This window comes from Harpegnathos saltator, unplaced genomic scaffold (assembly GCF_003227715.2).
Source record: "Harpegnathos saltator strain DR-91 unplaced genomic scaffold, Hsal_v8.6 scaffold240, whole genome shotgun sequence".
In the NCBI taxonomy this organism is placed as follows: Eukaryota; Metazoa; Arthropoda; class Insecta; order Hymenoptera; family Formicidae; genus Harpegnathos; species Harpegnathos saltator.
The window spans coordinates 1-1,037,500 of NW_020230029.1; the positions used below are offsets into that span (position 1 = coordinate 1).

The 1,037,500-nt window shown below is 41.7% G+C and overlaps 105 protein-coding genes, 7 long non-coding RNA genes and 1 other non-coding gene across 214 annotated transcripts in view; 58 read left to right on the plus strand and 55 right to left on the minus strand.

Moving 5' to 3' along the window:
• The first annotated feature begins 17,451 nt into the window (after positions 1-17,451).
• On the plus strand, positions 17,452-72,011 carry tgo (Aryl hydrocarbon receptor nuclear translocator homolog tgo). 5 transcript variants are annotated; one of them, XM_011152439.3, is made up of 13 exons: positions 17,452-17,687; positions 19,058-19,106; positions 45,341-45,421; positions 58,190-58,350; positions 64,364-64,717; positions 65,122-65,325; positions 68,475-68,657; positions 68,818-68,976; positions 69,050-69,200; positions 69,290-69,453; positions 69,534-69,718; positions 69,795-69,939; positions 70,021-72,011. In XM_011152439.3, exons 1-13 carry the CDS (start codon positions 17,651-17,653, stop codon positions 70,233-70,235), a joined length of 2,088 nt encoding a protein of 695 aa, XP_011150741.1. In that variant the 5' UTR covers positions 17,452-17,650; the 3' UTR covers positions 70,236-72,011. The 5 variants fall into 5 exon arrangements, with proteins under 5 accessions (XP_011150741.1, XP_011150738.1, XP_011150739.1 ...); XM_011152436.2 differs by lacking the exons at positions 17,452-17,687; positions 19,058-19,106 and adding an exon at positions 21,917-23,251; XM_011152437.2 differs by lacking the exons at positions 17,452-17,687; positions 19,058-19,106 and adding an exon at positions 21,918-23,251 and having other exon boundaries at positions 68,502-68,657.
• Positions 72,012-77,494: 5,483 nt separating this feature from the next.
• On the minus strand, positions 77,495-80,463 carry LOC105189979 (U3 small nucleolar ribonucleoprotein protein MPP10). Its single transcript, XM_011152434.3, has 4 exons — positions 80,161-80,463; positions 78,599-79,910; positions 78,398-78,506; positions 77,495-78,306 (listed from the first exon to the last, which is right to left on the minus strand). The coding sequence occupies exons 1-4, from the start codon at positions 80,232-80,234 to the stop codon at positions 77,933-77,935; spliced, it is 1,869 nt and encodes a 622-aa protein (XP_011150736.1). The 5' UTR covers positions 80,235-80,463; the 3' UTR covers positions 77,495-77,932.
• An 8,345-nt stretch (positions 80,464-88,808) lies between these two features.
• Positions 88,809-171,302, plus strand: kst (spectrin beta chain, non-erythrocytic 5 kst). 4 transcript variants are annotated; one of them, XM_025298843.1, is made up of 25 exons: positions 88,809-89,269; positions 126,640-126,893; positions 128,691-128,858; positions 152,857-153,082; positions 153,972-154,249; positions 154,342-156,945; positions 157,019-157,335; positions 157,592-157,969; positions 158,104-158,769; positions 158,850-159,135; positions 160,089-160,307; positions 160,437-160,879; positions 161,290-161,343; positions 161,642-162,047; positions 162,134-162,334; positions 162,407-166,822; positions 166,900-167,126; positions 167,282-167,385; positions 167,491-167,721; positions 167,793-168,070; positions 168,329-168,806; positions 169,028-169,171; positions 169,290-169,364; positions 169,850-169,881; positions 169,996-170,235. In XM_025298843.1, the coding sequence occupies exons 2-25, from the start codon at positions 126,774-126,776 to the stop codon at positions 170,233-170,235; spliced, it is 12,591 nt and encodes a 4,196-aa protein (XP_025154628.1). In that variant the 5' UTR covers positions 88,809-89,269; positions 126,640-126,773. The 4 variants fall into 4 exon arrangements, with proteins under 4 accessions (XP_025154628.1, XP_011150753.1, XP_011150752.1 ...); XM_011152450.3 differs by lacking the exon at positions 88,809-89,269 and adding an exon at positions 116,737-116,926 and having other exon boundaries at positions 169,996-171,302; XM_011152451.3 differs by lacking the exons at positions 88,809-89,269; positions 161,290-161,343 and adding an exon at positions 116,736-116,926.
• Positions 171,303-172,734: 1,432 nt separating this feature from the next.
• On the plus strand, positions 172,735-174,453 carry thoc7 (THO complex subunit 7). The gene is made up of 4 exons (XM_011152444.3): positions 172,735-172,888; positions 173,099-173,523; positions 173,644-173,827; positions 174,271-174,453. Exons 1-3 carry the CDS (start codon positions 172,879-172,881, stop codon positions 173,824-173,826), a joined length of 618 nt encoding a protein of 205 aa, XP_011150746.1. The 5' UTR covers positions 172,735-172,878; the 3' UTR covers position 173,827; positions 174,271-174,453.
• Positions 173,834-175,117, minus strand: LOC109504492 (alpha-ketoglutarate-dependent dioxygenase alkB homolog 6). Its single transcript, XM_019844574.2, has 5 exons — positions 175,009-175,117; positions 174,752-174,928; positions 174,517-174,624; positions 174,278-174,376; positions 173,834-174,208 (listed from the first exon to the last, which is right to left on the minus strand). The coding sequence occupies exons 1-5, from the start codon at positions 175,054-175,056 to the stop codon at positions 173,951-173,953; spliced, it is 690 nt and encodes a 229-aa protein (XP_019700133.1). The 5' UTR covers positions 175,057-175,117; the 3' UTR covers positions 173,834-173,950.
• A 283-nt stretch (positions 175,118-175,400) lies between these two features.
• LOC105189985 (lisH domain-containing protein ARMC9) lies at positions 175,401-183,543 on the plus strand. 3 transcript variants are annotated; one of them, XM_025298810.1, is made up of 17 exons: positions 175,401-175,572; positions 175,671-175,743; positions 175,809-175,970; positions 176,052-176,181; positions 176,260-176,330; positions 176,543-176,773; positions 176,869-177,083; positions 177,153-177,522; positions 178,455-178,634; positions 178,905-179,153; positions 179,231-179,542; positions 179,625-179,755; positions 179,837-179,915; positions 179,978-180,219; positions 181,041-181,108; positions 182,791-182,821; positions 183,098-183,543. In XM_025298810.1, the coding sequence occupies exons 2-17, from the start codon at positions 175,711-175,713 to the stop codon at positions 183,216-183,218; spliced, it is 2,625 nt and encodes an 874-aa protein (XP_025154595.1). In that variant the 5' UTR covers positions 175,401-175,572; positions 175,671-175,710; the 3' UTR covers positions 183,219-183,543. The 3 variants fall into 3 exon arrangements, with proteins under 3 accessions (XP_025154595.1, XP_025154594.1, XP_025154596.1); XM_025298809.1 differs by having other exon boundaries at positions 175,401-175,563; XM_025298811.1 differs by lacking the exons at positions 175,401-175,572; positions 175,671-175,743; positions 175,809-175,970 and having other exon boundaries at positions 176,068-176,181; positions 176,581-176,773; positions 183,098-183,539.
• Positions 183,544-183,584: 41 nt separating this feature from the next.
• Positions 183,585-185,537, minus strand: LOC105189987 (prisilkin-39). Its single transcript, XM_019844573.2, has 3 exons — positions 185,176-185,537; positions 184,943-184,997; positions 183,585-184,817 (listed from the first exon to the last, which is right to left on the minus strand). Exons 1-3 carry the CDS (start codon positions 185,182-185,184, stop codon positions 183,628-183,630), a joined length of 1,254 nt encoding a protein of 417 aa, XP_019700132.1. The 5' UTR covers positions 185,185-185,537; the 3' UTR covers positions 183,585-183,627.
• An 8,393-nt stretch (positions 185,538-193,930) lies between these two features.
• LOC112588538 (uncharacterized) lies at positions 193,931-195,361 on the plus strand. Its single transcript, XM_025298847.1, has 2 exons — positions 193,931-194,147; positions 194,393-195,361. Exon 2 carries the CDS (start codon positions 194,405-194,407, stop codon positions 194,786-194,788), a length of 384 nt encoding a protein of 127 aa, XP_025154632.1. The 5' UTR covers positions 193,931-194,147; positions 194,393-194,404; the 3' UTR covers positions 194,789-195,361.
• A 1,199-nt stretch (positions 195,362-196,560) lies between these two features.
• Positions 196,561-296,730, plus strand: LOC105189982 (uncharacterized). The gene is made up of 15 exons (XM_011152441.3): positions 196,561-196,933; positions 200,426-200,523; positions 200,612-202,207; positions 266,462-266,693; positions 282,647-282,801; positions 292,622-292,816; positions 292,951-293,057; positions 294,326-294,492; positions 294,725-294,880; positions 295,052-295,119; positions 295,272-295,352; positions 295,470-295,631; positions 296,013-296,210; positions 296,319-296,423; positions 296,540-296,730. The coding sequence occupies exons 3-15, from the start codon at positions 202,150-202,152 to the stop codon at positions 296,668-296,670; spliced, it is 1,815 nt and encodes a 604-aa protein (XP_011150743.1). The 5' UTR covers positions 196,561-196,933; positions 200,426-200,523; positions 200,612-202,149; the 3' UTR covers positions 296,671-296,730.
• Positions 296,731-297,583: 853 nt separating this feature from the next.
• Positions 297,584-300,610, minus strand: agt (O-6-alkylguanine-DNA alkyltransferase). Its single transcript, XM_011152442.3, has 2 exons — positions 300,514-300,610; positions 297,584-300,428 (listed from the first exon to the last, which is right to left on the minus strand). The coding sequence occupies exon 2, from the start codon at positions 300,334-300,336 to the stop codon at positions 299,776-299,778; it is 561 nt and encodes a 186-aa protein (XP_011150744.1). The 5' UTR covers positions 300,337-300,428; positions 300,514-300,610; the 3' UTR covers positions 297,584-299,775.
• A 1,329-nt stretch (positions 300,611-301,939) lies between these two features.
• Positions 301,940-310,909, minus strand: Setx (probable helicase senataxin). Its single transcript, XM_011152440.3, has 7 exons — positions 310,744-310,909; positions 309,621-309,734; positions 309,378-309,524; positions 309,093-309,291; positions 303,952-308,131; positions 303,648-303,858; positions 301,940-303,567 (listed from the first exon to the last, which is right to left on the minus strand). The coding sequence occupies exons 1-7, from the start codon at positions 310,807-310,809 to the stop codon at positions 303,457-303,459; spliced, it is 5,028 nt and encodes a 1,675-aa protein (XP_011150742.1). The 5' UTR covers positions 310,810-310,909; the 3' UTR covers positions 301,940-303,456.
• A 6,556-nt stretch (positions 310,910-317,465) lies between these two features.
• LOC112588541 (uncharacterized) lies at positions 317,466-318,534 on the minus strand. Its single transcript, XR_003112912.1, has 3 exons — positions 318,293-318,534; positions 317,704-317,815; positions 317,466-317,625 (listed from the first exon to the last, which is right to left on the minus strand). It is a non-coding gene; the product is annotated as an uncharacterized LOC112588541 (long non-coding RNA).
• A 13,438-nt stretch (positions 318,535-331,972) lies between these two features.
• On the minus strand, positions 331,973-332,746 carry LOC112588536 (uncharacterized). The gene is made up of 2 exons (XR_003112907.1): positions 332,488-332,746; positions 331,973-332,403 (listed from the first exon to the last, which is right to left on the minus strand). It is a non-coding gene; the product is annotated as an uncharacterized LOC112588536 (long non-coding RNA).
• Positions 332,747-333,438: 692 nt separating this feature from the next.
• tefu (Serine/threonine-protein kinase tefu) lies at positions 333,439-344,471 on the plus strand. Its single transcript, XM_011155873.3, has 16 exons — positions 333,439-333,510; positions 333,758-333,895; positions 333,995-334,400; positions 334,479-334,832; positions 334,945-335,350; positions 335,521-337,281; positions 337,381-337,673; positions 337,742-338,918; positions 339,252-339,462; positions 339,528-339,970; positions 340,119-341,538; positions 341,847-342,614; positions 342,714-343,196; positions 343,402-343,685; positions 343,891-344,114; positions 344,232-344,471. The coding sequence occupies exons 1-16, from the start codon at positions 333,439-333,441 to the stop codon at positions 344,408-344,410; spliced, it is 8,619 nt and encodes a 2,872-aa protein (XP_011154175.2). The 3' UTR covers positions 344,411-344,471.
• Positions 344,472-344,882: 411 nt separating this feature from the next.
• lili (LMBR1-like protein lilipod) lies at positions 344,883-353,991 on the plus strand. The gene is made up of 9 exons (XM_011155874.2): positions 344,883-345,200; positions 350,626-350,890; positions 351,034-351,137; positions 351,225-351,351; positions 351,607-351,675; positions 351,778-351,907; positions 351,992-352,343; positions 352,738-352,969; positions 353,048-353,991. The coding sequence occupies exons 1-9, from the start codon at positions 345,141-345,143 to the stop codon at positions 353,284-353,286; spliced, it is 1,578 nt and encodes a 525-aa protein (XP_011154176.1). The 5' UTR covers positions 344,883-345,140; the 3' UTR covers positions 353,287-353,991.
• On the minus strand, positions 349,352-352,816 carry LOC105192022 (uncharacterized). Of its 2 annotated transcripts, none has more exons than XR_850499.2 (5): positions 352,627-352,816; positions 351,879-352,277; positions 351,099-351,311; positions 349,642-349,837; positions 349,352-349,388 (listed from the first exon to the last, which is right to left on the minus strand). It is a non-coding gene; the product is annotated as an uncharacterized LOC105192022 (long non-coding RNA). The 2 variants fall into 2 exon arrangements; XR_003112906.1 differs by having other exon boundaries at positions 351,099-351,385.
• An 881-nt stretch (positions 353,992-354,872) lies between the features above and the next one.
• On the minus strand, positions 354,873-356,759 carry Tcs1 (Threonyl-carbamoyl synthesis 1). Its single transcript, XM_011155876.3, has 2 exons — positions 356,575-356,759; positions 354,873-355,917 (listed from the first exon to the last, which is right to left on the minus strand). Exons 1-2 carry the CDS (start codon positions 356,623-356,625, stop codon positions 355,144-355,146), a joined length of 825 nt encoding a protein of 274 aa, XP_011154178.1. The 5' UTR covers positions 356,626-356,759; the 3' UTR covers positions 354,873-355,143.
• On the minus strand, positions 355,750-357,169 carry Polr3K (RNA polymerase III subunit K). Its single transcript, XM_025298841.1, has 2 exons — positions 356,575-357,169; positions 355,750-355,904 (listed from the first exon to the last, which is right to left on the minus strand). The coding sequence occupies exon 1, from the start codon at positions 356,913-356,915 to the stop codon at positions 356,583-356,585; it is 333 nt and encodes a 110-aa protein (XP_025154626.1). The 5' UTR covers positions 356,916-357,169; the 3' UTR covers positions 355,750-355,904; positions 356,575-356,582.
• A 4,352-nt stretch (positions 357,170-361,521) lies between these two features.
• Positions 361,522-373,778, plus strand: arr (low-density lipoprotein receptor-related protein 6). 3 transcript variants are annotated; one of them, XM_025298840.1, is made up of 8 exons: positions 361,522-361,766; positions 361,876-362,682; positions 362,777-363,974; positions 364,552-364,836; positions 364,977-366,610; positions 366,838-367,347; positions 367,557-367,959; positions 368,876-373,778. In XM_025298840.1, exons 1-7 carry the CDS (start codon positions 361,655-361,657, stop codon positions 367,928-367,930), a joined length of 4,920 nt encoding a protein of 1,639 aa, XP_025154625.1. In that variant the 5' UTR covers positions 361,522-361,654; the 3' UTR covers positions 367,931-367,959; positions 368,876-373,778. The 3 variants fall into 3 exon arrangements, with proteins under 3 accessions (XP_025154625.1, XP_011154180.1, XP_011154181.1); XM_011155878.3 differs by lacking the exon at positions 368,876-373,778 and adding an exon at positions 368,282-368,688; XM_011155879.3 differs by lacking the exon at positions 368,876-373,778 and having other exon boundaries at positions 361,876-362,637; positions 367,557-368,264.
• An 847-nt stretch (positions 373,779-374,625) lies between these two features.
• On the minus strand, positions 374,626-377,885 carry TTLL1B (Tubulin tyrosine ligase-like 1B). The gene is made up of 9 exons (XM_011155881.3): positions 377,618-377,885; positions 377,310-377,467; positions 376,927-376,992; positions 376,611-376,789; positions 376,233-376,419; positions 375,679-375,880; positions 375,258-375,488; positions 374,845-374,954; positions 374,626-374,775 (listed from the first exon to the last, which is right to left on the minus strand). The coding sequence occupies exons 2-9, from the start codon at positions 377,423-377,425 to the stop codon at positions 374,640-374,642; spliced, it is 1,227 nt and encodes a 408-aa protein (XP_011154183.1). The 5' UTR covers positions 377,426-377,467; positions 377,618-377,885; the 3' UTR covers positions 374,626-374,639.
• Positions 377,886-378,094: 209 nt separating this feature from the next.
• On the minus strand, positions 378,095-379,069 carry mRpL23 (mitochondrial ribosomal protein L23). Its single transcript, XM_011155883.3, has 3 exons — positions 378,916-379,069; positions 378,378-378,660; positions 378,095-378,304 (listed from the first exon to the last, which is right to left on the minus strand). Exons 1-3 carry the CDS (start codon positions 378,927-378,929, stop codon positions 378,155-378,157), a joined length of 447 nt encoding a protein of 148 aa, XP_011154185.1. The 5' UTR covers positions 378,930-379,069; the 3' UTR covers positions 378,095-378,154.
• Positions 379,070-380,871: 1,802 nt separating this feature from the next.
• LOC112588534 (THAP domain-containing protein 4-like) lies at positions 380,872-381,414 on the plus strand. Its single transcript, XM_025298838.1, has 2 exons — positions 380,872-381,193; positions 381,256-381,414. Exons 1-2 carry the CDS (start codon positions 381,041-381,043, stop codon positions 381,292-381,294), a joined length of 192 nt encoding a protein of 63 aa, XP_025154623.1. The 5' UTR covers positions 380,872-381,040; the 3' UTR covers positions 381,295-381,414.
• A 686-nt stretch (positions 381,415-382,100) lies between these two features.
• Positions 382,101-385,699, plus strand: Rrp6 (exosome component Rrp6). The gene is made up of 6 exons (XM_011155884.3): positions 382,101-382,445; positions 382,654-382,899; positions 382,988-384,487; positions 384,573-385,147; positions 385,231-385,396; positions 385,470-385,699. Exons 1-6 carry the CDS (start codon positions 382,299-382,301, stop codon positions 385,521-385,523), a joined length of 2,688 nt encoding a protein of 895 aa, XP_011154186.1. The 5' UTR covers positions 382,101-382,298; the 3' UTR covers positions 385,524-385,699.
• Positions 385,700-386,769: 1,070 nt separating this feature from the next.
• Positions 386,770-390,508, plus strand: Uba2 (Ubiquitin-like activating enzyme 2). 2 transcript variants are annotated; one of them, XM_025298825.1, is made up of 9 exons: positions 386,771-387,069; positions 387,437-387,591; positions 387,668-387,955; positions 388,183-388,250; positions 388,399-388,617; positions 388,742-388,959; positions 389,035-389,074; positions 389,178-389,776; positions 389,984-390,506. In XM_025298825.1, the coding sequence occupies exons 1-9, from the start codon at positions 386,926-386,928 to the stop codon at positions 390,212-390,214; spliced, it is 1,962 nt and encodes a 653-aa protein (XP_025154610.1). In that variant the 5' UTR covers positions 386,771-386,925; the 3' UTR covers positions 390,215-390,506. The 2 variants fall into 2 exon arrangements, with proteins under 2 accessions (XP_025154611.1, XP_025154610.1); XM_025298826.1 differs by lacking the exon at positions 389,035-389,074 and having other exon boundaries at positions 386,770-387,069; positions 388,742-388,999; positions 389,984-390,508.
• A 206-nt stretch (positions 390,509-390,714) lies between these two features.
• LOC105192033 (carbohydrate sulfotransferase 11) lies at positions 390,715-393,258 on the minus strand. The gene is made up of 5 exons (XM_011155888.3): positions 392,337-393,258; positions 391,982-392,181; positions 391,738-391,857; positions 391,409-391,552; positions 390,715-391,275 (listed from the first exon to the last, which is right to left on the minus strand). The coding sequence occupies exons 1-5, from the start codon at positions 392,580-392,582 to the stop codon at positions 390,891-390,893; spliced, it is 1,095 nt and encodes a 364-aa protein (XP_011154190.1). The 5' UTR covers positions 392,583-393,258; the 3' UTR covers positions 390,715-390,890.
• Positions 393,259-393,880: 622 nt separating this feature from the next.
• On the minus strand, positions 393,881-398,249 carry Ythdc1 (YTH domain containing 1). 3 transcript variants are annotated; one of them, XM_011155890.3, is made up of 7 exons: positions 397,195-398,249; positions 396,686-397,089; positions 395,972-396,188; positions 395,450-395,654; positions 394,979-395,246; positions 394,721-394,870; positions 393,881-394,398 (listed from the first exon to the last, which is right to left on the minus strand). In XM_011155890.3, the coding sequence occupies exons 2-7, from the start codon at positions 397,033-397,035 to the stop codon at positions 394,227-394,229; spliced, it is 1,362 nt and encodes a 453-aa protein (XP_011154192.1). In that variant the 5' UTR covers positions 397,036-397,089; positions 397,195-398,249; the 3' UTR covers positions 393,881-394,226. The 3 variants fall into 3 exon arrangements, with proteins under 3 accessions (XP_011154192.1, XP_011154191.1, XP_025154613.1); XM_011155889.3 differs by having other exon boundaries at positions 397,890-398,248; XM_025298828.1 differs by having other exon boundaries at positions 396,686-398,249.
• A 1,990-nt stretch (positions 398,250-400,239) lies between these two features.
• Positions 400,240-403,563, plus strand: PIG-Z (phosphatidylinositol glycan anchor biosynthesis class Z). The gene is made up of 5 exons (XM_011155891.3): positions 400,240-400,695; positions 400,952-401,123; positions 401,190-401,590; positions 401,648-402,186; positions 402,401-403,563. The coding sequence occupies exons 1-5, from the start codon at positions 400,684-400,686 to the stop codon at positions 403,356-403,358; spliced, it is 2,082 nt and encodes a 693-aa protein (XP_011154193.1). The 5' UTR covers positions 400,240-400,683; the 3' UTR covers positions 403,359-403,563.
• A 689-nt stretch (positions 403,564-404,252) lies between these two features.
• HDAC6 (histone deacetylase 6) lies at positions 404,253-412,601 on the minus strand. The gene is made up of 20 exons (XM_011155893.3): positions 412,501-412,601; positions 412,340-412,443; positions 411,717-411,881; positions 411,005-411,427; positions 410,808-410,905; positions 410,397-410,570; positions 410,086-410,278; positions 409,870-409,929; positions 408,900-408,989; positions 408,686-408,792; positions 408,475-408,618; positions 408,286-408,395; positions 407,912-408,081; positions 407,468-407,808; positions 407,165-407,360; positions 406,934-407,063; positions 406,085-406,690; positions 405,845-406,008; positions 405,432-405,719; positions 404,253-405,330 (listed from the first exon to the last, which is right to left on the minus strand). The coding sequence occupies exons 2-20, from the start codon at positions 412,340-412,342 to the stop codon at positions 405,238-405,240; spliced, it is 3,555 nt and encodes a 1,184-aa protein (XP_011154195.2). The 5' UTR covers positions 412,343-412,443; positions 412,501-412,601; the 3' UTR covers positions 404,253-405,237.
• Positions 412,602-412,828: 227 nt separating this feature from the next.
• Spn (protein phosphatase 1 regulatory subunit spinophilin) lies at positions 412,829-430,088 on the plus strand. 10 transcript variants are annotated; one of them, XM_011155897.3, is made up of 19 exons: positions 412,829-413,559; positions 415,833-415,937; positions 416,023-416,297; positions 416,546-418,347; positions 420,249-421,368; positions 421,788-421,808; positions 422,358-422,579; positions 422,987-423,170; positions 423,447-423,710; positions 423,899-424,254; positions 424,479-424,734; positions 425,230-425,283; positions 425,935-426,240; positions 426,399-426,785; positions 426,988-427,249; positions 427,604-427,810; positions 427,982-428,152; positions 428,614-428,720; positions 429,655-430,087. In XM_011155897.3, exons 3-19 carry the CDS (start codon positions 416,035-416,037, stop codon positions 429,904-429,906), a joined length of 6,234 nt encoding a protein of 2,077 aa, XP_011154199.1. In that variant the 5' UTR covers positions 412,829-413,559; positions 415,833-415,937; positions 416,023-416,034; the 3' UTR covers positions 429,907-430,087. The 10 variants fall into 10 exon arrangements, with proteins under 10 accessions (XP_011154199.1, XP_011154200.1, XP_011154197.1 ...); XM_011155898.3 differs by having other exon boundaries at positions 412,829-413,367; XM_011155895.3 differs by having other exon boundaries at positions 412,829-413,171.
• A 1,838-nt stretch (positions 430,089-431,926) lies between these two features.
• Positions 431,927-437,562, plus strand: LOC105192038 (dynein assembly factor 4, axonemal). Its single transcript, XM_011155906.3, has 8 exons — positions 431,927-434,694; positions 434,861-435,098; positions 435,342-435,540; positions 435,621-435,828; positions 435,886-436,281; positions 436,541-436,641; positions 437,047-437,200; positions 437,275-437,562. Exons 1-8 carry the CDS (start codon positions 434,572-434,574, stop codon positions 437,479-437,481), a joined length of 1,626 nt encoding a protein of 541 aa, XP_011154208.2. The 5' UTR covers positions 431,927-434,571; the 3' UTR covers positions 437,482-437,562.
• A 110-nt stretch (positions 437,563-437,672) lies between these two features.
• LOC105192041 (vascular endothelial growth factor A) lies at positions 437,673-439,275 on the minus strand. The gene is made up of 2 exons (XM_011155907.3): positions 438,437-439,275; positions 437,673-438,192 (listed from the first exon to the last, which is right to left on the minus strand). The coding sequence occupies exons 1-2, from the start codon at positions 438,499-438,501 to the stop codon at positions 437,847-437,849; spliced, it is 411 nt and encodes a 136-aa protein (XP_011154209.1). The 5' UTR covers positions 438,502-439,275; the 3' UTR covers positions 437,673-437,846.
• Positions 438,055-440,203, plus strand: LOC105192040 (uncharacterized). Its single transcript, XR_850502.2, has 3 exons — positions 438,055-438,208; positions 439,580-439,743; positions 439,918-440,203. It is a non-coding gene; the product is annotated as an uncharacterized LOC105192040 (long non-coding RNA).
• Positions 440,204-443,076: 2,873 nt separating this feature from the next.
• On the plus strand, positions 443,077-446,907 carry LOC105192042 (uncharacterized). Its single transcript, XM_019845506.2, has one exon. It carries the CDS (start codon positions 444,429-444,431, stop codon positions 444,897-444,899), a length of 471 nt encoding a protein of 156 aa, XP_019701065.1. The 5' UTR covers positions 443,077-444,428; the 3' UTR covers positions 444,900-446,907.
• Positions 446,908-447,796: 889 nt separating this feature from the next.
• Mgtor (nuclear basket protein megator) lies at positions 447,797-456,578 on the minus strand. 3 transcript variants are annotated; one of them, XM_011155912.3, is made up of 9 exons: positions 456,136-456,578; positions 455,734-455,896; positions 450,717-455,589; positions 450,088-450,630; positions 449,508-449,912; positions 449,016-449,381; positions 448,667-448,841; positions 448,226-448,501; positions 447,797-448,039 (listed from the first exon to the last, which is right to left on the minus strand). In XM_011155912.3, exons 1-9 carry the CDS (start codon positions 456,305-456,307, stop codon positions 447,918-447,920), a joined length of 7,095 nt encoding a protein of 2,364 aa, XP_011154214.1. In that variant the 5' UTR covers positions 456,308-456,578; the 3' UTR covers positions 447,797-447,917. The 3 variants fall into 3 exon arrangements, with proteins under 3 accessions (XP_011154214.1, XP_011154213.1, XP_011154212.1); XM_011155911.3 differs by having other exon boundaries at positions 448,178-448,501; positions 450,088-450,627; positions 456,136-456,576; XM_011155910.3 differs by having other exon boundaries at positions 448,178-448,501; positions 456,136-456,576.
• A 276-nt stretch (positions 456,579-456,854) lies between these two features.
• LOC105192044 (40S ribosomal protein S13) lies at positions 456,855-458,397 on the plus strand. Its single transcript, XM_011155913.3, has 3 exons — positions 456,855-457,019; positions 457,584-457,711; positions 458,045-458,397. Exons 1-3 carry the CDS (start codon positions 456,997-456,999, stop codon positions 458,347-458,349), a joined length of 456 nt encoding a protein of 151 aa, XP_011154215.1. The 5' UTR covers positions 456,855-456,996; the 3' UTR covers positions 458,350-458,397.
• Positions 458,398-458,573: 176 nt separating this feature from the next.
• Positions 458,574-464,785, plus strand: LOC105192045 (chymotrypsinogen A). Its single transcript, XM_025298807.1, has 8 exons — positions 458,574-458,861; positions 459,146-459,484; positions 460,540-460,968; positions 461,382-461,646; positions 461,841-461,986; positions 462,208-462,479; positions 463,327-463,517; positions 464,631-464,785. Exons 3-7 carry the CDS (start codon positions 460,869-460,871, stop codon positions 463,504-463,506), a joined length of 963 nt encoding a protein of 320 aa, XP_025154592.1. The 5' UTR covers positions 458,574-458,861; positions 459,146-459,484; positions 460,540-460,868; the 3' UTR covers positions 463,507-463,517; positions 464,631-464,785.
• Positions 464,786-466,454: 1,669 nt separating this feature from the next.
• LOC105192046 (zinc finger protein 271) lies at positions 466,455-470,494 on the plus strand. Of its 2 annotated transcripts, none has more exons than XM_011155916.3 (4): positions 466,455-466,904; positions 468,159-468,383; positions 468,794-469,088; positions 469,289-470,494. In XM_011155916.3, the coding sequence occupies exons 2-4, from the start codon at positions 468,169-468,171 to the stop codon at positions 469,829-469,831; spliced, it is 1,053 nt and encodes a 350-aa protein (XP_011154218.1). In that variant the 5' UTR covers positions 466,455-466,904; positions 468,159-468,168; the 3' UTR covers positions 469,832-470,494. The 2 variants fall into 2 exon arrangements, with proteins under 2 accessions (XP_011154218.1, XP_019701059.1); XM_019845500.2 differs by having other exon boundaries at positions 468,162-468,383.
• On the minus strand, positions 466,904-467,587 carry LOC112588533 (uncharacterized). The gene is made up of 3 exons (XR_003112905.1): positions 467,526-467,587; positions 467,271-467,433; positions 466,904-467,194 (listed from the first exon to the last, which is right to left on the minus strand). It is a non-coding gene; the product is annotated as an uncharacterized LOC112588533 (long non-coding RNA).
• Positions 470,495-470,576: 82 nt separating the features above from the next.
• On the plus strand, positions 470,577-473,652 carry LOC105192066 (uncharacterized). The gene is made up of 7 exons (XM_019845505.2): positions 470,577-471,218; positions 471,640-471,855; positions 472,025-472,216; positions 472,378-472,483; positions 472,670-472,864; positions 473,029-473,249; positions 473,385-473,652. Exons 1-7 carry the CDS (start codon positions 471,055-471,057, stop codon positions 473,581-473,583), a joined length of 1,293 nt encoding a protein of 430 aa, XP_019701064.1. The 5' UTR covers positions 470,577-471,054; the 3' UTR covers positions 473,584-473,652.
• Positions 473,653-473,849: 197 nt separating this feature from the next.
• mRpL39 (mitochondrial ribosomal protein L39) lies at positions 473,850-475,573 on the minus strand. The gene is made up of 3 exons (XM_011155917.3): positions 475,470-475,573; positions 474,650-475,292; positions 473,850-474,389 (listed from the first exon to the last, which is right to left on the minus strand). The coding sequence occupies exons 1-3, from the start codon at positions 475,478-475,480 to the stop codon at positions 474,042-474,044; spliced, it is 1,002 nt and encodes a 333-aa protein (XP_011154219.1). The 5' UTR covers positions 475,481-475,573; the 3' UTR covers positions 473,850-474,041.
• Positions 475,574-476,689: 1,116 nt separating this feature from the next.
• l(3)72Ab (U5 small nuclear ribonucleoprotein l(3)72Ab) lies at positions 476,690-484,121 on the minus strand. The gene is made up of 6 exons (XM_011155919.3): positions 484,045-484,121; positions 483,709-483,872; positions 483,048-483,567; positions 482,717-482,963; positions 482,242-482,569; positions 476,690-482,077 (listed from the first exon to the last, which is right to left on the minus strand). Exons 1-6 carry the CDS (start codon positions 484,087-484,089, stop codon positions 476,977-476,979), a joined length of 6,405 nt encoding a protein of 2,134 aa, XP_011154221.1. The 5' UTR covers positions 484,090-484,121; the 3' UTR covers positions 476,690-476,976.
• A 763-nt stretch (positions 484,122-484,884) lies between these two features.
• Rsod (superoxide dismutase family protein Rsod) lies at positions 484,885-491,310 on the plus strand. The gene is made up of 19 exons (XM_011155920.3): positions 484,885-485,092; positions 485,610-485,832; positions 485,967-486,132; positions 486,215-486,437; positions 486,536-486,815; positions 486,904-487,169; positions 487,344-487,527; positions 487,664-487,903; positions 487,993-488,083; positions 488,294-488,538; positions 488,612-488,786; positions 488,929-489,200; positions 489,347-489,458; positions 489,538-489,624; positions 489,704-489,838; positions 489,949-490,223; positions 490,334-490,458; positions 490,561-490,716; positions 490,795-491,310. The coding sequence occupies exons 1-19, from the start codon at positions 485,062-485,064 to the stop codon at positions 490,872-490,874; spliced, it is 3,366 nt and encodes a 1,121-aa protein (XP_011154222.2). The 5' UTR covers positions 484,885-485,061; the 3' UTR covers positions 490,875-491,310.
• A 1,087-nt stretch (positions 491,311-492,397) lies between these two features.
• Mlc2 (myosin regulatory light chain 2) lies at positions 492,398-495,206 on the plus strand. Its single transcript, XM_011155921.2, has 5 exons — positions 492,398-492,543; positions 494,048-494,260; positions 494,529-494,712; positions 494,789-494,861; positions 494,958-495,206. Exons 1-5 carry the CDS (start codon positions 492,541-492,543, stop codon positions 495,109-495,111), a joined length of 627 nt encoding a protein of 208 aa, XP_011154223.1. The 5' UTR covers positions 492,398-492,540; the 3' UTR covers positions 495,112-495,206.
• On the minus strand, positions 494,047-498,216 carry LOC105192052 (sodium/potassium-transporting ATPase subunit beta-1). 2 transcript variants are annotated; one of them, XM_019845504.2, is made up of 7 exons: positions 497,928-498,216; positions 497,603-497,791; positions 497,325-497,444; positions 497,057-497,232; positions 496,631-496,892; positions 496,430-496,537; positions 494,047-494,305 (listed from the first exon to the last, which is right to left on the minus strand). In XM_019845504.2, the coding sequence occupies exons 1-6, from the start codon at positions 498,061-498,063 to the stop codon at positions 496,437-496,439; spliced, it is 984 nt and encodes a 327-aa protein (XP_019701063.1). In that variant the 5' UTR covers positions 498,064-498,216; the 3' UTR covers positions 494,047-494,305; positions 496,430-496,436. The 2 variants fall into 2 exon arrangements, with proteins under 2 accessions (XP_019701063.1, XP_025154637.1); XM_025298852.1 differs by lacking the exon at positions 494,047-494,305 and having other exon boundaries at positions 496,354-496,537; positions 497,881-498,109.
• A 191-nt stretch (positions 498,217-498,407) lies between these two features.
• On the minus strand, positions 498,408-499,165 carry Vti1b (Vesicle transport through interaction with t-SNAREs 1b). Its single transcript, XM_011155923.3, has 2 exons — positions 498,989-499,165; positions 498,408-498,896 (listed from the first exon to the last, which is right to left on the minus strand). Exon 2 carries the CDS (start codon positions 498,795-498,797, stop codon positions 498,456-498,458), a length of 342 nt encoding a protein of 113 aa, XP_011154225.1. The 5' UTR covers positions 498,798-498,896; positions 498,989-499,165; the 3' UTR covers positions 498,408-498,455.
• Positions 499,166-499,310: 145 nt separating this feature from the next.
• On the plus strand, positions 499,311-501,381 carry Alg2 (alpha-1,3/1,6-mannosyltransferase Alg2). Its single transcript, XM_011155925.3, has 3 exons — positions 499,311-499,376; positions 499,469-499,730; positions 500,035-501,381. Exons 2-3 carry the CDS (start codon positions 499,485-499,487, stop codon positions 501,010-501,012), a joined length of 1,224 nt encoding a protein of 407 aa, XP_011154227.1. The 5' UTR covers positions 499,311-499,376; positions 499,469-499,484; the 3' UTR covers positions 501,013-501,381.
• Positions 501,382-501,702: 321 nt separating this feature from the next.
• Spf45 (splicing factor 45) lies at positions 501,703-504,073 on the minus strand. Its single transcript, XM_011155926.3, has 4 exons — positions 503,611-504,073; positions 503,188-503,499; positions 502,386-502,820; positions 501,703-502,182 (listed from the first exon to the last, which is right to left on the minus strand). Exons 1-4 carry the CDS (start codon positions 503,725-503,727, stop codon positions 501,895-501,897), a joined length of 1,152 nt encoding a protein of 383 aa, XP_011154228.1. The 5' UTR covers positions 503,728-504,073; the 3' UTR covers positions 501,703-501,894.
• A 76-nt stretch (positions 504,074-504,149) lies between these two features.
• Positions 504,150-507,750, plus strand: LOC105192057 (uncharacterized). 2 transcript variants are annotated; one of them, XM_011155927.3, is made up of 9 exons: positions 504,150-504,238; positions 504,399-504,748; positions 504,858-505,030; positions 505,127-505,236; positions 505,407-505,883; positions 506,170-506,230; positions 506,312-506,492; positions 506,573-506,747; positions 506,890-507,146. In XM_011155927.3, exons 2-9 carry the CDS (start codon positions 504,461-504,463, stop codon positions 507,144-507,146), a joined length of 1,722 nt encoding a protein of 573 aa, XP_011154229.1. In that variant the 5' UTR covers positions 504,150-504,238; positions 504,399-504,460. The 2 variants fall into 2 exon arrangements, with proteins under 2 accessions (XP_011154229.1, XP_025154639.1); XM_025298854.1 differs by lacking the exon at positions 504,150-504,238 and having other exon boundaries at positions 504,461-504,748; positions 506,890-507,750.
• Positions 507,751-507,951: 201 nt separating this feature from the next.
• LOC105192058 (probable basic-leucine zipper transcription factor I) lies at positions 507,952-509,832 on the minus strand. The gene is made up of 6 exons (XM_011155930.3): positions 509,694-509,832; positions 509,433-509,551; positions 509,236-509,280; positions 508,865-509,094; positions 508,522-508,670; positions 507,952-508,446 (listed from the first exon to the last, which is right to left on the minus strand). Exons 2-6 carry the CDS (start codon positions 509,538-509,540, stop codon positions 508,271-508,273), a joined length of 708 nt encoding a protein of 235 aa, XP_011154232.1. The 5' UTR covers positions 509,541-509,551; positions 509,694-509,832; the 3' UTR covers positions 507,952-508,270.
• Positions 509,833-510,391: 559 nt separating this feature from the next.
• Positions 510,392-518,845, minus strand: LOC105192067 (uncharacterized). Of its 3 annotated transcripts, none has more exons than XM_019845507.2 (9): positions 518,731-518,845; positions 518,343-518,374; positions 517,647-518,113; positions 514,153-514,438; positions 513,660-513,877; positions 512,505-512,890; positions 512,060-512,346; positions 511,263-511,903; positions 510,392-511,164 (listed from the first exon to the last, which is right to left on the minus strand). In XM_019845507.2, exons 3-9 carry the CDS (start codon positions 517,679-517,681, stop codon positions 510,738-510,740), a joined length of 2,280 nt encoding a protein of 759 aa, XP_019701066.1. In that variant the 5' UTR covers positions 517,682-518,113; positions 518,343-518,374; positions 518,731-518,845; the 3' UTR covers positions 510,392-510,737. The 3 variants fall into 3 exon arrangements, with proteins under 3 accessions (XP_019701066.1, XP_019701067.1, XP_019701068.1); XM_019845508.2 differs by having other exon boundaries at positions 518,775-518,802; XM_019845509.2 differs by lacking the exon at positions 518,343-518,374.
• TRNAL-AAG (transfer RNA leucine (anticodon AAG)) lies at positions 515,795-515,876 on the plus strand. The gene has a single exon. It is a non-coding gene; the product is annotated as a tRNA-Leu (tRNA).
• Positions 518,846-518,899: 54 nt separating the features above from the next.
• fab1 (1-phosphatidylinositol 3-phosphate 5-kinase fab1) lies at positions 518,900-528,735 on the plus strand. Its single transcript, XM_011155931.3, has 14 exons — positions 518,900-519,540; positions 519,828-520,039; positions 520,127-520,316; positions 520,426-520,663; positions 520,810-521,016; positions 521,175-521,389; positions 521,456-521,831; positions 522,086-522,446; positions 522,612-522,882; positions 522,998-525,764; positions 525,997-526,559; positions 526,640-526,972; positions 527,050-527,211; positions 527,329-528,735. Exons 1-14 carry the CDS (start codon positions 519,426-519,428, stop codon positions 527,529-527,531), a joined length of 6,213 nt encoding a protein of 2,070 aa, XP_011154233.1. The 5' UTR covers positions 518,900-519,425; the 3' UTR covers positions 527,532-528,735.
• A 663-nt stretch (positions 528,736-529,398) lies between these two features.
• On the minus strand, positions 529,399-539,523 carry LOC105192064 (UBA-like domain-containing protein 2). Its single transcript, XM_011155939.3, has 4 exons — positions 538,887-539,523; positions 535,327-535,401; positions 531,364-531,457; positions 529,399-531,250 (listed from the first exon to the last, which is right to left on the minus strand). Exons 1-4 carry the CDS (start codon positions 538,992-538,994, stop codon positions 531,087-531,089), a joined length of 441 nt encoding a protein of 146 aa, XP_011154241.1. The 5' UTR covers positions 538,995-539,523; the 3' UTR covers positions 529,399-531,086.
• Positions 539,524-540,135: 612 nt separating this feature from the next.
• On the minus strand, positions 540,136-541,593 carry LOC105192063 (DTW domain-containing protein 1). 2 transcript variants are annotated; one of them, XM_011155938.3, is made up of 5 exons: positions 541,464-541,593; positions 541,113-541,363; positions 540,883-541,023; positions 540,605-540,800; positions 540,136-540,522 (listed from the first exon to the last, which is right to left on the minus strand). In XM_011155938.3, exons 2-5 carry the CDS (start codon positions 541,326-541,328, stop codon positions 540,170-540,172), a joined length of 906 nt encoding a protein of 301 aa, XP_011154240.1. In that variant the 5' UTR covers positions 541,329-541,363; positions 541,464-541,593; the 3' UTR covers positions 540,136-540,169. The 2 variants fall into 2 exon arrangements, with proteins under 2 accessions (XP_011154240.1, XP_025154617.1); XM_025298832.1 differs by lacking the exon at positions 541,464-541,593 and having other exon boundaries at positions 541,113-541,457.
• Positions 541,594-548,019: 6,426 nt separating this feature from the next.
• Positions 548,020-572,717, plus strand: Dh44 (corticotropin-releasing diuretic hormone 44). The gene is made up of 5 exons (XM_011155937.3): positions 548,020-548,184; positions 548,890-548,947; positions 565,603-565,779; positions 570,083-570,454; positions 570,957-572,717. The coding sequence occupies exons 1-5, from the start codon at positions 548,045-548,047 to the stop codon at positions 570,978-570,980; spliced, it is 771 nt and encodes a 256-aa protein (XP_011154239.2). The 5' UTR covers positions 548,020-548,044; the 3' UTR covers positions 570,981-572,717.
• A 9,271-nt stretch (positions 572,718-581,988) lies between these two features.
• Positions 581,989-587,597, minus strand: LOC105186096 (F-box-like/WD repeat-containing protein TBL1XR1). The gene is made up of 6 exons (XM_011146066.3): positions 587,135-587,597; positions 586,182-586,466; positions 584,699-585,045; positions 584,221-584,565; positions 583,756-584,124; positions 581,989-583,657 (listed from the first exon to the last, which is right to left on the minus strand). Exons 1-6 carry the CDS (start codon positions 587,190-587,192, stop codon positions 583,526-583,528), a joined length of 1,536 nt encoding a protein of 511 aa, XP_011144368.1. The 5' UTR covers positions 587,193-587,597; the 3' UTR covers positions 581,989-583,525.
• A 150-nt stretch (positions 587,598-587,747) lies between these two features.
• Psn (presenilin) lies at positions 587,748-591,100 on the plus strand. Of its 2 annotated transcripts, none has more exons than XM_011146068.3 (7): positions 587,748-588,415; positions 588,578-588,837; positions 588,910-589,131; positions 589,219-589,439; positions 589,513-589,818; positions 589,903-590,159; positions 590,335-591,100. In XM_011146068.3, the coding sequence occupies exons 1-7, from the start codon at positions 588,281-588,283 to the stop codon at positions 590,488-590,490; spliced, it is 1,557 nt and encodes a 518-aa protein (XP_011144370.1). In that variant the 5' UTR covers positions 587,748-588,280; the 3' UTR covers positions 590,491-591,100. The 2 variants fall into 2 exon arrangements, with proteins under 2 accessions (XP_011144370.1, XP_011144371.1); XM_011146069.3 differs by having other exon boundaries at positions 587,756-588,415; positions 588,922-589,131.
• A 555-nt stretch (positions 591,101-591,655) lies between these two features.
• Klp98A (kinesin-like protein 98A) lies at positions 591,656-608,171 on the minus strand. Of its 5 annotated transcripts, none has more exons than XM_011146072.3 (16): positions 607,801-608,171; positions 605,725-605,794; positions 602,405-602,515; positions 601,480-601,596; positions 600,776-601,021; positions 600,492-600,664; positions 599,918-600,323; positions 599,545-599,829; positions 598,965-599,378; positions 598,499-598,696; positions 596,665-596,787; positions 596,231-596,335; positions 596,013-596,150; positions 594,543-595,637; positions 594,034-594,303; positions 591,656-593,815 (listed from the first exon to the last, which is right to left on the minus strand). In XM_011146072.3, the coding sequence occupies exons 1-16, from the start codon at positions 607,845-607,847 to the stop codon at positions 593,570-593,572; spliced, it is 4,044 nt and encodes a 1,347-aa protein (XP_011144374.2). In that variant the 5' UTR covers positions 607,848-608,171; the 3' UTR covers positions 591,656-593,569. The 5 variants fall into 5 exon arrangements, with proteins under 5 accessions (XP_011144374.2, XP_011144373.2, XP_011144372.2 ...); XM_011146071.3 differs by having other exon boundaries at positions 594,543-595,682; XM_011146070.3 differs by having other exon boundaries at positions 594,543-595,703.
• Positions 608,172-611,313: 3,142 nt separating this feature from the next.
• Positions 611,314-647,101, plus strand: Myo81F (unconventional myosin 81F). 2 transcript variants are annotated; one of them, XM_019842788.2, is made up of 16 exons: positions 611,314-611,849; positions 619,618-619,724; positions 625,038-625,100; positions 634,712-634,964; positions 636,161-636,495; positions 636,662-637,144; positions 637,305-638,211; positions 638,308-638,560; positions 638,729-638,764; positions 639,274-640,333; positions 640,638-641,227; positions 641,594-641,783; positions 641,925-643,368; positions 643,496-643,770; positions 644,020-644,472; positions 644,634-647,101. In XM_019842788.2, exons 1-16 carry the CDS (start codon positions 611,822-611,824, stop codon positions 644,880-644,882), a joined length of 6,726 nt encoding a protein of 2,241 aa, XP_019698347.1. In that variant the 5' UTR covers positions 611,314-611,821; the 3' UTR covers positions 644,883-647,101. The 2 variants fall into 2 exon arrangements, with proteins under 2 accessions (XP_019698347.1, XP_011144375.1); XM_011146073.2 differs by lacking the exon at positions 638,729-638,764.
• Positions 647,102-662,613: 15,512 nt separating this feature from the next.
• Positions 662,614-668,596, minus strand: Pkc98E (Protein kinase C). Of its 4 annotated transcripts, none has more exons than XM_011146075.2 (10): positions 668,247-668,596; positions 667,761-667,821; positions 667,421-667,649; positions 665,989-666,020; positions 665,126-665,196; positions 664,631-664,793; positions 663,964-664,518; positions 663,182-663,777; positions 662,852-663,000; positions 662,614-662,764 (listed from the first exon to the last, which is right to left on the minus strand). In XM_011146075.2, the coding sequence occupies exons 1-10, from the start codon at positions 668,574-668,576 to the stop codon at positions 662,749-662,751; spliced, it is 2,202 nt and encodes a 733-aa protein (XP_011144377.1). In that variant the 5' UTR covers positions 668,577-668,596; the 3' UTR covers positions 662,614-662,748. The 4 variants fall into 4 exon arrangements, with proteins under 4 accessions (XP_011144377.1, XP_025154605.1, XP_025154607.1 ...); XM_025298820.1 differs by having other exon boundaries at positions 664,631-664,772; positions 668,247-668,576; XM_025298822.1 differs by lacking the exons at positions 665,989-666,020; positions 667,761-667,821; positions 668,247-668,596 and having other exon boundaries at positions 664,631-664,772; positions 667,421-667,605.
• A 3,251-nt stretch (positions 668,597-671,847) lies between these two features.
• On the minus strand, positions 671,848-694,968 carry LOC105186102 (cysteine-rich motor neuron 1 protein). Its single transcript, XM_011146078.3, has 9 exons — positions 694,636-694,968; positions 683,773-683,917; positions 678,484-678,920; positions 677,645-678,197; positions 677,114-677,357; positions 676,463-676,731; positions 674,507-676,300; positions 673,839-674,296; positions 671,848-673,601 (listed from the first exon to the last, which is right to left on the minus strand). Exons 2-9 carry the CDS (start codon positions 683,876-683,878, stop codon positions 673,428-673,430), a joined length of 4,035 nt encoding a protein of 1,344 aa, XP_011144380.2. The 5' UTR covers positions 683,879-683,917; positions 694,636-694,968; the 3' UTR covers positions 671,848-673,427.
• Positions 694,969-701,830: 6,862 nt separating this feature from the next.
• On the plus strand, positions 701,831-703,713 carry Sec13 (nuclear pore and COPII coat complex component secretory 13). Its single transcript, XM_011146084.2, has 3 exons — positions 701,831-702,241; positions 702,581-702,968; positions 703,323-703,713. Exons 1-3 carry the CDS (start codon positions 702,000-702,002, stop codon positions 703,632-703,634), a joined length of 942 nt encoding a protein of 313 aa, XP_011144386.1. The 5' UTR covers positions 701,831-701,999; the 3' UTR covers positions 703,635-703,713.
• A 51-nt stretch (positions 703,714-703,764) lies between these two features.
• tst (superkiller complex helicase subunit twister) lies at positions 703,765-709,044 on the minus strand. Of its 2 annotated transcripts, none has more exons than XM_011146085.3 (12): positions 708,928-709,044; positions 708,705-708,804; positions 708,317-708,620; positions 707,485-708,145; positions 707,153-707,384; positions 706,819-707,072; positions 706,611-706,731; positions 706,257-706,535; positions 705,280-706,172; positions 704,839-705,197; positions 704,569-704,747; positions 703,765-704,359 (listed from the first exon to the last, which is right to left on the minus strand). In XM_011146085.3, exons 2-12 carry the CDS (start codon positions 708,720-708,722, stop codon positions 704,030-704,032), a joined length of 3,630 nt encoding a protein of 1,209 aa, XP_011144387.1. In that variant the 5' UTR covers positions 708,723-708,804; positions 708,928-709,044; the 3' UTR covers positions 703,765-704,029. The 2 variants fall into 2 exon arrangements, with proteins under 2 accessions (XP_011144387.1, XP_011144388.1); XM_011146086.3 differs by having other exon boundaries at positions 708,912-709,044.
• Positions 709,045-709,080: 36 nt separating this feature from the next.
• LOC105186105 (ribosomal RNA processing protein 36 homolog) lies at positions 709,081-710,161 on the minus strand. The gene is made up of 3 exons (XM_011146087.3): positions 710,000-710,161; positions 709,403-709,913; positions 709,081-709,328 (listed from the first exon to the last, which is right to left on the minus strand). The coding sequence occupies exons 1-3, from the start codon at positions 710,039-710,041 to the stop codon at positions 709,189-709,191; spliced, it is 693 nt and encodes a 230-aa protein (XP_011144389.1). The 5' UTR covers positions 710,042-710,161; the 3' UTR covers positions 709,081-709,188.
• A 3,603-nt stretch (positions 710,162-713,764) lies between these two features.
• vir (VIR_N domain-containing protein) lies at positions 713,765-719,006 on the plus strand. The gene is made up of 5 exons (XM_025298808.1): positions 713,765-713,856; positions 713,929-714,041; positions 714,207-714,573; positions 714,848-718,481; positions 718,569-719,006. The coding sequence occupies exons 1-5, from the start codon at positions 713,803-713,805 to the stop codon at positions 718,859-718,861; spliced, it is 4,461 nt and encodes a 1,486-aa protein (XP_025154593.1). The 5' UTR covers positions 713,765-713,802; the 3' UTR covers positions 718,862-719,006.
• LOC105186107 (pentatricopeptide repeat-containing protein 1, mitochondrial) lies at positions 718,995-721,546 on the minus strand. The gene is made up of 4 exons (XM_011146089.3): positions 721,297-721,546; positions 719,894-721,167; positions 719,520-719,825; positions 718,995-719,155 (listed from the first exon to the last, which is right to left on the minus strand). The coding sequence occupies exons 1-4, from the start codon at positions 721,382-721,384 to the stop codon at positions 719,051-719,053; spliced, it is 1,773 nt and encodes a 590-aa protein (XP_011144391.1). The 5' UTR covers positions 721,385-721,546; the 3' UTR covers positions 718,995-719,050.
• A 1,596-nt stretch (positions 721,547-723,142) lies between these two features.
• LOC105186110 (probable ATP-dependent RNA helicase DDX23) lies at positions 723,143-727,762 on the plus strand. Of its 2 annotated transcripts, none has more exons than XM_025298797.1 (10): positions 723,143-723,455; positions 723,963-724,628; positions 724,739-725,074; positions 725,366-725,788; positions 725,864-725,990; positions 726,109-726,232; positions 726,312-726,427; positions 726,570-726,830; positions 726,945-727,119; positions 727,375-727,762. In XM_025298797.1, the coding sequence occupies exons 1-10, from the start codon at positions 723,397-723,399 to the stop codon at positions 727,596-727,598; spliced, it is 2,511 nt and encodes an 836-aa protein (XP_025154582.1). In that variant the 5' UTR covers positions 723,143-723,396; the 3' UTR covers positions 727,599-727,762. The 2 variants fall into 2 exon arrangements, with proteins under 2 accessions (XP_025154582.1, XP_025154583.1); XM_025298798.1 differs by lacking the exon at positions 723,143-723,455 and adding an exon at positions 723,789-723,805 and having other exon boundaries at positions 727,375-727,598.
• A 204-nt stretch (positions 727,763-727,966) lies between these two features.
• On the minus strand, positions 727,967-735,710 carry LOC105186109 (venom acid phosphatase Acph-1). Of its 4 annotated transcripts, none has more exons than XM_025298799.1 (9): positions 735,540-735,710; positions 734,397-734,743; positions 732,051-732,253; positions 731,661-731,746; positions 729,925-730,023; positions 729,609-729,848; positions 729,219-729,404; positions 728,540-728,875; positions 727,967-728,237 (listed from the first exon to the last, which is right to left on the minus strand). In XM_025298799.1, the coding sequence occupies exons 3-9, from the start codon at positions 732,097-732,099 to the stop codon at positions 728,061-728,063; spliced, it is 1,173 nt and encodes a 390-aa protein (XP_025154584.1). In that variant the 5' UTR covers positions 732,100-732,253; positions 734,397-734,743; positions 735,540-735,710; the 3' UTR covers positions 727,967-728,060. The 4 variants fall into 4 exon arrangements, with proteins under 4 accessions (XP_025154584.1, XP_011144395.1, XP_019698349.1 ...); XM_011146093.3 differs by having other exon boundaries at positions 735,525-735,658; XM_019842790.2 differs by lacking the exons at positions 734,397-734,743; positions 735,540-735,710 and having other exon boundaries at positions 731,617-731,746; positions 732,051-732,155.
• On the plus strand, positions 732,266-736,187 carry fest (wurstfest). The gene is made up of 7 exons (XM_011146194.3): positions 732,266-733,562; positions 733,772-733,969; positions 734,424-734,735; positions 735,008-735,132; positions 735,200-735,317; positions 735,542-735,708; positions 735,940-736,187. Exons 1-7 carry the CDS (start codon positions 733,401-733,403, stop codon positions 736,166-736,168), a joined length of 1,311 nt encoding a protein of 436 aa, XP_011144496.2. The 5' UTR covers positions 732,266-733,400; the 3' UTR covers positions 736,169-736,187.
• A 61-nt stretch (positions 736,188-736,248) lies between these two features.
• Pbp45 (proximal sequence element A Pbp45) lies at positions 736,249-740,288 on the minus strand. 3 transcript variants are annotated; one of them, XR_849994.3, is made up of 6 exons: positions 740,111-740,288; positions 739,767-739,896; positions 739,332-739,626; positions 738,645-739,057; positions 737,089-737,281; positions 736,249-736,367 (listed from the first exon to the last, which is right to left on the minus strand). XR_849994.3 is itself a non-coding variant. In XM_011146096.2 (5 exons), the coding sequence occupies exons 1-5, from the start codon at positions 740,136-740,138 to the stop codon at positions 737,143-737,145; spliced, it is 1,005 nt and encodes a 334-aa protein (XP_011144398.1). In that variant the 5' UTR covers positions 740,139-740,288; the 3' UTR covers positions 736,890-737,142. The 3 variants fall into 3 exon arrangements, 1 of the variants encoding a protein (XP_011144398.1); XR_849993.3 differs by having other exon boundaries at positions 736,266-736,413; XM_011146096.2 differs by lacking the exon at positions 736,249-736,367 and having other exon boundaries at positions 736,890-737,281.
• Positions 740,289-740,551: 263 nt separating this feature from the next.
• Positions 740,552-743,594, plus strand: LOC105186114 (myotrophin). 2 transcript variants are annotated; one of them, XM_011146103.3, is made up of 4 exons: positions 740,552-740,624; positions 741,218-741,461; positions 742,283-742,393; positions 742,602-743,594. In XM_011146103.3, the coding sequence occupies exons 2-4, from the start codon at positions 741,393-741,395 to the stop codon at positions 742,776-742,778; spliced, it is 357 nt and encodes a 118-aa protein (XP_011144405.1). In that variant the 5' UTR covers positions 740,552-740,624; positions 741,218-741,392; the 3' UTR covers positions 742,779-743,594. The 2 variants fall into 2 exon arrangements, with proteins under 2 accessions (XP_011144405.1, XP_011144406.1); XM_011146104.3 differs by lacking the exons at positions 740,552-740,624; positions 741,218-741,461 and adding an exon at positions 741,739-741,771.
• Positions 743,498-749,922, minus strand: egg (SET domain bifurcated histone lysine methyltransferase eggless). 2 transcript variants are annotated; one of them, XM_011146101.3, is made up of 14 exons: positions 749,739-749,922; positions 749,346-749,622; positions 748,572-748,701; positions 748,279-748,422; positions 747,829-748,190; positions 747,510-747,739; positions 747,007-747,430; positions 746,623-746,895; positions 746,150-746,494; positions 745,710-745,877; positions 745,324-745,632; positions 744,959-745,230; positions 744,489-744,813; positions 743,498-744,225 (listed from the first exon to the last, which is right to left on the minus strand). In XM_011146101.3, exons 2-14 carry the CDS (start codon positions 749,592-749,594, stop codon positions 744,019-744,021), a joined length of 3,438 nt encoding a protein of 1,145 aa, XP_011144403.1. In that variant the 5' UTR covers positions 749,595-749,622; positions 749,739-749,922; the 3' UTR covers positions 743,498-744,018. The 2 variants fall into 2 exon arrangements, with proteins under 2 accessions (XP_011144403.1, XP_011144404.1); XM_011146102.2 differs by lacking the exons at positions 743,498-744,225; positions 749,739-749,922 and having other exon boundaries at positions 744,631-744,827; positions 749,346-749,725.
• Positions 749,923-749,939: 17 nt separating this feature from the next.
• Positions 749,940-752,908, plus strand: beta3GalTII (beta-1,3-galactosyltransferase 6). 3 transcript variants are annotated; one of them, XR_003112904.1, is made up of 3 exons: positions 749,940-751,004; positions 751,455-751,815; positions 752,865-752,908. XR_003112904.1 is itself a non-coding variant. In XM_011146099.3 (3 exons), exons 2-3 carry the CDS (start codon positions 750,286-750,288, stop codon positions 751,738-751,740), a joined length of 1,005 nt encoding a protein of 334 aa, XP_011144401.2. In that variant the 5' UTR covers positions 749,941-750,144; positions 750,229-750,285; the 3' UTR covers positions 751,741-752,334. The 3 variants fall into 3 exon arrangements, 1 of the variants encoding a protein (XP_011144401.2); XR_849995.3 differs by lacking the exon at positions 752,865-752,908 and adding an exon at positions 752,037-752,334 and having other exon boundaries at positions 749,941-751,004; XM_011146099.3 differs by lacking the exon at positions 752,865-752,908 and having other exon boundaries at positions 749,941-750,144; positions 750,229-751,004; positions 751,455-752,334.
• Positions 752,909-753,079: 171 nt separating this feature from the next.
• On the minus strand, positions 753,080-756,136 carry Ing5 (inhibitor of growth protein 5). Of its 6 annotated transcripts, none has more exons than XM_011146105.3 (5): positions 755,646-755,898; positions 755,350-755,441; positions 753,690-754,139; positions 753,389-753,567; positions 753,080-753,271 (listed from the first exon to the last, which is right to left on the minus strand). In XM_011146105.3, the coding sequence occupies exons 1-5, from the start codon at positions 755,792-755,794 to the stop codon at positions 753,170-753,172; spliced, it is 972 nt and encodes a 323-aa protein (XP_011144407.1). In that variant the 5' UTR covers positions 755,795-755,898; the 3' UTR covers positions 753,080-753,169. The 6 variants fall into 6 exon arrangements, with proteins under 6 accessions (XP_011144407.1, XP_011144409.1, XP_011144410.1 ...); XM_011146107.3 differs by having other exon boundaries at positions 753,081-753,271; positions 755,784-755,880; XM_025298806.1 differs by lacking the exons at positions 755,350-755,441; positions 755,646-755,898 and adding exons at positions 755,477-755,555; positions 756,096-756,136 and having other exon boundaries at positions 753,082-753,271.
• Positions 756,137-775,977: 19,841 nt separating this feature from the next.
• LOC105186117 (protein KTI12 homolog) lies at positions 775,978-778,412 on the plus strand. 2 transcript variants are annotated; one of them, XM_025298830.1, is made up of 6 exons: positions 775,978-776,074; positions 776,271-776,503; positions 776,589-776,850; positions 776,916-777,054; positions 777,125-777,187; positions 778,272-778,412. In XM_025298830.1, the coding sequence occupies exons 2-6, from the start codon at positions 776,332-776,334 to the stop codon at positions 778,314-778,316; spliced, it is 681 nt and encodes a 226-aa protein (XP_025154615.1). In that variant the 5' UTR covers positions 775,978-776,074; positions 776,271-776,331; the 3' UTR covers positions 778,317-778,412. The 2 variants fall into 2 exon arrangements, with proteins under 2 accessions (XP_025154615.1, XP_011144416.1); XM_011146114.2 differs by lacking the exon at positions 778,272-778,412 and adding an exon at positions 777,506-777,719.
• LOC105186116 (carnosine N-methyltransferase) lies at positions 777,916-780,666 on the minus strand. Of its 2 annotated transcripts, none has more exons than XM_025298829.1 (7): positions 780,379-780,666; positions 779,746-779,866; positions 779,504-779,661; positions 779,074-779,214; positions 778,833-778,995; positions 778,526-778,759; positions 777,916-778,441 (listed from the first exon to the last, which is right to left on the minus strand). In XM_025298829.1, the coding sequence occupies exons 1-7, from the start codon at positions 780,489-780,491 to the stop codon at positions 778,268-778,270; spliced, it is 1,104 nt and encodes a 367-aa protein (XP_025154614.1). In that variant the 5' UTR covers positions 780,492-780,666; the 3' UTR covers positions 777,916-778,267. The 2 variants fall into 2 exon arrangements, with proteins under 2 accessions (XP_025154614.1, XP_011144415.1); XM_011146113.3 differs by having other exon boundaries at positions 779,746-779,953; positions 780,379-780,665.
• A 487-nt stretch (positions 780,667-781,153) lies between these two features.
• On the plus strand, positions 781,154-788,502 carry PIP4K (phosphatidylinositol 5-phosphate 4-kinase). Of its 7 annotated transcripts, none has more exons than XM_011146122.3 (10): positions 781,154-781,898; positions 782,140-782,479; positions 783,051-783,148; positions 783,586-783,696; positions 783,931-784,122; positions 784,969-785,107; positions 785,182-785,481; positions 785,600-785,775; positions 785,869-786,020; positions 786,330-788,502. In XM_011146122.3, the coding sequence occupies exons 2-10, from the start codon at positions 782,339-782,341 to the stop codon at positions 786,515-786,517; spliced, it is 1,497 nt and encodes a 498-aa protein (XP_011144424.1). In that variant the 5' UTR covers positions 781,154-781,898; positions 782,140-782,338; the 3' UTR covers positions 786,518-788,502. The 7 variants fall into 7 exon arrangements, 6 of the variants coding, with proteins under 6 accessions (XP_011144424.1, XP_011144426.1, XP_011144423.1 ...); XM_011146124.3 differs by having other exon boundaries at positions 781,154-781,892; XM_011146121.3 differs by having other exon boundaries at positions 781,154-781,817.
• An 898-nt stretch (positions 788,503-789,400) lies between these two features.
• LOC105186118 (kinesin 6B) lies at positions 789,401-791,469 on the minus strand. The gene is made up of 8 exons (XM_011146117.3): positions 791,337-791,469; positions 791,107-791,240; positions 790,925-791,028; positions 790,747-790,851; positions 790,472-790,618; positions 790,052-790,351; positions 789,743-789,979; positions 789,401-789,538 (listed from the first exon to the last, which is right to left on the minus strand). Exons 1-8 carry the CDS (start codon positions 791,342-791,344, stop codon positions 789,401-789,403), a joined length of 1,173 nt encoding a protein of 390 aa, XP_011144419.2. The 5' UTR covers positions 791,345-791,469.
• A 171-nt stretch (positions 791,470-791,640) lies between these two features.
• Positions 791,641-798,774, plus strand: LOC105186120 (sodium-dependent nutrient amino acid transporter 1). 2 transcript variants are annotated; one of them, XM_011146128.3, is made up of 11 exons: positions 791,641-791,752; positions 793,068-793,130; positions 793,761-793,874; positions 794,110-794,356; positions 794,957-795,182; positions 796,147-796,521; positions 796,971-797,337; positions 797,453-797,552; positions 797,785-797,961; positions 798,037-798,131; positions 798,232-798,774. In XM_011146128.3, exons 1-11 carry the CDS (start codon positions 791,699-791,701, stop codon positions 798,400-798,402), a joined length of 1,989 nt encoding a protein of 662 aa, XP_011144430.2. In that variant the 5' UTR covers positions 791,641-791,698; the 3' UTR covers positions 798,403-798,774. The 2 variants fall into 2 exon arrangements, with proteins under 2 accessions (XP_011144430.2, XP_011144431.2); XM_011146129.3 differs by lacking the exon at positions 791,641-791,752 and adding an exon at positions 792,017-792,097.
• Positions 798,775-799,813: 1,039 nt separating this feature from the next.
• Positions 799,814-805,128, plus strand: LOC105186122 (sodium-dependent nutrient amino acid transporter 1). Of its 2 annotated transcripts, none has more exons than XM_011146135.3 (9): positions 799,814-800,248; positions 801,324-801,696; positions 802,085-802,355; positions 802,637-803,011; positions 803,102-803,291; positions 803,391-803,567; positions 803,731-803,830; positions 803,909-804,180; positions 804,327-805,128. In XM_011146135.3, exons 1-9 carry the CDS (start codon positions 800,237-800,239, stop codon positions 804,492-804,494), a joined length of 1,938 nt encoding a protein of 645 aa, XP_011144437.2. In that variant the 5' UTR covers positions 799,814-800,236; the 3' UTR covers positions 804,495-805,128. The 2 variants fall into 2 exon arrangements, with proteins under 2 accessions (XP_011144437.2, XP_025154640.1); XM_025298855.1 differs by lacking the exon at positions 799,814-800,248 and adding an exon at positions 801,082-801,148.
• LOC105186121 (sodium-dependent nutrient amino acid transporter 1) lies at positions 804,880-812,804 on the minus strand. Of its 3 annotated transcripts, none has more exons than XM_011146133.2 (11): positions 812,420-812,804; positions 811,562-811,653; positions 808,530-808,607; positions 807,764-808,049; positions 807,416-807,629; positions 806,425-806,796; positions 805,872-806,238; positions 805,558-805,657; positions 805,303-805,479; positions 805,128-805,222; positions 804,880-805,042 (listed from the first exon to the last, which is right to left on the minus strand). In XM_011146133.2, exons 2-11 carry the CDS (start codon positions 811,607-811,609, stop codon positions 804,902-804,904), a joined length of 1,878 nt encoding a protein of 625 aa, XP_011144435.1. In that variant the 5' UTR covers positions 811,610-811,653; positions 812,420-812,804; the 3' UTR covers positions 804,880-804,901. The 3 variants fall into 3 exon arrangements, with proteins under 3 accessions (XP_011144435.1, XP_011144433.1, XP_011144436.1); XM_011146131.3 differs by having other exon boundaries at positions 812,401-812,804; XM_011146134.3 differs by lacking the exons at positions 811,562-811,653; positions 812,420-812,804 and adding an exon at positions 810,463-810,612.
• An 11-nt stretch (positions 812,805-812,815) lies between these two features.
• On the minus strand, positions 812,816-817,460 carry LOC105186130 (sodium-dependent nutrient amino acid transporter 1-like). Its single transcript, XM_011146145.3, has 8 exons — positions 815,876-817,460; positions 815,558-815,662; positions 815,228-815,480; positions 814,304-814,895; positions 813,839-814,205; positions 813,474-813,750; positions 813,137-813,231; positions 812,816-813,051 (listed from the first exon to the last, which is right to left on the minus strand). The coding sequence occupies exons 1-8, from the start codon at positions 815,900-815,902 to the stop codon at positions 812,893-812,895; spliced, it is 1,875 nt and encodes a 624-aa protein (XP_011144447.1). The 5' UTR covers positions 815,903-817,460; the 3' UTR covers positions 812,816-812,892.
• Positions 817,461-819,192: 1,732 nt separating this feature from the next.
• On the plus strand, positions 819,193-821,182 carry LOC105186129 (uncharacterized). The gene is made up of 4 exons (XM_019842780.2): positions 819,193-819,802; positions 820,126-820,346; positions 820,449-820,630; positions 820,773-821,182. Exons 1-4 carry the CDS (start codon positions 819,710-819,712, stop codon positions 820,931-820,933), a joined length of 657 nt encoding a protein of 218 aa, XP_019698339.1. The 5' UTR covers positions 819,193-819,709; the 3' UTR covers positions 820,934-821,182.
• Positions 821,183-822,133: 951 nt separating this feature from the next.
• IFT46 (intraflagellar transport 46) lies at positions 822,134-823,961 on the plus strand. Its single transcript, XM_011146138.3, has 3 exons — positions 822,134-822,671; positions 822,853-823,017; positions 823,305-823,961. The coding sequence occupies exons 1-3, from the start codon at positions 822,280-822,282 to the stop codon at positions 823,879-823,881; spliced, it is 1,134 nt and encodes a 377-aa protein (XP_011144440.1). The 5' UTR covers positions 822,134-822,279; the 3' UTR covers positions 823,882-823,961.
• Positions 823,962-824,027: 66 nt separating this feature from the next.
• Positions 824,028-828,710, plus strand: ClC-b (chloride channel protein 7). Its single transcript, XM_011146137.3, has 12 exons — positions 824,028-825,032; positions 825,186-825,311; positions 825,529-825,727; positions 825,806-826,059; positions 826,122-826,299; positions 826,374-826,898; positions 827,062-827,231; positions 827,310-827,489; positions 827,595-827,804; positions 827,886-828,131; positions 828,201-828,281; positions 828,360-828,710. Exons 1-12 carry the CDS (start codon positions 824,886-824,888, stop codon positions 828,459-828,461), a joined length of 2,418 nt encoding a protein of 805 aa, XP_011144439.1. The 5' UTR covers positions 824,028-824,885; the 3' UTR covers positions 828,462-828,710.
• Positions 828,711-828,759: 49 nt separating this feature from the next.
• LOC109504099 (phosphatidylinositol N-acetylglucosaminyltransferase subunit Y) lies at positions 828,760-829,697 on the minus strand. The gene is made up of 2 exons (XM_019842781.2): positions 829,330-829,697; positions 828,760-829,043 (listed from the first exon to the last, which is right to left on the minus strand). The coding sequence occupies exon 2, from the start codon at positions 828,924-828,926 to the stop codon at positions 828,813-828,815; it is 114 nt and encodes a 37-aa protein (XP_019698340.1). The 5' UTR covers positions 828,927-829,043; positions 829,330-829,697; the 3' UTR covers positions 828,760-828,812.
• A 34-nt stretch (positions 829,698-829,731) lies between these two features.
• Positions 829,732-833,942, plus strand: LOC105186126 (CDK2-associated protein 1). Of its 2 annotated transcripts, XM_011146136.3 has the most exons (3): positions 829,732-830,339; positions 830,622-830,727; positions 831,008-833,942. In XM_011146136.3, exon 3 carries the CDS (start codon positions 831,284-831,286, stop codon positions 832,508-832,510), a length of 1,227 nt encoding a protein of 408 aa, XP_011144438.1. In that variant the 5' UTR covers positions 829,732-830,339; positions 830,622-830,727; positions 831,008-831,283; the 3' UTR covers positions 832,511-833,942. The 2 variants fall into 2 exon arrangements, with proteins under 2 accessions (XP_011144438.1, XP_025154641.1); XM_025298856.1 differs by lacking the exon at positions 829,732-830,339 and having other exon boundaries at positions 830,394-830,727.
• An 11,505-nt stretch (positions 833,943-845,447) lies between these two features.
• Positions 845,448-849,299, minus strand: LOC105186131 (acetyl-coenzyme A transporter 1). Its single transcript, XM_025298834.1, has 8 exons — positions 848,499-849,299; positions 847,728-848,017; positions 847,408-847,562; positions 847,108-847,301; positions 846,842-847,026; positions 846,533-846,650; positions 846,176-846,391; positions 845,448-846,041 (listed from the first exon to the last, which is right to left on the minus strand). The coding sequence occupies exons 1-8, from the start codon at positions 848,700-848,702 to the stop codon at positions 845,862-845,864; spliced, it is 1,542 nt and encodes a 513-aa protein (XP_025154619.1). The 5' UTR covers positions 848,703-849,299; the 3' UTR covers positions 845,448-845,861.
• A 541-nt stretch (positions 849,300-849,840) lies between these two features.
• Positions 849,841-855,690, minus strand: LOC105186133 (keratin, type II cytoskeletal 3). Of its 4 annotated transcripts, XM_025298845.1 has the most exons (9): positions 855,278-855,690; positions 852,668-852,831; positions 852,186-852,578; positions 851,731-851,857; positions 851,509-851,637; positions 850,931-851,183; positions 850,618-850,809; positions 850,393-850,541; positions 849,841-850,308 (listed from the first exon to the last, which is right to left on the minus strand). In XM_025298845.1, exons 3-9 carry the CDS (start codon positions 852,430-852,432, stop codon positions 850,176-850,178), a joined length of 1,230 nt encoding a protein of 409 aa, XP_025154630.1. In that variant the 5' UTR covers positions 852,433-852,578; positions 852,668-852,831; positions 855,278-855,690; the 3' UTR covers positions 849,841-850,175. The 4 variants fall into 4 exon arrangements, with proteins under 4 accessions (XP_025154630.1, XP_025154631.1, XP_025154629.1 ...); XM_025298846.1 differs by lacking the exon at positions 852,668-852,831; XM_025298844.1 differs by having other exon boundaries at positions 852,186-852,831.
• Positions 855,691-857,264: 1,574 nt separating this feature from the next.
• LOC105186134 (uncharacterized) lies at positions 857,265-862,768 on the plus strand. 6 transcript variants are annotated; one of them, XM_011146153.3, is made up of 5 exons: positions 857,265-857,436; positions 857,965-858,082; positions 858,644-859,027; positions 859,124-859,305; positions 859,380-862,768. In XM_011146153.3, exons 1-5 carry the CDS (start codon positions 857,382-857,384, stop codon positions 862,148-862,150), a joined length of 3,510 nt encoding a protein of 1,169 aa, XP_011144455.1. In that variant the 5' UTR covers positions 857,265-857,381; the 3' UTR covers positions 862,151-862,768. The 6 variants fall into 6 exon arrangements, with proteins under 6 accessions (XP_011144455.1, XP_025154598.1, XP_025154599.1 ...); XM_011146154.3 differs by lacking the exon at positions 857,265-857,436 and adding an exon at positions 857,640-857,721 and having other exon boundaries at positions 859,380-862,767; XM_025298813.1 differs by lacking the exon at positions 857,965-858,082 and having other exon boundaries at positions 857,385-857,436; positions 859,380-862,763.
• Positions 862,769-862,821: 53 nt separating this feature from the next.
• LOC105186162 (sodium-independent sulfate anion transporter) lies at positions 862,822-868,294 on the minus strand. 6 transcript variants are annotated; one of them, XM_025298816.1, is made up of 11 exons: positions 867,852-867,955; positions 867,249-867,370; positions 866,720-867,128; positions 866,478-866,632; positions 865,350-865,647; positions 864,683-864,995; positions 864,436-864,597; positions 864,187-864,327; positions 863,661-863,806; positions 863,401-863,592; positions 862,822-863,272 (listed from the first exon to the last, which is right to left on the minus strand). In XM_025298816.1, exons 3-11 carry the CDS (start codon positions 866,855-866,857, stop codon positions 863,003-863,005), a joined length of 1,815 nt encoding a protein of 604 aa, XP_025154601.1. In that variant the 5' UTR covers positions 866,858-867,128; positions 867,249-867,370; positions 867,852-867,955; the 3' UTR covers positions 862,822-863,002. The 6 variants fall into 6 exon arrangements, with proteins under 6 accessions (XP_025154601.1, XP_019698356.1, XP_019698359.1 ...); XM_019842797.2 differs by lacking the exons at positions 867,249-867,370; positions 867,852-867,955 and adding an exon at positions 867,962-868,294; XM_019842800.1 differs by lacking the exon at positions 867,249-867,370 and having other exon boundaries at positions 867,865-867,955.
• A 4,150-nt stretch (positions 868,295-872,444) lies between these two features.
• LOC112588539 (uncharacterized) lies at positions 872,445-874,166 on the plus strand. The gene is made up of 3 exons (XR_003112909.1): positions 872,445-872,803; positions 873,491-873,836; positions 873,918-874,166. It is a non-coding gene; the product is annotated as an uncharacterized LOC112588539 (long non-coding RNA).
• LOC112588540 (uncharacterized) lies at positions 874,100-900,916 on the minus strand. The gene is made up of 3 exons (XR_003112910.1): positions 900,777-900,916; positions 892,678-892,796; positions 874,100-874,124 (listed from the first exon to the last, which is right to left on the minus strand). It is a non-coding gene; the product is annotated as an uncharacterized LOC112588540 (long non-coding RNA).
• Positions 882,338-900,670, plus strand: LOC105186163 (mucin-19). The gene is made up of 5 exons (XM_025298848.1): positions 882,338-882,485; positions 893,105-893,190; positions 893,872-896,454; positions 896,525-898,833; positions 899,136-900,670. The coding sequence occupies exons 2-5, from the start codon at positions 893,115-893,117 to the stop codon at positions 899,427-899,429; spliced, it is 5,262 nt and encodes a 1,753-aa protein (XP_025154633.1). The 5' UTR covers positions 882,338-882,485; positions 893,105-893,114; the 3' UTR covers positions 899,430-900,670.
• Positions 900,917-901,363: 447 nt separating the features above from the next.
• Positions 901,364-906,011, plus strand: Hrs (Hepatocyte growth factor regulated tyrosine kinase substrate). The gene is made up of 11 exons (XM_011146157.3): positions 901,364-901,397; positions 901,470-901,554; positions 901,704-901,779; positions 901,861-902,049; positions 902,162-902,436; positions 902,504-902,579; positions 903,074-903,250; positions 903,448-903,803; positions 903,900-904,213; positions 904,295-904,590; positions 904,690-906,011. The coding sequence occupies exons 1-11, from the start codon at positions 901,364-901,366 to the stop codon at positions 905,311-905,313; spliced, it is 2,502 nt and encodes an 833-aa protein (XP_011144459.1). The 3' UTR covers positions 905,314-906,011.
• Positions 906,012-906,140: 129 nt separating this feature from the next.
• Positions 906,141-911,883, minus strand: ema (C-type lectin domain containing ema). 4 transcript variants are annotated; one of them, XM_011146160.3, is made up of 15 exons: positions 911,359-911,883; positions 911,121-911,249; positions 910,691-910,824; positions 910,459-910,616; positions 910,053-910,282; positions 909,783-909,975; positions 909,145-909,718; positions 908,849-909,036; positions 908,644-908,767; positions 908,412-908,566; positions 908,139-908,300; positions 907,923-908,061; positions 907,450-907,753; positions 907,242-907,372; positions 906,748-907,178 (listed from the first exon to the last, which is right to left on the minus strand). In XM_011146160.3, the coding sequence occupies exons 1-15, from the start codon at positions 911,430-911,432 to the stop codon at positions 906,748-906,750; spliced, it is 3,126 nt and encodes a 1,041-aa protein (XP_011144462.2). In that variant the 5' UTR covers positions 911,433-911,883. The 4 variants fall into 4 exon arrangements, with proteins under 4 accessions (XP_011144460.2, XP_011144462.2, XP_011144461.2 ...); XM_011146161.3 differs by having other exon boundaries at positions 906,777-906,997; positions 907,126-907,178; positions 908,849-909,718; XM_011146158.3 differs by having other exon boundaries at positions 906,141-907,178; positions 908,849-909,718; positions 911,359-911,882.
• A 273-nt stretch (positions 911,884-912,156) lies between these two features.
• Nup154 (nuclear pore complex protein Nup154) lies at positions 912,157-919,097 on the plus strand. Of its 2 annotated transcripts, none has more exons than XM_011146162.2 (27): positions 912,157-912,231; positions 912,553-912,724; positions 912,824-912,961; positions 913,086-913,182; positions 913,276-913,439; positions 913,527-913,660; positions 913,771-914,036; positions 914,111-914,361; positions 914,492-914,745; positions 914,833-915,006; positions 915,082-915,187; positions 915,258-915,469; positions 915,554-915,651; positions 915,798-915,990; positions 916,080-916,174; positions 916,240-916,336; positions 916,425-916,502; positions 916,570-916,766; positions 916,882-917,029; positions 917,087-917,322; positions 917,398-917,545; positions 917,641-917,757; positions 917,828-917,948; positions 918,035-918,145; positions 918,228-918,348; positions 918,439-918,561; positions 918,719-919,097. In XM_011146162.2, exons 2-27 carry the CDS (start codon positions 912,580-912,582, stop codon positions 918,852-918,854), a joined length of 3,960 nt encoding a protein of 1,319 aa, XP_011144464.1. In that variant the 5' UTR covers positions 912,157-912,231; positions 912,553-912,579; the 3' UTR covers positions 918,855-919,097. The 2 variants fall into 2 exon arrangements, with proteins under 2 accessions (XP_011144464.1, XP_019698362.1); XM_019842803.1 differs by having other exon boundaries at positions 915,261-915,469.
• Positions 919,098-922,079: 2,982 nt separating this feature from the next.
• Positions 922,080-922,529, plus strand: LOC105186139 (histone H4). The gene has a single exon (XM_011146163.3). It carries the CDS (start codon positions 922,124-922,126, stop codon positions 922,433-922,435), a length of 312 nt encoding a protein of 103 aa, XP_011144465.1. The 5' UTR covers positions 922,080-922,123; the 3' UTR covers positions 922,436-922,529.
• Positions 922,530-926,148: 3,619 nt separating this feature from the next.
• LOC105186140 (histone H2A) lies at positions 926,149-926,808 on the minus strand. The gene has a single exon (XM_011146164.3). The coding sequence runs from the start codon at positions 926,764-926,766 to the stop codon at positions 926,392-926,394; it is 375 nt and encodes a 124-aa protein (XP_011144466.1). The 5' UTR covers positions 926,767-926,808; the 3' UTR covers positions 926,149-926,391.
• Positions 926,809-926,982: 174 nt separating this feature from the next.
• LOC105186141 (histone H2B) lies at positions 926,983-927,469 on the plus strand. Its single transcript, XM_011146166.3, has one exon. The coding sequence runs from the start codon at positions 927,036-927,038 to the stop codon at positions 927,405-927,407; it is 372 nt and encodes a 123-aa protein (XP_011144468.1). The 5' UTR covers positions 926,983-927,035; the 3' UTR covers positions 927,408-927,469.
• A 301-nt stretch (positions 927,470-927,770) lies between these two features.
• LOC105186142 (glycerate kinase) lies at positions 927,771-930,345 on the plus strand. The gene is made up of 2 exons (XM_011146167.2): positions 927,771-927,912; positions 927,992-930,345. Exons 1-2 carry the CDS (start codon positions 927,857-927,859, stop codon positions 930,051-930,053), a joined length of 2,118 nt encoding a protein of 705 aa, XP_011144469.1. The 5' UTR covers positions 927,771-927,856; the 3' UTR covers positions 930,054-930,345.
• An 864-nt stretch (positions 930,346-931,209) lies between these two features.
• On the minus strand, positions 931,210-935,335 carry LOC105186143 (small G protein signaling modulator 3 homolog). 2 transcript variants are annotated; one of them, XM_011146168.3, is made up of 16 exons: positions 935,264-935,335; positions 934,859-935,024; positions 934,561-934,742; positions 934,392-934,490; positions 934,153-934,316; positions 933,862-934,072; positions 933,624-933,754; positions 933,309-933,542; positions 933,146-933,240; positions 932,919-933,064; positions 932,742-932,839; positions 932,485-932,664; positions 932,307-932,417; positions 931,939-932,249; positions 931,694-931,854; positions 931,438-931,630 (listed from the first exon to the last, which is right to left on the minus strand). In XM_011146168.3, exons 2-16 carry the CDS (start codon positions 934,925-934,927, stop codon positions 931,438-931,440), a joined length of 2,385 nt encoding a protein of 794 aa, XP_011144470.1. In that variant the 5' UTR covers positions 934,928-935,024; positions 935,264-935,335. The 2 variants fall into 2 exon arrangements, with proteins under 2 accessions (XP_025154588.1, XP_011144470.1); XM_025298803.1 differs by lacking the exon at positions 935,264-935,335 and having other exon boundaries at positions 931,210-931,630; positions 934,859-934,927.
• Positions 935,336-935,411: 76 nt separating this feature from the next.
• Usp47 (ubiquitin specific protease 47) lies at positions 935,412-943,473 on the plus strand. Of its 7 annotated transcripts, none has more exons than XM_011146172.3 (18): positions 935,412-935,492; positions 936,717-936,794; positions 937,787-937,996; positions 938,097-938,331; positions 938,437-938,615; positions 938,697-938,871; positions 938,944-939,065; positions 939,145-939,338; positions 939,420-939,634; positions 939,845-940,068; positions 940,177-940,344; positions 940,411-940,789; positions 940,889-941,254; positions 941,370-941,795; positions 941,883-942,139; positions 942,240-942,602; positions 942,703-942,869; positions 942,956-943,473. In XM_011146172.3, the coding sequence occupies exons 3-18, from the start codon at positions 937,790-937,792 to the stop codon at positions 943,104-943,106; spliced, it is 3,828 nt and encodes a 1,275-aa protein (XP_011144474.1). In that variant the 5' UTR covers positions 935,412-935,492; positions 936,717-936,794; positions 937,787-937,789; the 3' UTR covers positions 943,107-943,473. The 7 variants fall into 7 exon arrangements, with proteins under 7 accessions (XP_011144474.1, XP_011144472.1, XP_011144473.1 ...); XM_011146170.3 differs by having other exon boundaries at positions 935,439-935,646; XM_011146171.3 differs by having other exon boundaries at positions 935,439-935,642.
• A 2,910-nt stretch (positions 943,474-946,383) lies between these two features.
• LOC105186144 (dual specificity protein phosphatase 3) lies at positions 946,384-947,880 on the minus strand. The gene is made up of 4 exons (XM_011146169.3): positions 947,597-947,880; positions 947,110-947,297; positions 946,807-947,030; positions 946,384-946,727 (listed from the first exon to the last, which is right to left on the minus strand). The coding sequence occupies exons 1-4, from the start codon at positions 947,624-947,626 to the stop codon at positions 946,519-946,521; spliced, it is 651 nt and encodes a 216-aa protein (XP_011144471.1). The 5' UTR covers positions 947,627-947,880; the 3' UTR covers positions 946,384-946,518.
• A 1,058-nt stretch (positions 947,881-948,938) lies between these two features.
• LOC105186148 (GDP-D-glucose phosphorylase 1) lies at positions 948,939-950,446 on the plus strand. Its single transcript, XM_019842784.2, has 5 exons — positions 948,939-949,275; positions 949,355-949,635; positions 949,704-949,806; positions 949,886-950,195; positions 950,265-950,446. Exons 1-5 carry the CDS (start codon positions 949,069-949,071, stop codon positions 950,417-950,419), a joined length of 1,056 nt encoding a protein of 351 aa, XP_019698343.2. The 5' UTR covers positions 948,939-949,068; the 3' UTR covers positions 950,420-950,446.
• Positions 950,447-950,655: 209 nt separating this feature from the next.
• LOC105186147 (uncharacterized) lies at positions 950,656-958,512 on the plus strand. Of its 2 annotated transcripts, none has more exons than XM_011146175.3 (14): positions 950,656-950,841; positions 951,533-951,603; positions 952,173-952,311; positions 952,555-952,732; positions 952,842-952,922; positions 953,006-953,272; positions 953,469-956,477; positions 956,567-956,681; positions 956,842-957,046; positions 957,134-957,317; positions 957,660-957,818; positions 957,883-958,035; positions 958,112-958,204; positions 958,283-958,512. In XM_011146175.3, exons 1-14 carry the CDS (start codon positions 950,800-950,802, stop codon positions 958,495-958,497), a joined length of 4,911 nt encoding a protein of 1,636 aa, XP_011144477.2. In that variant the 5' UTR covers positions 950,656-950,799; the 3' UTR covers positions 958,498-958,512. The 2 variants fall into 2 exon arrangements, with proteins under 2 accessions (XP_011144477.2, XP_025154635.1); XM_025298850.1 differs by having other exon boundaries at positions 953,541-956,477.
• A 796-nt stretch (positions 958,513-959,308) lies between these two features.
• On the minus strand, positions 959,309-989,721 carry LOC105186150 (uncharacterized). Of its 2 annotated transcripts, none has more exons than XM_011146180.3 (7): positions 987,602-989,721; positions 972,016-972,819; positions 969,161-969,332; positions 965,608-965,669; positions 965,349-965,481; positions 964,969-965,077; positions 959,309-964,770 (listed from the first exon to the last, which is right to left on the minus strand). In XM_011146180.3, exons 1-7 carry the CDS (start codon positions 987,750-987,752, stop codon positions 964,672-964,674), a joined length of 1,530 nt encoding a protein of 509 aa, XP_011144482.2. In that variant the 5' UTR covers positions 987,753-989,721; the 3' UTR covers positions 959,309-964,671. The 2 variants fall into 2 exon arrangements, with proteins under 2 accessions (XP_011144482.2, XP_011144481.2); XM_011146179.3 differs by having other exon boundaries at positions 964,969-965,080; positions 987,602-989,718.
• Positions 989,722-994,618: 4,897 nt separating this feature from the next.
• Positions 994,619-1,001,167, plus strand: Ir8a (Ionotropic receptor 8a). Its single transcript, XM_011146181.2, has 17 exons — positions 994,619-994,803; positions 994,980-995,087; positions 995,412-995,564; positions 995,781-995,984; positions 996,218-996,384; positions 996,792-996,977; positions 997,187-997,354; positions 997,513-997,710; positions 998,052-998,270; positions 998,392-998,491; positions 998,772-998,949; positions 999,102-999,285; positions 999,452-999,573; positions 999,640-999,787; positions 999,876-1,000,045; positions 1,000,327-1,000,448; positions 1,000,611-1,001,167. The coding sequence occupies exons 2-17, from the start codon at positions 994,988-994,990 to the stop codon at positions 1,000,889-1,000,891; spliced, it is 2,700 nt and encodes an 899-aa protein (XP_011144483.2). The 5' UTR covers positions 994,619-994,803; positions 994,980-994,987; the 3' UTR covers positions 1,000,892-1,001,167.
• Positions 1,001,168-1,002,365: 1,198 nt separating this feature from the next.
• LOC105186166 (uncharacterized) lies at positions 1,002,366-1,006,217 on the plus strand. 2 transcript variants are annotated; one of them, XM_025298837.1, is made up of 5 exons: positions 1,002,366-1,002,506; positions 1,002,711-1,003,270; positions 1,003,555-1,004,267; positions 1,004,489-1,005,452; positions 1,005,808-1,006,217. In XM_025298837.1, exons 1-5 carry the CDS (start codon positions 1,002,492-1,002,494, stop codon positions 1,005,812-1,005,814), a joined length of 2,259 nt encoding a protein of 752 aa, XP_025154622.1. In that variant the 5' UTR covers positions 1,002,366-1,002,491; the 3' UTR covers positions 1,005,815-1,006,217. The 2 variants fall into 2 exon arrangements, with proteins under 2 accessions (XP_025154622.1, XP_025154621.1); XM_025298836.1 differs by having other exon boundaries at positions 1,005,867-1,006,217.
• A 464-nt stretch (positions 1,006,218-1,006,681) lies between these two features.
• On the plus strand, positions 1,006,682-1,020,020 carry LOC105186153 (uncharacterized). Of its 2 annotated transcripts, none has more exons than XM_011146183.2 (12): positions 1,006,682-1,007,019; positions 1,010,193-1,010,215; positions 1,010,317-1,010,390; positions 1,010,603-1,010,975; positions 1,011,172-1,011,665; positions 1,011,742-1,012,043; positions 1,012,212-1,012,396; positions 1,012,503-1,012,628; positions 1,012,717-1,012,776; positions 1,012,848-1,012,973; positions 1,015,026-1,018,058; positions 1,018,928-1,020,020. In XM_011146183.2, exons 1-11 carry the CDS (start codon positions 1,006,997-1,006,999, stop codon positions 1,017,899-1,017,901), a joined length of 4,662 nt encoding a protein of 1,553 aa, XP_011144485.2. In that variant the 5' UTR covers positions 1,006,682-1,006,996; the 3' UTR covers positions 1,017,902-1,018,058; positions 1,018,928-1,020,020. The 2 variants fall into 2 exon arrangements, with proteins under 2 accessions (XP_011144485.2, XP_025154572.1); XM_025298787.1 differs by lacking the exon at positions 1,006,682-1,007,019 and adding an exon at positions 1,008,780-1,009,678.
• LOC105186152 (heparan-alpha-glucosaminide N-acetyltransferase) lies at positions 1,019,866-1,025,763 on the minus strand. 2 transcript variants are annotated; one of them, XM_011146182.3, is made up of 11 exons: positions 1,025,219-1,025,763; positions 1,024,364-1,024,497; positions 1,024,062-1,024,177; positions 1,023,554-1,023,719; positions 1,023,148-1,023,352; positions 1,022,302-1,022,469; positions 1,022,097-1,022,230; positions 1,021,554-1,021,723; positions 1,021,301-1,021,475; positions 1,021,023-1,021,135; positions 1,019,866-1,020,060 (listed from the first exon to the last, which is right to left on the minus strand). In XM_011146182.3, the coding sequence occupies exons 1-11, from the start codon at positions 1,025,348-1,025,350 to the stop codon at positions 1,019,879-1,019,881; spliced, it is 1,695 nt and encodes a 564-aa protein (XP_011144484.1). In that variant the 5' UTR covers positions 1,025,351-1,025,763; the 3' UTR covers positions 1,019,866-1,019,878. The 2 variants fall into 2 exon arrangements, with proteins under 2 accessions (XP_011144484.1, XP_025154573.1); XM_025298788.1 differs by having other exon boundaries at positions 1,021,301-1,021,723.
• Positions 1,025,764-1,025,898: 135 nt separating this feature from the next.
• On the minus strand, positions 1,025,899-1,032,600 carry Sec24CD (COPII coat complex component secretory 24CD). 2 transcript variants are annotated; one of them, XM_019842785.2, is made up of 15 exons: positions 1,032,535-1,032,600; positions 1,031,167-1,031,865; positions 1,030,959-1,031,078; positions 1,030,690-1,030,869; positions 1,030,418-1,030,613; positions 1,030,231-1,030,346; positions 1,029,603-1,030,013; positions 1,029,355-1,029,481; positions 1,029,113-1,029,273; positions 1,028,810-1,028,989; positions 1,028,466-1,028,667; positions 1,028,180-1,028,374; positions 1,027,887-1,028,078; positions 1,027,505-1,027,698; positions 1,025,899-1,027,417 (listed from the first exon to the last, which is right to left on the minus strand). In XM_019842785.2, the coding sequence occupies exons 1-15, from the start codon at positions 1,032,583-1,032,585 to the stop codon at positions 1,027,274-1,027,276; spliced, it is 3,168 nt and encodes a 1,055-aa protein (XP_019698344.2). In that variant the 5' UTR covers positions 1,032,586-1,032,600; the 3' UTR covers positions 1,025,899-1,027,273. The 2 variants fall into 2 exon arrangements, with proteins under 2 accessions (XP_019698344.2, XP_011144488.1); XM_011146186.3 differs by having other exon boundaries at positions 1,027,226-1,027,417; positions 1,032,455-1,032,592.
• A 948-nt stretch (positions 1,032,601-1,033,548) lies between these two features.
• Positions 1,033,549-1,037,500, minus strand: part of LOC105186156 (paired box protein Pax-9) — a 16,049-nt gene continuing 12,097 nt past the window's right edge. Inside the window, exons 2-3 of one of the 2 annotated variants that reach the window (XM_025298849.1) lie at positions 1,036,293-1,036,964; positions 1,033,549-1,034,750 (exon numbers count right to left, since the gene is read on the minus strand). In XM_025298849.1, the coding sequence (XP_025154634.1) occupies positions 1,034,206-1,034,750; positions 1,036,293-1,036,964 (1,217 nt within the window). In that variant the 3' untranslated portion in view covers positions 1,033,549-1,034,205. Of the gene's footprint in view, positions 1,034,751-1,035,303; positions 1,035,412-1,035,499; positions 1,035,879-1,036,292; positions 1,036,965-1,037,500 lie in introns of those variants that run through there. The other variant, XR_003112911.1, reaches the window with a different exon arrangement.

Sequence of the window (1,037,500 nt, forward strand, 5' to 3'; positions counted from 1 at the left end):
GAGATAAATTTTCCAACCTTCTCGTCGATATCTCCGCTTCTATGGGAGAGAGAGTCGTCATGGTCTGCAAATTAGGGTTTGAGAAGGGCTTAATTTGATACCAAGTTCCGAAAGACCCTGTATCCTAACCGTTTAGGAGATATCTCGAGGTTCAGTTTTCAACCTTCTCCGCTCGATATCTCCGCTTCGACTACTGGGAGTAAGAGTCGTCCATGTAGTGCAAGAATGTAGGGTTTGAAAAGGGCTTTAATTGGTACCTGTCTCGAAGCATGATAATCTCTTAACTTTGGGGAGTATCGAAAGGTGTCTAAAGTTTCCAACCTTTGTCTGTCGAATACGTTCAGTCTCATTGCGTCGATATCTCACGTGTGCTACGGGGAGTAGTAGAGTCGTCCATCGTAGTGGGCCCAAAAATGTAGGGTTTTGAAAAGGGCTTTTAATTGGTACCATGTCCTCGAAGCTCTGATCTCGTAACCGGTATTAGGAGACTACAGGATAAGGTTAAGTTTTCCAAACTTTCTCCGGTCTGGATATCCATCCTTTATCCGGTCGATATCAATCCGCTTCTACTGGAGAAGAGAGTGTCGCATCGTTTAGTTAGCTAAACAATAAGGGGTTGTGGAAGGTCTTTTATTGGTACGTGTCCGAAGCCTGTATCTCTTACTCGTTTAGTGCGATATAGAAGGTTATAAGTTTTCTCACAATTCGTCTCTCGCTCGATATCCGCGTCTTCATCCGTCGTATCTATCGCGGTCTACTGGGAGTAGAGAGTCGTACTGTAGTCAAATGTAGGGTTTTGGAAACGGGCTTTAAATTTGGTACGGCTGTCCCGAAGCTGTAGAGTCTCTAAACGTTTAGGAGATATCCGAAGGTAACAAGTTGTTCCACATACGAACATTTCTCCGTCGAATCCAGTCATCATCCGTTCGATCTCTCGATCTACACTAGGCGGAAGTGAGAGTGTCCATTCGTGTTCGCAAAATGTAAGGGTTATTGAAAGGGCTTTTAATTGCGGTCCTGTCCGAAGCCCCTGTATCTTAACCGTTTTAGGCAGATAGTCGAGAGGTTAAAGTTTTCCAACCTTTCTCCGCCGATATCTCACGCCTTTCTACCTGGGATAGAGTACGTCCATGTATCCAAATGTAGGGGTTTTGAAAGGAGCTTTAATTTGGAATACCATGTCCGAAGCATGTATCCTAACGTTTTAGGAGATATCGAAGGGTTAAAGTTTTCAACTTTTCTCCGCCGGATATCTCGCGCTCTACTGTGGAGAGAGGTGTCCAGTAGTCCAAAATTGTAGGGATTTTGAAAGGGCTGGTTAATTTGATACCTTCCGAGAGCCTGTTCTCTCAACCAGGGTTTAGGAGATATTCGAAGGTTAAAGTTTTTCCAAACATTTCTCCGTGATTGTCGCGCTTCTACTGGAGTAGAGGTAGTCGTCCTATTGTAGTTGCAAACAAAATGTAGGTTTTGAACGGGCTTTAATTTTGGTAACCTTGTCCGAGCCTGTATCTCTAACGTTCTAGGGATATCCGAAGGTTACAAGTTTTCCAACCTTTCTGCCGGTCGAATATCGCCCATTCTTTATCCGTCGAATATCTTCCGCTCTACTGGAGTAGAGAGTCGTGCCATGTATCCACAAATGTCAGGGTTTGAAAGGGCTTTAATTTGGTAACTTCCGAAGCCTGTATCTTCTAAGCCTGTTTAGGAGATATCGAAGGTTAAAAGTTTTCCAACTTTTCTCAGTCGCATATCTCCGCTTCTACTGGAAGTTAGAGAGTCGTGCCATGTATTGGCAAATGTAGGTGTTTTGAAAGCTTCTAAAATTTTGGTCACCTGTCCGAGCGTTGTATCTCTACACCGTGTTAGGAGATATCGAAGGTTAAAGTTTTCCAAACTCTTCTCTGTCGATATCCATCCGTTCATGCCGTGATATCTCCGCCTTCTACAATGGAGTAAGACGAGTGTTCCAATGTGTTCCAAATTAGGTTTGTTTGAAAGGGCTTTAATTTGGTACCTGTGTCCGAAGCCTGTATCTCTAACCGTTTAGGAGATATCGAAGTTAACAGGTTTTTCCAAACCTTTCTCCGTCGATTATCTCCGCTCTACGGGAGAGGAGTCGTCCATGTAGTAGCAAAATTGTGCAGGGGTTTTGCAAAGGGCTTTAATTTTTGTACCCTGTACCGAAGCCTGTATCTCTAACCGTATTAGGAGACTATCGAAGGTTAAGAGATTTCCAACACCTTTACTCCGTCGATAGTCGCAGTCTTCTCAATCCGGATCGAATTCTCCGTTCTATCTGGGAGTAGAGAGCTCGTCCATGGTAGTTCCAAATGTAGGGTTTTTGAAAGGCTTTAATTGTGTTACCTGTCCAACCTGTATCGTCTCCCACGATTAGGAGATAGTAGAAGGGTTACAAGTTTTCTCCAAATTTCTCCGTCGATAGTCAACCTTCATCGTCGATATCGCCGCTTCATACTGGTAGTAGAGGGTCGTCATTGTGTCCAAAATGTAGGGTTTTGGAAAGGCTCTAATTTGGTCCATGTTCCGAACCTGTAACTCTAACCGTTTAGAGGAGATATCGAAAGTTACTAATTTCCAACCTTATCTCCGCGATATCCAGTTTCATCCGTCGATATCGTCCGCTTCCTACTGGGAGTAAGAGTCGTCGCATGGTAGTCCAAAATGTAGGCGTTTTGAAAGGGCTTTAATCTTGGTACCTGGTCCGACAGCGCTGCTATCTCTAACCGTTTAGTGAGATATCGATAGGTTAAAGTGTTCCGAACCTTTCCTCCGTCGATGCTCGCTCCGCTTCGATACTGGGAGTAGATGAGTCGTTCGCATGTACAGTGTCAAAATGTAGGTTTTGAAGAGGGGCTTTAATTTGGCGTAAACTGTCCGAACCTGTATCTTAACGTTTTAGGAAGATATCGGAAGGTTAACAGTTTGTCCACACATTTCTCCGTCGATATCCAGTCTTTATCCGTCGAATATCTTCCGCTTCTACGGAGTAGAGACGTCCGTCCATGTAGTCCCAAATGTAGGGTTTTCTGAAAGTGCGCTTAAATTTGTACTGTCCGAAGCCTGTATCTCTAACCGTTTTGGAGATATCGAGGTTAAGTTTCAACCTTCTCCGTCGATATCCTCCGCTTCTACTGGGAGTAGAGAGTCGTCCATGGTAGTGCAAGAATGTAGGGTTTTGAAAGGGAGCTTAAATCTTGGTAGCCCTGTCTCGAAGTCCTGTATCTCTAACCGTTTAGGTAGATATCGAAGGTTAATGTTTCTCAACCTTTCTCCGTCGATATCCATCCTTCATCCGTCGATATCTCGCTTCTATTGGGATGAGGGTACGTCCATGTAGTCAAAATGTAGGTTTGAAAGGGCTGTAATTTGGTACCTGTCCGAAGCCTGTAACCTAAACCGTTGTTAGCGAGATATCGAAGGCTTAAAGTTTGCCAACACTTTCTCCCGTCATATCTCCGCTTCTAACTGGGAGTAGAGAGTCAGTCCATCGTATCAAAATGTAGCGGTTTGAAGGCTGTTAATTTGGTACCTTGTCGCGAGCCTGTATCTCCTAAACGTTTAGGAGAGTATCGAGGTTAAAGTTTTCCAACCTTTGTCCGTTTCGTCGATATCCAGTCTCTCATCCGTCGATATCTCCGCTTCCTAACTGGGATTAGAGAGTCGTCCATGGTGTCCAAAATGTTAAGGGTTTTTTGAAAGGCTTTAAATTTGGTATCTTGTCCGACCTGTTCTCATCCGTTCTAGGAGGATATTCGAACGGTGTAAAGTTGATTCCAACCCTTTTCCCGTCCGATATCTCCGCTTCTAATGGGAGTGAGAGTCGATCCCCCATGTAGTGCAATACTGTAGCGGGTTTTTGAAGGGTCTTAATATTGTACCTGTCCGAGCCCTGTAACCTATATACGTTCTTAGAGAATATGAGTTAAAGTTTTCCAACTTTTCTCCGTCGATATCTCCGCTTCTAACTACTCGGGAGTAGAGAGTCGTCCCCGTGTGTGCAAAATGTAGGGTTTGAAAGGCGCTTTAATTTGGCGTACCTGTTCCGAAGCTTGTATCTCTAACCGTTAGGAGATTATCGAACGGTTAAAGTTTCCAACCTTCTCGTAGAATATCCAGTCTTCATCCGTCGATATCCTCCGCTTCTACTGGGAGTAGGAGTCGCCCATGAGTCGCATCATGTAGGGCTTTTGAAAGGGCGGTAATTTGACTACCCCTGTCCCGAAGCCTGTATCTCTTTACCGTTTAGGAGATAATCGAAGTGTTAATATGTTTCCAAACTTTCCTCCGTCGATTATCTCCGCTTCTAACTGGGAGTAGAGGTCTGTCCATGTTTAAAGGTTTCGCCAAAATGTCAAGGGTTTTGGAATAAGGAGCTTTAATATTGTACCTGTCGAAAGCCTGGTATTCTCTAACCGTTTAGGTGATAATGCGAGGGTTAAGTTTCCAACCTTTCCCGTCGATAATCCCAGTCTTCGATCCGATCGATTCTCCGCTTCTCTGGGAGCTATAGAGAGTCGTCCATTGTAGTCAAAAATGTAGGGTTTTGAAAGGGGCTTTACATTGGTTACTGTGCCGAAGCCTCGTATCTCTAACGTTTACTGGAGATATCTGAGAAGTTTAGAAGTTTTCCACCTTTCTCCCGTCGATATCTCCGATTCTAGTCGGGAGTTAAGAACGAGTCTCCATGCTGTAGTGCAAAATGTAGGTTTCTGAAAGGGCTAATTTGGTACCTGTCCGATAGCTGTAATCTCTAAACCGTTTAGGAGATATCGAAGGTTTAAAGTATTTACCAAACTTTTCTCCCGTTCGATACTCCATTCCCTTCAACCGCGATATCTCCCGCTTCTACGGGGAGTAGAGGGGTTCGTCATGTTGTCCAAATGAGTGGGTTTTTGAAAGGGGCTTTATTGGTCCTGTCCGAAGCGCTGCATATATCTAACCGTTTAAGGAGATATCGAAGGTTTAAAGTGTTTCGCAACACTTTCTCCGTCGATAATATTACTCCGTCTTCTATGGGAGAGAGGCCTACCATGTAGTTGCAAAATGTAGGTTTTTGAAGGGCTTTAATTTGGTATCCTGTCCGAAGGCCTGTATCTCTAACCGTTTTTAGGAGATAATGAAGGTTAAAAGGTTATTCCCAAACTTCTCCGTGATATCCATTCCTTCATGTCCGTCGATATCTCCTTCTACTGGAGTAGAGGTCATCTCATGTAGTCAAAATGTAGGGTTTTGAACAGGCTTTTAATTTGGTACCTGTCCGAACGCCGTATCTCTAACCGTTTAGGAATATCAGAAGGGTTTAAGTTTTCCAAACCTTTCCCGCGTCGATATCCATCGCTTCATCCCGTCGATGATCATCGCTCTACTGGAGTAAGAGGGTCGTCCATGTAAGTCCAAAATTGTAGGGCTTTTGCCCCAAGGGCTTTAATTATGGTACCGCTGGTGCGGAAGCCTGTATCTCTAAACGTTTTAGGAGATTCGAAGGTTAAAAGTTTGTCCAAACCTTTCTCCGTCCGATTCTCGCCTTCTACTGGGAGTAGGAGGTCCGTCCAATGTAGTGCAAAAATGTAGGGTTTGAAAGGGCTCTTAATTTTGGTACCTTGTCCGGAAGCACTGATATCTGCTATACCGGTTTTAGGAGCTATCGAGAGTTAAAGTTTCCCAAACTTTCTCCGTCGATACCAGCCTTCATCGCCGCGAATATCGTCCGCCTTCTACTGGGATAGTAGAGGGTCGTCAATGGTTGTCCAACGATGTAGGGTTCTTGAAAGGGCTTTATATTTGTACTGTCCGAAGCCTGTATCTCTAAGCAGGATAGAGATATGCGAAGGTTAAAGGTATGTCCAAACTTCTCCGTCGATATCCAGGTCTCATCCGTGCCGGTAATCTCCGCTTTCTATGGGAGTAAGAGAGTCGTCCATGTAGTCCAAAATATAGGAGTTTTGAAAGGCTTTTAATTTGGTACCTTCGCGAAGCCTGTAATCTCTAACACGTTTAGGAGATAATCGAATGTTAAAAGTTTTCCTCCAAACCTTTCTCGCGATACTCTCCCGCTTCTACTGGGAGTCAGAGAGGTCGTCCATGTAGCTGCAAAATGTAGGGTTTGTGAAAGGGCTTTAATTTGGTAACCAGTCCGAAGCCTGTATCGTCTACTCGTTTAGGAGATAACGAAGGTTAAGTATTTCTCTACGCTTCTCCTGTCGATATCTCGCGCTTCTACTGCGTGAGTAGAGAGTCCGTCCAGTGTAGTGCATAAATGTAGGGGTTTTGAAAGGGTTTATTCTTGGGTCCTGTTCAGGCCCTGTATGCTCTAACCGTTGTTAGGAGATAATCGAAGGTTAAAATGTTTTTTCTAACCTTTCTCCGCTCGACATATACGATCTTCATCCGTCGATATCTCCGCTTCTACTGGAGAGAGAGTCGTCCATTGGTAGTCCAAAATTAGGGTTTTGTTAAGGGCTTTAATTTGGTACCTGTCGATAGGCCTGTATTGTAACCGTTTTAGGAGATATCGAAGGTAATAGTTTCAAACCCTTTCTCCGTCGAATATCCTCCTTCGACCGTCGATTTTCGTCCGCTTCTATCGTGGGAGTAGAGAAGTCGTCATTTGTAGTTCGCAGCAAATATAAGGGCTTTTGAAAGGTCTTTAGAATTTGGTACTGTCCCCGAAGCCTGTACCTACTAACCGCTTAGAGACTATCGAGGTTTAAGAGTTTTTCCCAACAATTCTCCGTCGATATCCAGTTTCCATCCGTCACGATATCTCCGCTTCTACTGGGAGGTAGAGAGGTCGTACATGTAGTGCAAAATGTAGTTTTGAAAGGGCTTTTACATTTGGTACCTGTCCGAAGCCTGTATCTCTAACCGTTTAGGAGATTATCGAAGGTTCAACGTTTTCCAAACCTTTCTCGTCGAGTACCAGTCTTCAATGTCGTCGAATATCTCGCTTCTACTGGGAGTAAGAGAGCGTCCATGTAAGTTGCAAAATTGTACGGGGTGTTTGACAAGGGGTTGTAATTGGCTACTTTTTCCGAAGCCTTGTATCTCTAACCGTCTTAAGGAGATATGCGAAGGTTAAAGTTTCCAACATTTCTCCGCGATATCTTCACGCTTCTATTGGGAGTAGAGGGTCGTCCATGTAGTCGCAAAATGTAGGTTATGAAGGGCTTTATCATTTGATAACTGTGCCGGAAGCCTGTATCTCTTATACCGTTTAGGAAATTGAAGGTTAAAGTGTTTTCAAACATTTTTCCGTCGATATCTCCGCTTCTAACTGGGAGTAAGAGAGTCGTCCATGTAGTGCAGAAACTGTAGGGTTTTGAACAGGGCTTTAATTTGTACCGCCGTGTCCGAAAGAAATGTACTCTAACCGTGTGTAGAGAGATATCGAAGGTTATAAGTTTTCCAACCTTTCTCCGTGATATCCAGATCTTTTATCGCGTCGATTCTCCGCTTCTAGCCTGGAGTAGAGAGTCCGTCCCATGTTTCCAAAATGTAGGGTTTTGAAAGGGCTTTTAATTTTGTACCTGTCGCGAAGCCTGTACTCTCTAACCTGTTTAAGGAAGATAGTCGAAGGTTATAAGTTTTCCAACCTTTCTCCGTCGATAATCTCCGCTTCTACTGGTGAGTAGAAGAGTCGTCCAATGTAAAGTGCACAAAATGTGGGTTTTGAAGTAGGTGTTTTAATTTGGTACTGTCCGAGAGCCTGATCTATAACCGGTTTAGGAGATATCCGGAAGTTATAACGTTTTCCAACTTTCTCTTGTCGATATCCTTCCTTCAATCGGTCGATATCTCCGCTGTCTACCTGGGAGTAGAGGTGTCCATGTAGTCCAAAATGAAGGGTTTTAAAAGGGCTTATAATTTGGTACATACTGTCCGAAGCCTTGTATCCTAACCGTTTAGGAGATCTTCGAAGGTTAAAGTTTTCCAACCTCCTCGTCGATACCAGTCTTCATCCCGGTCGCATATCTCCGCATTCTACTGGAGTAGAGAGTCGTTCATGTAGTCCAAAATGCAAGGGTTTGAAAGGTGTTTAATTTGTTACCTGGTGTTCCGAAGCCGTTCTCTACACTCGATAAGAGATATCGAAGGTTACAAGTTTTTTCCAACTTTTCTCCGTCGATATCCACTTTCATCCGTCGATATCTCCGCTTCTAAACTGGAGTAGAGGGTCGTCCCTGTAGTCCAAATGGTAGGGTTGAAAGGGCTTTAACTCTTGCGTACCTGATCCGTAAGCCTGTATTGCTACCGTTTATGGGAGATATCGACAGGTTAATAATTTTTCTCAACCTTACTCCGTCGATATCCAGTTTCATCCGTCGATACTCTCCGCTTTCTACTGGGAGTAGAGAGTCGTCCATGTAGTTCCAAATGTAGGGTTTGAAAGGGCTTTAAATTTGGTACGCATCCGAAGCCCTGTATACTCTAACCGTCTTAGGAAGATACTCGAAGGTTAAAGTGTCCAACCTGTTCTCCGTTGATATTCTCAGCTTCTCACTGAAGTAAAGAGAGTCGTCAATTTACGCAATAATGTAGGGTTTTGAGAGGACTATTTTGCGTGCCAGAAGCAGGCCTGTATCTCTAGACGTTTAGGAAAATATCGAAGGTTAAATATGTTCTCCAACTTTTCCGTCCAACAAATTAACTTGAATAAACGAATGATTAGTATCAATTTTTCTTCTCTTATATAGAAATGAAAGAATAAATCAGTACCGAAAATTGAAGACCGATCAATATTTAATTGTATGTATACTTTATTGATTCCCCTGGCGGGGGACAAATTCCAATACAATTTCTCCTTACTTCCTATTACGCTCGCCCCTATCCTCTTGCACACACACACACACACACACACACACTCCCATCCCCCCCCTCCTTAAAACTACTTTACAAATATCTTACATCTACTCGCTCGCTTATCTCTTATAATTAATTGTTCGCTTATCATCTATTCTTATACATATGTATATATCTATATTTCTATGCCGCTGTTACTCCTATAATTCTTATATCCTAACGCCGATTTTCGCTTTCCTCCATTCATTACATTCCTTCACAGTTTCTCCCTCGCTCTCTCTCTCTCTCTCTCTCTCATCATTTTAATCCTCCTCTTCCTCCCTCTCGCCCCCTCCTTTCCTTCACCTCTCTCATCCCCCTCTCCCTTCCCCCTCCTAGCAGCCTTTCTACCACTTATCCCCATCCATCTCCCTCTCCCCCCCATCCCATAAACGAACGGTCCGTCCACGATCAATATTTAATTTATTCATCAAATTAACGCGGATAAATGAACGATTCGTATCAATTGTTTCTTTTCTTATACCGAAATGAAAGAGTAAAACAGTATCGAAAGTTGAATATTGATTAATACCATAAATCAGTGTCAGAAAACTGTTTAAGTGCAATGACAATTTGTTCTTATTTTTCACGTACTTACCCCTCTAATTTAATCAACAAATTAACTCTGTTAAACGAACGGCTCGTATCAACTTTTCTTTTCTTATAAAGAAATGAGAGAATAAATCAGTACCGAAAACCGAACACCGATCAATACCTAATTTTTTCATCAAATTATCGCGGATTAATGAACGATTCGTATTAATTTTCTGTTTTCATATAGAGAAATGAAAGAGTAAATCAGTACCGAAAATCGAATATCGATTAATTCTGTAAATCAGTGTCAGAGAATTGTCCAAGTGCAATGACAATTTGTTCTTATTTTTCAGGTACTTACCCCTCTAAACTTATTGAACAAATTAACTCGGTTAAACGAACGATCCGTATCAATTTTTCTTCTCTTATAAAGAAATGGAGAGAATAAATCAGTACCGAAAACCGAAGACCGATCAATACGTAATTTTGCCATCAAACAAACGCGGATAAATGAACGATTCGTATTAATTTTCTGTTTTCTTATAGAGAAATGAAAGAGTAAATCAGTACCGAAAATCGAATATTGATTAATACCGTAAATCAGTGTCAGAAAATTGTCCAAGTGCAATGACAATTTGCTCTCATTTTTCAGGTACTTACCCGTCTAAACTTATTCAACAAATTAACTCGGATAAACGAACGATTGGTATCAATTTTTTTGTCTTATAAAAAATGAGAAAATAAATCAGTACCGAAAACCGAAGACTGAATAATATCATAAATCAATGTCAAGAAAATTGTCCAAGTGCAATGACAAGTTGTTTTCATCTTGCAGGTACTAACCCCACTAATTTATTCAACAATTTAAGTCGGATAAAAGAACGATTCGTATCAATTTTTATTCTCTTATAAGGAAATTAGAGAATCAGTCAGTACCGAAAGTGGAAGACCGATCAATATTTAATTTATTCATCAAATTAACGCGGATAACTGAACGCTCAGTATGAATTTTTTTTTCTTATAGAGAAATGAAAGAGTAAATTAGTACCGAAAATCGCATATCGATTAATACCGTAAATCAGTGTCAAAAAATTGTCCAAGTGCAATGACAATTTATTCTCATTTTTCAGGTACTTACCCCTCTAAACTTATTCAACAAATTAACTTGGATAAACGAACGATTCGTATCAATTTTTTTTGTCTTATAAAAAAATGAGAAAATAAATCAGTACCGAAAACCGAAGACTGATCAATACCATAAATCAATGTCGAGAGAATTGTCCAAGTGCAATGACAATTTGTTCTCATTTTTCAGGTACTTACCCCTCTAATTTACTCAACAAATTAACTCGGTTAAACGAACGGTCCGTATCAATTTTTCTTTTCTTATAAAGAAATGAGAGAAATGAGAGAATATATCAGTACCGAAAACCGAAGACTGATCAATACGTAATTTTTCCATCGAATTAACGCGGATAAATGAACGATTCGTATTAATTTTCTGTTTTCTTATAGAGCAATGAAAGAGTAAATCAGTACCGAAAATCGAATATCGATTAATACCGTAAATCAGTGTCAGAGAATTGTCCAAGTGCAATGACAATTTGTTCTTATTTTTCAGGTACTTACCCCTTTAATTTACTTAACTAATAAACTCTTTTAAACGAACGATCCGTATAAATTTTTCTTTTCTTATAAAGAAATGAGAGAATAAATCAGTACCGAAAACCGAAGACCGATCAATACGTAATTTTTCCATCAAATTAACGCGGATAAATGAACGATTCGTATTAATTTTCTGTTTTCTTATAGAGAAATGAAAGAGTAAATCAGTACCGAAAATCGAATATCGATTAATACCGTAAATCAGTGTCATAGAATTGTCCAAGTGCAATGACAATTTGTTCTTATTTTTCAGGTACTTACCCCTTTAATTTACTTAACAAATTAACTCTTTTAAACGAACGATCCGTATCAATTTTTCTTTTCTTATAAAGAAATGAGAGAATAAATCAGTACCGAAAACCGAAGACCGATCAATACGTAATTTTTCCATCAAATTAACGCGGATAAATGAACGATTCGTATTAATTTTCTGTTTTCTTATAGAGAAATGAAAGAGTAAATCAGTACCGAAAATCGAATATCGATTAATACCGTAAATCAGTATCAGAGAATTGTCCAAGTGCAATGACAATTTGTTCTTATTTTTCAGGTATTTACTCCTTTAATTTACTTAACAAATTAACTCTGTTTAACGAACGATCCGTACCAATTTTTCTTTTCTTATAAAGAAATGAGAGAATAAATCAGTACCGAAAACCGAAGACTGATCAATACGTAATTTTTCCATCAAATTAACGCGGATGAATGAACGATTCGTATTAATTTTCTGTTTTCTTATAGAGAAATGAAAGAGTAAATCAGTACCGAAAATCGAATATCGATTAATACCGTAAATCAGTGTCAGAGAATTGTCCAAGTGCAATGACAATTTGTTCTTATTTTTCAGGTACTTACCCCTCTAATTTACTTAACAAATTAACTCTGTTAAACGGACGATCCGTATCAATTTTTCTTTTCTTATAAAGAAATGAGAGAATAAATCAGTACCGAAAACCGAAAACTGATCAATACCTAATTTTTCCATCAAACAAACGCGGATAAATGAACGATTCGTATTAATTTTCTGTTTTTTTTATAGAGAAATGAAAGAGTAAATTAGTACCGAAAATCGAATATCGATTAATATCGTAAATCAGTGTCAGAAAATTGTCCATGTGCAATGACAATTTGTTCTCATGTTTCGGGTATTTATCTTTCTAGTTTACTCAATAAATTAACTCGAATAAACGATTGATTCGTATCAATTTTTCTTGTCTTATAGAGAAATGAGAGAATAAATCAGTACCGAAAATTGAAGACCGATCAATATTTAATTTATTCATCAAATTAACGCGGATAAATGAACGAGTCGTATCAATTTTGTTTTCTTGTAGAGGAATGAAAGAGTAAATCAGTACCGAAAATCGAATATCGATCAATACCATAAATCAGTGTCAGAAGATTGTCCAAGTGCAATGACAATTCGTTCTCATTCCCGAGTCTTTCCCGAGTCGAAATATTAATTCTACATTGATCCTGCAAATTGCATCCAATTTGAAAAATCATTGCAGAATATCTAGATGCGCAATAGTGAACAAGCTTTGTCTTACCTGAACGTTACACCTGGCTACTCTCGCAGTCTCGCCCATGATGAGTCTTCAACAGCGACGTATTCCGCAGTTATTTAATACTCGTTTATCTCGATAATGTATATGTACTTAATCCTTATATTCTTAATTTAAATGAGCAATTTTTGTTGATATTGATTATATATTTGCTTAACAGCGCAAGAAAGAGAACAAAGATAAACACGTAAATAGAACTGTCTTTGTTAGAACTGCGCGTGAGATAAAGGATTTACAAGTATTGTGAACTTTATAAGGATTAAATAATCATATAAGAATTAGAGGAAATGGGAGATGAAAAACACTTTTTATTCTCATCATTCTTAAAGTTCTTTTTTCCTTTTTTCTTCTCTTTTTTTTCTTTTCTTTTTTCTAATGAGAATGATGAGAATTGTAGCTCTTAAAAGAGCTGAAGCTGCAAAAAGACAACGGTTATGTCTAATAATGCTGTTTCACTAATAGAGATTTTAATTCAGATTCGGTACAATAAGAAAGATAAACAAGAATGAGAAACGGACATTCTAGCAGATTCTAAAGGGAAACAGCAATCTGAGCATTATTAGACGAATAAAAATCAACACTTGTAAAATTTATATCAGATTCTAAGATCATTATTCATAGTTTTTTAAATTATGTGCAATTTTTCATTGAGAATATAATTACAAATTTGTATTCATAAACCTTAGCTTGCCTTAGCAACCTTGCTTGAATAGACATTCATATTTTATGAGAAAAGTAAAGTAGAACTCATGTTACGTGAAATTAGGTTAACGAATAATCAAATCTCAAGCTATTTTATTATTTTTCAGATTATAAACTATGAATGCTGATCTAATTTCGACTCGGGTATGTCCTTACTTCGAGTAAGGTCCGTTAAAATCAGAAAAATCCTGCGTAATAATAATGACTCGAGGTACCTCGAATACCATACATGATGTATCGCTGTCCACGTCTCTCGGCGCGCTCCAAGTCTTCTCTGCATCCTGACTTCTCGATCCGACGTCCTCCTTCTGGTTACTCCGTCGCAGCACCCCCGGATACTCCATCGTAGCACTGGCGACGACACTGACTCTAGCTCTAACACTCGCGCAAGTAAGATTCGGGGACAAAGAAACGCGTATTAACCGATTACTCTGCGTCGCGGTATGCGCGTCGTTCGTCGGCCCGAGGCGCAATGTCCTTTCCGCAATCACGGAGTCATATATAAGCGTACGAAAACAAACAATCGGGAAGGCACGGTTACCCCCCACCAGTCGCTGACCTTGCCGATCAGTGTTGATGCCTGCGTCGTCCGTTAGCTGAAAATGAAAACAACTCGTGTTTTCAAAGAATGCCTGTGAGAGACTCGCTTCAAACTTCACAATACTTGTTTACGTCTGTTCCAAGAATCATATTACGCCGAATTCAAACTGTCTCTATTGACATGACATAGACGAGATCTGCGATCGCATCATTGATCTTTCTTTGGACAAGAAAATCCTGAGAAGAACGCTGTTCGAGAATATTACATTTTATGTTTCAGGTGCCTTGCAGATTATCGAATCCGATGTAACAGATCAGCGGCGCGATTCTTTAACTCGTTATTGGAGTTAACGACACCTTCGTTATCGTTGCGCAGCTTTTCTATACCGTAGAAAAGCTGCGCAACGATAACGAAACTGTCGTTAACTCCAATAACGAGTTAAAGAATCGCACCACAGGGAAAGTATGAATACGTCGCTATGAATAACACGCGTGGACACGGAGTACTCCAAGTCAATCACGTTATACGTGAAACGTACGTATATTTAATATTATATAAAACTTACCTTTTTAAACAAAAAGGTAAAAAAAAGGCGCCAAGTACAAGCGTAACACGTATTGTGTTATTTTTAGAAGTATCAAACTCAAATTATTTTTTTATTGTATATATGTGTACATAAGTTTTTTTACAAGTAAAACTTATAACTAACCTAACATAACATAACTAAAACTCATTTAATACATATATGGCAGCATTTTTATTATAATAAAATGTTCTTGTAAATTCTCTTTATACATATACGGTATAATGTTTCATTTCAGTTTATATAGTATTATAATAAATAAATTATAAACCTTCATTATAGAATATATTATAATAAAAATGCTGTCATATATGTATTAAACAAGTTTTAGTTCGATATAGTTTTTGGTGCAGCCGCGCCAAGATTTTATGAACAATTAAACCTACGCGTAAGTTAAAAGTGCGTAAGCTGCACGCACTGTTATTAAAACTTACGCGTAATTGGGCACGCACAGCGCGCGATACAAAACGCATTTGCAACTTACGTGTGGGTTTTAATAACCGTGTGTGCAGCTTACGAGCTTTTAATTTACACGTGGGTTTTAATTACAAAAATATGAATAATTTATCAAATTAACCAAAACTATTGGTTATTATGCATAATAACCGGTTGTTATGCATAGTAACTGGATTTATCACTTTAACCGTAACATGTACAACAACACAATAAATAGATAGACAGACAGAGATTGACGAGAGTAATTGCAGATTCATAAAGTGTCTATGATTACTAGTCGGATGATGACGGATCGTGAATGCTGAGCGCGAAATTCCGACTTCTTATTCCCGGAAAATTCGTCAAACGTCAAACGAAGGGCAAAAAGTGTCGTCGCTCGCGAGCCGATCAACACAATCGGCGCGATGTAAACATTGCGGGCATCGGCGGCGGTGAATTCTTCAAAGGGGTTAGTAAATCCCTTTTTATTCGTGTACCTTAAAATAAAGTATAAACCTATTACAATAATAGATATTTTGTAATATTGTCACATATAATCACATAATCTAATGATGCCTGTAGGTTTATTACATAGAGGATTACAACAAGATCCAAGACGCCCAAATAATAAAGAAGGCGGTGACTCCACGCTGGAATTAGGAGAATTAGAACAATTATGTGTTAACAATGATGCAGAAATATCGTACGATGTAAGTTCCAAGAATTTTCCCCTGTATTTCAGTCGAGTCGCTTTTTCAGCTATGTAAGAGTTACAGTTTGAATGAATACAGTTTGATCTCTTCGAACGTTTCGATAATTTCTGCGAGCATCATGGATGTGAGAAGATATCTACATTGGTACTACTATTGCGACTGCTACTATTGCGTAAGCGGATGTCCTGAGCCGTGGTCCGATCGCACAAAGTGCTGCATAGAAATGGGTCTAGATGAGTGGAATGTTATTGACACGTGGTTGGCAGATATCATTGCTTCTTCTATAGAAGATGGCTGTTGCTGGAACAATAAATCATATATAAATATATAACAGAATCGTAATTATCGTAATGCAGCTTAATTCTCTTAATTAAGTTCGTATTTTACCTTTTTCGGATGTCCTCCGGAGTATAAGACTTACATCGGATGATTCTTGTCTGTTCTGTGTTCCCTCATTTCCATTTAATACTGGAGTATTCATTTCATCTGAGTCTGTATTATTATAATATGTCTCACCGCGTATATTTCATTTCTCGCCTTTCGTCGTGAGTCACTGCGCAGGCGTGCTCCACAGGCGGAGCAGTGACTCTCATTCTTCTCGAGTCAGGATGCGTTCCGAAAGTTGCAAAAAAACGGTCACAAACCTTTATGCTCGCGAGTGTACGCTATTATGGTTGTAGCACGGATATAAACCGCCTAAAAGTGGATATAGCATGGACTGCCACCATATGCAGGTTTTACCGCCGAAACCTGAAAGTGAATATAATCGTAGTTCTCCTCTCAAAATGGATGTAGATGGCACCTTTTCCCAGTGCGGAAAGTCGGTGCCGTCGAAAACGCCGTGTTGGCCGCTCTCACGTTCCTCTCTGGGTGCTTCCGAAATGTCCAGGGTTGTATCGAGTTAAGTAAATCCAGCGGCACACGGTGCTTATTTTCGTGCTGGATTGCTTGCTGGATAAAAATACTGCGTTCTGATTGGTGCATTTCCATCCATCTTCGGAAATGTACCAATCAGATCGCAGTATTTTCATCCAGCAAGCAATCCAGCACGAAAACAAGCACCGTGTGTCGCTGGCTTTAGTTCCACTATAGTATATGTGACGAATACTATAGTGAAACTAACTCAACTCGACCCAACTCCAGACATTTCGGAAGCACCTTTCGATATTACCTTGTCGGTGCTACGAGTAAAACTCTGCTCTAAAAAAGTTCCCATGATTCTATACTGGAGAAAACAAATTCCTGCTCACGCACCCCTCGTCTACAATAGAAGTCGTAGAGTCGGAAGTCGTAGAAATTGACCAATCATAGTCCGGTAAGAGAAAAATAATCGATCGCGATTGGTCAATTTGTATGACTTACGACTCTATGACTTCTATTGTGGACGAGGTAAAACTCTGTCAGAGATTGTAACGAAACTATTGGCCTGTTCGTTTTGTCTGCACTGCTGAACTGGTGCAACAGGTTGAAGTGAGAAAACCTATGTTTGTCTCATTTTAACTTAATGCACTAGTTCAGCAGTGCAGACAAAACGAACAGGCCTAAAGGCTCGTCTACAATAGCTGTAAGAGTAAGGCTGTAAGGCTGTAACGTAAGTTGTCAGCGAATGAAAATATTTCATTTCGTGTCTTGCAACCTTACAGCCTTATTCTTACAGCTAATGTAGACGAGCCTTAATAATGAAATTAATTTCAAGCTTAATTCTCACTTTCCTCTGATTGGCCAAATTTCCGTCTCCAATTCGCAGTGAGAGCGAAAATAGAAACGAACAAATCGAGGAGTCAGTTAACGGTGCGTCGCCGATAGGTGGCGCCTGGAGTGACTCTGACTGCGCGGCGACTCACGGCGCTCCTGCAGGCCCAGTGCGAAAATAAAAGCCCGGAGGCCGAGTGGAAACTCCAAAATGGCGCGACTGCGAAGTGTAAACACCCAGTTTTGATGTCGATGCAGAGTGTAGAAGCCGTCGTACATTCGCGTCAATACCTAGCCGCGCCCGGCGCACCCCGTTTGTTTTTCGTCGCAACGAGTGGCAAGAGGAAATCCCGGCTGAATGTTCACCGTATCCACGATCGCCCATTCGATTCCAGGTAAATCCACGGCGGGTTTGTTTCCGTGACTCGTTTTGATGTCATCTAGTGCTTCTGCCCGCGCGGCCGCATGCTCCCGTGAATTCACAGTACCCACCGTGTGTCCTGTCGAGGAAATGTGTTCGTCGTTTCCTCTCGAGGCGCAACATTTCCCTAAGGCCCCTCCACGCACTCTCGTGTACACACGCAACCCACACTAGACCACTAGTGGCCCGAATAAATTGCTCCAGTTTTATCATGTAAGATGCCAGAATGAAGAAAAGGGAAGGATATAGCTGTGCTCTACATCTCGTCTGATGTGTTTGCTATAGTAATCTTTTAGTGCCTGTTGAGTCATGATTAGAGTAGATTGAGTGAGAATTTACTTACCATGATTAGCTATATACTGATGTGGGTTAGAAGCGAGTGTTTGTTGCAGCAGTAGTTAATAGGTTGTTGTAAGTGAAAGGAGATCAATTTTCAGCAGCCGGCAACTGAGATATTAATACTGATAAAGAAGAGAGACAGGATTGGTTATATTTTGGTCGATACATTGATCGATGCTGCTATAATTGATTGTTAGGTTCAATTTTATCAGTATCCTGATTATCTTTTAGAAATATACATGTGGACTTTAATATAGTAGTTAATGTTAATTAGATATGATTGGTTGTTGGAAAACATGAAAAATTATTAGCGAGGTATAGATGTAGAGTACGGTTTGTTTGATGTTTGATAGATATTGAATGTCTCGTACAGTATATTAGTAATCTTAGTATGGTTAGAGGTTCCAATCCACTCAAGCTCATAGTTGTGAATCAGATCCTGAAATTCTTGCATAGAGAAGATCAGATTAGCTAGTTTGACATTTTAACACTCAGAAAAGATGATGTAAAATTTTCCATGTTGGCTCAATGATAGAGAAGGGTATGTTGTTCGCATGCTCTTAAAAGTAGTCTCTTTTTGAATTGATTATCTTGAATTTTTTATTACAATTATATATTTATATTATAGTACATTGATCAATGCTAATATAATAATTGATTGTTAGGTCCAATCTTATCAGTATTCTGATTATTTATTAGAAATATATATGTGGACTTTACTGCGGTAGTTCATGTTAATACATTAAGTATCATTGATTATTGGAAAATATGAAAAATTATTAATTAGCGAGATGTAGATATAGAGTACAGGTTGTTTGATGCTTGATAGATATCAAATGTCTCGTAAGTGTATTATTAATTTTTTTTTTAATATAAGTTGCTTAATTACATGGCAGAGACGAAACTGAGTATACGCATTGTGTATTTTAATAATAATTACAAATCGATTATTCAGTCAGATCTGTCGCACGAAGATACTCATGTGCAATATCTCGTGTTTTTCAGGGAGCGACCCAAGCAAAATGGCACAGAAGCGCAGTGCTGTCCACATAGGGTGAGTTGTAAAAGTAACATGCATATTTAGGTTTAATCGAGACACTCGGTTCTCCCCCAAACCGAAGTCCTAAAATCGCATCGCAGAGAAAAACGAGTACCCTTACGCATAGAGTAACACGTTGAAGTCGACTAATGTGAAGAAAGCCGAAGGGGGGGATAATCCATATAACTCGATGAGAAAAAGGCAGTATTTTCTGAATTTATTACAAGAAAAGTATTAAGCAGATACTTTTGAAACTTTCAGAAGACTCTTAATTGGTACTCTAAACAAGTAAAAAATATTTGCATAAAAGAATAGTATGAATATAGTGGATTTTAAAGGCAATTGTTGCCACTAGTTGCTACCAGATCCCGCTGCATCCTGTAGAGGCGCAAAAGTATTAACACGAGACCATCCTGCGTCTTCCGGCGAGGAATGTCGGGATAAAATACAAAGTCCCTCTCTCCCTCTCTTTCGGAAAGTATTCACGCGACGGAAAGTATCCATCATCCCATGGTACGTCGAAGGATGGGGAGGCCTGAGTCGAAAAGAGGCGCGACGTGTTGAACTCGATGAGAATAGCTTGCGATCGAGAGGCGAATTTCGCGGCGCGGCGATTATTACACGCGGTGTGTCGCGCTTGATTGACGCGGTTCTGAGAAATGATGCAGCGGGATCAGTTACGGCGTTTGCCGCGCATAATACGGTGAGCAATTCTCCGCCACCCCGACAATGGCCGCTGCTCGGCTAACGTCCCGCCTTCGCCGCACGGCGCGGCGGGAGAGGCTCTTTGCGAAAGCGCGCGCAAGAAACATTTCGTTATCGTACTTAAACACCGCTCGTACTTTTATCCGCACGAGCCTTTTTCGAAAACACTTCGCTGCCGGGGGAGTTTCGGCACGCGAGAGCCGCCGGCGCGCAAATGTCAACCGCCGACGCCGTTGACGCGCCGCGCGAATCCTCGCTACTTCCGCGCCTCTATCAAGCCTCATTAAGCGCCCGAGTGTCATTAACGCCGCAACTACCGGCGATTGGCGCGACCTGTTTCTTCGGCCGCTGTGGCCTCGCAGGACCGTCTATTTACTTCCCTTCGCAATCGTACGCCCGACGCTCGCCGTTAGACAAATTCCAGTAATTTTCACCCCGATGGCCGCTTCGAGTTGGAGCCGCCAGATACGCGGAATAGACGTGACCGCTCACGCTTCTAACGAAAACCAAGCCGGGCTTCGGCTCGAAGCGAAACGAAACCCCTTCGAGGGGTTCTCGTCCCCCGCCGTTCGGTTCGCTCGGCCGCTCGCTCGCTCGCTCGCTCGCTCGCTAGCAGCGCGATGCATCCCGCGGTTAAAAGTCGTGCTTCGCAACGGTGGCTGTCCCGGGCTCTCTGGTGGGAGAAGTGATAGTCCTCACCGGGGTATACCGCAGCAGCACATTATGCGGCTATGGTGGAATCAGTCACTGGCGAGTTGTGGGTGGTGGCTAGTCGGCGACCCGTCCGTCCGTCCGTACATACGTACGTGCTTCCGCGTCGGGCCGCGTCGCTTCGCCAGCATCGATCGCGATCGAGAGAGCGCCACGCCGCGCCGCGCCGCGGAAAATTCCGAACGCCTCGCGCTGTGACGCGACGCGCGGACGTGACGAACGCGCGATCGCCCTCGGGTCTCGGCTTTGGATTCGACTTCGATGACGCCCGAGGAAGAGAGCGAGCCGCCGCGCCGGCGAACGAGTGTTCCTCTTTGACGGGCCGAATCAAGTCGGTGTCGTCCCGCGAGGGCTGCCGGCAGCTCAACATGTGGAGCACGTCGCGGTAGATGCAAAGGACCCGCTGCGACCTCTCTCGCCGGGAGGATCCCGAATTCTGCGGAATCCAGCGGAGCGCGTCTCTCGCCGCCGCCGCCGCCGCCGCCGCCGCCGTCGTCGACGACGACGACGTCCTCCTGCAAGCCGATGATCTCAGCGTCTGGAGAAAACCGCGGCGAGCGAGTCATCCCGCGCGGCTAACCGCCGCGACGCGGCCGCGGCGCGGGGGGAGCGCACGGTGCGGTTTCGCGCGGGAACTCTCCCGAGACAGAGAGAGAAAGAATTTGCGTGCGCGTGTCTCGTTACGCGAGCTCAGCCGAACTAATTTAGAACGAGTCACGAGAGCCCGTTTCACGGCTTTCTCGCCGGCTCTCCGGCGCCGCACGTCTTCCAGGAGAAGAGGACCTTGCGCGCCTCGTCCAGTCCAGGAGAATTCGGGAGGAAGCCGCGAGGACTCGGGAGATGCGTCTCCGCGAGCGAGGCTAAATCGGCGCCGATTTGCCTCGCCAGGTCACCGGCGCGGCGCGGCGCAACCTCACTTCTTTTTCTTCTTCTTCTTCTTCTTCTTCAGCGATGGCCGCTGCCGCGGTTTTCCCGCCGACGACTAGCAGCAGTGCGACGATTCGACGGCGCGAGTGCGACGACGACGGGCCGCCGAGCCGGCGAGCCCGCGGCTCTCGTGACGCCCCGGCCGATCGGCCGAGACAATAGTCGCGTTAACGGAGCGCGTGGGCAGGACGCTCTGGAAAGCGAGCGGAACGGAGAGCCCGCCGCACGCGGCGTGAAAGTGGCCGGGCCCGCGCGCGCTTTCGAAAATCGAAATCGCGCCAACGTGGCCGAGGAGGCGCGCGCGCTTCGCCCTCTCCGTGCTTTCCTTCGTGCTCGATTAATCGCGCGCGCCGACTAACGGCATCGCGATCGTGCCGCCGCTCCGCCGCCGGAGAAACGCGGATTTTGCTCGGACCCTGCGGAATATATCCGGCAGGAGGGAGGGAGGGAGGGAGGGAAGGGGCGCCCGTCAAAGCCGCGGCGGTGTGAAGCCGCGCGTTTCCCGAGTCTCCCGCCGGGATACGAATTTCCCGCGGCGCGCTGCCCGCGGGAGAGCGGAAGGTGGACTTTGTCACGTGCACGAGAGGACGAGGATTCGTATCGGCCGGCCGCGAGATAAACGCGGGATTCCGAGAAGTGCGCGAGGCGATAAAAAATACCCGCGCCGGGTAGTCGCCGGTGGATTTTCGGCGCGCCAGGCGCGCCTCTTCGACTCTTCGCACCGAGGGATCCGAGGAGATGAGCGGATCGGCAGCATAACTTGTCGCAACGCAACAGCAGCTTGGATCTCCCCGAGAACGACACTCGCCGGAAATATCCTCCGCCGAAGACGACTGATCGGCCGCTGGATCGATGCTGGATCCACGCGCTTTGTCGCAGGTACCCGAGGTGACAGGATAATACGGCAAGGAGGGTCCCTCGAAATCCGCCGCGCTATTGAGCCCTCAAGGTGTCCTCCCGCCCGGAGACCTCGTCTTCGCGCGAAAGCGCACCGCGAGCGTCGAATCGCAAAAACACGACGGCCGACGAGCAGACCGCCTGTCGGCGGCCGCTCGTCACGCCTTGACGTACTCGCTCGACCCGGAGGTGGCGGCTTCTTCACGTTGAGGGAGGACAACGAGGCGATCACAAAGCGACGCCCCGGAGCGTCGATGTTACTAATCGAGAGTGCGTGTGTAATGGCTACGAGCGAGGATGCGAGAGCGCGCGAATAAAAGGAGCCGCTGTGACCGCGGAGGAGCGGCCGATTAACTCGGCGACGGAGCCGATCCGGAGCCGTTTTCCCCGAGAGAGAGAGAGAGAGAGAGAGAGAGGTGTGCAACATCGCGACGACCAGTCAGCTCGCCGGCGGTTCAACAACGACTCGTCCCCCGATAACGAGGACCTTGGCGAGGCGCGACACGAGGCGGCATGCGATCTCGCGCCGACGAGGCGGCCGATTGACTCAACTCAGGGTGACTGCAGCTCTCTCGGCTGCGCGTGAGGCCCCCCGCGGGCGACTTCCAGCACGAGCAGCTCGGCCGGACGGGTCGAGCCGGAAACGCCGGCAAAATTGAGTACCTCGGCAACAGCAGCATGTACGGCGGCGGTGGCGCGGGCTACGGGCCCGACCCGGGCCCGGAACCGGGCCCTTCGCACTACGCGTCCCCCTCCGCCACGGTGGGCTACCAGTTGGCCCTACCGCCGCCGCCGCCGCCGCCGCCACCCCCGCCTGTCTGCCCCGCCAGCGGAAGTCAACTCCTGTCTTACGGCCCCGACTTATCGCCTCATCATATCCAGCAGGCCCACGCGGAGACCCAACAGCCCAAGAGGCGAAGGTAGAGAGAACAAGCAAACTGCGTTACCTCTTTCGCACGACGCGCCTCGCGTCGCTCGCCCTCAACTCGCCCCTGACTCACCCCTCCGAATCGAGTAAAGAGAATGAACCGCGCGGGACTTGAATATTTTTATTGACCGCGCGCCGCCGGCTCTCGTGACGTCGATTTCCGTCCTCAAGCCAGTCGAGACCCCTGATCGCGCGCGCGCGCGCGCGTGCAACTTTTCGTCTAATCGCCGCTGCAGATTCTAAAGCGTACGCGCCGGCTTAATCACGCGTCCTCAATTAGCGCCCGCCACATCGCGATTCGTCAGCCACGCGTCGGCCGCTCTGACGTGGCGCCGACGATTCGCAGAATCTAGCCTCGCGAGCGCGACAGAAAGGAAAGAGGAGGGATCAAGACGAAGGAGGAGGAGGAAGAGGAGGATGACGAGGAAGGACAGATAGCAGCCGTGTTTGAATCGAGAGATTGCCCGATTATCGACGGGCGTAAAAATGCGACGTAGATGCGATCTAACGCGCCGAGCGCCAAACGGCGCTTCTCTAAAACTCCTGGAACGGCCTTCCAGGACGAGACACATTGGAAATCCAAGGAAAATGGGTTGTTCGGCGATTTTCCGCTCTCCCGCGGCACTTTCGTTTAATCGACTACGGAATATACGAGGTTTGATGACAAAGTAACGAGAATTTTTAATTTTCTCGGAAAGTATTTATTTAATCTTCAATGTTTATCCCATCTCCTTCAAGTCCCCCTGTGATATTATACACTTGCACCAACGTAGTTTCCAGTTTGAGAAACATTGGTGGAACGCCTCTTTAGGTATCGTCTTGAGCTGGATCTGCGATTTCGCCTTTATCTCATCTATTGTTGAAAAACGTTGTCCTTTGAGTGTCCTTTTGAGTTTGGGAAATAGGAAAAAGTCACAGGGGGCCATGTCTGGAGAATAAGGTGGTTGTGGCATCACAACGGTGTTGTGTTTCACCAAGAACTGTTGGATAAGCGAAGCGGTGTATGCTCTCTGATCCGACATTTCGCCACACAAAAAGTCGCCAAACACACTGAAGTACGTCTTGCTCATTCACTCGCCAAACACAAACTAAGCGTCGCAGCTGCCTGAAAATTGACACGTACTGGTCACTGGTAGTGCTACCAACACACAAGAAAGAATCAACCGAATAGACAGGATACAGCGCGCGCAATTTCAAAATTCTCGTTACTTTTTGATCAAACCTGGTACGAGCATAAAGTTCGGAAATCTCGAACGTCGCTGCGATTCATTTTATTCATCCTTTTTCGTCGGTAACATTAAACGTAAACACTGCACGGGTAGGTTCGCGAGTCCCTCCTCGCAGTATGCAACTGCATGAAGAAAGAGCGGGTCTGAAACGTCCCGCGCTAACGAGAGTGAGAAACGTTACAAAACATACGTATAGTCTTACGCCGGGTAATTTCCATTCGCGCTGCGACCGTCGCGTATTATTGTTGGTCGTTATGTACGAGTGTTATTGCAGAATCAGCAGGTTTTTGTCCGCATCAGCATGTCGGCCGGCGGCTCGCATAACGATTGATGTAGCGATTTTGCTTTCCGCCGTATTAAAACCGGCCGACGGGTGTGAACGATTCGTCTTCTCTTTGTATAATTTTATATTTATTATCAGGAGTGTGGTTTAAGTCTTTTTTTAGGCTTTCGCAAGAGATGGTACTAACATCAATTTTGTAAAAGATTCCATTCCAGTCACAGCTATTGTTTCCCTTGGTGCTTTGGTATTAATCCATGATATTTAGTCATTTACTAACAGCAGATGCGATAAAAATCGCGTTGATATTATCTTAAAAATGCTTCCTAAGGAGCATCCTCGACATGCTTTTGTTTTTTAATCAGAAGAAATCGGCGGCTGAAGGTCATAGAATTCTGATAGAAACTTGTGTGGTGATGTTGCTCCATCAATTAAGACATGTGAATATCGACTTAGACAATTCGAAAGTATTGTCGTAAATCTTACCGCACTCCGCGTACTCTCCAGACATTGCTCCATCCGATTATCACTTGTTCCGGCCGATGCAACATGCTCTGGAGGAGATGCACACCTTTATAACTTGGAGCAAGTGCGAAAATTTGTTGAAAATCGGATCAACTCCAAAGAAGAATCTCTTTATCGTCGCGGAATCCATCTCTCGCCGGAAAGATGAGAGAAGCTTGTCGAAGACGAAGGAAAATATTTGTTTGTTTTTGTTTTTGAGAAAGAAACCCTCAAAAAGAAATCACACTCCTAATATATTTGTCGAATCCTCCGGCAGCTCCGACGCTCTCCTGAGCGTCGCGACTCGGGAATATTTCAAGCAAACAGCCGCGTGCCGGTACTCGTCGGGGCAAAAAGTCGATTCATCGGAAATAGCTCCGGCTCCGGCCGGGGGATGCGAGCGCGCCAAGGGGCGTCCTTCCCTTTTCTTTCATTCGGCCATTATATATCCTCGCCTCTCTCCTCAGCGTGGCCTTACTTTCATCGAACCCAACGCGGTCACGCGCCATTGATTCCCCGGCTTCGTCTCTTAGCGGTCGCTCGTACGCGTGTCACGACATTCCTGCCGTTCCGTTGGCAGCTTTGGGGCGCGTTGCCGTCCGATTAGTTCGATCGTAACGGCGATTTGCGCCGACTGAAGGATCCGTTGCGTGGATGTTTGCTCACTTGTTGCTCTCCCCCCGGAGACACGCGGCCGAGTGAGAATTTCCAGCGGGCTCCTCATGCCTGCCGAGCACGGGAGCACCCCTTTTTCTCTCTCTTTCTCTCTCTCTCTCTCTCTCTCTCTCTCCTTCTCTCTCTCTCTCTCTCTCTCTCTCTCTCTTCGTCGAAATTATTTCATCAAACGTCTCGAGATCGCGTGTCGCGCGAGAGGAGATCCTCGTCGAAGAGCGACTGCGAAGTTGAAGCAGCCGTTCTCCGACTCGCGATCGTGTTGTTCAATAACTCGCGGGCAGTTTCCGGCGTTCGAAGAGCGCGCGCGCCGAAAAGGAAAAAGAAGCAACGCGGATACGAGCGACGGTGTTTCGAGCGTATTTCGAAACGAGTTCGTGCCGCTCATTTCCTGCATCGTACCTCGCGCATAAAGATTGACACGCGTATCTTGTATAAAAAAAACTTTTCGCGCGCGCGGCCTTGGGCGAGGCGATACTCGGGCGCAGTCATCGAAACAACGATAACGATAATCTCGCGGAACCATAACGAAACTCGTGCAAGACGATATTATGAGAAGGATACACATAATTATAGTCCTAGGCACGTGCGGCGCGATAAGCCGCGATATCTAAAAATGTATATTAACAAAAATGCAGCGGCGCGCGATAGGTGGTGCGACTTTTTATCGCGCGCAATGGAAGAAGCCTCTCTCTCTCTCTCTCTCGCGCTCGCTCGCTCGCTCGCTCGTCGTGATCGCCGATAAATCTATCGAGATTAGAAGGGGAGGGAGGGGGGAATTTTCAGCTATCTGCGCTACGTGCCGAGAGAATCGTCGCGGGAATCTCGATCTTTTTTTCTTTTCCTTTTCACTGATCATCACGCGCTCGCGTTTTACGCGCGCGCGACAGCTTGAGTAATGTCGGCAGGCAGGCCGATGCTGAATAAGTGCGTCCCCGTCGGCTGCTTTTACGGTGCAAATGCAATCCAAACAGCATTCGCATAATTGGAATGTGTGTTAAAATGATTACCGCGCGCGCGCGCAATTAGCATCGAGCGGCGGAGAAAGGCGCGCATGCTCTCCGCGCACGCACGACATGTAAAGAACGAACTACGCTGATCGCACACGGTCGACTTTGAATCCCAAAGCGTGAAGGATAAAAACACGCTCGGTATAAAAGGAAACAAGAAAAACGCGCATCGACGCACCTCCGCGCTAAAAAGCGGAGGAGAATCAGCGGAAGCGAGCCGGCGCGGCGCCTGCCGAGTCGCTCGAGCAGTCTCTCTTATAGGAATATAGGGACAGAGCATAGAGTTGTGAGGGGGGATAACCATTGCGGGACGGTGCGACGAGGTAAACTGTGCCTAAATCTAATTGGTGGTTGTGCTGTGTGTAAGTATTTGATACATACATAGACGTGTATGAAGTTGCGTGTGAGTGAAATTATGAAAAAAAAAAAAAGACATGCATATAACCTCTGCAAAATACTGTCAGTGTAAATGATTCTCATCATTTTATTACATTTACTATTTGCCAGTGACGGCCAAGTCGTTGCATCACATGCTTTGAATATGCGCACTATTGTAACCTATTGGTCTGTTCTTTTTAGCTGCACTACTGAACTGGTGCAATAAGTTAAAGTGAGAAAAAATATAGTTGTCTCATTCTAACTTATTGCATTCTAACTAGTTCCGTAGTGCAGCTGAAAAGAACAGACCAAATGAAACTTAGGCATAGTCGCCCTCCGCATTTCAGCACAACTCCCCTCGCCTATCTTACGGGTTTATGCTCTGTCCCTATATTCCTATGTCAATGGTCTCTCCTCTCGTGTCTCTTTCATAATCGCGCCGACTGTCATCATTTGCGAGTTCGCGTCCGCTCTCTTTCGCAAAGCTCCACGGAAATTAATTCAACGACAATTAACTCGGCTCGAGTCCCGGCGATCGGCAAAGTTTCCGCGGAAAGTCCCCGCGGGATAAAATCTCCTTTCTTCGCTCTCAGTTTCTCCGGCTCTCTTTCCTTCTTCTTTCGCAGCCGCGGAGACTTTTCTTCGGAATCCCCTCTATCGCGTGCGTCGCCGCGCAAGGAGACGGACAAAAAAAGAAGCGGTCGCGCGATAAACGCGGCGCGGCCGTGTTTCCTCGTACGCTAATGAGGTATTACGCAGCGCGCCGATCGCGTTCGATTCGCTCGTCCTCGCGCAGGCACGCCACGAGGCGAGCAAACTACGTCGATCGCTGGCGCCGTCTAATGCGACGAGCTTAGCGCTGAACGCCCGGCACGCTGCAGGCAGCGCGGGCAAAACCCACTCGGCGCGGAATTCGTCACGTAGCGGAGATTTGCGGCCGCCCGGTCCGGCGCGAATCCACGTGACCGATTACCAGATCATTACGCTACGCAGTGATGTCTCTCTCTCTCTCTCTCTCTCTCTTTGCTCTCCTCTCCTCTCCTCTCCTCTCCTCTCCTCTCCTCTCGCTCCCCCGGCTTCGGCAGGTGAGCGGATCTGCCGCCACGTGTCGTGCGTGCGGCAGCGCGCGCCGGATCCGCGAAACGTCGGCGAGACGCGGAGAGCTCGTGATGGACGAAAAAAATTGCAAAGATGGAGCGGCATGGCTGTGAATTGAGATTTAGACACTCGAGCGAGTCTGATCGATATTTCACTCGAGGCTCTTGTCTCCTCGCCGTGGCCATCTTCATTCATTCAGAGGCGAGAAGATACACTCTGAAAGGTGTCGCGAGATGTGTCGAGGCGGGAAGATACGTCCACAAAATGACGCTTGGAGAAACGAGGTGAAAAAGTGATATGCGTTGATCTTGATTTCTTTTTTTTTTTTTTCGGGGCGGAAAGAAGATCCGCTCGATCGATCGCGAGCGTCGTTCTGCGAATGTGTCCTTCTGTCGATGTAACTCGCGAGAATTTTTCGCCCGTACTTGTCCGCCTGCGACGTCATGAGTCTCGGAAGGATCCGTACGTGAGATAACGAGCGGCGAGGAAAATTGAGACACCTCGGCAGCGCGTGAGACGACCCTGATCCGTCCGACCAAGCCTGTCAAGTTCGAGTCGCCTGGACGTCGTATGACGTCGTGTCGAATGAAAGTGTCGCGGAGCTGGACATCGCGATCGAAATTGAAATTCGCGTCGGATCGCGGACGGCCGTCGTTCGTGCTTCGCCGAAGGAGGAATAAGCGAGTACAAATCGGCCGGCCACGCTCGTATCGTCATTATCGACATCATATTCGTTCTCATGCGCGCACACATGATACTTTTCCGAGGCACGGCACGCTCCCGCCACCGGTAGGAGTCGTTGAACCGGATGGCTTGACGCCGAGGAAAGTGTGTTTCGAGATTGAAGCGCGTATTATTTTCATTCATAATTAAGGCCCTGTTAGTAACGCTCCGTACGCGCGGCCTGCGATGCATATTTATGTCATACATACGATCGACATGCATCTAGACGCATGCCGCTCACCACGCATACATAAGGCAATGGCGAGCTGAATGGCAAGCTTCTGCCGGAGGAGGAAAAAAAAATACGGCTCAGTTGCGGCTCGAGCTTCCGTCGCTCCGATGTCGGTCTGAAAAACTCCTCGCTGCGACACGCTCGTTGATTCATGTCAGTCTCTCTCCTTTTCCGCAATTTCGCAAGATTAACCCTTGAGAGCTACCATCAAATATCGTCCCGAGGTAGAGATGTACAAACATCGATCGATTTAAGAATCGATTCTCCGTTTTCCAATCATCGATTTTTTTCCGATGTTCTTGAAGATTGATTAGTCGATAGCTTTTCTGCCCAGATGTTGCTGAATTTTATTACTGGATGATTGAGATCGTCTGCGTTGGAATCATTACCCTAAAGGTAGAGTAGTATTTGATTAACCAATCATGATTAAGAGATCGTGGTTCTTCTTGTCCTGATTGGTCGATTAAATGCTACCTAATCCTTAGCGTGTTGTTTCCAAACGCAGCCCTGGGGACCAATCATGGGCTTTTCCCATTGAATTCGTGAAAAGGGAACATTTCATTGATGAATATTAAGGTGAATATAGGTGAGTGAAATTTCTCACTTCTAACGAGTTACCGCTATAGAAAGGATTCATGATTGACCCCTCCTGAAGTCTCAGGGCGCCACGATTCTAAAGACCTAAGGACTGCTAAGCACCAAATTTAAAAATAATCTTTGAAACATGGAAAATAGATTTTGGCAATATCTAGAAACCGAATGGAGAAAAGTCCTATAATGCCTTCCACTTCCGGTAAAGATGGATCTTGGATTGGACGCATCCGTGTAGAAATAGGCATAAGAACTCTCGTAGGCAGCGCGATGCCCGACACAAACCGCGACCAGCGCAAAAACAAATATCTGCATCCCGCTGGCTTAAAAGATGCTATATTGTTACATACTTTATCGAATAATTAGTTAAATTATTATTAAACCTTAGCTAGATATCAATTTTGGAAGACAACATGAAATAATCGATATTTGATTTTTGAGAAAAAATCGATGTATTTGACAATTGATAATTTCGGGGACTATGCGAACTTTTCAAGCTTAACTTTGATTGGTTAAATTATTATTAACTCTTAGCTAGATATCAATTTTGAAAGAAAACATGAAATCGACTTTCGATGTTTTGAGAAAAAATCGATGTATTTGACAATCGATAATTTCGGAAACTACGCGAACTTTTCGAGCTTGACCTTTGTTGCATGTATTTTTTATTGAAGGTATTTTGCTTGTTTTGAGAACGGTATCAAATGTATCGCGCAAAGTAGTCATGAAATAAAAACCAGGGAAATGGCGAGAAGTACACTGATAGAAAAATATAGTTGAATTAACTATAATCTCACTATATTTTATAGTTCATTTTGGCGTCAACCATATTTTTATAGTTCGCGGAACCTGCAAAATATAGTAGAATAAACACAAATATATAGTCAATGATTGTCTTAAATAATTGTTTAGTTACTTTTACCACATATATGGTAATTTCTCATTCACAAATATAGTGAGATTTAATATTCATATTCAATAGTTACATCTGTCATCATTTAGCAAATATTCTGGTAATATTAACTACATAAAAGAGTTACTTTACCTACCATTTTATATTTATATCCATACAATAATTTTAGTATAACTTACTATAATTCTTAGTAAAAATATGATATGGTTGGTTACACTATGCCTATATCGTAATTATTACCGATATTATGGTAGTACTTACTATAAATATGATATTTCGGACTATAATTTAGTTACTATATCATTATAGTTCCAAATATCATATACTTTTCTCTCAGTGTATGCAACAAGGGATTAAGGATTACGACTTTAGGCAGCAGCCGCGGCGAGACCGAGCGCTTTGCTCGGTCTTTCAACCGAGAGCAAAGTGACAGTTTGGCGCTTCGAGCAAAAGGCCAAAGGCCGACTACACGCTATCGTATGACTGAAGGCTGAAGGTTCTTGGGAGTAGCGGGGGATCCTTAGCCCGACTTCATCGTAGATTCCCGATACCGTGTAGCTCTTAGCCGCGCGCACGCGATGGATCTTTGTTTTTCCATAAGCCGGCCGACTTGCTCTACGCAGATTCATGACATCGTAGATCCACAGGCACCGGCCGATCAGAGATCGATCGTCGATGTCATTAATTCTGGCGATTCCCGCGCGGGATCGGCGCGGATCCCGCCGATAGGCCGTCGCTATCGCGACGGTGGATCGGCAGGTACACTCGCGGAACAGCGGCGATACAAGTCGCGAATCCCTCGTGGATTCGTCGCGATCGAATTCGCTGTAAAATTGCGATCCGCGAACACGGCGGCTTTTTGTCACGCCGCGAGGCATCGAGCGACTCGGCCGTCGCGGAACGGCAGAACGGAACGGATCAGAAACTCGGAGCGTTTTCACGCCTGAGAAAATCCTTATTGTCTAGGGCGGGTTGGCTTCGCTTGGAGCGGAAAGTCACGCGAATCGACGCACAAGGAAGAGGAAACGAGAAATCGACTTAATTGCGAGCGCCGTTTGGTACTTCTGTGCGTACAACAGACCGCGCTCTCGGCCGGCCGCTTTCATTCGCCTGTCTTCCGTCTTCACGGATCCCCCGGCGATTCGCGTTTTTCGACCCGCCAGCTTCACGTTTCCATAGTTTGCCTCGCAACGGCAGTCTCGACACATCGGCAATCGGACACAGATCAATGAATATCGCCGCGACGGATTGCAGCGTCCAATTAGCGCTACGAAACTAACGGAAGCCTCCGCAGCTTTCTTCTCGACAATTCTCCGACGAAATTTCGTATTTCGTTTCATTGTTGCCTGTCGAAGATACCCCGAAACCTCTATCTCCGTCCGTTAAAGATACCTATCTCAATTCTCAAAGGACAGCATAGGTAAAATTACATAGGTAAAACACCCCATACGAATTTTTGATCTCATTAAAAACGCAACTATGTTGACAATACTAATTTTATAGATATTTATTTACACTATCGGTAGTAACAACATTACGATAAAACAAAACGTTGCTATAAATAATAGCAAAAGAAGGTAACTTGGGACAGGGATGGGTAACGTAAAAAAGCATGGCCCTCAAAATTATCGATTATCAAATACATCAATTTTTTCTCAAAACATCGATTATTTCATGTTTTCTTTCAAAATTGATGTCCAAATAAAGGTTAATAATAATTTAACCAATAACTCGATAAAGTATATAACAATACGGCATCTTTTAAGTTAACAGGGCGCAGGTATTTGGTTTTGCACTAGATCTAGTAAAATTCAATTTATTAGAAATATATCAATCAAAACGAAGCATATCTAGCAGTTAATAATCGCGTCTAATATGCAACGGCTTTTATAGCTTTCCTAGATTCGTGTGTCGCGAGTCATGTCGGGCATCGCGCTGCCTGCGGGAGTCCTTATACCTATTTTTATACAGATGCATCCAATCCAAGATCCATCTTTACCATTTATCTATGAAGCGGAAAGCACTGGACTTTTCTCCATTCGGTTACTAGATATTGCCGAAATTTATTTTCCAAGTTTCAAAGATGGTTTTCAAATTTGACGCTTGGCAGCACATTAAGCCTTAAAAATTGACGACGTAAATCTTCAAAATTAGCGTATGGAGGTACTTTAGGTCTTTTGAACCGTGGAGCCCTAGAGACTTCAGGAGGGGTCAATCATGAATCTTTTTCTGTAGCGGTAATTCGTTAAAAATGAAAAATTTCACTCACTTATATTTAATATTCATCAATGAAATGTTCCCTTTTCACGAATTCAATGGGAAAAGCCCATGATTGATCCCCAGAGCTGCGTTTGGAAACAACACGCTAAGGATTAGGTAGCATTTAATCGACCAATCAGGACAAGAAGAACCACGATCTCTTAATCATGATTGGTTAATCAAATACTACTCTACCTTTAGGGTAATGATTCTAACGCAGACGATCTCAATCATCCAGTAATAAAATTCAGCAACATCTGGGCAGAAAAGCTATCGACTAATCAATCTTCAAGAACATCGGAAAAAAATCGATGATTGGAAAACGGAGAATCGATTCTTATAGATCACCAAGAAAAACCAATATAAAATTCTGATATTATTTTTGGTTATCACTACTTATAGTCTCAGTTCAAAGAAACTCAAATTTTATTCTTAAAACACTTATAAAAAAGTCGGGCGTTAAAGGGTTAAATCATCGATCGATGTTTATGCATCCCTAGCCAGATTCCAACTACCAAGCGGCGTGGAAAAGTCTCCAGGAGTTGTAGGACTTTGAGAGCAAACGGCCACCGTAGACGCGGCCCAGCCACGGAATTAGCCGCGAATTCGGCCGCGTCGTCGTGGAAAATCGACCGGGCGAGACGGCAGCGACAAGCGGCGAGTCACCTTGCGCGCGTTAATAATTCACCGCGGCTATTTTCATGAATATATACGCGAATTCCCGAGAGGTCCGGCGCGAGATACATTCCTGCAAGATCGGATCGATCACGTCGCGCCTTAGGCATTCAGGTCGCCTCGGCCGGTGTGCCGGCCGGCTCTCGGCCGTCCGCGACGATGGGTGTCTCGCAGCGGCCGACGATCGGCTATCTAACGCCTAAGCAGGGTGACGTAATTTTTTTCATTACACGAGCGGTAATGCCGGCGGCCGGGCGTCGCATATTAAGGGGAAAGAGCCTGGCCATTGGCGGCCTCGCGCACGGCTGTCGCAACGAGGAGGCGGTCCATCGCTCTTCGGCGACTGTTATCCGTTCTCCAGCGACCTTATTGGTCACCACCTCCTCGATCGCTCCTGCCGACCCTCGACTAACCGCTTGATTTTCCATCGCCGAGGATTTTCCAGCAGCGATCGCTCGCGAATCTCGCGCTGCTCTCTTTCTCTCTGCCGAGATTTTCGTTTTCCTCGCTCCCTCCTGCCCCCCGCGGCTCCCGCTTCTTCGGTCGCTGGAAATATCCGAAGGTCTCTCCCCCTTCCATCCCGGAACTCCCTTAGGACCCGGTTAGCTGCGGCTTCGTGGGCCGAACGTCTGACGTGCGCGTTTGCTTCTGTCGGTGCTCGACTGCGAGGCGATTCTCGGAGCGAATTGTTTCCTCCTCCGCTGCCAAGCACTCGACACCGCGCATGTACGTCGGCGACTGTGTATGTTGTTTTATATTTCGGGCTTATATTTCGCACGTCGTTCATCAAATGGATTATCTTGAAGAGGTGCTTGGCCGCGAGTCCGGCGCTACGAAGGCTAAGTAGTAGCTGGACGTAACACGTGGACTTTGAAGAACGGCGGGCATAAATGTAAAAGGACGATCATGGGCGACAGGAGGGCGAACGGGAGGGAGGGAAAAGGGTTCGGGTTCATGACTTTAACGCAAAAGGGTGCCATGTCACACGTTTCTCTCCTCGCCCTTTAAATTTACCCTCAAAGCAAGGTGCGAGGCTGATGACAGAACTAGAAACACGCGCGTCGTCTACCACTGTTGGAGACCACCTTTGATGATCAGCGCGAGTACGCTGATTGCGATTATTCCGTCGTAATCTCGTATTCCATATCATGTCTAACGATCGATCAAGACACCGGCGAGATACTGTTAAAGTTGACCGCCAGCCTTGGGCAAATTGTCGCGACCGCAAGAAGCGGTCGGAGGGGCTTAGGGATGATTGAAGGTTTCAGTAATTTGTTTACTTATTTTATTTGTATCATCATCTAGCGTGCTGGAATTTGCTGTGATTTTTGTCTGTCCATCTGCGACATTACTGTATTATTTTCTTTTAGTTATGTATACTAAAGAATTTTCCCGTAAATAGGATAAGTCCGGGATATGGGCATAGTTTTTTAAATTGGAAGTAACATATTTGTATTAAATGATCAACAATTCAGTTAACACACTCAGTAGAGGATAATGTTTGAGATATAGAAGAATTTTTGTAAAAAAAAAAAAATTCATGGGACGCCAATAATAACGAAATATTAAAAATATCCTATGAGGGATAGATGGTTACACGTGAAAGGATAGTTGGGCATGCCTATAATAATGTAGAAATTTGTTTATCTTTATTTATATTTTTAGTATTTTACATCCGTTTATTAATTATTAATAAAATAAAATATTTCCGCAAGTTTCTTGTAGAAACCAAGGATAACATTAGAGAGAAGATTGAAAAGTGGCAACACAAAAAAAGGCCTTATGGCAAACAATGTTTATTAAAGACAGAAGAGAGAAAGAAACTATTCGGCATCTTTAAACGAAACAAGAAGCTGTTTAACTCTTTAACGCCCGACTTTTTTATAAGTGTTTTAAGAATAAAATTTGAATTTTTTTGAACTGAGACTATAAGTAGTAATAACCAAAAAAGATATCAGAATTTTATATCTACGAAAAACTACCTTTCCAAGCAGAAACTACTTCCAGAAACGAAAAATACGCCTAATCGGTTAAATTTTTTTTTAGTTTTAATAATATTTTATAAATCACTATTTAGATAGTCAATCGTTCCTTCATTTTTCGCTGCATAAAAAACTGTTGGTCACCAGGTTTCACGAAAATAGGTTGATTTCTTGATTTTCGTGTTCACCATATTGGATCCGCCATTTTGAATTTCTGTAATCTTTTAATTTCACATTTTGCGGACCAATATGGCAGATCTAATATGGCGGACCCTAATATATGATATAATATGATAAACTGCAAATGTAAAGACAAATTTCATAAAATTTGATATGTGGGGGTTTTAATTATTAAACGCAATAATTATAATAGGAAAATAATAAAAACTACAAAATTCAAAATTTTAATAAGAATATCTTCCAAATATTTGCATTTAACGTTACATTGAATTAAGGACACAGTGAGTATATAGCTTCATTTTTGTTTCTTTTTGTTCTTTTTTTGATTTTATTTTTGTATTTTTTATTTTTTATATTTTGTTTTTTGTATTTCTTCTGTTTTACACGAAAAAATGTTTAAGACAAACTTTTAATAGCTTGAAGAAGGGCAGAAGAGAACCATATCAATTTAAATATATATATGGCGCTTTATTTGAGAGCATGCGTTTCTGCATAACTCGCGGCACTATTCGCTGAAGGTATATATGACTACGACTTGTCTCGCTCGAAATCATCGTCCAAACACTTTCGATGTGTCAAACACCAAATACTGTATCAAACTTTGAACGTGTTTTTCCTTAAAAAGTTGCATATAATTTTGTAACTCTTAATATCCCTTGATATCCTTGATAACTCTTGATCGGTAATACTTGCACTCGCATATTAGTATCATTTAAAAATTAAAATGAGTTATATGTAAGTAATTAGAAACCATGAATTACAAATTTACTAAACGAGAAATTGTTCAACAATTATCAAATAAATCTGGCGAAAAAGACATAGTTGCGGCTGTGAATTATATTCTGGAAAAGTTGAATATAAATATAGGTGATGTCGAAGTTGAATCGCTAAATAAATTGAAAAAAAATGTAAGCGCTTTCAAAAGTAGACGGAATAAGAAATGGGAATTAGCGAAAAGGAAGAAGAATAGATTTGAGGTCTTATATGGATGCTGGCTAGATTCAGAGTTTAAGTTGCTAGAGTTGGATTTGAATACTGCTAAAGTTCAAAAATGTTTGCATTTGAATGCACGACCAGGCCGGGTCGCCCATGTCTCCCATTCAATAAAAACCTGAACGATCTCGGAGACGAGAAGCTGCTTTTATCAGCACTCAACATCAAAATGATCCAGATAAAATACTGAGGGCTTGCCGTCATGCAGCGAGAGTTTCAGGCGAAATTGATTTAACTGCAGTTCTGAAGAATATCTCGGAAGGCACAGAACAAACAGCTAAAGTTTGAAAACTCATCGGAAAGGCGAAGAATCAAATTATAAAAATAAGCCCACAGGAAAGTTTGGCATATTTGATCGATCATAATCTATCGAAAGAATATTATAAAAGTAAAATGTTAATATCAAGAAACGCTAATGTTTTTCCTTCATACAATAAAGTCGCAGCTGCTAAAACAATATGCAAACCTCCAGCAGAATCTTTATCTATCAGTGATACTTATACTGATGTTTCTTTGCAAGCATTACTCAACTATACTGTTCAAAGAATCATAAATATGCAAGCCGATGTTGTATTTCATTATACAAGAACTATGAATTCCACGGAAGTTGAAACTGCGCTGATTTGCTCTTGGGGCTTTGATGGGAGTTCTGGACATTCTGCCTATAAACAAAAGTTCGATACAAAAAATGCTGACGTAAGTGATGAAAATTTAATCGCCACTACCTTAATTCCCCTGCGCCTATCAACTGCAAATAACTCTGTGTTATGGAATAATAAAGCTTCACAGTCACCCCGATTTTGTCGTCCAATTAAACTGCAATATGTAAAAGAATCTGCCGAAGTCATCATATCACAGAAGTACCTCATTGACGAACAAATACACCACTTGCAAAGTATAGAAACATTGCTAAATGAGTGTATTGTTCGCGTGCATTTCTCGCTCTTTATGATATTTATCAATGGTAAGGTTTTAAATACCATAACAGGGACCAAATCTACGCAGTCTTGCCCTATTTGTCAATCGACATCTTCATAGTTTAACGACCTCTCAAATGCATTTACACCTAAGCCGTTGTCACTTGAATATAGCATCAGCCTATTACATGCATGGATTAGATTTTTGGAATGTGTTCTTCACATTTCTTATAGACTCGATATTAAAGTGTAGCAAATAAGAAATGAGTCTCACAAAATCGTATTTGCAAATTGTAAAGAAATAATCCAAGCATCTTTGGGAAAAGATGGGACTAAGAGTAGACAAGCCTAAGTCGGGTGGTTTTGGATCTACTAATGACGGCAATACGGCGCGCCGAGTCTTTAAAGATCCTAATCTACTTGCACAATGCCTTGGGCTTGACGTGAAATTTTTAACAAACTTGAAAATGATTCTGGTAACAATATCGTGTCAACTTCCCATCAACTCATCACGCTTTGACGCACTTTGCCGTTCTACTGCTGAGATATATGTCCGACACCACTCCTGGTATTGCATGCCATCTGCATTACATAAAATCCTAATACATGGTACTGCGATAATAAGAAATAGTATATTGCCGGTTGGAATGCTTGGAGAGAAGGCTTCTGAAGCTCGGAATAAAAACTATAAAAAATATAGGATACAGCACAGCCAAAAGTAAAGTCGTACTAAGAACCTGGAAGATCTGTTTTACAGAGCAATTGATTCATCAGATCCTCAGATATCCTCTATAAATTTAGATTCTCGACTAAACAGTGCACGCAATAAAGCTAAACGACAGTCATTCCCTCCAGAAGTAAAATATCTTCTTTCCATGTCCGAAATAGAAATGTCTAATATAAATGAATCGGGCAACAGCTCAGACAGCGACGATAAAAATGAAGACGACATAATTAGGTTTTCAAAAACAATGGAGTGTCTCGACGAATTAGAGTTTTCGGACGAAGAAGCAAAGTCGGTCGCGTAATGTCTCTCGAATATTAATTTTCATTAGAACTTCAATTTTTTCATTCCAATAATGGATTGCCTGCTACATTTTGAATAGTTTTATTATTATTGTTATTATTGAATAGCTAATAAAATGAGAGGCAAGGGGACTCACTTTAATAAAGCACCCCGAATACAGTGAGAGGCGAGGAAACTCACTTTAATAACCCAACCCCGAATACAGTGAGAGGCGAAGGAACTCACTTTAATAAAGCACTCCGAAGAGTGAGAAGCAAGAGGACTCACTTTAATAAAGCATCCCGAATTACCGATACGATAATTAAGGAGTCTGAAATTGCATTGTAATCTCGTCGTAGTAGGCCCCGCAAACTATAGATTCTGTAGGCAAACCGCAGGCGTTTCAATCACATGATCACATCTTTTTATTTTACAGTCACCATATTGGATCCGCCATTTTGAATTTCTGAATTTTGAGTACGGATTCGAAATCAGCAACCTCGAGAACCTCAGACTACCACATTACATACAATTGGGACACTTTTAATATTTTAGCCACTTTTTCAGTTTCCTGGCTCACAGTGTAGTGGTGCAAAGAAAACGAAAATATCTCCTTTTTTGACGAAGTTATGGATTCTTATATGCATTTCTGGTAACTATAGTTACCAGTAGGCGTTAAAGGGTTAAAATGTATTGAAGTTTTTAATGCTAGATATCCAGGGAAAAATGATAGTCGAATAGATATCGGACCGACGTCTTTTATACTGCTGAAACATCTAGAAAACGTCGATCCCATGTCCATTGCTTGCTATTTCTCGCTGAGTATGTTGTCTATCTAACCCTGATAAAAATGAACCATCTATCCCGCTTGAAGAGGTCGTGTACCGCATGAAACGTAGTTTCGGTGATTTTAAGGCCAAGTATGCAAATACGATGTTTTTTTTTAGTCGTTTAAGCCCAGGTCTAATGTTGCAACTCAAAATAAACCATATTCGCAAGGTATTTTCCCGACGTGTGAAACACATTTTGGAGGTTAATAGAAACATAAAACATTTATTTACTCGCAATAACAGTGTTTCTGTGCATCAGGAAGAGACACACCTACTCGTGATATATCCAACTCACAACTGACTGATCAGCGCTGACGCCTAGCATATATTAACAAAATTATAGCAATTGACCATCTATCATCTATGCCCTAAGCAATTGACTATCTATCCCGGACTTACCTTAAGGATATTTCAATTTTTATGAAACTGCACTTTCGCAGTTCCCATCTACGCTTATCTCGTTTATCAAACTCGCGCGGTGGCTCGCCGGCGACCAGGAGCTTCCGCTGAAATAGCGATGAGTCAAGATAGCATTTCGTCTAGGGGAGCAGCCCGAAAGTCCGAATTTTTATCCCGCTCTACCTAAATGAAAACACGCGAGCGCGCGCGTGTTCTCCGGAGCGACGACGGAGCGGTTCGTTATTTAGCGCAACGTGGTTACGTTACAGACACGACAGTTTACGATACGGTATCGCCATGCAGATAACGATCGCTCCGCGTACGTATCAGCGGCGCTTTTGTTCCCACGGTTTCCGCGACGTATACAAATTATCGGGGGAAATCGAGCGGCGGAGGGGAGCCTCCCTCGCCAAGCCCCCCGATCGCGTTACAGAGTCTACTTACGGCGCAGGAGCGCAGGACGAAGAAGAAGGAGAGCGGCGCAACCCTTTCACCGCGCCTGTCCGGTCCTTCAATCGGCGCCGCCGAAATTCCGGCCTCGCCTGCCCAAATCGCCGCGTGTCAAGGGTCAAACTACCGTAATGGCAGAGCGGCCTCGGGATCGGGTATCTCGTCTCTCGCGGCTTCGTCCGATCTTAGCGACGACTCTCTCGATCCACCGAGAGGCTTGGCCGCTCCTCTCGCGGCTTCTTCAATTTTCCGCAAAACATTTCCCATAAAGAGGCCCCGCTCTAACGGAGGCCAGGCGAGGCACGATGCACGTTGCACGACGCCGGTGATCTCGACCAACGTCGCTGTCAACAGCAACACGCGATCTCGCGTCCTGCGGCTGTCGGGGATATTAATCTCAATGTTCGATCTTGGGATTTTCAGATTGATGTAAAATTGCCGTCGGGACGCAGTCGTGCGGTACAATCTTGGGGTAGGCCCTGAGCGTGACATTTCATTAGAATTTCACACTTGTATTATCCCGCGCGTGCGCGCAGAAATACGCGTCAAGTATATTATAAACCATACATTACAGACTTAATGTCCGACAATTTAATAACCAGGACACCGCGATGCCATTGCTGAAAGGTTAAACGAGAGACCGACGCAATCCCGATTGTGACTCGAGTAAATTGCGCTGCAAAGAATCGTACGAAAGTTTTATTAGGAGTGTGATTTAGTTTCGAAGTTCTTTTTTTTCTCAAAACTTGATTCACTCAAACACGATAATGAACGAATATCGATCAAAATATTTTCCTTCGGTCTCCACAACTTTTTTCCATCTTTCTGGATCACTTTGCGTCGTTTACTCGCAATTGGTGATCACTTTTGGTCCAATGCTCGCTTCAATTTGTATAATTGTTGTCGATAACGATCAGCGGTGACAGTTTCATTCGGATCTGACAGTTCATAGTACATAACACCTTCTTGATCCCACCAAATACACAGTAATACTTTTGAACCGTGAATATTGCGCCTCGAAGTGGATGTTGCTGATCGGCCTGGATCGACCCATGATTTTTTTCGTTTGGGATTATCGAAATAGATCCACTTTTCACTCCCAGTATAACAATTCGATATTCGATAAAACTTTTCATTTTTTGTCTGCCGACCATCACGAAATGCAAATGTTCAACTGGCTTGCAATGGCATTTTCCGATAATTGATGTGGAATCCATTTTCCTTCCTTGAGAATCTTTCCCATATCATGTTTAGTAACTGTTGTACGATCAACATTTAATACTCTGGCTAGTTTTGAAGTGGATTGTGCTGGATTTTCGTCCAATTGCTTGCGAATCTGCATTTTCAAGCTTTCCTGGTCGTCTTGAGCGATTTTTGTCGTTAACATTGAAATCACCACTTTTGAATCGTCCAGATCAATATTCACATGTCTTAATTGATGGACCAACATCACCCAAGTTTCCATCAGAATTCTATGACCTTCAGCCGCGCGCCGTTTTCTTCTGATTAAAAAACAAAAGCAACGCGTGTCGAGGATGCTCCTTAGGGAACTCCATTTTTAAGATGCTATTAACACGATTTTTACTGCGTCTATCGTTAATAAATGACTAAATATCACGGATTAATATTAAAGCACTAAGAGAGAAACAATAGCTGCGATTGGAACATCTTCGACAAAACTGACATTAACGCCATCTCATGCGAAAACCTTCAAAACTAAATCGCACTCCCAATACTTTCCGTCGGAGCAAACTTTCGCGACTCTTCCTTCTCTGCCATGTCGCGGAGTACGTGCGCTTCGCTCAGCTATCGAAAGGCTGCGCCGCGAATTCGCCGTAAATAAATCCCGCGGAGCGAATAGAGCCGCTAAGCTCGCCCTGCGCGCGAGGTTTCTATTTGCGAAACGCCTATTAAGCCGACGTAATACCGCGCTGTGCATCATTATGCGCTTCATACATCTCCCTGTCACAATCTATCTTTCTCCATCGTTCTTTCTCTCTCTCTCTCTCTCTCTCTCTCTTTCTCTCGCCCTCAGCTGCCTTTTTCCCCGTAATTTTCACTTTATCGTTCGCCCAACGCGTCGACAACGCGTCGCGGACACCTCCTGCGCTCCGAAAAGGCAAAAGTCGGATTCGCGTCTTCATCCTCGCAACGAGGACGATGCGGTACGCGCCGAAACAGATCAGATTAACGCGTGAGGTACTCCTTTGCCTAAAACACCAATTACTCGACTGATTCAGTCCAACTGAATAACATCTCGTTACCAGTTGAACGTAGGGATGCTGATTTTAAATCGATTTAATCGAAGATCGATTAATCGGAGCCCAAAAGATCGGTTTCAAATCGATTTTCTGGAACTGAATCGATTCAAGGATCGATCTGTAAATTCTGAAAATCGCCAACATGATTTTTTCAGTTTCTACTAGTAATATAGTTTTCTTTTTACTTCTTTTGGTTGTAATATTTGAACTCACTCGATGGTTGCACAATGCATATTATGTTGCCTTTAGACCGATGTCCCATGGGCGAGAATTTTCAGCGAAACGAAACGCGCGAACCAATCACAGCCACTCCATATAATAATATACATTGTATACATATGTATATGCATATAATAGTAAACGTGATTTCTTATTTAATAACGTTTAAAACCCTTGATTGACGTTTAATCAAACTAATTAAATCCTTAGCACAAAGATTTAAAGATCTTTTTCTATTTTGTTCTCGCCACACACACACACACAAAACACAACCAAAAGAATACCATATGTTTAATTTCTTTAATTCATATTAAAATTTAATTTCTTTAATTCATATTAAACTATGTGAATTACACGAGATCTACTTTGGAGTGTAGAAATTTGACAGATAATATACTTTAATGAGTGGTTCACTCTACATGCATTCCGATTCAGATCGATTTTCTGAAATCGATTCTTTATAAACCGATTTTTTAAAGATCAATTTCTTTCTTCGTGATTCGAATCGATCTTTAAATCGATCTGTTTGAAAAAAAAATCAGCATCCCTAGTTAAACGCGTCAACTTGTACTTTTCCATCCCTCCCGCGCGTCTCACATGGGGAAAGTCCGAGATCGTGCCGCACATTTCGTCGGGTCTCCATCGGCAATCAAGTCCTCTCGCTTTTTACGGCTCTCCGTCGTGTAAAATTAACATCGCGCCCGGGCGATGTTAATTATTCAAGTACCTCCTCGGCTTCTCCCCGGGACGCAGCTTACGCGCGCGCGCGTTTCGTTTCCTCTGTCGAAACTTTAGTCGCACAGCCCGAGCGAGCCTTTTCCCGCCCGCCACGAAGACTCCTTCTCGACGTCGTCGACTTCATCGCTTGCGAAGCACGCATACGCGTCCGTTAAGTCGACGTAATACCGCGGGGCGCATCATTATGTACTCCATAAGTCTCCGCGGTCACCCCCCTCCTCCCTCCCTCCCTCCCTCTAGCTCTCTCTCTCTCTCGTCTCTCTTGTCCCCTTCTCTTCTCCTCTGCGCTCTCCACGGGCCCCTCTCGCTCTCGCGAGGAGGAAGAGGAGCAAGAAAAAAGGAACGAGGAGAACGTGGGGACGAAGGGAGTCGAGAAGGTTCCCGCGCAGGAAAACGACGAGGAGAAGGGCGAGAGGAGAGGGGGTACCTCGCTCGCTCCCCTCGCGAAACCCGGATACACTCGCTGCCGGGCCCTACACCACCCCCACCTCGGTCCGTCGGGTCCTATGGACCTCGCATAGGGGCACGGAGAGAGAGGTGGGGAGGGGGGAGAGGCTGTACACCGTCTCTCGAACGCGCGACGTTCACTGCGAGCGAGCGAACGAACTCCACGGAGGGACGAGGGGGGCGGGAGGGATAAGACGAAGCGGCGAAAGGGGGGGGGAGGCAGCGGTAAGTAAGGGGGTCTTGCTTTTTCGCTCAGGGTCAGAATCGTACATCACCCGCGCGCCGTGCAATACAGACTGACGATCGGCCGGATTTCTGCGTGCAGTGTGTTTGCGCTCCCCAATGAGAGCATAATTTTCTATCGCGCTTAATGCCGCGCGCTGCGGATGATACACGCGCTCTCTTGCGCCACTAATGAGACGATAACCGACGGATTTACCGTTGCCGGCCACCCCCGAGCGCCCTCCGGCTGACCGCGAGCTTCCGTCACGGATTTAGCGGGCCCGATCGACGGCGACGCGACGACGATCGCGTCGGGGCTCAAATATAAATAGAACCTCGGCGATTAATTGCGCCGGTAATGAGCGTTTATTGTCACGCGAGTGGCTTGAATGGAAAAGCTCGCCGGCGTCGAAATAAATGAGCGACTGTGAGCGTGAACATTGCGTATGACAGAGTTTCTCTCTCTCTCTCTCTCTCTCTCTCTCTCTCTCTCTCTCTCTCTCTCTCTCTCTCTCTCTCTCTCGCTGCCTTACTGTTGCGGCGCTCCAGTTTGAGAGGCAGAAGGGGGGAGCCGACGACGACCCTGCGGTGACCAATTTTGGACCGCGCGGTCACGTTTGGTAGTCCGGAAACGATTACACTTTACGTATCGGTGACGCGACGCCCGCGGAATTTCTATTTGCTCCTTTCGGCTCGGCCGAACTCGGCCGACTTGAAAGATCGATATCGAAGAAAAATTCCTTCTCTCTCTCTCTCTATCTCTTTTTCTTTTTCTTTTCTTTTTACAAATTTAACCATTCGCTCTGACGAGCGTTTCGGAGGCACCGAGACCGCTGTGATTCGGCTGATCGTTCTCTCCGCTTTGTTTTGCAGATCCGACGAGGACGATCCGAGTGGTTGTAAATACAGGAGACTGGATGACGACAACGTGCAGGACAAGGAGAGGTTTGCCAGGTGAGTCTCAGGCCTGATCCGACAGCGCCATTGTTTCCGGAGCTTCGCGAAAGTTACCTCCGCGTTACACTTTTCTCCCCCTCCCCCTCCCTTTCTCCCTCCGCCTCCTCCTCGCCCGCCCATCCGATCGTCTTCCTCCGACGTTGTTAATTCGCATCACGAAGCCGCGGCCCAATATGTTTCACCGGTACACCCTGTACATGCCCCTTCTCGAGAGTACGAAGGTACATACATACCTACATGATACCGGGCAATGTGAGGAGCCGATAGCGGAATGGGAAGCCCTCGAGGCTGCTCCAGCGTGGGAACATAAGGTACTTATACGCGCGCGAGCGCCATGGCGTCCTTCAAGTCGGCGTACGAACGAAAGACACGGCGCTTTGATTCCCTTCCGAGATATTTCGGCCGCCATGGCATTAAATTCGCCGGACAAAAGCCGGAAAATAATGTACAACGTGAGATGCATAACATATACGCGAAAGATGGCGGCTGGCTCCCACGACGTCGAAGTCCTCGGAGGAAGGAATCTGCGGCTCTCGTGCATGTTTCCGAAAAACCTCGCGCGAGCTCCTCCGTTCATTTTCTTTCGTTTTTTTCTCCCCAGCGCTCTCTCCCCCCCCTTCCCCCAAGTGAGTTACGCAACCGCGGCGGACGAGGAATTAATAATTTCGGCTCAGCGGCTGCTCTCTCTTAGCGAAGCCGCTAAGACGCGACGCGAGCAGTCTGCATTCCACTAATTAGAAACCGCGACGAGTCTCGTCGGCCTGTCCGCGGCCGAAGATCACCGTCGATTGATTGACTTCTCAATAGACAGGGGGGGATCGGAAAAAATCCCTCGCGCTTCGGAGAGAGGCCGAGGCTGCCTGCCTATACGTGTAACATTGATCGCTCGTGACTCAGCCCCGTGCTTTGTGTAACGTGACTGTGTACGGCGTTACGTCTCTATTAAGCCGGGCCCACGGTGCTTTCCTCTACCTGATGTAATCACGCCGCGGAGCCGGTCATAGGTAACGTACGAAAGACGACCTCGTCTCGGCGCAATTATGCCCGTCTCTCGTCAAACGAACGTCGTCGTCGTCGACGGCGACGCGATCGCCATTGATAACGCGTTGTCCAAACGCGATCACTCGTATGATTCGAGCACAGGAACCCCTCCCCTCCCCTCCAGAGAGAGAGAGAGAGAGAGAGAGAGAGAGAGAGAGAGAGAGAAAAAGAGAGAGAGAGAGAGAGAGAGAGAGAGAGAGAGAGAGAGAGAGAGCACCCTGTTACTTTTTAACGCCGGCCAATCCGACGAGCGACTGTGTTGATCCGCCGTAATAGCAATAACGACATCTTATCCGCGGTCTCTCATCGCGTGCCGCCGGGTGGATCCCCGGTGGTTCACCTGCAATTCCGCGTCCGCGCTGTCGTTTCGCAGGTATATACACGGTGCCGCGGAAAAATGCGCGGCGAACACCGGCCGGCAACGTTCTGATGTCGCGCGCTGTCTCTCTCTCTCTCTCTCTCTCTTTCTTTCTCTTTTGGTCTCTTCCCGTCTCCTGCTCTCTCTCGCCTCTTCTCTCTCTCTCTCTCTCTCTCTCCCTTTCTCGCCCCCGGTTCTCTCTCGAGAGAACCTCACTTTTAAGTTAATAACGCAATTACTGCCTCCTGCCGCAAGACGCGCAGCTCGCGGCCGTCCGTTCCTTCTCTCGTTTTCCTCTCCTCCTGCCCGCCCCTCGCTGCCGCGCCGTTATGCCAACCCCTATGCCGCGCATTTCCTCGGCATTAATACAGGCACCGGCGCGACGATAACCGCGAAATAACGTTGTCGCCGCTCTCTCGCTCGTCCTCTCGTCGCACGGCCTCCAGAGGGGAGCGCGCCATCTCCGCCCCCGCCGTCGCCGCCTCGTGTTTCGTCGCTCTCTTCAGCGCCCTTCCTGTAACGCTAGTCGACCCTTCGTTCCGAAGGACTTTGTAGCCCCGGTGCTTCCTCGCAACGCGGATCCTTTCCGTCGAATCTGTCGTTGATTGAAAAAAGAAAGAAGAACAGTCTCGTTTTGCTCCGCGCTGCTCCGCTCGCGACGAGCGTCGCTTAAATCATCCCTGAACGAAGACGTTATAATCGCGCGTGAGACGGCAGCGCGCCAGCTCATAAATTTCCGCGCTACGTATTTACTGCTGCGAACGAGTAATCGCGAAAGCGCTCTCTCTCTCTCTCTCTCTCTCTATCTCTCTCTATCTCTCTCTCTCTTTCTCACCGGACACGCGTTACAAACGACGACCGTGGCCGGATTTACAGCGGCACCGTGTTGTCACCCCCTCCCCTCTCCTTGCGACGGCCTCGCCGCAATTTCTTTTTGCTCCACGCTGCACGTGCATTTACAATCGAGGGGCTCCGACACTCCAGTTCACGCCATTTTATTGGGTTGTTTAAAAGTCATTGCGTTTATTTCCGATAGATGGCTTTAGTTATATATTTAATGTATTGAACGCATCTATAAATTCATGAGCGCCCACGTTTGATGACAGCTGACACTTATAGCTTCCATCAAGGAAAAAATGCGCGAATCGATCAACAATTATTCTTTCTACAACATTTTGAAAATGGAGAGTCAACACGAGCATTTTCACCAAGTTTTACTTTCTTACTTCCGAGAAAGAAAGAACGCTGTGCAGGTTTATGAAAAGTTATCTAAAGTTTATGGTGACCAAGTCCTAAAAGAACGCCAGTGTCAATTGGTTTGCTAGTTTCCGTTCTGGTGACTACAGCGTGAAAGATGCACCTCGCTCAGATCGGCCATCGGAGGTTGATGATGATAAAATAAAGGCATTAGTTGAAGCTAATCGACGTTCTACCATTCGTGAGCTCGCTGAGACACTAAAAATATCGATTGGAAGCGTTTACCTTTATTTGGAACAACTTGGTTACGTCAGTAAGCTCGATGTTTGGGTCCCGCATGAACCGAAAGAAGTTCACCTCATAAAACGCATAGACATCTGCGATCAACTTCTGAAACGTGAACAGTCCGACCTATTTCTGAAATGCATGATTACTGGTGATGAAAAATGGGTTGTCTACAACAATGTGAAGCGAAAGCTATCATGGAGCAAGCGCAATGAACCGGCTCAAAACACATCAAAAGCAGACATCCACCAGAGAAAGGTGATGGTCTCAATCTGGTGGGATTAGAAGGGTGTAATGTTTTTCGAGTTTTCTTACCAAAGAATGCTACGATCAGTTCGGACATGTACTGTCAACAGCTCAACAAATTGAACGAAGCAATGGTAGAAAAGCGGCCAGAATTGATAAATCGCAAAGGCGCAGTCTTCCATCATGACAACGCTCGACCACACACAAGTTTGATGACTCGCGAAAAATTATCGAATCTTGGTTGGGATGTGTTGCCTCATCCACCGCATTCGCCAGACCTTGCGCCATCAGACTATCATTTGTTCCGGTCCTTGTAAAGCTCCTTGAGTGGGAAAACGTTCGCTTCAGATGACGTTATCGAAAGGCACTTGGTTCAATTCTTCGCTAATACAGATGGGAAGTTTTCCGAGAATGGGATTACGAAGCTTACTGAAAGATGGCAAAAAGTCTTAGAACAAAAAGGGGAATCATATCATTGATTAATGTTCATTCTTTGTATAAAATAAACGACCTTGAAAATCACCGGAGAAAACGCAATGATTCTTTGAACAATCCAATACTTCGATCGCGTTCGACGGCCAAGTGTGAAAAAATGGCAAGGAAGTCCGAAGCGAAATCCGTTGGGGTGCATTATCCTCATTTTGGTCCTCGATTTTGGAATCGAATTTTATGCGAAAAGATAGTTCATGATGAGACATTAATTACAGAAAAGTTTTACGTTGAGCATACGATTGGTTTCAAAGATGTAGAGGATCAAAGTGGTCACTACCTACTAAGAAAGTATGATACCAATAACGCTTTAACGCACGAATTTTTGCAAAATTTGGTATTTATGGGTTCTTTGAGTTACTGATTATGAATCTGATGTCAGATTTTAAAAATTCAAGATGGCAGGCGGACACACATAGTGAAACAATCATTTACTTTTATTGGAACTGTTATGTTGTGGTTTTTTTGGCTGATTGCGAATTTTCTATTAGGGTTTTTGAAAGCAATTTTTTCAACGACAATTTTTGAGTGGAAAAGATATTTTTTTATCGTTTCTTCATAAAAAAAATATCAAATTCAAATTGATACATTACGTGACGCATAAAGGATAATGTGATAGTTTTATTTGTTATATTTAGAAGCTTATCTTGCCTTCATTGGCTGGATAACTTTTTCATCTTGCCTACACTAAAGGTAATATAAGGTAAATATAAATCTGACAGAAAATTTGCAATCAGCTAGCCGAAAAAACCACAACATAACAGTTCTAATAAAAGTAAATAATTGCTTCACTATTTGTGTCTGCTATATTACATCCGCCATCTTGAATTTTTTAAATTCGAATTCGTAATAAGCAACTCAAAGAACCCATAGATACTGAATTTCGTACAAAAATTCGTGCGATAAAACGTTATTAGTGTCAAACTTCCTTAGTAGGTAGTGACCATTTTGACCCTCTATATCTCTGAAACCAATCGTATGCTCAATGTGAAACTTTTTTGTGATTAATGTCTTATCATGAGATATCATTTCGCATAAAATTTAATTTAAAAATCGGGGACTGAAGAACGGGCACTTTTTGTGGAGGTTCTTTGCCAAATGGCTGAACAACCGCGCGCCCCCGGGCCTCCGTCTCGAAATCGACTCTTCTCGACTCGCGAGAGGACGCCCCTACGTCTCGGTGTTAATTCCGCGGGAACAACTCGCGCGTAACCCCCCTTCGGGAGTAATCTCCGTCGAAATCTTCAAATACACTCGGAAGAGAGCCCGAGTGCTCCGCGGAAGCGCTAATCGGACGCGGCGAACGATCATACCGCGGCTGAGCCGCGGCAGAAGTTTGCGACGGGATGTTCCTCGCGCGAGTCTCGGAGAGTCGCCGCGAGGCCGTTTAAGCGGAGGCGAGAGATTATCTCGCGCCGAAGTGAAAAGCACGTGCCTTAAACGTCGCGCGAGGAAAGCCTCGGCGGCGAGCGCATGACGCAGATCGTCGCACAGATTGCCCTCGTAGGCCCTCGTAGGCCAATTAATTAAAGGACTTCCTCCCCGGCGTGCTAATAAGTCGCGGTAACGCGAGCGCGTACGGCAGAATCCTCAGGAGGTCCTTGGCGATTCTCCTCGCGAGAAGAATCCTTCCGGGCCGGGACGCAGCCCGCAAACAGACTCGTCCTCACTGCTTGACTTTTTTTTTCTCTTTCGCGGGAGCTCCAGTCCCGGCCTCTGAGTTTCGACCTCTCGGACTCCCCCCCCTCTCCCAAGAACGCGCCGCCGATATCGAATTCCGGGGGTGGAAGGCGCGATCCGAACAAGATGCAAACTGGTGAAGTAGCGGAAGTTACCTCTCGTTCGAGTTTATCCTCGATCTCGCGAGCGATACAAGCTCGTAGTCGAGTTACATTTACCTCGCGCAACCTCAGTACTCTCTCTCTCTCTCTCTCTCTCTCTCTCTCTCTCTCTCTCTCTCTCTCTCTCTCTCTCTCTCTCTCTCTCTCTCTCTCTCTCTCTCTCTCTCTCTCCCCCTCCCTCTCCCTCTCTATCTCAGTGCTTGAGACAATAGAGACGCGCGCGTAATTCACGTCCGTTTATTACTCTTTACCCCGCCGTTAGTCTGACGCGGCCACGCGCACCGCGGCGTTATTTAGCCGTCGCTCTTTAATTTCATGCACATCGATGCGGCGTACGCTTGCTCGCGAATCGTAACGTTCAATTGTGCGATTGAGTAACGGTGATCTGTGTGTGTACAACTCCGTCGGTCTATAAATCCGCGCGTGCGGCCCTCGGGGAATGTCGGATGTGTGCCGCAGGGGAGTGTCGTTAGAGAGCCGCGCGCCCTGCGATGGAGGAGGGAGGGGGAGAGCGAACGTTATAAATCGTTCTGTAAATCGCGTTATAAATCCCATTATGAGACGTTACGTAAGGCGCAGCCTCCAGCCGCCGATAACCGGCGTAATGTCGAGGCTTTAGGCGTGTCGAAATCGCCGACGACGTCGGCGGGAAGAGCAGCGAGAACGCAAACTCCGGCGCGGTGAAGTGTCTCTAAACGCGAAGCGACCCGATGATGATAACTTTCTTTTCGCGATTGCCCTTCTCCCCCCTCTACCGGAGACTCTTTTTCCCCTTCGCGGGCCTCCGTGTGTGCAGCTCTTGTATTTCTCCCACGCACCGTGCGCGGAATATGCCGACCGGCGATCCCGATCGGCGGATTTTTTTCGCCAACCTGTTCTACTAGGAGCGTGATTTAGTTTTTAGATTTTTTTTGTGATGACTGATTTACTTAAACAAGATAATGAACGAATGCCTTAATCAAAATAGTTTCCCTCGTTTTCTCATCTTTCTGCGAGAGATGGATTCCGCGACGATAAGAAGATTCTTCTTCGGAGTTGGTCCAATTTTCAAGAAATTTTCGCACTTGTTCCAAGTTATGAAAGTGTGTGTAAGATAATGAACGAATACCTAATAATCAAAATATTTTCCTTCGTTTTCTACAACTTTTTCCCATCTTTCTGGCAAGAGGTAGATTCCGTGACGATAAAAAGATTCTTCTTTGGAGTTGATCCAATCTTCAACATATTTTCGCACTTGTTCCAAGTTATGACGGTGTGTATCCTCTAGAGCATCGGCCGGAACAAGGGATAATCGGATGAAGCAATGTCTGGAGAATACACGCGGGGTGTTGTAAGACTTCCAGCTCTAACCATTCATTCCATGCCAGCTCTAACAGCGTTTGCTTCACTGATAATGCAACATAAGATCGAGCATTGTCGCGAAGAAGGATCACTTTGCGTCGTTTACTCGCAATTGGTGATCGTTTTTGGTCCAATGCTTGCTTCAATTTGTACAATTGTTGTTAGTAACGATCAGCAGTGACAGTTTCATTCGGATTTGACAGTTCATAATACACAACACCTTCTTGATCCTATCAAATACACAAATGACTAAATATCATGGATTAATATTAAAGCATTAAGAAACAATAGCTGTGATTGGAATGTCTCCGACAAAACTGACATTAGTGACATTAGTACAGGATCTTCAAAATATGTCGGAAGGTTACTTTCGTACTTCCGGTCCCTTTGAGGTACAAGCGATTTGAAGGGAGGTATAAACGGATACAAAAGGTTCTCTTTCGAATGGCGTTGGCCATTTTTGCGATATCTCAAAAATTGGCGAAAGTACCTTTTGGACGTTTTTTAAAGATCCTGTACTTTCGGTTCTTTTAAAATACATATGATTTGAAGAGAAGTACAAACGGGTACAAACGATTCTCTTTCGAATGCCGTTGACCGTTTTGCGATATCTCAAAAATTGGCGAAAGGATCTCTTGGACATTTTTTGAAGATTCTGTACTTCCGGTTCCTTTGAGGTACAAACGATTTGAAGGGAGGTACAAACTAGTACAAACGATTCTCTTTTGGATGGCGTTGGTCGTTTTCGGATACCTTACTCTCTAAAAGTGAATCAGTGAAACTCACTGTCAACCAGCGATTATGTACTGATTGTCAGTGCTAAATATACTACTGAATTTTTCAGTGGTATACTTAGCACTGACAATCAGTGCATAATCGCTGATTGATAGTGAGTTTCACTGCTTCACTTTTACAGAGTATAGTTGCTTGCTGGCTATTTTTCCTCCTATCTTTTTATTCTTTGAGGTAGACCTCTTTGAGGTCTTGCAAACGAAACAAAATGTGGTACAAACAGGTACAAACGAAGTACAATCGGACCGTATTGAGAACTTTTTTTTTTATTAAGTTGTTTGTCAGGTTCACATCCGTAGTCTCCAGGTTGAAGTTCCCCGAAAATGTTCAACGTCGAAGCAACTAGACGTCGAGCACGGCGTCGATGTAACGAGAGGATATTTTCGGCGAATAAACATTTACTCTCTCGACGACGCTTTCAATCGCCTTCTTTCTCTCTCTCTCTCTCTCTCTCTCTCTCTCTCTTCGTATCAATTACCGGGCATTTCGCGCGAACGTCTGTATTCGCCATTACGTTGGTCGCGCTGTAAATTATCGGCGCGCGTTTCGGTGACTCAGCCATCGCCATCGCCTTTCACCGCTGATTAATTAACGCGAACGGCAAATAAATCGCGTGTTCACGACGTCGGATGTTCCGTCTCATTCTGCTTTATCTCTCTCTCTCTCTCTCTCTCTCCCTCTCGCGCGCGCGCGCTTTGCATTCGCGTCCTGCGCCTCGCAACGAAGTCACGGCGGATGAGAGATCTATTGCCTCAACCTTCAACTAGTATCCTCTTTTTCAAGCAACGCGACTGGTGTCACGGGGTTAACGTTGACCCCCGGCCTCCGGGGGTCAGGCATTTTTACCGTGTCGTTCGCCGCGGCGCGGCGTCCGACGAGCACTAGCGGTGTATCAAATAGCGTGGTAAACGCGCGGCGTCTCGCGCCTCATTGTGTGCTTCTCGCCGGTCGCTTTAAATAATCATTCTTGCCGATTGCAAAAAACGCCGCGGCTTTTTACCGCGCGAGTTCCGTTACGGCGGACTGCTCGAGTATCGTCGCGGCCGTCGAGAGAGAGAGAGAGAGAGAGAGAGAGAGAGAGAGAGAGAGAGAGAGAGAGAGAGACCGACGAGGAGGACGATTACCCGCGCGTCCGATCGGGGCAGAATTAAAAACGGGAGGAGGCAGGGGTAGGAGGAGGGGAAAAAGGATCGAACTAGTCGAAAGCGCGCAGAACCGCGAGGAACACGCGCGGCGCGGCCGAGATTATTACACAGTAAGAGTGTTAATTTATCGTATCGCGACCCCGGGTCAGATCGGGTCAGACGAGAGCCCGCTCCTCCACGGACATCCGTGTGCGGGAGTATCGGGACACCCGGTATGCTGCGCTACACGGAGCTGGACCCACGGAGCGAGCGGGCAACTTCGGAGCGTCTGACCTCTGACCCAGGAGTTCTCTCTCCGTCCTCCTCTCCACGGATCGCGTTCCTCCATCCCCCCGCCCCCTCGCCTCCCCTCGCTCCCCCTCGTTCGCCTCTCTTGCCCGGCGCAGTGCCGCGCGCAGTGGATACTCCGCTTTATACTTGCGCTTTAAGCGCCGTGGCCTCTTTTAAATAGCGGGCCTCTCCGCGCCGGGCCGTCCACGACGTCGTCGAGCGTTACGGATCCCCTTGGTCCCCGGGACGAGATAATAATAATGATAACGACCGCCCGCGCGCGCGCGCGGCCCGGCAGAAAAATTGCACCGAATCGTATAATGAAAGAGAGGAGGAGAAGGAGGAGGAGGGAGAGACGCGCGCGAAGGACGATTGGCATTGACTCGGCGATTTCACCTCTCCGTCCCGGACCTCGGTTGTTTTATCGCTGAAAAATTCTGCGGATTGTTATATCGCGAGTAACATTTCACGGTGGGATATTCTCCTCTCTCTCTCTCTCTCTCTCTCTCTCTCTCTCCCTCTCTCCCTTTCTCTCGCGTTCTCTCCCGGTGTGACACGGTCAATTGAATTTGATCGCGCCGACTGGAACCGCGTGCGCGCGCGCGCGCGACCATAATTCAGCGCGGGTGGCCCGGATTGATTTACCGACGTTAAATTACGGACTTTCGGGATACTTGCGATTGATATTTATTAGATCGGGAATCAATTTCCGAAATATCGAACGTAATACGGAGCGCGAGCCGTCGCGCAGCGCCGCGCGGCCGCGCGCGCGGACGGATCAATTTTATTTTTCCATATTTCATATCGCGGTCAGCCCTCCTCTCGCCTGTCGCCGCGACAGCAAGAGACAGCAAAAAATAAAAAAAAGAAAACTTAGCGGCAAACCAATCAGCGCGTCGATATCAAATTTTAATCTCGCACCGCCGGCTGCGGGATATCGACGAGCTGATCGTGGAACTAGCCATTTCGCGAGGCGAACAAATTTTTTTGTCATTTCGCGGACTGCCCCCCTCCCCCGCTCTCCCTCCCTAACCGGTTCGCGACGGCCCGTAAAATGGACGACAATGGAATTGTCCGCTCCAATAAAGAACCCGCCGATTGATACGGCGGCGATATTCCAACGGCGGAGCGGGATGATAATTTTGGCGGTAAGCTGCCACCCCCCGCGCTCGCGGCTGAAACTGTGCAACCCCCGCATATCGCTTTTACGAGGGTCGATGGTAATCGGTGGAGAAGAGCGCTGCTGCGACGAAATCCGCGACGAGCTCGCGCAGCGCGGACGATCGAAACGGATCCGGCTTACGTGTTGCGTGCGATGCCACCTTCCCCTCCTCCCTCCATCTTGGCAAAGTTTCCTTAGAAAATTGTCGCGAATTAAATGCCATTAAATTTACGATTTGCGCGCCGGCGATTACGCAGCTCGCCATCCGAGCAAAGGGACGTGCCTGGCCGTTATCCGCGACGGTTACCCTCTGGTAGCGTAATAACAGGGGAGGCCTCAAATTGTGGTCTCGCCCGATATCCTGCCCCGGCTAGATGGAGACTACTCGAGAATTAATCGGCCGAATCGATCATGGACTACGCCGGCGACGACCGTGGCCGAGTCAATTCCACTTTGCCTATTCCGCGCGAAATCTTCATCGCTGCGCGGTAGTAAATTGTGACGCTTTTAACGAGCGGCCGAGGAAATGCTGACGCTCGTTTATTCGCTTCTCTCCCCTCCTCTCTCTCTCTCTCTCTCGCTCTCTCTCTCTCTCTCTCTCTCTCGGTCGAAAGGGAGCTCCCAGATCCTCGTCGAAGTCGACGGTTTCCCGAGCTCGAGTAGCGACGTCGTTTTTCAACGAGCGGAACATTCGCCGTTCCGTCCGCCACCGGTGCGTCACAGTCGAGGCTCGAAATCGCGCGTAAATGTGCAGCATTACGCTGCGACACTCTCTCAGCTGGTCGAAGTTGTGACTTCCCAGCGTCGACCAGAAATTGGCTCAATCGAAAGCGAGGTGTATTATTTTTACGGATTTTGTCGGAACAGATCGCACAAATGTGTCGTCGCTCGTGTGACATTGTCCAAATTGTGCGACGCGACGTCGAGACGGGCCGAGTTAACCCTTCAACCCTTTTTGTATCCTGAATTAATTTACACTCAAGTCAGCCAGTTAAACTTTCGTGTAATTAAAATAGCTTCTGACGTATTATAAACATAAGAAATAGGAGAATGAATTTTATAACAATTTAATGATTAAATCTTAAGTACAGCCAGAAGAAAGTAATTTCAGAAGCAACGGAATCATCTAAATTTTAGAGGATTTTATTCTTATATATATATTCTTGTATAATCCTCTTAAGAGGATTTCTCTAAGATTAAGAGGAAAATATTATAAACACATTATTTTTAAAGTTAGAGGGATTATATGTTATATGTATAATGCAAATCATTGATTTTAATATAAATTTCCTCTTATACACAGATGATTTAGTCTTTTTTGAAGAGGATTATTATTTATTCTTACTGTACTTTATTCTTACTGGTTATACTAGTTAATTTGAAAAAAGTATTGTAATATATAGCGAAAAGTAATATATATATATATATAGATGTACTTCTGGCTCCAGTTCTATAATAAGTAGGCACGAATGAAATAAGATCATCATAACAAATAAATTTCCAATTAGTTTTGTTGTGAACTTTATAGCTACAAAGATGTTCATCGTAACCAATTGTATGATACATGGTTAAAAGAAAGAATATATTATTCAATTTCTTGCAATAGATTATAAACTACATTTGACCAAATATCGGTCAATTATCTTCATTATATGTTGCAGCAACACACATCTTTTTTCAAAAGCGTCTCAAATATTCTGTCTCACGAGCATATGATTATTTTTTCGTTCATGTTTGGAGGTAGAGCATGACTGAACAGAAGAAGCCAACATTCAAATCAACATATTCCTCTTCATATAAGAGGAAAATTAATTGATATAAGAGGAAATCCTCTTGAAATAAGAGGAAAACAGTTAGAATAACTGTTAGAATAATATCTAATAAATCTTTAGATGAACGGTTTGCTTTAATCGCTTTATCGAAAGAGGAATCCTCTTTCTGTAAAAGGCTTCGCTTAGGATATGAGACTATGGCAAAAATCATTTTACAAATAGAGTACTTTTTTGGGTGTAAGAAAAAAAAGTTTAGAAACATAAGAGCGTTCATGTTTATTTTTTGCCGATATGAAGAGAGTTTCTTGATAAAACCAATAAACGTTGGTTGACCCTCAAGCACGGGGTCAGCGAGCGATTTTTAAATGGTTTCTCAGCGCGTATAGGAAAAATGTTTATTTTTTTTTTGTTAATTAAAAGAGAATGTTTTGTTAAAATAATAAACTTTAAGTATCAAACCGCGTTGCTCTTGTTTCCGAATGCCTCTCGGTTTACCTGGCGCGCGCCTACTCGAGGGTCAACACCGGACGTTCCGCCGGGCGACGAGGAGCCGTTCGCGATTATGTAAATCCGCGCGTCACAGCATTAAATGCCCGAGCACCGTGTCGCGAACGTCATTTCACGCTATTTCCCGCCGCCTGCCGTCGCGCGCGGCGAGCGCGCAAGAAACATCCCGTCCGCGCGAGAAGCGTTCCGCCGTCGGGAGAGTTCCGCGCGAGACGCGCGCGAGTTGTTCGCGCCGTTTTTTTTTCCGGCGCATCGCGGCAGAAACCGCATGGATTCCTCGAACTATGCAATTACCTCGGTTTTGTCTTGCGACTTACTGCAGGGAGAATCATTGCGAGATCGAGCGGCGGCGGCGGAACAAGATGACCGCCTACATCACCGAGCTCTCCGACATGGTGCCGACCTGCTCAGCATTGGCCCGGAAACCCGACAAGCTCACCATCCTGCGGATGGCGGTGGCGCACATGAAGGCACTCAGAGGTGAGTACCAGGACTCGAACGCTCCTTCGGACCTCACACTCGTTACACACCTGATTCTTCGCTCCAGGATACTTCGAGCTTGTTTCGGTTGGTCGAAGCCAAGCTTGCATTTGACAGTCTCAATTTCTTCGCTGCGATTTCGCGTCTGATGATAATTGTTTCTGATTTAATTACGAAACTTTCCAAATTAATTAATTATTTTCATTATCTCTAATTATGCCTCATCTAATTCTGCCTTTCCCGTCAGGTTCATCTTTTTTTTTCACTTGTCTGTGCTCCTTTCTGTGTCATTCAATTTCGAATTAGCCTCCGGATTTGGATCTTTCATCACGGCCTGGACTCTGGATTTTCCGAATCCTCCTACAATCGCCTGCGACTTTGCGTTCCGGCGTTCGGGATATCATTTCCGCTCGCCGACGAGTCCCGACGACCGGCGGAAAAATCGTCGTCTCGAACCTCCGGCGGAACGTTGCGTCCGCGCTCGGGGGAAGAACTAGACAAAGGAGCTCTCTCAGGAAAGTCCTGGAACGTCGATAACTTTTGCCGCAGCGCTCTTGTTCGGCAAGAGTCGTGAGCCACTTGAATTTAACTTGAGCCTCACATGCGTCACAAAGTTGCCGGCTGCCGGCGGGAAGCTCCTCTCGCCTTTCCCTTTTTCTTCTCGGTCTTTTCGTCCTCACTTCCAGTGGGTGTTACGTTTGCTCCATATTTCCCGAAGCAGATATTAGCGCATTGCACTCCGCGAGGCGATTCTTCCCCGCTCCGAAGTTCCTTGTGTCGTTGCAAATTTTCATACTTTCGGTTTCTGTCACATTTATTCTTATCTGTTTGGACGTTCATCGCGCGCTGTTGTTCGTCCCACAGAATTTTTCTCTGTCCACAATAAATTTTCTCTCTCTCTCTCTCTCCTCCTCCTCCTCGACTCCCGCTTGTCCCCGCGGACGTCGTCGATAAAAACCGGCGCAGTTTTCGACGCGAGACGTGACGATTAAGTTGCAGCGATGTTTGAGTTATCCGGCACGAGCGGTGCAATAACTTGGGCGCAACGCGATCTCGAGCGCCTTAACACGAAGGCGATTAAATTACCCGCCGGAGTCACCCCGCGGTTACGTAGCCGCGACTATCGATTATGCGGAAAACACTTGAGCCGAGTCTCCCTTGGCCGACGAGCGGTTGGATTTCCGTCGGCAGAGACGAAAATTTACGAGCGCTTTTGGGGTGCTCGCCCGCGGACTTCCTCGTTACGTCGAAGACGAAACAAGGTCGATACTCCTTCGCGAGGAGGATTCCTCCGCAAGGTTCGCGTTGAGTTTTTCTCCCTTATGATATGTGCATATCAGAAATTTTACTCAAGTTGCAATTGCTTTTTCCACGATCGGAAGTTCCGGCAGATGCAGCTTCGTATTTCAAATTAACAATATTTTTGCGATATCTACAGCGTGCGGCCAAACCTTTTTTTCATATAATTATATTCATTAAAATTCATATATGTATCTCATTAAGTCTAGCAGTTAATTCTTTCCGACGAAATTTACATAGCTCAGAGTAAAATTTTAAATTGAAATGTCCTCGCGCTCTTTTGCAGTTCTAAAGTGTTGACATTTGATTTTTCGAAAGGACGTTTGTTGCACATAACCTCAATCAATAATGTTCACGATGGCTATCAATAAAGAGCATATTCGATACGCGATGCATTTTGCATTTCATTTAAACAAAAACGCTTTTCAAGCAACTTAAATGATTTTTACTGCTAAAGTGAAAATGTTGTGACCGATCGCACGTGCCGAAACTGGTTTGAACGTTATCGAAGTGATGATTTTGATCTTCACGACCAAACACGCTCTGGTCAGTAAAAAAAATTTGAAGACGACGAGTTGCAAAATCTGCTGAATGAAAATACGGCACAAACACAATGATAATTTGCGGAAAAGCTGGGAGTAAGCCAGAAAGCTATTTGCGATCGTTTACATCGTATAGGAAAGACACAAAAAGAAGGGAAGTGGGTTTCACACGAGCTAACCATTGACAACAAAAATCGCCGATTGACCACCCGCGTTAGCTCGCCAGACAAGATTTGTTGCACAAAATTGTGAGTAGTAACAAAAAATGGATTATTTATGAAAATTCTAAACGCAAAAAATCATGGGTAGATCCTGGTCAATCGACAATATCGACAGCAAAACCCAAACGTTTCGGAATAAAAGTTCTTCTCTGTATACCAGGTATAGTGGGACCAGAAGGGTGTGTTGTATTATGAAGTCTTGGGACCGGGTAAAACCATTAAAGCAGAGATTTGCCAAGAGCAATTGATATGTTTGAGCGATGTAGTTGAGAAAAAAGGCCATTTGCTGGACGAGGCAGCCGTAAAGTCATCCTGCTGCAATGCGAAACCGCATACAGCAGAAGCCACAAAGGAAAGCATCTTACACTTGGGTTTGAAAGTTCTTCCACACGCGGTGTATTCTCCAGACTTGGCTCCGTCGGATTTTCACTTGTTTCGGATGATGTAACGCGCACTGTCTGATACACATTTTTTGACAGTTGACGACGTACGAATTTTCTTCGATGACTTTATAACCTCAAAGCCATTCAGTGTCTATCGTGATGGGATTCGGCAACTGCTCAATAAAGTTCATCGATAATAACGGAAAATATGATTAATCTTGTTCTATAGATTCTCAAGTAAAGATAGAAAATTGTCGAGAATCAGAAAGAATTAAATTGTCACAAAAATTGTGTCAATCATCTCCGAACGAGAAGAACCCACTCGTAACCCTGAGATGCGTTGCGACCGTTTTCTCTACCAAAGAGCGCCCCTGAAGGGTCAATCTTGATATGTCGACATTTTAGACGAATTTCTGCCGAAGCGGCCAAAATAACAAATTTCCCAAAAAACTACCTTTCACAGGGGCAAAAATGCCGATTCCAATCCGCCCGCTAAAAGCGAAAACACGAAACGCTCCGTTGCATAAATTCGAGCGATTTCCAGCAGAAACTGCAGCCATCGCTCGCTTCTGAACACCAAAAGCGAAAAATCCTCACGTCCGCCTAGAGCATGAAGGACCGGGAGACGCAGATTCCAACGAGACCCAGAAACGAAGTAAAGTATCCGCGCGTACATCGGTCTCAGCGCGAGGGCGCGCAACCCCAGGAGGGTGCGCGCCTCCGACCGGTCGGCGGCTGCACTCAAACGGCTGACAAGAGGGATGCGTCGTGAACAGGCGTAAGGCTGCTTTCCAGAAGAGTCATATCGAATGCAGTAGGCGCGATATATGCTTCCGGTGGACGGACGCGAGGATGGGCGGAGTTGCGTGTCCGACCCTGTCCCTTCGGCTCCGTTGGGCACCTCCGCTACATCTCCACTACCTGAGCCCGTCCGATCAGCGCACGCTGCGCACTCGCTGCGTGTGTGCGTGCGTGCGTGCGTGCGTGCGTGCGTGTGCTTGCCAGCTTCTGCCGTGATTCCATCTAGGTATTGGTGGTGCGTCGCGTTGTTTATAGCCGCTTCTCCTCTTTCCCGACGAGGTGGGCCGCCGCATACAAATCGCTCTCGGAGGAGCAGCAACGGCAGGGGGAGAGGACTTCTCTCCTCTCTCACCTGCTCGGTGAGAGAGACCGGGAGAGAGGGGCAGGAGGGAGAGCGGACGCGCTCGTTTACGCGCGCGAATGGCCCGTGCGTGCGCTATGTGGAAGAGCATTATGCGGTCGCGACAAGCGCGCTACGTATGTCACCGAGCGCCGACGCATTTTTACGGCCCCGGATGCCGGTGATAAAAATTGCCAGGAGGCTGAAGAACCGTTCGACGAGCGCCGATAGGAGACACGCCGCCGCGAGGCCGCACCGCCGCGCTGTCGCGTCGGTTCGCGCTCGCGCTGTTTCAGCCGGCCGGTGCCAAGTACGCTAGCTGAAACTGTCGGTTCCGGTGTTTATCGGCGCTCGCCTGGCGTCGAGGATGTCCATCGGCGGGCGTCGTCGATGTGGAATTGCCGATGAAAGCGTCGGCCGCGCCGTTAGACCGCGCCGCGCGTTAGAGCGCATAGGAATGGCGATTAAACGGCCGCGCGTGGGGTTGCATACGAGAATTGCGCGGAAAATACGTCCACGATCGCGTGTGTGGATGCGTCGATCCGCGAGCGGTTTTTTTTCTTCTTTTCTCATTATTAATTACCGGCCCCCTCTCCCCGCTCGGTCGCGTCAGGGCGCGTTGATGATCGCCGGCGATGCTCGCTACGACGATCGCTGGCGCGATCGATGCCGCTTCGCGCTCTCGGAAGACGACGTCCCGAGGTAACCGCGACGGTAACGACCGGCCGCGAGACGTACACCACGCGGAAAGTAATGGTAACGAAGGTCACCGGGGGTCTTCCATAGATCTTGTTTGGAAGTCGTTAAAGTACCTCTTCCCGGAATTTCTCCGTATATCGGGGTAAAGATCGCATCGCGCGAGAGCCGTTCTTTCTCTCCCTCTCTGCCCCTTCCTCTCTCTCTCTCTCTCTCTCTCTCTCTCTCTCTCTCTCTCTCTCTCTCTCTCTCTCTCTCTCTCTCTCTCTCTCTCTCTGTCGGCCGTCTCTCTTTCTGCGGGATCCACCGTCCGCTTTGCAATTCCGATCTTGCACCTCGATAGTTACCTCCGCTGGCGAGGTGCCCCGTCCTCATTTTTGGTGCCACGAGGAGCGTAGCGCTCCTCGCGCGTCTCCGGAGGTCAACTTCGGAAAACGACTCGGAGTCGGCCTGGCTGTTTAGGGGGAGAGGACGTTATTCGATTTCGCTCTCGGACGCGACTTGGGAATCCGCGGGAGTATCTGTCTGTTCGTGGGCGTCTTCAAGGCACTGTAGTAGCTAACGATAGGTGATGGCTATTTGTATTGGACGTATGCAGAAGTTTTAGTCTTCTTTTGGCCCTCTGATGTAATTATCTTAAATAGAAATATTTTCTTTTGTTTTCGCGAGATTGGTATTGAGCTTTCTAAAACGCCAATTCATTATGATTTCTTGGCGTACACCTTAAAAATAACGGTACCTTAAAAATAACGGTTGATGCAATGAGCGACGAAAAATTTTATATTCGTCTTCAAAGCGCTCTGGTAGTTGATGGTTATTTGTATTGGGTGTATGCAAAAGTTTTAGTCTTTTTCAGCCCTCTGATGTAATTATCTTAAATAGAAGTATTTTTTTTTGTTTTCGCGAGATTGGTGTTGAACTTTCTAAAACACCAATCATTATGATTCATTGGTGCGCATATCCTTAAAAATAATGCTTCATGCAATGAGCGACGAAAAACTCTATATTCGCTGCATTCAATATAAATTCCAACAAGAACAAAATATTGCTGAAACTTGTGAATTTGTTTGTTCAGTTCTTGAGGAAAATATTAGATGACATAATATATGAAAATATTGGTTTCGCTTTAAAGATAGTGATTTTGACGCGAGCGGTCGTCCGCGCTCTGGAACGTCATGAAAATTTCAAGCCGACAATTTGGAAGCATTGTTGAATGAAAACCCGTTCCAAACGCAAGTAGAACTTGCAGCAGGGTTGACCAAGTAACAGTTTCAAGGTGACTGCATGAGATCGAAAAAATTCGTGGGTGGACTCCGAACAGCCTTCTACATCGGTGGCAATATTCACAGCAAAAAGGTCCTTTTGTGTATTTGGTGGGATGCGAAATGAATCATAATGAATGGCGTTTTAGAAACTTCAATACCCACCTTGGAAAAACACAAAATGTGGGAAAATATTTCGATTGAAAATAATTACATCAGAGGGCTGGAGGAAAAGACTAAAACTTTTGCATACACTTAACATTTAGCGATTTACTTAGCGCGTATAGTTTCTGTCGAGAGAAATCAATTTGTCGGGCAAGCATCTGTCGGTCAGTGGATGTTGTAGCGATGAATCCGCACACTTTTACACGCTCATAACGAAGTTAAATCGGACATGTCCGGATTATTCCCCGTCATTTCGCCATCTTGCGCGACGGACATTGTCGTAATGGAGCGGGACCTGTCGCAGGTACCGGAAATACCGCAACAGACAACGCCTACAAGCCGTCTTTCCTCACGGATCAGGAGCTGAAACATTTGATCCTTGAGGCAGCCGACGGCTTCCTATTCGTCGTAAGTTGCGACACCGGCAGGATCATCTACGTGTCGGACTCGGTCGCGCCAGTGTTGAACTACACTCAGAGCGACTGGTACGGCACTAGCCTCTACTCCCAAGTTCACCCGGACGACACCGAGAAGGTGCGCGAGCAGTTGAGCGCTGCCGAGCCCCAACACGGTGGCCGGGTGTTGGACCTCAAGACGGGGACAGTGAAGAAAGAAGGCCAATGTAAGTTTAAAATGGTGAAGGCGACGAGATTTGAACGTAAGTATTAATGAAACAATTCTAATTGGAAGCAGCACACTCCGCGAAACGACTTGAACGTATCCTTTTCCTTCTGCTGAAGCTTGAAGCGTATCGAGCAATCACGACTACGAATCCGCTGATAGTGGAAGGAAGCTTTTACAGCAGAACTTACGAAATCTTATCAAAGTAATTTAATCTAAATCATGCAAACGTTTAAAATGCTTCCGACTTGAGCGAAGAAACGTTCAAGCCGTTTTAGAAACGAACTGGACGACTCGGTTCAGTTTCGGAGCGTCTGAGCATTCACACCCTCATCTATTCCGACTCGCCCGAGTCCCGCGAGGGACAGTCACGGTGAAGTTGCGAAGGAGAGATCCCAACGTAGCCTTCTCACCTCCTTCTTCTGCTCTCCTCGCGCATAGCTTCGATGCGACTGTGCATGGGCTCGAGACGGGGCTTCATCTGTCGCATGAAAGTCGGCAACCTTCAGACCACGGGAGACATGGCGGCCGCGCATGGCCTCCATCGTATGAAGCAGAGGAACTCGTTGGGCCCGCCAGCACGGGACGGTCAAAATTACGCGGTAGTGCACTGCACCGGCTACATCAAGAACTGGCCACCCACCGGTGAGTTTGCTACATTATGCATCGCGATTGGTATTGCGCTACTTTTCCAGATTGACGACAAATGAATATTTCTTAACGCTAGCTAGTTCGCCCAATGCAGCCGGTAAAAATAGCGATATCTTTTCATTTTCACACTGACGAATGTATTGACCGCAGCACGTAGACTCTCATCTGGGAAAAAGCAGCGCGATATTATCAGCAATATGTAACGTTAACTTCCTTGCCGCTGAGGACCCGGCACTTTCGCCGGGTCCTCGAAATTTCGCGTTGACGTGGTGTTGGTGGTTTTCGGAAATCCAGGAAACTTCGGTTTTGGTTAGTCGAGGTTGGTAGGCCTTGAACTAAGAGCCAGTCCAGAATAAGTTGCAAACACCCAGTTGTAAGTTGCAAAGGATGGCAACTACTAGTTGCAAAGTGCTATTTTCGGTTGCAGGAGACAATCACGGTTGCTAAGAGAGAATTCCTCAACTTTTAACTTCTTGGCAACAGCAACCGGCAATCGCAATATCTCAGCCAATTGAGTTCAGAAAGAGCGCGAGAAATGAAACACGAAACCACAGATGAAGGTTGTGTGATATAAATGATGTAGTTTTTGATGGTTTTGTAGATACTTATACGCATTCCGTTATTTGTAAAAAAAAATGGATGCCGACGAGCAGGATAAATTGGATGTGCTTGAAGTAATTGGAGAAGAGTCCGAAATACGATCACTAATCCTACACATAAAAACGAATCAATTCCTAATTAATAAAATTGAACCAGATTTTAGGAATAGAGAGAAAAAATGATAATTGGAAAATTATTACAATGTTACTCAATAAAACAGGTATCTCTATTTTATATACCATCTTTGTGTAAAATTTGAGATTATTTTTAATTCATAACCTCAATACAGCCTCGAGGCTGTCAGACATCAAGTAATTTTATTTATCTCTTGTTGTATTAATGCTATTATTAAAGTGACTTTCATTAAATTTCGATTAATTAACAAAAACGGCCAATATTATCTAGCTGTTCTGTTAGCTAATTATTGATTAAAATTAATGGGCAACGAAGAAGCGGACGTTATATTTTCTGATTGGCTATTTCTTCACAACTTGCAACTCTCGACATCTGTATATAGGTTACGTTGCAATGATTGACAACTTGCCATTCCGCAACTCGCAACTCATCGTGACAACCTATCGTGGACTGGTCCTGATTTTAATACGTTCCGTAGTTAATCAGCTGATCACGCTTAAACGTTCATAGCCGTATACTATTCCTGCTCACAAGCTTGTTTTCAACTACTAATTTTGCAATATTAGAGAAATGGATAGATTTCTCATTACTTATTATTTTGATGGTCGATCAACTGATCAATTACGGAATGTGTCCAAGATAGTTTCCAAGGCCTGCCAACCTTGCAAATGAAACCAGAGTTTCCGAAACCGACTTAGGAACAGGCCAGTAGTAAAGCTTACGTACGCCGACGACGCTCACCACTACCACTGCTAACGGTCTGTCGGGCTCGCGATGCACAGCGCCGGCTTTCTATTTTAAAGCGGGGGAGACGCCGCGCCCGAAGAATACGAACGAACTGCCGTGTGTTCCTGGAACACACGGCGGAACGCGTATGCTACGTGTGTACTGTAAATTAAGAACCGCCACGGGGCCGACAGCCGGCGATATTCCCGAGGATGAATGGGGCTGCCCCGCCGCGGCTGAACCTCTCGACCGAGGCTGCGTTTTTAATTAAATACACTAATCTCTCTAATAGAGAGAGTGTCTCCGCTTCGGCGGAGGGCGGGGGCAGTCCGGAAAAGTTATGAGCGTCGAGAATTAAGGGAATTAAAAAAAAGAAGAAAATAAAAAGTACAGGAGACGTCGCGGAGTGATCGTCGTCCCTCTCGATTACGGCCGCTGAAGATGCTTTATTGCTATATCGCTCTCCGTTGGCTTCCGCTGGCGCTGCTACCATCAGCAGGATCAAGAGAATTCGTCTCCGCCGAGATGCTTCTTCTCCCTCCTCAGCTCTAGCTTCATTCATTTGCATGTTCCGATCATGAGAGATCGACGGGTCCAAGGAGAAATATGTGATCGCGCGCTTTTCTCCACCCTGTGTTCACATTCGGATTGAAGTGGTGCTCAAGGAGCTCGTTTTCGCTGCTGAATGGAGAGTCGCCGTCATCAAGACTCGCAACGTAGCGGCCATCGGCTGTTAACATATTCGTTCAATATTCATGACCACGTGCGCAGTCCTCTTTTTGTTCCGTCGATAGCTTTGTGACAGCCGCTGGTTAATTCAATCTTATCGGTTGCGTTAGAAAGATACGGCTGTCTGCGCGCAGCCGACGCCGGTAGACGCCGTAGACGATACAATCGGCTTCACCTTGCCGCTCTTGGAGGCTTTCTCATAAAAACGTACATCTATCCGCGCTTAAGTCGGGAGTTGCTGAGGAGTCTAGAGGAGTCGGAAATTTGAGTTGCGCAGCACTGCTGCGCCAAGAGGAAGCACTCGGTATATAATTAACCGGCTCTCCACTTCCGCGCTCGTAACGTCGGGCTAGTTGGGAATCCCCTTAGAAATTCGTCTTCGACGAATCCCTTCGCAGGATATCGGAGCACATCTCCTCCAGCTGTTTTTCAGAGAGCAAGATCCTTCTTGGAATTTCATAGAAAAAGCTCCTCTTTGTCGCCAAGCCACGATCGATGCTCAGAACCTTCCAGGACTCAAAGCATTAAAAACTTCTGGTCTCTTCTGACCAACTCCAAATCCTATTGATTCTACTTTTTAGTCCTTCCGGTTCCTACCGACGATTGAGGCGATTAAGGAATACGTTTGCTTCCGGAACGTCGACGATAAGAGGCGCGATGGTTCATATTAGGGATTTTTACGTAGATATTCGTTGGATTGTTGGTAAATTCTTGAAAAATAAATCGTTTTCGGCCGCGGACAATTGCCTGAAAGATTGCGGTTGAAAGAGGTGGACGAGGACGACAGCTACTTCGACTGTTGACTTGTTACTCAAGAAAAGCACAGTTAAAAACCCGACCCATTCGCGCGAGTCCCTGACAATTAGGTTCTATGAAAAGCGCTAGTTCTTTAAGATATTCATCTATGCCGATCAACGAGAAATCATGGACTGACTCATGATTTTACGCTGTAGGTGATTTTGTTCCCCCATGTGTACCAGGTGTGGGTCTAGGTGACAGAGGGGGCGTTCAAGCTGGACCAGACAGCGTCACGGATGAGAATGCCTCCACGCATTGCTGCCTTGTCGCCATTGGGCGATTACAGGTCACTAGCACACCAAATAATAGCGACTTAACAGGTTCCAATAGCAATAGCGGTAAGTGCATAACGCTTCTCAACGATATGCTTTGTCAACAACTTGGTCGACAAGCTCTGCAAGTTCTCGTGCAGTCTCGATGTGAGACCTGTCTGTTTAGCGCACAGTAAGCGGCGCCGATAAGTTCCCGTGGTAAATTAGACGTTCATGTTCGTTACAGAATTTATATCACGTCACTCTGCGGAAGGCAAGTTTACTTTCGTGGACCAAAGAGTCGGTGGGATTTTGGGTTACACTCCATCGGAGCTCTTGGGTCACCCATGCTACGATTTCTTTCATCCGGAGGATCTGGCGCATATGCGGGAGAGCTTCGAGCAAGGTAACAAGGCCGCGTCATCACTCGTCACTTCCGGCCAACGAGCGATGTGGTTAACAGGCGCCTCGTTTTTTAGTGTTGAAACTGAAGGGACAAGTCGTATCTGCAATGTACAGATTTCGAGCCAAGAACCGCGACTGGGTATGGCTGAGGACGTCGGCATTCGCGTTTCTAAATCCGTTCAACGAGGACATCGAATATATCGTTTGCACCAACACGCACACGAAGTAAGAACGAAGGCTGCATTGCGCGCATTTTGCACGAGTTGTCGCGTCTCACTGATTTACTCTCGGAATATGTTCGCATGTCCTTCCAGGCCAGGGTATCACCCCAGCAGCGACGGACAGCAAACAGAGAACGAAGCAGTACCTGCATACCCACAACCTGGTCTGGATTACTCTCTTCAGAGACACCCCGCCAGGGATCCATTGTACTCTGCGCATCACATGATGCAGCACCCGGCGACCGTAGCTACAGCCAGTAAGACAATCGGCCGGGATTTCGCGGGAAAACCGTCCCTTTGCTGCGCGCACTGCCACTAAATCTCTATACTTCCGCAGGTCCACAACAACCGAGGCCGTCCAGTACACAGAATGTATACCAGAGCTATGAGACGACGCACTCGCCGATAGCTTATGGCTCACCCGGACAGCAGAGCGCGTCCTCGTCGGTCCTAAGTAGGATTCAAAAGCCGGCTAATACATCCCCGACCCCGGTGCAGCAAGCGTGGGCGATCGGTAGACAGGTATGTGTCCGGTTGTTTCGAGCAGCTGTTCCATGACTGAATAATACACGAGAGAAATTTCGCCTCGCTTCGACAGCAACCCGTGACAGAGGGTTACCAGTATAGTCAATTAAGTCCATCGAGGTCACCGAGCGGGCCGACATACACGCAGCTCAGTAGCGGCGCTAGGACACCAGCTACTCAACAATATCACGCAGTCACAACAGTGCCTAATAACCCTGGTAAATCTACCCGATGTCGTACTCCCTCGGCGCTTTGTTCGGCGCGTGGCTAACCATCGAATCTTGCGCTGCGTTTTGCAGGTATGTGGGGCTGGCAGAGCCAACAGCATCAGACACCGCAGCCCGACGGGCAGGCCGGCGCTCAGGTGGCCGCGCAAGCGCAACCGCCGCACCCGGGACAGGCTGGGCCCGGCACGCAGCCGCAGGAATTGTCCGATATGTTGCAGATGCTGCAAGATCAAGGTGGTTCGTCTGGGTTCGAGGAACTCAATATGTTTACGAGTACTTTCGAGTAGCAATGGAACAAGCACTGCGTCGGAAAGCAATTTCCATTCTAAAGGAACTCGCCGCTTTCCCCGACCGTTTGTTACTTGTTCGTTACCACTTGAAGTTGGCCCCGCACTTCCGCAGTGTTGTACCTTTAACTATTAACGCACGAACCCCAGTTCAGTAGATCCAAGTGCACTCCGCGGTATCATGTTAGAGATTATTTGATGCTTTGGAGTGCGGGCGACGATTTTTCTTTTTTTCATATTTTTTTAAATGCGCTGTGATGTTATTCAACTGACCACCCGCTTTCTCACTTTCAAGACTTAATGACACAGAAACATTATTGACGCAAGAATATGTAGATTCATCTTTTGAAGGTATTGATCTACAATACAAGCGGGATAAGTGGCAAATCGCCGCTCGTGATGAGATTGTAACATAACCGTGACGAATACAATATTGAAGAAAGTCGTTCGCGATAATTGGGTATCTGCTCACTAATGACTCCCGCATTTGTTCCAACGATAGCAATAAAGAATCCGTTTACCCAGCATCTTTCTAAAATTGCGAACATCTAATCGGGATTCAGAGTCGTTCGACAGCCAAAATCCTACAATGGCAAATTTTCGGACATACGCGGCCTCGCGGCGGTCATCTCGAAGTTAGTATGAGCCGGCGGAATCCAAAATAATAACATGTAAAAACCAATTGGCGCGATAGGTATGTGACGCACATCAGCGGAGCAGTGGAGCCATGATTACTGTTGGATCTTTAATCCAACATTTATGATGGTTGGTACATATACAGTACTGGATGAAATATAAAACACGCACCTCGAACCTTTTCACGTCTACGTGGATAATTCGGTAGTCTTGAAAGATAGAATAATTATGTACTCGGGGACAAAAGGGTTTCTTAGTCTGCTTTTAAGTTTTAAGTGAAAAACTTCAGAAACATTAAAAACTCAAGATAAACATAATAATTAATGTAATAGACTCGACCATCAAAGAGTTTTTAATGTTTTCCGAATTTCTCCACTTGAAATTTAAAAGTTGACTAAGAAACCTGCCGGATTATTCACTCAAACGTGAAAATGTTCGAGATGCGTACTTTATGTTGTCCAGTACTGCAGTACATGTAATTTTTGAAAAGAATGACATACCAAGAAGTGTTTCTTTTTCATTAAACAACATGGTTTATGTATTATCCGACGAGACAACATTTCTATCAAATCCCACACATAAGTGTGCATTGATTAGCATAAATTGCATTGATATAAATTTTAGGGGTGCTATTCAGAGACAACGTGTGAAACCGTAATAATCTTCGTGAATATGGTCTAGCCTGTTCATGGATTAACGATAAGGTTATGTTATTCAGAAACATTTTCAGAAATTCAGAAATGGTTTAAATTCGGACTGTGAAAATTAAACCCTTCGGGCGGTATTTATAGCCTTAAATTCATCTTCAGACACTTCGTAGCCAGTGAAATGTAATCATCAGGGAATTGTCAAAGCGTGACTTTTGAGGTTCGTGTCTACATTTTGAGACTCCTTTTTTTTAATTTGTGACAATGAAATTATCAATGAATACATCAAATAAAATGAAGCGAAGTAGGAAGGCTAATTGAAGCACAGAGGAGAAAAGTTCCCTGGCGGATTCGATATTAAAAAGAAAGATTGTTAACATTGAATAAGATATACAGATGCGAATAGAACCAAACAAGAATATTAGCAGGAGATTCACCTGTAGCAGTTGAAGGTTAAACCAACCTTTTAGACTGACTCTACAGGCAGTTTAAACTTAATCAGAATTTAATGCAAGACTAAATTATAAAATAATGTCGTCTCTTCTTGTACCACTCTTAGACCCCGACTAAACCAAGCTCGTTTCGTCTCTGAATAGCACTCTCATATGTATATTATGATATCTTTCGTTGCTTGCAAGCAAATTAACATTCGACTAATAAAGTTAATCACTCAAACATCAATTTCTTTATCGTTCTCAAATTGTCGAAACGTACAATCTCCGTGTGACGGCAACAGACTTTGATAATTCCGAGACGATTTTGGAGACTTCTGAAGTACATTTTAACTCTTTAACGCCTACTGATAACTGTAGTTACCAGAAACGCATTTAAGAATCCATAATTTAGTCAAGAAAGGAGATATTTTCGTTTTCTTTGCACCACTGTAAAGGTGAATTCTTCTTCTAAAAAATGATATATAGATTGTACGTAGATTCGGTTTAGCTCAGTTTTAATGATAACATGTTTTGTCAAATTCCAAGTAGGCATAGTTAGCATTGTTAATGACATCTAGAAGTGCGCTATAAATGAATAGATTAGTATCTTTATTTTTTATTTTTAGTTAGATTAGTTGTAATTTTATACATTTGGAAGCTTTCTCAGATGCAAAATGTGAAATTAAAAGAATACAGAAATTCAAAATGGCGGATCCAATACGGTGGACACGAAAATCAAGAAATCCACCTATTTTCTTAAAACCTGGTGACCTACAGTTTTTTATGCGGCGAAAAATGAAGGGACGATTGACTATCTAAATGATGATCTATAAGATATTCTTCTGAAATAGTAAGCTTGACGCTCTGAATGATAAATTTCACTCACAAATATAGTAAAGTTTCAGCTCAAAAATGTCAAGCTGACTATCAGAGTTATGTCGTATAGATTACTCTTCATTTTTCTCTGTATAAGTTGCTCATTTTATATATGCTTTTAGGATCCAAGTCATATTTACCAATAAACAAAAAACGAACGATAAAAAAACCAATATAAAATTCTGATATTTTTTTTTGTTATCACTATTTATAGTCTCAGTTCAAAGAAACTCAAATTTTATTCTTAAAACACTTATAAAAAAGTGGGCGTTAAAGAGTTAACGCGCCATTTTTGTTTGTAAACACAAATGTTCGTCGCTTAGGAGCATGCCCGAGTGAATGATTGATGAAGTTGTATGAAATTAGCTAAAAAGTTTCATGAAGTCTAGTTCGCTTTTATTTACAGTTTGGAAATTTCTCGTACTCTGATTTCGTCTCAGAAGTGTTCAAAGAGTCGGCCAGCCCTTGCGAGATTTTCCGCGATGAATGACGGGACACTTTGTACAAGTATGTTGATAGATGACGCGATACAACGCGTCTGTTACTGAGCTGGGGCACAAAATGTAACACAACGCGATGAAAGCGCGAGATTCAGAAAGGGTGCGGGGCAAATTTCATACAGGTCTGTTTGTTCGGTATCACTTTGGGGATTAAATCTTGGGCATCTGCACCTTCATCACAGCATTCGAGTCGATTTCGGAAAGGGAGAAACAGAGAGGAAAGAAGAGAGCGAGAGAGAACGAGAACGAGAGAAAAACGGGAGTCTTTCACTTTGGTGGTTCGGAAGAGAACGCTGCACATTTGACAATAGCCGTGACACCACTAAATCTTTCATCATTAGTTTCCGCAATCGGTTGCCAATCGTCCTGCATCGTAGCTTTGGTGAAATTTTCCGCAAAATTCAGGAGGGTAAGAACGCCGTAAATCCGGAAAGTGTGAAGCAAAAGACTCGTGAAGCAGCGACTCGTTCGGACCCGCCAAAGTGGGAGGCCTCTTGAGCGACTTAGCACCGCTAACATATAGACTCTACGCAAAAACGATCGCACTGGGATTAGGAGAGCCTAGTCTGCCGGGTTATTTACATATTACGCATATATATGTACGAAGGAGGAGTTTGGTTCACTGTCGTGGATATCAGGCCGCCGGTACGATCTCGTCGTCTCGGGTCGTACGAAATCCGTTCGCATGACGTAGTTGTCCAAATTGGCGGAGTATGGTTTCACTGTAGAAGTGCCATTAAGACATCAAAGTGCGACTGTACCCTCATGACAAGGGCGTTCATCGTGCGAATTAGAGCTCGAAATAATTATAATACGCACAGATGGGTTATCCTCCCTTTATCATACCCACCCGCCCCCGCCTCCCCCTTCCCTCCCCGATGGCGTTCGGCGCAAGGCGTTCAAGCGAGCGTTTCACATTTATACTCTGTGAGAGTGCGTAAACTACACATTTGTACTCCGTGACACTTGTAGGCCGCTCGACAGATTGTCACTGCGCTGCGTTCCCGTCAGTCTGTCGAGCGTTTCAACAACTATGCGGCTTCGATGAGTTCGGAGTTCCGATTTTTAGCGGAAATGCGCGCCTCGGCCAGGTTCACTCCCGACTCGTCAGGCTTGTCCAAGGCGAAGATTTGAAATGATGAGATGTATACATACGTGTACGGTGCTTCGAAGTACTGCGTTATTCATTAATCGTTTGACTGCCCTTGAGAGAAAGAGAGCGAGAGAGAGAGAGAGAGAGAGAGAGAGAGAGAGAGAGAGAGAGAGAGAGAGAGAGGCTTAGCAACAATTGCACGACAACATCCAATCTGTAGACTCTGGGCGACTCTTGCCAAGTTCCGGCTGAATTAAAGGACGGTTATCAGTAGGAACCCCGTAGAATTTCTCATTTCTCGTTTCTATCACTTGAATTAGACATATGTACAGGATGACTCATTTTAAATGAGCCAGGCAAAAATGTCGAAAAATATAAAAGATACTAAGAACGTTTGAGGCAAAAGTTGTATGGTTTCAAAAGCTCGTATCAGACTATGGATTGGGATTGAGATTGGATTGAAATTTGGAACAATTGGAAACAAGAAAATAATCTCAAATATAGTAAACTTAGCCCTGATTGATTAAAGAGCACATAAAACAACTGTATCATTTTGTTTGCAGGTAACGCCACTTTCGAGATATTCACTGATCATTATTTTTCTTAAATGGAAATCCTAATTTTTTATTATATCATTTCTTTTTACCAATCAATTTTTAACAACTTTGTCCGAAATATTTTTTTATTTGTCTAATATTTTTTTGAGATATTTAAAAAAAACTTAACTTTTCAATATTTAACTTACAATATCTCGCTGACCATTCATTAGAAAAAAAATAATATTGGACTTTTTAGTTACTGGACTCTATTTAGTCTCTAGAATATATTGTTACAATAGTGCCCTTTTGTTAACTTATCGACCTTTAAAAATTTAAAAATCATCAAATTAACACGAATATCTCGAAAGTGGCGTCATCTGTAAATAAAATGAAATAGTTGTTTCATGTTCCCCTTGAAACCATACAACCTTTGTATGAAACTTTTTCTCTGAAATGTCTTGTTTTCGAGATATTTTATCGGTCCGGGATTTTTCAGACATCCTATATATCACAAGTGAATGAATTAAAATTATTGAGCGAATGTAAAGAGATTCCTCATCTCCCCATAGCGATGAGAACGTTTCATCTTTCCATGTCGGCGATTTTTCTGAGGTAATCGTCCGTTAGTTAAGCCGAAATTTTGAGAGTCTCTTCGTATATATAGACTGCGCTTTCCCATAAGAGAGATTGGAAGACTGGGGGTCTATTACGATTCTCGGATTAGATGAAGAAGCGGGTAATTACAATTAATTCCACCTCGTGAAAGTACGAAATTACTCGCGTGGACAGACTCGATACGAAATTTCACGCAGGAAGTTGAAGCGACGCAGCGAAGTGTATGACTCTGACTTGTTGCACCGGTGCAGCATTTCAGCTAAAAAGAACAGGCCGGAGAACAGTAACGAAAAGAAACTGTTTTCATACAGTAGACAATTTAATAATAATTAATAATTAATATTAATATTAACGTCAATATTGATATTGATTTAATAGTATTCTTTTGTGCTTCTCCGTAATGTTCATTTCATTAATTTCATTCTATTTTTCCAATAACCAATGATGAACCAGCCTTCATGAAAGTGTGAGATCAACCGTAATAGGCCCTCAGGACACAAAGGACATTTGCGTATCCCGCTTCCATCGTCCATAGCGTGCTATCTTCGTCAGTCTTCTCCGATAAGAGCGAAGCTAGACGAAGGTCGAATGCCTTGAGGCTCGTCCTTTCCAGACTTCTTCTAGTGTTTGTAGCTTCTTATGGGCTCGGTTTATGCGTACAAAACCGATGTTGGTTTGCTTTAATCGCTAAACTAGCGTGCGCTTTCAGAGTCGAAAACAAAACAAGTGTACGGTTGAGACTCGTTGGAAAGGGGAGAAGAGAAGCAGCGATAGAAAACAATGAAAAGTGAGTCTATGACGAAATAAAAAAAGACGCGGTTGTGCGATAGCGCCCGTTACAAATCTTCTCATCTGCGGGACGAAAGGACCGCGATGGCGCTCGTTGGCATTTTTCCTTTTTTTTTTTTGAATGTAAAAATCGCAAGAGCGCGATCGCGCTCCTCGGCGCTCGAGCGATTAAGCCGAGTAATTAGCACGAGTAACATGTAAACGCCTGAAGACATGGATATTTCACGGCCTTGCTGCGGATGTTCTGAAAATATGTAGCATCCGATCTGTGCTTATTATACAAGTCGAACGACGTAACTTTAATTTACATGACAACTTCACACGGTGGTGTTATGCGATTCAGTGAATATTCGTCGACAGGGCGGAAGGCTAACAAGAAAAACAAAGAAATTACGGAGGCATACTTTAAACGAATATAAGAAAAAGTATTTTTAAAAGAAGGGTTCTCAATCAAATCTACATAAATCACGGTAATTTTAATACCAGCTTATCGTTAGATCCGTAAGATTAGCTTAATTATTTTAATTTAGATCTTTGTAATTATAAACAGTGCAATCATAAAAAACGACACGCGACAAGAAATCGTTCGAGACATTGACAATGTACAAAAAAAAGACTACTTGTGTAATCCACCTTTGCTTCTCTGTGCAAGACACCGTTTTTAGATATTCTTAAAGAAAAAAAAAATATATATATATATATAGATAATGTTACACATACGAATAATTGCATTTATAAGTAACCACGTGTGACTTAGCGCGTTTGTACGTGTTTTAGCAAATTTCGACGAGGCACATTGAAACGAAATTGCAGCATATCATGATGAATTGGGAACATTTTTCACTAATATATGAACTATACATATATATATACGCACGATTCATTTTTTTTTTGTTCAATCATCCTACATCGTGACGGAAGTAGCACCATCACTTTGACAATAACTAGTATATTGGGCCTGTACGCGGGCATCAATATCTGTACATGGATGTTAAGTACGGATTTGTCTCTGGCACAGAGGGAGAGAGAGAGAGAAAGAGAGAGAGAAAGAGAGAAAGAGAGAGAGAGAGAGAGAGCGAGAGCGAAAGAGAGAGAGAGAGAGAGAGAGAGAGAGAGAGAGAGAGAGAGAGAGAGAGAGAGAGAGAGAGCGAGAGAGAGATTACTTCATAAATCCCTCATCCATTGTTATATATTCCTTTGCACAATATCCAGCCCGTATTATAAATCCGCAAGAACAAGGAATTACAAGATGGTAATATGATTTAAAGAACGCAGGGTGCCACCCTGTAAATGCATACATATATCTCTCACGCAATAAAGCTGTAAGAAAACATCTTTTAGTGTATGTATATATGTATATCTTACACACTGCGCGTTGAGTTTACGTTGTGGCTTTGTTCCGTGGCTTCCGCTTCTTGCGTGTTCCTCCGCGACGAGAGCAAAACAATTCGTGACGAGAACAGAAAACAAAAGACACGGGACACTCGAAGATGACGCAAATGTAATGGAATGAATCTCGGCGGTGTGTAATGCGACAACACTTTATGTACAAAAGTTACACCTGAAAACTACAACTTGAGTTTCACAGCCGACACTGCGTTCTTAGCCTTCTTCTTCTTCGACGCGCCTGCGCCACCGGCCTGCACTTTCACTTGGCTCTTCACCTGGTCTTGCAACCGCGTGAAGAACGCAGTGGAAGACTTGGTGACTTTGTGGCTCGTCTCGTCCGCCTTCGTGATGTTTCTGTCTTTAGTCAGCTTCTTCACCAACTCCTTATCCTTCTTCAGCTTCTTGGCGACTCCTGGTTTCAGTGCTCTTAGCTTCTCCTTCTCTTTTATCGCCTTCTGTTTGCTTCGTTGCCTCAATTTCTTTCGCCTCCTCTCGCGCTTCTTATCCGTCTGCGTCCTCTCCGATTTGCCGATGACTTCGCCACGCGGTTTAGCTGGAAATGAAGATTACGTTCAACGATATCATGCCGCAAGTCCCCCAACGGTACATACGCGATTGCGACAAGTAGATAATCCAAGGTATACCTTTGATTTCTTCCGGTGCTAACATAGCAGCATCGCTAGTCGCGACCGGCGCCACTTCCTCCATATTCACAGCTGATACGTTGCTAATGATCTTCACTTCGGGTTTAACCTGAAACAGGAATCACGGGTATTTAGTGGAAGTTGGAGATCATCAAGAATCGATGTATAAAATATCCACTTCGTGGATATCGCATCACTCACCCGCTTGGGAGTATAATGATAATTCGACAACGCATCCAACTTTGCCATCAGACTACGCATATCTCTTCGAATTTCGTGGTGCAACTCCGGTACCGGTTCCTCTTTCTCGTCATCGTCTGAATACAATGCTTGTTTCTGCTTCAAGTACTCGTTCTCGTAGATTTGCGACAGGCTCTCCTTGCTCTTCTCCTGATTCAGAACCAGCTTCTTCTTGTATTCCAGTGGGGTCTCGACTGGCTTGAACTTCTTCTCAACGTCATCCCAGGCCTTGTCCTTGATCCGCTGCATGATTACGTCTTCCAGCTTCATCGTGGTCTCCTCGGTGATCACGGGAGCAGGCCTCGTGGATACATCAAATTCCACAAACTCCTCCAGCAAGGAATTTTGCGGACGATTAGGACCGCTCACTTCACCCTTCAATTGCCACGGCTTCTCGCTGATAGCTTCTTCCTCCAACTCCTGAATCCTTGTCCGCAGCCTCTCCTGACGAGTCTCCAGAGAAGATTTTGGTTCCATTTCTTCTTTGTCCTTTTTCTTCTGTTCCATTTTGTTCTCCAAGCTGTCTGTCTCGTCTGAGTCGTTGATGAGATTGAATTTCACCCTTTTGCTCGAGGATACATGTTCATCTTCCTCCTCTTCATCATCGCCCGTCCCTTCATCCTCACTGTTTGATCTTTGGCCTTCATTGTCATCATCTGACTTTTCCTCCCCAGATTCCTCACTTGAAGCAGGACTGTCAAAAAAATCTACATATTTCAAATACTTCCCTTGGATATTCTTGTTGCCTTCATCTTCGGAAAAGTCATTAAATAAATCTACTGATTCATCATCAGATTCAGCATCCTTCTTTCCTTGCTTTTCTATTTTCTCTTCTTTAGTTAGATACTCGTTCAATTCTTGCAACCTAAAAAATTTGTCATCCACAATAGAGGATTTCTTCTTCTTCTTTGTTTCACGTTTCCTTTTCTTTAAAATGCTTTTTGTTTTTATATTTTCATCTTCTGATTCTTTATCATCAGATAGGCTTTCGCCCTCTTCATTTAAATTATCCTCAGGTTGTATTGAGGTTGGCTCAGGTTTTGTAGAAGACACTGGAACTATAAGCTTGTTACTAGTCAAAATTTTTGAAATACTCTCTGAAAAATGTGTTAATTCGCATTCGTTTTGCAACTCCAGTTGTTGCCAAATTTGCTCTTCATCAAAACCTTCTGTAATTAATTCAGGCAATGCATCAGATTTCCTGGAAGACTGCTTCTTAGTGAAATCATAAAGATGTTTTGTAGTATTCTTCAGGTCCAGTACATTTTGTTCACTGAAATTGTAGAATAAATACATTAGCAAAGATATGTAAAGTTCAGCAGCTTGTAACAGGTTACATAAAAGATTATCTTTCCTATACAATTTTGAACAAGATTCATCATGTTAACAAAACTATAAAATCTATCTTTTTAAATTGTATATTTGATTAATTTTTATCATTTTACAGTAACCATAGAACTTATTCCATCACTTTATTATTAAATAATTATATAAAATAATGGAATTATACATGTATTACTTACGTTTGTAAATGTTTCAAAGTTCCAACATTATCGAGTGTAGAAATTACACTATCGAGAACATTTACGCTAGCCATTTTTCATTATAAACATTTACGGTAAACTTATTAACATTTCGCATACAACAGGTTATGTATACTCGAACCGCACGTGCATCAAACCTCCAAATCAGTGATGGAAAAGTCGAAAGATAATCGACCAATCGAATGTCGCTCTGGACTGGACGCGAACATAACTGTCGCTTCTCAGTGAAGTATCTATGCACCTAAGAACCCAGTGGTACGATTCTGTAACACGTTATTGGAGTTAACGACATTTTCGTTATCGTTGCGCAGCTTTTGTATACCATAGAAAAGCTGCGCAACGATAAAGAAACTGTCGTTAACTCCAATAACGAGTTAAAGAATCGTACCACTGGTCCGTTTTAAAAGAACTTCCGAACTACATGTAACAAGTCAAAATAAAACAAACATACTTTTTTCCCTATATCTGTTCTTTTTAAACTGAACTTATGCAATAATCACCTGTGGCTAAATGTCTATCATATACGACATCTAAAACTGATATTCATAGTAGAATCTTAAGCCCCTTGCACAATGCTAGGCAACAGGCAATAAGAATAAAAATAGACCAATCACAATAGATTATTTTCGTAATAGTTGATTGTGATTGGTCTATTTTTATTCTTATTGCTTCTTGCCTGGCATTGTGGAAGGCCTTACATTTATCTTTAGATATTTCGTGGCCAATGAAACGATCCGTACAATATCTGAAGATAAACTTAAGACGGTTTTAAATATAATGGCCATTCTACAATGAGCTATTAGTCATAACCAGAGAGAAACCTGAGAGCGGCCAACACGACATTTTCTGCGACATCGACTTTTCGCACTGGGAAAGGACGCCATCTGCATCCATTTTGAGAGGGGAACTACGATGCTACATCCACTTTCAGATCTCGGTGGTAAAATCTGCATGTGGTGGAAGTCCGTGCTACATCCATTTTCAGACGGTTTATGTCCGTGCTGCAAACACAGTTGCCATCTCTATACCAGACTATGCCCAGAGGTCTAAAATGAGCGGGGAGGCGGGAGGGGGGAGGAGTAGAAAAAATAAAAGTACGTATTAAATGTTAAATCTTCGAATACATGTTGCTGTATCAAAGTCTCCTCTAAATAAACGATTTGACATGTCTGGAGACGCATGATGTATCGCATGATGCTCGCGTCCCATTCCCTTCATCCTGCTTCTCAATTCAGCATCCCGTCCGCTCCGGATATTCGCTCGTGGCACTGACAATGGCCGTCGGTGAGCGTTCGATCCGCTCGGAGGAGCACGTGTTAATTAACGCAACGAGACTCCGATTATAAATATCCCGCGAGTCGACGAAATATTTGAACTTTTAAAAATAACATCAAAGAAAATCACGTTGATGTTGTCATGGGTGAAATCTCACCCTGGGATATATTTTTTTATTTTCGAAATAAAAACAGCCAAACGAATGCAACTAAATGTTATTTATCATCACTGAATATTAGATGAAAAGTAGAAGAGTTATTGTCCGCAGCGAATAATCTCCCTGTATAAAATGTCGAACTGAAACATATTAAAAAGTATTGACATTTTGAATATTGACATCTGAATTCTGCTTTCTGATCCGAAGAAAAGGACTAAAAAGTATTAGTTCTCATTAAATTTCACCGCGCTAAATGCGAGATGGCAGTGGTGAATGCTTCGCATTAAAAAGGATTTAATTCATTTCAAATATGCCTTGTATTCAATCGCAATCGATAATTTTCAAATGCGAACTTTCGTATTGAAAAGTATTCACTTCTTCTCCTAATTGTTTTCGGATTCAGAGGCATACAAGATTTTCACGTTCTATTCCCCGTCGCATTGAAATGTATTGGCCCGCGATCCAATCTGAGATTTCCGCAAAGCAGAATTCTCGACAAAATTTCGTGAATGCGAAACAATACTTTTAAATAAAATATTTTATACAGGACTAACATTTAATAAGAACGAGACAAAATTCGCATGTGATGAAATTCCTCTCTTTAACGCTACCATGATCTTTAATTATTCTCTGAAAACGGCGTCACACAACTTTGACACTCTGTACAATTAGTTGCTAACACATTTTCTAATCGTACACATTCCTCTTTAATTAACATAAAGCTAACAAATGTCCGATGCTTCGACAGAGTAATTTTCTTTATTTTCAGCAATCAATAAATAGAGTGCATCAATGTCGCATACAGTTGAAAAGCCTCCTAGCATTCCCTTCGTCGTTTCGGAACCTTCGAGAAAAGAAGAGACGTCCAAGGGCAAGTCTCTCTTGCTTCAACCGCCGCCGAGGCCTGCAATATTTACATCGCGCCGATTGTGTTGATCGGCTCGCGAGCGACGACATTTTTTGCCCTTCGTATTATAATACTCCCGCACCTCGTGTATTCGACCTCATTCCATCAACAGCAGCCGTGCGCGACGCGCTCGTCACTTCCGTCTCGTGTCTATTGAAAGAAATGTATCTCGTCGCTCCTCGAGATACTCAATCGGCATATCGCGTTGATTAACCGCACGGTCGAATCGCGAGTATCGGCATTAGAAGTGTGAACGAGTGAAATCCGAAGGACTCCAGCAGCCGGCAGCGATACGTCACGTTTCCAGGTATGTGGAATCATTTATTATGCGGGAGGTCTCCGATAACGAGAGCGGACATTTTACAAATTTTCCGGGAATATGAATTTCGGAATTTCGCGCTCGGCATTCACAATCCGTCATCATCCGACTAGTAATCATGACTTTATGAATCTGCAATTACTCTCGGTCTGTTTATCTATTTATTGCGTTGTTGTATACAAGAGGTATTGATCCAGACAGAGGCGGATAACGGTCCATGAACGCGGATCTCTAATTCATCATGTTCTCAATCAAACATTCTGAATAATTCTCAACTGTGTGAGTATACCGGTCTTGCATAGAATATTCAACGTCATACCGCTTCATAGACTGCAACCTTTTTTGTTTTCGGTCAGCGCTTCTTTCAAGTCTGTTTACTCTCGTTACGGGATCTAAATTTAAATGTCCATTCGTAAAAGAGTATTTTCGAGAGCACACAACTGTTGTCTCCGCTTCTTGTTGTCATTTTTTTTCGTCAGCTCTTTCAAGAGCTCCAAGTCCTATCTAGACTAGATTCAATGTCAATAAAGAAAAAAAATCGTAGCGAATATTCTCCACTTATCCCGACCAAACATTCTTTCTCTACCGCAGCTTGCCAACCAAGAACGTTAAATTTTTGTTCCAGACGTTGCGGGAAGCAAGTCCGGCGGATGCGAATGCCGCACCGGAGGATCCGGTTCGGGCAGAGCAGGATCGGCCGGAAGGTAAAGTTTACAAGTTTCCTACACATCTGTGTTCAACTCGTTACGATCTTTGCCTTTGTAACTGGTTCCTCATCAGCTCTCTTGAAAGCTTCAAGTCCCATTTAAATTTTCAATGTTGGAACAAAAATATAAAGATGAAAATTCCGTATCAAAATATATCCGTATTTTTTATTCGTCCCGATCAAAGATATTCTCTCTCTACCGCAGGTTATCAACCAGGAAAATTATTTTTCTGTTTCAGTTGTTGCGGAAAGCAATAGCAATCCGGTGGACGCGGATGCCGCACCGGAGGATCCGGTTCGGGCCAAGCAGAGTCGGCTTGAAGGTAAGTTTACAAGTTTACTATAGTCCTCTGTTTGACCCTTAGCGATCTAGAGCTGGGATATAATTTCCGGCTTGACTTGAATTACGATCGCAGAGGGTAAATGACTCTTTTACTCGCCCGCACTCGTTGGTCAAATCTGATGAGCAAATGTGAATTTTTTGTTACAGAGTTGAAGCGGAACGTGGCCGGCTCTGACTGCAAGTCGTTTCGGTGAGTCAAAATGAAAAGAGAAACAAAATTCTGCATGACGGATGTGGGACTAAAAAATATCGTTCGAGTCAATGCGAATTGCAAATAGATTCTTATGTGTGTATTTGTGACGTTGAATAAAATACATTGCTCGAAACAATCACAGGGGATTACTTAATCGATAGCCTGCGTTACATACGAGATTTAAATTACTGAAATTATTAAAATACTGAATAATTCTCTTTTGGTGTTCAGTCATCTGAATAAGAGATATTCATATGTACAAACGCGATGCCGTCATCAGTCGCTTTATTTTTATTTTTCAAGCGGGCCGCAGAATTATTTAACGATTTAATTATTTGACAATATTCAATTGTCCATGTAAAATATATTCATACGCATAAATGCCGATACCGTTGGCTCATCTTCTTTTATTTGCAAAACAGGCTGTAGAATTATTTGGCAATATTGTCCATTCATCACGATCCCTATTGTCTCGAGTAGCGTATAATGCGCGCAGAAATTGCGCCAGCGCACGCCGAGCTTGAGTTATCCTCGCTCGCGTGCCTTTGAATATCACGACCGCGGTTATCAATATACGCGTTTTTATCCGCGCTGCTAACAAAGAAAACTTAAATTCTCATTTCGCCAAAGTATCGCGAACGTAAGCTTCGTCGTGACGGAACTATCATGCGTGAAAACTTTGCCTCGCTCTCTCTCTCTCTCTCTCTCTCTCTCTTTGCGCTCCCTCGGAGTGATCGGTTTCTGATTGTCTAATCTTTCCTCATGCATTCGCGAATATTTCACTCGTAGATATCGATATTCCTGCATTTTCGCGACTTTTCAGACGCGATCGCGAAAAGCGCCGTAAAAATCCGTTGGACGAGTCGATAAATTTTCACACGGTTTTTGCTCCTCGCCGATCGAGTTTATAGAGTCCGTTTCGCAGCGCGTAAAATGTTTCCACCGATGTCGACGTAAAACGTTCGTTAACTGAGGCAAATATCGCCGCTCTAATACAAGTATCGACCGCGTCGCGGAAGTATGGTGAAAGTGTAGCAACCAACATGGGACGCGCTGCAAGATGGATGCTGCGCGACATGCAGAGCAGCAGCGGACATGGGCGGACATTGGTGGATCTGGTGGTCCTGTTGAATGCAACAGGACATCATCAATATCATCATCGGTGAGCGTTTGACTCAATGCTCACAGAGAGCTCTTTTATTATTACATTGTGCATGCCGCAAATTTGCATTGACTTTTGTAACGAAAAATATATTCCATGAATTATTGCCATATATTGTTGCCATATATTATTGCCATATATTGTTGCCATATATTGTTGCCATATATTGTTGCCATATATTATTGTCGTATATTGTTGCTATATATTATTGCCACATATTGCCATGTATTATCGCCATATATTATGGCCACTTGAAATCGCGCGAATAATCGAGAATACTGAATTTGCCGATAATCGCAAAGGCGTACGACAGACGTCACGGACGAATGATAGTAGCCCGTCTCAGGGCTGCCCGATAACAATGCTGTTGCTGCAATTTAACTTTAAACCACAGCGGCCTCCGGTCGCAGGAAACTTTCTATCGCGGACTAATCCCTCGAGCGAAATGTTCCCGAGAAGCGCTCGTGACATAAACACTGGTTATAAGCGAACTTGCCTCGTTACGGCCTCGTCGCGGTATCGTTGTCGCGGAAAATAAGGAAGAAAGGAGTTAAACATCCGCACTGTTATAAAAAGAGGGGGGGGCGATGGCATCCCTTTGCGAGTAGAATGTTTGGCCCTTGCGAACGCAAGCGTTAATTCCACCGCGGCTGCGTGCACTCTGTACATATATTTCCGATTGCAATTTTTTTCAACTTCGTATTATTTCAACTTCGAATTATTAACTTAAGGAATGCCAACGTATGTATATATTAATAAAATAAAAATTATTCTAAATTTGCTCACGTCTCACAATCCTAAGAGACATACACACATACATATTCGGCCTGTTTTCTGTATTAATAGTCTTTAATATCTTCCGATACGTACATACATATTTTGAAATATTTTCTTTGAATATTATATCAAACGGATTTTGCGTGTCAAATAATATTCTTCGGGCTACACGGACATTATTATTTTGATCATTTTGATTTCTTTGGTATTCATTAAGAATTATCCAGAACGCAACTGCCATGTTGAACGTCTCAATTGTCGTGTGAAATGTTTCGATTTTCATAAATTTATATAAAATTTTTCATTTTTCATTAATTCACAGAAGTCTTTCACTTTTCACTAGTTCACGCTAGGGAAAAGATTCATGACCGCTGCCCTGAGCAGCTGCGACACTTCTCCAATCATTTATGTCGGCGCGTTCCTACTCCTCAGATTTCTGTCATTAATAACTCGATAATTATTGCGAATCTTGCAAAAAGTTATTGGGCCTTTTACGTTTGTCTCAACCCAATTTACCCTAACACTTGGCAGCTTCGGTTTGGCAGCTAATTACCGGACACTTCATATGACCTTCATGATATTAATCATACACAATGTCAATTCTTTTTTTTGCACATATTAACATGTTAATTCATGTTATAAACGCGTAACAATGTGTTTGTCGGCGAGACCGTGTCTGTCAAGTACGCTATTATGATTGTAGCACGGACATAAACCACCTGAAAATGGATGTAGCACGGACTGCCACTACATGAAGGTTTTACCGCCGAAACCTGAAAGTGGATGTAGCATCGTAGTTCCCCTCTCAAAATGGATGCAGATGGCGCCCTTTCCCAGTGCGGAAAGTCGGTGTCACCGAAAACGCCGTGTTGGCCGCTTTCACGTTTCTCTCTACTTGGAGACAGGTTTTACCCAAGACTCAAACCTCAATTCCCTAATCTCAATAAAATGTAGCCAAGACTCGAACCACAGAAAATAAGCACGCCTAATGAGGGTATAAAAAATAATGTCTTGTTATTTTAGCAGCCAAAGGATATACGGTAGGTTCATTGGACCTGTTGAGAGCCAATAAGGCGTTTATGGATATATTAAACTCGTTATTTCACCTAAATTATAAGGTTTTTAAGCGGTGCGGATTCAGATCGCTTCAAGTTTGATTCAATTCAGTTCGTTACGAACTTACGTTCAAAATGTGAAATAATTTCGAATCTTAGTTAAGTTCTTGTTATATGTCAGAAATGAGGAACAAATTTAAAGGAATAAATATTATATCAATTTCATCTAAAAAAAAATATATATATATATATAAAAGTATAAAAATAAACTTTTGCTTGGTGCCATTAAATGGTGTCTGATTTGTTGGCCCGGAAAATTACTGGACCTAATGATTCGACGTAACGAGCTTCCGATTCGTTAATTTTGTGAGTTCCAAAGTTTCCGCTGTGAGCCGCCACCGTCCTTAATAAAGAATTGAGATCGCAGTACGACTCAGCAATCGATCAAGCGGATATTTTATTATATCTTGAAAAACAGACAAATTTCAACTTGCAGTATCTTTGGCAAAAATAATGTTATCAAGACGGTTCGGAGTCTTTTGCAATTTAGTTTTGTCTAATTTCCGATTATTTTCATGACATGATTTCCTCGTTATTTTTTGCCAAGTTCTTACGAGTTAAACGAAAGTAGCAACCAATCGATTAAAAATTTTTACGTTGAAAAATGATTTGTATTAAAAATGAAAGATGTACAATTTAAAAAGAAACCTTTAAGCTTTCTTTTTTATTATTATTCTTTTTTATTATTACTATTCTTCTTAATTATTATTTTTGTCAAAATTACTGTTTTTTAAACCTCGCTCATTCGTTGTGATCGAATACAGAAGTACTTTAATTCTGGTTCATAGTACATATGATAAAATGTGATCGATAATAAGCCATGTTTGATTCATGACGCACGAACATTGGAAATGTCATGTTGATTATCACATTACTCGCGCTCGTAAAAGTATGTGTCACCGTCTATTCAACCACCGTGTGACAACTACCTGTTCATTATCGAGAAATGAAAGTCCTCGTAACTCGACGTTGAAAATCAACTATTAAGAATACTCGCGGGAAACAAGCTTCGAGACAATTCAAACGAACGCATCGCTTCCACACGCTTAGCGTATCGTTTTTACTCATTCTCTCTTTATCCCGAATATAACATCGCCTGTCTGAAATATAATTAAAAGCAGGTCGAAAAACTACATCTCTGTAACGCAGATTGCAAGCAAAGTCGCATTCCCATCGTGCGTACACGCAACGCAGGAAAACACAAGGGAAAACAGGCCCAAACTGCGGCAAAAGCCGCGGATTCGTGGGTCCTCGGGCCGGTGGAGGGAAGAGGGCCACATCTCATATCAGCGAAACACGAAAAACGCCGTTTGTGCCACGTGGAGTGCGGGAGGGGGGCCCGCTGAGCGCGCGAACGTGGTGGGGGAAACTCGTTCGCCGGTCGAAGGAGTGGGAAACTCGTTTGGCGCTCGGGAGCGGAGGAGTGGGGGCTATGCGTTCGACGCGCGAGGCACGGCGGTGGGGAGAATCGGAGGGGCGAGTGAGAGCCGGTGAAGGGGAAGAGGAACGGAATCGTGCGCGCGGTGCGGTGTCGTGGCTGACGAGCGAGTGAGTCCATCGCCGCTGAGGCATTGGCGCAGATCTCGGTTAGGTTCACGCCGGCTCACGCGAGAGAGAGAACGTCTCTCTCTCTCTCTCTCTCTCTCTCTTTTTCCCTTTCTTTCTCTCTTTCTCTCTTTCTCTCTCTCTCTCTCTCTCTCTCTCTCTCCTTTCTCTCTTTCTTCGTCTCGCACCGCACATAACGTACGGTCGCAAGCAGCCGTGGCGTGCACACGCGCGCGCGCGCGCCGTTGATGTGCGTCGCTTTCGAATACAATTCGAGTATATGTAAGGAAACGAGAAAAAGAAAGAGGAAGAGCGGGAACAACAACTTTGCAGTAGTGCGCGAGTGTGTAACCGCGATCGGGACGGAGCTCGAGAGGGAAGTGGATAAGACACAGGAACACAGGCGAAAGAGGGAGAGAAAGGAATTTCGGGAACGGGCCGCGTTCGCGCAGTGGATGTGCTTCGTTTTTTCTGGTGGATTTCTCTGGTGATACTGGTGCCGCGATATCCAGCTACGGCGAGTCGTAGTCGCCCTGATTTTCGGATACTCACGGACTTCCGCAGCTATTAAACCGACACAAGTGGCAAGGTACGTATGCTTGCTCTTGCGCGCGCGCGCGCGCGCACGCATCCACCGTGGTCGATGACGACGATGACGGAGGCGGCGATCGGTCGTGCCGCCCCCGCGTGCGATCGATCGGTCATTCTCCGGGTCAAGCCGCCGCCGCCGGGGGCGCAGCGCGGAATCCGAAATTGCGAAATCGCCGGACGAGCGCGACCGGGACGAGTTCCAGCCGGCGCGGCGGCGCATCGCGGCGGCCACCTGGCGAGAAAAATCGCGACGGATCTCTGCGCGCGGCGCGCGACCGTGTCCGAACGAAGTCCAATTAATTAGGAACCGGTTTGACGAAATGTCACATGATTATTCCGCCCGTTGCGCCGCCGAGCAGGAAAAGCGAGCGCGTCGCGCGGCCGGAGGAGCGCGTTTTTCACGCCGCAACAGGGTCCTGCAGGCCAGGTAGAAGACGCGATACAGGAGTTATTCCATCATCGTGGACGCGCGCGCGAGCGCGATCACGTGAATTCGTCGTCGCGTCGTGAATCGAACGACGTTACCGCCGCCAATCGCCGCGGCGTTGCGTCGAGTTCCCCGCTGGCGATTTAACGTTACAGCTGCCAAAGCGGTCACGAGCGACCGGTTTGCAGTGTTGTGCTTGGGTGATTTGAGAATTCGCTGGCTAGAGATGAGATGAAACGCGCAAATTGGCACTTTGGCACTTTGGCTTGATCACAGACGAGCCCCGATGCAACCTCCGGCTCGCAAATATCAATATAAAGACCCATACAGCGCAGAAGTTGCGGCATATTGCTGCAATATTGCAATATTGTTGCAGCAACATTTTATTCAACTTTGTGTGCTGTATGGGAATTCATGTTTTAGTACTTTGCACGTTTGCGCGATCATCTTTGATGATTCCGCAAGAGGAAATTTCGATTTAATTTCAAGTTAAAAAGATTTTATCAATTTGAAATGAAGGTTATCTAGATGAGAGTAAACGCTACCGGATTTTGCAATCTCTTTAAGAAATTACCGAGATTCGGGGCTCTAGTCGGTAGACAATATTTTTTTAACGTTCTTTAAATATTTATTTCACACTTTTTTCACACCTTTTTCATTCATTGTACAAAAAATATTTATTTAACGTTTATTTTACATTAATTCTTCATTTAAAATAATGATTAAGAAGAAATATTTATCTAGCGTTTATTTAATGTTCATTTAATATTTATTTTACATTAATAACTTTATTTAAAATTATGTTTAACACTTTAAAAATGTTTTTTAAATATTTTGTTAATATTTTTAAAAGCATTCCTCAAATATCTTTTTTTTTATTGGGCGGGTACATTTTATGTATTTAATCGAAGTTTCTATATCGTCGATTGACGAAACATGAGATCAGGAAAAATAGGTGACGACTTTTTTCCTCATATTACTTGATTTTCAAACAGCCTGAACTGTCACTCTGACAGAAATTCCCGAGAGGTCGCAGTCGTTTATCGATAATTCGCGGGATTTCGAGCGATCGATTAAGCAGCAATCGACGTGACGATTCCGCGACGAGAAGTCAACCGGTCGTCGTGTAAAACTGCACGCTCATCGCATAAACGTCGAAGAAATGAAATTGTTGGCACACAAACGTGTCCGGCTCGATGAAAGAGACAGTCGCGGCTCGAGTCGCTGGCAATTTTCGCGAAGGGCTTGCGGTACAATTTCCTGCGATTCCTAACCAAGCGATCGATTTGACAAATGTCGACGCGACACAACGCGCGGGGCAACGCGCTTGGTCCTTCTCTTTTTTCCCTTTTCGATATTCCGCGGTGCGCGTCTCGACGTAACTCGATGATCTGCAACAAGTACAAACTATCGGTGGTTCTGTCGATAATCATTAGAGTTCAGCTGCTCCTACGCATTTATCTTTCCAATTAACGCGACGTTGAAAGGTGACACTGATAGCGCTGGTGAGGACAAGGGGGGAAAATACACGGGGAAAATATACGGTATTCCTGAAAAAGGAAGGATACGCGTCTGCCGTCTCGCGGCCAGACGGTACCCGGCTCGTTCAGAAGGACGGCGCGCGCCGCGATGAACCGGACGGTGGAATCTGGAAAAAATATACCGGTCCGCGAGTTTTCCCCCCTTTTCCTTGCCTCGAACGAGTTCTCGCGGCGGCGATTATAACGGGCGCGGATCTCGGCTTGGTGTACGTGAAATTGGAGCGGACTTCGATCCTTCCACGAACGGTACCCGCGTCGGTGTCAGCCTCCGGTGAGCGTTCCGCAAGGAACAATGAATGATGTAATCGAGAATTACTGATCCCCCGGAAGAGAAAGAGACGGGGAACAAGAGAGAGAGAGAGAGAGAGAGAGAGAGAGAGAGAGAGAGAGAGAGAGAGAGAGAGAGAGAGAGAGAGAGAGAGAGAGAGAGAGAGGGTAGAGAAGGAGAGGGGGGAAGGGGACGGGATAGAGAGGGAACGAACGCCGCACACCTGCGCAACTATAAACGATTTACACGTCGAGTTAACGAACTATTGATCTGTCGAATGAAGGACGTGAAGTTTGCGGCAATCTTTTGCGAGAGAGAATCATCGGATGAGTGAGTAATGACGTTGAAAAACTGAGCCGGCTAGAATGAGATTAACAGAGCTCTCGCCGGTTGAAAAAATTCTCAGTTTGAGAGGAGGTTGTCGATTTCGCCGGCGTAAGGTTGAAGAATGAGGGACCGAGAGGGGAGTTGGGGGGTCTAAGGACGCGCGAGGCTCAAGGCTCCTGCGCGCTTGAAACTTGAGGCTGCAGGCTCTCGACGGCTCAAAGTTGGGAGTTGAGGGGCCAGGAACTGCGAAAGCTGACAGAATCAAGAGAGAGAGAGAGAGAGAGAGAGAATCAGAGAGGCCGGAAAGTCGAGTGTTGAGAATCGCGAATGAGAGGACAGAAACGGGAGTTGAAAGCTGAGAGCCGAGAGAGCGGAGAATCGAGAGTTTACGGTGGAATTTACACTTGGGGCTCGTTGCGCGCTGCACGACGTTAGACGCTTCTAATGGCTCCCCCGGTGCGCTTCTGCATATCCCGCGGAATAATACCGTAACTCTCAATGGACCTTTTTTCGCGGTGGACGCGCGCGTCTCCGGGCCGATGTGGTAACTCGTCAAGCCGGAAGCTGGTGTGCGTGCGGTAGCGTGCGTACTACCAAGTGCGAGAGGAGTACACACGCGCTGCGTGTGCGTGCGTTTCTACGAACACACACACACACACGCACGCACACGCACACGCACACTCGCGCGCGCGCGTCTGTGTTTTCTGTGGAGTTGCCAGACCGCTCTAGGAGCCTGAACTCTCGCGCTCCCCCTTCTCGTCCCTCCCTCCTCCCCCTAACCAGTCGACTCCCAGAGAGAGAGAGAGAGAGAGAGAGAGAGAGAGAGAGAGAGAGAGAGAGAGAGAGAGAGATCCTTGGCGAGGTCTATAGAGGCCCCGAGACGGCGGTCGACTCGGGTTACGCGGTCTTCAAGGCCCACAACCGACCCCCGCCTTCCGTCAATCGACAATTGGCAAAGTCGCTTGAGAAAAAATATCGTGAATCGCAGGTGCCGCTTCGCGAGGTTCCTCGGCCAGAGGTCTCGAGACATGTGGGCGGATGAATCTCGTGTCGTCTCATCTTGCAATGACAGAGGGAAATGCCGATAATATATATACAGGGTGTCCGGGATCTGTTAGAAGCGAAAAATTGCAAAGATTAATCAGATCAAAGTGAGAAGAAAAGTTAAGTAGCATTTTGCAAAAATGGCGAGTTATTAAGTTATAAACGATTTTTAAATAATTAAAAATTATTTTAAGTAATTAAATATCATTGAATATTAAGTAATTAAAAGTTACCACATCTAGAGACTCTTTTCATTGTTAACTTGAAAATTTGCCCACTTATTTGCAAAATGGTAAAGGACTTTTTCGTTCGGAATGACCTAACCTACTATTATATGACGGTTATTGTGTCTAGCGATAAATACGAGTACATTGAACTTTGAACGCTGAATCTTGAACCTGTCGCTAGGCACAATAGCTGTCATATAATTGTAGGTTAGGTCATTCTGAAGTAAAAAAATATTTTACTATTTTGCAAATGTGTACGTAGATTTTCGAGTTATCACTATTGCGATTTTTGCAAAATGGTACTTGAATTTTCTCCTCAGTTTAATCTGATTAATCCTCACAATTTTTCGTTTCCAAAAAATCCAAGACATCCTGTGTATACAGGGTGCCCGACATACAAATATCTTGTGTGCGTGTGGATTAGGTGAAACTAAAGAAAACAATTTTCTACCATTTCGCGGGCCGTTTGGAGTCAGTGATTATGGAAAATTGGCGAATGATCACCGATGTCCTTTAATTGGCAAAGGAAAATCTGATCTGATTATTTGCTAAATAACGCGCAGGGACTTTCCGTTCAATCTGACCTAACCTGCAAGCCCGCGACGGCAAGAATCGCAATCACGTTTGAAAAGTCGTCCGTATTTAATAAAACGACTCAAAATTTTGCGTCGCGAAATTGGTTTATGTGTATCCTTTCCGCAGAAAGTCGGTTCACCAAATTAGACGCCAGATTTTACGACTCGCGCGGGTCCTAGGCGCGCGCATTACCAAACGGTACCTGCGACCGCGCGAATTTCAACGACCCCGACTTCGCCTTCAACGAGGAGGAGGAAAAAGGACTTTTTCCCCAGCTAAATCGCTCTCTTCTCGCATTCACTTTCAAATTCCGCGCATATCGAGTGTAGCGACTGCGGCAGCGGCGGCGACGACGGTAGTACGACTCGACGTCCTGCGAGTTTGCACGTCCGCGGGTGGGAGGCGGCAAATTGTTGATAAACATAGCTGGAGACAGGTATTAGTTCTCTCGCGTCGGATTCCAGACGCCAGAAAGGTCAGGCAAGCTATCGGGACTACTTTCAACTACGCACGCTCCGCTCTCGCGTTGAGTCGAGTTATCATTACGGGTCCGTCCCCGTCCGGGTAAGCCGCGCTCTTTCCGTCTCGTTCGAATCGCCGTTATGCAACAGCAGCGCCGGTGTCCGGCCAGGAGGAAAAATCTCGCCTTGGAATTTCGAGGAAATCTCAGCAGCGCGCCCTCCCGCGGCCCTCCCCCCTCCTGGCTACCGCCTTATGAAATATGATAATACGCGCTCTCTCACGCGCGTATGTTTCGTAAAATGTAAATTTCACCGCCGCCATCAGAGAGAGAAAGAGAAAGAGAGAGAGAGAGAGAGAGAGAGAGAGTGACCGGGAGGACGAGGGGGGGGGGGGCCGAATTCGACGAGAGTGATCCAATTAAGCGGCGGCGCGATAGCGACGATCCCATTAATCAACGTCGGCCGGTAAGTTCATCGGGCGCGTTATTATATCGCCGGCGCGATTACATAATGGAGTAATCCCCGAATGCTCGTTACCGTTCGCCGTGACTTACGGCACGGGAACGCGCGGCGACACGGAATTCCGCAAGGATTCGAAAGCGACCGTACTTCCATTAGAGAGAGAGACGCGCGCGGCGCGCGCATTCCTGCCGGCGCGATAAACCCGCGACCTCGCGAAACGGCCGTCTCGATCTCTCGCGGAATCCCTCCGCGAGCGAGGAATCGCCGCTCTCGCGCCCATTCTCTCGCAATCGCCCTCTCCCCTTCTTCCAACCCCTCCTCCCTCCCCGCTCGAGGTGGTGTTAGGTGCGCGTGTTTCGTGTAGACTTGACGATCGAAAAGTGTGAGTAGTTTCGTCCGAAGCGATTGATTCATTCGACGGAGTGGTCGCCATTGTTTTGTATTTTGTGTGTATGTGTGTGTGTGTGTGTTCATATTTGCAAGCGCTGCTGTAAAATTGGACCAGTCACCGGGCGTCTTCGAGAGAAACTTGAATGAAAACTTTTCTACTCACCCGGTATTTGTGACAGCGAGTATCGCTGCAGTGTTAGTGATAATAACTACACGTGTGTGTCGCAATTGTTAGTTTCTTTTTGTTGCTACAACAGGGAGATGGATGGTTGAGGCCGGAAATAAGTATAATTTTAGTGGCATTAACTGTTCTTTCTCTCTCTCTCTCTCTCTCTCTCTCGCTGCGAGCGTCGCCGGAGACTCCACACGAGGCACAAGAAAGCGTCAGAGTCCTCTCTGGACACCCGGTATATTGATGTACATCGACGACATTTTCGATTTTCTTTCGTCGAGTCGCCCTGCAACGTGCGATCGGATTTTTGCCGCCGTCGATTTAAAGTCACTGAAAATCTCGCAAGACTTGCAAGCACAAAAGTCGCATACGACTTTAAATGACTTTTTAATGACGTACGACCATGAATTTCCGAGTCAGCGACTCAAAGTCGCATTTGCGATGTGAGGTCGCGCGCGATTTAAAATCGCGTTTGCGATGCAAATTGCGGTGCCATGTGTCGCATTCGTTGCGGTTCTTAAGATCGCATCGCGACGCGCAGATTCATAAGTCGCGCGTCGTGCGTGTTGCTTGTTCACTGAGAGAAAGAATAGTTGACGTTATAGTAAAATTATAGTTGTCATCGGCCTCAACTGTATCAACTATATTCTTGTCGGCAGATTACAGCCAGATTGTAATTACGATATTTTGGGAACGAAAAATCGTGAAGATCAATCCGATCAAACTGAGGAGAAAAGTCAAGAACCATTTTGTAAAAATCGTAATAGTTATTAATCATTGAAAATTACCGCTCCTTTAATTGATAACTTGAAAATGAATTTGCGCACTCATTTGCAAAATGCCGTCATGTAATTGCAGGTTAGGTTATTTTGAACGAAAAAGTCCTTTACCATTTTGCAAATAAGCGGGCAAATTTTCAAGTTAACAAGTTGAAAAGAGCCCGTAGATGTGGTTCACTTTTAATTACTTAATAATCAATAATATTTAATTACTTAAAATAATTTTTCATTATTTAAAAATCGTTAATAACTTAATAACTCGCGATTTTTGCAAAATGATACTTGACTTTTCTTCTCAGCTTGATCTGTTGTAATCTTTACAATTTTTCGTTTCCAAAAAATCCCGGGCGCTCTGTATATGATTATTGTCGCCATTAATTATTATTTTTATTATTATGAGCACTCGCTGTAAAATTAGATTGCCAGCTGCAGCTCTTTCACCGCGCGATTGTAGTCGCGAGTACCAAACGCTGCCTCTTCGGTTTACGCGGTGAACAGTTTGAATGAATTAACGCGCCGGCGAGATTCGCGGTCGGCGGAAACGGAATGTCCGCTCCTTGGAAGCAAATGTGCTTCGTATTAGCAGATGCTTGTCGCACGAACCAAATTCGGCCCGTGAGAGGCGGAGGTGCTGCTTGCTCCTCGAGCGAAATGACTTTTCTCTGTGCGCAAACGGCTCTTCGCGAGATTCTATCATAATTAGCGCGATTTGCCAGCGCGGACAAGGATGCGTGAGTCGACGACGTCGACGTGGGATTTCGCGAGTGTTTATTCGCGACAAGGTATTCAACGATATCAAGCGACACGCTCTCGAACGCTCTCACCTTGCCGAGTCGCGCCGAGTAGCAACAGTTTGAGGGACGCGTGACGGCGCGCAGCGAGGATTCGTGTGTCTCGCCTGAGCCTCTCTCGTATTTACCTCGCGATACGTTATCTCTCGCGGATCCGGTGAATTTATGGCGAATTATCGGCGACGCGTGCGTCGCAATTGCGCCGCGAAGAGAGAAGGTCGCCGTCGGTGTCGCGTTCGGCTTCGCCGGGCCCGTCGCGAATTTTCGCGTTTGACGACGCGGCTCGACGATGGCGGAACCTTCGCAGTCGTTCCTCACGACGCCCTCTCGATAACACCTTGCCGGGTTAATTAGCGACGGGCCCTTTTGACGTGACGACACGGAGGAGCGCGACGCGACGCGACGCTTCATTTGGCTCGCGCGAGCAGGCTAAAGCGGTTCGCCGACGACACCACAGCGGTGAATGCAAAACTGCCTGCCAAGACACATGCAGGAATGTGGATTTTTCTCGCCGGCTTTCTACCTGACGCTCGTGACGTCGGCGGACTGGGTAATCATTGTTCGACGCCGCGCCGTGAGCCGCCGGCTTGGCGCGCGAGCGCGACGGAGAAGCGGCGGGAGGATCGAGCGAGACGGACGGAGAGCAGCTTATTATGTATACTTTACAACAATGCCATTAACCGCGGCAATACCGGCCGCTGCAGGGTGCGACCTGCGATTATCGCGTTACTTTGGACAACGGACGCCTCGCGTGAACGGAGATACGTGAATTTCAGCGAACGCCGCTCCGTGTTCGTTCGTCCGACGTAGAGATGTGCGAATCAAGAACTTTTATGTCGAATCGAATCTGATTTTTTAAATTCGAATCGAATCGAATCTATGAAATTTCACTCGAATTCGAATCGAATCGAATTAAAAAATGCAACATGACTATTAAACATGCAAATAATGATGGAAGATTTTAATATGAAAGGGAATATTAATATTGTAATATTATCTTAAAGTAAAATATATATTTAGATATTTAAAGTAATTTATAATTAAGTTATTAATTATAAGTTAATTACAAGTTAAGGGTTTAAACGTACAGGCCCAGATGGTCCGTTTTGTAGCTGATGCACGCAAACGATAATGTATTTGATTCCTAGTCAAATTATTCGGATTCGAATCATAGGGATTCGGATTCGAATCGAATCGAGTTACATTAAATTCGATTCGATTCGAATTCGAATAGTTCGCACATCTCTAGTTTAACGAGATACTCGCGCAGGGATTTTCGCGACGAGTTCGAAGACGCCTTCGGAGTTTCCGCTGTTTTACTCAATAATGCCAACTTCATTGAACGTTATATTGATCGTATTTTTCTTTGACGGAGAAAGCAGGGTTGGGAAAGTTACTTTGTAAAAATATCTAGTTACAGTCTTTTTCACTGAAAAAGTGACTAGTTACAGTTACAAGTTACTGACATTAAAAAATAACAAGTTACAGTTGTAGTTACTTAGAAAGTAACGAGTCGTTACTTTTCAGTTACTTTTTTATAATAATTGCGTTATTATTTTGAATTTCGTAATTGTGTACATTCCTTCAATTTTATATAAAAGTAGTTTGTTGATTATTATATTCCTCGTATTGTATATAATTTTAACAAATTAGATTCATTAATTTAAATAAGCAACTCATATTTATTCTTTAAGACTATTAATAATAATTATAAGAAAATGAATGAATTTGATGAGGATAATAAATACTAAAAATACTAAAAATAATTTTAACGTGACAAATTAGATTTTTTCACTAAAAAATATATTGATATTTTATAAAGAAAGACTTAAATTCATACGTTTTCTTAAATTTGCTATTTGCATGAATAATATTTTTGCCAGCGCAAATTTTGCAGAGAAATGCCAAGTTGTTCTCCTTTCCAAATTTTTGCTACAACTCGAATATTTCTGCATATGCTGGCCATGGCATTTTCCAATCCTTCTGCGAAAATTCAGATGTTTCATCCATTCTTTGAATTTTTTATATATAACTGAAACCACGCAGCGCATTTCATGCTGAACGCAAGTTGGAAAAACGAAACGAAGTTAAGTTATAGTTTAAAAATAAATAACTGTAACTGTAACTTCGTTACAAGTAACGAGTTACTTCCCAACTCTGGGAGAGAGGACGAAGGTAAAAAACAAAAAAACGTAGGTAAAAGGATTATGTATGACTGTGAAGTTTTCGTAAGATGACTCCTGCAAACTTGTCGAACAAGTCGATAGATCGCGGATTGATAGTCCCTGCGTTGTCTGAGCGCAAAACCTCGCTGCTTCTTTGGTGAGAGGGGAAGAGAAAGAGGGAGAGAGACTTTTTCTCGTACTGCACCGCGCGTCTCGCGTGTCGCGCTGCTGGAAGCACATGTGGTTCTCGTCCTGATGTCTCGCCATCGTAATTGGTATCATGTGAAATCAGTCGCGCGGCTACAATAAAATAAAATGCCAATATTTAGAACGCTGTCGAGTCCTAGTCGAGTCGACATCCTGTCTCTACGTTGATCCTTGATATACCAAGAGGGACTCCACAGAGTAATTAAGCATAATTTGTGGAGGACGTTGTTTTAATTATGACATCAAAATTTACAATGATATTACAATATCAAACAATTGGATAATTGATCAAATTCACAACATCAAGATATATAATGACATTACAATATCAAACAATTGAATAAATCGGACGAAAGGTTTGAAAGATAAAAACGATGGTTCTATGAGAAAGTCCTGTGAGAGGACTTTGTTATATATTATAAATGTAATATAAATATAATATAAATTTTATTACAATTAATATAATTATATTTAATAATCAATGTAACATGAAACTCTAACTCTATTTTTATATTTTTTAATTTATTATTTATTATAACATTCTGTATCTTGATGTCTCCCTCTGTCTCATCTTTCTTTTGCATCGTATCAATTTTTACATTATATCATTTTACATTAATTATATTAAAAGCTTTTCCTGTGAAAAAATAAAGGTTATTGTAATTTTTGATAATTTGATATTTTAATTATATATATATATATATATTATTATATTGTCAACTTCGGATTTTATTCTGCTAACTATGCAGATTTTATTACGTAAATATCGATAATTCGATAAGCTCTTTGGAAGATTTCGAAAGCGTAAGTCTCTCGACGATTGATGTGCTAATCATTGTTTAGCCCGGACGAAAGAACAATTGGCGATTAGCGAGAGCTGACTCTGCCCCTTTCGAAGGCGAGTTATTTTCATATTTCCAGCACGTCGTGACTCGAGCGAGCCGACGAGCGACGCAAAGTGCGTGTTCCGGTGCACTGTTTGCAATTCCTGTTTGACGATTCGAGTATTTCGCCGGCTCCTGCGGCGACGGTTCAATCGAATCCTTTCGCGCGTTTCTCTTTTACGGCTCGAACCTGACGGAAATTTCGCACGACTTGCCGTCTATTCGATGCACGACCTTAAAAAATATAGAGCAGCGGGGAGGAAGGAGATGAATTCGTAGCGCAGCGGGAGAGCGGCGGATAGAGAGACAGAGAGAGAGGGGGGGGAGGGAGGGAGAGGTGAGAATAACCCACATTCTCGCCGCATACTCGCGCGAATAGGGTCGCATATGAATGAAAAAACGCATTGAATGCAAACGCGGGAGTCGAACGACAGGTCGCAGGCGCCGATGAGAATAAGCGAGAGAACAGGTGGTCGATTCTTCGTAATCGCGCCGGGCGCCGTGTAATTAACGAGGCCGCGTCGTCGGCCGACAAGCGCTGACAAACGCGCGGTATTCCGCGAGCCGACAAAGCGAGCGGATAAACGCGGCGACACGGCCGAGCGGCTGTGTCGCGCGGGGAGATGCATAATTCAGGCGATTTATAGGTGCGCAATAAGTTAACGGTAACGCTCGCTGCCGGCCGCGATAAACGCGAACTGCCGATACCAAACAAGCAATGCCGAGGATAACTTCTCGCGAGCGGAGAAAATTCCCGCGCTTATTTATAGCTTCTCTCCTCCGCGCAGGAAGGCGTCGGAATTATACCGGGTGTGTCGCCGCTACCGGCTCGTCCCCTCCGCAACGCTTGATCGACGCCTCGCGGTCGAGTTTTCGCGCTTTCCCGAGGACGAGCGCGCGAAAGCTATACCGGGTGTCTGGGAAGTTAATGTGCGAAGCTCTCTCGTATGCGTGTAGGTTAGGTGAAATCGAAGAAAAAATTCCTCTGCCATTTTGGGATCTTCTCCGCGTAGGTAAATTCTATCTCGACGAAACTTCAAATATGGAAGAGAGAAAACGGTTACGTGGGTGGAAAAAATGGCGACAACGGCCATTTCAGCAACATAGTGCAAGCTGTAAGACGCAATCAAGCGAAATATTTAAATATCTTAAAAGATATCAGGCGAATAAAAAAATGTTTCAGACAAAAGTTGTCCAAATTAATTGATAGAAAAAGATGACATGATAAAAAATTGGGGTTTCCGCTTAAGAAAAGCAATGATCAATGGATATCTCGAAAGCGGCGCCATCTGTAAACAAAATAATACAGGCGTTTTATGCCCCCCTTGAAACCACACAACTCTTGTGCGAGACATTTTTTTCCAAAATGTTTAGTTTTCGAGCTATTTCGCCGTCCCGGTACTTTTCATACTTAATATTCTTGTACAATATAATTTTTTAATACAATTAATATAGTTATGTTTAATAATTGACGTAACACAAGACTCAAACATTTTTACATTTCTCTCTTTATTATTTATTACGACGTTCCCTAGCTTGATGCTTGCCTGATTTTTCCTTCACACGTTTACATCAGAGAGCTTTTCTTTTACTGTTGTTATCATGACTAAGCTTTTGTCTCCGAATAGCATCTCTCAACACCCTCTCGAAGCTCCGCGAGTGCGCGCGAGTTCTTCGAGGAAGAACCGGCCCGGCGTATCGAACGCCAAGAATCGTTTCTGCAGCGGCGGCGATACGGGAAAGCGCATACTCGTAACTGTATCATCCTGCGGAATTGTTCGCATGCACGTAAAGCTAACGGTCCCCATCCGGACGCATCTCTCATTCTCTCTCTCTCTCTCTCTCTCTCTCTCTCTCTCTCGTCCATTCCGGCGCGGAATGCGCATCGGCGCGTGCAGCCTTGCGCGAATCGCGGCGTCCGGCGATTTTCCGCGGAAATTATTAAGTCGGCGGAGCGGAAATTTAGATCGATTCGGCCGGATCGATCGCTCGGATTCCTCGAGGAGGAACGCTCCCTCGCGAGCGGTGAGTCGTGTAATCATCGATCGCGGGAGTTATGGTGCGTGGACTCGAATGAGCCCGCGCGCTGGATAGACGCCGTAATGATTGTTTAACGGATTCGCGATTGCTTCTGTTTCGGTGTTCGCGGCGAATGTTCGCGTCCCACGCGAGAGCTCGCCTCCGTGAGAACTCATCGTTTGCGTCGTGACAAACATCTTTCTTAAGTAGCCCGACACGGAGAAATCGCTTGGCTCGACGTGGCGATGAGCGAAGCAAACGCCTTTAAGTCGAGAATGTTTGGTCGAACGAAAGAATTTTCCATTGAAGCGTGTACGAACGATTCGGGAATTCTGCCCGAGATTTTCAGAATTCGATCGAGTTTTCTGGATAATATTATCAGTCTCCGGAATTTTCAATCTCGACAAAAAGTCGGCTCGCTCGAGCAAGTAAAATAAAAAAAAATAATAAAAATAAAAAGATAATTATAAAAATAAAGTTTTCCCCGGTGGAAGAAACTCGAATTTCCGAACCTAATTCTTTTCCAAAAGAATAAAGTAAATAGCAGGAAAGCAATGATAAACAAATATAAGCAGATTCGGAGATTACCGTTCCCCTCCTTTGTTAGATCAACAAGGACACGTATAGCTGGAAGGCAAAAATAATTGCAATTTTAGCAGCATCGACTATTCCCTTCCTCTCGGGAGAGAAGATTACGGGCCAAATTCCGTCTTGGGAACCAGAACCAGAAATTCCACCTCCGTCGACCAAAACGCCCTTGGCACCCCGATTCGCCCCCGATCCCCTTCGTCCGCGCGACGCAAAGTCTAATCGGCGCGATCGCCTTTGGAGCTACGATAACCCGTAATTTGAGCGGGGAAATAAAGTGATACTCGATCGTTTGGACGATAACTCCGTCAAAGAGGCTTGCCGCCGGCAACAGGACGGCGTCCGCGAGCGATCGGTAAATAAATCGGAATCACATCCGTACACGCGCCCTCATTTGCGCGCACTTCTCGAGGGGCAGGAGGGGGGAAGCCTGATAGATATACCTTATCGGGGTCAGCCGCCCATGTGTGGGTCTCTTAATTAATTAAGAAAGCCGCGCGTGTAACGGAGCCGCGGGTTGCCGACCTCTGTCTGGAAGACGTTCCAGGCGTGCACACACACACACACACACACACACACACACACACACACACACACACACACACACACACAACACATATGTCCGCGCGCGTTACGTACGGCCTCCTCATCCGGCAGAATCGTTTTTATGCGGCTTGATACGATCTGCAGAGTGTGCTCGTCACTTTCACTCTGGCCTAAGCACCTACATGACCGTTTGCAATAACGACGTTATTAGCTGTTTTTCTGCGTTTTCATGCGTGCATCGATACCCCCGTCGGAATTAATCGATCATCGCTGCGCGCGCGCGCGGGCACGCGCGACAGAGAAAGAGAAAGAGAGGGGCAGAGAGGGAGAGAAAATAATTATTCAGGACGTCCATGACCAACCGCACTCCCCTTTAACGACGCACACGGGCCGGCATAATAGCTTCGACATGAAGTGGGCGCAACAGTAACTAGGATTTTTTCAGCGTCACTCGCGCGCTCGTGCATCTCGTGAGCTGCTGCATCTGCTCTCTCTCTTTCTCTCTCGGATTCGAAAAAAAAAATATTTTATTCATTACAACGTGTTTTACAAATGAGCAACACGCTGTTGTAGAAATCGCCGTTCCGCGAGAGTGCAGGCGTCCGTGATGTCAAGGGGAAGTAACACGTTTCTTGATTTCACTCGCGACCAACGGCGGCGGTATGAATGACTCCTCGGTTAATATCCAGGAACGATCAAAATTGATAGGTGTTATCTGAGAAAACTGATACAATAGCGTTGTATCGGCATTCTTCGGCCGCTTATCGCGGTTTTGTCCTGCTGTTAATTTCTTCCGGAGGCTTTCTTCCGAAAACGCGCGCATTCGCGGGTTTATAATAGACTAGTCTTCAATTTTTTTTTCCATAATTTGGAAATGTTTAATAAAAATGGGGAAAAGATCAATTGGAAGTCATTCCTAATCTGTTTGTGACGTTTTATAATTTTTTGAGATTTTTTACACATCTTCCGCGGATACGTTTTTTTTTAAACCTCTGCAAGTGGTACTTCAAATCGTTTGTACCTCAAAGGAACCGGAAGTACAGAATCTTCAAATTATGTCGGAAGGTTACTTTCGTACTTCCAGTCCCTTTGAGATACAAACGATTTGAAGAGAGGTACAAACAGATACAAATGATTCTTTTTCGAATGTCGTTGGCTGTTTTCGGATATCTTATACTTGTTTGCTGGCTATTTTTCCTCCTTCCCTTGTCTTTTTATTCTTTGAGGTACAAACGAAATAAAAAGTGGTACAAACAGGTACAAATGAAGTATAATCAAACGATATTGAGAATTGTCTTTTTTTATTAAGTTGTTCGCCAGATTCATATCGGTATGTAAAAGTGAGTGAAAACATATTTCTGAAATTAAAAAACCTGCCTTTTTTAGCAAGACATTTTCGCACAAACATTCACTTTTCTTTATTAACTGTATGACGATAGATGATCCTCGCGTAATATGTGGATAGCGCTAAGCCTTCGGATTCTATGAAATATAATGATGATACAGTTTAGAAGCCTCCGTAACTTCCTCCTATTCTCCTTCAATTCTCTAACGTGGATTCCATGAAATATAATGAAGGTACTATTTAGAAGCCTCTGTAACTTCCTCCTATTCTTCTTCAATTCTCTAACGTGGAATCCGCCCTGCGAGCTCACCGCCAGACTTTAGCTACACCCTGTATATCGATCTGCCCTCGAGACATTGGTCGGATTTGAAAACGCGAAGTGGCTCGAAGCACAGGCTATATTCGGCCGGCTATATTCCGAATTCGGAACCGGCCGGGAACGGCGGCGTCGTTAACCTAACCTAACCTAACCTAACGAACCTAACGAACCTGGACGAACACGTTGGGGCGATTAGACGCTCGTGCTCATAGGTAGAGCCAGGCGCGTGTTACATAACGGCCGAACTTCATTAGTCTAGATTTCTGTCAGGAAAGCGCTTCGTTAAATCCGCGCGTGTGCGCGACCCGCTTCCATCGGCGCCTCCGAGCTAATTGCAATTAGTCGAAGCGAGGGGACGACGCTGATGGCATCAGATTGCGGTGAATTGCTGCCGATTCCCGGCGAGTGATCAATGTGCTCGGTCGGCTGCTTCCGTTCGACATTCTCCGCTCGTCTCCGGAGGTTCTAAATTGTCGGCTCGCCATTGTATTTATATCGGCCGGCGGGATTTCGTGCTCCGAACTCTGCGCTAACCACGCGTTATCCTTTCAGGATCTCGCGGTCGGTTCAAAGCGACGCGATATTCCCGAAGCTGATTCACCGAAAATTGATGCGATCAGGAGAGGAGAAGGGGGAGGGGGGTGAAAGTTTGTTATTCGAGCTTTATCTCGAGTATCGCTTATCGTCAGGTACGAGACGGCTTTCTGCAAGCCGCTTTCGCGATCTTCGGGATAATTTATCAAAACCGCTCATTAACAGGCGTTGTCGGGCGTTATGATCTTAATGTGCGTGGCATAAATCGTCGAGGCGATCCGCGACAATTACGATTGCGAAGTCACGCGCAGAATCCATTCGCGGAAATCCGAGTGAATTTCACTCCGGCAAATTCGCCATGCTCTCCGCAGTTTTGGAATTTCGCCGAACAAGCGGGGTTCGTTTCGCGTGATGGGCCATCAAACGCAGGGCCGGGGGACCTCGGGCGGTACACACGGCCCTGCCGAGCAGGTATTAGGGCGGTGCTCGCGTAATGCAGAAAGAGAGAAGACGAATGTGGCACGTGGGAGTGTAAAGGCCATTATATATATAAGGCGAAATTTACAAAGGACCCTTCTCTCTCCTCTCCGGCGACGTGCGTGCGCGCGTGTGTGCGCAATGCGTGCGCAATGCGTTAAGATACCGGGTGCCCGTAATGTGTTCCGGCGTTTTCGTCTAACTAGCGTCCTCCATTCACGTTCAGCCGGCGATATCACGGCAACCTGTTTCCGTACTATCGTGCGTAATCGACGTGTCAATGAAGCGTCTTTCAGCCGTCAACCTCTACGCTTCACACCTCCAGCTTTTTTCCCCTCGGTCTCGCCTGTGCCGAGGACAGTTACGCGGAAACATGTGGATGAAGATCTCGTTAAGGCGGAGAGAGATACGTCGAGCACGACGATCGATCGATCGACCGATCGATCGATCGATCGTATCGCGAGCTTTAATTTCCGTTACTCTCGTCGCCGTCGCATTGCTTCACGCTCCTCTCTCTCTCTCTCTCTCTCTCTCTCTCTCTCTCCCCCTCTCTCTCTCTCCCTCTCTCTCTCCTCTTTCTCCGATTCGAGAATAATTTACGATAAGATTTACGATGCACCGTTTTGATGAAAAACAGCCGACGAAAATACGCTGCAATTAAGGAAACGGTGCGCGCATAAATTACGCAATTTGATACAGACCGCGTCGGGTGCATACGAGGTGCAGGCCCAGTGAGAGAAAGAGAGAGAGACAGCGAGGAGAAATATGTTAATTAATTCCGCGCTCGTTAAGCACCGCGGAAAGGTAATTGGCCGGCTTAAGCGTGCGTACAACACGGGAACCCCAAGTCCCGCGATACTTCGTTACTTAATACGCTTCGTGAAAGCCGCGACTCTCTCTCTCTCTCTCTCTCTCTCTCTCTCTCTCTCTCTCTCTCTCTCTCTTTCTTTCTCTCTCGACGACCGCAGGAGAGAAACGTAGCGGTGATTCATTCACACGCCGCGATAAGTCGCCTAGAGAGCAGTCGTTGGCCGCGGCAGTTAAAGTTAATCACCGTCGTGGGTCGGATGGACCTCACTGCGTCCCTCCGAGATTTCGCATCGCGATCATCTGGAAAAAGTTCGGAGCGAAAGAGACGAAGAAAGGAGGGAAGGAAAGGTCACTCGCAGTCGCGAGGGAAAGAGAGAGAAAGAGAGTTAGTTGCTTTTAAAATTTCGAGCGAAGGTATAATGCAATCTACTCGGCGATTAAACCAGAAGCGGAAAATACATGGAGTCGGCGCCCTTCACATCGCACTCGCATTCCTCATTCCACTTTCGTGCGTTTCCTCGCGAGAGAGAGAGAGAGAGAAAGAAAAAGAGCGAGAAACAACGAGTGAGGACCGGCGGATGGCGCGAGGGAAAAAATGCACGATTCTCGTTCCATTCAGAACTCGCTCCGCGCGTGATCCGCGCGACGGAATTGTTTGCATTAACTTAGGTCGCGCGAAAACACGAAAAATTAACAAGTCATCGACTCACGATTGGGACCCGATTGGGGAATTATTTCTCCGAGATCGGAGTCGGCGTAAAACAATTATTCCTTCTCTCTCTCTCTCTCTCTCTCTCTCTCTCTCTCTCTCTCTCTCTCTCTCTCTCTCTCTCTCTCTCTCGCCGATTAGCGTAATAAGTGCCAGCCGCGTATCCAACAGCGAATTCGTTGTCTCGTCGCGGCGAAGAATGCGGAGATTACGGGGCCGGCAATAAACGAGTCGTTGTGCATACGTTACGCGAGGATTGCCGCGATACTCGACGTGCGATAACCGATAATAGACGTCGCTAAATGGGACGCAGCTTCTTGCGGAATAATAAAGCCGGCTGCCGTGTTATCGCCGAGGCGCGAGAGAGTTTTGTGCTCCTCTGCTGTTGCGCCTCTAGCCGATAAATATTTTCATTTATTCAGTTGCATTAAAATTGAAAAATGCACTTTTTTAAATTTATTATGTGCAATTGTATATGTTATAATTTTCATTTCTTCGTTACTAATTAATATATATTTTTTTATATTATATATATCTTACATATTATATATTTTTATAATATATATATATATATATATATTTAACTTACTTGACTATGTATTTGTATTATATAAAAAATGCTTCTCCATGATTTACTTCAAGTCCTTCAGACAAGAAAAAATCGATAAAAGATCGATATTAAATTTTTGCGCACCGGTTAACCGGCCTTGTTAATTTTAACACAGCGTTTAATCTTTTTCTTCAACTTTGAAGCAAGATTTTAATTACGACATAACCTGCATGTATATATGCATATATATCAACTTATAATTATTTATAATTATTGATGCATAAACGCAAAACATATAGTCCAGTAAAAAGATTGAAAAAAATGCATTTTATTTAATTTATTATATGCAATTATATATGTTATAATTTTCATTTCTTCGTTACTAACTATACAATACAAAATATATTTTTTAATTTATTTGATTGTATATTTATATTGTTTAAAAAATGCTTCTCCGCGATTTATTTCAAATCCTTGAGACAAAAAAAATCGATAAAAGATCGACATTGAATTTTTGCACATTCGGCCTTATTTACGCAGCGTTTGATTTTTTCTTCAATTTTGATTTTATTTGCGGCATAATCTGTGCATATATACAGGGTGTCCAGGATCTTTTGGAAAGGAAAAATTGTAAAAATTAATCAGAGCAACCTGAGAAGAAAAGTTTATCATTTTGCAAATGAGTACGCAAATTTTCAAGTTATCAATTAAAAAAGCTTCATTCTCAATCGTTAATAACTTGATAGCTATTGCGATTTTTGCAAAATAATAAATAGCTTTTTCTCTCAGTTCGATCCGATGGATCTTCACAATTTTTCATTTCCAAAAGATCCCGGACACCCTGTACATATAAGAAGCGCAACGAGATCCGAGGTTCCGGCAACTGCTGGAAAAGAAACACCGCGGCGACCTTTCGCGGGACTCTCTCGCGGCGGCAAATAGGCCATCCTCGGCGCGTGCTTGTTTACCGGATATTCAAACCGTCTGTTAATTAGGGGGGATAAAGTAGACTTATTGGGGTCAATTCCAGCCGCGAATTTCACCGACGCCGCCGGTCAGATTGACAAGTGGAAGATCGTTTCGACCTTGTACGGCGGCGTTCCTCCCGCGCCTTAATTAACGTCCGAGTGCAATTAGAAGGGGCTTGAGAAGGCGAGGCAAAAATCACCAGGCGGCGGGATCGATCGTATCGACGCGTAATTATGCGCCCAGCATCCGATAGGCAATAAAGCCCCCCGTCGCTCCGTATTGACATCGAGATTAATTAGAGATATTATTATCGAGGACAATGGCGCTGGAACGTCATTTTATCGCCCGCGATGTATTCCGTCGGGATAAAAAGGCCACTCGCGTCTAACACATTTAATCATGCTCCATTGTGCATGATCGCAGATGCACAATTGTAACGCAGCGCCGTCGGATATACAGGGTGGACCGCGTTTTAAATAGCCGCCTAAAGCATCCCGCGGGAAACGTTTGTCCGAGAAAACGTTTCATAGCAGAGTCGTTTGGGGCAAAGTGAGACGATGACCTTGGTCTGACCTTGTTGAACAATGACAATTCCGAGGTACTTTAGCCGAGGGCTGAAGATGGATCACTCTGTATGTGTACCACGCGCCGGTTCACATTTCTCGTCGCGGCGCAAGGTAGTAAACGTAGCGAAAATGTTCCCAGTCGCCGTGCTCGCGCGCAAGCACGCAAGATAAATATTTAGGGACGCGAGGACACGTCGTCAAACATTTGGCCGCGGCAGAGCAAAGTGCCAGCAACGTTATCAGCGACGCTAAATCATCGTACAAAGACGGAGCGTGTCTCCGCGAAGTCTTGCGTAATATCCCTTCGCGAGATAAATCCAAGCGTCTCTCCTTCGCCTCTCTCTCCCTCTCTCTCTCTCTCTCTCTCTCTCTCTCTCTCTGCTTTATCTTCGTTGAATCGACCTCGAGGGATGACGGAACGCGCGGCGAGGTTCTGTGCTTTCGCGAAGAGAGAAGACGGGTAGCCACGTCAAATCGCGGCGAAGTAGACGCGTCGCGCAAGATATCGGGCGACTTCGCGAAGAATCGGCGCGAAACGGCAAAATAGTTTTCCATCTCGCCGCCTTCAGCATCGCAGCCACCGCGGGCGTTATCTAACTCGCGCGGCGCTTTTTATCTCGCGATATCTCGCATACCGATTCGACGGCCTGCGCGATAAATTCCTCGGCCGCGGCGCGGCGGCCGAGAAGATACACGAGATGTACATTTTCGGCCCGTACACACACACACACACACACGCGCGTGTAATTACGGGGTAATTTGCTCGTGAATCATCGCGACACTCGACGGCTCCTGCGGAGATTACAATCGCCATTAAAAGGAGATTTCGTCTAGGCCGGTGTGACGTCTTAATAGCGGCGGATCGCGCCGATGCCCGGCAAGAATCCATTGCACAATCTGGATTCGGATGAGTATGCAAGTCCGGCCGGCAACGTCCCGGCGATCTAACGGCTGAGTCACCCGAAGCGTTTTCGAACTCTTAGAAGAGCTGCGTTAAGGTCGTTATGCGGCCGGGACGTGAGCTCGCGTACGGCTTCGCCTTCCGCGGCACTGCGCTCGTCACGATCCGTTGGAGCGGCATGAAACGGCAGCGTGAAATAAATGACAAAATGTGCCGATATACGCGTATAAACGCGTAAATATATAATAAAATATAAAATAAAAATAATATAAAATAGATACGATAAAAGTAATGCGGAAAAAAATGCGACGCCCGAGAGAGAGAGAGAGAGAGAGAGAGAGAGAGAGAGAGAGAGAGAGAAAAAACACACACATACACACACACATATATAGAGTGTCCTGTCTCGAAAAATATGGAAGATATGGAAAAATGTTTCAGATAAAAGTTGTTGAAATTAATTGATAGAAAAAGATGGTATAATAAAAAATTAGAGTTACGATTTAAGAAAAGTAACGATCAGTGAATATCTCGAAAGAGGCGCCATCTGTAAACAAAATGATATAGTTGTTATATGTCCTCCTTGAAACCATACAACTTTTGTCTGAAATATTTTTTTCTAAAATGTCTCGTTTACAAAGAACCCAGGTGATACTGGTAGGGTGGTCTGTGACACCCTGTATATACAGTGTCCCATGTTAAATGCCCCAGGCAAATATCTCGAAAAATATGGAAGATACGAAAAAATGTTTCAGATAAAAGTTGTCAAAATTAATCGATAAAAAAAGATAATATAATAAAAAGTCGGGGTTTCCGTTTAAGAAAAGTAACGATCAGTGAATATCTTGAAAATGGCGCCATCTGTAAACAAACTGATATAGTTGTTTTATGTCTCCCTCGAAACTATACAACTTTTGTCTGAAACATTTTTCCATATCCTTCATATTTTTCGAGATATTTGCCTGGGGCATTTAAAATAGGACACCCTGTATATAGATATAGGTATATATATATATATATTTCGCTCTCGAACGGCGTACTTTCTTCCGCGTTAATTAATCATCAGCGGGAAATACGCGAGGCGGCGTTAATTAATTCTCGATTTATACGGGAGAAAATGAACAAACGAGATCCGTCGAGTCCGAAGTTGCACGGGACGGCGGCCGATGTCGTTTTCTAACAAGCACACGCGTGTGCTTTCGCCTAATTACTTAGGCGAGCGATCGGCGCAAATTAGCGGCGGTCTCGCCGGAATCCGCCAACCGTGAAACGTCAAGACGGATTATAGTCGCCGCGCGCTCCCGGGAATATCAGGTCGCGACGGGTTATTTTCGAGGGCGTTCTCTCGCGCGTTTTCGCCCGTGTTCTTGCACTGCAAAGTCGCTCGCGTCTCGTTGAACGGGCGGGCTTTTTGCCGGCCGCAAATAATTAATTTACTCTTGCACTCGCGCTGGCATCATGAATCAATCGCCGCGCGCTCCCTCGCGTTATGGTTTTTGCAACGACCGCCGATAAGCGTGATTACACTTAATAGCACGCTTTGCCTCTCTGGACTTTTCAGCAAGCCGTAAACGTTCATCGACAGATCCCAGCTTGCCTCGGGGTATACACATCCGCACCCACACACACACACACACACACACGCGCGCGCGCGGGCGCACACGCATACGGAAGAGCCGCGCGGCAATTCCAAATGTGACATTTCAAAACACGTAATGCGTCTTCATCATGCGTATGCTCACGGGGAGAATAAGCGTATAGTCATCGCGGAATGCTCGGCAAAGAGGCGCGATTGCGTCACAGCGCAACTCACATTGCGCGCTTCGCATCGCGGATTTTCACGCGGCAGAAGTCCACGCGCGAGGAAATCTCGCGCTTCGATTCCGCCGCGTCGCTTCGCCGCACGGGATGTTACACTAATCGAGCTGACTCAACGGGGCTTCGTCATGCGATTTGCGAAGGAGGATCGACGCGTAATAAAGAGAATACCATATATATCTCTCCTCGCGCGATCTGTTTTGCGAGCAGATACGAACATGAGCGACGGCGCGCCGGTTTCTTGTTAATTTCGCGACGTAATAAGCGGGAAGGAGAGAAAGATAGATAAGCGCGTTTATCATCGCTCGACGGTTGACTCTCCAAGAGCGAGAGCGGTGGGGGGAGAAATTACAGATCACCGAGTAGAAAAATATTTCCGAAGAAAAGGGGAAAGTTGAGGGGGGTTGCCGATATTGAACCGGCTCTTAAAATTCTTCTACCATCTTTATATTTCATAGGATCCGAAGTCCTAGCGCCATCTGCATGTTACGCGAAAGTCATCTATCACCAGTTAATAGAGGAAAGTGAGTGCTTATAGACGAAAGCGTCTTGCTAAAAAAAGCAAATAAAGGTTTTTTAGTTTTAGAAGTAAGTTTCATCCACTTTTACATGAGGCGTTTCGAAAACTTGAAAGGATAAATTTAGCTGCTTGTCGTTTTTATGCTAATTATGCATTAAAATTGACATATCTGCATGATTTGGGCATAATCTTGATCTGTATGCATATTTTGCCGCCATAATTTGAAAAATATGACTAGACTAGACATTTGTGACTGTTATTCCTAACATCTATAGAAAGCAGTTTATTTTTCTTTTTTGCGTTGCAAATATTTATATTTCGTTTTAATTGAAAGACAAACATTTGTTTAATGGTTGTTTATTTCTTAACGAGAATTTTAAAAACGGAAATACTTCATTTCTGTAATTTTAATTTCGAGGATGTGATAGATAAATTCTGCAATTTTTAGTTACGTAATCAAGAATGATTTTATGAATATAAAAAATCAACTTTCATGTAAAATAAATTTTATATAAAAATAGATATAACGTTAATAATTATTTTAAGTAACTTTAATGTTTATTTTTATTATTAATTAAACTTTTTTTTTTCATGCAAGCTGTGACTTTAATTAATTTCTTAATTAGATTTCCAGAAACAAAAATATTATATTTTTATAACTTTCATGTTTATTTTTTTAATTAAAAATATTTTTCTTATTTTTCATACAAACTGTAATTTCAATTTATTTAAATGGTTTATATTTCATAATTATCCCCTTATAGCTTTTCAACTAATCAAATCTATACGATAAAGAAAAGACAACTTTAGAAAAACCAGTTGTCAAAATTGCACCACTTGTACCACTTGCAGAAGTTTTAAAAGAGACGTATCCGCAAGAAATGTTGTTATGTAAAAAGTCTCAAAAAGTTATAAAATCTTACAAACAAATAAAAAATAACTTTCAATTCTTCCAAGTCTTTATCTCATTTTTATCAAATATTTAAATATAAGTGCAAATTATGAAAAAAAAAATTGGAAGCTGATCCAATATAAGCAATTTTTCTCTATATGACAATTCAAACGACGAGAATAAAAATACGGAACTTTGTTCCCGGTTAAGCAAAATTCTGGTATCTTCAATTGAAATTTCTCAACCGCTCATATTTTGTGCCAGAAATGATTCATCCAACCAAACATTTTTTTTCGTTTATAATGTTATTAATTTATCTTACACTTGAAAGCTTATTCATAGAGTTTCATAAATTTATGAGAGAGAGGAAGAGAGAGAGAGAGAGAGAGAGAGAGAGACAGACACTCAACGTTTAACTCGACAGGAGTGTTTCCGCGTGACCACGGCAAGGTTGCTCGTCAAAATGAATAGCTGCAAACAAGTGGTCGAAAAAAGAATGGAATGTCACCAACGCGTCTATTCCCACAATGTCACGGCCCAAATATAGGCATGCCATCATATTGCTCGACCTTTGGAGCTGTTATTACTCATATCATTGTGAATCGGCCGGGCTATCAATGTCGATACAGAGCGAAGACAACAGTTTGGTTTCGCGACAAAAGCGAGTGATTATTAGGTATCAGCTCCCCCCGGCCCCCTCTCTCTCTCTCTCTCTCTCTCTCTCTCCAATTCTCGTCGAATGTCGTACTTGCGTTTCTCGCAAAGCCCTCATCGTGCGTTCGCTCGCGCGGCGCTTTCGGCGGAAAGGTCTCTCCGTTCGACGACGTGTCGATGATGCATCGATCGCGTCTTCGGTTTCCTTGCGAAATCGCAAGCCTCGGAGAGCCGACGAGCGAGCGGCGAGCGGCGAGGCGACTGCGAGCCGAGCGGCCGCTGTAGAGATTGTTCGCGGAGAATTCCGCTCGCGCGGTTACTCGACTCCCGCCTTTCATACACGTTCATGTGCGCGCATACGACGACGGCGGATGAATGTTTGCCTCGGCTATCAGTGTCAACAGAACCGGCTGGCACTTTCCAGCCGCGCTCGCAGGGGAGACGAGCGAGCGAGTCGATAATAATACGGCTCCGATTTCACCTGGTCCGCTAGTCTCTCCCGCAGATCCTCGCGGGGCTCTTTCGGTGCGCTCACCGTATTTCCGGTGCAATTCCGCGCTTCCTGCCGCCAACGACAATGCCCCTTCGAACAGTATCGGCAGCTTCCCCGCGCTCCACCTGCGCTTCCCAAGCTGGCCTAAGCGTTGCTTTCCGCGGCGCTGCGAGCCGATCATCGCTGGAATTCCGCCGCTCGCAGCCGATCGCCGATCGCCGATCGCTGGTCGACGCTGCTGAAGACGAAGGCTGAATATGGCTGAATCCGCTCTTCATCCTCGCTCTTCATCCTCGTGTCTCACGTAGAGCGCGCTTCCGCATCGTACATTTTCTCGCAGTCGCCTCGGAGTTTATTCGTCCTCAGCTCGGAATTTTAGCGGCGTCGGGACGAGACCCGTCCGCCGCGCTGGATTTTACTCGCTCGCTTCATTGACGCGCAGCCTTGAATCGGCAGTGTCCTATATTGCCCGAAGATGCTTCCTGGTCAAAAACCCGGCCCCACTTTGGCGCAATCGCCGTATTTCCGGTGCGATCGCGCGCTTCCTGCGCCGCATTGACGGCTCCACGGGCGGCCGCTCTTTAATTACCGCAATATATCGCCGCCGCGTCGACATTTTCTTTTTTCAGCCGATGATTCTCGGCTCGTGACGTCATCATTCACGATAATCTAAATTCATCACCAGCCTTCCGCAAAATACTCAAGGCTGTCGTTCCGCGTCGCTATCTCCGCTCGTCACGAGCCCGAAATCTCGCGTCTGCTCATTATTATTCTCCGCTAATTCGCCAAACGAACACAACGCGAAAGATTCGGAAACGGCGACACCGAGAGAGAAGGAGAGAAAGAGAGCGAGAGAGAGAGAGAGAGCGAGAGAGCGAGAGAGAGAGAGAGAGAGAGAGAGAGAGAGAGAGAGAGAGAAATCACTAGCAAGAATTGCAAATCTCCCGGAGCAGCACGAAATGGCATTAAATTCGAGGCGCTGCTTATCGTCGCGTACGTGTCACTTAAAAACATTCCGCGAGAAGTATCTCCTCAACGACACTGGGTGCACTCTGGGTTAAAAGGCTCGGGTTAAGTTCCACGTATCCTGCCAGTTTTATGCGCGCGATTGCATCCTTCGCGCGCCAAGAGCGCGATAATCCGGCCGTTTAGACCGGCGTTTCGTTTCTCCCTCTCCTACTTTTACGCGCGACGCGTGCGAAATCAATCTCTTTAGCATTGCTGCCGGCCGGACACTTTCAAGGTTCGGCTACAAAATTCTAAGAAAATTACAACTGATGTCCAATTGTAATCGAAGAGACGCCCACAAATTGTACAGGACGAGTAAATTAATGTATCATAATTTATTACGCGTATATCATAAATTACGAAATAAAATAAAAATACACGTAGATCAATAAGTTCCAGAAATTAAAGTAAAAATATAAAAGACATGAAATTATACACATATATAAAATAAATAAATTATAAATTAATATATGTATAAATGAATTATATATTATAGCAAATATTCCACGCAGCACACGAAACATACATCACAAATTACAGAATAAAATAAAAGTACATGTAGATCAATAAGTTCCAAAAATTAAAATTAAAATATAAAAGATATGAAATTATGCATATGCATAAGAAAAATAAATTATAAATTAATATATATATAGAAATTGATTTAATATTTGAAAATATTTAAAGGTTATATTTATTATTTACATTCAATATTATATTAATACTTAAAATTAATGTTATATATTTAGTATTTAAAAATTTATTTATATATTGATATATATATATATATATAAATCAATTATAAATCACACAGCAAATATTCTCTGGCGCAGACGGAATTGACGATCGAGTCGCAGCGAGTCGATGACTCTTCGCTTCCTGCGCTCGCGCGCGCGAATGCGACAAATTCTACTCCTACGCCCATGCGTGGCCGCACACGTACACGTGTACTTAGCTCCTGCTACATAAACGTGCCGGCCGACATAATACATATGCGATACGTGATAAGAGTTCTGTCAGTGGTCTTCGACTGGCAGCTGAATCAGTTGGGTGTCACCGTTCGCTCGCGATCCACCGTTCGTCGCGTAACCGGGCGCGCTGATTGCAGAGATCGAGAGAGAATGAGAATCTCGACCACACGGTCGACAGGACGAGACAACAGGATAATACCCCGCGCAGGAAGCACCGTCGATGGAGCGCAATTATCATCGGTACCTCGGTAAATACGCGAGACGAGAAAGGGGGGGCCGCGTGTCGTCGGAAGAAGCGCCGCTCCGAAACGCGAATTTTTTCGTCACGCTGCTAGTTCGCGCAATGGGATGCCCCGAGTCCTTGGAGGAGCAATTCCATGGGGGGCTGCCTAATCGCAATTTAATTCGCACGGTGTGTCTCGGGTATAATAACCACACCTGCCGTCGTCTTATCTGCGCAGATAAGACAAGCCGAGTCGAGACTTTGATCCACCGAGTAACTTCCGCTACGATCGACTAATAATTCACCTTTAGAAAACTGCCCGAGGTTACGTTGCGTTACGCGCAGGCTTGGAGCGTCGCAATCGTTTATTGCGACTTACTTCGACTTAATAACACTCGATAATTATATAATATTATTTTCAATTTAAACATTTCAACTTGAGACGCAGCGCCGCGGTGCGCCGCGTTCTATCGAGCCCGCATCTGCCTGGCGGCAAAAATTTAACAGAAAAAAAAAGAAGCATATCGAGGCACGTCATCGCACCGCGCATTCAGCGTGAATATCGACGAAACTACCGGAGTTCTCGTCGCTCGCAGAGATCGCTCGCGGGACGGAGCGACGGAGGAGCGGCGAAATCTAATCTCTCGCCACTGGGCGAGAGATTGATCGCGGGCCGGTTGGCAGATACGCATCCGATTCCCACGGGGTTAAGCAGTGTCATCCACGTACGCAGGGCGGTCGGCAGCGATGCGCTTACAACACGCCGCCGCATCTCGCCATTGTGAGCCGCGGCTCGTGCGAAAGGCGCTTATAATGCGGACGGACCGCGCGCGAGCGTGTATGCCGACGCGCTTTCGCGAGCTCGCTCGTGCGTCACGCTCGAGGAATTCGCGCTAAGTACGTGTGTTACAGCCGCGTTACACGCTGTACGCCACACCACCCGCCTCGGAAAACACTCGGCACCGGCACACCGGGGCCGGCTAAATACCCTAATCAAATCCGCCGCGCGCGCGCGGCGGCGGCTTCTTCCTTGGAGCGGCTCTCCGCGTTGCCGTCCGCTCGGCAACGTCCTCAGCTACGCATACCCGCGGTATCACGAGCGTATCTGTCAGCCTCGTAAACTTCGCGCGTCGTAAATCACCGCTTGGCGTATCGCTTCGGAGCCCGCCGACCTCCCTCCGCCGGGCATGATGAAGGTCCGTAAATAGAGAAACGGAAGAAAGTCGGGTCCTCTCATCCAGTTCACACGGTTTGACTAAAAAATGGCGGCGATCGTGGCTCAACTGATTAACCATATACCGTCAGGTCAAAAATTATTTTCGTTTTTTTGCAATTTTTTGTACTACAGTCGGCACTGTAATTGTTTTCCTTCTGAAAATTCTCACTGGTATTTTGGAATGTGTTTAATCCTTTAACGTCTTAAATGCGTTTCTGGTAACTATAGTTACCAGAAACGCATTTAAGAATCCATAACTTATTGTTAGTCAGAAAAGAGGATATTTTCGTTTTCTTTGCACCACTGTAAGAGTGAATTCTTCTTCTAAAAATGGTATATAGATTGTATGTAGATTCGGTTTAGTCTGTTTTTAGCTCAGTTTAATGATAACATGTTCTGTCAAATTCCAAGTAGGCATAGTTAGCATTGTTACTGACATCTAGAAGTGCGCTATAAATGAATGAAGATTGGTATCTGTTATAATTTTATACATTTGGAAGCTTTCTCAGGTGCCAAATGTGAAATTAAAAGAATACAAATATTCAAAATGGCGAATCAAATATGGTGGACACGAAAATCAAGAAATCAACCAATTTTCGTGAAACCTGGTGACCTACAGTTTTTTATGCGGCGAGAAATGAAGGGACGATTGACTATCTAAATGGTGATCTATAAGATATTCTTCTGAAATAGTAAGCTTGACGCTCTGAATGATAAACTTCACTCACAAATATATAGTAAAGTTTCAGCCCAAAAATGTCAAGCTGACTATCAGAGTCGTATAGATTACCCTTCATTTTCTCTGTATAGGTTGCTCATTTCGTACATGCTTTTAGGATCCAAGTCATATTTACCAATGAACAAAAAACGAACGATAAAAAAAACCAATCTAAAATTCTGATATTTTTTTGGTTATCACTATTTATAGTCTCAGTTAAAAAAAAACTCAAATTTTATTCTTATTAAAACACATGTAAAAAAGTCGGGCGTTAAAGGTTATACTATGTTTTGATTACTTCTGATTACATCTTAAACTATGTTTTGATTACTCTGTTCACTCTCACACAACTAAACCATAATACTACACGTACATAGTATCATGTACAACAGAGATTCTCTGGCTTCAAAATGGCGGCCGTGAGAGGACCTGACTGACTTCGTTCCGTTCCTCTATTTACGGACCTTCGGCACAATGAGAGACTAGTTGGCGCTTGTAAAATTATCAGGTCTAATGATTAATTCTTCCCGATGAAATTTACTTAGCTCGGAGGAAAATTTGAAATTGAAACATTCTCCCGCTCTTTTGCGGTTTTAAACTGTTGACATTTAACTTTTCGAAATGACATTTAGTTTGGCGTTTAATGCACATAACCTCAAATAGTCAATAGTATTCGCGATGGCTGTCAGTAAAGATTCGATGCACGATGCATTTTGCATTTCGCTTAAACAAAAACGCTTTTAAAACAGCCGAAATGATTTTAGCTGCTCATGGTGAAAATGTTTCCGAAGTAGTGATTTTGATTTTCACGACCCGGTCCGCCCCGGTCAGCCAAAAAATTTGAAGACGAGGAATTGTAAAATCTACTGAATGACAGTACGGCACAAACACAACAAGAGCTTGCAGAAAAGCTGGAAGTAAACCAGAAAGCTATTTGCGATCGTTTACATCGCGTGGGACAGATACAGAAAGAAGGGAAGTGGATTCCACTCGAGCTAACCATTGACAATAAAAATCACCGATTGACTACATGCGTTAGCTCGCCAGACAAGATTTGTTGCACAAAATCGTGACTAGTAACAAAAAATGGATTATTTATGAAAATTCTGCCCGCCAGACAACAACAAAAAAATGTTTTGTACAGAATCGTAACTGATGGCGAAAAATGGACCATGTATGAAAATCCTAAACGCAAAAGACCATGGGACCATGTAGACCCTGATCAACCGACAATATCGACAACAGAACCCAAACATTTCGAAAGAAAGTTCTTCTCTGTATATGGTGGGACTAGAAGGGTGTGCTGTACTATGAGCTCTTGAGACCAGGTAAAACCATTAGAGCAGATATTTATTAAGGACAATTGATACGTTTGAGCGATGCATTGAGAGAAAAGGCCATTTACTGAACAAGGCAGCCGTAAAGTGATCCTGCTGCAAAACAATGCGAAACCGCACACAGCAGGAGCCACAAAAGAAAGCACTTATACATGGGCTGGAAAGTTCTCCCACACGCGGCGTATTCTCCAGACTTGGCTTCATCAGATTTTCACTTCTTTCGGTCGATGCAACACGCATTGTCTGATACACATTTTCCGACAGTTGACGACGCACGAAATTTCATGGGTGACTTTATAGCCTCAAAACCACCAAGTCTCTATTGTGATGGGATTCAGCAGCTGCCCAATAAATGGCGAAAGGTCATTGATGACAACGGAGAATATTTCATTGATTAATCTTGTTCTATTGATTTTTAAATAAAAATCGAAAAAAATTAACTACTGGACCTTATATATAGCTATCTCTGTCGCCCCCCTAAGGAGAGGAAAATGAATGGCGGTGGGTGAATGCGGAAATTTTCCCGGCTTTCTCCAAGATACTGAGACTAATCGACTTGAGCGCAGCGCTCGTAAATGTGCGAATGTTGGAAGCATCGTACTTTTAACGACGGACTTGCTGCGATGAATGTATACATCGTTAACACTGTGATAATACTCGCTGTTGATATGGTCCTCCCGTCTATGATTCTCTCACTACGCGATTACGCTTACAAGTGTCGAGTACTTTTCTCTCTCTCTCTCTCTCTCTCAGTAGGACTCTCGTGAAGCGGCCACCGAGGACGCCTGACAGCGCAAATCTTGCGCGTCATTGAGCCGAGGTATCGCAAATTGCTGATACCGTAGGCCGATTACGCGCTACCATGGATCAGAAATTGACCGACGAGCTTAGCGCGGAATCTCGACTGTAATTGCGGATGACGTCTGGCTTCCACGGCGGCGGGAAATTCAGGAAGCCGCGGACATCCCGCGAGGTCCTTCGTGCCCCCCTCTCCCCACACGGGAGGGACTCTCGCGAACCTTCGTGGCGAAGACGTCGCGCGTACTCCACTTTCGAAAGAAGTCGCAGGCGGCGAGCCAGACGTGACATTTAAAATCCCGCGTATGCAAACGAATTCCGTCGGCTCGTGAAAGCGTGTCCTTTGATACGCGCGTCCTTGTTCCTCCAAGCGCGCGCGCGCGAATGAACGCGTCGCCTCGCACACCGGCGCGTGATTATTCAATGGGCGAGGACTCTCCTCCACTTGTTGACGATTTGCATCGCCGACGAGTACGCAGATCGACGCAGAGCGGCAATCGAATCGCACTCTGAATATTATTCGAATTTTATTCGAACGAACGGGAAAGATCACTCCCGAGCGTCGTTTTTCGCGCAAACATCCACATCCACATCATCCACATCCACATTATCCACATCTGTATCCACATCCACATAATCCACATTCATATCCACATCATCCACTTTCACATCCACATCCACATTCACATCATCCACACCCACTTTCGCATCCACATCATCCATATCCACACTCACTTTCGCATCCACATCATCCACATCCACATCCACACCCACATTCACATCCACATCCACAAACTCGAGTCTCGATTTTCGCGCATCGATTCCTCCGACCTTGGACTTTCCTGGCGAAACCTCCGCGTCAGCACGCTTCAGGGTTGCTCAAGATTCCAAAAAGATTTCTGCAAGAGTCGAATGCGAGCGGGAAAGAGGTAGAAACTCGCTCGACGCAGATATATTGCGCCGCAAATTGTGGCAGCTCTAACGTTCAGTCGGCTGGAAACGGAACTGCACGGAACGTCGCGCACGTGCAGGCGCGCATTAACCATCGTCCTGCACGTGCAGTCGCTTGCACGCAGCTGCCATAATTGACACTTCAAAGTTGCGTGTGCTTTTTTTCATCCCCTTTCCTTCTCCCGCGCCAGGCCCGGCGAATCGCATTCGCATTCGCGTACGCGTCGCGCGTCCTTCTAGAGGCTGGAAAAAATTTACGACGGCGACTATATGGCGCTGGCCGGTGACAATAACCGAGGACAATAATCCCGCCGAGTCACCAGCGGACCCGCAAGAAACAAGTTGCCACCTCGAGCCACAGTCGTCGCCGTCGCCGTTTGTGCACTTGCTCTTATTATCGCGCGTGAGATGCGCTTCGCTTCGCTCGTCTCTGCATTCGTCAACGAAATTCGGAGGAAATCAGAAAGTGGATTCGCAACGTCCCGAAAAAAAATGAAAACTCGAAGCCGCGACATGCGCAAACTGCAGGTTGTCGGAAATATCCTTCTTCAGAGGAGGAAAGTGAAACGAGTAATTTTCTTAGCAGCAGAATAACATTCCCCCTCCTGCGAATTTTTTCCCTACAGCAAAAAGTAGTTGAACGGATAGTGTATTGTTTCCGAGAAAGTCCTTCCTCCATTTCGGAATATTGTTATAACTTTTCGGGGAATTGTCCTATTTTTAATTTCGTGATTTTCTAACTAATCAATTGAATGTTTAATTTTCTAAATAATCAATTGAATGTTTAATTTTCTAAATCTCTCGGTTAAATCAATCCCCAATTAGTGCTTAATAATTCCTTAAGTTCTTCAATTTTTTAATTGAATAATCCTTTCTCGGAGCAACGCGAGTCCATCAGAAAATTCGATATGTAAAGATATGGACAAAGAGTATCGAGCTAAAAGAAGACTATGCTGAAAAATAAAACCCATTTTGCCCAAGGATATAAGTGCTTCATCGTCAGACTCGAAATTCATCCGCTCAAATGGCCGTCGTATAATTTATACGATGCAGAAAGGACGAGGAAAAATCGACGCCAGGACCTTACTCGGGCGATCGTCTAAAAAATTTTATCCAGATAACCGTTTCTTCGCGGAAACGATGGAGCGGCGCATGCATCGCTCGCTGAAAGTGATTCCTCAGATATATTCGTCTCATCGGCGCGTGAGACGCGCGTTCCGAAAACACGCAATTTATGAACAGCGTCATCGAGCGAGAGAAATTAATTCGCGATACGCGACGATCCATCCGCGTCCAGGATTTATCGCCTCGTCTTCCGAGAAGTCGTAACTCTTCAGCTCCGTTCTTCCTTTCCCGTCGTGCAATCGATATCCGCCCACGCGTCTTCGATCAACTTTAATCCCCCGGTAATCCCGTAAATTCGGATCAGAGCCGTCTACTTTGGCGTCTCCGGCGCCGCGCCTGCGGATGTTGACTTTGGTGTGTGGCGACTGTCGGCTCCTCCGCTCATCTTCCCTTTGCGCAAATACTGCTACTCGTAAAAGTTATCGCGGCTCGTTCATCCTTCCGAGAAGGACGCTCGAACTTTCTCTCTAGGAGAGCCGGAGAGCCTCGCTCCTGTCGTCCTAATCGTCCTGCAATATCCACTCCTGCGGCGATCCTATACGCGTGATACGCCTTATCGCTGTCCCGCGCCAGAAGGATGCCAGAAGAAAAGGACGATGAAAGGACTCTTTTTCTCTCTGGTTATCTAAAGCGACGAGACGCTCGAGGAGTTCTAGGATGAAGGAAGCGCACTAATTAATCAAGCCGCTTTTGCACTCAGAAATTTCAGAAAGGGACACATACGTGCAGGCACACTGCAACGTTCTTTCACCCAAAAAAAAGTATTCTATTTGTAAAGTGATTTTTCCCAGAGTCTCATATTTCAAGCGAAGTCTTTTACAAAAAAAAAGGATTCTTCTTCCGATAAAGCGATTAAAGTGAATCATTCATCTAAAATTTATTAGATATTGTTCTATTTTCCTTTTATTTCAAGAGGATTTCCTCTTACATCAATTAATTCTTCTCTTATATGAAGAGGAATATGTTGATTTGAATGTCGACTTTTTTTGTTTAGTCATGCTCTACTTCCAGACATGAACGAAAAAATAATCATATGCTCATGAATATTCGGAAAGCTTTTTGGAAAAGATATGTGTTGCTATAACATATAACGAAGATAACTTACCCATATTTGGTTGAATACAGTTTATAATCTATTGCAAGAAGTTGAATAATATATTCTTTCTTTTAACTATGTTTAACTTGTAATTAACTTAATTTATAATTAATAACTTAATTATAAATTACTTTAAATATTTAAATATATATTTTACTTTAATATTACAATATCAATATTCCCTTTCATATTAAAATCTTCCCTCATTACTTCCATGTTTAATAGTCATGTTAAATCTTTTAATGATTCGATTCGATTCGAATTCGAATTTAAAAAATGAGATTCGATTCGATTCGATATAAAAATTCTTGATTCGCACATCTCTAATATATATATATATATATATATATTACTTTTGCTATACATTATTATAATTTCTTTTCAAATTATCTCGAATAATCAGTAAGAATAAATAGTAATCTTAAACAAGATTAAATAATCTGTGTATAAGAGGAAACTTATATTAAAATCAATAAGATTTGTATCATATATACATCATATTTGTAACATAATCTCTCTAACTTTAAGAATAATGTATTTATAATATTTTCTTCTTCAATCTCAAAGGAATCCTCTTGAGGCCGTACACACGAATAAAATCCTCTAAAATTTAGATGATTCCGCTTGTTCTGAAATTACTTCTCTTTGGCTGTTAATTGTATTCGCGACTAGTTTGCATCACACCTTCGGTGTTTTAAGCGTCGCTCGTCTACCGTTGTTATTATTATTTTGCGGGAGGCGCGCTTTAATCAAGCGAGGTCAAATTTCATCGCGCGAGAGATAGCCGGCCGATTCCTTATCGGTCCGCTCGATAAGTCACGACAGGCTGACGGCGCAATATCGCGCCGCAGCGTGGAACGTCGCCGCGCCGTGCGTTCCGAGATAATGAAAGGTCATCAGCTACACGGGAGCCGCTCTCGCGAGTCTTTGTCCCTCGCTTTCAATTAAACCGCCATCCGGCCGATGAATCAATGGCCGACGGTCGTTCTACAATGAAACGCCTGCGCGCGGGCGGGAATATGGAATCGATTGGGCTGCCGACGTAACTCGACGGAAAGGTCGCTTGCAGCGCGGCCCGATCAAATTCGCGCCCGTTCCGTTCCGCGAGCGGCCGCAAACGGGTTTCCAGGCTGCCGGCGATTATTTGCAATTAAAAATACACGTCGCCCCTAAATCAGCGCCGTGCCGCGCCGGCGATCCGTCCCCTTTGATTCCTCATTTGCATCCTCGCGCCGAGAGCCGCCCGGCGGAAAGTCCGTGCTTTTAGGCGTGTTTGTTGACTTGTCCGCTTCTGAAGCAAGACGCGATACATAAGCTCGCCTCGCCTCGGGTTTGTTCTCTTCACGCTTTATCGACCTTCTTCAGCGGCCCGCTCCGACGCGACGTTCGCGTGACAGTCTCGACGCCCGCTAATAGCATTACCGGGATCTTCCGCGGAGCAGTTCGGTTCAACGAACGAATTTTCCGCCGTGAAGTAAAAATAAACAGATGAAATGAAGACGAGTAAAAAATAAATGAATAAGTAAGAAATGAGTCATCAGGATTTCCGCTAAATCGCTTCTCAATTAATGCTCAATAATTCTTGAAGTAGTGTTCTGTGGTTTTTCAATTGAATAATTGATCTTTAATTTGAACGGAATTCCGTTCTAGTCAGTTGAAATTTCCGAATCGTTGATACTTCACTCCCGAAAAATTCGACTCACTCAACCGAACATTTTTCTCCGTCGTTATCATTTCCCCGAACACGAATGGCTGAAGGTTCATTGCCAGATGGCGATCTCGATATCTGGTGCCAAGAAAAATTCCGGACTAATTCGGGAAATTCTGAGCGGAGCCGCCGCGAGCGAGCGACCGTCCGGGAAGTATCCTTCGCGCCTTGGATTTGTTATTCGTCGTCGATGAACCTCCACGTCTATCTGTTATTCGCTGTTTCTTCTCGGTATTTTAATGCCCGGCCTATCAGACAAGTGTTAACGAGGGGAAAATTAATGCATCTGTGAGATATATTAAGAGAGGATTAGCCATCGTCATCGAATGTTCATTTCAAGACCGATGTTAGGTCAATCTGATCACCACAGGTAAATCGAGGCGTTAATTAAAGCTTCATTAAAGCTTTAATTAACTTAATTAAAGCTGTAAAAATTTAAACGAAGTGACGACTTGCAGCTTGATGAAGCCAGGAGCCGAAAGACGAAATTAATTAATCGGATTGCGGCCGTACAGAAAGTTTCACTCAAACGAATTTCGAAAAGGGTCAGATTGACACTAATAACACACGTCCGATGAGGGTTAACGAGAAAAAGGGCAAATTCCCAAGCACGTGCGCGGCAGAACGAAGACGCAGTGCGCGTCAGTCGCGCGCCTGCGCGCGCGGTCGGGGCTTCATCTGGCGAACATTTACGGCGTTGCGTTTCCGCCTGGCGCGCATCCTGTATTTACGTTGCGACACGTATGCGCCAGCAGGACTTCCCAAAAGCGAACGCACTTTCGGTTGCAGGGGCGCAGTATGTGCCCGGCGCCGGGCCAAGCGCCGCAGCCCAAGGAAGGATCCGTAGTAGCTTCGAGTACGACAGCGCGTATCCACCAACGAGAGCCGACAGATACCGGGGAGGCCCGCAGATACAAAAGAGAATGACTCAGAGGGAGGACGTCCTCAAGTTCGAGCAGGGCCGCATCAAGGCCCTGCAGGAGGAACGCCTGCACATCCAGAAGAAGACGTTCACCAAATGGATCAACTCGTTCCTCTTGAAGGTAATGATGCCTGCCAGTTATAAAGTTCAGTGTATACTCTTGCTCGTCGTTTTGTATCTCAGGACGAGTCTGTTCGAATAGCGCAATGACATTCTCCGGAAATCCTAAGAACACCCAGAACGAACATTGCGGATATCCTGTGGATATCCCGGGATGTACTTTGGATGTCTTGAGGAAGAGAATATGATGGCTGAACGTATGATGGCCTTTAAGACATGCAGAGAATATCCTGTCCTGAGGACTTTTACGGGATATTTTTAGGTGTCTAAAGGGAAAGGAAAAAATATAGTGTATTGAATTGTGTCGAGTTGTATCTTTTCTGTTTGAATTATAAGGAGAAAAAGCACTTGATTCTAAATCGGAATTGGCAAGTTGAATACGCGAACAGTTTTAATTTCATTTTCAGGAACGAAAAATTGTTAAATCTTTTTAAATTTTAATCTCTTAGAATTCTAAAATCTGTTGACTCTAAAAGAAATCAAGCTATTAATGTATTCGATTTACTAAACCCAATTCAGGATCGAATCCAATGTTTTCTTCTCCTTATACAGGATGCCCAGGATTTTTTGGAAACGAAAAATTATGAAAATTAATCAGATCAAACTGAGAAGAAAAGTCAAGTACCATTTTGCAAAAATCGTAATAGTTATTAATGATTGAGAATGACCACATCTAGAGGCTTTTTTAATTGATAACTTGAAAATTTACGTACTTATTTGCAAAATGGTAAAGGACTTTTTTATTCACAATGACCTAACCTATAATTATATGACGGCTATTGTGTATAATAGCTGTCATATAATTATAGGTTAGGTCACTCTGAACGAAAAAGTCCTCTACCATTTTGCAGATAAATAAGCAAATTTTCAATCATAAATAACTTATTAACTATTGCGAATTTTGCAAAATGGTACATGACTTTCCTTCTCAGTTTTATCTGACTTCACAATTTTTCGCTTCCGAAAGATCCCAGACACTTTGTATTTACAATTTAAACGGGCAAGATAGAAAGTATAAATATCTCGAACGCAACTCGGAATCAGCAAATTCAATAGGCTATATTTTTACAATTTATCCTTGAAACATCTTTCGGAAGATTTTGTTACCTCATGCTATTTGAGACTAGCAGACATGCAGCGGCCATTATGAGAGATTTATATTTTATTACAGTAACATTCCGAAATTACTTTTCAAATATACACATGAAATTCTCATTCGAAATATTTAGAACAACACAACTAAATATCCTGAAAATATCCTGAAAATATCCCGAGATCGTCCTGGATATCGATCCAGGATGTCTTGGATACATTCAGGATCATCCTGAGATGGGCGAAGTTTTAATGGCGTCGAAAACGGACGTACGTCGCACATATTTTCAGGACGATTACTCAATTAGTTGGTAACTGGCAATTAGCTTTCGTCGTGTCAGAAGGAGGGGGGATAACGGCAGAGTTGAGGTTCTTTTCGAAATATTCCCACTGGCCTCCGACTTCAGTAAACATCACTCGAGTGACCCTGTAACAAGTACGACTCACTCCACTGCTATTATGATAATCAAAGGCCTGGGATAGAGTGAGCGGGCACTTGGACTTGCCTGGAGAGCCAGTCTTACGTCTCATAAATGATGCAAATTTTTATCGAAAGTTCCTTCCGCGACCAAAACGCGGTGTCCTGGGATAATGATATCCTCGCAACGCCGTCATCAAGCCACAAGTTGAGCACTCGGTGCGGTGTGCCGAAGCTCATCGCCGGATGAATTGCCCCTCACGCCGAAACTCGACCTGCTTTTTTCAGGCGCGCATGGAGGTGGACGATTTGTTCACCGACCTGGCGGACGGGAAGAAGCTGCTCAAGCTGCTGGAGATCATCTCCGGCGAGCGACTGGCCAAGCCCAACAACGGACGCATGCGAGTTCACAAAATCGAGAACGTGAACAAGTCCCTGGCGTTCCTCCACACCAAGGTAAGAGGTGTTCTCGTCTCTTTCTGTGCTTCTTCTTCTTCGTCTTCTTCTTCTTCTTTGCGTTTTTTCTCTCTCCCTCTTCCTTCTTCTTCCTTCCTTCCTTCTGCCTTTCCATGTCGCTCTTTCGAGGTCTCTCGAGTGTGTTTCCTCGGACATTGCTCACTCTCGAAAACCTCTCGAGAACGCAGGATCAGGCGACGCGCCGTCGTCGGTTGTGTGCGCTCGAAGCGCGAACAACTTTGTTCCTTCGGAGAGGGATAAATAAAGGAGCCCGAAAAAGCTGGCCGAGAGCGATGTCGAGTGCTCGATAAATTAGCGGGGCAACAAGCGAGCCCCGTTAAGCCCCGCTCGTAACTTTTCCGCCGGATTATAGGTCGCCGCCGCGACATCGCGCAGGTCTCTCCTCTCCTCTCGTTGCGACGGTCCTCGCGGTCTAACAAGGAAATATATAGTGGTGTCCTTTACACCGATTTCCATGGCTCTTAAATACGATAGAGCAACCGAAAATAAGAGGCGCGTATATTTCATACGCGCTCTTTTCTTCGGTGAAGAGGAAACTCGGCGGAATTGATGGTGAGCGAATGTCCTTCGTCAGTCATGTGAGAAGATATTTCAAAGAAGAGTTTTACAGCATCGATGCTCCTCATATGCCCCTGTATTTTTCGGTAACGTTTTTAATTCGTTTCAACGAATTGTGTGCGAGACACTTTTTTTATATTTTTTTGTAGCTTCACTTTTCAAAGCATAAATATTTTTTAAACCGAATTTTCTTAAAAATTAATTTCTTGTTATTTTTTTCTTTTTTGGTGCGTTGATCCTGAATTTGAGGTCAAAAATTAAAAATATTCAGGATTCAAGATGGCGGATTCGAAACAGCGAACCAAATTTGGCCGATGTTTGCGATTCAGATTCGAATGAAAATTAGTAGAAAATATTTTCTTTTTTTCTAAAAAATATGCCACTTTTTAAAATGTTGATTTCTAATAATTAAGCAGCAGTTTGAAGTCGTACGCGTTTCCCAACAATTGTCGAGCATCTAAGAACAACAAACTGGGCGTGATAAAATTAATGAGGACGATGAAGATACGAAGGGAAATAAACGGGACATTCATGTCCCATCAAAGGATTAGTCAACGATTAAGAAAAACAACTGACATTAGCATCAAATTAATCACGACGACAATCCGGATGAGACCCGTCGTTGATCTTTGCGCGTGCCGTAACGGGGGATATCCTTCGGCCGGTTAAATCCCACATCACCATTCTCTCACGATGGATCACGATCCATCAACGTGAGACCGAGTCTACAGGCAGATTGCCGGATTGGGGGCGCAGCGGGGGCGGTGATTGCGCGGGGATGGGTAAGCTGACGTGTGCGACGCGTGCGTCGCTTCCGGTAACACGGGAATCGGGGCCGTGTGTGGCTTCTGTCGATCTCTTCAGGTCGAACAGACCCGAACTGTGATGTCACGGATCCCCCCCCCGCAGGCACACGAGGGTAGATTGAAAAGTTCCTGACCTGCCTAAGAAGAAAACACTTCTTTGAGCTGAATGAAATTGATTTCGCAACAAAGTCTCCTTTCAACTCGATACACCTTCAGCGTGTCCACTGAAGGAGCAGCATCTCCACATACTGAATCTAATTCAGCTCCAGCTTCCGCAGGAGTCTTCCCTTTTAAACGAAGGAATTTTATCACGGCGCGATACTTCAATTTCTCCATCGTCGACAAACTGTAATTTTGAAAGGCTGTCGGAAATAAATGAAGCGCTGGAATGACATCAAACTTAGTTCTTCCACGCTCGTCTATTGAACAAGTATTGAAATTTCACTGAAATCCTGCTCTTTCTCGATTAGGTCGGAAACTTTTCAATCCACCCTCGTCCTCGCGGGAGCGACGACGTGTTTTCCGAGTAAGCAGAGCGTGCACCTGCGCCGCATTCGCGCGGAGTGACTCGCGGGTCAGCCGAGAGCTTATCCGTGGATTTCCGTGCGAGATAGGACGAAGTCGGACGCGCGATAACGGTTCTCGCGGCCTTGCCGCGTAGTTTTCAGCGCGGTTGTCGTCGTGAAGACGAAGCTGAAGCGAGGCGGTAGCGAGCGAGCGAGCGAAACGGTCCGCGCAGCGTCGCGTGCGCGGAATGTTACAGGCGTCGTTAATCACGCTAATTTCGCAGAAGGATCCGGCCGGCTGGCGATGCGAAGGAAAGGAGAAATTTCTCCAGCCGGAACGGCAGAGTCCCGAGATGCTGATCGCCGCGGAGCGGCGCGGCGCGTCGTGCGGATCGAGGGCGTTCCCGCGCGCGGAAACGTATTTCACGCAGCAGATAATTGTGACGCATATTGCCGTGCGAGCGAACGGTTAATGCCGTTTTCTTCCCTTTTCTTTTCTCTCTTTGCTTGCGGTGTCTCGCGGCGCGCTCGCGATACGACGGACGTCGTCAGGAAGTCGTGCGTTAAATCGCCGCGCGCGCGCGCGCGCGCACCGAAAAATCGGATTCATCGTAGCCGGCGCGTATTCGAGCGCGTGTGACCTCGAAAGGGATCATCCTCGAAGACGCTCGGAAACGCGCAGGTCCCGCGGATAATTGGACAGTGAAAGGATCGTAGTAAAGATCGTAGGGAAGTCGTTTTTCTAGTCGACAATGACGCGTCGCTGCCATTCGTCGTGGCTCGGAAGAGCGGGAGGATGCGGATACGATCGTTGGCAAAAGAAGCTCGAGAGAGAAAATTCCCTTGGCATGTGGAAAAAAAGGTTTGCTTGGGAGAGAAGGAATTTTGGAACGGTGGAGTATGAACGACACAGCTGAGCGGGAATCTTGACTGACTCGGAATCTCTGTGTCGTTTATACTACTACCGCGATCAAAAAGTATCCGAACTTTATTTTCTAAAAATCGCGAGTAAACTGTAAATCAAATCCGTTTACTTTTTTAAGTTGGTGCACATGTCCTTCACATTTAGTGAAAAAATCATGGCGTTCCTTCAAGCCGTTTGAAAGTGGCAGTTGTTTATGTCAGTGAAGATTGTGCACGGCGATTTTTACGATGTCGAAAAATATGGAGCAAAGATTTTGTTTGAAATTTTGTGTTGCGAACGAAATTTCGTTCACAAACGCATTCAAAATGTTGCAAAAAACTTATGATGATGATTGTCTGATGAAAACAAGTACGTTTGAGTGGTTTAAGAAGTTTCAAGAAGAACGAGAATCCGTTGAAGACGACCACGCTCTGGGAGACCATCAGTGTCAACGGATGACGCTCACATCGAGAAAGTGAAAAAAAAATTGCTGCTCCAAAATCGTCGGTTGACCGTGCGAGAGATAGCAGATGAAGTTGGAATATCATTTGGATCGCGCCAGCACACAATCCGTAAGAAACGACCGGAATTGTGGGAAAACAACTGGTGGATTTTGCATTACGACAACGCACCCGCCATCGCATGCCTCGACACTTGTGCGTGAATTTCTGACAAAAAGCTCAACGAATGTCGCTCCGCAAGTACCGTATTCACCAGACATGGCCCCCTGCGATTTTTTCCTGTTCCACCTACTGAAAAAACCACTTCGCGGACAGCGTTTTGAATCGATCGAGGATACCAAAGAAAAATCGCTGCGTGAATTGAAGGCCGTATCGTCTGCCGCGTATGAGCGATGTTTCCAGAACTGGATCAAACGCCTGACATATGTCGCCGTTGCAAGCAACGGCGACTGCTTTGAAGGAGACTATAAGAATTTTGATGATTGAATTGTAATTTTGACTTTTAAAAATAAAGTTCGGGTTCTTTTTGATCACAGTAGTAGGAGTGTGATTCAGTTTTGTAGATTTTGCCGTCGCGGGCGGGCGGAGGTTCGGTTTGCGCGAGCCGAGGAGGCCACCTCCTCGAATTATTTGCATGAGCTGGCCGCATAATTTCGGTGGGCGGAATGCGACTGCATCTGCGAGCAGCGATCCATGGCGTTTGGTAAATAATGCATGACGGCTTACCCCGGCGTGTCCTAACGTCTCGAAGACCATCCTGGTCGAGGACTGCCTTACGAGAGACGGCGCCGTTTTTGCGAAGCGTGAGAGTCGATCGCCGGCAACGGTACACCGCTTGCGAAACATTTTCACCGCTTCTCGTTTTCCCCCGTTTGGACAAGGGAAAAGTCGCGTTTGGCTGTGGAAGTGAGCGAGCGCGGTCGTCACTCTCGCCTTAACCGTCTCCCAGCGGCGGCAGCGCTCTTCAGTTGCTTGGAAGGACCAAAATTGGCGCTCCAGTAATTAATCGCAGGTCTCCAGTCGGTTTCGCAATGAGTTTCTCCCACGCTGTGTCCTCGCCTGCCTCGACTGCCGTCGTATTTTCCACGCGTTTTCCGACGCAGTCTCGTCGGTCAGATGTCTACGACGTGGAGGCTAATGTTTCGACATTAGCTCCGACAACCTTATCGAGACGAAAGCAAACACCGGAGATATCGCTCCTCGTGTCGTCGAGTTTTTGCCCGCTTCCTCCTCGGCCGCGGCGCTTAAAGGCTAATTTACACGGTGCTGCTTTCATTCGCTTCTTAATTCGCTGATAAAAACTTGGCCTGAACGCTCGATTTCTAATCGCCAGCGTCTGAAATTCGGTCGCTGCGACAAACTTGGACGTGTTGAACTTTGACCGCTGGACGCTAGCGAATAAAAATCCATCGTCTAGAAGAAGCTTTCGCCGGCAAATTAACTCTTTATATCCTGAATTAATTCCCCCCCGAGACCTTGCTCTCGGCTAAATAACTTTCGGCATATTATAAACATAAGGAATAGGAAAATACGTACCATTTACGATTTAATAATTTCAAGATGCTGCTTATAAGCACTAAAATAAAACAGATAAAAGTAAAATAAAATAAAAAAAAATTTGAAAACACATATGAGCGTTTATACAGAGCGGTGCTTTCAATACCGTCGGGATACAAAAGACATCACGAAGCTTGCTCAAGCGAATAAAAGCAGTACCGTGCGAATCACCCTTCGATCCTAGACGCTCCCACTGTCCTGGCCGGCAAATATGAAAATTCCGCAACCGAAGGAACAAAAATGGCCGAACTTCGACGTACTTCGTCGTCTTCAGCCGCCTTGCCTTCTCTCGTGCGGCAAAATTGAAAGCAATCGGCTTGCGAGAACACAGAGTGACTATCGGTGAGTGACTCGGCTCCGGCCTCCGGCGTGTGTTCTTTGTAGAGATGTGCGAACTATTCGAATTCGAATCGAATCGAATCTAATGTAATTCGATTCGATTCGAATCTGAATCCCTATGATTCGAATCCGAGTAATTCGAAAATTTCGAATCGAAGATTCAATTACGAATCAAATATATTAGCGTGCATTATATTTGCATGCATCAAGTACAAAACGAGACACCTGGGCCTGTATGTTTGAACCCTTAACTTGTAATTAACTTAACTTATAATTAATAACTTAATTATTATATAAATTACTTTAAATATTTAAATATATATTTTACTTTAAGATGATATTACAATATCAATATCCCCTTTCATATTAAAACCTTCCATCATTGTGTGCATGTTTAATAGTCATGTTAAATTTTTTAATGATTCGATTCGAATTCGAATGAAATTTCATAGATTCGATTCGATTCGAATTCGAATTAAAAAAATGAGATTCGATTCGATTCGATTCGACATAAAAATTCTTGATTCGCACATCTCTAGTCCTTTGGCAGGAAAGGAGAGGCCATTTCATAAGCCATTAGAGGCGAGAGGATTTAAAGGCCACGCCCGTGCGTACGTGAAATTCGGCTCGCGTTCGGGCAAAGCGCGCGCGAATCGATCACGGTCTTATCGCGCGGCTGTCTTCGTGGTGACGATCTCCACCTCCCACCGTGCCTCGCCTCTCGAAAAAAGACACGGGTTATTTCTGGAGGATGATACGACATCGGCCGTTACGAGCAAACATTCCGCGAGCGGGCGAGCGTGTGTATGCGTGCGTGTGCACGAATCCTTCCTCGCTGTCGCGCCTAGGGATGCTTCGATCCTATCGGCGAGTTACCTTGGGCGTTTCGGCGACCTCGAAGGACGCCGGATCGGTGCGCCTTTGGGTTCTCGGACGTTCGTCGCGACTCGCACGTAGAAAACCGAGGAGGTCTCCGCGAGGAAAAGTCGAGCTGCGCGCGATTTCGCAAGAATGAACCGGCTTCCGGATTTCCGATTATCCTTACGGCAGAATTGTGCGTAGCGCGCCGTACTGCGACTCCTGGCCGCGCAAATTCCTCGAGTGAATCCTCGTGCTTCTTAATGAGAGACACCGAGGAGCCGCGCGCAAAGCGCCGAAGGAGCCTCGTGGAAACGAGCGCTGGCGCATCGTGAGACGCTCGGCGACGTTCCGGAGGCTGCCGCCAGAAGAGGCATCCTTTCGGAGGACACGCGATCGACACCTGCGATTTCTTGCCGCGGCGCTCGGCGGCACCGAGCGTGCTGTGGAGAATCGTGCTGAAGAGGAAGCCGGCGGACGAGCGAGAAAATGCGGAACTTTGGAATTCGAGTCGAAGCTCTCCAAGCGCGACGAAGCGGCTGCTCCCGAGGTACCCGCAGGAATTCAGCCCCGAAGTCATTAGGGAGCCAGCCGACCCTCTCTCCCCTCCCCTCCCCCCCCTCTAACGTGCACGTGAGCATGTGCAGTCGCAGAAAAAAATCCACGACGAAGAAGAAGAGGAAGAAAATTGAGGGGAGACGAAGCGGACAGCGAAGAGGAACACGAAGACACCAGACCGGCTCCGGACTTTCGACTTTCCCCGCCGCTTTCCAGCTGATTTTCGCCGAGCGGACGCGACGGGCGCGACGAAGAAGGCAGTCTCGGCGTTAAGCCGATAAGGGACCCAGAGCGTGGCGAGGAAGAGAAGAGCAAGAGCTGAAGGCGACGGGGAAGAGGAGAGCGCGCAGGGTGGTCACATGTGGACGAGGGAGGAAGGAGGGCGAAAGGCGGAGGTCAGCGACCGCCAAGCGAAACTTGCTAGACCGTCGCTAGGCTGTGCAGATGTGAAATGGAAGCAGACGACACGCCATAGGCAGCGGAACGCGACAGGACGCGGTGCAAGGTACCTATCTGGACGAAGGATGTGGAAGAGGAAGGAAACAGCGAGACGATCAGCCTCTCCGCGACTTTCGGCTAAGCGGTGCTTCGCGCCACGCTGTATAGCTGTGTGTGTGTGTGTGTGTGTGTGTGTGCTTGTCATGTGCTCGTGCATGTGTGTGTGTGTGTGTGTGTGTTCCACTTCCTGTTACGCGTCCTGCCCCTCCAATACTGAAGCGATCGACTGCGACTTCGGCGTCTTCTTTCCCGCGCCGTTCGTCATATTTTGTCGTCGGTTTTGTGTACTTTGTGTTTTCTCTCTCCTTCCCCCTCTTCCTCTCCTACGGTCTCTCCGACCGCGTCTCGCTCGCTCAGACTCCGAATCGCGATTAGCGTCCGTCGGCAGATTTCAGCTTCAAACACGTTACCATAGACAGCAATTTCCTGCCGGCCCTCGAGCCTCTTCTCGCCGTCCCCTTCCCCCCTCCTCAAGTCATTCAGTCATTCCGTCGGGTTCTTGTACCTGTGCGCCGATCTGCGTTGATCTTCGCGTGTTAGACAATGGCGTTTAGAGCTGTTTAGAAGCCGACCTCGTCTGAACCGCCACGTCCGTTACATGTCTTCGCCTTGGCGGGACGTCTTCATCGCGAAGGTGGCCGCTGATGGCGAACGGGGCGAAGCGACGCACAGTGGGAAATTTTGCTCACTTTTTGGACAAAAATCTTGTTAGAGCTCAATTCTTCATGAAATTGAATGATTTTTTTTTTTAAATATTCGTAAAGACTTATACTTTAAGCTGGTACTGCGGAAATTTAGTTATCGTTAAACCTACATTAAAGAAAGATGATCAAATGCGAGTAAACCTAAAACTCGTGTATCAACCATATACTCTTAAATATTTAAAACGTAGAACCTTTAGCCTTAAACTCTGAGAAGTCTTCTACAATAAGCAATTAGTCAAAAACCGTAAGCAAATTGACCAACCACAGTCGATAATTTAAAAAATAATCGAATATGATTCGTCATATTTACTTACGGCTTTTGACTAATTGCTTATTGTATAAGGTCTCTTAAACCCTCAAAACGCTTTAACCCTAAGCCCTTAAACTTAAATTTTTCAACCCTAAAGGCTAAAGGTTCTACATTTTAAATATTTAAGAGTATATGGTTGATATACGAGTTTTAGGTTTACTCGCATTTGATCATCTTTCTTTAATGTAGGTTTAACGATAACTAAATTTCCGCAGTACCAGCTTAAAGTATAAGTCTTTACGAATATTTAAAAAAAAAATCATTCAATTTCATGAAGAATTGAGCTCTAACAAGATTTTTGTCCAAAAAGTGAGCGAAATTTCCCACTGTGCGACGGCGCGAGAGGAAGAAACGAGTTTGTCGAACGAAGCGCACGTTTGGCCGTCGTTATATAATAGTTACCCAATCGACGTTAATTTCAGCGCTGCTCGCTGATGTCTCTCGCGGTGCAAATTGAGAGGAAAGAACATCATCGATGATGATGCGCGTGGTCGATCGTATATAAAAGAGAGAGAGAGAGAGAGAGAGAGAGAGAGAGAGAGAGAGAGAGAGAGAGACACAGAACGTCGAAAACGATAGGCGAAACTGGGTCGTCGCGGTGAAAAAGGCGGGAAGAAAGACGCGCGTTATCGGTGCGTATAGCCCCGTTTTTTATCTCGCGGCGACAACAAGAGCAGAACGCATTGTTGTCCGGCGCGATTTCTCGAATTACTGAACGGTGACGCGTGAACGTATTTTAATGACTTGTAGATAACGTTATCTCGCCTAACGTTGGCATTCGACGACGGCCGAAGCAACGAGGAGAGGCGTAAACAGCGAGCCATAACACGTTTCTCGATCTTCCGAGAACAAATGGATTATCAGGACGAGAGATGAATAGAATAACATTTGCATGCAACTTTTCTCCCGAATTATGCTGACGAGGGTGCCGCTGTCGTCTTCTTCAGGGTTGAGCCGAGATTGACAAATTTCCTTGCCTAATTTTCTATCGAGAAAACGCTTTCCCTTTAATCAACACACTTTCTCTTTAAAATGCGACTGAAGACGATACATATTTATGTATATGTTCAATTTGCTTAATTCTCCATAAAGATAACTTTCCCCAGTAAGAAAATGCTTCCCCTTTAAAGCTGAAGGTAATGCATATATTTATGTGTATCTATTATACACGAGAATAAGTTGCTGCCGGAAGCTTAAATAGGCCGTCATCTGCATAACTTTATTACTATCAAGCGTGTGCGAAAGTTTTAGTCTTGTTTCCAGCCCTCTAGTATAATTATTTTAAATTGAGATAATTTCTCGCCGTTTTTTGTGTTTTCGTAAGGTTGGCATTGAGCTTTCTTAGCACATATAACCTTAAAAATAAACAAAGTATATAAAAGGACCTTTTTTCTATGAATATTTGCTTTCGTCACTGATGTAATCCCACTGTCGTGGGATCCACCTACGAATGTCTATGTTTAGGATTATCATACATAATTCACTTTTCGTCATCAATACCAATTTTCGATAAAAAGATCTTTTTCACGCTGTCTGAAGTTTCCGAGCTTCTGAATTTTTCCCGCTTCGTGCAGTCGCCTTAAAACCGTCGCTTGGTCAACTCTGATCTGTTCTGCAAATTCTACTTGCGTTTGGGACGGGTTTTAATTCAATAACGCTTCCAAATTGTCGGCCTGAAGCTTTCGTGGCGTTTCAGAGCGCGGACGATTGCTCACGTCAAAATCATTGTCTTTAAAGCGACGAAAGCAGTATTTGCACATATTACAATATTTTCCCCGAGAACAAAGCGAATGAATTCACATGCTTTAGCAGCATTTTTTCCTTGCTGGAACTCATATTGAATGCAGCGTCGAATATAAAGTTTTTCGTCGTTCATTGCATCAACTGTTATTTTTAAGATCATATGCATCAATGAATCATAAAGAATGACGTTTCAGAAAATTAGCACCATCAGTACCAACCTCTTACAGAAACATGAAAAAGTAGGAAAATATTTCGATTTAAAGTAATTATTAGGTTGGTGAAAAAATGCATATTTGTACGTACCGAGTAGAAAGACGCATGTATCGGTTAAAAATTATATTTATTAATCAAAATAAAAACCATTGGCTTGCACACATTTCTCCCAACGGGAAACAAGTTTGTTTATTCCTACAAGATAGAATTCTGGAAAAGATAACGATAACTCAATCAGAAAAAAAAGATATTTAAAAAATAATATAAAAATAATATTTAAAAAGTAAATATTAAAGATTTAACGATATTAAACATAATTAACGATAATTAAATTTAAAGATATTAACAAAACACTTAAAAGACATTTTTGAAACGTTAAAAATAATTTTTAACGAGTTATTGATGTAAAATAAATATGAAATAAACGTTAAATAAATATTTCTTCTTAATCACTATTTTAAATGAAGAATTAATTTAAAATATACATTAAATAAACGTTAAATATGTTTTGCACATTGAATGGAAGAAATGTAAAAAAAAATGTAAAATAAATATTTGAAAAACGTTAAAATAATATCTGCTAATTGGGAACTGGAAGAATTAACTTATAAAATGATAAAAGCCGCAATTATTTCTGCACCAATCTAAAATATATTAGAATATATTAAAAATGACCAAAACTTTTGCATACGCCTAACTAGATAACAGCAAACACTCGCGAGCGGCCCAAAGCCACCCCTTTTGACCCCCGCGGCGTGACAAGGCAAGACAAGGAGGACGAATCGGAACTTGGCGCTCGCACGCCGTGTCGGAGAGCGGCGCGAACGGCGATCGATTATCGCCGATACGTAATCATCGCGAGGAGAATTCGATAGCTCGCTGGCCTTTTATCCGGCAAATTGCGCCTTCGGCTGTCCTAAGCGTAACCTACGCGCCACGTCGTTCCCACAGGATGCAATCACGCGAATTAGGAGGAACACACCGGTACGAGATGCCGCGGCCGAAAGTCGTGATTATATCGATCTCCCGCCGTGGTGGCTCGCAGGAGTCGTGCACGACGGAAATTTCATGCAGCCTGCGCGCCACGTGCTCGGCGGCGCAGCAACTGTCGGACGCAAGTGAGGAAATCGGAATCGGAAAGTTCCCTAGGGACTTTTTGCGGTAGCGTTCTTCAGATCAGGACGAAACTGCGTCTTTCGACCCAATGACGTAACTTTAGCGTTTATCTGGAAAACGTGATTGCAAAATCTCCCTGCTTGTGGGCACTTCCTGCGCGCTCAACGACGCTCTTTTTCCCAGCAACGCGCTCTTCTCCTCGAGAAGTGTCGAGGCGTCGGCTGAGATTTATAGGTGAGGCACGCGAAAAATCGACTTCGCCTTGAGGAAACAACGCGTCTCATTGAATCGCGTCACGCTACGCTAAGGACGAGATACGTCGGCAATCATTCCGGGAGATGATCCAGAATTCGACGGCGACCGCGGTGGATGACGCCAGCGCCGGGAAAGAACCTCCGCGCGGGCAGAGCACATGACCTCGCGAGGCTTACGTGGGACGTAACGAATCGCGCCGTGAATTGTCGTGAATCACTGGTCGCTCCTGCGAGGCAGCCGCGGTCCTCTCGAGCGTGACACACGGCGACGGACGCGGTTGTTCCGCGGAAAATCAAATCACCGGTCGAAGAAGAGCTTAGAAAACTGCAGCGTTGTCGCGATCGGCGAATTGGCCGCCGCAAGCGATCACAAAGGACACACGCGAGGCTCGAAGACGCTCGCACGTCGCTGATCTCGCCATTATCGATCACTCGGAAGAGCTGCGAAGAGGCAGGCTTCGGTCTTGAGTTTTCCTCCCTTTTGTTAACTTACTGACTTTTGGAAATTTCAAAATCATCAAATTAACAAAAATCAGGGCACTATTGTAACAACATATTCTTGAGACTAAATAAACCGAGAAAGTCTAGTACGACTTTTTCTTCCGACAAATAGCGAGATATCGTAAGTTAAATATTGAAAAAGTTATCAAGTTTTCCTCAAATATCTCAAAAAATATTAGGCAAGTAAAAAAATGTTTTAGACAAAAGTTGTTCAAATTAATTGGTAGAAAAAAAAACAGTATAATAAAAAATAGGGATTCCCATTTTAAAAACGCAAGTTGACCTTCAAATGACCTTCAAAGTCGAGGTCAAATTTGATGTCACGAAAAAACAGAACTTTATGAACCTTAAAACTTTTGTTCGGGTTATTTTTCCCTGTAATGCATAGATTCTGAGATGGGGGGGGGAGGGTCCGTTACTTTTGGAAAACTTGGTATGTTATGTGTATGTTATGTATAATGCAAATCTTATTGATTTTAATATAAATTTCCTCTTATACACATATTATTTAATCTCTTTTTAACAGGATTATTATTTATTCCTACTAGTTATACTAGTTAATTTGAAAAAAATTATTGTAATATATACACGCCGACATTCATGTCAACATATTCCTCTTCATGTATCATTAATTGACATAAGAGGAAATCCTCTTGAAACAAGAGGAAAACAGTTAGAACATCTGGTAATCTGATAAATTTTAGATGAATGGATTCACTTTAGTCGCTTTATCGAAAGAGGAATCTTTTTTCTGTAAAAGAATCTTCGCTTAGAATATGAGACTATGGGAAAAATCACTTTACAAACTCGACTACACACTTCTGCTTCTTCCGCAACCTCGAGTCCTCCGCTCGCGCGTCTCACGCAAAGGACGACCTTCGTCTCGAGAACAAACCTGCGGCGCGAGATCGCAGCTTCCGCGAGGAACCGCCGAGAGGTCCTGAGGACGACGCCGGTATCGTATACGTCCGCGTATATTTCCACTTTGGCCGTGTTCTAAAATTCACTGCCAGCGCTGAAAATTTATAGCTTGCGTGACACAAACTATATATTTTCAGTACTGGCAGTGAATTTTGGAACACGGCCTATGTCTCCTTCTCATGCGTGCGCACACGCACGCGTTATTCCCACGTTTCTCTCTCCAACGTCGCAGAGAAAGCACAGTGTCCTCGTTCGCCGGCGCTGCTCGCGCCCGCAGCGTTTCCCCGATTTGACGAGCGCGTTCGTCAGGGGCTTTCTCTCTTTCCTCCGTCTTCGCCTTCCCAGAGCCTGCGTCATCCAGCGGGCCCTTAGGACGCGAGCAGGAGCCGCGAGGATGAGGGACGGCCGTAAAAGCCGCGGGGACGTCTTCCTAACGGACTCCCGTCTCGCTCTTGCCCGCGGCATCCCCGCGGCTCCTTCGTCCTTCGGCCGGGCGCGTCGCTCAACCTTGTACTCCATAACCATTCACGGAAAGCGCAAAAGCCGACGGCGCGCACGTGCGCGCCTCGAGACTCGGATGACGTCCCGGCCGCGATAAGCGCAAACCCGAGGCGTCCGTCATCAGGGATGCACCTCGTTAAGAGAGAAAGAGAGAGAGAGAGAGAGAGAGAGAGAGAGAGAGAGAGAGAGAGAGAGAGAGAGAGAGAGAGAGAGAGAGAGAGAGAAGGTGCATTTTTCATCCAGGAGAGAAGAAGGCCAGCAGCCGCTGGCGGGTAACCAGCACGAGGTTGCGCAAGCATAAAAACACGGCGCGAAGATAACGAATAGACGTTAGTAGCGATGGCGTAGCGGCGGAGTTGTTGCCATTGCGCCCGGCGCAGGAGCAGCTCGAGGAAGAGGAATCCCTAATTTATTCCGGCAATAGGCGCTCGTTAAATCCGGAGTTATGTCACTTCTCCCCGGTCGGGCGCGCCGGGCGAGACGAAGGATCCAGCGGAGTAGCCTTTTTATTACCGAGCGCTTTATTGTGGCATAAATCTAACGCGAGGCGAGCGCATAGCGCAGGCGAGGAGGAGGAGGAGGAGGAGGGGCTTGCTTCGAAGAGCTTCGTTAACCCACTTCCCGGCGAGGAGCCGGCGCGAGGAGTCGCTCGTTCCGCGCATCGTTTTCTCGAAAGACGATGACGACAGGCCCAGGGAATCTGTCACGTCCCTCCGGCTCGCCAGCTCCTCCAGATGCTGTCATCGCCGCGTACCTGCGATCGACATTCCGCAGCCCTGCCAAGAATGCACCGGCTACACCGTAGGAAAACCGCTACGCGGCCCCGAGCGCAGGTTGCACCGGCTTGCAGTGTCTACTGTTCCTCGACTCCCCCGGTTTTTCCAGCTCCAGCTCTCCTCAGGTACGCAGGAGATCGAGTTCAGTCGAGAGCGCCGATCATTTTCGACGGGTTCTCCCAAGCGTTGGTCTCATGTCAACGCCTATAGGATCAAGCTATCTCTCTCTTTCTCTCTCTCTCTCTCTCTCTCTCATTCTCTCTCTCGCCACATTTGGGTCTACTCTCCGCCAACCGCGCGTCGGGAAAACTGACAGAAGTCGCCGCGTGAGGCTGTCGTTGAGAACGGAGCGGCCGAGGAGAAGGATAACGACCGGCACGAGTACAAGTAACAAGGACTAGAGTATATCGCGGGAAATAAGGCAGAGCGACCAGAGATGTTCTCTCTTTCTCTCTCCTCTCGCGGGAAGACCGGCAGAGACTAGAGAGCCGAGTCCCAACCGCATTGTCCCCCACGAGCCCGCGGTGCATTCGCCATCTCTTCGGGAAATAAGCGCGGTCGAGTGAATGTCCGTACGTAGGAGTCGCATTCCACGCTAAATGCATTAGGAATGCTATTTCCATTCCGGCTAGCTGGCCGGCCAGCCGGCCGCGTTACCGCAACCCCGCAACGCGCGAAATTAATTCCCGCGAATGTTTCCATTAACCCGCATCGGGACACGCGCCGCGGGTGCATTCCACGCGCGTTCGCGCTGACGCGCCGATAAATGCGCGACAATTTTCCCCGCCGAGTAACTGTGAATCAAAACGCCCCGCTCTCGGCGGCGGCGAGTTCCACGTCCGAGTCCGCGTAATGAGCCCCATCGTCATGAAACATCGCCATGTCTCGAGTCCCCGTGGAGTGCCAGCCGATGTGAAGCTTCATGAAAACCCTGTGAAATTTTATCGTGTGCAATCCGAAAGAAAGGCCGGCGTGTGGAATCTCTGTGGTGATCACCTCAGGACTCGCCGAGAAAAGGACACACGGTGTACTGGATTGTTGGTACCTTTCTAAGGATTTTGGGTTGATCATTGGTGGGTCCCCCCCGAATTGAACGGCATCGCGTTCACTTGGCTCTGCTAATTCTCTCACATTCCCTCAAGGTCTGTTCGCTCTTGAAAAACTAGTGCAATAAGCTAGTATCTTTTCTCTCATGCAAACTTATCGCACTAGTCGAGATCTTCGAAAACGGACAAACCCATAAGCTCTCGAGGTCTGTTCTGTCTGGCTGACCCAGGCTGCGCTTTTCGCCGTTAGAGCGAGAGAAGCATGGAAACCTGCATTGAAGAGGAAAGGAACGAAGTTTCAGCTTGAGGCGCACTAGTTGAGCCGAAAAGGACAAACCTCAAGACTCCGAACGTGGACCACCCTGGGGGCTCGCTGCACCGAATGGCAGCGGCCGCGAAATCGGGCCCCCGCGCAAATGCGGTTATCAATCGAGCCGATCGTATTTCACCGCGACGCGACGCGACGCGACGGGACGGGACGGGACGGGACGGGACAGGTCGAGACACGAAAATTTAATCGGCTCGATCAGCCACGCTTCGGCAATTAGGGGCCGGCGCTTAAGGCGCTTTAAAACCGCGCGCAAATTGCGGCCGGTTGGGATGCGAGGCCCGCAAAAAGCGATCGCTGCCGCCGCGCCGCCGCCGAGCAGAACGGCCGGTTAAGTTATTTAACACCGTTGCCTCTTATCGGCACCGTGTCTCCTTGCACGAGTTTCAAGCGTATCCCGCTTTCAGCCGGCGCGTAACAGTACCGCGTTCCCCGGCGCTTTACTATGCAGCCGCGGCGCTCATTCATTATTCATACGTCTCTGAAACTCGACTTGCAACGTGAGTGCACGCGCCTCCTCGGCGTGGCGAAAACTCGAAGCTTTCGGTGCCTCCCCCCGTCAGCCCGTCGTCCCCTTTGACGCGCTTCCTCTGTCATTGGCTAACGGATTTTACGTACCTCCGCTGTGACGCGGTATGAATACATGCTGAGTCTCTCTCTCTCTCTCTCTCTCTCTCTCTTAGCAGATTTCAGATAATATAGTGATTTTCACGCGCGGAAAACCGGTTATCTTTCCGAAATTGATATTCCGCGGCGCGAACATGCTCGCCGCGCGACCCCCTACGGCGCGGTAAAAGGGCAAGAAGTTATGGCCACTTTGGTGCCGCGCAAAGTTGCGTACGAGTTGTATTCGATTTGATTTCCGGGTTGCTGCCGGATCCATGTTGGATTTGTTCCCGACGTTGCGTGAACATTGCAGTTCGCTTTGTCAGAGGGAGAAACTACCTGGGACTGTTGATCTTCCGAGGGATTTCCCTTTTTATATGTGCATTTCGAGGGGGGGGGGGACCAAATGCTCGTTGAATGATTAATTAGGAGGAAATAAAACGGCGGAAGTAAGGTGTATACTGTATTTTTCTAAAACTAGAAGTCGTTCTAGTTCTCTAGTAACTAGAAGAAGTTTTTCTAAAACGAGTCGCCATGTTGGATTGACCATGCCGTTTCGTCTCGTTTAGACTATTGGGTTGTTTAGATTATTGGATTGTACATTTCTCGAAGGACACCAGGCGTTGGTTTTGTCTAAAATTGAGGATTAGTTAAGTAAAATCGTGTTTCCTGGTGTATTTGGGACGGGGTGGGGGTATCTTGTCCTTTAGATTATTGGGGAACTGTCCTACTTTTCTTGAGCTCTCTTTACTTCCTACTTTCTTTGTTTATGGTTTTCACGTTATGTTTTGTAAAACCTTGCCGATTTTATCCGCGACTCCTTGTATGCATAGCAAAGAAAGTTGTTGATATTTTCGGCTTTTTTGTCTGGAGGATCCTATGGGGTAGTTTATTTCTCAGGCGTTATTCTGGTTTGGTGTTTTTTGATCTGTCCTTTTATATCCGTTTTATTGGAGTGTGTACTTTAATTCTTCAAGTTTGCTTTGGGTCCTGATCGCAGATAGTGAAGGCTCTATTAGAGAACAAGGACTGACCATGTGGTGATGGTTTAGGGAACTGTATGGTTCTCTTGTAATTAGAACATCTAGAAGAGGAATTACATTCCATCAAGATAACAGAGTTGCCACCAGCCCCCTGTCCAATCGCTGATGAACTGGCCCTTTTCTACACAAAGTTCGCGACAACACTCTGATCACAATTCGCGCATTCCGACATAACCCATGATAACACTGAAGATCAGACCCGCCCAAAATAATCGTTTTAACGCGGTGGATGAAGGAACATATACAGGCAGGTAGCAAGGTAGAAGTCGCAACGCTTCTCACAGAGTCTCGACACGAGATCAGGGCTCGAGGACTCGCATAGCATCGGAAATAATCAGGACGCGTCCATTCGGCCGTCGTTTAAAAATCGCTTCTCGATTCGCGATGCGCATCGTTGACATCGCATTAAAATTCCCTGGCTAATGGCCAGTTCGCGGGGGGCCCTCGATCAGCTGGTCGAACTTCGTTGTTGCAGCGGCGCGGCGCGTATGTCGCGCATCGTTATGCGCGAGCGGGGCCGCGGCTCTGTCATTATCGACTGGCCTCGCTCGTAGATACATCGGCCGCTCGGTATTATTACGCGAGGTGCATAATGCGCGCACGGTAGTCGCGGCAAATTGCGCCTGGCGACACACGACGCGGGGAACGCGCCCGGCCGCGCGGTTTAACCTAAGTAGATCATTAGTCGCGTGTCGTCCTGTTATCGCACGCGATGAATCACGTCGGAAGGGCTAGCTCTCTCTCTCTCTCTCTCTCTCTCGCTCTCGTTCTCTGCTGTTCCTTTTTCGTGTACACGCGGCGACGTTCAGCGCGCGTGATCTCGGCGGCATAACGCGCTCCGTCTCGCCATTTGTCTCGCTAAGAGGCCCGCCCCGCGTCCTCTTCCTTATGAAACGCGAATGCTTCCGAAAGAGAAAGAAAGAGAGAGAGAGAGATTTATTAAACCCTTGCGCGGAGACCAATGTCTGGTTGAACGAACCAATTCTCCGGAACTGAACATGGACAATCCAGAAGTTCCAGTTGGGGTTGTCAGAATCCTGTCCAAATTGTCAAGATTTCTAGTCAACTCGAACAGAATTCTGGTATCCTCGATTGGAGTTTCTGAATCGTTCGTATTTCGCCGGGAAACAATTACTCTTTTCCGTATAAGGTGAACCCCTCCAGTATACGTGATGAGGAAAATGACGAAAGTTGAGGAAAGAGCTTTCAGAGAGAGCATCAAATTTAGAAGCGAGAGCTGCAGATGAAAAGAAGGGAAGGGAGGGCACAGAGCGTATTCATCATGGTGCTTATTCCGCGCGATAAGGTAACTTAGGGCTAGGCTCTTCCCTCCCTAGCCCGATGCGTATGTCGCGCGATAGCTGATGAAAGGCTCAGGAGGGTGCAGCGTGCAAGCGAGCGAAGCAGCCGACGCGATCGATGGCGACCGGCAGAATGGAGATGCTCATCAATGATTCCCGTGTCAACATGGCGGCTAATTAAGACGACAAAGACTCGAGACGTTGCTAAGACGACGCCGGGGCGAGGCGAATTTTCAGCCTGTCTCCGGCTGCGTTGACATCCCTTGGGACTCTTCTGCCACCTTCGCCGCGGTCGTAGACAGAAGTCACGAAGAAAAATAGAGCCGAGTTGCACGTCGACCGGGTGCGGAAAAGTGACCGTCTCGGTCGCTATGGGACATCTGGCGGTCGGCTGTCCGGCGAGTGGGCTCTCGGCTCGAGCACGTGGTTGAAAGCCTGCGGGACACGAGGAAGTCCGGTATGGTCGGCCGAGATGACGCGCTGATCCAGCTCGGCCGGCCAGACTCGGTAGCTCGTTAAGCTCACAGCCACGGCGACGTCGGCCTGCACTCGGCCGCTTAACGGTCACGCTAAGCGTCCTCTTTGTTTTGGATTCCGCGGGACTGTCAACCGCCCCGGCAAACGCCGTCATTTCCATTTCCCAGCGGCCTTGATAGACCGGCACAAGTGATCGGACGGCATTCCAGCAGCGCGGCAGCGCCGCGATTAACTATAATAACGCGGCGAGAAGCGCGAGCAGAATCCCGCCGATCCCGTCGATACTCGCCGGCTAATATCGTCAAACGTGAGCGAATTGACGGCTGGCCGGCTCGGAATCAAGCAGGGCCGGCCTGCTTTGCCCCCTCGGGGAGCGTCCTTGCCGATTCTGCGCGCATGCGGGACTCTTCGAAAGTGTCACACGAGGGTTCAGGGTATTTTTTTTTATAAGTGTCGTTTTTCTGAGGAATGTAGATATTCAAAGATTCGCTCACGGCGAAATTTCTCCGAAATTCATTCCTACTTCGCGATGAAGTTCATTGGATTTTTATTCCTTAAAGTATCCCTAAGTGATAAAGCACACAGAAGAAATGTATCTTCAAGTCTGTTGGAGTTGATGAGAGACGCTTTTAATATGCTTCCCTGTTAGCGGCCGAACGACTAGCGGTTGGTTACACAAGGTGCGTTTGTTGTTCAACGATAGCTTCATCAACGCAAGAGTTTGCTTCAGAATTCATTAAGTCTCGATTTAGAAACTCCCCGGTGAGCGGAAACCCGCTTTTCATATCGAAGGCTTCATCAACGCGAAGCTCACTCGAGCTCGGCCGAAGAGAACGCAGACATTTCCGAGCTATCCTGAGCACCCTGAGACCTGATCACGCGTTCCCCACTTCCCGGTGACTTCTGACACCGAGGTCTAGCCGTAGAAAAAAAGAGCAGACCTTTTCGAGGAGCAGGAAGCGCTCGATGGAGCGCTTCACTTCCACGCACGTTTCCCACGCACAACCCCCGCAATTATATCGTCAGAGCTCACGTTCCCGGTCGTTAAGACGCGCGTTAAAAACGCATCGGCCATCGGCGAGGAAGTGTGCGTACGCAGCTCGACGAAACGGTAACACCTCGGACGGCCGATGATCTAACACGGTACTTTCACCATCGACAAGTGATTATTAATAGCGACTGGCAGCAGTGGCGGCGGCGGCGGCCGATCGCCAGTAACAAATGTTGCGTTATCAATAAGACCCTGTTACGACCGAATAAACTGTAATGCAGTGACACGCAGCGGCTTGTTGCCGTCGGCGGTTCCGCGCGCGCGCGGGCTGTAATTTTGCTGGACACCAGGAGATTCACGATCGCCTCTCCCGACCCTGTAGACGAGTAGTCCAGTTAACTCCTCGACTGGCAGGCTGACTTTCGCAAGCGTTTCAGCTGGCAAAACATGGTTCTTCAAAAGTCAAGCACCCTGCCATTAAGGTGTTGTATCTCGGGCCTTCCTGAGGTCACTCTTTACGAATATAAAGCCCAAAGTTTTCAGTTACAAAATAGTGGACCCGATACGGCGCGAACGCGATATAAGAATTTTATTTCAGCAGGACAAGATCGGGTATCTGATATCCGGCGTATTTTGGAGTTGTCAGTTGCGAATTAGCGGTCGAGATTGCCAATTTAAAGTTGGCGGTACAATGTGGTGTCGATGAAAGTTATTGCGATAAAATTCTGCGGATTTAAAGAACGTACTCTTCCATTAGTTGTTAGAGTTGTTAGTTGCGAATTGACGGTCGAGACTGCAATAATTTAAAGATGGCGGGTCCAATATGATGCCCGTGAAGGTTATTAGGATAAAATTCTGCCGATTTAAAGAGTTTGTCTCTCTGTACGCCAGCTGGTTATTGTTCCAAAGTAAAACTTCTGCATTCTTTTCAACTTTTGGTCGGCCATGTTACAGCCGCCATTTTGGATCTTGAAGCTCTCTCCGTTGAATAGGGCGAGCTCGAGAGCCTCTGAATGCCCAACCGCAGAAATAAAAACGCAGCTTCGCGTTTCCGCCAATTTTTTTCAATCTTTGGTCGGCTGTGTTACAGCCGCCATCTTGGATTTTGAAGCTTTCTCTCCAGGGGCTGGCCACAATTTCGTATCTCGGCAGCTGCGATACTCGCAACTCGCTTCCTGATTCCTCCACAATACGGCGTCGGCTCGCGAGTACACGGTCAATCAGCTTTGCGCTCTCATCCTCGAGAACTCCTCTTCGCTTCCGCGCCCACGAGAATTGGATTTCACTCCGGCGCGACATCCGTCGCTTCGCAGGTTACGACGAATATATTACGTTACGTCGGGGACACCGCGCGGTCGCTTTATGACTCGCGAATAATCGCGATACGCGCATGTAAAACTCCTCCGGCAAGCGGGAGGAGAGGAGGAGAGGGACCGAAAAAATTCTCTTCTCTCCGCCCGCCACGCCCGCACCCTCCTCGTCCTCCCCTGCGATCTCGCGGAATAAAATGCGATTATTAAATACATCGGCGGCCGTAATTCATTACCCGCCGGGGTGCGGTCGCATAATTACTTCCGCCACATCGATGGCCCTTTTGCGGGCCGGGCCACGGGAGAATTAATGGACCGAGATAAATTTCGTGCGTGTCGCGCTCTGTGACTTAAGTCAAATTAACAGGATTCCCCGCGCGCTCGCTCGCGGTATTCGGTTGTTTGTACTCGTCCCCGCGCGGGCCGAGCGCAATAACACCCAATTACCGAATACACCGCGGCTCGAATTTACACACCGCGCTCTCTCGTGCAACGGTCTCTCCTGCGCACGGACCGGTCATTCGCGGTTCACCGAGATGCACGCCGCGCGCGATCGTAATGACCGGTGCCGCGGCAAAAGCGAGGAAATCTGCCGCTCTCGATCGGGCTGGGGCTGGTTGATCGATCGAAATATTTCCGGTCGGCCGGCCGGAATGATCCGAATGGACGACGAGCAAGTCGTAAAATTACACGCGACAATAATAACGACAATCACGTGTAATAATAACGACAGCGTATTATCGGACGCTTAGATTACAGTTGCCGATCGAAGATATAATTATATAAAAACATATATACGTGATTATGTACAAATTATATATTATTATGTACGATCCATGTGTGTGTGATGAATTTTGTCTCTCTGTATAATTATGTGTCGGGTGAGTGCAAAAGTTTTGGTGGTAAAAAGGTGGGGGTGATTTCAAAGACGGCTTGTTGCCTTTCTCACCTGGCGAAAGCTGGCGAGGGAGAATAGAAAACTAGTAACTTTAATAGTTACTTTATATATTTCAGACTTAAGTTCCTGGCGGACCAGCACGATAACGCGACATGCGATGCTTGATATCCAATAAGCATACCGTTATTCTGGCTGCATTTGGGAAACGCGCTATTGCGTCATCTATATTTATCGTTCATTAGATGTAAAACAAGGATAAAATGACGTAATAGGGCTGATACAGTCTCCTCTCCGAACGCAACCTGCTATTTCTTTCAAAAAAATTGTACGCCTATTGGACTTTTCCGTCGCGCGTCGTCAGTTCTTATTTGTTAACATAACCTGTATTCAGCGTGAAGTGCACTGTGTGGTTTCAGTTATATAGAAAATTCAAACAATAGATAAAATATCTTAATCTTCGGAGAAGGATTGTAAAATGCCATGGCCAGCATATGTAGAAATATTCGAGTTGCAGTAAAAATTTGGAAACGAGAACAACTTGGCATTTCTCTGCAAAACTTGCGCTGACAAAAATATTATTCGTGCAAGTAGAACTTCAGCTGCAAATTTAAGAAAACATATGAGTGTAAGTCTTTATTTATAAAATATCAATATATTTTTTAGTGAAAGAATCTAATTTCTGATGTTAAGATTATTTTTAATATTTTTAGTATTTATTGATCCCATCAAATTCATTCACTTTCTTATAATTGTTATTAATAGTCTTAAAGAATAAATATGAATTGCTTGTTTAAATTAATGAATCTAATTTGTAAAAATTATATACAATATGAAAAATATAATAATCAAGAGACCACTTTTATATAAAATTGAAGGAATTTGCACAATTACGAAATTTAAAATAATAGCACAATTATTGTGAAAAAGTAACTGAAAAGTGACGACTCGTTACTTTCTAAATAACTATAATTGTAACATGTTATTTTTGAAAGTCAATAACTTGCAACTGTAACCGGTTACTTTTTCAGTGAAGAAAACTGTAACTGGATGTTTTTACAAAGTAACTTTCCCAACCCTGGTGAAATCGTCCCGCGCGCTGGAAAGATGCTTAAATGAAAAAAATAAAAAGTTTCTTTCCCGTGTGAGAGAAAGATTTTTTTTCCTCGGTAAACATATTTAATTACAAAATAAAAACAACGGAATAATGATATGCCGTCTACGGTCGGTCGATTTTGATCGCCGACTCGCCGATTATTCAGTCGAGCGAGATTTTTCAATCGCTCAAGCACTGCTCGACATCCGCTGCGCTTGGCGTTCGGCAAGCCACGCGCTGCGCACTTTTCCTATTATTACAAAATTACTCGCGCGTTCTTAAGACCTGTTATTTACGTAACCTGCATTCACCGCATCGCGCGCTCGCGCTTGGACGTGCAGCAGGTCGGAATGCGAATAATCATGCGAATGGCGCGTACCGATACCTGTCGCATAAATTACACAGGCGCATTATTCACTCACCGACCGATGAGTCCTGCGAAGCAACTTGCGAGATCGTACACACCGCGCGGCACACTGGAATGACAAGGTCCCAAGGTGGCGAAACCTGGAAATGTTAGAGGTGTTTCAGAGAGGAGAGAAGGAGCAACACATGAGCGAAGTGAAAAGCGTGAACGGACTGTAGACACACCAACTTGGCTATCGACTATAATAAAATTACATGTTTCTAAGGACTATATCGCATATACGAGAACTATAAATATTAACTCAACTATATTAAGGAGAGACTCGTGGGCGTGCGAAGTGTGGTGACGCTAAAATGTTTCCGCAGGAAACCGAACGTGATTAATTCCCCCCGCGCATCTCCCAGCACTCTGACCTCGAAATTCTCGCTTTCAGGTTCGTTTGGAGAGTATCGGCGCGGAGGATATCGTGGACGGCAATCCTAGACTGATCCTCGGCCTCATCTGGACCATCATCCTGCGATTCCAAATCCAGGAGATCGAGATCGACGTGGACGAGGAGAACGACAGCAGCGAGAAGAAGTCTGCTAAGGATGCCCTGCTGCTATGGTGTCAGAGGAAGACGAACGGCTATCCCGGCGTTAATATCCAGGACTTCACCGGTAAGTCGAGTTCCCGCGACGGTCGTTCGAAAAATGCACGCAGCAAGCCCCGAAGAAAACTTTTGACATTATACACAGAGTGTTTACGACCGCTCCGATTTTTTTCGAAAAAACGCGACGCATTTTAGAGAAAAATGTTTCGGACAAAAGTTGTTTGGTTTGAAGGGGGACACAAAACAGCGATATTTGTTTAGACAAAAGGCGCCACTTTCGAGATATTCACTGATCAGCAATTTTCTTAAATGGAAATCTCAATTATATAATTTATTATATCATCTTTTTTTTACCGATTAATTTGAACAACTTTTGTCCGAAGCAGTTTTTTGTCTGCCCAATATTAGATAGTAGATATAGCGACGTGGAAAATACGGTAGATGAATAAAAACGGATAAACGCATAAAATACTCAACGTGCGTGATGGGTCTTGCATTCACGGTATTCCTGCGTCGAGAAATTCGCACGTCTCCACCAGGCAGTAGTCTACGAATTAAGAGAGAGCTATATACAGGATGTCCGATAATAACGCACAAAATTTTCGCGCACGGATAGATCACCGAAGAAAAAACTCTTCCACCGTCTTGTGAACAACCACTTGAAATTTTGAGTTATTAATCAAAAAAAGATTTCTAGCTAAACTTGCGCTTGTAGGTTAAGTGAAACGAAATGAACATTAAAAAAAAAAAACACGTAAAATTCCGAGTTATTAGTCAAAACCAATTGATACATCGCACAAATATTGTTTAATTAACGACCGAAAATTTCTTGCTTAACCTAATCTATCCTATCAGGCATCCAGTACATCCTTTAGAGAAAGTCATAAAGCACACGCGGCGAGACGCAAGAAGAGTTTAAAATATCCGTTCTTTTCTTTCTTTCTCTTCGCCAATAGGGTCTTGGAGAAGCGGCCTCGGCTTCAACGCTCTCATACACGCCCACAGGCCGGACTTGGTCAATTGGTCGGAATTGCAGCAGAACAGGAACATCGATAACCTCAATTATGCCTTCGACGTCGCTAATTCGGAACTCGGCATACCGCGGCTGCTGGACGCCGAAGACGTGGATACCGCCAGGCCGGACGAGAAGTCGATCATCACTTATGTCGCGTCCTACTATCACACGTTCGCCAGAATGAAGAACGAGATAAAGAGCGGCAAGAGAATAGCGAATGTACGTACGGTCGCTCGACCGATTATCATCCATCGTCTGTACGATACATTCAGACTAGCTTGACTTAAACGCGCGTTAATTCGTATTCACAGATCGTCGGCCAGATGATGGATGCTGACAAGATGAAGATCCACTACGAGAAGCTGACGACCGACCTGCTGGAATGGATCAAGATGAAGATCGAGGTGCTCGAGAGCCGTAGCTTCCCGAACTCGCTGGAGGGTATCCAACGGGAGCTGCTGGCCTTCAAGCAGTACCGGACGGTGGAGAAACCGCCAAAGTACAAGGAGCGATCAGAGATAGAGGCGCTGTACTTTCACATAAACACTCAGCTCAAGTCCCTGAACCAGCCGGCGTTCACTCCACAGGAGGGACAGCTGATCCACGACATAGAGAGGAACTGGGTGGAGCTGGAGAGGGCTGAGCACCGTCGCGAGGTCGCCCTGAGGACCGAGCTGCTGCGGCAAGAGAGGCTCGAACAGCTCAACTACAAGTTCGAGCGGAAGAGCGTGCTCAGGGAGGGCTACCTGAAGGAAATGATCCAGGTGCTGACCGACCCGAGGTACGGCAGCAACTTGGCGCAGGTGGACGCCACAGTGAAGAAGCACGAGGCCATCAGCGCCGACATCTTGGCACGTGAGGAGCGTTTCCACGACCTGACGAACATGTCCGAAGAGTTGGTCCGTGAAAATTACCACGGCTTAGAGAGAGTCCGCAGTAGGGAGCAGGAGGTGTTGCAGAGATGGAAGGAGCTGCTGGCCCTGTTGGATCATCACAAGTCCAACCTGGTCGCCCTGTGCTCGCTGATGAGCCTGATGCGAGAGATCGAGACGACATTGGCCTCGATTCAAGAGCTGCAACTGAACTTCCAGAGCACCGATGTGGGCCCGCACCTGCTGGGAGTGGAGGACCTGCTGCAGAAGCACAGCCTGCAGGAGTTGCAGGTGACAGCCCTGGGCGAGAGTCAGAGAAGACTCGGCAGACAGGCCACTCAACACCTCGCGCAACCGCAGAGTAAAGAGGCACCGATGTTGCAGCAAAAGCTGGAGCTGCTAAACAGCGCCTATGACGAGTTGCTGGAGAACAGCAAAGAACGCAAGGCTCGCCTGGAAGACGCCCGAAACTTCTTCCACTTCCTTCAAGACCACGAGGATGAAGAGTCGTGGTTGGTGGAGAAGCAACGGATCTGCAAGGCCGGCATATCAGCGAAGGACCTGCGAGCGGTGATTTCGCTGCAGCAGAAGCACAAGGCTCTTCAGGACGAGATGAAAGTACGCAGGCCCAAATCTGAGCAGCTCTGCGACGCCGGCAGGAAGCTGATCGCCGACAATCATCCGTCGGCGCTGGAGATACAGAACCGAATAGATTCACTGCAGGAGCACTGGAGGGTGTTGGAGGAGCTGGCGGCGTTGAGGAAGAAGCAGCTGGACGACGCAGCCGAAACGTTTCAATTTTATGCCGACGCAAACGAGGCCGATTCGTGGATGAACGAGAAGATGACGCTAGTGGCCTCGGAGGACTACGGGGTGGACGAGCCGAGCGCTCAAGCCTTGTTGCAGAGGCACAAGGACTTGGAGGGTGAGCTGAATGCCTACAAAGGCGACGTGCAGTCGCTGAACGCGCAGGCGGAGAAGCTCATCAAATCCGGAATTTCCACTCTGGAGCTATCAGCCGATCCGGAACCGGTCGCCGAGCTCGAGCAGGAAGAGTGGAGCAAGGAAATCAGGTTGGTGCCGCAAGACGAGTGGGTGGACGAGGTGGTCGAGCGACTGGAACCGAGGACCGTTCACGAGGACAGGTTGGTGCCACAGGTGAAGAGTCTATATCCATTCAACGGCCAAGGTATGCACATGGCAAAGGGTGAGGTAATGTTCCTGATGAGCAAAACTAACCCCGATTGGTGGAGCGTGAGAAAGGCCGATGGTACGGACGGATTCGTGCCGGCCAACTATGTCCGCGAGATCGAGCCGAAGGTCGTGCAGGTGCAGGTGCGAAGGCCCGAGAAGGTGAAGGTGACTCAGCGCGTGAAGAAAACGAAGATGGTGAAACAGGTAGTGCCGGTTCGGCGGCTCAAGTCCATCAAGTCCACCGTGAAGCCGATCAAGCGGAAGACTGTGAGCGACGGCGATAGCGTTGAGAAGCGACAGAAGAAGATCAACGACACCTACGGCGAGCTGCAGGAACTCGCCGTGAAGCGTCACGCGCTACTGGAGGACGCTATCAGGCTTTACGGCTTCTACCGGGAGTGCGACGATTTCGAGAAGTGGATCAAGGATAAAGAGAAGATGCTGAGAGTCGACGATCCTCGCGACAATGTCGAAACGGCGAGAAGAAAGTACGAGAAGTTCCTCACAGATCTGTCGGCGTCTGGCAAACGAGTGGAAGCTATCGACACTGCGGTGGACGAATTCGTTCGTCAAGGTCACAGCCAGCTGGACAAAGTCAAGGCCAGGCAGAAGCACATTCACCAGCTGTGGGACCACCTGAACTGGCTGAAGACGCAGAAGGAGAAAAGCTTGGAGGGTGCGTCCAGCGTTGAGCTGTTCAATAGGACTTGCGACGAGGCTCACGACTGGATGCTAGAGAAGATCACCCAGTTGGACACGGCCGAGTTAGGACCTGACTTGAAGACTGTCCAGGCTTTGCAGAGGAGGCATCAGCATCTAGAGCGAGAACTGGCGCCAGTCGAGGAGAAAGTAAGTAATCACCACTCGTCTTCATGGCGCAAGTAAATGAAAACCAGATAACACCCTAACTCCATTTTTATAGGTGCGAAAAGTGGACTTGTTGGCGAACAGCGTGAAGAATTCGTACCCACACGAACTGAATAACGTCAACGCGAGGCAAAATGAGATCAAGGAGCTTTGGAACAAAGTCCAGACGAAGGCCAAAGAGCGAAGATCCCGTTTGGAGGATGCGGTCGGTCAACAGATATTCATGAACAGTTCCAAGAATCTGATCAACTGGGCCACGGACATACAGGAGACGATGAAGGCCGAGGAGCCAGTGAGAGACGTTGCTACAGCCGAGCAGCTCAAGAAGCAGCACATGGAACTCGGAGAAGAAATACGTACCAAAGAAGACGAGTGCGTATTTACATCATCACCTCGCGATATTGTTCTTGAAAAATTGAGATTACTCTCGACAGATTCTAGAAAACTTTCGTACAACGGATGAAAAACACCTTCCTCGGATATCGATAACCTACCGACAGTAGTAATAGAATTAACCAATTTAATCACTAAGTTGATCAGTTTAGGTCGATCGAAAGCTCATGCGAAGATATTTGAGAACCTCAATATGAAACTATTCATCAGTTTGTAATTGTTGCTGCACTTGCAGGTTCCGCGAAGTCGAGGACCTCGGCAACCAATTGTTGCGTCGCAACCCGAGCTTGGCGGACGTACGCGAACGCCTGGAAAAACTAAACGGATTGTACCCAGCTGTGACGTCCGACTGGATGGCCAAGGAAGAGTGGCTGCGACAGTGTTTGGAGCTGCAGCAATTTAACCGGGAGGCAGATCAGATCGAAGCCACTACCAGCTCTCACGAGGCTTTCCTCGAGTTCACCGACTTGGGGGAGTCTCTGGACGACGTAGAGGCGTTATTAAAGCAGCATGGCAAGTTTGAGAACACTCTGCACGCGCAAGATGATCGACTGAAGGCGTTCAGCGACACTGCCGACAAACTGATCGGCCAAGATCACTATGACAAAGATTAGTAAGTACGAGGGGAGATTAAATTCGCGTTTGTTTAGAATTTCCGCTCACCGTAACTGTAGTGCTTTACTTTGACATGTTGAAAAGATTCGATTTCGCATGAGCTATAGCTATACGAATATAATTTGTATCCAGCATCAACGAGAGAAGGAACCAAGTACTAGCGCGTCGCATGGCGGTGAAAGACGCCGCTCAGCAGCGAAGAGCAGCCTTGAAGGCGTCCGAGCATTACCAGCAGTTCTCAGCCGAAGTGGATGACCTGCGCGACTGGTTGGGTGACAAGATGAAGACCGCGGCCGACGAAAGTTACCGCGATTTGAACAACCTCGAGCGCAAGCTGCAGAAGCACGAGGCTTTTGAACGGGAACTGCGTGCTAACGAAGGACAACTGCGAGCGGTCAACAAGGCCGGCAAGGCGCTAATATCCGAGGAGAATTACAGATCGGACGACGTCGGGGAGACGCTGAAGGACCTGAATAACCAGTGGGACCAACTAGTGGCATTGTCGCTGGAGAAAGGTCGCAGACTACGGCAAGCCGCCTCACAACACGGCTACAATCGCACCATGGAAGACGCCAGGTTGAAGCTGGAAGAAATCGAGAACTGTCTGCAGAGCAAGCAGGTCGGCGCGGATCTGCGCAGCTGCAAGGAGTTGCTGAAGAAACACCAGACCCTTGAGAGTGACATGTGCCAATGGGAGCAGAAGGTGGACGACCTCGTGGCCATGGGTCAAGAGATGGCGCATGAGGGTCACTTTGACGCAGCGAACATCCTGAAGAGTAGCCAAGCTACGCAAAGGAAGTACGTTGAAACCGACGATCCGTTGGCGTTTGAGCTAAAAATGGCCGACTTAATCGTAAAATTTTCCATGCACTTCGCAGATTCCGTAGTCTGAAGGAGCCGGCCAAAAGACGACGGGAAGCGCTGGAGGAGAGCCTGCGATTCCACAAGTTCGGATTCGAGCTGGATGCGGAGCTGCAGTGGATCAAGGACCACTTGCCGCAAGTATCCTCGACGACTCTTGGGCAGAACCTGCACCAGGCGCAGACCTTGCACAAGAAGCACAAGAAGCTGGAGGCGGAGATCGCCGGCCACCAACCCATGATAGATAAGACTCTGGCTTCTGGCCAGATGCTCATCGATCAGGCTCATCCAGAGAGAAAGAAGGTAAATCGCGAGAGAGAGAGAGCCCTTTCACCGAAAATGATCGGTCTCTTTTTTTATCGTCAACTCACACAACGACGATCAGCTCTCACGCGAGACTGGAGTAAGAAATTATGATTTTTGCACAGCTGGAGCGTTCCGAAGAGCAATGGGTCTACGGAGGTAAGGTGGACACAGACGTGCATGGAAAATGTTGCCAAAAGTGCCTATTGCTTTTCTCTCTCTTGATTATATACGTTAGCGACCTCACGTAATTAACAAGGAATTATTTTTATAGGGTTAACGGAGAGGCTGTAGCGTTCTTTTGTTTTTCTTTTTTTCACAGAGACTACCCATGTGTGTACTTTGTTGGCTCTTGAGACGCAGAAACCCCCCGATATTTCATGTAAATGCTTACGTTGCCAAACAACGCAGCCTTACGCGATAAAATTTCAACAGAATTCCCTTTCAGCCTTGAAGTTTAACGAAGGTCCGACGAGAGACGTTTCTGCGTATTCGAGATTCGTTTCATATCAAAGTGTTCTCATTGTTTCACACAGGCATACCAACTGAGCGAGTACCTTAAATATAATCCATTTATTAAAGATTCACCCACACACGTTTTGTAGCTCGTGTCTTTCAAGTTGTAAGAGTGTAAGATCACTAATACATGAGTCGTACAATTTTAGTTGCGCAACAAGCTTTTTAATTTCCGTTCAAGTATCTCGATCGATAAGCGTCAGGAGTCGCGCGAGGTGTGTAGAAGGTGTGTAGCCTAAATGTTGTTGCATGCAAGACGTAAGCTGATACCTTTGTCACAGCAACGGTACTCTGGGCAGTGTCAGCATCACTGCCGACATCGAACGACTGAGCTTTCGAAGGCAGCGTCAGCGTCAGTGTCGTTGAGATTAATCATTAATGTAAGACATTGTGCTACGAGAAGGCAGTAAGTAATTGGTCGCGTATGATTTGACCAGATCCAAGAACTCTGCGATGTTCTGGATGAGGCGTGGACGGACCTACAAGATAGGGCAGCAGACCGTAGCAAAGCGTTGGACTTGTCCTTGAAGGCGCAAGAATTCTTCTTCGAGGCTGGCGAGGTCGAGAGCTGGCTCAACGAGAAGAACGACGTGCTGAGCTCCACCGACTATGGTAGAGACCGTGACGCCGCGACGAAACTCTTGACGAAGCACAAGGTACTTCTACGTGTACTCTGACGAAACGAAGGAAAATACTCTTGCTAATCGACAGGGGAAGGAAAACGAAAGACGGAATCTCGTCGGTCCAGAGGAGGAATTTAGTTCTTCCTTTCTTATCATTCACAGGCTGTGGAACTCGAATTGGATACGTACAACGGCATCGTGACGGAGATGGGACACACCGCTGCCACGATGATAAACTCGAAGCACCCCGACAGCAAGGCGATAGCGAACAAGCAGCAAGCGATCGTCCAACAGATGCGCGCCCTACAACGGTTGGCCACCGTGAGGCAACAGCGTCTAATGGAGAGCATGTATCGCCACGAGTACTTCCTGGAGAGCAGGGAACTGGAGCAATGGATCAAGGAGCAAGAGCTGGCGGCCGCATCGGAGGACTACGGGCAGGATTATGAGCACCTGCTGATATTGCAAGCGAAGTTCAACGACTTCAAGCATCGCATAGAGGCTGGCTCCGAGAGATTCAACCAGTGCGAGGAGCTGGCTAGGAAGCTCATCGCGAATGAGAGTCCTTACATTCAGGACATCGAGAAACGCCAAGAGCAATTGGGGTAAATGGCCACGGCTGACGAATGGTCGGCGAGAGATTCTCTTCCTCTATCATTATCTTCGCTATTCATAGTCGAATATCCCTGCGGTCTTTGCAGGACACTAGTACCCCGCTCACTTGCACGTAGTGCACGTAGATTAATGGGATGGTGTAGTGGGTGAAAATTAATACAATGATGCAGGAAGTTACCACACACCGGTGGACCGGTGGAAAGAAGTTCGGTTTGATCTGACTTTGTCGCACTCGTCAATGGGAGCACTGAACAGTTGTTATTCGTTAGCAAAGTGATCGCTGTAGTCGAGGGATGGGAAAGATCAAACCGGATTTTTTTGTACTTTCCGTATATACAAATCTCCACTTTTCTTCTCTCGGTGTTGGGACACTAACATTCTTTCTGCATATTCGACACAGACACGATGAAGACGATCCGGTGCTTCAAGTACGAAAGCGACACGCGATAACGCAGTGAGTATACGTTTGATTACTCGATACTAATTCATACGCACACGCTGCTAAGTTGTACGCAGATTTAGTTGCGTCACCATTTCAAGCTTATTTACCGCACTTTTACGCACGGCTCTTTCACTTTTTAAAACTTGCTACTTTTGGATTCTGAATTCTTCTTTACTTTTACTTTAAGTTTGCCGAAGCTTCATAATGTTGATGAGACGCTTAGAATCGAAGTCTTCCCGTGAGACTTGGATTCCCGGGATAATTATTAGTTAAACTAATAAGACTATCACCTACTACTTTCTTTCATCAGGGAATCATGGCAACATCTACTGGGTCTCATCCGAAACCGCGAGCAGCGGCTACAAGCGGCGGGCGAGATTCACCGGTTCCATCGCGACGTGGCGGATGCGCTATCACGGATACAAGAGAAGGAGGCTGCATTGCCGGAAGACCTGGGTCGCGACTTGAATTCTGTCCTGGCGTTGATCAGACGACACGAGGGATTCGAGAATGATCTCGTCGCTCTGGAGGCTCAACTGCAGGTCTTAGTGGAGGACGCGTCCAGATTACAAGCTCATTACCCCGGCAACAACGCGGTGCACATCCAACAACAACAACATATCGTCGTGGATCACTGGGAGGAGCTGAAGGAAAGGTCTGCTCATCGGAGAGATCAGTTGCAGGCTAGCTGCGATCTGCAACGATTCCTCACTCAGGTATCGGATCTTATTTCTCGCTCTCAACGTTGATGCGTCTGTAACTTTGTCTTTGAATTCCTCGTGCGTCTTAAACTAACACTCAGGTCAGAGACTTGATGAATTGGGCCGCGGGACTGCGCGCTACGATGTCGACGGAGGAAAAGGTCCGAGATGCGGCCAGCGCGCAGATCTTGAAGGCGGAGCATGAGGCTTTGAAGGGGGAAATCGAGGCGAGAGAAGACAGTTTCAGCTCGGTGCTCGATCTCGGGGAAGCGATGGTGCAGACCGGTCACTACGCCGCTGCGGTAAGTTGATTTGTCTACGCAGTGTTTCGGTGTCCCACGCATGCAACACTGCCAATGATCCGTTTCACACAGGAGGTCGAAGAAAAGTGCAATCAATTGTTGGACGAGCGACAAAAGCTGCACACAGCTTGGCAGCAGAAGAAAGTGCACTTGGACCAGCTGATCGACCTGCACTTCTTCCTGCGAGACGCCAAGCAGCTGGACAATCTGTCCAGCACTCAGGAGGCTGCGCTGAGCGGCGACAACTTTGGGGTTTCGGTCGAGGAGGTGGACGCGCAGGTGAAAAAGCACAACGAATTCGAGAAGCTGCTGGTCACGCACGAGGAGAAGCTGACGGCTCTGCAAGAGCACGGGGACAAGCTGCTGGCGCAGAATCACTTTGACTCGCCGACGATCGCCAGGCGACTGAACGAAGTGGTGCAAAGACGCGTGAGAATTCGGGACTTGTGCGACGCGCGAAGGAAGCGGCTGGAAGCCAGCCTGCTGCATGCGCAGTTCGTGAGGGATGTAGGCGAGGCTGAGTCTTGGATAGGCGAGAAGCAAAAGAAGCTGGAAGCGGAGGCATCCAAAGGCGAAGTGTCCAGCCTGGAGGACAAGATCAAGAAGCTACAGAAGCACCAAGCGTTCCAAGCGGAACTGGCGGCGAACCAGGGCAGAATCGAGGAAATCAAAGCGAAAGGAGAGACCTTACTGGCGCAGAAACATCCAGCGAGCGCGGAAATCCGTCAGCAGCTGGAACACCTGCACGCATCCTGGAGAAAGTTACTGCTGGAGTCTGGGAATCGAGGTAGGGGCTTGGAAGAGGCCCAAGATATCTTGGAATTCAACAATCAGGTGGAGAAGATCGAGGCCTGGATCAGGGACAAGGAAATGATGGTCCAAGCTGGTGACACCGGGAAAGATTACGAGCACTGTCTGAGCCTCCAGAGAAAGCTTGACGACGTGGACAGCGACATGCGAGTGGACGACTCCAGGATAAAGACGATCAATGCTCTGGCAGATAAGCTCATTAAACAGGGTCGCGACAACGAGTCGAAGACCATTCAACAACGTCGCGACAACTTTAACAACAAGTGGAAAGGACTGCAGGGCGCGTTGAGCACGTATCGCGAGACCTTGGCGGGTGCATTAGAGATCCACCTGTTCAATCGGGATATCGACGACACGAGCCAAAGGGTTATCGAAAAGTCAGTGGCTATGAACACGAGCGACACGGGGAAAGACTTGCCCGCCGTCGAGCAATTGCAGAGGAAGCAAGAGGCCATGGAGCGAGACATGACCGCTATAGAAGGCAAGCTGAAGGAGCACCGAGCGGAGGCGCAAAATCTGTCGCACAAGTACCCGGACAAGGCGCCGGAAATAAACGGGATACTCTCCGAGCTGCAGTCCAATTGGGACGACCTACAACGTCTGACCCGACATCGCCGTGACGCTCTCAATCGCGCTTACACGTTACACAAGTTCCAAGCCGACCTGCACGAATTAGACATCTGGGTGGCTGACACTATCAAGCGTATGGACGAGTCCGAGCCGCCGACCACCATATCTGAGGCCGAGGCTGTGCTAGAACTGCACCAAGAGAGGAAAGCCGAGATCGACGGTCGGCAGGACATATTCAAGGGCCTGAAGGAACATGGCCAGAAGCTCCTGTCGATCGACGAGGACGTGAAGGATAACCTCGAGCATCTAGAGGGCCTAAGGCAAACCTTAGTCCACGCGTGGGATGATCGTAGGCAAAAATTGACACAGGCGCATCAGCTACAGCTGTTCAAGGAGCAAGCCGATCAGGCTGACAGCTGGCTGGCGACAAAGGAAGCCTTCCTCAACAACGACGACCTCGGCGACTCGCTGTCGGGCGTGGAGACGTTGCTGCGCAAGCACGAGGAATTCGAAAAGATGTTAGCCTCCCAAATGGGACGCATCGAGGAGTTGGAGAAGTTCGCTAACGACATCCTGTCGCAGCAGCACGCGGACGCGGGTATAATAAAGCAACGGCTCACCTCGGTCTGCGGCAGGAGGGACAAGCTGAAGAACAGCGCGACAGCCAGGAGAAGAAAGCTGCTGGAGAGCCACCACCTGCATCAGTTTCTCAGGAACATTTATGAGGTGGAAGGCTGGCTGCACCAGAAGCAGCAGGTGGCGAGCGATGAGAACTACAGGGACTCGTCGAATCTGCAGAGCAAGATTCAGAAGCACGCCGCGTTCGAGAGTGAGTTGATGGCGAACAAGGGTAGAATCAGCGCAGTGGTCAACGAAGGCGAGGCACTGATCGAAGAGAACCACTACGCCTCGAAGGAGATACAAGAACGTTTGGATGATTTGGAGGCGGAGTGGCGTCTCTTGCAGGAGACTAGCGAGCTGAAGAAGAACCGGCTGAACGACGCGTATCAGGCCTTGCTATTCGGCCGTAGCTTGGACGAGTTCGAGACGTGGATGGACGAGGTGGAGACTCAGTTGCAATCAGAGGATCATGGCAAGGACCTCTCGAGCGTGGCGAACCTGCTGAAGAGACACACCAACTTGGAGAACGACGTGCTCGGCCACAACGAAGCGTGCGAGTACATTAAGGACACCGCTGCTAGCTTCCAAAAGTCGAACCACTTCATGTGCGACGAGATCCAGGAGAGAGCATTAGTTACGATCAACCGGTACCACAGTCTTCAAGAACCGATACAGATACGCAGGGATAACTTGGAAGACGCAAAGTTACTGCATCAGTTTGCGAGGGACGTCGAGGATGAGCTGCATTGGCTGTCGGAAAAGGAACCGTTGGCCGCGAGCAACGACTTAGGAAGCTCGCTAACTACGGTGCAACGATTGCAGAAGAAACACCAAGCCTTAGAGGCGGAACTATTATCCAGGGAGCCCGTAGTAGCTTCCTTGGTCAGTAGAGCGACCGTGATGATCAGAAGCGGGCATTTTGCGGCGGACAAGATTGAAAAGCTATCGCAGGAGTTGCAAGAGAAACTGTCGCACCTGCGAGACCTGGCGAGCGTCAGGAAGCTGAGACTACTCGACGCTGTGGAGTCGCAAATGTTTTACGCGGAAGCCGCAGAAGCTGAACAGTGGATCAGGGAGAAACACCCGCAGCTGACGTCGACCGACCACGGCAAGGACGAAGACTCCGTCCAGTCTTTGTTGAAGAAGCTGGAGGGCATCGAGCGCGACTTGTCCGGCTTCGAGAGCACGATTGACAATCTGAAGAAGCTGTCGCGTGGTCTGGTGGAGAGGCACCACTTCGACAGTAAGAATATCGCGCAAAAACAAGAAGAGATCGAGATGAAATTCAAAGAGCTGCAGAACCTGAAGGAACATCGACTGCAGAGACTATCAGAGAGCGAGAAATTCTATAAATTTATCAGGCAGGCGGACGAGGTGATCGAATGGATCGGAGATCAAACTACTGTTGCAGCATCGGAAGACTACGGTCGTGACGTGGAACACGTGGAGCTGCTGATCCAGATATTCGACAATTTTTTGGCCGGCCTGACGACCAGCGAAGGTCGCGTCTCGGCCGTACTGGACGCGGGTCAGAGGCTGATAGAGCAGAACAATCCCGAGAAGAGCAAGATACTGCTGAAGATCGACGAGACGAAGCAACAGTGGGAGGACTTGAAGGAATTAGCGAACGCTCGGCAAGAGGCGCTGGCGGGTGCCAAGCAGGTTCACATGTTCGACAGGACGGCCGACGAGACGATCTCTTGGATCCAGGAGAAGGAAGCCACTCTCAGTTCGGACGGCTACGGCCACGACCTGGAGACGATTCAGGCGCTGGTGAGAAAGCATCAAGGATTCGAGACCGACTTGGCGGCCGTGAAGGAGCAAGTGGAGTGCCTGATGGAGGAGGCGTCAAGGCTGATCGAGCTGTTCCCGGACGCACGTATACACATCGACGTGAAGCACCAGGAGGCAGAAACAGCCTGGGGCGAGTTGCTGGAGAAGGCGGCGCAGAGAGGAAGCAAACTGGCCCAGGCGGAGCAACTGCAGGCGTACTTGGGCGAGTACAGGGAACTGATATCTTGGATCAACGAGATGGTAGCGAAAGTCACGGCACCAGAACTGGCACGGGACGTCCCTGGCGCCGAGGCGCTAATCTCCAGGCACAACGAGTACAAGTCGGAAATTGACACGCGCCAGGAGGCTTTCGAGAAGTTCTACAGGACCGGGCAGGAGCTGATTGAGCAGGGCCACTTCTTGGCGAAGGAGATCGAGGACAAGATCTCGGTGTTGCAGCAACGCCAGCAGATCCTCAAGGACACGTGGCGACAGAGAAGGCTGATTTACGAGCAAAACTTGGACACGCAGTTGTTCAAGAGGGATGCTGAGACCCTGGAGAACTGGATAGTCAGCAGGGAGCCGATGCTGCAGGACGGAAAGTTCGGGGAGAGCATACCGCAGGTGGAAGAGTTGATAAGGAAGCACGACGACTTCGAGAAGACCATAGAGGCGCAGGAGGACAGATTCAGCGCGCTTAAACGAATAACGATGGTAACGCTCGATTATTTTCGTCATCTGGTCTATTTAACGTGGGTGTATCATGTCTAAAACTTTAAATATCCATACAGCTTGAAAAAGCCTTCCAAAAGCAGCAAGAGGCAGAAATCGCGGCCCGCCAAGCGGAGAAAGAGCGCGTGGAACGCGCCAGGATCGAGGAGCGGAAACGCAAAGAGGTGCAGAGGATAACGGAAGAGCGAAAACGCGAAGAGGAACGTAGACGATTATTGGACAGTTCTCATCGCACGCAACACGACGAAGTCAACGGCACCGTTGACGAACACGAATCTGTGAATATGTGAGTGAGGATTGAGATGGAGATGAGCGTGAGGTTAAACGTTGAGCTGCTTCAAGTCGCCAACTTTAGTATTTTCAAAACTTCAATAATTTAACTTTAATTCCTCTAATTAATTGCACAGAATTATCGATAACACTGACTCGTGTGTTTGTCAGATTATCACCACTGAAGGGTGCTGCTGCTTCTGAAACGGCAGAACCTGCGATACCCCAGAAACCGCACGGCATATCGCACATGTTTGGCGAGAAGTTAAGACGAGGTGGATATTTCTTGACTAATGATGACTCACTTTACTCGGGCTTTATAATGTAAAAGAAGAAAAGATTAGGGTCAATTGTGTAACGACGAGTTCGATTGCTTTCAGCGACCTCGGACATCAAGAGAGCCGAGAGCATGAAGGTTGATACGAAGAAACCGAAACGGACCCCGAGCTTCACGACCAGACGGAGAACGCAGAGCTTCAGGAAGCTCCAGCGAATGGAGAATATGGACGCCCTACGGCCAGTTGAGATCCAAGGCCTGCTCGAGCGAAAGCACGAGCTTCAGAGCGCCGGCAAGAAAGCAGCCGTGCGATCGTGGAAGCAATATTACACCGGTGTGTGATCATTCGCACGAGAAGTTAAAGTCCCACTTGCGAACCTCGTTGCATCTGCTCGCTTGTTTCAGTGCTATGCGGACAACTGCTGTGCTTCTTCAAGGACATTGAAGATTTCTCGTTGAGCAAAGCGGCTACTGCCCCGATAACCATCTTCAATGCCATATGCGAGAAAGCGGACGACTACACGAAAAAGAAGAATGTGTTCCGGCTCAAGTGCACGGACGGCTCGGAGTTCCTGTTCCTGGCACCGAGTCAGCAGGAGATGGAGGACTGGGTCAACAAAATCTCCTTCCACGCGAAGCTGCCGCCGAGCCTGCAGCTCTTAAGCTACGACGAGTCGCAGAAGGTTCGCGCGACGAACAAATTCAATACCCTGACACCCTTGTTTCCTCGTCGCGGCCATCTTGAATGGTGAAGATATCAGAAGCGAGGAGTTTCTAAAATGCTCCAGAAACTTCTCCCTTATCGAAACCTTTTCTCGCTTCTGACGCTTCATCATTCAAGATGATGCCTTAATCTCTCCTGCGATTGTTATTCATTGTTTACGCGTCATCTCGATCATCCTCAAGACCCACATTGATTCACTCCTGAAATTGGTTTACAGCAAGAAGGCATGGAGAGGCTGCAGAACGCTCCGCTAGAGCAGGCGGACGATAACGCGTCGACTGGGAGCAGCCACGCTTCCACGCCCGAGATGGAGCGTAAGAACTCGGTGATCAGGCGCGAGCCCGCGGCGAACCAGCATCACTCGCCGAGCTCGGTGCAGATAGAGTTCCTGCAGCAGCACCGACAGAACCAGCAGCGACGCAACGACGTGCAGAACACCGAGTTCCTGGCGTCGCAGAGGTCCGCCGAGCCGCAGACTCAGACGGAGTTCTTGCAGATGCACAGGCAGCAGCAGCTGCTCGCGCAGCAGCAACAGCTGATACAGCAGGAGCAGCTGGCGGCGCAGAGGGACCAGTACCAGCCGAACTCGGCGATGCTGGCAACCGACAAGCCACCGATCCCGCCGCGAGGCGCACCCCCGCCTGTCCCCATGCGGTCGCCCAGCTCGGAAAACATGGTGCAATATCGGCGTAATGGTGCGTGCTGACGCGGATTTTATGCTTCAACAGCCTATTCCTTTACCGGGGAATCCCTAAGTGCCTCTTTATAGGAATTGCTGCGAGAGGCTAGAAACCGGTCATTTTGGCCGCTTTCAGTAGTTTCAACATTAACTGATGACGCTAATGCGATTCAAAGACATGCTGTAATTTCGGAAACCCGATGACGACAGTTAATTTCTCTGAAACGTTCTGTGCAGACGTGGAACACCACTTGCCACAAGGAAGGCCCAACGTCTACCAACAACAACGCAGCGCGACACTGAACCACAATGGATCTGGGCAGTATCCGGCGAACGAGGGATGGCACCGGCAGAGTGTGGAGCTCACTACGCAACATCAAGGTACGACAACGCTCTTACGCGACACAAGTCTCAAGCGATAGAAAGTCTCAGAAGGTTCTAGGATTACTCTCGACTCGATCGACCCGTGTACACGTGAACATTCATCATCATTTTATAGAATTAGCACCCCCTCTGCCATCGAGCGCCCCTCCGTCGACCAGAATGTCTCAGTGGAACGCTCCTCACGATCCTGGTCAGTCATTTAAAGAGCATTCGCGCATTCCGTGTTCGATAATGCGCTGGTTGCATGCACAACCATCCACCCTCCCGCTTTCATTGTCCGCCTACATCGGCGTTTCGGCGAAACAGTCGCAAAGATGGTTTAACGAGGAATGCAACGCCAAAGCAATTGGAAATTATAGTGTCACATGTACACACACCTAACCAGGACACGTTTCTCACAAAATACTAACGCCGCCACTCCGCCACTTGTAAAATTACAGTTTAACATCACGTTCTGCTGATATTCCATATTTCCATATTTTGATCCCTTAACAGGTAACTAACTCTGCAATTCGTGTGGTCGGCAGTAACCACTTGTACATAGCTACTTAGCGTGCGATAACAACGGCACAGTTGCGTCTGAATTTATAACCCAATATCTCGCATCCGAACTTTGTTGTTACCCGTAAGATCTGTAAACTGAAAATATCCTCATCGTATTTCTTTCTGTTGCAGCATACGGAAATGTACCGGTAAATTCCCGACAGGTGAGTCTGACTCTCCTCACTGCTACATCGCACACCTGTTGTTTATACTATGTTTCTGTTTAACGCCGAACAATGGACTCGTTACTACATTTTCTTTTCTTTTCTCTTGTACAGGGCATGCAGCAGCAGAACAATACGTTCACCGGCAGACCGACATCGTTGCCGCCTTACGTCGCACCCCCAGCGGCCCCTCAAACGTCTCCCAACATCACAGTGATGGACGGCAGAAGAGCGTCAGAGAGCGGATCAGAGAGCGAGCACAGCACTGGCAGTAACCGGAAAGATCGCGACTACAAGCGCAGCTCCGTGCTGAGCAACTTGTTCGGAAGACGCAAGAAACCCTCTCAGTCGTAACAGTAACCCGGGAGCTTTCGCGAAACGCGCTTGCAAGCCACGATCTTAATGGCCAGTTGACACGGGCTGTACTTAAGAAGTGGCAAGAAGAACGATCTTCCTCGAGAACATCGACGGTAATCTCAAAGTCGCGTCAGTTTTGTTGAACGGTACAGCACGCCGATGGCAACTTACTTAACGTTTGCAAAAAATTATAAATTGGCTGGTTAACCCACACAGTCCACAGCGGATTCATTGACGAATCCTGCCGTGAAAGGTGCTGACAAACTGTGAGCACTGACTATCGTTGACGTTAGTTAAAACGACTTTGAAGTTTGTTTACACGTTAAAAATAACGCAATGAGAACATACATTTGTAGGAATACAAATACAGAATATGTACGTGCGAAGTGCATCTTTGGGGACTGTAACAATCAAGGCAGGTTAATTATCGAAGAGGGACCAATAATATATGCGGTTCGATGAAACCTCATGCCAGATATATCGCCTTCGTGACTATCTCCTAATACTCACTAGTAGCCTTTGGTCTAATGATACCACTAGCTCGACGAACTCTGTTATGAATCCTGTTCTAATGGTCTATAATAATACCGCAACGAACAAAGATGTTTTGTAATATAAAAAAAATTTTTACAGTGTCCCGCAAAAGAGATGACTATTACCAAGTTTATTTGAGATGTACCTGACTTTAAGGACGAAGTTCGCAAGTGTAGGACTCCTTTTTTCTGTCTTCGAAGATTGTTTTTTTTCCTTTTCCTTTTTTTTTTTCTTTAAGTTAAAAAGTACCAGCAGGAAAACGTTGAAATACAAGAAGAGTGTAATAAGTTTAAGTTGTAGATGTCATAATATATGTTGCAAATATTATATATTTGAGGAGAAAGAGAGAAAGGGAAGACCCCGACATGTGGGACCAATGATCTTAATGTATTAGATACCACAGATATGTAGACATGTCGTATTTTTTCATGAAGAAGATGAAATATTATATATATATATTCTTGAGCGTTATAAACCATTTCTACGATAATGGCGATGTTATGAAGTGTAAATTGTATTTAATACAGTAATAAGAATTATTGTGTACTATGTAGGCGTACCATCATGCAGTCCCGCATGTAGTTATAGAGAGAGGTCAAAATATTGTATGAAGAGATATAAAAATATATATATACGGATTCATTTCCAAAAGCCCAATTGAAGATATGAAATAAAGAGTTTCCCCTGCCTTACAGAAATGAACGGTTATTATATTCAGCTACAATGTCACTTCACATTGTACTTCTACAATAAAATATTCTCAGGTTTAAACTTCAAAATAACTCTAGATTCTTAAGTTTTGCGAGTTTGACAGTTCCTCAAGAGGATTCCCTTTATTTTCAGAGACTATTAGATGCGGTTTCCGGTTAAAAGTTAACCCTATGGAAAAGCTTCTTAGCGCAAAATTTCAAGATAAATAACTTTTGCCTGAACATTTTTTCATTTGCATCAGTTTTTAAGAAATTCAGCAAACACTTTTCCTGGCGATAGTTTTATCCTTTTAAAAAAATTAAACAATAGGGACAACTACAGTTTATGAACCATCGACGACGACTACGACGACGAAGACGATGAAGATGACGATGAAGACGACGAAGATAATGACGGAGACGACCAAGACAACGACGAAGACTACGAAGACGATAAAAACATGAGCAGCGGCGAGATAAAATACAAGTAGTAGCACATTGTCCTTCTCCTCGCCGCGCGCTGGCAACAATCGCTATATCAAGTGGGCCGCGCTTTGGGCCGAACGGTTTCGATGCTTTTTTGATATCATCTCGGCGCGTGTTCATTCGTTGCATTCCTATAATTAATAACTCGAGAGTTATTGCGAATATCGCAAAATGGTGAATTTTATCTTCATCTTAATCCGCTCTATGTCTCCATGAATTCCTCGGAGCGAGGAATTCGTGAAACACTCTACTACATATGTCTTCGACCGCAATTTTAGTATTATTTCAACTTCGAATTATTAACTCAAGGAATGCCAACGTGTGTATATATTTAAAATAAAACTTATTCCAAATTTTCTCACACCTCGCAATCCTAGGAGACATACACACACACATATTCGACCTGTTTTCCATATTGATAGTTTTTTCATACTTTCCGATATCTTTTTTCCATTATTCCATATCTGTTACCATCCATGCTTATTTCAAGCTATGTTTCATATTCCCGCCACAGTATTCCTAAGGAGGCGCTAATGCACAACGAGATTTCTCTGGCTGCGTTCCGATATCCACTGCCACTACTGAAAATACATAGTTTGTGTCACGTATACTATAGATTTTCAGTGCTGACAATGAATGGGTGCATTCAGTACTACTACAACCGCTCACTGAGCGCTAAGTGAGCTCTTGCATCTGATTGGTATATACCTTTAGATTTAAAAATATGCACCAATCAGATGCAAGAGCTCATTTAGCGCTCAGTGAGCGGTTGTAGTACTGAATGCTCCCAATATCGGAACGCAGCCTCTGGTACGCTAGGTTCCGTAAGACCAATAGTTTTTATAGATCTTGTTAGTGTCTCTGATCAATGAAATCGTGTAGGTGTACATTGCGTCAGATGTTACTTGGTAGATTATAAATAAATCACAAGATGATTGATGGTGCGTAAAGTTTGTTGATCAATATCTTATGATTATATATAACTTACTATTACAAAAAATGAAGAATATTTGAGGATAATTAATCCAGTTAAACAATTATCAAGATTCTCGCGCATCTTAACAGAAGAAACATACATATTGCATGAATACAATGTATATTTTATACGAATAATATATAATTTGCTTAATAATATAAATCCAAATTTGTAGAAGAAGTGATACGTCGACGACTGCTCATAGACGGTGATGGCACGGGAGACGATCGTAGGATTAATATGTTGTTAAAGTCGTTCATAAAATGGATCAACAATTCTGATGTGGACAACACGCTGCACGAAAGAATGCTGTCGCAGTTGGCGCAGTGCGAGTTTGCACAGAAAAAATCCAGATTAGTCTCCAACATGAGTCGAGAGGAGCTACAGAGTTATGAAAAATTGTCTGAAGAGATCGAGGTGCAGATTGAAGAGGCCAAAAAAGAGATAGAGACAACAAAGGCAGAATTGCAAGATGCCAAACGTGTTAGGAAAAATAGGATAGAGTATGATGTGTTGGCCAAAGTTATCAATGAGCAACCAGACCGATTGGAAACTGACATCAAACTTGCTACACTGAGAGAGGAATTGGGCAGTTTAAAGGTTTGATAATATATCTAAATATTGATTTGTCATGCACAAGTATTTGAGATAGTTATAAAAACAGATGTGATAACATCTGTGATAACATATGTGATAACAGATAAATTTTTGAACATGTAGGAAAAATCGGAACATTTGGAGCACAAGTTGGAAATGCGTCGTAAACAATTCCATGTTTTAATATCATCTATACATTCTTTGCAAGGAATGTTGGACGAATGTGATGAAGAAGTAATGGACGTGAGTCTTGAAAATTATGAGAATATGGATGTGCAAATTCTTTCTGCTAAAAAAGATTCATGAAGTAAGTTTATCCTGGATGGATTGAAACTGATGATGACAAAAAAGCAACAGATTGACAAAATTTTATACCACTATCAGATACAAGTGTATTCTTTAAAAATTTCAATAATGTACATAAAACATATCAAAAAATTTTTAACTTCATCTTGCTAGTCTTTGGCACATGTCTGATAGTCAAGGATAATCTAGTACTGCGTTTTAATACTTCTCCCTCTGTAAACTTTTGCGCACACATGTGCAAATTTTTTATCGAAGACTTTGCTATACTATCGGAATCTCTCTCCGCTATAGAGTGCAGGTAATTATGGTACAAATCCTTCTGTAGAACTAACAGACTCCTGCGCTCAAGTAGCAAGCTAAATTCTAATTTTGGTTGCTGTTGCTGCAAGAGTAATGTACATTATATATATACGTGTCATATAATTGTGTTTTTGTATATTGCAGTATCTACCTCTATTGTATCGAGCCGTTTATAAAAGTCCAGAAAGATATGGGAACCGCAACTGATGGTAGTTACAACAGGGTAAAAGAGTGGGCCATCCGAGTGTGCCTGGCCAAAACATTGCGTTATTGTTCCCAGTGTAACTTAATGTACAAATTTATACATTTTCTACTGACTGACGCAGATAAATATAATTTATACATAATGGAAGAACAACGTGTGTGTGGTGCTTTTTGTCCCTGACATACCATAATTCCTTGGCTGGGTAAATATTCGTTAATCAAAACATGATTCGGCGACACTCCATTTTCAAAGGTGTTTAAAGCAGTCACTTTGTTCATGTACTTTTGAAGCCACTAAAAAATTGGCAAGTTTTGTTAGGATTGTTCTGAACAATTTGTATCTACAAGAGAGATCTATAAAGATTGTAGATTTCTGTTTTTAAATTGATCCCAAGGTACCTCACGACCTGCGTCTACCTACACTAGGAATCTCTTCTGCTATCATCCCTTTGGGATGCGGTACGCCACCCCAATTCTGTAGCCTACGGTGGCTCAATTGCGTCCACTTCGGCAACGGAACGCTATTTACGCACTTTACGATCTGTTTCTCTTCCTCCTCGGTGATAAAATTCGGTATGTAACACGCAGTGTCCGGTATCTATGGTTCATAAGCAAGTGTTTCTTCAATGCAAAACATAACCTACGAGTAGCGTGTGACTCAGCCAACAAGAAGCAAACCTGTGAGACAACCGCGTCATGCAGCGAGGGACACTGCTCCTCCGTCATTTTTACAGTCTCCCGAAAGTATAACAAGCGTTAATTACGCCTCGATCCTCCAAAAGGATAATTCTACGGATCAATGGACGCCAGTGTAAACAACTTGACAGCTGCAGCACCGTGTTTATGTGTGTATGTGTGTGCACGTACGTGAGAAAAGTGAGCTGTCAGAAGTCACGGTCGTATACGCAAACGTCAAACAATTGTTTTCTTCCGCGGGTCACATGGCGATGGGAAATTACCGATTCTACCGTATCTACGAAAGCCGGAACATCATAACAAAAATCGCCTATGGCAACACACCTCCACCTCTGTATTAATGTTTAATTTTATTCGCGCGAGTTTTATTCGTATCAGAAGCTCGCCGCGCCGCTGTTTGGTGGATGATCGATGTTATATTTGCATAAAATCAATTAACGGCCTAGACTGACGCGTTTTCTGGGATGAACTCTTGCGAGAGAAGGACTGGCTGAATCTTCGCCAAAGTAAACCGGACGACAATCAGATGTCAGCGGAGTAAGCAAAGTAAACGCGAATATTAGTCGTTGTGAAATGCACGGAAATGATTTGCGATTTAGTTTTATAGCTTCGCGGAGTTCCTATAGCGATAATAATATTTTCAGGCAGAACGGAGCATGTCTCGAGCTATCCACAGAGAACCAAATGGCTGACGAGAACATCGAACAAATTCATCAGGTACGAAATGATTTTGATTTCTATTCATTGTACCGTGAAATAAATTTCTCTTCCTTTTTTTCCAGTTCCTTCTGGATCATAAATTTGAAAGCACAGCTGAAACTTTGATCCAAGAGGCGTCAAAAATGGGTTTTCAGAATTTGGAGTACAAATCAAGAGATTTTACTGACCCGTATGCCCAATTAACAAAGTGTTACAACACTGGAAATTATTCGACATTTTTTCAGGTAAGAAATTTGAAATCCACGCATTTTTCTAGATGGAATACATACTGTACAATAATCAGCTGTAATATCTTATATTTTTAGTTATGGGACGACTTATTCTCTGACAGCACTAAACAGTCTGAAGAATATAAGAAATTAACATTCTATTTACACGTGTACTTTGCCATACTACCTGTTTGTAAATTGTACGCATGTGAATATAAAGAACATGGTAAGAAAAACAGTATCATGTTATCATACAATATATTTCCTGTGCTTTATGTAATATTTCAAATTTGTTACAAATTAGAGCCAAAAGGAGCAGGGGTGAGCGTGCTGAGACTATCTTCAGCAGATCTCGATTCGGAAAACCATAAAAAGGTCACATATATTTTCCTGCGATTAAATTATGTCAAGGGAATTTACGTCTATATACGTTTTGCAACTTTTCAAATTCTCTGCTGTTTTACGTAAAACCCCTCAAGTGTTTGTATAGGTTTATATGAATGTAATCTATATTGATATATTGCATGAATCGCGTGGATTATTGTCTTAAGAGCAATTAGCCTAAGAATCTTATTAATAACAAACAGAACAATGGAAATGAAATCGAAAAAAATATAAATAACAGCATGAAACAGCTGCAAGATTACTTGAGCGGAGACGGCAAGGAGTTCGAACATGACATGGAATTGCAACAGTTTTATGCGCTACCGCTCACACAGAACCTTCATGCAAATGCTCTTTTCTCAAAAGTATTAGAGCCGCGTTGGGTGAACGAGCTATCCAGAAATGTCGATTCATTTATCGCCGACCACAGACAAGTAAGTAGACTCAGTGTGCTAATTCGAGTTTCTATCCGCGGGAAGAAGGAGAAGGAGACTTTTACTCAGGATTATAAATTTTATGAAATTTACAGGACTCGGCTGATTTAAACACCGTGAGCTATGATAATGACCTGCAATCAAAGAATCCGCCACAAGTTCACACGAAGGTGAAGGGCGAAGAGTCTGTGCAAAATAAAACTACAAAGAAAAACACCCCGATTGTGGCAAACGACAGAGACATGCCTGTATTTTTAGACGACAACGAGAACGGCTTTGGCCGCGAAATCGATCGTAGCTTAAAATCGCGGTAAGAGTCGCGTGTATGCGTCGTGACGGTTTAAGCAATAAAAATCGCTTGCGTATTACTTATCCACAGAGGCACCCAAACGCATATCACCGGGGACCAAATTACGTTGAGTAATTCGCGAGAATATAAATCCGATTTGGGAGAAAGCGCCGACAGTGTGCCACGAGCGTATAAACAAGACGGAGGATTGACCCGACACAATCAGGAATTAGCGACGCCCAAGAACTATTTATACGACATTTACGCGAACTACGAAAAGCTAAAGCTAAAATTTCACAAGCTGCATGGGGACTATAACAAGCTGATCAACATCGCCGGGCAATTGACGATCGCGCTGGAGAATTCGGTGAAGGGCCAAGCTGTCGACCTACAGCAAACGCTCGACATCTGCACGAACATATATCCGGATTTATTTAATCAGAATATGCGAGACGTTTCCGTAAGTAAGATCGCTTCCCAGATAATGATATCTTTCGGAAATTCTAAGAACACCCAAGACAGACATTGCGAATATCCTGTAGACATCCAAATTTCATCGTGATATGTACTTTGAATATCCTGGAGGAAGAGAATATTAGTCTTTAAGACATTCAAAGGATATCCTGTCCTAAGGATTTTTACGGGATATGTTATGGATATTTTTTAGGTGTCTAAAGGAAAAGGAAAAAATATAATTTATTGAATTTGCCAACTTCGAATTGTATCGAGTTGTGTCTTTTCTGTTTAATTATAAATATAAAGAAAAAACGCTTGACTCGATTCTAAATGGGAATTGGCAAGTTGAATACACGAATAGTTTAATTTCATTTTTATTTTAGAAACAAAAAATTATTAAATCTTTTTAAACTTTAATCTCTTAGAATTTAAAATCTTTTGATTCTAAAAAAGATCGAGCTATTAATACGTCCAATTCGCCAAGTAGGATTTAGGATCGAGTGTCAAACGCTTTTTTCTCCTTACATTTATAATTTAAACGAGAAAGATAGAAAGCACACGCAATGCAGAATCAGCGAATTCAATAGGTTATATTTTTACTATTTATCCTTGAGACATCATTCAGAAGATTGTGCTGCCTGAATTCTTGGGCTCTTTGAGACTAGCGGATATGCAGCGGATATTTATGAGAGATTTATATTTTATTATAGTACTTAACATTCCGAAGTTACTTCTAATGTTGTGCTATAATTGATGCAGTCAAATGTACACATGAAATTCTCATTTGAAATGTTTACAACAACATAACTAAATATCTTGAAAATATCCCAAGACATCCTGGACATATTCAGGATTATTCTGAGACCATCTTGTACTGTCTGGATTTTCTATCATGATCCTTTATGTTCCTTTTGTAATATTCAAACTTTCCCACAGACATCCCTGCTACAACACGGACTCAGCGATCACCCATGCAACACCGACAAGGCGACGTCTAAATTTGACATCATAGCCGTAACGGCGCCTACCAGAATATTGGACTTCAAGAAAATCAAGTTGCACCTACTCAACGGTGATGTGAAGACGAGGTTGTTGCTGTTACAAGCGTTGCGTTGGGTATGAAGAAAGTCGACACTTGCATGGGGTAAGTGCAGAGGTTTTGATGGGTTTCTCAAAAATATCGCGGCTAGTCCAGTTTTGATCCGGCAACACTTATAGATTGTAGACCTAGAACATGCCATTGAAGTGTATGTACACTTGCCGGTAGAATGAATAGATCGTTCCCAATAAAGTCCACTTTGCTATCAGGGAATCCATCGAAACTTTTGCACCCGCTCAACACAAAGCGACGAGTTAGTCACCCTGAAGCGACGCTTGTGCTTTTAGAAAATAACACTCGCACAGCCGGCAGACCGGAACAAAGTTCTGCACGAGTACATGAGCCACGACCTGCTGGAGTTTCATGGGCAGATCGCTAGCGACAACAACAAGCCGCTTCTATCGTGTTTGCTGACTGCGGGAGAAGCTTATGCCAGACATCTGTTGCAACAATTCATCGCGCGATTACTGAACACTCTGGCGTCCTTTAGATACGGGAGGGATTACCTGTCGGTCGGCTCGACGGTCGTGAACGCGGTATACTGTCACCGGAAATACATAATCCCACGAGATCAGTCGCGTTGATGGAAGTTACAACCGCCGACGTTTTTCAGACTTTCGCCTGTCTCGACAGTAATCACGCCGACGGAGTGGATTCTTTCGCGTGCGACATGTTGGTGGCGATGTTACAGAAGCTGTCTCTGCGCAGGCAGCAACGGATATACATGATAGAAAGCGGACTGCTGGAATGGCTGATCAGCCATCTGCACGACGACTGTCGCGTCATGAGCTTGTACAGGCTCGAGTACGCCGCCGCGCTCTTGATGAACCTGTCGTTGCATCGCTTGGCTCACGCTAGAGCAGCGAAGATTTCGTCCTTGCTCATGTCCACTCTGCTCATGCTGCTCTCGATAGATCACGCGCCTGTGAGTAGACTGTGGCAGAGGCAAATTGTACCTTAACGAGACAATTTTCTATGCGAATTAATGCTGCTTTTTTCTACTACAGTCGCTACAGTATGTTAACGGAACGTTGAGCAATTTCCTGAGCAATCCTGTGATCAGTGAGGAGGTGCGGAAAACGAGGCGCTCGAACATGCCGGACTTTATCAGCGGCAATTTGAAGAGCGCAGAGATAAGGTAAATATTGCTCCCGTGTACTTGAAAACGTGGCTTGAAACGCAGGAATTTACCTAAATGGCGATCTTCTTCACACGACAGGAAGCGCCTAGACAACATACTGAAGATGCAGAGATGCGAGAATGTTAACACACCACGAAACGAGGAGGCCGACGACAACGTAAGTACAATGTGCGTTCGCGAGGCGAGTGCCGTTTGAGCGACGAAGGACAATGTCCGCAGGAAGATCGGGACATACTGGAAAGCGAGTTGGACGAGAATGATCCGCTGAAGAATTACATCGGCGAGTTGAACGGAGAGACGTTGCTTGAGATGTGTTACACCGTTTCCTCGAAGTCTCCCGAGGATGTTGTGACCATCGATTCGACGCTGCAAAAAATATCTACGTTGAATTCTGTTGATTTTTACTATGACCAACAGAACGATCGTTTACATCCTGGCCGCCCGTCATACCCTATGTTGAGGTATCTATACGCGTAATAAAACATTTCAAAATTCTAACGAAATAAACTGTCTCGTGCAAATATACGCATTGATGTGGTATGAAGTTAGTATATGATGATAAATTGATGTACACGGTAGGCGAAGCGTGAAGATGGAAAAGAACATATCACCGAAAGAAAGTTGTATCGAACGAACAATTTTGACGATTAAACAGGGTTCAGGCCTGTCGAATTCCTCTCCGAAGGTATAACGTTCGTAATATAGTTCGTAATCCATCGTTACGTGTCGTTGTTGCGGATGAATCTCGCGCAGTACATTGATCATCTCTTCAAGGGGCAGAAAATTATCGCAGATGACACGAACAAGACATCGCTCCCCGCGGATGAGCTTCAAAGTTTTGCGAAAAATTTCGTCGGCGGCGTATCTTTTTCCACTACAAAATACAAGAGTCGAGAACATGAGAGACAGAATGAAAACTTGGCTTTACTTACAAATACAGTCCGGCCGTCAAACGCGATTGATCAGAGTCACGATCGGCTTGAGAGTCAATCAGAATTACGCCATTCGACAATTGACACGGGAAAATCGCGCGCGTGGAAAGAAATCAGGGAAATGAGTTCAAAAAAAGTGTCGTCAAAAGCGGTACAGGCTGTCGGACGAAATATCTCTAGAAGAATAATACCCAACGACACAATTTCTTTACACAAGAATGAATCTTCCAAGTGCGTTATTTATCCACCAGAAGTTATCGCGAGCCAGAAATAATTTAATGAAATTTCGTACGTCGTAATTGGTTGTCGGGCTCGTATACGCTTTCTGACTAACAGATATCCTTTTGCAGGAACAGCGAAACTCTAGTGATATCTTCCGTGGCCGTTGCATCCGGTCGCGAAAATGGCCAAATAACAGGTACGTATCGTGTAAGAATGTGTACCACATTCGACAATGTTTGAATAATAGTACGCGAGTTTTTGATAAATTTCGAGCCTGAACATGGAGACGACATTACTGGTCGGAAACTGTTGCAAGGTGTGAAAGCTACATCTCTTTAATAAGCGCTCCCAAATGTTCAGCCATATGCGACGCTTAATTTTGTCTTGACAGTCAGTTGTAGTACGCGCGTTGATATATTTTTTAACGATGGAAAAGATCGAATATCGTTCTGTAATTAAATACTTGAATCTAAAAGATCCCATGATGGAGATAAAAACCGAGTTGGATTCTCTTTACGACGACTCCTTCGTTTTCAACGGTGAAAGTCCGAGTTGCCGAGTTTAAATGTGGTCGTATAAGTGTGCTTGATAACGAGCGCCAGGGTCGCCTAAAAACTACAACGATTGAGGAAATAGTCGACAAAGTACATCAAATCGTACAGGATGATCGAAGACTGAAGGTCAGAGAGGTAGCAGATGCCGCAGGCATATTTTCTGAACGTGTTCAAAATATTACATGAAGATTTGGACATGAGAAAGCTGATTGCGCGATGGGTGCCGCGTTTGATGACTATTGAACCAAAAACGCATTCGATGCAACATTTCAAAGGAGTGTTTGGACCGGACCAAGTGGGATACAAAGGATGTTTTGCGTCGATTCGCGACTGTTGACGAAACATGGATTCATCATTATATGCCTGAAAGCAAGGAACAGCCAAAACTGCGGACTTTATCAGGCGAACCTGCTCCGAGGAAGGCGAAGATGTTCCACTCGCCCGGAAAAGTTATGGCGACTCTTTTGGGATAATCATGGCATACTGCTCATCAACAGGAAGAAAAATCTCTCACTGGTGCATATTATGCATCGTTATTAGAACGTTTGAAGGAAGAAATTGTGTAAAAAAAGAAACCACCGTACTTGAAGAAAAAAAGGTGCTTTTTCGCCAGAACACCAGCTCACACATCTGCAATCGTCATGGCCAAACTACACGAATTACATTACGAATTGTCCCCCCCCCCCATTTGTCTAATCTAGCTCCCTGCGATTTATTCCCGAACATGAAGAAATGGTTGGGAGGAAAAAATTAGCGACCAATAAGGATGTGATTACCACCGAGTATTTTGTAGGACTTGACCCAACCTACTTTGTTGACGGAATGAGACGACTAGAAAAAAGAGGGACAAAGAGTATCGAGCTAAAAGGAGACTGTATCGAAAGATAAAACCCATTTTGCCCAAGAATATTAGCGCTTCATTATTAGGCTTGAAACTTATCAAACAGCCCTGCTATACGTGGAATAAGTGTCTCATCGCGTCGTTTCGTAACACTGACGTATAAATGACGAACTTGACGCATTAAAAGAAATAATTCGCGAATAAGCGTTCAGTGAAAGTCCCTCGGCTTTCCCTACGCGCGCGCAGGGCCTTGGAGGAAATTGGAGCACGTAACCGAAAGTGATGAAAACTTAGATAAATATTAAGCAGCTGGACGGTAAGGTCATAGGAGTCGCTTAGGAAACGTGTTGCGTTCGATGAGGTGGCAGTTTAAGAGATATCGACTCCGTTAATAGATGCGAAAAATGTTAGCATAAAGAATAAAGATAATTAGGGATAATCACGAATCGGTGAATTTCCCATTGTAAAATTGAATCTTTGCAGAAATGGAGGAATTCAGCAGCATAGCGTCACTGTGAGTAACACTTCACGCGTTCACGTTGGAGTTTGCTTCCCGCACGGCTATCGAAATATCTGTTTGTGCCGATAAAAGCGGCTTACATTTTATATCATTTAATTTTTACACACACACACGCACGCACGTTCTTTGTATGACGATCAACCGTGTATTTTTATATCGAATTATAACGTTGTAAAATAAATTATTTATTATCTGTTGCTTGTTTCAATAATGCTTCTGCTTGTTTATTGATTTCTGTAAATTTATATCTAGCAGTAACATTGTTTGTAGGAATACCAACAAGTACGATAGTAACGTAATTAACGATTCTTTGTGGAAAAATGACTTGGAACTCGCCGAGGAAGAAGAGGCATTCGTGGCCAAGCCCAAGATATCAAGGACACCTCCGTGAGCGTCGGAGATTCTAAATAGCGCTAACGAAACGTTAGTTTCTCTAGACAAAAATCGCAGGACCATAGCAAGCATGATATTTATTATACGCGGGCGAAGAACGCGCAAGTGCAGGTCAAAAGTGCTCTTACGAGTGACAGCATATCACACGATATTCCCACAACTGTAAATAATAAAAATATTCTAAACTAAACGCCACCGCGAGTGAAAACCACTCAAACATTCTAAAGGAGAGAGCCGATGAAAAACGCCAACTTCGACAGGTCACAAGGGATCGAGCGGCACTTTTATTCTAAGCAACACGAGCCCTCCACTTACAAAATAAATATATACATACACAAATATCTCAGCGCACATTAAACCTACTATAAATACGATCTCAAGGTCAAGGGTGTGTGTGTGTGTGTGTGTCAAGGATAAATAGTCTTTTGCATGAGCAGAGGCCTGTATCGCCTGGGGACAACGGGACCGTCGTCGTAACTGCCGCCGCCCGCGCCGTAGCCGTCGAAGTTCGCCGAGTAGCCAGCCGCGTTTATGAAAGTACCGCTCTTGCTCCTGTAACCGCCCATGTAGAGCGGCTCGTCGGCGTAAACGCTCGCGTAACTCGGCCTGCTGTCCTTAATTACAATGACTTTCCCGCTACCCTTGCCGTACGGAGCGTAATGACTATCGCGCTCCCGCGACAGGTAAGACACGCCGCTATTCGGAGCGTAGCGAGACGAGTACTTGTAGCCGTACTTATACGGCTTCCCCGCGGAGTAGTAGACACCGGAGCCGTGCGTCTTGGATAAGTGGCCGCTCGGCCCGGAACCGGACAGGTACGGCGATGAGACACCGTGATTATGGCTCGAGTGTCCCGCATTTCCACGCGTGTAGCGCGTTTCGCCCGGCACCGAGTGGATATCGTTGTACTTGTTGCCGCCTTTCAAGCTGCCGTACAGGCTGTCCTTCTGCTTTCCAAACGGGTACTCGCTAGCCGGACCGGCTGGCGAATAAGGAGGGTAGACGTGATCACTCTCGGAGTAGCTCGGAGCGCCGGAGGAGCCGTGGTATCCTTGCGCGCGTACGTCGCTCTCGGCGGTGCCGTCGGGATAATTGTCCAGCACGATCGGCCTGTATCCAGGATACGAGGGTAGTCTTTGGCTGCTGCTGCCGCTAGCGGCGGCGTACTGGCCGAAATCGGGCTCCTTGTGGACGGAGCCGCCAGAGTACGCGTTGAAGCTCGGCTCTGCGTTGTTGTGGGAGCCGGAGTGTCCTCTGAACGCGGTGGGCGCCGCGTGATTCGATAAAGAGTAAGAGTCACCGTCGGTGCTGTCGTAAGTCTTGGAGTAGCCCGAGTAATCGGCTCCGTGGTCGCTCGCGGAGTACTTGCTGTAACTACTGCCCAAGTCACTCCCCGTATTAGCCTGACTGTCGCCGTTGATCGGCGAGTGGCCGCCGATATGATTGGATAATTTGTGGCCGGTGTCTCTGTCATGGTAAAAGCTCGCAGCGTTCAAGTAGCTATCTTTGGAGCCGAAGTATCCATTATTAGCGGCGGCGTTGCTATAATCGACGGTACTGTAGTCGTAGCCATTGTTGTCGCCGCTGAGAGAGTAGCCTGTAAGAAAAGCGAGATCTTTCAGCAATTACAAGGTACCTCGTCCCGATTGATAAGTACATGCGAGACTAGGTTTCGCAATAGTAGATGTGCGTGCAGCGAGATTCTCTCATCGAGATACGTACCGTTGAGGGGTGACTCTGCGCTCACGACGACGATGCAACAAAGTACCACTGCATTCTGAAAGAAGATAAGTATTTTGTTAGGAAGCAACCAGCGTATCTCCCTCGACATAAAGTCGAGAACGCAAAGAGTCTTTCTTCATAAGAGCGAAGAGCAACATGAACGATCTTGACCCCGAAATGAAAAGAGGGCAAACAATAGGCGAATAAAATAGACGATGCTGAAGTCTACTTACCAGCAGCATGATGACTGTCGCCGCGTCTCGACAATGTCGGCCGGGGGCAAGAAGCAGTGGACGTCAGTCGCTGACCGAAATGAAACCACACACATATTGGCTCGCAAAAGCGCCGTTTTCTGTTTTATACCCCCAGCTGCCCACTCCACGCTTTGGCGAGGAGGTAAAAGCGAACTTGGTGCGCACATACTGATGTGACATTGGCCGGGACCCGACCATACAGAGCGGAGAGAAAGAGCCAACCTGATTTAGCTCTTCACTTTTACAGGGAAAGCAATGGGTCGCCTCTCCTCAGTGGCTGCGCGATATACCGCCGAGAGAGTACACAGTATCGTGACCTACCTACCGTCGCACGAAGGTTCCGCCACATAAATCTAGGAAGACCGTCCGTCTCGATCACAATAATCAGACGTGCATTATAGTGCTTTACATCACAATGATCGCGCGACACATTAATCGCGGCCTCGCCTGCGCGCGGCATCGTGACAAGAGCCGTCTCCTCCTCGGCTACCTACGTGACATCGCGGCGAGACGCGTCATTTGTGCAAAGATTATACCTGTCGCCGATTCGCATTCACGTCGGTTGCTGACGAAGCTCTTCGAACTCTCTCGCGGAGGCTTGATATCGAGATGCGAAATTGCTGTCGATAGCTTCGCGGACGGCGCTGGAATCGCGTCAATGGCTGAATTTCGCAATCGCAAAGCCTCGATGAGCAGCTCGTGTTGGCGGCTAATATCGACATGCGATTAATGACGTTTACTTTGACATTATAATCGCGATAATTGCAAACACCCCGCTCAGGGCAAACATGGCGTGTAAAATGACAATGACCAATCGGCCGATCGAAATCAGCGGAGATGATCAATCACGCTACCCTGGATCCTGGTTCGACTTTTCAGGAATTTTTATTTCGGGAATTTCGAGCTGAACCCTGAATTGAGATTCGTGGCCGACGATAGGACATTTTAGTCGTATTTTGTATACGACGTAAACCTCCTGTGCTTCGCTTGGAATAACAATGGCGCTACGCAGAAAAGAAAGTTTTTTGTCGTTCCCTTAAGTACAGCAAATCTAACGTGAGAATTTTTGCTTCCACGCTGCGCTCGCGGCTTTTACCGCGCAGGGAGAGTGACGCGACTCGTCATCTCCCTGCAGTCCAATTTCCACGAGCTAACGGCGTTCTAATTAATCATCCGCACGTAGGAGCGGTTCTCCTCGATATTACTTCGACCGCGATCGAACTTCGACAGAGGCCAGATAGCACAATAATGTCCTCCGGAAATCCAAAGAACTTCCAGGACAGACATTGCGGATATCTTGTGGATGTCCAAATTTTATCCTGGAATATACAGGACTTTGAATGTCCTGAGAAAGAGAATATTAGCTTTTTTTAAGACATCCAGAAGATATCCTGTCCTGAGGACTTTTTTAGACGCCCAAATGAAAAGGAAAAAAACATAATGCATTGAATTTGCCAACTCCGAATTGTACACCCAAAAAAGAATATTATATCTGTAAAGTGATCTTTTTCCCATAGTCTCATATTCTAAGCGAAGCCTTTTACAAAAAGAAGATTTCTCTTTTGACAAAGCGATGAAAATAAACCCATTCATCTAAAATTTATTAGATGTTATTCTGTTTTCCTCTTATTTCAAGAGGATTTCCTCTTATATCAATTAATTCTCCTCTTATATGAAGAGGAAGATGTTGATTTGAATGTCGGCTTCTTTCGTTCAGTCATGCTTTATCTCCAGACATGAATGAAAAAATAATCATATATTCATGGGTCAGAATATCTCGAACGCTTTTTAAGAAAAGTATGTATATTGCTGTAATATAACGAAGATAATTGACCGATATTTGGTCAAATACAGTTTATAATTTATTGCAAGAAGTTGAATAATGTATTCTTTCTTTTAACTATGTGTCATACAATTGGTTATGATGAACATCGTTGTAGCTATGAAGTCCATAACAAAACTGATTGGAAGTTTATTTGTTATGATAATCTTATTTCATTCGTGCCTACTTATTGTAGAATTGGAACCAGAAGTATATCTATATATAAATTACTTTTCGCTATACATTATAATAATTTTTTCAAATCAACCAATATAACCAGTAATAAAAAGAATAAATAATAATCCTCTTAAATAAGTTAAATAATGTATATAAGAGGAAATTTATATTAAAATCAATAAGATTTGCATCATATATATAACATATAATTTCTCTAACTTTAAGAATAATGTGTTTATAATATTTTTCCATTAATTTTAGAGGAATTCTCTTGAGGCCATATATAAAAGTAAAATCCTTTAAAATTTAAATGATTCTGAAATTACTTTTCTTTAGGTATATCGAGTTGTATCTTTTCTGTTTGAATTATAAATATAAGGAAAAAAGCACTTAACTCGATTCTAAATCGGAATTGGCAAGTTGAATACGCGAATAGTTTAATCTCATTTTCGGAAACAAAAAATTGCTAAATCTTTTTAAATTTTAATCTCTCAGAATCCTAAAATCCTTTTGATTCTAAAAGAGATCGAGCTAATTAATGTATCGAATTTGCCAAGTTCGATTTAGGATCGAATCGAGTGCTTTATTCTCCTTCCATTTATAATTTAAATGAGAAAGATAGAAAGCACACGTATCTCAACACGTATCTCGGAATCGGCATATTCAATAGGCTATATTTTTACTATTTATCCTTGAGATATCTTTCAGAAGATTGTGCTGTCTGGGTTCTTGTACTATTTGAGCCTAGCGGACACTTACGAGACATTTATATTTTATCACAGTAGTTAACATTCCAAAATTACTTCTAATATTGTATTATAATTAATGAAGTCAAATGTACACACAAAATTCTCCTTTGAAACGTTTACAACAAGACAAGTAAATATCCTGAAAACATCCCAGGACATCTCGAACGGGGTCATTCAGGGTCATCCTGAGGACGTCTAGGAGACTCGATTTTTCTGCCGGTGGATTCACCCGCCATAATCGCGGACACCGTTTCCGACGTTTCTCTGCAATTCGCAGGATGATACTCTTTTTCCGCCGGCCTGCGGAGCAAGAAGTGCGGGTCGCACGCGGGAATAACATCGATCGGGATCCGGCGTGCACGCAATTGCCGGGCGCATCCCCGCGGTGCTTCGGGCACGCGCATCCTGCTCGAAAGTTCGTAAACGATGCATAAAAAATTACAATTCCCCGCGGCCCGCTCGCGGAAGTCGGCATGGTCCGGCCAGCCGAGCAGCGTTCATAGGTTTTGCCCGAGTTAGGTCCGTTTTGATGCTTTCTACTTTCCGCGCACGCACGTGCGCGCTCGCATGTATTCATTCAGGCGTGTAAGTTAATCAGATGTATTTCAATGGGCACTCGGACGGCAATGACCCAGGCGCTTGAATGCAAATGTCAATGTCTCTCTAACGGCCGCGTGTGCGTATCGTGTGTATTCGACGTTAGCACGCGAGTAACGTTCGTCTCTTCGCGTCGCGACGGAACCGTTTCTGATCCCAATCTCGGGGATCCCATCTGCGTGAACGGCGCTTTTCCGTGAGGCGTGGAGAAAACTGCTCTGCAAGCGCTGTGAAAGAATCTCCGCAAAAAGTGCCCGTTTTTCAGTCCCCGATTTTTAAATTAAATTTCATGCGAAATGATAGCTCATGATAAGACATTAATCACAAAAAAAGTTTTACATTGAGCATACGATTGATTTCAGAGATATATAGAGGGTCAAAGTGGTCACTACCTACTAAGGAAGTTTGACACTAGTAACGTTTTATCGCATGAATTTTTGCGAAATTCAGTATCTACGGGTTCTTCGAGTTGCTTATTACGAATTCGATGTCAGATTTAAGAAATTCAAGATAGCGGATGTAATATAGCGGACACAAATAGTGAAACAATTATTTATTTTTATTAGAACTGTTATGTTGTGGTTTTTATTCGGCTAGCTGATTGCGAATTTTCTATCAGATTTATATTTACCTTCAGTGTAGGCAAGATGAAAAAGTTATCCAGCCAATGAAGGCAAGATAAGCTTCTAAATATAACAAATAAAACTATCACATTATCCTTTATGCGTCATGTAACGTATCAATTTGAGTTTGATATTTTTTTATGAAAAAACAATAAAAAAATATACTTTTTCCACTCAAAAAGTATCGTTGAAAAAATTACTTTCGAAAACCTAATAGAAAATTCGCAATCAGCTAGCCAAAATACCACAACATAACAGTTCCAATAAAAGTAAATGATTGTTTCACTATGTGTGTCCGCCATGTTGCACCTGACATCTTGAATTTTTAAAATCTGACATCAGATTCATAATCAGCAACTCTCAAAGAACCCATAGATACCGAATTTTGCAAAAATTCGTGCGATAAAGCGTTATTAGTGTCATACTTTCTTAGTAGATAGTGACCACTTTGACCCTCTACATCTTTGAAACCAATCGTACGCTTAACGTAAAACTTTTCTGTAATTAATGTCTCATCATGAGCTATCTTCTGGCATAAAATTCGATTCCATAATCGAGGGCCGAAAAACGGGCAAAAAATCGACCCTTTTTGCGGAAGTTCTTTGTGAACCTGATCGGCGCGTGCTTTTGGGTTCAGCCAAATTTAAGAGCGCACGTCAATTAGATTCAGGAATTTTATACGGCACAGCTGTGAAGTAGAAGTTTCTCCTGCTGAATGCAATCATTACTTTCATACTCGTCGAGGTTGTATGTCGTGTTCGGATTTTTCAGTCTGGAGTTGGATCGGAATTTTTGGACTGAGATTGGAGATACGATATCGCGTGCGGTACAAGCGGGACATTCAAATTCGAATATCCCGCGCGGGTCTAATCGCTTATCGATCATTTTGCAGCGAGCTTGCTGCGTTTGCACGCTCGTCTCGGCGCCAGTTGCTTGAGAGTAAAATCAGAATGGAAAGTTGAATACAATTAATTCCAGGTATGCAACTCTGATGCCAACGCGAGTGAAACCTTGACCCTCGGGAAAGGCAATCGATGCAATCGTGAGATCGCAATCGTCTCTGAATGAACACGGCGAGCATTTGAAGCGGCGCGATCGTGAGATTCGCGAAAGGAGGAGAGACGCGGTCAAGAGAGCGGCCGGGGAGGAATTTCGATCAGTTTCTTTCGACGTGCTCGCCGTCGCTTACCGACACCTCCTCTGCTTCTAGTCGTTAACAAAAAGTCACATCCTAATTAATTACTAATAATTATTAATATTAATAATATTAATAATTATTATGATGTAATTTGAATATTTTATACCATAACCTTGTCAGAGTAATCAATATTTTAAAGTGAGAACTGAATGATCGCATTTGTTGTTTGATCGATTATAAACTCAAATTTACGTAATGTTTATTATTTAGGATGTTATTTATAAAAATGTGGCAACATAGTATAACAGGTCGGCGAAAAAATGTGGCCTCTCATTAAAACTGATGCAAAAAATTGATTTTGTTTAAAATAATGTAAAGTATTTAGTTACGAAATTATACATTTATTCAAATTAAACTCTTAAAAGGGAAATAATAATGAATATAACTGCGAATTTTTAATGTGGATATTGACTTACTTGTTAGGAAATACAATCTGCCAGAAAGACAGCGGTGTAATACAAACATGAATGCAACAGTGAACATCAGATTAAAATCGACTTGTCGCATAATTATTTTGGTAAAAAAACCTCGAGAAAGGGACAATATTTATCAGCGTTCTTATGGGGCCACATTAGCAAAATGTCACGTTATTTCATTTAACTTTGCACAACTTGAAAGATGCACAGCTGAATAAAATGTCAAGTAATAAACAAAATACTCAAGTGTACATATATTCGTGTGATAATACGCTCAAGTTTAAAGATAATAAAGAGGCAACATGTCTAATTAAATAAAGAGGCAACATGTCTAATTAAATGTTAAAATTACCGTGAAAAACACTTCGAAATGCTCGAAAGTAAAAATGCGTTATAAAAAGTGCTAGCTATTGTGTATCGACATATTAGCGTGACTGCGCTAACGGCGAACTATTAAACAAATGATTCCATACATAATAACCAGAATTCGCTGCTTAATAACGGAGATATTGAGAGTGGCCATAATACCTACAAAAGCCATGTAATATCATCTTCTCTTCTACATTGTTAATACTTTTAATGATTAATAATAATTACTAATATTTGTTGTTAATATTAATACTAATTACTAATATTTATTATTAATATTAATAATGCTAATAATATTGATAATTATTATAATGCAGTTTAAATATTACATTTTTAACACTTTTAATAATTAATAATAATTATTCATATTTATTATTAATATTAATAATGTTAATAATATTGATAAGTATTATAATGTAATTTGAATATTACATTTTTATTACTATTGTAATGTAATTTAAAAATTACATTTCTAACACTTTTAATGATTAATAATATTTATTATTAATATTAATAATGTTAATAATATTGATAATTATTATAATGTAATTTGAATATTACATTTTTACTATTATTATTATTATAATGTAATTAAAAAATTACATTATCCAATTACATTCACATTGCGTCATTGACGGTTTACTCGGTGACGCTATTTGGCATAATATTCGCGTGTTGCACGATGCATTGTGTCTGGTCAAAATGTCTGTGCGACAAAAGTGTCATATCGCTAAATAGATATTCGTTGTGTCCGAAATGCAGCATGCTTACGTGAGCATTTGCCGGCTAAGAAGAAATCAGTAATGTCTCATTCATCGATCACATGAGTTCACTACCTGATCGTCAACCGTATCGATAATACACATTCGACGAACCTGAAGAGAACCGCGTATCGACGAACGGTAAGGAAGCGTTCATGAAGCACGAAGCAGTAAAGCACTCAATCTTACGACAGATCGCTTGTCAGACGTATCCCGATTGAGCAGGTTGCACGACAAATGAGTGGCAAAGAGAGGTTAGTAATAATCGTGAAAGCATACTTGAATCGACAGCGCGAACGTCATGAACTAAGATCATCCCGAATATGTTCCTACGTTTCCCAGGACACCTGGACACACGGATGACTTGTAGTCTATTCTCTTTAGCTGCACTGTTGAACTAATGTAATAAGTTAGAGTGAGAAAAAAATACAGTTGTCTCATTCTAACTTATTGCACCGGTTCAGCAGTGCAGCTAAAAAGAATACATTGGTACGTTAGATCGATCGTCAAACGTTTGCAGAAGTGCATCGACAGAATCTACGTTTGGACGATACTTTGTTTCCTTCTATATGCCAGCCTTGACATGCGCTTTTGTACCGTTACACTCGTTAATGTAAAACGTTGCCGAAGATTCGATATGTGTGTGTGTGAGTCAACGGGAAGACGATCGCGAGACGGCTCGAGAGACGAAAATCGCCGGACCGGTCGGGCGACTCTCGTCTATATTGACGTTCATGCGACTGCGAGGAGTCGCAACCTTCGTCCTGCCGAAAGGACGAGCCTTGACGATAAGCATCTCTGTCGCATGGGCCACGTACCTTTGCATTACTTTCGGGGGAGAGAAGCGTTCCTCTGTTGTCCGCATACCAGATATTCTCCTCCTCCCGCTGGGCAGTGGCTGCTTCACGGGGAAAAGCGGCGCTCTCACTTTGATATCTGCGACTAATCACACCACACGCTTCGCGATCGCGATTTTCTCTATCACTCGCTCCTCCGCACGCCGATTTTTCCGGGATGATTCGAGGTGCCGAGCGGGACGCGCGCGCTTTCCGTCATTTTGGCGACCATTTCTCAACTGCCACGGCGCTTTGAAATGCGCGTCGCTGATTGGTCGGTGCTCGTCGAAAGTTCGTTTGCACTTGCATGCATAATTCGGCAAATTTCAGAATTGCGAGATCAGGGTAGAGTGCCTCTCCCTTTTGCGCTTTTTCTTTCCATCTTGAACCGAGGTAATAAAATAATGTTATTTGTTGAATCATGTGTTGAATCTCGAGACACGATTATTAAGAAAAACATATATATATATATATATATATATATATCGTAGTTGCAGCACGAAGAATGCGCACTTCGTCTTCGAGGTGCAGGAGAAAAGTTTGGATAAAGGAACGGACATGCAAATTGCGCCACTTTGAAACAAGCGAACGCGTCGAGGGAACGGCGGAATTGCTTGCGAGCTGCAAAAGTAGATTGGGGTCGGCCATTATTTTCGATGTCAGGTAAGCAGCTTTTCTAACGAATTTCTCGAAGGAAAATCCCGGGACAATCGTCCGCCCGGTCGTGCGTATTCTTCGTGTTCGTTCGCACGAGACGAACGCGCGTCGTTCTCAGGGTCGGCGCATGCGAGAAATCGATCACAATCGAGTGAATTTTAGATTGTTCGCAGTCGGGGAATAAAGAGGTTAATTATTGCGCGCGGAACTTTTTCATGCGTGCGGCATGGAACGGAGAAACCGGCAAGATGAATGATTCAAAGATACTCGCGTCGATGCAGCTAGCCACCAAGTACGAAATGTCTTTTCTGTTCCTTTAATCACTTTAACGTCAAAATATGTCCGATTACACCTCGATTGCGCGGGCGGAAGATGAGATATTAGAGATTTATAAGGATCATGCGGAAACGGATACTCGAGCCTGCGCGGCCGTTTCGTTCGCTTCGCGGTTCGGCCCTGATGACTCCACGAACGTGACGCGTCCTTCGCTTCCGAGGTTTTCTGACTTTTTTTCCTTTCCCATAGATAACTATCGGCGACGGGACTTTGAAACGTTGACATGTGAAATCGGGCACGAGTGGAGATGAAGCACGCCTCGCGCTTGTCGCGGCGATGACGGACGTGTTACAGGCGTTGCGCGATTTACAGCCCTCTTCTTCTCCGGGTAGGGGCGTGTTCCCTCGGCGCGTATAAGACACGCTAAACGAAGACCTGTCGTCGTTAGACCGCAGACTGTCGAGCCGCGAGTAAGTATAAGTCCTGGAAAGTATATATAGGTCCTTAGATTCGAGATTCCTATAATTGCACCGGGCGCAAGCCGATCGCGTCTATCGCTCATTCAAGCGAAACATTCAAGCGTTGATTCGTCATGACGTCAAGTATTAGCAATATCGTTGAATCGAATATCGTTGACTGGTCTCAAGTAGAGTGTCGTTTGGTGTCGGAAAGTAGCCTGCGTTGAAAAATCATATCAATCGTGCGCCATTTCCAGGTGCGCCTCATTATGCGCGGGAGCTCACTGTGTCTTCTGCTGCTGTCCATCTTCCTGGTGAAGGCTTACGTAAAGTCCTGCAAGTACTGGTGCAAGGCGGGCCATCGATATTACTGTTGTCCGAGCGGCAAGAGTGAATCCTGGTCGGAGCACGGCTGGCACTCGCTGCTGTACCCTTGGTTCTGGCTCGGCGTCGACGACTCGCACGAGCTACCTTGGCATGAGATCGTAAAGAAGCCGAAGAAGAATTGTCCGCCCTTGCGGGCCCACTGTCCCAGGACCTACGACTGGTACAAGCCGCCCGATCTCTGCGACAGCGATGACCACTGCAACGACTGGGAAAAATGCTGCTACGACGTTTGCTTGGAGCATAAGACCTGCAAAGACGCGGAGTAGAGTTCCCACGTGACTCGTCGGCGGCTGCGACCAAGTTGTTGATCCCTCCAAGGCAGCCTCCGGTAATGAAGCCGTTATAAAAATCCCGTCTTTCTTCGATACCATCGATATCGTTAGACGTTAATGTAATGATACCGCGTCACGTAATTGTACCATTGTCTCGGAATCCTTGCGCATCTTAACTTGCATTTTATCTTTGGGAATATAAATATGTAAACTGTGGGATCTCTTTACCATTGAGCGGCTCCGAGTGCCATTAATTCATGGGCGCAAGCAGCTTCATACGACCGCAGTTGAAGCAACTTCAGTTTGATTCAGTTGGAATTAATAATGAAATTTCTAACACCGCAGCGTCAAACTTTTTATCATCTGAGGCTGTTGTGTTGTACTTTTTCTTGCGCCTCCGCCGTTGATTCCTCCTTCTCGCACAGCGCATCGAAATAAATTGAAACTAGTAGTCCGCCAATTCACTCGATACTCCATCTGCTTCCGCTCGACATTACTTGCCTGTTTCATTTTTCTTTCAACTGCTCCAATGGATTGTGTCGGCGAGTGTGACTCATAAATTCACAAAAACGCGACGTGGGCCGAAAGCGATATATGTATGAGCATGTATGAGAAAAGTACAACGTGCCAAACTTAAGTGTCAATGACACGCACGGATGAGAAGCAGATTGTTTCCTTGTTCGATTGTAACTCTTATCTTTCGACACTCGACAGAGGCGGGGGAGACGTGAGGCAACGAAGAGACACGAACAGAGGCTTCTCTTCTCTCTGCTCTCGATGTCAAAATTGTATTAAAATTAGACACTTGAAAAATAAAGCCGAGTTGCCGGCAGAGGTGGACGGCAAAGACGCGTTCGGCCGTTTGTTGATATCCGTGGGACTCTCAGCAATTGAAGCTGCTTGCGCCGCGAATTAATACGCTTCGTGCCTGCTCGTAACTTTTCAATTACGGACCGGACACGATGAGTTCCTTAATTAGTGGATAAGTCAGCGGCGCATACTTGGCGACGATATGGCCGCGGTGAAGTATAATTGGCGTATCGGGTTGCGCCTGGCGGCTGCCCGAAAAAAACTCACGGAGGGAGAGGGCCCCTCGACACGTCCTTTCCCATCCGCGAATTGGATGATCCGCGTTTTTAATTCGTACCCGGCCCGCAGACGCAAGGACGTCGCGTCGTATCGTCGCAAAAAAGGCCTCGGGTTCCGCGCGCCGTCCATGAGTCACTGTGGGGTTTTATTTCGAGACAATTCGGCAAGCGTGGAACCCCTGATCTACATTAGAAAGGGACGCGTAGTCTAAACAGCTATTTTTTTCTTTTTTTTTTCAAAGACGGGCAATAACATAATGACTACGCGATTCTCTCTTCAGACGCGGCAGGAAAGTTTTCAGCTTCTTTAGACGTTAAATCTCGGTTCTTCGTATCGTCCTTCGTGTCATCCTTCTCAAAGAGCATCGTTAAGAACAATTATTATATAAGCTTGGGTGGAGGAGAGCAAGTTTCTCAGACACAATCTCGAGTTTTCTGAAGGCGCGTTTTGACGAGAGGCTGTTACATATGCCTGCAAAACAATATCCGCGCAAACATGTAGAAAATTAGGGTGCGCAAGAAAGCGCTCGCGCGTCCGTCCCCTCCTTCTTTTGTATACAAGTCCCGAGCGAAAATTCCGAGCGCAACCTCATCCGGATAATGTTTCTTTTATGGGTTACAGGCACAAACACGCAGCGGCAACGGGCGCATGGGTCTGCTTCGGCAATAATGAGAAAACGTGGCCAGGTGGGAGCCGCAGGCCTCTGAATTAGGCCCCGTCCCGCCCACGTCCACTTTTAACCCTCGTGAGCGCCGAGGGAGACCCACGGCTGCGGCGCGGCACGCGTATAATTGGGCACAAACTCGTCCGATCTGATTATTTCAATCTTGCGGGCTTAATAGAGCCCGAAGGGCGCCAAAACAATTTAGATAAGAGCCGTGGAGTGCGCGTAACAGATGCCATGCGCCGCGACTCGCGCGACCTTCGAGGAGACCGCGAGACTGTTTACACTGCTCTGGCCTTTGTAATTAAGCGACTGTTCGATGACACACGCCGAAAAGCACAAGAGGCGACTCAACAACAGTAATCTCTCAACATCCTCGTTCTCAGGTAAGGATAAATTCGTTTTATAAATTGGAGGGTTTCGCGTAATATTTCGGCTTTTGTGAATCCCCCTCTCCTTATCGCACTGTTAGAATTGCACGAGTATTTTATTTTATTTTATAAGCGCGAGCGTCGCATTGTGTGTTCCGGTGATTTAGCGTAAACGTTGCGTGAAATATGATACAACAAGTTAGGCGCTTGGGCGAAAATGTCAAAAAGCTTCGTAGCTCGGGCAGCTAATTGGGTTCATCGAGCGAAACGATTATCGCGGTTCGCGAACTCTCAAGTCCTCGTCCAAGAGGCACCGAGAGGCGACAATTACCACGCCGATAAGATTTAGATTTCCGAGTTGCTAGCGTAGGAAGCGGGGGGGGGAGGGGCTTCCTCGGCAAACACTTGCTCTTTCATCCCGGTCGGTAGCCGGTCGACCGGAGACGAAGGACGTTTAATGCGCGACGGGAAAGTGAGTGAGCGGGGGAATGAGAGAAGGGAGAAGAGGAGGATGATGAAGAAGAAAAAGAAGAAGAAGAAGAAGAAGAGAGCGAGAGAGGAAGAACGGAAGAAAAAGGGAAGAACGAAATGAGAAGAAATAAGTAGCAGGTGCTCGCGGTAGGTACGGCATGCCACCGCCGTATCTCCATCGACTAATACTCGCCGCGTGTTCTCGTTCCTCACGAAACATCCCTTTTTCAGAGCCCCTCGCCACAACGATGACGTTTGAGCAATTTCTCCGTTGCCGTGGGCTGTTTGTGCTTGCAGCGCCAAAAAACGAGACAGAAGACGTACCACCGCGAACTCGCCACGTAAGACCTTGGATAACCATTGAAGTCTAATTTAGGGACTATTTAGGCACACATCGTCGCAATTAACCGAAGACGTTTGACGCTTCCCATTACCCGTGCTATTGAGAGACAACGGAGGACAGTGTTTCCTATTCGGTTTAGTCACGGCGACGGCGACGCATCGGGACAAGGATCGCAATTAGCGGATGCCGCTTAAAGCCAGCCGTGTAATTAAGCCGACGAGAGCTGCGACGCAATGAAATGTGACACCGTGGCGGATTATTTCAATCTTTTTCCCAGCATCAGAACTCGTACTACATTCTTTGATATATTCTCATTATTTCTTTTTCGTTAATTTCAAGACACTCGCATTTATCTTTTACATCGCCTCGATCGGCTAAAATTTACGAAATGTACAAGAATGCGCAAACTTGCAAGTGACACCGATTTCGCGGGCATCATTGCGGTCTTTGAACAGAAATAAGTCACTATTGATGTAAAATTTTCTAGAGGGATACGTATAAACTATAAATTGTACAAGTCTGAACCCGAACGCGAGACTCAATACGAGGACTTCCTCCCTCACAATGAGGGCGAAGGGCCTGATCGGGGACTGACGAATTGTGTTGTGTTGATCAACCACGAAGAATAACATTCCATGGGGACTGTGCGTTCAACATTCAACAGTGTAGTCGCCCTTTTAGTAGTCGACAAGCCGAGACAAGAACCAACGTCTCTTTAACAAACCTGTAACCTGCTGACGCGGCCATTATACGAGTTTCCAGTCTCCTGCCCTTTTTTTTTAACGAATTCGATGTCTCGCACAAAACGTAACCCCTGGTATCGTCGTGTTTCATTGGCCGACTACTCAGACACAGAGAAAATCTTGCTCCACCTTGAAGAGAGCTGTTGCGACGCAGCTGCGGTTGTTGCCAAGTGCAACACAGTGAGAAACACGGACTTTCGTTTCACGAAAGGGAGCATCGATCTTCGTAATTGCGCTCCGAGCCGCTGGACTATCTCTCGTATGCGTTTTCTACTTATCATAAATACCTGAAGAACCTGCTCTCCCCGTCTCTTTCTCTCTCTCTCTCTCTCTCTCTCTCTCTCTCTCTCTCTGCGACGATTATCGGATTTGAATTTCAATCCCGGTAAGCGCGGCACACGCGATTCCCCGTCGAATACTAACAAGCTACGCATGCTTCTCCTCCAAAGCTCCTCCGTGAGATATTCGAGAGGTCTATTTCGGCAAGAGACGCTGATTTACGGCCGATAGACTGTTCAGCGCCGAGATAGCATCTCGCTGCGCCTAAGATGAACTTGTTACCGACACGAAGGAAATATAATGCCCGGCCGTGGAGCTACCTCGGAGCCGGCGATGAGTATCCCTATCGATGCTGATCGTAATGCATGATTTTCTACGGAGCTATAAAATAGCAGCCGCATTATTTATGCGTCAAGCGTTAAGATCTGCCGGAGGCAAGACGGCGACATTTGTTTCCCGTCGCTACGCGCGCAGGATCGCTAAGGGTTCGACAGTATTCAGTGGGTCGTGGGAGGATCCTTTTTACGGATTCCGGATCCCGTTGTTCATTCACGGCGCATTGAAGGGGTTGAGGGGACGAGAATGGAAGCGCACGCAGGATCGGAATGGGAATGGAATCTGAATCCCCCCCTGTACGCGCGCGTCCGGTCCGTTCATTCACCGATCCGTTCATTCATTCTTCGCGTTGTGCGTCCAACTTTGTTACGTCTGAACGCGAACTCGGCAGATTCAGTCTGCCGTTCGAGATACTACGGAAACCCCCGAGAATCTCTTTCAAGAACGTTAACGCTAGAATTACCAAACAGACAAGAGATGAACGGTTTCTATTAGGAGTGTGATTTGTTTTGTGCGTTTTGCAAGATGGATGGTGCTAATGTCAGTTTTGTCGAAGACATTCCAATCACAGCTATTGTTTCTTAATGTTCTAATATTAATCCATGATATTTAGTCATTTACTAATAATAGACGCAATAAAAATCGTGTTAGTAGCATCTTAAAAATGGAGCCTCCTAAATGTGCAGAAATTTGTTGAAAATCAGATCCGAAGAATCTTTTTATCGTCGTGAAATCCATCTTCTGTCAGAAACCTGGGAAAAAGTTGTAAAAAACGAAAGCAAATATTTTGATTGAAATATTCGTTCATTATCTTGTTAAATCAATTCTCATCTCAGAAAAAGACTCTCAAACTAAATTACACTCCTAATAATTTCTTACAAAAGTCACTCGCGCGTGTTTTTTTTTGGCGGACGTTGAATGAAATTGGAAAAAGGAAAACTTCTTTTCTCTTTTTTTTTTTTTTTCTCAAGAACCTGTCCTTCCAACCTCTCGTCGGTGGAAATGAGTTGCATCAGTCGCCGGTAATTCTAGCGCCGAAGAATCCGCTTTTTGTCGACAGTTGCGCGTATGAAAACATGAATATACATAAAACACTAAAGCATTCCATTTCCATTGATTAACGACGAGTTACGCAAAACGTACCGTTCATGTAACGAACTCTACCTTAAGCTATATCGACGGAGCGGGTTAATTGCAACGTGACGTTGGAATTAATTCGCAATTATGGTATCTGCCGCGTGCGTCACGCGCAAAACGAAACGAAACGTCTGCCAAACGAGCGAGCGAAACGCACGCGAAATTCGGAGCGACGCTGATTATTGGTTGCGGTTGCAGGTTGCGGAGTGCATTGTTAATCATCTCGTGATCATCCCGCAGACCTCTCCAACACGCCCGGCTCTTCACTCCTGGCAGACCTTGTGCGACCATAATAGGTATGCGCGATCGCTTTTAGAGAATATACTCCGACTTGCTTTTTTAATCGAGACAAAAAAACTAAATCTCAAATTGTCGTCCACGCAGGTCGATGGAGGATGCTTTACTTCGGCGTTAACCGACGTGCACTTCGCACAAGTATACGGTCGCTGTTCTATCGAGAGCCACGACGTGCATCGTCAGCTTGTATGCCTTCGCCCTGTAATCGCTCCGGGAGATCGACTCCGGCGTAATCGATGCGCCGACCTCACACGTGCTCGGAAGTCGCGGTTGAGGCGGGAGGGAGAAGCAGAGTGCAAAAAACGGAAGGAATATCGAGGAGCGCTCGGAAAGAGCGCCATTAGCATCCGAGAACGGCAAGGCAGCCGGAAGGCGCTTGGGTTCTCATAAGACGCGAGTCGTTTAATTTTCAATCGAGTAAAAAGCAGTATTGCTCAAGAGATGAGGGAAGAAGCTCAACCCGAAGTTCGCCCGAGACAAGCGCCAACTGTGGTAATCCAGTCAGCCTTTCGCTCCGAGTGTCATAATTTCTGGCAAGAGGCCTTCGTGACTTTACGCCGCCCCGACAACTGGAATATTAATCAGCTCGTTGGAAGCTCCACCAGTTCCACCAGTGGTGCTGGAAGCACCACGACTTGAGAGGAACCTCGAAAGCCTCGAAAAGTTGCCTTTGAACTTGAAGCAAGAATTTCCCGCCGCGAGCGAGTCGGCCTTCGTCGAGCGGCGAAGCAAAGGACCAAAGAGCCAAGTTCCAGGCCCGCTCTCTGGTCCAGCCGAGGAGAACAGGCGTCGAGCGACGCGCCGGCTCCGATTGAAACATAATTGACGCGCCGACCGCACACGCGCTTGTTCGGCGCCGCGGACGCGCGACTGAACGAGCGAGCGGGCGAATGAAGAACGGCGGCGACGGCGCGCGCGCGCGCGGACGGAAGAACAGCAACGGGAGGGGGATTAGCGGACGCGCACCTATGCCGACACGGAACTCGGAAGAGCGAGCGACGCTCTCTCGGTGGCATTCGCCTGCGAGCCGCAGCGCCGCGTGGTCGTACTCTCGCCACGACCGACAGACAGCACGTGCTAACCGGCATCCCGCGACTTCGGCGTTTTCATCCCCGTGCGAGGCACTGGCGGCGATTCGCACGCATTAGCTGAGGCCGTTGAGCCTCTTCTGTCTCGCGCGAGCTGACGACGAGGAGGAAGAGAAGTCAGCCAGGGGTGCTCCCGCTCGAGGGAGGCGATCCGTTACCGGGGAAGAGCGGTGTGACGCCGCGCGTCGTCGTCATCGTCGGCGGCTTGCGCGCCGAACGGTATCCTCGCTCGCGGCGTTCCTGCGTGAAGTTGGCGTGGAAAGTGCCCGGGCACGCTCCGTTTCGCCGCGCGAACAGGACGACCGGCGGAGAGGAAGGAGCGAGCAGGAAACGGAGCTGGCGCAAGCTCGCTCGCTCGCGCGCGCTGGCTTCCTCTGCGCGTTCCTCGCAGATTCGGATCTCCGCGGATTTGTATTGGCGCCCTCGTCGTCTGATCGCTGAGCGGTGCTGGCGGTGGCGCTTCTGGCAGGACTTACGGAGGGACAGTGAGAGTAGATAAGTGTGCTGTGACAGCTGAGACATCGCGCGCCGTGGAAGATGGAGTCGACGAGAATCCTGCTGCTCATCGCGCTTCTGGGGGCCGCCAGCTGTCAGAGTGAGTAAAACTCTTCTGTAATCTGCCACCCGTTGGCGTTTTAATCGGCCGTCACGTGCCGCTTCCGACTTTGTAATTCGCGTGTAAGCTCGCGCGCCGGCAAATCGGGGCCGATCGATGCCTCCAAGCCGGGGGGGCTTCCCCTCGCCGGCGAATTAGTCGATCTGAGGGTGATAAAGTGAGCGTGTTGCGCTCGCTCCGAGTCGTGAATGAAATGAATGAACCTTTATAAAGCGGCGCACGAGGTGCTGTTGTAACCAGGGTAACCGTGTATATTGCGCGAACTTTCCGTCGAGATAGACAGCTCGAGTCGCGGGGAGGTCTTTTTGCCTCTCGACTTTGCTCCCCAAACTGAAGGCTGAACTTGTCTCGACGTCTGATCGACTTGCGAATTGACACCACCATGCGAAATCGCTATCCTGAGTCGATAGTCGTCGGGAAAGCGTCAAGGTTATCTCGACTCGTCTCGTTGCGATGTTTTTCGTCCTTCTTTTCTGACATGCAGTCTCGCTCGTGTTTTGTCCTCGCCGCATACAATCGTGTCCATTAACAAGGACGATCGCGTCGAAAGGAAAGCAATTCTGCCTTGCGGCGAGCGAACGTCGACGCAGCCAGCATTTCGCCGAGCCTCCTGGCTGGAGGATTCCTGCGTACTTTCACGCTCCGAAAAATGTAGCGTAACGAGATTGGTATTCGACTAGCGGCGCGCCGCCGACATCTCCCGGCCGGCTGTCGCCCATCGATCGTTGCTAATTCACGGCAATTATCCCCGGGGAGCGCTGGATGCGCGCGGAAGCGCCGGATCATAATTTGCGCGGTAATGACACATTTTCGATCGTGTCGCACTTGAGCGAGCCTTTTGTGCACAGCGCGGGGGCCGATTCGCGCTCCGTCCGTCGCCCTCGCCTTTCGTCTCGCTTTCGAAATATCGCCCCCGTTCCTGCGTCATCGATCAAACATATTTTATTCGTCGGAACGAAATGCCCGCGGCGTGGCGTTTTCTCCGCGAGAGAGAGAGAGAGAGAGAGAGAGAGAGAGAGAGAAAATTCCCTCCGATTTCGTGTCCTTGCGCAAACGCGCGACACGATCGGCACGATCGCTCGGACACAAGCGTGCTGCACCGAGAGAAAAAAAATTCAAACAACAGATAGAGGACCACACTCAGGCGTATTGATAATGAAGAACGTATATGTTTACGTCAACGTGCCGACACATTTTTTCGCGAGTGAGGAAATACGTTTCTTCCCCAGTCCGCAAGCTTTCACTAAAAAAAAAGTAATTTCGGAATAAGCGGAATCATATCTAAATTTTAGAGGATTTTACTCTTCTATATGGTCTCAAAAGGATTCCTCTAAAAGGAAAATATTATAAACACATTAAAGTTAGAGGAATTATATATGTTATATGTATAATGCAAATCTTATTGATTTTAATATAAATTTCCTCTTACAAATTATTTAATCTTTTTTTTAAGAGAATTATTATTTATTCTTACTATATTTTATTCTTACTGGTTGTACATTCCTTTATAAGGAAAGAAGAGAAAATTATTATGAAACTGTTCGGAAAAAATTCCAGTTAAATTCTTTTACTTTCTGTTGAGAAAATAGAAAAAAACATAAATTTGCAATTTTAAGTACTCTAAGTGACATTTAATGTAGTATGATACGATAGTGGTATGAACGCGATATGATAAATGGATATACGTGTGTACTTACTCTGAAATATGGATCAGTATGTCTTTAAGTAAATTTCCTCCAAAAATTCTTGAACTTTATTCATGATGAAACAACTGAGAAAAACAATATAAACTGAATAACGATCTCTCTCCTTTTTTCTTTGCTCTAGACGTTCTCTATAAAATGTGGCGACGATCGTCATATGCACAGAGAGAGTGTCTTTGTAGATGGAAGAGTAAAAACGCCAAGCGTTCTTCTTGGTATAAGAGAAAAATTAATTGCTATGAGAGGAAAACCTCCTGAAATAAGAGGAAAACAGTTGGAATAATATCTAATAAATTTTAGATGAATAGTTCATTTTAATCGCTTTATCGAAAGAGAAATCCTTTTCCTGTAAAAGGCTTCACTTAGAATATGAGATTATCGAAAAAATCACTTTACAAATAGAATACCTTTTTTTGGGCGTTTATTTTGCTAAAGGGGGAGACTCAAAAAAACATATTAACACCTGGGAATAAATATTTTTTATTCTATTATTTCAAGATACTTTTTTATCTTTTAGATATTTTTCCTCTTTTGGTGTTAAAAGAATTGTGACGCGCGTCTCATCGGTCGAATATCTCGGTCAGTCGGATGCGACAGATTACGTTGCACAAGTTGAGTAAAATATAATTTTCGATTCGAAAATCGCGAACTCGCGACAATTTGTTTGTTTCGCTTGCTTCGACCGGCGTGAGGAGTTGACACTTGGAAGTCCTCGTGCTTCCTTTCTCTCTCTCTCTCTCTCTCTCTCTCTCTCTCTCTCTCTCTCTCTCTCTCTCTCTCTCTCTCTCTCTCTCTCTCTCTCTCTCTCTCTCTCTCTCTCTCTCTCTCTCTCTCTCTCTCTCTCTCTCTCTCTCTCTCTCTCTCTCTCTCTCTTTCTCTTTGCCTATCGAGCAAGGTGACACGAGATATAACAAATGCACTCGTGTGCCCCGAGACGGAAAAAGTTTCCGTACTTACGCAAACATGAGCTAACGGTACGGTAATTATCGCGTTTTCGAGCGAGCGCCTTTGCTCAGCAAGTTCTCCATTCGTCACACGTGCGCCGTTAAAAGCGGACTAAGCGCGAAGGATCAGACATCTCCGGAGTGGCTACGAAGTTACAAATGCAGATTGCAAGTCACGATTGGAATGTCACGGTGTGCACGTGCGTTGCACCTTACGCCGCACTGCATCGGCCGCGCATCTCGCGAGAATCCGCCGAGACCGTGTTTTCAGTGCGGACGCTGCGAGCGTGTGCCATTCAACAAGAACGAGCGCATCTCTCTCTTATCGGAGCGAGATCCTCACCCAAAAAAAAGTAATTTCAAAACAAGCATCTAAATTTTAGAGGATTTTATAACTTGGCCTCAAAAGGATTCTTCTAAGATTAAGAGGACAATATTTTAAGCACATTATTCTTAAAGTTAAAGATTTAGAAAAGTTAAAGTTAAGCGATTATATGTTATATGCATAATGCAAAGCTTATTGATTTTAATATAAATTTCCTCTTATACACAGATTATTTCATCTTTTCTTAAGAGGATTATTATTTACTCTTACTGTATTTTACTCTTGCTGGTTATACTAGTTAATTCGAAAGAATTATTATAATGTACAGCGAAAAGTAATTTGTATATAGATATACTTCTGGTTCCAATTCTACAATAAATAGCCACGAATGAAATTAGATTATCATAATAAACAAATTTCCAATCAGTTTTGTTATGGACTTTATAGCTGCAAAGATGTTCATTATAATCAATTGTATGAAACATAGTTAAAAGAAAGAATATACTATTCAACTTCTCGCAATAGATTATAAACTGTATTTGACCAAATGTGGGTAAATTATCTTCGTTATATGTCACAGCAAGATACTTTTTTTAAAATGCGTTCCAAATATGCTGTCCCATGAGCATATGATTATTTTTTCGTTCATGTCTGGAGGTAGAGCATGACTGAACAAAAGAAACCGACATTCAAATCAACATGTTCCTCTTCATATAAGAGGAAAATTAATTGATGAGTAAGAAGAAATCCTCTTGAAATAAGAGAAAAATAGTTGGAATAATATCTAATAAATTTTAGATGAATGGTTCACTTTAATCGTTTCATCGAAAGAGGAATCCTTTTTCCGTAAAAGGCTTCGCTCAGAATACAAGACTATGAGAAAAATCACTTTGCCAATAGAATACTTTTTTCGGGTGCGATTGTCGTCTCCGGGGAATCTCGCGCTTTCTTTCCGCCTCGTCTCAAATTGTATTTATTCGCACACGCCGATCTTGCTGGTCGCTCCGCGTTTTACCGCGGAAAACTGCGTCACATTCGCTGCCCGGTCCCATTCTTCCCGTATATTTGCACGATCACTTGAGACTTTTGTGTGACAAATTTTCTCGCTCTCGCGGGACGCCGAGACGGAGAAATGCATCGGGGACAATAGGCACGAGACACGTGCCATTGTTCCCAGCACAAAGTCTGAAGACAAACTCCGAGGCGACACGACCCCTGAGGCGTGAAAACGGCTGCGAGAAGATACGCGCAGGTTTTCTCTCTTTTTTCTTCTCCCGGAGTAACCCGTGAAGGAAGGAAGACACTAGATACAACTAGCGTCTCGACGGTGATTATGCGGATTCACCGGCGAGAATTCGGGTTGTGTCGAGAGCTCGCCCCATTATGACGCGACAATGGCGCTCGGCGAAGTAGCAGGATATTTTTCTCAAACCATCCGGTAAACCAGTCGAGAGGATCCTGAAAACGAACCTCGTAGGCTCCTATCTCGCCGGGCGGATCTGAATCCTCAAAGGGATCCCGCACGACCTTGCGCCTTCGAGAGCGCCTCTCGGCAGCGAGACGGCTCGCTACAAAGTAAACAGAAATTTGGAAAAGATTCGCAGTCGGGCAGGTCAACGGGGTTTCCCCTCGTCGACTCGAGACGCTCTTTAACGTCAAGTGCGACAACAATGTGTCGCTCAGGACGGGGATTGTTGTTGCCGCGTCAGTCGTAAGCGAGCACGAAGAAGCCGAATGATCGGGACGAGCTTTTTTGCACGCGTCACGTGACTTTCGATGAAAGTCCTCTCGTCTGCGCAGCACATATACCGCGATCTTTTTATATCGCTGCTCGGTAACATCGTGCCGATTGGTCCGAAGAGCGAACGTGAAACGCTCCGATCCATACTGGACGAGCAGCGGGAGATATCGCGCGAAAATAAATCAGCCCCGCTCGGCTTGTCGACTTCGCGCGTATCCGACTTCGGTCACAGCTTTATTCGGCCGCGTAATCAAGGATATAGTTCGCGGCGGGAATATAGCGCCGCCTCGTCGATTCTTCATCGGATTAAGTTAACGAGGCGCGATCGCGCGAGGCGCTTATTCTCACGCTCGGTAGATAATCTTGATTCATAGAAGAGCCCGAGCACACCTTCGTCATCGGCACAATCCCCGAAAGAGTCGGCCGATATTCGAGAACAGAATCGCACAAGAGCAGGCAGGCGGCCTCGGTGAAAAAGATTGATCGGTTATTGTTGCATTGTTCGAATTATTAGGATTTATTAGGAGCGTGATTTAGTTTTGAAGGTTCTTTTGCTCCAAAACTGATTTACTTAAACAAGATAATGAAAACGAATACCTCAGTCAAGATAGTTTCCTTCGTTTCTTGTAAATTTTCCCATTTTTCTGGCAAGAGGTGGATTCCGCGACGATAAAAAGATTCTTCTTCCGAGTTGAGTTGATCCAATTTTCAACAAATTTTCTCACTTGTTCGAGGTTATGAAAGTGCGTGCGAGATAACGAACGAATACCTCAATCAAAATATTTTTCTTCGTTTTCTACAACCTTTTCCCATCTTTCTGGCAAGAGGTGGATTCCGCGACGATAAAAAGATTCTTCGGAGTTGATCCAATTTTCAACAAATTTCCGCATTTGTTTGAAGTTGTGAAAGTGTATCCTCTAGAACATGTTGCATCGGCCGAAACAAGTGATAATCAGATCAGGAGCAATGTCTGAAAAATACGCGGGGGGTGCGATAAGACTTCTCATTCCAGCTCTGACAGCGTTCGCTTCACTGATTATGCAACATACGTAAGATCGAGCTGTCGTGAAGAAGAACCACTTTGCATCGTTTACTCGCAATTGGTGATCATTTTTGGTTTAATGCTCGCTTTAATTTGTATAATTATTGTCGATAACGATCAGCGGTGACAGTTTCATTCGGATTTGACAGTTCATAATACACAACACCTTCTTGATCCCACCAAACACACCTTTGCAATACCTTTGAATCGTGAATATTGCACCTCGAAGTGGATGTTGCTGATCAGCCTGGATCAACTCATGATTTTCTTTTTGCTTGAGATTATCGAAATAGATTCATTTTTCATCCCCACTAACAATTCGATATTCGGTAAAACTTCCCGTATCGTGTAAACGTTTAGTAACTGTTGTACGATCGACATTTAATGCTCTGGCGAGTTCTGAAGTGGATTGTGCTGGATTTTCGTCCAATAATGCTTGCAAATCTGCACTTTCAATCTGCACTTCTTCGGTTGTCCCGAGCGATCTTCGTCGTTAACATTGAAATCGCCACTTTTGAATCGTCTAAACCAATATTCACACGTCTTAATTGATGACAGTAACACTACCATATTTCATCAGAATTCCATGACTTTCTACCGTTTTCTTCTAATTAAAAAAAAAAACAAAGGCAACACATATCGAAGATGCTCTTTAGGAAGTTCTATTTTTACGATGATATTAACACAATTTTCACTGCGTCTGTTGTTAGTAAATGACTAAATATTACAAATTAATATTAAAGCGTTAAGAAACAATGGCTGTGATTGGAATTACTTCGGCAAAACTGACATTCGTGCCAAAACCCCAAAATATTAGTTTCCAAACCCTCAAAGCTAAATCACGAATAACAAAGATAATTAATTGGCCGTTGTCGCGTCATCGCATTTATTCGAATTGCCTGAAATGTAGTCGAATAACTGACAGTCGTCAAGACAGACGGCAAGATCAATTGGATAACGCGAATTTGGTTCACGCGGAGCAGAAATTCCTTGCAAACGCAGACTACGGCGAGTCGCGTGGTAGTAAATTCCGCTCTGCCGAGTGTTATCGAAGTTTCCTCGAAGTTTGGTGCTCACGCAGCTTGAATCGGAGCGCCAGATCCGCAACATCGTCGTGTCGGTGGAATTCGAAAAGTTGCATCGGATCGCGCAATGGACGCGACCCGTCGCCTGCGAATATTAATAATTCCGTTGCTCCCGAGGATTAGTCATGCCTCAGGCTCGTGTTCGTGGAAGCCGCAGGTGACTGCGCGCGCGCGCGACGTCTTTATACCGGCATTTCGCCGGCCAGTGTTTTCTAATTCAAGCCGCCTGATCTCATGCCTGTAGGGTGCTAAATTTACACCTGAGTCGTCGATCAGCATCGGCGAGCCGGCGTTGCGTTCGACAGCGGCGATTCAGCGTTCGGGACGGCTTTAAGTTCGCGAGTGTTGGGCCGCGACGATGCGCGCGTTCCTCTCGAGAGTGCTCGCTGAATATTTCAAGATTACCGGCCCGCTCTCGTTTCCACTTGTGCGGTTCGCGTCGATAAGTAATTGAACAGAAATATCGAACGAAGGAAGAAAAATCGATGACGTCGCCGAAGCGCGCGCTCGCTCATTACGGGAAATCAGACTCGCATCTCTTTTTCCTTCTTCCCTCTTTCTTCATACTTTGCATTGCTGCGTCCCCGCTTGGGTGGAGGCAGAGGGAGACTGCAGGGGATTCACATAATTTCGTGCGGTCTCATTTCTCTCGAATCGGAACGACGCGCAGCGGTCGCTCGATTCGCTGCTTCTTTCCCCGCGCGACAACTTGGCGTCGCGCGCGATTATCATCGACACGACTGCGCGCGGCCGACTGTTCTTTTTACGATGCGCCGAAACGAGGTGAGATTCTCGCTCGCTGCCGTCCAATTTACACCTTCGCGCGTCCGAAATCGGCAAAAAAGGGCTCTCGAGGGGCCATTAGGACGGACCCGAAAATGTTGCTCTTCGCGCGAGGACCTGTCCGCGACGCGGTTATTTCGGCCCCCTTCCTACCCCTCTCCTCCCGTCCCCCGACCCAAAGATGTATCAAGGGCGACCGCGGCGCGTCCAGGAGGTAACGATTGTCCTGCTGCCTCGGCGATGGTCGACGGCAAGGTAGAAAATTGAGGCTGCGTAATGCGCGTCTCCCTTTGCACTCGAAATGCCAGCACAGCTGGCATGAACTTTTATTCCGGCAACTCGGAATGACAGCTGTACTGACGTGGAAAAGATTTAAAAACAGAGAGCGATGAAGCAACAAAATGCGGCAACGACATTAAAGAAAGTAAAAATCCTTCTTCGTAGTTGTTCCAAAGATCTAGAAATTTTATTTATAATTATCGAGTTGGTGGGAGGAAATACGGAAATATCCCTCGACTGCAAAGAGTTAAGAATGCACAGCAAGTCGAGAGGCAAATGAGGCAACGAGAAAGTGATGTGATGAAAATTTGCGTTCTCGTAATAATTTCACGTGCGGTATGTCTCGTGCATAGCAAGAAATTTCACAGTTTACTCCGAGATATCGGTCGCAAGCTCGGCACGCGATCAAAATGGCAACAAACAGCCCGCGTTCATTCGTCAACTGCGTGGCGCCGGAGAGCGAAAGCATGTCCGGAAGATGATAATTATCCAATTATCCAAAGGGGCCTTTCTCGACTTCCGAGGGAAAGAACGGAACGATATCGCCGGAAGGGATCTCGTAATCCTAACCAAATACCTGCTGAGCGGTGTAATTATTGCGCAAAGTGGCCGCACGGCGCGGCAAAGAAACTCCGCCGACCACCCGGCTGTCGTCGGGCGCGTCTTGGGACGCGCCTAATCTGTTTTTTTCAATTGGATAAATTAAGTAAGCTCTGTCAGAGAGAGAGAGAGAGAGAGAGAGAGAGAGAGCTGTTCGCCTTTAATTGACCGAGTGTGTCAAAAAGCGATAGCATCTTTGGCGGGCGGGCTTACTTAACGAGAAGTACGGCGGGTGACGTGGCGTGTAGTCTTAACGATTTACCTGTCGGAGCTCTTCCCTCGGAGCTGATTCCTCTATCGGCCAGAGGGATCTTCTCAGGGGACGCGCGAGGAAAAATACGCTATTAATTATCTTAACCCTTAGACCGGAATAACGCCATATAACGTCATAATTAATATGTATAATATAATTGTTTAAATAATGAATTTACATAGACATGATCTATATGTGTAATAAAGGTGTGTATATACACACACACACACATACACACAGACGTGCACGCACGCATGTACGTGGAATCAGACGTCCGCCGCGTCCACGTCGTTGATTCCGGGTAACGCTAAGAGCGGACATCCGCATAGCCATCCCACACTCTCACCTTCACCTTTGCCTACACAAACACGAATACACACTTGTACACAGTCAAAGACGTCTTTATAGTTGCAAAAGACCACAAAAATATACAAATGCACGGTAAAGAGAAATTATTTGTGCAAAACGTAAATGACCAACAAAAAAAACACATAAAAAGCTAAAAATATAAAAAATGGAAATTTTTCTATTGTTATTATTTTATATCTTATAAAACTCAATAAATGCAATAAATAATTTCAAAGACCCAGAAAAAACTGTTTTAAAATATTTAAAATATTTAAAATATTATTTTAAAATATTGAAATTTTTATAATGCTCCGTATCTTTCCCCGCCGTATGACGCAATATGGCGTCATCCGCTAACTGGGACATATCAGTCCATATTTGGGCAAGATGTGGAGGTACTTTAGAGCTAGTTTCTACGGGTATAAGGACATTTATTTATTTTTTAAATCCCGGCAGTCTAAAGGGTTAATCGCGTATCGCGGTCCGTGTCGAATTCTGCGCGTCATTTCTTCTCCGCGACGCTTCAGATCCAGAAGCTGCGCTCGCGACGGAAATTCCCCGCGCGGCCATTAGCGGCTGATTAATCAGCCGATCAGCGACGGAACGTAACCAAGTTTGCTTAAGGCCTACTAACCTTCCCGAAACCGATTTCGGGACGGGCTATCACGCTGCTCAACGAGCAGCAGTCGCAGCAGAGGCAACGACCGTGAGACGCGGAGTCTCTCCGCGAGGGAGAGGATCGCACAAGGCGGCTTTGCCGGCGCGAGACGCGGGAGCAGACACGGCGGACGGGCCGGGTCAAAAGCCGGCGGCTTAATTCGCGCCGCCGCCTCAATGGCACCTGTCGTCTCCCCGGCGGAGCGCCGCGCGCCCCGGCCATAATGTTGCCGCCATTAATCACGATCGTCGGATGCATCGCGCGCCCGTTCCGTCGCCGCCCGGCGTGTTGCTTTCGCCCGTTGACGAGGCAGCCTCGGCCGTTCTTGCCGCGCGCACCGTCATCCATCATCGCGCCGGCGACAGGCGTGGTATCAAAAGCGCGCGCGCGAAGTCTCGGCGGGTTGGAGCTTTCGGGCTCGTGGGTCCCGAAGACAAAACGCGCGAGAGAGCCGCGCCGGTTATTGCAAGGCGCGACGGTTCTCAAGCGGCGCCTTAAAGGCCACTGCACATGAAATTCCGTAAGGACGTAAGACGCTACGTCGAAAAATATCGCAATGATATATTACGGCATCTTCTGGACAGCCAAGCACATATCATCGCAGGATATGCGCTTTAGTTTAAGATTCGGAGCCGAACTAGTGAGGTTAGGTTAGATCAGAGGTGCATCTGTCTCAATGAAATAGTTGACCACAATTAATATTGTAACATATTTAATATCAAAAATAATGAGTTCCGTGAGGATGAGGATATACGTGGCTCACATTTCTTCCTAAGGCTGACAATTTTTCCTTCCAATTGCCATCGAAAGAAATATAAATCCTTAAGAAACAACACCTTAGTCAAACATAACCCATGTCAAACACTCCACGTCATCAAGGTATCGATGATTCCAATATTCGTATATCTAAACAAATTTGTTATTAGTGTGAAATCCGCAATTGCAATGGCGGCACCCTGCATCGACATATGGTGTCTGGTGATCCGTTCTTTGCAGCTTCTTCTTTTTGTTCTTCAATGTTTCGGCTAGAAGCGATCGAGCTTTGCTTCAACCGTTGAACTAGTGCAGCTCCAGAAAACAGACCATAGCTTAGACTTTTATAGATAAGAGGGGAATCTTTCCGCGTTTACGACTGGCTAAACATTTTGCGCCAACTATGTGTCATGGACTGTACATTTTACGTCTTAAATTTGCGTCTTACGTCCTTGCGGAATTTTGTGTGTGATAGCCTTTATCGGCTTTTTTGCGTGACCATGGGTCTTTGGGGTTATGTGGGGTCTGTGTTAAGTCTGTTGTGACGTATCATCTGGGTAGTCGCACTTTTCGTGAGGGGTTTTGGTCTACTTCTCTAAAGGCCTCAGATTAGTATTAAAACCAATTTCACCAGAGAGAACACGAGTCTAATTGGGAACGTCGGAGGTGCTGAGGACGAAAATTAATGCGTGTCTTTCTCGCGTCTTAGCGTCAAATACTCGGCGGTTGCGCGGAGGGAAACGTCTCCTCGACGGTGATATTGCTCGCGAAGACTTCACTCGTGGAGTCCCCGGGCTAAAGTTGCTCGTAGAAGTGTACGAACCACTGCGTTAGGACGTATGCCAACGGGATGGCCATTAAGAAAATAGACCAAGTTCTCGGCCAACTTCCAAGCCCGAATTGAGTTCCTCTCCGAGCGGACTAAACTACGAGGTGACTAAACTACAAGTACTACGTACTTGGCGAGGAGCGGTGCGGCGGGAACGCTTTGATCAGACGATGAGAGTCGGCTTCTCTCCGTTGGACATTTTTCGCGAAGGTGCTGCTCGAGACCGTTTCGCACTGAGCAAGCCGAGTTTCTTTTTCACGAGAAAAGGACCTTCGCTTTGATCCCGATGTCTCCCGTGCATGTTTTCCCTCTCTCTCCCCCCCCTCTCTCTCTCTCTCTCTCTCTCTCTCTCGATCGCGAGTAACGGCTGAAAATACGAAGCCATAGAGAAGTCAGCTAGAACTCGCCATCGACGATTGCCGAATCGCGTGCCATCACGTGGCGCACGTGCGCCTAGTTGGTCGTCCACAAGTCGGCCGACGAAGGGCGCGAAAATCGTGTCCCTTTCGATTACGACGGCGGATTATGGCACGTCAACGTGGGACGGCTCAGAGTGGCCTGATATCCCTCCTCGCGGCATACGGCCAGGAAATTAGAACCATCTCCAGAGCAATTTCCTGCCCTTCAATACGCGCGACGCCCTTCCATTCGCGCCGCGACGAAAGGGCCATCGTGATAGCGATCTAGCCGCCCTTGGGGGTGGCATGCGCAGCAAGAGCAGATGCGGCATGCAGCTCTTTCCTCGACTCGCACGGGCGCAGCTCGTCGAACATGAAAGCGATACGCCGATTCTCGTTGTGGTCCAAATCTCGCTGTCGATCCCGTCGACGGCGCTGAATTGCCCGATCATGTTTGCTTCGCGATAATGATTTCGACAAGCATCTTCATCCGAGCGCACATCTTTTCCTAGCTGTCATCTTCGCACTTGATATCAGCACTTGGTCAGAAAGTCTTGGCGCGCAAACCACGAGAGGGAGGGGAAAGGGCGATTGTTTTTACCCGAAAAAAAGCAATTTCAGAATAAGCGAAGTCATTTAAATTTTAGAGGATTTTATTCTTATACGGCCTCGAGAGGATTCCTCTAAGATTAAGAGAAAATGTTATAAACATATTATTCTTAAAATTAGAAAGATTATATGTTATATGTATGATGCAAATCTTATTGATTTTAATATAAATTTCCTCTTATATACAGATTATTTAACTTTTTTAAGAGGTTTATTATTTATTCTTACTGGTTATACGTTATAGGGAAAGGAAAGAAAATTATTATCAAACTGTTAAATTATTATGAAACTGAAAATTATTATGAAAAATTCTAGTTAAATTTTTTTTTTACTTTCTGCTGAAAAAGTAGGAAAAAACATAAATTTGTAATTTATGTACTTACGCTGAAATATGGGCCAGTTTGTCTTTAAGTCGATTTTCTCCAAAAATTCTTGAACTGCGTTTATGACGAAACAACCGGCCAAAACAATACAAACTGGATAACGATATTTCTTCTTTTTTTCCTTTGTTCTAAACGTTGTCCATAAAATAAATGTGGCGACTATCGTCATATGCACAGAGAGAGAGAGTGTCTCTGTGTGAGTAGTTGGAAGAGGAAAAACGTCGATAAGCGTTCCTTTTAATATAAGAGGAAAATTAATTGATATAAGAGAAAATTCTCTTGAAATAAGAGGAAAACAATTAGAGTAATATCCAATAAATTTTAAATGAATGGTTCACTTTAATCGCTTTATCGAAAGAGAAATCCTTTTTTTTTTAAAGGCTTCGCTTAGAATATGAGAAAAATCGCTTTACAAATAGAATACTTTCTTTTTTGAGTGGATCCTACCAAGAAATCAAATGATCAATGCGGACTCTCTCTACTGTCAGCAGTTGGATAGAGTTCAGACAAAACTCAAGGAGCTCCGGCTGCAACTTGTCAGCCGTAAAGGTATATCCTCTTCCATCAGGACAACGCTCGCTGCCATGTGAGCGCACCTACGTTGAGAAAAATCGGAGAACTTAATTGGGAACTTTTCGAGCACCCACTCTCCTGACCTCGCGCCATCCGATTATCATCCTTTCAGACCCACGCAAAAGTTTTCTTAACGAAACAAACTCCATTTGACGGATAAAGTTCAAAGAGAGTTGGGTCTTTTCTTTATTTCCAGGGCTAGTGCCTTTTTCAAGAATGGAATTTTCGGGCTCATAAATCGGAGCTATATGATTAATATAAGAGAGCTTTTCGCGGAAAACAATTTTCTCCTTTTTCGAGGTACGAAAGGACTTTCTGACCAACCTGATACTTTCGTGTCGCATTGTCGATTATTCCGCGTCCCAGCGGAAAGTAAACATCTAACGGGGTCGTTAGATAGTAGTCGAGCGAGTTCCCATTTCGCTTGTAGAAGCGAGGAGCATCGTGGGCGGCCGAATTCTGATCCGCGTATTATAGACACCCCTCCCTCGGAGAGGAGCTCGGATGGTATCAGGACTCTTCCCCGGAGAGTCAGCCCTTGAAAGTTGTAAGGAATATCTCGCACGGGAGGTCCGCCGCTCGCGCGTCGACTCTCTAAAGAGAGAGAGAGAGAGAGAGTATCCTGTTCGAAAAGCGCGCGATATTTTTGAAGCGTCTGGAGAGTCCGAAAGGAAGAAAGCAAGAAGGAGCGACTTTTCCTCTTTAATGAGTCACGCGAGTCAACCGACGGGAATTTTAGTGACGCGCGGCCGAGCTGCGCTTATCTTTTCAGCGAGAGTTTCGAGGAGAAGAAAACACGTCGGAGACATTTTCGTGCTATTGATTGAGTTCAGTAAACGAGCGCCCCCCCTCTCTCTCCCCAAAGCCGACTCATTCGTTAGCGAGACATGAAAGAGGAATGCGGGAATGTTGCACTCGATTAGAAACGCTGCACGTGTGTGTGTGTGTGTTTGGAATCGCTTGCGAGACGCGTACGAGAATAGCTGCCGAGATTAAGCTTCTGTGAGCCGCGGAAGCGTTTACGACGTGAGCCATAACCGATGAATCACGTTCGGGCGAAGGAGAGTTGAGTGACGTGTGCTTGCTTTAGCCCACCACACAGCCCATTGACGAGCGCTCTCGGCCGCTCGCGGCGCAGCGCGCCGTTGCGTTCGGTCGGAAATCGTGGGTGGAAAAAGTGTTCGGCGCGCGCGCGTGCGCAATTTTCTAGCGAAGATCGGCCGCGCTGCGCTATTGCATCGCGAGTGGGCCGCGAGGGATTGATATGCAAATGCATATTTTACGCTTCGCAGGCTCCACCGCGCCGCGCCGCGCCGCCCGGCGACGGCGAGCCGATCGGCTAGGCGAAGCAAAAATTCGACCCTTTGAATGCAGATTTTACTTTATCGGGGGGGAACGATTTATATACATTCCATATGTGTGTAGAAATCGACTTTTTCCTCGAGCGCTGAATTTATCTTATCGGGGGGGGGGGATAACTTACAGGCTGGCCGATGATGCTTTACGGAGCTCTGCTGCGCGCGTGGATTGGGTCAAGCTGAACGAAAAGGTCCTCTAAAAATATTCTCGGGCGAGAATTAGAAATTTTCTGTCGCAGTGGCGAAAAATTCTGTTTCGCAAAACCATTTGCGTCGACAGCTGCTTATTTGCCGTCTCGTCTGTTTCGACCGAATCTAAGCGACGTCGCCATCACAGCTAATTTAACAGGTCGCGCAAATTCATTTTAATGAACAACTAAAAATTTTGGCTGTTTGCAAAATAATAGAGGAATTTTTTTTTTGTAAATTACACATGTGTGTGTAACAATTTATATATGTAATTTTTATCGTTCTCCTCGTCTAATTTGATTAAGCTATTTCGAGTCTTAAGGAAGGTGTTACATTACGCGGAAAGCCGTTTTCAAGGCTATTTTTACGAATTTTTATAACAGAAACGGTAAGATCAATAGGCTTGAAATTTTTACGTGTTCATTAATGTTCAAAGTATAAAATAAATTTTATTGAATCACAAGAACCGATCTAATTTGTAATTATAGATAAAAATGCAGTCATCCGTTTGCGAGTTCTATGTTTATTGTCGACATAATTCCGGGCCTCTCACTACTCTGAAACCAAAAAATGAGAAAGATTTTTCAAATATATGGTTGCCATTAGAACCCGTACCCAAATGAAGGCAGTGAAGCCAAGTTTGGAAAAATAATGTGCAATGACTGTATAAAACAAAGTATCGAAAATGAAACTTTTTTCAACTTGTAATCATGTTTAAAAAAATGAATAAAATAAAATATAACTGTGTTCGGGGTAGGGGCGAAAACTACATGTCTACCGTATATTGTGTAAAAATTTAAAATTATTCGGTCCGGTAATTTTTGCGTAATCGTGTCGACAGTTTAAGAAAATGATGTTTCCAGGTAAACGCGTTTAAAGTTTTAAAATTTTATGTGTACTTTCCGTACAAATAGTAACAAATTTATTTTATTATATTTTGAATATTAATGAAAATGCATTGTGAAAATTTCAAGTCCACTGATCCTATCGTTTCAGTTAAAAAAATAGCCTGCTCTACATGTAATTCTCCCCTTAAACGAAACGTCACAGTCGCGCAAAGCTCTTTGACGCTCATATTTTTCTCAAAAGAACAGACTTCGGTGTCGATTCACTCTCTCTTTCTCTCTCACCTACATATCGTAAGTCTTTTATCCTTTCTCGAGCGCGATGAGAACAGAGACAGGAGAGTAATCACAGCGTTTCATTTGACTCAACGTCTGCCGGAGCGCACGTGGAAAACTAGTCGTCCGCGCGGCATTGACAGTCCGGATCGCCCGGCAATCACGTTCATTTACACTTAAACGAGCTGCCGCGATCTCACTTAATTCGCCGCTTCGCAGAAGAGCGCTCTTCTTCATGGCCGGCGGGGGATTTAATTCCGAGCGCAGCGTTTTGATAGACGCGGCCTCTCATTGTCGAATATTTCGCGATGCAAACGATGTTGCTTGCGTGCGTGCGTGTGTCGCCGCTTTTTGTCGCCAACAAGCGCTGATCGCGGACTGTTGCGATTTACGAGCACCGATACTCTCGTTAATTTCTCCACCGGCTCGCAAACACGACCGGGACTCTGGGATCACGCGTGTATCGGTCCTTCTTCCTCGCCCGCCCTCGTGCGCCCTCCTCATATTTCTCGTATGAATCACGCACAGCCGTGAGACGGGGATTGATTTTCGTTGCGTGCGAAGGCGCGTGTCCTCCGCGACGACAACTACTCGCGGCGCAGATTGCGAGGTGGATTCTGATAAATTTACTAGCCGAGCGAACTGACGATCGCGTTACGTTGAACGCGCATTGGTCAGTCATCACGCCGAGTCAGCCATTGTTGTGAAAAAAAAAAAAACTTCTCATCGTTATCGAAGTGTGTATGAAATTGGATAGAAGCTTAATGAGAAAACTTACAAGCAACTCGAAACGCGAGGAGGAACGAAAGGTTGCCTATATTGGGTTAGTTTTCAATTTGTTTTTTCATAATTTGCAAATACTTGATAAAAATAGAACAAAGACTAATTAGAAGTTATCATTAATCTGTTTGTGACATTTTATAATTTTTTGAGATTTTTTGCACATTTTCTGCAAATATATATTTTTTTTAAATCTCTGCAAGTAGTACAATTTTGTAATAAAATAATAAAAATAAAATACAAACAATTTAAATGTGTTTAATTGAAATTACGGTTTGTATAAAAAACTAAAAGAATATTTTTAATTAAAAAAAATAAACAGAATTTCAAAAATAAAAATATTTTTTCTTTTTAGAAATTTGACTAAGAAATTAATCAAAATCACAACTTGTATGAAAAACTAAAAATATATTTTTTTAATTTTAAAAATATAAACGTTAAAGTTACTTCTTAAAATAATGGTTAAAATTATATTCATTCTTATATGAAGTTTATTTTGTATGAGACTTATATTCATGAAATCAATCTTTGGCCGCATAATTAAAAATTGCAGAATTCATCTACCGCATTCTCGAAATTAAAACTACAGAAATAAAATATGTTTATTTTTAATATCTTAATTAAGAAATAAACGACTGTTAAATAAAAACGTGTTTTTCAATTAAAACTAAAATAAATATAGATAACACAAAAGATAACACAAAAGAGAAAAATAAACTGCTTTGTATAGATTTTAAGAAGAATGTGTAGTTTTCCCTGGAAATTTCTAAATTGCATTGGTACAACATAGGCAGTCAACAGGTGGTACGATTTAAGAAACTAGTCGTATTTTTCAGATTATGGCAGTAAAGAATACAAAGAATAAGATTATGTCCAAACTATCTCCTTCGCGTACAATGACGAGTCTAATCCGTAATCACAATTTCCGGCTAAACATGAAAAATATGAGTCAGACTTGTGGTATCATTTCCGAGTCAAACTTGAATATCATGAATATTAGATTCGTGCTATCAGTTCCGGGCCAAAGGTCAGGAATCAGACTCATGGTTCCGATTGCCACGGGCCATGTATTAGTCAATTCCTGGTGGAGATAACGGTTATAAAACTTAAACAAAGTCAGCAGTAGGGGAGTCAAAGAAAGAGACTATTTATAATATTGTTAAAATATTGTCGATGGTTTTGTATGAGAGTAGGTTGAAAAGTTTCCGACCCAACCGAGAAAGAGCAAGATTTTAGTCAAATTTCAATATTTGTCCAATGGATGACAGTGCAAGAAACACAGAGAGCTAAGTTCGATGTCATTCTAGCGATTCATTTGTTTCCGACAACCTTTCAAAGTTACACTTTTGAAACTAAAGAAAACATCTTGCTTCTTTTAACAAGACTGCGCTTTCGCGCATAAACATTCATTTTCTTCTCTAACATGCAGATGGCGCTAGGCCTTCGGGTTCAATGAAATGTAAAGATGGTACGTTTTTTAGGAGCCGACAACTTTCCCCTTTTGAAAGAAGCAAGTCGAAAGCACATTAGATCAGACTGCACGCAGTCAATAAATGGCGCCGCGCTGAAAGAACCTCCGCAAAATGTGTCCGTTTTTCAGTCCTCGATTTTTAAATTAAATTTCATGCGGAATGGTAGCTCATGATAAGATATTAATCACAAAAAAATTTTACATTGAGCATACGATTGGTTTCAGAGATATAGAGGATCAAAGTGGTCACTACCTACTAAGGAAGTTTGACATTAATAAAGTTTTATCGCACGAATATTTGCGAAATTCAGTATGTACGGGTTCTTTGAGTTGCTTATTACGAATTCGATGTCAGATTAAAAAAATTCAAGATAGCGGATGTAATATAGCGGACACAAATAGTGAAATAATTATTTACTTTTATTAGAACTGTTATGTTGTAGTTTTTATTCGGCTAGCTGATTGCGAATTTTCTATCAGATTTACATTTACCTTCAGTGTAGGCAAGATGAAAAAGTTATCCAGCCAATGAAGGCAAGATCAAAATGTTCTCCAGCCAGTGAAGACAAGATGAAAAGGTTCTAGCCAATGAAGGCAAGATAAAAATGTTATCCATCCACTGAAGGCAAGATGAAAAAGTTATCCAGCCAATGAAGGCAAGATAAAAATGTTATCTAGCCAGTGAAGGCAAGATGAAACTTATCCAGCCAATGAAGGCAAGATAAGCTTTTAAATATAACAAAACTAAATATAATAAAACTATTACATTATCTTTTATGCATCATGTAACGTATCAATTTGAGTTTGATATTTTTTTGTATAAAAAAACAATAAAAAAAGATACTTTTTCCACTCAAAAATTGTCGTTGAAAAAATTACTTTCGAAATAGAAAATTCGCAATCAGCTAGCCAAAAAAATCACAACATAACAGTTCCAATCAAAGTAAATGATTGTTTCACTATGTGTGTCCGCCATGTTGCACCTGCCATCTTGAATTTTTAAAATCTGACATCAGATTCATAATCAGCAACTCTCAAAGAACCCATAGATACCGAATTTTACAAAAATTCGTGCGATAAAGCGTTATTAGTATCATAGTTTCTTAGTAGATAGTGACCACTTTGATCCTCTACATCTTTGAAACCAATCGTATGCTCAACGTAAAACTTTTCTGTAATTAATGTCTCATCATGAACTATCTTTTGGCATAAAATTCGATTCCAAAATCGAGGGTCGAAAAACCGGCAAAAAATCGACCCTTTTTTGCGAAGGTTCTTTGCATGCGAGGCCGGCGAGCGCGGGTTCGAAATGTGAATTTAATTGAATTAGCGGAGTTCGCGCAGGACTCGAGGCGATTGCGGCTCGATCGCGAAGCAAATCCCCACGTCGCGTCCCGCCCTGCCGCTCCCTTTGTCTCGGGGAATTCAATAGCTTCGCCATTTCGCATCCCGAGCAGCTGATAGCGAAGCCAACGACGTCGCTTTCCCACAGTTGCCGCGCTCCCCTCCCCCCCGGCCCGTTCCATGCGACGAGCAAATGTTCGATCGCTCGGAAAATAACGGATATACACTTCAGCTCGTTGTTTCAGCTCCTTGCCGAACGGAACTCCCCCCTTCCTCCCTCTCCGCGAAGGCAGGAAGGAGCGTCCGCGGGCGAAGAACCGCGAGAGTACGCGACCGCGAGACTCGCGAGAGAGTCGCGTAATGCCGATTGCGTTCGAGACCGCAAAGAGGAAATTCTATTTCGAAGATTCAAGTTTCACAGCTTCCGCACGCAACCACCTGAGCCTCCGCGCGAACGGAACGTCGATTTTCCCCGGCTCGTCGCTCGACGTCGACCCGACACTCGCCGGCCATCTTCCGCTCGATCCGAAGCGACTTCGGCCAGGCTTCGAAAAGGCACAAAATGGATTGATTCCCAGCCGACTTGCAAACAAAACACGTTTCAGTATCATAATAGATTTAACGCGCCCTCGAGAGCAGGGGGGAGAGTTTGGGCGAGACGAGACGGAGCTCTCTCTCTCTCTCTCTCTCTCTTTCTTTCTCTCTCTCTTTCTCTCCTTCACCTTATCATAACACCGCATCTCTCAAGAGGCTTCGAGAGGGGAAGAGAGAGACACGAGCGAGAGCGTCCTCAAGACTGAGACAGGATTGAATAATTCAGCAAACACTCGGGAGGGCTTCGAGAGGTGTGCGCGCGTGCGTGTGTGTGTGCGTGCGAGCCTCAGACGCATTCATCTCGGCGGGCTCGGGCCGGTTAGCGCACGCAGCAGCCTCCGAGCTGCACGAAAGAGCATCAGACTTTAATACCCCGGACGGACGGACTCGCACTTTGGGGAGCCTAAATCACCCCCCGGAGTCCTCGCGCGGCAATCGATAGAAACCTGCTTGCTCAGGTTGCAGGGTGGGGTGGGAGCCGGGGGACGGGGGCTGCGACGTGACACGTTTCGAGGGTTGTGGTGGAAGTGTATCGCCTCGTGCTCGGCCGACGCTTTTTGCCCTCCTCGGCGCCGTTGTCGAGGCACCCCTCCCCTCCCCCCCCGGCCGTTATTTATTTTCTCATGCCGCCATGAGGAATCTGCTTTCCGTTCGCCTGCTCTCTTAAGTGTTCGCCGAGAGACGGGGGGTGTAAATTTAGGTTAGCCGAGCTGGCGCTCTTAACTCGAAGGATCTCTCCGGAGGAGCCGCGAGCGTCCGCTGCGACTCTCTTTCTCCGCGCGCGCGCGCGTGCGCGCGCATTCCGCAAGCGGAAACTCTCGTAATCGCCGGCGCACTTTTCGAAATTGGCCTGCGCGCACGCGCGCGCGCGCGCGCGCGGTCGATCCCTTTAAAGGGGCTTACGCAACGATGCGTCGTCGCGGCGCGCGTTTCGCAAGTGGGCCACGCACGCGTCTTTATGCTCGAGCGAGCTCATGGCCACGTGGAGAGTCACTCCCATTATGGTAGTCCCCGATCGCGCGCGTGTGCAGCCGCGCCGCTTCGCACGCTCGCTCCTCGCCGATGCGTGAAGGCCCTTCGTCTTCGCGACCGCGATCTCGCGGTCGATCGATCCGATCCGCGATTTGTTCCCCGCGTGCATTTTTGTCTCCGCTCTAATCCGGAGCAGGCTGGACGCCGCACAAGTGAGATTGCCGCCGTGATTAGCGCGGAGACGCGAGTAATTTGCAGCTGCGAATCTCGCGAGGGGCACGCTCTTGCGCGGGTCTCATCGAATGCGCTGAAACGTCCTGGCTAATTGCTGTTGACACGCATATTTTCGTCTTCTTAGATTATCTGGAGAACTCGGGTCTCTCAATAGAAGTCTCAGTGTTTCACACTTGAGATGAAAAATGTTGATATGGGTCTGGAAACCTAAGTGAGCCTAAGCTCATCGGCAACAGCTGCTTGCGCCTCTTTCACAGCTGGATTCAGTGCATAGCGGTTGATTATTCATTTTAATTATATATTTATTTACTGTTTTTTATTTATCCATATCAGAGGGATATTCTAACTCTTATTAGAATATCTCATTCGAATATTTTCTTATACTTATATTAGAGGGAAATCCTCTTTTTTATAATATATACTTGGCGCGTATTTTAGTGGCAAATACTCTATACTTTAGTTACTTTTCTATAATGTAGAATAAAATTTTTTCGGTGTGCCAACGGCCGATGCACACCACCGGCGCGGCGCGGACAAAAGCTCCGAGTCAGAGTTACTTAGCGCTGAACGTGCGCCTCCGCTTGTTTCACCCCCTCCCCGCTAGCCCTCGTCTATCCCTCCGCGCGGCACGTGCCCGCATTATTATTACGTCTCGTCTGCGCCGCGGAGCAGAAGGATTGAATGCCGCGTCAACGAGTGGGCGAAAGTTTTCGGGGCACGCTGCATCCGCAGCAGATGTTCGTTTCCTCTTGTTGCGCCTCGCTCGTGCGCCTCCTGCCGCGACACCGCGCACCTTTGCTCATTATCTCGAAAGAGGTATTAACGGGGAGGAGGCGCGTGGCGCGTTGGAACGATCTCGAATTCTCGATCGCGTGACGAGGACTCGGAGCTCATCGCGCGGCGCGACAAGTCGAAGTTAAAGTCGCGAACGCACCCGGAGGAATCTTCCGGCGCTGAAGCTGAGCAGAATTCACGCGAACGGATGACGGAATGCCGGTACCTTCGCGGTCGGAATTCCTCCGTTCGCGTCTCACCGGAAAATTCGTCCCGAACCGAGCAAACATTTCCCTCCTCTTGTGCAGCCGACAGCCACTCCGGGCTGCGCCATTGTCGGTCCACGTGCTCCGAGATATGTGAGAACGTCGCTCGAGAGAGAGAGAGAGAGAGAGAGACGCGTTTTACTTTACTATTAACTTCCGCAACTTCCGCAAACGCTGCTGCGCTCCGAGAGCGCAGCTCGCGTGAGTTCGTTACGCTTCCGCTCGACCGCTTCCCTCGGCTCGCTCTCGTCCTCAAACAATATCCTCGCACAGACGAAGCGGTCGCGGCCGGGTCCTGCCGCCGAGAGAGAGAGAGAGAGAGGGGGGGGAGGAGGGAGAGAGAAGCTCTGCCGAAATTCCGTCGGCGCGCGCGAAGCCTTGCAAAGTCCCGCGGCGAAAGTCAACGTCGCGACCGCATAATAAAATCCGCAGGCTCTCAGGCTCCGCAGCAGGCGCGGGCCGGGTTCCCCTGGTGAGAAGGAGGGTCGGAAGGAAGGAAAGGGCTCCGGCTGGTTCCGCGACAATGAGCGCGTCGAGAATCGAAGAGCCGTTCGCGAGACGAGCGCGCACCTGCCGAGTCGTGACGCGCGCCCTTCGGTCGCTCGATATTTCTCAGCCTCCGCTGAAAAATCGGCTCCTCGGACAGGAGACGCTGCGTGCTCGTCGCGTATCCTCGCGCGTTCCTCACGCACGCGGAGACGCGCGTACGCGCCTCAGCAGATACGCCGCAAGCGGCTTTCGAAAGTTCGGCACGCGCGAGCTACCGCGCGGGACTGGTTTTTCATGGTTCGCGATTCTGGACAATACGAGCGAGTACGAGCGTGTACGAGCGTAATACGTGTGCGGTACATGACGAACGTAAGCTCGTGCCGTCCTCGCATAATGTCCTTCCTTGAATACAGCGAGTTTCATTCAGCCGTCTCGATTCACGACGCCGGCAAATTGTCCCTCTCCGCGTAAACGCGCGCGGCCGTATGTCTCTTTCTTTCTCCCTCCCTCCCGCTCTCTTTTACGGACGAGGTATAATGATGAAACGGGTTCTCTATGAAATCGTATCTCAGGTTGTGGAAAATATTTTTTGACAAGAACCTGAGTAACAAAGTAACTCTACGAGACTATTACTTTCAAGCTCGAATTTTTTCCGCGGATTTTATTGGAAAATCTCACCGTCGAAGGTGTTAATTTCGAGATGTGGAACACGTGAAAGTAACGTCATGACGGAAATGGAAAAAGTAGCGCGATAATAAGCAGAGAAAAAGGATTTCGTATTAAGGTAAACGTCCCAGTACCCGACCACTCTGAGAAAAAATATTTACTATTTATTTTAACAATAATGAATGAAAGTGAGAATTATTGTAAAAAAAGCTGCAATATTTGACGATTAGTTGGGAAGAAAGTATAGCCAATTTGATACTTTTATATTAAAATAAAAATTAATTAAATAAGTATGCACCTATGGTTTGGCAAAATAATGGTCAATCGTTAATAAATTCATCAAGAGATAGCATCTATATTTACATTATTTCCCGTTGGCACGTACTAATTTTCTAATTGTGCGGTCAGACACTGGGACAAATTATATCCGAACATTGGGCCACAATTTATTTCAACTCTCCCTCCGGTCACTGGTAATGCGCTTCATTACTTGTGTAAATATTTCATTAATAATATATATATATATATATATTCATTGGTTTAAATAATTTTTCTCTTGAGGGAATCTTAAGTTTTCGAATAAATGCCAATATTTATATCAAAACTATTGTTAATATTATATATTGTATTTTTTTATCTGTCGCTCGCGTATTTTTCGGAGTATTATTGCGCGCGTCGATTGCGTTTGAAGCGCGCGATACGGGCCCTGCGAGTAAAGTGACTCCACGGGAAACCTTAATAACTACGAGAGACCCCCAACAAACCAAAAGCATGACCCGTAACCGGATAGATATTATAATAAATGATAGCCTAACTAGGGTTCGAACCACGAAAGGTCTTCCTTTCCATGCTCGGATTGCGGAACAGAGAGATGTCGGAGTGCAGCTCGCCCTGAAGGGGGGCTCACTACAAATATTTGCACATGCGTGTAGGAAGGACGGCCGCTCCGACTGTACGTTTTGGATTTTCGACGGGCGCGATTTGTCCGAAATACGTTTGGCGAGAGCGGCTTTTCATCGCTGCAGATTTTATTGGAAAATCTTACCGGCGAGGGTGTTAATTTCAAGGTGTGTGACACCTTCGAGTCAGTCGATAAGTCAACGTTGGACATCGCGGCGCGTAAATTCTTAGAATTCGTAGAAAATAAAAAAAAATATAAAGAATTTTTCAAAGCATTCAAAATGGCCGCGATTTTGAGAAACAGGATCCCCAATGTGGGGCATAATAAGGAGAGATATAGAACCGTGTTTTTTATTCAATCAAAGTTGACGAAAATGCCGATGCTACGACGATGTGCTCACAAAATCCGGAAAGCGACGAAGGGGTGAGAGGAAGAGAGAGAGAGAGAGAGAGAGAGAGAGAGAGAGAGAGAGAGAGAGAGAGACGCGGTTACACGTTCGCGCAGCGCATGCGGAAATGACGAGTCACAGCGGAGCATAAATAAGGGTTTATTAAGGCTGCGGAATGCAGCCTTTAGCCGGCATTACAGCGGACGACGATGTCCTGGTAATGATAATAAATATGGCCTTCTAAACAGCACAGCGAACGGAAGCAGAATTCACCCCGGCTAAGCCGTCGAAAGGGCAGAAAGGGGGCGGGTGAGCGGCTTCAAAGGCGTCCGGTATTTTGCGGAGGGAATCCTATCATTGGGAGCTCACATTATCATTGTTCCCTGGCGAATTTGAAAATTAGCGCTAATGGCGGCGGCGGCGGAGGCGGATCGAAAAAGAAGCCGGCGAGCGTAACCTTAATGGGGCCTTAATGGGGCCCGCGGTCGAATCGGCCGGCGACGCGAAAGCCGGTCACGCGAAGAGTCTATTTGAGGCCCGTGCGGATGACAAGCACGGCTTAGAACTTCCGTTCTGACAGCACGTGGGAGGGGCAGGGCGGGAGAGACGAAGAAGGTGTTCCTTCTTCACCGCGAGAGAAACTTCGGCGGGCACCCGCGTGTACACACGGCGCGTTCCGCACGCGATCCACAAAAGTGTCTGGCGTCGACCACAAGAGGGGCTACCAGATGTCGTCGCGTCTGAGGAATGATCGCACTGTAATTTGTAGCCGTTCCGTGACAACGTAAACAGTTCCTCCGGTAACAACCCGACATCCTCCGCTCCCGAAAAATCCGCTTCTGCGAAACGCGCCGCCGCGCCGCGGCGGGCGTCGGCTATTCCGGAGCCGCTGCCGTCGCCGGCGAGGAATTTCGCCGGCCCTTTGGAACCGGAAGTCTCCCCCCCCCCTCGCCTCCCTGCCCCTCGGACTCGCTCTCGCGGTGCTCCTCGCTGTTAATGAGCAATTACTCGCATACCGCTCGCGATGCCAGACGTCGCGAGTGTCTTCGCGAGAGCCTGAAATGTTCTCGCTCGTGATGACGTTTCTCTGCGCGATTTCTCGCGTCGCGTTGCATTTTCTTCAGCTTCAGCTTCAGCGGCGAGACGCTTCTTCTTCGCCGCGTAACCGTCGCCGTCGAAGCTAGTCCCGACGTCGTCGCAGCTCGCGCGTCTCGTTTTTCTTGCTTCGTTCTCTTTTAGCTCCCATAGCTGAAAGAACATCCGGTGTGCGGAACAGAAGAGAAGAGAAGAGAAGAGAAGAGAACAGAGCAGAGCGCGCTAGCGCTCGCGAGAGCGCCGACTATTTCGCGAGAAAGAGTGAGAGGGCTCGGGGTCGGTCTCTTCCCCGTCCGAAATTTCAAGGCTTCGTCTCTGTTCGTGCGACGAACAGCTCGCTGCGATCGCCTAAACGCACGGAGGAGAGCCTCCGGAGAGAGACCGCGCTCTCTCCCTCTCTCGCTGCCGGCGATGCAAGCGTTCGCGGATTATAAGGAGCTTCCGGCCGACTCTCCTTCGCTCCTCCGCTCATTCCGCCGGTCATTGTTGCACTGCCACCGAGTGTGACGACCTGACAACCTCGATCCGGCCGCTTAGCATGCGCCTCGATTACGTTGTCGGACGCGAAGCTGCACGGCGAAGGAGGACGCGTCACGTCAGCCTGCGATCCTTCTTCCTTTTTCTCGCGGGCTCGCTGCTGATGAGATAACTAATCGCGCGAGCGGCCGAGTCGGCCGCTCGTAAAGAGCCTCGCCGGGGAATTGATTCGTGTTAGCGCCATCCCCCCATAATGCCGAGTCGCGGTTAGCAGGATAATCGCGGTAACGAGCGATGACGCCATGACGCGAAGCGCGATGTTTCTCGACGATGTTCCGCAGACCGCTGGCGATTTAATCGTCGAGTCATCTTGCGGTAACGCGCGCGCGCCTGTAGCTCGAGAAATGCGTGCAATTTATGAAATTCAATGAATCCGAGGCGCGGCTCGATCTCTCCCTCTCTCTCGCTCTTTCGGAGATCCTGGCTACTCGCCGCGCGGCCATCTTGACTCGCCGCGACGCGCGCTCCGAATTCGACGGGGCGAGGTGCATTGATCCTTCGAGCAAGTGTCACTTTTCGGCTATTTTCGGTTCTTTATTTCCGCGCATTTTGCATCTTCTCGCAAATCAAGATGGCTTCGCGTTGTAACTTCCTCTCGCAAATGCGATCCAAGCGCGCGTCTCCGGCTGCGACTCGCGTCTAACGCGATGAGCACGCTTTATTGCTAATTCCCGCGGACGGCGTAATTATGATAATATGATGACATATTATCCTCCGAGTAAGAACACGCGACATCGGAGCTGCCATGTGATTGATATTACCGTCGACGTGCTCGTTTTTTCTCCCTTCCTATCTCTCGCCCGTTAAACACGCTCGTGGTAAGAAAGCGTTTCCTGGCTCTGCCCGGCATTCATAACTCGAATTGCCTGCAAATCACGGAGACGGCTGGCCGGCCGGCTATTCCGAGCGTGAAGCGAGTCTTAATACCGTCTTCGTGGCAAACTGCAGATTCCGCATCTTCCTCGCGACGTCGCATGCACGATAATCTATACAGCTTCGAACGCGACAGAGATCGCGCTTCGTGCTCCTCCGCAGTTAAGATAAAACGTCCCGGTAACCGGACGTTTATATAAGCGTAGATCGTCACAAAGAATACAATATGTAATATTAACAATAGTTTTGATATAAATATTTGCATTTATTCGAAAACTTAAGATTCTTTTAACCCTTTGAGGCACGTATTTTTCAGAAAATCTGAATTACATGAAAATTTATACATGTGGGTTTCTGGGGTCGCTAATAACGAATCCGTTATCAGATTTTCGAAATCTAAGATGGCGGGCGCAAAAATGAAAAATCGCGATAATTTCGGTGACAATGGGTATTGTGAGGTTTTTTGGAGTTGCTGATTTCAGCTAATCATATAAAAATTTTATGATCCGCCATCTTGGAAAATGAATTTTAAAATTCCTGCAAGATAAAATTCCCAGAATTTTATCTTGCTATAATTTTTAACTGGTATATGCATCTTTATACTCGATACGTGAAAGCTGCAATTATTTTTGCACCAACCTGATACTTTAAATTGAAATCTTTTCCCGCCGTCTTGTGTTTTTGTAAAGTTAATATTGAACTTTCTTGGTGCACATAACCTTAAAAATGAACAAAATATACAAAAGGGTTTTTTTTGCTGTGAATATTTGGTTTTGTCAATGATGTGGAAGGCTGTTCGGAGTCCACCTACGAATGTATGCGTTTAAAATTATCATAGATGATCCGCTTTTCATCGTCAGTAACAATTTTCGACAAAACATCTTTGGAAAGCGATGAAACGTAGATACTCAATCGGCGGATAATGCGGTGTTGCGACACCCATTTTCCGAGCTTCTGAATTTTTCTCTCTTCATGTAGTAGCCTTGAAACAGTTGCTTGGTCAACTTCGATCTGTCCTGCAAGTCCTACTTGCGTTTGGGACGGGTTTTCATTCAACAACGCTTCTAAATTGTCGGCCTCAAGGTCTCTCGAGGCGTTCCAAAACGCGGACGATCGTTCGCGTCAAAATCGCCATTTTTAAAGCGACGAAAGCAATATCTGTGCGTATCGTGGGACACAATATTTTTTCCAATGGAATTCATATCGAATGCAGCGTCGAATAAAAACAAGTTTTTCGTCGCTCATTGCGTCAACTTTCATTCTTAAAGTTACGTGCCACCAAGAAAGTTCAATACCATCAACCTTACGAAAACACAAAAAACAGCGGGAAAATACTTCAATTTAATTTGAAATAATTACATTAGAGGGCTGGAAACAGGGCTAAAACTTTCGCGTATACCCAGTATTTCTCGAAGTAATGTTTACGCCGGGCTCGAATCTGCCGATCGACATTTTCCTGCGGCGTCACCGGATCGGACATCGCCGTGTCCCGCCATTCGCTTTCGCGCAGATCGATCTATGCAGATCCCCAAGGCAGGGATAACGACAAGTAGTTTGCTCGCGAGAGAGAGAGAGAGAGAGAGAGAGAGAGAGAGAGAGAGAGAGAGAGAGAGAGAGAGAGAGAGAGAGAGAGAGGCCAGCTTCTGTCGAGACAATAACGCGCATCTCGCTTTCGACACGCACCCTCCACGCTCTCGCGGTTCTATTCTTCGGCCGCCTTAGAAAAGGAAACCAGTTCACACGGCACGTCTAGCTAGACAGTCGTAAGCGCGCGAGTGCCGATTCGCATCCAGCTACTTACTGAGAAACCGACAGTTACGAGTGCGCCTTATCGCGGAAAAAATCGCGCCGACGTTTTACAGCCGATCGCATCCGCGCGAGCAGGTACGCGAGACGACGCTGACGTAATACCTCACTGTCAGGTTTCTTCCATCGGGTACGTGTACATGGGATATTCCTGAGAGCATCGCCAATACCGCGCGCGGACCGCAATAAGAGGATCTCGAAAATGCCGGGAAAGCGCTGAAGTCGATCGTTAATATTTGTCGAGTTGCTCCTACTTGGCGGCTAATCTAAAGTACACACGCGGTGTTTAACGACAACACGGAGGAGACTGAATGAAAAGTCCTGTGCGCCGTTTTGCAAACAACCATGTAGATTATCGGTCGTTAATTAAAAGAAAAAAAAAAAAGATTAACCGGCGAGCGATAATCCGTACGGAATGGTATCCGTAATTGATAACGATTAAATTAATTATAACGAATCCAATTAATTAAAGTTGCGAAGAATCAACAATCGATTTAATTAACTGAAAATCGCCAAGCGGGAGAGAAACTTTTTCCTCAGTTTCGCCGAATTTTCACGTGCGCGAGATATATATATTTCGTATGTTTTTTTCGACACTCTGTATATGATCCTAAGTTTTGCGAGCATCGACGCCTCTTTCGGGCTTCGATCGAAAGCGCCGAGTTTGGAATCTTTCAGGCGACACGCGTGACGTAACTTGCACTTCCTACGGAATCTCTTATCGTTAATCGATAATTTCGTCTCCAAGTACGAATAATTTTTTTCCCGGCGAATATAAGAAGGCGAATCGATCGTTCTCGGGTCGACGATGGACGTCGATCAGGCATATGCCGCGGCGCTCGCTTTCCTTCGTTTCTGCCTTTTCTTCCTCGAGGAAGAATACTCCTTGCGACACGAGGAGCGTGACGGAGCATTTAGGATGCGTTCTCCTTCCACTTTCACGTAGGCGTTACGTGCGCCATTGACGTGTACTGTTCGCCGGCGCATGAACGATGATTCATGTGAAAACCCGACGACAGGTTATTCACTGGGAATAATGATAGAAAATTCATATTGACTGCCTAGACGAGAGACGGCAGTCCCGCCGGCAGTCTCCGGTTATGTAAGGCCAAACACTTGCGATAAAGTCGGAATACAAAGGCTTTTCGCGGAAAAAGACCCGCTACCCTGCCACGTCGGACGTGGCTATTGCGCTATTGCAATTCAAATGATCCTTGCAGGCAGCGCCTGTGCTTTCGGAGCGTATCTCCAGATCACTCGGAGATTGCGCGCAAATTGCGACAATCGCGCGAAATTAATCGCGTCATTGTCCGGACGACTTGCATCGCGCCTCGCGTTACATAAGACGGTCGTATTTTTCCTCAAAGTTGTCCTCCGAGCGAAGCGTCCCCGAGTCGGCGAGAAGTCCTCGTCGAAATCACGTGGAAGTCGACGATCCGGTCGTTATTCAGCTTAGAAGGGGGGAGCGAACTTGATCTGAGCCGCGCAAATTGCACGCGCCGAGTGCAAGCTGCGGCGCGACATTTTCGCGTCGCACCTTTTCACCCTCGACCCAGCTGGCTGCCGCGCCGGCGAACTTCCGCGGACTTCCATCAGGAAGTCCGCGGCGCGCCCCGCCATATGCGATCTCCTGCGGAAGATCGCGTATTTCCTTCGCTCCTCCCTGGCCGCGCCGCGAGGGCTTCGCGTGAGTGTCCTTTGCTCAATGGCTTAAATGAGGCATATGGCGGGTGCGTGTAACCCGACCCGTAGAATCGTGTCTTTCTGCAGGACCGTCACCGATATCCTCGCTCTTGAAATTAATTCCGATCGGCATTAATCCTTGAACGCTCTGTTTTTCTTACCTTTTATTAGCAGGATGGGCAAATTTTCACCCACAATTTTTTTCTTATTTTTTTTCTTGGTGTACATGAACTTTAAATATTTACGAACGTCATAAATCCTAGCAGGATATTGCTGCTATCTATTGGCAAAGGTTAAAAATGTCATCGGGCGAATTTTCACTCGTTCTAATGTCGCAATTTTTATTCGTCCACTAATGTGAGAAAAATATCGCAGTGCATCTCACGGATAATTTTCCACTATTTTCCATTGCTTCCTCAAACAATTTTTCTTCGGTTGGCACTTGGCTCATGGATTACGGAGGGAAAAATGTTTGATCGGATGAAGCAATTTTCCGGTGAGAAAATTGACGATTGAAAATACCAGAATCTTGTTCAAGCTGTTCTCGATCATTCAGGATTCTGATAACTTGAACCGGAATTACTGGATTCGTATCTCGCGGGAAAATCATTTCATTCGAGCAAATATTTTTCTCTCCTTGTAAAGTACATGTAAAACAGTGAAGGACAAATTGACGAGTATCGAATAAAAACAGCGCCTTGAGGCCGCGTAGCAACGGCGGCACGTTGCAGTCTGAACGTGCGTCTATCGCGGAGAGGAATGTTTGGTCGAATGCGACAGCTTCCTGGAGAAATATGGGCGATAAAATTTTGGTTGAAGTTGAAGTAACCAGAACTCAGTCTAAGGGAAATGTCCCAATAGCCGGATATTTAACGACGCACGCTACGTTTGTCTTTTATAAAGGCACGCAAGAAATTTAATAATATAAATATGCAATTAATTGAAAGCTGGAAAGTTTCAAAATTAGTTCGAGAATAATCGAAATTTGCACGAATGCAGCACAATACCGGTACATAATTATTACGCAAGTAAAATCTTTATTTTTATTGCGTTTTTTCTTCTTATTGACTGTTTGAAAGCACCCTGTGTGTTACTCATTATTTTATTTGTAATATAATTGTTTATAATATAAATTGTTTATAATTTTATAATCTGAATTGGTATTTTTATCTTGTATCAAGATTTCTGTTAATTTCAGATTAATTTCACTTAATTTTACTTAAACGGAATTCTCCAACCTCCTCCGTCGGAATATCTCAATCGTTCGTATTTCACTGGAAAATTCCTCCGTCCAACCCAACACTTTTCCTCACGACTGGACGTTGAGATCCTGCGAACCCAGTTCTCTCCCCCGCCTCCCCCTCTGCCCGTCGTCTCACGCGTCTAAAATAATAAGGAGGAAAAAACAACGCGCGTGATAGACTCGAGGCGTCGATCCGCCGCGCTGCTCTGGCGAGCGATTATTATATTCGAGCGTTTCGCGAGGAGACTCCGTTATTTAACTCCCTCGGCGTGATTTGTCCGCGCGCGTTCGCTCGACGGCCGACTTCTCCGTCGCGATTTATCTTATTTTCTGCGCCGCGTTTTCTCAAGAGCGAGTGCGTCATTCGTCATAACCGGCGCGCTCTCTCTCTCGTCCGGAAACTCACCGTCGCACTCGCGGTCGTATTTTTAAATGGCTCCTCCCCCGCGGCGCGACGTTTCGGAAATTTTCAAAACGCACCGCCGGGGGCCGGGCAGGGGGGAGAGTCTGTTTTTCTGCGCGGCGTCGAACGGTCGCGATAGCTCCCCCGGCGCGAAGGCAGAAAAGCGCGAGCGCTGGCTTTTCTCAAGCCTCGCGCTCTGTTCAACGAACCCTTCATCTCCGTCGCGTTTTATATTTAGACATTTCTCTTATCCAAGCCGCTTGTCTTTCGCCCGGGGACTCGTTCTGATTTCTTATGTGTGCGTGTGCGCGCGAGCGGAAGTGGTCGATGAAACAAAAAAAGGAAAAGATACGAAAAAAGTTTTAACGACGCAGTTTCTCAAACGAGACGCTCATCATCGGCGTGAGTTTCCGCTCAATTCCGCCTCGCTTAAAGATCGCCGGCGTTTCTAATTATCACCGCGCTTCATCGGGAGGACGAAAGAAGTTTAAAGCGCTTTCTCGCTTTAGGACCATTTCAAGTCACTTTAATATTAATTATTACACGATCTCTCCGTCCCTCTCTTTCTCTCTCTCTCTCGCTCGCTCTCACCCAATGGCGTGTTCGGCTCGCATGCATCACAATGCAGCAGACGCAGCATTGAAGAACGCGCTTTGCGCTTTGAAGAACACCCACACGGTCGGATTGTTCTTCCAGAACGAGCCAGGCTCGGCGCGCGTAATTTTAATGCGACGTTTACGGGCGCGTTTTACTGCCGTTAAAGCGGTAATGAGGAAATTCATTCGTGCGATACATCATAGAATGAAATCCCCGGCGTCAGTATGCACTTCCGGAGAGAGTGTGTGTGGATTCGCTAATATCCCCTTAATAAAAACTGCGCGTTATACTGCCGCCCACGAACGAGCGCCGATGACTTTGCGTTGCCAAGTCGCGACCGCGTCTGTAAAAGTCCGCGCGGGTAACGCAGGGTGGTGGTCCGTGCCGAAGAATACCTCATTTACAGAAGACACGTTTGGTTGGATGGGAGAATCTTTCGGCGAGACGTCGGTGATACGGAAATTCCGGTTCCGCTTCTCAGAATGCAGCCGTTCAATTTTTTTCTAGATGATCGCGTTCCGCTCCAGCGAATGCATCGGGCGAATGCAGAAGTCTTGATGGGCTCCTCAAAGGAGTCGCGACTGTTTCAGTTTTTGCGACATGACATTTGCAAGTAGCAGAGAACAGTGGCGGGTGGGAGAACGAACGAATCGTTGCCGACGAGATCACTCACTCGGTCCGTTTCCCTGCCGCGACTGAGACTCATCGAAATTTTTGCACTCGCCCGGGTGAGTGCAAAAATCTTGATGGGCTCCTCAAAGGAGTCGCGACTGTTTCAGTTTTTGCAAGACTTGCGAATAGCAGAGAATAACGGAGAAATTCATCGAAACGTTTGCACTCTGCCGATAAGAAAAAAAACTAACGTGAACCGAATCACGAGGAAAGAAGGTCGCGGTTTAATTTCGCTTCTTCAGCGGGAAGGCTCTCGCCGCATCTCGGCATTCGCGAGACCTCGCAAAGTCGCCGTCGAGCGGCCGGGAATTCCGCACCGCGACGACGTATATTAATGGCCGCATTTGCGGCTGCGGTATGCGGAGGAATCGATAGCCCCGGACAGGACGTCCGGTGTGCGCGGCAGGACGCGATAATATCGATACATATTTTTCGCCTGTGCGGCCGCGAGAGCGGCTCGCTAACGAGATCACGCCGGCGCGATACTAACGATGAAAGGAAAGCGAGCGCGTTCCGCAAATTTATCTCAGCTGGGAGGAAGCGCGTAACCTGCATGCCTGCCCGCCGCCGGGCTGCTCCCGCTCGCCGGCTGGCAAGGATTTTCAAGCTCGCGTCTCCTGCTGCACACGAGCTCCTGCAGCAGCCGACCTCGCTCCTTTATCAGGGAAGTCGCACCTGTGCCGGCGGGAATTCGCTCGGGCGAATCCACGGACGACGGAAAATGTCGTCCGGTATCTCGTCGTCCCGACGATGTCTCGCGATACGTCTCAGCGCGAGAATTTATGGGTGCGATAAATTGGCGCGATATTTCAACCAATTGTACAAACCGTCGCTGTTTTAGCGCCGTTCAGCTACGCGCTTTATCGCGTGCTTTATGTGCGCGCGCCAAGGATCCTCTCGAGGAGTCCTCGAGAAGTCCTCGGTATGTCGATATGGAAATATTATCCTTGCGTCTCGAGTAATGAGGTTCATCCGAATATATCCACTGCGAGGGTGCATACGAGTTCCTTGGAATTGAAATAATAAGCGCGTCGTCTGGAATCGCGGCGGCGACAGAAAATTCCACGTCGTAAGTCTGTCTAAATATCTCGAATATCTGAAAATTTTTCGAATAAAATCTCAAAATCAAACATGGGAAAAATTCTTTCAAAGTAACTGGATATCCTGCTCTTTGAATTTTCTGAAATAAAATACTATTCAGAACTGGAAAAATTATCTTAAAGTGATTAGATATCCTACTTTCTGAATCTCCCGGAGTAAAATTCTATTCAAAATTGGAAAAAAATTTATTCAAAGACTGAATATCTTACTCTTTGAATTTGCTGGAGTAAACTCTCACTCAAATTGAAAAAAGAATTTTTCTTAAAGTGATTGGATATCCTACTCTGAGTTTTCTGGAATAAAATCCTATTGAAAACTGGACAAAATTTACTCAAAGTGACTGAATTTCCTACTCTCTGAATTTCCTGGAGTAAAATTCCGCTCAAAACTGGAAAAAGTTCATTAAAAATTACTGAATATCTTATTCTCTAAATTTCCTGGAATAAAATTCCATTCAAAACTGGAAAGAAATTCACTCAAAGTGACTGAATATCCTACTCTCTGAATTTTCTGGAATAAAATTCTACTCAAAACTGAAAAAAATTCACTCAAAGTGACTGGATATCGCACTCTCTAAATTTTCTAAAATAAAATTCCACTCAAAACTGAAAAAATTTCGCTCAAAGTGACTGGATATCCCACTTTCCGAATTTCTTGGTGCAAAATCGCACTCAAAACAAGACAAAATTCTCTTAAAGTCACTGAATGAATATCCTACTGTCTGAATTTCCTAAAGATTTCTCACTCAAAACGAGGAAAAATTCACTCAAAGTGCCAAGTCGAACATAAAATCGTAAAGATTACGTAGTAAGTTCAAAGAAATTCCAAGAGCACGAGACGTAAATTAAAGATTCTAATAAGCGACACGCAAGTCAATCTAGAGCAAAATAGAAGATCTCGAGGAAGATCGATTGCACAGCCGGAGGCCATGTTGCACGTCGACAAGAGCAACAGCGAAACCTCCTCGGCAAGTCGATCGACTTGATCGAAGAGAAGCACGCACGCTACGCGCAAGCTCTGCGCGACAATTAGCGTGCGATGATCCTTGCAGCGTCATTTATTCACTTCTCGAGATGAAACGGCGCTGCTCGGCTCAACCGGCTCTGATTTGACAGCAACGTCCGAGCGGAATTCCAACCGATCACCGGAGTGCTTGGAATTTTGACGCGCCACGCTCGCTCATCGACGATCCGCGGACTACACGCGAGTATTAGGCGACCAAAAAATCGTAAGATAGTAAGAGCGCAGCTCTTGCAGAAGATGTGCTGAAAGATCGGACTGCACGAGAGTGGTTCAAAAAATTTTCTCCTGGCGCTCAATCACTCGAAGAAGCACCGCGTTCAGGAAGACCTTTCGTTATTGGTAACGAAGAATTATCAATTATTTATTCGTTAGTTATTATTTATTATATCAATTATAACATTTCTCCTGAAAATTTCTGCCCTTGTTTAATCTCTAATATACAAAACCGCACCAACTTTTTCGATTACCTAATAGTACAAGCGCGCGTACACGGGCGTGTAGCTTCCTTGCCGGTTACGCGCGCTCGGACTCGGGTATTTATAGTTGGCGGCTTCTGCCGTGCCACCGGAAACGGCTCGATTATATTTAGAGGAAGAGCTTACCGATCGCGTAGAATAACAATCCGGCTCGCGCTCGATCGCGCCTCGCCTCGTCGTGCCGCGGCGAGCTTAGGTGGACGATTCTCTCCCTCGGGCGATCCTTGGCCACGCGCGGCACGCGCCGATGATTGACGCATTAATATGAAGATTACGACGATTCGGTGCGCGTTCGGCAGGGACATCCGCAGTCACGCTTTGCTCAGTGGCCGGAGACTGCTCATATGAGAGGCTCTGGCGGGCCAGTCGGGTATCCAGTGTATCCCTTTGATTTTGACTGATCAACGCGTGAGCTCGCAGAAACCATTCTTGAGGATGATGAAGAGAGAGAGAGAGAGAGAGAGAGAGAGAGAGAGAGAGAGAGAGAGAGAGAGAGAGAGAGAGAGAGAGAGACCGTTTCCGCTCGACACCGGAAATGTCTGATGCTTCAGGTTTCGCAACTTTTCAAAAAATGTCTCTCGCTCGCGGTAGCGCGGCCATCGTTTTGGAGAAGATGTGCTCAAAAGATGGACTACACCGGTGATTTAAAAAATTTTCCTCCGGCGATGAATTACTTGAAGATGCATCGCGTTCTAAAAAGCACCTTCGTTATTGAAAACGAAGAGTTATCAATTATTTATTTATATATCAATTATAACATATTTCCTGAATAGTTTCGCCCTTGTTTAATTTTTAATATGCAAAATTTCGCTCGCTTTTGTCAACATCCCAGCTCGCTTCTTCCGCTTAAAGAGACAGCCTGAAGCCGAAGTGAGTTTCAAACCACCGGCGATTCACGTGATCGATTTCCACCGGAAGTCGCAAGTTCCCGAGGAACTTTATGCAACAGCGCGAAAGTACTCATTGATTTCCTTCGCGTCTCTATTGAATTTCCATCTTAAACTTGAAAAAATTCACTTAAAATGAATAAATATCTTACTTTCTGAATTTTCTGGAGAAAAATTCTACTCAAAACTGGAAAAAAATTCACTCAAAGTGATTGGATATCCTATTCCCTGAATTTTCTAGAGTGAAATCTCACTCAAAACTGGAAAAATTATCTCAAAGTGACTGGATATTCTACTCTCTGAATTTTCTAGAGTAAATTTCCACTCAAAACTGGAAAAATTTTATTTAGATGATTAGATATCTTACGCTCTAAATTTCTTGGAGTAAAATTCTGCTCAAAACTGGAAAAAATTATATCAAAGTAACTGGATATCCTACTCTCTGGAATTTCTGAAATAAATTCCTACTCAAAACTGAAAAAGTTATCTCAAAATGATTGGATATCCTATTTTCTGAATTTTCTGGAATAAAATCCCACTCAAAACTGAAAAAAATATCTCAAAGCGACTGTATATCCTACTCTCTAAATTTCCTGGAGTAAAATCCTACTCAAAGCTGGAAAAGTTCTCTCAAAATAACTGAATATCCTATACTCTCCGATTTTCTTGAAGTAAAGTCCCACTCAAAATTGGAAAAAAATTCACTCAAAGTGACTGAAAGCCTACTCTCTGAATTTCCTGGAGAAAAATCCCACTCAAAACTAGACAAAATTTTCTCAAACTGGATACTGACTGAATATCCTATTTTCTGGATTTCCTGGGGTAAAATTCCGCTGGGAAAACTGGGAAAAAATTCTCTCAAAATCTTTGGAGATTATGAAACATCCCGTTATGTAATTTCTTATGAGATTCTCCTCGTTTCCTCTTTTTCCGTGGCTCGTCCGCATGGCGAGGAGGCATCTGATCCTCGCGAAGGTGAGCCTTCACTCGGCAACGGGGCGGCTGCCGCACGCGAACAAACGGCGGAGTCAACTAGATTGTCTTTACGCAAATCGTTCCTCCCGGCAAATCGAGACTCCTTGCTCCTTTCGTCTGCCCGTGAAATCACGTCGAACGGCCGCGCCGCGCCTTCTCATCATCATCCGCCGTAATGAGCGCGCGCAGGTACAGCGGATCGCCGCGATGATGGGCCGAGGAGTCCCGAGCGAGGTGCGTGCGGCTGAGGAGGGAGAAGGACTCTTCGACGGTACGCTAAGAGTGGAGGGGGGAGGAAAAGGGACGGCAGAAGGAGAGCACACGCGCTCGCGTATATATACGCGTGCTCTTTAATTGACTCGCAGATATGCACTCTATCCGCAATGCATCCGGGGCCTCTAAACGACCCTAATTGCACAGAGAATGCCAAGGTGAGGCCTCCAGCTGTTCTCGCGCCGTCGAGGCCCCCGCATGACTGTTCGCGCTGGGAACTGTATCGCGAGCGCGCGTTCCGATAACACGGCGGCGCGGGGACGCGCATGCAACAAGATGCATAACGCGTTTTTGTGCGAGTCAATACCGAGAGAGTCGCTCACGCGAGACGACCGCTCGCGCTTATTCTTCTCTCTTCTCCCCCCCCCCCTCTCTCTCTCTCTCGTTCTCTTTCTTTCTCTTGCTTTTTTCTTCTCCTGAGCACACCGAGAGGATAATGCGATTTCAGCTGGGCATGAGAGGCATGCGGGGCGCTCGACGAAACGAGCGGGTTCGCTCTTGATCTTGTTACACTGTAGCAGGAAGCGTGTTTCTTCTCTCCGCATGGGAACCGATCCTCAAGATCAATCGAATCGCGATCGATAATGAGCGCGCGCGAGGCAGGCACGATCGTCGCGAGCGAGCGGATGTATACTTTGTTGCTAGACGGCGGGATCCTGCGCGTAAGTCGGCGCGCAACAAAGTCCTCTTCCCAGCCATTTCGCCTCCCGAGCCGATCTCCGGGTCTTTTTAGGTTGACCGACTTCCGGTGGCGCGACGCGGCGGGGTCCGCCCGGCTGAAAGGCTCTCGCGGGAAGATTTCTGCGGTGACTCGCCGCTTCGATCTCTTTCTCTCCCCTTTGATAGCGCGCGCAGCCGCCGCGGCCGGCTGAGGCGCGCCGGCGCGGCGGCCCACACCGACATCTGAAATTTCAACTTTGTTGTCCGACGTCGGAAGTGTCTCATTCTCTTCTTCCTGCTCCGTCAAATATTCCGAGGCGCAGTCGTGAGAAATCGATCTTCCCCGTCGCGTTTCCGTTCCGTTCCGTTTTCCCCATCGCCTCGCGTTGCGGCGGCAGCGGCGGTCTTCTCTTGTCAAACGTACCGACATTGTCTCCACGCCGACGGTCTTTCCACACGGATGTGCATGAACCCTTCTTACGCGGTGAAATACCTTGAGAAAGTTTGCGGCTCTGGTGTTTGCTGTGTTGCCTCTTCTGAAGTCGGTTTCGGAAACTTTGGTGTTGATTACGAGGTTGGTAGGCTTTACTGTCTTGGATACGTTCCATCATTGATCAGCTGATCAATCACGCCTGATACTATTTTTCTGTTTGCAAATTTGGTTTTAGCTAGTAATTTTGCAATATTGGATAGAGAAGGGAGTAGATTTTTTATCACTTGCTATCTTGATTATTGATCGACTAATCAATTACGGGACATGTCTAAGTTAGTTCAACCCTTAAATTTAAAGTATTGGGTGGAAATTCACCCAATGATGTTTTTTAATTGTTGCCACTAGATAGCAGGTATCTCAGGCTACTTATGCTCAACTAAGTTTTTATTTACAGTCAAAAATTATTATTTTTCCTCTAAAAAATTGTATATCTATTCTTCAAATTGTCTTACACATTGGTACAAATTTTTACCAAATATTTCTGGTTCATGTATACTCAAAATAAAAATAATAAAAAAATAATGGGTGGGAATTCACCCAATGATATTTTTTATTATATAAAGATAAAAGTGAATTTAATTACATGAATCGAAGTTAATGTATATATTTTGCATTTCTGAGGGAAGGATTTATAATGTTCATATATATCTTAGACCATATTTTTATTTTTATATATTTTATTAAATAAATTGTAATAATGAGTGGAAATTTACCCGATGGTATTTTTTATTAAATAAAAAGAAATTTGATTACATGAACCAAAGTTAATATATATTTTTTGTATTTCTGAAGGGATTTATAATATTCATGAATATCTTAGATTTATTTATGCTCAAATAAAAGAATTTTTCTTCACAGTGAAAAATTATTTTCTCTTTAAAAAATTGTACGCGACTTAAAACTGTTTTACACGTTGCTACACATTTTTACCAAATATTTATAGTTTGTGTACACTAAAAAAAAATAATAAAAAAATTATGGGTGAAAATTCATTCGTCCTAGTCCTAGAATTTCCACTCGTCTTAGTAATAGAAGATAACATAAACATCCTAGTATTCAAGGATTAAGGCCTACCAACCTTGTAACAAAAAAGTTTCCGAAAACGATTTAAAATTAAAAGTAAAATTCCACGGACGACCGTCCGGGTAAAGGTTCTGCCGCCAGCTTCTTTTTATCTAAATCATTTGTTGCCTTCATCCGCGTTGAGAAAAGCGTTATTCTTAAAAAATTATTCAAGATGGATAATTTAGTTTGTGGTGGACATAAAAAATCGCATGACGTGTGCATCATCGAGACTTACAAGACGACACACTTCTTCGAACGTATGCGGTAAGAAAAGAAGATCGCGTTTGCGTCGAAACACGGATTGCTCGCGAATGCGAGGGTAAAGGATCATTCTCGATTTCCCGGGCGATAAGCGCACCGGATAATCGTTCGGGGCTATCGACGCGATCGGTTCGTGGAAGTGCAAACCGCCGTAATACCCGTGCTTTGTCCCGCGGAAGCTCTTAATTCTGGATCCCGTCAGAGGCGAGCGGTAATTACAAGGGAGGAAACGAGAGGAGGTGGAGACGGTGAAAAAAGTTGTGTAAAGAGGGAATCAGGCATCTGCCAATGGGGCGGGGAGAGGGGGGCTTGCCTCGTATTAACGATGATGAGCCCGCGGAAGGAGAATCGGCGGAGGCATGGGCGCCCGGGGGAATTTTTATCTTTGACTGCACGGAGAAAAGTGTCCGGTCGAATAAAGAATCTTCTGGTGAAGCATCGCCAATGTAGAAATTCCAGTTCGAGTGATCACAAAATCCGGTCGAAGTTATCGAGAGCTCCGGTTGACTGAAACAGAATACTTTATTTTCAGAGATCCATCCATTTCAGCCGGGACTTCTAAATCGTTGACTCTTTACTTCGCTTCCTAATTATTAATTTTGCCGCCGGTTCTTAATTATTTATTTTTACATTACTATTACTATTGAATTTTTTTTCAATTAAATTTTTAAATTAAAATTTTTTTATTAAATCTTTTTACTATTAAATTTTTTATTATTAAATTTTTTTAAACCTTGCTATTTAATTTTGCGTTCGTTGATTCCTCCTCCGAGTTGCGAAGGACTGACTAGTCGGGTCTTGAATACATCCAGATTTCCGCCATTCGAAATCCTGGAACAGTTCGCATTCGAATTCGGAGTCAAGTCTTGCCCGATTCGATACGATTTCGGTCTCGAATTTGGACAATTCGCGGCCACTTTTGAAAGTTTCCGCGACAAGCGTGAAATCACATCGCGACACTCGATGAATAAACAGATCGGGGAAGGGAGGGGAGGGAGGATTTTAATTAATGCGGCAACGCGCTAATTCGATCTGCATCTCCCTCCTTCTTTCCTTCCGTCCCTTATTACGCCCATTTAATCTTATTATCGTCAAGTGCGAGACACGTCTCACACTGCAGCACTTCAGAATCGCAATCTCGCCGGTGCAAATTAACAACTATAAAGCCTCGCGCTCCGTGGCGAGCTGCTCCAGGCGAGAGAGGAAATCAAAGCCGGTCTCGCGTGCGAAACACGTGCCCCTCTCGCTTGGAAAATATTTGTTTTGTCGACGCCGACACTTGAGCGGAGATAATGGTGGAAACAGAGGATGACGAATGGGCCCCTTTCGGTGAGCGCCCATGGGTGGACACAGTCCTCTATGGGCCATATGGCGCACAAAGCCCGGCTGATTCTAGGACGAAACCCGATGAGGAGAACGCCGCCAGGATCGGGAAGGTCACTTTTTGCAAGCTCACCGACCTCGAAAAACGCGGCTCGGTAAGCGACGGCGGACGAGGGGGGGAAACGCTGGACCACCGGATGTGGATCGCGGTGGTTCCCTTGCTGCACGAGAGAATGAAAGAGTGAGGGGGGGAGAGAGAGAGAGAGAGAGAGAGAGAAGGGAGGGAGAGCAAATTTTTATCGTACCCTTGAAAAAAAATTCTTAACTGCCGGACAGTGTTTTGCGATGCAGTTCAGTGAGCCTTCAAATGCGAACATCGCCTTCTGTGAGACGGCGACGCGCGGAAGAAACGAAGTTCATTCCCGCGTTCGATGTCTCTCGGGGACTGAAGAGTGTACTTGAAGAGAAAGAAGAGAAAAAATAAGCGCGATGTATTTGTATATTGTCTCATTCTTAACCACTCGTGCACAGGAACCGGTCTGACATAACCTCAACATCCAGTACGAGGTTATTAATATTTTCTAATCATACAAACTCCTTTCTAGACGTTAAAGCTCCCGTTTGCTCGTCGGGCAGCCGTGAATTGAATGGTGACGCGAGAGGCGAGGAGATCGCCGAGATGCTGAAAATTCCGATGAATCACGCCGAACTGGAAAGATACACCCAACGAATTTGCGACGCCTGCGATCGCGATTGAGCGCATTTCGCAGGCGCTCCGAAAACTTCTCTTCCGTCGAGGCAATCAATCAAATAAGCGGAAAACCAACGTGACTAAATCGGCGTGAGAAAAGGCAGGCTAAAAGGAAGGTTGCGTGTCGCGTTAATTTCACGGTTATTTCTTGATTGTCGGCGCAAGAGGAAAGTTTTCGGAGTGTCTTAGAAATATGCTCGATCGGCTGCACTTTCGGTGCTACTTATATCGGTGTTACTTTCTGGATGTACCTTTCGATAGAAAAGTTCTGTAATAAACATTTCTGCTATTTCTTAATTAGAGAAATACGGTGTCATTCTTACAATACCGTGAATATTTTGCAATACACTGTTTTTTTTTAATTCGTATTTTAGAATTTTTGAAAATTTTAATAATTTTTTTTAAATTCCCCTTGGAAAGAAAATTTCTAAAAGATAAGTAATGATATGCGTATGGAAGCTCCATTTTTAAGATGATGTTGACACGATTTTTACTGAGTCTATTGTTAGTAAATGACTAAATATAGTGGATTAATATCAAAGAATTAAGAGGCAACAGCTGAGATTGGAATGTCTTCGACAAAACTGACATTAGTGCCGTCTCTTGCAAAACTAATTTACACTCCTAATAAATAATTGTTCTTAACTCCGACAATACCAATTTTTCGACTTGTGTTTATTAGGACTCTCTTCCTCCATTCTGTGTCCTCAACCCTTTCACTGCCCTTAATTAGCTGCACTGAATTAACTTCCCATGATAAAATGATTAAAATATTTGGTAGTCCTACGTTTTTTGGATCGCTGATTACGAATCTAAAGTCAGGTTTGCAAAATTCAAAATGGCGGACTCAATATGGCGATCATGATGTACAAAATTAATGAAAATTCCAATTATTATTGATAGTGTATGGGACTTTCGGGTCGCTGATTACGAATCTGAAGTCAGATTAGCAAAATTCAAAATGGCGAATTCAATATGGCGACCATAATGTGCGAAATTGATAAAAATTCCGATTATTACTGATGATATATGGGTTTTTCGAATTGCTGATTACGAATCTTTTGAGTAAAATAATATTGATAGTATGGATAAGAGATGGAGATACAGAATGAAAAACTAGGAAAATAGGGCTAAAAAGTGCAAAAAAATCAAATTTCGGCCGTTTTTTGTAGAAATATTTGTTTATAAAAAAAAATCTAACCTGCACAAAAATACTGAAAAAAATATATTTTTTTGTACAACATCAGTAAAATATTTGGTGAAAACTTCAGATCTCTACATTCAATACTCTCCGAGGAACCGACTTTTCCCTAAAAAAGCATTTTTTTCAACTTTGATTTGTTATAAATAATCACAAATAAATAATTGGGTATAAAAATCTATTGGAGTATGTTGAACAACTATTCAGTTATCTAGAAAACTCAAATCCCCGATTAGTTCTTCAAAATTATGTGATTTACAACGTAAAATTGAATCAAGAAAAGGTGGGAAGTATACTTTCCACTAACAGTGAAAGGTTAAAGGTTAAAGTCCTAAACTCTTTTCTTAAAGACCCTATATATCTCGCGAGATAATTTATAGATAATATTTCCGCGAGAATTCCCGGCCGGCACGGCGCATTATTCCGGTGGACCCCTAACGAGTCTTACATCCTGCGTGCTAACAGGATTTCTTTTCGCGCTCGCGCGCTGCTTCCTCGGCCATTGATTAGAGCGAGACAAAAGGCTCATTCTTCCCCGTGGCGCTGTAGTTTTCACCTCGTAGACCGTCTTCAGAAAGCGTAGAGCCGCGCGCGCCATGCCTCGTTGCCGTTAATTTCCCGTAATAGTTACTCAATAAACGAGAACGCGTACGGATCTCCCGCTGCTTTCCTAATTACGCACCGGTAGTCGTTGTTAATTAAGTTCCCTCTTTTTTTCCTTCCACGTCGCTGATATCGGCCGTTAAAATCAGGCGAGTCTTAATTCGGTGGACGAGTCGAGTGAGGGAAACGCAGTGAGGCGCGTCAATCAAGGCAGAAGAGAAGGCGCACTTTTTTCTTTCATAAATAATTAAAGCCGTCGCGTGTTGCAAAAACCTCGATTACGTCATTGCTGAAAGAGCTACCCGCGTGAAATTGTGAAAATCGGCAAAGCTGCACTTCCTCCTTATTCTCGTCGGATTAAAACTCCAATTCGACGTGAATTAGGCTGAATCTGATCGTCGCAAGTAAATCGATATGCTAATTGAAGTTTACTCTGTAAAAATTAGAGTAATGGTGACATTTCGCAATTTGACACAGCCAGACTGTAATATGACTGAGCGGATTGCAGAAAGAAAAGAGTTCCATTCACGCAAAAAAAATTATTTTCAGAATAAGCGGAGTCATCTAAATTTTAGAGGATTTTTGTCCTCCTCAAGAGGATTCCTCCAAAATTCAGAAAAAAATATCATAAACACATGAAGGAATTATATGTTATATGTATAATGCAAATTTTATTGATTTTAACATAAATTTCCTCTTATACACAGATTATTTAATCTTTCTTTAAGACGATTATTATTTGTTCTTACTGTACTTTATTCTGATTATATGTTCTTTTATAGAGAAAGGAGAAAAAATTATTATGAAATTGTCCGAAAAAAATCCTAATTAAATTTCTGTTGACTTTATACTGAAAAAAGTAGGAAGAAATATAAATTTGTAATTTTAAGTATTCTAAATGGCGTTTAATGTGGTATGCAATGCGATATTATAAATGGATATACGTATGGTACTTATGTTGAAATATGAACCAGTATGTCTTTAAGTTAATTTTCTCCAAAAATTCTGGGACTTTGTTCCTGACGAAACAACCGGGAAAAAGGACAAACTGAATAACGATCTCTCTTCTTTTTTCCTTTGCTCTAGATGTTGTCCATAAAACAAATGCGGCGACGATCGTCAAATACACGCAGAGAGAGAGAGAGAGAGAGAGAGAGAGAGAGAGAGAGAGAGAGAGAGAGAGAGAGAGAGAGAGAGAGAGAGAGAGAGAGAGAGAGAGAGAGAGAGAGTGAGTAGATGGAGAAGGAAAAACGCCGACAAGCGTTCCTCTTGATGTAAGAAGAAAATTAATTGATATAAGAGAAAATCCTGTTGGGGAACAAGGGGAAAACAGTTAGAATAATATCTAATAAATTTTAGATGAATGGTTCACTTTTTTTAATAGCGCTTCATCGAAAGAGGGATCCTTTTCCTGTAAAAGGCTTCGCTTGAAATATGAGACCATGGGAAAAATCACTTTACAAATAGAATATTTTTTTATGGGTGTCGAACGGACTTGAAAGACGGTCAAATTCGCACTAACGTCCGGTGAGGGTTAAAGATGCGGCTTTTATCGTTTCCGTCTCTCGAGAGCCAAGCCACGTGACCGCAGGATCGCTCGCGCGAGTTACACGCGCATCGGCACGCTCGTGAGCCTGGAAATTTTACGCCGTCGCGCGATTATGAGCCGACGTGCTGTTTTGCACGGCCTGCCGCTCTTTTTTACCGCGGCAAGAAGCATTTCGCGCCGGCAGGAAGCGAGAGCCGCTCGATCGTACGCGCGTGTCGCGCTGCTGATGAGACGAATCGTCATGCATCAGCCGGACTAATTTAATGACTCGGCAAAAAGGCTGCGTTTGAGAAAGATTGATCAAGCTTTTTCTCGCCGCCAGCTCTGTACTTCCTCTGCCTGCCCCCCCCGTCCCCTCCTGATCCTGCGAATTTGCCTAATGACACTCGATTGTTAATCGGCCGGAATTCGCCGGCGACTGCAGCAGCGGCGGTCATGTCGATCGCGATTCTCTCAGCGTGCTCTTTGTCCGAGGTCCTTGAGGGTCCTCGAGGACCGCTCGCGGATTCGCTCGAGTTCGCGACGCGCAAGAAGCGATATCTGGAATAAGCAAGGTCGAGCAAGAAGTCCCGTTCCCATCATCAATATCGAGCGCTTCTTCCATCCGGAGCCCTTCCGCTCGGATCTCGTGGCAGGAAATGAGAATCGATAATGAGTCGTGAAAAATGCGAGAGACTGGCTGGTGAAGAAGCAACCGTTATTTAAATTAATGTCGTCGTCGTGCGCGCGCGAGTCCTCTCAGATTTGCAAGTCGATGGTGACTCTTCTACTCTCTCGGCTTGGTTGACATTTTTTGTTGACATCGACATTGACGGCAGATGTCTGGTCGAATGAGACGACTTTTTGGTGGAGTGCGAACGATAAAAAAATCCCTCTGGAAGTTATCAAAATTCAGCCTGAGTGATCAAGATTTCTGCTTGACTCGAGCGGAAGTCTCCGTCTTTTTAATCGACTTTCTGAGTCGTTCGTATTTCATCGGAAAATTCGTTCGTTCGACCAACATTCTCTCTCTCTCTCTCTCTCTCTCTCTTTTTCTCTCTCTGTCTCTCTCTCCCTCTTTGTGTATACATTGATGTCCTCGCACTCACTCCTGAAATTCCTACGCACGCACGCTTCTTCAGTCACCGGTACGGAGGCCATACTTTTTGGACAAAATAAGAGACAAAATGATCCTTATTTGATTAAATTTAAATAATTAATTTTTCAAAATCTCTTAAATTTAATTAATCAATTAAATTTTTTTTTTCTAAAATTTGATTTAATTAAATTTAATTAAATAAAATTTTATTTGGTTAATAAAATTTTAAATTTAATTAAATAAAGTTTTAGAAAAAGGAAGAAAATCCGAAAGAGACAGCAGCGAAATAGAGGAGTGTCCTTTCAAATAAGAACGGATGGTCAGCGTAGTCGTCGGCAGTCCCTCTTGCGATGGAGAAGGCGGGTGAGCGCTGATGAGCGCCGCAGAAAGAAGCCGGAGCAATTGCGAGGAAACGCGTGATCGCGGCGGAACAAGATCCCGGCTTGCTAATAGCCTGCTTCCGCTTCCCGAGGATTTGCGAGGCGCGAGCGAGTGAGAAGAAGCGGCGAGTAGGAAAAGGCAGAAAGGAAGCCGGTGCGCGCGTGGAGACCTTATCCTTTCCTCCTTTCCTCTCTCTCTCTTTCTCTCTCTCTCTCTCTGTCTTTTTCTCTCTCCGACTTCTTTCCGCGGCGGTTTTCACGGAGGAAAGTCGCCTCCGCCGGCTCTGATCTGATAACCGAACGAGATGACGACGACGACGATGACGACGAGGACTCACGGCTCCTCGGAATTCCTCGCAATCGTCCTGAAATCTGCATCTCGCGCCGCCATCTTCGCCGCGCAATTTTCGCATTGTGTCGACGCTCGCTTTCACGGGAAGCGACCGGACGAGCGGCCGCGGCGTTGTCTGTGCGACTGTTTCGGGTTTCGAGATTCAGTCAGCGACACGTCGACCACTCATCCGACGCGAAGAAGCAGAATCGTTGAAGAAACGAAGTAGCGCGAGTAACCAATAATTCGCACCAAGGCAAATTTTCCGGCGACTCATCAATAACGCGGCTTTTCCGGCAATCAGCAGTCGAGTCATTATGGCGGAGGCACGAGCGATTCTCGCCCTCCGACGCTCCGAAAATTTCCTTCACCGGCCTCCGCTTTGTCTGAAAAGGGGGAGTGCAGGAGCGCGTTATTAACGGCGCTCACGGGCCATTCGCGATAATTTTTGCGAGCGGCGCGCAGCCGCGAACGCCGGCGAGGCCGGCGTCGTCGCGCGGAGGTCCTTAAACCCGGCGCGACGCACCCGCCGCGCCGCCTCCGTAAGGAAGGAAAGCGAGAGATACGCGAGGTTACGTTTCCCATGGCTCGATAAACAGAGGACGCGGAACGAGAAAGGCGAGGCACCGCCGCCGCCGGAAACGCTCGTTTTCCAGCGAAGATAGCAAATATCTACCGCGTCGCGCGCCAGAACTCAACTCGTACGGCTTTCTCTCTCTCTCTCTCTCTCTCTCTCTCTCTCTCTCTCTCTCTCTCTCTCTCTCTCTCTCTCTCTCTCTCTTTCTCTCTGGTTCTCTTTCTATTCCTTCCTTTCTCTCTTTCTCGGGCCCGCAGGTTGGCGCTTCCTTAAGGACGGCGGGAGATAGCGTGACGGAGGTGATGCTGGCGGTGGCCGCGCGTAATCGGCCCGTGTGGTTTTAAGCAGATAATAGCGCCGTTACAACTTCGTTACACTGTTTGCGCATTTGCGTGAGGAAGGAGGGAGGGGGAGGGCTGCGCCTCCACGTGAGAATTCTCACCGCAATTCGCTCCGCGACGCGACGGCTGCGGTCCGCGCCGAAGCCGGCGCCGCGCACCTAGTCTTTATTAATATCATTATTATTGTTGTTAGTATTATTATTATTATTAATCACTTCTCGGAGATTTCCTCGCTCCTCCTTCATTCCGCATGCAGAGAGACGCGTGGCTCCTCTGCGGTCGAACAGTCGGAAGGACTTCTTGAAGAAGAACTCAGCAGTAGTTATTAATGATTGAAAATGATATATTTGGCATATTTGGAGACTCGCTTAATTGATAACTTGAACATTTGCGTACTTATTTACTTATTACAGAATGGTAAAGGACCTTTTTGTTCAGAATGACCTAATCTATTATATGGTAATTACAATGACCTGACTTACAATTATACGACGACTATTGTGTCTAGCGATATGAAGATAGATAGATATGAATACAATGAACTTTGAATCCTGAATCTTGAACCTGTCGCTAGCCAGAACAGCCGTCATATAATTGTATAGGTTTGGTCAATAGGTTAGGTCATTCTGCATAAAAATCTCTTATCGTCTTGCAAATAAGTAGGCAAATTTTCAAGTTATCAATTAATCTACTGAGGCATAGTGTGTACTTAACACCTATTTATTCTCACATTTTCACGAAATATTTCATATTTGAGAGATTCTTGTCGGGTTTTTTGCGTTTTTTAGCTTCTTATATGATATGGGAAGGTTGAAAAGTGTTTTGCATGCAGTTGTCCATTTATTACAAATAAACAAAGTGTGAAAAATACACATTTGTACAGAAAAAAATCATTTTCCACGAACGATGAGTGAATTTTTTGCTCAAAATCAAGATTTGGGGGTTTTTGAGGTCGCTGATTACGAATCTGAGGTCCACATTCTAAAATTCACTTTCCAAGATGGCGAATCATAAAATTTTTATATGATTAGCTGAAATTGTACTTTGGTTAGCTTTCAAGGTCGCTGATTACGAAACCGAGATCCAAAACTCTTTGTCACCGAAATTATTGCGATTTTTTATATTTGTGGCCGCCATCTTGAATCCGCCATCTTGAATTTTGAGAATTTGATAACGGATTCGTAATCAGCGACTCCAAAAACCCCACAATACCCATTGTCACCGAAATTATCGCGATTTTTTATTTTTGCGTCCGCCATCTTGGATCCGCCATCTTGAATTTCGAAAATCTGAACGGATTCGTCATCAGCAACCCCAGAAACCCCTGTATATAAATTTTCATGTGATTCGAATTTTTTGAAAAATTCGTGCCTGAAAGGGTTAAAAGGGACTGTAAATGTGATCATTTTCATTAACAACTTAATAACTATCGTGATTTTCGCAAATTGGTACTCGACTTTTCTTCTCATTTTGATCTGATTAATTTTCACAATTTTTCATTTTCAAAGGATTCCGGACACTCTGTGTTTCATTTAGCTCAAAAAAATGTTTTTTTCTGAGTCAGATTGGGAACTGCTTTCAACTTATCCTCGTGGTCTCTCCCCCCCCCCCTGCGCCGCCGCTCGTCGAGTTGGGCGTTGCGAGCCGGCAATCTCGCGGCAGCGACGGCTGCGTCGCGGCTGCATCCATCTGTCATATCGACGAGGCGAGCGATGAATAAGGAATAATTTATGACAAGCACGAGCACGGCGCGTCCAGCTGCGCATGGCACAGCCATTATCGCGTCCGAGGGCTCGTTCATATCGCAGAAGGTAGCAGCATCTGCGCTACCTGCCGGTCTGGTCACGCAAGACGGACGTTGCGACGACGACAGCGACGGCGACGGCGAGGAAGTCGCGTGCGGATGGATTACGACGCGCGCGCGAGACGCGAGATTTGGAATTCACGTCGACGCGTTAGTTAGTCGACGAGCTCGGCGCCGCCGACAGAAATCGTCTCGAGGCGGTTTGCTTGTCGCGAACGCGCGCGTGGTTGATCCTTAAAAACTGCCATCGAGGAAAACCACGTTAATGCTGTCGTGGGTGAAATGTCATCCGGCATATTTTTTTTTATTTTAGGAATGAAAAAAGTAAAGCAGACGCGATTAAATATTTCATTATTACTGAATGTTAGATGAAAAGCAGAGAAGTTATTATTTCCAGCGAATAATTTAATAAGAACGAAGCAAAATTCGCACAAGCTGAAATTTCACCCATGGGAGTTTTTAAGGATTAATTCCGTTTCGGAATGTTCATTTTTAATCTTTCAATCTGATTAATTTAAACCTGAATTTAATTGTAATTAAATTAGAGTTTAATTAATTTCACTCAAATTTAATTTTAGTCTCTCAATCTGATTTTCCAATCTCTCCCACGATTCGGGAGAAGAAAAATTACACTAATACTAATAATTAAATACTTCGAAATCGGTGAGAAAGACCTTTCGGTCGGTGCGCAAGAAAATAATAAAAATAAAATACGTGCGTGAGAACAACGTTTACCCCGCGGACTCGCCCACATGAAAAGCCAAAGCATATTAAGCGGAAGGATATCTTCGCAGGACTTGGTTACAAAGGAGTCGGACGGTATCGCGAAAGCAGGACATGTTGGCGCGGCCGTTAACATGGAGCGCTCGTTATTATCAGCGTAATTTATTGAATTTCGACACCGAACCCGTGGCGCGCGATCGATTAAGAGCTTCTCGATCGGTCCTCGTCTCTCTCTCTCTCTCTCTCTCTCTCTCTCTCTCTCTCTCTCTCTCCCCCCCTCCCTCCTTCTCTCTCTCTTCCTTGCTCACTCTTCGTTCGATTTATTTTTGCTCGTAACGCGGTTTATGTTCGAGTTCCTCTCTATCAGTCCAGTATCGGCTTACTCGGGCGGTTCTCCTTGTAAACAGGCATGCAACACCGGCTCGAGATCCTTTTGTATGCGCTCGGCTACAGGCACGCGAATATAATCGTACAGGACGCTTCAAAAATGCAGGCTCGCAGGACAAACATACTTTTTTCTTTTCCTTTTTTTTTTGTTCATCGAGCACACGAATGTGCCTCGACACTTACATTGCCGGGTGCTTGCGGGATTTCTAAGCTTGCGTCCTTCCCCTCTCCCCCCCCCCTCCAATGGAAAGTCGCCACATGTACTTTTTCCAATAATGGCAAATGTCGGCTTTCGAGAGCAAAGCCGGGCATTTAAAGGGAATTTGAACGCAGATCGCCGTCGGATCCAACAGGATCGCCAAATCTCGCGATGTGTCCTCTCACGGGAACTGGTTTCGACACGTCCTGTATCCCCTCGCGCGCGCGCATGCATAACTCTTTATCTGCAGCGCGGAGCTGCGAGACGGACTGGTCGGAGGCTCAGGTGATTAACACGGGAGTGACCGGCCGGTTGGTAGATCTCTTTAGCATTCCTTCTTAACGATAACCGCAAGTCGAGATGACAAACGCAAATGCGCGACGGTCCTGCCCCTTCGCCTCCCCCCTTCCCGCAAGGTGGCTCCGATTATTCATACCGCGCCTCCTCCCCGCGCGCGAGTAGCTGCGTTTCCTTACGAGCGGTTGAATTATGCATGCACGGATTATCCTGCCTCGCGCCGTGAGGTCCTTTTGATTTTCACGCATCCTCCCGCGAGGACTAGTTACGGCCGCTTTGTGCGCGACTTTTCACTTCCGCACGCTAACAACGCTTCCAAATTGTCGGCCTCAAGCTTTCGTGGTGTTCCAGAGCGCGGACGATCGCTCGCGTCAAAATCGCCATCTTTAAAGCGACGAAAGCAATATTTTTTCATATTGCGAGACGAGATATTTTCCCCAAGAACGGAGCAAACGGATCCACACGCTTCAGCATTTTTTCCTCGCTGGAATTCAAATTGAATGCAGCGTCGAACACAAGTTTTTCTCCGCTCGTTGCATCAACTTTCATTTTTAAGGTTATATGCGCCAAGAAAATTCAATAGCAACCTTACAAAAGCACAAAACGGCGGGAAAATATTCCAATTTAAAATAATTATTAGATTGTTGCAAAAATAATTGCGGTTTTTATCGAGTATCGAGTATACAAAGACGCATACATCAGTTAAAAATTAAACGTATTACTCAAAATAAAGACCGTTGGCCGGCACACATTTCTCCCAACGGCAAACAAGTTTGTTTATTCCTGCGAGATAGAATTCTGGGAAGGATAACGGTAACTAGAAAAATCGGCGCCAAACTTGAAACGATAGAAACCGCAATTATTTTTGCACCAACCTAATACATTAGAAGGTTGGAAAAAAAAGACTGAAACCTTTGCATACACTTAGTATAAAAGTCGAAGGAAAATTACAGGACTGCCGAGATGTGCGGCGAGCAATTGCGCAAGCAGCAGACGCAAGGCGCAAGCAATTGTCGATCAGAGTCAGTCAGAGCGTTCGTGAACCGTTCCGGAAAATGTCGAGGATACCATTTCCGAAGGCTCACGCCGACGTTGCCGATGGCCGGTGATTAATAACTGCACCTCGATTTGCTTGCTTTCTTAAGTAAACGAGGCGTGCGGAGGCCGGCATTAACGGCTCGGCGTGATCGCGGCGCCGGTGATCTAGCATACTTGAACTGTTATCCCGGTACATCGCGCGGCGCAGCCCGTAGAGCCTGTCGGGAGAGCCGTAAACATGAGACTCGACGCTTCGTAGCTCTCGCACTTGGCATTCTCAGGTCGAGATAACCGCGACGCTGATGTCACCCGGTCGCATACGCCGGCGTCATCGCCGAGGTCTCGCGCTCGGCTTCTTCCTTCCCCGATAATCCGCTGATAAAAGATCTCGCCGGACATAACAGGATCTATCGTTGAAGTCGCGACTCTTCCTCCCTCGCTCTCTTTCTCTCTCTCTCTCTCTCTCTCTCTCTCTCTCTCTCTCTCTCTTTCTCTCTCTCTCTCTCTCTCTTTCTTCCTGTTTTTCTGCTCCTTTGCGATGCAATCTATTGCTCGTTTTTCTCCCTTACACGCTAATATTTCCTCGTCTCCTGATCCTGCGAGCGATTATGTTACATTAAAGCGTTTGTTTAATTCTACTTCGTTGCTGTATATTTTTTCCTACTTTTTTGCTACTATATGTAAATATATATATATATATTTTTTTTATAAAAATATGTAGTAACGAAGCAGGGTAAAAAATGCTTTAATACAAAATAATCTCACGCGAAATTTATATCATACGAAAGTATCTTTATAAAAAAAATATATATAGGTGTCTCGTTTTAAATTTATAAAAAATATATATACAGAGTGTCCCATTTTAAACGAGCTAGGCAAAAATCTCGAAAAATATGAAAGATACTAAGAGACAAAAGTTTCAGGCAAAAGTTGTCTAGTTTCAAAGGAGACACAAAACAATTATATCATTTTGTTTACAGATGGCGCCACTTTCAAGATATTCACTGATCATTATTTTTCTTAATTGGAAATCCCAATTTTTTCATTATATTATCTTTTTCTACCAATAGTTTGAATTTTGTCTGAAACATTTTTTTTATTTGTTATTGACAAAGTTGTACAAAATGTGAATGGAGGAGGATGATAATACCACCTTCTCCTCTCTACTTGTACAATATTTTTGCTCCTCTGCAGTGAACTTTGTTTCCTGGTACTAGTATCATGCACAGGGTTTTTTGTAAACGCATTTGACATTTTAGAGAAAAATGCTTCGGACAAAAGTTGTTGAAATTAATTAGTAGAAAAAGATGATATAATAAAAGATTGGAATTTCCATTTGAGAAAAGTGATGATCAGTGAATATCTCGAAAGTGGCGCCATGTGTAAACAAAATGATATAGTTGTTTTATGTCCCCTTTAAAACCACACAACTTTTGTTTGAAACATTTTTCTCTAAAATGTCGGGTTTTTACAAAAAAAATTGCGTGGCACGGATTATCTAGCGAACGGTTCGCTATTGTTTTACTTTGCCATTTTACTTTGCTTACAAGAGCGCGTCTCACACTCATACGCGCTCAGTACTCGATTGAGTACTCGCTGTATATTCTACACTGTTGCATGTATTGGACCGACTGCTGCTAATGCTCGTAACTTCCAGCTTCATTGCGTGTAATCCACCGCTTATTCGAATTACCGCAAACTCTAAAGGGTTTTGAGCCGCGGGGTCTCAATAAACTCTGCTCTACTCTTGCCCCTCCCCCTCTCGGCGATCCTATCCTCCGAAGACTCCGAAGAGCCGCTAGGCGTGCGCATGCACACAATGCGAATTTACGCGTCGTATTTCCTCAGGGATTCGCAGGAAAGACGACAATCCATCGCCCGGGCCGTGAGAAGAGGGCAATTAAATCCATCGTGATCCGGTTTTCGTGGCACAAAGATGAACACGTCTCTTGACTGGCGGGCAGATCAGCTCTCGCCATGCAAACGAGATCATCTCCGGCTCCCCACGCCTTCCGAGCGACGAGTCCGAGACTCTCTCTCTCTCTCTTCCTCTCTCTCTCTCTCTCTCTCTCTCTCTCTCTCTCTCTCTTGAAATACAGCTGATCGACGAGCGGCCATTGGTAAGACAAACAGAGACAGGTATGTGGGAGGCTTTGGCGCGAGAGCCGAAACAAGAGGAGGACGACGTAGCAGAAGACGAGAGGAGGAGCAAGAAGAAGAAGAAGAAGAAGAAAGGAAGAGAGGTGGAGGAGCAAGTAGAAGAAGAAGAAGAAGAAGAGGCAAAGAGAGAGAGAGAGAGAGAGAGAGAGAGAGAGAGAGAGAGAGAGAGAAATAGAGCGTAATGCTCGGCTCGCTGCACTCTCCTCGCCGCGCGCATTATGTACGACTGAACTCGGTGGTCTCGGGTTCCTGAGAACCCACGAGAGACCTCATAACTCCGGGACCCGTGCCACACCTTTCGCAAGGCTTTGAAGTCCCCAAGCGAGCGAGCGCGAGTGCCGAGCCGACCCCTCGCAACGTCCGGGACGCCGCGCCGCGGAGCGGCGCGATTATGCGGCGGAACCGTCGGCGAAGCTGGGGATTTATCGAAGCCGCATGTCGCCGACGGACTTGGCTAGAACCCTCTCTCCCTCTCTCTCTCTCCCTCTCTCTCTCCCCCCCCCTCTCTCCCGCCTTTTTCTCCGGCCGTAGATAATAATGGGCGCGGAACGTGGGAGTGAAGCGGACCGCGCTGGCCGCCATTAGCGCGACGTCGCGTCGCAGGACACGCATCCTTTTTCTTCTCCTCCATTTTCAATTAGCCGGCTTCGATGGTGGCGTCATCCCGCTCGCATGAAAAGTTTTCGCTGAAAGCGCCCGAGAACCCTTCGTCGGCGCGGTCGGGGTTTCCCCTTCTGTGACTCCAGAGCCTTTTCCGCGCGAGAGAGCCTGCGATAAATCATCGCGAAATTGTGATACGCCAGCGACACGCGCTCTACAGCTCCGTCTCTCTCTCTCTCTCTCTCTCTCTCTCTCTCTCTCTCTCTCTCTCTCTCTCTCTCTCTCTCTCTCTCTCTCTCTCTCTCCTCTCTCTCTCTCTCTCTCTCTCTCTCTCTCTCTCTCTCTCTCTCTCTCTCTCTCTCTCTCTCTCTCTCTCTCTCTCTCTCTCTCTCTCTCTCTCTCTCTCTCTCTCTCTCTCTTTCTCTCTCTCTCTCTCTCTCTCTCTCTCTCTCTTCCCCTCGCCGGTGCCTCGGGCTGTGATTAAACAGCATTAGCCGGCGCGGAGAGCCTCTCGACGTGGCGGGCCACACCTTTCGCACGGTTTTGAAGTCTGACCTCTCGCGATCTAATGGAAAGTGCAGCGATCCTTCGGCAGATCTTGCGGGCAATTTCAAAAGCGTTCTCTCTCTCTCTCTCTCTCTCTCTCTCGCCGCCCGCGCCCGAGATCTCCAGGCTGCCGCGGACGGCGAGTTCAACGCCGTCGCGCCGAACGGCACCCTGAGATTTCGTAACCGAGCCGACGACCTCCATTACGCGCGAGAGGCTGAAGACTGATTCGTGACGGACGGACGACCGAGAGGTCCTGCAATTCGGGAGGAGCCGTCGCGCTTCCAGGGCGCGAGTCTTTGGACTTCCGGCGCTTCCCGCTCGCTTGTCCTCCTTCGCCTCCTTCGGCGATTTTCATCAGTGGCGACGTGCGAGGCCCTGCCTTCCCTCCCCCTCTCGATGGATTTATGGTTAGCCGAGTGGCTGGAGAAAAAGAAGGCCGCGTCCTTCCTATTTCGTCTTTTTCGCGGCCTGGGAGAATCGTCAATAAGGGTGGAGATAGGAGCGAGGAGGCAAGCCCCTTCTTAAAATAATGCGTGGTTGCGTACCTCTCCTCCGTCCTCTAGACGCAAGTCTCTAATTTCCGGAGCGATCATTCGGCATCGAGCCTCCTGCATTCATTAAGGATTCACCGGGAGGTACGGATTAAGGACCCTTATGGGCGCGCGAACACCTGGTATCTCCTCGCGAGCCGGGGTTTGAATCGCTCGACGGAGGAGCGTGGAGGAAAGGAAAGGCTGAGGGAAATCTCGTATAATCACCGAGCGGAGATGAGAAGGGCGCGAGAAAGGGGAAGAGGGGAAGGAATCGAGACGTGAGGAGCGAGAGCGAGACGATGGATCGTCTGTGCCTGACGGTCGAGAAAATCCTGCTCGTTATTGTGGAAACTTTGCGTACGCTTTCACTCTCCTCTCTTCGCTCGTTTCTTGCTTTAGATTCTGTGCGGAGGAAGAGGAGTTCCGTTGGACTTCAACAGATTTATTCGACAGCGCCGCGATTGGGGTAAATCTCTATGATGTTACTGCGTGAAACCATTATACAATACTCGAATATTAGTTTCGACAAAGCAATCGCTGTTAAATTAACATATTTGTCTCAATTGAATTTATCAGCCAGAATTTTTCATTCGTTAATCAAATTTTAATTAATTAAAATTAGACTGTGATAAAAATATATAAATTAATTTTATAATAAATCCATCAATAAGTTTATTAAAATTATTAAATCTACTGATGGATTTATTCTGAAATTAATTTATATATATTTATCACAGTTTATTTGTTAATTAAGATTTATTTCTTAATGAATGAAGAAATTTGGCTGATAGATAAACTTAATTGAGATTATAATAAACATATAAATTAATTATATGTTTATCATAATGTATTAATTAATTAATTAAAATTTATTTATTGAACTTAATGAACTTAATAAATTTCATTATTATCAAGAGATTTAATAATCTCAAGTTTATTAAGATTAAATCTCTTGATTATAATGAAATTCAGTAATTAAGTTAAATTCGTTAATCAATAAACTTTTAATTAATTAATTAACAGACTATAATAAACATATGAATTAATTGTATAATAAATTCATCAATAGATTTAATAATCTCGATAAACCTATCGAGATCGTTAAATTTATCGACCAATGAAATTTATTAATCAATTAGATTTATTGAATTAAGCTTTGCTTGTTATTATTACAATTATCTTTAGTATTGTCGATCATTATCGACCTCATTGTTTCCTCCATTTTCCGCCAAATTTTCGGAGCTTAAACGTGTCCTCCTTCATCCTGCGTCCCGTCGCGCTCCAGCCGTTAATGCTTCCCCCAGCAATAACATTTTCTAATAACACCCAATTAATTATCACCGTTGCCGCCGCCGCCGTCGAGAAGCACCATAAATAAACCCAGATTTTAATTATCCAAGGCTGCACGACTCTCCCCGAGCAGCGGTGGAGTCGCAGGGCCTCGCGAACGCCATGCGTCTCACGATCGGCCGTACCTAAGTGGCGGATCGCGCGATGCGTGACGCTCGCTAATTATAATGCGACGTGCGCGGTTTTTCGATAAGATTGAGGCCCCATAAAGAGAGCAGTGGGATATCGATTACCTGGCGTGTCCATCCCAGCGATGATCTCTCGCGATCAGGCCGCCGCGAACACCTGGCGAACCGTCGGCGGAACACGCCGGAGAGGATCGATCAACGGTTACGGAGCGAGAAGAGGGCGGCAAAGGGACAAGGGCCGAGGTGGTTAAGGTTGCAGGCGGAGGGCGAAGCGGGGAATGAAGGTCACGTAAGAGAAGCAGTTGATCGTCCTTTATGTAGATGAAAGAGGGCGATAAGATGAAGCGCGCGCGCGCGCGCGGACGCATGCACGCGAGAAAGAATGAGAGAAACGCCTCCTACCGGAACCAAAAAGTCTCTCCCGAGTAATTGCGCCGGCCGGCTGCTCGTGTACACCTATAGGCGCGCTCTTGCGCGAGGAATGCATCCTGCTGCAGGACGAGGCGAGCTGCGCCGCTCGTCGCCCCACGGCAGATACGTCCCACGAACGCGAACACGTTGCGAAGACATTGAATACGATCGGCGAGATTGCCCGCGCCGATTTCGCCCCGCGAACCTTCTGTCATATTGATGGCGCCCATTAGGCCAGGAATTACGCTCCGAGATAAATTAGCGTTACATATGCGCCGGGTATATTGCACGGACGGCCGGCGGGCTCTGCGCTCCGGCAGGAATCTCGCCGGGAGACCGCGAGGAGGCCGCAGGACTCGCGGGGACGTTTGGCGCGGTCGGCTCCTGCGCGCGTTTCAACTTCCGTTCGTGCGGAAATTCGTGGAAGATCGTTACGGGAGACGCGTTTTTGCTTTGTTTTACAAATTCAGTAATCAGATTCGTAATCGGTATTTGCTGTGTGTTATCTAGATAAAATTATACAAATATTCGGATAATTTTGATAAAATCATATGAATATTCAGATAACTTTATTAAAATTATGTGAATATTCCGATAATTTTATTGAAGGTGTATAAATATTCGGATAATTTTATTAAAATCATATGAATATTCGAATATTTTTATTAAAATTATGAATATTATGAAATTATGAATATTCCGATAACTTTACTGAAGCTTTATGAGTATTCGAATAATTTTATTAAAATTATATAAATATTCGGATGATTTTATTAAAATTATGTAAATATTCTGATAATTTTATTAAGGTTATACGAATATTTGGATGATTTTATTAAAATTATAAGAATATTCGGATAATTTTATTAAAATTATGTAAATATTCTTTATTAAAGTTATACGAATATTTGATAATTTTATAATAATATGAATAAAATAATATGAATACTCGGATAATTTGATCTAGATAAGAGCAAGCACTGATTTGTCAAAAAATGACTTTCTCATGCGAATAAAGTTCTGGCCAGAATTTAATTTTTTACCTGACTAATATATATATATATATATATTATTTTCATCTGCATTTTATATTGAAAAAGTGTCATTTTTACAGAGTCATCCACACGCGAAAAGAATATGTGGTTGAATGAAAGAATTTCTGGTGAAATATGAACGATACAGAAATCTTGGCTGAGCAAATCAGAATTCGATCTAAATCACCAAGATTTCTGAATTGACTTGGACAGAATTCTGATATCTTTTCCCGGGTCGTTGATATATATACCTCACCAAAAAATTCATTCATTCAACCAAGCACTTTTCTCTCCGTGCAACATGACGTTTGCAGATAATTCAGTCCTATTGCTGCAAATGTACGAAACATTGAAATATTTGTTTCCGCGTCATAGACGTTCGCGTTGAACGAAATCGGTCCGACATCGGATTTGCTTTTTTATTAAAATTATACGAATATTCGGATAATTTTATGAAAATTATGTGAATATTCTGATAATTTTATTAAGATTATGTAAATATTAAGATTATGTAAAGATTATGTAAATATTATAAATTTTATGAAAATTATGTAAATATTCTGATAATTTTATCAGAATCATCGGGAACCGGTGATTCTGTTCTCTTCGATCAGCTTCGTCGAGCTCGACGTCGAGTCGAAGAAGCTGGACGATCGCAAAATCGCTCATACTCCCGCAGCTCATCGCTCATCGCGAGCCGGTGGGATACCCGGCAGGCGGAAAACAGGTGCCGAGAGAGGATCGCGTTTTGCTCCGCAAGGAGGGTTTTACTCCAGCGGCCTCCGCGAAGAAGCCCGCGCGACGAGCGGCCGATGATCACCGCTTTGATCGCGGCCAGCGCGTTAATCACACAGATCGTCGGCGGATAACGCGCGCTTACAAAGGCATGCTGCGCATAGGTAGCGGCCGTTGCTAGAAGGTTTGTGGGAAAAACTCGATCCCACTTCCGTCGTCCTCGCGGCCCCGTCGAGAGGGGAGAGGACGCGCTTTAATAAAGTCGCGCGCGCATAAGCGCGACCGCGTTCGCCGCTTCTTGCCGTTTCCTCGCCCCGCGTGCACGCGCGGCTCGCCTCGCGAAAGCCTCGGCTTTCGTGCCGTCACGCCGGCTTTAATTGCCCATCGGTCAATTAATAACATCCGGAATTCACGCGCTCACCGAGGAAAAAAGAAAGGCGTCAGCGCGCCGTTCTTTATCTTTTTCTTTCTCTTTTTCTCCAAGCCGACTCGCCTTACCGCGCGGCGACTCCGAGTCGTAGGGATTGTGTAACACTTCCTTTGTTGGATCACGATTATTACTTGACCGTGTCGACACTCGCTCGACACATTACTTTCTCGATTTGCAACATCGCGAGAATGTTGACAAGTCAATCGCGAGCGCGAGTCGAGAATTAACACGTCCGGTCGGGGCCGCTCGCAATGAAACCGAGGATAAGGATTCGTCGTGCGTCTGCCGTCTGGATGATCCATCGACGGAGGATTTAATCATCAGCGCTAACTGCGCTATCCGAGGAACGTCGTCGCTCGCGCGCTGTGATTATGCCGGCGGTGATTATTTTCGCTCAAACGCGATCGCCGCTCTACGCGGCGCGGACGGCGCTCTTTGTCGCTCTCATGGTGACGTCCGGTGAGGGGGGTAATTATAGTCCGCAGGACAATAATAACCGGGAGAATGCGCGTTTTATTCGCCATGTGCGCGCATCTCTCGCCCGCCAGAAAGCTCTCGACCGGCCTTTCCAACCGCTACTCGCAATGCGCCGCGCGCGGCTCATCGGGCGAAAGAGACGTTCGTGGTTTAGCGGAGTCGCGCACGAAGGATGCACGCGTATTAGGGATGCAACGATAAATCGATAATATCGAAATATCGAGGAACAAATATAGAATATTCATCGATATTTTTTTATCTCTTATAAAATCGATATATCGATATGAATTTTATTGATATTTCGTATTTTTCAGTTACAGAGAGAGAGAGAGAGAGAGAGAGAGAGAGAGAGAGAGAGAGGGGAGGGGGAAAGGCTATTACGGTTCTACGACCGAGATGAAAATTACAAAAATGAATTTACTAGAATGTATATTATGTAATTGGTCGATGTCTAGTAAATTCGCTCACTTTTATCATTTTTCACCTCGATCGTTGAACCGTATATAGATCTCCTGCTCCATGTATGCGATGATCTCCGGCAAACGACTGCGGTTTATTATATATTTTCTAATAAGAATATGACAATAAGTTATATGAAGATGAAGATTTTTAAAAGATTTTGTTAAATTTTTCGTGCATTCTCTTTATATGCATACGCCTATATGTATACATTTTTTATATACGAGATATCGATATGGAGATACGTAGATATCGATATTTTTCAAAATTATCGATATTATCATTATTGATGGTTCTAAATGACGATAATATCGTTATCGATATTTTGAGAAATCGTTGCATGCCTAATATACACGTATACACGCACAATGCTCCTCGTTAATGAGCACCGTGGACTCGGACGGGAGCGCTTTGATCGCGACTTGGCCGTCATCGTGCGTTTTCATGTGTGAAGTAATTTGCGATGACGCTTTTTGCGAGAGCACTGATGCTAACGAGAGCGAGAAAGGGACGGGGAGAGAGAGAGAGAGAGAGAGAGAGAGAGAGAGAGAGAGAGAGAGAGAGAGAGAGAAAGAGAGAGGCGGAAGGTGAGAAAGGACGAGGGAGGGAAAAGTCACCGCAGGTTGCACCGATTGACCGATCGCAATTTGCCGGGTACGATATTTTTCAATCGATCGTACACGCGAACTGAGCTGCGGTGTAAGTCCAGTTTCAAACATCGTCTCATGCGAGTTCCGCCATCTTGAGACTTTTTATGCGCTTATACTTATCCTGTGAATTTTTTGCGTATTTTTTCGCAATTTATTTCTCATCCTCCGCGCTCGCTTTTGTCCGTCAGAGGGGCGCTGATCCTGACTATGAGCAGAAATAAATGAATAAGTAAAATGAAGCAGTATAAAATGAAATATTATTATAAATAAATAATAAAATATGAAGCCTCTTCGAATACTCTTTAGGAACTCATTTTTGAGGAAAGAAATCTGGAAGAAAATCTGAAAAAGAATTTCTGAGGAAAATCGATAACAAAGAATTTTATACGTCGCGCTAATTCGATGAATATTTTTTTTTATGCGCTGGTCAAGCAAATTGCGCGCGAGACAAAGAGGGAAGGATAATGTTACTTCTCCGCAGGTGAGCCCACCTGTCATCGTCGCACCTGTCCCCCGACGTCGCACGTTACCACTTAGTGGTAACGTTAATGACCTTTCACGGGCTGCTGAGTGCACGATATGTGGGTGGTAGAGCACAAATTTAGTTACCGTTTTGCGTGCCATAACTCTGCGCGACGTCGGACACGCTTCTTCCGACGCGCATGCGTCGCTCGAAGGACAGATCGGCGGCCGGACGTTACTCACGCTCGCGGTTTTCTCGCAAGCTTGACATTTTACAGGCGAGGTAAATGCGAATTTTGCGAATCGCGCGAGATGATCCGAAGGATCGTCTCGACTCGCCAATGGAGGATAATAAATTCCACTCTAACTGTGGTTAGTGATGTTTTATTAATCGACTCGCGATAATTACGAACCGGTCCGAATAAATGCAACAGTTGAATGCAGTCTGCGCGGCGTATTGATTAGAGCAGCTGCACAATGCTAACGACGCTCATTACGAACTTGGACTTCCGGCCTGAGAGTCGCGTTCGTGCTGTAAAAATTAATTAGAGACACCGTTTCATCCCGGCGGTGATCAGACTTGTCTCGCACGACTAAGGTCGTGACGTACTCGCCTTACCCTGAAGTAGAGACGAGCTGAGAGAGAGACGCGACAATTGAATAAGCGACTAATAGACACTCGTCCTCTTCCTTCCAGACGACAGCCTGATGACGAGCGAGGTCCTTCAAGGTTACGACCCTCAGTTCATAGTGGGCTGTTACTTCCCTGCGGAATTCCAGGGCGAATTCGTGACGCAAGTGAGCGGTAAGGTTGGAGGCGCGGTGGACGAACCCATTCAGTATTCCGTCATAAACATCACCTTCAATGCGATATCGACATGGGGCTACTGCCGCAGGAGAGTCGGCGATAAGGTGCTGCTGATGGACAGGTCAGTTCACTCGACGAGTCGCGAACGACGTCTGACAGATGATAACGTGATTGAAAAAATTATGAAGAGGGAGGGGGGTGATCCTCGCAGGATCTGTCGTTGATCGCGGAGGAACGGTGGGAATAAGGAGAAGACACTCTTTATGAACTACCGCCGAGAATTCAATTTTGCCCGATAACAGCCGCGCAAGGATTGCGCTTGCGGCGAGTAAGTTCCTTGAGCGGCAGGATATTAACGTCGGCGATGCGTTGCGTGCGCCGAGACATTTTCTCAGTCTTGAACGTTCGTGGGCAATTGGTTCCACTTCCAGCCGACTCTGTGTGTCCTGCTGATATTATATTTTAAATCCCCCCGGGTTCCCACAAGTCGATAAAGAATCCGGTCGGGCTCACGCGGAGATGATCGATTAAATTAAATTATTATATATCATATGTCATATATTATATATCATATATCACACTCAAGTCCAATCGATGTATCAATATACGACATATCTATATTGATATATCTACATATAGTTGATTATGGAATTTTTATTTTTTTTGTAAATTTCCTATAATATATATTACATGTCATATATTATATTATATATTTTATCATATATATATTATATATTATATATTTCATAGTATATATTGACTCAACTTGACTGCCTCGGTCAAGGATTGGACCTGGAGTCTCGCGTAGAGTCTTCTCGCAGCCGCGGACGGTCGTTGCGAAAGTTCGCAGACGCATGAAAGCTCGTGCGAGGGCGCGGCGCCGTAAATATCGGAAAGTTTCTGATTTACTACGCGAAAAGAAGGAACGGCATTGTCCTGGACTGGCCGGAGGACGATGACACCGGGTGTGCAGGCTTTAACGCGGGCTCAGCGCAAGAATAACGGTGTATTCACAGAACGATGCACTTGCGACTAGGATCCGCGCGGCGTTTGTCGCGTATGTAAATGCCGTTAAATGGGCTGCACCGTGAGAGAAAGAGAGAGAGAGAGAGAGAGAGAGAGAGAGAGAGAGAGAGAGAGAGAGAGAGAGAGAGAGAGAGAGAGCGCGTTGTTCGCCGTCGCTACGCGCGTTTCCAGCGACCTTATACTCCTTAGAATCTTCTCACATCCTTAATAACGCACGAGGTACGTCGCGCCGACGTCGAAGAATGCGCGTGTCTGAAACGCTGAGATTTTAGCTGTCGTGTCACGACACTTTTCAAGGTTCAACTGACTGCCCGACTGCAATTTCGTCACTAACATACACGGAGCAAAATGTTTCGTTGCGTGAGGCAATTTTCCGCCGAAGTACGAACGACTCAGAAATTCCGACTGCAAACAGCAGAATTCCGTTTGAGTCAACCGGAGATCTTGATCGATCCGGACCGAAATCTGATCACTTCCACCGCAATTTCTAAGTCGCTTATATTTCAGCAGGAAATTGTTTCGTCCCACCAAGCCAAATTCTGTTCCTTTCAACTGAAACACGCTCGACGCGTTCGCCCTCCCGTCAATTTGGCCGAACATTCTTCTCACGGAGATGACGAAGTGTTTGTCAGCAGCGCAAGCTGCGCTCAAGATATATCGAGTCTGAGAGAAGAGAAAGAGAGGAGAGAGAGAGAGAGAGAGAGAGAGAGAGAGAAGGACTTTTATCGCTTTCTATATAAGTCACCGCGAGTCTAGACTCGCGAGAATGCTGGCGGATCATTCGCGCGCAGAAAAGGACGAGCTTTTCCTGCCCGAGGAGGCAGAATTCGCCGTTGCCGTCGACTGCGACGACCACGGGGGGCAAGAGGGGCAGAGTGTCGTCGCGGGAAATGGAAAGGGTGTGAAGGGGTTAAGGTTAAATTAGCCTGCCGATGTGTCTCCGGGGATGCCACGACGTCTGCGACTCGTCTGGCACGAAAATAACCGGCTCTCCAGACATCGCCAGACGCAGACACTCGTGTCGCGAATATCGCGAGCCGGGCTAATTCCAGAGAGGGGGGGGAGGAGGTGCAAGACGGAGGAGAGGGCGGGAGGAGAGAACTTTTCTTTTCGATTAGCTCGCGAGTGCTTCGATCGGACGCTATCGTCGCCGCGGCGACTCCGCGATGAAGATTGAAGTTCGCGTCTGGCGAAGGAAGAGCGACGTCGCGGGGAGAGCGGAAAACGAGGGAGGGGGGGGAATCGTCACGTCGTCCCGACGCGTCCCGCAGGGATTCGATTTCACGGGGGGAATCGACGCCACGCCTCGTGGAGACCTCAAACTCGAGATCCCCATCGCGCCGATCGATAGATCTCTCTGACGCGTCTGAACCCGCAAAGCCATGGGTGGGTGGGTGTTGTTCGGCCAAGTATGCATAAATTGGCGTACATGTGGGACCCATCCCTGCCCCCTCCCCCTCTCGGAGACGCGACCATATACTCCGCGATTCACGTTGAATCGTTAACGAGCTACCGAGGGCCGTCAGCGAAATCATACCTCCGGCTTTCCCCCTGCTGCGTCTCGCGATTACGACTCGCGGGAATCCGCTCGAGATTACGAAATTATCGAATCGGAATTACCTCCTCGCGAAGGAAACAGGTATGCCTTCATTTGCAGCGGCCGTTTAATTAGGCGCTCGTATCGAGTAGTAAATTAGTATTCTTTGCCAGTTTCATCGTTTATTAATTATATGTTTTATTGCATATTATATAATTATTTTACGTATAATTATTGATATCTAATATATATGATTATATAATATAATTATTTCATATAATAACTTTATATATTATACAGGGTGTCCCAAAAAGGTCCGGGCCCTTAAAAATCTCGAGAAATATAAGTTTGACAGAAAAGTGTTTCAGACAAAAGTTATAGAGCTCAGAACGATGTATTTATTGATCTTATCAGTTTGACCTTGGATGGCATCGTCAAGGTCAGGGCAAGGTCACATAGAATTATTTAAATGGAATCCCTTATTTTTTATTGCACATATATATTTTTATTATTAAATGTTATTATTATTAATTATATGATTTGTCAGATTTAACGGATATTTCTGAAATGAAATTCGATTTCTGAAATTATCATTCATTAATTAAATTTCTATATTATTAATTCTCTTAATTTCGAGACGCGAACGACAATTCGCGCGATACAAGGCGCTTTGATCGTTCATTAATTATATATTTTTCTTACATATTATGTAATTACCTTACATACAATTATTAATATCTAATATATAATATAATTATTTGATATAATAACTTTATGCGTTGTACATACATATTTTCATTACACGTTATTATTCATTGTACAGTTTATCAGATTTACTTCTTTCAAATTCGATTTCCGGAATTACTCTATTCATCGATTAGACATTTTCATTAAATTCTGCTGCAATCTTAATCCCGGCGGTGCGTGTAAACGACGGTATATCGCAAAAGCACGCTTGATGCATGGCAGGTCGCTTTTTGCACCGTCGTTAAGATAATTCAGTATAAAGTTGCTGCTTAGAAGGTGTATCCAACGGCCGGCGTAAACCAACACACGTGGATTTTTATCGCAACGTCTTGAGAGAGCCTGAGAGAGCAATTAACTCTGAGATATGAACTCCGCCGCGCGAAATGTTTTCCGCTTGCCCGGCAGGGAGGAACAACGTTGTTCAACGCGATTAACGATCGCCCTTATCTGTCAGTAGCCGCCGCGCAGTAGGTCGACATGGTCACGTCTTCGTAACCGCAGCCGTAAGTTTATTCCTTTTTCCAGCGGTTAATCCGCCAACGACACATCCGGCGGGTTCATCGCAACAATCGCGACCGCTTTGAACAAAATGCAGATGGCCGCGGCAGCCGTCGTTAATCGCACGCCTCAGTTATCTTGCTAAGGATAATGACTCGCGCGAGCCGCTGTGTTAATTATAACGCGTGATTTGCATTGAAAATGGCGCGTAATACTCGCCCGTGAGAGATGTTGCCCGACGTAACGAAGGCGGGCAACTCAGGGTCGCTGCTGGATGAAGATCACTTTCGTTTTGCTGCGTCTCGTCGGACGGAAAGACGTTGCCCGTCGTTTCCGAAGACATTCGTACTCGCTGCAGTCGCGTGGCAACTCGGAAACTCGAGTCAGGATCTGATCTGAGATTCTCAAGTTTGAATTAGGGGTTGGATGTGAGTTTCCGGCTGAATCGCGGCAGCAAGTGTGACGTCACGCGTATTGCGCGACTCGAGCGGAAAGAACTCGAGTCTGCCTTCGAATTCAGATCCGAGTACCTCGTATGGGACGAATTTCGAGTAATGACTATCATAAATCATTGATAAATTATATGATACATGATCGATATTTTTACATCACGCGGCTTCACCGCAGATCTCTCGCGTCGAGCTTCCAGACTAAAATTTAAATTAATAATACACAAATAATATAAATAATTGTAAATACACAATAAATATGCCAATCATAAGTTAGAAATATATTATTAAATATGTATATAAATAGTACCAGACATTTTTACTCTATTTGATCTCAAGAATATATTGTTATAATAGTGCCCTAATTTTTGCTAACTTATCGACTTTTGAAAATTTCAAAATCATTAAATCAACAAGTCAGGACGCTATTATAACAATATATTCTTGAGACCAAATCGAGTAAAAAAGTCTGGCACGACTTTTTTCTTCGACAAACAGTTAGTAAGATATCGCAAGTTAAATATTGAAAAAGTTTTCCTTAAATATCTCTTAAATATACGAGGCAAATGAAAAAATGTTTCAGACAAAAGTTGTTAAAATTAATTGGTAGGAAAAGATGGTGTAAAAAAAAGATTGGAATTTCCATTTGAAAAAAGTAATGATCAGTGAATATCTCGAAAGTGGCGCCATCTGTAAACAAAATGATATAGTCGTCTTATGTCTCCTTTGAAACCATACAATTTTTGTCCGAAACATTTTTTCCTAAAATGTTTAGTTTTCGAGATATTTTGCTGTTCCGGTACTTTTTATTTGTATATTACAATATATACAGGGTGTCTGACGTCAAATTGAACAAAAAGTTCTTCTACCCTCCCCCATTCTGCGGAACAACCGCGTGAAATTTTCAGTTACCATTAGTTAAAGGAGATTGGCGTGTAATCAGTTATCAATCTTCCGGGATTAACGACAGAAAATTTTATTTCATAATCAGCACGATCGAGACCTTTCTTATTCGATACACGAGAGCCTTATCGTCGGACACCCTGTATATAATTACAATGCGTATAATTCACGAATTGACCCGCGCACCCATCGCCGGTGACAAGTTTCAAGTAACAATTACCAGCACCAGCCTGACACTTGGCGACGATACACACCCTCTCGCATTGTGTTATCAATTAAAAGGCCACGGCGGCCGCTCGTGAAGCGCGCGGTACCATCGCGCCGCGTGGCATAACAGTCGCTAAGCCGAGTTGAAGAACGGCATCGGAAGAGAATATATCGTCGCCGAGGCTGCAAGCTCGCGGGCCCCACCTCCCGATCGGATAGAACAGAGGGCCTGTTTCGCTCTCTCGTTGCATACCATCTTCCATCATTAATCTCCGTGAAGAGACGGAGGAGTGACTAGCCGAAGGTGGTTTGGTGCCAGCCTCCTCCAGTTTACATGTATCCCACCTTCGTATTCGAAGCCCGACGGCCACTCCGCGACGGACGCGTCGCGTCGCGTTGTGTCGCATCGCGCATCTCCTTAACCCTTTGAGGCATAGTGGTAAGTATACTTACCACCTATTTATTCTCACATTTTCACGAGATATTTCATGTTTGAGGGATTCTTGTCGAGTTTTTTGCGTTTTTTATGCTTCTTATACGATATGGAAACATACATGAAAGGTTGTAAAGTGTTTTGCATAAGTTGTCCATTTATTATAGACAAAGTATGAAAAATACAAATTTTTACAGAAAAAAATCATTTTCCACGAGCTATGAGCGAATTTTTTGCTCAAAATCAAGATTTGGGGGTTTTTGGGTCGCTGATTACGAATCTGAGGTTCAAATTCCAAAATTAATTTTCCAAGATGGCGGATTCAAGATGGCGGATCATAACATTTTTATTAAATTAGCTAAAATTGTACTCTGGTTAGTTTTTGAGGTCCCTGATTACGAATCTAAGGTCCATATTCTAAAATTCATTTTCCAAGATGGCGGATCATAAAATTTTTATATGATTAGCTGAAATTGTATTTTGGTTAGCTTTCAAGACCACTGATTACGAATCCGTGGTCCAAAACTCATTGTTCAAAATTGCAGATTCAAGTTAGCGGATCATGGAATTCTAATATATTTACCTGACATTGTCTTCCGGTTGGTTAATTTTCCATATTTGTGATCGTCATCTTGAATCCGCCATCTTGAATTTTGAAAATCTGATAACGGATTCGTAACCAGCGATTCCAAAAACTCCACAATACCTATTGTCACCGAAATTATCGCGATTTTTTATTTTTGCATCCGCTATCTTGGATCCGTCATCTTAAATTTCGAAAATTTGATAACGGATTCGTCCGTTATCAGATTTTCGGCAGCGATTATCGACAGCGACCCCAGAAACCCCCGTATATAAATTTTCATGTGATTCGGATTTTCTGAAAAATACGTGCCTCAAAAGGTTAAGCCGGTTCTACACGGCTCATTTGTCACTCTAATTGTGAGACGTAAGGCCCAGGATGCCGACGTCGTTGACAATTGAATCGGATCATTAGCAGAACTACACGACTCGCAGGAAATTACGAGCGCGAAAGAGAGAGAGAGAGAAAGAGAGAGAGAGAGAGAGATGGGAAGGATCAGGCTCGCGTCTTCTTCATTGCCGATCCCGTTGTGGCGTTTCCACGGGGAGAAGGAAGATTATTAGTTAACGAAGGAACAATTTTTCCTGCGCAGAGAATCCTCATCATCGGCATATCCGCGCGCGAGGACTCGCGAGTCGCGCGAAAGAGAGAATAGCGGCCTTGCAGTGCGTGCGACGCTATGCAAATTCGATTCGAGTGCAATATACATTTACATTTCGGGTCAGTAGGATATCGCAGCCGGACGATGATGACAGCCTTGCGGAGAATGAACGCGAGTCGGATTGCGGGTAATTTGGTGGGTAGGAGATGCGAGATAACATAAATTACGAGTGTCTTGCAAAAGCGCGTTGTAAGGTACGAAACTTAGTTAGGTAAGTCCAAGAAAGTCCGTGCCCTTCTAATATATGCAAAACTTTAAATAATTAATTCTCGTGAGTGTTATACACCGGTAAATTCCCGGTTAAATAAGCTTTTGCTCAAGCATAACCGCACTTTCAATCGATAGAAATCTGCATCTAGAAACGGCACGAACTTGAGACACTTCGTTGAATCGTCTCTGATTTCGGTTCGAAGGATGAATTAATCATCTTACCGTATTATTTCACAAACGCGAATATATTTATTATACAGGGTGTCCGGGACCTTTTGGAAACAAAAAATTGCGAAGATTAATCGGATCAAATTGAGAAGAAAAGTCAAGTACCATTTTGCAAAAATCGCAAGTTATCAAGTTATTAATGATTGAAAATGACCGTATTTATTTGCAAAATAAGTATGTAAATATAATATAATATAATGCAATTATATTTGCAAAATAAGTATGCAAATATAAATAATAGAATAAATAATATAAAAATATAATATAAAAATATAATATAAAATAATAATATAAAAATATAATATAAAAATATAATATAAAAATATATAACTTATAAATAAGAATTAATTTTAAATGTATACATATATGTACAATTTATAGGTTATAATATATTTAACATAATAAAATAATACGATGTATAATATAAAAATATAGTATACAATCTACATACGTAACTTACAAATTAGAATTATAAATTTTAAATTGACTTTTCGTCTCAGTTCGATCCGATTAATCTTCATTTTCATTTTTCCAAATTTTTATTTCCAAAAGATCCAAAACACCCTGTGTAATAAAAATATATATTTAATATATATGATTTGTATGTTGTAATATATTTAATCACATAATCATCATATAATATATATAAATATAATTTATGCGTTATCCTGACTTTCTCAGCTGAATTGGACGGTGGAAGGCGGGAATAGGTAGACTTCTTCCATACATGACCTCCGCTCCCAATAAGCGTAGCTTGAATTACCGGTACGAAGAGAGTACCAAGATAACTCGGCTCTCTGTAGTTAAGTAATAACCGAGAGAAACATCGTCGTCGCCGGCCTACGTTACCGTGCTTGCCGTTCTCGTGTCTCGGACTCGTTTCGCCCATATCGCGGATTGACGTTCGGATTCGCGTGCGATCTAAATTGCCCTTTGCATTATGCGGCCTCCGCGGCGTCGCGAGACGCACGGCAGTCGTCAATAATCGGCGGATGAGCGACGAGTGTCTTCCGGATTCGGCGAGGACGGTCGACTGAGAAAAGTTCGAAGTGAGCGTCCTCGAGTGAGCGTCCCGCTCTCGGCTGGGTCATTCATCGTCCCGAGGAATCAAAATCCGACATTCTGGAAGTGAGACACGCGGTGTCTCGAAAAGTCAGAATTATCTTCCGGAAGATAATCTTGCCTCGGTATCACGGGGGAAACTGTCCCACTTCTTGCATCTCGATAGGTTTATCTTTTCGCAATCGACGTGATCCTATTGGAAATAAGAAACTCGGAGGAACGGCGCCATCAGGAGACACGATCGTGCCTCTCTCTCTCTCTCTCTCTTTCTCTCTCTCTCTTTCGTGGCGAATATCTCGAATTCAGCTCGTTGTCCGCTCGCGTGATCACGCGCTATGGGCGCGTTATGGGCAAAAGCTATCGTGTAACATTCCAGTTGGCGAATATACCTGCAGGCTTCCCAGGCGGTTCTGCGCGCTCTCGCGAAGCGTTTACACGGGCGAGACCGGCGAGAGATCCTATATATGGCCGGGTGCCGGTGACCACGCGCGCCGGTAAGTGAGCCCACACGCTCGTTCCCACAAGTTGCATAATATCGGCGATAGCTATTGCCTCGGAGTTACAATTATACGCGCAGGCATGCGGCGACGTCGTGAACTCGCGTGCGCGCTCCCTCGGCTCCGCCGTCGACGACGTCGCGCTGATTCCCCGGTGTCATTGCACCGGGCCATATGTGCTGTCTGTCGGAAAAATAACGGGAACACGCGCTTGCCTGTAAACATGTAATTCCGTATGCCCAGCCGGGGTGAGGAGAAAAAAGGCGGGAAATTGACGGGAAAGTACTTGCAGATACGCCGGGGAAAGAGTGTTTCGTACTCGCGACTGCAACCGCTTGATGAAATATCGACAGGTAATGTCGACTTCGTCGTCTACTCAACGTCGAGTTGCTCGAGTTGCCAACGTTTCTCATCCTTCAATTGGCAGGCTGAATTTCGCGAAGGTGGCTCGGCCGGCAAAAATGGCTTTTTAGCAGCCGAGCGATGTCATCAAAGTTGTATGCATGTATGTTTTGTTTCTGCGGGTTCTTCAGGGTCTCGAAATTGTTCAAATTTAAAATGTGGACTAAAGTCATAATTTTATCTCATAAAAATGAAACTGGACGTCTGTTATGAAGGAAAGTGGAATAACGGAAATAAGCAAAGTTTTTATTTAAAATCTACAATGAGGAACAAAGTACTGAAATAAGGAATAAATATAAATTATATATGGAGATAACACACTATAGTCGTTTCAGTCATCTGTGTTGCTTTGTGGGCTCGCCATTTCGAGCTTCAATTTTTTATAAATCCACCTGAACAGAGTGACCTTAAACATCCCCGAATACAACGTTTCAGAGTTCTCGCGAAACATTTTTGTTTTCAGTTTTTGGTCATCTCAAATTTTGAATTTCAAAGTTCACCATCAAATGGAAGCGATGCCAAAATCCCTCACAAGGACCCAATTTTGAAAATACCCAACTACCAGAAATACCGAAACGCAATAACGTGCCAGTCAAACGTTTAATTAACCCTTAAAGGCTGAAACTCATCCCACGCGGATTTTTTTCTTTTTTATTAAATGTTAAGTTATCCGCTACAAACGACAACTTTTCATCTGATATTCAATAATAAGACATTTAATGCATTGCATTTGTGTGAAGTTATGAAAGTGGGTATTTTCTAGAGCATATGTTGCATCGACCGGAACAAGTGATAATCAGATGGAACAATGTCTGAAGAATATATGGGATGCGGTAAGACTTCCCATTCCAGCTCTGACAGCGTTTGCTTCACTGATGATGCAACATGAAGTCGAGCATTGTCGCGAAGAAGGATCACTTTGTCGACGTTTACCTGCAATTAGTGATCGTTTTTGGTCAAATGCTCGCTTCAATTTGTATGATTGTTGTTGATAACGATCAGCGATGACAGTTTCATTCGGATTTAACAATTCTTAGTACACAACACCTTCTTGACCCCACCGAATACACAGCAATATTTTTGAACCGTGAATATTGCGCCTCGAAGTGGATGTTGCTGGTTTGCCTGGATCAACCCATTTTTTTCCCTTGGGATTATCGAAATAGATCCATTTTTCACCCTCAGTAACAATTTGATACAAAAATCTCTTCATTTTTATCTGGCGATCAACGGAATCAAACGTTTAACCGGTTCGCAATGGCATTTTCCGATAATTGATGTGAAAGTCATTTGCCTTCTTTGTGAATCTTTCCCATATCGTGTAAACGTTTAGTAATTGTGTACGATCAACATTTGATGCTCTGGCAAGTTCTGAAGTGAATTGTGCTAGATTTTCGTCCAATATCTGTCCAACTTGCAAGCTTTTTCCCGTTCGTCCCGAGCGATCGCTTTGTCGTTAACATTGAAATCGCCACTTTTGTATCGTCCAAACCAATATTCACACATCTTAATTGATGGAGCAACATCGCCATAAATTTCTAACAGCATTCTATGGCCTTCAGCCGCCGTTTTCTTCTGCTTAAAAAACAATAGCAACGCATGTCGAAAAGAAACCAGGTACGTTCGTATGTTTACCCAGCGTAGCCGACGCGACGCGACGAGACGCAGGTTACAATGGAATATACTACTGTGATCAAAAAGTATCCGAACTTTATTTTTAAAAATCAAAATTACAATTAAATCATCAAAATTCTTATAGTCTTCTTCAAAGTAGTCGCCATTGCTTGCAACGCACATATACCAGCGTTTGATCCAGTCCTGGAAACATCGCACATACGCGGCAGACGGTACGGCCTTCAATTCACGCAGCGATTTTTCCCTGATGTTTACAATCGATTCGAAACGCTGTTCACGAAGTGGTTTTTTCAGGTGGAACAGGAAAAGGTGCTTGCGGAGCGACATTCGTTGAGTTTTTGTCAGAAATTCACGCACAAGTGTCGAGGTATGCGATGGTGCGTTGTCGTGATGCAAAAAAAGGAGCGCTGGCACGATCCAAATGATATTCCAACTTCATCTGCTATCTCTCTCACAGTCAATCGACGATTTTGGAGCACCAATTCCTTCACTTTCTCAATGTGAGCGTCATTCGTTGACGTTGATGGTTTTCCAGAGCGTGGGTCGTCTTCAACGGATTCTCGTCCTTCTTGAAACTTCCTAAACCACTCAAACGTACTTGTTTTCGATAAACAATCATCGCCATAAGCTTTTTGCAACATTTCGAATACGTTTGTGAACGAAATTTCGTTCGCAACACAAAATTTCGAACAAATTCTTCGCTCCGTATTTTTCAACATCATAAAAATCGCCGTGCACAACAATCTTCACTGACATAAACAACCGCCACTTTCAAGCTTGAAGAAACGCCATGATTTTTTCACCAAATGTGAAGGACATGTATACCAACTTAAAAAAGCAAACGGATTTGATTTACAGTTTATCCGCGATTTAAGAAAAATAAAGTTCGGATACTTTTTGATCACAGTAGTATTATTCACCTACATACACATGACGCAGAATCGTGTAACATTCCACGACGCGTAACCCGTTATAACTCGACGAACACATGCCTTCGAATGCATGCCTATATAGTTAGTCTAATGGGGCTCGCAATTATTTAAATAACATCTTTACTGCCGTGACGGCGATTTCGTCGTGCGAACGCGGCGCACGCTGGATACGTTCCCGGACAAATGACCCCTCCGCGACCACTGTCATTTTCGTGATCGTGTGTGAAGAGCGAAGTGTAGATGCCGTGATAGCGATGGAGCGGTTCCCATAACGATTCCTCGTGCAAAAGTCGCACGGATCCTCCTTAGATCGTTCATAACGCGAGCCGTTATCATAGCGTCCGCTTATCTCAATCCACTCTCGAACATGGGAAATATTGACTTTTCCAGTCAACATTGATCCGCAAAGAGAGAAACTTCAATGTACTCGTGGCATCTCGAAGAAACCGCGCGGTGCACTTTGGTACCGCGACTGCTCCAGGAAAAATCCAGAGCCGATTGTTCGAAAATCGACGTTCTTGGACGTTCGCTCTCTCGCCTCTCGTGCGAAATTTATCGTCCCGCCAATTCCGCTCGTCGTCGCGCGCTGCCAGACCGAGTCGTCGGCGTCGCGCGGAACAAGAAGGTCCTTGTCGCTCCCACTTTTTTTTCTTCCACTTGTCATTGTCCACTTCCTGTGGAGCAAGCCAAGTGTTAATTCACGAGGGACTCGGCGCGAGAGAGCGCTGGTATGCGCTCTAATCGGGACGCCATTATTATACAGCCATTAGTGTCCCTGCGCGTCAGCGTTCTTTTATGCGTAATGTAAAATTCGTAAATCTCCAAGATAAACGATGCGAGTGTGTGACCGCGTGCTTCACAGCGAGCTCGGTCCAAGTGTCGAGGCGCCATTTACGCGACTCATCAAAATGTCATCCTGTCATGTTCGTTTCGTCATTTTTGCTAAGTTTGCGGCAATTCATATATTGTCGCGTGCACATGCGAGAGAGAGAGAGAGAGAGAGAGAGAGAGAGAGAGAGAGAGAGAGAGAGAGAGAGCGTTTTCTCATTTAGAATATTAAGTAAAAGGCTGCGGATTCGAGAGAAAAAGAGAGAGTAGAATTTATTTACTCCCTGAAGATATAATAAAAATATGTAAATTTTATTGAATCACAAGAACCGATCCAATTTATAGAACTAAATAATTATAGATAAAAACGCAGTCATCCGTTTGCGAGCTCTGTATTTGCTCTCGACATAATTCCGGGCCTCTCACTACTCTGAAGCCAAAAAATGAGAAAGATTTTTAAGATATACGATTGCCATTATAGCCCGTGCTTGAAAATGAAGGCAGCAAAGCCAAGTTTGGAAAAATAATGGCTGTATAAAAAAAAAAGTATCGAAAATGAAACTTTTTAAACTTGTAATCATGTTTAAAAAAATGAATAAAATAAAATAATTATGTTCGGGGTAGAGGCGAAAACTATATGTCTACTGTATATTGTGTAAAAATTTCAAGTTATTCGGTTCGGTAGTTTTTGCATAATCGTGTCAACAGTTTAAGAAAATGGTGTTTCCAGATAAACGCGTTTAAAGTTTTATGTGTACTTTCCATATAGATAGCAACAAATTTATTTTATACTTTGAACATTAATGAATACACTGTGAAAATTTCAACTCCATTGATCCTACCGTTTCTATTAAAAAAATTCGTAAAAATAGCCTTGAAAACGGCCTGCTCAGCATATAATTCCCCCCTTAAATCTAATCTAACTTTAACCTAGATCTGATTAAAAATTAATTTAGATTCATTCCATCATTGATCAGTTGATCACGCTTGGACGTTCATAGCCATGTACTATTCCCATTTACAAATTTGGTTTTGGCTATTATAATTTTGCAATATTAGGTAGAGAAATGGAAAGATTCTTTATTATTTATTATCTTGATAATTGATCAGCTGATCGATTACGGAACGATGTAAGTTAATTTTTAATTAGGCTAAGATTATATTTAGGCTAGTTTGTTTAGTTTGCGGTCCACCAACTTTATAACTGAAACCAAAATTTCCGAAACCGATTTCGGGACAGGCCCTGTGGTGAAAGGATGTTAAGTCCCCAAAATAAGGTGCGACCGCAACAAAGGATTTCTTGTAGATTCCTGCGCGACACGCGTTGGTATCGCCAACTTGGGAGCCAGCGCACGCGCCGTCCTCCTAACGAAGGATGAAGATGCGATAAAAAGGTCCGACAGATAGGATGGTATCCAAAGAGTGAAGGGAGAATTTCGAGTCCTGAGGAATACAAAAGCGATCCTGATGACCTAGTGAGCACATGAAACCCCGAGACTTTCCAGGCGCAACGCGCGATTCCAGCGCGCATCAGAAACTAGAAGGAGCCGGGAGAACCGGGGCTCCTTTATTATTTCTTATATTCGCGCCATATTACGGCGCGCAGGCATCGTCATCCTGATGCTTTATAGTCGGCATTAACTGCGCTCCCGGGATATCGTTCTTCTACGGTGCTTTACGGGCCGCAGTTAAGTTTTTCCCCAGCCCGACCCGGCCCTTATTAATTTTCCAATTCCCCTCCCCCCCTCCACCAGTCAGGATTCGTCGGTATAAATTCCTTAAGTGATATTACGTTTCCAGTTACGGTTGCGTGGCGACGAGAGCTTAAAAATATTCTTCGATTTACGATCGAAGAAGTACCAAGGTTGCGGAATATCGCGTTCCTTAATTTCAAGAGCTCTCTCTCTCTCTCTCTCTCTCTCTCTCTCTCTCTCTCTTGTCTCGGCAGAATCGTAGAATAATACCTGGTTATTTGGTAAATTGGAAAATAAAAAGTATAACCGTATGAATTCCAAAATACCATGAGAAGAATTCGACTGGCTGGTAAAGCTCGGTTCGACTCGATCGCGTTTTAGGGAGGGGGAATAATTCATGAAGTAAATGGTTGCCATTTTCCGTCAATATTACCACAGCAAAACCTCCAAGGCGCTGTTACCTCATTATACGTGCGCGACAGCCCGTATTAAAGGAAAATCAAACTGACTGACCGATTCTATCAGACAGAAGAACTCACGATTCTTCCTTACGCACATTGGGCCAGGAGATTAGAAAAAGTGGCCAAAATTTGGTTGCAAAATTTCGAGTAAAGAAGCACACTAACTTTATCTACATAAGTCAAAGCACTGTTGACAAAAATTTTATATTGATTGGTTAATTAATCTTCCATTAATAACGTCTTGAACCTAAAAATTTTCCTATAAGTAAGAACAATTATTTTTTTTGAAGATTTTCATAATTCTGACTACGTTACACAAATTTCGATATTTTCCTCTCATTTTTAAAAATGTTGTGTATACACTTATCATGTAAATATCCCTATAAACACGAGAATTAAACAACGTTATTGTTTTGGTCCATTGTATGTCTACTTTATTGAATTTTATAGTATCATATACGCTATCGAATCACGATAACACGCCATAACACGCTCCATCAAACTAAAAACGATTTCATAGCATTCCTTGCAATGTATATTTGAAGTTTAGTCGGCGACTTTTTTGCGCTTTCGCGGATATCTTATAGGAATTCGTAAAATACATCGTAACGCGCTTTGTTTCCAAAATAAATATGTCGAGACTAACAAAGAGGGAAGTTCTTGATAAAATTCCCAGTGATTCTGATAGTCATTTGGGCGTTGATTACATTTTGATTACATTTTTTACATTTTTTACATTTTTTTATTACATTTTTTTTTTTTTTTTTTTAGTATCAAATTGCTGCACAGTCAGAGCATTTTTAGCAATTTCGTCCGCCATATTAGATCCGCCATTTTGAATTTCTGAATTTTGAGTACGGATTCGAAATCAGCAACCCCGAGAGCCTCGGACTACCACATTTCATAACAATTGGAACACTTTTAGTATTTTGGCCACTTTTTCAGTTCTTGGTTTTCTGGCCCACAGTGTTGCGGTTCGATGCCGAAGGACAGGGCGTGAGTCGCCTAGTACGAGCCGCCATGTTATGTAATGCAATTATACACGAGTATGCGCGCTCAGCATTGCCTTTTCTCGTTGCAGCGATGACGGCAGGGACTGCTTACGGTGCTTCCGGCCGTTGCGGAGGTCGCGGAACGTCATCGAAGTGTTCTCGGAAGCTGCCAATAGATGTTACACGTCGGAGCCGGTCGCTTTGGCCTCGTGCGACACATTGAACTCCACGTCGATCCTGTACCGTAAGTAGCGGAGCCGGATTTCTCCGGGTAATCGCGCACTCGCGTTCCAGACCGCGACCCCTGTGACGCGCGTCGGACTAAATATGAGGCATACTTATGGTGTATAATGAGCGCGAGAGCGCTCATGATCCTTAGGTCTCGCGAATGCGCGGCGATTTGTCTCGATGATTGCCTTTTCTCACGGCTGAGCAGGCTGAATTACCATTAATGCGAATTGATACGACTTTTTACACGCACTTCTGTCGAGCGGCTTTTTCTACGCTCCGCCGCGAGAGGTTTGTCTCTCGCTCGCGAAGAAACGAGGCGAATGCGGAGCGAGCGTGGAAAGGTGCGCGCGAATGTTCGCGGAGAAACGGTTATTAGAACGATATGATACGATACTGCGAGTAATTTCGAGCGAATGATATGTAATAATATCGCCAGCGGATTTATTTGTCTGGGCGACCGAATTAATTGTCGGTTAAATCGGACAAATGCTCGATGGCGACATTGATACTCTTTTCCTTCTTCTCTTCTCTTTCTTTTTTTTCTCTTCTTTCCTTGTTCTTCCTTGTTAAATTAAAATTAAATTATTATAATATTATATTATATTACTATTACAAAATTAAATTAAAATTAAATAATTTAAATTAAGATTAATTTCGCTTAATTATATAATGAATAAACACAAAATATCCCTAGGAAAAGTAGTACTTGATTTTATTCATTATTTATTATTATATTTATTATTTGACAGGGATATCTTTTCATGTACTTAAGTAACTTAAATTAATTAAATTGGAAAGAGATTATTATAATATTATATTATATTATTATAAATTAAAATTAAAATTGAATAATTTAAATTTAGATTAATTTCGCTTAATTAAATAATGAATAAACGTAAAATATCCCTAAAGAGTAGTGTTCTATTTTGTTCATTATTTATTATTTGAAAGGGATATCATTCCGTTTAATTAAATAATTTAAATTAAATACAATAAACTAAAATTAAATTATTATAATATTATATTATATTACTATTATAAAATTAAATTAGAATTAAATAATTTAAATTTAAATGCATTTCGCTTAATTAAATAATAAACATAAAATATTTCTAGGAAGTAATTTATTTTGTTCATTATTTATTATTTGAAAGGGATATATTTTCGTGTAATCAAATAATTTAAATCAACTAAATTGAAAAGTGATTTTTGTAATATTATATTATATTATTACTATAAAATTAAATAAAAATTGAATAATGTAATAAATTAAATTTAAATTAAATTTAAATTAATTTCGCTTAATTAAATAATGACACTCAATACACATTGTTCCTAGAAAGTAGAATCAGTATGCAATAACAAAACTTACAAAGTCTTGCAAAACGCGTATCACGTGCGCTCCTTTTCTTTTCCTCCACTTCGGGTGCTTTCTCTGCGCGTAGAAAAGCGTCACGAAGCAAGGCGCTGTCGTTCCGTTCGTTCGTGACGAATTAATTACGCTTGCTTTCTTGCGTTCCTATATTCTCTGCGCGTGTTATCATAGCGGAGGAATTCACGAGCTTCCGCCTTTTATCGTCTAAGCAAGTTACGGCGCGACCTCCGGCACACACGGGGGGGGGGAGATCAAGTTCGGCGTACTCTGCGGCGAATTAGTAGTACTCAATAATTAGCATTAATTAGCCGCAGGCCTCAACCGGAGGAAGTGATGAAGCTTGCGTAACAACGCGGGAACAATAGGCGGGACAAGGGGGGAGAAAGGCTCGCGCCCCGTTCGAGACGCGCCGGCACGCACGTCGCGTGCAAGAAACGCGTGCACGCGCAAATTTCTCACGCGCCTGTCAATTAAAACGCACTTAAGGCTGATTGGGCATTTACATAATCGCCCGTGCGGCGCGGCCACGAAAGTCCAGTCCGATGAATTCGATTCCAGCGTGGATAATCGCGAGTTGACTCTTGACTCGACTTCCAGCGCGAATTATTCCGACGACACGGCCGGAAGCGAATTCGGGCGCGTCGAATACATTTCCGTTATCTCGCGCGGCGATGAAAGAACGTGTTCGTGGCGATGATTGTCGGCCAGCGAAGCGAGACCCCGCGTGTGGACTTAAGATAAAATCCGAAACGAAATATTGTCTTCCTGCCGTCCCACAGTGGGGCCAGATGACATTTTTTGGTTCAAAATTCTCTAAAGACCTGAATTTCCAACCGACTATCGACACCAATGGATGAGGTTGATCCTGAATAAATTCCAAAGAGATCTGTCTAGCCGAAATTTTGAAAAAATTATTGGTTCAGGGTTCATGGGTTTAGGGTTTGTCTTAAAAGTTTATCGTTTAGAGTACAGTGTCTTGAGTTCGATGGGTTCGAGCCTATGGATACTAAATGCGAGACCCCAGAACTTATAATCACTTTTTAAAAAACTCAGAATTTCAAAGCTCATCATTTCAGCCCACATTAAGAAAGAATTAAGGATTAAAATTCCTCGGTTTTGTGCTTAACGGGTCTATATTTGATGTTTTTGTATCTTGGGCATATGAGTTTTGGGTTAATGGGTTAATGGGTTTCTGGTTCAAGATCGATAAATCTCGAGGTGTCTGTTGATTGGTTTCATAGTTTCCGCTGAATACGCTATTAGATAGAAATAAGTGTCGAATAATGAGTATTTCACAAGTTTCTCGCGTTTAACGATAATTTTTCCTCTTTTGGGGTTAGTAATTCGAGAAAAAAATTTTTTTTTAATTTTGGCAAGACAGATCTCTTCGGAATTTATTCAGGATCAACCTCATCTATTGGTATCGGTGATCGGTTGGAAATTCAGGTCTCTGGAAAATTTTTAATCAAAGACTGTCATCTGGCCCCACTGTGCGTCCCCTCGATAGCGCCAGGTAACGAATTTCCTAAGATGGCGGCTAATTAGCGCGGATAATGCCACCAGATAAATCTCGTGCGATGGCCGGCGCCTTGTCGGAAGCGTCAGCAACGAGTGAAACGCCGTAACAGGGCAATCGTAAGCCGAGAATCTGAATTTATGTTAATTTGAGGACTCGGACCCTTCCGAATTTTTACCTTTAGTTTTTTACCTTACAGTTTACCATCGAAGAGAACGGTCTTCAAGATCCCAAAGCACGACATTTCAAAGTCTTTGTCGAACTTTTGGAAAACTCCTCTTCCATTCGAGAATGGCCGTGTTACATCCGCCATGTTGAATCTTGAATTTCACCGTTGAACAGAGCAGCTTCAGAAATCTTTGAACACCCAGTTTTAGGAATGAGCCTGAGCCGGATGCTAAATTAATCGAAAATAACCAGTACCAGAAATATCGAAGCGCAGCATTGCGTTTCCACCAATCGAGGGGTCGATTTCCTCGCGGCGGCCATCTTGAACGATACGAGGAGGAATCCAGGCCAAAAATCTCCTATGGATTACGTCGAAAACAAAAGACAAACGTCCGTCAAAGGACTCCTGCAATCGACGGAGCACATTTCTAAGACGTTCCGAAAACGTTCTTTCCCGTGGAAACAATCAATAAGTGGGCGAAAAACCGACGTGACCATCGTGAGATCCGAGGCAGGTTAAGAAGCAAGGTTGCACATCACGTTAATTTCACGGCTACTCATTGGTTGTCAGACCAAACGGAAACCTGGAACGGAAACGCCTTTGGAATGTAGCCGACCGATTGCAAGTGTCACTTTCTAGATGTCCCGACTTCGACGTAACCCGTGGATATTTTTAGTGCCGACTTCCTCGCCTCTGACGTCATCAGGCGAGAGTCCCGCGGCGTGGGGCCGGGGGGCCTTAATGAAGATGCCTCTGATGAGCATCGAACCCTCGGCTTCCGGTACATCATTACGCGCGTTCATCGGTGGCGGCTGCCGAGAAGCTGCACCTGTCGCCACGCGATCGAGGAACGTCGAGTCGAGGCCGATCTCCGTTTGTAATCCCGATTTCATGCTTTGATCCGTGTCGCTGCACGCGAGGCTTCACGGGAACCGAAAATCGCGGCGTCTGGTGGTCCGGCGGAAGAACGTAATCGAACGTCCGTGCGTGAAGCGTTCCGGCGAGCATCTCGGCGCTCTGGGGGAATTTCAGAGACGACGGTTCGCAAAAAAAAAAAAAGAAAAACAGAAAACGGGGAGGAAGAAAAAAGAGCGAGTCGACGGCCGGCCCGGCAACCGCCGATATGTGTACGGGAGGTTGTTCGCATCCGGCGAGTCGGAATTTCTCAGGAAGACACATTGTTGCGTCGGTCTCGACCGCCGTCGGCTTATCGAACAAGCTCAAATCGAACGGAAAGAGCGAAAAGGACATGCGATGATAATTTGGGGAGAGACAAAAGAAACAAAAAAGTTTCTGCGACTCCAACACGAAATTCCAAGCGACACGTGGAAGGTCATTCCGGAAGAAGAGGGATCCCGTCGGGACGAAAGTTCCGTTCCCCGCATTCCCGTTCGTCCTCCGCCGAGTCTTGCTTCCTTTTCTTTCCTTTTCGTCGACCAGTCAGATCAGGTCGGGTATCCGTCGGAAGCGTAGGAGTGGCAACCCCCGAAAAGGCCCCCTCGTCCTAATCGCTCCGCCGTGGAATAAGAGACACCACGACACGCGATGGCCTCTAATAAAGAAGGAGTATTATCGTCCGCTTCGTCGTTTCGACGAATTATACCGTGTTATTTGAACAGCCAGATATCCACGCATCCTTAATTCCATGGGAAACCCGCTTCAGCGTGCCCCGCGACTCCCTTCCGTGAAATTACGGTGTACTCTGTGATTCCTATAATACCTTTAGTCCTTGCACGTCGCTCGTCGCGCATGATTATTTTACATGCACATGGCTTATCGACGTGTAATTTATTAGAAGTGTAATTTAATTTTGAGAGTTTCTTTTCTCAAAAACTAATTTACTTAAGATAACAAATAAATATCTTAATTAAAATATTTTCCTTCGTTTTCTACTTCTTCCCATTTTTCTGGCAAAAGATAGACTCCGCGACGGTAAAAAGATTTTTCTTTGGACTTGATCCAATTTTTAACAAATTTTCGCACTTGTTCCAAGTTATAAAAGTGTGTATCCTCTGGAGCAGGGGTTCCCAACCGGGGGTACTCGCACCCCCTGGGGATGCGAAGAAACATTCTTGGGGGTGCAAGGAAAAGTGATTGTAATTAATAATGATTAAGATGAATTCTGAAATAATCCGGCATATTTACCATCAAATTAAAAAAAAATGGTATTAAAATTATATAGTTTTTACGTATCTGTACGTATATATTCATTACGTATCACTATGCGAAGCTTGATACCACGGATAATAATATTATAATATTAAAACGATAATGATAATAGTCAATAAATTAATAATGATAATAGTGAATTTCTATAAAACTATACTATATAATAATAATTTATTGTAAATTAATTTCTTACTTTAAAACCCTAACAACTAATTTTTACCATAAAACATATGAATAATTTTCTTTTTTTGTAAGGGGTGCGAAGGTTCATTAATAAATTTTTAGGGGTGTGAAATACAAAAAAGGTTGGGAAACCCTGGTCTAAAGCAATATTCACATGTCTTAATTGATGGAGCAATCTCATCACAAATTTTTATCAAAATTCTACGACCTTCAGCTACCGTTTTCTTCTAATTAAAAAACAAAAGCAACGCATGTTCGAAGATGCACTTCAGGAAGATGCTCCATTTTTAAGATGATATTAACACGATTTTTACTGCGTCTATCGTTAGTAAATGACTATAAACATCATGGATTAATATTAAAGCATTAAGAAACAATAGCTGGGATTGAAATGTCTTCGACAAAATTGACATTAGTGCCGTCTCTCGCAAAACCCTCCAATCTAAATGACATTCCTAATAAATGATCGTGAAAAGCCGGCGAAAACGGTACGATAAAGCACGCGAGTTTTGCGTCGAGCATTCTCATCCCATGTTCCTGTTTATAGCCGTAGAATTATACGGGAGATTGCTTCAAGGAAAAGGGGGCGGGGGACAAAATTGTTTCAAGAATACTTCCTTAAAACATGAAGACTCTCTTGCACGATCTCGTTCGATCCAGTTCTTCGCCGGTAGAGATTTCCGTTTCTTACTCTCCTTCTCCTCGTGCCGCAAAACTCACTCCGTCTAACAAGTTCGACACGGACGACGAAAGCCGCGGAAAACCGCGCGCTTGAGAGTTAACTCAATATCGCTTTTTCCTCCGACTCGCTCGCCCATTCTCGAGAGCGGTTTTGCGAGCGTAACAGCGCGCGAGGTAGCCGTGGACGAGGCGGAGGAGCGCGTCCGTGCCGCTCGAAATTACAGGGACGCGACGAAAAGCCGCGCGCGGGGAAAAACCGTAAAGCGGAGAACGACGCCGTTCGCGGCGAGCCCCGCCGCCTTCTTCTCGGCGCGCGCGGCGCGGCAAATAAATTCTGCCGACAAGTGGACGACGCTTACTTGGCCGGACTCTTAAAACGGTTTGTTTAAACGTGCCACCGGCCCTCTGTAATTATGCGAATCGTAAATTGATCTTGTTATCCGCCTCGTTGCGATACGGCACCGCCGACAGCTTCACCTGTCGCTAACGCGGCACAGGCCATTCGTTGGTCGCTGATGTCTAGATAAAAGTATGCGGATGATCGTCCAGATGAATTTCTCGCAGCATCTTATCTCCGTATTTGACTTTTTTGCACCTTTTAGTTCTATTTTCCTAGTTTTTTCATTCTATATCTCCATCTTATCCATACTATCAATATTATTTTACTCAAAAGATTCGTGATCAGCAATTCGAAAAACCCACATATCATCAATAATAATCGGAATTTTTATCAATTTCGTACATTATTGGTAGCCATATTGAATCCGTCGTTTTGAATTTTGCAAATCTGACTTTAGATCCGTAATCAGCGACCCAAAAAACGTAGGACTACCAAATATTTTAATCATTTTCTCCAGGGAAGTTAATTCAGCAGAGAAAGGGTTGATGACCTAATATTACAATCTATAAGGTTCTTATTATTATTACTGAATTAATAATATTTATTACTGATCTGTAAGATTATTGTTATCTTCAACTGGAAAAAGTTTCATCTTTACAAAATTACCCCAAATATTCACAGATGACTTTGTCCACATTATTGTAAAATATTGAGATGCTTATCTCCTCTATGTTTCGACGCATTGCGATTGCGTCGAACTCGATCTGCAATCGGGCCAAAGAGGAATTTACACATTTCATCTTGTCCAGCTGATTTTATAATCACCCAAGCGCAATACCGAGCCGCTCTCTTCGGCGGGACGGACAATGAGCAGGAGCAGGTAAAAAGGGCCCAATTGCGGGCCCACCGCGGCGCGGCCGCGGAGAATAACATTTCGGGAAGCGGGAGGTCCTCGACGTTTTACGTCTTACTCGGCGAATTTCGCAATCGTCATCGTCCTTCCTTTCGGCGAGGAGTCAAAGGGGGAAAGAGGAAATAACGGGGCGATAATGCGCGTGTGCTTGCGTGCGGCTTATTATTTTAGCCGTCCCGGGCTCCCGACAGCTCCGCTTTGAAGACACGCTCGCGTGGTCCTCTTCGTCCGAGCGAAGATATTTTGCAGTCGGGGACTTCTGGCGTCTGAAGGATCAGGAAGTCGCCTCAAAGCGTTCTTCAGGCGACTACACTGACGAAGACACGTCGCTGATTTTGCGAGCGTCCGGAATAAAACACAAGTGGATAAAAAATAATTACCATCGATCTAGAAGAATCTTCATGAAATCGAGCGGTCCGAAAGATGATCGATATCGATTCGATCACGTATCTTGAAGATATTCCGACCTTAACGTTGCTCTTCCAGCGTCAAATGAGGATCTTCTTTCATACACAATGCACGATTGAAAGTGTACTGAACACTCGGTCCAAATTTTGCCTTTGAATTTGAATTTGAAGAGTGAGGAATAGCGAGAGAGCGAAGACGAGATATTTGAGTCACTCTGGCGTCGTCGCGTGGGACCTCCTCACCTCCGGTAATCCGAAAATTGCTCCGTTCTTTGTAAACCTTTTGCATTATCAGCGCGAGGGGAGGAGCGACACGGTGACGGGTGAAAAGTGCCGAGGCTCTCCTTAGGTGAAGAAAACGCGGTGTGGAATTTCAGCTACTTCCTGCTGATAGATCGCGCCTCTCATTGTAGCTCCGACGAAAACCGCGGACTATTTCGGGAAGCCCTTTGTGGGCAGAGGTACCTGCGGATTTTTATCCCCCAATGTCCCATCTCGATTCATGAGAACCCGCGATCTCGCCGAGTCCAGTCACGTTCAGGAACGTTCCAACAAAAAGCAGTTGGAACCACGGTTGATTCTCGAATTGGATCCGGCTCCGAGTGTCGACGCGACAGACAGAGTGAAAGAGAAAGAGGGAGAGGGATATCATACTTTATTAATTTATACGGAGCTTAATTTATCCAGTAATTCGAAACTTGCTGAATAAGTAAACTTGTTACAGCAATAATGTTGGATACTCAAGAAGGTTTGCGCAGTTTCTAGGTTTTATCAAACTGCACATGCGCACACTATCAATTAAAAGTGTGGTCATGTATGTTTAAACAAAAACTTATTTAACAAAGGACTTACGTGGTGTGTAACACTCACGGAAATATTAATTATTTAAAGTTTTGCATCCCAGATGCACACTGACACGCTTTGGAAATTCTAAGGGCATCCTGTGGATATCCAAATTTTATCCCGGGGTATCCTGGGATGTCCTGAGGAAGGGAAAATGGCAGCTGAATATTAGCCTTTGAGATATCCAGAGATATCCTGTCGGACATCCTGAGGACTTTTACAGGATATGTTATGAATATTTTTTAGGCGTCTAAAGGAAAAGGAAAAAATCATAATATATTGAGTTTGCCAACTCCGAATTGTATCGAGAGTTACGTTTTTTCTGTTTGAATTATAAATATAAGGAGAAAAAGTACTTGATTCGATTCTAAATCGAAATTGGTAAATTGAATACATAAATAGTTTAATTTCATTTTCGGAAACAAAAAATTGTTAAATCTTTTTCAATTTTATCCTCTTAGAATTTTAAAATCTTTAGGCTTTAAAAGAAATCGAGCTATTAACGTATCCAATTTGTCAAATCCGAGGATCGAGTCGAATGCTTTCTTCTCCTCATATTGATAATTTAAACGGGAAAAATAGAAAGCATATGTATTTCGGAATCAGCAAATTCAATACATTATATTTTTACTACTTATCCTTGAGACATTTTTCAGAAGATTGTGCTATTCGGGTTCTTGTGCTATTTGAGATTAACGGATATGCAGCAGACATTTATGAAAGATTTATATTTTATACACAGTACTTAACATTCTATAATCAATGAAGTCAAATATATACACAAAATTTTCGTTTGAAATATCTATAATAACACAATTAAATATTCTCAAAATATACTTCCAGAATAATCCTAAAAATATCCTAGAACATTCCGGGACATATTCATCCTGAGGATGTTTTGTGCTGTCTGAGTTATATTAAAATGGCACGAACTGTTTTAGTTGCCTGATATAATTTTAACACATTGTTGTGTTTTTTCTTTGCATTTTTTCTGCAATTACATGCAATGACGTGTTTTAGCTTGTAACTTTATTTTGTAACTTTTACAAACTCATCAGTCACTCGACTACTCTGTGGCCTTTCGACAAAGCTTTAGCGGCACTCCCATTGCGAAAGATGGCTGATTTGTCGTCAGCGAATGTTCTCAAGAATCAAAGATTGATGTTGTCTCTCTTTGAAATCACCGAAGGACTAAATCACGTCGGATCTGACATCGTTGTCGTTCTTCTTTCAACAGGCACGAAAGAAATCGGCGGCCAGGAGATCCGGAACGAGTACTGTCCGATCGTCGGTCTGTATCACTTCAAGTACAGCATCAACAACGGCTCTGCGACATCCTTGGAATGCAACTCCTTCCTCTCAGACTTTAGTAATTGCCCGGACGGCTCGGTGTTACGTTTGAACTTCAAACGATGCTCCTACGAGCAACGCGGTAAGTTGCCTCATTCCTTCGCTTTTTATTAACACAGTTATCGCTGACCGATTATCATTCTCCGGGTCGACGACGAAACAGTTGATGAGCCTCTCAGGGTGTCGAGGTACATCGTTTCAATCTCGTTCCAGCAGATCTCACCTTCAATTGTTTGGGCAACTGGCCTGGACCAGGTGGCTCTAATTACTTCGCTCTATGGGACAACGACACTATCGAAGGCCAGCCTCGATACAGATGCGGGGTACGTACAAGGGAGGGACATGTCTACGAAACAATGTAGACAAATAATCGCAAGTCTCGCGTCTCAGAGCCAAAAATGTACAATATTTCTTGATCCTTTGAGGCACGTATTTTTCAGAAAATCCGAATCACATGAAAATTTATATACGGGGGTTTCTGGGGTCGCTGATGACGAATACGTTATCAGATTTTCGAAATTCAAGATGGCGGGTCCAAGATGGCGGACGCAAAAATGAAAAATCGCGATAATTTCGGTGACAATGGGTATTGTGGGGTTTTTGGAGTCGCTGATTACGAATCCGTTATCAGATTTTCAAAATTCAAGATGGCGGTCACAAATATGAAAAATCGCGATAATTTCGATGACAATGAGTTTTCGACCTCGGATTCGTAATCAGCGACCTTGAAAGCTAACCAAAGTACAATTTCAGCTAATCATATAAAAATTTTATGATCCAGCATCTTGGAAAATGAATTTTATAATGTGGACCTCAGATTCATAATCAGCGATTTCAAAAACTACCCAGAGTACAATTTTAGCTAATTTAATAAAAATTCTATAATCTGCTATTTTGAATCCGCCATCTTGGAAAATTAATTTTGGAATTTGGACCTCAGATTCGTAATTAACGACTCAAAAAACCCTCAAATCTTGATTTTGAGCAAAAAATTCGCTCATAGTTCGTGGGAAATGATTTTTTCTGTAAAAATGTGTATTTTTCACACTTTGTTTATTTATAATAAATAGACAACTTATGCAAAACACTTTTCAACTTTTCATGTATGTTCCCATATCATATAAGAAGGTAAAAAACGCAAAAAACCCGACAAGAATCCCTCAAATACGAAATATTTCATGAAAATGTGAGAATAAATAGGTGGTAAATATATTTACCATTATGCCTCAAAGGATTAACTGCTTGTGATTGGCAAGCTAAATCTCGCAAAAGTGCTCAAGTTGGCAAAAAATAAATCTTGCGACTTTGACATTTCGTTAACACCAGAACTAGATGTCAAAATGTGCGGCTTGTAATCTTCTAAAGAAATTATTCGAATCTATGACGATGCATTCTATATTTTTTTTGTTTGGTGTTGAGTGAAACTAAGCAGGATGAGTAGACATATTTGCTCCCGCATTTTACTTTGCTTCTTTTCGGAAATCTGTCATTTGGGCAGCTCCGATCAAAGTAAACCGTTGATGATCGCCGGTAGTTTTGGTGTTAATGATTGTCATGACATTCCGCGATGATTAATGTCGCCTTTCTGCAGATATACGACGTCGACAACAAAACGGGGAAGACCTACATGGCGTTCAGCAGCGACTCCAGCTGCACGCGAAATCTGCAGAACTCGACCAGCGGCCACGAGACTCTGATTCTCAGCAAGACCCCGAATCAGAAGAAGGTGCCGAATTACGTGAAGACTCATGTCGCTACGTGAGTATTCACTTTGGTTTGTTTTAGTTTAGTCCGGTTTAGTCCGCAGCAGGGTGAAGCTTTGACCGAAGAGTCTAACCGGACTCCTCAACGTAGTTCGATCGTAGTCTGTTTGAAAATCATCCGGTCCGTTTATTCTGGTTGTTGAGAGCTCGTCCACACACCGCGGTGTGTCAACATTGCCGGCGCTTGAAGGTCATCCGTTAATTACTCGCTATTCATGAAATCACAGATTCCCGAAATGGGCACAGGGGGTGTGGGAGCAGGCTCTCATAGTCAACGGAACCATGACCTTCACCGATCTCAACGGCTACAACAGTTACACCTTCATCACGGTGGAGGCGAACGAGGATACCGGCCGTTACACCGTGTACTCTAAGGATCAATGGTGAGCAATTAATTCTCGACCGCCACTTTATTATCAGTGATCGCAGGAGCATCGCAGATCCTCGCTTTTTTCCCACGAGTCCCACGATGCTCTGCATGTTCTTCGAGATGCTTATTATCCCGCGGACAGTGAAAGCTAAAAGTGAAACGATCGTTTTCCTTCTAATTTCAGCGAGCAGGACGCCTACGTGTGTTTGGTGATGAGGCAGCGTAGTGAAAACATACTGGAGTTTACGATAGGTAATTATCTCCGGGATTGCCCGGCTGTTTCACATTTAATTCCCCGTCGTAGCGCGCGGCTTTATCGTCACGGCGCATCATTAAAGTGTAACCGTGACTCTCCCACCGCCATAATAATCCTTAGAGAGCATAAAGCTGACGTTACTCGACAGGGATGGTCCTCAGTCCAGTTTACCAAGACTATCTGTGCGACGATCCGAATCTGGACAAACCGGTGTGGATGACTCAAGCACGTAAGTTGATGCACGCGCTGCGAGACACCTTAGGGAGTCACCTGTCTCTGATAAGCCGCCCACTTGCCGGGCACGTTTATTATTTGCGCTTAACGTACAAACCGCTCTCTCAACAAGGTATCGAACGCGCGGTGGAGTCGCCCTGCCCAATTACAGGCGAATACACGGGAAGGATAACGGATCTGATGGGAATGTGCGCCGAATTGAGCAGCAACTGCAACACCCGCGAGATTATGTACTTCAGAGTCAGCGACTGCGATTCTGGGGAGCTGTACGAACGTACGTAACGATTATCGCCGAAATGAGCATAAATAACAAGTGATAAATATTAAGAAAAGTACATCATTGGAAGTTTAACCGCGCACTAGAACTGGTTGCATCTTGTCTCATGTCGACTCGAAGGGTCGAGAATTCCATTTCGTTTCTAGATACAAGTATTTCGGCTTTACACTCTAACATTGCTGTTCTGTTCGAATTTATTATACTCATCAAATGTAATAAGGAGATAAAAGTTTGGAGATAAAAATTTTGGTTCAAGTGGACGCGAATAGAACAGCAGGATAGTCGAAATGAGGCTTGTGTTTTGGACGACTTGCAAGCGAAATTTATCCTCTTCTGGTGTGATGGTTTCGGAGCTTGCAACGTTTTTACACCTTTCAGAACGAACGTATCTGTGCTTGGGGCAGTGGGAAGAGAAAGGTGTGATGTATACTTATACCATGAGGAACGACACGCAAACGAATGAGTGCTTCGTAGGCCTGATCGTCAACGACGAGGAGATATACATCAAGGAAGCTGGCGACCACTGTATGCGAAACATCGATCCTAAAACGCAGGGGATGCGTCTCTACAAGAAAGGTGAGTATCCTCTTGCCAAACATTGAAAACCTGGCAGGAAGTAGAGTACCGCCTCTTTCCTTCCGATTCTCAAAGTGGCTTTTACATGTTGTGATGATGATATTTAAGGACAATGTTACGGGAATTCGCCGAGTCCCGCGCCGACGCCGATGCGACCAATACCTCACAACCCGGTAATGAGGATCACGACGACTAAACCGTCGAGAGCACCAGGTAACAGCCAAAGGACCTCACCCCTCGTTGTCCCATTGTTTCGATTTCTCAGATAAAAACCTGTAAAGGTCTCGCCGCAGTAGAACGACTGCTAAATTTGACGTTTCTGTCGACAGGAAACACCAAGGTGCCAGGTAACGCAGTTTCCTCGTCGTCTGCCTGCAGATCGAACGCGTACACGAGTTTCGCGCTCCTCTTCGCTGTGCTCGCCGCGCGTCTCAAGGTAGCCTCGTACGCGTCCGAATAATGAACAGCGTTTTTCGAGTTCGATAATGCGCTAGTTAATGAATATTGCTACGTGGATGCGCCGACTGTGTGCATCCGCCGTTCTCGTCTAGCGAACGATCGAGACGTAGGTAGGCAGGTTATTTATTACAAAAGTCGACCTAAAAGCGTTACTGCAGCCAGCGGAGAAAACATACGTTCTGCATATTTCTTTTTATCCCGCACACTTCCGCCTACGTGAAATCTGCCTCTCCGTGCAACTCCGTGAAGAAGGTTTCGCCGTTCCCTCGGTCGAGCACCAAAATTCCGAAAGTTAAAGAGCTCAAGAGGCTCCAATAGGTGGAAGCGACTTGGGTCTTCACAGTCGTGTTTACGTACTGCCTTGTAAGATACAGACGCTCAGACCGAGACTGTTGCGACAATCCAAAGAATCTATCTATCGCCCGCGATGCGACTTACGGCGAGTAAAGTTGTCCACGCGCAGACGAATAGCGGGTCCTTGTTCACTAATGAACCAACATCATAGGATAGAAGTGCGACACAGAAGTATAAAAGGGACTGACGGTATTGTTTTACAATTCATCTCACAATGATAGATTTATCTTTATTTCCGGAGGACGAAGTCGCGTATGAAAATTTGATCGCTAACGTAGCATAAAAAAGTTGTTTTCCATTGAACGAAACCTGTCAGACACCCACTGTACTGTTTAAGGTCGACAGTGATATTTCTCTTATGATAATGAATATAAAGTAGCGTTTCTTAAACGTCCGTAAAGCAGCAAGTAAGCCATAATAGACGGAATATAGCCCGACACAAAGGGACGCAGTATAAATTACACAGTTGAATAAGACTGATACAGAGTTATTTTAATACAATTCAACCTGTGGTAGTTTCTTTCTCTCTGTTGGAGACAAATTGCTCCGAGGGATTCGTATGTTCTCACGCAAGCACAGGAAAATATATATATCTTTGCGAAAAAAAAAAAACATATCAACGGTATCGAGCTATCCGTAGAATAGAATCCAAATATCAAAAGGTCCGCAAAAGAACCGAAGAAGGAGGGAGGGAGAACGCAAGTTATATATTTGCAACTTCAACTCTGAAACGTGTTTCACCCTATTTGCATACTGCACGCATATAAGAAGCAAGACAGGTGTTGTTGAATGTACAAAAGGAAATTAATGGAATCTCCCTGTAAGATTAACAAGACAAAATTAAAAGACAAGAAATTAACTGTGTGCTATCGAGTAACTTCAAACGGAAAAGAACGTTTCCTTTTGTGTACACCATAAACGCGGATGAGATCTGGTATCGCCCAAAGTGTAATATTTACCGCGAGCGCGCGAGACTGACGCCAGATTTGCATCCGTGTCGTACGTGGTTCTAGTTTACTCTCGCATCTGGCGTAATGATGCGACAAAATGGAGATAGCTGTACATACATGTGTAAACTCGTCGATTATTTATTAGTGTATAATACCGGTAGTGTAACAAATTCAACGAAATATACATTTATTGTTTTCGTTTAACTGCGAATTGTACAGAAAATTAATTAAAATAATCTCTAGACTGCTATCGATGCTAAAAATTTGGCTTCTCGCGTCTTTACGCGCATTTCGCGATTATTTAACCTGTATTTAATATATATATATATATATATATAGTAGCGAATAGTAGCGAGAAAATCGTTCTTTTACTCTGACATATCAATTGCGAATGTACAGTTGTATAAAGGAGACAGGTATGCAATAATAAGATACGTGAGTCACGAAATTTAGGTCGCCTAGGATAAGGTTAAAAGATAAATCATCCTAGACGTAAATCTCCGAAGTTGCAATCACATTAGGGACCGCATCCGAAAATATTAATTTCCATCAGAGAAGAGTATACAGTTGGCGTATAACGAAAAAAAGCTTAATCTTCATTTGTAATTGCATTTATCGTGCGATTATAGAAGTATTCAACTTTGGATAGATTACGTAGCTATAACCGATTCGAACGTAATATAAATATGCGACAATAACTGACATTTTTAACACACTGCAGTTCTTGGTTTGCACCAAGGCATTGTGTCCAATTATTCGAGTAGATTCGATCTGTACTATACACTGAGTGCGGATATAAAAATAACTATTGATCGTAAAATGTACATCAGCTACATTTAATCAGATATATTGACCTCTTGATAAATCTGCCATTGCTAAATCAACTGCTGATGAATTGTGATAGTAAAATGATTGGCTACATTTGGGGATCAGCATTATATTAGTGCATTCTGACGCAACATGTTGAGTATCTTTATTGCGCTGAAAATGAATGCTATCTGCTTACTGTACTGAGTGAACGTATCTAAAAAGTAAGAAATATTTATTCGGTTGGTACTAATGATAAGTTTACTTGATTATTCTACTAAATACTACTAACAAAATTACATAAATCTAAATTGCTACATATCTATATAATATACCGAACAATTATTTTTAATTTTTTAGATATTTTTTCTCAGGGTAGTAAATTGTGTGGAATGGTGCAAACCATTAAATGGCACTCACTAGGAAATCGTACACTTGTAAAGCTGTTTCTCCTGTCGAACACAGCTGATGTATTGGATGTTTCAGCAAACTGTACTGCACTGTATTGATAATGCCAACAACAAAGTGTTGTCGACGTGTAATATGTTAGTGACTACTTGAAATCAAGTGAGAGATCTTCAGAATACATCGTCATTATATTTTAATCTACTAAAGGAATTTTGTACTTTTACATGACTCAATATATGTAACAAAAATAAATATTTATCAGATATAGGTACAGATGAGGGCACAAATTATTCAACACAAAAAAAGACCTGCTTTACATAGCGCATTCTTAAATTATAGTCTGCCTTATCACATTCCAGGTATTTAGCACACCTAGGTTCAGTTTGAAGCAGTGAAGAATCTATCAAATATATATAAAAAAAAGTGATACAGGAAAATAAACATATTTGTAAGGCGACATATGCACAGTCATACACTTTTATAATAAATCTGATCTTATATAATATCTAATTTGGCATGTTCTTTGTCACAAAAAACTCATATCGTACAAGTACCAATGGAAACAACAATGTGATCTTTACAGTCTCCTATGCCGAATCTCTTTCATACTTCAGGATGGCTTTCTTGCGCTGTACCCCCCATGCATACTTGTCGTTCTCAGCTTTCTTACCTGTCACACGATGGCATGGCACGATATAAGCAACGCGATTCTTAGAAATTGCATTCCCTACCGGGCGTATAGCTTTGGGATGTTGAATTATCTTTGCGACTTCCTCGTACGTGATAGACTCTCCCCTAGGGATAGTCATCAAAGATTTCCACACCTTCACTTGAAACGATGTACCCTTGAGGAGGACACAGATGGAATCGAGCGACGTCACGTCAGGCTGGAAAACTTCCTCGACTATATTCTTTGTCCCGTCTCCAGTGTCTTCCGATATTTCAGAGAGCGGCCACTCGTTCTTCAGAACTTTCAGAGCGTACGCCTCGATGCCGTCGACGAATCCCAAGTACACGATGGCTTTGCTGGTGGCGGTTATGGCGATGAGGCATTTACCGAAGGGTGTCGAGTGGAATGCGTATAGCAGCTTGAACGTCGATCGATCCATCTTGTACTCGCTGCTTGTCATGCTTCGAAACTTAACCATGCTGATCAGGATGCGCCAAGCACAAACGCGAATCGATGCGCAACGCCAAGTCTGTCTCGCAGGAGTGAAGCTGAAGAGGCACCGGACAGCACCTGAGAGTGTTACGTCTGGGTTCTGTACTTACTCTCGAGCACGTCCATAACATTCAGGTGATCTCGTATATATATTCTTACTCACAATATCCTATTTCAAGTTGAGTGGAAACGCAAGTAAAGCGCCTACAAGCCTCTATCCCTCTCTCTCAATTACTGACTTCAGGAACGTACTACTCCGACGCCATTGCAACCAGGGTTGGCATGTTTTAAACTTTTTGTTTAGAACAAAAGTTTTAAATATGTTTTAAACATTCGATAATTTTAAACAAATGTTTCTTTCGTGTCAATTTTGGACATAAAATTATTAATGATGTAGTTTTGATCTTTTCACGAAATATTTATTTTTTCATATTTTTACACATTACAATATAATATTATACACAAATGTGTACAAAGTGTCCCAAAAGTCAAATATCTCAAAAATAAAGCATGTTAGAGAAAAATATCTTATATAAAAAGGTATAGAATTCCAAAATTGACGCTTTACATAGTAATATTAATATGACCTTGAATAATGTTGCCAAGATCATGTAAAGATTATTTTCAAATTTTTTAATGGAAATCTCCATTTTTTATCGTATCATCTTTTTCTACTAGCTATTTTCAACAATTTTTGTCTAAAATATTTTTTTTATTTACTCAATATTTTCTGAGATATTTAAGGGAAACTTGGTAACTTTTTCAATATTTAGCTTATGATATTTCGGTAACTATTTGTCGGAAAGTGGTATTAGATTCTTTTACTTTACCTGGTCTCAAGAATATTGCTCAAGAATATTGTTACAATAATGCCCCAATTTTTGTTAAAGCTAAAAGACTAAAAATAACATTTACCCTATCAGAAAAAAAAATATTTAAAAAATGTTTTTAAAAATATCAAAAAGAAACGTTTAAAGAACATTTTTAAAACGTTAAAATTAATTTTAAAGGAACTGCTAATATAAAATAAATAACCATTAAATAAACGTTAAATATTTTTTCTTAATCACTATTTAAAATGAAGAATTAATGTAAAATGAACGTTAAATAAATATTAAATATTTTTTTAAAACATTATTTTAAGTGACGAATTAATGTAAAATATACATGAAATAAACGTTAAATAAATATCTTGTGTACAATGAATGGAATGTTAAAAAATGTTAAAAAAATAAAAAAAAATATTGTCTACTTATTGAATAGCCACGGTCCGAATCACCAAAAAATTTCGACTATTCAAGTGTGTTAAATTCGTAACGTTATTGTTGCTTATTACTAATATAAGATTGTTGCTAACGTTATTGTTGCTTATTACTAATATAAGATATTCGATTAAATATGAAATATACGGCGATTCTAATTAAATCTCGATTTCATCTTTTAGTTGTTCTTACGTATATGTATATTGTGCATATGTTGGACATTTACTTGTATTGGAAATGTGACAAGATACATCTTAAAAAGAAAACTTTAAGCTTTTTTTTTTCTAAACAGTGTCTTTTAATTTCTTCATTCTTTATAAGTATCAAGAGCAAAAAGACAGTTTTCGCTTCAAATAAATAACTGAATGAAGAAATATCCAACCGCAATCCATATCCATATACAAATGCAAATTAAAGAAGCTTGCGTTTTTAAATAACATAAATGCCATATTTGTATGATGTTTTATTTACACGGTACAACTCGACAAATTTGACCAAAAATTTGAGCGTTCGATGAATCTCGAGTTACATTCGTGTAAATATATAAAAAGAAACTTTATACTTGAAAAAATACGAAAATGCGTAATGTAGAGACTTTCAGTTTTACAGTACTTCTGGAACCATCTCTCCTTGTCATCATTTTTATGAGAGTTACAATCCATGGAAATTTGCTTATTCCTTTTGGTCAAAAGAAAAAGTTCTCTTCGAAAACGAACAAACGTTGTTCGTTTGGTGAATCAGAGGGAAGCGTACTTAGGAGCGTTTGTGCAGCAGAGAAACCGATCGATTGGTCAAAGTTTACGCGGTCCATTCAACGTTCTTACATGATACACGGCATTCAGATTTTTCCGTCTACAGATTCGTCGATTGAATTAATGATTACATTCCGTTTGTTTTTTCTTTTCTTAACGGAGACGAGGTACAATTTGTTCCTCTAAAGATTTAATCAAAGGAAATAGATATGAAGAACTTTTCTGAAAATTATACATGTGTAACCAGAGTTTCTTCGGAATATACAAGAATGACTCGGCACCATTACTACCGTTCGTTCATCTGGGAAACTGTCCGCTACAAAGTACACTCGTTGTTGTTTTTCTCATGTAAAAGCATAAAACCAGATCTATATTAACGATAACTTAAGTTGTTGGCAAAAGTAAAGCGAAAAATGATTGTTGTCACATATACAAAACGTCGGTCTTCTATAAGAATCGGCACGTCATACACACACACACACACACACACATACACACACACACACACACACACACACACACACACACACACTTGTGCGACGTGCGGTAACGAAAGTATCACTAAGCTAAGAATTCTTTGCGAAATGTTCAATTTTGCGACAATGAAATATCTCTCGAGACGAGCCGGGTCGAAGAATTCATCGCATTTGGAAATTAATCACTAACAAGTATGACAGAGCGATATATAAAAAAGAAATTAATAATTCTAGTACTCTGGAGAATGATTAGACCTTGTTTGGAGTCTCGGACGTGTACTCATACATGTGTAATGAAAATCAGTTTTCAATCTACGAGGAATACGACCGCTAATAGGAGGATATGTGAGAAGCGCTGCCGTCTGAAGGCACTCGCACACTTTTTTCAGAAAGGATGATAACGTACTTGGAGGAAACTTAACATTACACTAGATACTTAACGCTAGATATTTACAAGATGTACAGATACGACATATATAAAACAGACGCAATATAGGTACATCGAACACAAGTAATGAGTCCCCTCATTCACCAGTGAATGAACGGCTTAGTGACATGGACTTGGTGGTGGATGTCGCGTCGTCAGCATCAACGTTACACAAAACGGGCGAGTTCCTCATTTCACGATGAATGGCTTGATGATGGTGGACGTCGCGTTGGCATCGACGTTACATAAAACTCCACGGGACCTCGCATCGGACAACAACGAATTCCACATCTGATCCTTCTACAAAGCAAAGGTCCCCTCGTTAACTCGAGACCAGCGAAGAACCCCACTATGAGGTCGCATACGTGGTCTACGCTTACCATAAACGTGTTGAAATTGCCGCACAGTATCAAACTATGCTTAGCCCTTGTAAGGGCCACGCAGAGCCTCTGTTTGTCGGACATGAATCCGATGCCGTGGCTTCTCACGCAAGACATTATGATGATATCTCGCTCTTGGCCTTGGAAGCTATCGACTGTATTAACTTCGTACGCAATCTTCTTTCTCATGTTCTCCGGCAAGTTAGATATCCTGAAAGATAGACGTCACGACATAAGTTCACGATTCGCCGCGGTCATGAGCAAATGTGTAAGCGCCCTCTCACGCGTTCAGCCGATGACTCACTTTTCGTTTATCTTATTCAGTACGACGGTTCTTTGGTTGTTATACGGTGTGAGGACACCAAGAGTCACCGGCTCGTTCGTGTCTTCCCACTTGGCGTATATCAGCATGGCGTAGATCATATTCGACACGAATTCCGCCTCGGTGGTGTTGGAGAACCTGTCGTTGTTCTGCACGGAATTGTGAGACAGCACTCTGTAAGGATGGAAGGGGAATGATATTCTAAGCTCTGTGGCGTTCTTCAACTTGCAATCGTAGAAATATCTGTTCGGCCAATAGGAGATGGAATACGCCATACGATACTGCGTGTCCAACATTATTATTGGATTGTTCGTTTGCGACGTGAAGGCGCGCTGCATCCGCGAGAAAATGGACTGATCCAGTCCCAGTTTCTTCGCGCGTTGGCTCAATATAGTCGCTGGTAGCTGGTTCGGATCGCCCACCAAGACCAGAGTATTCACCCCCAACATCAATGGTATCAGGGTCTCCGCTTCGCAACTTTGAGTCGCTTCGTCGACGATGCAGACAGACAGCTTCTCCCTGTTGGCGCCGAAGATGGATTCCATCTGATTAGTGTAGCAGGACGAGAGTGTGCAAGCGATTATATCGGCGCCCGCGAGGATTACGTCCTCGGACGGCCGTTGGAACTTGTTGCGGTCCTTCTGATCGATCTCTTCGAATAGCTTGCCGGTCAGCAACAATTCGTATCTTGAGGACGCATCGGTTAGTTTCCTCTTGATTTCCCTCCTCCTCGCCTCCGACAGGCTCGCCGGGTTACGAAGCGTAGCCTGCAACAAGTCTATCTGCCGCTCCAGCTTGGTCTTCTCCGACATACGGTTAGTCGTACTGTTGCTCGACCAGCAAACCACGCTCTCCGTGAACTTCCGCAAGTGCCGTCTCGCTAGTTCCGGTGCAGAAATGTTTTTCGCCAAGGGATGCATATGCTCAGGTCGGCCGAAGCGCACCAGATTAAACGTATAATTGTACTTCTGCTTCAGATACGACCTAATGACCAACAGCCTCGTCACGATCTCGTCGATGGCGGCGTTGGACGGGGCGCAAAGTAGAATCTTGTTCTTCTCACTCGCGTTACTGTGTTCTCGCTCGCCGTACAATATCTGCGCCACCAGGTTCACGATCACCTTGGACTTGCCCGTTCCTGGTGGGCCCTGAATCAGGCACAGCTTAGCCTGCTTCTTCATCACAGCGTCCGTCACTCTGAATACCGCCTCCAGCTGCTTCTGGTTCAGCTTGTCCTCCGTGATGAGCGAGTTGCACGTCAACGATGAGTTCAACGGCGGCAGTTGGTACTCGTGGACATTCGGCCTCAAGATCAACTCTGAGAGGGGCGACTGAGGGAAGTACTGCAGCGCCTGCACCATCCTCATGTTTGCCCGTAGATACATGACCGTGCGAACTCTGTGCACCCTGTTTAGAAGGATATTGCATTCGATAGGCCGCGTTTGTATGTTGTACGTTATCACTTGGTACGGGTTGCTCACGTACTGCCTCAAATCCTCGTTGTAACGTGTGAATTCCGTGATGACCGATTCGTGTTTGTGGATGATGTACGCAAACACTTTGTGGAAGGTCTGCCTACCGTTCGCATACATAACGTACTCGAAGGATACCAGATCGCCGAGTGTGGGGTGGTTTTGCCTCACCAGGTCTTCTCTCGTCACCAACACTTCGAGCATAAGGTTCGTCAGGAACAGGTTGGTCGCCGGGATCGGAACATGCGTGATGGAATTTGCGACAATGGAGCACATCGCGGTCACATGTCTCGCGTTTCTTTCGATCATCTCGAACTCCTTGTTGATGGTGTGCCAAGTTTCGAGCAACATGACGGGCAATACCACATCGTAGTAGTGCCGGAACGAGTCGTAACGTACCTTCAACGGTTGCAATTCATCCTGCGGCACAATCGGCGGCTCGCTCCTTAGGTAGCGCTGTTCTTCGAGCCACACGGGGTTCCACATGAAGATGCGTAGCAGGTACTCTTCTAGTTTCGGGCTCCATTCCGGATGGGTCTTCTCAGTCCTGACCAACTTATCCGTGGGTATCGGCGCGTCCTTTCCGATCAGCTTCTTCAGCGTGTTCTCCGACTCGATTTCGTACTCTCTGATGTCCACCTCGCCGGAGAAGCATACGTTTTTGTTTTTCTTCGTTTTCGTCAGCTTCACCGAGTGATTGTTCTTCAAGGCAGAAGAACATTCTTCAGATTTGTCGGGCAATTCCGACACCGTCGCTGCAGTGACGTCGCTTCTATCTTCAACGCTCTGGTGTTTCAGCGTTGGAGCAACGTTATCCGCCGCATTTTTAAACGCGTCCTCTCTCTGCGATTTCCTCGCCTCTACGTCGTCAATCATGGATTCCGTTACAGCTGACTCAGCTTCGCGCGCTGACGTTGCACGATTGCCCTTGTCGTTGCTTGGCTTTGTTCTCTCCGCGGATTTGCTCGTTGACGGTTTAGGCGCACGCACCTCTTGCTCGTTGCACAGAAAGTCGCCCCGATTCTTCAACGTTATCTTGACTCTTGGTTTACCGGGGCCACGTTTTATGTTTTTGTTATTCTCGGGGCGTGTCTCTTCGGCGATCTTTTTCAATTTCGCCTTCCTCTCCTCTGCTATGATCTTCTTCTCCTTCTTAGAGATGGATGATTTGCTTGACGAGGTATTATCGGGCGAGCCTCTGGACGACCCTTTGCCTTGTCTTTGGTCTTTGTTATAAAAGTGATCATCCATTTTTTCCTTCAGTCTCTGGGTCTTTTCCTCCGCTGCTGAGTTAGATGATAATTTCTCCTCGTTTCCGGGTATCTTGGATGCTTTACTACTTCGATCCTTGTTGGAGTCCTTGCTAAAATCCCCTCTGAGATCTCTGCTCTTAGGTCGGCCTCTTCTTGATGAAGGTAGATATGGCGGCTCTATTAGCGGAATAGCTCTTTTGGTTGCTATGGCCAACCTCGACTTATGTTTCGCACTGGTCAGCGGCGACGTATTATTACTGGATGTTTCTGTCTGTTTGTGTGACTCTGCACTTTGCTTAGCATCTGTTTTCTGTTTAGCTGCATGATCAATGCTTTCTGAATTAGGTTCGTTGGATAAATCAGCATTATCTACATCCATCTCGCTCATTCCCGCCGCTAATAAATTAGTATTGTTGTCGTCGGCAGTGCTTGTAGTTGTACGTTCGCGAGGTATTTCTTTGCGGACAGACTCTTCGGAAATACCAACGTCAGCCATTTCGTTCAAGTCTTTGGAAGTACTCGGTATCGTATCCTGTATCATCTTCGAAACGTCATCTTCTTGCCAAGTCCCCAGATCTACCTCTTCTTTTACAATCGACGCAACTTTATCCTCTTGTCCTTTCTCTATCAATTCGTCCTTATTTTCGTTGAATAGTTGACTCCTGGACAATCGTTGCAGCCATGGATTATCATCGTCTTCACTGTCTGTCAATACAATGACCTCATCGTTCATGTCTGTCGACTCGACTTTCTCGGTGTCGTTGCTGATATATTCTTGTTTAATCTCCACTTCCTGCTTCACTTTGTCTTCAAACTTAATATCGAATAGCTGGGAATACGGAAATATCCCGTCCTCGTTGTCACTGAGATTGACAACGTCGATCTCCGAGAAACGCGTCTTCGGTTCATGCTTGATCTTCTTCAACTTAATCGGTGTCGTTTTACAAATTACTTTGTTGCTTGTACTGGCGACCGCTAAGAGTGCTTCTTCATCTTCATCCGTTAACTGCAACTCATCTTCAACCTTAATAACTTGGTCACCACTAGATGTAAATGTTGGCCCTTTTGGGTATGCTGTGTCATTCGTTCTATCGAAACTATCCGTTTTTTCTCTCGTAATATGTTCTTTGTTTACAGTCTTGCTACTGCTCTCTTTAGCTTTGTTATCCGCATCAATGTCCATTTTCTTGTCAGCTTGGTAATTCTCTCTTGGTCTTATGTTGTCGGTTAAATACGTTTCATATTTAAGAATATGACTTCCAATGTCCCACTCCTTTTTCTCAGGGTATGTCGTGTGAATTATTTCAACATCATTTTCCTCCTTTATATGTACTGCAGTGTCAAATGCAGCTCTTATATTATTTATATTACTTTTATTATTATGGCACGAAATATTTGTGTTAGTACTAGGACCAGGAAGACTATCAGGGTTATTTTCTGTAACAAAAATTTATTTAATTTGGAGACAGAATCCTCAAAAAGCTCACAAGTAAACCTCGGGAAACGTCAGACACCGATTTTTTTCAATTTTTTATACCAAAATATGAAGAAATCTATTATCATTTTTAGCTTAAATTAATCTTTTCGAAATTTTTGAGGTTTTGCACAAGTACACTATTTTATACATATTTAAAACAATATTTCTTAAAAATATATATATCTGATTTCTTGAAACTTGCACACACATGTCGCCGATTATGAATCAGAAGCATTTTGTAAAATTCAAAATGGCGGATCTAATATGGTTGACGTTATTGTTGAAAAAGTGTTCAGTTTTATGCTACATTCGACATTGGGTAATCTTTCGGCTCACTATCCAGCAAACAAGCTCATTTTAATGTCAAAATCTGGTAAAAATGAACAAGAAATGAACAGAAAAAAGAAGAAAAAATTTTTTGCAGAAGAGTAACATAGAAGAGTGCAGAAAAGTTGGGTAACTGTCGTTACCCAACGTCGAATGTAGCGTAAAACTGAACACTTTTTCAACAATGACGTCAGCCATATTAGATCCGCCATTTCGAATTTTACAAAATGCTTTTGATTCATAATTCGCGACATGTATGTACAAGTTTCAACAAATCAGATATATATATTTTTAAGAAATATTATTTTAAATGTATAAAATAGTGTACTTGTGCAAAACTTCAAAAATTTTGAAAAAATTAATTTAAGCTAAAAATGATAAGATTTCTTCATATTTTGACATAAAAAATAACTATAAAAAATTGGAAACAAATCAGCATCTGACGTTTCCTGAGGTTTACTTGTCAGAAGATAATAAATTATAATTTCAATATTTCTTACATTTCTCTAATCTCTATTTTTGAGAAAAAAAGGATTTAGATATTAACATGAAAACATTAAAGGATTGAGGTATTAACATGAAAAGTGTCATTACCATCATTATCGAAGTATTTTGGTATTTTACATGGCAACGCTGCATCACAATTATTTGGGGGGATTCCATGTTTTTCTCCCAAAACACGAGAATTTATATCTACATGGGAATCAGATCGTCTTTGGTGCATTGTTGTATCACAAATCGTAACTGTTGACGACAAATCACTAGTATTCATTACTTCAATGGGATCAGTTGTCTGAGAAAATTTTAATATTCTACATAATAGGAAGAAACATTCATTATCCTACAAACATTAGCAGTAGTCATGAAAAAATATTATACCCTTGTAATGCAAACTTTGTATGCAAATAATGTGCTATCACTTGGGTTAATATCTGCACATCCAATCCCAATAATATCATTCTGACATAGCTGCACCATCTGATAAGGTTTCTGTACTATACCATTGATGAAAATTCCATTTGAACTCTAAAGATATACATACGAACCGAGGTTTAATATTTTATTAAACAATTTTACAATTTTACTAAACTCTGTTAGCATGGAAATATGATATGTATATACCTTCAAATCTGTGACAAATAATTTGTCTACAGCATGGAAGAAAACACAGTGTTCGCGGGATACTTGTAGACCAAGGCATACAATTGTATTTCCTTTACCTCTACCACAGGTGTACTAAAAAACCACAAAGAATAGAATGTGTGATTATCCATAACAGTTTAGTTTCATGGTACAAAATATATATATATATAGCATACATATAAATTATAAATGGAGATACAAAAAGGATGAGTAGCAGTGTCCTCTCTATAGAGACACAATGTTGCAAATTTATTTAACTCGCTGTTATGATATTGGCAATGAATATGTACGATATTTATTGAAATAGATCAGAACTATAAGATTGGATAAGATTTAATACTCAAGAATAGTAACAGAATATATATATACAATATATATATATAAAGATACGACAAAATTAATAGTAATTTAGTATATACATGTAACTTATACCGACACCTTACAGTTATACAAGTATATATAATTTTTTGTAGGTAAGAAAAGAATCATATTTCTAGCAAATATTAAATTAAAATTATAAGTATGAGAGAGGCTCATTAATATTCAATCAAAATTACATTCAATTAGATTGATATTTAGTTGAAATAGTAGATATGGAGCTCATTGATATTCAATAAAAAAACTTCTGCAAGCCACTTTTAGAGTTACTTTCTGTGATGAAGGAGAGTTCAGAATAGAGAGTTCAGGCCCTTATCTATTTCAGTAGTCTTATCTAATCTTCTGATCTATTTCAATAAATATCGTACATATTCATTGCCAATATCATAACAGCGAGTTAAACAAATTTGCAACATTGTGTCTCTATATAGAGAGGATACTGCTACTCATCCTTTTTGTATCTCCATCTAGAATGCAAATAGCAACATTTCTTCGAAGAATGTTACATAACAGTGTAAACAAGTGTTCAAGAAAATGAGGATGAGTTTCAGTCGGTTCATCTAACGAAATTCTGCATGTTATGCAGTTTCGTGTTATCTGCCTAGTGACAACTCCTTTACTATGACACAAAGGTTAAGCCTCTCACAGTAAATCAAAGAACACCCATGTTTATTCACTCTTTCGGAATGTATGAGTGGATGTAGATTAGATTATAACCGCTTACGGATTTGCCGCATTCGAGAACGATTCTTTGTTCAACGTGCAACCGTTCCAGCGTGAAATCCATCATCGTTAAAATTCGCGCAGCTTCAAACGCAATATCCCGTACCACTCTCACGACATCAAGTTCTCGCACAAGTGAGCAAAAAGCAACAGTTTCGCGCGCGCGTCGGAGTTTCTCATATGATGCTATCGACTCGCGAAGCCGCCGCTGTACCCATACCGGTAATATAGAAACCAACATATCGACTACTGGTAATTGCAAGAGAAGAAAAAAACACGAAAAAGCTAATTGTCATTTATATGTGTACTTAATTTGTTTATTTCCGACGAAAGATTCGCTTTCTTACACTGCGAACTCTCTGTGCTTCTTTTCCGATTCTATTGTCTTTCACTCCCGTAGCCACTTTGTGCACGGTTTGTGACCGTTGCATTGTTGTCGCAACATTGTTTGACAGGAGTAATAACATGCAAGATATAACAGAATAACTAATATAACAACACCGTTAAAAAATAGAGCTCACCAACTGCCTTGAGTTTATAACACGCACAATAGAAAAAAAGACTACTTACCAAAGGATTCGTCAAAGAAACAAAAGATGCTTCTAATCTCTAATCTCCAATTTCTAATCTCCAGTAGATAGCTAGGAACATTCGAGTTTTGTTCCACGCGCCATTCTACAACAAATGATAGGCCTGGGTATCAATCATGAATCTTTTCTCCTAGCATGAACTCGTGAAATAAGTAAACATTTCCATATGCTTTTACATTAGAAAATTTTCACTTTTCACGAGTTCACGTTAAAGGAAAATATTCATGCTTGAAGAACTATGAAACTACTGCACGTTAGTGCCATAAGTTGGAGTGAAAGAAGATATGTTTCATTCTAACTTATTACACTAGTGCACAAATCCCTCGAAAACGAGTAGATCAACAACGCACAACAAGCACGATAATCGGTCCATGTTTCCACTAATATTAATCTCCAATCTCCAATAAGAGGGGGAATCCTAACTCGACACAGTGCGATTGGCCAGTCAAATTAGTTAGTTAAGTTAGGTTTAATTTGGACTAGGTTAAATTTGAGCAATATTATTGGTTGCGTTCAGAAAACAAAGCGTTCACTGAGCGCTTAGTAACTATTGGTCCTTACTGTAAAGGCTCGTCTACAATAGCTGTAAGAGTAAGGCTGTAAGGCTGTAACGTAAGCTATCAGCGAATGAAAATATTTCATTTCATGTCTTGCAACCTTACAGCCTTACTCTTACAGCTAATGTAGACGAGCCTTTAGATTCTTATTTTCAGATCAATAACGTTGACGAATTACTCAACCGTTGTGTAACCGTTGTATTTTCTGAACGCAGCCAGTGATTGTGTTTAATTGCAACTTAGTCGATCAGGTCCCATCCACAATAAAACCATACCATACCATACAGGTTGCAAGCTTGGTTGCGGTTGAGGTTAAGGCCAGGTTTACAATAGGTGTAGTAAGTGTTACGTCCTAGGTACCTATTAAGGTCATTCTACAATGAGGTTGTAGTAGTATGCAGTAGGCAAATTGACCAATCACGATCGATTGTTCTCTTCACGATCGAAGAAAAATCGACTGTGATTGATCAATTTGCCTACTGCATACTACTACAACCTCATTGTAGAATGACCTTTATGGAACTTGTCGGAATCGATTTCGATCGAATTTATTCCGTTATTTCCTAGATTTCTATTGTCTTTTCTAGGGGAAACGGAATTATTCCGATCGGAATCGATTCCGACGAGTTCCATGATAGGTACCCAGGACAAGCATAGAACATGCAATGTCTAGATTCGTTTAGTTTACTTCGGATCAGCGCTATTCTTGTCCAAATCTTTATTATTTGAATCTATTACCTTTGGAGGTGGGTTACTGTTAGGTTTAAAAATAATAATATTCTCGTGTTACGTCCTAGAGGAGGAACGCAACTTAACGCTTGCTTTCACAATCTCCGACGTACTCGCAAGTCTACGGTGCAGATCAAGGATCGGAATGACCCTTTATCTGGCGCGGACGTACGTCGGTGGTCCTTTATTTAGGTCAAGAAACTGAATCCTTTTACCAGGGCCTCAATTCTGTACACGCTTACCGACAACTATCGGTGTCGTTAACTATTGCGCAGCTTTTGTATATCGTAGAAAACCTGCGCAACTCCGTTAACGATATCGATAGTTGTCGGTAAGCGTGTACAGAATTGAGGACCTGGGATAGAACCGTGAGCGACAGTTGGGGGAAGGGAGAATTTTTTGTTGATAATAATTAGTTGGAAAACGTGATTGGCTTATAATTACAAATAATTTGTTTTATTGATGATTAAGCGGAAGTTCACAATGAAATAAAATTTGTACGATTTTATAATGTGTACGTATATAAATGTATAAACAATCGCGGTCTGAGCAAAATTCCGTGTTTGTTACGTCCGACTGTGATCGAAAAGATTGGGCCACTGACACTGGATTTTACAATTAAGGAGGAATGCCAAGGGGGATAGGAAAAAGGAAGAAAAAGGAAAGGAAAAGAAAAGAGAGAGAAAAAAAGATGAAAAAAAAAATGAAAAATAAAAAAGAGGGCACTCAGGAGAAAATATAAATAACTTACTGCTGGTTCTCTGATCTTAGTCGACAATGAAAAATGTAATTGCTGGGTGTCTGTGAGGATGGACCCAAGTTTTGCGCCAAGAATAGGAAGCTGGTTTCGGCAGGATCGCTCGCAATGCCCCAAGAATGCACGAGATCGTTGCACAGAGTAATTAACGATTGAAGAAATACTGTTCTGTCTAAGCCGCTAGTAGGCTAGATTGTTAGGAGACCCTGAAGGGGTGCTGGAGAGAAGCTTCTGTTCTGGCTGCGGGTCGGTCGAGAAGTGAGCTGGCCTTTTGGCTTTTCTCAAAACGTTAGCTCGGTTGAGAGGATGGGGTGGTGGAAATTGCGTCAGGGGTCTAAGATCCATGTCCATCTGTTAGAACTTTGTTGTTGACATTTTCGGAGGTGGGGTTTTAGAGTTGCGTCAGGAGTCTAAGGTTTATTGGAACTTTTGTTGATAACATTTCCAAAGGGATTTTGGAGATATGTTGCAATATCTCTAAGATAATTGTCATGACGGGACGTGGAAAAGTTGTGAGTTCGTGAGGATTAACGAAATCAGATATCGACTAGTCAGTCCGGAAAGTGACTCAGCGGATCTTTCTGACAAACAACTAGAGGACTTTGGTCTAGGGGGAGATAAAAAAAGAGAGATCGGTATGTGGCGTCATCGTGCTCGAAGGGTCGCGGAACATGTTCGTTGAATATAACATTTGAACTATAGCGAGCAACATAAAATCAATTCGCTCTATTATAAAAGAATCTAGAAAACGCGGAGTCCGCAGGACGTAACACTCGCTAGTGTTGAATTTAACTTCAAATATATTTCTCTTTATTTCAGATTTTATTCTCAGGACCGAAGATTTTGATGAATCTGTTTTGAAAACAGCCAGGTCGAGCGTGCTTGGGTTATAATAACTTTTTAACAGACGTATAAATTGAATCCGCCGTCCGGCTCTCCTTGTTCTTTTCGGCATAAGAAGTTTTTGGTAATACTTATTTTAACAATATCTATAATAGGGTAGATAGAAGAGACGTGGTTAAGTTTAAAGAATAAAAAGGCGAACAGTGTTCGTGGTTTAAGCACTATCGTTCTTAGGGAAATGAGGAAGAATGGTGCTCGTGGTTCAAGCACGACACTCTTATGCCCGTTTCCTCCAAATTGGTTCAATTCTGAGTTCCTGTAAACTGCGTTCAATTGTGAACGGAGTTTAACTTTCAGTCAACTTATTTTGCTTTTCATCAACTTTACCTTCGTTCCGATCAGCTGAACGTACACTCAGAGGCAGGTATGGTGTCCCTCGGCGATGTCGTATACGCCTGTAAAACAATCGAAACCGATGACAGGTATATACGCATACGCATATGGGCGTACTGTACAGCGCGAGAGAAGCGAAGAAGGAGAAGTGGTGGGAGACGTTCCGATGTTGCATCCTTATCGCACGTCGCACGATCGAGAGAAAAAGCATTACCAGACGTGGTACGGTTAATGGTGTCCCCAATAGCTGTCTCATTCACTCTACGCTTGAATGCAGGCAATATGAGTGAGATAGCTATAGAAACACCGCGCTGTCTCTATAGGTGTCTCGCTCGCTCTAATAGCCATGTATCGCGCTTTCCTCTTTTCTTCTTAGCAGAAATGCCGATTAAGGAGGCAATCCTGTCGGTAGACCAGAAAAATAAGCTATTTTCGCGAATTTTTTTTTTCGGAAACTAAGCAGACGATTGATTTCAAACTTGATAAAAATAATAATATATATTTTATTGATGAGAATGAATTTTTATGGCGTTATAAAACAGAAAAGCGCAATACATTTTTTATGTCGTAAGATATGTCAAATTGCGAGCATAAATGCCATTGGCTATTACAGCGAATGAGACACCTATAGAGATAGCGCGGTGCATATAAAAAATTAATATTTTTTTATTTCGCTAGTTCACACGATAGATAGACATGTTTCGAATATGTAATTAGATGCTGAAGTCGATCGATCGACTCTTTTATATAAAAAAAAGTTTTTTCTCTGATTCCAGGAGATGCTATATAGCGTCTCGTTATTATTATTGTAATTTTTATTATTATTAAATGTCTCCTAATTTTTTTTTTATATTTTCAAGAGCGGAGCCTATATTTTAAACATTTTAAGGAAGATGTTGCATTTATTCTCCCTCCTTCTCATAGTCTTTTCAAAAGTAAAAATATGTTGCGTCTAAAAAGAATTGCACAATTTGACATATTTTACGGCATAAAATAAGTTTTTTTGTAAATTTTATAAAATATCGTTTTCTTGCAAATAAAATATTCTTAACGTAAAATCATCGATATTTATGACGATTTTTCAAATATAATTTTTAAATGCCTTAAAATATTAAAAAAGTAGTTCGTTTTTTATTTTCTTAATTCAAACGAGTTAGCGGCAAGTTCGTAGATTAATTATTTTACTTGCGTTTTTGTCCCAGTCTATCGTATTTCGAGATTTTATAGGAACCGTGAAACGGCGCGCGCCTAAACACGTCACGTCATTTTTTGTATATTTGCTACATTATTATTCATATAACGCTATAAAAATTCATTCTCATCAATAAAATATATATTATTATTTTTATCAAGTTTGAAATCAATCGTCTGCTTAGTTTCCGAAAAAAAAATTCGCGAAAATAGCTTATTTTTCTGGTCTACAGACAGGATTGCCTCCTTAATCAGCATTTTTGCTAAGAAGAAAAGAGGAAAGCGCGATACATGGCTATTAGAGCGAGCGAGATACCTATAGAGACAGCGCGGTGTTTCTATAGCTGTCTCACTCATATTGCCTGCATTCAAGCGTAGAGTGAATGAGACAGCTATTGGGGACACCATTAACCGTACCACGTCTGGTAATGCTTTCTCTCTCGATCGTGCGACATGCGATAAGGATGCAACATCGGAACGTCTCCCACCACTTCTCCTTCTTCGCTTCTTTCGCGCTGTACAGTACGCCCATATGCGTATACGTATATGCCTGTCATCGGTTTCGATTGTTTTACAGGCGTATACGGCATTGCCGAGGGACACCATATCTGCCTCTGAGTGTACACCTTATGCTAACTAAAATTATGTTTGTACCGAGTGATGTAATTGGTGCATAGCACTAAAAAGTGTATAAGTAGTAGTGTAAATATCAGGGCCGTTGAACTCCCGTATATATTTAGACCCAGTTCCACAACTTGCTTTAAACGGAGTTTAAAGCAAGTTGTGGAACTGGGCCTTAGCGTCCAACGTTTGTGGCGCTCTCTGAAATTTCTTCGGTGGTATTAAATTCAATATGACGTCATATGTCAATGTGTGTGTATGTACAGCTGTCTATGCACACATATTAACATGTATGTGCGTGTAGTATATACAGGGTGTCTCAGAACTTTGGGACACGGGCTCCGTAGGGACATAGAACTAAGTGAGAGGAACAAAAAATTCCTCTACCATAATGTGAAAGTCGTAATAGTTTTTTAATAATAACCGCGTAAAGTTTGGCGTTTTCCACGCCCATCGCGGCCTATAGACGCTCCGCGGCAAGCTATGTGCATAGGAGCTGAGAGATAACGCGGCTCGCGCTGACTGTCGCGATGGCGCTTTGACGCCGCGCGATGGTCAGCGCGAGCCGCGTTATCGCTCAACTCCTATGCACACAGCTTGCCACTTTATCGCTCAGCTCCTATGCACACAGCTTGCCGCGGAGCGTCTATAGGCCGCGATGGGCGTGGAAAACGCCAAACTTTACGCGGTTATTATAAAAAACTATTACGATTTTCACATTATGGTAGAAGACTTTTTTGTTCTTCTCACTTAGCTCTATGTCCCTACGGAGCCCGTGTCCCAAAGTTTTGAGACACCCTGTATAGGAAATACGAGGAATATTAATGCGAAGTAAAAATGCAGAAAATAATGTGTGAAATGTATATATTTGACGAAAAAAATGTAAATATGTATACATAAAGAAAATATTAATACCTTAAACATAAATATAAGGACAATAATTTGTTAATAATACTAAATTTTATAGTAATATTAAAAGAAATTTGTAATAAAATTATATATATTATCGCTGTCCCTAAAATGGTTGTAGCATACTCATAACTTTTTCTCCTCAGGTCCCTCCACTGGCTCCATTTTCAAATTCTTGAACCATTGTAGCCTACGTTCAGCATTTCGTGGGAATTTATGCGATGGCTGTCTTCTCTGTCGAACATCCTGGTACACAACATACTCGTGCCATCTTGATTTCACTGTTATGAGACCTATAAAAAATATAAACCTGTATTTAGTTAAACAGATATTTGCATCATCAGTACACAATATTACAGTATCACGCATACTCAAATAAAACAAGTTGTTTGTCGCTAACAGGGAAAAGATTTTGGTGGTTCTTGAGTAACTGTTTCTTCTTGTTTTTTCTTCTTCCCTTGTTGAAGTCTTCTTGTAGTCCTTCTGCGAGAGAGAGAGAGAGAGAGAGAGAGAGAAAGAGAGTACATAAATATCTTCATAAATTATATATATATATATATAGAGTAGATTCCATGAAGAAATTTTAGCTATCTATGTCTGCATGCAGCTCATGTTCAAAAAGCAACCAGCTAATATAACATGATTTGACATTACGTTCAAGGATAGTCATAACATATTCTTTTTGTTTTCAGTCATTAATCTGCTAAAATAGCTCGTTCACAAGGTGTATCAAATTTTTTAGCAGCAGATTAACAGTAGAAACTAAGCACAAACTTCATGCAGGCATGCATCGCTAAGAATTTCTGCAATCTTTATCAAACTTGCTCTTGCTATGTTAGTATATTGCAAAGCTTACTTTTATTTTTTACTTATTAGTCTCTGTTAGTAAAAAGTGGACAATTATACTAATGCATAATATTTATATATAAATACAATACAATATATAAAAACAAAACTTACACTTTGGTTGTCATTACTGGCAGTAATACTAAAAGTTTTTGGTAATTATCCAGTTTAGGGGCTCCGCCTTAGAATTCGATAAAAATAGACTCAATCAACGCGTTTTTTAATAAGGAGCAACTTTTTCCTCTGCGAAAATTGCCGCTCTTCACTGCGAAACGAAATAAAAATAGTTAAAGTTGAATGGTATAATAGGTTAAGAAACCTGTCAAGATTCCGGATGGGTTCGCAACTTTCCACGCGCAACGAGAACGGGAGGGTGCGGGAGGGGCGCCCCCCTCGCACCCCCCGTGTGTGTGTGTGTGTGTGTACATATGTTTGAGGCATTTTTATTTATTAAACCAACGAATATTGTACACTCATTAATTTAGTAAAGCAGAAAATTTTAGTACAATTTTAATAAGGTGAATATCTTTCATCAAATGTCATTAACTTATCAGTTTCGTCATAAAAAAATTATTAACAATTAAAGATCATAACTATCGATTCCACATTTATTTTTAATTTTTTAAATTTATCTTATTAAAATTGTACTAAAATTTTCTGCTTTACTAAATTAATGAGTGTACAATATTCGTTGGTTTAATAAATAAAAATGCCTCAAACATATGTACAAACACACACACACGGCGGGGTGCGAGGGGGGCCCCCCTCCCGCACCCTCCCGTTCTCGTTGCGCGTGGAAAGTTGCGAACCCATCCGGAATCTTGACAGGTTTCCTAACCTATTATACCAGTCAACTTTAACTATTTTTATTTCGTTTCGCAGTGAAGAGCGACAATTTTCGCAGAGGAAAAAGTTGCTCCTTATTAAAAAACGCATTGATTGAGTCTATTTTTATCGAATTCTAAGGCGGAGCCCCTAAACTGGATAATTACCAAGTTTTTCCTTCTCGCACCTGCTTCTTCTCGTGCTTCTTCCTTGTAACACCTCTTCTAACACTTTTTTTTTTTTATTGAAAAGCATTAAAGCGAACGCAACTGTAGCAATATGGCAGCCACAAATTAAGTCAGCGGCACACGGTGCTTGTTTTCGTGCTGGATTGCTTGTGGATGAAAATACTGCGTTCTGATTGGTATATTTTCGAAGATGGATGGAAATGCACCAATCAGAATGCAATATTTTCATCCAGCAAGCAATCCAGCACGAAAACAAGCACCGTATGCCGCTGGCTTTAGTTCCGATTTCTTACATCTCAGAATCCCATGTCCCATCTCAGAGAGCGCTTCTAACGCTAATCATTTTCACTCCATAAAGCCAGCGGCACACGGTGCTTGTTTTCGTGCTGGATTGCTTGCTGGATGAAAATACTACGTTCTGATTGGTATATTTTCGAAGATGGATGGAAATGCACCAATCAGAACGCAGTATTTTTATCCAGCAAGCAATCCAGCACAAAAACAAGCACCGTGTGCCGCTGGCTTTACTTAACTCGACCCAACCCTGGACATTTCGGAAGCACCCAGAGAGGAACGTGAGAGCGGCCAACACGGCGTTTTCGACGGCACCGACTTTCCGCACTGGGAAAAGGTGCCATCTACATCCATTTTGAGAGGAGAACTACGATTATATTCACTTTCAGGTTTCGGCGGTAAAACCTGCATATGGTGACAGTCCGTGCTATATCCACTTTTAGGCGGTTTATATCCGTGCTACAACCATAATAGCGTACACTCGCGAGCATAAAGGTTTGTGACCGTTTTTTTGCAACTTTCGGAACGCATCCTGACTCGAGAAGAATGAGAGTCACTGCTCCGCCTGTGGAGCACGCCTGCGCAGTGACTCACGACGAAAGGCGAGAAATGAAATATACGCGGTGAGACATATTATAATAATACAGACTCAGATGAAATGAATACTCCAGTATTAAATGGAAATGAGGGAACACAGAACAGACAAGAATCATCCGATGTAAGTCTTATACTCCGAAGGACATCCGAAAAAGGTAAAATACGAACTTAATTAAGAGAATTAAGCTGCATTACGATAATTACGATTCGGTTATATATTTATATATGATTTATTGTTCCAGCAACAGCCATCTTCTATAGAAGAAGCAATGATATCTGCCAACCACGTGTCAATAACATTCCACTCATCTAGACCCATTTCTATGCAGCACTTTGTGTGATCGGACCACGGCTCAGGACATTCGCTTACGCAATAGTAGCAGTCGCAATAGTAGTACCAATGTAGATATCTTCTCACATCCATGATGCTCGCAGAAATTATCGAAACGTTCGAAGAGATCAAACTGTATTCATTCAAACTGTAACTCTTACATAGCTGAAAAAGCGACTCGACTGAAATACAGGGGAAAATTCTTGGAACTTACATTGTACGATATTTCTGCATCATTGTTAACACATAATTGTTCTAATTCTCCTAATTCCAGCGTGGAGTCACCGCCTTCTTTATTATTTGGGCGTCTTGGATCTTGTTGTAATCCTCTATGTAATAAACCTACAGGCATCATTAGATTATGTGATTATATGTGACAATATTACAAAATATCTATTATTGTAATAGGTTTATACTTTATTTTAAAGTACACGAATAAAAAGGGATTTACTAACCCCTTTGAAGAATTCACCGCCGCCGATGCCCGCAATGTTTACATCGCGCCGATTGTGTTGATCGGTTCGCGAGCGACGACACTTTTTGCCCTTCGTTTGACGTTTGACGAATTTTCCGGGAATAAGAAGTCGGAATTTCGCGCTCAGCATTCACGATCCGTCATCATCCGACTAGTAATCATAGACACTTTATGAATCTGCAATTACTCTCGTCAATCTCTGTCTGTCTATCTATTTATTGTGTTGTTGTACATGTTACGGTTAAAGTGATAAATCCAGTTACTATGCATAACAACCGGTTATTATGCATAATAACCAATAGTTTTGGTTAATTTGATAAATTATTCATATTTTTGTAATTAAAACCCACGCGTAAATTAAAAGCTCGTAAGCTGCACACACGGTTATTAAAACCCACACGTAAGTTGCAAATGCGTTTTATATCGCGCGCTGTGCGTGCTCAATTACGCGTAAGTTTTAATAACAGTGCGTGCAGCTTACGCACTTTTAACTTACGCGTAGGTTTAATTGTTCATAAAATCTTGGCGCGGCTGCACCAAAAACTATATCGAACTAAAACTTGTTTAATACATATATGACAGCATTTTTATTATAATATATTCTATAATGAAGGTTTATAATTTATTTATTATAATACTATATAAACTGAAATGAAACATTATACCGTATATGTATAAAGAGAATTTACAAGAACATTTTATTATAATAAAAATGCTGCCATATATGTATTAAATGAGTTTTAGTTATGTTATGTTAGGTTAGTTATAAGTTTTACTTGTAAAAAAACTTATGTACACATATATACAATAAAAAAATAATTTGAGTTTGATACTTCTAAAAATAACACAATACGTGTTACGCTTGTACTTGGCGCCTTTTTTTTACCTTTTTGTTTAAAAAGGTAAGTTTTATATAATATTAAATATACGTACGTTTCACGTATAACGTGATTGACTTGGAGTACTCCGTGTCCACGCGTGTTATTCATAGCGACGTATTCATACTTTCCCTGTGGTGCGATTCTTTAACTCGTTATTGGAGTTAACGACAGTTTCGTTATCGTTGCGCAGCTTTTCTACGGTATAGAAAAGCTGCGCAACGATAACGAAGGTGTCGTTAACTCCAATGACGAGTTAAAGAATCGCGCCGCTGATCTGTTACATCGGATTCGATAATCTGCAAGGCACCTGAAACATAAAATGTGATATTCTCGAACAGCGTTCTTCTCAGGATTTTCTTGTCCAAAGAAAGATCAATGATGCGATCGCAGATCTCGTCTATGTCATGTCAATAGAGACAGTTTGAATTCGGCGTAATATGATTCTTGGAACAGACGTAAACAAGTATTGTGAAGTTTGAAGCGAGTCTCTCACAGGCATTCTTTGAAAACACGAGTTGTTTTCATTTTCAGCTAACGGACGACGCAGGCATCAACACTGATCGGCAAGGTCAGCGACTGGTGGGGGTAACCGTGCCTTCCCGATTGTTTGTTTTCGTACGCTTATATATGACTCCGTGATTGCGGAAAGGACATTGCGCCTCGGGACGACGAACGACGCGCATACCGCGACGCAGAGTAATCGGTTAATACGCGTTTCTTTGTCCCCGAATCTTACTTGCGCGAGTGTTAGAGCTAGAGTCAGTATCGTCGCCAGTGCTACGATGGAGTATCCGGGGGTGCTGCGACGGAGTAACCAGAAGGAGGACGTCGGATCGAGAAGTCAGGATGCAGAGAAGACTTGGAGCGCGCCGAGAGACGTGGACAGCGATACATCATATATGGTATTCGAGGTACCTCGAGTCATTATTATTACGCAGGATTTTTCTGATTTTAACGGACCTTACTCGAAGTAAGGACATACCCGAGTCGAAATTAGATCAGCATTCATAGTTTATAATCTGAAAAATAATAAAATAGCTTGAGATTTGATTATTCGTTAACCTAATTTCACGTAACATGAGTTCTACTTTACTTTTCTCATAAAATATGAATGTCTATTCAAGCAAGGTTGCTAAGGCAAGCTAAGGTTTATGAATACAAATTTGTAATTATATTCTCAATGAAAAATTGCACATAATTTAAAAAACTATGAATAATGATCTTAGAATCTGATATAAATTTTACAAGTGTTGATTTTTATTCGTCTAATAATGCTCAGATTGCTGTTTCCCTTTAGAATCTGCTAGAATGTCCGTTTCTCATTCTTGTTTATCTTTCTTATTGTACCGAATCTGAATTAAAATCTCTATTAGTGAAACAGCATTATTAGACATAACCGTTGTCTTTTTGCAGCTTCAGCTCTTTTAAGAGCTACAATTCTCATCATTCTCATTAGAAAAAAGAAAAGAAAAAAAAGAGAAGAAAAAAGGAAAAAAGAACTTTAAGAATGATGAGAATAAAAAGTGTTTTTCATCTCCCATTTCCTCTAATTCTTATATGATTATTTAATCCTTATAAAGTTCACAATACTTGTAAATCCTTTATCTCACGCGCAGTTCTAACAAAGACAGTTCTATTTACGTGTTTATCTTTGTTCTCTTTCTTGCGCTGTTAAGCAAATATATAATCAATATCAACAAAAATTGCTCATTTAAATTAAGAATATAAGGATTAAGTACATATACATTATCGAGATAAACGAGTATTAAATAACTGCGGAATACGTCGCTGTTGAAGACTCATCATGGGCGAGACTGCGAGAGTAGCCAGATGTAACGTTCAGGTAAGACAAAGCTTGTTCACTATTGCGCATCTAGATATTCTGCAATGATTTTTCAAATTGGATGCAATTTGCAGGATCAATGTAGAATTAATATTTCGACTCGGGAAAGACTCGGGAATGAGAACGAATTGTCATTGCACTTGGACAATCTTCTGACACTGATTTATGGTATTGATCGATATTCGATTTTCGGTACTGATTTACTCTTTCATTCCTCTACAAGAAAACAAAATTGATACGACTCGTTCATTTATCCGCGTTAATTTGATGAATAAATTAAATATTGATCGGTCTTCAATTTTCGGTACTGATTTATTCTCTCATTTCTCTATAAGACAAGAAAAATTGATACGAATCAATCGTTTATTCGAGTTAATTTATTGAGTAAACTAGAAAGATAAATACCCGAAACATGAGAACAAATTGTCATTGCACATGGACAATTTTCTGACACTGATTTACGGTATTAATCGATATTCGATTTTCGGTACTAATTTACTCTTTCATTTCTCTATAAAAAAAACAGAAAATTAATACGAATCGTTCATTTATCCGCGTTTGTTTGATGGAAAAATTAGGTATTGATCAGTCTTCGGTTTTCGGTACTGATTTATTCTCTCATTTCTTTATAAGAAAAGAAAAATTGGTACGGATCGTTCGTTTAACAGAGTTAATTTGTTAAGTAAATTAAAGGGGTAAGTACCTGAAAAATAAGAACAAATTGTCATTGCACTTGGACAATTCTCTGATACTGATTTACGGTATTAATCCGATATTCGATTTTCGGTACTGATTTATTCTTTCATTTCTCTATAAAAAAACAGAAAATTAATACGAATCGTTCATTTATCCGCGTTTGTTTGATGGAAAAATTACGTATTGATCAGTCTTCGGTTTTCGGTACTGATTTATTCTCTCATTTCTTTATAAGAAAAGAAAAATTGATACGGATCGTTCGTTTAACAGAGTTAATTTGTTAAGTAAATTAAAGGGGTAAGTACCTGAAAAATAAGAACAAATTGTCATTGCACTTGGACAATTCTCTGACACTGATTTACGGTATTAATCGATATTCGATTTTCGCTACTGATTTACTCTTTCATTTCTCTATAAGAAAACAGAAAATTAATACGAATCGTTCATTTTCCGCGTTAATTTGATGGAAAAATTACGTATTGATCGGTCTTCGGTTTTCGGTACTGATTTATTCTCTCATTTCTTTATAAGAAAAGAAAAATTGATACGGATCGTTCGTTTAAAAGAGTTAATTTGTTAAGTGAATTAAAGGGGTAAGTACCTGAAAAATAAGAACAAATTGTCATTGCACTTGGACAATTCTATGACACTGATTTACGGTATTAATCGATATTCGATTTTCGGTACTGATTTACTCTTTCATTTCTCTATAAGAAAACAGAAAATTAATACGAATCGTTCATTTATCCGCGTTAATTTGATGGAAAAATTACGTATTGATCAGTCTTCGGTTTTCGGTACTGATTTATTCTCTCATTTCTTTATAAGAAAAGAAAAATTGGTACGGATCGTTCGTTTAACAGAGTTAATTTGTTAAGTAAATTAAAGGGGTAAGTACCTGAAAAATAAGAACAAATTGTCATTGCACTTGGACAATTCTCTGACACTGATTTACGGTATTAATCGATATTCGATTTTCGCTACTGATTTACTCTTTCATTTCTCTATAAGAAAACAGAAAATTAATACGAATCGTTCATTTATCCGCGTTAATTTGATGGAAAAATTACGTATTGATCAGTCTTCGGTTTTCGGTACTGATTTATTCTCTCATTTCTTTATAAGAAAAGAAAAATTGGTACGGATCGTTCGTTTAACAGAGTTAATTTGTTAAGTAAATTAAAGGGGTAAGTACCTGAAAAATAAGAACAAATTGTCATTGCACTTGGACAATTCTCTGATACTGATTTACGGTATTAATCGATATTCGATTTTCGGTACTGATTTATTCTTTCATTTCTCTATAAAAAAACAGAAAATTAATACGAATCGTTCGTTTATCCGCGTTTGTTTGATGGAAAAATTACGTATTGATCAGTCTTCGGTTTTCGGTACTGATTTATTCTCTCATTTCTTTATAAGAAAAGAAAAATTGATACGGATCGTTCGTTTAACAGAGTTAATTTGTTAAGTAAATTAAAGGGGTAAGTACCTGAAAAATAAGAACAAATTGTCATTGCACTTGGACAATTCTCTGACACTGATTTACGGTATTAATCGATATTCGATTTTCGCTACTGATTTACTCTTTCATTTCTCTATAAGAAAACAGAAAATTAATACGAATCGTTCATTTTCCGCGTTAATTTGATGGAAAAATTACGTATTGATCGGTCTTCGGTTTTCGGTACTGATTTATTCTCTCATTTCTTTATAAGAAAAGAAAAATTGATACGGATCGTTCGTTTAAAAGAGTTAATTTGTTAAGTGAATTAAAGGGGTAAGTACCTGAAAAATAAGAACAAATTGTCATTGCACTTGGACAATTCTATGACACTGATTTACGGTATTAATCGATATTCGATTTTCGGTACTGATTTACTCTTTCATTTCTCTATAAGAAAACAGAAAATTAATACGAATCGTTCATTTATCCGCGTTAATTTGATGGAAAAATTACGTATTGATCAGTCTTCGGTTTTCGGTACTGATTTATTCTCTCATTTCTTTATAAGAAAGAAAAATTGGTACGGATCGTTCGTTTAACAGAGTTAATTTGTTAAGTAAATTAAAGGGGTAAGTACCTGAAAAATAAGAACAAATTGTCATTGCACTTGGACAATTCTCTGATACTGATTTACGGTATTAATCGATATTCGATTTTCGGTACTGATTTATTCTTTCATTTCTCTATAAAAAACAGAAAATTAATACGAATCGTTCATTTATCCGCGTTTGTTTGATGGAAAAATTACGTATTGATCAGTCTTCGGTTTTCGGTACTGATTTATTCTCTCATTTCTTTATAAGAAAAGAAAAATTGATACGGATCGTTCGTTTAACAGAGTTAATTTGTTAAGTAAATTAAAGGGGTAAGTACCTGAAAAATAAGAACAAATTGTCATTGCACTTGGACAATTCTCTGACACTGATTTACGGTATTAATCGATATTCGATTTTCGTACTGATTTACTCTTTCATTTCTCTATAAGAAAACAGAAAATTAATACGAATCGTTCATTTTCCGCGTTAATTTGATGGAAAAATTACGTATTGATCGGTCTTCGGTTTTCGGTACTCATTTATTCTCTCATTTCTTTATAAGAAAAGAAAAATTGATACGGATCGTTCGTTTAAAAGAGTTAATTAGTTAAGTAAATTAAAGGGGTAAGTACCTGAAAAATAAGAACAAATTGTCATTGCACTTGGACAATTCTCTGACACTGATTTACGGTATTAATCGATATTCGATTTTCGGTACTGATTTACTATTTCATTGCTCTATAAGAAAACAGAAAATTAATACGAATCGTTCATTTATCCGCGTTAATTCGATGGAAAATTACGTATTGATCAGTCTTCGGTTTTCGGTACTGATTATATTCTCTCATTTCTCTTCATTTCTTTATATAGAAAAGAAAAATGATACGGACCGTTCGTTTAACCGAGTTAANAACCCTACATTTTGGACTACATGGACGACCTCTACTCCCAGTAGAAGCGGAGATATCGACGGAGAAAGGTTGGAAAACTTTAACCTTCGATATCTCTTAAACGGTTAGAGATACAGGCTTCGGACAGGTACCAAATTAAAGCCCTTTCAAAACCCTACATTTTGGACTACATGGACGACCCTCTACTCCCAGTAGAAGCGGAGATATCGACGGATGAAGGCTGAATTCGACGGAGAAACGTTGGAAAACTTTAACCTTCGATATCTCCTAAACGGTTAGAGATACAGGCTTCGGACAGGTACCAAATTAAAGCCCTTCAAAACCTACATTTTGGACTACATGGACGACTCTCTACTCCCAGTAGAAGCGGAGATATTGACGGAGAATGGTTGGAAAATTTTAACCTTCGATATCTCCTAAACGGTTAGAGATACAGGCTTCGGACAGGTACCAAATTAAAGCCCTTTCAAAACCCTACATTTTGGACTACATGGACGACTCTCTACTCCCAGTAGAAGCGGAGATATCGACGGATGAATGCTGGAAATCGACGGAGAAACGTTGGAAAACTTTAACCTTCTATATCTCCTAAACGGTTAGAGATACAGGCTTCGGACTGGTACCAAATTAAAGCCCTTTCAAAACCCTACATTTTGGACTACATGTACGACTCTCTACTCCCAGTAGAAGCGGAGATATCGACGGATGAAGGCTGGATATCGACGGAGAAAGGTTGGAAAACTTTAACCTTCGATATCTCCTAAACGGTTAGAGATACAGGCTTCGGACAGGTACCAAATAAAGCCCTTTCAAAACCCTACATTTTGGACTACATGGACGACTCTCTACTCCCAGTAGAAGCGGAGATATCGTCGGAGAAAGGTTGGAAAACTTTAACTTCGATATCTCCTAAACGGTTAGAGATACAGGCTTCGGACAGGTACCAAATTAAAGCCCTTTCAAAACCCTACATTTTGGACTACATGTACGACTCTCTACTCCCAATAGAAGCGGAGATATCGACGGATGAAGGCTGGATATCGACGGAGAAAGGTTGCAAAACTTTAACCTTCGATATCTCCTAAACGGTTAGAGATACAGGCTTCGGACTGGTACCAAATTAAAGCCCTTTCAAAACCCTACATTTTGGACTACATGGACGACTCTCTACTCCCAGTAGAAGCGGAGATATCGACGGATGAAGGCTGGATATCGAGGAGAAAGGTTGGAAAACTTTAACCTTCGATATCTCCTAAACGGTTAGAGATACAGGCTTCGGACAGGTACCAAATTAAAGCCCTTTCAAAACCCTACATTTTGGACTACAATGACGACTCTCTACTCCCAGTAGAAGCGGAGATATCGTCGGAGAAAGGTTGGAAAACTTTAAACTTCGATATCTCCTAAACGGTTAGAGATACAGGCTTCGGACAGGTACCAAATTAAAGCCCTTTCAAAACCCTACATTTTGGACTACATGGACGACTCCTCTACTCCCAGTAGAAGCGGAGATATCGACGGATGAAGGCTGGATATCGACGGAGAAAGGTTGGAAAACTTTAACCTTCGATATCTCCTAAACGGTTAGAGATACAGGCTTCGGACTGGTACCAAATTAAAGCCCTTTCAAAACCCTACATTTTGGACTACATGGACGACTCTCTACTCCCAGTAGAAGCGGAGATATCGACGGAGAAAGGTTGGAAAACTTTAACCTTCGATATCTCCTAAACGGTTAGAGATACAGGCTTCGGACAGGTACCAAATTAAAGCCCTTTCAAAACCCTACATTTTGGACTACATGACGACCTCTACTCCCATAGAAGCGAGATATCGACGGATGAAGGCTGGATATCGACGGAGAAAGGTTGGAAAACTTTAACCTTCGATATCTCCTAAACGGTTAGAGATACAGGCTTCGGACAGGTACCAAATTAAAGCCCTTTCAAAACCCTACATTTTGGACTACAATGACGACCCTCTACTCCCATAGAAGCGGAAGACGATGAGGATATCGACGGAGAAAGGTTGAAAACTTTAACCTTCGATATCTCCTAAACGGTTAGAGATACAGGCTTCGGACAGGTACCAAATTAAAGCCCTTTCAAAACCCTACATTTTGGACTACATGGACGACTCTCTACTCCCAGTAGAAGCGGAGATATCGACGGATGAAGGCTGGAAATCGACGGAGAAACGTTGGAAAACTTTAACCTTCGATATCTCCTAAACGGTTAGAGATACAGGCTTCGGACTGGTACCAAATTAAAGCCCTTTCAAAACCCTACATTTTGGACTACATGGACGACTCTCTACTCCCAGTAGAAGCCGAGATATTGACGGAGAAAGGTTGGAAAATTTTAACCTTCGATATCTCCTAAACGGTTAGAGATACAGGCTTCGGACAGGTACCAAATTAAAGCCCTTTCAAAACCCTACATTTTGGACTACAATGACGACCCTCTACTCCCAATAGAAGCGGAGATATCGACGGATGAAGGCTGGATATCGACGGAGAAAGGTTGGAAAACTTTAACCTTCGATATCTCCTAAACGGTTAGAGATACAGGCTTCGGACAGGTACCAAATTAAAGCCCTTTCAAAACCCTACATTTTGGACTACATGGACGACTCTCTACTCCCAGTAGAAGCAGAGATATCGACGGATGAAGGCTGATATCGACGGAGAAAGGTTGGAAAACTTTAACCTTCGATATCTCCTAAACGGTTAGAGATACAGGCTTCGGACAGGTACCAAATTAAAGCCCTTTCAAAACCCTACATTTTGGACTACATGACGACCTCTACTCCCATAGAAGCGGAGATATCGTCGGAGAAATGTTGGAAAACTTTAAACTTCGATATCTCCTAAACGGTTAGAGATACAGGCTTCGGACAGGTACCAAATTAAAGCCCTTTCAAAACCCTACATTTTGACTACATGTACGACTCTCTACTCCCAGTAGAAGCGGAGATATCGACGGATGAAGGCTGGATATCGACGGAGAAAGGTTGGAAAACTTTAACCTTCGATATCTCCTAAACGGTTAGAGATACAGGCTTCGGACAGGTACCAAATTAAAGCCCTTTCAAAACCCTACATTTGGACTACATGGACGACCCTCTACTCCCAATAGAAGCGGAGATATCGACGGATGAAGGCTGGATATCGACGGAGAAAGGTTGGAAAACTTTAACCTTCGATATCTCCTAAACGGTTAGAGATACAGGCTTCGGACAGGTACCAAATTAAAGCCCTTTCAAAACCCTACATTTTGGACTACATGGACGACTCTCTACTCCCAGTAGAAGCGGAGATATCGTCGGAGAAAGCTTGGAAAACTTTAACCTTCGATATCTCCTAAACGGTTAGAGATACAGACCTGGTTCTGGCACCAAATTAAAGTCCTCTCAAAACCCTACATTTTGCCGTAAGTGACAACTCTCTACTCCCAGTAGAAGCGGAGATATCAACGGAGAAAGCTTGGAAAACTTTAACCTTCGATATCTCCTAAACGGTTAGAGATACAGGCCTGGTTCTGGCACCAAATTAAAGTCCTCCCAAAACCCTACATTTTGCCGTAAGTGACGACTCTCTACTCCCAGTAGAAGCGGAGATAAAAAATATAAAATATAATCTTCATGATATTAATCATATACAATCTCAATTCTTATTTTTTTTGTGCATGTTAACATGTTAATTCATGTTACAAATGCATAACAATGCGCGAGACCGTGCTTGTCAAGTACGCTATTATGGTTGTAGCACGGACATAAACTGTCTGAAAGTGGATGTAGCACGGACAGCCACCAGATGCAGGTTTTACCGTCGAGACCTAAAAGTGGATGTAGCATCGTAGTTCCCCTCTCAAATTGGATGCAGATAGCGCCCATTCCCAGTGCTAAAAATCGGTGTCGCCGAAAACGCCGTGTTGGCCGCTCTCATCTTCCTCTCTGCTCAAGGTCATTCTACAATACGTGTCGTAAGTTGTAAGCCATAAGAACTGACCAATTACAGCCGATTATTTTTGTAATAATCGACTGTGATTCGCCAATTCTTGCGGCTTACAACTTACGACACGTATTGTAGAATGACTTTCATTCTTCTCGAGTCGAGATGCGTTCCGAAAATTGCAAGAAAACGGGCACATACTATTATGTCCGCGAGTGTACCGTGTGCTGTTCGCTGTATAGATTTTCAGTACTGGCAGTAAATTTCGGAACGCAGCCTATATGTGTAAACGGGGCTTTAGCTAATATTCGCAATGGTGAGCAGTGCTGCGTTCCGATATTCACTGCCAGTACTGAAAATATATACTTTATGTCACATATATTATAGATTTTCAGTACTGGCAATGAATATCGGAATGCAGCCCAGTGCTGCAAGATCGGGAGAATTTCCCACGCTACAGCGCATGCCTGAAGTAACGTAGAGCTACACACAGGGTTGTTAAACTTCCATGTAAAATTTCTGACCAGTGTTTTAACGCCATCTAAAAGATGACCCCGAATAATATATGAACTACGTAGCAAAGTAACTTACCGATCGATAAAGATGAGCTCTTATTCGTTTTAGTATATTTAATTTTATATTTAAATTTCAATCAATTTATTGGATTTGGAACAAAATGAATAACTAAAAAGCAATTTTAAAAAAATAAACAATTTAAAACAATGTATACTCAATCTTTATTTTATTCTTTTTCACTGTTTTTTTTTGCATATTTTGTTGATATTCGCATTGCTGCTTTATACATATAATTATCGCTATCTGTTGTTATCTTTTTACATAAAATGTTGTTGATATGTGTACACCAAGCATCTATACTTGTATTATGTATAAACAATACAGGAACCGCAACATTTAATAAAACACGTTTATGCAAACATGGACTATAGTCTTCTAGACGAAAATGTTTATGGCACACTTTATTTTTTTGTATCTCATTGCTTGGATAATTTTCTAAATGTTTCAATTTCAAACTTTGTACTCATTTTGAGCATCTTTCAGGATCTTTGGGAAATCGATGTGAAGGCACTTCTTTCCCAGACTTGCATCCAGGAACACAACATGTCCTCCCCATATCTATGCTCAAATATCTTAGAGGGACGTTCTTTTAAAATCTATGACGCAACGTACGCTGAAAACATTTTCGATGCTACAAATAAAAAGTAACGTAACAAATACTTACGTCTAAATAACAAGCGTGTTAATATGTCTTTACCTTCCGTATATATGGTAGTTTGGAGCGAGCGACGATGACCACACAAAAAAAATTCCTTTAATTACAAGAAGTGTTAAACAACGTTCAAATATTTATTGTAGAAATATAGTTGGCTGCGTTCAGCGAACATAAGTAACATATACACGCACCAGTCTTATAACAGACGCCATATTGAATTTTTGGCATCGTAGTTCACATTTCCTGGGGGCTATCTTTTAGATGGCGTTAAAACACTGGTCAGAGTTTTCCCATAAGAGTTTATCAAGCCTGGCTACACATATGTCAAAACTTACTGACGGTTTAAAGCGCGTGACAGAAGTTCCACGGCGGATCCTTTCTATTCTCCTTACAATTCCTTCATATTTTCTTTCAGGCGAGGGATCTTACGCCCGTATTAAGCTAAGACTCCATACATGCGGTGAGCTGCGGCAAATGCTGCGATGACCAATCAGGAAGGAGGCGCAAGTCCGGTTGCGGCAAGCTCCGGCATGCGTCTGTCTCCTGATTGGTCACCGCAGCCGTTTGCCGGAGCTCACCGCATGCATGGAGTCTTACGCTTAGACTATAGATTGAAAATTACAAGTGGACCAACTTAAATAACCAAGATTTAGATTACCTGATTTATCCGATTGCAATTTTCAATCCATAGTATCATCACCATATCGTTAAATACCTTTAAATTAATACGGTACTGGGACTCCCACAGCGTTTGCTCAATGCGCATGCCTGGAAATTCTCCGGTCTCGCAGCACTGATGGTGAGTTTTTGCGTTTGGCGGCATTCATAGAATGATCAAATGTTGGTTAGATTTTGATGGAATTTTCCGAATCTCGCGAATAATTATTATATATTGTGTACAATATTTTGTGTCTCCTTGTTCGATAAATTATTGAAATTACGTTTTTCTGCGAATGTGTTAATATCGATGTCTGTTGAGATATAATTGCGAATATGTCGCGAATTTCGGAGAGAATACGTCAGATTTTAAGCTCTCGTGACAGTACGAAAGTGACTGACCAAAAGGTAATTATTGTCATTATGTGATCGTATAGTGATGAATTATTATTAAAATGTTTACGTTACAATCAAAAAATTGTGAAAATGATATGTTAAATTTTTATTAAAGAAGACCACTTGAAATTTATTAAAAGTTGTATAGTTCTTAGAGAATATAGTTGATCTAGATCTATTCTGTATATTAAAATGTTGCATATTCTTATAATATTTTATTAAGTTAATTGTAATTATTTTTTCATGGAAACTTTTTTAGAAATGTGTAACCCAACTGTTGGATCTATATCAGAATGAAGATGCTCTTAAAGAGATATGTCAACATACAGAACAAGGAACTTGTAAATTTGTCAATTGGTGTTATATTATACATACTGCTCATAAGCTGGCTCTTAATGTAAGTTAAAGTATTTAAGAAATAGTATGTATATCTATTTGCAATTTAAATGATTGATTTAATATCATAAAATGAATAACTTTTGAATATAAAATAAAGGAAGCTGAGAGACCTGGTAAGGAGACAGTTTCCAAAAGCAATGAGAGACAATCTATCAGTAGACTAATCATCAATACTGTACGGCAATCTTATGAGAAATCTACCAAATTTTTGAAAAGTAGTGAGATAGTTCCTTTGATACTGCAAATATTAGATTCTGACCTATATATACACTATCAGGACACATATTTAGGAATATTGGTCAAATATATATTGCCTAAGAATATAAAACATAGTGATATCACAGCAAAACAATGGAGAGAATTATTTATGGTTTGTGGAAAACTGTATAAAAAGATATATCTGAAGAAACATATTGTGTTGGATGCGTTGCGGATGATTGTGGAGTATTCTTTCTCACATGCTAACTTGCTTCCTGATGTAAAGAATTCTCTGTTGTTTCTAGGTATAATAATTTTTCTCTGAGGAGTTTCTTATTTTTATATTAATATAATTTGATAGGAAATAATATTTAATCTTTTAGAGGACATCCTGGAGGATATAAAAACAAATAATGAGCAGTTGATTGAATCTTTTTACAAACTTGCTAATAGCATATGTAGACAAATTGCAACAGAATCCAGAATTACATTATGCAAGTTTAGTGAGACTATATTAATGGATGTGATACATTTGAACAGCTCTGAAGAGAAATATAGATTGCTGCTGATTTTCATGCAGATTCATCACCCAGAGGGTATTTCCAAATGCAATGATGGTGCTTATGCTTACGATTGGAGTAAATGGAAGAATTTACTGGGAAGTATGTGCCTGCTCATCCAAGAAAATTGTAAATTGGATGTACAGTGGCGTGTTTTCATCCAGTTTGCCAGTGAAGGTATTTGCAGCAAAACAATATATTATTATAATATATATAACAATATAACAATATTTTATTTGCATATATTCGTATCATCGTCATCAATACCATAAACATATGTAATCCTCAGTTGTGAAACAGATGATAGACAATGTGGGTAGTGTCGCTTTTTCCCCTGATGCGAATTATAATGATTCGCATTTTCAACCGACCAAACGTAGGCGAATACTTAAGAAGATAGACAATATTGTTGAGTTAATAACGGAAAGTAGTCCCGAGGAAGTATGGTCCTGGATAAAAATTTCAATGGAAACTTTGAAGAAATACCCACAGTGCTTAAAACTGCAGGATCTCGCGCCTTTATTGCAATATTTGACGGAGCTTGCTCAATCCTTATCACGAACAACCGATGCAATCGAGTCCGTTATGGATAACTTATATAGATTAGCTGCTGTGCTTATGGAAAATGAAATGTTTATTGGAGAGATACAGGATGCTATGCTACATTGGAGCAAGATTTGGGACATGTTATTAAGGTATATAGGCTTCCTGTTTCGTTAACGACAAGTTTTCTATTGCAATTTCTTATATTTATTGTTTCCAATAAATTTAGTATTAAGTTTTTTTATTCTATTCGTTTTCTTTAACAACCAACAATAACGTTGCCAAGTCTGAATAGAAATTTATAGGAAGGCCATTATTTCAGATCTTTGGGGGCGAACCAGAATGAAGAATCGGGTCACGCGTTAGTTCGCTGTTTCATAAAGCATAACAAAATGTCGAACGCAAATGCCCTCCTCAGATTATATCTGACTAAAGCGATTCGCTGGTCACCGAAGAGCGTGCATACATTGCTGCTACTGTGCAAGCGCGTCTCGTTGCCGGAGGGTGCATCTGCGTCAGTTCTTGATCCGTCGCCTTCGTCAACGCCGGTTTGCGACAGAACTCGCCTGCTAGAATGGTTATTAAATGCACCCTGGCAGAGGCTAGCAGGCCGATTGCCCGTTGATGATATTTGTGTTCTCTCTGTGAACCTCGTCTTGAGTTCTCGTTGTCGACAGAATATCAGGATAGATCTCATACCGAACTGGGGAAACCCGAAATGTCTGCAAAATCAGGAAGAAGCATGTAGAGCCATGCCGGGGGACTTTCATTTGACGGATCTTTCACGACTTTGCTATTCATCTTTGGCTTTCAAAGCAGAGTTGGTAGCATGTACGAAAAACAAACACGTTGAAGCAGATTCCAGAACGAGTTCCGGCCCTATCTCTTACGTGCAAGAGACACTCAGTTTCTTGAAGCAGCGATTGAATAATTTTCTCCAAGAAGAAGGTTCCAATGACGAGGTCTACGTCATGCTGATGAAGCTCGCCTTCTTATCCAAATTATTATCTATTTTGATACAATTGGGCGTTTTGACAGAGGACATCACTGATTGCCCACTAATTGATACGCTGGAGAAATATCTAACGAACAGTTTAGCAGTCTTAGCAAATGTCAATTGCAAGTGCAAATCCATGTACTTACTGAACGTGATTAAGGCGTTAAGCGTACTTTATGGAGGCGCTTACGATGCGAACATCGCTAAGATAATCGTCTCGGCATCTACAGTTGACGTGTTGAAGAATATATTCGACTTGTTGAATGTTAATGACACCGACATAACCGATTATCAACGTGGCTCTGATTATTATGAGGAACCTGGCACGTACCACGAGAGACGTAGACGTTCTAATTCGGAGATCTCGTCGCCGTTGATTTCGTTTGGCCTTCCTCGCGAGGGAATGATCCGCCTGCGAGTAATCGAGGCTTTAACGTCTTTCTGCACGTTGCATGTCGGTAAGGATAGATCCGCACTACAAACGAAGATGATGAAGTTGCTATTCGCACAACAAGACTGCACGAGCCCCGTGGAACTTAGAATGTCCTTGACAATCTTGGAGTCGCTTGCCGGACATAACCAGAGCGATATCCAGCAGGAATACGCGGATGCGCCGTTGGACTTTCTGCTGAAGGTCTGTCAGAAGAATCCTAAAGATGAGGAATCGTTGCGCAGGCTACTGAACCTTCTGCCGTTCTTCTTTGAATACGCGATGAAGTATCGTTACTCGCCGAGGAGGTTTATCGAGACATTGTCGACGTTCTACAAATACATTCATAAGCAAAACTGCGGCATACCAGTGCATGTCGACTACATGAAATGTGTCTGCAGCGTCATACGTATCGATCCGGACTTCTTGTGGAGCGCGGACTCTTCCGAGGACATCACATTGATGCTGGATAGCGTTCTTGACTATATCGGCCACTCGTTATTTGTATTACGAACGCAGGCAGTACGATGCTTGCAAGAGCTCTTGTCCTTTAAAAACATCGCATACACGTGGAAAAAGTGGATGTTTGTGAAGGTGGAGGAAACGATACTCAAGTTGCTTAACATGGACGAAGATTCGAGCTCGAATTCACAAAGGTATGAATATGAATATAATATGAATGCGAACGTTGACACTCGTAAATATTTATTCATTAAGTGTTCGTTTATTGCTTGATTCGCATTTTTATTGAATAGCTACTTAAAGATGTGTCAGCAAGAAGACGAGAAGGAAACCAGAATGGCTACTTCATTGATAGCTTTGGCCTCTATGGTGTGCGCTAGCGGAGTTCTCCAGAGCCGTGCCTTAAACACCATGCTACAGTTAACGGTGAATAGAGAAGTGAAGCCGCAAAAAGTGCAGAAAGTCCTTCTGACAGCTACTCAACAAACTATGTACGACTCACTGATCGAAAATAATCTAAACTACTTGTTAACATCTTGGCTCGATGCAAAGTATTCATTACAGAAGTTTCCGTGGATGCTCACAGGTAACGATCTCAAATCAAGTAACCAAAAGCCAAGCATAATATTGCAAACGAAGCATGGTTTTCAACAGGATGTGAGACTTCAGCTGAGTTCTTCAAGAAACACATCAACCATATAGTTCCACTTGTTTTCCGTACTTCGGGTCTCAGCGAAGCTGTGTCTTTTTGTATCAACGCTGACATAGCATTCGCTGACGTTTTCGTGGATGTTTTTCCGTCCTGTTTCGTTTGGATGATATCTCGCGTGTACAATCAAACCTCAGTCGATAGAATTATTACCCAGACGCTAAAGAAACTGGAGAAAAATACGGATGAATTTGCGTCGATATGCAATTTCACTCAACTATTAACCGACCGACTGAAGGACGTTCTCGTGGAGCTGGTGCAACGGTTGCATGACGAAACACACTTTGAACGTATGTTCTCATTGAACGTAGCATCCTTGCCAGAGAATGATCCGCCACATTTCTCCACGGCTATGGTGGATCAGTGCTTCAGCCACCTTGAGCAAAATTATCTGATGAAGCCTTTGACGCGCGTGTTGATAGAGAAGCAACCAGCAGCGCTGCAGAGAATATTGTTGCAGCTGGCAAGCGCCGTACATTCAGCATGTTCCAACGAGAGTAGGCTGAAAAGGTTGCATCAGTACGCATATTTCTGCCACAGGTTGATGCAAGATCTCCGAGAACCATATTTCGACGATATGGCCGCATTCTTGGTCAGGGACGTATGTTACAGTCTGTTACACTTTACGAGGATCAACGAGACCTTATCTGCGATGTGTTGTATATTCCTTGACTTGTTTCTGAGACAAGCATTGCCAACAAGGGCCATAGAAGTCCAGGATGTTCTCAGGTTCATTATAGCGAATCTAATCGGCCTAGCACAGAATGCGAGCAGCGCCGAGGTCGCTCTGAATTTGCTCCAGTTTCTTATAATGGAGCAGAAGGATATTTTACACGAGTCCATCGCAAAACTCAGTTCCTTCCCAAATCTTGAGATTTTCCGGAAGGTGAGAGAAGCTCACAAAGCTGTCAAGTACGCGGATGGGGCGGTGTGTCTTGAGGAAGAATTAGAGCGTTTTCTTGATGCTATGAGTGATGAAAACGCCGAATGCACGCTGGAAGATCTCGCGAATTTGACACAACAGCTGTCGACACGGAAGAAAGAACTGAAAGAACTGCATCGGAAGCTGGAGAGACCATATCCTGAGGATGGTGTCAATATCTTGCACCAAATAATATTTAAGTAAGCATTTTATTTCAACTGCCATTTAATTTTCTTTATCTTGTATCCTTATCTGACATTGTATCTATTTGAAATTTAGTAATCGTAAAAACGCGGGAAGAATGACGGAAGTAAGTAAAAATCTACACGAATATAATGCTATAATTATTTCTTTAAGATTTATTTTATATAAACTAATTTTTCGTAGATTGGTATTATTAAATTTGACAGAAGTTGAAAAATGAATTTAAAAATCATCTCAGGGCATTTGTCTTTGATTTTGTATTTCATTTTATTTTTTGTAATTCTCTCTTTACAAACATCCATAAAACATATAAAAAATTTATTTTTCAGACTAATAAAGTTGACAGAATCATCTAATATGCGCATTTCGATCGAAGCCACGAAGTGTCTCGGCGAATTCGGCCCTATGGATTCCACAGTGGCTTTACGCCCATCTGAAAGTCTGGTGCGCGAAGTGGACCATGTGATAGAAGTTTTGACATATCGATCTGTCACAATGTTAACGAGCTTTTTAGTGGAGAATGCAGTAAACTTACGCAAGGTTTCTCTTTAATTGAAATGCAAGGAATAAATTATCATTACATCAATAAACTATACTTATTTCAGGTCAGCGCCGATGCTCTTTATATAGTATTCTCAACCGTCTATGGTCAAAAACTATCTGATCCTAAGTACATACAAAATCTGTCGTACATTCATGACAAGTACGCTTCTCTAAAAATAGACTATATCCGTCCGTTCATTCAAGAGAAACGTGCCGTCGCGAAGAAATCCTTCTCCGTGAACATTGCGAAATTTCGAACTATTATGAATCCGAAGAACATACTGTGGACCATCAAGAATAATGATAATTATGCCGAATGGATTGTCAAGATTACTTGCAGTGTCGCTGAATGCTTTACGGATTCTTATCTGGAGAGTTTCCTGTCAGTCTGTTGGCTTAGCATCAAATTCTGTGAGCTTATCCTGCCAAGGATCATCTTCCTCATTATCCAACGATGTGAGAGTTCCATCGACGCCTTGTGCGACTGTATTAATCAGTTTTTTAGGTATTGTATAGTTGTTATGTTAGTTGTGAAATGTTAATATCTAAATTAGTTAAATGTTAATATCTACAATAGTACATACAATGTTATTTTCTAAATTTAATGATTTAAATATATTTTAGAGATATAAAAATGAGCTTAATATTGCCAGGTATCACTTCGCGATCGATCACGAAGCCCAAGGCGCGACGTCGTCGCCGTCGTTCGCTCGTGGCAACTGCGATCGCAACATCGTGCGCCGTATGTTGGACGTGATGAACTACGTGCGAACGCAATTGCCGGATATGGCTCTGAAGATCGACTATATCTACCTTGCACGCGCGGCGCATGAATGCTCCGCATACTACACGGCATTGTTGTTCGCGCAGTTAGCTTGCGAATCATTTTCCACGGATTACCCCAACTTCAGCAGCGACCCAAAGATTGATTACATTTATGAACATCAGCCGCAATTCGGTCGAGTGTTGCAGGATATTATGCAGGACACGTATCTGAATATAAGCGACCCCGATGCGATTTGTGCCGGTTCGTCATATCTAGTCGACCATAACTCCAGGGTACAGTACTATGCGCGCACAGACAGCTGGGACAAAGTCATGCTGGCACAGGACATTGAGTTGTCTTACGACAATCCATTGGCCGCCAGAGAGATGTCGAATGCATTGCATCGTTCTGGACTGCAATTTCTTCAGTGGCAATTTCTGAACAAAGATCTCGACGAGAAATACGGTTATGAATGCGCCTGGAGGCTCAGCAACTGGGATCTAGTTGTCAACGACACTGCCATGAATTACAATGATTCGCCACTACCACGACTGGAGTCCTTGGAGAACTCATTTCACCAGCAACATTATCATGCCTTGAAATGCTTCCATGAGAATGACCAAAGGGGAATAGAGAAAGCACTCGAAAACGCTCGTAAAAGTGTCATAAGTTTCCTCAGAATCATCAGTTTAGAAAGCAGTAGAACTGTCAACGAGAAACTATCCCAGCTGCGTTTATTGCGCGAGATTGAGCAGCTGAGTTTGACGGATTCGCAGAAATATCCGGAAGTACTACAACGCTGGGATGAGCACGAAATCCCGACCGGTCAATTCGAATACATGGAACCAATTTTGCAACAGCGTATTATCATGTTTCGAATCAAGGAATCTCTGAAAACGGATATGAACATGCAGGAGGCGTTCTTCACGACCTGTCTGAGCTTGGCGATGGTCGCCAAAAGTCAGGGAAATTTTCCGGTAGCTGCGAGAGCGCTCGGCACCTTAGCGAAATACCAAGATCTGTCTGAAGATCTCCAAAACCAATTACTCTTTCAGGAATCTCTCCTAGCATGGATGACGCGCGACCAGAAAATAGCACGTCGTTTGTTACGTAATCTGATCGAGAAGAGGAATATGAATCTTAATTTAAAGGCGAAAGCTCTTCGGGTTTACGGCGATTGGATGGCGGAAACCAAGTCGGAGAACCCGCAGGCAGTGATACAGAAATATTACCTAGAGTCAATTAAAACTAGCAAGGCTATCGATGAACAGACGCCTGATGTTATTAAAAACTTGAACGACACACAGGTAAAAACTAATGTACAATGTATGAACTTTATAATTACATTGATGATACATGTAGAGAACATGAAGAAACATAATAATATAGTGAAGCTATATACTTCTGACGAATTATATATTAATGATGATATATATTATATTATAATATAATATATATATTATAATATAAAATATAATTATAATAACATAAAGTATAGTTATTCTTTTAGTCCTTTTAGTTCTTATAGATAAATATACAAATAATATATAAATAAATATTTAATTGATGTGAATCTGCAATAAAATACATAACATTAATATGTATTTTATTGCAGGTTGCGCTAGCGCGTTTTGCAGACGCGCAATATGAGCAGATCAGCGAATACATGAAGTCTTCGACCTACGAATCTCTTAAGGAATACGCTCGCACTGCAATTAAAGTGGATACAACACAGATGACAAAGAACCAAGATCTCAAGCGCGCTGTGATGATCAACCAGAAACAGTCGACAAACGACGCGGCGGAGTTGGAGAGTATCGAGCAGGAAAAGCGCAACTATCTGTCGCAGGCGTTAAAGTATTATCTTAGGACTCTGCAACGTAGCGAAGAGCATAATCTTCTCATCTTTCGTCTGGTATCACTATGGCTAGATAACATGTTCGACGAGGAAGTGAACGAATTCCTAAACGAGCTCGACACTGTGCCATCCTTCAAATTTGTTCCGCTAGTGCCGCAATTAGCCGCTCACATCAGCAACGATCTAAAGAGTGGCTTTTCCGCAAAGATTTTCAACATTCTCCTGCGTTGTGCTCAGGAACACCCGTATCATACACTACCGGTGGTGTTGGCTCTGAAAAACTTACACAGCGATAGTGAATTTGACTCGAATACAGCTGCGAAGAAGGAAGAACGCCGTGTGTTAGGTGCTAAAAAGCTTCTCAAACAATTGACTGACTCCACTGACTCCACTGTATCGAAAATTATTCACGAAATGGAGAATTTGTCGAGGGCCTTGGTGAGTTTGGCATATTGGCAACCCAACAAGGGTAATGCTCACCCTGGAAAGCCCTACCAGATACCGCGGGACCAGCCGATATTCAAGGTATTTTTAATTTTAATATTGTTAAGGTATTTATAATTTTAAAAATTGCCTAAAAAAATAGAATGAATTGATCTCTGATATTAAATAACTATTTTCTAGATTAAGAACTTGAATAACGTTCTCTTACCTACTCTGAGCTTACTCGTAAAACCATCCGGTAATTATACCAACGTAGTCGGTGTGAAATCATATCACGAGACCTGCGAGTTTGTCGGTGGCGTTACTGCTCCGAAAAAAATGATCTGCGTTGGCACCGACGGCATAAAACGCCGACAGCTAGTTAAGGGCAAAGATGACCTCAGACAAGACGCAGTGATGCAACAGGTATTCACTGTGATAAATACGCTGTTGAGAACATGCAAGGAAACGAAACGGCGAAATCTGCGGATTAGAACGTACAAAGTGATACCTCTAACGCAAAGATCCGGCGTATTGGAATGGTGCGACAATACAGTACCGATCACGACGACCTTAGTAGGCAGTATAAACATGCCCGGCTTGCACAAGAAGTATTATCCGCACGACATGACCGCGGAAACGGCGAGGAACAAATTGAAAAACGTTGCACAAGAATCGAACGAGGTGACCAAAGAACAATATTCTTAGGAAAGAACAATAACACCTTAATTATAATTTGTTCTATCATCGTCCTCTTTAATGCTGAGCCAAAAATGATATTTTTTGGCGTTTAAGTTTTACAGTTTTAGTTATACAAGTTACGTCTAGATAATTTTTACAAGTTTTAAGCTCTTGGATTATGTATTTTATATTGTCTCTCGATGTTTAGATAAAGTTGAAAGTATTCCTCGATTGCTGCAAACGTATGAGACCAGCGTTCCAGCATTTTTTCGAAGAGAAATATCTGTCACCTAAGACATGGGTTGAGAGAACCCTCACGTATACACGCAGCGTCGCCACTACATCCATCGCAGGCTATATTTTGGGTTTGGGGGATAGACACTTGAGTAATATTCTTATCGACGAACAGACCGCCGAAGTAGTGCATATTGACTTCGGTGTAGCCTTTGAGCAGGGCAAAGTCTTGCCTATTCCGGAAACTATTCCTTTCAGGTAGAATTACTATTATATGTCAGTCGTAAGTCTGCATAGAAGAGCATCATGTATTACAGTTGTAAAATATTTTTGAAATTGTTAATTCCAAATTTTTTTAACATGTTGACTGCGAAACCTTTTATGTTTTAAATTAATCCAAATATTTTATTTGTATTCGCCAGCATAACGTAATCAGAAACATCATTTGTTCACTTTGTTGTAGACTGACTAGAGATATCGAGGTTGCCATGGGCGCATCCGGCATTGAGGGTACTATGAGACGCAGTTGCGAGGTGACCATGACGATGTTGCGCGATCAAAGACAAATTATCATCACTCTTCTGCAAGTTCTACTTTACGACCCGTTGTTCACATGGGCCATCACGCCGGAGAAAGCTTGCAAGATGCAGAGTGATGTCGTCAAAGGTTTCTCTGAGCGCGGACGTGGTAAGCGAAATTAATTTCTGAATTTTAGAATAGAGTTATTGATATTTTATAGCTGATTGTGTAGCTGATATTACTTCTAATGGAGAGAAATTGATGACTAATTATTACTCTCTTAAGCGCCCGTGGAGACTAATAAAATCGCCAAAAGAGCTCTTTTGAGAATTGAGCAGAAGTTACAGGGGACGGAGGACGGTTTAGTGTCCAGTGTCTCAGGACAGGTGGAAAGGCTTCTGCAAGAAGCGCGGGATCCTGCAAATTTGTGTCGTCTTTATTGCGGTTGGCAACCATATTTGTAAATATTCTGTGTATTTTTATTTTGTATCATTTATTTGTATCATGTATGTAGTTTAATTTATATTGTACATAGTCATTTTTTTGTATATTTAAATAAAATAAAAATACATAAGTATATTGATTATATATTTCATAAGTTACGCTAATTCGAAATTTATCGATATCGATATATGTTTAAGATAAATCGAGAAATCGAAGTCTCAATAATATCGATATATCACGGTTTGCTATCTTATCATATTCATCGATACGTCAATCGAAATCGTTTCATGGCCCGCGAGATACTTTTCTAGTTAATAAATAAACAAATATTACATATTATTAGAAGTCTCTTATTAATATAAAGAGTAACAAATATTGTTGACAGATAACATTGGGTTTCAAGAACAAACGAAAAGAACGTAATCGTGTGTGGTGACTACGTTTCAAACGCCGCGCATGCGCTATGTGCACTACACTAACGCCTCTTCGTAGTTATTCGTGGTGGTCAGTACGTTAACAGCCGTGGTGGTGGTTGATCGTTTATTTAATTTTGCGTGCCATGCCTACCATCGCGTAAACACAGCGTCACAGCGTCACAAACGCAATTCTCTCTCTCTCAACCTGGATACAACGCGGCGTCGCATCTCGCTTCGTAGTGCGCTTTCACGTTCGGATATGCCGTGCGCGTGAAGTCGGCGAGAAGATTAAAATGTCGCAGGCTGACCGAGATCTGCTGACAAACAGGTGAAGATGGAAGATGATGCTGACCTAAGGGAACAATTGTTTCACAACACCGTGCGAGAGAGTATCGTGAGTATTTTTGATCATAACGAACATGGTATAGATCCCACTGTCTCGCGACGTAAGTCTCATGCCTGAGGTTGTAACCTGTAGTATTGTCATACGCAAGAAATTTGATTTCTTGCGTAATAATCGAGTAAAAACGAACATTGAGATTTGAAAGTTGAGTGCCAAATGCTTGCCCGTGATAAAATTATGAATATTCTGTACCGAATCGCGCGAAGGTAAGTTGTAAAATGTAAGATTCAGGACATCGAAGATCTGACGTACGGTCGAGTTTCCCAGCGCCATTCGCTCGCGAAAACGAACCTAATCACGCGCTGTGAGCGGTAACGCCTCGTCGTTGCGGAAAATCTGACGAGTGTCGACGTGGATTTAATCAGCATGTTTATTTATTTTAACGAGAAACGAATAAGTGTTCGTCCTCTGTCAATTGTTGGATACAAAGCGTTGAGATTCTGTGTTTGCGATGTCTCAATGCAACCTTACGTGCGCTTTAATTTCGCGACATATAATTTTGTATGTTTGATAATTTGCAAGGCGATTTAACGTAATTGTTGAAAGAGGGAGAGAAAGAGAGATAAGTCGAACATATGTTGTGTCCTCGTCGTAGTCGGTGTGGTCTTCTCGTGACAAGAGATATGAGACGACGTGCGCAAATAATAGGGCAAATTCCGAAGCTTTCGAGTTTTGTTTATACGAGCGGTTGTTAATTTATAATTTGTCATACCGTCCTTACTTTTGTTCAGTTTATCTACGTATAATATACTTGGATCGGAAGATTAATCGTGATTACGAAATGTAAGACTCTGCTAGAAAGGCGATAAAAAATTTTGCAGGGATCGATATATAATAAATCAGTAATTTATATAATATATTAGTAGCGTAACTATGCTGAATTTGTTGTCAAAATTAAGTGCTATTAAATATTGACTTCAAACATTCAATTTGGAACAACAGATAAATCTAGCAGATATATATTACATACACAAATGCTAAATGTTACGCATTAATTTTGATTTTTCCATGACAAAAATGTTGTGAAAGTTCATTATATTCGTTACAAATAGACAACATCCAATGTTAAATATTTCTGCAAGCAATATCAAAGCAAACGCAAGTACTCGCAAACGCAATAAAGTTGAAAGAAGAACAAGGTCTTATCGTTTATGTCTACGCTTTTATCATTTCCAACAACAGTTGTTTATTTTTAATTGCACGTTACTTCGTACACCGACTAAAAAGTCGGTAGGTCGATATTTCTAGAAAAATTGGAGTAGCCAAAGAATTTTCACAGATGAAAAATCCCACGAAGTTCGAGGACATAGCAGGACTATTTCGAGTTTATTTTCCTTATTTTTAGAAGAGCCAAAATTTCCACATTTTTCGCCTACTGGGCTTCCTGCAATTAAATTCTTGGAAATTGGGTATTTCCATATTTGCGGGATATCCTTGTTTCCTTTCCTCGTTGTCTTCCACAACTTGGAAAATATCCGCAGGAATTTCAAACGCGCGAGACACCGTGACACGCCTCGAGTACGTTCACCTTGCGTTTCGCAAATGCAACCGCGTCGACGTAGGATGCGTTTTTATTAGCGGCAGACGCGGTCTTCGTTTTGCGAATTTCTCGACGCCGCGCTGGGAGAACCGGTCGTCGTCGGCGAGTTGTTGCCGACGACTTCCATCCAACAGCCTCGAACGAAATATCGAAGAGATGTTAGGGACACGAGAGAGAGAGGATCAACCGATTCATCGAGCTCAAAAGTTTTCGCAGTTTTCATTCTCGCCCTTTTGCTATTTATAAATAGAGAATACATGCAGATAGCGCACACATTACATGCTACAAAGGTTGTATACAACATTACGAATATATTTCCCCACGTAGAAACGTTCCTACAGGACAGGGCATTTCTTATGAAATTTTGTGGAAAACACATCAGAGAAGCGCAAGAATGTAGTTACCTAGGATTACAATCAGATGTCCATTATTGACGTTCCTATAGTTAGACTATTATATATTAGTCTAATCTAATTGTGATTTGCAATATCGGTCAAGAACATACGTTTATTAGCTTCTATGTCGGTTTCTTTTCTTCCCATCTCATTCTTTCTCTTTTTCTTTTTTTTGGTATAAGTTAATCCTGGGTCTGTGGACTTTTACCTCTTTGGAAAGTACCGTGAAAGCACGTTCCACTTGTTTCCATGACTTGACTAGTAATCCATCATGATTTAATTGTCCCGTACGGCTTACGTTCCGTTTAATTCTTTTAATCGGTACACGCACGAAGAGGCTATTATCACGCTTAATACACGAGGGAAGAAAGAGATGTTCATTATGAGCAATCTCCTATTGAAATGCACGGGAGAAATTATGCGCGTGTATCAAAGAAAGTTGTTTAAAAATTGTTGAGTTATACGCAAACACGCAAAGGAAATAAAAAATGACGGATCGCAATGTTCAAACTTAAATTTATCTTCCTCTGTTGCAAAGATAAAATATGTCAATTTTAACTACGTTGTATTAATCTTATTATACTAAGTACCAAAAATATCAGTTTCCTCAAAAAAAAATGACTCGGATGAAGTTCGCACACCTCTCGTCACGATAATTACAAACTCTATACGGAAAGTACTTGCGTCCTTCGCGCACCGAGAAGGTTACGTGCGGTAACTTGAGAAAACGAGCAAGGTATTCACAAGTTCGGAAATTAAAGCACAAACTAATGTAACTATAAAACGCATAAGCTAGACTGTCCCGCGCCTCGTCATCGCGTCGGCATTGATACGTTATCAAAAAGATACCGTTACAACTGAGAGCTTCACAAAGCTGACTGCAAAAGCGAGATTGAGAGAAGTCAAGATTCTGAAGAAGTGACGTGTCATTCGGCCAGTTGTGCCGCAGGCGGTTTGATCGATAATAGATGCGAGAAGGTGACGCGAAATAAGAAACTGCGGCAACGTGCTCGGCAAGTCTTCGACCGGGGTCAATGATCAAAAATGATGAACGATAACGGTAATCGCTATCTTCCTCTTTTATCCGCTGCAGAGCGTGGCGTCGCTTGTCGATCGGAGACTTTGCAAGATCATTCGACAATTGGACAACGAGCGAAGAGAGAAGTATCGTAACTATGCCTGCGGTTACAATTATTTTCAGTTATTGTCGCTCTTCAACGCCGACTTTTTTGGTTGGAGGGTAACTGAAAAAAAATATCGTAATCAGCCTGCGACTCTTTTTATCTCTTTAATATTCAGTGATCCCGGTCGATTTCTCTGCGCAAGATTTTAAAACACAACGCGATCAAGAGGTAACAATTTTCTGTAAGCTACTGCATATTTTTCTCCGACATGATTTATTTTTCGATCGTCTTACCTCGATACTTTTGCACAGCATGTAATATTCTAAAAGAGCCGATTTATATAAAACAAGATTGTATGTGTGCGTATGTACAGGTCGCCACATAGAAGAAACGTCAGCGAATTACTTATACAAGATGGAAAATTGCTATGTCTCCAAATCCAATTGATCTTTTGATTCGGTGTATCAACTAAATATCTTGCTTATTTCCGCGAATATTACACCCAAAAAAAGTAATTTCGGAACAAGTGGAATCATCTAAATTTTAGAAAATTTTATTCTTATATATGGCCTCGAGAAGATTCCTCCTAAGATTAAGAGAAAAATATTATAAGCACATTATTCTTAAAGTTAGAGGGATTATATGTTATATGTATAATGCAAATCTTATTGATTTTAAGATAAATTTCGTCTTATACACAGATTATTTAATCTTTTTTTAAGAGGATTATTATTTATACTGTACTTTATTCTTATTGGTTACACTAATTAATTTGAAAAAATTGTTATAATATATAGCAAAAAGTAATATATATATATATATATATATGTACTTCTGGTTCCAGTTCTACAATAAGTAGGCACGAATGAAATAAGATCATCACAAATAAATTTCCAATCAGTTTTGTTATGGACTTCATAGCTGCAAAGATGTTCATCACAATCAATTGTATGAAACATGGTTCAAAGAAAGAATATATTATTCAACTTCTTGCAACAGATTATAAACTGTATTTGACCAAAGATGGGTAAATTATATGCCACAGCAACACACATACCTTTTTTAAAAAGCGTTCCAAATATTCTGACCCATGAGCATATGATTATTTTTTCGTTCGTGTCTGAAAGTAGAACATGATTAAACAAAAGAAACTGACATTCAAATCATCATATTCTTCTTCATATAAGAGGAAGATTAATTGATATAGAGGAAATCCTCTTGAAATAAGAGGAAAACAATTAGAATAATATCTAATAAATTTTAAATGAATGGTTCACTTTAATCGCTTTATCGAAAGAGGAATCCTTTTTCTGTAAAAGGCTTCGTTCAGAATATAAGACTATCAGGGAAAAATCACTCTACAAATAGAATACTTTTTTTTAGGTGCTCCCAAATTCTTCGGCTCTTTTTTTAGATTTGCTCTGTATACAACCGGAGCTTTCGTACATTGTTCTCGCCTCAGACGTTCGTATCTATCCTGCTTCCATCAGTCCTATTCTCAGCTTTCAGCCGGGAAACTTGCCAGTCGCGTGGCCGAGAATGTCGCGCCAGGCACACCCGGCTATTTATCTGTAATTATATGCGCTCCATTATAACGCTGTAGGTGAATTAACATGTCGATTACACGTCCACGGCGACGACGAGGAATATATCACACGTGTGTAAACGCGAGGTAGGGAAGAACGAATGAATGAATAATGAAACGGCTGAATAAGCGCGAAATATCGATCGAAAATAGGTGAATTAATAAATGAAAACTAAAACGCAGTCAGGCTAACGGATAGAGCTTGCAGTTGTTTAGCAATTCGCGATCCTTCATTTATTCATAAGAGCTATTGTCACGACTCGCGAGGTCAATCGCACAAACATCTGGCATTCGTTTGGTTCGCTGCGAACTATTGTCGCAAAAAGAAATTTCGCGATCCTTGGTAAATCCGGCACAAACGAAAAGAAGGACAAAAGGCATTCGTCTCTTGTCAGCGAGACAGATTTGGGGATTACATATTTATCGCTTGCATGAGGCTTCGTTTATGCGACACGCTTGTGTTTTCCGGAATTGTAAGTATTCGGTTAACAAGTCGTAAATGGAATTAACGACGTTTACGTAACGCAAGTGCGACGATATCTCGATGAAGGTTTATTCTAGCGTCGGTCTAGCTGCTGATCATCGCATAGATCGGGAAATTATGTTCTAACTGTAAATGTACCAGAAACATTTTGAAAAGTACCCTCGAGCTTCCTATAAAAATCGACGTGATTAAGCGAGGAGTATTGACGGATGATGCACGCGCTCATTCTCATTGTTGACACGTAATTGCCATTCGCGCGTGCCATTAACGTGTAGTGTATGTTTACAGATATTTTTGCTGCTCTCCCTGCTACTGTACATCACGAGTCACACGCTGATCGAACGTTTCAGACGTCGCGATCGCGAAGACTATCTCTCAGTGGACGAGGATGAAGCTACTGTGTACAAAATCAGCCACAGTTTGTGCACGGTCGCACTGGCGGTGTCTATCGGTGCTACACTCCTTCTTCCGGTGTCGATCGCCAGCAATGAGGTGCTCATCCTCTATCCAAACAGCTACTACGTTAAGTGGCTCAACAGCTCTCTCATCCAAGGTAGAGAGACGCGCAAATCCGATTAAGTCGAATGATTTGTGTTAAAAGGAAAAAAAATATAATTAAGGATAAAAATGCTTTTTCCTTGTTGAGAGATTATCGTACCAACCATCTTATCCTTTTTTTTTTTTTATCACTGACAGGTCTATGGAACCTTGTATTCTTGTTTTCCAATGTATCACTCTTCGTGTTTCTACCTTTCGCCTACCTTTTCACAGAGTCGGAGGGTTTCATGGGCCATAAAAGGGTAAGGCGGGGCCACTCAATAATTCAGTGCAGTGATGCATAACTGCGCCTCTTCCGTTTCGCCTTATTGAAATAATTCTAATCATAGGGCGTGATGGCGAGGGTGTACGAGACACTGACTGTTCTTTTTCTGCTGGGCACTCTCGTATTGGGAATGACGTACGTGCTGTCTGCCCTGCTAGATCATCAAAACTCAAGTTTGCACACATTGCTCAGTAAGTAAAGGCATGTACATGCACGTGTAAATATCTAAAATTATTTTAAGATTCTCAAATTCTTGCTGTGATAAAGAAAATGATAAAGAATAACAGTAACAATAACCGCATAATCTGGATTTTGAGTCGAATCATTTCACGATTGACACAAAAACAAAAAGGCTAGATTTTCTCTTTTAAGAAGGATTGAATTTGCGAATGTTGCAAGGAACTATAACTGCGCAAGTGGAAATTTTAATCAACACTACTTTGTAGATTTATGGAGTTACTATTTGCCTTTCTTGTACTCCTGCGTCTCGTTCGTTGGCGTTGTGATGTTGTTATGTGAGTATTTTCACTGTCACTTGTACAAAGTCTCATATACTTAGTATGGAATAATATACATGTTTCGAGAATTAATTGATTTACTGGTGTTTCTTTACGCAGTATGTACTCCTGTGGGATTTGTGCGACTATTTGGTGTCGTGGGATCCTTTCTGGTTAAGCCTCAATTTCTAAAGAATTTGGACGAGGAGTTCTATGCTTACAGATTGGAGGAAGATTGCATCCGCCGACGGTAAATGTGTCCTCTCTTTTTCGCGTAAATCTCGTCGATTGCGTTGGCTTAGTTTCAATATAACAATTCAGCGTATATATTCAGATTGCAGCATGTAAAAGCGACGGGTAAGTCGTACGTGTCACCGGTGCCGATGTCTCTACCAGGTTGTAGCTCATTAATGGAGGAAGATGAGCCGTTGCTGAGCGTGAATCCAAGTCTGATGTGCCTCAGAAATGGTGCTTTACAAAAAGGCCTTGCCGAGAGGCTAGAAGACATTCAGAGACAGCGACAGCTGTTGGATCGACAGAGGAGCACGTGGTGGGTCAGGCGTACGCTGTTCTATCCGCTGGCGATGTTGACTCTGCTTGTCTTGTCCACCGCCACCGCTCTGTTAGCAGTACAGAATACACTGGAGCTGCTGATAGGCATCAAAGCACTGCCTTTAAGCACTAGAGTATGTATATATGGAATGAAATATTGAGTTCCAAAAACTTTAGTTCAACGAAGTGCTTGCCTATAAAGCAAAATTTTATTGGAAAACGAAGAAAGAATTTAATCTGAAACACAAAAAGGTAAAAGGAGATTTACAATAGTTAACATTTAAATTTTCCATTCCATTATACTTCCCTTTCTACATTCTATCGAAATGAAATTATGACATGTCATTCTAATAAAGACTGAATTCTTTCAATTACGTATATATGTTTCATTTTTTCAATGGTTCACTTGATAATTACCTGATAATTCTTGATATAAAGCCGAGATGTTTTACGCGCAACGTTTAGATATAATCAAACATATGTCGAACATGTGAAATGATAATAATTGAGCAATCGTTGGATTGATAGCAATTTACACTCGGGATCAGTTCATTGTCAAAGCTTGGGCCCATCGGAGCGACGATTGAAGTGGCAGTAATCTTGTATTTGGCCGTGACCAGTGCGATCGGTCTATATGCGCTGCCAGGCGTGAGGAGAGTTCAACCAAAGTTGCATTCAACGCAGCTCACTCATCTCATCGCGAATTGTGCCCTCCTGCTCGTACTCAGCTCAGCATTACCATTGTTATCACGAATATTAGGTAAGTAGTATATTATGATCACTAAAGTCCTTCTCGATTCGTTGTGGATGATTTTCGTCTGCATTTTTGTGCTTTCAGGAATGACAAATTTCGATCTACTTGGTGATTTTGGACGCATTGAGTGGCTAGGTAACTTCAAGCTTGTGTTTCTCTACAATCTGATCTTCGCAACAGCGGCAATCGGCTGCCTGGCCACCAAGTTTAGCGCAACCGTGCGCAAGGAGATCTACGTCCGCTTGAAGAGTAGCCTGTTAGGCATCTTCAAGACAGACGCGAAGAAAGGCTTGTCAGGGATGTTTTCTACAAAGGAAGATTAGACTGATTTAGATTGTAATTATAAGCAGAGAGAAATGAGACGCCGGGACCTTGCGAAAGTTTTCCTGGTTTTTGAAAGATACTTGTAGAAAATTACAAGATATTTCTTAATTCGAGTCAGAAAGCTCTTGTTGTATCTAGAATAGTAATCATAAGCAACTTCGAATCGTGGATCATCGGATGCTCAGTCTTTCATTTTGCTTGATAATTTCTTGAATAATATTTATCATTTCTGGAAATATATTTGTAAGAAAATTCTTTGTCCGCGCGCGCGAATTCTTTAATGAGATAATTATGACATCAGGAATGCTGATTGACTTACAGATTCAGTTCTTGAATCATATTACGTCTCGAAACTAGTTTCAGCTATATCTATAGGTAGAAATACAATTATGTATCAGTCTTGGTCGGTTAAATTCTCATATGATTAAATCGTTTAAACTGTTGGATATTCCCACATTGATTTGTATTTGGTCATATAAATCTAATTTTTTTTTTGAATTTTGAAATTCAGAATCTTGCGACTAAGAAGCTTCATCAGATTTACGATTTATTATGTCTGCGAATCCCTTTTTTTTTTAAATTTGGACTCCCATACATTTAAATTCGGAAGTCCAAGAAGTTATTATTACACTCGACAGCCAACGAAACTTTCGTAAGAGCCTAAAGTTTATCGTTAAAAACGATTGAGCGAATGTTATAGTAATTTTTTGTCTTATAGATATAGCATTAATCGTGACAAGATGACAGCCGATCATCTGTATAAGTTCTGGGATTTTTAATATTTTACATAATGCTATTGATTACATTCAGTTTGATCATATTACGTCTCAACTAGTTCGCTTATCTATAGTGAAATACATTATGTTCAGTCTTGTCGTTAATTCTCATATGATTAAATCGTTTAACTTTGGATTTCCCATTTTTGTATTTGTCATATAAATCTAATTTTTTTTTTGAATTTTGAAATTCAGAATCTTGCGACTAAGAAGCTTCATCAGATTTACGATTTATTATGTCTGCGAATCCCTTTTTTTTTTAAATTTGGACTCCCATACATTTAAATTCGGAAGTCCAAGAAGTTATTATTACACTCGACAGCCAACGAAACTTTCGTAAGAGCCTAAAGTTTATCGTTAAAAACGATTGAGCGAATGTTATAGTAATTTTTTGGTCGTTATGAGATATGAGGCCAGTTAGGATACGTCCGACAAGAATGACAGGGGTCATATTTGTAGCCTTGATATAAATTATTTTTTATTTATTACATTATATTACTTTTATTAGTTGTAAGTATATACTGAACCGAGCTGTGTAATCAGCTCATCGTAGAGCGGATGTAATAGAATTGTAATGAAGTATCAGTTCATATACTGTAGGAAACTTTAAGTACGTATGCGCGATTTTGAATACATGTCTAATAAGCATATGCGGGATGCTCACCAAAGAAATTGAAATACCGATGTGAACGACTCTACGTGGAGAATCGTCGTCGGTAGACGGATATTTGAACTCGGTTTATCAAATTTTACGATTTTTGGTCTCGTTACGATTAAGTAGAAATATATATATATTTTAATTTAAATAACTTTTAATGAATAATTTATTAAAAACTTGTTTGATAAATTGCGAAAGGGGGGATGAAATGTGCCAGAAGAGTTCTTAGAACAAATGAGCTGCAATAAAATGAGATTTTAAGAGACTACTTTTTACTTCTTGTAATTTAAATATAAAGGTACAAATAACATATAATTTTTTTATATTACAGGTATATGCACGCGCATAATTGTTTATATATGCATATATGAGACAACATACATTCAAAAGCATGATTGACATATCATATGTGACACTGTCAATCACTCATCTGTAATACTTATCAAACCAGCCTTCTGCATTATGCCTAGGATGATATGTGCAGCAATACCATGGCGCACAATTTTGTAAAAACCTGGTTGCGACAAATCCACCACAGTAGAACCAACTCTATGTGCATTGGTCCTCTTCATACATGTCAAATCGTAAAAGATGCCATCAAGCTCGGGCCACAACATCGAGAACTCATCAGGGTATAAAGTGCTCGGTTTATTGCTAATGTTTGCACTAGTGAGTGCAATCGGGCCTACAATTTTTGCTATACTGCGCATGAACCTGGAGCTCGGTACACGGATACCTATATTATCAATGTCAGGGTTGAGTGCAGGATTCAGGTTAGATTTGTGTTTTAGAATTATGGTATAAGGTCCAGGAAGTAACTTCTCCAATAAACAGGAAGGTAGGTTGTCGGTGACTGCCCATTGTGTCACATCTTTTACATTGCTCAAACAGATCGCTACTGGTTTTCTTTCGTCCCGTTTTTTGATCTGGTACAGTCGCTCAATAGCTTCTGTGCTGGATGCTAAACAAGCCAACCCATAGATAGTATCTGTTGGCACTGCAATCACTTTATTTTGTTGCAAGAGAGTTGCTGCTATGCCAATACTTCTATTACCACCACACAGCCAATGTTTTTCTGTTTCAGGAATTAATTTTAGTTCTGCTTTGGCATTATCCATATGTTCTTTTACAGGGCCCATTGTGGTAGGATTCATGATACTTCGGATGTAAGTAAATCTATTTGCTGTAAAAAAATACTGTAAAAAAATTATGTGACAGGTTAATTTTTATTTTATTTTAAACGAAATTACTATTTAAAATATTAGCAATATACTATGTAACATTGTTACATTGGCAATGTACTATATAACAATGTTATATTGATTTCTATATTACTAAACTTTATAGTTTTGTTATAAAACTCTGTAATAATGCTAATTTTAAATATAATGATATTTCATAGAAACAATAAATCTATAATATATTGAAAGTAACATGTTATAAAACTCTGACTAAATTATTTTATATCAAACTAAAAAATGATCATAAGGATATATTATGCAATTGTATAAATAATTTTCATCATGTATGTTCACATGCTATTGTCCATACTTTTTATATTTAAAATAAAACAGATGATGAAAAAACAAAAAAGGAAAATAAACAAGTAAAATGAATATTTTACTGCTACATGTGGTAACACTAAAACTAGAATAGTTTTATAACAAAGCTCGAATGTTTCCGAAATGTTGAAGATGTTACATATAATCGATGCACCGACTTTCCAACCTCAGCTAATTTATTGAATCCAACTTGACATATATTTTCTAGCCAACACATTATTTACTTATCCCAAATTCAAATATATAGTATTAGTTTTATTGGTCAAAATTAAGCGATCGTGTGAGACATACCTGAGAGGTTAACCTTCCCGCCAGGAATGCATACACTTGGGGTCGCAACATTTATAGAAAATAGTCATAGGTTCATCAGCAGAACGAGTCTGAAGTTGCGTATAGTAAGCGCGGGGATGCGAACACCGTGGACAACGCTCATCAGTAGCATCAACACCTTCCCATGCTGAATCAGAGCTATACACATCAACTTGTTCCTTGCGCTTGTAGTAAGTGCGCGTGGTGATCTTGTGTGTGATATTATGAATAAAAGGACACGTAGAACATGCAAACCGCAACCCTGTAGGACCTTGTTCTACTGAAAGAAGATCACTACATTTTGGACAGAATCGTAATGACATTACTCGCTCTTGTGTTTTAAGTTTCTTTGGCAAATTCTTGTCTCAAAACACACGTGCCACGTGAAATAGTCACTGAACAGGGGTTACAAACTCCTCGTATTTTAGTGGTGACGAAAGTGATTAGTTCGCTTATTCTTTCGGTACGTAGACCGAGGGTAGCATCAGTGCTGGGAGATCCAGAGAATTTCCGGGCGTGCGCATTGAGCAAACGCTGTGGGAGCCTCAGTACCGTATTAATTTAAAGATATTTCATCGCTCGTAAGATACTATGGATTGAAAATTGCAATCGCATAAAGCTAAAGCTAAAGCTAAGACTCCATGCATGCGGTGAGCTGCGGCAAACGGTTGCGGTGACCAATCAGGAGACAGACGCATGCCGGAGCTTGCCGCAACCGGACTTGCGCCTCCCTCCTGATTGGTCACCGCAACCGTTTGCCGGAGCTCACCGCATGCATGGAGTCTTAGCTTAAATAGGTAATCTAAATCTTGGTTATTTAAGTTGGTTCAGCTGTAATTTTCAATCTATAGTCTAATACGGGCGTAAGATCCCTCGTTTGAAAGAAAATATGAAGGAATTATAGAGAGAATAGAAAAGTCTGTGAAAAAAACAGAATATTGTTCATAATTAATAATAAACATATAATTTTATTTTTTAATAACTGCAGAAAAATAATATATGAATACCAACATTTGTTGTAATAGCAAGGGAAACTGCGGAAAAACCTTACTAATATTCTTACAATAAAATTGTACAAAACAAATAAACGTTAAAAAGAATACTTATGTTAATGTTGAACACAATACTTAATACTATCATTAATGATATGTAAATGTTTAATATCACACACTTTCACTGTTATTGAACGTACCTGATGCCATGTAAACCAATCTTTAAAAATATTCATACATAACGCTATTCTAAATTTTTGTGCTCCAACTTTCCTCTTCTCGATGCCACTGGTTGAAGGTTGGTCATCCATTTTCACAGCACTTAATATTTTATTTAACAAAAAATGAACACTATGATTGCACTATCACTATTCTTATACACTACATATAAACACTAAGTAACACTTACATTACATTAATTAATGATATTAAGAAAATATAATGTTGATGTAACATAACATAAATATAACATATTTAATGTTTACTGGGTAATCTAACCTTAAACCACGCACTCGCGGAAGAAACACGAGAAAACAACTCCGGAAAACACAGATATTTTGCGCGGGCCTCTCCATGCCTCCTCTGTCATGCGTTTTAAACCGTCAGTGGTTTTTGACATATATGTAGCTCTACGTCACTTCAGGCATGCGCCGTAAGCGTGGGAAATTCTTTGGGTCCCCCAGCACTGATTTGCACGCCCTGTACCGCGATTCTGTAACTCGTTATTGGAGTTAACGACACTTTCGTTATCGTTGCGCAGCTTTTGTATACCGTAGAAAAGCTGCGCAACAATAACGAAACTGTCATTAACTCCAATAACGAGTTACAGAATCGCGGTACTGGGCCTCAATTCTGTACACGCTTACCGACAACTATCGATGTCGTTAACTGTATTGCGCAGCTTTTGTATATCGTAGAAAACCTGCGCAACTCCGTTAACGATATCGATAGTTGTCGGTAAGCGTGTACAGAATTGAGGCCTTGGCGTGAGCGCTCAAAGCGAACGCAGCCTATATGTAACGTGAGCTGTACGGTCGCGAGCATAAAGGTTTGTGACCGTTTTTTTGCAACTTTCGGAACGCATCCCGACTCGAGAAGAATGAGAGTCACTGCTCCGCCTGTGGAGCACGCCTGCGCATTGACTCACGACGAAAGGCGAGAAATGAAATATACGCGGTGGGACATATTATAATAATACAGACTCAGATGAAATGAATACTCTAGTATTAAATGGAAATGAGGGAACAGACAAGACAAGACAGACAGAACAGACAAGAATCATCCGATGTAAGTCTTATACTCCGAAAGACATCCGAAAAAGGTAAAATACGAACTTAATTAAGAGAATTAAGCTGCATTACGATAGTTACGATTCTGTTATACATTTATATATAATTTATTGTTCCAGCAACAGCCACCTTCTATAGCAGAAGCAATGATATTAGATACAGAAACAGCTGTTATAGCGAATTTTGAATTTTTGGGACATACAGACATGGACATGGAAGAGGAAGAAAGAGATGGAGACGATGAAATTTATGATGCAAACACAGATACCAAACCAAATAAAGTAACGCTTACTATCATCTTGCGTTTTAATGATATTGTTCACGCTATTTGTTAACATAATTTTTTATTTTTCAGGCATATATCCCCCTTCTAGCGGAAGATGTTGATACAGATGCAGAGGCAGAAGTATTAAATGAATTAAATCTTCTCACAGAAATTGAAGAATCGCCACGTGGTTCTGTCCACCTGGAAATGAATTCTTCAAAGGGGTTAGTAAATCCCTTTTTATTCGTATACTTTAAGATAAAATATAAACCTATCACAATAATAGATATTTCGTAATATTGTCACATATAATCACATAATCTAATGATGCCTATAGGTTTATTACATAGAAGATTACAACAAGATCCAAGACGCTCAAATAATAAAGAAGGCGGTGACTCCACGCTGGAATTAGGAGAATTACAATTATGTGTTAACAATGATGCAGAAATATCGTACGATGTAAGTTTTATTTTTTATTATTTTTACGATGTAATTTTTTTATTCCACTCACCTAGACCCATTTCTATGTAGCACTTTGTGTGATCGTACCTCGGCTCGGGACATCCGTTTACGCAAAAGTAGCAGTCGCCCAATGTAGATATCTTCTCACATCCGTGATGCTCGCAAAGATTATCGAAATGTCCGAAGAGATCAAACTGTATTCATTCAAACTGTAACTTACATAGCTGAAAAAACGACTCGACTGAAATATAGGGGAAAATTCTTGGAACTTACATCGTACGATATTTCTGCATCATTGTTAACACATAATTGTAATTCTCCGAATTCCAGCGTGGAGTCACTGCCTTCTTTATTATTTGGGCGTCTTGGATCTTGTTGTAATCCTCTATGTGATAAACCTACAGGCATCATTAGATTATGTGATTATATGTGACAATATTACGAAATATCTATTATTGTGATAGGTTTATATTTTATCTTAAAGTATACGAATAAAAAGGGATTTACTAACCCCTTTAAAGAATTAATTTCCAGGTGGACAGAACCAGGTAGCGATTCTTCAATTTCTGTGAGAAGATTTAATTCATTTAATACTTCTGCCTCTGCATCTGTATCAACATCTTCCGCTAGAAGGGGGATATATGCCTGAAAAATAAGAAATTATGTTAACAAATAGCGTGAACAATATCATTAAAACGCAAGATGATAGTAAGCGTTACTTTATTTGGTTTGGTATCTGTGTTTGCATCATAAATTTCATCGTCTCCATCTCTTTCTTCCTCTTCCATGTCCATGTCTGTATGTCCCAAAAATTCAAAATTCGCTATAACAGCTGTTTCTGTATCTAATATCATTGCTTCTGCTATAGAAGGTGGCTGTTGCTGGAACAATAAATTATATATAAATGTATAACAGAATCGTAACTATCGTAATGCAGCTTAATTCTCTTAATTAAGTTCGTATTTTACCTTTTTCGGATGTCCTTCGGAGTATAAGACTTACATCGGATGATTCTTGTCTGTTCTGTCTGTCTTGTCTTGTCTGTTCCCTCATTTCCATTTAATACTAGAGTATTCATTTCATCTGAGTCTGTATTATTATAATATGTCCCACCGCGTATATTTCATTTCTCGCCTTTCGTCGTGAGTCAATGCGCAGGCGTGCTCCACAGGCGGAGCAGTGACTCTCATTCTTCTCGAGTCGGGATGCGTTCCGAAAGTTGCAAAAAAACGGTCACAAACCTTTATGCTCGCCGTACATTTTCGCATACGCATTTTCTTATTCGCACGCCGTCAGGAATCGAACCCCTGATATCGTACATACATGACTTCAACGTGTTGTATCGACTATTACTATATCGATATATCGATAATATCGACAATCACATTCCTAAGGGGACTACTGTAGTATATACTTTCTACAGACAGAGTATATAAAGCCAGCGGCACACGGTATTTGTTTTCGTGCTGGATTGCTTGCTGGATGAAAATACTGCGTTCTGATTAGTGCATTTCCGAAGATGAATGGAAATGCACCAATCAGAACGCAGTATTTTCATCCAGCAAGCAATCCAGCACGAAAACAAGCACCGTGTACCACTGGCTTTAGAATAGGCCTGTTCGTTTCGTCTGCACTGCTGAACTGGTGCATTAAGTTAAAGTGAGACAAATGTAGGTTTTCTCACTTCAACTTGTTGCACCAGTTCAGCAGTGCAGACAAAAGGAACAAGCCTAATGAAATAACTGTATTTTTTCTCACTTTAACTTATTGCACTAGTGCAGCTAAAAAGAACAATTATTTCAGCAATGAAATTAACTCTTATGAATACCGCCCTATGTCCTATGCGTTTGATGCCGCAGGTATCGAGTTTCAACTCTATTGTCTATATTCGCCATGTTTCATACTGAACGTTGAATGGCATGGCGTGCGAATGTTTGATTTGTTGTTACGTGAATGGCCGGTGACGCGAGAAGAGATCTGACGCAACACAAAGGCGATTTTTTCGTCTGTAAAGTAACGAGATGATCCGTAGCGTTGATCGCACTTTGTAAATGCGATCTACCGGGTCAGAATGCATGAACCTTGCAATTAGAATGGCTGTTATGTACAAGAGGAGCATGTTAATTGTTTGCGTTCTCTGCTGCCTCTTTTTTTCTTGTTGCGGTAAGTTAATATGATTTTAAGTTACGGGGTTCCCTCTTTCTCTACTTCTCAATTTTTTTCACTAATATTTCTCTTTTATTTCGTTTTGTTACATCTGCATTATTTTTAGGCTCCCCTGTTCTCCTATTCGCCACTAACAAAGATATTCGGATGACCAATGTGTCTCGGAGCAACAAGGTTAATGTTATTGTCAAAGATCTATCAGAAGGCGCAGCTCTAGACTTTTATTATGAACGAGGGTTGATTTGCTGGTCTGACAGTGGCCTGGAAATGATACAATGTATACGTGCTAATGGCACACACACAGGTGAACGTATGACTGTGGTCAATTCCAGTCTGATATCTCCTGATGGTCTAGCATGTGACTGGTATACAGGCAAATTATATTGGACAGATGGGGAAAAAAATAGAATAGAGCTGACTAGCATTGATGGCCGTCATAGGAAAGTTCTTTTCTGGACGGATATCTATCAGCCACGTGCAATAGCGCTGGCGCCTATGAAAAGCTTCCTTTTCTGGACTGATTGGGGTGATGTACCCAAGATAGAACGTGCTAGCATGGATGGTGATCCAAGTACACGTATAGTAATTGTGTCCGATAATATATTCTGGCCAAATGGCTTAACTGTGGACTATGAGAATGAGCTAATCTACTGGGCAGATGGCAGACTATGGTTTATAGCTGTGATCGACTTCTATGGTGGAAATCGACGTACGATTGTCAATCGTGGTCTAGATTATCCCTTTGCCCTTACATACTTTGACCAACGACTGTACTGGACAGACTGGAAGACTTGGTGCATACATTCATACGACATGCGTCAGTCGCAGGCAAATCCACGTGAATTGTTTCACGGCGAATTTATACCTGGTACGGTATACAAATTTTGTAAAATGCTGAATAAATTTACATGGAGTATGTACTTTGTATCTTTTGTATCTTATTAATGTGCCCACAGGAAAACATCCACCAGATTTTCTAACAATATTATCTTTTTTCTGTAAATTAGGCGACATCGAGGTGTGGGACGCAAAGAGGCAGCCTCAAGGAAATAATCCTTGTCGGCAGAACAATGGCAATTGTTCTCATTTGTGTCTTTTGAGCACGTCGAAGCGCGGCTATAGCTGTGCTTGTCCCACGGGCGTGAAACTAGTTGACAATTTCACGTGCGCCAAAGGCCCAGAAGAATTGTTGTTGATCGTCCAGAGGAGCGAAATCTGTCGGATATCTTTAGACTCGCCTGACTACACCAACTTTGTATTGCCGCTCACCGGTATCAAGCATGCCATCGCGATTGATTTCGATCCAGTCGACGAGATGCTATACTGGACCGACGAGCAGGCCTTTGCAATTCGGAGAGCGTATCTTGATGGCTCAGGACAGCAGAATGTGATCGTGACGGAGGTGATGAATCCTGATGGCATTGCGATCGACTGGGTCGCCCGAAATATGTACTGGACTGACACCGGCACCGATCGCATTGAAGTGGCGCGACTGAACGGTACGAGACGTAAGGTCTTAGTAAACGAAGATCTGGTGGAACCACGAGCGATTGCGGTCGCGCCCGATCTGGGTTGGATGTTTTGGACTGACTGGAATGAAAAGCGACCGAAAATCGAACGTAGTAACTTGGACGCTACAGACAGAATTTTGCTTGTTACCAAGGACATATCATGGCCAAACGGTATCGCCTTAGACCTTGAACGTCTGAAGATTTACTGGTGCGATGCTAAAACCGACAAGATCGAGGTGTCTAATATGGACGGTACCGATCGCCGTGAGGTCATCACTGACAATCTACCGCATCTGTTCGGTCTTAGTCTTCTGGGTGACTATTTGTACTGGACCGACTGGCAACGACGTAGCATCGACCGAGCGCATAAGCTCACTGGTGGTGATCGCGAAGTGATCGTCGATCAAGTACCGAACGTGATGGGTCTGAAGGCTGTGCACCTCGGTCGAGTAAACACCAGTACTAACCCGTGTGGACGTGACAACGGTGGCTGCGGTCATTTATGTCTTAATCGACCTCGCAACAAGTATGTGTGTGCTTGTCAGATCGGCTATGAGCTTACTAAAGATAAACGCACATGCGTCGTACCGGATGCATTCCTGCTGTTTGCCAGGAAAGATAATATTGGGCGTATCAGCATTGAGAATGTCAACAATGACAATATTATACCAATCACTGGCTTAAAGGATGCTAGGTTCGTAAAACGTTGCATTAATCTGTTACTGTAAAGATCAATTATTGAAAAAATTGAGTTTATATAATTTATAATTGTAACGAATATGAAAATAAAACGGTGTAGATCATATCTGAATAATAATGGTTTCCAAGATCAATTTTGACTCTTTCAAATATTTAAACTTGACATCAATATTTCCAAATTTTAACAACAACAATGTTAATACAATCAAGTGTTAACAATATTATTAAATATAGTATTAAGGATAAACATACGGAAGAAGAAATTCGGTTTGTGTGACTAAATTTCTATTATCTAAGGATTAGACGAAAACTCATCGTTACAGAAGAGATTCTCGTAAGTGATTTTTATTCAGTCAATTGTTCTCAATTATCTTAACTGAATTTCAATATAGCTGAATAGTTAGACAGGAATAATTTTGGTTGCAATAACAAATATCGTTTATCATCAATGAAGAATTCTCGATTGATCTATTTTTTGTTGCATAAACCGAGATTTTTTTCATGTACATGCTATCTTTTTAATTTGTGCTTGACAAACGTTGTGCTTGTAAAACGTTCGTTTCACTTTCTAGCGCCTTGGATTTTGACTTCGGTGAGAATCGCATTTATTGGACGGACATTAAACAAAAAGCTATCACTCGTGCCTTTATAAACGGATCAGAAATAGAAAAAGTGATCGATCTCGGCCTAGAATCTCCGGAGGCTCTCGCGCTCGATTGGATTGCGCACAATCTTTACTGGAGTGACATCAACACACGTCGCATAGAAATGATAAGATTAGAGGGTAGTATCAGACGAGTTCTTGTGTGGCAAAATCTTATCGAGCCTAAATGTTTGGCTTTAGATCCTGAGAGGGGGTGAGTTCTGCTCCTGTACATTGTTTATGGCAAATACTTAAAGATTACTTAAACATTTAAATATATAAACTATATTAAACATTCAAGATACTTGGTACGAGACTAGTTTCTTTACGACTTTATTGTTCACTTGTCATTAGTCACATATACTGGACAGAGTGGGGCGGTTCGGGGAGTATTGAAAGGGCGGATCTGGATGGCGCACAGCGGCAGACGATCATCTCAGGTATCGGTCGAGCGAATGGTCTCACTATCGACCATGCCGCTCGCAAACTCTACTGGGCCGATCTGCAGACTCCCGCGATCGATTGCTTTGATCTACGTACGCGGCAAAAGGTTGTCATTATCACGCAGAATATAGTGTATCCATTCAGCATAACGCAATATCGCGATTACATCTATTGGACGGACTGGAACACCGGCGATATCGAGCGCGCGGACAAGACGACAGGCGTGAATCGCACGAGGATTCACGATCAATTGGAATCGGTGACTGCTCTGCTGGTGTTCCACGCTTCTCGCCAGCCCGGCTGGAACCCGTGCGCTGTGGCGAATGGGAACTGCAGTCACCTGTGTATCGCTCTATCGAACGCAAATGGCAGTATATCTGTTTCACGAAAGTGTACCTGTCCCACGCATTACAGCCTCGCGCGAGACAATCGCACGTGCATGCCGCCAAAGCGCTATATGATCTACAGTCTGCGCAATACTATAGCACGCTATTTACCCGACTTACCCGACGATTGCGCGGATGTTGTGCTACGTCTGCAGAACTTGAAGAACGTACGTGCGATTGAATACGATCCGGTGACACAGCACGTGTATTGGGTTGACGGTCGCAATTTTCTTATTCGCCGCACTTTAGAGAACAAGACGCAGCACAGTAGCTCAGTGCTGGTATCCGCAGGGTCGGGTCATCCATTCGACTTAGCATTGGATCCATTGAGCAGACTTCTTTTCTGGTCGTGCATAGTGAATGATGTGATCAATGTGACGCGCCTTGACAACGGTTCCATGCTCGGAATCGTGGTGAAAGGTGACGGTGAAAAACCACGCAATATCGCGATACATTCACAACAGCGGCTGCTATTCTGGACGGATGTGGGCAAGAAGATAAGAGTGATGCAGAGCAAGATGGACGGCCAAGAACGCTTGGAGATCGCGACAAACCTGGAGTCACAACCGACTGGTCTAGCCGTCGACACTGAAGCGAACATCGTATACTGGGCGCATGGCAAGCTGATCGAATGCGCCGACTTCATGGGCAACAATCGCAGAACCCTAGTGACTATTTCGACGCCAGGTATGGTCGCGCACATGTCCGTGTTCTTGAACTATCTATACTGGTTTGATCGTGAGAGTCAAACACTCGAGAGAGTCAACAAATCGTCCGGCTTCGGTAGGCGAACGCTCATGAACCACGTGCTCATCACCGACCTCGTAACTGTCAGTGTGCTGGACAATATAGAGGCACATGTGTGTAGCCCCTTTAACGACTACGGCGACTGTTCGCATTTTTGCATCGGTACCAACTCGCCGCGCTGCTCTTGTCCGCGTTCGCTAGTACTCTCAGAGGACGGTCGTACTTGTCGAGCAGCACCAGCCTGTGGTAACGATCATTTCACCTGTGCCGCGCCGAGCTCAACAGGGCTTAAAGAATGTATACCAGCCGCGTGGAAATGCGACGGTCAAACGGACTGCTTGGACGGCAGCGACGAACTGGGCTGCCCGGCCTGCAATCGCGAGCAATTCAAGTGCGATTCTCTTTGTATCGGTATGTGAGTCTTTGAGTCTTCTTTAAGTTTTTTGCAATATTGTACAATTAGAAACATTTCTCTGCCATCTGTTTGCCTTTTGTGTGCATTTTCTCTCTCTCCCTTTTTTTATATTTAACATCCGTTTATTTCGTAATTTACTTTTTAGTACAAGATATGCGAGATTATTGCTACAGTCCTTGTAATTATTATTTGATTATTAATTTGATTACGATACGCTTTTCAGATATGAGTTTGGTATGCGATGGAACACCACAATGTCACGACGGATCGGACGAAGCCCATTGCTGCCGCGCAGATCAGTTTCCGTGTGCCGCAAGCGGGGTGTGCATATCCGCCTCAGCCCTTTGTGACAAATGGGAAGATTGTGCTGACGCTAGCGACGAGATACCGCAAAATTGCGAGACCGCACGTCATCGGCAAGATAACGTGCCATCGGCTGAGTCCAGCAAAGTGACCTACGTTATCATTATATTGGTGGTTGTAGTTCTGACTAGCGTGACAATCTTGGGTTATTACTACTGTCGCAGGAAATTTACTGGAAACGAAGGTTTGCCCGATATCTTACACGATTCGGCGGGCGACCCGTTGTCTCCAAAATCAAACAGAGTTGTTAAACCGATGTTCGCGCACAAGAATAATAGGAAAGATCTTAAAGCTGGTATGGAGGCTGTGAGGATGTCTATGCTCAATGGAAGTAGTCTTGGATCTAGTTACGACCGCAGTCATATTACAGGTACGTACAGGTTTTTAAAACTTTTAAAAGTTTTAAAAATCAGGAATCTGGAAGAAGTGTAAAGATAAAAGTAATTGTAATAAAGCTGAATGTGAAGTTCAAATTAATAAGCTCGACCATCGAAGCTGAATAAGTGAAAGTAACAAACAGTAAGCTAGACACTTATAAAGATTATGCTTAGACATTAGACAAATTACTGTGTGTTTTAGGCGCGTCGAGTTCGACCAGAGGCAGTTCCGCTGGTGGCTATCCTCAAGAAACATTGAACCCACCGCCAAGCCCGGCGACAATTGCTAGCTCTACGCGTTGCTCGAGTAGCAACGCCTCTCGTTATAAACCTTACCGGCATTATCGGAGCATTAATCAACCACCGCCACCGACTCCTTGCAGCACTGACGTCTGCGATGAGTCAGACAGCAATTACCCGGCACGCTATCGTTACGAGAGCGAACCGTTTCCACCGCCACCGACGCCACGTTCCGTCTACCATAGCGATGCGGCAATCAGTTGCCCGCCGTCACCCAGCTCCAGATCATCGACGTATTTCAACCCGTTACCACCACCGCCGTCACCAGTGCCTTAAACTGAGAAAAAGGGGGAAAGAAGGAGAAAGTAAGTGAGTGAGTGAAGATGAGTTTTTTTCTATTAGTCTAAAAGTTGCCACTCGTTACGCGCATTTGAGACATTTTAACCTATTAAAGGCCACTCTTCTGCTAAGAAACATTAGAGATTAAGCTAATCATTTTAAAGAATAAAATAAATGTTAGTTAACTGAAAATTATTTTCTAAAGATTAATATTTTTCGTCGCACAATTTAATATCTAATTATCTGATTATAGATTACTTTTATTTTTTTTAATTTGATATGCATGAAAACTAAGTTAATATAAAGTTTAGAGAAAGGGATTATACTTATATTTTATTTTACTTTAAGGGGCTTACCTAGTGTGATCACATGAAAATGAGGGCGATTTTCGAGGATTTAAAAAAAACTATTCTACCATATATTTTAAAAGTTTGAGGCAATATTAAATAACATTTGAAGAAGTTATAAAAATTTTATTACGAAAAAATATTGACATGTATTGGAAATATTAGTAATTTCTCGGAGGTAAAAAAAAAAAGTAGCCCAACTGCTGCAGCGATAAGTGATGTCAGAGTGCCTGAAATAAAAAAAGACAAAAAAGGCGTTAAACTAGATAAGTTTTCCTATACAGTGAACTAGGATTATGAAAAAATATTGAAAATTAAAAAAATTACGATGTTGTAAAAGAAAAAGTTCGAATTTAGCAAAAAAAGTGTCCGTTTTTTGCGTGGCAAATTGACATTTGTTGACGGATTGAAAAAATCCTAGTTTACTGTATGACAAAACATGTACTGAGTATGCCTATCAAATTTGAAGTTGATTCATTAATTTGTTCGCGAGTTATGACTGCAGCAAATTTCGAAAACGTTGTTTCGAGAAAAACGCGTTTCAAGTTTTAACTATTGATTTTTTTGTTATAAAAGAAATTTATCATACTTACAGCTATTCAGCTATTCTAGGCCCATATAATTCGCCTTCTTCTTGTTCGAAAAATTGTTACTGGGCCGCTGCAGCTGTCCTGCGAGCTGTCCGAGCCTCCTTTGAAGCCTCGCGGTGCCGTTTTTCTGCTACCTTCATGTCTCGTTTTTCTGCATAATCTTTGGCAGAGGGCCCAATAATCACTCCCATTGTTTCAAATGCAAAATAGCTTGGAAACCTTCATTAAAAATTGCAACAGCAAAGAAATTGGCCAGTTTTATTGTTTTTAAACCACTGTGAAGGTGTTTAGGAGCAAAGTGCCACAACAAACCATTATAACTTTCGTTATTATTTTGTGTACTACTATCCTTGCATCTGTTTAATAATTCAGGCCTACTTAAATCACTATAAATTGGTTCTAGAACTTCTTGAATTTGTAGGTCCAGAGGGAGATAGTCATGTGTAAATTTCGTCATGTCGTACTGGTGTACTCGGTCGACTGCTCCAGCGTGTGTCGATTTCCCTGGAACTTTCTTTTCTTATTGGTACTTCTACGCGCTGGAGTATCGTGTGTGCCTTTTTGAACACTAGATTGACTTTTCCCACTCATTTTGAATGAAATTCGCGCTGCGATGTGCTCTGCACAGTGGCTAAAAATGAACTAGACGGGCCGCTTACGTATACCTGCGTCGAGCGGCTTCGAAACCTTTTGAGCTGGTAACAACGCTTTCGTACAAACATAAAGGGATTATTGTGAGTCCTTCGTCCTACGTCGAACTACCAGGCTCTCTTTTCTATCTTTGAAATATAAACGATTACGTCAGAGCCTAAGAACTATCGCAACTGCCCGGAGTCCTGCCTCGCCGGCGAGAATCGAGTTTATGGCCCCCGAGTGTCTGCGAGCTGTCGTTTCATCCTTGCCGTTTCTAAAATATTTCAGATACGACCATAACACTTCAGGATATTATTCTACAGATGTTAAACTGTCAAAAAATGCAAAAAAAATTCGATTTTTTCAAACCGTCACACTAGGTAAGCCCCTTAATATAAAACTTACTTTTAATCAAATACTTTTGTCCCGACACAGTGGACCGTTAATGGATTAATGAAAACTTAAAAAAATTTTAACAGTTTAAGAAACGGGTTTCTTCGCTAATTATTGTCGTTGAATATTCGCACTTAAACAAGAAAAATCCGTAAACTACCATTATATTTTCAACTATTGTTTATCTACATAATCAAAAATATTTGCCAAGTCTTCCGTCACACCATAATCAATTTGACAACCGCAATTCGTTAAAGTATTATAACAACAACGACGGTGGTGTTGGCAACAAGGGGTCGAAGCATTATTCACATTTTGTGCGAACGTAGAGCATCGTAAATTAATATCAAACGTAGATTCCTTATTCTTAGGAAGAGAATCTCAAGGTTATCGATTTTATGAATTCACAAAACAACTTGTCAACCACCAAATTCAGTGAATAGTGTGAGAATACGATACTTGCATCCTTATCGGCCCCTGTCAATTATCACGATAAAAAAGATACGTTCTACGCAATATTTTACCATTTTTATTTGGAGTGATCATCGAAAATTCTGTGGGCGAGAAAGCTCTTTAACGGTAACGTAAGTGCGAAACTCGAATATAGAATTTCCTAAATAAATGCTTGTGAGAGATCAAGATATGTTTTGTATTAGGAACGACATGTACCAATAAATACAAAACGATATAATCCGTTAGAGAGATGCTTTCTCGTCCTGGAATCTCCCCAACTCAGCGCGCGGCCTTCGTCCACATGGCTCTCAGTTATTCATATAAGTTACCTGTATGGTAGTTCGTTATTATCCTGGTACAACAGACAAGAGAATAATTATCTATATGAAAAAATCAAAAGCATAGAATTCAACATCTGGAAATAGAGAAGCTAACATCTCTGTTGTCAGCTTTGAATTTGTTCAATTTTTATCCAGTTATATTTTTATTTATATCTTTCCAAAGCTGCTATTAGGCGTTACTAATTTTGTAATTCTTATTAACTTTCTCAGGAACAATTTATGTAAAAAGGAATTCATTCTACTTTTTTCATATGTTTTACAGTTCTCTCTTTTCTATATAGTATCATCGATATATAACGGATCATCCTATATAATCATACCATCGTGCCTACTATTTGCATTTGAATAGTTTGTAATGTACAGAGAAAAGATTCTCCTACCATGCGTAGATTTTGTAAATATCTAGCACGAACACATGTAATTTCCATGAAATTATACGATATTATATTGTAAAAAATGTATATATGATTATAGTTTGAAAGAGAGAAATATCCGTTTTGATTCTGCGCATACTTTATACGAGCACATTTATCTGTAGTTTATTCATTGTAATTTCAAAGTATATTATTATTAGTAATTATCAGTAATGACATGGTTATTATTATGTTACAGTTAATGATACGTATATGTTATCTTTTTTACTTGATTTCACAATAAGACTTAACAATAAGACTTTTAACTTAATATAATAAGACTTTTTTACTCTTTATTCTAGGCGAAAAACTTAGTTTTTTATAAGCTTTCTAATGACTTGGGCGCGATATAAAAAACGGCCTTTCAAAGTTTTATTATACTTATAATTTTTCGCATTAATATTTTAATTCGATCGAATTATTTTTTTGTTCAACTGTACGTTTTTACAGATTCGATGACATATTATTTATCAATATAACATATAAACTCTGAGCGTGCACGTAAACTGAACATAATATAAAATGCAGAGAAAATTAATGAAGAATTTAGCAATAACTGCAACATACAACTTACACTGTATACACTTATAATTAAGGCGCACCGTGCAATGTACATATCGTGTTAAAATAACAGCAGCATTATATCTTTAATGCACACGTCCGTTCCTGTGAGTGTAATGTCAGTTTCAGGAAACTGTGCCATAATCATACTCGACAGTCCAATTATATGCATAATACCGTATACTTGCCAGTTTTGTTGAGCAAAATTTATTCGCGATTAACGCATGAAGATTCTGAATGTACGTTTGCAAATAACTTTAATATGTTTGCAAGTGCATATATGTGTATATTTTAAATATATACGTATATATATATATATACAGGGTCCTCAAAAAGTCCGGGAACGCTAAAATATTTCGAAAAATATGAAAGATACGAAAAAATGTTTCATACAAAAGTTGTAGGGCTTAAAAAGATCTATTTAGTAGTCATATCAGTTTGATCATAGGTGGCGTTGCTAAGGTCATATGAAGGTCAACTTTGTTTTTTTAAATAGAATCCCCTATTTTTTATTGGAAATTCTTGTAGCTTATCTCGAGAGCTTCCCAAAACATTATAATGAAGTCATTTTTTATTAAATTCTTCCCGAGTTATGACGCTTGAAAGTACCGCCGGCATTAGCATTATCCAAAGTGTACCGCGCGGAGGTTGCACGGTCAAATTTATACCTCGCGCGCGCGCGCGCGCGCGCGTGTGTGTGTGTAGGTAACATTTTTCAAGCTATTGTTTTTTACTTTTTCAATTAATCAAATGTTCATAATGTCTTCTTTCTACTGTTTGGCAATGAGCTAAACGTTCATAGAAACTATTAATCACATGGCTTATTTGTTCTAAAGTGATCAGAGATGCTTCCTGCATTATTCGATTCTTCAGGTCTTCCAAATTACATGGTTTCGTTGCATAAACCTTACTTTTGATGTGTCCCCAAAAAAAGAAATCAAGAGGAGATAGATCAGGTGATCTAGCAGGCCACTCAATGGCACCTCTCCTACCTATCCATCGATTAGGAAAAGAACGGTTTAAAAATTCTCGAACTTATACCGCAAAATGAGGTCCTGCTCCATCTTGCTGGAACCAAACGTTTTACATGTTTGCGTCAAATAAATTTTCAATTTCAGAAATGATATGATCTCGCAATAAATTTTCATATTTTTCAGCATTTAAATCACCATCTATGAAAAATGGGCCTATAATACCGCGATCAGAAAAAGTAACAAAATTCAAAAAGTTAGCATTATCATCACACCGATGCATCAGTTCTTCACAAAACTGAATTCTTCTATCAAAATCATCTTCCATAAGTTCTTGAGCGATAACAATTTTATACGGATAATATTTATGCTTTTTTAAAATGTTAGAAACGCTGCCTTCACTGATATCATGGGCTTGTGCTGTTTTTGATACGGACAAATGAGGATTTTCCTGAAATGATTGGAGAATATCCAAAGTCTTATCATCATTAGTTGCGGATTTTGACCTTCCGCTGCGAGATCGGTCCTTAACTGTTCCCGTTTCAAAAAAACGAGTCATTGTTCTGCAAATGGTAAATTTAGAAATAGGATCGAGATCAGAATGTGTAACATTGAATAGATCAGCTACTTCTTGATATGATCTAACACGATCACCAAATCCTCGATAAATAAGTAGCAATGTTCTTTCTTTTTCGGTTAACATTTTTCAGAGAAAAATGTGATATTATAATCGGAAAAAGAAACAAAAGAGACAAAGAGCGAGATACGAGCGAGCGCAACTCGTTTTTAGAATATGTGGACCGAGAAGTATCTCTGATCGCACCTCCGCGCGGTACACTTTGGGTAATGCTAATGCCGGCGGTACTGTAACTTTCAAGCGTCATAACTCGGAAAGAACTTAATAAAAAATGACTTCATTATAGTGTTTTGAAAAGCTCCCGAGATAAGCTACAAGAATTTTCAATAAAAAATAGAGGGTTCCATTTAAAAAAACAAAGTTGACCTTCATATACCCTTAGCAACGCCACCTATGGTCAAACTGATATGACTACTAAACAGATCTTTTTAAGCCTTATAACTTTTGTATCAAACATTTTTTCGTATCTTTCATATTTTTCGAAATATTTTAACGTTCCCGGACTTTTTGAAGACCCTGTATATATAACGTACATAAAATATATGTGTAAAAAATGTCAATATGATATATTTATATATAAAATATGTCTTATATATAAAATATACACAAATAAAAAATGTAGATCTCGTGAGAATGTGTAAAATATATTTACTAATGATTAAAATAATTTAGATTATATTTTTTCTAAATTATTTTGTTTCGTATTCTCATTAATTCATTATTCGCGAATATAGTTCGCCCAACACTGGCTACGCTTATACAAAATGTATTGCAAATTAACGTATTGTACAAAATAAATTGCAAGGACTTTTACCTCGCACTGCCATTTTGAACAGCCTTGAGAACAAATATATCAATAAATTATTATTCTTATTTCACACGAAAGACTGAAATTACCGTCTGTATTATTTTTACATTTTTACAGCTAGCGTACGTTGTCTTACGTCTGTAGTATATTTGTACAGTGAATAAAAATTGTTGTTAATATAAATTTCTTCAAGCAATTTTCTTCTAATTCCTGACAATAGTTTCGACAATCAGTATGAGTTTATGAGATTAAAAATTGTATTAGATTTTATATAATTGATATCTGATAACAATGAAATCGAATAAATTATTTCTCACGATAAGATTAGTGTATCATATTTAATAGTTAAAAAATTCTAGTAATCAGTTTTTGTTTTATAGAACAAATACTTAAACTTAGCTCATTTAAAATTTCGTAGGTGAAGCTTTTAATACGCAGATAATGTTAATCTTCACTTATAAGGATTCGAGATACTAACGAAACATTATAAATAAAACTCCGTGAAATTTTGCAATAATCCAGTAGGAAATCAAATTAGACGATAATATAGACATATGATTTATTTCCACTTATTAAGAGAACTACGATACTTGCACGATGAACCCTCTCTCTCATCTTGAGCCGCCAATTCTTCGTCCAGCAGCAACTCGAAGTTCCCTAAAGCTTCCGGAGAAGGTGACTTGTTCCATTTTACGCTGATTAAAAAAATGGCCCGTAGAATCTTGTAAATTCACTTGAATTTAGTGAAAACATCATATACTTACTCGGGCATACCGTCTGGAGGCAGAACTACCGATACAATATTGTCGATTAATTTATACTTCAAGATCCTATCATTCACTGTAGTAGACGTCAAAGATGGTGAGGCATTCACCTGGAAATCAAATACAATATACATTCTCTTACATATTAACGATTAATTTTAACAGATTACTTCAACTCTGCTCTGCACTATTCGTTATATTAAAAAAATTACTATTTTAGAATAAAAATATATTGAGTACCCCCTACAGAAATATTATCTTGAAATTGGCAAAGAGACTGAGTTATAAAAATTAGGAACATCAGCGACAATATTTTTGATATAGTTACAAAATGGTAAAATATAAGTTTATTTTGTTTACGACATAGGAAAAGATTTGAACGAAACAATAAGATAAACGCAAAAGAAACGTACCTCTATTAGCCATGGTTTTAACTTGTTATCAATAATGATATCGTATCCGTAACATTCAAAGCAATGTCTATCATTCGCCATTACCGGTGCTACCGCTTTCAGCGAATGTACGATACACCATGAAATATTCGCGAACAATTTCTCTGTAACCGCTTTGCCGCGTGTGCTCTCCAGATACAAACGTAGATTTTGCACGCTCAATTTGCCGCCGTGTTTACTATTATACTCGTCCTGAAATTATCATAATTGGCGATTTAAACACGAAAAGTACTCTCTCATTTCATGAATTTATTTAGCAAATGCTACGCTACGTAATTCCATAACTCGGAAAACTTACACTTGCAAAATTCATGAAGTCGAAAAATATATTTGTCGAAAAAGTTACTGTACAATATAATAAGTATACGTAAGATATACATACACCATGCTTTTGCACGGATACGTTCGTAAGGTGCACATACATGTTGTCAAGCTCTTGCACGCTGGTGTCATATTTAACAGTACAGAAGCGACAGAATCCTAACTTGAAGAGATAAGCTTTGAGCGGTCGGAAGGAAGTGATAAGCACATATAATCGTAGATCAAATTTTTTACTGCCAATTAACAGCGGATTGTCGATGTATCTGTCACAGAAAATCGTTACAAAAGAATCGCATAAAATAGAATTATCGGATATTCATTAGGGATTACGGTAACTATTAATATTAATGGCAACTTTAATCATTTCAATGACTTTGATATATGTACCAAGGATATAACTCTGACTAACTTGCAAAAAGTTTTCTTTCGCAAAATAGTTGCTCTTTGTTTCTTACAAAGTTATAAATAATTAAAATTAGTGGCTGACTGATGCTTAGGATACAAGACTGCGTATATTTTTGCATAAATCATGAATTTTATATAAAAAAAAATGGTAGAAAAAGATAATAGACTATTGCAAGAAATTACAATTGAAATTCCCTTGAAACTGTATACCTGGATATAACGTATGAATCTTTCGTCAAGTTTGGATTAAACGGGGTTTTCGCTTCACGCGACCACTTTTTCAGTTTGCTCAGTTTATTGATGAGAAATATTCCAGCGCCTTGCGACTTTCCGCACGGCTTCATTATCCATGTGCTTTGTGGAGACTTGCGATACTCTTCTACGAACATGTTGTAATCTAAACGTTGTAATAAAAACAAGATATTAAATTTGTGATAATTGAAGATTGGAGAATTCAGAACTGGCTCCAAAATCCAAGTTAAATTTACTGCATACTTAGTTTTGCTTTCTACGAAATAAATGAGTATGACATTATTCAATAAACGCACGAAAATCGAAAAAATTGCAACAATCAAACGAAGAACTCACCTGCGGGTAAAACGAAGGTGACTGGTATAAAATCGAGATACAAGTATTTTCCCGGACCATCCACGCGCTCCGCTAAAGGATTTCCTTCGCGTTCCAAGTCCTTTCGATATCGTTTTATATTTTTCACCAACAAATCTTTCCGTGTGAGCTCATAGTGGTTTGGAAAATGATTGATGATTCTGATACAATCGCAAAACTCAGTTTAACAAAATAATTCGAATATTTTCTTCGAGACATTTTTGAGACAAATGAATTTCTCGATTTTATTTTCATTATTAATAAAATAAAATAAAATAATTAATAAAATAAATCTTACTGATTGTCATCCATTCTGTACCCGGTTTCAATGCTAAAGATATTTCTACAAGACTGTATGGCAGCCCTACGACACAAATGTAACATTGTAATAAACGTAAAATTATTGAACTCATGCGAAATGTCGAATTCCGAAAGATTTAACTTTATGTGCATTTCTATAAATGTTTTCCAATGAATTATGTATCACATGAAAATAACATTATTAAAAAAAAAATGCTTTGTATTTTATATTTTATTCCCTTAATTAAAATATGTGATTGATTATTATAATAATTAATATATTTCCGGAAATTATATGATTGATAATAAACATAAACAACTAATATATAACATAAATAATTTGTACGTAACAACGGTGATGATGATGTGCGATTCCGTTACCAGTAGAAATTCCAATCGTCTTCCGGACCGACTTGCGTCCAACCGCGTTTCTCAAAATTATGCACGATCACAGATTTGTCCACGTCTGTGCAAAACGTAATTTTTGTCCGATCCATCCCGATTGATGGCACTCTGTCATCATTCGATTTTCTTGAATGCTGTGCAAATCAATGAACGTTAATACGCTGCTTGAAACGATCAGAAGATCATCGTTAAATTCGTAGCTCAAAAGTATGAGAGTAAGTACTCAAAAGAAAGATCTTCTAACTATTTCGAACAGCATAATTGTTGTAAATTTATTCGCTTACCTGCCATAAATAGCACAAAGATTTGGATTTGCAATCCGTTTGCTTTCCGCGATCGTATTCGCCGCCATGTTCTCAAATTATTCGTTTGGTCGATACAGTTGTAAATCAAGAAAATTCTCGAATCATGTTTGATCGATCGTTTGATAATCGTCAATCGAGATATCGATTTCAAATTCAAGTGTATATGTACATACATATGTATACAAATGTATGTACATACATATAATTTAAACGAAGCTCTAATTCACCCTTATATATTTAATATTGTTAAATAACACATAACATTCATATATAGCATATCATATCATTAATATATAATATAAATATTATATAAAATAAACATTGCCAAAATTTAACATCAACATATTTCTTCAAACAAAAGATAAACAACTGTTCAATTAAAATTAATGAAAGAAGAAATATTAAAAATAAAGGGATATTAATGAATACTCCAATTTTTATATCTTTAATCTTATTTTATATCTAATCTTTTATATCTTTAACATTAGATCTTTAAATATTTTATAACAATATATTTTAAATTCTAAACCAAGCAGGCATACCAGGTGCCTTACTAGTTTCTAAAAAGTCCTTTAAGTCCTTCTGAGCTTCATTTATACTCTTGTCGTCAACATCACTTTTTACATCTTGGAATAACTTAGGGAATACAAAAGACTGATCTTTTGGCTGAAAAAATAAAAGAATTAATCAAAAGCTTAAGCTTTCTTTGAAAATAAGTTAGAATAATTAATAAACTAACCAGTATAACATAGGCTAATTTCATGTCATCTTCTTTAATAATAGCACCACTCTGATTATGATTTTTCCTAGTTTTTCCAAGAGCTATTCTTGTTCTCACATGCATAACTTTAACATTATAAATTTTTTCTAAATAATTTTTTATATCATATTTTGTCATTTCCATAGAACAATGGAACTGCACAACATTTGGTGGCTGCTTTTCTTTAGCGGCAATCAGTTTCATCCAAAAATTAGGCAGAAATATTCTCAATTGTGGATTACCTTTCTGATATAGTGGATACCTATGTTAAATTGTGTATAATTTGAAACAATATATATTTAGATATTGTATAGTAAATATAATTGTTTGGGTGGTTAAGAGACTTTCATTAATGTATGTACTAAAATGTTTTCTAAAATTTATCAAAGAAAATGAAAAAGTTTAATAAAACTTCAATAACATGTGTATAGTTCTTGATTAATAAATCAAGGTTAGAAATTAGGTTATTCGATACTCTTTCTAAATTTCATATGTCATGACTCGTTATTATGCTTACCATCGTGTTGACATTGTTATGTTACTAAGAAAAACTTATATATTTTTTATTAATTTTCCCAATAATACAAATTTTTGACGCTGCTACACATTAATATACCTATAAAAATTGCTAATGGGAGGGTCTGTTCTCTTTGATTGTGCCATCCAATATTCATTGCCAGCACTGAAAATCTATAATATACGTGACACAAACTATATATTTTCAGTATTGGGAGTGAATTTTGGAACAGCCTTTAGCTGCGCTGTTGAACTGGTGCAATAAGTTAGAATAAAGGAAGATTCACATCTGGGCAGAAGAGCAACAACAGTAAGTTTTCGACCAATTGCATTGCTGCTCATAAAAGTAACTATTTGAAACGAGCAATATGATTGGTCAAAATCTCACTGTTATTTTCTATGAAAAATATATATGATGATTTTAATTCAAGCCAGCAGCACAAAGTACTTTTTTATACTGAATCTAGTAAAATCTGGTAATATATTAGTAATGCCCCAATTAGAACTTAGCATTTCTAATATGTAACTAGACTTTACTAAGGTTGCATTTCGATATTTACTGCGAGTAATGAAAATAGTTTGTGTCACGTATACTATATATTTTCAGTGCTGGCAATGAATATCGGAACGCAGCCTAAATACAGTACGAAACTAACATATGCCGTAGTCTGTGTTCAGAAAACATACAGTTGCACTACGGTTGAGTAAAGCCAGCGTCCATCCATCTTCGGAAATGTACCAATCATAACGCAATATTTTCATCCAGCAAGCAATCCAGCACAAAAACAAGCACCGTGTGCCGCTGGCTTTATTCATCAACGTTATTGGTCTGAATGGCTGCGTTCAGTAGAACAAAATGATCAGTGAGCGCTTAGTGATTATTGTCTGTGATTGGAGCATTCTTTTAGATTCTTCATAGACCCAGAAATATTTACCAATCAGGAGCAAGAATCACTAAGCGCTCACTGATCACTTTGTTCTGCTGAACGCAGCCATTGTAAAGGCCATATTTCTTCTCAATGAGCTTTTACATTTGATTGATATATTCCTTTAGATTTAAAAATATACTAATACTAATCAGATGCAAGAGCTCACTTAGCGCTCAGTGAGCGGTTGTAGTACTGAATGCACCCATTGGCTGCAAGAATAAAGCCAGCGGCACACGGTGCTTGTTCTTTTCGTGCTGGATTGCTTGCTGGATGAAAATACTGCGTTCTGATTGGTGTATTTCCATCCATCTTCGGAAATGTACCAATCACAACGCAATATTTTCATCCAGCAAGCAATCCAGCACGAAAACAAGCACCGTGTGCCGTTGGCTTAAGAAATAGACCAACCACAATCGATTATTATAAGAATAATCGATTATGATTGGTCTGCTTACGCTTCCAACCTTATTCTTGTAGCCATTGTAGATGGGCCTTAAGGGTCTACCAAAGACCAATAGTTACTAATCGCTCACGTAAAGGTCATTCTACAATGAGGTGTAGTAGTATGCAGTAGGCAAATTGACCAATCACGATCGATTGTTCTCCTTACGATCGAAGAATAATCGACTGTGATTGGTCAATTTGCCTATTGCATACTATTACAACCTCATTGTAGAATGACCTTTACTGAGCGCTTTGTTTTCTGAATGCAATCATGCACTCAGAGGCTGTGTTCCGAAATTCACTGCCAGTACTGAAAATACATAGTTTGTGTCACGTATACTATAGAATTTTAATGCTGGCAGTGAATATCGGAACGCAGCCAGAATAAAGCCAACGGCACACGGTGCTTGTTTCGTGCTGGATTGCTTGCTGGATAAAAATACTGCGTTCTGATTGGTGCATTTCCATCCATCTTCGGAAATTGACCAATCAGAACACAGTATTTCCATCCAGCAAGCAATCCAGCACGAAAACAAACACTGTGTGCCGCTGGTTTTAGAATCCCTATAGTAAGAGTCTGGCCAATGTTCTAGTTGGATACAAAATGGCTACTACACCTGTACTGCACCTACTGTAATCTCGGTTTTTACGCGTGCACATGCAAGTGATAACATAACATCATTTCATCTTGGAAAAAACTTCCAACACAATAAGAGGACTATATATAAAAATATTTATAAAAATATTTAAAAAATGACTAGTTGTTGCATACCGGGATGCAGAAATGGAAGCGAAAATGGCTTCTATATGAAACGTTTTCCAATAAGTAAAAAACAAAAAATTATATGGTTGAAACAAATTGGAAGAGAAAACTGGAAACCGAAACAATATTCAGCAATTTGTGAGGTAAGCATGTAATTATATCAAATAATAAACAAAACATGTTTCTCATCTAATTGTATTTGTAGGTTCATTTTACTAAAGAAATGTGGGAAAAACCGCGATAGGATGGTTCCAAAAAATTAAAAGCACAAGCAGTGCCAACAAGTTTTCCTCATATAAAAGTAATGCCGGAATCTTTTGATGGAAAAATAAAGAAGTTAAAATATAATAAAAACAACGATGAAAATAATTAAATTATTATTAATAAATATTATTATTAAAATGTTATCGCGTAAAAACATTATTTTTTGTTAACGATACGACGTTTAATTATTTCTTAGAAATGAATTATGTAATTGTACATTATTTGTCTTATATTAAGCAAAGCAATTATAACATTGTTAATTTCCTTATTGAAAAAGTGAAAGATATTGAATGTGCTACATTAAAAACATGTCACAATTTATCCCACAAAATTAAAATTCGTTTCATTAATTTTAATTTAAAAATAAGAAAAAGTTGTTACACTGGAAAATTAGAAAAACCTGTTTTTAATAGTAAAACCATGGCTATGCATTCCGTTATTAGATAAAATTTAATAATCATGTTATTACATATATAATATTTTTTTAACTTTATGTAATATCAAAATTTAATAATAAAAAAATTGCAAAAATGTATTTTAATTTTCCTTTTCCTGTTACTGCTATTCAAATATCCCGCATACTTTGCTATCACTAATTGGTGGCACCATTTCGTATCCAGCCAATCAAAAATTGGACCACATTGGCCAGACTCTTACTATAGGGACTCTAGCCAGAATGGGTGCATTCAGTACTACAACCGCTCACTGAGCGCTAAGTGAGCTCTTGCATCTGATTGGTGTATATTTTTAAATCTATAAGAATATAATCAAATGTAAAAGCTCATTGAGCGCTCAGTGAGCGGTTGTAGTACTGAATGCATTCAATAAATGATACACATCGAAATTATTGAGATCTACCGAAGCCAAGAGATAAAAGAGGAAGAAATAGAGCTTGTTAACCTAACAAGTAACATTTATTAAACATGTTTTAAAATATTAAACATTCAAAACGGAACACATTTTTCGTGGAATTCTGCAATTTTCATGACAAAAATGGAATCTATCGAAAATTGTAATAACAAGTCAAATGCTTCACGAGAAGACAATATTGAAGAAACAGAAGACAATGTATCACCACCACTACCATCAAGACTTATAACTGGATTTGACACATTTGATGAATATCTTCAAGTATATTCACTCGCATATTAATAATAAATATTTATAAGTTATTTAAAACTATATACATATGTGTATATATGTAGTTTATATAAATTATATATATATATATGTATATATGTATATATAATTTATAGTTTTAAGTTATTAAGAAATTTATTAAAAGAATGCTTAAAATATAATCTTTCATTAAGGCACAGTTAAATACAAAATATTTTAGGAAGCACATGATGCAATAAAAGCTGGAATTAAGGCAGCTAATAATCTGCCTACTGGAGAAAATTACAACTATTATGCATTCTTCCCAAGTTTCAAAAATACTAAGGACAATGATGTAAAAAGAATAATGACTACAATGCAGACCATCATGAAATTAGCAGGTGGCTCCCACAATATTAAACATCGAGATATCGAAGAAAAGTTTGATTTCTTGATGGAGACCAATGATTTACTACTTGATCAAGCAGTAAGTAATTCAGTTTTATTTATATCAGTATTAAACTGATTTCCTTGTGTATATTTAATTTTTTAATTAATATTATTGTACATTACAGAATGTATGGATGGATGAAGAAAGTGGTATTCTACAGAATCCAGAGGTACAATTACTTGTGTCAAAAGTACAGAAACCAACTGTAAATGGCAGTTGGAATATAAAGAAGGACAGTAACATTTCAGATAATTCTCAAAGTATACGTTTGCTGGGTGGAAAAAATGTAAGAAAACCACAATTAATGTTCAAAGACAAAATTAACAATAGCTTTAAACCTTGGATGCCACGGATTAAAGAAAAACCAAACTCTTTGAAACCACTTGCTCTCTACTTAGAAGAAGGAGAGAATGGTGAGATCTTCAGTCATCCTTATGGATTTGAGCTGAATAAATTTGAGATGCCAGAATGTCAGTTGAAAAAAAGTATACCAGTGAAATACAAATCTTTGGACAATACACAATTTATATATATCAGTACACCATCTGACATCAAGATTATTTTGGATGATTTGAAGCGTTATAATGAAATAGCTGTGGACTTGGAACATCATTCTTACAGATCATTTCAAGGCGTAACTTGCTTGATGCAAATATCAACAGTGGATACTGATTATTTGATTGATACTTTAATCCTGCGATCAGAATTGCATCAACTCAATGAAATCTTCACCAAGCCTACAATCTTGAAAGTGTTTCATGGTGCTGACTTTGACATTCAATGGCTTCAGAGAGATCTGTCACTATATGTAGTAAACATGTTTGACACTCATCAAGCAGCAAAACAACTGAACTTTCCTTATCTCAGTTTAGCTTTCCTGCTGAAGAAATATTGTAATATAAATCCTAACAAGCACTTTCAGTTGGCCGATTGGCGTATACGACCATTACCGGAAGAATTGATGAAATATGCAAGAGAAGATACCCATTATCTGCTTCATATAAAGGATATGTTGAAGAATGAACTGATTGAGTTGGCTAATGGACAGAGTAACATCCTGAAAGCTGTATACGATATGTCCACAGACATCTGTAAACGAACGTACGTTAAACCAATTTGGACGGAGGAGAGTTGTATGAACACGTACAGGAAGAGCCAGAAGATGTTCAATAACAAGCAATTGTATGCGTTCAAAGAGTTACACAAATGGAGAGACCTCACTGCGAGAGAGGAGGACGATAGTATCAATTACGTATTACCGAATCACATGTTGCTCAATATAGCGGAGACACTGCCGCGTGAGATGCAAGGTATTTTGGCGTGTTGCAATCCTATACCGCCGCTTGTGCGAAAGAATCTATTAATGTTGCACAAGATAGTACTAAAAGCTAGGGAGCAGCCACTTGTGAAGACTATTCCACAAGAGGATTTCCGGCAAAGGCTGACGCAACGAACTCAAATAGTAGATTCGGACGTCTGGATACATTTATCACACGATATACCAAAAGACACTGAAACGAGGGCAGACTTACCGTGTCTTTTAGATAAGATTGACTCGGCGCAGCTTGCGTTAAACACGAAAATCGCAGTAAAACATGCTGTGACAGTATTTGACACGTCAGAAGTAAGATCATAGTATCAGTTATAGATAAAATAATCCAATGATGTAATTGTTATTTTTTTTCTCAGTGATGAAGTTCTTATTTCAGGATGAAGAAGTAGAAACTGTCAAGAAACCCAAATTCATGAGTCCCTTCCAGAGATATAAATGCGTAATACCAATGATAGTTGAGTTAGAAGCGAAGGAGCGAGAAAGACAGAAAGAAGAAGAAGCGAAACGTCTAAATGAAACAGTTACAAAAAAGAACTTGAAACAAACCGAGATTGACGAAAGTAAAAGTAGAGTATACGAACATTTTAAGCACGTATCTCACTCATCAAGCGAAGTTCAGGATGAAGTTCAGGGTGAAATTCAAGGTGGAGTTCAGAGTGGAGTTCAAAATACATCTAAGAAAAATAAGAAAAACAAGAAGAAAAAATCGATGGTAATATTAGGTGAGATGCACGGTAAGAAAAGAAAGAGAGAATCCGACATTACAAGGGAAAATACGAGTCAAAAGCAAAATGATAACTTTTGTACACCTATGCCATCTTTGGATACTAGAATCATACACATATCTAAAAAAGCAAAGCGGGAAATGCAACGTACAATCGAAGAGCGAAAAGTACAGGAGAATTTCGCGCAATTTCGAGGTGTTACAAATGTCCCGAGTAATTCGATAAGGTAAGAATTGTACAATTTAAAAAAGTAACAACACACGTGATATATAAGAGTTGATTATAATGCTGTTAATTTTTATACAATAGTTCCAAAGCAAAAAAAAAAGCTGAAAAGAAAGCGAATAAAAAGTTATTAAAGGAACAGGGTATGTTACCATCACAAAAATTCAATTACAAGGAGGTTGACTTTAGTAGCTTTCAAGGTGGCAGTATGCAGAATAATATTACACAAACACAGTTTCAGCAACCAAAGGTAAATAGATAAAATTTTATCGATATTGATATATAAAGTATAATTCTCATGTGTAAATTTGTTATTGTTTCAGCAAAAGAAAATAAAACATCAAAACATGAAGAAGCAGTTCAAATTGAACATATAACACAATAATCCTGGTTTATCATAATGTTATTTTCGAAAAAGTCATAGTGTTTCCGTTAATTCAGTACTGATTGGAATGTGCCACTGACAAGTTAATTTTATCGTATTTTTTAAAATGTTTTGGAGAATCAGAGTTTGTAAATATCCAGAGCTAAAGATTAAATATTTTCCAGGTACTATCTGCAACGTGTTGAGATTTCTTTTTCACTATTTTGTTGCATGTAACTGCCCAAAAAAGATATATTACGATTATATCATAGATAAAAGTATCATTAGTACGATTATGTTTTATAGACTGCTGATATTATATTTTGTATTAATATAATGTTAAATATTTAATTGTCTAATGAAATCGATTACATTAATTTCAGACTATGGGAATGAATCAAAAGTTATGTTATAAAAATATTTATCAACTCTGGTCTCTGAAACATAAACTCTCTCTCTTTCTCCTCCCTTCTCTCTCCTTCTCTTTCTCTCTCTCTCTCTCTATAATTTTGTTTTGTAACGAGTCTTCGTATATTCGCATTCTGCTATTATATTTTTTTTTTAATAATGTACAGACCGTATATCTGTAAAAATTATTTGTAAATATAGTTATATGCCTTTATACGGTAATTATTAATTATGGAACTTATAAAAATTAATCTTCAAAAATTCCTATAACTGTATATATTCATATATACAGTTTATTTATTAATTAACATAATTTTAAATAAAAATAGTAACAAGACAATGCAATTCATCTCTGTCGCAAACATTTTATCTCTTATTTAATCAAGAATTAAACTATCTAAACTAATATTAGCTAAGATTCAAACTACATTTAGTCAAGACTTAAATCATATTTAGACGACACTCAAATCAGGAAGTCTCAGTCAAAGTTGGATAAAGTCCTTTGCACATAGAAACTCGTAATTACGATGGCACGTTATCTTGCCGATGACGTGCATACGCAAAATAAACTAATATTAAAGCCCGTATCAGACTATGGATTAGAATTGAGATTGAATTGAAATTTGACCAATTGGAATAAAGAAAATAATCTCAAATATAGTAAACTTAGCCCTGATTGGTTAAATTCAATCCAATACTCAATTCCAATCCGTAGTCTGATATGGGCTTAAAAATGCGTCTGATATTATGGCTGCGTTCCGAAATTCACTGCCAGTACTGAAAATACACAGTTTGTGTCACGTATACTATAGATTTTCAGTGCTGGCAGTGAATATCGGAACGCAGTCACTGTTGATTTGTAACACTTTAAATTTAAAATTAATGTCGGTGGATGCCGGTAGCCTCGAACTGTGAGAGTAAGTTGCTTTTGTGACGTGTTAAAGGAAGAGCAAACAACAACTAACTATTGATACGAAGAAGAAGAAGAAAATAATTCATTTGGCAAGATGGCCGCCGCTGTTAACGGAATGTTTCGTGAAGAATTGCGTGATGCAATTTTACGCAGTAAAGTACTTGTTGTGGGTGCCGGCGGCATCGGCTGCGAAATCTTAAAAAATCTCGTAATGTCTGGATTTGCCGATATCGAAATCGTAAGTCTACAATTATTACAACAATCAGCATTATAACAACTAACCTCACTTTACAATTTGTGTCTGTTAAGATACTTTAGCTTTTTTATTGTTACACAAATAATAAATATTTGTTTATTGCTGCAAATAAAATAAGGGCGATATTAAAATTCAGTTGTTTGCACATATTAAGTTCTGTTATTCAGAAATTTATTGGTTGAAGTTGGCTTCTTTATAAAAGAATTTATACTCTATAGCCTCTACTTATCATGATATAACTAATTTATAATATTCATCATTAATTAATTTATGAGATACCTTGTCTCACTTTTATTTTATTAATTTTTTAAAATTCATTTTTCTATTAAATTTAATCTCTTTGTTTTAGATTGATTTAGACACAATTGATGTGAGCAACTTGAACAGGCAATTTCTTTTCCAAAAGAAACATGTGGGAAAGTCAAAAGCTAGTGTAGCATGTGAAACAGCACTGACATTCAATTCAGATGCTAAAGTTATTTACTATCATGACAGTATTACATCGTAAGTTTATCTTTACTTTTATCATGTTATAAATCAATGAGATATCATATTTATTCAACATTCTAAATATTTGCAGACCAGATTTTGGCTTATCCTTTTTTAAGAAATTCACAGTGGTTTTGAATGCTCTTGACAACAGAGCAGCCAGGAATCATGTAAACAGAATGTGCTTAGCAGCAGACATACCATTGATTGAATCTGGTACTGCAGGTTACGAAGGCCAAGTTGAACTTATCAAGAAAGGCCTAAGTCAATGTTATGAATGCACACCTAAAGCTGCACAAAAAACCTATCCTGGTTGTACTATTCGCAATACACCCAGTGAACCCATTCACTGCATAGTATGGGCTAAGCATCTTTTCAAGTAAGCAACATAAATGATCTGTAGCAACTACACGATCTGTAGTAGCATTTGATTTCACATTTTTACATTTTAAATTTCATTTTATTTCTTTTTTTAAAATTGCCACATGGTTTATTTTATCTTTAGTTTTGATTTTACTCTTTTAATATCAATGTTAAATAAAATGAGAAAAAAATTGATTTTATATAACTATTTTCAAACTATTTCATAGTTAATATATATTACAGTCAATTATTTGGAGAAGAAGATCCTGATGAAGACGTTTCTCCAGATACAGCAGATCCTGAAGCTACTGGTAGTATAAATTATTTCAAATTCTAATATCAATTTTGAATTGATATATTGACTTTTTATTTTATTTTATTTTACATTTATACATTTGTTATGAAAAATTTGTCTAAAATAAGTGCAATTAAATGAGAAAATTATTTTGATAATTATAGATACAGCAGGTGAAGTAGCTTTACAGGCAGAATCAAATGATAAGGGCAACATAGATAGAGTTTCTACAAGAGTTTGGGCCCAGTCTTGCAATTACGATCCAGAGAAACTATTTACAAAATTATTTCATGATGATATAAAATATTTACTAAGCATGGATAATTTATGGAAAAAGCGTAGACCACCGATGCCATTGAATTGGAAAGAATTACCAGATGGAGGTTTGTTACCTTTTCACAGAATGCCTATACATATCCTTATATTTCATATTCTTAATCTTTCTCAAATCCCAATCTTATTCTTTTTTATCTTATCGAGTTATTGATAGTGTTCTCTGTTTTATAGTTGCTGGTTGTAGCAAAGACATTACCCAGCCAGGCTTGAAAGATCAACAACGCTGGAGTGTTTCTAGATGTGGCACAATTTTTGCAGAATCAGTGAAAAATCTGAGTCAAGCATTAAAGGCTTCTCAAGAAACTTCGCCTAATAATCATCTTATTTGGGATAAAGATGATCAATACGCCATGGATTTCGTCGCAGCGTGTGCCAACATTCGTGCGCACATTTTCGGAATTGCTCAGAAAACTAGATTTGACATCAAATGTTAGTAACAATAAGTTTATTTATTTAATGGTCACATTTTCGGAATTGCTCAGAAAACTAGATTTGACATCAAATGTTAGTAACAACAATAAGTTTATTTATTTAATGGTCACATTTCTAATTTTCTCTCACTAAATATTTAATCTTCATTTATTTTGCTTTCTATTTTTCTTTTTAGCAATGGCGGGAAATATAATACCAGCGATTGCTACTACTAATGCTATAATTGCGGGCCTAGTGGTCCTTCATGCATTTCGAGTTTTGGAGAACAATTTGCGAGCCTGCAGATCTGTCTATCTGCGCTTGAAAATGAATCATCGTAACCAGTTACTAGTGCCAGAAAAAGCAGTAAATCCACCTAACCCTCAGTGCTATGTTTGTGCGCCTACTCCGCAGGCCATATTAGCAGTTGATACTTCCACTATGATTATTAAAGAATTAGAAGAGCTGGTACTGAAAAATCGACTCAATATGATCGCCCCAGATGTCATGATTGACGGTACTGGTGCTGTCGTTATTAGCAGCGAAGAAGGTGAAACGGAAGGGAATAATGACAAGAGATTAGAAGAGTTGGGCATTAAAGATGGGACGATTCTTAAGGTTGATGACTTTCAACAGAATTATTCGTTGACTGTTTTTATTGTACATAGAGAAAGACCCGGTCTAAAAGATGATAGTCCACCATTTTTGATACTCTCTGATAAGAATGCACTTGAGCCGAAAGTTCAAGAAAAGGAAGAAAAAGATATAGAGATAGAGAAACCCTCCAATGGCCAGGTAAGAATGACTACTTTGCAAAATATTGTTATTTCATCTAGATTGCTATGTGTTTATTTAGGAAGATCAGATATATGTGATTATTTCATTTAAATTAGATTTATTTAAATTTGTTTCCAATCACAATAAGGAACAACTTTTCCATAAATATAATCAGTCTTTATTTTCAAAAAGTCATGAGAGATTAATAAAAAAAACCTTTTGCAGGCAATCGAAGTATCAGATACGAAGAAACGCAAAAATGATGCAACTGAAGATGAAGTGGTGCCCAAAAAACGTAAGGTAGAAATCAATAATGCGGATGATGATGATATTTGCATTATCGAGAGTAATGATGTGCACCGAATTTCATCCGAATTGAAACAATCAATTCCGAAGAAAATGAAGTCTTCCGAAGATCTAGATTGTTTGATAGTATATGATGATAAGAATGATTAATTTTGAGAATAAGTAAATCTACTTTCACTAATAAAGAACAGTAAATCCAAGGACAAATTCAAAGTGCAAGCATAAAGAATAAAAAAACAGAAAGAGATCACAAAAATGTATAAAAATAAAATAAGATCAAGATAAAAAAAAGAGATATATACAAAGCGGATGTCCTGCACATGATAGATATAATTAAGTATAGGACAAAGAACGAAAGATTTTAAATTGGAAAGCTTTGGGGATTAAAAAAAATAAAAATACATAACTCTGCATAAACCAGAGAATGAGAGGAAGATTAGTGATCTTTAAGTCTAAGATAAAGAATAATAAAGAAAAAATTAGTTTAAAGCTTATTCCAGGATGATAAATGAGAATACAAACTGCAGATATCTTAAGAGTGAAGAATTTTTGTTCCTTTTTTTCTATTGATAAAACATATGTCTAATGTAATAATTAATTTAATTTTGTATATCATAAAATATATGTGTCATTATATTATCATTGCTATTAATATCATCGTGATTATGTAAAAAATCGATCGACCTTTTTACATTAAAAATATTGATTGAAATGACTGTCGTAATTTATAATTTCCATTAAGAACAACATTTTATGTGCCTTTCCTTTAAAAATACTCTCATCAAAATATGACCTAAATATTATTATTTACCTTGTCTCATTTGACTTAATTCTTTCTCTTAGCACAATGCCAATAATCGTCCGGCTTGTACTTATACATATCAAAGTCTATCTTATATCTCTCATACAATTGCATTACCATGTCGGTGGTCAGATTGCGAAAGTACTTGCACGCCATTTTAAAATCAGTGAGCCCATTATGAGTGCGTTGCAACATCGGCAAGTAGATCTTATTTCTGTCCAATTTCAGCTTTGACAAAATGTAATTGATCTGTCCCAAGGTGTAATGGTCTAATTTCAGAATGAAATTGTAATGTACATTACAGACTGCGCAATGAGTGTGATATTGAACCCAGTGAACATCATCATGTTCTGGTGGTTGTTTCAGCAACCACTCCAGGAACTCGCGAAAACTAGGGATTATCTTTAATCTGCAGAAATATAGATAAATATAACATATCTAATTAAGTATATATATATATATATATATGTATGTATGCGTGAATAATTAGATTATATAATTGGATTAGATCTGCATCAAGAATCTTTGAACTTTCTGTATACCTTTTATCCGGCAGGAATATCCTTTCTAGAATGTTGGTATTCGACGATTTGGCATGAAATAATTTTGGTCTCGAATGATAAAGAATCGAATGAGCGTGAAGCCAGGATTGTGCGGTATATTTACTGTTATCCTCGATACGGTCTCTACGGAATAAATTTGAGTCATTACTTTGCGTTAATTCTGATGTAGGAGTAACCAATGTCATACTGCATAATTTGAAAATATTTATAGGATTGGTTTTGGTTCTTTTTTCCAAGTTACAAAGTAATTTTGTTCTATATTCAAGGTATGTTAATTATGCCTTTCGCAAAACGATGAAATTAATCACCTATAAGATGAGACTAGTCGTTGAAATGGATGTCGGACAATGAGCAGTTTGAAGACAGTGCTATCGTTAACATAATGCTGTAGACTTTCAAGAGTTTTTGGCGACAACAAGTCCACTTCTCTGCAAATTAAACACATTTTATTTGCCTTATTTTATATATTAATTTGATATTATATATCATCTTTTACGTTATGTACATGTAATTATATAACATCTATTAACCATTTAAAAATCTATTAACTACTTGTAAAAATTATGGCTGACTTGACGATTACTCATGTCGGAGAATAACTTTGTGAAACTGGTAGATGCAACTTTACGGATCCAACAATATAACGACTTGTGTTTATCGTTATGTAAAAAATGCCTTTTAACGAGAGATATCTTCTTTATATTGTATCTTGCGCACGTGTCTGATACCTGTTGAAGTAGAGCCGCGTTTTCCTATTAACAAAAGTAATATTATTCTGATAATATCAACAATTTTAAATGTCTAGTTTTGTATATTTTATGTTTCTTTGCACACTTTATATGTATATGTGTATGAATGATAATTATATCTATAAATATACATCTTTACATGAAACTTTCAAATATACCTCCAAATCGATGGCTTCACCCTTCAGCTCATCTATTCGTAACATGTCGATTTCTAACTCGACATTCTTCTTATTTATCTTATTTGTAAATGAAGACTGGGACGTTACTGGCTTATATCTGGTCTTCATTATATCTGTTATTTCCTTCGAGTTAAAATTTTTACGTACTTTGATAAAAACAACATATATAATAAAATACAACGCAACACACAGAACACTCTTCATTAATTGCACTTTGACGAGCATAATTAGTAAAATTAAGCATTAATTGCAGTCGCATGCACACAATACTCTAGTCGGAAGCCAAAACAAATATTACAAATATATTTTATTCAAGAAATCCACTCTGACTTGTGTAAGAAAGTAATTATTTTGAGCATAAATATCCGCGAGTAGCTCTTCTGTATATCTTATCTTGACAATACTAATGTACACAACGCAATTGGCGGAATATTCTTTATATTTTTTCAACAATTACATTTTAACGCGTCAAAATAACACGTGATATGTTGGAGCCCTTCGGCATCTGTGCTGTTTGTCAGGACAAGCGCATCCATTTTCGAGATTTCTAGTAGTGTGGACATGAACGATAACTTTTATCTTTCTGTGATTTCCGGTTTTCGTATCTATTAAAGATTTATTTCTCTAAAATAATACTCGGATATAGAAAATACTTAAAATGTGTATTTTAGAGAATTGTTGGCTATTTTTTCTCAATCCTTGCTGTTTTTCCTCAAATTATTTCTGAATGTTAAAGATTAGATGTAGGCATATTAATGGAATTAAAGGAAATGCACGTTAAAATAGACATATAAAATATAATTGAAAATAAAGGAACATTGTTCTACAATTGCTTAATTTATTGAACATTTAACTTTGCAAAATTGAATTATTCTGGATTTGTCAAGCATTTTTATAAAAAAAAAAAAAAAAAAAAAAAAAAAAAAAAAAAAGTCAAAGTATAATATACAAAATATTCAAAAAAATCGTAAAAATCGAAAAATCGTAAAAAAAGGGAGAAATATCCTTTATACCAGATAGATCGGTATTTTCCTTTATCTTAATAAGATGTTTCGATATTATTGCATTTCATTTGATCCTATGCAATATTAGAAATTCACGCATAAAAAGGTGAATTTCAATGCTTAATGGTATAAAACTTACTTAATATAGTTTATATTACTTTACAACAGAGAGAATGCATTTGAAATTGCGGTTCAATGATTAAATGACGACTAAACGCTATTATGTAATGAATATAATTGTCCTCATAAGAATAGGTACATAATTAAATTCGTCGATTCCCAGTTTCACATAGATGAATATTTACTTATTCTTAAGAAATTTTATATCTCTATGCCAACATTTTATTACAGTTGAAATGAATGTTTGTCAGAGAGGATAAAGTAATTTAAATAAATTTTTCATCCTATAATATAATTTTTTAGCTAAATATTTCCATTTAATTCAACTTAAATCTAAGTTATACCTTTAATTGAAATAATATTTCATTTAATTCCTAAAAATATATATATATATGTGCGTGTGTGTGTGTATACATATGTACATATTCACACACATGGGAGATATTTGTGATTAAAAATATTTAAATAGAAATATCAATTCAATCATGTTTAAATACATTTTGCTTTAATCTACAATTTTAATTGATTCATATCAAATAAAATATATATTTTATAGTCACACACATTATGAATAGTTTTATTTTACTTTAGGTTTGGTTTTCTTATTTCAGTGATGAACTTAAAATTTTCCAAAATTTAATTTCAATTAACGAACAACAAATTATTTTATCGTCGATTTAACGTTAATAACCAAGAGCGATCTGGGAATCGGCGAATTAATAAAAGAACATTATAGATTAGAGTTTTATCTGCGATCTCTGTATCTGTGATGATGATCGCGTGATGAACGATGATCACTATGCTGATGATGGCTAGCTGTTCTCCACAGAAATTCATCGACACTCCTCTCGTAGCGCTTATCCAACGCTGATGCGGTTGCACTATAATCCGGAGGCAGTGGCAAGCCATCGTAATATCTGAAAGAAAGACATTTCCGTTTTATTTGAATAGAAATAATGTATAATTTAATATATCATAACACGTATAAGAACAAATTTTCAAATAAGTTAATTTCTTCTTTTTTCTTACTTCATACGCTAAGGCTCATATTCTGCTTTTTTTTATCGTTAGAAGCGACTATAAAAGTAACTTATAAGTTGTAAGCCACTTTTAGAATCACTTTTACTGATGAGAGTTCAGAATATGGGCCTATGTATACGATTACTTCATTTAGAATAAATTTAATACAATTGATTTACAATAAAAACATTGCATCAAATAATTAATAAATATTCATACCTTGGTGGCGGAGGAGGTGGTGGCAGGGTATCATATGGATGTGGAGCGCCATACGGAGGTAACGGAGGTAACTGATGTTGCATAGTACGCATATAATCTGCTACGTAAGCCTCTGCAACTGCGGCGACACCTAGTCCACTTCCGTAACCTCTGAAAAATTTATTACAAATTGGAGTCAACTGAAGAAATCGGAAGTTAGGGAATGTATGATTGATCTAGTATTTTTTCTTTATATCCATGATTAAATCAAAATCATACTTTGTGTAAGGAGAATCTCCTCGACTGAACCATGGCGTGTACCGATGAGGATGATCCCTAGAACTTCTATGATCACTTGTCACCCCATGAGAACTTCTAGCTAGCGAGGCCAAACGCGATCTCGAAGTCAAAAATAATCGACGTCCTCGGCCGCCTCTTCGTAGAAATCTCGAATTGTTTATAGGCTTGTTATCACGATAACGCGATGACTTTGTCACGTGTTTACCTGCTTCTTTGGACTTTCGCAGGATAGGTGTCATTTCAATTCCTGTAAAATTTTACCAATCGACATTTTTAACGTTTACTTATCTTATTATTTTTAATTCCTAAGAAATAAGAATTACAGAGAAATCATGAATATTTCACTAGACAATTCAATTTTTAAATAATAAGAACAAAATTTTACACTAAACTTTTAGGATTTTAATTTTAAAATCTTGTGATGTGTGTGTGTGTGTAAAATCCAGCTACCTTCGTCTTCCGGAAATAATCTACATAATTCTTCAGCGACTCTGGGTTCTATTTCTTGACCATCTCGACCGATCTTGACTTGTTTGCCATCATTCCACGGATTGTATAAGTGCAACGTAGCTGTAAACGGTAATTCTTTTCTGCAGATCCAGTCAACTTTAAATACACCGCCGAGGACCTTTGCTGATAAACCAGGGGGCAAAACCTGAAATATATTCAATCATATTTTCTCCTCATTTATGTAGTACAAAATATGTGAAAAATACATAATATTACGCACCTATACTTGAATTACGGCTCGCATAGTCCTTATTCTTATAACATTAATAACATAGAAGTTTATGTAAAATTTTGATAAAAATAACAAAGTTTTTCTTCATTTTCCCATAGAAAATAAAGAATAAATGTGTAAGAATACTCAATACAACTCTAATAATTAATAGAAATAACAGAATAATAGAATTTTAATAAAATAATTTAGTAAAATTCCTTCAATTCTAAAAAAATGTTTTATTCACGCACCCAAGAGATCGGAGCACCGTCTCTTCTCGACTCGGTACTAAGTCTCGCGAAACCGGCAAATTTTCCAGATTCCTTCACAGAAAATATCAGCAACACATTCCGCGATTCCTTGTAGGCTTGGTTCAGATTTGCTTCATTCTGAGGCAATGTACTCCATACACCTTTCGCTTTCGACAACGTTACATTCTCCGCGTTGTTGGACTTGATGATAAAAAATCTAGTAAGAGGAAGACTGATAATATTTTTACTCTGAATCTAAACAATTATTAAAAAAATATATGATTAAGTTTATAATTAGATATCATATGAAATATAAATAATATTATGTAGTCTTCATTATAATTAGAAATTATTATAATCACTATTAAGTATAAGTAACTTTTGTTAGATTCATGTATTATGTTACATATGTTAACACAAAGTGATAAAACTAAATTTAAATGTTATTTAATATTTGTATATTTTGTTATTAATACAAAGCATAATTGTTACTTATACACAGTACCCAGTATGTCATAATAATAATGGAACAAATGGTCAATGAAAAGATTTCTTCCTAAGCAAAGTAATTAAAAGTAAACTGAAAATTATAGTTTAACATTTTTGGCTTGCATTTTAAAATCACTTCTCAGGAGGAATCGTCTCATTGATACTTGTACCATGATTTACCAAACACATCCTGTATAGTAAAATTAATTGTTATTCTCGTCGAACCTTGCATCCCTAAATAAGTAATTCAACTTGGTGGTGTAATCGTAACTCTTGGCAGTGCCCTTGCTCTCCTTAGATTTAGCTCGCTTCGGCTCTGGACTAGACGACTTTGTGTCCCTGGATCTTGCCCGTTTGCCTCTGTTTTTCCTGCTGCGCTTGTTGTCGCCACGAGACGATGTGCTTGAGATTGCACTGATGCTAGGATGACTGGAGATAGAATCAGAATTAGAGCTGCTTGAGGAGACTTCGCTACGAGTATCGTATGTCTCATCCGCGCCTATCTTCAGTTCGTCACCGATGTCGTTTTCACCACCGCTGACATTCGGATTATCTCCGTCTGTGTTGCTGCCCATAGTCAGCCGCCTGGATCGTCGCTTTTCGTCCTATACAGGTATTCAGGTATCTGCCTGTAACGCAAAAAAAATACGAAAAGGCAGTTACTATCCGCGTCGCCTGCGATTACGCGGGTATACTGCACCAGGAGGCACGACATATCATAGCATTTCTCGTACATCTTACGACAACAGTGCGGTAGCAAGGGACTATATAGTTTACAGCAAGGATAGTTCAGGGATTCCGAGTCGAGCGGAATGTCCATGACTGTCCCGAGAACTCTCAATTAAAGCTCCTAAGTGACGCGCCCTGGCGCCGGCTTTCAGCTCTCTTTCTTTTTCTCTTACACCTAACACAAATCAACAGGGACACATCGCAACGGCATGAACCAGGCTAAATCTGGTGCAGCCAGATGTTTGGCCACGATAACAAACTTTACAGGCTTTACGAGATCAGTCCTTGATAGATTATCTGGCGACAATGACACGTATGAAGTCTCTGAAAGCACGGAGAAGCTTTTTTGGACTGTGGAATGCGCCACGGGTCCTTCTTATTTAACCTCTACGCACTTCTTCTGCGAGAGCAGAGGTCAGTTACAACCGATAGACTTCCTGTACAGCATGTGTGACCATGTTTTTCTTTCGTTCGCTAAAGATGCTAACAGTCTGTCGATGGACTTTGTTAACTGGTTTTTTCTTTTTATCTTTTGTCGCGTTTTTCGGTTATCTAGAGAAGTTCGTCGACAAGCAGTAGACCACAAAATATTGAATTTTTCGTTGTCATTTAAACTTTTTCTCTTATCTCTGGCTCTTTTTCTCACGATAGTCCTTGCAAATTTTTAACGAGTCCTCCCGAGGGCTCGGCACACACTTACGTGACACCCTTCGTCCTTTCACTGACACTTCACACCGAAAGCACCCTCGGAAATCGCCCGATGTGATCTTGCGCACAGCACGGCACAATACGCACGTTTCTAATCTTACACAAGTGTCGATTTCGACTTAAGAAAACGCGACTTAAGAACACAATGAACTACTGTAAACAATTTACGGGCGGATTGTGCACGATTACGGCGTCCATCATGTGACGTGTCTCGGAGTGCAGTCTAGTCACCGCTACAAATGCCTCGAAGCGTTTTTATTTCTCTCTCTTCCTTCATTCGAATCCGAGAGATAAAGAGATAGAATAAGATAGAGAAACGCTTCGAAACACTTATAGCGGTCACTGGACCGTACCTTCGAATCAATAACAAGCAGAATACCAACTACTCTAACGGATTAGGTAAAAAAGGCACTAAAAATTTTAATTTCTTAAGATTGGCAATAAGGCATGTAATGAACAGTAGCGGACATAGACCCATATTCAGAACATGCTTATAACTATGTTAGTGCGCTGTTAACTAATCAGAAGGCATATTGCGTGGCTTTTCATTGGTTAACAGCGCGCTGACATAGTTACAAGCGTGTTCTGAATATGGGCCATAATGGCCGCGTTCAGTAGAACAAAGTGATCAGAGAGCGTTTAGTGATTATTGTCTGTGATTGGAGCATTCTTTTAGATTCTTCATAGACTCAGAAGTATTTACCAATCAGGAGCGAGATTCAGTGGAAAATCTAGTAATGTTGTCCAACTGTTGAGTCTGCTGAATGCAGCCAGTACTACAACCGCTCACTGAGTGCTCAATGAGCTTTTACATTTGATTGGTATATTCCTTTAGATTTAAAAATATATACCAATCAGATGTAAAAGCTCATTGAGCATTCAGTGAGCGGTTGTAGTACTGGCCGCATTCAGCAGACTCAACAGTTGGACAACATTACTAGATTTTCCACTGAATCTCGCTCCTGATTGGTAAATACTTCTGAGTCTATGAAGAATCTAAAAGAATGCTCCAATCACAGACAATAATCACTAAGCGCTCTCTGATCACTTTGTTCTACTGAACGCGGCCAATTAGGCCCAGTTTCACAAAATCAAGTTTAAACCATGATTATCTGAACTGACGTTACATTTAACGGCATGGTTAAACTTATATCGCGTTCCATATCATGTTTTTAACTGTAGTTTACTTAAACCTATAATCTGTATGAAGAAACTGTCAAAGACTTCTCTTTCTTTTCAAACGTAGAGTATGATTGGTTGTTGCTAATAGTGAAAAGAGGGAAAATTGAAATAAGTTGGATGTTATGACATCTAGTAGAGAACAATATATCTGTTTCGTATGAAGTAAACACTAACCAACATTAACATTTGCTGCATTTGTATATAAGTATTAATTTATTAAAAGGTGGAAGTCCAGTGTTAATAATAATCAATTAGTTTATATTATTGATTTGATTGCATTTATTATATAATAATTGACTTTTATATATAGTTTTATACTCTGTTTTAGAATATAATCTATCGAAGCAAAAAACCCAATATTTTAAATTAAATTTATATACTTACTGTTCTGTTTTATGAGAAATTTCATGCTCGATTTCTGCTAAAACTGCAACAACAGATTCTTTTGATAATCTAAATCGTGCATAAAAATCGACATTATCAAATTCTTCCGAATATGATGGTCGTCTTATTCTTATATTTCTTGTCCGTCAATAAATTAGGTTTTCAAAATCTTCATCTTTAGACGAAGATAATATGTATTCTAAAGCCATATCTCTTTGGTGTTCAAACATTCAAAATATTTGTCAACTGAATTCCAAAACCGGGATAGTCATAAATTTTTTTCTCAAATTGATGGTACTGCAGTGTTAAACTTCGTTTAAATTCATTAAACACTCAAAGTTTTGGGTTTAACTTTAACTGTGAGAAATCAACGTTAACCATGGTTTAAGGCAGTTGTGGAACGCAATTTTTCGTCTAAACTAGGGTTAACGAGTTAAATTTCGTTTACAGTAAGTTGTGGAACCGGGCCTTAAGCGCTTAGTGATTATCGTTTCTAATCTGGTTCATTCCCCTGGATTTGTTAAAGATTTAAAAGAATACTCCAATCATAGATAATAATCACTAAGCGCTTAGGCCCAATTCCACAACTTGCTTTAAACGGAGTTTAAAGCTAAACCGATGGTTAAAGGCAATAGTATATGCGCATATACTATTGCTTTTAACCATCGGTTTAGCTTTAAACTCCGTTTAAAGGAAGTTGTGGAACTGGACCTAAGTAGCTTTTTCTGCTGAACGCGGCCATTGTGAATCTTCCTTTACAATATGTTTACGACTGTTGTCAAATAGGATGTCGATGCATTAGTCTTCTGTTCGCTTCCGTGGCGGTCGTATGTGGTTCCTGTAACTACACATATTTTTTGATCGTGGGGACTGCGTATGTACACGTTGTCCCTGTTTTTCTTTTATCCTCATAATCGTTGACTGGCGTAGGGGATAGAATGTAACAGCTCTGCCCAGAGCCATTTATTGAACCAGTTATTTGTTATATCTTGAGGACATAAAGAATGCTGTAATGAATCTCTTGGAATAGTCATAGATTCCAAATACTTTATTCACGTAGATACGCAGATTACATGGGGTCTAGGGGTTGGCATCAGCCTGGGGTTTTCCAGCGCACAGTCATTTATTGAATGAATGAATGAATGATGTCGATGCATTACTGGTTAAATGACAAAAATATTATTGAGGTTAATTTTTGATATACTTATTTTACGAGGAATATGTCGTTGAAGGTAACTCCATTTACATATTTTTTTAAATATTAATATTTTAATTATATGTAGAAAATATTGCGTGTTACATATAGAATACATTCATAAATATAATTTCAACCTTAAATCTTATTAATTCAAATAATTTAAACGATCTAAATATAACTATGGGATAAGAAGCATAGTAAAATTCTTAAACTAATATAAATGAATGTGCAATTTATTGAATATTATAAAGTTATGATTTCTTTTCATACTTATATTTATTTATTGGTAGCACAAGAACGAGTACCGCAACTCTATTGAAAACTATTTGCCTATAAAACCTGTGAGACGCAAGATTGGTCTCTACTGGATTCTGGCTGTACTAAGAATAGCTCTTACTCTTGTTCCACAGACTGGTTACATTCATCCTGATGAATTCTTTCAGTCCATCGAAGTTATTTCTGGTAGGATTATTAACTTAATGCTTTTAGGTCTGTTGTTTTCTAAAATATTGTTATTTTTTACTGCAGGAGATCACTTTGATATTGACATCAACAGGCCTTGGGAATTCAATTCCACATTTCCAATTCGTACTGCATTTGTTCCAAAGCTCATCGTTGGTCTGCCCTATACATTCCTTAAGATATTATCTCCTTATGTATTTTATTACTTCAATTTGTCATTACGGACCCCATACTTCTATGTACTCTTCCCACGACTTTTCATGTGTATGCTCTCCTTTTTGTCAGATTATTTTCTGTACAAAATATGCTGCATTTATGGACAAAACTATAGAGTAAGACTCGTCACTTATGCCAGTTCCTACATCATGATTACTTATGCAACTCGTACTCTTTCCAATGCTATTGAACTTGTACTAACCGCTGCTCTGCTGTACTTCACTTCCCAGTGCATGGCTGTCTCAGAAAAGGTATGTTTTATTCTATGCAAAATAAGGAATACTTTAACAATTTCCTGATATTTCTAGGTGGTGTTTCAGAGTGATTTTCTTGCTAAAAAGCACAGTGAAGCAAAACCTGGGGTGGAGCGAGTCAAATATCATAAATTTAAGGCTTTGTTGCCTTCACATTCATTGAACCATTGCTTCATACTGGCCACAATAACAATAGTAGGGATATTCAATAGACCTACCTTCATTGCATTTGCTTTCGCGCCCGTCTTCTTTTGGCTGCAAAGAGGTTTAGGTTCTAGGACTGTTGGCTTCATAGACTTTCATATCAGGATATTCTATTTCATTTTCTGTGGATTGCCGGCTGCATTATTCTTCATTATAGTTGATAGCTTCTACTTCGGATACCTGACAGTGCAGGAGATAGGTAAAATGGAAATTGGAATGAATAATTTTGTAGTAACACCGTTGAATTTCCTGAGATACAATATGAACACAAAGAATCTTGCAACACATGGATTGCACCCCCAGTTCTTACATGTCTTGGTGAACATCCCACTATTGTTCAGTGTCCTAGGAATTGTTGCACTGTGGAAATTTGCGAAAATGGTGAACAGGTGAGAAAATATAAAATAAATAATAACATTCCAAATTAATTATGGATTCAGAAATTGAAGATAAAAATATTTTAGATAACAATCCAAAGTAAAATAATGCAGATAGAAGTTTTCTTCAATTGTGAAATTGGAGTAGAAGAAGTTAAATGAGTTTAATTATAATTTATATTTTCCATATATAAGCACACTAAACGTAAACAACATTCATTTTCAGCGTACGGAAGGCACAGTGGCTGCAACTGCCACGTCTGCAGAGCATTGTGGGCCTAATGACGTGCACATTTATCGTTCCGATCGTCTTATTGTCCCTCTTTCCTCATCAGGAACCTCGTTTCATAATTCCGGTGCTTTTTCCGCTAGTATTTCTTTACGCACCCGAACTAAGTCAAGTTCCTAGTCTGGATATTGTTCCAAGATTTGTCATCGATAAGAATGATAATAGCAGTAAGTCCTGCGGTTCTACTTCATCAAAGAGACAGGAAAGCAAACCTAGGAAATTAGTGTTCTGGTATGTCAGTAATCTCCTGCTGGCGCTTTTTTATGCTTTCGCACATCAAGGCGGTATCTTCCAGCTGACGTCTCACGTCGCGACCGAGTTGAAGGCTAAACCACATCTTACGCATCTACATCTATATACGTCATATAGTTACCCGTTGCCCACGTCGTTATTGCAGTTACGCAACACTAACCGCATCAATTTTAGCAGTGGCAACAATCATAAATACAAGCTCGTGCAAGTCTTTTATCTGTACGAGCAAGGCTCTAAGCCATTATCACGAGTATTGGATGACATCGTCTGGAGAATCCGGGACTGCGAGAACAAATTTATTTTCAAAAAAATCCCTTATAGGATGTATTATGCGTTACCGGCTTCTGCGTTAGCAGAGTTTACGGAACTGTTGCGCGGTAGATCTCATCTATTCGACTTTCGCGTAGTCAAGACTTTTTATCCTCACATTTCTACAGAGAGATTGCCGTCGTTGCCTTCGTTCGAAAGATTGGAGAATTTGTTAAGTTTGCAACTCGATAGAGTTTCTAGCAATTGTATCGAAGTTGCGAAGAATATTTACGACTACGCTGGACAATTTAAATTATTGTTGTTGAAGATTGAACTCCCTACCATAAACCAAAATAGACATGTGCCGAGCAAAACCGAGCAGGAGAAAAAATAGATAATTGAATATATTTCCCAATATTTTATTTATTTTATAAGGTAATGATAAAATAACTTTAATGAAAAACTAGTCAGTGCAAAAAGAAAGAGCTTGAAGTGATTTATTTATTGGCTTATTAAAAGATTTACAGAAAATATAATAGAGGAAATATGCAATTTAATTTGAAAAGAGAGAAGCACTGTTATAATATTTATATATATATGGAAGCATAGTAATTTTTTTATGCATAAGTATAAATATTAATACAAATTTCTATATGAGGGATATATTTTAAATTAATATAAAATATAATAATGCGCCCTCACTTATGAGATATAAGAATAATAAATAAAATGAGATTTCAGAAATGTAAAATGTAAAATTGATATTGAAATTAAAATGTTAATAAAAATTAAAAATGATATATTATTAAATTATGATATTACTATCAAATATATTTAAACTTTTAGTAAATTGAAAAATTTATAATTTATCAATGAATTTATTATCAATGATATTTACGAATAATATATCATGTAAAAAAAAATATTGAAATAATTAAGGACTTGGTAAATTATGGGAAAAAAAGTTAATTTGATGACACAAGTACAAATATTTCTTGTTTTTATTTTTACTAAAATTATTCGCTTCGCATCTGGACTAGAAATAGTCTTTGTAAATATGATTTATTAAAGCAAAGAAGTAGTATTCTTGCAACTATTTTTCTTTTAATTAATCCAAAAGATTAATTTTCTTAAAATAATTTTAAGGAATAAATTTTCATAATTTACAAAGATAAATAGATCATTTAATTAATTTCGTATTTAAGAGAAATGCTATGATTGTTATAAGATTGTTTTTAAAAATGAATGATAATGTAATGTCGGGTTAAAACAATATGGCGGACATAGATTTTAGTTTTATGCATTGCATTATTAAAATGTACATGAAATCGAGATAAATTATTTCGAAAATTTTCTACGTACTTAAGGTATTTGAAATATTAAAAGAAAAAGCGAAAATATAATTATAAACATGATAATTTTTACTTTGTGTATGACGTGTATAAATGTGTGATGCGTGTGTGTGTATGTGTGTATAAATGTGTGCGCGCGTGTGTTACATATCTTTAATATACTTATCCTATATAGAAAAATATATAGTATGCTGGAAAAATTGCAGTAAGAAGAAAATATTAGTCAATAAACTAAATAATTAAATTAATTATGGAAAAAATAGGGAAAGATAATTTTCTTTCCCATAATTTTTAAAAATTACTGAAATGAATCCTGAAATTCCTGAATCTGAACTTTTCCCAGACTCCATTTCTACAAATCAGTCATTACGAGGTATTTTTAATGGATAACATAGAATTAATGTTTTCTAGAATAATTAAAATCAATTATTTTAATATATTGACATTTTTATAATTTGGTTATTTCTTAGCAATCTCTAGACTATAGTTTCCTTGGAGAACAAAATATTATTCTTGGATTTATAATAAAAGCTTTGCTTTCATATAATTGCGTATTTACTTAAAATTCCATTAATTATTTCATATATTATAAATTTATACTTTGCACTTTTTTGATTATTTCTGTTTTTTTTTGTTTTTGATCCTGATCTACTACATTACATATATAAGCGGATTTTTATAGAGCACAGAATTATTTCTTTCTCTCCCTCTCTCTCTCTCTTTTGTTTAATAATTCATGATTTTTAGTTGAAAATCCTTGAAATTAATTTTTATCTTTAAATTTCTAATCTAATTGTATTATTGATTAGTATAATTTCAGATTAATAATTATTGTAACTTCAAATAGTTCCCTGTTTTAAATTTTTACTTGTAAAGTTTCTGAGGGAAATATTGCTAGCGTTAAAATAGCGTTAAAATCAATTAAGATGTATGTGTACTACTTTCACTATAAGTCCAGGGAAGCACTTCATTAAATTTGCTTTGATGAGCTGCATTCCTTGCTGCATATAATTGCTAAAAATACAGTATATTATTCGTTTTTATTATCTTTACCTGAGAAAAAGTATATTGTGTGTGTGTGTGCATGTGTATGGTTTCTTTTCAGAAATACTTACAGAATTATCGATATATGCTTCGCAACCATAGCACCAGACGGAAATATCGCTGAAACTGAGTGCGATAGGATGCAGGTATTCTTCCGCATGCTGTATCGCGTGCTGATTGACATTGCGAGCACAGTGCACGGTGTAACATTGCAGGCAGATCCAATTTTCCGCAGTACTAGCACATTCCGTGCAAGGTAAAGTCATATCGATTCCACTTGGAGGAACTTCGTTAACCATGAATAGATGTGGACAGTCTCGCAGAGGCACCACCGCAAACATTTCTCCCGCTGTCAGAGCCTGAGCAATAATATTTTTCTTTAATTTGAAACATCATGTTAATACTCATGGTAATAAAAGATATTTAAAAAAATATTTTTACACGTATCGATTACTTTGTACGATAAAATACATGAGTTATACACCTGAAGATGATCAGAAAGATAGTCCAGAAGATTTGTAGTTTGTATTTCACGTTGTAGTGCTCCAGCTCCTTCGTCATCATTGTCATCACATGTGCCAGAACTTCCTTGCTGGTTATCTCTCGATTGATTTGTGTCCTTTACACATTTTTGTATAATCTGTGAAACTGAACATTATCAAATATAATTTATCTTAGTCTATTATCACAATTATTTTCAAACTGTAAATTTGATAATAATTACCATCCAAAGTTTTCGCTTTGTTCTTCTTTGATCCAACGTTTCTCCTCGCCTCGTCAGCGTCATTTTTCACTATATCCATTTCAGAATTTTTAATTTTAATATTCTCTACTTCGTTTTTCAGCTTCAGAATCTCTTCATCCGTTACAAAATTTAAGCAATTCTTATCGATACACAAACTTAATTCCAATTTCTCGCTTTGAATTCCCTCTAAGGCAATTTTCGATTCCGTTTGTTTTGGTTTTTCCAAGTCTCTTCCGCACTCTTCGAGCTTTTTATCTCTCTTAGAGGATTCTCTCTTAGAAATCATCTTGAGTTTAGGAAGTAACTTTTCCTTTGGTAAAGACATTCCGTATTGTAAATTGGGCCAAAATTTTTTATGAGTTTTCAAAACGTTGTTGATGGAATTGATCGCGCTGGTACAGGGTACCTGACCAGGTCCCAACATTGGCAAAGGATCGCCTAGAAGGGCTTTAGTACACATAGTCATCGCATGAGAAATAGAATTGATGTTGTAACCTCCTTCAAGGCTGAGGATTACGCGACCGTTGGCCAAGGATGAAAGCCAATGTGTCAAATGACCATAGAGTTCTGGATTTGTGTGGCAACCTAATGAAGGAAAGAAAATATTAGTTAATTTTTTCAAGAGTTCAACAGTTCTACTATAAGAATATATATATTATAAAATGAATATTAATATATATTTATATTATAAATTATAAATTATAAATTAATATTAATATATATTCATATTATAAAATTGTTATATATATATATATATATGTGAATACACATATACACACATACATATGTATAAACAATAGTGGTTAATTTAATACCAAGATACATTACCTCCCAGTGGATCACCTACACAAGCATCAAATCCAGCAGAGATTAAAACTAGCTCTGGATTAAATTGATAAGCAATAGGCATTATAACTTGCTGGAATGCTGCTATGTACTCTACATCTCCCATTCCTTTCTATAAATGTAGCAAAGAAAGAAGAGTAAGAATTTTCGTTATAATAATACTAAAATGGATTAGCACGACAGTATTATGAATAAAGTATTATTGCTGTCTACCTTGTTCCACGGTACATTTACGTTAAACCCTTCGCCTGCATTTAAACCAACACTCGTATAATTAGCATCTTTAGAACTTGGGAAGAAGCTTCCGTTATCATAACGATGGACAGATGTATATAAAACTTTCGGATCTTCTTCGAAAATAGCTTGTGTTCCGTTTCCGTGATGAACATCCCAATCGACTATCAGTACCCTGTATATATAATTATAATTAAAATTATATAAAAGGGATTTCAAATTGCGAAGTGTTTATAAATTAAAATGCGATTGATTTAATATAGATAATAGAAAGTGCCATACTTTTTAACGTGATGAAATTGTATGGCATATTTTGCAGCTACTGCCACGTTATTAAAGATGCAAAAACCACATGCAGCATCTTCCTCAGCATGGTGTCCTGGTGGTCTTACAATAGCTACTCCGGATTGACTTTCTCCGTTTAAAACCGCATCCACTATTTGCAGTAGGGATCCAACAGATATGCAGGCACTTGACCATGTTTCATTGTGAAAATAAACAGAATTGTAACCAGCAGCTTCCTTGTCTAATTCTTTAAGTTTTAATGTCATTATGCTCTTGATACTGTCGATGTAATCTTTTGAGTGAACCAAAGATAGTTCTTCTATTGTTGCACACCTTCCCTGTAAATTAAAAATAGAAAATAAAAAGAATTATAAAATATATATTTTTAATCCGCATAATAATCATGAAAAAATAAAATAAAATAATTATATATCATCTTACATGTAATAAATAGCAGCGTTCTAGTAAATTATACTCTTCGTGATTTCTATAGATGCTAGAGATACGAGTTGGCTTCTCTGGATGAGAATTGTCGGAAATATTACAATGTTTTAACATTCTCTCATCGTAGACAATACATACTTTGTGCGGTGCTTTATATAAATTTGTAACTGTGAAAAAACTCTATTTTAATTTAACAAGAATCTTTATATATTAAACAATAAAAGCTATCATAAAACAGCAATGTCAAATAATAAATTTTTTTAAATATAATTCCCAAAGAAATCATTTGTTTATATATATAAACGTTTACTAATACATCAAATAATCTATTAAAAACTTTCTTCTTAATTTTCTTCAGGCAAAAAACTTACAATGCATTAATTCGTCCAGTTTCTTATCTATAACTTCAACATCTTCTTTGTTTTGTTTAGGATAGCAATTTCGAGTCTCATATTTTTCTGGTTTAATTTGATTGCTCCTACTAAACATTAATTTTTTCAAATTATATTAATCAATCATATTAGTAAACTATTTTATCTTAATTATGAGATAATTCTTACTTATATATAACTGTAACTACATGTTGATTAGCTATCTCCTCTTTATTGTAATTTACAATATTAATACTATGTGTGTCCTGGTACTGATAACATTTCCAATATGGGCGATGTGCGTAGATTACATTTAAAATAGTGTCACGTATACTGGAAAAAATCTCATGAAAATATAAATTATATGTTAGTTAGATACTATATATTTGTTATTGCTTACCTCAATGAAGATAGATCAAGTGTTTGTAAAATAGGACATGGATCACCTAATAAAGTCCTTAAAGTCAGTGCTGCGCCTTCAGCTAAAGATTTCAAGCAATAGCCGCCCTAAAATAAATATTTTAAACATGCATGATTAATGATATATATACGTACACATTTAAAAAGAGTGAAAAATATTTATATATAGTTTATTATTATTTTTGTTTACATACCTCTAGAACGACGGCAACTTTTCCAGCCGCCAGGCTTAATAATGATGAAAGTAAGTGTGAATAACATGCAGGAGTCACTAACATCTCTCCCTATAAATTAATACATAACAAAATATTTCTTTTTAATCACATTAAATTATTATTATAGATAATTGCTAAGTTATACATAATTCATTAATAATTGTTTTATTAATTTTATCACATATTTAATATACATGATAAACAAATAATATTATATATATTTTTACAAGAAAAAATTTTTATAAAATAAGTAAAATAAGTGATTAAAACAAAAATTTTATTAAATACTATATCACGCACATGTTAATAAAAAATATACATATAATGGTATAACAAATATAAGCCTAATAATAAAAATCAACACAGAGACACAACGTATGTTGTGACAAATATCAAATTTGACAAATACTCTGTATAAAATGTCGAATTGAAACGTATTAAAAAGTATTGACATTTTGAATACGTCTGAATTCTGCTTTCTGATCCGAAGAAAGGGATTGAAAAGTATTAGTTCCCATTAAATTTCACCGCGCTAAATGCGGGATGGCAGTGGTGAATGCTTCGTATTAAAAAGGATTCAATTCATTTCAAATATGCCTTGCATTCAATAGCAATCGATAATTTTCAAATGCGAACTTTCGTGAAAAGTATTAATTTCTTCTCCTAATTGTTTTTGGATTCAGAAGCATACAAGATTTTCACGTTTTATTCGTAGCATTGAAAAGTATTGGCCCGCGATCCAATCCGAGATTTCCGCAAAGCAGAATTCACGACGAAATCTCGTGCATGCAAAACAATACTTTTAAATATGACATTTTATATAGGGTATATCAAATAAAATATTTTAACCTTGTTATCGCCGAACGCGGCATCAAAACCAGCAGAAATAATGACCAGGTCTGGACAAAGCTAAGGAAAAAAAAAGATATGAATAATTAGAAAAATATACCTCTGGACAACCGAGAGCAGCGTCGTAACCAGCTGACACTATTACCAGATCCGGTTGAAACTACAATAATTTTAATTCTATCAACATATTAAAAACAATGATTCCGACGATTTAATATAAAATTACATTTGTTGCAAAATTAAAATAGATATTAACAAGAAAATTAGAATTTAATACATAATTTTTAAATACACTACATAACATCAGATTACATACCTCATAAGCCATTGGCAATAAAATTTGCTGAAAAACCGCAATATAATCAGCGTTAGTCATGCCAGTTTTATTCAGAGGTATATTGAAGTTGAAACCCTCTCCAAGGTCCTCTCCAACATTATGGAAGTCAGATTCCCTTAAGTTAGGCCAGAATTCACCATATTCGTAGCGATGTATCGAAAAATAGACTACACTGTAAAAAAATTCAAAACATTTTTAGAATCACATTGTTGTACGAATTATTTATTGTATTAATTTAACGCAATTTAAAATATTTAAAAAAAATTCGGGAAAGGGAGAAAGATATATACCGCGGATCATTGTAAAACATTTGTTGTGTTGCTTGTCCGTGATGAACATCCCAATCGACGATTAAAATTTTACTCGCCCAATTGGAAGTTAGAGCTTTCTCTGCTGCAAGTGCTACATTGTTGAAGAAGCAGTAACCACAGTACTCTGATTTCATTGCATGATGGCCTGGTGGTCTGAAAATATTCATAATATTCGGCATGTGTAATATGTATATCATTCAAAATATGATAAAGTGTAAAAATATATATATTAGTAAGATTAATTAAATTACATTATATTAGACATATTTGGATCAATGAAGATAAAATTAAATAAATAAGATACATAATAATAAAAATAATATAAATATATTAATAATATAAATAAAAATATATTCATATTGTTAAAAACCTTCAATATTGTTAGCTTACCTAACAATAGCCATGCCATTTTGTACCTTACCCTTGCAAATACTTTCTATCAAATTAATTGTTGAACCCGTAGCCAATAAAGATAATCTATATGTGGACTGAAAATGAAAATTAAATTTATAGATTTTAACAAAACAGGAATTGTTTTATCATATATTTAAAATATAAATTTAAAATATAAATATCTATATACATACTGGATGAACATAAATAGAGTCGTACTTGGACGACAACAGTTCTAAATTCTCAGAGTCCATACAGCCATCAGTAGCTTTCAGAATATCAATATGTTTCTGACTATGTTTCATCAAAATTTCATTCTCTGTTGCTAATCTTGCTTTGATAAGTTTACATCGTTGCACTAAACCTAACTCTTCACATCTCTGTAGTACTTGTGTGAATCTTGCTGGACACTCAGCATAATCTAGATCCCAAAGGCATTCATGTTCTGCCATACTTCGATCAAATACGAGACCAGTGTCCTTATGTATTATCTCATATGAATCAATAGCCTTCTGGTATATATCTTGTACAAAATTGTTATTTGACTTTTTTCCTACTAGAAGTTGTCGCTGTGCTGCTTCTCGTTTAGCAGCCAATAGTGCAGCTGATGGACGGATCTAAAATTAAATTATTAATAGAATATTATACATATAAATTTTATTAATATTGTATTTTTAATTATGTATTTTAGCATATTTAAATTATTAATAATTTTAATTCTCAACATTGAACATTCTTAGCAATTTGAACACTGTATCAGAAAAAGATAAACTATTGTGATGCAATATTAATAACACATATATGTGTATATATAACATGTATATAAATTAACTACATAAAATTTCTAATAAAAAAGGAATACATAAATAAAATAGTATAATATTATAAATTATTAATGATATATACATTTCCTGACTTTCCAGGCTTTTTCATTTTCTTTATATTTGCAGGCATATTCTCAGCAGTTTTTTGACACTTGCTAGAGTTTTCAATCACTTTTATCAACTCAACTTCGCTTTCCGCTAAATGTTTGGCTGCAGTAAATAAATCAGTTTTCTTTACATGTTCAGCCTGTAAAATTGTTTTTAGTGTTTAGTTCATAATAAACATAGTTATACAATTTTATTTAGAGTTACTTATTATTCTTATTATTTTATTAAATTTTAAATTATTTGACTAGTACAAATGCAAAATTTGTTCTAAAATAAGTACAAATTACAATAAATTAAATAAATATTTTTCACTTATATTTCACTTATATTTATTATACAAAGCAAGCATAAATTTATTCCAATATTATAGTTTACTTTCAAGAAAAAGATTATATTTTTAAAATTATATTTAGCTTATCATGTGGGATTTTATTAAAACATAATACAAAACTTAAACATAATAGAGCAAGGTGTAGGTGGTAGGCAAACAAGCAATTATTCCTTCTATAGGTATAACATGGTTTTTTTCAAGAACATTATTAATTTATCTATAACCAGTGATGAGTTAGCATGTAAGAATGAATTAATTTTTCTTACCATTTGTTCTATTTAAAGAGATTTAATGTACGTTAAGATTATCCACTTTAGATAAACATTGATGCGTCATACGATCCAGATTATGTACTTCATGTAATCTTCTCCTTCAAGAAATTAAGAAATTATGACAGTCAGAAAATCAAATATTTTAATTCACTCACATCATATTTTGCCCTTGTGTGCTGTTCGTTAATTATTACTATTATCGTATTTATATTATTTTTGGAAAATAGCGAGATCCCACGAAATGACAGCTGTGGGAAAAAGCTACTGATGATAATATGTTCAAAAATGTTACTAACATGGAAGCAAAGTGATAGCAACCACTTTTCTTTTACAAACTTCGAGACGTACCAGTTATATAGTAAAAAAAAGTGTATCTTCTGGAAATTATTGAAAAATGTTATATTTTTCACATACATAAATATTTACAAGCTTCATTCAAATAAGAGTTATCTTAATGCTTATCTATAAAAATCTACAAAGCCCATTCGAAGTTACTGCTCGATCAATCAAACAATTTCTATCTTAACTAGGTCTGATTGGTTCGCGTCTATTCTCAATTGCGATGTAGCTTGATACAGCCTTAAGGCTTAAAGAGTCCCTAGCTTTCCACCCTGTCAAATTAAAATAAACATAGCAGTCGGCCATCTTGGTTTATTCCACAAGGTTGTCGACATAATCGGGCAGTGGCTGTCGGCAGATCGCGATGTGGGAGGACGGATTGCAAAGCGGTGATCGATAGGCGTGTGGATCGCGGATTGAGATCAGCGTGTCGCCAATTCACTACCGCCGACATGGTGAACGTGATCGTGCATTAACAACAACACAGGTGCGCCTGAACGAACTTGGTCATCGCGTCGCGGTCATCACACCGTGAGAACGCGACGCGAATCGTAAACCGCCGAAGCCGCGTCGAACGTCACCGAGCACGGTCGAACGGAGCCGAACGTGTCCGAGCGCGGCGAAAGTCTGCAGCTCGCCCGACCGAGGGATGCTCGCGCGCACATGGTGACATCGTCTTCCGGGTCAGTCCGAAAGTAATTTTGATGTGAAAGGAAGTGCGCCGCGGTAGACGAGCTCGTAATTTTCAGACGACACCGATTAGCTTGGCTTTCTCAAGAAAGCCGGTGGGATCGTTAAAACAGCGTTTCCGTGGGTAGTTCATGGGGTGTAATGGCGATTGGGAAGGTGTTTTGTTTAATGATGCTGTAGGATTGGTAAATTTGCCGAATATATTTGATTCTGTTAATTTGGGTTTTATCATGTTTTTTTGCTAACTTGACGAGATAAAAGTTAAAATTGTGTAGCATAATTGGTAAATGTTAAACACAACGTTGGATAATACTTGAGAAAAGTTGCTTAGTTTAGTGAAATTCTGATTTAGGTGGTCACTATTTAGGTAGTTTGAAGATTGTATTCTATTTATATTATTATATATAATACATATTTTGTTATATTGTTGCGGATATTTCCATTAAGACCGCAGTAAAATTGAATAATACTTTTCCAAATATTAAGTTAAATGTTTATTGGTGCTTAGGAAGGTATTTATGATTTTATAGAATTGAAAAAATTGACTGATAAAGATTACATCTGATCGATTACATTAATTTACATTTTATGATATTGTCACAAGCTGTAATCTTTATTTAGTAGGTGTTGTTAAAAGATGTTTAATATAATTTATAAATATATAGTTTATTGATTCTAAGCAACTGGTAAATTATTCTGTTTAACGAAGTTATAAATTTGATAAATATTAAAATATTTTATTGATTTTGTTCATTTTTATAATTATATTCATATTAGAATATTTTATTTAAATTAATAGTAGTACTATATAACTTATAAATATTAAATTTGTAACAATATCGAGTTTGCATATAATAGAACATATAATTAAGTTATTGCTTTTCATTGTTGTTAAAGAAAGAATAAATTGAATTTCTGAAATTAAGTTATTTTTAGAGATATATAGAAAACTTTATACCTTTAGACAGATATTTCTAGCCATATCATCTTGAATATTTCTTTAGATGCCTTCAAAGATACCTAGCATATCTAGATAACTAGACTGTGTGAATGAACCTTGTAGCAAATATTATTTGATTCAGCATAAACACAAGTTAATGTCGACTATCACATAAGCAATCATTACCACTATTGCAGAAGTGGCATAAAATTGCATCTCTTTTCATATCTCTCTACCATAGAAACAGCACTCAAGTATTGATTGAAGCAACATGGTGTGCTATGGGAGGAGGGTTGAAGCCCAGACAAGGGAGACCCACCTATTACATTATATCTCATGCCTGTCATTCAACTTTGCTCCCATTCAATATTTTCCAAAAATATAAACAATAATATTTACACTATGCACATGAAAATATGGGAAAATAAAAATTTTAATAGAATAAAAAAATAATATGAAACATTAAAATAAATATACTATAAATCTTTTAGTTTTTTTGGTTTATAAATTATTAACTTTATAATGTTTTATAAATATAATATTTTATTTACATGTGTATTTTTTGTTTTTATTCTTTTTTATTTATATTTATCTCATATCTTGTCATGTGTTTGTGTATATACATCTCTCTAAATTAAAACACTCAAGTTTTATAAATTTATTGTCTTAAAAATACAATTATATATTGCATATGATCAATGATTTTTATCATTATTTTTTATAATTTAATTACTTAATTTAATATTGCTTTCTATAATTTTTGAATTAGTATTTCTATAAATCTTAACATTACTTTGTATATTTTATTCCCATTTTGGTTTTTTAAATAATTTAGTAAATAAAGAATTGGGAAAGAATTTTACAGCATTATTTCTTTAAGCAGGAAAATATTCAAATTCTGTAAAGGTCAGGAAATCCAATTGACTGTGCTAATGTGGGATAGCTATAGATGGGATAGTGGTGGAAAATGTATGTTCTTAGTATAGTGCAAAAGAAATAGGAAAATTCTAAAAAAATAATTAGACAAGATTATTAATTGAAATTTTACTTTTTAAACACGTAATTCATGTGTTAATTTTGTATTGAATGATATAAATTACTTTATTTGCTTTAGAAACTGAATTATATTTTTAAACTTGAAAAGATGTGACTAAACATATAAGAATTTGTTACTATTAAAAATACTTAGATTTTCTTTATCCAGTTTCTAGGTTGGTGTTGCATCTTTTGCAACGTTTCATGAACATTCCAGTTGACTTCTTCAGAGAGAGGAATAACCTGATTTATTTTCTTTTTTATTTTTTTCTTAGTCATGAAAGACATGACACCAATTTGGAAGTTAGATAAAGCTAGATAAAGCTTTTTTTCCATGCTTCCTGTGGAAGCCTAAAATATCAAAATATTCTATCTATGTATTTAGATATTCTAATTTCCTTTGTCTTTGACTTCTATTATTTAAGTATAGTATGCTAATATTTAGTATGTGGATTATTTGATATTTTATCCTTTTTTTTACAGATTGCTGCAATGAAATATGTTAAATGTATACAAATGACAATGGGCTGAAATATCTGAATGATCAGCATCTACATATAACTGTTACATACTTTTTTTCAATCACAGGTAAAACATTATAAAATAAGATTAGATGCATTATAAATTATAAAATAGTTGAAAATATATTAAATGTTTTGTTTTTTTGCATAAGCTTGTGCTAGACATGGCAACGGTAGAAGAGAAAAAACGAGTAGGTGGTTCCAAGGTGTCAGCCATTGCGAACATTTTCCAATCCAAGCCGCAGTTAGATAATCTGGGCCATAGGACAAATAATATCCTATCAGATAGTTTCAAGGAACCAGCTGTTCCATTGAAGGAATCTCCTACGCAGGTGACGGTAGTCAGAACTGAAAGTCATGTGGCACGCTTCAACAATGCGCGCGCTCTCTTTGAGAAGCTTGGTGAAGAAAATAAATCGAACAGACCGTAAGAATTTAATTTTATAATTTATATCATATTTTTGAATTTTTTATAATTTATAAATAATTGTTACTTTAATTAAGATTTTACCAATTACATTGTTTTATAATATCACTTTTTTTGCTATTGATCAATCATTATGTTACCTAAAACTTTGCCAATTATACATTTGTTTAAAAAAATACCAGTTTATTGTCCGATGTTCTAGATTTATTTAAAAATTATACTCATAAGTCGAATTTTTTAATCCACAGCGTGGAACGAGTCACGAAACCGAACAATTTGCACGGTCTTCGATCTCGCTCCAGCTCAGCAAACTCAGGTTCTGGCTGCACCTCTCCAGCGAGATCACCGCGTCCGCGCTCGCCGTCTCCACCGGGCAGTCGCGAACACTTAAGCACGTGGAGCGCCAGCGTGCCAGCTTTAAACACAGAACGGCACTTCGAAAATGGTCATTGCAACATGCCGGATCAGCGGCGCGCTGCGGTCACTGGATTAATAAGCGGTAAGATCGAACGAACATTGGGCAAGGAAAATGATCGTCCCGAGCGACCTGAGAAACCGGAGCGTCGACCGAATTCGAAGGAGCTGATTGAGAAGCAGCGCAACTGGACCAGCCACTTCTCTAAAACTAGACCGAGCCGTTACAACTCCGACCCGAATCGCTCGCTAGTGCAGACATCTCTCAACTCACAGAATGCAACTCATAATGCGACCCAACAGCAACAATCGTCTGTCGACACTGTGCACCAGAGCTCGAGTGCGACAAGTGCGGCCAATGATATCGTTAGTCCGGCTAGATCGGCGAGTTTTTGTTCTGCACGATCGCCTCCACCGCCGTTGCCACCTGTTAGAAATTCATCGGCGGTCGGTAGGAGAGAACGACCGGCTAGTATCGCTGCGCTCAGTCCATCAGACCTACCGGAGAGTCCAGAATATGCAACGATAGAGAAATTCGACGACATCTCGCCGACGATTCCGGAATATGCTGTCGTACAAAAAACGAAGAAGTTGCAAGAGGGTCCAAAAGAAAGCCAAAATGATAGTGGTTCCGAGAAGATTCAGGATGCCGCTATGCCAGAGTACGCTGTGGTACAAAAAAACAACTCGAAGTCCGTCTCCAGATCGGCTGACGGTCAGAAAGAAGTTTCCAAGACCGTGCAGAATTTCAAAACCTCGCTAGCTACGGAAGTAGCTCCAGCGTGCAAACCTATAGTTTCGAGGTCGTCGGAGAGCTCGAAAGATGTATCGAAGGTATCTACTGCACAGAACTCAAAAAGTTCAACGACTGCAGAAATAGCTCCAACATGCAAGAATACATTTCCGAAATCAGCAGACGTTTCTAAAGATATTTTAAAAGGCTCCGCAACTGTGGAGGAAACGGCAAGTTTGAAGACTATAATTTCCAGGCCAATGGAAAGCCCAAAAGAGACTGTAGACTACTCGATGGAAATTTCGAGAAGTCCAATAGCCACGGAGATGGTCGCAGAGACAAAAATTGCGATCACGAAAGAATACAATGACCTGCCGGAGCAAACGAAAACATCGTTAATGCTCCACTACGAGCTTTCTAGTCCGATTCGAAGTAGCACTTCGATGGACAGTGCCCAGTTAACAAGGAGGGAGAGCGACCTATTGGAAGCACCGGAGTACCTGAATTGCCCTCCGAGTCCTATTCACTCACCAGCGAAAACATCCGAGTGGCGGAACGAGTGGCTGGCGAAAAACGACGAGATCTTGAAAAGAACCGTGGACATAAGGGATCTAAAGGCTTCTTCGAGGGAAGCGTTGGAAGCGGAAATGATACGCGGCGAGGTGATGACGAGGCCAGATCCTAGACCCGACTGGGCCAGGCCTAGCGCAAACGCAAAGAGGAAAGAAACGACAAGCGACGACAAGAAGACCGAGGTGATACGTTCACCGGAATCCGAACTAGGCTTGCCCTCCTCTGTAGGCACCGACAGTGCTTCGTCTAGCATGAGTTCGCCCAGTTCACCCTCCAAAGATAGCAAGGAAGAGAAAGCGGAGAAGGAGATGTCGGAAAAGCATCAAACAGGTGAGTTCCTAAAGCTCTGTACAAAAGTTGTTTACATTGTTTTCCCAGTCAGATGCTGATTTTTTAATAGAATTTCTGATTTGAATTTTTCGAAAAGAGAATCATAAAATTTTCTCCATAAAACAAGTAAATCAACATAAAACAACTAAATTTGAGAACAATTATTTCAATCAGTAAAAGTTCAAGACTATTTTGTTTTAGATAATTTTGCTTCTAATATCATTTTCGAAATCTAAGAGTAAAAAGGAACGTTTATTAATAACTAACTTCAGTTAGAAATAAATTTGTGCATTTTTGCGAACTATTAGCAGTGCCAGGTGACTTCCGCTGCCGTAGACTGGCAGTGTGCCAAAGTGCCAAAAAGTAAAAGTAAAAGTACTAAGACGCGATCTCCCTTCTCTTCCCTTTTCTCCTTCTCACGCTGTTCCTCCTACCAGTGTGCCACAATATTATTTATAGAAATCACTGTGTGGCTTGTTCAGCAGCCAAAACGATCGTGCCTCGCCACGTTTACTTTGCAAAAGTGTTTCTGAAACTTTTAACGAATTTTTGGAATTTGGAAATTATCAATGTTGTGCTCTGAACACATTTCTAATCGTTATAGTGACTTTCCTGATAATAAAATAAAGATAACAGAAACTAGAAAGTTTGTAAACACTATTATAGATAAAATCTAATACAAGTAAACAAGTTTTTCGATGAATTAACGGTTTCTTGAGAAAGGAATGTATAGTTTTACAACAGTTTTTTTAGTTTAAATATATTCTTTCATATTTTAAGTTAACAAATTAATAAAAACTAAAAAAATTAAATTAAAAATTTAAATAAAACAAAAATAATTTATTAAAGGAATTAAATAAAAAGATTAAATAAAACAATTTATTATTAATTAATAATTTATTGTGCAATTGTGTAAAAAATTGAATGTGTATTTACAACTAAGCGACAAAAAGTAACAAATTAAATAATTTAATAGTATTAAATCTTTTAGTTAAAAAATTTAGTAGTATTAAATCTAATTACTTCAATTAATGGTTATATTTTGTAAGCACTTCGTTTGTGATAGAATATAAGAGCAAAAACTATAATAGTGTTTATATATATATATATATATATATATATATGTATGTATGTGTGTGTGTGTGTGTGTGTGTGTGTGTGTGTGTGTGTGTGTGTGTGTGTGTGTGTGTATGTATGTATGTATGTGCATATATATATATATATAAAGAATCCATTTCATACATATATATATATATATATATGTGTGTGTGTGTGTATATGTATATGAAATGGATTCTTTTTTTATTTTATACGAAATTCTTATATTTTGCCGGAGCTCCGTCTATTCCAGAAAGACTTAAAATTATGTGTCTACGATTACTTTGCATTGATTGTGGAGGTATTGCTGAGATGCATTCAATAAATATCTTTCAAGTGTTTAAATTAAGAAAATTAAATGTTGAGAAAAAATAATATAAGTTAATTTTATTTAAGATTTTTTGAAACATACTATTTCTATTATCTATTCAGAGAAACACGATATTTTTATTTGTATTACAATAAATACGGACTTTAGAAAATGTTGCATCACTTTTTGCACTTTTAATTATCAAAAAACAAAATTTTTTATTTTTTTACTAAATCTATTGTAACATATATGTATATACTATACGCTCCATTATTAATATTATAATATTAATATAAAAGTTTTATTCATTAATAAAATGAGATATGTGCGAATAATATTTTATTCATTAAAATTATTGATAGATTTATAATCATTTTGTCGAAATCTTTTTAATATTTTAATCACTTTCTGTTATTAGATTCATTGATTAAAAAGATTAATTTCAATCTTTTCGATATTTTTATTATATTTTTATTATATTTTCCAAACTCAGGTCGTAACAGCTATGACTTGGAAACGGAGGATCAAGAAAAACCAGCGACGTATCAGAGCTGCACCTCAGAAATGGATAGTCTCTCGGAGAAGGATCAATTCAAATTCAATGAAACGGATACAACCACAGTCATTCGACGTTCTCACGTGCGCCTTGATCTTCAGGCTGCGGGTCTGGGCCCACGTCCACCTTCTGTCATTAGTTCCGATCAGGAATATCCTCCACTGGAACATAAGGATATCCCAGTACCTTCACCGTACGCGAAAAAAGTACAAAGTGAAGACGCTGTTTCACCAAGTAACGCCGAGTGCAAAACTCCAACGAAAGTACCGAGCACGGAGCAAGCAAAACATCATAGCAGCAACGCTGTGGAAACAATAAAAATCAATTCCGTACCTGTTACGGAAGCAATATCAGAGGCAAAAGTGAAACCTATCGGCGACGGAATATGCCAGAAGACAATGTCTAACGCGAAGAACGATCAAATCAAAATAAGCGTTAGAGAAAAAATCGCGAAAAATAGAGAAGAAGTATCTGACAAGCGTTCTAGCTTTGTCGAAGCGGAAAACAAAATTGATAATGTGGAAAAGATGACTCACGGCAGTACGAACCGTGGTCAAGAAACGAATGATTTAGGATTTACTGCGAAAGAAAGCAAAGACGAGGAGAAATACTCGACGGAAGTGTCCAAGTCCGAAATCAATAGCAATAGGAAAGAATGCATCGCAGTGGTGAACAGTGTTCTGTTGAGCAAGAAGGAAAGCGTTGAGCAGCCGCAGACTACATGGGAGCAGGAAAAGCAGAAAGCCGAGCTGGCAAAACTTAGGCTGTCGGAGAATTACATTCAGCCATCATCCCCGTTGCCAACGTCTAATATACTTTCACAAAGGCAATCCTGCAGAAAATCTAATGAGTACTTCGCGTCAGAGAGTAGTTTGATCGAGGACAGCGACTCGAGCGACACGAAGACCGTTGTCAATTCGACGGAATATGCGGCAACAGAAGCACAAAATAATTCCGCTGCGTTGGAAACTCCTTCGAAGGCTAACGCCAATCATATTACTCCTGTGACACCTGATACTATGACTCCGGATGAGGCTGAGAATTTGTTGAGTTCTCGGTGAGTATCCCGGTAGGATACAGAAATTTGTTATGTGTTAGCTTTTGAATATCGCACATCTGAAATTGTGTAGGAAAAGGCGAAGAAAATTTTTCACGAGGGAATACAGTCTTGAGACAATTAATCTCCTTCATATTGATATTTATACGAGTAAGAAGTGTCTTTAGAATAGTGCTGGAATTTTTTAAACTGCTTCTAGGATGTATAGACTGAAATTTTTGCACTTTTGAAATTGATTGCATTTTTAAGCGTGTCGATATCTAATGGCACGATATATTTCTTTCGCTGCAGCTTCGCAGCATGTGATATCTGTAGCTCTTATTTTAAAAGCTTAATATTAATAACTTTTGTTTCTTTTCAATTCTAATACGTTTGTGTTTATCGGTATGTGAATCTGCTGATTTCCTTGGTCCATATAGTATCCTGGAGAAGAAGATCAGGTGAATACATTTGCAATTGCAATTGCACAAGTGGATAACAGAAACAGATATGTCATTTCACAATTATTACATAGCATCATATTGACATATTAACATATAGACTTTGTTACTTAACTAGTAAATAATTTATTGCACGAATATTAAATGATACTAAAAGTAAGAGATTTAATATTGAGTTTGCAAAGTCTTATTTAACGAAAAATTATTTTATATTTTATATAATTGAATATTTTCCTATATATAACTGATAATTGAGTTTCACACACATAAATTTCGAACAGTAATTTTAATTTAACATTAATTTAATATAATTTAATTTAATTTAACGTTAATTTCATTTTAACATTCAAACTTTACGAGTGTCGAGTGTGAAAATATTTCATAAGTCGGATGTCGATAAAATATTTAACGTAGAGATATATTCTACACATGAAAAACTGATTAGATCGACATAACTGCTTCTGCCATTTAATAATAAAATTGATTCATTATCAACGATCACGTAATTCGATTCGCAATACCAAGTGAATGACTTCAAACATAAATTAGACAAGGTTCGGCGCTGCTATCGGATGAGGAAGCGCAAGAGATAGCAAGGCTGTTGTCTCCTACCGGTGCAGATGATGCAGTAGGTGATGGGGTTTCTAATGACAAGGATAAGGAAGGACAGGACAGGGATAGAGACGACCAGGACAACACACCCGACTGGCTGTCCGATGTCCTGTCTGCTCCTGATTCCAGTCTTATCAATAGCGCCACTCACGATTATAGGTGAACGAGTTTATTTTCAATGTCTTTTTGTTGCTTGTTCCTTTTTTGCACCATGCTGTTTCATTCTTATTCTCCCTTCGTTAACGATCTTAAGCATATTTCTCATATAATAGCTATACAATTAATAGCTATACAATTAATTATGGATTGATAAGATAGTATATAAGAATCGAAGAATCCATGCTATTAATTTTAACCGTATTTTTAATATAATATATATTTATATAATATACATTTTCTTACATAAATATATAATTCTTGAATCTTTGTTGATTTTTTAAACAATTAGAATTCTTAAGATTCTTGAATTTTTAGGATGTATGTTGGGATTATAGCTAGGACCTTTGAACTCAAGCGATTAAATTCTATCATTTATCATATCTATCATGATTAAATTTTTATTTCAGTCTAACTCATAGATCCCGTAGTGACCTGACAATAGATTCGTTGACGGAGAGTCAAGTGGGATCAGTGACAGGAAGTGAGAGTGGACTGCTAGGTTCTGTAAGCAGCTTGAACGACACTCACGAAACTAACGATGACACTGAAACTGAGCATCAAGACGATTACATTCCGACTCCAGGAAAAATTGTAATATATAATGCAGTAAAATTTTTTGCTGGTTAAGTTATTGATTGAGTTAAAAGTATAGATAAAGAACATTATTGTAACAGTATTGTTAGAGAACAAATTTAAATTTATCTTTTAGAGAAGAAACATTACAATTTTATAACTTTGCTTAATATTAGTCTTCCTTGAATGTAGAAATTGTCGTCTTACCAGTATTACATCTTATGAACAAAGAAATCGAAGCAGGTTACCGATGTTAAATTATTAATATTGTACTTTAAATGCACAATTATATAGGTTCTTGTGGAGAATGGCGTACATTATTTCGAAGATGGCCATTTTTGGATGGAAGTTGCTGGTATTCCGGAATCGGACGATGATGACGAGGATTATCCGTGCAGCGTATCTGTCAAGAAAACGTCTAAGGTATCTTTCGATACGGGTCCTATGCGCGTTTACTCCACACATTCCGTTAACGAATATGATCGCCGCAACGAAGACGTAGATCCGGTGGCGGCAAGCGCTGAGTATGAATTGGAAAAGCGCGTCGAGAAGATGGAGGTAATTTTGAGTAATACTCCGATTTTTCTTTTGGCTTTCATTTAATTTTAGACACGTAAAAATTATAATTTAAGGATAAATCTGATTTTTTAAATTAGAATTTGTTAAACTCAATATTGCAACAGAGTATGTTCTAACAGTAAAGATACTGTGTTGTAATATTAAAGAAAAAATATTTTGTAACTTAGGTATTCCCAGTGGAGTTAATGAAAGGGCCGGAGGGATTGGGCCTTAGCATAATCGGGATGGGCGTAGGTGCAGACGCAGGCTTAGAGAAGCTAGGTATCTTCGTGAAGACTATCACTGAAAAAGGTGCAGCTGCGCGTGAAGGTCGTATTCAGGTGAATGACCAAATTGTCGAGGTAGATGGCAAGAGCTTAGTCGGTGTAACACAAGCGTACGCCGCTAGCGTGTTGAGAAATACTTCCGGACTAGTACGATTTGTCATCGGTAGAGAAAAGGATCCCAAGAATTCGGAAGTGGCGATGCTAATCAAGCAAAGTCTTCAAGCGGATAGGGAACGGGAACAGGCAAATGCTGCTAAGTGAGTAATCAATTTGTACGAGTTAATAAGAAAAAGATCTGCGTTCCCAATGATGGTATATCCTTGCTCGCAAATCTTCTGTGACGATACTTTTTGGCCACTCCAATGAGTGCCTGAGGCATCTTGGAGTACTGAGGGAATTACGATTTTTTAAGCATATATAACATAACAAATTTCTACAGTTTATTCACATGTTTAAGAAGTCTTTATGTATCTACAACTAGGAAATTGAACTTCTCTGATGCTTCCCCCGACGGTCAACGAGGAAGCGAGGATATTTCTATTGGTAGCGGGATGAGCGGAATTCCTGGTTCACCGGTGCTGTCGTCCTGTTCGGAAGGAGAACCGCCTCACAGTCCAATCGAAAATTATCTATCGCCTTCTAGTCGCAGTCGATCTCCGATACTCAGCTCGTCTCTGCCTCCGCACACTACCACCACACAAAATGATGTTGACAGTCTGAGATTACTCCTGCAGGAGGTATTTTATTCACTTTTGTATCTCTATTATGTGGTATATTAGTGGAAACATGAATTTGATCTGCAAATATTGCTTATAACACTTTTTTAATTCACTATATGTTTTGTCTATTTGATTGTATTTTGAATACAATCAAATTGTATTTTGAATTGTGCCATGACTTGAATTATGCCATGTTTGTTCAAAAATAATACATAGTTTTTTTTTATGTATATGTAAATCAGAAATCCAGTATATGCAGTGCACGTAAACGTACTTGCGAGTGTTGTGTGTGTGTGTGCGTGCGTGCGTGCGTGCGTGCGTGCGTGCGTGCGTGCGTGCGTGCGTGCGTGCGTGCGTGCGTGCGTGCGTGCGTGCGTGCGTGCGTGCACTTATGTATACATGTATATACGTATATATGTTATATGTTTGTATGTTTACTACATCACACAGTGTACATTTGTAGCTATTATTTTTGTTTTGCTTATGCGCTATGTGTGTATTGGTTACTTGCAGAGTCAATATAAACTTGCAATAGCGGACGAGGAAGTTGAAAATCTCAAAGCAAAGGTAATATTACAACAATCATTTAAATATTCTTCAACCAAATTCTTACATAATAAAGATGCATAGTTGTTTCAGCAATTAATTGCTTTAATTAATTGACATTTTAATTCGAATTAACGCCAAGTGAGAAATTAATATAAAGTGTAAAATACATTTTTGAAGAATTTGTGGGATTTTACTTAATTTTGCCTAATTTTGCTTATCTTTTTTTTTTTGCTCTTGTATGCTTATTATATGATGTTTGCAGACGTTTTTCACATGGTATCCTTTTTTCTGTATACAACATATATATTTATAATTTAAACTGTATATGTATATATCGATATGTATGTATGCATACATATATGTGCGTGCGAATACATGCATGCATATATATTTATATTTATCATCGTAGGTCAAATGACATAGAATTAGAATTAGTATAGTATAGAATAAAATTTCACTCATTATTTGATATTGGAAGATTATTTCTTATTTTTCATTTGTATCTATTTCGATCAAAGAATCTCAATTTATATAAAATCTTAATATTTTTACATTCCTAGTTTATATACAATTTTATAATGACAAGTTTATAATTCGGATAAATATAATTTCGTAATTCTAACTTATTTTATATAATTTTGTAATTTTTTTACTTTACGTTTCTAACAGCTAGTGGAGTTGGAAAACAGCGGTGCAGGCAGTGAAGAGTATGCAGCAAAATTACGAGAATCAGGATTACGTCTTCACGAGTCGGAGAGAGCCTTGGGTACTGCGCGCCAAGATTTGTCGACGACAAGGGAAATGTTGTCTCAGGCAACAGCACAAAATGCAGCTCTACAGCAGAAATATGCCAGAGCAAGAAGGGCTGCCAGAGAATTGCGAACGGATATCGCAGCCAGAGATGAGTTCTATCAACAATTGTTGCAAGAAAAGGATACGGAATATAATGCATTGGTGAAAAGTCTGAAAGACAGAGTATGTAAACCAAATTCAAGATTTAAATAATTAGATTTTTGCACAATACAATTGTTTATTTAGACATAAATTAATTTTATTTCTGATGTCAAGATAAAAAGTAGGAATTATTCTTTGAAGTTTTATAATAATAATCATGGAATGGAAAACTATTTCAGGTAATCACATTGGAAGTGGAGCTGACTGAAACTCAGAGGCGGTTTGGTTTGCCAGTACGATTGCCCTATGATAATACCACTGCCAGAATAGTGACGCCACAACTTTCTCGCAGACAACTACCACCGCCACCCTCGTCGACTAGTTGTCAGCTTTCAGACACAGAGACTTCTGATCTCAGCAGCCCGGACGATGGTGATAAAACCGCAACAGTGGAGAGAAAGCTGCCTTTACCGTTGCCAGTGAAAGAAGAATTGGATCGTGCAGTGCCGGCACATCGTTTACTGGATAATTCTGCTGGCAAGAGCAAGGCAGAACTTGCTAGTAGGGGTGGCTTGGCTAATCGTCAGCTACCTAAGCGATCTGGAGGTCTCAGCAATAGTAGTTCGGTACGTTATATTTCTTAATCTATTATTTATAAATTACGATTATATAAATTAATAATAAAAATATAAAAAAATCGAAGATAAAAATGAGTAAATGACTAAATACAAGTGGTAGATTATTCAATATTCTAAGATTTTTAATTTATAATGGTGTTACACACACATGTGTGCATATGTTAATAATTAATGAATTTGATAATTTCAGGATTATGGATTAGACGAGTCGGGTGACAACACAGACGACGATTCCTCTTCGAAACTTACTTCGCAGGATAATAGCAGCAGATCGCCAAACGATTTGACGTCCAAGCAGTCGAACTTGAGTTCCTATTCTAGTACTTCATCTATCAGCTCGCTAAAGGGAAAGCACATAGATCCCATACATTCTACAGCGATTCGACAGCACAGCACCATCAGCTCGCAAGTCAGAGCAATGACTGAGCAGAGCTGGCCTCAATCACAAAAGAGTATGTTATCATGTTTGTTTATCGTTTGTTTAACGTATTGACTGCTATCATCGATCATAAAATTTAGGATGAAAAATTAATAAAAAGTATTTTATAAAAAATATTACGTTCGTCTTGGTCTTGATAAATAAAGTAACTATAAAAAGTTAAGAAATATCAAGGAATAAAAATAACATTGGACGAACAGCTTTGTTTTTTCTTTTAAATCACACATTTATTTTTTTGGACATTATTTATGTGTCAACAATGTATATAGAAGCAAATATATTAAATAAGGTATGACATAGTAAGATAATTAAATATAATAAATAATATTTAGTATATAATAAAAAATCAATATTCTCTTCTATATAGCTTTAACCGGGCCCCCCGCATCATTGGCAGAACAGCTAAAGCAAGTTTTGGCCGAAAGAGAAAAGCGGCTTGGCGGGAATGACTCTTCGAGAGAAAGCTCCGGTGATTTCAGTGATCTCAACAATCCTCATAATAATGATCCAACTATAGTCACACATCATCTTGTAGAGGAGATACGACAAGCTGTTAACGAGGCTAATCAAAGAGGTAGATAAAAATATATTATTATTCTCTCTCTCTCTCTCTCTCTTTCTCATGCATAAATTTAAAAATCAAATAAACATTAAGAAATTGTGAAAACTAAATAAAATTTTGAATTTTAATTAAATACCAATATTATTTCATCGATTGAAGTAATTTGGAATCAATCCAGTGTAGCTAAACTTGTGCTTTCAGTGAAGAAAGTGTCGATTCCTCCGTCAAATTTAATTGGAAGTGGGGGAGCTCCTTGGCACCACCCAGGAAGTTCTCCTTCGAGTTTATCCTCTGGCGGCTCCGTGAGTCCTCCTGCCGTTGATCCTAGTCCTTCGAAAGCTGGCAGCATTGCAGGTACTTCAAACCTTCTGTGTATATTAATGTAATCCTAGCACTAACTTTTCGATCGCTCAATCAGGCATTGAAACTAAAGAGTTCAAATTAAGTTTCTAAAATTAAAATGAGAAAGATTTGAAATTAAATTCTTGTTAATCTCTTCTTTAACTCTCGCCTGCATAATCAATAACGCTTTATTTAAATATAATTTTGCTGTGTTGGCTTAGCAATTTTTATCTTATATTTTTAAATAAACGATTTTTCTGACTCGAAGCAAGTAATATTTTTTTAGTAAGAATTTATCTTTATTTAATGCATTTAATAATAAAATATAATAAAACAGCTGTCAATAAAATGAAAAAATGCGAATATATTGCAGAATTTGAGTAGTGATTAATTGTTTATAGAGTGTCTAGAGTGACTAGCATAATAAGATCTTGCCACACGCACTTTCCATCATGCATGCATTATCAATGTAGATTCGAGTGCAGTTTGGTTGCCCGCTCAACTGAGCGACTTTGGTTTAGGTGACAAGAAATCCCACTTTTGGCAGAACGCGCCGGTCACGGATTGGTCCAAAGAACAAGTAAGTATACAATTGATTTCTCAAAAAAAAAAATAATGACGCAATAAGATAATTTATTTTTATAAACAATAAATATAAATTTAAAGAATAAATTATATATATATATATACACAGGGTGTTCCGTAAGTCGAGGTCAATCGCTCGAGAGATGAATGGGGAACCACAAACAAGAAAGAAAGTTGATACAAACATAGGTCCAAAAATGCGTTGTTTTCGAGTTATCGCCATTTTTATGTTAAAATTTGAAATTACTTTGCTTTCGAATTTTTTTGGTTTTGGAATTTCGATGGTTTTTATGAGTTTCAAAACACAACTAAAGTCAAATAAAAGTTGCGGGCTGCTTTAGCACTACCCAGGATGCACCGCGTGGAGGTACAGCCCGCTTAGCATCCCTTGGATTTGAAAACAGAGAAAATCCGGAAGTGCTACAAAGAGTTCGGGACTCCTTAGAAAGAAGGCTTAGAACCTTTTATTTGACTTTAGTTGTGTTTTGAAACTCATAAAAATTATCGAAATTTCAAAACCAAAAAAATTCGAAAGCAAAGCAATTTCAAATTTTAATATAAAAATGGCGATAACTCGAAAACAACGCATTTTTGGACCTATGTTTGTATCAACTTTCTTTTTTGTTTGTGATTCCCCATTCATCTCTCGAGCGATTGACCTCGACTTACGGAACACCCTGTATATATATGTCTTACTAAGATTCTGATAACATAACACATTTTTTTCTCTTTCTTTTTGTCTACAGGTTATTACTATTATGCCTATTTTGATTTAAATTTACAATTATTTATAAGCTATACTATTATGTTTACTTATTTAATGATTTAATGATTTGAATTTGTCTTACATTTATAAAAGTATACATATTTTCATATTGTACAGTCTTATTCTCAATATTGTACTTTTAAAAAGAGAAATGTACATTCAGGTTTGTCAATGGCTGACGGGAATCGGTTTGGAACGCTATTCTCCACAATTTTTAGATAGTGGCATCAACGGAAGCAACTTGTTGCGTTTGGAATCGAGAGAGTTGAAAGCTCTAGGGATCTATGGTGAAGCTAAAGCCCATTTAAAACGCAAGCTGAAAGAGTTGAGAGCTCAGGCTGATCGTGAGCGCAAAGAGCGCAAGGAAATCGAACGAATGCGACGAAAAGCAGAAAAAGCTGCACGGAAAAAATAGCTTGCAAATAAAATGGACTCATATTAACTAGATATTCGATAGAATATTATGAAACCTATGAGCGAAAGGTATATAAGGTGTCTCAAAAGAGGTGAATGAGAAAAATGGGGAACCTATCGAAATTTTTATTAAAAAATAATATTTTTATTGGAAAGAAATTAGGTAACGAATTTCCTGTGGAAAATGATAAATAAATATAAATTGAATTTATATATTTGTGTGTTAAGAACTTGAACTTTCAGACATTTTCATGAAAAATCTTTTATTATTTATTAAGATCAACCTTTGATATGATAAAAAATATGACGAAATCAATTTTTATTTAGAAGATTTTTCGGGAGAGTTTCTCATTTGAAATATTCCTGGAAATATGGAAATGAAAAATTTTTTTTTAATTTCTGCTTGCAGAATTTGAATATAGGAATTATTTCCTTTAGAAAATAATATGTTGAGAGAAATATTTTATTTAGAAACTTTCCTCGGGAAATTTACACATCAATGTAGTTATCTTCTGGAATAGATAATTACAGAATATAATGTCACTAAAATTAAATAATAGAAATAATTCTGTCATTTTTATCTATCAAATACAATGAAATAGCGAGTTTTAGAATTAAGCAATTAAAATTAAGAATTTTTTAAGAATGTGGAATTAGAAATGACGCCGTCCATTTTGTATAGGGTGTCACGTAAAAAACTGCATATATTTTAAAAATCGAGTGCCATATTCATCAAGATAATGAAAGGGTTTTATATATTCATTAATATTTAACCCTTTATATGTCATATTTTTCTTATATATATAATCATATTTTCCCATTTAATATCTCCTAAAAGAATTGATTAAGTCCTCATAATAATTTCGAATAATTTGTTTAATAATAATTGGAGTTGTAATTATATCAAATAATCCATAGATAGTAATATCAGGATAATAGTCAATTATTGATCGTGTATTGTATTAATTTAAGAAAAAAATAATTTACATCCAATTATTATTATATAAATTATTTGACATAATTCATAGTTTGATGATGACTATGACATACCTTTTAATACATAGTGATTAAATTTTGATTATTACTAGAATTTAATTTTAATTAATTTTAATTAAAAGGATTATCTTAAAAATTAATTGTTAACTTCCAATAATCTTTTTAATTTAAATTGGTTTTAATTCAAATAGAAATATTATATATATTTCATTAGATTTTATTTATCTTTGATTTTATAATTTTCTAGTAATCGAGATCGAAATTATCCTAAATAATTCCTGATGGCTGAAATTATCATTATCATTAATTACTATTAATCATTTCAATTGCCTCTTTGAGACACCTATATATTCCAGCGTTTTTTTTTTTTCGAGATCCTTTATTTCTATTCAAATACAATCCGTTTCCTTAACGAGGACCACATGTTGCGCCTCTGCATTTACTTGTTATCGCCATATTTACTAAACTTTCGCTATTAAGTATTTTTTTCCAGTTTTAATACTATTTAAAAGCGAGCGTGTATGCGTGTATGCGTGTGAATATGTGTAAAAACCTGAATAGTTTAGTTAATTATTACCGCGTTCTAGTCGTGCACGTTTAACTTTAAATGCGCTTGCTCGATCTTCGGTTTAATAAACACTTTAATAAATAATCTCTTATGAGAAAAATAAATTGCGAGTCGCGTTCAGCATTAATCGCGTCGTCTAGAACGCGGGAAATATGTAACAAAACATCGTGTCACTTAAAAATACGCTCTTTTATAATACTATACATACATGTTATATATATATATATATACTATACATACATGTTATATATATATATATATATACATACATACATACATATATATATATAAAACCACGTAAACATTGTTCTCGTATTTATTTTTACAATCATGTTTAACGACGCTTTTTTCATGACTAAGAATCGATTTTTCAAGTAATCGTTTAAACATAATTTTCAATTTTATACAAATGCGTCGTCAACGAATTATTAATTAACTATTAATTACTTATTAAAGGGACGCATTCCTGATCAATGTTGGATTTTTAAATCTTTGTAAATCTTCGAGTTAAAGTTTTTATAATTATCTTGAATATAATGTAATTATGAAAAACTTTTAGTTGAGTAATTACTATATATTTTATAGTTATTTTTCAGTGTCATCTTCTCAATATTAATAGCTTTCATAAGGAATGTTTTGTCACGATATTTTGTCATTTCACTGCAAAATACAAACATTTTCTGAAAGAGCAATTGATCAGGGATGTTTTATATACATCACAGACTTTTCTGTAATTACTTTGTAACTAAGAGAGAGAGAGAGAGAGAGAGGGGAGAGAGGGGAAGAAAAAGAGAGAGAGAGAGAGAGAGAGAAGACATGTCTTTCTAATTTATATTTATTTGTTTCAAATTTGCTCAAGGCAATCTATGTCATATTAAGACAAATGTCATCAGCAAATTCATATTATCCTTTGCACGATTATTCACCACAGATTTGTCAAATGCTCGCAAGAGAGGCTTCAAAACGATTTTCTTCGTTGTCGTGCCACTGTGAGTAGAGTCGTTGTAAATTCTAGGGCACTTAGTGTCGAACATTCCACACGAATCGCGAAAGTCTCTGACAAATAGTAGAACAAAATCAAACGGCCGGACTACTAATGTGCGGAGTTCTCCCGAATAATAGTGAGAGGCTGTTTAAAGATGGATGTTGCTCTATTGACGCAGAACCTCACTGGAGGAAAAGAGAAAAAAAGAGGGAGAGAAAGAGAGAGAGAGAGAGAGAGAGAGAGAGAGAGAGAGAGAGAGACGAGACGAGCGTACCATTGTACGCGTACTTATTTATAGTAGCGTTCAAGTTTTTATGCTCCGTCTTGAACATTTCAAAGCGCTTCACCGTGAGTGGTCAGAGAAGAAATGTTGAATTCTGGGCATATTGTGTAAATATACGTATATACTGAGCGACGATTAATAATGATGATTATAATTGGTGAAACGATTAATACGTATGTATGTTATATGGATGCGCGATTATGCAAGAGTGTACGTGAGTGTGCGGAAATGTGCGTCAGATCGCAAAGCGAATAATAGCGACTATTAGTGTCATAATGCTACTCTCTACGAGGCATAATTCTGAATTTTCATGGTCGTAAGTCCTTATTGAAGTCCTCCATTATTTAGCAACTGCGACGCGTACTTGTTGTTTTTGTTGTTATACTCACAACGAACCGCGAAAACGAATGTGTTGTCCGCGTCTCTTTATGAGAATTGTAATACATTAGTTGCTGACAAAATATCAAAGGTACTCAGATCCTCCTGCACTTCGATTATCTGTAGTGAAATTTTGCTTTTACTTTCCTAGATATTTCCTTGATTACATTCACTTAGTATTTATGAATACCTAAGAGTATTGAGAATTTTTTAGAGTTTTGGGGTTTGAGATTCTGGAATGTTTTCAACTAAGTCTAATTAGAAGCTTCCATTTTCCAGATTTATGATTTCTGTAGTGTGCTTTCAAAAAACTGAATATTTTAATCGATCAATCACACATCAGATCAACCTGTTTTATTCTTATCTTCATAGATTTATTGTTTTTTTCAGCTAGATCTAGTTTTTTGTGTTTGATTTTTAAATTGTTTAACTTTTTAGATTATCAAATTCTGGATCCTCGTTTATTTCCATTTTTTTATGTTTTTTAAAGAACAGATTTCGCAAAACCGACTGATTTATCATAAGTTTTGTAGCCCATTTTCGAATTACTTGATCACGTAATTTCGAGGAACGCTTCATACACGATCTAACTAATTACAAAATATACGTGATTAGCAAAATGTCTTAAAATTTATTATATGCAGGTACTTTAATATAATTAGCAACTATAATTATATCATAAAATAACTGTGCAACAACACATACTGAACCGACATTTGTTGATAAATGTTTACTAAATAACGATACAGCTGTCATGTTGCATGATTCTTTTTTGGTAATGATAATGAATTTACAAAGTTTGTAGAAACAAAGGAATGTTCCTTAAAATCTGATGATTTGTAAATACATAGTGTGACTAAATTAATTACTAATAATTAATGTATTTGAATTTGTATTACAAACATTTCGTAAGAGGGCTTTGTAAGAGTGCGTTAATAACGTTTCTTTCTCTTTTAACGTTTTTTTTCTCAAGAAATATTGCCGCACCTTTTTTTGCTTAGATCGTGTATGATTTGAATTGTATATATGTCCCCCATTGATTTAAGATTGTTGCTCATAAATGGAATGATAATTAGAATGACGAAGGAATGATTTGAAGATGATGGTGATGATGATAATGACATTGACGAGGATAATGATGACAATGATAATGAAGATGTTAATGCGAAACGGCAGCTTTTTAATATGTCTACGAAAAATACTGTCAACAAATACTCTTGAACGTTTTAATTAAAAGTAATTCATACAATAGATAAAACTGGAGTTTCGTTATTTTTCGACCTGAATATTTAACGTGTAGCACACATTTGTAATGTTTAGTTATAATAAAATTCATATTTGCTTTGTGTAGTTGCCTAGATACACTTGTTTGATCAATATAGCGTTTATAGAGCGAACAGAAAAGGGAATTGTATATCGAATCACATATATTATCCATCAAAATTTAAAATCAGTCATGCCGGCAATAATTATCAAGGATTACCAATGGCGCCAGACAGAAAAGAAGATAATAATTCACATGTCTCTAAAAAGACGACCCAAAAATGTGAATTTATTCGTTATCGACAATTATGTAAAGGTACTGTTAATTCTATTTTTAAAACAAATTGTCTACCTCAGATAATTCGAAAATTGTTCTTTGTTTTCTTTTTGTATACTATAAAAACAATTTTTGTATATTATAAAAACAATTTCAAATGAAAAATTTTTATTTGCTGAGCTAACATGACTAATTTTTATTGCAGATTAGTTCCCCTCCCTTTATCTTGGAGTTATTTTTATGGGAAAATGTGCTCGAACAAGAGAGTGAATGCGTTTTTACGGATAACGGAGCAATTTTTTCTTTACAAAAAGCAAACATAGCTCGTGTTTGGCCGTGTCTCGAACTGGAAAATCTCAGCAAAGAAGAAAAACGTGATTTTAGAAGTAAAATTTTAGAAAAAGCACAAAACATTGCAGAGAGTCGTGCAAAATCTAAAAGCGGTAAGCTCCTTGTAATAAAAATATAATTTGTCAAAATTTTAACGCATAAAGAAATAATTAAATTAACATATGAAAATATGTTCTTATTTTCATAAAATTAATTCTCAAATTTTTCAAGAAATATAAATGTTTATTCAAATTGTAATCTTCTAAAAAGAGAAAAGGAGAAAGAAGTAATCTTTTTTTGTTTAATTGCTATTCAGTTAATTAATAACAATATATTTTTGCGCTTTTGACGTACAGAGAAACGTCAATATCTCCAAAAAGAAGCAGTTAAAGCGCAGATTAATTTGGATACTCGAACGTTAAATAAAATAGAATTCTTAAAAAATTCTCATCGGAAAGCTGCGATGCAGGAATTTGAAGACTGGCGATGTAATGCAGAAATACCAATTCTGCAGAATATTCCTGGCAAAGTGCAAAAGAATAGAAAAAAATATAGGTATATTAATATTTTATATGAATGTTAAAAATATGTCAGAATTTAATTTAATTAATTAATTTAATTTTAATTTTCCTAAGTCCACCACTTCGGTGGTTTAAAGATGATTTCGATACTGTGCGATTTGTAGAAGTAAATGAAAAAGAAGAAACGAAAGAAGAAATAAATATGGTAGAGAAACAGCGAGGCGAACCTATTATTATAGAAGAATTGAAAGAAAAACTAATTATTGAAGAAGGTACGAGCAAAGAATCAATTGCTAAAGAATGTCTAAAAAGAAATTCACTTGTTGAAGGATTATCTATTGAAGAAAATCAAATAAGAAAATCAACCAATAAAACAAAGATGAAAAAAGAAATAATTTCGAGTGAAAATTTAAAAAAAGAAACAGATAACATACAAATGAAAAAATCAACAACTTTAAGCGAAAATTTTAATTTTGACGAGAGTTCTAACGATTGTAAAATAACGACTTTCAAATCTTCGCCAACAATGCCTTTAGTCAAGGAAATGGACAAAAAGTCTTTGCAAAAATTCTACGTAAGAACGAAAAAACAAAGACCAGGTCATGATTTAATCGACAAGATATTGCAAAGTCAATATTTCAACACGAACCACATATTTCACGAACCATCCAAGGCAACTCCACTTCCTAGAAAAAGTGGAATCATTAACGTAACTTTTTCTGAAAGAGCTTTTCCTACTCCGGCCAGAGAGAGTTCTCACATTGAAGAACAAGAGGTATGTTAACATATTTGCAGCTATTATAAATAATAGCATCTGCAACTATTACAATATGATAGAGGTACATATCTAAAAAAAGAGAGCAATAACGAAAAGTATTAAAGTTTTCTCGACAGATAAATAAAAGTTAATTTCTTTGTAATAAAAGTTTTAATGAGAATTTTACACAAAGTTTTTATTAAATATAATCTTTCCTCCTTTGCCATTAAATATATAGATATATAGAAATATATGTGTTTTGTATATAATTTTTTAGTGGCTTGCTAAGCAAGCAGAAGCTAGAAGAAAGACTGGATTTGTTATAGAAGATCTCCGTCCTGAAGAACAAGATCCTCAGTGGTTGAAAGATAAGGGAGAGTATGTTGAGAATAATTTACTTCGTTATATATTATCTAATTCAACATTTGCTGCAATGTTATGAAAATGTCTAACATTTCTTGATGCAGATTCTAAATTATCAGTGTTTATGTCTTATGTTAGCTTGATGACTAATATTAACAACAAATATTACTTCTCTAATTTGACTTCTAGATTATAATTTCCATTTTTTTTTATATTATTCGACAATTTTTATCATTGATAAAAATTTATCAAATATATATTGTGATCTCACTGAAAAGGGCCCAAAACGATAAGACCTAAACGTACATAATTTATTGTCGTCAAATTATTGTATTAATTTACGCTTGTACGACAGCGCTGGCTCTCATTTACATATTATTATTGTATTATTTAATATAACTAATTTTTGGTATATTGCAGTGATTTTTTCAAAGTGGGAAATTACTTAGCTGCTATTAACGCGTACACGTATGGAATTAAGATCAGTAATAAAATGACTGCACTCTACGTGAATAGATCCGCTGCACATTATGCTCTTGGAAATTATTATAGATGTATCGATGACTGTTCCACGGTGAAATGAAAATTTTTTTAATTCATGTTCAACAAATAGGAATAAGTATGGTTAAAAAGAAAATCTATTAACAGGTATTGGAATTGATGGAACCAAAATGCGAGCGTAACAGAATATCGCGAGCAAAATGTCACGCTCGTCGGGGTGCAGCTCTTTGCAAATTATCTGCACCGCAACATGGAATCCCCGAACTGGAAACTGCCTTAAAATTAGACCCAAATAATGAAAGTATTAAATACGATCTTCGTGCTGCTAGACAATATTTTAACATAAAAGAATGATAAAGGCTAGATTTTGATATTTCAAGACTTTCTCAGTAGAAATCATTAATTTATTTATTTATATTATCGATATATAAGACAATGAACACAAAGTAGTTAAAAAATACTTACAAATAGTTAATGTGTAAAAATATGCAAAGCATTTGTAAACTTTATATCATGATTTCTTTACTATTTTCCAGTGATTCGATATCAAGCGATATAAGTTTGCTGTAATATAAGTTTATTAGAAAAAAATGAAATACAAAACAATGAAAATATCACAGAAACAAAGCCTTCGTTCTCGATCTTTGTAAATTCAAAAAGTAATCTCAATTAATCTGATTTTAGGTTACGAATTTTTTTTTCAGGACTATCATTCACATTTAAAGCGTGGAATTTTTTGCGGCTAGGATTTCATCTATACAGGCACACTTAGTATGTTCCAGGGCATGAATAATTTCATGATGACGATCTCGTTGCTGATCGATGCGATGCTTAACCATGAAAACGAGACTAACGTTTCTGGTCTCGACCGGAGCGCAAACTTGTCTAGAATCAGGACAACATCCTGACCCGGCGCAACGTGTTAGAACCGTGGATGCAGGATAAAAGATCTCGTCCGGCTCTGGACCTATGTTGAGAAGATCTTCTACTGGAACAGCTCTCAGTTGAGGCAGAGAACATCGGAACTGATGCACCAACTGCACGTGATTTAAGAAACCACTGTCTCTGAGAAAGCAGATATGTATGTCATCATTATAAGAAACAAAATAAAGAGAAAAAAGGTGACATGAGGGAGATATTAACGAAAAGAAGTGCGATAGGTACAAGATACAGATAAGAAAATAATAAATAAAAAGTAGAAGAAATAAAAAGAAAACAAAGAAAAGAAACATAATAAATGATTTTCTCTTAAAAGAAGCCGAAATAGATTTAATTACTTAAAAATCAACTGATTACATCATTTTCTTACCTGTGATGCCTGCCAAGGACGGTTAATATAAATTGAATGTAGATTATAAGCAAAAATGTCTTCATCTTCAAAATTATTCACGAAGCGAACTCTTACAAGTTTTGAAATCACCGTAATGTTCTTTAACAGCACTAAATCCAACGATTACTCCGTTAAACACGAATCAAAATCGGATTCTTAAAGTTTGATTTCACATTCACACAAGTTTCTTTTGTTAAACTTTGAAGATCTTCAATTGATCCCTCCAAAATCCAGTTACATTTAATGTCTTCCGGAATCTTCCTTAAGTTCGTGCCGAAGACGCTCGCTGTGAATGCCGTCAACTTCTGCGATCAGAATTCTTTCGTCCTGTGTATATACGTAAGTTTCATCCAGGCTGTTCCCTCATTCTCATTCTTTCCCCTCCGATTTCTTCTCTCGTTCTCGCTTGCTCTTCGATTTCTCTTCGCTCGAGGCGTTTCCCTACGGATTCTCAGTAAGAGCAGGAGGTTCAAGGAGGGGTTCGCCTAACCGTTCTAAGAAACTCGAGAAGATAACTATAATTATCAAGAGCAGCGAGAGCGCGATGTTACGTCGCGTGACTTCTCTTCTTCTCGCTTCGCTTCCTTCGTCCTCTGCATGTTTTCTTCCTTTCTCTTTCTCATCCATTTCTTTGACCACTTGCTTCAGAATCTACGAAATCCACGGTGAAACAAATTGAAGATCTCACCTTTTTAAACTACTGGTTAGTTGAAGAGTTTGACAACTTCAAAACTGGTACATTGATATCTGCATTTTCAGAATTATAAGTTTTATTTAACGTAACAAAATGATGCATATGCCGTTGATATATCGTGGTATAAAATAAATAAAATATAATAAAAATGAAGATTATTTTCCAGTGAGTAATGTGAGTCATTTTAAATTATTGTTTATATTGTATAGAAAGAATTTTATCTTAGTTATTGTATACAATTCGAAGTTGAAATGATTCAAGATACTTATCAATCATAAGCACTTCTATGAATGAAATTCATCTAAATGGATATTATTATTATTATCTGGCGTAATGTGATGTGTTGATACGATTTAGTATAGTGATGAATTTAATCGTAGGAACTATTCCGTAGTATATATCCTAATTTTTCTTTTTTGTTTTTGCAGAAATCATGGATCCTGCTGTATACCTGTTTTAATAGATGACAAATAAATAGCTACAAAAGAAAATATCTCGTAAATAATTACAGCGCTTCTAATCATAATTTATTCACTTCCGCATTACGAGTACGTTTCATAAGACCTTAGAGAATAACGGATAAACGATAAACGTAGGTATAAATAATTATTACAAAAAATATCAGGTGATAGATATAAGAAATTGCGAAGTTACGTACGAGTATATTAACGAATTCGTTGTTGTAAAAGAAGCGGAATTTTGGAAATCTTACACAATTTGAAAACTTATATTAACATATATATTGTTATGTGTCTTTAATTATTAGCCGCTTAAAAACCTACAATTTCGGTACAACGTATTGATCTTAACAACATGGACTACGTGATGTACTGCATGAAGGAAACTAATTGAAATTCCTCACGCAGATGAGGTGAGAGTGGGTCATCGAGATTCATAACGGAATTCGCACCTTTTTGAAAGTCCAGCATTTCATCCAATTGAGTCATCGCCAAATGACTCATAGAATAAAAGTTTCGTATCTCTATAATATAAATCGATACACTTTTATTTCTTATTCATTCATCATCCGAAAGGCTCACCGTGTTATTAATTTCGAGGATAGTATGAATTATCGATACCATTATTAAAACTAATTGTAAATTTATAATATAAGTTCATTGAACTGCGAGTTGCATTATACGATCGTATTGTAATTGTAAATTTTCGCGGACATCATACTTCTATTTCTAGAAACGGAAACCTCAATGAGTTGCATAAAAACAGGAAAAGCAATCCTGTATATAAGGTGAGTGTTGTTCGGAAATAGTGGGAGTATTAAGGATATCCCAGTACCTACGTCAGCAACTATCTCATTACGTGATCATAAGAATGATTCAGGTACTTGGGAAATCGGGGCACTGTAACGTTCTTAATGCAAAAAAACGTGAATATCTCTCTCAGAATTTAAAAAATTACTAAACAGGAAAAATTACTAAACATATGGCGATGGGACATTCAAAAAATGTCTAAAACACATTGAAAAATTAAAATATTATTGAAACGACTTCGCAGTATTTTTAGGAAAGAAATATTTACGTAAGATTTTTATGAAAAAACCGCTTTGATCAAATTCAGAACGTTGTTTCTCGAAATTGTTTGATGTTGAAATGACTTCTATTTTTAGTATCAAACAAGCGATATGATGCAGGTTGTTTCGAGAATTAATGTATTTTATTTACGTACGTTTACCGGGATCTCCGGTAGATACATACATAATAAAAGGATGCGTCAGCAATAAGGAAACCCCGCGAAAAGAAAGGAAATACCCTTGGTTAGGTGTGCACATTGCGTCACTACACGAAGTGTTCGATCTTCAATTCGATCTGCAATTACCGTTAAAATCGCTACTATTAAAATTTATCGTATTTTACCACGCGATTGTTGATCATGCATTAATTTATGTAAAAAGTAAAAATTTTTACAGATTGATATCAGTATCGATAATATAAAAAATTATAATTAAAATATATGATAACACAGTTATGACTGATGTAACTTGTTTGAATAGATCGCATATTTGTAGGCGAGCTGTAAGAGTGTAAACATTGTCAAGTGCTTTATATCAATACAAGTTATAAATTGCAACAAACTTTTATTATCTTTAATCGAACGATCATAAATGTTAATGATGGAGAAATATGTATGATTAGCGAGAAAATTCGGCTTGTATTTTATCCAAAAATTTTTGAAAAAATAATCGTGAATGTTTTACGGGCTTAAAATAGTCAATTACGATATGATATGCACATGGCCGAACACGTGGTTCTACATTCTATTACTAACGAAGGGTCGCTTCATCAAAGAGAAACTTTCCAAACTATATTGTATGTATAATTAACTTAGCAATAGAAGATTAGTGAGAAACTTGACCGCGTTGACCAGAAATATCGGATTTGCTAAAAATACGCTATTCTTTTTATTCCGCCTGAATCATCTGGCCAATTGTGGGTGCCTAAGAGAAAGAAAAAGAAAAAGAAATTTTTCACTTTATGCTGATATAAACTCGGAAGATTAAGTATAAAAGGGATTCTCATTAAAGAGAGAAAGGGAAGTTTAGAAAAAAAACTTCAATCTACATATACATATATATATATAATGTTATACGATACATATAAACGTGCATTGTATATAAAGATACGTATAAAATATGTCTGTCTCTCTCTCTCTCTCTCTCTCTCTCTCTCTCTCTCTCTCTCTCTCTCTCTCTCTCTCTCTCTCTCTCTCTCTCTCTCTCTCAATACAAAATACTGTACGTACGAAATATTTATATTTATATCAGACTCACTTATATTTCGTATATTTTAAATTATCATTTTATAATCGACTGTCAATAATGGAATGCCGTCATTATCATAACAAATCAGATAGCAGATATAAATTTTGTAATTACGTGAGTCTGTGTGTGATCAAAATGTTTGTATAATAATTTAGTCGAGCCTAGCTGAATGTTTTATGTAGAAGACGTTTGCTTATTTCAGTACGATTCAAACTGCTTCTACAATGTGACCTTGACGAAATCGAGAATACGAAAACTACGTCGTCGTTGATAATGACTATTTAATTATACGTGGATAGTCCGGTTTGTGCAAAAAAATCTTTAAGATGCAAATGTACTCAGCACGTTCTAATGCGTGTTAGCTTAATCTGTACCAAGAGGAGGGACATGATTATCCCGGATATCAGTCTCTCTGCATTTAGTTATTTATCTATTAATCGACTGATATGCACGTAGTCATACTGATATAACATAATTTATTAACAGCTACCGATTTCTTGGAAAATTTCCGTTTTCCTTGTGAAACGCATTAGTCCGTCATTAATCAAAGGAAATCAAGGAAGATAAGAACTCGATGTTTAAGTGATTTCAACGTTTTCTGAATCCCAAGATTCTAGAAACCAAGAAAATGATGAATTAAAATGCACAACTTCCTTATAAAGTAAAACCAGTTACCCCGATGAAATGACTACGTAAATGATGATTCAAGTTATAATTAACATGAAGGATATAATATAAGATTGGGAGATTTCCTTGATCTAAATATTTTCGTCTATCTAGAATTATATATTTATGTGTGAATATCGTAAAATCAAATATGTTTCTGCCTCATGAATTACTCTTTATTGAAATAAGATTAAAAACCACAATTTTTAATTATATAGCTGGAGAAATTATGGATGTCACTTATGACAATTTTATGAACCATACTATACTATACTAGCTGTACATTATTTACATGTGACTATATATACATGACAATTATATAATAATTGTAGACAACCTAAGAATCTGCTGAAAACTTGGATGAAGTCTGAAGTCTTGAAATTTAATATAATATAAATCTTATATACTAATTCTCTCACACACACACACACACATACGCGCGCGCGCGACATACACATACACACAACTCAAAGTATATGACATTTTTCTTATTTTACTAGTGTTCTATTCCAACATTTTGTATGTATTATTTATAGCAGCGGGAAAGAAGTTAATGATAACAAAATTCCTGCGAAAAAAAGAAAAAGTAATATTGCTTTTTTTGCGTGCGAGCATTAAGGGCAACAAACACTTTACGATTCGCGGAAATTCGCAGTATGATCGCGGAATACCCGAAGTAATTATTTGCAGGTTGATGACTTCGCTCTCGTCGCTAAGACCGTTCGGCAGCGAAAGGTGATTTTTAGCGTGACTATTCATACAATAATACCACTGTTCAAGCGAGTTAATGCGCAAACATTTCGAATTGGATGAATTTCCACCACATCTTCGTGAAGATAGAAGAGAATTTCATCTTAACATAGCTTGACCGTTCTACTCATACATGGCAATCTATTGTCACCCGTCACGGCCTCAACGCCTTAACTCCCATCAGTTTCTAGTACAACGGCACCGATACTATTGATACTTGTTAATTCCCATCGCTGCTAACTATGACAATCATTATTCCGAGTGCAAGGGGTTAAGCAGCACCGGCGCGACAACGCATTAAATGCGGGCAACGGTTGCACAACAAAGTGGAATCATCGCAGAAGGCATGCACGATCTGGTCTTTACGCGTGCTCTCGTGTGAGGCATGCGTGCAAGCTCTTCCATATATAAATACTCGTGTGCCAGTAGGAAAATCTCAGTCGACCGATACGTGGTGCCTGTAGTTCTCGTCGCTCATCATCAAGTCATCTTCCTCCAGAGGAGAGCGAACCCACCAGGCTCACCACGTGATTCCTTCGTATTACTTCCTTAAAAAGACAAGGGCCTAGAATACGGATAAAGGAAGACAAGAAGAAGTAGAAAAAGAACTTCATCTTGAAAGCGATCAACCATCTTCTTTTCTTGAAAGAATAGCTTTTTGCAGAAAGAAGCAGAAGAAAAAGAAAAGGAAAGCGGAAAGAGGAGGCGTAGCGACTGTGATGTTAAAAAAACGAAATGTTGAGAGAAAGAAGCAGCTACGGAGGATAAATAAAACGAAGTAGAAAAAGAAGAATTCTTCATTTTTCTAACGTCCTTACTGCAATTTCAAGCTACAGCTACAACTTTAATTTAGTGATCGTTTCCAAGCTAGTGGTCATTCGTGATCAATATCATTAGTGATCTATTACGATTTACTTTTTGCATATTAATAACCCATTGTGATTAATATGTTGCATCGAAAGACTTAAGACTTTGGGTCAGTTTTCGAGTCAACGATACAAGTCTCCCAATCGAAGTTTTGAGTTATTTTTGTTTTTATCAATTTCTTTTACTGGCGAACCAGCCAGTAATCAACAGAACCAACGATGGGAAGAAGACTAACGAGAGGATTGTTTTTAATGCTAATCTTGACGATCAATCAGATGATGCTGGCACCAGCAAGTCATCCTAGCGATCAGCAGCACTCCGCAGCGAGAAGGATTCATTTAATGACCGCTTTGGAAGCCAGCAGAAATTTTACTTGTAAGACACCTCAGTTAAGGGCTTACAACCTGAGGGACCTGATGCAGCATTTACCAAGCGAAAGCGTGAGGCAGCCGGTATATATTGTGTTGAAGAGATGTGACAGTCATTCAGGCTGTTGCCTTAGTCCTGATCTCAGTTGTGCACCAGTGGACTCATCGATCTACTACGAAGAGCTGGAGATCGAGGTGCGGAGTTTGATAACAAACAGTAGAAGGAAAGTGTGGATTAAAGTCGAGCAGCATGGCAAATGTAGTTGCAAACTTAATACCAGTCAGAGAGACAATGAGCCACCCAGTATAGAGATTCTTTGATTTTTCAGAGGTCCTTGGGACCTTTCGATTCAGTATTGAACCAAGATGGAAGATTCAGGAGTGCGACAATATCCCCAGAGCTCAGCTGGTTTTTCTAGTTATTGTCTGTGAATAGTACTGTGACTCAGTGAAAGACCGAATGTTAATTGAAATTAATTAACTTGGACAAAAGCTGTTTGTTGTTCTCATGTTATTGATTAACGCGTTCAAGGAAAATATAGACACGAGATACATTAGTTAATTTAGAATCGGTATAATGCCTTAAACTTCTAACAGTGGACAGTGTTGTAGGCAATGTTTCGATGTAAAATAGTTTAACACAAAGTATGAAGGAACTTTTCCGGTTGTAACTAACGAAAAATTGACATTGACTAGATTGGGATTCAATTTTTCAGGTCAGTTAATACTGGCTTGGCATCTCCCGTCTTTAACTGCAACTGCAACGAAGAAAAAATGTTGATATAAAGTTAATTAGCAAATTACTACGCTACATATTTGGATGTTCAGAATTGGGAAGAATTAATGGAGAACATAGATTATTAAGATATGAAAGAGTTCAATAGATAATGAATAATTGTGAACAAATATAATCTAGAAAATACTTCAAAGGCTGAATATAAAGTGAAGTAGAAGTTGTTGCTTGTATAACGGATGAAAAGTGAAAAAGAATATTCCACTAGATAAAGATTTAAGTACATTAACTTTGTATATACGTGTAGGTAATTTCTTCTTTCTTAAGAGATAATCTCGATTTTCCATTCGTTGGAAATATGTCGTAAGATATCTCATCGTGATATCTTTATTGAAAGGGTGGGAGAGAGAAAGAGAGATTTTTATTGTACATATATTTATCTCATAAGTGATATCTTTCAACACGTTTAATAGGCTTTTTCAATCGTGCCATTCTTTTTTACGTATCATAAATTTAAGGGAAAAAATGTGAAAGTAATATTATAGAATAGAGGAAAGAGAGATTTGTGAAGCATCCACGCAGAGGAAAATGTTGAAAGAGACTAAATACGTCAGCTCTTCCTACTTTATGCCCCGTATATACTTCGGAAATGAAGTATTCTACAATAAATATAATCAAACATAATAACGTAAAGGCACATTCAGTAAATGCAATCATAATTTATCTGCCTCATGAAATGTGATCGTGAACATTTTAAGGCATTTATGAATATCTTTTTACCAAAAACTATTGTGATAATGAGATTATATTAATTTGTGATTATAACACGACGCTTTTCAAAATGCGATCCATATGAAGCGGCGAATTTAACGCTAAACGCTTGTCAGATTCGCGGTTTATTTCTAACGTGATCTTTATATTAAACTTATAGCACCAAACTGCGAAACTGACTGCCACGTTTAGAGCTAAATATAACATCACCGTTGTATTAGCTAGTAAATGCGAATGCTGTTCGTGCGTTAAACATAAAGTTTATAGTAGTTAAACGAATTCCAGGCGCGGTAAAAATAACGCGCTATGCGATTACATATAAATGATTCTCTATATATACAGTGTCACAAAGTTATAAATGTATATTTTCAGTTATATTTGAAGTTAGAAAGAACTTACACTTATATAAGTGAAGTAAAATAATCATCTTATTAAGTTGATTAACATTTCTTGACATTATAGCTGATATGAAAAGGATCATTCTACGATTTAGCGTAGCAGTATCCTGATATCAGTTATAAATTAAACGCATTTTGTAATCATTGTGTGCTGTAATTAACTTATTTATTAAACGAGTAAACTTTCATTGAAAAGTAGTAGGATAAGTTACTACAAGTAAATCAATATGTGATCAAAATCAATCAAGATGTCGAAAGAATTCTCAACAGTATTCCCGTAGTGTCAAATTAGCATTGTTTAGTTAATCAAATGTTATCTAATTTTTATACTAATTAATTTATGTATTGACTAATTTATATTAAGTGTGAAAAAAGTGACAGAAATACTTATAAAAATAAATCGCAACTTTGGCTATTTTTATACCAATTCAGTGCAATTTATTTTTGTACATCTATTGTTTAATATCAGTTTCTAATTTTTAAATGATTTCTTGATTAGATAATTAATTTATCTTTGTTCAATTTCCCTATTAATGTTTTACATACTTTGACAAATATTTGTTAATTTGAAAAAAAATTTATTAATCCATCAGTTCTCTTTTCTATGAATACGCGAAACTCTATGAATATATCATAATTATCCACGACGATAATTTTTACTACTAGAAAAATATTTATCTATTTGCCGAATAGAAATAGCACAACGGTGCGAAATCTCGATTTAGCATACATGTCAACGGAACTGGGTCGATGTCCAGTGATTAGAGAACCAGTAAAACGGAGATATCGGTACTCATGGATATTTGTCAGCATTATCAAAAAAAGAAAAAATGTAAGAGCTCAAATCGCACACTCTCATAAATGATTCAAAAGTATTTTATTAAATATTGTATGAAACTCTTGTCAAACTTGATTTTATATTACTTCAGTTACTACAACCAATACATTCTCGAAATTATGTTTATACTTAATTATAATTACTATATCTATCGATATAAATTGGCTAATTGTATTTTATTCATTAATTAAATGATCACACAACTAAAAAGAAATGGAAAAAATGTTTTCGAAGTTAGAATTTGGTAGGATTTACTTTTTTACTTGCTTTTCAGCATATGATTTTAAAACTTTATAAACATTATAAGAATTTTAACGGCCAAATTTACAATTTTTTATATCAGGAATTTATTTAAAAAAAGTGAAATATAATTAATATAAAAATAATTGTGTAGTTGATAACTTTCAAAAAGAAAAAAAAAGAAAAAGAACATTAAAGTACTTATTTCATAATATAATAAACAAATGAACTATGTATCTGGCTGAAGCTTCCTTTACTTATTTTTCTTCGCTTATTTAACTTAAGTCGATGATATAAACTATGCAGAATATGTACTGAATAAAAAGAGTATACACGATACAGGAGGTCGCAGTGTGATATTATGAATATCGGGCGTAAGGATATTTCGAACGCATTCTTCGTCCTCGTGCTCCTCGCCCTCGTCCTCCTCCCTCATTAGGTCCACCTCTCGCAGCGTGTTGCCCACGTAGCACAGCTTGTCCTTCAAAAAGAGATATCACACATTAATATTCATTATCATACAGTATCACTCAATTAGAGGAAAGTTAAAAGTAAGCTGATTAATTGCGCGAATCTGAGGTGAAATATCTTGACATTCATAACCGATTAATCTGCTTACCTCTACCTGACTGACTTTCACTCCATACAATCGGTGTAGGCCTCGCACCTCTCGCTGCTCTGAAGGATGATCTTGGTGATCTTCTCACAGTCACTCCTCTGTTACCATTAGAAGCGCTCGCTGTTGCCAAGCTAGCCGCCAACGTCCTCTGGCGAGTATTACTAGACGGTGACGCCTCTGCTTCGCGACTCTCCTCTTCGACATCATCCTCGACAAGTTCACTTGCGGTTTCTTCTGTCACTTCCGCCGTGTCTACGGCATCGTCATCCCCGGATGCCAGAGCCACCGGTTCTTCCGATCGCTTTTCAATATCTGAACTTACTCCTGTGAGAAAGAAAAAGGATATTGTATAAAATTAAATATATGGATTATTTAAAGTCGTCGTCCATTACAACCAATGAAGTTAAAAATTTTTTTAATAATTTAACTTTGAAAATTAATGAGTAGAAAAGAATTAATTGTAGATTAAACATAACCAAGTATGCATACCTTCGCTTGGCATTACATTAGATTCTGTAGCTTCTGTAGAACCACGTTGTTGATCATCAGCACCGACGATGCGAATGCTAGGAATGTTGGGTTCCTCGGCATTGTCACCTGAAGTAGCCGTTGCGGAAATAGGCGTCACAATGGTTTCTTGTTCCTCAGATTGACCACTACTAGTCTGTTGCAATAATTAAAGGAAACAAATTAACACTACTGCTACTTGTTATAAGGATTATTATGGTAGAATATGTTATAAAAATATGTGCTGAATTTATTAGAAATAATAGATTATTATAAATACTTTTTAAATACTTTCAATATGACTTAAATCTATGAACAAAAGCTTCTTTACCGAAGGTGGCAAATCAGCAGCTGGTGACACTTGTAATGGCGTAGTAGGTACGCTACGTCCAGTCCCACCATCCTCTAACTGTGTTAGATCCATTCTGCTATCGTCAAGACTTTCTTGTACGACCTGAGCTACCGTAGAGCTAGACGAACCAAAGATAGTCCTTGTGGTAGAACCTGTAGGTGTCGTTAGGGACGGCGTGGAAGAAGCTGTAGTAGGCGCTGAAGAGTCTCCAAACGTGAAACGACCTTGAGGTACTTGTGGAGAACTCACTGCTTCTCCAAAGCCATCGCCACGACGCGGAACGAACAAAGTAGGTGTACTTGGTACGATACAATCATCACCACCATCTTCGTAGCCCTGTTGCGGCTTTTGGAAAAAATAATATAAAAATAATTCAGTTACAAATTTTATAAAATTTCCAAATTTTCTAAATACAGAAGTATCTTTGCACGTATCTTCTCATTTAGTATAAAAATATTCTTAAATATTAACCAGAAGAAGGTGTTGTTGTTGTTGTTGTCTAGGCATAGGCGCGATTCCCCTAGATGACCTTGCTGTGAACGATGTCGGAGGTTCTCCGGTCGGTCCGGCACTACTGATAGCCTCAGATTGTTGCTGATTGGTAGGAATGATTGCTTGAGCCTGTCTGGGAACCTCGACACTAGTGGAATCTTCTTCCATGATGATCTCCACTTCGTTATTGTCTCGTTCGACCTCAACTTCGACTTCGTAAGGCATTTCTTCTTCCTCCTCCATTTCTTCGTAAGGATCATTATCGAATTCTTCTTCCTCTTGAGCTTGATGGTTACCGCCACCTTCGCCTTCATCACAATCTACTACTACTACACAGCCTTCTTCTACTTCCTCATCTTGATCCCTTTGGCTTGATGTAGGCACCTGGTAATACCAATATTATTATTTAAATTTACTTGTGTGTGCATTTATTTCTTTCAGTTTAACTTGATCCATTAATTATCTAGTCTCAATTTGTCTCTGTCTTGTTACCTTCCCCTTTTATATATATTTCGTATATATTTATCATTTCCTCATTACTAACTCTCGCTATTTTTACCTGGTACTCCACTTCCGAAGCACTGGCACTCGCTGTCGCACTCATATCTTGCCTGCTTCGTTTAGTCTTCGGACTTTGCGCTTGTTCCTGGCGTCCGTGATCTACTCCTTCGACAATTCCAGAACCAGAGGCCGTCGAGTCGAGGACACGGGGTCTCTTGAGTCCTGTAGTAGCTTGTGACGTGCTGACTGACTGCGTAGAACTGCTTGCAACAGTTTGTTGTTGATCGCTGACAACGACTTGTTGTTGCTGTTGTTGCTGTTGCTGCTGCTCCACTCTTGGACTAACTAATGCCACCGTTTGCTGTTGCTGTTGTTGTTGCTGCTGACATTGCTGCTGCTGCGGCTGCACGCTTAGTGTCTCTACACTCTCCGGATCTTCTCTTTGCGTAGATTCGGCAGATTCGCTAAGTTGTGGCTGTACCACTAGTTGACGAAGACTACTAGTTTGCGCACCCTGTGAGGAACTACTGGTGCTCGCCGGCTGGAAGTCTGTCAGACTGCTAGTTGGCGAGCTCGTTTCCGTAGTGTGCACTACCTGCTGCTTTTAAATCACGATTTTGTAGTTCCATCAAATTCTATAAAATCCTACGGCAGATACTTATCTCCTAATTATTGCTAGATCGTTACCTGTTGTTGCTGTTGTTGCTGCATCTGATGCGGTGCGACCATTACCGGTGCACTAGCTGTAGTCGGAAGCACCGCTGCTGTTCTAGATTGTACTACGCTCATCGGCCTAATACTAGCTAGAGGAGTCTCCGCTCTAGCGGACATCGGTTTGATGTTTGCAGTGGGTGGCTCGGTAGTCGCGCTAACTCCACTCACACCCGATAATTGCCTCTGGAGTTGAGTAACTCGTTGCAACAGAGCTTCTTTCTCTGCTTGTATTTCCGCTTTCTCGTGCTCTAATCGAGAAATACGGCTATCCATTTGTGATTTCAGTGCCGTCAATCGATTGTCGTGCTCCGCCTCGGCATCGCTTTGACCACCTGCATTGCCACCCGCGGATTCTACCCTGGACTTTAAGTCTAATAATTCCTTCTCGCATATTTTTTTCGACTCGGTTAGCTGCATGATCTTCGTCCTGGCACCTTTAAGCACTTGCTTTGCTCTCTCCTCTTTCTCTACGATGTTGCGTTTCAAGCCATCGATCTCCGCCCTCAAGTTGTCAGCTTCGCCCTCAGCAGTCGTTATTTGGCGAGTTAATTCGTCGACTTTCGTAGTGAGTTCAATGTTCGTCTGACGAAGTTCTTGACGGCCTTCTTCTCTCAATTGATCTTCGCGCTCTTGCATGTTCGCGTTAGAAATCTCATCGTTCCTAGCTTCCTCACTGCGATTCTTCTCCTCGACGTTCTTTATGAGCTCCTCATATTGCGTTTTATACTTCTTAGCTATTTTGCGAATCTGGATCTCTTTATTCCTGATATCATTAAGAATTGTTTCTTTATCGCTCAACTCTTTTTTAACAGAGGTCAAGTCCTTAACTTTCGAGGCAGAATCAGCCAGAGCCTCGTTTAGGTCCTGGCTTAATTTGCGAGCTTCTTCAGATGTTCGAGATATCTCTTCGCCTTGCGCTTGTACCTGTTTCTGTAGCTGCGCTATTTGTTCTTCAAGTTTCGCCTTCTCTACCTTCATTTGATTAAATTCGTCGGTTCTCTTCGTGTGAGTCTCTCTTTCCGACGTCAGTAATTTGCTCAGATTCTCTCTCTCTGTTTGTAATCGTCTCCAGTCTTCAGGACTAGCCTTGTTCGCTCTCTCCAGCAACGTGTTCGCTCTCTGCCTCCACCTAGTCGCTTCGCCCTTCAAGCTTGTGTTTTCTTCTATCAAAGCTTCGGTTTTAGCTGTCAGATCTCGAGACGTATCTCGAAGAGGCACTACTTCTTCCGATAAAGCATTCACTTTAGCCGTAAGTTCGTTTACTTTCGCGCTTAAACTATCTCTCTCTTCCCTGAGGATTCGATTAGAATCCGTAATGGCATTCAAAGTCTCTACCTTGCGCAGTAATTCCGAATGTTTAGACATAGTCACCACGTCGATCTCCGACTTTTCTCGCTCAGAGTTCAATAAAGTCTCGGTCTCTTTAAGCCGCTTCTCTAGCACATCAGTCTGTGACTTCAACCTAAGATTTTCCGCTTTAAGAACATCAGATTTTGCTAGTGCCAGATCTTTCTCTCTTCTTAGATACTTCATAACTCTTAATAACTGATCGACCGAGTTAGAATCTTCGTCCAAAGAACTGAAACTCTTATTTATAGCTTCCAAGCTAGTATCAGGACTCTCCCGTCCGCTTATCTTGGTCTGTTGACTTTGCAAAATGGCTGCTCGATTGCCCAACTCCTGAATCTGATTATGCAGAAGCGCATTTTGTGTATCCAAGTCATCAATTCTCTTTTGGTACTCGCTGATTTCGCTCAACAATTTCTGTTCCATTTTTTTGAAAGATAACTTTTCGGTATTCAAAGCTTCTATCGCTATATTTCGCTCCTGGGTTAAAGTATTGAACTGCTGTTGGGTTTGCTGAGCTTCTTCCTTCAGCTTAGCCAGAACCTGCAAATCAGCTGAATGCAGCACCATCTCCCTTGCATATTTTTCTTCCGCCTCTTTGGCCGCGATTGCTATAGATTTCAGGTCACTTTTCAATAATTCTAATTCACCTTTTAGCTCATCCAGCTCCTCGATCTTGTTCTCAGCATTAGCTAGTTTCTCTCTCAATTCCGAATCGGTCTCTTGTTTGCCATTCGATATTTTCGCCAGATCAGCATTAAGTTCTTTCACTTTCTTCTGCAACGAGACGATCTCTAAGCGTGAATCACTCAAAGCTTTCTCCAGCTCCTCCTTGCATTTTGTATGCTCGGCTGTTAACTCTCGTAGCTGCGTTTCAGCGCTCTCGGCAATGTCGCAGTACTGCTGACTTTGTTGTCTAGCAGTCTTCAGTTGTTCCGAAAGAGACTTTATTTCGGTTTGGCAAGCATCCAGTTGCGTCTCCAGTTCCTTTACTCTCTTAACTAGGTTTTCATCTCCTGTCAAAGGCTTCTCGATATAATGAGCAGCCATCTGTTTCAATTTGTTTCCTAATTCCTCGATCTTTTGGCTGCTTTCAGATTCAGTCTTCTTTGACTGATCCATTTCCGCTCTTAATCTTTCATTTAGTTCACGTTCTTCTTTTAACCTTTCCTGATTAGTCATCAATTTCCTTTCCAGATGTGCTGTTAAGTCTCTGAAACGATCTTGCTCTTCTTGTAGACGACGTCGAAGAGCAGCACACTCTCTGTTAGCGTCATCGAATCTCTGTTCCGCTCTAAGCTGTCCTTCGGCTTGAACTCGTTCTAAACTGGCCTTAATGGACTCCATATCCGCTTTGAGCAGAGCTTGTGTTTGTCTTTCTCTCTGGTAGACTTCTCGCTCCTTCAGTAGTCGTCCTTCAGAATCTCGGAGAAGTTGGCGTTCGTGGCGAAGGTTTTCCAATTGAACTTCGGCCCGGGATAAATTAGATTGAGCGGCAAGCGTTTCGTCTTTCAGGATCATAATGCTCTGTTCGTGCTTACCTATGGTGATATTGTAATTGTTGCATTTCTCCTCGAGAACCTTGATTTGAGTCTTGTATGACGAAACATTACCCTGTAGAAGAGTAAATCTCTCATTTGCTGAATCTAGTTGCGCTTTCAGTCTGCAACATCTCGTTGAATTTGCTTCTGCCTCTTTCCTAAGTCTTTCCACTTCCTCGCTCAACATCTTCTCATGCGCGGTCCGTTCTTTCCGGTACATGTCATATTCGTCCGAGACCTGCTTGAATTTGTCCTCCATATCCTTCAGCTTTTTGGACCATTCCTTCTTTTCTTCATCTTTATCATCTTTCAACACCTTCGGCTCTTCCTTCGTCTTTGATTTATTCTCTTCGTCCTCCACATCTATCATCTCCTTCTTCTTCTCGTTGGAATTCTTGACACTTTGTTGATACATGTTCTTATACATATCTCTCTGCTTCAGAAGATTATCTAGCATTTTCGCCTGCCGATCTTGGGCAACCTGCATATCTGCTAATTGCTCCATATAACGGTCCAGTTTCTCTTTCATTTCACCAGAATTTATCTCGTCTGTAGCGCGTTCGATTTCTTCTTGTCTGGACGATAACGCACGGACAACAGCTAGTAGCTTCTGGTTATTCTCTTGCAATTCTTCAATGTCCTTAAAAGTCACCAGTTTCTTACTGATAATTTGTGAGGATACGATGTTGTCTGTATCAAAGGAGGTATCTCGGGAAGATGGATCTCTGCTTTCTACATGTGTGCCAGTACGGCTTTCTTGAACCTCCTTGAGAAGATAACATACTTGTCTGGCCAAGTCGCTAAGTTCAATCTTCAACTTTTGGTTTTCTTTACTATGGTGACTGGCAAGGCGTTTAGCCTCACTGGAACTTTCAAGAAGGCGTTGATTCTCAGTAAGAATTTCATCTTGTCTGCAAGTCAACATCTCTATATTTGTCATGGCTGTTTCGTAATCTTGACGTTGTTGTTGCAGTAATGGTGCCTTCTGCTGTAATTCACAGAGGATCACATCCATCTGGGATTTCAGACGGTCGTTTTCTTGTCTTTCTTGAGTTAACTGGTCAGTGACTTCAACTAATTGAGTATAAATCTGTGTGAGGCTCAAGCCTTTCCGTAACACTCGACTGGTTATAGCTGCTGTAGGTGCCAACTGTTCAACAGCTTGGTCCAATCTCTCTTGTTGGACATTTTTCAGCAGTTCGTTAGCGTGTTCCAATTCTTTCGTCAATTCCTGGATATTTTGCTCCTTGTCGTTAATATCTTGCTTATGTTGCAACAACAACTGATTGTACTTAGTCTCCAAAGTTCCATATTGTTCTGAAGCATGTTCTAGAAGTTCCTGGAGTTCCTTTACTGCATTGGAGAACTCTTCAGCTTTGGCATTAGCCTCATCTGCCATAGATTTGTACAAATCAGCTAATCTGGTTTGTGCATTGATTTCTTCGCGGTATGAACTATGCATGGAGATTTCATGAACTCGCTGATCTTCCAATTTCTGAGCTAATTCATCACAACGCTTTTGAAGAGAGGAAACCGTTTCTCGAAGCTGAGAGTTTGCTTCATTGGCTATTCGCAACTCTTCTTCACGTTGAGATAACTTAGTATCAGTTAAAAGAGCTCTAGCAGAGGCTTCAGACCTTGTTGTCTGCAGTTCAGAATTTCTTTTAGCTAGTTCTTCCTCGAGGCCTGCTATTTGTTGAGAGAGAAGTACTCGTTCTTGTTCCAGTCGCTTCTCCTTGAAATCTAATGTCATTTTTCGACTGTGAATTTCTTCTGTTTCAGCCAGGACTTGACACTTTGTTGCGATAGCAGTTTGCAACTGAGTGCCTAGAGAGGTCAATTCAGTATGCATTCTTGTAATTTCAGTGTCACGTCTTTCAACTTGTAACTGCAGCGTATTTCTATCATCTACTGCTGTATCTCTAAGCCTCCGTAGCTCGCCATTTTCCTTTTCTAACCTGTAATTTACATCGAAGTATATTATTACAAATCTAAAATATTAATAAGATTATATTAGAAACAAGCATAGTTGCTTCGATTATATTACGGAGTATAATTATCATATTATTGTTTACAATAATTATTAAAGAAATTAATATTACCGTTTAACAGATTCTTGTAACTTATATACTTCATTCTTTACTTCCTCAAGGTTGCTACTTGATTCTGCACTGTCTTTTCGTACTAACTCCAACTTTTCTTTGTATTCATTAAGATCCACCTTTTGCTCAGCAAGTTCTTTCTGTGCTTTTTCCAGATTTTGTTCTGTAAATTAACATATATATATATATATATAAAATCTTTGGTCCCATACAACATTATTCAAATAGATTTTTCAATATACTCTTTCTCGTGGCATTAATATTTCAAGTTTTTATAAAATTTAAATTAATTTCAAAAAGAAAGGACTGGAAAAATTAAGAGAAAAAATGCAAGATTTGAACAAAACTAAAGTAGCTTTTTCGTATTAAGAGAAATAAAGTCTAAACTCATGCACAAGTTACCTAAGTTCTTGCGGTTACTTTCAAAGACGGCCTTAGCAGTTATAAATTCGTCGTATTTCGCATTGAAATGTACATGAATTTTCTTTGCTAATTCTTTCGGTATCTGCGCCAGTTCCTCATCGCTCGCAATCTCTCGAAGGACGTTGAGTTCGTTCTCCTCAATAGTTTCCATGTCGATTGAACTACTTTAACGAGGTTGGGTTAAACTTTTCAGATTTTAGAACTAAACTGTCCGATTTCTCCCAATCTGACACTGCATTTGCGTCTTGTTAATTAAAATTCAGAAAGTATCACTTGAATATAAACTAAGCCACACTCATGTCACACAATTCATTATAAAAACCATGTATATTGTTCAATAATGCTTCTTCTCTGTTTCTCTCATAAATGTGTACCCGGCCAAAGTAATATCAGATAATGGCGCGTACAGTACGCTGCCGCGCTCTTCAAACGCTCAATAATGGACGATCATAAAGTATAACACCTAAGTATGACGTTCCCAACTCGAAAATACTTGCCTCTAATAAAGCCAGCGGCACACGATACTTGTTTTCGTGCTGGATGAAAATATTGCATTGTGATTGGTACATTTCCGAAGATGGATGGAAATGCACCAATCAAAACGCAGTATTTTCATCTAGCAAGCAATCCAGCACGAAAACAAGCACCGTATGCCGCTGGCTTTATTTCGAGCTACAGTTTCGTATTCCAGCCACGATATTATTGAGAGGGAGATAGCGTATAGCGAGATTTCTTTGGTACGCGAAATCGTGTGAGATCGACGGTCTTTATTAATATCTCGTCGATGACTAGGTGCGTGTAATTGGAAGTTATAATCCTTGCTGAAGAAAATTTGCGAAGATGGGTCGTATGCATTCGCATGGGTAACGAAAATTTATTGTATTGCATTAAGATCACGGTTTTCGCAATCGTGTGGTGTTTGCATTTTTATTGCTTCGTACATAACTTTATGACCAACATTAAGCGTGCCGACACGTGTACGCTCAACAACCGTATGTTAGCTGCATTATTTACCTTTTTCGTTTTAACAATCTATTGTTATTTATTTTGTCAGACATAAGAGTCGAATTTTCCAACATTTTGATATCTTTAAAGATATGAAATTTTTGAGACAAATATCATTACCATTTGGACTACATAACCTCTCTAATAAATGCTATTTCAAGATCTGTAAAAATGTTTTATATATATGATGATGTAAATCTATTCGATGATTTTTTTAATAACACATATTTATCTTTTAAACTCATATAGTTAATAAATTTAACTTAATGACAGCATACGCATATAGTTATGTCTTTCTGTTTTATCTACTTATCTGATTATATCTTAAGAGAAAATATATAAAGTTATTTGATTTAATAAATCAAAAGTAATCCATTTAATAAATCAAAAGTAATCCATTTAATAATATATTGTCTTTTTAGAAAGGGTATATCCCAATCTGCACTTCCCTATCGGCGAAGCGTACCAACTTGGCTCAAGTTGACACCGGAAGATTGTAAAGAACTAATTTATAAACTAGCAAAGAAAGGACACACACCATCTCAGATTGGTAAGATCATAAATGATAAATCTTGACAAGCAAAGAAACATGTTATATTTGTTCTCTTAAAAGAATAATTTATCAAAGTAATTTAAAGAGATTTCTTTTAAACATTAAAACATTAATAAATTTGACGAAAGAAGCAAATTACTTCAAGAGATCTTAGATTCTTCAGTCTGATCTCTTTGACAATATATACTTGCAAGAATATAAGTTGATAGTGGTGTTTGACGTGGATATGATAAATTGTCATTTCACGATAGGTTACCACTAACATTTATTGTGATTAAACTTGTTGTAGACTTTTGATTAGATGAATTCAAGTGAATATCATGATTTTAGGTGTTATACTTCGCGACTCTCATGGAGTTGCCCAAGTAAGATTCAGAACAGGAAATAAAATCCTGCGCATTGTGAAAAGCATGGGATTGGCACCAGACCTGCCTGAAGATTTATATTATTTGATTAAAAAAGCTGTTGCTGTCCGTAAGCACTTAGAACGAAATCGTAAAGATAAAGATAGTAAATTCCGTTTGATTCTAGTAGAATCGAGAATCCATAGACTGGCGCGATACTATAAAACAAAAGGATCTTTACCACCGAATTGGAAGTATGAGAGCTCTACAGCTAGTGCCCTTGTCGCTTGATATTTTTACTTGTACAACATACTGCAATAAACTTTGTTTTTTCATGTATTACTGTAAATTATATTATTAGTGATGTTAATATCATCGTTATGTGTATCTTAAAGATACTAGCTTATGATGGAACTAATCTTTGTATGACTTTGCACGGAACAAAACCAAACCCTTGTATTACCTATCGAGAAATTTCGTGCACTTCTATTATATAGTTCTACTTACGTTTCATAGAGGCGCTTTAAAATAAAATCACATTTACACGGGTTCGTAATTTGTTTTACTTCAAGATTATATATTTTTATGGAATCTTTTGACATCTTTTATATAAAAATTGCATTACAGGGCCGTATTTTGAGATTAGAGTTTTAAAAATTTCTATAAAAATATGAATTCGCAGCTCTTCGCGAGAAGCGCCATCTCTCGACCTCTAAATTACCTTCTTTGTAGTTTTAACGATCATCTATACTCTCAGCAGCAAATTCAAGTGTTAATTTGCGAGATGTACAAATAAATCGAAGGTTTGTTCGTGGAGCAGAGTAAAAAATTAACCATGTACATAGAAGATAGTTAATTTAATTATTTTTCATACTTTAAAAGTTATTTGACATTCGTCTCCTTTATATTGATTGTGCAAATTTAGATTGTTTTGTACAGAATTTTTCCTTTTCTTTTTTTCTAACCTGCACCTATCATATTTTTTTCTCCGCCGTTTTCATTTCTCCTTCTATACTGTAAGTATCTTTTTATTTATTCCTACTTTGTTATTTTCCGCAGACTTCTGAGATTCACTGTCATATTTTAGCGTGTCCAATGTGCAACGAGAAATAGCAGGCTCAGGCAGGCTTTTCCTTTCCTTCTGCAAGGCCCGATTGCAAATGCGGTTTCACTTTCTCATTCTGCCATCATTCCACGGGAGGCGAGATGCATTCTTTTCACTTCTAACGGTGCGAAATGTTCTAACTGATGTTTCGAGGACCATGCGTATCGACGTGTAATTTCGAGGGTGTTCTCAAGGATATTTCCTGCAGAACTTTTGGACATCTATCATTGATCCTTGTAACAACCGTGGCATAAATATTGAGATCTAAATATTAACGAATTTCTTACAAATGAGACATTTTTGGGAAACATTAAGATTTATGTGAGTATTCTCGGCATATTTTCTTATATCGACATATATTGGTAAAATGTATTTTTTATTATGAACATTCGAAAACGGTGACAAATCATCCGAAGATCTGTGTAAAAAGTTGTGCAGATTCAAAGTTTCAAGGTATTTGAAGATCAAGAAATTTATAGGATATAGACACGAAATTCTGCAAACTGATAAGAACGCAAATCAGAACAGAAGATTATCGATCTTAACGATTATATCATTATATCGGCCGCGTTTCTCTCGGCTCGTGCGAGGAGAGCGATTCGCTCTCGAAAGTCGTCGCCTCATTCGAGCGTGTGAGCGATCGAGCAAACGATTGAGCGAGCGAGTAAGCAAGCAAACAAGCAAGCAAGCGAGTGAGCAAGGGAGAAAGAAAGAAAGATTCGAATCGCGTTTCCGTTGCTTCGGGTTTCTTTCTTCAATCAATCAGATCGTTAATCGTAGTGCGCCCGACTTCTCGCATAATTATCTATGGTTCCGGCGACAAATATCCTTGTTAAGGAAGAAAGTCCTCCGAATCCGAATAATCCTGCGTAAACTTTGTCCATCGGCGAGACAGGAGAAAGTTTCTCACCTTCTCCCTTTTTACTTGATTCGCTTCGCCGATTTTTTGCCGCGACTCTCAACTTCGCAAGGATTTCTTTCGGCCAATTTGCATTTGGATTTACACAAGAAAGAAATCTCACTTATCTATTTATTTCTGTCGCAAAAGGATCTCAATTTCCTTATCAAAGATCTTTAGTAATCAATTTAAAGTATAAAGAATTCATGTTTCTAAGGATTCCAAGATCCTTTTACGAAAATGTCAGGTTTTAATGATGTTAAGGTCCAATAATACAGTTATTTGCGCATCTTGAATACAAAGATATAAAATTCAGAGAAGACGATATCTCAAGAATTTTAATTCTCAAATACTCAAAGTTTGGTGAATTCAGAACACAAGATGGAGAAGATCCTGGAGTACCAAATGAATGTCGTAAAGCTTTTGTATATCTTCGGAACGAAAACTCAGTTTTCTTCACATTTATTTATTCAAATAGAACATCTTCGAGATAGAAGGATCTTCATCTTCATCGAGATCCCTGGTCTCGTTCCATAAATCACAAGGAACGACCCTCGAACGCGCTTCATGTTCCTCAGCATCTACTGGACCACATCGTCACTGGCTCTTGCCCCCTCCTATGCCGTCGACACGATCACTTTCTTCGAGATAGCCTCGTGCTGAAGGATCCGCTGTTGGCGTCGCACTAATCCTACTCGAGGATCGATCGACGTCGCCAAGGCCAGTCGCAGGCTATGCAGATTCATAGATCGTGGTGATCACGGCGCGGTGATCCTCGGCGCGCGGGTATTCTCGATTTCGCTGGCGATGTGCCGTCTTCGCAGCGACTTGATCGTCCTGCTGGTAGTCGTCCTGGCAGAGGTGCCTCAGTGTGCCATGATGAGGATCGTCCGGGAGGATCATACCAGTGAGTATTTCCACGATCCTCATTCTAATTTTATTAGTTTTTAACTGTCACGATTGTTCTTTCAATGAAAACTGACGTATACCAACGTCGTAACGTGATTTGTTGCTTTTGATTTTATAATTCTCTTGCTTGTTTCCAATGTTTGGAAGTTGCAACCCCTTTTTAATATTTTAAAATATTTTCTTAATATTATTCCTATTTTTAATTCCGAGTTATAGTAAATCTTCTTGATACTCATATAGGTGATATGTTTCTTTTAACGTTTTAATCTTGAAACTTTAAATCCTTGAGACGTTTAGACTTCAGATCTTCGGGTCCTTGGACCTTCGCATGTTGATATCCACGTAGCTCACGATAAAATCTCAGCCGGCCGCGTGAAGGTACTAACGGATACAAGCGACTTTAAATAACAGAGTGCGGATGTCCGGCAGCGTCCCAGAGGCAACCACGCTCGATTGTGTCGTCGAAGGTACAGGTGCTAAAGGACACTGGAGCGTCCTCAACGACTACCACCACCACCGGACGCATCTTCAATGGCAAGCCTAGCAAAAGGGGCTCGTGGCCTTGGCAAGTGTCCCTTCAGTTGCTTCATCCGACACATGGCTTCATCGGCCACTGGTGTGGGGGTGTGCTGATAGATCCCAAGTGGGTGCTTACTGCTGCCCATTGCATTCACAAGTAAGCGAACTGCTTCTTTCGTGGACTTTCGGACTTTGACTGGCAGACAACTGTTATCTGCAATTTTAATCTGAATTTTATGATTTATCTGAAATATCATTTTCTTATACGCATTGCGTACGACAGCGATGTCGTTTCACACTTCATATATTTATTTCATATATCGTATCCTCCTAAGTGGATATTTACTTCAGTGAACTGTTCAATTTGCCCATTGGTGCGCTATGGACAGCGGTGGTCGGCGAATGGGAATTAGACGCAGGTGGACACGGATCCACTCGTTTACCTGTCGAAAAAGTCATCCTCCATGAGAGATTCAACAATTATCTGCACGACATAGGTGAGTTTGTTTATCGATCGGTGAAAACCAATTTCATCGACTGTATTGACTTTACAAATTTTGTCTATTCCTAAAAAAACTTTATATTAAAGGTCCTAAATTCCATATACCGCTTCATTACATTTATTTTTATCCTATTCGTTATATATATAAATCAATTAAAAAAATGATAAGAACCTCCAATGTGTCAAAAAGACCCTGAAAGAATATCGTTATTGCAGCTTTGATGAAACTCGCTAGACCAGCGCCGTTGTCCAAGGTTGTTCGCACAATTTGCCTTCCTGATCCTGAAGAAAATTTTGCGGAAAGGCAGTGTGTAACTTCCGGCTGGGGTCGATATGGTCCCTCGCCTTCCCTTTCCACCGCTCTTCTAGAAGCCAACGTTCCTCTACTGAATCTCGAAGAATGCCTACAGGTCTATGGTACCTTGGTGCCTATCAGGAAGGGTCATCTCTGTGCGGGTCACACTGATGGTTCCACTGGAAGCTGTGTGGTAAATGTCATTTTTTAATAGAAATTTTTTAACATTTCATTCTTCTCATAATTGTGTATTCGTGGAAAATAGCTTGTCCTTAAGCCAAGAACTTGTTTACGCTAGTTCAAGACTACATACAATCGATATCAAATATGATGCCGTTGAAAGGAAAGACGAGAAATTTCTGTTCATCTTGTGTAACTCATTGAAATAAGCGCGAATATGTTAACATACGTAGGCTGATGATCATTTGCGAACACGTTTTATTATCTGAAAGCGCTGATTTGTTAATTACGCTACAAGTACACTTTCTCGCAGTAAAATAGATCTCGTCGAACGACAGTAACGTGAAAAACGCGTCGCAAAGACTTGCGTGTCCATGATTTTCGGTCAGAATTTATTTTCGGTCAGAAAAGATGTTCAAAGATTTATTTTCGGTCAGAAAGGATGTTCAAATGCCAAATATGCGCGTATAAGCGCGTTCCTGTAATACTAAATTTCTCAATACTGAATAACTTCAATACCGTAAATCTTCAGTTGTTAAAATTGTTAACATAGTATTAATAAAACAAACATTTTAAAGCATAAAATGTGTTTGATGAACCAAAATGACTGATGATGATGAAGTTTTTGATATTAATATCGAAATTACTAAAAAAAATGACAACTATAAAGAATGTGACAATATAACATAGTGGTTGATATAAAAAATTGTTAATGTAAAAGTTTTATCTACAATATCAGAAGAGCGCCGAAAGCTTCTTATACAAACGACAAAATTAAAAAAAAAAATTAATAATATGAAAGAAAATAGGCATCAACATGTCTGATTCTTTTTGTTTCATTTATCTATTTATATTTTCAGGGTGACTCCGGAGGACCTCTGCAATGTCGTCGCGCCGACGGTGTTTGGCAGTTGGCTGGTGTCACGTCCTTTGGCTCCGGTTGTGCCAGACCGGGCTACCCGGACGTATATACCAGGATACAACATTACCTGAACTGGATCAAGAAGACGATCAGCAACGACGATGAGGAGCGACGATGAAATTCGTTCATGTAAATACTAACGATGTAAATATGTACAAAACCGTTTTCGAAAATCCCTTTTTTTTTTTTTTAAGTTTTGTCACATAAAATTTTGTTTGTATATAATGTGCATTTCATGTACATGATATAATGTACAGTATATTAAGTTAATATTAAATACCAACTATTTACACACACTCACACATACTTATAATTCTGTTTGTTTTATAATTTATGTAATATTTTTTTAATTTTTAGTTATTTATTTTATACATGTTATCTATATATTTATAGGCTGTCTCTTCTAGTACACTTTCTGTATGATAAAAATTTAATGGATTATGTACATATATATACTATTTAAAAAAAGACAACTACATATATAATACTTAAATATATATAGGTCACACTCGTTGACTCAACATTGTCAGATAATAAACGGACAGTAGAAAGCTGAGGATACTGGACGTGACGTACAGATGCTTCTTATATATACGGTTACTCATAATAATCGCTTTATTTATTTACAGGGTGTAATTATGGTTATTCATAAATGATCCGGTCGAATAAATGTTGGGATCAAAATAAAGGATAATACAGGATAAGCTTCCGAAGCTTATAAAGATTCTTTCCGGAACATTGACCGCGGCCGGTTAAAACTTTCACGGTTGTTCATTCAGCCGGAAAAGACGAGACGATCTCATTTTATAAATCGCTTAAATTACGTCGAAGAAACATGAATTTCTATTTCGCTCGAAACCATCGAAATGATTAGTCGTTCGTTTTGTACTTGGACGTAAAATTTTTAACTTAATTACGAAATGATATTTTTTTATCTTACTGTTCTCTGATTGTAAAATCGCTCGAATACTTTTCAACAAAAATATGAAATTTTACTTTCTTCGGAAACTTCGAAAAAAATTCAGGAAATTTTTGCAAAATATAATTTATCAGATATAATGACATTTCTCGATTTGAGGAGTTGTGGAATAATTATCATTCTCATACAAGTCATATTATCATAACAGAATAATAACATTGACATAATTTTAGATTTTTTCCCATTATGTAAAAAATATTTATTCATCACGATATGTGACTGCATCCACATTTAATAAGTGATAGTGAATTATAATGTTGCAGTTTGTCTCATTGGATAGGAGGATCGCTTTAATGACGCGGAGCGTGCGCTATGTGGACGATTTAGTTGAAAATATCGATTCATGAAGGGCGCACGCGATATACCGTGAGAGTACATTTGGTTCCAGAGTGAAGCCTTAATTAGCCTTAATTATTAATTACAGGTACGTAGCATTTGGCGCTCGCGCATACCGTTGCGCAGATGTTACGCACATTCTGATATTAAGCAAAGCAAATGTTCCATGTGGCAAGACCTGGATTGCATTCAGCTGAAGAACATTTGAGGATTTCCAAGAATCTAGAATTCATCGACGTATAATTTCAAGATAAATCTGGAAAACGCCAACGTTCGGCGGATATACGTTCAATATATCATTCGACATAGTTATGCAATAGCAGAAGCACACACTTCAAGATCGAGAGGGATCCTTATATAAATGTAGATATCCTCTCGGTATCCGTTCTCGTGCGGCGAATAGCTTTTCTTTCCAACTTTCAGTGCGCATCTCTCTATATGTATTTCTATTCGCTCTGATAACGCAATGACGAAACAAGGCCGCCACGTGCGTTAGGTGAGACCAGAACGTATCGGAAATGCCACTTTGCTTTTACATGTACCTTGAGAAGAGTATATAGCAAGATAATTGTAGAAAAATTACACATAAAAGTTCAATTGTTATGGTATTAATTATATATCCAAAAAGTATATTTTCAACGTACATTTTCAAGTATATTTTCAAAATAGATTCAATGGTCGAAGAAACAAAATATTGCTAATGTTTATGCAAGATATTATAAAACAAGAAAATTTGTACATGGGTAATATAATGATAGGATTATGTGATAGCATTATATTACCCGTGTACATTTTTTGAAGACCTTTTGTTGTTTTATTTGCATATACGTTCTGTATACGTTCATAACAATATGCACCTTTGTATCTCTAATGTAATTACTAATTAATAACCGTTGTCCGTAGCGATTTGCTAAGTATATTCGATTCACTTTCACGCATCAACTATGCATCTTGATAATTTCTTTTTCGCTACGCATTTTGGGATTTCTTTCGGTATTCGAACGCATTTCCATTTTCACGTTCTTTTCATTCAAATTCTTTATCGTCAAATCGTAAAATCATACAAAATAAAAAAAGAATCATCCTCTGTGAGGGATGCAACACCCTTGCGAGTGAATCATCGTCTGCGCGCGCACTTCGCCCATATTTTCTGCGTTTACTCCCGCTTCCCCTGACTTTTTCGTCATCCTATTCGGATCGGCCTACACGATTAGTAGCTTTCATCGCGTCGTGAAAAGCAAAGGAGTCTGGCCGAGTGACTAGAGAAAGAAAAAAAGACTCGGGTGACCGCCATTTCGGCCGAAAAGGTGGCGCCATTTTCGAACCGTTAAATAGAAGATTTCATGACGAGCAACTCGTCGAATCTTCTCGTCGTTGTAACATCGACTTTTAAAAATATACCATATTCTCAAGATATCATGTAAAGATATCAAATTCCCGTAATTAATTGTATTCATTTATGGAACGATAATTCATATATGCATATTTAAATTTTCGTTAAATCCATTCTATTTATTCGCATCAGAAAACGCGCGGCACGCGCTAATTTTCTTTGTCTTCTTCTGAAAAAGGTGTCGCGTCTATTGTATCCAAGTATCATAATTTAGATATCGGAGGCGAAATTAAGGAAGAAAAGATTGTAAAGAAAACCGAGTAGCCGAGAAACACGGCGGTTTTATGTAACGAAGATCGACCTTTCGGAACTGAGCGCAGCGATCGCGACACGGGCGTCATTAGTCGGCGCGACCGATACGAGGGAGGTGGAACGCGAAACTCGCTTCAAGATGGCCGCTCCTCGTGTCGCGTGCGTATCATGAAGAGACATTACGTCGCCACGTAGTCCGTTTGGCACGTTCGCGTGATTTCTGCAAGATTGAGAATCGTCGTGAGCGTAACGGTGAATTTAATACTCTCTCTGCCATCAACGTCGTATCAACCTCGGATAATCGCGCGCAAACCTCGGAGCTTGCTCGTTCACTGGAGGGTCGAGAAAAGCGCGAAGCGTTTGTGCTCGAATTTACGGCGTCAGCAAGACATCGGTGACGGTTCAACGTGACTGAGGTCTCTCCTGGTAGTCTCAACGTTTCCCTCGAGGCATAAGGTTACAGGCCACTCCTGAGCGTGCTCTTTTGTGGTTATGTGGTGAAGCCTTTCAGCATCGGTGAATCACCAGGTTACTGCGACACTACGGTGACATTTCGGTAAATATTGCATCGATACTATTCCTCTGTACGCTTCCCGTGGTCTCTCCCGCGCATCGCGTTTTCAAGCCGGTTACAAACGCGTCCTCGTGCGATCGCGCGCTCTCGAGGAAATACCTCGACGAAACATCGGCAACGTTTCCGTGACGTCCGTGATGCGTCACGAGAATGCCGTCTCAGAGTCGCGACTGGTGACGCCGATGTAATAATTTCAGCGAGTTCGCATTTCTGACGCCGTCGACTACAAGAGAGAGAGCGTACTTCACGCCAACGGTCGTTCCTTTGTTGTTCTGTAAAAAAAAAAACGTAAAGATTATTTCTTCCCTTATTCGTAGGATCAGGAAATCTGAACTCATTTAGAATTACATCGATCTCAATTCATGGCTGTTTCATTTTGTTTTCGGAATTAATGCGTCACACTGATATACGCGTGGATAGACGACCGACCATCGATCGCGGTTTGTCCTAACCCTTCCGAAACTTGCGGTGTACATACACGGTGTCTCGTAAAGACGGATCTCCCTGTATTCTGCTCAATATAATTGCAAAGTTATACTTATAATCGATTATTTGGAATCGATTGTTTTACTTTACGAATATACTTAGATAATGTGTACGTACCTATAATTAGAGATCCTTATATTGAATTATTACAGTATTATGTAACATCATTAAGATTATCAGTTGCCTTTACAACTTCAAATTTTTTTTTTTCAGATAGTTATATAGTCTTTTCTAGAAAAGTATAGTTTAACGAAGTCTGTTCTTATAATTATATATATTAGTTCTTATAATTATATATATTATGTATATCATGTACATTAATTAAATATGTGTTTTTTAACCCATCTTGTGTTTACAATCTACTAATGGAGCTTGAATTGAATAAGTTGGCATTTATATAATTAATGTATCATTACTATTCGCAATGTAATTTTTCGATTTAAACTTTTTTGTTACATATTGTTAATTCTTGAAGTTAGCAATTTATAACTACTTAATATAACAATTTATAACAAAAACAAGCATATATAATATCTATATATAGTATAGTAATAAATAATATATATAGTATACTAAATAATATATATAGTATACTAATAAATAATAATAATGTTTTCTTATTAAGTACCAACTTGGAGGACAGAATATTTTCAGGAACATGATAGTAAAGTGTAATATTATATAAATGAATGTGTACATTTATTTTAGAAAAACACAGCCATTTACCGTTTTTAATAATTTGTTTACCAGCAGAACAAGCATGAGCAGAGGCAACGAGAACAATTTATCGCTGGTGACTCCGCCGGCAATCCGCGTCGGACCCATCGTCACGCCCGGAACTAACGAGACAATCTCTATCGTGATACCGTTATCGGCACAACTGACCACAATGGCTGGTCAAAAGATCAACAAAAATCCCAAAGATTGCAGCAAGGATCCAAAACAAACAACCGCCGCCGCTAATACCACTCGAAGGTACAAGATTTACTCTCGAAGAAAATTTTCCTCGAGATATGTTAATCGTAAAACTCCCCAAAGATTCTAGATTACTCCATGTGATTTATAATTTACGTATTATTTTGCTTAGTATATATTCTGGATTAAATATATTTTCTTTTTTTTTTTTTTTTTATAATAATATTCCTGGATCGGGCGAGATCTTGTATTCACCGTGATTGTAGATCTTTGAATAATTAGGATTTTCTTAATGTTGATATTTCAAGATTATCAATACTTTAGTAGTTTCCAATATAGCAATCTTTCATTAAGTTTAATCTTCTCTTTCCATTTTTTCCAGTGATTTTGCCTAAGATTGTTTTTATTTGATTTTAGTGATGTTCAAGAATATAGAAAGTTAAATTTTAATGATTCTTTTTCTTCCTTAGTCCGAGAAACGATAGAACAAAGGGCTGTCCCTATCCTACATGCTCGCGATATGGGCGAGCGTTCTCAAGAGCGCACGATCTGAAACGGCACATTATCCGACATGCAATGCGCAAAGAAAAGCTACAGCAGACGGATGAGCACAAAATTGACGTGGAAAACATTACAAACGACGCTACCCTTCGAAGTGCTCTTTTACGCGGTATAGACGACAAGAGCGGCTATCCCTGCCCACGTTGCAAGAGGAGATACAACGACGAAGATAAACTCAGGGCACATTTGGCCTCGCACTATAAGGTGTGATTTATTTGATATCATATATTTGATAGTATGTTTTACTCCGAAGTTATATAAATAAAATAAGCTCTTTATTTATATTTGAGGTAATAGAAATGGAACATTACAATATTAAGAGAAATGAAATTTAAATATTATATTTTTATTTTATTTTCTATCTATTGCTTTTCTTATATATGCATATGCCGTTACTTTTCCAGCCATCACCGAGAAATGGCCATATAAAATTTGAGGATCAAGCTAAAGCCCTGCTACAGGGTCAAATGTCCATGGACAAGTCCGCGATGCCGAAGGACCACCCCACTGATGCAGATGATTTTTTGTTGGAAGAGATGCTGTTACTGAAGAAGGAACCTCGAAGATCAGATAAAGGTGACTCGAAGATCAGATGCGATTACTGCTCGAAGACCTTCAAGACCAAATGGACTCTCAGCTCGCACGTGGCCGCTCACGAAGGTCGTTTCCAGTTTGATTGCGGCCAATGTGGCAAAAAGTTTGTTAGGAAGAGTCATTTTGAGGGTCACGTGCGCTCTCACGAGGCAGCGAGACCCTATGTCTGCGAGCAGTGCGGCAAGACATTCAAAGAACTCAAGCATCGTCGTGAGCACACTAAGAGGAAGCACTCGAATAATCAGAACGCGATACAAAGCTTGTTGGATAGCATTGGACCTTGCGGGACCGATGAAGCGAACATCGATCAAGCCAAGTTTACCTTGCTAATGCCGGTGAACTTCAGCGCATAAAGCATAAAAAAAGAACAGGCCTTCGTCTCTTTCAGAGCTTGCTTGGAATCTTTCAACTTCGAATTCTCAAGGAATATTTGATCCTTTGAAAATCCTTTATCTGTGAAACTCCAAATTTTTGGAACATTGCATCTTTTTATAACTTTAAGTCTTTGAAAAAATTTAATTTCTTAGATCTTTGTGGAATGTTTGGAAAATCGGATCTTCGAAACCTCAAATTTTTAGGGTGTCGAATTCTTGATTTTGATTGTTTGGAATTTAAGATCCTCGAGATTGTGTGTTTGCTAAGACTTTGTGTATTCAAAACTTTCAGTTTTATAAACGGATTCTCGGAGCTTCAGAATCTTAAATTTCTGAGACTTTAATAGCCTGGAATTTTGGATCTTGGAACTCGAATCTTTAGATGTTTATAATTTTGCTGATCTTATGCAACCAAAAAGTGATAACTTGCCGATAACGATGACAAATCTCCAAATTCGATCATGAAATATTCAATATACTTTAATAAGGATAAGTGAAGCTAGTTATTGTGTTGACTATATTTGATCTGCTATTCTATACTTCGCGAGAAATGTCGAAAAAAATAAATCTTGGATAAGTAATGCTATTATTTTGTGTTTGCGTAATTTGCAAATAACATGAGGTATTCCATAAAAAGAAGTCTTCAATTTTTTTGTCTCCGTACCTTTATCCAATTTCTTTAGATTTAAGATAAATATAATTTTTAGAAAATAATTCAGAAGAGAGATTATTAATAAAGAAGAATGAAAATAGCTTAAAGTAACTAATATATCATACGGTTGATGCAATATTGTTTATATGAATTTAAAATCTCACGTTGTCATGAAAAGTCAGTCCCAGCTATATAAAAGTTGGAGAAACAATCAAAGAGTTAACATATTCATTCATATTTGAAACAAAAAAGAACGGGTTAAATCTCCATTTGGTAAATACAGCTTCTCGTTTGTCTTCAGCATTCTGAAGCTATCTTAATGAAGAGATTGCAAGAGGAGGTGACTTCTTTGTTTTGCGTAAATTTGAGAAGTCCATTTCTCCAAAGAGCCACAAAATTTCAGGAATTACTTTTTTTTTCGAGTAATAGGAAATCCCATTGGTTGTAATCGCTATACGAAAACATGTAATCTTCGTGAATATTCGCTATCAGTTTATAATTAGTCTCGATCGTGGATTTCAAGGATAGAATTACATCCAAGAGGAGCTAAATGTGCGCGAAACGACGAAGAGTGTCCTTGCAATGCATTCAGAACGCGCAGGAATACAAGGACACACGATGCACGTTAGACATTCTGCCACCAGAAATTCTAGGCATCATCTTGAAGATGCTATCTTTGCACGATGTTGCTTGTACCATTCGTCTGGTCTCCAGGTAGGTTCTAATCAGTACAATAAGAGTAATTTATGATAAATTTTAGTTTGATAATCGTGAAATATTGCTGAAGTTATTCGAATATGAATAAAATAAATATTAATAAATAAAATATAAATCGTAAAATATTTACAAATTTTTATTTTTATTACTATATTATTACTATTTTTATTACTTGTAAAGTTATGAACTCGTTTTATTAATTGAATCTCGTGCATTTTGTAGATTTTAAACTTTCGAAATCCTTCAATATTTTGGAACTTCAAGAATTAAATTCTCTTGTTTTAAATTCTCAAATTTCAAAACTGATCATTGATCTATCTTGGATACTCAGTTTGAGACTCAACTTCCTGGGGATTCATGTTTCTACAAAAGCCTTGAACCCTCTTCTCATTTCTTTCCTTTAAACCTTTTTCTGCAGACATTGGTATGATATTGCCGCGACAGTGCTGAATAGCGAGTTCTTGGTAGCAGGCATCAAGCTGGAGGTTGCGATGAAGCGCACGAAGGATCTCGTAAATAATGTAAAGACCGACATTGAGATGCTGAACTACAGCAAAACTTTCAACGCTCTGGAGCTTATTCGATCGCAGTATCGCATGTTGAAGGCAGTTACGTGGCGATACACACATCCAAGGTTTCCAAAATTATTCAATTTCATCTCTTTTTCGAATAATTTAGATACTTGGAAATTTTTCAATATTTCTAACATTATCGATACTTTCTCACACAAGAATACCTATGTAGATATATTTAAGAAGACAATTTTTTCTCTCTCTCTTGGAGTTTATTCTACCCATGTGAAGGTCCCACAGTTCACCCGTCTCCTGCTTCTACGGTGGCAGAGTCCTCGACAATCTCAACTACTTGTTACAGACGGTTCTGGATCCTTGTCAAGGATTCTCGATCGTCTTCTGTACTGACTTACAGATCTTCGCACGTAGCTGCGAAAACTTCATGGATCATTTCGAGAAGGTTACTGAGCGTAGGGTGAACAGGTAACATGTTGCCCTTTCCGTTAATTTATCATCTGTTAACAGTAGTCGACTAGTTGTCGATATTATTTTAGCCTCTGACCAATGGTTAATATAATCATCAATCCAATTAATCTCCATCTGTATTCAGTTAATTAATAGCTAGTAATAAAAATCGCCAACAGATCTGCGTTAATTTCGGGATGCAAGATCATTGACGTATTAGATTGTCTTGGGGAAGGACGACAGTTGCTATCCTTCAGGACCTCGTCAAGAACAGGTACTCATGTGGTAAGGGATGCTTCAATATTATCCCTTGCTCTTGAAAATAAATTTTGCGAATTGGACGTTTCAAACAAAAGTCGTGGCAGCGTAGAGATCCAAACCGAGATATTCTATTGGATATCACATATCATAAAACTTTTCCTGTATCATTCTATCTTTCTGTAATCCCATCTTGTTAAATCTTGCTTCCAGGTTAGCATGCAACTCAGATACGTGCTGAAACGCACGTGGTTCACGTGCTTGCAGGTGCCTAACGCGAACAATGAGCATTGCTGGCGAGACAAACAACGTTACATGTATTTAAGATTGCGCCGGCTAGTTAGTAGCTTCAACAAGCAACTCTTCTATAAGCTGCATTACGAGCGCAAGCTTGATCTTCGAGTGATGGTTTGTGAATTTCAAAACGTAATTTTTACATAGAATATAACGTATGAAATTCACTTTGGAAATGTATAATTGTGAAGATAAAAAAATAATAGGAAAGTTATACATGTCCTTTTTAAATTGTGACTAAAAATTAATAATTTTTCATAAACTGATTTGTATCTTAGCTACCGTCGGTACCATCTCGGAAACTACTACCGGCCTGCATATACTCAGGATACGGCGAATACGGTGGTCGATTTTTCTACTATGGTACCATGAGCAAATACGCCTACGAGTACAAGTTTAAGCATGTGAGACTCAACAACGTAGAAAATATCGGCAGCGAACTTGAACAAGAAACGAATCGACCACCTCAGTTCGACTTGGTCATTACTATCGAATTGAGGTAATCCAACTAACGATCAATTGTAGAGATCAGAAGTCGAAGGACTTTTCTAATTAAAAGAATAACTTTTCAACAATTTTGTGCTCTCGAATAATACGCATAAAATCGGTTTTCTTGTTTTCATTATTCGTTTAGATGCTCGTCAGAACTAGCACCACTGGCAGCGAGGGCACATTTAAAGTGTGACGATCTCGAGAATTACAATACCAACTCAAGTCAGGAGTTGTATCTGAAATTGAATATGAAATGCGCAACGTCGAAAGCAAACAGATTGCCTGGTGTCTTCGTTTGGGAGGTGTGTGATCCACGGCGGATTCGCTCACAATATAGTTGAGTCACATGCTTTCTGCGTACTAGTTAGGTGATTATTGCAAGATACCCTGTGTATATTCTTGTGTGTAATATATGATATTTGCCTTAGTAACTATAACAATTTTTCGTATTGTACATTCGAACATAAAATAAAATATTTCAAGCATATCTTATTCGAATTCATTCGTATTGCGTAATTTGTGTTGACGATATAGAAGCGATAATTGATTTGAGAACCTTGATGTCAAGAATCAATTGAACATAACGCAATACGACACATTATTGAAATTGAGTAAAAAAACATCCAGATTTTTATTTCGAGTAAGTTATTGGACTACAAGGCATTTATGATAAATTACGACTCATAATCCGTCTCCCATGATTAAGAGTCAAAGAACGACGTAGAATTAAGTCGGAGTAATAACTAAAAGATGCATTTATTTACACAAAAGCTCACCTAGATTGTGAGACGAGTGTTCTTTAATTTGCAGACGCTGTTACGTTATTCATCATTTCGTGTTCTACTATATGCGGCTGCCATGTAACTGTATTCAATTTCTTTGCACGATTCTCCAAGATACTGTAAGCAAAATGATTGAGCATAATTCCTTTGGGCAAGGCAACACCTTGGAAGCGATACAAGCCATCCACAGGCCCGTTTGTAAGTCGATGAACTGCTGTTACAGTGACACGCCCTATCAAGCCGCTGTTACTTATCATAGGTCCTTTGCTAATATCTATATGATCACCTAACTGATATAATGTCACCTTGTCGTCATCATTATCTTTGGCGATTTGAGGTATTTGTTGGTATTTGAATGGATTATCCTGTAAGCAACAAATCAAATGATTAATAATCTAGATTTACAATAATTAGATATAAATTATGCTAATATAAATGTTAGACTATATATATTGTATACTATTGTATATGAATATTTTATAATAAAATCAGTCATAATATCAACTTTACATTTAAACAGAATTTTATCATCAGAGAATCTTAAATTAATATATTAATGTCATGAGTAAGTGAATATCATGAACGTCTACTAATTTCATTATGTATTTTCCATTCAATTCCCTACCTCAAACATGTGTTGAGCAATGCTGCATGGCACTTCAAGTCTTTCTAATAACAGTTCACGATTTATAAACTTGACAAATAATGCTGACATAGCACGTAATTCAGAATCGGTTGGTTGCCAGCTTGGCAGATCGATAAATACATCATACACAAAACTGCCAGAACGAATTACAGGATAAGGAAAGCTATGTAGGTGCACGTTCACGTTATCTTTGAATGCATTTTCTGCCACAGCACCCAGAATCAACGAACACGTTCGCCAAAAGGCATTATTAATCATGCCTGATCGTGGAGTTTGCATAGTCACTAGTTGTAGCTCACAGTTGCCTGTGAATGGCTTGTGCATATCCCAAATCTGACCGTCGACGAAGGCAATTGCAGACATCTTGGTGATGCTCTCAGAGATGTGCTTGGCGCAGTCGTGCGGTGTGGAAATATTGCGGTTCATTACCAGCACTACCTCGTCCTCCACCGACTGGTACTTCACTTCTATTTTTTCGATTCTACCTAATTCAGAGCGTTGCCTCTGTTTCTCCTCTTCGAACAATTGACATCTCCGTTTCCTCGCCTCTGCCTTCGACAACATCCCGGTACATCGTGATGATGCCGATAATCTCAAGCCGCTGGTACAAAGCCTCTTGCATCTGTGATAATACGTTCGATCAGTATATACTCAGGTAAACAACTTTGAAGTAACGAGTAATTTTGATTCTAGTATAATAAATGAATCCGGATTGATCGAATATAGTCGTTGAACAAAGGAAATGGAAATCGTCGCAACAAAGTTAAAAAATATAACACTTTTAAATGAAGATACACACCCGTGGAACATGTTGACAACGACGTTCAGGTTTAGGTTTAGGTTAAGGTTCACGAGTAGTGTGAGATTCTTACATTTGCAGCGCCACGTTACGGAGTATTTACTTGCGTCCGATATTACTTTTCAGTATTACTTTTTTTGACCGCAGTAAATAGATGAAATTCAATGAACTGTAACTTTTGAAAAAATAAAGAGAGATGGTTTAAGAAGCATTTTGTAACGCAAGATCTATAATTTTCAAATACATTCTCCAATATAATGTTTGTTTATCACGATGCTATATGAACATAAATCGAGATTCGTCAAATAACTAAATTTTTTATGTTCATCAAATTGTACCGCGTAAACTAAAAGTCGCATACAAACGATGTTGACATTATTAGAAAGTGCAAACCTTCCGTTTTAATTTATCTATACGCAGTTTGCAATGAATTTTTTTTTCTATCAGTTATTCAATGTTGAAGTAAAAATATCTTTGATCCGTCACAAAAGAATAAAGCGGTGTACAACACTAGCTGAACGATGAATAGAAAGTTTAAAATTTTCTCTTAAAATGCATTTTATTATATTTTTATAATAAAAACCAATTTTCAACATAGAACAGATAAGTTGAAAAATGAGATAAAAAGTTAAGCAGTCTGCGATAAACGATGGTCACATTATAAATATTCTTGCAATATTTCGAAAAATATATTTAAAAAAAATAAAAATTTCAAGTTTCAAAATACTTTATAAGAACTATTTCGTTATTATTATTTTTATAAAAATTACCGTCTGTCGAATTTGCTTATGTTTCATGTAATGGAAAATACATATGACAATAGTTATTTTATTCCAGAAGAAAGTTTTGACTTATATTACTTCGTATTACGATTTCAAATTCTTAATTACAGTGGAGGCTCGTAGTGGAAACTTTTGAACTAAAATCAATATCACATAGCCAAAACTCAAACCATTTTAACCAATATATAGATGGCGCGCTAGGCAGATTGTTTATTTAAATATTATATAAAAAGAAAAATACTATATTACTTTAATTTTCATTGCAATAACTGTTCTAATTAATCCTGCGACGACAGAAATCTTAAATAAGATGAAAATATAATCAACGTTTGTTCGACAGTATAAAAAGTAATGTCTGTTTTCCTACTTTTGCAACATGACAATAAAAGAAACGTAACATTAAAGGTATACATACCAAAAAACAGCGTATATGTTGTATTTAAATATAAATTTTATTTTTTATTATCTAACAATAATTGCCGTGACATTTCAGCTGTCTATAAAATCACTACTGCTTAACGAATTTTAAGATACATACAATCTTGATGACTGTGCTCCAATGTCGATTGTTCTTAATAATACAACACAAACACAAGAAATAGGATGTGCTGAATCTGATGAAATGTGAAGGAATGAGTATATTCCGATATTAGAATTTCTTATAATAATAAAACTTTCAAGAGGAGGAAAAAGGAAGGACGTATCAAGTCTTTAAATATTAAGATTTAATCAGAATCAGAACCGGAGCTAGCGTCTGATTCGTACTCGCCGACGTTGATGCTGAACTTATATTCCTGATCGCAGCCAAGATAAGCGTCACTCATAAAGTACAACGTGTAGGAATGTTGGCCGGGTGCAGGTGCGACGAAATCGAGCTTGATCTTGGCTTTCTGTTGCAACGTCAATCGCTTGATAGATAACAGAGAATTGCTCTTTGGATCGCCTATTACCACCCACCAACCCTCCTCTCGTTTTTGAGGGAAGAAGGGCGCGACTACCGGCCCGGTGACTTCGTCTTCACGTTCCAACTGCACGATTACGTTGACGGTTCCGCCGCTGTGCAGCTTTTCCTTATCCTGTACTTCGTATGACATCTCAATGTTAGGATAACGGTTGCAAAACTTGGCCACGTCCGCCATTTGTACGTCGGATAATTGCAGCAGCCGATTACGGTCGTCATCTTCGAGTTCCATTACGTCGAATACGGTCTCCACACCCTTGTCGGTGCAGCGTTTGATGGTGTCCGCGTTAAAGTGCGGAAGTTGCTTCAGATATGAGTCCTTGGACCACATGGCTTGCGTCACCATTTGTGCCAATTCCATAGCAGCGACGGCGGGTGCCAACCATCCGGAGGAGCTTAACACGTCCACGCACGCTTGAATCAGCCTTACAGCTTTACCCAACACCAATTCGGTGTCTTTCTGCAGCTCTGGACCAAGTTGTATTCTAGACAGGTGCGCTTGAAGCAGGAGCTGTGCCTTTACATGAGGATCAGCCATCCTGGCAACTTGCGGTGCGTGCGGCAGTCGCGCCGCCAGACTCCTCAGCAGATTCTCTTCTCTTTGTCGCACTGGCACGCTCTCGTATTCCGCTGCTGCAGAAATAATCTCCAACAAGCCTCGGATCTTCGTCTTATTGTTCAGTGACAGACTGAACAGCTCGATGGTAGCGTAATTGATGTAGTAATAAGCGGCGATCATACCGAGATTGAGAGGTAATGTATCCATCTCGTCTTCCACAGCAACGCACTTGGCTTGCTCCAAGTCGGCTAACGTGCTCTCGACCAATTCGGACAGGTGGTCCGACAGGTGACGATGTGTGACGCCTTGTAGGCCGTAATAATTGGGATTTTGTGTGAGTCGTCGATACAAGAAGGTCCATGTGAGATAGTCAACTGCGTCTTGCTTATTTTCGATCGTCTTGGTCACGATCTCCGCATTGAAGTGGTCGTGCAGTCTGCGATCCAAATGACTCTCTACCGGCAACGGTTCGTTCAGGAACTTCTTGAAGAAGTCTTTCTTCGAACTCTGACACAGGAGCACGCATTTGGCGTCGTCGTCCTCCAGCGGGCGATTGGCACGCGCCACCATCTGCAACACGTCCGTGATCGGGTAGTCCTCATAAGCGTGAGTTTTGCCATTGTAGCACTGTGTGTCCATCACCACAACAAGATGTGAGCTAATAGACAGACCCCAGCAAAGGTCCCTTGTGGCAACTGCCACTTGAATGGCGCCACTGTCAAACAATTGCTCGACTAGACGACGGTCGTCGGCCGACAAACCTTCGTGAAGGTAAGCGACGCCTTGTGACAAGGTCTCCTTCAACGTCTTGTCGACCATACGATCGAGGAACGGCTTTATGTCGGCTTCTTCCGCGTGGAAGAACCGCGACGGTTGACCTTCCGCCGCTGTAAATGTCAGTAGGTCGATAGCCGTTAATCTCGCTTGCCGACGAGTGGGTACGAACACGATCACCGGTTTATGCGACGCGTGGCGCAATATCGCATTGTATACCGGCTTTGCCATGGCGGCCAATCGTGACGCGTTGTGCGTCACGTTTATACCCTGCACGTGCAACTCTAGCGGCACCGGCCGTACAGACGGATGAAAGTTGAAGGTGGCCGCAGCTGGCGCGCCTAACCATTGCGCAGCGTCCTTAGCATCGGCCAGCGAAGCCGACAGAGCTATAATCCGGGTGGGCTTTTCCAATTGCGAGGAGATGTAACGCGCTCGTGAGCACGCCACTTCGAGTACCGGACCCTCCTCGCCGCCGATCAGTTGGAGTTCGTCAACGATGAACAGTTGAATGTTCTGCACGTTCTTTCGTTGCTTCCATCGACGCGACAGCACGTCCCACTTGTCTGCCGTAGTGATAATAATCTGTCCCTTGGCCAGCAGCTTCAGATCCGTGCCAGTTTCACCGGTGAGAAGAACGACCTTGCGTCCCAGCTGTTGGTTAAATTTCATCGCCCAGTCGGCGTACACCAGCTCCGCCAAGGCCTCTTTGCTGACCATGTAGACGCACCTGCCATCCGAATTCTGTGTCAATAAACGCAGCACCGCGAACTCCGCGATGGTGGTCTTGCCGGAGCCGGTGGGTGCGCCGACGAAGACATTGTCGTCGGAGTTGTAGACCGCGTTGAACACCTGCGTCTGAATCGGGTTGAACTGAGGAAAGCGGTCCGCGTAGATGTTTTCAAACTTGGCGTTTCGCAGCGCTGTGATTGGCAACGGTTGCAGATCCAGCAGCTCCGTGGGCGGTAGATTCTTCTCCGGCAGTATCAGGTGCCGGAAGCTCACAGGTAACTGTGTTTCGGCGCCAATCCATCGGTCGGACACGACGCGCAGGAAGTATTGCGGCGGCAATGGCTCGAACACCGGCACGAAAAATTTAATTACATGCTCGTCAACCGCATACTTGGCTTTCAGCAGAAAATACTCGTGATGCAGTATCACCTCCGAGTCCACGTCTTCCACCAATATCCAAAACGCCTCCGACATGCCGTGCACCTTTTCATCCCATTGAAAGTCCGGAGAAATGGTTAGGACGACACGCAGGGTAGAACGTGTGATCGGTTGTATGTGTGTGGATAAACCCAACTTGGGAAACTGATGGACGTATTTGTATATGGTCTTGCCGAGCTTCGGCACACGTATCAGCTCGCCGATCTCGTTAGGCCCGAGATCGTACAGTCGCTCCCACGGGAAATTCTTTTTCTCGATCTTCTTCACGATCTCCTCCGGCATCTTGCGAAATTGTCGCAACGGCGACATCGACTGCCACATTCGTCGATCGATCATCTTGCACAGGGACAGGCACTTATCGGCCAACTGCGCCCAGCCACGGAACAGCACTATCTCGAAGATGGCTCTCATGAGACGCGAAGCGGACTGCGTGACGAACACCATGTCTGACATGAGAGCGAAGCCCTCGAGCTTCAACTGCGAGATGTACGCCTGTAGGAGCACGTTTACCTTCGCGCTCGGCTCTTCAATACTCTCCTTCACTGGGATCGGCACCCGTTCCATCAGCTTCTGCAGTTCCAGCTTCTCCTCCTCGCGCACGTTTATGTTCTTGAACTCGCCGGATAGCGAGAACACGCGGAACAGCTCGATCTCGCTCAACGTGCGTTTTAGCAACTGATTGTATGTCGCCATGGTCTCATGTGTGCAGTAATAGTGAGACGCTATTCTGCCTAATTCGGTCGCTTGGAAATTGCCGGATTTGCGGTCATACTTGATCAGGCCGCTGCGATCCAACCCGACGGCCGCTGAATGAATGAGGTCAGCCCGGTGTAGCTCCAACAACGAATCCTGCTTCAGCTTGTCGTGACTGATCCCGTACAAATTCGGGCAACGCAGCATCCGGATGTAGAGGTAAGTGTAGCCGATCCAAGTAACCGCATCCCGGATGTTCTGAATCGTACCCAACACCACCTCCGCGTTCAGCATGTCGGACATCTTGCTGATCAGCTGAGATTCGATCGGTAGTTGCTGATTCAACAATGATAAGTAATACTGCAGCTCGCTGTGATTGGTGATAAGGATACCTTCACCCTTCGTGTCGTACTGCGGTCGACCCGCACGACCCAACATCTGCAGCACGTCTAACGCGCCCAGCTCCACCCATCTGCCTTTCTCCGGGTTGTACACTTGCGTGCCTTTGATGATGACCGTGTGTGCCGGCAGGTTAACACCCCAGGCCAAGGTTGCCGTAGATACAAGCACCTGTATATGCCTGTCGGCGAAGAGATCCTCCACTAAAGTACGATCGACGCGAGTCATGCCAGCGTGATGAATCGCGAAGCCGTACGGCAACAGGTCCTTAAGCTCTTGATTCTTCACTTGCTCCGCTTCTGTTCGCAACACTTCCATCGACGCGGAACCCTCCCGAAGAAACTGACCCAACGTGTCCTTCTCCAAACACATGTCTCTAATGGCGCGCGCCGTTTTGCCGGTCTCTTTACGTGAATGCACGAATATCAGAACCTGATTACGACCCGCGTGCTCCATAGTTTTTTCGTAGACGATTTCGTTCATCACCTGGAAACGTTTGAGCGCCTTCTTCTCGGTAACACCGATGTACTGTTGCTCTAATGCCACCGGTCGGAAACTATTGTCGAAGTAGAACAATCCGGTTTCCGGTTTAATACGCAAGAACGCCGCGACATCCTGATAATTGGGCAACGTGGCCGACAGGCCGACGAGTCGCACGTCTTCTTGCGTGGTCTCGATGTTGCGAATCGTTCTCGCGACCAATGCTTCGAGAACAGGCCCTCTTTCGTCGTGGAGCAAGTGAATCTCGTCGATAATGATCAGCCGCACTAACGATGTAAAGGTTTTCTCACCGCCTTTTCTGGTTATGATATCCCACTTTTCCGGAGTGCACACTATCACCTGGGTAGCGGCGATCTGCTCTCGCGTTAATTGGTGATCTCCTGTTAACTCGGAGACAGTGAGATTGTAGGTCGACAAACGCTTCCGGAAATTGCCGACCATCTCTTGCACCAGCGAACGCATCGGTGCAACGTAGATCACTTTGAACTCGTCGGCATTGATCGTACCGTCGGCGTTTATGTGCTTGCCGATCTCTCGCATCATGCACAGCAGAGCTACATTGGTCTTGCCGGCTCCCGTTGGCGCGCACAGTAACAAGTTCTCGTCGCTCTCCAAAGCTGTTTGATACAGACGACTCTGTATGCGATTCAACGTTTTGAAACCTTCGAATGCTGGTTGCACGTATTTCGGCAACTGATCGATCGGATGCAGCTTTTCATTCTCCGCGAAAGGTTTCGGCTTCAGAGCGGGTACGTGAACTTCCTCATATCTGTGGATATTTAAACGATATATCAAAATAATATAATACGATATAAAATACGATATAAATACGAAAAATATATATGATATAAAAATTATATCTTATAACATTCGATATCAATTGAAGGAACAACATAAGCGATAAATATCACACTTAGACGTCAGAATATTTACCCTTTTCGCTGTTTGCGGAAACTCCCGTCTGGCAGCTGACATCGTTTGTTCGCCATGAAGTGACTCCCCTGCGCGAAGATCAGATCTTCCAAGTCTATCAAGTTTCTCGTGCCTTGAACTTGACCACCAGGTCCGCCCGTATCCTCGTTCTCTTCTCTCCTCTTACGTTGCGATCTTGCTTCCATAGTTTCATCGACGTCATCTTCGCCCTTACCCGTATCTAATTGACGCAGGATCTTCGCCAACATTGGGTCGTCGTTCATCTTGTTACGGATCTTTTGTCTTTCTGATTCGGACTGCGACGACGCCAGCATCGTACAGTAAGCAACTGTAAATAAAAAAAAAGGAAAACACATTTAAGGAATATTAACAATCCAAAGAATATTTGAAAGTATTTTAATTAACAAATATCATATTCGAGAGAGAGGAACATTTAAAAATTTAATATCAATTTCAATAAATGCAATTTACTCACCTGTGTGCCTATATTTCTTGAGTTGTTTAATGAAGTCAAAGCAATCATAGCCCAACAGCAACACAAGTTGGTTTTCACAATCGCGATCATCGCCAGCATCCTTTAAAACTGCCAACACCTCGGCAGCTCTCGCTTGTGAAACCATCGCATCGTCGTATATCCTGCTTAATCTTCTTTGCAACCAGTATGCGTCAATGTCTAGAGGATGTAGTGGTTTTTCTTTCTTCATCTCTTCTGTTCCACCCAACTGAAAGATGACATAAATCATGATAAATGCACAATATTATTCGAGACTGATTAGTATTAATAATAAATTATAATATATACTTACATTTTCCGCATGAATAGCTCTGTCATCATTAGCCTCCTCACCTTCATCTCCTTCGTCGTCGTTCTCTCGGACTTCTCCATACACATCTTCGTCGTCCTCTTCACTACTTTCTTCAAATTGTACATTAATCCCATATGTTTCATCAATATTCTCATCGTTCGCTGTACTTTTTTCATCACTGCCAAAGTCTGTAATCTTTTTCCCTAGATTTACAAGCAGAGCAAATCTCTCTTCTGCTAACAAACCCAACAAGAGTTCTGTCTCTTTTTTCTTCTCTTTTTCTTTAAGACGGTCATTTTTCAACACAGCCAATACTTCATCAGCCGCCCCACAAAGGATATCACGTGGCTGGTCACCCAGAGCTTCTTGTATGAAACTGAGCAATACCTCATAAGTCTGACGTGTCTCTTGTGTTTTTGGACGATATACAATACCAACCATTTCATCAACACCTTCAGACAGTAATGTTGCACCTTTCATACGTGTGAAGTCATACTGCGCTTCGTCTCGTTTTTGACGTCTGTATAGAGCATTATAAATATTTTATTACCTTAGATTTGTATATACCTCTAACCTTCTACAAGTTACATTATTAAAAACCAAATCTGTTAAATCTTTGTAAAAAGAATAATACAAATTACAAATAACTAATTTAACTCACTTCACTTTTCGTTCTTCCGCCTTTCCTGGCTTGGTACGTTGAGCTCTATCGCCCATACGTGTACCATCCAACTTCCCAACGAGGGACATAACTTCGCCGGTGGCTTCATCTCTGCTGCGTCTCTCTATCAACCGGACGTCAGCTTGTAAAACAAGATTAGAATTCTGAAAGCATTAACGTAAACTTAAGAACACCATACCACTTGTCATGAGCGTGATAATGGAATAGAGTGCATATATATCGTTAACACAGTTAATTAATATATAAAATATGATTGAAAAAATTAGAAAAAACAATTATGTTGGAAGATTAATGACAAATGCGCAAAATACAAACCGCTTTATATTCGTATTGCAATTGACGAGCCGCAGCATCCGCCATGATTGCATTTCTTTCGTTATTAAATGACCATAGAGTACGTATAAGTAAGACCATAGAGTACGTATAAGTAAGACAGTGTACCTACAAGTGAATCAAAATAAGTGTTACAATTGTGATACGTGTTGATTGGTCAATGGTTAAGGGAAGAACCAATCGGTGAAGACCAATGGCCGACTTCTGGTTAGGAACAAAATAGAATTTAAAAGTGGCCACACTGGTTCTTTTCGTAAAATAGGTTACAGAGCGGGAATATTTCATCTAACCATATAATTTTAACATCAGAATATTTAAAAACGTCCAAGATTGCGAGAAGTAACAATATATATGCTTCGTATACTATCTAATAAATACAATGTAAGTATAATTGTAATTAAGTGTAAATTAAATATAAAACAATGTTATTTTTATTGTTACACTCAACAATATTTTTTTAACATTAAGATGTAAAAATGTTAAGACATCATTACTAAAAAAAGTGCATCATTAATCTCTATTATCGTATTTGAGGAAAAACTAAAATTAAAGAAACACACATACATACAAAATGTGCGCGCGTACACGCACACATATATATAACTTGTTAGACAAAATAATGGAGAGGCAGGCAGATAAATGAAGCACGATAATTAATGCAAGCTCTTTTCACTCACCTCTAGTCAAGAATTGAGCTTATCGAAATTGTATCAGTTTCCATTCTTGATTATCGATACTTTCATTTTCAGAGAGAGAGAGAGAGAGAGGTCATCGTTCTCTTCCACTCCTACATTCCCACCAGTTTTGCTCAAGGAATAAGAAAGTAACGGGCCGTGTTACTTCAGCTAGTCGGCCAGTTGTTTCGTCGTTTGTTCGACAGCGATTTCTTAATGTGCAGATTTCAACACGCGCTGATGATATTCACATCTGTTTTACTTAAATTAATGTGACTTGAAAAGCAAAGAAAAATTAAGCATCTTCTGATGTTTATTAAGAGCGATGCGATGGCTTATTTCATTCTATTACTGTGGTAAGTGAAAGCACGTTTTCGATTCCATCGGTGTACCACGCGGAAACAATATATATAATATCTAAATATTGAAAGGAGGAAGAATAGCCGGAAAAGTTGAATTGTTTTATTGTAATATATTTAGAAATAAAAAAATGACAGTAAAGAGTAAAGAAATTAGCGAGTTAATGAGTTAATGGAGAATATATATTTTCTTTTCTTATATATTTGCAACTCTAAAATTTAGTTTTTAATGTGTTTAATTAATTTTAATAAAAATTCCCATACTTTTACTCGATATTTTTTTAAATTTAAATTTATTTGGAATATATATTATTATTATTGGAATATATATATATATATATATAGATATTTTCATTAAGACAAAATTGCCTTCGAATCTTAATGGGAAGGAAGTATAAGTTCCGAATGTTTGAGGAAAACAACAAATCTATCGAGTTTAAATTAGAATAATTGCGAATAAATAATTAAATGACAAAGTGTTAATTGAAAGAATATAGTAGGATATTGTGTGTAGTGACTATCGTGAATTCGCTTCGACTTGCCGCGTACATATCGTCCGGTGGTCTTCACGGCGAGATACGATTTGAGAAAACCGCGGAATCCTCGGTACGAATACGATATTCTCTGAAAGCAACCTTGGAATATCCGGATCAGCAATGGCTTTGGTCTGTCACTCAGTTCCCAGTCGATTATACAATTATCGAAGGCAGATGCGACACGCGACACATCGGGGAAAGGTAACGTACAGAAACAGTACCGGATGTTAGAATAATAAAAATAATGTTAAAGAATATGTGTGTTGCTGAAGAAAAGATTTCTTGAGATCTAGAAGATCATGATTGCTTTGCTCTTCTTCTTCTTTTATATACAGTATAATCGACTTGACGGAAAAAGTCGGGCCTCTCGAATTACCATTGAATCAAACAGGCTCGATAGAAGTCGCGGATTTGTCTTTAACTGGAGAAACGGGTTTGTGGGGAAAAGGTTTAGTGTTGAAAGATACTTATTCACCGAGGACAATATGCGCTTCGATTACGGTAATTTATGAATAGCTATTATTATAATAATGGATATTTATTTTTTATTATTCCATTATATGGTTGCGTGAACCTCTTTCAGGTACTCGAGAAAAATATTGAGAAGTTCGCCCAAGCACGTTTTTACGGTCCCGTAGCAGGAACAGTTTTGTTCCGATGGTTGGGTGGTCAGGTGGGCGACGAGTCCACCGATACGATTATTCATACGAACTTGCATCACGTGTACAAACAAAAATTGCAAACGTTAAATTACACCGAGCATTATTGGAAAATATATGTCACCGACATCTTCGAGACCGGCAAAGGTCAGTATTCGTAATCGTCAGCATCATCGTGATTAATAACGATCGATCGCATTTCGATTACGTCTATCGCTGTTTCACTGAAAATTCTTGCTATTTAGACAAAAACAACTGTAATATCCTTCAAAACGTATTCGATCCAAATAACTTCGGCATTGGAAAGTCTATCGGAGACATCGACGTGCGTTTGGGCAAAGTAAAAGTCGCCGCTAATATGCAGGGAAAATACAAAACTTTCTACAGAGATCCTGAATTATCTCTATTGCCGACGGATCTGCTCGGTCCGCATCGTCACTTATATCTAGTTATCTTTCATCCTGTGCACGAAGATTCGTTCTTAGCCTGTGCTAAAATCAATCATCGCAAACCGATACATGTCAAGTAAGACAAGACTTGCGCTTCGATTTTATTATACAGTATATGATTTTACATGTAAATATATGTGAAATTTCTGATCAAAAATATCTAGGACCGTGATCAATTCACATGGGATTAAAGGGGAGATAACGGCGATCCAAGAAACATCGTTCGATCCAACATGGGTTAATGTTTCTTTGACAACCATCAACGATCTAGAGACCAGACTACGGTATGCCACTAAAGTGGCGTCTTATAGAATACACGAATTACCTCCAGAACCAGCGCGAAGCGTGAGAATTACTGTTGATCCGTGTTTGACTACCAAGAAACTGTATAATCCTTTGAACATCGATGAAAAGACTACTCCACCGGCAGGTAATACAGTTACAACGATCTAAAAATAAGATATGTACCAGGAAATAGCATAAGAGTTAAATTAATAAATTAAAGAAATTAAATTAAACAAATAATAAAAGTTGAAATTATGAGAAACACATGACAATAACGAAAATAATTTTCAAACTCTCTATTGTTTCAATGGAACAACAGGTTTTGGTTCTCAGGATCAATATGCCATCGGTGATCTGTCTGGTAAGCTGCAAGGACGAAAGGAAGGTTCTTATCATAACGATATCTTGCCCGGAAGCGCCAAACTCAGCGGAATCTACTGGGACACGTATTTACCGCTCTCCGGAATTCACAGCATTGTTCACAGATCTTTGGTTCTTTACAAGTAATCACTTATTATGATAAAATACACACGAATCACTTGTACTTATATATTTATCAAATCATATTCTATTTGTAACATCACACAGTGCTTTTATATCACGTTGATTGATGTTGAAAAAGGGAATTTTCATTATTAGATACAATGAGACCGATAACAAGGGCGTGATCCCATGGGTATGTGGTACATTTGCGCATTATATACCGCATACGGATTGGCAAATACCGATGTACACGGCGGAAGTGGTATTCAGATATCCCATAGTTGGGCGAATACTTTTTCGACAGCCCAAGAACGATATCGAAATGGACACCACTATAATAATAGAGAATCTTGTTCATGCAGATGGCAATGCCGTAAACAACTCTGCAGGACACAGGTAAATTTATAGTTTTAATAAAACAAATGAAAAAATGATTTTATACTGATGAAGATAATAGAATTAACGTTGAAAATGTGTCCATTCAGATGGATGGTGCACGACAATTCACCAGGAAAAGACTTCTACAATTGGACTGGTCGGTGTTTGAGTACTGGATTATCCTATAATCCATATAAGGTGTGAATAATTACCGATTGAATTAAATTAATTTATAATTTCGATTTTCTCTCTCATAATTTCTTGGAAATTTAGTTATGATAATCAACGTGCATTGGTCTTAAAATAACAAACTTTATCATTTTTTATTTCGAGTCATTTTCTTAAAGTCTCTCGGGTACGTATGTGAGACTTGAATCTGTTATTTATGAAAAAATAAATATATTTCAGGTGGACTGGAATCCAGATAAACCTTGTTCGATTTCGGAAATGTCTTTATGTCGCTTAGGTGATTTAACAAGACACGGTACGCTCGAAATTGCTGGTAGAAAGCTCTACGCCTCGAAATTGACTCGACGACTTTTCACGGACACGATGCTGCCTTTATCAGGAGCTCATACATTGTTTGGCAAGAGTTTAGTTATTTACGACGACCACGGTCCGGTTGCACGAGGAGACCGATTGGCTTGTTCCATGTACTTGTGTAATAAATAAGAATAGATCAATATGTTAAATTTTGTCACGTTAAAAATGTGATTATGTTTTTAGTATTGGTGGAGTTTATCGACGTAAAGCAGTAGTTAGAGATTGGTTTGGAAACGGCGAACAAATATCTCTGAAAGGAAAATTAGAGCTCTTACAACAAACCGAATACGACATCACGAATGTGGAAGTGTCGCTTGAAGGCCTTGCTGGAAAAATGAGCGGTTATCACATACACATGGTAATTTAAAATCTCCTAAAATTGATTAAGATCTTGCGCTACCATTCATTCGCAGATTCTTTTCCTCTTTCTTTCTGTAAATTTTTGGGAAAGTTTTTTTTATCGATTTGAGTGTAAATTATAAATGTTCGTTTATATTTAGACACCTGTAGAGTACGATTTGGAATTTCCATGCGAGGGAACATCGCTCTACGGGCACTGGAATCCGTTAGATGTTAATATGAGCAACGTACTAGCGGCGGAGGAGGGTACGCTGGATCAATATGAGATAGGTGATTTGAGCGGAAAATTTGGTCCTTTGGATAACAAGAAGAAATATGTATCAATATTCAACGATACGATGTTACCCCTGTTTGGGCCGAGAAGCATTCTGGGACGTAGTGTAGTGATTCATAAGAAAGAAAAGAATTTGAGGTAACCGATTTATAATCCGTATATTTGTGTATCTATATATTAAAATTAAGAAAAAATCATTTATTCTTTCTTCGTACAATCTCTCTATCTCCATGTTACTTCGAACAATTGACACATTCCAATAAATTTTTTATGTTTGCATTCAGATGGGCATGTTCTACCGTAGAGAGAGGATATTCCCCGAACGATGCTAGTGAATTACGTGCTATTGCATCGTTCCATCATCCGCACGGCTTTTTGTACGGTTACATAAAAATGGTAGCTCGATCATAATTGTGCAAATCTTACCGAGAACACACAATAAAAATTCATATTAATGCGCTATTACCGGTTGCAGACGCAGCTCGTATATAAGGATGGCAGTCAAAGCGAGACGGTAATCGAAGTGAATCTACGTCACCCCGGCAAACACGATCGCAATATTGTAAGCGTGAATTTCTAAGAAACAAATCTCTTGTATTACGGGCATTATGTATTTGTTAATTACATATATTTGATTTTAGACGAGAAATCATAATTGGGCGATATACGTAAATCCTGTGGGCGTGGACGCCGCGGTGAAAGTGGAAAATACTCGATGCGTGGCAGGTGGATACACATGGAATCCCTACTTTACTCAATTAGCTGATCCGTTAAATGTAAGTAATGCAAAGCTATTATCCGTTGGATAAACTATTACTAATCTACACTGCATTTAAACGCATTAAACATTTTGTACGTATAATAATTATTTTTAATGGTTGATCAGGATGATCTGTACAGACAAGAGTGCGGTCCGGATTTACCACTACGATGTTATGTTGGTGATATATCGTCTCGTCTAGGGCCCATTAATATCGGAGAGAAACGACAAGTATTCACGGATCAAAATTTCCCTCTGGGTGGACCAATTTCCGCGTTGGGTAGGTCCATCGTCATTTTCGACAAGGATTTTGGCACCAATAGGTATTCCTGCGCGAATATCGAGCCCGACAACGATATCGTGAAGTACGCGAATATCAGAAAACCACCGCGTTTTGTGGTGTAAGTTATTTTTTTTACAGGTGTTCAAAAAAAGAATATAAGTTATCGGATACAAAATTTATCATGAATTTAACGATAAATGCATTCGTTGATTGAAATCTTTCACGTAGGGCGCAATTTTTGGAAGACGTGAGGAAAGTGATGGGTATTCCCGAATGGATGCTGTCTATCGACAATAGAAAAACCAGAACATTGCACAATGGCGCATGCATTCAATTTCTTCTACATTTCAAAGGTAAATATCTACGATGACATGTAACTTCATGACTTGTTACAAACGTACAATTTGATTATAATTTCATCTTTACTTCACTTAATAATGACTTCATTTATACAGGTCCAATTGCCAATATATTAGAGCAAGATTTCAGCAAACTCATATCCACCGGTAAGCTCGATGCTCCCAGTTTATATATTCCAGGATACATAGCGACAAAAAGGAAAAGTACCTTAGGACATCGACAATGTGGCGTACGTGATCCGAATGATAAAGGTAACGTCGCTTAATTTTTATCATATGTGAAATCAAACTATATATCGACCTAAAAATAATTAAACATATTTATTGTAGATTTCAATATTTATCGTAGCGCATCCAACACGCCGCTACCGAAAATATTTCTATTGTCGATAATCCTAATTTTTATATAAATTCTAATAATAATTTTGTATATTTGAAGAATTTTAGAAGAATCGAAAATATAAATGAAGTTTATTTCATAAGTATGTGATTTTCTTGAAATAGACATGACATAAAAGTTAGAGTAATTGGATGGACAATCGACTTTATTATGTAACAATTACCAAGCAATTAAAAAAAGTCAGTAATAATCAGATTAAATTAATTTAAAAAAATGAAACTACATAAATTCGTCGCATGAAATTAAAGCGCTCTTTTCTTAATAAAAAACTTTTAAATTACGTGTTAATTACGTCATGCACATTATTGCGATTCATTAGATTACTGTTCTTATAGAGATCCAATCAAGTGTGTAACGTAATACGAATGTCGATGTATTGCGATATTCGAATCTGTATTTAAATAGATTATTTACTTGTACATAAATAGATGTACGTAAATTGCATCGTTAAATGTTTTCGATGTTTGCTCGTATATATCATATATATATATATATATATATATGTCCCATCATATACAGAGATATTATGCCAAGACGGCCGTGTCTGTAAAGAAATTTACAATTAAAGATATAATGGAAAAGAAGTACTATAAACACGTTTTATTACTGTAAATACGTTTTGTAGCGCACTGTATTGTAGCGCATGATATGTACGGACATACTATATGCATTCTTGAATATGTCGGGCAGTTATTTTCAGCATCCACGTGCTTCCGATATCACGGTACGAACTGCAAGCTCGACCACGAATAGTGATCGAGGTATGCTCGACAAATTGGTACACAGGAAACCATAATTATGATATCACAGTACATGGTCAAAGTACTTCTATTGACAATTGATTATTATTAATTTTCATCTGCATTCGACTTGAATCGACCTGTTGGTTTTCCAAGTTTTTAATAAGTGATCTTCCCTTGTAAAATTTTTGAATATTTGAATCTTTAAATTATACACTTACGTGTTCTATATGATATTTTAATCAAGTATTTATTCTTTTTTGTATTATATAAACGTCTTTTTATATAGCTATAAATAGAACATTTACATCCAGTTGTAAGATGTATTAACATGTTTGGAGTAACAGATACAGAATTGCCGTAAAATATAGAGATAGGAATGAATCAAATAGACCTGTAAATTGTTTTAGCAGGATTAATACAGTGCCAGTGATCATAAGGTCGAAATGAAAGCGCAACCTTATCGCCTCGTTACTTGACACGCTTTATAGTGTTATACGAAGGAAAGGAGAAAAAGATCGTAATCACCACAACGACGATTGTTGTACCAAATGGGACCTGTTCACGAGGACGAGCGTACAATTGATTTACGATCGGTACTTTGATAATCGGTATCACAATAATGAGAGAAGTTGGAGGGAATCATGGTTTCAATCACAACGACGGCGACGGTGGCGGTGGCAGTTCTACACTCTCCCCGGCAAACTGTTTTAGTCGAAACGTCGAAAGGGACGCTATTTTGAGGCGACTCGCACTAAATATGGTCAGACAGACGTTGTGGCGTTGTACCCGGGCAGCGCACCCCTGCTCGGACCGACCGGGTCTCTGGTGGGGGAGATCCACAAAAGTTACTTAGACAAGTTCAGCTCTATGATTCGGACAGTTGGTTCGTCGTGACCATCTCGTACCGTCTCCTCGTAGAAACCACTCGTAGATATGGTAAGTATCGACGTCTTGTTTCCATTGAGAGACACCTTCGCGTTCGGTCACTATACACCAGTCGATCTCGCGGCTAACTGCGGCTACTACAGAGACGAGACTCTATACATGTCGATCATCCGTTCGCCGGGTGCGGGAAACGAGAAAATCATGTGATCGGGTCGGGACAACCACGGAACAGGAACACTGCCAAATCGCACGCGGCGGCACATCGTACGATGGTGGATTACGTGTGTTGGACTACACGCAGTGTATTCGAGGAAATGACAACAAGTGATGATGATGATAATGATGATGATGATGATGATGATGATGATGATGATGATGATGATGATGATGGTGATGATGATGATGATGATGGTGATGATGATGATGATGATGATGATGATGATGATGATGATGATGATGATGATGATGAAGACGATGATGATGAGTTAATAATAAAAGTGCTGTCAAAGCACTGTTGATATTGTGGATTTGTGACGGCAGAGTGCGACAGTGATCTTCTTCGTCAGGTCTCTTCTCAGCCATTCGAAATTTCAATGTACAAGGGGTAAAAGAAGTATCTCTCAGTGGCTTATATAATACTTTTCTTGATATCTAAAAAAAGAAAGAGAGGATTATAACATGTTTCGCGTGCGACAGACAATCTTCCGACCGGTCAAATAAATTACCCGAATCTAATGATACAATAATTACGTAACAAAGGTAATTCGAGAGGCGGTGCAGTAACCGGACAGTCACTCTATATATGTCCTGGCAGCTTTTCCGTGACTCACATAGGACGACTCTATTTTTAGTAAACCAACGAGTTACGACGAGTCGCAAATTTTCTCGTTTGGTAATTGAGCCGGGTTATCGACTCACTTTTCGTCGAGTTTTTGTCAAAATCAATCGGCATGGTAACGATTGTCAATAGAAATAATATATTCTCTATATGCAGAAATTTCGTTTTTTTTTCGACTTTTTCTTTATATTTTAAATCAATTCATTTTATTTTTCACAAAAATGTTTGATATACAAGAAATTCATGTTTTTCACATGATTTTTCATCAAATTTTATAATTATTTGCAAAATATAAAAATAAATTTTTGCTTGTTAAATATAAATGTAATTTCTGAAAAATTCGCTTATATTGATCAAGAGTTCCACGTTTTATGATTGATTTCTCACAGATTAGTATAATTGTATATTAAATATTTAAGCAGTTTAGGAAGAAGAGATCAAAATTTTTCAGTCGATTCTTAATTTAATTTTATAAAATAAAACTATCGGAAGTCAGAAATATTATCGACGCACTTACAACATTTTTTAATAATCAAGAAATTAATTTCCAAACAGTTACAAATCCATCCATTTTTAACAAGTGAGCAATTATATTGTGCGAAACTACAAAAAGCTCACAAAATAAGCTTGGAAATACATTTATAAAGATAAACATTTCAATTGTGAAATAAGTGGAAGAAGTATCACACAGAACTAAATTATATCAATACCACACAGGCGGATAAGGAAAAGAAGAAGAAGACCAAGAAGAAGGAGGAGGCTCCAGCGCCTGAACCTGAGCCCGCGGAAGAGAAACCAGCAACTCCTACGGGCACACCGAAGGAATCTGGTTCCGCTAGGGCAAGCAGCCGCGGCAGTCGCAAAGCTAAACGCAGTGGCTCCAGCGTCTTCTCCATGTTCTCACAAAAACAGGTGGCCGAGTTCAAGGAGGTACGGCACTATATGTATATCGTACACGTCCGTTTCTTGTAGACTCTTTGAAAAATATAAAATTCGTGATCTTATATTTTATTAAGAAAGGAGCGCCATCTCGCACGGTGTATCGCTAAACTAGGAAAAAATACATAAAAATCAACAAGAAAATTAACAATGTTAATCTATATCGAATAAGAGACTCGAATAAAAAAATCAAACTGAGTTGATGATAATCAAGTGAGAAAAGTGCGTTGAAGTGAATATTTTATGGATATGTACGCAGGCATTCCAGCTGATGGACGCGGATAAAGACGGTATCATCGGTAAGAACGATCTTCGCGCAGCCTTCGATTCCGTTGGCAGACTCGCGACCGACAAGGAACTCGAGGAGATGCTGAATGAGGCACCAGCGCCCATCAACTTCACTCAGTTATTAAACCTGTTTGCTGTTCGTATGTCAGGATCAGGTAAATGCTTCAATATCGGCGTTTATATAAAATATACGAACTTCGAAGATCGATTGATGATTAATCGCTTTAATAGGTGCTGATGACGACGACGTTGTAATCAATGCTTTTAAGACATTCGACGATAATGGCAAAATCGATGGTGAAAGGTACGGACAATACTCGAACATTTTTTTATTAAGATGCACGGATGCACCCATATGGCATATAGTGTATATAATGATTTTTATATTTCTGCACATCAGGTTAAGGCATGCTTTGATGACATGGGGTGACAAATTTACGCCCAAGGAAATAGACGACGCTTTCGATCAGATGTTCATCGACGATAAGGGTTTCATCGATACTCCGAGTTTAATTGCCATGTTGACCGGCACGGGCGAAGAGGAGGAAGAATAAGATCAGATGAAATTGTATCTCACCAAGAAGAAAACGTTCCTCGATTATGAAGCCTCGTTTTAACGTCAGACTCGCGTAGCTTGCTTCAATCAAAAGAAGACAGATATATTTATATTTAATTTTTCTTTCCTCCTCTCTACCTATCTATCTATTTTTATCTATCTATCTCTTATTTGAATTAAATAATTCTTTCTTAAGCTTGCTCTCTCTCTTTTTCTTTCTTTCTCTCTCTTACTCTCTCTCTCTCTCTCTCTCTCTCTCTCTCTCTCTCTCTCTCTCTCTCTCTCTCTCTCTCTGACTATCACTTTTTCTCTCTCACTTTCTCTTTCATTCACTCTCTCTTCCTCGTTCTCTCTTTCTCCTCCCTCCCCCTCTCTCTCTCTGTCTCTGATTATCATTTTCAACCACTATTTCTCTATATACTTCTCTATCTCTTTTAAACTTTGTATTTCTGTTTAATTTCTTCTTAGAATATATCTCTGCCTACTTCTTTTCTCCTGTTCCTTTTTCTATATTTCTCTGTATTTAGCTCTATTGTTCTCCTTTTATCTTTTTTCTCTACTCTTTCTATATCTTTTTTATTTATTTCTATATTTTTCTTCTTCCTTCTTTCTCATTCTTTTTCCCTCTGTTTTTCTCATTTTCCTCACTACTATCTAACTTCTGGAGAAAACTGCCAATTTGAAGAAAGAACGAACACGAGAAGTACAATCGATTTTACTTCTATTTAGCACAATTCTCTCAAACGTTGAACCGCATGTCCGTCGATAAACGAAGCTTCATTTGCTATTTTATCGTTCATGTAATAAAAGTATTAATAAAACTGTACGCTCTGATTTCGATCTGCTATTCCGCCGGTGGAATCGAGAGCGTGAGTCAGCACTCTTGATTTACTTGAGATATTTCGTAAAGACGAACCCGAGAGGAACATGTTATGTTTTTCACTGTCTCGGAATCCGGATATGCGTTCATACAATGTAGCGTCGACTAAATTTGCAAAAATTGTTCTCTAATATATTCTAAAATATTAACTCCATTTTTTATAGATATATATATCTCAGATATATTACGTTCTCTGTTCACGATGTTCTGTATCCGGAAAATACATTCGATTGTGTTGTAAATATAACACGGTACAACATAATAAAAGAATCATTGGTGACGAGAATATTACTCGTAGTTTTAGAATATATATTAGAAACTAATTATAAGAACCTCTAAAGAAAAATTATTTTTCGTGGTGCTACTTTAACATTTTATGAAACACATAATCTCGTTGATAAATACCTAAGAAAGATAAATACCGTTGTTGACTCACCGTAGTGTTACGATTCGCCCAGTATTATTTGAAAATCCAACGCGTTCTGCTGGCCTATGTTGATATTAAGTGCCCACAAGGTACATTCCACCGTCACTAATCTGCCAGCTATAACAAATGGAAAAGAATATAATGTATTAAAATAAAATACACTCTCTGTCACTCGAATAACCTCTAACATTATACATCCTGATAACTTACGCGTAATATTTTTGAATTGCAACGCTACCATTGGCGACAAATAATCCGGTTGTCCCACGAACGGAAAATATTTTACAGGAAAGCCAGCACTCGGTATATATTCAATCTCACCGACGTGTTCTTTATCGACGCCGTTCGCTCCATCGCACGACAACCAAACCTGAACTTTGTTCGAAAATCGGATAGTTTCTTCTAAAGCAGGTGGTATGTTTATAGGTAATTGAGAAGATTTATTGTAATGCATCGGTATCCAATCAAATCTCTATAAAGGAATTAGTTGAGAAACTTTATCTTACTCCATTTTATTTTCACGCAAAACAGCTTAGCCGATTCATACATTTATTATCGCGAAAATATAATTGAGTTCAAGTCAAGCGTTGAAATTCTCCTCTGTGTCAACTACGCGAAGGTAAGATCTCGATTTACCTTGTTAAACTTTATGAGAATACACGGCTGCAACGGATTCGTATATCCATAAGGAGGTTTTCCGCAAACGCCGAGGCTCTCGATATCAAAGAAACATGGTTTCACATCAGATATGTTCAGTGCCTCATCACTGCATTCCGCAGTTGTCTTGTAATTATCTCTGCTTTTATTGTACTCTGAAAAAAAAGATACCAACTTTACATACCTCTTTTCTTAACATTATCATATAATAAATATAATTTTTTACTGAAAATATTTGGACTTGTACCTTGCAAAAATTCAGTTAAAGCCTCTATATATCTTGCCGGACGAGCATTCGCATTTGATTCGTCCACCCAAATAATGGGTGATGCAGTGGACAATAAATTATTTGGTTTGAAACTAATTCCTATACAGAATAAGATACAAGGTATCTTATTCTATAATATATATCAAACAGATGTGATGTTATCAAATGTCAATAAAAATGAAGATTGTTTACATTAAAGCATTGGAAGAATCACTCTGCACATATTTAAACATACATATATTGTACATATATCATACCTGGACTGCCAAAATCCAACTGACGAAAAAGAGGAAAGTTGTTACCGAAATAGGATCTTGATGCTAAACCACTGTAGAGGAAAAATGGCTTATCCAATTTCGAGATATAGTCGATACTGACCCACATCTGCAACGCGAAGATGGAGCCCAATACACTGAAGAAGCACAAATAGAAAACTCCTAACAAGCCTGTTTCACACACAAATCATAAATCATTAGATTAATCCATAACAAATCACTTTCGGATCTGAACTATTAAACCACAAGTTTGTTTTTACATCTACAAATTTGGAGATTACAAGAGATATTTGAATGGCCGACCAACCCCATTCTTTTCCAGTTCTGCCAAGTATCATCCTCAAGTTGGGATTCCAAACGAATCGCATGAAATTCCTGAATGGTCCCAAGTCTGGCTCAGGCACTCTGCTCCGATAATATTCCTCGTCGTGTACAATAACCATTTTTAAAATAATATACCTCTGCGCTCAAATAATGATAAGTTAATACAAGAAAAAGAACAAACAAGAAATAAATGAAGTCTATCCTGAATATGCAGCAAAAGAATTTGTATTCCATACTATTCCTATATTCATGTTGGATATTTCAAAATTGTTCAATAACATATAATAGAAATACATATATATATATGAATTGTATATAAAACTAAAAATAAAATCATTCAGTTATTAGCATATAAACAATATTATCCGCAAAAAAATCCATTAAGTAGCTTGTTTATTATACATTATACAATATTTGCAGATAATTTTGTAATTATGTGCATTATCAACTATAATATTTATATATGTTATATGTATGTATACAATCCTAATCCTTAATTTGATTCTGCTTATTAATGAAAAAACTTTAAATATACAATAATGCTAAGTATAGCCACTTCTAATAATATAATAAGGATCAGCACAATTTTATTCGTCAAAACCCTTAATCGCATGATATTCAGAATTTTCCGCGTTCTGTTCAGTTCCTCATCTGTCTGCGACAACCTCCGCTTAGCTCGCAGCAAACGTTCTCTCTGTTCACCCAGTTCAGAGATCACCTCGGTCCCTATTTGTTCACTTTCCGCTGCGATCGCTTGCGATCTTGCGACCGACTGTGCTGAACGTTCCAACGCCGCATTGCCGTCTAACAGGACGCGCCGATGCTCCGCGTCCCAATCAACTCCAAAATTCATTGTCACTTTATTCAATTGACATCCAACGACAGTGAATACAAGATATCAAGAACGTGCTTAATCAATTGCCGTTCCTAATTAAAAATTCCACATTATCGCCTAAAACAAGAAACATTAATAAACATAACCAATGCGCACGGCGAATATAATAAATATGTATATCTTAATATCAACAGGCAGTAAGAACCTACCTATTTTTTTAAAATAGCAGCTTTTAGCTCTCTAACGGGTCGTCCTCGTTTCTAGAAATGTCACTCGTTAAGAGTAAAAATTAAACTATTTATAATCAAATATGAGACAGATAAGAAAAGATGACACTTGACAGTTTGATCAGTCAAACCGTAAATCATAGATTAAATACATCTGTACATAGAAGTACGACTCCATTATACATAAGTTAGGGTTCCAATATTTTCTTTCTTGAAATTCCTAGATACTTTCCAATCAGCCGTTTGCCTCACTGTTATTAGTTTACTGAAAATCGGTAGTATAGTCTGATGACTTTACAGACAATATAGTGTTTGACACACAGCTATAGTTTCATGATGCACTCGTTGCTGTAGCAGAGGGGTTTAGCCGGTAATGACCGATAAGATACAATAAACAGTTATTCGCATCACGGTAATTTCGTACGGATAAATGCGTAACTTATCGTAAACTGCTGAGCACAGAATCGTGAAAGCATCGATGATGACGCGTATTACTTTCCTTCATCCTGATCTCGGAATTGGCGGTGCGGAGAGACTGGTTGTCGATGCAGCCCTTGCTTTGCGCAAAAACGGTCACGACGTAAATTTCGTGACAACTCATCACGACCCGGAACACTGTTTCACTGAGACCAGGGATGGCACATTTTCTGTCACTGTTGTGGGCAACTGGTTACCCAGGCATATTCTGGGCAGGTTCTACGCACTTTGCACCTATTTACGCATGGTACGTAGGATATATTTGGACGGAATATTAAACAATTTTTGCCATACCTAAGATTAAGAAAAAGATAAATATGAAGTATTATAAAAGTTATATATTTCCTATTAATAACAAATAATGAAAAGAAAAATTTGTTTTGTAGAAATTACCAATTAAAATAAATTTTAATAAAAGAATATATTAAACATGTATACTTTCATAGAAATTTACAAATGTATTTTGTACATTTGTAAAAAATAATTTCCATTTGATAACCATTAATTGGTAACATATTTAATAATATGTTTTTATATATTCATTTTTACAGATATATGCAGCCACTTACATAATATTTTCTAACCAACGACCAGAAGTTGTCTTTTGTGACCTGGTATCTGTATGCATTCCTGTTCTTCGACTGCGAATTCCATATGTGGTATTTTATTGTCACCATCCAGATCAGCTGCTCTCACAGCCTGGAGGCTACAGTAAACAGCTGTATCGTATGCCTCTAAATTATTTGGAAGAAATTACTACAGGCATGGCTCATAAAATATTTGTAAATAGTATTTATACAGGCAATGTGTTTAGAAACACATTCAAGCGATTACACACTGAACTGGAAGTCTTATATCCCTCTATTAATACTGATTTTTTTGACAAAACAAGAATAGTGTCTATAGAAAGGGTACTGGATAGAAAATTATCAGATGATAGTATTATACTGTTATCTATCAACAGATATGAGCGCAAAAAGAATTTATCTCTTGCTTTAGAAGCTCTAGCAGAGTTAGAGAATCTTCTGACAAAAGAAATATACAAACGAGTGTACTTGATTATAGCTGGTGGGTATGACAAGAGAGTTGAGGAGAATGTGGAATATCATTTGGAATTAATAGGACTCGCTGACGAGTTACATGTGACAGACAAAGTAATGTTCTTACGTTCGCCTTCTGACATAGATAAAGTCTCTATACTTCATCATTGCAAAATTGTAATATATACACCACCAAATGAGCATTTCGGCATTGTGCCGCTGGAAGCAATGTATATAGGCAAACCAGTAATCGCTCATAATTCTGGCGGTCCGATGGAATCAATAGTGTCTGGAGAGACCGGTTTTTTAGTCGACTTATCCGGTCAGGCATTTGCCTCGAAAATAGCCTTCCTGATCACAAACCCAGATCGCACAGAAAATTTCGGAAAATCTGGTAGAGACAGGTTTCTAAAGATTTTCAGTTTCGCCGCATTCAGCGCTAAATTGAATAAGGCAATAGAGGACTTAATTAACAAGAAAGTAAAGTAACAATGAAAGTGCTATCCGAATAAATATTCACGGTATTCTTGACTTTTGCACAATATCAAATATATCTTGAATGATTATCGAAAATGGTACTAGGAAAAGGGGATAAGAGAATGATTGTTTTTATGGAATATTTTTAGCAACCTGTATCGATTAAGTATCCGACTGAAATTTGCATTTCTTACTAAATGTTTATAAGTTATCTCTCCAATTTAATCTTCCATCTATCTTCACATATCTCTTTTTAATTTTACCTTTTTTCTCACAATGAGATTCAAAACTTTCTTTGGTCATTTAAATAGCTCTAACGAACAGTTGAAGGAAACAGAATGATTATATTATATATGGTAAAAATACTGACAATAAATGAAAATACAAAAAATATAAATATGAGTAAACTTCGTAAATAAAATATACGCTTAAAACGTTGAGATTTAATAGAGTCCAATGAAAGAATCAAAGATTATTCATTTCTATGTATGAAATATTTAAAACTTGTTAGTTTTATATAAGTTATAAATTATAATTATTATTGTGTTATTAGATAATGTAATATAAGTCGTTCTTTAATTAAATGTTGCATGTATAATCGATTGTTAAAAATAAATTATAATTGTAAATGACACTGAAAAAAAAATAAAAATTATACGGATTATAAATGAAAAATTAATTTTTATAGTTATTTTTATAGTCATTGAGCGCCATATAATGTAAATAACATTGCATAAATGTAAAAATATACAATCAATGGAGAACAAGGCTTTTGAATATTTAAACAATGTGTAAAGTGTTCCATTCGCTGTTTACACTTTGTTTAAAAAATATATTATCTATGAAGGAAGATGTTAAACTAATGTATGAAAAAGTCTTTCACATAGCTCATTTCTAGTCCATTAATTGTAGATTATCAAGTTTTTCACTGGAATAAAATCCCGCTTTAACTTGTCTGCCACCGAAAAAGCGTCCATTTAAATCTACTACGGCTTTAATAGCGCTCTCTATTCTTTTAAACTCCACAAAAATTCGAACAGCTTCTTCTGCAGCTGCTTCCATTACTTCGTGAATAATGACACGTGCAACATCACCGTATTTCGTGTTGCATTCATCTTTCACTTCTGGTTCAAGATCGTCATCCACCTCTCCAGGACCGACCATATTTCGTAGAAGTACGACCTGAAATGGAAAAAGTCCGAAAGGATCAGTAACAATATACAAAAAAAAAAATAGAATTGCATACGTGGGGCTATTTTAATGAAACTCATTGGATAGAATTGACTCTATCTAACTTCGTTTCTCGTTGAATTTCATTCTAAAATGAAATCGTACAAATGATCGTGTTATTTATAAATTGCATCTCGGCGAATTAATATACTGACCTTACTAGGACACTTCATTATCTCAGTAATGCTAGGCTCTTCTGCAGGTTGCTGTTGCACAAGTGGTTGTTGTGTTTGTGGCGGTGAAGCTGTAAGAGGTGGTGGTGGTGGCATGAGCTGCTCCCTTTCTCCAACTATTCTACCACCACGTTTACTCGTCTTCTCTACTTGTAACGCTACCGACATGCCTTGCTCTTTTTTTCCGAGACCCTGTCCCTCCTTGAAGCCATACTTGGCCATTATCTTTGCAGCCACAGATGATGTGGCATAGCCCAGACTAGATTGCTGCGATCGTGGCGAGGGGGGTGGTAATTCTGAAGATTCTTGCAGAGAAGGTGGTGGAGCAATAGCAGCACCTCCAATCATACCTCGTGAGGAAGGTGTTCTTTCCTCATCCCTTTCAGGAGGTATCATGGTGCTGTTACTTCCAGAAGCCTAATATTCACAAAATTTTATTATCTTATTAATAATTAATGTTATTATCAATAAACTTATATTTGTATCATAACTACATGTGATTTATGTCAATAATGTTATATATGTATATATGTGATTCACTTTTTATTTGGGTTTTCCAACAGAGATATTTAAATATCTTGAGAAAATATTTTAATATTCAAGCTTGATCTTTTGGAAATACACTTGTGTAAATATAATAGTTGTTTTTTGTTTCATCTCACAGGATTAGTTATATAACTTACAAGATTGTTACAAATAATATTTTGTTTAGAATAGTCTATTAAAAAAATATATATTAATTAAAACTATTTGAAACTAATTGTATTATATCATCACATATTACCTGATTATCCTCAAAACGTGTATTATCTCTCCTACGTTTACGCATTTCCGTCTCCTGATCATGTTCCCTGTCTCTCATATCACGTAGTTCTTTCACAACTTTCTCATATTCATTGGGCCATATAGGATCATATTCATTCACGACATTCCAGTCAAATTCACTACCAACTCCTATCCCACTTACACTACTAGTTGATAGTGGATTATTATGGGTAACATCATCTTCTCTGTCTAAGTCACGATTAGTTTTTGATTTTAAATCTATTACAGGTGCTAGTACCGCAGAAGCCTTTCTATACTGTTCACGTTTTGGCTATATATATAAAACCACAAAAAAATTGTTATTTCCTAAGACTAAATCTTAAATTTATATTTAAAAGAAGTAATTGTAATATGTGATTTTATCTGTAAATGATGAATTTACCTGTGTTGTGGCAGCTTTTTTTAGTTGTAACTGAGATTGTAATAATTTAATACCAGAAGACCATCCTGCAACTTTTTCAGAGGTTCGATGCTTATCAAAATCATCATACAAGGACATGTTGTACAAGTATTTTAATGTTCATCCAAAGAGCATTTCAAATATAATTAGACTTCTCTATTTTGTACAAGCAAATCATTTGTACGTTTCTGTGTTTATGCACTACAATGCATAATAAATAATAGGAAATGCTATTCAACTTGAATGAATTAATATTCAATTCCTCTTTTTCCTTTTTATAAAAATGTCCCGATCTTCTTGACGTTATACTATCGAAGTGTGTCTTGATTAAATTTTCATTTTCCAGTCGAATAATTTAACATCAAACAACTATCATGTAACTTTGAGAAGAATTCTTCACGCTTCACCTTTTCATTTATCTCTGATGAGAGACGCCATGTTAATTTCTAGTTTCACTTCATAAGATATCATTTCAGAGGGCCTCACAAACAATGATCATATTTTTAATGACTCTATATTGGTCAGCTTGGTCAAGCTCTCAATAAGGTTATGTACTGCAGAGCTGCGCGGATGTTATTATACGACTGAAAAATGAAACAAATTTATATATGTAAGTATAAATCAATAAGTAAATTATTAATTATATAGAAAATATATTTCCCCGTGTGTGAAAAGAATATTAAAGAAAATCATCGTTCATCCAATTGCAAAAGACATAAGATGCGATAATCTCTTTTGTTTGGGATTGAACTATCGATCGACTTTCGTAGACGCATCGCAACGCAACGAACGTGTGTAATTGAGACACTTGTGTGACACGTGAAGAGGAACGATGTTTCGCAGAGCGCAACTTATTTTATTAATTTTTGTTGCTATTATCTACTGTGTATGTGGTGACAATGAAGCGATCAAGAAGTATGGGAAAAGACATGTCGGCGCGAGTAACTACCAAATGTGCCTCGAAAGTTTTGACATTCATAAAGACAAGATTATCAAAACCCAGGACTCTCGTAAAATGGGTGCTAAGCATTTGAATGTGATGGACGTTGATTCCCAATTGGATTGTCTGAGATATTGCTGTGAAACTGAACGGTGTGATGTGTTCATTTTTGAAGAAAAGGTAAGCATTTGTAGATACTACATGTAACAGAGAATAGAATAATGATAAATTTAGATACGATATTAAAGAAATTAAAGCAGACCCCATTATATTTTACTTTATTTTATAGAAACCTGGTAGTTGCTATCTCTTTGAATGTGGTCCACTTCATGACTTTAAATGCAAATTTACAAGACATGCTAATTATACCAGTGCTGTACGTACCAGTTATCCCATACAGAATATACAAGCAGAAGAAGAAATTAGAATATCTCAACAAGAACATGAGTTAAAATCACTTAGGTATTTATATAATCACTAAGGAGATTCTCCTTTTGAATTTTCATATTCATCAGCTTTCTAATCGTGTAGCGTTTTAATTTCTCTCATATCTTGCAGAAAAAATAATGATATTACTTCAGATTATGGATTTACAGAGGCTTCCATCAAATCTATAGTTACACAGATACCAAAAATAATATTAACTACTCCTCCGCCGATTAAATCAGGTATCCTTATCTAATGTTTCAAATTTTATAATAAATTCAATTAAATACACTAATATATATAACTACATATTGAGATTTCTATCTTAATTTACTTGTGTATTAATTTACTTATATATAAAAGCTAGATATAACAATATAAGCTAGATTCATAGCATAAATATCATTGATAGCTTGTAGCAGGAATCAATATGAATGTCGTTCATCTGGAGACTGTATAGCTATATACAATGTTTGCGACGGTATTCCGCAATGTGCAGACGGCTCCGATGAAGCAGCCGATCTCATATGTCCCACGGAGAAACCAGTGGTGATGCCTTCAATGATACAAGCACCACAGCCACCTGCTGATATTATAAGATATCAACAGATTATCGATCAGCACAAGCCGCCACCCTTTGTCCCTTTCTATCCTGCTGGATCTGAGATTAATTCTAAAACTTGGGAGATACCTGGCAATATGGCCCATAAAATGTCACAACCACAGAATATGTTATATCCCGGTCAGCCAGTAGAGATACAAACGCAAATGCGTAAGAATTACGGGTCACCAGGTTATCAGTGGGATTACCAGCCATTGTACGAGCAAAACAAAGAGTCGTATATTCCTGTAAATTCATTCCAAGAACAGAATATAAATCCTTACGAACGTACGTAAAATGTAATATGTATATAATGCTTTTATAATATCCGGTATGTTTCAAAATGTCTCTGTTTTTTTAATGATGGATTCTCTGTGAGAGTTGTCACAAGTGTTATTTTTTGCATCATTTTCGCGACAGAAAAATTGATTCTAGATTTTTATTGTATAATATTGAAAGAATATTTAAACTTCCTGAAAAAGTATTGTATAAATATTTAATCATTTATATGAATATGTGTATATATTGTGTGAACACTCGTGTGTTTATACTTTATTTTTTTTTTTTTTTTCAGAGCAATCACATATATTTAATCATAAAGGCTCGAGCGTTTTAGGAAACAGTGAAGCGGATAGGTAATACAAAGTATTAACCTATTGTTTATTAAATTAAACATCACTAAACCTTCACTGCCTTGTAATATAATTTTACATTAGAGGTCTTTACATGGATTCCAAACATCTGTATAACTCGCGTTTCCCACCCCCAAACAAAGGGACTTGGCAAGAGAATCAGATGCTGTTGTCACCGTCTGCATCTCCTGCAGCAAATTTTGAAAACAAGCAAATCGATAATGCAGAAAACATTGCAAAAACTACAACGATATCTGTCTGTGAGGTAAGCATAAGTTGATAATTTGAATCATTGTAATCTTGATAATATATATTTGAGTGTTTGTACAACAATCTCATTACTAGACTTCTGAGGAGCATAAAAGTGAATTGACACAAAATACAGAATTCGATAAGAAAAAAGAAGTAGATACACATTTAGCTCACACAAAGCATGTGAGCAAACAAGTGACTGGAAAACCAAATTTATCAGCAAACAATGACTATGTTACTAAACATAGTCATTCAAAAGACTCTAAAGGTAAAAGTATAATAGATTTACACACTGAAAAAATTAAGATACGAATAATTATCCTGGCGAATTACAGATACAATACTTTTCATTTAGTACCACAGACTTGTTTAACATTTTATTATGAAACAATGATTTATATTTTCTATAGATCAGAAGAGTGTAATTGTGATCGAGGAGCATGCTAGAACACATGAGAGAACTGACATTATCTCGGAACGTGTTCAAATAATCGAAAACGACCCTAAAGGAGCCATGGTGTCATTAACGTTGGGACTTATAGCAACCGTTATCGCGGTTTTCTTAATTAGTTGCGGTTTTAGGGTAGTGAGGAGACGGCGTGGAAGATGCGGGCACGGACCTTATGCGCATGATGCCGATTACTTGGTCAATGGAATGTATTTATAAGTAAATAAGGAGGAATCTAGTCTTAAAAGAATCTAGTCTTAAAAGAATCTAGTCTTAAAAGAATCTAGTTATAATCTAGTTTGAGCATGTTTATCATATTTTTACACTATTGTAAGTATTTCCATGACTATGCTCTAGAATGGTGAAATTTTTACCGATATTTGCGCTTGAGTAAAATAACATTCCTTGAGTAAAATAAATGTAATTAGATTATGACATGCTTACTTACGTCGTATAAAATTATAAATGTTTCCGTGCTTGTGAGGTTACTGACAATAGTATCTTTTAATATAAGAATATAACAAATGATAAATATCTTACATAAAGTAGCTCTATCGATTCTTTTGTATATTTGTCAAATTCCTACTTTTTATCTAAATAATTGTTATCTAAATAAAAATTGAATTCTTATAGGAACATTGTGCAGTGTGATCGATAAAAACAACTTAAATTGTTACACATTTTTTCATTCAAAAATATTGAAGATAATATATACATTACTATATGGATACAAGAGATTGTTCATAGTTTATGTTGTATGTAGAAACCGCTAGTAAAACATCTATCATAATCCAAATTCTATATTATTTTATATATTTCAATTATAAACAACAGTAAAAACTAATAAATGATTTCTTATTTATTAACAAGAATCTATAAAATATTTTCATCTTTATAAAAATAGTCGTTATATCAAAAACCCAATTTAATAATGCTCTAGAGAATATTACATTTTGTGTTATAATAATGCACGGTAAATACTGTCATCGTGAAATTAATTTCATTAAATATTATAAATAACCAAGGAGAATTTTAGGATATTCTAAATCGTTTTTAATTATATTTTATATGACAGTTTCGTGCGAATATATCTGTTATCGATATTACATAAAAAATCTAAGTTTTTCCTTTTTCTTATTATGTATAATTATAATCGAGTGAGTGAAAAGATTATCACAAATACCAACAGAATTCGACGTAATATATGCATTATCATACATATATAAATGTATAATAACGATATGACAAATGAGCATCGCAGAACATTAATAATATAATGAGATTCCTCATTATATAGTCTTTACAAAAGTTCTTTAAGTTTCCAGTTCACACGGATTGTACCATTATACACGCGAGTTAGCCGCAGCATTCTGTTGGGCTTGAATAAATTCAGGATAATCGATGTAGCCATCATTATTAGCATCATCCATGTTAAGTATTGGATCTATCAATTGTACTAACTCATCATCAGTGAATATTTTATGACCTTGAATTCCACCAGACTCTGTATTCCCTTGTTCTATAAATATAATACATATGAATTTATGATATCAGCAAAAACAAAACACAGCAAAAATGATTAAATTTTATATACCATGCCAATGAATAAGAGACTTGATCAGTTCGCAACCATCCAACTTATTGTTGTTATCCGCGTCATGCATTTTAAAATAGTGGAACTGTAACTCCTGATCTGTCATCTTGCTTGTATCTATTGGTACATCAGCATGTTCTGCGATGTGTCTAGAAAAGAAAAAATAGTCTTACAACATAAATGTTCAAAATTTGAAAATGCATAAAAATCTCACACATTTATGTCCTCTAAGCGTATTTTATATTTATTAATTCTAATTCTGATTACTTCAATATGAATTAAAAATCAACAAGTTGTTGAATTGGTTACCAATCTTTTAAATTTCTCTCCAATTGTTACCTACTCTTTCTCATGAGCTATATTAGCAGCATTAAGTATTTGAGGTTGCCCTTGTCCAGGCCCATGCCCATGCCCATGTCCATGTCCTTGTTGAACTGGTGGCTGCTGTTGAACAGGTACTTGTTGCATAGGTACCTGTTGTTGCATAGGTACTTGTTGCATGGGTACTTGCTGAACAGGAACCTGCTGCTGTTGCATAGGTACTTGCTGTTGTTGCATGGGTACTTGTTGATACTTGAACAGAAATTATTAATAACTTTAATAAGATTTCAAGTCATTTTTAACATTAATAATAAATACGAAAGTTATTACAGTATAAAAGGGATGACGTTATTAATAAATATTTGAAAGACCAAATTATGATCATGAATTTACTTGTTGCTGTTGTGGAATGTGTTGTGGTGGTGGCGCTTGAACAGGCTAAAACAAACGAATCAAGGAATAAATCAAGGGATAAATCAACATTACGATAAAATATAAATAGTTCAAAATAACTACCACGTCATACATACTGGTGCAATACAGAGTATCAGCACCATATGTTTGCTGATACTATCAAAAACATAACCTACCTGCTGATAATGCTGTGGCGGCACGCCCGGCGCGACTCTTTGCGCTTGAGCATGTATGTATTTGCATCCGAATGATCCGATGATCAATGCACACAACATCCAATGCATTTCGCTGCACTCTGTTCGAAGGATAGCATATGTTACTCACTGATATCAAAATTATTGTTATTGATTATCGTTACCGCATCTTATCGTATTCGGAGTTTTTACATACTCGATATAATTTAGTTGACTCGATATGTATAGAATTTAAACAAGTACCTTATTTATGCTAGGGAATGTGCAAATAACTTGTCATCTGCGTGAACGTCTCGCTACGGTGTTTCGAAGACAGACCACTTTATAGGTTATGTCACGAAACATCCATACACGAAACGACGAACTGACGTGGACAGACCACTGCGCACCTGACGTGTTTACTCGACGAACTGACGTGTGTTCGTAAAGTCAGCTGCAAATTCATCTTAATAACATCATTGAATCAGATTTTCTTTCCTGCTAAAATCAGAAGATATTTCATGGCTTATTCCTTTTAGTTAATTTAATTCCATTTAATTTTCCATGTGTTTTATCTCTTTCTCTCTCTCTCTCTTTTGTATACAACTTCTACTCAATTATTTGTTTATTTATTTATCCAACAAGATAAAAAGGCAGAATATAATGCAATCTAAATATAATCTTAAAGCGAAGGATAAAAGGACGCGGTCGATAATGTTTAAAAAATAATACAGATGGATATAGATTTTAATAATCCGATAAGTATGTTAATACCTTCGAATTTTGTTTATCACTATAAGGCAAAGATAACTGTTTTTTAGTTCTTTTCCAGGATGTATCGGAAATCAAATTTTTTTTGTGAACCTGTAAGGTTACATTTAGCAGTAAAGAAGTATAAAAAAAGATTGGCAGTAGTACGAGATATTACTTTATCACTTATTGCAACTACAACAGGTAATATATATATATAACATACTGACCTCCAATATTCTTACACTATATAGTAGAACGTATATTCAAACATCTCCCAGTTGATCTCTCAGTAATACATACGTAGTTACATAGGCAGTGTTTATTTATTATTAATTCTATTTTTCGCCTACGAAAGTTGACACGAGAGAATTTTTCGCACATATACTTTCTGGCATTTGCTTGACGTCTACGTTTAGGTACTAAGAGTCAGTTAGATGTTAAGACGTCTAACGCAAAAATCATTTGTTAGTCGTTCATTAACGCTGTCGAATGTAGGATTATGGCTTTTAAAATTTCAGGCAGTTCGACCATACTTCTTCGACGAATTCTTGCACTCTAAATCGTATTCGTATTGTCGTACCACGGTGGCATCCACCTGGTCGGTGTTCTAGGCCTGCTTCGGGAGATCGGTACTGCGACATCGACATTCCGTCTCCTAGCCGAGGTGGTTTTCAAGGCTTGATCCAAAACGACGAATGGTTGATCGTCGACGCGACGATCCTGCCTATTGATGTCTGTTCTACCGAAACTAGGTGAATATGGCCTGGTAACGTCATTGCGACTTATACGGTCGGCCGAGGGGCTACGTATCCTTTCGGAAGACTGTCTGGCTGACTGACCGAAGCCTCGTGGTTCGTTGTCCACGTCGCACACGTGAAGTCGATACGTTGGACTAGGAGATCGCATTCTCGTAACCGCGCGATCCGTCAGCTCTGTCGGCTGCGCTAGTCTTGGCGCCGTAGCCTGGGAGAGCTTGGAACTTCTGCATAGATCGTAAGATTGATAAAAGCAATTATAATGCGTTGCAAAGGCATGCGTTAAACAAGTTAATATTATAAACGTTCAATCAATTAAATGTACCTTCTACTGGCGGGCGGTGGCTTCCCAATGACGTTGTCCTCGAGAATCCGAGTGTTCAACACTCGAAACGCGTCTTGATCCTGAGGCGTCCTGTCGCACTGATAATCGTTGTTATTGTTGTCATTCAACCAATAATTCTCACCTCTTCTTGAGGCGTTTGGACTACGATCAGCTCTGCCATATGCTCGGGATTCTAAGCCGCCATCTTGACGATCATATCGCGCGCAATAGGCATTTCTGTATTCTGGCTGAAGGTCGATGTTACCTTCCGGCCGTAAATTCGCCGGCATCTTCAATGTCTCGACCCGTGGCACGTGTCCATATGGAACATACTGCGACCTCACTTCGCTAATGGGTTCGTATTCGAATGCGCGGCACTCCTGGTGAATCGGCTGGATCCTGTTAAAGAAACAAGCGCTACCACGCGTAGGAGAGGTTGCCATCGTCGGTCGCAGCATCGTTGGCGGTTTCCGATATATGGGACGATCCCGCGGATATTCTAGATACTTGGATTTGTATTCCGGGTCTTGATCTATCTTCGTGGAAAACTTAGAGCGTGACGGCGAGGATACTTTTGAGCCGTCGGCACGACCTATCTCGTCGTCCGGTTTCGAGATCTTCGGCCGTTCGCGTGGGAAGTCCTGTGATCATGACAATCATTAACTCCGAAATCATTTTTTATATGATAAATGAAAAAAGAGCTAACGGAGAAAAATTTTAAATACATACTAAAGGTTGTTATATACAAATTGCTGTAGTCGAATAGTCGCAGATAGAATCTTAAATGCCTTAAATACCTTATAAGCGTCTCGATATTCCGGGATATCAAGCGGTCGGCCATTGAGATCTTCCAACTTCGACACTAACATTCTCATCTCTTCGTCCTTCTTTCGGTCCTCCTTCCGCTCGAGAGATCTCATCCGTCTGTTGTCTTCCTCATCATTGTCATCATCTCTAACTAGTTTAGCCTGCTGCTGTGCCTGCTTAACACGAGGGTGGACGAAATTCTCCGTGTTTTCCGTGTCTTGGAAAAAATCTCCACTGGCTTTTAAGTGCGTCTGAGGCTTTTTGGGCTGCAGTCTATCTGCAATATACATAACGTGGACATAATTTTACAAAGTTTCTTTGAACTTTCTATAGGTGATTTTTAACTTCGAACTTGAATTTCTCTCGTCGAACATATCAAAATTTAAAGCAAAGCCCAAACGTTTTGTCGAACGCAACGAGCTTAACGTTCATCACCTTTGATGCTGTAGTCCCTGAACACGTCCGTATATTCCGGCAGAAAGTACGTATCTCCCTCGAGCTTTAGATTCGTACTTCGTCTCAGCAGTTCAGGTCTTCGCGCGCCTACGAACGGGACGTATTTATCGTGATTCTCCGTCGATGTTTCCAGTTCGCCCTCCATCTTCAGGTGGGTGGGTATACGCATGAGCTCCGGTCGACTGACGTTTAGCCACTCGATGAACTTCTCGCACTTCTCCGTCATGGTATCCAGCTCACCCTCCATCCTTAAGGACGTGGGTCGGCGCGCGAGCTCGGCTCGGTGCTGACCTTCATAAGGTACGTACGCCGTGTATGTTTCCGTATCCGTGTAGAAATCACCGCCGCATTTCAAGCTGGTGCCCCTGTTCGTAACATGATTTGTGAGATGACACTTTTGAACAATTTTCACTCTACATCGTGTTTATCACATCGGATTTATTTCTCTCTACGTGCACCGGGTTGAAAGATCGAATCGTCATTACGTATTCGTTCGTCCGAATGCGCAGCTTTAAATAAAGTATACACCGATACTTTAGTAGATAGATGTCACGACGGACCAATAAGAAAGCAAAAGAAAGCGGCAAGGCAATTCCGCTGGCGATTTAGTGCATGACAGACAATCACATTATAGCAATATGACAGTTTGTCTTATACTTCCGCAATGCTTGCGAACTCGCGTGTCTCGGAACAGTTTTGATATATGTCGTGTCCTGAACTTGCGGATACATGGCAGGAAAAGATTAGTAGTCCTCGCGAAATTAGCTAAATAAACGATCGAATGATCGTATAACAATTTGCGACAACAATTGCTATAACGACGTTTCAACTACACAAGTTTCCACCCTCTGAAAATTTTCATGACATACGTATTTTTCATTCAATTATATCTTGTATCATCGAGATAACTATGTAAAATTTTACAGTTGCAATAATTCAATATAATTTTATATGTTGCATGTTATATTGGAGCGATTATTTATATCATGTTTATTACGAGTATTATTATTATTATTATCTTCGTGATTAATTTGTAGCAATGAATTATTTATTAAAATCATTAATGCCAGCCAACTCATTCGTAGATAATAGTATTCATAAACAATAAACATGGCAAGATTAATCGATAACTACCTCCTAATAGGAGACGAACGTTTGATCGAAGTCTCAAATTTCGAGGCATCCATCGTTTCGTGATCATGAGGGGGAGCAGTCCTCTTTGCAACAGATCGATCCTCGATCGCTTCGCGTTCGCTGAGAGCCATGCGACGTGAAGATCGCGCATCCTCGATGGTCCTTTCTACACGCGGATAATCCTCAGATTCGTTACCTTTTATTGGCCAGACATTTTCCTATTATACGGGTATACGCTCTTAATACTGATTATCTATAAATCATAACTAATAATTAATTATGACGTAAAAACGCTCGTACATATTTAGGACGAACAATTTTCGTCTTTAACATTTTTTTTTTTTGAGAACACGAGAAACTCACAAAATCTCGTATCTGTTTATGATTAGGATGAAACGATTTCAGATATAAATTTATGATACGAATAAAGAATTAGAGAAAAATCGCAGAGTACCAAGAAGAGTATTGCAGGAGCGTTACAACTTGCAAATACCTTAGACGGTTCCTCGACGGTCATACCGAATGCGCGCTGATACTCAGACGCGGGGTCCTGGATAACCACCGGTGACAGTTCTGGATAAGGTTGGAGATTGTCCTTCGGCCGGTCGTGTACGCGTCTTCGTCGGTATCGAGCCAATTCGTCGACTGTCAGCCCTTCGAGGAACGGCCATCTTTCCTTGACCTTGCTCTTGCGTGCTTTACCCTTGCCTCCTTTGCCGCGCGCTATCTCGGAATCCGAGGAAGACTCGCCGATGCCGCGGGTGGAGGAGGACCTTTGCCTGTTTGAGATTTAGATAAGAGAACGGTATTAATTAGAGGTGTTTAATGGTAATCTCACGGGCTTAATTTTCGCCCCGACGTTAGTTAGATACGTTTCACTCATTCAGTCGTGGTACCCTTTCATTTTCCTTTCGCGGAATTCGTGAGACTGTACTTTGGATCTTCATTTAATTTTTAATTAAATAAAATGGTAGCGTAGCGCGCTTAACATTTAATTTTATATATCTGCGAGTTTCGTTTTGTTCAATAATTATACCGATAAGTGTCATTTCTAATATTTTCCATTTGTCAGATAATTTGCATAATGATAGGTTTCTTATTACACTTTGATCAAAAAGAATTATTAGCTTCGGCGGAGCTTGTACTGACGATCAAGGGTACAAGACTCACGTACGAAACAAGCAAAACGATCTCGCGATGTGATGTGGATGGACGACCTAAGCTTACTGAACATCTTCCGATAGCGATGAGAGACGCCTGAAGGGAATGTTGGAAGGCGAATTAGGGATGTAAGAGGGCGGGTCGGCGAACGGCGAGGAGGGCATAGGGAGGACGAGAAACAGGAAGAGAGTGGTACGAAGGTACGTGCATGCCATTACAACGGCTCTCCCAGACGCGACGAATCGATCTGCAGAGAGAACGTAAAGCTCGAAAAATAAATCTCCTCCCAGTCTAATGGCTCGCGCGCACGTCAACCTTCGCGAATTACTTCGAGGACAAGCGTGATATCTGTGAAACATCGTCTCCGACGATGTAGTTGTAGCTCGATGCCTGCGGTCGAAACCGGGAAAAAGAATACCCGAGAGAGAGAGAGAGAGAGAGAGAGAGAACAGAAATAAGTTAGATATTTCATAAATACTTATAGATTATCGAAACATGAAGACTCTCGGACATGAAGAGAAGGAACGGAGTGGAGATATCCCTGTTTCAATGCATGATAATAATCACAAACAGTCTGCGCCATTCTTTGGCAATTTATACAAGATAACGTTTTCTAAAATAATATACAATAAATTAACATAATATAATCGTTTCGACAAAAATGCAACACATGTAATAATATATAAAAGAAAAAGTAACATACTAACATAACGTAACAAGTCAATGACAACAGATTGTTCCATAGCTGAAGATAGTACAACCGGTACAGCTGATGATTCCACATGAAAAAAAAAAGTCGGAAACGTACTATTTCAAGTAGAATCTTTATTTATGCAGACATCCTATATCTCTCCCTAAATCTCTATTTCTATTATATAGATCATAACTAGACATGAGTGAGAGAAAGCTCAAACATTTCTCAATCAACAGAGTGACCCTTGTATACTCGTATGAGGACTCATCGAATCGCGTGTGGTAGCGTGGCCGAGCGGTCTAAGGCGCTGGTTTAAGGCACCAGTCTCTTCGGAGGCGTGGGTTCGAATCCCACCGCTGCCAAGTTTTTTTCTTTCCCCTTACAATCCCTTTCCTCAGCCGTGCGTGCGAAACCGCGATAATGTTGTTAATTTGAGTCGCGGCCGACGACTACTTTCTTCGCGAATCCCATTGATTTTCTTTCTTCGTCTCGCCCTTACTCACTCGGGTTACCGCCCGTTGATTTGCTCTTCTCGGTCGATTCGTAATGCCGAAGTTCCGTTTGACCCAAAGACCCCGATTTTAGCTATGAACTCATGCATATATATATATGTGTGTGTGTGTGTGTGTGTGTGTGTGTGTATACACAGACCCTCGCGCGTGTCCTAACCACTTGGCACAGCGAATTTCTATAGCAGCGCGGCTAAATTAATGTCTGCGCCACGTGGTCGCACGCACACACGCCAGTTTACAACTGAGCGCACTGTCGCTTCGGTCAGTTGTTCCGCGGTCGTGCGTGATTCAATCTCAACGCATTTTACCGAACCGCCGGTATTTGCACGCAAACCATCTCATATTAGGAAATCCAGGCCAGGTAGTCATAAAAAGTCCTTCACTCATCTCGTCCCTCATCACCGAGTTTCTCGAGTTGACGAACTGTAGAATTGTTTTTGTCAGTTTTCGAACTTTCTTCCGTATACAAATATGTCTAATTGATGGACATATTGACATTGGATCACGTTGAAAGAGACGCCGAATTTCTAAAAAGGATTAATTGGGCGTTGTCATTAAATTGGAAAAGTGGGCGCGATAAACAGTATCGACAAATTTAGCAGATGATTGTACCATTGCGCAAAGGTGTGATCAACGATTGGGCTAAATGGGGTTAAACGATTGCTAGCGATGATAATTTAGTTAAAAGCCCCTCCGCGACCGTAAAGTGCTCGCCATTCATCAAATTAGAAGGAATATTGAAAATCTTCCGCGCGCAGACAGGAAATTAAGTTCGTATATATTGATACCGATAAGTGGTCTTCAATATCAATTTGCGGCAGATCGTTAAGAGTAATCGTCTCATTACGAGCAGTTGTGTAACATAAGACGCATAATAAGTAGAATGCTTTAATATACGTATATCTTAGAAAGTGTTATTAGCGGCATGATTTTATCTACTATTTATCAAATAAGTTGCCATATTATACAAACATTATTTGGCAATTGAATCGATTTTTTTCGAAAGGCTATATCACTACGAAACGAGATCTTTCGAGGAAAACGAGTCCAAAAGGAGTGAAAATTTAAGAGGTGTAAATAGTGAAACTTGCTTCCTCTAATAGAGTTTATTAATACAAAAATTAATTTTTAGAAAAAACAACAAAGATACAATTTTCTTTCTAAAGCCCGATCCAATTGTTGTGTCCTGTATAAATGGTCAGAAAAGCAGAGAGGAAGAAAAGTAAATTTTGACAAAAATTTAAGAGTCCCTTGACTTTTTTAAATATTTCGAGAACCTCGAATGTGTTGAAAGTTTCAAATATTTTGAAAACCAAAAAAGTCACAACTATATCATAGTACAAGCTGTATACGTAGCTATATATGTTTTCTGCATACGTCTATACATAATTAACTATATACCTGTTATCTGTACGTAGACGTAAATGAATTTCACAAATGAATTTCAGACTATCAGGATCTTCGAGACATTGGTCAAAGTTTTAATTTGAAACAGCGTATAAAGCAGTTTACATCTCACGTATGTGCGATCGAATCGCTCGCGAGAGCTCTCGATATACGCAGATTCGAGCGGCGATTGCTGGCTAAAGGAGCGGCGCGGTACGGCGCGCGAAACGTTACCTTTTGCCGGAACGGTCGCTTCTGCCCTCGCCCATCGCATCGTCCTGCCCAACAACGGCGGTAGCTCGCCTGCCGATGGATGCAGGTGGTGCGAGAAGGTGCAACAGTAACAAGAGAGCGCAGGAAATTCGTCTCTCCGGACGGCAAAGTTGCGCCAGGAACGAGAGTAGGGTGAGGTCAGACGAGAATACAGAGGATGGTAGCCGAGCCGGACCTTCCCTTTGGCGTGACTGGAGAACTTTTCGGAGATGTTGATAAGAAGGCAGGTGCCGGGTGCGATACACCTGCGCAGCTGCGAGGTTGCTGCACTCACCGCCTCCGGTCGGCAGGGTGGTAAATAGGATAGTCGGCTAAGGGGCGAACGCCGAGGCTGCTCGGTGTGAGTTGGGCGAATTTACGAGTGATTAACACCATTATCTCTGAATGGCATCACTTGCTGATTTCTCTGCTTCCTCTTCACAGTTTTCCTAAATAATAGAAGCAAATTTTTTTCAAATAAACAAAACTGACCTTTTAAGGAATAAAAGTACCAGAATGGGTTGCATTGCGTCTGCTGAATATGGCTTGCAAATGGAAGTGACATTGCTCGAACAATCTCTTAAAAATTTTAGGATCTCGACGCGAGTATTACAGATGCATAAATTTGGAATATATTGTACTTACATAATAATCTATATAATAGAGTAAAATAAGTACCTGTGCGAATTTTACTTGGGCCATCGTGGTAGCTTGCGACGATATGAAAATAGATAAAACAATTGTATGTTCAAGCTTTGAGAGGAAAGGAGCACGAAAAAAATAAATTTGCGGAAGCTGATCAACAAAATACTGTAAAAACTATCAGCCTAAACCTAAAAAAAACCTAAAACTTAGAAAAAGATTTCACAGTTCATTCAAACCTAACATGGAGGAAGAGAGATAGTATGAGTGTATGTATGTATGCGTGTGCGAGCGAGAGAGAGAGAGAGAGAGAGATGCAGTTTTGCGAAAGTCCATATTACCGCGCCACAGATATATGCACTCATCTACAAAATGTCTCCGGATAATAATAAATTATAAAATCAATATCTCATTATAGACTAACCATCTCGGTATCCGCAGCAAGTTGTTAATTCTAACGACACGTACCTCGTCCATATTGCAGTTAAAATCAAATGAAAGAGCCAACGGTTTTTCTTGACAGTGCCATCTGTCGTGGATATCTAATAAACGCTAACACCGTTTTTAGCGACATCTATGCAACTACCTGAGACATCTGTCAAATTCTATTGGAGAATTCATATTGCTGGAACGCAGTGCTGCGAAAATGTGTTGCGAAGGGAAGCGTCCCCTTCGCACGCTACGGTGCGCCTTCTTCGCACTCAATGCTACTGCTCCGTCTATCGGTGTGAAGGCGCGTCGCCTCGCCGAGCGAGAAAGAGAGCGGAGAAGGCGCGTGGAGGGGATGCTTCCCCTCGCACGTTACGGTGTGCTCAGGCACATTTTCGCAGCACTGCTTGAACGTCATCTGACGTATGTAAATGTGTGCACGCTGAGCACGAGAGCGTCTGCTAACGTTTATGTTACTGCGCATACGCATGTGCGAATTGTCTCACGCTATTTTTCTACTTTACGAAGCATCAGACATCTGACAAACTCTATTTCCGGCGGTCTGTCTTACTTATGTGACAGATCGTATAAACTCGACAGTGGTTTTTAGAGCAGGAATGTGTCTTTAGATGTACGAGTAGTATTAACCATATTTTCAAGATGTTCATCTGTAGATAGTATCGGCATAAAATGAACAAAAACATGAACTCGCCGTCAAAACTCACGGAGTTCGCTCCGTTGAGTCCCGAGGAGAGCCAACCTGTCGTAGCGTCCCTCTTTTCCAGGTTCTTCAACTTTGCTAGAAGTCAGTACTTGTTAATTATTGTCCATGATTTACTTATTTAATTTTCGATTATTTATGTAATTAATTAGTTATTTAGGTAAAGATTATGTTACTGTATTTGCATATCATGTATGCACACATAAATATGTATAATATATCAATTTTTACATATTATAATTATTATGTGTCAATTATTCTGTTGGTAAATTATTGCTATTAGTCATATTTCAATATATCAATCAAATAAGTGTATTATTCAGTACTTAATTATATTGCTCAGTTATTAATGCTTTAAAATTAATGTTTAGATTCATCGGGCATCAATGATCCTACAGTATCCTCGAATAACGATGAACGTAGCTCTTCTGACTCTGAATCATGGAAGCAATCAGAAAGTACAGAACGGACTCCTGATGATGATAGCACCAGCATAATAAATTTTCCTTTAGATACTCACGAGGGTCGTAGTTTACCAAATGTCCTGAAACGTATCAGCAATATAGTAGCATTAAAGAGCAATGTAAGTATCAATTTTGTTTTACAACTACAACAACTTTCGTAATACACTATGACTTATTAAGAATGTTTAAATCATTCTGGGTTGAAGAACCTACGTTCGTATAAAGATTCTCAGTTAAGAAGCTATTGGATGCCAGACAGTGTGAGCAAGCAGTGCTATGAGTGCGGTGAAAGATTTACTACTTTTCGAAGAAGACATCACTGTCGTGTGTGTGGCCAAATTTTCTGCTCCAAATGCTGCTCTGATCAAATACCAGGGAAAATCATGGGATGCACTGGTAAAAAAACATAGATACATTTTCTTAACATGCTATATATACAGAAGTGACTATATGAATATAATCTATAATGATATGATGTATAATTCATCATGCCTGAATGTTACAGGAGATCTCAGAGTTTGTACATATTGCTGTAAAGTGGTCCTTTCTTATCTGCAGTCGTCAGACATGAGAAGCGATTTATCAGCGGATTTGAAAGCACTGCAGGAAGATCTTCAAGTGAAATATGGAAATAATTCGCCGCTGTTAACTCGGAAGCATACGAATGAATCGATGGGAGACGAAACGTTGATATCTCGAAAACCAAGCGTGGGATATATGGAGGAAAATTATGCGATCGGACGGTATAAATTAATTTATACATACATATATATATTATTTGAGGGGACTTTTTATCCAATTATCTATAAATATTCATCTATCTGTAAATATTGCATTTTCCTTTTTCTTCCAATAATAATATTGCTATACGTTTTCTCATTTGTCACAGATCAGGTAACAGTTATTTAACGTCGCACGAACGTAGTCTCGTATTACAAAATTCGGCTTCCTTACGGATGATCTGTGAGGAATTATTCCGATCTGGTCAAGCTATTCCTTTACAAACACATAGGATCCGACTGAAAAGTTATCACAATTGTTTCCTGGCGAACGAGCTGGTGAATTGGATGATAGCTCAGAATAAAGCAGCCACGCGGTATATATACTTATCAATAGATGGATAAGCTGTTAATTTTAGTCTAATTATTGCTAACTTTAACCTTCGAACAATAAATTGTTTCAGTTATAATCTCGTTGTAATTCTAGTTAAAATTATGATTTACTGATACTAAAAAAGTAACTAACTTTTTTTAGTGTGCAGGCAACAGCGATTGGTCAAGCATTACTAGAAGCTGGTTTTATCGAGCCGGTCGTCGCTGATAATGTATTTAGCGATACAGCAACAATATTTAAACCGGTACAATTATCTTCTCTACAAAGTATAGATCTGTTAACAGAGAAGCAAACGACGTGCGATGCTCAAGAACCAGCATGGGTGAAGACTATTCCTCAGCATGATTCCACTACCGGTAATGTTACCAATTTGAAATTGTCGATGATATATAGATCATTAGACGAAAATCATTCGTTTATAGATTCCGAAAGCGAAACAAAACCGACGACTTCGATACCCTTTGGTCGTGTACCTTCGAATATCGCACAATCGACTTTTGGTCGTTTACCTTCGTCCAGTTCAAGCTTTTATTTAGATTTGAACTTGGAGGCATCCACAGTTACTTTGAAGAGACCGACCTCGGAAGACCTGACCACGATTTCCATAGACAGTAGCGACGGAATAGTTGAGCAAAAAGAAATTAGTTTCACAAAAACGCACGATTGCAACCTCAAGATGTGTGACGATCTTTTAAGCGATACGCTTCAGGTGCACGAATTCAAGGAAAAGAACGGTTGGCATAGAGCGACCAACTTGAGGACAGTTTTCGGCGAGTTGAACGCCTACGAATGCTTAACGTAAGTTATTGTTGTAGAATTAATCGACGAGAAAATGATTTAGTAAAAGTATTCTTCTAGATCTTCTAGATAAATTTTAATCTTAGACTCTTCTATATATAGCGAGAATAAAATAGTATTCTATTAAAATTAAACTATAAGCACTTATTATTATTTTGTTTAATATAATTAATAATAATTATTTTGTTTAATATAATTAATAATTAATAAATGCGGAGGAGAAAAATATATGAGCAATATTTTTTTATGCGCAGGTCCGCATACAAAGCGCATGAAGATTCTCTTATCAAGCAGCTGCTTAGCAAGGAGGGCTTGTCGCAGACGTGGTCTAACACGATTTTGTCTGTCGCGCATCAGATCGTCGACCACGTTCGTCCAGATTTGAATCATGACGCCGACAATATAGACATTCGACAATACGTGCAGTTTAAGAAATGTCCCGGTGGTAGTAGAGACGACTGCGAGATTGTGTCCGGCGTGGTTTGCAGCAAGAATATCGCTCATCGCGGCATGAACGCCATGATCGCACATCCAAAAATCTTATTGCTGCAATGCGGACTGATGTATCAGCGTGTGGAAGGCAAGTTATTGAGCTTGGAGCCTGTAATGATGCAGGTGAGTAATTTTCAAAGATACTGAGTTCTCTACCTTCTTATCGTACTTGTATTTTTTATGTATTTTCTCCAATTATTTCAGTTTATTTCAAATGTACCTGATGAATATTAAATCAGGAACAGAATAATCGTCATATATGTCATTATAATCTTAAATTAACCTCAGGAAAGCGAATACTTGGGACATACCGTAGCGAGAATCACTGCTCTGGGTCCAGATGTGGTGCTCGTGCATCGATCTGTGTCCAGACTCGCCCAGGATAGGCTGAGGGAATGCGGCGTAACTTTAGTATTGAATGTGAAACTTAGTGTGCTCAAGAGAGTCGCGCGTTGCACTGGTGCTAGTATCGTAAACACTATAGATGCGCACATAAGTGCCAGGTACATGCTTGGTACATGCAAGAAGTTTTATTTGAGGGAGTTCCCGGATGAGCGAAGTGAGTGAATTATTATACTGAAAAGTTTTTGAGATAAACGCATCGAGAAAATTTTATTGAGTAGATTGTACGAGAATTCTGTCGATTTTATTAACCGTTTGATTTTGATCTTCAGGAGGTGTCAAGACCTTAATGTACTTCGAAAGTTGCGCAAATCCACATTTGGGTGCGACGATTCTGCTGCGAGGTGGCTCTCAAGTTGAATTAAAAAAAGTGAAAAGCGTCACTTCGATGATGATTTTCGCGGTTTACTCGTGGCGTCTCGAGAAATCATTTCTTATGGACGAATTTGCTAAACCACCGTCACCAAAGGACAATTCCTTTCTGGATGAGACGTCGCAGAAAGATGTTTCGCCGAAACTGGAGCAGACCGAGGAAATTGAAAATTACGTTGTCGACGAGCACCAAATTCAGATGGTGGAGACAAAAATATCGTCGGAAATAAACGAGGAATACGTCGACAGCGCGTTTGACGATGGGCAACAAAGCACACGAAATGCTCATGCGACTAATCAGAACACGGTTGCAAAAGACGAGAGCAGCATTTATTCCTCTGAGAATATATTAGCTTCCGACTCCTTGCGAGAAGTATCGTCGATGCTGTCAGAGGATTCCGATCCTTATGATACTTTAAAGTTGTTCAAGACGAAATGTAAACAAGCAATTCCGCACGACTCGAAGGAAACCGCGTCGACGTCAACGACGCGCGAGAATGTCACTCCACGTAACGACAGCAAAATCAAGGACGACACGTTCGCTTTCATTACAGACAATACCACGGAGGAACACGATAATACCGCAGAATTGTTCGGAAACAAGGAACCGTGCGCCGAACACAAAATCGAAGAGTCATTCGACAGAAGCAAATTAATAAAAGACAGATTATTGTCCGAGGAGAAGCGTATCTACGGGGAATCGATAAGCGACTGGAGCGATCCATTGCACCAGTACCTCAACGAAGAGGACGAAGAGGGGAACATGCTAGATCGCACCAGTCCGAACGGCCAATGCTTGAGCGTGGCTGACTTTCCGCTGTTCAACAAGTTCAAGAAGTCGCTTGAGGGCACAGTACTGAGCGTGTCGCCGTACCTCAAGTTCTCCATACCATACTTGGAGACTGAGCTTGGCAGGAACTGCCTGCTGAGAAGCTTTTTCCCGCGGGAGATCTATTACTCCGCACAATTCCTCGATAAGATGAAGGAGATCCGCACGAACAGCGTGGGCATGAATGAGCAGTACACGTCGGAAAATCCGCGGGCGAACATGCGACTCAAGCCTCAGCATCCGTTTGTGCAGGCACGACTCACCAGCTACGATAGTCGTGACGTGCAAAACATGCTGGCGAATTTCCGCGCGTGCGGCAGCCGGCTCTATCCGACGCACAACGTGCTGCAGCAACAGCCCTCGTCGATTACACCGGTCGAGAGTAACAACGAACAGAACGCTGTAACCGGTAACGGTGTCACCAACGGTGCTGTGAACGTTTGCCCCGACTGCTTGGACCCCAGCAGTCATCAGCGCCTGTCCGTGCTGTTCTGCAGCTTCTCGCACACTGGCAACGACACCCCGGCGTTCTGCGTGAATCCCTGGGTCGTCAACATGGACATGTACGGGCAGAACGACATCGCACTTGGCCGATTTCTCGAACGTTATTGCCTCACTACCGAATACAAATGTCCGGCGCAGGCATGCCGCGCGCAAATCTCCCAACATGTGCGTCGTTTCGCGCACGACGGCGGCTGCGTGCATATCAGCCTGAGCGAGATGAACTCCGAGCCGTTCGTCCAAGAGAACGACGACCAGATCCTCGTGTGGAGCAAATGCGTGCGCTGCAAAAGCGTGTCACCCGTGGTGCCGATGTCCGGCGATACGTGGTGCCTGTCGTTCGCCAAGTACCTTGAGCTGCGCTTCTATGGCGGAGTATATACCAGACGTGGCATGGATGCGTGTCAGCACTCGTTGCACCACGACCATTATCAGTATTTCACGCGCAAGAACATGCTCGCCGTGTTCAAGTTCACGCGAATCTCCCAGTGGGAGATCTCGTTGCCGCCGCCGCTTATAAACATTATTTATGATCCGAAACAGCACGCGAATGTGATCGAGGAGATGAAGAGCCTGGCGCTGAAGGGCGACGAAGTGTTCTCGGCGATCCGAGAGAAGTTCGCGCAGGTTCTGCAGGCGGACCTGGAGAGTTTAAATATCGCCAAGCAGCAGCTAACCAAGGAGCAGCAGTATTTCAAGAACAAGATCGAGGAGATCCAGCTGAAGCTGACATCGCCCACATTGGAGAACAAGCGGCTCGAAGGCAAGACCTCGGAGAGACAAGTGCAAGCGCTCATGTTCCGAATCGAGGACGGTATCGTGATACTCAAACGACTCATCTCCGAAGCTGTGTTCACCTGGAACAGCAAACTGTCAGAGATATCCACCAAGAGGAAGGACGAACGACCACGCAGATTCACCGAGCGTTCCTTAACCGCAGGCAGCAATAACATGGTCGACACCGACGACTACATCACCGAGGATACCGCATCGGAGTCGCAGCTTGAGGACCTGAGTCCGATGTCGGCCGACTACAACGCTGTGGACGCGATCGCAGCCATGCAGGCCGACTTCCAGGCGTCGACCGAGTTGGTTGGGACCGAGCACTCCGACAACGAGTCCGCAAACAATCCTGACGAGGCCATCGCCGGAAATCAAGGTTCGCCGAAAATCCATCAAAGATCGCACTCCGACGTGTTGCCGCTCTCATCGGATGACATATCCGACAAGAAGAAGAAGAAGAAAACGATCTTATCTCAATTGCTGCCGTCCGTTTCCGTGAATCATACGATAATGAATCCTCTGGGACCTTTGGAGCACTATCTTCTACCACTTGGGTACACAGCATGATCTTTTGTCATATTTTATATAACATTTTAATTGTTTTCGTTGCTGAGATGGTCACTCTGCAAACTTTATTTTTTCATTCGTGAGAGATATAATTTTGATAAATATTTAATAAGTAGTTGATGGTTTTATTTTTTTTTTAGCAGATTGAAGATAATCCGAACGAGCATTCTGCTCGACGAATTTTGTATATAAAATAATTGGCGTTTCTCTGTGTTGCAGTTCGGTCGTGCCTATAGTTGTTTACGAGTCCGAACCCTCGTCCATAATCGCATACGCACTAGACTCGCACGACTACAAGCACGCGTTGCAGGAGTTATTGAGAACGACGAAAGGGTCAGAGTTCAATTCCAGTCCACAGCCGAGCAGGCGCAAGTTGCCAGAGGGTAGGGACAGCTCGCTCGATCTTGTGCAATCAAACGAGTTCAAGCGACCGTCTGTATTATCCTTTTTCCGCGGCAACAGTCCCAATCTAGCCAACAGTCCCATCGAGTCCGATAAGAATGTATCGGGAGTGGAGTCGAGTAACGCCGTCGCCGGCATCGCCGAGCCCGTCGTCGCTGATGATGACAAGAGGACAATTAAGCAACAGAACTACATCGAGGTGCAGTTCAATGATGCTACCACCAATTTCTTCTGCAGGATATATTTCGCCGCGCAATTCGCCGCTTTGCGGGAGAACGTTTTGCCGTGCGGCGAGGACGGCTACACGAGGAGTTTAAGTCGCAGCGTACAATGGGCGGCAAAAGGTGGCAAGAGCGGCAGCGCTTTCTGCAAAACCAGAGGTAAAAACGACGAAGAGTACAGTCTGGCTTTTGTTCGTGGTCTTTACTTACTTCACATCGATACCTGTTTTCTGTCGCAGACGATAGGTTCATCATAAAGGAGATGTCCCGACTGGAAATGCAAATCTTCCTCGACTTCGCACCGAATTATTTCGCCTACATGGAAAAGTGCCAGCAAACTAAGCAGCCGACGTTGTTGGGCAAAATAGTCGGCGTGTACAGAGTATCGTTTAAAAACAATACAACTAATGCGGCGCTTCGTACCAGTGTGTTGGTAATGGAAAATTTGTTCTATAACCGGATCATCACCGACAAGTTCGACTTGAAGGGATCTATGCGGAATCGTCTGGTGAATCCAGACGAGACGTGCCACGAGGGCGAACTCGTCCTGCTCGACGAGAATCTGCTGAACAGTATGTATTCGTCCGTCTTCAGACGAGATGCGCGCGTACCTGTGGGTCCATGTTGTTCATAAGTGCGAATTCTGCAGTGAGCTGCGACTCTCCCCTGTATATTCGCTCGCATTCCAAAGCGGTGTTGAACCGAGCGATCGAACAAGATACCAAGTTTTTGGCGGACAACTCTGTAATGGATTATTCCTTGTTGGTGGGCTTGGAACCAAGTTCCGACGAACTTGTGCTCGGTATAATAGGTAAGTGCGGCTCTGTATAAGAACTGTGCCAATCAAATTCTTATGGAGGAATAACTCAAACGTAGTTTCATTCACGTTGGTCGATATTAGCCTTTTACTTGTTATCTCAATCCGTAGACTACATAAGAACATTCACCTGGGACAAGAAGCTCGAGACCATGGTAAAGAAGTCCGGCATATTAGGTGGTCAGGGTAAATTGCCGACTATAATATCACCGGAGGAATATCGCGCCAGATTCATAGCCGCTATGCACCGTTATTTCTTACCGGTGCCAGATAGATGGTCAGGTCTAGGAAAAGGTGTCGAGACAACGTCTTGAATACTATTCTCAAAGATTAAGGATACGCGATTTTACACGTATATACAAATACAAAACGTATATACAAAACGTTCCATCACGTAATCGATGTATATATCGATGTATGATATATATACATTTTCTACACATATATATTATAACGATAAAACAGATCGCATATTGCGTATGTAGCTATTATAATTTAATACTTTATACCTTAATACGTGATAAAAGAAAACGTGCTCGCGCGAGTACAAAAAGTGATACGGTAGTTACCAGTTCTTAATACTCTGCGACTTATTATTACGTGAAAGTTATATTACTAAAGTTACATTTAATTATTATATCGTAATTGTTTGCACATTGGAGTAATTTTCGTGGTTGTTCGCAGGATATGCCATCTGTCCAATAAGTTCGTATATATTTATTTTGTTTTGTTAAAAGTAATGGTATATATATATATATATATATATGTATGTATGTATGTATGTATGTATGTTTGAACTCGATAGCAGTTATCGTTATTTATCAAAATATTCCTTTCGATTAACGTTTCTGTCTGGAAACCGGAAAATCATTAAGAAGAAACTGACGCGTGTTCTGAAAGGAATAGCAGCTGAAAAATTCCAGAAATTTAGTGGAAGAAATGTTGGAATAATTGTGCAATTTCACGAAAAAAGTATTTTGAGATGCACTTGATGTACCTGATAATTAAATATATACTTTGTAAAAATGATCTATGAACTTTTTGGGCAGATCATGCATCAGATATACACGTTGCATTACACTTAAAGTTACATATGTATATCTTTATTTTTATTACGATTTAACAGCAAGTCTGGGGATTTTTTTAGTTATAAGTAGCACGATTCAACACTCTGGATGTTAAGCGCGTTTTACTCGATTCTTATTGAATAACTTGTTTTTATGGAAGTAACAACCCATTAAATTCAAACTATTTTTCGTGATTACAAAAAATGTGATCCCTTAAATTTTACGTGTTATGTATAAATGTATATAGTAAATTTTTTTATATAACATACTTTTTTTGAAACGACTGTTTCCAAACTAAAATACAAAGGTTCAAGTGAAACTAAACTAAACTGCAAGGCTAAGAAAAAGCATCATTATTAATATTTTATTTAATTCTTCAAAATTATGTACATGAACATTTTATTTGTCTTTAATAGTCAAATAAACAATAATAGTAATATTATAATTTCAACATAGTAGTTCATATTTCTTTCTTCCTTTCTCTCCCTCTTTCGCATCTATCTTAAATAGTCTAAATGTTACAAACATAAGGAAGGTATTTAAAGCGTGGAAAAAATATCTCATACTCATAAAGTATTTTCCTTATACTTAATATCTACTATTATTTACATAAAAACGATTTCACAATGACGAAGCTGTATGCGACATCTGGATAATCTGGAACTATTGCATGATCGTAAAGTAAGAAGAGTCCAGTTTGGACTCTCATGACCCTTATCAACTCCCTTCGAGACTATTATTACGACTACGTATGAAAAGATCGGACATCATACTGTTTAAAAACACTTTACAAACGTCAGACGTCAGTGAAGAGAAAGAAAACAATCTCTATACCACTTATTACAGGAAACACCCAACGTTAAAGAAGTGTAAAAAAATTCACTGCTACGTAACATAAATATATAGAAACAAGTACAAATATCTGTAGTAACAAATGACTGCTTGTCTATGTTAGGATAAATATAACGAACGATATGGAGCGATTCGATATACTGTTTCAGGTAGAATTGTATCGTCAGCTGCCAGACGAGTGTTTGTGAACATCGTAAAGAAGTCTAGTTTACGTAAAACAGGTAGCTCATATTCTCTAGTCGCGCATATGTCAATATGTGTATATTATCGCAACTAGTCTCGATGAAATATACATTAATTCAACTGAGAAGTCTTCGCTATTCGTCACGATAGTGGGAACGAGGAAAGAGACACCGGGTATATTATTTTCGATGAGTACATCTTTCTTTCTTTTTTTTCTCTCTGTTGTTCATTTATTTTTTTTTATTCACGCAATCTCTCGGATCTCAATTATTAGTATGTAAAACTCTTAGATAAACGTTATATAATTCAAGGGGAATCTTTTTACAAATTTTTACACGATAAAGATCTCCGTTTAATTATATTTAGCCTCGTATATTTTATACCATCAAAATACATACGTTTCTACGTACGAAAACGAAATTCGTTCAACGTATCAACAATAATAATGCACCTGCCGCGAGCATTGTTATATAAGTAAACAGCAAACAGATGAATAATTAATTGAAACAGACTAAGCAAGCATTATGGTAGCGAATGAATACTCTTTCCGAGTAATGCAGCAGCAACAGAGCGGGTTATTTGCGATATATTTTGCGTGCAAAATAAGCGCACTTTGCTATCATCCTCCGCGAGAGAAAAGAATACTACAATCATTTCCAAAAATGAGATAAGAAAATTAAAAGAAAACTATACGTGTATACACACACACACGTGCGCGCGCGCGCGCGCGTGTGTGTACATGCCTCGCGTAGTAGCGGAGCTCTTTTGTACTGTAGCGTGGAAGTGATAGCAAAAGTTTGTCACACTCGATCCGAAAACGAAGGACATGTATACGTGTGTGCGTATGTATGCGTGTATGTGTTTGTGGCACAGCAAATCCTGGAGAATCAGTCGTATGTTTAGCATAGCGACAAGGGATTACAAGTCGGATCGCAGAATAGAACAGCCGTATATTCAACGGCCAATCATTTTCACAGGGATACCTCGATGTGTCTTCGTTCTTCGACCGACTTTTTGGATCTACATTTCAATGAGAGAAGGCGAGAAAATCCGAAACGGAGGACGGAGACTGAGGGACAAAACAGATTTCGACGATTCTGTAAAGTGATCTTCATCCCCTGTCTCTCGCCTCTCAAGTGCTTTTACCGGATAAACTATGTATAGCGAACCACTGCGATGTCCGTGTCATCCGTAGTCCTTCTCTGTATTGTCTCTCGAGGTAGCCGAGGAGGAAATAAACAGCGATCGAGACACATATGTCATCGCGTTGAACGACAGGCGGCGGCGGCGGCGGCATCATCATCATCATCATCATCATTGTCATCGTCGTCGTCGTTGTCATCGTCATAGAAGAAAATCGACACTTGGATACTATCGCGCGTTCGTACATACATGATGCACACATACATGCACAGATAGTGGACATGCACACTACAAACGTCGTTATTATTGTGCGTGGCTAACGTAGTAGTCTTCAATTCATAGAGATGTCTTTTCGCGGACACGCTCTTTTTTTTCTTTCGTCCTCTCCTTCTCTGGGAAACGACGCGTCTCTCCTCAAAGAACGAGTCATGCGACTCGGCGCGTCGTCTCCTCCTCTTCCGTCTCTTCAGCCGTTCTTCCTTCTTTCGTGTGTGTACGTTTCTCTCCTCCTTAGTATTTCATCTCGCTGTATCGGAACGCGCGACTCTCCCCTCGGAAATATTATCGCGCGCGTCTACTACGTGGTTTCGTGCTCGCGCATCGCCGACTAGGACCAGGTCACTTTTATCTCTGCGGCTCTCCCAAGCCGAACTGCTGCTGGGGCTGCGTCGTTTGTTGTTGCGTGTTTCCAGATACGCTACAACGGCCAGCGGCGGCATGGTGCTGCATGCCTGCCGCCACAGACGTCGCCGAGTTCGTTTGCAATCCGTTCTGGCTCGGTGACATACCTACAATATTGATATCACATTTGAGAGAGCTCTCACGACATATATACGTACACACATTTCGTCGATCTTCTACAGTCGCTTTCACATATTAACGTTACAATCAATGTACTTACCAGAAGGAGTTTTGTCACCGGCTGACATTTTCGAAAATGCCAGCAGAGCGTCCGGAAAATTCGGCGGAGTGGCTGGCGTGTTGCATGGCGTAATCTGTAAAAAAATGCAAGAAATCACTCTTATAATCATGAAATAATCTTTTTTATCTCGTATGAAAACGACGAGATAGGAGACGTCGGTTGTCGATCGCGTCTCTTTTTCTTTTTTTTTAATCTCCTAATCTTTCAATCAGCCTCAAAAGTATTTAAATTTTTAAATATAGAGCTTCATCATTGCCCTTTATAATTACATGCGGCAATCTCATTTCTGGGGTAATCTTATTTCCTCCAAGTTGAATGATATTTCAGGCGGAAAGTACGAAGAGAAGAAACGTTGGTCGAGAGTTGAGGAAAGATTAATACCGCGGGGAAAAGTTCGTCACGTCGATGAGCTGACGGAAATCGGCTGGATACGCTAGATCGAGAGGCGACTGTTAGGTAACGATGTAGCGAGGTCGTCGAACCTGCTGCCGCACGTGATGTCTAGGCCACCAGGTAAACGAATACGACGACGACAAAGGCAACGACCAAACAATACACGCGGGCGCACATGTGTATTAGCGTGACACAACAAGCAGCAGCGCGATAACTCACCGACGATAAGCGGGTAATTAAATAGCGATAATAGCACTCTCCATTACTGCACTGTCGATGTACGGTCTACCATAAAACGGATTTCGTGGCACCTTCGCTCTTGTGAATGAAACGCTCATGCGAAAGAGATTTATCGATGAACGCTGAGATAACGATCGGGGATCGTTTCGCTTGAAATTTTGATACCTTCATTCCCATGGATTGCGTACGAATGCGAGGCGAGGGAAGATCTGAAGATTACAAGGAATCGACCACCGAAGACAGGTGCGAATAAAGCCGGGATTTGCACACACACGCGCGCGACCACACATAGAAACCAATGGCGTCGTGACTTGTTCCTTATACCGTAGCGATACCGCAAGAGTCATAAAAAAAGAAACCGTGTGCGTATAGAAGGTGATGGTGTTGTCGCGGCGCGTGTCCAGTCTGCGACCGGGATTTGGCACACGACTTATCGGAATGTGCCGCCGCCGCCGCCGCCGACCGAGAATAGTAACGCGCTCGACGACTGTTTCTCCGTCTGTCAGTGACGGCGGCGGCGGCGGCTCTCCTGTGTGTATCCTGTCGTGAGAACACCATCCTCGCCCTTCGTCCGACGAGCGGGACGCGCGATAATCCAGCACGATCATCTTGCAAATTACGCATCGACGATGTTCGTCGACGATGTATATCACAAAAAGACAAGACAAAAAAAAGAAAGAAAAGAAAGAAGAAACGTTATTTCACGATAACGCACTAATATGTTCTCTGTATATATTTTTAGCAATCGCTACGTGCAATGTCTTATCGGATTGTTGTTGTTATTCAATGTTCTTTTTTTCTCTTCACGCACACGTCGCAAGACGCCGATAAACGTCGTAAACACGATAGCACGAAATACCGCTATTGACACCTGCTACCGGCGCCATACGAGCGACGCGAGCCCTTTACAACCGGGACCTTTCGAACCGGTTTCCACGGCTCGACCTTGCGTTCATTCAAAACGAATTTCCGACTATCTATTATGCGCTCGATCGTGTCCGCTCGATCAAGCTTTGTGCGAGGAAATACTCGTGAGAAATCCGCCTAATGAGAATTGAACATTGTCATCATTAATAACAAAAATAGATATCGTCAAATTAGGTTTTGATACAAAGTTCTTTAGTATAAGTATGAAAACGAGTTCGAACGAGAGAGAGAGAGAGAGAGAGAGAGAGAGAGAGAGAGAGAGAGAGAGAGAGAGAGAGAGAGAGAGAGAGAGAGAGAAAGAGACGGAAGATTCATTTCGTAACTCAACTCGATCAATCAAGTTCGATAAATCTGCTTTGTAAATACCTCGCTGTAACGTAGAGGTTTCCTCGTTATGAATTACGAGGCGCGTCGTTACGCTCGAAAAAAATCATTGACATTGACCCACTTTCTCGCTTTTCATTTAGCCTGGCGAGCCCGCCTTAGAAACCAGAGAAAGAAAACACGCTCGAGAGCTAGAATGCGGCAAACGGCAGCGGCAACGGGGAGCGGTAAACTTCGCCAGAGAATGTCGAAGCTGAGACATACAGACAGAGTGTTATAATCGTTGCATTTGGTGAACGGAACGTTATTTTCCTTGGCGAAAACTCGCGCGCAATTTTTCCATGAGAGACGTTGAGAGACGTTCCATCGAGAAACGGCCACCGCCGTGTTTTTCCGCGTTTTGCAAAACGCAAACCGAGATAAGATTAGCCAAAGAGAATAACACGCAGGAGCCCGTTTATAAATTCCTGCATCCTTCGTATCGCGTTAACAACTTCCGTTCGATCGGCATCCCACAGTCGGCCGAGAACTATTCGCGTCTCAAGCGTTTCTCTCCGCAGGACAGATCGTTTTAGTTTCCGACAAGGAACGTCGCCACCACGTGCGTCTATTACCGGACGCTTCGTATAGAACGTCGGATCTTCTCTCGCAGCCTGATCACAAGCCAGATCACGCGTGCAAAAAGGCAAGTAACGCACGCGGAGAGAGCTCAATGGCAGATTGGTCGGGTCGCTCGGTATTCGCCGGAATAAACCACGATAAATCGCGGATTCACGTGCGGCTCTTCTCTCCGGAGTCGAAGTCAGAGTCGGAGTCGGAATCGAAGAGAGCAGCAGCGAGCGAATGAGAAATAATCGAATTCCCTCCCGGACGTGTTCGTCCGTCCGAATTCGAACGTCGCGTCGGACTAAAGAAGCAGCGTCACGGACGTTATACACACACGTCGACCTTGTCCATGACGATCCTGAAATTACAAAAAGCGGGACGAAGAGAGAGAGAGAGAGAGAGAGAAAGAAGAGAGAGAGAGAGAGAGAGAGAGAGAGAGAGAGAGAAAGAGAGAGTGAGAGAGAGAGAGAGAGAGAGAGAGAGAGAGAGAGAGAGAGAGAGAGAGAGAGAGAGAGAGAGAGAGAGAGAGAGAGAGAATGAGAGCGAGCAGGCTTCTCCGCTGGTCGCAGCGCACGCGAGAGCGAATAATTAATCAGACACAACACGACGTTACATAAATAGTTGCGGAAGGGGTGGAAAGCACGCGTGAAGGTCAGACACGCGCTGCGATCGATTTTCTCCCGTATACTCCTCCCGTTATGCTATATGCGCATTAGGACACGAGTGCGGCCACACCGGGTCGTTGAAAGAAGTGATTTCATGAATCTCGCCGGCAACGGAAACAAACGGAAGAACGAATGACGACGATAACAACGACGACGACGAGGATAGATTCTGAAGACCGGCCGCCGCCTCTGCTGGTCTCTATTCACTCCGATCTCTCTCCGCGCGGAACCTACTTTTGAATAATCAATAGAGGATGAGAACATACACGATAGCCCACGCATGCCGCTCGCCGGGTTCGCCGAAAGTTTAGTACGCGACTCCACGCCTTACGTCAGATTACGTGCGGCTCGAGAATGAGAAAAACGACCGGGATGATATCGTACTTTTGGACTGTCCCGTTGCGTCTCGGACTCACGAGCGATCATCTCGCGTTATACATCAGGCGTTATACATCTTTCTTGATATGACGCTCTCGAGACGACAGATCCACCGACGGCGACTTCGTCCCGTCGTTTCCCTAGGTCCTGACTTCCCTTCTCACGTCTGCAAAGAAGAAGAAGAAGAAGAAGAAGAAGAGGAACAAGAACAAGAAGAAGAGAGACGGAGCGGAGAGACGAAGACGACGACGACGACGACGACGACGACGACGACGACGACTCATCACTTACTCACTCACTAACGCGCAAAAATAGAACTCATCGATTGCGCGGCGGCCGCGGATATAAACGCGCGCTCTGCGCGTTACGTGTTTCGTAACGGCGGTAATAATGCCGGAAGTAAACTTACTTGGCCGAAATGGGTGCCGGCTCCTTGCGCGCACGAAGGTATCGCCGCCTCTTGGAAGAAAATGCTGAGAGCGGTCTGCAAAGAGAGAAAGCACGCTTGTTAAAATTGCTCGATTAGAAACGAGTTCGCGTGCGCGCTCCTACTCTCGCGCGATCACTGCGACCACGCAAATAAGGTGTAAGAAAATCTCCGCTACGGAAACCGTACATATTTCATCGATTCAACCGTACATCGATTTTGCAGCTGCGGAGGAAATTTTGCATCCTCAACGGAGATCGATGTAAAAAACGTAGATATATCTTATATATCGGAAGAACGCAATATGTATCCGGATATAAACGGAGCAGGCCGTTTTCAAGGCTATTTTTACGAATTTTTTTAACAGAAACGGTAGGATCAACGAATTTGAATTTTTCACGGTGTATTCCTTAATGTTCAAAGTATAAAATAAATCTGATGCTATCTATATGGAAAGCGCACATAAAACTTTAAACGCGTTTATCTGGAAACACCGTTTTCTTAAACTGTCGACACGATCAGGCAAAAACTGCTGAACCGAATAACTTGAACAGTTACATTTTATTTTATTCATTTTTTTAAACATGATTAAACATGAAGTTGAAAAAGTTTCATTTTTGATACTTTTTTTTGTACAGTCATTATTTTTTCAAACTTGACTTCACTGCCTTCATTTTGGTACGGGCGCTATAATAGCAACCGTATATTTTAAAAATCTTTCTCATTTTTTGGTTTCAGAGTAGTGAGAGGCTCGGGATTATGTCGACAGCAAACATAGAGCTCGCAAACGGATGACTGCATTTTATCTATAATTACAAATTGGATCGGTTCCTGTGATTCAATAAAATTTATTTTATACTTTGAACATTAATGAATACACTGTAAAAATTTCAAGTCCTTACCGTTCCTGTTAGAAAAATTAAAGCGTAAAAATAGCCTTGGAAACGACTTTCTGTGTGTGACTCTCTCCTTAAATATTGCAACGCATAATATCGATATCGTTTTCATATCCGCAAGCTCGGTAAACCGACCTTGATGGAATACAATGGACCGTGTATGAGTCGTCTATGATTAGGAACAACGCGCACGACGACGTAATCGAGTTAAACCAGACAACTCTCTCTCTCTCTCTCTCTCTCTCTCTCCCCCTCTCTCTCTGCCAAATGTGTCACTAATGCGCCTGTCGTAACCTTTCGAACGTCCTGTATGCGAGAGTTGCTTCTTTACCGTGTTGTTTAACAGTATTGATATCCAATGCTTATGCTCAGCCCGTATCGAATATCTATACATACACATATATACGCTCGCGAGAACCAATATCGATAATCGCTGATAACCGCCATAACACATGAGAGCGTTTAGTATTAACAGTTCACCGATTATTGGTGATTATCAGGATGGATTGTTTACATATGTACGAACAAGTCGCCCGAATCAGCAAGCTTTGTTAGATCTTTATTAGATCGAACGCTAGGACGATCTCGGCTAGGAGGAAATCTTGGTATTTTACGCGTAAATCAGCGGTCGAGAGTAATTGAACACGGCTCGAGTAAACAGACTTGTGTGTATAATGTATCTTTATCGATATTAAGTCACAATAAATTATCTGTGTCACGCAGCGATTAAAGAGATATCTGCATTCTGCATTTGCATTTATATATCCTGTTTTCTTTTTTTCCGGGATGTAATTATTTATCGATACGCTGATATTCGCTCGATAATAACCGATAAGAATAACTTAAACTCTCTCATAATGCGGCGTCGCATGAATTACAGGCGGCAAAACATCGACGACGAAACAGTTCGATACTTGTTTTATTGTAACAAGGTAAACGCGTGTTACGCAACACTGTTGCGCTGACATTCAACCGGCGGCGTTTAATTCAAACGCGGTGACACACGATTCGGATACATTGACATAAGTATTAACATAAGAATGTAATAGGTCGGCACGACATAGGAACGCGTTTCGTATTTCGGTCGGGCGGAGAGACGCGCTGTAGCAGGGATAACAAACGAGCGAAGGTGGGTTTACTACTGTGTACGTTTTCTTTTCAGTTGTATTTACTTGCACTTTCTATTCGAGAAGCGAGATAAAAGTATAAAGGAACAAGAGAGATCGCGAGATTGCCTGGTACGCGCGAGACAGATAAAAAAAAAATACATAAAAAAAGAAAGGCCAACGCCAATATTTTAATTTCCTAGACCCGTGATTCTTTAATCTTCATCATTCTCTCCTTTTTCTCAGCAAACGTTATTATCCGAATAAGAGAAAACCGCGAATAAAGTTTATTCTAAATTGTTAGTTTAGGTGTCTGTCTTTGTTGTAAAATCGTTACTTTATTGGATATATCCATCCATCCATCCATCGGTTACGAAGCGCTACATATCGCGCTACGAAGAAGGTGAGACAGGCGTACACGTTCCATGCGTGTATATAAATACACGTTGCCGCATTGTTTACATTGTGGTCAAAGCGCACAAAAAGATTCCACGAGTTCAGATCATGATGATGCATGAGGCCGTCGTAGCGCGTTATCTTTTCCTTTCTCCCTATCCCACTGTACACATTCTCATAATTATTCATGATATATATTATATAAGAAGCAGCCTTATATATCTCTCTCGCAACGGCATTCCTATATCTATTTGCGACAAACAAAACGGCAATAGGCCTAAAGGCCGGTTTCGCGTGGCCGGCCACATCGGAAATCGAACGCGGCGAAATCGCGCCGGCAAGAGTACACCGTTCGCACCGCACAATGAAACCGATAACCGTCGACGACGACGACGATGACGGTAAGGACATACGCATGCACGGCACTATTATTTACATTCGCAGTTTCGCACGATGCGTTATGGTTTACCGCGATTGTGGCGCTGGTGATCTGATAAGGTAATGCGACGTAACACGAGATTACGTGTTACGAATACTTCCACGATTAGACAACGGTCTTCTTTTCACATCGCGCACGGGAAAACGGCACGGAGATTTAAGCGCGGCTATTAACGCGTTGCGTTATGAGTTACGACGATTACGATTTTTATGAATGAAACGAACAGGAGCGGCTACGCCGCGTGCTCACTTGACGTCGAATGCGGCAGCGGCGACGGCGACGTCGCGATGTTGCTCGACGACGACGACGACGTCGTCGAAATCGACATCGATTTGGGGAGGCCATGAGTGCTCGCTGAACCGCAACGAATTATCACGTTATCTCGCCGATTCACGAACGAACGACGTAGGAAAATAGTCAAATAGAGCGGAGCCAGCGGCGGATGGTGATCGGCCATTTTCATCGCTTTGTTTACGTAGCGGCGTCCAGGCGAGAGAGTGTATCACGCGCTTTATTATGTTGCCACGTATGTGTGTGCGTTAGATCGCTAAAGACCTGCACTCTTTCGTCCTGTTTTTCTCTCATTCTCGTTCTTCGTCTTTTCCTTCGTTGCACACATACATACACGTATATATACACACACACACATACACACATATATATAATTTCTCTCTCTCTTTCTCGTTGTCCGTCTTGTTTTCTTACCTCAAATTGCCAATGCGCCGCTTGTAGCAATTGCTTCGCCTGCTCCCTGGCGCATCCCGCGGCCAACACGAACTGATTGATCATCACCTGCTCCCGTAGGGCGTCCATTTTTTGTATCGGTCACGTTTCGTTCGACGTAGACACGAAGGGTTACGCGGGGAGTGTGGGAGGTGGCGGCGATCAGGGAGACAGGGACACAGATGAGGGGGCACAGTGGGATAAGGAGGGAGGGAGAGAGAGAGAGAGAGAGAGAGAAAGAAAGAAAGAGAGAGAGAGAGAGAGAGAGAGAGAGAGAGAGAGAGAGAGAGAGAGAGAAAAAGGAATGAACGGACGAGCGTGAGTGAGTGAACGGAGGGACGGATTTATGTACGTATGTGTGCAGGAAAGGACGGAAGAGCGATAAACATATACAACACGACACGACACGATCCCCGGCAATCCACTCACGGTCGATCCGTCCACGATGCGTCTGACCGAACGCCTCGTCTACGCGAAGCGAGCGCGACGACGACGACGACGTGCTATGGCGAGCGGCAGGCGGCCCCTTGTTTTCAAAACTAAACTCATCGCAGACGGCCGCGATTGCTGCGAGCGCTACGGCCGCGCACAACGGACGCGAGGAAGGACGGGGTGAAGTGCAGTGTGTGTGACGTCAGATCGCGCTACTGCTCGCGTTCGAGTTGCGCGGCGTGCCGCCTCCCGCTTGTTTAGGAACATTCTGTGCGCCGTGCACTCTCCTCCTCCTCATCCTTCTCCTCCTCCTGCTCTTTACATGTCGATGATATTTCGTACCTCTTTGGCGTGGGTTATTTTTGTTATTGTTTATTTCACTAATATTTACGAGCTATGCGAGATTGGGAGACAAGATGAAGTGGAATGCGATCGCAGTCTTAAAATCTGATTATGTTCCTTGAGAAATAAATAAGAATATGGTAAATATTCTTTACGTGAATTTTACTTTGACAGAAATGCTTTGACAAAAAATTCTGACAGAACCGACTATAATTGATGACTTGTTATGTAATCGCGTCGCTCGATGCTAACAATATGAATGACAGAATTAAAATAATCGCTTTTATTATGTGAAATTATAAACAACTTGTATGATAAATTTTTTAAATTTGTAAAATGTCATTTTTGAATACTTTATTATTTTTTTTGCAGTGGAAAATAACAATTTCAGCTTTTATTTCCAATATGCAAATACAAAAGAAACAATTTGTATACAAAATTATTTTAATCAGTTATTTTTATCACAAGATTATATAAGAGTAATTAAACAATTACAAAAGTGGCCTTTTGTAAGCTAATAATTTATCATGATCATATATGGTATGAATCTTATTATACATATACTTAAAAAAATATAAAAGATTATCATACTGTCCGTTATATCTGAGATCTGTTGCTAAATACGTTTCTAAGTATTCTTCATTGGGAATTATGAAGCTCTCTTCTCTATTTACTGTTGAATCATCTAAATCAGCATAATTCTCTATTATACCAAAGGCACATGTATGCAATTCCACTAAAAACTGATGAATCGCTTCAATAGTAGCTAAATACCATCTTGGACAGTTCTTCTGATTTCGCCAAAACTGAGAAATTCTTGACTTCAAAATCACACAGCGTAGTTCTACAAAAATTGAGTCTCATTGCATAAATGATAGAAAAATGTTGCAGTAATTATACATGACTATAATGTTTTTCTCACATACCACGTAATCTAGCATCTTTATATATCTCTTTGGTTTGCTGCCATGTACTATCAATAAAAATAGCTCTTCTTATGGGAAGCATATTTTTTATCTTCTTGACTGTAGTAGAATTTTGTCCTCTCTCATCTTCTGCTTCTTCTTTTTTAAAAAGATCCTTCACTCCTATGGCGATTTTGCTAGGAAAAATTAAAACAGTCTGAGGGATTATATCCCTTAGGTTAGCAAGCATTCTCAAGAATTAGCTAAGACTGAAGAAATATATTATTACTCTCTCATACTTTTTCTTTGTCTAATATCTCAGGGATTTGTGGATATGTGTAGATTTTCACATCCTCTGGTGCCAGTATCACAGCATGAATAGCTGTGCTTTTGCCAGCTATTTCACGATGGTGTTTGACTATGTCAATTTTAATGGGCAACTGAAAATTACAAAAATAAGGAACTCACCATAAATTATCTTTCTCTTTTTATTTAAAAATCCCAAATTATATTAATCATAGCAACGTACCTTCACTCGTGGAAAGTACACCTGATCAATAACTGGCAAGTAACAATGGTAGCAAAAGTACTTCCGCGAAGCATAACATCTCTCGCAGGGCATTCTACCCTCTATCGTGTCTAGTATTGTGGTATTATTGATGGACAAGTTTCGAAAAGGTGCCCTGTCGATTGTCTTCTGCTTTCTCTCAAGTTCTGATAGTTCATAGACTGTGCATTCAGCCATATTTGTATTGCCGGTATTGAAAATAAAACACCGTTCTGGAATAACAACACGCGGAATCACAATAGCGTAATTAACGAAATAATCGAAAATACGACCGAAGCATCGGCATCGTGCGAAAATACGAATGTTATTCACCGCAAAGATGAGGCGCTTCGTGAATCACCAATCTGTCACAACGAATCTAAGTATCTGGCGGCTCGAATACATAAGCCGAGTGACGGTATGTTCACTACCTGACTAGATAATCATCGATTACCGGCTGCTTCCAAAGTTAAATATACTTATATATAGCATAAATGTTTAAAAGACATTTCAGAGATGTCTAAAAGATATGTTAATTGCCTTAACGTCTTTGAAATATCTTCAAGATATTCCTGCTTTCAAATATTAAATATGCGTCTATTTCGTGCTAAGGATATACGATACGGGGTCGATGAAAAAGACGGATAAGTTTAGTTATCAACGTGGTGAGCGGCGCGTTTAATTTGAAAGATGCTCACCCGAGGGCGCCACGAATCCTTTCCGCAATTTCACGATCGGCATTTGAAATCGGTAGCATTCCCACGAGTTTAGATTTCAACGATTTTTCTTTGGCGGTGAGGATGTGTTGCACGTTTATTCATGATAAGTTACGACGAATTGGGATAATCAACGTGTCAAATATATTCTTCTATTCTCGCAGCATTGAAAGTTGGTCTTGTCTCAGTTTTCATCATTGGTGAAACGCATAGCTTAAGGTGAGAGAAAACATTGATATTTAAGGTTATTTCTTTGAATTCGTTTTTGTCCACCTCTTTGCGTCTTTCGACAATTATGGCGACTAACACGACACACAGTTTTTCAAGATATTTCTGCGATTCTCAGGATATTTGTTCATTTAGCAATAATATAATTATGATTTTTTTAATATTTTGGGGAGACTGACTCGATTTTAGCCTACTTTCGAATTATATCTTTCGGCTTATCGCGCTTTATCTTTCGCATATCAATATTGTGACTTTTTCGGTGATTTTGTCTTTGACCACTGAAGAGATTTCTTATTTTATTTTTGTTTTCAGTAGCCAGAATGTAAAACATATAACAGGGAAAGGAACGATTCAGGAGTGATTCGACAAGCGGAAAATGGATGATGCCGAACAAGACGCAAATCGAATGCTGGTTTCGACGAAGTGGTAAGCCGATAGTTGTACTAATTGAGAAAGTTACATTCGCTTTAACTTTAATTAGATTATATCGCTAGTAACATAGTTATCTTCACCAAGAAAGCTTGATTTTAAGGTGAAACCTTTATCGCATGCGCAAACTCTGCTTGCAGCGTGTCTCACTCTTTCCTTTAATATAGAATTTTATCAAATTTAATTCGCTACTATTATACTACTTCTGGCTACTGCTAAATTTAGTTTCTTGTATAATTATTCGACGTGAAAGTAAGATAGGGAAACGAAGGAGGGAGTAGCCTCTGTGTGTGAAGTATCGATACGAATCGTCATTGCGCGCGCGTACGTGGCGAATAAGAATTGATAAAGTCCAATCAAGCAATTGCATAATTGCACTCTCGTCGCGCCCCATCGCAAGATCGGCCTTCCAATTTAACATTCGTGTCCCTGTCGTGAAAGAAAACGCACGTCTACCTTTCAATTTGTTTGTTCCATCCACAACTGATGAATAACGGCAATATCCGAGAAAGTAGACGCTTTATAATTCAAATCCGAAGCGCAACTTCTTCCCGACTTCTATCGAGTAATTAACGTGGCTATTCGTGGGGTTGGAAGGGAGACACGATGATGAATCAAACCATTTTTATTCATGTTTGACATTGGCTCGCGTCAGTTATTTAATATGTCGTCGTCTAGATAATTTCGTACGTCAGAGAATTTCGAGTCTTTACCTCATTAAACCGAATGCAAGTCAGCACTCTAACGTAATTAACGGGAATGTGATCGCGCGGGAGTTGCAATCTGCAACTGTAATTTACAGTAATAATTTTCTCAGTGGCCGGGAATTAAAAGGCCGGGAAACGATGAAAATCTCGTTGTTCCGGAACGATTTGTATCGTCACATATGTATATACGCTTGTTATCATCAGGATATAAGTGGATTATCTCTTATGCTATCTTGATGCTATATAGACCACAATAAAAATAATGTATCAGCGTACGTTGTAAAACGCAGTCAAATAATTAACTATGCATTTGCAATAATTGGATCGTGAAGATCACTTCTCCGATATTCCATGACTTGAGTTGATCGTCAGCACTTCATTTCACCGATAGTCAAACATCGCTTCTTGCGTCTGATAGATACGATGTTTGTGTAGGTTTTTATGTTAGCTATATATTTTATATTAGCTAAATCTGCCTAAAGTGATGTCTTTTATCTCTTTTCAAGCGACCCCATTATGAAAGTACCATCTGTCGCTGCGAAAGCATGTTTTCCTCCCACGATTCTCGCTAAACTCGGCATTAGCACGTGTAATTATATGGCGGACGACTAGTTCTCTCTTTTTCTCTCTCTCTCTCTCTCTCGCTGTGTGTACTTATGCGTGTACTCGCATTTATAACTGTCGCGCACTTTCAGGGGCGCCGACCGAGCAATCACAATTTCTTCCGAATATATTACATACGTCATCATTTAAACACTGCTCGTGAGCGACACGAAATAACAGTGTGTCGATAATCATGCTGGCACGCGTAATGCCATTTACTTTTCACAGCTGGAAAAACAGCCGCTCACGTCGGAATCTAACGTCGTCGTTAAGTACAAACGTGATTTAACCTCCGACATATCGTCGGCGCGACATGTCTCCGTGAATTTCAAATACGTAGTGACGAGGCTCGTTTGTAATTCCTCTTCCTCCCCACTGTATCCCTTATTTGATATCTCACTCCGTTAACGGGCGGCAATGGGTTCATTTCTTGTGAGTGGAAAGATAGAAGCGATACAGAGCGTAAAGAGATTAGAGATTTATACGAAATGATTTAAATAAGGGGGAAGAGACAGAGGAATGTATAACATATGTTTGCGCATATCAAGTGACTTCGTTTAACGTCAACACATACATATTTTTAAAAGACATATTTTTGTTTACATTATTTTACGAAACGAACATTTTCTGCACGGAGATTATACGTTTCTCGAAAACGCAAATTTTTTTCCCGCACTTGTATCTCTCGGCTGGCTACATTTTTACAACTCCGATTATTAACTAGGAACGCAGTTTCTTTATGGTGCACGGCGAACCTTTATAACTTTTTTTATACTGCGTGAATTTTTAATTAATTTTTTCGCAAAGCGCACGCTGAATGTCTCTCTGAACAGCTGGAAACTGTTATATAATTTCGATGAAATGCATTTCGATGTGATACACGTGATACATAAGCGCGAAATAAAATTCGCGTTTCGTTCATTCACGAACATATGGGAGAACATCTTTCTTCGGTGTCTAAATCTTAAATGAGTTTAATGAAATTTCCCAATGCATCTGGAACTTTATCCGGGACGAGTTTAGCTACGCTTTCGGTGAAAAAAATCTATCAGGAGACTACCCTCCGCGTCGAAACCCGGCTTCGTCGGAACAATTAATTCGGGCACGGCTATGAAGCAGTTCTCGCATCTCGAACCGATTGCGTCTATCGATCGAATCGATCCACTTGTACTTCATTCCCATTACGCGTCGTTACCAGACCGATGCGTTTCGAGACCGGATGTTATGCATGTCCACGCGTTCGTGCGTGCTCTCGAACGCGTACACGAAATGTGGCGGATCTTTCGGATATGGATGGCACAACACGCATGTCAGCGTTCGTTTTTTACATTAATCAGCGTGTAGATGTGTCCTGTCGATGACAAAAATCTGTACTTGCGACAGAACTGAGGCATATGCAAGTGAAAGCACTCGTTTTTGTTTCTTTTTCTTTTTCGGAAAATCACTTTTTATTTCTCTTTTTATTTCTTGTTGATAGCGAGTCGAGAACTTTTCAGGTGGAAATGCTTTTCTCAACGGGAAGTAATAATAATGTTTACGTCGACTAGTATGTCTCGTTGTTGTCGAATTTACATGACATGGAAAAGCGTACTCGAGCGGAGCTTACGTGTTGTTTAATTCTCGTCGGTATTGATTTAAAATTAGAACTCAATTTTTTCTTGAAGAATGAACTTTATTGGCGATATGTACGTGTAACAACGACAGACCATTTTATCTCGAAGCGAGCACGTGAAATTTATTCCTTCTCACATTCGACGTTTCGGACAATTACATTGGGCCTCTAGCTGAAGGAGAATTTACGTCGCGCGACGATACTCCTTGCCTTACCGTATAGTCGTCGGTATCGATACTCGGGTGTCCATATCGACGGCTTTAGGCACAAACGTTCAGGACGCTAATGGCAGAGATAGCCAGGGCGACACTATGCACGATAAAGTTGCGCTTCGATGACGCGCTGTTTAATTACTTTAGGGTGGAATTTCATGATGGCGAGTGGTTTCGACGATATATCGTTGGCGTAGCATTAAGTGGGTCTTATCGTCGTCCATTGGATTAACGGTGAATTAGCCTGCTGAATCGTAGACGCCAGACGAACGTCTCTCTTCCAATTTCTTTGTTCGCTCGCGCGATCGCGCGATATATTGCACTTATACGACGCGTTATAATTAATTCTGCTCGTCCACTAGTTTCATAATGTTCATCTTCAGATTAATGTCATAATTAGTTCGTACGACACGCCGGCAACAATAACGATTTTCGCGTATGTTTAAATAATGATGTCTTGCCTAGTTGTTTTCTTCATTTTTTTATTATCTTTATTTGCCAGCAAGATTACGTACCGACGGATATCTTTGTCGTATTTTATTATTTAGATATTTAGAAATTTACAAATATTTGTGTATATTACCATTATATGACTCATGATAAATAGTATCGTTTTTACAGAACCGACGCACGAAAGCAATATAAACGTTTTATTCGATACGATTCGGACTCTATAAAGAGTCAGAAAATATTGTAGAATACATATGTGTGCGCAAAAATTGCACGCACTTTCATGTTTATATTTATTCTATTTCACATACCAACGGAAGATATCGTCATGTTATGTTTTCGACGCGCTGTAACGTCGCGTAAATATAATATTTATTTATATCTTCCTTTCAGTTCCTTTCGCTTTCTTTTTCTTTTTCGAAGGACATACACACGCATAATGGAATATTTTAAGTTGCAAAATCTGCTCGCGCAAAAACGAAATACTCGCTTCCTATTATCGGGTTCTGAATAGAACAAGAAAATAATATCTAAACGTAACGATACTTTGCAACATGACCCCCGTTAACTTCATTACTGGAAGTTTCGTGCTCGCGCAGATGCCGCATTTTCATAATCATTGTTTAGTCGCGCGTTCGTGCGCGAATAAACATGGTACACGGGCGCGAAAATACGTCGGGAGGAAATTGCAATGACTTTACTGTGTGGCCAGCCTCTCGCGAGGACATCGTCGTTAAACGGTTAATAAAAATAGCGAGAGAAATAAATATAACGAGAAGGACACGGCGCGTCTCCGAGCTTTCCTTCGCGTTAAGGAACGTTTCGTCGAAACGAGAGCGATAATAAGTGTAACGAGGTTCACAGAGAGAAAGCAATTTCAAGCGAAATTTTTATAAAGGCGACGGGAGCCCGCGTGTTTTTGAGACATTCCTCTCGCGCTTTAATGTTTTTGTAGATTCGTCGCACGATCTAACAATTCCTAATGTGTTTACTCTTTTTCCCACGGATCCCTCTCTTATTAGCTATCGCTTTCCGATGTTTCTAGAAATTTCTTTGGAAAACAAAGATAGTACACTCATTCACATATTATTCGTCACATCGGTCGAAAATGATTTCAACCAAGATTTTATTGTTATCGCAAGTATCACTGTTCTCGAGGTCATGCATCAACGTCCGCCACTGATTCAAATTAGCTTCCACCCTTCACGCCGTCGAAAGAAAAAGAGAAAACACTTGAAATTATCGGCGAGAAGAGAAATATTCGGTCCCTCCGTAATCAGGCGACGAAATCACGAGAACTACGAGCAAACGGTGCTGGGCGCTTTCGGGCAACCGTGCACTGATAAAACGAAATCGCACATCCACTTTACGAAAGCTACCCCTTCCAACCCCGGTGGAATGAACGGTGCGAAGGGTGCGAGAGCGGGTGGTGGCCCCCTCGCGGCGGGAGTGGAAGGTGTAACGACAAATCAGTTGATAGGGCCAAGAGTCTCTAGCCAGGCAAGCAGGCAAGCAGGAAGGCCGAGTTGAGTCGAGACGGGTCGAGTCGAGTCGACGTCGACGGTACGATCGACTATAAAAGCCCTCTCGCACCGAGGCGTCGACGTCACACGTCGTTAGTACTCTGGACAGTGAGGAACTCTCCACCGTCGTGTGCCACCTGTTAAAGGCGGAGCGACCGATCCCCCAGGTACCGTTATCCTCGTCATTGGCTGATTACCCACCATCGAGTCGTCTCTCTCGTCGAAAATCCGGATGTTCGGTTCGTAGACGCGTGAACGTCGTCGACGATGATCGAGGAGATCCAGAGACCGGAAGTCATCAGCCGGTGTCGGCGATATTGCGCGCGCTCTTCGCACCCTGACGTCCGTGATCTTTGCGTTCCGAGAAAGAAAGAAAGAAAGAAAGAAAGAAAGAAAGAAAGAAAGAGCGATAGAGAAAGAGAGTGAAAGAAAAAATGATTCTGTTCTCTCTGGGTCCCGTCGAGCCCTGTCGTTCCTCTTCTCGATCAAATCGTATGAATAATCGCAAGCTCGAGGGCTCTGCCCGAGCTCGATTTTCGAAGGAGACGAGAAGGAGGCAACGCAAATTCAACAAGTAAGTCGGCGCTCCTCGTGGACCGAGCTCTTTCTTCCGCCGGCGGGGCAACGAAATTTGAGTGTTGGCGCGCTCTCGGGAAATACGAACATCAAAATCTGCTTGTCCTTCTTTCACTCTGTTCGTGTTTCTTCGGTCTTTTAATCACTCGTTCAGTGTCGGAGGCGACATTGCGAAGGAAGAATTTCCGTCGATTTCTCTGTGCGTTTCACTCGGTGTGCATTCGCGAAACGCACGTTCCTCGCGTGCCAATCCCGCCAGTTTGTTCACACGGAGCGACCCGCAATGCCGCAGTGCGTTTTGATTAAACCGACGAGAACGCTCATACAAAAGCCGGTCATAGTGCTCTGTGGATAGTTTAAAGGGATGATAATTCAGTTATCCAGAAATGTCTTTACTGTCGCCTCGCGACGACTCGCGACTTCACAGCGGGTTGCTAAACGGAACAGGAGACTCGTCGTCGTCGTTGCCGTCGTCGTGTGCTCGCTTCACCATCAACTGGACGTTTTAATCGTGCGGTATCAATAATAAAGTTCGAATATGCGCGGACGATCGATATGCGATAATCCGTTAAACCGCGTTATCCGCGCGTTCTCATGCAAAATTCAGTCTGTATTCGCGTTACTCGCCGCGTGCCGGCCCGGCGGCTGATGATAATTCAGCGCTGCGCGCTCTAATCCTGATTTATGTGTTAAATCGAGCTAGGGTGCATACACTGCCGGGACATTGGACACACAAGCTGGAGAGAACGTCGGCGACGCAGGTACGCGCGCAGTATGCTTACGCTATTATTCGCCGTTGTAAATATCCCTGCTCGCTGACGCGCACCGTCAGATTCATTAAACTTTCGTCGGTTATGTTTTGCAACACACTGATTACATCCCGCCAACGCACGCACGCGATCGCAGCTAAAAATGTACACAGGAAATTTTGTGGGGTACAAAGAGCGCGCGATTGTCCTGTGATATCGACTAATTAACGCCGCAGGCCGGTAAACGCTATTACCGATTAATCGGGGTATCTAGTCACATTGTAAGAAAGGGAAGCTCTCTTGTGTTTACGCGACGATCGGGGAGTACGAAACGCGATGTTCCGGAAGATGCGCGATATTTAAATAACACATTTAAACAACACATTGACGGATAACATAAACGGATCACGTTTCTGATTACTGATTTAACCGCGGGACGACTACTTTACTCACTTCAGATTAATTGTCTAAAAGTTAATTATGATCTCGGGATAAATATGTAAATATAAAGTAGCCTCTCCGCTCGCGGCGGAGTTATGATCATTTTGTGGCATCATTATAATCATAAATTATGATCAATAATAATAATTATTATTATTACTAATGATTCATTATCGTTAATAATGAGTATTATGCATCTGTTATAAATAATAGTTTGCTTTGACGACAATTCCACTATCATCATCGCTAATGTTAATGAAGTTGTATTAAATTTCAAGAGTCATGTATATTGCGCTCTTAATTGTTCTGATGGTAGTCGGTGAATTATTATCGCGCTCTTGCAATAGGGGGAGATTATTTTGATGAAAATATAATTCGGTTTATGTACATCTCTTGTGGGCACGTCGATGCGCTAAATAAATATGATAGAATTTGCCGTGCGATCGTATTAAAGGGTGATCATCGATCAGAACATTTATCGGCAGAATATGAAAGTGTGCTTGTTACGAATTACTGCCGTCTCATTGGACATAATGATTGCGAAGGAAAAAATTGGGGATTCACAAGAACTCTTCTTGTATCCTCTTTATTATTTGATCAAACTTTCTGACAGTTTGACGATACCAATAACTTTGAAAAGTTCATCCCCGTGAGATTTTCGGCTGGATGCTCTGTGTGTGTGTGTGTGTGTGTGTATATATATGTATATATAGGCTTAGAAAGTTTCTTCAATATAGCAGAAACACGATATCATGGGACGGATGTTAAGTTCATTTATTAAGTGAAGAGAGAGCTTATCCAACTCGTCAAAAAATTGTCGCAGTTTGACGTTATACGAGAGTTTGATTAATAATAAGTGACTCGATCTACGGCAAATTCAGTTTTTTGTAACGCACGAGACACGCTTAGATATTCTCATATAAATTCTCATATAAATTGAGTCATTAATCCAGCCATTATAAAGTAATGCGATAAAAATACCCACTTATATAATCATCTATCTTTCGTGGCACATTTTCATCGGGTGCAAAATTTTTATGACTTATTGCATATATCGAAGTATAGTTATGTGCGGTTGCTATTGAAAATATCCAATTCGTCGTACTTGAAACCGAACACGAATTTGTGGCCAACGAAACCGGCTGGCGTAACCATGATCGCTGACGTGCACGCGAAACTGTCACGCTTTTATCGGAATTTTTCAGATTTATTTCATCAGGATCGCCGGCATGTCTATCTATCTATCTATCTACCTACCTACCTATCTATCACTCCAAGGGATGCATGGAATATCGTGTATCGCGGCAATTCGTATAATCGCTCGAGCGGATGACGTTTCCAAACGAGAGGCACTGTGCCGCAGCGTTAATTGAATTTCTTTCGAATTCCGATCGCACACCGGCATCTATGGATCTACGATCGACGACAACTGTCCGGCGGGACTCTATCGTCGAAAGTTTTGAACATCGAACGATCGATTTTCCATTCGTATAGGATGTACACGAGGACGATGAGACGGAGATTGGCCGGGATAACGCGAACCTCTCGAGTAATCGTGCGTGGAGAACGCGCCGCGATTGTTCCGCATCGACAATATGCTCTCGGCTCTGACAGTTCGATATAAACAAAATCGCTCTTTGCATCCCCGTTCTTTCGTCTTAATCCTCCCCCGTCTTGATTCGCCAATATGTATTTTTCATCGATACCTGTTTTTCATCATGCGTTATTGAGATCGACCAACTTTTCTCCTCCGGCAAAGTTGGAGACCACGGAACGGTGGTCGCGCGTGAAATGTCCAAAGTTCATATCTCAATGAATGAATAACTCGAGTGATCGATTATAACGCGTAACATATTAATGTAATACGGCGTGACACGGTTCTCTGAAGAAATCACACTTACATTTCTCGCAAGATTCCATCTTGCAAGTTTCTGATTGCTATGCTCGTGTAACGTCGCCGTGTAAACCATTCGTAATATAAATCGCGCGCTAAAGAGAAGTCTACATATGACACGTAAAGAAAATAAATATCAATGTGCAAAGTTCAACATGCGTATGAGATGCGATAAAGGAAAATCTTCACTTCCGCCTGCAGCACATTTACAGCTTTTATATTCTAAATGAGATTTATGTTCGAAATGATATATATGACTGGCGGCTTCCCTCATCTTATTTTTCATTATTTTTTATTATTTTTCGAGTCGAATTTGTAAATAATTTTCGACAAAATTGACAAATATTTATTTTTTTCCGGAGAACTCATGAAGATCTAAGGATAAAAGAAGGAGAATCGCTCACGAAGTGTCCTCTCATTTGCGCTCGCAACGTCTCCTCGCGTTTCCTCTACGATTAGGATTTCCCATCGCCGCCTGTTGCAAGCACGATGATGTTTGACATGTAAATACAACCTAAAAATACAGAAAGTTATCTGAGCTTATCTCGCTGGGGAGAGAGGGAGGAGTGAAGGGTTAATCTGGATTCGCACCATTCGCATATGATATTGCATCGACTTCGACCGCGAGCGGTCGGCGCAACGAAACTCGAGAAACGCGAGCTTTGATTCTGTTTGAAGTGACGCTCGTCGACCTGTATACGTGGAAGTATCTCATGAAAGCCAAGATTAGTTCGGAAGTTGATATGAGTGTGCAATGGTCCTGTTTGTAACGTCAATAATGTCTTACGCGTGATTCCTCCCGTCGTTAGCGCGTACACTTCTCCATCGCCGGTCTTTTTTTGCGAAATATTTAATCACGTTGTTATTACGTTAGAAGTCTACGTGTAAATCGACCGAAATGCGCGGCGAAGTTGATCGATGAGATGCAATGTCACTCGAATCGGACATCCGTGATTCTGTCGTTGGAGAAAAATTGATTAGAGAAAGACTTCGATTAGTGGATTACTACATTAGCCTTACTATGCGACACACGTCCAAATAAATACAACGAATATTCCTCTCTTTCTTTTTCTTTTTTCTTCTCTCTCTTTCTTTAAGATTGTCCAGCTTTTTCGAATATATAGTGCAATGTTTCAATGGCCGCGCTAAAGATAGAAACGTAAGAGGAATGTTCACAGCGTGACATGCTGTGCATGCTGTGTCACACGCGAAGTCGAACACGCGGATACTATTTCTCGGCGATGAGGTACACGTGGCATTTAGCGTGGAACAATTACCCGCGTTATAATTCGGCCGAATCCATGACGTGACGTGCGTGTCCAGAAGGCGACCATAATCGAACCGTCGCGGCTTATTAAGCGGCTAATAATCGAATAGATTATCTGCGGCGCGACTAACTGATTTTCCAGACACGACCGCGGTGAATTATCAACGGTGTACATATCTTTCATGCATGTACTTTGAGCTATATAGAGATAAAAAATATACTATCATGTGATTTCTTCTTGGAGATAAAAATTTCTGAGAAGATAATCGAAGCAATCGATAACGTATATGGTATTAAATAATATAATGCATCTTTCCACGACAATTCCATTACTTGTTGATTGCAAATGAAGATACTATTTATTTTGGTCGAATTATTTCTTTCCTTGTATTTCTCTTCATTTCTGTTTACCGTTAATGCTAATCGACGAGATTGAAATCGATTTTAATTCGATTCCCTTTTTATTCACTTTTATCATAGAATTGTTATTAAACAGGCGTGAATTGTGATTAGACTCGTCAATTAGATAATGATCGGAGAATGCCGTACTGTTGCTCGAATGCTAGTTAATGACCACTTTAATAATGCGTATAATGTGCTATAGAGGGTGAGTTAGTACCGTCGTTAACTTGAATTCCACTTCGGATCTCGATGCGGAGTTCTCTCAGACATTGAGGCATAGCCACCGATTATTCCGATGATCTACTAATTTCTACATAAACGTAATTTTGACGGTGTTGATTCACACAATTTATAAACATATATAACTTTAGTAAGTGATAGTAAGCGAAGTGTCAAAATTATACTGCGTATTATCACAGTTTCGAATCGATTAAAAATTCTGATCAGACAATAAAAGTCCGTTATGCAATTTTGATTATTAATTCGCAGAACACTCCGAAAAACTCAGTTCTTTTTTATCCTCTTCGTTTTAACAAGAAAATGTATTCTTTTTGGATAAAAGCTCTCAGCTCGATTATTGATGTTGCTTTAAAGGACAAATGTAAAAATTGACGTGTATTTTCTAGAAATTCTCAATTTTATGAAAATGTTCAAGATATGAGGATTTTGAAATTAAAACCTCCGATTTTGTACCAATGTTTTGTTCGTCTAAAACAACAACAGACTTGTGTTTAAATTTTCGTCTGGTAATATTTCAAAAAGTATTTTTATAATTTTTTCCATTACATGCATTTTCATGTGCAACTTCGTTGTGGATTTCCGCCATGTTGCGTCGCATCTTGCGCAGCACGTTATAAATTGTCCTTTCCGGCACACGCATACGCGTTTACACAAAAAGAAAGAGAGAGAGAGAGAGAGAGAGAGAGAGAGAGAGAGAGAGAGAGAGAGAGAGAGAGAGAGAAGCTTCGTCCGCACTAAGGCGGATGATAAAGGTTTATCGCTCGTTGTGGGGAAATGTGAAAGAAATTGTGCAAGTTGCATGGTCGCAAATCATAGCAGGACGTTATATCCTATCTGCGTCCTAACTCGTCTCCTTTTACGAGGTGAACGGTTGACGTCACAAGGGTGAAGTGCCACGCATTACCGTACGTGTAGTGCTCGCTGTTAACAGGTAATCGATAGGGAAACGATTAACGAACGTTCAAATCGTAAGCACGATGAACGAACTTTCGCAGCAAGTCTCAATTGCGATCGGTTGTTAGTAGTGAACTTTCCTGTTCGCAATCGGAAATTACGAGCTGCAGAGGTAAAATAGTCATACTATGTGACTTACACAGTACTATATCTTCTTTGATATCTTCTTTGATATCATCTTTGATATCCTTTCGTCATTTAGAGAAGATGTCAGCAAAATTTGAACGTAAAATCGAGAAAGGATGGTAGAACACGCGAGCTTTGCGAGCTTCTCTTTATTCCGCAGTGTTTCGTTATTTTGGAACTTTCTCTCATCATCTCTTATTCTCATTTCTTTCTTTGTTCCCTCTGTACTTAATTACGTTGTAAGGGAGACATACAATGCAAACATGATAAGAGTCAAATTTTTAAATAAATGCAACATTGAATTAAGTCGTAAATTTCAATGAAAATTCCTATCAAGTTTCTTTTTTTCTTTTTGAATATACTCTCTTTTCTTTAATACTCTAAGTCGGGAAATTGACTGCTGATGTAATAATTTTAAATTGTAATAATGTCGAGTATGTTATTTTAATATTAGACTTTGTTGTAAAATACTTCAAGTGAAACATTGATAAGGAGAAAGAAACAGGCAGAGTTTATTATTTATTTATAACTCAATTTACGGCAATGTTTGTCGATTTGCATCGTCCCACATTTTCTTATCGATGTAAGTTTGCATCGCGCACGACTGTCCTCGGCCTTCGATTCCATCCTTTTCCCGCAATTACCCCGAAGTATCTTATCACTGATAAAAAGCAGAGAAAAATCGTACGACCAAGGGACTGAGAGAGAGAGAGAGAGAGAGAATAGGAAACGCGCATATCTCCATAGAGAAAAGACGCATTGAGTTACCGTGTCGACGGCCTCTTAAGGTTTCCTTCCCGACCCGAGCGCGAGCGAACAAAATGAAAACCGGATAATACTGCGATGAAATACAAGCGATTGATTTCTACCTAGTGCATACGCTACCGAGAAAAAAGTTTATTGTGCACGAAGTCGCGGGGAAACCTCTTGACAGGAAACACGAGGCGGCGCAATTGAGTGCAATAATTCTGGCTGATGCATGCGCGTACTTAATCATCGTATTATTCTGTAATATTTCAGAAATATTTCTCCGTCTTCGGAATTGATTATATTTGTATACTTTACGCATATTTTTTGTTTCGTCCTACATGCGCCTTAGTTTTTATATGAAAGTCGTAATATAATCCTGAGGAAAAATTAGAGCAATTTATGAATAATTTTCACAGTCATCGGTTTTCTCCGCTCTGGATATCAAATGACGAGAAAAGTCGGTTAATACTTTGTGACTGATTCTTTAAATTGGAAGAAAAAGACCGGCATAACATCGCAATTACAGTTCGATTCCTTCCAGCGTATCTATCTGCATTACGCGATGGAAGTACGACGCGAGTTTTGCATTCACGATGGGAAGAATATTCGCTGTTACAAAATGACGATGTGCGGCGTTTAAAAGTGAAGACGATCCTCCTTTTGTCTCCCGTGAACGTACGGCGATGTCACGCTCGTCGTATTGTATTCGCATTCAGCTCAACTTTTGATCCCACATTCGCGTTACCGGCCGGTTAAAGCGACACTTACCTCACAAAAGCGGCCAAACACACGCGGAATTTTGCGTCGTGCAAGTAACGAACGGAAATGTTTTCTCTGTAACATGCGCACCTTAATATATGTAGTATGCGGGCCATTGTGATGCGGTGTGCATAACGCTTCATCCTTCATTCATACGTGCACAGATAACGTCGACGTGACTCGCCGCGGTAGAAAACCAACGTCAACTTTCTCGTAGATTTCCCTCGACGAGATTAAAATCGAGATGCTGCTCCTACGAAGCCGTCGATTTCAAAATCTTTCCCAAGTGATCGTACCCTCCTCACGATGACTTTTTTCATCGGTAATAAATACGATTTGCATCTATTTTATATGTTACGTTTTATATTATATTACATTCAACAAGACTCTTTGTAAACGTTCAAATTGTACACTCACCATTGATATCCGGCGACGTTCGGCCCAAGTTCAGGTCCAAGTTCTCAGTAATCAGTCTCTACGACGAGTTCAGTCGTCTCACATCGGTCGCAGTTTATTCACTTCACTTCACTTTACTTCATTGTACTGTGCTCATGATCGCGATAATACGTGGCGCTTCCGTTGCTTTTCGACTTTCCTCACAGGTTGGGCAAATTTTTTCTAACTTTCTTCCACACTTGTTACATTCAGTCGCGTGCAACTATCTTGTTGTCTATCTGCACGTTATTCATCATTTGATAGATGATAGAGAATGGTCGTGGTGGTGGTAGCTTTGTCTCGGTCAAAGAAACAGAACTTGTTAATCCAGTTCGGCTGGTACAGTTGAGAGACCTCGAAGAAAAGTTTTCGCGAGATCTGTCGAGAGCTGTCTTAAGAACTGTCAAGCGACGAAGTCGCGAAGGGAGTACACGTTGGCTTATGAATTTTCATAAGCCGTCCGTCATCGACATTTATATTAAATGCAAAAAGGGATTGAAAGGGTATAATAACGACATGAAATGGTCCAGCGAGAAACGCATTATCGCGAAGTAGATTTCACGCTTTATAATCGTATAACAGAAATCTGGATTAGAACTGCGGCACTGTTGTTCGAAATTTCATCTTCGCTTAATGAAAATTATTCACAAATTAGGATCAGGATCGCAAAATCTGTCTCTTTGTTAACTCGGTATCGTTTTACGCGCGCAATAAAAATGTTTCGCTCAGCAGTGCAATGATTGAACTATAAATATTTGCTTCTCTATTGCTTCTCTATTTGCGCGGGAATATATTTTGGATTTTGGATCTTATGCATGTATCGCATGCGCGATTCCTGACGGAGGTTTATGATACACAAACGTTTTACAGATTATTAATATGCATGTATATACATATGTGAAAGTACATATATTGCTAGTATTTACGTTTACATATCGTTTTCATAATGCGAATTGCCGAAAATATTACAAACTTCCGTTTCACTGCTTTACTTTTATGAGCGTACATTTTGAAAAATAATATTCGATTATTGATCGGGAATAAATAAAATTCAGCTAGAAATAGATTTAAATATGAAATAGAATTCAGATATGAAATAATTGAAACTGATAAGTGAAATGTGGGTGATTCGCGTTGGATCTGGCTGTCAAAAAAGAATCTTTGATACCACTCTGTGAATCCATACATTGAACGCAGTTATGATGGAGATTATACCGGATTCGCTTATTAAATTTTTCGTGTGTTTCGATAAAACGAGAAATTTTTATAGCGAACTCGAGCAGCGTATTACTGATGTCGTGTTTCACGATTAAGAACGCAAAATGAAATAATCGCATGTCATGCGCGAAATATACTATTCTTTAAAGGAAAGTTAGGTATGATTTTGAGAAACTTCAGTAAGAGATGGCTGCAAAGAGATGGCTTGAGAAAAAGATATATCTCACAAAATGAATAAATCGAGTTACTGCCATTTTATCGAAAAAGGAATTAAAGGAAAACGGAAACAACAGCTGAACAAAGGAAAAAGCTAAATGCAATAATTAGCACGAAAAACAAAGCTGTAACAAAGAGCGCGCTGCAGACCTTTGACGACCCAACGTCTTGTGCATGAATAATAATCACAAGTTGTGAAATTATACAATAATAATGGTACGATATCGTCACGCAATCATGAGATGTAAAGTCGTATCAGCGCGGTTTGTACGGGCGAAATTAGTGATTAATAAAGCAGTTACAAGGCGTCGTGCCGAAAGAAATTTGCGAACGACTCGTACACTTATAAATTGTGTTGTGAGTGCGTCGTTGCAGGATACGAGATAAACGAAGGGTTGGGAGAGCGAGGGAGAGAAAAATACGGGGCAGGATGAAAAATCGCCCGAATGTCTCGATGGTGCCGGCTAAATTAAATTCGGTCACGCGCGAACGCCGATGACCGCATCGCGCCCGTTAAAGCGATGCTCCGGAATTAAAGCGCGCGTCGTCGGTTAAGTGATGAATGAACGAGCGACCTTTGCGTGTAAAAGCATGTCGGGACTACTCCGCTGAATGAATCTTTGATACGCGAACGGAAAAACATCGGGCGCCCGGTGTTTCGTGTGTAATCGCGGCATTCTCGTAAGGATTTCTGTTTTTCTTCTTGCGGAGAGCTTCTCGCGACATGCGATTCACCGATTCTCTTTTGTTTCGTCTTTGCCTCAAATCGTGCGATCTACTGTACGAACGAAAAGACATGCTACCTGCTCATCGGCTCGAGCGATAAACAACTTTTTGCTAGCAAAGACGAGAAACATTTTGTCTCGCTGGACACTTGCAAAAATGATGGATAGAGAACAAGAGCGCTTGACTCGATTTGGTTTTACTCGAGAGACGAGTCGCCGCGAGTTTCCCACGCAATATTGCAGTATTTAATCAGTTAACGACTATTTATTCACTCGTGAGGATTATAAATTCACTATTTGCGCTATGCTCGTACGTGGAGTTGTTTTTTCGCTTCTTTGGATCTTTCAAGTTTTGATTTTTCCATCTAGGTACGATATCTTGATAAAGATGGAAAGATCGCGTCGTGTTTTCAAAAGATATTCTTTCAGAGAAATCTCTGCCCAGCAAAGTGCGGCGGTCGTGCAATTAAACATCTCGAGCGGACATCTTAATCGCAACGTTAAATTGCACGATAATCCGGATCATGACGTGATCACCGAGTACACCCTTACTTTACAACGCAAGCTTCAGCTGAAAGAAACGAAGTTAAAATCCGCCCGTTCTCGCACGCGTGTGTGCAACATTAGGTAGCAAACGACACGTCGTTGCGCTGTTATTTAATATAACGACGAGCCGATATGTATGCCGTGTCCGTGCTTGGCCAGCACTTCGACAGACCGGCAACATTTGAATAAGTCTGCCATTTTTCAGAATATCACGCTACATTGCACGATTCGCTCTGGTCCTTTACCCTTGATTTACATCTTAATTCGTTCACCCGACGACCGACCGACCGACCGACCGACCAACCGACCAACCGACCGACCGACCGACCGACCGACCGACTGCCGCGCGTCATTCACCTTTATTTTAATCGGGGAAAAATCCGGCCTCTCATGAGACACACGGGCAATCTCGCCCACTCTCTTTAATCTTACGCGAAAATGCAAAACCGAGCGAAAACGTGAACGAAATGAAACGATATGACATGACGATGATGTGAGATTGTCTAATTTCACACTATTGAACCACCAACCCTCCGGATATAACACGACAATGTTGAGTTGTCTGTAGCATTCCTCGTTGCACACAGCAGTGCGGAATATACGTTTACTCGTGGATACTATGAAATAAATGCGGTACAGCGAGTGACATTTTCACTTGGAAATCGCTTGGAATGAATTTTCTCACGGTGGAGTTTCTCACACCGCGAGATATTTACAAAGTAGGATGAAACGTCCAGCAGCCGGCTTAGACAGCATCATGACTCTCTCTCTCTCTCTCTCTCTCTCTCTCTCTCTGCCAGTTCTCGGCATTCTTGCCGCGGATTTCATCAAATATTAATATAAGACGTACAAGGTGTATTAGGTGTAGTACTCGTTAGAAGATTTATTAAATAGGACTTAATTGTTTATTAATTATCAATTATTATTTAATTTTATTTCTTGAAATTTGGCCAGAACGCCGAAAATTGACAAAATACCGGCCACGTTTTACGTAATCTTGTAATTTGACGAATTTGTGACCGACAATTGTTCATTTCGTGTTTCCGAGACAAACGAGCGAAGACGAGCGCGTCGCTATCTCGAGATCTACGTGCGTTCTTCACGTTCGTCTCTTACACAAAACGAGGCTCGTTAATCACACTAATGGCAAATCGGAAAGTGCGTGAAATATTTCGTAATTTGTCACAATCGCGCATTAAGCTCGCGTGTGCGGAATTGCTCGGAAAGATCGAATTGGGGTTATGGATTATGATGTATTATATTATAGTAACGATATGCAGTTAATGTGGATCTCGCGATATGACGCGACGCGAGCTGATATCGTCGTTCCAGACGATATCAGCTTTGCCGGGAAGAAAAAGTAAATAATATCACAACGTGTAGGTGGCATATTTTGCACATTTATTATTACCGTCGCTTTATACATTTGTTTATTCGTTTGCTCAATCCCTTTTTCCCTTCTTTTTTCGACTGTGATTTGCGTTTCAACGGAAATGAATAAATCGAAAATATAGGACGGTGAGGCGACTCATTTGCGTTAAATTTAAAGTTTGTACGCTTATGTATCGGTATACTCGCGCGCTGTTTGCAGTAATATCTGTTCGTACGCTGTCTAGCCGACATGCGTTTATCGACAATCCGTCGATAACAAGTTGCAAACAAACGCGAGAACAGCTGATTTATTTGCGGTTGCGGTACGCGTCACGCACTTGCTTTTACCGCGTCATTTACGCGGAGCTTGCAAAATATATCGATCGTATGATTGTATGCAGGATGATTGGATAATAAATCATGTTCGAGTATCAATGTGTGCTGAAATATTCTGAGGCGGGCCTGTTGTTGCGATAATGTATCTCGACTCCATCGTAATAAGTACATGTAAATCGTTAGGTAAAGACAAAATTTCGTCACTGCCAAATGGGTAGATTGAGGCTCGTCATAATTATATAATATATATAATTATATATAATTATCGTACCTCAAAATTAATAGTTATGTCATGAACTAAGGATTTATTGACAATTGATTATCGATCGCGAATTCGATGAAACACGAATACAGCGTATTATATAAACTGAAAGATAGATAAATGAACAAGATATCGAAATGCTTGAACGCTACGTTGTTTTTATGACGAATGCAACTCTCCATTTGCACCGTGAGCGAGTCATATTTCTCTTAACGTTGTTTCGAATTTTCTTTTCACAGCATTGCAACTCCAAGCAGCACAGCTTGTGTGTTTACACTGTGATATAAGCTCAAAGATACTTCTAATATTTCGCTCGTGAGTTAAAGTCTAATAAAACGAGAAGAAATAGTGACGAAACTTCGCACGCGTTGGTGCGAACAAGTTCGTAAATGTAAGTAGTTGTCGAAGTGAAAGAGTTAAAAGAAAATAAGGAAACCGAGATATGTTGAACTTTATGCTTCTGGAAAATATTGTAATTTTCTCCGCAGCGGCAGCGAATAAAAATGAGTTACACGCTGGTTACGAAATAATTAACATTTTTTACTTTAGTGGAAGTCGTATCAATGATTGGCGCTATAATATCACTGCGTCACATTGATTTACATATAAAACGCAATCATTTGCATATAACAAATAATACAGCCAATATCGAGTCAACAGAATAACGCAACAAGTTGTATGCTGTAAGTTGCATTTATTTGTTGTACGCTAGGAAAAAACAAGTTCAAAATGGTGAAAATATTTATTCGATGGATACTAATAACATAGTATATATATTTTTACTTTACTACTGAGAGCAAATTTTTTTTCAAAGAAGAAGATATACTGAATTTTTTTTAAATCTGCAGCTTTTTTATGTGTGAAAGCAATCGTGTATTCCATTTAAATAAAATAATCCAATTTTAAAAGTGATTATGTTATTAGTTACCGTTATTTATTATGGACGTTATATTATATTAGTTATTAGTTATCAGTCACCAGATAATTTATTTTTCAGGTATTTTTTTTTTTTTTTCATTATATGTTCGGTAACTCAAAGTTTGGTTGAGCATCAAGGTGGTCATTAGAAGTCACCGTGGCGATCAAAAGTGTTAATTGGAATTTCAAGGTTTAATAGTCATGCTATGTCAGATTCATGAGTTTATTCACGGCTCGTTCAGTCGGTTACATCTGTTCGCTACGGTTTGCGCGGATCAATGCGTGCCGATCTCACCGTTGAAGAGATTTGCGTGATTCTATTCTATGTTCGTATCAATGTATGTATCAATTTATACAGGCACACGCGCGACGATAGCATTATTACGTACGCTTGAATAACAAATCCCACGAATTCGCGATGTCCATGTGTTGTTGCATAACAGGACGTGAGTCGGAAAATGTCACGTAAATCGGCGTACTCTTTTGAAGTCGATCATGGTGGCGGAACTTTCGCGAAACGACCATCTCGCGATCTTATTTTAAAAACTTACTTGACATGCACTAATGACACAAAAATCAAATTCTTTATCACGCTGTTCAGCTCAAAAGGATTCAGGCTCTACCAGAAAGACCTTTTTTCACTGATTCATCTATCGAGCTGTCGTAGTCGAATTTTCGATGAGAAATAGCTCGTGAAAATTAACGTTCACTAAGATTCATTAATGCGGAACATCGAAACACTGACAGTCGATAGCCATTAACGAAATTATATTTCGATCATGCCACGCTGCGTCATGAGCGTTTCACATTAACCGGTCCTTAAAATTACTAATTACGAGTCTATGCGCTATTGATAAAACGGTCACATCATTCAGCCATGTCCATCGACGTTATATCACTCTACCGTGCGTTATCTAAATCTAAATTGCTGCTCGACGTAGTCGAGCATCCTGTAATAATTGGCGAAATATACACGATACAACTGTGTAATCAAATCTCGTCTCATCGTAGTCTCATCGAGAGTATAATGTTGCACATATCCGCCGTAACCGTAGGCGGCGAATATTTTCCTGGAGGTGGATTACTGTCTTTTACCGTGGGATCTATTATATTATACGGAATAATTATACGTCTGCTTTGTGCGGAATATTCGCCTTTAATATCCCGCACAAATTGCTGTCTTTCGCACTTTCTCACACTGTCGTTACCGAAATGTAATTAAGTAACTCAATCGGAGAGCGTGTTTGTGGTTTTCTTCAAGACGCAAAACATTAACGCCATCATTATTCGCGATTTTATTCTGGATAATTAAAGCATTTTTGCGTTTCACCTGTTCTTTTTTTTTTGAGATTATTTTTCGCAAAAGAAAAAATGTCGTTACAGTATATGCTTATATCCAATATAAAATTAATAAAATATAAAGTTAATAAAAAAAAGGGGGAAAATAAGATACGAATGGAAATACAAAAAATATCGCTGCTCTTTTCTTTGCTTCAGCTTTAAATTTTCCAAAGCTTTGTTTTCAAAGCTACTTATTCTATTTAAATTTATTCCAAAATGGAGCGAAGTGCGCAAATACTTCTAAAGTAAACTCGCGCGAGAAGAGGCCACTTTTCCGTTGACTCTTCGAAAGTGCGCGATGGATATTTCCTTTGTTCACGAAGGAAGATAATCCTCTCAATGGACAACGAAAACTTCGAAAAGATGAAGACGGCGAGAAACGGGGAGTAACGCGTATGCATTTAAATTCGCATTAATCCTATCCGGACGGGATCCCCTTTGGCGTTTACTAATTCGAATAAGTCTAATGAAAGCCTCACGCGTCGTTACGTCGCGAAAATTACGGCGTGATATCCGATCTGTTCTCTGATCAGCGCGTGCCAAGATTTGCGTCGGGTGTTAATTAAAAATTCACGCAGCGACTCTCAGCGGCGACACAACGGAAAGGTGAGAAAGAATAAGTCGAATCGGAATCGAGCCGCGTCGGCGACTCGTGACGGCGAGCGCCGGTAATTGAAAAGCGGGAAACGGCGGTCCTAAATTACGAGCGGCAAATTAAGCCCCCGGTGTTAACAAATCCGACGACGGTGACGACAACGACGAGGATGAGACTGACGACGACGACGACAACGACGACGACGACGACGACGACGACGACGACGACGACGACGACGACGACGACGACGACGACGACGACGACGATGATAATGTCTAAAGCGGAAACATTCGTCATTTCGCACGTACGTTAACGCTGTCGTTGGGAGAGAATCCATTGCGATTCCGATCGCGTGTTGATCATTAATCCTTTTAATGCGAGATTGATCTCCGCAAATAGGAGTGATTAATCACAAAAATGACGAAATAAACGTTGCGAGTAACAGATCGAACGGTATTGTTCCCTCGATGCCTTCGCATTCAAGCTTGATTTCGAATATATGGGAAGATTGGAAAGTAACACGCGATCAATATCCTGAAGTTTTACATCGGTACAATATGCGGTGGTGGCGATGAATCTGTAAAAACACGTCGGAAGCTACAGATTCTCTGAACTTAACCAATTTCGTCCTTCGATGGGAATGAAAATGAAAATGAAGAAATAAAAATAAGATAAAATTAAAAAATAAAAATTCCTAAGTAAAGAAACAAAAACGTTCAGTAACTGCTGAGATTCCGCAGTTAGAGGGAAGAATCTCCATTACTTTTCTTTCCTTTTCTTTAGAGCGCCAAATAAACAGCACGCGACCGGCAAAGTCGGCTAAGAAGACGGCGGGGAATCCGAACTATCGAAGAGTTCGATGCGAATCAACGCGAGCTGGCGCGTGTCGCACTCGTGAGGAACGTTATTGCGCGTTAACCTTGCGCGACAGTTCGGCTAATTCTCGAAGTAATTTAACGAGATGACACAGAGAGAGTTCCCGTTGTATGAGATGTGTACATGTTTGACTCGTCGAATCGAACGGAATCGAGGAATAGAGAGGGATTCGCTCTCTCGGCGGATGTTGGCGCGTCGCGCACAAAGTAACTGTCCTCACCTGCTGCTGCAATTCATCTATTCGTGGATCACCATGATGGATGGAAAGACAAAGCCGCTGGGCAACAGGATCCTGTTTGTATCTCGGAGCCTGACGAGAGAATAGGCGGGTAATACGAGAGCTCTGAGGAAAAAAGTTATTCGATATTCAAAAACCTGGCGTATTAATCAGACGTCATTTGACGCACGAAAAACCGGACGTATAAACGTGCCCGTTGTTTTTATTCCCGCTGTCCCACCGCGATTTATATTTAACTTCGATCTGTCCATTCGCACAAATTCTTTTTCTCGCTTTACATTCTATTGTTTTTTCGCTTCCCCGAAGCTCTTCCATTTTCCCACATGTAAACATGATGCGAAAATTCGCAATAGAAGCATCTCGTGACGTGGGGGGGGGTTACGTTTTAAACACGTATGGTTTATTATTGGTCGTAACGTTCGATTTAACGTCGACGAGCGATGAATGTTACCGAGCGAAAAGCGACATCGATTTTTCTCTCATATTTCTGGAAAATCTATTTGCTATCCGTGCAGAATCTCTTAATTTTCCAATTAAAGATTAATTATCACATTCTATTGATGAATATCATCTCGCATGAACGCAAATTGTGAAGAACTTAATACACACACACACACACGCGTACACAAACCTTCTTTATCAGGTTGAGATTTTTCAACTCTTACGATATTACTTTATATTATATTATATTTATTATATTATATTATATTATATACTTTATATTATATTAATGCAAATTTGTACTTGTATGTTTCAGATGAACGTCATCAATTTACATTCCTCCTATACGATGATATTGCTCGGTATTTTGACGTCGACGACGATAATCGGCCTCACGAGTTCCACTTCCTTGTCCTCGTACGAGAGAAGAGACTTGTTGGCTGACCGACCTAAAGTTTTCCTGCTGGTGGATCAAAGAACACCAGAATTGGAGGTACGTTTTCTCGTACGACAATAAATGTGTACAATTCATCGCACTTGCTTGACAGTGGTCCTCGGTCAAGTATCTAACTCGCGGATATTTCTCATACGGATCGCGCGACATCACGTGCATTCGCGTTTGCCGCGAAACAGCAACGATATATGAGGGTAGTCCTAGAAGTACCTGACCTGACGTATAGATAGCGGTTGTTGTTTGAAAAGAATGACTATGGTAGAAAGTACCAACCTTATGAAGCTTAAGTTTGGAGTTTGATGACGCTATGTTGTTTAGTATTTGTTTGAGAGCCATCAATAGTGAACGCTCTCAGTGAATTTGTAAACATGGAAAAAATTGGTTATCGTTATGTGATACAATACTTTCATTTGAAAGGCCTTAGTCCAACCAATATCAAAGCGGAGCTAGATTCTTCTCTGGGGGAGTCTGCTCCTTCGTTTACAATAGTAAAATATTGAGTGGCAGAGTTTAAACGAGGCCGTACGAGCTGCCAAGACAAACATCGCAGTGGTCGACCAAATGAGGTGACCACGCCAGAAATGGTGAAGAAAATCCACAAAATGGTATTTGGATGACCGTCGACTGAAAGTGCGCGAGTTAGCAGACATGGTAGGCATTTCAAAAAGTGCTGTACATCGCATATTGACTGAAAATTTAGACATGAGAAAGCTGTGCGCAAGATGAGTGCCGCAATTGGAACAAAAGCAGCGTCGTGAGGATGTTTCAATCGAGTGTTTGGCGAAGTTTCGCAGCAATAAAGCCGATTCATAACCATGGATGAAACATGGGTCCATCACTTCACACCTGAGACGAAGGAACAGTCAAAACAATGGACCAAGGTGGCTTGATGGCTATTTTGAGGAGCTCCCCGACGATTCCCACTATAAACAGAGTATCGAAGCTATTGAACATCGCTGGGAAAAGTGTATTGAGCTAAAAGGAGACTATGTAGAGAAATAAAGATATTTTTTCCCAAATTTTTTGTGTTAGGTCAGGTACTTCAGGGACTACCCTCGTATCTAATCCGGAAACCTTTGTGTCTAAGCGTTCACATGTCCCATCAAACCGCGTTTTGCATTTTGAATTGTTATCGAGCGTACACACGATCGACTATAGCTCAGTAAACTCAAGGATAACGCATGTGTACATATGCTTATGATGCATCGATTGACCAGAATACACAGCAAGCGTACGGATACCTCGGTTTATTCGTATAGAAAATGACGTCACATTAGAGTTACCAGATGCAAAATGACTATTTCCGAGACATTTTTTATGTTGAAAAATAGATTGTTGGAGTTTTAGTTAAATTTGACAGACAGAAGATAAGACGGTTGAGATGTCGTTAAGAGATGTCGTTGCTTACTTGCAACGAATAAATGTGTGAATTAGATACCAGCAGAGAGAAGTTTAGACATAAATCATACCCTTGATTGACCCTTCTTTTTTTTTTACTATACGAATGGTTTCTCAGGTCGCACGTCAAATTTTTCGACCTTATAAATCCCAATGATTGCTCTCACATTTCTCTCTGGTACCAGTTAAAAACATGAATATTATGATTATAATTTTCTTAAAATTCTGATTTTCCAAGACAAAAGACTTAAATTCCGGGACACGGGGCAAACTTCAAAAAATTCCGGGACAATCCCGGAAATCCAGGCCATCTGGCAATCCTACGTCACATGCAACATACAGACACACCAATGGAACGCGAATCATAAATGGGAGAGAACGTTTCTTTCGCTCTCTCCCTTCATTCTTTCTCTTTCTCTTTCTTCTTCGGTTCCATGCACGTGGAAGAGATCCCATGCCGTTACATAGGATTTGCGTTTCTTCTTATTTCCCGTGACACCCGTGCATTTCCCGTCTTAGAAAGCGAGCGGACTTCACGATACAGTAGGATTGAAAACGCGTTTCCTTCGTCTGTGGCTTTCGTTGCGCTTACTTTGCCGGAATGAAAATCGGCACTGCTCTCGCTTCATCTTCACCCCGTGAAGATCCACTGTTGCTGCCCGAAGACTGCGGAGAACCTGTTGAGAGTAGAAAAACGCAGCTGTACACGATCTCGATCGAATTTCATAGCGAACGCGTTACTCACGCGTTTCTCTCTCGCCTACACGTATGGATTCGTCACTTTGTCGGAACTTAGGTAGGATTTCAAAGCTACTCACGGCATAATAACATCATGTTATCTTTTACGAACAGGATTTTCCTGAAGGACACGATTACGCGACTGTCGTGTTCGGGTTGGAAATCGAGTTAAGTCGTAAATAAGAAGACAGGTTATCGTCAAGGTCGTTCACGATCTTCTCTTTTATTTATCTCGCGATGTTATCTTGAGGAAAAATTTCTCACGTTTTCTCTCGAAATCGAGGTATTCCGCTGGATCAACTTGGCAAACACACACATTCACGTGTGTGTGTGTGTGTGTGTGTGTGTGTGTGTGTGTGTGTGTGTGTGTGTGTGTGTGTGATTCTCTCTTTTTTCGGTGCGCTAATATGCGCTTTCGCTCAAAGGCAACAAAGGGATGCACGAAAAATGGTGAACGTGGCTAAACGCGCCGAAAGCGCGTGTTCGCATTCTTTTGCTTTTTATTCACGTTTCAGAAAGCATTTCGCAAGCAGGAGAACGGGGTAATAAAGCAGGGATGCATCGTCAGATCGCGAGTATCGACGTACACATTCGTGTATATTCCTTATGCACCCTTTATCTTGCTCGTAAATACGTATCTTCCGATTCGGCGCTGCATTCTATCGTGCCGAGTCGTAAGTTGACTGTTCTCTTCCAAGTTTTGAACCGAATGCGATTACGCGGCATGCGAACTCGCAATTACTACGACAGTCGGTGAATTTACGAATTTCTTGTTTTGTCTTGCAAAAAGAGAGAGAGAAAGAGAGAGAGAGAGAGAGAGAGAGAGAGAGAGAGAGAGAGAGAGAGACAGAAGGGTGGAACTTTGTGAGAATAGTTCTGCGCGACTAAGCAATAAAATATATGACCGTAATAAAAGCACATACGAAGTATCGCTATCATAGAGGAAACTTTTATCATAGAAGAAACACAAGTTCGATGTAAAGAGTGGAAGGTATAATGTACTCAAAAAGATGTTGCCTGTTAAATTGTAGGCGCGTAAAGTTTACGGGGCGGTGCGTAAACTTGAAATTGCCCGTTGTCACTTTTTAACACATTGCGTCGCACCCGCTCTTTCCGAGCTCGAGACAACTTTGACTCGTGAGAGCACAATTCCCGACTAACGTCACCGCGGTTGTGTCACCAGAAAGAAAGTGTCCGATTCAAGTATCCGGCCGCTTTCACGATAATCGTGTAATTATTCGTGTAATTCGCGTGCTTACGCCGCGTTCTAGCTGGCTTCAATCGGCCCTTCTCTTCCGTATTGTGATGTTACGTCGTCGAATTCATTTCGTTCCGGCATTCCGGCTATTCGTTCTCGAAATTTCTTCGAGCAAAACTCCACTTGGGGAAGGGAATGACAGCCGAGTCACGCGAGGTCGAGTGACTTTTCACTCATACAGAGTGCATTTTCCCACTCCGAATTGTCGAACGAATATTTTCATTTGAAATTGAAGAGCAAATTTGCGTACCGCCGTCATAGAGGAATACATTCACTCCGATCGATCGAAACACTTGGAAGCAGTTATAGGAATGAAGAATTTATCTTGAATCAAGTTAAATATATACTCATGCAATTTTGAGCGACGGTATTTTCGTCGCTTTGTGAAATCTCACTTAAAATCAGTGGAAATTAAAAGAAATTTTCTAAAGTTTCAAGAAATTCATTATAAAAAGAATTCAAAGAGTAATTGCAATCATTTACTAACAAGGAACATCTGTAAAGTATGTCTCCTATTCTGACGGAACTTGGCATATTTGTAGAGTAACCAAAAATAAGAGACTCATATTTTTTTTACCAGCAATGGTTCAAGTTAAACTGCCCTTCAACGTTTCATCCCCTTTATGCTATCTCGATAATTATTGCAGATAGGAAAAAACGTTTTAAACAAAACTTGTACAGCATAAAAAACTGTACAATTCTTGTTTGAAAAGTTTTTTCCTATCTGCAATAATTATCGAGATAGCATAAAGGGGGAGATAAAATGAAACTTTGAGGAGCAGTTTCATCCCTTAAACCCGAATCATTACCGATAAAAAAAATATAGGTCTCTTATTTTTGGCTACTCTATAAATATACCAAGTTTCGTTGAAATCGGAGATACATACTTCGCGGATGTTCCTTGTAAGGTTTTCTTTCTGTCGTATATAATTAATTAATTAATCGTAGAATGAGATGCTGGACTCAAGCAATGATCCTAGCGCAGTTGTGAGACGCACAAAGAGAATCGGATCCCTTTCGATCGTCAACTCGTTGGATGTGTTGAGACAGAGAATGCTGTTGGAATTGGCACGCAGGAAGGCTCTGCAGGATCAGCAACTAATCAACACGAATTATCAATTCCTCGACACCGTCGGAAAGAGATCGGTACCGGAATACGGAGCAGACACCGGTAGAATTACGACGATCCAGCGGCAGCAGCATGTAGAAAGTCGTGACCGGAGTGCAGCATCCGATCGAGCAACGAGCAAGATGCAGCAGAATTGGTTCGAGGAGAACGATCCGGTCTTTCACGAGTCGCAGGACGATCAAATGACTAGAGTATGGCTCGCATTTTTTTGCTCCGCTTTGTATTCTTTCATCTCGCGATTCACCTCGCAATTCTCGAAATTATCGAAAATCATTGCACGAGATAATACCGCGAGGAATCTGTTAGATCTTTAGACTCACGCGAAGGTTCGGTCGTTCATTTTCGATAGCTCAAAGAAGACGTAACTTTATCGCCGCGTGTAAATTGTATTATCGTATCAATCAATAGAACGTAGCTTCGATGCGCAAATTAATTTGTTATAGCTACTATTGGATTTTAAGTGAATGTGCTCTGACAATCTGCGTTTTTCTCGATTATATTGATCCGTAAATTTTAACTACTCTCTCAACTTGCGAAAGAGTATTACATATATGAAACTCGTTCCAAATTCCGAAGATCAAGCTTGACTCGTTGAGAGAACATACAAATTCCGCGAAACTACCCCTCTGTGATCTTTAGTTTTCTTCTATCAACTACCCTGTTACGTTGCAATTAATTACGTTAATCTTTCAGGCTAACGAGCTTCACCTGTTGTAACCGCGCCTCGACTTGCAGAGAAAGACTCCAGAAATTCACTGGCATCTCAGCTTTGTCGCAACTTAGGCTCGACTACCATCATCGTTGGGTTTCATCGGCCGTTTCTCTTTCCGTTTATCCGTTCCTCTATTAGACTAATAGTTGTGAACTCCGATCACGCGAAGATTTATCCTTCTTCCTGGCGAGACGAATACTGTCAATCGCGAAATTTTACGAATTAGTGACTGATAAAGGTGCAGAATATGCCTCACCGAAGAATCAAATTGGAAAAACGCGAAAAGAAAAACGAATAAACCACGCAGTATTCGATTTCTCTTTATATTTTGCCGCTAATTTCGCGTGCTTATTTACTGCTCGATTAAACCGTAATAATATATGAGACATTCTTGTATTTAGCCTCCTGAAAATGGGTAGGAACGAGAATCGCGATAACGTCGCTCGACGACGCAGATGCGATAACATGTGACAAATTCGACCATCGCGTGCAACCGATCTACGAACATTCAAGCTTCGGTAAAAGCTATAGTCTCATTCTCTCTCGCATATTCTCCTCGCTTTTATCTATCTACCTGTCTGCCTATCTACCTATTTATCTACCTACACTTCGCACACGAAGAAAGATGTAACGAAGCAGTATTACGTATTGTGATTTCCTCTAAGCTCTTCTGTACTTCACAATGACTACTTGATATACAATGTCCTCAGTGCGTGCTTAACTTAATTAACGAAGCGTCTCCGTCGTAGCTTTATCGATAATACTCACTACGACCGGTCAGTCACGGTCACACAGATCGACGTGAACAAGAATGCGAGTCGGTCACGCTGATCGCTCGCTCTTTTGTCAACGATAAATGTACAAAACATATATTTAACTTGGTGGCATCGATAGTCTTCGTTTTTGCGTACATATATGTATACCTGGCATCGGTGTTATATACGTGAGGTCACATACTCACTATACGCGCGACATGTGTGTGTGTGTGTGTGTGTGTGTGTGTGTGTGTGTGTGTGTGTGTAGGTGTGTATATGTATATGTGTGATGTATGGGTGTGTGTATATTGTAGTTCGCAACTGCTGTTCAAACGAGATTTATTTTCTGCGTGTTTGTTGTTAATCGACTAGAGGCTGTCGGCAATACGCAAATTCGAACGTAATTAACAATCTCTCGAGCCTCCAATGAAATAAAGCCGGCGGTCGGGTGCGCATTGATGTCTGTTTATGTTGCAAAAGACTATCGAGTACCGTACCGCACTGGATATTAATAAGATCTCCACGTGTATAACATACTGCTTTGAGTATTTATAATTTTATGATCGCGTCGTCTTCTTGTATCTTATGTATTTATCTTATGTATTTATTTGTAATCTATAATACTGTGCTACAATAAGTACAAGAACAGCAAGCATACTTTGCGCGAAGATAAGATGTTTGGCATCGTGTAACACATTGAAGACTTTGCAAAAAATGCGATAGCATGTGTATTACTAACACAGTATTGGTTAACACAGATTCATATGATGCTGTTGTGTTTCCATCTGAATAATATTTCCATTTCTAATTGTTTCAATGTTTCCGTGCAATTCTAGAACATTTTGAAAAATCCAAGAAAGATGTAACTAAATCTTTCAATAATCTATATCTCTCAATGTTAGAATCTAGAATAGATATACTCTATCCTTCAAATATTTTCTTATGATTAAAAGTTTTAATTTATACGACGTAATCTGTCGAAACGATGAGCGAATATATTAAAGTGTGTATGTGTATATTGCATATAGATATTGTAGTTTCTAGAGATTATTATTTGTTTAAAAGAATTAAAGCAAAGTATAATTTCCCTACATGTTGTTCACTGTTACTTTCCTTTTATTATGATATCGAGATATAATCATTTAAAAGAAATATACAATAAGTTATATTATTATACAATAATAAGATATTAATTTTTAAAGTAAGAACACACTGAATATGCCTTTAACGAGAAAAGAAGAAAATTCGAGAAGAAACTTGTAAAAGGTTAACTAAATTGAAATTATAGAAACTCGAAGTTGAAAAAGTTTTTCTGTCTAATTATCATTATTTTCCCAAAATTATAGCCCGTTGAAATCTGCATATCATTCATTATTTAGGTTGGTTCTATATCTGGCTCCGGTCTATAAGACTATAATTTCCACATGCCATTTTCTCCATTCATTATTTAGTAAAAATTTTAACCATTGATTTCTGTCACTTCCTCGATTCCTCATAAGAGACAGTAAATACTCGTAGCAGAAGGCTTCGGAACTAATCTGCGTGTCAGGTTAAAAATTAACAGATTTATAAAGCCCAGTTCCACAACTTGCTTTAAACGGAGTTTAAAGCAAATTGTGGAACTGGGCCTTAGTAAATTTTAGACCTTATATTTCTTCGGATATAAAAGTGTCAGTAAACTGGTGGTTTGAGTCTCGACTAAAGTCACGGAAATCTGAAAACATAGTTTGAGTCTTAGCTAAATTGTTAACAGAGAGGAACGTGAGAGCGGCCAACACGAGGTGTTTTCGACGACACCGACTTTCCGCACTGGGAAAGGACGTCATCTGCATCCATTTTGAGAGGGGAACTACGATGCTACATCCACTTTCGGCGGTAAACCCTGTATGTGGTGGCAGTCCATGCTACATCCATTTTTAGGCGATTTATGTCCGTGCTACAACCATAATAGCATACTTGACAAGCACGGTCTCGCACATTGTTACGCGTTTATAACATGAATTAACATGTTAACATGTGCAAAAAAAAAAAGAATTGACATTGTATATGATTAATATCATGAAGATCATACGAAGTGTCCGGTAATTAGCTACCAACCCGAAGTGTGAGGGTAAATTGGGTTAAGACAAACATAAAAAAGTCCCATATCATTTTGCGAGATTCGCAATAATTATCGAGTTATTAATGACAGAAATCTGAGGAGTAAAAGCGCGCCGACATAGATGATTCGAAAAGCGTTGCAGCTGCTCGGGGCAGCGGTCATGAATCTTTTTCCTAGCGTGAACTAATAAAAAGTGAAAGACTTCTGTGAATCAGTGAAAAATGAAAAATTTTATATGAATTTGTGAAAATCGAAACATTTCACACGACAATTGAGTCGTTCAACATGGCAGTTGGGGCGTTCTGGATAATTCAATGAATACCAAAGAAATCAAAATGATGAAAATAATAATGTCCGTGTAGTCCGAAGGATATTACGTGACACGCAAAATCCGCTTGATATAATATCCAAAGAAAATGTTTCAAAATATGTATGTACAGGTAATATAAACCCTATGCACCGACGAGATATACTACAAAGACTGATAGTCTTACGGGATTTAGCGTACTAGAGAAATTTCCCTGGTGAGGCACCCGGGCGAAAGAGACCGTCTCGCATTTAGCACAATAAAATTTAATGGGAACTAATACTTTTCAATCCTTTTCTTCGGATCAAAAAGATTCAGAATTCAGACATATTCAAAATGTCAATACTTTTTAATAGGTTTCAATTCGACATTTTATACAGGGAAGAAGGACGAAGGGAATGGGATGCCGGCAACGATACATCATGCGTCTCCAGACGTGTCAAATTGTTCATTATAGAGGAGACTTTGATACGGCAACATGTATTCGAATATTTAATCGTCCCATGGACCACTTATATATAATAAATAAAAAAGTAATTAACGCGGATAAATGAACGATTCGTATCAATTTTTCCTTTCCTTATAGAACAATGGAAGAGTAAATCAGTATCGAAAATCGAATGCCGATTAATACCATAAATCAGTGTCAGAAAATTGTCCAATGACAATTTGTTCTCATTTTTCAAGTAGTTACCACTGTAATTTATATAACAAATTAACTCGGTTAAACGATCGATTCGTACCAATTTTTCTTCTTTTATAAAGAAGTGACAGAATAAATCAGTACCGAAAATCGAAGGCCGATCAATATCTAATTTACTCATCAAATTAACGCGGATTAATGGACGATTCGCATTAATTTTCTGTTTTCTTATAGAGAAATGAAAGAGTAAATCAGTACCAAAATTCGAATATCGATTAATACCATAAATCAGTGTCAAAAAATTGCACACGTGCAATGATAATTTGTTCTTATTTTTCAGGTACATACCCCTCTAATCTTATTCAACAAATTAACTCAGATAAACGAACGATTCGTATCAATTTTTCTTGTCTTATACAAAAATGAGAAAATAAATCAGTGCCGAAAATCGAAGACCGTTCAATATCTAATTTTTTCATCAAACTAATGCGGATAAATGAACAATTCGTCTGAATTTTTTCTGTTCTTATAGAAAAATGAAAGGAGAAATCAGTACCGAAAATCGAATACCGATCAATATCGAATTTATTCATGAAATTAACGTGGATAAACAAACGATTTGTATCAATCTCTTTTTCTTCTAAAGAGAAATCAAAGACTAAATCAGTACCGAAAACCAGATATTGATCAATACTATAAATCAGCGTTAGAAAATTGTCCAAGTGCAATGACAAGTTGTTTTCATCTTGCAGATACTTGCCCCACTAATTTACTCAACAAATTAAGTCGGATAAAAGAACGATTCATATTCAATTTTTGTTCTCTTATAAAGAAATTAAAGAATCAGTCAGTACCGAAAATTAAAGACCGATCAATATTTAATTTATTCATCAAATTAACGCGGATAAATGAACGATCCGTATGAATTTTTTTTTCTTATAGAGAAATGAATGAGTAAATCAGTACCAAAAATCGAATATCGATTAATACTATAAATCAGTGTCAAAAAATTGTCCAAGTGCAATGACAATATGTTCTTATTTTTCAGGTACTTACCCCTCTAATCTTATACAACAAATTAACTCGGATAAACGAACGGTTCGTATCAATCCTTTTTGTCTTATAAAAAAATGAGGAAATAAATCAGTACCGAAAACCGAAGACTAATCAATACCATAAATCAATGTCAAGAAAATAGTCCAAGTGCAATGACAAGTTGTTTTCATCTTGCAGGTACTTACCTTACTAATTTATTCAAAAAATTAAGTCGGATAAAAGAACGATTCGTATCAATTTTTATTCTCTTATAAAGAAATTAAAGAATCAGTCAGTACCGAAAATTGAAGACCGATCAATATTTAATTTATTCATCAAATTGACGCGGATAAATGAATGATTCGTATGAATTTTTTTTCTTATTCAGAAATGAATAAGTAAATCAGTACCAAAAATCGAATATCGATTAATATCATAAATCAGTGTCAAAAAATTGTCCAAGTGCAATGACAATTTGTTTTCATTTTTCAGGTACTTACCCCTCTAATCTTATTCAACAAATTAACTCGGATAAACGAACGACACGTATCAATATTTTTTGTCTTGTAAAACAATGAGAAAATAAATCAGTACTGAAAATCGAAGACCGTTCAGTATCTAATTTTTTCATCAAATTAACGCGGATAAATGAATAATTTGTATCAATCTTTTTTTCTTTTATAGAGAAATCAAAGACTAAATCAGTATCGAAAACCGGATATTGATTAATACTCTAAATCAGCGTTAGAAAATTGTCTAAGTGCAATGGCAAGTTGTTTTCATCTTGCAGGTACTTAGCCCACTAATTTACTCAACAAATTAAATCGGATAAAAGAAAGATTCGTATCAATTTTTATTCTCTTATAAAGAAATTAGAGAATTAGACAGTACCGAAAATTGCAGATCGAACAATATTTAATTTATTCATCAAATTAACGTGTATAAATGAACGATTCGTATGAATTTTTTTTTCTTATAGAGAAATGGAAGAATAAATCAGTACCAAAAATCGAATATCCATCAATATCATAAATGAGTGTCAGAAAATTGTCCAAGTGCAATGACAATTTGTTTTTATTTTTCAGGTACTTACCCCTTTAATCTTATTCAATAAATTAACTCGGATAAACGAACGACTCGTATCAATTTTTTTTCTTATAAAAAAATGAGAAAATTAATCAATACCGAAAACCGAAGACTGATCAATACCATAAATCAATGTCAAGAAAATTGTCTAAGTGCAATGGCAAGTTGTTTTCATCTTGCAGGTACTTACCCCACTAATTTACTCAACAAATTAAGTCGGATAAAAGAACGATTCGTATCAATTTTTATTCTCTTATAAAGAAATTAGAGAATCAGTCAGTACCGAAAATTGAAGACCGATCAATATTTAATTTATTCATCAAATTAACGCGGATAAATGAACGATTCGTATGAACTTTTTTTTCTTATAGAGAAATGAAAGAGTAAATCAGTACCGAAAATCGAATATCGATTAATACTATGAATCAGTGTCAAGAAATTGTCCAAGCGCAATGACAATTTGTTCTCATTTTTCAGGTACTTACCCCTCTAATCTTATTCAACAAATTAACTCGGATAAACGAACGATTCGAATCAATTTCTTTTGTCTTATAAAAAAATGAGAAAATAAATCATTACCGAAAACCGAAGACTGACCAATATATAAATCAATGTCAAGAAAATTGTCCAAGTGCAATGACAAGTTGTTTTCATCTTGCAGGTACTACCCTACTAATTTATTCAACAAATTAAGTCGGATAAAAGAACGATTCGTATCAATTTTTACTCTCTTATAAAGAAATTAGAGAATCAGTCAGTACCGGAAATTGAAGACCGATCAATATTTAATTTATTCATCAAATTAACGCGGATAAATGAATGATTCGTATGAATTTCTTTTTTCTTATAGAGAAATGAAAGAGTAAGACAGTCAGTACCGAAAATCGAATATCGATCAATACCGTAAATCAGTGTCAGAAAATTGTCCAAGTACAATGACAATTTGTTCTCATTTTTTAGGTATTTATCCCTCTAATTTACTCAACAAATTAACTCGAATAAACGGATGATTCGTATCAATTTTTCTTGTCTTATAAAGAAATGAGAGAATAAATCAGTACCGAAAATTGAAGACCAATCAATATTTAATTTATTCATCAAATTAACGCGGTTAAATGGACGAGTCGTATCAATTTTTTTTTCTTGTAGAGGAATGAAAGAGTAAATCAGTACCGAAAATCGAATATCGATCAATACCAGAAATCAATGTTAGAAGATTGTCCAAGTGCAATGACAATTCGTTCTCATTCCCGAGTCTTTCCCGAGTCGAAATATTAATTCTACATTGATCCTGCAAATTGCATCCAATTTGAAAAATCAATGTAGAATATCTAGGTGCGCAATAGTGAACAAGCTTTGTCCTACCTGAACGTTACATCTGGCTACTCTCGCAGTCTCGCCCATGATGAGTCTTCAACAGCGACGTATTCCGCAGTTATTTAATACTCGTTTATTTCGATAATGTATATGTACTTAATCCTTATATTCTTAATTTAAATGAGCAATTTTTGTTGATTTTGATTATATATTCGCTTAACAGCGCAAGAAAGAGAACAAAGATAAAAACGTAAATAGAACTGCCTTTGTTAGAATTGCGCGTGAGATAAATATATAAGGATTAAATAATCATATAAGAATTAGAGGAAATGGGAGGGGGATGAAAAACACTTTTTATTCTCATCATTCTTAAAGTTCTTTTTTCCTTTTTTCTTCTCTTTTTTTTCTTTTCTTTTTTCTAATGAGAATGATGAGAATTGTAGCTCTTAAAAGAGCTGAAGCTGCAAAAAGACAACGGTTATGTCTAATAATGCTGTTTCACTAATAGAGATTTTAATTCTGATTCGGTATAATAAGAAAGATAAACAAGAATGAGAAACGGACATTCTAGCAGATTCTAAACGAAAACAGCAATCTGAGCATTATTAGACGAATAAAAATCAACACTTGTAAAATTTATATCAGATTCTAAGATCATTATTCATAGTTTTTTAAATTATGTGCAATTTTTCATTGAGAACATAATTAAAAATTTGTATTCATAAACCTTAGCTTGCCTCAGCAACCTTGCTTGAATAGACATTCATATTTTACGAGAAAAGAAAAGTAGAACTCATGTTACGTGAAATTAGTTTAACGAATAATCAAATCTCAAGCTATTTTTCAGATGATAAACTATGAATGCTGATCTAATTTCGACTCGGGTATGTCCTTACTTCGAGTAAGGTCCGTTAAAATTAGAAAAGTCCTGCGTAATAATAATTACTCGAGGTACCTCGAATACCATACATGATGTATCGCTGTCCTCGGCTACGTCTCTCGGCGCGCTCCGAGTCCTCTCTCCATCCTGACTTCTCGATCCGACGTCCTCCTGGTTACTCCATCGCAGCACCCCTGGATACTCCATCGTAGCACTGGCGACGACACTGACTCTAGCTCTAACACTCGCGCAAGTAAGATTCGGGGACAAAGAAACGCGTATTAACCGACACTGCTCTGCCTCGCGGCATGCGCGTCGTTCGTCGGCCCGAGGCGCAATGTCCTTTCCGCAATCACGGAGTCATATATAAGCGTACGAAAACAAACAATCGGGAAGGCACGGTTACCCCCCACCTTGCCGATCAATGTTAATGCCTGCGTCGTCCGTTAGCTGAAAATGAAAACAACTCGTGTTTTCAAAGCATGCCTGAGAGAGAGAGAGAGAGTCGCTTCAAACTTCACAATAATTATTTACGTCTGTTCCAAGAATCATATTACGCTGAATTCAAACTGTCTCTATTTTGACATGACATACACGAGATCTGCGATCACATCATTGATCTTTCTTTGGACAAGAAAATCCTGAGAGGAACGCTGTTCGAGAATATCACATCTTATGTTTCAGGTGCCTTGCAAATTATCGAATCCGATGTAACAGATCAGAGAAAGTATGAATGCGTCGCTATGAATAACATGCGTGGGCACGGAGTACTCCAAGTCAATCACGTTATACGTGAAACGTACGTATATTTAATATTATATAAAACTTACCTTTTTAAACAAAAAGGTAAAAAAAAAGGCGCCAAGTACAAGCGCAACACGTATTGTGTTATTTTTAGAAGTACCAAACTCAAATTATTTTTTTTTATTGTATATATGTGTACATAAGTTTTTACAAGTAAAACTTATAACTATAATAAAACTCTGCAACACTTTTCTACTGTACAAAAGAAGTGATATATTAGAACAGTAGCGCCAACTGAGAAATTCCGACTTCTTATTCCCGGAAAATTCGTCAAACGTCAAACGAAGGGCAAAAAGTGTCGTCGCTCGCGAGCCGATCAACACAATCGGCGCGATGTAAACATTGCGGACCTCGGCGGCGGTTGAAGCAAGAGAGACTTGCCCTTGGGCATCTTTTCTTTTCTCGAAGGTTCCGGGACAACGAGGGAAATGCGAGGAGGCCTTTCAACTGTACGCGACATTGATTTACTACTTATTGATTACTGAAAATAAAGAAAATTATTCTGTCGAAGCATCGGATATTTGTTAGCTTTATGTTAATTAAAGAGGAATGTGTACGATTAGAAAATATATTAGTAACTAATTGTACAGAATGTCAAAGTTGTTGTAACGCCGTTTTCGGAGAATAATTAAGGGTCATGGTAGCGTTAAAGAGTGGAATTTCATCTCATGCGAATTTTGTCTCGTTCTTATTAAATGTTAGATTATCCGCTGCGGACAATAACTCTTCTACTTTTCATTTAATATTCAATGATGATAAATAACATTTAATTGCATTCGTTTGGCTTTTTTATTTCGAAAATAAGAAAATATATACCGGGGTGAGATTTTACCCATGACAACATTAACGTGATTTTCTTTGATGCTTTTTTTAAAAGTTCAAATATTTCGTCGACTCGCGGGATATTTATAATCGGAGTCTCGTCACGTTAATTACGTGAATAACACGTGCTCCTCCGAGCGGATCGAATGCTCACCGACGGCCATTGTCAGTGCCACGAGCGAATGTCCGGAGCGGACGGGATGCTGAATTAAAAAACAGGACGAAGTGAACGGGACGCGGACAACGATACATCATGCGTCTCCAGACGTATCAAATCGTTTATTATACAGGAGACTTTGATACGGCAATATATATTCGAAGATTTAACATTTAATACGTACTTTTATTTTTTCTGCTCCTCCCCCCCTCTCCCCCGCTCTTTTTAGACCACACGGGCACAGTCTGGCATAGAGATGGCAACTGTCATTGCAGCACGGACATAAACCGCCTGAAAGTGGATGTAGCATGGACTTCCACCATATGCAGATTTTACCACCGAGACCTGAAAGTGGATGTACTATCGTAGTTTCCCTCTCAAAATGGATGCAGATGGCGCCCATTCCCAGTGCGAAAAATCGGTGTCGCCGAAAACCCGTGTTGGCCGCTCTCAATTTCCTTTCTGATGCAGCCATGCCCGCTCTCAGGTTTCTCTCTGAATGCAGACTCTCTGGTCGGTGTCGTCGAAAACACCGTGTTGGCCGCTCTTATGTTCCTCTATTAATTTGTAGCCAAGATTCAAACATTTTAAAATCTCCGTAAAGTTAGTCGAGACTCAAACCACAAATTAAAATTTTTATTAAATAATAAACAATATATAGATTAAATGTGCTATAATTTGAATAAAAATAATTGAATGAAAATTTGAATAAAAATAATGACAATAAAACGATTCAGAAAGCAGTTCAAGCTCAGAGTTCTTAATTTTCAACACTACAAAGAGCTTAAAACCGTCATAAATATATCAATTTACATAAGAAGTAACGATCGTTTTTAATTTTCAATGTTTTTTTCAGTTTGATCTTTTACATTGCAAAATTATTTATATTAAAAATGTGATATACACATCTTAAAGAGGATATTTTAAGCTTGTTATTCATTGAATAGCCGATATTATGTATCGATATTAATCTTTTATAAACGATCGTATTGAAAATGTTCGCAAAAACAAGAAAATATTACCTTGCAACGTTTTGTTACAAGAAAAATGTTATAGTTAATAAAAAATAACAGTATCGTCTCCATAATCACAATTTTTCTTTAAAAAAGTTTATTTTTTATTCATTGTCGATGTTTATACTCTTAATGATACTATTACAATTACAACATATATTCCACCCACTTGCTATGGATGGAAATAATAATATGGTTTTCTGTAAATATAAAGTTTCTCAAACTGTTTCGCTGTACAGAGTATCACGACTAAAAAATATTAATATACATTTCTCTTTGTGAATTTCTCTCAGAGTTCCTGGCGCTTCTATTATAGACACGTTAAATTACGTCAAAAGTAAGATATTATATCAACTGCATTTCACTGATTGCATTCAGCACAAAAATGTGTTACAATTGTAATATTCATGAATCTAATTGACGTTATTATGAATTTAAATGGTTTTAAATTTGACTGAGTCCAAAAGGATGCACCAATTAGATTCATGAATTTTACGACAATGCAAAGCAGCTTTTTTTGCTGAACGTAGCCCTTATTTTTATACACCGATATAAGTTTTTATTACATATAGGTTAAGCTTCTGTTCAATAATATCAGTGATGCACACTGAACACTTTTTCTTTAATTTTGTTCCTTTAATAAGTGGACATGTAATTCAATTTATGCGTACTTTTTTAAAGTGCAAATGGATTTTATATCTTATTAATCCACGAGTCGAAAAAACTTCAAATTTTATGCACATATAAACAAATTTTGCGCGAATAATTTTAAAAGAAAAAAAGAAAGCGAGGAAGAGAAAGAGAAAAACGGAATAGCTTATACTATAATATAATAAATCACTAGTAATTTCTCATTTTTGACGTTATGATCTACTAGATCATACGGCTACAGCGAGATGCCAGGAGCTTTAGAAGAAATATTAAGGGAATGATCCACAAATAATCACTTGTAAAACTAAAATTGTTCGTCATTAGATACAAGTCTTGTCAAGAACTTTTGCGAACTTATTAATGCTATAAAGTTCATGCATAAATAACTATTAATTGATGAAAGTATGTACGAGCAAAAATTGAAGTACTGAATACCGAGAGTAAAAAAAAAACTTAAATGAATATACAGGATGAGTTAAAATCGCCGGATAATACTTCAAAGATAGATTCTTTGTTGAATTTTAGAGTTGCTTACAGATAAATATTCCGATAATTAAGCGCATATAATTAAATCTTCATTGCAACTTAATATAAATTCACGTGTAATAAAGACTACATTAAAACGACATCTAACGCAGATTGGATACAAAATAAGGTAAATGTCATATATATGTTCGTACCTAAAACTTAATTACGAATAAAACATGTGATACGTGCAAATTTTATAAATTCAATCGTGCGTCATCATATGACATAATTATTTACGATTTGTCAATATTTTTATTTTCATAATGACTAACGTTCTAAACCGAAACAAAGAATCCATCCGTCGCTTTACACGCGAATTATCCTGTATAATGTACTAGAACGAAGACAAAAAGGGCGTGACGAAACATCGAGCCGTTGATGCAAACTCGGGTAACTTAAAATCGTAATATCGCCATATAAACCAAATACATACTTCACTATATGAACGCAATCATAGTTTACGAAGATCAAGAACAAATACACTCCCGTCAGAGGCGGATGCACCGACTTTATCACCACGACTATTCCAACAAACTTCAAAGATGCCGCCTGTGCCTTTGTAGCTGTGTACCAATTGACCACTCTGTTCAACCAAACAGAAAGAGAAGTCAATCAATTGTGCTCGCAACGGAGTTACATCAAAGAGAGTAAAAATAAAAGACTATGAACTATGGTACTCACCTGTGTTGACCATATGTGTACACATTTGTCAAAACTACCACTAGCAAGAAACTTTCCATCAGGGCTAAAAGCTACACTGTACACAGGTTCAGTGTGTTTTGTCAATGTGTGTATACAAACACCTCGTTCCACATCCCATAATCTGACTGTAGAATCAAACGATGCGCTAGCCAACGTCAAGTTCATATTCGGGTTATGCGTACCCGGACCTGTTGGCGACCACTTGATTGTATAAATTTCCTTGCTGTGCGCCTGCAGATCATGCACCCAAGAGTCCTGCTTCATAGACCAAATTTTCAAGCTCATGTCATCTGAGCAACTTGCCAACAGATTGCCTTGGGGATCCCACTTGATCGCGTTGACTTCATTCTACAAAACAGAAAAGAAAGAAGGAGAAAGAGAGTAGGAAAAAGAATGCTCACAAAAGAATGTATCGCGTGGGAATTCTAATACGTGTATACATACTGTATGTCCTTGGAAGCTCTTGATGGGTTTATCGACGTTGAGTTTGCACACGTGTATACACTGGTCCGTTGAACAACTGGCAAACGACGTGTTCGTCTGCCAGTCCACATCTAACGCTGGCGCACAATGGAAACTAAACTGCTGCGTACACTGTCCACTCTCAGCGTCCCAGATAATGGTCGTTTTGTCCACACCAGCGCTCAATATGTAATTACCGCGTTTATTCCACTTCAACGCGAAAATTGGACCTTTGTGTTGACCTAAAGTAGATGCTAACCTACCGTCAGTAGTCCATATTCTCGCGTAACCATCATAACTTCCTGTTGCCAGTAAAGTGCCGTCACACTGCAATAAATTTTTTCATGTAATTAATTTATACTCTTACAGCTCACCTCATCTCTTATCGAAGACAAAACAAAGATATCTTCGCAAAATTAATCAGATCAATAAGATACGTTTAATCTCCGTTCACTCGTACCTTCCAATCTAACGACGTTACGTCCTTGTTGCTTGGAACTTCCGTTCCGCCTTTTTGAATACAATGACGTAGAACAAGTTGATTAGGAGCCTGCGAATTGTCCGACATGTCCCAGATACGAGCGGTGCTGTCACCTGAACCGGAAGCTAACAGATCGGTTGTTGGGTTCCAAGCGCATATGAAAACTTCTGATTCGTGTCCTCGCAATTTTGTGGCTTTGCTCGCGGGGATTTCAACTGCGCTCACGTTCGAACCCGCGCCTGTTCCTGGTTGCTGTTCGTCCACCTCCATCTCCGTTCTATCACCTCCTCGGTCATTACTGCTAACGCCCTCGTTGGACGTGACAACTGAAAAATATTCAAGAATTATTTGACGATTGGGTCCCTTAATGATCGAACACATTGTCGACTCCTTTAAGTATGTTATGTGAATGGAAAAGATATCTTTAGCAAGAGCAAACATATATATAACGGTAAAAAATTGTATTTTTGTGTATTTTATCGGTTTATCATATTTGCGCTGAATTTAGGAACCAGAGAAAACGAGAAAAACACTCGAAAATTCAAAAGAAGAATAAACGAGTAAAAAATTAAAAAAATTGTACACAAATCGATGTCAATGCTGTTTTGAGTGATAAAGATATTTGATCGTCAAATAATTATGTATATATGTATAATATACAGAGTATTAAGCATGATTATCCACAATTTTTAAGACGCTTCTAACAGTTTAAAGAGAAAGTTGTAAGATAAATATTTATCTGTTATACAAGCTACTATTAGTAACAAAAAAATAAGAATCTTTTTTTCTAAAAATCAATGGCACTAAATTTTTAAAATGTCACTAAATATTCTTTAAATTGTTGAAAATTTCTCAAAAATCATACAGACCATTACTCTAAACTCTGCATACTCAGAAATAAGGAGTATCAGAAATAAGCATCTTTCTTAAAAAACATTAATAAATAACAAAATATCTATTTACTAGGAATTACTGAAGCAACAAGATACAACAGGACCTTGAAATTTAAAAGAGAAAAAAAAACAAATTGAATTGATAAACTTTCTTCTTGTAATCTTCAACACTTGCATTGTGTATGAAAGTGTTATGTTGTGTTGTTCGCCTTTAGTTAACAGACAAATCGACGAGGGAGTATATGCCTGTGTCTTTCAGCATTGTGACAAACATTTATAGAAAGTATCTTTCCACAGAAAGATTATTCCATATAACCGTAATACCAATACGAAAGTAACAAGCAAAATAATCCACAAAATGACCGTTATCCATGGCTGTTCCAAATTAATTTGCCTGGTTATAAGGAGGTCTATGAAAACTTGGGACTTTTTCATACCAGGGTGTACCAGGCCCAATGCATTATCTCTACATTTAGTATAAGATTTAATTTCATTTGTAAACTAAGTGTAAAAAGAATTACATATTCAATGTTGAAGATAAAATTACTGTGTACTAGCAAACAAGTTACCTTCCTCGCCATTTGTATCTTGAATATCTGTTTTTTGCTGTTTCTGCTGATTGATTTGATTCTGCCTTGTAGCAACAACATCTGGCATAACTGCATCGATGAGTGACAAGGACTCCACCATTCTTTGCTCTGTACCATCTTCACCTATCGATATCTCTGCTTCTGTATATTGTAGTCCTTTCTGTAGTATAGAGAGAAGTGCTGCAGGTGGCACTAAGGCTCCATTAATATTACTTTGCGATATGTGGGATTCTATGCCAAATGTGTATGCAGAATGTTGAAAACCTGTAAGAGATAAATATTCAAAAATAACAAGTTCTAAATGAAATATCAAAAAGCCGTATATACATTATTGTTATTATTATTAGGGTATAGACAGTAAAGAACTTAAACAAATAAAATCTATTGCACACACAAAAGCAGTCTCAATTATAGGATTATGAAATATAAATCTCGTATATGTATAAGATGTTTCGTTAAATTTAAGGACTCCATCCAGTTTAAGCTCCAAATCACCTGGAATTTATTACTGAAAGATTGTTATCTTATTCTCTTGAGTAGATACTCTACTTGAGTAGATCACATCATCCACTTTATTATTATACTTGAATTTCTGCAGAAACTTTTAAAAAATACTCAATTTCCATATCGTCAAATCTAAACTATCAAAACTCTTTCCTCGTGACTGCTACGACTAAAGGTTCATGACTCTTCATCTTGAATGTAATCATAATTTTTTCGTATTGTTTGCTGCTTTTCTATTGCGTTATCAAAACAGTACATTCGAGATTTCTCACGAAGCATCGACTCTCGTTCATCCGAGTATCTGGCGAAGTGTGCATAAAGAGAACGCGCGAAGAAGGTTCCCGCTAGGCTACGCGAACGAAAAAGTGGAGAATCAAACAGCGTTCGTCGAGCGATTACGAGGTTATGTGCGGATTCCGTGATCGTACCGGATTCTTGCAGGTATCGATAGACCAAAAAGTTGACTTCATCACTGGAGAAGCTCATCGTGTCTGATATCCATACACTAATACGGCATATTTGCGTCGAAACAGTCCATCTGTGTTGTAACACAAAAAATACGACTCTTCACTCCTCTAGGATCCACTATGGACAAACTGAGACTTGCCGCTATGCTGTTCGCCGCGTTGACGTTGACTGTTCATGATTCATTTGCTAGGGGCGTGGATCAGTGGGAGGAACGAGAGGAAAGGAGCTAGGGTAATAACAAGCGCTGAAGAATATCGTCGTTAGTCGTTCTTCGTTCAACATCCTAGGACGGAGACAATATAAGAATACATTTTCCGAACCATCGCATTATCCTTTTATACCGTAGTTACAGCTCGTTCAATCCGTGTATTTTTCGTAATCACAAATGAGAACGCGACTGATTTGCCATTGAGTCGTATTCCTGATTCCTTGTCAAGAAGATGGTGACTCGTAGCGGAGAAGACTAGAACTACATTTCGGAAGAATAATTGGTTTGCTGGATCTTTTTTTATTACAAATATGCGCAGTATACCATTAGAGGAGCAGAGCTTATTTAGCTATAATCCGTTTGATTTTCTTTCTATTGCAAGTAGATACAGTTATTTTTGTTCTAATGGCGCAGCTGAAAAAAGCAAATCTCAAAGTTCTGCGATACAATTGCACTTAATCCAGCTAGACTGAAGTAGATATATACGACATTCACGTTCGGGAGCGAGCAACAGTGAGAGAAGCAATAAAGTGCAGAAAGTGCCACGGAACCGCGCGATTAAATGATTCTTCAGTTTCCGTCCTTCCTTTTTTTGAAAAATGGCGATTATACGGTGAGTCACTCGCGCGACATCGTCAGTGGGGAGGTTGTGAACGGCTTGTCAACAGTTGTCAACAAGCAGCAAGATTTCTACTTTGTCGAACGATTTAAACGTGTTGAGTGGAACGACGATTAGTGTCTGCGATTACGTGTAACCGCTTTCTTCTTTTTAATGTGTGAATATACGCGCCAGATAGGGTGATTTGTAAGGCGCGTCGAAAGTGCGGATATAGCACGATTTGAGAGCTGTCAGTATACTTTTTCTGTCCGTTCATCCAGAAATACAAGACTTTGATGAATGTCTGAGAGTGATTACGATTCGGCGGACGAATACACAAGCCTGATGGACGGCCACGTCGCGGAGTCTCGCTCAGACGACCTGATCCTGGTCAACGAACGTCGAAAGACACGCTCTAGGATCGCTAGTGAAGAAGTAATTTTTTTGGCAATATCCACACATCTTTGCATTATCTCTTTCTCACGCGTTAAATTTCTTCTTTTCTCTCTTAAATGTTCCTTGATAAATGTTCGACAAAACAAACAATGCAAGCGTTATTATTATGTTATGTTAATTATGAATAATTATACTTGATAGGTGGATAATGGAGTTCCTGAGGTGAACGTCGAAGTGCCCAGTTCGTCTATCACACGATCGACTATCACACAATCATATACAAGAAGTACATCTGTTACCAGTAATCAAGGAAGGCCGAGGCATTATGATGAAGATGCAGAGGTAGAAAAGTCTGGTGTGGTACATGTGATCAATCTTTTCATCCCTGTCTCTTTGTGTATGCTGGTTGTAGTGGCTACTATTAGTTCTGTGAATTTCTACACAACAAAGGGAATGTACTTGTAAGTTTGTGATAATCGTTTACAAGATTATATTTAATATTAGGTTTTTTAGAGACAAGGCAAAGTTGTTAGATTTACTTCCAGAGTATATACCCCATTTCACGAAGACAGTTCCGACACGAGTACCAAAGTATGGCAAGCATTCGCCAATTCATTGATTCTTATGAGTGTCATCGTATTCATGACTGTGATACTTATTATTCTTTACAAATACAAATTCTACAAGGTCATACATGGATGGTTGATTATAAGTTCTTTATTATTGCTGTCTTTATTCTCTATCTTGTATTGTGAGTGAGTATTTGAAAAAAGAAAGTATTTTAAATATACTATTTTTGTCAGTTACTACCTAAAAGAAAACTTATCTACTTCTACTTGCAGGCAAGTGTTGAAAGCTTATAACATTCCAATGGACTTCTTCACATTAAGTATAGGCCTGTGGAATTTTGGTGCAGTTGGAATGATATGTATTCATTGGCAAGGACCGTTGCAACTTCAGCAAGCGTATCTAATCTTTATTTCTGCCTTAATGGCACTTGTGTTTATCAAATATTTACCCGAATGGACAGCCTGGGCTGTGCTTGGTGTCATAAGTATTTGGGGTAAATCATTTGCCTCATATGGAAGCTTAAGATCAATAATATTTGTATTCTTATTTATGACATTCATTTTTAGATTTAATTGCGGTTTTGACACCAAATGGCCCATTAAGAATACTAGTCGAAACAGCACAGGAACGGAACGAATCTATTTTTCCCGCTCTTATATACTCATCTACGATCCTATACTCATTTACTGTGTCTTATGCTGGATACGTGCAAGCAGCCACAATGGCTGGCAGCGATGCAACATCAGGAGATACCACCACGTCGGGAAACAACACGACGTCTCCTACACGTGATCGAACGGATAATCAATGTAGTTATGCATCAGGTGACACAGAGGAGGAAGGTTTTACCAATGAATGGGTAGAAACGCATGGTATGAGTAGTACGACAGTGTAATTTTCAAAGGTTATTATATTAAATTAACAATATTGCATTATATTAAATTTTGATTTTGCAGGTGAACGTAGTGCGAGACGTGCGCAAGAGGTGCGCGAGAACGATGAAACCAGAGGAACCAACAGGAGGCAACAGGAAAATCGTTCGGTAGAAATACAAAGTCAAGTAGCACCTCCTCCTCCTCCTCCTCCTCCTATGGAGGAACGCGGAGTTAAGCTAGGTCTCGGCGACTTTATATTCTACAGCGTGCTCGTCGGGAAGGCGTCTAGTTATGGCGACTGGAATACCACGTTGGCTTGCTTCGTTGCTATTCTCATTGTACGTATTCTCACATCCGTACATCAGCGTGAATTATAAGAATCTAGCGTAGAAAATCGTAGAAATTTATCACTTTTAAAAATAAGGTTTGATATTTGAAATATGTCGTCGAATATGTCGCTTTATAACAGCTTGTTTTGCATATTATAAAGAATTTGTTTGTTGCTCGTTACAGGGTCTCTGTTTGACGCTCGTGCTGCTGGCTATATGCAAAAAGGCGCTACCCGCATTACCGATTTCTATCACGTTCGGTTTGACATTTTACTTCGCGACGCGTGTGATCGTCGCACCTTTCGCTGACAGTCTAGCAAGCGAACAAGTGTTCATTTAAAAATATCTAGGTATAATAAATATTACAATATCGTTAAGTATAATTTATTACTAGAGTTGAATATCGAAGGACAATGCCCGTTTACTTACCTATTTGGTATCATACGTGCTATGTTCAATCGCATTTCTTCTGATTTTTCAAATTATTTATGTATATATATATATGTATGTGTAAACACAAGTAATTTGTGTACATCAACTTCTGGACTGAACGACTCAAGATACGTATATATCGTAAGAGAATGAAAAGTACCTACATTTTTTAATAACTAGACATTCTCCAGAGAGGTGTGTATATATACATATATATATATATATGTATGTATATGTATATATCTATACAGTGAAATGCTCAGAAAAAAGGAAATAATCTAAACTTGTAATTTAGGAAAATATTGACTAACATATGTATAGAATGTAGCTACTTAGTATTTTTCTATATAAAAAAATTATATGAAACTCAAATGTTAAAAGAGCGGTTGTCGCAACGTGATTTATCGTAAACAAACGGAAGAATGCGCTGCATTATAACAATTTATTGTACTCCATTGTTACACTTATAGAACATAGGTTTCGTAGATCAAGTATAAAAAAAAGCGGATGACGACGATGATTGTTCTTTCTGTCTGTCTCTCTCTCTCCCCCTCTCTCTCTCTCTCTCTCTCTCTCTCTCTCTCTCTCTCTCTTTCTCTCTCTCTCTCTCTCTTTTTCTTTTGAAAATTGTATGAGGTAATATCTATTTGAATAAGTAACTGCCTCCGTAATCTCAATACACACACAATACGCATTTCTCGTTATATTTGTGCCGGAGCGCCGTGTTTACTATTATTACTATTTAGCCAGGGCAATTTTCCTTCCTACGCATCTTGGGGTTTTCCAGTCCGGTTACACACAGCCATGGAATAAATACTTGTTTTTTTTCCCTTTAACTACGAAAAGCATATTTATCGTACTTGTGGCGCTTAGTTGTTATATGGTACTAAACAGTATAACAGCGTTCGAAGCTGAAAGAGTGCGTGATTCTCAGTCTCCTTTCTTTTACCTTTTCCATTTTATCTGACAACCGACCGAAATACATCAAGACTGAATATCCTTGGCTATATAATGAAAGAAGCCATTTTACATTATTTCGAATATTTCGAAACTCTCATATGTTGAGGAAAGAAAAGTTTTGGTAATAGTTACTAATTCGCACGAGCCAATTTGACCAGTCGTCATTCGTAATAATGCGGCAATACTTTCATAAAATCGATAATTATAATGTAATAATATAATAAAATAATAATAATAATCATAATGAGAATGATAATAATAATGTGATCACTTTGGTTTAATATTATTCAAATAAATGTCGATGATCGCATAACGGTTCCAACTTTAACGATGGTCTGCTAAATTCCTCACTATACATTTATATAATATACATACTATAAGTATTATGTATATAACGATATACGTACGTATACATATACAAATGTACATGTACGTATATATACGTACAGAATCCCCGGAACCGGAAGAACTTTAACAGCGATATGATGTCTTTTCGCGCTTGTAACACCGCGATTGCACTATCTTGCAAGTTGATATAACATCAGAACATAATAAAGATTGCGGTGTACATATTAACACGGGCAAACAAATATGTAATATATATCGTGAAAATATTACCTCAATCAGGAAACGAAATTATGTTCGAGGAAGACAATCTAATACGGCTTTTTTTTAAATCAATAATCGACCTATATACTTTAATTGATTCGAGATGATTATACGTGCGTGTGTATGTGTTGGTGGAGGTAAATCGCGTGTTTATAATATCACTCCCAACATATTATTTTCTTGGTAACAATTCACATATTTGCTTATCCAAGTTAATAATAATTATATACTAGTGGAAAGTTCCATTTCTTCTTTCAATCCCATCGATTGATCTTTTAGTTTGGATCGCGCGTACAAAACATTACTCTTGACGCATAAAATAAATACTCTTCGACTATTGTGAACGAACTATCCGATGTCCCATGCTCACCGTTGCTACTGATAAGCTCTTGCACGATTTCTTGTGATAAAACACGTAATTTACAATAACGTCTGTGTTCGCGTTAACATAACCGAGAATTATTTCGACTACAAGATTCGACTATATCGCAGGAAGGTACACTTCGTGATTGTGGATTCTATCAGGAGAAAGACGTTATAGGAAAATATCTGTAAAAGATAAAATAAATCACTATGATGCGATATGTGTTTCGCTTCCGCCAACCATCATATAGATGATTTTCTCTTTCTCTCTCTCGTAAAGAATATATATCACGTTGCTTTCCCGTTAACATCCTTCACGTGTTTCAGCTTCGCTTTCGACGATGCGTTTGAAATAATAACGGGAAAGAACGTTAATTGTCTAGAACAGTCTTACAATCGCTAAGCTTTTGGAAGCATACATTTTTGTAACGACTAAAGTGTATCACGCTGGACGAGTCCCATAACACACTTGTCACTTAATCATTAATAAATAGCCGTTTATTAATAAATAACATGCTTCTTGAAGTATCGATGAAAACTGTATCGGATTGTCGATACAGACGAAATGCCAGGAGGCAATCTCATAAATTCCCATACAATTTTCCGCAATGTCAACGGTTCAAGAAACACCACAGGCGCGGATATTTAGGTGACTCGTTTTGCGTATAAACACTTGCTTTCAAAACGATTCAATTTTCTTCTCTCGACACAGTTTGGAATATAGCCAACGAGATCTCATGAAAGAATAAATTTTTAATCGATTCTCAAAAATTAAGCTCTCTCATCGGACTATTAACTGCATTTCAAGATGCATCGAGGAAAAGTGTCCAAACTATTTTGAAAACAAATGAACACGTTGTCGCGCGCAATTTATTAATACTCTTTTCTTCGCCCTAGCTGCTGCATCTTCATAAATAAGACAGAAAACGAAAATGAAAAGTAAACAATTGTAATAAATTGTAAACGTACGTTCGTCCGTTACGTTATTCTCATTCGAACTTGTTCACTCTTCCGCATGTGGAAAAAGATAATCGATACAGCATACACGGGTTACCTTAGCAGGTACCGTACTTGCTGCTCTCGAACATGCCGCGTCTGAAGAATGGACTGAATTCCAGCAGAGATTGCTTGTCTATGTTGCTAAGATTGCCGTTGTGCTTGTATAATGGTTCACAATGCGGCAGCTCTGAGCAGACTTGAATCAATCGGCGAAGATATTCTTCGAGGCGTTTCCTGCGCTGTCTCGCTACAACCTCATATTTTGGAAAAACTTGACGCGGAGGGAAGCGTATCGCTGCGACCTGTATGAGCAAAAAATTTCTGTTAGGTAATTGTATATCGCGAGTATAATCGCAGAAGTAATGCAAGCTGTATTTTTTGTCTCAATAATTGACAAGGTTTAAACGCAATTTGTAGTAATCGAGCCTACAAAACGGAGGCATCTTTCAGGATTCGTTGGAGTTGTCAATACGACAGAATCCGGTTACATCAAGATATAATGATAATTAAACGATCGTACCTTGCTACCGTATTTTTGCCGCATCGATATGTACAGCTCCCGGAACCTTCGATATCTACGCAACAGCGTCCAGTTGTCGTCCTGCGCCACGACTCGCACTTCGTACTCGTAATGGCTGGACTTGCCGGCTCCTCGTATCACGTACGATGGTATACTGACGATCATATTGATCACACTGTCACAGTCACCGTCATTCGCTATTAACGACGGCAAGGACCTTGTGATTGTTAGGGAATATGGACTGCTCAATCGGTCGCCGCGATTTTGGCTCTGCGCAGAGAAAAGAACGAGGTATATGATGAAATTGCATTGTCCATTACGATAAGTCGTATTAGCATCTTTACTTGGAATTTTCTAAGCAATTGAGGCATCGCACAAATGAGGAGTACTGCTACGGAGGATAGAAAGAGGGGGGGGGGGGGAGAGAGAGAGAGAGAGAGAGAGAGAGAGAGAGAGAGAGAGAGAGAGAGAGAAAGAGAGAGAAAAGAGAATAAGGAGAATGAACTCACCGTCAAATAGACCGTTGAATAACCGCGACTGGAGGATCGTCTGGGCGGTGTCGTTTCCGACAAAGTCTCTTGATCATTAGTATTAGGCCTGTTATTCCTGAAAAGTTGAGATCTGGTTGTCGCTACCGTTAATAGAATGGCGGAGCTATTATTCGTAGGTTCTACACTACAATAAGCATTTGGTTCGTTCTGTACATAGTCCACGGTGCCCACGTTGGCGATTGCGAGCCTATCGTCGCCGTCGCTACAGCGCGCCGCTGGTGGTGGTTGCCTCTGATTCTTTCGTTCGTCCTCCAACAACGACACCTCCAGCTCGATCTGCTGCTTCTGCAAGTCCTGCAATATCATTATCTGCCGATTCAGGTCCTCCTTCGACGGGGTGCTAGCCTCCAGGCATCTCATCACCATCATCCGTTGACGTGCGATTCTTTGGTTCAATCTCTTCATCGCCGGATTCTGTTGTATTGGAGATTCCAACGAGTCCTGAAGGATGCTCTCCGTAAACACAGAGGTTACAGTAGGCGAGCTAATCTTCTGTTTCTTCCCATCTTCATCCTCGTCACTCGTTGTCATCGTCTCCGTAGTGAACGAAGAGGCTTTACCGGCGTTCATTATTGTCGTACCTTCGCTTTCCACTTCCGGTGATTTACGATCGCGCGTCAAATCGTCATCCCTACTCTCCTCCTCCTCCTCCTCTTCTTCTTCTTCTTCTTCTTCTTCTTCTTCTTCTTCTTCCTCCTCCTCCTCCTCCTCCTCCTGTTCCAGCAAGTCTTCATTCTTCGTAACGGAGTCGCTCGTCTGCGTCATGTCGGCGTCCACGAAGACTACAGGAGGATCAGGAGAATCAGCTGCCGCTGTGTGAAACGTCTCCATGGTTTCGACAGAACTCGGCACACTTTGTGGCAGTAAATTCAGGGCCGAGGCGATCTGGAGTTTCCGATTGTTCGCGTCCTGGAAGGACTTCATGTCGCAGCTGGACGTAGTCTCGTCGCCGCTCGACGAACGATCGCCCGGTGAGGCCGGTAGTGCGCGCTTCAGGTTCAACGAGAGACTTTGCTTCCGCCGTAGAATCTCCTGTAGCTGCTCTTGCGTTCGCTTAGCCAGAAACAATTTTTTATCCGTCACTCCCTCATCAGCAGACTGAAAATTGTCAGGTGAAGCCTGGAGCAAATGAGTGACGAGCATGCTCGCTAATCAAAATGGACATTGCAATGTCGCACGAAGATATCATTTTGCCTTTTATTTTACATATTGAAGCTCTAAATTGTTTATCATATAACAAAGGTAAACACACGCGAAATAAAATCTCGTATACGGCAAAATTTGCATTATTTGTTGTCGCATCGGCAACTAATACCTTCAGCGTACAGCTAAACACACGTTGTCGATTGTTCTACTATTTTACCTAAATCTTCGCTGTGTAGCAATTTCCATTTTCACTAGTGTTAATTTCGCGCGCACGTTACATACTTCTAAATGAAACATGTGTTTCTGTCTCCTTGAGATCTCCATCAGCTCCTCTTCCATCTTGTCCACCTTACTTTGATGTTCGTTCAATGATCTCACTTTGCTCTGCAATTCGTTCTCCAAGGCGGCCAGCTCTTTCTTCTATTTTAGGGAAATCGTTTCTCATTAGAAAGAAAAAGGCAAATCGACCGATCGGGAAATGATGATGATGACTCACTTACGTGATTATTGACCAATTCTCTAACGCTGTCGATGCACTTCTCGTCGTTGTTCAGGCTCGACCACGACTCAGGTAGACTGCTATCACTTCCGGCACCATTATCTGTCTGAAATGCACATTACGCTTCATTCACACGCAAACGTGTACGATGCGCTGCAAAATGGAACACTCGTTTCTTAATATAATCGCACACGGTCCAACGTCCTCTTTAGTACAAGAACACATTTGGTCCCGTAGAAAATATTCGGTTCCGTCGTTTTACTCATATCCACGACGATCAACAAGAAATGTTATGTGCCGTATGGACCGTTATAAAAAAAAAAGAAGAAAAAAATGTCATTATACGAACGTGGTGCGAGTATGCGTGCGTGCTACAAACTCGAAAAAAAAAAAACAACCGTTCGGCTTCTCGCGAGAGCCTCGCAGGCTCCTTACCTTCTCCCATTGATGATGAAAATTTTGCGCGCGTTCGTGACTGTTCATGATCTCTTGAAGCTGTCGATGTTTGGACTGCAATGTCGTGCGTAGAGAGGCGATTTCCCTACACATATTTTCTACCTGGTACCACACACATACACCGAGGCGTTAACAAAAAAAGAATTCAAAATCAAACATAAGAAAATGCGAGGTCTCTCGGTATGATAGTTGTGCAAGTTTTCGTCGCACGAAACAGAAGAGTTAAAAATTAAAACCGCGTCGCGAAATAAAACAGCTCGCTTACGGTCGCTATGAAATATGTATTTCTACAAAAATGAAGAAAACCGAAGAAAAATCCAAAGGACAGATAATAATCAAATATATAAATACATGTTATCTACGTGCGTTCTCTTCAAATTGTAAAAATACGAAAAAAGCGAATCGATCGCCACAGATAACAAACTCGTATATTAACGCATATATATATATATATGATATATATATATATATATGATATCGATCTCTAATGTGTTACCTCTATATGCTTACACTTTCAACGTGCTAACAAAGGAACGAATGTTCGATACAAATTAATAGACATACAAATTAGAGGATAAACAAACAAACAAATAAATCGAACGAACAGCGCTTGCAGTGTTCATGTGTTGCGTTACTTCGGGAGAAAGAGGGAAAGTAAGCGAAACTCTCCCGTTACTCTAAACTCGGTTAGCACTCGGAATAATAGTTGTACGTGCGATGCAGGTTGTCACGAGGTGAGACGAGACGGTTAAACGAGAAATTGGGTTTGTTAATCAGGAGCGTTAAATTGATCGAATACGTGATTCTTAAGAGTTTATAGTGAAAAATAACGGAAAGAAATACAGAGTGAGTGCGATAATTATTTCGTGGAGGATTAAACGCCAATTTTCGTATGAAAAATTTATTAATCAACAATATATATTGTATGTATATATATATATATGTGTATATATATAGATGTGTGTATATAACAATAATTATTTCCTTTGTATTACATCTCGCATAACAAACCCATAGACGTTTCTATATAAACAAGCCCAGATATGTACATACTTCATTCTTAACATTCTCAGCTAAGGTACTTAATACATAACATTCCAAGGAATGCCATCTGTCCGGCAATATCTCCTCAACACTAGCACCTTTTTTTCCTTTTGTGAGAAGACGTTATATCTTATTACTCATATATACGCTGACGCGTATAAACGACACGCAATTTATTAACATAACACGATCTGTAGTAAACGGCAAATATTAAGAGTTATTCGTAAGTAGGCGCAATATTCGAAGATTCCTAACGACTGACAGAGGAATCGAGAGACGGAATCTCGTATCATATCAATAAACAGTGAGCGCGCAAAATCCATCACAAACGATGAATTGCACAGAGTTTAAAGGGAATTATACACATCGGCAGGCTTGACGGAGTTAAAAAGGTACTGATAAGTGTTACCGTTTAATCGCAAAACTTGCTTGAAGAATTGCATCGTTCGACGTATCCTCTGCTCCTGAGATGTCCAAAGAAAATTCGAACACTCATGAAACCGCTTGCGTTCGTCATGTAATCGCGGCATCGATTCTGTGTCACAAAGGAACACACGAAAAACGAGACGGGACGAAACGAACAAGACTTCACAACCACGACCACGTACGCGCACGTGGAGGATCACATGTTTAACGGGCAAACGTGCGAGTAGATGATGATGTTGCCAGACAAGCAAATAAGGACACCGAGAGCGACAAGGACGAGGTAGAACTGATACTTGATCGAGATTACATTCAAGTCCGGAGACGGCGCATCCGAGTCACTTACTTGAGTCATTTCGTCTCGCCGTTCTTGCTCCAGGTGATGCCGTCGCACACGCAGCTCCCGTTGTCGCGATTCCAGAGAGGCGATCGCGTCCGCCCATTCTTTCCACTGAGCACCCCATTCGCGTTCCAGCTCACGCTGTGCTCCTTCGAGCGCTTCTCTCCTAGCGGCCCATCTCTCTTCGCGCTCTTCTTGTTCCTTCTGTGAAAACGATCATGGTTACGAACACAGATAATCGGACTGAGAGACTCTTGTCTGAGTGACTTTTTGCATACTATACTCTTTGAAACAAATTACTGTAGCACTCGACTATAGGCCTGATAATTCTTCAACTCTAAATTAATAGAAAAATTAAGTATTCGTGATTTAATAATAATTCGACGTTTCCAGGAAACACCACATAAAATATGGTACTTAATTTTTGTGACAAGAAGTAGTAGAAGAGACCCAATACACTTTATTCACGAACCTTGAAGTCCTCTTTCTCTTTGATAAGAGCGGCCTTCTGCTGTTCCAGCTCCTCGGCCGCCCTAAGGTCTTCGCTAGAGTTCAAAAGATTATCGCTGGAAGAGGAGGCGTGTAGATCGGAAACGCTCCAACTTAAAAGCGACAGCCTCGACAGATTAACAACCGTTGATTGGAGATTGCCGTTGCCTGAACCGCCTTCCTTCCGCAGCTTCGCCGCCTCGGCTGGATCGTTGTATCGGAACATGTTATTTCTGCCCAAGAGAATGATACAGCCCTGCGATAATCGCGTCGGCTTGTCTACTTGGGCGGTGTTGATCCAGCAGTGGGATGAGAGTGGATGCAGCGTCGCCACGCCGCTATCCAGTTCGACCACGCAGTGCTCCGGTTCTACGTCCGCGCCAGTCAATACGATATCCTGTTAGTCGTAACGTAATGCCTTAAGTCTATTTAATCTGAACTTGCTCAAGTTCACTTTAGACGATCTATAATTCTCAAAAACATGTGATATAGGGAAAATTCACAAAATGTTTCTTATGTTCCTTTCTCTTTTTGTTCTCATGCTTATCTTTTAATATCGTCACCTGAACAGTGGGAGCTTCCTCCGTGCCGACTAAGGTTCTGCCTTCTTTTAAGTGGTACAACGTGACGCCGGTACTAAGGAGGTTGTCGTCGATGCCAACCAAATGTGGCATCTCCGAATCGAGAACAACGCCGACCCCGCTCTTTCGTAATCCTAACGCCTTTTGCTCCTGCAAGATCTGTTGCGTCTCTCGCCACTTCTCAGTCCACTCCTCGGTCAATACCTTTTCTTGTTCTTGCTTCTCGTAGATTTGATCTAATAATACCTGCGGCGGTCTCTCCACGCTCTATATAAGCGAACAGATACATATATTTTTCCGAATAATGAAAATGAACAACGGAGAACAACGTTCGCGGGGACATCGGAATACTTGCCATGTCCTTGCTAATCAGAGACTTCAACTTCTGTATCTCTTCCCTGAGCTCTCTAATAAGTTTCACATTCGGATCTTCGTTGATGGTCGGCTTATTAATGATATTTTTCGCACGATTGGCGTATCTGAGAGTGCTGAGAGTCTCCCCATAATTACAATCCGCTGGACTAATCGCTGCTATCATGATGGTCTTGGAATTACCACCCAGGGAGTCTTTCAACAGCCACGTGAGCACGCTGTCTCGGTAAGGAATGAAGACGTTCCGCTTCGAGGCGGATGACACGTCGCTATTCGAACTTAGTTCAGAGAGTGCGGATATCACAGAGCCTAAAGTCACTAGGGACTTGTTAATGTGCGCGCCTTCCTTCAGTCGTTGACCCGTTGCTCCGGTCGCGTTCGCACGTTCGCTAAAGACAGAAAAGGATAGCCGTAAGGATAACCGCGTGATTTTTTGCGATTTTGCTTTGTTTCTGTTGTTTCTCTCTTTTTATCCATTTTATCTTTCTATTCTTTCATGTTCACGGACGACGAACTCGAAAGTAAATTTCGGCTTCGGATGCCTTTCTCGAGACTACCTTCCGGCCAAGTCGACTAGGTGCACCTTGGAAACGGTTTCCGACGGCATGTTGCCTTCCGAGTAGCCGGCCTGTACGAAGGTTATCGTAAAAATCGCGTGACTCCTGCTACTCACGTCGTTCATGTTTGTGCTGGCTGTGGTTCTGTGCGTATTACCTCTCACCATGCATTCCTAGAATGAAAACAAGCGAGAGAAAGAGAGAGAGAGAGGGAGGAGAGTGAACGTGATAGATGAGACGAATACGCGCACTCGACCGGCTTGCGAAGCCGCGTCTCGAGTTACCTGAATATCCGAATAATCGTAGACCAGGTGACTCGATAGATCTTGGACGTAAGGCCCTCGTTTTGGGTGCTCGCGCACCTTCAGCGAATGGGATTGGCTTTCGTCCAGCCTAAGCAGATCTCTTACTTTCTCGTTATGAATCTCCAAGAAAGATACTTCCGTCCTGTACGACGCTCCGCTCTCCTTTCCAGTCGCCATTCTGGCGAATAGTGTCTTGCAAATGCGCGGTATCAATCCTTGAGACTCCTATAGTGAGAACATGATATAAACAAATTACAAAGAAGCAATGAAGAGAAATTATTATTATACATAGGCGAAAACGACTCGTCTTTGTTATTTCCTGAGGTGTACAAGAGAATATTTGATCTGTCGACTCCGACGTGATAAAATGTAACAATTGTTTAGAGACAGGCGTGAAATTGTAATTGTTATGCTGTTTCGTAGAAGCCAAAGTAACATTCAGAGTTCACTTGACGTTTGAAAAAAGTCCGTACATATCAACGTTATTATGTGCAAAATGAATATAGAACAACAGGGGGTTTTTACTGTATAACGTTAACAATAGAAAATAATTGTGACTTCGATAAACCTCACTAGTTTTCGTTAAATGATACTTCAACAAGACAAGTTCTTTTTCGCCCGCAGCAAGAGGAAGAACTGTGAGGGAATAGTCTTTTCCCGACGAGTCGCGCCGCGAACATTACCGGTGTGCCCATCATCGTGAAAGTCTTCCCGGATCCTGTTTGGCCGTAGGCAAAAACGCAGGCATTGTAGCCCTCGAAGGCACTTTCTATGACGTCCGTTCCAAGATCGTAGAAAACCTAGAGACGTGAGGAGAGAGGATTTAGCGACGTCTTCTTCATCAATGAACACGCCGTTGTGACAACAAGAAGGAGGGAGGCAGAAACAAACAGAAGAGAGGTCTTATCTCTCATCCGCCTTCGTTTGAAAGAAAGTGACCTAGCGCAATGTAACGCATGACACGACGTGAACTCACGTCACGAACATTGGCGTAACGATCGCGTACGCGCGTTTTACATAATGGCTTTTAATTAAACCGCAGCGCGTTGACGTTCGTTTTACGTAACAATTATCTACGCAGAACGAAATTGCCGTTGCAACGACCACGTGTTGAGCCTCGCGATGCGATATCCAACGGGAAATATGTATTCATGAGTAACGGTAAGTGATGATTTCTTAGATATGTACATGTATTCGCATTAGTTCGCATATACAAATATCAAAATATTAAAAGCTACGGAAAAGTTATGAGAAAAAATCCATGACGCTTGTCGCAAAAAATGCCTGAGCCTGAGCGTCGTTACTGAAATCGATCTGAAAACGACAGGTTGCTGCGCCTGTGACACGTGATCTCGCTCGTTCATTTTTATTTCCCGTCACGATGATTCACTATCGAAACGATTGAGCTAATTATAACGGGTCGCTGTGCAAGTACGACTATACAATCGGCCCGATCTTTCCGTATACAACAGCGGACATTATCGCGAATGTTTCCAAGGTCGACCAGTCTGATGTTTCACCGTCAAGAGGTGGTGACTTTTACCGCATTTTCTGTTCTTATCGCGTCCAACGGTAATCGAGATCAAAGGGAGGATTCGCGACACGAACCTCTTCCTGGGACACATAGTTCTCGTCGCTCGAGTCGAAGGACCAGTAGGAGTGGTCGAACGTAAAGTCTTTGTACTTCTCCCGGTCGATATCTCTGCAGCTACCCGGTGTCTGTGAACAATAAAACGATTAGTCGTTACTCGCTGAGCGTCGCCGACTCTCGTTATCGGCGCATTAATGCTAAAGTTCAATTGCCAATAGTCAAAGCAACTTTGCGCACGAATAATAAGACTATTGATTTGTCGTACGATCTAAGCCCGAATGCCATCCTGTCTTCGCCATCCTGGAAAATTACCGTATGAGAATCGTCAATTTCTCATGGGAAGCAGACAACGATTAAGTGTTCGCAACGTGATGACGTTGTAACACGTGCCGCACTCTGGTTCACATTACTTATGAGACGATAATGCCGGGAATCGCATTGTTTTGTGCAAAAAACCGAACGATTAAAAAGTAAAACCAAAGAAGTTTTCATGTTAATTTTGCTTTCGCAACTTCATGTGCCGCTCATGATATCAAACGCACAAGCACACTACAATTCGAGAGTGATTTATTAAATTGAAATGTGTAAATGTGCACACACGTGCGATCTTTCGTGCAAAATTAAATCGAAAGTAGGAAACGGCTGATTACGTGAATATAATTTAATAGGTAGCGCTGTATAGGAGAAATCTATTTTACATTTTTAATCTATATTTTTACAATGAGTTTTTTTTCTGCCATCCAGTAGGTGGTAAATATATCCGTCCCCCTCCCTCCCTCTCTCTCTCTCTCTCTCTCTCTCTCTCTCTCTCAATTTATAACCTTTTGTCTATAATAAGATTATAAATCGACCGTCAATGCGTGAATGCATTTTCGATGTAGCACGTCGCGATAAATTCAGGCAACCGAATGGCTCACAAAAAATCACCAAAGCACGATCGATTCACTCACGAGAGTGCTTTACATCAATCGCGATTCGGTACAGTGCTCCAATCTGTGGCGATTAATTCGCTCGCGTCGACTTATCGGAATCGATTAAACACGCTTCGCGCTTTGGAATCAAGGCTGAACAAGGAGGCTGCGTTCGCTTCGTTCGCACTCGTCGAGATTTTCGTCACTCATGAGAAAACTTTGCGCGACGGAATTCGTCTTTTTTGCTCAATCGGGGAAGCAGACAGAGGCCGAGGGAGATCGTCTGGATGAGAATCGATCGAATGCGAATAAAGCGCTGCAAATTATACAACGCGCGATCGGCGATCGATTGCGTGGCTACGACAATCGACGTCGACGAGTCGCCACGAGATCACGAAGCGACGCGTGTTTGTACTCGTCGTGTTTGCGGTCCAGCTGAGATTTTCGCACTTTCTCCGAGAGCTGCGGCGTAGCCACGCATGCCGTTATCCTTCAGCAAGGCGATTCCGCGAAAAAACGACGGACAGAAGTGTCTGCGGGCGAACGAGAGAGATAGATTGCACAGCTGGATCGATCGGCCTATATCGCGTAAATTTCCGTGGTAATAAATCAGCGGGAAGCACGTAACAATGTGACCCCCCCGTATCGTGTCATCATAATTTTCATACTCGTCGTTTGTTTCGCTCCGCGAACGTCTTGAATTTTCGTTTTCGCCTTGAAAACAGCCTAAATCGAGCGACTTTTCGAATATACCTCAGAACAATCTTTCCTTTTTTTTCTTAATTCATTTCTGGATGCAATTGAATTTTCTCATTTTTTTCTTTCTCGAAATGTTTAGCCGCCGAACACATCTGCTTTCGGACTCGATCATTGGCATAAACTGCGACTTCGTCGGATTCGTTCGAGCAGAAATTATGACACTTGACTCACGCGAGGCATTGTACCTCGACCATAACGAAAAAAAAAAGCTCGCTCGCGTCGCGGCTCACTTCCGGCTTAGAAATCCTTTAGAAAGTCCATTTAAGGCCATTATTGCTCAGCGCTCGGAGTATTACCGAGTAAATTCCTACGCTCAGATTGTACTCTTGTATAGCTAACATCACAATACATAATAACATTGCCGCCTTATATCGGATCCTGCATAAGAAGCTTTTCATTAGCAACGGCTCCCTCTGTGAAAATTAACATTCGCTTCGCTAATTTCATACAATTCATTCCGCAGATGTACCGCGGCACGTTGGGGTATCAGTGTTCCGCTTCGACACTAAAAAACATCTTTAAATAACGGCACGTGCAGATATATCTAATTTGTCCAACTTATCTCGATTACTTCCAATCGCGGTCGCAAGTATGCTTAATTATGCCGATTCGTTTACTTGTTATAATTTATTTACGATCTCTTTGCGCAATATCGATTTCACCTTCTCTCGCGATCCAATCTGCAAGTCCTTATGGCAATTTCGTCGGAACACGGCGGTGCGTGTTTGTGATGCAACCGCGCTTACGTCACAAACGGACCTTCAGTTTATAAACATAGAACCTAAGCGCAAATATGCGCGACAACCACTTTTAGCATCACAGGTACGCCCCTCATAACAAGTTCGTATCCGCCTACGCGGTTTACTTAACGACTGACTATCTTTATCAAACTCGAACCGGCGACCACCCGCCGTACATCGAGTCCATACGGCCCAACGTGTTTTTCCATATTTCATATATAAATTTCATATATAAATGTTACATAAGAGATCTCTTCGCACACACTGGCAAAGGCGACTGTTCTCTTCGACGTGGCGATCGCGCACGCGATCCAACTCGCGCTCGCGAACCGGGAGCGAAACCGGCTCCGTGATAAGTGGTAAGTTGATTCGCGTGTCATACGAATATCGGCGTTGAACGGTGAAAAAGCGCGCGAGAGCCATTAACCTCGATTGATAATGACCGCAAATCTCGACCGCCGTCGAATTTTCGGGAGCCACGATCGTCGAGCTCGAGGACCGCCAGGTAACGCCAGGTAATGAAGTTGATGAACATTGCGCTCCTTGGAACGGCTGCGTACAGCGGAACTCGGCCGACGATATCTCCGGTATTTGCAGGGCCGATCAAAAGCGACCGTAAATTTGGAATTTTTCCATATTTTAAGTTATCGATTAAGTTAAGTTACCACACAGATACAGATTACACCGCTCTGCCGCGCGAGTGGTCATAGCGCGCGGTTCCTTTCGCAGAGAACCTTTCTTTCTGCGGAGAATCGGAATGTTGTAACGAGCTAGCAGCAGATGGAATTACTCGGTTGCAATTACGCGTTACGAAAGTCACGGTGAACTTAACGTAACGCATTATCTTACGGAGATCAAGCTGCTTCTGGAGAAGAGTCTAAGAAAAGCGCTTCGCGCTCAAGGACGCGCGTCAAGCAGTTCGCCTACCTTGGTGTTGAAGATCCGCGTCCTCTTGCCGTCCATCTGTACGATCATCTTCGCGTTCATCGCCAGTTCTCTGCAAAGAAACAACAAACGCATCTTGTTTAGCCGGCGTATATAGATATATATCGGACGTAGTCGATCGTCGCTCGCGTGACGATCGGCCGAAATTCGAGACGCGCGCGCGGCCATCCTCGACGGCCGCTTAATGTCGCACGTATGCCAGTCGATAGCACGATGACATAATTGTGTCACGTGCTGTCAATAACATTTCTTTGATTCAATGAACGGGTCGGAGTCACCGCGCTATTACTTCGCGCGAATATTCGCCGCGTTGAGACCGCGTCATCTCCGAGAGGAGACCGTGACTAGCGTTTTGACCGAAATTTTCTGCGAGATGTGAGCAATATTTATTTAGCGGTGCAACAAAATTTCGCGGAAACATTCCTTCAATATCTGCGACAACATTCGTGAAACGACGCGCTCTCCTTTTTTCGCTATTTACGAAGAAACTGCTCGAAGTGAACGTTTTCTCGCTGGTCTCGCGACGAAGAAACTTTTTAAAACGAGCGATCGATCGCGCGACGAAAAATTTGGGCGCAATTGAGAAAATAATCTTAAACATAGAGAGAGAGATTTGTATATTTCGAATATACACAATAAGCCCGAAGTATCAATAGTGCGGTAAGAAAAAATGAACGGGGCGATGATATTTGCATCGGACATAAAAAATTCAAGAATCTCGGAGAAAAGGTGAACAATACTGCGAGGGCTGCTTTAGATTTAGGTTATGTTATGTTAGGTTATTAATTGCTCATGTTGATTGCTCCTCGGGTTATCGTCCACCTTTTCTTTCGGATCTTCTGCGAGACATGTCTTCTTCGATCGTCACGAGCACTCAGGTAGAAGAGAAAATCACGATGACAAATCAAAATGACGTCAAAATGATGAGGAAAACTCTTTTTCTCATCATGGTTCGATCATTTTCTTGTCATCATGATTTTTTGTTCTACTTGGGCAGTCACGCTATACAGCGAGGCTTTTCCTCGACTGCATATTCACGAATCATGAATATGCGGATGAGGAGGTACGAATAAATGCTACTTATGGATCGATATTGTCGGTGTTTCTGAGATTTTCAGCAAGCGACAGTTGGACGCGGGATCGAGTCATTTATCGGCGACGATGACCCCCATTCCTGATGATGATGCTCGCGGATTCTATCGAGCGCGTGCATCAACAAGCACGTCCTAAGGTGTCTCCTATACGTTCGATGATATCGCACAATGATTACGGCGCCGATAGTATATCTTCATGAATAATCGATACACAGCAACGCATTGTGGAAATGTCGTTAGCGAGACGGCGACAATGCGTTCGCAATAATTGCACAATTCTATCGACTGTGGAGATGATCCACAGAACGCGAAAGCCTAAAATACGTTCGGAGGACATCTATAGTTGAAGCGTCCTAGAGACGTCACAAAAATGCAATCTTTTTGCAGCGATACAGCACCTGCTGACGTTTCTTGGGATGTCATCGCGACCGTGCGAGTTAACCCGGACAATTGCAATTGAACAGACTCGATGCTGAAGCGTGAGTCAACACACATTTGCGGACATTGTTTGCGGAGTTCGCATAAGGGGTGTTTGTTCGGTCAACAAGTTCTTTTTTTCTCTCTCTCTCTCTCTCTCTCTTTCTCTTTCTCTCTCTTTGATATACGTTATACGCTCGCGTGCGCAGGTAAATTTGCGCGCGTGACAAGTCAGCGCGCCGGTCAGCATCCGTTGGCGGATTCGCGCGATCACGGTGATGATAATCGCTCTCTCGTGAAAGCGACTTCGGCGATACGGATATTCCCGCGCCGAATTGCGCCGAGCCGACTCGTCCGAGTGGTGAATGCGGCGATGACGATGGCGACGACGGTGATTATCGGAGCAACGTCGTCGCCGTCGCCGTCGCCGTTGCCGTCGCCGTCGTCTACCATAATGACCCTCTTTGTCCGCGATAGCTCTTCACTGTGCGACGCGACACGTCCGAGCGGCCTACTTCGTCACCAGTTGCATGACATGCACACGCACCTTTTGTTGAAGGGTCGAACCCTCACGGCCACCTTCACCGAAGCCATGGTTTCGACGCGACGATCGCATCGGGCCAGCTAACGACGTGAGTGAGAACACGAGTGTCGCCCACCGTCTCGTAGTATGCACGACGAGACACGCGGCGCGGCGACACACCTCCGACAACACACAGATGCGACGCGGTGCGAGGCGTCGCGACGCTACTACGTGCGCCTATCGGGATAAACGCCGTCGACGGACGTCGCCGTCGTGCACAACCGTCCTCGTCCTCGTCGTTGAGCCTGGAGCGCGATAACCAGCAGTAGCGACATCATCCCCTACACGTACGCTCGCGGCAACCGCGGCCGACTACCGCGCCGCGCCGAACCGAGCCGAATCGGGCCGAGTGTTCACAGCGGAGAAGAAGCGCGCATGCGCGCGATTGCCTTCGACTTGGCTAACCGTTTGTCCGCATTTGCGAAGGCCGTTCGCGCGAGGCGACGCGTACATATGTTTCTTTCGGACTCTCTCCCGACGCCTCGTTTCGTTCGGCTGAATTCGGCCAGTTCCGCTTTTGGATTTCGGAAGCGAGTCGCGTGATGAACGCACCGCTGTCAGATGTCGCGTACACTCGGGTTATGAGCAACTTACATTTGTCACTTTTCATTCAACCACGAGCTCCGTTTATCCGCGTTGCGCGCGCGACAAGGAAAACACAAATCATTCCTCTAGATATATATATGAACGAATGTATAGATATTACGAAATACAATCGAGTAATGGAAAGATTTGCTGAACAACGCGAAGATATCCGCGAATCGTCCGCCATCGATAATCGTTAACGATCATCGATATCGATTCACAATATGACGATCGTTCCTTTTTCTCCGTCCCTTTCCGTAGAAGCTAAAACAGAACGGTAGAAAAAAGGAGACAGAAAGGAGAAAACATGGCACTGCGCTCCAAAAGAAGAACAGATTTGCATAAAAGTGCAACAACAACATACGATGCAGCCATGGACCGGATCGCTCATCGAACAGGCACGAGCGAGGCAAGCGGACGGACAAGCTCGTTGGAAACAGGTTTGCACTTCCCTCGTGTACGGCGCGATGACGTCACTAGCGTCCGTTTGGTCAACGTTGAGAGCCGCGCCACCCACGCCGCGGCAACATGGCGAGGCGTGGCAGGAGGACGAGGGAAAGAAAGAGAGGGAGAGAGGGAGAGAGAGAGAGAGAGAATTGGCTAAATCGAATAGCTTTGCGGTTTCTCGAGCGCGTAACGGCGGTCGCGGTGAGGATCGCGTCGTCTTGTTTTGTTCAGCCGGAGGAGGAGATTGCGCCTGACCAGCCGGACGAGCACGTATCCAGGACAACGACGTGAGAGCACCTGCTCGTACGAGCGCGCGCTCGTAAATCAAAAAAACATATGACAACGCGCGACGATGGTAAAAGAAGAGAGCGCGAGCAGGAGCAGAAGGAAAGGACAGAGACGAGCTCGTTGACGAACGCGTTGTGTCACGGGTCGACGAACCTTTAGATATTTGGCACGCTTTTGCGTCAAAGCCCTGGCTCGCGTTACCTCTTATTTGCTTGTAGAGAGTCAGATAGGTGAATTCATACGAAGGGGGTTCATTGAGAGAGAGAGAGAGAGAGAGAGAAAGAGAGAGAGAGGGCGAGAGAGAGAGAGAGAGAGAGAGAGAGGGCGAGAGAGAGAGAGAGAGAGAGAGAGAGAGAGAGAGAGAGAGAGAGAGAGAGAGAGAGAGAGAGAAGAGCGTCGAGATCTTTGCTCGGCAAAAGTGGAGATTCGACGATTTCATCGTCGTAGATGGAATTGGAATTGGTTCAATTTCCTTTGTGATAATTACGCTTGAGTTCATAAGAGGGGAGAGAGAGAGATTACGTCTTCTTTTTGCCGGTGGATATATATTTCAGTCAGTTAACCGTTAAATTACTTCAAAAGAAAGAGAGAGAGAGAGAGAGAGAGAGAGAGAGAGAGAGAGAGAGAGAGAGAGAGAGAGAGAGAGATGAGAAATGGCACGACAATGCACCGTTATTCGAAGCGCGGAGTTGAACAAAAGTTAAATACACACGTCTTCATCGAGCGCGTCAACTCGGAAAATTTCGAAACATATTGTAACACGATTGGTAGATCGTACTATGCATGCATATATGCGATTTTGTTAGTGCCTCGGGATATGAACCAATCACAGGATTTTCGCGTCCGCGCTAAATATGGCGGAGCCCGCGTATATACACACGCGGCGCCTTTCGAAGAGGAGAATACATAAAAACTCCGAGCACGCATCGACGACACCTTCCTTCTTCCTTCGTATGCGCGTATAACGGCGCGCTGCACTTCCGCGAACTCCTCTTTTCTCCCGTCCACGTCCGTCGCACGGAACAACGGAGTTGGTCGATAAATGAAAAACTCATTCCTGTAGTGTCGTAAGTATCGATATCTATCGTTTATACATCAAACAAAATCACACGGAGTTCATGATGGACAGGAAGTGGGCGAGAGATTATTCGACGTAGATTGTGCAACCTTCATCATTATCTAATTGAAATATTTGTAATTTCAACAATCTTCTTATAAAGGAATGTGAAGTGTATGATAATCTCTCTCTCTCTCTCTCTCTCTCTCTCTCTCTCTCTCTCTCTCTCTCTCTCTCTCTCTCTCTCTCTCTTTCAAACAGCAAGATTCGTTTTCAAAAGTTAGTTCAAATGTACATCGAGCGTGTTCCGAAGCCACATCTCGCAGCGTCGTAGCGACGATAAATAAGAGATCGCGAGAAAACCTTGAAGAGCCGAGCGGTTACACGATACATGCCCGCGTCTAGTGATTCATAGCCGATTGGACTGACGTAATAACACTTGTGATTGGCATACGCGAGCGAAAAGGGAGTCGCAGATCCATTTGTAAAGACATGACACATTTCCGGACACCGAATAAATACGGTGGCCGCTAATAACGATGACCCGCGCGCCTTGGTCCTGTCGTTGACCATGTGACATCGTATAATTGACCGCGAAACACTGCCAAGAATCAGATGAGAACGTCGGATTCTGAGGCCGCAAAAGAGAAATACGAGAAAGAACCGACGAAGATAGCTCAGATGTAATTCCAGGAGACGCGCTCGTTCAGGAAGTTACGAGCGCGCGCTCTTCCGTGACCGACCATCTTCGAGGAAATCTCTCTTTTACCGACCAAACCGCTTGCCGCCGGAGATACACGTGCCACGTACAGGTGGCAGTACCGCCTCCAAAACGTCGGACCCGCGTCCGTCGCTCGAAGGGCTGCTCTAGAACGGTTTCTCCGGAGCCAGCCGGAGCTCCTGCTCCGGAGTCGAGAAGGTAGGGGCTACGAGGGAAGGGGTAGGTGGCGTACGAACAGCGAGGCGAACGTAGACTCAGGCAGGTCGCATCAGTCGGGTGGTAACTGTCGAGCATGTACGTCGGTTGTTAGTGTTAAATCGTGAACGCATCCGCGGTTGGTGGTGCGTGGCGGCGGCGGTGGGTGGTGGGTACTAATGGTGGTGGTGGTGGTGGTGGTGGTGCACAAAAGCGTACGTCGTCTGATCGGTCGCGCGCGGCTCTCTTTCGCGCTCCGGATCCGGCGCCGGGAAAGAGACACGGTGCTGGACGGTGGATGTAGTGACATGAGAACATGTGATTCTGACAGGGTGAAAGAAAGAGCAAGCGACAGCAACAGTCCCCGTAACATTATAATTCTTTCCCCATACTCTGCTCCCACTGCCAGGTGTGTGTGTGTGTGTGTTGTGTGTGTGTGTGTGTGCCTGTGTGTGTGTCTGTGTATGTGTGTGTATGTTGTGTGACGCGCAGCGGTGGTATACACAGTAGCGGTGGTTCACTCGTTCGTGACGCGTCGCGCCGCTCCGCTATATAATCGTCGGAGACACGCCGGGTACACGCTCGCCGGGATCGTCGCCCCCTCGCACGCGCGCCGAGGGGTAGTTGGCCACCGTTGCGGAGGATACGATGTTCTGAATTCGGAGCGGCGAAGGGACACCATACGCATCATCATGGTCGCCAAGCATTTTGCGGCGCAGGGTGAGTTTTTCGCTGCCAGTCGTAGCTTTTTCTCTTTTTTTCTCTTGCGATCTCTCTCTCTCTCTCTCTCTCTCTTTGTCTTTCTTTCTCTTGCGATCTCTCTCTCTCTCTCTCTCTCTCTCTCTCTCTCTCTCCCTCCCCTTTTCTCTCTTGGCGTTCCCATAATCCTTGTAAATCCGTCTTTCCATCCGTCGCCTCCGCCCCAAAATTACCCCATAACAATGCTGCGCCGCTCAAATAATTTCCTGTCGCCGTCGCAACGACGGCGACGACGACGACGACGACGACGATGACAGGTTTCTTGGTAAGAAAACGTATGCTCGCCTACCTTCTCGTAGACGCACACTGTGGAAACGGTGCGACCACGGGTGGGCACTTGGGTGGTGCAGCTCGATCATAATAATAGAGCCGCAGCGTTGCGTGTACTTTCTACACTTTCCTACCTACCCTTCGCCTCCGTACCTTTGCTTCTCCCTTGTTCTCGAAAGGCGTGGATAATTGTTGCATTCGTGGTGGCACCGATGATATCGATGGCACATGCAACGTGTCTAGCCCTTGGAGAACAATATAAATGCTAATGATCGAATTGAGACGAGGCGAGACGCAATTGACGCATACGCAAAGATATGTGTCTATAGTGCCTTGGCGCTAAATATGGTCATTATCGTCTTTGTATTATCGTCGTAATGTTTACATTTCTACGCTTTATCACATCCATTGGTCGATTTCATAAACTATACGGAAACGTTTATAAATGATCGTTATTATTTACCGATCGTACGATTACTCGCTGTAATTCTGTCCAAATGCAGAAATGATCTAGAATAATCGCTTATCAAGATCGAGACATGTCTTATCGTTCGGTTTATGAGAGTTTTTACTATTTTTTCCATTATTTTCTCGGTCTGTGCGATAAGATGGTGTTTGATTTTCGTCACACTTCGATAACTATTGTCTGCTAAACTCACGAAGGTCCCGTGATAGAAACATTGACAGTCCCTTTTTTATATATTTACTCAGTAAACATATTTCAATTTTAATGCCATGGTTTTCACGTATCCGTGGTTTTGTTAAAATACGTGTTCGCGTGAACATTCGTAGTCTCTCTAATAATGATGCAGGGGCGATTCGACGCCGTCGCGAGTCACGACGACCAGCAACATTTCTCAGTTCCGCTCCTTCGTTCGTTTTCGGCATACTGATCGAATCGCACATGTTTCCGCTCCCCCCTCCTCTCTCTCTCTCTTTCTCTCTCTCTCTCTCTCTCTCTCTCGCTTCTGTTCTCCCTTTCTCACTATTTTTTCACCGCGAATGTTTCCCCGTTGTTCAGCTGTTATTGAGTTCGAAAAGACGAAATTGCTCCTACTAGAATGCAACCACGTCGTAGTAATTTGCAATCGTGCGAATCGGTAACCGCTCATTATTTCGCGATTGCGCCATCGGGAAAAGAAATCGTGTGAACGTTTTCGCGACTTTCTGTTCTACACTTGATACCTTTCGCTTTCAACGAAAGCAGCGCTATATGCGCTCCTAAAATATTCTGAATGAGAATCATTTATTAGCCAACGTTGGATGCGCATCTTTAGAGTATCTTCTCTTACTATAGACGCGTTTATATTTGGATATTTTCATCGGTATGTTTTTACGTTTATAGATTTACATTTTTGTCTTCGAGTGTACTGTAATCTCCGTTAACTCCATTGTGGATATTGGAAAATAATGAGCTAATAATAGGATTAAAATCGCTCTTTTGAAATATAATGAAGTTCCATTTATCTTCCAAAAATTGTCCCATTATCACGCGCGCTCGTTAAACTACGGGGATGCATAAATTAAGTCGAATGATTCACTTCATTTGGAAAAAGTGAGCAGCGCGGGTATCAGGATATCGATGACGCATTGTGAGCTTCACTCGGCAGCTGACTGACTGCGCGATGTCAAGTTCGCGGCGACTTTCGCCGATGCCCAATCGATTTGCGCTCGCATAATAATCCCTTTCTCGCGTGCCGCCGCGACCTCCTCATGCTGCGATCATACGAACACAAGCGGACGACCGGACACTGTTCCTTCTCTACCTACATATCTGAACCATGAAGTCAAGGGAAAATACGACTGCCGACGGACGAGCGGTGGGAAAAGAAGTCGCCGTGAGTTCACGAGATCAACGGCCAATAATGGAGGTGTTCCGTGCCGTCTCAGCGCGATTCTTGCCTCGGTGGCAATTAACGTTACCGTGAAAAATATCACATTGATTATTATTATTATCGATGTTAAGAATGACGTCAAAACTTTGTCTCATATTTTTCTGCGTGCGATATTAAGTAGTTTGAGGAAAAAAATTATTTTGAGAAAGTCAGTTAGTTTTAATAGCAGAAGTATCGATCGTTTATTTATCCACTTGCACAATGTGGGAAGATATGCGAAAAGTTAGCGTCGATGCAAAATCGCGGAGGGAATTTTGTACGCGCTGCGACGCTGGAATGTATAATCGACTCTCGCGCGTGGTCACGGGTGTATCGAAGTTATCACATTGCTTCTGATAAAGCTACTTACACTGTTAACTTTATGATACATACATCGACCTTTTCTGTGAGTATCTTTCGTCACGGGCACAAAGCAGCCACAGTGTCTACGAAAGAGTACCCCACCGACACGTGGAACGTGTGACAGCACGCGACATGAAAGTCACACTGCGTTTGATCCTGTATTCTCGGCCTTGCTCGTGTGATAACGCATATTAATTAAACGTATAAAAATTAAACATAAAAATTTCGTGAATTATTCGGATTGTCACCATTCGTCGCATAATCGTCGCCAAATGCTTTCCACTTGAGTCAACTATACATCGATATAAGTAATAATAAATAAATAATTGCACTGTCCTTCGACAGATAGGTTCATAGAATCACCACGCATAAAGAGACAGGACAATAGATTAGATATATTCATTTAATATATACACGTGGTATGTACTTTTAATTGATTTACGAGATGTCCGAACATCTGTGGAAATAATCATATTATATTCGGTGAAACGAGACATCTGACATTTCGGGGATGGCAACCGGCTATATTTTCGAGAAACCTCGACATGGAAAATAAAACATACTTTGGATTTCAAGTCTCGCCGTTTCGCGACCGTCGATCCTGTTGCATCGGGATTCCGCGAAAATTCAACTACAGTCATGACCTAGATCGTGTCGCATCACATTCACGGAACTTTTCCCGAAGAGAAATGTGGATCTACGGTCTATCATCGTGATCTCGCGTTTCGGGCGAATGAGTCACCGGTGACATTCTAGCGCGAGCAGGTTTCCCTGGTATTTCGTGCTTTTCAAGTGAATCATCGTTCGCTACGTATGGTATACAGAAGTATTCCGGCTAGATAAAACTAGATGGAATTTTTATCGCTCGACGCGAGTTGTTTGCATTACACGTGTTCTAGATGCGGATTTCCTCTCGACGAATTGCCGCACGAGATCGATATCCGCTCGGGGCAGGAATCCGGAGGACGACTCTCGATTGCGAAGTTGCGCGACGTTGATGAATTAAAGAATCACGAACAGGCTAAACCCTGTTCAACGGTCGGAACTTTCAATCCAACTGAAATTCAATCGAGCCGTGAGCGACGACAAATTGGATTAAACAGGCGGGTTACAAGCGTGTATAAATAATGACCCGATAGAAACCGTGAATATATATGCATGCTATTGACACAAGACGAGGATATGATATATTGGATTAAGTTAATTGGTGACGCTATTGTCCGTGATCTGTGTATAATTCGATTAAATTGGCAGACAGGCATGATATACCCGTGCGCGGAAGCAGTAAAGCCCGATTCAATTGAGAAAAGTAATAGCCTTCGATCATATTCTCACCGTGACAATATTCAACAGCGTCGAAGGTACTTTCGGTATATCGATGGAAGCTGTGATACCGATGCACGAGCGGGCGTGACGAGATTCGATGAAAATACATCGCTTGTATTTTAATCGAATCTCTTCATCTCTCGTCGCGAGATATACGACGGACAGACGCACGCGTGGCTACACGCGACCGAATAAACACGTGCTGTCTCGCGCTCTATCGCACCCAAGGCGCATGTTCTCCCGGTCTACCCTTAAGGACCATCGTCCACAAATTACTGTAGCCTTACACATGTAAGCATACATGTCGCTTTGCCGCAGCTCTAGGTATATGTCGTAAACTGCACCGCTTTGAGCCGAAGAACCGATCAAAATATCGGTTAAGACAAAAATAACTCTTAACTCTTTCACTGTTAGTGGGAAGTGTACTTCCCACCTTTTCTCGATTCAATTTTGCGTTGTAAATCACATAATTTTGGAAGAACTAATCGGGAATTTGAGTTTTCCAGATAACTGAATAGTTGTTCGACATACTCCAATAGGTTTTTATACCCAATTATTCATTTGTGATTATTTATAACAAATCAAAGTTGAAGAAAGATGCTTTTCTTAGGGAAAAATCGATTCCGGAAATCGGAAAAATCGGAGAGTATTGAATGTAGAGGTCTGAAATTTTCACCAAATATTTTTCTAATGTTGTGCAAAAACATATATTTTTTCAGTATCTTTTTGCAGGTTAGATTTTTTTTTATAAACAAATATTTCTACAAAAACGGCCGAAATTTGATTCTTTTGTACTCTATTTTCCTAGTTTTTTCATTCTGTATCTCCATCTTATCCATACTATCAATATTATTTTACTCAAAAATAAATGTTTAATCTCTAGTAAGCATAAATATGCAGTATCGAACATTTTCCCCACATAAATTTTTTCCAGCTCGATCGAGTTCCATCGTCTAGAATCATATGTTCTTATTACGACCTGGTTATTATTTAATAATAATTGGAATTTTCATTAATTTTGTACATCATGATCGCCATATTGAGTCCACCATTTTGAATTTTGCAAATCTGACTTTAGATTCGTAATCAGCGACCTAAAAAAACGTAGGACTACCAAATATTTTAATAATTTTCTCAAGGGAAGTTAATTCAGTAGTGAAAGGGTTAACTGAGTGAAGAGTTAAGAGTTTCCGAGTAACTCAGGAAAACATAGAGATAGTGATAAAGTTGATTGCAAGCAAAAATAATTAGAGTGAAGTTCATCGTCAGTCCTATCCTCTTTCAAATCACTCGATTGTAACACAACATTTCGATGGGTCCTTTCGCTTGAGTTTACGTCTCATGTCGCCCGTATGACTATGGGCGATTTGTGCACGATGGTTCTTGGCCCTTGTGAATTACGTACCCATTCTTTCCTTCTACGTACATAATGCCGCCACCACCGCTATATCCGCGCACGTCTATTATCACGCGCCGACTATTGCGCCATGTGGCCAGCCGACAGTTGTGCATTTTAATTCCCTCCCCTATTGCGATCGCTCGTGACCATGCTTTGTTCCGTGTAACATTTCCTCGGTGCTCTATGCACTCCGATCCCTGATTACACGCGTGATTTATGTTACGTGTCGCAAGGATCGATCGAATCTGCGGAACAATCGCAGAAGGTTAAGCTTAGAGAATGAGAAATTATGCACACATATCTCATTTGAATATCAAGCGTAATATCTCAAGTGGCAATTATATAATGAGACTGAAAAAAAGGAACGTGAAAGGAAGAGTAAGAAGGAAAGATTATTTTGAATTCACCGTAACATCACATAAATGAAATATTAACATAATGATGATGAAATATTCGATAACGAGCACACATTAAAAATACACAAATACGTATTTTCGAATATTCTCTTTCCGTTTTATATATTTTTAGCTTTAAAAGATATGGCTGATTATCGTATTATGCATCATCGAGTACAATCGAATCAATACAGTATACCTAACCTTTAATTAAACCTTTTCAATTTTTTTCCTATTTCTCTGGAAATTAATATATAAATATATAACTTGTCGCATGTACATTTTGTTTTATCAGTACAGTATTTCTTTATGGTTATATACCACTTGCTTTATGGATAAACACGGAACTTAATATTTTTGTATCAAAATTTTTATAAAAAATTTTTCGAGATATTCCGAAGAGAGATCTCACAGAGCTCTCGATTAAACGTAATTATTCGCAGTTTGATTTTATCCCAATCGTTATAATTTTAATTGCAATCAAGCCGAATGAGACGGAATAAAATCCGTTTTTATATGAACACATTAACTGCAAGAGATACCTTCCGACGGTGCTCAGGAAACGGATGAAGATCCGCCGCTGATGATAAAGTGACGACGCGTCACGTCGCGATACTGTGGTATAGAAAGAGAAACGAGCAGAATAAAATAAGAGAAGAAAGGGTAACGTTGCTCCGATCGAGATTATATTTCATACAAAACTACTGTATTCTCCGAAACGAGTATTCACTCTCGTAATATCTAATTATCCTTCCTGCGCGGGATCACATATTCCATCATACTTTAAGCAGAAATTAATAATTAATCGATTAATTCTTTTTTAGCATCTGCAACAATGATAATATTATATCGTACAAACAGTAATATATATTTGTCGTTAACATTTACATATTTTATGAAAATGTCAGCGATCTAAAGTTTTAAGCGCAGTTTGGAATATTTTACTGGTTTAATTCCGTGCCGCATCAAGTACTAATCCTCCGTTTATAATGACTCGAGCTAACGAAGTCTCCGAATCACTGCCGCTTAATCTGAAATGGAATGTATACTGTCATTATAAAACTATGTTACACCCTGAATTGTTATAGCAAATTTAATTTGCTTCGACGAAACGATGCGGGTGACGTCTATGAAAGACGGCAGCCGCGATCGATTTGTATCTCGACTCGGAAGAGCGAATCGAATCTTTCGGTCGCCGATAATTATCCGCGGTTCCCGTTATTCGCGACCTTGAAAATACACCGCGTGTGGCAGCTGGGCGGTGCAGGTGCGGTTACATTGCAGGTGCAGGTGCGCGGGATGCACCTGCGAACCGCGAACCCTGCCGTCGGCACGTGGACTATTATCGAGACGAGGCACGTTGAATGATTGATTTTTTTCAAGGCGTTACGCCTCAAATTAATTACGAACGCGCAGGAAGAAAACGGATTAAAAAATTGACGGACTAATAATCTATGATAACTGATTGTGAATCAGTTACGAATTCATAATTTGCTACTTTGAAATCCCGATTCATTTTCCGGAGGAAGACGTGGGATTTATATAAGATCACACGTACAAGACGTTTTTAACTTCAAAATCTATCAAGTGATAGCGGTAACTGTTATTGTTATTGATGCTAGAAGCTCTCTCTGTCTCTTGAAATAAACTTATTTTTCTGTATAAAAGAATCTAAAATTTATACCCTGGTGATCGATAGGTTGGAAACGAAAAGAAATTCACTTACGAATAAGTGTAAATTCTGGTGTTAAAGGGTTAATCGAGCCGTTTACTCTTGAAGTGGTATAATTGTCATTTACATCACTGGACAACAGGTGGTCAAACACAAGCTTCCGCGGTTCTCTTTGATGTGTGACTGGCCTCTCGGAAATGTAATCCAAATGAAATTCAATATTAGCCAAGAGTAATCACCGAAGATGCGAAATGATACTCGATAAACGATAACAGTTTTAATTGCATCGTTTTCTTCTTCTCGATTGTAATGTTTCAACTTCACTGTCAACTTTTCAAATTATCGCACTGTAATGTTTAACGTGATTTCCGCGTATTATCATGATACTCCATTCACAATTGCCTTCAAGAAACGACTCTCTAATTTTCAGGTTCAAGCCCTGAGTACGGCGTGCCGGACATGACAGTCATCAGCGACATCGATGAAACTGGTATCAATCGGAATCTTCAAGTTCGTTATAGCAGGGACCAGATATACGTATCCTTTGTCACGAATGATGCAGCTGTACACAGGCTTGTATCTCTGTTTTGTTTTTACCGCCGAGTCATTCGCTCTCGTGTCATTCTGAGGTTCCCTTTATTCATATATATATATACATATATACATACATACATACATACATATGTACACACATACACACACACATATATGTATGTATCTCCTTATTGTTTTAAGATCAGAATGACCCGAGGGTGCGATAGCCTCGCTTCGAAATACGAAGTCATGTCTAACTGAAAGTCAGACTTCGATCTAGTCTTGTGCATTACTCGACAGGATGAATTAAGCGAATGAAATTAATCGGAGTAATCGTGATATTATCACAAGATTTCCCTAGAGGGAAAACTTGATGATCACGAAATATCGTCACGTACGATAGATTAGGCATAGTATCAAGGGCACATGTAAGCATTAACGTACCCGCTCTTCGCGATTTAATTTTCATCCGATAGAACAGCATGGAGAAGGTGTCGCAAGACGCAATTTTTACACGATTTTCACACGACGATATCTCGTTTACCGTGACGCCACCCTGATATGTCAAAAGAAAAAATTCGTTATCAAGCACAACATTAGCATGTAGAATTATCAAGAAATTCTCCAGTTTCAAGTCGTTCACGTTTTCGCACGTTTTCGTACATCGATATATTCGTCACGATACCGTCCGCTCGATCCATCCATTTCAACTGCAACAAAGCAGAGACGAAAAGGGCAAGCCGCGGCAGGTGTCGGACGGGACGTTAACTGATCTCGTCGAAAAGGTGATCGTTGGGAAGAATGGCAAAAGAGAGGCAGATGAATCGGCGAGGCGAAAGCTGCCGAAGGATGGACGTGTATGAATTTTGCAGGGGTGGGCGTCGCTCCTGGGTTGCCGCGTTGCTATGACAACCCCAGTCAGCTGGCGCACCACCCCAGGGCCAGACCCATTCATCTCGGCGGGTTTGCCGACCCAACGACCGACCGACACCACGACGACGACCCACTGTCAACCTTCCGCCCGTCCAATTGTCCAGGTACGATATGCGTCCAGCTCGCTAACTTGCCGCGAATGCGCCAACGGAGTTGAAGTCGCACAGTTGGGACAAAATGATCGATCCGATCGTCGATATTCGTGAGCTGGCTGCTTGTCGAAATGTAGAATATAAAAGATTGTTCGAATGGCGACAAATGGCGATAAGAAGATAAGGTAAAAACAGAGGCGGAGCTGGAAAAGGCATAACGAAAAGACAACGGCAAGAAACCAGAGCTCGTTTCCCAGAGGCCAGGCTCCTGCGATGGCGTCATCCTTACACACCAGAGCACCGCCAACGACCACACGTGTTACTTCGCGTCGTTTTTGCGTCGCCTGATGTAATCGAAAAATTAAACGGCTCATGAGGCGGCCGTTCGCGTTGCTCTGCCGTTGCTTTCGAATCTCCGTCGTCGAGCGCTTCTTGTGGATCATGGATGAGGAGAATCGCAGCTGGCGGCGATAGCTCGCAGCGTTGCCCCGGCCATTTCGCATCGAGGTCTCTTCTCGTAGCCTACATTTCCGCTGTATAATCTCGCAACGACATGTCGATCGCGAATATATAATAAGAATTACGCGAGCCCATCGTGTGCCCCGCGTGTCGATCTCTCGCGCGATTCCTTCCTGTCGCGTCTGATCGAAATAGTGCCGTTATTGTGACGAGAAGAGACTACAAAAAAAGTACATCGCCAATTCATCGCGAGTAAATAAGACACCGTCGTCATGTACCAGCAACGAACGCTCGTTTTTATTCGCGTACGTTGCACCTCGTTCATACTCGCTCACTCGTTCGCTCGCCTGCTCGCGTTACGGAAATAGGTCGCCCTATTTAAAGGGCGAAGAAACCGAGCGACGAGAGCGACGGTAGCAAGGAGGCACCCAGCCATCGTGCACGATGAATTGAGCCTCTCGCGTCCACCTTGCCGTCTGGCGGCTTTTCTGCTTTGCGACCCTTTCCAGCGAATGGCCTAATTTGTCCGCATCGATGGATTCTCCCCCGCGACTCTCCTCAGACATTCTCCTTTTCTCTCTTCCTCACCGTGTCTCCTCTTTTTTCTCTCTCTCTCTCTCTCTCTCTCTCTCCCCCTCTCTCCGTCTCTCTTGCTCTGTCGACACGTGGTAACAGAGGTGCACGAGATCGCTCCCCTTCGCCCCAATCCCAGTCTCTGCACCCCTGGCCCCGCGACGAGTGCAATTCAAGTAGACTAAGGGCGCTCCGTCTAGCGAGAGGTTAATGAGAGCGAACTACCCTTCACGCGCGCAGGTATATCTGTTCGTGTGTGTGTGTGAGGAGCACCCAACACACGCACGCGACGAGGCGCACGTGGTAAGAGAGACACAGGCAAAGCTAGGAATATCGCGAAAACGGGTTCCCGTTCGACTCATCGCGCTCTTTCTGCACACTTGAGCCACTTTCCGATCTTCCTGCACGCTCGACTAAATTAAAAAGCAATCCAAATCTCCTCTGCTGCGGCCGCGTCGCGTTCGTTTCCGTCGACCAGACGACATCGGACGACGCGTCGCTGCTATTATTGGCTTAAATCGCTTAATCACTTACGCGTGGGATAATGTGACGTTATAACGCGAGTGTCATTTGCTTCACAAAGAGGTGGAGTCGCGAGTGACCTTCCTCGTTACGGCCTGTCGTTCGAGCTTATTATATGATCTGCTTTAACGTGCAGTTCCTCATACTTAATCGAGCTTTTCCGTGCGCGAGAAAGTGTGTCAGCGAAGACGATACGCGCGAGTGATCGTTCCGTTTCTCATTAATAATTATTTAATAATCGTGGAAGTCGCTTTCGCGTGTCTGCGAATCCGAGGTTGCACACCGCTGCTGATCCCCGCGTGGAAGATGGAACATAATGATGACAATAAACGCGATATCGTGTTCCTTCCACGCGAAGCGCTTGATATATCGGAAGTGAAAGACGCCCTCCCGCTATCCACACGGAGGAGCGATCGAGCGGCGCCGCTCGCCGAGCAAGTTCGCCCTGATCTGGAATCTCGTTAGAGCATGGCCGAAGCTAATTACAGCGATCCGCCGTAGTTTCGGTGCGCCAGCAATTTCGCGGAGGAAATTGAAAGTTCCGACCGCCGCGCTGCGCCGAAAGTGCAGCGGGGTTTCCTCCAGAAATAATACATATCCCGCTGTGTGCCGTAACGCGGAAAAGAAGACGGAATTCCTCCCCCTGTTGTCGAATAAGCTCGTTAGCAGATGGACAAATACGGTTAGTGATTAAGCGCGAAGGATTCGGGTAGAGCGAAAGGGCGTAAATCAAGGAGCCACCGATAGCGACACGAGACGCGCCCACGGGCTTAATTAAATCGTTAGGTCCTCCTCCCTCGTCGGTAATAACGGGTCTCGATGGAAGCCTGGACCAGAGCTGTTTACGTCGAAAACCGAGACCGCTTACCGGGTCGAGAGGCTCGAACGCGCAAACAGCTCTTCGCACTGACGTCGCATTAATATCACGAGTCGAGGTACGGGGATCCACAAGGGTGTGCCTCTCACCGATGGTAGTTTCCTTTGAGCTTTGAGTTCCTACAGTGAATTCTCAGCCCAAGTTTTCCCTCGGCGGAAACACATCGAGGTGGAGTCGTCGCGTTTATCGTCGCTCTTTGATTTTTTGTAAAACTACATGTTCATACACACACACACACACACACACACACAGGTTTTTAATTCAAATTGTCGGAGTAAAAAGTCTGCTTCGTACGAATCGAATATGATTCCATCGGTTTGAAACTTTACGACCGCGGTTTCGATCGCCGGATCGAAGGGACGAGAGTACGGACGAAGAGACAAGTAACAACGATTAGTAGATTTTATGGTTTTAGTTTTAGATTTGGACAGTTTGTCGGATGAGGAGAAAGCTAAATCGTTATTTCGCCGGGACGAGTTTCGTAACTCCGGCTCGTAGACCACCCCAACTCGTCTTGAACATTGCAGAAGGGTGTATGTACGATTATAGGTGTACTACCCCCTTTTGCTGGCGAACGACATGGCATTCAGAAATGAGTCATTCCCCCTATGGTGACCCCGAGCCGTGACGTCATTACCAAACCCTCCTTCGTGTGCTGGCTGCGCCGGCGAAAGCATGTCATCCTCGACTTATTATGCAAGAGATAGAGGAGGCAATAGCGATGCTCCCTGGAGATTTCTTCGGCAATATCCTCGCGGTCGGGGAACTGCGCTGTGCAATTCCAAGCGAGACGGTATCCACCTCGCCCTTTCGTTTTTATCGCGGATATTATTTTTCCAACAAGTGCTCCCCCGTCGCGATTTTTTACCTTTATTATTACAGGATTATTTTGAAGGGGTCGCAGGATTTTGTAGGTACACACCGCTTGAATCGATTTCGACTGATTTTAGAACGAGAATATCGATAATAAATGTCCGAGAGATGAATAATTGAGGGCAAAAGAAAAGCGGATGAGGTCAAAGGGCACACCTCGAAATAGCAGAGGGAAAATGCCTTCTCGCAATTTACGCGGATTTCACCTCAAATTCTAATTCGCGGTTCATTAATCGAAAGACAATCCCCGACGCTATTCCGAAAATAAATAAATTAATCATGCGCCGTGGGATTCACCGGGAATCTCCGTTGAGAGAGCGAGACTCGAGAAGAGATTGCTCTCGCAAACTCATCGGGGAGTCCGCAGTCGAGAGGAAGTTCTCCCGGGGAACTCTATGAAGAACGTGAGAACGATGTTGCACCTCCCTCGATCGCCCCGCTTCGACTCCGGAATCTTTTTTCTCTCCTCTTTTCATAAGACGGCCAATAAAATTGGATAGCATGTCCGTTCGCGCTTCATAAAATGCTTCATATTGCGATCTGTCTGAGCATGTGAACGAGCGAGTTGTGAAAAAGGTCACGCATTTTTAGCACGATTCGAAGCTCGTGTGCGCTCTCCATCTCGTGATGTCACGCGTATATTTACGAAGGAACCGCGCGTCAAAAGGGTGGCGTCACACATTTTCTCCTGTGTGAAAGGTTACGTCTGCGTTATAAACGCGGAAAAATGTCAGCCGCATCCCTGAACCGGCGCGGCGGCAGCACGCGCGTCCGCCCTGGCATTTATTAATATTAATAGACGGTATGTACGTACAATGCAGCAGAGTTTTTTAACATGATCCAGTTAATTAATTAGCATCAATCGATAATAATAATGACGCACTTGTCGATATTGATGCACGTTAATATACACGCTAATGTATTCGGCGAATGATACGGATATGTCCGAGCTATGATGCATTTCCTTAACATAGACATTATATACAGACGTACACGGGATCCATACTGGTGGCTGTGAACCCTTACAAGGAGGTGGACTTCTACACGAATGTAAGTAAAATTAATTAAATTATGCTTTTCTCTCCTGTTTTAGCAAAAGGAAGCCTCGAGGAATTGTACGCGGCGCGAAATATAGTTCGCAGTAGGTTCGACAGATATTTCCAAGATACTTGGAATGATGATGCAAATTGTCCTGCCATTTTCGAGCTTGTCCCCTCGCTTATGCAATCGCTTGATGATTAGCATCGCGCGGAGGAAGCGACGCAAGAAATGGCGTATCGTCGTCGTGCAAAGTTAATTTCATAACAACGAAACATTCGACGAATTATCGCGACGACGCGATGTGACGTCAGCACTCGCACAATTTGGAAGGATTTCCAACACCTCGTTGGTACCGAATGCAAAACGCCTGCGAATGAGAGAAGCGAAGTGCGATTGGCTGGATGAGTGAGTACATGGAGTGTTATCGGCGTAGACACGTGATCGATCGAACGTGTAGTACAGATCGTCCGCGCGACCAAAGTGCGGTGCGCTTCCTGCCGTTGACAAAAACCGGAAGCACTGGCGAGGAATAGTAAATATCAGGCACAATGCGCGTCGCCGCTGAAAAGGGGGAAAAAGGCCGTGTACGCGCTGCACGCGTCAATCTCCCGGCGGAGATAAACCCACCGTCATCGTTGTCATCGTCGCCGCCGCCGCCGCCGTCGTCGTCGTCGGCGGTGACGTTGAAAGATTAAAACTGCTGCCTTGAATCTTTCCTCCCGTTCTCTCTCGGCCGACGCACTTTTCACGTCGCAGCGGCTCTCGCAACGCCGCAACGCCCCGCCGGATAGTGCATTATGAAAACGAGAAGCAGCTGTGTGGCCTATTTAGCGTGTTCCTGGACACGTTCGACAATGTTACGTTAATACATAATACATCGGCTACCGCGTTGATCTTGCGCTGTTGGTTGCATGAAAGAGCTCGACCGGTCATTGAATCGCCGAAGAAGAACGGCAAATTGGTACAACCCGAGAACTGTACTTGTATTTTCGATCTCGTCCTGCACATATTGGCATCTCTCTATAGATATACCACCAATTTGTTCAGTGCAATTAGCTACTCCTTGTATACGTTATATCCTTGATACGTTGAACTTCACACTCACTGTGCTATGGTAACGCGTTTACGCACCCAAAGAAAAGTATTCCACTTGTAAAATGATGAAATTTTTCCCATAGTCTCATATTCTAAGCGAAGCTTTTTGCAGGAAAAAGATTCCTCTTTCGATAAAGCGGTTAAAGTGAAGCATTCATCTAAAATTTATTAGATATTATTCTAACTGTTTTCCTCTTATTTCAAGAGGATTTCCTCTTATATCAATTAATTTTCCTCTTATATGAAAGGGAAATATATGTTGATTTGAATGTCCGCGTATTTCGTTCAGTCTACCTTCAGACATGAACGAAAAAATAACCATATTCTCATGGATCGGAATATTTGGAACGCTTTTTTAAAAAAGTATGTGTGTTGCTGTGGCATATAATTTACCCATCTTTAGTCAAATACAGTTTATAATCTGTTGCAAGAAGTTGAATAATATATTCTTTCTTTTAACTATATTTCGTGCAATTGATTATGATGAACATCTTTGTAGCTATAAAGTCTATAACAAAACTGATTAGAAATTTATTTGTTATGATGATCTTATTTCATTCATGCCTACTTATCGTAGAACTGGAGCCAGAAATATATCTATATATATTATTTTTCGTTATACATTATAATAATTTTTTCAAATTAACCAGTAAGAATAAATAATAATCCTCTTGAAAAAAGATTGAATAATCTGCGTATAAGAGGAAATTTATATTAAAATCAATAAGATTTGCACTATATATATACAACATATAATTTCTCTAATTTTAAGAATAATGTGTTTATAATATTTTCTTCTTAATTTTAGAGGAATCCATTCGAGAGAGGCCATATATAAGAATAAAATCCTCTAAAATTTAGATGATTCCGCTTGCTTTGAAATTACTTTTTTTTGAGTGCGTGACTTGTGTATTGTGAAAGCAATTTTGTCAAATAACATATGCCTCGTAATGATTATACAAATATTTTATGAGTAAGTTAGAGCCGACATATCAAGTAGCCAGCACGGAAAGTCCAATATGGTGCACACGACAGATTCCGTGTCAACGAGTCGCGATATCATAGCGCAGGTCAGCAGTGACGTCACAGTATTCAACGTGTAACACCGCGACGTGATTTCACGAAGGGTGCTCGTCTCTCCTTGAAAAAATTCTCGCGATCCCGCACAAGATCGCGAAAGTTACGCGCAACGTCACGCGCTTTATTTCGCGGTCGGTGCATCTCGCACACGCATGCCGAAAAGCACGATATCATCGCCGCCGCTGCCGTACGTGTGTGTATGTGTGTGTGATATCGAGGCCGGACGCCAGCGAGGAAGTGCACACGTTCGCATGTGCAATCTGTGCGTTATATTCATGCGATCTGAAACACAAACGCTTCCTTGCACGCAGGTACCTCTACCCACCACGCCATAACGACAGCGCGATTCTCCTGCGGTAGCGTGCACCCGTGCAATTTGCGTACAATCTCACGCACGATTATCGCCGTCTGCGGACGAGTCCTTCCGCGGATCCGCGCGATATTCGCGCGCGGTTCGCGCAGGACGCGCGGCGACTTTTATCGTATTGGTTGCCGACAGTCAGCCCGCAAACAGGAAACGGAAGCGACGCGCGACGTGCTTAAATCACGCTAACGCGATATCGCGAAACAACGACGGGACTCTCCTCGACGTTGGAACTTTTTTTTTTTTCTTTCTAGGTCGCATCGCGCGACACGCGCGAAACTCGGAGGCGCGTTAAATACCACGCTCGACTCGCGGCGCATCCGCTCAACCACCACGTAATAACGCTGATAAACGCTGACAATTAAGCACCCTCAAAATGACGCGCGTTCATCAGCGCGGAATCGATTCGTCCGTGCTTCTTGCCCGGAATCGTGTCTGACTTTTTGTTAGACGCGAACGACGTCGTCGGCGAGGGGCGGCCGAGATACAACCGAAAACGGGAGGGATATTTCACATCATGGAGAGTTTATCGGCTCGATAAACTCTATGCGTTTACTCGAGTTTATCTGACTGCGGAAAGTGCAGGATGCTGGATGCACACTGTCTCTCGATAATCGAGGAGCTTTCTCCTCTCGCTGCCGCCCGACGCGTCTATTTTCGGGTGCGCTCGTTCGTTCGTTCGTTCGCGTGCCGCACTCTCGTCGTCGTCATCGTCGTCGTCGTCGTCGTCAATAGTTCAACCGCGAGGAGAATTCCGGTGCGCCGCTGTAATCGGCCGCTGCAGGGCCGAATTATTTCTGGTATCGAGTAGCAGGCGCGCCGGAACGGGGAGGAAAAACACGTCCTGTCGCGCGAGAAGAGTTCTCGAGGAAAGAAACTCGCCAGATAAATTGATACTCGATCCTTGGAGGCTGCCGATAATATCACACAGAAACTTAAGAGAAAAGGGGGTTCTCGGGCGAATTTTCAAGACCGGAATTCCCTTTTAAAGTGGCCGCGCCCTCGACACGAGTAGATCGTATTTTCCAAGTTCGATCTCGGCGAGACGTAGAAATAACGCTGTCTTCCTCGCCACTTCCTCGACACGTCGCCTCTCCGGCGATTATCCTCTCGACCTATCCTCGAAGTCTCGAGTTGCGCCGCGAGTTATCGCGGAATCTACCGCTGGGAATTCCGCCTAAGCCGCGACGATCCGTGAATAGTGACTGATGACATGAGGAGGAAAAACGCTCGCGTTATCACACGCGCTCGTGTTAGTTTTTCACACGCATGTATGTGTGTATACACGCAGCGAGGGGAGAGTTTCGCGTGTCACAGCAGCACGGGTTTCGCGCGTGATCGCGAAGGTCAGCCAGGGTACCGCGAGGATCCCTGCCTAGGCCAGGAGAAGGAAAAGGGTGGCACGCCCTGTGTTATTGATCGCGCACGAAGCGCGCGCGGAATCGGATTCGGTCGGCCGCCCGGTCGCCTCTTGGCGCAGCCACGGTACCGCATGTTCCTCCCAGGATGTATCCTCCGCAAGCTACGATCGTGATCCCGGTTGAGTCACCGAATCGCGCTCGATCGATACAATCGACGTGATTAACGGCGAAGAGGTCGCGACGTTCCCTCAGCTTGACGAATCGCGCGAAATCGGCTGAAAATCGGCCGAAAAAACTTGCCCTCTCTCCTGTCGTTCCGCACAATTCATCACGTTAATTACCTATCTTGCTCTTGCTTCTGTTTTTCTTCATCTGTAATTAGCCTCGTATATGGTTATTCTTGCCTGTAACGGGTATCGACAAGAGACACAAGCGGAGATTCTCTCATCTATTATTACATATCCTGTGCCCCGAGATTCCTTCGTCCTTTTTTCAACTCACCTCATCTGTCTTGTGATAAAAATTCTATCTGCTTCAGCTCGGCATAATTTTAGAAGTTATTGATGACATTTCGATCTTAGCGTATAAGATAATAATAAACTTTTGGAAGATTGCTCACATATCTATATTGCATTCTTTTTTACTGTCACGAGAACAGTAATAAAGTGCGCTTCTGAGTCCTGAAAGATTTCAAATTTTGTAATGCACTCGATTTGCATTCGATAATATCGCGAGAGCAAGCGTGTACTTTTTATCTGTTAATTAATTACATTGATTTCGGATTAGGAGTAATTCGATCTCTATGGTGCACTTTTACGCGTCCAACACGTAAACATTATCGTTTATTTTGTCGGAATCTATTTTAACGTCGCTGTTGATCGATAAGTAAGCAATGTACTCTGATTGTTGTGTCACGTGAAGGTGGTTGATGCGGACGATATATCCGCAATCAAAGTCGCGCAAACATTTGACGACACTAATGGATGTACAGGATCCCTAAATGGCGAGAGCACACAAAATCCGTGTGGAGTTTTCGTCAGCTGTTACACTTAGGGCGCATTCATACCTGGGCAGAAAAGCAGAAAGGCAGAAAGCAAAAAAGTAGCAGCCAATCACAAATGGTGCTGATAGTCTGTTTCTCTCTCTCTCTCTCTCTCTCTCTCTCTCTTGCGAGAGTTTTTTTTCTCTGTCATTCTTTTGGCTTCTGCTGTTTTGATTTCTGCTTTTCCGCTAAGGTGTGAATGTGCGCTTAGGCTTACGATAATTACGCGACTGTAACTTGATCGACAAAAACGTCGCGTATAATCGTAATTGTCGCGTCTCAGCTGATATATAAAATGACGAAAAAATTAAAAAGAAATTTTGCGCGAATCTACTTTTACTTTTCGTTGAAACCTTCCTCCAATTGGAGGTCGAAGATCACTCCTGATATTTCAACCCCCATACGGAATGCTGATGAAAAAACAATAGTTAATAAATTACTCGCTGCATATATAGAGTAACAGTAATATTATTCTTGATGTTTATTATCGATAAAAAGCGAAAAAGGAAGAGAAAGAGAGAGAGAGAGAAATTGATCGGCGGATTTTTCAAATCGCTGAAGTGATCAACCATATAATTCGATTTGCGGTCTGTCTATTGGACATTCGGTCATCATAGCAGCTGTAGCTTAATCGACAGTCAACACTTGCAATAATCGAAGAGACCGACGTACCGAAAGTGGGTCAACCCATTTCATCCGCAGGTACCACCGCGGGAGCGGTGTCCTATCGTGAACGCGTTCCTTTGTACGGTCGGATCTCAAATAAGGACTCCCGATCCTTCCTGCGGGACAAACGGTCGTCGTCGAAGTTAATCGGCCGGTTGTCATTGGAACATTTCGTATTCGTCTTGACTTAGTGTTTAGTCTGTCTGTTTTTTGGTGGGAGGGTTCACACCGTCTGAAAGAAATAGGACGAAAAATCTTAGGATTTTGCTATCGGAGCGTTGACACGTGCTAAATTCCCTCGCAAGCGATACTGATCGATGAACGTGACCCACAAACGAAATGGAACGAGGAATCGACGTCCCTTTGCGCTTCCACCGGAGTATCGGAGTCAACAACAGCGGGAGTGAGATAAAAGAGACAAGGGGAGAGGAAGAGAGAGACGGGCAGAGAGAGGAGGCTTGACTTGGTTAAAAAGAGTGAAGCTACTTGACTCTTTAACGTCATGTGCAAACTTATCTTTTATGCGTTGTCAGTCTTGTCAGTTTGTTTGATAATTTTTTTCTCTTATCTCTCTCTCTCTCTCTCTCTCTCTCTCTCCCTTGTTTTCTAACGGTATCACTTCTCTTAAATTATTATTTAAGTCACAAGTCCTGAAATCACCGAGATCGTGTGTGCTTTTGTTTTACATTTTTTACCTCTATGCTTTGCGATTTTTGTCAGATTCTTCGCGATTCGCTGTTTTTAAACATGCTAAGATTAACGTACGACGATTTAATTTGCAAATTAATGTTCAGCATGCTCAAATGTTGCAAATATCATAAAACTGAATTTGAGTAAAGCACCTTATGTGAAAAAAGATACAAAATTTATACATGTGCTAAATGTTCACCAGACGAGATTCTTTCAACTTTGGTGCATAGTCGTAAAACTTGCAACGCTTGAAAGATCGAGCGTAGTATGAAGAAAAAAAGAAAACAGTGCGAGAGACTGCAACGCTGTGTCGCAAGGTGAATATCTATACGCAGGTTCACAGTCTATTTCTTCGTCGGAAGAAGAAGAAGAGGAAGCAAAAAAGGAAAGAAGAAAATAGCTGAAACTTCCGGAGCGCCGCCACCTGGCACGCATCCTAACGCATGTATTTTTATGTCTCGCTTGTTTTCCTAAGGGTTCTCAACCCTGCAACGGCATATCTCGCTCAGCCCATCTCGATAAATATATCGCGAGATAATTTCTATCGAGAATAACCCACATCGAAGGTCTCCCTGCGAGCTTCTTTTCAAGTCGCACGATTCAGCACGTGTGATATTCTGAAAATACAATTTGAAAATGATGTCGGCATCGCGCTCGTTAATCTCTCTCCTGTGTGCCATCGGAAAGCCCATTTTATCGCAGGCGCGGAGATGTTGCTTCTTTTTGCTTCTCGCACCATATAAATCCAGATGAGATATTTTGCCCGTTTTATAACGAGCTGACTGGCATATCCGAGTGCGCCTCGCCGCCTCGAGGGAGGTCTGGCGCAAAACTGGGTTGCGCTACTTCGGCATCGAGGGACTAACAGCCGCGACACAGCCCAGCGTGCGGCACGCACCACTCGGATGCGTTAATCCTTTCACTGCTGAATTAAGTTCCCTTGAGAAAATTATTAAAATATTTGGTAATCCTACGTTTTTTGGATTGCTGATTATGAATCTAAAGTGAGATTTGCAAAATTCAAAATGGCGGACTCAGTATGGCGATGATGATGTACAAATTAATGAAAATTCCAATTATTATTGATGGTATATGGGTTTTTCGGATCGCTCATTACGAATCTCAAGTCAGCTTTGCAAAATTCAAAATGGCGGATTCAATATGACGACCATAATGTACGAAATTGATAAAAATTCCGATTATTATTGATGATATATGGGTTTTTCAAATCGCTGATTACGAATCTTTTGAGTAAAATAATATTGATAGTATGGATAAGATAGAGATACAGAATGAAAAAACTAGGAAAATAGAGCTAAAAAGAGTAAAAAATCAAATTTCGGCCGTTTTTGTAGAGATATTTGTTTACAAAAAGAAACCTAACCTGCAGAAAAATACTGAAAAAATTATACGTTTTTGTACAACATCAGAAAAATATTTGGTGAAAAGTTCAGACCTTTTCCTTTAATACTCCGAGGAATCGATCTTTCCCTAAAAAAAGCATTTTTTTCAACTTTAATTTGTTATAAATAATCACAAATGAATAATTGGGTATAAAAACCTATTGGAGTATGTTGAACAACTATTCATTTATCTGGAGAACTCAAATCCCCGATTAGTTCTTCAAAATTATGTGATTTACAATGCAAAATTGAATCAAGAAAATGTGGGAAGTATACTAACAGTGAAAGGGTTAATGATCTTCCTGCGCGGTCGCTCACTCGCGAGGACACCCCGCGACACGCGACCCCCAAATTTCCACTCTGTATTTTCGCGAGAGTGAAGTTGAAAGTTTACTGCGCGACCGCGATTTCTTGTTCCCTCGGCGATTCAAAGTTTTGTGTCCGCGAATTTGAAGAACAAAGATCCAGTGATGTCCGTTTGCAGCTCGATATCTGGTTGCAGAATTTGCAATTATATGCGATGTAAATAAATAATTGGAATTTACGATCGAAGAACGAAGTTCGTTATCCAGCCCGCGAAATCTCGAACGTCTCTCTGTGAAGATTTCGAGCGAAAACCCACTCGAAAGATGAGGAAGCGAAACACCTCGAGTTATACCTTTTCTAGGGTGCCGCATAGAAATTCAATTTCGCCGTGCGTGCATGTACGAGAACACACGGGAAGGCCGTTTCTGTGCACACGTACGCACACATGTGCACACGTCATCCCGAGGGAGAAGACGAACGAACGAACGAGGGGGCGGCCGATGAAAGTCAGTCGTTGGATGCATGCTTGTCGAGTATCATCGCGATTAATCGGGTTAGCGGGCCATGCGGGATACACACACGCACTCGTCATTTTGAGGGCTCTTATCGTATTATCGTCCCGTTATCGCGCACGCAGGTCTTCGAATTATACACTGACAAAAAATTGTATTAAAATTAAACAAATCTTTGTCTCGAATACGACTGTGAATACATTTATTCAAATTAAGCGACTAATTTCTAAAATGAAATACAGAGTATCTCTCTCTCTCTCTCTCTCTCTCTCTCTCTCTCTCTCTGAATGTAAACTTTTTTCTTGAATTTTACAAAATAATTGCTTAATTTAAATAAATATATTCACAGGCGTATTCGAGACAAAGATTTGTTTAATTTCAATAGAATTTTTTCTCAGTGTACGGGCGTATACATATATACGTATCACATCCGCCTTTTATTTGCCGAAAGCAGCACATGAAGAAGACGTATGGGTCTTTTCACCTTACACGTGTTCCTCGCCTTTGTCGTCGTATCGGAGACGATTTTATCGCGTCGATGAGGCAACGCGCAATATCAATTGCGCACGCGTGTTTCCTATTAATTGCGAGTTACCGGATTATGCATTTAATTATCTGATCGTTGGTTGTATAATAACGTATAGATTACGCAGTCGCTCGCTTGTTCATTCACGAGCAGCATTCGGCAGCGCGATGCGGGGTCGCGAGCAGGTCTCGCAATCCTCTTTAGAAAGAAGACGATTCACCGAGAGATTCTTCGGCAAAGAGGTGCCACTAGTCTTTCGGAGTACCATCCGGCGTTTCGCCGGCCGCGTCTACAAAGTATACTCTCTATGTGTCTTTTTTCTCTTCTCTCTCCCTCTCTCTCTCTCTCTCTCTCTCTCCTCCAAAGAATAGACCGTATTTGTTCCTCGTTTTTCGCGCGCAGCAAGAATGCCGTTGTGTGATTCGGACCTGACGGGAGCTTTTAAGAACGAGTCCATTATCACGGCGGCAAGCGGCACCACCACCTCGTTAACGGCCGGAACCCGTTGCACGGAAAGTTAGAAAGAGAGAAAAAGAGAGAGAGAGAGGAATCCCCATTCTTTCGTTTTCTTCCAGGAGTACGTGAATCGATACCACGGGCAGAAGATGGGCGCCCTGGAACCTCACGTGTTCGCGTTGGCGGAGGCGGCGTACAGGTCCTTGCAGGACACGGAGAGCAATCAGTCCTGCGTGATATCGGGCGAGAGCGGAGCCGGCAAGACCGAAACTACCAAGTTCATCTTGCAATACCTGTGCTCGGTGACCAGTAACGTCGACACGTGGGTGGAGCAACAGATCCTTGAAGCCAACACCATTCTTGAGGCGTTCGGTAATCGAGTTTGTTAATTACCCGCTGATAAGGGTCGCTGATAGGTCAATCATCAACGAGCGTTTGCTTGCGGTTTCGAACAAACTGCGCTGCTCTTCCGGTGTATCGAAATCTCGACTCGTCCAGCGAGATTAGTCGTTATCGTCGAGACTTCCGGTTTGAAGAACGCGGTTATCGGCTTGCATCGCGCGTCGACAACTCCACAATGAGAATCACGCATCACGAATTTGCACTAATTAGATATCGTAACGACTTAGGCGTGTTGCATGGGAGGAAATACGCAAGGTAGATTCAATCTTTTAATTAGTATAAAATTAGCTGTGTTTTCTAGTTGATTAAGTCAAATGTGAAAGATCAGCCAAAAGAGGGCCCGAAACGAGTCCCGTAACGAGTGGCGCATAAGATTGCGAGAACATTAAAGATAGATTAACAATAATAAATGCGTTCCGGATGCGACAAATGATTTCCGATAAGATTCAGTCTCGTCCTGTCGCGGTTAAGGTATTAGACGTGACAAATGACAACGTTGTATTAAAATAGAGGACAGAACTGCGATCGTCGGAGGTGACGGCAACGAAAAATAAACTTTGATCAACGTGAGCTGCACATCCGTGGTTTCATCGTCGTCGGACTCAACGCTTAACGCAGACGCGGCAACTCAGGTGTTAAATACAACGGCGAGGGGACGATGAAGTGGGTCACGAGGGAACGAGGTTTTATGAATAAAACACGTCACACCCCGACATCGTTCATTCATCTACATAAAATAACCACAAGCGGCCTTTCGGTGGCGGTGTTATTTTTGACGTGACGCTCAATCTTAGCGAATCTAGTCTCTCTGCTCGTCCGTTACATATATCCGAACTCGAAGGAACCGAGTGAAACCCGAGAGTGTACAACCTCCTGGTGTCTCACGTTTCCAGCAAACTGATATTTTCCTCTTGGGCACGCGCGTGTCACGAAGACATCAGGGAGAAACGCGTGAAACGGCTGAAAACGGTTTTGGTGAGACTTCATTCAGCGCGGCATTTTCTTTTTTTTTTTGTTTTACGAGACCGGTTGCCTTCTGAAGGGGACGACTTTTTTCGGGCATAACGCGAAATTTTCTAAATTCCTCCCGCGATTCGAATCGTGCTTGATGGATGGTGGTGACAACAGCTACGATTAACGGTTTTAACCCGATCTGCGATAAACAGGCAACGCAAAGACCGTGAGGAACGACAACAGCTCGCGATTCGGCAAGTTCATGCAAGTGTGCTTCGACAGCAAGTGGATGATCAAAGGATGCATCATTCAGGACTACCTGCTAGAGCAGAGCCGCATTACCTTCCAGAGCCCCGGCGAACGCAATTACCACGTGTTTTATCAGCTGGTCGAGACCGGCACGAGGGACAAGGAATTCGCCGAGCAATATAAGCTGCAGCCGGCCGGCCACTACAAATATCTCAATCAGTCCGGCTGCGTGAAGATCGATGGAATTTCCGACTCTAAGAAACTTGACGCCCTCAGGCTCGCCTTCAATGTGCTCCAGGTAAAGATCGATTTCGTGCTGGCTGGTGGTGCTGGAGAAGAGAAATTCGCAGCATTCTATACTCATTCCTATCGCGATATTATCGATTATATAATTTTTTTAATTTTTTTACTGCGTGTGTATATGGATATGTATTGTGTGTATGTGTGTGTGTGTGTGTGTGCAGGTTGCACCGGAGATGTGCGAGGGTATCTTCCGGGTTTTGTCAGCTATCCTGTGGCTGGGGAATTTGAGTTTCGAGGACGTGGACGGAGAAAGATGCGAATTGTTGAGAGAGGATAGCAACATAGTCGACACAGTGGCGCCGTTGTTGGGCATGCAGGTGGAGGACCTCACCAAAGTGGTGTTGATACGACAGATAAACGTGCGTGGCAATATCACGGAGATTCCGCTAAAAGTGCAGGAAGCCAGGGAGAATAGGCACGCGATGGCGAAGGCGCTGTACTCGCGCACCTTTGCTTGGCTCATCAATCACATCAACAATTGCACGAACCCGGGCCAAGACAGCTCCCGGTTTCTCGGTGTACTCGATATATTTGGCTTCGAGAACTTTACATTGAACAGCTTCGAGCAGCTCTGCATCAATTACACGAACGAGAAGCTGCACAAGTTCTTCAATCACTATGTCTTCGCGCTGGAGCAGGAACTCGTAAGTTATATTCTCGAAATCTCCTTCGATAAAATTTCATTCAGGCAAGTGAAAACTCGCTCGAAGTGATCATGGAAATACAGCTACTCGGAATCGCGCGAGAGTGAAATATGCAGTTCAAACTTAGAGTGGATTTTTAATCGACGCGATTTTTTTTCAGTATCGCCAAGAGGAGATCCAGTATTCTCACATCACGTTCACGGACAACACCATGTGCCTGGAGCTAATCGAGAAGCCCCCGCGATGCGTTCTTAAGTTACTGACCGAACAGTGCCATATGCCAAAAGGGTCCGATCTGGCCTACCTGACGAACCTACACGCGGAATTCGAGAACCACCCGTGCTACGTAAAGGGAGACGATCGGCGGAAGTGGGAAAAGGAGTTTGGGGTTAAGCATTACGCCGGCTGCGTGACGTACACTGTCGAGGGTTTCGTTGACAAGAACAGGGATGTGCAGCAGGACGTCTTCTTTGACTTCATGTCCAGAAGCACCAACGAATTCGTGCAGGAGATCACCGTCTACCAGGATCTACTGGGATGTACCGTTGCGCGCGCGACCGGCGGTGCTACCGCAACCACGATGTCTCGTGGCACTTCCAAGGGCAAGCCGACTTTGTGTGACTCCTTTCGACATCAGCTGCAGGCTTTGGTGGACGTACTGCAGGCGACCACGCCGTGGTACGCACGTTGCATCAAGCCGAACATGGAGAAGATGGCAAACCACTACGACGAGAAGCTCGTTTTAGACCAGCTTAAGTATCTCGGCATGTTGGATATCATTCGCATACGCAAGGAAGGCTTCCCGATACACATGTCGTTCCATGATTTCGTCGCGCGATACCGTTGCCTAGACAAGGCTCGACTTTCGCTCTCCTGTGATGAGAAGGAAGCAGCCAAACGCTTGATTGACAGTCAGGGCATAACGGAGACCGAGTGGCAGATCGGCCGGACCAAAGTGTTCCTGAGAAGCTACGTGCACGAACCTCTCGAAGATTCCAGGAATCAAATGGTGACGAGCAACGCCATCGTGATACAGAAGATCTGGAGGGGATATATAAAACGGCGAGGTACGCGCTCCATGTCTCTTATTCCCATAGATTTATTTTATTTATATCTTTTTCAATATTGCGCTTCTCTCTCACTGTATTATCGTGTCCCGGCAGAATACAAGCGTATAAGAGAGGCGGCGCTGAAGGTGCAACACGCTTATCGAGGCTGGAAGTTGCGAATAATGTTCATCAGGAAGCGCAGAGCCGCCATCGTAATCCAGAGTCACCTGAGGGGTGTGTTCGCGAGGGAGGTAGCCGCAGCCCTGCGTGAAATGAGGCGAGTCGACGAGGAAATGAGAAAGAGGGAGCGGTTGGAGGAAGAACGAAGACTGATGGAAGACAAGAAGGCTCTGGAGGAGAGTCAGAGGTAAGGGAGGCAGGCCTGTGGCCAGCCAGCCATGGTTCGTTTTTCTTCAAGCGTTTCCATTTAGCCGACCTCGCTCGACGGCGCTCGCGTAAGATTACCGGACGGAACGATTAATTATACGTGCAGTCGATTGTGCGTTAATATGCTTTCCGTTTGTGTCTCTTGTAGCGCGCAGTACAATGGTATTGTCGGGATGGAACCCGGGTAAGTTCGACGGAAGCTCGTGTGACGGGCTGCACGAGGCATGCATTCGTTGCATGTTAAGTATCATCGCGTGTGTAGTACGTTTGCGAGAGCGTTATCGCTTCCTAGTCTGATACACGGCCATGGGCCACGGTATGTGTGTATACGTAGGGGTTGCCCGAGACCTACCGAACTATAGCCTTTATCACTCCGCTCTCCGTTCAATTCTGTTGACATTTTTTTTTTTTTTTTTTTTAGAAAGGAAATCTTGAAGACTCTAAATTGTTTAAAGAAAGGCACATGTAACATGACTTGCACTAAGTCTGGGCGCGTTACCTCGTATACATGTATACATTAAAACGCTGACCACGGCGTCAAACGTTACATTATACTCACAACTACAACTAAATCGCAAAAGCGTTACGAGCGAAGCAGCTCACTTTAAACTTAATAATTGCACCTGCACTCGCAAAGAAGCATGTTTCACTTGAATGGGAGTCTCGGCAGTAATGTTCTCTGGAAAATTACAGGAAAGCGCAGGAGGAGATCGCCGCGTTGTCACAGATGGCTGAGCAGATGAACTCGAAAATGGCCGCCACGGATCTGCAGTCGGTGGACCTCGACAATCTGTTCTCTTTCTTGTCAGACGTACAATCGACCAAGAGTAATCAGATCATCGATGAAATCGGCGAGCGAATGGACGAGTTGGTGGAAGACCTCGACGTGGAATTGGAGACTGTGATTCAACAAGAGATGGAATCGAACTCCAAGGCCGAATCGAAGGTTACGTCTCCCAACGGGCAGGAGCCATCTCCGCAGCTGCAGCAGCAGCAGCGACTACCGTGCACGAACAGCTTGAGCAGCAGTAAACTCGGTCAACCTAGCTTACCAGAACCAACCGAACCCCCGCCACCACCGCCACCCCCGGCACCGCCGTTGATGAATGGCGGTGATTCGTCGAGTGACAACGGCGAGCCAATTTATGAATCGGTGTTGCCACGCGACGAGAACGAACCCGGCAGTCCGATCACTCGCAACGGCAGCACCGGGCAATTGATGAACGGAGAGTCTTGCAGCTCGCCGCCACCTGTGCCAGGTGGCAAGTTGAGCAAAGAGCAACTCGCCGGCAGTCCTCCGTCCAGGCCGGAGTCTCGAAGCTCCAACGGTCATCATCATACGCAGCATCATCACCATCATCAGACAGTGCCACAGGCGCAACAGAACGGTCACGATCAGCCGCAGTCACAGCAGTCGCAAGCGCAGCAACAGCAGCCGGTTGAGCAGCGCGAACAACGGCGCAAATGTCGAGTGGAGCGCAAGCTGCAGGAGTTGGAGGATAAAAAGGAGCAGGACAATGAGGCGACGAACTATCACGACATCATGGAATTTGCACAAAACTACTTCAACAGCCACGAACGCTCGCCAGAAGGCACGATAATGGCCACGCTGACAAGAAAGTCACGCGGCAAGAGCGTGGAGTACATTCCCAAATATGAGATGGTCACGTATTACAAAGGGAGCAGCATCCCGAATTCTCACATTCACATGTATGATCCCGACAACGTGAATGTGGCGTGTTCTGTGTTCAGGGTGAGTGGTGAAATGCATTTTGCGAGAAATTGGCAGTATAAATGTTGATTGTAGAGAATATAATTACGCGCGTGGCTCCGCGAGAATCTTTAATAAGAACTCGTCGACAAAAAGTATAAAGAGAAATAGATAAAGGTCAAGCGACACTTTTGTGTTGGAGCTTTTGTTTATTTTTCTTTTGATTTTTATAATTATAGAAGTTAGTTCTCCAAGTTCGCACGAATTTCTATCTATATATATATTTTTTTTATACACAAAGGCTTTGGTATTTACCGTCCTTTCCACGTGTTATATCGCTTTCCAGGATTTATGCAAGTACATACGCGGCGAGATGAAGCTGGATCAGGAAATCCAGACAATCCAGGGCATCATTGCGTATGGAATCGAGCGCGAGGAACTGCGCGATGAAATCTTTGTGCAGTGCATACGCCAAGCAACCAACAATCCCAACGCGGAATGGGCGGAACGTGTGTGGCTGCTGCTGTGCTTGGCGATCGTGGCGTTCCAGCCTAGCAAATTGCTTTACAAATACTTCGTCTCCTTCCTGAAGAAAAACATCGCGCTCGAAGGCAAATTGCGGCAGTATGTGCAATGGTGCGTAGACAATTGCAAGAACACAAAGGTTTCCTGCAGGCAACATCCGCCGTCGACAGTGGAGATTGCCGCCATGAGGCGACTCGGCACTATAGTCTGCCGGTTCTTCTTCTTGGACGGCAGAACGAAAGCGATCGACGTACATCCGACTGACACGGCCGCCGATGCAGTCGCGAAGCTCGGCGAGAAGTTGGGCCTCCGATCGTTGGAAGGTTGGGCCATCTATCAAAGCAGACCGGACGGAGAGGAGCACGTGCGGGCTCACGATTACTTGTACGACGTGATTGCCGCTTGGGAGATGTAAGTTTGTCAGTCGCATCGTACTATTTCGTATGCGACTTAACCCTTTAACTGCTTACGGTCGAAATAACTCGAGTGTGGAAAAAAAATGGCGGCCTTGTTACGATCGAGTTTACTCGATTTGGCCTTTCAATGTGTAATACCCACTTAATTTTGTTTGTAAAAAGCATTTGAATTGAGCGGGCATATAGTGCCATCTCTTATTATTATAAAATATTTTATAATTGTAAAAATAACTCAGCAAAGAAGTCATACTGGTCATTTAATACCACAGCAATTAGAGGATTAAGGAGAATACGTCAGTTTCTTCGTTCTATGACGCAAGGAAACTTGTCGCATAGTATACTCTTTTTTTTTTCATTACAGGAAGCAGTGCAAATTAAACACGGCGCAGTCGACATTCTCGACGTTACGACGCGGTAATAACACTACTCTGGGCAGCGGTGACAATCGCTTCGTCTTCAAGCGAAGATTGTTCCGCAATCCGCGGGAGATCTCGCAGGATCCTGTGGAAGTTAATATGCTGTACGCGCAAGCGGTTTACAACGTCGTAAAGGTATACAAAGACACAAGATTAGGATAAATTAAATGATATAATTAAGATAATATAAAATAATATATAAATCTTATTATATGTAGATCTTTCTTTGAAAATTCGAGCTTTTTTATTCTCATCATTGTTTCTTTTTTATTTCAGTGCGACGACTTTCCGGTGTCCGAGAAAGTAGCATTACAATTAGCTGGCTTGCAGGCGCAGGTGTCTCTGGGTGATCCCAAGGACAACGACAGACTCGATTATTACAGCGAGGTGGACAGTTTCCTGCCTTACAGGATCAGCCGAGCTCGCGGAGACGACGTCTGGGTGCCGATCATCGCCCAAGCACATCGACAATACGGTGCTGGGCGTAAGGAGTTAGCGGCCAAGGTCTTGTATTTATCCTGTGTGATGCAGTATCCTCTTTACGGCACGACCATGTTTAATGTCACTTATCGTGGATACTGGTCCTACGGCAACCAATTGATCTTGGGTATCAATTGTGACGGTCTCATGTTGATTAAACCAGACGACAAATTCGTTTTGTCCGAATACCGCTATCAGGACGTTGAGAGCATCATGCTAGACCCGAGCGACTCTTTCATCACGCTCTCACTGCTGCGACACAATCCTGACAGCTCGCACAAGTGCTTCGTCTTTGAAACTCCGCAGAAGAATGAGATAGGCAGTCTGATCGTGAGTTACTGCCCGGCGCTGGCGGGTTGGATCACAGAGAATGAAGTGCCGACGAAGAAGCTCAAAGGTATCACCAACGAAGATCGTATTAGGCTCTACCATAATCTGGTTAACTGTCGGCGAACGTTGGTGGACACTGAGCTTCTGAGGAAACCTCAGGATTCCGGCGGTGGTTTCCTGCGTAACACGCTCAGACGATTGTCCAAGCACAGGATAGAGAAGCTCAGGCAAGAACATGGAAGCGCCGACCACGGGGAGACCTACAAGGGTTTCCCTTACGCTTACTGGGCATTCAGCCGGCAACAGATACCGCAAAGCTTGGCGAAGCTGCCCGATCCTGACGAGCAGATGGCACTGAATATCTTCCAGTTAATCCTGACATACGCGGGACTCGGCCAAAACGGTGACACAGTGCGCAGAGTCGAGGACGAGCATGTGAATCTCATACAGACAGTGATGGAGCGTTGTATACGCAAGGAGAATCTTCTGGGTGAGCTGTATCTTCAGTTGATCAAGCAAACGACTGATCACCCAGATCCCAATAGCCGCGTCAATCTCAGACACTGGGCATTGTTATCGCTCGCATGTTCCGTAATTCTGCCGCCGCAGAAGGCTATACGCAAATACTTGATAGCTCACCTGAAGCGCTGCGCCAGCGACTACGTGACCGAGGAGGGCAAATACGCGAGGTTCGCGGAGAAATGTCTGTACAAGACGCAGGGCACGAGGCGGCGGCAATGGCCGCCGAGCCGCGAGGAGATCATGTGCACCATCAATCGTCGGCCGATTTACGCGAGGTTCCACTTCATGGATGGTCAATATCATGCCGTCGAGTTTCACCCGTCCGCGACGGCCAGGGACGTTATGGAAATCATAAAGACCAAGATAGGACTGGAGGAAACTGCCATGGGTATATTGATCGCCATTCACTTTTGCATATATATAAAAACTTGATTATAATTTGTAACTTTGATTATAATTTTATTCTAAATGTTTGCTCTATTATTATTAGATTTATTATTTGTTTTTAATGTTAGGTTACGCGATCTACGAAGTGCTCGGACCAACCGAACGTTCGCTAATACCCGAGGAAAAGATAGCCGACGTTATGTCCAAGTGGGAACGCTTCAGAACGTCGCAGCAGAATCAGCAAACGCAACGAAAGCATGCTCATCATTTCTTCTTATTTAAGAAACACTTGTTTTTGGACCAATACATGAACCTAGATGATCCTGTGGAGAAAGAGCTGCTGTATCATCAAGTACTGCATGATTTGCGAGCCGATCGGTTTCCCATCACTGAAAAAGAAGCCGTGAGTTCTTTCAAAGCGACACGTTCGCACCCTTTCTCCTCATTGCCGCATCATTATGTTAAATCTGCACAGACTAGATATCGAAGATTGAAGATCGGAACTTGGTCAATCAATAGACAAAGCGGCAAAGATCGAAGTTGATTCGTCAGGTTCTAATCTCTAATTCGCGATCTCCAATATCCAGTCTGACACGGGGCTCTGCGTTATGTTATATATCACGTAATTTCTTGCTGATGCAATCGCTTACAGATGATGCTGACAGCTCTGCAAGCACAGTTGGAAATGGGCGATTGCCTCGAGCAAGTTATAACAGAGCAAGATTATCGTACGATATCGAGTCACTGCCTGCCGTCGAGGCTGGTGCCGAGCCTGTGCGTGGAGGGTGTGCTCCAGCACCACCAATCCCTGCGCGGTATGACGCCGCCCGAAGCGAAGAAAGCCTTCTTGAATCTGATCCAGTCGTGGCCGTTGCATCGCGCGACGATCTTCGACGTCATGCAGTCGTTCACCTCGAATTGGCCTCGTGTGCTATGGTTGGCCGTCGATCAGCAAGGTCTTCATCTCCTCGAACATCGCTCAAGAAACGCACTATGTACCTACGAGTATAGCAGCATCTTAAGTTATACTCCCGCCGTTAATTGCCTGATGATCATCACCGGCACCGACAAAAAGCAGAGCAAAGTCATCCTCACGACGTCGCAGGTATACTTAACATTGTCGGCGAGATGACATTGACCCCGTTGGCCATTGACAATCGTGATATCTTGTTTTCATTCTTTTATTATCTCTTCATCTTATTGCGGTCGCGAGTCTCATCGAGAACATTCGTGTGTGTTAATCATATCATCTGGTCGCTTCACCAGGCACATCAAATAGCGAATCTGATTCGCGAGTATATGGAGGTGCTGCAGTCACCGCCGGAAATACCACGGAGGGACTCGACGATAGCTCAACAGCTGGCTCAACAGCAGCAGCAACAGCAACAGCAGCAACAGCATCCACAACCGCCCGCTGCAACTGTCCTATCAACATCCACCGGTGGACGCAAGTCCCGACCAGCTTCGGCGATGTTGCACAGAGGTGCTCCGGTAATTCAGTCGCAAGCTAGTTAGAATGCCAATTAGGCGACTCGCGTTTATAAAGAGACGACGACGATGACGACGACGACGACGACGACGACGACGACGACGACGACGACGACGACGATGACGATGGTGATTTCCCTTCAACCTGGTACCTAAGGTTCGAGTTCTCGTCGGGCGCGCACGTTCCATTGCCAAGTGCCATAAATCCCAAATACGCACAGCGTCACGCATGCGGTACTGTCTATTTTATCAAACAGAGAGAAAAGAAAAGAAATACGCGCGACTATATATGAACATATACATATATATATATATATATTACTGTACACACTAACATTAATCTCCAACTACCGAACTCCGTCTTTATCCGTGCGATTCTCAAATGCTCCCCTTTACGTGTACTTTCTTTAGCGATACGTACTCTCTGAGATTTTAGCGCGTGGTAGAATGAGGTTTCAGTATCAGACTGGTGGCGAAAGGAAAGAAAGAAAAAAACATCTGGCTCGTGTTTACACGTTTCTCACACGCTACACGCGGCTGCCTATCAGTATTGAACGAAAGACGCGTACCTTGAACCTTTGGGGAAGATATCTCGCAGATATCTTCGGATGAAAATGATGTCAGGAGGAGCCGCGTGTAGCGCAGCTTAAACGCGCCGTTAGATAGAAACATGAAGAATACGGGAAGTCTTAAATCGTTGATGCTTTCCTCGGTCAGGCCTATCGAGTGATTGACGAGGCAATCGTCGTTTAAGGATGGCACTAGCTCTTAGGAATACTTCTTTCTTCCACTATTTATTCGAGTTAGCTTAGACCCTTGAGGTCGAGTTGAGTCAAAGACTAGATTAATCTTCGCGAATAGCCGAATTAGCGCAGCGAGTTGTGAGTGATAAATAACTGCCATTAGAAGTGTTATTATTAAACCGCGACAGAGGGCAAGAAGAGACACAAGAAGTTGCCGAGGACTTTTTCTATTTCTATTGTGACCGTTATCATTGTTGCCTTTTTTATGAGCGACCGCCACCGTTTTTGATAACCGTTTTTGCAGCACGACAAAAGCAAACGCGAGAACTATGTACACGGCGATACATATTTAACGATTGAATAATAACGATCGATCATCCCGACTCCGCGTTCGAAGTCGCGTTATCCCACCGGCATATCAGATATCTAGATCGACGAGCGACACAAGAGAAAGAAAGAACCGCGCGATTGCCCGATTACGATGCGAGACCAAAAACTTCATCATCTCTCGAACGTGAACGTAAACGTTCGATCGCGAACGTTGTCTGCCAATTGTTATATACATACATGTTATATACACCATACCTTTGAGGACAGCGGGACGATGCGGTGGCCAAGATTTTGTGACATTTTATTGATATTATAAATTCACGATTATATGCGTGCGTACATGCATGAAAGAATCTTTACAAATTGTCTGCGGTAAGAACAGCAACGAGAACCGCAAGATAATGCAAGATATTATCTCGCGTATCGGGAAAAAAGGGAGCGAGAGTAACTCACGTATAGCGAGAAGACAAGTTTTGCTGAGGCGCTTACGTTCTGGAAAAAGAAAAAAAATGGATTGTAAATCTCTTGTAAAGCTTTGGCCACCACGCAAGATCCCGCGAGATCCGAAATCGCGCGAGACAATCGTTGAAAGAGAGCGGGATATTGTTTCCCCTTCCTTGAGATCGATTCCTTGTCAACGATTCCACAAGCTCGACACATATTTAACGGGGTATATATACCTTTCGCAAAAAGTTGTACTGCATGTCCGTCGTTAAGTCGACTCTCGAGCCGCTAGATACCAAGTGGAAGCGGCTTGCATTTGAATACTGTGCGAGAAAATCGAAATCCGCATGCGGGGAGCTGTTTGCTTCGCTAACGATAATCACGTAAAACTAGTTTAAGGATACAGAAGAGCGTGCGTGCGTATGTGCACGCATGCATTTGGTGCGAATCATGGGTTACTCATATATACGAAGAGTGAGACGAAAGTATTCGCGCGCGTATCGTTCTCTTGGGATGAAATTTCGCACGACGAAGGAGGAAAAGTATTGCGATGAAGAGAACACGCTGACGCTTACTGGTAAATAATTACTTTTATTTGCGGCACACACGTCGAGCGATGCGCTTTGTTGCGGCTTTATTGGCAACATACGTGTAAATGTAAAAAAATATCCCATGGGAGATGGCGATCGTGTGCGAATACTTGTTTTACTCGCTGCATGTAAGACATAAGACGAATCGACTGAACCGTTCTTCGTTCTCCAGACAATCCTCCCGATATCGTCGCTTTCTTCGTGTAAAGTTAATAATCACTATCGCTAAATTAGAGAAAAAGGAAGAAATATACATATATATATATATATTTATATATATCTATATATATATATATATATATATACAGGTGAGAAAAAATGAAAAAAGGAGAGTAAAGTGAGGGAAGTAAGGGGGAAAGCGTAATACACGTGTGTGGCATACCTGCATTGCGGACGCGAGCGCGTATTTTTGTTAGGAACATGCGCGAAAGCACGCGAAATTGCGTCCAATGATACTTCAGTTTTCAAATTCATGGGAGAGAAGAGCGAAAATGTATCCATTCGGAAAATATACGCTCGTGCGTGTTATGTGTGTTTGTGTAAATATAATGAAACATCTCGCGTTGAGAGCTAATGTGGATAAGCTTCGCACAAGTATCCCCGGTGTTTCTCCACGGGATACGATTATCGCGCTGTGACACTATGCGAGATCGCAGCACGAGATCCTTTCGATCTCCTGCCTGAGATCTTCGCCACGACGAAACTCCCACTCACGCATTGCCCTTACACTTTTGTGTGCGACATAGATCTCAATGGTGAGAATCAATCGAACAGGAGGGAACGATGCTGCCGATTTGTTATCGATTTACATTCATTAGTTCCGATTCGTATCACAAACCGGCATAATAACGTTAATCCTTTAACTCCGGATTTAGCCTCGAAGCTAAGCCAATTCTTACTATCTATGTGATTATATGTTATTTTACATGCATATATAATCATGAGTAATGGAAAAAAATTTTTTTTTGTTTCATTTTTCTCAATATTCTGCTCGTACGGGATCTACGTTACGCCGAGTTGAATTAACAGGCAATATACAATTAGATTAATATAATTAGGTTAATAACTGGTATTTTTTAAACGTATGCATTTTTTTTTAGATATCAATGTAAAGTTACGACGGTGGCATATTACTGCTTTGACACATCGCTCTCGCGTTTCGTTAAACGATTAATAATTAATAAATTAATAATGCGTACGACTAGAAAATTATGAAGACCTAGTTGCATGACACGTTCACAAGCTATTATGCCGATTTGTATATATAATATATATATATATATATATATATATTTATTGAAAATAATATAAAGATTCTCTTTCGCGTAAACGAGGACCATCTTAGCGGAGCCGAATTTCACGTGAAACTGGACGTTTTCATGAGGGACAACTTGTTGAAATTGAAGCAAAACGCGTGTTCTCGATTTTTCCGCCGAGTCGCGATTAACAAGATCGATTCGCGTCGATGTTGAAACGCACAAACAAAGATACAAATCGGTTTTGACGATAACTATTATTGAATAATCGTTGAATTCCGCAAGAACAAGGATGTCAAAGATCGCCGAGATAAGGAGGCGCGGTTTCATTCGAGACGAGGATACTGGGAAAAGGGAAGGGAATGATTTTCCGTTAATTTTTATTTCTTTCACTTGAAAGTTTCTGGCGGGACCTCGACATATGCAGAGAGATAGACTGTGATTCGCTTTGGGAGAGTCTTTAGTCTTCGAGAGCCGTTTAACTGAGTGAGACTACTACGTTTCGTGTTATCGTACGGTATGTGTGACAATGCGAATGCGGCGTCGTGTATAATGAGTACAATAATTAACATATTCGATAAGTCCTATCTTACGCGGAGCAATCGTACATGAAATGGAAGAAATAGCGGAAGTATCTGATCGGAAAGTATTGTTTATATCTGCAGTAAGTTGAAACGAAGCACTTTGTAACAATACTTGTATCTTCAGTGCATGATTATCTTGAAGAGGATAAATAGGACCATTTGAATACTTTTACTCATTATCGACGACGCGTGTGTACGTGTGTGTGCGCCCACAGGACGCAAAGATACTAAAAGATCTCAGAAGGAAGCCTGAGGAAATAAGAGATCTTTTGCGACTTAATTCTTCAGGCGTCTGGGTAAAGTACAGGAAGAAAGGTGCCTGAAAAGGGATATGAAAAACTCAATTTTGAATAACGTCTTTAATTCCTCTACACGTATCGTACACGTTCTTCGGGTTTCAATGTTGTTTCGGCTGTCCCTTCGGAACTGAACCTTTCGGTCGAATGTCAAGAGACGTCCACCATATAAACTTCGGGCATCTTTCAAAACTTCTCTTCGTTGTGTTTGGGCGTGTATATGTTCACACGAGAAAGGAAGAAGAAGAAAAAGAAACGAAAGAGTGAACATAACGAATGTGATTAATTGTAAGAACAATACGCGCGTGCATGCATGTTACTTAAGTTAAGTGACGGCGCGCTCCGTGCCCCGTGCCGTACATGTAGCTTCTAAGTGAAATGATAAGTTATTGATTGACGATGTTATTGCAAAAAAAATATATATATATGAACAAAAATGACGCTGTATATATAAATATATACATATAACACTATATATATATATATATAGACAGAGAGCTCGCGAACGCGCACGAGCGTTTGAGAAAACGGCCGTGCACACACAGGTGGGTGCGGCGAACCGCAGCACGTAAACGTCACGTTGCTGCAAGGGGAATTCGCGCGCGCCTACGTTATTACATAGGAAATTATACGTATTATATATATATATATTATATTATATTATATATATATATATATATGAATAAAAAAAGATACATACATATACACGCCACGTGTCGTCATGTGTTCCAAACAGCGCAGTAAGGATACGACAAAGGAAAAGAGCGAGCTACTTTGACGTGGGCTTTAATTTTGCACGAGCGAGCTGCTGCTGTCGGGACAATCAAAAGGATCAAGCGACCGGACGGAATCGTCTATATTCTTCCTTTCTGATTTTTTTCTTCTCTTTTATTTACGATTCTTTAGACAATAATCAGACAAGTAACAGTGTTCATTCCCCCTGGAGATTGCCCATATAATTACTCGTGCGACACAAGCCAGGTTTTAAACTCGGTTGCCGGTGTTTCGTGTCACTCTGTTACAACGTATATGTATATAACTATACAGTTATATGCATATATAGCTCCATGCACCGATTTCATTTTTCAATTCTACTGCAACTTCTTCGTGGTCACCGTGGTATCGAGAGAGCCAAATTCCGTGACAGCAAAAACAGAGGCAATCTTTCGTGCACGCGTATATATACCGCTTCCCTTTTCTTCTTCTTCTTCTTCTTCTTATTCTTCTTCTTTTGCGTTAAATTAATCCACAGTAATAATAAAAAAAGAACAATAATAATAGTAATAATAATAACAACAATAATAATAGCAATAATAGAAATAATAACAATGATATTCGCGATGTCGTTACAATAGTCGGCGTCGGATAATGATATTGTGATGTGTGATACGCGATAACGATAACGATCGATGTTATGGCGGTAAGTAATAAATTCTGTCATCTGGATGTAAATCAGGTATAGACGCGGATAGTTGCGTTTCGCTTGTTTATTCCTTCTTCCCTCGTGTGTCTTTTCTTCTTCTTAATGAAGCGTCACCCTCGTCGTTACATTTCCGGCCATGCCGTGTCTCATGGCAATTTCTCGCGATTTGAAGTTTTATTTCTCTCAATCTATTGCATCTCGTATTCTTTCGCTAGTCGAACGCATGTACTTTATCCACTTCTTAATACACTGGCTAATCACGCCGTAATAGAAAGGACTTCCTTCCTTTTCTCTCTCACTCTCTCTCTCTCTCTCTCTCTCTCTTTCCTCCTCTCTCTTTCTCTCTTCCTCTCTCTTTCAAGTGGAGCGCAATCACGACGATTGCGGTTGTCGCATGATTGTATTTTAATATATTTTGTTATAATTAATATATCATATAATATATACATATTCCTCTTTGCATAACACAAACTGATCCATTTATGCGAGAAATATCAAAGATAGTTCGAATTAAGTGGATAACATATGCAACTCGCATATAAATTATATATCATATAATTATATAATTTCCTTTGGATACGTTATATAATATATTAATTATAATAATTAATATGTCTATCAAAGATTATATCATCATTGTAGCCGCGGGATTCAATTAACTGTCGCATCGTTATTAGGTGATACCTGTACAGAGAAGTATGTGTGGGTGTATTTCTTGTATGCATATTGTGTATCTCATTCACATTTACGAAGATACGTCTTGCATTCACTGGCATCTCGTATTTTTTTTCTTTTTTTCTTTTGGCACTTGCAATTGAATCGCTAAGATTCATCAGAGGCGCTGGAAAACAATCATAATTTCGAAAATTATACGAATGTACGCGCGAACATCGGTCGGTTCATTCAAATAAATTAATACAATTTACGTTAAAATAACATAAAAATAGAAGACTCGCAAAGAAATAAAGGGTCCTATCCCAAGTCTGGCTGTCGGATTGTATAGATCTGCGGAAAGAGGTCGCTTGGTTTGGAAATTATTGCGTGCGAAATATCTGACGAGGGAAAAGTTGCGCGAAAATTTCACAACGTTAGAATCGAGTTTCCCGAACGGAGATACGTACACGTCGAACTGCTTGTTGCGGAAATTCCAAAGGTTTATTTAACGCGATTCATTCACCGTGGCCGGTGAACTTCAGACTTGAATTTGTCGCACGTTAGAGATGCACTGCGATAGATTGATAGTTCGACCGATCGAGCGGCCGGTAGATAGTTTCGATTCGAGCTGCGATCGATACGTCGCGCGTTCGCTCGACCATTTTCCATCATGGTGACCGTTTTCGAGTCACGTAACGGATCGTGAACAGGAAAAACACGGGTTTTCCGTAAAAACAGGTATTTCGTGCATCAAGTATGTATGTGTGAATGTGTCTGTCGCATGTATGTGTATGTGTGTGTAACTTAGCCTCATTAGTTCTACATGAGAAAAACACCGAAAGCGTTCATTCAACGCGTGACTCAGTCCTCACACGTTCTCTCCTACCTTAAGTTTTCCACATTTCTTCCTCCAGCTCCCCCTTTTCTCTTTTCCACAGAAGCGAAAAACGGCCGCCTGCCGCCGCGTTCACGGGACCAGCGATCGTCTGACTGACATCGTCGGTAAGTAATTATCCTTCGTAATCACGGCTTCACTTTAACAGCGAGACCGAGATCATAATCGATGATGGAGCCAAGCTCTTTCTCTATCAATCCCTTCCTCTCTCGCGGACTTCTGTCGTCCGGCAAAAAAGAAACAAATAAAAAACCGAAAGACCCGCGAAGAACGCGGATCGCCGGTCCGTGACGCTGCACGAATTTAATATGCAATAAATCATACATTGTGTGTGTGTGTGTGTGTGTATACACGTGTACACATATGTATATGTGTGTATACATACATATACACGTACACGTATATAGCTCTACGATACAACAGCCGTGTATTCCCTCCGGGTGCGTCCTTCCGACAAAGCGTGACGTCCCGAGATGAACCCATATGGCGAGGTGCAAAAGTGTTATTGGAATTTCCGCGAGCGATCGCAAACGTTATTCGCGTTATTTCATCGGAGGGAAAACACACAGCCACTCCAGCACCAGAGATAATAACACTTGATAATCTAGCATTGATATTTACTACAATTAACGAGATATAAATACAGTCAAGAAATAAATAACGTTCATTATCTTCTCTCTCTCTCTCTCTCTTTCCCTCTCTCCTTATGTAACGTTCGCTAATACATCTCTAACGGCGCGGGTACAGAACAGGTCTAATTTTGGCAACGGACCGGCGGTACAAGTAGAATCTCGCGTTAACTCCCCCGTGGAAACGCACACAAAGGATCGTCACGCGGACAAAATCGTTTACCGATTAATTAGAGGATCGCATGATGAAGCTTTCGAGAAGAGACGACGACCAGTTCTGCACGCACGCGCTTCTTCTTCTTCTTTCTCTCGTTTTTTTTTGTCCCGTCACTCTCTCTCTCTCTCTCTCTCTCTCTCTCTCTCTCGTTTTCTCTCGCGTTCTATCACAATTGTAAATTATTTATTTTTTGTCAGACTTCTCGACTCGGTGACAACCACATCATGCATATCATGTCTGCACACGCACGCACGCACGCACGCACGCAAGCACGCACACTCACACACGTGCATGCACATAGTAGTTTCATATACATGTCTCTATTGCGACGAGATAGGCTTAAGTAAATTTATCAAGCGGAATCAGAGCGCGATCGGAAATAACGCAGCATTGTGAGCGTTATTATCGGCGATAAATGAGTTCCGTTGTGAAATGCTACTTCAAAGATCACGATCGCGCGCGAGGAGGCGTTTTTATACGGATCACTTTCTTTTCTGTAGTATCGTAATCTACGCGTATTCCCTCTCTACTTTTTCTCTTACTCTCTTCCTCTTCCTCTCTCTCTCTCTCTCTCTCTCTCTTTCTCTTTTTGATTTTTTTCGCGTTTCTTCCTTTAATTTCGAACAACAATTGGCTATGCGCGATTCATTATTTGTAGAGGCCCTGCACTGGTCGAGCGATGCACTCCTGTAATAACAACTGTACAAAACTACCAAACACTATTGTTAAAATTACGCAAAATAGATCGCGCGAGTTTGTCCGTGCGAAATCAATATGCTTCGATTAAAATGGTGCTCGGTACGCGCTGAAAGAGGAAACTTATTCGAGCGAGCGAGCGAGCTCGTTGAAACATTGAATTCGCTCCACTCTGTGCGAGATCCTCGATTGATTGTTATTATTATTATTATTATATCGTTATCATTAGTATTTGGCATTACGGTGCGACGATGACGGTACTCTTCTCTTTTTTTATCGCGTCACTCAGGACTGTACGCACTATATAATCACCCGAAAACGTTTACAGGAGATATGTATATATAAAAAAATAAATGTGTCTGCGTGTGTGTGTACCGTATATGCGGCCGCTCAATGCATCATACGTCACCGGTTTCCGGTTCCTCGTTCTCTCTTCTCTTCTCTTCTTTTATTTTTCTTTTTGTTTTTCCTTTCTCTTTCCGGCGGAATTTCAGAGTATACGGCGTGAATAGTGCTTATAAGATTATTAAGTCTACGGGATTTCTTTCTCTCTTTTTCTTGAACGAGAACTCGCGACTCATATAACGTAATCTATCCACGTCGGAACTAAAAATCCGCGGATGGTGTTGCGTATGGTGGAGATGGTGGGATGGCGGACTCGTCTAAGTACTTTCAGATCGGACACAACGTACGCAAAAGTTTTCTTCTCCTTTATACAACGCGAAGCCATTGAACGGTAACTACGCGGAATAAACGTAACATACTTCGTAGAACATTCTTCATATAATAACGCTATGCAACGACAAATTATCAGATTATTGATGCAGCGTTGTCGCCACATTCGCCCACCGTCTCTTTCTCGGTGTGTACCTCGTTTTCTAACTCCATCGAGCTAAGATCATCTGCAACTATTACGGACGGCTGTTTCCTCTGTTTCACATATCTCTTCTTTCGTTATATGTATATATTTATCTCTCCCTCTCTTCGCTTTTTCTCTCACTTTCATCCGGGTTTTTCTCCTCGTCGTTACCCTCACCTGCGTTATCAGAGGAAATTGTACATTCGGCTCGACGTTAGATTGTGTGCTAATATTACTCTCCGCGTGCGATAGATATACTAAGAAGTTCAATTATTATCGCAAGGTACATCCACATACTTAAGCAGTGTGTGTTAGGAAATATGTATATATATATATACATATATATATAGACACAAATAACCCGCAAGTCATATAATTCTCCTCTCGAGCTAGATTAGGTCTAGCTCTCTATTTAGACACGTAGATCGGAAATGCAAAGAATGTGTCACACGAGAGAAGTGCGATCCTCGACGAAACGAAGGACACTTCGTGTAGCTGAGAGTAAGTAACAATTGTGTGAAAACAAGAGAAACGTGTACAATTTGCTGATTGAAACAAGTAAAGAAAAAAGAAGAAAGATTCGACGACAATATCGACGCGTTACTTTCTGCATTTCCGTCTATAGGATTCTACGATATCATGTGATGCATGTGCGTGTGTATACGTGTATAACAACGCGCGATGTGTGTGTGTGTGTGTGTGTGCAGTTTACTTCTCCGTCGAGAAACGAACCGAAAACATATACGAAATCAACGGTGCGTTTATCTCGCATTTTTTTTTTCTTTTATTTTGTTCATTGTAAACATCGCGCGATCCTGAGACTCGCGCGGAAAATCCACGGCGAACTCACGACGACGAATCCGTCATCTACAGGTGATGACGGTATGGACTTTCTCCTGAGCGCGACTTCCTCGCTATCGAAATTCTCGTCGCAATATTATTCGCCGCGAAATTCAACAACGACAACGATCGTCCTTGTTACCGAAGAAGCGGCGGAGCCGATGCCGATCGATTAAAACGCGTCACAGACTTTCTTCGAGCATTCTATTTTAGAATGTTCTTTTTTCTCCTGGTTTTTTGCTCTCTCTCTCTCTCTCTCTCCCTCTCCTCTCTCGTCCGGCACTGTGCACAGGCATAATACGATATATGGAGTTCTGAGTACGCGCGCGCTTCTTATTTTTCAGACCCGGGATAAAATCCGCGACATCCGTTCGGTTTCAGCGACATTGGTCCCTTGTTATTTTTCTTTTTTTTTTCTCCTCATCTTAACACCTCACGCAGTTATTCCGCGAGGAGCGCACACTCCAAAGGAGCAATGATACCAAAATCGTTGAAATGAAATCGAACTTAGGGATTTTAACGCAGGTCTGAAGAAACAAAAGACATGCACGTACACGTACACAATAATATATATATATATGCACATGTATACATACATATATATGTATGTATGTACATGCGTATCCTTACAAATTATATATTCTAAAAAGGAAAGATACCATCGTCAATAAGTCATAATCATTCTACTTAATCTCTATATTATAACAATGTTAATTTCTCTTCATGTAATTTTCTCCCTCTCTCCCTCCCTCCCTCTCTCTTTCCCTTACTTTTTTCTCATAATTCATGTCATTCTCCTTTTTGTATTCACTGTGTTTCGCATGCTGTTTACATATATCAACTTACACATCAACATCAAATTCATGAGATTGCACGTATCAACGATCTTTCGGCCCATCTATATATGTACTTTATATATATAACTATATTTTAAAGTACATATATATATTATATATATATATATGTACTTCATATATATAATCTCTCTCCCTCCATCTCTTCATATGTATATGTGTGTATATACATACACATATGTATATACATACACATATATATATATACACACACATACACATATCCAGCACACTCAGTCTCTCCAACAAATATAATAAATGATTTCTCAAGTAGATCAAGTGGCGCAGGTGTCCGACGGACGATGCAGGAAAATAGCGACGACCTGCGGAATAACAACACCTCTCGACTCGTGTACAACCTTACATGTATTAAACGATTGACTAGTCATTGCGAAGACAAGAAATCTCACGGCGAAACTCGCAAATCGAGAAATCGACTCGAAGTATTATCGTCGAAATTACATCACCGTTCACCGACGTCCAACTCTCAAGACGAGCAACGCGTTTCCCGATTGATAACGACTCTCGACGACGATAATTGTAAAAAGAGAAAAATCAGTAAAAAAAGAAAAAAATTGGAAAACCGAAAACAGACGATAAAAACTTCGTTCGCAAAGCACAGTAAAAATCTTGGGCGAGTTTGTCGCAGAAATTACAGCCAATCGATTGAACGGTCTGTGAAGGCAAACGAGAGAAAATATAAATCGATAAGCAACTGATCTAACGTAACAAGAATTTTTTTTCCTTTTTTAAGTAGAACATGTAACAGCGGGAACCTCTTCGAAAATTAAAACGGATCAGATATGTGCGCATTTATGCATTCGCTAGAAAATCAACCGGGAGGAGTGTGGCGCCGTCGAGAGCGGAACTTAATCGAACAATATAGTACAACGAATTAGAGATGACAAACTAAGAAGTACAAAATGGTAATGGTAGCGACAGCGTCCGTCTCTCGTTCTCGATGATCGTCAAAAGCGAGGCAAGTTGCAAATTTATCACCTAAGGTACCGAGCGACAATGAGCTCTCGGCCGCGGCGAAATACTTTGTATCCGGGAGTCCGCTTATCTCCGTCGACGACGACTCGCTCTTGGGTGTTCTCGAGGTGTGCCGTTTAATCGACACGAAACACATAACTGATAAGAGAAATCCGAAGAAGGAAATTTTTGCGCTTCCTGCACGCCGGAGTTTCGCGTTTTCGTCAAATCGATGTGCTTGAGGACGGCAATCGTTGTGTTCTTTCATAAATCCGCCAGGCGATCATCGAGAACGTGCGCGCGAGTTACGCGCGCGCGCGCGCGCGCGACAATAGTAAATATTATCGAGAAAAGACGAGAGGACCGATATATCATACACGTATATGTAATAATTGCATTTGATGATTGATAATTGCGTTTCTAAATCCTAAGTGGGAGAGTGTCGCCTCACGCTACGCCTGCAAGGCGATCGCTATTCGCTTCTTCTTCTTCTTCTTCTTCTCTTCTTTTTCTCTGTGGGACAGGGTACTGTAACGTACATACATCATAATACATACATACGTGATAACGTACATCGTAATCATAGACGTAACAATACATAGGTATACGTATATAATTTTGTTTATTTTCAGATAACGCACGAGACCGTCTTTAATACTCTCGTTTTTTCTTATTTTCTGTCTATATTTTTTCATTTCTATATTTATTTGCGTCTATGTATTTTTTTTTTAAGCGTAGGCCGGACTAATCCGTCTCTCTCTCTCTCTCTCTCTATCTTTCCCCCTCTCTCGGTCTCTAGTTCCCTCCTCTTCTCTATTCGTTAACATTTGATTCATACTCCATAACACGAATCCACTCGAGCCATCTCCATCGCACAAAAATCTCCATTCTGACTAGATTATGGTAAATGCACGTACGTCGACGAGATTTCAAGCACTGTCTTTTCGGCTCCCTTCCTTTCGTCTTTTCTCGAACAATTAAGTATTCTTTCAGTCTATTTGTCGCAGACTCGCTCGCTCACAGCAAGCCAGAAATAACGTATTCTTCGTGTCTCTCAGATGTTACTCGAAGAGAATTTTCTCCGAAATCAGGCTCTGTAAGCTTCTTTCATTACGAGAATGGTTTCCGCTTTCTCCCTTCCTTCCAAGATAACGAATCGCCTCGGCATCTCATTCACGTTTCTCCGCATCCGTTGATCCGTGACGCGATAATCAACGCGTGTGCATGATTAGAGATCAACCGTAGTCGTCAGGTACCTTTTTCTGTTTTCTTTTTGTATCGAGACGGTTTCTATCGCGCGTCGTAACAGACGGGCCGAAGAAAATATTCGCAGGACAGGAACGAAACGTGACGAAAATATACGTGCCGACATACGTAAACGGACGAGCATGTAAAAATGAGCGCGCGCGTGGCTAATTATTAATCTCCGCACGGTCGTGATCGGTCGACACGAGGTTACGTCGGAGCGCTCTCAAACGAATCAATACACGGGGAAATAGTATCGACACGCTCTCGGCGGGACGGCCAATACCTTCTTAGCGCTTAGTTAAGATACTCTACGAATCGCATGATCGATTAATTATTGCTGTGCAAGCGAAAGCTATGTGTGATGAAAATCGGTCGCGCGCGGCTTCGGCTAACGTGACCGCGATGACGATCTACGCTCCATACGCTTGTCGAGCTTCCGCGTGTCCGGCGAATCGTCGTCCGGCCTCGCGATTAAAACGTACGCTTCTGGCCGTTTGAGGATTGCGAGACTGAAAGTAATGACTATAATGAACAATCAATGACAACATGTTATCTCAGGCGCGCGACGAAGAATCATCCCGAATACCAAACGTGACTCGCGATTCGTTCCTTTATGAATCGACACAAGCATCCTCGGCGCATACTTGCGATCTTCGAGAATGAACTCGAGAAGTGTACATATTATATATCGGCATCGAGAGACACTTCAGTCTCCGGATTTTTAACAATCGGATCCGTCTCCTCGCAACGTTCGCCAAACACACGGCACACACTCGCAAACGCGGAGGCTGCGGAAGCGACGATCATTATTTTGCACCTTAAGTATCTATCTATATGTACACATCACTCACACGCCCTCACACAGTCACACACACAACACGCACGCACGCACACGCACGCATACACACATACGTATATCCGTCAGGTTTCCGCGTACTGTCAACGCCGCGCGTATATCTTGATACATTATGCTTAAGATGTGAGAGTCGCGCTCGACGAGTGCTCGATGAATACATCGCGTATCTCAGAGCATGCTATTCATCTCCCTTCCTTCCGCTGTCGACAGCTCCACCCGATCTTTCCAGATCTTCGTAGGCACTCTATCTCGCGTTTCGAGTCCTGCACAGACTCGAAACACGACCTGGCGCTCGATCGCCCGGTCAGGATGTCACGGATGGAGGTGCCGACGTCGATTAGCAAAGGTCGAGGTGAAAACAAAAAGTGAGGACGACTCCGCTCGCATGCTCGTACGTTCTGCTTCTCTCCCCTCCCTCCCTCTCTCTCTCTCTTTTTGCTCCCTTTCTCGCGAGGCCTAAGATCTAAAGGAGGACATAAAAATGGTTTTTACGTTATGACGTTTACAACAACAATGATCACGACACCGACGGTGCGCGCCGAGTTACCGTCGACGAACCGCTTCTCTCTCTCGCTTTCTCAGTGCCACACTATGGGCTGGCACAAACGTGGAGCTGAGGAACGTTTGTGAAGCGTGGCAGGGAGACAGCGGAGAGAGTGCTCGTCGCCGGCGAACGCGCCGAAGAGATTCCTATAATGCACGATTTTCGCTTTCTTCTCTGTTCACAATTATTACTACGGTTAAACACTAATATTTCTCTTTGTTCTCTGTATACGCTACGCTGTTTTTTATCATTTCTTTCTCTCTGTATCTATCTACCAGCTAGATTATTAGGATTATTTGATGATAACGACGATGATGACTTCGTGCGTTCGCACCGAAAATTCAAGATGTATGTTCGAAATAGCCGGCACAGGAGGGGGGATTTGGGGGGAGGACGACACACTCCGACGACGTACACCGAAGGTTGAATAATATTAGCTCACACGTCCTTCCGTGTCTTTTCTTTTCCCTCTTGCATTATCTCTGCATATTTCATGCAGTGCGTCCTCTCCCCCCTCTTGGATCGAAGCTATGAAGTTCAAACCAAGAAATTGCAATATTCTCGCTGATAAGTAACTACGGTCAACGGCCACGTGCTTAAAAGTCGCTAACAAAATATTATTACTATTACCACTTAAGTCTAACGAGCTTTCAGCTTCGCTATAGATTAAGTACACAAGTTGATACTTCATCAAATCCTCCCTGCAGAGACACCTAACTAGAGACAACACGTTTAAAGATCCCGAAGGCGTCACAGGTGCGTTGAAAATCACTAGATTGGAGCTCCCTTTTGTCGATTTTCTCGGTTCGCTCGGTTAATTTGATACCTATACGCAAATATAGATGTGTACCACCCGCTAAGTGTAACACGACGGCCATACCACACACACACGCACGCGCGCGCGCCCACACCACATACACACACACACACACACACACACACACACACACACACACACACACACACACACACACACACACGCACGCGCACACACACACACACTCACTCTGCACAGCCTCTCGCGCACCGTTGCTTAAAAGAAAACCGCTGTAAGAGAGAGTCTTGCGTCGCGAGTCGCATGCAAACTTACACGTATATATTTGTGTGTGTGTGTGTTTTTATATATGCCCGTCGCGAGTACCTTAATTAAATTGCACATAATTGCTGCTTCTGTGTATCCCTTACTAAAATAAATTAAACATGTACGCGTGCGTGCACACGCACGTGTATAGATATAATATATCTTTAATATAATTTGATTAAGAGGTCCACCAGCGGACTCTCACTCGATTTTCTGTGTCTAATGATCGCCCGGAAAACTCTTCCACTTGAAGTATGAAACCAGCGCGCTTGTCTGATGTAGACCGTATCCTACTCGATCTATATCACGCGAGCGTGACACTTTGTGTGTGTGTGTGTGTGTGTGTGTATGTGTGTGTGTGTATATACTATGTGTTTATGTACGCGCGCGTATGTGTTTGCTTCTTTTTCCTCTTTACTTAGATATCTATCGGAGAAGCGCTGCGAGATGCTCCTCTGTATAAAGTTCGACGAAACTTCCGATTTCGCTCAAGAGGGTCGCCGAACAGCCGGACAGTCAGCCGGCTTCTCTCCTCGAAAAACGAAAGTCGATTTTTCGATTCTTCCTATATGATCGTGATGGTCTACTTCCTATGACAGGGGCTTACACAGACTTCAACATTTATGAATGTGTCCGCTGGAATTACTTAAAATTTAAGCCCAGCTTCAGTCTTCATCACTAATTCCGCGAATCGTCACTACGTTTTAAGTAGAGAACTAAACTCGACTTAGTTTTTAAGTAATATACGGTTAAACTTAATTTCCTTTTCCCCCTCCCCATATGGCTTTTTCCCTATAGTTCTGCACGGATTAACGACCGATATGACGGAAAGAAATACAATTATCCTCGTAATAAAGATCTTCCTCGTTCGACAAAAACGCGTTGTAAGCCGCTGTAACGCGTGTCTAAAAAAAAAAACCCCCCGTGAATTTGCGTGTGTACGAATTCGCGTTGTATTCCTATTTTACTTAAACGCAATACTGAATATCGTCAGATCGAAACTCAACCGACCTCGCGTAATACTTGAGAAGATGAACGGAATAATTCGCTCTGTGCGTACGCAATCTTCGTATATAAAATCATTGGATAAAAAACATTCGTCAAAAAACTCTCTAACGGAGAGAAAAGTAAAAAATAAAAATCAAAGATAACGACAAGAGATGCGTCAAGAAGCCGGTGAAGACCGGTGTGTCTCGCCGAATTTGTTTGATCTCCCTTATATATCTTATGTAAATCTATATTCCTGTTGCGTTTCTAATAACATATTATGTATAATTGCAGGAATATATGTATATGTATATATGTATATCTCACTTCAAAGTGAAATATTAACGATCGCCCAGCGATCGCTCATACAGTTTCTTTCGTGCGAGAGCCCTAGACCATTTTTTCTCGATTCCTTTGTACTACCTCATTATCGTGAACCCTCGATTTCCCGTTCATTGCATATTCCAGCAATTTGTTTCGGGATATTGTAAAAACTTGGTTTCGCTCGCTATTATGTATCTCCGGCAACACCGACCCTGGCTACTCTCGCGAAAAATAATAGCAAAAAATTCGCAACTTCTTATACTCGACTGATAGCTTTCGACGGACGCCCCGAAAAAAACGCGCGTCTCCCTGACCGTCGCGTTTCTTCGACGGTAAAAAATATTCCCCGTGAAAACGCAAATTCTCGAGTGAACGAAACCTCTGGTAATCCTGCTTGGCTGGGGGATGGTTTCCGAATTGTGTTAGTGTATTTCGGATCGCCGCCAATATACGTCTCGCATGTCGAAAACTTCCATCTGCAATGGACAAAATCATCTCCGAATCGGACGTAAGGACGCCAAAGGAGACGTCGAGCAGCTTCAAAAACGCAGGTTTCCAGCTTCGCGACTTAGCGCATTCGCCACCTTGTTAAGCGAGAAGCATTAGGACGATATTAATTTGGTTTCCATTTCCCTCTTCAGTGGTTATTCATCTTTTATTGCGCTGCAAACCTGGCTGGATTGAAGTCCTTGTTGACCATGGAGAAGCCACGGAATTCTTCTTGGTTAATGTAGTTCACGTCCTCCGATTCTTCCGGCGTTAACACGGGGTCCTCCTTTGTGAATTCTGTGTCAAAGTTCATGGCGTCTTTTTCGTTTTTCTAGAAATTATAGGACAGAAGATCACGCGTTAGATATGCGAAAATCCTTCGTTGCGGAATTTATCAATTTAATCCGTTCTTTTTCATTCGTTTGTGATACGTTAACTCACGCGTCACAATCGATTACTCATTGAACGTCGTTCGTTTATCAAAACGGAAAAGAGAAGAGTTTAGTACTCACAATTTTAGGTCTAATTGGTGGCTTTAACCTGCGCGCCTCGAGCGCTTCCCAATCCATGTGTTGAAAAAATGGATGGACCTTAATAGCGTCTTCTCCGCCTTGGGATGCGACGCAACCTAATCGCTTGGCAGGATTCTTAGTCATGAAACCCTTCAATATGGACACCGCTTCTTTAGTGATCCACACTGGATACAATACGTCGTCCCGTAAGATCGATTCGAACAGCTCGTCCTCGTTCTCGGCCTCGAACGGCGGCTGTCCGGCCATCATCTCGTACATGAGAACACCGAGGGCCCACCAATCAACGCTAGCGCCGTACTGTATTTCCTGAAGTATCTCAGGAGCGATGTAGTCTGGCGTGCCGCAGAATGTTGTCGTCGTTGTCTGTCCCTCGATTATGTTCTCTTTGCACATCCCGAAGTCCGCCAGTTTGCAGTGTCCCTCTTGATCCAACAGTATGTTGTCCAACTTCAGATCGCGGTATATAACGTGATTTTTGTGCAGAAACTGAAGCGCGAGTGTCACCTCCGCCGCGTAAAAGCACGCCCTTGCCTCGTCGAACTTCCGAGCCTTCTGAATGTGGAACATCAGATCACCTGTAAAAGTAACAACGAAAGCTAGTGATATGGAACGTCGGATGAAGAAGAATTTAAAAGATCAACGAATCTCTGATTCACAATCGCAATCGAGGGGAAATTTGAATGCTCGAATAATGAGTGAAAAATTTCGCGAGACTCTAAAGTCATACACTTTTTCTGTGTACCTCGTTTCGTAACGCGTACCTCCATTCACGTATTCCATGACGAAGAAGAGTCTGTCGGTCGTTTGGAAGCAACTGTGGATGGCCGTTAGAAAAGGGTGCCTCGCCGCCAAGGCCAAGATCCTCTTCTCCGTCATCGTGCAGTCCACGTCGTCGTCTTGCAGGATAACGCTTTTCCTCAAGATCTTCACGGCGTAGACTTCGTCGGGGTTAGCCTTTCGTTCCACTAGCATCACTTTACCGAAACTGCCCTTACCCAGGACTTTGATAAAATTAAAATCATCTATACCGAATTTTCTCTGTTCACTGCCGTTCACCGGTACCGCATTCTCATTGGCGTTGATTGGTGTTTCTAATGCTTTCTGGCTCGCTTGCAAATTATCCGCGGTCAGGTGGTCGTCTGTGACCGCGGACGCCGACGAGCCTGCGGATATTCTGTAATTAATTTTCGCGGTTTTCACATGCTTGTCCGCGGAGATGTTTATCGTCTTCAGGATCTCGGCCATGGCCTTGGTATTGATACCGCAGCTGTTCGGTACATTCTTCTGGCACCGTTTGTGAACGTTCATGTTGCAGGCTGCGCGCGAGAAGCAGAAAGAAATTTAGAAAAATTTAGAACAACTTTTCACCCGACTAGAGTAAATCTCGGGTCGGTGGTGGTGATGCACAAACGATTTGTACCGACTCACCTTCGCATTGTAAACCTTGCTTGAATAAACCGTACAACAAGGATCCGCAGTGGTCGCAAAATGTAAATCTCTTGTAATTATGGGGGCCGAACCGATGGGGCATGTCTATACTGAAGCGTGGGCTCTCTGTGTCCTGACTTGACTGTAACCCAGGTCCTTTACCCTAAGTGTATAATTCGAAAAACGAGAGAAACCAAGAGAATAAGAGGAAAACAGTCGAACTCAATGAAGTTCAATAAAACGGGAATAACTTGAAAGAAACGCAAATAGAATCTTACGTGTGACTCGTTCGTTCAAATTATCGACATACATAAGTGAAAACCAAAAACACATAAGAAAATGTTGAAAAACAAACATAGCGTACATTGATACGTAAATTAATGATTAAGAATAGTAATCATAATCTGCATATTGGAACATATGTGTAGATCGTCTGGATATAACAATTTCTTTCTAGCGTATGAGAAAGCAGTAGAGAAAATTCGTTGAACCTACCGCATCCTTCATCCCTGGACATTTTGTTATCACCAACTTGTGACATCTCTTGTGGACCACGCAAGTGCACACTGAAACAACGTCATGACAAATATCTCTTTGTAGAAACGTTTATACCCCGTATGAGACGCCATAAGTACTGCACGTCCAAAGCTGCTTGCATGCGTGTGATTAGAAGCAGCCGAAACTTATTTACAGTGATATCGCAAGCGGGACCATAACAAGTCATGACGGAAGCTTCCGATGATTTCCGAAAGAATACAACAATATGCACTCCCCCTCTCTCAACGACACGTTTCGTACACGTGTGTGTATGTGTGTGTGAATAGATATTTTCATCGAACTCTGCGCCGGTTCACTGATGGAGCAACATGCGATAAAACGAAAAGATTTGCAGCTCGGCATAATCCGGTCAAAAGCAAATGAAATAATCTAAAGAGGAGGTTTACTGCTCCGCTGCAACGAACGGTCAGTGTCGAAGTCCTGTGATGTCGTGCGATTATTATTTGCGCTATTCATGCCAAGTATTTAGATGTTAGATCGCAAGGGTCAGCGAGGCTGAGTGAAACCTCAAGTGAGCGGTCGTGAGCGCTAGCCGTGGCACGTTCTGCGACGTGATCGAGCGGAGATATGCGGAGTAGATTGAGAGCAAAGCTGGTCAAAGGTGTGAAGCTGCGGCGAAGTCGGGTAGTAGAGCCGATCGAGAACCTCTGATTCATCGAGATTTCTCTCAATGTGCTCGCAAGACTAATCGCACTCGTGCACGCACGCACACATACCTAGCTGCACATACACTCATACCAAGGGTGCGGCAAGCGGGTACATAATTATAATCTGTTAATAACGTGTATGTGTCTTCTCACCTTGACACTGATAGCCTTGCTTGCCCAAGCCCCTGAAATACAACAGACAAAACACATCACATCGTATCCTCGTGATCCCTTCTAAGACACATACGCTTGCCATCTTCAATCGTACTTAGTCATCTACGCTTAGACTCCGGCGAGAAAGGGGCTTGCGATGGCCGATGGATGCGAGGAAAAAAAGAGAAGTCACCGACCGTGTCATGCATCGAAAGCATCGTACGCTTTCCCCCACCGTGTTTCATCGATTAGCCTTTCGTTCATCGAGATTCGTTCTCGTCCCCGTGCTTCAGCATGGTGTATCGCTGCGCGACACTCCAACACTTTGATATATATATATATATATATATATATATACATATATATATATATTTCAAAGTATGTGTGTGTATTTGTGTGTAACATCTAAGATACTTAGGGCAGGTTGTTCCAACCTCTTGGTAAGTTAACTGATAGTTAAATCATACGTCTGTCTTTGTCTAAATTAAAGGAAAAACAAAGATAAATATATGCTTTAACGATCAATTAACTTACCAGGGCAGGTTGTCCCAACTCCTTGTGGTAAGTTATCCGACAATTAAATCATATGTTTATCTTTGTTTCTCCTTCAATTTAAACGAAGACAGACATATGATTTAACTGTCAGTTAACTTACCGAGGAGTTGGAACAACCAGCCCTGGGGCAGTTTGTTCCAACTACTTGGTGAGTTAACTGATAGCTAAATCATACGTCTGTCTTCGTTTAAATTGCAGGAAAAACAACAAAGATAAATATATGATTTAACTTACCAAGAAGTTGGAACAACCGGCCCATAGACTCGACGAGTCGTAACGGGGCGAGGGTGCTCGGCAAATCCAAAGCGTGCGGTCCGGCCGAAGAGAGAAAATTTACACGCAAACAAGCGCGTGAAAGTAATATGTCCGGATTGTAATATACGAAAGAAGTGGCAAGATCAAGCCCCGTTTCTATCAGCTGCACCCACGTGTGTTTTTTTTTTTCTACGGGAAATAGTCACTCGCGACAATTCAATTTCGACGCGTAGGTCGCTCTTACAGTCTACGTCGCGGACTAATCGCAGTAGCTCCGCCTGCATTGCTAGAGTGGAATACGAGGAAGAGATCAAGTAACCCAAGACATGCAACCCTGGAGTTTCGTGTAAACGTTTCGCTCGACACTGTTAACACCCAGATGTCACCGGCAGACGCACGACTCGATTACACGCGATTCTCATTCTGAGGTGAGAACTAAGATCGTGGATCAAATGTACACCAACTCAAGCATGCTCCTTATGTATTCCCAGGTATTTCAAGATAGTACGCACTCGGACACTTCGAATAAATTAGCGTCGAGAATTACTTGTGCGATTAAGACCTTTCAAGCGAGATGAGGAGATGCCATCAGCGACGTGCGTGCGCGTCGAAGCATACGTACCAGATGAATTCGCGGCAGTGCGAGCAGAAGGTCGGTTGCCTCAGGAAAGTTGCCATAAATTTATGCCCGTTCACTTGATGAACTCTCCGTCGCATCGCATCTCGTCGTCGATTGAAACCCTGTCTTTCTTTGAATTCCCGCCGTGGCTCCTTACTGGTAGCGATACTGCCAATGCCCCTACCACCGATAGCCTCGCCATCGCCGCCCATGCCGCAGCTTGTCTGTCGGTCTGCAAGATTGCAGAAGATTGGAGTGAAACATCAAAGCGCGTTGTGTATGTAAAAGTTTGTTCGATAAAAAAGTTCAGGTGTCTCTCTTTTACTTTATCCTCTGTACTCACCTTGGTCATTCCATTGCAAATCTATCTTTACTCGCAATTTTCCCTGAGGTTCAAGGTCAACCTAGAATTTACATTGTCAACAATCAGTTGATAAAGATCTACAGAATATATTTGATGTCATCATTTATAGGATACAGAGTGTATTTCAAAATAGATTGACAATATTGATAGTAATAACAATACAGAAAGTCTAAGGCTGGTGTTCATAGTTGGGTTTTATATTTAAGACCATTTTAAGTTCACCTTCAGATACTCCGCAGCCAGCGAAATAATTTGTACAGCATCTGAAGATGAACTTAAGAAGGTCTTAAATATAAGACCCGATTATGAATACTGGCCTAAGTATAGGAACAAATATTCAATACTTTGTAATATACCATATATACACATGTACACGCACCATTGAAATTTGCAATCATTATTGAGCAACACATAATTCATAGAGCGACACATAATTCATAAGTATATCAAAGACAAGCAACCTACCCAGAAGTCAGTGGTCTTGTCGTTCCGACTGACCAGCTCCTCGAACGGGATGCTGCAATTGGCAACAAAGTAATCCGGCGGCAGTGCCGAGTCGTGGAACACCGTGAAGCCCAACGTGATAGCATCCTGCACCTCGTGAATAAAGCACTCGTTCCACACAGGATCGAAGGTCTTTGGCTTGGTGGACGAGCGGTACAGGTGGTTCTCGTCGACGTCCAGTTGCACGTACGGGTCGAGTATAGGCTCATCCTGCCAGAATTTGCGCTGCTTGTCAGTCGCTCGTAGCCCTATCGCCTCGCAGATCTCGATCTTCATCGTGCCCGTGAACATTGTGATCTTCACGGAGACTGCACACTAAGCGGGAGATCACGGCAGGGAGGTCGAAATCTGAAAGACGGGCAACGAGCCTGTCGATCGACCGACCGATCGACCGATCGACGAACTGTCACACTGTGACTGTCAAACTGACACGGAAGTTCGGTGTGCACAAGCCAGACAGGTTACCCGAAGCCAGTAAGAGATGGACGATGATTACCCCCAAGGCCGCCGAATACCTCTGCACCTCGTTTCACTCACTCTCTTTCTCTCTCTTTCTTCCCCTCCTCTCACCTCTTTTCACCTACTCATCTCCTCTCTCACTCGCTACTTCTCCCTCTCTCTCTCTCTCTCTCTCTCTCTCTCTCTCTCTCTCTCTCTGGAGCAACGGCACTGACCGCCGCGGTCACACCGCGGTACGCTGAGGAGGTGCGGAAAACGAGGGGGAAACTCAAGATTGTCGCCCCTCTTCGACGTTCACTCACCGGGAGGCACCGAAAAATTACGTCGTCGACCGTGAACGTCGTGGCTCGTTCTTCTCTCCTTCACTCTGTCGTAGTGTCTCTTTCTTTCTTTCTCTCTCTCTCTCTCTCTCCGCGATCCCGAACTCTCTTTCGTGCTCTTCCTGTTCTCCGACTAAGCGAGCGCGCTTCACAGAGAGATATCTCGCGCCTCTTTCGATCTTTTTTTCTCTCCTCCCCGACTCTCTCCGGGGGACTCTCTCTTCTATCTGTCTCTCCCCGTCTCTCGTTCTTCCTCCTTCGTTCCCGCTCCGTCTCTCCCTTTTCTCGCTCCCTCCCTCAGCGCTCTTGCTCACTTCTGTCAAGTTTCCTCCCCTTCCTCCACCTCGTTGCCCTTTCCCTTACCCTGTGCCTCCTCCGCCGCCACGAGCACTGACGAACGTCGTGCAGTTATAAACACTCCGGGCGCTTGGTGTGCGCGCATAACAGGAACGAGTGTGGTCTGCTCGCTGATTTCCGTATACGCGGCTCCAGGCGATGGCGATACGGCGACGACGGAGATGACGATGACAACGACGGCGATGACAAGTTGAACGGCGACGGCGACGGCGACGACGAGCCGCAACTGATGCTGCTTGCCGCGAGACGCGACTGCGAGGAGGCTTGCCCTCGTCCCCTCGATGTCCTGACACCCATCAGGCTTCCCTCTCACCTTGTGACCCTTTTCTCGTTGATGTCCCGTTAAAAAAACATGCAGGAACAACGTAGCACTTTCGGTCACACACGATAATCCGTCGATCGAACGACCGCGAAATCAACCGCACGACGACGGCGGCGATGCGAGAGATGCGCCTTCCTCTACTCTCAACCGCCCCGCACAACCGACCCACATCGACCCTGAACGGACCCGAGAATACTCGAGAACCGCTCGATTGGTCGTTCGCGCTCCGCGCAAACGACAACGACTCACCCCGACCGACGTCGACCGTATCCTCGGCGCTCTTCGGGCGTTTTCGACGTCGTCTTGTGAGGGATTCACAGCGCGTTCCGTATCCGAGGCGCGACACCGATACCGAATAAGAGATGGTGGTCGTCTCCTTCGAGACGAGAATCACGCTAGACTACACTCTCGAAAAAGCGAATACTCGTGTTCGTAGTCGAGATATCGAGATGTCAGTTTTAACATCGATGGTTGGATTGATATCTAGAACGTCGTTTGGATCTTTCATCCGTGTGGTGAAAGTTAACGAATTCGCTTTATGCTATTACCTTTGCACTTTATTCCCTTCTCTTCCCTTTTCCTCTTTTATGTCTAAATGTTTAAAAATGTAGAAATAAGGGGAAACGGAAAGGTTTGTTGTCTTGCTAATTACACTGCTTAAAATTCATGCAATCGTCAAACAGTAACTGGATATTTTTACAGAATTCGAAGATGTAGCTGTATTGTCATATATAATAACGAGAAGAGACGAAAAGGAAATTAAAAAATAAAATTTGCACTGTCTTAAAAATTGCACAATTCTTTTACCCATTTACTTTAATAATTGTGTTAATTAATTATTTACTTCCTAACAACTTGTTTCAGCTCCAGTAATTACACTCTCAAGTATTGTTTGTCGTAAATTTCCGACAATTATACATGCAAATATATTAAACATTGAGATAAAATATAACATACCTAAAACTACTACATTAGATTATAACCTGCTAAATTTTGACTATTTTTCATGATAAAGTAAAAGGATGGTTGACCTGCCATTGAGCAATGCTACTTGGGAGAAGATATGAAGAACGCTAGAAGCGGCAAATTTCTTGAAATTTGATTGTGGTTTGAGTCTTGGCTAAATTTAATGGGAGTCGATAAAACATGGTCCGTATCTCGGTTAAATTTTTAGGAGACGGATAAAGTCATTTAAATTTCAGATAAATATGATATTTTATTTATTGTATATTTATCTAAAGATAAGTATAATATTACTATTTATTCAATTATTTTTGTTTATTTATTGGATAAATGTGATATTTGTTAATTAATAGTTGTTTAGCCGAGATTCAAACCATTTTTACCGACTTCCATCTAGTTTAACCAAGACTCAAACCATTTTTTATCGGCTTCCACTATTTTAGCCAGGATTCAAACCATATTTATATTCGGCTAAGTAGTAAGACCCGTTATTTTAATGAGTCGAAAGATGGCTTTTGGGCTCTTTAGACCCGTTATTTCGACAAAATTAGTTCCGAATTCTCCGCTATAAGCCGCCACTTTCCTTGATGACATATTGAGATTACTGTTGTTAATACGAATAAAGATATTATTACCATTATCGTTACCGTTGTTATTGTTATCGTTGTTGTTATTGAGATTATGATATGATTAACCGATAGATCAAATTAATCGATAGCGTTCTTTTATTCTCAAGCTTTTTTAAGAAAAATAATAAAAAGTAAGTAAAGCTGTAATTTTAACAAAACTAATACTATTAAAATCGTTCAAAAACTGTTTTACGACATAAAATTTCTATTTCTCCATAATATTATAGTTATAATGTTGTTGTCGATTTTCTCCAAATTATAACAATTTTAACGGGAAGTGACAGTTGTGCAATTTTTTATGTTATACATCTTTATGATATATCTTTTAGTTTAGTTTCTACATTGAAAATTTATACACGTCGTAAATGCAATAAATACATATTAAAGAGGCAACTTTAAGTTTTTTATTTATTTTATATTAAACGCCGTAAATCAATTTGTCTTGCGTTTAAACAATCAAAAAGGGATGGTATAATTCAAGATTTTAGAAACAACAAAGTCATTGAGAAACATGAGAGTTTCGTTCTTTATTCGTCTATATAAATAATCGAACACAGTATAAATAATATTTACACCCGCGCGATGTATTAACGCAACGACGTCCTCCAGCTAGTGATCCTTAAGCTGAGACATCCTTGCGTTAGTGACTTCTACGTACGAATCGATGAAGACAAACCGGCGGATTAATGAAATCGCTCCTAAATGCGGCTCGGCTACTCGACGATCGATTCCCATCACCCATCGGCCAATTTGTTATTCGCATTTGTTTCCGGTTGTATGCGCGCATTTGAGAAGTTACCCAGCAAACATAGATCATAAATATTATATAACGTAGAAGACGTAAAACACGTAATGTAACTGCTGGTAGAAATTATTAATATATTACTTACTTATTTACTTGATTTCCTTTTATGACAACAATATAACTTTTAAAACTGTTACGTGCAATTACAGATCTACAGTTCTGAGAGGAGGAAATCAGTAAGTTATATTCAAATTCTATAATATTTTAACTACGAATATATATAATTGTCAGACAATCTTCTAGAAACATATGTTATATACGTTACATTTCTGTTATTAAACAGAATTCTATTAATTCCGTAATACTGTTTAAGCGGGAAATTAACTCTGACGTGTATGTTACAGTAACGTAAATGTCATATTGCACTTTACATTTACGTTACATCAACAGCAGTATAACAATTATACTATTGTGTTTGCTGGGATATATTTGTTGGAAGAAATAGACGATCATACCGATTTGTCATGCGTAATATATATTTACATATTGTATCACCGACAAGATATTACAGTCTGTCACATAAGAGCGTGCGTACCGCGTCCCCTGTACAAAAAGACGGTCGATCGTCAAGTCCATAGACCGCAATGAATCTTTGAATGTGCGGACAATAAATTATGACAAAATGACAGTGGAATATGCATGGCGCGGTTTTGACTACAATATTGTGCGCTACATTATCGTGTACGACAGTGATTCCCGTATCATACCACACTCTTGTAATTCTTCAGCCTCTTTATCCATCATGTCCGGCGTATCTGTTAGACTTATTTCCGTTTCCTTCAGAGTATATCATCATAATTGATAAAGAAAAGTGAATGTGAAAGCAAACTCTTATTTCTTCTGAAAAGTCGTACAACCAACCAGAAAGACGTGGTCTACATCTTTTACTTTTTCTAGTTGATGATATGTTCTATTTGTAGATGTAATTAAAATCTTTTAGATTTTTTTATTTCTTCACAAAGAATCCTCTCCTCACTGATACAAGATTTACAACATGTGCTACATGAAACAAATTGCGGAAACAGAGAGGAGTCTTTTCTAAACTCAAAAGTTTCTCAATAGACCGAGAATTAATTGTGATTGCCGCACGCTTACGAGCTTCCGGGAGCGTCGAGTACGGGGAGCGCAATACTTCGAAGGGTATCGATTGACATCCGTATGTTATTATATCGATGGATACCTCTTAGCGAATCGGTTCGTGCGCTTCCGAAGAGACAGGCTTTTGCGAATCACTACCGTACAAGATGGGAACGACCGAAGTGAGAAAGTGTCGAAACGCTTATACTCCTACGACGTGTTGGTCGTATGAATGTCTTCCAACATCTGCGCCGCAGCCTCTTTTTCCTTCTCCTTCTCTTTCTCTTCTTGTTCCGATCCCGATATTACGTAAACTGGCTGTTGGCTGTAGGCGAGGAAATGCTGATCCATCGGAAGCGTCTTTGTGTGATCTTTCATTTTCATCTGTAACATAGATCTCTTCACTTCAGTGTCGTCTATGCTCTGCAACTTATATTAATATAGCGTATTCAGGGTTAAATATGGGACTACTTGACTCTCAACTTCACTTGTAGAATCTCATAAATTTTTCCGATAAATCACGTATAAAATTATTTGCATATGAATATACAGAATTATATGGAATTAGTTACTACAATAATTCGTTAGTAATTGTAATGATATTCTGCAATTCTCGCATACCTTTTTGCGATACAACATCAGCAGAATGACGAGGCTGCTGATCACGAAGGCGCTCCCCGCCGCGAGCACAAGTGTCGCCGTTTGATAAACCGGCGTCTCCACCTGGGTGAGAATCTCGCGCTGCTCCAACGCGACAATTCTGCCATGCATCGCCACGGGAGCGGAGCGATGCGTAAAACGCGAGGTGGTCGCATCCGCGGACGAACCCAGCATGGACAGCTTTTGGATTCGTGTGAGTTCCTCCAAATGGAACGCCACATCTACTTTATTCGCACCGACGATCTCGAAGCTCAGGATTGCCGAATCCTGATTGATCTCCACCCGCACATCTTTCTTCAGCCTTGCCCCGAGCTCTTGCAAAAAGTTCTCGGCTTCCTTGATAAATCGTGTCTCGTCCGTAGCGAGAAATCGACCGGGGAAACGGAGTGTCACCTCCACCGCTTCGACCGGTGTTGGCACTGAAATAAAATGAAATCTACGTATAATTGTTTGAAAATTACTTTATAAAAATGTATATAATCGTGGTGTTCTCGTCAAAAATTATAATATATAGTTATAAATCTAACAAAATTATACACACACACACACACCAAGTTAAAATTTTCTCGAACCCGTCGTGAGAAACCACATTTTAAATAAGCGAAATTGAAACGTTCCCGGTAACTTACGGCAGATACTCGTTCCCTTCAAGAACGGTTCCGATCCAATGAGTTGATTGCCTGCTTCGTCGACGCACCAGCAGGTGTTGCCGGCGCACTGCATGGGCTCGAATCTACCCTGCGAGTCGCATATCGCCGGCACGTGACCTTTCTCCTTCATCGCCTGACACCTAGTGCCCAAGATTCTCTCCGATCGCCGCTCATCTGACGTCTCTAAATTTAACAAGGCATCCTCCATGATCGCCTGAATCTCTCGATCGATTTCTTGAGACTGTTGCCCCCGACCACTCCGTCTGGCTTGTCGGAAATTGCACTTGGGCTCCGCTCCTCTAGTAAGCGAACCCTTCACCGGCTGACCTTTCCGACTAACGCACCAGCAGACCCCGACGTGCTCCAAACACTGCACCGGCTCCCACATGCCGCTGTCTGGGTTGCACTTGGGCAGAAACGTGGGTCGTTTAAGTCTCTGCGACCTCTTCAGGTTCTTCTCACGCAGTTTCTCGCACGGCGACAGTACTGGACACACGGTGTCGCATACCAGTCGACTGGCGAAATCGTTGTGGCCAAGGGTGCAGTCATGTTTACGTCGACACTTATTGTCCTCCGGATCAAAATACCATCTCTCAGTTTCGTTGAAGCTGGACGCATTCGAATTGCAGGACACCTGCCTAGGTGGTTCGAAGCACACGTCGCGTGGCTTCGGACAGCAGACTGCGTACTCGTCCAACGGCGACAGCTCGCATTTATGCGTTGACGGACAATGATGACCATGAGGACCGCAAGTGGCCACTGTACCGTCCGAGTCGAGCAACGGAGAGCCGTTTGGACACGGATTATCCTTCTTCGGTAGGCAAACTGGTACAGGTGGACACGGAGGTGCGCTACAAGCCACCTCCACCATCCTACATGCTTCGTTCTCGCCGCGACACGTCACACTCTTACATGGATCTCGACATGAGCAGGTCGGACAGCCGGTATCCGGGTCCGGCTCGTAGCCGTCCGCACAGTTGAGTCTGCAGCCGATCTCCGGACACCTGAGGGGCGTGTTACACCGCGGTACGATACCCTCAACGACTCGCGTGCCTGCCGCTTCTTTACCCTCTTCATCTACGCACCAGCACATACCGTTGTGACACTGTACCGGCTCGAACGCGCCGTTCATGTCGCACCTGGGTATGTAGATCCTGCGAGCAGGCTCGCCGGACTCGCGCGCTGCGTGCTCGGCTACTGCGCGAGCGTGTTGACAAGCCGTGGCCATTACCGGTGATACGCACTGCGTGCCGCAGCCAGTCGAACAACACTTATCGCCCGATGGACACTCTTGATCGTTGCTACACTGCAGCTCGCAGCTGGATGAGCTTGGTACAAGATACGGACATTGGCCTGGTTTGGTGGTCAGGCAGGCAGGTACAGCCGGACAATACTGATCTTGTCCGCAGTTGACGTCGATCATCGTGCACGCCTCGTGAGAGCCACAAATAACGTCGCGGCACGGCTCGTGGCAGCGGCATTGCTCGCAACCGGCTGCATCTAGCTCATAGCCGTATGGACAAATCAGGTTGCAGTATAAGCGTTGGCAGGTCTTTGCGAGCTCCTCCACGATACCGCTGCAGTCGGCACTGGTAGGGTCCAGTCCGGTCTTCAACATCACGCCACGGTGGTTCACGCAGTTGCAGCTGTCGTTATGACACTGCAGGGCTCGATAGCTGCCATCCGCCTTACATTGAGGCGCCTGGATTGCCAACGACATACCCTCCCTCGTACCCTCCATGCGATCGTTGAAGTCTCGCAAATATTCGCACACTGTGTTTGTAAAGTTATTATCATATTTGATAAGAATCTTCGAGCATGAGTTGAACAATTAAGTTACTAATTTATAATTGATATTACTCTAGCAGCAATAACGCTGTAATAACTTTAATTAATTTACTATTCGTATTTAATCATTGTTATATAAAGACTTACTGGTGGGTGCTTTCATAAGGTTTGATGTTTTCATGCAGCATACTGATTGGCCGGCTTCCGGCACCATCGTGCACTTGTAGCCCTCGGGGCAAGTTTCGTTCGAAGCACAAGTCGCAGCGTTCCCGTACTGATCAATTAGCGGTGTGCCGGGTAAGCAAGGGCTCTTGTAGGTTTTCTTGGGTTTACATTCTGGTTTCGTCGGGCAGAGAAAATCAGGACAGCCTTCCTCGCGTTTCAGGCTGCACTCCTGCCCTTCCGGACAAGGAAATCTGTAAAAACCATAGTTCGATCAATAAAGATCAATTATATCTCTATTTCATAGTATTCATTATATAAAATTATAAATTATATTAAAAGATATTAATATTATATTAATAAAAATATTAATAAATTATATTAAATTAATAAATTATATTAAAAGATATTAATATTATATTAATAAAAATATTAATATAATATTAAATAAGATATTAATATTAAAAGATATTCCCGATCATTTTTACTTATTCTAAATAGAATATCCAAACTTTAAATATAACTCATATGAGAGAGCAGCACAAAAGAAATGGGGTATCAGCTTCGTTTTCATCCCACTATGCCCTCTATTTTTTAAAAATAGCTTTATCGATACTGCTGTGCTGCAGTACCTACCCCTCGCACGGGTCGTCGCATTCGCAAGTCGGACAACCGGAAACATCCGTTTTGAAACCGTATTGGCAGACTTGGGCGCACTGCTGAGGCGTGCAAGATGTTGGGAGCGAACGCGCCTTGATTATCGATTTACAGTCGATCTTCTCAGCGGGACCCATTGAACCGGATATCTTTCTACCTTTGTTATCCACGCACCAACAGACAAGACCGTTCCTCGAGCACTGCCTTGTCTCGTAATTTCCATCTACACAAATTAATTCGCACTTATAATCTTTTTTTTTTATATAAGCGACTAATTAAACGAATTAATAAAATGCTACGTACGAGAAGCTCTAACAGAGAAAATTGAAGTAAGCTTAAAAAATAATATATAAGATCAATTTAAGTTATTTCATATGAATTCGATATGAATTTTTTACGATATAATTTCACCGTGAAAATTAAATTTGAAATACTGAATATTCCAGATACTAAAATTCAAACGCTACGCGAACGTGATTTCAATTAGAAATATCTCAATGTCTTACTCACCTTCCGTACATTGAGGAACGTAACCGCGACCTTCACGTTCGGAGACGCTGAGCATCTCCGCAAGAACCCGGTCCCGATGGCACACGCTGAGACCACGTGGTACCGTGCACACGTTACCGCTGCAGCGTTCACTGTTGCAACACTTTTGCGGGCTGGGACATTCCAGATCGTAGCGACAAGTGGATCCGCACTCAGTCGCTGTTGGATCATCCGCAGGACACTCGCCGACCCGTTGCAGCCGCACATTCGACGGGCAACACACTCCGTACTCCTGCTTGGGCTCCACCAGGCAGCTGTACATCGGCGGACAAGTCGGTTTGCCGGGTCGGTCGCCGCAGAGGAACGGCCGCGGCGAGTCTGTGATCTGCAGCGGTTCGCCCACTGGACAAATCGTCAACAGGGACTTCGCCTTACGACAGCTGGGTACCGGCGGGCACGGAGGTCGCGCACAGCTCACGTCGATCAGCTCGCATGTCTGACCTGCGCCGGGACAAGTGACACCACGACACGGATCGCGGCATTCACACTTGGGACAGCCTGTGTTCTCGTTGATCTGCAACAACGATAGCGGCTGATGATTTCTTGAGCGAATGCGCCTCACGTCACAGAATAGCCCGACTGCTCGCGACGATGCAGAAAATATCGTAAATCTAATCCTCGTCGGGATAAACGTCGAAGGATAAGAAGTTAGATTAGGTAGAGAAGAGAAAGGTAGAAAAAGAAGAATGCAGCTTTACACGCCTCACATTTCATCCAAGGTCGCTACAACCCAGAGAAGAAGGTTTACTCGAGGTGTCAGCGTTATTTTCTTTCCGGAAATGAGTAGGTAGGAAAAGTACCTCGAATCCCAAGGGGCAGAACATGCGGCAGCTGTGGGCCGGGCAAGCACGCGGCTTGTCGCAGTCGATGACCTCTTTGCTCGGCGCCCTGGTGCCGGGAATCTCGGTGCCGAGCTGGTCGACGCACCAGCAAGTGCGACCCTGCGGCTCGCACTGCACCTTCTCGAACTCGCCAGTCTCGTTGTTACATCGCGGTACGAATTGCGGCGGTCCGCGGGTAGCTGCGAGTGCTCGCGACCGTCTCACGGCCGCCAGAGCCAACTGCTCGCACCCGGTCAGCTCGCCGATGACGCAGCGGAGACCGCACGCGGTCGCGCAGCAGCGTTCCTCCGGCACACCTTGGCACTGGAAGTCATTCTCACAGCCCGGCGACCTGGACGGACATACGTTCTGCTCGACGAAGGAAGGACATCGACCGACGGCCCGCAGCGATGGCTCTGTGAACATGCAGATCGCAGCAGCGTGAGTCGACACTTTTAGGCGTTAGATATTCAATGAGTCATCGGTTAGTCTAGAAGATACATCGATGATCGATATCAATAAGAAGAGTTCGGCACTTAAAATTTCGAACTCGATGTCTCTAGTCACTGCTGGAACGAGAAACCCGAAGGACCCTGTGCTGAAACATTATGCCCCCGTCGAGCACATCTGTTCTTAAAGGCAAAACATCTCGTGCCTCCTAATATCTCGCTCGCTCTGAAAATCTCGAATCGAGTCGAGAACGCGAGCGGTGAAGACTCACGTCTTCTCACGAACGTCTGCACAAAGTGAATCGATAAGCTGTTCCTAAATGGGAACTACTAAAAACGGAGAACATACATTACGGAGTAATCTGCGCTGCCAGACGTATCCATCAGACGTATGTGAATTTAAAGATAAATTTAAGGAAGAAGATTCGAAAGAAATGCGAAGAAATAGGAGAGGAGATAGTCAGTCGAATCTCGAACGACATATCCGTTCATAAATCTGGATATAGAATTTAATAGACTTTAGCGACTTATGCTTTCACAAAAGCATAAAAAAACGAAACGAGAGTTCGTGTAATTCTCAAAATTCATTTTCGATACGGATTTCCGCCTACGGCAAATGTTTCATGCAAATTCAGCTAGCCGATACTCGACGTTAATTTCACACAGACTCTATTTTGCCATTTTTAATCGTCAATAGCGTTCGATCCATTCTCGAGTTGTGATCGCGGCGAACAATCGAGCGGCGAGGAGTTGCGTACATACATCGACGTTTGCGTTGGCTAGACGACGATGCGTGGATTAATAAACCGTGAGAGCCGCTTAATAGGTCATCACGAAAAAAAGTGCTTTCTCGCACAGCCGAGGTAGCATTTTTGAGCACGCTCTCGAGCTAAAGTGTAGCACCACGACTACGACAAACACGACGCGACGGCGGCGGCGACGACGATGATAATAATAATAAAAATAGCCGGAGTCGACCTAACGGTTCCTCGGTATCCTACTGCCACACTTACTATACTTACCTAACGTGCTATGAGCGTGTTTCCAGGCGGTGCCATGGCCACGAACGCCTCGGGCACGGGCACTCGGCTGAGTGAGGAAAACACGCACCAAAATGAGATGAACAAACGAGAGACGTGCTTTTCGACGGGAAAACGGATAGGTGTGAGTTTCTAAATAAAGACGAGATCAAGAGATGCAAGGGTCGAGTGACGATCGACCGATCAGCGCACAGCCGAAGGTGTCAACTTTGAGACTCCGATCGTTTGAAAATTGAGGACGAGGGGGGGAGGATCTCCACAAAGAAGAAATTTTCCTTCGTCGAACAAGTTGTCCTCTTGTTGTCGTGTGGAGGATGTTAAATTTATCGTTGCACGGAGAACAAAATGCACGGGTAAAGTTACATCGTTGTATCGGGCTGAAAAACGCAACTACGAAGCAATCGAAATTCAAATCGGCCTCCTCGAAGAGGAGTTCGCATCCACGAACAAAACGAAACTTTCAAAGATAAATTCGAAGATAACGGTATCTTATCGAAAGTATAAAAAGAAATTTTCTCTTAATCTTCCGTAACGTCACGAAAGATCGTGGAGCATAATTTTCCCGGTAATTGGTCCGTAATTTTCTTTACAGCTGCATGTTCGATTGTGTTATGTAAATTTATGCGTGACTTCGCGAGTTCTCTCTGCGCGTTCCGTTACATGGCATATATTAATATCGGCAGTGCACGCTCACGCGACAAAGAGAGGAAGAAAGTGTCCGGCCGGACATACACGAAAAGAAAATCCGCTCAAACGGATATCCCATTTAACTGTCCTCGGCGAAAGTACTTGGAGCGCGATGTACTAACGACTGCAGCGCAAATGCTGCACACGCGTCGCGTTTCAATCGGCCGTTTACCGTGCCACGTCGTCGCCTCACGTTTTCACGCCGTTGGCGAATTTCATAAAAGTCCGGTGAAACTCAAGCGGCGCCGTGCATCCGATTACCCGAATTTCCGACTCGTCGGCTCGCAGAGATTCTCGCCTTTCGTACTTATTTATACGGCCCGTATTCCAGTCAAACTGCGAATTTGCAACAAAATGCCGCCGGCTGTATGCATACATATATATATATATACACAGCCGAAAAATTAATTGTAATAATTACTATATTTACAAGATATAATTTATATTAATTATATAATATTAATGTAATATTATGTATATTTTCATACAATATATAATATATATATATATATATATATATAATCGTAATATATAGTTTAATAGAGGAAATATCCTGAAACGCCTCTTTCCTTCCTTTGAATTTCGATGAACGTACAAATGGGATTTAACGTATCGCATCACTGAGCATTTCCTATATATATTCTAGATATAATTTTCCCTTAAAGGAGATATCAAGATGGAATGAGGAAAAAACAAGAGGAAAGAGAGAGAGAGAGAGAAAGAGACAGAGTGAGAAAGGTAGTATGTGGAAGCACAGTGATGAGAGGCAAAGTTGCGAGGATGCCTTTTAACGGCGAGCGAGAGAAATTCAATTTATTATTGCCGATGGCATGCAAATCGGGCTGCCCTCGATATTCATTGAAAAGTCCATCCCCTCCCCCCCCGTGCATCCTGCTGTAACATCGGGAATCGATTAGTGGATTGGATCCGTAGTCTCTAACCGGCAATCTCGCGGCGTGATTACCGGCTTCGTATTAGATACGCTATTTAATCCGTCGATTAGAATGTACGTATATGCTGATTGCTGATTGCTACACGCATCGAGCATGGTATACACGTGTTGATAACGATAAAGAGAAAGAAATACGCGTGATTCGCACATTATCAGCCACTCGTGTGTACGCCGTGTGCGAAAGCCGTAACGCGCGATTATTGAGAGAGGGCGACTATTGAAACCGATATAATTCCCGGCGAGCACAGATTCCGATGTTATGCGGGGAAATGATCTCTATATTTCCTCGTATTAATAACAAAGCCGATTGAATATCGGCTCTTCAATGGCCGATGATATTTGCGACAAAGAGAAGAGGAGAGAGAGAGAGAGAGAGAGAGAGAGAGAGAGAGAGAGAAACGCACCGTGTAATTCGCGTTGAAGGGGACAGCGATGAAGCTTTTTCTCTAATACGGACTCGTAAAGAGCGAGTATTTTCAAACACTTCTCGTCTGGAAAATTTCAAATAAGAAAATTTGCACTTCTCACGAGTTCTGGAGGAAAAGATTAACGACCGCCCATTGAAATTTCAGTTCGAAAGAAAATTCAGCACGTCAATCGAGCGTGCGCTGTAAGACACGCACCCAACGACGAGCGGCAGGAGGAGGGAACATTATATTTGTCCCTTTCCACGCGATGAAAGCTGGGACGCGAAATTATGTATAGATTCGTCGCGCTTAAGCTCCAAACTCGGAATACGAATAACGATAACGAAGAGGAGGCGAAGCTCAACGCTCGGCGCTCCTGCGGAATTACGATCGCCTCGCGAGGGCTGCGTCAGGCCGGATAACGCGAGTTTCGTTAGCGGAGCACCAACACGCCGCTGGTAAGCAGACCTCGATGAATTCAGATTTTACGAGCGCATCTCGTAATACCTAATTTCACATCGGGGCGTACCTCGCGCAAACGGTCCTTTCCGCACGGCCATTTTTCGGCAAGGCGGAAGAAATTGCGTCCGAGCGCTCGGCCTCGCGATGTCGGCCCTCAGGTAGGCGATTGGCCGAGTCCTCGAGAACAAAATCCTTAAATTCCCCTCGGGGACATATGTGCGGGCGCGCGGTTGGTTCGTGCTACATCAAGGACGAATCACGGCGCACACGTTCGGCTTCCGAAATCCGCTCACGTCTAACGGCGCGCATTATATGCAGATGCACGTCCGCGCTGCGAGAGCGTTCGCTTTTTCCTTTTTTCGCGTGTTGCCCGAAACGGACCTTCGACCTCTTCGGCTAGAAAGCTGTAGAAACACGGTGCAACGTCGTCAGCGAGCATGAACGGCGCGATTGCTCGTGCAACCGCGTGCTGACTTCGGCGAGGTGATCGCGGCCATCATCCCCTCCGGACCAACTTTAGGAGATGCGACAGGACGCGACAGCATCGATCATTGAAATGTCCAGAGCGATAAACGTCCGAAGCGAATTAACTCGAGAAATTAAGAATGAGAGCAGTTGCACGCTCCCGTATCGCTGAATCGACGATATCAAGCTTCCTGGGTAAAAAATGGAAAAGAGGAAAAGATTTTTGATCGCAGCTCGACATTCGACCGTTTATTCGCGTCGCGCGGGACAGAAATATCAATCCACTTTCGATAAACGGATCGCTCGGCGCTGCACGAAAAAGCGGTCAATCCACTTTGGCTTCCATAATTTCAGGTCTGATTTATTTCGACTACCCCGCACGCTTTCGCTGCGAGTTAACTCGCATTTTCCGACATTTTCGTGCCGCTCGAGCAGCTTTCTCCAATGAGCGGGCGAGCGAGTCGGCGATCGACGGGGTGAAATTTTCATTATAATCAAAGCAAGCCGTATAAAGTGCACATGATTAAAACAAGCCGCATAAGGCGCGATTGCTCGTTATTACGCGCGACACGCGGCCGAACAATCGGAAGGAGTTACCCGAGGTGACCGGGAAACGTCTCCTCGTAAAACCATCGTTTTAACACCCCGGTGTCTACCCAAGTGTCTCGAGTCCACTTCATTCTCGGCGCTTCAATTCCGGACGGAACAAAGGAGCGTTATACGCGGAGCCGCGTCGGCGACGAGCGGAGTGAGTGATAAAACGCGAGAATAGCAAAAAAAGAAAGGAGGAAAAACGGATGACGTACCTGCGGTGGTGATCGATGATGACAGCGAGAGGACGAGCAGACAGGTCGATGACACCCACACAACAGCGGCGCAGGCAAGCCCACCGTTGCGGAAATCACGGCGCATCCTCAGCGCATCAAGTAATTTTTGAGCCGGCCGCTATATCTGCAATTGTAATTCACGGCACAATTAGCGACTCGATTGTGCAAGCGACCCGCGACAATGGCGAGCGACAATCGGCGAGCTAATTACGAGCGGGTCACGCGAAAGCACGCCGCTCGCGGTGTAACATTGTTTCTTCTTTTCACGCAAACGAACGCAAACGAACGAGGAGGAACATCGAAGGCAAGTCGTGCCACGTTCGACTTTTCCTGCCGCTTTGACACGACGCAATCTTTTAACAAGCCAAAATGAGATCCAATACAAGACCGTCGTCGACTCGAGCAGCGTCTTCTCTTCTCGGAGAAGAGCTGCCATATCTTTTTTACGACGTCTTCGGCTTTCTTTCGCGGCGGGTCGACTATCAAGAGCCGGAGCTCTCCCCTTTAACAGGAGGAATAACAACGGGAGTTATGTCTCCTTATTCGTTATGCCGTAGGGAATATTCTAATGCACCCTCCTACGTTATTCATGAGCCGAAGTCGACTTTAGATCTACGAATTGTCAGACCATTTTTCGCCCCTTTTTCCCGACTTTCTTTTGTGTCCCGTCTCGTTACAGACTCGACGTACCGCATTGCTCTCATCACCGCGATTGTTCGGTTTCACCCATCATAATCATCTTTGAGACATTCTCTGTGTGAGCTCGTGATAAAGAAATACAGAAGACAGCAAAGATCGCGGCACAATCGTCGATGATGATCGTCTGCTCTCCGTGTTAGTACGATCAGACTTGCGCGAATAATGTCGATACATCGCGACTAATTATGACACATCGTCGCCACGAAGTCGTTGCAATCGTGCGACGCTATAATTGGATTAATACACAAATGAAGATATATTATTGTCATCGCTAATAATGCTCCTGCGAACCAGACGCGCGAGGGGACGTATTTTGAAAATAAACAAGAAGGAAAAAAAAATGGAGCGTGAACCGAGAGAAAACTCGGTGATCGATGTAATTGATGCTGGTGATGGTCTTTAGCGAAGGAGAGAGAGAGAGAGAGAGAGAGAGAGAGAGAGAGAGAGAAAGAGAGAGAGAGAGAGAAAGGGAGAAAGGGAGAAAGAGAGAGATTTCCAATGCGAATATTCCGAACAACATGATACATATTTCAAGCGTTATTTTCGGGACGTTCAATCCTCAGGATCTAAAGACTTCCCTCCGCTGCCGAGGTCTTCTATAATGCACCTTACTTCGTGATTCATATAGCGATGGTTGGCAGGGCTGTTCGACGGTGAAATTACCGGCGACGGCGACGGCGACGGCGACGGCGGCGGCGGCGGTGGCGGTGGCGGCGGCGGTTACATCCTTTGGGAAGCCTTCGAATTTAGGGTGTAGCCCGCGACATGAATAATGCAACGATAGGATGGCCGTAACGCCGCGCCGCGGCGCGCTGCGCTGGTGCCGTGCATGATGCTAATTACACGGAGCAATCGCGTCGGGATTACGCTTATTGTCATTAGCCTGTTGTCGGCTGTCGGGTGAAACGTGATTTCTACGTGTCGCGTGTCCGACACAACGACCGTCACCGATTGAGTTTCGCGAATTTGCGCGATTCAGGCTTGCAAGGGATTTTCGGATTTTCCGCGGCCGCCGCTGTAGACCAAAGTAAGCGCACACATCTGTAGAGAGAACTTTCTTACTGCTTCATACAGCCGTGTAATTAAAAGTACACACACACTGAGAAAAAATTGTATTAAAATTAAACAAGTCTTTGTTCGAATACGATTGTGGATAAATTTATTCAAATTAAGCGACTAATTTCTAAAATTAAATACAGAGGTTCTCTCTCTCTCTCTCTCTCTTTCTCTCTCTCTGAATGTAAACTTTTTCTTGAATTTTATAAAATAATTACTTAATTTAAATAAATGTATTCACAGTCATATCCAAACAAATGTTTGTTTAATTTTAATACAATTTTTTCTCAGTGCATATATTATAGATTCATGGAAAAGCGATTGTTTTTAATTTGATGAGTGAAAATATTCCAGTATCACGTTGTAGATCGAGACGAAGTGACGAATAAAACAGCGATTGCGTGACAAAGTTTTTATCAGTATTTACCCGCGTTTCGTTTAACTTACATATATGTCAATTTAATTGTTCGAAAGTGAATATAGGCATTGCGAATGAGCGCGATGGAAAAGTTAATCCGATTTTAACGAAAAAGAAATAAAAATAGAAATAAAATAAAAAAAAATAGAAATAAAAGTAGAAATAAAAATAAACTCACGTATTTCAATTTAGAGAATGCACTGATGATCGAGTTACAATCGCGGGAATGAGCGCGACAAAGAGAGAAAAAATATCTTCGGTTCGCTTTTTATAAACACAACAGGGAGAATATACAGGTAGAATAGGTACCAACGTGATTTCCCCAATGTCGAAATTAATCCTACGGAACTCTGACAAGAAAAAATAAAAACGAAGAATGAACTTACGAAGCTACGAAAAAGTGGGTTACATGGGTGGCTGCCGCGTTAAGCCCTTTGGTTGTAAGCGGGAGACTTTCTACGAGCGGCTAAGAGAGACGGTAGAGAAAGTCGAAGAGAAGCAAGGATGAAGGAATGATCGGTAATTTCTTAATATAACATCGCGATGTTATACGACATTGTATGTTGCGCAAAAACATCGGAAAGGACCGGACGAGACGACGGAGTCGTCGTAGTCGCGTATATTTTTGTCGAGCGATGAAATAATAATCGCGCGATCGAGCGTTAATGAATGATCGCGAATTTAATTATGCTAGAAAGTGCGTTTCGCACGGCGCTTTTCGAAATCGACGTTAGGAGCTCGCGCGCTGTTCGTAATAGCTCTCTTCGTCGAGTTTCTACGCGATCTTATAAGCTGCGTTCGGCAATCGAGGAACTGCGGGCCATATAAGTCGCGCGGCAGCGTCTACTCTCTCACGGTTGGCTCACCGGATGTGGGTCATTCGTTGTCATCGGAGTTCCTTCCGGATCTTAGTGTCGGCGGAGAGTCTCCGTATAACTTTCTATTGTCGCGGCACCGCGTGTGGATTCTCGAACGCCGCGTCATCGCCGGTACACTTTCGGGAGGAAGGAAGAAGAAGTAAAAAGAAGCCGCGCTCGCAAAGACGGTGGAGGAAGATCGGGAGAGGGAGAGAATGGACGCACGCGAGCGCGTCACTTCCGAGGGAAAGAATTTCACCCTGAGCCTGAGATTCTTCAAGCCGTAGATCGGGCATCGTGAATGGAAGGTGTCGAACGAACGCTTTTATTGTCTACGTGATCGTGAAAAGTCCGAAGATTGCAGTCTGATCGATACTCATCGCCATCGACTATTTATATGATTTTTCTCGCTGAAGAAAGACGAAGGAAGGGCGATAATACTGAAAGTGCAGCAGAAAATTGTGCCCCTCTGAAAGGGACAGATGCGCATATGATTGGAAGCGAGGGGCGATTATGAATCTTCCTTCAGCGTGAGCCGGTGAAAAGTGAACATTTCTAAATGCTTCTCAGATTGGAAAATTTGCACTCGTTACGAGTTTCATGCTGGAGAAAAATATTCATGACCAATCCCCCTCCGAGAGAAGGAGGCGAAGGAGAAAAAGCAGAAAAAGAAGTCGAACGCGCACCGGATACGCCGGAATCAAAGAGTGGGTCGCGAACGCTGTGAAACGCGAACTCGGACGCGTACACGAGGAAAGGAAGGATCATCGCTGTTCGCTCTCTTCGAATATCCTCTTACATTCTTCGCGGATAATAAGTAGCACGGTCGTATAATACACATAAACGTTACCGCCAGCGTGCGCTTTCGTGGCGACAATGTTGGCGGGCTCCGCACGAGCGAAGTCACAACCGCGGCAACACGCGCGTTCCACTATCGAGACGTATACCGGTTATCACGGTGCTTGACTTAATTTCCGGGCTTGACTCGTTAACCGTAGCTTCTCTCTTCTTTCTTTCTCTTCCTCTCTTTCAGCGTGGAATTCGAGGGGCCGATTTCTATTAAATGTAAATATTCGAAACTAGTCCGACGCGAGGATCTCCTCCGACGCGCTTCAACCCGCTCCTGACATCGACGGTTGTAATCGTTAACGTGAAATTAATCTCGGGCGATTTGAATTAATACGTCGAATTAAAAATCGAAGGAAAACGAGAGAGATCCACCTCCGCGTTGCGGAACAGCGGAACACAAAGGAGTCAAAGGAGTAGGATTTCCTTTCATTTTTCCCTTTTTCTCGGATTATTTGCTTTCCCGACGAAGCTCGGCAAATTCTTTGTAGCCGCTCGTTGCGACACGGCTCGTCGTAACTGTGCGCGCGATTTTACTCTACCCAGGTGATAGTAGTTTCGACGCTTCACGCCGGAAATTGCGCACTCGAGCATGGAGAGTGCACCTGGCAGAAGCCCGACACAGCGAGTCGGAAACAGTTACGCACGGAAGTTCTCCCGAGCTACCTTTGTCGTCTTAATGACATCGGCGCTTTTCCTACGCTCCATTAAAGCGTCGTCGTGCGCGCAATTATAAATCGTCACTACGATCTTTGTCTAGGCATTCGTACACGTACGCGCGAATATATATATCTTCTTTCGCCGCTTCGCACCTTATTACCGTCGCGTTATCTCCTCTCGACGTTGGACGAATTATTCGGAGCGTTTCGCGCTAAATCGTACACACCGCTCGCGCTAAAATTGTTAAATCCACGCACGTCCACCGCGCTTACATCTTTGACGTGAGTCTGCTCGAGGAAGAGCTACTGCAACATTCACGTCTGACAAATGGAGATAGGATAGAGCGCTGTGTCTCGTAAACTTCCAGAGAACACGGAATTTCCAACGATATTCTTATTTCACGTGGAACGCCTGTCTCACTCGTGCCGGAGATATTCCTTCTCTCCCCCTCCTCTCTCTCTCTCTCTCTCTCTCTCTCTCTCTCTCTCTCTCTCTCTCTCTCTCCCCCCTTACCTTCTTTCTCTCTCGCAATAATTTAAAACTGCCCTTGCTCGGCGACACCTTGCAGTGTTTACCGTGAGCTGTTTTCTTTTTCCTTCTTTCTTTTATTTGTTTACCTCTTCGGAAAGACCACCTCTTCGTTTACGAACCTACGCTGCCCACGGCTAGTGTGGAATTTGTATCGTCATTATAATGCATATTTGCTTGATGTTCCCCGACCCACCGAAATTTTGCGTGGATTTATGGCCACTGCGAAAAACGAGCATCGCTCGAGTAGACCGGACGAGGTTCCTCGTCCCTGGCTGTCAGAATCCGGCGGGGCCGTGCTATTAAATCTTGTGCGAAACAAAAATGAAGGAGCGCACGTCCGCATACTTAATAAGCAGGCCGATGGTCGATGGCGCCTGCGAGCAGCGCGATTCATCTTATTTAATTGCACGCCCGATGGTGCTCGTGGTCGTCGGCGCTAAATCTTGTAGGAACCAAAAATGACGGTCGATGTCTCGTTGAGAGAGGATGAGGGAGGAAGAAGAAGAAGGGGCGAAATGGGCCCCTCGAACATCGTATAAACGCGATAAATTTATAATCAATTCTCATCCTCTCTCGTACAGAGACCTAATCGATATGGGAAGAGAGTTATGGCGCGACCTTGTTTTCGGTCGGGATAACTCTATTACATGAATGTTACATCGGATGTCTTGAGCTCGTCAGACGACTTTACACCATCACGGATTTGCACTTCGGTTATGCACTTCGATATAGATTGTTACTTCGCGTCAGTGCGTCCAAGCGGCTACAATTATAAGCAACTGACGGTCAAAACGACAAATACCTCCGGCGAATCGAATTACAAGGACGGGAGAGAACGAGAGAACTCGACAAAATTCAACTCTTCAAGGACGGATCTTGCGAGCGAATTTTCACAAAATTTTCGTTCGCCATCGAAGACGCGCAAGAATATGAAAAATTGGGACACCGTAACGAATATGATGACCTCCTTCGATATTTTCATTGAAGAAAGAATCTGCATGGAGTTTGCCGTAAGAGTTACGGTCGAGTCACACACGGCTGATCGCGGAACACCCTGTAGAGGCAGAAATATCGATGAAAATCAACGTGAGCAAGAAGCGCTCTAGGCCGCAGCGCTGCGCCGTTCCGATCTGATTAACGTCCTGATATAACATTCAATTTCCCACAGCAGGATACTGATAGATTACACGGATACCTATAGATAATATTATGCGCTCCACATCGATCTCGAATGCAGACAGACGTAAACAGACACGATCGGACGCTCGCCCGCCGGACGGGCGATTCATTTCTCACGTATTACCGCGAATTTTTGTTCAGATGTAATCGCGCGGAAGAGTGTCGTCCCGTTGCGAAAATAAACTACAGTGAGAAAATAGATGTCCGAAGGTCGAAGAGCCGAATTGTCCATTAAGTCTTATATAGACACGAGCCTACAAAGGGATACAAAGGGACATATGATAGAGAAGAGAAGATTCCTCAAAGAGAATATATAACGAAAACAGAGTGTGAGGGGAGGAGGGAGGCGAAGAGACGACAACAAAGAGAAGCAACAAACGCAAACTCAAAATCATAAGCAGATGGTAAAGCGAGGAGAGATGTGTAAAATTATAAAATTGCGAAAATGCAACCGTTGAAATTTTTTTCGCTTTCTGAAAATATTTTGTTAATTGGTCGCAATAGGAGCTAAATATTTGTGAAATAAATATCAAAATTACGTTTCGCCTTTCGAGACGTGCTATTGATAAAATAATGTTGGAAAATATTAGTAATGGCGTTAAAGTAAAGCGTCGAAAAAACTGATTATGCCATCGCTGTACCGCCGATATATCGACATAATTAAAATTATATTCAATATATCCTGCATGCGATGCAACAGTATCGCGGTATAAAAGTTCTAAATGTTTAAAAGCTGACTCGGGTCGCGACTTATTTCTCAACTTGCGTGATGCTGTTGCGAACTTTAATCAAAATGATGGCGTCCTCCATGACGCTCCGTGTGTCTTCTTAATTCTGCGACGTATTCGAGTACGGTGTAACAGCCTTTTTTACCGCAAACGAGCGCGCGTTTTACCTCACGTTACCGTCGCGTAATCCCCGTGACGAGAGTCAAAGCCGCGAATACAAAATAGGGACGAACGTGAGTTACCGCGAAGAGGGAAACTTTTCCGCCACGGAGATAAAAATCACAGACGATCGCTCGGCGTTTTTCCTTCAGCCGCGTCGTCGTGCACTCCAAGACGAAACCGACAATTCATGGATTTCCGCCGGCGGGCGCTTCCTCTCCCACGGGAGGAAACGCCAGGGAAATTCTCGTTCACTCGCCATTCTTTTTTTATACTCTTTTTCCCGAAAACGTCGCGGGAAACGTATCACAACGCGCTGTTCTGCAACATCGCGTCGCGTCGCGTCGAGTCATTCAGTCTGCGAACGACTCGAAAAATCGGCAGACAGGCAGACAATCTCTCCGGTGTTCCATATTGCACACGCGAGCGTGCGTGGCGATGGTGGATTTTTTCCATTAAAACGCTTCCTGAGCGACAGGCCGGATTTTCTGCAAAATTGCCGAGGTCCATGAATGAAAGCAAGATTTGCGGTGAAGAAAAAAAGGGCAAAGCCAGGAAAAGCAAATCTTCGTGAAAAGATGGAAGAAACCAAAAGAAGGAAAAATCGAGGAAAGCAGAAGAACAATAACTCTCCCGTGTCGCGCTAATTGGTACACGACTCGTACATACGTACATTTCCTGAAAACACCTGGCCCGAAAGTGGAATCGGAGCCGGAAAACATCGACGACGGACGTCGAATGTAATCGTAATATCAGAGAAAATATTTCGCGCACTTCCTTTCAGCGCACTTCAAAGCAGAAGCTCTCGGAGTTCTCGGGGCATAGAATTGCGCGGTAATACGGCGGGAAGAAAAAAAGGAAAATGGACGGAAGAAAAGTAACGTAAAAGTCATATCGCGTTTGCATCGATTTAGAATCATAAAACGTCGCGTATTGCGTATTTTTAATAAAGCGCGCGCGCATTATGAGCCAGCACGAACGGCTGAGATATGCAGAAAAGGCAATTTCACTATTTCAGTTTCAATTTAATCGTAGTCAAAAAAGGCCATAGGCAACAAATTGTATTTCGAAAGTTAATATTCGTAAACGGCTTGTGTGCATATGGGCGTGCGAGCGTGAGCGCGCGCGCGCGCGTGTGTGTGAAAGAAAAAAGGGGAGAGAAAATAAAAGAATATAGATCGCGACTCTGTCTCTCTTTCTCTCTTTTCCTCTCTCTCTTTCTCTCTCTCTCTCTCTCTCTCTCTCTCTTTCTCTCTCTCGTTCTCTCTTGACGGAAGTTACGAGTGCGCCGCTGTTTTCCTCGTGAAACGCTATTGGAAATTCTTTGTGCTCCTGAAAGTGGCGCGACGGGCGTTGTCAGCCGGCTGACTACAAAGTGCCGGATTGCGGGAGAGCTCAGACACGTCGAAAAATTCGCAGCTCGCCAAAAGACCTCAGCGTGCTATGGAAATTTCGACGCTCCGGCGATCAGGGACGTGTCACATCGCCGCCTTTCGTTATTGTATATATATATGCGCATGCGCAATTATGAATTTTTTAGGAAGAAATGGAAAGCAAAAGAAAGAAAAAAAGACCAACGAACGAATAGACAATTCGTGTTTGCCCGAACGCCGCGCGAATCGATGAAACATCCAATCAAAGATCAAAGATTCATCGTCGCGTCGGTGAATTGTATCGCGGCGCATGCGACACTCGAGTTTCTCGCGATCTATCGAATTCGATAGGCGCGTATTATTCGACTTAGAAGCGCGCTACGCGGAACGTAGTTATTGAAACGTTCGTCTCCCACTTGTCTCTCTCTCTCTCTCTCTCTCTCTCTCTCTCTCTCTCTCTCTCTCTCTCTCTCTCTCTCTCTCTCTCTCTCTCTCTCTCTCTCTCTCTCTCTCTCTCTCTCTCTCTCTCTCCGTTTTCTTCGGTCGAAAGTTCCTCCAAACACGGCATATCGGGCACGCGTGAGGAAAGAAAAGGAAAAAAGAGATACTGCTTTCACGTCCGTACGTGCGCGCTCGCTCGCTCGCGCTGTTACAAGGATAGCGCGCAAACAGAGAACGTTATACAACGCGATGTGCTACACGCTAAACGTGGAACCGCCTGCACAGGCTGCGGTTCGCGTAGATTCGAGGCGAGGATTCCGCTATGTCGAGAGCCATTTGAAAATTCTTAGCGGTGCATCCTGCGCAAATGTACGCGAAGCGCAGCAGCAGGGCGCGGTTCGGGAAAACCGCGAGCGTAAACGCGCGCGCTTCTTACATGGGAATCGCATTCTCGACGCGCGTTTAGAAAGCATACGGGCTGGAAATTAATCGACTGCCGACGCCCGAGACTGGCCGGTGGCAAGTTGAATAGCCGAGTGCGCAGTTCCGTGTGTGTGTGTGTGTGTCGTCGGGCGAATATCTAAAGAGTGTTTAAACGGGAAATTTCAACGACGAAACCGGTGACCCGTAGCGGAGGAGGTCGTTTGCAGCGCGTGCGGAAGGGAAACTCGCGTTCTATGTGCGGTATGTTTTCGAAAGTGGAGCGTGTGTATTTTGCTCCCATATCCAGCGCGATTGTGCGGCAAAGCTACATAAGAAGATTACACAGCGGCAAAGCGCAATAAATGTTATTTGGATATATATTTGTGTATGTGTGTGTAACGACGGAGCGAATTCCTGCAGAAATATTAACAGGATAAAGATTACGATTGTCCGTAATTTTTCGCGACGTCGACTTATTCGTGAGGAATAAAAGTCGTCGATACGTATTATTTACGCGAAAATTTGTATTGCAAAAATATCGAAAGAAACGCGTAATTACGACACGCAATAATCATTGTAAAAAGTTTTCGCTGTTCCATTACTTTCCACTTAGCCGTCGAAGTCGGCACGAGTGCAAGCATGGAAATCGCTTTTCGATATCTATATACATATACGCGCTTAAGCTCGCTGTTTAATAAGTATTGAAAGACGCACGATGGGGGACCGAGGGGGGGGGAGAGAGAGAGAGAGAGAGAGGAAGTTCATCGTCGGTTTAATTTACCGAGCTCGCGTAACCTGGAAGAAACGAAATATATTTCCATGTATTCGGTGAGGTATGATTATTCGTAGCGCAAACTTCGCCGCAAAGAGTATCAGGTCGAGTTGAATATCGAGACCTCACTCCGCCGTCGCAGCATGATTTAAGGCCAACCGTTTAAGAAGGATAAAGTTTCTTCAGAATTTCTGCGCGGTACTATCCTTTATACCGGGAAATATGGATCCGCCGAGTAAGCCTCATTCTAATCGCGCGAGCTGGAAAGTATCCCCTCGGGGGGAAGAATTTCTCCGCGTTCATAAATAAATCAGCGAGCACTCACAATAAGAGAGAAAGATTTGCGCATGACGGGGATAAATCCACGTTGAAAAGTTACCGATGCGCCGATATTTTTTGCATTCGGAGAGCCGACCATCGAGCGAAATTTTCGGCGCGACCCGACAAGCTGCGCGATGTGCACCTGTAAAAATTTCCAGTTTCTCACGGCGAAGAAACAAGAAGAATCACCGGCCGTTTTCTACGTAAATACGTAGTACGTAATCACGAGTGCGACAATTCGACCGCTTCATTTTCCTCTCTATTTCTTTTTCTTTAAACTTTCTGCGGATCATCTCCCCGCCGTCGAAGATCTATCGACCGCGAGGAAACGTTGGCGCAACGCAACGTTATTTCTTCTTTCTTTCACCGCTACTCTTACCTGGGTTGCAAATATCCGTTCTCGGAGACGCGAGCGCGAAGTACGCTGTTCAACCGTTCGCCGTGGATTTCGCCTGCGACCCCTCGGCGCGAGAACTTCCCCTTTCGTATCGCACTTCGAAACCCGCGCGCGAAAAACCGCACGCTGATGGGCCGCACGACGCGGACGACTACCACGCGACTGTTTGCCGTATTTACTATGACGAAGAAGACGACGACGTCAACGACGACGACGACGGCACTGCGACGCCGCTCTCGTGTTGGTCCTCCGACGACGCACCTCTCTAGCCTTTCGCTCAGTACGCGCCGAATGACGCTTGTGCACTGTCCTGGCGCTGCTACGCGGCGCATCCGTTCGGCGGTGCCGGCCTCGTATGATGACCCCCTTCTAGAATTCTACGGCCCTGACGATATACGACGACGGTTGCGGCGGTCACCGAGTACGCTGGCCGAACGGGTGCACGCTAGCGTTTAGCGTCCTCGGGATCGAGAGATCGATCTTTCGCGCTCTCGTCGATGTGAAATTTCCGCAAGGACGGAAGGAGGCGAGCACACGCTCTGACAAATTGTCCGCAAGTACACATCCCGAGGCCGTTCGAACTTGGCACGACCACCCCTTTTCAGATTCTGAGCTCGGCGAAGAAGGAAGTTTTGGGTAATCCCCGAGACTTCGTATCACGATTTTGTCGAAAGTGTCGAAAGTTTCGATCTTCGACGCGATCCTTGTCGCGGAGGTTCGCCTGTTTGTTTCTCGCGGCTCCGCAGAAGTGAGTAAGATAAACATCTCAATGGCCGGACACGTTTCAGTATCCACTTTGAAAAAAAATATTTACTATTTATTTTAACAATAATTATTGTAAAAAAATCCAATATTTGACGATTAATTGGAAAAAAATATATCCAATTTGGTACTTTTGTGTTAAAATAAAAATTAATTAAATAAGTATGCGTGTCTATGGTTTGGCAAATCGTTTGCCAATTCAAGTTCGGTTTGGTCAATCGTTAATAAATTCATTAAGAGATAGCATCTATATTTATATTATTTTCCGCTAGCACATACTAATTTTTTAATTGCGGTCGGATCCTGAGACAAATTATATCCGAACATTGGACGATAAGCTATTTCAACTGTCCAGTAATTGGTACTAATGAGCTTCATTACTTATATGAATATCTCATTAATAATAAATATATACATTAGTTTAAATCATTTCACTCTACTTAAGGGAATTTTAAGTTTTCGAATAAATACAAATATTTATATCAAAACTATTCTTGATATTATATATTGTATTTTTTGTGACGACCTACGTTTAATCTAATAATAAATATATAAATATAATAATCTAATAATAAAGTGCGGTTACCGGGACATTTATCTTAAATCGCACTCTCGCGTACATGTACACAGCTTTGGAAAATGCGCTTTGAAAAAAGTAAAACAGGTGAAACGAACGAAACACCATTCGCAATGTTACTTGCAACGCGACGAGGATCAAGCGAAAGATCCGCCAGACAGAATGCAAAAAATTGCAACGTCGACGTGTCGGTATTGGCAACATTATCGGATAAAGAGTCAAAAGATTAACTTGAACTTTCCGAGAGTAATTTAAACTCCACTGCGAGCTACAGGCGAGGCATCGGTGCAGCAGCGGCTGTTATAACTAACTCACCCGAAAGTTCATACACACGAGAATCGTAGACAGAGAAATACAATTTCCGCGTTTGCAGAAATGCAATATCCTTCCGTCCATGACGAAACATCGACGTTCCTCTCGTCGAGATTCGTTACCGAGAGCATGGTTAGAGAGACGGAGAATCGCGCGGCGATATCGAGCGACATGGCACGGGGATCGCGTAACGAGGCGCTCATTAACTGGCCGATTACCGTAGTACAAACATTGGAATGTACGGTGTCATGATACGCGGCGGACGTATCAATAATAAATGAGAGCGGACCAATCGATCCGAACGAATGACCCACAAGCACCTGGCATCGCTTCGGCGAGACCCCGCCTATGCACATTGAAAGACGCTCGCTCAGCATCCGGCTGTTCCTCTTCGCCTCCGTAAAATTCATCGGTGACTCCGACGCGGCGGCGATCGAGCGAAAGAAAGCGGGAAAGTTTAGATGACGAATGCCGACACGATCCCGGAACCCCGTGTCACAAATAAGCCCCGGCATCGCGCTTCCGCATTCTGTCCCAATTGAAATACTGTTGCGCACCGAGTACGCACGATCGAGGTCTTTTTACCGTTCGGTTGGAAGGCAGGCACGAGGATTCCGTAAACGAAACTATCTTTATTCCGGGAGGAATTTTAATTTGAAACGCTTGAAACAATAAATAACAGGCAACGAACGCGAGATTTTGCAAAATTTTGGAAAACTGTAGTTACTGCCGGGTGAATACGACCGCGGGAGATTTCGCGAGGACCAAATTGACGAAAACGAATCGACGTTTTCGTCTATTTTTATACATACTTGACGCTCGCGGATGGCTTGTTGTCCGCTGCAGTTCGCGCGAACTCGTTCGTCCCGCCTCTCTCGAGATTTTTCAAATTCACCGGCCGTGCCAAATCGGGTATCTCCCATCGATCTTGCCGCGCGTGTACTGAAAATGCGAAAGTGCCAGATGAAAATGCACCGACGCGTCGAACCTTTTTCGGTGCGTCGGTGCCGCGTGCACCGCGTTTGCGCCCCTTTCTCGCTATTTTTCCCCGCGCCGTACCGCGCCGGACGAATCACCGTGTAAATCTAGCGCGCTCGCGCGCGCGCGCGCGTGTTGGAAATTAATGTGGTCCGGGCTGGTAGGCGAGGAATCCGATCCTCGTGCGACCCGCTTATTCACCTTTACGGTACCCGGCTACGTACGTAGGTGCTCGGCCGAGTCGCGCCGCACTGGTGTGGAAACTCGCGCGCGCCCGCTTTCGACACTTCGCGTGTCTTCGGACGCGCGTGGAAAGCGCCATCGCGGTTAAGCGCGATCTTTGTTATACGCCGACCAAACGATTTTTTTTCATGGAACCTTCATGTTGCATAAATATACGAATGAATATAAATAAGAACGAATACGAACCAGAAAAAATGAGTGTGCGCGATTTCCGGGAGTGGATATCATAAATTAACATTTCGCCGCTATCGTTTCAATTGATAATTCTGGACAACAATTTTTTCGTGCAGCTTAATTTATCGCGTTTGTTTTTTTTAGGAGGGACTATGTAAAGAGCAAATAAATGGATCAAATCAATGGAGTATAAATATGGAATTGAGACCGCTTAAATGGCCACATCGACCGTTTGTTATTATTTAATTCGTCTGAATTGGCCCGTTTATTTGCTGTTTCTCTTGCTTTTCTCTCAATCAACGATCCTTTTAAATACCGTGCGATTTTATGTTCTTTCGACTGTTTAAATTTAACTACCGTTATCGGTAAACTTGAATTGCTATTTAAAACGTAGATCCGGGATTTCTAGGACGGAAGCCGAGCCCGGAGTCGATGACTTCTTATTGCGTTATTGCGTCCGGGTTAATTTAGTTATTCGGAGGCGACAAGCAGTCGCTCGCACAAGCGCGGCACAAAGCGGCGAAGAGGAACTCGACAGTATATCGTTAGCGTGACGGAGTGGTGCGTGTTGATCCGGACAAATGTTACATTCGTTGTGGAAGACGACGAAAATGCCGGAGAATATGCCGAAAGGAAGGGGCGCTAGCGAGACTAGACGAAGTGAAGAGGAACAATGCTCCAACGGAGGTGAAAGAGGGAAGTAGGGGAGTCCTAGCAACGCGTGCCCTTCCTCGATGACCCCAGGGCACCGCCGAGTCGTCGTCGAGAGAGAAGAGGCCCAGTGACCGACATTCCCCTCTCTTTCTCCATACTTTCCGATCCTCCTTCACCTCTTCCTTCTCCTCCTCCTCTTCCTCCTCCTCCTTCTCCTCCTCCTCCTCCTCCTCCTCCGTCAGCTTCTCCTTTGCCACCTCCTTTCCTCTTTTGCTCGGATCTCACGACGACACTGTCAACATTCACGCACCGGCGATCCAACGCCTGAGCTCTAATACGCGGCAACCGGAACTCGCGGACTCATCGCCCTGAATTTCCGCTCGAACGGAGGAGCCGCTCTAAGAAGGCGACAAGAGAGATGTGCCCGATATCTAGGAAGGCAAAAATCTGTCGCTCGACTGCGAACCCGCGAGCGTATTACACTAACAAGAGATATATTAAAGATATATTAAAGAGATATATTAAAGAGATATGTATGAGATATATTAAAAGACATATATTAAGAGACATAAGACATAAGAGAAAGATATACTATAAGAAAATGTTAAGAAACATTCCACTTTTCCGACAGCATTTTCAACGCATTTTACTTAACACGTTGTGTTACTTCTATATTTATTTAAAAGGAGAATTACAGAAGCAGGCCATTTTCAAGGCTATTTTTACGAGTTTTTTTTAACAGAAACGGTAGAATCAATGGACTTGAAATTTTTACAGTGTATTCATTAATGTTCAAAGTATAAAGTAAATTTGTTATTATCTATATGAAAAGTATACATAAAACTTTAAACGCGTTTATCTGGAAACACCATTTTTTTAAACCATCGACGCGATTACCCAAAACCCACTGAATCGAATAACTTGAAATTTTTACACAATATATAATAGATATATAGTTTTCGCCCCTACCTCGAACACAGTTTTATTTTATCGAACATTTTATTTTATTTTATTATGTTTTTAAACATGATTACAAGTTGAAAGAAAGTATATTTTAAAAATCTTTCTTATTTTTTGGTTTCAGAGTAGTGAGAGGCCCGGAATTATGTCGACAGTAAACATAGGGCTCGCAAACGGATGACTGCATTTTTATCTATAATTATAAATTGGATCGGTTCTTGTGATTCAATAAAATTTATTTTATATTTTGAACATTAATGAATACACTGTGAAAATTTCAAGTCCACTGATCTTACCGTTTCTGCTAAAAAAATAGCTTTGGAAACGGCTTTCCGCATGTAATTCCCCCTTTAATATTGTGTGTCTCACTGTTACAACTGAACGACTAAAAAGTTAGATAATTTCCTCAGAGGTCAGTTTCTTTATCATAGTAATTTTTCATCAGTACCGTTGATTTTTCTCATTCATATCAACCGCAATGTTTCACCGATAATTACAGCGTTGCCTGTTCCAAGTACATTACCACGTATAAGCAGAACAATCCGTTAAATGCAACGCAGATTTGCATAAAGACGGTTGCAAATAAGCAGTCGCTATTTCACCATTAAACGATACACGCGAGAATCTCGTGATTCCCCGTCGTTGTTGTCGTCGTTGTCGTCCCGAGGCGGGACGTTGACGCGAAATCAATTTCCGTTCTGCTTCCGTGAGCGTTTGCTTACGCTTATACTCGAAATGCGCGCGATCGTCGCCTCGTCGTAGCCGCGCTCTCGCGATCGATAAACAATTCCCGCGCTGTGATTTCGTACCGCTGGCCCGGGGGGCAAACGTAATTACCGTTAATTGCAACTGCCACTCGACCGTACAGCATATTGAAAATTTTATAGTCGCCAGCTCCATTCCGCGCCAGCATATAGTAAATGTCCACATCGTGTGTATGTGTGTGTATGTGAATGCATGCGTAACTATACCTGTACATGTGCGCGCTATCCATGCATTCTCGTGACGATACGCTGCATGTGTGTATGTACACATGCGACTACTTGTCTCATAGGCAGGAAAACCAGACGGAAGCGACGCAGCTTTCAATCTAACGGAGAAAACAACCGGTTTAATACTCGCGGTTTATGTATATGTATATCCGCGGTATCGTATGCTTGAGAATTTTCTAAAATTCTCTTTCATGTTTGTGAGGAACGCGAAAATCTTTCGAGCCTTTAAAAAAGAAAATACCCAAACATACGAGGTCATTCTTTGTCATGATAAAATTGTTCCGTCTTGAAAAGGTCGATGTCATGTGTGCGAATTCTGCCGGATGCGACTACATTCACCGAGTGACGCGACATTCACCGATTGAATTTTATTCTTTCGCAACACAAAACTGTCGGAGCGTGTTATTAACTGTGTAAGCGAGAGAAATTTGATCATTACATTTAAGCGCACCGGTCGGAACCAATATAATCACTCCGTGCAAACAAGAATTATATACATTTATGAGCATATATACGATGGTCACCTGAATGTATTTTGAGTATCTCTCGCAGCAATAAGAATTTTATTAAGGTTATAATACTCACTATTCCTTTAAGGCAGTGTACGTTTGACCCTCTCTCTCTCTCTCTCTCTCTCTCTCTCTCTCTCTCTCTCTCTCTCTCTCTCTCTCTCACGTATTTGCGAGACGTGAATGATTTAGTCAACATTGTAATTTTTTATTTACAGCTCACCTAGAGAACGAGAGATATCCGAGATGTACTCGATATAACGGTCACAATATAACAATATTTAAACTAAATATGAATCTGTATTTGCATCCCGCGTCTAAGCTAAATATGGCGGGGACCGATACTAATATTCGATACGATCTTCATTTTAGGCCAAAACCGAATTTATTTTCAAGCTAAACTCATAGACGCCAAATAACGGATAAAGAACTATTCTAGACTAATGTATGTACCTAAGCTGTACTTTACGTTATTTTCTTCTTTTTTCCTGGAGTACTTCAACACACAACCGCTCGTCTCGATCTCCCAGAACGAAAAGAATAATCTCGGAAAGTAATCTTAAATCTATCCGTTTTAACTGTACTTTTTGTACTTAAATGGATATATATTTAAATGTGAAACAAGTGTATGTACGTAAGAAGAAAGAAACAACTCTCTCTCTCTCTCTTTCTTTCTCTCTCAAAGTGTGGCCCCAGGTGTTCTCTTAAAACTGCTGCCCCAAGGCTATGCTTCGATTGTTGTTGGCAGGTAAACAGAGACAACGCGAACTCTGTTCCAACTACGAAAAATAATGCATAGTTTCATTATTATGAGGATCAACGATCACGAAGGCCAACGAGAAACAAAGTGAAGTAACAGAGTGTAGAAAAATATCCGACACTAATCGAATTGAGACCGATATTGGAATCGATATCAGTCGAAAATCAAAATCGATAATAATCGAAATTTTACGATCGAACGTTTAATGCGCGCGCATATGCTTCCACGTAACGGTCAATGGCGTTGGAACGATATGTGCCTTGATGTGTTCGTGAAACTAGAAATTTTGGGAGAGAGAGAGCTTCCACGTAAGTGACAGGATGAACTAACCTAATTTTATGTACGATCAGTTTCACGACCAATCTTCTCGTGCATTTTCATTTTATTACAACGTCAGTCACGCACGGACGTAAAATTCTTTCAAAATGGTGTCTGTCTTGAATACTGTTGACACTGGCCATGAGGATATGATTCACGACGCCGAGATGGATTATTACGGTTTGAGGTTAGCTACTTGCTCAAGCGACAACTCGGTGAAGATATTCGACCTGAAAAACGGCAACCAAAGTTTGGTCGCTGAACTCAAAGGACATATCGGCCCCGTATGGCAAGTGGCATGGGCACATCCCAAGTTTGGCAATCTTCTAGCGTCCTGTAGTTATGACAGGTACACTGCTGATTCTCTTTTCCAAGAGCTTTTCTAGATTTCGGTTTTAGTGATGTCTCGTAGTGTCGTAACAATTCACAACAAATGCATCGCCGTATTAATGTTCCTCTTGAATTTTTACAATCTGGTATAAGTATTTGACAAATTTTTGGTATCTTAAAGTTATGATAAGTTTGTCACAGTAGTAATAATTTTTTTTACAAATTTCTATAAATGTAGCAATTTTGCAACAACCTGCAACTATAGCAAGCTTATCCCTGTACCAAACTTAACATTAGTTGAATAAAAAAATTCAACAATATAACACATGTACTAACATATGTTCGCGCGTTTCTCCAGGAAAGTGATCATCTGGAAAGAACTCGGAGAATGGACAAAAGTGTACGAACACACAGGTCATGATTCGTCTGTCAATTCCGTCGCGTGGGCACCGCACGAGTTTGGTTTAATTTTGGCATGCGGCAGCTCAGATGGGTCGATCTCCATTCTTACAAACACTGGAGATGCTTGGCACACGCAAAAAATACCAAATGCTCACACCATCGGTTGTAACGCGGTTAGTTGGTGTCCCGCGATCGATTCCGGCTTCGATGCCAACGCGACGCAACAGAGGAGCGGTCCTGTTAAAAGATTAGCCACTGGCGGCTGCGACAATTTAGTGAAAATTTGGAAGGAAGAAGGTGACAGATGGGTGGAAGAAAATAAGCTGGAGGCGCATAGCGATTGGGTACATTTCAATTGGAATGAAAATTAAAATTCTTATTGTTTAGATTATTTGAATATTTTGATATTCGAATTATTCGAGATATTTATTGAAAGTTGGATTTAATTTTGCTATTTCAAACTTTCAAGTATTTAGCTGTATGATTATTCAACTTCTGTTAATCCAACAACAGAATCAAAGTTTACATCTGAATTCTGAAATTTGATAAATATCCAAGTATTCGAATATCCATGGTCCTCAAATATTCGGAAATCTGAATAGCAGCGGTATAAAACACTAATAAAAATATATATCAATACATTTTTCTATATCGTAATATTCATGTGTCTAAATGTATGGTCTTCGTCGGATTTATAGGTTCGGGATGTAGCTTGGGCACCAGCGGTTGGACCATCCCGAGCTGCTTTAGCGTCCTGCTCGCAAGATCGTCGCGTGGTCGTCTGGACATCCAACGATTACGCCAGTTGGATACCGAACATCCTTAATGTTTTCGACGATGTAATTTGGAACGTCAGCTGGTCATTAACGGGAGGGATCTTGGCGGTCAGTGGCGGAGATAATAAAGTTTCCTTGTGGCGTGAAAATTCCGAAGGACAATGGGCATGTATCTCTGAACTGAACAAGGGCCAAGGCAATCTGAACAGTACGGCGGATCAGCGCGCATTGTAATATTACTTATGAGGATGTAAAGTAACATTATTTTGTACAAGTAAGCATTGTAAATTAATATACAGGTTGTTTGACGGTACTATCAAGTATTTCTTAGAAAATTTCTGCTAGCGCTTTTAGTTGTTTCCTGCTAATATTCTAGTATCCACAAAGGAAAGTTCCTCATTCAAAATATAATAACCTTACTTTGATTATAAATACCACGATGCTCTATTGATATATAATGTCTGCTGATGATATCATATGCGACTTCCGAATACTACGATCTATATAGACATAAAAAAAAACATTTCTTATATTCTGTATATGCTGTATCCGCATTCCTTAATTTTTAATTTATATAAAAATACAATAATTGAGCCAGAGTACTAAAAATAACGTTATTTGAATTATGTTTAGTCTTGCGTGTACAAAGACACAGCAAAGACTATGTCGCGTTTGATCGCAGTCGATGCCTCCTCCATCTTTTCCTTTAAAACGGGATCGCCTATTGTCACAGCCGCGTTCTTGACATCCCGCAGAGTCTCGCCGAGTTGCTGTATACAACGAACTATAATTCCTTCTTGGACATCAGTCTTCTTCATAATTTCGGCGAATGACTTCGCCTGTGCCCATTCGTAAACAACTTCCATCAGGCCGCAATTCAATGGTGACAGTGTCGACAATTCATGACTTTGCTCCAGAGCTTCCAATTCGGCGTGCACCTCTTTCATTACATTACGACCCTGCAAGATAACGTCAATTGTTCGATGAAGAAACAACGAATGGTTATGATAATTGGAACTAGCGTAGAAAAAGGACTAACGGAAACCTGAATGACCTGAAAACTGTCTGTAGCACAAGTATACATTTCGAATGTTTCGAAATCCATTAAAATCTGGCCCTTTTCGCGTTTGTTGATTATTAGAAGAGAAAAGAATTCGGGGATACGTACGTTGATTAGATTTAGCGTGAGTTGCGGCTCGATATCCGTACGTTGATGGAAGATAAGTGCCGATAATAGCGCTGCTATTTCTGCCGGTTGTAAAACGGTCAACACATTCTTCAGAATCAGTTCTGTTATGAGCAATTCGTTACTGCCCATTTGTAGCGCGACTCTTCCCTTCAGAGCGACTGCAATTGTGTTTACATACGGTAAATAAATATGTAGTTTACATAGAAATGAATTACGTACGAGCAGATACATTCTTGTCGTGATACGAACCCCTCTCGTCGCTATCGATGTATCGCAAATGTTTGAGGAGCGTCAGCATATTCATGTAGTCCGGGTACAACGTCATTCCCTCGTCGCTGAGTTTGAGCTGCAGCTGTCGCATCTTGCTCTCGAGTTGATTCCGCTCAAACACAGGCCTAAATTGTTCCTCGAAATTCGGTATTAACGTGCACTTCATGTTGTTGAGAACAGTCTTTAGCTGGTTCCTATGTTGCATACGTAATCGTAAGTCATTCTTCAATGGAAATTCAACATACGGAGATAAAATTTCTGGCGATACGCCGGCTTTCAACGACAGAGACATCAGTTCTTGAACCGCCATCTGGCACGTCTGTCCTGGTAGATCGTTTCTGAGGAAGAAAACAGCAAATGAATAATAAATGCGCCGAGAATCATCGTGCAACCTCGTATATTCTGTTGTATGTTTCTTACTTAAATCGTGATATTTGTCTCTTTTCCCAATCGGCCAGTACCAAGGAGCAATCGACTTTTATCTGGTGCTTAGTCACCGCCATAATATGCCACGCTGATACATTGAGGACCTTGTGTGATGGATTATTGCTTGGGACGAATATCCGTTTCTTAGTCAGATTGATAATTTCACACCACTTCTCGTAAGTCTGCGGATCCTTGAATTCCGCAACCTCGGAATCCGACGCTTTTGCATCCACAAGCACCAGTACCTTGTACTCATTCGAATTTTTATGGCTCACAACTTGCAGTAACAAAGCTATCTTGTTGTAATGATTCGCGTACGATACGATCAGCACTCTACCTTCGGTCAAGTTCTTCGCCGCCTTTTTAGGTTCGAACATGTAGGGGTTCAGAAACTTAATGTCCTCCAGATAATCCACCGCCACCTGATGAAATGTCGAGAGCATCTTTTGCATATCGGTCAAAGTCGGCAGATTCGATAATTCCCGCTCCAGCTTTCGTAGCTCGTGCGTGTACATCGCTTCTTGCGAAGCCAACGGCGATTCCTTGAACGACTTGCGCATCATCGCCTCGACAGTGACGGACTCGTTCACTCGTCTCAAGTTCAACAGCATAGAATAGGTGACTTTGAATTTCGATTCCAAGGTCTGCGCTCCTCCGCACATCATTGGCTTCAGGTCGTTGAAGTGCGGCACCTCGTTCCTACACATTACCATCACTGTTCCCGTAGTGTCGTGACCTCGTCGGCCAGCACGACCGGCCATCTGTATATATTCCGTCGGGAACAGAGTACGAAATTGATTGCCATCGAATTTCCGTATTGAATCGAACACCACCGTGCGCGCTGGCATGTTAACTCCCATGGCAAAAGTCTCCGTCGCGAATAATAACTGAAACATAGTAAGATGCGATTCCGTTATTCCTCTGGAGATACAAGAGGCGCCTTTTCCCGATCTACAAAACTACAAAACTACCTTCACTACGCCGCTCTGGAACAACATCTCTACGATTTCTCTCAGGATCGGTAAAATCCCGCTGTGGTGTATACCCACTCCTTTCTGCAAGAGCTCTTGCATCATAAGTACTTGCGGCAATTCCCTATCGCTACCTTTCAAATTTTTTATGTTATTTTGAAAGAATACGTGCACTTGATGCTTCTCCCTCGCGGTCGTTAAGTCGAGATTTCTCAATGTGGCAGCGTTTACGTCACAACGCTTTCTCGACAGTGTGAACACAACAACGGGTAACATATCCTGCAATGTTGACGGTATTACAGAGATCATCGTCGCGAAAGCTCTACTTAGATAAGCTACGGTCGGATGACATACGTTGCTGTTAAGGTGACTTATGAACGCCCTCCATAAAACTTCCTCTTGTTTTGGAGTCATTCTTCTACAATCTTTTGCATTCTTGCTCTTCTTATTGGACGCGTTTGTCGCTTTGAACCATCTAAATTATCGTGTAGCAGATATTAAGATATACATCATGCTTCTCAAGAACAAAAACTACATATAGAGACAGAAAGAAGTAATTTACCCATCTAATAAGAATTGACCATTGCCATCGAGCACCAAAAATTTGTCATCCTTAGTCTTACCGTCAGTTCCGGTGTATAAATAATGCAGAAGAGGTATCGGTCTTTTTAGAGTACTAATCACGTACATCTTTCGCTTTTTGATACGACCAACCCAATCCGCGAACACTACTGGATTCGGTACAGTCGCAGATAACATTACTATATTGATAGTTTGTGGCAGCAGAATAACTATTTCCTCCCATACATGACCTCTCTAAAAGTACACAGAGATATTCGATGCAAACTGTTAAATCATGAGAACATTAGTAACGTTACGAAAAAAGCATTAATTACATCTTCGTTATTAATGTAGTGCACTTCGTCGAATATCACAAATTCTAAGTCTCGTAAGACATCCGACGCACAATACAACATTGATTGTAGAATCTCCGTTGTCATGATCAAACACGATGCGTTTTGATTTATCTGCAAGTCACCCGTTAATAATCCAACGCTTTCGTACTTCTTCTTGAAGTCGCGATATTTCTGATTTGATAGTGCTTTTATAGGAGATGTATAAATCACCCTAAAATGATAAAAACGATCACGAATAGGAGACTGGTGCCTAGTTAATGTTAGATGGATAGATATTACAACAACAGTATCAAGCAATATTGCAGCTATACCTCGTCATGTGCTTTTGACTCAGTGCAATAGCATACTCGGCAACGGTAGTCTTTCCTGCAGATGTATGTGCAGCCACAAACACATTGCAGTTTTCCTCCAACTTAAGGATAGCTTGTTTCTGAAAAGTGTCTAACTCATATTCGAACGTAATTGCTGGGTCAGGTACTCTCTTGTCGAAATCAGTCACTGGTGCAGATACATCCAATTGCTCTGCCCATTCACTCTTTGCCAGTTCTGATCGTTTCTCTGATATCTTCAAAACAGGTATATTTATTTCGTCAGACAAAGTAGAGAACTCTTCTATGGAGGGAATATCATCACTTGAAGATTGTACGCTCTCTTTTTTTGTCTCCTCAGTTAACAACCATGAACCAAGTGAATTTCCCTCCTCGTGTATAACAGCCATTAAATTGATATTATCATTATTAGTTTTTATTTCATCAGGTTTTTTGGATACTGATACTGGTACAGATGTTTCCTCTATATTATTGATACAATTAATTGGAGTACAATTATCGCTTTGGAATTGTAAACCTGAACTAAATCCTTTAGCCAATGTCCTTAAATTCTTTTCAAAATCAATATCCTCCACAAATTCATTCTCAGGTACTATAATTTCATCAAAACCACCAGGCCAAAAAGGAATATTACTGGGATTACCTATGAAAAATATATTGTTCAAGATAATATATAATATCTGTTTTAAACAATATTACTAAAATGTGAATCATGCTTAATATTTAATTTATAATATTGTTTTAATATATTTAATATTTTTATAATATATAATATAATTTTGATATGTAATCACTTTGGACAAGATCAAAGTACCTCGAACTCCATCCATGAGTGGTCCAGGTGCACGAGTCATAGACATGGAATTTCTTGCAGTTTCTCCTGCACCCAGTAAGACAATCTCTTGCATCTCGCCAATTTTACCTGTTACCGGATCACGATCAAACTTTAGTGTTGTACCAATTGGAGCTAAATCATATTCCAAGAGTGAAGGGATATTTGGCTTGCGCGGCCAATAACATTGGGCATTGTCTAGTTGATGTATTGGCAATCGTTCAGGATATTCGATATATTCACGCATTTCTAACTCAATATCAGGCCAAATAGGTGGAGGTTCCAGCTGTAAGGAGTTGATATGTTAAATTATATGTTAAATTATAGGTTATTACATAAAGTCACATATCTGACTGTAAGTTATTATTACCTCTACTGAGTTACTCATTATGTTGATTTCACGAACCTTCTTCGTTTATAATATATTACTAAATAATAATATTAAGATGTTCTTTCTCATACTATTTAACCTATAGAATCATAATAAAAGTTGCTCTAACATAATTGGAAAAAAATTCATTAAAAGAATAATCTTAAAAACTTTATTTAATTAGCTAATAACAAAAATTGTTTATACTCAGTCATTTATCAACCTAGATAGTCATGCAGAATTTACTTTGTCTTTGTTGTCTTATAATTGACATACACCTAACCTCACAAACAACGTGATGTTGACATACCGCAACAGCAGAGTCATCTAGTGAAATAAGAATAAACTAACACAAACAAAACTCTTATTCACAATATTAGCAAAAAATAACCATTTTAATTACATTTAATAGTTATAACATGGATTTTTCATACAAATCCTGTTTACATAATTGTACATATACATGTGTACATATACATATATTCTATTCCATTTCACTAATTTTTAATTTTGCTCTGTCTTTGTGTATATTCTTCTTCCGTAATCTCTTAATGTGCTTCTTGAGTTTACCTGTTTCCTTCAGTTCTTCATATTGCGAGATAAGGTCCAAAACCTTTTTCTCAGCTGTAGGAAATAAATGAAATAAAATAATAAGTCAGCTAGAGTAACATTAAAGATTTTTTTCTTTGATAACTTACATTTCTTTTTGAAAACAGGTTTTTCTCCTCGTTTAATAGATTCCATCAGTTCCTTTTTTTCCTGTTGTTGTTTTCCTTCCTTTTTCTTTAGTCTCTTTTCTTCCCTTAATTGATTTTCAACTCTTTGAATAAGATATTTTATCTTCTTTATCACTCTTGGATCTGTAGCTTGTGTTAATTCTTTTTTTAGAGTACTAAGATCATTTTCACGTAATTTGCTGATAAATCCATAGGAGCGTTTAAAGGCTTTCTCATTAAATGTACCACACATGCTGTCAAATCTAGGATCTCGAGTTACAACTTTTTTTACTTTGACTACCTCTCTTAATCCAGATACTGGTATTTTAGCAGACATTTCACGTGGCCTGTTTTTATTCTCTCGTTTGAATTGTCTTTTAATCACCTCTTTCTTTCCAAATAATGTCTCTTTGTATATTTTAGTTCCTAATTTGTCCTTTAGTTTCTGTAAATCTTCAAAACTCATCTGTGATAACTCTTCTCGGATTTGAACCTAAAACACAAATAATTTAAAGGATATTACGAATAACTAATATGTTTTCTAATAATACTCGTTCAAAATTCATGCTAAAAGTTTACATGATCTTTGTCTTCGGTAAGTAACTTCTCTTCGTCACTCATTTTGCAATTACAATTATATACATAAAATAATAAATCACGCGACTACGTCCAACATTGACTACATTTATACGGCGATATTAATCGAAGGTCTGTTCTGAAATTGGTTTTGAAAACTTTGGTTTTAGTTATAAGGTTGGTAGGCCTCAAACATTGACCGCGCTCAGTAGAACCAGAGAGGAAACTGAAAGCGGCCAACACGGCGTTTTCGGCGACACCGATTTTTCGCACTGGGAATGGGCGCTATCTGCATTCATTTTAAGAGGGGAACTACGATAGTACATCCACTTTTAGGTCTCGACGGTAAAACCTGCATCTGGTGGCTGTCAGTGCTACATCCACTTTCAGACGGTTTATGTCCGTGCTACAACCATAATAGCATACTTGACAAGCACGGTCTCGCACATTGTTATGCATTTATAACATGAATTAACATGTTAACATGCACAAAAAAAATAAGAATTGAGATTGTATATGATTAATATCATGAAGATTATATTTTATATTTTTTATCTCCGCTTCTACTGGGAGTAGAGAGTCGTCCATGTAGTCGAAAATGTAGGGTTTTGAGAGGACTTTATTTTGGTGCCAGACCGAGGCCTGTATCTCTAACCGTTTAGGAGATATCGAAGGTTAAAGTTTTCCAACATTTCTCCGTTGATATCTCCGCTTCTACTGGGAGTAGAGAGTCGCCATTTACGGCAAAATGTAGGGTTTTGAGAGGACTTTAATTTGGTGCCAGAACCAGGCCTGTATCTCTAACCGTTTAGGAGATATCGAAGGTTACAGTTTTCCAGCCTTTCTTCGTCGATATCTCCGCTTCTACTGCGAGTAGAGAGTCGTCAATGTAGTCGAAAATGTAGGGTTTTGAGAGGACTTTAATTTGGTACCAGAACCAGGCCTGTATCTCTAACCGTTTAGGAGATATCGAAGGTTAAAGTTTTCCAGCCGTTCTCCGTCGATATCCAGCCTTCCTCCGTCGATATCTCCGCTTCTACTGGGAGTAGAGAGTCGTCCATGTAGTCGAAAATGTAGGGTTTTGAGAGGACTTTAATTTGGTACCAGAACCAGGCCTGTATCTCTAACCGTTTAGGTGATATCGAAGGTTAAAGTTTTCCAGCCTTTCTCCGTCGATATCTCCGCTTCTACTGGGAGTAGAGAGTCGCCACTTACGGCAAAATGTAGGGTTTTGAGAGGACTTTAATTGGTGCCAGAACCAGGCCTGTATCTCTAACCGTTTAGGAGATATCGAAGGTTACAGTTTTCCAGCCTTTCTTCGTCGATATCTCCGCTTCTACTGCGAGTAGAGAGTCGTCAATGTAGTCGAAAATGTAGGGTTTTGAGAGTACTTTATTTTGATGCCAGAACTAGGCCTGTATCTCTAGTCGTTTAGGAGATATCGAAAGTAAGAATTTTCCAACTTTTCCGTTGATATCTCCGCTTCTACTGGGAGTTGACAGTCGTAATTAATGGTGAAATGTAGGTTTTTTAGAGGACTACGTTTTGGTGCAAGAAACAGGCCTGTATCTCTAGCCGTTTAGGAGATATCGAAGGTTAAAGTTTTCCAACTTGTACCTTTGATATCTCCGTTTCTACTGGGAATTGAGAATGGAAATTTATGGTAAGATTAGGGTTGGTATAGGACTACATTGTGGCAAGAATGCGTTTCTGTATCTTGAACCGTTTAGGAGATATAGTAATTTAAAATGTTTAACTTGTGATGATATCTCCGTTTCTACTGTGAATTGAATGTCGAGCTTTATGGTTAAAGTAGGGTTGATATAGAACTATATTACAAAAGAGCGTCCTGTATCTATTGTAGACGAGCCTTAAAGGCTCGTCTACATTAGCTGTAAGAGTAAGGCTGTAAGGTTGCAAGGCACGAAATGAAATATTTTCATTCGCTGACAGCTTACGTTACAGCCTTACAGCCTTACTCTTACAGCTATTGTAGACGAGCCTTAAAGGTCATTCTACAGTACGTGTCGTAAGTTGTAAGCTGTAAGATTTGGCGAATCACAGTCGATTATTACAAAAATAATCGGCTATAATTAGTCAGTTCTTATGGCTTACAACTTACGACACGTATTGTAGAATGACCTTAAGAAATGGATCAACTATAACCAATTATTCTTATAATAAGCCTTAAGGCTCGTCTACATTAGCTGTAAGAGTAAAGCTGTAAGGTTGCAAGACACGAAATGAAATATTTTCATTCGCTGACAGCTTACGTTACAGCCTTACTCTTACAGCTATTGTAGACGAGCCTTAAGAACGATTTCGTTCGGGCACAGCTGCACACACATATTGGAATGTGTTTATATGCATAGATATCATCGAGCGATAGCTGTCCCACGTACTGCGAACCAAACAAAGACCCGAATTGATTCATGAAAAAGCTTTCAAACCAGATAATATAGCTATATTTATGGAAATCACTAAATTTTTAAGAAACACACCAATCGCTGTAACCTTACATGAAGACAAGACATAAGGAATGGCGTATGGGGAAACCTTATTCCCCCGGAGCCAATATTGAACTGAACTGAACTGAACTGCTAGGTTAAGCCAGCGGCACACGGTGCTTGTTTTCGTGCTGGATTGCTTGCTGGATGAAAATACTGCGTTGTAATTGGTACATTTCCGAAGATGGATGGAAATGCACCAATCAGAACGCAGTATTTTCATCCAGCAAGCAATCCAGCACAAAAACAAGCACCGTGTGCCGCTGGCTTTAGACTACTTTTAACTTGTTTGCTATAAAATCATTTAATAAGATTACGAGAAAAGATCACGTGTAGGTTAACTGTTTAATGTGTAATATAATCGGCTAATTCATTGTTAACCTTAATCGCAAGCCTGCAACATATAGTACAGCAATTTTAAAAGTGATCCTGACAAACCAACAACCGACGAAAAATAAATGCGAACATTTGCATTCATATTCGTTGTTCATTTATTTCTTTTAGCTGGATATATTCAAAAAACTGCTGCAGAATATTAAGAATAAACAAATTAATCAATCACAGTTGAGAACATACAGTCATATACAGTCACCACTATGTTTTCAACTATGATTGGTAGATTTGCTCATTGTTTATGTCTACTGCTTAAGTTCTGTGTGTTATATACATATCTACTTTAACATAAACTATAGAACACAGGTTTGATTATATCACAAAATATTTACTCAATCACATATCAAGCGATAATTGTCGGTAAAAATATATAAAATATAGCTCCTGCAATAACAATAGAAAATCCATTATTTTTATTAGTTCCAAGGTGCCCGCTACGAGCCGCTATTATCTTTAGTAAACTCCAGAAGTCATATATATATATATATATATGTATGTATATATATAGTATGACTACTCTCCATTTTCAAATAGTGATATGTACAACTCGATGCGGTGAATTCAACATTTTTAATTTTCAATAGCATAATTAACAGTGATTATATTTTTTAATAACATAATATACCATTTTTTGTTGTACTGTATGATAATTACCGTGTTTTTGTGTGCAACAGCTATCAATAATATATGTTCTATGAGGAAACATGTTGGTCTTACACAGATATAATTAAATAAAAAATAACGATATATATCTAAAAACAAAGAAATATAAGATAAAAAGAAGAATAAAAACGAGTAAGTTAAAATAGAATTAGAACGAGAAATTTCTAGTATTTAACTTATTATTAAAAAGTTTATTACAAATTAGGTTATATATGATGTGAAGGAATTTACCAATAACAAAATATGGATAATACCGAATTGTTATTCTTTGACACATTCTCCCACGACATTTCAGAGGTTTGTTTACATATGATTAATAATAATAACAAATCATTAAATCTTAAATCTTTATATTTTTTTTATTCTTAGGAATTAAATTTGGATTTGGTACAATTCCCTAAGCCTGTTTATATTAGTGAAGTAAGAATAATACCATTAGGTGCACGTGTACAAGCAGACTTTCCAGGAGGAGTACGTCTTGGGTAATGGATAAAAACTTTACTTTTTATACTATTATATTTCAAAATTTTCTATCTATAAATTTTATTATATCTATAAAATCTATCAATTTAGATTCTGAGGACTTATTGTTCTTTTTAAATTAATTGTGGATATCTAGGATTGATAAAAAGGATCTTTCTTTACAGAGCAACTAATCCTTCTCAATTTGAAATTGAGTTTTTTGTAAACGATCTCAGTAAGCCTGGAGCATCTACTTTTGAGTCTCTGGGTGGTTTGGAATATAAGCAGAACATTCATATCCAGCTGGAATGTGAACGAAAACAAATACCAACTGATGGATTAGTGCTAAGAGGATGGTATACCACAATAACATTAGCAGTGTATGGTACTCTGACAAAGTCGCTGAACAATCCACAAGAGATCAACAATTCAACAGCTGGATCTACTGCTTGTGTCAGTGCTCTGGAAGAAAATCCTAAAAGTGCTGCTCAGACTCCTTCAGAACAGCAACCTGAGTGGTATTATGAGAACCAGCACCAAACAAATTCATCAGTAAGAGATTCATTAATGATTTAGTAATATGATTAAGTCTATCCAAACTATTTCGTACATGGCATAAATATCTATAAACATTGTAAAAATGTCTGAAAGATACTGAGTATTTGGTAAACTTCAGAGACATGAAAATATTTGATACATCTAAAAGATGCTTTAGATTATTAAGACCTTAGCAATTTAAAATATTTTTTAGAGATTCTATTTTTTAAAAGCATTTTCTGTACTTAAAACTTAAAGTTTGACTGCATAATTTTATTATTAACAACAGGAAACCTGTGTTGCTGCAACTCCACCACCACCAGTTCAACCAATTCAAGTTGTAGAACCATCCAGGTCTACTGCATCAGACACCGAAAAGCCAGAATCAGGACAATGGGAAGAGGAGGCAGCCAGCAATACAGCCGAAAAGTCATCGAAACGACCGGCCTCTCCTCCTACGGAATCCTTGATTTCTCTGAGTCCCGAGTCTATTTCTGCCGAAGAAGAAGAAGCAGAACAACAAGAAGCAGCTGAGCCTGAGACTGGCGAGCCGTTTGAGCCTATATTATCAGACGAAGACATAATGACTGATGATGTGCCGTCTACGGCCGAATTCGAGTGTGAAACCGCGCAAATCGATGAGATCTACGCATTGATGCCGCCTGATTTGCTCAATCTAGAGAAACCAAGCAATCTGGAGGATCCTAATGTAAATCACGAAACTTTATTGAAAATCAGAGAGATCCTTCAGCCCTTGTCTAAATCAGTCTCGCACTTTCACAACGCGTCTGGTCAAGAGAAAGAAACGTTTGTCCACAATTGCGAATCTCTGTGTGTCATATTAGGTCCATTCTACTACAGTACAGACAATGTCAATGACTTGACCAACATCGTCAATGCTGGCTTAGACATGGAACTTGCTAGAGCCCAACCGCAACCTGCGTACAAGGTGCGACATGTAAAGGTGGGAGTGCGTTTAGCGGAAGCTCTCTGTCGATTATCCATCGGTCCGGAAATTCTATTGAAAGTCGAGGCGCCGTCCAAGTTGTTGTCTCTTTGTATGCGTGAGAATGTGGCTCTGCCAGTGAAACTTTCCGCTCTGCGAGCTCTTGACGCCGCACTAATCAGTCCGGTGATTGTACAGGAGTTCCTAAATCCAAAGATTAATCTGTATAGAAACACATTAACGATGTTGGATACGGTGAAGTTAGCCAGACTAAAATACGCCCTGAGCTCGCTCCTCCGCAAAGTCCACGTTTACGAATATTTGGAAGAGACAAAAGAGTTTGACGAGCTCGGTTTGGCCGAGCTGATAAATGCCTATGTTTGCGCGCCGACATTGATGGCGCAGCCTAAACGCCAGCTGCCGGCCGGTGCTCAGATAGAATTCGAGCGAGAACGTACTCGCAATCCTCGCGCTCATCTAGTAGCCTATTTTGAGTACCACAAATTAGCCCATCACTTCTTGCTGACTTTGTCCTCACCGAATTGCGACTTGAAAGTGATCAAACTGATCCGTCGCTTCCTCCTACATCTTTCAGATACGAAGGAAGGCCTGTTCTACTTACTGAAGGAGGCCGAGGTGGTACGGTTGATGTTAAAGGCTCTAAAATACGAATTACCAGGCGCTGGTTCCATCTTAGCGTGGCGTCTTCAAGTCGCGCAGTGTTTGATTCACTTGAGACAGACGCCGGACGATTGGATGACTCTGAAACGTCTGCACTCTTTTCTCGTCTCTCCTGATGGCTTACGCGCCATTCTCAAGGTAATACCGTTAGGCGACTATATGGACATACTGATCCCCTATTTGTCGGATCCCAATCTCTGCGAGTTTGCTGTCGAAGTAATCTCCGCTATCGTCCGTTACTCCGACCGTGTAGAGATCTTGCAGAACCGTGCGGAATTGATACTAGATAAGGCTCGCGAGCATGCCGTTCTCAGGGACGTGACATCGTACTTGACGACCGCGGCTCAAGCCTCTCACTGGGACTACAGTGATGTCTCGTCGCTAGTGACGATTATTAGGAAGAGCGCAGAGAAAGCTGCGTCTCTGCCTGGTCAACTGATCACCGCATGCAGGATCTTGCATTATCTCATCTTTCCATCGAACAACGATGTCGATCCCATGGAACCCTATGTCGAGCTCAAATACAGGAATGCTCTGACACAGCTCTTCGCTGCTGACGGTCTGACTGCCCTAGTTGCCGTGATGGCGAATGTATCTGAATTTTACGAACAGCCTTTTCTTCATCGTGCAGCCTTGACTGGTCGCAGGGGTATGGCATTGGTCGCCCTCTTGCTGCCCTGTGTAAAGTTGACCAGGGCGCTGTTGGAGAGGCTTGTCAAATGCATGGCGACGGACTTTAAGGATCTGACGGCCGTCGTTCCGTTGTTGGGTGTCTATTCTTTGATCGAGGCCGTGCCACCAAATTTGATTGTGCGAACTCTGTCCGAAGAGATTGTAGGCACACTGCTGGTATTCACCCAAGCCGTTGACTCTGATGGCTCCGGCAACGTGGCTAAATCCTTATGGACTCAGATGTTGGGCGAAGTCTTGAAGATGGTCTCGCTCAGTCCTTGCAATTTCGTGCCGGGTCTGAAACTGCTGACACGCCTATTACCGCCTGTTTTGACACCGCGAGAGACTGCTACTGAGGACGCGGCAAGAGTTCTGGGTTTGAGGAAGCTCTGGTCCGCACATCTGCAAGCACAAGCCACGAATCTCACGGAAACTCTACGATTGCTCTGCGCCAGTTGGAACGGAGAAGTTTTGCTTCTTTTGTCCACGGTTTGCAAGCAGTTGAGCGACTTGGCGGCGCCAACAGCTCTCTTAGTTGGGAGATGTCTGTTGGATGGTATCTTAGCAGCTACTCCTCAGAATAACGTTCCTGTTCTCGCCCTAATCAGCGATTTAGCCAGACACGCGCCCATGAAGGCTACCTTATTAACTCTGACGAGTCCTGCATCCAGAGCACAAGTGAAATCCGACCAGAAGTATCCACCGGTCATCGAGATGATGTGTTCCACTCTGAAGAACAGCAATGAAGTTCGTGTACAATATGAAATCCTCAGTATCTTCGAGACCTTATGCGACTGTAATCTAAGCCTCGTGCAAGAAGACAACGAGCCGTTTGAGAAGAAACTGACGCATTCAGTACCTAGCAAGGAACCTTTACTATCCATTCTCGCGGCTCTGATCGAAATCTTAGCCACCAGTACGAAATACCAGCTGGATGTGATAGAGAGCACTCTGCACGTTCTTCTGTCTCTCATCGGTCACAACTACGGTCTGTATCACGTGAAGAGTTGCCTGGAGAACAATCCTGGTGCCTTACGCGCGTTGTTGGATCATGTGTCTACTTTAGAAAATCCCGAGATATGTTCGCTTGTTGATCTGACCATAACCTTTTTGGAGAATTTGATTGCTTCCGATTCAGAGAGACGATCCCTGCATCTACGCACACAACAATTAGCTTCTTTGATCTCCTGGGAGAGGAACGATCATCCCATAGAGAAACTGAAGCGCGCGGAGGAGCTAGTGGAGACTTTGAAAGCCGAAGAGAGAGAGGAGAAGGAACCTATCCCGGAGATGTTGGAACCGCTATTGCCTACTCCAGAAGCTCTGCTAAATCAATTCTCGCAAAGATGTGCTGGAACAATCAATGATAGTCCAACCCAGTTCACGAAATTCTCATTTGTGACAGCCAGTCAAATACAAACTGAGAATACGGTGGACTTGATGGCACTTGCCGCTGAATTATTGCCCGCTGACTTTAATTTGTTGGCGGAGGCGCAGAATTTGTGCTCTAAAGCACCTCCCGATGATGCCACTCAACCTCTGCAATCGAAACCCCAGGATGAGGAACAAGAAAGCAGAACAGAGAAGCAGAGCTCTCCAATAGCCAAATCAAAACAGCCGTTTGGTAAGATTTTTAACATTTTTCTAGATCTCAACGGATTTTCATCGGTCATTTTCCGTTTTATATTATTTAACTACTTTGTTATTCTAGTGACACCGGTACGAGGTCGAAATCAATTCACCAACTCATTGCGAGGTGGTCCAGTGGGTGGAGGAGTGGGTAGAGGAGCTGATCCTTTCCGATCCAGACCACCTAATACTTCGAGACCACCATCTCTTCATGTGGACGAGTTCGTAGCGTTGGAAACATGCGGCGCTCAACCAACGGGTCCCACTGGTTACAATAAGCTTAGCATACGTGGAACATGTCCACCGCGCGCTATCAATAGTGGAACCAGAAGTCGACCGTGGGCGCAGGAAACTCGTCCTCCGTATCTTCGTTAATTTACTCTTCCTGTTTGCTCCCAGTTCTTATTCTTCCTCAAATTGCATGAAAATATCTAAATAATGCTATAAAATAATTCAAGAAGCCATCTAATAAATTCCTGACAAGGTAAAATTGTTAAAAGAAAATTAATTTACCAAAGAAATTCATGTGTTATATTCTTTATAGAAATAATATTTTTTAATATGTTACAAATTATTTTCTTCAATTTTTTTTTGCCATTTAGAGAATGTTTCTTCAAATCTATAGACGTTGTTTTCTAAGCTTCTCAATTTCCGTAATTTGCCTTTACCCTACAAAGAAAGTATATGTATTATTATATGTATATATTTTGAATATATTTTTTTAATTTATCAAGATTTTTTAAAATATTTACTACACATTACTTTAAATAAAATAAGTAAAAAATAGAAGAATTAATAAAAAGATGAATAAAATAAAATGTTTTCTCTCTTTCTTCTATTAGAAAAATAAGTAATTTATTTTAATACTACTGTATATTTACGTTTGTACGTATATTAACCTTTTTCTTTTAGTGTTGCTATTTTTCTTGTAGGCTATTAAAAATGTTTTGTTTACTTATAAGTATATCTTTACTGCACCATATTTCCCTATAAAGATATAACTAATACAAATTTATATATATATTCTACACACCTTTGGTTTCCGCATATTTGGTATCTTTTTTGAAAATTCCTTCAATATTTTGATAGTTTGTTCATTAGGTTTTATTTTATTCATCACCATGTAATCCATCACGAACAAGAGGCATCCTAAATTGTTCTTAATACAAGCTGTTTTGAGAAGAGCAGTCATGATTATAACATTGGGTTTATAACCGAAAGCTTCTATTCCTTCCAAAAATTCTTTGAAGTCGTAATATTCTTGACAAGCAAGTGCCAGAACTCCAAACGTCATCACGTTTGGACGGAGCGACTTCTTTTCTGTTATTTGTATCACCTCCTAAATTATAAAGTAGCATCATGTGATAATTAAGCGATAATATATTATGTTAATCTATAAATCCTTACCTTTGCAGCTTTATATTCAAATCGTATACTACGCCTCTTGATAAGCATATTATAAAAATCAATATCTAACTGAATATTTTTCTCATCTGCAATTTTCAGCAGCAAGTTTTCAGCAGTCACTGTATTCGGAATTAAATCTAACAACAACGTAATCGTTTTGGCATCTGGTTTAACATCATCAGAGGCCATTCGATTTAAAAATCCTTCAATGCCACCAAATAAAATTAGGCGATTGTTCATAAACGTATTATTTAAGTTTATTGATGCTTCCTGTGGAAGGTTCTGCTCATTTGTTGCAACAAGAGAATGTTGTGTAACATTTTGTTGTTCTGTCCTGGTCAATAGCAATAACGTGCTCACAATGGGTGGTGATGATAACAAATCTGGCTTGACACCTTCCTTCAACAAGATTTTAGTTGATTCATATCCAGGGAGAAGAACATTGTCAATTTTCACATTTCCCAATTTGCTATCTCTTATTGTTCTTAGAAGCAGATTATATGTAGTCAAAGAGCGCTTGACTTTCCAACGATACATTAAGTGCCATACTGTCAGAGCATGTCTCAGACCATTCTCCTTATCTGTAATTGCAGCATGAAATAACGAGTTAAAAGTGCAATCTCCTATACCAATACGATTGTCCATCATCTCATCTACTAATCGAAACGCTTCACCAATTTGATTATGCCAACTGTATGCTTTTATCATGACATTGTAGTGAGTCTGATTTAGCAGAATTTGCTTTTCGTATATTGACTGTCGTAGATTGTTTAAATGCTCCAAAGCCAACTCTTTATTACTCGACATGGCACATGCATTGAACAAACAAGTGTAAGTAGCCTCGTTTGGTTTTAAATCACGTTTCTTTAACTTGTTATATAAACTAAAGCATTTCTTTAGATCACCCTGCATAGAGAGAGCTCGCATCAGAAGGTTGTACATATATACAGTAGGTTTGTCTCGGTTTTCCTTCACCAAATCAAGCACTTTCAGAGCAGAGTCAATGTCTTTTTTGGACAAATATGACTTAATCATTTGTCCATATTGGCCTATACTGGGTTTTAGTCGATGTGGAATACAAGCTTCAGTATCCTCAAATTTCTCTTGCTCCTGCTCAAACTCATCCATTTTAACATTTTCAAACTTCCTGCCTGAGATATCTCCAAAAACATTGGCACTCTTAGGCATCTCATGAGTACAAAAATTGACCATTGGTGGTTGCAATCTGAGTTGTAGATACTCATTCTTGACTGCGTTGCAATGTAATACAAGAGCTTAAAAGAATTAATTTTTTTATTTTGTTTGCACTGTTAAGTCTAATTTTGAGCTTAAACAGATAATTGGACATGGAAGAAGGCAGAATATTATTAATGCTATATATTTGTTATTTATTATTTACTTACGTTGCTTTTTGTAAATAAATTGATTCAAATCATCGATATAACCTACATTTTTTAACCTAAATGATTGGCAAAGTTTTCGACAAATCATTCTGTAATTATAGATAATTGTATTTGGAAAATTTATTTGTTTTAATGTAATTAATCCCACTTATTCTTACAGAAAATGTCAATTTCCAGTATTTGGAATTACTTCTTATTTTTCTCATGTTCAGAGCTCCAGGGCCAGAGCACAGACTTTCGCATAAAGCCAGCGGCACACGGTGCTTGTTTTCGTGCTGGTTTGCTCGCTGGATGAAAATATTGCGTTCTGATTGGTGCATTTCCATCCATCTTCGGAAATGTACCAATCAGAACGCAGTATTTTCATCCAGCAAGCAATCCAGCACGAAAACAAGCACCGTGTGCCGCTGGCTTAATACACAACGTATAAGAGAATCAACCAATCAAAGTTCTCCATTTCTGTCCTGAGAAGGGAAATGAAGAAAACTAATTGGTTTATTCTCTTATGTGTTATGTATTATGTGTTATGCAAAAGCCTGTTGCTGGATTCACACTGCATCCGACGTACATCGTACGACGCTCCGCAACCAATCAAAAAGCAGGATTTTACTTCGTATTATCGGATAGCTTGGCTGTCCGTCATCGTCCGATGTCGGACGAAATGTTGGTCATGATTCAACATTTGTCGTACGATAACGCATGGCATGAAGGGCAATCTGGACAAAATTGGGAAAAGATGGTATACCTTACTCATCTTAATATATTATAAAGTTTATGTTATTAGAGTTGTCGATAGACAGAATAAAGTTTTGTTACTTAGTTTGAGACATTTTAGCACACAAGACATTTTAGCATACAAGACATTTTTTCATGTCAGACTTTTTTCATACAAGACATTTCTTATGGTCGGAAAGTAGGCGATAAAGTAGAGTTAACAATAGTGAAGAAAAATATTACACATATATATATTACACATATCTTGTTGACCGTACATAACTACGCTTATGCGTATTTTTTGCTGTCATGAGTCTGTGCCATTGGCTGTCACTAGACGATTGCGCATTCGACCTGCGCAGATAAGGAAAGAAAACTTCCCCGATATCTTGCCTCTCTCACCGTTCTGCCAAACCCGCTACGCTCAGTCTATTATATATGTCTATGGAATAAATAAATATCAATTCTAACTTTTTAGGTTATGCGCATATTACTATTAAACCAGCGGCACACGGTGCTTGTTTTCATGCTGGATTGCTTGCTGGATGAAAATACTGCGTTCTGATTGGTGCATTTCCGAAGATGGATGGAAATGCACCAATCAGAACCATGAAGACCGCCAAAACATGGCGGCGGTGTGTGTTTGTAGTGCGTACGTGAGTATCCGATGCGTGTGTAGTAATGCTGTACTGTAAGTATGTGATACCTGATGTGTCTACACTGATGTGTCGTATCTACTGCTATTTATATTAGTAAAACTGCAAATATATAAACGAGATAATGCCAAGTACATGTTGCATTGTTAATTGCAATAATACGAATAAAAAAGGATATCACTTATTTAAATAAGTAGAATACATTTATATATAATAAATGTTCGAGGTTTGTAATATGTGAGGGTTATCTTGCAATTAAACATTGTTAATATTATTAATATTATGTTAATATTATTAATATTATTAATATTAGAGTGTATTCACTTACAAAAACAACGAAAGATAGAAATCCTGCAAGTAACAGACACAAATTTACAAAATTAATATTACTTAATAACACATAAGTTGCATTTTATTCTTTATATATATGTAAAAAATATTAATACAAATACTTTGACATATTTTGAATTGTATATATTCAATTTAATTTTAACCTTTACCAAACACTTAGATTAGCAACACCTTATTAATACACACATCTTTAAATGATATTCTTTCTTGTTCGTATTTTTGAAATTTACAATACTTATTCGGCATTATCTCGTTTGTAGATTTGCAGTTTTACTAACATAAATAGTAGTAGACACATCAAGTGTCACATACGCACTACCACGCACTACTACATACGCATCGGGTATTCACATACACACTACAAACACACACCGCCGCCATGCTTGGCGGTCTTCATGGCCGAACCGGAAAATGGGCAGGACACAGCTCTTTTGAGAAGTTAGCAATCTAGTATAGTATAGACATCTGTGACTATTACAAGAATAATCTATTGTGATTGGTCTATTTTTATTCTTATTGCCTGTTGCCTGGCATTGTGCAAGGGGCTTAAGGACCAATAGTTAAACCAGCGGCACACGATGCTTGTTTTCGTGCTGGATTGCTTGCTGGATGAAAATACTGCGTTCTGATTGGTGCATTTCCGTCCATCTTCGGAAATGTACCAATCAGAACGCAGTATTTTCATCCAGCAAGCAATCAAGCACGAAAACAAGCACCGTGTGCCGCTAGCTTTACTAAGCGCTCAGTGAGCATTTTGTTTTCTGAACACAATCTTTGTATGAAAAAAGGTTATGTTTGTTTTGTTCGATTTGTTCAAAGTGGAAAGACGAACTGTGAAATAATTTTAGTGCAATAAGAATATGAATCATTTAACATTAAACTAGGATTTTTCTATAAAAGAATTAATCTAATTATTCTATTTGATGACATAATTGTCTATTTTAGTCGACAAAGTCTAACAGCATCTCTCCTGAGCGCTTTAACCTCAAATTTGTCTCGTCACACGACAAGTAATTTCGAAATGCCTCACGATAAGAAAACCACTCGACGAAGTCGCTCTCGTGATCGTGATCGGGAACGTGAGCGCGATCGAGAGCGACGTGATCGCCGGCGCAGCAGAAGTCGATCAAAAGACCGTAAGAAGGACAGAAAGCGATCTAGATCAAGGGAACGATCTCGAGAGCGAGATAGATCACGCGAGCGTGACAGATCGCGAGAGAGGGATCGCGATCGTTCGAGGGAACGTAGAGATGTCAAGGACAGATCCAAAGATGACAAGAAACGAAAGAGTCCTGTACTTATCAATGAAGATGATTTAAAGAAGGACCTGAAGAACGATGTCAAAAAGGATGAGGAAGAGGCAGAAGATAACATTAAACTTGTACCAAAAAAAGAGCCATTGAGTTTGGAAGAACTGTTAGCCAAAAAGAAGGCAGAAGAGGAAGCTCGGGCTAAGCCAAAATTTCTCAGTAAGGAAGAACGTGCTGCTTTAGCATTGGAGAAACGTCAAAAAGAAGTTGAAGCAATAAGAAAACAACAGGAGGAAGAACGCAAATCCTTATTTCACAATGATAATATCAGCAAAGAGAGAGAATGGGATGATAGAGACAGGTATCTCATTTATATATTTCTATTTGTATTTTCTAATTTCTTCTAAGTGCTTCTAAAACTTAATTTAGTTTAAAAATATATTCTGTTCTAAGAAAGTTTTATATTTATAGTAGGAGAAGAGATACACAGCGGTCGCGCGAGGACGAGATTAAAGATAAGGATAAGGAAAAAGAAGTAGAGGCCATTAAGGAACGATATTTAGGTCTGGTGAAAAAAAAGCGTCGGGTCAGAAGACTAAATGATCGTAAGTTTGTTTTTGACTGGGATACTTCCGAGGACACATCTGTGGATTATAACAACATTTACAAGGAACGACACCAGGTGCAATTCTTTGGTAGAGGTAATCTGGCAGGCATTGACATTAAGGCGCAGAAACGGGACCAGAGCAAGTTCTATGGTGAATTGTTGGAGAAAAGACGTACAGAGGCTGAAAAGGAACAAGAAAAGTAAGTTTTGTCATCAAACAATTAATAAAAATATAATCATTGAAATAAAAATATAAGAGAACCTCATCTTTAACATAAGTATTTATGACATTTTTTTCTGTGTTTATAATATAAAGTATTTGTAGTATAATATGAAGTATTTGAGTATAATATAAAATATAATATAAATTATAAAATATAAAATATTTGAGTATTTTTTATATATTCAAGCTAATTAAAATGTTTCTACTTACACTTGAATATTGGAGATAGTATATCTTCTGCATCTTTTTCTGTTCTTATATTTTCAAGAATGAGATTAAAAAAAGTAAAACGAAAAGAAGAGAAGCAAAAGTGGGATGACCGACACTGGTCTGAAAAAGCGCTAAACGAAATGACTGAACGCGACTGGCGTATTTTCCGTGAGGATTACAACATCACGATCAAGGGTGGTCGCATTCCTGATCCTATACGATCTTGGAAGGAGTCTGGCTTCCCCAAAGAAATTCTCGACATTATCGATAAGGTCGGCTATAAAGATCTCACTCCTATTCAGCGACAGGCGATTCCCATCGGTCTGCAGAATCGTGATATTATTGGTGTTGCGGAGACTGGTTCGGGTAAAACACTGGCGTTCTTAATTCCATTGCTACTATGGATCACCAGTCTACCAAAGATTGAACGACTCGAGGAGGCAGATCAAGGACCCTATAGTATTATTTTGGCACCTACACGGTACTGATTGCTTCTTTCTTTGGTCTTATTCTTTCGTGGATTATTCTTAACACTTATTTTGCATATGCATTGTAGTGAATTAGCACAGCAGATAGAAGAAGAAACTAACAAATTCGGACAACCATTAGGCATTCGGACTGTCGTAGTAGTGGGTGGTCTCTCGAGAGAGGAGCAAGGTTTCAGATTGAGGATGGGTTGTGAGGTATGTCTCTGCCATTGAATTATCAATGTCGGATTTCATCATTTCTACAAATTACATAATGTGGAATCAACAACTACTGACAAATTCAAAGTGTTGAATTAATTATTTTTCTTTCTAGATTGTCATCGCCACACCTGGGCGTTTGATAGACGTTTTGGAAAACCGGTATCTCGTATTGAACCAATGTACTTACATTGTGCTGGACGAGGCTGACAGGATGATAGATATGGGTTTTGAACCAGGTGTATAAGTCGAGAACACGTAATCTATTTTACAATTTCTAAATCATATGATTTAATATAACAAATATAATTATTTTAGATGTTCAAAAAATTTTGGAGTATATGCCTGTGACGAATCTAAAACCGGATAATGAAGATGCGGAGAACGAAGAAAAACTTTTGGCCAACTACAATACAAAGAAGAAGTACAGACAAGTAAGAAAAATCTTCAAGTTAGTTATATGTGCTTCTCCATTGCTAAATATCGAATAGTGTAAATTTCATCGAGTCTTATTCAATCTAATTTTCTTCAATAAAATCACAAATTGCCTAATGCTCGTATGCTTGCATTTTCCAGACAGTGATGTTTACTGCTACGATGCCTCCTGCTGTGGAACGGTTAGCTAGAACTTATTTACGAAGACCAGCGGTCGTGTACATCGGTAGTGTTGGCAAACCTACCGAGCGTACCGAGCAGATAGTTCATATTATGGGCGAGGCCGATAAACGAAAGAAACTAATGGAGATACTCAGCAGAGGTGTCGAACCACCTGTTATCATATTCGTTAATCAGAAGAAGGGTGCAGATGTCTTGGCGAGAGGTTTGGAGAAATTAGGAGTATGTATTTTGCTTTCCCCCTGTAACTTACTCGAATATTTGTGACGTTGGTTATATTTAAAAAGTACGAAGACAAACTGTTCATGGCCATCTAATATGTCGTTTTCATTTTAGTACAATGCCTGCACCTTGCACGGTGGTAAGGGTCAGGAGCAGCGAGAGTACGCTTTGGCGTCACTCAAAAGTGGTAGCAAGGATATTCTTGTGGCCACTGACGTTGCTGGACGTGGTATCGACATTAAGGATGTATCAATGGTCATCAACTATGATATGGCTAAGACTATCGAAGGTGATCATTTATATCGTACTTTTTACATTTCATATTTTTTTTATGCAATTGACATCAGTACCATAATACTGATAGTACTCCAAGATTGAATTTTTTTTAGTTATTTAGCAAAAGTATATTCGTTAAAATTTATTATTCCTATCTGTAGTTATTGTCACAGAAGTATAGAGTTAACTTTTCACAGAAGACATTTCTATCAATTAGAAATTAATTAACTTTATAACTTACTTTGTCTTATCTTTTCATTATTTACAGACTACACACACAGAATCGGTCGAACCGGTCGTGCTGGCAAAGCTGGTCTTGCCATTTCCTTTTGTACGAAGGATGATAGCCACCTATTTTACGATCTTAAACAAACTATTCTCGCCAGTCCGATATCTACTTGTCCACCGGAGCTTCTTAACCATCCTGACGCGCAGCATAAGCCTGGAACCGTAGTTACGAAGAAACGACGGGAAGAAAAGATATTTGCTTGAATTCTCTCGACACTACGTACTTTTTCGACATGTTTGACTTATGGGCCAAGAATTCGAAGTTCCGAAAGATATGAAAGGGTAATTTCATAGATACGAATAATCGATCAGATTTGCAGTTGGTGAACAGAAGCAGCGGTAAACTGTAAAATAATTGTAAACCAGTCTGGATATCCATTGGTATCACACCATCTTTGTTAAGAAAATGTCAACATCAGACTTGACAGACATTAAGTCTTTTTATTTTGAAATTTTTATTTCGCACAATACAAAATTTCGAAACCTCGATAATCGATTTTGATATTTTAGAAATGCTCCTTATATTAAGAAAACTGGCCCAGGACTTTGTGCACAGTGAAAGTCAATATGAATATTAATGATGTAAATAATTATTTACAGTGTGAGTATACAATAAAGTTATACACGACGATGGATCATGTTTATAATAAATAACTATCTCTACAACTATGCAAGTGGTGCGGATGGCATTACGTAGTTGTCATCGGCTTTGCACTCGTCTTCCCACTTGGTCGATATTATCGGCTGAAATATCTCCACGTACCTATCGAGAGGACACACGACGGTGCATCCAGGTATCGTCAACGAGTACGGCTCGTGGACCGTTGTGTTTCGTAGAAATATCTACGATAGAAATATTCACAGATCAATCGTTGAAATTCATAATTTTACTGTGAAGATTGATAATTTCGTCAATGAAACAATAACCCGATGAATTAACCGGCGAATGAAATCTGTAGTTGAAAAATTGCAAAATATGGAAAACATTCAATATTTATAATCATTTATTATATAAAGTTCTTCTAAGATTCTCATTATATTTTTAATTTTTCCAATATTGAAGAACATTCAAAATGACAAAATTCGTCAGAGCAACTAAACTTAGAAATTTGATTTGACTGATGAAGAGAGTTCTAATCGCTCACCTGAACGTTCCATTCGCCCTCGTTCTCATGCAGTTCTATCATTATCATAATGTTATAGTGCGGTAACTGATTGTGCCAAATGTGCATTGTGTTCATCAAATCGACGATAGTGCTATCGTGACCAACGAACATGAACATTTTTCTTTGCTCAGGCTTTAAAGTGCCTTTTTTCTTTGCCAACATGTCGCTGGTGAACTTCTTCAACATGGGGCCGCCTTTCAATTTGCGAAACTCGTTATTGTACGTGTTAAATTGCATGGAGTACAAGGTCAGAGGTATCAACTTATCAGGATAATAATCTTTCGTCCATTCCGGCAGAGTCAAGTTCATTGCTTTCTGCAACAGTAATATGATTGCGATTACTATACAATAAATCGAAAACTAATGATTTATAAATTGATTACAGTTGATGAGAGCTAGCGAAGTTACTATTACGGAATTAGTTTATATATATATATAAAGACTGAAATGTCTTTTAAATTCCAGTTCATTAATTTTTTTATTAAACACTGAAATCGGTTGATAACCACATCCAGCAGTGACTCACATGACAAACTCTTAGCGAGTAAACAGATATGTATGACAACCACTTATATAATCATTAGAACTTGACTACTGACTGCAATCAACGAAGTGATTAAACCGATAACGTATCTGCTAACAATTCAAAATGTTTTACCTCAGCTACTAAAGTAGCATAGAACGAACTCACGTCATCTGCATTAGCAATTGGCATGCCCGTAAAGTTCGTGAGCTCCTCGAACAATACTTTATTATTCTCATATACTGTCTGGACTTCTGGCAAGTCGTTCACCGAATTGCGTAGCTGAGTATACTTTGGACATGTATTCCACACTAACATAAGCTGAAAAATACACACTGTATTTATATTTCGATAAAAATTTCGGCAAAAAAGAAATTCTCCATCCAATTGCTGGTCTATAGAATCATGACGTCAGAAATCGATCGGCATATCACATGACTTATTCTTGCAGTGATACGACTTTGGTGATATCGAATCGTCTAGACAGATGTTTACAGAGTCTTACCGTGTACTTAAGTACTTTACCGTGTCTTCCGATTGTTCTTGATAGAACAGTACGACTGGTTGCCAAGGTAGATCGGATTTGAACGATTGTTCCTTATTAGGCTTCCATAAAGCAGCAGCTTCTAACATGGCTGACATTTTCGTACGACCTACGTACGTACTTTGCAGATAGAATATATTGGGACTATATGAAGTTCCTAAGAAGCCATCGTAACGTTCTCGCAAAAACAGTCCTTGATTATATTGATTTAGTCTTCCTTCCTATCACAATTAATAGTGATTAAATTCATTTCATACAATGGACTTGGTTCGAGGAAAAGAATAATAAAACACTTACATTTGTTAATTGACCCCAGCCATAAGGTTCCATGGGATTCTTGATATAAGGATCGTTGTGATAAGTAGTTTCAGGTGCTCTCTCGCCATGTCTTGTTACCTACAAGCAGAAAAATTTCACACGCGAATATTAATTTTTTCTCGAAATCAAGAAACCATTAGATTACATTATATAATATAAATAATCCATAACGTAATATGGTGGCATTCGATAACGCGTAAAAAAATACATGCACACACATACACACAAGGTACCCAATTGTATACACTTTGTATGTACAATTGGGTGGAATGTAGAATAAATTAAGATAAAGAAAAAAGTCCCATACCGTTTTGCGACATTATATAAGTTATTAGTTATAGAAGTCGGATAAATGAGGTCGCACCGAGGTGGTAGGAGAGGAACATTTAGGTCGTTTCTCGGCCTAATTGTTCTAGCAACTGTTGTCGGTGCACGGCGGGGGGAAGCATATCGCGCCACTACACATGTGCTTATCTCGCCGCACTCTCGCCTAAGATATGGTCACATCGATATGGCCGCTAAATATTCGCAATTACAACTGCAAGATCATTTTATGAGAGATGGCAGAAATAGCTCATGTTGAAGCCGTAATAAATTGTGATAAAAAAAATTGAAAGATCTTAGTAAAAAAAATTGAAAGATCTTCCGATTTTCTTCTTATCACAAAACTTGTTATAGTTTCAATATGAACCACTTCTGCTGTCTCATAAAATGACCTTATAACTGCGAATACGAGCTAGACACACATGTAGTGGTGTGATGTCCTTCCTTTTGTTATATGTCAGTAACAGTTGCTAGAACGACTAGGCTGCGCAGTCCGAGGACGACTCCTTTGTGAAATGCTCCTCCTTTACTTCTTTGTGCTCGCTCATTCATTCGACTTATATAATTAATAACTTGACAATTATTGCGAATATCGCAAAATGATATAGGACTTTGTTCGTCTTAATCCACTGTACACTCTCATGAGCTGTGGCACAATTGTTCTGGGACACCCTGTATATATCCGATAAATAAGATTCTATTTGACGAGCTGATTTAATAATGAAAATCTAGGTCAGCATTTGTTTTAAATAAAATTGAAGTGAGAAAAATATGTACAGAGGATTGTCATTCCCGTGATAATGTTAATTCTGAAACAAATACAATTTAACTGTTCGTCCGACTTTACAATGAGAGTTGCTAACTTTGAAGATAATGACTATGAGGTAGTATGAATTGATAAGACGCGATCGAAAAGATCTCGTTTAGATCTCTTCTTTACCTAAAAATATATCTTATATTAATCTTATTTGATACCGATAACGAAAAATTCATGAATAATTGAGATGTAAATTGTTTGATCATCATAAATTATTAAAAGTGTTTAATATAATTTATTTTTAATGTGTGAAAAACTGTTATCTTAAGGAGAAACTGTTATCTTAATGAACGAGATAACGATATATGTATATTAATCATGAGTAAAAAATATTAAATTAGGAAATTGAAATAAAAACAGAGTTTAGCGTTAAAATATGAAATAAATGAAAAAATGAAGTCAATAGCGGAATCATACGCTGTATCTCTATGTAAAAAGTATCATTTATCTTAAATTACAATTATCTTTGAGTCCGTTTTTGTTTCTTATTTATCTGTTAAACTTTCAGTTTATGAATAGCAAAAACTTACAAATATTGATGACATTTCTACACGAATTTAATACATGTATATACCACTATGATAAGTCGCAAAGTATCCTTTTTCATCTCAGGTTCTGCCGAGTCTTTTTTTTCCGTAACTTTGGAAAACAATGGCGTTCCTAAAATACGAAGATTCTGATTATCAAAAGTTACTGAATGTACAAAGGAAACAATAAATTTAATAAAGTGTAAATATTATACACCATCCCAAACGATCAATATACAATCATTGGAAGTAAGAAATCGTGCGAAATATGCATCAGATACCGCTGCGAATTAATCGCTAAACAAAGCCATATCTCATCAACAATATTAACTACTTTAATGTCAGTTTGGAAAAAAATCCACGTTACATCCTGAAGTGCATTTAATTAAAATGTAACACAATACAGCCCATGGAAAGAAGAAAATAAAAATATTTACCTATCGCTGTTGTCAATAGCACGAGAAGATGCAGTGCCGGAAGAATCATTTTAAATTAATCGTAGACCAGGAAGATTGGCTGATTGATTGATTGGCTCGCAAATAGAGCGGCATTGACTGGAGGACACGTGGAGTTGTATACACGATCATACACTGAGAGAATCGGCGACACGTGCGCGCAGATAAAGTCGCGCATTCCCACTCTGCAAAAAACGATTCGCATTAAGCATTTGCAAAGTTTCCCGATAATTACTGTAACGGCGCATGAAGTCATGACAAATTAAAGCTTATTGCGAGTATTTTCCTCATCTATGTCTCTCTTTTCCCCTTGTTTCTCTGTCTCTCTTTTTCCATTTTCTTACGTTATTACTCTTCTAATAAAACCCCACCTGCATGCCATAATAACGCTTCAATAATTGCTATTATAATTTCATGTTGCGCAAGAAGAAACAATTATGTAATGATGTATACGATGTCTCAAGTCGAATTTTGTGTAATATGCATGTGCATATTACATAAGACTCGTACGTGCGTCTACGATTTGAATCTTGACAACATGCAACGTGAAATTTTCCACATATTAAGCATTATTTATTGAACTGCCTTAGGCGTTTTTTTTCAGTGTTGCAATTTTTCACGACTGACTTTACATTCTTACAAAACATATGTCTCAAAACAAGCGTTCGTCTCACCTCGCAAGATAATGTTAGATCTTTTTAAAGCTAGTATAATTCCCGTGACACACACATACGATATATGTATTCTCGTAAGAAACGAAGAGCGAAAATAACACAAAAGAAGAGTTTTTTCCTACTTCTGCACACACAGCATTCGATACATGAAAAAGATTCCCGCAGTGAAAACACGGTGTGTCGTGTATTCCGGGACTTGCATGTAAGTCGTGTAAGTTTATCGCAAAATGTACGGCTGAAAAATTACAGGCAATGATCATAAATAAAACATTGACGATAACGATTTAATATTACAAGTGTGTAAGATCATTATGAAGGACATCGACATGCGCATGCCACGGTTATAGAACACAGACGTACGATAGTCGATTGACGAATGAATCTGTCTTGGAAAACCTAATTACACGTTATATTTCGGAAATATGAGAGAGTTATTTTGCAATCAATTTCCGATGAAAATTGTCTCCGTTGTTTTCCGCGTTCTGAATCGTCAAATGAAGATCACAAGCCAGAGAACATTGGCCACGAGAACGCCGTCAGATCATCAGTTGTTTTTCAGCGGATCACCAGGACGACGAAGAAGACATAGCGAGACGCTTGCTCGTCAACACGGCATAGATCTATCGCGTCAGCGTCTTTTCGTTTGTACCCAGGCTTCATGCGAGCAAATAGTCGTGGCGCTGAAACGCGCGTTCATGTCTCCCGGGAACCTGAAATCGCCTCAGCCGTGGATCATGCAGGCGAGGCCGGCCAAGCGGCGGTTACCAAGCACCGGAAGTCCCGGCGCAAGAAACCGAAGAACGCTGCCGGTGACACCAAAGTGCGTTTTCCATATAGCTCTCACGCGGATTTTTCTTCTGTTTGCGTTTATAATTTTGTCCGCAACGAGTCATTGTCATTTTTCCAGCAAAATCTAAACTAAAAGTTAAAAAACATCTTCAACCTCAAGATGGGTTTTTCAAAATTGAATTCTTCACGAGAAATGTTAATTGGTTCGCCTGTAATTCAACTATTTCTGTATCTTTCGAGGTGAAAGGAACGACGAATGCCTGCAACGAATTGCGGAAAGAAATACACAAGTCTTATGCCTTGCCGACAATGCCGACGACACCGTCCTACTCGATGACAACGATACAAAATCAGACTAGTTCAACTACGACCATGCGACCTCGATCTCTCTATACCGCACATAATTATCATCCTCAATCCGAGGATGCCAATTTTCAAGTACCTAAATCTTGAACATTATTAATACTAATCTATTTTTATCTTATTTTAAATCTAAGACACAATTTTGTAACAAGAATATTTAAATATATGAAATAAAATAACAGAATACACGAATTTAAAGAAAATGGTTAAAAAAATAATTTAAAATTAATCTGAACACATTAATTAAAAAAAAATAAATATTAATAGAAAATACAGAGAACAATAAAAAATGAATCTCTAGAATCTGAAATACTATAATAAATACTTTAATAGAACTTTTAAGATCTTGTGTCTTTTGCACTCTAATATTTATACAATTTTTCTATAAAATGAACGATTGGTGGGGTTTCTAGAATGCGTCGAGTATAAGTCGTTTATCAGGACTATATATGATATAAATAGAAATTCATTATCATGCTACTTTATGCGTCTGATCACTGACCTTTTTCACTCGGAACGATCTTATCAGCGATACGGTGAGCTGTCTAAATATTTTGAGCCTCCGGCGGATCAATGGAGCAGCTTGGGTGGCACAGCAACTACAGCATACTCGGGATCGGCGGCAATTTGGCGACAGGCCAGGAAGTCGATCTCGGGCGGGCCTTATTATACGACCGAGGAGTCCTCCATTTACACTGAGAACTGGAGAGAGCATGATGCCGCCGATGCCAGTGTAGGTGGCATCGTCGCAACCCCTCACGGCACTATATCTTTACGACTGCACAATAGAATACGCGTAGACATGACCATCGACCGTGCCGTTAGAGTCATCAATTTCAAGGTGATTCCCTGTAAAGGCATACTATATTAATATAAGAATCTTCATATTAAAAGAATCTTAATTTCATTCATTCATTACTAGTACGATAAAGTCTTCGTAGAGAAAGTATGAAAAAATGAATGCAACCAACATCGGATTTCCTGGATTATTTAATCCGAGATTTCTTAATATAATAGCACCGTTGACCATCACGGCATCCAACGTGTTAAAAATAAAAATTAAGCGTACAATGCCAATTGATTAAATTTAAATGTATGTGTCGTCTCTTGCAGAATAACACAGTTCTGTCATTGAGCGGCCGCGGAGCAGACGCCGCCTTGTTACATCCGAACGGCAGGATATATCAGTATGGATCACGAGTGGAGATCGTCGCGCATGATACACACGGCAACAATAAGTTAGTCTAGGTTTTCTCCATGCTTAAGCGATCGCTTTAATTTCGGCCGACCTGCTTCTCCTCTCAGGTACGCGAAGATGTGGTATAAAGGAGTTAGTTTCACGTCAGAGCAATGTGCGCTCGTCTATCTGGTTGATACGGCTGGGACTAGGACCACCACAGATTCCTTCTCGGACATGAGTCAGGTTTCAGATTAGCGCATATTCAAACAAAGATTATAAATTCTCTTTGGATTTACAGATATCTGAGTATTTGATTAAGTCGTTTGATTAGTCGTTCAAATTGTTCCCCTTTTTACATGGTTATATGAATATTTTTAACAAGAAACATTTTCCTTTATCGAATACTTCGACCTATATATAAATATTTGTGGAAAATTATAGCAGACTTACTGTGGCTTGACTTACAGGATTTCTCGCTGAATGTCTTCTACACGGGTTCCCGTTATGGACCGGCATGGCTGCAGGAAGCCGCGGGACATCTCAGTATGGCTGAGTACTGGCAAACGGAAGAAGGCGTTGAGAATTGGATTATCAACAACGTCAGAGTATCCCAAACTCCAGATGGTCTCGTCAGGTATTCGCGTTTCGTTCGTTATGACCTAAGAATTTCAAAATCAAAAGATTAGTCGAGTGGTATCATTATAATAAATTAAGACTTAGAAAGAAACAGAATAGCGTCATCAAAGTTTCGGAATGTTTTCAACAGTATGTAAATTAGATAAAATATTTGTATTCTTTAACAATATTAAAAGATCTAATTTCATCCATAATTTTAAATATTTTTATCAAATCTGTTATGCAATAGGATTGCACGGAACAGTAACAAATATCAACTACGTACATCGCCCAGCAACGGTACGGCATCCGTGACTACGCCCTTCTTACACTGCACCGCTTCCTTGGGCCAAACTTCTTCGCATCTATTCGTGCGTCGTGGCGAGCGCCGCATGCACTACGACGGTACCAGTTTTATCGTGAGGAATGCGGGACATAGTGCTGGCTTTGACGATAATAATCAGTTGAAGGTTTACTAGAAGAGAGCCTCGCGGATATTGTGATTTATGATCGCTGAGGTTTTTCTTCCTCGTTTTTGAAAGAACATTGATAAACGTTAGCGATATCATCGTAAGCGTATCTATGAAGCTTGTGGAATTTCGAATGATATTCGAAGTCGGGGATTTGGAAAGATCTTGGACGTCTTGAAAACTTATTTTCCACATGTAATCCTCTCACCTTGAAGTAGTTCGAAAAACTATTTGATAACTGAATCTCTTGAAGACTTGTAAAAGAAAAAACCAAATATTGATCACCAACTCTTGTGTATTTGTGTGTTTCATAAAAAGAAAGCATGTCTTAATGCATAGTACAATTTAGTGACTTGGGATGAAATTGAAGAATTTAGTGTAAAACAACAGCTTAGCTAATTTTTTTCAAATATCTGTAGAAAAGATAAATCTGAAAACAAACTTAAATGAATTACTTTTTTGAAGTTCTTGAGAAAGTGGGTTAAACCACTGTTATATTATGGACTTTTTAATTATGTCTACACTTTCGTGTTTATGGATTTACTCGAATTGCATGCTACAGTTTAGTAATTTAATTGAATTACATTGTCTGTCGTATATAGATTTTTTGTGCCTTGTGATAGATTCAACTGAGTACAGCATTTCCTTTTTTATGCTAAATTAACATCTAATTATTATGATTTTCATGACATTACAAATGTTTTCACAATAAAAAAATAATTCATCTCAAAAATATGTATATATATATATTTGTTTTTTACCTTACAGTTAATATTTTCTTATTAAAACAAACTGATTCATTATGTTTACAGTAGGACAATAGAGAACATAAATTTATTCTATGGCCCTGTGCAGTGAATCCCAATCAAAGACCAGCGAGTAAAAAAAAATTCATAATTTTCATTACTAAATTGTCTTTCACTTATTACCGTTAATTTTTTAGTTATAATCCTGCTTCGTCCTCTAAAACAATTAAATTTCCTTTACACGCCTTCCAAAGGATCTATATCAGAATCAATTTCCATGTGTGTTTCTTCCTCAGATTCTGATTGTAGTGCTGTTTCGAATGCATTGCCTATCTTAGCCAGGATCAATTTTTTTCGACGTTGTATATGTAGTCGGCTATTGAAGAATTATTATTATAATCAATAAATTCTGAACTATGACAATTCACAGGTGTAATATATAATACAATAAGAAAATAAATATAGATAAATAAAAATTTGGAGCAACTGTTATATATATATATATATATATATATATATATATATATATATATATATACACATATATATACGAAAAAGTACTATAACTATACGGGGTGTCTCATTTAACCTGACAAATCGTAATATCTGGAAAACTACGTGTCGGATCAAAAAAAGTGAGTAATGAAATTTGTTCGTCTCGAAGGGGGACATCCAATGATATCAAACTCGACCTCCCACCCCACTCCCGGGGGATGGGGGCGGGGGAAACTTTGAAATCTTAAATGGGAACCCCCATTTTTTATTGCAGATTCGGATTCTACGCCACAAAATACGTAAGTTTCATCCGAAACTTTTTTTTTTTATTCGTGATAGGTGGTGCTGTAATCGCAAAAAATTATATTTTCTGCAATTCTCCAGAAATGATCATTGGATTGAAAAATAAAAAAATACCTGTTCAATATTTTTAAAAATATTTTTAAAAAACAACAGTTATTCCCCCCCATCCCCTCGGGGTAGGGTGGGTGGTAACGTTCAAATCTCAAATGAGAACCCACATTTTTCATTGTAGAATTAGATTTTACGTGAAGTTTTTATGGAAACAATTTTCCATAAAACATGTTTCCATAAAAACTTCACGTAAAATCTAATTCTGCAATGAAAAATGTGGGTTCTCATTTGAGATTTGAACGTTACCACCCACCCTACCCCGAGGGGATGGGGGGGAATAACTGTTGTTTTTTAAAAATATTTTTAAAAATATTGAACAGGTATTTTTTTATTTTTCAATCCAATGATCATTTCTGGAGAATTGCAGAAAATATAATTTTTTGCGATTACAGCGCCATCTATCACGAATAAAAAAAAAAAAGTTTCGGATGAAACTTACGTATTTTGTGGCGTAGAATCCGAATCTGCAATAAAAAATGGGGGTTCCCATTTAAGATTTCAAAGTTTCCCCCGCCCCCATCCCCCGGGAGTGGGGTGGGAGGTCGAGTTTGATATCATTGGATGTCCCCCTTCGAGACGAACAAATTTCATTACCCACATTTTTTGATCCGACATGTAGTTTTCCAGATATTACGATTTGTCAGGTTAAATGGGACACCCTGTATATTGGGAAATATACAGCTATTGATACTGTATATACTTGTTTCTCTGAATCTACTTTTATCAAAGGAAAATGTATAACATTTTTTTATGCTATATTATCTTGTGTAAAATACCATTCTTATCATGTAGCATCGTGAGAAATTTTGATATTTATGAATATTACTCACCGTTTTTTGTTTCTTAGCTGACTATTCTGGCTGTCAGATGTTGACACTGATGTCATTGATGACGACGTTGATGCTGACGCTAACGCTGACTCTGATGTTGACGTTGACGTTGACGGTATCGGTTCATCACTACAGGTGTTCTGAAGAATATTTGTGGAAAGTATTGTGTTCTTTGATTGCATTGTACGAATACTTTTGATGATATCATCTGCCATCTTTGAATTATAAAGTTGTACACTAGAAATTTCTTCCTCGTTGAAAAGTATATGCTTCTTTTCCTCATATATTTTGCTTAAATCGTTGATTGTTGATAACAACTTCCAAGGTGCTGCCAGTTCTTTGATCTCTGCCATTAAGTTATATTCTACTCCAAATCCTGCCATGTTCTTTTGGGAATGTTTCTCAATACCATACTGTAAGCAGATACATAGCAAGATGCTTTTAATTTATTAGATGGCTGTTAAGAATATATTTCTTAATGGAATTATCTAATAATATATGTGTTTGAATCATCTGTGTAGAGTCAGAAACAAAACTTTACTTTGTATTTATATGCTATTAAGTTTTAATTAGTACTAATATATAATTTTATAACAACATTAAGATACAATGATATTTAATGATATTTCAACTAACTGTTGTAATTTGGCATCAGTAGTTTGGAAAGATTAAAAAACAGATACATACCTCAATGTCGCTAAGACAGTGGATAAATGCACGATCAACAATTAATTTACACAAAATATAGTTAGCATCGAGATATTCTTCCACTTTAACTTTCTGATGTAGATCCATTAAACATTTCCAGTCTGACAAAGTCATTCTAAATTTTGCCTTATCTGTTACCATATAATATACACTGTACATAAGATATAGAGCACCAATACGTTCTTTCAGATTAGATGCATTCACCATAAACTGTTTTGTTATATGAAGAGCATTTTCATAAAAAATTCTTAAAATTATTTCAGAGGGTTGACACCTACAAATTTTTTATTAATCATTCTCCAATAGTCTCATATACTTAACATTAGGTAATCAATTTCTAAAAAAAAAATTCTTATAAAAAAATTTCATATTGTCTTAATATCTTTATCTTTTACAGAAAAATTAAATACTTACTCAAATATCAATGAGAACTGCATCTCTCTCCAAATTTCACAGAAATTTTGAAAGTGAGTGTTGTAAGTTAATTCGAAACGTGTTAATAATGTCTGACAATCACATTGGAAAGCATCCATCAACCGTTTCCCTATTAATATGAAATAAAATTGTCAATATAACTTTTTAATATACAATAATAAAATACTATAATATATCTATAAAATACAAAACGCCATTCTATATATATATATACATTCAGTGATCATTCAGTATATAATTTATATATCATATTACACACAATATACGTATATATATACAGATTTTTGTACAAGTTCTACACTTGTTTCTGAGCAACTACTTACGCTGCAATTCTATGACATTCCTCGACATATCGTGCTACTGATTTATGAATACTGAAAATGCTATTAATCAACAGTACTTAATCGCACTTAACCGGCCACATTACAATGAACTATAATATGGAATAGGTTGTTTACAGTTCAGTGCAGTTCGGTATGTGGCTTTAGGTAGTAAGCTGTTTACGCATGCGCAACAAAATAAGAATGCAGTCTACATGAAAACATAGGACCAGAGCACAAACTTCTGCATAAAGCATAATACACAACACATAAGAGAATCAGCCAATCAGAGTTCTTCATTTCTATCCTGAGGAGGGAAATGAAGAAAACTAATTGGTTTATTCTCTTATGCGTTATGTATTATGCGTTATGCAAAAGCCTGTGCTCTTGCCCTTAGGGTTTGCTTTTCTTCGAAGAACTTTTGACCTAGTGCACTTAGTGCAAGTTAGAATGAGAGAAAATATCTGTTTCACTCCAACATTACATTAATTCAGAAGTCCTGCGAAAAAGAACTTAGGTATGAACATTAATTTTAATGGAATGTAGCTAACAGACAGATAATAAGACACATACATACATATGCTTCATGGTACAGTATTGTACTGCTTCCTATTATTTCATCTCGCAACATTAGTCGCAATTATCTGAAGTCAATCGCTATTCCATGTGATTTAGCGATGGTCAACTTATGGATTTCAAACTGACAACAAGACTGTGCATGTAAAAATTGTTCTTTAAAAGTCTATATTTGTAAATATTTGACAAAATTTCTTTTCTTTTCGTTTAAGATCTCAAAACTCTTTTGTAATCTTTTTCTGCAACTCGTGTTATTTTTCTGCAACTTTCAAATATACTCTTCTGTCATCTGAAATGTAGAAAGTGTAACGAAATACAAATCAAAAGAACGAACGGACATAAATAAAAATGAATATTCTATATTTAAGTACTAATTATGTTTTCTGCGCTTAAAAATGTGACATATATATCTCAACAATGAAGAAAGCAAGAGGGAGGAAATGAAAATTTATAAAAATTGCTGATATTGTAAGAAAGTACATACACCGTGAAGAGAAGGTGCAAGTGAAATAAATTAACATTTGATTCCCGTAGGTTGGCATCGCTCACAGCTATCAGCAGGCGCACAACGAAACTCTGTTGGTGGGTTCACGGTGTTTCGTCAAATTTCATGGGTGAATGATTGAGGCACGAAACGAATAAGAGGAAAAGTGGAAGTACGCGGTGTACTGTTCGTCGTGTCTGTGAGCCCGCAAAAACGACGACGAAAATGAGCGAGCTTGTTTGGGGAATAAAGAATGGCGATCTTGAACAAGTGCGAGATATCGTCGAGAACAAGGCAAATATGACATGTCGATCATAACGTTTTCGTAAAAATTGTTTGCACACACTCCGATCGTGCCGTATGCTAAGCATAACACCCCATTCTAGACTATTAGATACGCCGAAAAGCTATCGAATAATTAGGAAGTAATAACGCATCTCGATGTCGGAAGCACTTGCATGCACGAGTAATTACAGCGCACCTCGAGTGCATCAGCATGTTTCACTTTTATCTGACAAATTTTGTCTTTTCTCTCGTACACGCAACTTGAAGCTTCGAATTTTATTTTCCATAATCTTAATCCTGGATGAGCAATATAAAAATGGTAATGATTCAGTAATGTTGAGCCTTTTGGGAGAACTATTAGTATATATTAGAGTGTAAAATCGTTATCATGATTTAATGATTTATTTTATTAATAGATGATAAATTGTAGAAAAAAATAATGCTAATACAATATCTCATAAGAGATATTGAAATATGAATTTTGTAAAATTTCTCATGTCCAATATTATTCATTTGTAGCTGAATTATTATTTGTTCATGTCATAATTCTAATATATAAAATATTAAGTATTTTACTGCCTTTATATATATATATATATAATATAAATATATATATATAAAGGCAGTATATATGTGTGTATATATATATATATATATATATAGAAAGAAAGAGAGAGAGAGAGAATGATTTAAATTCTGTTATAGTAACACTTAATTAAACAATAAAGGATTTTGTTATATTATATAGTTTTTTTAATAATAGTAATTTATTTGTCAAAAAGTAAACATATTTTGTTGCTAACTAATTATTATTCTACTGTCATTCTTAGAATATTGATGTAAATCAAATGATTGATGGAAGAACTCCGTTACATTATGCAGCTGATTATGGTCAAAGTGAAGTTGTCAGATATTTGCTGGAGAAAGGAGCAAATGCTAATGTAAGTTACAATTAAATATTAAAACTTAATAACTAACTGAGATAATTAGAACAAGTAACATCATTAACAATTAATATTATAATCAAGGGATTATACATTGCTTAACAATTTTGTATGATTAATTATCCTTAATTAAATATATCATGTATAATATTGTGATAATAATACTTGTTAAGAAATATCTAAATAGTAAAATTATCTTTCACAGGCTACAGACAAGCATGGAATCACAACATTATTGGCAGCAATCTGGGAAGGACATACAAATTGTGTAAAATTGCTGCTAGAGAAAGGTGCTAAGCCAGATGGTTTAACACCAGATGGCACAAGCTATCTAGATGCAGCCGAGAAAGATGAGATTAAACAGCTCCTGAAACTCCACTAGCATAAAGCCAAACACAATGCAGAATCATAATTTTGTTATTTTAGTATATTAATGTTCCTTATAGAGAAAGTGAGAGAAAAAGAGAGATAATATTCCACCACAGCTTAATTTTGATTTTTCGCCATTAGGAGTATTTAAGCACTCTAAATTAATGAACATAGGTATGTGGATGCTGTTTTTCTAATAATGATATAACAATAATAAAATATACTACATGTGTCAAGAATGTATAATGAAAAGCTCATATATATTCTCGCGCGGTTAATTCTTCATGGTTCTAAATATATGCATAAGTCTACAGATTCTTGTAATAATGATATTGTTCTTTCGTAGCTAAGACCGATTACGAAGATTAGTTTTAATTTAAACTTAACAATCGTACACACACACACACACACACACACACACACACACACACACACATACAAAAACACATATATATAATGTATTTTGATATATTCTCTATAAGACAGTACATACGATTTTTACATTGTCTTTGTTATTAATTTATAAATCTTGGGGAACCTTTTTATACATTTTTATGTCACATACGCGTGCGGTTATTGAATTGTTACTATTCCATTTTAATCTGATATTTTCTCGTCGCAAGGACGGGTGATTACTTGTGCGTTTGAGCAAAGTGCTGAAAAAACTCTCTTGTATGCTGAGTTGAGTTTTCCAACGAGATATATGTAAATTATGATCAAAGAAATAGTGTCTTTGTAATGCTACCAACATATAACGTATCTAATGAATGCTAAGAATGTACAATAATCAAAAGTAACAAGCAAATACATTCATTCATTGTTATGAATATATTGCTTTCTTTCCTTAAGTTCTACATATGATGAATCACTACGCAAACCTTGTCCTTAAAAAAAAAAGAAATTACTTTTTCTACATACTATAAAATCTTATGTTCTTTAATAATATAAATAGTTATATCAATAGCATATTTTTTCTAAATAACTTGTCAGAAATAGTCACGCATATTACGAATTATTGTACAAAATCTCTAAGAACACACATATTCATACGTATAATGCATCTCAGTTTATGTGTTTACATAACACAGATATCAGTAAAAATAAATAATGATAAATGATATGATACTTTTGATACATATCATTAACGATGCATTATCATTAACGATACACTATCAATTAACGATGTCAGTGAGAACTTTATTTTTGTAAAGAAAAGATTCACCGATTAAAAAGCCACCTATAAAACGCACAGCTTATAAAAGACGGCCTCTGCAGTTAGCCGCACCACACTTGCAAATAATCACTTTACCCGGTATGCTGCCTACATCATAACTGTAATTCCACGTGAGCTCTTGGCCGGCTTTTATGTACTGTAGTGCGAAGAATGCCACCCACGGGAAACGTACATCATGCGTATCGACGAAAACGTTTTGCACGAAGACATTTGGGTCACAGGAGTGCTGTAAAAAAGTGACACACATATAAATAAGGACACTTTATATATTATTATTAAAAGTTCATAAAAAAATGGGATATTTCAAAAGATGTTTCAGCACTCAAAGCATCGTATTATTAAAACAAGAATAATTTTATTTTACTCTCTTATTCTATTTTCAGTACAACTTTTTTAAACATAATTAAGAAGTTAAATGTGTTGAAACTTTATTTTAACCATAGCAATAATTGAGCATATTGACATTTACCTAATAAACCGTTTACTTACATTTAAATAACGACCGATATTTCCAGTCGTTTTGGCATCCATGATATAAACAGCCTCATCTTCGCCGAAAAAGTCTCTTACAGACTTGAATGCCGATCTTTTTATTTGCGTTGCATCTACACTCGGTTCGAATCTACTCGGTTCTCTTAAATTGTTTCTACTATCTTCGTCATCACTTCCATTAGCCCCATCCTGATCCGCTAAACGATTCTCATTCGCAGAAGATTTCTCTGAGTCTTTTATAGTGATTCCGTCCTCGCTGCTCTCTTCGAAACTCTCTGGTGGATCTCTCATGTTCTTCTTTTTTCGTTTTCTCAAACGCTTTCTGATAACAAAATTCTTATATTTTTTTGCTAAGTGTTCAATGTAAGCTACTTGCACGGATAAAGTAGAGTTATTATCAATATAGCAATATTTCGAGAAAGAATGTAATAGAATGTAATAGAATTCAAACTTAACGCGATGAATACCTGATGGACGAAGCTTCCGATGTTTCAAACAAATTTCTCCTTCTCAGATAATTGGTTATATAATCTTCGTCCGAATCATTGGCGTTCTCCTTCGAAGTGTCTTCCTCGTCACTCAAGACGTCGTCCTTCTCTTGATCATCCGTGGGTGACATTGACTCTTCTGTTTCGAGAACGTCACTTTCATAGCCTTCCTTAATACCTTCCACAACCTCCACATAATCTAACTCGGCTAGATATTCGTCACCATAATTTTTGCCACCTTCGTTCGCGCCCTGTACGACAAGAAACGATAAGAAAGAAAACAACATGGTTACATTGGTATACGGGTAGATGTAAGTAATTAGATCCTAACTGTCAGTGAGTACCTGTTCAGTGAGCAACCTGCCTGCATATATGCAAATAAAAGCGCCATGAGGAATGTCATTGAGACATCTTATACCCCAACCACGTGGTCCGGTTTTAAACACCTGCAATTTTAATCCGAGAGGATGCTGGACTACTCTGTTTAGACACGTTCTCACTGAACACTTGCATCCCGAGTTGCACTCGTAGATTCCAGTGGTCACTGGTTCGGGTAGACGTTTATAAACATAGCCAACAGCGGTATCCGGAACCTTGCCACCCAAAGTTGCTCCTTGTATCGTTAATTGCCAACATTGGCACTTGGTCTTGTCCTACAAAATATCTTAGTAAAGCGAGATAGAGCGAGCTCACGTTATCAAATGATAATCGTTGGTCCAGCTTTATATACTTGACAATCATCTTCACAATCACAGCTGCATAAGAATGCTGGATTCAGATTCAAATTGACACCTTCGGTTGGTTCTCTGCGTGTGGTATATCTGATGGTGTCCGGTTGGGTGTGGTCCAAGTCGTTCACGCACGGTATTGGCACGTTCTCCACGCCGTAACTGAGATCCTTCCAGATGGTGACAAGACAAAATTAATACGTTATCCATATTATATAGGTCGATCACAAATTTTATTCGATTTTTTGGTTACTTTTGTCTCTACTACATTTAATGAAGTTTATCAAATGAGTAATCATCGTCATTGTCCACGATCCTTCGCCAACTTTCTGATAATATTCATATATTTTCATCATAAAAGATGGTCGATTTACCGCCAAAGAAACCAAAAAAACCGAAAAACAACATCTCGACAGATTTCTATGTTTTGACGCTAACTTACTTTGATGTTGATGAAACATTTCTCCACGACGAAGTCCGCGAAGGCACGCACCCAATAGTCAAAATCAAACAAATCAACAGATAAGATACTGTTAGTGGTGCGAAGATAACGGTGCAGCTCCTCCATATTTCGCAGCCTGATGCCGCAAGGTGCTTGATACAGTATCACCTTCTTGGTTTTGGAAAATTTACAAAGCTGTCGGTGCCAGCCGCACAACAGGGGAATAGAGAGCGGTGGCAGCCCCTTCAAATCATCATGCGAAATCTTGATGTGTTTAATGCATCTTGATCCGCATTTGTGAGAAATGTACTTCTTCGGCTCGTATTTTCTTTGGGTATGGTAAAACTGGAAAATAGAAAAACATCGAAAGAATTTACTCCATCAATCGAATCGACTAATTACTACACAAATATAATATTAATATAGTCACGTAATAGTAAATATTTTGGAACTATTTAATGACAATTGCTTACCACGATACTGTGATGTGGTTTCATCTCCATTTGAGAATTGTACGTTGTTACTGCTGTTGTTGTTGCATTGTCTGTGTTGTTTTGTCTCTTGGCTGTACTTTTCTTGGCTACCGCTCGTGACTGTTGCGGTGCAGCAGACGCTGGTGCGGTAGATGCCGATGTATAAGGCACTGCGTTTGTCGCGGCTGTTGCTTTCGTTATTCGTGCATTCTGTGTTATTTCCTCATCCGCTTCCACGTTAGACGTATACTCGACGTAAGGCAGATTGTTTTTCTGTTAGAACATACAATAATCACGCGTGAAAAATTCCTTTCTCCTTTCTCCTATTTTGATACTTTCAACATTAAGTTTCTCCACATCAATACAAGTTACTTGTTCACGTACATTTGAGACAACGGGAAGACGAGACAATCGATTATGTGCATTGATTGGTGTAACATGGTGTGTCTTGTTGCCCTGTTGTCTCGCAGAAGCTTTCATCAACTCAAGGTAGAGCGGACCTAGTCTGGTAGATCCACGATAAATCCACTCAGTCCTACCGTCGGCATCGAAGTACATTTGTACTAAACTCGCATCCACTTGTAAAGCCCTCGCGATCCACCATTTGCCTTTCCATTCGGTTTTTACTATCTGACCTCTTTGTAGTTTCACCATTGGCCTCTCAGGATATGTTTCCAGGTACTTTTTCACGAAATCTCGCGATTCGCTGGGCACGTCTTCCCAAACGTGCAATGAGTTCTCCAAAACTAGATAGATACCATCGTGGGTGACGTACTGTGCATAACCATCGTCGAAAAATACCAAGTATCTGCGAAAATAAGATTCTTTAAAGCTTACGAATATCTCTATACGTGATATTCTCAAAGATATTTATGCAAAATACTCACCTGTACTTATTCGGAGATTTCGGTGGCTCAGCAATTATTCCGCTGTAGAAGTTACTGCCGATGACATCATTGAACATAGCAACAACTCGTGTCCCAACCGGGATTAGAACCTTACTCGCCTGAGCTAACGCTAAATGTTTGCCGTAAATAGTCTTAAAAACCGGGTAGCCTCTTTTATGCATTATCCTCACGCGAACGCTCCACGGATTTTTCGAAGCTATACAATGGATCTGCAAGAAGATCGCTGTTTTAAACATGCTCAGATTGTCTAAGACGAGAAGAAATTATTTTATATTACAGATATATCTCACGTGCGAACCTTTGCTTTTTGCCAAGGCATGAGAGGACTTTTCATGACATAAACGTTGCTATTTAAATCCGGAATTGCTCTCACAAGAGGCCCGCATGGAGGTAAATTAGGAATTACAATTTCATTGCTATCTTGTTCAATTGGTAAGATCTCCACTTGATTGTCATGTGGCATTGCAATTGGTGCATGGCGTACTTGTGTAACCTTTTTTGTTGCCACAAATGGAAAAAGAGTCTCTGTAGGCCCATCGGTTATCTGAAGTTCTTCAACCATCTTGATCTGTGGCCTATATTCATCATATAATTCATTACGCAACTTGTCCATGGTTTTCATTAATCCTTTTATGTCCAGATCAAGCTTCTCATTTGTTGCTATTGAAAGAAACAATGTAAGACAACTTACAAAATAGAAATAAAAATTATGTTTTGCATGCAATTTACATTTGTAGTAAAATTTTACCATTTATAGAGTTCCATTTCTCTTTCAGGCTCTTACAAGCTATCTCAGTTTGGTGTTTTAAATCATATTTTTTAGAGATATACATTAATGTATCATCTAATTTATTTTTAATATCTAAGAGTACATCTTCTGGTATATATTGTTCTGAAACAATATTTTTGCTTTAAAAACTGTCACAATTTCTATATCTTAGATATCTATGGATTAGTCAGTATTATAAAATTAATTTTATTTAACTCTTTTTCTGTCAAATTTTTGGAATTTAAACATAACATGTTAGAAGTTCAATATACCTCCGTTATCTCCTTCTTTTTTCTCTTCAGTGTCAGACTCGTCACTATCAGAAATTTCAACTTCCATTGTATGATCCGGAAAGTCACAATTTAATAGTGGTTTATTTTCTATAAAGGCTCTTACCAGTTGCTGTAAATATATATATCTTGTAATTATCATAATATTGTATGAGGACAGTCTGAAAAGTTCTCGGCCTAACAATGAAAGAAAATTTTTTTTGCCATGAAATATGTTTTATTTTTCAATAATCTCCTGAAACTTACATACTAACTGAACAATACATTTATTCCAATGTTTTTCCAATAATTCAATACCATCGTTAAAGTGTAATTCCGGAAGGTTCTTTTCGCTATAGTGGTGGATCCAAGTTTCATCAATAATTATGAAATGATGCTTGAAATCCATTTTATTTTGCTTAAAACGATCCAAACACACTTGAGAAATATGCATTCGAATGTGTTTTTGGTCAATTGTTAGCAAATTTGTCAATTGTTAGCACCCATCTTGCACAAAGCTTTTTCAACTGGTGCTATTTCTATTCGAATAATTTGACAGATCGAATAAAATTTTACATGGGTTTATATCAGGGATGCCACTTTCCAATACAATTATAGTTTGAGTTTCTAATGCCATGTATGTGTCAGGTCGAGGACTTTTCAGACTGCCTACGTATCCAACATCTCTTAATATATTATAGTAATTAAGTATGTAAAAATTATATAATTCTTGATGTATAATATATAATCTCAAATTAAATTATATACAGTTTATACCTGTTGATGCTGCAGAGCAGTGCTAAAGCATTTTTTGCATATCACACGTTTCTTCTTTTTCTTATCATTAGTGACCCCATAATAAGCGCAAGCAAAAGAAGGCGCTGGAATCATATCTACTCCAGACTCACACTTAAAATTGATGCAATTACTGTTGCATACTTTGGATTTATTTTTATTTGCCGTCCCGTCTGACTGATCTTCATCAGATACCAATTCAATAACCTCCATGTCCTTCAAATGTGTCATGTAACTGATAATCGCACAGCAAAATTATCTAAAAATCAAGTATCATATCAACTAAACTATTTCGAGAAATAAACAGTAACTTGAATTCTTAAAAAATGTTGCAAAATATAAATTTAGAATAATATCTAACTAGCAACATCTAACCTTTTAGCAAAATCACAAAAAAGTTGGATTGTTTGGTTGTTCTAAAAGGACCTCTGTCACGACGAAATGCAACTAGGATGAACAACATTTTATCGTCTATCGGTATTCTAATTCAGATCTAACTGAATTTTGCTGAATGGCGCTGGAATAAGTCGTCGATCAGCTGATTTACGTCTTCAGCTGATCATTGACAGTTTAACAGTGTTCATTCACGTAACTATTATTTAAATTCATGAGTGAGCAACTCCGATGAAGTGTTTGCTTTGTGTCAAATAGAACTCGAAATTTTCCTTTGTAGAGAAACAAAGAGTCAGGTACCTTTTATGTCAGAATAGCGGTCGAAAAACCGGCATTTCAAAGTATCCACGAAGTCAGAGTCCGTGAAGTGAACGGAAAATACAACGATGTAAGACACCAGCGGCGGAAATTCAAGATCTCATCACGACTGGCACGACAAGTCCTCCTCAAATTCAATATTCATTTTTCTTAGTATTCCTTTCAACGGAATCCAAGATTGCCCAGATTGCCACTAGCTTGACGTGATCTCATGACGCACTTGAACTACACTCTCACGCCGAAATTAACATCAATGAGCCGCAGAAAATTATTCGTCCGTACGAATGCATTTTTGTTCGTGCTGGTGTTGGCGTTCGTCTTCCTGTGCGTGCGTTACTTGCCGGCACGAGGATGCTGGACGAACGAGTCTTCCAAGACAGAAAGTAAAACTAAATACAGACTGATCGTTCTAATCCTTAGCAGCCCGGACAATCTGGAACGCCGGGATACTATCCGCAAGACCTGGTTGGTGGATTACCATGCCACGGTGCGCCACTTATTCGTCATCGGCACCCTGGACATTTTGCCGGAACAAAGAAACACGCTACTGTCGGAGAAGGATAAATTCAATGATCTGCTACTGTTACCTAGACTTCAAGACTCCTACAGCATGCTGACGAAGAAGATGCTACATGCACTCAAGGCTACCCACGAGCGTTACGATTTTGACTTCTTGCTTAAATGCGACGACGACACCTACGTGCTGGTGCACAAAATCCTGAAAGAACTTGACAGATGGGAGAACAGGGGCACCAGGCGAGAGCTCTACTGGGGCTTCTTCAACGGCCGGGCGCAGGTGAAGAGGAGTGGTCCGTGGAAAGAAACTGATTGGATTCTCTGTGATTATTATCTCCCGTATGCTCTGGGAGGCGGCTACGTCTTATCCTACAATCTGGTCAAATTTATTGCAAGCAACGTGGATATCCTCAAGTGAGCATTGATGCTTTATCCACGCCTTAACGTCTGAGAAAGTTCTTGGGAACGTTATTGGGAACGTTATTGGGAAGAAACGTCTTGGAAAAGTTATTTTTTCAAAGTAATTTTTTTCGAAGTTACTTTTACTCATCAAAGAAAATAACGATTTTATCCGTTACCGTTATTAACGAGAAATAAAGAAAAAGAAATAACGCCGTTTGTATGTGTGTGTGTGTCCACACACACACACACACACACACACACACACCACACCACACACACACACACACACACACACACACACACTTTATAAGCTTTTATTGTAAGAAATAACTTGGAACGGTAAGAGTGTTATAAGTAACTTATCAGTCCCCAGTTCTGCTTAAATTTCGTTCGGTGAAAATTCATGTTTTACCGGAGAATATCGTTCGAGATAAAAAAAGTCATTCGCTAACTTCGTTCCAGGCTGCACAATTCGGAGGACGTGTCCATTGGTCTCTGGTTAGCACCATTGGCGAATATTGAGAGAAAACACGATGTACGTTTCGACACGGAATATAGGTCGCGCGGCTGCTCCAATCAGTACATAATCACTCACAAGCAAACTATTCAGAATATGAAGAGCATGCATGAGTATTATCAAGCTTCTGGGGTGTTATGTTCGAAGGAAGTGAGAAATCGTATGAGTTATCAGTATAACTGGACCGCACCGCCTAGTCAATGCTGCAACAGACAGTCGGGTATTCCCTGAGACGCTAGAAGAGAAGCATCGTTCTAGTCCCATCTTTTGATATTCGCTCAATATTCTCACGTCGTTATTTATTCTGTAAGTTTGTAATCGCACGCGCTGAGCGTTTTTCTAGTATTCTTATTTATTTATATATTTGCTAGAGTAGCATTACATTAAGATTATGAACGATTAATGGCCCATTACAATCTCAAAAAGCGCATGCTAAAATTTGTATAAAGCAATACTGAAATTGAAAATCAGATAAAGAGAGTTAAGATCGAAATTAGTTAATTTGTCGAATTCTAATTTCTAATTAGATTCCGCAATATGATATTCAACAACTAGCCTGACATGGACTTAATAAGTGCTGTTGAGCAACATAAAAGAGCTGTAGAGAGTTGTTAATTGCGAACTCGCGACGTTCTTTTAATAATCGAGACGATCGACGATTTCGTATACATTTGGATCTACATATTATTCGAGAAATTGTTACACGACACTACTATAATTAACTGACAACGCTTGTAAATACATTTTGTAAATATTTAGCGATGGATATAGATAGATTATCGGGAGTTACGTTTCCATAAACCAAATATATATTTTTCAATCATATTCGATTTAATTTCATTTATTCGCTTAATATGCATATTTCTTCTGCAATATAAACTTTCTTGCACGTCGATATATACGTATATATACGTACTAGTTTTCTGTCACCACATATACAAACGTATATATACATATAATGTATATATATCGAATTTATAACTATAAAATATAACATAAAAATAATATTTATATCACGCAATAATGCTAATATTAAAATTATTACTCGCGTTTGCAATGCGCTACATCGCACATGAAAATCATAGTAATTTAGCAAATCACAGAGTTTCGAGAAAAACGGACGTATAAAAAAAATGCAATTCTTTGATGTAGTGGCATTAGCATCAATAAATTACTATTCTGATATATGAAGAGAAAGTGAAGCGATAGCAAGGACGGTCGATTCTCAAATGTCCTGCCTGTGATGAATTTACGTCCTAATTGTGCTTCCATTATATCTAAGATTGACAATAAAAGTTCATTGAATCGTTCGACAAATATGATATGTGACCCTGATGCGAATGTTTATATTCCAGGCCTTTTTTTAATATAATACGAAGAAAAAGCTTGCAGCGCAAAATCCTATTATAGTGATGAAAATTATAAATGATTCGCAAGCGTTTTGTCACATTGACAAGGAAACGAACGAAGATCAACATTATTATAGATGCAATGAAAATGCAGTCCTATCCTTCTATTTTTCGTAAAATTTTATACCTTTCCTTCATATAAAATTATTTTATTCATCTAAATTTGAAAAATTTACATTCTAATTTTAGAAATAGTGTACGATAATCTTTTTTCTTAAATATGTGACGACATAAGTAACATTCTAATATTTTTACTTCTTTTTACGATCCTGTGTACATTTTGGACAATACCACTTCCCTTTGGGTTTGGTAGTTAGACCCACACATGCGAAGTGAAACCATTCTATCGGGCACTGTTAAGAATAACACAAGAAATAACACAAGAATAATATCAATTATCTCTCTTCGATAGCAATAATTTTCACGTTACAATTGCAAATTGTAAAGTAAAAGTAGATTGAAGAACTTACATCTGGATTGTCGCAACCAATCATTTCACCATATGACACTTGATGACAGAGGCAGTAAGTCGGTTCATTGGGATCAACGGGCATATCCAAGACATCAGCTGGGTGTCCTAATGTTGTTGCGTCTACCTGCGCACCGCTACCCACAGCGCCAGTAGATGATGCTGAAGCAGCGGAGCCACCTGATGTGAATACATATGTTTATGTCTGTGTAGCAATTACGAGATAATCACGAGATTTATAAGATGAAAATTGCGAGCTGAAAAGATTTGAGATGAACAATTATCGAAAACAAAGAACATACCTTTTTTTTGCTTTTTCCTTGGGACCTTGAACTCGTCCTCACTGCTAACTGCATTACCCTTCTTCTTTCTTTTCTCCTCTTTTAATTTTTTTCTGCCTTTCTTGCTGGCATTACCTTCCTCTTGGGCCCTGCTACTGTTCAACGCCTTATCCTGTATTTCTGCCTCGAATCTCGCCAGATCAGAGTCCAACCTTCTGATGTGTTTGTCAACCAACTCATAAGTCTGTATAGCAAGCTGGACTTTGTCATCACCATACTCCTTGGCTTTATTAAAGAGGCTTTGGATATGAGTGATCTGTTCTTTGCTTTTCTCTGGTGACTCTTTCTTAATGTTTCTCAAGTAATCATCTGCTAGCTTGTCGATGTCCTTCATTAAACTCTGGGCTCTGGCATCTAAGTCTCGCATTAATGTAAAATTCCTCTGCAATTCGATTGGCAAGTGCTCAAGACCTGGACATACATTTATTGAACTCAAATCATTGATGATATAAATATTGAATGAAGTATTTAAAATATTAGTTTTTAAATAAAAATGAAAATAACTAAAATATTAATAAAAATTGCATAAAATATATTAAGTCTATTAAATTATATTAAGAATCAAGTCTATTGATTCATAAAGTATTAAGTCTATTAGAATGTACAAAATATTATATTTACCAAGGAATACCCGCGAAGTGTATGTCTCCGATTTCGACGAAACTTAGCATATTTGTAGCGTAGCCAAAAGTAAACGATTAAGAAAATATTGCAGATAGGAAAAAACTTTTTAAACAAAGATTGTGCAGTTTTTATACCGTACAATTTTTGTTTTGTTTTTGTTTGTTGTAAAAATTTTTTCCTATCTGCATTAATTATTGAAATAGCATAAAGGGAATGAAACTTTGAGGGAATTTCACCCCTTAAACTTGAGCCATTCCCGATAAAAAAAATATGGGTCTCTTATTTTTGGCTACTCTACAAATATACCAAGTTTTGTCAAAATCGGAGACATATACTCTGCGGATATTCCTTGTAAATATTATTCTTTATTTTTATTTATAATCAAATTTATTGTAACAAACCTTTCTTTCGACTGTCAAACCTATCAAAAAGATTATGAAAGACTTCTGGTGGATAGATATTTCTAGACATTAACACTAACAACTGATCTACATACATTGTTTAGAGAAAAATTGATACAAAGAAAATTTGAGATAATAGTGGAAAATAAAATTTTCTTTAAAACCTATTAAAAAAAAAAATTATATATATATACAATATTTAGATATAAAATTTAAGCTTATCTAAGACTTAAATAAAATTCTCAATTTTTTAAAAATTAAAAATTATTTTTAATAAAATTCTAATAATTTTAATAACACTTATCGTGGAAACTGATTAAAAAATTTTTGATTTAAAAGATCAGTTGAAAGATGCTATAAGATTATCTTCAAAGTATGAAAAAAATGAAGATATACAATTTTGTTTTAAATTTAACAAATAATAAATGTGCACTTCCACTGCACCTTGTATTCTTTTCTGTTTTTTCTATTCTCTTTCATATTCTAATAATCCCATAAAATTTAGTTAATTTATTACAAAAAGAGATCATATGATAAGTTTTGGTATAGAGCTCATTTTGACATGGTTAAAGCTTCATTCGTCTTCAAATCTTAACCTCCAAAATGCGCTTCACTGCTCTCAAACGTGAAGAGTATATGAAAATACAATCCAAAGGAATGCCGCCTTAAATGAAATTGACATATTGATCTGAAAAAATACAATTGAACAATTTATGTACATACTGTCAAGATAATGCTCCAAATAAAGGGCAGTCATGGTGTTTACGTTGAACTGCGTCTTGCTCACAATCACGCTCAGAAACTATACAATATATATAACTTACAATATATGTAATTTTGCCCGAAATTAATAAATGGGAGAAAATCGTTATTTTGGTTATCTTAACCGTACATTTTGATGGTGAGCGATACGACGACGATTGCCGACGTAGTGGCTAACGAATTATAATCGCGTAAGAAACAGGTGCGTTCAAAGTCTTTTTGATTATGACGCCAAAATATAACAGAAAGTGCGAAAGAAAGAGTATACTTCATTTGCATGCTGTGCGACGTAGTTTTTTTCTTTCTAGCTTAATTAAGGTGGATGTTTTAGTCTATTCGTTTTTGAAAAACTTAAGGATCTACAGGAGCTAAAAGCAAACCCTAAATTGACTTTAGAATCATAAAACAACTATAGTTGCGTTCCAATATCCATTGTCAGTACTTAAAATCAGTTTGTATCATATAGGGCTGGTTGTTCTAACTTTTTGGTAAATTAACTGATAGTTAAATTATATGTTTGCCTTTGTTTTTCCTTCAACTTAGACAAAAATAGACATGATTTAACTGTCAGTTAACTTACCAAGAAGTTGGAACAACTAGCCCATATACTATAGAATTTCAATATGGACAGTGAATATTAGAGCATGGTGTATTAGTAGTATCTGTTCTTTTTGGCTGTACTGCTGAACTGAGCAAAAAGTTAGAATAAGAAAAAATATAGTTATCTCACTCTAATTTATTGCACCAGTTCAGCAATGCAGCTAAGAGATAGATCATTGGTCTGCTTTTTCAGCCGCAATGTTGAATTGGTGCAATAAGTTAGAGTGAGACAACTATATTTTTTCTTATTCCAAATTATTGCACCAGTTCAGCAGCTAAAAAGAGCTAAAAAGAACTTTAGCAGTGCAGCTAAAAAGAACAAACCCCATTTGTTTTTTTCAACTGAACTAGTGGAATTGAACTAGTTCAGAATTAGAACTGACGAGTACAGCAAAAGTTCATAGGTGTAGAAGCGCCAGATAGCATAGAAAAGAACACCACAGTGCAGGAAACAACATAGCGCAACATGTTATTGCAGCTGATGCTAATACATGCTATTGCAGCTTAATGATTCTTCAGATAAAGATTTTATTTTACTTTTATGTATCCCTATTACACGCAGAATCTATTTGCAATAAAGAATATGATGATAATATTCTGTTAGTTCATGTGAAATAATTGATTAATATTAATAAAGTAAAAACTGCAAAAGCATCTATTAATCTAATAACTGTATGTCTATTTTTTTCAAATACACTATCTGAACTGGTATAAATTTTGCAATGTACTGAACTGCTTATACTAACTTCAGACCTAGTGCAAGCAGTATAGTGAACTGCACTAAGTAAATTGCACTAAGTTCTGCTAGTGAAAAGAACAGTAACATTGACATCACTTTTGCTAGAAAGAACACTTTAGTGTACACTTCTTGAACTAGTACAGAAAGTTCAGCTGGAAAGAAGAAACCCCTAGCAAGACGTATAGTGAACTGTTGCACTAAGTTTTGCTGCACCGTTGGAAAGAACAATAACATCTGGGTATCAATCACGAAACTTTTCTTTTAACGTGAACTTGTGAAAAGTGAAAATTTTCTAATGTAAAAGCATATAGAAATGTTCACTTTTCACAAGTTCACGCTGGAGAAAAAGATTCATGATTGATACCCTGATGTCACTTCTGCTAGAAAGAACGCTTCAGTATATACTTCTTGAACTAGTGCAAAGAATTCAGCTGGAAAGAACAAACCTATATTCTACAATGCACCCAATATTTATGAAATATATGTACTTGTTGTAAGAAGAGTATAATCTCCTTCAGTCATATTTATCTTATATTCGAGACCAGTTTCTTCATCAATCAATTCTAACATTTTGAAGTTGCAACATTTTGAAGTTTTCGATAGTATACACCATTATATAGTCATTTGTATTTGTTATTAAATTTTCGGAATGCTACTGCTGGCTTACCTCGTGAGATGAAGCGTTTGGAGCACGATGCTATTGGGAGCGAAAATGCTGATGTATTTCACTACGTTATGATTAAGAGCTCACTTCAGCTCACTTAACGCTCAATGAACGGTTGTGGTATGCACCCAATAATGTCAGTCTCCAACTTTCGCGTAGCGAAAAATGAATTGCGCATGCGCAACCTTGTCACCTATTTCACTTTGGGTGCGTTCCGTTTCACGCATATGCGCGCATTTTTTATAGTATACGTGACATAAACTATAGATAAATGCGCGCATATGCGTGAAACGGAACGCACCCTTTCTCACAGGAAAAATATATTAAGCCAGCGGCACACGGTGCTTGTTTTCGTGCTGGATTGCTTGTTGGATGAAAATAATGCGTTCTGATTGGTGCATTTCCGAAGATGGATAGAAATGCACCAATCAGAACGCAGTATTTTCATCCAGCAAGCAATCCAGCACAAAAACAAGCACCGTGTGCCGCTGGCTTTATATGAGCAAGAGCACAGGCTTTTGCATAACACATAATACATAACGCATAAGAGAATCAACCAATTAGTTTTCTTCATTTCCCTCCTCAGGACAGAAATGAAGAACTTTGATTGGTTGATTCTCTTATGCGTTGTGTATTATGCGTCACGCAGAAGTCTGTGCTCTGGCCCGTAAGATTGTAAGACACGAAATGAAATATTTTCATTCGCTGATAGCTTACAGCCTTACAGCCTTAGAACAAGAGCACAGACTTTTGCATAACACATAATACATAACGCATAAAAGAATAAACCAATTCGTTTTCTTTATTTCCCTCCTCAGGATAGAAATGAAGAACTCTGATTGGTTAATTCTCTTATGCATTATGCGTTACGCAGAAGTCTGTACTCTGGCCCATACTCGAAAGCGCGGTCTACAATTGCAATAAAGCCAGCGGCACACGGTGCTTGTTTTCATGCTGGATTGCTTGTTGGATGAAAATACTGCGTTCTGATTGGTACATTTCCGAAGATGGATGGAAATGCACCAATCAGAACGCAGTATTTTCATCCAGCAAGCAAACCAGCACGAAAACAAGCACCGTGTGCCGCTGGCTTTACTCTCTCTCTCTCTCTCTCTCTCTCTCTCTCTCTCTCTCTCCCTCTCCCTCTCTCTCTCTCTCTCTCTCTCTCCCCCCAATGGACAGTCAATTCGACTTGCAATTATCGATACTCGTTTTCGGTAAAATAGTATGGCGTTACATCCATCGCATCTTCCCTTACGTACTTTACCGATATGCTTCTTCCTTGAGTCCTTTATTCAATGGCTGCATTCAGCAGACTCAACAGTTGGACAACATTACTAAATTTTCCACTGAATCTCGCTCCTGATTGATAAATACTTCTGGGTCTATGAAGAATCTAAAAGAATGCTCCAATCACAGATAATAATCACTAAGCGCTCTCTGATCACTTTGTTCTACTGAACGCGGCCAATGATATTTTCTCACTCTGGAGACGCATTTATACCTAGGTAGAAAAGCAGAAAGCAGAACAGCAGAAGCCAAGAGAATGACAGAGAGAACTCTCGCAAGAGAGAGACAGACTATAGCGCCACTTGCGATTGGATGCTACTTTTCTGCTTTCTGCTTTTTTGCCCAGGCGTGGGACGCATTCATACTTGGGCAGAAATCAGAAAGCAGAAAGGTAGCAGCCAATCATAAATGACGCTGATAGTCTGTCTTTCTCTTGCAAGAGTTTTTCGCTCTATCATTCTCTTGGCTGCTGCCTTCCTGCTTTCTATGGCTGCGTTCAGAAAACACAACGGTTACACAACGGTTGAATAATTCGTCAACGTTATTGGTCTGAATGTAAGGATCTAACAATAAGAACCAATAGTTACTAAGCGCTCAGTGAGCGCTTTGTTTTCTGAACGCAACCTATTTTTCTGCCTAGGTGTGAATACGCCATAACTTATTGAATCAGTGCAGCAGTGCAATTAAAAAGAACAGACCAAGGATCTGGTTATTATAGCAGCACTGCTGAACTAGTGCAATAAGTTAGAGTGAGAAAAAATATAGTTGTCTCATTTTAACTTATTACATCAGTTCAGCAGTGCAGCTATAAAGAACAGACCCCAAGTATCTTGTACTTTGTAGTATCAGAGAGTAACCTGAGAGCGGCCAATACGACATTTTCTGCGACACCGACTTTCCGCACTGGGAAAGGACGCCATCTGCATCCATTTTGAGAGGGGAACTACGATAGTACATCCACTTTCAGGTCTCGGTGGTAAAATCTGCATATGGTGGAAGTCCATGCTACATCCACTTTCAGGCGGTTTATGTCCGTGCTGCAATGACAGTTGCCATCTCTATGCCAGACTATGCCCGTGTGGTCTAAAAAGAGCGGGGGAGAGGGGGTGAGGAGCAGAAAAAATAAAAGTACGTATTAAATGTTAAATCTTTACTTCAGAAAACTTTAAACTTCGATATCTCCTAAACGGTTAGAGATACAGGCCTGGTTCTGGCACCAAATTAAAGTCCTCTCAAAACCCTACATTTTGCCGTAAGTGGCGACTCTCTACTCCCAGTAGAAGCGGAGATATCAACGCAGAAAGGTTGGAAAACTTTAACCTTCGATATCTCCTAAACGGTTAGAGATACAGGCCTGGTTCTGGCACCAAATTAAAGTCCTTTCAAAACCCTACATTTTTGACTACATGGACGACTCTCTACTCCCAGTAGAAGCGGAGATATCGACGGAGGAAGGCTGGATATCGACGGAGAAAGGCTGGAAAACTTTAAACTTCGATATCTCCTAAACGGTTAGAGATACAGGCCTGGTTCTGGCACCAAATTAAAGTCCTCTCAAAACCGTACATTTTGCCGTAAGTGGCGACTCTCTACTCCCAGTAGAAGCGGAGATATCAACGGAGAAAGCTTGGAAAACTTTAACCTTCGATATCTCCTAAACGGTTAGAGATACAGGCCTGGTTCTGGCACCAAATTAAGTACTCTCAAAACCCTACATTTTGCCGTAAGTGGCGACTCTCTACTTCCAGTAGAAGCGGAGATATCAACGGAGAAAGGTTGGAAAACTTTAACCTTCGATATCTCCTAAACGGTTAGAGATACAGGCCTCGGTCTGGCACCAAAATAAAGTCCTCTCAAAACCCTACATTTTCGACTACATGGCTGGATATCGACATTTTCTATTTATTTACACAATAAATGTTCCCCGGGAGGCATGCCCCCCGGGGTAAATACAGTATATTTTCAGGCATAGGCCTGACGCCAATTTTATATAATTTATTGTCGGGGGACAATCTGCCCCCCCCGACAGTGGGCAATAGATATAATATATAAGATATATTATACAGTCAGGGGACATTCTGCCCCCCCTGACAATGGGCAGCAAAAAACGCATATTACATATATGTACACTTTAATTAATAGAAGAATTGCCCAGGTTAGTAGGCCTGGGCAATGTGCTTCATCATCCATGTGCCATATTTACACAATTACTAAAATATAGTATCTCCTCTGTGGCGTCGACCTACCAACCAATCTGTTCATAACGCGACATCCACACTCGAATTTCCACGCGACACGCACACCGACGGCTCACCAAGCCGGAGGAGGGACTTAACTACACTTTTATCTTAGCTCAGAGAGCGGAGAAGCGATGCTTTACAACTGCTACGTTCGCATTTTATCCTCTCCGAGTCGTTAATTCAACTCCGAGTATGCCAATGCCATCGGGCGCCAGGTAGCGGCGATAGTTGTAAATACAAGGTACGTTCAATTGCTGAAAGATAGCTGTAGTGATTCGTGCATCGAAATAATAATATGTAATAATGATAATATAATAATATTTTTCCCTATACGTGAATAGGCAAATATGGATCAATCGATTTTCCACCTCGATCACCGGATTTCATTGTAAAAACGCTACATTTTTCCATAAATTGCGACTCCCATCTCACTCAGAAAATTTATTTTCGGAAATCCGACGTTTCATTCAGAGTTCTGGTTAGCCCCGCACGAGTTCTAAAGATTATTATTAACACGCGACGCGCTAAAGCCAAAATTGGTAGAGTTCTTGCCATTTTTCGTTTTCTAATTCGAGAATTTTAAATATAATTTTTCTTATTGTTTTAAACAGATCTATTTTTAAAACTTATCTAGAACTATAGAACTATTAAATATCTATCTAGAACTCTAAAAAAATTGTCATTTTTTACATAATGAGGGGCGTCGTGAAGTTGGCCCTCCGATTTTTAAAATGGTATTTTCTCTACTTTAAATGACGGAACTCTTTCTATAAAGGATTGCGAACTCTAGAACTCTGCGAGGAGCATTCAGAACTCTAATAATTTTTTTCAAATTTGAAGAATGAAGGGCCATCTTCACAGAGGTGATGGAGCGAACACATTCTCTGTCTCTCTTTTGCTTGGCTCGTCGAAACAAGTCAAGCGGAGGGCGGGGTCTCAGAGGAAGTGTCACCGACGAAACGTGCAATGCTTGCGATGCCCGTGTGTTGTATGCAATACGTGCATTTTCTTAAAAAATGAAAAAAAATTAATTGTGATACACGTATGTTGTATGCAACACGTGCATTTTCCTAAAAAAACGAAAAAAAAAAATGATTGGCGAAAAAAGATAACGCCGACCGCCAAGGGGATGCGAACCACCGACCTCAACCCCGCGAGTCCAGCGTACTTCCAGCAAGCCACACGCTCTTTGAGAAGCTCCCTCCTTCATTTGGTTCATACAGCACTCGCGATTTTCAATCGCGACTTTCTTGCAAACGCTTCAATGCTACGCCGTATCTTTAAGTGCAATGTTAATTTGTCATGCAAATCTATCGACACAACGAGTTTAGTCGAAATCGATTGCTATTGATCATCTCGTTGGATTCACGCCGAGAGTGAAACGTCAGTCTCGGCCGTGTGTCGGGAAGCACAATCTCGGCAACGTTGCGAATCAGAGCGAGATGGAGAGAACACATTCTCTCTCTCTCTCTCTTTCGCTTGGCTCGTCAAAACAAGCCGAGCGGTGGGCGGGACTTCAGACGGATAGACGGGAGCAGTTTCTCTACATGTGTGTGCCGACTACATTCTTACATAGAAACGTATGGCAATTGAAAATGTTTAAGCATATACCCTGAGATTCTATCTGTTGCGTATGACACGTGTATTGTGTGTGTGTGTGTGTGTGAGTGCGTATATGCACACGTACGTCACGCACACTTTCAATGAACACATGCACACGGACACAACTGCGCTAAAAAACGCCTGCCGAGTATAAATAAATTACTAACGTAACGCTGAAATATTTTGGAAAAATAATTTTGGGTACACACAAAATATTATCTTATTATATATATTTATATATCGATATAAATCGTATATAATCTTCATGATATTAACATAAGAAAAAGCTGCAAAGCAGTCTATTAATCTACATAACTGTAAGTCCTATTTGTTCAAATACACTAATCTGAACTGGTATTAAATTGTTGCAAATGTACTGAAGCTGCTTTTATGACTAACTTCAGACCCTAGTGGCAAGCAGTATATGTCGAACTGCACTAATAAATTGCGCTAAGTCGCTATGAAGAACAGGTAACATTTGAAATCACTTTTGCTAGAAAGAACACTTTAGTGTACCTGTCTTTGAACTAGTAAGAAAGTTCAGCTGGAAAGAGAAAACCGCCTAGCATAGACGCTATAGTGAACTGTTAGACTAAGTTTGCTGCACGTTGGGAAAGACAATAACATCTGGGTAATCAATCACTGAAATCTTTTCCTTTTAACGTGAACTTGTGAAAAAGGTGAAAATTTTCTAATGTATAAAGCCATAATTAGAAATGTTGCACTTTTCAACAAGTTCACGCTTGGAGAAAAGATTCATGAATTGAATACCGCTGATGTCACTTTCTGCTAGAGTAAGAACAGCTTCAGTTATACTTCTTGAACTAGTGCAAAGAATCAGCTGGAAAGAACCCAACCTATATGTCTACAATGCAGCCCATATATTTATGAAATATATGTACTTGGTTGTATAGAAGAGTATAATCTCCATTCAGTCATATTATCCTTATATCGATGACTCAGTTTCTCATCAATCATATTCTAACAATTTTGAAGTTGGCAACATTTTGAAGTTTCCCGGGATAAGTAATATCACCATTATAGTAGTCATTTGTAATGTTATTAAATACTTTCCGGAATGCTACTGCTAGGCTTACCGATCGTGAGATGAAAGCGTTTGAGCAGCGATTGCAATTGGGAGCGAAAAATGCTGATGTATTTCACTACGTTATGATTAACGAGCCTCAACTTCAAGCTTCACTTAACGGCTCAAGTGAACGTTGGTATGCACCACGAATAATGTCAGGTCGTCCAACTTTCGCGTAGCGAAAATATGAATTGCGCATGCGCGAGACCTTGGTTCAAGCCTAGTTTAACTTTGGGTGGTTCCGGGGTTTCACGCGATTGCGCTGCATGTTTTTTGATTAGTATTACGTGGAAGCATTAAAAACTATAGATAAGTGCGCGCAGTATGCGTGAAACGGAACGTCACCCTTCTCAGAGGAAAAATATAATTAAGCCAGCCGGCACACGGTGCGGTCTTGTTTTCGTGCTGATTGCTTGTTGGTAATGAAAAATAATTGCGTCTGATTGTGCATTTCCGAAGTGGATAGAAATGCATCAATCAGAACGCAGTATTTTCATCCAGCCAAGGCAATCCAGTCACAAAACAGAGCACCGTGTGCCGCTGGCTTTATATGAGCAAGAGCACTAGGCTTTTGCATAACACATACATCACATACGCATACAGAGAATCAACCAAGTATGTTTTCTTCATTTTCCCTCCTCAGAAAATGAACGAAACTTTGATTGGTGATTTCTCACTTATGACGTTGTGTATTGATGCGCTCACGCAGAAGTCTGGTGCTCTGGCCCCGTAATGATTGGTAAAGACACTGAAAGTGAATATTTCATTCGCTGCATAGCTTACAGCCTTACAGCCGTAGAACAAGCGCACAAGACTTTTGTCATCAGCACCATAAATGCATAACGCAATAAAAAATAAACCAAGTTCGTTTTTCTTTTATTATCCGCTCCTCAGGATAGAAATGAAGACTCTGAATTTGGTTACATTCTCTTATGCATTATGCGTATCGCAGAAGTCTGGTAGCTCTGGCCTACTCGATAAGCGGCGTCCACAATTGCAATATGAAAGCGGCACACGGTGCTTTTATGTCTGTCTGGATTGCTTGTTTGGAGATGAAAATACTGCGTTCTTGATTGGTACATTCTCCGAAGATTGGATGGGAAAATGCACCAATCATGAAACGCTACGTATTGTTCATCCAGCAATGCAAAACCATGCACGAAAAACAAGCACCGTGTGCGCTGGCTTATCTCTCATCTCTCTCTCTCTCTTCATCTCTGCTCGTCTCTCTCTCCTCTCCCTCTTCTCTCTCTTCTGTCTCTCTCTCTCCCCCCAATGGACAGTCAATTCGACGCTTGCAATTATGCCGATTACTGCGTTTCGGTAAAGTCATCGTATGGCGATTACATCCAATCGCATCTTCCCTTTACGTAACTTTTAGCCGACTATGGCTTCCTCCTTGAGTCCTTTATTCAATGCTTGCATCAGCCGACCAACAGTTTGGACCAACATTAACTAAAATTTCCCACTGAATCTTCGCTCCTGATTGATAAATACTTCTGGGTCTATGAAGAATCTCAAGAATCGCTCCAATACAGATAATTAATATCACTAAGCGCTCCTCTGATCACTTGTGTGTTATACCTGAAACGCGGCCAGTGAATATTTTCTCACTCTGTAACGAATGAGACCGCATTATATCCTTGGATAAGAAAATGCAGAAAGCAGAACAGCAGAAGCCAAGAGAATGAACAGAGAGTAACTTTCGAAAGGAGAGACAGACTATAGCGCACTTGCGATTGGATGCTAATTTTCTGCTTCTGCTTTTTTGCCCATGGCGCTGGACGCATGTCATACTTGGGCAGAAATCAGTATAGCAGAAAGGTAGCAGCCAAAGCAATAAAATGAAGCCTGATAGTCTGTCTTCTCTTGCAAGAGTGTTTTTCGCTCTACTCATTCTCTTGGGCCTTGGTCTGCTTCCTGCTTTCTATGGCTTCGTCAGTGAAAACACAGACGGTTAAAGCACAACGGTTGAATAATTCGTCAACGTTATTAGGTCTGAATGTAAAGGATCTAACATGAAGAACCAATAGTACTAAGAGCGCTCAGTGACGCTTATGTTTTCTGAACGAACTATTTTTCTGCCTAGTGTGAGAATACGCCATAACTTATGGAAATCAGTGCAAGCATGTGCAAATATTAAAAAGAACAGACGAAGGATCTGTTTATTATACGCAGCACTGCTTGAACTATGTTGCAATAAGTTTATGAGTGAGACAAACATATAGTTTGTCTCATTGTTAACTTATTACAATTCAGTTCAAGCAGTGCAGCTATAAAGAACAGACCCCAAGTAATTCTTGTACTTTGTAGTATCAGAGAGTAACCTGAGAGCGGCCAAATACGAACATTTTCTGCGATCACCGACTTTCCGCATCTGCGGAAATGGACGCCATCTGGCATCCATTTTTGATGAAAGGGGAAACTACGATAGTAACAGTCCACCTTGTCAGTCTCGGTGGTAAATCTGCATATGGTGGAAGTCCATGCTCACCATCCACTTTCCAGCGCGGTTTATGTCCGTCGCAATGACAGGTGTGCCAATCTCTATGCCGAGACTATGCCCGGTGTGTGTCTAAGAAATGAGCGGGTGGAGAGGGGGTGAGAGCAGATGAAAAATAAAATGTTACGGGGTTTATTTAAATGTTAAATCTTTACTTCAGAAAACTTAAACTTCGATATCTCCTAAACGGTAGAGATACTAGGCCTGGTTCTCGGCAACCAAATGTAAAAGTCCGTCCTCAAAAACCCTACATTTTGCCGTAAGTGGGACTCTTCTACTCCCAGTAGGAGAGCGGAATATCAAACGCAGAAAGGTTGGAAAATTTAAACCTTCGATATCTCGCTAAACGTTATGAGAGTACAGGCCTGGTTCTGGCACAAAATCTATAAAGTCTTTCAAGATACCTACATTTTGACGTACATGGACGACTCTCCTACTGCCCAGTATAAGCGGAGATATCGGACGGAGGAATAGGGCCGTGGATATGACGTGGAAATAGGTCTGGAAAGATCTTTAACTTTCTGGAATCTCTGAACAATGCGGTTTGAGAGATGACAGGCCTGGGTTCGTGGCTGTGGCACCAAAATTAAAGTCCTTGCTCAAACCTGGTACATTCTTGCCGTAAGTGGACGACTCTCTACGTTCCCAGTAGCATTAGTCCGGGGAGATTCAAGGAGGAAAGGCTTGGAATGAATTTATATACTCTTCGATATGATCTCCTAAAGCGGTTAGATAGATACAGGCTGGTTGTCTGGCACAGAATTTAAGTAAGCTGGTGCTCAGAGAACCCTATCATTATTGGCGTATATGTGGCGATCTCTAAGCTTCAGTAGAAGCGGTAGAATTATTGCAACGGAAGAAAAGGTTGGAAAACTTTAACCCTTCGATTATGCTCCTAAAGCGGTGTTAAGATAGCAGGTCTACGCGGTCTTGGGATCAATCCATAAGAAAAATAATAGTCCGTTCCCTCAAAACTCCATGCATAAAATATATTAAGTCTATTAAATTATATTAAGAATCAAGTCTATTGATTCATAAAGTATTAAGTCTATTAGAATGTACAAAATATTATATTTACCAAGGAATACCGCGAAGTGTATGTCTCCGATTTCGACGAAACTTAGCATATTTGTAGCGTAGCCAAAAGTAAACGATTAAGAAAATATTGCAGATAGGAAAAAACTTTTTAAACAAAGATTGTGCAGTTTTTATACCGTACAATTTTTGTTTTGTTTTTGTTTGTTGTAAAAATTTTTTCCTATCTGCATTAATTATTGAAATAGCATAAAGGGAATGAAACTTTGAGGGAATTTCACCCCTTAAACTTGAGCCATTCCCGATAAAAAAAATATGGGTCTTATTTTTGGCTACTCTACAAATATACCAAGTTTGTCAAAATCGGAGACATATACTCTGCGGATATTCCTTGTAAATATTATTCTTTATTTTTATTTATAATCAAATTTATTGTAACAAACCTTTCTTTCGACTGTCAAACCTATCAAAAAGATTATGAAAGACTTCTGGTGGATAGATATTTCTAGACATTAACACTAACAACTGATCTACATACATTGTTTAGAGAAAAATTGATACAAAGAAAATTTGAGATAATAGTGGAAAATAAAATTTTCTTTAAAACCTATTAAAAAAAAAATTATATATATATACAATATTTAGATATAAAATTTAAGCTTATCTAAGACTTAAATAAAATTCTCAATTTTTTAAAAATTAAAAATTATTTTTAATAAAATTCTAATAATTTTAATAACACTTATCGTGGAAACTGATTAAAAAATTTTTGATTTAAAAGATCAGTTGAAAGATGCTATAAAGATTATCTTCAAAGTATGAAAAAATGAAGATATACAATTTTGTTTTAAATTTAACAAATAATAAATGTGCACTTCCACTGCACCTTGTATTCTTTTCTGTTTTTTCTATTCTCTTTCATATTCTAATAATCCCATAAAATTTAGTTAATTTATTACAAAAAGAGATCATATGATAAGTTTTGGTATAGAGCTCATTTTGACATGGTTAAAGCTTCATTCGTCTTCAAATCTTAACCTCCCAAAATGCGCTTCACTGCTCTCAAACGTGAAGAGTATATGAAAATACAATCCAAAGGAATGCCGCCTTAAATGAAATTGACATATTGATCTGAAAAAATACAATTGAACAATTTATGTACATACTGTCAAGATAATGCTCCAAATAAAGGGCAGTCATGGTGTTTACGTTGAACTGCGTCTTGCTCACAATCACGCTCAGAAACTATACAATATATATAACTTACAATATATGTAATTTTGCCCGAAATTAATAAATGGGAGAAAATCGTTATTTTGGTTATCTTAACCGTACATTTTGATGGTGAGCGATACGACGACGATTGCCGACGTAGTGGCTAACGAATTATAATCGCGTAAGAAACAGGTGCGTTCAAAGTCTTTTTGATTATGACGCCAAAATATAACAGAAAGTGCGAAAGAAAGAGTATACTTCATTTGCATGCTGTGCGACGTAGTTTTTTTCTTTCTAGCTTAATTAAGGTGGATGTTTTAGTCTATTCGTTTTTGAAAAACTTAAGGATCTACAGGAGCTAAAAGCAAACCCTAAATTGACTTTAGAATCATAAAACAACTATAGTTGCGTTCCAATATCCATTGTCAGTACTTAAAATCAGTTTGTATCATATAGGGCTGGTTGTTCTAACTTTTTGGTAAATTAACTGATAGTTAAATTATATGTTTGCCTTTGTTTTTCCTTCAACTTAGACAAAAATAGACATGATTTAACTGTCAGTTAACTTACCAAGAAGTTGGAACAACTAGCCCATATACTATAGAATTTCAATATGGACAGTGAATATTAGAGCATGGTGTATTAGTAGTATCTGTTCTTTTTGGCTGTACTGCTGAACTGAGCAAAAAGTTAGAATAAGAAAAATATAGTTATCTCACTCTAATTTATTGCACCAGTTCAGCAATGCAGCTAAGAGATAGATCATTGGTCTGCTTTTTCAGCCGCAATGTTGAATTGGTGCAATAAGTTAGAGTGAGACAACTATATTTTTTCTTATTCCAAATTATTGCACCAGTTCAGCAGCTAAAAAGAGCTAAAAAGAACTTTAGCAGTGCAGCTAAAAAGAACAAACCCCATTTGTTTTTTTCAACTGAACTAGTGGAATTGAACTAGTTCAGAATTAGAACTGACGAGTACAGCAAAAGTTCATAGGTGTAGAAGCGCCAGATAGCATAGAAAAGAACACCACAGTGCAGGAAACAACATAGCGCAACATGTTATTGCAGCTGATGCTAATACATGCTATTGCAGCTTAATGATTCTTCAGATAAAGATTTTATTTTACTTTTATGTATCCCTATTACACGCAGAATCTATTTGCAATAAAGAATATGATGATAATATTCTGTTAGTTCATGTGAAATAATTGATTAATATTAATAAAGTAAAAACTGCAAAAGCATCTATTAATCTAATAACTGTATGTCTATTTTTTTCAAATACACTATCTGAACTGGTATAAATTTTGCAATGTACTGAACTGCTTATACTAACTTCAGACCTAGTGCAAGCAGTATAGTGAACTGCACTAAGTAAATTGCACTAAGTTCTGCTAGTGAAAAGAACAGTAACATTGACATCACTTTTGCTAGAAAGAACACTTTAGTGTACACTTCTTGAACTAGTACAGAAAGTTCAGCTGGAAAGAAGAAACCCCTAGCAAGACGTATAGTGAACTGTTGCACTAAGTTTTGCTGCACCGTTGGAAAGAACAATAACATCTGGGTATCAATCACGAAACTTTTCTTTTAATGTGAACTTGTGAAAAGTGAAAATTTTCTAATGTAAAAGCATATAGAAATGTTCACTTTTCACAAGTTCACGCTGGAGAAAAAGATTCATGATTGATACCCTGATGTCACTTCTGCTAGAAAGAACGCTTCAGTATATACTTCTTGAACTAGTGCAAAGAATTCAGCTGGAAAGAACAAACCTATATTCTACAATGCACCCAATATTTATGAAATATATGTACTTGTTGTAAGAAGAGTATAATCTCCTTCAGTCATATTTATCTTATATTCGAGACCAGTTTCTTCATCAATCAATTCTAACATTTTGAAGTTGCAACATTTTGAAGTTTTCGATAGTATACACCATTATATAGTCATTTGTATTTGTTATTAAATTTTCGGAATGCTACTGCTGGCTTACCTCGTGAGATGAAGCGTTTGGAGCACGATGCTATTGGGAGCGAAAATGCTGATGTATTTCACTACGTTATGATTAAGAGCTCACTTCAGCTCACTTAACGCTCAATGAACGGTTGTGGTATGCACCCAATAATGTCAGTCTCCAACTTTCGCGTAGCGAAAAATGAATTGCGCATGCGCAACCTTGTCACCTATTTCACTTTGGGTGCGTTCCGTTTCACGCATATGCGCGCATTTTTTATAGTATACGTGACATAAACTATAGATAAATGCGCGCATATGCGTGAAACGGAACGCACCCTTTCTCACAGGAAAAATATATTAAGCCAGCGGCACACGGTGCTTGTTTTCGTGCTGGATTGCTTGTTGGATGAAAATAATGCGTTCTGATTGGTGCATTTCCGAAGATGGATAGAAATGCACCAATCAGAACGCAGTATTTTCATCCAGCAAGCAATCCAGCACAAAAACAAGCACCGTGTGCCGCTGGCTTTATATGAGCAAGAGCACAGGCTTTTGCATAACACATAATACATAACGCATAAGAGAATCAACCAATTAGTTTTCTTCATTTCCCTCCTCAGGACAGAAATGAAGAACTTTGATTGGTTGATTCTCTTATGCGTTGTGTATTATGCGTCACGCAGAAGTCTGTGCTCTGGCCCGTAAGATTGTAAGACACGAAATGAAATATTTTCATTCGCTGATAGCTTACAGCCTTACAGCCTTAGAACAAGAGCACAGACTTTTGCATAACACATAATACATAACGCATAAAAGAATAAACCAATTCGTTTTCTTTATTTCCCTCCTCAGGATAGAAATGAAGAACTCTGATTGGTTAATTCTCTTATGCATTATGCGTTACGCAGAAGTCTGTACTCTGGCCATACTCGAAAGCGCGGTCTACAATTGCAATAAAGCCAGCGGCACACGGTGCTTGTTTTCATGCTGGATTGCTTGTTGGATGAAAATACTGCGTTCTGATTGGTACATTTCCGAAGATGGATGGAAATGCACCAATCAGAACGCAGTATTTTCATCCAGCAAGCAAACCAGCACGAAAACAAGCACCGTGTGCCGCTGGCTTTACTCTCTCTCTCTCTCTCTCTCTCTCTCTCTCTCTCTCTCCCTCTCCCTCTCTCTCTCTCTCTCTCTCTCTCTCCCCCCAATGGACAGTCAATTCGACTTGCAATTATCGATACTCGTTTTCGGTAAAATAGTATGGCGTTACATCCATCGCATCTTCCCTTACGTACTTTACCGATATGCTTCTTCCTTGAGTCCTTTATTCAATGGCTGCATTCAGCAGACTCAACAGTTGGACAACATTACTAAATTTTCCACTGAATCTCGCTCCTGATTGATAAATACTTCTGGGTCTATGAAGAATCTAAAAGAATGCTCCAATCACAGATAATAATCACTAAGCGCTCTCTGATCACTTTGTTCTACTGAACGCGGCCAATGATATTTTCTCACTCTGGAGACGCATTTATACCTAGGTAGAAAAGCAGAAAGCAGAACAGCAGAAGCCAAGAGAATGACAGAGAGAACTCTCGCAAGAGAGAGACAGACTATAGCGCCACTTGCGATTGGATGTTACTTTTCTGCTTTCTGCTTTTTTGCCCAGGCGTGGGACGCATTCATACTTGGGCAGAAATCAGAAAGCAGAAAGGTAGCAGCCAATCATAAATGACGCTGATAGTCTGTCTTTCTCTTGCAAGAGTTTTTCGCTCTGTCATTCTCTTGGCTGCTGCCTTCCTGCTTTCTATGGCTGCGTTCAGAAAACACAACGGTTACACAACGGTTGAATAATTCGTCAACGTTATTGGTCTGAATGTAAGGATCTAACAGTAAGAACCAATAGTTACTAAGCGCTCAGTGAGCGCTTTGTTTTCTGAACGCAACCTATTTTTCTGCCTAGGTGTGAATACGCCATAACTTATTGAATCAGTGCAGCAGTGCAATTAAAAAGAACAGACCAAGGATCTGGTTATTATAGCAGCACTGCTGAACTAGTGCAATAAGTTAGAGTGAGAAAAAATATAGTTGTCTCATTTTAACTTATTACATCAGTTCAGCAGTGCAGCTATAAAGAACAGACCCCAAGTATCTTGTACTTTGTAGTATCAGAGAGTAACCTGAGAGCGGCCAATACGACATTTTCTGCGACACCGACTTTCCGCACTGGGAAAGGACGCCATCTGCATCCATTTTGAGAGGGGAACTACGATAGTACATCCACTTTCAGGTCTCGGTGGTAAAATCTGCATATGGTGGAAGTCCATGCTACATCCACTTTCAGGCGGTTTATGTCCGTGCTGCAATGACAGTTGCCATCTCTATGCCAGACTATGCCCGTGTGGTCTAAAAAGAGCGGGGGAGAGGGGGTGAGGAGCAGAAAAAATAAAAGTACGTATTAAATGTTAAATCTTTACTTCAGAAAACTTTAAACTTCGATATCTCCTAAACGGTTAGAGATACAGGCCTGGTTCTGGCACCAAATTAAAGTCCTCTCAAAACCCTACATTTTGCCGTAAGTGGCGACTCTCTACTCCCAGTAGAAGCGGAGATATCAACGCAGAAAGGTTGGAAAACTTTAACCTTCGATATCTCCTAAACGGTTAGAGATACAGGCCTGGTTCTGGCACCAAATTAAAGTCCTTTCAAAACCCTACATTTTTGACTACATGGACGACTCTCTACTCCCAGTAGAAGCGGAGATATCGACGGAGGAAGGCTGGATATCGACGGAGAAAGGCTGGAAAACTTTAAACTTCGATATCTCCTAAACGGTTAGAGATACAGGCCTGGTTCTGGCACCAAATTAAAGTCCTCTCAAAACCGTACATTTTGCCGTAAGTGGCGACTCTCTACTCCCAGTAGAAGCGGAGATATCAACGGAGAAAGGTTGGAAAACTTTAACCTTCGATATCTCCTAAACGGTTAGAGATACAGGCCTCGGTCTGGCACCAAAATAAAGTCCTCTCAAAACCCTACATTTTTGACTACATGGCTGGATATCGACATTTTCTATTTATTTACACAATAAATGTTCCCCGGGAGGCATGCCCCCCGGGGTAAATACAGTATATTTTCAGGCATAGGCCTGACGCCAATTTTATATAATTTATTGTCGGGGGACAATCTGCCCCCCCCGACAGTGGGCAATAGATATAATATATAAGATATATTATACAGTCAGGGGACATTCTGCCCCCCCTGACAATGGGCAGCAAAAAACGCATATTACATATATGTACACTTTAATTAATAGAAGAATTGCCCAGGTTAGTAGGCCTGGGCAATGTGCTTCATCATCCATGTGCCATATTTACACAATTACTAAAATATAGTATCTCCTCTGTGGCGTCGACCTACCAACCAATCTGTTCATAACGCGACATCCACACTCGAATTTCCACGCGACACGCACACCGACGGCTCACCAAGCCGGAGGAGGGACTTAACTACACTTTTATCTTAGCTCAGAGAGCGGAGAAGCGATGCTTTACAACTGCTACGTTCGCATTTTATCCTCTCCGAGTCGTTAATTCAACTCCGAGTATGCCAATGCCATCGGGCGCCAGGTAGCGGCGATAGTTGTAAATACAAGGTACGTTCAATTGCTGAAAGATAGCTGTAGTGATTCGTGCATCGAAATAATAATATGTAATAATGATAATATAATAATATTTTTCCCTATACGTGAATAGGCAAATATGGATCAATCGATTTTCCACCTCGATCACCGGATTTCATTGTAAAAACGCTACATTTTTCCATAAATTGCGACTCCCATCTCACTCAGAAAATTTATTTTCGGAAATCCGACGTTTCATTCAGAGTTCTGGTTAGCCCCGCACGAGTTCTAAAGATTATTATTAACACGCGACGCGCTAAAGCCAAAATTGGTAGAGTTCTTGCCATTTTTCGTTTTCTAATTCGAGAATTTTAAATATAATTTTTCTTATTGTTTTAAACAGATCTATTTTTAAAACTTATCTAGAACTATAGAACTATTAAATATCTATCTAGAACTCTAAAAAAATTGTCATTTTTTACATAATGAGGGGCGTCGTGAAGTTGGCCCTCCGATTTTTAAAATGGTATTTTCTCTACTTTAAATGACGGAACTCTTTCTATAAAGGATTGCGAACTCTAGAACTCTGCGAGGAGCATTCAGAACTCTAATAATTTTTTTCAAATTTGAAGAATGAAGGGCCATCTTCACAGAGGTGATGGAGCGAACACATTCTCTGTCTCTCTTTTGCTTGGCTCGTCGAAACAAGTCAAGCGGAGGGCGGGGTCTCAGAGGAAGTGTCACCGACGAAACGTGCAATGCTTGCGATGCCCGTGTGTTGTATGCAATACGTGCATTTTCTTAAAAAATGAAAAAAAATTAATTGTGATACACGTATGTTGTATGCAACACGTGCATTTTCCTAAAAAAACGAAAAAAAAAATGATTGGCGAAAAAAGATAACGCCGACCGCCAAGGGGATGCGAACCACCGACCTCAACCCCGCGAGTCCAGCGTACTTCCAGCAAGCCACACGCTCTTTGAGAAGCTCCGTCCTTCATTTGGTTCATAAAGCACTCGCGATTTTCAATCGCGACTTTCTTGCAAACGCTTCAATGCTACGCCGTATCTTTAAGTGCAATGTTAATTTGTCATGCAAATCTATCGACACAACGAGTTTAGTCGAAATCGATTGCTATTGATCATCTCGTTGGATTCACGCCGAGAGTGAAACGTCAGTCTCGGCCGTGTGTCGGGAAGCACAATCTCGGCAACGTTGCGAATCAGAGCGAGATGGAGAGAACACATTCTCTCTCTCTCTCTCTTTCGCTTGGCTCGTCAAAACAAGCCGAGCGGTGGGCGGGACTTCAGACGGATAGACGGGAGCAGTTTCTCTACATGTGTGTGCCGACTACATTCTTACATAGAAACGTATGGCAATTGAAAATGTTTAAGCATATACCCTGAGATTCTATCTGTGGCGTATGACACGTGGTATGTGTGTGTGTGTGTGTGTGTGAGTGCGTATATGCACACGTACGTCACGCACACTTTCAATGGAACACATGCATACGGACACAACTGCGCTAAAAAACACCTGCCTGAGTATAAATAAATATTAACGTAATGCTGAAATATTTTGGAAAAATAATTTTGGGTACACACAAAATATTATCTTATTATCATATATTTATATATCGATATAAATCGTATATAATCTTCATGATATTAATCATATACAATCTCAATTCTTATTTTTTTTGTGCATGTTAACATGTTAATTCATGTTACAAATATATAACAATGCGCGAGACCTTGCTTGTCAAGTACGCTATTATGGTTGTAGCACGGACATAAACCGCCTGAAAGTGGATGTAGCACGGACAGCCACCAGATGCAGGTTTTACCGTCGAGACCTAAAAGTGGATGTAGCATCGTAGTTCCCCTCTCAAAATGGATGCAGATAGCGCCCATTCCCAGTGCGAAAAATCGGTATCGCCGAAAACGCCGTGTTGGCCGCTCTCAGCTTCCTCTCTGGTAGTATGCAGCTTATGTATAATAATGGTATGTGTAACAAGTTTTCGAAAACATGCAAATTATATATATTTATGTACATTATATTTAAAGTTTTAAACTTATTGATAATCGTTATGTGGTAATTTGAAGGTTATATATTTTAGGTTATGTTTTGCTGTGATACTTTAGTTATACTAATTTGTATATTTAAATTATTTTATATTTTCATCATAATTTTTTACAGGCCATAGCAGAATAATGTGAATTTACCATTGGAACTTTTTGCATGGCTTTATTATATTAAAATGCCTCTCATAGTGATAACGGGTAATCCGTGTAGCGGAAAAACAACAAGGAGCCTCGAAATAAAAGACTACTTTGAGAAGAAATTAAAGGCCACTGGACAAAGTATAGAAATAATTAGCGAATCTGATGCAATAGTCACAGCTGGTTATGATAAAAATGTGTTCTACGCTGGTCAGTAGAAGTCAAACTGTACTAAACCTGTTATTGAATAATCGTATATTTAATCAAGAAACAGCAAATCTAAGTTATATTTCAGATTCAAAAAAGGAGAAGACTGTCAGAAGCGCCATGAAGTCAGATATTCAACGTAAACTTGACATACATAATCTACTAATATTTGATGGTAGCAATTACATCAAAGGATACCGATATGAGATATACTGCATGACAAAATTGTATAAGACTCCTCAATGCACCATTTATTGTGATATACCAATTGAACATGCTTGGATGTTAAATGACAAACGAATAGAATCTGACCGATACAGCAGAGGAATTTTTGATGCACTTGTTGCAAGGTAATTACAGGTAACCTGCTGGAGACATACTCTTTAAATAAATGTTCAAATGTTAAATGCAACAGATACGAAGCACCAGATGGTAAAAATCGATGGGATGCTCCACTCTTTGCTATTACACCGGAAGACGAATTGATAGGCGACGATATTTACAAGTCGCTCTACAAAGTGAAAGCGCCGAAACCAAATCTCAGTACCCAATGTGTTAGTATTCTTTTTGCCTCTTTTTGAATAGTTTATCGTCTAACGTTTCATATGAATATTCATTTTTCAGCCACCATTAGCATCTACGAATTATCTGTATGAATTGGATGCAATAACACAAGATGTAATAAACGTAAGTAATTTTCATCTATTCGCAATTATGGCAATTATAGCAATAGAATAGATAATTAATTTGCACATAGTTAAAACAGTCAATTTCAATAGCAAGAATTTATATATCAAAATGCAAGCACTGCATTTTCCTGTATTTTCTTCCTTTCGTTATTGAAACAATCTCTTTTCTCTCTCTCTCTCTCTCGTTCACTGTACAATATAAGATCTGTAAAGTAACATTGTACACGATATTCTATCGGACGGTCTATATGTAGTATAGGTGCTAAATGTATACATATGTATATTATAATAACATACACTTTTTTTCATCACAAAGGCGATATTGTCAGCGAAACAATTGGGAATCGACAACGATATAAAGATACCGGGTTGTAATGTGATAGTGCGTAATTCTTCCACACCTGCGCATCTCTTAAGATTACGCAGACAGTTTTTAACCTATAGTAAAATGCAACAGAGCGGCATTGATCAGATCGCTGCGCTATTCGTACAATATCTTAATAAAAACTTATAGCAAGGTGGAAAATGTATTGGATGTATTTTTCATTTTTTTCTTTATCTTTAATATTACTAACTTTTATATATAAAGCCGCCTAACATCGTGTACATACATTTGCTGACTCGTGAAGATACTTGGTGAAGTTCACCAAGAAATGAACGTTCGAATTAAATCGAAACAAAAAAAAATATATATTAAACGGATCAGGTATTGTCTGGACTTACAATATACAAGTTTAGACGAATTACAACTTCAGAAAATAATTTATCTGCTATACACGATATCAGTCGATACAGAAAAAGAAAACAACTAGTTTTCTGTCTTTTTGACAATAGACCCTATATATGAACTCATTCGAGTATACATATATACTGGCAGGTATATGAAATAAATCTTAAGGTCAAATTGATCATAAAGATAAGGATGTAAAAATGTCTTACATATTATGCAGTCGCAAACTTTACACGATTTTACTTACTAAATAATAATAGAGAAAGTTGAGTGTATTTAAATATATAACAACTTTTTAGCGTTCAACATTTTTTTCCTCGTGAATAAAATATATACGACGTTTTCCTTTTAGTTCTCTTGTTCCTGTGCACCGTTACTGTCGGAGCAATTTCTATGATTATGATTTACAGTATCTATATGTTGGTGGAGCTTCCGACAGACGAAATACACACTATTATATTCACATTGTAACATGCTGTTGATATTCTGGGCGTAGCGCGTTTTCACTTGCGTCTCTTCCTTCTGAAAAATACAATATGACAGGTCAGTGAAGAGAGGATTGTTTTTTTTTTTCTTGAGAATATTATACATATCAGAAACTCTTACTTCCAATCGGAAGCCAAAACCTAGAATGACTTCGCGAATGGCGTCATAACTCGGTTCAATCGACTCTTCGTTCGGCAAATCGCTGAAATGATACAGCAACGGTCCGAGGTTTATCCATACGCCACCCGGTTTCAAAATTTTATAAATTGTCTCAATGAATTGTACAACATTATTGGCACAGTCGATGAAGAAGCACGTCGCTACACAGTCCCAATGATTGTCTTCAGTATAAACCTGAAAGGGATTTTTCGATTTCAATATTTTTGAATGGAATATGTTATCAAAGTTTAAAGAAATCTTACATTACCTCTAAAAAGTCACCGGCGGTCATGGAGAATTGCGCAGTTCCTGGAAGATCACTAGGACTCACGTCGGGGAAGGAAACAGCCTGTGTCTGATGGTCCGGTTTCAAGTTATTCATGTACTGATGTACCCACGGATGTACTTGATACAAATTTACATCCCTACATCTATGTGAGAGGTAAAAATTACGATGGATTCACTAACTACAAGTAGCAGCTTGAAATTATTCCTTTGTTATCACTTACTTGTTCAGTACGAAATTTGATGCAAAAAGCATGAATAAAGAAAACTCATTTCCTTGACATGTATAACCACGCCTTGCGATTTCAAAGGCAAGACGGCCCAAGCCTGCACCAGGTACTAAGATATGTACATTCGATGGCGTACTGGAAATTTACCTATCATTCGATATTCTTCTCAACTATGTTTTAATGCAACTCGCAAGGGAAACTTCTGGAGTACTTTGAAGATCTTGTAGCTGCAACTTTTTTTTACAGATTTGTCCACTTCTAAATATTTAATGAAATTATATATATAGTTTTCTTTTTTCAAAAAAAAAAAAGTATCAGTGACATGTATAAAAGTGAAATTTTTCAACTTCTGCATAAGTTTCCCCTGTTACTTTTTTGTTTTCTTAATATATCAATGAAAAGTACTGGCATAATAACAAAATACCATTGATCTAATGGAAATTGACACAATATTTCCTCTATGATAGGTTGATAGCATGCCGTTCGTTCCTCAGTACCTTCTACACTCCAATCTCGTACTAATTGCTTAATGGTAGCTTGGACTTTTTCTTGGTCCACCATCACAGGACGTGGATTTAATGTCTACAATCGGATATTAAATCATACAACAGGAAACTAAGATGTGTACATGTGTATTATAAAGATATATCTATAAATATTTCTTACACTATCAGTTTGCGCAGTTGCTGGATGAACATTTTCAAATATATGGGCTACATCTTTTATTATGAGTTTTATAATGTGATCATTGTTCTCGATGCAGCGCTTGACTTCTTGGAGATGTTCTCTATACTTTGACAAAAGTTTTTGATGATGAGTTGGCAGCGTAAGAAGATAGGATTCCGATTTTTTTACCCTTGACAATGAATGTGGTCTGTGCAGGAACAAGAGGAAGAACAGGATAAACAAATAAAATGCATGAAAAACAATCAATAATTATGATTTATAGATTAAGGGCTGATTGTTCCAACTTCTTGGTAAGTTAACTGATAGTTAAATCATATGTGTTTATCTTTGTTTTTCCTTTAATTTAGACAAAGACAGACATATGAGTTAACTTATCAAGGAGTTGGAGCAACCTGCCCTGAGTCCTTTAAAAAAAATAATCGGCAAAATTGTGCTAGACTCAAATCGCCTCTCATAGAATTGCTGATACCTTTGACAAACAATTTACACACTTAATTAAGCCGATCATCATTGGTAATTAAGGATAAAAGAACAAACCACATGAACCAACAAAAGATAAGAGGACTGATCGACACTGTTGGATTTATTTCTTATCGTTAGATATATACTCACTTGTAGTACTTGAATGCGGCAACGATTCTTTGGAAGTGCTTCCGCTCTTCCTCATCCTCGTAATTATTGTGCATTTTTTTCGGATGCGGATTAGCCGTCGCATTCGCTTCCATCTTTACGTGCTGCACGCGCGGGTCTTGTTTTGTAATGAATCCTTCTCCACGCGTGTTACAGCTCGTCCTCACGATGACGATTATGCTGCTTATCTACACTCCGCATTTAAAGCGAATAAAGTGATACAGGCATATGTTGCAGGAGAGAGACAGAGAGAGAGAAAGAGGAAGCAAAAAGAGAAACGTGATTTAAAACGAAATGAGTACATATATACAAATTTTAGAAAAAGGAAAAAGTAAAGGAGCGAGGTGTAGAAAGTGTAAACACGAGCAAACATAAACTTCCAAAGGCTGAGTTCCGATATTCACTGCCAGTACTGAAAATATATAGTTTGCGTCACGTATACTGTAGATTTTCAGTACTGACAGTAAATATCGGAACACAGTCAAAGTAGAGATCGTCACAGTAGGCCGTTCTTTCTCGAATAAACTTTTGAATTAATGCAATAAGCTAGAGTGAAACAGATATATTTTCTCTCATTCTAATTTATTGCACTACTTCAAAAGTTCTTCGAAAAAGACCAGACCTAGAATGCCAATCGTGCTGAAAGTCACCGACGAAAATATTCATGGAAATCGCGTCCAATCATTCCAGAAACCTATTAATCTGGGGACTCTCGTTTGTTTCAATTTCTAGCTGTTGAGCGCCATGTAAACATTTAGTAACTTTTTCGTCCGAAATCCAAGAAGCACGAACGTGAGAAACGCAGTTTCTCGAGCGGAGAGGAAAAACGTATCCTTTCGTCCTTTTCGAGAAAGCCAACCAATCTGAAATTGATCGTCACGTCGAAGCAACCATACAATCGATCGCTCGGATTCTCGTCAATCTTGCCGATCTTCGATACGGTGAGATTCGATGGCGGCCAACGTCAGATAAGAATCCCATCGCAACCTGCGAACCGAACTGTGTGCTTGGCCAAACTCTATTTCTAATTGTATTCACCGAACAATGGCGTTTGAAAATTCACCTAGACATTTGGTACCAAGATTGATTTAAAGAGGGAGAGAGAGAGAGAGAGAGACGACAACGTCAGATAACCTCGAATAGCGAAACGGCGCGAAAACAGAAGGAATCGCCGCCGACGATAATCTGTGAATTTTAATGTGATGAATGGTGAAACATCGAACTAAATTGACGCCCGACGGTGCTTCAGGACGTCGACCCGACGACTCGTGCGACATCCTCTGTCCCGAATAGTTCCGCCATTTTTAAAAGGAGCTCGATCAGCCGTTCGCCGCGGCACGCGATCGCAGTGACTACGTCGTTCTGTTGACGGGCGAGGGACGTGGGGGAGCAAAGGAAGAGGCAGTAAAGTGCGCGGCGAGGTAACGAGAAGTAGTTGGAGCGGCGGTGGTCGTTCATCGCGAATTCAGTGGCTACGTAGTGCCGATCGTCGGCGAGTACGTGTAGGTTAGGAGTGTATGCGTGTGTGTGGTGTGTGGCGCGTCGCGTCGCGTCGCGTCGCGTCGACGAGAATCCGTCCGTGGTTCATGGGCGTGTTCCGTATCCGATCCGTCGGTTGATAAGGGAAGGCAGACTCGGCGATTCGGTGACTCGTCGCGGCGACGTGACGGACAGAGCCTGGTGTGCGCGGTTGGCTCGCACGTGACGATATACGATGTAAAGGTAAATTCGCACATATTGCAGAGGAGAGGATCGTCCCTAGCGCACTCGAGCTCGGCCAGGGTGAATGTCATTGGGGTGAGAGGCGACAGACTGAGCCCGAGAGAGTGAAGAAGCACTCGTCGTCGTCGTCGTCGAGTTATCTGCGACGGTGATTTGCGCGGTTCCACCAGTTCCGATCGCGGTGTAGCGAGTTGCCCCGCGCGCTCGCCGCAGCCAGAGGATGTCGAGCGTGCCGCAAATGTCGAGCAGCGGGCTCAGCAAGCTGAAAAAGAAACACTTTCGGGTGAAGCATCAGAAGGTTAAGCTGTTCCGCGCGAACGAGCCGTTACTCAGCGTGTTTATGTGGGGTGTTAATCATACGGTAAGTGCGAGAGAGCTGTTCTATTTTTCTCTGTCTTTCTCTCCCTCTCTCTCACACGTTTTCTCGTCATTCCCCGCGAGAGCGTTTGACTCGAGTGCGCGCGCGCGCGCTCATCAATTTGCACGGATGACAGCGTACAGATACGTACGTCATCGTCATGCCATTTTTCCATTTCCTCGCGATATTATTTGTTTCTCACGACGGCGGCGTGCGCGCTCACGCCGACTGCTGCGTCGTGACTCTCCTCCCGGCGGCGCGGACGACGCGCGAATCAGAGAGACCGAATTTTCCACGTCGATCGCAATGACTCATAATTATTATTGAATCCGTATTTTCCGATTTATACATCGCATGGTAACGTCATGTGTATGTACGTATGTAACATGCGAATACCCACATGACGTACATACATGACGTTTTCGAATTTATCAATTCGTGCCGTTTCCCTGCTACCTTCGCGCTCAATGACAGATCGTTTTATTGAGACTCGACCTCTGAACTCAATTAATTAAGCCTAATCCCGTGCAAACGAGAGACAAATTTATGATTATCTATGTTTGCTGCATTGCAGATAAACGAACTTAGTCACGTTAACATTCCAGTAATGCTCTTGCCGGATGATTTTAGAGCTTACAGCAAGTTAAAAGTGGATAATCATCTCTTCAACAAGTAAGTTCTCCTCCTCGCATTGTCGTGCGCGACACACCGCGCGCACAATAATGCGTATTTAATTTGTTTCCTCGCATATATCTCGGGCTGTATTTTGCCAAGCGATTGTGGATATATAACGTCCGTAAGACCGGACTTTCTAAATATACTCGACGAACTGTGTACACGAGTGTGACAAGACAATCTCAGAAATATATTTAAGCGATATATTGTCTACTCTATATATAGTGCTCTCAGTGGGAAGCTGATAAGTTGGCAAGCGCTCTTAATTTTAGATTCGTTGGCGCTAATAAAGCGCAAAAGATGCGATATATCGTTGGTTTTGCTTTTCGCACGAGTGTACCATCCTTCTTCCGCTACCACTTTCGCATTACGGCAAGTCTGTATTAATACTGCAGAAATATGTCATACAAATATGTGCCACCTTTCCTTTGCAGAGAGAACATGCCATCCCACTTTAAGATCAAAGAATATTGTCCGTTAGTCTTTAGGAATTTGCGAGAGAGGTTCGGCATAGACGATCTGGATTACAAGGAGTCGATGACGAGGTAATGCGACTGCGTTCATACTCGCCTTTCATTCTACTTTACGGCTATCTTAATACATGTATTAATGCACGGTCTACACGTGCTTTTCGTAGAGATTCAGATGAAATTTTTATCGCGGTTCCGCTCGATCGATCGGAATCCGTCCGTCGCGAGCGCGCTCATTAGCGGTTAGGGACGAGAGCGGAGAGTGTGCGTGTGTGTCCCATTTGTAACGTAAGGATTTTGATGTGATAGATGTCGGGCGTTTAATCCGTCGCGAGCGAAGCAACGCTCGGATTTGGTGTCCGTCTGCGGAAGGACTCGTCAGTTGGTTCAGCGCTCCGCTACCACCCCGTCGATCGCCCTTTCCTCTCCTTCTGTCTCCTCGCAAATTCCGATTCTAAACAAACCGCTGCGTACCTACGGTTTTAAGCCAAAACGCCTGAGGTTAGAGACAACAAAACTTGATTTTGCCGTGCTGTGCTGTGTCATGTTTTTTCTCTCTCTTTCTCTTCTTTTTCTCTCTCTCTCTCTCTCTCTCTCTCTCTCTCTCTCTCTCTCTCTCCTCTAACATGGTTGAAGTCGCGAGCGAGCCTACAAAGCCGAGGGAACGAGGATCGGCGTGACTAAAGCAACATAATACTTAACGATTGTTCATAGTTGCACTCGTAAAACGGCAGCTCGACGCAACTAGACGCAAATGCGAGCTGCCGCCTCTGAGAGCTTTCCCCCCCCCCCTCCGATTAAAGCATGGCGCGAGATTGTTTTCAATTGTCATCACGAAGGTGTTCAGCTTAGGAGAGAAATAGCTGGAGATAACTAACCAATCGCTTTGTCGATCAACGACGATCAGTAATAATGATCATGATCAGTCATCTCGATGATTAATAATTAAAATAATCAGGAGACGAAATCAATAATAATAATAATACAACACACGCTGGCTCTAATGACTCGTATAATCGTCAACTAATGTACTTTGCGTTAGAGTGCAATCAATCGTTTGTGTAACTCTTACGATATCGATCGAATTACTTCATACATACGCGCTTCTTCAGATGTATCTTTTCGGCTAATATCGGAACCACCCACCTTGTTACTTAATGACTCCACAAGTCCCGACAGGGCGATACGTCTCATTTGTGTTTACCAACACCATGCTCTGCCATGTAGTCCTGCGGCCCGGCGAATTTCATTCTCGAATTGAAGCATCGTTTGACTCTCACTCTCTATTTTTTTTTTTCGCCGCATGTACGCCGACGTAGTTTCCGCATTTCTTGCTTCTTCTTCCAGATCGCAGCCGGTGCTCGACGATTCATCTGGAAAGAGCGGCGCGAAGTTCTATCAGTCCTACGACAAACTGTTCATTATCAAGACTCTCACGAGCGAGGAAGTGGAGAGAATGCATTCGTTCTTGAAGCATTATCACCCTGTGAGTATTGCAACGAGGACGCGGAAGACTGACCGTCGATTTTGATAAATTGCGATAATGATTACCTCTTCCAGTACATTGTCGAGCGACACGGAAAGACACTGTTACCGCAGTATCTAGGCATGTATCGATTAACCGTCGACGGTGTTGAGCATTACGTGGTCGCCATAAGGAACGTATTTTCAAATCACTTAACTACACACAAGAAATTTGACTTGAAAGGTTCGACGGTGGATCGAGAAGCATCCGACAAGGAGAAGGAGAAAGATCTTCCTACTTATAAAGATAACGATTTCGTCAAAGAGGGCATGAAAATCTATATTGGAGAAGAGGCCAAAGCTAAGCTAATAGAAACCCTAACCGCCGACGTAGAAGTAAGTAAGTTCATACGATCTTCGGCCAGCTTCCAGGAGTCAATCGCGTTTCCTCTTTCCACTGACTAAGTTTGACACAATTCGTAAGACACACGAAATCGTTCGTCCGCTCTTGCAGTTTCTGACGAGATTACATCTGATGGACTACTCCTTGCTTCTTGGTCTACACGATTGCGCACGCGCTGAGCAAGAGAGTAGAGAACGTGCGGAAAGAGAGGAGGACGAGGATAATCACGAAGAGGAGGATGATAGTGAGTCCGGCAGCGGACTGGAGTCCCGAGGCCCAGCGGGAGAGTAAGTGGACACTGCTCCTTTTTCTCGTCTCTCTGGGACGAAGGCTCCACGATCACGTCGTGATTCTCACTCATCAATGTCTCGTTTGCCTAGTCGTCTGTGGGGTTGGGGCGGTGTCGGTGCAGTCACCAGCATGGCAACGCCTCCCGAATCGCCGCACGCTGCGTTGATGCGTGACACCAGTTTACAATACGAAGACGCGATCATACCCGAACTAGACATATACGCTATTCCTAGTAAAGAAGGTATTCTCGTAAGGATGTCTCCGGAGCTATACTCTGGTCACACAGCAAACGCTGAATGTTCTTACTCAATCCCGTGCTCAAAACAACAATGTTACACGTGACGTTCATATTAAAAGAAATAAATAAAAAGAGAAAATCAAGTGCTAGAGTTACAAAGAGAGAGGAAACGGGACTCGGAATCACAAAAACATTTAGCATTCGCTGTGGGTCCAGAAAAGTTCCTGAAATATACTTTCCAACAGCGCAAAAATATATATTTTGATCAGAAGAAGACATAAAGAATGCTCACCCATGTCGTGTGTTCTATAGGAGCTCCCACAAAGGAGATCTACTTCTTGGCCATAATAGACGTGCTGACACATTACGGTGTGCGTAAGCAGGCAGCGAAAGCGGCCAAGACAGTGAAGTACGGTGCTAATGTCGACGGTATATCCACCTGTGATCCAGAACAATACGGCAAACGATTCATAGAGTTCATGAGTAAAGCCATAGAGTAAACGGGCTTCGATCCGGACATGGTGTGCGGAAATTGAGCGAATTTTACGACGATATTACCGCTTGTGTGTATTGTCGGAGTGAAATCGAGTTGGAAACAAAGGAAAAAGGAAAAAAAGAAGGAAAGAGCGCAACTTGCACTTGCAGAGTCTACGGGGATGCACAATCGTTTCGCTGTCTCCGAGGATTCGGCGATTAAACTTCGACACTGTCTGACGCTGGCACGGGTATTCTTCCTAAATAACACTTTCATCAACACGCGATCGGCTCTAGAAGTTGTACACCGAAGTCGCTTCTTTCACACGCCTCCTCTTGACAATACGCGCGCGTCTTTCGCCGGTATCTTTTTGGTCGAAGATGGTTCATTATATTTTCTGCACGAGCGACACAAGAGATTTTCATATTCTCGATATTATTAATTGACTAATTCCAACGTCGCCTCGTACAGTCTCGATCGTCGTATGTACGTCGTGCAGGGTAATGATCGCACGTCACATATGATCAATCTCTCTCTCTCTTTCTCAGGTGTGAACCGTAAAGTCCCTCTTTTACACGCTCCTCGAGATTGAATGTACAATTGTGCATGTAACATATACATATACACGATGTCGCGACTGTGTAAGGCGATTTGTACACCTCCTCTTTTCTCTGTCCTCCCGTCTTGGTTTTTTTTCTTTTTTACCCCGCTTACACATGCACACATTTTCGAATGCAACGATACTCGGCGACTTATGAACCCAGCGAAAGTCACAATCCCATTGTATCACACGCGAATTACGAGCAGAACTGGCGATACTATCAGCGAATTAGACGGAATTCTAAACCGCGCACAATGCTTCTTTTTTCTCTCTTTACCGATATATCAGTAGCCGTAATATCTCGTGAAAATAAGTCGAGACTAAAAACAGCGATCGTTATTCGGCAGATCGACGAGCAAGAGTCAAATGCGTACTGTAGGTTTCAGAAAAAAAAAAAAAAAAAAAAAAAACAGATACTTAACTCGATGTTACCGTTGCAATAAATTTCGATCGAACATGGGATTTCGATGGCCGCGAAAACAAATGGCGTTTGTTGAGCGTAGAATTTTTTAATCTTATGATGTTTTAATCGTATGTTGCGAAACGTAATACTGAAGACTCTACGAATGTCTCCACTTGATCAATACAGTCACACGAAAGCGACTTTTCGCGCGCTGAGGGCAGTGTACGTGTTACATAATACACACAACATACACATATTCACACACAAGCACAGACAAACACGCGACGTGTATGTAATACAAAAGCCACGAATAAATGTTACACTCTGTAGACGTCTGGACTGATTCGGTTATATATAACGTATTACTATGAATCGATGTGATGTGCTTTGCGGACGACAATTTGGTTACACTGCGCGATAGGAAGAAAGTTCAGCTAATTCTGTAGAGAAACGATGCTCGGAGTTTCTGTGAATGGTACTGGGCAGGATACATATCTCTTTGATATTAATTACACGTCCGCGCACGAACGGTTACTCATCCGATTTCTCGCTATAGACACAACCGCGGTGTTCTTCTTTCTCTCAGAAAAGAATGTTAACAGAAAAAAGAGAGATATATACCGTTCTTCCTCCGAAAAAAGAAAAAGAAAAGAGATACAACACAGGCACTCTGCAAATCTCCTCTTGCACAATGATATATACATAGATATTGTTTACCGAGGATTTACTGCGTGAGGACGTATCGTGTCTCTAGCTTAATTTCACGTTATCAGCGTGACGAGAACTACGATTAGCATGAGACGAGTTGGCGAGAGAGAGAGAGAGGGTTCTTCTAGCGACACGAATGTCGGACGATTTGTGTCGTATGGAGGAAAAATGAGAATGCAGAGCGTTGCGTAAGACAATATCTTTAAATAATCTAATAATACACTTTTATAATTTGTTAGAGCCGAACATAATATAATAACTAATTATTCTAATGATTAATATATTCATCTAGTCTTGATACTTGGTATATAATTTTATATATACGTATATATATGTATATATATATGTATGTATTTTTACCGCTTGATTTCCGCGCGCTGGGATTAACGGGTGTGATAGAAGAAAGGAGGAGGAGGAGAGAGGCTGTATGTGTGTGTGTATGTACATTACCGACATTTGTTGCAGGATACTTTGGTGTTTTGGAGAGTACATTCTTTTATGCGTGAATCGTCAATCGTATGTAAGATGTAGATACGGTGACTAATTCGCAACGAGCGAAAACGATTTTAAGATGTGTCAGCTCTATTTAATGAGAGAAAAAGAAATTGCATCCATCCGTTAGCACGCGTCCTCGTGTGTGGCAACGATAAAACAAGTCTTTGTTCGCATTAAAAATAAACTGAGATTCATCGGTATGCGGAGTTGTTCTTGCAACTTTATTATCGTACGTATATAAGATAGCGCTCGTAGAGTTTGCGCTTAGTCGAACGAATCTCGCTGTAGAAACGATCGTCGTACAGAGAGAGAATCCGTCTTCCAACACACATTACGATGTAGGAATATTTTGGGATCGAAGCGTCGAATGTTGTCCTGTGGCTTCCGAGCAAATGAGGAAAATAAACGTTACGTTTCTGACACGGAATATCCAACCTTCTGTATTTCCGAGCTGCAAAGTCGGCACCAACCGATGTGGATTCCAAGCCATCGATATGAGGAATGAGAAATTGAAGCAACATTCTCCCCTATTCTAACATTCAACACTTCCTTCAATATTCTCTCTCTTTCGAACGAACGACAAATAAACGACGACGAATAGTATAAATGCAGAGCGTATCACAAACATTTCATTCTCTCTCGCGGAATTTATGGAGAGTGTGAACGGGGAACTCTTAATGGTGTGTATGAATGTGAAATACTTATAAATTTGCCGAACTACTTTCTGCGTTTACTGGCTTACTATGCTGTTTCTGTCTAGCCGGAGAGACCTGTTTCAGACATTCTATATCATTAAACACAACCTGTGCTCCTCCACTGCATGTCGGCAATACATCCGCCTGAAAGTTCAGACGCACAATTGTATCTGTACATTAAGAGAGAAAAAAGGAGCAATATTCTAAGAGATTTATAAACTTGAAAGTCCTGAAGAAAATCTGAATCTTTTGGCTTTTTCTCTTCTCAAAATACAGATATATATCGCGTCTTGAAGAATAAGAAATAGAGTCGGAATAGAGAGATAGAATAGAGTCGGAAAGACTCACTTTGTACAGTTTAGTCTCGAGCTCACCGTCCGTATCTTGTTCTTGCGCGTACAAGCAATATCTAGCGGATCTGGTCATAAAAGGCTTCGGATTTGTCAGCTTTGTGATACTGTGTTTGCTCGGTGTTTGCGGCTGAAAGATCGTACCGATGGGTACCATCTGGCCAGGACGATGGTCTATCCATTTGCTTGAATTTCGCGATTGCTGATATCTCAGATTTACCACTGGAATTTTATCCTACATACATATTGTATAGTTTGCACATAGGTTTTAATGGAAGACAAGTATGTAGAGTTACTGAAGAATTACTCTTCTGCTCAGTCTGCATAGTTCGACCGGATCACTCGCGTTTTTCGTTGCTTCCGAGTCTGATTTTGCTATGGCATCAGTTAACACGATCGTAGATGTTGATAGAGCTTGTGGATCAATGGTTGCCACCACAAATGGCTTCTTCACGAATGTCGTCGAGACGGGTTCCTCAGGTCTCTCGGTATTTGAATTAGAATCCGACTGTGCTGTTATTGTGGCATCATCAGACATTGTATTGTCATTATTTAGCAGTATCTGTTTCACTAATTTTAATTTCTGATCCTTCTTTTTAATGTGACTCTAAAAGTATTTTGTTATATTTCAATATTTGGATAACTATAATAAATAACATTATGTATCTTCTAAGAATATAATTGACATTTTTATTTAAAAATATTTTAACTATAAGATAAAGTATACCTCTAATTGTTCACGCTGCTCTTGAAGTTTGGTCTCCAATTCTTTGGCCATTCTGTCAGTCTCAGCTTGTATCTTATTACTGCATTTCTGTATTATTTTCTGCTTGTCTGTTGCATACTGCTTTAGTTGTTTGTCTCTGTTTCTCACCTGAAATCACAGAAATCAATATTACATATTTATCCTCCAAAGTTGCAAAAGCAAATGCAAAGTCTGCATGTTAATTATAATGTACAAAAGTGATGATATACAAAATTATGTAGCAAAACTCAATTTACCTCCTGTTGCATACTCCTCAAAGCATCATTTGCATTATTTAACTTATGCAGCAAGCTATCTATCTGATTATCTAACTTATAGACAAGCTCCTCCAATGAAGAAATCTAAGTAGTTTCAGCACAACCATATATGTATTAATAAAGCGTATGTGCATACCACTGATACATATGTTCTTACCGTCTTTTTCTGCTGATCATTGCAAGTTCTCAACGAAGTATTCTCCTTCTTGAGAGACATATTTTCACGTTCTAATTTTACCAATATGTTTCTAAAATTATCCTCTAGAAGGATTATCTTGTGTCAATCTTAAAACAGTCTTCAATAAAACGCGATCAAGGAGACAAAAGAATTTATCATACGTTTCTGGCGCAAATCGTCTCGCAGCAGATCTCTTTCCTGGATATGTTGCATCAAGGATTGTATTAGGTTTACAATCCCCTGCTCGTCATCTCGGTCTGTTATCTCTGTGATAGGTACGAGTCCTGTCGTTGCACTTCAAGTGAGAAAATTACGTTGTTTACGATTGAACAGGCAGATTGACAAGGCAGACAGGCTTATAATACAATACAACATTCCTCAATCAATTTACCTGGTCATTGTTCCGTGAAAGCATAAAGATTACCAATCAACTCGATCACCTCTTCGATAACTTTAACAATTTGGATCACTAGTTTGCAAGTCAATAGAAACGAACGGTACAGCAACATTTGAAATTAGCGCATGTACACTAATTGACAACGTCATCGGACACGTTGTTACCTTCATTACCTACAAGGCCAGTTGGTAAAACGAAATATAATCTTACCCACCGACAACGAATTTAATTTTCCTCGTAGAGGAAAACAAGTCGGCGCCACCATTCGCTTTAGAGCGCCATTTCTTTCACGGTGCAAAGTATGCACGGCTTCAAACGGCAGTCGTAAGAACTTTACGGGACGCAGATTCGAGGAGATGAAGAGTTATTCCTCGCTGATAATATCAAACGAACATTCCGACATTTCTCCCGTGAGTGTTACATCACCATTTTCAAGCCGGCTTATAAATATATCGAAAGTATTAATATCACATTATCCGCGGTATTCACTTATTATGGCGTCCGGCCGTTTTTTTCCGTCCTCTTTATGCATGGCAGATTCTAATAATCCTATCGTTATTTTCGTCAACCACACGTTTCAAATTATTGTTCGAGATACGCGCCTCAATACGCGCGCGTTATCTTATTGACAATGCACGCGGCTATTTCGCGTAATCCCACCGTTCCTCGTAATACACTTTTCAATACAGAGTGTCAGTCTCTCTCTCCCCGTTATTCTCGACAGACCTGTTGTCGGTGCACAAACAGTCCTTACAGTACGTATACGTAAATGTAAAAGTCGAAGAAACGTCGGTCGCTAATTTGGCAAATTGCTCGTCACTGATAGTTGGCACACTGCGTCGCTTGCCGATGTGTATGCAGATTATTTCCGTATCTTTCGTGTATTAATTGAATTAGAACGTCGTTAATCGTTAAGGTCTTTCGGCGAACGATAAAACGCCTGCGCGTCCTTGCGCAGGCGAAACGTAAAATTGATAACGCCGCGCTACGTGCAATCGGCGCTTGCGTTATTTTCACAGCTGCAGGCAGAATACGATCTTTGGCATTTTTGGCGCGTGTGACAAATAAATTTCTGCGAGATTATCGTCATGGGTGTCGTCGAAGCGGAGGACGAATCCAACGATTTCTCAAGCCGCTAATTTACGTTGAAGCATGCGCCCCTAATGTCGTGTGTTTCACCCCCTGTAATTAATTAGCCTTCATAATTCAACTCCCCTCGTCCCTCTGCAGGACGCAACATCGAAAAGTGTCGACATTTTCGCGGCGGACTGTCGACTCTAACGCGAATCTTTCCACGTTAGCGCGTTAATTCCGCCTTCGCGATCGGCCCTTCTCTTCTAGTTAATCGAAATAAGTTAGAGCGACGTTCGTTTCGACTTGTGCGCTTAGACTTTCCCCGTCAGTCGTGTGCTCGTCAGACGGCTTTTCGCCGAAGAGTACTCGGCGAGATTCGGCTTCTGCCTTCAATTTGCGCAAACTTGCTGACTTACAGCGGCGTGTTTTGACAAATATTCGCGGGCCACAATCGCGTGCGTGCGCGCGTGAATTCCGTCGAATTAATTGAACTAATCGTATAAGACCGAATTTTTGGAATAAATCTTCATTCATTAATGATCCTTCGATTTCATATCAGCGCGACGTATCGGCGACAGGAAGGGGCGAGGACTCGTTCTCCTCCTAGAGTGTATTTTATAATTTGAAATTTTTTAAATTGCCGCTGATTAGGTAAGACGCGTGATGCGAATGACTGAACAAAAAACCATCGAACCGAGCGCAATGGGCAAAAAGGTATGTAAACATTTTGCGTATTTGTTGCAAAAAACCAGCGAACAGAAAAATGAAAATAAGGATGAAATTTTTTGTAACAAGCATTCTCTCAGTCTTCGGCACTCCTTCGGCAGATTTTATCGAATATTAACGTTTACGAGGAGGAATTTATTAATTATCTATTTATTTTTTATTTAAATTTAATTAATTTTCAATGTATTTAATGCATTGTCAGTCATCTATTTATTTTTTAATTGCTACGTGCCTTAAATCTGCGTAAGAGCGCCGAAAATTAGTAGAGTTGGATACTTTATCCTGCACGAGTGTTTTACTTTGTTGGACTATGATCTGAAGATAAACGACGGTAATAACTAAATGTCCATTTCCGCTGCGATGTTTTTGTTAACGCCGCTCGTGATTGTTAATCACGGACAAATTCTCAGAATCGCGTCTGGATAGAATTGTTCAATATTGAAATAACACAAATATGTTGAGGACGGGGGAACGATCTTTCGATTTACGTAACGTCTGAATCTCTCAATTTAACGTTTTTGCTGATTAATATGTGTCGCTTACAAGTAATGTGTTGTTTGTTCAACAATGCTGGAGAGTGATATAACCAGACTCGCTGTCATCGCTCGACCATTTCAGGTATCATACACAGTCTCGAGCGGTATGATAAATCATGCCTTCGTTGTAGACGAGACTGCTGACTGGCATAATATCGACGGGCCCATATCCTCCGCTCATGAAACTTCCAAAGCGGTACATATTTTTTACATAAATACATTTTTAAATAAGTACATACAAATCTATTTTTTTGAGAATAATTTTATCGTCAGAAAAAAAGTCGGCGTAAAATTATCTTAAAAAACTGTCAGAAGACGACCAAGATTATAAATGCGATGCTTCCGACAAGTTTTTTTTTTCGAATAAAGATATCTTCTGCAATAAAAAATTCAAAATTGTCAAACGATACCTGTATTTTTCCGCTACAAAGCCGGAGCGACAGCAATGGGGAAACGACCGGGAATTTCTGTTATCCTGCATCGCTATGTCGGTCGGTCTCGGAAATGTCTGGAGGTTCCCGTTTACGGCTTTCGAGAACGGCGGAGGCGCTTTTCTGATACCGTATGTCATTATCCTGTTCATCGTAGGAAAGCCGTTTTATCTGCTGGAGATGATCCTCGGCCAGTTCTCCAGTCGTTCAGCCGTGAAAATTTGGGACCTCGCGCCGGCGTTCAGAGGTGTGCATTCGTCTCAACGCGCATTTCTCACGATATTTGCTTAGAGCTTGCAACAATCGGACAATATTTTCAATCGTACATATCTCTTTTGTTAATAGATTTACATATTTCTTCCATCCAATTCAGTAAATTTAGCAATTTATTAAAATTGGCAATAAAACGAGTCATATTGAATCAAAGCATCCATTATCAATCATTTTCAATCTCATTTCAAATACAATTGGATGATTCTGCGTTTATAAAATGACTGATTCCTCGAGTGGATGAAATTATCGACGATCCGATGAACTTGTGCAAGCTCTCCAAAGTTCCATCGATTTCTTTTTTCCCATATTTATTTTTTATTTGCAATATTTTCATATCTATTTCATTTGCAATTAATAATGCGACATGATTCGTCTGAATTTGAAGAGATGAAGAGTCCATGTTTCGCAGCGATTTGGACTTCACATATACTGAAAATTTTCTTCTGGAAAATTTTCAATAAACCGTAAAGATCGAAAAAAACAGGATAGCTCTATCGATCGTGCGAGGCGTCGTAATAAATAGATAGATATGAATTTACGACAGCTTAGTGATAAGCTATCCAATTGATCGCAGGCGTTGGTGTTGCACAATTTATCATGCTGTTGGGTCTCGCGTCCTATTATTGCTCGCTGATGGCCTTGACGTTGTTCTACTTGGTTGCCAGCTTCCAAGAGGAACTGCCGTGGGGCAGGTGTCGGCAAGAATGGGGTGAATTCTGCGTGGACTCATTGCCGAGGAACAAGAGCGCGTCCATGATCGAGAACGTCAGTTATTCCAGCTCGGCCGAATTGTACTTCTAGTAATTATCTTTTCAAACAGCACGAATGTCTTCAAATATGTCTTAGAGACGTCTCCGTCGCTGTCGGCCATTTGAAATATGTAAAATCTCGCTTAAATGTTTGTTACATTCTTACTTATTAATAGTTTTTATTTATTTTTTAATAGCTTATTAATATCTTTTCCATTAACAGTTTTTACTTATTTCGAGTGTACGCAATATATTAAGACTTGCATTTAGAACTAAATAAGCTTTTTAAAGGAGTTTAAGTCGGATTTAATGAGTTTTCAGATATGATAACAGACATGATAATTTAAGTTGAATTTAACAAGTTCTCAGATATAATGATTTCAAACATATCGCACAATTTAGAATGAAATAAGTTGTTAAATAAATTTAAATTAAATTAAATAATTTTTCAAATATAATATCAGACGATATATACATTGACAAATGTAATTTTATCTTTAAATTAAAGGAGTTTAAGTTGAATTTAATAAGTTTTCAGATATAATAACAGATATAATTCAATAATTCATTGAATTTAACGCGAGTTTTCAGATATAATAATTTCGTACAAACATATCGTACGATTTAGAATGAAATAAGTTGTTAAATGTGTTTAAATTAAACTAAATGAATTTTCAAATATAATATCAGACGATACATATATTGATAAATCTTATCTCTAAATTAAAATCTAAGTTTCTTCACACAAGGCAGATTTCAAACAATACAAATGTTAACAATGCAATATCTTAAATATCCCTTTCAAATATCAGTACTGTCTTTTGCTTGCTTCTCGATTGTATGTTTACGCGGATCAAAGCCCACACAACAAGCATGTCCATGAAGCATCTCGGATATGTCTCTAAGACGTCTTTAAGACATCTCAAGGCGTCTTAATGGTCTTCGAAAAGAGACTGCACCCTTGTAGCTTACTTAGTCGCCGATGTACATTCGTTCGTCCATGTAATCCATGTAGCAAAGAAGTTCTGCGGGAGAAGAACAACATCGACGACGGTATCGGTGCGCCGGACTGGCGTTTGACGATCGGGCTTTTCGTCAGCTGGCTCACGGTCTTCATCGTGGTGATACGCGGCGTGCAGAGCTCCGGCAAGGCAGCCTACTTCTTGGCGATATTCCCCTACGTAGTCCTGATCGTGTTACTCGTGAGGGCCGTCACGTTGGAGGGGTCTGCCGCAGGTATCCTATACTTCATCACTCCGAACTGGGAGCAACTGTTGACGTCAAGCATCTGGTACAACGCGGTGGCTCAATGTTTCTTCTCGTTGACCGTCTGCTTCGGTGCGGTCGTCATGTTCGCCTCCCACAATAAATTCAACCACGATATCTATCGGTTAGTAGCTACTCCCGGGGGAGAGTTCATGACACGACTCGCCTACGACTCACGTCATGACCTCTTCTCATCAAGACTCAATACGACTTCGCTGTGCGGTATTCGGGTAGCAAAAAGCTTGCAAAGATATCTTAGAGGCATCTTGAGAATATCTCGTGTAAGAGATATCCCTTTCACATCTACTTCAGACATCTTTTTGGCGCTTTTAAAACGTTTTTAAGTAGCCATTCTGCTATCTGGGCTTTTGCTACTCGCCAAATTTCTCGGAGTAAAACCTCTCTGAAAACAAGAGGGAATTCACTCGGAGCGAGACGACGTAAAAACACCGTTACTCGGAATCGCAGGAGTGAATGTTCGAGAGTGAGATTTCGCTGGAAGAAATTTAGAGAGCAATCATCGTCGAAGAAATGCCAGATTTTTTCCCCTCACGGTCGCGATCTGTCGGTTAGGGACGCAATGATCGTGACGACTCTGGACACCTTCACCAGCCTGCTGGCGGGCTGCACGATCTTCGCGATCTTAGGTAACCTCAGCCACGAGTTGGGCAACGATAACATCAGGGCGGTCGTGCGAGGTGGCACCGGGTTGGCGTTTATCTCGTACCCGGAGACGATCGCCAAGTTCGCCGTCGCGCCACAGTTTTTCAGCGTCGTGTTTTTCGTGATGATATTCGTCCTGGGAATTGGCAGCGAGGTCGGCCTCACATCAGCCATCATCGCTATCGTGCGCGATCAGTTCCCGAGTGTGAAGTACTGGCATGCGGCCGTCGCTACCTGCCTCTGCGAGTTCCTTATTGGTCTCATATACGTTACGCCGGTAATTGACTATGACTTAACTGATTTACGAGCGTCGATCAATTTTCCACGGGACATTGTGAAGTCTTATCTCGTTGTCTCGACGAACATGATCACAAGATGTTTTTTTTTCACAGGGCGGACAGTTCATGGTGACTTTCGTCGATTATTACGTGACATCGTTTATCGCCTTTCTGCCGGCTGCTTTCGAAATGATCGCCGTCGCATGGTCGTACGGTACATTTCTAATCAATTAATTATAATTTTAAAAGCATTATAAAAGGAAGAAGTTCAAATCTAGGTTAATAAATCTACGAATTATATAGTCATTTTCTCAAATTTCTGACTATGATTACTTCGTAATTTGTCATCGCATTCGCAGTTGCAAACCATTACACCAAATGCTTTTTTTCTCTCGGTGCCCTAATTGATCCAAAAAATGCGTGTTGAATCTTGAGATCGATTTCAGGTCTGGCCAACTTCCTGAACGACGTTGAGTTTATGTTGCAAAGACGGCTATCGATCTTCTGGCGACTCTGCTGGAGCATCGTCACTCCGGCCATTATTCTTATCATCTTCATATACACAATCACCGATCTGGAACCGTTGAAGTACAATAAATCCTTCTATCCTGTATCGGCTTACAGTGAGTCATCTATTAATACTTAAATAAAAAGGGAAAAGCCTATTAAAGCTGTTTAATGTGTCTTTTCCGCTACAGTCATAGGTTGGATCTTGTTCTCCGTTGCTGTTCTGCAGATACCTTTGTGGCTGGTGGTGGCGATATTGAGAAAAAGGCACCTTCCTTTCCGAGAAGTAAGAGCGTGCCAAGTTTTTGCATTGCAAATCACAATTACTCATAATTCAATGTTACTCATGTATCTTCATTCTCATCACTTTTATTTAAATTTCCTAGATGATCAAGCAAGCCTTACTGCCGCTGAAATCATGGGGTCCGAGCGACGCGGAGAATCGCAAGAAGTGGCTGGTGTTCCGAGATCACCGCGACACAGAAGAACGAAACAACAACCGGAATACAGGTCGCAGCTCCTTCCGAGGTTTATTGCGAGTGATCCTTAAAGGCTGACCGTCTCAATGACGGAATCGCCTGTGCGCGACTCGAGTGTCTCATGCTCATCTTTTTCATTCAGGTTCCTTCATATTCCGCACACAATTCTTATAATTTGATACTATAATTTTAAAAAGCGTTGACTGTGCGTTATTATGACGCACTCATTCAAAATAGTCGGCACTGACATACCGGTAATATTACACGTTTCCCGCATGTACGTAGCAATGCAATCTAGTTGTCCTTGGTACGTAACCGTTTGCTTTCCCGCTTCTCATTTTTGCCGACCGCATGCGATGTATCGTACAAAACCTTGTCGCCCAACGATTGTATAGCGTGATACATGTACAGCACGCTGAGCATAATAAAGCTGCGTGCAACATTGTTATATATCGGTATTGGTACGTGTCGAGACGAACAACCGAGGGAACGAATTACGGATAATAATAACGCGATTCCATCGATATACAGCCAATCGACATTGGCCACAGTTGGTCGCAGAAACTCACAGTGATTTCGATTATGGCGACCACAGGAGAAATAGAAAGTACTCATCGTGTAAGTATAAATATGAGTGGATGGGCAAGAAAAATAGAGAAGAAAAGAAAAAATAAACAACGAAGCGATCCTTCGCCGTGCGAGATCGCGGTGCGAAGGCAAATGCTGACTCATCATGGCCGAAATTCAAATGCAGATGTTGTTGTAAACAACTGATGACGCTGAAATCACCAATTATCGCTGGCGAACATCGTTTCCTCCTTACCTCCCGAAGGACCTTGAGTTTATTCCTATTTGTGAGATGGCGAACTCGTTGGCACTGCACGTCTCCTTCTCATTCCTTCTTCAGGTTCTCAGGGTTTCCCGCTGCTCTTTCGTCTCTGCACCTTGACAATCCTTTCTTTCGGCGCTAAGATATTGTACGTACACTGGCTCAACATGTGACGACATCCTACTGATGCACATATCGGTGGTCGCGACTCAAGAAAATACAAAAAGAAGTGACTGGTCCGCTGTGGCGGATCAGGCTCTCAGAGCTCCACCAAGCTGGAATATCCCTTCCGTAAACCTCCTGTCTCGATTTCCGCAACTTCCCCGCTACGTCATAGTTCCCCGCGGCCGGGAATCCCGTTTCTTCTTCCTTTCTCGACCCGCGGATCGAATCGGGTTGTTATATTCTTGACGAATTTATCCCCTCTTGCCCACCCGTGAATCCGCCTATCCGTCTGTCTTCATCAGTAACACGTTCTACCTGTTTTATTTTCAAGTTGCCTGCGACTTGGTTCGCACAACTTCGCTCGCATAATCGTCCTTTCGCGATCTCTCGTCTCTTACTCTCTCCTTCTTTCTCTCCGTCTTTCTCTCCCTCTTGCTCTTTTTCCCTCTCTCCCTCTCTCTCTCTCTCTCTCTCTCTCTCTCTCTCTCTCTCTCTCTCTCTCTCTCTCTCTCTCTCTCTCTCTCTCTCGCTTCCTGTGGTCGCGTGATTCACCTGCATCTCTCCTACCTGCCTACTACGTACTAGCGATTAGACAGCCGGTCGTTTGATGATCGCTTCCACCGGTTGCGTTTTGTCAGTTACTCACTTAACCAGCCACCGCGGGAGTATGGCGATGGTTATCGGTTTATCAAAGCGTTTCCCGGAGATTCGTGCGGGAGTGAACCGCCGGTCATCCGCGCCAGCTAGTCTTCGTCGCAGGTAGCATCGTAGTACTTGGTAGATTTCGGTATACACTTGTCGTCGTCCTGCTCGTCTGTAATCCCGCGTCTCTGTGATCCGCTCGGCCAATACTCCTACATTCGGCGGGGACTGTCCCCGATTTCCACTTCCCAGTGTCTACCTCGAACATCGTTCACCATGTACGAGGCGGTAAGTGATCGATTCAAACGACGAGCTGCGTACTCGCGTTATAAAATATTAGAGCTGATCGAGCGTGACGATCAGTCGATCGGAAGGCGATAAGGCTGCAAGCGCGATCGGAAGTATGTTACGTGTACGTGCGTGTGTGTACGGCCGCTTTTTTCCATCATGAGCGAGTAATTATCGCGTAATGTGTCGTTTGCGCGAGCGACAGACGCGAGCGCGTCTCAAAGTGCGTCTCTTACTCGCGCGCGCGTTTCTTGTTTTTTTCTTCCACCGTAAAAGAGGGAGAGAGAGCAGCCGGATTCGCTTGGCTTTTTCCTATCGTTTATGGGTCCCGCTGGTCGGACGATAAAGTGAAAGTCACTCTAAATACTTTTCGATCGACATGGTCTCACGATATTGGCTCGGAGCGCAACCGAAAAAGAAAGCCTACCGCGCTCGAGATCTGCTTGAATTCACGCACATCGCTGCATCCGTCGGATAGATAATGGCTGTAAAAGCTAATCGCGCGTCTCTCGCGACATATTCGACGCTGTCGCAATCAATATCGCGAGGGAAGCAGAGTGATTCTCCGAGAGAAAGGGATAAAAGTTAACGACTTCGTTGTTTGCCGAGCGCGGGATTTTCGCACGCAGAGGTGTTCGCGGTGATAAAGTTATCTCCATGATTCGCATCGAAATCCTCCGCGAGATATCTCGGTGACTCTAATCGAAATCCTTTCCACGAATGCGGAATGTCGCGACTGTTAGAAATTTCGACTTAGAAATTGTATCGTCCGATCAGCTGTTCAAACATAGCTGTCGTTATCGCGTCTGTCATCTTCTTTCTATGATCGCGTGTGATTGATTTATAAAGGTGGCAAAACGTCCTCGATATCAACCGCGCCGAGGTCTTTAAACCGACCAGGTGAGAAATGAGAATTCCTTCTCTGATCGCGAACCCGTTCGCAATGACCTGTATTTTCGCTGCGGGTTTTGCGGCCGAACGCGACGATCTCGGTCGAGTCTCATGTTTATTGCGTCTGTGACGCGTCTCTCGCTACGAAATTAAATCTCCACAATGTGTTTGTTTTGCCCTGCAGAAAGAGGAAAAGCAACGAGGCCTGGACAACGCGGCCTTCCAGGCGGACGAGCTCCATATCAGAAAGACGTATCTCAACGGCGACTTGACGAGCTTCGACGTAGTCGAGTTGCCCAGCAAGGAAGAGCATGAACGGGTGACATGGAACAACAGCATCGAGTTTCTCATGTCATGCATCGCCGTGTCGGTCGGCTTCGGCAATATCTGGCGATTCCCGTTCACGGCGTACGAGAACGGCGGTGGTGCCTTCCTCATACCCTACGTGATTCTGCTCATCTTGGTAGGGAAGCCATTTTACTTCCTAGAGATGATAATAGGACAGTTCTCCAGCAGCTCGTCCGTCAAGGTCTGGGGCATGTCGCCAGGTTTTGTGGGTAATTTTTCTTTTCAGGTTTTTCTTTTCCTTGCAAGAGATGAGATTTGCGGACTTGAATTAATAATTATTATCATTATTAATTCTTTTATCACTTGAAATAAAAATTATTATTATTATTAATTCTTTTATCAGTTGAACTGAAAATTATTGTTATTATTAATTCTTTTATCACTTGGGTACTTGAATAATATCCAAGATAGACCTTTACTATTAACGCTTCTGCTAAAAATGGGATCCGAAAGAAAGTTGCTTTGTGCCTGAATTACAAATTTGCGCAAAAAAGGCACGTAAACAGATAAGCTCCGCTCATTCCCGGCCGCACGAGTTCTCGTGCGAGGTAACAGCGGCGTTCATCCTCATCTGAATATGGACACTTGTTGCGACAGGAGTAGGATGGGCGCAGTTCTGTTCGACGGTGGCATTAGCCACCTACTACAGCTCGCTGATGGCGTTGACACTATATTTCCTAATCGCGTCCTTCTCCTCCGAGTTGCCGTGGGCCACTTGCTTGGAAGAATGGGGCGACACGTGCGTCGACTCGAGCATGAAGAAGAACCACAGTGCGGTTCAGTTAAACGCGACGGCGAACAACGAGATACTTGGTAGTCTCTTAAATAGCAGCGCTCAGCGTCAAAGCTCAGCCGAGCTGTACTTCTTGTAAGTGTCATCCCTTGCTTCTTCACCTCCTCATGAATCCTCGAATTTATTAAAATGGAAAAAGTTGTTTAACTTTCAAATGACATAAATATGACTTCTGCCAATTATATATAACGAGATCCCTCTCTTAGAATGTTTATTCACAATGCTATTTTTTCTCATAATCTCGCCGACAAGTATCTAAACAAATATTTAAACGTGCATGTGTCAATATCCTTGAAAAAGTTCAGTAGTTTTGGGAGTTGAAGATCTCGATAAGAACTCGATAAAACAATTCGCAGGCGAGTGGTACTGCATGAGAAGGAGAGCATCGACGATGGGATTGGACTGCCGGACTGGAAGCTGACGCTGTGCCTGTTCGGTAGTTGGGCGACGGTCTGTTTGGTGTTGTCCCAAGGTGTTAAGAGTTCCGGCAGGTTCTCCTATTTCCTCGCCATTTTCCCGTACATCGTGCTAGTCTCCCTGCTGGTCCGAGCGGTCACCTTGGACGGCGCGATCAACGGAATCCTTTACTTCATCACCCCGAAATGGTCCAAGTTGTTGGAGCCGACCGTCTGGTACGCCGCCGTGACGCAGTGCTTCTTCTCGTTGTCCGTCTGCTTCGGCAGCATCATCACGTACTCCTCTCACAATGACTTCAAGCACAACATATACAGGTGAGGAAATGGGCATTCCCGCCTTCTATTTTCCTTGAAGTTAATTAAGAATATTACGCTGATTCATCCGGTGACTGCGTGTGATCTCAGAGACGTAATAATCATCACTTCTCTGGACACGGTCACGAGTATGGTGGCTGGTTGCACGATATTCGGTATTCTCGGCAACCTCGCTTACGAGTTAGGCGTGGACGACATCTCTACGGTGGTCAGGGGCGGTGCTGGCTTGGCCTTTGTGTCTTATCCCGACGCTATAGCGAAGTTCAGCTTCATGCCTCAAGTATGCACTTCCTGATAGGTGTTCGATATCGATTTCTCAAAATGATTCTCTGTCGTCTCTCTTTTCCAAATATATACAGTGATCGTTTTTCCATTGCAGTTGTTTGCCGTGCTGTTCTTCGTCATGATGTTCGTCCTCGGTGTCGGTAGCGCCGTAGGCATGTCCACGGGAATCATCACCGTGATAAGCGAGCAGTTTCCGTCGCTGAAAACCTGGCAGATCGTAGTCCCATCGTGCATTATTGGCTTCTCGATCGGCACTGTCTATGTGACGCCGGTTAGTACAAGTGACTTTCAGCGAACTTTGATCAAGTTTTTTGACGACTTAAAATCACACAGTCAATTTAGTATATTATCTGCTCTGTTTTTTCTAAAAAGGACAGAGACGATTAATTTTCCAGTTATTGTTCTAATAATGAGAGAACAAACTTCTACTGCAGGGCGGCCAGTTTATATTGACTTTGGTGGATTATTACGGTACTTCGTTCGTGGTGTTTATCTTGGCGTCCTTCGAAATGACTGGAGTTGTATGGATCTACGGTAAGAGTATCTACGCTTCTCGTCGTAGATAATGACTCGATGGTGTTAAGATGTCTCATTGACCCCTCGCCGTACTAGGTTTCGAGAACTTTCTGGACGACCTGGAATTCATGTTAAATAGGAAGCCAAGCGTGTACTGGAGGATATGCTGGTTCATAGTGACGCCGTTGCTGCTGATAACAATCTTCATCTACACCGTAGCCACCTTGTTGCCTTTGACCTACGGCGACAGATCGTTGCCGGAGTCTGCGCACGCCGCCGGATGGATGCTGCTGTGCGTAGGTGTGCTGCAGATACCGTTGTGGATGCTGGTGGCGATACTGAGGAATCGGGAACTATCGTTCGTTCAGGTAACCTATTTGTGCTATAAAGGAAAAAAAGCAGAAGAGAAAAAGAGAGAAAGGCTAATGGACAATTATTGGATCAAGGTGAATGCAAAGTGTCTTGAAGTGAAACTGTTGCAATTCATTGCAAATTATTGCCGCGTTTGTTCAAGATGGTGAAGAAGGCCTTCGGACCAGCGGCCGGATACGGTCCGCGGGAAGTGCAACAACGTAAGGACTGGAAGATATTCAAGGAGGAGAGAGCGAGAGCCCGAGAGAGGAGAGTCCAACCGTACTGGAAGCAGACGCTGTACATCCTCCTGAACATGAAGCCAAAGTGAAGGCGATGCCGCCGGTCGTCCACGCTTCGCGTTTCTCCTTCGGCTTGCAAGTCGCGCTCGTGTCACCGTGGCTCTCGTGGCAAGATCTGCGACTGACGAGACCGACGAATATATTTATACGTATATTTGTTTATTTTTCCAAGCAAATTATTCTGCAAAGTTCCTCGTTGTTCAATCTCGCAGCGAAATTATGAGCTTCCATGAGTCTCTGAGACTTGCCTAAGTGTAATTTTATATTATAGACCATGCGAATACACCACGCGACAAAGAGCAGCCGACGTGATGAGGGCATCGTTAGTACAATCGTAATTCATCGATCGTTCGCTGTAATCGACGCTACGCCAGATAATACAAACACGTATGTGCGTGCGTAACAATTTTAATATCGTCTTAATCATAGTTTATTGTCAATTTCTACCAAATAACATTGCGATAACTTTCGACTTATTCGCGCACGCTCGCGATATCCTCTTCGACTGCTTGAAGTCCTTCCATTCGTTGTATTTTTCCGGGTCCTTTGGCCCCCAGTCGGCGCTCGGCTTAAACGTCTGCAAGAAAGATGACGAATTTAGGTTCGCCATGAAAAGATGTTCATGCGGAAATTATCTCGGAATAAAATGCAGGTGAAATTACATCTGTGCACGCCTTGTTCCTATTCCGAATTCCGACGACGATTATACCCAAGGGAAACGGAAGAATCCCCAAAGTCAGAAGCGTCCAGCCCGCAACTGTAAAAGAAAAAATGCGGGAATGTTCATTTCGTCAAGTCCTACCTTATCCTTGATCGTGAAAGGGTTTAGATCGCTACCGTATGCGGACGTTGGGTAGTATTCGTCGTTGTACGTAAGCGGCGTCATACTGATGAGGAAGTAAATTAGAATGGTAAACAACGACAATGGAGTTAAGTAACACCAGCAAAATTTCCAGTACAAGGACGGTCGTCGTCCCACCATGAACTCGATGTCGTCCATAAAATTGTCGACACCTAGAAAATCGCTCAGGTCACTCCCGACGATCTCGAGACGTGGGGAAGGTGAAAGTGAATTGGGACGCAAATTGTTACCGTATACCCAGGAGATTGCGATCATCTCGAACGAAGCCAAAAACACAATGATGAAGGTCCCGCCGAAGTAATCCACCAAGTTGAGGATATATTGTCCACCCTGCCGATAAAAAGAGAAATAATTAAGTACTCGTCGACGTTTCCGTCCCGAGATGACTTTAATTTCTTCCTCGGACAACGCGGAGAATTTAATCTCTTATCAAACTACCAGGTGGATTAATTATTTTCAGCGAATTGTCCCACGAAGTTCCTGATCATTGAATCTCGAGACTTAATCGCACACAATTCGCATAGAATTTTTCCGTGAAACTCACAGGTGTGCAGTAGACCACGCCGATCAAGAAAGCGAAGATGGAGAGGCCGGCTGCGATTTTCCACTGCTTGAGCTTCGGGAACTGGTCCTTGACGATGCTAATGATGACATTGCAGAAGGCGACAGTGGTGCCGATGCCCAACACGAAGAGCATCAGAAAGAAGAGAACAGCGAAAAGCTGCGGCACTACCGTGAATTTTGCCAAGGCCTCCGGATAGGACACGAAAGCCAAGCCTGTTCCGCCACGCACGACCTTACTGATGTCGTCGTTGCCGGTCTCGTGTGCGAGGTTGCCCAGGATCCCGAAGATAGTCGTGGCCGCTATCAGGCTGGTGCAGAAGTCCAGGCTCGTCACGATCATGCAATCCCTGCAACGATCCCGACAATCGCAACATGTTCGTCTCGTTTGTACTAGCTGATATCTACTCGATGCAAAGAGGCAAACTTTCAGCCAGGGATCGAACCGAACTACTGGACTGAAGTATCAATCTTCGTTGCTTTACTTCCGGGTGAAAGATAAAGGTTTCCTCCGTTCGTGCTCGAAGTACACACACCTGGATACGTTGTGCTCGAAGTTGTTGTACGAGGAGTACATCGTCACCGCGCCGAAACACACTCCGAGCGAGAAGAAGGATTGAGTAACTGCGGCGTACCAGACCGCCGGGTCCAGAATTTTGTGCCATGTGGGCTTGAAGAGAAAGATTATGCCATTGATCGCTCCTTCCAAAGTAACCGCGCGTATTAGCAGACTGATCATCACGACGTAAGGGAAGAGAGCCAAGAAGTAGGCTGCTTTACCGGTGCTCTTCACGCCTTTGCAGATCACCACGTAGACGAAGATCCAACTGGCCAACAACGTCAGTACCAACTGCCACGAGGGCAACCCGAGTCCGTCCTCGATTCCCGTCTCGTTCAGGACGAATTTCCTAAACATGCGAACGATCGAAGGTGTCAATCATCGAAAGCGTTAATCTCGTCATGGAAATTAAGATTCCCTTCAGGATCGATGAGTGAAGAGGGAAAAGTTGCAGAAAGCAGAGGAGTTCCACGAAAATAAAGGTAACGAACCGAAGAGATAATTCTCGCGATGTGATTAAATTCGTTATACATTGTTATCATGTTTTGTGCCGCATCGGGATAATTAACGGGCATCGTAAATGTATAGTAAGCGGGAATTCTGATCCCTGCGGATTTCGTGAGGCTCTAAGTGAGTCGCGAAAATAACCAGGCGCGGCCGTGAAGAACTCTCGATAAGCTCGTAATGCACACGTCAGTGTATTACCTACACAACGATGGCGAACGGTGGAGAAACCAACGTGGACGCAAAGGACATCCTGATAACTTGCCCTGAGTCTTCAGTCTCTGTTAATTCTTGCGACAACAACAAGATTCGCGTATTTGATGTAGAACTTTATAAAAATTTCATCTCGCTGTTTCTCACGGTTTCAGGAAATCGTGAAATACAATTGAATATAAAAGACAGCCTGAAAACGCATCCTGATCTTTCGACACCCAATTTCCGCACCAAGGAGAGAATCCCCGTACCTGAAGTAAAACTCAGCGGAACTTCCGTTGCCGTTTCTCGCCGCTGCGCCGGCCGACGAGCTGTCGAAGCACTCGCTGCCCCATTCCTCCCAGCAAAAGGCCCACGGCAGCACCGACTGGAAGCTGGCCACCATGTAGAAGAGTGTCAGGGCCATAAGGGCGCAGTAATACGTGATGACGGAGAAGACTGACACCGTGACGCCGTAGCCGATACCTAGCAATCCGTATTAAGATCCACGTTCATACAAGTGCCGATCTGATCTGAGTCCTGCGAAGATGTTCCAAGGGAGCATCCTGACGCTTTCCAGCCAGGACCGGTGGTTTCGCGACTATAATCACCGAGAGTACCTTGGAACGCGGGCGACACGGACCAGATTTGCACGCAGGACCGGCTGGTGAACTGTCCGAGGATCATCTCCATGTAGTAGAAGGGCTTGCCGATGATAATGAGCACTATTATGTAGGGAATGAGGAAGGCGCCGCCGCCGTTTTGATAAGCAGTGTATGGAAACCGCCAGACGTTCCCGAGGCCGACGGAGAAGGCCACGCAGGACATGAGAAACTCCAGATCGCTTCCCCATTGCGCTCTCTTCTTCCCTTCTTCCTGCTCCTCTTCTTTGATCGCCGCTGACACCTGTAAGGTGAGTATATATTTTATATCACGAAAAAGCAAAATAGTCGATGCAACTCGAAGTAGAGTAAACCAACTCGATTGCAAAGTTGCACGTCACGAACTAACCGTCATAATTCTCTCAGAAAATTTTTGCTGTAATTTTCATCTCTTGTTTAAGACAAATTCGTTTAACGAAATTTAGTTTAACGAGGCGATGACAAAGCTGACCTTTGTTAGTAATATTAATTGGAAGAACATCTGTGTCATACGTATAATCTAGTTTTGTTAAGTCTCTCATTGTTGACTGAAATTTGCAGGAATTTCTCAGCTTTGTCGATCTGACTCGATTTTCCCTCAGTTTCAACCGATTGCAGCCTGTACGAAATTTAGGCAATCTTGAGACTTCTTTTCAAGCGATTTTTTATATTTCATTGGTTGCTTCTTGCAAAACTCGCTTAAAAGTGTTCTTTCGAATTTGACGTTACTTCCGGTTAAACTCACCCTATTCTCTAGCTCGCCGACCGGCGGAACGGACAGCTTGAATACGCCGGGTATCTCGTTCTTATCGCCGACGTAATTCTGCGACAGAGCGAAACGAAATCAATCATTTCTTATCTCGACAATTTTTTCCGTAACACAAAAACGTAACGCAAAATAAAAATATTATTTTCATTGAATTCACGCAGGCAGCAAGCCGCGAACGGTGACCTTATGAATCATTCACGCTCTTTGATCAGGTCGTCTTTTAAAAATTGCACGCAGTGATTACCGCGTGTTGTATGTAAAAATGATATATGTCACTGCGCTAGGATCGTATCGGGTATTCTGATATTTGATACATTCTGTGTTGCGGCACACGCGTGTGTGCCGATACGAACTCGCGCATCGAATGTGTAATCATTCGGATTTTATTAAATCTGCTCAGCTATTTAATCGGAAATATCATTAATATTTATACTGACTGGTTTCGCAAATACCGGAAGAAATCTAAACATTTGGCATATCATTGTATTAGATCCACGTTGCGTAATAAGCAAAATATTTATATCATATTCAACCGAGAATACAATCTTTTGCGTTCTCATCAACTCACTAAAATCCTCGATTATTCTATAAACATTCTGATTTCAATTATTTTAATTGAAAAATCAGTCCATCTGTTTTTCAAAGAGAAAGAAAGAGAAAAAGAAAACTCTTGAATTGATATTAAAACTGTTTTTATTAAAAACATAGATATAAATAAAAAAAAATTGAAAATGTTGAAAGGACAAAAATATTTATAGATTAATAAGATGATTTTATCCAATAAAAAAGAAAGCTTGCCACGCATGGCCGCTGATAAAAATTGATGACGAGAAATTTAACGGAGAACGATGAGAAAACCTCGCGTTTCTGTCAATTGTTCTGATATCGTGTGCAATGTATTGGAATGTTGCGTGAGCTTGACACGATTTTATTGTCGTATAATAAACCGCGAAGTATTGCTCAACAAGTACGAACACCGCTGTTTTATCTTATCATAAAACTGCAAACACTTACGACATGTTCGTGGTCTTTTTTTGCAACAAATTAATTAACTCACCGCAAAAAGAATGACAATCGCAAGACAATATTGTCCAAGAAATATTCTATTTCGACCCGGGGAAGGAATTCCTGAGCGACTATATAAGCGTCTGATTAAGTAAGCGTAACAAACACCGCTTCAGGGACACAAGCGGGTGCGCTTGTAAGTTATTATTAATTATCGACGTTCTTGACTGAGCATCTGTGACCTGATTTATGACTATTTAATTAAATGAATATGAAACGGGATCATCGCGTGAGCGTGCACATTTGTAGAACGAATGTGATAATCTAGTGTGTGCAATACATGTATTCAACGAATAAGACTCGCGTCGTCGTCACACAGAATCGCATAATTTGACAACAAATACCGATTGTCTTTTTGCTTGTTGAAAGTCTTAGACTCGTAATCGTGCTGTCATCATCGGCTTTTCAATCGAATATTGCGAACGTCGTAAATAAAAAATCGACACCTAGGCAAAGTTCTTCAGACGTCGCGGCTCTTGAATTATTTTCCTTAAAATTGCAGAAATACTCATTTATTTCCTCTCAACGAATGAAGCGAACTGATTCCACAAGAACTAGAAATTCTATTTATTTCTTTCGATCGAAACGAGTTTTCGGTTCGTTCATTTTCACGCTAATTTGATCGATCTTTTTTCCCGTGCAGAATCGAAAATGAAAAATTTATCAGCGTCATTTGGTCTCTCCCTCTTTCTCTTCTCCCTCTCTTTCTTCCTCGCCGAGGAAACCTTGTCGTTAAAATTCTGCTATTAATAATTTCAAAGACACCTGCTTTGAATAATTCACTTTTTTTACTCTCTCGTCCGTGCAACGTCAGCACCTTCACTGTTTCTTTGAACAAACGAACCTTCGAGTAACCCATGATTGACTCGCAATCGCACCGTTCGTAGCCGCTCTGAAGCGACCTACTACACCGATCGGTAGGATTTCGTTTTTTATTTCGGAAATCCGCGCGCGTCTTAGCCAGTCGGCGGACTTTGACAGACTGCTTAAAGAAATCGCGCGAATCGCACAGGTATCCATACAGATCTGTATGCGCAATCCTTTCCATCCGATTAGAGCGTGCACACGTGTAGCCACGGTAATCCTGCGCAAACTTCGCGTTGTTTTTCCCCCTTCCTCGTGATCTTTTCCATCATGTGGATTTCCTTTGAAGATTTTCTGTGTTGCAATATATTGGCAGAGAGAAGTGCTCTCTATGAAATTCAGGAATTTCTGCACGGGGGAAAAAATATTGGTTAACTTGACGTGACCGCAAACCATCATCACCACCTGTCTTGGTTGAAGAAAATAAAATTTCCGAATTCTTACGAATCCAACTCGTGGAAAATTAAACTGTCAATAAATTTTGCTCCAACGATGAAGATTAAAGTATCAATAAATTTTGCTCTAACGATGAAAATTAAAGTATCAATATATCGACATTCGAAAAGAGAGGAGGTGTGTGAAAAAGCAATTCTTTGGGACGAGCAAAGTAAAAATTTCATGGCGATAGTCATAGATTTTCCCGCATGTTTTTGTGATGAGTACACGTTGTAAAATACACTGTATGCGTTCATAAGTGTGCACATACGCACCCGCATTTCTGTCGGACCAAGAAGAAACAGAAAAATTCCAAAGGAACATACCTCAAACCGCAAATATTCATCGCAAATCCAGATTTATCCGGTAACGAGCGGTTGTCTTACGGTATAATGCGAGGAAGATGTGACGATACGCGCGATTGGAAAGTTTCCTCAAATAATTTCTCGCCTGCGCGCGCTCGCTAATACACGAATCTTGATTCTCGCTCGTATGTCTGTTTGTGAGGATCCACCTCGAGCCGCCCGTCAACGTTTACCGATGACTAATCCGAATGATATTCAGTAACGAGATGAGTAACGAAAGCGAACGGCAATTAACGGCCATAATTGTTTTCGTTGTTACGCCATTATACCGACACTTACCACCCGATGCGAAACTAAAGTGATTAATGTCGAGTTGTCGCGGAACATTCTTCCCACGTCTCTTCCGTCGACAAAGTACAACAGCTTAAAATCTAACAGAAAAATTATTGCCTCACATTATCGTGCGTTTATTCGCGTGCATTTAACTTTTAATCAAGGTTCGTTTCTTAGCGATCAATCGATCGCTTGATAACCTTGATTAAAAGTTAAAACGGAAAATCCGCGTATCGTTGCATCCGGCAGTATCAGTTGAATTCAACGCGCTTTTCACAATCTGTGGTTTTCCGAACCGCAGGTTGCTGCAATACGACAGTTAATTGTATAACGATTGACCGACGAAACACAGACCTTAGTTAAAAATTTGAACAGAAAAACAGTTCGAACAGGAAATTGCGTGTCGTTACGTCGACCGAACGAAATCACGACAACGTCAAAATGATGGGAAAATCACGAGACAGCGATCGAATCGTGATCGAAAAGTGAGCTCACACAGTCACTTTCTCGCTATTTTGACGTCATCTGATTTTCCGTTCCGACTTGAATGCGACCGACGATTTGCGGTTTCTCGAACCATGCGCGTTCCGTTACACGGAACGATCGATTATATAATATGAACTCGACTTCCCTCGCGCTGCGGATATAAATAAACAAGAGAAAATCCACAGCGGCGAGTAAAATTCGCAGCGGATAAAAATTTCAATTATCGCTCGCTCCCGAGTAATGTTATCGGAGGTACAAAAAGCAGTCACATGAATCTCCGATAATGATACGTTGCATCCGACTAGTTCGTGATTCGCATAATAATAAGCCGGCGATTGTGAACAGGAAACAAAACTTACGTTACGTTTAGACTCAAACCTGATTGTCCACTCTTACGTAAGGTCCTCGGCGTGGTAGACTCTCCAGGTAATTACATCCGCGCGCAATTAAAACGACAGCCTCCACAATACGGCGTATTCGCGGTGTCGGATTGAAGCCGTGCGAGTTCGGAAACATAAATCAGACTGCGCGAGCGTGACGCCAGTCACGGTGCTGCCATTGTACCTGGACGTTTGTGTACATGTTTTGCCTCGTGTACATTACGTCGTTTCATTTCTCCATACGAGAACACTTTGAAATGACGCCTCGTGCCCCGCCAAATCGCCGAAATGGCACACTTGCGCGATTAAGCATTAATGTGGAGTGACGACGCGGAGTATGCGAAACAAATAATTTGCTTCCGTCCGTCGAACCAAATAGAAGCGCATGATTCACTTAAGGGAGGTAATAAAAATGCAGCTAATTCTTTATTTATGGTACAAGGAAATATAAATAATAAACTAGGCTCTTCGTCATTTAAGAAACATCTCTATCAGACCGTCTCGTGAAAAGCGAAACTTGGAGGTTCTTCCGAAGTTCTTCCGCGCGATGAAGTCCTCCCATTCTCGGCGTACCTTCGGGTCATTCGGGCCCCATTTGCCCTTCGCGGGTCGGAAGGCCGCCTTGATAGACTGCAATTGGATTTTCAAATTATGGATTTCGATTAGTTCGCGACTTCGATCGAGTCGATTATCGTGTGCTTTCGAGGGTTCTTACTTCTATGAGCGACGACGATCGGTTTACGATGATCTTCTGACAGATCCACCATACTATTGGGAATATTCCGATGGCAAACATGAACCATCCTATTCCTGAAAGAAAAAGCCGAGAATTTCATACAAGTCGCGTCACCATGGAGTCACACGGCGAAAAAAAAAATGGCAAAAATTTGTAAATAAGAGCAAATAAGAGCGAAACATTAATCTGGTAGCGAAAGAAAATTTTCTTTACGATCTATCGTCACTTTCCTCCTTGCAGCTACGAGAGCCTTATTGAGAGACTTATTATTTCGAGTCGTACGATATTTCAAAGAAAGAAAAGGAATATCACCAACCGTAAGCGTAATCGGGAAATCGCAAGCCGTCGTACGTGGGCGCCTCGTACGTGGCGATCGTGTAGATCAAAATGACGATCATGAGCAGAGGCGTGACCAAGAGCCAACACAGCCGCCAGTAGATTCCCAGCCTGTTGCCCAGCATAAACTCCATATCATTGAGGAAATTCGACAGACCGTAGACCCAGAAGATGGTCACCATCTCGAGAACACCGACGATTATCGCGACGAATGTACCGCCGTAATAATCGATCAACGCCACCATCCATTGACCACCCTGCAGCAACCGCGTTTGACACGAAACTTAAAAGAACTTTCAAGTGTGCAAAACTGAAATATACACAAGGAGATTCATTCAGTATTACCGGAGTGATGTAAATCAGGCTGACGAGGAAGCCAAAGCAGCTGACGCAGAGCACCAGCAGCCACTGCTTCATGTTCGGCAGATGGTCGCGGAAAACGCTGAAGACCGCGGCGGAGAGCGCGACGGCGCTGCCCGTGCCGAGAACGAACATCATGATGAAGAACAGCACAGAGAACAGCTGGGGCACGAAGGTGAAGCGCGAAAGCGCGTCGGGATACGAGATGAAGGCCAGACCGGTGCCGCCACGCACCACCGTCGAGATATCCGTCGTGTTCATCTCATGGGCGAGATTGCCAAGGATCCCGAAGATCGTGCAGCCGGCCATCAGGCTGGTGAACGTATCCAACGTCGTGACTATCATGACGTCCCTGAAAAACGACACCGTACACGTCCCGAGGAGACATACTTTCTGAATGTCTCGTAGTGAAATCTCGCATGAAAACGCACCGAAAATTCTCTCTCTTACCTGTTCACCTTGTGGCCGAAGTTATTGTAAGACGAGTAGCTGATGATCGGCCCGAAGCAGACGGACAACGAGAAGAAGCATTGAGTGATCGCGGCGTACCAGACCTTGGGTTCCCACAGGACGTCCCACTTGGGCGTGACGAAGAAGAGAATGCCATTAACAGCGCCTTCAAGGGTGACGGCTCTGACAAGCAAGGCCGTCATCACGACGTACGGGAATATCGCAAGGAAGTAGGCGGCTTTGCCGGTGCTCTTGACGCCGCGGAACAGGACCCCGAAGATGCAGGCCCAGCTGAGGAACAGGCATATCGACAGCTGCCAGGACGGCACGCCGATACCGTTCTCGATGGAATCGTACTCCTGCAACACCACCTTCCGGAAGTATAGTTCCGCCGAACTGCTGACGTTACGGCTGTTGGAAACGCTGCCGTTCGATGTCACGTCGATGCAGTGACCTCGCCACTCAGGACGGCAAATCGACCATGGCAACTCCGCCTGGAAGCTCTCTACCAAATAGTACAGAGTCAGTGCCATCAGAGCGCAGTAGTACGAAACGACGCAGAACGCGGCGAAAGCCTGAGCGTATCCCAAACCTGAAAAGCGGATTCAGCGAGAAGCTCTTCACGAAGGAATTTCCACGATAGACTCTTTGAGCTTCTCGGAACGAAGTCTCGCTCAACACTCGTTCGAGAAGCAATTGCGAAACTGTTATAGGAATAAATGTTGAATTTGAATTTATTTTACGATTTTGAAAATGTTAATTTCTACGAGATAGTCGCTCGAATTTGAAAGACACGTCTGTCGCTTCTGTCTGTTACTTTTCCAATGAAATCTCACTCGAAGAAATTTAGAGAACAACAAGTATGAAATGGCGAACGTCACAAAGTGCACCGGAAGACTCGCCTTTCTGAACGAACCGTCTTACCCTTCATGGCCGGCGCCATCGACCACGTTTTCACGCACGATTTGCTGGTGAACTGGCCGAGGAGTGCCTCTACGAGGTAGAACGGCTTCCCGATCAAAATTAAGACTATGATGTAGGGTATCAGGAAAGCACCACCTCCGTTCTCGTAGGCGGTGAACGGAAATCGCCAGACGTTCCCGAGCCCGACGGAAGTGGCTATGCAGGCCATCAGGAATTCCAATCTGCCACCCCATTCGGCCGTTTCCACCGTTGTCTGACGATCGGGAATTCGTTATTCATAATTGTGATGTGATTTCCTTTCGATTGTCGACACGTTGTCGCGATACGCACTGGCTTTTTGGGTTGCTCCTGCCGATCCGGTGGAATGGTATCCTTGGCATCGTAACGTAAAGCTTCGTCTAGCTGGAAAGCCTCGTTGATATATCCTTTATTTTGCTGAAAAGCGATTTGTGATACTCGCGAGTGTATTCGACCGAAAATAATAATTATAACAAACAAAAATAACAAATATATATAGAAAGAGGGGGAAAGAGAGAGAGAGGGGGAGAGAAAGAGAGAGAGAGAGAGAGAGGGAGAGAGAGAGAGGGAGGGAGAGAGAGAGAGAGAGAGAGAGAGAACATTACATATTACAATCTAAGAAAATCTTACATATACTTTATCCTCTATTTGTGTCATCCTAGCGGGATCGCGTTGCACGAGAAAGAAGAAGAAAGAAAGAAAGAAGAAGAAAAAAAAAACAAGAGATGCAGCGATGTCGAAAAAAAATTATTCCACTACCACGACGATATGGCGGCACTAATCGCCGTATGAAACTGTCCTCCGAACTCTTCAGTCGTAAGTCTCAAACCAGGATCTCCAACTAATCCTCCTCTCGGAGAGAAGCAATCTTCATCCTATCTTCGCGATAAGATATCACAACAACTAGCGATTTCGTGGTACTCTGCCCGAGAGAAGGAAAGAAGAAAAAAGATCGTCACTATCTCTGTCGTTCTTGAGTCCGTCTGGCCTCCAAGACGCATTCCGGTTGTTGAATCTTCTAAGGCTCGATATCCTGTTTTTCGCGATGATAACGTGGTTGTTGCATTCCGGGCGAGCGTCACCGCGACGGTCATTCGCGATCTTAATCCTCTTGCTTAATCCGACGCTCTCGTCGCTCTTCTTTTCGATATTCCTCACAATCGCGAACTTGAAAAAATCCTTATCGAGGTGCTCTAGCAATCCACTGTGGAGCCCCGGCGTTGTCACTAACGAAGATTCAAGCGGTCCAACCGGAAGCGTTATACCGCTGATCTCGCTTTGCAGATCGCTAGCGCGTCTGCGAGCCTTCGAGTCGGCGGGAGATAAAGATGTCGAGCTCCTTGCATCCGCAGTCTGAGAATGATCTGTCCCACTCGTCGACGTCGGCCGCGGATTGGTCAAGAAATCCCGCCAAGTCGGATAGAATTCTGATCTTTACGTCGATTAGATACCGATCGCATACCTGCATGCACTTCGCAGCTTGCGCCGCCACGCGCCTCTTCGCGCCTGTCACATGCCTTGGCCTCTGTTTCCTCTTGGTCTCCTCATTCCCCAAGTCGATGTCGTCGCTTTTCTCTTTCAACTGCAAAGCATTGGAAGAGGTTTCTCCGACGAAGGAGAGGCTTCATTTCGTGTCTCCTCGCAGTGGGGGAATCAGTCACGGGTAAGGTAACTAACTTTTCGCAGGCATCCCGTGGATTGTATTGTGCCTCCTTTATTGCTTCTCCATGAACTTGTCCGTCTACTCGTTCGCGACGATAAGACAACGCGAGAGACGCGAAGACGATAAAGCGAAGGTTACTCAATATCAGCAGATCGAAGTTGAAACGGCAAGTATTCTGGAAATGAAATGCATTTTCAAAGTTGCGGCTATTCTTGTATCGGAGTATCAATGTGGCTAATCATCCCCGCAATTATCGCGCGTATTGGCGGACCGAGGCCAGTATGCGTGACCGTTATCGTAAATATTGATTACGCAATAAAATTGTCACATGGTCAATTAAACGCGCTGCAACGCGAGATAAACGCGAGCGAACGATGACGTCTCGTGCGCGTGCAGCAGCGCAAGCGTCTCGTCTCGTCTGCCGAAAAGAGACCAGGTCAGGGATTGTAAAGCCATAAAGATCGTCTCGTCTCGTGACGGCGAGACTGCGGGATTACTTTTATAAACAAATCTCATCCCGACAATGAGGAAGATAAGGGCGACGGCGATCGAGTGCCAGGAGAAATAAATATTTTTGTCCTTGCACAACGTATTTTTCTAAAAATAGTCTGTCTTCCGACAGTGTTCCGACAGGTAGAAATAAATTGCACTAATCATCGGCGATTTCAGACGCTGTTTTCCCGACGCGGTTTGAAATGAGAAAGAAAAAAGAAAAATATTCGCATCGGTTTGAATCGTCTTATGTACGTACGCACGTAAATCGCGTCGACGTTGAGAAATCATCGACGTCGGTATTTTCCCGCACGAACGAGGCGACAGCGATAAACGCTCGCGAAAAATTTGCGAAACATCGCGTGCGATGAGTTCATTCGCGAGGTGCGTTTCTCATTAGACACGAATTATCTCGCTGGCCGACGCGCAAATTGATCCTGCGCGATCGTTGCGTGAAACTTCGTACTCGGTCCCCTTGTGACTGCGGCCTTCCTTTGCTACGCTATCGAGAGCGAGCCGCACGATGCGTGTGTAAGGTCGCATATTAAAATATTTAATGTAGCAATTTGCGAAGCACTACGATACGCACGATCAGTAAAGTCAATATTCACCATCACATTCTCTTTTTTGCATATTGCAACTTGGACTGAAAATACATCGTTAATGTGTTTATTAACAAACGTATACAGCTGATAACATCATCGCCATGCGTGTGCGATATTGATCGCATGGCACATGTGGATGTGATTTTTATATGCTATCTAATTATCGTATCCAAGGACTGTCTTCGCGTCATAATGGTATCCACCCGCAGGACATGCGAGCAGGATAAATCGGAGACAAGCGCAATTGCGTCTCGCTGAGAGGCGCGTCATCACGTCAGTGACGTGATGCGACGAACTTATAGTGATTTCGCAAATCACACGGTAAATTTCTGTCGTTAATAACAGTCCTCAACAGAAGCCTGAATATGTGTTAGGTAAAAGATCATTAAAGTCCTTCTGATCGTTTGCATCATGTCTGGATCATGGTTGCTTGCTACTCGATTGATGATTTGTCATTTTGGTAATTTAATACGCAGAATAACAGGCGTCGAGAGATCTGTTCTTCTTAATCTTTAGAGGACCGGCATTTTTCTTTTAAAATTTGCAATTTTTTTCGCGGAAAATTTATATATATATATATATATATATGTATAACCATCATGTGGCATAGAGTTTTCGAGTTTGTTAGTGGTACTCCTATAGGAACCACCCCGGTCCGGAATGGAACGGCCAAAATAAAAAATTTTCAAAATTTGGATCTTGACATTTTTAGGGTTTTTTTTTATATCGCTGATCATCATTTTGATATCAGATTATCGAAATTTTACAAAGAAAGGCAATTATTTATCTAAAATAAGCCTATATTACTATAAGTAATTTCATACGGTAATAAAACTTCCCTTTAGCATAACCCAGAGCTAACGACGTGGACGTAGAAAGTTATATAGCTTCTTTGTTTTTTTATATTTTTATTATTTAAAAATTTTTTAATTTTTTTATAATTTTATAATTTTTTAAATTTTGCTTTTAAAAAATAATGAAAATTATTTTATTTCAAAAACTATTTTTCTGTATTTTTTATACTTATTTGTTACTTTTAGAGTGATTGTTATCACGCATTGTGTGCAATCGAAACTCTAATAGTGTTGTGTGCTGATTTTATATAATTTTAAGAGAAAGTGGATCTATTGTAAATAAAAACGTACTGAGATGCAAATTACTATTAAACTACTATTACAAACTACTATTACAGTTAAAATGTGTACTTGTTAATAAATGTTTATTTACAAGTAAGATAAAAATCACACGAACACATATGCGAATATATTTTTACAGCACATAAACATCGACATAAATGTATTAATAACTATAATATAACCTTTAAGAAAACACTGAATGCCGATTTACATGTGGCTCCTATAGGAGCCCGGTCCTCTAAAGCTTAAACGAATTAAGTTGACACATCTTACCCTTTTTTTTAAATTGGTACAAGTATGCAAATTAGCGTTGACGGGGAAAGAAATGGAAAAAGTTCCCAGCGCAGAGTTTTGTGCGATATAAAAGCAACGTATCTATAGATATAATTTTGGTGAGAAAAAAAAAAGACTATCCGTTCACCCCACAACGTCTCCTGTCAATTTTTCCGAATCGGCGGATCATCGGTCAAGCGGGTCAAGAGACGAGTTCCTCGGCGACAGATATGACACGCCGGAAAATTGCGCATATATTCCGGAAAACGACGTCCTAATCAACGAAGGCACGAGGATGACCGATGGATGGCGATGGTCGATGGACAACCTGAGAGACGCGTATTATCTCGTGCATCTGATCACCCGGCAAATTTTGATATTCTTGCGAGTACGTCTCGCGCACACGTCGCTTCATCGTCTTTCCGCCCCAGGAAAGAACGAGCGAGATTGCCACGGGAAATCGCGAAAGAATAAAACAACAGAGTGCGATACCGCTTATCGCGCTTATTACCTACGTCGACGTATCGTCGCACGTTTTATTGCCTTGACCAGCAGAGTCGGATTCCTCCGGCCGGCAAATTATCGCGCAAACTTTTTCCCCTCTCGCTTCATTCCTTTCTCCCTTTCTCTTTCGTGGAACGCGCACGCACGCTCAATACTGATCAACAATAGCATTACTCAATAATTTCACTGCAAATCTCTCGATTGCAGGACTTCATTTTCTACGAATTCGCGTGGTTCGCGCCAGCAGAGGAGAACCTCGACAAAGTGAACCCGAAGATACGAGGCGTCGCGGCGCAGCATGACGGCTCCGTCGCTGACCTCGTCGTCATGCTCGTCGTTTGCGGCCTCCTCTTCATCTTCATGATTCTCTCGGCAAATTCCCTCAAGGACGAGGCGTCCACTTACGAAATCACCCCACGAATCGAGACGTGAGTTTTTGCCTGCGTTTCCTCTCATGCATTTCTCGAAGCTCAATGAGAAAATTACCTCGCAGGCAGATGTAATTATAAAGTCTGTTTTCGTGAGCGCAGAATCCCGATGGCTTTCGAGGACGAGGCGGCATCCTTTTGGTCCTCGAGACCCACAAACTCGCAGTTGCTGAGGTGTCACCATAATCCCTGCGACAATCCCGTTGACTCGCGGGACATCATCGCTGGGAAGTCACGAAAGATTTCGCGGTCGATCGTGCTGAAGAGCCGCATGTCTGCAGCGCGTAGGTTCTTCAGCTTCGCATAATCATCTCGAAAATCAACGCGTTCGCTATGTCCTAAACGTCCTATAACGACCTGACGATGTTGAGAAAGGAGAGTCGTAGTGAAGATCTTTTTTCCGCGATGTTCCTTCGTTTCTTGCAGAATTGAGATCTTCGGATCACGCGCGCTCCAATCACTCTCAGCATCCTCATACGTTCGTCAAGACGCAAATGAGTCGTCCCATCGCTCAACCGATGTCTCGAGAGTGGCTGGTGAGGCAGACCAGGAGCGGCCACGTCTACGGAAAGTATCCTGTTGTGTAGAGGAGGTGTCAAAGAGACGAGAGGTCCTTCTTCTCCCCCTTCTCCTCCTCCTCCTGCTCATCGTCGGGAAAGAATGTCACGATCGATCCAGATTTTCAACTACACATGTGTATATACATAATGATTTTCTTTGTTGTCGTTTGTATTGTCTTTTTATCGGCGCGATCTTCCACGACCGCGCTTCTTCTGAAGTGCTTTTTATTTTGACCTGATATCTTTCCTCGTGTGTGTAGACCGCGCGATACCGAACACACGAGGTGTTCTCTTCGTGTATCGGCGGGATCACACGTGTTTGTAATCGACTTTCGAGCGTTATAATAAACGTACTTTATTACGTTCGCAATTTTTCACCGATTGAGTCCGCGCTTTTTCTCATCCGATGATTAAACCTTTCGTACGTTATCGAGAGATAAGGAGTGAACGGTTTATTGCTCTCTGTGTGTTGCCTATCATAAAACAATAGCCGGATTTATCGTCGTGGACAGTGTTTCTAGTTTGATTATATTTGCCGCGGATCAACGTTGGATAAAACGATCGATATTACCGCTGTATCATAATGCGAATCTTTTTCTCGCGCTTTATTAGATCGGCGTGAAACTTTTTGTCTCCACGTAAAAAAGCGAGGAAAAAAGAAACGTAAATGCTAAAAGTTTATAAATATCGATTGCGGTATATCGCGTGAAATTACAGGATAATAAGCGGTGATTCTGTTGTCGTAACAAATATCGCAATAGGTTGAATTCGCACATTGAAATGCGACGGATCTGATTCATCCGGTTTGAATCTTGTTAGCTCATGTCAGGAGACCGGGGATTTTTACGCGTCCTGTGTCGACGAGACAAGAACTATCGCTTGCAAACCGAGCGGGGGATTACCCGAGACTGAACGAGAGATGGTTGCGAAAGTCGCGAGAAACATTCTAACGATACGTGAGAGCTACGACAAAATTCGGACATTCTGCACTTTCGCGATGAGCGATTTCTATTAATCTCTTCATGGGCAAACTTGTTGTTTCTTATTTATTGAAAAGTCCGAAGATCAATAAACTTTCTTAATTTAATTTTAATTTTTTTGAATTTAATTAAAAGTAAATTTTTTTAATTTCTTGAATTTACTTTTAATTTCTTTTCTTCTTTAATTTTAATATGATTGAAATAGAACATATTTGTCAATTGTACAACGAGATTTCTCTCTCTTGCGGAAAATAATGTTCGAGTTAGAACATCAAAATTAAAATTAATACAATTGACCTTCGTAATGCCGTTCGTTCGACGAACAGCTGACTAGCCGACGATCGAACAGAACCATGGCAACGTTAATGAAACACATCCCCACCTTGTCGTTCGATGTTAGACGTAGAGTTCCGACGTATCTTTTTCATTTTTCACATTATCGAGTCAACAATCTGCATAGATCTATTGTGCAATTCGCGCAGTTGGCCGCACAGCACCGTCACCATACAGACCCTGAAAGCTATCCTCAAAGGATACGCTGATGGACGTCCTTTGGCGATGGACGCTAAAGACAGCAGCGAGGACGAGGAAGAGACGCGGCGCGATGTCCCGGCGCCGTTTGGCAAGTTCGATGAAACCATCGTGGTGCGCAATGCCGAGGAGATCAAGAGTCCTGTGAACCGCAGGCCTTCCACTTCCAGAAAGAGCGGGAAAACCATGCTAACGAGTGACAGCTCGAATACGTTGGAGTCGAGCTCGCCGCGTGGGAAACACGATTTTCGAAGGTAAACCACAAGAGTCACGTGTCAAGTTCGATTTGCCACAATGCGTGACGTCGGTTCTTTTCTACGAATTTTTCCTTACGTTGCGCAAATTTGCATTTATAAGCATGTGAAATGGATTTGAGACAATCGCTCTTACGTTTAGCTCAAGAAGAACCTTATCACGTTGAAATGATATACACAGATTTTCGGGCATCGGTAGCGATCCCTCGGACAGCGAAGAGAGCGACGATGATGACATACAAGGACATACAAGCATCACCAAACCGGTCGATTTGTATAATCCCAAGGATTTCGAGAACCTGGAAACATCGACAGAGGTGAAGGAACTGTTTCAGAACATAACAAGGCAAGTTGCGTAATAAATCTAGCACAACATTTTAAAAGAAACTCAAAGGCGTCTTGCCTCTTTTAGACATATCTTTCTCGCCACCTAGTTGCCATATCCATATAGTCCATATATTGAGACAAGATTAGTCTTCTTTTTATTTCCCGATTGAAGAATAATTCTTGAGATGAGGGGTATGACGACGATGTCCTTTGAGCATCTTTCAGCAGTTTACGCAGTCCGAAAAGGATCCTTCCAGTGACAAGGAGTGATGACAGCCGATTTTCTTGCACCGATCGTGCTTGCAGGTACACGCCGCAGAAAATCGAGCGCAACTACAAGCTGATACCGTTCATTCCTGACTACATACCGGCGGTCGGCGACATAGACGCCTTCATAAAGGTGGCTAGGCCAGATGGCGTGGAGGATAAGATCGGATTGACGGTGCTGGACGAGCCCTGTACCGACCAGTCCGATCCGGCGGTATTGCACCTGCAGCTGCGCAGCCACTCGAGGAGCGCCGGTGCCGCCAGGCAGACGGTTATCAAGAGAATCGAGGACGCCGAGAGGAACGGCAAGTCTATCGACAAGTGGATTGATGACATGAATCAGCTGCACCGGAGCAAACATCCGCCGGCAGTGCAGATGAACCGAGCGATGCCGGACATTGACAGTCTGATGCAGCAATGGCCGGCTCAGGTGGAGGACAAGTTCAACGAGATGCAGATGGATCTGTCAAACCTCGACTGCGACTTGCCGCAGTTGGTTGACATCATCTGCAACCTCCTTGACGTCCCGGCGCGGGACGGCGCGAGACTGGAGGCCCTCCACACATTGTTCACCTTGTTCCTAGAAGTCAGAAATGTCGAAAGCCAGAACTTCTGAAAGTGGATGGCGAGGAGCGCGCATGCGGAATTCTTGTATTTGCTGGAAGAAGAAGGAAAGAATGCCTCGATCTCTTGAATTTTCTACCTCGTTTCTACATTCAGTCATCGATCCCGCTGCTTTCCTTGTCTCTCCCAACTTCTACTTCTCTCTCTCTCTCTCTTTCTCTTCCATGTATTTCGTTAATAATTAAGAAACGCGCGTCGTGGTGTCTTGACGAAGAAAGAAGAGAATTAGAAACTGCGTAGGATTGATTGGTCATTCATTATTATAATGTCACAATTAAGACTTTTGTTTCTTCGGGATACTTTTTATTATTTTTTATTATTTTTTATTAGCAGACTTGTAAAGGACTTCGGTTCTTGCAAGAATTTTCAGCATGCATTCGCGCGCTTCCGACGCGCGCTTCCTCCGGAGATGTCTAAAGAAACTTCATTGTGCGAATAAAGGCGTTCACGTCATGAAAGTACAACTTGTTCTCTTGTCGAGGTAATCGCAAAAAACGTTAAAACTCCACGGCAAGAACGCGACCTGGATCCCTTTGGCGATTTTGTCGTGATCGAGAAATCACGATGCTGCCCTTTCGATTGTTTCGATTTCGATCCTCTCGAGATCGGACAACAACATGATCGCTCATAATAGAATCAATCGCGCGTCACTTATCGACGACGCGGCACGCTTTATCGATCGCTGTCGTGGCACTTTCTTCCGTGATTGCCCAATGATGAATCACCGGCTCAGTCACGTGCTTGCTACCGCCGCCGTCGCGATTCGATTGTACGAGATCTTCTGTCATTTTCCTCGCGTGCGTCAGCTTTATGTGTGTCGTCATAGTAGTACTTATATCAAGTGCGTTGCTCGGCTATGCGATCGCGCTGCGACAGTGTGCTACGATGCAAATTAGTGTGAAAACGTCCTCCCTATCATTATATCGTTTCGTTACGACACGTTAGTCAAACATAAAATGCGGTAAACGGATCCCCGGATCCTGGCCACACGTGAAAATGACAGATCCGTCGACGAGCGTTATCGGGATCAATAGAGATGAGGACAGCATTAACGTGTGCGTCGAGGAGGACCGAGAGAGACTAATCAAGCCGAGGAATAATTTCGCGTCATATTCTAACGAAGATGTAAACGTGCGATTTCGTGTAAGTGCTGAGCAGAAGACTTACCTCTTTAGAAGAAATATAGCGTGTTTTCGTTATCATATTTCTTCTTCGTTTTATTGTAGATTAGCGTTTTAAGTTGATAGTAAATGTCATATGCAAAGCTATATTTATGCAAGGTTCCACTATGTGCAGAGTACCGTCAATAACAGTATCAGCGAATGCAACAATATAGAGGATATCTCGGGTCAAAATCCAAGGAGACTGAATATCGGAGACATAACCCCAGGAGCGACAAATTTCCTGTCAACCAATTATGAGGTAATAGCAATATCACAATTAGTCATACTATATTGTTGTTATATATAAACTTTTGATTTCTTTGGAAACATTTATAATTGGATACTCTTAATATCATACCTTTCGGAATTTACACACACACACACACACACATATATATGTATATATATAATCTTAAAATTTATACAATTAAAATTTGTCTACATTGTCTACAGATTAATTGTATCTTTATTTTCAGAGCTTGGATTATGATACCTGTGAAAATTATCTTTTGCAAGATGAAGAGAGGAAAAAAGGCTTCAAGTTTGTTGTCAAAAAGAACTTTGCCAGATGGTTAATTTTCCTTTTAATAGGAATTTGTACTGCTCTTATAGCATGTTTTGTAGATATATCGATAGAAGAATTATCCAATCTGAAGTACGGCTTTCTTAAGAAATGTATCCTTCTGCACATACATATGACACACTTTGTAACATATCAAGTATATGTATTATTTAACCTTATACAGATAGCAGATGTGGACCATTGTATAGCAGAGAATTGCCTTTGGTTGCCATATATTATATGGTTAAGTCTAAATATGATTCCAGTGTTAATAGGTGCTATCTTGGTAGCCTATGTTGAACCTGTTGCTGCAGGAAGTGGTATTCCACAAGTGAAATGTTATCTAAACGGTGTCAAGATACCACGAGTTGTGCGTATTAAGACTCTGGCTGTAAAAACTATTGGTGTCATATGCACAGTAGTTGGAGGTCTAGCCGGAGGCAAGGTGAGTTGTCATTTTCCAATACTTCTTCCTCTTGGATTATGTATTTCATTTTCTTTACATAGGAAGGTCCTATGATACACTCTGGCGCCGTTGTCGCCGCGGGAATTTCGCAGGGCAAGAGTACTACTTTTAAGAAAGACCTGAGGATATTCAAATATTTCAGGGAGGATCATGAGAAACGAGACTTTGTATCGGGAGGCGCTGCTTCCGGAGTTTCGGCGGCTTTCGGCGCGCCGATTGGTACGTATCGTTGAAAAAAGCAAAGAGACAGTGTCCTGTAAAGTTAGATAATCTGTAACCTTCGAACATTTCAGGTGGAGTCTTATTCAGTATTGAGGAAGGCACTAGTTTCTTTAATCAGAGCCTCACGTGGAGGACATTTTTCGCTAGTATGATGACGACATTCATCCTAAACATAGTCTTGAGTGCGTATCACGGACACCCCGGCGATCTCTCATATCCAGGCTTGTTGAATCTGGGAAAGTTCGAGTCGATTCCTTATGAGATCTATGAAATTCCACTGTTTATGATAATGGGCACATTGGGTGGTGCGCTCGGTGCGCTATGGAATCACATCAATTACAAGATCACTTGCTTCCGTTTGCGATTCGTAACGCGAAGATGGCTAAAAGTAATAGAAGCTCTCTTCGTGGCGATGCTGAGCGCGACATTGGGCTTCCTGATGATATATTTCATCGACGATTGCAAGCCGTTGGGCAAGGATCCTACCAAGTACCCGGTCCAGATGTATTGCAAGAGTGGAGAATACAATGCAGTCGCGAGTTTGTGGTTTCAAACCCCTGAGAGCAGCGTACGATCTTTATTTCATGATCCCAAAGGTATGATGTGTGTATATTATGTGATACATTTGCATAAATAGTTTACAATTACACATATATATATGCATGTAAAAGAAATTTGTTATAAAGAAAGAGTAAAGAGAAAGAGGAAGAGAGGAGGAATTTGCTATAAAATAACAAATGTATTACATACATTGTACAGGATCTCACAACGACATGACACTAGCCATCTTCGTTGTATTGTACTTTTTCCTTGCTGCTTCCACCTTTGGTTTATCTATGTCAAGCGGGCTGTTTATTCCTTCCCTGTTGATTGGATCTGCATGGGGTAGATTGATAGGATCAGGCCTCTCGAAGCTATGGCCAAATTGTGTAAGGAAACGTAAATAAAATTTGCAATCGTCTGAAATAATATGCTTACAATTACATTTCTCATTTGCATTGTTGCAGGTAGTACTGGACCCTGGCAAATACGCTCTACTGGGTGCCGCCGCGCAATTGGGAGGAGTAGTTAGAATGACAATCAGTTTAACCGCAATTCTGATAGAAGCAACGCAAGGCATATCCTTCGGTCTGCCTGTGATTATAGTTCTTATAATGGCAAAGTGGGTCGGCGATTTCTTTAATGAGGTATGCTCATTGATACGTTTCAACACTTAGTGTATGTATGTACACATTAACGTATTCAAGTTATACATATATATGTCTACATGTATATTTTTAATAACTCTTCAGGGAATATACGACATTCACACGCAGATGGCTGGAATTCCATTGATTCCGTGGGAACCACCCCCGTTATCGAGTAACATTTACGCGAGTGAGATTATGAGCCACCCGGTAGTAACCCTGAGGACCGTCGAAAATGTGGGACACATTGTTGAGCTTCTAAAATGTGTCACGTTCAACGGGTTCCCGGTAGTTGATCCACCGAGTAGCGACCAAGTAATTAACACTCGCAAGATGATTTCTAATATATAATTTTATATGCTTGTTTTGCGTTTACTTCATAGATTAACATTTTAGAGTGAGATAAATACATATGGCCGATTCCGTGGTCTGATACTGCGTTCTCAGCTGATAGTATTATTGCAAAACAAGATATTCAACGAATATGCGGAGTTTTGGGACAAGTCGTTAGACATAAAAATCTTCAGGAAAGAATATCCTAGATATCCAACAATCGAGCAAGTTGTTGTCACTGAGGAGGAGAAAACCTACACAATAGATTTGAGGCACTTTATGAATCCTGCTCCATATACATTACAGCACGTTAGTAATTTTTATGTCATATCTTCTGCTATGTAGAAATTTGTAAAATTTCTCATTTCTTTATCCTAGTCCGCAACACTGCCAAGAGCATTTAGACTGTTCAGGGCGTTAGGATTACGTCACTTGCCAGTGGTAAATGACACAAATGAGGTAATATAATGAAATACTGCAGCTTGATCCAATTAATTTTTGCTTACTTCATTGAAAATGTATTCTTTACTCGCACAGGTAGTTGGTATTATTACGCGAAAAGATGTCACTAGATTCAGGATATGGAAACATCAAGGAAGAATGGGACTAGATGAATTAATAATCACTAATAAAATTTAATCTTAAGTTTCTTTTACTATTTATAGTATTATTTACTATTTATAGACTATTACTAAGACTTAGACTATTACTAAGACACTTAGAACATTTACTATGTTCGGAATATTAATAAGGCCTGTTATAATTCTAAGATACTATTTTGATTCTATTATCTTTTATCCTAAGATCTATTTTGATATGTACAGATTATAGAAATTTTATTTATATTGTGTTCAAAGAAGGTAGAAATGATTAGACAAGAAGGCACAACTAAAAATAATATATCACAAAGACTCGCCAAAGATTAGTCTTGTTTATATATACACAAGATAAAATTTACAATATTTTTTAAGTTATTAAAGTATTAAAATTTTAATTATTTACAAACAATTCCCACCCGAGCCATGACCAAAGTTTGAAAAAGAGATATACAGGAAGAACGACTAGTGACAAGAGAAAATAGTATTCGTAAGATGAAATGTACATATTGAATAAGTTGATATATATACTTTGTATAGTTTTAAGCTAATTCCTTTAGAGATATCGTAATATGTATGATGTAGCAGAGATTGTTTTCTTCTAAACTTTATATATATGTATAACCTGAAACAAAGTATTTTATACATATAAAAATTATAATTACACTTACTACAATGTTGTGTTTTCATTTTTTATTAAATTTCAAAACGATACTGATTTTCTCGAAGTATTGATCTTAATAAGTATTTTCACATAAATTTATCTTCTATTCTTACAATCTCAACAAATGTTTTTTTAAATCAAATGGAAACAAATATCTCATTTATCGCGTCAATAAAAAATCAATCTTGATCTAATATTACATTGACAAAGATGGGAAACGAAAATCAATCTCACAACCTGCTCTTACCATCACATTACGTCGTTTGTTCCAAACCAGCGTGATCTTGTCATTTGAGTCGTCTTGCGAGAAAAATCAAATCACTGCAAAATTTCCACGAAAAATTTAACAAGAGAGCATCATATCTCGTTCATTTCACAATCGGCGTAGAAGCGCAAGTACAGCCATATTCATCGCCGATCGATGTCCACCGTCATCGGCCGAAGCGTTTCCCTTTTCTTCGCTTTCCCCTCACACGCGACTTACATACGCGCACGCATACACATGTCGGCGAAGACGCAGCTCTCTCTCCTTCTTCCGCGCGAGAACACGGAAAGATGTGCGAAGGCGCCGCGCCGAGTCGCGTCGCGGTCAATAGTTTTGCGATCCCTCTAGCAGGCAGGTCGTACACCTGTCCGTCGTGAAGTTGCAGACGGTAGTATAGGAAGGGGTTATGGTCAATAAACGCAACCACGTCACACGCAGCCTATCGGCGACGACCTCGCTTGGCCCCTTAAAGTGGCTCCGAACGAAAATCTTACGTGTCGGCCGATAGCCGCTTTTGTGCGCTAGTCCGCGGAATAACACGGGAAAAGCGAGCGAATCGCGGCAAGAGTCGGGCCGACGGACGCAGCCGGTCGCGAGGAACTCGCGGACGCAACGCGAGAGCCCGAGAGCGCGCGATTTCGCGGCTGGCTGGGTGGATCGTGCGTTTCAGTGGATCGGCCGAATTGCGTCCGCCATTGTTGTGATCGGCGGCGAGAGGAGCAAGAGCGGAGGGGCCGCTGTGTGTGTGCGACGAAAGAGAAGACGGCTTCTTAGCTCGCGGCGCATGCGCACTGCGGACGCGACGCGCCGACGTTCTTTCGAATTTTGGCTGAAAGAGACACGCACTGATGTACACACATACATGCGAACCATGTCACGTATATACGCGCGTTTGGTAGACGCGCCGACGTGACTTGCGTGCGACGACACAGAGTATGTGAATTTACGGCTGCTGCTGTAGTTGCGTGTATATACAGCTTCCCGATAGCGGGGTGAGTAAAATAAAGTGTGCGTACGTGTACGTGTGTATGTGTGTGTGTATGTGTGTGTATGGTGAGGTTTGTGTATGCGGTGTACTACGCATACGTACGTGTGCATAACGCCATTCACACACCGCCACTCGCCGCCGGTGGTCACACGCGCGTACGCACACAGATAGTTTTGAAAACGCACTATTTGTCGGTTATTCTTGCGCACATGTTGCTGAAAAATTCTTACCGACGGCCCCGCGGCCTTCACTCACGCTTGGTTTTTGCATTTCTTTTCTCTCGCAGAACACGGACAACTGTTTCCCGCCGACCAATTCATGCATCGCCGATGCCGACGCTGAGACGGTCGCGTTATTCGTCTTGAGAGCCGAGGATGTAACTAAGAATAACGGTAGGAATGATTGATCGGTCTCGCTGACGTTTCGATCTTATGCGATTTTGTACGATCACACGCTTCTTTATGCTATTTGAAAGATAGCGAGTCTGTTTTTTTTTTTTTATTCAAATTAGTTTGCATTTTGTCCCTTTAAGATGAAACTAATATACAACTCACGTGTTGAGCAGAGAAGAAACCAAGTTCTAGTGCAGCTAAAAAGAACAGGCATTTTGCTTGTAGTATGTAATCTCTTGTAGCATGTTGTCAATGTATTATGATGCTATGTCTGTTGCAGTTGGATTATCGGTGAAGAGTCTCTTCCTGTCTGTTGAGTAATCTGATCATATCTGAGTAGACCACTGACGACTGTGTGTTTTGCATCCATCAAGAGTAAGAGAAGCAGGTAGAAGCTGATACGAGCTAGGCTCATATATATTGACTTATCCCACTAGATTTCCCTTGAGACAACTGTAAGAATGATAGTCCGTGTGAAGAATAAGCATGATGTTACTTGCGTGAATGTGTTGTGCTCAGAGCTGAGAAAAAATCTTACCTTAAGGAGGTAAGGGAAATGCGAGATTATAGAAGCCATAAACTAATGTCAGAAACAGCAGAGGAGCGCGCTATTAGATTGTATACGGCTGCGGAGAGAATGAAGAACGCCAGAGCTAAGGAGACTGAGGATCAAGCGGCATTGAGAAGAATGCAAGAAGCCCAGCGTATGGCCAGGCACCGCGCCAAGAAGAAGCGTTGTCTGGATGAGAACCTCGCAAGGGAGATTTCCAAGATCGCGGAGCTGTCCAAGATGCCCGACGCCGCGACGATAGCGCAGATGTCGGAGATGAATATGAACAAGATATCCGCGGAATTGAAACAGATGATGGAGAGGGGTAAAGTACCTGAGCATATAGTTCAAATGGCTCAACTCGCGGAGTTTAGCAAAATGACAGAGTTGAACAAAATGTCGCAAGATATGGCGAAGAGATACGAGATGGAGAAGATGGCCGAGTACGCCAAGACCACTGAATATATGAAAATGCAGGAGATCGCAAAGATGTCGGAGTTCGCGAAAATGAGCGAAATGGTGAAGCTCTCGGAGATGGCCAAGTACAACGACATCACGAAGATCAACGAGATGGCGAAGATGAACGAGATGATGAAGATGTCGCAGATGGCTAAGATCAACGAGGTACAGCGCATGAACGAGATCGCCAAGCTCAACGACATGGTGAAGATGACGGAGATGGCCAAGTACAACAACGACATCACCAAACTGAACGAGATTGCGCAGATCAACGAGATGGCGAAGGAGATTGCCAAAATGAACGAAAAGACCAAGATGAACGAGATGATAAAGATGGCCAATATACAGAACGATATCACTAAGATGCCCGAGTACTCGAAGATGGCTGAGATGGCCAAGCTGACGGAGCTGGCCAAGCTGAACGAGATCACGATAACGAAGTTGAACGACCCGCCGCCGCCACCGCCCAAGATCCCAGAGATCCCGCGTATACCTGAACCTGTGATCACCGTGCCAAATCCCAGGAACCTGCAGAACGCGCAGACTGTACAAGTAGCGCAGGCTAGCCCGTCCAGCACAATTAACTTCCCGAGCGTGCCGGGCCAGGGCAAATACGCGCAACTGTTGGTGATTATCGAGGAGCTCGGTAGGGACATTCGCCTGTCCTATGCAGGTAGTCGCAGCGCGGCTGAGAGGTTGAAGATGGGCATTCAGCATGCCCGCATGCTCGTGCGCGACTGTCTCCTCGAGACGGAGCACAACGCGCGACAATGATCTGCCGACGACGCTAGCGATTTAGACCTCTAGCTGATTATTATTTTACGGGACGCTTTGTACGATACATATATACACACACACACACACGCACACACACACACACATATATATATATATGTATACATAACACACACATATATATATATATATGTATATATATTATACATATATCTACGGAGTACAACGGTATAATCTTAAAGGGAGTGTCTTAGCGTCCGCGATAATGCGCACACGCGTCAAAAAGAAATAAAAAAATAAAAAGTATCTGCTGTAAGCTTTTATTAACGGACGAGTTCGTTTTCGGATGCGCGCTAAAGCGCACTCGATACACGCTGAGGCGCCGCACCCGGTGCGCGTCGCTCGAAAGCCGTCGTCCAACGAATCCGATGGTTCAATCTAACGCGCGAGAGCACACAGTCGACAAGCGCCTTTACTAACGAAGAGTCGATTGTCCCGACTTCTTGGTAAGTTAACTGATGGTTAAATCATACGTTTGTCTTTGTTCTTCTTTCAACTTGGACAAAGGCAGACATATGATTTAACTATCAGTTAACTCACCAAGAGGTTGGAACAACCGGCCCAAAGAAAAATGTTTATATTCAGGATAATGTATACTGTGTCGCGGAAATTGTATAATGTACATATATTCTTTCAAGCGATGTGACGATGCGTGCTGAGTGATTCGCTGGTCCAATAAACTTGCGCTAACTATGCGTACGCCTCCTTACGCTGCAATTCGTGCGGAGTACGAGCTCTCGAAGGCGCGCACCGTTACGTTCAGTTGCATCCAAGCGAATTCGCAATTAGGTCTATTACCATGTGAAGAAACCGAAAGAGAAGGAATGAGAAGACGGATTGCTTTAGAAACGAATCTGGAGATCCGGATTAATTTGAGAGAGAGAAGAGAGTATTCGCAACGTATCTGAAATACGTTTAGATTGGGCCCATTGAATAGTGGTTCCGACATTATTTGTTACTTCCAACAACTAACTGTGTGCGCGGATTATTACGTCCTTTTTTCTTTAGTTCTCCTTCACCTCCTTTCCTCTTACTTTATTGTGAGACTTGCACGTCACGATCGATTGTAAGATATAATGGTGACGGACCGGCTCTTTCATTTAGAAAAAGCGTAGACTGAGTTGATCATGCCCTCGGATGATTGTGCTTAAATACATTCGGACAACGGGAGTATAGTTATACCTTCCTAATTTTAAAGGGGACAATTTATACGTCGAGGAATCTTGATTTATATTTCCTATGAGAGGGAAGAAAATTACTACGGAGCTCATTGTGTCTTGCGTTAATGAAGCATCGACATGATGTCTGAGTATACGTTTTGAATATTGAAAAAGAAAAATACGAGATAAAGCTGATCAAATGAAATGTACCTAATGGAAAGTATAATCCCCGAATATAGCTGACTCTAAACTATCGTTAAATAAATAAAAATTTTGTACAACGCAATGCTTATCTTTATTTTGTATCATATCGTAAATACTCTAACCAAGCGGTCTCTCTCCAAGTAGAACATAAGATTATGATGATACCAAAATGACGAGAAAATGATCGAATCATGATGAAGAAATGAATTTTCCTCATCATTTTGACGTTATTTCGATGTCATGATTTTCTGTTCTGTCTGGGTCTATAGCAAAAAATAATCAAATTCCAAAGGACTATAACTTTGAAAAAAATGATAATTGATAGATGGTTCAGGAATCATTTTGTAGCTTAAAGTCTCTAATTTTCATATATATTTTTGAAGGTGGAGTACATTTTTTTCTTTCAATGTTACATAAACATAAATCGAGATTCGTCATATGTGAAAATGTTTGATGAAAATTGCAGTTATAAAAAACTCTTAAGTGTGAAAAAAAGCTCTTACACAAATGATAATTATACTGTTTGAAAGCATAAAATTCTTTTTTTAGTTAACGTTCTTCGTTAATTGCATTTTGATTTTTTTCATCGAGTTTTGAAACAAAAATGCTATTTTGATTTCAGTCACCAGAGAGAAACCTGAGAGCGGCTACCGGGCCGATTACGCCAGGACGCTTTTTCTGCCGAATTCCAACGCGCCCCCTAAGAAAATGTGTGCACATTACATCCGTACTGACGGTAACAGCAAAGCGTGAACGGTTCTTGTTCACTCTACTTCCCCTTACAAGAGATTGTAAAGCCAGCGGTACACGGTGCTTGTTTTCGTGCTAGATTGCTTGCTGGATGAAAATACTGCGTTCTTTACTGCGATTGGTGCATTTCCGCAGATGGATGGAAATGCACCAATCAGAACGCAGTATTTTCATCCAGCAAGCAATCCAGCACGAAAACAAGCACCGTGTGCCGCTGGCTTAAGTTAGACAAGCACAGACGATCAATCGCTCTCCGTCTTTGTCGCACCACCGATGAGCGTACGCGCGGCAGAAGGAGACACGAGGCGAGTCAGCGGCAGATCTTGGCTGCGTTCGGGGATGCACTATTTAGCGCTATGAGCGTGTTTTTTGTTACAAGTTGAACAAGAATAAAGCAAGCTTTTAGCACTAAATAGCGACTCCCCGAATGCAGCCCTTATCGCTAAGTCAAAATCTCTCTCGTCTTGCCCTTTCGCCTTCTCATCTTTCACGCAACACACTGCCCGCAATTCGGGAAGAAATATTTCGAGACCGCGCGGAAAACTTCAGCAATAATACTAAATGACGCTAATAGGAGTGGCCATTTTTATAATTTTTATATTTAATTTTATAATTTTCAATATTCAATCATGAACATATATATGCATATGCATCGTAAATGTTAATATGCAATAATGGTAAATGTTCAGAAGTACTACTCCACCAAAAACCGCGGTTTTTTTTGCACCAGTTAATAGAATTAGCTATAAGAAGAAGAAGAAGACATGCATACAAAGTATTAAGGAGGTGGCTTAAGTTTTTTTTACGAAAAAATTAAAAAAAAATTATCTACATCAACTGATGTTTTTTCCCGCAAAGTTAAATACATAGGCTGATTCACTGAAGTTTGCAGATTTCTATATCAATAAAGTAGGCATGTTTCAATTTTACTGTAATGTTAAACAGTACATATAAGATGAGATTAGCAAGATCCCTACGCAAGGTGGAACGTACCATATGAATATTTAATTTTAATTTTTAGATTTTTTTCTACAAAAAACTTAAGCCCCACTTTAATACCTTGTATGCATGTCTTCTTATAGCTAATTCTATTAATTGCTTAAAAAAAACCGCGATTTTTGGTGGAATAGTACTTTTGAACATTTATCAATATTAATTATCGAAATATGGGTGATAAGGTTTTAATCTAGATCCAAAATAACTATGAGCCTCGTAAATCGAGCTGCGATTACGCGTTACGAAGTTAAAGGCCACAAAATATTGAAAAAATGACAGGTTCGAAAATGATAGATTACGAAATATTAATTAATGAAATATGAGTGATAAGGTTTTAATCTAGGTTCAAAATAACTAAGATCCTCACAAATTGCAACAACTTGTGCCTACGCGTTATGGAGAATTTGAAGCCGATATGTCTAGATTGATCGATGCAAAATAGATGGGTTACCAAGTATAAATTAATAAATCGTGTGTAATAAGAAGCTAATCTAAATTAGAAATAATAATGATCCGTAGATACCAAATCAGTCTAACGTTACAGAATTATGAAGTCCGAAATGTTGAAATTAATGTAGAGAAAAATGATAGATCAATATATACGTCATGGAAATATTTATGCTAATCGAAAGAAAAGATGCTATTTAATTTTAAGGCAGTATAACTAATTTTCCTAAAATCCAGATTAATAGATTTTCGGATTCGTAAAGAGTAAGTAAAAATTTGAGGAAGTAAATATGATTCGCTACGACATATTGTTTGGGTAAGCGTGCGGCGGCGTGAGTTCCAGGAATCGACGAGGTATTATTTACACGAGGTAATATTTACATGGGCAGTGAATTATAAAAATCGTAGAGACCTGCGAGCGGACTCGTTGAAAAACTAATGCTTTCGGGTTGAATGTAATATTTCGTTTGCTTATTTAGAATGGGTTAATAAAATGCGATTAAGATGTAAAATGTGATGAACTATTAATAATGAAAATATCAATAAACATTAAATGTATCGTTTCAAAATATTTAGATGAGATTTTTATGTTTCGTTTCACAAGCATAATCAGCCTCATCAATTTTTTCATTGGATAATTTTTTCATCGTAAGATAAAAACGCAATATCGCGAGATAAGTAACTCCGAATTGTAATAACGTGATATACATAAAATAAACTTACCCCTCGATGGTTCCTGATGTCCCTCCTTGCAAAATATATCCTCAGGCACTTAATATTTTTCACAACACAAACACTAAATTTAACTTTGTATAATAACAGGCCATTTTTTCACAACACTTGATCACAACACAAATCTTAAGTAACAAACGCACGTAATTTCACTTGGCACTCCCGACGATCCGGTTTCGTTAATTACTTACTTTCGACTACTTGACAATACTTCGCTATGACAAATGCACGAAATTTGCTTTCGGTACACTCGACGAAACATTACACGCCGATATTCGCCTTTGGTAATTCAAAATCGCGGAAAATACGCACGATCGGCTTTTAGAATTCACGTACTAATGTCTGTTCTTTGTAGCTGCACTGTTGAACTGGTGCAATAAGTAAGAGTGAGACAAATATAGATTTTCTCATTCTAGCTTATTGCACCAGTTCAGCAGTGCAGCTACAAAGAACAGACCATAAAGCTAAGACTCCATGCATGCGGTGAGCTGCGGCAAACGGTTGCGGTGACTAATCAGGAGACAGACGCATGCCGGAGCTTGCCGCAACCGACTTACGCCTCCCTCCTGATTGGTCACCGCAACCGTTTGCCGCAGTTCACCGCATGCATGGAGTCTTAGCTTAAGTGTTGCAATGCAACGGTCACGATTTTCAATGTGTGCGTACGGTAGTGGACATAAAAGTTGTCACTTTTTTTTTAATAACTTTCGGGACGCATCCTGATTCGAGAAGGATAAGAGCTGCTGCTCCGCCTGTGGAGCACTCCTGCGTAGTGACTCACACTTTATGTCCCCGACTGTACACTCGTGAACTAAAAGGTATGTGCACCGATTTTTTGTTGACTTCGGAACGCGCTCCAACTTGAGGAGAAAGACAACCACTGCTTCATACGTCAGCGCTGTCACTTATTACGAGAGCAGAAGGATGGCATATACGAGTGTCAAATAAGTAGTGATTGTGGCGTAGACACAAATGTCTTGGAGACTTTGAGTTATAATTGAAGAAATGAAGAAAACTAATAGTGATTGTGAAGAAAAGTGGCAAAAGGCTTCATAAAATTTGTAAAACAGCATATTAAAGGAGAATATTAATTGTCTAATAATATTTTAAGTGAAAAATATTTTTAAATTTGAGTGTAAGTTAAAAAAGTTATAAACCATAATTTCTTTAATGTTAATAATTTTATAGCTATAAATTTGCCATCGACGTTAAATGAATATGTATGTAACCCAGGTAGCAAGATGACGTTTTGATGACGTTTTAATGACGTTATAATGACATTAAAAACGTCTTAATGACGCTATAATGACTTTTATTCTTCTTTAAATGTCATCTTGCTACTTGGGAATGCTATCATTTACATAGGTGGAAAATTATGTTATTGCGTTCATAAGAAATAAGCAGCAGACCAAGTCGAGTGATATTTTTTTAACAAGATACTCATATCACTCAACTTGGTCTGCTGCTTACTTCTGCTGAACACAATAATATAATTCCTCACCTATGGAAATAATAGCATTATATATATATATATTCATTCAACGTCGATGACAAATTGATTAACATTAAAGAAATTATGGTTTATAACTTTTTTAACTTACACTCAAATTTAAAAATATTTTTCACTTAAAATATTATTAGACAATTAATATTCTCCTCTAATATGCTGTTTTACAAATTTTATGAAGCTTTTTGCCACTTTTCTTCACAATCACTATTTGTTTTCTTCATTTCTTCAATTATAACTCAAAGTCTCCAAGACATTTGTGTCTACGCCACAATCACTACTTATTTGACACTCGTATATGCCATCCTTCTGCTCTCGTAATAAGTGACAGCGCTGACGTATGAAGCAGTGGTTGTCTTTCTCCTCAAGTTGGAGCGCGTTCCGAAGTCAACAAAAAATCGGTGCATATACCTTTTAGATCACGAGTGTACAGTCGGGGACATAATAGTAAGTGCCCATTTTTTTGCAACTTTCGGAACGCATCCCGACTCGAGAAGAATGACAGTCACTACTCCATGTGAGTGGCGTTGGAGCATCTATTGTATGCACAGAGCCATCTATTGAAGAAGAAGAAGTCACTACTCCGCCTGTGCAGTGACTCACAACTTCTTCTTCTTCTTCTTCTTCTTCTTCTTCTTCTTCAATAGATGGCTCTGTGCATACAATAGATGCTTCAACGTCATTCATACGCAATGACTCGCAACGAAAGGCGAGAAATGAAATATACACGGTGGGACATATTGACTTGTGCATTCGTTGCAGCTGATGATTCATCTCGTCCATCTCTTTCAGAAGACTTTAAAGTGGAAGTCATATCTTAAAATGATATCTCACGTATCATTTCCATGCTTGGGTAGAAAAGTAAATATCTATAATTGTTTTATATTGTAGATACTATGTGTCAAAGTATTTTATTTACCTTCCTACCCAAGCGTGGAAATGATACGTGAGACATCGTTTTAAGATATGACTTCCACTTTAAAGTTTTCTGAAAGAGATGAACGAGATGAATCATCAGCTGCAACGAATGCACAAGTCAATATGTTCCACCACGTATATTTCATTTCTCGCCTTTCGTTGTGAGTCACTTCAGGAGAATGGTGTAGGGACTTAAGCCAGCGGCACACGGTGCTTGTTTTCGTGCTGGATTGCTTGCTGGATGAAAATATTGCGTTGTGATTGGTACATTTCCGAAGATGGATGGAAATGCACTAATCAGAACGCAGTATTTTCATCCAGCAAGCAATCCAGCACGAAAACAAGCACCGTGTGCCGCTGGCTTTACTTCCGCAGGCCCGAGCCATCTATTGAAGGAAGGAAGGAAGGAAGGTTGATTACTGGGCAAGCGTGCTCCGCAGGCGGAGCAGTGACTCTCATTCTTCTCGAGTCGGGATGCGTTCCGAAAGTTGCAAAAAAACGGGCACTTACTATTATGTCCGCGAGTGTATGTCGGTGACTACGTGTCACTAACATACCAGCCAATTAAAATATTCTGTTCGAAATATTCTGTCCGTTCCGTTTAAGATATTCCAAGAAGTCGGCAATGAGAGAAAAAATTTCTGAAACTTTACTTGATCCTCCCGACGAACAATGCACATTTTCAGCGAATATTTAACGAAAGCTGTGCCATACCTCGATGTTTAACGATAATTCGCGGCCGGATGACGAGTCGAAAACGAAGTCGAATCGCTCCGCGACGCGAAAATTGAACTGTCCTTACGCAGCTGGCGTGTTGAATTTTCCTCGGCACTCTGACGATTCATCTTACTTCACTTCGCGCGGCGGAACGAACGTTATTCCGCCATAACACACGCGCGAAACTTACTTTTAGCACTCCTGATAACGATTTAAGGCACGAGACTCAAAGTTACGGCGAGTCAAAGCACGAAAAATTACAAGTAACGGTTCCTCACATACTACATAACCCGTAACCGGCGCCATAACTAAATACGAAGGAAACTGCGAACAGCGTCACAAGCGAGATTCTCGGGAAGCTGAGTCGACAATCGCGGTGAGTCATTTCTTTCCGTAATAAACTATTTATCTGCACAAAGTGTACGCTCATCGGTGGTGCGACAAAGAGAGCGATTGATCGTCTATGCTTTTCTATCTTACTATCTTCTTTAAGAAAGTAGAGTGAACAAGAAACGTGCATGCTTTGCCGTTATTAGGACGGGCATAATGTAGCACACATTTTCTCAGGAGGCACGTCGGAATTCGGCAGAAAAAACGTCCCGACGTAACAGGCCCGGTGGCCGCTTTCAAGTTTCTCTCTATAATCACTTACCAAAGACGAACCTTCCTTGCTTCCTTCAGATGGGCCTGTAGGAGTAATGGAGGATTCACACTGCGTCCGATGTCTAACGTATGACGTCCGACATCCAATAGGAGAACAGCTCTCTAATGGAGAATTCAATTCTCCATTATCAACTATGCCCGGAGGTCTAAAAAGAGCGGGGAGGGGAGGGGGGAGGAGCAGGAAAAATAAAAGTACGTATTAAATATTAAATCTTTGAATACATGTTGCCGCATCAGTCTCCTATATAATAAACGATTTGATACGTCTGGAGACGCATGATGTATCGTTGCCCGCGTCCCGTTCCCTTCGTCCTGTTTCTCAATTCAGCATCCCGTTTGCTCCGGACATTCGCTCGTGGCACTGATAGTGGCCGTCGGTGAGCATTCGATCCGCTCGGAGGAGCACGTGTTAATTAACGCGACGAGACTCCGATTATAAATATCCCGCGAGTCGACGAAATATCTGAACTTTTAAAAAAAGCATAAAAAATATCACGTTGATGTTGTCATGGGTGAAATCTCACCCAGGTAGCAAGATGACGTTTTGATGACGTTTTAATGACGTTATAATGACGTTAAAAGCGTCTTAATGACGCCATAATGACGTCTTTAAATGTCATCTTGCTACTTGGGCACTCTGGTATATATTTTTTTATTTTCGAAATAAGAAAAGCCAAACAAATGCAATTAAATGTTATTTATCATCATTGAATATTAGATGAAAAGTAGAAGAGTTATCGTCGTTCCGGAACCTTCAAGAAAAGAAGATACGCTCAAGGACAAGTCTCTCTTGCTTCAACCGCCGCCGAGGCCCGCAATGTTTACATCGCACCGATTGTGTTGATCGGCTCGCGAGCGACGACACTTTTTGCCCTTTGTATTAATAGTCGCACACCTCGCGTACTCGATCTCATTCCATCAACAGCAGCCGTGCGCGACGCGCTCGTCACTTCCGTCTCGTGTAATTGAAAGAAATATATCTCGTCGGTCCTCGAGATACTCAATCGGCATCGCGTTGACATCGCGTTGATTAACCGCACGGTCGAATCGCAAGTATCGAATTAGAAGCGCGAGCGAGTGAAATTCGAAGGACTCCGGCAGCCGGAAAGCAGGACGCCGGCAGCGATACGTCACGTTTCCAGGTATGTGGAATCATTGATTATATGGGAGGTCTTCGATAACGAGAGCGGACATTTGACGAATTTTCCGGGAATAAGAAGTCGAAATTTCGCGCTCGGCATTCACGATCCGTCATCATCCGACTAGTAATCATGACTTTATGAATCTGCAATTACTCTCGTCAATCTCTGTCTATCTATTTATTGTATACAAGAGATATTAGGTCTGTTTTTTATCGTTGAACTAGTATATACTCAGGAAACATAAAAAGAAAGATATACATCTAGGAGTGAAAGGGAGACGAAAAGAAATCAGAGCCTGCTCTGCCGGTGAGGTCGTAAAAACCGCATGAATTTTCCTTCCGCAGCTACTCCCGCGGCTGTTTAATCCGCATTACGATCATTTTTGCGGATAAGTACGGGGAAAGTGACATCCGCGGATAACCTTTGTCCTCTGAACGATACGTCTCGTTTTCCAGCTCTTTTATGCAAGTTCGTCGCTCGTACTTGATAAAAAATGTCCCGAAACGTGCCTACGAAAAATGTTGCATGTGGAGAATACTCAGCGCACGTACCATTTTGAAATGAAATATCGCGAAGGAAACTATTCTCGTTCCTCTAACTTGCGCTTTACAAGTTTCGGGATCCATGAAAATTTCAAGATCAGATACTGCTTGTTCGAGGGAGGTTTTTAGACATTCTCTGTGAGAACCTGAAGAGCGAGTGTCGATTTTTTTCGAAAGATTCGAGATGCAAATTCAAATGTGTTATTTATATGCATATGAGCCTGCGATTGGTTGAGGCTTTTTTTGGGGGCGAGTTTTGTAGTTTCAAATCTCGCAAAAATCGTATGAAGAAAGCTTGAGCTAATTACACTCTCACGCGTGTGAAAACAACACACTCGAATTTGCAGCGACGACATAGCGGGGATATTTAGCGAGTACTACCTTGAAATTTCCGATTAGATTATATTTCTCGTCAGCCGTCGTTCTGTCGCTTAGCTCTGTTTCTTTCGCCTGGGTGCCTCACCAGCTTACATGTGTTTTACTTCGCCGGCGGCTTGTCCTTCTTCTTCTTCTTCTTCTTCTTCTTCTTCTTCTTCTTCTTCTTCTTCTTCTTGCACGCTGGCAACTGTCGTTAGATCATATGGGCCGCTCTTGGCTCGAGCAGCTTCGTTCCTTTTTCGATCGTGCTCATTCATTACATTTCTGTAATTAATAGCTCGGTTGTTGCGTACATCGCAAAATGATATGGGAGTTTTATATTTATCTTAATCCGTTCTATGTCTTCGTGAATTCCTAGAAGCGAGGAATTTGTGAAACACTCTGTACATATGTTTTCGATTGCAACTTTAGTAATATTTCAATTTCAAATTATTAACTTAAGGAATGCCAATGTGTATATATTTATAAAATAAAAATTATTCTAAATTTTCTCACGTCTCGCAATTCTAAAAGACATACACACATACATATTCGGCCTGTTTTCTGTATTAATAGTCTTTGATATCTTCCGATACCTTTTTCCTATTATTCCATATCTGTTACCATCCATGCTTATTTCGAGCTATGTTTCATATTTCGGCCGCGATATTCCTAAGAATGTACAGCGAAATTTTTCTGGTACGCTAAATCCTGTAAGGCCATCAGTCTTTATAGTATCTCATTGGTGCATAAGGTTATTATCTATACATACATATTTTGAAACATTTTCTTTGGATATTATATCAAACGGATTTTGCGTGTCACGTAATATCTTTCGGACTACACAGACATTATTATTTTGATCATTTTGATTTCTTTGATATTCATTAAGAATTATCCAGAACGCAACTGCCATGTTGAACGACTCAATTGTCAATGTGACTCAAATGTGAAATGTTTCGATTTTTACAAATTCATATAAAATTTTTCATTTTTCACTAATTCACAGAAGTTTTTCACTTTTCACTAGTTCACGCTAGGGAAAAGATTCATGATCGCTGCCCTAAGCAGCTGTAACGCTTCTCCAATCATATATGTCGGCGCGCTATTATTCCTCAGATTTCTGTCATTAATAACTCGATAATTATTGCGAATCTCGCAAAACGGTATGGGACTTTTATGTTTATCTCAACCCAATCTACCCTCACACTTCGGGTTGGCAGCTAATTACCGGACACTTCGTAAGATCTTCATGATATTAATCATACACAATGTCAATTCCTTTTTTTTGCACATGTTAACATGTTAATTCATGTTATAAACGCGTAACAATGTGCGAGACCGTGCTTTCAAGTACGCTGTTATGGTTGTAACACGGATATAAACTGCCTGAAAATAGATGTAGCACGGGCTGCCACTATATGGAGGTTTCACCGCCGAAACCTGAAAGTGGATGTAGCATCATAGTTCCCCTCTCAAAATGGATGCAGATGGCGCCCTTTCCCAATGCGGAAAGTCGATGTCGCCGAAAACGCCGTGTTGGCCGCTCTCACGTTCTTCTCTGAACGGATTAATGCACGACATTCGCTAACAAATGAATAAAAAGTTGAAAGTTTCTTCTTAAAAATGTTTTCATTAAATTTCTCATATAATTAATTGTTCCACGTAAAACTTCAATCGGAAGATGAAGTCGGATTTAGACTCTTTATTCGACTACTGAAATCAGGATTGGCCAAATATTCAGACCTGCTATTTGCATTAAAGCCAGCGGCACACGGTCCTTGTTTTCGTGCTGGATTGCTTGCTGGACGAAAACAAGCACCGTGTGCTGCTGGCTTAAGAAATAATATCCATACAACTACACATAAAAGAGGAATATACATAAATTTATATTAATGATCAAAAATTATTTACAAAAGTTAAATCATGTTAATAAAAAGGATTATATATAGAGGAATATATATAAATTTAAATAAAGTAACGGGTCTAATATCCCGTAAGATTGAATATTGTAGATCTCTTATTGGTTCGTCGAAATAATGGGTCAATATTTCAGACCTTTTATGGCTGTGTTCCGATATTCACTGTCAGTACTGAAAATACATAGTATGCGTCACGTATATTATAGATTCTCAGTGCTGACAGTGAATATCGGAATGCAGCCTATTTAAGAGCTCATCTAAATGGTTTGAGTCTTGGTTAAATGTAGATTGAGCCTTGACTAAAAAGTTGATTTTTAGTCAAGTTTATTTACAATACTGTCTTATACCCGCAATTATATCCATACCAGAGCTATATTTTTGTTAGGAAGGTGCACTGGTGATCCTCAATGAAGCGCAGCGACCTTAACTTTTTGTATATCAAAAACTTTTATTAGTATTCTATGTTCAGTAATTTTTCTCCGTTTTTATGCGCAAAATATGTATTTAGATACATATACAATACAAACTGCGAATACGCGTCGCACATATCATGTTCATCAGTTTTTTTTTTACAAAAGTTCTATGAAACATTCGTATAATATCGCGTGTGCGAAATCATAATCATATTGTATTTGCCATAATACAATAATCTTCGTGGAATGACAGTCGCGAATTCAACCGCAAATATTCAAGCTTAAATAATACTTAATAATGCTTTGTAAATGTAAAAAAAGTAACATTTCTTCAGCAACTTTAAAGTAACACTACATTTTTCGTAACAAGGCATTTGGAAAAATATGCACTTTTCGACTGCTTGACAAATAAATAAATATATACGTATATGTTACATGTATATATGTATATGTACATACTGTATACTGTACATACTATATACCAAATGCATTTCAACATCACTAAAATTTTGTGCCCAAACGAAACAAGGATGAGAATCATCAGAGATCTACACTTTTCTTTTATATAAGCCGTATTCATTTTTTTTATTTTCTAACGTTATACCACGATTATTCTTATGGGATCTCTGTCTATTCTGTACATATTCCATAATAATAACATACATTGTACTTTCCAAGACGAATAAATCGTTTATCAATTCAATTTCGCCCCGTGCCCGATTTGTAAAATTGGAACACTTGGTTAAACGTGCAGGAAATGGCGCATCCCAACATGCGGCATGTACATACGCATCAACTCGTCGAAGAATAATGGGTTACAGGTACCTGATATTAACGGATTCGTAACGACGATTGATATGTTATCTGTTATTACGGGAGAGTACGATTTTCCACGCGGACATCGGCTCAGCCTGTAACGCGTTAATTTTTCTACGGCCCCACCTGAGCCAAGAGATACCAATAATTAAGCAGAGAATACTTTCTATGTAATAACCGTCGAGCTGCATCACACAAGTGCCGTTGTCGGTATTCGCACAGAGCTAAAAAAATATAATAGACGTTATCTTCATGGCTTTGGATTTGTACTTGTTTATACTGTGACAAAGCTCGAGGAAATAGTCTTCTAATTACTTTGAACAATGTATAATTATAAGAAAGACGTTGAACGACGAACCTCTCTCTCTGTCAGTGTGCTGCAGTCGTTTGTATAGTCGGTGCTGCATTGCCTAAATGTCAAGGGATCGACGAACCAAAGTGCAGCCGTCGCGGGCCAGTTTCCGCCGAGGTTGCACAAAGTATTGAGCAACGTCATGTAGGTGCCGCCAACCGCCGGGTCGCTTACTTTCGCGAAGAAGGCCATCGACGCCACAAACATGCTGCTTGCGGATATCTGAATTTTCAAGAAGGAACGTTATATAACCTTTTATGAATAATCAAAGATGAACGTTCTAGGAACACTATGTGAACTTCGATCGACAAAATTAAACATGCATATTGCATATTCATGCACATTTTGTTATGTAACACTCACCTGGTGTATGAAGTAGAGACCTATCAACACAACGAAGTAATATGCAGGCACGTGTCCGTTGATCATCACCAGCGGTGTAACCCACACCAAAAACGCGGCTATTACGCCGAACATCAACCTGTATTTCAAAATAAGTTTACAAACTCGTTCGAGTGAAATTTTCCCGAATCGAACGAACGTGTCGATAGACCTGTTCTTTTTAGCAGAATTAATGTTGCACTGGAACTTCGTTCCTTTTCTTTTCAACGCTATTTTGCTTCGCAGGCCAAAATAACGCAACCTAGTTCAGCTAAAAATAAACCTAATTACCTATAAGGCATAGCCTTCACATAAACGTCCATAGGCCTTGGTCCAGCGGTGTACTTTGAGATCACCAACGGCAAGATGATCTGCAGCGGTATCATGGGCACCGCCATAAACGCGAATTTTTCCTTCGGTATACCAGCTTCTATGAGTTTCAATCCAGTCACTGCGTCGCACGCTGAAAATCCGATCTGCGGTGCAAAATTAATAATGAATATGACGAGCTTTACGTATCTCTACATGCTATTGTTTCTGATATCGTGACATTTAACCTTTGCCGTCAATAGAAATATAATCGTGGTCTTGATAGCTGGTAATTTTACAATGTCCCATAACAATTTGTATGCGTGCTTAATATCCATGTTCAGCTCCTCCCCCCTCGGGATTCTACCTTTGCCTTCGTGCTTAAATAATGCTATGAATGTCGTCGTGACGATAAAAGTCCAGCCCCAGAAATACAGGAACCCTGTAAGAAATGGTGTTACTTGTTGCAAAACTCGGGTACATAGATTTCTAAATACATTTGAATACATCTACATAGGCAACTATCTTGATTACTAAGCACTTTTTACCAGGCAAAGTCAGAATGCCTTCGTCCGAAGGGGTTGATCTCAGGTAATTGTTGCAAAATTCGGCAGATTCCAGTGAAATAAAAAGAACATAACCGACGAAATAACCCGCTGTTTGGCCGACGCTGTTACAAGTGGACGCATATCCAACATTGCACCTGGACAAACAAATAACTCGGATCTTATGACAAGCCTGTGATGCGCGCGCGCGCGTGACGTGCGTGTGCGTGCGTGTGCGCGCGCGCGCGCGCGCGTGTGTGTGTGTGTATGTGTGTGTGCGTGTGCGCGCATTTATATATAAGGTAAATATTTTGCAAAGGTACCTTTTAAGCATCGTGAGCGCCCAGCCGTCTACCACGATATCCTGAGTTGCGGCGAGCACGTTCAAAGCGAAAAATAACGCAGTCAACATTTCGATGTTTGGTTTCTCATGCTCTTTACCCAACCAATAATCGACATAATTCGACAGAAGGAGCATGAACATACCCATTAGATACTGGGTTGGGATTAACCATGTTTTTCTTCTGCCAAACTTTTTGGAGAAAATCGAGTCTACTATGGGTGCCCAAAAGAGTTTCAATGAGAATGGCCACTGTACAAAACTAAATTCTGCCTGTGACAATGAAAACAAATTATTGCTTTATGTTTGGTTCACTTTCTATTTCATTTATTAATACGTCAAATCATCATTATCTACTCGATCTATATACAAGCTTAAAGTTCTTTGGTAACTCTATCATTGAAGCTAAGAAATTTGTTGATTCTAAAATATTCATACATTGTCAAATATAATCATACAAAAATGGACACCGTCCTGTCTTCTAAGTTACAGCCATAAAATATAATCTAGGAACACATGATGAGATCATATCTATATTTCCTTTAAATTATCACTCAGATATGATTGTCTATGTTAATTGTGATCTAATCATGTATCAGCCTACCATAATACTTTATCTACAATATGCTCTTTGCTTTCTGTTTCTTTCTCTTTATTTCTTTTTGACTTAAACCCTATGTCTCAAGATAGAAAAAGATAAAGCAAAGTAGGAAGCAGGAGCATATTGTAGATCAGGCGTAAAGCTCTTGTATACCTGTTGCCGATAGGAAACCCCTCTATTTTGCAACAACATAGGAATTGAGCCGCATAGTCCCAGTGGGATTCCCTGCAGCAAATACAAGAAGAACAAAATCGCAATGTTTTTCTCGTCGCCTCGCAAATCGGAAGGCTCTTGAACGTTGTTTGTGTCGACGATACCGTCCTCCACGCTGTCATCCTTATCCAGTTTCCTCCTCATGCTGACAGCCGTGCGAAGTTCAACGGGTCAACGACAATCCATACGTTCTTTGCGCACCTGGTCTCGCAAGTTTGCGTTAGACGCGATAATTATGTGCCACGTTTACACGTTAAATGCCTTGTTAGACGACGATTTTCAAGGTTATCGCCGATGATCTAATGAGTTAGAATCCGCACTCGTCACCGCATATTGCAATGACGTGGTCGCGGGCATCGGTGTGGCTTTCGCGGTTGTACGACACGTTGATTATAAACAGCGAACAGGCGTGTGATTTGAGTCAACCTTCACGGGACGTGACCGAAGACGCGACCACCGAGAACATAACCTTCACTCGAAACTTGTAAATCGGAAGCGAACAGGTGTATCACACTGATTCGCTCACTTTCGTCGCGTTTTGAATGAGCATTGCGAGCATCAACGTGTGGGAGAAACGCACGAAAGTGAGCGGTTTCAGTGAAAAGCACGCGAATACTGAGAGCTCAAGCGACCATACTACCGTATTGCCACGTTGTTTCTTATTAGGACACGTCAGTTATACTTTGTTTTTTCGCCTCACGTCGTATCATGTCGTTATGCACGCACACTGCTCTACCCTCTACCCTGCATCAGCAGGTGGAGGTGTCGCATTCTCGCGGACTTTTTGCAAGTTATGCATCTCGAGGCGCCAACTATGAAACGTCAACATGGAAATATGCAATCGTGAGTGCCACTGAATTCTCTCGGTGGATAATGCGCTATCGGTCTTCGTTTATTCTGTGCTGTATTCACAAAGAGAAAAGAGTGTCTTCGAGTTCAAAGACCCTATAATTTTTTGGAATAAAACTCAGTTATTGCTAAAATTAATTAAAATATTCTTAAGATTATAAATACATCGAATACTGCGATAGTGGCTGAAAACCAATCCTATGATATCACTGCGTCTCATCGAATTATATGAGATATAATTAATCGCGTAATGCAGTTAATAGAATCGATGAAACGAGGCGAAAGAAATCAGCATTTTGAATGATATTTATTTATTGAGTAATTATCTTAATTTACCCAATTATCTTTGGGTACTTTCTTAATTACCTTTAGATGATTTACTTAATTAAATACATTTAATCAAAATCTTTAATTTATTCTTAAGTTAGACCTGTGTGTAATTAAAACATCGAGAAAAATTTCATTCTTACATATTATTTTATCTTCTAAAATATTCTACCTCTGCTGGAAACGTTAAAAAATTTTCCTTTCTGCGACATGTGCACGATCGCATACATAAGTCGTGGAACAGAATGAACAACGAACGAATGAATGAATCTCAAATAAAATGTTTTTTTTGAGTTGTAATACCAAGACGATACTATGTCATCGACGATCGTATCGAATAATTTCACATTCCCGTTTATGTATACGCGTGTTTATTTACTTGTGAAACGATTGAACAAACGATATGTAATAATACGATACTTTAAAGCAATCTTCACACATTTAACCTTTCCTTATGTAACTACAGGTGAACATGTTGCAGTTTCTATCCTCTGTCGCGACGTCGACAGCTAATTTGATCAGGTTCTTCACGTTCGTGCTCACGGATGCGGTGTTGAGCACGTTGTTTCGTATTCTGCAAGAAATTCAAGTCGAACGATTAACGGGAATGGAACATACTTGAATACTTGAATGAATGTATATCGAGAAAATCACATACAAGTCGGCAAGGTACTGTCTCCGTTGCGTGTTCACGATCTCGACGTCCTTGTTGAGGTCGGAGAGGTAATTCTTTTGGATCTCGCAGGTAAGTCTAGCGACGCATCTTGGGGAGACGATCAGTCGGTTGCTGGAACCGCCTTTTTGTATCTGATTGCGGAAGGAGTCAATATTTTAGCGAAGCTTCTGTGTGCAAAAGAATTACGTCACAGACACATGGGTATACTTTAGCCAAATGTTCTCTCAGCATGTTCACGATGTAATCCATTTGAACTTCGGACTGCACGTCCTCATAGAAGCTCTCCGACCTCTTTCTCCTCCCTGCCACAATGCCGATTGGTAAAAGCACCGGATTCGAAGCTAACGCTGCCGCTGCGCCGATCAACGCAACACCAGCTAGAGCTTTCAAAGCCACAGCCTGACAAATAAATTAATTAATATAATTGTTTTCTTACGCATCGTTCGGTGAATTCTGTTTTCCCATCACATATGTGACTCATAAAACAATTAATTAACGAGCGCACGCGTGCCTTTTGTACCTTTTGCGCCTGAATATTTCCGGGATGTTGCGGCACACTACCATCCGAGAAGACGGGATCGCCAGGACCGAATTCATCACCGTCGGCTAAGGTTCCCGAAATCCCATAGCCACCGCCACTGCCTCCGAATCCGGTTGGTCTGCCGTAGCTCCCGTAACCGTTTGAGCTATAGCCGTAGCCGCCGGTGTTTCCCGAGCCGTAGCTCAAAGGTTTGCTAGTGCCCTCACTTCCGTACACCGGTCGTGGTCCAAACCTGGCGTTTCCGTGCACAAGTGCAAGTACATTAATAAAATTGTAATGTTACCTGAGCTACCTGAGAAATTATCATAAACTTCTACAAGATGATTGAAAGACTAATAACTGAAGAAAAACGATTGATGATTGAGCAGGTAGCAACGAGTTCTAAAAGATGTCTTAAAGACGCCCTATTTCTTTTGCAGATTTTTTCCTGATGCTTTTGAAATATCCCTTAGAATTTATACGATTGTATCAATACTTCGAGACATTCAAACGCTAAGAATTAATTGGTAGCGAATAATTCCCTGCTGAAGGATAATATACCTTGAAGAAAGATTTACCTGTCACTCGATTGGCTCCCCACGTAAACTCCGCTTCCGCCGTAACTTCCGCCGCCTCCCGAAGGTCTGCCGCCGCCGCTCGTGGTGGAAGCTGGAGGTCGAGCTGGAGCTTGAGTTTGCCACCCATATCTAAAATTAAATCGCACTTGGAATTAAAAGGCCCGAAATTTTCAACTTTCTATGCGCATATGGGAAGATAGTCGACAAAATGTTAATCGTTACCTGTCGATAGGATATCGCTCGTTATATTGGGAAGGATACCGTCCGCTCTCCAAGGGGAGTTTGTTGTAATTGTGGTCGGGTCGCGCGAATCTGCTGGAACTGTGTCTGGTGTCGCAGCAGCTGGAACTTGCAAGCAAAAATATCCCGTAATCCGAATTGTCGAACGATGCCCGTCGATTACACGATCTTGCCATCTGTGACCATTTTCAGACAATACAGACTCCTGCAGGACATCTTAAAAACATTTAAAAAGAGTGTAGGCCGTTTTTAGGCATTCTTTTTCCTTTTTTTGAAGAAGATTGTGCTGTCTAGGTATAATCATAATCGCATAGTGAAATAATTATAGTGACGGAAAAAAATCCTTCACGCAAACCGGTATTATTTGTTGTGTTTTAACTTAGAAATGCAAAAACATGCAAGAAGAAATTATCGTCAGGTCGAGAATATTGACTTATCTCTTGAATCGACGTTCGAGTCACGATGTATGACGGTTCTTGGCTTTTTATCCGTCTTCTTCAGCTCTTCGTCATCGTTCGTATCGAGGATCAGCTGTGACGAGTTCTTCGCGCGAACGACGCTCGTCGGAAGTCGATCTTCCTTCGAGATTTTCTTCGAAAGTTCGCTTGTAGTCTGGAGTTCAGTTTTCTCCGCCAACGCACAACAAACACCCAAGACGACAGAGAGGATCAGGAGGCGCGTCATAGTAGTGACGGATGAAAATGTCCGAATCAGAGGCCTCGAATACTTGACGCACTTCCCAGTCAAGTTCGAAATGCTTCGGGCGCCGAGTTCTCGAATTATGCAAATCAGTTCCGACGTCGAGACGCGACGAATTCGTTGACCGTTCGCTGCGGAGAAGACACGAAAGTGGCTCTCTAATTTCCCAAGTTTCACCTATTATATGAGGGTCATGCTTGAGATGCTGGCACATATTCACCCTCCAGGGGCGAACGTGGAGCTTCTTTGCGGTAAAAAACAAATAACTTCTGTCACTTTCACGCCCCCGTTCCTTCGAGCTCATAGATTTTACGTTTACGTTTAGGTGATCGGACGTCGTCGAAAATGAATAGCGAGCATTTTGCCAATTCGTTCCGTCGTTCTCTGGAATGAGGGAAGATCATCGTCGAAAGAATCAGTCGCAAAAATCAGACGACAACGTGTTAATTAGTTTTCATAGCTGCGTCCCTGCAGTCACAAGGTGTGACCAAATGTCAGGCGGCAATGCGCGCTGGCGAAAATAAAAATGTCACAAGCGAGTCAACGATCGTCACGCCAGTGTATTAATTAAGATTTCCCATCATTATTGTTTTCATCATTTGCTTACGAAATTCGGTGAGTCTCGCGGCAGAATTACGCCGACGAGTTCCATCGATCTCACTCGGTGGGTAATATTTTCATTATTACATTATGTCTCAACATATCCTCCTGTATCCTCAGGGAATCCACGCGACTTTCTCCCCCATAATTAATGTCCAGTTAATTCTATTTTCGCGGAAGATCAAGGGTCGAGCGCTTTTTCTTTCATTTTCTCTACTTTCGCGCTCGCTACGGTCTTGGACTGTGTTTTTTCTACGCCGTGGAAATCTTCCTCTACGTGTCGTCGGTGGAAATGCGAGCAAGCACATAAACTTAGTTTTGTTTTCATTTTATGAGAAATATAGACGTTCGGCAGTTATAGACGAATATTCAATTGGAGACCGTCCTCTATTTTCTTGTTGTCATTATAAATATTATGAATTTTAAATATCTAGTATGACTGGAAAATATGTGGCTCGCAAATCGCGAATCTTCGTAGGAGGATCGCGCGAACAGCAGCATTACTTTCGAGAAATTTTGCTAAATTGGCGATTGACAATTTTCCACTTTTTCGTCCTCCTAACGGATTTCCGTTACGAAATGTCAACGGAGCAATTGGTCTCGCCTGGGTGTTCGTGGTGTAACCAACGACCGAAATTATGTGACGACACTATTCAATGCTGCTTCTATTCCTATTGCACCACGCTACGAAAGTTGTAAGGACGAAGAAGACCTCGTGTTGAAATATCGGAGCAATGGTTGTTCTTGTAAAATGACATTAATCCAGGATGCTGCTTGTGTCTTGAATCTCTAGCATGATTTAAATTTTCAAGCGAAAAGGCATGTCAAGTTTTTTTCATAACGGAATGCCAAACAAATAAAGGATATTAGAATTATTGACATTGTTGTTAGTATCCAGTGATTTTTCAAAGCGTAAGGACACGATTATCGTTCGAATACTACGATACTTTTTTGGTATTGCAAACTACATTGCTAAACATTGGTGTTTTTTTGTTTAAGATACGTTAACATAGATTCGCGAAAATCACGGGAATTTAATATATATGCTAATGATGATTTTATCCTAATTTTGCAGTAAATATTTGTCAATATTAAACGTCATCCGAATATATATATCGTGCGAAACAATTTCAAAAGGTTGATTTCACGATTTTTAATTCTTTCTGTATTATATTTTAACCGGCGCGAATGTCCGATGAACAAGGCGAGTGCACATTTTTTCTTTCTCGTTGAAGTTTAAAGAGGAAAAGAATTGCAATTTAGATACTACCGAAAACTGAAAACAAGATCCTTCCTCTTTCTTTCTATTTAAGATCTTTCCTTTTAAAAAGCATCTTTATCAGAATTGTCAAATTATTGGAGTTATATTATAATAACACAACATATATAAAAATATATTATTATTGAAATGTTTTATAACCAAGTTGATCTTTAAATGACCTTGAAAATAGATGTCAAAGTCAAAGTCAAGGTCATCATAAAGTAGCTCACTTAAATCCCTGCAACTTTTATTTAGATCACTTTCCTTGAAACTTCAATACTGAAGAGTTATTTTGGGTGGGGCATTAAAATATTCGATATTCAATGAATATCGAAATAATTGATTTCAGGTGAAGGACTTCATAATAAGAAACTCCACCATAGATAAAGAGGATGCGATTGATTTTCAATTGATCATGATGAAGCTATCGGAAAAAATTCAGGCAGAATGGAATATGTTCGCGAGTCTGTTTAACAGAGATCAAACGACTTGAACTAGAATCGACAATCGAACATGACAAAACAACCACTTTATAGCGTACCGAAATATGCAATTTATTAAAAATCTATGGTATACGTTACATATACTATAGATTTTTTTTAATACTACAATTCAATTTATAATATCGGTTTCGGAATATATCTTGCATAGATGTATACATTCGATGATGGTATAAAATGCAGTTATCACAGTGTCCACATTCTTTTCGAGCAGAATTTGTAGATTTATAAATTTGAAGGTTTTTATAATCAAAAAAGAATAAAAGAATAGAGGTATTCTTTTCCTGTCGAGGTACAGAAATATTATTCGAAAATACGATTCGTGAGAATTTGATACATCTACCAACAGTGATCTTATTTGCGTAGGACTGTGATAGCTTCACTTCAATATCTAAAAGTATATTCGAAAACTTTTAACAATCCTAATTATATTACATATTAAGGCTATTATACCAGACTTTGTACGTACCTTCTGGATCTGACGATGTATTTCATCCCTTTCGTGTTTTACAAAATAAATTTCGCAACATTGTTTCCGATGCAGCTTCTTTTGTATCATCCTCCATTCTAATGGACGTTTCAGCAATACTGGTGTAATCTATCTCATGTAAAATTCTGTTGACGATTCGAAAGGTAATGTATAATCGACAATAAATCAGTTCCACTATCTTTGTCCGTTCTCATGCAGTTCTATGGTCAGATAAAACTGATTGCAACGTGATCAAGAGGTCTTAAATCTCACTGTTTTACTGGTGACGAAAATAATTAGTTCGCCTTTGGCTTGGTCAAGAGACCGAGGACAGCACAGTTGATCCCGCCAATACCACCCGGCAGTTGCCATGTTGGATTTAATTTTTTAAAAGAACCCGTGGAAGGAGAGAGAAAAAGAGAGAAAGAATCGTTGCGCAGCTTTTCTACGGTATACAAAAGCTGCGCAACGATAACGGAAGTGTCGTTAACTCCAATAACGAGTTACAGAATCGCACCACAGGTCAAGACCATGGTGGCGCTGAAACTTGTCACTCGTTTCTCAAGAGGGGAGTCTGTACCCTCTGGACGTGATTGCCCGCAAGTCTCATATTTGAGTGTGGGAATGGCTTTGTACTAATGGCTTTGGCTACTGTACTGTGACAGTACTGTAGTTAATGGAGTCGCATATAGGTGTTGCACGCATCGGCATGTCGTTATCGACAAGTTCAGATGGTTGACTTCTCGGCTGCTTGAGCTAAGATTAAAGAGAAACCTGAGAGCGACCACCGGGCCGGTTACGCCTAGAGAGCCTTATAGGAAGAGAGCGGCAAACTGATCACGTGACCAGGTTGATTCGATGGAGGCACAAAACCTTGTTGACCAATTAAAATATCGATATACATGTGCGCATTGCAAGGGCCTGAAAGGAATATAACTGCACCGTACAGGCATTTTTACTCCAGAAAATGTTAATATTTATCCAATATTTAATATTTATATGAACATTGAATGTGTCATTGAATGTGATATTGCAAGAGGAAGTATTAAATATTGGATAAATATTAATATTTTCTGAAGTAAAAATGTCTGTATGGTGCAGTTATATTCTTTTAGGGCCCTTGCAATGCGCATGCGTGGAATTTTAGTATACTTTTAAAAATATACATACTTTTAAGCCCGTATCAGACTATGGATTGGGATTGAGATTGGATTGAAATTTGATCAATTAGAAAAAAGAAAATAATCTCAAATATAATAAACTTAGCCCTGATTGGTTAAATTTCAATCCAATATTCAATTCCAATCCGTAATTTGGGTATTGATCACGTAACTTTTCCCCTAGAGTGAAAAGTGAAAAATTTCTCGTGAAGTCGTCCAGATAACACAAAATACTCCAAAATATCATGTATGTGTCTAAACACATTTAAAAAAAGATAGAACGTCATTTGGATGTTCTTAAAACATCTTTTTGTAATTTTATGTTGTTTAGCTATAATCATACTATAATCATACAGCCATAATCATACATCACTACGGATTGAAGATCAAGGATTGCGGATTGAAGATTGAAATTTGACCAATCGGAATAAAGTAAATCAAAACCGAAGTTCGTTGATTTGTCGAAATCTAATCTTCAATCCGTAATCCTTGATCTTCGATGTAGTATCAGTCTAGTGTATAATAAATATAGAAGTATCTTCGATCCGTAGTGTGACACGGGCTTTACGGTACGTGTTAAAAAGGTTTGTTTTTTATTGCTAAACTGGCTGCACTAACTTGCACTTATTCTCTTCTCCTCTCCCTTTCACTAACTCCTAGATGTATATCTATTTCTTTTTATATTTCCTGAGTGTATACTAGTTCAACGATAAAAAACAGACCTATTTTATCGATCTAATATTATGGTATAGAAGTCTGTGGATAAAACAGAATAAACGGGATTCGAAAGAAATCGTAGATCTTCGATAGCGCTATGCTCATGCTACAAGATAGCCAATCGGTGTGTTGGGTAAACAACGGAGAAATTTTTGAAATCTCCTTGTGGTCAGTATGCTTATGGCGTCTGTTGTCTATCAGATTAGTAACGAAGATCTTTTTGATTTATGGGCACCTATATATTACTCTGTGTATTGAATATTGCAACTGTTTATGAGCAAGGTGAGATGCGCTCTTATTTGTATTATTAAGTTGATCACGCGAGAATCTTCAATTTCATTACTGGAATTTTGACGTGCCGGTATACACACACAACACATACACACACACATACACGCACGTGTCGAACACGCCGATGTTCATTGTTTATGCTTGTACCGAGAGATAACGTTAGAGACCGGATACATTAGCGATCGTTTTTTGTAAAAGGTAGATTAATCATAAGGAGGTGGCAGAGATTCTCTTTTTTTCTTCCTGTCCAAATTGCAACATTAATCTGTAGGATCGGTAATTAGTTTTATAATTCTTATTGTGTTCTTTTTTTTGCAACCATGTCATACTGATAACATCAACAGTACCACTTCACAGAATTTCTTGGGGCGTTTTGAAAAGGATATAAGAAATGTTTCTGTAGATGAAGACATAGGAAAGTTTTCTAAGATTAAATAAAAAAATAACATAGCCAAATCGCATGAATATTAAATATAGAGATATTTAGTCTTATTATCTAGTATATGTGTTTTGTGATAGGTATAATGGATTTGGCAGCTAGTGATTTAGAAAAGACCTCTGCTATAAAGCGAGAGGCAATGGTTAGCAAACTACATAACATGCAATGGCTGAAAAATACATCCCATTCAACAAGCCCGTACGTTTAATCCTCTTGCTTAATATCTTTTCCTTAATCTTTATCACTTATTTTACAGTATATACATATATATTTTTTTTGTTCAGTATATGTGAAGTCCTATTTAGATACATGTAAAATTTATCATATTTGTATTTTATATGAAAAATTTTACATATATATGAACAGAGTATATATCTTATTGTATTATATATATATACAGAATACTTCAGAATTATCGTGTTCACAGCTATGAATATTAGGGATATGTGTATTTTATAGAATATAGAATTAAAAAATCCCTAGGTGGACTACACTTTAGAGATATAAGAACATAATAATCTTATTCCTTGTCCATGTTATATCTTGACTCTAAAACTGTCACAATGAGAATTTAATATAGGTTCTGGAATAAGCTGTATTAATGATCTATATTGTAATGTATATTATAATATTTACTTTATATATATATAAATTTTTGTTAGCTGTGATATGAATGGATGGGTCAAAGGTATATTTTATGATATTGTATCATATTATGTTTTAAAGTTATTTTTTTATATTGATATTACATGATTACAGTGTAAAAGCAAAAATTCTTTATAAGCAAAGGAGAAGTCACGATGAGGATGATAAAGTAGAAGATAAGACGATAGAAGATAGCAAGGTTAATTTATCTGAAGAGTCTTGTGATCACCATTTAACAATGGATACATGTGTGAAAGATTTATCTACTGACCCCATGGCTAAAAGTAATACAAATTTATGGAAGAAAGATACGGATACACCTGATATGCTACTAAATGCTCATGCATTGATTATGCAAAAAGTTGAAGAAGAAGAAATATCAAGCAAACCTATCCAGGAAAATCTTGTAACAACACAGCTGGAAGAGCAGTGCCATGCAGATAAGGAACTGAAAGATCAAAAAAATATGTTGCAAAGTATTCTTAAAGATGAGATGCAGTAAGTAAATAGAAAATTTTTAATTTCTTTGAAATTAATGTCCAAATTATGTAGTATATATTATTTCATCATAATACTTTATATATATGTAATTAGGAATGTCACATGTCCGAATTTTTCTGAGCTGCAAAATATTGATCATTATATAAAAGAGCCAGATCTAATAGAAAATGCAGACAAAAATAATAATGCCAAACCTATAGTGTTAGATGTGTCAAAAGAAAGTACACCAGAGCCATCAGAAAATACCAAAACATCAATGGAAATGAAGAATAAGGGTATGTTGATCTGTAACGTATATTTATCGAAAAAATGGATTTACTTATTCTCTTATTTTGTTTCTTTCTATTAGATGCTTGCATAAAGAAATCCACTACTGCATTAAAAACAAATGTCAAGAATGCAAGTAATGCAACTTTATCTAAATGTTGCAACGAAAAACCTTTCTCTGTTAATTCTAAGAGGTCGCTTTCCAATCTATCAAAATCGCCTTCTACTGACAAATACGGAAAGCCTGAACGAGTCAACAATAAACATGTATTTACAAAGAAACATTCCTGCATGAAGGATGAACAACACAATGTTCCAACTAAAGGAGTAGAAAATAAAACAAAGGATATTGTTCCAAAGTTGGTTTTATCAAAGACAAATATTGAGAAAGAGTCTGATAAATCAACCGATGTTAGCCAGAGCGATCAGAAAGTACAAGGTACTTCACCCTGTACTTCCTCCTCAAGTAAGGATAAAACGTTGCAAATCCAACAACGAGTAACTACAAAACCATTTACAACGAAATTCAAAGGGCAGGAGTTTTCAAGAAGTAATCCATCATCCGCGCATAACCGTACTATTGATAAAAACAGAGTTCCAGAGAAAGCAACATATACATCTAAAAATTGCAATTCATCTTCACGCGAATCCGAGAAGAAGAATGGCGACAAGAATTTTTCGAGCGATCAGAAACCCTATATTGCTAATAATATGGTTGTTGCACATTGCAAAAACTCGAATTTGTCAAAACCCATGAAAACTAAGAACATGTCAGGAAACGTCGGACATTCTGCAACTTACGGAAGAAACCCACTGTACGCTCGTAATAATACAACACCTGATAAGGAGCTCGTTGGTAACGCCGAGTACACAACTGTTACGAAAGTAAAAAGAGACTGCCCACCACCGACCGACACACTTCCCAACACAAACATAAGAACTGACGGACTTTGTGCAAGTAATTTGGAGGCTGATACGCAACAGCAACAGCAGTTTGAGGGAGACAGAGACATGCAACTAGCAAATACAAGCTTGGCAAATATACATGAAACAAGCACGTCGATTTGTAACAATGAAGATAACGCAAATTTCACAGAAGGTAAGAAACCTGCAAACAATGAGGATTGCGCGGAACAGATAGCTGTAACGTCAGAACAAAGTTGTAAGAATGAAAAAGCGGTCGACAACGTTAGAACCGTTGCAAGTCAACAACCAACGGATGTGAACAATAAAGCGAATTACGAAGAGGTCAAGCCATCAAAGGACTCGTTCGGCTTACACTTAAATAAGAGTTACACAGTATCGCAGACTTATCCGATAAGTCAGCATGTATTCAAGCCGGAAGACACGCAGCAGCAGACACAGGACGCGAATCGAATGAAGAACAATCAAATTATTTGGAACGATATGTCCGACCCAATGCAGCAGAAGAGCGCAATGATCGTAGGTTTGCAATCTGTTCAAAATATGCATTCGCAGCAAACTGTCATGCAAACGGAAAACCACATGAGACAGATGTCATTGCGGGAAATGGACAGTGAGCGATTTTACGAGCAACGCGTGCCGATGAACGACACGACGCGGCTGTCGCAGATTTCGAACGTCTTCGACGCGGCATCGTACGAGTACAATGTGCAAGCGGTCCCGAGCAACAGCGACTCTACGTCCACGCCTATGTTCGACGCGATGAGCGACAGTCGAGAGAATTCGAGCATGCCGCACAGATACGCGCCGAATGTGCAGCAGAGACCTTACACGCCACTGTCGGACTTCACCGGCCACTCTGTGCCAGTAGGTCATATCAGTAGATGGAATCTTTCGTTGCAGGATGGCTTCCACGTGGAGCAATTCGCGAACACCACGCAGCCCGCGACAATGCACGTTTACAACGCCGCGACCTTCGGACCGGACGACTTTAGCAGCGTGCAAGTGCCGACGACAAATTGCCTGCCGCCGCACAATTCGCTGCTCTATGCACCAACATGTATGCAAAGTTGGAATTCACAGTTGCACTACCCGACACCCGTCTTCCACAATCCCCCATGCACCAACTACACGATGCTGCCTAACCATGCTGCGGCCGGTCAGCCGAACAATTACAACGACGGCAGTGTCGCCCCGGTGTCAGTATGCATGCATGAGCAGCCGCAGCACAGGTATATTCATTATGTACCCGGCAATTCCGCGATGCAAATGCATGCGAATTCGAACTATATGAAGGGTATATATGGTTGCGATTTGAATAACTGCACGGTGGAAACGAGGACCGCCACTGCTGACGACGCTCCTATGAAATCCAATCGGTATTATAAAAAGTATCCGGACAATTACCGGACAGCCTACGACGTTCTTCAGTACGCGGCACCCGCTTCGCATTCAATTCCAAGACCGCAACAGCAACAACAACAACAACGACAACAACCACCACCGTCACATGCTTTCGTGCCTGCGGCTGTGAATCAGTATAACGTCTACGGTCCACCAGGTTCGAAATATTATAAGCAAAATATGAATTTCACGCAGCCTCCGCCGAAGAGCCCGAAAGATCAGAAGACGCAGGACTTTGTCTGCGAGGACAACAGTCTCGAAGATATTCCACCGATTATATCGCCGAAGGAATTCATGACGAATAATGTGAATTTACCGAACAAAAACGATCAGTTCCCGCCGCGCATGTTTAAGCCGGATTTGAAAATAAGAGCGAACACGGGATACCGCCAACCGTCGTTCCAGAGATACAACTCCGGCTTCCGCAGAAATGTAGCATATAACCAAAATTACCCGAGAGAGTATGCGTCTCCGAACGGTGTTGGTCGTGGTATCACCAAGACCAATCAAAACACGAAAATATAAACTATTACAAAACGTAAGAGACGCACATGTGATTTAATTAGCTTTTCTGCGAGCTGTGATATGAAGTTTATTTACATTAATGCAAAAAAATTTATTTTTCTTTTAATATATATATATATTTTATCTTTTGCAAAAGCGCGATGTTACATATCTAAGACAGTCGAAATTGACGCTTTCAGAATTAAACGCTGAGACTACTGCAACATTATTTGCTATTTATCACGATCTATTTACTCGTTACAATTCGTTGTTTCTCGCACTCTCTCTCTTCTTTCCACGAAACGTGGCTTATAAGAACGTTAATTATAAGTTTTGATAAAAAGTTAATTTTAATATTACAAAAGAAACACTAATCAAATGCCAAAAATGAAGGAAGTATTATGTTTATTTGTGTTAACTAGCAATATGAGCAGACTCAATGAGTGAATGAGTATTTCAAAGCTCACTGTGTGTCTTTGTAACTTGAGAAACTATGTGCTCACAGCTATTTAAGTTCTCAATTTAAGTTGATAAATTTTTATAGTAACATAGATATTTAAGTTGTAGATGTGCGAGAATTATTATATTAAGATGTCATTGCGAGAGTTATTCAGCAGATATTTAGCATGTAAGATTTTCTCACTTGAGAGAGATTTCTTGTAATTTTAAGATAAAATATTTCACACACAACATAAAATATTACACACAGAACATTGTATTCTATATAAACTCTATTTTTCTACCTTATTTTTGCTTAAGCTGTATCGTTAACGGATATGATATAGTTTATTTTTGTCAATTGAAGATTTTTATGAAAATAAATACAAATTTTGATTATATCCAACACTATATCGTATAGATTTTCAAGATATATCATAATTTTGTAGTTATAAGTTCATTCGTCCCGTCAGAGACAATTTTACAATTCGAGGTGTCTATCTCGATAAAATTCTTCGAGTCTCGACTAAATCGCTCTACAGTTTTTAAATCGTTCAGAATGGTAAGCAGATCAACGTCGTTTTTCGCCATTAAAATGGGCTTGCTTAACATCGATTGTACGCCTTTTAACACGTCACCATTTGGACGCAGCATTATTAATTGACGATTCTTATCGTCAAAATCTTTCACGACCGTACTGATACCCTGCAAGTAATAATTATAAATTAGAGGCTCGTTTATTCGTCTATTACTCTTGATGTATTTTATTTGCATTTATATGTTATTTCAATCATTTTCTGCATCGATAAAAATGTGATTAATTGATTTGATACCTGCGCGGCCGTAAAGTCGATCTTGTCAATGTGCTCGCAGTCTAATACGACGTTCATCAAGATTTTAGGATTTTTCAAAGAGCTCTGATACTTTTTCGACAACACCTCTGTCAAATATGTTCTCAGATAATCCACCGCCGGGAACAGAAGCCCGGCGCTAGGACGCACCAACACGTAACTCGCTGCCGCAGTCTGTGGAGAAAAATTTCTTACTTTTGCTGTAACTCTTCAACGTACAAAACTTTGAGCTCACTCCTTACGTTTCTGTATTCGATATATATCGCTGGTCGTGCATTGAGGTATATCAGTATAGCAAGATCAATTGTCACACCTATCACGATTCCCAGCTCAACACCGGCGAACAAGCATGCGAGGAATGTCACGAACGCCGGTATTAAATCACGTTCTATACAAAGGCGAGATGACAAAATTACAGGAAAGACGAAACAGCTTGTTATTGGAGACATTCAATTTTTTTGACACAGATAGTAAAACATGCAGGCATCAATGAATGAACAATCAATCTGTTAATTGAGTCGAGAGATGCAGATATTTAAGCGTAAATCATTTTTCATTATGCAATTAAGAATACCGGTGTGCGTCTTTTGACTGATATTAGTATTGACTCAATTAAAAGAAAAAAAACATGATAACGGTATTTTATCTAAGTGCATTGTATAAACTAACATAATTATTAATTAATAATCTCCCCATGAGTGCCTCTGTTTCACATAATTTGCCCACGACCACAATAACTCGTCGATCAATTACTTTATAATTACTCACTATTGCACTTCCAAAGCGGAACTACCATACCGACCTCCACCATGAATATCACCGCGCTGATTATAACGGAGCTGAGCGTCGCCTTCGGGATGTAATAAAAATACGGAGTCAATAAACTCAGCGCGAGTACGACTAGAACGCCTGAAATTGCATAGTCGCCGTTCTAGTTAATACAGCTCATAGTCTATTACAGGGTGACGTCGCGTCTCGTAAACTCGTTGCGGCTGAAATTTCCACGGAGAAGTTCACCTGTGTACACGCCGCCAAAGGGAGTCCGCACGCCGGAAGCGTTGTTCACCGCGCTCCTGGAGAAGGAGCCAGTGACGGGCATCGAATGAAAGAACGAGCCCACTACATTGCAGAGACCGAGGGTCAGCATCTCCTGCGTGGCGTCTAAGGGCATGCCTCGTGCTGCGAAACATCAGGGTCATTCAGAGACAGAGGTTCTTACGGATAATGAACAGGAGGATAGAGTATACATCGAAAAGTATCGTACAGAAGGCTTTCGCGATAGCGACGTTCCCGATGATCGAAATCAGCGGCACCACCAAGATGCCAGTCTTCAAGTTCTTGGCCATGTCGATGAAACTCTCAGTTTCGTTGCCGACCTTTCGCCAAAACGGAGGTGGCTCGACACTCGGCAGACCGGCGTTGATGTGACCCGTGAGAACGAACGGTGCACCGCCACGCGTCTCGAAGATGTAGGATGCAACCGCGCAGAGAATGACCACGAGCGCGTTTCTGGCCGTACCGATTGTCCAAAGGAACCTCTTCAGCTTGATATCGCTGACTTTTTTATCCTTCAAATGCTGAAAAAAACAGGGATCGCACTTATTACTTCGAATAAAAACGAAGTGTTATTTTTTGTGAAGATTTAGCATTTTTTCCTTAGCGAAAATGTTGAAGCATCGATAGAATTTCTGAGATACAAGCGAAAAAATGGGAAATAAAAAGGAAATTATTTTCTTCGAGCAATTTCCGGTGGATTTGACTTCAACAGAATTGGAATCTTACCTCGAGAGATGTATCATACGGAAAGAAAAAAAAGTAACGACCTATAAATTAGATAATGATCTACGACATTTCCGTTGAAGAAGAAGTGTCGCTAATTTTTACGAAGGATAGCACTGTGTGAATCATGTGTGTATCGAACATATATGCACCTTAAGAAGCAACAGAATCGGAATACAACAACAAGACAAGATCAAGTCCGGTATCTTGGTGTCGGTGATGCTGTTGGCCAGCTCGTGCCATATGTCGACGAAGCTTTCACCGTGAATGCTGAGGCCTAGCAGGCCCTTGATCTGGCTGCAGGCGATGATGAGACTCGCAGCCGACGTGAACCCGGACACCACCGGTATCGACACGAACTCCACCAGGAATCCCAAGCGCAGGATGCCGAGTAGGATCGTCACGCATCCCGACAAGAAGCACAACAAGGCCGCGTACTCGGGAATTCCTCTGGAAATCATTTTTGAAACACATCGCTCCTATTAAATGCCGTTTCAATTATAGCCGCTCAGCTAAAATGTCACCTATTATCTCTCGCGCGTTATGTCACGCATTCCTCGTGTCAAGCTGCTTTTTCCACGTTTCGTCGCGATCGTTCGCGAAAAAAATATGACTTAACACGTTATTTTGTCGTGTCGATTGCGCGGCATTGAACGGTCTCGCAATTGGCGCATTTTCCTGTAGCGATTCTGGATGGTGTCTCCAGCGAGGAAAGGATATCGTTACGTCAATTATACTCGTAATGGTGTCTTCAATGTGAGCCGGACTTACGTATTGTGGTAGCTGATTAAACACAACTTCCACGCAATGATACACTACCGTCCATACATTCATCTACGGTCTGTATGCCGAAAGAAATATCAAACATGCAATCAGAGAGCGCTTTTGAAAATTCAACGACGATGAAAGAGTCGTTGCTCCACTCAAGGATAAGAGACGGTAATCGTCATGAATATAGTCGGCTATAATTGTAAAAAACGAGTCCGAACAATGCTTGGACCATCGTTTTGTCACTCTCACGAGAAGATTTGATGTTTGTACGTTCAAATCAGCAACGATATTCATCTGCGTTCGGCAGTCCGTGTATCAAAGAAAAATCTCAAGTATCAAAACGATCGATCTTTCATTTTTTAATTGACAGCGATGAAAGAACCCCGCCTGAGAAAAGAGGCAATGATCGTCATGAGTGTAACCCATCGCAATCGTCGTGGGAAATCACTCAGCATAGGCAGCTTAGACTATCGTTTTATCGTTCCCACGAGGAGATTAAACGTTCGTACCTTGCGTACGTCCAGGTAAGCAAAGATATGAGCGCGGTCGGGCCGATGTTGACCTCCCGACACGTCCCGAAAATGATGTAGACGAAACTTCCAGCGAACGAGCTGTACAGTCCATACTGCGGCTCTAAGCCAGCCAGTCCGGCGTAAGCAATCGCCTAGAAAAAATAAAAAAAAATATATATCACGTCATTGGTACCACCGCGAACGATTATATGCATTCATGTCTGTAGATTTGAAAGTACTTGAGGTATCAAGGTCAGTCCCACGGTGAGGCCCGCAACGAGGTCACCCAGCGCGTCTTCCGCCTTGTAGCGCGGCAACCATTTCAGCGCGGGGACTCTGTTTCTGACAGTCTTCTTGATAAAATTAACTTCACCCATTGTTGTCAATCCGACCGATTCTTCCAAGATCCTTCCAATCGTTACGAGAAGCAACGTCGATCAATGAGAGCGGTCAGACTTGGCGTTCTCCGGGTTCTCTCATCGGTCGGGCGATTTCCGTATTCCGTTTCTCGCGCGCCTCGGACTGCTCGGAAAGATCAATCGGCCGATTGATTCGCAGCGATTCGAGATCTTAAATCGGGCTCTTGCATCGCGACATCGTCGAAGCACTGTCGCGTGTCCTCCTTTCTCAGAAGCAGCACTTGGCGATCTGTAATTTGGACACCGAGAGAGGCGTTAAGCTGGCTTCGCACTGTCTGTCATCGGCATCTCGTCATCTCAATCATCCCGATAAAAAACAAAAAGAATTTGACGGAGGCTTGACAGATACTTATCCCTCGCCGAATGCTAGGATACACGAATCCAGCCTTGTGCAAACGTCGTCGTGCAAACGTGAACGAGCATCCGACGAGCAAATATTAGCTCAGACGATCGCGCATCAACGAGATTACTCTGCGACGATTAAGAATCACGTAATTATGCAATGTTCGCCTCCGACTAATCGATCCGCCTCGATCACCACTCACATGTCGTCGCGATCGCGCGTTTTCAACAACAAAATCCCGCCCCCCCCCCGACTCCCATTTCGCCGTACCGATACACTTACTAGAAAAAAATTTCAATATCCGACAGAAGTACATAACGAATAGGAATCACCATAATTACAAGACGGCACGCGATGCACTCTTCGCAAGGCATCCCGAACATCTCTTCCTCGCTCTTTCTCTCTTTCTATTTGATTTCGACCGATATGTCCCGATTATTAAAAAAAAATAAAACAAGTTAACACCACCCGGTTTCCGGTGTTTAAAGGGAGCGAGGCGAGTCGAGGCGATCGAGCGGTCGGGACGCGAGGCGACGGGATCGAGGAAACTCCGAGTCGGAAAATTCAGTCGCGATTCATTCACGATGATGTACATCATGACTCTTCTACCTGGTCGACGCACCGATCACTTATACAACTGTGTTACACATGCACGCCTCGTTGCTTCATAGCGATCCACGCGTTCGCACAGCGTGTTCACGTGTTAACGTATACGTTACTCGTTGCTCATGTGACATCGCCGCCGTCGTCGTCGTTGTCGTCGTCGTCGCGATCGGCGAGCACGGGAATCACCAGCGAATTGTTTGGCAACAAGTCGGCTGCCTCCTCGTTGCATACCGAGAGGTAACGAGGCCGCTGCGAGAGGAGGCTCACTCTTTTTGGGCTCGCCTGCCCGTCCTCGGCTCAGCTGGCTTGACAGATCTTGGATCTCCGGCGGATCTTTCCGCTGCTTTTGAACTCGCGAAAATGAAAAGCGGCCGTCGTTTCTCCCGGTGCGATCAGATACACGCGTAATACGAATGTCTTGTACGTCACGAACGCATTATTCGTGTTATTCATGCGAAATGACGAGAGGCGCTTGGCGCGCGCGGTTGTTGCCTCCGCTTACAAGACCGACGACTTTCGTGGTTTTTATTAAAAAAGAAAAAAAGTGTCAGGACATCTCCTTGACGATCGAGCATTCCGATGCTGTTTTTTCCTTTTTTTTTTATCCCGATATTTATCGAGCGATACGCGCGAATCAATTAAAGTGATTGCGCGCATCCGCGTTGATCCTACAATAATGTTCGTCAGCGCTTCGTAGATTACATACGGTAGGTACGTTGTTTGACTTTGTTTCTGTTCCTAGATGACTTGCGGCGTCGGGACGCGAACAAAGATATAATTGCACTGCGAAATTGTGGCGGCGATTATGCGGTAATGAGTGACGACGGGGGAGTGCGCGGCAAGTATCCGTAATGCTAGTTTTTATCCTGCCTGAGGAGCCTTGAAATAACTGGCGACGTGTATGTGAACGAGCTGTGAGATTAAATAATGGATCGTTTCCGCGAAGCGATTTTTTATCGCCCAAATATCGGCGAGTGCTTACTGGGAAGCGTTGAGACGTACGGGACGATGAAAAGAAGTCGTATATTTTTATCGGAGAATGAGCAAAGCGCTCCGTATCATTTTCTTCCTTTTTCTTTCTGCATTCGGCATGTACCGGCGATTTTAGTTCAAACTCGCCATTTACATTCGCGGCGTGTTAGGGACGTGTTAGGCATGTAACGCACGTAACGCGCGAGGACGGTATGTGTACTTGGACCGATGCGGCATATCAAAATTTTATTGCTCGGATAGATGCTTAATGCGGAGACCGAGGTGACCTATTCGCTCACTTTCCGCGCTAAATATCTAGCAGCGAGTGTCTGGCAAAATTTGATCCTTCCTGCGACTATTGATACAGTTTAGTCGCTGGTAGCCCGTCGACATATTATCGCCGCCGATTATCGTCGATTCGCTGTTCCTGCTGTTGTTGGATTTTTATCGCAACAGCATAGAATATATCAAGCAAAAATCATCTATCACAGATATTAGCGATTTTAATTGAAACGGTAAATTAATGGAAGTTTGATGTCACACATTACCGTGATACGAATGTCAAAGCTGAAGTAATCAACGTTAATTACGTTATATCACGCGTGGATTTGGCAAACTTACGCGAGAGAACGCAGAAGCGTGCACGCACGTGAAAACACATGTCCGGAGAACAGCAGCCGATGCTCGTCGCTGTTAAAGATGCACGCTGCACGATCCGCGCTATGATTTACCGTATCGGTTTAACGGCGAGTTCAAGCGGAAGTGACCATGGGAACGTCCTCGTCTGTTTCCACCAATTACAGCACCACGGTCGATTTGTTAGCTCCGACGCCTGACAAGTTCACATGTTATAGTTCATTGCGCACGAATAAGAGGCATTTCACTGATCCGTCGAGCGAACAACGAACCAATTCGCCGATACTTCACAACAGCGTGACGTTATGTCGAACCAAACAATGTTCGTGTACCTGGTAACGCAAATTCTCTCATTAAGATATCCTGAGCGATACCACTGGCGATAGAGAATAATTAACTGCCCCGTCACAATACATTCTCTTCGCGGGGAATAACTGAACAGCACCTCTTACTTCTGGTAGGTAAACGAGGAGACGGGGATCTTAGTGAGAAGGTGAAGAGGTGGCGATAGCTTCCCGTCGAATGAGCGAGTAACGTAGATCGCCAACTGCCCGATCGAGCACTCCAAATCGCGCCAAATTCTCGCGACGTTAATTATTTATTTTAATCGCTCGCGTCTCCGGGCTCTAATTTCATGAAAACCGTCTTTCTCCCGCCAGTCTGTTAATTCCGAGGAACGTTCGATACGATGGGAAGCGATTAATGGAAAAATGCAGAGCGCACAGTCCGTCCGTCAAACTAATAGCCATCGTATCCGCCGATTGTTGAACGGCGGAAGTAACGTTTGATTTCATGTAATTGATCGCTGCGCCCTTCCAGCTGAGAAATTACGTAAAGTCGTACGGATCGACGCTTGCGACGGAGCGAAAAAACGATGAAGAAAAAAAATCACAAAAGCTAAGGACACTCTTAGGATGAATTATTTTTGCGCTAAATCACGCTCATTATCGCTTTCCTCTCTCTCTCTCTCTCTCTCTCTCTCTCTCTCTCTCTCTCTCTCTCTCTCTCTCTCTCTCTCTCTCTCGATGCTAATCAGATCGTTTTCCGCTTTAGTGCTCGCAAGTGACGAACAGGCTGGTATCTTGTACGATTTCTCAATCAATCAAGTGTACTTTGAATCAATTGGCGGCCATACCGCATAACATAATTATATAATATAATAATAATATTATATAATTATATAATATAATAATAAATTATTATATAATTATATAATATAATTATATAATAATAATATAATTCTATAATATAATGATATAATTAACGTCTTCGATATAAGCAGCGGCAACGCAAGAGGCTCGAGTTCCTTATTTCGTCGCTTTTCTTCACTTATCCTTGATTTCTATTCTTCTTCTTCTTTGTCGATAAACCTATACCTGTATTTTGCAATCTGTATCTGCGCATGCATTCACGCACTCAGGCAATTCATAAATAGCGACGGAACGATCCTGAGGTTGTATGTTCTGCGCTCTTAAATAACGCATATCGCTACCATAAGTCATAAGCGTAATCGTTTAAAGGCGCTTAAACGCGTCGATTATTGCATCGGATTGCCTTCGGATATGCATTATTCACGAGCGTACCGATAGCATCTCGTGCGAGTTTACGACATCTCTCGCGCCTCCTCCTGCACGAACGTCTCTCTGATACTCGACGACATTGGTTACGATAACGACGACAATGACGACGATGATGATTGCGTTCACTTCGCTTGATGATACGGCGTTCCCCGGTTGGACTATCGGGACTACTATAACTGCAACGCAACCGTTGCTTTATAGCTAATTACTCGTTACTTTGGCTAACAGCAACATGATTGTCTCGTTATACGCGTACGACGAATTAATAACCGATCTCTTGGTCGCCTCGCACGCGCACAAGGCCACGAGGAGGAGAAGGAGGAGGAAGAAAAAGAAACAGAAGAAGAAGGGAACTGCATCCACGCACCGGTCGCGCGTCATTGCGCCGGAATTTTGGCAGTAAATATTCGTAACGGAACACCAGCTCCTTATAAGTGGCCACTTGCGTCGCTTATGAAAAAAAGGACAACACAGAAAGAAAGACAGAGAGAGAGAGAGAGAGAGAAAAAGAAAGAAGAAAATTTTATCGGGAAGGATATCGCCCATCAACCCGGATCTGCGCCTTCTTCGACTCCCTGCTTCTCCTCGCGATGCGAGAGAGACCTGCTTTGAATTTACCCGCGAAGTTCTTCACCCTCTTGAGTATCGGTCGCTCATCCATCATTCTGCAGCTTCATGATTCACGATAATCATCTCTTCCACTCAAGCCGGCAAACTTCCTCCCAGCTTGTCGGGAAGTCTCAATTCGAGATATGCGTTTCATCTTCTATTTTTCAGAACGTTTTGTAACACGTGTGAGTACAAGTCGAGGGAGATAAGGTATTTTGATGATTCTCCTCACGACGTTGATTTAGCAAGTCATACAGTTGTTGTCAAAGTCTCGGCGCGTTTTTTGCTTGTCGCGACGTAAAGTGAAAACGTGCGGCCACCGTAACTAATCGATGGTTATTAAATTTGCATAAGAAAAGGATCGAGGCGATGTATATCTGCGTTACACTGTCGCTGTATGTTATTAGCTCGGATATCAATAATAAAGTAATAGTATAGTAACAATAGAAGCAGCAGTAGAGAATAGCAATATTGGAGAAAAGAATATATCTAGAGAGTGATCCCGTAATTGGTCTCTCTTCGACATGTATCAATAGCGGCCTTAAATTCGACGGCTGAAACATATTCGATTTTTACATAATTACACATGCAAACTGAAATCACCGATTTAACCGATCAATCGATTCAAACGAAGCACGCGTTTAAAATAGTTTGAATATAGCTTAAGTATAATATAGTCTGTTATCTTATAATAAAGTTATGTTATATAGCCACAGTTATATATTTTACAGTTATATATTTTAGTTTCAGTAATGTAGTTTATGGTTTATCACATAAATACGCGTCATTTGAGACGTCATTTGCAAGCGTCGTTGACGCGTTAAATATTCACGAACCAAATTCGAACGTTCCGAAAGATAACGAACGCACTTAATCAAGCGTCGATTGCCATTGTCATATTACCGCATTCTAAACGGCTGGTCTTACATGTGTACTCACCTCCCCAGAAATTCGCCGTTTTCGACCGCTCGCATCCACGAATAAATTCCGGCCGATCCCGTGTAAGCCGCTATATCTACTTTGAATCATCACACCCATCGATTTTGGATGTCGGAAGCTGCCGGCAGGCTCAGCGACCGCGAGCGACGTAAGATCAAGTTCAAGATCGAAGATCAGCGCGAAGGTCGTTAGGAAGAGGCAGCGGGGAATTCCTCCACGGTGAGTGACTCCTCTGGGCCAAGGACTTCAGCCTACGTTCTTTCGGCTTTCGCGAACGTTACGCGAACGCTTCACGTGTCGGGTGTGTCCTGCGCGCGCGCGCTGTTCGCGAAGAATCGGGACGTCGTTCTACAATCGTTGCATACTACAAGTTTTGACCGCGTCCACATCTTGTCGTAGTACAACAAGAAGAATAAAAGCTGAATAACAACAAATGTGAGATTGCGAGAGTACATGAAAATAAGAATGAAGCACCGAACGGACTTCCGCGACAGCTATCCTGCGAAATTTGCCAATGGCCAATGAGATAATGCAAGATCTCAATCTCTCAATTGTAAAAATCGATCGAAACAGAAAATGAAATGCTGGACGGATTTCTAAAAATTATCCTACAGAATTCGGGCAACTTGTGCAGGACAAGTTTCATAAAAAGTCTCCGCCCGGCGCTCCATTTTCTATCTCAAATGATTTTCATAATTGAAATATTAAGTTGATTTTTATCGGTCGTCTTCTTATTGATCGCGCCACAGATAGCCTCGATCGTCTAATTAAATTTTCATCATGGGCTCGTGGAATTCGCGCGCGACGCTTCCTAAACGAACACCCAATAATATTCGACTCGACCTTCGGATCGTAAATCAATATTCCGTTAAGGTATTGAACGGGAAGATTCTGCTATTTTTAAAGGGAGTAGGCGCTGTCGACTAATCCGTGCGTAGGAAGGAGCATCCTTTTCGAGAGGAGGAGAGAAAAAGACCAGCAGGATTCTGCGTCGCGGTGTACACCGCGCGCCGACGCCAGAAGTGGTCGAACTCAACGGTTAACTGTGTCTTGATCGTAAAGTCGCCTGACATGACCGAAACCAGATTCGAGGACCATATGAGTTTCCTTATTGCCTCCGGGCCAGCACGACGCTTCCACGGAAATCTCACGGTTGCGCAGCCTGTAGCAACTGCGTAAACGCGCGTAAATGGCGTTTCGCTAGGGAAATATACGCGGAGGAACTCTAAAAGTGTGGTAAATTCTGTCGAAGGTACGTCCAGCCGCGCGAGATGTACGATTATCTCCTCTTCCCCCTTTCGTCATTGTGAAAAAAAATAATTTATGCAACAAGGAGATTTACAGCTCGTAGTTGTGGGAGATACAAACGCCATTAGATGCACGAATCGGAGGAAATACAAGCAACCGACAATAAATCAATACATTTACCTCCTCTCTCGCTCAACCGTCGCCATTCGAAGGATCTTGTGGCTGGAGGAGGCTCTCCTTTGAAACCGCAAGATTTCTCGACTCCTTTGGTCCTGTAGAACTGTCTCTCGCCCTGCAAACATGAAAGGTAAATGGAATAGGAGAGAATATAATGAAAGAGGACAATGTTAAATTTCATTTGTACTTGACGTGACTTTATATTTATTTATATTTTATTTTATTTATTTATTTATATATTTTTTATATTTATTTGATAAGCGTTTTAAATAAATAACTCCACGTGTTTTTCGATCGCCGCAACGTTGACGAGGCAACACAGTTCTCAGCGGAGCACGCTCTTCCAGCGAAGGAATCTCGAGGAACTTTACGTTTCTTGCGGGGAAGCCTGAAAAGCGGGTCTCGTATTCGCGGCTAATTTGCACACCACTGCGCATTTGTTTATCGGCAAGCCAGCGCGGATATCACACCGGTGTACCGTTAAGGATACCATGCAGCCGCTCCACCGAGCAGTATCCTCGCAGGCAGTCGGTGTGACCGGAATATTAAATAAAATAAAATTCGTTAAATAAATACGTATTTCTTATTTTCACGGTACGATCAGAATCCGATTCCGAGATGTAAAATTTCCAATTCTTCTGCGATTCTCGTTTACTCGCTCGAAACTTTATTTGCTCGTTCGCCCACTCGCGTTCGGCCGCGCAAAAATAAACGTAAACGCAAACATTACAGCGCGAAACGATCAACAATACATGCTAATGTCTTCTTCCGCGAAGGAGGAGCGTTGCAAAGGTGCCGTTACACTTTGTCCGTCTCTCTTAAGGAGCCTTGGCGGCTGAAAGCGCCTGGCCGAAATAGCTGCAGCGTCACCGAATAAATTTGGCCGGTAACAGTAGTCGAAGGAACGCGCACTGTTTCGCGTACAGGCTCGATTACACGCTCGCGGTGAAGAAGGCCACGGAGCTACCCGCTCCTCACATTACAATGTTATTACATCACAACAGGTATTCACAGTTAAGCCGGCTCTACACGAACGTAGAGGCAGGCGTTGGCCGATGTGACATTTGTGTCGCATCATGTGTACGAATTTCTCAATTATATTTTTGGGGAAAAGAGATAACGAGGAATTCGAACTGAAATTCTTTGAATTCTCCTCATATCTGTCTGTGGCACAACATTTTTATTCATATTCATCGCTGCGTTCGCTAACGCTGGCCTACATTTCCCGTATCGCGCGACGGCAAAGCTGGCTCCGCTACGCGCAAAGAGAAGCGCCCGTCCGAGCATTTGGGAATTTGCGTGCCGATCCTCTCTCGCTGACACCTCGAGTGCTCGTAGCCCGTTATATTAATCAGATGTATCGTAACGATGGTGTTTATGTCCATAACGTTACTTCGCGACGAGAAAGTTGCAGTATTCGGCTGTTTTCGGCACGTCGCTCGAGAAGCCTGAAGAGAGATGAACAAGAAGAAGAAGATCGAAATGTTGTAGGATACCTATGGAAAACGCCCGATTGAGACAGAGGCCGTACGTGTCGATCGGATTGATTTGATTCGTTAATCGCTCGAACGCTAACTTCACGGCTGGAGGGAGTTTCAAGTGAATCGTAAAATCATAAAAATTCCTTAACAAAAGCAAAGCATCACGGCGCGCTTAGCCTCGGGCGCGAACTTCAGAACACCTCTTCGCAAAAAGCGCAGAAGGGCGAACGAACGCACGGTCGTAAAAGGAAAGATTGCAGGTTGCGCGTCGCGATAAATTCGCCGCGATTGTATACATTATAAAGAAAATGTGCCATCGGTTATTTCATAGGTCGCCCTCGTGTACAGAGAGCGTATAGCGTAACGGTCGCTCGCTCGTTCCCTTAACGATTGGAGCGGAGGTCGAGCGAAGATCTCGTTCATCGCGGCTCATCTAAAAACGCACTGCCACACAGAATAGAGATAAAGATTACGGCCAAGGGCCGTAAATGTCGGTTACTCCCACTAGGAGATAATTCGGACCGTTAGAAGCGAAGGAGAAGGATCATCGCCTCGCGATGGCGTCGCGTCGCGTCTTCGTTCGGCCGTTTGCTCGCAAGCTCTCTCGAGGTTACGCTCGAGCAAGACGCGCAAGTGCGACCGACAGAATTTTATAGACCGTTAATGACAGCCGGCACGAGGCAATGATTCAGTCGTCCTTGCTTGTCTATGGCGATCGAAAATGCCGTACGTGCAGCGGACAGCCGCATGTCGGACAAAGGATGCAGGGAGCTGCGCGAAGATGATCCCGAGGAGGTCCGAGGCGGCGGAGGAGAAAAAGAAATCCAAGTAGAAGGAGGAGAAGATTAAGGCGAGAGCTGGCGAGTCTCGTTCCGCGATTATCGATCCCAGGCTGTAATCGCCAGTTCGAGAAAGAAACACGCGAGGGCGAGGTGGCCGCAAAACGTCGGGAAGCGACAAGCGGGAGGACGACGATAATTCCTTACGATGCGCAACGATACCTCTCGTCTCTCGGGCGACGAGAGAGCCCGCGGATGATATGATAAGGTACCGTACGATAGCGCGTTGGGTACGGACTTCGCAACCGCGCGCGCAATTCGCGCCAACGCAAGCGCGGCGTTACTACGTAAGATGTTTAGATCGGAATTAAGGATATAGACAAGCGCACAGCGACGCGTCAATCTCCGATTCCGCCAGGTTAGCGGGTAAAAATGCCGGGAATGCTGAATGAATCTTTCAAGCAGCACGGGGCCCGATGTGCGCGCGGAATAAATGAGCGGGCAGAAGCGAGCAGCGCGCGCGTCATCCGCACTGGAATCGATCAGTGACACTTTTACGGTTGATTCCGCGACCGCTAGAATATCGACGACCTTACGTGGCGTAGCTCGCCACTGCTTTGCGTGTGGGTGAGATTTTTTCTAGCCTTGCGAGTAACCCGTTATGGGTACGAGACTCTCTTATCTAAATTTTCCAACGGTACCCAAGCGGGGAAACCTCTCGGGGTCGCCTCTCGTTGTTTACCGCGACTGCAATCGCTATCGGCCGCGCGCGGAAAATCGTCGGACGCCGGCATGTAAAAACCCCGGCTAGTAGAAATGCAACGCGCGTACGTCATTGTACGTTAGAGGTGAGTCACGTGGATTTTCGGTCTCCGACGCTGAAGACACACGTTCCCTCCTCTTCGAGAGAAACGATCTTTCCGAAATCAATCGGTTGATCGATATGTTAAATAGCGGTCTGCCGAGATCACAAAGACGCGCGCGACAGGCAACCTCAGCCAACGACGAGAATAAGTTATGCTTTCGCCGCCGGCCGTATCCGCGGTGTGGTCTCCTCTTGAAAATATGTTCGGTTGGTCGGTGGCCTACGTGTGTGTGTGTGTGTGTGTGTGTTCTTCAAGTATTATACTCCTCTCGTCACGATTTGCATATCGCGTCGAGTCATTAAGATGGCAAATTAACGTATCTCGCCGAGAGATTAGCGGATGAGTCACCGCGTCTCCCCCGAGTTTTCAGTCGTCGATCACCAGTTTGTTTCGGTCGCTTCATCCACTTGATTTTTCGCGCGAATGTCTCCGCCGATCGATCGATCGAACGTGTTTCTTTCCAAATGCGATGTGACGGATATCCTTGGATTAATGATAGATATCAATATTCACAACAGCTGTTTTCTGCTCTCTTCCGAGAGCTCGACGGACTCGTCGAGATTAAAGCGACGCGCTCTTACGTCCTTTCTCTTTATTTCTCTCTTTCTCTCGCGCCCTTCTTCCACACCGCGGCAATAAATAATCGTCGTCCTAATGAATTCGCGCGGACCGTAACTACCAGGCTGGTTTGCCGAACGAGGGTGGCGGGTCTCCCTTCGATTTTTTCGCGGAATACCGAGAGATATACTTTCGTATCGCATATATCGGTGATGCGTTACGGTTACACCGTGGTCGGTGGCAGGGGGAGGAGAGGCGGGGGGCGGGGAGGGGGGGTTGTGGGGGAAGACAACGCCTCGTCGGCGCGATAAAAACCGAGCCGACGGAGAGAATCAACACCGAAAATTTTCGCGCGTTCGTTTTTCTCTTTTCTCTTCTTCTCGTTTACCGAGCGAAGCTCGCCGGAGGCACGGTTTTCTCGACACCGACGACGTTAATTACCTTTCGCGCGTGTGCTGCGTGCGAGGGAACCTGAATTACGGGGTCTCTCGGAACGCAAAAAATCGTGCGTCGGAGTGCAAAATGGAGAGAGCGAAAGAGACGGCGAGCGCGAGAGAAGAGGAACCTGCGCGAAGGGACGTTCGACGTTATTTATAAGTCGCGCTGAGATATCGCGGCCTTCCGAGAGGAGCATGGCTGCTCCTCCGCGGCCCGTGATATCGATGATGATAATGAAAAAAGGAGGATCGAGAGAGCAAAAAAAGGGGACGAAGCGATCTTCAAGCGACCGCGATCGTCGCTGACAACGACGATGACGCGCCTTTTTCATCACTTTCTCGCGTGTTACCAGTTACGTTTTATTCAGATCTCACATCCTCATTGCAGGCATCGCACGCATTCAACGGAGATGACGGTGCGGGGCGAATCGAATACAAACAATAATCTCGTAACGTCCGACTTTGAACTGTGAAACAAGAAGAAAACCGAAGAAAATAGTTGCGCCATTCAGTCCGCTCTCAACACACAGTCGTTTTTCTCACCAAATATCTCATTTTCAAGTTTAATCAGCTTGTTTGCTTCTCGCGAGCCACGGCACGAAGAACAAATAAATTTCCAGTTACCGCGGAGACAGATGAATCGAATTCGCGAAATAAAGAACTGCATTAAAAGGAACCGGTGCGCGTTCGCGCGCGAGAGCGTGCACGACTTAATAACAGTATATCATACAGAAATATATAAGACGCGCGCACGCGAAAGTACTGGAAATATTAAAGGTGATTCGAGATCTCCGCGATTCATAAATCATCGGGGGCCCGCTCTTGTACCTGCGCAGTCGTATCCGCGTGTCGACAGGATATTCCATCTTCTAAGTATGCGGTGCGCGCAGCGCGCTGAACCCTTTCGGTCCCTTCCTAATGACAAACGCCACCGCGCCTCGACCATACTTCCACCCTTCCCCCTTCGCCAGCCCTTTCGCGAACCATCGACTCCGGGTTTTACAATCGTCGGGGATCAGCGCGATATACGCGTGATGGCAATTAATCAACATTGAGAAATCACCGATCAACATGTTGGGATTAACGACGAGCGCGCGATTATAATTAATTGTTAATTAAATGAGCACGGACACACTCGCGAGTCGCGTGCGCGTGAGTGTATTACATATAATTCGGGTTTATCTTGATTTATAGTTAAATGATTATTAAATTATCCTTCCGGCTAGCTGAAAGCATCGGCTCGCGAAGATGCTCTATTACGTCACGCTGTTCCACCAGGAGTCGCGCAAAAAACCCGACGATGAAGAGTCGCAGTTGCCCGCAGGTTTATATCGGGGTCATCTATTAGCTACCGCGACCGGGATAAAAATCCCGATGACAGGTGAATCGCGCGTGTCCACCGCGGACGAATAATTCATGGATCGGCGGATGGGACTTCTGTGCTTTATCCCACGGCTCGTTAATTCAGGATCCTTTTGCAGAATAGGCCAGCCCTCACTGTTCCTCGGCTATTCACCGCAGCAGGACGAAGACTACGTCTTACGTACGTATGTGCGTCTGAACAAGGGAGCTGCAGCCACCCGCGATTTTTCTTCAAGACATTTATGGCGAGCGTACCTTGAAGTACGGTCCATTGTACTCCCTTTTCTGCACATATGTTTAGTTCGTGCGTATACACGTAGAACTCGCCGCAGCGAGTCTGCCTCAGACACGCCGTTTCAGGAGGAAAAATTGCGTACACTTTTTTTCAATCAATGTACGTGGATACATCGATAATTCGCGTTCGCGATAATTATTCTCCTCTCTTCGGAGAATAATGTCCCTCTGCCGACCTCGCGAAAATGCTGCTGTAATGAAAATAAATTTTGCGAGACTTTTGACGAGAGAGGAGACACATCGCGAAAGATAATCTATTTTTAATTTAGAGAGATCCTGAGAGAGCGCGTGCCGCGCGCTCGAAAACCGATTATGCAGCCCGGCGGGAGCGAAGGATCTACTACGGAAGCTACGGTGAGTTCAATGCCTCGACTTCTCGTTTGCCCCTCGTCGTCCTCGGCAGCCCTTGTATGGCTTAGACACGAGATGAATGAGCGAGAGCCGTCGAAATTCCCGCAGGATCCTTCCTTACATATGGGGTTCGCGATGCGACGCGACGCTTGCTGGACAATCGCTGATGATCACCGCCGAGGTAATCATGAGTCCCGGCCTTCGAGCGCGTCACGAGCTGAGAGCATCTTCGTTCCATTTTTTTTCTACACTGTCGACCGTCACGTTTTCACGGCTAATCTTTATAATTTTCGTCGCTTCCTGCGCGCCAAGTTCGTCGAACCACGCGTAGGAGCACTGACCGTCATCGACGGTCGTCTATAATTTAGGATAACGATTTACGCTCGAATGTAGGAAATCTACGATTCAGAGGTAAAAAAAGCTACGTATATGACCGCGCGAGATCTGGAATACTTTGTGCCATCCGCATGAATCTCTGAACTGTATACGATTTTTTTTATATACAAATGTCGACTTGTATCGCACCGACCACCTACAGTTATTTTTTAAACTTTGTCCTATGTGCGTCCGTTACACCTCGCCTTCTATTTAACTAATATATTTAACTATTTAACTAATATAAATATCTTGTTCAACCCTCCTTCCCTCTCTCTCTCTCTCTCTCTCTCTTTCTCTTTCTCTCTCTCTCTCTCTCTCTCTCTCTCTTTCTTTCTTCTGTCGTTAAATACACGACGAGCACGCGAGCTCGCAAGTCCGCCAATTCGGCAGTACACCTCCGACGTTTTCATTCATCGACGCGCAGCCGCGAGTCAGCGTGACTCGCGGCTTTTTCGTCTCTTTTTTTTCCCTCTCGTTTTCTCTCCTTTTGCTCCCTTTTATCAGATTCATTACCACCGATGTATAAATAGCGGAACCTGTTCCGCAAGTCCCGATGATCGTAGGGCAGGGAAAACCGTATCGGCACGGCGCGAAAAAACGCGCACGGGGATGCGTCCGAGGTGCATATCAAGGCCGGCAGCCAACAGAATAAGAACTCATCGCGACGCTCTACATAACTCGATCCCGTGTATATTATAACGTCGACTTTACTTTCCGCCGATCGCCGCCGCGTCGCATCGTCTTCGGCTTCGCTTTCGTACCTGTTTTTCGCGGGAGCACGGCGGCATGCCGCCGCGTCGTCGGGACGGTCTCGTCGCGCGGCGCGACGCGACGCGTCCCCCCGCCTCGGGATGCGTTCAACTCGTTTCTATCGATATCGGTATCGTTGCGCACCACAACGAAATAACAAAACCTGCTCTGTAACTTACCGCCCCTATTACGCTGCGGAGCGCGAACCACCTCTCAGTGCGTAAACGATCAAGATATTATTGTCAGCAGTCAGCACCGTGGGGAACGCACGGATTACGTGCGGATGCACGTCGAAGACGCGAGATGATAAGCGTTTCTTTCGTGTTCGCGTCGCGATGAAATAACGATGTCCGAGCAGAAGGTATTATTATAATCGTGAGAGAGAAGATGAGAGAGCGCAGTTGGCCGAGCGCGAAAAGATCTCTCGAGATGTGTCACTCACGCTGTCGAAAGGTGACTCGCGTGAGAGGGATAATTGGCGAAGATTGGGACACATATTATATATTCTTGTTGCCGTGAAATGTATATGTTATTCTAACAAACTCTGCGACGCGAAGAGAGAGAGGGAGAGAGAGAGGGAGGAAGAGAAAGACGGTGAGACGTGAATTTCAAGAGAGAATTCCGAGTGTCATCGGAATTCTCCGATAAGGAGGTGTGAGTTCCTGGACGGTATCGGGCCGGTGTAATGTGTAACATCGAGTGTGTGTAACGATCGGGACACGGTTTGTACCCCCTTCCACACCTGCACGCGCGGCCACGATTCCTTCTCGCGTGCACACACGCACATAGGTGCGCTCCACGCACACCGGCAGGCCAATTGGAGAGCCAAGTCTTGGCCAAGTCTTTATAAGTAGGAGCCATCCGCGTCCTCAGGACTTACTCCCTCTCGGGAACGTGCCACGATCGGCAACCGATTTTGCAGAATAGTTGCTGAAAAGTCGCCGCAACGTCGGCCGGATCACTTTGGTTCCAACTTTACCTCTCTTTCTTTCTCTCTCTATCTCTCTCTCTCTCTCTCTCTCTCTCTCTCTCTCTCTCTCTCTCTCTCTCTCTCTCTTTCTCTCTCTCTGTCACGGTGAGGTATACGCGAGTTCTCCCGAGGACCACGAAGGATTCGACTCGCGTAATAAGGAAACGACGTGGACAGACGCGAGATGACGGCGAGAATCGCGGGCGATTGAACGGAAACGACGGGGATTCTCTGTCGAGTGCAACGAGATGTGAGTCCATGTATATCTTTCTTTTTTCTGCGTTTGCGAATGTGAACGGAGACTCGCGCTTCCGTGATTGATCCAGCCGCATTTTGTTACGTTTGATTTTTGCGAAAATTCAGTAAAAATTAGCCACCCGTATTTTCGAGATAATTCGAAGTTGCAGGCGAGATGACAACTAACGGTGTTATCGAAAGTGATATTGAAGTTGCGCTCGCGGATCACATATTAAACAATAATGTAATTATATTCTCTGGTAAAATTAATGAATATCGTATCCTACAATTACTTTATCCTGAAACAATTTAGCTGGAAACGTCTAAAGAGTCGAGACGGCATATGAGAAGAGATCAAATCAGTCGACTACAATTAATAATTAATGATCTAGGACGTTACGTTATATTTATATATGGAAATTATTGTGACGGTACAAGATTGGCATTGCGAGGAATGGACGAAGACGAACGCCTGTCATTTAAATGAGAAAGCAGGTCCTCTTTACCGCAAGCGCAAACTTCGTCTGAATCTGATGATTCCTTTTTCGGTCTTTTGCGGTATTGTGTGATAAATTAGTCGCGCAAATATAACTTATTGCCCGCAGTTCTGACTTTTCGTGGAAATACCGGCGGGTATTTCTTCGCCTGCTCGAGAGAAGTAGATCGGCGGATCATTAACGGAGGTCTTAAAGGGAAGCTATTAGCATAAATTTCAGCGACCGAGGTGCTTGGCCGAAAGGTTTAGGCAGCCTCATAAATACACATGTTGACCGTCCGATTACGATACGCCGCATAACTGAAGTCGGTTTCCGAAAACTCCGCGTCGCTAATGCAAGCTAATATCGATAAACAAGTCTAATGACGTGTTGAGCTGAACAAACAACTTTTATACTTTTTTCTCGTATATCATGCTAATTTATGCAATAATAACCATAGTCTTTAATCGTAAAAGAAAAGCTAAAGATCTTATAAAAAAAGGAAATAAGATCTACCAGATGAATCTTTAATATTTAATTTAATATTTTCCACTGTTAAACGATCAATTTCGTAGAGTGTCTTCTATTGATTACGATATTATATATTAAAATATAAATACGAAAGATCAGATGAATAAAATTTTTTCTTATCATGTAAATAATTAAACATTTACTATACTCACTATTGCTTGTGCCCAAATTAAAGTCTCATAATTTAGCGAAATAGAATATTATTCACGAGGAAATATTTTAAGGAATCAAATTCTCTTTAAGCGACATTCGCATGACAGAGAGAGAGATTGAAGTATCCACATTTATTTATTTTATTTAACCGCCGGTTAAAGACACGAAAATGAATTGAATGTTTCTCGGTGTAAAGCACGCGCGTAATCGTTACATGTGGTGGACATCGGTCATCGTGTAACTGTTTCACCCGGTCGCAACGCCGGGATTTACAGTACTCACAACGTGTCCGATGTAAACGAATGTCGCCGAAATATTCGCCGCTCGATCGCGAATTCGCGTCACGGTCCGAGCAGCCGGCTGTATTTGGATCGACATTCCCCGATTCGCATGCTCGGCTCAAGCCAGCCGGTCGGCCGGCCGGTCGGTTTGTCAGTCGGTCGATCGGCCGATCGATCGATCGATCGATCGTTTCGTCGCATCGTCCGATCTTGGCATTGAATCGATCAACCAAGAAGTAGTAGCAGCAGCCTTGCTCACGGCTGCACGATGCATTATGTACGCCCGTAAACTCGTAAACGCACGTGTGTGCGCGCACACGCCTCTCTCCTCGTCCCCGGCGCTGTCTCGTCGCAACTGGCGGGAGATCTTTAGTAATCTGTAGATGGCAATGGCCTTAGTCGCGATACCGCTCCCGAAATGAATTTTGGTTTAATGCGCCATCGGAAAACGCCGCACGTGCATCGCGCAGTGAACGATTCATGCGGTATTCGATCTTGACGCAACGATGACACGATTGTTCGGTAAGACGCATATTAAAATCAAGAGATATGCACGAAGCAAGTCGTCGGACCTTGCAATATGTTGTGAATCGTTAATGTTCCATTACAATTGAAGATTGTAATTCCTCGGATGACTATCGGGATGAACGCAACAAGAAGGGAACGCATTCTTCCCGCGGAGATTAATTGTTGTATCGGCGTGGAAACGCGCGAGATATGAGATTCGTCGCGGCAAGAAACGCAATTAGCATGCGGCTCATGCAAGTACACCGCCCTTTGTCTCTTCCGATTGCAAAAACGTAGGTCCAGGTCCATCTTGCAGAAGACGGTTCCGCCGTTTGACGCCGCACTTGTGGTCGATTTCTGAAACGCAGGTGCGAGCTTTTTGCGTCTTGCGCGCGAAAAAGAGAGCGTTCGTTTTAAATTTACCGCAGCCACGTGCAGAGAGAGAGAGAGAGAGAGAGAGAGAGAGAGAGAGAGAGAGAGAGAGAGAAAGAGCGAACGAACGATCGATCGTGGAAGCGATCGTAAGAAGCGGTCTTACCGCGTCGTACTTTGTCGATCGCACGACCAGACAATGAGCGTCGAAAAAGGAATCCCATGAAACACACTGAAGAATAGTTTCCAGCGTAAAAACGCATGCAATTACGAAACGCGGGCTCATCACCGTCGGCATCCTGCCCCCGTCCCCGCGGGGACTTGACGCGCGGAATGTTTCCATTATTAACGATATTTTAACGAGCGCACTTTATGGGGGAATCCAGCCTTGAACGGCCGAGACATTCCAAGACGGGAGGTAAAAAGTCGCCGGGTAATTTTCGCGCTGAGGGAAAATCGGAAACTGATTCATACTTCGATCGCGCACGCACGCGCGCGCGCGCGTTTATGTGTGTTTAATCACTTTCTCTGCACAGGGGAAGATATCCGGTGAAGTCGTCCGTCGCGTTTTGCCGTTTGCATCGACACGTCTCAATGTCAGAAGCAGTTTCTTATTGTTACTTATCGCCGTCGCGGAATGTTCGACGTTCCACGGGGACGAAACGCGTCGCAAGAGTCACCCGCTAAAGGAGTCAAGAATCTCGCTCTATGCGCTCCACGTCGACAGCTCTGTCGGTCATTAATTGCGTTAAACAAGGTTCTTACTACGACAGTACGCCAATTTCCATTGATCCATCGCGGTCTGTAATTACGCTCTATTTACGTCCACGTTAATTCGCAGCTGCGGGGCTTTCTCATTCTCTCGGAGATAGCCGTGCGGCGTGTACTTGAAGGCAGCCTTGAACCCTACGCGCGGTGCTTGTCACTAGGTGACAGGTTTATCGAGACCTCTGAGGGCTAAGTCATAACGCATAAATTCTCATCATTTCCCATTTCTAATATTCCTGACAATCTGGTTGGCACATTACGAAGGCTCGTCGCTTCATCACATAATTTAGACTCTCTAAGGATAATGTATGTGCGCAGGGTTGCTTGTATGGCTGAAGAAGCCTCCGACTCTCCGCTTCATAGAGAATTCTGGCTTTAGGTGCCATAAAAGCGACGGACGTATTTTCGAACGAGCTTTTACGCGAAGCGACGCGCACGATAGGTCTACGGGATATCCGCGTGATTATAATGGCAAATGAGAGAAAAACAATGAAGAGAAAAAGAATGGGAGATGAAGCGGAGAGGATGAAGAGAAGGCGGCGGGGGGGAGGGGGAGAGGAAGGACTCGCGTACGCAATTTACAAGTGCTCCTTTAATTGCGATGAGTCGCTACGAAAAAGGAAGAAAGAGAGACAGAAGGGGGAGAGGGAGAAAGACAGGGACGTTGAATCGTCGCTGTTAGTCGACGAAGAAATCCATAGTATCATGGACCAACGACAGAGTCGAGGGCAATTTTATAACGCGGCTCTGCTATGCGCTGTTAATTTCCGAGCGCGACGTTGCTTCATTCGCCGGCCTGGCCGGGGAAGTTTATATTGCACTTCACACCTGCGAGACAGGTAGCGGCGAGCGACGAAACTTTTCGCATTGAAAGACGCGAGGAAAGTGTTAGTGCGTGTAAAACTGACCGTGCCTAATGTCACACACCAAGATCAATGTTTAATATTAATCACTCTTCATATATAATCAAACTATTTTGGGAGAAATTCGAGAGCGAAGTCCTCTCGTCGAGAGTTCCGCAACGCTATATACGAATACACAATGCTTCAAAGTAATAATCACTATGCCGCAATAATCAACGCGCCGTTATATCGTCAGCAATCTGCGGAGGAATTCGCCTTATGATTACGCCTCGCGATTTCATCGAACAATGCAAAGTTGCGTTACGCGCCTTTACCCCGACTAACGAAACGTTCTTCGGTCGCTCGGGGATAGGGAGAGTTTACGTCTTTTTTTTTTGTAACGATAATATACGTTCGACGTAATGCGAGGTCGAGCCGAGCGAGATCGAATTCGAGATCACGAAAAACAAACAAACGTACGAAATGAATTCAATTACGAGCCTTTCGTACGACACGATCTCGTATTTTTCCGGATAAGAAATCATCCGCAATCCTCTCCGCGGATGGTAATGCAAACGCGATGCATTCTTCTCTAACCGTTAATCGGCGCAAATTATTGTGCGCCGCGAGAGAGAAAGGGAGAGAGAGAGAGAGAGAGAGAGAGAGAGAGAGAGAGAGAGAGAGAGAGAGAGAGAGAGGGAGAGGGAGAGAGAAAGAGAAAGACAGCGACTTCCCATTTTCGCGTCACTGGCTCGCCGTCGCCGTACCGAGCGCGTATGTATCCACTGCAAAGAGGGCAAAAGTGGAATTGGCGGGGAGAAGAAACGACCTTGCTACTTTCAACGGCAAGGCTGCACTTATGTGCCGACGCGCACGCTATCATAACAATTCCAGGTTCACTGCACCGGGCCGCGTCGCCCGGTGCAGAGAGATAGCATTTTCCTCGTGAGGAGTTACAACAAGCGATTTCGCGAGACGATTAACCCTCCGCCCTTCTGTCTGAATAAGAAGTGCGCGAGACGCAACCTTGAGGATTTACACGGGGATGACCTCGCGAAGCATGCACCGGTGCGCGCTCGTAAACGCAAATTACACGCCGAGAAACAAAAGAAGCGCCGAAAGATCGACGAAACTTCGCCACGGACGAGGGCGAATTCGCTCGAGCACAAAACGCTCGCGCACATCAAGTCAGTCGTTGCAAATTATGTTATTACGGCGATGAGTTCTCCATCGCCTTTTTCACTCTGAAATGAAAACGCGACGAAAACGCGCGCCGCTTGTCCTTCGCTAACCGCGAAGAAAAAAAGAAAGAGAAAAGGAAGAGAAAAGAAAATTGAAGTGAGTCAAGTAATTCCTCGGCCGAGCGTAAAGGACGCGGGAGGATTCAAGGATCGAAAATATATACGTGTGTATATTTTTTTATTTCCCGCTAATTTCCTGCTATTATAGCGAGTTATCGGCAATTCACTTGTACGACAAGGCTTAACTGTAAATCCCGATTTCCTGAAACGTGCGCCGCAGTGCGACTGAGAGGCCTCACCTCGTCGAGGACTTCGGTGATCGCTTTTAATTCGAGGACACGCTTCGTTTCGCCTGTACAGTTACTCGAGCCGAACGTCGCTTTAATTAAGAAAATTCCTTGGGCGCAATCGCACCGCGTAATCCATATCGCGATTCGCGATTGTAATTTCCAAGTCAATTACGCGAGACATCGAGTTTCGCCGAACACCGGATCTGAACAGCCGGCCCTCGATGACGTGTCGTTTTAAATTCTCGCACGCGAGTCTACACGGCTAACGTGATCATTTTCCTTCTCTTTTTTTTCTCCTTTTACACGAGCGTTAAGTTTACGTTACATTTGGAGGGAGATGCGCGTTCGTGTTGTGCAGCAAAAAACCGTTACCGCGCGTGTAATCGCCAATTCTCGCCGCGTATTCTATCGACAGGCTCGACGTTATCTGCGAGCATGGCATCAATCTTCCCGGCGATATCAATCAATGCCATCGATGATAATCGAGTAATATACTACCTTTAACGGGGCAGCCTCGAAGTCGTCAAACCATCCCGGTGCGGCCCGCTGCAACGATACCGACCGATGTCCGATCACAATTAAATTATCGACCTGCCATAATCGTTTATCCGAACCGGCGAATTTCGTGTCCCTCGTCATTTTCGCGGCCGACAAGAACCGTTAAATCCCCGACCTCTGTAGAGGCAGAAGAAGATGCAGCGGGAGGAGAAGAAGAAGAGAAAGAAGATGTGCAATAACTGTCGATAATTGCAGCAAGGTTAATACGCGGCCCGTGCGCTGCTTCTCTGCATCTCTCTTTCCTCCTTCGAGCCCTTCCGAAGGCCGCGATAAAGATATTCTCTGGATCGCGCGTTTCGGAAGAAATCTCTACATGATCTCTCGCTCGCTACGGGAACTCCGGCGTTTCCTCGTTCTTGTGTCACCAGTACGGCGGATCGTCGGTGTATCTTCAAGTTTGCAACGGACGTGCCCAGCGAGTCGTAATGTAATACGGGTCGTTAGCGCGGCGATTTTCCGGGATACGCGCGATAAAGTCCCTTATAAATGATCGGAGATGCGGAGATGTAAATCAAAGCCGCTTAGCGGCCACTGTGAATACGCGCGTTCCTGTGTGAGCGTAACGCATCGTACCAGTTGAGGTGTAAGTTAACTCTCTCTCTCTCTCTCTCTCTCTCTCTCTCTCTCTCTCTCTCTCTCTCTCTCTCTCTCTCTCTCTCTCTCTCTGTGCGCTCTATCTAGAGGTATAATAACTTACGCGGAATGGAAGGATAAAATGCGGAGTCGTCGTAGCGTAACCGGCGAGGACAAGCGCGAAGAACCTTAAGTCTGATATACTTAATCGCCGAGGATCTCCGATGGCGATGCTAGTGGATTGCGATTATCGGCTATTGTTGTCCCGATACGTCGCTTTTGACCGTGTGGACGTAATCGAGAAAGAGAGAGAGAGAGAGAGAGAGAGAGAGAGAGAGAGAAAAAGAAACAAAGAAAAAGAGATCTTAAGCGGATCGGAGGCTAATCGGAAACTCGTTCTCTCGCCAACAATATTATCTCATTGACGAGATCTTAAGAGATTGTAACACCGCGCGAGAACGACCAACTGCAACTGCGACATCTTCCCCTTCGAAGCAACACTTTGTTTGGATGTGTCTCATTTCGCAAATTTTTCTCCACGTCCCTTCCACGGACGAGCCACTAAATCTTATCGCTGTTCCATTAAACCATTCCAATTAGATCACGAACGCGAACGCGATATCGTCTTCGGCTTCGAAATTAAATCGAGCCGACGTTTTGACAATATAAATATCAGCGCTTACTGCGCGGAAAAAGAAAAACACGAAGAAGGGGGCGGACGAAGTAGAAGAAGAACAGAAGAAGGAGAAACAAGCGGAACAACAAGAGCGCTAATTATCCCATTAATCCAGATTATAATCGCATCATTAAGAAACGGCGTTTCGGTGCGACCTTGCGACGCAATGCTTGCGACGGCGACTAAACGGACATCTTTCCAGATGCATTCAAAATCGCGGGAGATCCTCACGACTTTGCTCTGCCTCTTCTGGACGCGACAACGACGCGGCCAGCGGAGACGGGATGAGAAGGAAGGCCGGTTAATTCAGCGACGTCGATTTTTGCCAGCCGCGATATCCGTCGACGGTGGGTTAATTACACGACAAACCGCGAGATACGCCGGAGCGCGTTGTCCTTGGGAAAGGCGTCCGAGGCTATCGCGAGGTCTCGCCTCGTTCCTCCGAGTGGTAACGGCGGCTGTTGCTGCTGCTGCTGCTGCTGCGCCAGCTAAACGGCAGCACCAGCAAGAGCAGCAGCAGCAGGTGGTAGACCCGTCTGAATCGGTTTATAAATAAGTCGTGTTACCCCTTAACAGCCCGTCATTACTTGCGCGCATCTTCGGAACGCCTTGGCATTTATATCCGCGGCTTAGGATATCCGTTTGCACGTCGATAGCGAACACCGAGCGAGAACGGCGAACCTTCGTCGTGAGCCTTCGTCATACGCGCCCTTCGCGATACGCGCCGTGTAACAAAATGTTTGCGATATTTCACAACGCGACGTGCAGTCCCGTGTAACGTAAATTATACTCACTGGGGCGATCAACCGAGCGAGGGTTGAACGCGAGCAGCGCGGCCCGGCGGATTGGAAACATGGCTGGGAAGTTCGCACGGTTTAGAAAACCAGCACGGTCGTTCGCGCGAAGTCGCGATGTAACAGACCCTGAGGAATGCAGGGAGGAGGAATGATACACGAGCGAATTCCGAAAGTACCGGAGGAGCCGACTTCGGAAGCGCTCTCGCGACTGCTTAAATTGGAATCTCGTGAGCGAACATTTGAATCGAACATTCGCAAGGGGAAAACGTGCGCGACCCTTAATGAAACGCAATCAGGCCCTACCGGCGTTCTCTCGCGATCGTGTCTCGCATTCGCTAACGCCGACGTTTACGATGCGAAAGGAATCGCGTGTTCCTTTCTTGCGGGCGACAGCGGGCGATCGAGAGCAACAGCCACGTGGAAGAATCGCGATTAGCATTCGGCGGACGAGCGACATGTGAACGAGGTCTGCAGTATCTACGCGTCGTGAAATGTTTCATTCAAATGCGGGAAACCTGCTTCACCCGAGACGTACCGTAACAACCCCGCGCGCGATGTGGGTTATTACTCTTCATCTTGGAATTTCTCGGAGTGAAGAGTCTCATCTGAGAAGTAGAATGGTCGACCGCCAAGTTATTCGGATCTGAGTGATTTGTAACTCGTACAGAGCAAATGTACTTACGATTTAGAGCGACGGTATTTTCGTTATTGCTTTGAGCAAAAATACTGTCACTTTTCACACGTTTTGAAATTGAACTCTACACTGAGAAAAAATTGCATTAAAATTAAACAAATATTTGTTCGAATACGACTGTGAATACAGTTATTTAAATTAAGCAATTATTTTCTAAAATTCAAGAAAAAAGTTTACATTCAGAGAGAGAGAGAACCTCTGTATTTCATTTTAGAAATTAGTCGCGTAATTTGAATAAATGTATTCACTCACAGTCGTATTCGAACAAACATTTGTTTAATTTGAATATAATTTGTTTTCAGTGTAAGAAATTCAGAGAGTACACAGCGCAAGTCTCAAGCTGCTGAAATAACGTTACCTACAACATCCATGGAAATACGCGCTAAAAAGCCACTGTGCGAACTCATGAAAACGATCTTGCAAATATGAGCGACATTAACATTGAACTTGCGGTTCGATTATGTCGTTGTAACTTATTTAACTCACACGATTCGGTCAGGGGCGAACTTCAGGAGGACGCAATCGGATGTTATACATCATTGTTCCGCGCAATTCCTGTTTCTTCTCTTCGCCTAAGAATAAAAGGATTGTAAAACGAGATTTCGATCGAGTCTATTCGTTTCAAGTTCTCGACACGAGTCGCGCTTCCCTGTTTCTCCCTTCCTTGTCTATTTCTCTCCCTTTTGCTCTTTCCCTCTTTCTCTTTCTTTTCACTTCTCGTCAACACACACTCGAGCGCACATGCATCTCTCTCCTCAAGATTTACTATTTCTCCTTTCGGCGACTGTGTACACGCCTATGGTAGATCGTGCACGTTGCAATTCGTTACAGGGTTCATGTCCCCCGTATCATCCAATGTGTTTGTGGCGATGCATCGAATGCACTCCGGATGCATCCCATGGTGAGAAATCGCGCAGTGGCGCGAGAACAAAAGACTCGTGCGAAAAGAAATTTTCGATGCAGATCTCGACGTTTCGACCCTTCTAGAGGAAGGTTTTCTGTTATTCCTTCTTGAAAATGATAAGAAGTAGATCATAAGATCTATAATTGATCTATTTCTTATCTATCTTCGATTAGATGCAAAAACATCGTATTGACATTAATTGCGAGTGCACATTGACATTCGTTTGTGTGAAATACTATGTATATAATTTATCATTTGTATATTAGTTTTTTGTATGAGTGATTTTCACTCAACGAAGAAATTTATAATCGACGACGAATGTTAGGGCTACGCATCGTCGCCCATGGTTATGCATGCTGCGAATGCTTATGTTTCTGATGCGGATGCAGATCTCGGTTTCACGAGTGAGCCTTCGCTGCTTGTAGGTTTCATCTCGATAAACAGAGGCAATCGCAAATGCAACGCAATCGATAGCGTCGTAGATAGTTAAAAAGATAAGGAGCACGCTATAGCATTCTCTTCGACGTAGGTCTCAAACGTACCTTGAAACGCTATCTCGTTACCGGACAGGTCATTAAGCTGGTCGTTCATCGAAATTGGCGGGGTCGATGGCCAGGATAGCCCACCAATGTGTGTCAAAAGCGCATTCGACGTCCGACGACTGTAAAAAAGGATAAATATCTCTCTTTCTCGTTAATTCTCTTATTTCTTTAAAAAGACAAATAGATTTCTCATCATAATACTAATTAAATAAAAATGTTATAGTAAGTTCGAGAGTTAATTATATGTTACGTATATGGTTAAAGAGCTCTAATTATTAAAAAAAAACATTTAAAAAATATCGCAACTGTAAATATTGTGTACATCTAATTCTTCTCGCTTAAATTTGATCTAATAATGATATGAAATAGTATTTAACAATTTTGTAATATTTTGTAATGTGTGATCATTATGCTTTCCTTGTTACAGATAAAACTGAATGCCAAAGATGTGGAAAGCAATGTCGATTCTGAGTGTTCTAGTGACGTTGATAATAACGAGACTTGCGACAGCTGGTGAGAACTATTTAAATATTTTCTTGTAGATTTAAAATTATGACTTTATCGAAAAAATTCAAATTTTCTGATATTCGATAAAGTATCGAAAAAATGAATAGCGAATTTATTTATACGAGAAAAAATCAGCAATCTGTAACTCTTCTGCTTCTGTTTCTACATAAAATTATGGAATCTCAAATCAACGGACGGAATAAAAATGGATTACAGCTACCGAACCGACAGCTTTCTTGTACTTCTTTATCGGTGATCTATTCGATCCTTTGAAATCCTTGAATATTGCATGAATTAATAATCAATTCATCACTCATAAGCGGCGAATCGAACTCGATGTTGTCGAAATCATTTGCCTTAACAAGACGATAAACTGCCTGCTTTTGCGGCATGGCCAATTACGGCTCCACGAATGTGGTTGTGCGTAAAATGCGTGCCTCAGGCGATGGATGTTTCTAGAATCTTTGCTCTAACCTGTTCTGATCATGATGTTGTTATCGACGTTGTCGTTGCTTGCTGTCAAACTGGTTTCATTCGCGGTACATAGCCTTGAATACAGAGAATAGAGCAATACTAATGAAGACCATTGCATACTTTTCATACTTCGCGATCAATTGGAACGATGTCGTTTAGTCGACTGAAGATGAAAGTAAATTCGAATGCTAATTCGAGCTATATTGCTTGCAGACTATTACGACTATTACGACTATGGCCAAGGCCAATACAGACAGAGCACTGCCCCGTTCCAATGCACGAAGGAAGGTTATCATCCCGATCCGCGTGACTGCAGAATTTATTACAGATGCGTGGACTGGGGCAACGGTAGCCCGTTGACATCCTTTAGGTTCGAGTGCGGCGTAGGTACTGTATTTTCGAAGACAAAAGGAGATGTTTGCGTGCATCCGTGGGACAGTGGACGACCAGAATGCGCTGGATCGGAGAATGAAATCGATTCGAACATAAATGGTCCTTCAGTGGTTTCTTCTACAACGATGAGAACGACTACGAAGCGACAAACAACTACAACACAGACTCTGATGACTACACGGACACCTACGACCACGACCCAAATTACTACGACGACAATGAAGACAACAACCAGAAAACCGGAAACGACGAGTCGACCAATCTCAGAACAATTAGAGAGTAATGTTAATTGTCAAGAAGGGCCCACATGTACTCAAGAAGGATTTCTGGCCGATTCTTGTGACTGCAGAAAATTCTACAGATGCGTTGACGGAGGACAAGGAAAGATGTTGAAATATGATTTCACATGCGGCGTAGGAACTGTTTGGGACCCAGAGATTCAAGGGTGTAATCACGCATGGGCTGTTACGAGAAAAAACTGTAAGCAGGGCTTAGAGAACGGCGACAGCAGCGGCGGCGATAATAATGGACAATGGAATGGAGATAATAGTGGACAATGGGACGGAGATACGGGAGATAATGGCGGACAATGGAACGGCGATACTGGAGATAATGGTGGACAATGGAATGGAGATACCGGCGGCCCAGGCCAGCCTGGTCAACCAGGGCAACCAGGAGATCCTAATGGTCAACCCGGGCAACCAGGAGATCCTAATGGTCAACCAGGACAACCTGGAGATCCAAATGGACAGCCTGGAAGTCCAGGAACACCAGGTACGCCAGGCTCACCCGGATATCCGGGAACACCGGGCTCTCCAGGCACTCCTGGAAGTCCAGGAACACCAGGTACTCCAGGTAGTCCAGGCTCACCCGGTTATCCGGGAACACCAGGCTCACCAGGCACTCCTGGAAGTCCAGGGACACCAGGTACTCCAGGTAGTCCAGGCTCACCCGGTTATCCGGGAACACCGGGCTCTCCAGGCACTCCTGGAAGTCCAGGGACACCAGGTACGCCAAGTAGTCCAGGTTCACCCGGTTATCCGGGAACACCGGGCTCACCAGGCACTCCTGGAAGTCCAGGGACTCAAGGTACGCCAGGTAGTTCAGGTTCACCCGGTTATCCGGGAACACCGGGCTCTCCTGGAAGTCCAGGGACACAAGGTCAGCCAGGTAGTCCAGGCTCACCCGGTTATCCGGGAACACCGGGCTCACCAGGCACTCCTGGAAGTTCAGGAACACCAGGTACTCCAGGTAGTCCAGGCTCACCCGGTTATCCGGGAACACCAGGCTCACCGGACACTCCTGGAAGTCCAGGGACACAAGGTCAGCCAGGTAGTCCAGGTTCACCCGGATATCCGGGAACACCGGGCTCACCAGGCACTCCTGGAAGTCCAGGGACACAAGGTCAGCCAGGTAGTCCAGGTTCACCCGGATATCCGGGAACACCGGGCTCTCCAGGCACTCCTGGAAGTCCAGGGACACAAGGTCAGCCAGGTAGTCCAGGCTCATCCGGTTATCCGGGAACACCGGGCTCACCAGGCACTCCTGGAAGTCCAGGGACACAAGGTCAGCCAGGTAGTCCAGGTTCACCCGGATATCCGGGAACACCGGGCTCACCAGGCACTCCTGGAAGTCCAGGGACACAAGGTCAGCCAGGTAGTCCAGGCTCACCCGGATATCCGGGAACACCGGGCTCACCAGGCACTCCTGGAAGTCCAGGGACACAAGGTCAGCCAGGTAGTCCAGGCTCACCCGGATATCCGGGAACACCGGGCTCACCAGGCACTCCTGGAAGTCCAGGGACACAAGGTCAGCCAGGTAGTCCAGGCTCACCCGGTTATCCGGGGACACCGGGCTCACCAGGCACTCCTGGAAGTCCAGGGACACAAGTTCAGCCAGGTAGTCCAGGCTCACCCGGATATCCGGGAACACCGGGCTCTCCAGGCACTCCTGGAAGTCCAGGGACACAAGGTCAGCCAGGTAGTCCAGGCTCACCCGGTTATCCGGGAACACCGAGCTTTCCAGGCACTCCTGGAAGTCCAGGAATACCAGGTACGCCAGGTAGTCCAGGCTCACCCGGTTATCCAGGAACAGCAGGCTCACCGGACACTCCTGGAAGTCCAGGGACGCCAGGTACGCCAGGTAGTTCAGGTTCACCCGGTTATCCAGGGACTCCAGGTACGCCAGGTAGTCCAGGCTCACCCGGTTATCCGGGAGCACCAGGCTCCCCAGGGATTCCTGGAAGCCCAGGGACTCCTGGAAGCCCAGGAACTCCAGGCACGCCAGGTAGTCCAGGCTCGCCCGGTTATCCGGGAACACCGGGTTCCCCAGGCAGTCCTGGAAGTCCAGGGGCACAAGGTACGCCAGATATGTCAGGAACAATCAGCAATCAGCCGGGTACAGGTACGATAACAAATATTTTACGATAAATAAAAATCGAAGGGCCAAGTATCTATTTAAATTCATGTTCTAGGTATTTGTACTAAAGAAGGCTTCTTTGGTGATCCGAAAGATTGCCGCAAGTTTTATCGATGTGTTGGAGACGGCGCTTCATTTACTAAGTATGAATTTCAATGTGGAGTTGGAACTGCTTGGGACTCATCCGTTCAAAGCTGTAACCACGAATATGCTGTACCACGATGCAGTCAGCAAAATAATGTAGTAACGAGCGAACCCGATACATCACAAAATGAAGTAGATAGTACAAATGAACCAGATACGTCTGCGCAACCGCCAGTGCAACCGCCTGCAAGTTCCATCGTCCCACCAGAATCTTCAACATCTTCAAGACCTGCAGCTGTTAGTACTACGAGCAGACCTCAAACATCGAGCCAGATTTCGTCAGTTTCTTATTTGCCGCCATCAAGTACCACAAATCTGCCTTCAACACAAACTGTCTCGTCAGTTTCTTATCTACCTCCCTCGACTCAAACAACCACATCTGTATCTTATTTACCACCTGATACAACTACATCTACGACTATGAGGCCTACAACGAGTGTTACACCAAGCTCAGAGTCATCTACCGTTTCTTCGCCTCAAGGTGGAAAATTTGAATGCCCCGGAGAAGGTTTCTTCCCAAATCCTGACGATTGCCGAAAGTTTTATCGTTGCGTTCAAGGCAACTCTGGATACCAGAAATACGAGTTTCAATGTGGACCGGGAACAGGATGGGATCAATCTGCACAAACGTGTAATCATATCGGGCAAGTATCCTCATGTTCCACGGAGAGCAATGAAATCGATCAAGGCCCCAGACCCAGTACGTCTAGTCCCGTGCCTCAACCTCCTCCTACAAGCAGTTCCACAACAGCTGCTTCTAGTCAGACCACTGCCATCACTTCATCGTCCGCAGTTCCTTCTACGGAAAGCGCTACAATCGCCAGTACTCCGAGCGAAACGTCCACAGCAGAAGCAACTACATCAAGAACCGATAAAACCGAAACTTCGGTAACAACGACAACTGCGATCGCTACTACCAGCAGCAGCAGTGAGACATCTCCCTCAGGAAAACCAGAAGAAATTCAAATGCCTGCGAGCTCTAGTACGGAGAGTTCGTCCGAATCTTCCGAATCCTCAGAACAGTCATCTACTCCCGAATCATCGAGTGAAGGATCATCTTCGTCTACCGAGTCGCACGTGCCTGACTGCACGACGCGAAAGCCAAACGACACGATAGCGTGCAACAACGAAGGCTTCTATCCGCACCCGACCAAGTGCGACAAGTTCTATCGCTGCGTCGACAACGGTAACGGCTTCAACGTGTACCACTTCGACTGTCCACCAGGCACCATCTTCGATCCTAGTATCAACGTGTGCAATTACCCCGAGTCTGTTTATCCTGCGAGAGATTGCACTCCTTCGAGCGGTACTCCAGCAGCGGAATCAACGACACAGCCTGAATCGCCGGAACAATCCACGTCGATGGAGACTACCGTCGCCTCGAGCGTGACAACTCAACAGCCGGAAGAAAGTACAATCGCGTCCACCGAACCCGTTTCCACAACTTCGTCCGAGGAAACCACCACTTTGAAGCCGAGTACGACGACTACCACTTCTAGTACGGAAGTAACGTCGGAGATGCCAGAAAGTACGGAAGGCACAACGGAATCGACAACCGAATTGACCACTGTCGCTACCGAAGGAAGCACCGATTCCAGCAGCTCCGAACAAACCACCGAGGCCACGACCGAGGAAATGTCCACGGCCTCTATGGGATCGACGGAGTCCGAAGTATCCACGACCGAATCCCAAGAGCAGTCCACGACGGAATCCCAAGAGCAATCGACAACGGAATCCCAGGAGCAATCGACGACGGAATCGCAGGAGCAATCGACGACGGAATCGCAGGAGCAATCGACGACGGAATCCCAAGAGCAATCGACAACGGAATCCCAGGAGCAATCAACGACGGAATCGCAGGAGCAGTCGACGACCGAGTCTCAGGAACAATCGACGACGGAATCGGCAACGGAATCAACAACGACCGAGCCTGTAGCTGGAGCAATGCCTTGTCCCATTGGCAATCTAACTGACGACCAGATAACTCTGGTCTGCCCGACCGGCTTCCGAAGGCATCCCAAGTATTGTAATCTCTTCTATCAATGCGTCTCCGAAGGCAACATGGAAATCAAGATTCTCGTGTTGGGCTGTCCCGAGAACACGATCTTTGACGAAAACAAGATTCAGTGCTTACCGGCGAGCAACAGCAGTCAACCGTGTACAGGTAGCCGAGCCAGCGCCAGATTTTACAGGAGATTAGAGGACAATGCATTATCGCCCGTAAGTACTTTCAGTCAGATGAGATATTCGCATTGTAAAAACCAGCTCCACGCGATATAGCATTTTGGTGATTTTTACACGAAATATTTATATTTATCTAAATATTTCTATTTGCGAAATAGAAACATTTATTGTGTATAAACATATCCGCGAATATTTTTATTTTTATACTTGTATGAATATTAATATTTTTATATACCCCTGCGTTTTTATCTACGTTGCCATATCGCGTGAAGCTGACTTTTGATCTCACAAAGAACGATCATGCATTTTTCTTTACTTTTCCTTCTCGTTCACTTTAGATGAAAGTATCGTCAAATGAACTTTGCCCTGGAGAAGGACACTTCCCATACCGGCAAGGTTGCACCAATACCTTCTACAAGTGTAAGCGCGACTCTCGGGACAGTTTGCAAGGATATCTCTACAAGTGTCCCGAGAACTTCGTTTACTGGTCGGTCTCCAGGAGATGCGAGCGTGTGACGCGTCTGCCGATGTGCGCGCACTTGGCGTACAGAGGCAAGACCGATTGGAACGACCGGTGGCAAGTGCCAGTCGAAGATTATAATCTTTCCGCCAGGATGTTGCGCTTGCCTTGAGCTACTCGACAAACACCGCCTCTATCTTTCCGACCTATCTCGCGTTTAACTTTCGTTAGATACAAGCTCGCCATAAGTGTCTGAAGTGACAGTATACACATAAATCCTCAGGTTAATCCTCGCGATTCCCGGTGAAGATTGAAGGACACCGTAAAAACGAAGCGAGATCATATTAATGCAGGCGGTTTAGAATCGTTAAAAATAGACCGTAGGACATTCAGGGAAAAAAAATCAGTAACTTGTCTAAATGTCTAGAATTTTTGATCCGAGCAAGAGATGATTCTGAAGGTCCTCTTTATTCCAGCGCGAAGTTCACATCTCCGCTGGAGCGAGTTTGCTGCCATAATTTCGCGGTACTTCGTGAAACTGCGTAACGACATGGCTGCGGAAGATCTCCACTGAGAAGTTAATAACAGATCTTCAGCAGCCATCTCGTATCAGTCTCGTATCAGTCAAACTGCCATTATGCTATTCTTAGTTAGCGGTATATGTTACGAGTTACGATAACGATCGCACTAACGATTATCAACTTGTACGAGCACATGCGATTTTGTGACTCGAATCGAATCGGAAAAACATATTTTTAACTGAATTGGAACTTGTTTGTTCCCACGAATAATATGCAACTCTGTTCAATCGACCGTTTAGATTGATTTCCTTATCACTTGGGTAAGTGAGAAAATAGAGATAACATATGTGTCGACATATACATAATATTCGTGCGAAATAAGCGAGTTCCAATTTTCGTAAGACTATTATAAGACTATTATCGTTTTGTAATTAGTCGTACATGATATTGGGAATGGTTGCGGGACTAGTATGCAATATTTCGATGTACGCGTAATGACGTTCTCATATTTATTAAGTCGTCGCGAGTTTGTCTTCCGCTGAAGATGTTGACGAGAGAAGCGTATCGTTAGCGAATCTTTCGAATTTCGTCAAGTGGTAATTAGTTTTCTGCAGGATATTCTTAGGATATATTCCATAGAATATTTCTTACGTGCGATATGTAATACGCGCGTTGTACATATCTTGACATGTTCCCTCATGGGAAACCAATGCTTATTCATTGTTTACGTGTCTCGATGCATTTATCGAGATTCGCAGTAGAATTATATAGAATACGCGTACCGTATAAAATAGATTAGTGTAATTAACATTTGTCCATTCGAAATTAACTGTGCCTCTTGTGTGTTTATACCCGATCTCTACGTGAAACGTGTATTAATAAAGAGCGTAAAAAGTTGACGACATATATTTTATATTTCTGTCTTTTCTGATCTGAAATATTCGATCATTTCAAACTGGTGACTCGACTCACCTAACCTTTTTTCCTACCAACCTTACCTTAGTTATCCTCTTCTTCTATTTCTCGCTACAGCTGAGATCTTGCTAGTTCTGTGTCCAGTGTTGATCCAGTCTCTGTTCAGCAATGTTCGATGCCTCCGTACAATTAATTTATGCTTCGTATCAGTTACAAATACGAATTAAATGTTTACCACAAGCAGTTCGATGCGAAAGACTCAATTTTCGAACTAGTGCAGTGTTTCAACGATAATAATCGATATAAACATTCACGTGATATCGATAACTCTTGATGACCGATTAATCGATTTCAGCATCGATTTCATAAAATTGATGTAGATGACATATCGATCAGTCGTTTACAGTGTCGATAAGCAACAATGACCAATCAACTGACTGCTTTTGTAGAAGAGAAAGAAGTTGATTGGTCATCGCGTAATCACTCTCGTGTCTTTTTACAACGTGAGTCGGAGTAGCAAACGCAAGCAAACGAGGGGTGTACAGTTGTCAAAAAATCACGCTGCAGCTGACACAAACCGATAGCTGAGCATTACTTATCGCGACAAAAAAAAACGATAAAAATCTAAAGAAAGTTAAAAGCACGAGAGAGGTCTCGTCGTGGTTACAGCATGTTTCGCTCGACGAATTTTGAAAAATTATTGGGTAAGTTTCCTAGTGCTTTTGAGATCCTTTCAAAATGTCGGATCTGCCCAAGTCGTCATTAATCGTTTGCAGATAAGGCAACAAGTCATTTGCAGTTGGAGCCAGACTGGCCCACGATTTTGCAAATTTGTGATCTTATACGTCAGAGTGATGTTCAGTAAGCATTAAAATACTTTAGCATTAATATACTTAAAAAATAATATGTGTTTTTCCTACTCATTGTTAATGCAACATTGTCAATTATATTCCGGACTTGCCTCAGGAGGAAATATCAAATATGTAATTATCGCTATTTGTTTTATCTAGGCCAAAGGTTGCACTTGCTGCTATAAAGAAGAAAATCACAAATACTAATCCACATGTGGCATTATATGCATTATTAGTAAGATATTTAAAATTAGTTGGAAAGGGACTTTTGTATCGATAAGTTTTATGTTTATTAACATCGTATTTATTAATTCAGGTATTAGAATCTTGTGTAAAAAATTGTGGAACATTGATTCATGATGAAATTGCTACTAAGCAGTATATGGAACAACTGAAAGATTTAGTCAAGACTTCTCAGCATGAAAATGTCAGACAAAAGACTTTAGAGTTAATTCAAGCTTGGGCTCATGCATTTCGCAATAGTCCAAAGTATAGGGCAGTACAGGTAAAACAGATAATTTGTTCATATTATAATATTAAAAATATAAAGATTATACTATCTAGTTAATTTTATTCTTATGTGCTTCTATATTTTCTTTGTGCTATTCCTTTTTTAGGATACGTTGAATATAATGAAAACTGAGGGATATCAATTTCCCGTTTTAAAAGAAAGTGACGCCATGTTCAGAGCTGATACTGCACCTGCATGGGCAGATGGCGAAGTGTGCCATAGATGCCGTGTAACCTTTGGTGTAATGCAACGAAAACATCACTGCAGAGCTTGTGGCCAAGTATTCTGCAGTCAATGTTCAAATAAACTCTCTACCCTGCCCAAATTTGGAATTGAGAAGGAAGTTCGAGTTTGTGAAGCTTGTTATGAAAAAGTTAACAAGTTAGTATAATTTTACATTGCATACCATGCTGTTTTATTCAAATATTTTTAAAATATGATTTTTCAGGCCATCTACAGTGCAAACCAAAGATACTGATCTTCCAGCTGAATATATTAACAGCACTTTGGCTCAACAACAACAAGTATGCATTTATATTTTATCGAATAATTCATAGTATATAACACAATAATACAAAAGACATCATAAGTAACTAATCAGAAATAACTTTTAATCAAATCATATGCTAATTTTCTTAATTGAGTTATCTCAGACTTGTGCTATATATCCAATGCTGAGACTATAATTTAATAAATAATTAAATTAGTAGTTAAACATGGCTTCTTCAGTAGAGCAGGTATTCTTGTTTATTATTTAAAATAATTATATGTAGAACTATAATTATGAATAGAGAGCTATAATTTATACTATGGAAAATATATTACACAATTCAACTCATGATAGATTTAATTTTACATACACATTACATAATATATATTATCACATCATAATAATTATTGTATTTAAAGGAAAGGAGCTCGTGTGAAAAACAACTTAAATTCTGATATAACTTGGCACAATAAGATCACAAACTTTATATGTTGTTAACCTTCTATACAGCACTCCATATCCTTGTAGGTTCCACCTCGGAAGACAGAGGAAGAACTGCGAGAGGAAGAAGAATTGAACCTAGCAATAGCTTTGAGTCAAAGTGAAGCTGAACAGAAGGAGAAAGAAAAGAAACGGGCTACAAGTGCTTTAAAATCCAATTCTACCCCCATATCAAGAATCACATATTCGCCGCCCCCATCTCCTGTGAGTTCTTTATAATTTTTATTAATAAAATTTTATTAATAATTTTATTAATAGATTTTATTGATAAAATTTATTAATAAATGTACGAATGATTGATCTGCAAAAAAATATTATTGTTTATGTATTGAGTTATTGAAATTTTTTTATTTATATGATATTAAATACAATGAAAATTATTATAATGAACTTTTCATTAGGGTCCAAGTCCTTCACGGACGCAGGAAGAGGATGAGATCGATCCCGAACTTGCGAAATATTTGAATCGCAAATATTGGGAACAGAGACAGACTGTAATCGAAGAGCACGGATCAAGAGCGGATGTGACCAGTCCGTCTGCACCCAACATAAGCAGTCCGATGCCCCAAAAAGTCGTACTTATGAAACAAGAAAATGGCGAAGTTGATAATCAAATGGAAGAATTCGTGAGCGGCTTGAGGTCTCAGGTCGAAATTTTTGTGAACCGGATGAAGAGCAATTCCTCAAGAGGAAGATCAATCGCTAACGATAGCTCGGTTCAAACCCTTTTCATGAATATAACAGCTATGCATTCCAGGTATTGACTTGTAATATAAAATAAACTTTCTAGTATTATTTCCAATATTTCATATAATATTTGTGATTTCAATAACAAAATATCATCTTTTTATAGATTACTAAGATACATTCAAGAACAAGATGATAGTAGAGTGTATTACGAAGGTTTGCAAGATAAATTAACACAGATGAAAGATGCTAGAGCCGCTTTAGATGCTCTTCGAGAGGAACATAAGGAGAAATTACGCAGAAGAGCCGAGGAAGCTGAAAGACAACGACAGATGTTAATGGCGCAAAAATTGGCGATCATGCGGAAGAAAAAGCAAGAATACTTGCAGTATCAACGGCAATTGGCTCTTCAGAAAATCCAGGAGCAAGAGAGAGAAATGCAAATGCGTCAAGAACAACAGAAACAGCAGTACATAATAAGTAATTAATTAATTTCTCATTGTATTTTTCTTTGAGTTTTTTATCTTTATTTTATATTCGTTTTGTTTTTTTGTTTTATAGCTGGTTATCAAGCGGTGTCTGGCTTTATGGGGCCTTCTCAAGGTTCACCGGTCCGTCATGTTCAATATCCAACTCCTGGAGCCAATTATAATCCTATGTCGCCGACAAATCAAGGAGTCTATATGTATGGACAACCACCAATGGGTCAGTATCCTATGCAAAGTTACAACATGCCGCCAATGAATGTGCCGGTACACATGATGTCGCAAATTCCTAATCCGGAGCAACAACCATCGGATCCGTCCATGCAAGGACAAGAGAATATCGGTCGAGTGTCTATATCAGGCCCAGGAATGGTATGTTCATGCGTAACATTATTTTACCGTTCTCTTATGATTGGAAGATCAAATTTCGCGAAACATTACACAGTGTCATCTAATATGTTATTTTTTCAGATGCCTCAAATGACACCACCTATTCAACAACTTCAGCCACCAAACAATCATCAGATATCTGGGCCCCAGCAACAGGGTCCTCCGGTACACGTGCCAACAGGACAAGCTTCAACTGGCAGGCATATGCCGCCTCAGCAAGCTGCCTCGTCTCAAATGCCGCAGCAAGCTCCTCCGACTCAAATCGGCTTACCCCCGGCATCTCAAGGTCACATGGGCTCCTCGTCAGCAGGTCCAGTAGTTCCAGGAGGACATATGCCTACTGGACCCATGGTTGGTCTTCCGCCGCAAATCGGATCGCAACAACCGTCCACCTTGCCTGGTACTCAAGGATCTTCGATGCCAGCACATGTCTATAATGCCGCTATCTCGTCTCAAACTACAGGCGTTATGCAAGCGCCTGCTGGTACCGGGAACGGTCCCGCACCTGTGACGAGTCAAGCTCTAGCTGGTCCTCAAGTGTCTAGTGTGCCGACAATGCAACAAGGAATGCCTCAGAACCCAGTAGCGGCGCAGTCGGTACCGTTTCAACCGGTCCCTCCAGCCCCAGCTCCTGCAGCTAACGAAGCTCCGCAAGACGAGGAAGATACAAAGCCTAGAACAGCTGAACTGATCTCTTTCGATTGAATAAATTCAACATTTTGGCAGAATATCATATGCATTTAAGGGGTTAGATCACTTGGTTCTTCATGCTTTGTAGTTTGACGTTGATTTCGAAGCAGTGCATTTTTACGTAATTTTTTATATAAAAGAGTTGTTAAATGTTACGATTCTTTGATACATTATAATATATAAATAAATCTATACGAAAATAGCTATTTTGTCATGATCGCACATGAACAATTAAATAGTTATACTCCAATATTTTCAATTTTAAAGCGTATTTTTTTTTTTTCTTGAATACTCTAATAGTTTTAATTATCTTCTAAGGAGGAAAATATCACAAATTTTATTTATTTTCTATACTGATCGAACCCCTTAAGTTAATATTTCATTCTTCTTTCTAAATTAGAACATTGATATTGCAAGAATAAGATTAAGAAATAACTGGTTAATAACTTAATTTATTGGATGAAATATTACCTTTGACTGCAAAATCATAATTTTATATCCCTTTATTGATTATAGTACAATGCTAAAAACATATTTCTATAAAATATATACGAGAAACGAATAAAATATAGATTTCACTTAGCAGGATATATATATATATATATATATATGTAACAATACAGAATGTTTAAGCTCATGCTATGTATGTTAGTTTTATATATAATACTCTGTGCAATTTATGATGCCAAAATAAAACTGTTTTTTGCACTGTACTAATTTTTTATCATAGAAAAAGATGTTTATACAATAGCATTATATATATATATATATATATTATAAATTTTATATATATATATATCTATACATATATAATTTACCTTTATTCTTTAATTATTTTATTTTAAATGTATGCATGAAATAATCAATATTACTTAGAGATCGTAATTTCCTTTATTTTTTAAATTATAGAAAAACTATAACCAACAGGGATATATATACATGAATTAATTACAAGATCGTTACACGATTTTTGTTTACCGCTATAGCAATGTATTTATATTCTTAATCGGCAGCCCGTATGAAAACGCTTTATAGTTAAGTAGAGAATGTGCGATACTTACGAGGCAGCCTTAATAGGTATCGTAACATAAAAAAGTTTAGCTCAATAAAATTATCCAATATTTTCCTTCTCTTATGTTTTCCAAGATTTGTCATAAGAGTTTTGTGTCCAGAAATATAAATTTGTCTAACACACTCGCTACTACTCACGTTTGACAAAAATATCGTAAAAATTAAGATTTTACTAGTTACAAGATAAAACATCCGCATTTATACATACTAATATTTTTTTCTTTTTATACTAAATTAATCAAGTGAATTATTTTCGCTAACTCGAAAGATTGCACATATATTTTTTCAATCATTTTCTAATTTCCAAAAAAGACAAAAATATACATATACGCTTACAATCCGCGATATTAGTTTGCCCGGTTAATTTTACGGTCGCGATCACACGGTTTCCACTTGACCTTTCCTACGTGGCTTCGGCTCTTGCCCTTGTGGAGACGTAAAGGATGTTTCTTCGGAGTGTTTTTTGATCACAGACGAAGAATCAATGTTAGTCGAACAGCTCTGACTGTCTCTTCTCTCGGGTCGCGGCATGTTGAGCCCGTTGGACGTCAGAGATGCCTTCCGAATTCGCATGTCCTCCAGAGGAATCTCCTCACTCCGCGGCCTTGGCATCTTGGGCGAGCCGTCTCTAGATCGCAAACCGTTCTCATGAGCCTTCTCATTCGAACTGGCATCATCGCGTTTCGAACTCGACGATGCCATTGGCCTAGTATTTTCCCTACGCATTTGTGCCGCGAATCCAGGAACTTTGTTTACCGTGAACATCGGCCTCGGCTGGTCCTTCTGTTTCTGAGCCCGCCCGAGCGTACCTGGAAAAATCAAAGCGATCGTCAAGGCGAGGATTCCGCCGATTATAGTTCACTCGAACTTACGTTCGTGCCGTAAGCCGCGCAACGCGTAATTAGGCGGTGTCGAGCAATGAGGTACGCTCGTCGGAATGTCCAGCAATCTGGCGATCTGATTCATCTTCTTCTGTCTCGCTTTGATTCGTCCCTTCGTCAGCCTGAATCATTCGACGATCTGATTAATCCCAGCCGGCAAATAAACACGGAATTTCGCTGAAACTCTCGTTGGACTCACCTCTGTTTGGCGGCCATGCATCGAATGTGGTCGTCAAAAACGAATTTAGCCGACAGCAACGGTATGCGATTGCCGGTGCTGCTGCTTAACGGTTTGTAAATTGTCAGATGCAAACACCTCGAGTCGTCTTTGTCGCCGGCTACATCGATGTCCTGCAGGAAGCCGACTAACTTCGCGACGCCCCATCCGAGTTTGCTGGTGTCCGGTTCTACGATAATCAGCTGTACAACATCGATGACCAGAAAACGTCGGATCTTCTGACCATCCTTCCACACAACGGTGCACGCGATCAAGTCGCTGTTATCTGCAAAGGAAGTCAATGAGAATACCAAATCTACAACTATAACGTTATATAACTACGTTATATATTTGTTATATAACTATATTATTGACGTTCATGAAACGAGAACTAGAAAAGCAAATTTATATTTGAGCGATGGACTATAATATAATGTGAAACAAACAAATTTTACTTAGATCAAGAACGTTGTTAACTTGTACGCAGTTCGCTGGGTTGGTTAGTGGCAATTGCGTCTCTGTTTCCGTATTCAGTATCAAAGATAGCTCCCTGATCAGGAAGAATACCCGTATCGCACGTCGCGCTCTCTCCACCTATGAGATTATTTGTGTTTTCATCTTCTTGTCTCAGCATTACTCGGCGACGTTGCATCTTCTCCTTGCGTACCTACCTCGCCGCATGGCAGTCTTTTGGTAAATTCGATCCCGGTCATCGGCGTGCCTGTCGGAGGCAGCAAGATATTGCTGTCCATCATCAACCACTCCACGTTCAGCGGCCGCTTCTTGATCTCGCTGTATTCATCCTCGAACATGTCCAAAAATATATCCTCGCTCTGTGAAACGAAATCGATGTCTTTATCGGAGTCTATATTCGGGACTCTCGCCCATGAAAGTGTACGTCAGGACGTGGGGATTATAAGACTTCACGGATGAATCATATATACTTTGTAAAAATTCTTGAGCAAAGACGTGCTCTGTTCCCTTGCGGCTTCGATGGCCGCCACATGCGAGTCCCGTAGCAAGCATTGCCCCTCGGACACCATCAGTTGCGTCAATAGCTTGATGGTCAATTCCAATGTGACGAGCCGCACTTTGGAATCTGACGGAGCAATCGATACTCGTAGTGAATACATAGCAGACCCGATGTAGTAAGGAGAATATATCGATGTAACTTACTCGTCTGACAGCTCAGTGTTATGATGTGAATCAGTCTGTCCATGAGCAATTCGTTGTACGAATTTTTCATAGACGCGCTGTCGAACGGCGACAGGATCACGTCCAGAATTTGGCGATTTATGCCCTTTGTAAATGCGCAAATCGGATCACTATATGTTGAAACTGCACGGCAAAACGGCTTCTATTGTGAGTTCATAATAGTTACCTGATTGTTAGCTAATGCATAAAGCAGGCAGAGCGTGAACAACGCCGCGTAATCGTTCTCCGCGCACAGCAACGAGCTGACGATCGTTTCCAGAAACGGCTTCTTCGCTAGCGACTCGAATATGTCGTTCTGAGTGGGATGCGGCGTCAACGGGCTCTCCAGCGCCAAGCGTTGCTGTTTCTCTTCGTCTGTCACATTCAAATGCTTAATTTCTTCGAAATCCTCTTCACTCGGGACGCTCGTATCCAGTGGTGTACGCATACGAGCGGAGGTATTTACTAAATCGAAAGACGTACTCGGATGCTCGGACTCCCGCGACTCGTCTGCGCTTACAGCGATCTCTTTCGCGTTTCTCGCATCGCTCTCCACGTGGCGATGCTCCTCGGACGTCGATGACGTTTCGCTCAGGATTTCCGCAGATTTCTCTAGTGTTTCCCTCGATGGGGAAGAAGCGACAGGCTTAGTCGACGACATTGCATCCCCGAATTTTTTCAAGATTCGAGCTGTCCGGACGTGAATCGCGCTCGAACGATCGGATTCCCGCTCATCCGACTCGTCGCACATGTCTGAGTTCACAGCGAACTCTCTCGTGTTTTTTATATCGCTCTCCTCAGACGTTGACAATGTCTCAGTCAAGGTCTCCGAAGATTTTCCCAACGTTTCTCCCGACAGAAAAAAGGCGACGAACTTATTCGACGTAGAATCGCCGAACTTCTCCAGCACTTTAGACGTCCCGGTTTGAATAGTGTCTAAATCGGACATGAGCATTACAGCCGCTAACGTATGTACAAGGGGTCCATGCGACACTATCAAGAAAACTTGAGAGAGTAAAAAAAGCGCTACCACGACACTGACGTGTTTCCTCTCGTCCTAAAACATTCAGACGATTATCGTTATGCGGTGATCGAAGGAAGTGGAAATATTTCATTTTTACCTGAGTTTGGCACAAAACGTTCTTCTGTCTCATCAAAGAATAAACGTACAATGGGACCAGTAACTTGTGTAACAGGTGTTCGGATAAAACTTTGTTCAAATCTGATATATTCAAGCACAGAATGTCGTTCAAATAATGCAGATGATCCAAATGTTCCGCGACTAAATCTGAGAGCCTATTTTGACTTTGGTGGCTAAAAGGAAACATGCTTTATTAGCAAGAGAAAGAGAAACAATATTCGAGCCTTCAGTAGAAGTTAATGGAACTTACTCGGCGTCGTTCCGGACGCAAGTGTCCAGCTCGATGATGTGATCACCGATGAACCATACAAGATTGCTGAAGTACGGTGCGGCTGTACGATCCCTTATGAAAGCCAACATAGATGCGTCCTCAACGCGATATACATTCAGCGTCAGTGTTCTCACAGCTATGCGCACCATACCCTCCGAATGATTGAAAAATTTTATCGCTTCTGTATACAGTGGAAAATCGTTGGTATGCTGACAACAAAATAAACAGATTGATCTGTTTTATCAATAATGCCGGATCAGTAGGTGCTTCTGTGTGTGTACATGTTGAAATTATGATAAGCTAAAATATATTCCTAATAGTTATTGTAAAAAAAAAAAAAATCAACAAGTACAACTAAAAAGACACAAAAAACAATTACGTGTACCTCGTTTACCTCGTTATAGAAGAAATGGATGGTATGGCCGTTCAATTTCAAACTCAGTGTCTTCAGAAAACTGATATAATATGCCATCACTTCCTCATCACTGAAGTCAAATTTATGTACTATTATACTATTCACATGATTGTTACTTAACAGATAATCTGTGAATAAAAATTTGTAACAAATTTTAATTATTAGCTGCTTGATATAGAATAAATAACTTCAACAAACTTACACAAAGATGTCTCATTGCGTATATTTTCAAATAAAATATTCAATGTTTGTAATAGTTGAACGCACACATAGCTTCCACATTTTTGCTTCATAATACGTAAGAAGAAAGAAAGCATGTTTTTCTCAAGGAAAAAACTGCAAACATATGATTCTTTTTATTAAAAATAATTATAATTTTCATATTAATGTTTTATCTAGCTAAAGAGATTGTTTTCGAGATATTGTATATTGTACAGACTATTCTATATCAATATTTTAATAAATATGAGTTATGTATATTATAAATTACAGAAAATAAGTTATGAAAAACCTCATAATCATCATGTTTTTAATTATACAGCATATTGTAGAAATCAGTCTTTGAAATCTAGAGTAACTTTATCTATCAATAAAATGGTAAAAGTAACATTGATAAATTTTTTTTTACTCACTCAAAAACACCACTGTCATTTTGATCACCCCATATAAGAATTTCAGCTATCGAACGCAGAGTTTCAACCAACAAACCTCTGTTATTCTCAGACACAGTTTGATTCTTTGACAGGACATTGTACAAATATCTGAATACAAGAAACATGGGGATATATATATATATATATGTATATCCTTGATATTTAAATTTCAATTGATGACAAAAGCAATATACTTATCGAAGAGGTCTCTACGTACTTAAGATGTTCCAAAGAATGTGGATTCTTCGGCTTCCAAAGCCCACCGCCGAACCAGCTGCGACTACGAAACATTTTGATCTGTTTCGAATGCGAACAGATGTGCTTGCATTCGCAATCTTGTCCAAATCCTCCGCTTCTTTTCTCGCTATGCGACGATTGCAGAGGTATACCGTTTCATTATGCTCGCATCCATCGTGCGATCCGCCAACGATGTACGTGTATGTATATATATATATATATATGTTACAACAAAAATCCTGAATACGATGAAACTTATACTATATCGTTTGCATTTTGGTTCAAATTAGAATTTTAATTAATCGCGCGAACGACTTTTATAACTTGATTATATATACATGTGTACGTTAACCATACGTTGACACTACATATCACGATATCACATTAATTTTACTATTTTTGTTAAATCGTTCAGAGTCGTTAAATTTTATGCGACGCAGAAAGAAATCCAACCCGATTGAGCCTCCATTTCGACTGATTGTGAATGATTATGACTGACGGACTATGAACATTCGTTATGTTCATGTTAGGTTAGTGCAAAATCGTCTATCTTCGTCTTATCATCGATACTTGATATCGATCGATGAATCGATATTCGATTCTCTCTTTCTTGAAAAGTCGATTATCTTCTCGATATTTTTAAATTCAATTAGTCTCTATGGACAGTTCGTTATCAAATTTTGATTGGCTGTCCAGTAACGCATCATGTGTATGCGCCAGATGGAGCACTATTATATAGTTCATTTTTAATAGTGAATTATATTCGAATATACCGGTTTGGCGCGAATGAATTGTGATCCTACCTACTTGACGTGCTTCTGTTTGCATCTAAAAAGTCATAGCAAGTGTCCGTGTGAGTGTTTTTGAATATTTACAAATACTTCAAATTCTTTCAATATTTTCAAGAGATTTGAATCATCTTCGAAATATTTTAATGCTTTGTTGAAAATTATCTATTCTGCATCTTAACCTATAAGTTCTTTTTTCTGATACTTTCTTATCATCTGCCATATATGATTATTTGCTATTTTACATTTTAAATTAAAGATTTAGTTGATCTAAGACGACTCTTTGAAAAGAAAATATGTTTTTATACTTTCAAAATTAATATAGTAACATTCTGTAAATTGACCTTAGTAGATCATTTATATATTTACTTATTTTTCTTTTTCAGTACATTGGACATCTATTTTTTAAGTGAATGAGAAGTATGACACTTACAGAAATGGAGCCATTAAAAATACACTTAGATTCTTTAGAAATGGCTGGGAAAATGGTAGATAAACATATTATAGCTGATAGTAATTTTCCATCTTTAACCAATCTTATGAGATACAGTGTACAAGGTAAAGTATATATTACTCTATATCAGATAAACATAACAGTACTGAAAACACAGTTTTTCTGTAGAAAAACTAACTACAACAAATATATTTTCTATATAGGTGGACCAACTGTTAGTGGTCTTGATGATCATGACTATCCTAATTTAAATGGTGGATCAATGAGTTTAACAAATATCAATCAAATGAAGATACATAGCAAAATTCCATTGCCTTCTGAAGTAATGGAACATTTTGGTCGTATCCTTTTTAAATATTCAAGACCAATATTGTCTTCCTGAGATAAATATATAATTACTTGAATATATCAGAATGTTTCAGAATTACCATAATGTATCTTGTATAATCCTTAAAAAATATATAGATATGCAGTGCCACTGTATGATGGGTCTCTTTACAGAAATTTCTAAGGCTTGGCTTACTATCGACAGTGATATTTACCTATGGTCTTATGAAAATGAGTAAGTATAAAAATATTTTGTATTTTTATTAGTTAATATAAGTTTATAAATTTACATGTAGAAAAGTACTTAATTTTATTGTAATATTTATAGGTCAGATGTTGCATATTTTGATGGACTGAATGAAACCATTATAAGCGTAGGCTTGGTAAAACCTAAGGCAGGGATCTTTCAGAGTTATGTTAAATATTTATTAATTCTCACAACAACAGTAGAAATAACTATCCTTGGTGTTACAATACCTGATGATACAAAAGGTAACAATTTATTATAACTCTAGTTTGGTCTTGACTACTTGTTGCTACATTATTACTTTACACTTATTTTCTCTTATATGTCCACAGAAGTACAATTGGTTCCAGAACCTATTTTTACCGTTACCACTGATGGAATAGGAATCACTACAATTGCTAATACCAGTAGTGGCCGAATCTTCCTTGGTGGTAGAAATGGATCATTATTTGAAATATATTATCAGGTTACAAGACTTTTGATATATTAACAGTGATATTACGCTTATGTTAAGTATTTTAATTTCAATGAAAATTTTGCTTTAATCAATCATTTTCTATGTTTCTATGTATGTAGGCAGAGAGCAGTTGGTTCGGCAAACGGTGTAAAAAAGTTAATCATTCGGAAGGTCCATTGTCATTTTTGGTACCATCATTTGTTTCTATGGCATTGTCAGAAGAAGAAGCTATAATACAGATATCCGTGGATGATTCACGTAATATTTTGTACACTTTGGGCGATAGAGGTACAATCACAGTTTGGGATATTAATGAGGGTGGTGCATCCAGAATTACATCATTGTCTCAGGCTTCTTTGGTACAAAATACTGTCCATGTTGTTAAGTATGTAACCCTTTATCGATGTTAATAATGTGAACTTTGCCCGTGGTGTCAAGTTAATATATGCTCTCTTCCAGAACTTTGGATAGTAACAATTTCCGACCTCTTGTGAGCATATCTGCCATAACAGAGTCCGAATCTGTACACCTAAATTTGGTTGTGGTCGCAGCGACGGGAACTCGCTTCTACTTTAGTTGCACTTCAGTTACGAATCCTACAAGTAGACCACAAGGTCTACACCTGATACATGTCAGGCTGCCGCCGGGTTACGCTGCGAATGCTCCGGTAATGAGGCCACGGAAAGTGCAGATGGCGTATTACAGAAAAGGTAAATTACTTATCTATATATTGAATAGCCAAATTTGACTAAAAAATTGAACCAAACAATTTCATTAACCCGACATATTGCGAATGAAACGTTGCAAATATTGTAACATTCGTATTGAAATCATTTTTAGGCACTCTTATTCTTGTTTGCGGCGGCGATACAGAAAGTGCATGGTGTTTAAGTAACGATGCTTATCCATTTACAAATTATTTAGCTGAGACACAGAGTATCCTACCTCTTGATAGTCCAGCCTGGGCTATGGAAGAAATTATAGGGGACTCAGCTATACATTTCGAGAAACAGAACAGTCCTGAGGGCGAACCTCCACTGTTAGTGCGGCAGCACATGGAACCACCGAGAAAATTCATATTTTTGACAGCACAAGTACATACATGATGAATATATTTTTATCACGTATATGTAAAACATTACGTATGCATTATTTATTAACAACCCAATCTTTTACTGCAGGGCGCAATAATTTTAATGCAAGTACGTCCTGTGGATATCTTGCGACAACTGCTCTTGGAACAACGCGGACCTGACACTGAACCAGTGCGTGCGTATTTTCAAACGCAATCTTTGGAACAAGCATGTGCTACGTGTCTCATCTTGGCAACACTCGCGAGTTCTCAAAACGCCCAGGTTTGTAATGTTTGTATTATCGTTTGCATTATTTACATGTTGTGAATGCTATTAATATAAGTACTTGATCATCAGTTGTCAGAATGGGCAACCCGTGCATTCTTTTTATACGGTGGTCAAAGAACAGCAGGAATAGGTCTCCCCATTGATATGCATAGTGGTTTTTCCAATATAAATCCAGGTGTGTGTACTCGACCAATAATATCCATTTTTTTGTTTCGCATTTTTAAATCGATTTTATTTTTATCTAGTAGATTTACGTACATCCACGCCTAGAGTGCCAACTTTTGACTCTAGAACTCAAGCCTTTCGATCACATGCCCAAATGGGACTTAACACGGACGTCGCTTTACAACACTTTTCTGCGAAACACAGTGGACTGTACTTATATGTAGGAAGAATACTTCGTCCTATATGGAACATAAGATGTATAAAGCAAGAGATAGTAAATAATAAAAGTCAGGTGAGTGTGATATTAGAGAGAAATGATCACAATTATGTTATTCTACCATTATTAATTTTATTTTAAAAATACTACTTTTTTCAGATATCCAGTATAGTACCAGCAACACAAATAACTTGGATTTTGGGACATTTGCAAGCCCTGAGGTCTTTCTTGAACAGAAATACGCATATCACGAAACAGTATGTATTATTAAAATATTCTGTTGTGTAATTTTAAAAATATCTTTGCGCAAATGCGTGGTATTTTAATTGATTACGTTTAATGGACATATTTAAGAAACTAGAAAATTAATTTTGAATTGAAACTAAATGTACTTGTTTCTTAGGCAAAATGCAACCAGTAGAAGTATAACTGGCTTTGAAACAACCATTTCGAGTCATTTTCAAGAACCAATCGTGGAAGAAAGAAATTCGTTGGATGCTTTAAAAGTTTTTATCACTCATGCCTGTGAAGTTCTGGGTTTATGGAAGATATTATGTGAAAATCAATTGAATAATATTGTTAACTGCTTAACAAAGGTTATTATTATTTAACTTTAGTTAAGTCTTCTGAAATATTCGCCTCTTATTTTCACGATATGCGATCAAAGTATATCGATATTTTCCAGGATCAGATTACTCAGTTTTCGACAGCCACCTTTAGAGATCTGATTTTAATAGGCCATGAGATATCTTCTCTGCTCATCGTTCATTTGATCGATAGGTAAGTTGATATCGTGAATCTCTTAAAGATGTAGCAAGAAGTAATTTACAATTAATTTCTTGCAGCTATCTTGGAGATAACGCATCAGTGGATTCTGTAAGTGCAAAATTAAGGGAAGTATGTCCAAATTTGTATAGATCCGAAGACGCTGTTTGTTCTAAGGTAAATATTAATAGTAGTAGTGTAGTTGTATATCGATTTTCACATGCCAAATATTGATGATTAAAAATAACAATCGTTGCAAATTTAGGCGAACGAGATTATCCTGAAAGCAAAAAGTTCCACAAATCCTGAAGAAAAAGAATTGCACCTGCAATCTGCCTTAAAGGTATGTTAGAATAATATTTGTATGATGCAAAGCAATGTATAATATCCTTTCTTAAATGTATATGTAGCTCTGCAAGGAGGTAGCACCCAGGTTAAATTTGGCGGCGGTATGCCAGCAATTCGTGGCGTGCCAGTTCTACATGGGAGTGCTTGAATTATGTATTTGCTGTGCAGAAAGAATAGATCCCAATAATGCCGCCTCGCATTATTACAAGAATAATGAGCCTTTAGAGGATCAGGAAGGAAATCAAGCCTTTATGAAACGGTACATACAGCTTATAGTACACAAAATAAGATATATAATGGTATCTATTTTTCTGGATAATCCTGAGTATCATCTAATCATCCAATTCGTATTTTATTTTCCATATTTTTTACAGTTTAGAAATTTATAAGGAATTCATTACGATGCTGGATCATTTGTATCAGCAGAGTCTTTCTAGTCCTTTAACACCGACTATACCAAGCAAACCCGGACTTCCTTTGCTGACTACTTCAATCACTACGATGACACCAGCTAAAGATATAGTAAGTTGATCTTCCTTTGATCGTCGGTAATATTTTAATATTAACGTTTGTTTTTAGTTACACGAAATCATAGGTGACGCACTGCAAGCTCCATGTGAGACACTACATTCCTCCATTTATACTTGGATGATAGAGAAAGGACTTCATGGTGAATTAGTCGCGCTCGCCGCACCGTCGTTAGAGACTTATCTCAATCGGGTTAATGCGCCTGAATTACTCTGGCAATTTTATGAGAGAAATAAAAATCACGCAGCTGCGGCGAAAATCTTGGATTCTTTGGCCAGCAAAATCGGGTATGCACACGTCATTCGTATTATGCGATTTGTATTTTGTCGAACAGATGTAATAACCGATGTTCACGTATATAGGTCAGATATATCATTATCGGAGAGAGTTGAATATTTAGCACGAGCGGTTGCATGCATGCGAAGTCATCAAACTGGATATGCTCCTTATCTTGGAATCTTCTTGCGTGAATTAGAAGATAAATTGGAAATAGCTAGAATGCAACAAAAGGTAGTATATATTTTATACTAGCTCTGTTAAACCAGATATTTTAGTTAAAACATTATTTATGCGTGTCTATAATAATCGTTACTTTCAATATATAGATACTTGATATTATCAATAATGCAACAAGCAATCAACGCCTGCAAAGCCTGCAAGGTTCCATGACATTGAAAGATGCAAAATTGAGATTAAATTCTTCATTGCTCGACATCACACAGGTTTGTAACTTTGATACGTAAGTTACGATTTATTACGTTTCGTGACATTTATATGGAATATCAATTACAGTTATATGAGGAATATGCAGAACCTTTACAGCTTTGGGAATGCAAACTGGCAATAATTCATTGCTCGGGTCATCAAGATGATATGTTGATTAAAGGAATTTGGACGAATATAATTGATAATGGTACAAACCTAACACGATGTTCCAAATATTTCCTGATATTCTACCATATTAAATTTTTTTAATTTGTAATGAGTTTCTATTTGCAGAATTAGAAAACGCGACAGCTCCCTCCAACGAAGATAAAATTACCATTTTAATGAGTAAAATTAAATTACTTGGCCAAGAATATGTCGGATCACCGCATTGTTTTCCAATTGGTAATTACACTCTACAAATTTTTTTAAAAAAACTTATTTCATACATATGAATGTTCTCTAATTTCTTTCACGTATCTTGCAGACTTTTTAGTGAAACAATTAGAAATGAAAGCGTGTAAATATAAGGTGTCCAATACTGGCATTATAACTGGATTCTTGGAATTGGGAGTATTAATGGAAGATCTTTTAGATATTTATGATAAGTAAGTATAAATATAATACAAAAGAACAGATGTTTGTGTATGTGTGTATGTTCTTGCGATACAAAATAATGATACATCATCCATTTTTAGAATGATTGGTAAAAATACCCGTACTTGGTTAAATGAAGGCAATGAATTTCATTTGATTGAATCGACAGCGAACTTAGTGCAACAATTTATATCGCATTCGAATGTTACAAACAGTTTTGTCAGGTGAGTGTTATCTATAATCGATCAAATCTTGTTTCACAGGTTTCACAGGTTAAAAATGAGAAAGAAAACTCGACTTTGTAGAAATTAAAACTGAATTATATGTTTCTAATCGACGTTAAATTTGGTTTTAATGTGTAAATCTTTATTTTTAATACAGGAGAAAAATAATTACAAAATGTCAAGATGTTATTTCAAAATGCTTAACAACACTGTTCAGCAAACCTAATGGTGGTGATCTTGACAGAGAAATTGCAAATTTGCGATCCATCCAAAGCAAATTGAATCGCATGTAAGACAACTTTACCTGGATAATTAGGATGGGATGTACATTATATATATAAAATATTAAAATGACTTTTCAAATTAACTGATACAAGCTATGGTGTTATTTATGGCATCGCTAATTAAAATAAGCAATTGTCCAATTTTCTGATGAATATTTATCAAGTACTGCCTTGTCTAATTTTACAATGTTGCAAATTAATGCTGTATCAAGTAATTATATGAAATTCTTAAATATATGTGATGTATATATATTTGAAGCAATATTTATATATTTATTACTCTTTCCACACAAAAATATAACAAAACTTTACAGGAGAAAAAACTTGAAGAGTTTTGTATTATTAGATTATAAAGTAAATAAAAGATCATATTGGTTTAAATTTTGAATATTTTAATACAAACACCTTGAATTGTGTTGTATCCATACCAAATATAGATGTACAATGTATATAAATTTATTTAACAAATTATTTTTATAAGAGAAAATAAACTTAATAATATCATACAATTAAAAATCTGTAGGTAGGATGTTCATTGCAAATGAGAATATTTTTTCCAAAAAGAGTTAGTTGTAAAACAAGTTGATAAAAAAATAAATTCTATAAATTAGGCATTTATAAGCTTGCTCTTCACAAATTCGGCATATTAATTGGATATTCTCGAGTATATATTTTTGAAGTAATATTTATATATTTATTACTCTTTTTACATAAAAAATGTGACAAGCTTTATAGGAGAAGAAGCTTGAAGAATTTTGCATTATTAGATTATAAAGTAAACAAAAAACTATATTGGTTTAAATTAATTTAAATTTTGAATATTTTAAAACAAACACCTTGAGTTATGTTGCATCCAATATAGATATATAATATATATAAGTTTATCATTTAACAAATTATTCTTATGGAAGAGAATGAACTTAATAAGGCTACTTAATAATTAGCTTAATAAATTAAATTTAATAATAACTTAATAATTAAACTTAATAAATAACTTAACAATTAAAAATCTGTAGGTAGGATGTTCATTGCAAATGAGAATATTTCTTCCAGCAAGAATTAGTTGTAAAAAAAGTTGATACTTCCATAAATTAGGCATTTACAAGCTTGCTCTCCATAAATTTAGCATATTAGATGGATATTCTTGAGTATAATAGCAATATGTTTAGTATGAACAAGGAAGAAGCATTCATACTAATTTAATAAAATTCAGTTATTATCCAATATATATTAATATCTTTAAGATATAGGAAGATGAGATAACTGTCTAAGATTTGTTACATGTTGTCCACTAAGTCAATACTTAACAATGTCTTAAAGATTCAGATAGAATCCACATTCAGAGATTAAAAGGTCCAAGCCATATAATCGAAATCATTTTTCCACGCTTTATGCAGTCGACTACTTTTGAGGTCTTTTTACAATATACACAGTTTATTTTGTCAGAACCACAATGGATCACCAAATCCGAATCAGCATTTTGATTTTTTTGAATAGGTGTACAAAAATACAACTTCATAGCATGATACATACGCCACACTCATCTTTATTAAATGCACGGACTATATATATATGAAGAACGACACTCTATTGGCGATTTCAAGTACAATGCACATATCTTGAGGTATACTACCTATATTGGCAAGATAGTGATCCTCATATAAGCGATTTAGAAATATTAGATTATCTAAAAAGTATTGAGCTTTCGGAGGTCAAAATTGAGAATATATTCATTGTTATTTGAAAATAACATTATGAAGCCATATATGCAACATTTTGTTCGATGAGCTTCTGCCACTTTTCCGGCAACACCATAATTCCGTCGCTATAGAACTTTTGTGGTTTCTGGTCAAAAAATTGTGACACGTGGTTTTCACAGGCCTCTTTTGAAACTAACTTAACACTATTCAAGGAGTTTTGCAGAGACCGAAACAAATGATGATAGTCTGACGGTGCCAGGTCCGGGCTATACGGTGGATGCATTGAAACCTCTCTCCAAGCCAAGTTCTCTCAATTTCTGACGGATCGTTAAAGATGTATGCAGTCTGGCGTTGTCAGCATGGTATACGACACCCTTTCTCTTGACCAGTTCCGGCCGTTTCTTTTGAATTGCTAGATGCAATTGCGCTAATTGTCGACAGGTCCGAGTCTATTGTTCTGCTTGGCGGCAGCAGCTCGTAATGCACGATGCCCTTCCAATCCCACCAAACACACAGCATAACCTGGGTAACCTGGGTTGCGTCAGTGGAGCTTCTCCTCGCTTTGACCACGATCTTTTTCGCACATTGTTGTCGTAGGTTATCCACTTATCATCATTCGTAATTAACCGCTTCAGAAATGGCTTGATTTCGTTACGTTTCAGTAGAGATTCGCAGATAGAAATTCTATATCGAGTAAATTTTTTTGAGTCAGATCATGTGGCACCCAAACATCGAGCTTCTTTTTGTAGCCAGTTTTCTCCAAATGATTTAACACTGTTTGGTGATGGATGTTTAGGTCATTGGCGATGTCATGACTGCTTACATGCCGGTCTTGCTCAACTTTTGCCAGAATATCATCCACTTTTTCTATGATTGGTCGCCCACTGCGAGGAGCATCTTGGACATCGAAATTTCCAGAACGAAAGCGACTGAATCATCTTTTGGCTGTTGCTTTTGATAATGTATCTTGCCCTTAAACAGCACAAATATCTTCACGGGCCTGCGCAGCATTTGCGCCTTTATCAAAATAAAATTGTAAAATGTAGCGTAGTTTTGCGGAAAGTTCACTCATCTTCACGGCGCAAAACCTTACGTCCGATTATAAGAATTCCAACACTTTTTATGCGTTTACTAGCTTCAACTGTCAGCTATCTGATGACGTTAAGCCTGACTTGCTGCGACTCATATACTTTGAGATTTCGGACACTAATGCTATCTCGTGCGCAAAAGGCACAATACTTTCTAGACAACCTGATATATGCCAAATTGAAAAAGAACTAATTTAAATTTTAATTCGTAGCAACAAAAACTTGTAGAATATTTTGTCAAAAAGATTTTTCATAAGAAAAATGTATCTTGCATGACCTTGAGTACGGGACATTTCCTGATTGGCTAGTATGACGAGAGTGGGGAGAGCAGATGCAACGGATGACGCGACGATTCTATTGGTGGATGTAGTTGTAGTGGGGAGACTTTCGTAGACAGGATATAAATACTGGGACTGTTGAAGTGATGTTTCACTCGTTCTCTGCTTTCGGTAGAGGATTCACCTAGTATTCGCAGTCTAGATAAATCAACATGACTGGTCGTGGAAAGGGAGGAAAGGGATTGGGAAAAGGAGGAGCGAAGCGGCATCGCAAAGTACTTCGCGATAACATCCAGGGTATCACCAAGCCTGCTATTCGACGTCTTGCACGTCGTGGCGGTGTCAAGCGTATTTCTGGCTTGATCTACGAAGAAACTCGCGGTGTCCTGAAGGTGTTCCTTGAGAACGTGATCCGTGACGCGGTCACTTACACAGAGCATGCCAAGAGGAAGACCGTGACCGCCATGGACGTTGTCTACGCACTCAAACGTCAAGGAAGAACCCTTTATGGCTTCGGCGGTTAAACATGACTTCGACTGCACAATATACAATCGGCCCTTTTCAGGGCCACCAATATCAAACTTGGAATTTCCTTCTCAGTACAGCAATTGTTACTGATATCATATTTTATTTTATATTTTAGATATTTAAAAATGATTTAGTATTTTAATATTTAAATAACTTCCATAATAATTATCAACAGTAATTTATATACAATTTTAATAAAAATTTAAAAGCCAATTGTAAAATTATAATTTTTGTAATTGTAATTCTAATTGAATTCAACTAATCATCTTTACAAAGCAACAAACTCAATGCTAATATATATATTCCTAACTTTGACATTATTTTTGCATATTGTATCATAAAACAATTCTCAAACAAGTAATATCAAATCGTTAAATTAGGGAAAAGAAAACTCAATGTAACCGCTATGTGACAGTTATAACAAATACACTATCTTATAAAATTTAATCAAATTTATATTAAGATAAAATTTATGTATACATGATATATATGTAGTAGAAATATTTGTGTAAATCTTTAGTCATATGCAAGAAATCAAGTCCAAGCTCGATAATTTATTGTTATGTTTTATCTACTATCAATGACATGATTGCATTGTTTTTACATTTTATGAGTTCAAAATATACATCTGACATTCGCTTTATCTCCCAATAATGATCAAAAAGATATATTTTTTTCAAATACAAATATTACGAGATTTATTGAAAAATGTCTTGCAATCTTTCCATTATATTACAACATTGGAAACAGCATGAAAATGTACAATAAATTTGTAATAATGCGAATAGATCGAGGAAAGTATCCACGTTTTAAGAGATTTGGGCCCTGAAAAGAGCCGATGCATAAAATAAATGTCGAACAAACGCAGCAGATTTTTCACTTGGAGCTGGTGTGTACTTTGTTACTGCTTTTGTGCTTCGCTGACTGCATGCTCGGCCAATTCATCGGGCAGCAGCACAGCCTTACAGCTTACGACCGTCTGAATTTCACGAGAAGTGATTCTCGATCTGGCTGGCAGTGGGCAGCACCGCCTGCATTCACGGCGCTCCGGTGTGATCGAGATGCCGAGGGCGGCAAGCGCAGATGGGAGGCCTATAAAAATTTACAACACGAAGAGTCGATTCGGACAGTCGGACTGAAAGATAGAGACGGAAAGAGGCACAGCCGAGTGAGAGACGATTAGAGATAGATAGCCGAAGAGCTTATCGAATTAATAGAAGAAAAGTTTTAGAGATTAAGATCGAGAGAGAGAGAGTTAGGCGAAGGTGAGCAAGAGATAAATTGTAGCTGGTCGAAAGGAGAATCTTGGCGCAGCAGTCGAACGCGGTACGCAGAAGATAAAACATTATAACGTATTGTCGAATCAGTAGAATCGTATTTTGTCTCATAGTTATAAGAATAAGTACATGTAAAATAAGTGTTAAATATATGTGTGTGATTGTTTGAATATTGGTGTGAGGATTATTAATTGCAACCTTTTACAGACATTTGGGAAACTTCTTTTATTCTATTAGCGGAAGAATAGTTAAGTCGCGAGTTATTCTTACAAATAATTTGTATGGAAGTGGAACAGTCTCTCTTCTTAATAGTAACCCTAGAACCTTTTATCGTAATGTGCTAATCTTGACATCTCGGCAACAATTCTCTCGAATATATCGTTCACAAAATTGTCCATGATGCTGATAGCTTTGTTGGAAATTCCAGTGTTCGGGTACACGTGCTTCAACACCTTATAGATGTAGATGGTGTAGCTTTCATTTCTCTTCCTTTGCCTTTTCTCGTCGATCTTGCTGATGCAATAAATTTGTGTGAAGTCTGGAAGTTGTCACGATGAAACACAACTTTTCTGTTTGCTAATTCTGCTGGATGGAATTATTCAATTTGTCCAATTGATGACAATACACATTCGAATCAATCGTCTGGTTATTTGGTAGCATTAAAAAAAAAATTATTCTTTTTCAATTTCACCAAACAGAGAGCATCGTTTTCTTTTGATACATATCAGCTTTCGATGTCCTTTGAGCTGGTTCATCACGTTTATCCCGTGATCTTTTATGTCTAATATTATACATAATCCATTTTTCATCTCTAGTTACGAGTTTTTTCAGAAATAAATCGTTTTCCTCACGTTTTAATAATAAATCGCAGATGGTAATGCGACTAATCAAATCTGTTTTTAATGCTTGAAAGGAAACCAAGCTATGTCAAGTATCGATGAATTCAATGCCTCATCGATTTCGAAAAACAATTCTGCTCTTGTTCAGTTGACTCATCTTGTCCATATACGGCATGTGATTTTTTTCCTGCTTCCGTTGCATTCTTGCCTTTGTGATAACGATAAAGGAGCTAAACTGATGCAAACAATGCAAAAGTGGAAAAGAAGCAAAACTGATGGAAGTAAAAGCAAAAAGCAACGAAAACATCTGTCGGTTTTCCATTTCTGATGCAACGTCAGACGAAAACAACTTGAGAGTTCTGAAACAGCTTTTTTCAAATCAAACTTGAGATATGCACTGTAACAAACATAAAATGATTTTCTGATTTATTATAGAATGAATATGAAAAAATTGAAATTACTCTTCGACCACTCAATACAACAAATTTTCAGCGACGTGGAGCGAGATACGAACCGACCAAAATCTAGCTGCCGAATAGGCCGTGCAGCCGCCCGGCATACGTTTTTATAGAAAACGGAGCCGACAACGCTGCACCAATCGCGTCGCGTGTCGTCGACCGAGCTCATTGGTGAGCCGCGACTGCAGTTGGTTCACGCTTTCTACGTTAGAATCGGAGTCTCGATGGAATCCATCACTCATGCAAGCGTTACATCAAGATAGTTTGTAATACAATGAAACGTCCGCACGGTTCGATAAAGGTCCCCTCGATATAGCAATAAATACATTAAGATGCGCTCACATTACGCTCGGTCGACGTCGCCACACCGAGTCGCACAGAAAATAATTCATGAGAAATAAAGATCAGCTGTAGTTTCCTTCGTATAATAATCGATCCGTAAATAAATTTTGTAAAATTACACGTCGTTTCATGAAGTACACTCGCGTTTCAGGCAGATCAATATCCTTCGATGAAGTTCAAGATGTATGAGGTGTTAAAGAGCGTCGCGTCTCGCGGTAATCGAAAGGAGAAGCGAGGGAGACGTTCGACCATTGTAAGTTTTGCAATGTAATGCATTTTTTCGATGCTATGCATTATCCTCTGTACACGCCGCTTCGACGTTATGCCATATAGAACATGTCAGGAACTCGACTCTCTCGAGCACAGAATAACCGCGAGTACACCTTTGTGCGGCGGACGAACAGTGGAAGGGCATTTTTTTCTCCCAGCGCCATTTCGTGATCCGCTGGCTGTTCGTGATGCGACGTAGGAATAATTTTTATATATTTGCGAGATTGCATTTCTATAAGTTTGTATGCTTAGACAGGAGATGATATTCTGGGTGTAATAAAGCATGATGCTTTTGTTATGACTTTTTCTTTCTCTTTATAATAAAATGACATCCTAATAAAATAAATTTCGCTCTCTACTGTTCAATATTGAACAACCGATTGCGTGAAATGTTTTATTTCATAGAACATGTAACGCACTAAGCTGAAAATTTGCTTGACTGAAATTAATTTCAACTCATATATTGTTCAAGTGTACATATTGAAATAAAACAAAGTAAATGTTGTAATCTTGAGATGTACATATAAATGATTGTCTCAGCAGTTTCAACGTATTAATGCTTTATATAAACAAAAATCAAGAATATTGGACTTCATGAAAGGTTTGTATAACCTCAATGTTGAGGCGGCAGGTAAGTAGGTTAGATTAGATTAGGTTAGGTTAGAATAGGTTTTGTCTTGATGCTACAGATGCTAGACAAGATTGTTCCATTGTCAGAGATAATTGTGGCCCTGAAAAGGGCCGTTTGAGTATGACTTCTGAGAATTTATGCCTTCTTCTCGGTCTTCTTAGGTAGCAGAACAGCCTGAATGTTCGGCAACACGCCACCTTGTGCGATAGTCACACCAGACAACAGCTTGTTTAACTCCTCGTCATTGCGAATGGCAAGCTGCAGGTGACGGGGAATGATTCTCGTCTTCTTGTTGTCACGAGCTGCGTTACCAGCCAACTCCAATACCTCAGCAGCGAGATATTCCATGACGGCAGCCAAGTAAACCGGAGCACCGGCACCGACGCGCTCAGCGTAGTTTCCCTTCCTCAGCAATCGGTGTATACGGCCGACAGGGAATTGCAGTCCAGCCCTATTCGAACGGGACTTCGCCTTTCCCTTGACTTTACCGCCCTTTCCGCGACCAGACATCTTAGTTCAGCTTACGTACACAAAGAAATCGTTCCTCTGTCAAGTGTGAGAAAGTTGTGGCGTAGCCTGGCCAGTGCTGACCCTTTTATACCAGGCGACGTCAGCGCGCCTTCACCAATGAGAGTGCGCGCTGGGCTTCCGGCTCTCTGATTGGTGCGTTGCAGCTCGCGTGCATGGGTATATAATGACCACAGAGCGCCCTGGCATCATTCTGCCTTTGGACAGCGAGATCGTAGCATCTGACGTTCAATCGACGAAATTTCTCAAGAATGCCACCGAAAGCGAGCGGTAAAGCCGTGAAAAAAGCCGGCAAGGCCCAAAAGAACATCAGCAAGACCGATAAGAAGAAGAAGAGGAAGAGGAAGGAGAGTTATGCCATTTACATCTACAAAGTACTGAAGCAAGTGCACCCGGACACTGGTATCTCCAGTAAAGCTATGAGCATCATGAACAGCTTCGTCAACGACGTGTTCGAGAGGATCGCCGCGGAAGCGTCGCGATTGGCGCATTACAACAAGCGCTCGACCATCACCTCCCGGGAGATACAAACTGCTGTGAGGCTGCTCTTGCCGGGTGAATTGGCCAAGCACGCAGTCAGTGAAGGCACGAAAGCAGTCACCAAGTACACCAGCTCCAAGTAAATCGGAGGATTCGCTTGGGATTTTACGAACGGCCCTTTTCAGGGCCAACAAATACCTCTAACGTTGACTCACTTGAACGTTGCATCTTTATGACGAAATTTTCAAATGATATTACGAAGTTATCTATATAGAATCTGACTTGAGAATTTCAGTCTTCAAAAGTGTATATTACTATTATAGAATAACAATTACTATTATAGAATAACAATTCCGATACTTGCACATCAACAGTATTGTATTATAAACAATATAACAATTTTACATCCGATCACGATTGTTTTGAGATATATTTAAAATAACGAATACAATTTCACGATGAATAACGACACGTCGTAGATTCCGCGAAACTATAAGTCAGTTTGAATTTCATAACTCGTGACGTAGCACCAACGCAAAAGGCTCTAGTGTTATTTTACAAAAAATGTCTCCAATCAAGCGCGGACATATATATGAATTTGGTAATTATGATACATCGGAGAATATTGTACAAGTTCGCTTTGCACAGGCAAGTGTCTTAATATTCGTTGAAAATTGAACGTTTCGAGGTTACTTTATATATATTCACGCGTGTTTTAATATTTCAGTTATTACAAAAGTTTTCGTCCTAACCTAACAAAGTTATCCAAGCGTGCGAGTCCACGTCGCGGTATGGCAACTAACACGGATTTCTTGTCAGAGACTAGGTCGCATTTAAGAGATCTCTTTCGTGCCGCCGTGAAAGCAGTGTCTCCTAACGAGATTATAAAGAAGAAAGTGAAACTCCGGGATAATGCTCTGTACATTAACAATGAAAAGTATCCGCTTCAAGAGAATGTTTACATAGTCGGATTCGGCAAAGCGGTTATGGGAATGGCCGTGGAACTCGAGAGGATACTCGGTGGTACTCTGAGGAAAGGTATAGTCAGCATTCCGAGAAATTCAATGGATATCGTGTGGAAGTCGGAGGACAAGTCTAGCTTTCCGAAGTTGTACAACAGCGTGATCAAATATCGCGAAGGTGGCATGAATAATCAACCCGATGGGGAATCGTTTGAAACCACACACGATATTATAGATCTGGTGGAGAAGTTAACAGACACCGATACTTTGATAGTCTTAATCTCAGGTGGAGGCTCAGCTTTGCTATATATGCCAAGACCTATCATTGACAAAATGGATAAATTGGAACTATGTAAGAAGCTTCAGAATGCAGGTGCTAGCATTACTGAGCTCAATATCGTAAGAAGAAAGTTGTCCCTTGTAAAAGGTGGTGGTTTGGCACGAATGGCTTATCCTGCTTCTATTATCGCACTGATACTATCTGATATTATCAATGACCCTATCGACTTGATTGCTAGTGGTCCTACTGTTTACAGTGCCAGAGCACCAGAGCAAGCAGTTGCTATATTGAAAAAATATAATTTGTATCAGTCATTAGAGGGTGATTTGAAGAAAGTTTTAACATCCAAAGAGACCTTCAATGATGTTCCATTGTTAAATTCAGCTAATCAGTTTAAGCATGTAACAAACATAATCATAGGGAATAATACAACAGCTATAAAAGTTGCATGGCAAGAGGCATTGTATAAGAAATTGACTCCAATAATATTGAGGAATGATGTCGAAGGCAATGTACGTGATGTTAGTTTAGGATATGTGCACATAGTGAATTTAATATTGCTCATCTTAATGAACAAATTGACATTAGAAGATTTCTATGATAAAGTGTATAATAATGCAATTCCATTAGATTTGGATAAAGTAAATGAGATCTATCATTATATTGTCAACAATATTGGTGATATAGTTTTAATTGGAGGAGGAGAACCTACAGTCTTGGTAAAAGGTCAAGGGAAAGGTGGCAGAAATCAGGAATTAACTTTACGCTTCTCACAAGATTTATATGGAATGTACAAAGTACATCCAGAATTTGCCAATTATGAGGTAATGATGTTGAGTGCTGGCACCGATGGTCAAGATGGTCCTACTGATGCAGCAGGTGCATTCGGTTATCCTGCTATTGTACCTATAATGCAAAATCTTTACCAAAGAGTGAAAGTTATGTCCAATGAAAAATTCACATCAAGCATGTCTCAGGAAGCAGTAAAATATATGGAGAAAAATACAGATGAGAATTCGACGCAAGATCCGTCATGTGAACTATCGAAAATGACAAGATCTATTGTTCAACCGCAGGGACAAGATGCCACCGTAGTAGGATCTGCTTCTGCTCGAACAGATGATAACGTCCATATTGATCCTATGGTATTGATGGAAACGGAACGCATGTTGCTTAAGAATACTCTGTCAAATAACGATACATACAATTTTTATTCACGTTTTAAGAGAGGCGCGGATTTATTGAAGACAGGACTCACTGGTACTAATGTTATGGATTTACATTTTATTTACATTAGAAAAAAACGGTGCGAAGATAAATTCGCGATACATGATAAAATAACACAGTGTGGACATATTTTCGACATACACGACTTACATGTTGATACAATGACTGTCGAGAGATATAAGGCTAAGCAGGTTTCCTTAGAAGTTGACAAGGACAAAGATTTAATCGCTAAAGCTAGGGAAGAAAAGCCACTGCTTGACATAAAGATCATTGATGAAAATCTTACAGATATGTGTTGTAACAAAAAGCGCAAGAGTTGATCAAGCAAACTATATGTGAATAAAATATATGAAACGAACTGTATTATAGTAGAACTAAAATTATCTGTATACAGGATGTCCCATTTTAACTTTCGCATTAAAAAATCTCGAAAACTATGAAAGATATTACAAAAAGCTAAAACACGTTTTCCGTGATTTCGAAGGGGAAAGAGAATGGCATTATGGTTTTTTATTGGGAGGACATTTTGAAGGTCAGTTGAAGGTCAACTTACTTTTTTTTAAATAGAAAGCCCAATTTTTTATTCTATCTTCTTTTTCTACCAATTTTAACAACTTTTGTCTGAAACATTTTTTTATTTGCCTAATATTTTTTGAAATATTTAAAGAAAACTTAGTAACTTTTTCAACATTTAACTTACGATATCTCGCTAACTATTCGTCGAAAGAAAAAATAGTATCAGACTTTTTTTACTTTATTTACTATCAAGAATATATTACTATAATAGTGCCCTAACTTTTGTTAATTTAATAATTTTTAAATTTCCAAAGGTCGGTAAGTTAACAAAAGTTAGCACACTATTATAGTAATATATTATTGATAGTAAATAAAATAAAAAAGTCTAATACTACTTTTTTTTTCGACGAATAGTTAGCGAGATATCGTAAGTTAAATGTTGAAAAAGTTACTAAGTTTTCCTTAAATATTTCAAAAAATATTAGGCAAATAAAAAATGTTTCAGACAAAAGTTGTTAAAATTAATTGGTAGAAAAAGAAGATATAATAAAAAATTGGGCTTTCTATTTTAAAAAATTAAGTTGACCTTCAACTTAAACGACCTTGAAAATGCCCTCCCAATAAAAAACCTGATAATGCCATTCTCTTTCTCCTTCAAAATCATGGAAAACGTATTTTAGCTTTTTGTAATATCTTTCATAGTTTTTGAAATTTTTTAATGTGAAAGTTAAAATGGGACACTCTGTATATATCAATATTTTTCAGACAAAAAGTTAATATTTTACGTTGGTATAATACTGAAACTTTTTTTTTATAAAGATATATGAACGCTCTTCAATCATATTTGTATGTCAAAGGCACTGCTCAAAAATATATATCTTTCAAATTATAATATCTTTCTCTGTTGTATACACAGATATATTCATTACCATCGAAAAGTGGCATATATATATATATATATTTTTTTTTTAGAATTATCCATTTTATAATACGGTATTATGCTTTTAAAGATATTTTATATATTAGAAAGATTTAAGTTATATATATGTATGTCAGTATATTTGTTATAAATTAACATCATATACTGATAAAAATGAGATCACGTGTTTGTACACTATAATTATTGTGCATGAAAGTTTAAAGAGATTAGACGTGAAAATCTCTTTAACCGCACGCTAATCCATTACGCTAAAGATCCCAACTGAATAAATGATGTTTGACTAGCATATCACGGACCCCATCCTTCAAAGGCTGCGATTGTTCCTTTTTTGGCGGTAGTTCCCAGTCAGGATTTAAGTTAAATGCAAATTGACTTAATATTCTTAATTCGCATTTGATTTGCACCCAACCTGGACTGTTTATAAAACTCCATGGCTGATACCTAAATATAGTGTATATATTATTGTACAAGAAATATGTACTCATAAAATGAGTAGGTACTCACCACTTTTGCACCACTTCCACGCATGAACATAAAACCTCTAGCCATAAATGCAGTACTTGCTCATTCAATCCGAGGCAGATGAGAGAACGCAATTTCACATCCATTTGAGCGTGTGCATTGTCATGCGTTAAATTCACAGACTGGACGCAACGATATAACAACTGTGAAAAAATTAGTTCATCATTTATTAAACATGCAAGAGAGAAATAGTACTGAGATATAAATTGATAAAGTTTATAGCACACCTCTTCTGGAGTCAAAACTTTACCATCTTCATCCAATCTGTACGTTTTACACAGAACTAATCGACTGTAAACGGAATTGAAGTCTTTCTCCACTTCTCTATTGGAAGCCTCTTCTATAAACAGCCATGGGTGACATGGTCCGCCCAAAAACGATGGTCTCTTCATTCCATGCTCCAATACTGCTTTCACAGTAGGGCACAATGTACCTCTTACCAAGTCAGTAACAGCTTCACTAACCGCGTCGTCTCCAGCACATGTGTATTGTTTACTCCGTTCGTCCAGCAGTTCTACGAACTTCGCAGGAAACCATCCTAAAATGCGTCGTCAAATTAAATTAGATTCCACGTAACTTACTTCGCATACGTTACCTCTCAATCCATTGAGTTCTCCTACCCAGCAATGCTCGTCCTTTTGGCTAATAATCGTAATTATATCGTTCTTTCGGAAACCGAGTTCATCGTCATCGTGTCTTTCAAAATCTGTAATATAATTAATCGTTACATCGACATTGTTATCGCGAAGAAGATAACATGTGACGATAGAAACCTAGTAAAGCTTTTGCTCTTCTCTTTCGCGTTCGCGATACGTTCACATAATTGTCATGGTCTTTCGCGTGGCTCTCCATAGTATAATCTGCTATAAGTAGAATGTTGTTCAGTTTCGGATCGACGTTTATGAAATGCCTCGCCACTTGCAATACAGCTTCCCTCAGGTCGACTAGAATTTCTGAGGATTTCAAATCGACATTAAATCAGACATAATAGAAACAAATGTTATTAAAGTGTATACGTACAACTGCGTACCTGTTTGACGAATATTTTTAGATTTCGCATCATCTTCACCATCATCGTTGCCAAACAGAAATGTTTGCAACATTGATTTGTTTCGCTTCATTTGACGTCTAATAGAAAAACGTCTTCATTATCATGATATTAACCATATTGGCATAATAATAAAATAAATATTTTTCGTATATATACCTATTCAAGTGTTGCTTCGGCAAGTTCGGTACTGCATCTGGATTTCCTACTAGTCCACCCTGATCAGCCATTAAATATGCCAAATGGCGACGTCTGTGAGTTTCAACCAACACATCTGTCAATGACCCACTAACTTCTAAAGATACCTATATGAAAAATACATTTATGAAATATAGTAAAATCCTTAGTTTCTATATATTTTCTACAATTACATCAAGCAAACGCACATTGAATAATTGGTCCACGTCGTCGACGTCTCCTGGTATATTCGAAAGGGCGTTAAATATCTGTGCAGAATTCTCCAATTGTCTCAAATCCGTCTCTAAAGGAATATTTAATGATATTTAAAAGCAATTCTATAAAACGATTGTCAAGATATATAATAGATACCTTTTATTTTCAACATTCCAAGTGTGATTTGAAATAGAACTATGGATCCGTCGAAGAGGAACATGTCCCATATACGCAGTAATATTTTCATATGTACAACTGACGCAAATAAAGTCAGAAACCAATGGAGAGATATGAGACTTAATTCTATATCGTGTTGCACTAAAACGTGATCTATGTCGGGAAGGTAATTCGTTACTAATGTGCGAAGTACTCTTTGATCAGCTTGAATACCTGTAGGAATAATTATAACCTAATTGATATCAACTTTAGAAATTTGAAATATTTCACATGTATCTTGACAGAATATATTACCCAATAATGTTGAAGAATAATAAGAAGCTGGTAATAAGTCTTCTACTATTGTCGCCATCATCCAGAATGCATCTTCCTCTTCCAAGAGCAACAACAACGACGCTGCCATTGTGCCCGTGCCTTGACAATATCTTGAATGTCAATATAATAGAAGATTAAACAAATCAATATTTATATTACGATATAATAAAATATCAATAAACTCATCATAAATTCTTATCTGAACATTTGTACATACCCGATATCAGGATACAGCCAAGCCAAGGCACGCATAACACGCCTTAAGCGAGGTATACCGGTACTATGGAGATGACTGAAACATGCATTGGCTGGCATAATGCGAAGGAGATCTTTCTCTATTTGTTTATTTGTCATTAATGCATCATTACTCGAGGCTTTCACTATATCTTTGTACATGATTTCTGATGAACACTTTTTCTGGAGTGCTCCTGTAATGAAAATTATATTCCTATAATATTTAGCTGGTTATGTTTATCTTGTCTTTGTGGTTTTATCTACTTTGTGGTACCTGACATACGCATCCAAATTTGTGGTCTTAAAGAATGAGGTATGCCACGTCGAACCATTTCACGCAGTTTGTCTGTGCGTGGTAGTCTTCGATCTATATTTTGCCATGATAGCTCTGTTACTTCTTTGTTATGACTAAATTCCAAGAGAGCAACCCATTGCAACCTAAGGGAATAAATTAATTTGTAATTTTATTGAAGTTTTACACTTGACATAAAGAAACATGATTAATTATGTGACCTGTGTTGAGGATCCTCAACAAACGGTATTCCCAATAACTTCTTTGAACTTTGTTCAGGACCGTCCTCCTCTTCCACACGGAAACCAAATTCGTCGAATCTAAATTTGACAATTGACAGAATAATTATCAGAAAATTTCTGTGTCCTTTTTGAGATACACAGTATTCACCTGTACTCAGGTTGTGAATTCGGATCATCGGGCTGATTCAATTTAGCTAGGATATCTTGCGGCCACATCGACGATGTCAATGCCGAAAACGGTCCACCCGGTGCTGGGGACAGAGTCTCGCAGCATAAACCTCCGACTTCCACTTCAATTTCATCCTCGGAGACGGCTGTTTCTAATTTTTTCTAAAATATATGAACAATATAACGACGTACATGATAGCGTGTCGTATTACGTACGTGTTATTAATTTTATTGAGGACGTTGTGAGAAACTTCTATAAATTTGATTTCGGTACTCACATTATGCTCCTCTTTCCCGACGTAACCTTCGTGATCGCGAACATTAAAAAACGACTTAGCTAGATCCATCGTGTCCTCGATGAGTTTCACATGTAAATGTGTTAAATCCTTATTGACATTTTGCGACCATCGTTGCAGCTGTCAATGTCAGGTCACATATGTCGATCTACGGAGCACCATAGAATAACGTCGCAAGCGTGTATATAAAGATATTCCTTGCGACAATTAAAAAGCGATTCGCATTTTCATTCACATAGCGTCATCTAGGAACTCTCATCCTCTTTAGAAAAAATTGTAGGAACAGTAAAATCTTTGCGTTTTCTTAATTTAGTTTTTCAGATATCATTCAAAGATCGTTAAGTCTGTTTTCTCATTGAAAATAAAATCGGTCTTTAATTGACTTACTAATCTCTGGTAAAAGGAGCATCTGGTAGTTTCGGAATATCTTATATAGCACGTCTGGTTGCGCACATTACCGAACACCCAGTATGAACGAATCCCGTTATTATGCGCATTTCAAAGAGCAACCGCAAGGGGACGACACCGGCTGAGGCTGAGAGCGAGAGAGATGCGCCGTGCAGGGAATATGGCGTAAAAGTGAATGTTGCACATGTGTCAGTGATTTCGGTGAGAGGTCAGTTCCCAAGTCGGATTCGGTGTAAACTGTGAGCGAATGACCGCGGCGAGTTCGGCTCGTTAGGAGCGGTTACACGTGAAGCCGAGTGAAAGCCGGAATTCGCGAAAAAAAAAAATAACGCCGCACGAAAAGACGCACGACGGAGACGTACGTACGTACACACGCACGATCGGTCGGTCGGTCGGTCTGTCTGTCTGTCTGTCTGTCTGTCTGTCTGTCATCGTGGATACATTCGTACAGCCACCCACAGCCATTTCGCACTCGCCCGCCTCGTTTGCATCGTGTAGTCGCGTTAAAATGTCCGTTATTTAATGAGTCGGCGATCGCGGTTTCGTGCATGATTAATTGCGCGGCTTGCGCGCGCGAGAATCGCGTAGTTTCTCGACGCTACCTACCGATCGCGATCGGGTCGATCACACGGGCGATTGGAAAGCTCCCCGGCCTTAATAAACTTATCTTGGCACGGCAATGCATTCCTATCTCCTGAGTGTCGGTTACCGCCTCGGGTTTCGTTAATATGTTACACCTCGTAACGATGAAGTAGCCGCTTATAATATTTACATAACATGAATGCATAATGCGCGTAAAAAACGTACGTATGTAATAGCGCTAAGATGCAACGCGATTAATTGGCGAATAAGATTCCTGGATAGGAGAGAGGGCTTCCTGCTGATGTCAGTCCGGTCAAAATATTGTTTTTCTGTTATGTCTTTCACATGCTTCGGTATGCGAGGTGGAAATTGGTGTCACACCGAATCTTTATAGCGATGCTAATTCAAATGTTTGTGTACAAACGTGATATCTTGCAAGATTTGAATCTTGCAGGAAAACTTTGTCTCTTTACACTTTGATTGTATCATTTTTGTGCTTTTTATATCGCTACTGATGATTACTGAATATCAGTGAAATTTATTAAGTTATATCAGTGAAATTTATTAAGTCATATCAAATATGTAGCACATATTTAAATTTGTTTAATAAAGTACACATACATATATACACACACACACATATGCATCATACGTATGTCGTATATGTGTGTGCGCGCGCGCGCGCGCGTGTGTGTGTTAAATCATGCAAATATAGATAGTGAGCAAATAGTGAGAAGTATATATAAAACAAAGATATGCTACGGAAGATATAGATAAAAATAGCATATATATTTCTTTAATAAATTATATAATTAGTTCCTTGAACTATATATGCCTAATAAATTTTTAGATTGGGCCAATCTGTAGTGAAGAAGCTTCATATTAAAGTATACATCGATAATACACCAGTACAATAAACAAAATATAGGTAAGCCAATGAAAATTAATTAAACTATATTTTTTCTGTCTAAAAATTTTTTAACTGTTTACAGAATTAATATATACTTTATCTCTCTTTCTCTCTCTCTTTCTTAGCATTTTTCTCTTTATACAAGATGTTACTTATAATTTTTAAAAATATTACATAGTATAATAAGTAAAATTAATTTCTATTTTATATAATAGAATATTTATTAAGATAAAAATATATGCAATGACTAAGTAAGAACATAAAGTTAGAATTGTATAGAATAAATTGGATAATTAATGGGTAATTTCTCAATATCAAACAAAAAAAAAGCAACTGCTATGATTTAGTTATTTTATACTTTAATTTGTTGAACAGAGGAAAAAAATTATATACTAGGAAAGCAGAGAGACAGAAAAAGAGGGGGTTGTAATCTCAGAGAAGAGAGCCATTTCACAAGCTTGGTTTAGACATTCTAAATATAGCTGGAGGCTCTATAGGCTTTCCGTACTGTGTCATGCCATGCAGAGCAGCATCCTGCTGTGTTGCGTAGATCTCGCTCATTTTCTGCTGTCAGTATGGCACAATGCCAATTTTTGTCTGAATGTATCTGATAAGCTTCTAATAGTTGTCTCATCACATATTCTTTCAGTATCTGTTAATAAAGTGTTATTTTCTTTATTTTAATATTATGTAAAATATCTTTTTTCTTTCATATCTATTTTATTAAAGTGTTAGTAAAACTTTAGTTTTATCATTTATTCTATATAATTTTATAAAAAAAAATATATATATATTAATAAAGTATTATCTTCTTTATTTTAATATTATATAAAATATATTTTTTCTTTCATATCTATTTTATTAAAGTGTTAGTAAAACTATATAATAATTTTATCATTTATTCTATATAACTTTATAAAAGAATATATATATATATATGAAAGTTTGTTTTCCTTTAGAATCTAGTCAAATATTTGAGGATTAATACATTTGCATTATTTTACTTGCAGATCATGGTTTGTAGGGCTGGTGAAAAGATTCAAGTATGTGCGATTCAATTTTCTATGCCTTCCGAGGCTAATCATAAACTTTGCGCTAGTGAAAAATTTTCCTTATTTGTATCTACACGCGTGAAGGATCTTTACAATTACATCGAAGAGCATTATCACATCCGGGCAGATACTTTTAAGTTAATTTTATTCACGTCGTCGTGCAAGATGGTTATTAATTACATTCTTTAAATATTCAGTATTATAAATATATATATATATATGCATAATGTTATAAATATGTTTTGATATAATGCAATGTTTATGGTAGACCGATTTGTCCGAAGTGAAAGACAAAACGATGGAAGAAATAGGAGTGGATTTCTCAGTTGATCCGAATGAGGCGAAAAATACTCTCTTTGTCACTGATTCCACAAATTCCTGGTCACAAAAAAACCCGGACTATGGTTTGCCAACGTATAATCTTGCAGCTGCACCACCTCTTCACAGTCCACCTTCATGGGGAGAAGATGTGAACTTCAAAAATTTCATTAAAACTGAGACAAGTACATATAATATCTGATTTAAGAAATTTTATTTTTTAAATACATATTTAATAACATAAATCCTCTTATCATTTCAAGCATGCATCTAATAGTGATTTCTTTAAGGTTACGTTGGTTTAGTCAATCAAGCAATGACATGTTACCTGAACAGTCTTCTTCAAGCATTGTATATGACACCAGAATTTCGTAACGCATTGTATAATTGGGAATATGTTGATGGTTCAGAAAAGGATGAAGCCCTAAGTATACCGTACCAATTACAGAAATTATTTCTAAATCTGCAGGTATAGCATTCATCTGTAATTACATTCGTTTAAAATTTGCACATTTCCAGAATAAATAATACGACATGTGTTTTCAAACAGACATCCACAAAGTCTGCAGTGGAGACTACATCTTTAACTAAAAGTTTCGGTTGGGATTCTACTGAAGCATGGCAACAGCATGACATCCAAGAGCTTTGCAGAGTTATGTTCGATGCATTAGAACAGAAATTCAAAAACACAGAACAGGCTGACCTAATCAACAGACTCTATGAAGGTATAAAATAGAACATAAATAATATATAAATTGGGACAATCTCTATAATTTGCCTTCTATTGTTGTTATTAGGAAAGATGATTGATTACGTTAAATGCCTCGAGTGTGGAACAGAAAAATCAAGAGAAGACACATTTCTTGATATCCCATTGCCAGTTAGACCATTTGGAAGTAACGTTGCATACACTTGTGTGGTAATATATTATGTCGCAAAATCTTGAGTATAATTCTATTTACATTTGTATATACATGGAAAAAAAATTGTTTTTATAGGAGGAAGCAATAAGAGCATTTGTGCAGTATGAAATCTTGGAAGGAGCTAATCAGTATCATTGTGAAAAATGCAATAAGAAGTGCGACGCGCATAAAGGATTGAAGTTTACGAAGTTTCCGTATTTATTAACTCTACATCTTAAGCGGTTTGACTTTGATTATAAAACTTTCCACAGGATCAAGCTCAACGATAGGTAGGTTTATTCAGAGAATATATGCTTGATTGGTGAAGATTTGTCTTATTGTAACTTCATGTTTTAACTTTGCTACCGCAGGGTCACGTTCCCAGACATACTGAATTTAAATCCCTTTATTTCATCCACATCGAGTCAAGAGTCTCCAGGTGGTGAAGAAGACATTGGTCTAGGTATCAAATGCGACGATAGCTCCACAACAGATAGTGGTACGTTGGATGATGATTGCATACCATGTGACAACAGTCTCTCCAACAGTAATCACTCGGCTAATCACGATCAAGACGATGATGAAGGTAATATTCTAGAGATAGTTATTTAAGGCAAAAGTATCAATGTGCTGGGCATGCTCATAATTCCAAACATTGTCGTTTTAATCTTTGAATAAGAATAATCAACTTTTTAACAAAGAATTAAGTGAGATCTAAACCATCCAATATACATCGAGACATTTACGTACACATCGAGACGATTTTAAAATTATCAAAACATTTATCCATCTACAGGTATAGATATGAGCAACGGACCGTCAACATCGAATTGCACTGTGCATAATCACGAGAACGAGAAAAATCGTGGTACTTACATGTTGGGAAGAGGTCCTTATCAATATGAACTGTTTTCCATCATGATTCACAGTGGCAGCGCGAGCGGAGGCCATTATTATGCTTACATCAAGGATTTCAGGACGCAAGAATGGCTGTGTTTTAACGATCAGAGCGTAACTCAGGTATTTGAGAAAGAATGTTGAAATAGCTAGATAAGCAGCCGATCGAGCAAACTCACATTTATACTTCTTTTTAATTTTTTTATTCATTTATTTATTTTTTCTTCCCAGATCACTCACGATGACATCCAAAAAACATATGGTGGTGGACCCACAAGAGCATATTACAGTGGTGCATATAGCAGTAGTACCAATGCTTATATGCTCATGTACAGGCAAATCGATCGAGCTCGTAATGCTTTACCTATGCAAGTTCAAGATTTTCCACGACATATCCAGGTATGGCTCGAATAAAAGAAATCTCATGTACATTGGTGCATATTACTTCACACTGTTTATTTTCAGGAATTATTAAAGAAGATGAAGGAGAGCGAGGATAATGACAGAAAAAATCGTGAAAAACAAATGTCAATACCCAGGCTAAAAGTTTATTGTCATCATCCGGTAAAGGGAAAACTGATGGATATCAAGTTATATGTCATGCCCGACACTACTTGGGCCGAGGCGACAGAGCAAGCGTACAAGAAATTCGGCCTTGAAGATGTCTTGAATTTGGATCAGTGTCGTTTAGTTAGTTATGAACATAATATCGATTTAATAGAATGCAGTTACGATGACAGAGAGCAAGAATCTGTGGCTAGTATTTGGCAGAATCAACATCGATTCGATTTGTTGTTAGAAATTCGTCGTAAAGATCAGAAGTTCGAGACATTTTTGCCAGGTGGTAAGTATGCAACTGCATGCGCATGCGTGTCTGTGTGTCGTGCATTAATTATACGTAGTCACAATTGAAATTAACAATGAATTTTTGATTGTCTCGTAGGAGTTGCAACGAAGGTATTTGTCATAGACGTAGCTAGAGAGGAGGTAATTGACGGTCCGATCAATATCCGAGGTTTATTGTCGCAAAGTGTTAAAGAGTATAAACAAATCGTAGGAAAAGTTATTAATATGGATCCTAAACAGATGAAAGTAATATTACCAAAGTATCCAGACTCATACGATCTCGTGGAAAACGATGATAGCGATCTTCAGACTGAAGGATTTTATAACGCGAAAAAAGTATTCGTATTAACGATGAGCGATACTGATAATAACAAACCTCTTCAAGAATCGACAGTGTACAAAATAATAAAGAACTTCAAGTACGTTATTTCCCTGCATATTCAGTTGCCAGATATCAGCAAAGGTAAGTCACTTGTGTTACCTACATGGATACGTAATTGCGCAATATTACGACAATTACTAAATTATAAATTTGTACGTTTTCTTCTTTTTCTCTTTTTTTTTCTTTTTTAATATAGAAGCGTTGGAAGAATCGAATATCCCGTCGTTGGAGGATAAATCCGAGGAAAAAGAGAAGCCCATCAGCAATGGCTTGTCCAAATTGGGTGTTACTGAATCACATTGGGATATTAATTCGAAGTACAATGAAAACTCAAAAAATTGCGCACGTAGCAACGAGGACACTACCGTACGGAACATAAGTCCGCAGTTAGGAGAAGCTGAGGAATGGAATACTCCCGAGCAGAGCAACAGCGAAGATAGTAGTCTTAGCGATAGCGACAAAACGTTGGTTGGCGACGCACCGGAGGACGACGATCCCCGACCGCCAACTTCATGGGACCGTCGCTTTAAGATCTCGAAGCAATTCGAAATAGAAAACTGGGACATCGATGACGATTCTGATTACTATTTCAGAGCGACATACATAAATAGCACTCAAAAACGTATGCCGTTAGATTCGCGCCTTTTCTCACTGCGACTATGATGTGTTGCTTAATGTTTTGATTCGATGTTCTCTTCTTGTTTTGCAGTACTTAAAGTATTAGTGGACAAAAGAATGAGATTAAGCACCTTAAAGAAAGAACTGGAGCCATTCGTAGGTGTATCTGTAGAATACTTCAAAGTTTTTCGTTTATCAAATGATACCGGTGAATCGGAATGTAGCTGCCTGACGGAACAACTAAACTCTTACGGCGACGGTGAAAAACTTAACATAAAACTTGGACGAGCCTTGCGTAGCGGAGAATTCAAAGTGAAATTATACCAGTTACTGATTGACTCCATTGAGGTACGTACGATAAATATCGTTTGTTCATATTTTTATACATACAAAATATATATCAGACCAACAGTTTTTATTTAACGTGATTGCTATTTTTATTTATCAGCCTTATAAGTTTTTGTGCGAATGGATTGTTTCGAAAGATATGACGGTCGGGCAAGCGAAGAAAGAGATATTGGCAGAAATAAAGAGAAAATATGACATCGACATACCATATGAAAGATGCCGGCTTAGGAAAAAATATTACAAAACAGCCTCGAAAGTGTTCTTGGACGACCAGAAGTTCGAAGATCTTCGATCACATTCACAATTCGAAATGATTATTCAAGAACTACCTGATAAAGAAACGGTTACGGATACCAATCAGATTGTTCTGTTTGTCAGAAGGTGGTTACCAGCAAAGTTAGAGTTGGAGCAGTTCCAAGAGATAGTTTTGGAGGATAGAACCACCGAAGAATTAAGGAAGAAAGTAAGTCGTACGCTGGGAAACGCACACTATTTCTGAATGGAAAGATTGAAAAAAAATAATATACAGGAATTATTTTTCATTAACTCCTTTGTGTTCTCAGCTCTCCTCGATATCAAATATTCCGGAAGAATTTATTACTATAGCGAAGGGGAAAGGTACTTTTCCATGCGACAACTCTGTGTTACGAATCCAAAACGAGCATGATTGGAGCGAACATCACGATAGTTTGTCTTTCAATTTTGAAGATGGCGCAGTCTTCTTATATAGGTATCTATTATTATTTATAACGTACACTATCGAATTTTGTACCCGCTAATGGTCATTCTAATCAGCACTGGTATCTAAATTTTCAGGGATAATAGGGAAAATCCGAAACGATTAAATCCCGACGAAGTAATGGAGATTGCTTTTAAAGAGAATTCACGTTTAACGCCGCTTTCTACTACTTCGAGTTACAGTCCACGCCGAGAGAGAGCACTTAAAATATATTTGGATACCAAATGATCGTCCATAGAGAGAGAGCACGCATCTCCTAAAAATCAGTTGCTAAATAGGCAAGTGTGCGAACACAAAACATTTGCACACGAAATGTTTGTACGTTGGGTATTTGTGAAATCAAAATTTCACCAAATGCCGAGTGTTTTGTGTTCCAGTGTGTCTTCAGCATTTCGAAGCTTCCGCGTTCCTAAAAGTTTTCGGCTTTTTGTAATTATTAAACTTTTGAAATTGTTTGGATTCGTGAAATATATAGTAACACGTAATTTCTTTTTGGGATCTCGGTTATCATATCCGGTATTGAGATTTCTAGAACTTATATGGAGTGTAAAATACTTGATATTATCCGGTCTGTTAAGTCAGTTTTCCATCTATACGAAATCCAACTAGAGCACAATTGTCGATAAAAAACGAAACTGAGAGGTGGCAGTGAAGAAATTTCTTGATACACACTCGACGAGAGTTCATATGCGAGTTATTGACTTCTCAGTTCCTTGCATAACAACGTAACTTGAATTTCCGTTACTTCCTTATTTTGGCGAATCGGCTCGATTTCTCGCTGTAGACAGTTTTTATATATACCTCTCTATATACTTGTTAAAATGAGAATATAAGGCATTAATCTTTTTGTCAGAAGGCTCATGTACGTCTAGTGTCAAAAGGCACAACAGTTTAAACATACTTTCGTCATCAATACTTTTGTTGTCACTTGTCTCTGGTATAATGATGTTTATTAGCCCTTTTAATGCCAAATTACGGATGATATTCTTCTAGTTTGTCAGGACTTATTTATTTTTTTTTCTTTCTCTCTTTTTTTTTATTTTTTTTTTCCCGGGAGGCTTCAATAATTTTTATCAATATTTTCTGAATTCAATCATGTGTGCATTAACAGCATTAACTCAGCTTGCATGAAAACCTATACAAATGTGATTAATTTTTTAATAACAGATATATTAGTAATATATTGATCATCTCTTAATTAATCTTTTAATTAGTCTTTTAATTAAGATTTGTTACTCATTAATATATGAACGTTCAAGGACAATAGTACGATCATTTCACAGAGAGAAATCTTAAGTGAAATGAGATACTAAATTTCTTCTCGCCATGTTACTGATTTATAAATCTGAAAAGCATATCATTGTCGGGTTAATTCATTCACTCTTATATTTATATTTGATATTAGTTTTATTTCATGATTTATATGTATCATCACATTGCGTTTATGAACAAATTATAAAAATATGATCGATATTATATATTTCAAAAGATATTAATAATTTTTAAACTTAATTGAAGTTTTCCTTTTTTGTATAATTTGATTGTAAATAATATATCATATTAATGTTATAACTTTTTTAAATTTATCGCGCGGAAATATGTGAACTATATTTTTATGTTTTATGTTACACGTGGAATAAAGGGAATATAGGGAAATGTTAGTTTGCATTTACTAGAAGTTTAATTTAAAATAACTTTCGCTCTTCTTTACTGCAGGAAACGTGGCATTGGAAGGGTTAAGAAACACAAATTATACATTTTCCATACATATCGTTTTAATTAAATCGCTTTAGTGGCAACAAATGTGTAGCATGACAACAGAATGAAAGTGATTTCTTCAAGGAAAAAAAATTTACAAAAATTTTCCGCATATTTTGCATTATTTTTAGAACGATGTTGGCTGTTATACGGCAATTAATTATGTCTTTGTAATGTTTAGCATAGATTTAACGTATATTTATTGCATATTTGTTATTGCGAAATATTAGTTTTCAGATTACATTGTCATTACCGGGTACGCATCCATTACATTACATAGTAACAGCCCAAATGAACAAAATAAGAGAATGTGTAAGATATGATTTGTACTAGTGAAATTTATATTGGAATAAGTTGTAATACAGAGTTAGTGGGAAAATTGAAAATTAATAGGCCTGTTCGTTTTGTCTGCACTGCTAAATTGGTGCAACAAGTTGAAGTGAAAAAACTTATACTTTGTCTCACTTTAACTTAATGCACCAGTTCAGCAATGCAGACAAAACGAACAGGCCTAATATAGCACCTGCTTGAACACACTATTCTCGAAGAAATATTCAAGCTTTCGATTTTATCCATAACTGGATGCATGTCGGATATTTGATTAAAATTTAAAACGTTACGTACGCGAGTAACGTTTAAGGAAATATATTGAGTGTTTCTTAATGATATATTAATCAGTTTCGAAGGTCGGCGGTATTGAAATACTATTACGAGCTCGTCTCATATTTTGTGCAGTATTTACTTGTTTTTGTCACAATTACAGAGAGAAGATATAAATGGAAATATTCCTAATTTAAAAATTGAATGTTCATTGTGCTTTAGCTGCCAATATTTATCTGCTTAAAACCTGCTTTCACATGGCATTCTGTTAATTTTTTTCTTTCCTTTTTCTTTTTTCTTTCTTTTTTAAGATGAAAGATTAATAAACTGGACCAAGTGGTAACTTAATAGTTCTATTTGTTGCATCTTTATTTATTTTGTTATCCTCTATTAACGTTTTATTTATCATCCGAGCTAAGCTTTAAACATAGTTTGATCATTGTTTCTTTTTTTTTTTATAATCATACTGAGAATGAGAAAGAATATCGACGCTGTGTCCTTTTAGCAGGATAGATAATAATAAATTTAAGAGACAGTGAAATACATTTGATCCTTTTTGTGGATAAGTTAATTGTAAAATTATGGAATATATCTCTATTGACATGAGTATGGATTGTAATTTAAAATTCTCCAATCACCGACGATGAAAGGTTATTCTCTGTATAATACACTGAAGTTATGAAACAAATTATATTTATAATTATTAACAATGAAATACTGAAATGTCTTAATTTATTGTTTGGATATATGATTACCTGCATTATTCCCTCTTATCCTTATCTACTTATTAGGTATGTGACATGTTACAATCTGTAACAATTGTTTTGCGCAAAAATTGGAAGGTTATAGATTACAAAAGAAATTGGAAGGTTATAGATTACAAAAGAATGTTAACTAATTCTTTCTCTCTTCTCACAAGGAAATACAATAGTAACAACCATAAAATACACATTTCTTAATGCTTATTGATTAAATATAACTAACTACTTCAACAGGTATCTCATTTTAACTGCTTTGTAGATGTTTTACACATACTATATGTTATATATATATATATATATATATATATATACACATACACACATATATATATATACATACACACACATATATATATATACATACATATATATATATATATAGGATGCCTTGATTTTTACAAAAAATTTCATAAATTCTATCAATATAGGAACAAAATTTGTTTGTTTTGTTTGTTAAAATAACATTGAAGTCTCTATATAGTGTATTTATCAAGGTTTATGTTAATTATGTCAAAACGTGTTTAGCAACAAGATTGCAACTGTTGTCTACGCAAATGATTGTCTAACTGGGCTAACTGTTGAAGAAAACCATTATTTGGATGGACATCCCGATTTTCACGGATCATTCGCAAGGCATTAACTGCTAACATGTTCTTTCTTATCATTAAATATGCAAGGACACAGGTGGCACTACGAGATACACCTTGCATGCAATGCACAAAAGCTTTACCTGAGAGAAAGCATATTATCAGTTTGTATACAAATATTGTGTTACAATTGAATATAGAAAATAAATATAGTTAAATTACCTCCTGTGGATATTGCTTCATGAATAAAATCTGCTACTGTATAAAAATATTTACTAATATCTGCAGTAGGTAAATCTGTAACTGGAATACCATAATACTTGATTGCTGTATCTGCATAATAATTACTATCTGTATTGACAAATCCATATCTCTTTCCCTCAGCAGCATTCAATAAGTGTGTTACACCCAACATTTCGAGATATTTCTTATTCTTTGCTGTCTCACTGTACAAGGAAGAAACCACTAAGAATAGTTGTATCTCATTATTAATTTCTCTCAGTCTTTTTGTATTTTTGTACTCACCCATTGCCAATAAATATTCCAGGATATACTTCATCACAATCAATTCTTTGTTGAGCTCGAAAATATTGTAAATCATCAATATTAGGATCAAATCCTGGTAAAGGTTTGAATTCTGTTTTTGTTTCGTACAGAACACATATTAACTCAGCTTCTGTGGTTTCTCCACCTGGTAATGGTTGCTTAAAATCCTTGACATATAAAATAAATATCAATATATGACAAAATGATAAGGAACAATAAGTCCATAAAAATTCATAAATTGTAAATAAGTTACAATTTTAAACCTATTGTTTCGGCATTGATGTTTCAATATCAAAAGAAGCATATATTTTTATACTTCAGAGAATCAATACATCCTGGGTTATATGTAATAGGTACATGAAAGCTTCTATATAATTTTAGCATTATATATAATTAAACATTTATCGATAGCTTTGCATCACTGTTTTAAAGGAGAGTTTATAAAAACATTAAGAAAATTTCTTACCCGGTCGTTGTCTCGCCACGTGCGCCTCATCGTGTAAACCACAGTAAACTGTGATCTTCAGCACGTAAAATATAACAATGTCGCGTTCAAAATTTATTTTTACATTAATATTGCGAAATCCTGTAGGTGAGCTAAATAAAACTTATGTGCGCGTCACAAATGATGGGTGCGGTCCGTTTGATGCTTCTATAAGTTTCGAAATATTTCTTTTATACAGTTACAATTAGGATAGTCAAATTTAAATAATGATAAAGAATTTTAATTTTGCTTGCCCGGGAATACAGTACAAGGATTATAAATATAATAACTCTTATTTATTTATTATTTGCGTTTAAAAATAACAGGTCTAAAGATTGAGGCTATGTTTCAAAATTCACTGCCAGTACTGAAAATACATAGTTTGTGTCACGTATATTATAGATTTTCAGTGCTGGCAGTGAATATTGGAACACAGTCTGAATAACTCATGGGGTGCGTTCCGTTTCACGCATATGCGCGCATTTATCTATAGTTTATGTCACGTATACTACAAAAAAATGCGCGCACATGCGTGAAACGGAATGCACTCTTGGTCTGTTCTTTTTAGCTGCACTGCGGAACTAGTGCAATAAGTTAGAATGAGACAACTATATTTTTCCTCACTTTAATTTATTGCATCAGTTCAGTAGTGCAGCTAAAAAGAACAGACCACTTTATTTTTAAGGGTCTATACTATAAACTAAGGCCCTTTGCCAATACCAAGCAACAAACAATAAGAATAAAAATAGACCAATCACAATCAACTATTACAAAAATAATCTATTGCCTGTTGCCTGTGGCATTATGCAAGGGGCTTAATGGTCTATGCTTTTCAGCTGCACTGCGGAACTAGTGCAATAAGTTAGAATGAGACAACTATATTTTTTCTCACTTTAACTTATTGCACCAGTTCAGTAGTGCAGCTAAAAAACAGACCAATTGTAAAGCCCTAAACACAATGCCAGGCAACAGGCAATAAGAATAAAAATAGACCAATCACAATCGACTATTACAAGAATAATCTATTGTGATTGGTCTATTTTTATTCTTATTGCCTGTTGCCTGGCATTGTGTTTAGAGCTTAAAGTCTGTGCAGTGTGGTCTACAATGGGTGCATTCAGTACTACAACCGCTCACTGAGCGCTAAGTGAGCTCTTGCATTTGATTGGTATATACCTTTAGATTTAAAAATATACACCAATCAGATGCAAGAGCTCATTTAGCGCTCAGTGAGCGGTTGTAGTACTGAATGCTCCCATTGTAGACCACGCTTTACAGCTATTGTAGACGAGCCTTTATAATTTTTTGCTCTTTTTTTTTTTTACAGAGAATCATAATTTTAACTTTCCATACTTCATATCGACAGACATTAGATATATATGTATATTTCTTTTTTTTTCTTTTCTTCTTTCAATAAAAGATTTATGATAAAATCACTATTTTAAACATCTATAATGCATCCGCACAACCAAGTTACCACATTCACCTATGATACCAAACATTTTAATTTCATTGTTAAATCGCACAAAGAAATTGAGGCCCCATTTGATAATGTTTTACGACGGAAATGGAAACAGGCTGAAGAAGCCAAGATCTTCCGATATATTTTAAACATAAAGGACAGTAAAACATTAAAAGGAAGATACAGGTTTCTGGCACAGGTATGCTTACCCATATGTATGAAGAAGAGAATAGGTAACGTTTTTTCATTGATAACGCATAACGCAATAATAATTTTAGTTAAATCCGCAACGAGCATTGTGCAGACGTGCGCCACAATTGATCACATCAATGTCGCAGCCTTTCAATTCCACAGCCTTTAATTTCACTAAATTAAAGCAACCAGAGATATTACTTGACATAGGAAATGGCGATGGCAATGACATAGTTGCAATTAATACAAGCCCCTTGGAACAGTGTCATTGTTTACTTCTAACAGAACGCTTAAAATGTTTGCCTCAAAATATGACAGAGTATAGTCTGCGCAAAGCGATAGAATTGTGTCTCTTAAGCAATTCATGGTAACTGTAATGTCAATTAAACACGATGTTAAAGGTATATTTTAATTTTTTATTTGTTTGTTTTTTAGTTTTCTCAGGGTTATCTTCAATAGTTTATGTGCTCAGGCGTCTGTTAATCATTTACATTGGCATTTATATTATTTGACACATGAGATGCTTCTTGAATATATTGTAAGTAATTTTATAGTTAACAGTAGACTATATTGCCACCTATTTGCATTGCATCATTGGGTGTTATTTTTTACCTCAGGATATTTGCAATTATGCATATGGAGTATATTTATTGGTAGATTATCCAGCAAAGGGACTATGTATAAAATTGTCCAGCTTTGAAAATATTGGGGATTTTATATCTCGAGCATTTCTCGTAGTGAATTACTTACAGTTGCAACAAATAGCACATAACGTATATATCACACGAGCGAAATTAAAACCAAATGATGAATTATACAGTGACTTACGAATTTATGTTTGGGCTAGAAAGTCATGTGTTGGTATCAAAGATACAATTGCATTTATGCCAGCAGTATGCGAACTTTTTGGGCATTTATCAATTAAAGGTAAGAGTGAAAACCATAATTAGTATATTTCTTGGATATAATTGTCTATAGTTATATACGTAATTTTAGATGAGAATGTATATGACAATCTGAAAGAGAATGATGTGGTTGATCTTCTTAGTGATATCACGGACGAGTCTTTTTTACTAGTCAAAGATAAGCTTCTATATTTTTTAAAGGAACACTTAGGAAAGGAAATATCAGAAAGTTCCAAAGAATGGTAATAATAAATCGTAATCCTCTAAATCCAATCCTCTAGTGTTCACATTACTTTCTTTGAATTTATCTAAAATTTATCAAGATAAATTCTATATTTTTTAATAGCGTTTTTTATTTTTGTTATTAATTTTTATTAATATGTAACCATTATTCGTTTATATTTTTGCGGTTAGTATCGATTCTGATTCGGGTCGAAATTAATCGAGTTCGAGTAATCGGACTCGATTGTATGCGTAGGTCGTAGCAGCGATTGCCGGCAGAAAGTATCGATAAGTGATAACAACAGACGCTCAATGTGACTGAGATAATAAGAAAATGCCGATATCTTCCCTCGTGCAAAGATTTTTAGAAGTAGATTTTGCAGGTTTTCGTGAATGAATACGTTATGAACAGTAGCAATAGTATGGAAATTGTCTCTAAAACTATCGTGAGTATTACATGTATTAGATATATTAGGCGAAATTTAATTGCTTGCTGGTGTGATAGGTTAAGAAAAAAAGGTTATATTTATTAAACTGATTTTGTGTTTTAGCTTTCTTTGATTTGCGGTTTCTCGGGCCGATTAACCACAAAAATCATGTTTTTTAAACCAAAATTTATACCAAAAATAAATTTGTAGTATATACTTTACTTTCGTTATTTAAATATCTTTCTCACATGGTCACAAGTTTTTATGTAAAGAAATTATAAGTTAAGTGAGATTGAAATATACAAGAAACGTTTCTCGGTTTCTCTTAATAACAGCTACTTGTGTTTTTACATTTTGTTAATAAAAAATATACTTTTTGACCTTCATTTAATGTTCTATCTCATATATATATGTGTATATATACACATACATATTCATAAGTATGTTTCAAGATATAGTATATTTCTTTTAGGATCACTTTTACCAAGCTGTGGTTAATTAATTGTTTTAGTAACATTACAGGATTTCAGAAATTGTTTTGTTTCTCATTTGCTATTTCTTCTCAGTGTGGTTTCAGTTAGAATTCTGCAAGGTTACTAAAATAGTTAACTGTAGCTTGATAAAATTGACTCTTAGACTTTTTATATTGCTATGTCATACAAGAAATTAATTAACAATATGTGACCAGTAACTAATTATAAAATTTTAGGATCAAGTATTACAGCCAGAAAAAGTGACTGAATCACTTTTACTGATGAAACAGAAGATATATAAGACAGAGTAAGTATATTTTGTGCTGTTTAATATATTTAAAAAAAATTTTTAATATTTTATGTAGAAACACATATACAGGGTGTTTGGTAACTCATGTAACCATAGCCAATGGCAGCATAGAACTGAGTAAAACAAACAAAAGTTCCATACTATTTTGCGATATTCGTAATAATTATCGAGGTGTTAATTATAGAAATCTGATGAATGAGCGTGCATCGAAAGGAATGATTGGAAGAGCATTACAGCCACTCGGGTTACAGCACAGTCCAGTTGATCCAGTAACTGTTGCCAGCACGCAGCAAGATGTAGGAGCAGCGAAATAAGATTAGCCGAATAGCAACATATTGTTCTTCTTTTTGGTAATTATTGTGAATATCGCAAAATGGTATGGGAATTTTGTGTTTATCTCAATCATTTCTATGCCTCTATTGGCTATGGCTATAGGAATTACCAAGTACCCTGTATATTTGAATCATCAGTCAAGATCAATATACTTAATACAATATTGCTGAAAATATTGATAAAAAAATTTGTTGATACTTTCATTATGAAGACAAAATTTATATATGTTTCAGCAATTTAATAAAACTATATACAGATAAAATAAAAGAAGCTGATCGTTTAAAATTAGATTTGGAGACTACAAAGAAGAATAATAATCATATGACAGCCAATTATAGATCTGTTATAGATAAGACAAGAGAGTTAGAACTTGTAAGTGATAAAATATATTTTTACATTAACTTAAATTATTAACTAAATTAATATATTCTTAAATTATTTATTATATTAATATATTATATAATATTATATATATAATAATATATTTTTAAATTATTAGTAAGAATAAATTTGTAGCATGAAATAATGTATATATAAAATTATATTAAATTTATATTAACTTATAAATTTACTTATCCAGCAGAATTGTGTTAACAATATAATATTTGATTGTAGAATAATACAGAGGTTAAACAGGAAAATAATCAGTTACAAAAGAAGATAAAAGAATATAAATTACTTTTAGCTACAGATGAAAAACAAGTAAAAGAATTAACAGCTAAAATGAAAGAAATGGAAGACACACACTCTACTGAAATTCTAAAGAATGACTTGCAAAAAGCTTCCTTAGAAGGTACTAACTTTGGTTTTCTTTATTGTATACCATTTGATTGATACATAAAGAACAAAATTAAACTTATTTATTTGCATCTTTAATCAGAAGATTTATTTTTCCTTTACAGATAAAATAAAAGAGTTGGAGCATCAGTTAAAAATGTCGAAGCTAGAAAACGAAAAACAAAAGACTAATACTGTCACCACAGGTAATGAGTCAAATATAGATAAGTGTGGAATATCACAAGCATAATTCCTTATTATTGCATTTACTGTGTGTTTACACTTGTAGGAATTAAATCAACTGCAGACGTTGGTATCAATGTGTCATTGAGTGCTGTCGAGTTAAAGAAAAAATCTGAGGTACAAGAAAAGAACGTTATGACCGACGAATTTTATCCTTTGGATGATGATCCATATCCGATTTTTTGTTCAAAGTGCAATGCTTATATGTACCCACCACCTGTTGAACAAATTTGTCAAATAATGAGTGTGTGTCCAGATTTAATTGAGCCAATTTTTTCGCCAAGGGCAATTTCTCCATTATCTCTGCTTCACGGTAAGTAAATACATCAATTATCACAGCTTGTTGGTCGTCTGCAATTATGATTCATTGCATTTGTCAAATAAGAAGCAAGTTGCGTCATGTTGATAGAAGTTAACGTGATATATTCTTGTTGATTTATAAAATTCCTTTGTATTGTATATATTTTTATTACATTAATTTTTTCATATTTTTGATTCTTACGTTTTAGACAAAGAACCTGAATATTCAGATAAAAATGTCCAATATAAAGAAATAAAACATTTAAATAAAAATATTCCAGATAAAGAATCAGAACATTTCAATAAAAATGTCCCGAATAGCAATCCAGGACATTCAGATAGAAATATTCCAAATAAAAGAACCGACTCTAAAGAATTGGAACATTTACACGGAAACGAAATGGCATCTACTTTTAAAGTATCTTCGTCACATCTGGAGACTCCATGTTACAATTCAGTGAATGGCACATATAATTTTAAACTTGAATCGAAAAATTCATCTGCTTTGGAGCAAGACTATGCAAATGTACAGTTTAAGAACGAAGTTCACACAAAATATTGCAAACCGATTGCAATGAATCTATCCAATGATCAGGATTTAATAGCTAAACATAATTCGTCTATTAACAATATGGAAAAAACTATCCGAGTGATGAAACGTAAATTGAAGCAGTTGCAAAAGAAGAAGAAAAAGGAAAATAAACAAAATTGTTGTCATCATAATGCTACAAGTTGTAACAATGTTACTGCTACTACTGCTAGTTTACTAAACCCGGATTTACTAGTCAGCGTTTGTCAGAGTATGATAAAGTTCTGTGCTAATAAAAAAAAAGTACGTAATACAAACGAAGATGAAAAAAACAAGCGGGAAATTAAATCGAAAAAATATAAACATAAGATGAAAAGGATGAAGCTAAAACGATTAAATAAAATGAAAGATAAGTCTTCATGGAAAGTTGAGCACCTTCATGAAATATTTTTACAAGATACAGTTAACACTGATTCTGAAAAAGATTTAAACGTAGACATTAATGAGTCTGGTCTATCAAACCAGAATTTCTTAAACCATTCGACGGAAGTGAAGTCTATTGGAGAAACAGAATATACTGCAGAAATGGAATGTACTACAGAAGGAGAATCTACAGAAATGGAATATACTACAGAAACAAAGTCTGCAAACATAGAATGTATTGCAGAAAGAGGATCTGCAGAAATGGAATGTGCTGCAAAAACGGGATCTGCAAAAATGAAGTTTGCAGAAGTGGAATATACTGAAAAAATAGAATCTGCAGAAGTGAAATATACTGGAAAAATAGATTCTGCAGAAGTGGAATATACTGCAGAAATGGAATCTGCTGCAATAACAAAGTCTATTCCAAAAATAAAGCCTGTTGCAGATGTGGAGTCTGATGCAAAAGTGACGCCTGTACATGCAGACTCTGATGCAAAAGCAATGTCTGTTACAGGTGTGGAATCTAATGCAAAAGTGATGCCTGTTGCAGACATGGAGGCTCATGTAAAAGTGACGCATGTTGCACATGCAGGCTCTGATGCAAAAGCGATGCCTCCTGTTGCAGACATAGAATCCATTGTAAACAATCCTATGATATTACATTCAGACGTTGATGAGATATACGTAAGCAATTCATTAAGTACAGATAATGTAGAATCTGTGACTCTAAATCCACATGATTCGAATCATCATACAGTAACCAAAACGATGCTTTCACGATCTCACAGTGAAAGTTCTAGTAGTTATTCCAATGGTAATGTTATTGGTAAGATCACAATAGGCAGCAATTTTAAAAATAAGAGAAAAACTGTTAATCGTCTGTTAAAAAAAGTTAAAAATTTGAAGAGAAAAACGCAAATGAATTCAGTTATACTTCCAAATAAGCATTTGAAGGTTGAGCCCAGCTCCAACGATACCTCCGAATTTTATAATTCTATGAAGAAACGACGGATTGCGCATACTCCAAAAGCCTCGGCTTCTCCACCTGGCACCGTTGAGAAGAATTCCACTGACCTTACGATAGGAAGTATAATTGAACCTGAAGTATTTACAAACTTCTCATCAAATATGCAAACACCGAAAGATGATACACCGATTAAAACACAAAAGAAGAGAGGAAAGAACATTAAAAACAACCTCGTCGAATCCATACGAGAGCATATACCCAATAAGAAACTGTTGACGAAGAAAACTTTACACATCACGAAGACTGAAGATTCTTCTCTTCATAACGACAATGTTACTCTTTTTGATAATAATATCGAACAACTATTGGCATCATTTAGTCATCATTTCAGTCCTGATGACACTTTAGTTAGTTCTAATACTGTCAACGGGATTATGTCACCGTCTAAGGAATCCACATCATCAAACGCTCTCTGTAAAGATTCGAAAGACTACGAGCTTACTGAAGATTTACATACAAATACAACCGAGGTCACGGGCAATATATCGCCACCCGTTAAGTTACACTCTACAGCTACATTAAAATCTTTTACATATAAGAATTGTGACTATAAAAGCGACATGACGAAGGGCACAACCGACGAAGCTTCGGAGAATCGAAGTACTGAAGGACAATCGTCAGATGTAGAAGTTCGAGAAGATGATTTATCGGTTACGGACGAAGAGAATTGTACGACAAGTAAAGAGCACGATGAACAGAATGTTGTCGGGAGCGTCGAAGCACACGATACTAATAACAAGTCTGTAAAGAAGAAATATTTACATTCATCCTTGTTGAAAAGGAGGAACATCGTTAAGAGTAGCTTAGATGATAATGCGAAAGAATCTTACGACGAAATAAATATGAAGATGAGGGAGGAGTGTGTTAATAACGAAGAAACTAGAATATTAGGTCTCGATATGAGGTCCGAGATGATAGATAAGTGCATAGAACGCATCTATGGTAATAATGACGACGATGAGACCGACGATAATGATTTTAATTGTAAAAAATATATGGAGGAGCAGGATGATAATGTCATAGATAATGATGTTAAGATGTCTTATGATGACGTTGGGGACAATAATAACAAAGATAGTGATAATGACAAAGACCACGAGGATGATCAAGATGAGGATGACCAAAGTCTAACGCCAATAAATCAACTAAGGAGATACGTTAACAAAAATCTCAAGAGAAACGTAAAAAGGTTAACATACAAAGAAAGGAAGAAAGCGATTAAAATTGTTACAATTGCAGGTAGTTAAAGGATCGAACGCGAATTGCAGTTTTTATTACACGAACCACGAAAATTAAAATGTATCGCGCTACATTGTATTACATTTCAGGTAAATTTGTAAAGAAACAATTGATGAGGCTAATGCAAAGTAATTGGGAGGATTCGATACATTGCGGCATCGTCGATAAATTACGTAGGATTTGTGGGCCTAATCTCATAGCTAAGTTAGTGCAATGTTTTTCGCAATCTATCCTTATACATATATTCAATAAGTACAATCCTCACGTATTTAAACACTTGGGACGAAAATATGCGTAAGATACTTTTATATACCCGAATTATACGAACTTGGTGAATTAAACACGTATCTCTTGATTTTTCTAGATGTATAGTTGAATTCTTATCGGAGTATAGTGAATATAATCGTGTTCTCGACAAATCGTTCACTCCTCCAGCGCCTCTCATGTCGAGGTACGAACAGAAAATCATGATGCTCTTGATCGACTTGGAGCGGTCGAAACCAACAGTTATTGCTTCCGTGCGGACTGCTATTCAGTATAAGCTGTTTCAACTTAGCGGTAAATTGAGGGTGTGTATATTGTGGATTTTATTAATCGTGTCGAAAAAGAAAGAGAGCGAGAGAAAGGAAATCGTTAACGTTTCTGCGTCTACGCAGTTTTCAGAAGTCGAGTCATTCACAAGGATATACGTTGTCCTGGCGCGTCTGCAGAATGATAGAGAAGCCGTACGCATCATGTGCTGCGACGCTCTTTATTGCATGGGCTATCATGCCATCAACGTTTTGTACACGGCATTGACGAGCTGGCCCGAAATTTTTCCACACGCCGATGCTCACAAAGGTATACACTTGACGATATTTGTTTCATTTCGATGATTCATGAGAATATGCCCGGGAGTCAATGTACTTCGAATTCGTACGAAAGTATAGGATCAGGCAAAAATTTTGGTTCGATTTTCAAATAGATTTCATCCGATGGGACCAAATCATTCATCACAGTACTGAGCACAAGCGACGTAATTTCTTACAATTTTTCATCAACTATCCAATAATCTTAACTGTCCAATCACACTTCTCTTCTATCGTGCAAAGTAACCAGTTAGCTGTCAGAAAATCGAGCCGAACAATTTTGGCTAGATGAACAAATAGAAATGAAGAAAAATTGTATCGCAATCTTGTGTAGGATTTTTGCCAAGGTGCATAGCTTTCCTCATCTCGCAATCGAGCGACAATACTTACCAGAAGTCACAGCCATTAAGGATGTTAATGTCGAAATATTACGGGTACACTGAACAAATAAAAGTCGAAGATTTCGCCGACGAGCTTATGACTGCTTTTGCGGGTAAGTTTATTTTCTCCGCGTTGTTTATCTGCGTAGTATAATAATCGCAAATTGTATCTCGCAGATAAAAAGGAGGATGGTTTAAACACAGCCATTATACTTCTCGCGAAAAGAAATGGATCAACCTGGACGTACGATAATATTATTAAGACCCCATTATTGCCAATGATTATCTGCCAGAGGTATCTCTGCATGTATAATGCATTTTCTCTGCTAGGTACGTTCATCTTTCATCTATCATATCGGACGTTTATTTCTTTTCGTATATTATATTGATAATTGGATATTTATAGGAAAACTCATGCGTGCGTTTCCACTAAAGAGCAAAGACACTATTGTACAAGATATGAGCAATCAACTCGCGGATCTTCTTGCTTCTGACGAATGTAACGTATTCGTTTTCTGTGAAAAGAAATGATTCTCATTCAAGATATTCAATCATAACTTATCTCTCTTGGAAATAGTTCCAGGTGACGTACAACAAGGCATAGCGTCCGCGTTGCTCAGTCTCGCCAGACAGGAATTTCACAAAGTTACAATAGCTGTGATGAAATGGACACCGAAGAAAACTTTAAGACCGAGTATTATTGCGCAAATAGATGCACATATAAAGAAGCGTACTCCAAAATTTTGGAAGATGTATATACAGAAAGAATTGTTCGAGATATATCCAAAATAAAATATAGTATTCTAATTGTGTGTCTAAAGTGACAGCTACAACACAAAACAAACATGAAACAAGTATTCTAGATCTTATCGTTATATTTTGTAGTATATTCGAGCTCTTTACGGATATATGTTTAAAGTATTCCAATACAAAATTTACCTTACGAAAGGTTTCGATATCTATATTTGATTTCATATTCTTTATATGTGATTTCATGTTCTTTAGAAGTTTGGAAGTTTTTCACAAGTGAACGACGTGTGTAAGTTTTACTAATCACGCGATATTTCAACGAAATGATAATATTTAGGAGCTCAACTCGAGTTTGTAAATATACATTGAACTTGATGCCATTTGCTCACTGCAGCATTGTAACCTGTCCTTGAACTAATTAGACAAAAAGTGCAGTGAGAGACAAAGTGAGCCGCATTTAGGACAATGCGCGCTTTCTAAGACTGTGATGAATATTAAATCGTAAGTAGGAATTATATCTATTTTTAAGTATTATTTGCATGTACCATGAGCGTACATGACTCGTTGCTTGAAATAAATATTAGTATATTAAGGCACATAGTATGTGATAGGCAATGTGCGCGCGCGTCCAGCGATATATATGATACTTAAAGATTTCGAAACAAGATTACAGGTTTTTATTTTTTTAATATAATAATAATAAAAGTAATCATAATAGTAATAATATTAATAATGATAATAGATAATATAATAATAATAGATAATATTCAACATATCGTAAGCTTCCATCCGCAGAGCACGCTAAGTTAATACATGTACATGGTTTCTTTACAAAAATAATAACAATGTTTCGATGTAACATTGCCGATCGGTGACATCTTTTTTTTTTTCTTGTCGTTTTTAGCTAATACGCCATTTAGCACTTTCCTTTGGATCAATTCCTATTTTTCTCCCTTCCTTCTTTCTCTTCCTCCGTTTCCCAAGCACGCGCGTGCGTTACACGCACGCTTGCTCTCACCTCTAAACAATTAATCGTTCCAGTTAATTGATGTTGTCTTTGGTACATTAACAACGGACAGCATACTATTGAATAACGGTTTGGTATGTCGGACGGGGTACCCACCATCCGCCGTCGTAAAGTGCGCGCGCGCGCGAAGATGCTCGCGAGAAAACTGAACTCGAAGAAGATTGCACGAGGATTGTCCATTTCGGTCGCGGGGTATTCGATCGTAAGATTGAAAAAAAAAAACAAAGAAAAGGACCCGAAGTGCATATTTTCGGAAAATTCGCAATTCGCATACGTAGTCTCGAGCAGAATTCAGCAAAGTGGTCGACGTGTGTACTCGTGTGTGCGGTAGAATGACGGAATAATCAACAGATGTACAAAGTTATTGATGAATAAGATTATCGCTTTAATATAAACCAAGAGAGACACAACTAATCGGTGTTAATTAACGTAAGAAATATTACACATTGCTATTGCAGATTGTGAATCGTGAGATAACACTTCGGCAAAATAGAGACTACGCTTTGCTCGATGTTTTATCATCTTCCCTTCTCCCTCTCCCCTCTCTCTCTCTCTCTTTCTCTCGGCGGTTCGCGCTCATATTTTGTCACAAAGTCCTGGAATTCTTGTCCGCCACGCTGTGAATTCTCAACGTAAACGTAAGTTTCGATCGATAAGCGGCAATAAAGAAAGAAGGAGATTATGCGTAATGTTTTTTGTTTTCTTTTTTTCTCTTGTTTATTTTAGAGCGCGTTCTTCTACGTTAGATCGCGAGGACTCGTGAATTACGCCGCGGCTCTAGGAACATGGAATTCTGCATGTGAATTTTCTTACAATATTCGTGATGACTCGTGCTTCTTTCCTTTCTTTTCTCGCATTGTGACCACAAGACCGTGTGATGTCATTCGTGATGCTTGTTATTCCGTAATTGACTCAACATGATTTGCTAGAAACGATTCTATTCGTCGGAACTGTGTGGTGTGTGTGTGTGTGTATATACGGTAAGAACGACTTTTTCTGTGATGCTTCGGTACGACGTCTTTCGGCCGCAGTTTTATCATTTTGCGATTTTCTTCGCGCAGGATACGGAGCGAAGCGCGGAGCTGTTTGATATTCTGAAATGTCAACACTAGTAGTACATTAGTTAGACAGACGTCACGCTAAATATACTCTCCCGAGGCTGCTTTTATCGCGGTGCTCCCTATGACCATTACAATTTACACGATGTAAATTATTACAAGATTCTCTTTTTGACAGGCTAATTTGGCCGGGAGTTGGGAAAAAGCATTAGATTAGGAAAAATACCACTTAAACATCGGACGATACGAAAGAAACAAGGTGCTTCTCCTTAGTACACCGATCCTTTAGACACGCTAATTTTGTTTTTGGTCTAGATTCTCTCTTCTTACGCTACAAGATAAGTTCTTTATAACTCTACTGAGGGGAATGCGCGTTTTGCAAGGTTTTGTCTCAACCGCGCTTCATCTCCATACGCTTTTGATGTCACACCAGCGGCGCAAACGGGAGATTTTGAATTTCGGTCTTTGTGAACCGTGAAAAAAGAAAAGAACCATCTGACGTCTGTAACAATTTCATTACTTATAGCTACCTACAGCTGACAATGGTCATATTAGCCCTGAGTTAGCTTCAAATTGAGAGCTCGAACCGAAAGCAAGCACCGGTTTCTTTTTCCTTTCGTGCCATCCGATAGCTCTCCGCCTTGTCACACGCATTCCGGATTTAAATGCGACACGATATACACAATCACGCATTCCACTCTCAGCATTCGTTTCGATACTGTCTCATACACTCTTCCTCTTGCTCCTCGCAAACAAGTCCTTATAAATAATTTTTACCGATACAAAGTAATAATAAGTAATAATTTCTAATACAATAACCGATAGTCATAATAATATATAATATTAATGAATAATAATAGTAATAATAAATTAGGAACCACGTACAATATGAAATATGGGAAATTAAATTAGAATACGCTATCAACTCGCTTTTTTTTCGAGGACTATTTATAAATTATAAGATACACGATTTGTATTCGCTTTTTGTAGATGCTTAGGCTACGCTCTTCTTTCTTATTCGAAATTTTCTCTCTCTCTCTCTCTCTCTCTCTTTCTTTCTCTCTTTTCCCTATCGCTACAGTAAATAGAAATTTCTTAGGGACAGTCCGGATAGAGAAAGTCGTTTGTCGTTATCCTTATCGAATGTGTCTCGAAGCGACGAGCGACGGATGAGTGACCGACGCGAAAAAGGGTTGGAACGAAGCGTTTATAGAAGCTTTCCTCTGTTCTCTTCCTTTTTTACTCAAGTATCTACAAATATACAAATTACCGCTGAATCGTCGTCTGTTTTCACTGTTAGATGTGTTTCCTTCTTTTTTTTTTAGCGAATTATATAATTACAAAAATATGTATCTTGGATTTTTGAAGCGCAGTGCGCATCATAATGTGGAACGACATAGGGCGAAAATGTTACGACGCCACGAAAGTCTGTGGTCTTTCTTATCATTTTTTTTTCTTTTTTTGCAATCGGAGTTGTCGACGATTCGGGATTGCTCTTCAACGTAGAATAATTTATTATTTACAACAAGAGAGTTGAGAGACGAAATGACGGAGGCCCAGCCTCGTACAACGCGTGAAGTATCTCCAGATACACATATTGATCCCTATTGATTCTAACGCATTGTTAACATACCACTTTCAATTTTGCATAAACACACAGAAGTGATGGTAATCTCTCTAAAAGCCTGAAAGAATCCGAATAAGGGGAAAAAGAAAATAGGAAATGAAAATACATAGCGAAGTGATTTGTAAACACGTGTTTCGGGAATTATGCATGTGCTTGGAGACATAATTTGAGCCTTTTATCTAAATAAATAAGTTGTGGCGAAATGAGGCAATAACGCGAGTGAGATACAAGTGATTCGGTGACGCACAGCCGAGTTTTCTTTTCTTCTTCGATCTTACAAACGATCGGATAATTCTCTCCGGCACGCGTTGGAATTCATTTATGTCACATATTGGAAAGATACTATGAGCAACGAGCAATTAATTGGTATCAATGTGTCGCGAAAACGACACATATATGCACATACACATGTACATATATATGTACGCATACACGTCATTCGGCAATCAACTCTCTCAAAACGAACGGGACAGGAAAATTCCCGAAAGTTTCTCTCCCGAAGCGAAGCGGATAATGATGCGATTCTCTTTCAACTGGTTCTACCGTGAAGTCAGTGAATCCCCGATTTACGCTCACAATTGTCACACTGCCAATTTGTTACTTTTTTTTTTGTATTTGTTGCAGTCTATTCGTCCTAATGACGCGTTTCGCTTTTGTATCCTTACCGTTCTCGTTTACGCAGCTATGGAAATGAAGTTCCGATTCATTAATAAGTACGTCATTACGTGCCTAAGATCTGGCAGCCGAACGAACGATACTTTTCGTTCACTTCTCCGGAGGATTGGGTATGTGTGTGAATGAGTGTGTAGCGGAGGCAAAAGGGGCAAAAAGTGTGTTCGAGAAAATATCTTGTCGATGCGTAACAGTACAACGCCGGATGGCGATCTGACGTCAATAGATTTTCTAACGATTCGGTAAATAGAGAATTAGCGTCTCTATTAATTCGCAGCGACGAGGGGCGTAACGAGTGCCTCTTGCGCGCGCGCGCGTGTGTGTATGTGTACGTGTGCTAGAGGATTATTTCGTTCTCCGGTAAGAAGACGTCGGATTTATTCTAGATCTAATTTCCTTAGAAACCTCTACGTAAGACACATACGTTGATCGACCTTTTGATACTAGCGGTACGGTCGGTCGCGTTTACTATTCTTAAGATTCTTTGGAAGAGCCCGGTGTGTTGCGTGTGTGAGGATATGACGTGCGAATTGTGACAACGGTAACCGCGCGATGGGTGTCGCGCGCGTCGGACTTGTGCGGCCCAAAGCGGAATTGCGTCGCATACCGTCTCGCCAGGGGCAGTCTGTCGCGTTGCATTACACAGCACGTACCAAGCATCAAAGGCTTCTCACATTGTCTACAATGTCTACGCAATGTGTACACATTGTCTACACGCTTTAGCGTTCTTCGGCTATCAATTTCGCGCTTCACGAGAGGAGGAGGGCTTTTCTTCGTCTCGCTAGCGCGTGTCGGCGTCCTGCGCTCCTATAACACACGCGGTTAGCGATTCGACATCGGACGACGCTCATCGCGAACTTTTCTTTCTTTTTTCCTTCACGCGTTACATAGGAGAGAGAAACAATCGATTTGATCTACTTTTTTTTCGCTTTTTACTTTTTTCCCTTTAATCAGGTGTACCGCAACAACTACGCTTCCTGTTTCTTACGAACGAGAATAGAAAGGCACTACTTTTGCAGCTGATGTGTGTCTGTCTGTCTGTCTCTGTGTGTGTGTGTGTGTTTATTTTCTCTTTCTTCCGTCGATGAATGAGTGAATGACGATGAGACGATACTGACGCTCGCAAGGAAACGACATTCGATGATCGCGAGGAAAAATCTCAATGGAAACGCTTCGTTTCTTTTGTTTTATTTCTTCTTTCACGCGACATTCTTCTCTCGTGCGAGGTTTCCTTTCTCCCCGTTCAGGGCTAATTTCGATTCGTTCGACAAAGAGACGTTGGATACATTACCGAGAGACGCGCGCAACGTCTCTCGCTGGAAGGAATAATAACACACGCGACAATCGACGAGCGTCGAACGTCCCTTCGATGAAACGAGAGGGCGGCAGGGACTCGAGTACGACGATTCTCGGGAATGTTTCGACAGCTCAGCTCTGATAAGTCAACGTCAATGTACGTACTCGTACAAAACAGATACAACATGGTTGGCTCGATGTCGCTTCATTTTTTTCAGCATCGCGTTCAAAGAGGGTCACTCGCCGAATCGAAGAAATCGGACATCTCCAACAAGAGAGTTGGCTGCTGCTACTACTAAAGGCTACTAAAGGCCGCTGCGCTGCGCTATCTCAAGGAACGTCGAGAGCTACCTCGTGTTACGATTCGAGCGACAGCAACGATTACTCGACGACGATGACGACGACCTGGTCGGACTCGTCTCGAGGACGTCGGTTGAACGAGGGTCTCGTGTTCGAGTGTCGGCGGTTTGCCGATTGCGAATCGCCGCGGCGGGACGTTGCAATATGTGGACGGCGGCGCGTGGCGACGTGCTTCGCTATTGGCTCGGGTGCTTGTTTTCGCCGATAGACGCCATCCTCATCGATTCCGCTTCTGGACAATTCCACCCAGGCATTCTAGTCTGCTCTATCGTCGCCTGAGAGCACACACCCCGAACACACGAGATATTATTATTATTATTATTACTATCATCAGTTTAACTGTCATGCCGTCGTAAAAATGGAAATTGGAACGTGAACGTTTTAAACTCCACTCCAATAATGTCAGAACAATCGTTATCTCGATAAACCGAATAACGCAAACTCATCTCATGGTGAATCCTCAATTTCCTTACCGAACTGTTGAGGCTCTTCGCCATGAAGATCGTGAGAGGGCGGCTGCGGTTGCTGAACGGCCTCACCTCCGGATCTCGGCCAGGACCATCCACCGTGTCGATGCAGCTACTGCTATAATGAGAAGAGAAAAATAAAAGAACGGAGAACGTAACGTTCGCGTGTGCGTTGATGAGGTGGCGGCTTATTTAGCGAGCGAACACGTAGATTCTCGATGAATCGGGACCGATGACGTATCGGTCGCGGCGGGCCTTCCTCGAACAGTCAAAGTCGCGATTCACACGCGCCAGCTACGCACATAGGTGCGTACATTATACGCCGGATATGCCGAAATCTATGCCGCGAATGAAATAACAGCGATGATAATAGAACGATCAATTACCTCGACCGCAATTCCTTCTGCTTTCGCTTACAATGGATATAAGCCGTTATACAAATGATAACGACGAGCAATACTGCTATTGTGGCACCGCCGGCGATGCTGGCAGTCTCCAGCATTACTCGCTGCCGCGAAGCTGTAAGAAGAGAAAAAAAGAAACGTCATCTTTATTCGATTCGCGAGAGCATCATTAGCGCTATTATTATCGTTGAATAACACAAAAAGTAGACGCTGTTACCGGACGGTAACACACACTACTTACGTAAATAGGAACCATCCAAATCCTTGAACTCGCATCTCTGCCCGATATATCCATTGGCGCACCTGCGGGACAAAGCACACATCGGTAATTAGCTTAATTAATCGATGTTAAGAAATCTCGCGAGACTTCGCCGGAATTCGCGAATATAACCGGATGTTATAAAGGGAGATTCGACGATTGCTTTCTTTCTTCTTTCCTCTCTTTCTCTTTCGGTCTCCTCCCTTTCTCGGTTTCGCATATCGCGCGCTCTGTATTAATCAGATAGAATCGCCTGTGTCAAAAGTGTCCAATTAGTAAGTGCCCAATTAAGCTTAATTATCGGGGAAAAATTTCAGAGAATCAACAGCTGACTAAATTTGGCAGATTGCGGCTTTACAGCGCGTGTGATTACGCGATAATTGAGAGAATTCTCAGAACAATTAGCGGTACCTGAAATTAACAGGAAGACAACACGCGCGCGCGCGAGAGAGTATCGTCGGCGTTTCCTCCGTGCGCAATCATCGATTGTCGAATGCGAGAGTTGTTTTAGCTGTCGCTCTGTTACGCTATTTACTGCGTGACTTTCTAGCTGAACTGCCGTTTCTACACACGTGGATATACCAGATCTCCCATCGCCTTTCAACAAACACATGGACGGAGGATGGCATTGCGCGACCAGTCGCGTTTCTTTCCGCTTTTGCGTTCTACGTTCTCGGATTCTATCTATCGGCTCGATCGACTTCCTCTCGGCGCGCGTTTCTCCGACGTTCGGCTCTCTCGATCGCGCGGTTCGCGAGTTTTTACGTGTTAGCGCGCGTGAGAAGCATAATCCTTATCGCTAATATAGTTTCTTTTGGTCTCACTCTTGACGTCATAGATCATAGATTTGCCCCGATATTAATCGTAACGCGAATGGATCTGTAATTCTAGCGAGCGAGCATGCGATTTTAATTAGCCTCTCTCGTTTGCGGTTGCATTCGGTTAAATATCTTTAACCCCTTGCCGTGCGCCATTTAACTCGACGAAATCCGGGCCCAACCGGATAGGAGACGACGCGCGCGCAAAACGGGCCAGAGTGATGCGTGGGAACAGTTGCAATACGAGCCGAAATGCGGATATGTGTGCTTCACACGATACAGCTCTTGTGGACGTCAAAACTATCAATAATTTAATTCTTTTTTCTTCTTTATATATATATATATTTTGTATACAATATACTAAAGCAAACAACACATGAACAAATAATACTTTAAAATATAAATAATAATATTGTAATTTACTACAGTTACTAATACAATTATATGGACGATTGACCCGTGTATGATTAAACGACACATAAAGCTTTTATGACAATTTTAAACTATTTAAACAACTATTTTAAACAACAAAGACGCTACCCAAGCCAAGAACAGTATATATGGCCCGATCTTCATTCCACAAGTCAGACTCGTGATGTTCACGTTTGGCCCGATCATCATTCCACGAGTCTGATATCCACGAGTCTCGTGATATTCATGTTCATGTCCAAAATTGTTATCACGAGTCAGCTTCGTCAAAGTGCGGCAAGGGGTTAAGCGTGCAGCGGATAAGTGTGTACGCTTAAATGTCTTTCTTTATAAACGCAGAGCTTCTCGCCGAGGTTCTTGCTATAAGTTATACGCTTGACTTTGTGATTTCAACGATTGTGCATGAGACAATTCGACACGTGAAAACACGGTTCTCCAGGCGTACCGTTAAGTCACACACGTGGAATAATAGCGGTTTATCCAACCGTCTCGTTGGGGAAAAGAAAAAATGAAAACGTCGGATCGCTCGCGTCTACCACTTTCCACTTTGGTACATTTTCTCCGTACGTCTCTCGTGCGCGCGAGGTCTTCTCTTTACCTGATTATCTAATCCGAACGTGATTATGAGAGCGCGAAAAATGGAAAAGTAGAACGTATGCACGTTGCCTGTGCGTCTTTCTTCCCTCTTCTCTTTCCCGCTCGTTTTTCAGGAGACAAGAGCTGACGCTCATCTCTCTCGATTTACCGCTCTCGCTCAAATTAGTTTTATTCACTTTACATTCGTGACATTTTTATCAGTTTTGACCTCTTCTGATGTCAGTTTCAATTTCTTAATTTCGATACGAAGCAATTTTCCAAAATTTCCTTTCGCACTCGATTTTTCAACTTTGCAATTCAATTTTATCCAACATTTCGTGTGAAAGTACTGTAAATGTTGTCGTCGCGTTATTCAGTGTCGTTTTGTTGGACGTTCCTGATTATTCATCGACCCAGGCGTTTCCGGTTTACGGGGTTGTCTTCGCGAACATTTTTCACACCTTATCGTTAAATTGCATTCAGCGGTGTCCGCTACTTCAACTTTCGCGATAAAGCGCGCGCGACCGTTAGATTAATTTAAGTTGGCCGCGGCGAACTGAAGACGATGGGACGACTCGATCCAAGCGGCAGATCGCGGTCGACAAAGCAAACACCGTGGGAAATGGTAAGGTTGAGCGAGCACGATGCGCGCACCGCTCCTCGATGTTATTCCGATGTTAATCCGATTAGTTGATAGACCCTTTTTTTCCCCTTTCACAGTGCTCGGATTTTAGAATATATTTTCGACATCGAGAGCAAGGAAAAGGGAAAAAGAGAGCTAACATAAATATGTCCGATTGCTATTTGTGTATCAAACCTTATGCGATTGTTGAAAACTTTGACATAATGGCTATTGATAAGATGTTAAAACTTTAAAACTATCTGAATTTTCAAACTGAATAAAAACGAGATAAAGATTCAGAGAAATTACATTGTATTGTATTGCATTGTATTAACAACGTCAATCGCGCGATAGAAATAAATTGTTAGCATCGCCTCGAAGCTGCGTTAAAGTATCTCAACTTGAACATTTCCCGCCCACAAAGTTGCTCCACTAAGGAACTGTCGCCAACGATCCACGACCGCACACTTCTGTACTTCTGCTTTTCAGCGTCGAAGACATCTCGGGAGAGTGATAGCCATTGGAAACCTCACTCGAAAATTTATGACGTTTAAATAAAAGAAAGGACCAAATAAAACCTGCACGCGACGGGGAGGAGAAAGAGGTGCGAGGGGACATGGGGTAGCAGCTCCGCGGAGAGTTCGCGTCCTGACACGGTCGTGCAGGAGAACGTCGACGTACGTGCCGAGGTCGCATAGTTGAAGATTAACAGGGAAGCGACATGGACAGACACAAACGACGGGGGTCTCCGCGCCTGTCTCCCTAAAGTGATTTTTTCGCTTAGAACCGCCGCGCGCGATTGTTCGCGTGGTAGCGTCGCACATTCCGTACCCGTCCATCGAAAACGAGCCTATAATTCCTTTTCCGTACGCGTCCTGGAATATATTGACATATTCAAAGACCCCCACAGCTCCGCTGCCGCTGCCGCCGCCATCGTCGCGGCGGCCTGCAGGAATTTTCGCTACGAAAAATTCTACACAGGTGAACATTTCACGGGCGGCAGGACGAACGCGAACGGACGAGGGAAAAACCGGCCGACCGGCCAATCCAAGACGTGTGTAGCTCGAACAAAGGAGAACTCGTTACTTACAAACAGTTATACAGGAGGGAGTCGACAATTTTAACGGTGAAGCACGTGGCGCCGTTTAAGCAATACCACTCTGCGTAATCCGGTGGACATGTGTACATGTGGAATGTGATGTTCGGTCGATCCGTCGGCGTCGGCGGCCTCGGTTTCGGCGTCGAGCGCGACGAGCAGGCATCTGTTGGTGAAACGCAACAATTAATTAAGGCGTGCGTAATGCACACGTGTGTAAGTCATCGGCGAAAAGATTACATCGCTTTTCTCTTTCTCTCGACGGCTGTCGCAACGCGAACAGGAAAACTCGTCGTCTTGCTCGTTTTTCCTAGTCGTTCTCGGAAGATAAGTTTTCCCACTGCACACTGGACGCGTTCTCAAGTTTGTCAAGATAAAAGCGTTTCGCAATGCTCTCGCCGCCGTTCACCATAATCGGTTTGGCGGTGATTGCCTTGCTTGGAAATTAAATAGCGTTAAATTAACGTTCGAACGATCTATTGGCCAGACAGCGGTCCGTGAGTTCGCTTCGATCCTACGCTTTCTCCGAAAGCAAACCTTCTACGACAACAATAGTCGAATTTGTGTGCGTGTGACTGAAGAATTAAATATAAACTTATCGACCGGACTAAGAAAAAGACATTTCACGAAAGAGAAGCCCGATAGTTTCACGCTTCACCGTCGCAGAAATATTTACAAAAGTACAATTCACTTCAAACGCCGTCCGCTTATGATACACCCCGGGGTTTGCGCTCTCAACTAAAATCTCTATTGTTTCCGCACTTGCGGGCCGCCCCACCTGAGCGTAGATAATAATGTTTTATCTCTCGGTGTGCGACGAGAATGAGCAAACGAAAACGAGCGCTCTAGAAATCTTGTCGGCTTTTCCAAGCTCGTCGAGCACAATGGATCGCCGTGTACGACGCTTCTCCGTCTCTTTTTCCCCTATCTCCCCCACCCTCTCTCTCTCTCTCTCTCTCTTGCACCTCTCCATTCACACCCTCGCCTTTTATCCGAACAGCCACGCGGCCATCCCACCCCGCACATCGGGGCAGGGACGAGAGGCCGCGCGCGTGCATCTCGCAGGCGCGAGACTGTACACAAAGCTGCAAAGTACGGCGCGCCGTTGCATCTGTCTCTCCCGCGCGTGGCTGCTGTCTGTCACCTGTTGTAATTTTACAATCTGCCGTTTCCAGACACTCTCCGCCAAGCACACTGACAAGCTCACCCTCGTGTGCTTTTGAATCTGCCGCGCGCGCGCGCGCGAGAGAGTAGGCGGTATAATTTCACCTCTCCTTCTCTCGCCGCGCGCGACTTCCTCACTTTCACCCCGCGGACGCGGGCGCGGGCGCGCGCGCGCCTTTCGATCTCCTGTCATTCTCGTTAATTAACCTCCCGCACTCGAAGCAATTTTTCTCTCTATAAATACACCGACAACTCGACGGTGCATTCATTCGGCTCGTCCTCCGTGTCGCTCCGCGTCGCCAGTTTCAAAGCGATTTGACACTCGGCGCGAGGCGCCACCGTTCACAAGCCGCGAGTGCCAAGGGTCAACAGGGGTCAAAAGTCTCGAGGGTTGATAAGAGTCGAGGACCTGTCGCGCGAGATTCGTCAGTTGTAGCACGTCGTTGTCTCACGTCGCGCCTTTCATGCGTTATCTCGGCCGATAGCCGAACAACGGCAGATAAAGATGTGTGTATGTGTGTGTGTGGGGATAAACGTGGTTGTGCGGAGAAGAGTGGCAAATTTGTGACGGCGAAGCGCGAGAGGTAGCGCCGGGGCGTCTTTGTAAATTGCAGCGCGATATGCGACGGACACGGGGAAACGGATAACGACGCTTTCTTTCCGCACGTCGATTATCTCTCGACGGTTTACTCGCGTAGACCAGGTGCGGCGTGACGCGCGAGTATTGTTATATTATACACACGTTTATACGTCGCGCCGTCGCCGTCGTCGTCGTCGTCGTCGTCGTCATCGTCGTCATCCGGCATAAGTCGCATATAAAATAAACGCTTTGTCGCGGGGGCGCGCGCGCGCGCGCGACGGCTTCTCGCTCGACACGAAAGCATTTTGTACGGCCGCGGCGCCTTTGTTCGGCCGAGCGATTCAATTCGGACGGGCGTGGTGGAGGTACGAGAAACGACAGATTGTAAGATTGTAGCGCAATAAGCGTAATAAGTACGGTAAAAGGTGACACACGCGGCGACTACGGGAGCGATTCCGCTTTGCGAGGCGGCGCAAGGCGAAGTAATAATTTGTCGTTCTTCCTCTCCTCTTTTTAAGTACACGCTACCTTCGCGGGCGACTCACTCGTTTGTGCGTTGCCTCGCTCGTTCTCGCTCACTCAGCGGAACAAAATTCGACCGATGGGCGTATTCCCGTCGAGCTCTTTACCGTTGCTCGCGATACAACGAAAATATTAAGCAAACACGAGAAAGACCGAAGCGCCGGATGAGTACGCGGTGAGTAAAGTCGCGATCACAGCAACGAAGCGTCGTCGTTCATCAACGGACATCTCGGGTCTCCCACTTGGATTCTCTTGGGCTTCTGACTGTGCGCAGAGAGCAGGTGAACTTTTTACAGATGAAGAACGACACACGGAAAAACATACTCACTTGGTCGAGTGAGGGTCGCGCGATCGGCGAGGGTACTCGAGAGAGGAGACTCGGAGTACGCCAAGCGCGCTCGTCTGATTCTCAAGCTGGAATAACGTCGCACACGCGAGCGTCGTACAAGAGAAACAGGGCTTGGAGTCAGACGGACGCACTTGGCGCTGAAGACGTCGTAATAATATAGCGGGATGTCTTCGCGTCAGCCTCTCTCGAAGTGAGATGGCCCGCCGCGATCTGCGCTATATATAATATACCAACCTGCGATACCGATGAGAGTGTAGGAGAGAATTAATATCGTCGCGAGGTAGGGTGGAATTTTGCATCCTCTCGCCATGGCAGTGACGACAGAGGGGTTAGCGATGGTAGTGCTGGCGGTAGCGGTGCTTCTGGCGGCGGTGGCGGTCCGCACGAGAGGATGGACGGTCGTCGTCGTCGTCGTTGTCGTTGTCGTTATCGTCGTCGACGATGACGACAACGATGACGATGACGTGGTCTCGGCACCGCGGACCTCGACGTTCTCGACATCGAGCCGAGCGTTGACGTCGCTCGACCTGCTGGACCGTCGATCGTAGAACCGCTGGTGCAGACGCGAGTGGAAGCACTCGAGGCACGTGCCCTCGTCGTTATCGTCGTCCTCGTCGTCGTCGTCGTCGTCGTCGTTATCTCCGTCCTCCCTCCTGTCGTCGCCGTCGTCATTGCTGTTGTCGTCTTCGTCGTCGATGTCGGTCCGACGGTGGTATCGCCGACACGACTGTCGGCGATTGTGGCGATGAAGGAGGTGGTGTAGGTGAGGTGGCGAGGAGTGATAGTGGCGCTTGTTGCTGATACCGCTGTCGTCGCAGCAGAATTTGCTCCTCGCCACCGGCGAGCTGATCTCCTCGACTTCTACTCCTCCCACCTCGTGTCCTCTGTCGTTAGCCTCTCTTCCTCCTGCCGCCGCCGCTGCTACTGCTGCTGCTGCTCCTGCTGCTGTCGCTCCTCCTGCTCCTCCGCCTTGCGTCTCCTCGACAGCACGAGCTCCAGCACCTGGGCCGAAACTCCGGCGCACGTGCCGCCGCTTCCCTGAAACCAGATACCCGTCCGGGCGGCCGTTTATAGTGTGTTTTATCTCGGGTGAAGACTTTGGGATCTAGCGCGAAGCACCGGGCCCCCGCGCGCAGCAGGCCGCAGCAGGCAGGCCGCAGCAGGATGGAACGGCTGCTGTGTATGTGCCGTGCCGTAGGAGGGCCCGGATTCAATTTTCAACGTAGAACGCGCTGAGCCCTCAGCGCCAGTTCTGCCCTTACGAGGGCGACGTCTCTCTCCCCCCTCTCCCCTCTCTCTCATTGCTCTATCGTTGCTGATTACCGCGAGCGTCGAGCGGGAAAGAGAGAGAGAGAGAGAGAGAGACTCTGGACGCAACGTTAATCGTGAATTGTCAGGATCGCGAGCGGAGGAGGATCGTCCGGACGATCGCGAGACGAGACGACACGTGTGCCGATAATTGAATAAAACCCCGCGTATGTGCGACCTTTGCACGGCGGCGTGATGTAATCACAGGCGGTGTCGTTTTTCAAAGTCTATTAACGACCTCGTTCCGCCGATAGACACGTAATAACGTGTCTCTCTCCGACGTGTCGCGACGACCGTGCGCGCGCGTACAATGCGGCGAATAAATCGATCTTTTCGCTCGGCTGAGGAAATCGCGGAAAACCGAGGGGCAGAGAGAGAGAGAGAGAGAGAGGAGGGGGAAAAAACGCGAGAGAACGATCGCGAAAACGCGTACGTATCAGCGATTCCGTCAACGTTATTATCGGCTGCTTAATCGGCCGCGATTATCATCGTCGCGCCTTCTTCTCGTCTCTCCGGGGATGCTTATCGCGCTTCCATCGTGATTCATCCTGACTTTAATTTACGATACGTAACGTGCAAACAGCGGATACACCTTGCGCGCGACGTGTCTCCATCGGGATAAAAAGTATCGGCGCGATTTCCACGACAGAGTCGCGGCTGTTACGGCGAGCGCGAGCGAGCGACCGGCCGCGTCAAGTCGTGACGTCAATTGCCGTTCAAATATTCAACCGCGACTAGTCACCGTATCGTGTAGCGATCGACACTTTTCATGTCCGCCCGTCGAGGCTCAATGCCAGATCGAGAGCGATCGCGAGAATGACACACGAGTGGCGTCCCGCGACCGACGTCGCCGTGATCACGTTATAATTGAATCAACGTGAGAAAGACATTCACGCGCGGCGTGTGTCTCTCACCCCCCCCTCTCCCGCCTTGCCTATCGCCAAGGCATTTCTTCTTGCCGATAGCACACACCATGTGTGGTACCTCTCGAGTACTGCAGCGCTTCGCACCGCTCGAGGCCGTGCCTACGTGCCCGTGTCTACGATGATTAATTAGCCGGCAAAATCGGGGAGAGACGGAAGAAAAAGCGCTTCCTGAAAATTGCGACTTGCACTGTCACGCCGCCGCGTTGCGATAGCGACGGTCGCGTTTTTCCGCAGAATTCCGAGTGATTTAGTCAGCGTTCGGCGACTCGGACGACGCGATTGATGTGTGCTTTTCGTATTAGCAGAACTGATAAGCCCACATCCGCGTTGATTTGCTGATACCAAAGTAGGCGCACACCTTTCGGGTACACTAGTCGTTAATCATTTATTAAAGCACACGTCACGCGATATATTTTAAGACTCGTACAACACGCGATTACTCACGTCTCCAAGACCATAAACATGTTTAAAAATAATGGAAAAGCATAGCAGACAAAGTGCACGCACTGGTAGATAAACAGATATTTTTGCTCGCCAAAATTTTCTAAACAATTACGTATATATACACTGAGAAAAAATTGTATTAAAATTAAACAAATATTATATGTATAAAATTATACAAATATTCGTTCGAATACGACTGTGAATATCATTTATTAAAATTAAGCGACTAATTTCTAAAATGAAATACAGAGGTTCTCTCTGAATGTAAATTTTTATTTTGAATCTTAGAAAATAATTGCTTAATTTAAATAAATGTATTCGCAGTCGTATTTGAACAAATGTTTGTTTAATTTTAATACAATTTTGTCTCAGTGTATATTACATAAAATCTTCCGAAGACGATTATTGAACGAAAAGTCAGCTGAAATGCGCTTGGCGACGGATATGTGAAGCCGATCGCGGTGTCTCTTCATCTTCGGTTTTGCCCGTGCAATCCAGCGAGATCTTGAGAGATAAAGATCTGAGTAACACGTCCTCGCGTATATACGGGGAAATACGCGCTTTACGTCATACGTCCGACGTCTTCCTCCCGCAATTCACGATCGGAGGAAGTAGGTGAGACGTTGTCCTAGCCAGCAGAGAGCGGGCTTTAAGTACGACCCACGTGCGTTCCTTCTAATAATTGGCCATTTCCCTGTTGTAGACGTGCGCGTTACACATCCCGAGCGCTCTTCGTCGCTTCAGTCCGCCACGGCGGAGCATAATTCACCACTCGAATCGCGCGAGCCGCCTTAAATTTAGGCTATTTTCTAATTGCACGCTTCTCAGCGCAACGTCCGCTTGTCGAGCGCTAACAAGCGCGGAATCTTTGTCGTGTCCCATTGTTGTATCAAAAAGGATGGCAGAAGGACGCTGAAGGTTTTCGGCGACCGCAGCACCAGACAGAGACTCCCGACAATCGATTTAAGATTCACGCTTCTTGTCCTCCGCCGTTAACTGCTTCTACGTGCTCGGAATATCGATAAGGAAGCTTTTGGAGTAGTTTCCGACGAGATCGATCATTACGGACGACAAAGGTCTCGTCCGGCTCTCGTGGGGATCCGCATTGTCTTCGATTTAGCAGCGCTCGATGGGCGGTTACAGGGATCGCGTGGCAAAAATTTTCAACGGTCCGAGGATGGACAGTGCCGTTGTTGTATATCGTCGGCGCGAGAGGACTGCATGGCGGCCCTTAAGGACATTATATGCATGCGAGAAATCTTGGGCGTGCCTAGTCACGTGTCCTTTGAAAGCTGCAGTTACCGACCAACGAGGAAGAGAGCACGGGGAGAGGGAGAGGAAATTTTCCGGATAGGAAGGGTCCCGAATACCAGCGAGACCGGTCCGGTACCAGCTGCGGCTCGTCTAAACACGGAAATTCATAAATTCGAATATGTTACGTGGACGTGAGAGGCAGAGAAAAAGAAGGAAGGACCTCCCTCCTTCCCTCTCTCTCTCTCTCTCCCTCCCCTCGTTCGTCGCGCTGCACAACGCACAGCGCTCGCGATCCTAGCGAGATGTCCTCGGCGGCGGCCCTTGACACGGCTCTCCTCTTCGAATCGATTCGAAAAATCGAGCCACACGATCGAACCGATGACGAGCGGGTGGGTGTAAGCCAACCAAGTATCACGATCTTCAAGGTGGAAGGCAGCGACGAGCACGCGCAGCCGGTTGTTCCCTGCCAGGTGGCCGATGGATCTGGGCTTCTAACGATACCATCGACAGAAATCGCCAGGTCGGAAATCGTCTATAATCATCATGCGCTTATTATCCCGCTTCTCACGCCGCGCTAACGCTAATCTGCATTTCGACCGATCGATCTTCGAGTCTCCGGTGTCGTTCAGCGAGAACGGCGCCGGACAACCGCGTTCTGCCAAACGCGCGCCGCCGAAGAGAGAGAGAGAGAGAGAGAGAGAGAGAGAGACATCCTCGCGAATCAAGATCCGTCATTCCCGGAGGAAACGGTGTTTATTCCCATCGCTTTCGTTCGGCCCAGCGAGCTTCCTCTCGAGGAAACGAATTATTGCTCGCCACTTCGCTCGCATGTTTTTCCCATCGTTTTTTTGTGACTGTGTTATGTATATACAGCTCTCAATATGTTAATTCACCAGATCCTCCCGCGATATGCGCCTTTAAAGGGCTCGCCCTACGACTGCAATGAATGTCTCTCTTCCTCTTTCGTTCTCGCTCTCTCTCTCTCTCTCTCTCTCCCTCTTTCTCATCGTCTCTATCTCGAGGTAATCGAGACGTATCGAGAGGAGTGGAAGGGTCGAACGAGGCGGCAGTGGCGATCGATGGTACGGATAAAAAAGCGACACGCTCTCGATAATATAATGCCGGACTAGAGCAGGACGTATCTTTTCCACTCGATAGAGCTCGGGGCACGTTCGTATATAGGCGGGGCCAGCGGGTCTAAAGAAGACGGACGGGATCACACATGTCCACCTCGTCCACCTCGGGTATTCATGTCGGTATTCATAGCGAGCAGCTGCCGAATGCACTTCAACGCCATTACCTGCTTTTCGCAACGCTCGCGACTCAACGACCGAGCGTGTCCTGAGCCCCGGCCCTTGCCTGGCCCTGCCCTGGCACGCGCCCGCTTCTTCTACCATCTTCCGCGCGCCTCTCGCCATCGCCGTCGCCGCGTCCTTCGCCTCCTGCGTATCATGTTGCGACGCGATCGTTTAATTAACGTAACGTAGGAGAATGATGATCTGCCTATCTCTCCCTCTCTTTCTTTTTATCGTCATCCTTCGTTTCCCCTGCTTGAGACCGGCTCGACCATTTTTCGTCTAATTTCGCGTTGTTCTCGCTCGGCTCGATGCCGAAATCGTCGTTGAGAGGCGTACCGCGTACGCTGCAGCAGGTATCGCAATGCGAACATGAACACACGAACGCAAATACGGCCGCAGTCGCGTGGAATGCACGATTTCCTTTTGCGAGGCGAGCACGTACGTTGTCGCGTAGCACAACGGTCGCTTTTAATGGCAGATCACCTAGGAAAGCCGTTTTTCTCCCGATGGAATGCCGCGTTTCTGGGCCGCTCATCGCGCGGACAGAATTGTCGCTGGGCGAGAATGAACATTTCAAGCGGCGAGATCGACGACTCGGTTAGCTCTCGTCCGATCTCGCCGCCCAGTCGCGTTTACCGATAACGGGATGAGGAGCTAATCCGAAAACATTCGTTCGCGACGATAAATTGTGCTCTTTCATCAAGCGGAGTCACACCTTTCGCGCGAACGACGCGCCAATTTCGAATACTCGAGAAGCTCGCGGATTGTTGCGCAAGGTGGGCCTCTCTTCGGCTCGTCGTGACGGCGAAGAGACGCCGATCGGGCGGAGAAATGAACGGCGGAATCCGCGAAAATGCAACACGAGCGATATACTCGCATGTATATCGCACGCGGTTGCGTCAATGCCGCAATACAGCGCGGTAATTACTTCCGGATTTCACTGTATTCTCACGCAAATGCTCCCTGCGGCCGACGTTCCAAGTGGAACGCATGCCGCGAGAGAGCACGCCGCCAAAGTCGAGCGAGAGCCTCTCGCGAGCAGCGAGCTACGAGAGTCTATTTATTCGCCGAATTATCTCGCGTCGACACGTATAGCGACCATCGACGGAAGATCGTCGCGCCGCCGCGAAATCGTTCCACAGGCATCTCGCATCTTGTTTGTTCGCGACGTGCTGCGAGATTTTCACTCGATAAGCTATCGACTTATCGACGCGAGGCCGTGAGCGATAAAGAGGACTCGCCGCAGATCGAGGACTCGCGACTACCTCTGTCACGTCTCTCTCTCTCTCTCTCTCTCTCTCTCTCTCTCTCTCTCTCGCATTGTTTTTCCTCTCTTTTCACCGGCGACAACACACTTAGGGCAGGTTGCTCCGATTCCTCGGCGTGTTAACTGACGGTGAGTTAAATCATATGTCTGTCTTTGCCTAAGTTGAAGGAAAAACAAAGACAAACGTATGATTTGACTATCAGTTAACTTAGCAAGAAGTTGGAACAACCGGCCCTTAGGAACGGATACAGTTTCAAAGGCGGCGTCCGTGCGCGATGCTTCTCCGTTGGATTTTTCGCCGGTGTACGCGCCGATATATATATATATATATATATATATATATATATATATATGTAATATTCCAGGCGGATCTGGAGCAGTCGAGTTAACGCGCCTGGGCTATGCAGGCTGAGTATCGTTGGCAGCCGGCACATGGTCCGCATCATGCTTTTCGAAGCCGCAGATGGTTCCTCCTGTGCGCGATTATGGTTTTTTTGTCGAGCGAGCGAGCGAGCGAGCGAGCGCGCGCCGGCGCGGGCGAGCAGGCGGTAAGACACGTGCACTTCTCGATCACTTTTCGTCACAAAATTGATCGGTCCCCCGAAAACGTTCCGCATGCGGCACGCGCGCGACCACGCGGCCCCGGTCTGTCATTTATGCGCTACAAAGTATATAGAGAGAAACAGCCGAGGGTCACACCGGCTGTATCTCGAAGTTACGTGCCGTAATCGCGCGGCGGCTTCTTTATCGCAGCACGGCGACGGCGCTATCGATAGTGCGGCGTATCGTATCGTGCGGATTAAAGAAATATCCGCTCGAGAGTGCTCCGATCACAGGTCGAAAATTGGAGCGGACGAACGAGTCCGCATGGAATGGAAAATGCTCTCGCTGCGATCGGTCGACTTTCGTTTCTCCTCGCGAATGTTCGCTCGGCCGATCGTTCGGAAAGTTTTTCTTCGTGTTGTCGCCGCTAAAGTTCGAAATTCGCTTTGCCGACTCTCGTATCCACGGTGTGCGCCGTCTCTTGGTAACAACGTTGCGTTCATTCTCGTTTAACACGCGACTTGGGATCGTTCTCGATCCGCCACGCGCGTTTTAATAGCTCGCAGCCGATCGCTCAAACTCGACCGGCCGCGGCCGGCATCGGTAACATCAAAAAGTGCCGCTAATAATGATAGTAATTTATGGCCGGTAGAAGCAGCACTCTTTTCTAAGTATTTCAATGCTCATCACAGGGCGGAGGGTAATTGTTCCGGCCGGAGAGCGAGCGAGCCCGAGGAACCAAAACTGACAAACAGGAGCATTATTGGACGAGACTTCGGTCGGTCTGCCACAATAACGACGACGACGGGGAGGAGGCAGCTGCGGTACGCGCAGCTCGAGTAAGATGCCTCGTTGATGTGGGTATAACTCGTCCATAGTTTCCGTCTCGCCTATTTCCTACAATGCGAGCCACCGAACACGGTGGCGATAGGAAGCCACTGCTTCGAGCACCACGAGTCAGTCCCGCGTCGCGATCGTCCTGTCGAGATGTTCCTCGCATCCTCGGGAATTGCATCGTCGTTCCATTAAATTCTTCATCGCCCACTCGCTCTTCTCCCTCGGAATAAACTTCATTTCGGATCAAGTAACGAGAGGACGGGAATTTACCTCCTCTCGGTAAACATGGCTGCGTTAAGCCGTCAAGCTGTGTAATTTTCGTCAAAAGGAGAGGAGTGATCCGTCGATAAATTATACTTGTTTTCTTTTTTCTCTCCGTGCGAGGGACTTGAGCAGAAGGACGAACGGACGAGAAAAATTGCCGAAAGGTTCGGTCGGTTGGAGGATATATATACATGTATATGTGTGTGTGTGTGTGTCTGCTAGTAGTGGATATTACCGCGGGACAATCGGCCTGAAATAATTGGACGGCGGAAAGATTAAAGAGAACTACCGGTGAGCCTGACTCCGCTGAGCGGACCGAGCGGAACGTAGGCGGTGTTGTCCCGACCTCCCCGAAGTTTTGCAGCTTTCCACGTCAAATTCCAGACCCGATTGTCCCGCGTAACAAAGAGATTTATGGTTTCACGGTTGTCCGAAACCTCATTTGTTGCTTCGATTTCCCCTTCGCGCTGCTCCCTTTCTGAATTCGAGTCACTTGTTTACACTTCTACTAGATTAGTTAATCGCTTGAGACGCCGCAGGGTTTTTCTTTAGAAATATTCGACATTTTCGGACGCTGGGTCGTGCACTTTTGTCGGCAAAGAGAGAGAGAGAGAGAGAGAGAGAGAGAGAGAGAGAGAGAGAGAGAGAGAGAGAGAGAGATATTCGCGATTTCACGCTCCTACGACGTCCCATTTGTCACTTCGATCTTCATTTCACGTCTCTTCTTATCGCGTTAGCTGTTTTACACCTCGTGCGCGATCTTTTGTTTGCGACACACCGCTGTCGAAGATGTCTCTTCTTCGAGGAACGTTTATTAACACGTTTCTTAACGCGCAACTGCATTTTTCTGGACGACGATGCCACGCGATTATTATCGCATTAATCTTGATTTACTCCCTATTAATCATAATAACGGAGCGCGGTTCTTTGTGCTCCAGTTGACTAGTAATCATCGATTTCTCAGGTCGATCGTGAAGAGGCGGGGCTCCTCCTTTACCCCCCACAACGCGCGCGCGCGGGCTGTTACACGTGAAAAAGCGAATACATTAGTCGTTAGCACGATAGATCCGAGCCGCAGACAAGGAAAATTTACGGACGGCTGACGTTGCACGCAGGGCGTTATTGATCCGTAACGGAAACAAACGGTACACACCATTGTAATTAAATAATCCTCACATGGCGGGAGAATCGTCGCGTCGCGCCTCGCGCACGCTCCTTCGCTTTTCACTTCTAACTGCAATCGCGACGGCTCGCGACTTGCCGTTTTGCAAATTCCTCGCGACTTTTCCGCCAGCTCGGTCGCGTGACGCAAACGCATTAAAACGCTTCTCTCTCTCCGCCTGCCAGGCAGGCAGATTTAATTAACGCTCTACAAGTGTGCAGGATTTTGCGAGCGCGAAAACGTTGTTTTCCCTTTGAACTTCCCCGATGGAAAATGTGCTCGGACTGACGAATGTGTCCGATCGCGCGCGCATTCGTGAGACGTTGAGACGAGAAAGTCGCCCCATTAGGACCATACAGGGGGGGCCGTGCCAAATATCGATTCTCGGTAAAATCGAAACGGATACGGAAGCCCGAGGAATGTTGGAATTTTCTAGCCGGCGTGCGGGTGAAACGAAGAGCCGACCCGGCTTGGAGAGAATCGGACACGCGCCACGACAGATTCGGCAAAGTGAGCGCGCGACACGTGGTGGACACGCAGGAGCTGTGCGTGCGTCTCAAATGCCCGATCCCGATCGAATGGTAACGTGAAAGAATGTTTTTTCGTACGCGTCGCGTTTCCCCGACATCCCCCCCCCCCCGGTCGACAAACGTTAACGTTCATCGGTGGAAGTTAACATTTCGCCGGACGAGATCGGCCGCGCCGCGTTGCCTCGCAAGAGACGTCGCGCGCGCGGTCGATAAGTGGCGGCTCGCCATAAACGGGGAGAGAAATATCGCGGAGTGATATTGCCGTGTTGTAAGCCGAGTTTACGGATAGAGCATAGCGCGCGCGAGGGGCGAAACGAGCCGAGACGGCTCGAGCCGAACGGTTGGCCTCTTAAGGAGGGAGTAAAGAGGCAGGCAGGGGGTGGTCCCGTCCTGCGCTACACCACGAAACACCTGGCTCCTCTACGTCTGTCCCGTCGTCTCTCGCCCTCGTCGTCTCGTGCCTCCCGATCTTTGTCATATTATCCCAAACTGTGTGCACCGGTACGCACCCCCCCCCCTTCGTCGCCGCTGTCGCTGTCGCTCTGCCGCCGCAGAGCGTTTCGCCGCCGCCGCCGCCGCCGCGCACGTCAAGCGGCTCGTTATGCACCGCTACCGACAAAATATCTATATCCGACGCTGGCTACTCCCATTAATCCGGCTGACCGGGTAGGATAGTGGTCACCGGTCGGATCGGATCCGCATTTTCTGCTCATTGTACCCGGGTGTCGGCGATGTCGCGCCCTCTCGGGCTCTTCCCGCGCCGCAAGGAGGGAAGCGCGCCGTCGGCGCGGAGGACGGGTGATTTTTCTTTTCATTTTCGATCTCCTCTCTTCCTGCGATTTTTCCCTTTTTCTCTTCTTTGCAATGTTTTTCTTTGCTCTCACGTCGTTCGATCGAGCAGCGCGCGCTGCTGCGACGCGACGTCAGTGCGCGAGTAAACAAAAAAATAAATCCTGTTTGACATTGGAATGCGAAGATTACAGCGTGGCTATGTAACATGTCGGGAAAAATCCTTCGATTGCGATTCCGGCTCTGCAGGACTGCGTCTCAGCCAGCCACAATCGCGTTCGCCCCGCGCGTGGCGCGCGGAGGACGATGCCTGGCACCGTTTCGTCGTCGAGCAGTCGGAAAATCCTGCATCGCGCCGGATCAAACGCGAAAGCGATCGCGCGCGCCGCCGATTCCCGATTATATACTGTTACTTACAGGTTATAGCCCTCGCGGGTTGACATGCATATAAATGTGTAGGCGCAGCTCCTTCGCGAGACGAGCGTTTGATGAAATCGAGATCTGTCACGCGATGTTCCGCGAGGATCCTTCAAACGGCAAAAGCATGCAAAAATGCGCGCATACGCGTCTCCGTTCATTTATTTATCCGCACGCGCGCCGCGGAGAGCGGCCCGTCGACGACGATTAAAATCTCCGTGCAATCCTCGACGGCGCGAGCCTGAACGATTAGGCATCGGAGTGACGCGACTTGCAAATTACGCAAGAATACGCAAGCGCCGCTCAGATGCGATATTTATCGTAATCGTTTCCGATTGCACGTTTCTCAAATCCCCGCGCGCCTTGCCGCGCGAAACAATTCCTCGCCTTGTGTGTGGTGTGTCCTTTCACGATTATCTCGGTTTGAAGGATGACACGGAGGCGGAGAGAAAGGAACGACATCCGCGTCGTTTTTGACACCACCTTTCAAAGGTGCGATGATCCACGCGGAATCCGAAAATGTGGAGCTGAGTCATACACGACTTCCGCTCGTCTTCCTCGCTTGAAATTGTTTTCTCGTTGCACGAAACTTTCGACAATGAGGCCTGAGGGGGCCCGTGCGTTTATTAATGACGACTCGCGACTCTCTGTGCCGACTGACGCAAGCTTGTCGTCGTGACTCTTTCGGCTTTGGGAAAATTCAATATTTGCTATTTCCGTTGGAAGTTGTTTGTGACTCAACTCGACAAATGCGTCATGCGGTCGAGTCCGCATCGTGCGATTTTACCGCATCAAATTGAGGATACACGGGGCGAATTAGCGTAAATTCATCGTTGCGCGTTGCAGGTGTACGCGGTGCATATATCTAGCGACGCTGTTATAGACCATCGCGCACGAAACGGAATCGATTGGCGAAAAACGGAGCTTCTGCTGCACCTTGCTAAGTGGAGTGCTCGCGCGTATCAATCTTCAACTAACACGCCGATCAAATTGGCCTGCGGATCGGTCGAGTTGGAATGACGGAGGGAATCAGGTGCACGACGATAAATGCGGCCTTCGAAGAGTTCATCGTTTTCGAGTTAACAACGAAAAATGCATTACCTCGAACCAACGTATCGCGAATTTGGAGGAAGTCTGAGATAGGAAATGCAAAAGAAGCGAAATTCACAATGATCAATCAAAATACTTTTTCCTGAACATCAACGAAAAGATTAGAGCGATTTGTCTCTCGATTGAAAATCGAACGCGATTCATTATTTTTAATGACGAGTACACATTAGACTAGGTCGTCGTTGAGAAAGTCGCAAAAGCAACCTTTCATAAACCAATATTCGTTTTGTTTCTAAAAAAGAACGATGTAACAAAAAAATGGCAGGCACGTTAATCGTCGGACTGACTAAATGAATATTCAAGTGTGATTTCGTTGTAATTTAGTCTGATGAAAGGAACAGGGACTGTAGTAACGGACTGTTTGACGGCAATATTATTGCCTCAAAGTCACAAGAGAGCACACGGTGCTATAAACAAACGGGATCGGATGAAAAATATAAATATACAGATGTGTGATTTGAAAATTATGCGTCGTTAGAGAGAGAGAGAGAGAGAGAGAGAGAGAGAGAGAGAGAGAGAGAGAGAGAGAGAGAGAGAGAGAGAGAGAAAGTTAAAAGGAACAGCCAGAGGGAGGAACGAAAGAGAGAAGGCAGGTGAGAAGAGGGAAGTTTCGAAGGAGTAAGCATAGATGACGAGATGTTCTCTCCGCTCGCCGTCCAAAGGACTTAATAATAACGGTACTCATTGTTGTGTCGGTACAACAGTCCCACGTCTAACATCTATTTAGAAATAGGCGTTACGTCCTCATTGCTGCGTGCGGCCGATGCGACGCTACGTGGCACACGGTGACTTTTCAAAGATTTATTTCCTCATTTCCCACTCCTTATGTGTCGCCAGACGTTTTCCAGCGGAAATAATCGCGCGTCGAGACGGGAATCGTCCAAGTGCCACGCGGAGATGGAAACGGATTCACGCGTTTAAGTTTCGTGTGTCGAACGATCTAACCTGGTGAATCGATTTTGTGATTTATCTCGTATAATTTCGATAAACGTGATTTCCGTCTCGCGATTTTGGTAAATTGTTTTTATCAATCGATCGCTTGATATTACAAATCAAAAAGCCTACATTACACGTTCTATACGTGTGCAATATAATTCGTGTTATCGGGGCAGTTTGAAAGTGTAAAATTTCCAACGACTGTCAGTGCTAATAAATAAAGTTTTATGTCTCCTGTAAGTGTGCTGCAGATTTTACTCCGTGTTATGATACATTTAAGAACTGATAGTAATGAAGAACGACATGTACAGGTATTTAAACTTGAGCCTCACTGCAGCTCTTGATACGTTTCAAGAACACGGATTAATTTCTAACTCAAATAAAAGATAACATTAGACGACAGATAGCGCGATAGTAGATACGACTAGATAGACGATTTTCTCTTCGAAACTGCAAAATAATTTCATTCCTCGAGGTAGTGTAAAAGAGCGTCTACTTGCTAAATCTCATTTCGTCCAACGAATAGTCTCATTTAACGCCGATTGATTTCGACCGCCGAGCGTTTTTTTGACTCATTCATCAATCAATTTTCGTACATATCATGCGTAATCATTTTTCAATCTTCCCGATACTTTTTAATATGACGTAAGCATAGAGTACGTGAAAATAAATTTTATCATTTATAGCGTACGTTCATTCCAAGTTCCATAGAATGATAATTATCTCCATCAGAAGGAAAAAAGCTCTCGGAGCTTACTCCGTAAGTCCTAAAGATAAAACTGTAAATGTTTTAATAAGAATAGTCGCTAGTCCGCGGATTATTTGTATCAGCCGAGGACAGCGAGGCATATACAGATGTGAGTTGTATTATAGAATATCGTCGCGTGCAAAAATAGTTTGCGACACGACGCGCGTAATGTTCATTCCAACGCGATGATTTAATTCGATCGACGAAAAGCAAGCGCGGTCGGCGGAATCGGTCGATTCGTTCGCGTACGACGACGCGATCACCGCCGGCGATGTCTCGTTCATTTGGCAATTCGTTCGTTTTCCGAGAAACGTCTAATTGCCATCGAGTGACGAACAAAGGAAGTTCGATCGCAACGAAATTCGGCAAAGTAATTTTTCTACGAGCGTGACAACCGCTACGGCGGCGCGAACTGAGGGATTAGTAAAGTGACGGGGAATCACGATTAATCTCACGCGTATGTTTTACGGGCGCTTTCACCGAGTTTCAACAAACTCTTTTCCGGCGATCGCGAGTGCAGCAGCGCGCGTTCACGATCGCTCTTCAATAATGAACTTCGTGAAAAAGAGGAGCGCGCGAGCGCGATGACAGCTCGCGGAAAATCATCGACCATTCCTCCATTCGTGCTCTGCCAATTGATTCACTCTCTCTCTCTCTCTCTCTCTCTCTCTCTCTCTCTCTCTCTCTCTCTCTCTCTCTCTCTCTCTTTCTCTGCCTTTTCGTTTTCACGTAGACCATATATCGTCTAAGGAATATTTATAAACGTCACACGACGAAGCCTGTTCCGTTTCATCGATGGGAAGGAAGGAAAGCGGGGCGGAATCGACGGGACTCGAGAAAGCCGGAGTGCGCTCGTTCTCCCGATGTCCGCATGCGACTCGACTCTGTTTTACGTTCAGAAGTGTCGTTTTATTACTACGTTTCTATTCGTGCGATCGCACGAGCGAGCGCCGCACGAGAACAGAACGACGTGTCGCGTCGCGTCCCGTCGCGGATATCCGACGACTGACGACGAAGAGGTCTCCGAGGGAAAAAATGATCGCACCACGTATGCGAACGCCGTCTCTCTCTCTCTCTCTCTTTCTCTCTCTTTTTCTCTGTCCCTCTGTTTCTGCGCGAGCTCTCTTCGGAGTCTACGTTCTTGTCCCTTTTATTCTGTCTACGTCGCTCGCACGTACGTTTACACTTAACGGCACGTCGAGACAGACAGAAAGAGAGAGAGAGAGAGAGAGAGAGAGAGAGAGAGAGAGAGGGAGGGAGGGAGAGAGAGAGAGAGACCGACTGGCGTACCGAAAATTCGGCGGCGAATTCGCGATTCACCGCGTGCCGTATTCCTGGCCGCCGCGCCGGTCGGCGATCCTTAAAAAACGTTAACGCTCGCGAGAGCGACGGAGACAAAGATAGTCGAGTAGAGATCGAAATACGTCCCTCCTATTTCCGCGACATGCAATGCAACGTAGAGCGTAGAAATAATACATGGGTTTCGCCCGTAAACGAGAGCGAGTCCTAGATCGTGCAATTTTCTCAGCTGTGTGTTTTTCCAGCTGATGTCGGAAGAGCGGACACGTCGATCCGACGACGCTTGTTTCTCGCGAGATCGAGCACCGACTCGATCGTGTCCAACGGTGAGAAACATCCCAATAAACTAAAGACTCGAGATAGAGAGAGAGAGAAAGAGAGAGAGAGAGAGAGAGAGAGAGAGAGAGAGAGAAGAAAAACGAAGTGAAATTCGTGAAAGATAATTCACGGCAATAAAATTCCGAGCACGCGACAGATCGTCTGCACCTTCGCCGTCGCGCGACGGGATGCGAGGAGAGAGAGAAAAAAAGGACACCGTCTCGACTGGTCTCGAGCGGAAACGTCCGATGCGTCAAACTGTCGCGACACGAGGGCCACGACACGGCTAACGCGCGCGTCTCGCCGAACTCTAAATTCGCGCGAGCGGTGCGGATGTACTCGTGCAATAATAGCGATGTCTCGCGCTAACCTGAAAGCCTGTCGATGAAACGTAGCATGCCAGTGTTGGAGGACACGCAGGGAATCGCCGCCGCCGCCGCCGCCGCCGCCGCCACCGCCGCCGTCGTCGTCGTCGTCGTCGTGACCGATCCAGCGACCAGAATTCCACCGGCGATCGGCATTTGTGTTTTTCTCCCGCTTTTCCTCGGATTCCCCAGCCAGCTCGCACCGTCGTCGTCGTCGTCGTCGCCGTCGTCGTCGTCGTCGTCGTCGTCGCCGTCGCCGTCGTCGTCTCACCCTCTTTCCTTATTTTTTTTCTCCCTCGCTCTCCCTCTCCCTGTTCCCCTCTCTGTCTCTCTTCCTCTTGCGTTTCTCTCCCTCCACGTCGTCCTCGTTCGCCGAGCGGCGGGCAGCGCGCGAGCAAGATGGGAACGGGCGTGCACGTAGAAGCGAGATGGTGCACCCCGCGCGCCGTAGCCGGGGGAGTGGGAGGTGCGGTGACGCGGTGTCGGTGCCTAACCTAATCTCTCCCGTCCGTCCTCCTCCTCCTCCTCCTCCTCCTCCTCCTCCTCCTCCTCCTCCTCCGTCTCTTCCTCCTCCACCTTCCTCGTGGCAGATACACACGGAAAGATTCACGCCCGATCGCGCCTCAGTCCACGGCACACGCGGAACTCTCCATTATCCGGCAATTTTTCTACGCTCCCCGCCGCCGATCCGATCTGATCCGATCCGCTCCGCTCCGGCACGCACGGCACACTCGGCCGCGCCGACTCGCGGCTCTCTCGCGTATCGCACGCGCGCACCTCTGCGCGTACCTCACGTACGTGGTACGCGCGTGTCGCGCCAGTGAAAACTCCGCGCTAGCGAACGGAGCGGTCTCGCGAGAGCGAGAAAGAGCCACGCGACTCTTGCGAGTCGCGACTGCTTGAACGGAGACAGCGCGACCGAGTGGACGCCTACCACCCGCCCGCGCGAGACTGTCTGTCTATCTGTCTCTCTCTCTCTCTTTTCGATCTCGCCAGGCCACTCTGACACACGTTGACACACGCCGACGATGGGCACGCGCGCACTCACTTGTCCCACTGACGTTCCAGATGCACGCACTCGGCGGCGGCAGTTTGTGGCGCTGAAGGGAATTACGAACGGCAGTGCTTTGACACTGTTACTTCCGAATGGCGCTCGCTACCGAGCGACGAGCGCCTATTCTTCTCTTTTCCGCTTTCTTCCTCTTTTCCACTTTTTTTTTTCCACTCCCTCTCGTTCTCTCTAGTGTCTACCTCCTCCTGTATCGCGTCGCGACGGACGTAGGTACGTACGTACGTCCGTGCGTGCGTGAGCGTTACCGCGATCTCTCGCAGCACACGTTGCCTCTCTTTCTCTCTCTCTCTCTCTCTCTCTCTCTCTCCCTCTCGACCGTTCTTCCTTCCGCGATCACACAGCGGCGATCCCTTTTTTTCCTGTCGCTCGCTCACGAGATATCCCTCCGCTCCGCTTCTTCCTGGAACTCGGCACGCCGCTATTCCACCGCCTTTCGTTTGGAAAGAACGCGACGCGAGAAGAAGGAACATTCGTATACGTGCACAGCCCGGTCGAACTTGGCTGTTGCTGTTGCTGTTGTTGTTGCTGCTGCTGCTGCTCCCGTTGGCAGCAACGGCGATATCGCATTAAACAGCTACGTTGTCATCGCACCGTCGTTACTGTTACCTCGCTCGTACTGGTCGTTGCCGACGACGCTGTCAAATCTGTCATCGTGGTAACAACCTATCGTCGCAGCGCAAGCAGCGAGAGAGAGAAAGAGAGAGAGAGAGAGACTCCGAACCGCGTTGTGCGTGCGTCTTCTCTCTGCGGGCCCCGACGGGCCCTCCGCGGACGGTTATGAAGCAGCGACCCGCACTGTCGGACACGAACTACGACCGACTACGAAGGAACTGTCGTAGTCGAGCGGCGACTGCATCGGCTCCTGCACTCCCGAGCGAGTCTGCGACGTTGTCACGTCACTCGCCAGCACCCCCATTGGCCGGACGCTCGCCCACTGACAGTTGCTGCGCTCTCCAGCTGGCACGTGATCTCGCGTTCTGTTCGATCCGCGAGACGGCGGCGCGATAGGTCGCGCGCTCCCAATAGGTCTCGCCCCGCCGCGCCGCTCTCGCGAGAGCCGCGACTGTCACACAGGCGAAAGTCGACCCCAAGTCCGTAGCTCCGCGCTCAAGCGGCGTGTGTGCAAGCGCGAGTGTTAGCCCGCGGCGGCGTTGCCGTCTCGCTTTCGCGCCGCGCCGCGCCGCGACCGGTATATGTCGCTACATGCCACCGTCGCGCCGCGCCGCGCCGCGCCGGCACTCGCCGCGGCCGTCAGTCACGTCCAGCCATGGCTGTTACGCCATTGTTTGCGGCGCGTTATTCTCCTTACTGTCGCGAGCATCTTTCTCGAGACGAATCTGACAGCCGGAGCCGTCGACGGCTCTCGCCGTCTCGCGGGAATTGCTCGACGCTCGTCGGTCGCGATCAAATTTGAAGTATCGACAGAGACAGAGACAGAGAGAGAGAGAGAGAGAGAGAGAGAGAGAGAAAGAGAGCGAACGCGATTGTATTTATGGGGGAGCGTCGACGCGAGAAAATTTGACGCGACCTTTATTCCGTCCGCTCGCTTTTACCTTTCGTTCTCTCGGAGCAAACGGCTTTTCCTTCCGTCTCCTTTACAATTCTTTCTCCTCGGCGAGCGCGTCGAGCTTGGGGAAGGTTAACGCAAAGCGTCGGCGGGTACAGGTATATCGCTATATCCGAGTATACACGCGCTGAAACGCAGAATGATATCTCGTGAGAAAATGTTAATTACCGCCCGGAAGCGGCGGAGAGTTCGCGCGACGAAACGACGTCGCCGAAGCGTCGCTAAAGCGCGTATGCGCAGATGGGGAGAAACGCGGGATAGAATCTCGTCGGATGAACGGATTAAACGTATGAATGAGACTAGAAAATGTTCATTCATGCCCGCGTATATGTATTTCAAGAACGGCTACGCGCCGGCGCGGCAAAATACGCCGTGCGTGCGTGCATGCGTGCGTGCGTGCGTGCATGCGAGTATGTACGCACGCGTATATATATATATATATATATATATACATGTTTCGAGAAACTGGAACAGCGTTTTTTCGAGCGTCGAGCGCACGAAGCGCTCGATTAAACGAAACGTGGCATATGGCGAGCCGAATTATGCAACAAAAATACACACCGCTCGAAATACCCGAATGCCGCGTCTATTGTGCGTGTGCATGTGCAATCCGTGTATCTTTTCGTGTAATCACACGACTTCTGCCTCCGACGGCTTTTCACGAGCTCGCGCACGCTTTGTTGACTTTTATTCACCGCCGACGCGATCGCGTCCGTTTTGAAAGAGGATGATTTGTTCTCGCGCGAGCCACGTGACTTGTACTTTATGCAAATAAATTCACCTTTAAAGTACCATGCGTGCGCTGTGAATATTTTTCAAACGATCCCAACGCGTCGCCATTATACTTCGCGTATACGAGGGACTTGAGATTTTGTTTCAAGTTTCTCCACCTCTCCTCATGCATATTCCACAGAGCAAGTACGAAGAATACTACATTGAGTTAATTCGATACTCACCTAAGCAGAGCGCGACTAACAAATGCCAATGCTAATTGTTCCACAGACTAATAATAAATGCATCTTTACGTGCGGCTGCTTTTCCGTTAGACGACATCTTGGATTTTTTAACTCGAGCGTCGCACTGTTGCATCTTGGCGCCATCTGTCGGGGAGAAACGCGAACCCTATGCGATGAACATCTCATGAGAAACTGTTCGCGAATCTAAAGCCTTTCCTTTGCTTCGTGAATATAAATAGTTGTGTAAATGTTTTATCAAAATTAATAATTGTATGGTTGGTGTAATTGCATATTGCGAAAGTTCCTTATCGGCTTACATCTGTACGCACGAATGCAAATTATGCTGAAACATTGCGGAAAGGCACGCGTCATCCGTCGTCGGTAAAGGAATACCGATAGCGAAGATATGGACCCCCAAATCTGCTCCATTCAAATCCCAAATCAGCCGTGATTAATTTGAAATAATTATTCTCAGTCGTGCATCATCGAATGATCTCCGCACGCGAAGTTTCGTATTCTCCAGGTAAAGATCTAACAGTTTCGCGTAAATCTACGCGATATACACAATCAATTACGACGTGTATTTGAGTTTAATGCAGTGTTCTTATTCTTCAGTTGTAACAACGTGTGCGCGTGCAACACTCACGTGTACACTGATGTACGCACGCTGATGATAGCGCATGTGTACTGTATCGATCGCATTGTCCCTCTGACCGTGAAGAAAATGTGTTTCCTAAATGTACAATGTCCTATTAATCCGCAATAAATCATACACGCATACATACATACACATACACTATGCCTGACAATGAGTAATAGATGCGACGGTCGATTACGTGACGAGGTACACGCGACGAATTGTCGCTCGGGTCATCTGAATAAAGGGGAAAGTTCGGGGAGCCGTTCGCCGCGCGATTGGCTCTCGCGGCGTTATTGACAAAAACATTTTATCAGAGTCATCCGTCGTTCACACAATAGCGTCATAGTAGCGTCGTTTCGACTTCGGAGCGATCTAAAAATAGTGACGAGGACTATTGAAGCATCCCGCCACCGCCACCACCGCCGCCGCCGCCGCCGCCGCACCTGTCGCGCGGTTCGCCGTCCGTCGTCCAAACATCTGCGATTCCATCGCAGTGCGATCTTGATTCGAGGCGTCATTATTCCCCGCGACCGCGCATCGCCGAGCCGCTGCTTCCTCAAGCATGGAAATTAATCAACCTCGGAGCGCGATCGCGCCGATATCTTCGACAACGACCACCACCGCGACGCTGACTTCGGCTTCAACTTCGTTCGAGCACGTTCCACACGAACGCGAACTGATTTCGCGCGCCGTAACTTCGCGCTGTGGCGGCGCGTTATCGCGTACGTAGGAGCCGGAGAAACGAGCGGACTTTTTGACGCGAAACGCTCTCGGCTAGACGGAGGAGAAATTGTTTCATCGCGGCGTGTGTCGTGGGCGTGTTGGGATAATTCGATGCATCGACGCTAGAAGAGATCGATGAAAACAGAAGCGAACAAAGAGATGCTAGACCATCGAGAAAAAGTAATTTCAGAACAAGCGGAATCATGTAAATTTTAGAGGACTTTACTCTTAGTATACACGGCTTCAAGAGGATTGGCTCTCTAGGTTAGCTTAAGATTAAGAGGAAAATATTTTTTTTTGTAAACACATTATTCTTAAATTATATGTTGTATGTGTAATGCAAATCTTATTGATTTTAATATAAATTTCTTCTTATACGCAGATAATTTAATCTTTTTTTAAGAGGATTATTATTTATAAATCAACATATTCCTCTTCATATGAGAGGAAAATTAATTTATATAAGAGGAAATCCTCTTGAGAAATAAGAGGAAAACAGTTGGAATAATATCTGATAAATTTTAAATAGATGAATGATTCACTTTTTAATCGCTTTATCGAGGGAGGAATTCTTTTCCTGTAAAAGGCTTTGCTTAGAATATGATGCTATGAGAAAAATCAAACTTTACAAATAGAATACTTTCTTCTTTGAATGACGAATAAAATAGGAATAAATGGATGAGTCGGCGCTTCTCAATTTTTTCTTCCACCTTTCCGCTTTTTCCTCATTTTCCACCCGATTCCACCTCATTTTCTCCGAGTTCCGACCAGTTATTCTCCACAAAAGTGGGCTCACGCGTTGGATCGTACACTTCTGCATTATTGAGTTCGCGCTGCGGAAGAATTACGGCATTGCATTTTTCGTGCGGCAGCCCCTGGGATGTCGACACGGCCGATGCAGTTTATTATCGATCAGCAGTTTCCGGAGTTTTCAGCGAACGAGCGATTTACAATTACCTTCGGTAATGATACGATACATATACGAGTGGACCAACAATAATTCATTCGGTCTTGTGTGACCTCGCGGAATGTCACGGAGTTTGCTTTCGTTCAGCTAACGACACCAACGACGGAGGAACCGTTTAAATAATCCACGCTGACTCGTCATTTTCGTGGCGTACGGCACCTTCGCCCACGAGGTCGATTGTCCCTACAGCGTCCTGTTCATGCGATGTCACGTCATTATGTCAGGCTATCGTATCGGCAGCGGAACGCAAGTGAAGTCGGGACGAGTCGGAGCGGTAATAGTTGTTGCTGCCATTCGTTATTATGCAGCAGGCAGCTAATCGATAACATGCGTATCGATCATTTTGTTGTAGCATACGTAAGCCTAATACCGTTGTTACATTATTTGTTGAGGCATACTTCGAGTCGAGCTGACGTTTATTAAGAAGAAGCGGACTCATGCTTTTTGCGGCGGGTTTGATGACGAGCCGCTTTCGTCGCGATCAGCAAATCGTCGTCATAGTAATGCAGCGGTCGCTGTTTAATCTCGTAGCCCGCGGTGCATCTCACAGATGCAATCTGAGATCAACTCATCTCAGTTCGTTATCTCCCTCATCGATCTCTCGCAACCGCTCGTCTGAGAGCGCGAGATGGAGCGTTCGCGCTCGATCGCGATCTGTGTAATCTCTAATCATAAAAATATGACGGACGAACAATACATAAAGTATACGCGATAAAAGAAAGCCCGAACAGGAAAATCGCATCGCGTCGAAGCGCGACGCGAACACGTCGTGAAGCGATATGCGACCGAAAATCAGCCGCTTTTTCGCTGTCAAACGTGCGGGCTGGACGTTGGCATTGACGGTTGCTTGTACACGCGACTTTATGAGCCGCGCGATAAATCGATGGCCCGACGGCCCGATAGTCGGTGTCGGACGGCAGGACGTCTACGATGACGACGACAGCGAGTCCGCGTTTACACACAGACAAATATGTAGGCTCATCGCGAAGAAGAGGGAACCCGCGATTCGACCGGTGCCGGTCTAATATTCATAAGCGATTCGTCGTGTGTCTCCTCCGGCCATCGGCGCAGGCGTGACTTCGTCGTCGTCGTCGTCGTCGTCGTTTCATCGCGCCACGCCGTTCGTACGTCGTCCATCTGTATTATCCTGCTGCACCTGCTGCACGAGCTACGAGGAACGAGGAAGGTATCGCTCGCACAGCCGGCTCGCGCAGTCTTTAGCAGGCCTGCGAAGCGGCGCGCTTCCGAATCGAAGGGGACCAGTCGGAGACCGGTGAAGCAGGTAAATATGCGATGAAGAAGCAAATGCCATCAAGAGAAGCGCGTCAAAAGGACACGGTGGCCCAGCGCGGTAGAAACGAGGAGAGGAGACGGTCCTCCCCATGTGCGCGCGTGAGGTCGTGAGAGGTCCTCGTCGCTTCGCAGACGACGGGTTAACTCGTCTCGCCCGGTTGACAGGTTGACCCATGACTCTCGCTATGTCAACGAGGACGAGGACGTCGCCCGTGTTGACCATCCACGCGCTCCTCTTGCCGCTTGCGCTCTGCCAGATGCCGATGAATCTGTGTAAGTATACAGAGTCTGCCTCGCGAATTTCGTCTGTAGGCTTTCTTCAAGTACCGTTGCGTTGATCAGACAATTCGATAGACCCCTAAAAGTCTAAAAATCTGGCTCCTTGATCGAATTGCGATTGACTTGCGGTTTGTCCTCCATCCGACGAATCGACCTTGACGAGCGCTGCAGCGTTCAGCTATTTGCTTACTCAGAGAATTCAGAGAAGATGTGGTGGGTTCGCGCGAGCGTAGCAGGTGCTCGGCTTTGATCTGTGTGCTTCTTGTTTGTCCCGACGACGGAGAGCGCTAAATGCTGAATTTCCTCTTCGCTTTCAAGTGGTCGTGCTAGAGGAAGCCGATTTGTCTATCATGGGTATATTGAACGACGCTGTTCCCGCGGCGGAGCAGAACTTCGCGAACGACATGATCACCGTGAACGTCGCGACCGTCACGGTGAATCGCGAGAACGTGGACGCGAGTTTCGAAAAAGGTACTCACTTACGAGAACAACTCTCGCACGTCTCTCGTCTCGCACTTTGCCGTCGACCGACTCGCGCTTGCGAGACTGTCGAGTGAGATACGTCGTCGCACAGAATGCATGTGTCTGTATTTACGATTGTCGTCGTCTCGGCGTAGTAAAGCTGCGAGAAAAACCACTTGCAAATTCGCGGGAATGTCCCTCACAGCAGTCTCCCTTACTCGACAGTGTGCGCCGTTCTGTACAAAGGAATAAGCATCATACTCGACATGACGTGGACCGGTTGGGACAAGCTGCGGAACATCGCCGACGACCGAGGGATAATATACAAGCGTGGCGACTGCAGCATCAACCCCTACGTCCAAACGATCGATGATCTGTTGATTATGAAAAATGCGACGGACGTCGGCCTGATCTTCGAGGACGAGAGAGGTGCGTGTCGCGAGGATCGATAGCGATTCGTCGTTATGCGCGCCGATGGTACACTTTCTTCGCGGCACTCGCCGCTCGGAGCTCCCTTGCATCGCGTGCGATGCATTATTTATCTATTATACGTTCCGGCGCGCGCTTTCGTCGCGGCCGATCCAAGTCGAGGACAAACGTAGCGCGTACCGAATGTGCGACCGAATGCCACGAGAGTGTCGGACGTCGTGTCGTGTTTTCAGAGCTGAATCAGAGCCTCTACTATCTCATCGGCAATTCGATCATCAGGCTGGTGGTGATCGATGAGTTGACGGAGCGAACGGTGTCGAAAATACGGAGTATGCGGCCGTCGCCTTCTTATTACGCCATTTACGCCAGCACGTCGAGAATGGAGGAACTCTTCAAGACGGTGAGCGACATATATATACACCTCACACGCCTTGAGGCATCACCTGGAAGTATAATGACTTAAGGGGGAGGGGAGTTACATGCGGAGCATGTTCGCCGTTTTTAAGGCTATTTTTACAGAATTTTTTTTTAACAGAAACGGTAGGTTTCTGTTAAAAAAGTGGTCTTGAAATTTTCACAGTGTAATTCATTAATGTGTTCAAAGTATAAAATAAATTTTATTGAATCACAAGAACTGATTAATTATATAGATAAAATTCCACTGATCCCCTCGCCCCCTCCTTCTACCGTTTCTGTTAGAAAAATTCGTAAAAATAGCCTTGAAAACAGCCTGCTCCGCATGTAACTGCCCCCTTAAGTAAACACAGGTGGATGAAAGTTATCTTAAAGTTTAAATCATTTTCTTAGGCTATCGAGGGAGGATTAGTTAAGAGGGAGGGCATCTGGAACTTGGTGTTTACGGACAACAATTATCGCGAGTTTCAATACGGAGATCTTCAGCTCAACGTCTCTTTCACCATCCTCAATATGAATCCCGACATCTGTTGCCGTCTGATAGGCGAGGCAGCCTGCAATTGCCCCATGAACTTCAAGGTCTGCATCATTGAGATGAGAGAACAAAACTTGCTACAGCACCTTGTATGAAAATAATTACACAATGTGTCCCTCGCACAAGAAAATGGCCGACTTGATCAACATCAGAAGGAATAACGTTCTCGCGTCCTCTCTCAATCAGAGGAAATGTATTTCCTCCTGCTCCAGAAATGATCCTCGTATTAATCGAAAATCCTGTTGTGCGTTAGATATTCCCCTTCTATTTCAAACGTTTGATCGGCCTGATCGTGAGCCTGATGAGCGACGTGCAGAAAGCTGGGGTGAGCGTGGAGCCGAAAACCGGCCAGTGCTCCTCGTATAATTCTACTCCAGCCTCGAACGTCACAGCGGAGACATTCAACAAGATTTTGATGACGGTGCGTACCGGCGAAATTCATCTCGAGAGAAACGGAGGAGGCGAGGTTTCTTCGCTTTGGATTCCGTGCAGCGGACAATATTTTTGCTCGCGGTCGCGATCGAGTCGATCGAGTTTCTGCCAAGTGGATTGTTTATCTGTCTTGACATTGCATTTTAGAGACTGGACAACAACGATACTTTCGAGTACTGGTCAGAGAAGTTGATGATCACTTATAGGGCGGAGATCGAGCTGCAAGCGGTTAGTCGAGGCTCCGTGGAAGCACTCGCAACTTGGACGAGACGTACAAAAATTAAAGAAGCGGACGGGAAGAAAATAGAGCCAGCCAGGCGATTCTTCCGGATTGGAACCGCACCGGTGAGAAGCGCATTTCACTGAGAGAGACTTCGTTTCGTCCGTCGCGTACCGTTAAACGAGTGGGATGACAAAAACGCACCCGCGGATTATCAAAACTGACTGATCGTTTCATAAGTACTTCGAGAAAACAGGCGGGAGAGATTGAGCGAGAAACTGGAGCGTTAATTTCGTTCGAGAGCTTAAGACCGACGCGTTGATTGACGCGTTTCAATGACGCGCTACTTGTTGTTAATTCTTATTTAATAAACACGTTACGTCGCGTCAATATCGACAATTTGCTTCGGGTCAATTCCGATTATACATAGACCCGACTGAAAATTCTCATTCCCAATTTGAAACAGGCGGTCCCTTGGTCGGTCATTAAGAAAGACCCGGCGGGCCAAGAAATGCACAACGAGGAGGGAAAGGAGATCTGGGAAGGTTACTGCATCGACTTCATACAAAAACTGTCCGAAGTGATGCAGTTTGATTACGAACTCGTTATCCCCGAGGATCAGGATTTTGGCAAAAAATTGCCCAATGGCGAGTGGAACGGCTTAATAGGCGATCTAGCTCGAGGGGTAGGTCGAATTCTCCTTGTTGATCCTTGCACAACACTCGTACGAAACTTGCTCGAGAAAATCTCGAAGCACCTCAATGGCGCTCTTCGACCGCAGCCGATACATTTATCCGTCTTTGCAGGAGACCGATATCGCCATAGCGGCGTTAACGATGACGTCGGAGCGGGAGGAAGTCATCGACTTTGTCGCACCGTATTTCGAACAGTCCGGCATACTAATCGGTAATTAATCGGCGGTTCAACAATAGAGTTTTAACAATAGAGTGTGTTTTGTAATAACGCTTGAGCGCGCGCGCTCTCTCTCTCTCTCTCTCTCTCTCTCTCTCTCTCTCTCTCTCTCTCTCTCTCTCTCTTTCTCTTCGTCAATTTTCATTCCGTGACAGCCACGTTTCTCTGCCACTCTTTGCTCGGTTTCTCTTACGATGCGAGTTGCAGGCGTCAATCAATGTATCACGTAGACGACTGAATAGCGGCTGATTCATGTGGACTATTTGTTTTCGAGTAATGAGAAAGCCGGTGCGCAAAACATCCCTCTTCAAGTTCATGACGGTGCTGAGACTCGAAGTCTGGCTCAGCATCGTAGGCGCTTTGACTCTCACCGGTATTATGATCTGGATACTCGACAAATACTCGCCGTACAGCGCGAGAAACAACAAGCAACTCTACCCGTATCCTTGTCGGTAAGCTCTCTCCCAAGGATTCAGTTTCTTTTTTTTTTCTTTTTGCGGCATCCTCGTTCAGTTTGTCGTTCCGCCTAAAATCCATTTTCAATGAAAACTGAGACAAAATGTCTCCAGTCGATCAGGCTTAACGGACGCTTTCCGCTTGCCAGAGAATTCACGCTGAAGGAAAGCTTCTGGTTCGCCCTGACGTCCTTCACGCCGCAGGGTGGTGGCGAAGCTCCGAAGGCGTTATCGAGCAGGACGCTGGTCGCGGCATATTGGCTGTTCGTCGTGCTGATGTTGGCGACTTTTACCGCCAATTTGGCCGCCTTCCTCACCGTAGAGAGAATGCAGGTATGCTCTCCTCTTTGCTTTTCCTGTCGTTCGTTCTTCTCGTCGACAGCGAACAAGTACTTTGTCATTTCGGATCGGATAAGGCGCGGCATCGTCGAACACACGTTAACGTTAACGAGAAAGTGTCGAGAAAAACGAGAATGTTGATACTCGCCCTGTTATACAGTCGCCTGTACAATCGTTGGAGCAGCTAGCGCGGCAATCGCGAATCAATTACACCGTGCTGGCCAACTCCAGCGCTCACCAGTACTTCATAAACATGAAGAACGCCGAGGATAAACTTTACACGTGCGTGAGAAGCGATCGCGATTTCTCCGCGGTTTATCGAGACCTCATCACGTCAATCATTTGCAGGGTGTGGAAGGAGATCACGCTGAACAGCACGAGCGATCAGGTGGAGTACCGCGTCTGGGATTATCCGATAAAGGAACAGTATGGTCACATTCTGCAGGCCATCACCCAAGTTGGCCCCGTGAGGGACACCGCGGAGGGCTTCAAGAAGGTAGGCAGAAGGAGAGAGGAGAAGACGGAGAGTGCAAGACGGCAATCTTCTTCTTCTTCTTCTTCTTCTAAATTCGAGCGCCTTTCAGGTGATAGAGAGCGAAAACGCCGAGTTCGCGTTCATTCACGACTCGTCTGAGATCAAGTATGCGGTCACGAAGAACTGCAACCTGACGGAAGTGGGCGAAATATTCGCCGAGCAGCCGTACGCCATCGCGGTGCAGCAAGGCAGTCACCTGCAAGAGGAAATCAGCAGAAAGTCTCGGATCGATTTTCTTACGTCTTCTTTCCTCCGACCGGGCCTGATTCGCTCGTTCCCGAGTTATTTTCGCTTAGAGCGACGTGATCGTTCGCTTCGTCGTTTTAGAAAATATTTTAGACTTTCATTTCACATAATCATAAAGCAGAGTATGCGGTAATTGCATCGGGAAGGAATGAATCAAGCGACACGCGATAAATGACGACCAAATTTAACAGCGTCGCGTGCTTCGCCACGATACGTGTGAAATATTTCGTACACGAGTGCGACGTGATTTGCAGGATCCTCGATTTGCAGAAGGACAGATACTTCGAGACGCTAGCGTCCAAGTACTGGAATCAGACGTTAAAGGCCCAATGCCCGAATTCCGATGACAACGAGGGCATCACGTTGGAGAGTTTGGGTCAGTCGTTAGTACTATAAACCGTACAAGTCGCGTCAAGCGCGAGAAAAAAAAAATAAAGATCAAGACAAAGAAACAATCAATTTCAATCGTGATAACCCGACGATGATGGTTGTTCTTCCACATCTTTCAATTTTCGCAATCGACCGATTTTCTCCGCAGGAGGCGTGTTTATCGCCACTTTGTTCGGGCTCGGCCTGGCGATGATCACTTTGGCCGGTGAGGTGATCTACTACCGCAAACGCGCCGTGAAGAGCAAGCCGAGCGACAAGAGGACGACGAGTGACATCAAGAACGACAAGATCATGCAGAAGATCGCGTCGAAGCTGCAGCTCAAGCCCGCGCCTACCGACGCATTTTTCGGCAAGCAACTCGCCGGCAATCAGGCGCCGCGCGTCTCTCACATTTCCGTTTATCCACGGCAGTTTCCCTTCAAAGAATGAACCTTGGGAGAGCCCGCTACTCAAGGACGCTCCGCATCCTGCGACTTCGATTCCACGCGCGTCTCTCCGAGCTTTCCCTCTCGTCTCTCGAGGATACACGAGGCACTTTTAACAGATAGAACTCATCACCGGAGTCGAGAAGTAGCACCCAAGGCGATCCTCTCGCACTTGCGATTTGCGTCTCAAGCGTTATTCATGTCCAGACAATACCCAGTCTCGTTGTAAGGTCCAATAAAACATCGCACGGAGGCAAAATAAAGTCTACAGACTGTCGAGCGTGTCCGTTTCATTGTGTTGCGCGATGTTCGACGCTGAGCTTCGTCGCGTGTGACATGTCGGGCTTCGCGTTCAATGAACACAAAACGGTTTGCCTGTCGTGTCGCGCTGACCGACAGCGTCCCGTCTCATCCGAGTCGAGTAATTAAATCCTCGGATCTGCGACGGAAAGATTAATGTAGCCGCACACGGACATGTATATTTCGACAAAGCACTGCGTCGCGTCGCGTCGCGTCGCGTCGGAGCGAAAATACAATGACACGCGCGCGGTCATTGATCCTCGAATACTTTCACATTGCACAGTTTTGCTTCTCGGCCGTAAATAGGGTAGAAACGCGATAGTGACGTATCTATTGGATTATTCGATGATTCGACATCATCGCCGGACTGCACTCTGTTCTCGCTGGAAATTTCTACACGCGATTCAACAGCGGCAGACAGCGAGCTCGCAATTCGCTCTCAATCGATCACCTCTCCGAGCGTGAATTCAATGAATTCATTCTCAGAAGCACAATAATTTATTCGAGCTATTTAAGTATTTACCCGAGCTCTCGCAGCGCGGAGAAATGCCTGTTTTTGTCTTCTCATTGGAGCAGCGTTTTTGTGGATTTCTCTCTCTCTCTCTCTCTCTCTCTCTCTCTCTCCGACGTTTCACGCGGACATTTCAGTCCACTCTGTGAGGGAAAAAATGACTTACTTTACTAAATATTCACGTCGGTAATGAAAGGAGAAAAAAAAGGTGCGCCGAACGTTTACAAGCGCGAGCGAAATTTGCAATCCAAATCCTTCGGGCGTTTTGTGTACACAAGGCGAACCGCAGATTTGTCAGCGCGGTAAAAATCGTCGCCGACGTTTTCCCTCCTTCTCCATCCGCAGCGACGTAATCTCGCTCGGCTTATAATCGAACGTTACTTCTATTATTTTCACTCGTTTTCATTCGAGCCGCCGAGCGCGAGCGCCGAGAGCGTTGCGTAAATAAAAGCAAAAGTAGTTTAGGTAATCGACCGATTGTCTCGATCGCTCCGATCGACGCGGAGCGCGCGCGTCACGCTTGGTGATCCTTCGGATTTTTCTGAAACGCCGGGGAATAGAGCGTTCTCCGCGCGGGGTTTTCTATCCACCCAGCGTGGATTTGCCCAGAGGTGGGGAATATAATCTGTCGTTCAGCGAGTCAATATAAAGCCATTTCACACGGAGGCGCGATCACTCGGCAAGAAAGTGATGCGAATCGTGAGTATCCCGTCGGGATCGGAAGTCGTGGACGAACTTCGGCGCGAGCTCCGTTTGCGTTTTCCGCGCGGAAAACAATCGATGATCTGCGAAAATGGCTTGCTGCAAGGTCAGTCACGTACGAGGGAGACGCGTCGAACGAGTCGCTAATTTCTCTTTTCTCCTTCACTTCTGCTCTACAGTCTCTCCTGTTGCCTGTTGGATGAAAACAGAATTAGAGATCTCGTCTCTCGACGCTCGACGTCTCCTCAAGGAACGCTTTCGCTCGATATCTCTTCTCCTCTTTCCTCTTAACCCGAGATTATAATTACAGGTGTATCTGGTAGCGTTATCGGCTCTAATTGCTTGTCACGCGGTTAACGCAAATTACGAGCACGAGCGTTTGAAGGCCGAGGTGCAATATGAGAACTCGCGAGCTCCTTGGAACCACCACAATTATGACTTTTACGAGGCCGCCTCTTCCGATATACGTCCACGTTATTACGATTTCCACGAGTCGGCCGAGGATCATCACGACGCGAGCTCGTCTGAGCCTTTTCCGATCAGCATCGTCAAGAAGGAGCCGATCGAAGACAAGAGCTTCAAGAAAGCGACATCTCCGTTCTACGCTCCGCTTGCCGCCAAGGATCCCCTGAAGCACAAGGAGTTCGCTCCAAACTTGAGGAATGCGTATTGCCAGGAGATCAAGGTGAAGACGATCGAGCCGGAGAGCAAGCGGCCGAAAGGTACCACGACCTGTTACAGATGCAAGGATCCCAAAACCAAGTCCACGTCCGAGCGCTGCATGTACAAGAGCGAGCCTGAGGAGACTGCGTCCTCGAACATGAAGATGGCGCGCATCCTACCTGCGCCGATTAACTTCAGACATCGAAGGTACAGAGATGGCTGAGCGAGCGGCCAATTAAATTAACTTAATTTATCGCCTGGTTTTAGTCCTCAAGTATACGATATAGATAGAACTTAAACATAACTTAATAATAAATTGCCTTAAAACGATATAAGCGCGGAGAATAATGAGATGAAAAATGAGGCATCCACAGCTTTCGGACGATTGTCTGATTTCCCGCGTTTGTAATCAACGATGAAATCATCGACGACCGACGCGTCGATCGACCTGGCGATTGTCCTGACGAATCCTCTCAACTTCTTACCCTTAGGTCCAGCTCGGACAAGAACTGGAGGCCACGGAATCCTTACCGGTTCGCCGACGAGTACTTCACCGACACCACGCACAACGTGCCCACCACGTATCAGAACAAGGGAGAGAAATGCGAGAAGGTCATGAAGGATTCCATGGTGTGCATGGTGTGCAAGGACGCCAAGACCAACGGTAAGTACGAGCAATGTTCGTACGTGAAGCAACCGCGCGAGAAGGCGTATTCCTACACAAAGTCCAGCACCTTCGGCGAACCCAAGGAGCAGAAGAGCGAAAAGGAAGAGACTCGGCGGGAGACTGAAGAAAGTCCTTACTCCGAGTCTTCGAGCGACCGAGTCTCCGATAGACAAGGAGAAGGCAGTGCTCCTGAGGAAGGACCTCGCGAGTACTCCTACTCCAGCGATTATCGTCCTACGACCCCCACGGTGAAGAGCGAGCAGGACGAAGTGCAGGACTCGCCTACGACGGGCTGTAAGCAGGTGCAGAAGGACTCGAAGACCTGCACGGTGTGCAAGGATCCAAAGAACGGCGGCACCTACGAGAAGTGCACCTACAGCTATCAGCCGAGCGACAAGCTGTATAAGTACAGCCGATCCAAGAGCTTCGGTTATCCGGAGAAGACCTCGGGCACCTCTGGGGATGCGGACAAGGCAACCGGCGCGTCGCACGAGTCCAAGGACAAGGTCTACCCGCACGGCGAGGGCGTTTATTTCGGTAAGCTGCGTTCACTCTCGGGTCACCGACGAGTCCTTCGGGCGGACTGCCGGCGAATTTCATTTCGAGTAGCGAACATCCGGCTGGGGGTGGCGAACCTTCTGGCCCGTGAAGCGCGGCAATTTCGTACATTCGCAATTTACACGACACTTCAAGGAGTGTCGCGCGCCGGCTTCGCTTTGTTCTTCGTATTTAGACCCGATTCATGTTCCATCACGCAGACGGATCAGCATCCTCCGCTTACCCACGGGGTGGGTCTGAGCGAGCAGCCGAGGATGATTCCGACGGTTCATCGCGCGGCTCGCCTTATTACGGAGGTGAATATTCCAGCCCCGATGAATCGAGCGAGGCCACGTCGGACGACGAAGAGCATGGATCTTACGGGACGACATCAGCATCCGACCGCGATAAATCCGCTTCGGAACGTCACTCTGAGAATATCGGCGCTGAGCACTGCAGGAAGGTGGAAAAGGACTCCATGACGTGCACGATCTGCAAGGACCCGAAGACCGGCAACGACTTCGAGCAGTGCTCGTACTCGTACAAGCCCACCGACAAACTCTTCTCTTACAGCAAGTCCAGCTCCTTCGGCAACCCGCGAAAGAGCGACGGCTCCGAGTACAGCGAGGCGTCCGACGAAGAGCAGCAGCGTCCTGACGGTACGGAGGTCGTGCAAGGAGCCGACGAGTCGTACTCGGCCGGGCCAAGCTACGAAGCGTCGACGAAGGACGAGGCGAGGACCAAGGACGACGAGGCGAAAGGAGGCGAGGACGTGGACACGGGCTACCTGCACACCGCGCAGAAGAAGGCGGAGATCGAAGGCTTCCTGCAGAACTTCCGGAAGGAGGACCGCTCCAAGTGCAAGAAGGTCATGCGCGACAAGATGACCTGCTATCAGTGCGTCGACGACAAGGGCTTCCAGAAGGAGGAGTGCGTCTTCGTGACCGGCGAGGAGCCTGACAAACTGGCGTTCCACGAGATCAAGGAGTTCCAGGTAGACTCGGCGAGCTCGGCGAAGCCGAGAACGACGAGTCCCCCGGCGCCGGAGCTCGTCGCGGCCGCCAGCAAGAACACTTACGTGAGGCTGGAGAAGCCGGACAACGACTACCCTGACGAAGCGTCGCACACGGCGGAGGAGACGAAGGAGGCCGAGCCGTACGACTACACGTCGGAGACGCGCTCCAGGTACGACAAGGTCCTGGGCATGACTCTGCCGGCGTACATGTTCAGTACTTCCGAGCATGAGGCGGCGTTCGACGAGGTCGTGGCCTCCAGCCACCAGGACGAGCGCTAACCTCGAGCCTCGTCTCGTTTTCGAGCGACCTCGTCGACGGCCGTCTCTCTCTCTCTCTCTCTCTCTCTCTCTCTCTCTCTCTCTCTCTCTCTCTCTCTCTCTCTCTCTCTCCTCGTCGTCCCAGTAGATAGCCGGTAGATACTCTTTATCACGTCGAGCTTGCTAGCTGTCAATATGAGACGGAACACACTCGCGTTACGCCGTGCTGTTCGAGAGAACGTTGAGCATCGTACCTTTGTTATTTAGTTTATAGGGCGCGCTGGAGCACGCGTGATGTCTAGAATGTCGCGGTATTTTTCGAGCAGATCCCTCTTGCGATGAGGCGAGGCAGGCCCGCCGTAGATCGTAGATCGGCGAGCAGATGTTGCGCAGATGGACACCGTGATTGCTGACAATCAGAGCCGAGTATCAGATCACGCTCGATCGAAGATCCAGGATGACAAATCGAATTTTAGGACTCGGTCGGTGCATCATTCCAATGTTGACTCGCGTCGTCGCCCCGACTGGTCCAAGTTCCGCTCTTCAATTCGCAATCTTCTCAGTCCTCAGGACGTGATCTGATACGAGCCTTGGCAGGCCACTTGGCCGCGATGTATCTTCCTATCCCGTCTCTCCCCCATTTCTGACATCTCGAAATAAAGAATAACGTCATGTGGTTTGGAAGTTCTTTTCCCTTTAATCGCGAGTACCCCCCCCCCGGCGTCGCCGAAGGAGACCCAGAAGAGCGCACCTGTAACTTAACGAAGACAATGGCGAGAATCAGCGAGATGATCGCTCCGTCTACGAGCTGAGCGACTTTTCTTCGCGCGTTTTCTTCGCGGCTATTTTTAACGGCAGACAAACGCGCGCGCGCGCACACACACACACACACACACACACAAGCGTCCAACGATCTGATCGATCGACGACCAAGTAGCAGGGTACGATGGAACGTGGCCGGCAATAGCGTTGATATCACAAGTAATAAGAAATATCTCGTCTCGTACACACAGCGCGCTCCCGAAATAAACGCGAGCTATTTCGGCGCACGGCGAACAACGACGATGACGACGACGACGACGACGGCCGGCCGGCGCGCGGTGACCAGCGACCGGCGCGGCGCGTCGTCGTGGCGAGCAAATCGGTAAGGATGTAAAAGAGAGAGAGAGCCACGCAGCCGCTGGCGGTGGTGTGCCAGTGTGCAGAGTCACGAGGTCTTCGCGGCGAGCGAATCGAACGGCGACGGCCCGTAGTAGCGGCGGGCACGCGCTAGTGTCGGCATCGGTGCTGCTCGTCTCTTCTTTGAATATCCGCCTGCGACTTGGGAGCTTTCGGGGAGCCGAGGAACGGCGCTCGCCTTGCGGACAAACCGGTTTCTACCTGGCTGTGCGGTGGCCTAGGCCTGAGCGCGTGCACTTGGACACTCGGCGAATCACGAAGGTCTCTTCTTCTGGACATGAGCTCGTCGACGTTCGTCGGGTAAGATCCGCTCGTGAGGCGAGAGCCGAGCTTCCATTCGCGTCGCGGACTCGAGCTCTCCCGACCCGGAAGAACGCGCGCGCGCGCGCGGCCGCGTCTCTCCTGCGCAACCCTTCGCAGGATGAGAGCATTAGCAGCGGAAGCTACTAATAGCGAGAGCGCACGATTACGACGAGCCACGCAGCGAAAGGTCGCGACGGTGGAGTTTTTCCAACGAGCACGGGGAGCGTCGCGCATTTGAAACGCACAGCCGACGGAGCCGGGCTAAATCGAGCGTCGGGTCGGGTCGTCCGCGATTCGACGTCGACGATCGGGCAATCGAGAACGCGATCGCGTCGCCGGGGCTCGCAAGTGGAGCAAGTCGCGTCGCAAAAGCCGTTGCGATTATCCGTGCGCGATGCGTCTCCGATGGGCCTCGTCGCGACGAGCGCAGGCCCGAGCGAATCCGTCGAGAGCGGGAGAGAAAGAGAGAGAGAGAGAGAGAAAGAGAGAGAGATAGAGAGAGAGAGGTGGAACTCGTTTTTCGAGAAGGAGGCGGCCCGAATCGGCCTTGCCGTCACACCTGGACCGTCGGGCCCCTCGACACATATTTCACCGCGCGGAGGAGCGGATGCGCTCAGCGGAGAGATTCAATTTCGTTCGCGCTCTTCTCCTCCCTCCGCGAGTCTGGCGCATTTTCGCGACGAGCCTTCCAGGAGCTTCCATCGCGCGAGTGGACCAGCGATGGAGAATCGCCGCTTCCGGGCAAGGGGCGATCTTGCGATCGTGTGGGCGCAACATCGTGCGCTCTTGCATTACTAATAATAGTATTTCGATCTCTCAACGGTCGGTGGGTGCAGTAGCGACGAGAGAGAGAGAGAGAGAGAGAGAGCATCTCCCGCTCTTCATTTGTCTTTTTCGCAGAGAATTATTTCGAGACGGTTCTCAGCACAGTGAGACTCAGCGCGCTTCGCTCGATAATCCGCGGCCCGAGAGGTGATCTAAGCTGTTCACTTATCGCGCATTTGCCGCGCCGTTGGATATCCTAAAAATAAAATAATTGGAAGCATTTTATGCGAGGCTCCAATGCGCAGGTCAGCCCGCGCTAAAATTACTCTCTCTCGCTTCACGTATCTACCTAAATACACTTCTACGCTGCGGTCCGTTGGCTGGGTTCCGAGCATCGCGCGGCGTGGCCACCGTCGGCGTGACCGATGATTCGATTCGCCGTGATTGAGGTTTTCATGAGAAAGTCGCGCTCACGAGGACTCGCGGAGTCCGCGACGAAAGTCGCGTCTCGAGTCATCGAAGGGTCCGAGTGGGTCCTCTTGGTCATCCTCCGGGGCTTCCGAGGACATCCCATATCTCCTCGGCAGTCAACTCGAGAGAACGACTTGCAGAGACCAGCGAGGTCTCGCGAGGATATTTAGCGCTGTCTAAAATAAAAGACTGGAAACGACCGCGCTTATTCATAGCCGCGATTATTCGTCAGCGGCGGCGCAGCGGGACGATAAAGCATGGCTCGCTTATGCGAAAATAACGTGGAAGAAGCTGGCAACTTCTCCACGAGAACGCGCCGTCTTTTTTAGCGAAGCACCTGTGAATCTGCCGAAATCGAGCACCACGTGCCGTAACAGCCGTGCCAAGATAAAAACGCCATCATCCCGCCGCCGCGCTCCCGAAAGGAGGGAAAAGGAGCGAGGAGATTCCTCTGTCTCTGTCCCTCTCTCTCCCTTTTTCTCTTTCTCTCTCTCTCTCTCTCTCTCTCTCTCTCTCTTTTATTGTAATTTTAGATTTCCCCCTTCGTTGCCAGGAGATTACCAGATCCTCCGATGAATCGCTCTCCCGCGCGTGTCTATCATTTCGAGATGCCAATGAGAACAACGTGTTTTTCACGTGTTAAGGCGTTAATTAATAATCGGCAAGTTCGCTCGCCGGTCATTCGCCGAACGTTGACGCGTAGAATTCTCGGCGCTATTCTCAGAGATCGACACGTCTGTGCTTTTTCTATTGTCGGCGAGAATTATCTACTAGTATCGTTGGAGTTCGTTGGTAACGCGTGAACAAATGTCCCTGAAAATTAGCACCTCACAACGTCGCTCTCTTTGCGTGCGAGGGTCAATCACCTTGAGCTGAGTTAACGAATCAGAAATAGATCGGAAACTATACGTAATTTCAAGTTTGAGTAAACACAAGCCAGACACTAACGGAAAGTTCCCCGAGACCGATCGTCTGACTGACAACTTGTTCTTGTCGCTGCTGGAAACTCGAAAATTCTCTCTTCGCGATCTATTTATCCGGCGGCTCGACCGCGAGGCTCTCTCGATGGCGAATATGGCGAGCTACGTTTGAACGGGATATCTCTCGATCACTCCGCGATCTCTCGGTCACTCCGGTGGTAAGCGCTGCTTAGTGCTTTTAAGGTAATGTCTGACCGTGTTATCCTACAAGGCGTCCCAATCAACCTTCGCCCGATTCGACACATATCAGGTACGCACACATGCGCGCGCGTGCGGACACACTACTAAAGCATCGCCGATAAACCAAATATCTCGGCTCCCGATTTACTTACGTCATCATCATAGTTGGGCGTCGCTGGAAAAAGAAGGATAATTTTATTTCACTGCTTCACGAACAATCAACCCGTGCGCTTCCCAAAGTCTCGTGAGTCTCCAAGAAGGTATTTTCATCGATATCGTAATCACGTCGTTATATAAATCGCTCCATTCGCCTGCTTACAGATGCTAAGTTACTTTGAGAGGAGAATATATATTTTTGAAATATTACATTATTAAAGCTATATATATATATATATATATGCCATTTAAATAACGTACGTGCGCAAAGCATGAATACGTGCACGATGACTCACGGCTGAAGTAATTCCATTCCGCAGATAAGATAGCAGTGGTCTCATGTAAACGAAGAAGTAGCATTCGTGTTTACCTTCCACATGTACTTTCCCAACGTGTCACGCAAAATCAAGATTCTTTGCTGTCCGTCTCATTGAATAAGCAGAGTTTTGCAGAGAGCTGCACTTTCTAATGACGTCAGTCAATGTTAAATCTCTCTCTTGTCCGACACGAGAAAGCAGTAGCTCAATAAGAGATACGCTTTAATTGAACGCTCTAATTAAGAAACGCGTGATCGTTCACTTCGACTACACAGATTTTTCAATTGCCGTCTGTTTTCAGGAATCCGGACGTCATGATTGCGGGTACGTACTCTCCTACCGGTGCTAAAGTTACCGGTTACAAGCTACTATATCTTCAAGCTACACGCGTATCAGTATTGTCTATAATTTGTGCGTGATTTCAGGACCACCTCCACCACCGCCACCTCCGCCTCCAATGTCTGGTCAACTGCCAGCTATGAGAATTAACACCGCCGAGGTGAGATGAAGTCAGCCGACGAAATGTAGACTCACAGTCCTAAAGATTAGCGGTCGAGTTTTTATTCGACGTCTGGTCTGGAAGCTCGCGAAAAGTCGGCGTTTAAATTTAGACCGTCCGTCGTTGTAGATCGCGAATTTGTCGCCGCAACGGCAACACGCGGCGGTAATTTACTCACGAGGCTATTTCTTTTTTCCTTCGGCGACGTCCAGAGCGCAGCGACGAAGAGGCCGCAAATGAGCAGTAACGATGCCTACGAGCCGCCGGCGGCCATCCAGAATGCGATGCTGACGAAGGATAAGAAGCCTTTTACCTACACGCCAGGTATGGGCGGCAAGTTGGACCTCTCGCAGATCCGCAGTCCGCGAATGGCCAGGAGAGTGGCGAAAAATGCCAATGACGAAGGCATCGAGGGGCCGCCGAAGTCCGCCCTCGAGCCGAAGCCGTCGGCCGCAGCTTCTACCGCGCCGAATCCCTTCGTGCAGCCGCAGGTGGCGATACCCGTTTTCCCCACCAACGTCCCACCGCAGCCCCAGGTCAACAGGGTGTCCCAGCCGACCGCGGTCAACAGGATGCCGTCGAATGGTAATAATCGCCCTTCTCTCTCTCTCTCTCTCTCTCTCTCTCTCTCTCTCTCTCTCTTTCTCTCTCGCGCGTGCGCGCGCGCGCGCCTTTTGGTTCCACGCGACCCCAATCTTGTCACCGAGCGAATTAACCCCGAGACGACACGAACTGCGTCTTCAAGTTCTCACGAGGTCCCTCGACTCTTCTCCCTCGACAGTTGCGGACAAGCAAGCGGAAGCGCCGAAGAGTGTCGCGAAGATCGACACGAAGCTCGTGCCGATCACGGTAACGTCGAGCCAGTCGAGCAGCCCTGACAGCCCGAACACTCCGACGCAAATCACTCTGGCCAAGGCCCCGACGCCTTGGCTTCAAAATAAGAACAAGCCTTCGGAAGAATTGCCCGAGTGGGCGAAACGGCCGAACGTCAATAAAGCGGCTACCAGCCCGCCGGAGCGCTCGGCGTCCCCGACGTCCCCGGTTTACGTCCAGGTGCAGCCTCAACCGCGACAGTCGCCTCCACAGGGGCCGCAGCAGAAGGAATTTGAGCAGCAGCACCAACCTCCTCCGTTGCAGTACCAACAACAGAAGCAGCCGCCCCAGCAGATCCAGTCACCGTGGCAGCAGCAGCAGCAGCAGCAGCAGCAGCAGCAGAAGCAGAACACCGAGGTGCCTCAACGAACGAATCAGCACGAACGCATCATACCTATTCGAGTGAGTCATTGGCTTCCTACGCGCCTCTCAACCTCGTAGATTTCTTGCTTATCCATTTCCACCGTCCACTCTTCAGATCGAAGACAGACCATCGGTATTCGATGCGAAACGCGAGTCTGGCCACCATCAGTTCAAACAGCCCCCGACCCTGCACCATCAGCAACGGTGGGGTCAGGCATCCGCGCAACAGTCAGAGACCCAGACGCAGCCTCGGCCGCAGGATCAAGAGCAGCCGCAGACTCACGTCGTAGTCTTGTCCCGACCGGAGCAAACGGTCGGCACCTACATAATCCCCATCGTAGTGGAGGGTAGCGACAAGAAGACGCCGCAGTCGAATGCAGTCGAAGCAAGTAACGCGGCTGGAAGAGGTCCTAAGGTGTAAGTTCAGTGAATTGGACTCTCGGAGCTTTCAGAGCCTTTGGAGGTGAAGGGAGATCGATATACGCGGGACGAGGGACGTAAGGCTGCGGGCCCGCAGATTTTTACTTCCGATCAAAGTGCTCTCTCAATTTTGTTTGTTGTCTTATCGCCTTGCATATTCGACAGTGTGCAGCAGAGAGCTCCAGTCTCTGCTCAGCAGCACGAAACCGGCCCGGTCCAGTCGCGATCGTTCCGTGTTCTGCAGAAGATTACGGACACCGATGCACCCAACGACGTGGGTACAGATCAGATTCGCAGGATGGAGCTGAGCGAAGACGAGAGGGTGCTTATGAATAGGTTCAAGGAGCAAGGTTTGTTCGCGCGTTGTTCTTGGCCGTGACGTCTGATGATAATGAAATATCGAATAAGATACATGGCTGCTCGCGAGCGCGCAAGTAATTAGCGATTTCTCCACAGTCGACCAGGAGACTTATCTTCATCAAGAGGAGGACCCGAGATATCGCGGTGCGGCGATACCTTCACGTGCTTTCCGCTTTTTACAAAACATGACGGACTCGACCGACAATTCGGTCACTTGCGCAGGTAAGGCGAAGCTCGCGCGAGCAATGAGCAAGCGAGAAGGCGAACAAGCGCGAGCAACAACGGACTCTCTTCTCTTACCTTGTTGCAGCGCCACGTAACGCACAGAATGTCGCGAGTAAGAAGCAAAACAGAAATTCGAAATCCTTCGGTAAGTGAGAAAGGTTCACGGAGTAATCGTAACGAATGTCCTAATGACTCGACGCGTTGCTTGTCACGCAGAGGAGACGCAGGCGAACCTGCCGCCGAGCGAGCAACAGGTTCAGGAGCCGAAGAAGTACATGGGTAGCGCCATACCCTCTCGATCCTTTAGGATATTACAAGCGATGACAGCGCCAGAAAGTATCGGTGAGTATGCTTGTGGAAAGAAGAAAAAAGAAAGTCAATTTTCATCTCGCTGAGATTTCTGAGTCACTTCTGAGAGCGCCACGAACGTCTCCGGAGACTTTCTCATTGCACATGGATCTTTTCTCTTCCCCTCGGTACGAAAGAAGCCCGTCGATATATATATTCGTAGTTTCCACAGCAGGAGAACATTTTCTCCCGCGACTTTTTTTTCCATGTACGTATAGATATTAATGATTTACCCTCTTTTTTATCATGCGACACACACGTTCTTCGTTCATGGATTAATCGTGAAAGCTTATATTCACCTCTGTACATTAATTATTCCGTAATAATAATAAGCGCTTCACATTCTAATGGATACTTTATTGAAGTAACATACGTGGCATCGCTGGAACATTCCCGAATCCTGTGTTCACAGGAATAACGAAATTTTCTTTTCGCTGCTATTTTACGTATATATATATACGAAACATGTTTAAAAGTTCGACGAGACGTCGATCATTTGGCGAACATTTCTAATTAGCGTTTCTTACGATCGAAGAGAAAATTTGGGGGTGAGAGAGAGAGAGAGAGAGAGAGAGAGAGAGAGAGAGAGAGAGAGAGAGAGAGAGAGAGAGAGGAGAGAAACACATCCCGAAGATCACGTTCAGCAAATGAGTTACGTTTCCTCTCTTTTAAGTCACATCGTAATTTCGCACACACCGTATTCTTTCTTCTTCGTTGGCAATCAAGTCAGTGTTTCGGTGCACAGGTACACATGTATATGCATAGCTGCATTGTCGCAACACAGGTGATTCACAGAAATTAACGGGAATGTTGCATGACATATTAATGACTTCGTGTTTATTACCGCTGGTATTCACTCAATAATGCAACGTGGTTACTTGCATGTACTTAGTTATGGGTATATCTTGACTCTGATTCAGAATTGTATGGAAACGAGAGTTGTATACGTAGTACGTCGGAATGTATTCTTCTGTACATCTCTCGAGCATGTACTTCTCTCAACGCGCCTATGTTACGACAAAGATGGACGATATCGTAGTATCGAAGATACTAGCTTGAATCGAGCATTCGTGCGTTTTCACACACAAAGTAGAACAGTATCCTTGATACTTTAATGTCTAATGATAATCGGGATAATTAGCCGAATAACAACCGTTCTTAACGAAAGATTTAATTTATCTGAATAACCATCTAAAAAAAGAAAGAATTAAATATATGAATAGATCGGACGTCGAGTCACATCAGTCGTCCCGTCGTCCATCTCGGTTTTAGGGTACTCGTTAGCAACCGAATGTAATTGTCTTCAAATATATAAACTCTCTTCCGTCTTCCTTCGAGTGCGCTGTCAGGAGAGCTCGTAGACGCCGGCGGAATTGCTCGCCATGAGATTTCGACTTTAGATATTCGCGGTTCGCCGAGACCTCCGGACATGATTTTCCTTTGAACACAGGATCACTTTTTTCTCTCATCCCCTTAGCAGACCGATAATTTTGCTTGTATCGTGTCATTATGCCATTTTTGTCGAAAAGAAAGAAAGAAAGAAAAGGAAAGAAGGAAAAACCGACTACGAAAGGAGAGAGAGAGAGAAAGAGAGAAAAAGAAAGAGAGGGAGTGCGGAGCTTCGGGGACGTCGTCCCAAGCGGCAGACAGAAGCCTCTCGTGGAGCTCCTCGCGATTATTGCCTATATAGACGACATTTTCTATTCGCAACGAGAAAAGGAGAGAAAGAGAGAGAGACAGAGAAAGAGAAAGAAAGAGAGAAAGAGATAGAGGGAGAGAGAGAGAGAGAGAGAGAGAGAAATAGAGAGAGAGAGAGAGAGAGAGAGAAATAGAGAAAGAGAGAATGCAATAGAAATCGCTCCTCGGGGGTTCGGAACACACACACGAAAGGCACACGCACAAGGCGCGATTTACATGGGGCGAGAAGGAAAAAGAAAACAGGATAATCTCTCTCGCAGGCGGGAATTAAAGACGCGGAGAGCGGGCACGACGACTCGGTGCGAGGGATTTAACTTTCTTCTGAATGCATTGTGCTGTTTGTTGTAGCCACGCAAGAAAATCGCCAAGCGGATTACACCCGCCGAACAGAGAATAACTTGCCGGGCAATCAGCAGGGTGTATTTCTCCCTCCTCATCCTCCCGCACCCGTTCCCCTCTGGTATCCCGAGGGTTGGTGGGGCTATTATCCCGCGGTGCAGTATAGCGCCGCGCCGTTCAGTGAAGCCGCCGGCGAGACGAATAAACATTCCTTTCCTCTTTACGCGTGTCCGGACGGAAACATATACGTCGCATACGAGCCCTTTTGTCCGCCTTACGATCCGAAGGACCTCGCGGATCTTGCACGGGTGAAAGCGACGCGGCCGTCGTCGATCGGCTGGGACGGTCACACGCCGAAGGCTCAGCCGAAGGAGCGCAACGGTCAGCGTCCACGATCGCACACAGACGATCAGCAGGATCGTCTCACCGCGAGCGGCTTGTCCTTCGCGTGGGAGGACGAACGCCTCGCGAGGAGCGACCTGGGCCTCGACCACCAGTTGCCTGATACCGTCTTGCCCGAGGAAATCAATCACTTGGACGCACAGTCGGCTGGCGCGCACGGCCCCAGGTGTCAGCAACGAGGAGGAGGCGACGGCGACAGGAACGGCATCGTCATGGCGATGAATATAATCGGCGAGGAGAACCGCCCGGACAGCCGCGGGAACGCGGAGGCGACGACCTCTTCGGCTTCCGGCAAGGCCGAGCCGACGCTGGAGAAGACCTTCGGCCTGCACATCAACGTGCCGAATTACACGTACGTGGACACGAGCGACTCCAGCGACTCCAGCGACGACTCCAGCAACGAGTCCTCCACGTCCGACAATGAGCAACTCTCCGGCTCACGACGGAAAGGCTCCAGCCTGCGCAGCGATGACACGACGTCCTCCAACAACACGTCCTCCGACAGCGACTCGGACTCCTACGTGGCGTACTCGACGGGCCTGAACCCGTGTGAGAAACCGCACGACAAGGAAATCGAAAGGCGCTCCGGGTTCCCCGAGGACAATCGTGAAGGATGCTCCAGCAGCGCGGAAAATCGTCGATATTCGGCAGACGACTCGGAGAACGCGGGCAAAGCGCGTTTTAGGATGAATCGTCCTCAGCACTCAGCTGATTCCGACTCTCGCGGCGCACTCGAGCAGGATACCAACGCAGGATACAACGGAAAGCAGCCGGACGAAGCTCGAGGACGAAGCCAGGACTTGGTCGATTCTTCCAGCGACGAGGCGAGCTTCAGCGGTCGCGACTCGACCACGAAGCAGGCGACGACGGATGACGTGGGTCTTCGTCAGTCGACCGTCGTCGACGACGACGTGAGACGACAGGATGAGAGTCCTTGCTACGAGAGTAGAAACAACGGGCAACAGGATGTCGCTTTTGAGGCGACCGACGATCCTCCTGACGACTCCGAAGCTACGATGGTCAGCGTGAGCTTGCCCCTGAGATTCAAGTTCTTCGTGTCCGAGAACAACGAGGACGTGACCACAGTGATAGTCGGCGACAGCAAGATCAGGGCGGAGAGGACTCGCGACACGAAGAGCAGACGCTCAGCGGGGGAGACGCTCAAGGTGGATGACGACAACGTGAGCGTCGACTTCCACGTCGGCAACGACACCAGCGTGGACTTCACGATTAAAAAACATGCAAACGACACGAGTTCGAGTATCGAAGAGGCGATACCGCAAGTGAACTTTACTCTGAGGAAGGACTCGTCGAGGACCTATGAGAGCAACAGTGAGGAACACGCGGTTATGGTGACGGAACGCGACGACGACGGCCACATCATCGCCGAGTTGACGACTCCTGCGCGGGACGTCCTGGCGACGGACGAACGATACGTCGACGTCGACGGTTCCGTCCACAACAACCTCCAGCCTGCGAGATTCCTCGCAGCGTCTGAGTCCTCGTCGACGCAGGACGATCTTGAGCCACCGCAGGTCCAGGTGGTCGACACGTCAGACAAGGATTGCGGAAACGAAGCGATTGAAGAGAACGGTAAGATACGAACGCGTGACGACGACAATGAGGAGGAGGAGGAGGAGGAGGAGGAGGAGGAGGAGGAGGAAGACCAACACCTCGAGCCGGAAGTCAAGCAGACGACGACGACGATCGAGACGAAGCGTCTGCTGAGCGTGCAGAATTCTCGCGAAGACACCGACGAAGACGAGGATAGCGGCGTGACCTCTGACCTGAGCCGCATGATATCCGAGGTCGATACAGACTCGGAATGCGCGTCCTCCAAGAACTCGAAGAAGTACCAACGCACGCAGACGCACTCGCGGCTCTTTCGGCTGCTGAACGACTCTGTCCAAGAGGCCGCCGAGCGCAAAGTGCTCGAGCCCTCCTGCAGGAAGGAGTACCTCAGTCTGCCGCTAAACACGAGCAACAGCGTTTTCAACTACGACGACAGCTACTGCTCCAATTACTCGAGCGGCCTTACCTCGCCCGAGTACTCGCCCATTCACGAGCAGTCCTGGCGGCGGTTCCACGACGCGACGAGCCTGACGAACGGCGGCAACATCGACCACCCGTCGGCTGGGCAATCAGACCAGGTCACGGCTCCAGCACCCCAGAAGGACGACCCGTACTTCCGCACGTGGAAGAACCCGAGGCCGTTCGGCCTGCACGACGGCCTGCACGACGTGGTGCCTTCGCTCGCCCACAAGATCCTCGACAGCAGGATGCCCACTTGGGCGTACAAGGTGAACGTGCTCTGTCCGAGGATCAAGAGCACCAAGAGCGTGCCGCGCGCCCTGAGCGGGGCGGCGCGCAGCCCTCGGGATGCGCTGTGCTCGCAGAAGCCCGGCAAGATGAGCGATCCACCGGCGATGGTCCCTCCTATCCCGCCGACATCCTGCGCGAATGCTAACGCCGACTATTGCTGACGTGCCAGCGCAGAATGAGACCCCGTGTGTTTGGCCGCGAGCGACGACCGCTCCCCACGATCCACGGACGTACCTTTTCTCTCGATTCGCAAGAAACAGCGGGCTGAGTGCGAGAGAGCCCGGACTGCTACCGGGCTACGTGATTTTTTTTCTATCGGTACATATCGCTTCCATATATGTATATCTTCGTGTATCGTTCTTAATTTCTTCTCCACGTTCTTCTTGCTCGTTCTTTCCTCTTCTTCATTTCTCTTGTGTATGCCTGTCTCTCTCTCTCTCTCTCTTTCTCTTTTTGAATGTACATCTAGCTAACTCGATCGCACAATTTCCTTTAGTTTTTACGTCTCTTTCTCTTTCTCTCAATCTCCTCTTCCTTCTTCTTCTTCTTCTTCGTTTGTCTTGCATTCTCTTCTCTTTCTTCTTTCTCCGTGTTTTTTTATCCTCTTCTCTTTCTTTCTCTCTCTCTCTCTCTCTCTCTCTCTCTCTTGCTTCCCTGTTCTCTCGCAGTCGTGTCTTGCGATGATCTTGATTGTTACACGTCGACGCTTGGTTGTTTTGTGCATGTTGTGACTAATACTGATTAAGAAACACAAGCGAGTTCGTGTCCGTGTAATTATTTGAATGACGAGAGAACGGCGTGACGAAGGGGTTGGGCGGGGCGAGGGTGGGTCATTCGGGCTGGTTGAAACGAGACGCGTACACACGACACACGTGATGTTTGTTCTTTTTTGGGTTTTCACTCGCTGATTCAATCGCGAACGTACGGGAACGACGACACGTCACGTTGGAGTAGCAACGAAGATCAATCGTACAGTCGAGGCACGCACGTGTGTACTACAATGTCGCATACGTGTCGGACGATGTGCGCACTTTTGACCGACACTTGTCTCGTACATGAATCTCTCCATGAATACATGAATACAGCACACGACCTATGGCATATCTTTGGACTTTGTCTTTCTCACAAGCGCCCCCGCCGCAGCGAAGATCGTTCCTAAAGAGCCGAATTCTCCGTTCTTTTTTCAGATCCCGACGCAACCGATTATTGAGGGAGGACGGATGGGATCCTCCTTAGGGAAAGCCAAATTGTTAGTGTGCTTTTTTTTCTATTTTTCTTTACGCATTGATAATTCACCAGTGCTCGTCCGTGTTGCGCCTTGCCGATCCTCCAGCGAGACGAAAAGAAAAGAAAGAAAAGAGAAAAGAGCCGAGGATTCCTTCAGAGAGAATTGCGAATTGACGATGAGATGTAAACTCGTGAGACATTTTTACACTGCCGTCGAAGACAATCTCCAAACCTGTCCCGTATCGTCCGCTTGCGTTGTTTCTACCGACGAGAGAAACTGCATCGCGGTCGGTGACACAAAAACGTCTTGCTAATTCGCTCGAGCACGAATCTGAAATTTCACACGACTTGTGACTGTCGTCTGATAGAATCTGAGGGTCGAATAGTGTCTCTCGTGCTGGAGGTTGGTCGTATCGTCGATGTGTCGCAATATCTTGAGCAAAAACATGTGGTTTGTTTTCTTGATTTAAGATCGATGGTTCGCCATGAGAAAAATTGTAACGCTCTTTTTAAGAATATTAATCATTACTCGAGGATATCTATATGTAAATTAAAGGTAATCCTGAATTTGTCACTGTGCTACTTATACGCAAATATATATATATATATATATCCAAGTTGTATAATAAATTATTTGTAAAGTTGAAACTGTGCTTTTCGGCGTGTTATCTTCCATTATTGGCGAGAAAGCGCGAGATGCTGCTTCGAAGTAACATAAAAAGGAAATTTACGATGTAAACTTGATTGTGAAATTATGTTTCAGTGTGATCAACGCCCTACTCTCTCGCATAACGAATCCGCTTAATATACGAATTATATAATGCATATGTACAGTTTGCGACCGCTATTCTTAGGTATTCGAAGATATGGTACACGATAAGTATATGTGCGTGATGTGTGGCGAGTAGACCTCAGAGCGTGATGTATGTGCGTTTGTGATGCATAATGTACGCGATGATCGTCCAGAGGACCACAACCCAAATCGACTCGATGAAGCACAAAGCGCGGCTGTCCATCTCGCCGATCCGCCAGTGGAACGGGAAGATTTGGTAACACATCATGTGACCCACGTACAACACCAATGCGTTCATACCTAAGTTCGTGTTTGTGCAAGATCATAGAATAGATTAGTAACTGCCTGTTTATCTTCGCGCCTGTAACTTAGCCTTCTACCTTATTCGGGATATCTTCACCGGTGCATTTCGCCCGTCGCACAGTGGGGCTAGATTCTTTGGTTCAAAAGAATAGTTTCTAGAGACCTGAATTTCCAATCGATCATCGACACCAATGGATGAAGTTGATCCTGAATAAATTCCGAAGAGATATCTGTCTTGCCAAAATTTAAAAAAAAATTTTTTTCTCGAATTACTAGCCCCAAAAGAGGAAAAATTATCGTTAAACGCGAGAAACTTGTGAAATACTCATTATTCGACATTTATTTCTATCTAATAGAGTATTCAGCGGATTGAAACTATGAAACCAATCAACAGACACCTCGAGATTTATCGATCTTGAAGCAGAAACCCATTAACCCAAAACTCATATGCCCAAAATACAAAAACATCAAATATAGACCCGTTAAGCACAAAACCGAAGGATTTTGAGTCTTAAGCTCATCAACCTAGGAATCTATCAATCCGAGAACTTTTTAGCTCGTGGATGCATGAAGCCGTATACATTAAGAGCCCCAATTAGTCCAAGAACCCAATTTAGCCATAGTTCGAGAACCTAATAATACTCGACGTTGAATATTCAGCTATGAAACATTAAGTTCAAGCCTCGAAACTTTTAAGACAAACCCTAAACCCATGAACCTTGAACCGATAATTTTTTAAAAATTTCGGCTAGACAGATCTCTTTTTTAGAATTTATTCAAGATCAACCTCATCCATTGGTGTCGATGATCGGTTAGAAATTCAGGTCTCTAGAGAATTTTGCACCAAAAAAATGTCAACTGGCCTCACTGTGCGTCACTCAGTAATCCTCAACTTCACAAATCGACTATCGCGATCGTCTTACTCGCGACTTTTGAGGACAAAGCGCGCTGTCACTTACCGGCTATTCTGAAAGGCCCGCCTTGCCAAACTCGGACGACGTCGATCAGCAAGTAACATCCGGAAAGGAAGGCCAAGGCGAAGGACGTTGAAACGAACACGAAGGAGAGAGACCTGCGAGTTCGTTTATTTACACTTTGATACTCATCGCGGACGTAATACCACGACTCAATTTGCAATTCTGACAGTGTTTTCGCGATCTCGAAGATCGCCGAATCAAGATAAGATCATTAAACTGAAGACTCAACACCGAGATAAACGATTTCGCCGATACTTTACCACAGGTTCTTGTTGACGGGTATAACGTTGCAAAAGTGGAGGATGCATCCCAAGACGCCATATAGCACCGCCCAGGAAAGCCATCGGACGACGCGTTCTTTCCAGTTTTTATACATCATAAGGATTACACCGGCGTGTACGCCGAGGTACACCTGAAATGTCGCCGTGAGGCATCCTGAAGCGAAAGACGCACGACGTTCATTACAAATGCGACATCTCAAATTAATGTCCACATACGCGACACGACAGTTACCTAAAATCCCCTCAGGATCGAAAGGACCAGATCCGTAAACGGAAGCGATGGTCGGTCCCGCGAAGATGTGATTGATAGTCAGCACGACACGATCGATATATCCAGCTGCGCCTCCGGTGCAATTCATGTAGTACCCGTCCTCGTGTGTGCCGCCCGGCCCGAGGTATCCGCTGCGGTATTATTATTATTATTATTGTTATTATTATTATTATTATTATTATTAGAAAAAGCCCTAGGATACTCCGAATAGCCTATGCATCACCACGACCTTATATCAGATCTATTGTGACCATTAGCCTTCTTTTAAGAGGCATTGAACAGCTTGAGATCCTTGAAGAACCTCATTACCTATCTGGGTTTTAACTCCCTGATCTCCTTTGGTGATATGAAAGTGTCCCCTAAGCGCGAGTCTTCTATCACAGAGTGGGATATTTATATATAAAATGTCAGCATCCGCTGCGGTAAACCCGCTTATTATTCGTCGACGGATTCTCATCAGTGAACGTTCGGAATCATCCTGAGGACCAAGATCGAGCTACGTACGTGGGACAATTGGGAACCGCGAGGCCAAAAGTTAGACCGCAATGCACCATTACGAGGATTAACATGAAGGACCAGTACGGCAAGAGGACCTGCATATCCCGCAGGACGCGCGTTACCCGATTCCTAGATGAGTCCTACAAGTAACAGGTGAACTTGATAAGTGACAAGTCACGTCCACACGCGGCAAGGTATGACGTTCTAGTACCTGATCCTGAAGTTGAAGCGACGGCTCGAGGCAAAGGTACATGACGCTGACGACCAAATAAGTGACTCCAAATCGTTGGAGGACCCCGAACACGCGTATCTTTTCCAATTGCGCGTTCGTGCCTAGCGTGTTTAGCGAAACGCCGATCAGGAAGAGAAGGAAGCTCCTCTGCGAAAAAACGCGTGCTATGTAATATCGATATCTTCAAAGAGCATCGCGAGATTCCAGAAGCGATCGCTCTGATCTGAAAAAGCCTTCGAGCCCTGATCGCAAACTAGGATGCTAAAATTAAGAATCAAGAACGAGCCATAGGACGAGGACCCAAGTAGGGTTGCCAACCGTCCGGTTTTAACCCGGACTGTCAGGTTTTCAGAAGTCTTGTCCAGTGTCCGGTTAATAAGTCAAACCGGACGTCATATGTCCGGTTTTTCAGTTATATCCAATCAATGGAATGAGAGTTCAGATTTTAGCAACGTTTCTCCGTTTCAAGCGCCTACAAACGATCGAGCGCCACGAAAAGCCATCCAGTAGATGATCTGCCGATCCATCATTCCATATACGTATATTAAAAAAGTAATAGTTTATTACTTTATTCAATCGAATCTTGTTTATAAAATTGCTTGGAAATTAATATTGTAAATAAATTCTTGTCATATTTTGTATTTAATGTAACGTTATGATTATTATTTCTGTTCGGTTTAGTTCGGTTTGCGTTTGTTACCAAAGAAGAAATGTCCGATAATTTTAACTTTTGGATTTGGCAACCCTAGACCCAAGTGCTCGTAGAAGACGTTCCATGTGGTGCGACCGGAGTCGTAATCACGAGACCGTGATAGACTATGTTACCTTGAGCACGGTGAAAGCGATCTCGAGCTTCGGAATCCCGCGCCTCAGTTGCGCCGACAAAGCGATGGGCACGCATACTCCCATGATCCACATGAAGCAGGGGAACACCAGGTCACCCGGCAACATGCCGTTCCAAGTGGTGTGGCCCAACACGGAGTAGCTGCCGGAGCCGTCGTTGACGAAAATCATGAAGAGAGTGCTGGCCCTGTACGAAACGAGCAGTAGACCCCCAGTCAGAAGCACAACGTTGATTCGATGAGGGTTGAATTCGTAACGTTGATTCAACGTTTCGTCGACCATTTCAACGTCAAGTCAACGTCTAATCAACGTTACGGTTCTGGCTGGGGAAGAGTTAGCGATGTCGCTTGTCTGATGCAGATCTCGCATTAGCTTTGTTTTCACATACCCTCTGAAAGCGTCGATAGCTTTAACACGACGTTTCGTCGGCTCTTTGTTAGTCGCCTCTTCTTTCCCGCCTTTCCCGTATCGTCTTCTGTACGTCCGCCAAAGAAATCTCCCGGCAGATATGCCGAGCAAGATCAGCACGATTATCGCCGAAATAACGAAGAGTTCTGTGAACAATCTCGGCTCGTCTCACTAATCGGAATAATAAGCGCAGTTTCGAGGATCTAATCGTGAAGAAATTCAAAATCGTGCGCAGCAGTGCATCTTAATCGACCTCTTAATCGATCATTATGATTCCGCGATTATCTTCCTTCGAACACTATCGATAACATTGTGTCCTTCTAATCGCGTTATCATATCGCATATCACGTTTCGCGGATAAACAATGATGACATCGCTTACATCAGGCAGATTTTATCGTCGTTGTGTCATTAAACGTCTCGTTCGTAAAATCCAATGTGTTGCCAGGCACTATAATTTATTATATAAAATTTTCCAAAGTGGCATACCTGTGTAAGGATACGTCGGATTCTTCAAAGTTCTGAAGCTGCACGCTTTATCTTGTATCGCCAATTCGTACAAGCCGTACTGTCCCATATTCGGCGACAATTCGCAGAAGATATCACTGAAAAAGAAATTCTGAAAACACATCAAATAACAATATGCTGCGGGGACGAAGCGAAGGATGGGGGAGTCACGGAGGAGCGTAATTAAGATCATTCCCTTAAAATATGTATTTTAATCAGATTTTTCACGAGACGTATCGGAACGCAGTTATATATTAAGTAATGATATTGAACATCAAGTTTACTTAGTGTTCTCGGCAGATATATACTCGTTCTTGCCATCGTTATCCAGCACTCTCCACTTTACCGCTTTGACCGTGCTGAATTTCAAACTGCTATCGACGATGCTCGGAATGCTCATTAGTCGTTTATACGGACACTGAGGAAACGTAGAGATTAAAAATTACATCGACAATAATGCACTTGTAAAATCATGTAACGAGTAGAAACGGAGCAAGCGGGACCGATTTTATCAGCTTCCCTTCGAATCCACATTGCTGAATCGCGAATCATATATCGTTAATGAGAATTACATTTTTTCTCTTGCTCCGTATCGCGAGCAGCTCCGTTATCTCTGCAAATTAAATCATCGGCAGCCCAATTGCGCGCTTGGCAATAATGAGATTTAGTTATCAGCCACCGTATATATCTCACTCTGGCATATTTATTATCATCGCAACAATGAGGATTCACGGAGGGCCGCCCCAATCAGCAAACAATATTTTTTTAACGTTTTCCAGATATTTGTTTTACATGTTTTTCACATTTCTTCTATTCATTGTATAAAAAAATTTATTTAACGTTTATTTTACATTAATTCTTCATTTAGAATAATGATCAAGAAAAAATATTTATTTAACGTTTATTTAACGTTTACTTTACATTAATTCTTCATTTTAAATGATTAAAAAAAAATATTTACTCAACTTTATTTAATGTTTATTTAATATTTATTTTACATTAATAACTCGTTTAAAATTATTTTTAACATTTTGAAAATGTTATTTAAATGTTTTTTTTAAATACTTTTAACAACATTTTTTAAATATTTTTTTCTGATCGGAGATGCGACTTTGCGTGCTGGTTACGATCGTACTTACTGATACGCAATCGCTAGAGAGCGAGTAAAGCCACAGACTGTCGTAGTTGCTATTGTCCGATATCACATTCACGCAGGCTTCGTCGAACGTTACTTTGTGGTCGAGGCAATCAAACTCCCTCATCGTTGACATTTTTCCCCAAAGCGTCTCACGTATTTCACGACTTTCAAGCCCTCGAAATAAAAACGTAGAAACTAACTTCGCAGGTGGGAATCGCGATGTTCGCGTGCGTCTCTCCAATGATTCCGATTTCACAAATAACTTTATCGCCCTCCGGCAAATCTGCCGCAGATATCACATTGATCATAAGCGACACGGTCCGTCCCGTAACGGCGGCGCGGCCGATAGACTGAAGTGACGGTTCGACCTTTCTTAATATCGCGAATATCGGAATGCGATTACATATTTGAACATATCGCACTCGGCCGTGGAGTGAAAGTGAAGACCTGCGTCACACCGTTGCATTCGGACGCTTTTCGGCAAACGGTGGGGATTAATAAGGACGATTCGACCTCGAACTAACGACAGAACACGCTCCTTTAATTCCTCCGTATATTTCAGAGCCAGCTTGTACAATATGGGTCACATGTGTTACCAAATTTTAACGATGCACGCAAAATATCGCGAGAGACTGATTAATCTTTCTTTTTTTTTTTTTTTTCTTTTAAGTTCCATCTCGATCCGTCTCGATAGAATTTATCGTTGAATCCACTCTCGGTTACATTTGGATTCATCATTACTCGTTGTGCAAGACCTCGTATACAAACGACACCGTTGTTCTATGTTCTGTGCATCGTGCACGTAATCGTTACATCGTAATGACATATAAACGGAAATAAACTGATTAAAATATACGCAAATTCGACGCAAAACTGTTTCGTCTTCCAGATCTCGTCAGTGGTTATTTGGGCGATAGGCACTTGATTGTTCTGTAAATATAACTCCATCCATCTCCATCCTACTCGCTACTTCGTTGTAAAGATCACAATAAGAGTCCAGTTTGCTCATATTTTTCTTTATTCGAGCGTGTGATTAAAAAAAGACCCGATTCTTCTCGCACAAATACAATTTCTCTTAAACCAATATTATTAACATTATTATGAACCTGTCATTTTATGTACTTGGCGTCGCGATGCTGCTGCACCGCTTAATTTATGCACCTCTGATATATATTAACACAAAACTCATTGATATATAATATATATATGTATATGTATAAGCTTATTGTGATTTATTATACTCTTTATTATAATTAACTTAGCATGGGGAGAGTAATAACATTAATGATCTACTTAAGTAATAAAGTAACGATAATACAATTCCACGTTATCCACATAGTTATTCATACGTTCACTATACGACTGAATGATGCAAGCGTGTCTAACTTTCATACGTATTTGTATCTGAATATCGGTCGGAATGATTCGCGTCATGTTCTTTGAAATCAAGCCTGCCAGTCCGTGTATAGATGTCCATACAGAGTAAGCTTAAAAGAACGAAGATAGGCAACACGCACCTTGTGTGTATATTCACTGTGCAGTCTCGCAGATTGACTTCTTCCCACCCATGAGGTTCAAGTGATAATTCAATTACCGTGCCGTTGTATTAAAATAGTTGCAAAAAGTGAGGTAAAATGTGCCATCATGAGAATTTATTCTTAGATGACTATCTAGATACACAAAGGCACGAATGCGCAAACAAACATTGATCCTTGTGGCCCTAGTTTACTGAAATGGTTCCACTCAAGGCATGATCACTCGGTAATTCAACTTCCGCTTGACTTTTCATTGAGAAGACGACGACGATTCTATGTTCTATGTTCGATGAGAAATACACCGCTACTCTTTCGATCTTCTTCTCTCTCTTCTAAGCCTACCCTGCAGTGTAGATTGCAATTTCATATCCCTTTACGTCTTGTTTTTTCAATGCGGATGTACGCATAAAAATACAGTGATTAAATACAAAGCCTCAATCGAGCTCCATTGAGGCAACGCGATAACAAATCACCGATGCAAAAGATCCGGGTTACAAGCTGATCGCTTAATAAGAGGTTGTTTATTGACTAAGAAGTGTCCTTATCTCTTTGTGCATGTGGCATAGGAAATCAACATAGCTGGGACTTCCATCGTTTCCTCTGTCTTCGACCAAGAAGTGGCGTAACACCATTTCTAGTTTCTCACGTTGCCTAACTATCGTTAACTGCCAACGAAACAACGGAAACAAGGTTACATCATATTCTCTGATACAACAATCAATTCATTCATGCGTTACGTTAGTTCAACTCACTCTCATACAACGATGCCTCTCAGCGCGTACACGGTTGATGATATTTATGATCCTGTTGTTCAAGGGAGTATCCAACACTGGCAGTGCAGTACGATCAGTGTCGACTTGAGCTACCGAAGGTACTCCAAAGACATTCTGTACCCATTGAGAAGAAAGAGTCATCCCCAACCACAAGAACATATGAATGCTATTCTCTGCAAATCAAAGGAGAGAGAAGCGCGAAATGCGTTTAAATGATACCAATATAATTAGTTTTTTGTCGGATATTAAGAGATGATGATATTTGTCGTCTCGTTGAACTCACTTACGGCAATCGCGAGACAGTTTGACATTGCGATTATACTCGTCAAAAGTAAAGTATGTTATCGACCAATGTAATTACCAAGGAGATAAGCGCCATCATCTGTGAATTTGTCAATAGAACAACGCAGCATCGGAGGTAAATCCATGTCCTGAGGATCCACGTCGTGCAAAGGAAGCAATCTAGGATAAGTATACACAACGGACGTCATGACAGGCATCGTTGCGACTGCTTGCATGACAAAAGATCTGTCGTCAATAGTCATATCAGCACCTGGGAAAGGGATAAAAATGAAGAAAAATGAAAGGCAAAGATCAAAATTACAGATAAAACCGGCCGTAAGAGAAAATGCCGTGTACAGTGCTGTTATTTACCTCCAGACATCGCATCACTTCTCAATACGCAGTTGATATAAAGCGGAAGTAATTTCATGCATTCCGGTAATATCAACTGCCCGGCGCTTGAAGGTGATGCGCAATGTTTCCGATACGCAGCCAATATGTTTGCGCACCTTGCAATCAAGTTGTCCTTTACCGCTTTCGGAGTAGATTCCAATAATTTGAAAATACCTGAGCACACATCATTATGTGATATTATGTGATCACATATTCATTCCCTTGCAATCGCATGCTAACGACATGCAGTCGCATGCTATCTTACTTTGCTTGGAGAAGAAATTTATGATGGCATCTAAGTCGCACGCGCGATACAGTTCAACCATTTGTGAAGAGGTCTTCAGGCCTAGGTTTATGATTCGCAATCTTCTCACACCACTACAGGAAGTATACAGCAAAGCCACTTGAACGTAGACACCTTCCTCTTCTGCCAGCTTATCATCGTGTTTGATTTCTATTCCAATAGCCTTGAAAAAATGAAATCAAATTAGTGTAGTCATCGAATTAATTAGAATAAAGATAAAACTAACGCTCGAAGAAACTGAGATATAATTTTGTCTTCTACAGCATTGTAGTAGTGAAATTGTTGCGATTACAATGTAATTATACCTTGTCGCAATCTATACTGGCTAATTCCATATCGGTTGTATTGGACATAAAGTAGTGTCCATGGAAATCGGTCGCTCTAACGCCTGTAGACGTACGTACTCGCATAACGGCGTCAAAAGCGATCGGTCTGCTAATATTGTTAATAACATCGGAAATTAATCTTTCACCATCGATATCCGCCTGCAAGATAGAAAAGAAAGATTATATTCTTGTTCTTACCGAGTTAAAAATATCTATTGGAAATCTATCCATTAATTTTTCATATTTATATATATATATATTTCTATTGTTAAAATAACTCACCTGGAAGTAAGTATACTTATAAACCTCTCCACCAGTGAGACGACAAATTTGACCAATCGTTGCTATATCTACATACGAATTGTTAAAGATAAACAGATCCACGCTACAACCACCGCCCACGCATTCCTGACCCAGATTATTATAGACATTGTTTTGCGGTACTACATGAAATAAAAAAAAAAAACGTTTTGATATATTACAGATTGTTTGAATTACTAAATAGCACCGTGTAAATTGCATACCTAACACGGTTTTTTCCTTATCAGTTCCGAGGAATTTACGATCATCACGGTTCTTCAATTTCCCAGGTGCCTCAGCGATTGGTAAAGACGAATGAAACACCAACAATTTGCCAGCACATTCCGACACCTAAAGAGGTAAATGAAATTAACATATAAAAACATTGCTATTAATTGTCAATATTTTAATACTAATATTTTCTGTTAAATATAATTCCTTTTCGATACGAACAATATTCTGTTTATTTTACCTTCAATGCTTCTAAACCAGCTTGTATGACAGGAGCAAGAATTGTTTCCGTTTCTCGAGTATCTGCGAATATCTCAGGAATCTGTGTCATAAGACTGTCGATAACTGTTTCACTCTCCTCGACGTCACATAAAAATCCATCTCGAAGTGGCATAAATACATCTTGAATATCTCCGACGACCATCATTTGTGGTTGAGCAAGACGAGGATTGATGTTGTAGAAATGCACGGTATTGTTATAAGTTATAAAGCCAACTTTCATGTTACTCTTGGTTTGTCCAACATCGACAGGTAGATTTTTTATTATAGACTTCATTTCTGTACACAGTAAATTCACTAACCCAGATTTGACTGTATTATACGACACTTCAATTAAGAACACAATGGCTGGTGATTTCGGAAAAACATTGGCCTGTGCAGAAAAAGAGCATATAGAAGTCAGTATATACAAGTAATTCTAACACCATTCTATCGATATTAGCATGTAAATAATCCTAAATCTTAATTTCCAATTCTTTCCAAGGTACACTTATAATTATTTTGCCAATATATATTTTTTTCAAATGTCAGAAAAGATCGCGTTGAAAGATACGAAATTATTATTAAATTCAATTGTCAATTTTCATTACCCGGCAATAATCCTTTGTGGCTATATATTCGAATGTACCCAACATTAACTCAGGTCTTTCATAACGATCCAAACGTTGACCCGTGTGGTCCAAATGTTGAAAGTAATCACTGGGGACTAAGTACAGAAAATATATAGAGATGCAAATAAAAAATAATTCATATAAAAGAATGTGCAAGTATTATTACCTTCCGTTGTAGCTTTACAAAATATGCACTGAAATCTGCGGCCAGCGTCGATAAATTGCATAAATGGAGACATGTACGCTTTACAACGCACACAACGCACCGGCCCGATCTCACCCATGTCTACAATCGGTGGTTCACATTCTCCTTCTACAATACGAGCCATTGGACTTACCACAAGTCCAAAGGGAACGTTGGTCTACGAAAGATGACGCGGATAATGTAACGAGAAACTATCCAGTTAAAGCTACCCTATTAATTCTAATATATTATACCTGTTTTATAATATCTGCAGTAGTAGGAACAATATACATAGTGGATCTGATGTATCTAGGGGACGCATTTCCTTGATCCTGAGTTACAAAATCTGTTGTCACTAGAGGAGGCACTAGACCTCTCTGATTAGTTATAAACACTCCACCTCTCGTACGTTGATCGTCTTGTATCACTTGAATCTGCGTGCAGATATCAGTTTGACTCAGTTTCAAAATAATGAATGAACAAAGTAACAAATAAGTGAGATTCGTAATAATTATATTCATACTGGACTTGGCATTTGTTCTGGATCAAGTCGTCTAGCTTGTTGTGGTGGAAGTCCTGGTTGATATCCTGCAGTATTGGTAACATTGCTTTGATATGGGCTTCTTTGACTATTATACATGTCCTATATGAAAAATATAGTAATAAATATTTTTGTCTATATAATTAACAGCCCAAATATGGAGAGACAATATTATCATATAATTTTGTACCATTTGATTATGATATCCTGGCTGTTGGTACACAGATTGTGGTTGATAATCCGGTGTGCTTCCAGGTGACATACGATTAATTCCTAAAGGACTGGATAAAGCTTGTCCCGGCAGTGGAGGCGCGGAACTGTATTGCCTTTGACCAGTTTGTGCCAGTCCTGGCCCTGGAGGACCACTATTCGTCATGATCTGACCTGGTATTGGAGGTGCATTTTGCACATACTGCGTTGGTCGAGCCTGAGGAAAACTTAGTCCAGCAGGAGTTGTAACAGACTGTTGTCCAGCAGTCGAGAGTGGAGGAGCAAATTGTCTTGATTCATACTGTGACAAGCCTGGGCCTGTTGGACTTGCGACAGCCTGTGCTGATAATAGTGGTGCAGAATTGTATGGTCCTGCTCCAGATTGTGATAAAATGATATTCGATGAACTGGTCACTTGTGTATGATAACCTACAGGAGGTTGTCCATGTGGTACAGGACCTGATGATAAACGTGGAGACATATGGGGACTAGGTATCATTGGAGGACTTAATATTTGGGAATGAACCATGGTTTGTGCAGGTAATAAGTGAGAATGCATTTGTGAGCCTGATAAATTCTGTTGCCCCATCATTGGAGGTCTCGAGAAGTTTTGTTGATTGCTCATTGGTGGCACAGGTGCAGCATATTGCTGTGTGCCAATTTCTTGAAGATGCTGCATCTGTTACAATAGAATTTATTATAGATATAACTAAGAGTATTACATGCTGAATTATATTAAAATGACAGACATTCCATTTACATAAGATGGTAGAAATGGAGAAAAGTGATTACAGAAAGAGAGGGAGAGAGAGAGAGAGAGAGAGAGAGAGAGAGAGAGAGAGAGAGAGAGAGAGAGAGAGAGAGAGAGAGAGAGAATTCAATATGTTTCAGTAGCTAAGGTTCTGTTAATACATATGACTTTAATGTAATATACACAATATTGTACAAAGAATATAAGTAAAATTCCTACAAAGAATAAAAGTATCTTGCAAAGAATATAAATAAGAAACTTGGAAATACTTGAAAATGAGAGGTAATCTATATACAGAGTAAATTATAATTTTATTTTAACATTGATAAAGGATGATCAATGGGTAAGCACGACTTATGCTCTCGTTTAAATAAAATGTAAAATAGATGAAGACATTGAAAAAATCACTGGCTATGAGATGAAAAGCGTATGTGACGTTTTGAATTCCGAAACGGTGATGTTAGGATAACACTAATAGGAAATTCACACACATTATTATAAAATAGTGTGTACTTACGTTATACCATAAAATATGTATGAATCATAACAGAAATATAATATCGCTAAAAATGTTTACACGAAACGAAGATAACGTACGTCGATGAAACCGTGACTGCTGCCGATGCCACGTAAGGCGGCATTGCGCATGCGTCCAACACACGCTGACAAGACACGTCATGCTATAATTTGGACCGCCGCGCCTGCAAACTGTGAATTCCTACACAGAAAAGTATAAGTATACGATATATAACGAGCTGAAAGGCAATGAAGGCAAATCTTGCGATGCAGATTCGTCAATTTATGGCCCATACCACATCTTTGTCAAAATAAAATACGGCGATTATTATTAAGTTATTGGTACTTGACATATATTAGGTCTATTTCATTTCAGCTGCACTTCCTGGCACTTTCCTCATTTAAAAAGAAACGAACACATATTTGGACGTTGCAAGAAGCAAGAGCGAAAACCTAAGTGCAGAGAGTGTAAATAAAAAGAACAGACCTATTTATACGCTCGCCACGCTTCACGACCGCCCGAAGGTAATCCGCGCTTTCGCCAATGAGTTTCGGAACGCGCGAAAACTACATTTTACGCAACAGTGTCCATATCTAATTCTTTATTTGATGCGACAAATGTTGATAAGTCATGATTCCGTACTATCAAAGGCGAATAGCGGTAACTGCGTTATACAACAAAACACATTACACTAATCAATCTGCGAAATGTCGCTTTTTACGATGTTATTTGTATTCAACGATAAGATTGAATTAGATCTCTCTCTTGAATCTCACTATTTGCACCGACTAAAAGTTTCTAACCAACATTCTTTTCGCTCGTCGACGAGGAAAATGTTCAAGAATAATTTGGAATTTTCGATATATCTATTCGGCTGATATGTAAATCCACACCAGATTGATATCAATATTTATTTTCACGCGTCCAATTCTAAAATCTTCGAGATGGTATAACGGAAAATGGAAGGATAAGAGCTCCAACTTTAATAAGCGCCATTTTTTTTATTGTCTCAACGATATGTCTGCGAGATCGTAAATAATTTAACAGAGGTATATATATATATATATATATATATCAGTAACGACCAGCAGCCAAAAAAGAAATATCAATTTAGATATACTATCAATGTAACATAGTTAACAATTATATCGTGTACAGTTACACGATGTGTCTTCTTACGTCGGTACAAAACGAACGAGTCTTGTGGAAGTCGGAAATGCCGTCATAAGCTTCACGAATTTCTCAAGAATACGTAGATTAAAAAAGAAAAAAAAAGGGGAAATAACAGGCTACTCGCACGCGAATATTAACGAACTATCGAGTACAATTATTTCTAGCGGCCTTACGAACTATAATTACACAGTCACTCTTCGAATATATTACGCACACGCAGAACAGAACTTTACGATTTTTATGTTATTACAGGAGGCACGTGGGAGGCACTTCGTTAATATGTATTATTCGTTAAAATATTAATATTTTTATTTACAATTCTTGTAGAACGGTAGAAAATCGTTTCTCTCTCGTGTCTTCGCTGTTCGTTAAACGTTGGGTCGACTAACTTGTTACAGTTGTGCTTCAATCACAATTACACGAAGACGACGTGTTATCATCACCAGCGCGTCGTTAACACGTCGTGCAAATATAGATTAAATAGACTCCTCGTTTCACGTCGCAGAGCATACGTATCGTCAATTATTTGGTTTCTCATCAGGGTCGCAATTTCGCTAAGCAACTCCCGGTCGCCTCCCCTAATTACAAGGACTAGCCGGCTGACTCGTCGCTCCCGAGGACTGCAGCATAATGGACTGTACAGAGAGCGTGGATGATATAGTGGCCGCCGCCATGCTCTCCGAATGATGATGATGATGGTGATACAGCGCCGAGGCGTAATACTGTTGGTGATGGTGATGCGCCAGATGAGGGTGATGCGGATGCAGGTAACCGCTCGACGTCGTTTGATCGTTGTTGTTGTTGTTGTTGTTGTTGTTGTTGCCGCCGCCGCCGCCGTTGCCGTTGTTGTTGTTGTTGCTACTGTTGCTGCCGGGATTGTCGTTTGGATGATGATTGTGATGATGATGATTATTATTACTGATCGCAGGGCACAGCGGCGAGGTCGGCGAGGACGAGGACGAGGAGGTCTGTATGTTGCAGCTGTTGGCCAGGATATCGTGCACCGTGTGAGGACTCGGCCACTGCAGAGCGTTGTTGGCCGTCGTCTGGTGTCCGCCGCTGGCGTGAATCGCCGGAGGTGGTGACGGCGGCGACAGTTTGCCCGCTGCTACCGACGCTCCAACTAGAAACGCACCGGCATACTAAATAGGTAGGATGAGGCTCTTTTCAGATTCGGATATCGGCGGTTATGTTAGCAGGACGAAACTGAAACGGATACGTCTAACATCCCCTGAGCGCTCTCGTGTTGTTAGAAAACCGAACGGTACAGGTACTTGGCGAGTTGCGACGGCGAAAACGCTCCTCCTCCGCCTCAAGCGTCTCGATACATGCGCGATTATTGTCGCGCGGTGCAAGAGCGAATAGAGCACCTACTGTTCTTCCGGCTGAACAACGTGTATCCCGGATTGACCGTGACATTAAATTTACCGGCAACATTGCGGCACTCGAGTGAGAGTTCTTTGCAGAAAAATTTCCGGAAGAGTCAACTCGAACACAACAACGTTTGTTCTTTGTATAAATTATTTATTTGTCTGCTTACACAGTATTCGTTACAAACGAGTGACATTTTTTGAACATTAGCTCTGGTCTGTTTCTCTATTTTTTTCTTTTTTTCTTTCGTTTCTATGCAATTTGCGATTAACGTAGATGATTTATTCCTCTCTCTCTCTCTCTCTCTCTCTCTCTCTCTCTCTCTCTCTCTCTCTCTCTTTTTTCTCTTTGCCTGTGAATAACACGAATGTTACGTTATATTAATCTGTCGTACAAAAGCGCCGTCCGCGTATCTGAAACAAAAATTGTTATTTTCAGGAGATACAAACGCAGAGGGAGTTCGAAGTTACACCGTATGAACACTCCGTGACGCGCATTTACCTAACGAATAGTCCCATCGCCATCGTCGAATATGGCCCAGCAATGATCCAAAACATATCGCAGTGGTTCGCGTATCGTGAAAGTCAAGCGGAAAAAATGCGATAGTTATGCGTACACTTAGCTTGGGCCTTCACGTTACATCATGCGATGCGCATCCGATCGTGAATGCGTGGCTGATCACGAGGAGAAAGCTCCGTGCAAAGCGTGCATTCACGCCACAACAGATCTGCCAAGTCTAGCGAGTCTCCCGAGACAGATTTCAGCCAAGTATCGTCCGCGCAACAAGACGCACAATTCTACATTCACTCTTAGCCAAGTGCACGCGCACGGAGGGAGGGAAGGACGGATCTTTAAAGCTGATCTCTTCGAGGAAGATGCCCTGTGTGAGAGAAACATTATTCTACACACGTTCTCGATTTACTTGCGCACTTTCGTGGCGTCACTTCTTTCCCGGCTGTACACCGCCAATAACGAAGCAACCTGTACACATGTAAACACAAGAATTATCCTACATCTCATCGATTCCCCGTGGATGAGGGGAACGACGCTGGAAAGAACTCTTGCTCGAGATCTCTATGCGCGGATAGCCGAGCACAGGACGACCGTGATAATCACGTGGATTGTAACAATGGTAACAACTCGGTCGAGTGCGATCAGGGGAGGGAGATCGCATAGAGAGAAAGGAGAGAAACAGCAACTGCGGAAGAGACGCACGCAAACGGCGCTTGGCGACGGCGGCGTGTGACCACCTACCATTCGGCAAGGTGCCCACTCCGGGTGCCCATATACTAACCTGGATGATGATGATGATGGTGATGGTGATGCGTGACGGAAGGCGGCGCCGTCGGATGGTACGGCACCGCCGGCGGATACGGCACCGGACAAATGGCCGCGCCGGCCGCCGCGGCGGCCGCGTACAGATGATGATGATGATGGTGCGCCGGATGATGGTGCGGATGGTGATGCATGGTCGTGGTGGCGCCGACCTTGTTCCGCAGTATTCTCGAGATGCTGGACACCGACGGTACGTTGTACTTGTCGCAAACGCCATCGGACAGCAGCCGGTCCCTGATCTCCCAGGCGAAGATCCCCGGGTCCTTCAGCTTCAGCTGCTTGATGTATTGCACGACTTTCGGCGTGGTGACGCGCGGCTTGCTGCCGCCGATCGCGCCTGGCAAGATGCTACCCGTCTCGTGATAGCGCGCCAGTATCTTACTGACGCAGCCGTGACTAACGCGAAGCTGTCGCGATATGTCGCACGGTCGGATGCCGAGCTGCGCGAGCTCGACTATTCGCAATCGGACGGCGTTGGGGAGCGGCCTGCCGTTCACGAACACGCCGCCCAATTGATTCACCTCCCCGTATTGCTGTTGATGTTGCTGTTGTTGCTGCTGCTGCTGCTGTTGCTGCTGCTGCTGCTGTTGATGCGACTGCTGCGGTTGCGCCCCGATCTCGTTGGCGTTCTCTGCGAAACAATGAATTCACCACTTATTGTAGCCCGTTTCATTCGTCTCCGGTGTGAACGAAGGAGGGTAGTGAGCCTGGGGATCCTAGACTTTAATCCTTCGGTCCTCGCGTGTCATCCGCGAGCCAAGGATGAGAGTAACACTGAAATTCTTTCTCTCTTCCTCTCTCTCTCCCTCCCTCTCTCTCTCTCTCTCTCTCTCTCTCTCTCTCTCTCTCTCTCTCTCTCTCTCTCTCTCTCTCCCTCTCTCTCTCTCTCTCTCTCTCTCTCTCTCTCTGTCCTTTTATTTATTCATATGGTGAAAGTTCTTGATTGAACATTCCCCGTCGCTACATTGCATGGTATTAAATGGGTTCGGATATGTTGCAGATCCAATGATAATAAATAACATACGCGGCTCCTCACGACTCGAGCGGCCGGAACGACTCGATGTGACTTTTGGCAAAATCGCAAACGCTTTCACCGAACGTGAATAAAATGTTTTACGAAGATGAAGTACGCACACGCACGTAAGTATATCCGCGGTGCTTCCACGA

Coding starts and splice junctions, on each gene's coding strand:
- tgo (XM_011152436.2), top strand. CDS start 23,010: ATGTACGGCGGCGGTGGCGCGGGCTACGGGCCCGACCCGGGCCCGGAA. Junction 45,422..58,189: donor GACAAGGAGAGGTTTGCCAG/GTGAGTCTCAGG, acceptor TGCGACTTACTG/CAGGGAGAATCATTGCGAGA. Junction 68,977..69,049: donor GCGGGAGAGCTTCGAGCAAG/GTAACAAGGCCG, acceptor CTCGTTTTTTAG/TGTTGAAACTGAAGGGACAA.
- LOC105189979 (XM_011152434.3), bottom strand. CDS start 80,234: ATGGCTAGCGTAAATGTTCTCGATAGTGTAATTTCTACACTCGATAAT. Junction 79,911..80,160: donor ACTTTGAAACATTTACAAAC/GTAAGTAATACA, acceptor CTACAATTTCAG/TGAACAAAATGTACTGGACC. Junction 78,307..78,397: donor AGCACCGGAAGAAATCAAAG/GTATACCTTGGA, acceptor CTTCATTTCCAG/CTAAACCGCGTGGCGAAGTC.
- kst (XM_011152450.3), top strand. CDS start 116,899: ATGGAGCGCAATTATCATCGGTACCTCG. Junction 116,927..126,639: donor CAATTATCATCGGTACCTCG/GTAAATACGCGA, acceptor TTTCGGTTGCAG/GGGCGCAGTATGTGCCCGGC. Junction 169,172..169,289: donor GCTCACTACGCAACATCAAG/GTACGACAACGC, acceptor ATCATTTTATAG/AATTAGCACCCCCTCTGCCA.
- thoc7 (XM_011152444.3), top strand. Junction 173,524..173,643: donor AGGAATTGGGCAGTTTAAAG/GTTTGATAATAT, acceptor TTGAACATGTAG/GAAAAATCGGAACATTTGGA.
- LOC109504492 (XM_019844574.2), bottom strand. CDS start 175,056: ATGACGGAGGAGCAGTGTCCCTCGCTGCATGACGCGGTTGTCTCACAG. Junction 174,929..175,008: donor ATGACGCGGTTGTCTCACAG/GTTTGCTTCTTG, acceptor TATGAACCATAG/ATACCGGACACTGCGTGTTA. Junction 174,625..174,751: donor TAGCAGAAGAGATTCCTAGT/GTAGGTAGACGC, acceptor CCAATTTTTTAG/TGGCTTCAAAAGTACATGAA.
- LOC105189985 (XM_025298809.1), top strand. Junction 179,756..179,836: donor TTGAAGAGCGCAGAGATAAG/GTAAATATTGCT, acceptor TTCACACGACAG/GAAGCGCCTAGACAACATAC. Junction 182,822..183,097: donor TTCAGCAGCATAGCGTCACT/GTGAGTAACACT, acceptor CATTGTTTGTAG/GAATACCAACAAGTACGATA.
- LOC105189987 (XM_019844573.2), bottom strand. Junction 184,818..184,942: donor CGCAGAGTCACCCCTCAACG/GTACGTATCTCG, acceptor CTTTTCTTACAG/GCTACTCTCTCAGCGGCGAC.
- LOC112588538 (XM_025298847.1), top strand. CDS start 194,405: ATGCGCGGGAGCTCACTGTGTCTTCTGCTGCTGTCCATCTTCCTGGTG.
- LOC105189982 (XM_011152441.3), top strand. CDS start 202,150: ATGGAGTCGACGAGAATCCTGCTGCTCATCGCGCTTCTGGGGGCCGCC. Junction 294,493..294,724: donor GTGAAGACTCATGTCGCTAC/GTGAGTATTCAC, acceptor ATGAAATCACAG/ATTCCCGAAATGGGCACAGG. Junction 294,881..295,051: donor GTGTACTCTAAGGATCAATG/GTGAGCAATTAA, acceptor TTCTAATTTCAG/CGAGCAGGACGCCTACGTGT.
- agt (XM_011152442.3), bottom strand. CDS start 300,336: ATGGTTAAGTTTCGAAGCATGACAAGCAGCGAGTACAAGATGGATCGA.
- Setx (XM_011152440.3), bottom strand. CDS start 310,809: ATGATGGATTTCACGCTGGAACGGTTGCACGTTGAACAAAGAATCGTT. Junction 308,132..309,092: donor AAAATACTTCGATAATGATG/GTAATGACACTT, acceptor TTTTTGTTACAG/AAAATAACCCTGATAGTCTT. Junction 303,859..303,951: donor CTGAATAAGATAAACGAAAA/GTGAGTCATCGG, acceptor TCTATCTTTCAG/GATATCTAACTTGCCGGAGA.
- tefu (XM_011155873.3), top strand. CDS start 333,439: ATGTCGCGAATTTCGGAGAGAATACGTCAGATTTTAAGCTCTCGTGAC. Junction 335,351..335,520: donor ATTTGGGACATGTTATTAAG/GTATATAGGCTT, acceptor CCATTATTTCAG/ATCTTTGGGGGCGAACCAGA. Junction 343,686..343,890: donor CCGGAAACTATTCCTTTCAG/GTAGAATTACTA, acceptor ACTTTGTTGTAG/ACTGACTAGAGATATCGAGG.
- lili (XM_011155874.2), top strand. CDS start 345,141: ATGGAAGATGATGCTGACCTAAGGGAACAATTGTTTCACAACACCGTG. Junction 350,891..351,033: donor CAACAGCTCTCTCATCCAAG/GTAGAGAGACGC, acceptor TATCACTGACAG/GTCTATGGAACCTTGTATTC. Junction 351,908..351,991: donor GAAGATTGCATCCGCCGACG/GTAAATGTGTCC, acceptor GTATATATTCAG/ATTGCAGCATGTAAAAGCGA.
- Tcs1 (XM_011155876.3), bottom strand. CDS start 356,625: ATGTTGCGACCCCAAGTGTATGCATTCCTGGCGGGAAGGTTAACCTCT. Junction 355,918..356,574: donor CGGGAAGGTTAACCTCTCAG/GTATGTCTCACA, acceptor ATTTTTTTACAG/TATTTTTTTACAGCAAATAG.
- Polr3K (XM_025298841.1), bottom strand. CDS start 356,915: ATGTCATTACGATTCTGTCCAAAATGTAGTGATCTTCTTTCAGTAGAA.
- arr (XM_025298840.1), top strand. CDS start 361,655: ATGCGATCTACCGGGTCAGAATGCATGAACCTTGCAATTAGAATGGCT. Junction 362,683..362,776: donor GCTGAATAAATTTACATGGA/GTATGTACTTTG, acceptor TCTGTAAATTAG/GCGACATCGAGGTGTGGGAC. Junction 367,348..367,556: donor CGACCGCAGTCATATTACAG/GTACGTACAGGT, acceptor TGTGTGTTTTAG/GCGCGTCGAGTTCGACCAGA.
- TTLL1B (XM_011155881.3), bottom strand. CDS start 377,425: ATGGATCGGACAAAAATTACGTTTTGCACAGACGTGGACAAATCTGTG. Junction 374,955..375,257: donor TAAAACCATGGCTAATAGAG/GTACGTTTCTTT, acceptor TTTGATTTCCAG/GTGAATGCCTCACCATCTTT. Junction 374,776..374,844: donor CCTCCAGACGGTATGCCCGA/GTAAGTATATGA, acceptor TTTTTTAATCAG/CGTAAAATGGAACAAGTCAC.
- mRpL23 (XM_011155883.3), bottom strand. Junction 378,305..378,377: donor AATTAGCCTATGTTATACTG/GTTAGTTTATTA, acceptor TTATTTTTTCAG/CCAAAAGATCAGTCTTTTGT.
- LOC112588534 (XM_025298838.1), top strand. CDS start 381,041: ATGACTAGTTGTTGCATACCGGGATGCAGAAATGGAAGCGAAAATGGC. Junction 381,194..381,255: donor AATATTCAGCAATTTGTGAG/GTAAGCATGTAA, acceptor TTGTATTTGTAG/GTTCATTTTACTAAAGAAAT.
- Rrp6 (XM_011155884.3), top strand. CDS start 382,299: ATGACAAAAATGGAATCTATCGAAAATTGTAATAACAAGTCAAATGCT. Junction 382,900..382,987: donor ATTTACTACTTGATCAAGCA/GTAAGTAATTCA, acceptor TGTACATTACAG/AATGTATGGATGGATGAAGA. Junction 384,488..384,572: donor CAGTATTTGACACGTCAGAA/GTAAGATCATAG, acceptor TTCTTATTTCAG/GATGAAGAAGTAGAAACTGT.
- Uba2 (XM_025298826.1), top strand. CDS start 386,926: ATGGCCGCCGCTGTTAACGGAATGTTTCGTGAAGAATTGCGTGATGCA. Junction 387,592..387,667: donor TATCATGACAGTATTACATC/GTAAGTTTATCT, acceptor AAATATTTGCAG/ACCAGATTTTGGCTTATCCT. Junction 387,956..388,182: donor TGGGCTAAGCATCTTTTCAA/GTAAGCAACATA, acceptor TATATATTACAG/TCAATTATTTGGAGAAGAAG.
- LOC105192033 (XM_011155888.3), bottom strand. CDS start 392,582: ATGCTCGTCAAAGTGCAATTAATGAAGAGTGTTCTGTGTGTTGCGTTG. Junction 391,553..391,737: donor CGACTAGTCTCATCTTATAG/GTGATTAATTTC, acceptor TTTATTCCGTAG/AGACCGTATCGAGGATAACA. Junction 391,276..391,408: donor ATATTCCTGCCGGATAAAAG/GTATACAGAAAG, acceptor ATATTTCTGCAG/ATTAAAGATAATCCCTAGTT.
- Ythdc1 (XM_011155890.3), bottom strand. CDS start 397,035: ATGGGCAGCAACACAGACGGAGATAATCCGAATGTCAGCGGTGGTGAA. Junction 395,247..395,449: donor ATTATTTCCGGAAGACGAAG/GTAGCTGGATTT, acceptor AAAATTTTACAG/GAATTGAAATGACACCTATC. Junction 394,871..394,978: donor GGAGATTCTCCTTACACAAA/GTATGATTTTGA, acceptor TAAATTTTTCAG/AGGTTACGGAAGTGGACTAG.
- PIG-Z (XM_011155891.3), top strand. Junction 401,124..401,189: donor GTCCATCGAAGTTATTTCTG/GTAGGATTATTA, acceptor TTTTTACTGCAG/GAGATCACTTTGATATTGAC. Junction 402,187..402,400: donor TTTGCGAAAATGGTGAACAG/GTGAGAAAATAT, acceptor ATTCATTTTCAG/CGTACGGAAGGCACAGTGGC.
- HDAC6 (XM_011155893.3), bottom strand. Junction 410,571..410,807: donor AATGGCATGGCTATTGTTAG/GTAAGCTAACAA, acceptor GAATATTTTCAG/ACCACCAGGCCATCATGCAA. Junction 410,279..410,396: donor ATGTTTTACAATGATCCGCG/GTATATATCTTT, acceptor ATTTTTTTACAG/TGTAGTCTATTTTTCGATAC.
- Spn (XM_011155897.3), top strand. CDS start 416,035: ATGGCAACGGTAGAAGAGAAAAAACGAGTAGGTGGTTCCAAGGTGTCA. Junction 426,241..426,398: donor TGAAAAGTCTGAAAGACAGA/GTATGTAAACCA, acceptor AAACTATTTCAG/GTAATCACATTGGAAGTGGA. Junction 426,786..426,987: donor GTCTCAGCAATAGTAGTTCG/GTACGTTATATT, acceptor TGATAATTTCAG/GATTATGGATTAGACGAGTC.
- LOC105192038 (XM_011155906.3), top strand. CDS start 434,572: ATGCCGGCAATAATTATCAAGGATTACCAATGGCGCCAGACAGAAAAG. Junction 435,541..435,620: donor AAGAATAGAAAAAAATATAG/GTATATTAATAT, acceptor AATTTTCCTAAG/TCCACCACTTCGGTGGTTTA. Junction 437,201..437,274: donor GTATCGATGACTGTTCCACG/GTGAAATGAAAA, acceptor ATCTATTAACAG/GTATTGGAATTGATGGAACC.
- LOC105192041 (XM_011155907.3), bottom strand. CDS start 438,501: ATGAAGACATTTTTGCTTATAATCTACATTCAATTTATATTAACCGTC. Junction 438,193..438,436: donor GTCCTTGGCAGGCATCACAG/GTAAGAAAATGA, acceptor CTGCTTTCTCAG/AGACAGTGGTTTCTTAAATC.
- LOC105192042 (XM_019845506.2), top strand. CDS start 444,429: ATGGGAAGAAGACTAACGAGAGGATTGTTTTTAATGCTAATCTTGACG.
- Mgtor (XM_011155910.3), bottom strand. CDS start 456,307: ATGGAAACTATTGAGGAGAACGAACTCAACGTCCTTCGAGAGATTGCG. Junction 450,631..450,716: donor AGCAACAACAGCAACAACAG/GTAACGATCTAG, acceptor GTGATTTAAAAG/CAGCAGGTAGTGCACACTAC. Junction 448,040..448,177: donor TGAAAGTCAGTCAGGTAGAG/GTAAGCAGATTA, acceptor CTCTTTTTGAAG/GACAAGCTGTGCTACGTGGG.
- LOC105192044 (XM_011155913.3), top strand. CDS start 456,997: ATGGGTCGTATGCATTCGCATGG. Junction 457,020..457,583: donor GGTCGTATGCATTCGCATGG/GTAACGAAAATT, acceptor TTGTCTTTTTAG/AAAGGGTATATCCCAATCTG. Junction 457,712..458,044: donor ACACACACCATCTCAGATTG/GTAAGATCATAA, acceptor TCATGATTTTAG/GTGTTATACTTCGCGACTCT.
- LOC105192045 (XM_025298807.1), top strand. CDS start 460,869: ATGTGCCGTCTTCGCAGCGACTTGATCGTCCTGCTGGTAGTCGTCCTG. Junction 460,969..461,381: donor CGTCCGGGAGGATCATACCA/GTGAGTATTTCC, acceptor TTTAAATAACAG/AGTGCGGATGTCCGGCAGCG. Junction 462,480..463,326: donor GTTCCACTGGAAGCTGTGTG/GTAAATGTCATT, acceptor TTATATTTTCAG/GGTGACTCCGGAGGACCTCT.
- LOC105192046 (XM_011155916.3), top strand. CDS start 468,169: ATGAGCAGAGGCAACGAGAACAATTTATCGCTGGTGACTCCGCCGGCA. Junction 468,384..468,793: donor GCCGCTAATACCACTCGAAG/GTACAAGATTTA, acceptor TTTCTTCCTTAG/TCCGAGAAACGATAGAACAA. Junction 469,089..469,288: donor ATTTGGCCTCGCACTATAAG/GTGTGATTTATT, acceptor TTACTTTTCCAG/CCATCACCGAGAAATGGCCA.
- LOC105192066 (XM_019845505.2), top strand. CDS start 471,055: ATGTGCGCGAAACGACGAAGAGTGTCCTTGCAATGCATTCAGAACGCG. Junction 471,856..472,024: donor TGGCGATACACACATCCAAG/GTTTCCAAAATT, acceptor ACCCATGTGAAG/GTCCCACAGTTCACCCGTCT. Junction 472,484..472,669: donor CAAGAACAGGTACTCATGTG/GTAAGGGATGCT, acceptor TCTTGCTTCCAG/GTTAGCATGCAACTCAGATA.
- mRpL39 (XM_011155917.3), bottom strand. Junction 474,390..474,649: donor TTGCTCAACACATGTTTGAG/GTAGGGAATTGA, acceptor TGTTGCTTACAG/GATAATCCATTCAAATACCA.
- Rsod (XM_011155920.3), top strand. CDS start 485,062: ATGCGATGGCTTATTTCATTCTATTACTGTG. Junction 486,133..486,214: donor CAATATGCGCTTCGATTACG/GTAATTTATGAA, acceptor AACCTCTTTCAG/GTACTCGAGAAAAATATTGA. Junction 489,839..489,948: donor AATTAGCTGATCCGTTAAAT/GTAAGTAATGCA, acceptor ATGGTTGATCAG/GATGATCTGTACAGACAAGA.
- Mlc2 (XM_011155921.2), top strand. Junction 494,713..494,788: donor TGTTCGTATGTCAGGATCAG/GTAAATGCTTCA, acceptor TCGCTTTAATAG/GTGCTGATGACGACGACGTT. Junction 494,862..494,957: donor GGCAAAATCGATGGTGAAAG/GTACGGACAATA, acceptor TCTGCACATCAG/GTTAAGGCATGCTTTGATGA.
- LOC105192052 (XM_019845504.2), bottom strand. CDS start 498,063: ATGGTTATTGTACACGACGAGGAATATTATCGGAGCAGAGTGCCTGAG. Junction 497,445..497,602: donor GTTGGATTTTGGCAGTCCAG/GTATGATATATG, acceptor TATTCTGTATAG/GAATTAGTTTCAAACCAAAT. Junction 496,538..496,630: donor GCAATTCAAAAATATTACGC/GTAAGTTATCAG, acceptor CATTTGTTATAG/CTGGCAGATTAGTGACGGTG.
- Vti1b (XM_011155923.3), bottom strand. CDS start 498,797: ATGAATTTTGGAGTTGATTGGGACGCGGAGCATCGGCGCGTCCTGTTA.
- Alg2 (XM_011155925.3), top strand. CDS start 499,485: ATGATGACGCGTATTACTTTCCTTCATCCTGATCTCGGAATTGGCGGT. Junction 499,731..500,034: donor TTTGCACCTATTTACGCATG/GTACGTAGGATA, acceptor TCATTTTTACAG/ATATATGCAGCCACTTACAT.
- Spf45 (XM_011155926.3), bottom strand. CDS start 503,727: ATGTCCTTGTATGATGATTTTGATAAGCATCGAACCTCTGAAAAAGTT. Junction 503,500..503,610: donor AAAAAGCTGCCACAACACAG/GTAAATTCATCA, acceptor TTATATATATAG/CCAAAACGTGAACAGTATAG. Junction 502,183..502,385: donor TAATGAAGTGTCCTAGTAAG/GTCAGTATATTA, acceptor TTTCCATTTCAG/GTCGTACTTCTACGAAATAT.
- LOC105192057 (XM_011155927.3), top strand. CDS start 504,461: ATGTTTCGCAGAGCGCAACTTATTTTATTAATTTTTGTTGCTATTATC. Junction 505,237..505,406: donor TCCTCCGCCGATTAAATCAG/GTATCCTTATCT, acceptor TATCATTGATAG/CTTGTAGCAGGAATCAATAT. Junction 505,884..506,169: donor GAATATAAATCCTTACGAAC/GTACGTAAAATG, acceptor TTTTTTTTTCAG/AGCAATCACATATATTTAAT.
- LOC105192058 (XM_011155930.3), bottom strand. CDS start 509,540: ATGCATTGGATGTTGTGTGCATTGATCATCGGATCATTCGGATGCAAA. Junction 509,281..509,432: donor CGCCACAGCATTATCAGCAG/GTAGGTTATGTT, acceptor CGTTTGTTTTAG/CCTGTTCAAGCGCCACCACC. Junction 508,447..508,521: donor GTCTCTTATTCATTGGCATG/GTATATAAAATT, acceptor TTATATTTATAG/AACAAGGGAATACAGAGTCT.
- LOC105192067 (XM_019845509.2), bottom strand. CDS start 517,681: ATGGGCGAGGGCAGAAGCGACCGTTCCGGCAAAAG. Junction 512,347..512,504: donor CAGGGACTACAGCATCAAAG/GTGATGAACGTT, acceptor TGTATATTGCAG/ATAGACTGCAGCCCAAAAAG. Junction 511,904..512,059: donor AATATCGAGACGCTTATAAG/GTATTTAAGGCA, acceptor TCATGATCACAG/GACTTCCCACGCGAACGGCC.
- fab1 (XM_011155931.3), top strand. CDS start 519,426: ATGAACAAAAACATGAACTCGCCGTCAAAACTCACGGAGTTCGCTCCG. Junction 520,664..520,809: donor GAAAATTATGCGATCGGACG/GTATAAATTAAT, acceptor CATTTGTCACAG/ATCAGGTAACAGTTATTTAA. Junction 522,447..522,611: donor TGGAGCCTGTAATGATGCAG/GTGAGTAATTTT, acceptor AATTAACCTCAG/GAAAGCGAATACTTGGGACA.
- LOC105192064 (XM_011155939.3), bottom strand. CDS start 538,994: ATGGACGCCCTACGGGAGCAGGTGATGATCAATCAGTTCGTGTTGGCC. Junction 535,402..538,886: donor CGGCGCATTGGCAATTTGAG/GTAAGAAAACAA, acceptor CTCTCTTTGCAG/ACCGCTCTCAGCATTTTCTT. Junction 531,251..531,363: donor CGGTGACAAAACTCCTTCTG/GTAAGTACATTG, acceptor TCAATATTGTAG/GTATGTCACCGAGCCAGAAC.
- LOC105192063 (XM_011155938.3), bottom strand. CDS start 541,328: ATGGCTGAATGCACAGTCTATGAACTATCAGAACTTGAGAGAAAGCAG. Junction 540,801..540,882: donor AGATATTAGACAAAGAAAAA/GTATGAGAGAGT, acceptor ATAATCCCTCAG/ACTGTTTTAATTTTTCCTAG. Junction 540,523..540,604: donor TAAAGATGCTAGATTACGTG/GTATGTGAGAAA, acceptor CAATTTTTGTAG/AACTACGCTGTGTGATTTTG.
- Dh44 (XM_011155937.3), top strand. CDS start 548,045: ATGATTCTGTTCTCTCTGGGTCCCGTCGAGCCCTGTCGTTCCTCTTCT. Junction 548,948..565,602: donor AGAGAACGTCGGCGACGCAG/GTACGCGCGCAG, acceptor TGTATGTTTCAG/ATGAACGTCATCAATTTACA. Junction 570,455..570,956: donor AGGACGATCAAATGACTAGA/GTATGGCTCGCA, acceptor TTAATCTTTCAG/GCTAACGAGCTTCACCTGTT.
- LOC105186096 (XM_011146066.3), bottom strand. CDS start 587,192: ATGAGCTTCTCCAGTGATGAAGTCAACTTTTTGGTCTATCGATACCTG. Junction 584,566..584,698: donor TAACGTCGTTAGATTGGAAG/GTACGAGTGAAC, acceptor AATTTATTGCAG/TGTGACGGCACTTTACTGGC. Junction 584,125..584,220: donor AGAGCTTCCAAGGACATACA/GTATGTATACAC, acceptor TCTGTTTTGTAG/AATGAAGTCAACGCGATCAA.
- Psn (XM_011146068.3), top strand. CDS start 588,281: ATGTCTGAGAGTGATTACGATTCGGCGGACGAATACACAAGCCTGATG. Junction 589,440..589,512: donor TGGTGTCATAAGTATTTGGG/GTAAATCATTTG, acceptor ATTCATTTTTAG/ATTTAATTGCGGTTTTGACA. Junction 589,819..589,902: donor TGAATGGGTAGAAACGCATG/GTATGAGTAGTA, acceptor TTGATTTTGCAG/GTGAACGTAGTGCGAGACGT.
- Klp98A (XM_011146070.3), bottom strand. CDS start 607,847: ATGGCTTCGGTGAAGGTGGCCGTGAGGGTTCGACCCTTCAACAAAAG. Junction 595,704..596,012: donor AACACATGTTTCATTTAGAA/GTATGTAACGTG, acceptor CATTTGCTCCAG/GCTTCACCTGACAATTTTCA. Junction 594,304..594,542: donor ATTCAACGGTCTATTTGACG/GTGAGTTCATTC, acceptor TTCTCTGCGCAG/AGCCAAAATCGCGGCGACCG.
- Myo81F (XM_019842788.2), top strand. CDS start 611,822: ATGGTCGCCAAGCATTTTGCGGCGCAGG. Junction 638,765..639,273: donor ATTGTCGGGATGGAACCCGG/GTAAGTTCGACG, acceptor GGAAAATTACAG/GAAAGCGCAGGAGGAGATCG. Junction 640,334..640,637: donor TGGCGTGTTCTGTGTTCAGG/GTGAGTGGTGAA, acceptor ATCGCTTTCCAG/GATTTATGCAAGTACATACG.
- Pkc98E (XM_011146075.2), bottom strand. CDS start 668,576: ATGTTCACGGGCACGATGAAGATCGAGATCTGCGAGGCGATAGGGCTA. Junction 667,650..667,760: donor TTTGCAATGGAATGACCAAG/GTGAGTACAGAG, acceptor GCAATCTTGCAG/ACCGACAGACAAGCTGCGGC. Junction 664,519..664,630: donor GCAAGGTTTACAATGCGAAG/GTGAGTCGGTAC, acceptor TCTCGCGCGCAG/CCTGCAACATGAACGTTCAC.
- LOC105186102 (XM_011146078.3), bottom strand. CDS start 683,878: ATGCGCCGTGATTTCCGCAACGGTGGGCTTGCCTGCGCCGCTGTTGTG. Junction 678,921..683,772: donor ATCATCGATCACCACCGCAG/GTACGTCATCCG, acceptor GCATGTTCACAG/AGCCATCGCTGCGGGCCGTC. Junction 676,732..677,113: donor TGCGACGACCCGTGCGAGGG/GTAGGTACTGCA, acceptor TGGTTTTTACAG/ATTTCCTTGTCCGGAAGGGC.
- Sec13 (XM_011146084.2), top strand. CDS start 702,000: ATGGTGTCTGTCTTGAATACTGTTGACACTGGCCATGAGGATATGATT. Junction 702,242..702,580: donor GCGTCCTGTAGTTATGACAG/GTACACTGCTGA, acceptor GCGTTTCTCCAG/GAAAGTGATCATCTGGAAAG. Junction 702,969..703,322: donor TGGAGGCGCATAGCGATTGG/GTACATTTCAAT, acceptor TCGGATTTATAG/GTTCGGGATGTAGCTTGGGC.
- tst (XM_011146085.3), bottom strand. Junction 708,146..708,316: donor ACTCATGGATGGAGTTCGAG/GTACTTTGATCT, acceptor TATTTTTCATAG/GTAATCCCAGTAATATTCCT. Junction 704,360..704,568: donor TCACGCTAAATCTAATCAAC/GTACGTATCCCC, acceptor GTTATCTTGCAG/GGTCGTAATGTAATGAAAGA.
- LOC105186105 (XM_011146087.3), bottom strand. CDS start 710,041: ATGAGTGACGAAGAGAAGTTACTTACCGAAGACAAAGATCAT. Junction 709,914..709,999: donor TTACCGAAGACAAAGATCAT/GTAAACTTTTAG, acceptor TTTGTGTTTTAG/GTTCAAATCCGAGAAGAGTT. Junction 709,329..709,402: donor ACCTGTTTTCAAAAAGAAAT/GTAAGTTATCAA, acceptor TATTTCCTACAG/CTGAGAAAAAGGTTTTGGAC.
- vir (XM_025298808.1), top strand. CDS start 713,803: ATGGATAATACCGAATTGTTATTCTTTGACACATTCTCCCACGACATT. Junction 713,857..713,928: donor TCTCCCACGACATTTCAGAG/GTTTGTTTACAT, acceptor TTTTATTCTTAG/GAATTAAATTTGGATTTGGT. Junction 718,482..718,568: donor CAAATCAAAACAGCCGTTTG/GTAAGATTTTTA, acceptor TTGTTATTCTAG/TGACACCGGTACGAGGTCGA.
- LOC105186107 (XM_011146089.3), bottom strand. CDS start 721,384: ATGATTTGTCGAAAACTTTGCCAATCATTTAGGTTAAAAAATGTAGGT. Junction 719,826..719,893: donor TTGAATATAAAGCTGCAAAG/GTAAGGATTTAT, acceptor TTTATAATTTAG/GAGGTGATACAAATAACAGA. Junction 719,156..719,519: donor CAAATATGCGGAAACCAAAG/GTGTGTAGAATA, acceptor CTTTCTTTGTAG/GGTAAAGGCAAATTACGGAA.
- LOC105186110 (XM_025298797.1), top strand. CDS start 723,397: ATGCTTGGCGGTCTTCATGGCCGAACCGGAAAATGGGCAGGACACAGC. Junction 723,456..723,962: donor GGACACAGCTCTTTTGAGAA/GTTAGCAATCTA, acceptor TGTCTATTTTAG/TCGACAAAGTCTAACAGCAT. Junction 726,233..726,311: donor AGATATGGGTTTTGAACCAG/GTGTATAAGTCG, acceptor TAATTATTTTAG/ATGTTCAAAAAATTTTGGAG.
- LOC105186109 (XM_025298799.1), bottom strand. CDS start 732,099: ATGATTCTTCCGGCACTGCATCTTCTCGTGCTATTGACAACAGCGATA. Junction 730,024..731,660: donor CTTTGCGACTTATCATAGTG/GTATATACATGT, acceptor TTCTGCTTGTAG/GTAACAAGACATGGCGAGAG. Junction 728,238..728,539: donor AGGGCGAATGGAACGTTCAG/GTGAGCGATTAG, acceptor TTTCTATCGTAG/ATATTTCTACGAAACACAAC.
- fest (XM_011146194.3), top strand. CDS start 733,401: ATGCGAGCAAATAGTCGTGGCGCTGAAACGCGCGTTCATGTCTCCCGG. Junction 733,970..734,423: donor CCGAGGATGCCAATTTTCAA/GTACCTAAATCT, acceptor CGATCTTATCAG/CGATACGGTGAGCTGTCTAA. Junction 735,133..735,199: donor GATACACACGGCAACAATAA/GTTAGTCTAGGT, acceptor TTCTCCTCTCAG/GTACGCGAAGATGTGGTATA.
- Pbp45 (XM_011146096.2), bottom strand. CDS start 740,138: ATGTCGAGGAATGTCATAGAATTGCAGC. Junction 739,897..740,110: donor GAATGTCATAGAATTGCAGC/GTAAGTAGTTGC, acceptor TCATATTAATAG/GGAAACGGTTGATGGATGCT. Junction 739,058..739,331: donor ACTGTCTTAGCGACATTGAG/GTATGTATCTGT, acceptor ATCTGCTTACAG/TATGGTATTGAGAAACATTC.
- LOC105186114 (XM_011146103.3), top strand. CDS start 741,393: ATGAGCGAGCTTGTTTGGGGAATAAAGAATGGCGATCTTGAACAAGTG. Junction 741,462..742,282: donor GAGATATCGTCGAGAACAAG/GCAAATATGACA, acceptor TGTCATTCTTAG/AATATTGATGTAAATCAAAT. Junction 742,394..742,601: donor AGAAAGGAGCAAATGCTAAT/GTAAGTTACAAT, acceptor TATCTTTCACAG/GCTACAGACAAGCATGGAAT.
- egg (XM_011146101.3), bottom strand. CDS start 749,594: ATGACACATTTGAAGGACATGGAGGTTATTGAATTGGTATCTGATGAA. Junction 748,702..749,345: donor CTGCTCTGCAGCATCAACAG/GTATAAACTGTA, acceptor ATATATTTACAG/CAACTGGTAAGAGCCTTTAT. Junction 745,231..745,323: donor GCAGGTTGCTCACTGAACAG/GTACTCACTGAC, acceptor CTTGTCGTACAG/GGCGCGAACGAAGGTGGCAA.
- beta3GalTII (XM_011146099.3), top strand. CDS start 750,286: ATGACGCACTTGAACTACACTCTCACGCCGAAATTAACATCAATGAGC. Junction 751,005..751,454: donor AGCAACGTGGATATCCTCAA/GTGAGCATTGAT, acceptor ACTTCGTTCCAG/GCTGCACAATTCGGAGGACG.
- Ing5 (XM_011146105.3), bottom strand. CDS start 755,794: ATGCAAATGAAGTATACTCTTTCTTTCGCACTTTCTGTTATATTTTGG. Junction 754,140..755,349: donor CAGTGAAGCGCATTTTGGAG/GTTAAGATTTGA, acceptor ATGTATGTCCAG/GTCTTGAGCACTTGCCAATC. Junction 753,272..753,388: donor TTGGTTGCGACAATCCAGAT/GTAAGTTCTTCA, acceptor TATTCTTAACAG/TGCCCGATAGAATGGTTTCA.
- LOC105186117 (XM_011146114.2), top strand. CDS start 776,332: ATGCCTCTCATAGTGATAACGGGTAATCCGTGTAGCGGAAAAACAACA. Junction 776,851..776,915: donor TTTGATGCACTTGTTGCAAG/GTAATTACAGGT, acceptor TAAATGCAACAG/ATACGAAGCACCAGATGGTA. Junction 777,055..777,124: donor CAAATCTCAGTACCCAATGT/GTTAGTATTCTT, acceptor TTCATTTTTCAG/CCACCATTAGCATCTACGAA.
- LOC105186116 (XM_011146113.3), bottom strand. CDS start 780,491: ATGGAAGCGAATGCGACGGCTAATCCGCATCCGAAAAAAATGCACAAT. Junction 779,215..779,503: donor CAATTTCCATTAGATCAATG/GTATTTTGTTAT, acceptor GTAAATTTCCAG/TACGCCATCGAATGTACATA. Junction 778,760..778,832: donor CCGCCGGTGACTTTTTAGAG/GTAATGTAAGAT, acceptor AATCCCTTTCAG/GTTTATACTGAAGACAATCA.
- PIP4K (XM_011146122.3), top strand. CDS start 782,339: ATGTCGAGCGTGCCGCAAATGTCGAGCAGCGGGCTCAGCAAGCTGAAA. Junction 784,123..784,968: donor TTTAAGCCAAAACGCCTGAG/GTTAGAGACAAC, acceptor TTCTTCTTCCAG/ATCGCAGCCGGTGCTCGACG. Junction 785,776..785,868: donor TCCCGAGGCCCAGCGGGAGA/GTAAGTGGACAC, acceptor TCGTTTGCCTAG/TCGTCTGTGGGGTTGGGGCG.
- LOC105186118 (XM_011146117.3), bottom strand. Junction 791,029..791,106: donor AGACGATTTGCGCCAGAAAC/GTATGATAAATT, acceptor TAATCCTTCTAG/AGGATAATTTTAGAAACATA. Junction 790,352..790,471: donor AGCAGCGTGAACAATTAGAG/GTATACTTTATC, acceptor AAATACTTTTAG/AGTCACATTAAAAAGAAGGA.
- LOC105186120 (XM_011146128.3), top strand. CDS start 791,699: ATGAAGAGTTATTCCTCGCTGATAATATCAAACGAACATTCCGACATT. Junction 793,131..793,760: donor CGAGCGCAATGGGCAAAAAG/GTATGTAAACAT, acceptor CGACCATTTCAG/GTATCATACACAGTCTCGAG. Junction 794,357..794,956: donor CCTCGCGCCGGCGTTCAGAG/GTGTGCATTCGT, acceptor AATTGATCGCAG/GCGTTGGTGTTGCACAATTT.
- LOC105186122 (XM_011146135.3), top strand. Junction 802,356..802,636: donor TCAGCCGAGCTGTACTTCTT/GTAAGTGTCATC, acceptor AACAATTCGCAG/GCGAGTGGTACTGCATGAGA. Junction 803,568..803,730: donor GCACTGTCTATGTGACGCCG/GTTAGTACAAGT, acceptor CTTCTACTGCAG/GGCGGCCAGTTTATATTGAC.
- LOC105186121 (XM_011146133.2), bottom strand. CDS start 811,609: ATGTTCCGCGACAACTCGACATTAATCACTTTAGTTTCGCATCGGGTG. Junction 805,658..805,871: donor GCGTGGTCTACTGCACACCT/GTGAGTTTCACG, acceptor TTTTATCGGCAG/GGTGGACAATATATCCTCAA. Junction 805,043..805,127: donor GGAACAAGGCGTGCACAGAT/GTAATTTCACCT, acceptor TCTTTCTTGCAG/ACGTTTAAGCCGAGCGCCGA.
- LOC105186130 (XM_011146145.3), bottom strand. CDS start 815,902: ATGACACAAATAGAGGATAAAGTATAT. Junction 815,481..815,557: donor AGGAGCAACCCAAAAAGCCA/GTGCGTATCGCG, acceptor CCCGATCGTCAG/ACAACGGTGGAAACGGCCGA. Junction 814,896..815,227: donor GATGGCGCCGGCCATGAAGG/GTAAGACGGTTC, acceptor TCCGCTTTTCAG/GTTTGGGATACGCTCAGGCT.
- LOC105186129 (XM_019842780.2), top strand. CDS start 819,710: ATGACCGATGGATGGCGATGGTCGATGGACAACCTGAGAGACGCGTAT. Junction 819,803..820,125: donor AAATTTTGATATTCTTGCGA/GTACGTCTCGCG, acceptor TCTCGATTGCAG/GACTTCATTTTCTACGAATT. Junction 820,347..820,448: donor ATCACCCCACGAATCGAGAC/GTGAGTTTTTGC, acceptor TCGTGAGCGCAG/AATCCCGATGGCTTTCGAGG.
- IFT46 (XM_011146138.3), top strand. CDS start 822,280: ATGTTAGACGTAGAGTTCCGACGTATCTTTTTCATTTTTCACATTATC. Junction 822,672..822,852: donor GGGAAACACGATTTTCGAAG/GTAAACCACAAG, acceptor TGATATACACAG/ATTTTCGGGCATCGGTAGCG. Junction 823,018..823,304: donor CTGTTTCAGAACATAACAAG/GCAAGTTGCGTA, acceptor TCGTGCTTGCAG/GTACACGCCGCAGAAAATCG.
- ClC-b (XM_011146137.3), top strand. CDS start 824,886: ATGACAGATCCGTCGACGAGCGTTATCGGGATCAATAGAGATGAGGAC. Junction 825,033..825,185: donor ATGTAAACGTGCGATTTCGT/GTAAGTGCTGAG, acceptor CACTATGTGCAG/AGTACCGTCAATAACAGTAT. Junction 825,312..825,528: donor TCCTGTCAACCAATTATGAG/GTAATAGCAATA, acceptor CTTTATTTTCAG/AGCTTGGATTATGATACCTG.
- LOC109504099 (XM_019842781.2), bottom strand. CDS start 828,926: ATGTACATTTCATCTTACGAATACTATTTTCTCTTGTCACTAGTCGTT.
- LOC105186126 (XM_011146136.3), top strand. CDS start 831,284: ATGCGAGATTATAGAAGCCATAAACTAATGTCAGAAACAGCAGAGGAG.
- LOC105186131 (XM_025298834.1), bottom strand. CDS start 848,702: ATGAGGAGGAAACTGGATAAGGATGACAGCGTGGAGGACGGTATCGTC. Junction 848,018..848,498: donor GGGTTTCCTATCGGCAACAG/GTATACAAGAGC, acceptor TCATTGTCACAG/GCAGAATTTAGTTTTGTACA. Junction 847,302..847,407: donor AGGCATTCTGACTTTGCCTG/GTAAAAAGTGCT, acceptor CATTTCTTACAG/GGTTCCTGTATTTCTGGGGC.
- LOC105186133 (XM_025298846.1), bottom strand. CDS start 852,432: ATGACGCGCCTCCTGATCCTCTCTGTCGTCTTGGGTGTTTGTTGTGCG. Junction 851,638..851,730: donor GAGCGATATCCTATCGACAG/GTAACGATTAAC, acceptor ATTTAATTTTAG/ATATGGGTGGCAAACTCAAG. Junction 851,184..851,508: donor GGGAGCCAATCGAGTGACAG/GTAAATCTTTCT, acceptor CGGAAACGCCAG/GTTTGGACCACGACCGGTGT.
- LOC105186134 (XM_011146153.3), top strand. CDS start 857,382: ATGGGCACCTATATATTACTCTGTGTATTGAATATTGCAACTGTTTAT. Junction 857,437..857,964: donor TGCAACTGTTTATGAGCAAG/GTGAGATGCGCT, acceptor GTTTTGTGATAG/GTATAATGGATTTGGCAGCT. Junction 859,306..859,379: donor AATGGAAATGAAGAATAAGG/GTATGTTGATCT, acceptor TCTTTCTATTAG/ATGCTTGCATAAAGAAATCC.
- LOC105186162 (XM_019842797.2), bottom strand. CDS start 866,857: ATGGGTGAAGTTAATTTTATCAAGAAGACTGTCAGAAACAGAGTCCCC. Junction 864,328..864,435: donor CTTTGGCGGCGTGTACACAG/GTGAACTTCTCC, acceptor ATGCAATTTCAG/GCGTTCTAGTCGTACTCGCG. Junction 863,807..864,186: donor TCCGCTTTGGAAGTGCAATA/GTGAGTAATTAT, acceptor GCCTTTGTATAG/AACGTGATTTAATACCGGCG.
- LOC105186163 (XM_025298848.1), top strand. CDS start 893,115: ATGCCAAAGATGTGGAAAGCAATGTCGATTCTGAGTGTTCTAGTGACG. Junction 896,455..896,524: donor CAGCAATCAGCCGGGTACAG/GTACGATAACAA, acceptor TTCATGTTCTAG/GTATTTGTACTAAAGAAGGC. Junction 898,834..899,135: donor AGGACAATGCATTATCGCCC/GTAAGTACTTTC, acceptor CGTTCACTTTAG/ATGAAAGTATCGTCAAATGA.
- Hrs (XM_011146157.3), top strand. CDS start 901,364: ATGTTTCGCTCGACGAATTTTGAAAAATTATTGG. Junction 902,050..902,161: donor CAAAGTATAGGGCAGTACAG/GTAAAACAGATA, acceptor TTCCTTTTTTAG/GATACGTTGAATATAATGAA. Junction 903,804..903,899: donor ATAACAGCTATGCATTCCAG/GTATTGACTTGT, acceptor ATCTTTTTATAG/ATTACTAAGATACATTCAAG.
- ema (XM_011146158.3), bottom strand. CDS start 911,432: ATGTTTCGTAGTCGCAGCTGGTTCGGCGGTGGGCTTTGGAAGCCGAAG. Junction 911,250..911,358: donor CATTCTTTGGAACATCTTAA/GTACGTAGAGAC, acceptor TCTTGTATTCAG/ATATTTGTACAATGTCCTGT. Junction 908,768..908,848: donor ATGCATTAGCTAACAATCAG/GTAACTATTATG, acceptor GCATTTACAAAG/GGCATAAATCGCCAAATTCT.
- Nup154 (XM_011146162.2), top strand. CDS start 912,580: ATGAGAAGTATGACACTTACAGAAATGGAGCCATTAAAAATACACTTA. Junction 912,725..912,823: donor TATGAGATACAGTGTACAAG/GTAAAGTATATA, acceptor TTTTCTATATAG/GTGGACCAACTGTTAGTGGT. Junction 913,440..913,526: donor AATACCTGATGATACAAAAG/GTAACAATTTAT, acceptor ATATGTCCACAG/AAGTACAATTGGTTCCAGAA.
- LOC105186139 (XM_011146163.3), top strand. CDS start 922,124: ATGACTGGTCGTGGAAAGGGAGGAAAGGGATTGGGAAAAGGAGGAGCG.
- LOC105186140 (XM_011146164.3), bottom strand. CDS start 926,766: ATGTCTGGTCGCGGAAAGGGCGGTAAAGTCAAGGGAAAGGCGAAGTCC.
- LOC105186141 (XM_011146166.3), top strand. CDS start 927,036: ATGCCACCGAAAGCGAGCGGTAAAGCCGTGAAAAAAGCCGGCAAGGCC.
- LOC105186142 (XM_011146167.2), top strand. CDS start 927,857: ATGAATTTGGTAATTATGATACATCGGAGAATATTGTACAAGTTCGCT. Junction 927,913..927,991: donor TACAAGTTCGCTTTGCACAG/GCAAGTGTCTTA, acceptor TTAATATTTCAG/TTATTACAAAAGTTTTCGTC.
- LOC105186143 (XM_025298803.1), bottom strand. CDS start 934,927: ATGGATCTAGCTAAGTCGTTTTTTAATGTTCGCGATCACGAAGGTTAC. Junction 933,241..933,308: donor TGGAATGTTGAAAATAAAAG/GTATCTATTATA, acceptor ATATTCCTTTAG/AGACGGATTTGAGACAATTG. Junction 932,250..932,306: donor AGAACTCAATGGATTGAGAG/GTAACGTATGCG, acceptor GACGCATTTTAG/GATGGTTTCCTGCGAAGTTC.
- Usp47 (XM_011146172.3), top strand. CDS start 937,790: ATGGTTTGTAGGGCTGGTGAAAAGATTCAAGTATGTGCGATTCAATTT. Junction 941,796..941,882: donor CATAAATAGCACTCAAAAAC/GTATGCCGTTAG, acceptor CTTGTTTTGCAG/TACTTAAAGTATTAGTGGAC. Junction 942,603..942,702: donor CCGAAGAATTAAGGAAGAAA/GTAAGTCGTACG, acceptor TTGTGTTCTCAG/CTCTCCTCGATATCAAATAT.
- LOC105186144 (XM_011146169.3), bottom strand. CDS start 947,626: ATGAGGCGCACGTGGCGAGACAACGACCGG. Junction 947,031..947,109: donor GGAATATTTATTGGCAATGG/GTGAGTACAAAA, acceptor TTCCTTGTACAG/TGAGACAGCAAAGAATAAGA. Junction 946,728..946,806: donor TGAAGCAATATCCACAGGAG/GTAATTTAACTA, acceptor GCTTTCTCTCAG/GTAAAGCTTTTGTGCATTGC.
- LOC105186148 (XM_019842784.2), top strand. CDS start 949,069: ATGCATCCGCACAACCAAGTTACCACATTCACCTATGATACCAAACAT. Junction 949,276..949,354: donor GATACAGGTTTCTGGCACAG/GTATGCTTACCC, acceptor TAATAATTTTAG/TTAAATCCGCAACGAGCATT. Junction 949,636..949,703: donor TGTCTCTTAAGCAATTCATG/GTAACTGTAATG, acceptor TTTGTTTTTTAG/TTTTCTCAGGGTTATCTTCA.
- LOC105186147 (XM_011146175.3), top strand. CDS start 950,800: ATGAACAGTAGCAATAGTATGGAAATTGTCTCTAAAACTATC. Junction 957,318..957,659: donor ACACGCCGATGCTCACAAAG/GTATACACTTGA, acceptor AATCTTGTGTAG/GATTTTTGCCAAGGTGCATA. Junction 958,205..958,282: donor TCTTCTTGCTTCTGACGAAT/GTAACGTATTCG, acceptor TCTTGGAAATAG/TTCCAGGTGACGTACAACAA.
- LOC105186150 (XM_011146179.3), bottom strand. CDS start 987,752: ATGCCGATCGCCGGTGGAATTCTGGTCGCTGGATCGGTCACGACGACG. Junction 965,482..965,607: donor TTTGGATGGTTCCTATTTAC/GTAAGTAGTGTG, acceptor CTCTTCTTACAG/CTTCGCGGCAGCGAGTAATG. Junction 964,771..964,968: donor CGAAGAGCCTCAACAGTTCG/GTAAGGAAATTG, acceptor GTGTGCTCTCAG/GCGACGATAGAGCAGACTAG.
- Ir8a (XM_011146181.2), top strand. CDS start 994,988: ATGACTCTCGCTATGTCAACGAGGACGAGGACGTCGCCCGTGTTGACC. Junction 996,978..997,186: donor ATTGCCCCATGAACTTCAAG/GTCTGCATCATT, acceptor GTTGTGCGTTAG/ATATTCCCCTTCTATTTCAA. Junction 998,271..998,391: donor TAGGCGATCTAGCTCGAGGG/GTAGGTCGAATT, acceptor CCGTCTTTGCAG/GAGACCGATATCGCCATAGC.
- LOC105186166 (XM_025298836.1), top strand. Junction 1,003,271..1,003,554: donor ATTAACTTCAGACATCGAAG/GTACAGAGATGG, acceptor TCTTACCCTTAG/GTCCAGCTCGGACAAGAACT. Junction 1,004,268..1,004,488: donor CGGCGAGGGCGTTTATTTCG/GTAAGCTGCGTT, acceptor TCCATCACGCAG/ACGGATCAGCATCCTCCGCT.
- LOC105186153 (XM_011146183.2), top strand. CDS start 1,006,997: ATGAGCTCGTCGACGTTCGTCGG. Junction 1,007,020..1,010,192: donor AGCTCGTCGACGTTCGTCGG/GTAAGATCCGCT, acceptor GTCTGTTTTCAG/GAATCCGGACGTCATGATTG. Junction 1,011,666..1,011,741: donor AACGCATCATACCTATTCGA/GTGAGTCATTGG, acceptor TCCACTCTTCAG/ATCGAAGACAGACCATCGGT.
- LOC105186152 (XM_025298788.1), bottom strand. CDS start 1,025,350: ATGTCAACGATGAGGGAGTTTGATTGCCTCGACCACAAAGTAACGTTC. Junction 1,022,470..1,023,147: donor TCGCTTTCACCGTGCTCAAG/GTAACATAGTCT, acceptor GTTTTTTCGCAG/AGGAGCTTCCTTCTCTTCCT. Junction 1,022,231..1,022,301: donor CGCTTCAACTTCAGGATCAG/GTACTAGAACGT, acceptor TGTTACTTGTAG/GACTCATCTAGGAATCGGGT.
- Sec24CD (XM_019842785.2), bottom strand. CDS start 1,032,585: ATGCGCAATGCCGCCTTACGTGGCATCGGCAGCAGTCACGGTTTCATC. Junction 1,030,614..1,030,689: donor CTGCAGATATTATAAAACAG/GTATAATATATT, acceptor CATCTTTCGTAG/ACCAACGTTCCCTTTGGACT. Junction 1,029,274..1,029,354: donor TAAGGAAAAAACCGTGTTAG/GTATGCAATTTA, acceptor TATTTCATGTAG/TACCGCAAAACAATGTCTAT.